Source organism: Poeciliopsis prolifica, unplaced genomic scaffold, assembly GCF_027474105.1.
Source record: "Poeciliopsis prolifica strain line A6 unplaced genomic scaffold, Auburn_PproV2 SCAFFOLD040, whole genome shotgun sequence".
Taxonomy (NCBI): domain Eukaryota; kingdom Metazoa; phylum Chordata; class Actinopteri; order Cyprinodontiformes; family Poeciliidae; genus Poeciliopsis; species Poeciliopsis prolifica.
Genome location: NW_026562415.1, coordinates 9,468 through 1,144,001, shown reverse-complemented (window position 1 = coordinate 1,144,001; position 1,134,534 = coordinate 9,468). Strand labels below are relative to the sequence as shown.

The 1,134,534-nt window shown below is 38.4% G+C and overlaps 39 protein-coding genes, 3 long non-coding RNA genes and 1 other non-coding gene across 71 annotated transcripts; 22 read left to right on the top strand and 21 right to left on the bottom strand.

Moving 5' to 3' along the window:
- The first annotated feature begins 22,918 nt into the window (after nt 1-22,918).
- Nucleotides 22,919-45,033, top strand: LOC129375657 (hepatocyte growth factor-like). Of its 2 annotated transcripts, none has more exons than XM_055054896.1 (18): nt 22,919-23,080; nt 26,896-27,055; nt 27,252-27,364; nt 27,927-28,041; nt 32,146-32,288; nt 32,469-32,589; nt 32,758-32,876; nt 36,156-36,327; nt 36,434-36,567; nt 37,832-37,925; nt 39,045-39,184; nt 40,534-40,566; nt 40,763-40,871; nt 40,950-41,027; nt 41,132-41,269; nt 41,781-41,887; nt 42,007-42,140; nt 42,337-45,033. In XM_055054896.1, exons 1-18 carry the CDS (start codon nt 23,017-23,019, stop codon nt 42,511-42,513), a joined length of 2,151 nt encoding a protein of 716 aa, XP_054910871.1. In that variant the 5' UTR covers nt 22,919-23,016; the 3' UTR covers nt 42,514-45,033. The 2 variants fall into 2 exon arrangements, with proteins under 2 accessions (XP_054910871.1, XP_054910870.1); XM_055054895.1 differs by having other exon boundaries at nt 36,416-36,567.
- Nucleotides 45,034-48,038: 3,005 nt separating this feature from the next.
- Nucleotides 48,039-53,042, bottom strand: pax4 (paired box 4). Its single transcript, XM_055054834.1, has 11 exons — nt 52,890-53,042; nt 52,683-52,813; nt 52,339-52,548; nt 52,166-52,256; nt 50,877-51,002; nt 50,714-50,796; nt 50,567-50,630; nt 50,333-50,403; nt 49,318-49,414; nt 48,403-48,662; nt 48,039-48,319 (listed from the first exon to the last, which is right to left on the bottom strand). Exons 1-11 carry the CDS (start codon nt 52,948-52,950, stop codon nt 48,242-48,244), a joined length of 1,272 nt encoding a protein of 423 aa, XP_054910809.1. The 5' UTR covers nt 52,951-53,042; the 3' UTR covers nt 48,039-48,241.
- Nucleotides 53,043-65,793: 12,751 nt separating this feature from the next.
- snd1 (staphylococcal nuclease and tudor domain containing 1) lies at nt 65,794-230,647 on the top strand. The gene is made up of 24 exons (XM_055054667.1): nt 65,794-66,004; nt 69,086-69,235; nt 69,959-70,079; nt 70,187-70,268; nt 75,188-75,348; nt 76,621-76,712; nt 77,221-77,379; nt 77,464-77,570; nt 78,249-78,339; nt 85,028-85,132; nt 95,664-95,765; nt 105,057-105,157; nt 107,437-107,547; nt 109,362-109,434; nt 113,035-113,176; nt 123,466-123,575; nt 171,879-172,067; nt 195,171-195,312; nt 208,578-208,701; nt 210,546-210,615; nt 213,220-213,333; nt 216,853-217,056; nt 228,510-228,554; nt 229,702-230,647. Exons 1-24 carry the CDS (start codon nt 65,930-65,932, stop codon nt 229,765-229,767), a joined length of 2,736 nt encoding a protein of 911 aa, XP_054910642.1. The 5' UTR covers nt 65,794-65,929; the 3' UTR covers nt 229,768-230,647.
- On the bottom strand, nt 144,713-149,842 carry lrrc4.1 (leucine rich repeat containing 4.1). The gene is made up of 2 exons (XM_055054665.1): nt 148,530-149,842; nt 144,713-148,404 (listed from the first exon to the last, which is right to left on the bottom strand). The coding sequence occupies exon 2, from the start codon at nt 148,159-148,161 to the stop codon at nt 145,291-145,293; it is 2,871 nt and encodes a 956-aa protein (XP_054910640.1). The 5' UTR covers nt 148,162-148,404; nt 148,530-149,842; the 3' UTR covers nt 144,713-145,290.
- A 58,763-nt stretch (nt 230,648-289,410) lies between the features above and the next one.
- LOC129375663 (uncharacterized) lies at nt 289,411-294,190 on the bottom strand. Its single transcript, XR_008607659.1, has 3 exons — nt 294,093-294,190; nt 293,760-293,855; nt 289,411-289,477 (listed from the first exon to the last, which is right to left on the bottom strand). It is a non-coding gene; the product is annotated as an uncharacterized LOC129375663 (long non-coding RNA).
- Nucleotides 294,191-448,243: 154,053 nt separating this feature from the next.
- On the top strand, nt 448,244-454,390 carry LOC129375595 (leptin-B-like). The gene is made up of 3 exons (XM_055054802.1): nt 448,244-453,021; nt 453,229-453,397; nt 453,535-454,390. The coding sequence occupies exons 1-3, from the start codon at nt 452,903-452,905 to the stop codon at nt 453,847-453,849; spliced, it is 603 nt and encodes a 200-aa protein (XP_054910777.1). The 5' UTR covers nt 448,244-452,902; the 3' UTR covers nt 453,850-454,390.
- Nucleotides 454,388-459,679, bottom strand: LOC129375594 (uncharacterized). Of its 3 annotated transcripts, XM_055054800.1 has the most exons (4): nt 459,499-459,679; nt 458,262-458,335; nt 457,731-458,156; nt 454,388-456,565 (listed from the first exon to the last, which is right to left on the bottom strand). In XM_055054800.1, exons 1-4 carry the CDS (start codon nt 459,522-459,524, stop codon nt 456,204-456,206), a joined length of 888 nt encoding a protein of 295 aa, XP_054910775.1. In that variant the 5' UTR covers nt 459,525-459,679; the 3' UTR covers nt 454,388-456,203. The 3 variants fall into 3 exon arrangements, with proteins under 3 accessions (XP_054910775.1, XP_054910774.1, XP_054910776.1); XM_055054799.1 differs by having other exon boundaries at nt 457,731-458,335; XM_055054801.1 differs by having other exon boundaries at nt 458,007-458,335.
- Nucleotides 459,680-465,202: 5,523 nt separating this feature from the next.
- On the top strand, nt 465,203-487,586 carry prrt4b (proline rich transmembrane protein 4b). The gene is made up of 4 exons (XM_055054743.1): nt 465,203-465,290; nt 471,586-473,104; nt 478,015-478,152; nt 483,201-487,586. The coding sequence occupies exons 2-4, from the start codon at nt 471,676-471,678 to the stop codon at nt 485,246-485,248; spliced, it is 3,615 nt and encodes a 1,204-aa protein (XP_054910718.1). The 5' UTR covers nt 465,203-465,290; nt 471,586-471,675; the 3' UTR covers nt 485,249-487,586.
- A 70-nt stretch (nt 487,587-487,656) lies between these two features.
- impdh1b (IMP (inosine 5'-monophosphate) dehydrogenase 1b) lies at nt 487,657-502,526 on the bottom strand. 5 transcript variants are annotated; one of them, XM_055054744.1, is made up of 16 exons: nt 501,784-502,526; nt 497,446-497,544; nt 497,177-497,257; nt 494,280-494,328; nt 492,784-492,885; nt 492,619-492,693; nt 491,996-492,202; nt 491,828-491,915; nt 491,557-491,756; nt 490,761-490,851; nt 490,511-490,606; nt 490,219-490,362; nt 489,984-490,128; nt 489,758-489,901; nt 489,593-489,676; nt 487,657-489,485 (listed from the first exon to the last, which is right to left on the bottom strand). In XM_055054744.1, the coding sequence occupies exons 1-16, from the start codon at nt 501,999-502,001 to the stop codon at nt 489,464-489,466; spliced, it is 1,845 nt and encodes a 614-aa protein (XP_054910719.1). In that variant the 5' UTR covers nt 502,002-502,526; the 3' UTR covers nt 487,657-489,463. The 5 variants fall into 5 exon arrangements, with proteins under 5 accessions (XP_054910719.1, XP_054910720.1, XP_054910722.1 ...); XM_055054745.1 differs by having other exon boundaries at nt 497,177-497,254; XM_055054747.1 differs by lacking the exon at nt 501,784-502,526 and adding an exon at nt 499,341-499,455.
- Nucleotides 502,527-514,356: 11,830 nt separating this feature from the next.
- LOC129375598 (uncharacterized) lies at nt 514,357-516,084 on the top strand. The gene is made up of 4 exons (XR_008607651.1): nt 514,357-514,494; nt 515,078-515,127; nt 515,229-515,386; nt 515,849-516,084. It is a non-coding gene; the product is annotated as an uncharacterized LOC129375598 (long non-coding RNA).
- Nucleotides 516,085-520,694: 4,610 nt separating this feature from the next.
- On the top strand, nt 520,695-522,044 carry LOC129375612 (uncharacterized). The gene is made up of 2 exons (XR_008607654.1): nt 520,695-520,992; nt 521,564-522,044. It is a non-coding gene; the product is annotated as an uncharacterized LOC129375612 (long non-coding RNA).
- A 1,957-nt stretch (nt 522,045-524,001) lies between these two features.
- Nucleotides 524,002-534,258, top strand: si:dkey-159a18.1 (sortilin). 2 transcript variants are annotated; one of them, XM_055054884.1, is made up of 21 exons: nt 524,002-524,313; nt 524,560-524,622; nt 525,216-525,292; nt 525,370-525,466; nt 526,109-526,276; nt 526,432-526,505; nt 526,727-526,773; nt 527,472-527,608; nt 527,705-527,788; nt 528,630-528,690; nt 529,479-529,631; nt 530,862-530,959; nt 531,043-531,142; nt 531,221-531,395; nt 531,671-531,864; nt 532,351-532,543; nt 532,715-532,831; nt 533,073-533,214; nt 533,298-533,404; nt 533,480-533,597; nt 533,712-534,258. In XM_055054884.1, exons 1-21 carry the CDS (start codon nt 524,053-524,055, stop codon nt 533,724-533,726), a joined length of 2,481 nt encoding a protein of 826 aa, XP_054910859.1. In that variant the 5' UTR covers nt 524,002-524,052; the 3' UTR covers nt 533,727-534,258. The 2 variants fall into 2 exon arrangements, with proteins under 2 accessions (XP_054910859.1, XP_054910860.1); XM_055054885.1 differs by lacking the exons at nt 533,480-533,597; nt 533,712-534,258 and adding an exon at nt 533,461-533,479.
- A 653-nt stretch (nt 534,259-534,911) lies between these two features.
- Nucleotides 534,912-537,985, top strand: fam3c (FAM3 metabolism regulating signaling molecule C). The gene is made up of 10 exons (XM_055054886.1): nt 534,912-534,995; nt 535,323-535,379; nt 535,458-535,562; nt 535,705-535,731; nt 536,105-536,228; nt 536,431-536,489; nt 536,575-536,625; nt 536,700-536,784; nt 536,883-537,009; nt 537,279-537,985. The coding sequence occupies exons 2-10, from the start codon at nt 535,364-535,366 to the stop codon at nt 537,366-537,368; spliced, it is 684 nt and encodes a 227-aa protein (XP_054910861.1). The 5' UTR covers nt 534,912-534,995; nt 535,323-535,363; the 3' UTR covers nt 537,369-537,985.
- Nucleotides 537,986-582,297: 44,312 nt separating this feature from the next.
- On the top strand, nt 582,298-589,693 carry btg1 (B-cell translocation gene 1, anti-proliferative). The gene is made up of 2 exons (XM_055054761.1): nt 582,298-582,742; nt 585,475-589,693. The coding sequence occupies exons 1-2, from the start codon at nt 582,598-582,600 to the stop codon at nt 585,870-585,872; spliced, it is 543 nt and encodes a 180-aa protein (XP_054910736.1). The 5' UTR covers nt 582,298-582,597; the 3' UTR covers nt 585,873-589,693.
- A 65,937-nt stretch (nt 589,694-655,630) lies between these two features.
- Nucleotides 655,631-674,636, top strand: dcn (decorin). The gene is made up of 8 exons (XM_055054673.1): nt 655,631-656,070; nt 664,732-664,958; nt 669,092-669,204; nt 670,366-670,579; nt 670,765-670,878; nt 671,895-671,988; nt 672,291-672,429; nt 673,227-674,636. The coding sequence occupies exons 2-8, from the start codon at nt 664,751-664,753 to the stop codon at nt 673,425-673,427; spliced, it is 1,083 nt and encodes a 360-aa protein (XP_054910648.1). The 5' UTR covers nt 655,631-656,070; nt 664,732-664,750; the 3' UTR covers nt 673,428-674,636.
- Nucleotides 674,637-682,148: 7,512 nt separating this feature from the next.
- Nucleotides 682,149-686,837, top strand: lum (lumican). Of its 2 annotated transcripts, none has more exons than XM_055054672.1 (3): nt 682,149-682,266; nt 684,033-684,911; nt 685,960-686,837. In XM_055054672.1, the coding sequence occupies exons 2-3, from the start codon at nt 684,038-684,040 to the stop codon at nt 686,112-686,114; spliced, it is 1,029 nt and encodes a 342-aa protein (XP_054910647.1). In that variant the 5' UTR covers nt 682,149-682,266; nt 684,033-684,037; the 3' UTR covers nt 686,115-686,837. The 2 variants fall into 2 exon arrangements, with proteins under 2 accessions (XP_054910647.1, XP_054910646.1); XM_055054671.1 differs by having other exon boundaries at nt 684,005-684,911.
- Nucleotides 686,838-691,960: 5,123 nt separating this feature from the next.
- On the top strand, nt 691,961-694,713 carry kera (keratocan). The gene is made up of 3 exons (XM_055054670.1): nt 691,961-692,065; nt 692,942-693,809; nt 693,905-694,713. Exons 2-3 carry the CDS (start codon nt 692,948-692,950, stop codon nt 694,072-694,074), a joined length of 1,032 nt encoding a protein of 343 aa, XP_054910645.1. The 5' UTR covers nt 691,961-692,065; nt 692,942-692,947; the 3' UTR covers nt 694,075-694,713.
- A 2,413-nt stretch (nt 694,714-697,126) lies between these two features.
- epyc (epiphycan) lies at nt 697,127-710,733 on the top strand. The gene is made up of 10 exons (XM_055054668.1): nt 697,127-697,358; nt 700,666-700,849; nt 706,259-706,361; nt 706,675-707,160; nt 707,392-707,592; nt 707,880-708,002; nt 708,337-708,495; nt 708,650-708,852; nt 709,329-709,424; nt 709,669-710,733. Exons 2-10 carry the CDS (start codon nt 700,673-700,675, stop codon nt 709,837-709,839), a joined length of 1,719 nt encoding a protein of 572 aa, XP_054910643.1. The 5' UTR covers nt 697,127-697,358; nt 700,666-700,672; the 3' UTR covers nt 709,840-710,733.
- A 93-nt stretch (nt 710,734-710,826) lies between these two features.
- Nucleotides 710,827-713,719, bottom strand: si:dkeyp-38g8.5 (uncharacterized protein LOC568385 homolog). Its single transcript, XM_055054669.1, has 4 exons — nt 713,574-713,719; nt 713,107-713,200; nt 712,634-712,721; nt 710,827-712,554 (listed from the first exon to the last, which is right to left on the bottom strand). The coding sequence occupies exons 1-4, from the start codon at nt 713,653-713,655 to the stop codon at nt 711,823-711,825; spliced, it is 996 nt and encodes a 331-aa protein (XP_054910644.1). The 5' UTR covers nt 713,656-713,719; the 3' UTR covers nt 710,827-711,822.
- Nucleotides 713,720-714,134: 415 nt separating this feature from the next.
- On the top strand, nt 714,135-718,309 carry si:ch211-244b2.4 (uncharacterized protein LOC541512 homolog). Its single transcript, XM_055054803.1, has 10 exons — nt 714,135-714,225; nt 715,111-715,214; nt 715,311-715,509; nt 715,675-715,819; nt 715,952-716,084; nt 716,176-716,296; nt 716,418-716,496; nt 717,307-717,409; nt 717,491-717,611; nt 717,719-718,309. The coding sequence occupies exons 1-10, from the start codon at nt 714,210-714,212 to the stop codon at nt 717,778-717,780; spliced, it is 1,083 nt and encodes a 360-aa protein (XP_054910778.1). The 5' UTR covers nt 714,135-714,209; the 3' UTR covers nt 717,781-718,309.
- An 825-nt stretch (nt 718,310-719,134) lies between these two features.
- On the top strand, nt 719,135-722,714 carry si:ch211-244b2.3 (uncharacterized protein LOC557230 homolog). The gene is made up of 11 exons (XM_055054864.1): nt 719,135-719,198; nt 719,497-719,626; nt 719,712-719,856; nt 720,121-720,241; nt 720,339-720,417; nt 720,527-720,638; nt 721,269-721,374; nt 721,449-721,530; nt 721,689-721,752; nt 721,860-721,974; nt 722,111-722,714. Coding segments are annotated over exons 1-11 (1,017 nt in total). The 5' UTR covers nt 719,135-719,197; the 3' UTR covers nt 722,173-722,714.
- Nucleotides 722,715-722,819: 105 nt separating this feature from the next.
- On the bottom strand, nt 722,820-731,852 carry scyl2 (SCY1 like pseudokinase 2). The gene is given in 19 exon segments (XM_055054863.1): nt 722,820-725,784; nt 725,868-725,990; nt 726,574-726,651; nt 726,732-726,801; nt 726,895-726,995; nt 727,078-727,196; nt 727,289-727,421; nt 727,519-727,632; nt 728,410-728,532; nt 728,733-728,744; nt 729,158-729,334; nt 729,463-729,588; nt 729,684-729,800; nt 729,899-730,120; nt 730,252-730,401; nt 731,081-731,225; nt 731,380-731,537; nt 731,677-731,825; nt 731,828-731,852. Coding segments are annotated over 19 exon segments (2,754 nt in total). The 3' UTR covers nt 722,820-725,172.
- Nucleotides 731,853-733,339: 1,487 nt separating this feature from the next.
- Nucleotides 733,340-737,811, bottom strand: depdc4 (DEP domain containing 4). The gene is given in 10 exon segments (XM_055054619.1): nt 733,340-734,379; nt 734,603-734,681; nt 735,329-735,454; nt 735,579-735,721; nt 735,790-735,996; nt 735,999-736,021; nt 736,109-736,304; nt 736,395-736,546; nt 736,765-737,188; nt 737,720-737,811. Coding segments are annotated over 10 exon segments (1,629 nt in total). The 5' UTR covers nt 737,796-737,811; the 3' UTR covers nt 733,340-734,176.
- A 695-nt stretch (nt 737,812-738,506) lies between these two features.
- tcp11l2 (t-complex 11, testis-specific-like 2) lies at nt 738,507-744,561 on the top strand. Of its 2 annotated transcripts, none has more exons than XM_055054898.1 (10): nt 738,507-738,740; nt 740,721-740,877; nt 741,144-741,273; nt 741,456-741,576; nt 741,676-741,899; nt 741,986-742,122; nt 742,213-742,400; nt 742,550-742,731; nt 742,811-742,983; nt 743,397-744,561. In XM_055054898.1, exons 2-10 carry the CDS (start codon nt 740,733-740,735, stop codon nt 743,660-743,662), a joined length of 1,566 nt encoding a protein of 521 aa, XP_054910873.1. In that variant the 5' UTR covers nt 738,507-738,740; nt 740,721-740,732; the 3' UTR covers nt 743,663-744,561. The 2 variants fall into 2 exon arrangements, with proteins under 2 accessions (XP_054910873.1, XP_054910874.1); XM_055054899.1 differs by lacking the exon at nt 738,507-738,740 and adding an exon at nt 740,354-740,601.
- A 1,239-nt stretch (nt 744,562-745,800) lies between these two features.
- On the top strand, nt 745,801-776,194 carry apaf1 (apoptotic peptidase activating factor 1). 2 transcript variants are annotated; one of them, XM_055054861.1, is made up of 28 exons: nt 745,801-745,943; nt 747,588-747,760; nt 747,851-748,037; nt 748,133-748,333; nt 748,433-748,622; nt 749,112-749,224; nt 749,325-749,456; nt 749,565-749,803; nt 750,081-750,248; nt 750,399-750,530; nt 750,621-750,734; nt 750,817-751,001; nt 751,181-751,307; nt 751,880-752,005; nt 752,105-752,245; nt 752,344-752,469; nt 752,737-752,880; nt 753,137-753,265; nt 753,587-753,712; nt 754,112-754,231; nt 754,327-754,452; nt 756,210-756,326; nt 757,389-757,514; nt 759,606-759,737; nt 759,834-759,959; nt 762,002-762,127; nt 763,441-763,587; nt 774,228-776,194. In XM_055054861.1, exons 2-28 carry the CDS (start codon nt 747,617-747,619, stop codon nt 774,372-774,374), a joined length of 3,891 nt encoding a protein of 1,296 aa, XP_054910836.1. In that variant the 5' UTR covers nt 745,801-745,943; nt 747,588-747,616; the 3' UTR covers nt 774,375-776,194. The 2 variants fall into 2 exon arrangements, with proteins under 2 accessions (XP_054910836.1, XP_054910837.1); XM_055054862.1 differs by lacking the exon at nt 756,210-756,326.
- Nucleotides 774,091-951,286, bottom strand: anks1b (ankyrin repeat and sterile alpha motif domain containing 1B). Of its 8 annotated transcripts, none has more exons than XM_055054854.1 (29): nt 950,687-951,286; nt 910,162-910,242; nt 909,364-909,520; nt 901,772-901,924; nt 900,038-900,181; nt 894,696-894,771; nt 893,195-893,296; nt 889,884-890,006; nt 888,809-888,996; nt 883,421-883,552; nt 873,312-873,468; nt 866,823-866,959; nt 854,058-854,244; nt 839,773-840,395; nt 838,414-838,536; nt 836,569-836,638; nt 833,149-833,255; nt 824,633-824,731; nt 822,740-822,892; nt 805,314-805,421; nt 803,833-804,036; nt 802,107-802,232; nt 798,236-798,307; nt 797,015-797,101; nt 795,868-796,005; nt 795,620-795,787; nt 792,595-792,717; nt 791,325-791,416; nt 774,091-774,356 (listed from the first exon to the last, which is right to left on the bottom strand). In XM_055054854.1, exons 1-29 carry the CDS (start codon nt 950,815-950,817, stop codon nt 774,350-774,352), a joined length of 4,068 nt encoding a protein of 1,355 aa, XP_054910829.1. In that variant the 5' UTR covers nt 950,818-951,286; the 3' UTR covers nt 774,091-774,349. The 8 variants fall into 8 exon arrangements, with proteins under 8 accessions (XP_054910829.1, XP_054910834.1, XP_054910828.1 ...); XM_055054853.1 differs by lacking the exon at nt 774,091-774,356 and adding an exon at nt 789,131-791,084; XM_055054852.1 differs by lacking the exon at nt 774,091-774,356 and adding an exon at nt 789,131-790,334 and having other exon boundaries at nt 797,015-797,098.
- A 3,593-nt stretch (nt 951,287-954,879) lies between these two features.
- bltp3b (bridge-like lipid transfer protein family member 3B) lies at nt 954,880-986,387 on the bottom strand. 6 transcript variants are annotated; one of them, XM_055054846.1, is made up of 26 exons: nt 986,294-986,365; nt 986,010-986,230; nt 976,122-976,284; nt 974,074-974,112; nt 972,736-972,827; nt 972,354-972,543; nt 972,119-972,259; nt 971,093-971,260; nt 969,932-970,112; nt 969,757-969,840; nt 969,508-969,684; nt 969,282-969,428; nt 969,028-969,140; nt 968,113-968,254; nt 967,820-968,013; nt 966,374-967,096; nt 964,713-965,353; nt 963,684-963,767; nt 961,604-961,752; nt 960,676-960,833; nt 960,448-960,598; nt 959,367-959,408; nt 957,144-957,403; nt 956,579-956,681; nt 956,350-956,501; nt 954,880-956,109 (listed from the first exon to the last, which is right to left on the bottom strand). In XM_055054846.1, exons 2-26 carry the CDS (start codon nt 986,051-986,053, stop codon nt 955,981-955,983), a joined length of 4,467 nt encoding a protein of 1,488 aa, XP_054910821.1. In that variant the 5' UTR covers nt 986,054-986,230; nt 986,294-986,365; the 3' UTR covers nt 954,880-955,980. The 6 variants fall into 6 exon arrangements, with proteins under 6 accessions (XP_054910821.1, XP_054910819.1, XP_054910822.1 ...); XM_055054844.1 differs by having other exon boundaries at nt 986,010-986,387; XM_055054847.1 differs by lacking the exon at nt 959,367-959,408 and having other exon boundaries at nt 986,010-986,387.
- A 1,429-nt stretch (nt 986,388-987,816) lies between these two features.
- Nucleotides 987,817-991,867, top strand: ckap4 (cytoskeleton associated protein 4). Its single transcript, XM_055054843.1, has 2 exons — nt 987,817-988,484; nt 990,337-991,867. The coding sequence occupies exons 1-2, from the start codon at nt 988,167-988,169 to the stop codon at nt 991,513-991,515; spliced, it is 1,497 nt and encodes a 498-aa protein (XP_054910818.1). The 5' UTR covers nt 987,817-988,166; the 3' UTR covers nt 991,516-991,867.
- Nucleotides 991,868-992,380: 513 nt separating this feature from the next.
- ikbip (IKBKB interacting protein) lies at nt 992,381-1,004,148 on the bottom strand. 2 transcript variants are annotated; one of them, XM_055054842.1, is made up of 4 exons: nt 1,003,673-1,004,134; nt 1,003,477-1,003,594; nt 993,917-994,138; nt 992,381-993,010 (listed from the first exon to the last, which is right to left on the bottom strand). In XM_055054842.1, exons 1-4 carry the CDS (start codon nt 1,003,882-1,003,884, stop codon nt 992,444-992,446), a joined length of 1,119 nt encoding a protein of 372 aa, XP_054910817.1. In that variant the 5' UTR covers nt 1,003,885-1,004,134; the 3' UTR covers nt 992,381-992,443. The 2 variants fall into 2 exon arrangements, with proteins under 2 accessions (XP_054910817.1, XP_054910816.1); XM_055054841.1 differs by lacking the exons at nt 992,381-993,010; nt 993,917-994,138 and adding an exon at nt 1,000,906-1,002,690 and having other exon boundaries at nt 1,003,673-1,004,148.
- Nucleotides 1,004,149-1,004,583: 435 nt separating this feature from the next.
- On the bottom strand, nt 1,004,584-1,013,475 carry arfgap3 (ADP-ribosylation factor GTPase activating protein 3). 2 transcript variants are annotated; one of them, XM_055054877.1, is made up of 16 exons: nt 1,013,293-1,013,475; nt 1,012,610-1,012,728; nt 1,011,888-1,011,960; nt 1,011,664-1,011,795; nt 1,011,481-1,011,561; nt 1,010,984-1,011,086; nt 1,010,845-1,010,904; nt 1,010,674-1,010,720; nt 1,009,699-1,009,853; nt 1,009,496-1,009,627; nt 1,009,289-1,009,414; nt 1,008,340-1,008,495; nt 1,007,596-1,007,722; nt 1,007,359-1,007,446; nt 1,006,643-1,006,767; nt 1,004,584-1,006,542 (listed from the first exon to the last, which is right to left on the bottom strand). In XM_055054877.1, the coding sequence occupies exons 1-16, from the start codon at nt 1,013,359-1,013,361 to the stop codon at nt 1,006,525-1,006,527; spliced, it is 1,611 nt and encodes a 536-aa protein (XP_054910852.1). In that variant the 5' UTR covers nt 1,013,362-1,013,475; the 3' UTR covers nt 1,004,584-1,006,524. The 2 variants fall into 2 exon arrangements, with proteins under 2 accessions (XP_054910852.1, XP_054910853.1); XM_055054878.1 differs by having other exon boundaries at nt 1,010,993-1,011,086.
- Nucleotides 1,013,476-1,014,016: 541 nt separating this feature from the next.
- On the bottom strand, nt 1,014,017-1,036,250 carry pacsin2 (protein kinase C and casein kinase substrate in neurons 2). 3 transcript variants are annotated; one of them, XR_008607650.1, is made up of 12 exons: nt 1,036,090-1,036,250; nt 1,026,804-1,026,880; nt 1,026,377-1,026,533; nt 1,025,162-1,025,397; nt 1,023,608-1,023,763; nt 1,023,346-1,023,521; nt 1,023,132-1,023,252; nt 1,020,953-1,021,083; nt 1,017,525-1,017,662; nt 1,016,387-1,016,568; nt 1,015,607-1,015,771; nt 1,014,017-1,015,518 (listed from the first exon to the last, which is right to left on the bottom strand). XR_008607650.1 is itself a non-coding variant. In XM_055054790.1 (11 exons), the coding sequence occupies exons 2-11, from the start codon at nt 1,026,858-1,026,860 to the stop codon at nt 1,015,659-1,015,661; spliced, it is 1,467 nt and encodes a 488-aa protein (XP_054910765.1). In that variant the 5' UTR covers nt 1,026,861-1,026,880; nt 1,036,090-1,036,250; the 3' UTR covers nt 1,014,017-1,015,658. The 3 variants fall into 3 exon arrangements, 2 of the variants coding, with proteins under 2 accessions (XP_054910765.1, XP_054910766.1); XM_055054790.1 differs by having other exon boundaries at nt 1,014,017-1,015,771; XM_055054791.1 differs by lacking the exon at nt 1,017,525-1,017,662 and having other exon boundaries at nt 1,014,017-1,015,771.
- A 1,485-nt stretch (nt 1,036,251-1,037,735) lies between these two features.
- ttll1 (tubulin tyrosine ligase-like family, member 1) lies at nt 1,037,736-1,047,126 on the bottom strand. The gene is made up of 10 exons (XM_055054736.1): nt 1,046,735-1,047,126; nt 1,046,514-1,046,631; nt 1,045,514-1,045,722; nt 1,045,258-1,045,438; nt 1,045,016-1,045,153; nt 1,044,792-1,044,900; nt 1,043,899-1,044,042; nt 1,042,900-1,042,986; nt 1,040,999-1,041,162; nt 1,037,736-1,039,569 (listed from the first exon to the last, which is right to left on the bottom strand). Exons 2-10 carry the CDS (start codon nt 1,046,624-1,046,626, stop codon nt 1,039,440-1,039,442), a joined length of 1,275 nt encoding a protein of 424 aa, XP_054910711.1. The 5' UTR covers nt 1,046,627-1,046,631; nt 1,046,735-1,047,126; the 3' UTR covers nt 1,037,736-1,039,439.
- Nucleotides 1,039,708-1,039,794, top strand: trnay-gua (transfer RNA tyrosine (anticodon GUA)). Its single transcript is given in 2 exon segments — nt 1,039,708-1,039,744; nt 1,039,759-1,039,794. It is a non-coding gene; the product is annotated as a tRNA-Tyr (tRNA).
- Nucleotides 1,047,127-1,047,129: 3 nt separating the features above from the next.
- Nucleotides 1,047,130-1,050,703, top strand: bik (BCL2 interacting killer). Its single transcript, XM_055054738.1, has 6 exons — nt 1,047,130-1,047,680; nt 1,047,767-1,047,795; nt 1,048,713-1,048,800; nt 1,048,995-1,049,147; nt 1,049,237-1,049,351; nt 1,050,098-1,050,703. Exons 3-6 carry the CDS (start codon nt 1,048,721-1,048,723, stop codon nt 1,050,200-1,050,202), a joined length of 453 nt encoding a protein of 150 aa, XP_054910713.1. The 5' UTR covers nt 1,047,130-1,047,680; nt 1,047,767-1,047,795; nt 1,048,713-1,048,720; the 3' UTR covers nt 1,050,203-1,050,703.
- Nucleotides 1,050,701-1,053,808, bottom strand: mcat (malonyl CoA:ACP acyltransferase (mitochondrial)). The gene is made up of 5 exons (XM_055054737.1): nt 1,053,117-1,053,808; nt 1,052,437-1,052,524; nt 1,052,123-1,052,340; nt 1,051,913-1,052,050; nt 1,050,701-1,051,051 (listed from the first exon to the last, which is right to left on the bottom strand). The coding sequence occupies exons 1-5, from the start codon at nt 1,053,528-1,053,530 to the stop codon at nt 1,050,779-1,050,781; spliced, it is 1,131 nt and encodes a 376-aa protein (XP_054910712.1). The 5' UTR covers nt 1,053,531-1,053,808; the 3' UTR covers nt 1,050,701-1,050,778.
- Nucleotides 1,053,809-1,054,064: 256 nt separating this feature from the next.
- On the bottom strand, nt 1,054,065-1,065,160 carry def6c (DEF6 guanine nucleotide exchange factor c). Its single transcript, XM_055054687.1, has 13 exons — nt 1,065,125-1,065,160; nt 1,063,756-1,063,833; nt 1,063,068-1,063,208; nt 1,060,771-1,060,953; nt 1,058,853-1,059,083; nt 1,058,627-1,058,773; nt 1,058,405-1,058,513; nt 1,057,253-1,057,476; nt 1,057,065-1,057,172; nt 1,056,702-1,056,868; nt 1,056,418-1,056,616; nt 1,056,243-1,056,333; nt 1,054,065-1,055,128 (listed from the first exon to the last, which is right to left on the bottom strand). The coding sequence occupies exons 1-13, from the start codon at nt 1,065,158-1,065,160 to the stop codon at nt 1,054,950-1,054,952; spliced, it is 1,893 nt and encodes a 630-aa protein (XP_054910662.1). The 3' UTR covers nt 1,054,065-1,054,949.
- A 164-nt stretch (nt 1,065,161-1,065,324) lies between these two features.
- LOC129375563 (tetraspanin-7-like) lies at nt 1,065,325-1,068,802 on the bottom strand. The gene has a single exon (XM_055054735.1). It carries the CDS (start codon nt 1,068,509-1,068,511, stop codon nt 1,067,423-1,067,425), a length of 1,089 nt encoding a protein of 362 aa, XP_054910710.1. The 5' UTR covers nt 1,068,512-1,068,802; the 3' UTR covers nt 1,065,325-1,067,422.
- A 2,339-nt stretch (nt 1,068,803-1,071,141) lies between these two features.
- On the bottom strand, nt 1,071,142-1,077,123 carry LOC129375562 (zinc finger protein 16-like). Of its 2 annotated transcripts, none has more exons than XM_055054733.1 (9): nt 1,077,000-1,077,123; nt 1,076,332-1,076,534; nt 1,076,159-1,076,254; nt 1,075,996-1,076,094; nt 1,075,806-1,075,916; nt 1,074,581-1,074,698; nt 1,073,877-1,074,513; nt 1,073,274-1,073,332; nt 1,071,142-1,072,780 (listed from the first exon to the last, which is right to left on the bottom strand). In XM_055054733.1, the coding sequence occupies exons 1-9, from the start codon at nt 1,077,031-1,077,033 to the stop codon at nt 1,071,321-1,071,323; spliced, it is 2,817 nt and encodes a 938-aa protein (XP_054910708.1). In that variant the 5' UTR covers nt 1,077,034-1,077,123; the 3' UTR covers nt 1,071,142-1,071,320. The 2 variants fall into 2 exon arrangements, with proteins under 2 accessions (XP_054910708.1, XP_054910709.1); XM_055054734.1 differs by having other exon boundaries at nt 1,075,996-1,076,091.
- Nucleotides 1,077,124-1,077,331: 208 nt separating this feature from the next.
- washc3 (WASH complex subunit 3) lies at nt 1,077,332-1,080,402 on the top strand. Its single transcript, XM_055054653.1, has 7 exons — nt 1,077,332-1,077,453; nt 1,078,096-1,078,194; nt 1,078,288-1,078,353; nt 1,078,431-1,078,568; nt 1,079,196-1,079,315; nt 1,079,406-1,079,470; nt 1,079,551-1,080,402. The coding sequence occupies exons 1-7, from the start codon at nt 1,077,403-1,077,405 to the stop codon at nt 1,079,648-1,079,650; spliced, it is 639 nt and encodes a 212-aa protein (XP_054910628.1). The 5' UTR covers nt 1,077,332-1,077,402; the 3' UTR covers nt 1,079,651-1,080,402.
- A 603-nt stretch (nt 1,080,403-1,081,005) lies between these two features.
- Nucleotides 1,081,006-1,086,242, bottom strand: dram1 (DNA-damage regulated autophagy modulator 1). The gene is made up of 7 exons (XM_055054652.1): nt 1,085,937-1,086,242; nt 1,084,570-1,084,637; nt 1,084,263-1,084,405; nt 1,084,003-1,084,180; nt 1,083,835-1,083,893; nt 1,082,247-1,082,339; nt 1,081,006-1,082,164 (listed from the first exon to the last, which is right to left on the bottom strand). Exons 1-7 carry the CDS (start codon nt 1,086,065-1,086,067, stop codon nt 1,082,126-1,082,128), a joined length of 711 nt encoding a protein of 236 aa, XP_054910627.1. The 5' UTR covers nt 1,086,068-1,086,242; the 3' UTR covers nt 1,081,006-1,082,125.
- Nucleotides 1,086,243-1,089,326: 3,084 nt separating this feature from the next.
- gnptab (N-acetylglucosamine-1-phosphate transferase subunits alpha and beta) lies at nt 1,089,327-1,108,449 on the top strand. The gene is made up of 21 exons (XM_055054650.1): nt 1,089,327-1,089,608; nt 1,090,172-1,090,257; nt 1,091,122-1,091,241; nt 1,091,497-1,091,547; nt 1,092,469-1,092,671; nt 1,093,088-1,093,152; nt 1,093,569-1,093,703; nt 1,097,955-1,098,116; nt 1,098,188-1,098,367; nt 1,099,195-1,099,365; nt 1,099,441-1,099,564; nt 1,099,641-1,099,853; nt 1,100,346-1,101,313; nt 1,101,767-1,101,966; nt 1,102,449-1,102,668; nt 1,102,750-1,102,863; nt 1,102,935-1,103,020; nt 1,103,102-1,103,200; nt 1,103,835-1,104,002; nt 1,105,536-1,105,626; nt 1,106,912-1,108,449. The coding sequence occupies exons 1-21, from the start codon at nt 1,089,447-1,089,449 to the stop codon at nt 1,106,981-1,106,983; spliced, it is 3,690 nt and encodes a 1,229-aa protein (XP_054910625.1). The 5' UTR covers nt 1,089,327-1,089,446; the 3' UTR covers nt 1,106,984-1,108,449.
- Nucleotides 1,108,450-1,108,802: 353 nt separating this feature from the next.
- chpt1 (choline phosphotransferase 1) lies at nt 1,108,803-1,117,150 on the bottom strand. The gene is made up of 8 exons (XM_055054651.1): nt 1,116,720-1,117,150; nt 1,114,233-1,114,380; nt 1,113,979-1,114,120; nt 1,112,645-1,112,729; nt 1,112,112-1,112,243; nt 1,111,883-1,112,041; nt 1,111,673-1,111,798; nt 1,108,803-1,110,311 (listed from the first exon to the last, which is right to left on the bottom strand). The coding sequence occupies exons 1-8, from the start codon at nt 1,116,957-1,116,959 to the stop codon at nt 1,110,195-1,110,197; spliced, it is 1,149 nt and encodes a 382-aa protein (XP_054910626.1). The 5' UTR covers nt 1,116,960-1,117,150; the 3' UTR covers nt 1,108,803-1,110,194.
- A 1,036-nt stretch (nt 1,117,151-1,118,186) lies between these two features.
- mybpc1 (myosin binding protein C1) lies at nt 1,118,187-1,129,437 on the bottom strand (the record flags this gene model as incomplete). The annotated part of the gene is made up of 18 exons (XM_055054685.1): nt 1,118,187-1,118,950; nt 1,122,172-1,122,358; nt 1,123,418-1,123,554; nt 1,124,795-1,124,954; nt 1,125,042-1,125,181; nt 1,125,268-1,125,463; nt 1,125,538-1,125,626; nt 1,125,703-1,125,870; nt 1,125,950-1,126,084; nt 1,127,148-1,127,336; nt 1,127,414-1,127,518; nt 1,127,590-1,127,749; nt 1,127,969-1,128,105; nt 1,128,183-1,128,289; nt 1,128,560-1,128,725; nt 1,128,801-1,128,967; nt 1,129,092-1,129,197; nt 1,129,313-1,129,437. Coding segments are annotated over 18 exons (2,572 nt in total), but the record flags the coding sequence as incomplete, so codon positions are not given.
- Between the last annotated feature and the right edge of the window lie 5,097 nt (nt 1,129,438-1,134,534).

Sequence of the window (1,134,534 nt, the reverse complement as noted above, 5' to 3'; positions counted from 1 at the left end):
TATTCCTGTTTCTTTAAATTACCTATAGTACATCAGCATTCTTAATTCTTTTGACTTTCATTTATTTTATTTTTTCTTTTCTTTTCAAAAACGGGCTGCTGTTGAGGACATTTTAGTTTTTTGTGCCTTGTTCTTACATTTGTCAAGATATCTTATACGCCTCAAAATTTTAACATTTATCACATTACAGCCGCAAAAATCTGTTTTTTTGTACATTTCTACTTATTCTTCGCCCTCAAGTCAATGCTTTGTTGAAGCTCCTTTTGCTGCAATTACACTTAAAAAGAGAATTCCCTCCCGATCTCAAGTCTTTTGGTCTCTAGCAGGTTGTCCTGCCTGGACTCATTCTTTTAATCTTCCCATTAAGTCCAACCAACTTCCATGTCTTTAGTAAAGAAATGTCCTTACAGCAGGTTGGGTTCAGATTGAAGTGCTACTTTTCTACAAAGGTGGATTATGTTGATTAATCTGTGAGGTCTGAAAGCCTGGGGTCGCTTTGGTTTTCACCTACAGATATAGCATTAATGTTCTGAATACTTATGCTGATGCATTTAGTTTTATGAATACATGTTTTGTTTCTGCTTCCTTCCACCTCATCTGTACACTACAGTGGCGTGTCAAAGAAATTCACAGTTCAATACATAGATGTTTGTGATTTGCACGCTGACAAAATGTGGCAAAATTCAAGGCTTATGAATATACTTTCCAGACACCCAGTTTATGCAAAATACAACTTTATATTTAAAAAAAATATAAGTTTATTTATTGAGGCCACTTTAAAAGTAAACAGAAGTATAATCTTATTTTTTAGAAGAATTAATTTCATGAATGCACTAATTGAACATTGCTTCTGAGCAAAACAAATCTGCCAGCTTGTTGAGTGAAAACAAATCAAGTGTCGGCCTTTGAGAGCCACATTGGAAATCTGGGCTTCCCACAAGACTAAGCGTGTCAGAAATGATTTGTTTTTGGTTACTAATTTATGCATTTGTAATGTCAGGAGGATTTATGGACTATACCCCAAACAGGCTGGAGGTCGTGCATCATAACCGAGCTTTAAATTCTCCTCATGAAAACGTTCTTTTAAAAACAACAAAAAAACTTTACTTGATGCTTTTTCTTTTCTTTACATGCAGTTTGAGAATCAGGAATTTGTTGATCTCCCTGCGAAACTGATGCGTGGTTAAAAAAGTAATGCATGTCAGTCAGATATAAGATGATTCGCCATTGTGTACTCTTTAGTGGCTGATGACGCATATAAAATAACTGACGCTGCCAGTGTCGTTACATTTGAAAATGATCCCTCCTGTTCACATTTTACATCAGATATTCTGTTAGAAACTGAATATCCAGTGGCTCTGGGAAAAAAAAAGTTTGTCATGCACTTGAAAGGGGTTTTGTGTGCAAGTATAAGATGCATGAGTGCAGTAATAATTTTTATGTACTGATCAAAAAAAAAAAAAATTGGACAATTTGCTTTCTTTCATTTTTAACCATGAACATCTTTTGATTTTCAGTTGATTAGTTCATAAGCAAGGATTTTATTTCTGTGTGACAAACATTTGTTGGCGACAGATGAGTGAGTTTTTGGCATTATCATAAAACCAAAACTCATATAATCATCCACTTTGCAGGCTGATTGAGGTGAACTTTTCATTCTGAAGGTATTTTCTGTAACTTTAGACTTCTAACAACATTGTAGTTACAACTGTACCTATTCACCTCTTTAACCATCAGAAAGTGCCATATAGTTGAGCTTGTATTCTCTTGCGGAGAACCTATTATGATATAGCATTTATGCAATGTTACTGAGGCACGACTGAAGTATGTGAAATTATATCCCTGTGCTGCATGGAGACGGCTGATAAAATCTGGTGTGCTTCTGCTTTTTTAAAATGTGTAGCCTTGGAAAGCTTTGTATCGTTGTCGAGCATTTATCCACTGTATAACAAGGTATGATCAGCTAACACTGCCCTCCTCTTGAGGAGACAGCATTTGGCTTTACTGCATACAAAAAAAAACTAACTTATGATATTTAGATTATAAGTCAGATCTTAAGGCAATCAAACTGACTGACTGCCTTCCATGATTTATAGACTATACCAGTTGTTTAGCCCATTTACTACAAATTGGAAGTTGAGCAATTGATTTTTTAGAATCAATTGCTCAACCACTCAAAATGTTTTCCTACAATTTATTTCTTAAACTTGCCGCTGATGGGCTTCCTTCCTACGATGACAAAAACTTCATGATACATCTGTCCACATTTTAGCATCACTATGAAGTTTAAAGTTCTGGTAATTGCTTATAAAGAAGCACTATTTCAGTGGTAACTTGTTTACATGCTCTGGCTAATATGCTTATCTGCACTGGAGAACATGCTTAGCTGTACCATTAAAAAAAAAAAAAAGCATAAAAGCAAAATTGCTCTTTTGTTAATATAATGCGTAATAGTTTGCTGTGTTGCACTTTTTAAATTAACTTTGTACAGATTTTTTTTTTGCGAGCAGATAGCTAATCAATTAGCTGTCGAGCTGCAGCAGGGAGTGGGTGTTTTGTCTTTTCATGTCTGTGTTGAAAGCAATAGCAGTGCATATTTTTTTAAAAAAGTGTTAATAATTTACTTTTTTCTAAAAGGCTATGGAGGATTGTTTTTTTATGTTTTGCCTCATAAAATGGAGCTCAGCAGAGATTAAATGTTCCTAATTAATTTTTAGCTATAAGCATTTTCTGACAACTCCTTTGGACTTCTCAAGCGTGGTGTTAAACTTTTTTTAGAGATGTTGGAATGCGTTATATATAGTATAAATATACCTCTTATTAAAGATTAATGATATTATCCATATTCACAGCTTTTGCAGATAAAAGTCACCTTTGTTCATTTTCTTAAGTGTCCTGGCTTTACATACAGCTGTCTATTAAAGACTACCTCGTTTCTACCAAAGATGTCTTCGTGCCAGTACCAGTGTGTGCTCAGAGTATTTTTAATTAGCCTGAATATCATATAGACTGAAAGTTTTGGTTTTGTTGTTCATCATGTAAACCTGCTCTTATTTGTCCAATTGCCCAAGCCATTAATACACCAAATGACGCTACAACAAGCTTTCTGGTGTTAATCCCACAAAGTGACTAAGAGTAGGCAAAGAAACATTGCAGATTGCAATACAGAAGTCTTTGAGAGGTTTTACTTTATCCTCAAAAATTTAATTATTAATTTAAGTGTAATGTAGATATTGGCAGATAAAAGTCTTAACTTTATGTAATTAAACTTGCACACAGTTCAATTAAGCCCTGCTTTTTAGTGCAGCAAAGTGATACTGCATGTCATCCCTATTAGCCTAAATGTTTTGATTAGTGCTGTGATTGTGTCTAAATGAAATTACTCTCTGTGTTCTGGACAATTCAGTTTCCTCAGTCTCCTTTGACATGACGAGATGCGTTTCTGAGGAGAACCTCTTAATTCTCAGTCTATCTCTACAGTTTTCAATAAATTACCGCTCCTGCATGCTGAGCAGTTTGCTGAAATGCTACATTAGTTAGCATGTTTTTTTTTTTTTTTAAATGTTTTGATATGACTAACCTATCAAAAAATTCTAGTGCTGTTGTAGTTAATAGTGTGCAGATAGAATCACAAAAGTTTGCTGTCCTGCTTGGAGATTTTCTTTGAACTTTAAAAAAAAAAATTGTGTTTTTACTGCTCTCTGTAAAAGCGTTTTCTGAGGAGCAGCATCTGACAGGCCGGACTAGAAGCTGCACACATCAAAATAATCTTTCGCTATGAACATCATTATAAATGCTGAAATTTTACATTTCATGGGGAAAGAAAAATTTAGATCCACAAAATAGCTTGTGCACGTTACAATACATTTAGCCACACACAAAAATACGCTAGAATGTTAAAGAATTGCACAAATTTGAGCTTCACCACAAAGTGAAACGAGTATCAGGAGTTTAGACAGGAACTCTGTTATGGATCATTTAATGTCTTAATCAGACCCTCCTATGACAAAGTATCATTAGATCGCCGAGTTTGACCTTGACCTGTTTTTGACGTTGATTTTACTCCCAGCTACCATTAAACCACAGGTTCTTGTCAACTTGCCTCCAAAACACTTCCATATATGGCAGACCATTTTTGATTAAATACTATCCAAACAAATTCCATATTTAAAAAAAAAAGTCAATTTATATTCTTGCATGTAGAAATAGTAAATAAGACTCATATTGAGTGCATTTAAAATAAAGTATATACAAGGTGAAGGTGTTGGGCTAAGAATGCTGGCATGGTCTGTTAAGTCATTTTAGCTAAAAAACAATGTATTTGTTAAATTAGTTTAACTAAAATCAGATGCTGTCACCTCAGGAACAATATAAACTCAGTGTGGTATAAAATGTATCTGATTCTGTTGGTGCTCCCTGTACACATCATGTGGGTTTGCCTTTTTCCTTCTGGAATTTTGATTATTACTTTGTTTATAAGTTTAGGTTTTTCTTTTGTTTTTTTTAATCAATGTCTATTGTGCCATTTTATTCTTAGAGAATATTTTTGATGGATGGAGCCATCAAGTCACTCCCTGTGTGACTCAGCTTTGGCACTCTTGGTGGACGGAGTCTCCCACAGCAGTACCTGCATTGTGGAGGTTGATTGTTTCAAAAAAAGAACATGTAAATCAAATGGAGGGGTAAAATGAACAAATTGAACAGGAGTGAAAAGTTGATGTCAAATGAGGTATATTCATAATAAAATTTTGCCATTACCCTGTTTTCTTTTTAATTTGTTACCTGTGTGTGTGATTGTTTTCACGGCAGATTATTTTTTAATCACATTTTGAATACACTTTGTTCCCCGTGGTCAAGCAGATGATGGGGAACAAGCATTCCCCGTTGTCAACAGTCTTAGGAAAAAAGTCAAGCTGGATGTCACAACAAAGAAGCTGGCACCAGCGTCGGTTAGCAACGACCTGTAAATTTACTGTAATTCCTGTCTTCCATGTTGACCAAATAGTGGTTCAGTCATTAACACAGTTCATTTCACACTTGTACCTGAAACCAGCTGTGTCTTAAGTCTGCAGTGTTCCCGAGCTGCCGTTTTTTTTCACTGCCCCCAAAAGACAAACCTTTCACTCATTTTGCTCTTTATTACGCACATTAAACTTACCCTGGTTCATGAGGATAACCGGAAATTCCTGAGGTGCTTTGGGACATTTTGAATGAGACCAATTTTGATGTCATTAGTGTTCATTTTAATGAAAAGGGTCTTTCTTGCCGGTAGCCCGGGAGCTAAATGACTGCACTGGGACCGATGGTTTAAAACTGCAGTACCGTGTAAAAGTTTTCATACCCCTTGAACTTTTTCACATTTTGTCACTTCGTAAGTGCAGACTTCCTGCGCTGCATTTTTCTCGGGTGTCATGTTACTGATACAAAAAAAAGATGTTAAATTCAAAATCCGAGAAGCATGACATGCATTTCGATTCAGTCTCTCTGAGTAAATACGTTGTAGAAACAAGTCTACGCACCGGTTTCCGTGAAGACAAGCACACCAGATGGCATGATACTGCCACCACCACCTGGGAACGGGGGTGTTTATGATGATGAGCAGCATTGGTTTTCAACCAGAAGTGATGTTTGTATTTAGGCAGAGGAGTTGCATTTTCATCTCATCTGGCCAAAGCGTCTTGATACATACAATGCTTTATCCCCTGTCTGACTTGAGGCAAACTGTCAATAGGAATTTTCATCACTTTGTGAACAATAGCTCTCTTCTTACCACTTTTCCACGAAGGTAATATTTCTCAAAACGGTGGATCTCTGCAGCGCTGCCTGAGCTACCAACAGTTTGCTAGCTGCTCATGTGAATGCTTTTCTTGTTCAGCCTGTTTCACCCCATGTGATGGTATCAGTTTGGTTTCCTTCCGAGTAAAAGCTCATGTATTGTGGTCTTATTACTAGAAAATCAAAAAAAGCGAAAATACAAGGTCATTAAAAAATTAATCTTTTAATGACCTTGTGTTTTCACTTCTTTTTGATTTTCTAGTAAATAAGACCACAATACATCAACTTTTACTCAGAAGGAAACCAAACTGATTCCAGTTTTAATTAAAAAAAAAAAAAAAGATGAATTTGAGTTCTACCATTTTGGGACATTTCATGTTATTAAAATTTTTTCTTCAACTCCATCTATAGCAACCACCTGTGCTAAAAGGCAAAAAATATGTACCACTGTTGAATTTTGCTTGGAGTCTGCACAAAATCAGTCCAGGAACTATAAATGACCACCTGGCTGCACTTTGGACACCCCTGCTCTATAAAAAAAAAAAAGTACATATTGTAAGAGAATATAAATCCGAAATCTCTTTAATAACATCTGTTCAAAAAATTTTTTTTTTGTTTTTTTACCAATCTGTCAAATTTATTTTGTTTATTTCTTTGCATTTTGTTTCTTTGAGTTAATACGGGCATAAAATTTATCATGATGCTCAGTCATATTTCCTTGTGACAGCACCTTGTCTAGCTCAGATTCCCTGACCCCTTTCCTCCTCAATCTCTTCCCGTCTAAAAGTGTTTTTCCTTGTCTGTCACGGATGAGCTGCGATGTCAACAGCCCACGGAGGATTTCCTGCCAGCAGCTCTGTCTCTTGCGTCTGGAAACAAGATGACCCTGTCGGTTTACACTGAGAGGTCAGTTGTGTTGTGTTTTTGATTGTTATCCCAAGACTGTGGGCTCGCGTCCCGGAGCATCGAGCCCCCAGTCCCACCAGTACGCAGCCTGCAGAGTAAATAAGAGTGGTTTATTGTGCAAGTAATTACATTTCAAAGCATTAACAGTTCTCTCATTACACCAGCAGATTTATTTGTGCAAAATGAGTTTTCCAATCAGTAGAAATGGTGTCACTGGAAAACTATTAAGGACTTTATAAATCAGGAACCTTAAATCTGTTTGGTGAAGTACAGCGTTGCTTGTTTTCCTCCCTCTTCTTAGCTCGTGCTTTTCATTCTTTGCTACTCGAGATGAATAAGATATACTTTCTCCGTTCTCCCTTCCTGCTCTGTGAAAGTGATCTTTTAGTGGCGACTACCTTTAGTTTATCAAAGAGCTCATTTGTCCCCATGTGGAACCTGTTTCGTGTCCGTACAGAGTCTGCATTTGTGCACAAGTGAAACAAACCCGGTTTACTTTTCCACAGAAGTAGCCAAGAAAGATTCCTCGATGTTTCCTGGGAGAGAGAGAGAGAGAGAGAACAGAGAGAGAGAGAGAGAGAAAAGACAATCTTTTTGTGGGTTAAGTTTGGAAGAAAACAGACAACCTCAATATGGAATAAGACCACCAAGACATTGTTGAGGTTTCCTTTTGTTTCTGCATCATTTCCACGTCGACTCCTCTTCAGCTCTTCCGTGTAATTTTAAAGGTTTGACTTTGGGCTCAGGAGAGAAATGTGCAACCACCCTCAACCAAAATTCAAATGAGCCACTTTTATTTAACTCTTCCTAAAGGTGCTCTCTCTCTCTCTTAACTGCTTAACAGGTACTAAGAACGCTGAGAATATGTTAAGCATTTTTGTTTCTGCGCTTTTCATTCAGAAGGTCTCTACCCTCAGGGCTCAGCAGTATCCAACTCTTAACATGTTCAGACATGTGATGGTGGATTAAAGTTGGAGTACAGCTTTCTTTCATCTAGCCTAAATAGCTCCTGGTTGTTGGTTCAATTTTGTTGTCTGATCCTTAACAAGAAAATCCCTTTGACTACACTTTGGTTTATGTAAAACAAGAAACAATATCCGGCCTTATTTATCAGTTTTAATCTGTCATCATAATGTGCAACACATGTACTTTCTCTGCCATCATTCAACCCTAATATAGAGGATAATTAAAGCAAACGGGGGCAGTTTCAATGTTCTGTCCCTTTTGATGTTTTTCTCTAAATGTGGTGAGATATAAAAATAGCCTTTATGGTTTGAAATGCATATTTTGAGAAAGTTTAAGTATTTTATAGTTCAGTCTTTCTCATTGCAAATATAGATCAGAAAATGTGAGCAATAAACTAAATTAGGAATGTGGAAGGTCTAGTTAAAAAAAAAAGCAATACAATATCGAAGCTAAACTCACTGTATCTAAAGAGGCGCTTGAACAGTTAAAATGTTCATTTATTGCTGCAGATTACCATTGCTGGAAAGGTTGCAGAGAATCCTTCGTTGGTGGATTTTTCTGCATAGAACAGATCATAAATGTGGGAATTGTTTGCATTGTTTTGTGGTTCCTTACTCATTCTCTTAGGATGATAAGAATATGTGGGGAACTTGTTGTGGATCAGTCTTTCTCCAGACTTTTATTTGAGAAATGGTTTTCCATAAGTGGGGAAAATTGTTTCCCACTGATGGAAAAATAGCCCATAACTTTTAGCTATTCTTAGTCAACTTTCCAATTGATTTTTTTTGTTTGTTTTTTTGTCAGTGAATGCCTGCTTTTGAAGGCGGTTTGAGCAGAAGGACTTTTGGATTCTTCCTATTGGGAGCTTTCCAGACAGAACTAACTGGTGGGGATTTATATCCCTGCTGTGCTAAAAACCCTTCGAGAACTTCTTGGACAAGCTGGAGAACATCCTTAGTCTTTTTCTGACATTCTAACCTCAAATACCAGTCAAACACCAGTCTAAATAAAAAGTAAGTGGGTTTTTATTTAGACTGGTGTCATTTATTAGGAAACTTTGTGAGGTGGACTTAGTTTTTTAACCAAAATCTGTCAGTTTTCATCAAACCTCAATCTACTAGAGACCATGTGAAAAATAAATATAATTAGGCTCTTGTGTGTGAGTATTTTTAACAGGTAACTTACCAAGTTTTTATGTTGTTTTTTTTCACCATATTATTGGTTACTTAACCAGGTTGTATCCCACTGAGATTAAAAACTTATTTTCCAATGGAGACCTGCCTGATTGGCAACATAAGATCTAACCATAAAGTGATAGAGCTAAAAAAATTCAGAAAATTTACAAGATATGATTGAAGTTTCCTAGTAGACTATTAAAAACGTGCTTCAAATGGCATCAAATACTTATAATTTGGATTTCCAGAAGTTCAGTTTGGTTGTTGTCCAGGTAAGTTGCTGCTTGTTCCATATAAAAGGAGCAGAGTGGCCCAAAACCTCTTTACCAGTCAAAGTCTCTCATATTTCCAAAACAGCTTAGACTCCAAATGTCCTCCACCTGCTTTATCGTATCTGTCTAACTTTGTACTCCGTTTGGGAACTGTGTCACTTCGTGACTCACCTGTTGGTCATTAATGTGCTTGCTTTGTTGTAACTGCTGCAGTCTGGTAGCATTTGCTTTTCATGTTCCTTTCATGTTTTTTGGCTGAGGAGAAAGTGAAGCTCAGGTGGAGATCCCAGCTGTTTCAGAGAAAACAGAGGAGTGAGCTCAGCACATGTATTTACTTATGCTACACAGAAAGTCATGCTTTGTGTGTAGGTGGGTGTGTGTGTGTTCCTATACCTCTATACAGAACCTCCATTCTTTTTATATTAGACCCATCGGGAACAATTGTGTCAGAAAACCTTTGAACAAAGCATGCAGTTAGTTAATGTCTTCATAGCATTTAGGACTCGTTAGTCTTTGCAGTCATTGGTCTGAAGTGTCTCCAAAACAACCGGTTGGCTTGTAAATAGAATCTGATATTTGTGGAGACTTGCCAACCTAAAGTTGAGTATTTATCGTGATTCTTTAAAAGTGAAGGGAGGATTTGTTTTTCTTTTTTTTTAACCTCCCTTGCAATCCTGGTCACCAAAGCCAGACAGCCTTAACCACCTAACACCCAGGTCCTAATCTGGCCTTGTTTTGTCACATTTTCAGTTGTTTGACTTGTTCATTTTTGCTTTGACTTTAACCCTCCCGCATTCTTAGAGCAATACTTTAGAGGACAACAGGGAAGGGATGGGGGTCTCCCATCATCCTGTCAGTTTCCAAAACCACACAAGCATGCACACACACGCACACACACACACACGCACACGCACACACACACACACACCAAAGAAACCTTGTCAAGGCCCATCAGGGTCAGTGTGACCTCACCCAGACTGCGCACAGAATAAAAAGCTTTTCCATTTCATCCCGTCTCTTAGGACTGTGAAAGGGTTGAATATGGGTGAAATTTTAATAGCCATGTGCTATTTAATGAGGATTAGCACACCTCTGCCATACCAAACTTGGCATGGTCGATTGTCTTTCTGATCTTGAATAGTGGCAAAGACAAATGGATCGCTGTCACTTGTATGTATGCTAGTAAAATAAGAACTTGTGGATTATTAATTAGTATGTTTCATTAATAATTTGAGTGTTTTATTGCATCAGCTAAATGGAAGCCACGTTTATTTCAAATGCATTGCTGACAGTAATTAGCAGGTATTTTTATTCCTGCTTTGGAATTGCACTTAAAAATTGGGCATCATTTCATTTTTTTGTCAGTTTTAGTTGCCAAGAAATGTGGAAACTGATGTAACTTCACACTTTTATCATTTACTCCGACCAAATGGATACAGCTAAAGTCTGTGTTTTTATTTTTTATTTTTTTATCAATGAGAAAAGAAGTACTAGGATTTGCTGAGACTGGAGGTTCAGTGTGGATGTTCAGCTTGTAGAGGACTGCTTCTTGAATTGAGTTGTTTTATTGTTAAAGCACTTGTTTTCAGAAAAGTATAAATTTAATGAATGTGATATAGATCAAAATTAAGATCAGACAAATGTGACAGTTCTCACAAGAAACTGGACAACCAATCTGCTTGTTTACATTGCATGAGCCAGTTCTGGAAAGGAAATGATCTCTTTTTACATAAGAGTAGATACCGAACTCAGCAGCATGATGCAGCATTAATCAGTTGTTCAAAATGATTATCTATGACTCACCGGCTGATTATCTTTGTGACCAACAGACAAAACAGACAAATTCGTCCTGAAAGTGGCAAATAATGAGTCACTTTGCTCGATTGGCCAGTGTTGGACTTTTATGTGCTGGTACCTCACAGAGACGCCGACCAAAAAGATACAGCTGAAGTTACGTAACAGTCGGGCCGACAGCTTAGCGCTGGTGGACTGTGAGTTATTTCCTGTGCTGTGAGTCGCAGGTGTCTGATCAGAGAAGTCAGTCAGCACATTTTAACCATGTGTAATAACGTAGTGATTAAGCTCTGAAGTCTGACAAAAATAAAAATGTAACCTCTTAAAGATCCCCTGACACGCCAAGCTTCATCCACAATTAACTTACAGCTGCATCGCAAGAGTGATGCTGTATGCAGACGCTAATATTTCTACAAAGCCCACACTCGCACATTCTGTACCTAACAAAGATAAACAAACTTGTAAATCCTCAGATGTACACCTACAGACCCCCCTCGCGTGGACCCACACACAAATTACAAGGACAACAACAAGAAACTACATGTCAGGATCAAAGAGTTGGCATGTGGTGAGCTTGCCAACAATGGGTTGCACCGGGGTAATTTAATGCAAAGCGAGTGCGAATGAGTGTTAATCAGTGTATAATAAGTTCAGAGTGCACAAACTTTTTTAATGTTGGCTGTAAATGCTAATATCAGCCTTAAGGGATCGGACTCTTCAGAAACACAAAGCTTGCTTCATTGTGTTTCAGATCTACATGGCGAGCTAAGCTCGCCCTGAGCTGCAAATTGTCTAAAAGTTTCATTCAAATTCACTTTTATATTTAGTTTCAAGTGTTCTGATAAGAAAAGTGTGAAAGAAAACTATCCTTAATTCAGACTGATTATTTCAGCCATATTAGACAAAAAGCACTTTTATTATTCCAGATGTCTTGCATGTCTTCGTGTGACTAAACCCTCTATGGCATGACTTTTTATTTTTGGAGGAAAAGAATATTTTCCTGCATTCTTTGGGAGCTTTGTGGTCCCTAATTACATATCGATCATAAAATCAGACCCTGACACCTCCTGGAACCAGATTTGAGTTTGTTTTCTATAGTGATTATGAGAAATGAAATACAAATCAAACAAAAACTATATTCACAAAAACAACTTTTTGTTGACAAAAATAAACCAGACATGGGACCAACTCTTAGGACTGTCTCTTAGGACTGTGAAAGGGTTGAACAACTAACTAAAATAAACAACTAACTTCTATTCATGAATGGTACATTTAAGAAAAGTACTAAAACAAGCATTTGTGACTTTGTATGCGTGGCAGAGTTAGAATCATTAAGGATGTTGCTATCAGTCGTTTTTCTTGTTGTATGTAAAACATCAGGAAGGAATTGCTTGCTGATGTGAAAAAGATCCCATTTTCTGGCACTTGATTGTTGACATACCTGTGAATCACCATCTGTGTATCTGATTATCTATGGGTTGTAGCAACCAGATTCCAGTGACTATAGTTAGGGCTGCAGGTTCTTTTCTTAAACATTTGTAGTTCTTATGTAGAATTTGAGCCAAGCAAAGGACGACATTTCCACCAGCTCCCACATCTGGTAGATTTGATGGTGACGTGACTCGCCCTGTGGAGGTTTTCAAGTTGTACAGAATATTATCTGCACCAACCATATGAAGTACCATGCAGCCCTATATTTTTGGTTTTGACAGGTATTGCTTCAGTCTTTGCCTTTCTTAAAATGGGGCTATTTGTTCATTGATGACCAGTTTATCACCCTTTGAAACTGAAGTTACTTCTGATAAACAAACAATGAAATAATGGTTGTATAGTGGATCTTCTTGTTTTCATTGGGAATGACCCCAACATATAAACCACGCACTTTGTGTCCATGAAATTATCTTGCATCCGTCTCCTGCTGTTAGTCAATAATAAAGTAAAAAAATTATCTGTGATGATTATTTTGTAATCAACTAGAATAATATTGCCTGAACAAAAGGGCCCCGACTGCGCAAGGTTGCCCTGAGGCAACAAACACAAAAACACAGTTTTAGTATATGAATTGTAAAAAATAAATAAATAAATAAATGTCTTGAAATGATCTACAATGCTTCTTTACATACTCACAGATATCAAAATATTTTTAGTAAGAATTTTCCTAATTTTGAACATGAAAAAAAGTGATCTATAACTTACAAGTAGGAGGCATAAAATGAACTGCTCCTCTTCCAATAAATGGTCTTATAAACCTCAATACCTCTTTTATTTGGACAAAAATATGTCTGGTGGTATTTTAAATCATGCCCACCAAAAATACAATAAAGGAACCACATGAGGTACAGATATGTGGTTTGTTGCCTCAGGGCAACGCTATGCCATAGAAAACTCCCTGCTAGTTGTGGTTCCAGGCTCTAACAACCTGATGTTTGTTTTCATGTCAGCCACAAACCTCAAAGTGCTTTCATGGAGTCTGTCTGTAAAAAAAGCAACAAAAAAGAACACCATAAATTGGGAAGACTATTAAATCCCTACCAATAGCCCTAAGCTGCATTTTATATTCGATGTATGGTCCAAAACGTTTGTCATAGTTTAGAGGAAGATGGATGTCGCGAACACTCGGTTCAAGATAAACACGACTCTCAACGCAGTAAACATACAAGCAGTTGAATTGCTTAAATTGGATCGTAATCATGTGTTACATTAGCCCAATCAAAGTCCAGACCTACAAATGAAATTATGCGGCAAGACTTAAAAATTGATGCCCACTGACATCCATCCATCTATTTTCTGTACACTCTTGTCCCTAGTGGGATCAGGATGGGTGCTGGTGCCTCTCCAGTCAACGTTTCAGGGGAGAGGCAGAGTACACCCTGGACAGGTCGCCAGGACAAACAACCACACACACGCACACACACACACACACACACACACACACACACTTAGGGAGAATTTAGAGAAACGAATTAATCTGACAGTCATGTCTTTGGACTGTGGAGAGAACCCACATATCAATTTTTCATTTTGCAATCTGACTGAACATTAGCTTTTTTATAAAAAGTTGACAAAATAATACATGTGCAAAACTCATAGTGACATACTCCAAACAACTAATGCTGTGATTGCTTGGAAATATCCATTTATAAATGGTTGACTCAGGGTGGCTAAATACAAATTCACCCCGACCCTTTAAAACTTCTATTTGTCAAACAAATTGAATATCAGGATTTATAGCTAGCTTTTTTGCTTTGATGCTCCATCAGTTTAAATTTTCAAAGCACCATTCATTGAAGGTACTCTGGGTCATTCGGATTTATAAAGTCTTTGCAATGGCATTTCCTACCAATAGCGATGGGATTATTTCAGACAAAATGTTAAAACTCATATCAGGTTAGTCCTTTAAAACCTACGAAACAAACTCAACGTGTTCGAAAGAATTTTTAAATAAATTGTTTGTGCAGATATATGAATAAACTATTCTCTGAAACAAGAGTCCAAGGATGCAGCAGGAATTCCCCCATATAACCTGTGTGGATGTTGCCCACAGGTTTGTCCCACTCGGCAAGTTTGTTTATCAACGTTCACCACAAGGTTGTGTCTTCGGGGGTCAAACTTCGGTCTACTTAATTTTCCACAGATGAAACCCGACTCCATTCCAGGGGACCAATACAAGTAAACATTTCAAAGCTGCAGGAAATCTATTAGCACCTGGTGGGACTCCCCACATGCTCCACTCCATCCTATTCCCTCCTGCCCCCACCTCCTCCAAACCACTCTATCCCTTTCCCCACCCTAGTTAATAAAGTGCCACAAGACCAACGCACTCCTGCTGTGCCTCTAAAAGTGGGGGATTAGCGAGTGTGTGTATGTGCACACGTGCCGGCCTTTCTCGTGTGTGTCGAGGTGTGCATTTACGCCTGCATAGTATGTAGCCCTCAGTGTGTGTGCATGTAATATATCTGGACCTGTCCTTTTGACACACGTGCAGCCAGTTAGCACTGAATGAGGTGCCAGACAAGCGTGCGGCAGCTGCCACGCTAACAACAATACCCAATGATCCCATCGCAGAAAGCTGCAGTGACTTTGGTACAGTTCATTTACTTTACATAATTGCTTCCTCAAACTTAGGCTTTGCAGTATGTAAAATGTGACTATTTTTTTTTTCCGGTTGGATGTCTTTATAAAGTGAGTTCAGATTTTGGAGGCATAACCAGCAGGCGGGAAAGACAGCTGGTGGAGTGAGGTACAGATCTTTAAAGGATAAATGATTTACAGGATGGAGAAGAAGAGACAAACATTTGATAGGAACACAAAGTACCGTTGGTATATTTATTAAGTTGTAATACTCATTCGCTGAGTATTACAACATTCACCATATGACAGTCAAACTCTGGTATCCGGGAAAACAAAAAGAATCTTACACCGGCGAGCCAATCTTGAATGAGCCAATGATGGAAGATGGATGGAGGAATCCATGTCATTCAGTTTGCACTTAAGTGCTAGTAGGTTTTCTGAAACTTTAAGGTTTCATTAACAATGTTGCTGTCTCTTCTACTTTGACCCAAATTAAAGTTTCTCAATATTTAACTAATGCTTTGTCATATCAGGGAATCCTAAGCGAGCATTGTCAAATTGTCACCAAGAGAAATTAATATTTTTAAACTTTTGCGAACTGGGAATCTGTAATTATTTGTGGTGTTTGTGTTAACATGACTTTTGATATTTAAAAGTTTGGACTATCTGAAGTTTGGATTCAGTTTTTCTTTCACTACGGACCAATTCAAATAACAATCATTCTGATTTAGGAATTTTTGTTTTCAGGGAATTGGTCTTGATTAATTCCGCATATTTCTTTGCCTGCTGTGAAAAATTCTGATTATTTAAGTCAGTTGTGTCCGAGTGTTTGGGCAGTCCCAGCCATGCTCTTCAGCTCATCGACTGGCCTGCTAGCTTGTGTTAAGGACCCAGCCTAATTGGATTTATGTGCGGGAATGTTTTGCAAAGCCACACTTGTGAAATACCTCCACATCTGCTGCCCATTAGCGGTGGACATAACACACAACAGAAAGGGAAAAGCCCCCAACGCCTTGATTCATGTGACCGCTGCCCTGCTTTTATTGCAGCAGAGGAAGAGGGCTCGTGGCATTGTTTCAGCACAGCAATCTCAGCCTTATCTATCTTTTTCTCTCATGCTATCGGTTTCATTATTTATTTATTTTTTTTGGATGACTCTTTAATCCCAGAGTTCATATGTTATCTCTTTATGACTCCCCTTATGCTAAAAACTGCTAGTGTTTCCACAGCTCTTGTAATTTCTCTGCAGGTACAGCCATTTCGTCTACGGAGGTTTGCTGAATCTCTTTCATCTCTTGCCTTTCGGTCCTAAGAATTCTCTTGTCGAGTCCATTTTCCCTAATCTTTCCAACAGGATTTATTTTCCATCTGCTAAGTCAGCAGAAAGTCAAGTCTTATTCTTTGTGTTCTCGTGCCCAGCATTTGGACAGTCATTTGTCTACGTCAGTACGACTTCCATCATGAAACCCTTTCCCTTGTCACTCCCCAAGGCAAGGACGTCCTCCTGTTTCATCCTTCAGTAGGCACAAGGAGAGTCTAGCAAGGGGGTCTGACAACCCCGTCGACCCCTCATCTGTCATCTGCCAGGGGAAAAGCACCCACCTAATTGGGGGGAAACCACTGAGGGGTTGGAGGGCTGGTGTGGAGGTTGTTATTCTTGTGTTGGAGGGGTCAGAGGTGAAAAAGGGGAGATCACGCCGGTGATTACCCTCCTTCATGTGAAGGAGTGGAGGGACGCATGGACAGGGAGAGTGTTTGTTGGGCAGCAAGGGGTGCAAGGAATTAAAAGGAAATAGGTTGAATTTAGCTTTTAGGATCATCAAACCTGTTAATGTCTGTGCATTGGGTCAAGGTGTTACACACTGGCAGACCAACACTTGGGTTAGAATGGTAAAAAAGTCACAATGGTTTTAGTCAAATATTTTAAGTGTACATGATCAAAAGCAGCTCAGTTGTTTGAAATATGTGATTTTACTCCTTTCACCACAATCTCCAAAGCGCTCATATCGTCAGTAATGAGAGTCCATCAATTTAAATCCCACACATGTTGGCAGTTCAATATACGGAACAAGTCAGAAAATAAGGCTGTGTCTGGAGAATTCTGTCAGGTTTTGGCCGCAGAAGGAGATGTTTTCATGAACCGCTTTTCCTCCCTCCAACCATCCACCTGACGATGACCCAAATCCACAGGTCTTCCCACCTCCGCCTTCTCATGGTTTCTGTCCACACCCCTCTCTCTGTGGTTCCTAAGCCACGAAATAAATGTGTGGGTGTGACAAGAGCAGAAAATGTGAAACGCAAAGGATCCAGGTTTTAGACAGAGTGAATCCATGCACAATGTCCCAGAAAGTCTCTTAAAAAAAGAAAACTTGATAGGATTGATTGAAAATATGAGCCCTAAGGTACAACTAACAGCATAACTAACACAAAGGCACCAGAGATTATAAAATTTGGATATAGACCTGGATCTATCCATACAAAGATTCCCAGTGTCCTCTTGGAGATCTCCTGATTTAACCTAAAAAAATAATCAAACGAGGAGTTAACAGAAATTTTCATCTAAGTGAGATCTGGTTGACCAAGTCGCTTGGTGTGACGCTGTCTTCTGATTGGTTGCTGTTGTAGTTGGCAAATAACTTAAAAAACATTACTGACACCACTTGGTATGGAGTATGGACCACTAATATCTTATGGAATCAAAATGTTATAAAAGTTCTGAGAAATTTAGAAATTCTACTATTTTTCTTAATATTGTGTCACTGGAAACTTCTTTTAATCTTCTCTGGTTCCTACTGAACCAAGCAGAAAGAATATAGCGTATTTTGTATGTTGGCAGTTTTTAATATTAGAACCACAAATGTCTTTTTTTTTTTTTTTTCTGAAAATTTTTAATGGCATTTCTAACTACCTAAAGAATCCATTCTGTTTACTGCAAGTCTGGCAGGTACAACTATAGGGAGCCGTAGTGCTTACTCTACACTACAGAGGTGAAATTATAAGGACATGGAACATTGTCAGTGCAGAAGCCATTAAATAATGGTGCTTATACCTGGCGCTGTTATGTTATGTGACAATCCTGGACAGAGAAATTTACTCAGCAGTCCAACACTACAAAATACATTGTGAAAGATGGCAACAGCTCAAAGCACATCAGCAAAATAACGCAAAAGGTCATAAAGAATGGAAAATATGAAAACTGTGACATGGCCAAGTATATCGCCTTATGTAAATCTAACGAAACAAAAAAGAAAGAGCAAGTGTGCAAACTGTCCCCTGTAGCAAAGCACAGCTGAAACCACTCTACATAAATTTTATAAAAGGCTGGATCCTCCAAGAGAAGGAAATCTTTGTTTTGCAAAGGATTTAAAAGCTGTCTTTAAATGTAAATCTAAGAATGATTCCTGGTGGAGAGGCCTTTGGTTTCAATATAACATGACAGATTAAAAAGGTGAATACCCTGCAGCTAAACATATGCAGATAGTCCAATTCAGATCTATGTAGGATGGATCAGTTGAATTAGTTTCATTCTACTTCGCTGTCAGTCGATCCCTTAAGATATTCCCAGCCTAGAAGGGGAACATAGTTATGTGTATCCTGGAGTTTATTCTGAATGGAAATCTCCGGAGGGCCCAGAAGGCATCTCAATCTTGCTTTTGTAGAATTTCTTGCTGAGTATACTGATATTGACAGCGTTATTTTGTCAATAGAAACTTGTGGTGCCAACAGTAATGGCATGTTTGGATGTTATTTCCAGGACCTCACTAAGGTGTGTTGTTTTGATTGAACGGAAGAGTTACCTCGCTTTTTGATCAATGACAAAAGGATCTCATCAAGAAACTTTTGAAAAAGCTAAACCTTATTTTACTTAAAGGTAAGTTAGTTGCACCAATTATACATTGCACCAGTAACTAGAACAACATATTGATCCCATACATCACCGGGCTACCAAACGTCACCTGATTTAATTAAGAAATGATTGACAGTTTGGAATCCTCTGAAATGGTCCTGGTCCGAGTACAATAAATCATGGAAGTTAATACTCCCTTTGCTTTGCTTTGGTTTGAACAAGCACTTCCACTTCCAACATTGTCTCCCTAGATGCATAATCAGCTGTCAAACCTAACTTATTTACCTAGTGCTTTTTAAGCACTTGGGACAGGGTGAGGTGTAATTCAAAAGGTACCAAACTACAAAACCCTTACTCCAGGACCGTTTTTTTTTTCCGAGCGTCTGGATTTCTTCTTTCCACTGACACTGATTGACGTTGCGAGTGTGATGTGTGCATGGTGGACCATGCAGCTACGTGCCTGTTGCCAGGGTTTAGAACCTTAAATTTGCAGCCCCAAGAGTACTCCGACACACACACTCACACACATTATATCCACATGCACCTCTACACCTGCTTGTCCAGTTCTGCACACACCAAAGGGAGGATAAAAAAAAAAAAAGACCTAAGAAAAAACAGAAATGACCTGCACGCGTCATAATGAGAGCGGGCCGGGTGTCTGGCATTTACCTCAAACCATTTCGTTTTCCCGCTGCTCTCTCTGGAGGGCTTTAAGTCCTCCGCCCGTTAACGGCTGAAGTGTGGATTTCCTGTCAAATAAGGGTTAGAGCCCAACAAAAGTCCCCTACTCTCGTACCTAAACGGGATCATTTACAGCTGCCCCACTTAAACACACACACTTCATGTCTTACAATGTCCCAAATGGGATGTATACCAGATCTGTAGTGCTCAATGTTGTCTTTGTAGTGAGCATATTGAGCCTTTATGGTACTTTTAAACTCCAGTATCAGTGTGAGATCCCTATAATAAAGGTATTGTAAATTTCTGTGATGCAGTGGACTTTATCCAGTCGTATCCTTAAACCGTATCCTGTAAAATGGCTTTATAAGGTCAGCCTCAAACGATTCACTGGAATATGCCATGAACAGACTCTTGGCACCGTTTCTTCCCTCATAATCTGTTTATGCTTTGAGGACTGTTCGACCAGAACAAACATTCCCCCAGTCTCTGACAGATATTTTTCATCCCTCTCAAGATTGGATTTTCATGAGAGTCGTCAGCTCTTTTTGTAGCAGTGTGTCACCAAACTAGGTCTGGGTAATATGGTCTCATGTTTTTCACTTTGGCAGATTTTGATCTCAGGCTGTTTGGATTGATTGTATCTGTGCACAACAATTTTATGTCTCACCAAATTCTCTTTTAGATTTTGGTCTGGGGTTTAGCTGGATTAAAATTACCTGGTTGTCTGTGGGATGGATGGGTTTAGTATAGAAATAAGGTGAGATGCTTTGTTATCTGGGGTGATCAAAGTGGAGAACTGCAGGTCAGGGTAAAGGTACGCTACTCAGGAGCCAGCGATCTACAGCTTTTAGATGTTCCCTGGTCCAACAGACTTGAATAAAATAGTTGAATCACTTCCTCGGTGAAATCAAATTCTCCAAAGTCCTGCTAATGATCTGAAGTATTTCACTCAGGTGTGATGGAGCAGGTGAATACCCCAGGGTTGGGGTTTTAGCTTCCTGGGAGGGTTTCCGAATCTCTGGGAGGAGATCTTGAGACAAACCCAGAAATCACTGGAAGGAAGTGTACATCAGTTATAGCCTGGAACGCCTTGGATCACAAGAACAAGCTCACACTGTTCCTAGGCAGAGTAATGTCTGAGTTTCCCTCCTGGGCTCATGGCCTGATCTTATAAATGGGAGAATATTTCACCAAAAAGGTGTGGAGGAAACTAGTGAATAAAATATAGAATGCGATAGCTGCACTGTTCTGTGATAGATTTCTTTTCCTGTGACAGAGGCTAAGGGAGGGAATGTGCATCCCTGGGTAAAAATATTTTCCGCGGGTGAGAATTTACAGCTTAACAAGACAATAACCTCGAGAATATTAACTCATGCCTCTATTTTCCATGCCTCATTTGTCTTACGCGTGAGCTTCTTCCAGCTGCCTCTAGCTATAGGTGTGATCTAATCCGGATGGTGTCAAATTTTAACTTGGCAGCATCTAGTATTGTACCTGGATCCAGGGTACGTAAAAGTCAACATTTAGCTGACTTTTACCCAAATAAATGTTTAAATTTCTTTTGAAAAGCACTGAGTGGTCCTGCACACGCTTGGCCATTATCCCAGGGTACTGTTTAACACTCATCACTTTCTGTCAAACTTAGTTGTGCTTAAACATGTGGAGAACTTTAGCATATTTTTAAATTTCTCCTACAGGCAAGAAACGGCATCAAGCTCACACTTCTGTAAATCTTCGAGAACCATGACTTGACATTGGTTTTGTATTTTCATATTAATCTTCAGGTCCTTTACCTCTGATGAAGAAGAAAAAAAGCCGCTAAACGCTATGTAGTGCACCATTTAATGAATGAGTGGCCAACTCTAACAGTAGTGGTTAATGCTTGGATCGGATGATGGTGATTGACCCTATGTCTCTGACACAGAAAGTTTCCCATATTTCCTATGTATTTTTCAGTTTAAATGCTCAGGCCTCAAGTCAGTTTGATTGATTGAAGCTTTATCAAAACCAGAATCTCATAGATTTCTTTGTTTGTTTCAGTTGGCAAGAGTTTCGTGTCGAGCTCTGGCAAAGCCTTTCAATGTGTTCTCGGACCTCTCGCTGAGCTACGTCTGCTTGTTTTGCCAATCCATTATGTCTGTGATCCCTCTCTGGTTCTGCTTTAGATATTGTGAAACTAGCTAATTCTCTGGGGATGCAATCAATACTTTAGACCAAGTGCTCTTCTGGCGCTCCATGTAAAGAATCCCATCTGTCTTTTCAACTGAGCCAAAGGGAGGATCAGTGAGGAGACACACCAGAGAACCTTGTCAAAAAGATCCCATCTGATGATAACAGGTCTAGTACCGATCAACATCATTATCTTCACAACTGCTTTATTCTTTATCTGGCATAACAAAGCCAAATTAAGCACGGGCTTCCGATTGTTGTTGGATCGTGGAAGGTCTTTGCCATCAATAAACTCTTACAAGACAACTTTACTACTTGTCAACTTTGCTACAGTCCAAGGTGAATGAACTTTCTGAGATTCAGCGAGTTCCATGTAAAAAGTCGCGTTACACTTTGAAAAGATGTGATGACACACAAGTACTAAACAAGTGAAGCCATAGGTCAGTCAAAAGTTTAAATGCATTAAGCAAATGATGGAACTTTAAAGCATTGTAAAAGCAGCAGTAGGATATTTAACATTCTATTTATTGTAATTATTTTTTTCTTTTGTAACTCATTGGGTAAATTAATTAATATATATAAATATATAATATTCCCAACTCTCTTTTCTGGAGTGAAGTGGAAGATTTTCCTCAATTTCCCATTTTCACTTTCCCCAAGACAAATCTCACTACATATGAGCCACGGATGTAAAGGCGACATATTTGCAGCAACTGTTTGATATTATGGGCCAAGACCACAAAATGTTTCTGAGAACTTGTTAAGTCTGTGGCACAAAGAAAGATAAGGCAGTTCTGAAAGCAATAAGATTCCATATTGATACCAGCAAGGTGTAATTAAGCGACTCCGAGTGTATATTCAACTATATTAGGATTTAACATTTTGGACACAAATATATTAAAAAAAAGTGTTTTCACTTGACCCAGAAAAAAATAAAAAATAAGAAAACTCAAATAAATCACATTCAGTCTTCTGAGTTGTGTGTTAAGTTCACACCGGAACTGTCATCCGATTTTGCAAAAAATTGCGGGGGGAACAAAGGAAAAAAAACAAAAAACAAAAAAAATTAGATTTTATTTTGAAAAACGCCTTCCGGAAACAGCGTGCTGCAGCGTGAAGGGTTTGACAGCGGTGAGGCAAAGAGGAGGGCATGGGGCGGGTGGGGGGTGCTTCCAAACTTTTGGCGAAAAGGGGGTTGAACCAAGGACGTGTGTGGCTTCTGAGGGGGGAAAGTAGCATCCGTGTGAGGAAGGCGAGTCTCCTGCAGATCATCAGTCTCTCTGTGGACTCGAACCGGCAGCCGTGTCAGTCGCTCTGTTGATCCGGATTCTACTCTGATCCCTGAAGTCTGGACCCAACCATGAGTGCAAGCGTGTGGAGTTACCAGGTGTTGGTGTGCGTTGTGGTGATTTTTGTGCATACAGGTAAGAATTGTGAAGCTTGGATTCTGTTAGATTTGCTTTTAAAATTAGAAAAACAGACACAAAAAAAAGAGAAAAAAAATTGATGGCATGGAGTGCATTTTTAATTTTACATTCAAGTCATAAATGTGCAACAAAAAAAAAAATCAAATATTTGGCTTAAAATTCTAATATCTGAAAGTTGCTCGTTATTTTCCTTTGAAAATGTAAGAAACTTTTTTTAACAACTTTGTACAATTTTACTTGAGCAGCTAATAATTTAAACAGTTTCAACTATGAAATTTCCTAACATGTCAATTGGCAAAAAAAAAAAGCTTAAACTGCAAATAAACTGACAGCATTGATATCAGATCAGCACATCAGCTGATTTTACAACTTTCCCCTCAAAGATTTTTAAACCATTCATCATTAAACATTAGACGGTCTGACACTGAGCTGCAGAGAAGATGCCTGAAACATGCTGTGATTTATCACTGCACCCGCCTTCAATTAAATGTATCCAAATGAGCCGGGTGTAAATTATTGGTTATCTGAACGCTTGCCCCAGCTCACATCTGTCCAGCCAGAAAGGTCAACAAGTAAAGCACTGTGTCTGTAGTTACCACCTCTAGGGGTGTTGACCCTGACCTTTGACCGCACCAGAGGTGGGAACAGTAAAAATGTGCACCGGGGTGTTTGTGCATCTAGATAGAAATGATGTGTGAAACGGAGCAAGAAGCAAGGCATTACAAAGCAGGGAGTGAGTGTGTGTGTGTGTGTGTGTGTGTGTGTGTGTGTGTGTGTGTGTGTGTGTGTGTGTGTGTGTGTGTGTGTGTGTGTGTGTGGTGGACTGGGGTGGAGGGGGCTTAACATCTGGCTGCTCGATACTCCAGCACATTTGCACCCTCCAAAACAGATGTATTGTCTGCTTAATTCCCAGACAGAGCCTCTAACCTGCTTCTTTCCTGTTTTTCTTGTATGGCTATGCGCCTGGAAAGTGAGTATTTTTGAAACGGTCACAAAAATGTTGTCATCCATGGAGGCAAATCATTTTTGAACGTAGGAGAATTGTGGTTCCACTATCATGTTGGAACATGGTGGTGGGACCACCATGCTGTGGTTCAGGGTAGCTGATCAGATGCAGGAAAATCCTGGAGGAATTGCGCTGCTGCTGATTCACCTTCCAAACTCATCTTAGCAGGCAGCCAGAGCTATCTGAAATGATTCAGGTCGTCATTTCAGTGGGTTGTAGTGATCAAAATTCATCCCTGATTCCAAGTTAGAAACCAGGAAATTGAAGTGTGTCCAATCCTTCTCCAAGCTGAGCAGGAGCTTCTATGAGTTCATTTGTGATTGTTGCAAGCTTTGTAGGGGACACAGACACCATGTGGTGGAATGTTCTCTGATCAGATCTGAGCAAAACTAAACTATTTAGCCGAATCGCAATGCAGTATGTATGGGGGGAAAAGATGAACAGCACTCATCCTATTAAACGCACCATTCCTACAGTGAGTAATGGTGGTGGCAGCATCATGGTGAGGAGCTGCTTTTCTTTGGCAGCCGCATAAAAACTGGTGTGACTTGAAGGGAAGATTCTTTTTTTTTTCCAGCTGAAAAGAAGGTTAACAAGTTGTGCACAATTGAGGATGGAAAGTGGTTGATGCAGGGGGCGGAGCTTCACCTTTTAACGGGGAAGGAGAGGAAACTGCCAGATGCAGCTATATTCATGTCATAGACTGGTTCAGTCAAACGATCTCCAACTTAAACGGTTTCAGTTCTCCAACATTCCCTCCCCATCCACATTTTTCGAATGCAAATTTGAACCTGTTTCGTCGAATACGGCTGCCTCTTCCCATTAAATCCTGTCACTGTCGCCTCCTCCTCCCACCCTCTTCCCTCTGAGCACCTTTTATCCTTATCCTCATGCTTCAACAAAATACTTGGGAGATATGTGGAGATAGCAGGGGTCTGAGTGCAAGGAGAGGAAGAGACTAAGTGAAATCTAATTGAGCGGCCTGGCCAGACATCAGGGCTGGAACAACACGGTGATGACTGCCAGATGTGGTCCAGTGGAGCCCAAACATTAATAACATGTCCTCCCCTAAAACCATTTTCAACCACGACAAGCCTCTAAACGGTCCACAGTTTACAGAATCCTAAGTACACACACAGCGTCTTGTGTTGGGTCTTGGCACCGGGGCATGCGGCTGTAACTCGGTAGCAAAAGATTTTCCTGGATGATTTATGTCGCACTTGCCTTTAATTACAAACTTAAAGTTTAAAGGTGCCTGGGAGCACTAGGAAACTACAGTTGCGGCAGAACTCAATCCGGCTAAAGGAAGAACTTTTTTCCCTTTTCCAGAGCAGGTAAAAATGAATGATTCGTGTCACGAAATGTTCGTTCTAAAATATGATGCTGTCCTATTTCTGAACCCGCCGTGATCCCATGTGCATTGTGCCACATTTTTGCAATGATAGACTTCTCTTTTGATGTGCTTCTTCCAAAGAAACTCCTTTCAACAAAGCTCTATAAATAAGGCAAGAAAGAAATATAATGGGTCCATTTGCTCTGCCGACAGCTTGACGGTTCATTTTCCACACACACTGTGTTTTCTTTTTTTCTTTTTCTTGCGTTTCCAAAAGCCGAGAGGCTATACATTAAGCATCATACATAAAAAAACTATCTTTTTATTAGAAATTTCAAGTTTCTCTGGCAAGCAGGGTCACTGAATGAAAGTTCTGGTTGCTCAATATAAAAAGAAATAAACGAAAAGTCAGCATTGTTAAACAGCAGGACTTCTTTTAAGTCTTTACCAACGCTTACAAAATCGCAAATGCAAGATTATGAAATTGCTTTCCGTAGGAGTCGTGATAACTCATAAATACATCAGTAACTTAAAACTGAACCGTGCCAAATATGACAGAATTGGGGTTGGGAGGAGAAGACCTCAGCCAGTAAAATATGAGATCTGCTTTCATGAGGGTATCCAATGCAGCACATGAGCTTGCTGACAGGTGTCACTTTCCTTTGTCAGTCTTCACACCTCAGGATAGTTTAGCTTCGGATGCAGACATGCTTTTTGAAAAGGGCTTTCCTCCCTGAGAACATTTCACTTTCGTTCTTCTGACATTCTCTGTAAACCAGCTGACATGGAAAGGATCAGACGTCTGCTGCTTCCAGATAAAGCAAACATGAAGCGGTTTTCTTGAATATCTGCTGGAGAACTCGGCCCCGAACGGCAAAGTGCAATTCGAAAAAGAATCGGCTCTGACAGGAGTTTACTTGGCACTTTCGAAATCGACATTGCCTTTGCTGTTGTGCCAACGGTTTGCTGCAAAATTGCTACTAAAAATTTGATGAATGCGTCTCCTGAAATGTGCCAAACAAGCTGCAGAACATCACGGGAAAGATTGCACAATGTGCAGAGAGGCAATAACCGTTAACGCGGAAGCGTTTTGAGTCATGCCGTTGAAAACGATACGGTGTTTTGGGTGGTGTTAAAATAAACAACACAGAAGTTCAGACTTGTTTTTTAAAATGCCAGTTACCCTTTGGAGTTCATTTCAGTTGACTGAGATTCCAAATAAGAAATGTTCCTCAGGCCTTCAGAGGTATGACTGTAAGTTTGTTGCTGCACTAAAGAATACAGCAAATACTTTTGGAACTTTACAGAAATTTTCAGGATTAAGTCAGATACTCGCTAACTTAATCAGCTGACTTATTTAAAATGTAACTCCTTAAATTTCGCCTAAAAATACAAGCCCACTTCCTGTAAGTTTTTGAATAAGCTCTCTGAGGAAACAAATTCTTATAAAAATCATATCTCTGTACATTTTAGGTTGCTGTCAAAAACCCCGTCGTCAGTCTTTACAGAAGTATGAAAAGAGTGAGAACCACATGCTGATTTGCACAGACTGTCCTCAAACTCCAGTGGTACAAAATAGCCGCTCACAAGAGCACTGCGCGCGAAAATGCAAGAAGAAAAACTTCATTTGCAGGTGAGTCACAGCTTCTTGGGGTTTTTTTTCATCTTTTCTCTGAATTCACTTGATTTCCCTGCATCGTGCTGCCGTTCCTCCCATGTTTCTGGTTGTATTTACATATTTTTGTTGTTTGTCATGTGGTCATCTTTCAACTGCTTCCCCTGTGTGTGTGAACGCGCGTGTGTGTGTGTGTGTGTGTGTGTGTCCGCAGAGCTTTCAACTTTCAAAAGGACAACAGGAAATGCCACTTGCTTCCTTTTGACCGTTTCACCCACGGTGCGCAGAAGCAGGCCAACATCAACTTCACTTTATGCGAGAAAAAAGGTAAATGTTATGGTTTTCAGAGGCACGTCGGTGTTTTTCTCATGAGAACAGTGGCGGAGCGAAGGATTTGCTCAAGTTGTTTGTAGTGGTGACACATATGTGTTAGTTCGTTAAGTCGAAGGTGTTTGCTTTCCCTGTTGACATTTTCAGAAGAAATGAATCTCTCTACGCCCAGCAGTTGACTCACTCTGGTGTGGAAAGCCAGCACTTAAACGTCTCAGCTTAAGTGGAGCATAAATAAAAAATAGAAATAATAAAAAAACATTGCTTGCTTAAACCCATCACAAGAGCTTTGCCTGAAATGTAAGCTGTTGAATCTATCACTTTAGATTTTATTGCGGAATTTACAAAAGCTCCCTCCTGCGACATTTAATGAACTTCTGGGACTTGAGATGACTAAATGCTCTCAGGAGAAATATCTCCTTTTGACCATACTTGGGCAGCTATGTCTGAGTCAGTTGATGGCAGTTCAACTTTTTGGCACCTGTTCGCACTTGGCACAATGACAAAACATTCAAAACCTGATGCCTTCCGATGTCTCCTGTACCTTTTGTTCTCATAGAATATATTAGAGAGTGCATCAGCGGCACCAAGGACAACTACAGAGGGAGGAGGTCTTGGACGAAGTCAAACATCACTTGCCAAGCTTGGTCTGATAATAACATCAATGAACACACGTGAGTCCTCTTTTTTATCCCGGAGCCTAACAGATTGTCATGCTGCTGTGTTTAAATCAAACAGTTGCCTCTTTAGCTTTTGCATTGAAACATCCAAGTGTGTTTCGTCACACTTAGATGTTTTAGAGAAAAGTTTGGCCCATTCTTCTTCTCAGAATTATGTTTTATTCAGCCACGCTGGAGGGTTTTCAGGCATAATTCTCATTTTCCTTCATGATGTTCCTGGTTGGAAGCAAAAATTCGCATCGTGCTAACACCTCCATGTTTGTCTGTTTGTGTAATGCTCTGTTTAGTGTTGCAGTCACTTGATACCAGACGTAGCATGAGACACATTCCATAATGTTTGGCTCTTGTGAGTCTGAATTATTTCCTTTTCGTCTTGGTGACTCTTCGTTAATTGGTAAACCTTGTCACTGTTCTTGCCTGTTGGTTTGACAGGCTTGTTTCTGTAATGAATAACAATTTTTTTTATTTGAAAACTGTATTTTGATTCCGCTTTGGATATTTTTCTCTATTTAATTTAAAACATGTATGACACAAAAGCAAAATAAGAAATCTCTATGGGGAAAATATGCTTTCACTGCTATTATTTTTTAGTGATTTACCCATTATTTAGTGTGATTGTTTCATAAAAAGTTCTGGTTCCTTGCTCACCAGACATTGTGTTGATCATACACTTCCTCTTGCTAAAGTTCCTGTAGATTAAATCCAAAAAGCTTCAAAGCTCACGTCTTTTTTTAGACTTCCAGCTTCTTCCAGGATGCTTCTTGTATTTTTCTCTGTGCCTGATACTAAACAGGCCTCAGTATCTGATTTATTGTTGCTCGGTTCATCCCCTTCCACCTCAGGGGTTAAGGGAAGGTGGAGGCTCAGAGACCGTTGAACGTTTATCCAGAGTTAAGTCAGATTTCTTTCAACACATGTAGGGATGTCCTCCCTGTTGACTCTTTTTTTTTTTTTTTGACTCTGCTGCACCAGAGGCCATCAGGTGTATCCCAGAGATGTTTTTTCTCGTCCACAACAGGGCGAGATGAGTGACTTCGCAGAGATGGATCTTTGCCAGCTTCTCATTAGCGGTGCTCATTAGTTACAAGACATTTTAACTGTGGCAGAGAGGGGATTTGGGAGAGGGGGTAATAACAGTTTGAGGAGGTGCGGAGTGAATAATAGAAGCGGAGCAGAATAAAATAAAGAAGGCGCAAAGATTTATAGACTGAAGTCATTTTTTTGTCTTGTGTCCAGCTAAGTTCACTGAGTTACAAGCATACTGAGAGAATACACAGGTTTGCTCACAATTAAAACAGATTGCAGTGTGGCTCCTCTCCTGTTCTGCACTGTCCCGGTCCTGTCATCACTTTCCACAAGCAGTGGTTAACATAAGGAAACCTTTGTCATCGTTTATTTGACACATGGTCTCCGTGCTCTACTCCAATAGAAGTGGACCTCTAATGTCAAATGTTCAAATAAGAGATTAACTGAAGGGAGATTTAGTACCACTGTGGACATACATAGCATGGGACTGCCCTGCTGTGTGAGAATTACCACCCCACAGAACAATGCGCCATTTGAGGTTCAGGTAACTATTATTTTCATGCTTGGCTTATTAAGGTGGTGGGGAGGAAGTATTTTCTCAGGAGGTACCCGTCAAGGAGTGGAACTTCCACCTGTTGTCTGTCTTTGAGGCTTTAAGCTGAAAGCGGTGTCAGCCAGTCAAGCGTGGAGAATGTGCAACTCCTTCTTGTTTTACATGAGAACTTGAGCTTGATTTAGCCCTCTCGTTTGTGGAGATCCAGGAATTAGGGAAACGAATTTTACAATGTTTTGAACTTCAAAAAGAGACGTTGCGTGTTAAGTGTGATCAATCCACAAGTGTCTGTTTGGTTGAAGGGAGATTTTATGATGTAAAAACAGAGAGCTTGTTTTTTTTTATGCACAGCATCTTAAATAAAACATCAGAGATGGTTAATTTTATTGAGGCTTAAGTGTTTATAGGCAGATATTCTCGGTCTTCCGTGACAATATGGTCAATATTTTGCCAGTTCTGGGTTTTCTTAGCTAATGATAGCATAGCAAAGCTTAAGCTGGTAAAAACTGTTTCTCCTTCTAATGTTTAAATATTTGTAAGCTTTAGAAGTATTTGTAGGTAGACTTAATGTATGTGTTGTTGGGGCATACACTATAGATTCAGTTGCTAGAATTATATAATATTTTTGCATGGCTAATATTAGCCAAACAATGCTAAAGATGGCAGAATGTGTTTGCTCTGGGAAACTTTTCAGTTAAAAGAAAGTGAAAAATTACACTCTTCTATGTAATTTCAATAAGCATTAAAATTCTTCTAATCATCTTTTTAATGTGAATGAAACAGTGCATGTAATAGTTAATTGAGCTAAGAAAATCTTACTTAATACTACTTGTCTAGCAACAGTTGGTCAGTAATTTTTTTGCATTTTTTTTCTATTTTGGAAGAAAATATGGCATGAATATTTAGTTGATGTGCTTTAGTTTGTATCCTGAATTTCTAAATTGTTTTGTAATTATATTTGTGCATATACAACAAGGTTAGAAAAACGTAAGTTATTTTTTCCCCACTGAAATTATGAGTTCACCTGAAATACAGAGTTTGCTGTAAATTTTGTTCAGACATTTTGCAGCAGTTACTTCAGGCCCAGATTTCATCTTCGGTGTTATCCAAAATCAAGCCAATATGTGTTGTTGGCTCAAAGAAGGAAGCATGTGTGCAGAGTGTCTGACTGCAGTCCAATGGGAACAGATTTTGGCAAAATGATGAATAACTGGCCAACATCTGTTAGCAAAACATCATTACAGCTAACTTGCTCCCATGCTGCAGCCTTTTCTGTTCTCCCTAAACTTTTACTTAAAGTGGGAAAACTCGTGATTCCGTTTCTAAATTAACAACACAGCATTTCTGATAGAGTCCTACAGTGTACTAAGTTTGTGAGTTACACAAAACAGATGTGATCTTTGGCCCGAAGCAAAGATTCATGCTGTTTTGAAGCAAGTGTTTTGTTTTAGTAACATGCATAAATGAGAACGTAGGACGGAGGATCTAGGCATGACTGTGAGGTCGAATGGTTTTTGTCCATTTTCACTGTCACACTCATTTTATTTGCCAAGTTAAAAACTAAGCTTACTTTCATTGTTAGATGGAATGATTTGCATAATCAGTGAAATCTTGAAAGAGCCTCATAAAAGCCATACAATAGGCCTACAAGGAAGTGTTTAAACAAGTTACAGAAGGAAGAACTTTGTTTTTTTTTTCTGTTACTCGTTGGACAAGATTTTTGACGTTTCTCACGCTTTCCTTTTCAGTTCCCATTCATTCGTTTCATATTGCCTCTCTTTGGTAAAGTGAGTCTGAAGCTTCCCCTTCTGTCATCAGTCGCTGTCTTGTGGTCTGCATGAATCAGGGAGTGCTGACGTGTCAGGTTTTTATCATCCTGCCTTTGGAGAAGATGAATTTTACGCACTGTCCATTTGGCTTGGGGAGGGGGGGATTCTTTGCCGCCCCTTCTTTTCTACACCATGTTTGCACGAGATGCTATTTTTTATTTCTAACACTTTCCTTGACACTAATGTGGTGTAACAGTTGACAGAGAAGGATTACCTTTAAATGCGCTCAAAGGTGGCCGGCGGAGGAGCTGCTCAGGCTGCTCCAACTGGCCCGTAGCGTAACTCTGTTCTGCTGCTGGTTACTGCGCTGTGACATTTGAGCTGCTTCACACATCACAGAGTCTGGAAATGGTTGGAATTAGTAATGTGATTATGCAAAAGGTGCTAACATGGAGATGAGAGACGTATTGATGACTTTGTTTGCATTTGATTGCTATGAGAGATCATTCCAGGACGTAAAGAAAACGAAGCCCGCTCAGACTGCAGGTGCTTGAATTTCAGAGTTATGCATTTAACATAATTAAGTTTCCCTTTGAATTTATTTGAGTTGTTATGGACTGGGCTTGCAGGCCAGTGTGATACTAAAAACACGGCCGCTACAAGCAAGCGTGCAAGGACTCCTGCAAATTTATTTTTACGGCTCATGCTATCGGTTAACACCTTCAGTGATGTCTGTCTGTGCCTCCTTAGGTTTTACCCAGACAGGTACCCAATGCAAGACCTGAGGGAAAACTTCTGCCGGAATCCCAACAACGACCCTGGTGGTCCATGGTGCTACACCACAGACCCCAATGTACGAGCTGAGGAGTGTGGAATACCACAGTGTTCACAGGGTAAGACAAAATCTCCTCTGTGGACAAAACGTTTCAGTTTAAGTAAAGCCAAAATCGAGAGGCACTCAAGAGTTTAATTAATGTTTGCATAGTTTATTGTTTTCTCTGTGCCTTAGGTTTTGTTTGCTTTCATGAAAAGGGGAAACAACATTTTGATAATTATTGTTTCTTTGTTGGCAGAAGTTTGCATGAGGTGCAATGGGGAGGATTATCGAGGCAAAGTGGACCAAACAGAAAGCGGCAAGGAGTGCCAGAGGTGGGACTCAAAATGGCCTCATGTACACCCGTTCCAGCCCAAAAAGTAAGCTGAAATCCACAACGTTGATCTTTCTCACAGACACCAGCACACACCCATGACAGATGCTTGAATAAATGACGCTAATGCTCAGGAGAGGTAGACCTCACCAGTTGTTATGACTTACTTCCCACCCGACTTCCTTTTCTCCCTCTTTTCACTCGTTCCCTGCAGGTATCGAGATAAAGACTTAAGGGACAACTATTGTCGTAACCCAAATAACCGTCTGCGGCCCTGGTGCTACACCATGGATCCCAGAACTCCGTGGGAGTACTGCAACATTACCATGTGTGGTAAGGGTGTTTTATATCTCCAGCTGGGAGCTTTGTTGACTAAAGTCTTCAAAGAAAGTGTGACAAGACCAACTGATTGTTTTTGCTCTGATTTATGACTACATTTTTCTCAACATCTTTCACGCTGCTAACCTTCAAACAATGTGTCACACAACTGTGAATCTGTTAAAGACATGGTCCCTTTTTTTTGGTTTTGTATCACCAGCAGGTTTTATCATTGAAGTTGTTGTGTGGTTTTAGTGGTTGTCTGAAAATATAGTTCCCCCTTGAGAAGTCTTGGAAGTCGTCGTTTAATGTGGTGTTTGGCTTAAGATCCTTCCACCTCAACAAGGAAAAAGCGAATATGTTGTTTGTTACTGGGATCATCTGCCTGAATAAAGAGGCTGAAAATTGAACAGTGACAATGAAGGCCACTGTACCAACATGTTTCACACGGGGTTTTATAAAGACATAAGTACCCATTGAACTTTTTTAACATTTTGCGACATTACATACTCAAACTTGTATGTACTTTGTTGAGATTATATGACAGACCAACACAAAGTCAAGCCAATCTTGTGTATGAAAAGAAAGAAAAAATTATGATTTTTTTTTTTTTACAAATGAACATAAGAAACGTGTTTGGTGTATATGTATTTAGTTCATTTTAATGCAGTAGCCCTATATGACCCATAATTAGTGAAGTCTTAAGAGATATTTCTTCATAATTTGGCCATTATGTGAAAGTAGCAAGTGTTGAAATGTCATGAGAGACTCTATTTGCAGTTTGCCACAAGCTGTTTTAAGCAAATATCATCAGGGGTGCTGTGGTGGTGCAGGGGCAAAGCATGGCCTAAGTATTGAGGCCTTAGTCCTCGTGGCGGTGGTCACAGTTTTGATTTCTGCCGGCCTGGAGATATTTGCCGCATGTCTTCTCCCTTTCTCATCATCCCGTTTCCTGTCTAACTACTTTCAAATAAAGGCCAGTAGAGCCAACAACAACTAAAAAAAAAGAAAAAGCGAACGTCCTCCATCCACAGAGCTCCATAATCACAGTGAAATCAGCGACTGCATGCTGTGGGAATGCAATTCTTCAACAAGTTCAGGGAAGTCGGTTTGAGTTGTCAGGAAAATAGATGGAGCAATGATTTCATTTTCTCGATGTACAAAGTTTACATAGACATATAAAGATTTGCAGCTGTAGCTGCAACAAAAAAAGTGGCTCTTCTAACTATTGACTAAGGCAGCCTGAACCATGTGTCACTTTTTCCCCTTTCATAATAGAGCACTACCTTGTGTTGATGTGTCACCGATAATCACCCCAAAATGCACCGAATTTTGTGGTTTTCACATGACAAAATGTGAGAATGTCCAGCAGACATGACGAGGCTTGCATGACAATATGGGCTCTGAAAGGGGACAGTAGCTGTTAGTGGCACGAACGTTGGGTTTGAATCGCAACATTTAGAGACAATTTAATGTGAAAGGAAGAAAGCGAGTGCAGATGCTTCCTCCAGAGGCTCGGGGGGTCAGCGAATGGTGTGATGAACATGAAAATGATGTGAATCATATGCTATGGCCCGCACAGACACTAGACTTCAACCTTACTTAACAGCAGTCGGAGACTTTGGACTTTCTGACGTCTCAGGCAGAGCTCTGTCGTCTTTAATCAATGCACAAATTGAGAATAGATCTGTTGGAAACGGTGTTTCATCAGAAAGTAAATGGAAATAATTTGGGGGAAACCTTACAGACCTTGAGTTGTTACACACCTGACACACATTATTAGGGTAGAGGTGAATAATATAACTTCACTTGACTCAGATTACATTTGGCTTTGAGTTTGATTTGTACCTTTGACAGCATTTGGTCTTCAGAGGTAAAAGAAGCATGGAATAAACATTCATGTCATTAGCAAATTCTTTCTTTTGTCAAAATGCTCTGCTGTACGCATCCTCTAAACACACACAACGTATTTCTCTCTCCGTCAAACCCATGCACACACACATGCATTTTACAGTACAGCTTATGATTTACGGCGAGGACGGAGGTTCTTCATTTGTCCAGATGTGTGCATCCCTCAATGCCTGCCCTCAGTGAGATAAAAACCACTGACCTGTACTGTGCGGCGCACACAGACACTGGCATGCGTTACATCAATCCAAAGAATCCCTCTCTTCCAACCGCCTTTTCGTTTCTGCCTCAAAACATTCCCGTTCCTCCTCCATCTTCCCTCATCTCATCTGTCAAAGGCTAAAGAAACAAAGACAGGGTTCCAGAGGGGAGAAGTGCCGCTACCCTTGCACTGCTAAAAGTTGAATTCCATCTGAAAATGTTTGAAATAGTTTGCCGATGGTTGAAGTGGCTCAAAGCTGACTGGTAAGGGTGCAAAGGCATTTGTAACTTCCGAAACTTTTCCAATTTAGACAAATTACAAAGCAAACTTTGATGTGTTACATTAACATTTTAGATGCGTCACTGTTGCTCACCCTCTCTGCAATGGTACTGTGTACAACATTTCACTACAAATCCAGCTGCAGGTCTTTTATGATGTGTTTCTATCAGATTTGTACATCGATGGGCTAAACCAGCTGTCTTCAAGACTCGACCTCCAGGGCCTGTGTCCTTCAGCTTTTAGACGTGTCCGTTTTCCAACACACCTGAATCAAATGCCTGAAATACCTCCTCCGAATGCAGCTGTGGTCTCCAGAGTCTTGCTGATGATCTCATTATTTGACTGGGGTGTGTTGAAGCAGAGGCACATCTAAAAGTTGCAGACCTCGAGGCATGGAGTTGAAGACTCCTGGCCTGAAGGGTTCGCCCGATATTTGCAAAATAGCTCAACTCAAATGACAGTCTGTGACAATCAATTTTTTGTCAAGTCTCGTCTTGCCAGAGACGAGACTTGACAAAATGTTGGCAGGTCAAAGGCAATTGAATATTTTCAGAAGGTCCTGTGGATGGTTTCTCTTTTACCCAAGAAATTTACAACTAATAATAATTTTTAGAAGATGTCATTTTGCAAGCATATGAGCGCTACTTTGAGCAAATTGATTAATTAATGCTGGTGGAAATCCCTGTGTGCAAGAATATGTGGCACCACTGTTGTGAGTTTCCTATGCCAATAGCAGCATGGAGGGAGTGCTACTGTTTTTGATCATCTGTCTCTACATTAAACATGACACATTTTTTAGAGGATTAACATCTTCCTCCTTTTCTTCCTCCCTCATTCTTATGTTGTGATCCAGCTGGTGACTTTCCCATCTTTCTCATGGATCCCGCAACATTTTTCTCTTGCAGACTCAGACCACAGTGAGGAAATCGATGTCAACACAACAACGTCCTGCATCCAGCAGGATGGCACAAATTACCGCGGGACGATGAACGTCACTCCAGAGGGTGTGACGTGTCAGCGGTGGGACTCCCAGTTCCCCCACAACCACTCGTTTCTCCCTGTGAACTTCAAATGCAAGTGAGCGATGGGAAGACATGCAGACCTCCTGAAACCAAATAAAGAACTGTCGACAACACCGTCATCAGCATCGTCATTTAAATTGTAGCCAATGTGTTTGTTACAGAGACCTTCGGGAAAATTACTGCCGCAACCCCGATGGAGCAGATTACCCATGGTGCTTCACCACAGACCCTGACCAGAGGATTGCAAAGTGCACCCATATCCCCAGATGTGATGCAGAAGCCACACCAAAAATAGGTAAATACGTAGATGTTATTCTGTTTTTCTTTGTCCATTATTTAACCTGCATTGAAAATTCGAACGTTTCTAAAAAGCAACCAGTAGACAATTGAGCTTCCAGCTTTCACTCAAAACAAAACTATTGTTGGGCTGCCACTAATGATTATTTTAGTAAACTAAGCCTTTCTTGAGCAATATTATGAGTATATTAAAGAAGCAAATCAATAAATACTTTAGTTTTATTTTAAATAAGAAAATAAACACTTTATTGCCTAAAATGCAATAAAACTTGAACTGGGTGAAACTAAAACTATGCTGCTTGAGGTCTTGGCTAAAACATATTTACAGATATTTTTTTATTGTTATTATTATTAATTTGGACTTAATTACTGCTCTGAATAAGCTGTTTTTTTCAGTCAATGTCATTATTTTGCATCTTGTATGCAATTAATCAATTACTAAATTAGTTGACAATTATTTCAGGATTTATCACAATTAATGCAATTAATTGTTTCAGGTCTAAATTACTGTAGTACGTTCATTACAATCTACCCTAAATGTTTGCAACAGTCGGGTGAGGATAGCTGGCAGAAATGTGAAGTTCAAGTTTACCAAGAGCATTTTTCATGCTGTTGCTTTTAGCCTCGCTGGTTTAAGCAACGATGTATTCAAATAAGAAACATGTTTTCTAAATACGTCACCGACAAAATGTTTTTCATGAACATCAGAAGCAACAAATAACAAACGTCTTGTAATTTGTAAAGAAAACCCGGCATTCTTCCTTAGAGAACATAATTCAAATACCGAACCACAGATGCTTAAAGACACATGTCATGTTTTTGCAAAGACACTCAGACGTTTCTATATCACTCTCACAGGACTGAGCCCCTTGGCAGCATGCTGCCCAATGAATTCCATTTCACTGGAGAACAAAAACACCAGACTTTGGCAATAGCGCTCGCTGTCGTTTCCCATGTTCCCCTGCTTTGTAACTCAGAGGACCACACATGGCATTTACTACAAGCCCTCTGTTTTCGAACAGATATAGTATCAATGATGTTTAAATGTTCTGTTATATGTGGGGAGCAATAGTTACACAGGCTGTCATCAACGCCGAACTGCTCCAAGCCACCAGAGTGAAACGTATTTTTGTTTCTCTTTGCAAATGCATGATTATGCTTTAATGCTATGTAGATATTCAGGTGTTTGCGAAACTGCATGACTTTGTTTTCCTTGGCACACTGGTGAATTTTTAATGAGATTTAATCTCACGCCTCTCTAGATTGTTACGAAGACAATGGAGAGATGTACCGAGGCGCCTTATCGACAACTCGATCAGGAATTCCCTGTGCAGACTGGGCTCCTCATATAAACAGGTAACAATGTAAAGAGAACTTGCTCTTGCCGCCATGGCGGTGTAGACTTGTTTTACTTTTTTTTGTTTTCTCTTGTCTGGGTAAGTGTTGACAGTTCAGTTCCCATCACTTTGTGAAAGTCTCTTTAATATTAATGAAGCAAAGCAGTGAAAATAAACAGTGAAAGGAAATCGGGGTGCCTCGGGGGTCCGTACCAGGTCTAATTATTATTCAGTTTACTGATGAGGGGAAGCTCTGGGGTCCTCCCCAAGTGACCCACCCTGACTAAGACGTTGCCCATTTTAGGACCTGTTGCTTTATGCTAAAGTAAGGCTGTTGCATTTACTTAATTTACAAGAATTTTAAAAGCCAGAATGGCACAGACAGATGGACATGTTCCAGAACCGACCCCTGACCCAAGGAAGTGCTTTCTGAGGAGAACAGATCAAAGCCAATCAGCTCCCTCGCATTCACTGCAGCCAGCAAGTCTACCCCGCTCAAGGTTAAGGGTCATCCCAGGGAAAACTGCTGAGAGCTACAGCTTGTTTAACATTCTCCTGGGAAGTGGAATTATCTTCACCCCCTGACAAATTGTTGCCCTTCGCTTGGCATCATTTTTGTGCCTGTGTGTCCAAACCCCTGCCTCGTAATTACTTTTCAAGGGTATTTTGGATATTTGAGAAGATTGCATTTAATTCTTGTACAGCCAAGTGGCGAAAAGACACATGATTAGATGTGAATTCCTACCAAGAGTACAACCAAATCGTTCCATGGAGGTTGTGGCTCCTGCTGGTCTGAGCCCTGCTGAATGCTTAGACTGCATACTTTCATACTCCCTTGAGCACCCTTCAGAAAACTCTGTTTCCTTCTATGTGCTCTGTGCAGCAAAGGCGAAGGATTCATTGCGCTATAAGAAACACAGAGCCAAACTTTCCAGGCATAATGGGATTGCTTACAGTTTGAATCTACTGTATGTGCGTGACAGCGCAACTCCATGTGCAGTATACACATACTTGGTTATTTTTAGAGCGAGAGGGTGTGTATTAATCTTCATGAGATGTGACCCAGTGTTAGCTCTCTGTTACACTGTGCACATGATAACAAATGCAATATGAGAACCTGTATTTGTGTGTCTTACAGTGGGGATTCTCACTCTACAATATCCCACGTAGGGCTGGAGAGGAACTACTGCCGGAATCCAGACCGAGACAAACATGGCCCCTGGTGTTACACGAGTCCAAATAACCGCTTGGTCTGGGACTACTGCAAGCTGAAGCAATGTGAGTCAATAAAGCGCTTCTAACATATGAAACAAAATTTCAGGAACTACAGAACCTGGACGCTTCTGTTTTCATAAACTTTAAGAGGCCCAGCTGATGCACCTGTTTCCAGGTGTTGCATAAACAGGATTAATACTGAAGCAGATGTAAAAAACCGCAATCTGTCTTTCTGAAGGTTAACTACCTCTGATGGTTACTATTATTAGCTCGCCTTTTTGGATGATGGAGACATAATTTGTTGATGGAGAAAGCTACTTTTTTTCCCCCCACACAAGACAAAGAAGTCTTGTGTGTTTGCACAAAGTTTAACCAACTTTGCAAGAAATAACTGTCTATGAAACAAGTCAGAACTTGTCTGTTCTAAGGCAAGTCTTTTCACTTTTTGTTGCTAGGTACCACACATAAATAGAATATTGTATAGAATGTTATTCTATACCGCAAAGCAAAACTGAGATATATTGCAAATAACAAAGCAATCTGTGGCCATAGATGTAACCAAGCTAGCTTTTTGCCTACATATTACTTTCTTTCTGCTAAGCTGAGCCACTTAACTAGTAGTTTTTGAGAAACAAGTCAAAAGTATTGGCTTTGATGATTAGCATAATTCTAATATACAGCCAGAAAGAATTTGTGTCTCTTTTTCTTTCCTGTTTTTGGTGCTGTGCAAAGCTTGCTGGCTTTTTAATGTTTAATGTTTTTTTTTTTTTTCAAGCACCTCAGAAGTGTCATTCAGCGATCAAAAATTAACTGGTCTTGTTGGAAGGAGAATTATCAAACATGAAAGTGTTTGTTTTGCAGTTAATCCTCCAGTTTCAACCAGTATTTCAGGATTCCTAAGCCACACTGACTGAAAGATTGTTCTGGTGTTGAGGTGTGGTGCAATAAATAAAATAATTTTGTTTCACAAACTTTTGGAACCACAACAGAGCACAATAATAGCACCTCGCTTCTCCATCTTGTCTGATGCCTTGTGTGATCCTTAAGCTGTGGTTTTGTTTGGCAGATAATACACATTGCCCAAACAGCTAACAGATGGTGAACCCGACTGCCAGTCTTTTATTTAAAAAAAAAAAAACAACACCGGTTCCTGGATCCAACATTTTCTGTGGCTGGTTTCAATCTCGGTGCTCTGAAGAACCTCTTATGAATGGCTGCATAATGATTTCCATAATGTAAAACATGTCTTCCATGAGATTTTTAGGTCTTGAACAAATTTATCCGCAGTGTTTGCTGTCAAAGCCTCTAACAATGATTCAGACGTGCAGATAAGTCTTTATAAAGCCTGCCATTTTCTTATGTTCCCTGCTGCTGTGAGGTCTGTTCTTACTGTTGTGATTTTCTTATATTAGGCGAATCAGCAACCGTGGCTCCTCAACCAAACAGTGAGTATCCATTTTGCTCATCTGCCCTCACTTGTCTAATCTTTTTCGTTGGCGTCCTATCTCTGATCTCCTCCCTTTTCCTTGTAATTCTTTAGATCTTACCCTTCTGTGTTCATTTACCTGGCTAAACAAATCATATTTCATGGTTGATCTTTTGAAGCTATAGTATACATGATCAAAATATCTCTTTATATAGATCTAACGAGGCCCAAGATATCATGCTTTGTGCATATAAACACCAGAATAGTTGGAGGACATGAAGTGCAAGGAACAGATGGCGGCTGGGTTGTGAGCATTCAAAGAAAGTAAGTTTGTTTTATGGAACACTCTCAAAGTTTGCAAAGATTGGCCAAGTCACAAATTATTTCTGCAAATTGTCTTAGGAAGCTTCATCGGTGTGGTGGATCACTGATCAGAGAGGACTGGGTCTTGACCACCTATGAGCAGTGCTTCACGTCCTGGTAATGATCTGGGTTTTTTGTACTTTCCCCAAATGATCAAGAATACCATTGTTTTCTCTGTGTCTTACCGTTTTTTTGGTGGTTTTTTTTATACCTCTCGTCAGTGTTCCAGACCTCAACGATTATAGCGTTCAAGTCGGGCTGCGTCACCTGAACGAATCTTCAAACCGTCCTAGATTGGGAATTTCTCGCCTGATATGTGGCCCAGAAGGATCTAATCTGGTTATGTTGAAACTAGAGAAGTAAGTACCCAGCTAGCAATGATGTTTCCGTTTATCTGTAAAAATATATTAACTATCAACATGCTACTTGCTCAGTTTGGGTCTCCAGAAAGTAAAACATGTTGGTTGTAGGGAGACGATGTTCTTGCTGCGTCAGAAGCTGAACAATTTGATGTATGTGGCTGAACCATAACTTATCCTCTCCACTAGAAATTCCTGAAAGAGAATGTTAAATTAAAACAATCCTACAATTAAGGGTTGGCCAAAATTCCTCTACTGGAATGTAAAACACTTCATTTGCATTTATTACACATCCATGACAGCATTTTCTGCTGCTTAACAGTTTCTAGGTTTAGGGGGTAATTATGTTTTCACAAAAAGCCAGGTTAATTTAAGGTTTTTTTTTTTTTCTTATTAAATGAAACCAATGTTTGGTAGTTGTTTTTGAAATTATTCTTGAAATTATTTCACAGAAATGTACATCTTAATCCTCAGATTGCGTGGTTGTAAATTACCCTTATGTTTGTTTCAGTCCTGCTCCGGTGTCTGAAGGTGCGTCGACTATTCATCTCCCGGTAAAAGAGTGTCACATCGCTGAGGGCACCAACTGCACCATGTACGGATGGGGGGAGACAAAAAGTACTGCCTTCCTTCACCCTAACTCCATCACCCTGTCAATGTTTAAAGATGTTGAAGCTCAACTATTTATACCATAGAGTATTTATTAAATCGCTGACTGTAGATCCCTCTCTGTTCAGATACAGGCCTGGATGAAGCTCTGAACTCCGTGACAATGCCCATGGTCGACAATGAAATGTGCTCACAGATCAAAGGGGATGCAGAGAAGAGCAGAATATGCGCTGGAGGCAACATAGGTGAAGGTGTATGCGAAGTGAGTGTCAACAGTGTGTCTGCTTTGCGTGGCTGAAACGGTGTTCTTGTTTAAATGTCCTTTTTTGTCATGGATTTTATAGAGATGTTATGCAAAGAGTGTCAAATCAGTTTAGCACATTTTAGGCTCGATTTAGTTGTAGAAGAGGTTCATTATTAGAACTGTCGACTTACTGTTTGTGTTCATTTAATTTCAGAGAGATTATGGCGGCCCGCTGGTTTGCCAGGAGCATCAACGAAAAGTTATCGTCGGTGTGAGCATCCCAAGGACTAAATGTGCCTCTGCGCAACCTGCCCTGTTTGTTAATGTTGCGTTCTATTCAGAGTGGATTTACAAAGTGTTTAGACTTTACCCCAGTTTGCCGAGGAACTGATGGGGCGGTGTAGGGAAGAGTCCTGTTGTGGACGCTGCACTGGGCTGCCGACGAAGAGGCAATCGGGACCAGAAAGCATCGCAAGTCCTCTTCAAGCTGAACCAAGCAATGAGGAAAAACTACCTTTGGGAGAGTTGCCACTCTGTTGGCACTCAGATTTAAAAGATGGAATGTACCCACCTTAAAATTCCAGGTGTGCTTGTTTTGGCGACTATAGTCTTTGGCACATGTGTCAAGCGTCTTTGTTGTGACATGTTCAGAATTTCTAAATTTATGCAAATAAGGCATCACAAAAGTTGTTTGTGAGTCAGATGGTGACCTTATCTCCTGGAATGTACTTGAACCTGGTTCCTGTGATGGCTACCAGTAAAGGTAGCTCCTCTTCAACTGGGATTTCTGTTTCTTTCAATTTGTTTAGCTGGGCTACAAATTGCTTTCTTTTACTTTAAAAAAATTGTATGGGAAAGATGAAACAATGCTGAAGGCCAAAAGTTCCACAATCCAGCAATTAGATAATCAGACATGTGTAAGTTTAAGTTAAACTATAATAAATATATTAAACAAATTTATCTACCTATCTTTTTCTCTCTATCTCTCTCGGTATCTCCAAATAAATAGGTGATAATTTAAATCAATGACTTAAATGTATATTATAAATACACAAGTCTTGTAAAATATATTATTAATTAGGATCATTTGAATTTATCCTATGCTAGAAATATAAATGTAACTATTTATATAGCAACACATTAGCATGATTAATTAAAGTTTTAGTGTATTCATTATGGTTTATTTCTAAACACACGTGCATCAATATTTATCTGTCAAATTATTTATTCTTTTATTGTGGCACTTTTGGCCTCCAGTCCAGTGTATAAATGGACTCATCTGCTCTGGTTGTCAGGTACTTTGCATATATCACAGCTGTTAGTTGTTTCAGTGTTAAAAGCATCAAGCAGACAACTGCGGAAACGGCTAAAAGAATGAAAACGTAAGCATGAAAATGTCATTAGAAAATTCCTCGTAGGCTCCCTATGAGAAAATAAGTAAGTCAGATGGTTTATGAAGCCAAAACTGTCTGACTGTAGGTCCAGCGGAGTTAGAAAAATTGGACTTTGGATACATAAATCGTTAATATGAGTACATCGAATACACAACAGCGGCAACCGTGGCCAACCTGGCAGATTTAATTGTGTGCAGTAGCCGAACTACCTTTTCCCCAGTTAACTGTAACTGTTGGTTTCCCCCCCGAGAGAGAGAGTAAGTAGGACTGAGCAAACTGCTCCAGATCTTATGCTAATATTTGTAGCATGAGAGAGAGAAGAGCCATGCCAAATATAACATGGCTGTTTGGTATCCAGTTTGGAGGGAACTGTGGCCCCTGGTGGGCTGTGTGTGGTCAGTAGAATATTTTTTCTTCATTTATATAAAAAGTGAGTGTGTGTACAGATCTGCAGATTTATTTTTTTTTCCATTGTGACATTGTGTACATTTTTATAGGTCTTATAGATCTGGATTATTGTTGGTTCATTTATAGGCTTCGGATGGGCTTCTTTGAACTTCTGATTGTGTGGAATATTTAAAAAAGCAAAAACTTACTAGGATGTAGTAATTTATATTTATTTTTTTAACTGAGAGGACAAAAATTGTCATAATTGGGTTCATAATTTGATGGTATGCTTACTTTGCGGGTCATATTACAAACATGGTATCAAAAAAGTTGGAAAGCTGGGCGAAATGTGAAGAAAGCAAATATACGGTTCACTCAGATTCCTCAAAAACACAGAGATGGCTCATCAGCTGCTGAAATGTGGCTGAAAGAAGGTTTGCAGAGTGAGAGGTTTCTCTACTATGCAAAAACAAACCGTGTTGTGCTGTTATTCTTCTATCTCCAGCACGTGATCTCCATGAGTTTCAGCTTTCTGCCTTGATCCGACAAACCAAAGTGTCACTTTCCATCTCTTTTCAGTTCATTACAAATGAGATAAACTTCTAAAATGGACAAGAACATTTCAGGACTTTCTTTTCTTGTTTTCTTCCTCGTTTTCTGTTGTAACTTTTTGGTTCTTTTCTGATTATGTTGCAAAAGCAGTCGGTAAAGTTTATGTCTTTACCTTTTGCTGCCCAAAAGAAACATTGCAAATCTTCTGCCTTCAAGAGTCTAAATTCATTTTTATGAATATATAACTGGTGACAATATTACAATGTAACTGCAAATCCAAACTGCTCATGTACATTTTACAAATGAAATCCAGAAAATGTGCATCTCAGCTGACAGGTGAAACCAAATGCCAAATGTTTTTATTTCCATGGGAGTTTTGTTTTGACTATATCCTGAATGTGTTGCAACTGTTATTTAATTCAGCCTAACGTAATGTAAATATGTAGATATGAGTTGTATATTTTGTGAACAGCACACTTATGAAATACAGCTGCTATTTCTTTTGTATCATGATATTTTTTAGATTTTTGTATCCTTTTATATTCATATTTTTAATAAACAGCTTTACAGTGGCCCGCTTCTCTTCCTCCGCGTGTTTTCATTCGTATAATTCCATTCATTCTGCTTTTGGCGGTCGTGACTTTCTCCTGCTGAGTGAAGCGAAGGCCTTGTGCATGATGAATATTCTTGAGTGGCTGCAGCAGCAGGGGTTATCCATACAACTAGTCAAGGAGATAAATTATAACGTCCTCAGAAACGTTGGGATAACAAATGCGGAGATCGTTGGCTTAAGTGGTGTGGAGTTCACTCTGGATGAGCTTTTCGGCCAACTTTGGGGTTGCTCAACATTAGATAAGAAATGCTTTGTGCTCCAGATTTAAGCTTAATTTTTGTGCCAAGTCATCAGTGGAGGATTTAAAACAGTATTCTAGGGTTTTCTTGCATGAAAGACAGAGGACAGGTATTGAGATTCGGCCACTCTAAACATTGATAAAAATATTCAAAGCACAAAGAAAATAATCTCTCGTGAGACGTTGTGTATCCTGTTTACAAACTGCGCTCTTAGGGCAGCACTTGTAAAAAGTCGCAGCTCTTTTTTTTTTTTTTTTTTGCATTTGATAGATGCAACTGCTCCAGAAATGAATTTATTCCACTTGCATTATGAAATAAAGAGTTTAAGAGGATGAGACTGGGAATGTCCTGTTTGTAATGGACTCGGTCCATAGTTTAGATGCTCTCCAGTTTCAAGATGGGTTTTTTTTTTCCCTTCAGCCCAGTCTGTTGACAGAAAAAAAAAACTATTAAATACATGTTGTGAGTTGCTAATACATCCCTCTGAAATTTGGCATTTAGGTGCTAATAGCACCCAATAGCATAGTTTCCTAAACTTTGCTAATTTCTTTTGCTATTCACTTTAAAAGAGCTGATGTTATTATGAGTGTAGCCTTCTGTTTTTGTTTTTTAATTTTTAAATTCAACGAAAAGTGCTAAGTGAGTGCTTTGTGTTCACCAGTGTCTTTTTTGTTCTTGTGGTTTGTCAACAATGGGGTACTGCTAATGTACAGCTAAGATAGTGTACTTTAACGTGGTTGTATTACCCCATTGACCCACAAGGGGGCAGTATAGTGCCAGGAACAACAGGTGTGGTTACCTTGAATTTGATTAGCTTTGGCCATACACCTGTTTTCCTTTTTGCTTCATTCAGTGAAGCTGTTCAGTGTTTGACAAGCACAGGGATGTTTCTGGTGATGTATAGTTTTTTTCCTCCTATACATTTCTGAATGTGAAATTTATTTGTTCAAAGATGTTTTTTATGCATTGTTTCATTTGTTTTTGTTCCACTTTTTTTTTCTTTGGAAACTAACAGAAAAGTAAAAATTGCACACACTTTCAGTGTGTCAAGTCTACTGAAGCAAGTAAAAAGATAAAAACAGGAGAGGTTGGCAAACGCCCTGTGCTGGCTGCCATGCCCAGTTAAACTTAGGCAGATGGAAAAAGTGTGCATTATTAAATTGTTTTGTTGGTTTTTTTTACCTCTCTTACATAAAAGGAATCCTGACTCAGAATTGGGTAATTATCTGTCTGTCTTACAGATTCTGGTCAATAATTGCGTCATTTTGTTTTTGTTTGCCATAAACCAGTGGTGCTTGAGGGCAATCCTCAAGAGCTACCATCCCATGCCTTTTAGATGCATCCTTTCCGCAACACATCTGATGATAATGAATGAGTCCTTACCAGGCCTCTCCAGAGCTGAATAACTAGTTTGGTAAGCTGTTTTGGTTAACTACTGAAGAGGAATGCATGTAAAAGTTGCAGGATCGTAGCTCCTGGGGGCTTGGGGAACCCCTTCCTGACTCAAAGCTTCTGGCTTACCTGTTTGTCCAGTTTTCATGGCAAGACATTAACTGAGTTATTGCTGCCATCAATAACCTCTACTCTTGGATTTTGTTGCCTGTGGAAATCGAAAGTGCATACTCCTTGCACAGTTCAAGAAAAAGCACTCTTAGCTTAGTCCTTATGTCTTGAGTACTTTGTTTTCTCTCAACATACCCATTGATGGAGATTTTTCTCCTTTCTATTTAAAATATTCAGGGCTCTGACTTGCCTCTCTGTCTCATATAAAGTTATTGATGCAAGTGTTACTTTCTTCATCTCTGCAGTTTTTCTTTACCATTGAAAGGACTTCTGGTGCAATGCTTTTGCGTTTTTACTTTATTTGGTTTAAATTGGACTGTGTTGAATTCTGGTTTTGATTTTAAATAAAATCACATTGAAAATTATGTGTGTGTCGGTATTAGGTTTGCAATGTGGGTGGTCATCTCTTTTAGCTCAAATTAAGCTCATTGGATGAATCACATCAGCACAGAAGTAATTGTACAAATTACTGCTTAGACGCTGTCATGTGGAGATATCATTTACTTATCCACCTTCATGGTGTTATTCCAATGAGGGTCATTTGTCAGTAGGCCATTTCCACACTGCTGACCAAGCTGTTTGTGTTCTGATCCTGGGCCTTCCCCTTATGGCTAATTATCAGGGATCTCAGAATATTGTCTCTTTGCTGTTGTAAAGGGACTTAAAGAAACTCAATGCCTTTGCCCTGTTACAGTAATAAAACAGATGTGAAGCCATGCAGATATCAGGTCATGTTCAGAGTTTTTTGAAGCTTCTCTTTTAAAGTTTCTCCCACTGGCTTTCCCTAGAAAATCTTGGAAGGCTGCCTTCACCTCTTTCTGCACTTTTGCAAAACAGCAAAGCCCACAGGCTGTTAAAGCGATAGCAACCATATTACTTTATGGTGATTGCAAATGATCCGTGCAGCTTTGATTTATGTTGACAAGTCATCAGGCCAAACAACTCACTGACAAGAAACATGAAAGTGCTTCGGATTGAGGTCATGCAACATTTTCTAATTTATCTTTTAATTTTCTCTGTTAGCACTTGATGTACCCTCTAAAAATCTACTCCCTGTGAAGCAAGGCCTGCGTTTATTGGTTACCTCAGAGCTTTGAGTCTAGTATTTAAGAACTTGTTCCCTGGAAAGGCACATCAGTAAAACATTCCAGTGAAAGAAAGAAAACGGTTAATCTTTCCAACTTTATTTAGTACATCCTGGATTTACTTTTTTCCTGTTTTCTGAGGGAAATTATTGCATTATTTTTATCTTCTCAAATAATCAATGTGACAGATCTTTTCAATGTAATATTTTACTGAATCAATTTTCTAGTATCAATGAAACAAATCTTTTCTGCAATACTGAATTTATCTTTTCACAGTATATCCATTTTACAGAAGCGAAGTGTGAAGGACTTGTTGCAATGTCAGTCTTTTGTCTCCATCTACTGGCCAGAAATTCTCTGCAGTCTAAAAGGTAATTTACGAAAATCTATTAGAATTACATTTTTAACTCTGCATGCTAAACTCATTCATCATTCTCACTTTCATACCATGCGCCCCAGATGATGCACATCCTGGTGAGACAGGAAGTTCCCATTTGTTTGAAACTGGCTCCACATAAACGATGTGCTCTGCTTGTTCCACTGCTGGCAAACATGGGAGTGGGTTATGAAGTCCTCAGAGGCCAGCTGGAAAGCATTCTTTGGGTACATGTTGTCTTGAGTCAGAGGGAACATGACTGCATCTCTGTTGCATTGCCGTGGAGTCCTATTTGCGGTGTGTGGCAACGTGTCAAACACCTGCTGAGGAACTAAGGGAGAACACATATTAATACACCTGCACACCTGTAAGTCATACTTTCTAAGCATAAGAAACTAGAAGGGATCAAGCAACTTCACTGGAAAATTTACCAAAAATGAAGCTTATGTATATTTAAGCGACTTTTGTAAGCATCTGAACATCAGCATTTAGAGCCTAAATATATAATAGTCTATACCGGTGTCATTAATAACTGTCTCTCCTTCTCTCTTCAAATGCGTGTTGATAATACATTTGGGTGGCAACATAACTGAAGTACACAACAGAAACAAATCTAAAGAAGTAATAAAATAAACTTTGGCAAGCAAAAATACATGTAGCTGGCAGAGAAATCAAAGCTGTACCTACGAGTCAACTCTTCCTGCAAATTAGTTTTATTGGAAAATTGTAAAACTTTCCAGGTGTTTGCAAATAAATGGATTGCAGAAGTAGAGTGCAAGTAGTTGAAACCCAATATTACAGGGAATTTGTCCAAATTGAACACTAAATTATGCGTTTGGTTATCATTGCAATGCTAGTTATTTATTGCAGTCTTCACTATTCCACCCATGAATAGAATTAGTGAAACTTTGTAGGCTAATAATTTGAACATAAAAGTGGTTAGATTATTTAGCATATTAAAATTCAACTCTGATAAAAGATCTTACCAGCTGCTGTTTGAGAGAAGAAGCCATTGTGTAGCTTCCTGGAGACTCTGGGTAAGAATAAACTGTGTTGACAGTTTATTCTTAATGCATCCGTTTCCTACAATCAACAATGACCGTTTTTAAGAATGTGTACATCTCCCATTGTTAAAATTAAGACATACTTAATGTAAAAGATGGGACAGTGATTAATCACTTCAAAATCCTTTCCACAGAAATTCCGATGAAAATTCTACCATGTACCTTCTCCTGACTGATACCTTTATAAAATGAAGTCCTTTTGATACTTTGTAACCTCTTCAGTTTTTTTAGCTACAGAATGCAAATGAGAAAATGCTATGAAAACAGTAAGCACTTATGCAGTAGTTCAACTCATCTATTGCAATGATATTGTATAGTATTATTTTTTGGGCCATATAAAGATCATGAATGTCTTCAAAGGGCCAGTTATGTCAGAATGAATTGGTAAAACCCATTAAACCTTTTAAAATATTGATATAAATAGCTGTCTCTGCGTTTGATAGACTTCTTAAAATTAAATAATGTACATCTTTTCACATTTGTCAGAACACAGATTACAACTGCTTTTATTTGATTGATAAAGTACAATATGAGGACACAACTGTTAGCTTGAAGTTCCTATTTATGTGTCCCTAGTGTTCAGAGGGCCTCATCAAAACTTACGGTTGGCCAGAATTGCCTGCAGGGCCTTCGGTTTGACATGTGCCATACATATAGAAATGTCCCCTGAAAAATATCCCTACTTTAAGCTGAACAAATACGTTTGTATTTCAAATGTTTTGATATATATCACAATGTGAGAAAAAATGCTTTGATGTGACTTATCAGTCATTTCTACATGACATAAATATGTCATGAAAATCTGACATTTTGATGTGTTTAGAGCCAGAAAAACTTAATGTAATTAGGTTTGCCCTCACCACTGATTCAAGCAGAGTTTTAAGTTCTACAGCAAAGACCAAATGAGGTGTAAAAGCTTAATCTACAAGTAACCTACCTGTGACGTAAAGCTGTGTGTGACGGCTTGATTTAAAAGAAGGCAGTCTCTTTGCTGCTGCAGGTCTGAGGCTGTAGGGAAGAGATTTGTTTTCTAAAAAAATATGAATGCAATTTCTTTTTTTTTCTTGCAGCTATTTGTGTGACACTTGCACAATTATTTGCAAACTAAACCCTGCTTTGCAGTTTCTCCCAAATACACAGTTGTGTTGTATTTTTACCCCAACATCCTTACTTTTTGTTCTGCTTCTGTGTTTGTTTTCCCTCCTCCATTTAGCTCGTCTGTTGGAAAACCATACCTACAAGAAGGAAATGAGCCATCATGTTTCATGATGTTGATTGTGTTTGTGTATACAAACTACTATGGTGATCAAAAGTATACCTTAATGGTGTCCTCAGGAAGTTTAATTTCAGCTGACAGCTTCTCTCTTGTATACAGATCAGCGTACTGGCTCTGGGAAAATTCTGGTTCGAGAGAGATGAGCGTGTATTTTCCTGAGCGTAAACACGCCGGAATGTCACAGGATGATGAACTGGATGATTACCTCGCTCGAGTGCTCTGCTCTGCTCCGGGGTGAAAGTGGTGCGGTTCTTGTGCTGGGCACCTTCAGGTTTCTGCTCATCAGAGTTCATCACTTGCTTGTTCACTTCTTCAACCATAGAGTAATGATCTGCAAAAAGTACATTGGTTAGCACTTCAGTTTGATTATAAACAAGATATAACGCGTATGAATAAGTTTTGAAAGTATGTTTTAGTTATTAAAATTACACCCCCTAGTTTGAACATGACTTTTTCAGAAAGGTGTGCATAATAACCAAAGATGTCATCAAAGGACCTAAAATGGTCTCTTGCTACTGTTGATGTGAAGGTAGATGCCTCTACAATCACAAAAATACTTCACAAATCCTACTTTCAAGGTGAGAAAAAAGTAAACATTAGCGAGCGAGCCCTAGAGAAAACTGAAGTCCTCAACAACCAGGGTCCTTTGAAATCAAGTATGAATTCTAACCTTTTATCAGAAGTTCCTTGAGAAAAAAAAAAAATGTGTACTGGACCATAACTGGACTTTGAAATATGTGAGTGATGCATAGACTTTACATTCTCCACCAGTAAATCCATTAAGAACTAGTTAAAAAAAAAAAAAAAAAAGTAAGGCCCTGGGCCACAGTCAAAGTCCAGCTCTTGATTTCACTGAGGTGGTGTGAGACCCCTTAAAAAAAGAATGTATATACCGCAAATCCCTCAAACAAGCAAAATCTTGAAGCTTCTAAGACATGAGGTTTCTGTTTTGTTTTCATTTAATTTTAGCTTAGAGCCTTTCACATCATAATACCTTCCAAGTACTCTAAAAGGATTTTAAGACATCCTAGAGTCACATTTCACCAGTAGTGGTATTGTGTAAATAAATGAAATGTGAGGTTAGCTTTAAAACTAAACCCATGCAGAGGGAGTACTTAGAGGGAAAACTAGAGGTCCAACAATGGACCTCTGATGAAAACCCTCTTTAAATGCACATTATGGAAGAGGAGTCTGGATTATGACATTCCAAAATACATGTTATATCTTGTTTATAAGCTTTGCAAAATGTCTATAGTTATCCTTCAAATGATTAAGAATTTTACCTGTTTAAGTAAATACACTCTAAAAAATAGATCAGAAATTAGCTAATATGTTTAGGTGAGGTTTAAGCTGATTCAATTATATTTATCTGTTAACTGCAAGGATTTACCACAACATGACTTGGTATATTTAAAACAAAAGATCAGTGTGAAACTCTTCACAATTAATGAGTGTACAACATTGTTGTCAAAGTAAGATCTTTTGATAACTTACCCAGCTCAGCTCTGATGGGAGCATTGACCTCCATGCACATTATCCCGTGATCCAGGTGGATTTTTCGCAAAATCCTATTTATGGATGACACCTTGCAGGAAACGGCGCGCAAAACAGTTTTATCAACTGCAGATAAAAAGGTCAAATTTAAAAGCATTCTTTATTCCACTTACACTTGGAATTTTTGCGGCTTTACAAATTCTTGCAAGTCGTTTTCGTATTTCCCAAGCAAAAATAGTTGGCGTTTCCCTCTTGCACTGGATGATGGTGGAGATGACGCCGGGAGTGAGAAGCCGAGGGCGGCTGCCTCCTATGGATTTGGGCTTCACCAGCCCTGTGCGCCTGTAGCGGCACAGTATCTTGCTGACGCACCCGTTGGAAACCTACAAAGACGCACTGCGTTAATGCAATCTATGACAGATCGACTTCATTTGATCAATCCTGTTCCCGTTGTAATTACGCTCTTTTTTTTCCTCCCAGAAACATGTTTTGTCTGAGCTGTTTGGATTGTGCGCACCCGAAGAATTCTGGATATGTCACTTGGGCGGACTCCCTCCGAGGCCAGCGCAATCATCTTCCTTCTCTTGGATTCTGGTAGAGGTCTGCCGTTGAGAAAGGTTCCTCCTAATTGGTTGACACTTCCGCCACCTTGTGATTAACATATCTTCAATTTTATAACTCAGCTTAAAGTTTGATAGATGTTCACAAAAAGTGCAAAACTAACCTTGGCTTTGCAGACTAATGCTTGTTCCGCACGTCCTCGCTTGGTTCCAGGCTCCTAACATTTCTGTGCAGGACCGAATTCGGGATGAAGCTCGAAGCCTAAAGGCCTCTTAGGATTGACAGTGTGTGGAATCAAAGCTCTTGGCGGAGATTTATAAGCCCACAAGAGCGGAATATAACGCGGTGCCCTGCGTACTTCCTGCAACGTCAATAAAGCTGGGAGGGAGAATGAGGGTAAAACTGGCTTTAAACTGCAGGGTGTCCTTGTGGGCGTTTGTTCGTTTACTAATTTCTGATGGCAAGTTGTTGCATTACACAACTCTTCCTTCTTTTTTTTCTTTTTTCTTTAAAAAAAATTGAAATCTTGTATTGTTCTCCATCTACTTCAAAAAATATGCACTCCTTTTTGTTAGGCTGCAATATATCCAATTGAAGTAAATTTCAGTTTGTGGTTGTCTGTTCAAATTAAATGAAAGTTATCTGAGGACTATGCATTTTCTTTCTTTTTTATATTTTAAAATTACTATAATGAGATTATACATCATATGTGCTGCTTTCCATTGTCGCGATTAATAGAACAGTGCTTCATAAAATTTATGTCCTGACCATGATTTAAACAGACTGTCCGGTTTGAGCCATGTTATATGAAGCATTTTGTTCAGTTTCTGTAACAAACTTCTGATCCCTTAATAAAACAGATTTTGTTTTACATAGAATTGAACTCTATTTACAAATGTAAGCTTATTTCCTCAGGCTCAAGAAAATAAGTTGCGCTGGAATTTATTAAGGGGTGCTTAATTAAAGTGACCAAGTAATGAAGCACCACATTCTGTTTTTAGTCAAAAATTTCTAAAAAAAAAAAAAAAACATTTAAAAAAAATTAATAAGAAACATGCATCCTTCTCTTTGCACTTCATAATTAGGCACAACTTTCTTGGTTTGTCACCTGAAATCCCTTTAATATTAACTGAAGTTGATCATTATGAGTTACTTGGAATATCCTCACTTGGCACTTTTCATATTTAAGGGACGTCTAAAAAAAATTTAAATCCTAGTTCATGACAGTGTAGCAAATCTTCCTGATATTCCATGATTTCATTGTACCTTCCCTCCCGTGTTCTCATCAGTTCCTTTTTGCGCAGTGACTGGTAGTCTTAATTAGAGAGATTGAGGCGCGCTCAATTTTAGCTTTTAAACTTTCATGTTGATTCCAGCTTCACATTTGGCAACTAATTGATCCCAGCTTCTCCGGGAATCGGATGAATCAGCTCCAGTGTGTCTCCGGGCTTGCAGTCACGTGACACGAGCATCCTCGTTCACAGCTGAAGTGCCTCGGATTAAAAGGATCTCTGGCCTCCTCTCATAAAGCAAACATTTGGAAATCTGCTCCAATGATGACTGCCATATGGTAAAGTGCTTTTGATAAATCATAAATCCATCAGGTTCTCTCGTTTTATTACATTTTCCTTCAAAACGTGAACAAATAGACCTATAAAGGCGCAAGGAGAGGACCAATTGGGGGGACCTCGCTTATCCAGAAGTGGGAGGCTAACATCCTCACAGATGTTCCTTGGGCAGACAGCCGATAAAAATGCGTTGTAAACGCTTTCAAGGGGAAATATTTGACAAGCAAATATTAGCTCATGTGAAAACCCCACACATGGCTCGTCTTTGGGCCTGTTTAATGACTAATTGAATATCATTAGTTGGGTCTACACACACCGAAGTGGCATCGACATAAAGGCTCCGATTTTACAAAGCCATATGGCTCACATTATACATTAACCACGAGTGAAAGGACTGCAACTGTGTGTGTACAGTCAGGACGACTGGATGGAGGACACCATCATCTCTATGCCAACCAGGACAAAGGGAGGGTAAGGCCATCGTTTTTGTTTATTATAGGAGGTCGGATAGGGTTGTTACTTTACAGGTTACTGCTTTGTTACAGGCCTGCCACGTGCCAAATAATGCAGGTCTAAAAATGCTACTTATTAGCGATTATTAAAGCAGCGACACATTTTCTTGTGCGTAAATTGTTCCCTCCCTTCAGCAGTACCGGATGGGAGTTTTTTTTGCCTTTAGTGGCGCAGCCATCTTTTGCGATTCAAAGAAATATTTCAGATGTTTGTATCGTGTATTAAACATGTACATGTGAGCATGTTGGGGCTCAACTTGGTTCCAAAGCGTTTGCAAGAGAGAAAATTCTTGCCGCGTAAAAAGATCACCAAAAGCTCTCCGTTGCGCACCGCGCGACGGCTTTGTTTCCTTCTCCGGGTTTCATGAACGCGAGTGTAGCGTAGTTAATCCTGCGTTGTGTCTTTTTGAGGCAAGAAAAGCCAAACAACAGCTGATGTGCAGATGATTTTAATGCACCTGCATTCAAATGGCAGAAAATAGTATCAATCAGAACAGTGTACTTTTCAGTCCCGCACAGCGCCTTCTCCCACGGAATCCGAACAGAAAGAGCGCGACCGAGAGTGGGGAAAACCTTTCACAGCCCGCTGGATTACAATGGATCTGTCGTCCTTTCAAAATAAAGCTGCCGGTGCTCAGAATTTCCCATCGGAACACCCTCCCACTTAACAATCTAGTGTAACAACATCACATCGCTACATTCACCCCCACTGTTTTACACTAGATTGTGGGCATGCTACCCAAATAAAACAAACTAAACAAAATAAAACAACACAAAAAATATATACATATAACCAGTCAAGAGAAAAAAAAAAAATAAATAAATACCAATCCGGCCACACCAATACATGTAACCCAAGTGTACCCTCCATACAAGACCAAACTGGCCGACCAGCAAAGAGCTATTCAATGAAGAATTAGGAGAGATGAGGGTTAGCTAAGTCCCCACCTCACCATAGAAGACGTGCCACTTACACATCCATCACAGAGTACACCCAAAATTACCCCAAAGTGTCCAAAGCATTGGACAACCCAAATAAAAGTACGACCAGACCCCCAGTGTAAGAAGTCCCAATAAAAAAATAAACACAATAACACAATAAATGGTCCCTGAAGGATCTATGACAAAATTTTAACTCTTTGTGTGGACATTGTCTGAATCAACCTGTTAACAGGTTTGATAAGTCTACCCAATCTCGTCCGTATCCCTTCCCCTTGAACAACCGAAGGGATCCCAGAGGGTACAACTGTAACGACTGTGTCACATCCAGACACATGTGTGCCACTAACGGCTGTGTTTGAACCTATCGTGGTACCTGGATGTAAGCTCATGCTCACAGAGTTTGACAGCCGATCACTATTGTTATCCTCAAAGTGTGAATTCCTCGACCCATGATCCACCCCATCCACGACGCTTCTATCATCCCCACAGGCAGACATGATCCCTCCACCCTGAACACTATCGTTATTCCCTCCAATCGCTTCAGATTCACTAGCTACCGTTACTTCCCTGGCAGTCCGCACCACACTAGACTCTGGGAGGGAGGAAACCCAGCGAGCTGTCCGAGCATCACTGTTCCGCTCACCTGGAACCACATCATCTGACAACCCACCTTCTGAAGCTGTGTTCGACAAAGAAACCTGAGACACAGAGTCATCCCATGATGGCAAAGGCAAGAAGTTTACAGGCATGATCAGATTCCTATGAACTGTCCTAACTCGTCCCGTAACAGGATGACGGATAACATAGGTGTTCAGTTCACTGTTTTTATGGACCACAATGTAAACTGTATCCTTCCAACGATCAGCCAGTTTCCTCTTCCCCCGTTTCCCTTGTTAGCCATCAAAACTCTGTCTCCCTTCTCCAAAGAATGTCCCTTAATCTTCGGTTATACACCTCAGCTTGTCTCAGTTGCTGCTTCTCAGCATGCTGCTGAGCCAAAGTCATTGCTTCCTTGAGGTCTGTGCCCAGTGACTGAACATATTTGTCAATGTCAGTAGTCTCTCCATCTAGGAGAACGCTTCCAAACATCACATCAACAGGTAACCTCGGAGTTCGCCCGAACATTAAAAAGAAGGGTGGAAACCCCGTTGTTTCATGTACCGTGCAATTATAGGCAAAGGTCAGTGTGTTCAGCATCTGAGGCCATTTTTCCTTTGCCCGGGGAGGCAAAGCACGGATCATGCTACCCAGAGTGCGATTTAGGCGTTCAGCCTGGCCATTTCCCGCAGGATGGTAAGGGGTCGTATGGCTCTTACGAACACCGGCCATCTGGAGTAGCTCGGCAATGAGGGAACTCTCGAAATTAGCCCCTCTGTCAGAGTGGATACAAGCTGGAAATCCGTATATGGAAAAAAAATTGTTCCATAACACGCGAGCGACTGACTTGGCCGATTGATTTGGACATGGGTAAGCACATGCGAGCCTGGTAAAATGGTCTGTCACCACTAAAACATCGATGGACTTGTTATTGCCATCCTCCGCCGACCAGAAGTCAATACAAACCAATTCAAGTGGTGCTGATGTGACAACGGAAACAAGTGGAGCCCTGGCCTCAGGTTCGGGTGCTTTGCTCAAAACACATCTCTTGCAATGACTCACATATTCTTTGACATCGTGTTCCATTGTATTCCAGTAAAATCGTTGTCTGGCCAGCCACAATGTGCGCTGCTGACCTTGATGGCCTGCATCATCATGCACCCCTTTTAACACTTGACTTCTCAAAGCAACTGGAACCACATATTGAAACCTTTTCTTCTTGCTCACCACATGTTTAGAAACTCTGTACAACACGCCCAGCCGGGTCGTGAGTTTACCCCACTGTCGCAATGTACGGTTTGTCTCCCGCGATTCATGAATGCGCTCACGTCTGGATGGTTGACTCCCCCTGTTCACATAAAAGGAAACCCGGCTGACCACAGGATCCTGACACTGCTTATCATACAACTCCTCATGCGTGAGGACAGGCAATGGGCTCTGCCCCACTGGTAACAGTTCCTCGAGCTGTTGGGTGTAACAGGTCGCTCTCATTTTCGCACCTTCACTCCAACATTGGTGAGACTTGAATAAGGCTGACACCTCATCACAAGAAATTCTCCCACCATTGTCCTTAATATCCAAGCTGTCAATGACAGAGCCCTGAATTGAAGAAGTGAGTTTGGGTTTCTCATCCATAGACTCTTCCCGCGAAAGGCGAAACATGTTCTGAACATCCTCCACAAACAAACCTCTGGCCTCCTCCAACAGAGTGTCATATGGAATCCTTGTCAAACGGTGCATCACTTTGTGCTGAGCAAATGGTTCCCTGCTCAATGCATCCGCCACCACGTTTCGCGGCCCTGGAATATACTGAATGTCAAAATCAAAGGGGGCCAGTTGGCCACCCATCTCTGTTCGCAAGCGTCCAACCTCGGCTTGGTAAGAATGTATTTCAGAGGATTGTTGTCAGTCCAAACAGTAAATTTATGTCCACGCAGCCAATGACTAAACTTATCATGAATCGCCCATTTCATGGCAAGAAACTCCAGCCTATGAGCTGGGTATTTGGACTGAGCATGATTCAAGGACTTACTAGCAAAGGCAACAGGCCTGGCAATATTGTGGCCATCTTGTACCTGCGACAGCACAGCTCCTAATCCGGAAGATGATGCATCAACAGAGAGCAGAAATGGCTTTGTAAAGTCCGGGTGGGCAAGAAGAACCTGCTCCGTCAGGGCAGCTTTCAAAGCCCTAAATGCCTCCCTACACTCGGGGGTCCAGTCAGCCGCGACAAACTTGCGCGACAAAGCTTGCTTCTTTCGGCCTTTTCCCCTCCGTGGTTTGGTAGTCCCTGTAGTCAGTTGGAACAAAGGCTTGGCAACCACAGAGCAGTTCTCAATGTAGTGTTGATAATACACCACCATTCCAAGAAAAGAGCGAATCTTTTTAGGAGATGGTGTGGTGCCATCAGGTTCCATAAGATCCGCTTCTGACACACCTATGATTGCTTGCACTTTATCAGGGTCTGTTGCAATTCCATCTCTTGTAACAATGTGACCCAAGAACTTCACTGACTTTCTCAAAAACTGACACTTGGATGGGGACAGCTTTAGGTTGTGTTCCCTTAACCGCTGGAACACCATCTCAAGTCTCTGCAGGCTTTCCTCCTCAGACTTGCCAAAAACCAGCAGATCATCCAGGTAACAAAGAAGGCTCAAAAAGTTCTGGTCACCAAAAATGGTGAGCATCATTCGCATAAAAGTAGCCGGCTGTTACACAGACCCTGTGGCATGCGGTTATACTCATGCAATCCGAGAGGAGAGGAGAAAGCAGTGTATTTCTTATCATCCTCATGAAGAGGGACATTGTAATATCCCGAAGTCAAGTCCATTGAGTTAAAGAATGCATTACCTCCCAAAGCTGCAAGAATGTCAGCTTGATGTGGTAACGGGTGTGCGTCTTTCACTGTACGAGCGTTCAACCATCTGAAGTCCGTACAGAGCCTCAAGTCACCATTTTTCTTCCAGCAAAGAACAAGTGGAGAAGCATACTCACTGCTCGACTTCCTGATAATTTCACGCTCTTCCATATCATCTAAAGTCTCTCTCAACTTTTGGTAGTGAGCAGGAGAAAGCCTACGATAAGGCAGACGAAAAGGGCGTTCATCGGTAAGCCTGATGCGATGGCAGAATTCAGCAGCTTTGCCACAGTCCAAGTGATGTCTTGAAAACACATCTTCATACTTCACAACTAAGTCAGTCAGCTTCTCCCTCCAGTGTTCGGAAACTTCACAGGCACCAATGGACAGATCCTGCAGCCCCACATCAGCCAACTTGCCAGATCCACCTGTTGTATTGACACTGCAACTTGACTCGGCTGTAAGGCTGCCATGAGAGCTGCCTGCCCTACCCACATTCTGATGTACTCTCACCTCCGAACCACCATCAAAATCCTCCAAAGCAATGCATGGATACACATCAGCTACCTTAGCGTTCCTTCTCAACACAACTGGAGCCATAGTAGGATTGATGATCTTCACAGGAAGCCACCCACCTCCCCAAAGTGGAGTAACCACTCTACCGACCATCACACTGCGGTTCACACAGCGTGAAGTGCTCGGTTCAACAACAACAGTACTCCCCACAGAGAGTTCAGTCTTAGGTGGGAGGCGGCCCCACACCACATGCTCACTCATAGGTTCAAGAGTCACGGCTTTCTTCAATTTGACAGTCCCGACTTTTTCCGGAATTTCCTCCCCTCTCCACCTTTCAAGATTGGCCAAAAATCTGACAAACTGGCTATTTTCATCCAAACAGCCAGAATCCGGTTTACTCAAAATCCGCCAATAGGTCTCATCAGACTTAAACTGTTTTATGAGCGGTTTCATCACATTTGTGCCAACAATGAGCTCATCGGCCTGACCATCAACCACCAAAACTGGAACAACATAGTCAAACCCAAACAGATTAAGTTTCAGTTCACAGATGCCCACCGGGACAGTCTGTTTGCCACCGCACCAACAAGAATAATGTTAGTGGAGGGATTACATCTCCCATCATCGCTCCCGCTTCACGTAGCTGAGGGATCATGTCCGCACGTACGGATGTAGCCATAGACCCGCTATCCAACATCCCCGCAGCTCAATCTTGTTGCCAACTAGCACTGTAGTGAAAAACAGGCTGTCACTGATAGGAAGTTTTGCCACATTTTGGAAAATGACAGTGTGATCATTAGATACTGTGTCACAAGCCATCATGTACACAGTCTGAATGTCATCATCAAAATTGGAGGAAACACCACAGAGGCCCACACCATCCCCCGCTAAATGAGGGCCATCTAGTTTTCCTGAGTTGAACCAGTCTGTCTCTGACTGATCGTGTGCATTTGAGGTGTCTGAGTTTGAGTACAGTGAACACTGATATGCTCTGGAGAGAAACATCGAAAGCATAATCTATGCATCCTACAATGTGACCTAGTGTCATGTTGCAGGTTGCCACAAACCTGGCATTTCTGTGAGCGTCTAGAGATCTGCTTGTTGGGTCTGTTGCTGATAGCCTGCGTGTTACTGATAAGAGCAGTCTCCAGCAGACTTAAGACCCTGTCCATGGTGGTGTTTTCAATGGCTGTTTTGGAACAATCTGGCTCTGGGACACATCTAGAAGTGGGCAACACAGCTTGTTCATTGACAGCCACCCCCTCATGTGAAAGCTCGGCAACCGCCACTTTCTGTGTCCCACGGCTTCGAACAACCATGCGGTCTCTCAAATACCCATCCAAATGGTTTTGGACTTCACTCGCCGTCCAGTTGCGAGAAGGCTTAGTTTTAAAAACCAGCGCCAGCTCTTTGTCAGGACAATGGCGAATGAACATGAGCACCAGGTGCGAACTGAGGTCAGTCATCAATTCCCCCTTACTGGCCAAGCACCGTTCAGCAACCTCAGCGGCTTTATTAAGCCGTATCCAATAATCAAGAGGTCCCTCGTTTGTGTATGGTGTGCTAGCATAAAAGTCAGCTAAAGGTAGATCTGAATGAATAGTGTCACCAAAATGTTGCCTGAGGATGCTAAAGATAACAGAAACATCAGTAACATTTGCATTACTACGCATCCAAACTTTAGTGACATCTCTTGCCCTCCCCATCAATCTGTTCATGACCACTCCTACCTGTTCAGCGTCTGTGGAGGTTTTCTGTCTAAGGTATGCCTGCATGAGATCTTCCCACTCAAAAACAGAACATTTATCAGATTTGTCACCCCTGAAATAGGGTGGAACATCAACATCAGAGCGTAACACCAGATTAAGTTTTGATGCATCAATAACAGTAGTACCACCTTGAAATGACTGTGAAGTGTTCTTGTAGTGTTCCGGGGTTGAGACAGGTGGAGGCTCCGAATCAGCATTCTGCATCAAGGACATTTTGATAGACTCTCCTATCTCTGACCCAATGGACCTGATTAGATCAGTTAATTGAGCTGAGGTCGCTTCTCCATCGGGTGGAAACACTTGGGCGGATGGAGGAATCACTGGGCTCAAGCCCGGAGTGAAACTTAAAGTCTGACAAGGCAGGTCATCAAGCCTCTTTTGCCTCCCAGACCCAGAAAATTTCGAACCCAAAATCCCTGGGTTTCCTGGAGTAGACTGCATAGCAGCTGCCAGCTGCAAGACTCCTCTCCCTCTGCCAATAGGTAACGTTCCATGACTAGGAGTTGATATGTTATTCACATTCTGACCCTCCATGAGGAGACCTTACTGTTGCCCTTTATGGGAATTAGGAATGAACACGCCCAGTGTAAAAACCCGGAAAAACAATGGAAAATCCCAACCAATAGTGTCTGAGGAACTCCACGCCGACAGTGTCTCCAAGGTGCGGATGGATCCAGAAGGCGTCGTCCAACAACACCGGTGGTCGGCTCCAGCTGACCAAACGACGGGTCACGGCACCAGTTTTGTAGCGTAGTTAATCCTGCGTTGTGTCTTTTTGAGCCAAGAAAAGCCAAACAACAGCTGATGTGCAGATGATTTTAATGCACCTGCATTCAAATGGCAGAAAATAGTATCAATCAGAACAGTGTACTTTTCAGTCCCGCACAGCGCCTTCTCCCACGGAATCCGAACAGAAAGAGCGCGACCGAGAGTGTGGGAAAACCTTTCACAGCCCGCTGGATTACAATGGATCTGTCGTCCTTTCAAAATAAAGCTGCCGGTGCTCAGAATTTCCCATCGGAACACCCTCCCACTTAACAATCTAGTGTAACAACATCACATCGCTACACGAGTCATTCCTAAGAATTCTGGTGTTTCCCATTTTTTCAGTCCCTCCTGTAGGAAACGTTGCATAATTTTAATAGACTATTAAAAACTTTCACTACTAATAAATATTCAGATGTACCATCACCTTGTCCAAAACCACCGAAAAGCCAAAAAGTGCATAATTACTATTTCATGACACCTCGATTAGTTTAGTTTCATAGCATAAATGAACACTTCATAAATTCAAATTATATATGTCAAACGCGTCCCTTGTTATTTCGCTCGAATAGCGTAGAAACATTTCCAAAGTTTTTATTTATTTATTTTTTAACCAGTAACATTTTTTGATGAGTGGACTTTTTTCGAGCTCTAAATGCGTTCGTTAAGTTCCATCCTAAAAATAATTATTTTGAACAGATTAAAATTTAAAAAATGAAGTACGTCTCCCATTTGAGCCTTGTAATCTTGAAAAGAGAACAGAAAAAAAAGTTATGCTGGACCGAGGTGGCTGTGTCTGCTGCATTTCAAAACTTTAACTGTCGTTACAAAGTTTGAACGAAAAACACAAATCAAATAAAAATGTTGAACAAAACGAGATGCAGACATTCCGTTGTTGTCGCTTGTTCCCAAGTTTCTTTTTTCCAAAGTGAACTTTTTTTTTTAATGTCTTCTTCCTATTACATCTGGTGTTAAAACTAACAAAGTGTTTAAGGAAAAAAAAAAAACACTAAACCGGCTGTTAAACATAGTGGTGGTCATGTTATGACGTGGGGCTTCTAGATGTTAAGGACTCCAGCGAGTCCTGACCTCATCAGTTTTAATTTAAATAAATAAAAGTTGTAGAATGGCCTAATTAAAGTCGGAATTTAAATCCGATTGAGATGCGGTGGCATGAACGTAAACAGTCTTTTCTAATCTGTACAGAAGATTTGAGAATTATCACAAAGTGTTAGTACAAGCTAATTAGTAGATTTAGTGGATAATTAATTTTTTTGCATAGGACCAGGTTTGTTTGGGAAGCTTTGTTTCCCTCTGAATGTACATTTAACCCTCTTAATAAAGAGATTAAAAAAATTATCTGTTTGCCTTCAGAAGGATTATCCTTCATATTGAAATTAGATTTAGTCACTTGAAACAGAGTGATAAAACATGGACTGTCATTCAGGTTACATGTGTTTCAAGAATGTTACATGTATAAGCAGAACATTTGAAACCACCAGTGGAATGAATGGCACATCATAACAAAGATTTTTTTTAAACTTTACTTTCTTATACTATTTTTAATTCAATCGAACTTTGCATCATTTCAAAAACTATTGCTATTTGTTTCTTTTCACATTTCAATTTAATCGTCAGGACAAAAAAACATCTTCCATGAGTGCTTTGTAATCCCAGTGAATTTGCTCTTGCTTATTTGCATATAGGCTATTGCTGCCCCCATGTTGTGAAAAGTGCGGAAACAGGTCACAATCCAAAACCTCCACTCCTTGTTTCTGCATGAATCTTAGTTGAATGTACTTGACCATATACTTTTCTTGTTTAAGTGCCATACAATGTGTAGGAGATATTGCCCTCAGAAAACATAGCCAAATGCCATCAGTGGATCTTAAAACAGTGTGTATTTACACAGTGGATGTGATATTACTCAGTCTAGGTGCAGTTAGTGTTACAGAAAGTGCTTTTGAAAACATCATGCGATACTTGGCTTAAACCAACTTTTTTTATGATGCAATTTTTTTAAACAGACTCATACATTATTATTGTGAAGACAAAAAAACTCCAGCAATTTCCTGTTTACGTTCAGCTCTCTTGTGCTATTGTGGTAGGTTTCTCTTCAGAAATGCATCTGATAATGTTTTTAACTCTACCATTGATGATTCAAATGCAAAAATGAAGAGAAATGTGCACCAGATGTTAAAACTTTTACCAATGTGACCTCTGTTAGGACTTTAGTTATGTGTGAAGAACCTTAAATTCTCTCCCCTTCCTTAGACAACAAACCCCCAAAAGAATAAAGAATTTAATCAATAAATATCCAAAAAATAAATTCTAAACTAATGCAACACTGAAACCAAAACAAACTAAAACTGAAACAGTAGCAGGCCAACCTGCACACAACAGAGAATAGAATTAGACTGATACTTTAAATAGCCAATTAATAATAAACAATAATAAATACTTCCATGCTGCATTTTGTAAACAAATTTTCTTTGGGAATTAAATTGATTAGAACTTTTTGATCGCAAGGTCAAAAATATGTGGTGGGGGGGGAATGCAATTTAAGAATAATCAATTATAATTTGTTTATTTGGCATCTTTTATTATCAAGTGAACTTTTGCATGTCTTTTTCTAATAAGCAACTGCATAATAAGCATAACAACATCACCTTCCTGTCCTCTGTCACCATATGCTTTCTGAGTTGGGCTTGTTGCAAAGTCAGTACCCGTGTGTCACGAGACAGGTCGATTTTTACCAGTTGATATGTAATAAAATTATTTGCATCTTATGTATGTTTGAATCTATCTATGTAATTGTACTGACTTGATTACATATTTCTGTACATATTATGGATGCATTTCTCTTGTAAAACGTCATGACATTTGTTGTGAAGTGGCACAAATAAATTTAAATTGACTTAATAACATGTGGCTGTCCTCATTCTTGTTATATTTGTGTTCTATAATAACCAGTCGTCTTGTACTGCTCGGACACTTTTGTTAAAGCATCTTTTTAAGTTTCTCACAGGTATGGCAGGAAAACTCACTTCTTCTTTACATTTCTTCACATTTATGCATTGACTTAAACTCGTGATTGCCACCTAGTGGACATAAGCATAATGCATTCAATCGTCACATCCTTTAAAACGAATTGCAGTAATATATTTTGTGCTGCCTGATAAAATGTTATATAAAACGAAACAAATATTGGCAACCTTTTATTAATTCGGCAAATATAAGTCCCACATAAAGAAATAATTATCATTGCATTCTTATAGGATTTCCTGTCAGATATTGCTGATGCATCATGTGCTACTTTCCAAGAGTAAAGTTTTTCTTTAGAAGCGAATTTATTCCCGGACCCTTGGAAGAGAGCACTATCTGGGTATCACAATGCTGACGTGTCGTAGCTCTTGCCCCGGATGTCCTTATTTCAATTTGCTTACGCGGTTTAGGACGCTCTCCATTCGCTCCCATTCATCGCTCCCCCTTCGACCCGGAAAAGCTTTCGGCCAGTGTGTACAGGCATGGCAAAGTGTGTTTCCGGTATAAAGTGAGTGTAGCTCTGTGTACTGCCTTTTTCTCCTGGCTCTCAACAGATCAGCCTCTCATTTCAGAATCCCCGCTCCCTCACCCGGTTCTCAATCTAACAAGCAGCGTATCTCATCTCGGTGGACATGGCATCTGTTTCGGGTCCCGCTCAGACAGCCCCTGTTCCGGCGTCTCCTTTGCAAAGAGGAATAGTGAAAATGGTATGAATCCCAGCATGTGAAAATGAGAGCTCACTGGGGAAACAGCTAGTTAGCTTTGTTAACTGATGGCTAATGGAGATTGAAACTGCGACTGGTTGTCTTGTACTTTAATATAGTAAGCCACATGACTCAACGAAAACAATTTTAAGTTAACTTCCAGTGTTGTCATTATTCCAATAGGAGATGTCAAGCTCATTCAGTTTATTTGGCTGCAGCTGAAAGCCGGCTAACGTTAGCTAGCTTGCTGCTAAATTACCAGTAGGGGAAACTGAGGTTAGCACGTTTGTCTGGATATTTCAATGTAAGTGAGGAAACCACTTTCTTTGTCAGACTTGAAAATATGATCGCTGTAAAATATCATTTTAGCGGTTAAATTTGCTGTAGTCAACAGCCAAGCCTGAGCCAGTAGATGTTGGAGAAGTTGTTGACAGATGTCAAGTTTCCCAGCTAAAGGATGGCTAACTGTTAGCTAATTAGCATTTACTGTACAACACCTGTAAAGTTAAGCGAAAGCTGTTTGTACTGTCTGTAATTTCGGCGTCAGATTTATGCTCAGCACTAGCCGCAACAAAAGTAATTTTTTTTGTTGCTATTTGGCAACATGCACATTTTGTCAACGAGCCTACAAGCGAACTTGAGTATTGAGATCATTTCGCTGTCGTCCCTCAGTTTTATCCCAGAAACTCCAATAACACAGGTCTCTGCGGTTAAATGGGATTTATTTTCTTTCTTTCTATTTTTTTATATGCATTTCTTCGTTGACTTGTGGTGCGCTGATAAGTTTGCTTTTTTCCATTCAGGGCAGCAGAGAACATTCTCTCAGAGCTGGTCCAAACCAGCCAGGGGAAACTGACACGTAGCTCCAACTTTCTTGCCCCCTGTAATCTCTCATTCGGCGTGGTTTTTGTGTGGGCTGGGTCCTCTCTCATTCATGTTTCAGTATCGAGATGAAAATTTTACTCTCCTCAAGCAAACATAACCTCACACAACGATTTTTTTTCCTCCCCTCAAATTTGGGTTTGCATAGAGAGACCCACAGCTTTCTGCCTGAGACATTCAAAATTCATGAGAGGAATTAAATCAAATATTTTCTTGTACTTTAAGGCATCAGCTGGTATAAGAGACTCGGCATGTTATCCTGGAGTGAAGATATTATGGTTGTGTACAATAATGACTCGAAAACATTGAGCAAAAGAAGCAAACATGACCTAATTGCTGCTGTTCGAAACAATAACAAACAACAAATGTTTCACAATTCTGATCATATAGTATATTGATTTAGTCATAATGTGACCTAACATATTTTAACATTAGTACATAGACTTATAGAAACTGGAATGATTCACAAATAAGTTGTGAATTATTGAGTGGTCAATCTTTTTGCCATTTTGCGGCTTACAGATAAAATAAGTATCTCATAGTGTTATCAACTAGTAAGGTTGATTTAGGAGATAACACTTACGTCTTTTTTACTGTTCAGTTATCTTTTTGTCAAAGAGCCAATTTGTGTACCAGTTTTCTTTCAGCTTACTTTTTGTTTAGTTTTGTTACTTAAAATTAATTCTGTTCACCTTAAAACAATTAAATGACTTAAATGATACCTTGTTGCAGCATCATGAAAACAAAAATTCTGCTTTAATTTTTTGCCCATTTTACATTGCAACCAGTGAATCCAGAGTTCAGAGCCAAACCAGCAGCGAGACTTGATGATGATGGCATTTTTTGTGGTAGTTGATTTGGTGGCAGTATATTTTTCTCTGACACTTTTCCCGATTTAGATTTCATTTTATTTAGAAAAATATAATGAGTCAGCAAAGAACCCGGACAGAATTATTGAGTGGTGACACATCAGGTTTATTATGTCACAATCTCCAGATAATGCGAAATGTAAAATTCCTGAGATTCCTTTCCAAATAATACCCAGGCTGATATTTAGCAGAATCTCAGAAGACATTCTGACCTCATCTGCCAGATAATGATTTACATCAGCCATGTCCATGTTGGAGCTGAATCCGAGTAAGAAAACAATTTCTGTGTCGGCTTATATGCTGCATCAAATGGAGTGTAAATTCGGCTTTAAGAAAAAAGCTGTTATTTACTAAAACAAAAACGAATCATTTCTGTTGTCTTGCACATCAAGTCATGTTAGTGCATGTTGTTTTGACAGCTCTTCACAGCATTAGTTGTGTATAAATAAAAGCACATTTGTCTCAATGGAAATGTAATTATGCAGCTCATTCATAAAATGAATGTCGTCTACCGAAAATTTTCCAAGCTGTGGACTTTTTTTTTCTTTTTTTCTTGTATTACAACAACTTAGGCTTTAGAAGTTTTTTTATTATATACCTCTAAGAATTTAATTGCTGACGTTTTGCTGACACTGTGTTAAGAAAATAGCATCCCTTTGAAATTGGAGAAGAGTCTGTTCGTTTTTCTTTCCGTTGTTCATGGCTCATCATATTGCAGAAATTACAGCCACAGCTCTTCTGTACTCCAGAGTCGTCAGACAGTTGGTGATGAACAGCGGTGATTTGATGAGTTTATCTAGCTAACATCTTAGATCAACAACAGCCAGGGATGCTCCCTGCAGACACGGCAGAGTTTGCAGATAAAGTGTTTGCTCAGTTTCATGTAAATGCCACAGTTGTCAAACTGAAGTCTATGCTGTCTTTTTTTTTTTTTTTTTTTGTATTCAGCTACATTATCACATGGCATAATCTAAGCCTGGCATTTGAATGATACACTGTCACCATGGCTACGTGTCAAATGATGTTTCTTCCTCTGTAAAAGTTAAATCTTTTAGATTGTCATATTTCACATTTTGTTGCACTAATATTTGTAAGTTGAGATGTAATTTGCATCTACACTGCTAAAATTCATTTAGCATAATTTAAAAAATTGTTTTACAATTTTTTTTAGTTTTTTTTTTTGCCTTATCCAATGTAAATGAAAGTATCCAGTAATGTCAGTAATTCTTGCTGCTTTTGTTTTATCCCATCAAATAATTTTTTTTAATAGCTGAAATTATTTAGCTGCACTGCTGATTTTTCTTCTCTCTGCTTGTTTTCATTTGTTGTCCAGGTCTTGTCAGGATGTGCTATCATTGTTCGGGGCCAGCCTCGAGGTGGTCCGCCCCCAGAGCGCCAGATCAATCTCAGCAACATCCGAGCGGGGGCCATAGCCCGCCGAGCAGCCCAAGGCCAACCCGACACCAAGGACATCCCTGACGAGGTAAACCGATTTATTCCTGTGATTTATTATTTAAATTGGCCTTACGTTGCAATGGCAGAGCATTTATAATGCAGAGCAATGGAAAAGTATTTAAACATTCTTGATCTTCTTCTTCTTTTTTTTTTTTTTCTTTACAACCACTAACTTGAGTATATTTTACCTTTGTGTACACATTCATGTGGATTGATGAGAAGAGTGAAAGAGACATCAGGCTGTTTGTGACAAAAAGGGTCTGCAGTTGTGTAATACAATTTTACCTTTTGAAATGGTAGAAAATAAGTTATGTAAATGGCTATCAAAGACACTTGAGTTAAAGTGCAATTTATACCTTGAAAGCTAAATTAAGTTTTACTTACTTTTAATCACTCATTCAAATAATAACTGCTTTGCACATTATGTTTTAATAATCTACTCACCACACGGATCAGAGCTTTTTAGATGTGGGAGTTTTGCATTAATGCCAGCGTTAAGGTCAGGTCCTGACCATGACCTTTTAAATTTATTTTTTTTTACTTGCAGTGCACTTTGTACTTGGAAGGAATAACAATAGATGTTGTTTGAGAGAGAGAGAAAAAGTATTGCAATGTGATACATTAACATGAGCACTTACTGCAGTTAGAAAATACTGCAACACCCTTCTTGCTTTTGAACAAAAAAGTTTTCTTACTTGTCTAGGCAGTGCCTTATTAGATTTCACTTTCTTATGTTTACTGTTCTTTTTAGCCCTGGGCCTTCCAAGCCAGAGAGTTTCTCAGGAAGAAGTTAATTGGCAAAGAAGTGTGCTTCACTGTGGAAATCAAGACTGCCATAGGCCGGGAGTACGGCATGGTCTACCTGGGCAAAGGTGCACTTGATGTTCATTTTGCACTATTTTTTTTCTGAGAGTAAAATCATGTTAACAGTACATAATTTTTTCCTTGTTTACTAAACATTTATCCATTTTTGCCATAGATACAACAGGTGAAAACATCGCTGAGTCTTTGGTGAATGAAGGTCTCGCAACAGTCCGAAGGGAAGGAATCAGAGGAAACAAGTAAGACTGTTGAGGATAAAATATTAAAGATGTTGGTAATCTGTGGAACCCCAACAAGCAATATTTAGTTTATTTTACTTTTGATGTTAATTTACAAGCATGAAATTTCAAATGGAGGAATTTTGTTGGTAGCTCTGCTGGAGAAGGGCGATTGTCGCTTCATCCCACAAGTTCCGTCGGAAATTAATGGAGGGAGAGTAATGTCACTTTCTGTTTGTCGATCCCATAACCATTAAAATCCATCTCGACATCCCTAAGAGGCAGTAAATATTACTGCAAGCAGTCATCATTGAACTTGAGTTTATAGTACATTCACAAACACACACAGTCTAAAAAACTTTTAACTGATTTTATAAGCAACCATTTGTCTAGAACGAAAGGTTATGGTTCTTTAATCTTTTTTATAAAGGTATCTTAAAATATTTCTTTAAAAAAATTATCACGACAAGACAAAATATTAATATCAAAGTTATTACAATAATACTGGTTTCATATGTTCGACATATAAAAACTGAACATTGAAATTGAACTTTGTTCAATCTAGGCACTGCAATCTAGCATGTGCTAGATTCTGGCACATGCTGTCTTTGTTACTGAGCTCCAAATACTTACCTTGTCTAATGTAGTGTAGTCAAACACATAGCACTTAATCACCTTGTGCTTTTAAGACTTATTTTTTATGACTGCAGACATTTAGCTCCTTTAATCTTTTTAAATAAAGGCATTTAAAAGCTCTATTTTGCTTTTAAGTGTGCTATGGATAGTGATTATTTAGCACTTTGTGTTTATACCATTTTAAAGATTTATATTAATGTCTTTTTCATGAACACATCCAGGATTGTGATTTATTTAGTATTTTACACTTGTATTGACCTAACTGGCTGATAAATCTAAAACTTTATCAGCAAAATCATATTGTTGCATCACAATTCACTTGTGGAATACACTAGTATTGAGGCCTTAATCATATACTTTAAGCAAGACTTTATTGTATCCCTTAAAGCTTTAACTTCTGCAACGATTTATGTAACAAATAAAGGAAATCACTTCTGGCAGCAGGATGTAAGCTTGTATTTCCTGAAGCTTAAGGCAGAATAACCTTGCAGAATCTGTTGGGAGAAGTACTTAAGTCCTCAATTGGCTGACTGAATTTAGATGGAGCCTTAGTATCCCAGATGGTGGCAGCATGCTCCTACTGCTATAATGATATCCCTCAGAAACCTTTTTTTCTGCCACATTGCCCCAATGCACTAATCCTATAAATACACACCCCATGCTATATGACAAAGTACTGTATGTCTCCCCCAGTGGCGGTATTTGCACACGACACACATTACAAGCAATTTGACTCATGCTGCTGCATTTGTGTCTTCCAACATGAACAGAGATGATGTGAACATTTTGCCCCTAATGAAGCATTTCAAGCAGCCTGTCCAATGGCCCATAACAAGCACTAATGTAAATGATGCTTTAAGTGTAAGCTGGCATCATTTGGCCAAAGGGGAGACCCATTACTCAGTGAAGACTTAGGGCCTTTGTTTTCCCTCAGTGCATTTTCCTCCAATATCATTACTCCTCGTGACTTGCTACGTTGATCACACTAACTGTGATGTGGTGATAATTATGGAGGTGATGATAATGGTGATGGCTTCGGACAGTGCAGTTAAACATGTGCTTAGAGGCCGGCTGCTGCCTAGTAACACGGCCAAGCAATTTGCCTGGCAAATTGCCGAGGGGATTGTACACGACTTTGTATTTACAGATTTACATTGATGCACTTTACGTCGTCTTTAGCTTTGAGACGTAACACTTTAGAACAAAGGTTATGCCAATTAAAATATTCACACTGATCAGATAAGGTTAATGTGTATTACTTTAGCTTACCTTGTGAGTCTTAAATCAGGTGTGAACCTGATTTAAGACTCACAAGGTTCACTCCTCTCATCTCGTCTTGATCACTGCCCTAACACTCTCTGACTTTGGTTGCTATGGTAACGTTTACATATTCCTTCAAAATAAGATACAGAATTTACTTTTGTGAAATTTTAACTCACAATAACGACTAATGGGAGCCCTGGGCTTGTTTCTCTGCAACGAGAAGATCCCAAAGTGTTGCTTATGCACAGGATGCATTGAGACTACTGACTTTAGTCAAAAGCAGTTTCTGTTGTATCTGTGTACATATATTTATCACTTCAGCCAAATGCCAACACTTAAAAGTATTAAGCCAATCTCTGAAGCAGGTCATACCAGAACAATCCAAGAATGAGTGATAATGAGTAGGTTTCACAGATCATTTATCTATTAAGGATTAATAGACTGCTATTTTCAAAAAGTTCAAAGTAAATAATGCATTCAGTTTAAAAATGACTGTGGGATTTATAAGATGAATTTCTGGCATACAATTGATCCATCTTGGATCTAAAATATCCAAGCCTGTCGCAGTAAGCAATTAATCACATAAATAGAAATGAGCACAATAATTTTCGTTCTGATAGCTGATAGGGCAATTTTGTTTACAGCGACTTCCCAATCCATTTCATTTATGATTTTTGTTGCACGTTTATTTCATTTGATTGATCTTTTTATGCTTGTGTTTTATTTTGGATCTTTAAAATGTCTTCCAATGTGGAATGTACTGTGCAAAATTAGAATTTATTAGTCTTTCACGGGGTGAACTTGCATTATTATACTATTATCAGTGTGTAAACTTGGAAAAGGTTTCAATTATTGTTCATTGCAATAATTATTTTGACAACTTACCATCGAGCTAAATTTGTTATCGTGACAGGCCTAACAACATCCGTAATGGCGTTCTTTGGAAAAGCTTGGCTTTTTAGTTTTGATCACTTCCTTTGACTGCTGACATTTCTAAAAGCCTTCAATCAATTTATTGAGTTTCCTTTGGGACCCAGAATGTTAATTTTAGATAAATTAAAACTCCAGGCATCAAGCTTGATTGGTTGGTTTATAGAGGCACCACACGCTGATGCATGAATGAGGTACATTACTGGGGCTACCAACTTTTACTTTACAGTCTCCCATTGCTCCTGTTTAACTAGAGCCCTGGAGGAGGAGGAGTTGGTGGTTATAAACACTGAGGGGCTGAAAAGCTTTCATTAGAGTCTCACTGTTCAATTACTCTGGAACTCTTATGCACAGTTTGGAGGGGAACATGGCTTCCTACAGCCTCCTTAAACAATACAAAAATAACAGGGAGCAGTAAAAATGTTTTATCTGAAGTGTGTTTGGTTGCACAAAGGAGCCATTCGGAGATGAATAATGTAGTCTATAGAAGGTTTAACTGGAAAGTATTTTTGCTTGGCCTTTGCTGGAATAGATTTGCTCTGTACTGCACCATCAGTTTGATTTGAGCCACTGTAGTGGAGGGAGTTGCTGACCCAGAAGCTAGTGTAGCTGTAAGAAGGGATGAGTTTACTGTCATCAGTCTCCACAGACAAGGTTATTAATTTTTATTTAAGAAATATGCTTTTGAATGCTCTACATCTATGCTAGGACTTTGCAAAATCCGCCTTTCTTCTTTCCTTTTTTTTTTATTTTTTAAAGCATTTGTGCTTTCTTTCAATATATCTTTTGGAGCTTTCTGTTCCTGTTTGGTGCTTTTAAATATTTAAGTAGCTTAGTTCTTACATAAAGTTTGACCATCACTGCCAAGTCAGCAGGAAACTGTCTCAGTTCAGTTCAAAGTTTGTTGTTAAATCATAGCAGTGCGCAAAATGAACTTGACTGTGTTTTGGGAAATTTGCCTAAAAGCACAGCATTGAAGTATTTTTCGGGTCCTGATGATTAAAAGACAAGAGGATTAACAATATTTGTATTCCTTACCTTATTCCCTATCCAATTGACTTAATTGGATAGGGATGGTATTTATTCACTCATCCATTAATTTGTCCATAATTTTTCCCTTTGTCCATCTTCAATCTGTCCATCAATTTGTCTTTTATTTTTCAATTCCTTCATTTAGCTTCAGTCTGTTCAACTGTGCATCCGTTTATTCTCATATTGTCCATCCATCATCATTTCATCCATTTGTGTCTTTCTGTTTATTGAGATGGACAGACTATGCATCTAGCCATTTGTCCATCGTTTTGTCTATTACTAATGCATCCATCTGTCCAATCATATTTTTATATTTACAAAGTTGTTCCTTAATCAATCTTTCAATTTATTTCTGTGATTTTGTCCATCTATCTATAATCAGTTTGTTTGCCCACGCATCCATTTCTCAGTCTGTTTGTTCATTTACCTCCCGTCTGTCCATCCATCTAAACCGAGAGCTCTGGGAAACTGAGTCTGAAAAAGTTCAACATGAATCATTCATTATAGCTAAACACTGGCAAACTATGGCTTTCAGACAACAAATGAAATATTATCAACGCATTCTTCGTCTTTACAATGCCAAACTGCTAAAACTATTGTGCAGCTTTTGCTGGTTGAAAAAGCAAAAGCCTGCTGGCCATTTAAAGTTGTGAATAATTAAAGCTTTACAAGAGCCCCGAAAAGGCATTAAGCTGCACAATTAAGGAAGCCAGCATGGAATTAATTGCGGTGTTTGCAGGAAGCCGCATTTCTGCTGCTGGTGTTGTCTCGTCCCTAAGTGCTCAGATACCTTTTGTTTTTAGGCAGTTGCTCATCAGTTTTTGATTTTTATTAGGCAATTATCTTCATACTTTAGAATTATCTCGCTTAGTGTTTAGTTTCTAAACTGGCAAAAGTTCATTTATTTATTTTTTTAAGTTTGAATATCAAAGGTTCACCAGCATTTCTTTGGAGATTTGACATTAATTAGATTTAAAAAGTTTGTCCACATTACATGCAAGCATCCGTTGCAAACATTAAAATTCTTTGCAACCAACATGTGAATAATTAAGATGTTCCTTTTTTGTTTTTCTTTCCAGTCCAGAGCAGGCGAGACTCTGTGAACTGGAGGACCAATCAAAGGCATCTAAGAAAGGCATGTGGAGCGAGGGGGGCGGCACACACACTATCCGTGACCTCAAGTACACCATCGAAAATCCCCGCAACTTTGTGGACTCCTTGCATCAGAAGCCCGTCAATGGTAAGGACTTCTGACAAAGGCTTGGATCATTCTTGTAAAAAAACCAAACAAGGCAAAGGAAGTTGGTGCATAAACACAAATTAAATATTCTTTTTTGTCTGTAAAGATAATCAGGATTGCATCTTTCTTGTAAGACATTTGGCCCTGCTACACTTCACAAGGCCATCCTTTAATTCTCATCTCCAGCCTGCTCGAGGTGCAACGCTCCACTCGATTTATTTCCAGACGATTGCTGGGAACGGTGGCTCACCTCATTTCACAACTCTTTAATTGAATGGAGAAAACGAGCAGCTGATAGCTTTTCTTCTGCTTTCATCTCTTGTTGCCTTTCGTTCTTGCGAAATTCAGGGTCATTTTAAGATCAGATGAAATTATCCTGCGTGGGCACTGAAAATATCCAAACGGCTGCTGGGGTGGAAAGCTGAAATACCCGTGGAAAAAGTATACCTCAAAATCTTGCTCTGTGTAAAGAATGCTAATTTTAAATAGTTGGCTCAACATTCCCAGAGTTAGCTAAAGATGTTTGAAAATCCATGCAAATATTTCTAAACTCATTAATAATTATGAGCGCCTTTTTTTCTGCTGACGTATTCATATCCTTTGAGGTCTTTCATAGCACAGACTTCAGTATATTCTGTTTGGATGGTATTTAATTTGATTGGCCAACATAACTAATATGCATTTGTGTCCTGTCCAGCTGAGTCAGTTGTTTGTAGAATCACATTTATGTGCAGCTACAGCTGTGTGTTTCTACTGGTTTTGCTTAAAACGAAACTGAAATTGCTTTCAATTTGCAAAACGTCTCAAACTTTAATAACATTGTTTAGGAATATTAGGTTTTCTTTCTTTAAACCTTGTTTCTTCATCAGATTTGCCTTGATGTAACCACTGCATCATAGCTATGGGTTTACTGTCATCGTCTATCAGGTTTTGATTTAGAAATTCCCTTTGCTTGGCTGCATTCATCTTGCCATTGACTACAAAAAAGAGTCGTATTATCATAATTTTGCCACCATCAAATATAAAAATGGGAGTGGTGCGTTTAGGGTCATGTGAAATATCACTTTTCTTTTGTGTGTCGATCAGATGGGAACTTCAGGCTCATCTAACCAGAGCACCTTCCAGACATGTTTAATAATTTTTTTGTTTGTTTAGCAGCAACTGTATACTGTCTGACAGGATGATTATCTTTCTGAAATATAATGTCCATTAAAAAGCTGAACTTACCAGGATATTATTGTCTTCCCTTGTTCACCTGTTTCTTCCCCTCAGCCATCATTGAGCACGTGCGAGACGGCAGCGTTGTTCGTGCCTTGCTGCTCCCAGACTATTACCTGGTCACCGTTATGCTGTCTGGTGTGAAGGCAAGTAGCATTGGATGTACTTTAGGATTTTCAATACTATTTTTATTATTTTAATTTTTTAAATTACTGAATAATTACCAGACTAATCATGAACTCATGAGGAGTAATGACACTTTTTTCCCCCCTCTTCCTCATCTGCTTTACTTTGACTGATCCACTAGTGTCATATCTGAGCAACTCAATTCCCCATCCATCTCTTTCACCCAGTCTAGCCTTGCCAGTAGACCACTCAGGATAACTAATCTTTCTCACGTCCTCCTTGAGGATATTAAATCTATTTTAAGGTGTTCTTTGTCTCAATGCATAAAGGCTTGTCATTTTTATGTCTGTTTTTATGCTGCTTTCAACAAAAGATTTAATATTACAGCTACATCTGTCAGGATATTGGACAAGCACAACAATGTTTATGCTCACTGTATGTACAAAATGCTCCTTTACCAGTAAATGGTAATTGTATGTAAAGGATGCAATTTTATGTACTTGACTGTTGTTTCTGGTGCGACTACAGTGTCCCACGTTCAAAAGGGAAGCAGATGGAACAGAAACACCAGAGCCATTCGCAGCAGAGGCCAAATTCTTCACTGAGTCCCGGCTTCTGCAGCGAGATGTTCAGATCATTCTGGAGAGCTGTCACAACCAGATCATACTGGGAACCATCCTGCACCCGGTAACACGTGCGATTCAGGCCTTGGTGTAGACACTGGCAGAAAACTAGGCCTTTCGTCTTACTTTGTGTTTATCTGTGGATCAGAATGGCAACATCACAGAGCTCCTGCTGAAGGAGGGCTTTGCTCGCTGCGTGGATTGGTCCATGGCGGTTTACACCCAGGGAGCTGAGAAACTCAGAGCTGCTGAACGGTGGGACGTTTTAGACTTCATTTTTAGTTTTATCGTGATTCTGATATTGAGCAAAAAGACCTTGTAAAACATTTCCCTCCTCTATTTAAAATGCATCTTATACAACTAAAAAAACAAAATAAAACAAAAAAAGATATAAAACAAAATGATAAGTAGTTTTATGTATGCTTAGATTCACTGAGATCCATCTTTATCTTCAAATTCTTAGCTGCCAGCCTCCCTGATCAGTGTCAGTCTTTTTTTATGTGGCACCTGCAGCTTTTTTTAAATTAATTTATTTTTTTTACATCTTTATGCATTGAGGTCCTTTTGTTCCTAAGCAAACTGTTAATTTAGGTAAGTGATGGGAAGACACTCCAACCACAACAGCTGGAGTTTATATTTAGTTTATCAGATTCCTCATTGTTGATGCTTGGTTTGTGTCCAAATAGACAAAATGTTCAAATTGGATCCAAAAGCACATAAGATGGAGTCTTTTTATAAGGTTTTATGCAACCTGGTTAGTGCAGATTGCTGTTTTTGACATGTTATGTATAACTGCTACAGTTATACACAGTTTCAGTTATGCTAGGATTATGTTCGTTTTATTATTAAAATTATGACAGAGTGCTCTCCATTAAACCTTTATTGTTTTTTACTATGCAACTAAAACTTTATTTTTAATTTTTTTTATGCTAGATCTGCTAAAGAGCGCAAAGTTCGCATCTGGAAAGATTATGTGGCACCTACAGCCAACTTGGACCAGAAGGACAGACAGTTTGTTGCCAAGGTAAGATCCTAAAGTGCCACAACCTTATTAGTGTTTTCTGGCACTTTATAGATTTTAAACTTTAGCATTTTCCCATTTTGTATTAACTTGTTACCAATAAAACTCCCCATAGATACTTTGCAATAAATAAGTTCCAGTTAATTACCTTACATAGCTCTGGGTTACAACAAATGTTGCCTTTTGTCACAATCTAAAAAAACAAAATAATTTTGAACATCGTTAATTAAATTAAACAAATAAACTTCACTATTCCTTCCCACTGTTTGATATTAGGAAATCATAGTGGTGAAGTACTACTTCTGACATTTTGTGACATTTTGCATCTTGAGCAATAGCCTCTGTGTCATGTGTTGACATTCACTGCCGTGAGAAAACATCACACCTGGAATAAATCCAGCAACAAATATTGAATTCCACAAAATCCTTTGTGATGTCAGTATTGCACATAGTGATATTAGTGATGGGGTTTTTTTGGCAATGTTTGTTACAGCACTACTAGCAGATTTTAAAAATGAATTACTAAAAAAATAAGCTTTTCAGTGATTTTAATTGGAAGCATATGGAGAACGGTAAGATGTTTAGTAAGTATATTCAGGGGAGGACCATTGTGAAGTGAAACAATAGCACTATCATCTTGCTGAATATGAAGAAAAATGTAGCAGTCTTGAAGCTATTTTGGGGGGCAAATGGTCCTTATGGCATTTGTATATCTGTAACGGAATCGCAATGTGACCTCAGAAGCCAAAATTTCAGTGATATTGGCTTCGGATATTATAGACACAACCTTGGACACAAAGAAATGTTCTTAATATCAAGTACAGATGGATACAGTTCCCTCTCATTGTCCTAACTTATAGATTCAAACCTGGGAAGACTGACTTCTTGATTTGTTTTGGTACTGTAGCCTAATGTGATTGTCTCCAAGAGATGACAAGTTATCTCTTCAGACTTGTTACTTTAATGTAGTTTAGCAACTGTAGCTGCAAATCATCAGTGTGAACTCAGTCCCTTCTGTAAACATTTTTATAAGTTGAAACTCAGACCTCATTTTGTTCAAAATATATAAGGAAAATTGAAGGAGGGAAAAAAAATCTTTTTTTTTTCTCCCTAAAGCCTGCATTTGGTTTGTGTTCGCCCCCTCTGCACCCTAAACTTTTTAAGACGCTGAAAAATTCACAGCTAGCCTGAGGGTTACATAAAAGGTGTTGCTTAGGCAATCTGCTTCCAGAAGGGTTTTAATAAATTGCACACAGAGAAGAAATTCACAAACATGGACAGTGCTTATTTTTTCTCTTATTTGAAATGAATAAAACATTTCTATCTTTCGTGTGGGCTGCTTTATGTCTTAAACTTATCCAGTGTGGGATAGACCGGTCATTTTGGTGTTTACATCAACAAGAGGCATTGAGGTTCTTTAGACATATGGTCTTAATGGCTTTCAAAGTTTTTGTCTGTAAGCTGAAAACCCTTTTAACTGTAAACGTCTGTCTTTGTTTATAACTTTGCGGCTGACAGTTGTCATTCAAAACATCACCACTAATAAATCTGTCGAAAAACTAAGTGCACAATCGACAGGCATAAGGTTTCTCAGGCATGTTATTACTGCACTATATTCACCCCAGAGGCATTTGTCGCTAGATAATCCTGCAGTGTAAGGACTCTCAGAAGGACACGTCTATCCATCAATCCTGTCATCATCCAATCCTCCTTTATCCACGTCCACTCAACTTTTCACTTCTTATTACCTGAGTGATGGATAGAATAAGAAGCACAGAAGGTCTGATTCCCACGAGTCTCCAGCTGATTGTTTTCTTTTTTATGTTTTTTTTTTTTTCTTTTTTTACTTTGTCATCTGTCTTGTCTTTTCTGGGTTGAGGATAGAGATGTAGGCTGTTGTTCTCCCCAGGTAATTACTGACCTGCACAACGATGTGCGGATTTGCTTGTTTTTCCTCACTTTTTCCAAATTTTAAAGCAATTTGTCAATTGCATATAAACAATCTGGGTGGAGGCAAAATAATGCATTTTCAATGCAAAAATTTGTCACACCACCAAGATTTAAAAAGTATGTTTCTGTAAGTTTTAACTTATTAGAAACTTTTGGATCACCAACCTCATAGTAATAGAAGGATAACGGGGAAGACTGAGACAGATTTGTGATTTGTATGATTTAGTAACCTGATGTTAATTCATAACTCGGTCCTGACTTTTTTGTTTTTTTCTTTTATCACCAATAGAAGCAGTTCAGCCTTTTGTTTGATCCACCATATGACCCTGATTCACAAACCATGATGGCTTGATTGTAAAAAAGTTTTGGATGTTCCAGTCTGTTCTGCCCTCTCCGTCCTCAATGTGTTTTTGTGGCTGACTTATCCAGAATCCAAGTGGTGATCTCAGCAAAGCCCCAGGTGTTTTTTTTTTTTTTTCTGCAGCCAGAGTAAAAGCATAGCCCACTGAGGAACAAATATGAAATAAAATAAAACTTTACCAAACTGAGCTTAAATGTTTCTTCTTTGATGACTAGGATCCATTGGGATTACTTGTAATCTGTCGGTAGACTTGAGATGACGTGCTATGAATCGGCTCAATTGAATTGAACATGAACAAAAGACTACTTTTGTTGAGTGGATTAGCTGCACTTTGTTCTGCAATTTAACACCAACTATGACTATGACATCTGTGTCACATTCACAGAAGGCAGAAGCTGAGTTGTATGGATTAATTTAATCCAGTGTTATCACAATTTACAGCAAAATGTATTGGAAAAACCAACATTCGTTTTGCTTTTAGAGGTTTAACCATATATTGTAGAAGTGATTTTTAAGGCCTGGTTTGGCCAGCTTGCACTTGTTTAAGGTGAATTCAATTGTGTTCTATGTAAAAACATTGTCCCACTGAGCTCTTATACAACATTGAATTGGATTAAAGTTATACAGATATCGATAAGTAAGAAAATTGTTACATTTCTCTTGTATCTACCCTATTTTCTAAGCTTCTGTTAATCTATTCAGCCATTGAATTATCCATCGCTTCAGTCCCTTTTGTAGATGTTCTTGCATCACTGCATCCATTTATCCCTCTATTAACCCTTTTGACCATAAATCCATCCATTTCTTTCTTCCTTCTTTGCTTTGTTCCATGTTTGTATGTTCCATATCTAATGCCTGATCAATTTACAAATATCCAAGGCATTCATAAAGCCAGATAGCCAAACAAAAGTCCAGGTCCACCTGTGAACTTGGTCTTCGAACCTTTTGATTTTGTTTTATTCAGGATGTGACTTGGGGGGGCTGTACCTGGTTTGACAGGGTTTATAGCTGCCGCTTTAAAGAAATTCTAGGAAAAGCAGTTTTTCAAGCATTATATAGAGTTTTGTTTTTTCCCTCTCCAGAATAATTTACCCACAGTTTTGTCAGCCACTCTTTTGTTCCCCTCTGCCCAGCGACTACACTGAAGTCCTCATCACACCCTTAGAAACAATCCAAGTTGATGTGCAGCCCTGTAATCGGGCTGACAAAACCACGTCCACTGGCAGTAACACAGAAACTCAAAGCATAGTTGTTTCTTTCAGATAAGATGATATGACTTGAGTAATGAGCAAGTCCTGGCTAGACCTTTATTTCCACCGGAGTAAAAACTAACCTAATAGATTCAGGTGTCAACCAACACATTTCCCTGACAGTCGCCAAGATCCCTCCTGCGCAGTGACTGATTCTGGCTGCTGCAGTTGTCATGTCTTCCTCTGGCAGAGGGTGGCAGTAGATCTCCACCTGTAGTATCAGATTAGACAAGTGAGTCATGCTGCCAGCCTATTTGTCTTCTCGGCCCTCATGGCAACAACTTTCTGCTCCATTTTCCTATCTGTTCACCATCTTTTCCTCTGTCTCTGTGCCTGTGATATTTGCACTGAAATTACACTCCGTCTCTCTGGCTCGCTCAGTCTTCCCGTGCGTGTTGATTTGTTCGTTTCCCCCCCCCACCTGTCCCCAAGGCCTTCCCCTGGTACACTCCAGCAGCTTCCTATTTCAAGTCTCTCATCTCGCGCTCTCGGACCGATAATTAGGCAGTAAAAGCTAAACCGTTTTTATTCTGTTCCTGCCACATTCTCTCTCTTGCACTTTACTTGCTTGGGCAGGCCTCAAAATGACCTTGTTACAGTGTGAGGCTGGTGTGTGTGTCGCTGTGTGATTGGATACACCCCCTTACCCCTCCTGCCACCCCCCAACCCTTGCATTTACTCATTGCACCTCCTCCCCCTTCCCAGTCTCTCTCCCTTCTGCTCCTGGTGTCTCTGGATCTCTCCCACTCAGCTCAGTGATTAGTGTATGATGTATTTTGGCTGCTGTTGTGGGCAGCCTATTTAGCATGTGGGTTGCTATAATTTCTGTTCTCTGGTGGCAAATGCAAAGGCGGTCTTATTTGCTTCTGCAGAATAATGAATTTCTTGATGAGCCTGACACACCTGGATCCATGTCTGAAATTTGTGTTCAGGAAGCTGAAACTTTTTTTTACTACTACAGCCACACATACACACAACCAACCACATGGCCCGAACTCCAGTCGACGCATGGCTCAAAGCTGCATCTTTCAATTTGCGGACTTTAACCTGAGCGCAACCTACTCTTGAGCTGCAGTTAGGCTGATGATGAGTGAGGCCATTTAAAGAAGGAGTGGGTGGCAACATGTGTAGAGCGATTGATTTCTCGGTCTCCAGCAAGTGGCCTACTTAAAGGCTCAGGGTTTGGATGCTGTTTCCATCTCAATCACATTGCACCCCCAATCTGTCTTGTTACATGAAAAAGCTCATTTACAGTATGAGTTAAGAAATATCTTTTTTTCTTACTCCCAACATAGTTTATAGCGTCTGCATTTCCTTAAGTCTTGCATTCATATAGCTAAAATGAAGGCCTTAAAATGTATTAAATTAAAAAATTATCAATACATTACTCAGGTATGTTCTGTCAAAAGTTTGAGTCGTGCTCAGACTTCTTCCTTCTTTCGCCAGCTAGCTGTTAATATATTATTGCTAACTAGCTAGATAGCTTTTCTGCATTTATCATGTTTTTTGCCACTAGCTCACTTCTTTTGCCAAGTCATACAATACTACATGCATTCTGTGCAAACTAAAACCTTTAAGCTTGGCACTATGTTTTTTTTTTATTTTTATTTGCATTACTTGTAATTCACCAAGATCCCCCAATCATCCCCTGTATTTATAGTTTTTTTGCTTTTACATTTAATTCAAGGTGGCACTGAAAAACCCTTAAGTTTGCTTTGCTGAAATCTGTTGCTACCCTGGTTTATAGAATTTAAGTGAACCTATTTCTGATTCCCTGTTGAGGCTTACTGTAATAATGCAGTCTATTGTTCCTGCAAATGTCCTAACTAGTACACAGGGTCCAGCTGAGCTGTTCTGTAAAGACCTCAGTGGTTTCTTTGAGACCTTTACTGAACAGCATAATTTGAGAAAGGAGATTTTAGACAACAACCGGAGTCATGCTTATCTGCAAGACTTTAAAGATTTAAAACAGTTAAATTGAATCTATAATTTCTCATCCAGCCTCTGCAGAGCTAAATTTGACACAGTGATATGGCGTTTCAGTCGTTTGAGGAAGCTTTGAGCAAGGCCACATCTAAAGCCTCCATGGCTTTTAAGCACTGGAGCTGGACTTGCCAGGCTCGGTATGTCAATAAGTTTGTGTTTTAGATTTATTAGAAGTCCAGACCAAAATCCTATAAAAAAACAAAAATCTGAGGGGAGACTCGACACTTTCATTTTTGTTTAATTTGACAGAACTTGAGCTCTTCTGCAAGGAACATCCAGATCAAAATTTAGTCTCTAGATGGGCAAAATTGGTTTAGATATACCTCTAAAGAAAGAAGCTGTAATTGAATCTTTGTGGATGTGACATGCACACTTTTCAGATAATTTGTAAAAAATATAGATGAATAAGAAAGTTGAAACCCAATTTTTCTGTAAGGTGATAAACATCTTCCTGTCTACTGTGATTTTTTTCTAGTTAAGCATAAATTCTCATATAAATCCCTGTAAAATGGGTAAATTTGAGGTTGTAATGCATCAAAATGTGAATAAGTCCAAAGACAATGAATACTTTTGTAAGGCACCATGGTTACTCTTCCAAACATCTCTAAGCTTGTCCATCTTCTAGAGGATGTTTGTTTCTTTTTAAGCCTTTTGTCCTCTTCCACTCTGTCTCCTCATCAACCCTGTCTGCTTCCAATTCCCTAGATAGGCGAACGTCCTCGTCCTGTCCTCTAAACCTCGCTGCCCTGCTGGGAGGCCTGAGCTCACTTAGTCAGTCAGGACTTCACTCTGTCTTAACTCACTTTCATTGCCTTCTGCTCACAATCTAGCCACACTGTTGTATTCCACCTACTTTTGACTGAATCTCTTCCTCTTCATTTATCCTTTTCATGCTCCTTCACTTCCCATTTTTCTTTCAGACTATCTGCTCGCTCACTCACTCAGCAAAATGCACTGCTTGTGTTTGCGCTCCTCCACTTCTCTTCAATGCAGGACTGTGATGACCCCAAAGAGTTTGTAAATGTGTTTGAGATGAAGCAAGTTTTTAAAAATACTTTTACGTTTTGATTAGAGCTTCTCAGATTTAGCTGCTGATACTGGATCATGAGCTTGTTTTGACAGGTATTGCCTTTTGTCATTGCAGGTGATGCAGGTGGCCAATGCCGATGCCCTGCTGGTCAAACTCAACTCTGGAGAATACAAAACCATCCACCTGTCCAGCATTCGCCCTCCGAGGAATGAGGGAGAGGTACAGAGAAACCTGTCAGACTGTACAGATGATCACTTTTACACACACTAACTTGGTGTTTTCCAGTTATTAATATACATTCAATAATATCCTCATTCAGAGACGTTTGTCTCTTGATTCCCCCTTTCTTTCACATGGGGATTTTCTATCTACAAATAATTAATATTAATTTTGACCACTTGGTGGCGCCCTAAGTTGGGACACATGCAAACACAGTAAAACACTTGCACACACCCAGTGGTTGCAGCACTGCAGAGTAAGGCTAATCGATTTTTTTTTCCTCTCCTATTTTTTTTTTTTTCTACCACACTCTACATCATTCCTTCGAATCCGCTCTGGACTGTGAAAATACTCGTACACGGACCCATACCACTGACCATGTGATGCTGGGGAATGCATATTTATTGACACAGATGGAAAAAGCTGTGTCTGTGCAGCGATTCCAAGACACAGATGTCTACTGTGTGGGATGTCTCTTGATCATCCGTCTATTTTCTTTCTTTTTTGTATTATTTCCCCTTAGAACTGAGCTTCTGTCAAGACTTTAGAGTACAATCTAAAGTCTTCTCTAAGACGAATCCCTGTTCGTCTTAGAGACTTCTTTGGCTGCATGTTTACTTGGAAAGCTATCAGTGGCACCTGGGAATAGGTGCAAATGTTATGCATATTTAAATTCAGTTGTTGCTATGTTTGGTGTGCTATTAATGAATGAGAAAGTCATGCTTCTTGTTTCTGCTGCTCCTGTTGTAAAAGTCAGGTTGCACATCTGTCAGAACTCTTTTTGTTTTGTGTGTGTATTTTAATTGTTTTTAAGTTTCTCCTCCTATTCTATGTTGTTTCCTTTTCATTGTTTATTCCCTCCAGCCTTTTTTCTTATTGTTGCCCTTTTAGTTTTCATTCCCCGCCCTCATTACTACTCCTTCTTTCTCGCTTTCTTCACTGCCATTGTTGGTGCCTCTCATCATTAAGATGCTGCTTTGTATCTTCCCTTGCCTTTCATCTGTTTTTCTCTTCTCTCTTCTTCACTGTCACTTTCTCCCCAGGGCATGCACACTGTGGTTAGGATGTTGACCTGCACTACTGCCCCTCTTCTGTGTTAATTCTTTATCTCTCTGTGTTTGTGACAAGCTTTTGGGTAAAAAAAAAAAATCTCCCTTTTTAGTCTTTCTCTCTTATTCCTCCAAGCTCACCACTTGTCCTCATAACTATTCTGTCCTAGTTTTAATTTTTAATTCTAATTTTTTACCTTTCCAGATCTAATTTTCAATTTTCTTCCAATTCTTCCCTTTTGTATGTTATGTTCCTTTTTTTCCTGTTCTCAGTGTTACTCTAAAGTGTTACTTTATGCTGTCTGTCACTCCGTCTTCTCCTGCGCCAGATGCTTCAGCAGTATGTGTTTTGTGCTTCATTACACTGTCGTATGTTACAGGGAGCTCCGGAGAGAGGAGCCCAGATGTGAATCTGATGTGTGTATTGTATTGCTGTGACACTGGAACACTTGTGTACTGCTATTATTTCACCTCATGCATATTTATTTGTGTAGCTTTGTTTCATCAGACTGCTGCATAAATATAAATAAGACTAATCCTGCAATGAAAATGTAATTTCTAAATATGCAGACGGTCATTAAGGCACCTGATTGCATTTTTATCAGATTAAATAGCGATAAAGCAAACAGATGCATATTGGAATACTTTGCAGTTCTTTGTTTACATGTGAATTTATTTAGATTTAGTCACTGTTATGACTGCAGATGTGTGTTCACTTTTTAGATCTTACGTTGTGCATAAAATGTTGCAGCCTTTCGTGTTATTTTTTAACAAGGGTTGTACATGGTGCTACTGCTGGTGTTGTTTGTTAGCTAGTTATTTTTGTCTGAGCAAAAGAGCTCCCTGCCTGTCTGTACTGCTGTTGGCTCAGCTTTGAGTGTTGTCGCTATGGCAGCAGTGCAGAGTTATGATGGGTTTGTAGATGAGACCTTTTAACTGGAGCTTTCCTGAATTTTCTTTTAACTGAGCAAAATACAGTGCATTGCAAATGTTTCCATACCATTTAACATTTTTTTGGTACGTTTTTTTTTTTTTTTGTCACAGCTATTATTTTCTTTGTCATGGGATTACTACAAAGCAACACATCATTGTAGTGCAGAAGAAAAATGGGTACATAGTGACATTCTTGTTTTAATCGATAACGCTTGACAGGCTGTTCCATCCAGTCCCCCTCTACTCTGACAGCCTAGATAAAATCCAGTACAAACAGTTGCTGTTGTCGGAAAACAGCAAATTCAAATAAAAACCATTGAAGTTTGAGGTTTTGACACAACAAAATGTTGGCAACTTTTCGGAGGATCCTTTTTTGTATTCAAGCAAAAGGCAATTTTCTGTCCGGTGTCATTTCGCAGTGGAGTCTGTGCCTGGCCACTAAATTAAGTAAGCTGTTGCTGGATATGAGCTTAATTTCATGCCCTGTCCGCTCACCTTTACAGATGCAGATGTAATGTTTCTCCTTCAGTTGCTGGAGGCCATGTTGGACAGTGTAATCTTCCTTTTATTACAACTGCATGAGTGATTTTGATGGTCAATAAAATAATTGTAAAGCATCTCCAAATCATCCGCAAAGTATCCGCAGAGAGACAAAACGTGTAACGTGTTTAGCCGGAAGCTGAGGGTTGGGCTTAGTGAGTGTCAGGTTGTAATGGCTGTATTTTTGTTGGCTTTTCAGCCGTAGGGGTGACTCTCATCTTAAGGTCAAGACAAGAGGAGGTCACAGCAGGTATCTTTCAGCCAGAGGCGCTGCACACACTGACATCATGTTGGCTAACATTGTCATGAGCGAGGCAGTTTCTTCCTTACAGTGCAGCAGATGGACGTAAAGACATTGTTACGGTTTGAAGCACAGTTTTCACACACATGCACACAGACACACACAGACGTGGCTGTTTAAGCTTGGTTAGGCTTTGTCAGGAAACATCTTGAAAATTGGCGTCAGACCATACACAAAGATGGGCTCAACAGACAAGATGTACAGTTTCTCTGTTTATAAAGACATTTCAATTGTGTACATTCTAATAAACAAAAAAATTCAAATAAAACCGCACAGAGAATTAAAAATGTGAGAATTTTGTTAATGTACTGTTTATGAATATATGCAGATTTGTCTCCAGGGATTTCTTGTGCCAGTTGTTTTTGGCTGGATGTGTGTGTGTGCTGTTAGACGGTTTATTCCACAAGCAAGTCCATTTATGTGTGTGCGTGTGTGTGTGGTGTTTAGTAGTATGCAGGCCAGATGCAATGTACCAGTGCACTGATGAACTGTGACAGGTCCTGCCAAGCCCCTCTCCACTCCTCGTCTCCTCTGTTTCGTTTTAGACTCCCAACACCACAACTCTTCCCTTCCCTCTCATGACTACACTAATTGTGCTCAGACTGACAGTTTAGTGGACCAATGGTGTGTGCCTGCAGGAAAACATGGGACACAAGTGTCCTCACTCGCTCTCATCTCTCTTTATCCTCTCTGTTTCTCCCCCCAGCCCTGGTTACCAAAATGGTATATCTTCAGATGTGAGATATTTTTAACTTGAGAGTTGAAGCCATCATTTTTCTTTGTTTCCTCTTCATCCCCCCCAATTCCTCTCTTCCCCATTTTTTCTTCACATGTGTCGTAGGACAAGCTGGGTGTATGCCTTTGAGTAGCTCGTTGTTACACCCACTCACACTCGTATTAGTGAGTCAGTCTGCGACCATAAAATCTCGAGTGTTTTTTGGGCGTTTTACGTCTTGTGGTTTAAGTAGAGTTCAGCAGTGCTAACAGATGAAACGGAGCAGTCACCTTGCTGTTCTTACATAAGACTGGCTCATCCCAGTGCTGCACCGTATAGCTCTGCCTACTCGTCTAGCCTCTGCAGCTCTCCCCTCGGGACGCCGTGTCGCTTGAGCGGGTGTTAATTCACTGGCCACTTTATTAGGTACACCTGTTCAATTGCTTTTTCACACAAATGGTACATCAGCCAGTCAATGCAGTTTGGCATCTGGAACGTGAAGACAATTTGCTTTAATTCAAGCATGGAGCCAGAGTAAGGAGGAAAGGCGATTACTTATTGACCAGGTCGAAATGGTCCCAGAAAGGCGGCGGTAGCACTAAGCGCAAAACACGTCAACTTCGGGTGTCTGGGTGTTAGATAAACTTCCAGATAAATTCAAAATTTCTTTGTTTTAATATAATAAAAAGTCTTGACATCTATGTGGCCATAAAGATTTTCAATATTATGACTGATCATTATCAGCACATGACTTGTCCAACAGTAACAAAAAGACAATAGTTTGCATCCAGATTTTAAATAAGAATTGTTGGTGCTAGTAGCTAATTGTTGGTGGGATTAATATTTATTTCTATTTGTGGTGTTTGTCCTTCTTAACAAATGTTGAAAAGTTGATTCTAGCATGTTTCTTATTGCTTTCACTAAGTGTGTGGTGCTGCAGCTACAAGTGGACTACCAATCCACACTTTATTTTTATATTTTCACAGCCCCCTCTCAGCATGGTGCATTAGTTCACATCAGAACTTGCATAATCAGAGACATTACAAACAACTGAGAAAACAGTAGCATTTGTTATGTCATTGTCTAAAGAAGCTGCAGTTTTATAATTGGTTTAGAACCAACACTGCTATTCTAACAGATATCAAATAGTCTATTGGATTTATTACTAACCAAACAAAAAGAAAATACACATTATTGGACATTATTAAACATTTCACACAATGAAATTCAAATGTGCTTTGTATGTTGCAGCAAAATTATGTGTTCTTATGCAACAGACACACAACACACACTCAGTCATGCAAGAGGGCAATTTTGAGTTACCAATTAAATTGACTACCATTTTTGGGGGTACTGCATGAGAGAACATTCAACTTTACACAGAAAGACCTCAATTTTTGCTGCAAGAATAAAAGTTTGTTTTAGGACAACTGTAGATATTGATGCTAAAACATCTGGTGAAGTAGAGATAAAATGCTCAATGAAAATGTTTTCAGTGTTCTGATTTTGACATTAATGTTTTGGAGCACAATCAATGACAACAGAGGAGGGTTACCCATTTCATGACACAGTGGTGCAGAACTGGCAAAGTAAGACAGATTGGTAGCAATTATGCCTCCTTCTCGACCGACAGGCAGCATCTTCCTGCTTAGCAGTTGAAATGGCTAAGACTTGACCTGCTGTTTTGTTTGAGTTGTTGCTTGAGTGGATAATATGCAAATTGCTGCATTAGAATTAGACTCGATGTTTTCAGTATGGCTTTCAGTGGAAAGAAAATGGAGCACACATGCAGGAGTATTAATGCAAGAAATAAAATGTTGGTAAAAATGTTCTGAAAGAGAGTAAGAAAAATGTCCCCTTTTGATCACTGGTTGAATGGAACAATAAAGTGGCTGAAAGTACCATGGTAATATCGAGCACAAGTGCTTTTAAATTGCAGGAAAGTATAGATTTGAGCAAACGTCAACAGCCAGTCAAACACTAAGTAAAGGTCACCAGACACTGTGTGCCTTCTAGACATCTTAGATGGCTTTACCAGCAGTTAATGGAGTTTGATGGAAGTTTTGAGACTTTGCAGGTGTCTGGCATTGACAGTGACACAGGCACCCTTGTGTATCGTTATCAGGCACAAGGGTAGTTGTACTGGTACGTTGAAGACAGGTCAAATCTCCAACATTTCGAGTTTATTTTTTTTGGAGTTCTGAAATAATTTTTTCACTGTTTCTTCCAGAATGGTGATGTGATTATTTTCCTCACTGTTACATTTCTATTCTTAGAAATCTGGCAAATGTGTCAAACAAGGTGCAATAGCTATGAGTGATCTAGTTGCACTCCTAGCTAAATGAGGTTACTTGTATTAGAAAGATGGGAAGAAGGGTGAAATCATTGATTTATTTTTCCATTACACATTTTACAAACTGGTTAGTATCTTTCCCCAAAGACCGACCTTTCTCTATTGTGAGCTCAGATTTGATGAACAGTTAACATCTGCACATCTCTTGAGAGTCCGTTGAATTGTAAGAGGAAGCAACTTGTTTTTTTTAAGTCGTAGATACAAGAGATGTCAGATTTCCTATCTCCAAAATGAGTCGGTCATTTCGGAATAAGCAATTACTGATACAGAGTCTCAGTCAGACGCTTTGATATAGATTAGATTGACAACTCTGTCTAACCCCTTCATTCCTTAATGGGTCTTTCTGCCTTGTCATGCCCTCCTGAGCTTTTCCCCTTTGTCAGATTAGCCACCAAAGTGTAGCTTATATACGACCTGAGCAATTTTGATGCTGATTATCTGAAATCTCCTTTTTACAGAATGATTGCGCTAACCATCCAATTTAACATTATCCTTTATCGTCAGAGAAACCTGTGCACCATGTTGGGCTGCTTATGTTTCTTGCATTCTCTTTATGCTGCCTGAATGTGCTGCAATTGCTACTTGAGAGGGAGAGATTGAACGTTCTCAATCGACTCCCGTGTTGCTGTGCACTGCCAGTTTGCCGGCTGATAAAACTAGCCTATAAAAATGTTTCCCATCAACTTTGACCTTTGGTTTTCAGTATCATAGCATTTAATGATTTGTTTTGCAACTGTTGTTGGATCATTTCAAGTCTTTTAATACACAGATCCACAGATAATTGCCTAGAGTTTGATATTTGACTGATTCAATAATAAAAATTAATACATTCAATCTGCACACACATCAGTAGTTGGATTTGTTTTGTGAAACATATATGTTTTGATAAATACAACTTGATGGGTCTTAGCATCATTACTTGTAACAAAACATAATGTCTGATCTGATGGATAGCTTTAGTTCTACTTATTCTAAAATATCGTCCAGTTTTTTTATTTTATTTTATTTTTTTAAGTTTTTCTTTTCTCTTGGGCTACATTCTTCATAGCCCCCAAACTCTGAAGCCATTTAACGTTTATGCACGGATGTTTGAGTCGTGTTGTTAAACACACAACAGTAAGTGTTGAGTGTTTGTCTAAGACTCCCAGAGCTTTGTGTTATCAAAAAATAATGCCCTCATTGTTTGAGACGCATGCATGCAGAGTGTTTTTTTTTCTCTCCTCCAAAAGAGTGGTTACTTACAAACAACACTCCACTCAATCAGCTAAATGCAAAATTGAGGCCTACTACTGTATACTCCCCCAACATCGAAAAATGACATTCTCCTGAGTCATGATTTTGCTCTTGATGTTTTAGAAGCATAAAAATGCTTCCAGCAGTAACATCCACACATTCGCAGACTCAGACCCTGCAGCCCTGCGACACTGTACAATCCAGCATGCACCATGCCTCTGCAGTAGTCAAAGATGATTCCCAAGCCCGAGCCGGTAATATAGAATGAAGGAAATTCACCCCAAATAGAACAAAACTCCCCCTGAGGATAGCGAGCGGGAACAGTTTTTATTGGGTTACGGCTGAGACTTAGCTGCGACTCTCTCCTCTATCTGTAACCTTACTGCTGCTGCATAATAACAGTTTATGGATGATGGTACAGAGAGGTTGTCTGGAGTAATTTAATGACGCTGATGTTGTCAGTTTATCCAGTGAATGAAGCCGAATGTGGCTCCATGGCAAAATAATTAGGCTAGTCACAATATTTTTCACTTTATCAGTGGTGGGGAGCCTTTTTTGTTGTTCTTTTTGACTGGGAAAAGAAGGCATGTTTGTTTTTTCAGATTGTTTGAATTGCATTTAACCAAGGATGCGCGATATTTCATTAAGCCCTACTTTCTGTTGGCAACTCCTAATGGCGGAGCTTTGTCACTTTGACCTTGCTTCTGTCACTTTTTTTTAGCTTGTGTACATCATAGGATTTTTTTTTGAATGCGCAACTCCTTCTGCACTTCTTCTCAAATTAGAATACAATGCTGACATTTACGCTCTTTCAGTGATGCAATTGTCTTTCTACAGCCTATTAGCTGAAAGTTGTTTTTTTTTAGATTCACCGCTTCTGTTTGGATTCTATTCTTCTTTTCTGTAGAAATATTACTATTGGATTGTCCTTTTGTCAAATATATACAATAATGAATTGAAGCAAAGCCATTGGCAGTATTGTTTTCCAATCTCACTGTATTAAATTTACTTCAAGTATTTCAAGTGTCAACTGCCAGTCTAACCAATGTTTTTCTGCTTTAGCATCATGGAGGACTGAAACAAATATGGAATTTAACAAAATTATATTAATATCCAATAGTAAGATCAAATAAGATATACAAGTTTGTATTTGTAACACTGAGAAGAAAATCTATTAAATTTAAGTGCATGGTAACTTTCACCATAACATTACTACTGATTTGATGGGCGTGAAGTACTTGGACCATCTCGGTGGGCTTCTGGTTTAAATTTTGGTTTTCCTGCTCCAAAGTCAAAGAGTGGTATTATCTCACCAGCAGGTCACAAAGAGTTGCGGGAACCTGCTAATCACTCTTTCATTTAGGTCAGACTTGTTTAAGCAGGAACATATCTTGAACACCTAGGACACCTGCCCTGAAGGACTGAAACTCACCCCTGAACTCTCTGAAATTGACTTTCTGAATCAGCTTTTGGCTGAACATTAAGGGATTTCCACTCGGTATGTGTGAGAGCAGCTCCGGGAATTTATATTTTGCTGATTCAGCTCGAGATAGTAAGGAGCTGATTAAATGAGCAAGGCACAAACATATTCATCTCATAATTTAATAAAACCAGCAAAGGCCAGTAACATAATTCTGTTCTTTTGCAGCTTTGCCACGTTGAGTGACAAAGCATCATAGGAAGATTTGTGCCAATCAAATGATGCCTTTTAGAGTTCATCTTCCACCAATTTCCTCTTGAAGACAGTAATTGATCCCTAAACATTTATTCATCCAGACTCATCTCCTTGCCCCAGATTTCTTACCGTCATGTTGCCTTTTCATTTTTCCCAGCTTTTTGTTTTTGTCAATTTAGTACCCATGCAGAGGGAATACAAAAAGTCTCCACACTCCTTTTAAAATGTCTTGTCATGAAAAGTGAGACGGATGAAAAAGTTAATTAATTTTCCACATTTGCGTCGTCTTGTTATGGCATATTAGCTTATTTTTCTCAGCAGTTTGATATTTTTAATTATAAGTTACCTTTAAGAACCTCAAGACTTATTTTTTTCTTGTTTTTCTCTAGATGCTTGATGTTAGTTTCCTTTGTGCGTCTTATCCCAGACATTCTTAGGAATGTGAGAGGTTATGACCCCTGATCAGTTCATAATTGTGAGCGACCTCATTCTGAGAGATATTTATTAGTGACATAAGCACAATCACAATGGAGGACTATAAGCTGCTTATAGAAAATGACTTACAAATCATTGGTTGCCGAAGCTTGCATGAAATGACAGTTGTTGAGCCCTGAGGAAGATGATCTCGTCAAATAAACCAGAACCACTTCTCTGCACATCTGTTTGTGCCCCACCTCACAGCTCGGAACAGCTGTAGTCATTAAACATGAATAAAAGGTATTTAAGTCGAGACGAGATGAGGAATAAACCTGCTCTGTGTGTTTTGTTTAAAGACTGATTATACTTTTTCAAAAATGATTAAACCACAATAGTGCTGTATTGGAGAGTCAGGAAGGGCATTGTCATTCATAGTCTAGCTTTTCCTGACAGGGGGTGTAGTTTTATTTCCTGTTGCCTCCTGGTTATTTAATTTATCATGCTTATTCAGCAAAAAGACACCTGTCACTCTTTGTGCCTGCTGGTATTATTGCTGAAGGAGCGATGAGTTTCTTAGTTTTCTTTGAAAATGCAAATAAGTTCCATTTGTGGTCTTTTCTAAGAGGGTAGCAGAGCGTTTTTGAGTGGAGTTCTTTTGTGTGCGACTGCGTACGTTGTATCTGCAGTTGGGATACTGGCTTGTCGCCGTGCATTCGTTTTTAATGTGAAGAGTTTCTGCCTTCCCCGTCTGTCTGTGTCCATAATAATGCTGTATTGAGAGCAGGCAAGGTGTGCCTGTTTGGGCAAAGATGTGTTTGCCATTCACACTTAAATATTTTATTGGGTCCAGGGTCTTGTCTGCCAAAATGGATAGAAACAAAACGGAGTAAACAAACTAAAAGCGTTAAACGTTTTGGATGTTTTTGTATGGGTTGAAATAGACTGTTTCTGCTTTATTCAGTTGCATGTTAAGTGCTTAAAAGTCCAATACTTTGAACTTTCTTCACATTTTGTCTCTGAAAACATTTCTGATGACACTTCACTGGATTTTATTCTGGGGTATCAGAGAAAAAGGGATTCATTCAAATGCATTTCCAAAATTTCAGATTTTTTACTTTCTTGGAAAATAAAGCATATATAACCAGGCATTGTTTTCGTCCCACTTTCACTTTTGTGTTTCAGTTGTATAATTTGAAACCTGCATGTCATGGTTAGTCATCAACCTTTAAACATGGAATATAAGTTAAGTTTCCCTTCTTCTGTCTTTTCCTTTTCTCCTCACTCCCTCCCTCCCCATCCCTTCATCTGTATTCAGGAAAAGAACAAGGACAAAGACAAACGATTCCGTCCTCTGTATGACATCCCGTACATGTTCGAGGCCCGGGAGTTCCTTAGGAAGAAGCTCATTGGTAAAAAGGTAAGAACCTCTCTCTGATTTTTTTTTTTTTTTTTCCAAGCTCCCAGCCATTTCTTTTTTTTTTTTTGTTCTCCCCGCTATATGAATGAATGTGATTTCTTTTTATCAGTGTCTTTGAATTCCGTAATAGTTGTAGATAAAACCACGCAAAATGACTGTAAGTGCTCCCTGCTCCTTTTTCATTGACAGACAAATGTATTTCAGAGCTGGATATCTATTTCCCTCTGCGCCTGAGTGTGAATACCAAGTGCTCATGGTAGATGTCCTGGGGCTTACCGTTGGCCCGGATGCACCCTTTAAACAAGCCGTCTTGATTTCCCCCTCTTGTGTCTATTGATCTACTTGGTTTGTACACCTGGGGGGGCTGCTGTGATTTACTCACATCTGACCCGTTAGAGCTTAGCAGAGAGTTAAACGCTCCTCCAGACGCATAGCAGGACTTCAGATTTCCAGCTTAGCTTGTGTAATATATGAATATATCCACCAATGAATGAAAGCTGATTACAAACAGAAACTAAAATTTACCTAAAATTGGTAAAGCATTTGGAAAACCTTCCATATAACCTTATTTTTTCCTTTTTGTTTTCGCCAAATGCAAACAGATGGCATTATAAAAGGAAAATACTAGACGTTTCTAAGTATTGAAATAAAGTTTGGATTGATGGAAGACGGCCAAAACAGTCATTCAGGATCACACTTTGAATTCCAAAAACATCTGCCTAAATGCAACACTAGCATTCTTAAGGTCTGGCGTAAACAGACTAGTATTTTTAAGTTTCGGTCTGTACTTCGGTTTGACTGAGAGTGTACAATAGCAGCGTATTGATGACTGGACTCCAGCAACCCTGATAGTAGCTGGAGCAAACAGTTCACATGCGCTTTTATAACAGCACAACTGAGGCTGTTAAACAAAAACACGCACCCACTCAAAGTCAAAAGCCACAAGAGTTCCTTCTGGCTCTCTGTATGGGAGTGAGATTCATATCCCCGTCCCAGCTTCTCATCACAGTCATTTTAATCCTCCTCATTAATGTTTTTTTAATGACAGAAAATTCAGCCCAAAGCCGGTTTTCATCAAGTGAAGCGAAAATAATGATTCTGTTTATTTGTTACGTTTGTGTTCCCAAATAATAGGGTGTTCGCATTAGAAAAAGGAGAAGCAGCAGCCTGTGTTGGGTGTGAATAAATTCACCAGCTACTGCATTAAAACAGTGTTCACGTCTGCGTCTTATGTGCACATCTTAAAGATTTGTTGGCACCTCATGTTAAAATAAAACTTGCACATATTTACATACTCTCTGGTCATCTTTATAGATGATTTCACAGCTTTCTTGGTGAAAAGCAAAAGCACACAGCTTCGAACAGATACTGGGAAATATTAACTGTTCTAGCGTTTTCAACTTGAAGCTGTAAACTCGTGCATAATTTGTTATTATATATTGTGCTTTGACTTCATCGAGCTTCTAAAGTTAACTCTGCTTAATTGTTCAGCACTGCCTCAAGCAAATTGCTGTTTCTGTTGTTTGTTGTAGTGGGAGCCGTGCATAATTGTTTGCTTCGAAAGGAGTTAGCTCCTTAAGTGTGTTGACTTGGCTTGTTTTCACTGGAGTCGGTGGGTCTGTTTGCAATGCAATGTATATTGGAATGCATTAAATCACATCTGAACAATTGTGAGCACATACCAGCACATCACGTGTCTTCAGAGATATGCATCTACTTTTATAAGGGATTACTATGTCTTAAAGTGAAGTAGCCCGAATGCAAATGCAACCTGAATTATGTTTTTATTATGAAAAGAGCACAGCAAACCTCAAACAGACTACTGAAGGTAAATTTGCATTTTCTGTTATGCTCACATTCTTTCAAGTTACTTCTTCAGTATATCTACTTATGTTTCATGTTTTCTGTTTAGCATTCCACAAAATTTTAACCCAGTTTTTTTTTTGAAGACATAAAAAAAAAAGAAAGGACCTGTACATTGAAGTTTGACTTTTCCTGGAAAAAGAAAAAAAAAATCTCTATGTAATGTGTAAGCACATTCCTGTATAAACAGACTTAACTGTGTAGATATTAATGGTGGATATAAACTTAGATTTGGATTTGGCCTTGACTGGTGATGAAAAACATAACATCGTATTCGTTTCTGACTAGTGAACAAGATGACAGCAACACACATAAATGTGAACACTGCTACCGAGTGAGAAAGAATCAGTAGCGGTTTTTGTTTTTATGAAGCTAAAGGAAGCACACAGTTACATGAAACTGTATCTGTGTGCATGTGGTACATCAAGTTGCAAGAGAGCAAGACTTTCAGCAGGTAGCCAGAATGCTGAATTGAGGACTCACAGGTGTTCTGTTTTATCATTTTTAGTCTTTTAACCTGTTAATAAATATAAAAAAATTGTAAATCTTGACAGCTTTTGGGGTATTTCTTAAGGATCCAAATGTACAGGAATGTACAAACAGAAACTACCATTTTAGTTTAGCTTTGTAGTTGTTCTTATCACCAGTATAAGTAACTAAAGATCAATATAAGTAACTAAAGATGGTTTGAAATACTAGAACCTTTAATTCCTTAGTAAAATTAAGTAAAACCCTGTCTACACACACTAGTTTAATACAATACTATGTTTGTTTTTCTGCATTCAGGTTGTGCACATACTGAACCTGAATGCCACAGTCCAGGTTCTTTAAGCTCCAAATGTCCCAGTCAAAATTCTGACTTGATAGAGCAGCGTTCTGCCTTTCTCTTTTTCCCTCAGCTGGAAATGAGGATAATCTGGCCTCTGATTACATGGAGAGCACATCAGTGCAGTTCTTAAAGAGAAATGGGAGTCGGACAAAATTTTAGGTAAAGTAAATATGACCACAGCTTTTTGGTCACTTTTTTTTTGTGTTTTTTTTTTTTATTTTTTTTAATGAAAAATGAAAACTCATCTTTGCAGGTTTGACAGTTTCAGTAGCTTCCCTCCATTCAGCAGGAGCAAACCAAATTCTACTTTGAATACTTTTGACACATTAGTTTAAATTTTAATTAAGTTTTTGTTTTCTTTTGAACTTTTTCTCACTCGGTAGTGTTTCCTTGAATTTCTAAACATGATTTTCTTTCACTGTTTAAAGCAGTCAAAAGCAATCAGTCTGTGGCACTTTAGCGATATGAATAATTTTATATATACATAGGTTTCCAGCCAGGCCTTACATTTTTCTCATCCCAATCATCTGTTTCAGATTTGTCAAGATTTTTCATGTTTGCTCTTAAATTAAATTTTGCAATTCATTCACACTGATCAAAAGTATTGAGATATTATAACACAGTGAAGAAAAATACAAATGGTTACTTTCAACATCAAAACTGACGGATTTAAGCGTCCGTCTATGCATATCTCTGTATGTTCCTCCATATTTGATTAATATTGATGCTTCATCTTTCAAGTGTGCTGGCGTTCACTGTGAAGTTCGGTTCAAGTGGAAAGCTGCTGTCCATTTTCTAGCAGCACAGCTTCCTCACTTCTTACCCTGCAAGATCAATAAAAGGAAGGGGCTCTGGGAAGTTGCTTCTTTTCCATTCCTTTATTGTTGCCAAGATACAAGACTAAACCTCTGAGTTAAACCTTCTGTCACTGTATCTTTTTTTAAAAAAACAATTTCACAAGTCTGAAAAAGCTGTGGGCTTTAGCTGCCTTGGCAACAAGAGTGATTTAGTTTGGATAAAATGAAATCTCTGCGGTGAATGTTTGAGTTCAGCACTCAACCGTCAAGTCTTTTATAATAATCTGTTCTACCACGGCCCATTTGGCTTGTCAATTTGAATGCGTGGTGCACTGTTGTGTACAGAGCATCTTGCATGTCAACAAACAGAGGAATTTAAATGACCCACTTGCTTTATTGTCAGGTAATAACAGTAATAGACTGTTTGAGGACAGGTCTGTGTCTTTATGTATCAGTAATGGCATTAATAGTGGCCTGCTGTTCATCCAAATATTTTACCATGAATGTTCAGAACAAGAAGCTGTGGACAATTTCACATTTTGTCATTTCACAATGGGAAACTCCTATTTTCCTGGGACTTTGTGACAGATCAACACAATGCATCACTTAATTGTGATGCAGAGACAAGAAAGCAAAATTATCAAATGCGTTTACAAAACAAAATTTAAAAATGTCATTTGAATTGTATTCAGAGCTTCTTATTCTAATGCCTCAAAAATAAAATTTATTGAAACTGAATTTCTTCATGCTAAAGAAGTTCAACAATCCTACATATACAGCCACATCAACAATAGGAAGGTTTAGTTCAGAGGAAGCCATCTCCATCTTCAAAAGCCCTCCAGTATCAGAATGGCTCGATTTAAACTCTAGAGCCAAACCAAGGGAGGATTAGTGGCAAGGCTTCAAATTTACTGGATGCAGATTCTGTTCGTTCAACTGAGTTTAAGCCACTTTGTGAAGAAAAATGAACAAATAAATGTGCTAATGCTAATTTCAAATCCACTCAACAATTTTCAGAAATTTGGAAATCTTTTACTGTCTTTGCACTTCACATGTGCAAATATTAACAGTTGAAGTTTTTGGTAGTAAGATCAGCAAATATAATGAGATTAGTAGGAAATAGTGACTTTTACAAGGCATTGAACAATGTCTGTTAGTTTATTTTAAAGTTAGCAAATTTCAGAATGTCTGAATGCCTCATTATTATTTCTGGTTGCTAGAAGCTGAGGTGTCAACAAGTTCAGTTCACTTTTTAACTTCCACAACACAAGTAATTACAATTGTAGTTTTTTTTTTTTTTTTTTTTTTTAATTGATAATCTACTTTTGCACCATCAGGCTCAACCAGAATTGCAGCAAAATTACTGTCAATGTTTAACCTGCAAACATTCTCAGTCGAAGCCTACCAGCCATCTAAGAACAAAATATATTTCATAATGTAGGGAACATGCAGATTTTTTTTTTAATCTACTACACCTTCGAGGACGTGACTGAGCATTAACTGCCAGTCTCAGTGCGCTAAAGCTGAAAGCCCTAATGCCACTGCTGCAATTTAGGGGAATAGAGCTACATCTAATTCCTTTTTTTCTATTAAATCTCCCCATTTCTTTTATTTTTAAGGAAAGCTTGGTGCATTTGATCTTTTATAAAGCACATCTAATATTCGTATTCAAAAGACCTTACTTCATTTCCTGGCAGGAGAACTCTATAGTTGATAACTGTGAGCCAGAAAAGAGCTGGGCCACTACCTGGAATGGTCTTTGAAAAGAACTTCACAGTAATTCTAGCAGGTGTTCATCTTTTATCAGGTGTTTTCTGTCAAAACTTGAAAATAGTTTTCAAATTTTCTTTTCAAGAGCAATATTAAAATTCCATAGTTGTTTCCAGTCATTAGCTTTATAGCTATAGAGTGTTTTCAGACATTCTGCATTTTGCCATCTTTGAATAACTTATATTTATGCCCAATAAACCTCTTCTAAGTTATCCCCTTACAAAAAATGCAGTGAGGCATTTCCTTATTTCCTTCTTCTCCCTGTCACTCCTAGTCTGTCTGTCTCCGGCTTTCTTATATCCATCCCCACCCGCATTCAAATGGCAGAGCTTGCATGGTGACATAATCCCAAAAAGCTAGATTTGGCTAACTTTATAAGTAGTGCTTTTTGCGCGCCTGGGTCTCAGCTTCATCAGAAAAAAAAAAAAAAAAAAAAAAAAGTCAAATGGAAATGTTGCATTAAGCCACTTATCAGGGTTGAGCACATTCGGATAATCCTGCATGCTCAAAGTGGCTCCTGTTATGCAGCTGCTTGTGTAGCACTGTTAGCAACAGAGTTTTTGCCTCTTATTGGCGGGTATATAAGTGAGTGAACGTCTTATGCGCGGTTTGGTATTTGATATAGAGAATGTGAGTCGGCGCTGGTTCTGGGGTGAATTCTAAATTAGATTTCAAGCAGATTTAGACGTTTGATAACCTAAGTAAAGCTCCATTTTAGATCTCCAATTCCTTCTTTTTCCTCAGCACGTTTTTGTTGTCCCAGAATCAGAGCTGCTTGTTGCATTAAATAATCGCCGGCCCTGATTATAACCTTCTAAAACTAAGCACTTGCCTCCCAACGGCCTCTGACCGTGTTTTTGTTCTCCTTCCAGCTTTTAAAAAATATATATATATATTATAATAACACTCTGCCTCTCTTTTGTGTTTGCCTCATTATTTTGTATTGCCTGATGCAACATAGAGTATGGCCATATCAGTTCCTATGTTCAGAAGGTGCCTCAGATTTGAGAGCTTTGATGTTCAGTATTTATTTTGATGTTCCAACACACTCCCATAAAGCTTCCACTATATCCGCTCTTACCTGCACATCTCCTCCTGTACCCTCTGATCTGTGGCCATGTCATTTCTGCCAAGAACATTACCATCCTTAAATGTGATGTGTATATTGGAAATGGCCTGCACCAATTTCATGGGTTTTTGAAGTTTAATTGTTGTCAGATGTGTTTTAAAATTTGGCTAAAGCAGAAAAGAAAGCTGTGTGATCATCGTTCAACAGAATGTGCTTGAGACAGTTGCTCATTTTAGTTGTGGCAAATCTCAAACTCCCACACTTTTCAAGGTAAGCAGCCTTTCGCTTTGCTCCTGACTGGGAAAACCACTCATGTGGAACCCATGCTGGGCTGCAGTGTTGTTAATCACAATGTGGCACATGTTCACTTTTACATTACAAGGCTTTGTACAACTTGCCTCATGTAGTAAGACCACATGAATTGGTAAAACTAAAACATTAGATAATAGATGTAGATAGGCGAAGGCAAATGACTGTTTGATTTTCATTTCCCAGCTGAAAATCAGCTACGTTCACCTGCTGATTCCAGTTTTAGCCAATTTGGATTTCTCTTACTCTGTTTTTCCATCTTCTGTTAGAGACTTGCAAATTTGCACTTCTAAGCATTAGTCTAATCTCTCCAGAGAACTGTGGCCCTTAACTCTCAGATTGTTAGACTCAACATTTTCAAACCCAGCATTATGGGTTTGAATAATGCTGATAAAGCAACATCGGTCTGTTTTATTTTCAGAATAAAACAGACCGATGTTGCTGTAAAATATTGTATTCCAGATATCTATCAAACTTGGCAAAGTTGCTCCTTCATATATGTATCAAAGGGGACACTTTCCGAAAAAGAAATGAGTTATCATTTCCCCTCTGACTTCTTTTCTGACTGACATGTTCCTCACTATAAAGTGTTTGGTGTAAATGTAAGCCCTTAAAAATGCCATAAAAGTCAGTATTAGGTCATAAAATTTGGGTCTTAAACTTGTAAGTTTAAGATATTTTTGGCTTCTGCAGTTCTTAAATGTGCTGATGGTACTCATTTGTACTGAGATTTAGAGCTCTGGTTGAGGAATTTGAGCGTTAATGTGATGTGACAAGACCCCAGACGCAGAGAAGAAATGAACCCTGTCGAAAGAAATTTATTCCCTGAAATTCAAGTGTTCCTGAAAAATACTTTTTTATTCCTACGGAAGAAAAAAGGAGCTGGCTGTAAACTTTTTCATCGACAACTGCGATTGACGTAAAGGTTATGGTAAACTGAATGTAGGGAAAACTTTGACCCTCTGTTTAAGGGCAATCAGCAACAGATGGAAATTGAGGTTTTTAGCCTCCTATTTTATGTAGGTCTTAAATTGAAATCATTGCAACCTTTAATGGAACTTAAAGGACCTTTAATAAACCGTGTAGTGTGACATTCACTGACTCCAAAAAGATCTGATGTCTGAGTTTCTGACCTGCTGGTCACCTGTCAGAGCTCTTTATCACTCATGCAGACATGTTGTATACACAATTCCTTTGGCAGAAGCAGCCAAGTATTCCTATGCCTTTCGTCACCTCAGCAGAACAAACACATTTAGTCTCACACCTCGACTGTTGTTCTTATCACTCCTCCGGCTCTCTGATCCATTCACTGCCTTTTCCCTCTGTGTTTCCCGTCTTCTGGGGGGTTCTAATGGATGGATTTGTCTTATCCAGAGATCTGTTAGATGGTCTGTGGAAAATGGGCCTAGAACCTCTCCAACTGAACTCTTCTGCCGGTGCTTTGTAATACGTTCTGTCCTTGCCCGGTAGGGTTTGAGTCTTTTCATGAAAACTTTTGTTTCTTTGTCTCTTCTTCCATTTTGTCATCACCATTTCTAAGCTATGTTGTTTGTCCATTATGTCCTTCTCTTCTCAATCTTTTTTGTCTTTGTGTTTTCCCACACAGCTAACTGTGACCATCTAACATCTCCTCCACTACTTTGTATTAGAATAGCTTGCTCTACTTTGAATCCTCTCTTTGCCACAGACATGAAAATTCTCCCTTCCTTCATTTCTTGGGTTTTTCAGATCCCTTCATTGCACTTAAAATGGGAACAATCTACTTTATCCTTCATTGCGCCTCTTTCACATTCTCGCTGGGAGGAGCCAAGTGTTGTGGAAGAGACGTTAGTGAGAGACGACGCGCTAGCCTAATGAAAAGCACCCCTGGAGTCCTTTTAATTTGCCTCCTCCTCAGAAATTGCTAATGGTTCTTGGTGCCAAACAGCACTCAACAACCTCCTTCCTCTTCCTTCTCTCTTTCCATCGTCCTCGTCGTGTCGCTCTATTGACAAGCTGCCGTTGTTCTTTCATGTCCCTGTAATAGGCCTGTGTGTGTTGTCTGCGCCTGAGTCAATGACGATGTGAAGCACAGTTAGATGCCTCCGTTTTTTTTTTTTTTTTCCTTTCTTATTCGTCTGACACACTTTACATGCAGCTCCTAAACAGTGGACTGTATATGTGTGTGTGTATGCGTGTGCCCGCATGTGCCGGTGTGTCTGCATCCCTCCCTATTAGCACTGTCTACATGCGTTTGGCCCACAATACTGGCTTCCCCTGTCACATGCCTGTGGAGATGTGCACATGCACACAGCTGAGTGACAACATTGTATCTTCAGGGTGAGTGGGTTGGAGTGTGTCCCCAGGGAGCTTTGTTAGGAACGCACTGTGTGGGGTCATTTGGGTTCCATAGCTGCTCTGTGTTTGTGTGTGTGTTGTCCCAAACACCCTCAGTGTGTTAATACTACTCCTCTGGGGAGTTCCACAATGCTGCCTGATGTGATTCACACTGACTGGGGGTGACCTTGAGAAATGGGACAAACAAAAAAATAAAAAAAGAGGGGAGCCACATACACAGAGAAAACACTCCCCACACTAATTATTGGAGTAACTGATGCCACTCACTACTCTCGACATGTGTTTTTTTTTGATTGGCCTGTGTCCATCCCCTACAGGTCAACGTCACAGTGGACTACATCAGAGCTGCCACTGGTGCAGGAGAAGGAACACCTGCCTTCGCAGAGCGCACCTGTGCCACAGTGACTATTGGAGGAATGTAAGTAATAATTTTGTCTGCCAAGCTGAGCAAAACTACTTTCTACCTTTTTTTTCCCCCCTTTTTTTTCTAGGGAAGTTACAAATACATTGCTTTTGAAAAGCCGTTTTATGTTAGGACAGCAAGCTTCAATGCATTTACTTGAGATTTTATGATATAGGTCGACTTTAGTAGTGCATAATTGTGACGTAAATGGAGACTGATAGGTAGTTGGAAATTTATTTTTTTATGTATCTGACAAGGGTTGTTTGCATTGTTTGCGCATAGGGTTAAAAAACAAAAAGAACCATGATGTTTTTAAAAGGTCTCTGGCTCGCACGAGAGTTTTATTTCAAAGTATCAGAGTGGAGGAGGCCGAATATGAGAGCACTGCACACTTCTCTGATTTCTATTAGCAATAAAGTTTGAAACCTCTTTATCATTTTTTCTTTATTTTGCAATAATGTATTATTTTTCTGGTTGAAATAAAATACAAAAGGTTTATGGTTGTAACTGAAGTAAATATGGGACAGTTCAAGGCCTATTAATACTTTTGCGAAGGACAAAAGATCAGATCACTCATCAGTTCATGTTGACTCTATCAACACATTTCATTTTACTACTCTAATTTCATCTGATAGAACACAACAAGATCAGTTTTGAATGCTTTGAATTCGTAAGCTTGTTAATCAGAATTGAAGCTGCTGCTTTGTTCTGAGCAGGGTCACCTGAGTGCAAGCAATTATATTCTATCTGCAAGCCTGTCTTTGAAGGAATTTGGGTTATCAGTTTGTCATTTTCTTTACACAAGATCACAGATATAAACGCTTTTCAGAGGTTGAAATTTAATCAAAACCATCGCAGAGCTTTAATGCGACATTGCTAGAAAAGAGGCTTTAGAAGTCTGTTTTCCCCTCAAAAGAACTTTTGAAAATCACACTCGTCCTGTGTTGTTTTTTTTTTGGTATTGTTCTTTTCCCCCTCCGCCAACAGTATTATTGGAGCCATAAAGCAGCATCACACGAACACACACAGACAGGCAGATCTCTCCATATCATCCAACCAGCTGTCTCAAATGTGGTGGCACAGAGGTCAGGTCTGCTCATGTAAGCAGTCGTTTAGAGTCTTCAGTTGGACCACATCACACTATGATTCTCCTGGATAACAGTTGGCAGAGTCCCCATGAACACTGCAGTCAGGGTTGAGGAGGTTAGTGAGATGGAAACTCTCAACCCCTCTGAGCCCCAGTGGGTGACTGGTATTTTTGGTTGTCTGTAATAATTACTGTATTAAAGAATTGTTTGTGGCAAGACTTGTTTTATTTCATGTTTTTACAGTTTTGAAGACATTTAATTGTTATTCAGTTAGTTGGTACCCACATGAGACTGAGTAGTCACTCCCACAGCTGACAATTAACCCATCTTCTATACACAAGTTGGGATCAGCTGACTTTGAGGTTTAAAAATTGGTGTTTTAAAATGGCTGAAAATGGGTTAAAAAATTATTGATGCTCATGGTTTGTGAAATGGAGTGCTATATGTCTTAAGCATAGAGGTAATGCCAGTCACATTACAGTTCTTGGCAACTTATGGTACAAATAGAAGAGGGATGAAGGAGTGAAGAGGTCAGTTGAGTCAAAGCCAGCATGAAGGGTTTTCTTAAATAAAAAAGGGTAAAAAAAATATATCTGAAATGTCTTAAATTCAAATCTTTTGTTTGACTTTTAAATGCGTAAATTGTCTTTACATCTTTCTCCAGGGTGACCATGCCTACTAAAAAAAAATAAAAATCTTAAATTCTAAAATAATGGCCTAATGTCTTTAATGGTAAAAAAAAAAAAATCTAAGACTTGTTATTCACAGGTCTTAAATTTTGTCTTTTTTGTCTCACATTTTATAGATATTGACACTTTAATGCAAAGTTGGCATTTTTAATGGCGTTTCAATGCAACTTTCAGAGCAACTTTGCGTTAAATGTGTCTTTAGCGAATTACACTTCATGACAACAGTCATAGACATTCATAAAGACTCCATCATGTTCATGACAGGTGTTATGCCATGTTTATGACAGTGTTATGTAAGTCTTTTGCACACGCCGTCAAATAAAGGGTTACCAAAGTCTAAAATTTGAGTTGGTAAAACCAGCAGAAGTCCAGTTCTTAGTAAAGCTCATTCCTCATATGTTTGGGAACATACAATGAAACCTCTAGCAGTTTAGAATGACACTAACTATACAGATTCGCTTTCTCATGTCTTATGAAATGGAGTATTAAAGTGAATTGTCCCCTTTGTTTCTGCCAGTAACATAGCTGAAGCTCTGGTCAGTAAGGGTCTGGCCACAGTCATCAGGTATCGACAGGACGATGACCAGCGCTCCTCCCACTATGACGAGCTGCTCGCTGCAGAGGCACGGTGAGGAACTCCACTACTTTTTCTTAATCTTTTCATTGACCTCGCAATATGGATTCGTGATGGTTTGTGTGTTAGAATTTGGAATAAAATGGAGCATTAAACATCAACTTGAGGCACCTTGCAGTTATGTTTTAAATAAACTTGATAAATTAGTCTTTGTAATGACCCTGAGTGTTTTCCCTCTGATGTAGGTAAGGTTACCCCCTTGCTAATTCTTTAAATTTATTTTTATAGTGTCACCATAATTAGTTCCTGCCCATCAGGCTGGTGATTCACTTCCCGAGGAAACATGTCTCTGCTCTTAAATATTTACTCACACACATACTAATGACCCCTGTGCTTTCTCTGCCTCTGTCCCTTTTTAATTTTTTTCCCCCTTTTTTTGTTTCTTTTTGTATGCCTGGGCACACATACACCATCCCAGGCGCCAGACGTTAAATCAGAGTCTCTCTTTACTCAGGCCCTATGAATATAATTATGTGGAGGTGCAGTGGAGAGATTTAGTACAAGCTTTATTACTCTGCCATAGATTAAGATCTGCTTGCTGTAGGTAGAGCAGATGCAGCTGCAACCTTTTTTATAACATTAACTCTTCCTCTCCTCTTGTCTTTCAGTGTCACCGGCCATCTGCCCCTATTTCTCCTGCTGCCTGTTCTTGCTCTCTCTCTTCCTTTTGTGCGTTTTGTCCTTGTTTCTTCCCCTTTGCTGCTTCCTGCGATGTCCTTCTACGGGCTTGCTCTTCTGGGTCTTCTTTCCCTCATTTCTTTTTGTCACTTTTCCTTCCCTCTGCTGCTTTTTCTCTCTCGCTCTCTCTCTGTCCCTGGTGGGGTCCTATAAGAGACGATGAGCGGTTTCTGTCTATTGCCTTAGTTATATTTTTAGCTCCCATTGCATAAAGCCAGTGGCCCACAGCCTTCAAGGAACCTCCTCTAGGCTATTAAAACGCACATCTTTACTGTACAGGGCTGCAGAAATGTAGCTGGCTTATCTTAGCAGCACTTTTGTGGTCCATCCCAGTGACCCAGTGGACAACAGGACCTTCAACTTTATCTTCATTGCATTTAATCTGGCAGGCTTATTAAGGCAGCTCTTGCTAGGGGCAGTCATCATGGAAGACCCTTAGCTGCCTCTAAAGATAGATCGTTTCTCTTTTCATATTCATGATGCTAAATAATCTCACCATTGTGGTTCCTCTCTTTTTTAATACAAGCCTTAAAATGGAGAAAGTGTTTCCTTTTTTTTATTCAATGTACAGGTGTTTTTGTGTAAATTAGAATACCCATTCTAAAAGGAAGAGAGAGAGCAAGAAAGGCAAAATAGTTTAGAGTTTAACTTGCTACTAATGATAATTAAAATTGGACAAAAACATTTTGTGATTCACAAATGTAATGTTTCAGTCATGTTATGGGCTATGTAACCATGCAGATCATTGCTGACATCAGTGATGCAGCAGTTTCCATGAGGATGTTTACTGTTCATGCTTCTATCAATCGGAAGTTTAGTGGAAGGAAAATATATGGTAGTTAAAGAGACATGTTGTAGTATAACTTCAGAATGTGGTTTGTATTCTTGGGAATTATTAAAATTTTCTCGAAATCTATTTTTGATTTTCATTCACTGTAAACCATGGATATAAACCTTATAGAAATAAACACTTCAAACAATCGGTCTGTGATGAATCTATGTAATTTGACGGTGACTTTTTGAATTGAAATACTGGATTAAATGAATGTTTAATCAACTGAGACGTTCTTTTACCTTATGCACATGTGGAGGCTGTATGGATTTCTAATGGTGGTGTTGTTTGAATGCAGGGCCATCAAAAACGGAAAGGGGCTGCACAGCAAAAAGGAGGTCCCCATCCACAGAGTCGCTGATATCTCGGGGGTATGCACATTTTATTATTTTTAATAATACATGTACACTCATCCTACGCAGGGAAATAAGATGGTTTACATGATGTGGATAATAGGATGAGCATTCATGTGCTGTGGCTATAATTGGAATTAAATCGTTTTAAATGTAGAGTCATTTGCACATAAACATCATAACTCTTAAAAGATATGTTGGGGCCAGTAATTCTCAGAAAATGATCTATAATCATTGACTCATCCTTAGCGGCCTCTAAAAAAATAAACCTCATTAATAAAAGCATTTCGGTCCTTGTGCTCAGGGGCTTGATTGAGGCGTCATTTGGCTAATGAAGCCTGATTGGGAGGGCTCATCACACGAACATTATTGTGGGAAATCCATAAAAGCGTGCAGTAAAGGTTGATTGCTGCACTGTTTTTCATCTTTTTTCATATGCTCAAGCCAGGAAGCTGTTTTTCTTTCACTGAAACAAAGTTTAGTCTTTTAAGACATCTCTATGTAACACAGTAAAGAGCATTTAAATAGGTGTGTGTTAGGTTTTACTCAAATGGAAACTTGCACCTCTATCTATTTTTATAAAGTGAATGTGATCCAAAAACGTCTGATTAATAATCCGTGACATACTGCTTCGTTATATTGAGAAAAGCGTCTAACTGGATGTTCTGTTTTTTCTTTTATTTTGATCAGCAGTGACCGTTTGATTAGAAATTGACAATTTCCTATCAGCATATGCCATCATATGATATGTGATGTACACCCACCACAGCCGTGCTTATCACTGACATGCTACACAGCTTGAAAATGGAACTCTAATAATTTCCTTTGCTTAAAATATTAAAGCTGTTTCATAAAGACTCTTTGTAAACACACGGCATGTTCTCTCCTCAGCTCCTAATTTAATTAGCGTCTACAAATGTCAGTAAGGCCAGAAGGAAATATTTTGAATGTTTTTCTTAATCATATATTAGAGCGTGGAAGGTTTACAGCGATTAACAATTTGGAGAACCGCAACAAAGAGTCTTTAAATCACCAAGCCTCTATGAAAGCCTTTGGTTTCAATGGGTTTGCACACACATTTACCTTTGGCCTATAATTGTGAAGGGCACTTGGAAAGAAAAAAGTGTATTTCTTTTAACAGAAAACCTTAAATCACACACTACAAATGAATTTATTTAGCAAAAAGATAGAAATACCTTACTATAGTGGTATTTTGTGTAGCCATTTTAATGTCTGACATGTTCTACAGCACTCTGTAGCTTCACTACATTTGTACTTATTAGCTGCACCCTGTCACTGGGTTCAGGTCAGCGCCATTATCTCGCTGCAAACCCTCCCTTAACTTTTCTGTCTGTCTCCAATAAGACATGCTTGATTTCCAGCACGATCTAGGACTGTTGCCAGCGATTCCCAGCATGTGTGGATGTGCTTGTGCGTGCACAGGCACACACACACACATGCACATACACATGCACCAGTTGTTTGGCAAGGCTAATATAATGAGCATTCTTTAAAGCATTACAAGGACCAAAATAGCATTGTTGCTCACCAGCCCCAACATACTTTTCCCCTATTCCTCTAAATACACACCCATCCCCCTTGTGGAAATACACACTCCTATATGTCAGTATCCTTTAGTGAAGGTCTTTTGAAAAGGATTATGCACATTGAGTGGGATGCAGTCACAAATAGTGCAGAGATAGGGTTATAAATGTATACTGTAGGAGATGCACAGAGGTGGTGGGAGGAGAGTGGATAAAGCACTTGACTCACCTCGTGCCTCTAAAGGTTGCATAATGAGGTCCTCTTCTTTCACTTGTCTCTCCCTTTTTCTGAACCAAGTTGGGTTGCACAGCCCACACACGCTGCAGGTGCGGTAAATGTTTGTGTGAACTGGAGTGTCATCTCCCACTCGAGGGGTTATTTTGGAATGCAGTGGGTGGAGTTCAGGTGGAACATCTTATGGCTAAAGTATATACCCCTCACTAATGCACTCTGATTTGAGCCCTGCTGATGACATGAACTTTATTTTTTTCTAGTAAATACACGGCTGCTTTGAGCTGTGTCATTCCCCCGGTGGGAAAAATAATGAAATGAAAGAAAATATTGATAAATTGTTGTTACCGAAACACTGAACTCTCATAAATTTGCTTTGGTAATGGTAAACTGGCAAATGGTAAACTGGTTTGTTTGCTCTGACTTTGTGTCTGAGCCTTTGTTCCTACTCCTGTGTCCACGCTGGCTCATCCAAACACAACACTGGTTCATGACTCACCGGTCTGTTGTGCCTACATGCTCATGCCTGGAGTAGGCTCACATTAAATTATTTTTTGTAGCGTTTATGAATCTTCCTTTGCTACTGAAGCGCTAGTGCTGCCTGAGTGCACGATTTAGCTCAGCTTGTAATTTTTGGCCCGAGTACACCAATAAGTTGTGACTCACTCTCGCAGACAGAGATGGGAGCAGGAAGGGAGAATTATTTTTGATTGCATGAGATTCCAGATGTGTCACTGAGAAGGAAGGCAGACTTTATTAGGCCATACTGTGATATAAAGATGTGGGAAAAGCAGACTTTCACTTGGTCTTGTTCACCTTTTGCAATCTGAGAGAAATTGATCTTAAAAGCCATATTCCATAATTGTTGTTTTGTTTTTTTTTGTTTTTTAGAACTTATCGCCGTCATTGACATTGTGTGAACAAAATTGAAAAAAAAAAACACAAAAATATTTAGAAATGAATGAAAGCACCCATGTAAGCAACAACACAGTGACTTTAAATTGCCATACATTAGCTAATTCATTATAGTTTATAACCTCAATTAGGAATACCAAAGTCTCCAGGTGGATTTGAGTTAATAAGGTGACGATTTGGAAGTTGAGAGAAATGTTACTGGAGTGCAGTAACATTTGTTGCACTTAAGGCTACAAATTTAACTCAGAATGCATTTAGAGGACTTCTGCTTTGGTTCTGACTAGCAGTTTTACTGATGTGCACAGACATACTTGGTTAGGATCCTTGGCCTGCTTTGCGTGAACTTGATTTTTGAAGTCTCACATTTGATTAAATGATCAGTCTATTTTTCTTGTGAAAGTTTGAATGGATTACACTTTGGGAGCTGCCAAAACAGTCCGCATCTTGCCACACCATTCAAACATCTTTAACACTTTTCCTCTATAATCAAGAAAACTCTTCTTCATTTGGCTCAGGCACTGAGAAAAAAGTGTTTTGTTTGAAGCTAATTGTGATTACTCCACATGTAGAGCGAATTGTTTTATTTAATTTATTTTTTTCTTTTTGGTGAGAGCATTTAAATATTTATTCAAATATATTCACAGGTATTTTTTTTTCTAAAAATTAAACACAAGAAACTAAGCAGACAAAAATAAAAATATGATAAAAAGGAAGCATTTTCCTTTCACTGTATATTATGTTGTGTTAGCAGTTTGGCTGATGACTCCTTGTTACCTAGTTTTTTTTAAATCAAAAACAATTTTGAATTCATTGAACTTTTTCATAAAAACAATGCAAACTCTTATTTTTTATTAATTCTTCATAGATTTTAAAACTTTGACTCTAAAATGCTTGTATTTGCTTTTTAATTCTCTCTCTTTCCTGCAGGAGACACAGAAAGCCAAGCAGTTCCTGCCTTTCCTGCAGAGAGCTGGCCGGTCAGAAGCTGTTGTCGAATATGTCTTCAGTGGATCTCGTCTTAAGCTGTACATGCCCAAAGAGACCTGTCTCATCACATTCCTTCTTGCTGGTAGGTTTGCCTTTCTAATGTCAAAGTCCTTTTAATTCTGCCATCTAAGTCAGTGGATCTAAGTAAATAGTCAGGTTTCCTAGCACCACAATACTGACCAAACATTTGAAAACACCAATATAGCATGAGTTTTTCAGTATTTCTAAAGACAAAATGGGAAAAAGACTTGTTCTATGTGAGGGATGTAGTTTCATTGTGGTTTACAATTTTACTCAGAAATACATGTTCCCAAGGTGGATAGTGAAATTGGGTTTTTCCGTTTGAAATGAGGATCTCCCAGTATTCTAGTAGCAATATGGCTGACTTGTGTTTTTGTGAAAGCTGCAGTAATAAAACAGTTTATTTGTACTTCTAGCAACTTGTTACTTGGAAAACTATAAAAACTTCCACACAAAGGCAGCCATTTACAACCTGTAGCTGTGAACATTTTTGAAGGTGAGTTAGATACTCCTAGATTCATGTTTCTGCCTTAGGGAAAAATAGCCACTGTCAGTTATTATTGATTCACCTTTTTTAGCTTCAATTTAAACTTGCAAATATTGTAATGCACTAGTCTACTGCACTTCTATTTTAGTAGGTTGAAAAAATGGTACACTTTCTGTAAACTACTCATTATTTTGGCTTCTTTTTAGTAGCTATTCATCAAAGTTTATTAGCTTCAAATTTACTTTGTAAATGGTTTATCCCTCAATTATTTTTGGCTACCAACAGGAAGAGACTCTTGGATCTAATTGTTCCCTCTACATAAAATTTAATTCCTTATATCCTTAATTTCTGGAGCAAGAATATCAACAAATGGCTATTTTTCTATTAGAGAGGTGCAAAACTAGTGAATACCAAAGTATTAAATGGATGTTTTTACAGCAAGAGTAAACTCATTTTTGTCCCAAGAGTTTTTGTTATCTTATACTTTAAGAAGGTCAAGCTGTGAAGACTCGATATGTTCCCAGAATATCAAAGTGTACCTTTTGGCATTTCAGCAACATTCAGTTTATTTCCCCTGCTACAGATAGTAATCACTTGTCCATTACCTCATAAACAACAACACGGGGATATATGTTGAACTAAACAGAACTGCAATAGTAACGTATCTGATAAAATGTGGAAAAAGCTTCTAATTACAGGTGCATTTCTGAAGAACTCAAATATCAAAGCTGTCACATTAGACCCGTTGAAACGCATTTCCACCCATAGAAATGTATACACCATATACTTGGATGAGTCATCTTTTATGTGAGTTCCTGCATCAAAGTGGTGTGGCATGGAACCTCCTGATTGCTTTAATGATGACCTTCAGCTGGTTTGTAATACTCTGGTTGTTTCTGTTGCTTGTGGATCTTTTTCTGTCTGTAAAGTTGTTGCTTGACAAGCTGGCCGTTTAGACTCCTCATGGATATCACGAACATGAAAAGTAGCAGCGAAAATTCAAACTTTTTAAAATTTATTTTTTAAAAGTGACTAATTTAAAACTCTTAAGAAGCAGTCATTTAATAAGGACATATCTGACCTTGTAATCCCAATTGAGCATAAAATCAAGAACTTAGTGATTACCCCCCATTATGATCATATTATGCGGTTCTTGAGAGAGCAAAATGGAGAGTTTCACTGAGTGAATGGGATCCCATTGGTCACTATTGGTGTGCCTTTAATTTGAATGGGTGATGATTAATATAATCCATGATAATAGTCTCATTTTTAAAAAAACATTAGGAAGGACATTATCATTATATCATTTGATGAAGGTAGGAAACGGTTCTCTAAAATCTGATTTTGTAGCCTAAAGAAAAGTACATGGCAATCCAATCAGGGAGCGTCCAGTGCTTTTTTTTTCTTCTTCTTTTTTTGAAACACATTTTGTGAATGTCTCTGTTAACCTTGAGACCATGGTGGTAGACATGAATCTGATGGACTTGTTGAGAATCTGGGAAAGCTTAAATAAATAAATAAATTCTAAGTGATTAATTACAATGTGAGCATGGAACTGATGGGGAAAAAAAAGTACACAGCATTGACTCCGCAATGTTGGTAAGACATCATGTTAAGATAGATTTTATATACACAATCACGGTGCTGTTGGCAAATCTTAACTTCAACAATAGAGCTGAAACCCCTGAATAGGTAAAATCAAGGTTGTCATTGGCAAAGCATTTTCTCCAGGAAATGTCATAAGCTTTATACCTTTAAATCAAATATACAACTTTGTTTTCTTATAGATCACGATTGATACCATTGATATTCCCAGTTGCTGCTAAAGCGATACATATTTCTGTTTTTTCATCTCTTTTCCCCTTCATCGTTTATTTGTCAGGTTGAGATGAAACAGTATATCTTCTAGGGCACGGCCTCAATGTTTTTGTACGTGACGTTTTTAGCTGTATACTTGATTTTCTTGACGCAAGTGATATCAAACCCATACCACTGCAACCCATACCACTGCACATGAAATGAAGCCCGAGGGGCAAAAGACACTCATCTATCTGCGTCTAATCTCCCGGCTCTTTATCTCTGATCACATTTTTTTTCCTGTCAAAGTTTTCTTTTCATGTTTTAGTCACCCGTCTGTATCAGGGGTCGTGTGGAAAATGACACAAGCAATAAAACGGTTGTAATACGGTTGTTGTATTTATTTGTCTAATGAAAAGCCCTCAACCTCTGGACCTTTCACCCTTTTAAGCTTTTTTATTATTCTAAGTATAAGTAAGATGTCTGGTTTTATGTTATAGCTAGTGTGAGTATTTTAAAGAGTATTTTAACTGCATCAACTCTTATTTAAATACAAGAACTCGATGCACATTTTTAATTTACTGTGGATTTTCTGAAATTCAAATTGACTTAAAATTATGCTCTCTTAGAGAGTTGTTTAGTAAACTCCTCTGGAACAATGCTCTGCTTTTTGATATTGTTGATTGATGTGATTTCTGAACCTGATCTGTTCCACCTTGGAACAAGAACAGTTCCAGCTCTTCTGTAAAAACCTCAAATGAAGAACTTGAGTAAGCAAATGTAAACTTGGAGGGTTTTAGGAAGGAAGCTCATCATTACAATTCATTCATCTAATTTTAAAGTCAAATTATATTATATGATTTCTAAAAGCTGGGCCCTGTTGTTGTCTGGGTGTTAAATAAATAGTGATTTTGCACACAGAAAATATTCAAATGATCTTGCAGTTAAAACAAGCACTGCATTATTAATCTGTTTTATCATCTGTTTGAATAATTTATTCACTCTGGCCATATTTTTTTTTATTATTGTTTAGCAATGTTGTGGGAAGCCATTCAAAAACCAACTGTTTATAGGAGCTCTGCAAAATAAATTATCCCAGTGCAGGAAGAGATGTAACATTCTAATTTAATTTCTAATAATACACCACAATTCTCACATTTAACATTTGCACTCCTTGAATTAAATTGACTGTTTTCTATGGTGAAGTTGGTGTCCTATTGTAACTGTCCTTATTAGACACCTTGTCAATGGGTTTCTCCATTTGAACACCTCAGAGCTCGAGTCTCTAACTTCCCTTCCAGTTTTCCTGTTAGATCGAGTTGGTGCTATAAGGAGAAAGAAAATAGGGTCACAGAAACAAAGCACAGCAGCAAGCCCATGACTTCAAAAAAGACCGGAGGTGTGCATCTGGAGTTCAAGGGTAGTTCCCCTTACTCTCTTCCTACAGCACCTCAGCTTTCTTCTTTTTGCTTGCTGGCCTATACAGTGTCACTTCCAAAAGTAAGTTTTCTAAAAGGTGAAAGAGTAATTCTGCGTATTCATTTTTTTTTTCTTTGAATAAGGAGAATGGATAGTAGTTAGTGGCATAGCACTGTGGGTTTTAAAGCTTGATGAAAGAAGTTTCAGCTATTGGAAGGGGGAAGAGGATGAAGAGAAACATATTTATGGTAAATAGAAAATAAAACAAAAAACACAATTTCTTTGAAGTATTTGGCCATAAAGTCCTGCAGAGACTATAGGGAGACAACGCAGTGAGGAGGCTGTAAAGAGTTTATTGGCTTAAGTAGCTTTTGCAGAGTTTCTCTTGCAGAGAAAGCAACAGCCATCACAGGTGAAAAGTACTTGCAAAGTTACTCCGAGTTCTTTATCTCTGTCAGAGAGATGAAACACCTGTCACCCGGACACAATGTCAGCAAAAAGCTTTAACCGTCTTTTGTTTGTTGACAATTTAAAAATATGGAAGTGAGTGCTATGGTCAGATTTGGAGGGAAAAAAAACACCATCACCCTGACCACATTGTCCTCACATCTACTGGTAGCATCATATTGTGGGGATGCTTTTCTTGCCACTGTCAAAATTCAGACTTGCATACAAGTTGAGTGGGGAAAGAAATATACCAATGGATGATATCTGTATAATCAAACTGAGCCTGGGCTATTTTTCCACAACATCCAGTCTCTAGATCTAGAGAACTGGTTGAGAAATACTCCAAAAAGGCTGCAGTTAAAGGTTTTATATTTCATGCTTACCTTGGAGGCTGCTGCCTCATCTTTATCTAACACAATAGACAGAGGTTTATAGATGTTACACAGCAACATATCAAAAAAGTTAGGGGTATGAAAGACATTCTTTTTTTCCCTTGTTTGTAAATGTTCACCCAACAATCTATGCTTTGCCAAAGGATGTGTTAAAAGGCTTACAGAAATGTTTCCCATCTTTATTGTCACCATAAGTGTAATTTAAGGCATCTGTATTTTTCTAACACTAGAAATCTCAGGCTCTGGTTACCTTGAAGTCTCAAGATGGATTCCTATAGTGGTGTAAAATTTACTGCACAATAAGCTACAGTATACATCCGCCTTTAGACAAATCAATAATCCACCATATTCTCTGTGTGCTTCCTTGAGATGAAGAAAAAGCTCTCAGAAGCACTGCAAATATGCCTACAACTAATATTTAACTTTAATAAATAACGGATGGAGGTTCCTGCACATACTTAATGATTTATTGATTGTGCTGCATCAGTTTGCAGCAGCGAAGGTGATATGGGATCCATACAAAGACAACAGGTTTTGCATTCGTTGTGTATTTTAATGAATTGTTTTACTATGCCAGATCTTACAAATCCAGTGTTTAAGGGAAAGAAATCTCAGCATTTTTGATCCCCTCAGGAGATTGGATTGTGTGTTTGCTTAAGGCTTGTTGGAGATATTGGGGCCTTACATTAGGGAGTCATAGAGGGATGATGTTGGGCCGGGAGGATGGATTGAGAGGATAAAAGCAAGAGGTACTCCGACCAAATCCTTGGATTTAGTTTTCCCCTAACGTCGTACTTTTTTGTCTACTCTCTCCGCCTGCCCTCTTTACCCTTCACTCACTTTCCCCAAATATTCCCACCTATATTCTTCACCCGTGGATGGACCTTTGTTCCTTTGGCCTGTGTCCACTGAGGCAGCTGTGAAGAGGGAGATATTCAAATAGGGGATTGTCACCTCACAGTTGCATTCTGCATAGGACAACAAAGATTAATGAGATGGAAATTTAAATGGAATGATGCTGTTATGGGTAATAGAGGGAGGAAAGATGAGGTTTAGATTTGAATCCGCACACATTTAGATGCTTACACCCTCCTCCAGTTTGTAGTTTGCTTGTCACATTGCTAATTATATCCTGTTGACAGGCTGTCAAAAATCAAGACTTGGTAACTTAATAACATTAAAAAAAGACTCTAATGGCATTCATACTGAGTCGCCTCGATCCTGCAAGTATCAATTTATACCTGCAGACATGCCAAAAGCAAGAGCGCGAGCGTCTGGCGGGTTATGAGCACAAACGTCAAAGGCTAATCAATATGCACATCATTAGCATAGGAATTTGCGACATGATGTATATTTGGATAAGCTTCACTGATGAGACAAATGCACAGTAGCAGCTTCTTCCCCGATAGGGCAATTTCCATGAGATGAAGCTCATTATCTGGCTTGGTTAATGGAGAAAGAAGCTAACTCAATCCAGTTTATTTTATGGTGGTTTAACTGAACACTGTCATTTATAAAATACAAGATAAATGCCTCAAGTTAGTGCTTCCTAAATTCCGCAGTTATAAACATTGAAATTGTCTTTTGTTTGTTTCTGAATGAATAGTTTGGTTGTTATTACAAAAGATAAGTAAATTACTATGAATTGATTTGAATCCAAAATATGTAAATTATTTAAAATGTGGTTTTGTTTTACAGCAGAGTAGTCGATGACTCAAGCTGTAAGGTTTTCTTTGTGTTCATCAGAGAGACTGCAAGATGGAAAAATGTTCTGTGTGTCTGTTGTTTTTCAAAAGAGAGACTGTAGTGCTGACATGAAGGTGAAAGTCTTAATAGTTTGTGTCCAGGATGTGGGGGGTCTGCAAAGATGCTAGTTGCTCTTTTTCTTTTTGCCTAAACTTGTACAAGTCATTAGTTAAAGCTTCCTAGAACCAAGTTCACTGTTTAGACTTGGTGATAAACTTTTAGAATGTATATTTTTGAAAACCTTCAAAATCTTAATTTCCCGATTCATATCTTTTGATTCCATCCCCAATTTAAACGAGTGTACAACTTGAATACAGTTGTTTTCTTGAAAATGTATATGTGGCTTTTCCAATTCAATACGTTTTCTTCATCGAGCTGAAGTACATAAAGAAGCGCGTAACTGCGATATGTTTCTAAATATTGCAATATATTACAACTGGCCCCATTTTCCTGGCTTTTGATGTCCCTACCACTGTTTGTAAGTTCAGGACTTTTATTACTTGTACATCGACGGAGTGCAACACTTGCATGGAAATCACTTTGACCAAAAAAAATAAAAAATAATAATTTTGTCAAGCGACGCATCCAACCAGTCGTTTCTGATTGATGTATTGCCCACATTATTATTGTGATCATTGCAATACACAGTTTCAGTTCTGAGAAAAAAAGAAAAAAAAATCAAAAAACAAATTTGCAATATATTCACAATGTGCAAAGTTAGACCTAAAGATATTTCATGATTTGAATTCATAAACTACAATTGTATGAAGAGCCATTTAGGCATGTGTTCAAGAGAATGCGGTTTCTTGACTTAGACTTGAAGAAAATAACTTGGGAACATCTCTGGAACGCAAAACCAAATTAAACGTAATGCATTTTCTCAACAGGGTGACTCTTCCATTCTCTCTGGTAAAACCAGAGACTTTTCAGATATGCCTTCAATCACGCAGACACACACCGAGATCAATGTCTTACACATAAAATTCAGTGATTGATATGGTGGATTGACATGTGGTCACCCTTTTCAGGTCAGCTTGAGAAGCCGTGTTCTCTGTGCAGTCTAACATCAGAACGATCAGCGTATGTCTTGTTTGTCTCAGAGATCAGATAAGATGAATTTCCTGGAGTATGACCCAGATATTTATCTTGGTGTCAGGCCTGAGTTATGTATCTCAGTGGAGGTTAACGTCTGCTGTGCTAAGTGGCTCTCGGGTTGACTTCAAATGCTGCAAGGAGGAGGGACTACAGGAAGTGTGGAGGAGTACAGTGGGGTGATGTAAAGAACTCTGCAGTGTGCATTGTATAAAGACGTCACATCTGTGATCATTGTATCAGTGTATGACCTATAATAACCCTTTTGCTGGGCTTTTTCCCTTTGGCATATTAAAGCTTTGTGGGCATGTTTTCTCCTCTTAAAGAGTTTTGACTTGGGTGAAAATTGTTGCTCCTGTGGGCCTGTAAAGCCACGTAGTTTATAAGCTTTACAATGAAACTTGACTTCTTTGTGTATTACATTCATGAGTATTCTTTCCTGAGGATTATGCTTGGGGAAAAACACAATTCCACCCCTTATCATTGCTGCAGCCAACCCAAGCAGAAACTTTATATCTCCCTCCCTGCAATTACTTTATACACCAATTTTTGCAAACAGTGTTCAGTATTTTGCCTTTCTGTAGCCCTTCCTATCTTGTCTTTTTCATTTCCTTTATCCTGCATTCCTCATCTGTCTTTTTTTTTTATATGCACACAGTGTTATAGTCACTGAGTCCCAAGTGTAAGCCCTGTCCTGGTAAACTTCTATAAATACTTCCAGATGATCTTGGCCATCAAGTGTGTCCTCCTCTTTCTTTATGGAACAAAAAAAAATTGTTTTAACAGATTTTATTCATGCCTTGCTTCTACAATTAAGTAGAAAAGCAAATGGTGCCACTGACATTTTTCTTTTGCCTGTTTTTGTCGAATTTGAATTTAGTTAATCAAAATATGCTGATATCAGACATAGGTAACCTGATTAAATGCAAAATACAGGTTTAATAAAATAATCATTTAAGGATAAGAAGTTAACCAAACCAAATTTGCTTAATGTGGATTTAGAATTATCCTCATTCTTAAATCATAAATTCATTGCCAACAAAAAAAATAAAAAATCCATTCAGTTTCACCAGCCACACTTACATGTACAATCAACTGGAGATGTGAAATCAGGATCACTGCAAAAGCAGTTAATGACCTTGAAGCATTAACTTTTCACATAAGTTATTTCAAGGGTGACTGGATAGTCAAGTATTTTATTACGCAGTAATCTCATTTGAAATCAGATCGGTTTACTGTCTGTGTCCTTTATACTACACAGCAGACTTGATGCAGATCTGTCTGTATTGGAACAATTATCTCAAACTGGACTGAATGGTTTTCTTTTACTTTCCAGTGCAGCATGTTGCGTGGCCTCATTTTGCCTTTCCAGGGTCATTTTCCCTTTCCTGCCAGTGTGAATTCGCTGATATATCTTGCTCTTGTCTTTTTAAATGGGACAGACATGGCCATGTAGGGAACAGAATGTACAAAATGACAAAATGAGATTAAAAAAGCCAGTGGCTTTTCCAATTCAGTTATATAATTATACCAAGAGCAATGAGCTTGCTCAGTAGGTTAGCTGGGTGAATATTTTAGGGAAATAGAATAAGCAAATTGGGTTTTGATTTTAATATAAAGTAACAGTTTGCTCCTAAAAACTGTAAGAAAACGCACCAAAAAATATTTCTTTCAAATATTACCTTTTTTAACATTAACACATTTCCTCAGTTTCCTGGTGTCTCTATAGCAGCCTATAAAGATGTTTCTTTTGCAAGTACAGCAGCCAAGAAATAAACTCACCAGGTACATGGTGTCCTAGATTGTGATTGTAAGACTCTGCTGTAGCCACAAGGTTATTAAACTCCACTATAATGAAACACTGCATAGTCATTTCATGTATTATCTTATCAATGAAATCAAAAGATAGCTGACCACACACAGTTCAAAGAAGACCAAAACTTTTTGAAGAAGCCTAATACAAAGAAAATCTTAGCTGTGAAATCTAAATCCTGGGATTTTGCAGCAAGATAGCCACGCACACCAGTGAGTCATCAGAATGCCCTAACAAATCTGATTTTGCTTCTCTGTCATGTATATTTGCGAGTCTGTCCTGAGGCAGTATATCTGTCATGCCAGAGAAGCTCATTAAATTAAACCCCAAGTCAAATGGGAAAGAAAGACCCTAGGAGAGAGCGGTTGCTTTATTAGCAATATGCTGGAGGCTTTAACTCACAGCAGAGGCTATCATCAGATTACTCAACATTAAGCAGCTCCAACCTGCTTGTTGGTTTCTTGTGCTGAGCTGAAGCAATTAAGTTTTTTTATTATTATTCATGAATTCCAACAAACTAAGTATTTAGGTGCACAGGTAAAACATTGTTCCTTATGCTTAATAAAAGTCATGGGGAAGGAAATAAGTCAATTGGGTAGAATAGGGCTAAAAACTAAAGTTTTCTTAAAGTGTGGTCTTCTTTGTTAGTTTGAACATCAAACCATTCACATACCCCCGGCTGTGAAGCTAATCTTCTCTCCATCATAACCTTTGAGATTTTCCAAGATGGCTGAAGCATCTTCGCTAACAAGATTGATTCCTATTGTTGATAATGGGTTCTACAGAGTTGCAGTGTATAAAATGTTAAATCTCCCTCATGTATAAAATTTGTTACAAAACCAATCACATTACACTATCTCTTTCATTGAGTTAATTTTTAAACAAATATTAAACATATCTATTCAAACGTGGATACAACTGGTTGGGCACGATTGAATTAGTCATTTATGCATTAATGCAGTGTTGGAGTTTCATCATCTTGGTCAGGACATTCTTGGTAATGAGACGATCAATTTCTCCATAACTTTGGTATTTCCTATAGAAATGATCTGATACAGAGCAAGTGCAAATTACTAGTACGGAATGGTGACATATAGCCAAAAAATGGGACAATTTTGTAGAATTTTGACTCAAACAACTTTGTCATGTTTGTATAGGCATCGAATGTCCACGTAGTTCCCGGAACATGCCTGGTGGGATGCAGGTAGTCGAACCTTTCAGCGATGAAGCCATGCGGTTCACCAAAGAGCTGGTGTTACAACGGGAGGTAAGTAAAGACTCAACATTCCTTGGTGTGGTTTTATCGTCTCCTGTCATTTCTCTGCCCACGTCTCTGCCCTCCTGTCTTGCTGTTCAGCACGTATATTAGCAAGAGCTGTAAGTTGCTGCAGTTTACTGTAGCAGTAAATTTGTTTTACTTTAAAGTCAACATTCCAAAATAGGGAAGCATTAATATAAACTCATGTAAATGCTAACAACTATTCTGAATAGCAGCAGAAATTCTGCTATAATGTGTGTAGCAGATTTTACTGCTTTCCATTTAAGCCAATTTAACATAATAGTAGGATTGGTTAAATGTATGAAAATGCTTCAGCTTTCACAGACCTTGGATTTGTGTTTAAACAGAAATGGCATTGTGTGATGTAAGTAGTGTGTCTTTAAAAAAACATCTAATCATTTATTCCTCTCAGGTAAAAATGCTTTTTCATATTAAAATGACATGTTTATCCTATCTTGTCAAGACCATTTTTATAAAGATGGGACCACTGACTTTAATAAGCTGATTAAATTGTTTACTCCCAGTTGAACTTTATCACAGCATTTATACACTGTACTTATCTCCCGAGTGATGTCAAATCTCATAAAAGTTCAGAAAAAGGTTTACACAATCTGTAAAAAAAAAAAGAAAAAAACACCTCCCCCTCCCTTTGGACTATACATACACATACACACAACATTCTCGCTTGCTTCTTCCTTTTTGACAGAAAGCTCACCTGATACTGGATCGGTGCTCCTGGACTTTAAAAACTCCATCCAGTATGTGCCCATTCATTCACATGCTAATAGGTTTTTATAAGAAGCAGTGAACGGACTAAAGCTATGATGGAACTAGCTATAATCCCACCACCACTTATCCAGGCCACACACATTTTCTCTTTTGCTCTTTTTTTCCACTCTTTCTTCATCCCTATCTCGTCTGAAAAGCGCTTTTCTGTGTGGGGTGGCTGACTCCACTGTCCTCTGCTGTTTAATTGTCATGGAAATGGAGTCTTAGCCGGTGGTCCAGGTGGAGCCATGTTAAAAATGATGTGTGTGGGGCACGCTGACAACCTTTGCAAAATCCTTGAGTGGGAAATAATGGATGCAGAGACCAGGGGAATTTGATTGACAAGGATGCCCTATGAATCTGTGCAGAGGTGCTGACGGACTAGATATTGTTTTGAATTTTGGATGTTTTTACAGATGTCAATCTACATAAATGCATAGTTTGTAGGACTGAAAAGACTTTCACTGAAGCTTTGTCCAATTTTATGCCTATTAGGGCAGAATGAAATGTCTTATTCACATGGCCTACTAAATTGTCAATACAAACATAAAAGAATAATCACAAAGCACATGTTTCAAAGCATTTTTCTAGACTTTTAATTTTGCCCCTGATTGTCATGCAGAATTTTGTTCATGATTGGCAATCATTACTGTACTTCTTACAGCTATTGTAGGGCTTTGTTACACTGTGACAGAACTTCAGAGATTAGTTTATTTGCTTCAAACCAATTAATGGGAACGAGATGAAAAAGGTTCAGAAGTTTGCTTCAGTTTTCTCCTGCTCTTCTTCAAACTTGTTGCTGATCCTAACTTTAGGGCTGCATATGCCCTTTATTTAGGAAACTGCAAGTCAGTAAAGCCATTTAAATAACCTCAAATGGTTTCATTTGACCTAAAATTTGCATTACAACTTAATCTACACTTCTATTAGAGAGTATTCAAAACCCTTGAACTTTCACACTTTGCCAAATGCATTGACACACTTCAGTGTTTTTTTATTTCTGTATTTAATTCATAAATACCACATTCATTTGTTGTGAATGTTAAAATGATACTTAAAATAATTTATTTTTTACAAATATAAATCTATCTACTAGATATCTGAAAGCTGAACTCTTGGCACTCTGCAAAAATATTATAATCCCAGAGCATCTGTGAACAACAATTTTCAGGTCTTGCCAAAGATTCTCCACTGAAATTTGGCTCGAACTTTGATTGAGCCATTCTGAAATATAAATGTGATCTGTGCCATTCCTGTGTAACTCTGGCTGTATGTGTAGGAATGTTGCCCTGCATGGAAAATGAACCTCTGCTCCAGTTTCAAGTGTAAATCCCCCAGGGAATTAGTAGTTGTAATGTAACAAAATGTGAGAGTTAAAGGAGGATGAATGGTTTCACGAGGCATTGTAAATAATTTAACACATCACCCAGCTGTACTGTCCCAGGTCGTTTCTGCACAGCTACAGATTCAATTAAACAGTTATTATGCACATAACCTTTTTTGTCCCCACACACACCCTCTCATACTTTGCCTTCCCTGGCCAGTCATTCGTAGCGTCAGCAAGTTTTTCACAGGTAGGTGGGAGTTATCAAGCATGACCGAGCCACATAATGAGTCCTGAGCCCAGCATGGGGGTTGATTGGCTGGCTGCACTGACCTGCTGTTTGAGCTAATACCAACACAAACATACTCTCATAGGAATACAATCACCTACATGGATGCAGTAAGGCCTTTCCCTTGGTCTACCAACTTATTCTTCCAGAGTATGAAAAGAAGACCTGATAACAAGGCAAATGACAAGTGTGCATTCCAGCCTTGTGAACTGGAACATTCACAAGCTCGTGTAATGTTCTACAGGATCAGGCAGCCTGAGATAGAGTTGGATTGAAGAGGTGAGAGGAAGTGGTGAGCTTATAATGAGGCAAGTTAGTTGCTGCAGAATTGAAGCGATGATGAAAGATGTTGGAGGTAGAACACATAATTTTTTTAAAATTCATATTCTTTATCCAAGCAAATTCAGCTGAAAGACATTATCAAGGTACGCCACACTCCGACATGAATTTGGATATTTGGCTTGAGTAATGTGCAATCCCTGCCGTTGATCGTCTCTGAATAGCATCTGATTGCGGGAGCTTTCAAAGCTGCTCCTAAGGTTTCTCAGGTGAATAACATTTGATTTGACTTTTGGTGGCATAGTCATTTGCATTCATTTAATATTTTTCTCACTTGTGCTGCTCAGCACTGTTTTGCATTTTCAAGCTCTTTGAGTTAGTAACTTGTTGACTCTGTTCTTTATTCGGGTCTTCAACCTTCTACATACAGATGCGGTTTGTTGCTCTCTAATTAGTTGTTTGTCTTGTTCTTGCATCATTTAGGAGCTAAGTTTGGATACAACCATAAAGTAATCTCTTCTAGTATATTGGGAAATACTCTTTTTATATTTTTTCCATCTGTAGTTTGTTTTCATGTATCCATTTATGCAAAGCTTATAATTTCTTTTGAGGCAAACGTTCATGTTTAGTGTGGCATGCAGTAAACTGGGAAGCTTTGGTTTGTTGCCCCTGTATCTGTTCCATCACTTCCCCCTGATTATTACTCATTTCATTTGTTTCACTTTCAATTATTTTTACTTATTTTAAAAATCACTTTAGTGTTTATCATCTCAGGCGTCTCACACACCCCTCCCCTCCCTTATTTCCGCCTGCCTCTCCCTATTCCCGCTCCCTCTGTGCAGTTTTAATCTCTGACAGACACTGCTCCCGTTCCCAGCATGAAACCAAAACAGCGGCGCACAATTCTGAGGGGTAAAAAAGAGAAAACGTCAGTAAACACCAATCCCCAGATATTTCACTTTCTGTTTTGATGCCTTCCATTTAATTTCTCTCACATCCCAGCTTCCATTGACAAAAAACCTCCATTCACTATCTCAGTCACCGACTCTCCGTGTTGATTTTTCTACATGCTTTTAGGTAGCAACTTCAAAAGCTCAAGCTATCCATGAGGGAACTGAGCACTGACATTTTCATCCAAACTGAGTCAGTACTATTAATGAAAGATATAAATTGGTGGAACAATATTTATATCTTTTTTTTTACTGCCTCATTAAAATGCCGCTCATCTAACAGTGTCATTCAAGCTGAGATCACAGTGTGCTGCTGGCATTAAAGCAATGTGCCTCACCTAAAAGTTGGAAGCTATTTTTAAAATCCTGTGCAAGTTTCTGAATATAAAATATTTTTGTCTGTGGGAATCTGTGGAGCAGTTAATTTGCTTTTACATTTTCCGTACACACAGTTAAGGTCAAAAGTTCAAATGTACTCACTATAGCTCTGGATGTTATATTTGCTTTGGGCTATTAATTTGAAATATTAATATATCTTCAACTTAAACACAGGAGTTTCTGAAATAAGTCAAGGTCAAATTCTACCTGCAATACTAAATATATGTACACACATTAACATATATGGTCATTGTCGTGTGGATCGATAAACTTCCAGATTAGTGCTGGTTGATTATTTGACCTCACCTGTTGTTTTTTGTTAATTGTTATATTTCATGGCAGAGATCCAAATTTGAAGAATTTGATTGTTCTGCATCATAATGCTTGACTGTTTTCTTGGGTTTGAAAACCTCGCATAGCTCCTCCAAACTTATTATTCACTAAAATCCCAATTGTGAAAATTATATATATATATATATATATATATATATATATATATATATATATATATATATATATATTTATTTATTTATTTTTTTTGTAGAAAGAAAATCTGTTCTTTCCTATCTTTGAAAGTTTCATCTGATCTGTTCAGAAAATTTTTGTCCAGAAGCCCTTACTGGCTGCCGCAAATTTCAGTTGAGGTTGAATTTGTCCATTTTTGGAGTCTGAAGTTATGTAAAATACCAGTGTCACTGTCCGCAGTCATCTTGGTGTTGGAGTTGTCTCAAATTCATGGCATGGCTGAGCCAAGAATGTACCAGGACCTTTCTGATATAATTCCTGTGTGGATCAGAGGGGGAAAAAAGCAAATTGTGCATTAATATAAAATTTTAGAATCAAATTTTTCCAACAGTTCATTAATTTGTTGCTGGATAAAGAACTGTTCAGGTAAATCATTCAGAGCCATATTGATACGGATTCATGCCTTGGACTATTTTAACTTCTCACTAAAACTAGAGCATAGTTTCAAGTCCAATTTTCCACTAGTCTTTATACTTTTTATTTTTGAATAAGTGGGTTAGATGAATACGATTCACATTAAATTCTTTTTTAAATAATTTATTAAGAACTGACCACCTGGTGGGTGAGGAAGCAAAAACCAAGGAGAGGATATGAATTTGTTTAAGCGGTTACGAGAGCAAGCTAAGTGGACTGCCTAGTGTTCTGCCTTCGTTCTGTCAGTTAGTTGACCTCATTCAGTCTGGGTGGTCTCTCATCGTCTGTGCTGCCCCGACTGCCTACTCATATCTTTTATCTTGCACATTTAAATTCTCCGGAACTTGTAGGCTTGAAAGCAAACATGCACGGAAAGCTTTTGATTACAACCCAAGAGCTCCGACAAAATCTGTACATTCATATTCATCTTTATGATCTTGCCTTATGCCAGTGCTTCTCAATTATTTTCCGTTACGCCCCCCATATCAAGAAGAAAACTATTCGCGCCCCCCACTCCCACCGTGACTATCCACGTCTACTGCAGGCAGTATCAGCTCCTCTGCTATGGTGTGGGGCTTTTTGCACTGCGCAATTTGGTACGCCACCTTATATGATGCTAGCAGCGCTCGATGGTTTACTGAAGTAGCCTTCACAAAGCGGGATGACTGTTGGCAATATTCAGCACGTTTTCGCTGAAAAAACTCTAGCGGCTTATCGGCGTGATTGGGATGTAACGTATTTAAGTGACGCGCTAATTTATTTGGCTTCATGCTGTCCGCTGCGAGCATTTTTAGACACAGCAAACACACCGGTCTTTCCTCTTCTCCAACTGTAGTCACAGTGAAGCCAAGCGCTAAATACGCTTCGTCGTATTTCTTCTTCTTAGCTTTCGGTTGACTTTCTGTTGTCTCATTATCTTTGTCTCTCTCCGCTTTTCTTTTCATCCCTGTGAAAAACGTTTTCATGTTGGGGGTTGTTGAATAACGGAGGCCATAGACAGAACGCAGTCGGAGCTTTTTGTTGACTTAACACTGCTAACCAAGGCAAACCTGTTGTCTTGTAAGTCGTAAAATGTTGCACTGTCGCAAACGTGACAGACGTAACAATGAGAGCGCCACTGCCGCCTACTGTGCGCAATTACACTTTATACTAGTTCGGCCAAAAAAAAGCCTGTTCCCCAGGATCACACGCGCCCCCAGGTATCGCACCGCGCCCCCCAAAGGGGGCCCGCCCCACTATTTGAGAAGCACTGCCTTATGCTGATTTTGTTTTGGTACGCATTTGGTTGCATTGGATACAAACAGCAAAAGCTTGATTTTTCAGAAAATTCGCCTCCCAGGGTTCCACTAAACTTAAAACAAGTTGACTTCATCCGTCTCCTGATTTCCCCCAGTTATTTTATCTCTACGGAAGGAAAAGTAAATTTTAGTTTTTAGAACTTACCTTTGTCTCTGCGGTCCTTTAAAAGGGGTCCCTTCACACCCGCGTCCCCCCACCTTGTGAGATCAAAACTGCACCAGACTGCCGCTGGTAGGGGTTGGCACAAACTGCCTTTAGACCTGCAGGAGACTGTGTTGTCGAGCATTGATGAGTCACTCTGCCAGCGTGGCATCACAGATGCCTTGCTAATGCCTGCCTCTAGATTTCTCTGCCTTAATAACAGTTCTTGGTGAGCATTTTAATTAAATGCAAATAAACCCAGTACCTTTGTAATATCAAGAGGATTTTGCTTTCTGTTCTCCCTGTGTGTGTGGTAATCCCTATAAAACCTCTACCATAGGTGCACAGTGGCAACTGGATAATTGAAGTGTTCCTTGTCTGTCTTTTGTCTATGCCTGCTTGTGGTCGGTGCAGCTCTGATCAATATGTTTGACTTTCTTCACACATTTTTTGTGAAATGTATCCTTCATGGATTTGACCCTCTTTTGTATGTTATTTTCTCACTCATGCCTGCAGGATAACATCACTTTTTTTCTTTTCTTTTTTTTTTTTTTTTTTGCATCATCCGTGCTCTCACATTGATTTCCGATCAAGCTTAAATTATTTTGGCATGGGGTCGATTGCAAAATTGCTAGATCTCACAGTCTATCTGCTCCACTTCATCCTTCCTTTGCTGTTGCACTCGATTTTTACCATATAGCCCTAGTTTCCCTGCACTGGCTTTGTTTTCCAGTTGTGTGCTTCAGCATACCCATGTACTCTGTGTGTGTGAGTGTGTTAGAAAGAGAAAGGGAAGAGACAGAGAGAGCGAACATGTAGACAAGATGAATAATGCATAGTGTGGTTTCCTGGTCAGTGAGACAGACGGTAGGGACTGAACTGCCCCTAAGGTCCTTTTTTCCCCAATCACGTTTTGCAGTTAAACAAACCACGAATGCGGAATGCAGCTCTACTTGTGCTTTAAAGCAATAGATGATATCCATCCATGTCCAATAATAACTTTGCACCACTGAACCATGTGAGCATCTTGGATTATATCATTAGTGCCTTGAAAAGGTTTTCAGTTTTTCACATTCTATCATATTAAATTACACATTTAAATATATTTTAGTGGGCTTTAATTTTCTGTGCCATTCTGCTCGATTTAAATCTCTCTTCCCAGACAGTCTGGGTTTTCTCCCATTAACTTGGATTTCTCCAGTAGCATTTCTGCCTTTATATGAATGACGACACTGATTTTCTGAGCTGTTTTTGAGTTGTAGTCTGTGTGTTGTTTTATCAATGGCAGCAGATGAAGTGAACAGAGTTGTTCAGTCTGTGTTGACCACATTTCCAAATATTAAATTATCATTTTAAAGCATGGTTGTTTACAACGCATACAATATCTGGTAAGCTTCATAGTGTCAAATTGACACATTAACATCATGGGCAAACATTACAGATTGGGTAAAATCCTAAACTTCAACTGAGTTCACGCCTCCAAAAATCAGTTTTGTCCTCTAAGCTGGACCTCTTTATGGCTTTTTTTTCCAACAATGGCTTTACTTTAGCCCTTCTTTACCACCATAGTTCACTGTTTGGACGGTGTGTTCCAGGTAATGTTTTGTGTTCTTTTTCTGCCACACTGGACTGTTGTTTCACGTCACAACTTTGTGCTACTTTGCATTGGTCTCCAACGTGACACCCTACTGCTTTAAGGTTTGTCTTCCAGTTGGGGTGAGTACTTTTTGTAAAGGTATATTATTTTAGTTGGCAGCCAAAAAAGACAGACAGCAATATATAACCCAGATGGGACTTCTAATGATTTCAGTCGAGTACCAAGAGCAAAAATCAATCCTAAGCGGTAGATGAGGATATTAAAACTTGTAAATTTTGTCACCAGCTGTCAATCGATCGTCACATAGCATCACATTTTGCAATGAGTTTAATGGTTTGACAAACCTAAGCGGGGCTCAAAAGAATTCCTCTAAGTGCTTAAGTTATACTCCTCTTTATGAAATCCATTTATTCATCCTTTGTCTACGCCCTTTCAAGTCTATCCTAGCTGTGAGTCATAATTGAGCTGTAATTGTGTCTGTTTTAGTTCTGTTGCTCAAAACAGTAGCTGCAGGACAAGTGGCAAGCCGTGCTAGTTTGCAATTTAAATAGAGATTGTATCTGTAATTTAAAGGCTGACCTTGAAAACCACATTAGGAGCATAAAGCCATTAACAGTTGTTGCAGCCGAGTACTGACCATAAGTTTCGTTCCCCATAATAGCCTATTTGCATGACTTTGGACTAATTGGTGTCACAAGTGGAGTTCATCCTCTGATTTTGCAGCTGTTTTTACTTAAAGCCCGACTCAGCCTGTTTGTGTGTGTCAGTTTCACTGTTCGGTGACTCCGCTCCTTGAAAGTAGTGAATTATAGCCTGAAGGTGAAGCTAGGGGCCCACATAAACAAATTCACACCAACGTGGGGACGGCGAGATGGAGATGGAGGAAGGGAGAAGCCTGCCCACCGCTTTATCACTGCAATTCTTTTTACAAGAGCGACCTTCTGTGTAAAGCGCGTGTGACAGCATTCCAACTTCAAAGTCCACCATGATAAGCACAACCTGCAAAGAGCGTGGACACACCGGCACGCGCTCTACTTGGGGGAACATCGGAATCCTCTTTTAGCCTTTTTCCTCTTCATGAAGGGCACTGCAGTACTCTTCCACATCAATAAGGGCGATAGTTTAATGCTCTTCATGAAGTGGCATTTGCTTTTTCTTTCAACTGTCTTTTATTTCCTGCCTTTTAGGTTTTACTTTTGCATAAAAATCTTTACCCGACGATGATAAAAATGAGAGTAATGACTTAGACGCATCATTCAGCTGGTTGAAATTCATAACGCGTTTCCATTAAATCGGACAAAAAGAAAACATTAAAAATGAACTGAAAGCAGATTTTCATCAAGTTAGTCCGTCTTTGGTCATCTGATTTTCTGTGTCCTGTTCTGGCCCATGAAGCAGCTTCACTGTTGCTGGTTCTTCCTTAATTTTCTGCTATTGTTGTTCACTTCATTAGCATTTTATGTTCCTTGCTGAATTAATGACAGCATTTTCACACCCCCATCTCAATTCTTCTCTCTGTGTTATGGTTGCTTCCCATTACCCTTACTTGCCCTTTAATCAGTTTAGGCTTGATGTTTTTTCAATGTCCCTTTTGATCCAGAACCACAAGAATACGTTAGACACTCTAAAACCACACAAGTGGCCAGAATGGCTCTGCATTTTTAATTTTCATTCGCTCCATGGTGCCTCAGTTTTTCTTTCATACTAAGAAAAACGAAAGATGTGGAAACTTCCAATATATGTTCACGTGTTCAAAAATACTTTCCTCTAACCTTTAAAATTAGAGATGGAATTGGTATTAGAAACTAGCAAACAGTCATTTTCTAATTAGCACAAAATATATTAATCTATCCAATATAGTACCCCAACACTCCCTTGTGAATGTCATGTTGCACATGTTAACATTGCTGTGAGGATTGCATTATTAATTGATCCAAAATAGAGGTGGATGAAATTAGCCGAATATGCTGTTGGGATGTGAAATGTGTCTTCATGTTATTTGGAAGATATTAGCACTCCTATGAGTATCATTTAAACTCAGATAGTACAATGATACTGTTCTGCATATATTCTGCATTTCTAATTTGATAATATACTATACTAATTTAAAAGCAAGCTGTTTTCAAGATGGCATGTTGGCTATTTCAAATTTTGTCAAATATTTGGAATTGGCTAAGATCTGTACAGGTAGGATAGAAATCATCCAGCAATTTCTGATTGATGCATCACTAACATAAATATATTGCACTCATGTAGTGCTAAGATGGCGCCCAACTTTGATGTATTTTCACATCACATTTGCCGACTCTCTGTCCTTTAGGTTCTGGACAGCTCAGGAGACGGAATATACTCTGCATCCTTCATCATGTGTCACTTGAATCTGATTAGCCAGCCTGAGGAAAAGGCTCCAGGCATGCATGATTTATTTCTTCTCAGATTAATCCTTTTTTTCCTACAGTTGAACTACGACGCAAATATGTAACACAATGGCAGCGGTGACAATCGGATATGCGCTCTCCTCCTTCACATTTATCAAATACATTTGAGGGAAAATAAAAAGTAATGTTCTTGTCATTGCATTGAGGTCAGTTTTGACAGAAAAACTGTTTTTATCATACAAATTCACATATGTGGTGTATAAAGAGAAATCCTTTATGCAAGAAGATTGAGAGTGACTGTATGTGTGAGCAAGGACGAAGCAGACACTGGCCTCTCAGTGCTAATAGTTCCCTTGACAACACAGCAGTTGCCACACATCGTTGCCTTGGCTGTAGGGTTAAAATGCATCACACACACTGGAGTCAGCTGTCATCATAAAGAATCTGTCAGTCTCTGTGCCTTTGCCTTCCACAGTTCCTGTCCTTCGTCTTTTTCCGCATCATTTGTTTTTAGACCCCAACAAACAAACGGATACACACCAGCTTTGGTGAAGACCATCTTTGCTCCCTCTCCACACTCTCCTGCACTTCATGTCAGTGTGCCGTCACTTCCTCAGTTATTGAGTTGTCAATGACTGGCTACTGCTGCAGAGGTGACACACCTAGTCCACCCACCTCCTCCTGTCAGCTCGTCTGTTTTTATTTACTTCTCCATCATTTCACCTCTGTGCACGCGTGTGGACCCGTTGCAAGTAGGAGTATACTATCACTTCAAAGATGTGAATAAAAAACAGCCAAATAAAGGCTTGAAAGAGGAGCGATTTGAAGTGGTAATCCTTCACCAGCTTACCCCAGCATAACGTCCCCACACCTGCAACTCTTATCCCCATCTCAGCGTCTCCTTCCATCTCCCTATTCTCATTCCGTTTCTTTATATCCCTTACCAACAAGAGAGGCTACCTCTGTAGCTGTGTCAGCGATCAGCATCTCCTCACTTCTCCTCCCCTCCTCCGTCACTTTCTATGTTTCCCAGGGGACAGTCGGGAGCATAAAGGGAAGAACAGGGCTTGCAAAATCTATTTAAAAAAAAACGAACGGGGATTGGACTCATGTCTTTGAATTCTGACAGATAAAGCTAATGGCAAAAGTGGGCGCCAAGCAGGGAGGTGTGCAAGCATGTGTATGTGTGCAATAGCTTCTGCAGAGCCCAGCTATAGAAATCCAGTTTCTTTATGTGCTGTGCTGGTTGACTTTCTGAATGTGTAGGGGTGTTTGCAGGGGAAGTTCCAAGAAAGGCTGGCCTGAGTACTGCATTTTTATTTTTTATTTTTTTATGCTTCTTCTGCCAGCTGGATTTCTTAACGTCAGAATGTTTACTGTTGTTTAGTGTGGTCAGTTGGGCTACTCTAAAAGTGATTAATACTGCCAAAGCCTACACTTCCTTATCCCCACTGGTCTGTTAGTCTGCTTATCTGACCATCCAATATTGAAGTGCAGTCATTAATTTTGGCAGGGAATTGTGTCACTTTTTCAGGGAGATTCAAGGATACCTTCTGGTGGAAAGTTGTAGTATACAGAAATAAAGACAAAATATGTTGGCCTAATAATTTTTTTTAAATTATTGTCCTTTTATTTAGGTTTTCCTTCCTTTTATGCATACAGTTTGTGAGTACAAAGAAGTGTTTAACAAACACAGACAAAATAATAAACAGTAAATTAATCCCTACAAAGTAATTCCCAGGTCACTTGGTCCAACAGTTGAATCAAATTCTCTTTGAACAGGTTTTTATGTTTTTCTGTCACTGTGATACCAGGGTTTAAGTTTTTGTCTTTCAATTCTGAATGGCAGATTAGCAAAATCTGACATATTAGCTTTATTACCAACGTAGAAAAGCTCACTTTTGGTAAGCTTATACCCAGAAATCTGACCAAATTGGCTAAACATATGGAGAGCAAAACGCAGTGATGTTGATGATTTGGAAATAAAAAGCAAAAGGTCATCTGCATAAAGCGACACTCTAGGCCTAATATTTTTTTTTATATTCTTTCTAGTCTCAGCTTCTGATAAATTTAAAAGCTGAAAATGCGTAACGTTTCTGTGATCTGGATCATTTTATTTTTTACTGCTTTTTTCAAGTGAGGGGGGGAAAAATCTCTGTAGAATTGAACTCCTATAAGCTAATGCTACACTTGGCAACTTACAAGCTGACACTGAGATTCTTATACACTAACTTTAATAGATTGTATTTCAAAAATCATCTGATCAAGATCCAGCTAAAGTAATTGTAGTATAGCAACCAGCATTTTATAGTGTTTTTCTGCTGCCAGCGTCAATGGGAGTTGTATTTAAAACTTGTACTTGTTTGCTCCTTGACCTGTAGCATTTCTGTAAGGTTGACATTTACCGCAGCCGTCTGACACACCAACATTCGCTTTCTCAAACACCTTCTGTTGCCGCGCTGTATCGTTCGTCTGTCACCTCACTGTAACTCCTTTGCCACTTTTAGCGTGGAATTGACACCCTCACGTGCATTCGTTCACAGAAAGTTGTGCACACACAGTTATTATCTCCTGGAACAATACTAATAGATGCATGTACTGCTGTGAGCAAACGGTTTGTGCCTCTGCTGCCAACAGTGGGAGGGTGAAGGTTTGCCAAGTCTCTCCTACCCTGAGCTCCCTCTATCTCTTTTGTTTCTCTCCCCTTCATAAACCCTAACCTTTCCTTGTTGCTTTCCAATATCTGTTGCATTTTTGTTTACTTCAAGTGCTATGTCTCAGAACCTGATTTAAGAGCATCTTACTTTATTCCAAATGTATACTTCTTGGTACAACACAAGTACACATTAATCTTATTTCTCATTGTGTTTATTAAGCACAAGTGAGAAACAAAGGAACAGAGCAATGGGGAGACTTAATGCCTAATTATTGGCATCAGTATTGAGCAGGTACAGTGAAGTGAGCCAGCTTGTTGATAATGAGGTCACTTGATTGTGGGCCCAGTCAACAGTTTATTTATTGTAGAGTTTTGCAGTGGCCAAAAATGATTACATTGCAAGTTGATGACAATGTCAATTGGGCACTTGGTAAAGGAATCCTTCATAGAGAGTATGGGTTTCAATCTGTTTATGGTGTAATGCTTAAAATTAATGCCTGGAAACTGAAAACTAATGTTGCAAAGTTTGCTTTAATTTGGAATAAGCTTGAAAAGATAAAATTAAGCAGAAATGTTACAATTATGACACTTAAGTCTAATTATTTTAATTTAAAATGGCTGACTCAATGCAGGTCCTTCCCCCCATTTCTGATAATTCTTGTTTTTCATAACAGGACAATGCAAATGAAGAGCAATGTTTCAGGCTGTTCCTTCAATTTTTGCGTGTCAATAGAACAACAAAACAGCCTTGTGACATTCATTTGAAAAGCTTTTCCCAGCAGCGCACTCAGAGCCTAGCATTTAGTAAATTGGTGGGAAAGGAAAACATAATCTTGAAAGACAACAATAGATATGTGGAGATAAATCACCTAAAGACTGAGTTGGAGGATTTTTAGCCTAATTGGCCTTAGCTAGTGACTGGCCAGTTGGAAATCAAATCCCCTCATTTTTGACCACATTACACAGAGAACTGCTACCCTGCCCTGACAACACTTATTGTCAGGGCAGGTAAAGGTCTAGATATTGTTACTAACGGAAGAGAAATCAGTATGAATGTTTAATATCTGTGACCTTTTTGAAAATATGATCAAAGGAGGAACAGACATAACGTGTCTCTAACATGATCAGACATCTTGGCATGCCTTTGCAATGGAGCAAGACGTTCAGCAGATAACCGGAAAGCTGAACTCAGTACAGCCAATTTGCTCTGTTTGTATTATTTTCAACCTCTGTTTTCAAATAAGCTGGATTTGGGAATATTGACAGCTTTTTTAAAGTCTTGGAAATAATGTAAGTAACTACATTCTGTAGATATTTTACAGGAATTGCTGTTATAGTGATGCCACGCTACCTCACTAATTGCCATCATAAAGTTAATGCTGGTTTGTAATGTGTATTGTTTTCTAATTTTCTCTTTGTTTCACATTTGTGTTTGACATCATTTTAAATCTTTGAAAATGACACATTTGTGTGTCGTGCATTTTTCACCCAGATAAAGTACAGTCATGTATCTGTAGCTCAGCTGTTGAACAGAGGCCAGAATCCAATTTAAAGAAAACATGAAAAATCACCGCAAAGTGGTATTAGAACTGAAATCCTTCATCGGGAACAAGTGCACAGGCCACTTCATGAAACATTTTTTTTCTATCAGCAGTTGATTTGAAAGAATTCTATCGGTGTAAGTAATTGCACTGCTTATATTTCACTGCATCTGGAGATTTTTGTTTTATTAGACAGAGAATATATTAGTAGACATGCACAGATTGAAGCCTTCCAGTGGTTTGCTGTAGCAGCTGAATAATTTGCCACCACATGAAAACATGTTAAACCCATGGATGCTGTACGCAGCTTTTTAGGGGCTTTCATCTTGGTGTTTCTTTCATTTGCCATTCTTCGCTCAGCAGTGCACATTTTCTCTCAAGTCTTTGACATTAGCACACTACTTGTTATCTTGTGGTCCACGCCAGTGCAAATTTATGATCCAACACTTTAAACAAAACGAATCTTGCGCTCTTTCTAAAGTGTCAGATAGAAGGATCTTATCTGATACAATCTCATTCCAGTTCCCTTCTTCCATTCCCAATTGTATTGCTCTTTGTACCCTGTCCTTCCACTTTGCCTACCTCTTTTTCAATCTTCTATTTTCACTTTCTCTGTTAACAATCTTTTACTTTAGAATAGAGTTGTTCTCCTAAGTATATAGTTGTTAAGTAAAAGTTTCAGTTTGACAAAAATCTTTGGCTCTTTTCAGAAGGATATTTGTAGTGTGGCAACAATGCTTGAAGGGGAAAATGGAATGGTTTAAAAATTAAATGCTCAAAAAATAGAATTTAAAATATTTAACACATTCACAATATATATTTTGAACAGATTTAAGCATGTTTTTATTTGATCTACACCTGATTAGTTTAAGTTGGATCATACATATCCTCCATAGGAGATACCCCTTTATATTTTTTTATTACAGTATAAGAAGTCTTTGTGTTACAGGCTAAATGTACTGACTTCAGCATCCTATTTTAGAAGGACAATGTCAAGCTTGTTAATTAATTTTTTGCCAAATTACCGTTTTAAAAAATGTTCTGACATAGTGACACAGTTTTAGCATACTGGAAGGTTGCAGAGTTTTGTTCTTTAAGAAAATATCACCCCTTTGAAAGACCCTCATTTGATTCAAATATAAATAACTGGAAACCAGGGTATTCCTCTGAAGTATGCCTTTGAAATGAACAGCATTGCTTTTTAAATTGATGCTTCTGAGGTTTTAACTTGAGGTTCTCGCAGAGTTTATAAGCAGGTGATGTAGCACCTGTGGTGGATAGTGGTTTACAAAAATTGTAATACGGAAGCATGATTGGTGCAACTGCATTGATGTAATTTCTTGTTGCTAGTTATTTTTCAGTTTTAAATAATGGTCAAGGTTTTTTTTTCTTCTTTTGCTTGTTTTTATAACTTTAGATTCACAACTTATGCTTTCTGTGTAACCTCTAAAGTTACTGTGCTAATGACACAGAGGCTTTTATTGTCCTTCCTCCCTTACTTGCCTTGTACTTTAAACATAAATGCAGCGATTTCTTGTCAAAACATTGTTCACAAGCTTTCCCTGTCTTTCATGTGCTTTTCTTTTAAATAACAGTATTTTGTGATGCGACGGACACAACAGCAAGTTGTCTGGTGGTGCAGTATGTACACACACCTTTGGCGATGCGTGCCTGTGATCATGATTTCTCTCCAGGACATAAATCTCAACAAATGCAGTGAAATTAATGGCCAGTGGCTTCAATTTTTCTTTCTTTCTTGTGCACAAATGTGTGTGCAGGCTTTGTCTTTGAGTGTTGCTGCACGCACAAAAATGTCATCATATCAGACTCCCCCTGTTCTGTGATCTCCATGGACTTGATTTACTACACACGCGCGCTCGCCTCTCGGGCTCTGCCATTGGATGGAATCATAAAACTGAGGCTCCATCGTCTCAGGCTGCTAAGAAAACATAGGGATGTTTTTCACCCACCAAAAGGACAATAAACTCTGTCTCATAGGGAGTAACACACTTGAGTGGTTCTCCTCAGAGCAGAAATAGGTCACTCAACCCACCTGCAATTCCGTCTCAGTTTTTGCTTTAGAATCTATTTGCATTTGACCACAACATAACCAAGTTCTTGGCGTAGACTAAAGCCTGAGCAACACTGGGATGGTAGCCAGCAGTATACTGACATTTTTATTTCTCTAGCTCGATTGACCTCAGTAATAACAAATCATTCCGCAGTCTGGGTGTTGAATATGAATATTTGCATTAATTTTCGAGCAGTGAAAGTTAGAGACATGGAAAAGCATAAATCTCTATCATCTAATTATATCCGTAATACGCCAACATCATCATGTTTATCACTGATATTAATCCAGTCGTGATATTATTAAGACATAATTAATTCAACATTTTGAGTGAAGTTGTACTCTTAAGAGTTTTTGTTTTGGCTTGCCTGTATGGAACCATCCATGTTTTGCTAGTATTCCTTCACCTTTCTTCCTACTTCATGTATATTGAAATTAGGACCAACCATGTCTTTGGCCACAACTAATTTTGTGTCACAAAAAAACACTGGCGTTGTCTTCTGTTCCAGTGTCATGCAGTCTAGTGTGATTGCAGAAATTCTAGTCTTTGCACTTTTAGTTTAATCTAAACCTAGACTGCTTTAATTGTCTGAGCAACCAGAAGTGCAACATGGACTAATCTACTGAACAAAGGTTTCTGTACATCCAAGACTTCAAAAAGTTTTAGTTTGTTAAAAAAACTTCTGAAGAATACGGGTTTAAAACTACTTCAGAGAGATGGAGTAATTTCAAGTGAAGCTACAGTTTTTTCTATCTGTATGTAGCATTGAAATATATTCAGCATCTTCCTGTTGTTGCTGTATACTGCTGTTCAACTGGCTGAAAGACGACAGGTACTCTTCTCTCTCAGTCATAAGAAATAATAACTTGGCTGTTCTGAAAAAGTTTTGATAATGAAAAACAGTCAAATAATACCTTTTATAAATGTGTTGCTGATTAAAAAGTACCTTTGGCAAAGCAATGAAAGAAAACTACCACTACTATAAAAACCCATCTGTTGCCTTGTTTTTACGCAGTTCAAGCACTATGAGCATTTTCAGCCCAAATTACATAAAATGAACTCTAACTTGCACAAAGCAGAGGAGAGCAAATCAGGATTGCAATCCAGCATTGTTTGTTTTCAGCCTTTCCTTAATTCTAAAGCATGTGAAAATAAATCATTCCAGATTCATCGCTTTAAAGGAATGCTTTTGAAATACAACATTTAAACATGACCCTTCTTCCACAATTGTAAGTCGTGCCTGGCCGCAAATCTATAAAATGTACAAAAAAACACTCAGAAATCAGCATGATGCCTTCCATTAACTGTCTCTTCTCATGAATGTACTTCCACACACTTGTAACCATAATGTACATAACGTTGGTGTAACCACTCTGTTAAATGAAGAGAACCTTGTGCTGCATTGTAACTGGTTGTCAATGTGGTTAAAATTTGGTCACTTGAGTGAACGACTTGAGTGTTTAAGAACACTGCCTCATAGTCCAGGCTATTTTAATGGAATTTGATTAGAGCTGTTCCATGGACTGCAGTGTGTCGTAATTAATGTTGAAAAAAATCTAATTAAGAGATTGCATCAAAATAAATGGGTTTCAAAATGTTCGCTCTGAGTTACTAAATGAGCTTCTGCTTTAAACTGAAAGGAATAGCAAGGATGCTGTTAGCTCTTACTGCTGGTTCAAGGGCTTCTGATAGCAGGACACATTCACATGGTCGCAGTGCATTGTCCCCACAGTTCCATTTACTCTAACCTCTTGATCCTCCCACCCTCTCTGCTGCTTTATTTTCCAGTCTCCCTTACTCAAGTACCCCCAGCTGTCCAGTCTATTTCATGTATCAGCTCTTCCTATCTGCTGCACTCCACTCTGTAGACCCCCACCACCACCACCCCCAAATCGCACTCCTTGTGGTGCAGTCCAGGCCATTCACCAATCATGCAAAAGCCACAGCGGGTAATCTATATATCCCCCCTTCCATCTGTAGCTGGCACTCTTGCATCACATTTTCTCCGCTCAGTCCTTCTTCAAGTGCCTTTCCTCTCGCTGTCTTTCACTCTCTTGAGGCTGCTTTTATTTTTCTCCATTCTTCTTCCTTGTTTTTTTCTTATTTAATGTAAACTTTTTTTTTAAAATTCTGCCTTTGTTTTCATATTTATTTAAAATTTCCTATAGTGAGCATGTCTCACATTACACAATATATCTTGTCTCCTGTTGAAACTACTTCATTTTCAGGCGCACTGTCCAGCTCTACTTAATGTCTTTACTGGGATCATAGTTTTTCCTGTTGCGCTCATCTATTTGTATTTCTTTTATCATTCGTCTAATTTGTCTTTCATTTTTATGTTTTTGATTGAATTTCTCTTTAGTATAACTTTTGAGAAATCTATGACAGTGCTCCCTTATCTTCTCTCCCAAACTACAGCCTCACATTGCCTCCCCCAGCAGGCCCTCTCTCCCTCTTCTGTGGAGCTTTATGAACTGTGGTTAAATTCGTCCATCTTGCCGTGCTTCCTCTTTCCAATGGCTTCATGATTGCTAATGAAGCACACAGACAGAAAACATGATGTGGGGGAGGAAGGGATGGAGAAGAGTGTTTCCCATGGAGACGGGGGCTCCACAGGCTGGCAAAGCTGATTGGCTGATTGATGACCCTGTAGCCATTTTGACCGATTGGGATGTCAGAGCCTTTTATAGCACAGCACAGCTTAAATGTGTGACCAAATAGCACAACACAGTTCGGTGCTTGCTTTAACTTGCTAAACCACAGAGAATGCAGTACGGCATCGATAAGCTTAAAAATTTGTAGACAGACCTCGGATGTATTCACACAGTTTAAAGCTTCATATACATTTAGAAACGTTTTGAATATGACCTCATGTCGGATAAAATAGAGAACACTTCGCTGCTTTTTATCAAAGCACTTGCATATGTTTGTTAGCAAGTGTTGCTACAGCCTGAAAAGGACATAACAATAAAATATATTTGCTTGAATTATATTATCATTTATCCCCAGTGCTCCCTTATGAGTCAGTTTAAACTTAAAATGCCCTCTTCGCTGAGGATTTTCAGTCAGCTTACTATTTTTACTAATAGAGCAATTAAAACAAAGCTGGACAAATGCAAACTTGCATGGCAGTAACCTCTGCTTTACCACATTTTTGCAATCTAAAATATACTGTTTAGATCATTTTTGCAACAAGGTGTTTTCTTTTTGGTAGATTTGTCATCAAGGTTTAAAACTAAAACAATTGTAATTATTTTAGTCACTTGATAAAAGACAAAAGATGCTGCTGTTCTACTTCAATCTTTTAGTGTTTTAATATTGTACGTCTTCTTGATTTATATATTATTAAGATAAAACAAAATCTAAATTTCACAATATTTTCCATGGCTCTTTTCATTTATTTTTTCCCATCCTTTAGTTTTCAACTAACTCTCTACTCGCTTTTATTTTGCAATTTAAATTTTTAAACCTGACCTACAATGAACACTCTAAATGTTCCAATTTTTCAGCCTCCTTGGCATATGATTTGTTTTTATGTGCTGATGCTGATTTTGTCTTAAGTTTTATTTTTGTAATTTCATAGGTGAGTCCTATGTGTTTGGCCTTGTGTAAATAAAAAAAAAAAAGAAATTTGAGACAGATTCTGATGTCTTTAATTGCATTTGGAAGTGTTTTTACAGCCTCTCAACTTGCAAAATTAGTCACACTGCACTGAGGGGTATGTGTTTAATCAAAAGCACATTATTATTCTTTGATAAGATTTTTATCGCTGTAGAGATTATGAAAGTAGAATGTCTTAGTTTGCTGTTTAATGTTGCCTGACCTGCTTCAACATTTTCTTCAAAATATAATTTAAAACTGTTCCTATTATTTAGCAAAACCGGGAAAAAAAATCAATATTAAAGTGTAACAGCTTTTCAGATTAACTATTCTTATCCTCTTGAGTCAATATTTTCATTTAATCAGTTAGGTTAAGGTAGAACAAGAAGCACATTTAGACACCTGAATGCTACTGTCTCCACAGAAAAACCCTCTGTGACTGAAGGGCCAACATCTGGAAATCCCCTGGGTAACAAAATGTTGGCAAGTTGCTCTAAACAGTCATACAATAAATCTGTTTAATGAATTACACTTTCCGCTTAATAGATAAGTGTGAGCACTTTGTTGTCCATAAAGTGAATCAGGTAACATAGTGGGCTTGCAAACTTTAGTCATACAGCGAGTGTCCCAGTTAAAATACGATTGCTGTAATCATCCGCAAACCTCTTAAACTCTACACCCATCACTGATTGTGTAAAATCCAAACCTTTTTTATATGTAGTTAATAATGAAAGCTGTGGAAAGTTTGGAAAAAAGAAATGCTCCATTCAGTTCTCTCCTGTGATTCATTATACCAGAGTTATTCAGCACACTTAGGGTTAAAGTATAGCTGCAGCGTCTTACTGCAGTGTCTAAAGCATTCGGCTGATTGTTACAGTATGTGGCAGGAGAAGAAGAGAAGGCGAATAAAACATCTCTCTCTAATTTTTTTTTTTTCTTCCAAAAATCCTTTTTATTGCATTTATAACATTTGGCACAGTACAAATTCTTGGTGCTTTTACAAGATAAACCTGTAAAGATCGACACTGACCTTTATACGGTTTTTGTTAAAGAAAGTCTTCTCTGTATAAATAATCTTTCTCATCACGGCTTTCTCTCTAGCATGGTGTAAAAATCACACAGAATGCCCCATTTTAAAACAAGACTACCCTCATTTGTCAAACTTAAGACAGCATCTTAAACAACTCATTGTTTTAAATAGAAGTTACAAGTTAGAAAATAGTTTCAATTTCTTTTTGATATATGTTTCTCTATCACCAACCCATGGTAGCTTCAGTTTGTCCATATATATATTTATTTATAAGCATGTACAACAATAAATCGTCAGTCTTTTAAAGTTTGCACTCTGTACAAAAAGTAGTTCCTGTTCTTTTTTTTGTGCATTCTATTGCATGACTTAAATGATGAAAAGAAAAAAGGGTGAAGTGGAACAGGGTTGTTGGGACCTTGGGACATAGTTAAAGGAATGAAAGCCTTTAGGGCAGGGAGATTTTTAAATCTGAGTCTCCTGTACTTTCTCCTTGGTATGAGTTTTTATGACATAGGGCTCAGCCATCGCTGTGATGGCGCTAGGTAGGGTTCGAGGCAAAGAGTTCCCAACATTATTGTCTGTCCATTTAGCCCCTTGACCAGATGGTTTATAGGTGTTGTATTTGGGCTTTAGAGTACTATAGTCCACTTTATGGGGGCTGTAGTCCATTTTATGAGGACTACAATCAAGTTTCGGTCTCTGATTGTGAGGACTGAAGTCAGACTTGAAGGCGCTGTAATCCACTTTGTGGGGGCTGAAATCGGACTTGAAGGCGTTGTAATCAGGTGCAGTCTTGTGGGGGGTATAATGTTCCTTTGTTTTGTAGGTGATGTCCGTTTTTGGTCTCTGTGAATTGTAGTCCATTTTGGATTTAGGCTGAGTACTATAATCAGGTTTGAATGGGCTATAATCAGGTTTGGACCTTGGGTGGGTACCAAAGTCATGCTTAAATGGACTGTATTCCATTTTAGACTTATTTTGAGTGTTGTAGTCAGATTTTAAGGGACTATAGTCATGTTTGGATTTTGGTTGGGTGCTGTAGTCTCGTTTGAATGGGCTAAAGTCCGATCTTTGCCTTGGATGAGTGCTGTAATCTGCTTTGAATGGGCTGTAATCTGTTTTAACTTTTGGGTGAGTGCCAAAATCAGGTTTAAATGGGCTGTATTCCGATTTAGTTTTGTGAGAGTTGTAGTCCTGTCTAAATGGGCTGTAGTCTGGCTTTGTTCTGTGAAGGCTGAAATCTGGGGTTGATTTGTGCATGTTGTAGTCTGCAATGGTTTTGTGGCTGCTGAAGTCCATGTTTGGCTTGTACGTTGTATACTCAGCTTTGGGAGTGTGTAGAGTAAAATCCGGTTGGGGCTTATATTCAGCCTTGGGTTTATGAAAGCTATAGTCTGCCTTGTGGCTGATAAAATCCAACTTGTGTATGCTGTTGTGGTCTCGAATTTCAGGCAACGTGAGTGATGACTCTTGAGCTGCAGATGCTGGTGGTGGAAGGTCCTCCTCATCCACCTGGATAATCTCAACTGTACGGGCAGCTGCCACTGTGCTTCTCTGCTGGTGGCGCTTTCTCAATTTATAAAAAGCAATTAGCATCACAGCAGCCAGCAGTGTCACTGCCACAAAGCAACCTATTATGATTTTAGTGGTCTTCATCACTTCATCCAGGCTTGGCCCAGACTTTCCTGGTTTGCCATTGGCACCTCTCAGTCCTGGTAATGCAGATGTTTTAACTGCATTTGCTGCACTGTCAGTGTTTTGCAACAGCACTGTTGGTGTTGAGATGAAGACTGGCTGAAAGACTGAAGGAGATGCAGTTGTTGTTGTTGTCCCAAGGCCTGCTCCTCCTCCTGCAACTCCAACACCCACAGCAGCTGTTGTTGTAGTAGTTTTGGGTTTGGGCATCTCGGTGGTTGGACCAAGTACCTCCACAGTCACTGTTGTAAAGTAACTTAAGTTCGATGTGTTTAGCTCTGCTGCACTCACATTGAGGTATGCTGATGCATTGGAGTTCCCAGCTGCATTAGACACCATACAGGTATAAGTGCCAGTGTCTGATGTAAGGACATTTGAAAAATTAAGGGTACCATCATTGAGGATTGATATTCTCGGGTGACCAGAGGCATGTGTCAGGATAGTCCCATTAGGTAGAAGCCAGCGCACTGAAGACATTGGGGCTGTTCTGCAACGAAGTTCAGCCACTCTTCCTGCTGAGATGTTTAAGTCCCGTGGAGCATCAGCAATGAATGGTGCGGAACACTGGATTGCAGCCCCTTCACCTCTGTCTACATCAACCAACTGTCGTCCTCTCATGATGGCCGGTGAGTGACAGCGTCCGCAGCAAGTTGAGTTAGATGGGATGTACTCTCTTAGCCACTGTGCCAACCACACAGCCTCACAGCCACAGTTCCAAGGGTTATGGTGGAGGTGAAGTTCCACCAGGTACTTGAGTGGGGGAAACAGGTCATGTGGCACAGCACTTAGATTATTATGGGCCAGATTTAGTTCCACCAATGACGATAGGCCATCAAAAGCATTGCGCTCTATTACAGTGATTTGTGAGTTCATCACCCATAGCTTTTTGAGGGAGCGCAGACCTCTGAAGGAACCTGGTTTTATCACTGGAAACAGATTTTCTGAAATCTCCAGCTCCTCCAAACCCTTTAGGGGACTGAGGTTTGGCATATCACCTCTTATGTTGCACATTCCCAGGTTCAGGTACTTGAGATTTTGTAGCCCCTCAAAAGCTCCTTCTGAGATGTACTCCAGTTTCCTTAACTCTCCCAGGTCCAGTCGCATGAGTGAGGGTACCCGGTTGAAGGCGTAGGAGGGAATACTCTCAATTGGGTTGTTTCTTAGCCATAGTTCTCTTAGTTTAGACAGGTACTCAAAGGCTCCACTTGGCACCACCGTCAACCGGTTGTCGAACAGCTCCAATGTGTTGAGGCTGGTCAGTCCATTAAACGCGCCCACCTCAATCTGCCGTATGGCATTTCGCCCAAGCTGGAGCACCTCAAGGTGGTGCAGATGGCGGAACGAGTCAGCCTGCACCGCCTCAATGGCGTTCTCCATTAGATTGAGGTGTCGCGTGTTGGCAGGAATTCCAGGGGGCACGCGTGTCAGGCCCCGCCGGGTGCACACCACTTTCCCCTGCTGATTACTGCAGGAACACTGGGGTGGACAGCCCTGGGGTCCTAAAGAGACTGCCGCCCCCGCCAAGGCCAGGGAGGCGCTGCTCCACGCTCGCGCCATCAGGAAGACTATACAGAGCAGGGCGGCTTTCCTGGCACGTTGCGCAGCTACCCGCCCCAGGAGACTCATGATGTGGCACATTCATAATTCAGCATCATCTGGGGGGGAGGATGGGGATGTTTGGGGCAGGTGTTTGGTGGGGTTGAGGACGAGAATAGTAGCTGAATGGCTGGTCGTATTGATGAGGGGATCAGAGTAAAAAAAGGAATAGGGAAAGAGTAGGATAAGGGAGGAGGACGTGCGCGTCCTCAATTATGTAGTTCTTATGTTTCCATAAATTGTCAGGGACAGAAGGACAAGTGGAGGGGGTAAGGGCTGGCTTTTCTGAAACATGTGTATGAGAAGGACATATTGGTAAGTTAGGCAATCAAGAATAGTATTACAATACAGAGGGGAGAAGAGGGTGTTACAGATTGATGCAAGGAGGGGTTGAAACACTAGACACCTACCTCAAGTTATTATTACAGGTCCTTGAACTGAGATATATAGCTTCCCTCCTTTTTGCAATCAGACACAGGTGTGGTTTTCGCATCAGATGTATTTATATCCAAGAGCAGAAAAGAAAACCTTTATTTGCCCTGTCAAAATAGGTGTCAGTGCCAAAGAGCTTAACCAAGATGAGCCCTTTTGTAAATCCATACATCCAAAGAGAAAGGTTCGAAGGCCTTTTTGTGAGTGTTTTTTTTTCTTCTTCTCCTTTTTATGTACTGATGAAGAAAAAAGTAAAAAGACCGTAAGAAGGAATCCAGTCAAGCTCCCAAAGCAGCGGTGCTCCCTTGCTTGCTTCTTGCTGTCGGCTCCTCTTCTCTCACTTGTCCTTGGAATCCGACAGTTGATTCCCCTGCTGTACACCTTACCCAAGTCTCCATAGTACAGCCAGCCACTGGAACACACGTGTAATGTTTTTTCTGCCTTAGGCAAAAATAAAATTGAAAAAAAAAGGAGAGAAGCAGTGAATGGAGGTGGGTTGAAGAATTCCTCAGTCCTGTACAGTGTTCTTTTTGCCTTTTGTTTGGCAATTAAAAGGAAGCTATAGAGTAAAAATGAAAGCAGACATTCTGCCCGCGGTGTATTCCCTTTTTTTTTCACTTTTTAGGAGTCAATCAGTTGGTCGATTAGTCAGTCCTCATAGCCCTTCTTTCTTTCTTTCACTCCTGTTTTTTCAAAATAGTCACGTCGTGTCCACTTGATTTTCAATTTTCCTTTCCTCAGAACGCTTGGCACAGGCTGAAAAATCTAGGCGACACACACTGCCTTCATTAGCTTCTTAGTCCTCTTAACTAGCCACACGCTCCAGCCTCGACAGCCGCGGATGCGACAGCAGCAGTTGCAAACGAACACACACCATCCTTGCGAAGCACACAGCAGCAGTAGCGAGCACACACAGCAGCAGCTGCTGCCTGCCTCCCGTGTACTTCCCAATAATCCGTCAATTTCTTCAGAAGGAGAATGGGAGTGGGGGATGGAAAGGGGTGCCCAGAGAAGTGGGGGTATCGAAGCGCAGTTGATCGAGGTGGGTTAGAGGGAGAATGGATGGTGCACAGTTTTTTTTTTCCCCCTCCTCTCTCCGCTTTGTTTCTTCTTGGTTCCAGTTGTCTTTAATTCCCCACTCCTCCTTTTTCTGGTGGTTTTCAGCACCCCCTTGTCAATGCAGCATCTAACTAGGGAAAGGAGCAAGGCAGAGGAGGCAAGCGCCGGGCAAGCGCGGCTTACAGGCGTGACGTTAATAGCAGCGTCGTTGTGGAAAGGATCCGTTGTAGCAGCAAAAGAGAGAGTGCGCCGTCTCTCTTGCTCACTTGCTCTTTCCCTCTCTCTCTCCCTCCTGCTCTCTGCAGTGTCCTGAGGTAGTTGGGTGAGCTCAAAGCACTCAGACCTTTTTAGAAATACACTTCTTCAAGAACCAGTTTGCTTCTCCTGTCCTCTCCTTTTTTTAATTCCAAGTCTCTTATTCTGTTGGTTTTCTGGGGCTTTTTGGGTTAAAAGGGATTGACAGGTTGTCCAAGCAAAAGGCAGAGATGGACGGTGGTATTCCCACAGCAACCAGCTTTTAACCCTCTAATTCCCATCAACATTCCTACTTTTTCAATTGGCAAAGCTTTCCAGCATTGCTGTACTGGCATATCATGTGGATGAAGACTCTCTTACTCTCTGGCTCTCTCTTTTTAAATTTGTCCTTTGTTGTTTACCTTGTTTTTTATATATATATTTTTTGCTCTCTTTCTTGAATTTATTTTTATTTTATTTTATTTTGCATTCTTCTTTGGAAAATAGAGCAACATGAATGGACTCCTGACGCATTCTGCTTGGAGCAGTGCTTTAGTTTGATGCAGTGTTATGTGCATTAACTTCCCCCTCCCATCCCACCCCCTCTTCACTTCTTTCCTCCCCTGCTCACTATTTGTCTGTCACTGTGTCACCCTGTTCACCCTACTTTTGCTTGCTTTCCCTGTGAATACAGCAAGGTTAATATGCATGTATGTAAGCTATGATTTGCTCTCATTTTGTTTTAATTCTTGTAATACTTAGTTTTTTTCTTCTTCTTCTTCTTTAGAATGACAAATGGAAAATTTGGGGGTTTTGTTGATAAGGTACCAACAGTCTGGAACGGTTTACTTTTTTTTTCGTATTCCCCAAGATTGAAAAAATACAGAAAAGTGTTTGTATTCCCTGACATTTCTTATTATCTCATGCATCAATCCATCCATATCTTCAGTTCTCACTTCACCTACATTTGTCCATCCTTTTAATGACATCAGTTCTTTCACTGCTATCTTTGACTGCTATCCATGCTTCCTTTCTTCTTTGAAACATTCCTCCCTTCCTCAAATCTGTGTGGGTTCCATATTTAAGACCTGACCACTGTCAGGATGGCCATTTACCATAAAACTTTTTTTTTAATTAAGAAACTTCAAGGTGTGGACACAAAGATTAGGTGTTCAATAAATTATCTGCATTCAATGTAAAGTGTGTACATTTAGGCTGAGTACTATAATCATAATTGAAAGACATTCTTTCAATTATGAATGTCTTCAAACATTGTTGGAGCCCTCTAACTAGGCAGGCCATAACCCTTGATTTGAACACAAACTGTCGCTCCAGGAAGAACATACCCATAAAGGTCATGTTAAAGAAGGGAAATGGGGGAAAAAAGACACGTTTTACCTCCTTACGGAAGAAGAGGCAAAACATGAACACCCTATTGTCCCATCATCCCTCAGTCTCAGATGATTTGTACAAGCCTCGTTTCCATTAAACTAGGTAGCAGTGTTGGTAATTGATGGCTGGTAGAGCTACTTTGTACGATGCTTGCAGTTGTGTGTTTGTATCTGAGCCATAAGCTGAGCGTGTGAAAGAGAGACAGAGGAATGCACATTGAAGGAAGGAGAGAAAGCACGCCAGCTAGTAAAGGTCACACTGCCTGTAGTGCAGTACGTTATTCCCACTGGCACAGGAGTATAGAGCCAACTCCTATATTATACACAGACACACATGTATACATATATACACACACACACACACACACACACACACTTTCTCCTTGAGTTAACAGCAGTTGAATACGAACAGGCTTCAATGAAGCACATGTAACAGTGAGGTGGCAGCCACAGAAATGAGAGTTTTTCCTGTTATGAAAGAAATGTTTTTTTTTCCCCTTGCCTTTCCACATGGCTCCAGCAGCCATAAAGAGGCCATATCAATTTAGCATTAGGTGGGCAATTCAATTGTACCCCATAGACAAATTTGGCTTTGTTATCATTTAACATGATCGTCTAGATGTGGCTATCACTGCTTTTCTCTAGTATTCTATTGTCTGAACTCTAGATGCTTACTTAATGGTTGAGTTTTATTGGAGTTATTTAAATGAAAAGGTTTTCTGTTGCTTTTCACGTGGATTATCTTCAGACTACCTCTCCAGAAACATTCTTTCTACTCATCTTAATGGAGACTATGTGTTGTAGATTTGTTTCCCTCTTTTACAGCTGTTTTATGAACATTTGGATTAATCTTAGTAAATTTCAAAAAATTACATAATTAGAAAATTAAAGGTTATTCATTTCACTTTTGCCTTCCAGTTTGTCCTGTTATTTAGAAATTTAGAGATGAATTTTGAGTTCACACACTGCTGAGACACTTCCCTTCTTGAAGAAAAGTATCCCCATTGCATGATGCCTCCACCACCATATTTCAGAAAATGCAGTTAATGTTAATTTGTGTTGATTTATCTAATATTACAGATTGATATAAATATAAACTACTATGCACTGATAAGTTGGCCCTGATTTTCTTAATTCTGTGTGACTTGCGATTGATCGATACTTTCATTTGAAACGTATCTTATTCAGCAGTCTTATCAACCCTGTCCCCATTTTCTCTGCCGTGAGAGGGCTGATGTACAAACCCGCCCACCAGGTCTCATAACAATAGTCATCCCAGTGTTGCCAGCTTAGCTTGTAGCGATATTTATCTCTTTTTGCAGACGAAAATATCAGAATATGCAAAAATGAAGGAAATTCATTAAAGTTAAAAAAGTAAAAACGCCTTCTTGAAGGTCAGATTAAGCTGTTATAGCTGTGGTCATTGAAATGCAAATCAAAAAGTGTGACCATATGTTCAATGTAAAATGCATTTGAGAAAAGGTATCAGGACCAATCTTATGATTGCATGTCGGATGAGTGAAATGCTTGCACTGCCATGCCAGCCTAGTCCGCCCGCTAATCGAGGCATACCCTCTATTCATCACCTGAGGTTCAATAGAGCTAACCCTTGCACCGGTTAGGCTGCATGGTACTAAGTGTTCTTAGGGATTCTAAACGACCTACTTTGGTGTGGCCTGTCCACCAGCTATGCAAAGAGTACATACAGTCAGTACTGAACCCATCCCATAAGGTGAGTGCTAGCAAATCTGGGCTGTAGCCAATCACATGTAGGTCAACAGCCTGTGTCTGTTAGCATGCGCTTGCATGTTTATATCGGTAGTTTCCTTTGGATGAATGGTGTCACATGCAGAAATAACAGCCGGATTAAAAGCGATGACTAGTGATAGATCTAATGATATACAGTCTACGGGATTAAGGATTAGCACTACTAGCATAATAATGATGTGGCTATCTGTATGGATATTCATTAAAAATCTTTAATGAATTTTAGTGGGTTGGTATGAAACAAATTTCAACAGGTCACCAAGCATGTCCTTCAATGATTCACAAGGGTCCCAATGATTTTATTTCCAACAACCCAAAATCAATTTAATGTTGCTTTTATTTCCGATTGGACACCTAAAACTTAAACTTTCATGTTAAAAATAAAAAGCAAACAAAAATTAGATAACTAGATTTCCCAGAATTAATTATTTTGATTTCCCAGAATTAATTTGAGATTACATTCAGTACTCTTGCCCAGACACACCATCACCTACATAGGGAAAGTCTAAACAGCTTGGTTGGGGATTTTCTTACTTTTTTCCCCCCTCATTTTTATTACTTTTCCTCCCCCCACTTGCAAAAACATGTACATATAAATCTAATGTAGCAAATCAAGGGATTATAATAGGGTGTATTAGTGCCTTCCATCTGGCAAAATTGGATGAGTTTGCATTTCCTCCTGATACCTTTACTGGATTTGACCTTGTCTGGTCTCCACTCCACACATACTTACACTGATAACTATCCGCAGCACTGCACACAGAACACAGAATTATCTTTTCAGATAATGCAGTTAGGAAACAGGTTTTCTTGGGACTCTGGGGGTTAAGCGGTTTAGGCTTTGCTTTTCATCTTTTCATTTGATTGTTAATCTACTCACAAAATTATGAGTGACCGTATCTTTACATTTTATCACCCTGAACATGCTGTGACCTCTAAAGAATGCAAAATATGCGATATGATGTGCACAGATCTGGCGCCACTCCAGTAAAGAAATAACCCAGATTATAATTTAATCCCTGGAAGTAGTCTTGAGCAATCTTTCTCTCAAGCCCTCTGGGGATCTTTCAATTTTTTTCACAGCAATAGTTTTTGTTTTTTTTTATGTCCAAAAAGAAATTATCAGTTGTTAAACTGCATCTATTTCCAAATCCATGTGTGAAAAGCTTCTTGAACATCGCCTGCTAAGATTTTTATTGTATGTGCTTGCCGAATAAAATACCTGTCTCAATGTGAACTATTTTTCTGTAGACTTTTTCTTCTTTCCACCTACTTGTCTTGCTTTCTTTTCTGAGATTTCACTTTAATTCTTTTTTTCCAGACATCTTTAACTCTCTCATCCTGCATAAATACATACACGTGTGACCTGAGTACCTACTCTAAAATGAGGGAAATGTCAAATCATGACAACAAAAGGCAAACAAAAGATGAACACTTTTGCTCCTTTTCCACCCTTTACCCTGGTTTATTCAACCATTGTCTTGAGTCTAATGGGTGTCATTATGATGAGCTCTGTTCACAGTGGCTGCCAGAATGGGGATTAGCCCTTGTGCTGTTAGTGGAAAGCAGAGGACAGATATAATAAGGTTAGCACTGTTGACCGAGTCAGCACATTCAGTGTAAACCAAATCAGTTCAATTCAGTTTATTTTTATTTATTTATTTATTATTTTAAATAGAATCAGCTCACAACAGATACCATCTCAAGGCACTTTACAAGACTGGTTCAATTTAGATCTACAAATATCAAATTCAATCAAATACAATTCAGTCAGATGGATCCAGTTGCATCCATTTCATTATATTGGTCATAACATGATGAACTAATATTTAATCTGTATTGCCTTTGGGGGGCTGGGGGATGGAATCCATTTGTACAAGCCCAGAAACACTGGTCTAGTAACTGCAGTAATCCACTTTTCCAAGTAATTGCCTGGTGATGGTAAAGTTTTTGCTATTGTTGCACTGACAAGTAGCTTGTACAGTGCAGCAGATGCACTGTTCCACCAGTTGTTTGCTAAATGCTTCTGTCTAGGAGCTGAATGGGGAAGACGTGGGTGAATGGTGCTCTGTAATGCGGAAGTTCAGAAGCTTGGAACTGGCAACTCCAAGGAGGCGTTTCGTCTCAAAGGCCGCAGTCAGTCCCACCATGTGTTTTGCAAAACACGTCCCACCATATGGGACCCATTGCCATGGGGGATTAAAGGATTTCTCACTCATCATCATGTTATGATGTGGGAATAACATAATATCCCTTCAAAGTTGATTACCAATTTGATTATAAGCGGAAGCTTGTGTTGCACCCAGGGATAGCTTGAAGATCTCGAAAGTCATTTTTTGACATCAAGTTTTAAATTGTGTCAAATGCAGCAAGATCAGAGCAGTATTTTTTATTTATTTTTTTTTCTGTCTGCTATTTGAACTTCCTCAATTTTTCTTTGTAATATTCACAATTTCTGGAGGTCTTTTTCTTTTTTTCCTGACACTTGGGATTTAGAAATCCTAACTTAGTGTGTCAGCCAGCACAGCATCAAATGTTCAGAGCTGCTGCACATGCAGTCTCCAACAATACTTTGACCAGTTGTTCACCCAAGCAGGTAGCAGACAAGGCAGGAAGGGGAGGGTGAAAGATGTGGGGAGGTGGGGCACCTGAGTGGACATTGACATTTTTGCTAAACGACCATGAAAAATCTAGAGGGCCGAGTTAATGTGAGAAAGAGCTAAGAGGAATGGAAATGGATCAAAGGGGAAAAAGGGTACACCCCCCACGGCGTCGCTACACTACATCCGCACAAACTGCGCCATCTGAATTCTGGCCCCTTCGACCTTGTTTATGTGTTTTCTGTAGAAATGCAATCAGGGATTTCCCCCGGAGGTAGACTGTGGCCGGGGACCAGCAGAGTCCCCGCTATGAAAGGAGGGGTCAAAACAGCAGCAGGCAGCACTTTCTAAATTGAAGTCAATAACACAACAGGCCATTCTATCAGAGCCGGTCCTCCCACACAGCCTGCTTACAGTCGCTGAGGACAGAAGTGTAGAATGTTGATTGAGTTCTCCAAAGCAACCCTACGCGTGGCAACATGTGTTTGTGTAGGTGAACCCATGAGGAAAAGGCGTCGGTGATGAAAGGTGTGGGTAGAACTTTTATACCTTTTTTTTTTATGACATAAAGAAATAAAAATAATTACTTCCTCTGCAAGAACACTCCAGTGCTAAGGAATGGATCTGATATGAATTACTCTCAATTAGAAAATCTGGAGAGATTGTGATTACAATCCTGACCAAACGCTGAGCCTACACATAAAAGTGATTATTTTTTCACATCTTGCTGTTGTATGAAATCTTGCTAATGCAGGCATATTTGAGACGCATGCACACGCAGCCTTATTTTGCTGTTAATCCCTTTCCGCATGTTAGCACTTCTACATAGCTTAGGGGGATTTAAAGGGGTATGGTTGGCCTTCTCTGAGCGTGTCTGAAAAAAAAAAAGAGGAAAATTAGTGACTGGTAGGCAGACATCCGGCTGACATGGCAGGCCCTGTGTGTCGATGCACGTGCGGTAAGCTGACATACTTTGCCTCTAATGATAACTACGTAATGATTGCTGGGACATCTGCATGGCATCAAAGAGGCACGGCTTGTTTGAGAGCTTGCACTTTTTGCTTCCATTTGCTGAGCTGAACGTTTAAAAAGTTGATCGACTGCAGTTTTAATACCCTGGTTTCCCAGTAGTGTGCTGATCTGCTTAGATTTGTTGTTTGTGTTTTTCTTTTTTTTTATCGGCTATTTTATGATCAAACCCTAGATTTCATTTCCTGGGATAGAAAACTTTTAATGGCTTGTGGTATAAAAGCAACTTTTTTTGTGTTTTTCAAAGAAAATAATCATCCATGAGGAATTTATGGGGAAAGTATGTTTCTACCCACTAATGGAGCTTTTAGGATGTTTATGTGAATCTTTGATAATTCATTGCAAGGTGAATAGATCCATGTAGTTCACAGGCCACTGCCTCTTACCCGTCATACTACTGCTCTTTCCCTGTATCCTGTCAATCCCCTCACTGATAGCATCAGTCTAGGTCACTTGCACCCTAGTTGTGTTTATTGGTGTGTGGCCCAGTTATTTTTTTCAATAAGTCCCCGCCCCCCTCGCTCTGCACGCACACGGCACACAGAGGACTGGCTTGACACATGGATGAACAGTGGTAATTTCCCTAGGCAGACATTGATTTCACTTTCATTAAACTGCCTTGCTTGACATCCTGATGAAAATCATAATTTTAAGTCGAAACGTATCCCTTTATTTCTCTGACTTATCCACCTTATTTTTTATCTAAAGTGACTGTACAATAACAGCTTATGGGCCAACCAAATTTCAGAAAGCTGCAGGAGAATTGATTTTGACAACAAACAGCATTGATTAAAGTTGATGCTGTCATACTCGCAGCACTGCAGCAAGTTTTCACTGTTTTAACTTTATTTAATGAGTAGAAGTGCCTACGAGCCTGTCGCTCTATCTTTGTTGTTCATTATCTTCTGTCATTTGTCTTATCTGTTAAAACAGAACTTTGGAACCATAATATCAACTGATGTTTTAAATTAAGTTACATTATTTTGACACTCTAATCCAATGAACGACTCATTACCAGGTCTCTGCAGGACTTGGTGACACACTGAGGAGGTAATCCAGCCCTTTGGAGCAGGAATACATTCAAAAGTTGCAGGACAGATAGTCAATTTTGAGGACTCTGTGGAGGCTTTGTATTGAGCACTCAGTTTGAACATGGATGTCAGAAATTTCTTCAAATAATAAAATAAAATTCACAATAAAGTTAGAAAGACAGAGGATCCAGACCCACCTCGAGTTTAATATCTAATAATTTTGCTATAAATAAAAGATGGCATCGTAGAATCAATGTTTTACACCTTTGTGTAAGTTTCTGATGCATTAAATCAGAACCACAAAGTTATCAAAAATATGCAATTAATCACAAATTATCTTTCAGAAAAATCCTGCTACCGTTTACAACAGCAGCAGTGTTGGTCTTATTTATTTTTCAGACTTTTGATTGTGTATTGCTCAGTGGTATGGTGCACAAAATAGCCCTAAAAACTAACAAACCCCCTGATAAATACTGCTTTGAGTTTTATTTTTAGAAAATTGAGATCTGTGCTTCTCTTTAGCCTACCGGTTATGGTTACCTCTGAAAGAACTGGCACATACTGAATAAGTGGAAGTGGTGTTAAGAAGTAATAAGTGGGTGTGATTCTGTTGTGAAATAAATTTAGTCCATAAAGTGTTGTGAAAAATGCCTTTTTCAAGAAAATGTTTTCAAGTAATTTGTGAAATTTGTTGTTTTGTATTATGCATTTGTTTGGTTTCACTTAAAAACATTGTCAAGAGCTTTATTGTTTGGGTGAATTTGTTGAAATATGCTAAAAGACATCACCTAGTTTGACTTGGTTTAAGAAATTATATTCACATAATTCTGAACCACATAACTTTGCTTCTGTTTATAATTACACTGAAATACATCGTGGTCTTCATATGCCCCATGTGTTGTCCAGCAGTAAAAATGTTTGCCGAGACCTTGTAATATTATTTAGTTTAAGCAATGCAGGGATTTAAGGGGGAAAAAAAAATTAAAGGTAACATGGACTTTGACTGTTTCACTTCCTCGACTCACTCTCTATTACACTAAATCAGCCTCGATGTTGAAGACAGCAAACAGGTCAGCTATTGGGAAAATGGTGTTACTGTCAATTTAAAAGACTTTCATAGAGATGACTGCTTTAGTCCTGCAGTGCCTTAACCCAAAAGCAAAATGAAATCTAACTTTATTATTTTTGCTGACTCTCTTCTCTATTTCTGTGCTCAGACTCTGGCCACAACCTGTCCCCTTCAGCTCTGTCATGTTCCTGCACTCTTCAGAGGCAGGAAATGGAACCGTGTGAACTGTCATTTATGACAAGTTTTGGCCTTTGTGCTAGCAGCTCACTGTTGCAATATTAATCTTGATATCTTAGTTTGGTTTTCCATCACTCTTCTGGTGTAGATGGACCAATTTTTTTCCCCCTCCATTTTCATATTTACATTTTCAAAATAAAACTTTTACTTAATTGACTGTCTTAAATGGTTCAACATTTCATAGAAATATTTTATTTAGCTAACGGTGGACCTTTGAAAACTTAAAGGCTATTTAAGAGATAAAATTGACTGTAAAAAACTGGCATGTCTCAAATATTTTAAAAAATGGTATTGGATAATGTTGTAGATTTTAGGGCAGCTTATAATAGTTTGGGATTTTAAATAATTCTCTGTTAAATTCTGATGACGAACTAAAATAAAAAGAACACCAACAACAAAACTTAGGACAGTGTCTTAGTTAGTGGTGCTTTTCTTTTTTTTTTGGCTAGAGGAAATTCAATTATGAGAGAGATGGCATGTTTTAATCAAGCTTCCCATTTCAACAGAGCTCCCTCTCTTTAAAGTGTGCACATAAAGGTCATCTTTTGACCACGAACAGGTGCAAGAGTATCTGTAGTCTCATTATTTGGCACACATTGCTCCTCTTAATCTCTGTGAAAGTCTGTGGTCAACTGTGTCAGAATTAAATTTGCCCCGTGAATGATCATTTCTAGTCCAGCAATGGACTAACTGCATAGCTCCTAAGTTGCAATGATTTGATCTAATCAGTTCCCCATCCTATCTTTCTCGCACACAATCACATGAAACCCACAGATCTCATCTCATTTGTTGATCATCGCTGGCCATTTAAATGTGATTGTGTGTGAGCCAGGGTTGAATTAGATTGCCAAAAGTGAAGCATGACAATACAGCTATTCGTCTCGAGGGTTTTATCCTGCTTGTCGCTAAATAGGGTCAAAGCATTTTCTATTATATAATCTCTCGCTACCTATTGGCAAGACGCATTAGCTGGCTCGATGTCTTCCCTAAGTGCCCACACAGGTGTCTTAAACAGAATGTTTCACCCAAACTGAGCCTATTGTTTTATGTTATCCCTTTAGAAAATAAATGTAGAACTAGAATAAAAGAAGTAAGATTGATCTTTCTGTCAAACTCTTGGCAGCCTATTATGACGAGGCTTTTTCTGTACTTTATAGCATTATGGAGTAGCTCTTCAGAAGCTCTAATCCACCACTTGTCTTGCTCTCAAACTCCAACCTCTACCTAAAAACTCTCCAACCAGCCTTGCAGCTGTGCATGGCATCTCGTTTTGACAGGCACCCAGAAATTGACAAAAAGCCATGTTGAAAAATGCATCTGTCTCCTCTTTTCCTCTCCTTTTCTCTCGTTCTCGCTCTTTGTCAGCACAGCTAGGGTCTGGGAGGACAGAAATGGTTTTTTGAGTGACGCAAGCTGGCAGAGCCATTTGGCGTGTCAACTAGTGAAAGCATCTAGAGAAGGAGGTGGAGACAAATGATGATTGTCCTATGCCCTCACTCGCATTTCCTCGCCATCTCTTCTCCCGGAGGTCATAGAGCTCTGGTAATGTCGCCAAAATTCAAGAGGGTGTAAATTTTGTTCTATTTTTTTTTTATCAGTGCTATGCAAGCTATTTACTCCTTAAATCCAATTCCCTCCATATTTAATGCATTAAAAATTATCTCTAAGATCAAATGTCTTCATTAAGACAGTATTTGTAAATTAAGTTTCTAAGTTGGAATTGAAGTAGGAATAGTAGCCAGTTGTATTATAATATTCTTTGTCTGGGTGTTGCCCTGTTGTCTAAAAAATGTTACTTTCTACTAAGGTGGTGCCTTTAGTTTCATAGCACAACCATAGTTTTTTTTATCATATGAAGTGGTGTGTAATCTAAAAAAATATTGTTGAATATTTGCAGAAAAATATCTGTAGATATGTAATAACATTTCACAAGAATTTCAATTTATAAAGCTGGAACAAGTTGTCTTAGAAAATGTCATTTCGTGAAATTTGTGTTTGAAAACTTTTGAAACGAAGGTCTGCACAGTAGTTTTTCAATTTAGCAGGGAATAAAAAAACACAAATATTTTTTTTACACTTTTTCTACACTTTGTAGCGATTGGCTTTCAGGACAAATTACTATTTTATTAAAATTCCCCAAAGTCCTCTGTCGCCCACACACGAGTTAGCTCAAAATACAACAGCATAACAAATTGTCTCTTAGGTTTCTGAAAAACCATGTACTGACCTGAATTTAACCATTTTCAGAGGAATTTGAAATTTAAACCGTTAAACTTCAAGACAAAGCTATATTATTTAATTTGTCCTGTTAATCTTGTCAAGGGCTAATTGCTTGAACTATTTAGGATTGTTGAACTATGTACTGACACCGCCAACATTCGACAAAACCTTCAATAAAACTGGTGCAATTTAGCTATTGTCTTGGAAATCAGGTATGTCAGCTGGTCTGGCTTGAAACAGTCTCTGATTGCCGACTGTCTTGCTTAGACTGCAACACAGTCTAATCAACTGTCTTTCTTAGACAGTTGCTTAGCCTAACTGTCTAAGCAAGAGACAGTTAGGCCACTATTACATGGCATTGTTCTTCATGGTATTGTTCTACACTTCAGCTACCCGTTACCACTTGAACATAGGGTTTCTAATTATTAGCTTGTGGTTGCACCAAAACATGCCAAACTTGGTCACTTATGAAAAATAAGTCATATGTACCACTACAGTTTTAGACTGTATTGACTCATTATGATTTTTAATGCCTAACATTCAGCTGAATGTTTTAAACACAAGATTTTCGCAAACATCTAATAAAGGAGTGCTGTAATTATTTAAAAATGGAAAAAGCTTTCCGTTGTTACTTATTTATACATTCATTTCTAACAAACAGATTTCCCTACTGTGGATTACTCCCCTTTGTATTCCACTGCCCATCTAAAATATAGCACCATTTAAACTGCAATTTCCTAATTTCAGGGAATGGATGATCTCCCATTTTATTAGCTTTCAAAATTAGTTGTAAAAACATGCCACTGTCATTTCCACTTCCCTTGTGTCTTTGTTGCTGCGCTGCACATTGATTGCAAGATAATGACCAAACTCCAGTGGTTCTGCGCTTGGACGTGTAAATGGATTTGTTGGAAAGCAGTGCTGTCATTTTGCAAGGCAATGTAGCTTAATGCCCTCTCCAATAATTTTGACCTCTCCTTTATGTGCTCAATGTGGCTTGACTTTTCCCACAGAGTTTTACTGCTTTAGGCAGCAATTTTGAAGATCTGGACTTTTGCCTCTCTTCATGGGTTTACAGCACCCTGGGGGCTTTGAGGATGTTGAATATCTTTTCCTCAGAATATGATTTACCCCTTGGGAAAATAAGTCCAAAATTCCTAAAAATAAAATGTCATTGCATGTGATACGGTTTTCAACTTTTCCTTGTATTTTTTTTACATTTATTTCAAATCTCACATTACTGTGACAACAACTCAATAAGCACAGTTCTGTTTGTGCTTTACAGTCTGCGCCACCATCCAGTTAAGAAGGAATTATATGATATTAGTAATAATACAAATGTAGCTCAATATTCATCGATCGGCATGCCATGTCATCCCTCTCTTAAAAATGAGATGGATTGTAGTTATTGCTGCTATTGATTTTAATAACCAGGATGTTGAGGCCAATGTGCAGCCTTTCTCGTGATCTGCTGTGTTGAAATCTGAGCTTTTCTGCCATCTGGATAACAAATAATTTGTAAACCAATTTAACTACATGTTCAGCATGATTAGATTTGCTGACTTGAGCATTTTTTTAATCTCGGCAAAAAGAAATATTTCAAAGTAACTTCTTAAAAAGCTATTTCAATACTTGTGCATGTAACAACCTGTCTGTAATTTTATTGATGGAAGTCTTAATGGATGCTGGATGCTTTGGATTGTGATTTAGCTTCCAGATCTGAACAGGACACAAAAGAAAATATGGAACAAGTTTTGCTTATTTATGTCTGCTTATCCATCTGTCCATCCACCCATTGTCCATTTCTCTTTCATTCAATCTTATTTGTCCTTTCATCCATTCTTTTCCTGAATCATTAATCCACTCAACTGTCATGTTGATCTAGTCGTTTATCCATAAATTAATTCATCCGTCTATCCTCTTGTCTATACATTGAATATGTGTCCAATATTTGTCCTTTGCCAAACCTTCTGTCCATCCATCTATCAAAATTCATAGTATTATGTGTATCCATACTAAAAAATGGACATTAAACATACTGACAGTTGGAAATTTAAATGTGGCATAGGAGAAATTTGGCTGAGAAAAATAGTGTAGGAACTCACGCATGGGAGACGAGGATGAGAATCCTCCAGGTAATTCACTCAAGTAGGAGGCAGCGAGGGGCATTGTGTTAGTTTAAGGATCAACCAACCTGACAACACTATTGATTCATTACAAAGGCCAGATAGAGACCGACAAACTGATGTGGAATCTTGTCGGTCATCATTACATTGCAAGAGGTCTCGTATTTCTCAGTGTCACTGACCTTTTCACTGTGTTTGGGCTTACCAAAGACTACAGCGTTGTAGCAGCTGCAGTCTCAGTTACAGATGTACTTGAAATAAAATTATTCCACAAGCTCTGGCATTGGATTATCTCGCTTATTAAAGTCTATAACTCTCAACAATTTTGTAAAAATAAAAGAATGCAGTCAGTTTTTTGTTGTTTTAATGCAACTAGCAAAGACACATTTCTTTTGACAATAGGCCACTTAAAATGTCTGGTGCAGTCAGCTTAATCCCTCCAGCAGAACAATATTTCATAATTTATTGCTTTACTTTGGTGGCCAACTGTGAGTCATTTGAAGGGCAACACACAAAAGTTGGGCCTGCTTGAGCCAAAAAGATGTTCATCACCTTAAACTGGGCTTTTATTTTTGAAATTCAGATATGAATGAAGGTGGCAGTTGGTATTTAAGTCAGACCAAAATACATGTCTGAAATTGAACAAGCTGAGGTAATAGAATAATTTTTTGTTGTTGTTTATTTATTTATTTCATTCAGTTATTAAATGGTTGGCAGTGTGACCATGCTGAACTATCACCAGAGAGACACTTATTCAAAGAATTTGTGAAGTGCCTTAAAGACCACAGCTGCAACAAGAGCGCAGCTTGTTGCAGTTGTTTTTATCTCCATTTTTGTCTGCCAGGCTATTCAAACACTTATGTCGAACTTGGAAGAGCTATCACTTAAATTTTAAAAAGAATTGGATTACATGTAATCTAATCAAATTGTTTTCCGCCCACGAAGTAGTCTGTATGTCCACAAACCATCCGTACAAAACCTGGGTATACTCATCTGCTTAATCAAAATAATGATGCGGGGCAAACATCAATTATCTATTGATGAAAGCAAATCTCATTAATGGTCATCAGGCAGGTTTAATGGTGGGAATCATGCTTGCTTTCCTAACCGTTAATGGCCTTTGCCATTTGAGAAGCAGTTTGACTTTCCATTTCCCGCTCCCTAACAGACAGCAGCCTGCTACTGACAGTGATGCATGGGGCCTCCTGAGTCACATTGATCACTCTCGGAGAGACATGAACACACCTGTTCCTGTCCAACGTGTACGTTTGTGCACCAATGTCAGGCCTGCTAATTTTGTTTGTGCAGACTTGTGAGGGGAAGCAAAGTCTATACAAACAATTTCCTTGTTCTTCCTCAACTTGATGCTTAACTGGTGTAAAACTAAGTGGTTTCATTATCAAATTTACAAGTGAAGGTAAAGCAGTTGCATTGACCTGCAGTTACTAATAGTTTTCCATAATAGCTGTAAGAACTTTCCCGCCACCCTGGATTTTACTTTTGATGTTATTATAAAATGTGGATATGATTATCTTTAATCGTGACTCAGCCACCTAATTGTTATGTCAGCTGAAACCAACTTCAGATGTCAGGAGAGCATATGTTACTGCTTTTCAGACTAAAGTTAAAGCCACTCTGTGCTTTTCAAAATATTGAAAGTAAAAATAAATCTGTTTTCTAATCATGAGTTCAAATTCTAGTGATAGAGGGTAATTACATAACACCAATGTCTAATATGAGCAGATATATAAGAATACAACGGTTGAGTTTTTGCCACACAGAGAAATTTTCATTTTTAAACTATTGCTGCAGTTAAAAAGGTCAACAGTTTTCCACCTGGTTCAGTTTTACTCTAACTGCTGTTGCACTTTCTGTCTTTCCATGTGAAGATATATATTTTTTTAATTACAGGCTCCATTAACACCCAATTTACATCCCTGCCTGATCTGTGCCATTAAGAAATCAATAAGGGTTTAATTCATTAATTTATTTTCCTTTTTCCCAGTTTGTCTGCCTCTCCTTTTTTATTTTAAGGTGATCTATATTTATAGATTACTTCTGGAACAAACTAGCCTTTTCTCCCTCACTGTTGGATCACAGTAACATACCAACACGTTTAGCCATTTCATATAAATCGACGGCTGGCACATGGCAATATGTTGCTTGGGAACTGCCTAGTTCTGGAAAACATTTATAAATACTCTGAAAACATACTGGTGTGTATATATATGCATTTATGCACTTGTTTCCATTGTATTACATGCCACTGTTTCCCATTAACAGCTCATTATGAACCTTTAGTAATGACGGTGAGTGTTGGTAATTGACTGTTGAGGGATTTCTTGAAGGTCATCATTCGCTGTTTGGGGATTCTTTTTTTTTTCTCTAATAAAATGGTGTTAAGCAACACTTAGAAAAAAAAGCACAAGTCATCCACCAGTGTTTCCCCTGGTGTCTGCTTAGCATCCAATAAGTTCTATTGTGTCACATAGTCTAATGCACATTGCATTACTAATCTCAAACTTACACTTACAGAACCACATTTTAGAGTTGGTTTGCAGCATTCTTTTTACGTATCTGTCAGCAACTCTTTCACACTCTATTACTGTGTAATAATGGTCTAATAAGTTGCTTTCTGTTCAGATGTTGCTCTTCATCATTTGAGCAAGTATGCAATGTTTCTTTGCGTAATTATCACCAATTTAATAAAAAAGAAATTACAAAATAGTATTGGCTTTGATCATTATTGACAAATCAAAATTTTAATTGACTTGAGATTGAATTGTTTTTTGGTCTGCCTGCTTGCAGCCGGTGGGGTTTATTCAAGGACTTTTATTTTCTTACATTTGTTTTTTTTAAGGGTCACAATGGATGTAAGGAGGTAGTAAAATAGTAAACAAAAATCTGTGCAGTTATTGTTTCAAGGAGTTAAAATATCAGTTACTACTCAGAAATTTATGTTTTATATTTTAAGCACTGGCAAATCGAGTTGAGTGTGCCAGGTTGGTGAGAGAAAACGCGAGCAACAAAAGGGCCTGCCGCCTTGTTACTTAATGAGAATGAATGAAGACATTCCCAAACATCTGCACCTGCCAGTTTGTTCTCCTTGTGTTCTCTGCACATTACAGTCAACAAGGTTCGCATAGACTTCCTCACTTTCCCGCTGTCCATCACACACACACACACGCACACGCACACACACACACGGAGAGTCAACACAGGCTGGCAGTCCAGCAAACGGATGCTGAATTTGCCTCCATCCACAGTGTGGCCTTTAAAATGTTTACGATCCAAGCTTGTAATGCAACACGTGCAAAGTTAAATCTCTCTAGCAATAACTATGATCTCATTGAAACATGCACTAAAATTTATGTGAATTATGGTCGAGCCATTTTCAGAAATGATTGAAAGCTTTAGTTGACTAATTAATCTCCAGCTTTGCATGTAATTTGTAAAGACTTCTTTCTTTTCCTGATTAGAGAATGCGTGCAAACACAAGTTATGCCTGGCGCACGTCCTGCCATGTTGGACCTGATGCACTCCTAAATGACTTTATTCTGTCATTGGATTACAGTGTTCTCCATCAAGTCTAATATGCTTTTATTTTTAAATTATATAAATATATTTTGGATGAGATGTGATCAAGAGAATTCCTATTAGTTGCCAATGTTTTAATGAGTAGTAGATAATGGCTACATCAAATGTGTGCAAGCATTGTGCTTACACAGAATGCTGTGTAAGCATTGGCAATTTTCCCCTAAAATAGAATGAGTCTTGTTACTTTTCAATTAGGAGTTGAATCTAAAGAACGAACTTGACATTTCCATTGAGATAAGAACTACACTTAGAAAGATAAGATTTTTTTTTTTTTCACATGGCCGACTGTGGCTGTATGGCAGAGTTGTCGTCTTGCAGTCGGAAGGTTGTAGGTTCGATTCCAGCTTCCTCCTGCCACATGTCGATGTGCCTGTTGGGAAGTGCCTTGCTGAGACCAAACCTCAAATTGCCTACCAGTCTGCGTATCGGTGTGTAAAAGTGTGTGCGAATGGGTGAATGTGACTCTAGTGTAAAGCGCTTTGAGTGGTCAAAATGACTGGAAAAGCGCGATATAAGTTCAGTCCATTTACCATTTTACCATAATAAAAGCACACCTAATGCTAACTAATTATCTACTTGCTACTAATTTATCAAAAGTTTCATTGACTAGGCTTGAAGCTAACGAAAGAACTAAAAGTTGCCGAGTTTCTTTTTTTTTGTCTGATGCAGTTTTCTTTAAATGTAGATGACTTTTGGATCTCTAGAATTGTCAACAGCAGTCAATTTTTAGTGACTGCAGTCCCCAAAAGTTGATCAGGATTATTATGTGCCATTTCTTGATGGACATATGCTTGCAAAGCTTCTTAGTAGTGGAGCTTCCTGGGGAGGACTCATCACTGAACCAATCAGAAGTCAATAAGAAGTTGACAGAGGAGGAAATATCAGATTTAAATTTTCTTTATGCCTTTCTAAAGGCAAAAAATTTGCACTGTATGCAACAATGGCTGCTTATAAAACAGTTTTTTATCCAAGGAAAATATGCAGCTTATTTTGAGAAAATCATTCAAAGGCCTAAACTAAAGGTTCATTTTGACTAGACAATAAAGTCCAGCAAGGCCATTTGAAGTGGACTTTGCAGAAGCTTGTTTCATGCTGCATCATTTACTTTTAGTTCAGTATTTTACACTTGCAAGAGCTGTCACTTTCTGCAGTTTTCTTTTTATGTTACTATTAGTTTTGAATAGCCAACTCAATTAAACAAGTTGGATTAGCTATTTTTTCATTTAATTTGTACCAAATAACTCTTTTACACTTCCAAAACACTGATGCACTTGTATTTCCACCCGTGCACACAGCCATAGCCATCATATGCATGTGTGTTTCACCTTTTCTGGTTCCTGTCCGCTGTGTCGACACAATCCCAGCATTTATGAGATTACCAAAGCCCATTTGTGTTCCGGCGGGAGCCATCTTGGCTCAAAGGAGGCCTCAACTGGGAACCATCTGGGCTCTGCTCTAAGCAGCTTCCTCTCCACCTCCCCTTTCCTTTCTACACTGAGACCAAACCTATTTAAATTTGAAAGGAGAGGAACTCAAATTCAGCATGAAACTTTAAAATCAAGCCTTGCCATTATGAATGGTTTCTTCATGCAAAGGAGGAATGTTGGAACGGTTTTAGGGATGCGTCTCGTGGGAAGCGGTAATCCTTACAGGGGATATTTTAACAGTAAATTCAGCTTTTGAATGCTTGCAGGGGAAAAAAAGTACTCTGAAAGATGTAAAAATGAGACATTCCTCACATACGTTTTCATTTCACAGCCTTGACTGAAAATTATGTAAAACTGAATTAGCAGAGACAGCTTTATAGTATAGGAGCAGATGGGAAACATCTATATATTTCATTCACTTGGAGACAGTTTTACAAAGCTTTTGGTTATGAGACATTGTCTTTTTTTTTCAAACCAAACTAAAAGGTCACATTATGCTAAGTCACATGATTAAATAAATAGTAATCATTCAAATCCGAATTTTACAATCAAGTTTAGTCGGATTGTATTTCATTTTTTATGAGCCTGATTAGTATTCCCGAAATTCCAATTTGACCATGTTTAGCTAAACAAGCCAGTGGAATGCAATAACTCTAAACCTTGATTAAATCCTCCCACTTAGGCAATCTTCTGAGTTGCATCCATGAACAAGACAAGAACCCTTTGTGGAACATTGATCAGTTAATTTTCACATCTTCTGTGCAATCTTAAGTAGTCCAATACACTTCTCCTGATCTCTTATTCAGCCTTTGCTCTAAACGAACTCATCCTTTTTAATTTCACCTTTTGATGTGAATATTAGCCTCCTCCATCTTCACTCTTCTGTTAAATACCAGTTTCGCTTTATTTGATGAGCCTTTCAAGGTCAGTGGTCTTGGTGCTCATAAATCTGATATTTTCCATTTCACCCAGGATCTCACGTTTGTTCACATTCCTGACTTCATGGATTTCATCGAACAGTTTTTTTGTATTGTTTGTTTTTTATATTATGACCACACAGAAATGTTTTTTGTTTCAGAGGTTGTGTATTTGAGATGTTAGTGTGGGTTTTGGCCTTTTGTTAATGTGAAGTCAATTCATGTAGTTTTACTGGTGTTCAGAGGATGTGCTGACGTTCTTCAGGAAGCCTGTTTGCTATTAATAGTGCTCTGTTCCTGCGTTAACACCGTCCCTGTAGGTGTTGACTTGAGCCATGCAGTCATCTTGTAATCATCAGTATGCTGTTGTCGGTGGCTGGCTAATTTTCCTTCCATAAGGTTAGCAGTATGTGGTAAATGAAGTTTCCTGCCTGAGTGTTCTGGGACTAATTTGTTCTGGTATTAGTTGAGAAGAAGTTGTCAGCATTGCCCATGACTCGTTTGTTTTATTTGTTTTTACTTTAGCATTTTGCTGAACTTGTAGACATATTTTCTCACTTGCTTTGCTATTTATATTCTCTGCAACACTTATCACTAAGGCAGTAGAATTTCAGAAAATGACATTTTCATTGCCCAGATTTTTGTTCTCTTAAACACCTGGTTCAGAGTGTTGTTTTTTTTTTCTTTTTTATCCTCTGATCTGAAATTGGCGTGCATGTTTGTATTTTTTTGTGTGTGTGTTTTTTTGTGGTATTGGCCTTTTTTTTCACTTTTTTCCCACTTTTCATATTGTGATGTGTAGTTTCTTTTAGCATAGTTATGCAAGTGGCTTTGCACTTTGAGATCAGGATAAAATGAAGATGATTATAAATTGCAAAAGGAAGAGGGATGGACAGTGAAATAAAACAGATGATGCGGAGGCAGATAGGATTTTGGTGAGCTTGCATGTTTTATTTAGGTCCTGAGAGGTTAGGGAAGATTGCTCCTTCCACTTGTCTTGTATAATGATTTTATTTTTTGATTAAATCAAAATAAAATTCGACACACAGGATAAAATCCAAAAAATTTAAAAAATGTTAAAATCCTTATCCAGTTCAGGTTTAATTTATCATGGTGTTATGGCTTTTGACATACAAATGGTCCAATGCAGTCCAGACTTCTTGAAACATAGTCTGTTTTTTTTTATTGGAAATCTTGAAGCAGATGCTAACTTTAGCATTGTTAGTGGCTAATTGTTATTTTCTACCAGGATGCTGGAAAGTTTATTAGCTATTCTACTTTTATTTAACTTTTTTTGTTTTATTATCAAAAAGATGCCCTTATTACACAAGTGAGATGATACCAGCTGTGTTTTCAAATTCAATTTAGGCAGTTGTTGCTGCGGAAAACGTTTTGGGCAACATTTTTTACCCTTTTTGTCCTACACAGACACACAAAAGCTCACACTCTGCTGACATTAATAGCAAAACTTAAACTTACTTTCTTCAACCAAAATTTTTACCTGTAAACTCAGCTTTTTGAATATATGCCTTAAGGTTAAAAAACATGTACATTGGAGGTGAAATGTCTTGTGGTTTCACATTTTGGGTCATTTTCGGGTACAACGACGAGTCTCTATTAGGATATGTCCTGGTTGTACTCCTTGTACCGTTAGTCAGGCAATCATGAGCAGCCTTTATCTGCAGACGGTAGAAACGAGATCCCTGAAATTTTTGCTCTGCTCGTAGGCTGTGAATCTGTGCTTAATAATAAAACATATAACGCATGCTGCAATATAAGCTTTTTAACTGGAGAAGAGAACAAGGCAGAGGTGTTTCCCTTCAGATTTCCCTTGTGACTGCGGGGCTAAGCAGTTCAAGTCTTAATTACTTGACTTCTCCCTATCTTGAAAGCACACCTGTCCTCTGACTTTATTGCTGACTTTCGGTTTTTTAATTTGCAAAAAAAAAAAAGCAAAAACCTATCCTTGATCATCCTTCACTTCTAAAACAAACTGTTATGGATAGATAATTAGTCTGAATCGGCAGAATTTGGTAATAGTCTATCATGAGTGATTTTACGAGACCCTTTCTACTTTGTCAGCAGCGTAAGGTCCTTTGTTGTCCTCATTTGTTTACTTAAAGGAGTCGGGGCTTGACTGTTACTAATTGAATATGATTTACATTGGGGGAGAAAAAAAAGTACCCTGCTGATGTTTAGAGACTTAATTAAGTTTGAAGTGCATGTGTAACACTCATTTAAAAACCCTAGCAGCCTGCCCTGTTTGTGGACGTTCTTCAGTTCCCGTTGTTGGCGTGAATAGACGCATTATTGAAAGCAGACAGAGCTTAATTAAGAAAGTCAAGGACTGCAGTGAATATGGAGACAAGAGGGCATTGCTGGGTTTTGTGTTTGAAGAAAGAAAAGAGAACCCCATCTCCAGCTAGAGCACTCACTGGGATATCTGGAGCCGAGGAGTGAAATGGGATCTGTCTGTTTGCTACTTAATCATTAGAAAGCCCCCAGGTCTCCATTGATGAAAAACTGCCTATTTTTCAGAATCTGAGCATCTTATTTGCTACTCCCAATACGTAATAATAAATGAGAATGTTTCTCTTATTATTTTCTTCTTCTTGTTTCCTAGGTTGAAGTTGAAGTGGAGAGCATGGACAAAGCGGGCAACTTCATTGGCTGGCTGCACATTGAAGGCGTGAATCTGTCTGTGGCACTGGTAGAGAATGCTCTGTCCAAGGTCCACTTCACAGCAGAACGCAGCGCCTACTACAAAGCGCTGGTTTCAGCTGAGGAAGCATGCAGACAAAAGAAAGAGAAGGTAGGTCACATTATCACTGGAACAGAAACTACTGTACATACAGTCTGAGAGGTTTCTCTGAGAATTGGACCTCCGAGTCATAAAACGGGCCTCGTGAAGCTGTCGGGATGTGAACATCCTTCACTGTAATGCCACTGTAAATTTCATTCAGGCAGAGCAGAGATAGCATCTCGGTTAGTTTTGTTTTGGTGCACTGAAGACTCAAGACAACATCCTGCATAGTCAATAGTGCCATTTCTCTCAGCACTCTTATTGAAATACACAGTTGTCACTGCAACCAGCAGCTTCAAGAATAAAATCAGTATTTATTTCGTTTCCTGTCAAGTTTGAGATGTGGTGTCCTAGGCATGTCTGCAATTTTGTCAGTGCAAGGTTTTATATCTCACAAAATTTAAGATGTCAGCCCTCCTGAAACATCAATGTGTATTTGGAATCCAGTGACAGAAGTTAAAGTGGAGATGTTTGAGAATATTAAAATTGAAATGAATTTCTTCAACCCATGATGATTTATTAGTCTGGAAAGTTCATTTTAATAACTTTGCCTGTATTTTTTTTATCTAAATTGCTCTGCTTATGTTTGAGCTATCACTTTTCATACATTGTCAATTGTGAAAATGTTCTCTGCGAATGAACATTACACTGTAAATTGGTTGACAATACATTAACATATAGTCAGAAGCCGTCGTATGTCGAGCATCACTGTTGTGAAGTTCCTCCATTTAGGCTTGCAAATGGGCACATTTGCTGTTATCATTGAAGCTGTCTATCCTCAATGGGAGTTGTGTGATGGATGGTGGCCTCCCTCACTCTGATCCTGATCTTGCCTTGCATTTTCATTATGGCGCCACGAGTCACCTCTGGCAGATGCACAAAGTGCCCAGCCAGCTGTCAACGTTGTCCTCCTTCTCTCTATCTCTGTAACTTATTTCTTTCACTTGCTCCGTCTTTCTCTCTCTCCCACTCTCTACTTATTTGGGTCCTTGAGGACACACAAATGCCTCCTCATCCCATATAAATGTGATGTATCGCCAGAGCTAGGAGGAGGTTGTTCTCTCTGCCTCCAAAGAATCTGTCATGTTCGTAGTTGCCGTGTTCCTACAGTGTTGTTTGCTTTCGGCTCTCTTCTTTTTGTTGCAATTACTCTCCATCTGTGCCCCCCGTCTTCGTCTCCTCCCCCAAAAACACTGGCAGCAGGAGATGAATATCTGGAGAGTGGTCTGCAGGTGAACCGTTGCTTTTTCTTTAAAGAAGAAGAAAGGAAAAAAGGTCTTGCTAGCCATGTGAACACCCAGTCCCTGCCATGTTCAATTTGACCACACATTCCTGACACCTCTCGGAATTTCACTCCAGGTTTCCAGGTCCTGTTCCGCGAGCTGAGACAGACTGACTTGGAACACAAGGTTTTCATTCGAACTGACCTGAGGAAAGACGGCAGAATGGGGGCCTGCATTGACCAGACAGATGGTGATTATGGTTGATGTTAGTGTGCCAGAGGCATCAGCGGACAGATCAGCTCCTGCCCGATTTGCTTCGTTGTGAATAGTTTTGTGTTTGTACAGTACAGTGCCCCTCAGTTTCATTCTGCATACGACGCAACTCCAAGGCAGATGAGGTGGGACTTGGAGCTCTAATTAACCCTTGGAGACCACCTTGAGAAAAGCTGAGAGCCTGGCAGTTTATTTCAGTCTTTCTCTTTTGAAGCAGAGGCTGGCTGGTCTGGTCTGTGTCTCTGTGTAGGCTGTGGTAAGGTAGGGCACACTGCATCCTTTCCCATCTCTCTTCCGCTTTTCTCATCGCCTTTTCTTTATTGTCCCTGCGGCTGCAGATGTGGAAGACATCAGTCGTTGCTGTGTAAGGCATCTCTATAAGAAAACGAGGTTGTCCTAATAAACTGAGGATGCGCGAGAGCTTGTGCGCACGCACACACAAACACACGCATTTATTAAGGAAAAGTTTGCGTTGGTGGACCAGCTGGGACTCAGGTCATCAAAGGGGGAGAAAGGCTTGCTGCTGTAGCATCCTAAACCAAAACTGCTTAGCTGGAGTGTCTTAAGTGAATATGAGATTTTGCTAAAATGAGACCAATGGGACAAAGTGATTGTGTTCTAATTGAGGAATTCCAAAGGGTTGGAAGATGAGCCTTTTCCAGAGCTCAGCAGGTTTTAATCTTGCCCATCAGCTCCTCTTGGAACAATATTTGGAACAGCGCTCACAGCAAATTAAACTCTCCCTACATGTATGAGACATGACTTCTACATCTGGGTGCCTTTCCAAATCTCTTTGCTCTTCAATTTTTTTTCACAGTTGATATGCATACAGTCGCAATCAGAAGTATCAGTGCATTGGGCATTAATACAGTATTACTTCTGGGCTTTTAATTATGAATTTCTGCCTTTTCCAGAATTGATAAACTTTGAATTTGAGGTGGAGATTCCCAACACCGATTCAGACATCCATTTACAGCCTATAAAAAAATATATATGCTTGCTCAGTAATATTTGCATGAATGTACTTTACATTTTCAGAAAACTGTAACACTTTTTGACTCCCAACAAGACTTTGTGTAATTCTGGTTGGATGAGTTGATTTAATTTGATCAAATGTATTTGTGTAGTACATTTCAGCAACAAGGCAGTTCAAAGGGCTTCATGCCATAAGATCATTATTCAGTCAGCAATTACAAAAACAAGCAATAAACATTAAATTTTTTCAAATACCATCATCAAACTCATCAATGCACATCAAATATGTTGATCAGTGTCTCATTTATTACTAATCAATGGCAACTCTAAACATGTGGGTGTTTAGCTTTGATTTAGAAAAATCTGTGTTTCAGCTTTCTAGCAATTTTAGGTTTATTCCAGATTTATGGTGAATAGCATCCGAATCCTGCTCCTCTTTTTACAATGGTTGGTTTCCAGCACAGACTGCCAAATTCTCTTGACTACAAATCAACAAAAGGAGGTTTGAAATTTGGATCCAAATGGTGTCCAAATTGGCTAACATTAGGCTACTGGGATGGACTTTCCAAAGTTTTTACCTCATCTAGAAAAATTGTAAAGATATGGACATTTAAATATGTTTTCTGTGTTGAGAACAATTCCTATAAAAACAATATACTGGGCTGAATGGGAAAGCATATTCAGACTGTGAAAAACAAATGGAAAAAAAAACAGTGAATTTGTCTTTTTAATATGAAGTGTCTTATAGCTGCTGTTCATGTGTTTCCCGTTTCCTCTTGCTGCAGGCGATAGAAATAAATTTGACAAAAAAGCAACAACGTCTTGGCTCTGTGGATTGGGAGCAAAGGCTTTGACTGAAGAGATGTTGGCTGTAGCTTTGATTCGAGTTTTCTGACTGAGCAGGTGTGGGAGTTGGTTTGTCAATTTATCGGTTATGCCCCGGGGACGATCTCATTTATAAAAAAATGAAATGCTCAGAAATTAAGAAGTGGGGTCATGAAAAAGAAATCAATTTCTATTTTTCCCAGAAGTGCTTTGTGGGAAATTTAAGCTTTGTTTTTCTCAATCCTCTTGTGTTGACAGCTTTTTGCTTATTTTCTATATACCGTAAGTATAATGCCTATAAAAGTATTCACCCCGTTTGGTGCTTTACACTTTTATTGTTTTCAGAAACGAATAAATAGCAACTAAATTTGGCTGTTTTGACTCTATCTTAGAAGAGCCCAAAAGACTGTGACAACTCTTGTTAAGATATTTCATGTCACAGGAATCTTCTTTGATCGCTGCCCGCCCCTTTTCTCTCTCAGCCCAGCTCAGTCCTCTTCACACACCGCTGTCTGACTTTTAATCTCTTGAACGTTCTCGCCTCTTTGCGCTCACTCTCATCACATTCCCCTTTCTTCCTTCCTCCTTCGGCTGATCATTGAACCACCGTCATGCTCTCCTTTGCTTCATTTGCTTTGACAGTTTTTGGATCGTACTGGACGGCAAGGACTGCATAAAACTGACTGAGTCAGGCACCTGCATCAGTTGTGCTTCTATTTTGGAGAAGGGTGGAGGGAAAAACTCTCTGGAATGAAAAAAAAAGTCTAAATCCAGGATCTGCTGCTGCCATTCCTTATGCTTCACCAGTCAATCAGCAGTACTTGTCAGAAGTACTTGAAGCAGCATCTTTCTGACTTTGAACTGTTCGACGTGTCCTTGGCAGACCCTGATTGAAGTATATAATCTTGTTTCAGCGTTCTTTTTCCCTCCCTAAAATATTAGACGTCCAGCTGACTCGACTGGCTGTCCGCTCATTCCAGGGCCGATGCGTCGGGTACATAAACACATGGCTAAGGGCAACTGTTTTGGTTCTAGAGCAACTCGCTACATTTGAACATTGCAAAGTCTGAATTACGATGCAAAAACCGTCAGTATGCCAGTACATTCCAGGTAATTGTGTTTATTTCACCATAAATACATGGAAGCATCACTCTACACCAATATTTTAAGGTTTCAAGCTACAAGTCCTTTAAATGAGATTGCAGACTTGAAGTGGGAGGGACCTGTGTTTCTCCAGCTGTCTGTAAAGTATTCCTTACAAATTTAAGGCACCATTGGCATACATTACAACCAAACATATGATAATAATGCTAAAAAAAGACATTGGCATTCTGCAATTGAAAAGAAGAGTCATACTATGTATTTTAAAGCAATTTTAAGCAACTTAGCACCTGTTCTGACCCCATTAGGGACAAGGGTGTTAGAAAATGAATGGATGAATAAAGCAACTAATAGATTTTAAAAAGCATAGTAAAACTCCTAGGAGCATTGTATGTCTTTTCTGCTTACTTTCAGTTCTGTAATGGTCTACACAAAATAAAATTTCTGCCATGTTCTTTATTTTTTTGTGAATTATAGTGCTTTTTTACTCTGCTCAGTATATTCAACCCTGAAGCGATCTATTCTTTCTGTTTTGCAGTCTTTTATATTTCCCTTTTTCATTTCTTTCCCTCTTCTTTAATAAGCTATGCTAGTTCTTAACACTATCATAAAAAAACAACTTTTGCAGCAAAATAATGCAATACATTTGGCTCATTTTGTAGTTGCTTTTCAAAAATTGTTTTTCAGATATTTATTTCACTGATCATATCATCCCTATTTAAAATTTTGTTCCCTGGCTGTTCTCATTATGAATACAAAATTACCCAGCATGAAATTTTTTTTTTTTTCTTTGTTTCATAATAATTGTAGGGCTTGTAAAGGAGTTTTAATAGAACATTAAAGCAAATGAGTTACTCTGCTTCACTTTTGTTTTCATCTTCTGTCAGTTGATTGATGTGGAATACCTCAGCCATTTATTGAAAGACTGGGAAGTTCTAATGTAGTAATTACCGATGTTTCAGTATTTTCTAAGCTCTTCTGACTCCCAACTCAATCATCCAAAAGCTCTAGTTACATTTTGAGTGAGATTTGGAATAGGTGAATATTGGATTTAAAAAAAAAAGCAAAGTATTGTGATAAACTGCTGATTGGAGGTAAATGTTGTCAAAACAACCAGTAGATTCTGAGACTTTTCTATCAGACTTGAGGGATGCATTTAAGTAAAAAAAGAAATGTGATTGAGAATATTTAAATATAAGTCACCTAGGCAACATTTAACTGCTAGATTAAAAAAACTTTTCTTTGTCATCCTACAGATGGACATCCAAGATAGTCATTGTGTCAGAGGTCATTTTGCATCAGTTTTTAGCCTTTCGGAGAACATTGGATTAAGCTTTGCCAGAGCTGAGTTAACTGCGTCTTATCTCACCTTTGAGCACTTTATTGATGCTCTTCTTTGTCACATCCACAGCATCATGTTGTCCAGTCCAGCAACAGTCACAAGTCATTGAAACTTCAAGGTCTTTGCTTTTCTGCTTCTCTGAACAGTAATTCTTTGACTCAATCACTTTGAGGGGGTGTGAGTAGCTGTGAACAGGTGTGGAGAGTCCGATGACTCATGGTGCAGCAGTCCTCATCCTGCAGTACTCAAATTACCTTTTGTTCCTACTTTTTTGCTCCTTTATATTAATATTTAGCATTGAAAATTCTTTAATTTACTACTAACTATATGTTCTCTAAAGTTCAGCTAAATTTGTTCCCACTTGATGCTGATGTCAACTACTCTCTGCATTTATAAAATTGTATCTGTCAGGAAATAGCAATAATAAAGCCCCCCAAGGCTGAAAAGTAGGTCAATAAACCCTCTGAAAACAGTGTGCAGTAAAGAGCTTAAGCCCAGATTTATTGCTATGAATTAAGATGGTAAAAAGCAGCCAGATGGTCTTTAATAAATGCACCTAAACTAATATGTTGTCACGTCTACAGAAACAGACATTTTAGCAGCTTGCAGGTGTTGGATGATTCAGTTTGACCTAAAACAACACAAGGAGACACCCAGAATATTCTCTGAAAAGGCTGATTTGCTACCTGTCAGTTTGGAACGACTGAGGTTATTCCCAAACACCTTGGATTAAATTTTTTGCAACAAGCTCCAATGCTTTCCGAAGTCGATCTTCGGCAGGGTCATTCCCTCCAGTTTTCAACTCTGCAATGTTGAGAAAAATGATCAAGCTCAGGCAGACTTCCGAGACTCAGGAAGCAGCAGTAAGCATTTTAAAGATTGACCGATGAGGGGAGAGAGGCTCTTCTCTTGGAAGAAAAAAAAAAAAGAAAGAAAAAACAACTCTTCAATGCAGTTTGTCTCTAAAATCGCATCTAAACAAAAAACTTCTGGACTAATCTGTAACAGATGATGATGAAAACAAAATGTGACAAAGTGATATTTTTTTACTATAATGAAAGGCACTGTTTGGAGAAAATCCAACACCAAACAACACAAACAACTGATGCAGTTCAGCAAGCAAAGTGATTGACAATGCTAATGTTTTGGTTTATGCAGCCACTAAACCTTAACCACCTTTAGGCATTCACTCGCCTACACCCAGAGCCTAATGTGAGGGAATCTGTCCAAGTGTTTGGCTCCATGCAGAGGAAACATTTTCCAAAAGGGGTGGGGGAGAACATAATTACTTAAGTGGTAGACCATAACATTATTAGATGCTTGAAGACCTTAAGATATTGTTGCATAAAATCATAGATATAATTATGAATGAACTATGACATTTAGAATGACAGGCCAAACATCAGTCATGCTTTAAATTGAAGAGAAAACTTTCAAAACTCACCTCAATGTCTTGAGATATTTCTCAACATGATCTTATATTCTTGAGAAATGTATGCTTTTTAAATGTGTTTAAAATACATGCAAATGTATTTATACACCAATATGCATCAGTGTATAAATGTTTGTACAAATGGGTGAATCTGGCTTTAATGTAAAGCGCTTTGAGGGGTCAAAATGACTGGAAAAGCACAACACAAGCTCTGTCCATTTACTATTTACTCTCCTAAGGATGTAGGTAATGCATGTTTTTTTTCCTATGGCTTGAAAGCAGAGGCCAGAGAGACGAGGTTTAGGCTAAACGGTGGTGTGTAGCCTTTTAGATCAGTGGCTCAAATCTCATGTGCCATGCTGCAAATCATCAACACATTCAGTGAGAGAACACATTGCTTTACAGCCAGTGTCAGTAGGCACGCAAGATGGAGGCAGCATAGTTTGTGTTGGCAAGTGTGAAAGGACGGGGATCAGAGCAAGGGGACATTATTGCCCGCAGGGTGGTCTCGATGGGAGAGGTGACCCATGCGGGACATTATGTCGCTGGAAAAGATGGTGAGGACTGGTCGCTATTGTGTGCAACTAATTCTCCAGCTTCTTGCACAATGCACGATTCCGCCTCCGAGTGCTTAGATTGTTTGCGATTTACTATGACATGAGGATTCGTCTGCTTTGAGCGTGTCTTTACTCCTGCTGTCATCTTTCTTCTCAGCATTGTATGCCCAAACTGAACCAACCACACAAAAGAAAAGAGCTGACGGAGGCTTTTTCATATGGCCAACAGATTACATAATTTGATTCTCAGTGTGCTGTGTGCACATCCCTGCTCACACTAACTTGGTTGCAGATGGAAGGAAGCGCCACACATGCACACACCATACTCTCACTGTCTCTTTTCTGCTTACTCAAACATGCTTTAAGCCTGTGCAGACTTTGCGCGCGCACACACTTTTGCACAGACACTCACTCTCCAAGGACACCACCACCCCCCACTTTAGTCGGCAAGCTGGACCCTCAGTGCCCGGAGGCAGAGAGACCGAATGACGGAGAAAGAGATCAGTGGACCCACTGATGTGCGTGTGCTGTTTACACCCCAACTCCCAGTTCTCTCCTGGTCTTCATCTTTCTCCCCCTTCCCCCAATCCCGAGCTGCCAACTCAGCAGTCTGTCACCTATACTCACAGACCTGCAAAATCACACACAAATACTCGTTCCATCTTTATGTGCTTCATTCACCATCTGACTATGCAACCATGCATATTGCAGTCACCTGCAAAGTCAAGGGCACAAATCTGCCTTATTTATTTATTTATTTAATTTTTTTTTTGTAGGCAAGAAACTAAGACCTCCTTAATGACGTCTGAGCAGTCTCACCTTCTGCTTGCTGAATTATACATTTACATGAGTTGTAGGATTACATGCTGACGTTTTAAATGTCATCTGAAAGATGCATCAAGGCACAAGGACATCAGTCTGGTCCTGAGGAAGAAGTACACACTCAGAAGTAGGCCTCTTAGTTTAGTCATCTTTGCATATGTGATGTGCCTTGTCAGTTTTCCTTCTACTCTTCTCGATCTAGTTCACTTATTTCTGTGCATCACACTTTATTGTTCTGCATTTGGTTGTATGTTTCTATCTTGTTTTTTTTTTGTTGTTGTTTATATGTATTAATTTCTGCCCTCTAATCCCAAGAAATCCATGAATCACGCATGCTATGAAATGGCTCTGTGGGATTAATACATTTTGAATATCACCCTCTAGTTTGGGTCTACATAATAACAAAAACTATTGGTCAAAAATGATTATTTTTCAATGGTGATCAAGACATAACATGTATAAATGCCTGCACATCTGGAACAGACACCAAAAGTCACTAGTGCCAGCTTCTCAAGTTCCAATGAGATTGCTGATTGGTTGGATGGATAGGTGTTTGATTGGGTGGGTGGACGACTGGCTGAATGGTTTGATGGATGAAGAGTTGTTTGGCTGATTGAGTGTATGGAGGGATGGTTGGTTTCTTGGACTATAAGCCTGACTGACTGAAAGTGAGCGATTACCAAAATGATATTGCCATTTTTCACCATGTACACTGTGTCTGAATACATTAAGTTCCTTATTTCTAGACTCAATAACTAACTGTTAGATAATTGTGATTTAAATATGGATCACAGTAATGGCGATTATATTTCTTGCAATCAAGCAGCTCTTCTCAGATCAGAGAGGTGCAAATTTTTCACCATCTTCAGCTCATTATTATTAAATTATATTAGATTTTAACACAGTTTTTTATATCACAGCAAAATGACACTAAACTTCATCAACTACAATGGAAAAACACCTGTGGTCTGTGCTTATGAGGCCTTTCTACTGCTTAAAAATTCAGTCTTGCCCCAGTTTTACTTCCTTTTTTTACCTTCATTTCTGCTGATTAAAATAGTGAAGGATTGCAGTTTGGTTGGTGGATTATTGCCCTCTGTTTTTGGGATAGTTCCTCTTGGGAGTTTGTGAGAAAATACTTTTCCACTTGGTTTGACAAGGAGTTGTTGGAGCCGACTCTTTTACGCCTCCGATGAAATGAAATGTGTACAATTCCGGGAGGCTCTGACCCAAACCTGCAGAGCACCAGACCATTGGAACGCGTTGATTATTTTTCGTTTTAATCCACCCTGCTTTTTTTATTTTCTCCTGTGTGGTGGGATCATTGTTGGTTTATACAATTTGGGGCCTCTTTGAGTCACATCTGACTCTTGGGTACAAAAACAAGTTTCTGAGTCAGAGACTGCAAGGTCCGACAACTACAATGACTCTGTCTCACATAAAAGTTTACTATTCCTGAAATTTTTATATTTTTAAATTTAGTCTACTGTGCACTATGTAAATAACTTTTTTCTGTTTTCCCTTTTTGTCCTCAACTGCTTTTCTACCCAAGTTTTAACTGTTTTCAGTCACTGATGGAAATAAATTGCTATTAAAATGCTCAAATCTCACAGTCAATTTATGTAATTGTTAAATATTATATACTATTCTATCATAAGCTTTTATGATTTTCACCTCCATTTTTATCAGCGACTATAATCCATGGTCAGGCCCAAATATAACCTGAATTATACTGGAAGATCATTTGGTGACATAAAATAATGTTTCCTGATAGTCAAATGAATCGAATGTAGAAAATTCTGTTAAATGGTTTTTAGTACAGACAAGTTACATCCCAAGTCAGTCGCTTCTTGACACTTGACACCTTTTTTTTTCTCCAGCTACAACAAAACCCAGATTTCTAAAGTATGAAATTACAACGGGATGAAGTAACCATCACCCAGCAGTGACACTAACTTACTCTTGCAAGGCTTTTAATTGATAATTTTGCCCATCATCCTCTCAGTTTCTCCTTCCTGTTTTTTTCCCCCCATGCAAATATGACATTTTCCCCTGATGTTGATTGGCATTTATGCATTCTTGCGCCATGAAGGAAATGCTAAAACATTTAATATGCACATTTTCATCCAGCTTCAGGGCTGCTCTCTTATAGTTCTAATTTAATCATGGATGAAGCAAGACAGAGTGTGATATCCACAATTCGGCTAAAAATAAGATGCAGGCAATTTATAGTCATTTACACACACTTTGACATTTTTTAAGGCCTGTGCTTGGAGCCACACTTAACTCCATTTAATGTGGGCTGTCACTGAAGCATTCCTCCCTTACATTTCCCATCCCTTTACTTCCTTTTGTCGTCTCTTGTCTAATGAAATGGCAAATATTTGTTTCTTGAGGGCATCATTTAGTTGCTCTCCTTGATGGTTAGGTTAGAGTTTGTTCTGCTTAATAAATAAAGGCTCTCTTCTTTTAGTTACAAAGCAATTTGAAAATGATGATGCATCACATATCTGTTATTTAAGACGACAAGTATCTGTTGCCTTTGATATGTCTGATATCTGTTTATGATTTTAAAATGCAAAAATCTTTATTTTCAATGTTCAAATGTAAATTAAGTCAGTATTTGCACTGAGACCTGAAATGTAAATAAAATAAACTGTTGCAGAGATGCTGGCCTTACAAGAATTTATTTATTTTAAACGAGTAAAACTTTTTGTTGTTTTTCTTTAGTTTCATTAGCTTAGAACTTTAGAAGAAATGGAAAGTGATGACCCAGGATTGCAAACTGCAGAACTGAGAGTGCTTTCGCTCCTAGGAATATTTGTCAAAATAATGCAAAGCTAAAACAGATGAGGCCAGTCTACTTTTAGCAGTGGAAGGAGAGAAGAAGTTTGCTGTATAGCTGAAGTGGGCACAAACGCCTCATCAGTTCTCTTTATTACCTGCGCATAGACACATTGTCAGGCTGTTTCTTGGTTGAGCAGCCAGTTCTTTTCCTAAATGAATTTGCTTATTCTTTCTCTTCTGTTCACCTTCCGCCTGCGTCCCTCGTGCGTCGTCCTCTTCTGTTCAACCCCTCCACTGTTTCTTTCTTTTTATTATTCATTTGCTCCTGCTCCAGTACCTGCACACTATCAACCCCTGTTTTTCTCTTTCCCAATCTCATCTTTAATTCAGCCGCTTTGTCTATTTGATTCCCTTATTCCCACATCTGCTTTTTACATTTTCACAATCTAAGCCCTGAATTAGGCATCCTATTTATTAATCTGCCTACCTCCACATGCACTCGAATGCGCTGCCACAAAGAGACTACATGACTGCATTTTGGTTTATTATCCGTTATTGGTTTTTAATTTGTTTTTTTTTTTTTTATAGGAATCAGTTGTTGCCAGGATGTTGAAGAACGGCATCTAAATGTGTCTGTGCCTGTCCATTTTGCTCCGAAAGAGAAAATGATCTGGGTTCCTATAAATGTCTGGAATTTGATTTAAGGATTTAGCAGTTTTGCAGAGGTATGGGGAGAAAAAATATATATATACTCCACAATAATTGTACTTGTATAATGAGATTTGTTGAGCATCAGTGACATTCATTTTGGCAGTGTGCGATCTTGACGTTGGGCAACATTTGAATCGGATACATATCGGATATGGGTCGCATTCGAAAAGAATCTGACCTGTGCTGTTCAGACTGTCATCACAAGATCGGATACTTTTCGCATTATGTCAAAACAATTCGGAATTGGGTCACTTCAGGCTCCAATGTGAACGCAGCCCAAATGTCCATTCATCCATTTATCTATCCATTCATCTATCGAGTCATCTATCCATCCTTTCTTTCATCTGTTTCTCCTTCCATCTTTTTTTAAGTATGAAGCTTAATGCTTTTCCCCTTATGCTGTACATTACCATTTATACCATTCAGTTCAAAAACACTTTTCTAATCCCAAACGGAAATTAAATATTATTTGTTAAATGTAAAGTTTTGTGGGAAAAAAAAGTTCGTACTTGAGTCTTGGTGCAAGATATCGCCTTACATTTAAAACTCAGATATTCAGAGTATAGGTCGGTGTGAATGAGGTGACGGATTTTTAGCACATTTGCATAAAAAAGAAATTCGATCCCTAAAGACGTTTTCAGTTTTTAACCTCAATCTCTGAATTCACTAAGGGCAACTTTGTTTCAACAGGCTGTTTTTATATAATCTAAATTGAAACAAGAGGCTTATAAAACCATGTATGTTGGTTACATTTTCCATGTGAGTAATCTAGAGTGCATCTTGCCTGATTCGTTTTTCCTCATTAGTCTACAGAAAAGATGACTGAAGTGTGGTGGTTGCAGTGTCCTCAACAGGACTTTCAAGTTACCTGGGAAAAAAATGTCTCAATGTTGGAGCGATGTTAGTGAGTTCTTAAGAGTTCCCGTCTAATTTAGGTCAGACTGTGTTCAGCTCGATGCTTTCTTGCCTGCAGAAAACACTTTACATCCAGAGAATGGGACTACTCTGTTAGTTTTGGGTGTGTGTTTTTTGTGCATTTTAGAGCCGCTGTCTTTTTCTTTCCCTCTCCCTTGCCTTGGGGAGAGACAGTTATGTAATCAGAATCTCATCATCCTTGCACTTCAGATCCCACTGTTGTGCGAGGCTCTTTTCATACCTTTTCTCCTGTTCCAGCTGTGTGTGTGTGTGTATATATATATATATATATATGTGTGTGTGTGTGTGTGTGTTTACTCCTTGCTCCTCCTTATTTTCTATATTATTTTTGTCTTCTTTTAGTTTGAGTTTTCCAGGGATTTTTACATCATTTCACCGTAGAGGTTTAGAAGACATTAGCCTTTTAGTTCAAACCGAAAACTGAACACAACTTCTCTTGAGCTCTAATTTTGTTTTTTCTTGTTTTGATTAGAGGAGGATTATTAGAACATCCCCCAATGTGGACTGGGGTTGTTGATCTGCTAGTGAACTTTGCCGACATACGATGATGGGATCTGAAAAAGCGTCACTCAGTTTTGTCAGATATATTTATCTGAATTTGTATGTTTCTCATTTTCTCAAGTCAAAATGAGTCTCACACTCCAATAAACTTAATTTTGGCTTTCTGCCGGTGTCTAAAAAGAATGTAACCTTTAAAGACATTTCAAAGAGAGAATTGTGGTGATCTCACTTTTTTTTCCATCCCTTGAAAAAGAAACCTTGTACAAGAGAAACGTCAGGCATTTGAATCATAATACAAAACACGACATGTGGGAAGTGATTCAGACTTGAACTACGTCAGATTTTCTCTTTAGCGCCGTGTCCTTCTCCTTTCTTTATTTTCATACTTATTCCTCTGCTTTTTTTTTTCCCTCTGTGCTCTTCAGCGCTGCCATATTAACCCCTCTGTCAGTCTGCGAGTCAGCGCCGCCGCCACTGCCTCGCTCCCACTAGCATCCATCAGAAATCATCTGCAGAGAAAAGCCCAAGAAGCAACGCCACCCTGTAAAAAAAAAAAAAAAAAAAAAAAAAAGCTGTCGCCATGGCAACTGTTGGCAACACATGTAGCCTTTTTAATTACTAAGCTGATTAATTGCTTTTTAATTGCATACTTAGACAAAATAAACTTCTGTCCCCATTCCCTTCATTGTTCCTTAAACTCGTCAGTAATTTCCAGTGATCAGCTGGAGTGTCCTCTCAATGACAATAATCCTGTTGAGCTGAAAGGCATTTTATAGACTAGAGCGACACAAAAGCAGCAAAGAGTAGAATAGGGACACATGGGCTTCAAATTGCTGCCCCCTCTTAACTCTGCATGCTGCCAAGGCAGGTGGGCATATTTCTGGGGAGCCCAACTTCACATATACATCTTCAAGGTTATATGAAGGACCCTTACTGACAAAATATGTAACGAGGACATTTTTAAAAGCAATGTTATCTGCTTTGATTACATTACTTGCTACTGTGAAATGCAGTAAATGAAAATTGTTACCTTGCAGACATGTTCACTTGAAAAGAACTCGAGTGCCATAGAATCCAGTCCGGTTGTCCGGTTATGTATTCTGAGTTTCCATTCATGTCTGAACAACGTGCAACGTGACACTTTCTCGGTGCATCTCTAACAAGTTATCGTTTCTATTATGATTTTTATTATTATCATTCATCACTTAGTGCCCAGTCGAAATGACGGTGAGACTAAAGATGCTGCTTGCTTGATCACCCAAATACCTGAAAATCAGTGAGGCCAAACAGTTTTTGTAATCATAGTAAACAAAGCCAAATCAAGCCCTGTTTGTCTCCGTTTCCTCCCACTTTCTTTCAGCAGTAACTCATTTTGTCGTCAAAGTTATAGTGACAGTCAGTACATTAGGAGACCTTTCCTGTTCCTGTCGTATTTTACTTGTCACCCGTCTTGCCCTCCCTCCCCGCATCGATTCTCATCATTCGTCTAATTCTTTTGAAGAATGGAAAACTCAACCGCGTTCCGCCGTGCTTTGGAGTGGTGAACTTTAATTGCATGCCTATTCCCCGCTGTTGTTTTATTAGTATTTTTTTTTCTTTCTTTTATTGCTGTGATCTCTCTCTGCTTGATCATGTTCTAATAGCAGCGGACAGACACAGTCACCGCTCCGGTTAGAAAAACAGGCCATTTGATGTAAGGCTCCATATGCCGGAGCGACTGCCTCTGGGAAAGATGTGTGTGTGCGTGTGCGTGCGTGCGCGTGCGTGTGTGTGTGTGTGTGTGTGTGTGTGTGTGCGTGTGTGCGTGGTTGCTCTGGTGTGTTTCTCATTTGCATATGCCGCTCCGATCCTCTCAGCCGTCTGGTCTCCTATGCCAGCGGAGGAGGGTGGCACCTTTAAGCATGTTAGCACAGGTACAGGTTATTTTTGTGCATCGCTTTGATTATACACCCATTTGCTCTGTTTCTATGGCAACCTTATGCTCCCTCTCGGTTCTCATGTTCACAGCACCCATCTTTGACAGGTGCAAGTTAGAGTTTAATGCTAATTGCATTTTGTCTGCATGACGACAAGCCCGTTCCTCCTCCAGCTGATGCAGTCGTGTTCAGGAGGATCAATTTGTGTCGATTTAAAAAAAAAAAAAAAAAAAACTTGCAAGTGCCCGGCATGATAGCCTCAGGTTGCATTCAAGCCCCTCGCCGTCTCGTACGTGTCTGCTTGCCTGTATGCGAGTTTTGGCAGCGTAAGTGGGGGTCACATTAGTCGTGTGAGCCGGGGTTGAGTAGCCTCACTGCCTGCCTGCTGCCTCTTTGATGGGAGAACATCTGTTGGCTGTGATACGAAGCTGGGGAGGATCTCTTTCTCTCTCCTTCTCCTTCGCTCCTTTGCTTGCTCCGTGGTCTCTGTTATGAATTCCCCAGCTGCTTCGCTCTCTCCCATTTTCTGGGGGAAAAAGAAAAAAAAAATAAAAACAGCCTGCCTGTCCCCCACCACCTGTTCAGTTTTAATACATAATTTATCTGCTAAAGTAACCACATCTGAGAGACTCAACCCTCTGTCCATTTCCAGTTTTCTGTCAGCTTTCTGTCTGTTTAATTCAGCCTGTTGGCTGAATTAAAGTTTTTAATTTACTGCCTTCAACCTGCACAAATGTCCACCATCAGGGAAGCAAAACTAAAAATAAAATAATGATTGCACTAATTTACCAGGAGCGAAAATCATCTCTAAATTTGCCCGATGTGTCAACTTGTTTTACTAAGTTGGACTGCAGCTGCAGATGAAAGGAGTGCACCATCTTTAAGGAGCACAGGCTGAAACTGTCAGCACTCATTACATGTTTGATTACATTTTAAATCAGAAGCTACTATTTTATATGAGTTGTGCAGTTTTTCAACTGGCTGAATAGAATGGATGCATGCCTCTGAACAGGTAAACTATCTGGCAGCAGTCAGATAGATCATAATCATTCTGGACCTGATTGTTACGCAATTGCATCCCTTGCAAATGTATGAATGCCTCATTTTTCTATGCGACAGCCACAATCTAAAGTGCATTTATTTTGTATTTAAATTTGTGACTGAGCATTATATAGACCAGCACATTATACATCGTGTTGAAATATTTTTTTACTTGTTTTTGTATGTAATACTTTTTTTGATTTGCTTTTGCCTTTTGTAATCTCTTGATTTATTCTTGCTTCCTTATTGTGGCTGACATGGAAAAAAAAAACAGTTTCTCTAAACGTATTTTACTGCTGCTGTGTGATTTCAGTTTTTACTGTTTTGAAATAAGCCTGTCTGCAGCTTGACATAGTTTGTTACAAAGTCCTGTTATGTGGCCTTGCAGACCAATAACGAGTCGTATTGTGTTATCTCAGTTTGACAGGAACTATGTTGCTACTAAGTCCAATCTGTACCCAAACCAGTTTTCCAAGGTCACAGCCACACCTAGTTTGTTTGTGATTTTTTTTTTTTTTATCTATGTATGGTTAATTATCTTACAATTGGATAGATTAAGACCAAAACCTTGAACAGCACCCAAATCGTCTTTCTAAAGTCTCCCCTTTCTTAAATACTTCATCCTTTTGCTGAAGCTGCTTTAACTGAGCCGTTAATATGCGACATCACTAACCTCTTTGAACCCCAGAGACGGGCGTTTCATGGTCCCAGAGGTAATGGGTTCATGTCTTTTCACTCTAATGGAACAGAACAACTTGGCCATCCCAGCAACTGTCACTCAACTCTAATGTCCAGCCAAGATTGATGAGGCATGTTCTCACAGGAAAGGTGTTCTGTTTGAAGCAGACATAGATGCTGCAGTGACCTAGTGTTTTGCAACAAAATACAACCCAATCATTGTAAAACGGGCAGTTAATCAAAGTGCTGGGCCATGGTAATTCTCCTTTCAAACAGTGAAGCTGGGGTTTACCTTTGTGCGCTTCAAAGACTTACCTGGAATCAGCCTCTCATTGTATTAGTCACTGGTGGTGAGTCATATTGCTTTGCATTGCTGTTAGAGAATAAAGTGTATGAAGCATTTATGACTACTGCAGTGTGCATCATTATGGAAATGACCTCATGGAAAGTATTTACTCTGTTTTAAAAGAAATGCCTTCTATTAAAATTACATATTATTATTTTTATCAATAAATCCTCTACATATATTCCTTTTTCTCCTAAAGCACATATAATTTTTTTCTTGGCGTCTGACTTCAATTTGAATAAAACACTTTAATTTCAGTATTCTGACTGGTTGGTTGTTTGGGCCTTATGTTGAGTGTTTTTTATGTAGAAACAGTGGAACAGTCTGCATTATAATTATCATGGTTGTGATGAGGCAAAGGATCTGACTGAAGCAGCTGTCTGTCTTGTTGATCATTCCTCGCCTCTAATTGTTTAGTCGATACAGACAACATCGTTAAGCAACAGGAAATCCGGGGTCGCCCACCTTTCTGCTTCACAGACCTGGAGCACTCATTAACATGACACCAGTGCTGTTTTTAAAGGAGCTCTTAGCATGCCAATCAAATCCTCCCCTTGGCCGGATAACAAATATCTTTGTTTTAATATCAATGAGATGTGGAGGGAACAATATTTTTATCTAAAATCTTAGAGAAATGTTCATCTATCAATAATTTTTTCTGAAGTTTGTCAAAACTGAGAGTTGTTGCTCTTCCCAGCATGGCAGTTGAGGGGCCCACAATTCTTAACAGTGGGGCTGCATCTAGGCATATATGTCTGCATGAATGAGTGGAGAGATGAGTTCTGATTGGTCTGTAGGATCAATAGTGAGTTTTGAAGACCCCACTGTGTTCCGACAGCAGAGCCTTCCCCACCTCAATCCCTAATTTCTGTGTGTAAAAAGTGAATCATTCTCTCTCGAACAGATTCATCAGGGACATAATGAGGCTAAATTGATTAACAAAGGGCACTTTTATGACTAACACTGCCCTATTGATTTCAATTGTTCTCCACAGCTGATTATGTGATGAATTAATAACAGAGTTGCGTAACAGACATGCAAGGAGATGCACCAAGGGTGTGTTGCCAATCTTTGAGTTGGTTCACAGGACCTTAATATTTTTTTTCTCCTATCCACAAGTGGGTAATTTATTGTGATGGGGTTACTTCCTCTGCTGATGTGTGTTGAAATCAGATGACTCATCTGGGTATTGCTGCCGTCACTGCATTACTTTTGTTGGCACTTACGGAAGGAAAATTAAGTCTCCAATGAGTTTTTTGTAATATGAAAGAATAATAATCAGGGTCTACCTTAATGTAAAAGCAGAGATGACGTTCCTTTCGCGGTTTGTAAAAGATTAACGTGTTTAAACGCCAGGAAGTCGGTGGTTTTATTCTGCTGTTGTGCGATGTGGAATTTGATTTCAGTAAAAATAGAAACTGGCCTTCCTGTAAATTTGAAATGCATGGTGTGGCTACAGATGATTCATAGATATTCCTCAAGTGATAAAATAGGCAATGACAGGGGTAGACCCAAAAGATTTTCAATCCTAAGCATCTTGGGAAAACAGCAGAAAAACATTTCTCCATGCTTTATAATCTATTTCTTGTTTCACCAACACTATTTATGGCATTTGTGATCATTTAAAGTGTAACTTCTTGAGAAATTTCTGCTTTAGTGTTAATAAAATATAGTATCCAAACAAAAAAATCTAACGGAAAATAAACCCTTCAAATTGGCATATATGATTCTAGATAATTAGGTAATTTCCAAATGTAAAAAATTTGAGCCATCCAGTGGCACAAAAAAATTGTACCAACCCATAACAAACTGCTCTAGCCGCCCTCTTTTTAATGATTATTATTTAGAATATTTGTCTTCTTTAAAAGGGATTGATTTAAATTTGAGCACAACTCATGTTGCATAGTAACCATGTACAACACAACACTTCAATTAGATCTATATTGGCAGATTCTGTCATACATGCTACATGTAACACCTCACACTCATTTCCATGTTGACTCAGTTTTCATTCTCACCCCTTCCTCTCCCATAATGTGTGTACAGTTATCCAACTTTGTGGATATCAATGTACTTGGGTTCCAATGTGTACTTGGGTTCCGCTTTGCTCATATCCCAGTCTTGAGGGACACTTTGTTCATTTCAAGCCATAAATATTTCAATAAATTGAGCCCAAGCCAATTGGCAGACCTCTCAACTACCTGAAGAAGAGCTTTGCTTTCTGTTGAAGAGCTGCACTTCAGCCAGTAGAGTATCTCATCCAGCAGGCTGACAAAGTAAAGCTCTGTAAAACTGCTCAACTGCAGGTAAATTTTACTTTAAGGCCATGCAAATTGGTATGCAATCTTTAATTCTTCAGCTTAGTTCCAGTGCTGGCAATTTAATCCTAACTGTGGATTTTCTGCTTGTGGCATGTAGTTAAGATTTACTCAGAGCAACCACAGAAAGATTTCTGATCGGGCAATAAGGAATAGACATTAATGTGAGGGGATAGGAAAACATTTATCTTAAAACAAAACATTGACCGTCATTGAGATGAAGTGAGAGATCCACATGAAATTCTGAAGCCAGGATCCAATAACTCCATCCTCCAGGATGAAAACTCGCTCCCCCCCGCACAGCCAGAGTGTTTGGAGTGGAGAAGATGGAACGGCTTCCCTTGTTTTTATTCCTTATTGCTGTGAGAGGGTGCAATCATCCAATCCACCAAGCAGTTCCAAGCAAGAGTGATTACCAGGTTTTGAGGGCATTAGCCACAAGTTTTGCTGTGTTGCTCATTACATGGACTTGTAATCCTTGCAAGTCTTTCCTGCAGGGTTTTTACACATTCTGGAAAACTATGGAAAAGTATTTTCCAGGTCTGAATTTATGCCTCCTAACTGCTTTCCTTCTGTGTTTTTGCAGCCATCCCTGGGTCATTACATCTTTCCTTCCCTGTTCTTGGTAATTTGTCATTCCATCTTTCTGTTCTTCCTTCCGTCCTTTTGTCTTTTCTCATTTCCTTCCTAACTTCAAACCTTTCTTTTATCCTTCCTTTATTCCTTTTGTCATTTCTCTTTCCCACCTCCCTGTTGCTCATTTGCCTTTTTTCGTTTGTTTTCTTCCCTCCTTTCCCTTTTCTATCGTTCCTTCATCTTTTGCCTTCTTTCCTTCATTTCATCCGTCTTTATAGAAACACCGGTCATAAATTCATCGTTGGTAGCACACAAGAGGGGCCGGCGAGAACAAACAGAACGAAACACATTTGCCGAAGGGGAGACACAAAAGCCAAGAAACAAAATCATAATTTCAAGTTGGCAACATCCAAACTCTATCAAACATGCTAGAACACTTTCATCTTTCATTATGCGATTCTGATAGCCATCATAGAGCATATAAGCAACCTTCTCCCCCATCATCACATTGCCCTCCCAGATGAACTTGTCACTCTCTCGGGTGTAAATGTGTTCTTCATTCTACAGTTGCCATGAAGGTCATCCTGGTCTCCATCATTAGGACTTGTTCTCCCTTCAACTCCAGCTTAATTGCCTGTTGGTTAGACCTATTTAGGTGCATTTCTTCCCCCCTCTCTCACATCACTTCTGGCAGCTTGGTGGCTCTCGTCTGCGGCTGTAGCTGCCTGTCGCATACCTGCATTCAAGTGGAACAAACAGGACGGTTGGCTGCTCACGGAAGGTCATCAGCCCTGGGCGCCGCGAGTGCATGAGTTTGCGTTTTTTTGTTGTTGTTTTTTTTTTAAAACGACTTGGACTATGGCGTCTCTAATGGTGCATTCAAGCAGGATGCAAAACAAGTTTTTATCCTTTTGTAATCATTCTAATCACCAGTGTTTTGGCAGCTTAAGACACAATTAATGAATTGAATGCACAGCAATTTATGCTCTTTCATAAAGGCGCAACAAAGAAAGCAACAGCAGCTGTGGGGTGTTTGTCTTTCTCTCCCCACAAATGTTTTACTGCAGACAGAAGAATGCAAACTGGTGAAGCTGTTCGGGACACCTGGGAGCCGGAAAAAAGTTGATGTTTTTGTTTATAGGCTGTCGTCCAATGGGTATTACTTTTGAAGGAGCTTTTTGTCGTCCATTTTTTGAAAAGATCTTTAAAAACAAAAGTCGTAGAAATTAGTTTTGTCAGCCTTTTAAAAAAAATTTTTTTGTTATTTTAAACTAATAATTTCTCGCCCCCTAGAGACTGACACACCCTTGCGATCGGACATCATGTCCTACCCGGATTTCTAACACTTGCTACGACGGTAAAAGTGTTGCAGTGATGGCCACCAGGCTAATGAATGGTGACACCTAATCTTTGTCATCCCTAATTGGTGCTGCAGGTTTGATTAAAAGCCGAGTCGTGTCAGCTTCCTCAGAATGTGGGAAGCATGTTTATTACGGGACGCGGTGGATTCCAGGGTTCATCAGCGTGCTTGTAATGTGTGCATTCGGCCGCATATGTTTGCTATGCTAATATTGCACACACCTGCCTGGTGCTGAGGCAAAAATCCTGCTTGATCTTGGGCTTTGTGAAGCGTGGCTGCGTTTTTGCTCTTCATTAACCTTGCTTGCCCTCAATCCCTGAAATTTCAGCTTGTTTATTTTCTGTCAACCTTCTTTTCTCCTTTTTTTATTTCTGCTTCTTTTTTTCATTTTTAAGCATTTTTTTTCCAAATGAAGTCAGGTTCTGCTATATGAATTTCCTCATTCTGGCATTGAAGATTGAGAGACAGCTGTCTAATTAGGGTTAAAATCTGTTTTTCCTACAAATCCTGCTTAATTATCTGAATATAAACACAAATTAGCAGTCAGATGCAGCAGCAAATTAAGAAAAATAAATGTAGTTCTTGGCAAATAGGAAAAAAGAACACAAACAGAAAATCAAATGACCAACCAGATATTACTGAGCTTTTTTTTTTTTTTTTTTCCATCTGACCTTTTTAAAATAAAATTCTTCCTAAACTGATGATAAACAGCATCGAGTTCTGCTGCTGCAGCCCCACAGAAAGTTTAAGCCCAACAGCACCACTGCACTTCTCGACTTTAGAACTTCCTGCTTTGGTCCACCTCATCTTCCAAAGATTCCTCCACGGGGAGTTTATTAGTTTCCTTTCATCCTCACCATCTTGTGCTTGAATGCGTGCTTAACACCATTGCTCTATTGAAGTTGTACACAAACACGTAACATTCTGTGTTAATAACCACCCACTCAGTGCACTGCATCCCTTGCACCCTGCGAACACACTCACGCACACACCTACTGATGTCCACGCAGTTTGATTTGTGGCCCAAGGCAAAGCTGTTCTCCCTAATGAGCCGCCTGCCCTCTGTTTTTCCCAGGGAGGTGAGGGAGAACTAACCTTGATGCAGCATAGAAGGGATCCAACCTGCTTACACACACAAACTTGAACTGCTGTGCTTGTGAAAGAAACTCTGTGGCTGCATCTTTTATCCGGCTTGTGACATTATCCCCAAGTTGATGATGTTGAAGTTAACCTCATCATACGTGTAGATGTACCATGTCTGCCTGAAATCCAGGGAGATATTTATTTGTATTTGCGTCACAAAGCATTTTCAGGTTTATTGAAACTATGTATGAATTGTAAGTCAAATTTTGGATTAACTGAGCTGTAACTTTTTTTCCTCTGTGTTCTTAGATCTGGGCCAACTACGAGGAGAAGCCTGTGGAGGAGGTTGTGCATGTCTCTGAGCAGAAGGAACGTGTGGCCAACTACAGACCTGTATATGTGACTGAAATCACCGACACCCTGCACTTCTACGCCCAGGATGTGGAGACGGGTACAGACACTTTCTCTGTTTCAATATGTTCAGTGTGCATTTCCACATCGTGTCGCACTGCAACCACCAGCTTTGCTGGCTGTTAGATCTGAAATAAGACAAAATAAGTAGTGGATAAGGAAGTAAAGTAAAAGACTAGTTTTATATTTAAGGTTTTTTTTTCTAATAAATCATATTTCTTACTACTCTTCAGTTTCTCATTTATTCACTTCTTTGACTTCTCATATAATCCTAATAAACTCCATTACATTTTCTGGTTGTAACAAGACAAAATGTGAAACTGTACTGTTGCATTGTGGCTCAAAAATGATAAAATAGAGTAAGCACCAGGAGGCTGACTGATTTTAATTATGTAAAATATTCATTTGTACGTTTTAGCTTATCTTCATACTGCAGTGGCTGCAATCAGTGTCTCTGTAGGAAAGTGAAGACCAGGATTCTTTAACTTTCTGCTCTGCTTTTTTACCTCCACACTCATTTCTTTAATGAGAATTAATTCTGTTGCAAAGACGTTGACTGCATCTCTTACCTCCAACATTTTTCTCACTAGTGGAGACCCAATAACTGAACCGCCCTCTTGTTTCTACTAATAAATGGGTGTAATAATGAAGAGCGATGGCTGGAGGCGCTAACAATTGGGGTCCAACTTGATTCCAAGCATTTAATCTTCCAGAAGTTGTTCAACTCAATGAGCACTTGAAAATCTACTTGGTGCAAAAATCACTTAATTTTCCACCAGGATATTTGAACCATCATCCTCGTTGGGACTGATAGCATGTGCAGAAATAGAAAAGGTATTGTCTCTCTTTTTCTGAACGATTCACTGCAGTAAATGTCAAATTTTATTCCATTTGGAAAAAGAAGAAAATTCCAAACTATTCAGATTTGGAATTTAAAACATGGCATAAAACTCTTAAGTGAAAACCACAGAATAAATAAAGAAAGCTGTTTTTCTTTCACATTAATTGCCAATTTGTTGTGCATGCGTTCATCCTGCTTTGAATGCCTAAAACTTTGATCAAGAGTATCTAAAGGCAGGCCAAGCTTATGTTTTGGTACAGTTAGAATTTTTTTTTTTTTCTGAGTGTTCCAAGAGTTGTTAAATAACAGCATAATTATCCTTGCAGGCAATACCAGAAGCATTTAGACAGTTTGCTGTAGCAAAAAAGGACTAATTAGCTTCTTTTGATTCAAAATGTGTCCATTCTAAGTTAGTCTGTGCTCAGTTTCACATGTAATAAGAAGATTCAATAAAAACTGCTTTCAGCATATTGATTTTTTATTTTATTTTTTTTTCAGTATGGAACAGATCTGAACTGTTCATAGATTGTCTCCATCTGCCAGGTCATGGAAGCTGCCCTGAATTCAGAGGCCTGCCTGTCACTCCTGCCCCCTCATCTGTCTCCACTAGCTATAGACCTTCAAAGGCCATGAAATCAAAATTGTCCTCCTTTTTAAGTTTTAAATTTTTTTTATGACATTTGCCTCCCCAACATAATTAATAAATTTACCTTCAAGTAACAAGATTTTAACTCAAAGCATATAACTCATGGGATCTTATTTGATCATAAACAAGCATATATAAACCTTTCAGTTTACAGCTCTCTCTCTATGTTTCATCTCTATGCCCTCAAATCTCCAGGTTTCTTGAAATATGTGGAAATATAACGTTATTCCTTCTCTTGCCGTGAGCTATAAATTCAAATCAAAACCGTAGCGCCGCCTCCGGCTACCGTGCTGCTGCCTCAGTCAGTCGGGATTGATGCTCTGATTTTTGTCTGGGCTTTTATGGTTCAGAATCACGTTTCAGCGAAGGGCCAGAAATTTGACTTTACATGTCCAAACCTGAAGTTTGGGTTAATGCCACTAGCAGCCCTTGTGGCCCTTTAGGAGAAATAAATGCTGAATAGTTCGTCTTGTTTTTCAAGTTCTGTGTCTTGGACATTAAGGAAGAGCAGGAAACGGAGTGTATACAACTTTTCCCGCCATGTAAAATTATACACAAACAGCAGTTTTTCCATATTGCTGCTCTCAGTGTATTTTGACAGGAGATCTATGAGTTATTCAATCTTTTCTCATAAAAAGACTTTATTTTAGATGATCCAGCAGTGCTGGCGGCTTCTTATATATATGTTGTTGTTTTTTCATTTAATTGGCTTGTGTTCTTCCAACAAGCAGCTGATTGGGTGGTTTCATAAAACGAGAAAAAAAATAAATTCTCAGCAGGGGAGTAAAACTAGACCGGTCCTCGGCCCCTCTGCTTCCCTCTCCTGTTGGGTTGCTTGGCCCCCCTGCTGCACTTTCTCCACCTTCTCTCCTGCCTCACAGTTCCTTTCATTTCTGCAGGTGCGCACTCAGAGCCGCATTAAGTCGTCTGGGCTTCTTGAGTTGAACATCAAAGTGTTAGAGGCTGTAAAATCACACGAGTTGAGTGCTTTAAAATATCATTATATGCCCCCACCCTCGCCCCACAACATTTCTTAGTGAGCAGGTTTACACACACAGTTCCAGTGTGAAGCAGAGTAGTTTAGTGTTTACAGCAGATGACAATAGGCCATCTTAAAAGGAAATACTCAAGTGGCTTCCTCATGCGCGCCCATGTTAATGATCTGAGCCATTTCGAATGGCTTCATTTGACTCTGTTAAATGAAACAGAAAGTGTTTATTTATATATACACTCTTTAGCAAAACTAAGCTAAAGATGTTCTGTATCAATTTTTTTCTTAAGAATTTAACTTGTTTGCATTTCCATTGACTGTGGTTGTGATAGATTTGACAAATCCTAAATCCTGATCAAACCGAATTAACTGAGGGACCCACTGCTGTTCGATTGTTATACTCCCAAAAGCCTTTTTTTTTAAGAATATATAGTTATTGCTTTATTGTAGAAAAATGCCGTAAGTCGTTGATTGTTAAAGCAGTTGCACAATGTGCAATTTCAGGCACGGCTGGTGGCTAAAAGCTCCTTTTGGTATCTGATAGTTAAATATGTGTGGAAAAAAAACAACAACAAAAACACTGAAAGTACAGAATAGGAAATGCACGACTTTAGAAATTTGTGTTTGATTTAAATTGTTGTTAATGTTTGACCTGCCTGCTTTGATGTTTAGCCAAAGTAGGCAGTATAGTTCTGTGATAAACAGGAATCACAGAACTATCAAGAGTGTGGCAGAAAGAGATCAAATCTTCCATGAATCAGACTGGTGCAAAGAAAAATGATGTATTTGTTCGAATTAGAATATACTTTTTACTGGAAGAGTATGCAATAAAATGAATTGATAATCATTCACAAGAGCAAGGAAGTGTAAACAAAAGGGAACAAAAAATTTCTTAAAATTTATAGCTATTAAACGTATCTGAGGTTTCGCAGTGCACAACTAAAAATGACTAACGGCAAAAACAAAAAAAAGCTAGAGAAACATCAATTTCAGTTGGTCGTACATTTGTTTAAGTAGAACAGAGAAGATGAGGAAGAGGAAAAAAGAACATCGGCATTAATATTTAGAGCCAGTTTCCAAACCATTAACCCTGAGGGAGTTGTGTCTATGTAATAAAGTTGGGTGTATTTATTTATTTATTGTGGTCTGTAGAGATGAGTGGCTGCTGAAAAGCCTTCACAGCTTTCTAGATGTTAAAGTTCATGCATCGGTCTCGAAAGTAGTTTCTTTTCCTGAGCTATTAAAATGCAGTCCGAAATGCAGCTTGCGGCGTCATTTTCCCTCACTGTGTCCTGTATCTGCTACAGGTTTGACCCTTTTCCCCATTTTAATCATTTGCATTTAATTACCATGTCCCTCTCCCTATTTCACATGTGAATATATTTACACTTGGTTGATAACTGATTGCTTCCACATCAGGAATAAATTTTCCCAGGAGATTTAGAAAATTGATCTGTAATCCTGTTTATTTTAGGATTTCATCTTGTTAAGCAGTCATTTATCGTTTTCTAGCCCCCTCTACCTCACTTCAACTCCTCAACCCACCCCTTTGCTTCAGTGGTGTTTTCCTTCTGTGTGCCGTTTCCTCTCTGGAGGCTATATGTAATTACTGTCAGAAGGGAGCCGGCACAGATCTGTGCAACCTTGGACACTGAGACAAAAGGCCACTCCAGACACATGAAAGGAGACGACTCTGAACTATGTTGAGCTGGTAGTATATTACTCTGCGGGAAGCAGGCTTGGTGAAAAATATATTTATATATATTTCCAAATGCAGGATTGGTGTCTTTCTGGGTAGAATCCAGAATTGCAGCAGCTAGAATATTGCTTGTTTATACACTTCAGGGATGTCGTATTAAGTCCTTGTTTCCTATGGGTTACAGAGTATACACTTATTTCACTGCAGAGACTCCGCTCTGTTTGATGAAGTAATGGGTCAAGGAGGTAAAACCAAAAGTCCCTCACTTCAGTGACGTTGCTGGGGTAATTCTTGGGGATCTCAAGGCTTTCCCAGATGAGGAGGGATATGGAATCTCTCTGGTGACATCAGGGTTCACTCTGGGGTGTCTTTCAGTGGGATGTATCCTGAAAACTTTCAAGCATTCTAGAAACTTCATCAGATATGTGGTCATAATCCACATTTCAAAAGTATACGACATAATTTTCCTAGCGAAATTGGAAGCTTCTGGCCCTTAATACCGCCACATGCAAACAAGAGCAAAAGATGCTTTAACTCCTCTGCTTGTAGCAGAGACATATTGTTGACCCACAGGAAGCAGTGCAGTTAACAAAAATAGCCTCAGATTTGGAAGAGACCTTTCATCCTGGTCACTTTGGACTAAACCGTGACTTGCTTTCATTTTCTAAGCAAGGAAGATGCTCCTTCCTTATATTTCTAACTCATCTTGTTATATTTTTTTACACTACTTCAACGTAATGAAGATTTATTTTGTGTGAACTGTACAGGAATTACTATATTAGTGGATTAATGTTGGGTGGAAAATTAATTTCGTCAGACTCAAAAGACCAAGGTTTTGTGACTTTCCACTGTGCCACTTTTACAGATTATCCTTTATCTTTCAGAGAGACTGGATGCATGGAGTGTACAATAACATCTCCCACTTGTTTTTGTACATTTCTGCTCATCTGGCTGTAAAAGGACAACTTTTATTTTTTTTAGTTTTTTGGCTTTCAAGAAAGGCAAATTTATCTTAGAAAATGTGTCAAATTTAATGAATCTCATTCTTAGGACAGTGCAGTTGTAAATATTGTTTTACCAACCAGTTCATTATATAAATAGCCCAAAATTGCAAGCTCAACGGCTAAATATTAGACACCATACGTTTGTCAATCTGTTTTTCAGGAGTAAATTAGGATCCTATTTCGATTTTCATGCCTGCCTTATGATCTAAATAAGTGCTAAAGTTGAGGTGACTAAAAGCGGCCTGTTGAGACTGGCTTCTAACATAGTCTCTGTCCAGCAGAGTTGAGACTTGGTAATATATCATTAAAAGTGTAAGCTCTTTGAGTGACATGTGAGTGCTGACATGTCCTTTCAGAGGCATCGCTACACATCACTTCTTGATTCAGAGGTTCAGCGGGTTACAGCCAAACTTTGAGCTCGAGTTTCCAGAACACCAGACTGTTATTAATTTGTGATATGTGGTGCCGACTCAGCACCAATATACTTTAAAAAATTTTCTTAATCAGCTGTGCTCATGTGGTGATTATATTTCTGGGCAGCATTCCTTTAGTGCACCACACACATACACAGATCCCTACCCCACCTGCTCCGGACCTCACGTTGTTGTCACCTCCATGGTCCTGAATTGCTGGGCCTGACCCTCACCAGCAAACACACACACGTGCGCGCACACACACTTCTCGCTTACACCAAACCTCAGCTGCAGTGCGGCTGGCTGAACATGCTGTCTAGAGCTTGTTCCCTGGCACCAATACAGACTCGTAATGAGTGGAGTCGTTCCCCTTCCAACCAGGTGCCACTCCGTCCACATTATTCACACTTCTACCTTTTACACACAGCAGCTGTTCTTTACCTAATGATGCTGGACCCAGCTACTGAGAGAGGAGCGCGGCCAGATCACGGCTTCCTTTCTCATCACCTGAAATTTTAGTTTTTCTTTGACTTTTTAATTTGTTTTATATGCTCTTCATGTTGTTGATCATACATGTCCTCGCACCCTATTTGTGGTGGTTATTTAACAAAGACTACTTTCAAATTGGTACCGCATTTTATCTTCATAAAGATGAATTGCTCTCTAATTGGATGCCATGTCAAGGGAGCAAAGTGATTATTACTTTGCAGCAGAAAGCTTAATAAAAGGAGATGGATGAATAGTTAGAAAAGGTTTGCATAAGGCTGCATAAATTCCTGCCTTTTTCTTTTTTTTTTTTTTTTTTTGAAGCAATTAATAAAAAATATTTTGATTCACATATTTCTGTTACAGTGGGCATCAAGCCAGAGCTACATATCATTCATCTTGTGTTGTAAGCCTTTCAGAAAGGTTTTGTCTATGTTTTTTGTATTTTTTTTGTGTGTAAATCGTAAGAGTTGAATAGTCTAATTATGCCAATATAATAAAGGAACCAATTGTACAGTGGAAAAATTAACTCCTCTTTCTGGCTAAAGACAAAAGGAGTGATAGAAAAGCCTAAATGTGACTATTGTTATAATGATTATGGTGAACAGTTTAATGGTCACATCAAATTAAAGGAGAATGGTTTTAATTGCAATACTGTTATCGTTGGGTGTATGTAATTACGTTCATGCTACAGCTGTAAAACCATATTAATTTAAATTTAACATTGGATGTAATTAGAATTAATGTCACGAAGAAAGAATGAAGTGCTCTGTTTCAGTACCTCAGCAGGCTGACAAAATGGATGAAAACTGCTAATTAGAAGTCTTTACATTGAGTCCATTGGTCTGTTCTCCTCTTAAAATCCCATGTTTGTTCAAGTGGGTTTTGAACTTTGTAGGTCCCACTTGATCAAATACCTACTAAATAAAGCAGCCAAGCTGGTACATGCATTTACCCATAGGATTTCAGGTTATATATTTGATGTTAGTTTTTGTGAAAAATACAAACTTTTTTTCACTTCAGAGTCTTCAGAGTTCAGTGCTACAAGCTTGGAGTAAAGAATCATATATTTGGGCTTTTCTCCCCAATCTGCTTTGTCTTCTGTTTGTTCATTTTGCCATGCAGTCCTGTTGGAGGAGTACTGTAGATACAATTTTTCGACTCTCTCCAGCACGATGGTTACTCGGACAGGCATGTTTAATCTGCTCTGATTGGAAAATTGTGCTTCATTCAGAGGGGAAGTTCTTGTGTTTGTGTGGTCTGCCCTTGGGTGAATTTCTTATTATCCCTTCTGCAAAACTCTCTGCCTGTCTACTGTGATAAGGATATGCACTGCAAAACCAGTCTGAACCTCTAGAAAGACAGAACAAGCTGCTCTTTGGGCTACAGTCAGAATGTGACTTCCTGTGATGGTTCAGAGTTGGACATCCCCACAAAATGACACATTTATCGAGATGTATTTACATTTCTAACCTGCTCACCTGAGAGAGAGCTCAAGCTTCTGTTGTCTATACTCTAGAGTATGAGAACGTGAGTTCTCTCTTTGAAAGTTTGAGTAAAATGGGGTCTTGAATTGGAAGAAGATTCCATAAAACATCCTTTTAATTCAAAGAAGAGTTCTGGTGGTTCAGTGTTTCTGCTGTTTACGGATGATGGATGCCACTTTTCCCGATGAATCTTTCAATGCTTCAGATTTGTCTGTACGCTTCCCTCCATTGACACAGGGCTGTCTCTAAGACAGTTCCTTTAACTTTATCGCTTTGTTTCTGCTCTGACATCCACAATGGACAACAAGACCTTCTATATAGATGATGCCTGCCTTTCTAAGTAATACCTAGTCAACTTTCTGTACTGCAAGTGGACTCTAGCTGTAGAAACATTTGAAGGATGATCAGTGCAAACTAAGTTAAAAATTAAGACCTGCAAATACTGTCCGGCTGCATTGTGAGTGAAAACTGCAGCAGACTTGACAGCTGATGCTGCCCAGATTCTGCTTGATGTAGAGGATGTGGTGGTTAGAGGTCAGACTGGATTATCTCTCCTCTCTCAGGGCGTCTGTACATAAATCAGATACGCAAGTTAGATTCTAAAAGGTCAGCTCAGCTGTCGGTCCGAGCCAGGATGCTTTTGATTTTAGGTGGAAAATGAGCGTCACCCATTCTTCACTGCTCCAGCAAGCTTTATTCATACTAATGTCAGCATTTGGAAGGATTACCTAAATTGAAATGACTGAGTGGTATTTTTCACAGTGGTTTGCCTCTTTTTAGGTTCAAAAAGGGCTCTCTTCAAAATTGGCTAAATGTGTGCACATTTGAACTAATTTGGAGACTACAAATATATCCCACTGGTATTTTTGGACCTTTAAATAAGTCTATTGGACAATTAAATCAGACCATTAGCTTCAGCCAGTTAGCCTTTACAGGTGGCAGAAAAAGAAGGTGGAGGGACTGAAACAAGAGAGACCACTAGATGCCTTCTTTGTTTACATTTTTCAGAGACAGAAACAGTAATTTGCTGTAAAAGACTCCAGACTTTTGGCAAGAAAAGAACGGAGGAGGGTAATTGGTGGTAGTGGGGGGTTTCAGATGAGGCGCAATCTCATATCCCGCTCAAGAGGGAGTGAAGCTGTATGTGTCGAGCATTAGGATCATTTGGTTTTTTTATGGTGACTTACAGTTCGTAAAACATCAGTCAGTAAGGAGAGAGGGGAAACTTTCTCCTATCTTAGCTCTACTCGGCATTCCCAAGCTGAGTGCTGGTTCTCCTTTGACTAGCCTTAGCGGATATAACTGTCAACTGTGTTTCATGTTTGCCAGACCTCAACTCGTTGTGTGTTCTGGGTGTGTTTAAGTTGTTAAATGATGGACAATACATTCATTTAGAGCAACAGCAGTCAGTCCTCCAGGGTCTCTTTTCAGAGCAATAACTTTGTCACTCTTTCCTCAGGCATTTCCTAATAAATTACACTGCCTTACAGAAATGTTCATGCCCCTGGTACTTTTGACTATTTTGTCACTTTACAGCCACAAACTTCAGTGCATTTTCTTGAGTTTTTATCTTAGACTTGTTAGACGAGAACAAAATTGGACTTCAGTCCAAATGTACAAATATGTTGTGGAAAACAAACAAGACACATCATCCTGACAGAACATTGATGTGGTGGTATCAAGCTTTGATATAGTTTTCTTCATTAGGGAGCTGCAGTTAATGGGAAGATTGATGGCACTAAATTCAGGACAATGGTTGTAGAAACTTGTTAGAGTCAAGGTTCACCTTGAGTCCAGGCAGCGACCCAAAAGATACACCAATATCTTCAAAGCCATAGGATAGGCCCCAGCTAAAGTCCAAACAAGACTTTGGCTCTCTCAAAAGTTACTGTTCATTGATGGTTTCCATTCAATCTGAATGAATTTGAGTTATTTTGCATAAAAGAATGGGCAAAGCTAGCCTGATGGTCCTGGCAGTAAAAAATGGTGAAAAAAATTGTGCACACATGCGTAGCATGATTTTCTTTTTGTAGAACACTGTGAAAACAATTCAATGTTTTACTCTCTCCTTCAGAATTAATCAAAACCTTTATCAGCTGGTAATAAAATACCAATAAACCATGATTTTTGGAAAATGCGTTAGTTTTCTGGTTTGTTTCCTGATCCCCATAAACACCTACTTCCAAAGACGGGTTTTGTTTCTCCAGATTGACAGCAATTAGACTCATAATTTGCTGTACATGTTGAAATTTAGAGATTGGACTGCTTTTACAAGCAATCACTGCTCTCTCGGCCTCAGCCTGTGCGTCTGTCATACTGTGATTATTTATCCTTCTGAGTTTTAATGGCTTTTGTAAACAGCTTAATAGAATTCACCAGAGCCTTGGGATGCCTGCTGAAAGGGCACTTGAGCCACTGTTTTCATTGGCTTTTTGTCTTTCCACCCCTTCATCTCCGCTTCCACACCGCGTGGCGCAAGATAATCGAATATGATCACAAGCAAACAGTAAAACCCGTCACCACCGCTCTCCTCCCTGTCTTCTCTCCCTTTCTTGCATTCTCTATTATTTCTGTTCTTTCAAAGCCTAATCGGTCCTTCACTTTGCGCTCGGCATTCAGAATGTAATTATATATGATTTATAAACAGCTGCAGCCATTATCATGTATAAACAAATTGCAGAATGAGGAAGGTTGGGGGGGGGAGACAGAGAGATAAAAAGATGAGGATAAAAAGAATTTGGCGAGCATCAGGCACAGTCATTGGTTTGGCTGCTTTTTGGATCATCGCTTTGGCTCTTGCTTCAACACAAAATGAGCACTAACGTTTGACACGGTTTACCCCTTCTGCAAGCAGATATTTGGTTGTCCTGCTGCCAGCGTTGAATAGGATTCAGCCTCTGTAATACAGTGTTCTTGTTGTACTTCCTACTTCCTAACTGTTGCTTTTTCAGGATTTAACAAAAAGTTGGCTCAAGTTGGTTCATTGTGCTGCTGTGCTCTCCTGCAGCATGTGACGTTTGTTGGTTTTTGTTCCAGTAATGACGGCTACATTACCTGGTTCTACTGCTTTTTTATCTTTTTGATGTGCATTTTGAAGGCTTGAGAAGTTAAACAACTTTATTTCATGTCATTGTCTAAGATTTATAAAGATCGGTTTAATTTTTTGACAAGTTCTAATGGCAATACTTAAACATATGTAAAAGGATAAGCTACAAAATAATAAAAATATAGAAAAAGATTTTTTAAAAATTGTGTTTGACAGACATCTTTATCAGGATTATTTCAAAACACTCATATTTTATGTAAAAAGTGAAATTCACATGAACTTGAGGGATTGAACAATCAACCTGGTGTTGAATATTCAAGTGTGTGATGCAAGAATGCAGAATTTGCCAGTTTGCCTCTTCTTGCATTCATACCCAGCACTTAGTTTCATCCTGACCTATTTTCATTTTATCCCCATGTTCATAACCATACCATAGGACTTTTTATCTTTTTATTTGCACTTTGCAGAATTGTTTACAAAACAAAAACAAAGCTTCAGTCTCCCATATTAACTTAAATCCAGTTTCAATTTAGGAAATAAATCACACATTTTATAATGACACTTTTTAGCAATAAAATGTATTATTTCGCCTTAAATGGTGATGCCCCCTTATCCCACTTTATGCCAGTCAACAGGTTGGTTATGCCCTGCTGTGGATAATCAGAATTTCTCAAGTACACCAACGTGGTTGTTGTCTTTATCCTCTCTAAACCCAAACTGATTGCCCCCCTGTGGGAGCAATCATTGTCATCATATTTTGGTCCCGAAAACTTGAGATATAGAATTTTAACTGGATGCAGAATTTAGTTTCTTTGTCAATATCTGTCTGCTTCGAATTTGCCTCCAATCATAACTGCTTCTAAAATTAGAAGGTTCATATTCAGTCTCTTCTTGCATGCATAAAACCAGCAAGTTTATTTATATCATGAGAGTCTAAAACATGTTTAGGTCTCAGGGATTCACTGCTCATATGTTAGAACACTGAAGAAAAATTACCAGGGTGTTTTATTTGTCTGCATTCGTCAGCTAGCAGCTCCACAGCGGCTGTGCGGGGAGATATTTGGACAACTCTGCTCTCACTATGCAAAATCAACCCGAGCCCCCAGTTTTCTCCTCCCACTTCACTTCTCACTAAATCCCTTTGCTTTCCTTCCTTTTTTCCCCCCATCCAAGTTTGACATGCAAATGAATGTCTCCTGAGCTATTGGTTGGCAGCTGTCTGCCTGTCTCAGCATAGATAACTGTGGGAAAACAGCATCATTATTCATATTTTCTTGTTCTCCAGCAGCATAAATAATATTAGGTGCTAATGACAAGCAGGAGCGGCTGTACAGAAATAGAAAGGTGTCTGCCTGCAAGCTGTTTGTTTGGTAGTAACATGCATCATCAGCAGAACTACCCCGGCTGCGTTTATTTAATATTTCTGCTCCTCGCTGTTAACATGTAGAGTGTTGAAAATGAAGCTTCTTTTAATTTTAATCCTTCAAGTGAGATGCTGACATAAACAGAACATTAGTCCTGCTTGGGTTTACTATCATCCAAATGTCTGAATAAAGAGGATCAGTCGCACATTAAATTAGCCTTCCTGCCTGCAGACCCCTCCCCCCTTCAGGTGGTTGATTTGTGAAAATGTCCTCTAAAAATATCACCATGGAAATTCCTACTGGCCACTTTGATAAACTAGCTGCAGTGATTGCTTCAATACACGTCAATACCGCTCCACGCCATAACACACAGTCATTGGCAAACACTTGCCAACAGGGATGAGCAAGTGGTCTCTAAAACACACAAACACACCGCGAGCGTTTCTCAAACAGCTGAAAAGTAGCTCTCGTCAAGATGCACGTTCTCTGCGTTCACAATCGGCATTCCAATTCGCGCTGATGGTTGCAAATCAGGCAGCCACTTACCACAGTCATTGGTTCCCCATGAAGCTGTGGCTTACTATCTGATTCCTGCATATCGACAGCCACGTTCTCACCTTGAATCCACTATAATGGGTCTGCGGCTCATGATATAATGGCTTGATGGCCCATAAAGGCCCACTGTGAGAGCTGGCTTAACTCAAAGCTCTACTTCACCACCAGGGTCAAACCAGAATAAGCTGCATAGTGTTAATGGGCTTAGCAGCTACAAAAGCTACTAAGTATTTCTCTTAGTAATTCTGGCGTCAGTATCTAGAGATGATAAGATTGCTTTTGACATGGTTGTTCTTGCTTTACACTATAAAGGCTAAATTATTTTTAAATGGGGGGGACTCCCCTTTTTCCCTTCTTGCACAGCTGCCTTTTGAAATAAAGCAATTCGGTTCTATTTTGATGCAATTTGCAGCAGCATGATCTAACAAATGCACACCAAATTATTTAAATTGTTTCAACTTTGCTGGGTTCTCTGGACAGCTGTGTTGGAACAGCTTTATAGTACACAAATCTGACAAAGTAATTGTCAGATTATTTTCCTCTCACAAATAAAGCCAAGTATTTGCCTTCTTTAGCAACAACACTTTGTTAAAAAGATAAATGGAAAGAAAATCAGACCCAGTCTATGCATAGTCTTCCTGTACCAGCAATTTATGTTGTTTGAGGGTAATAGAGAAACAATCAATCTGCATCACAAATGAATCTAGATTAGATTTGAGAAACAATAATGCTGTACCTCAACACTGTAATTTGGTTTCCACTCATTCCGTCAGGAGGCCAGTTGGAGAGTCTGATGGAAACCATGAGAGCAGAGATCGCTGCCCATCCTCCCGTTGAAGGGTCTTACTCGGCACGGAAAGGGGACTACTGCCTAGCCAAGTTCGCTGATGGTGAATGGTATGTGTGCATTTCTGTTTCAAAAACTTTGAAAATTTTGAACCACGCACCCAGCAACCTTAGTTGTCCTTCTTACTGAAGGTGTCAGACGCACACAAAGCTGATTGTCTGCCATTTCCAAAATGCTGAGTAAGTGAGTTCCAAGCCATTTTAAGTTTGATTCGATGTGAAGGTGTCCTAATGGGGAACTGGATTGTCCTAGCAGAGCCTGCTCCTTATAATCACTCATTTGACCTTTTTCCTCTCTTAAATTTGAGTGGTAGGATTACTGTGGATCACAGTGTTCCAGCAGACTTCTGAACAGTGAACTAAATCAGTTTGACATCTAACAGGAAAATACTTGTGCTGGGGCTGTGTATCGGTGGCGTCAGGAAAACATCCACATAAATAGCCAGAGTTAAAATTTCCCTGTAAAGCAGCACTTCTAACCGAAGGGATTTATTTTTTTATTTTTATTTCCTTTAGTGATTGAGCAACTTTATATTCAAAGGATTTTGTTTTCAGCATGTGGCGCATCCACAGCAGTCACCTTCAGTGTTTTGATTAGCTCTTATAAAGCAGCGGTTTCCAAGCAGTTACATACAAAATCTCTTCTCCGCGTTTCTTTGAGTGTTTAAAGTTCACAGATGGCCATGGGAGATGGCTAGAAGTCAAGAAGGCGAGGGTAGGGAAAGAAAGATCATGCAACTAATTAAAAACCAAATGTTCATCCAACACAGGTGTTGCCCTCCATCTTCGTGTTTTGCTTTTAGGGCAAAACACAAGTTAATCTACTTTATATGTCACCAGTACAAGTCGGAGGACATTCTGAACAGGAAACATGGAGTCGGTATCTCCACATCGGGGACGGGGGGGAGAAACGGCTGCCATTTAAACGATGGGAAAAATATCTTGATTTGTGTCTTTCTGGCAGCCCTTTATTATTCAGCAAGCTAATTATGTTTGCATTGTTCTTTCTTTGTATCAGAGAACTGTGCGGTTCGTTCTCCATGGAGACTTGTTTCTTTAGGGGAGTAATTAAAAAATTGTTACCATGCAAGTCCTCCCAGAAACACAAATGGAAAAGAATAAAACCTCTGTTCATCAGTCGCTTCCTTTTTCTCAAACTCCTTATTATTGCAGTTTTTTACTTTATTATTCTCTCTTCACTCACATAAACCTAATTATTTGGACTTTTTTTTTTTTGCTGTGCCTGCTTTGCAGCCAATTTGTCTTTAGTGTTGTCATTTATTTTCTTACTAAAGATTCAGAGTGATGTCCAGGTGAGGTGATGTCATGCATAAGTTTCATATTGTAGCTTCTTTTTATCTGTATCTATTATTCAGGAAGGTGGTTTTGTAATTTAGTTGTTACTTTCTGATTGTCGCTGCTTTTACTTATTATTAGTTTGGAAATCAAGCTTTTCAGATGTGCCAGAAAATAAAGGATCACAATGAAAAACCTCCAGGGTCTCTATGATTAGCACTAATGTGCTAACATCATTTTCTGCAAGGCAAAAAAAATAAAATAAAACAGGTTTAAATTTCTACCTTTTATTGCAAAGAGGCCTCCGTGCAATTTCCACCGCCCGTCTATGTCCTGATAGATCCCCTCTGTTCCCCCCCAGCAACCCGCACACCCCCCGCCTGTTCATTCTAGCCCGCTCCTCTACCCCGATCACGACAGACAGATCCTCCAACACCTTCTCCCGAGGGAAATAAGCACAGAATCATTTACTCATCTCCTTTTCCTCTTGTGCCCTCTGTCTTCATCTCTCTTTTTCTACTCTCTATGCTCTCCCCCTACTCGTTCCCCCTTTTCTCTCTATCCTTCTTTTCCCCCCAATTATTCTTCTGCTGCTGCAGGTACAGAGCCAGAGTGGAGAAAGTTGAGTCACCGGCAAAGGTTCACGTCTTCTACATCGACTATGGCAACGTGAGTCACTTTGTAGCAATAAATCTGATTGTGTGCATGCGTGGCGGGAAAGTGTTCTCATTAAAACAAAGTGCTGATCTTTACAGTTGAAAAACATGCACATAGGAATTTCTTTCTTCAAATATTTGTGGGGATTTTTATATTCCAAGTTTTTTTTATGTTCGAAGAAGTCTCTGTGTGCCCTTTTAGCTGAAGTTTATATGAGACACAAAATGCCAGCTTGCTTGTTTTATTTTTCCTGGTATTTTATTATTGAAACACAAAAAGTTCAGAACAGAATCTTTACTTGGTCAGAAAGTATGGATTTTATTCTAGTTTTTATCAGGTCATTTATGTTGACTTGATACACCAAAACTTTTTGAGGTTTTTAAATAATTTAACTGCTTTTTTTTTTTTGGCCTTTGGACTTAAATTTTTAACCATCAAAGTATCAGGATGTGCAAAGTTTCAGTCACGAAGTGTGGTTCTAAAGCTTATGGAACATTTTGAAGACAAAAATAGTCACGTGTGCAGTCGTAACAAGTAAATTTAATGTAAAATTTAACATTAAATATGTATTTTATATGCTTTAAAATTCAAAGCATCTTGAAACAAAAGCATCACAGATTAATAAAGTGATTTGTTGCATCCAGTCACTTTTCTTTTTTTTTTAGTTTTTCACTAAAGTGTCTGAAAAATGACAATTATTAAACAGAAGATTCATAGAAACCCTGGTTTTCTTCAGAATGAAATGGCTCCTGCGTCTCTCTGGGTATTTTTAATTTTACTCGGCGATGACGAAGGCAGTATTGTCGTCTGCCCACGTGCGTGCTCATGCTTGCATCATCACCGAGTGGCTCATGCAGCCAGCCCCCGCCCTGCGGGAGTTTTCCCATGATGCAGTGGAGCGGCACAGTGTGCGACTGACCTCAGAGCAGGGGGGACAGACCACGGTTTGGCTGGCAGATGCAATGCATCCTGGCATGTTGCTGAAAGTGTTGTTCTCCGAGGCTGACCTGGTACACACACACACAAAAAAACCACGAGCTGATTTCCACAGCCTCTCATTTGTAGTAGTTTTGCGTCATTTCAGGTTGAGTCAGACTGGCCTTGAATTTGTGCCCTTGTGTCACGAGCTATTAGCTTACAATACTGCCACCTCTCTCAGGTACATGGTGCTACCTGAATTATTATGTGATCATTAGCAAACACAGCAGAGCACTTTTGTCATTTTCAGGTTTAAAGCCTACATTCAAAGTGTCATCAAAGTCTCATATCATGCAGATAAATCTTAACATTGTCATTATGAATCTCAGAGATATTTTCTGTCTAGACTGGACAGTTCAATGAACACATTAACCAAGGATATGAGAGGGTCGTTAAATTACCTCTTGAGTTCTCACGGCTGTATTTATCTGACTTACCAACATGCTGAAGCCTTTTTGGGTCAGTGACTGAACAGAGCTTGTACATGTTTTATAGATTTTGTGTCATAAACATAGAGTAAAGATTATTCATTTGTAGCTCTATATCTTGAAATGACCCAAAACAAAGGCTTATCTAGTCTGAGTAAGTAAAACAAATGCAATAATCAGGATTTTTTTTTTATTACTTATTAAAAGACAACAAAAAGCAAAAGTGGTGGATTCTGAAGTTATCACAGTTTATCCTGGAAATTAAATTTAAGGAACATTTTTCACTTCAATCCATTTGTAGACCAAACAAATGTGGTGATTTTGGATGAATTTAATGAAGTGGAAAAAAATAAGACTTTTCAATATTGGACTTACCAATCAAGAGAAAATTGACTTATTCAGATCAAATCAATTTAATTTGTGCATTCATACACATCAGTCCTTCTTTATACATTCAAAACATGTTTTGCTGCAAATTTCTGAAGGTGAAATAAATCTGCTTCCTTACGTCAATGTCTTGCTGAGGCAAGTAAACATGCCACTCTTTGTGCATCAACCAATTCAGACTTTTCATTCGATTCACCCAGTATAACACGACGTATGGGATTATCACTTCTTGCATCTTGGGTTGTCTTCATCTTTACTTTAGCTAAGCCGAAACGCATATGGAGCTTGCACCTTCGCAGGTGTACCAACAGCTGTAAAATGATTATGTGGTTTACTTACAAGAGTGTGAAGCATTTTATCAACCGAAAGAAGATGCCTCACACATATTTTTTTTCTCTATACCAGTACTGTTAGAGTGCAATACAAATATTAAGTCTAATTGAAGAAACATTGGATTCTGCATTTCATTTTGTTACTTTCTTTTTTCGAAATGCTGTCAAACAAATTTAAAAATGCTATTTACGGCAAATGTATCCAGATAATGTCCAACAAGAAGTATTTTAGTACAGATAAACTAAGGAGTACTTATTTTCTCATCTGAAAATAAGCCTCAAACACAAGCAGGTAGATACAGCTTAAGGCCCTCTCCTTTATATTTAGGACTCATAATAAATTTATGGCATCAGCAACTGAATATCGCTCCCAGACACTGTCAAGACAAGAAATATTGTGGCGTTTTAATATCACAAGATGTCGTTAACATCACACGTATGAAAGCTGCTGTGTGGCGAGTTTTAAATGTCCTTCCTGTGTCCTTCCTCAGAGAGAAGTTGTGTCAAGCACCCGTCTGGCTGCCATGCCTCCCGCCTTCAGCACCAGGACCCTGCCAGCACAGGCCACGGAGTACACCTTCGCCTTCATCCAGGTCCCACAGGACGTAAGTGTATAGATGAGCAGACATGTCTTTGCAGCCGCGAGCTCCGAAATTAGCCGAGATATCTGCTTCTTCCGTCCCGCTTTCTGACAACTTTTTGAAAGTTTGATTTTCCTGGCACGACATGAAAAGTGTTTGAGTTTCACAAATCACACCGTGTGATAAGTCTGGAGCAGACAAGGCTGACTTTCCATTTCAGGCAGTCTTGTGAAAACGATGCCTGCGATCAGATAATAGATGTAACAGAAGCAAAAGAGAGCAATGACAAATACAAAGTCACTGGTTTTTCATGTTTGCACAAAGATTAAAAAAAAAAAAAGGAAGAAAAAAAAAACTTACCATCTGTGTTCTTTTTGAGCAAATTTGATAACATTCCCTTCAATTATTCAGCAGCCTGAACTGTGATTTTCCTATGCAGAGATGATATCAACTTGGTGTGCTGGAGTACGTACATGGTTGAACACCTTCCGCTGTTTTCTGCAGAAATAATCATGTTTACTCAACCTTCAGTGACCACAGGGACGTACGTTTGCACGTGTGTCAGGGGGTCGGCTCGTTGGCAGAGTCTTGAGCCGACTGCATACAAATCAAACCAAAGCCGGTTTACTTTAGCTATAGGCCTTGTCGGCGGTGACTTAAATCCTGGATTTATTCTACTGCGTGTGATTTGCTTTTCGAAGATTTCTGTGGCACATAGGCTGCATAAGATGTGGACCACTTTAGATATGATCCCGGGATTCATCGAGTTGCGGGATTTGTTTGTTTGGCCATGCTGCTAAAGTTTATCTGTGCCTATTGAGTTTAAGTCAGCTTTTGATGAATGCAAGCTGATTTGTTGTTTTTTTATAGAGATAAATATATAGAAATATAAACAGTTGATTAGATTTGAAAATGTCATTCTTTTTCCCTGAATTTTCTTCACTTTCTTCCTAAAAATGATAAATGAAAAGCAGGCGGCCTGAGGTCTGTGCTGCCACGTCTCATGAGTCAGTAATGAAGTAGGCCATCTGTTGGAGCAAACCGTGGGACACACGGTTCACCTCCATGTTAAAGCTCCCATACACAAGCATTAAAAACCTGCAGCACACCTTTCAGTCTGAGACACACCTTACTCCTCTTCTGCTCAGTCGTCTTTCCGTCGCCCGTGCGTCTCAACTTTCCGTTTTGTCTCAGATTTCCGTTTCGTCTGGTTGCTATCTGACACACTGACAGCATGGTGTCCCGCTAGTACAGAAGCTTTGTGGGAAAGGTTGCTCCCTTCCTTCCGTAACCCACCACCTGATGCCCCTGCACAACACATCTGTCTTCACAAGTCATAATTGGCGTCTTAGTCACTCTCTGAAAAGTTCTTTTCTAAGACTAAAAGTCTGCCATTTGGATGAAATCCCACTGCTTGCATCCTGTTGTTTCTCATCAGATATTCTGTAAAGTGACAGTATTTTCATAAAGCGTCAGCCGTGACAAACTCCTACTGTTCTTCTGTTTTAAAGGGGGGATTTTTAGATTTTATTTTTACCTGAGATGTGTCCTGGTGACTTGTATCAAAGCAGGAGGCATCATGAATGTCACATCCATGACACGTCGCTGTAGCAACTACAACTTTAGGTGCAAAAAATATTATATTTTTAGATTGTGTTTTCCCCTTTTAAAGGTTGTCATGCCATTCACATGACTCCACTAATGTTTTTTTCTGTCTTTTTGAGCTAATTGGAGATTAAATTTTTATCGAGATTGTCAGTTATAAAAAATAGCCAAAAGAAAAGGCAGCTCATTAATTTATAAGCTCCTTTCACTTATACTGCATTACCATTTCCCATCACAGTCATGGCAAAATCCACTGGCAACAAGAAATGACTTTCTAAGTTAAAATCGCAAAGTAAAGGTCGACAAACGCATCCAACACCTCACATCTTTGCAGTTTTATGTGAAGTAGGGAACAGTTTCTGACGGTAATTTCCATAATACTTTTCAGGCACATTCAAGAGACGTTTGATGCTAAAACTTGATTTTAAAAGTCTTGCTTTGTCAAGATGAAATGAAGCCCCGACAGTTTGACTAATGGCTTGCAATAATTTCTAAAGCATTTATAAAAATTGGAGACCCTACTTTTTAAATTTGGATAAGTATTTCCAAGAGTCGTGGTTCTCGTGCCCCTGATCCTGTAATGTTTCAGCTGTTAATTCATCCGTTCCACTTGTATTTTTTCCCTTAGGACTATAGAAATATTTGTTGTAAATGAATAGTTATTGGCATCTGCTTTTATTGTTTAAAAATTTGCAAAACAGAAAATGGCTTAAGATCTTGTGAAGTCTATATCTGTGGAGGTTGAACTGTTTAAGAAAATATTTTTAAGTCTACTCATCTACACGCGTCCCTGCATCAAACTGCTCTTTTCATCGCGTAGCGTGAAAGATGGAGACATCCTTAGGAACTTTCCATTGTCTTTTCATGAGCATCGCTCCATTCTTCATCAGCAGTCGTCTCCCCCTCGCCCCGAGCGTCCCCACGGCAAATGTAACAAGTTGACCAGGGGGGGAGACAAGGGGACAAAAATGGCCCTTCTAGTTTTGTTCCTCGAATAAGCCTCCCTGCCCACACTCGCTCACTCACTCACACACCAGACGTTCAGATGCCCAAGGGTGGCTAGCTGGAAGGGGGTTACCATGGAGACAAGACCAGGGCGAGAAAGAAGGGTAGCGAAGAAGAGATGGATGGTATAGGAAAGGGATGGTTAATGGCCAGGAGCTGATTCTTCTTTTCTGTTCTTTGTTTGGAAGGGGAGACGTTGTTTTTTTCTTTTCTTTTTATGCTATCTTCTTTCTTTTGGAGGTGCCAATGCCAACTCTTGTTTCATTTTCACCCCGTCTCCTGAAGGACATAAGGTCAAGATTTTGTTGCAGCTGTGTCACTATCGTCTTCTCCATATGTTCATTTAATTGCTGGATTTTAAGGGTTGAAAAGTTCAAGGGAGAAGAGGACGGCTTTGAAAGTGAAGCTTGGCTGTTGACTTCCTGTGCAATTCTGCGCAAAAAGAAAACGTGCGCAGTCTGGGTTTTCTCCTCTTTGTTTGGATTGCCTAGAGTAGATTTTCAATCAGAGAACAGAAGGAGAAACTTGTGATCAATGACGTAAATTTTCTCTGCTGTAGTTTTAGTGATAGTAGCATTATTTTAATTAACTGTGTTTTGTTTTTTCCCCTCTTTTCAACACAAGTTAATGTTTGACATCCCAGTGTTCCTTTGCAGTCCAGAAAATTATAGATTTTCTTTTGAGCATTTTCCAGGTCAGGTTAACTATGGGAACATATTTATATTTGCACACTTTATTCCCTTATCCATGGTCAATCCAGCCATCTGTTCATCTATCCACTTAGCTTTTTGTCCAAGCATGTGTGGAAATATCTGCTGTAAATTCACACTCAAGTTTTATATTCTTCAAAATGAACAAATAATTTGCGTCCGAAAAAGTGTTGCCCATTGAAAACAAACTTAAGTGTACCAATTGTTTCCCGGCTTTCTCCAGGAGGACGCCCGTGCTGATGTGGTGGACTGTGTGGTGCGGGACATCCAGAACACCCAATGCCTGCTGAACGTGGAGTACTCAGGGGCCACCTGCCCACACGTCACAATACAGTTTGGGGACACCAAGGATGACGTGGGCCTGGGCTTGGTCAAAGAGGGCTTGGTCATGGTGGACGTCCGCAAGGAGAAGCACCTGCAGAAAATCGTGAGTGGATTGTTGAAATGATCTCAGGGATTTCTTCTGTTGCTGCAGCTGCCTACTGAGAAGAGCAGTCCACAGGCGGTGTGCAATACGCTGCACGGATTGATATTTCAACATTTGTGCAGATGTTAGCTCTTTTATGTGTATTATTTTAAGTGCCTTTTCTGTCTCTTGTTTGGGTGTGAAATATTGATGGACACCAAAGTCCTTGCAGTCAGAATGGTATTGAGCGAGAATGCCATGACCGGCATCTCTTTAACAGCTGCTGCAGTTTGTAATATAGCGGGGCAGTTAAACATGTCAAAGTAAAAGTGCTTGTATTTGCGACAGACAGGTTCGAATTGTTTATAGCTTTGCAAGACAACATGATGGAGAGGATGCCTGCAACGATGGGCCCTTTAGTTTATTCTTTTCCAGACCATGTTTTTCTTTCACTTCGCTCCCTTTTATTTACAAACTGCTGCAGATTCCAATCAGAGTCAGACATAAAGGAGGTGACGGCTGTGATTTGTCTGTGGTCCATTATTTTCATATTTGAATACATCATTTGTAGTCACATGCCAGGTTCTCTCTTTATTACATGATCTACCAATCGCCTGATCCTATTAGAGAAATGTGGCTCCACTCCTCTGAGGTCAGTTTGTTTGTGCCCTCACTCCTTTTTTCTGCAGCAATTGACATTTACTTCTTACGCAATACATTTTTATGTACGCTCAAAATGAACTCTGAATGAAATGTAGATATTTTTTCTTCAAGTAATGGCTCCGGTCAGAATTTTAAATGCTGTTTTCTTACTCATTTTGGACATTTTTAAATGTCTTTTGTTGTTGTTGTTGTTGTTCATGGTGGAATGACTACATTACAAGCAACTTCGACATGGTATTTGAAAACAAATGAGCTTCAATTTATACAAATTCCCCTTCGAATTTTTAGCAAGTTCCAGGGAAACCACAATAATTTTGTAGCCATCCAGGAGCAATTGACATAATTTTGGCTAAATATTTGACTCCATCTAATATCAAAATTGGTGGAGCTAATTTAAATTGGTTGGTTTGCTGGCAAGGGCCCAGACCATAAATTTCCAGGTCTTCATTCCTGAAGTGCTTTTTAAACCTGATTCATCCATTCTTAAATCAGTTTAGGGTCATTGTCCTGTCAGAACACCTAGTTGTGTCCAAGCGTTACCCACCAAGGTGTTCATTTATGTGAAAGTGAGGAATTTAGAACTAGTCCTCCTCATTTCTCTGATGCACCAGAATTACTGGCAGGATTGTTAAATTTAAAGACTCCTCTGTTTTCCTTATTCTTATTTTGAATTAGGCCATCAATTTTTTTTTGTAATTACTCACCCCCTAAATGTAAAAATCATTAAAAACTCAAAATGAATGACACTTCTGCCTATTACAATTGCATGTAATAGGCAGGGACTGAATCAGTGTCATTTTGCCAAATGGTGAAGCTTTGCTCATTTACTTTTCACACGTTATGCTAATTCCTCCTGCAGACTCGAATCTGCTCTGTAGATCAAAGATAAAGTAAATGGGAGATATGGCTTACATATCTCCCATTTACTACAAGTACTGCTCCTACACAGCTCTAATATTAATCACTGTCTTTAATATGAAAATCAAAAGCACAAAGAAACGGTTAAGTGTTTCTATAAAGTGCAATGGGTTGACTAAATAACACCAGGGTATAGTGATCAAAGCCTAAAGTTGTTTGTAAGAGCCCACTTGTCCGTGAAGTTTTACCTCCCACCTCAGTGTGTGCATTGTGAGAGTATTTCGACTTCCGACCTCCACAGTGGAGTGAGCGACCATAATTCAGTCTTGGCATAATGGACCCTACAGACGAATGACAGTGATTAAACCCTCCTAGCTATTCCACTAATAGGCTTATAGACTGCACACAGATTTAGGTTTTGTAGGATCTAATGGTTCCTGTTTAGTATGCAACAGCTGTTTCTCCATTTGCCCCCTCCTTGCTGGCTACAGTTTGATATTTTGATCTGAAGGAAGCTTAACAAGCAGCAGTGTTGCCAAAGTGCTTACAAGTTTGTGTTAAAGTAAAGCTCTTCATCTTAGTCGCATTCTGAGTATCATTGAGATCTTCCATTTATCCAACTTGGAACAATGAGCAGAAGGGAGATCGGGCGACTTTTAGTTGCTATCCAAGTCGTACTATTTTGTTTTCATTAGTCTGGTAGACTCAGTTCAATTGGGGACCAAAATTGCAACAGTTATGTTTTCACACCGCACTGTCAAAACAAAGCTAACGTTTTGAAAAACGTCTTCACCTCCGCGCCTGTGGTGGCGCTGCACCAAGAGCCACTGAAGGAAACATAACAAACACCTCTGAAGAACACATTAGCGCAACTTTCATCCATCCTTCAATTTAATTACGCAATTGTCCCTTGTGAGGTCGGGAGGCGCTTGTGCCTATCTCCAGCTACGTTCCGGGCGAGAGGCGGGGTATACCCTTGACAGGTCGCCAGTCTGTTGTAGAGCGTGACTTTCTTTTTTGTGAAATGTAAACAAAAAGAGAAAGATATCAGATTTCATCAGTTGGAGGATTTCTCTTTTGTCTTAGTTAAAAGTCTTTGAGCCATTCCTCCATCTAGTTCTAGTCTCATAAATCTGTATTGATTGCATTTAACCAGGATGCCCTGTGGGAGAGTTGACTTCCTGCTTTTGGGGCCGTCTCCGGTCTGCTTTGGCCTTCACATATGCATTCAACCTACTGGACTTAGTTTTGGTCTGCATCAGGGTTCTATCATGCATTCACACCTCCCTGATCGAACTGGACTTTCTACGCAAACAACAAAAAGCTCAAAGCAGGGTAAAATGGGGCTGGTCTGATTGAACCCCATGTTAAAGTCAGCTGTTAAAACATATTCCACACGTGTTCTGCTTTTTGAAATGTGTGCTGAACAGATAAATATGTACGCAAGTGATGAATGGTTTAGATGAGCTATTGTTCACAGTGTCAGCTGGCTGAATTTACAGTTATCCCTGCTGCTTTAGTAAATGGTTGCATCTTTGATCTACAGTACTTGTGTTTGTGTGGAGTCATTTGTTTACAAGGTGCGCGCCGGCTTAGAGATTCATGGGTGCCACGACTCCTGCTGCTGGTGAGACAACAAAAAATACTGTCCTGCAGGAGCAACAGCCAAAAAATGTTTTAAGATATAACCTTTTGTTGCCACCTGGATCCGTGCCTCATTTTTCATCTCGTTTAGCCTTCGGCGCTACAGTATGGCACACCCGTCTTCCACGTCCTCGTTCACACCCCTCCTCCTCTTCCACTCAGACAATCAGCCCACATGTAAAAGTGACTTTTGTCCTTCCCCATCTCATCCTGTTTGTCTGTTCTTTATCCAGTGCTGGGGATTGGAACATGGTCACTGTAATCTGTACTCAAGTTCTAAAGCATTATATAACAGATGGGCTGTAATGTTCATTGAGCAGCCATTAATAGTCAGTTTAAGTGCACTGAAGGTTAACACCAGTTTTTGAGGGTGGCTTTGTCCCAAGAGAGAGACAGCAGGGAGGGGATTTTCATCCATTTGAAGTTTATTTCTTTTTCAAGTGCATTCCACCTTAAGCTGTACTTTAGTAGATGCTCATGATGCACACCATATGAACAGCTGCTGTTCAGCATTTTCACCCTGCATTATGATTTAATGCCTGCAGCAGATTATTGGGAAAGTAGGTGGAATTAGACAAAGGGGAAACACATGACAAGCAAAAATTATGACCAAGATAATGTAATAATTGCACACTGTATCCACTTAGCCAGATTTAATACTCCCAAATCAAGTCAGTGGAATTCAGATATAGATCTGGAGAACTTTTATTTCTGTACCGATGTTTGTTTTTGTTTCAACAGCCCCGTAGGTGGAGTTCTGCTGTACTTTGTAGATTGCCAGGTAAAGTGGCTGCTATATAAAGTGTCGGCCACGGGTACATGTAATCAGCATGTTGGTGTCATAAATGAGCTCTTAGCAAAGCTCACCAGCTCAGTAATAGTTGCCTCAGGCAGCCAGATTTGGAGCAGTGTCAACCATGTCATTTGGTCTGATTGCCCCGATGGCAACTGCTATTCTTGAGTTGGTGGAAGACTTTTTATTTTTCTTCTTCCTCCAGTAGAATTTCTGACAATTACATAATTAAGTGGGCATTGATTTTCTTATTATGGCTGTAGATGCAAAAAACCTAATTGAATTTAGTATGATAAAGTTAAAATAACTGCTATGAAGTATTTTAAAAAAAATTAATACCTACAGCAAACCAGAGATGATGAGTGTTTGCCATGTTGATTGAGTCTCTGTGTACAAACATTTAGTCCGTAACAACCTCGGATGCGATCCCCCTCCTCAGGCAGAGCAGATAAACTCAGCTTCTCTTCAATGGTCCTGGCTCTAAAAATGCCACACGGACGCTCACTCAGATACTCTTTTATTTATCCCTCTAAATAATAATAAATACAATTGTTTTATTTATTCCTCATACATTTGTCAAATTCTGCCTTTTTAATTTTAACACTAACACACCTTGAACTCTGCCAAATTTTTTGCCATGTTGTGGCCATTGACGTAATGTTTTTAATGTTTTGTTTTTTCAACTAAATTCCAGGGAGCGTTTTATTAATTTGTACACAACAGATCCTGAATTGGAAGTTTGTAAGTTGGCAAAATGTGAAAAGTGTATGTGCAAGACGGTATTCTCTTCATCAACTTGATCAAATTGATCTTGTTTTCTTTGTTCCCTAGACCTTGTATCTTTTTATCACTCGCTTCTTAATTACTTTGCTTGTTCTTGCATTTAGTTATTTTTTTATCCTCTGGTGCTTCTTTTTATCGCTTGTCAAATTGCTTTTATCATCAGTTATAAAAAAAAAAAGAAAATCTAACATTCAATCTCCCCTGACTGTTTTTCCTATTTTTATTATTTTTTAATAGCCCTTGGTATTCATTTTATCAAAACGGAGCAACAGCAAGTGATCTGCACAGCATTTGGTGGGAAGCTTGTTTGGCTTTTGCGTGGTCTAATTTGCATTTTGTCTTTCAGTGCTATGTCATGATGAGTAATAATCCCCAGGAATTAGAGTGGAGAGCTGCTCAGATCAGACCTGGCAGCAGCCTGATAATGAGCTCTGATTTAAAATGTTGTGTGATTATTTGCGACTTGCATCAGCTGATGTTGCCCTGTGAGACTTCTGTTGCTAATGTCATAAAGCCTCCTTTACTATTTAAAGCGAAGGTAGAGGTGCAAGACATGAACGGCGTAGTCGCTTAGTGGAAGAAAAAAAAAACATACCTGGCTCAACAGAATTAGAAATAGACCTGAAATGTATTTTTCTTTCTGCCTGATTGGTTACACAGAAAGCGCCTGCAGCATCTATTTTTGACCAGCGCACAGAAATCTGCACCCGGACCTGATATTTCTTTGTCCAAGACGTAATGAGTCTGTCATGGCAGCTCAAGTGGAAGATGGCTGTGTGGTTAGCAGCACTATCTGTTGTGCTCGGCTGCTTTTCACCAGTGTTTTCTGTCAGCAGCTGCCAGCGACATGACTGACTCAAACTGTGGCAGGCCACTCGGTACTAACTGTCTCGTCCAGTCACCTCAGCTAACTGACACTGGTGCTAGCCCCGCAAACTTCATTAGCGTTACAAGCTAATAATCTCCAGTTTGCACAAGTCAATTAGAAATACGGATGTGTTTGTCACTTCACTGCTGGCGCTATTATTATAAATCACCAGCACTCACTTCTGCAGTATCGATCCAGGCCTCATTTCTAAACCGTCCCTTAGGACTAGATTAAGCTATAGCAGCGGCGTTTATAGGCTAAGCTCATGTATCTGAACACCTGTGTTAGACCTTTAGTGAGAGGTGGTGTGTCGGAGTGTGTCAGCAGAAGGTAGACTGTGGGGAAAACAGCTGTGAGGTAGCTTTTTAAGTGTGAGAGTGACAGATGAGTCAAAGAATCTTTAATTACCCAGGAAGCCCCTTGGGAAATATAGTTTTTTTTTTTTTTTTTTCTCTGCCTGTATTGTTGCTGCATTCATAGAGAGGTCCTTCTTTTCATGTATAAACGTTGAGCAACGCTCTCTGAAGTTGTAAAACCCTTTAGGCAACTTGAAAAGTTGTGAGAAGCTTAAGATGCAAAGAAGATTTTTGTTATTTATGCATCTTTTTTTTTTTTTCTTTTCTTTTTTTGCACACACACTGCCTCATGTGGTTTGTTTTAAAGTTCACAGTTAGAACCCCCCACTGTAGTTAATGGCACAGCGGGGTAATTGTGTTAATGGAGTTTGTGAGTGTAGCTGAAGATTGAGCTGTGTGGGTGGAAGTGGGGAATCCATACAGGAAATAAGTCAGGAGGCTCACGTGCAGCATGCCTCCAGGGATGGCTCGTTCCATTTATCAAAGCACTATTCTGCAGTTTGGCACATATACTATACTGCGAAGGAGACTTTGTATCATTGAATTCACTGCAAAGAACAACTAAGGACACTGATTTTATGCTACACTGCTGTACTGGAGATGCACAGCTACAAATTTAGGCCTGTCGGGCAATCTTCTTTTCATGTAGCCCAGATGTTGCTCATTAGCAGACTGGCCCTCATAGTTATTACACATGTTTTAATGAAGTACAGAAAAAATTATTGGATTGAAATTAATGACAGAGTGGTGGGACATGGTACATCAGATGTAAGACTATGTTTAAGCATTTTTAAGATTTTTTTTTTTTTTACTGCCAGAAATCAAAGGAATAGAAATCAAGTGAAGTGTAAAATAGTTAAATCCAGGTTTTACTCGTAATATATAATGCTGCAAAAAAGTAAAACTTTTTCTTTTTAATCTGGAAAATAAAATGCATATTCAATGATTCTAATTGGAATAAAACTGTAATCTCCTTTGATTACAAGGTGCCTTTGGGAGAGAGCTGGACAGTATACTTGCATCTGTTGAGTTACATGAGTGTGACCTCTTAACTGTATGAACCCACGCTGGTGGGCTTGTCATGTTAGTTCCTACCAAAGTGTCTGATCTTTTCCGACAGCCATGCTGGAAGGGAGGCTAACCAGTAGGCACCAGAAAGAAATCCCAGCCAGCCTCAGATCAGTGGCACTGACCCTCACAAATATGATGCGCACTTGTCTCCCTTGGTTTCAATTATCAAAATACTTTGACATTTTACTAATAAAATTGTTGAATATCTTCAGACTGCCACCACATATGTCAAACTAATTGCCGTCTTAAAATTGATGGAAAGAAAAAGAATTGTTCAAAGATACAATTGGCTTCCAAATTGATAATGACTGTTCACATTGACGCGTTTCATCCAACAGCAGTTCTCTAATAACAGACATTCACCATCTACCCAAGTTTGAAACTCTGCTAACTTGGCGATTACATCCAGAACAAAACATCTGTGACCCTCTTTAGCCAATGAGACTTTGTTTGAAAGTACATGCTTGCTCCACTGACATTATGATGCTGATGTTTGAGAGCAACTTAAAAGATGACTTGTTGCCATTTCTTATAGTAAAGAAAAAATAAACCATCAGGAGCAGTTTAGCTAGGACCTGTTTCCATTCAGCATGTTGATGTTCACTTTGGGATTCTCTTGTCCCACTCAGCCATGACAGGCCTTAGAGAGTTCTTTCTCTGGCTAGCTATGGCGCTTACAAGACAAGCTCCTCTCCATCAAACCACTTGTAAGATGACAAGTCTGAAGAGACCCCCTTTTATCCCCTTACCCCCTGAGCCCCCCAAAAAAGCCTGGCCTCTTCTCTGCTTGCCATGCAGTATTCATGCATGGGCATGTTGAACGAGAGACGTCTCTTAGGACCATCTTTCAGCCAAGTACTCTCAACTTGAAACAGTGTGGGCTACAAACATAAAAGCCGTTATGTTCCAGTACATGCTCTGACGATGACTGTTTAGTGCAGTTTTTCTGCTCTCTGTGCAGACAGAGAGGGTCTGAGATTGCATGAAAGAACAAAACGGGATGCATTACCAACAGTTATTGAAGGGCGTGGCATCTGATTTCAGTGTTTTCCCTCCAGTTACGGAAAAAAATTGGAGAAAACTATTTGTTTACTCTATTAAAGTTGTGATTGAGCAACAAAGACAAAAAAGAACAGAAAAGGTAAATGTCACAAAGGGAAAGTTGTAATTTCTTTCAACTTGCTTGTTTAATTACAGACTCTAAAAGCTTAGCAAGCATTAAGGACCTTATTTCCCCCTTTGTTTATGTACTTCTTGACTTGAGTCAAGAAGAACATAAAAAACCTTTAATAATCAGCTTTTTCTGTGCACTTTATTCAAACTTAAGTTTTCCTTCGCCAGCTTTAAAATCAATAAATAAAGTGGTAGCTTCCCTACACACCAGAAGGACTCAACCTGCTAAAGACGTGCAACATTAGCTCATTCTTACGTCCATCACTTTCACACCACGTTTACCAGAACACCACCTGGACATGGCACCGGGGCCAGCGTTCCGCTCACTCTTTCAGATTCACAGCCAGTCAGAAAAACCAAGCGGTGCCAAAACACCGGGCCCGCACCACCTGTCGTTCAGCTCACCAAAAGCCTCACACCAACACACCGGCTCCCATTTAGTTTAATGTCGGTTACCTGAATCCACTCAAACTGACTTGGAAATATGTTTTTCTGGTATCTGACCAGGAGATCAGCACAAAGTAGTACAGGTAATTATGAACCGATGGATAAAAAACTGAAATGTGCAGTTTTGTGGTTAATAAAACTTAAAAAAAAAAAAAAAAGTAATTGAACCCTTTAGGGAGCTTTCTTGAACATGCAGTTACATCTTTAGCCAAACTGTCTATGGTCACCACTCATCATACTGGCATCTGTCTGGCATATGGGAGCTCTGTTGGGTCATCCAGACAAACACCACCACCAGCTGCTCTCTCTTACCCAAACCCTTCACAATTACTGCATTTTTTTTCCTCTCTTCAGGAGAGGATGATCAATATTTAGCTCTCAAAAACTGCGCTTCATCTGAAAACTAACCATCTTTAGGTTTTCCTAATTACTACTGTCTTCCTTGCTTTGCTGAAACATTTTTTAACAAAATTCAGGATCACACTTCACTACTTGCATTCGCCTTCCTTCCTCCGCATTTCATGCCACAGTTGTTTCCTAAATGAGAAAAATTCCTTGTCTTCGCCACGCCGGGTGGGTTTTTGCATGCATTTGAGTCATAAATGAGCCATTATGCCTCCCCACTGGAGTCCATAGAAGAGCAGTGAAAGACGGATCCGGTGCCTGATGGGCGGCGCTGTTTAACAAAAAAAAACAACACAAAAATCTTTAGTTCAACTGATTGGCTGCTGTGTTCATTGAACTCAAGTGTGCAGAACGGTGAAAGATGAGGGGTGAGCTGATAAAGGCACCCTCCCCACCAGACAGATGTAACTTTCAGTACGGCAACATTTCATCTTTTGCATGTTGTCTTGTAGTGCTCTTGACTTTGCATCTGTTGCGAAATATTTTAGCATTTACATGGAGACTTATAATTAGTTTTGAAGAAAAAAAAATTGAATGTATCTTGTTGAAAGATGCACGTTCCTTGTGCTTTTCTCTCAAATTTATCACTTGTGTTTCAGATATGCAACTGTCCTCCACCTAATTTACAAATGCTGGTATTGGACGACTGTGAAACACGATGTGAACTCCGACAGCCCCCCCTACAGTGCCCAAATGGCATATATGGCCTTTCTTTTGTGTGTGTCTGTGAAATACCATTGGTGGGGTCCTCCATATGGTGACATCTGCCTGGTGGGACTAACGCACCGTACTCGTCCGCCTTCCAAAAAATCTCTTGCCTTAGTTGGCTTTGATGGATGCCTTGTGCAGGCACAGCGCTTTCCTCCCCACTCACACACCCACATGCACACATTCAGATCCAGCTGTAGGTCTGTTATCTTGGCCGAGCCGTGTGCAGCGCAGATATCTAATCAACCTATGCGCACAAGCTAGCTAAGCAATTAAACTCCAGAGTCCTATCCATCCCCATCCCACTCGACTGTTTTAACATCTGGCATGCTTGTTTTGGTGCTTGAGCGCGCGCCAGCTCGTCTGCTGCTGTAATCAGCAACAAAAAGCAGCGCACAATTGAATCCGTGACATGGTTTCATCTTTTGCTGCAAGTGAAATTTGATTCTGTGTTCCTCCTTTGCAGCCGATTTCCTCTGTTAACCCAGAAAAGGCCCAAATTCTTCATCTGCCGCATGGATTTTATCCACTGAAGTGATGGAAAGTGACATGTGCTGTGGTGTTACATTGTAGAGTTTGTTCAGATCCTGTATATAATGTGGTCTGATATTGGAAATGGTGAAGGACACCTTCACTGTGAGGGTTTGCCACTCAAACCCTCCAAGGTCCATACTTCCTCTTATCCACCTAAACAAACGCCCTCTCCATCCTCTTCTGCCCTCATCCCGACCCTGTGTCCTATTACTCATCACTGGTTCATTCAAAGGGGCGAAATGGCTGTTCTAGCAGAAGCAGTCAATATGCTCAGCATTTGCACATTGGCCTTCATTCCTCCTCTAACTCTTGCATGTTCTGCGTACTCAATAAATTATGTTTCTCTTACTGTAATAATTCTTCAAAAAGACAAACCTTTCAGCATTTAGCTTTAATTTAGGGGAAAATGGAGAGAAAATTAGATTGCATCATTGTGAGAATGTTTAAAGTTATATAGAATTTAGAAGAGTGACTCACCAGTGTAAGAGTTTGACCTTCATTTCAGAAAAATAGCACAGAAAATCTTTTCTCTGCTGTTTGTCAGCTGTCTGTTTCCTCTCCCCCACGACTGTACAGTAAAATCAAGATCACATTTGGGGCCTGTGCTCCTTTTTAGCTTGTGGCTCCCTTATGGCGGCCTGCTACTGCACTTGATTATAAATCGCTACTCCAAACTGACGAGGTGTTGGCCCAGGGCAAGAGAGGCAGGAGGATTTAAGGAAGGCTCTCATCTCAGTTGCCTTTGATGGTTGAAGTTGTTGCATGAAGAGCAAAGTGATGCGCCGCATGCAGCGGGAAAAGCAATGACCCTAAAAAGTGAGCCATTCGTGTGACGTCAGAAATCTCTGCTACGCTTCCCACATTCCCTGTGGTGACATAACCAGGCTGCGCCTGTGTGTTATCTGGATCCTGTTGATCTTCAGAGAACACGCTGCTCTTCACAACCTCTGTTACGTGGAGAGTGAGCTTGTACCCTTCTTCCTAGAAATTTGGGCTTTCAACAAGAAACTCAGAAACCTCCCTGCATGCTTGGAAGGAAATGTGTCCACTTTTGAAGAGCTGGTGGAAACGATGCATCGGTTCACTATGACCCTGTTTAATAAAAGAAAAAGAAAAAGCAGACGTGACGTGGTTATGTGACACGCTAATAGCTCATCTCTTCCTTCCGTAGGTGACAGAGTATGTGAACAGCCAAGAATCTGCCAAAAGTGCCAGGGTAAGAACTTTTAACATTTTTTTTCAGTTCCTCCTTGTGATATACTTTGTTGATGGTACAAGAATATATCAGTTTCAAACATGGAATCCAACTACTGAAAGAAAAAAAAAAACTTAGACCAAGACCCAGTTGAGAATCAGTGCCAACACAAAGGATTAAAGCTTACAAAAGCTCTCCAGTCAGCATGAGGTGAAACAATTTCACAAAAAAGAATGTGGCAGAAAGACAGCCACACTCGTTTTCCTTCATTATTTGTGAACTTTGTGTTGATCCATCACATAACACCCCCATCCTCTAACGACTGCGTTGACGTTTTAAGTTTCATTACCTTTGCAAAACTGTAAGTTGGTAACATTTGGATTTAAATTTATAGTGGTTTTGATGTGGAGGAAAAATGTATGTATTCCAAACCTGTACAAATAAAATGTATCTTTTTTTGTTCGACAATCTATCCATAATAGCTTCGACTAGATAAAACAAGCTGAAATAAACTGTCAACCATTAAAGCTGCAGTTGTTAAACAATACATTGCTCCTCCTTGGTGCTCTATTATTTACCCAGTGGTTCTCTGGCGTGTTCCCACGAAAAGACAGTCATGTGACTGTAATGGTGAGCTTGACTCACATCTGAATTGCTGCCGTGTTTTCAGGGAGAAGCACAAAAAAGGCAGCGGTGTGAGAAATGGAAAATGGCTTCATTCATTTCATTCATCCCTAATAAGTAGCACTAATTAGCAGAGTTGCTAATTAGCTATGAATCACAGTGTTAACAGCTGAATGCACATGCCTGAGAACACACACAAAAAAAAAAGAAGCATCCTCCACAGACACAGTTGCACATTCAAACAAAGAGATGGGACAGTTTTATAACATTTGCATAACTATGCACACTTTTGCAGCCACTTTGTGGTAACTGCGACATTTAAAGGATGCATGTGGCAGTTTATGAGGCGATGCACTGTCTGGGTAATGGAACAGGAGAAGTAATAGACTGAGTGGTGGTGGATGGAAAAAGACGAAAAAAAAAAAAAAAAGTAAAGGGAGCCGACGATGCAGGCAGCCCCTTGTAGCTTTGCAGGAATTAAGTGTAATATATGTCTGGTTGTTTCTCCCATTGTGGTTGATTAAAGTCTTTGTCTTCTCATCAGCTTAACATTTGGCGCTATGGAGATTTCCGCGCAGACGATGCAGATGAGTTCGGATACCGCCGTTAAAGAGATAAAAAAAAAAAAAAACTACAGCAACCATCCAATTAACGCCATTCCAAAGACCGACATGGACAGGAAGCGATGCATTGACGAGAAGATTAACCCAAACGACAAGCATGGACTCACTCTTCCTCCTTTTAGACATTTCATCCCTTTTGTCTGGCTTCTCTTCCACTAGAGCTTAATTTTTATAATTTCTTTTCTCCAGCTTGCTTAAAAATTTCATGATATAATTACTTTCCATTTATCCTCCATTTCCTAATCAGCCCCTGCAAGCTAGAGCAATCTGCACTGTTGCCAATTTGCTATTTGCCATGTTATCTTGTCAGCAAATTTCCTGTGTGAATGATATTAAGTATGTTTCAGCCAATCATGTTCTTCAAACGGGAGGTCCTAACCCAATCCCAGCTTTATCATTCGCTAGAATGGAACGGTTGTTTTTTTTTTAAGGTAAACGCTCAATTTTTCTCCTCAGCAAATGCTTCCCTAATGAAATGTGTGATTATGTTGAAAGGTGTAAATTCCTTTATTTTAGAAACGTAGTGCAGGTGAAGCCACATGGATGAGAAAACGGATGAATTCATTTTTTGTCTTCAGTGTATATTTCTGTGAGACTTTTGCAGATGTTTTTTGTGGGGAGTGTTTTGTCGTTTATTTGCTCTCACTTTTTCTGACCAGGAACTATAGATGCCTTCATGTGGCATTGCGTCATCTCTCTTTCTGTAAAAGTTTACATTCTAATACTGGTGATGATCCTGTCTTGGCAGTCTCTTCTCTTTCCGTCTCTTTATGCCATATCAGATACAGTGTTTGAACTTGTTTCCAGGTAATGAATCTTTGCATTCTATTAAAAATCTACGGAATAAAAAAATAAGCAAAGGACAAATATCCTGTTTTATTTTTTCTTACAAATCTAACTGCATTTAATCAGAAGTATGTTTGATTGCTTTAGAGGAAACAACTCTAAACATTGATATTTGGCAGCTAGATGTACTTTAAATAATTTTTTGTGAAAAAATTTCAGATTGAGATTGCATCTTTTCCCAGTTTCAAGCAGATGTTAATTAAAAAGCACATCAACTTCAGTACAAACTTAAACAGTCATGTTTAAAAAGTGTGGATTATGAAAAGCGTTTCACCGTTTCCCCATCTTTGGATATAATTTGGTGTTTGCTAAATGAAACTTGGTGGAAGTTGGAACAAAGTGCTCAAAAACATTTAATTCCTGATTTCTAAATGGATGCTACATTAAATTACAGCTGAAAGACTTCCTCTGGTTTGATAAATCAGATGTCGACTCCCAAGTTTGTGTCCATAAAACACCATTTAAAGCATGTTTTTTGAAACCATTTCCACAAAATGAGACACAGAGCACTTCCTCAATGGACATCAAAAGCTCTGGGTTTTGTCTCTGCTACATCTTCAAGGTCACCCTGCTGAAACCCACGTCAAGGGTAAAATATACATCCGTGCATTTATGTTCGTTTGAACGAGGCAGACTGTTCATTTGCATTGGAGATGTACGGTGGATGTTTTCATCACCAATCAAGATCCATCACTTTTACCGTGCGGTGAGTGACAGCTCAGTGTGTGAAGCCTTCATCCTCAGCAGCCCAGGCTGATAAAATGAACAGGAGCCTCTGCCTGCTTCAGAGTGAACCCTTTAAACTGCATTCATCCCATGAAAGAAAATTTGGACTCCAGTTTGTGCACATCAGTGTCATGGGGCATATCACTGCAATATTTATTGCGCCATAGACAAACTACAGATGCTGATATGGGACAATAAAGATTTTCATCATTGCCAGATGAACTTGCGGTCACCTGGGCCTTCAGCCTATTATTTTCTTTTTTTATTATTATAAAACGACAGAAAATGATTTAATCTGCTCTGCCCAGAAAAACTTCAGCGATAAGAATTGTGGCGTGAAACCAGAGCAAAGAAGTGAAAGATATCACTAGATATTGAATTGTTTAATTTGATGCAAATAAAATGCCTGGACAAAGTTGTCTAAAAAAAGATGACTTGGTATAATATGACAGAAAATTTTGGGAAAATACAATGTTCAAAATGGGGAAAACTTGACAAATGAAGCCAACACATAAATTCAAGCTGGGAGACTTGAATTTACACCGACCTGCATCATCCAACTGCCACGCCGACACGTCAGCCAGTCAGATGCTAGTCATCGCGTCGCTTCATAAGGCCCAACATCGATGGATCCATCTCCACCAGAGATGCTCCTCCAACGCTCCTCCTTCTCCAAACTTCACTCCACCACCTGTGTCTGGGTTCTGGGAGGGAGGAGGGGGAGACTGTCCTGAACCTCACAAAGCGCTGTTCATGCAAGCTTGCAGCAATTCTCAGCATGCAGGTCTTCTGCTGGGGTCCAGGCGCCAAAGAGCTTCAAGGCAAAGAAAACTTTCTAACTCTTGCTTTTTCTCTGTGTCTCTCTAGATTGAAATTAGTATAGTGTGACTTGAACATTTTGAGAAAAATGTCTCTACAGTACGGCGTTCAAAATGTGCATACATGACTAATACTGATATATTGGTTTTTAAATGCCAATGTACCAACTTGTGCTACTTTAATTCAAAACATTATGTACAAATGCATCTGTTGGTTAAAAGACTGTAAACAGATCATTCACACTGATCAATCAAGTTCAAAGCTCAGTGACATTCTTCTGTAGTTTTTGAAATTACTGGTAGCTTTAATCTTTAGCTTTAATAGCGTCAAAAGATGAAAAAAAACATATGTCGTCGAAAAATTAAAAAAAACCTACCATGTATGCCGTCAAAAAAAAAAAAAAAACATATCGAAAAATTGAAAAACACGACATACTATATATAGTATGCCGTCAAAAATTTGAAAAAAAAAACACACTATATAGTATGTTGTCGAAAATTGAAAAAAAACATACTATATAGTATGTCGTCGAAAATTGAAAAAACAACAACTATATAGTATGCCGTCTAAAAAATAAAAATATACTATATGGTATGCCGTCAAAAAATTGAAAAACAAAACATACTATAGTATGTTTTGTTTTTCAAAACATACTATAGTATGTTTTGTCGTAAAATTGAAAAAGAAACATTTTTTTCAATAAAAAAAATTGCCATTTTTTTATTTTTCAATTGAAAAAAATTGAAAAACATTTTTAAATTGAAAAGTGTAAAAATTCAAATTTTTAAAAATTGAGAAAAAACTTTTTTCAAAAATTGAAAAAAATTTATTTATTTCTTTTTGTTTTTTCAAAAGTTTGAAAAAAAGACATATGTCGTCGAAAATTGAAAAAAAACCCAGCATACTATAGTATGCCGTCAAAAAATTGAAAAAAACAACATACTATGTCGTCGAAAAATTGAAAACATTTTTTTTCAATTTTTATAAATTTTTGTTTTTTTCAAAAGTTTGAAAAAAATTGAAATCGAAAATTGAAAAAAAACACTATATAGTATGCCATCAAAAAATTGAAAAAAATATTTTTTTCTATTTTTTTTTCAAAAGTTTGAAAAAAATGAAATTGAAAATTGAAAAAAAACATACTATAGTATGCCGTCAAAAATTTGAAGAAAAAAAACAAACTATATAGTATGTCGTCGAAAATTGAAAAAAACGACATACTATATAGTATGCCGTCAAAAAAAAACATACTATATAGTATGCCGTCAAAAAATTGAAAAAAAAAACATACTGTAGTATGTCGTAAAATTGAAAAAGAAAAATTTTTTTCAATTAAAAAAATTGCCATTTTTTATTTTTCAATTTTAAAAATTTGAAAAATATTTTTAAATTGAAAAATGTAAAAATTCAAATTTTTTAAAATTGAGAAAAAACTGTTTTTTTCAAAAATTGAAAAAAACATTTTTTTTATTTATTTTTGTTTTTTCAAAAGTTTGAAAAAAATGACATGTCGTCAAAAATTGAAAAAAACAGCATACTATAGAATGCCGTCAAAAATTTTTAAAAAACAACATACTATGTCGTCGAAAAATTGAAAACATTTTTTTTCAATTTTTATTAATTTTGTTTTTTTCAAAAGTTTGAAAAAAATTGAAATTGAAAATTGAAAAAAAAACATACTATAGTATGCCGTCAATAAATTAAAAAAATACTATATGATGCCGTCAATAAATTGAAAAAAAAACATACTATAGTATGCCGTCAAAAAATTGAAAAAAAAAACGACATAATATATAGTATGCCGTCAATCAAAATCAAAATATAGTTTTGTTTTTGAAAAAAATATATATATATAGTATGCCGTCAAAAATTTGAAGAAAAAAAACACACTATATAGTATGTCGTCGAAAATTGAAAAAAAAACATACTATATAGTATGTCGTCGAAAATTGAAAAAAAAAACATACTATATAGTATGCCGTCAAAAAATTGAAAAAAAAAACATACTGTAGTATGTCGTCGTAAAATTGAAAAAGAAAAATTTTTTCAATTAAAAAAATTGCCATTTTTTATTTTTCAATTTTAAAAAATTGAAAAATATTTTTAAATTGAAAAATGTAAAAATTCAAATTTTTTAAAATTGAGAAAAAAACAGTGTTTTTTTCAAAAATTGAAAAAAACATTTTTTTATTTATTTTTGTTTTTCAAAAGTTTGAAAAAAATGACATATGTCGTCAAAAATTGAAAAAAACAGCATAATATAGAATGCCGTCAAAAATTTTTAAAAAACAACATACTATGTCGTCGAAAAATTGAAAACATTTTTTTTACATTTTTATTAATTTTTGTTTTTTTCAAAAGTTTGAAAAAAATTTAAATTGAAAATTGAAAAAAAAACATACTATAGTATGCCGTCAATAAATTGAAAAAAAAACATACTATAGTATGCCGTCAAAAAATTGAAAAAAAACGACATAATATATAGTATGCCGTCAATCAAAATCAAAATATAGTTTTGTTTTTAAAAAAAATATATGCCGTCAAAAATTTGAAGGAAAAAACACACTATATAGTATGTCGTAGAAAATTGAAAAAAAAACATACTATATAGTATGTCGTCGAAAATTGAAAAAAACAACATATTATATAGTATGCCGTCTAAAAAATAAAAATAAAAAAAACATACTATATGGTATGCCGTCAAAAAATTGAAAAACAAAACATACTATTGTATGTTTTGTTTTTCAAAATATACTATAGTATATTTTGTCGTAAAATTGAAAAAGAAACATTTTTTTCAATAAAAAAAATTGCCATTTTTTTATTTTTCAATTGAAAAAAATTGAAAAAAATTTTTAAATTGAAAAATGTAAAAATTCAAATTTTTCAAAATTGAGAAAAAAACTGTTTTTTTCAAAAATTGAAAAAAAAAATTTATTTATTTTTTTTTGTTTTTTCAAAAGTTTGAAAAAAACGACATATGTCATCAAAAATTGAAAAAAAAACAGCATACTATAGAATGCCGTCAAAAAAATTAAAAAAACAACATACTATGTAGTCAAAAAATTGAAAACATTTTTTTCAATTTTTATTAATTTTTGTTTTTTACAAAAGTTTAAAAAAAATTTAAATTGAAAATTAAAAAAAAAAACATACTATAGTATGCCGTCAATAAATTGAAAAAAAAACATACTATATGATGCCGTCAATAAATTAAAAAAAAAACATACTATAGTATGCCGTCAAAAAATTGAAAAAAAACGACATAATATATAGTATGCCGTCAATCAAAATCAAAATATAGTTTTGTTTTTGAAAAAAAATATATATATAGTATGCCGTCAAAAATTTAAAAAAAACATACTATATAGTATGTCGTCGAAAATTGAAAAAAACATATTATATAGTATGCCGTCTAAAAAATAAAAATAAAAAAAACATACTATATGGTATGCCGTCAAAAAATTGAAAAACAAAACATACTATACTATGTTTTGTCGTAAAATTGAAAAAGAAACATTTTTTTCAATAAAGAAAATTGCCATTTTTTTATTTTTCAATTGAAAAAAATTGAAAAACATTTTTAAATTGAAAAATGTAAAAATTCAAATTTTTAAAAATTGAGAAAAAACTGTTTTTTTCAAAAATTGAAAAAAAAATTCTATTTATTTTTTTTATGTTTTTTCAAAAGTTTGAAAAAAACGACATATGTCGTCAAAAATTGAAAAAAAAACAGCATACTATAGAATGCCGTCAAAAAAATTAAAAAACAACATACTATGTCGTCGAAAAATTGAAAACATTTTTTTTCAATTTTATTAATTTTTGTTTTTTTCAAAAGTTTGAAAAAAATTGAAATTGAAAATTGAAAAAAAAAACATACTATAGTATGCCGTCAATAAATTGAAAAAAACATACTATAGTATGCCGTCAATAAATTGAAAAAAAACATACTATATGATGCCGTCAATAAATTTAAAAAAAAACATACTATAGTATGCCGTCAAAAAATTGAAAAAAACGACATAATATTATATGCCGTCAATCAAAATCAAATATAGTTTTGTTTTTGAAAAAAAAAATATATATATAGTATGCCGTCAAAAATTTGAAGAAAAAAACCACACTATGGTATGTTGTCGAAAATTGAAAAAAAACATACTATATAGTATGTCGTCGAAAATTGAAAAAAACAACATACTATATAGTATGCCGTCTAAAAAATAAAAATAAAAAAAACATACTATATGGTATGCCGTCAAAAAATTGAAAAAAAAAAACATACTGTAGTATGTCGTCGTAAAATTGAAAAAGAAAAAAATTTTTCAATTAAAAAAATTGCCATTTTTTATTTTTCAATTTTAAAAAATTGAAAAATATTTTTAAATTGAAAAATGTAAAAATTCAAATTTTTTAAAATTGAGAAAAAACAGTGTTTTTTTCAAAAATTGAAAAAAACATTTTTTTTATTTATTTTTGTTTTTTCAAAAGTTTGAAAAAAATGACATATGTCGTCAAAAATTGAAAAAAACAGCATAATATAGAATGCCGTCAAAAATTTTTAAAAAACAACATACTATGTCGTCGAAAAATTGAAAACATTTTTTTTACATTTTTATTAATTTTTGTTTTTTTCAAAAGTTTGAAAAAAATTTAAATTGAAAATTGAAAAAAAAAACATACTATAGTATGCCGTCAATAAATTGGAAAAAAAACATACTATAGTATGCCGTCAAAAAATTGAAAAAAAACGACATAATATATAGTATGCCGTCAATCAAAATCAAAATATAGTTTTGTTTTTAAAAAAAAATATATGCCGTCAAAAATTTGAAGGAAAAAACACACTATATAGTATGTCGTCGAAAATTGGAAAAAAAAACATATTATATAGTATGTCGTCGAAAATTGGAAAAAAAAACATATTATATAGTATGCCGTCTTAAAAATAAAAATAAAAAAAACATACTATATGGTATGCCGTCAAAAAATTGAAAAACAAAACATACTATTGTATGTTTGTTTTTCAAAATATACTATAGTATGTTTTGTCGTAAAATTGAAAAAGAAACATTTTTTTCAATAAAAAAAATTGCCATTTTTTTATTTTTCAATTGAAAAAAATTGAAAAAAATTTTTAAATTGAAAAATGTAAAAATTCAAATTTTTCAAAATTGAGAAAAAACTTTTTTTCAAAAATTGAAAAAAAAATTATTTTTTTTTTTGTTTTTTCAAAAGTTTGAAAAAAACGACATATGTCATCAAAAATTGAAAAAAAAAAACAGATTACTATAGAATGCCGTCAAAAAAATTAAAAAACAACATACTATGTAGTCAAAAAATTGAAAACATTTTTTTTCAATTTTTATTAATTTTTGTTTTTTTCAAAAGTTTGAAAAAAATTGAAATTGAAAATTAAAAAAAAAACATACTATAGTATGCCGTCAATAAATTGAAAAAAAAACATACTATATGATGCCGTCAATAAATTTAAAAAAAACATACTATAGTATGCCGTCAAAAAATTGAAAAAAACGACATAATATATAGTATGCCGTCAATCAAAATCAAAATATAGTTTTGTTTTTGAAAAAATATATATATATATAGTATGCCGTCAAAAATTAAAAAAAAACATACTATATAGTATGTCGTCGAAAATTGAAAACAACATATTATATAGTATGCCGTCTAAAAAATAAAAATAAAAAAAATATACTATATGGTATGCCGTCAAAAAATTGAAAAACAAAACATACTATAGTATGTTTTGTCGTAAAATTGAAAAAGAAACATTTTTTTCAATAAAAAAAATTGCCATTTTTTTATTTTTCAATTGAAAAAAATTGAAAAACATTTTTAAATTGAAAAATGTAAAAATTCAAATTTTTAAAAATTGAGAAAAAACTGTTTTTTTCAAAAATTGAAAAAAAAAATTTTATTTATTTTTTTTGTTTTTTCAAAAGTTTGAAAAAAACGACATATGTCGTCAAAAATTGAAAAAAAAACAGCATACTATAGAATGCCGTCAAAAAAATTAAAAAAACAACATACTATGTCGTCAAAAAATTGAAAACATTTTTTTCAATTTTTATTAATTTTTGTTTTTTTCAAAAGTTTGAAAAAAATTGAAATTGAAAATTGAAAAAAAAACATACTATAGTATGCCGTCAATAAATTGAAAAAAAAACATACTATAGTATGCCGTCAATAAATTGAAAAAAAACATACTATATGATGCCGTCAATAAATTAAAAAAAAAACATACTATAGTATGCCGTCAAAAAATTGAAAAAAACGACATAATATTATATGCCGTCAATCAAAATCAAAATATAGTTTTGTTTTTGAAAAAAAAAATATATATATAGTATGCCGTCAAAAATTTGAAGAAAAAAAACACTATATAGTATGTCGTCGAAAATTGAAAAAAACAACATACTATATAGTATGTCGTCGAAAATTGAAAAAAACAACATACTATATAGTATGTCGTCGAAAATTGAAAAAACAACATACTATATAGTATGCCGTCTAAAAAATAAAAATAAAAAAACATACTATATGGTATGCCGTCAAAAAATTGAAAAAAAAACATACTATAGTATGTCGCCGTAAAATTGAAAACATTTTTTTTCAATTTTTATTAATTTTTGTTTTTTTCAAAAGTTTGAAAAAAATTGAAATTGAAAATTGAAAAAAAAACATACTATAGTATCCCGTCAATAAATTGAAAAAAAATCATACTATATGATGCCGTCAATAAATTGAAAAAAAAACATACTATAGTATGCCGTCAAAAAATTGAAAAAAACGACATAATATATAGTATGCCGTCAATCAAAATCAAAATATAGTTTTGTTTTTGAAAAAAAAATATATATATATAGTATGCCGTCAAAAATTGAAAAAAAAACATACTATATAGTATGTCTTCGAAAATTGAAAAAAACAACATATGTAAAAAATAAAAAAAATATACTATATGGTATGCCGTCAAAAAATTGAAAAACAAAACATACTATAGTATGTTTTGTTTTTCAAAACATACTATAGTATGTTTTGTCGTAAAATTGAAAAAGAAACATTTTTTCCAATAAAAAAAATTGCCATTTTTTTATTTTTCAATTGAAAAAAATTGAAAAACATTTTTAAATTGAAAAATGTAAAAATTCAAATTTTTAAAAATTGAGAAAAAACTGTTTTTTTCAAAAATTGAAAAAAATTTATTTATTTATTTTTGTTTTTTCAAAAGTTTGAAAAAAAACGACATATGTCGTCGAAAATTGAAAAAAAACCCAGCATACTATAGTATGCCGTCAAAAAATTTAAAACATTTTTTTTTCAATTTTTATTAATTTTTGTTTTTTTCAAAAGTTTGAAAACATTTTTTTATTTATTTTTGTTTTTTCAAAAGTTTGAAAAAAACGACATATGTCGTCGAAAATTGAAAAAACCGTCAAAAAATTGAAAAAAACAACATACTATGTTGTTGAAAAATTGAAAACATTTTTTTTCAATTTTTATTAATTTTTGTTTTTTTCAAAAGTTTGAAAAAATTGAAAAAATTGAAATCAAAAATTGAAAAAAAAAACACTATATAGTATGCCGTCAAAAATTTGAAGAAAAAAACACTATATATAGTATGCAGTCAAAAATTTGAAAGAAACATACTGTAGTATGTCGTTGAAAAATTTAAAAAGACTATAGGGCTGCACAGTTGGTAGCACTGTTGCCTTGCAGCAAGAAGTTCCTGGGTTTGATTCCCGGCCCGGGGTCTTTCTGCACGGAGTTTGCGTGTCCTCCCTGTGTGTGCGTGGGTTCTCTCCGGGTTCTCCGGCTTCCTCCCACAGTCCAAAAACATGACTGTCAGGTTAATTGGTCTTCCCAAATTCTCCCTAGGTGTGAGTGTGTGTGTGCATGGTTGTTTGTCCTGTTTGTCTCTGTGTTGCCCTGCGACAGACTGGCGACCTGTCCAGGGTGACCCCGCCTCTCGCCCGGAACGCAGCTGGAGATAGGCACCAGCAACTCCCGACCCCGTTAGGGAGAATGGTGCTCAGAAAATGGACAACACGTCGAAAAATTTTAAAAAAATGTTTGTTTTTTTTTCAATTTTTTTATTTTATTTTTTCAAGTTTGAAAAAAACGACATACTATGTACCTATATAATATACCTTATGCCGTCGAAAAATTGAAAAAAAAAAACGACATATTTCGTCATTCAATGCCAGGAAGTTAACAAAGTAGTGGAGCAAATATTCCTCCCTGCTGGATGCCAGCTTGAATTTCTCAGCCACATAGTAGTCACCAAATTCAAGGTAGCCTGAACAATTTTTCACTAGTGCTCATGTCCAATTACCAGGAGTTAGGATGAGAAATATGCTCTAAGGGCAATTAAGAATGCTGTCAGCTGACTCCTGGACTCTGTGCAATGGGTTTCTCTGTTAGATCCATGTCTTCTCTCTGTCTTTTTTTGTCACAAACTATCCATCGACTCTGTGTTTGCCTGACTGCGCCACCTCTCCAAGCTGGAGAGATAGAGGTCCGGCTCGCACGTTGAAGCGGAATAAACAAGAGGAGGAGAAAGCAATCACCGAATATATGAAAAGTGGTTGTCTGTTCTAGTTGTAAGTTAAGCCTTCAGATTTCATCGCCACTCGCTGTTTGTAAAAGCTGTCACAGTTGAAACTACGCCCAGAAGACGGAGCAACCAGATTAGGCAGTAGGTCTCCCAGTAAATTGTTTGCTCAGAAGTGTTGATTATTCTGTGTCTTCAACAGCATCTGAGACAGCCAAATCCAAACTGTGTCAACAACAATTAAAATGGGGAAGAATGCCTTGTTCTGAGGGATTTGTAAGAAAAAAGCAGTCATCACTGAGGTCCTTCTGCAATCAGGAAAATGGAGTTTTCCTTGTGATCTCGCTCTGTGTCATGAGTGCACAAGCTGTAGAAAACTGACAGTGAGACAAACAAACACTGATTTGATGTGAAGTAACAACACCAGCAGAGGAAATATATTTTTTTTATGAACCGGTGACACATTTCCTCTCTGCTTGGTGCGAACAGAAAACGAGCCTTAATTATTAAACAATAAGAAGATTTCAGTCCTAATATTCTGTGCTTTATCTTTTAATATTTTGTCACATCATAGCCAGGAATTCCTATGTGTTTGTTATGAATAGACAAACAGACGCAAAGAAAAGTTGCAGGACGCCAGGCTCGTATCCGTAAGAGACTAAGCGGGAAACTGTATGTTTAAAAGGAAACTAAAATAAACCATTATTCTTTTTTGCATTAAAATGTATAAATTGACCAACTTGTAAAGCAATTGGTTCCACTTTGATATAATATATACAGACATTTGAATAAAGTCGTCTGAATACCAAGAATCATTTACCATTCCACCTCGCAGCTACTCATTATTTTTGAGTTTCAACACAAAAACAGCTATAAAAAAAACAAAACATTGAAGTTTGTTGGCGTAATGAGACAAAATGTGAAAAGGTTCGAGCAGTACTCACACTTTTGCAAGGCACAATGATTGTGGTCATTAGTAAATGTGAACACTAAAAGAAAAGCTCGTTAAGCCTGGTTTCTCCTCCATTTAGCTGCACTTTTTTTTTTATTTGAATGCCATTTTTCATTCAAGATGCCAAAAAATTAAACATTTCGTGTGTAATTTATGGATTATCTCCTAAATGTTAACATCTGATCAACGATTTACTTTTAAGCAGCACAGACCATGAGCTACAATATGAAGCAGTTCACTCTTCCCATTTATAATGTCAATCTGCTCCTCTGTTTGATTAATTTATGGTTTGTGCTGCTTCCCTTGCCCCCAAAAAATATATATGTCATATTGCTCCCCTGTCTGTTCTTATCTCTGTCCAACACCCGCTCACATCCTGCCCTCTGTCCTCCACTGGTCCAAGCTCGTGTCCAGAATTTACCTGCTTCAGTCCCTCTGGATAGCAGCCGCCATCACAACAGCACCAGCTCACTTTCACACACATTTTTATGGACGGGCTCCTCTCTGCGACGGCCTCGTCTGCGTTTCTGACCTGTTTAAACACACAACCCTGTTGCCAGAGGTAGAGCTATGGTTAATTGGAGGCACAGGGAGTGTTAATTGGTTCTTTTAGTCATAAAAGGACATTTCTAAAGCAGCTTTTAAATGAATAGGAGCACTTGTAGCCGTTCATTCTGAGGCTTCTTTTCATCACAGTGACTGGCTCCGAACCGTGAGGTCACCTCTTGATTTTTCTCATGCAAAGCTTCCAGCAGGCCAATCTTGCCATGCTGTGATCAAGTAGTAAAGTTATGATGCTTTCCAAGAAATACAAAAAAGAAAAAAAAAAACATGCACTACTATTTATTGAATAAATGCATAGGTTCTGCAACAAGTTACAGCAACAATTAGCCTATTGTACATTTCCGACGGCTTTAAATGTGGCATGAATCAGACAAAGAGGTGTCGTTTGGTTTTTAATGGTGTCATTTACGAGCACGCAGAAATCTGACTTTTAATGCGCAGTAACAGATGGTGCAGTAAAAATGACTCAGCGTTTGGGTCATTTACTGTAAAGCTGAAACATGCCAATGGAAAAAGAAAAGAAAATGCAGTTTATGCATTGAAGTGAAAAGACTGGTTGAAATCATTCATAAATCTGCTGCTTATTATTAGCCTAAGTCTGATCTCCTTTTAAGTTTATGTATAATTCAATCATTATGATTACAAGGAAATTCACATCATGCTTTTTATCTCCCACAGTAGAAGCGTTTTTGTGTTCAAAGCCGTGCAGTAAAACATAATGTTGCATTTTTGTTGACTGCCGGGGTGCCGTGTTTTTATCAACATAACTTTGCCGCCATCAGAGATGAAATCTACCCTGAAAAAGCTTTTATAGGGGATGCCAGCCGCTCCATCATGACACATTTCAGGAGCATTAGACTTTCTCTGCACATCATCGCATCACACCACAAACAGCAGCGACACAGAACTGTACAAATCAGAGCAGATTTAAAGCATTTCCCCTGAGTTTTCCAGCGGATTCGCGACGACTCCAAGCTGCCTCAGAGTGCCGCTGTGCATTATTCACAACACAAACGGAAACAGTATCTTTACATTCAACCGCTGATACATTTCAGATTAATATGCAGAGTACAAATGTGAAGCACTAAACAATACAGCCTTTCTGTTTGCCTATTTTTGGTAATGCGCTGTGGATGCAATATGTTTCTAATAAATCCTCAACCTCTCTGTCATCCTCCTGAGTCAGATGGAGAGATTAGCTTAATATCAGACACATGACGCATCAAACGCCCTGAACCTTCCACAGCCGGCAAATGCATTTTGTACAAAAGGATGGGAGTCTGTTGCTATGAAACAGCTTCAATAAATGTTAGAGAACAGTCAAAGAAACAACTTTGATAAGGCTATTAGCACCCAACACATAATGCTCCTGCCCACATACTAGTAAATCCTACCAAACATCGAACATTGCTACAAAAAAAACATAAATGTACACACCCGTGTTTTGTTCTTCGTGATGCAAGAGCCGCATTTCATAAATCTGCATATCGATGGAGAAAAATCCTCTTTCTAAACGCGTTCCGACAATTTTCTCGTGATTGTTGCTAATCTTAATCAATGAAATATTTTTTTTAATTAAAGCAGGGTAAATGAGATGGATGTGAGTTGGAGGTAGAATTCATCCTAATCACTGCTGTTCTCAATCTCATCAGTATTATTCCAGGGAGCCATCTGTGAACTTTACTATGCTGGCCATTAAATTTGAACATCCTCACAGCCATCATGTTAATAAAGTACCAGGTATTAGACCGAGCCCCTGGCATTGGAGTCCGCTATTAATGCTCCCACTGGGCTGGTACTATCAGCATGTGGCTGCACAGCTCTACAGCTGTTCTCATGGTGTATCATTCATCATATTTAAATTATTTCGCACTGCAGCCTTAACTGTGGCTTGCAGAAGTGAAATTATAAATGTCAAAGTTTTTTTTCTTGGGGGCAACTCTACTGTAATTGCTCATTATACTGTAATAAAATGAATTTAATGTTTTGAATACACAAAGGGGAGTGAGGAAGCACGCGGAGATTTAAAATAATCCTAAAAATTACAATTTACATGAAGAAGGGCTGCTTTTTAAAAGTCACCCTGGAGAGGCAGATTTTAACTTTAATTAGGTAGACATTGTCCAGAATATACAGATTTACATGTAATTCCTTTTCAGTTTCCAGTGTAATCCTCCTTCTTAACATTTCTCCACCCCAGAGTATTTTCGTCTGTAAGCTTCAATTCCAACTCCAAGCGCACTCCATTGTAGGTCCCGGATAGAGCAGAAGTTATTGTTAGTGGACACAGAAATGGGGATTTGTCTAATTTAATTAAAGCTGTTGAGCTATCTTCTGCTTCTGTATTATATTCAAATGTGTTCATTCTTACAGAGCAAAGATTTGGGTTTGTGCCTGGATTTTTCTAAATTGAAGAAGAACAGAAATGCTCATTTGTTAAATAAACAGTACTGCATTTCTTATTACCTTCCCAGCAGAGCAATAGTCAGACAATGCAGCAAAAGTCTGACATTTGAACTCTTATTCGGTCAGCAAATTGACACTACTGGAAGCCTTTTAACACCAAAGGCCATGTTCAGAACAACAACAGCTCAGTGTCCAAATAGCTCTGAGGAGTTGCTGCGGTGCGCAAAGTGATGTCCCTGTGTTTCAACACAAAATGCTCCATTTCAAAGATCAAATTCACTGCTGTGTCAGAGGTTTTGTCTGACAAAGTACTGCTAATGGCATATCAGGTATTTTCAGAAAAGATTAACAACTAAACATGCTGGCAAAACCTCCAATGAAACCTTTTCTATAAACAAGCAACATTTGTATTTTCTGATTTTAACAAAGACCTGTCTTTTCTTAGTATGCCAAGGTTGGTGAATCCTGATATAGTTTCTAAGACACTCATAATGTAATCTATTCTATTCTAACTATAGTGCAAACGTTGCTATTGGTGCTTGCACTAAATTTAACTGACAATTCAACCATCTTTCTGTCCATCTACTCACTCTTATCATTTATGCATCAATCCATCCAGCTAAATGTTTGTTTGCCTCCAAAAAATCCTTCCTTCTGTTCATTCCTGTCTGTCCATCCAAACGTTCTTTTACTTGTGTCTCTGTTCATCAGTCTATTCATTGGACCATCATTCCATGCAAATATCCATATATTCCACTTAAAAAAAGGAAGCAAACCGTTTTTAGAAAAAATATAACAGATATGAACAATGTGGAGGAACGCTTAGATAAGGAAAACTAGGAAACATTGTCTGTAAGATTGTTACTTCCAGCTACCTTGAAGTAATAATTGTACATACGCACAATGTGTGCGTATGTACATTTAAACCGAGTAACGCATCAGAGTCTTTACAAAGCAATTAAAGCTTGATACATGTAGATGTTCCCATCCACTTTGTTGCTCACCACAGTGGCCCATCACGGCTGAATGTGACACTAATGCACTTATCTGTTGGTTGGTTGCTCTTTACATAATCCACTCTTGTACCATCAGCTGTCAGGTCTTTATGAGAGAGACAGGTGTGGGTCTGGCTCATTAGGAATATGCTGTAGGTTTTTTTTGTTTGTTTGTTTTTTTGCAGGTCACTGAATAACTTGTTTTCTGAGAAGAAACGGTGAATAAAACATGTTATGACTGCTCCATGTTTCGAAAAGGACGCCGTAGTGTAATTTAAAGAGGAGGAGGCTGAATTTGCCAATAGATTTATGTACATGTACGCAACAGGGCAATGATTCCTCTGAGGTTCTAAAACGCAATAATAATTGTGATAATAAATGGCGTGTTAGTTAGACTTCATGGAAATGTGCTAGTCTCTGAGGTGGCGAACAGATTTCACCCAAGAGTCTAGAAGATTTTTTGATTTTTTTACATGTGGTTAAACCATGCTGGATTAGTTGTGACAGGATGTCCTCATCTAAAGCCATTTTCTGTTTAATAAACTATGGGACATTGTAGCAGCTTGATTCTCGACAAACAATCTAAAACAATTCTTCCCTTTTTCATTCAAAGTCCAAAAATGATCAGCATCTTTTCTACCACACTGATTCAAAATGATTTTATAAAAGTCTTAAGTGCTTCTCTTAATCAATACTGCTGCAGAAAAACTAACTTGACATTAAACTGTCTGCTTCACCAAACCATGTGTCTTGGTTAAAACCTAAACCCCATGTTGGCTTTTCTATTGATTTCTAAGAGCAGAAAAGAAGTTTCAAAACACACTTTCTGACAGCAACTTCAGAGCTACCCGTCTGAAATGAAAATAGACTACCATACATGGATGATCTTGTTATTTCTAGGCCTGCACATCATGATTGCCTATTGCAACAAAAAAGTACAACTCCTATTTCTCAACAGATCCAGCTCACAGGAAAAGTGGGTTAAAGATCAACAAAATAAATGGATGAAGACAATTTTTTTTTCTCACCCTTCAAAAACATACTCTGCTTAAAATATGTTTAATATAGAATATTGGCTGCCTTACTTTGTCATCTCGCGATGTATACATCTCGCACTATGGTGGGCTGTGTGTTACATAAGTCGGATTAGACAGACGTACCAATATCTTATCCTTTTTCTTACCGCTTTGCAGGGTAATTTTATTAGGAATATGAAGCCTTCATTGGTTTCTCTTTCTCCTGCTCCATTTTTTAAAAATAAAAATATAAACATATTGAAATGTGTGATGCAAAAAGAATCTGTCCATACATCACACTTCTGGCTTATCTTAAGTGTCAATCCATGAAGTTTTTATGAAGCTGGTTTCAGTCAACCTCACACATAATTTCATGTAAAAAAAAACATTCGGAATTTTAATAATTGAGGCTTTACAGACAAATTTACCTATGTTTGATTAAAGAGCTGTGAGCGTGCTGCGTTGAATAGAAAAATCATAAGCGGGGTTGGAAAAGAAAACTGGCACTGAGTAAACATGGTGAACTGTCCCCCGCCCTGCCCCACACAGTGCCTGTCCTCCTCTGCTGTCTTCTCCTCTTGCACCTTGTTGGAGGAAGCCCTCCACTGAAGTGACAGGACACACCAGAGGCTGGGAGCCTCGTCGCCAGACCGCGCTGGCTGCCTCTTTCCCCGGGCATTGCAGTACTTCCGGTACGTTGGCAAGCCAAGCATACACAATCCAAGTACAGCATGCCCTCACACATGCACATGGCACATGCGCATTTGCGCTTAAAAAGCATTCGACATAATTGGATGCACTTTCTGGAAGACATGGATGTCGACTACACATGACATCTTTCTAATATCCTACCCTCAACACATACATTTTGTAGCATGCCAGGCCAACATTTCCAACATTCCCTCTGACTGCCATTGCTTCGAGCTTACATATGTTATCCAGTTCTGTGGTGTACCCATAGGATATGGAGTCATCCAGTGGCATTCTTGTCCATTTTCTGTGCTTGTTGTCACTGTTTTCTTTTGCATTTCCCATTGCTCTGGGGCTGGCCTCAGCCAAAGAACACCATCAAAGACAGCAGGAAAAAAAAAACACCCCTACTTCTCCCCCAGAGGCTTGTGTGTGTGGGTATGTGTGTGTAGTGTACAAGTACTTGTTGTGCTGTCTTGACTTAAGGCCATGGAATTTCCCAGCAACTGTGGAGATGTTGCTCTATGCGACAGGTGGCAGCTGGGGAGAGTGCAGGCTTTCCACTGAGCCCTGTAGTTAACTCTCTGCATGGTAAAAAGAAGAACGGGACAGGGAAAGGTTGCAAAACATGCTCCAACCAACATATGACAGAAAGCACTTAAGGATCTGTAATTTCATTTAAACACATTGAATGGATGCGAGGAAACAGTTACCATTTACTTTTTTACCATATTTTACTTATTTTTTGATTTCACAAATAATATTCATGTTTTAGACCTACTTTTGTTGTCAGTCTAGAGCAATTTAGTCCAGATCTTATTACTCTTCACATTGTGGATTTTACACTTGAACATCCATTTGGGTCCAACTCATTCTCTCCCAATTGATTATATTGAACCTGCATCTAAAACTGCCACAAGCTGTGATATTTATACATGACTTCAGTGCTCTAAATATAAGCAAAGTTGTTGTGCTCCATCCTTAGTATGTTATCTGCTAATCTATATTTTTCAGAATAGGAAGACACTGAGATTTTCCATTGACTGTTCTCATTTTGAACACAATCCCGATTTACTCTTGAATATCATGGCTGTTATTTCTGTGTCACAGCTTTCAGATCAAAAGGTCCGTGTGCAGAGGTTGCCACTTCAACCCCTGCTAAGGTTATATGGCTCTCAGATCCAGAGCTTTGCTCTGGTTTACACAACTGAGGAGAGCACAAAGGACACAGAGTGCAAGATAAGTGTACAATTCTTCAGCACATCTGCATTTCTTTCAGGTACGATGATGTAACTGTCTTGACAAAACTAACAGAACTAAACCATCAACAATGAAAAAGGAAGAGAAAATTACAATAAAACTCATGAGCAACGTGGGGGAAGTGAAGAACAACAACATTGAACAACTACTTTCTGCTCGTTTGGGAGCAGCTTGATACATATCCTGTAACTTTACCATATAGCTCAACAAATTTAACTTTGACTTCAGCACAACACAGACTCCATTGAACTGCGCACATCTCCAAGGAGGGCGATGTTGCTTTACTTGCGCTTTTCTCTGTGCAGCTCAAAACTGCTGTTGTGCAGAGCTCACAATACAAATGAAAAGGCTTCAGAGTGCAGTGAAAGCACCATATGACTGGCTCATGACATAAATCAGAGGAAAAAGATAGATTTGTCGGCTTCAATTCCTTTTGTGTTGAGAACTTCTCACCTGATCGAGAGACATGAGACGCATGTGGACATTTTAGAAACACTCTTTCCTATTTATCATCTGCATTTCAGATTTTCGAGTTTTGCTCTTTGGATGTTTTTATGTGTTTAGAATTCCGTTCATTCACAAATTCTGCTTCATCTGTCCACAATTCACATTTCTACTTAGTGAGATCAATCTCAAATGTCCTATGAGTCCAGAGAAATCAAGGCTATCACTGGATACGGATTCCTTTTTAACAGAGAACAAGACATTGCATTTGCTGAAGATTTCTCAAAGTAGTCCCTTGCCCATGTAGTTTAATAAGGTATTGATAAAAACAGCTTTTCGTCTTAGTGCAGTCTGATGGAACAAAGATCTCGAGTGTACATCCTTGAGTCTATCGCTATTCCTCCAGAATCCTTGATTTGTATCAGGATATAAACAATTTGTGAACCAATAGAAAGTTGCTTTCAATTTTTCTTTTGAACTTTAAATCATGTGTCTACATTAAAAGTTTTCAGATAAAGTCGAGTATTATTAGGAAGTGAATCCTGTACTGAATTATTCTAGACTGATTCAGTTTTGTGAAACCTTCATTGTCGGAAAACAGAAATATGTGGATTTGTAGTTCCCCTCAAAATGTTCCTAAACTCTTTTGTCATCTTTTTTCTTGGGAAGAAAATATTAGGTTGGTCCGCCTCGTGACATGGCTGCAAAATAATGCCACTAATTATTTTCCATGTAAATATGAATACATGCAGTGAACGCTGGAAAAATACACTGAATTGTTTACTGGCCAATATGAAAAAAACAACTGTACATTTTCTGGCATATAACTTGACAACTGTTTCAGCCTAACACAATAGCCTGGTACATTTCTTTGTATATAGCAAATGTTGCTTCATTTTCATTGTGTGCCAAGTAGATGAGCCACTTTACTTTAATCTATTCCTTGCAGAACAAAACTCACATAACTGTTGCTTTGTTTTCACATTTAGTGCTCAGTTACGTTTTCCTACAAGTCTTTACTCAGATGACATTAATCAAAAATGAAGATGAAGGATTCAGCTCATTTCTTTGCATATCTTTTTTTTTAAACATAAATAGCCAATACAGCAGCTTGTCTGTTTCTCCAGGAACCAGGTGATTCTCCTTGGCAACCTCCGCCCACAGAGACAGTCTGCTGCATTCCTCCGCTCTGGAGGAGAATTATACACTTGGTGGGACTGATGTCAAGTTAATGAGTGGAACACACGGTACACCATCTAACCTAATTGCCTTTATTTTTCTTTGTAACTTGATGAAATGAACAAGCAGGATTACAGACAACTTGACTGAAATGGCTGAAAGGCATTTTCATTTACTCAGAGGTTGAACTACAAGGGCTGGAATTGATAGTGATGTCAAGAAACAAAGATCATAACCACTAATAGAATAACAACCACCATTAAGTTAGGTCCAAACAAAACACAGAGAAGCATTTATTCACTAAAGTGTTTGTTCTGTCATTCCTAGATTATTTTTTATTTTTTTATAGAAGCTATGCTTTTGTGTGTAATTTTTTAAAAAGTGTTTTAATTTGATAGACCTAGCAGGACATGTATCGAAAGCTGCACTGAAAGGCTTGGATTCAATTTTTCATTACAGCGCCACTTTCTGCACACTGGCTAAACAGAGAAACTTGTTTTTGTAGACTAATTTGATGACGAAAGACAGTGAACAAGTACATTTTTAACAAAATTACAGCATCCCTTAACATTTATTAGAACAAAGAAGAAAATTATATTAGAGTTCTCCAAGCAACATTTTTTTAAAGCTTTCGTTTGGGTGTTTTTTCCCCCTTAATCTTTCAGCAAGCCACTAGGAAAAACTCTCACTGCAAAATGAGATTTGACTTAATCTTCTTGTCCTCTAAAAGGTTTCAGAGGACGAGCAGAGCTTTATGCCATCACGGTTGTAGTGACAGTATGGAGCTCTGTGATGTGTGGCTGTTAATTGAGGTCTTTAAATGCATCACAAAAATATATCTCTACTTTAATTGAATGCTTTAAAAACTGTTACAGAATTTTCTTTATTTACAAATTTATGTTCCTCATTTGTAAAGTGCAGAATTAATGGTTTTCCTGTGAATAGGTTCTCCTTCCCAGATTGTATCTTTGCCACATTTTCCAAAGTTACCATGGGCCTTTGAGGTGTGTTTTGACTATTTCAAAGATTTTTTCTTCCATTTCTTCTTTTGTTGTCAGTGTCTCAACTGTGATGCTAAGTGGGTAACTCCTGCTACTGCAGCACTGTTAAGTTGAATGGGATCTCGGAAGGTGACACCGTGGGATAGAAACACCAATCACAGAATTAAAAGTTGTCATTTTAAGCTATAAAACTACAACTAATGATTCTGTCACCACGACTGCATTTCCTAACTTGACTCATTTAAATTTCAACCGAACGCTGTAACTGTCAAAGATCTTCAAAGGGTTTTACGAACGCCGACTTTTGTGTTGGCTCGCTTCCAAGGCGGGAGAACAGCGGAGACGAGACGGAAAGTCGTGATAACAAGTGGGTGTTATCATAAATCTGAGATCATTTCATTATAATGCTGCTTTGAGAAGCAGCATTATAATCATTCCAGAGTCTGAAAGCATTTCTATTATTCAGGTCATTAATTTATAAAATCTGAGACATGTTTTAAAGGAGCATAAACCAAACACACACAAAGCAATATCAATATCAAGAAATTGCACTTCTTTTTTTTTTCTTTTCGATTGAATAATTTACTCATAAGCAATAGAAAACACATGCTGATGATTTAAAATGTTTTGGAGGTAATGTTAAAGTATGAGCTCAATAAGTAAATTCAACAAATTGTTCCTTTACAAAAACACGTTCAAAGCAGTATGGTAGTTTTCTTCTTGCTCTTTTAAATGCAGCCAAAATGCAGCCGGGAAATAAGTGATCTTCCATTTAGAGAATCTCAGACTGTTTTTGTGTATGCTCACGTACTAATCCTAATCTTTCGTTGAAAGAGCAGAGAACAATTATTCTTTCAGTTTCTATCCCAGCCTTTACAACCGCATAAACTCGTCATTTAATTTTATGAAAAGCGAAATGCATTTAGTTTTAGCTGGAAACGTTCTTTCCAGAATTTGTTTGCCGTGTTAAAATATTTAGTGGCCTCTGTTTGGCCCTAGCGCTGATGTGAAACGATTTCCCAGTTAGAAGTTATGGGAAATGAGCAGATGTGTTGTCTGGTCCCCTCACAGCTACCAGTCACAGAGTTTATCATCCTTTTCAGATAAGCTGAGAAGAGAGAAGATTAGCAGTGCAAACACACATTAAACTTAAATTACACCAGTATCTCTCTCCTGTTGCCACTCTGTGTTCATGTCTGCCTGGAGGGCGAATGAGGTTTACCTTAATTCCAAATGAACACAAGAACCATTTTCTTTCCTTTGTGTTGTCAGAACACAATCAACAGGTTTGTGTGAGAAAGTGATTACAGAAAAGGTTCTTGGATAAAGTGGCTGAGTTGTTCCCAGCTGAACAGAAAGCAATACAACCACCGTCCTGAAAGTCAGAAAACAAGGAGATTGTGTTGTTGTGGTTTGTCGGGGAAACAATTACATCTACCACAGCAGCTCCGTCTTCCAGGCCTCAGTGTATGCTTGGATCTTTACCTTTTGATTTCTGACATTAAAACTATTCACTTCCCATTTGTTATGCATATCTTGAGCTTTTGCATGTTTGATTGAATTAATTCAATTTGCCTTTCAAACAGCTCAAACAAAGAACTCCAAGAAAGGTAAAAACACCTCATTTACTGTCGGGTTTATCTGCTGGGGTATAGGTGCAGTTCCTAGAAAAGAAGTTGTGAAGGGGAAGGAAAATGGTTTAAATCCTTTCTAAAAATTAAATTGAGGGCAAATTCAACCTTGAAATGTACATATATTTTAATGAAGTTACAATATTATGGATGTAAGTATGTTGCTCTGCACACAGAAATTACATTATTACACATAAGCTAAATAACAATTTCTTGTTTTTGTGCACAAACTTGGCCGATAAAGCTGATTCTGATGTAAAGTTTATTAATTTTAGCCATGCTTAGTTTCCTGTAACTGTATATTGATTAAATAGATGACAGATGATTCAAAAAGTCAAGGTGAAGAAGAAAAATGGAAGATGTTCCTGCTTTTTGATCATTTTCTGCTTCTCCTTGGCAACTGCACTCAGTATTGTCGTTTCTTTCATTAAAAGACTGAAAAGGGAATAGAAAAAACGCACTGGCTTAAGTGGGAGATGTTTTTTCTCTGCTGTCGTGTCAAAGATGTTTGATTACCTCAATGCAGCTGCACCTCGCAGTGACGCACGCTGTACACCTTTATTAAAAGATATGTCATGGCATTGTCAGAATTATGAAACTCCAAAAGGAATGAGCAAAACCCACTACGCCTACTTTCACATGTGAGTGGAACCTCACATGGTCATTTTCAATAAGCAGTTGTCTATCACAAACATTTTCTCTACAAGGACAAAAAGAATTAATGAGAAAAGAATTTAAAATAGGAAAAGTTAAAACCTTGAACACAACAGAGTTAAATGTCCAGATCAAAATGAGCTTGTGCTGAAATCGGAATTTTGAATTAAATAATTATTAGTTTCCTCATAACTATTGCCAATGTCAAATGTCTCATGACGATCTGTACTTGAGGATGTCACAGGAGTAAATGGAGTGTGAGGATGCAGTGGAATGTGCCTGGAAACCGAGTGAAATGCCAAAAGTATTTACAGTTCCCTGCACAGTTACTGGGCCACAGCTTTCACAATCAAAGTGAAGGTATTAAATATTTTCCAGGCACAGAGTGTCATTTTATACCACTAACCAGTAATTATCTTTCCTTCAGCTGTTATAAAATCAATAAATTTACAAGGAATTTTCTGTCACAATTGACATGAAATTAGCCTTGGTCTCTTAAAGAAGCTCCACTTGGATTCTTTGGCGAATTCAAAACGAAATCAGAAACATTATTTTTTTGGTTATTTATGAAAAGAATTTTTTTTCTGTATTTAGTTTTTAGCATGTTAATTTTATGACTAAAATTTCTGTTGAGCAAATATGGGTGGAGGAGAGAGGATGCTCAGGCTGGTAGAGATAAAGAAAAAGAAAGCAGACTTTTCTTAAGTACACCACCTAACAACCAAATATGCCTTTTTATTAAATCAGCATGTGTGTAACCTTTATTTATGAGGTGAATTTTGTTTTGTTTTGTTTGCTAATGGACTGCATTGACAGTCCATTAGCAGGTGGAATACTAAAGAAATTTAGTGACAACAAGGCTGCTTTTCTGAGTATTATCTAATACAATAATAAAACTGCTATACTTCAATTGTAGCTTTTATTTTATAATTTGGGATTTTAAAAATTATTGCACATTTGTCCTTTTAGACTTTTGAGAAAAATTGCATGAGACATTCTGAGAAATGTCCTGGAGTATTTCTTCTTAAGTACAAGCTTATTGTCAAGATAGGTCTTAGAATTCACTGCTTATTGAGTCCATAAAAAAGAAAAATGTCCTTTCTAAATAATTGCTTTGTACCCGACAATTCTTCTCCGGCACACATTGAGCTAGAAAGCACTGCTGCTCGTCTTAAAGCGTCCACTCCTGTCTAAATGAAGTAATATTCTGCACAGGCAACTAATGTCGATGAATAAGAAAAAGCCATCATGTCTCCAGAGATATGAGTTTTACATGTCCCATATTTTGTAAGTAGTATTGATAGTAGATTTTGGCAGAAATATTTGTCCTCAGAGCTTCAGTTTCATGAATGACAGTGAACAGAGAGTCAGCCAGTGGCAAAGCTTCCAGCCGAGAGATAGTTGCTGTTTTACAACAGGCATCCAGTATCTTTCTTTCCTTTCTTCTCCCCTGTAAATGTCCACAGGTGACCCCAAAAGATACACTCTCGCTGTGCTGTGCACATGTTCCTGCACAGGCGTTCAATTTTTCAAGCTGTGTTTGCAGGAAACACAAAGGAAGAAATGCAGTCAGACAAAGAAAGAATAAATGCTCATAGCTCCCTGAGTCACCCTGCGGACCTCTTATAGAGAAGATCTTTTCATCAGGTAGCAGCGAACACCCCACTACCCCTCACCCCTTATCTCTTGAAGTGGAAAACAGGGTATGAGTCAACTTCACCAAAGAAAGAGACTATTTTGCTCTCTAAACACGCTCATCTGATGACACAAAAAACTCTGCTGCAATAATTTTGCGTTCCCTCTGCTTGGATTTTAACACTAATTGTGAGCAAGTGGCTCATACTTTCTGTGGAGTGCAGAGTAATTAGAGAGTGCATATTTCATTTCTGCTCCTATAGAAAAAGCACAGCTGCAATGGCTTTTAGCATGTAGTCAGAACACCACATGGAAACCAGTGGCCTGGTTGAGTTATATTCTCTTCAATAACAAAATAAATGCTTAAAATAAAAAGTCTCTTTCATAAAGGTAGGCTATGTAAAAACCCGGGATAAAAATACAATTCCTCTTCTAAACTGGACAACTTTTTAAATCTCAACGATGTATCAAAAACTTAATTTCCATGCTGCAGTTAACCACTTTGGATCAGCATTTTGAGGTTGCCAAGCAGGAATGTTTGTCAGGAACAAGAAGAACAAAGTCTAGACTGCAGTCAGACATGATTTCAATACTGATGAAATGCTGTGTGTTCATTTAAAACTCTTTAAAGCCAAGTATAGTCTGAGTGATTGTGTCAAAACATTACAAATAAAGGCAAAATTATGATAAAAGACGAGGCCTTTGTGATTATGAACATGGCTCATGGCATTTTTTATTAATTTCTCCATTAATTTATAGAATAAGATACAACCCAGCTAACTGCAGTGAACAAGCCGAGCTTATGTTTAGATTACAGTGAGCGATTGTAGGATTGTTGTCAGCCAGCACAGTTTAAAAACAGGTCAGTCACTGCAAAAGTCACGATTTGCCACCTTTATTCAGTGGAGGAAAACTATGCAATTTCCTATCTGAAGGAGATTTTGCCTGAAGTAAAGGTTACATTAAAAATCGGGGCAAGTAGTGATGTGGCAATAACAGAACCATTCAAGCAAAGAGGCTATAAGTCAAGAAGGTCAAAATTGCCATCTGCAGGGGGCTTTCTGATGTGCAAATGTAACTGCGTGTGGAAAATCTTTAAAAATATGTAACATGTCAGAGACACTCGTTATTAGGAAATAAACAACTTTGTGATCAAACCTCTGACAGTTTATCTGAAGCTATTCTTTACTCTGATTTTCTATGCCAATTTTTATTTTTATTTTAAATCAATAAGCTGCTGAGCTTATGCACAAGCGCACATCTTTAACTCAGTTATTAAAGATCACTAAAATATGCTTTATGTGTAACAAATGTACCTCTAAATAATATTTCCTCCACAGATGTTAAATTTTTCTGCAGGAAAGCTTGAAACAGATCATTTTTTTACCCATTAAGAGGACTGTAGAAATGGTACTGGTCTCGTTTTGAAAGGACAGGTTTTGTCTAAAATAGAAAGGCAATGTTCATTAAAATGATCTGTTAGGATATCTACATCATTAAGTAGGGATAAAAATAAATTAAAAGCCTCAGAAAACATGCTGGCAGTAGAGGAATTTAAGAAGTGAGAGCAGCCCTCATGGTGAGCTGCAGACTGTGTCACAGTTACAGATAAATTAAAAATAACACCCTGGTCGTCAGAAATAAAAATGTCCCCAGCGCAGACAGAATCAATGTCCAAACCCGAAGTGAAAATGAAAACCAAAAGAGTGTCCTTTAGTGTGAGCTGAGCCAGAAGGATTCTGGATAAAATAAAAAGTGTGATATAAATAAAAACCCCAGAAAAGAGGTCAGTAATCATCAAAATGGATGTTAAAATTCCAAACTATAGCCAGTCTGGACTGCTTCAGGATTGGATAGAGTCATTTAAAATTGCGCTGTTTGGAACAGGTTTAGAGTAAAGCCTAATAAAAAGAATAATTTCCCCAGATTTTAATTATAAAAACCATCCAATGTTAGATCAATGGCATGGATATGGATTCAAAAACAGTATGACATCTGAGGCTGGCCAATAAAAAAAAAAGAGTACCTGGTTGGACATAATTCAGTAACAGATGCATGCTCTGCAGACTCCTGCCAGGTATCAAAAATGCACATTTTTAGATTTTATGAAGTAGTTCAACAATAATTTTTTTTTGTTACCAAGCAAATTATACAGTGTATTTCTAGTAAGCGCTCACCGGATGGAGTACTTACAGAGGCGGACTGCTTCAATGGGACAGAAACATTGTGTCAGCAGAGACAAAGTCAACTCAGGTTCTTCCCTCCCTCCAACATGTCATGACCTCAATGTTTTAAGCCAGAACCAATTTCCCAGTGTAAGTTAGTGCTGATGTTTATAAAGAAGATTTATGTTGAGTGATATCATTGGGACTAAGAATTTTTTATAATAAAGCACAAATAAATAAAGACGCCCATATATAACTTCTTCCCAGGAAAAAGGCCCTGGAGGAGATATAGGCAATGGTGAAAAACTAATTAGTAATATAATATGCCTTAGTTTCTTTTTCTTTGTCCAAAAAAGCAAGCACAAGCAAAAGAAGAGCAGTTTTAAGGATTTGCATTTCAGGTGAAGCCTTTCTTCTCAAACTGGGAGGATTGCATCCAAAGATGGATGGAATAAAATAATTTTTTCCTAGCATGCATGGTAGGACCACAGACTGTCCAAAAAGTTGCTAATAACAGTGACAGCAACCCACATAGCTGGTAATTCTAACAAGAATGTAAAGTCCAGAAAAGAGCTTTGAAAAGGGGAATCTTCAATTATTTTCATTGGAATTAATTTTTCAAAAAGAGCTCTGCAGTTTATTATTGGCTATGTCAGTAAACAATCAATAGAACCAGTTTGAGACTTTAAGTTTCAAGTAAGAAGCAGATTGACTGCTGTTTCCATGAAGTCAGTAATGGTTAACAACAATAAAAAATATTCTCAGCACCAAAACTTTACATAAATCACAGTTGCCCACCAAGAGGGAAAACAGGTGTGTGGACAGTTGTGCTTTCAAAGTCTGGTCGGGAGAGAAACTCCTGAGCCACAAGTCGACAGAAGGTAAATCACCCATATCAGATGTTTCAATGTCTCCAATGTTCACTGTTCCAGTCTGTAAATCACCTGCTCCTGGGACACATCCATCATCTATAGTGATGTAGCTCAGCATCTTTTTCCTCCACCTATGCTTCCTTTACCATCCCTTTCCCTTTACTTCTTCCCCCCTCCCCTCCTCTCTGTTCTCTCTATGTGGTCTCAGAGGGAAGGAGAGTCATTAGCAGGTAATAAATGTAAGGAATGTGTGATTTCAGCGACTGTCTGAGGGCTAACCAAATGAGAAACCAGGGAACGGACAATATTCCATTCTGCTTCCAATCCGTGCTCAGGGGAAGATGGAGGAATTTTGGTTATTTTGGGCTAGCTCTCAAGGAGAGACGTAGTAATTGGCTCCCCTTGGAGACTGACTGGAGTTAGAATGAAATGTCCCCAATTTGCTTCGCCCAGAACATTCCACAAAACCTCACATACAATATGTAATAAATGTGCATTTCTCTCTCTCCCTGCAAGGTTAGAGCAGTACTGATTCTCCTCCTGTAGTGTGTGATGAGGAGGGAACTGAGAATCTTGCCTCATGATTGGAAGACATGCTGGGTGATGCATTGTTGAACGTCGTTGACCGCTGTGTTGCAAACGCTGCCATCAAGAATCTCTCAGAGCAGAAATATACATATATAGAACCTTAGCCAATTAAATATATATATATATATATATATATATATATATATATATATATATATATATATATATATATATATATATATATATATAGAGAAGACAGAGAGAGAGAGAGATTTAGCAAAATGTTTACAATGTTTGATTTATGCATGTTTGTGTTTCATGGACTGCTGCTAAGCTCTGGTAGTAAATTTTGGACATCTACTGTATCTGTTTTATACTCTCATGTTTTATACTCATCAGAAATCTGCCACTTTTGTGATGCACAAGAAGAAAATCCTATCAAAACAAACTTTTCATTAAAGTGTTTTTCTCAATAACTTAATTGAAAACAAAAGAAAGCTACAGTGAAAAACAAACAAACTCCACATTGCCTTACAATAGTATTGCCTTACAATAGTATTGACCCTCTGTAAAGTGATTGCTGTTTCTCGAGAACAATTACTCTCTGCTCAGCATTTTATTTAAGTAAAAAAAAAAAAACAAATCTCCTATTTTCCACTGATCTTTCAAGGTAAAAGCAGCACCTTTTCATCTTGTTCTCTACTAGAAATGGGTTGGAAAGCAGAATCTGTTTTGACCCTGAAGCAAGGACCAAGCATCTTGAACTGGCAGCCCCCTGCAACTTCCTGACAAATTCCTGTGTTTGTCACAACCCGAATAAATACTAGCAAGTTTGATGAACTAGCCGGATGTGTACCGCAGCTTTTCCTCACCAGTGCAGCCACGACACACCTGTCATTATGGTACAAAGTGGCAATTATGCTGATGTGAATCTGGTTGGGCCGACTCTCGATCGACTATGTTGCATACAAAACAGTTAGTTGTGAACACAGATCCCTGCTTAGGAATCAGGAATTTTATTATTGTAAAAATGAGTGAAGTACACCTGAGTATGTGGCAGAATGTTCCAGATCAGAACAATCTGACTGAATCTGCATTCACATGATGCTTTTTTTTATTCTGATCTGACGTTTAATCTGAAGACATATGTTCATGTAAACCTGCCTACTGGCAGGAGGTAAAATAGGTATTAAAAATGTAAATTTATTTTAATGGTAAATAAAACTTGTTAAATTTCCATTGCCATGAAATTCACTATAGATGTGCTGGTAATAATTAAAGTAATCCACACATAACAAAAATAAATAAAAAACATAATTCACAAGTATTAAACACACGAAGAAAGGGAGGCATAGAAACCGGATAAAATCTGTCAGCATTTATAAAGTATTCCAACACCTGTATGCCTATAAATTAATTTCTCGTTGCCAAAATATTGTTCAGGGAGAGATGATTGGTAAAAGCAGAGACCCTAACAAATATATTATTGTTGCAATTCATACTAATGGCAATGGTTATTGCTGCTTTTATGAACTCTTGAATGTTCCAGAGAGTGCCATTGAGAGTGAAAAGAGCATCTTATTGCTTTAGAGCTGCCATAACCAGGAGTCACTATTAAGATTTCTCACAAAGGACTCAAAATAGTAATCAAAGAGCAGTTGAAGAACCAGGACTGATCTTTTCGAAGCACAAAAATGATATGGAACAGCAAGTAGAGTTTTTCCCATGAAGAATTGCAATTGGCCACATTGTATTTATGAAACTCTACTGCTGAAGTTGAGTCATGTTGAAACTTGTCTAAGGCTTGCAACAAGATTTGGACAAACCAGTCAAGTACAGAAAGAATAGGCCAAATCTTTGGACTTCACAGTGCAACGAGAAACCAGAACCCCAAACATAAAAGACAATAGTGCTCATCATGGTGTGGGCTTTCTTAGGACACACTTTAAATAACTGAAGGAAATATTGATGGAGAAATGGCGAAACGCATTGCCAAAGAAAGTGAATTACCAAAGTTGCATACAACAGAAATCTGTGGACAGAAATGAAGATCAAAGTGCATAGAAACAACCAAAACCTTTAAGACTTGAACACAGTTTATGTGGAGAATGGATTAAAATTCCACCATGTAAATGCATATAATCTGTTTCTTAATACAGGAGGCATCTTGAAGTTGGCATAACTTAAAAAACAATAGATTTATGTAAGCATGCTTATTCCAGTACATATATATTTTTTATTGGGAAGTTCTTTTGTAGACTAATTTTCTTTCAAATGTGTGAATTGTTGCCAACATTTGGAGTGAATTTTACGTTCATGGTCAATTTAGAAATATTTTAATTGAGAAAACTGTTAAAAATGTTTAATCCTTATTCTACCCACCACATAAAGGGGCACTACATCTTTAGTTGTCTGAGATGCATTTATCTTATTTTAACAGCGTTAATCACCACATGTGTCCAAATATATAAACCTCGCAAAAACAAGAATGGCTTACTGAATTTTCACTATGGCTCTAAAAGATACGGCACGAAGTAAAAGCTATTTCAAACTAAGTTGAACCTCTTCAACTATGCTGTCTTTTCTCAGGCTATAAGAAAGATGAGAGCAATACAGAGAGAGACAGCGCTGGACACAATAAAGAGTCTTACGATGGGAATTTTTAGCGGGCCAGAGGAGAATACTGCGCCCAGGATGGGAAGAGATCAGAGATATATTGAACATATTTCACTACAGCTTGTTTTGAAAGAGTGGACCTCCTAAAAAATGGTCTACTGAGGCATGTGTTAGACTTCAATCAAGTCTTATCAGTTGTAATGGATTAAAAATGTCCAAATTTCGGGTTCAGATTACATATGGTGCGCTGGCCTAAAAATTCCCCCAAACTGGCTCCAGCCCAGTTAACTGGTGAATTCCACCATAAGGTGTCATGATGCTCTGTGTTCATATCTAAAAAGGGGATAAAAATGGTTTCGCTAACGTTGCAAGGTTGACTGTGACTTCTGTGTGCACACAGATAGCCTACCCAGAGGCCAAGGAAATCTCATTCCCCTACATTTCCTGGCTGCCTTGGGCCAACCTCAGATGAATGATAAATGAGCTGTTAAAGTTGGGGGCTCCCATGCAAACCTCAAACTGACAGTGAGGTCATTTCTGTAAATATATAAGAGAAAAAAACACATTCAGCTGCAGAAGTTGCCACATAAAAATTCAACAACCCGTCATGTGTTTTCTTGAAGATCTTTGCACTTTCGAGCAAAATCTGATGTTCATTTATCATTCTGTAACAGCAGAATCCACAATGCCACAGTTGTACAAGAAATATGAGATTAATGTCATTTTAGATGTTGTGTAGGGCAGAATCTAAAATATATCTGGATACAGTGCCCTATGGTATTTGGGCCTGTGACAGCAGAGGTGATACGGAACAGGACTGTGGGGTGTTTAACTAAAGCAATGTCAGAGGTGTGGATATTTTTTACAGTGTTGAAAGGGTGGGAAATAATATCGGAAAATATCAGATATTGGGTCATATATTCCAAGTGGTGTATTCCCCAGTTCACACACACTTTCCAGATTGCGTGAGCTGGAGGCTACAGGGTCTCAAGATGTGCAAGGCTGGTAGAAACATAACCCAAACACAACCTCTCAGTATTGGCTCAAGGGGAATGTAGATAAATGCATGCCACATTTTGGAAATTTAGATATCTTAAAAAGATTGGGGAAAAAATGTATATCTGTCTCCTTCTACTTTATAATTATGACTCTACTTTGCATTCGTATAGAGGGCAAAATCAGATGAAATGCACTGAAGTTTGTTTGTATTGTGACAAAAGAGAAAAAGATTCAAGTAATATGTTTTCAAGGAACTGTATGCCCCATCTTCACAGTCCTGGACTTCACAACAACAACATTTTCTCCCCCCTGCAGTAGTTTGACCATGCCTAAGTTGAAGAGACAGTTTTGTGCAACATAATCTGAGAGAATCATTACACTTGGCAATACCAGGTCTGGTTTACTGCAAATAGAATAAAGGGACATTACGGCAGCATGCTAGCATACAGGCTCAACCTTTGTTCTCTCTTAACCCCCATTATTGCTGCACAAAAGAATTGCAATTTCATCTCAAGGACAATTCTCGCATTCTGACTGTTCATCTGTAGTGGCAATAGTGGATGAGAACGTTAAATGGCCCTTAACTTAATGGGTTCTATTTTTTTGAGCTTCCCCCAGGGCTGAGTAGTCATTCGACACATTTTGTTGCCATGGCAAAGGGAAGCCTCATTGGAAAGGTGGGAGAGGCATGAAAAGGTTAAGATGCCGTAGACTGGCCGGGTGGACTCTAAACATGGATGGGATTTGGCAGTACAGGGCCACCAATTGGGCAGAAGGGAAACAGCACCATTCTGGTCGGTTGAAAAGCACTTTTTTGAAACTTGGACGTACATTCGCTGTGTTCTCATCTGCTTCTGCTAATTAGCTGTTCGCCTGGGAGAGCACTGTGTTGCACGCCAACCCCATTAGCCAAGCAAACTGTCCTCTTGAATCCCTGCATCACAAACAAAGAGGCACACATGCACAATCACAGCCATCTCTCAAGAACATAGCCCCCGAAGCTTATATCCATGGGAAAGACAGATTTTATTATCTAATGCCCCAGACACTTTGAATGATGTGTTGATGCTGAAATTACAGGGTGTGCATGGTTTGAGGAAGGCCAAAATGGAAAGAGTGAGGGGGTGCACTCAATACTTATCTTACTCCTATTCTCCTCTAGCAGCATAATGAGCCATCAGCTACTGCTGACAACCCAACATCAGCCAGCCAATTAATGCCCATGCTTCTTTTATAATCAGGCGCCTATGCAGACGCCTCAGTCCAAAAATGTCTAGACCGAGGCTGCATGGAGACTATTTTTTAAAATCATACATTTTTTCCAGAAAAAGCTAAACTTGCGCACTACTCAATGACTGATGCGTGTTGAACAGAGCCTTAAGGTAGTGTTACCAAGTACAGCGGCACAAAGCTCGCCTGCTACCCTGCAGGATGCTGTAACTACGATTACAGAAAGAACTCAAGTAGGAATGCTCAGATGTCTTGAGGAGGATGGCAGCTTGGATGATTCAATACAAGCTCAATCCCTATACGTTTCAAGGGCAGCCAAGTTCAGTCTTTTAAAAGATAACACCTGCTGTTAAAGAGGTGACATGAGATAAATAGTCCTTTGAGAGGCAGAAAGAGATAGAAACAGATGTTCACAAAGGCATCAAAAGGGAACCAGGGAAGCACTGTGACAAAGAGAGGCATCTTCTCATTACCAAGTGAACAGAAGTGCCTGTTTGCACTGCCAAGAGGAACAGGAGAGCGACAAATGCAATGGAGGAACAAAAAAGTGAGACAAAAGACAGTGAGCCCTCGTAATGGTATAGTCAGAAGATAAGAAGGGCTATTCAGTTGTGGTTGATACTCCTGCACCGGTGTCATGGATCGCTACTTTTGACAACTGTTCAGACTGGGCAGTCTTCAAACTAACCCTGCAGAGAAAACCGACCACATTTCTCAAGATCCCCTTGTGAAGCAGGCATTATTTCTGATCACAGTCTCCATATCCTGAAGTACCTTATTAGAGCTGTTATATGAGCTGAAGTTATAGATCTTGAACCCATTCTCCTTTTCTGTTCTCCCAGAGGGATAAACTCGCTAACAACAGCAGCATGCTCGGTTTGCGAAACAGCATCGATTTATATGTTAATTATTTCCTGTGACAAACCTAACAAGCTCTAATGCAAGTGTGACTAATTTTAAGATAGCCGCATCTCTTTTATCTTTCTTCTCTTTCCTTCATCATCTCCATGATCTGCCACCCAGCATCTGCAGTCATCTCACGGACCTCACATAAATTATCCTGATGATAGCAGATGTCATTAATGTGATCTCCAGGGGTGGAGAGTGAAGGGGCTAAGGCTAATGGAGAGTGGAGAAAATCTGATTTCTGTTCGACAACATTGGACTCTTTTCTGACTCCACCTGCCAGATTGCTTTGAACTACGGAACCAAGAGCAGGATATAGATGAGGAGTCTGGGTGCAAAAAACAGGACAAGGTTGTTTGTCCTACAAAAAAACAAAACAAAACAAAAAAAACCTTTTTCCCGTCTTTCGGTTTCTGCAAAGAAATCAGTTTTCACCTAAAAGTACACATGGGATCTTAGTTCAGTGCAATATTGCAAGCAGTGACATCCGAGTTAAGTGAAATATCAATTGTGCATAGCTTGTCACTTACTTAAGGTGTTCTGATGCCAGCTGGGACATTAACTGGACGTAAAAGCATTAACATTTGTAAGAAGTCAACAATTTTGTCCTGCTTTTCATACTATATTCAAACATCATAAGGTTTCTCAGATGGTCCTTGGATTTTGACAGGCTATCTTTGCACCTTTTTGTGCAGAGATGAAAATATGATTGCAGGACACCAATAAAATGAATTTCAAGTGAATTAAGGAGATTAAATGCAGAAATTGTAGGATTTTGTGTAAATTCATTCTTTAGGTTCCCCTGTCACATATCGTGACAAAAGAGGAAAAGGTTCAGATAATATGAACTTTAAAACGTCAAAGATCTGCTGTTGTTGCATCAACTTTCCAGTCCACTCTGGTCTTCTTGCTCAAGTGTACTCTGCATCTCCAGAATCAGAACCAAACATTATTATTTTGTGATCCTCAAAGCTGAAACAAGCTTCCAGAAAACTGCAAACATGAAGAAACACTGAGGTTCTTTAAACCAAACATAAAAGCCGTTTGCTCAGAGTTGTCTTTGATTTATAATAAATAGAAAATAGATTAATTCTGGTCTTAATTTTCATTACATTCCTTTATCAAATCTTATTTGTTTGTTCAATGTTTTACATTTTTATTATCTTGAGCACTTTGATGACTGAGATGTGCTATGCAAATAAACTTTGCCTTGCCTCCTGGAATGAACTAAAATTACATAAAGAGACACAATGACCGCATCTCACTGAAACATAAACACAAGTAGTAAAATATATTTCTGACTTTGCAGCTGGACTTGGGTAAATAAAGGGATAAAAATGGGTACTAGATTAAACACCCCAGAGGTACAGAAAATGAATGTTATAAATCAGACTAAATGTTTCCCTGTTGTCAGGAGAAATGTTACTATTATGCCTGTCAGGTAAAGGTCAGAGGTAACATATGCACTGAAATTAGCAAGAACATCAGTTTAGGATAAATGTGAGAACAGAGTGAAAACTCGTGGATGAAAATAAAAAGACAAACAGCTCCTAGGCTACAAGCGGTTCAGTCTCTGTCTTGATTAGGAACCATTTCTTCTGCCAAGGTACCATAACCAACTATTTGAAATCACATGCTGCTCTTTCCCCCACAAGTAGATCTGATCTTAAAAGGAGTTTTAACAATTGCCTGAAAATGTCTTGCCATTTGTCTGGGTTGGCTGCTAATGGAGAAGCGAACTGAATTGTTTTAAAAGTGCACTTTCAATGTGTTATAGTTAATCAGAGGCAGATAGCTTCCTCCTCCTCTGGCAGTCTGACACGTGTTAATCACACAGAACTGCACACAGGCTCACTCCTTAGCCGCTTGTAAAGGGTGGATGCTCAGCTCCAGGCCTCCGGCGCTGTCCACAATCAAAAATGCACAGTGTACACTGAAGCAGGTGTGCAAACACATAATTGTAAACATCCACATGATAGCACAAACATAACTGCAGATGGGTTGAGAAACAGGAAGAAAAAAAGTATGCATGCTGCCAACCTAATGGACAGAAAAAAAAAAATAAAAATAAAGACCATGGTTCTTCTGTATTCATCATGTGTTCACATCATATCCTCTTATCTCTTCGACCGGCAAAAGAACCCCTCAATTAAATGTGATTTCTGTCATCCTTCCAACTCAAACGAATGACACGCAGAAGCTCGCTCTCAGGGGCTTTTATGAAATGGAACCCTTCTGTCGGCTGACTTTGGGGTGGGCCAAAGAAGGGGAGTGGGAAGAAAAGCACATCAGACAGACACTTTCAAAGATCAAAGCTGGACAGAAGCAGAATGAACAGTGCAACATGAAATATATCACAAAAAAAGAGAAAAAAAAATCTAAAGGCGATCAGATAGTTTGTTGCCCCTGAAGAGATGTGCTTAGGGAAATGTGCAATGTAGTCAGTGTTGTTACCATCAAAGGAAATGAGTCTCTCACTGTGGGTCATTACTGCAAGCAGCTCCTGTCAATAATGAGTAAGCAGCCCTTAATCTAATTTGACAGAAGGCCAGAGCTCGGGTGAAAAGCCACCTTTGCCGTAAAGAGCAACAAGCTGCTTACGGAGGACACTGACTTGGAAAAAAAAACAACAAAAAAAAAAACATACATGTGACAAAGCTTAATTTGTAAACATGCAAACATATGTTCCTTAATGATCTCGGGAGATGCCATCAGTTTTCTATAAAGCTTCTAATTTCTACTTCTTCCTTCAGTGATCAAAAAGCTCAGGCACTTATGCCAAAATATATTGACTGTGACTGATTTAATTATTGAAGGGTGGCTGCTTGGTTTTGCTGACTGACCCCATCCAACTGTCCCGTGAAGTGCCTCAAGCATATTAGACCCTGCATCCGTAACCTCCTGCACACTGCCTTAACCACCACTGGGCTCCAGCAGGCTGCCCTGTGAGCCACTCATGCATGCTCGATGCTAATGCGATGTGACCACTTTGAGCCCTCCACCTCTCTTTGTCATGTCAAGGGCATATATATTCAGAGCTATCAGTGTGGAACTGCTCTACTCACTCCAGTGTGCAGGGGCCCTGGCTGCAGTAAGTAGCTCTCCGAGGGACCAGGGGTCATTAACGATTTATCGCCACAACGGCTTTTTAGATTGGCCCAGTGTTGGTGGCAACAGTTTAAAGCGACGCAGAAAAAAATGATAAGCAAAACTGACTAATGAAATTTTTAAAGGACACTGAATGTGTGATGAGGCCAGTAGCTTTTTTTTTCTTTATTTTACATTAGACAAGTGTTTTTGCCTTCTAACGAATTCACCTTCTAGATGAATTTGTTTGACATAATCTTCAAATCCACAAGGCTGGATGACACAAAACTGGTTGAACTCATCATTTGGTTGGTTTCTTGGCAAGGTAAATTTTTTAGGCACAAACAGAGCAAAGGTCCCTTCAGACCAAATATATCCATTTCACTTGGTAACTGACAATTACTAATTAAATATGTACAAACCTCCGAGCCAAGAGCTTGACTCTGAGGTCTGATTGTCTCCGGTATCAGACCATTTTTTTTCTCCTCACACTAGTCTATGATTTCACAAATCGGATTGGATGACAAGTAACGACTCTAAATCCATAGCAATCACAAATGTGACACTCAAGTTGGTAGACAAGTGGATCACAGCATCTGCTGTGCAGCTGCCATTGCGTAATCCCAGATTACTTTCAGTCATCAGAGCAGATTTTTAAAATGTGGTGCGAGTCCTGGCTAAAGGACGAGCTGACATTTAAAAAAAAATATGGCAATTTACTTTGTTGACAAAGCATACCAGGTGTTTGGAAAAGATTGGTCTCTAATGCAAATCTGGAAGTCTATCAAAAGTGACTTCAAGCAACCTTCTTGATTTGCATAGTATGCTGGATATTGCTAAATTAAGGGACGCGAAAATGACAAAACTATTTTGCTTCATAAACTCTGAACTCAGATAACACATTTCTTCATCTAATGGAGGCACCCATCCAACAATCTGTTATGCTGGGTTTCATAATAGAAATATCTACTTATTTCTGAGATGGCATGACAGTTTAGGTCCACTTAGCAGAAAATGAAAGCAAGCGAGAGGGACACCGGAAGAATGAGGCAAACATGTTAAAGTTTGTTACTCTTCTGGCACAGCAGGTCTCAAAGCGTCAACATTAGTCTGAGTCATCCTACTTTCATATGTTACTTTGATGAGCTGCTGCTGCTGGTAGGGGTGGTGGAGGAAAAGCATCTCTTGAGACTACACACACACACAAACATTTTTTTCCCTTTATTTGGACTATTCCTAGAAACTACTCCTTTGTTGATGATACAAAGATTGCAAAAGCAATGCAATGCGTTTTCCGCATTTTGTCACCTTACTACCACAGTCTCAGATGCATGTTGTTTGATGAAAGTTGATATGACGATCTACGACTAACAGACATATCTCAAAAGAATTGCTGATGTAATTGCTGAATAGATGCAGCTACAAAGCAGACATATTTCAAGTACAAGCCAAGTTTTTGAGGTGAAAGTCTGAATGAACTCTATAGACTTCTGAGTCAGGTCTCAAGCCTCTAATGACTGCAATAAAGATTTTCTCACCAAATTCATGACATCTAGTCCACCTGGAACGTTGCATTGCTCTAAGCTAAGAATATGAGCCTGTCCTGTCTGTTATTAGGTCTGAAATCTTTCTTTTTGTGACTTTACTGTAATTCAAGTTGGAGTCTTGAACATAAAACACTACGTGTTTTTGTGTGGCCGCAAACAAAGGAGCCGCCACAGGTTTTTTTTTTTCATATTTTATTCCTTAAAATAAAGAAATAATTTTTATCCTCTCGCGATACAATCATGCATTAATAAAATATTTGACTGGGACTATAAATCAACAAATTAAAGAAATGTCCAATGCTATGAATACTTTTGCAAGGTCCTGTATATACATTTGAAGAACTGTGTATCCCTTAAGGTGGTGCATGAAGTTTTTCATTGACTCCTCTTACACACTCCTCTTTCTGAATAAATTAGGGGAATCATGCAGCCACATGCAAGTGCTCTTTCACAAATCTTTGACCCAGACATGTGACAGTCAGCCACCAGCTAGAGTTGGTGCTGTGGGCTCTGAATTCATCCATGTGTAATAACATACATGCGTGTGTATGCGTGTGTGTGTGTGTGCTACAATTTAACACTGTAGGTGGAATAGTTGAATATGCCAGTTATGTACTTGTGTCCAGCAGGGCAAGATGAACAAAGAAAGCACAAAAAACATTAAGGAGATGGGAAGTTACAAAAACATTTCTCTCAATAGCCAAGAGCTTTTATGTTATTTGGTCTCCTGTGCTCATCTGTACAAACAAATGTCTGAGCCAGTATTGCAAGAAAGAAGCAGCGCCGCATTATAGACTGAGAGGACAATATTAGTTTTAGATCAAATGTGTTGGTGCCTAAGGGATTTTTGGGATATTCTGACTGTTCAAGGCTTACGGAAGAAAAATACTGTTTATTCACTATGCACTTCTGTTTACTTCCTTCAATCTCGAGACGCTGCAACTGTATCAAAAGCTGAGCTTTTGAGGAAATAGAGACCCTCCGGCCAAATCTATTAGTTTTATTTTGACTTCTGTCTAATAGTTCCTCCACTCAGTATAAATGGAGTTCTGACTGGATTTGACATCATTTTTCTCATTTAATGACCTTTTTGTTTAAATTGGCAAACATGTTCCTCTCAACTCCATAACTCTGGGAAAATACTTCACCTGATGCCTCCAGCTTTGGTTTTTCATATATTAGGGTACATAATGTAAGAACGTGGTCTACCGTGGCATTTGGAACAGCCCACCTTGCTAAACGTAGTCAATGGGGAGCTATGGTTTGAATCTGCATTCTGAGCGGCTTGTCAAGGCATGAACTGGCAGAGCGGGAGGCAATTACCGCCACTCAGCCAGCCTTATAGCAGAGGAACTGAGGCTAGAGAATAGGCCAGCACTGCTCACTTTGGATTGAGCTCATATGGGATTTAAGCAGGAGCGACAATCCGCTGAGGGGACACAAAATCTGCATTTTAACACACAAACACGCTGTTTTTGCCTTCATACACACACACCTACACACATTTAACCACATGCATAAGTGCACCCACCATAAAAAATTAAGTCTATGAGCTCAACTCAGGAAGTTTGAAAGAGAAGATGTGTTTTTTTTTGTTTTTTTTTAAGGTTGGTGATGCAGATTTATATGCAAGGAAATCTTCCAACAAGCCAAAGACATGAGAGCTCACACATACACCCACATGTTTTTGCTCATACAACCACTGTCCAAAACAACGAAGAGAGAGAAAGTTGCCCAAAGATAATTGCTTTTTGGGAGAAGTAGGCAACTATTATTCTCTGGACCCTTCATTCAGGAAACATAATTATTCTGTTATTCTTCTCAAAATACAGAAGTCACGACTGCCATATATTCAGGTGCTACTTGTAATAATCAGAGCCTTTCTCAATGAAAAGGAAATCTAATCTTTCCCTGAACAAGAATTAAACTGCTCTGACTCAGAGCACTGGAATAGTAACACTTGAGCAACCATTTAGCAACTTTCCAGTATGTTCATGCTGGTTTAACTTTTTACAGGCTAAAAATGTTAACGTATTTTCTTGAGATTACATGCAATAGAGCAAAACAAACAGGGCATGATTGCGAAACAGAAGGAAAAGGTTACATGGTTTTGAAAATGATTTACAAATACATTTCTGACAGGTGTAATGTAGCACAATATAGTTGTATCAAACACCCCTGTTTTCAGAGTCAACACTCTATAAAATTACCTTTTTCTGCAATTATAACTTCAGGTCTTTATCTTGGCACATCAAGAAACTGAAGTCTTCCACAATTCTCTGAAATAACTCAAGCTCAGTCAGACTGAATCGAGAGTCTCTTAACAGTTTTCCAGTCTTGCCACAAACTCTCAACAGGACTTTTACAAGGTCACAAATATGCTCTGATCTAAACCATTCCACGGCAGCTCTGGCTGAAAGTTTAGAGCCATCATCTTAATGTAAGGTGAACCTTCACTCCAATTCTAAGTCTCTCACAGACTAATAGATTTTCTTCAAGGATTGCTCTGAATTTAGCTCCAATCATCTTCTCATCAAGTCTGACCAGGTTCCCTGTCCCTGCTGAAACAAAATGTTTCTACAGCGCTGACAGCGTCACAGTGTGGGGACACTAGGTGCATTTGTTCACAGTTAGGTTCCTCATCACTGTCTTTTCATGTAGGTTAAATCTAGATATGTAATTAACAGGAGTTGACTACATTTTCATGAAATAATGGTGTTTAGATTTTTGTTTCAAGAATATTATACTTCTATATAGGTTTGCACAAGTTTAAGTTTGCCAGGCAAAGCTACAATGTAAACCCCTGTTAAACATTTAACTGAACATGGATCTTACATAAGGTTGAGTAAAGATGGATTAACGTTTCATTTAGAACTTCATTCAGTACCCTTCATAATTGTGAAGGATTTTCTTCACAATAATATCAAATCTTCCAAAATGAAAGTGATTCCCTGCGATTTTAATTTGCTATATTTCTTTGTGTCCCAACATCAAGTATTATTGCCGAGGTTGATGCTTTGCAACTTATTATTAACGTGTTAGCTGCTTGACATTGCTCTATTTGCCCTCTAACTCTCGACGACTCTTTAGCGAGTCACATTTTCAAGTAGTCGGTAAATGCTGCTTGACACAATTGTCTTTACGCATTATTTACGAAAAAAAAGGCTGAAGTAACAAAGATTTAAGTGACTAAAAGATTTTTGATAAGAGTCTTTGCCATGCATTCAACTTCCTGTCACACAAGGAATAAATGTGAGCAATCAAACAAATATTCCATTACAACTGATGCTGAAGACAAGTTTTAAGCATTAGAGCCTTGAGCTGTGTTAACAAAAAAGTGATTTTTTTTTCCTTTTTTCTCTGCAAATTTTTTTCCTGACTCAGTCCTTGCATTTTAAAAAATGAAGTTTAGGAGTTTTGAAAAGGCTGAAAGGCAAATCAGGACAAATAGAACAAAGTCTCAAAAACATGAGAGACCACTGCAAAATGATTAGTTCTCTGATTTTACTCTGTATATGTATGAACTACTGATAACATGTCTCTGAAATTCCAAGCAAAAAATTTGTATTCATTTGAAAAAAAAAAAAAAAAAATACAGTGCTTCAGACCTCAAATAATGCAAGAAAAAAAAAAAAGAGCTGTATGTCCTAAAGCAAAAATCATATCTAATTAGGATAGCCATCGAATGTTCGACACAGTTGAACAAAACCTTTTAAATATTTAGGTTTTCAATCATTACATGTGGTTCAAAACTGATTCAGTGTTTATATTCACCTTTTTTTGTTAAAAAAATGCAGCATTTTTTTCCCCACAGTTACACAAAGCTGTCTTTAAATTGCATTGATTTTAACGATCAATATTCTATTGAGAAGTAATGGTGGACGACATCAATCTCACTGGAGAATACTGGTTTGACACTCTGGGTTGACCCATTATAAAAGAAAAGGTTTTAGTGGAAATGTAGTGAAATATATTTCCTTCTGACAGCTAACCGGTCTAGTGACATGTATTTTGTTGTGCTGGAGCTGGAAATTATTTGAATTATTTTTGAAAGGTGTGATGTGAGTTGTTCCTGATATTCTGTGTGAATTTAATATCAATTCATTCATAAGAAATTTAGTGAGGAAAATGAATGCATTCACTATCTTTCCCCATATATTTGAAAGAATGCATTTTTTTCACAAATGTTGAGAGAAGCTCTCATTGGCAACTTGAAAACTATGTCTCAGATATATGGACGTGTCCAAAGAGCTGCATTTAGAGACATCTGTTCTGCAACCATGTTGAATAACCTCTAAACCTCCTCCTGTTCGTCAGTATCATGAATAATTATGCGAGGTTGGAAACTTAATCTTTTTATCTTTTCAGTACCAGAGAATCGACAGCAATCTGGCTGGAGTCCTGCCAATTTCAAACAAGAACAATGAGTAGTTTCACTCTAAAAACTTCCATAAAAACAGGATATTCGGAAAGAACTCTGTCGATTTTTTCAGTTTTATGCTTTACTGAAAAGTAATTAAAAAGATCAAGTGTGAAGCGATTGCATGCTTCATTCAACTTCTATTTTTATGAAAATATTTGTTTTAGTTTTCCACTCATATTGATTACTTTTGTTGAAATGACTTACTCAGGCATTTTCTAATTAAGAAGAAAACATTTTCACAAGCAATCCAAAGAATGGGCTTTTAGCTACTGATTCAATCTCACTTGAACAAACTGGTTTATTTCACTTGTGCAGGATGAGGGAGTTAATTAAGACGTACAACAAGCAGATGGCAATTAATTCTCTACTTAGGTCATTTAGCTGTTAGCACAAAGATTTGGCACAATAATTGCTAAGAATTGAACAAACATGTTAACATCAGTCTACTTAGAAGGTCTGATCTTACACTTTTTCCTATACTTGAGGATTTCATATACACAGTGGCGCAGTTGGTAGCACTGTTGCCTTGCAGCAAGACAGTCCTGGGTTCGATTCCAGGCCCGGGGTCTTTCTGCATGGAGTTTGCATGTTCTCTCATTTGAAATACAGCTGGCAGATCATTCTTGCTGTGCTGGGCTGAGTCCTGTGGTAAGGGTCGATACAGATGTCCATGGGAGCAGTAATTGGTGTGACGGATATGATAGGTATGATATGAGAGCACTGGGGGTAAGGATGCCATCTCTGGCAATGGAAAAGGAATTGATGATATGCACATGGACATACTGTGGAATACAAGTAAATCTTTCAGGACAGATGAAAACGAATAAGAAAATTAAAAATATTTTTAAAAAATATTATCAAACACTTCTTACCTCAAAGTATACACCTTTTATTTGATCTCATTTATGGTGACTGAAAAAATTGGCCTTACTGACCATGATGAGTGTAGACAAGTCTTTAACACAAATTACTCACATTGCAAGTAAAGTTTAAATTGTGTCAATTTATTATTCTTTTCCTTTCGAAACTTAAATAATTATTTCAGGAATTAGAAAATTTTTTTCATCTAATTAGAAGTTGATTAGATTTATTCAAGGCTTAAGTGTGAAATGGGCCGATTAGTGACCAACCCTCAGGAGGAATCAACCTGATGATATTCCACTGTGATTTAGCTTTCCGGATATGGTCATGCTGTCTTGCATTTTTTTTTTTTTTCCTGAACTTGTCTGTTGAGTGAACCAATATATCAGCTTTGTGCTGTCAAGTCCCAGCGGCAAAGCTCCCTGGTCCTCCAAGGTCTTCTTAGACATGACTGACTGACCACATGCCTATTCTTTCCATCTCACTTACATGGACAGAGGCACTGAGTGATGAGAGGCGACACAGCTTCTGAATAATATCTCCATAAAAAGAAGAAACATGCTGTACGAAGAAGTGACACCAGACTAGTTATAAAATCCTAACTATATAGGGAGGTCCTATTTTAAGCGTGTGACCTTTAACAGCCCCCATCTTATCTAGTGGAATCATGGATTATTGAACCCCCTGAAATGCTTGTGGATGTTGTGGTATTGCTAATACACCAAAATATGCACAGGAGAATATGCACACTATTAATGTAGATATAAATTACCATTAGAGGATTATCCATGTAAACACAAATCCTTTTTTTAAAGAAAAGGGCTGTTTTCCACCACAGTCAGTGTTTTTTTTCCCATATGATACTATTTTCATTAACAGGCAGTTTTGAAACCCCTCAGAAAAGAAAAAAAAAAGCTGACATGGTGGCAGCAATTGTCAGCTTGTAATTCCCAGTGACAGATTTTCAGAGACCTTTAAGAAATAAAAATAAAAGGGTAACGATAAGGAGCGCGAAAGTCCTTAACACAGTCTCTATGACAACAAGCTTAAAGATGCATAATATGAAATTAAAGCTAAGCAGAAAAAACATGAATCTGTTGTCTTATGCAGGTGCATGGGATTGTTCTTCCTCTGAAAGCATACATCATGCTGGGCTGAGTTGCACAGCTGTAGACTGCTGTGCTTGCCAAAGCGGCTCCACTAACACTTTCCTTGGACCCAAATCAAATCCTCAATTTGTTTATGTTATTATGTTAATAAAGGGTAGCATTTCCATATGAATATCAATATCAAGCGAGGCATTGCTGTGAACGCTGTGGATCACTGGCAGGGAGGACAGTGCAATATGAACAGGGTTCCATTTGGAGTGAAATTTCACTCATTTGATTTTCTCCTTCTTGGATGATCTGAAAAGAAGGTATTTTTAGAGCCCAGGTGCTTATCCTCTTTGTGGTGCTGGAGGCTAATGTTAAATGAACACATCAATCTTCGGTGTTTCAGAGTGAGAAGAGAGCAGCGGCAGCCCAATCACTGCAGTGGTGGGTTTCCTGCCAGCTCTGTTATTCTAAAGCTGACTATTTTCTATTGCTATCGTTTGTTGCAACCACAGGGCATTATAGGCTTCTCAGTGTGATGCATTCAAGCCACTTGAGTGATGCAACCGAAAACTTGCATAAGAAATTACAGACAAAATGACTACATTGTGAAATTTCTGTGGCAATTACAATTCATTCCTTGTCATGTAAGTGAAGCGTTACATATTTCTTAAAGTCATTGGAGTGCAAAAATATCTTTGGTGATACGCTGTTGCAAAGGTGACAAGTAGAATGCTTTTTATTCGTTACAACCATGAGGCATTTTGCCCATTTTTAATCCAGCCCATTTGACTCTGAAACCCCCAAATAAATCTATCATAAGCCAACTGCCTCTTGCTGTGAGGCTGATTTTCTTTGGCATGAACAGAAAATGTTGTCAGAAGTGATAGAAAGACAATAGAAAGGTATGTATTTAGAAAGGGCTAAATACATGGCAACCATAGAGGAAAGCTGCACAAAAACTTTCAGTAAAATACATTGAAATTTGCAGTTGTAACATGAAATATGAAGGAAAAGTCCAAGGAGAAGGTTCCAGCACAGCATGGTGAGTCAACCTTCTTCTCTGATAAACCACATGCTTGGATGTCATTTGTTTATGAAGTCTAGGAAATGTTCTTCAGCCGTTTTGCACAGCTTGATAGGGAGTTACACTTTCGGCTGTAGATTACTCCATTACCCTCTGCACATGCAAACAGGATTAAAAGGATTCTCCACAGAATCCTTTTAAAAAGAGCTTCATTTGGCTGTGAAAACTAGCAGGTGTTTGCCTAAATTAAAACAGAATCCTAATTGAATAAATTTAATTTAATAATAAGGAGATGCGAAAGCCAAACAAGCATATTATTGCTTTAGATGAACTAATGTTGGATATTACAGCTCAATCTGGCCATAAATGAAGAACTTAATTATATTATAACAGTATTTGATGTGTGAATGAGACTGTTTAATGCAGAATATGATACAAGTAATCGGAGCCGCTGTCGTGAGTAGATTTCCACATCTGACAGCTGGAAGCACCTGAGAACAGATCAATACACCACAGGCAGACTAAGATGACAGAAAATAGGAGGAAATCTTTCCCTATGCCCTTGTTGTCAGCTGTGCATCAATGCAGTGGAGTAATGCATTTTCAAAAACCACCCCTGTTACTCTAATGTGGTTTTGTTGAAACACAAATGCCATCATCTTTAGTGGTCATTGCGTCCATTGACATGAATCCGATTGATTCAGCAGTCCACTGGAAGTTGGATGGGGAATTGTGACACACCAGAACTTCTCTGGCCTTTTTGAGCCCATCAATTGATCTATAAGTGGGACAGCATTCGGATTCAGTTCAACTCACTATTGATTTCCCGCTTTCCATATTGCTTCATGTTGTTAAAGTCTGGCAATAGTGCTGTGCCACCAGCCACACCATGTGCAGAGTGTTTTATTCAGTGAAGGTTGTGTTAATAAACTGCTCTTGACTGAGTAAGTATGTCTATTATGTGTTTTGTTTTTTGACTTGGATGCTAGGAATACATTGAGAAGCCAGGATATTTCATTGATGGGGAAAATAAGTATTGAACACATCAAGGTTTTTCCTATTCCATTACACCTACAAAGTGCCGCAGGTTAATTGCCTCTATGTCTCGGTGCATTGAAGCAGTAATTCATGTCAGAGGAGGCTAAACCAAGCGATGAGTGCATAGAAATGTACATAATTCTGAGAAGTCTGATATTTGTTCTTAAAACATTTTTTTTTATTGGTTTAATGCAATATTGAAATTTTCTGACACTGAATTGTGGTTCTTTTTTGTTTTGCCTGTATTCCATCGTCATTAGGCTTGCAAAAAATTAAATGCTTGAAATATTGTATTCTTTGTGTAATGAATCTCTATGAAATTGTTTTGCAAAGAATTTTACATATTGACTCAATTTTAAAATTTTATTTCATATTATCCTATTGACATGGGATGTACATCGTATCTCAGAAATAACTCAAGTAATGCATTCATAAAGTAAGTGTAGTGTATTGAAATAAAATGAAGAAAATTAGGTACCAAAAGGCACTGAGGTACTGAAATGTGTGTTTTTGTTTTTTTAAGATTTTTGCAATCCTGTTACTGGAAAGCATATCAAGTGGCATTAATATGTGTCAGAAAATTTCAATATTGCATTAAACCAATAAAAAAAATTATGTTTTAAGAACAAATATTATCATCACTTCAAAAAAACCCACAGCAAGAGTTAAATTATAGAAGCAGAAATATAATTTTCTTGTTTGTTGATAACTTGTTATGATACAAAGATAGTTTTTTATGAATTTCTTATGTCAGTCAAACCTGGCAGAAATACAATATATTCACTAAAAAATAAATTCATATGCTCTGTACTTATTTTTCTCACTGTTAGTAAGAGGTACATTTAGGTCTAGGTTTTGTATATCTTGGTAGAGATAAACAATATGAGTGAGGAAAATCAATCTATCTGGGAACAATATCAGCAAAATCTGAACTAATTTAGATCCTTGAATAACCAAACATTCAAGTGACTCCTAAAGATTATTTAAGGCTGACTGAACATAAATCATGTTCGGAAACCAATAATCACAGTCATGGCACAGTGCGTTCTGCAACACCATATTATTCGAAGCACGGCAAACAGAGAAGCCGCTCGCTTTAGCCGCATAGTGTACAGAAAAACACCTCAATCATTCATGCTACAGGGGGATAAAGACCACAATCTTGGCCTTAGAGTTCACCAATGTGAACAATTTGCCTTGGTCAAAACTGTCAATAATGATAGAGGGTGATATATTTGTTGCTCTGCAGTCGATATCTTTTAGCAGTGACATGTAGCATTTTTGTTGTGTTAAAAGCACCACAACCATGTGCAATGATAGTAAATAAATCAAAAGGAAGCAATGCGGGTTATTTTGCTCGGCTGTTTGGATATTCACCCTCTCGCCGTAATGGCCCCCTTTGAAATCCCATTTATTCCGCTTCAGGTTGACAAATATAGCCCATATTGAGGAAAATCTAAATTTCAAAGAGAACTGATGAAAGCTAATGGTGACTGGAAGAGTGTGTTGCTCATTGGCTTATGTTTTTTTTAATTTTTTTGTTGTGTGCGTGCTGTGCAATTCTTAAAATTAATCTTAATTACTGCTTGGTTTAGAAAAAACAAGCCAACAAAATACATGTGAAGGGCAAAAACGAATGGATCAGTGTCATTACTATTACATTTGGGTGGATAGAAAAAAAGATTGCAATAATAGTCCTACATTCAAGAAATACGTTGATCTAGATGTAATAAAAAGAAAAGTCTCCTCCTCCCTTTATATTGCTGAATTGCAGCTTAAAATAAGACCATATGGCTGTTGAATCAATGCTCAAGGTCACCTTGAAAGTATTAGGATTTAATGTGATTGACCAAACAGTCTTAGCAAAGGATTAATGTCACGTAGTCCGTATGCTCCATGAAAATGAGGAAAGTCAACATTATGTTTTTAGGTACGAAAAAAAAAGAAAAGGTAAAACTGATGCTGCTTAGGGGAGGGTCATCATGCGTCCGCTTGACAGGAGCTTCAGGGCTGAGCCAGCTGTAATGAATTAACATTTCCAAGCCGGTCAGTCTGTCAAACTGAGAAGTGAGGATTTATGGGATCAAATTTGAGACAATAAGATTTTGAGTTTGTAAATGTGATGTCCACAAATTACTCTTTCCCACATATACAATAAATTAAAAAAACAATGGGTGAAACTACAAAGTCTGGATCAATTTGTGAAAATCACTTTTATAAACTCAAAATCTAATTTTACAGTTTGTAGCTTCCACATTCTGAATTAAACCAGGGTGACAAATTTAAATCACTGGATGTGTAGAAAGGAGTATTTGAGGTTGTTAAAAAGAAATGTGTTCAATCATAAATTTGTTTGATGCATTTCAAGATTTTGAATTAAATATTTTGTGGAAGGATAACAGTACAAACATTTAAACAATTATGCTTTATAATTCACTTTCAAGTATCCAACCAGTGTCACAATCAAGGCATTTTAAGACAAAAATCAGTAGTTTTGGATTGTTAAAAAAAAATGCAGAAGTTTTGTGTAATGATTTCTCTTTTATTGTAAATGTTTTAACAATGTTCCCGATGCAAGGGCTCCCCCAGTGGAAAACATTGAGGTAGTTTTTTTTTACTTTATTATTAATATTTTAAGTCAGGACAGAATTAACTACTAGAAAAAACTTTTCATATCTGTAGCTAAATTGTAGATTAGACTAATGGAGTTGATGTTTCCTGCTTTCAGCTCAAATCAAAGGAAAAGCAGCGTGAAGGCCGAACCAGTTGCTGTAGGATGGGCAGAGCTTTTCAATACCTTCAGAAATACTTGTGAGATTTACCAATTGTCAAAATGGATATGAGTTTTCTAAGAGTTCGTAGGCATTTTGGGGTGAAAGTGAAGAGGTTCATAAATAAATCTCAGACATTCTTTAATTATTGTGGCATTTGGAAATGGTCATTTTTGCTAGCCTGAAATAAAAGAAATTTGGCAAACTTTAACTTCAGATGGTGATGAAAAAAGGGTATATGTGTCCTTTCAATTAATGTATGTAAATGTCTGGTTTCAACTGTATATCCTAGTCATTAGTTTATCAAACATAGTTTTCCTTCGTTCTCAGAATTGAAGCAAAGCTAAAGGAAACAAACTGAGCTATGACAGTTCAAGTTGTGACCAAACTGTCTTTAAACAGACAAACAATATTCCACCAGAATCCCACACTGCTTTTCTTTTCATCTGTCAACATTTGTTCACTAAAGCACTTGTATTTTCTTAGCGTGATATAAAACATTGATCTTTTCTAGATATTGAATAATTTTATTTAAGTTTAACAAGCAATTTTTAAAATGTAGTAAAATATCTAAGCTAAGCTCACGGAACATGTTGGCTGCACTCATTCTGAAGTAAGACTGATGTCATCCCTGCCCATTTAAAAACGCTCACACTGCCGCCTCTCCATCTCCTTTCATCCTGCGTGTTCAGGGTCAAGGATGGATTTATAAATGTTATCTGATTGCAGAGAGCTTTCCACTGCCTAGATTTGACAGTGAAATTAATCTCTGACTAAAATATTGACGGCCCACAGAACCTGTAAAGTGGAGAAAAGCAATTAGGCAATAAGGGAGAAGGTGTTGAAATAGCATTGCAGATAAGCACAATCAATTGAACAGTATCAACCTTGGGTTTATGTTCTGTGTGTTGCTGTACTGGAGCACAGCTTGATCAGCCACATCTTTTGGTAATATACTGAAAAAAAAAAAAGTTAAATTACTGTTTGAACTTAAGTTTGATCTTTCATAATGGCAACATTCAGTATCTGAATAGGTTTGATTTATTTTTTATTTTTTTAATTAAAACAAACTGATAACACACGTCTTCAATTAGTTTCTAATTCCCTTGATCAAAGTGCCATTAAGCATGCAAAATGACCACTTTAATGAAGGATAACAGTACATGGAAAATGACATGACTGACTATTTTCAGTTCTATATTTTAATGAACAATAACCTTACAAGCATGGAATCCATGGTAAGGACGACACAGACTGCTCACACTATAGCCAGTAACAATTCCACCGGGTAGGCCTTAATCCTTGACAATGGCGGGTGTATTTAATATTATATGATATACAATGATGACCTTCTGCATTCACCTTCTAGGGTTTAAAGGAATAATACGGCATATGCAAGCGTTAATCTTCTCAGCTATGCTTCAATCCAATGCAGAACCTCGGGGGAATGTCACAAACGTACTACTGAAATGCCTCTTGTGCATACCTCCCTGAAACTAAGGAACAGGAAAATAATATATTAAAACATTCATCATTCAGTTTGTAATGCTGAGGTTGACAAACAAAGGAGAGAATGGGAGCACGGGAACATCAGGTGTATATGTGCAACAGAGAGTGACAGGCACTTTTCATGTGGAAAAATAGCACTAATTCATTTCCCTTATAGTAAATCCTCTTGCATACAACATTCATGTTACCTAGAACAATGAAGGAAGGACAATCCCCATGAACGATGTAATGCTAAGAATTGAGGGCTTTTTTTCCCGATTATGGAGGAAAAATACTTTTCATAAAAAGGAGCAACGAAACTCCTTTTGCAAAATGACCCAGATAACAACAACAGAAAGTCTGGAGGGGCAAACAAAAAAAAAGTCCACACAGAATTGAGGAAGAAAGACGCAAAGACAGAAGAAAAAAATGGCTCTAAAAATGTTCTCTTGACAAAAAGTTGAGAAGTAAGAAGGGAAAAGGGGATGAATATTTTAAGATGCAAGCGCTCTCAAACAGGAGAGAGAGAAAAGTGAGAATAAAAAAAAAAACAAGAAGCTTTAGCTACGGTGCAAATTGTCGACTTGCAAAAAAGAGGAGTACATGAGTTGCGGTATCTGCTGAAGGCTGCCCCTGTGTACAAATCCTTTCCCTCCTCCCCCTTTTCTTGTGATGTGCACCAACAGTTTATTGGGGTATTCATCTGAAGATGGGAAAACACAATTTTAGCAACTGGGGGCTGGTTTCTCAACATTGTTATAGCATCTGCAGCTCTTGCAGTTCTATTTCTATAACAGTTTTTTAGTTGTGCTGAGCCAAGTGCTAGAGTAAGCTGTGTTACTGCAATTCAATACTATCCTGAGCAGCTGAATGGTATAACTACAACAATGGAGCTTAAGATGTTGTAGTTAGCAAAAAGGTAGGGATCTTTTTAATTTTATGAAGTGTGACCTCTGGAGATTTTTTTGTATGCACATAAAGCAGATATGCTAATTGGACTACACAAATCACATGCATACAGCAAATTTGCATTATTTCCTAAGTCTGTTATTAAATGTTATGCTAGAGTAAAAATGCTAATGTGTGCTGCAATATGTCATTTGTCCTTGAGCCTCGCTGGCCTGCGTAGCTTCTCTCAGAAGGGTTCACAGTGTCCAGACTGTCAGCTCGACTTTCCTTCTCCATCCTCGCCGAGGAGAAGGGACTCTGACCCCACCATAATGACACGGCTCCAGAAGAGATTATAGACCCTGATACTCTGCCGTGCCAGCATTATGCACACGCTGCCCTTTAACTAAGACACTTGGGTTACTTGCCAGCTCTGTCTGGCCCTCTTGGATCTTCTGACTCACGTTTATGCAGAAGATATAAGAGAAAGTGTCCAAGACAGGAGATAGGCCACATACAGGAAAGGAATGCTCATCATGATGCATGCCTGAATGCACTTAGAACATACCTAATCATTCCTAGCTAAAGCAAAAAAGGCAGAGGTGGTGTATTAAACAGACATTAAAATCAATAGGAAGTAGCATTCAACCCAAGTGGGGTTTGAAGGCTGAAATCAATACCAGCAGCTTTAGAAAGAAGTTTCCAATAATGAGTGTCTCAACTGGCATCATATAGGAGAAGGACAACATAACAGGCATCCATTACTTTGCATTAAAGCACATATGAAAAACCATAAAAATGCCAAACACGTGTAAAGTGCAAATGAATGAGATCAGGAAAGCTGCTGACACAGCACTCTCAGAGGGCTTATACTTTAGCAGTGTGTTACAGAACCATTTACGCCTGCCTCAATCAGTGACTTCACAGCAGGACATTATAGGTCAAAGGCAACACAAGCACTATGTTGACTGCACCTCTGCGTGGTGTAGTCAGACACGCTACTTGGTTGAGAGCCCAAACTCCTGAAGAATGATGCAGAAGTCATTTTCAGCTCTGTGTGATCTGGTGACAAATTACCCCATGAGGTATTTTTCTAAAGTTCCAGGTGTTGAAACTATTAGGAGCTTCCAGTGGAGTTGCAGGCTGAAAAAAGACCTTGGATATGTGCATCCATGCACTTTGTTTTAGTTCCTGTATTGCAGCAATTTACAGAAATTGTGCAATACCTGACAGACATTCCAGAACCTGTAATTTTCTGTTTTTTTGTGCCTTACAGCAAAAAGTGCAGATTGTGTTCAGGTCAACTCTGTCTACCCACAAATACAATGTTTGGTGTCCATAAAAAGTATCCTCTAGAACTATTGACACCCATTGCAAAGATGTGTCAAAGATTTAAAGTCAATTCATGTCTAAGACAAGAAAACCTATTTTCCAAAACATTCATTCAGTGAGTAAATTTTTTTTTTCACTGATTATTTGGTGTATGTTATACTGACTAGACACGCTGACAGTTTAAACAATTAAAGAAAAGAAATATATTTATAAAAGTTACATACTGCAGCTTTAAGAAGAAAATTAAAATGACTTGAGCCAAATTCCTTACATGAACTTCTGAAATTCTCTAATGTCACTGAACTGCAAAATAAATGTCCTAGGGCATTCCATGGTATAATGAGGCTCATGATGTGAATGGCTGCTTGTCTTCCACTCACCCTGCTGACCTTTAAAATGCTGCCACACTCCTCTTACATCTTGTCATATTTAAAAGAAATGATGAGATAATTACGGAGCTCAAGCCCCTGCTGTTCTAGAACAAATCAGCCAGCGCCTACAATTGGTTTTACACATCTAAAGGCATGTTGTGATGACTTCTGATGATGGCTAAGGATGTATCATGACTACAGACGTATCACTTGCTTCAGTTTGATAAAGAGATTGATTAAAACGGGGAAGATAAGGAGAGAAATATGAGATAAATCAAATAATTACATTCACGAACGGCAGCAGCTATTTCAAAAGCAGTCATTCTTTAAGGAAGACTGTAATAAATTAGGTCATGTATTTCTATTATGATTTTTTTAAAACTCTTTCAATGTTAAATATAGCTTAGCTCTGAGAACTTAAATAATTTATAGCTGTTCTATTGCATTCTGAAGTCAAATTATTCATTAGGTAGAGTCTTTAAGATTAGAGCTACAAATTAATGATCTTTTTCAAGTTATCCCTTTGATTCTATTTCTGAGAGCAATAGTGTAGCATAGTAAATCGGCCATAAAGGGTGGAGTTAAGATATCTGAATGATACATTTCTAAAGGAGTCTAATAGCCTGAATCATCCTTTGTTTTAAGGTCTTTGGTCTACCTAATACGAGGATAAAACTGGGAAATAAGACTGTTTGATGGGACCAGTAACTCTCTCCAGTAGACAAGCAGTCCCATATCCATAAAATCACAAACTCCACTCAGTAGGAAATAGGCAAGAATTTTCAAGGAATCATTTCTGATCAAATAAACAAGCAACTGTAGTGTTAAAGGGCAAACAAACATGGTGGCCTGAATAGAAAGAAATAGGAAAATAGTTGCCTTAGTCATAAATGCCATTGCTTCATGAGTCATGATTCTTTTAGAATGGAAAGTCTCATGATTCATGGATTTAAGTTTGAAAAATAAAATACTTCCTACCCTTGAAGGTATGATGACAAATAACACTAGTTCTTTTTTCATAGTCATGTTTTACCAGATGTCTTTACAAATATCAATTTACAGACGTTCATAACACTATTCGTATGCATGCAAGAAAAAAGTAATCTGTGGACACAAACTATTTTCAGTCTTTTTCACCATTATTCTACAATGGGAAAAAAGAAGATGTACAATTTCTGTACATCTTAAGTTTTTCTTGCATTAATATTGGTAAATAATAGCACACTAGTTAAATCCTGTACATTTTCAGGGTTAAACCATGGTGATAAATGAGCATTTGGTTAATTACATACATTTAATTGAGAAACATTTATTTATTACATAGAATCAGAACACACAATGTACTATACAAGTACAAATACTACACAAGTACTAAATTGTAATTATTTGTTTTCAATTTTGCAGTAATTTAGTCAACAATGTCATTAAATTTAGTGTTGTGGAGTGATGTGTGTGTGTTTGTATTAAAGAGAATTTATGTGCAGCCTTTGTTTAAATACTTTTATAAAAACAAAAATGACCCATAAGACAATCTTATTACCCTAGTGGTATATAGCCCACATGAAAATATAAACAGAAATAAAGTATCACTTTTTCTAATCAATTTAGGAAAAGTCCTAATATTTCAAGTCGGAAAAAGATTGTTTAGGTTATTTTTCTACAGCTGAACATAGTAATAGATCATGTTTGACCCGCAAGACAACACAAGGGTTAAATTAACAGATTATCTTATTATTTCATGCACACTTGCACATTTCTTGTTCATCAGATGTGGAGATCACATATTTCTTTGCTGGCTAAATTATTTGAATAACAAACTGTTCCTAATATTAGCACCACTCGTAGAAAAACTGCGCTGGCTCACAGGAAACACGTTTTTGCTCAATTGAATGGAAGAACTGTGGAAGAATGCAACTGAAATGTTCTATTCTTGGCACTTTGCTCTGTGCGTCACTGCAAAGCAAAGGATCTGGGAGGGAGCATGTGTGTATTTTTTTTTATTTTAACCAAAGGAACTCCGCCTTGAAGGCACAAACCTGCTGCTGTCACATATAAACAATATGGGAAGATTTGATGAACTGACATCAACAAAGCTTGTGCAAGAATATTCAAAACTACAGTGGCTTCTTTTTATTACCTTTTCAAGACTGTGGAACAAAAATAGGAAGTGAGATATAGAAGTACTCAATTAATGACCTTTTTAAGATGATAAAAGCTGGAAGCCTGTGTCCCATGTGATTCATAATTACACAGAACTGCAAGAAAAGCTCTGTGCTGGATGCACACACATGTGGGCACTGGAAACTGGCTGCTGTGTGAATTCTATTGTCAGTGTCCTTGGCTCTTCCTGAAGGCAGTTCCTTGAGCTCACAATGATCAGAAATGAACCAACACAAAATAACACAACAATCTTGGCCAGCTAGTAATTAAATATCAGCTCTTGGCTCAAAAGTATGTAAATGTGACTTCAGGGCCTCTGCTTATGCCTGCTTCGCCCTGCCCTAATCCTCCCACTGACAACGCTGATCAGTCAAGGAGGCCCTGCCAGGTCCCGTTTCTGGGGACTATTCTAAGAAAGATTGTTAACCCCTTCTCTAAAGCAGATCCAGATCAGAGGGATCCCTCTTTGAGGCTCCATGGCTTAAGTAGATGAATGGCTGATGCTTAAGTTCGGCCTTTACTTCTCTAAAGAGGGAGAAAATGAAGGAGGAATGCTGGGAGACAGATGCAGTGGGTCAGGATGCGAGTGCGACGGGTGGCAGCGCAGGATGTGTGGCAAATAACCGGGATGGATTCATAAGGAGCTAAGGCTTGTAATGCTGTCAGAAGCCAAATGGACATTTTTCAGTGGGCTGTGAGAAGGCAAGGGGCCAAAACAAGAATGGGAGCTTTTTACATTTCCCAGAAGGCCAATCATTGAGTGCCAGAGCAGAGAGCTCCATGTTTACAGGCCAGTTTAAGTTTGCTGATGGTCCTTATGCATGGAAATTATTAATGGGAAAAAGGTTCTTTCAGGTGGTGAGTATTAGAAATAACTAATCATAACTTTAATGTTGGCAAATGGATGCATACATTTGCATCTCTATGAATTCATGAATAAGCTAAAACTTTAAAAATCATATTGTATAAATAGATTAGATAAAATGTATATATTCCAAGCACTTTTTTGTTATTATGATTTTAACTTACAATAAGGAAAGTTAAAATTTTAACCCACATGTAAACGTATCTATGTATGGTGGCCATTAAAACACAGCCACAAATCAACCATTATGTTCTGACTTGGCTTTGCTTCACAACGCTCTCCAGGAAGCTATGATTGTCGACTGTTCATTTATTTCTACTGGACATTTTTCTTTCACTAAACTTTCCATTAACACGCTCAAATAGAACCTTTTTTTTTAACAGTACAGTAAATTTTGTCACTGGACTTTCTCCTGTTCCAACATTATAGACAATATACTGTATGTTTTAATTTGATAGGTTTTACATTGATTCTGGTTTGGAAAAAGTTTTCTTTTCTAAGTTTATTTTGTAATTATCTTATTTCTATGAATTATTATGCTTTTTGTCAGAATATACATGTAATTCTGTTCTTTGTCTGATATTTTTAAATGTGAAATGATTGACGTTATGGTCTTAAGTCGTCCTTTAATAAATGTGTTTTCACTCTTACTTGAAGGATTTCTTGGATGAATACTTTTACTGGAGTACATTTTCTGGGTACTCTCCCTACCTATGAAAGTATTCCCCAGTGAGCAGGAAATAAAATGGTCATAACATAACATTTCTGCATTCATATATTTTTTAAATTAGACTTGCATAATATAGTAATTATCTGGGAAACTCTGGCTTCTTTTCACAGGCCCAAAAAATGACATGAAACTATATCAGCATTATTTTTAAATCAAACTAAGTAATGGATTTCATCAATACAATTATAGATAAACAAAATTTACTTAGATAAATGAAGCACGGTCAAACCTGAAGCTCACAACTGGCTAAAAATGTCCAGGTCTCTATGCGTACCTCCTAAATCTCTGTAGAACACTAAGCAGTCATTCAAAGTGGGGCTGTGCACAAACACCAGCTGGCATTTTGGCCAATTTGTACTGTGATTGGAACTGAGGAGCCCCCTGTCACCGGCAAGGAGGGATTTATCAATCACAGTATTTCTGGTTGCAGGGTTTGCTCACTTTGGCCTGGCAGAGCCTCTCTAAAAATACGGAGGGATGTAATAAAACAGCAGAGAGGATGGAGATGGAAAGGAGTGTGTGAAAAATGTTTGCAGAGAGAAGTAAAGAAGATGAGCAAGGAAAATGAGAGGAAGGAAGACTGATTGTATCAAGGAGAAAATGCTTAGGTAAATGAGTGAAAAGGACAGACAAACGCAGATGTGACCTTAGAGAAAATACCAAATGGGCCTGCTTTTAATACAAGACACCTCTGACTGAAGAAGTGAACCAAGTCATTTAAAGCTTTGTGTAGTAACCATGAAAAATATGCATGCATAACCTTGTGACACATGCAAGACATTGCATCAAAGACTTTCTGATGTTGTGGTTGATCTGTAACCAGTTCAGAGTTATGCATCAAACACAAATAGCTCTAAGACGTAATTAATTGTCCTCACATATGTATGCCTGCTTTTCTGCATCCACATACACTATTCACAGCAACTTTCAGCACATCTGGAGCAGAAACCATGCAGCATTTCGCTGCAATGTGCTGTATGCACTGAGGAAAAAAAATGCTAATGATGCAGATCCATTGTTTAGCTTAGAAACCTCATTTGGATAAATTTACTGCACAAAAAAAAAAGATGCAATCCTCAACACTGAGGAAGACAGAAATCCACTAACTTTTTTTTTCAACTATCTTAATAATGTTCCCCTCTAACACCTCTTTATTGACTCCCTCTGTTTCCAGCTGTTTGAGATCTATATACCAACAACGCATCAGCAGAGGCACAGAAGATATGTTTTGATCACCGAAAAGCTTGGGATGTGTTCTTCAACTTCGCCTCAAGTAGCTTATTGAATGCCTCTTTAGATAAATCTGTCCAAAAGATAAAAGGAACATGTTCAGACACATTAATGATTAGTTGCTAATTACTGATCAAACAAAACATGCTGTGACTAGCAAGCACTGCACTAATGAAGTCTCTTGATTACAGAGTGATCAATAAGTTGCAGAAGAGTGTTTATTAAACCAGAGATATGTGTTGGGAAGAGCACTGTCAGAATAAATGGTTGGATGAAAGATATGATCTATTATGGACACATCAAAATATTTACATTTTCCTCTCAATGCTGAAAAATTAACTAAAATGCCCTTTCAAAAACCAACAGTTATGACCAGAATACATCCTAAGATGTCATAGGCCCTAATAAATCAGACCACCTTCTCTGTGTTTTATTTTCTTGTATTCTCTTTGACCAGAGTTCCACATTTGATTTGAAGTGTATTGATTCAAGCTGGAAATTGTGACATGCATATGCACTTCAAGAATGAGCATGGGCAAAAATGGAAATGCATTTTCACAATCTAGGTCATAATTTACAAACCCCAAGTTGGTGTAAATTTTGAATTTACACCAAATTGTAAATTGAACTGGAAGGGACCTGGACTTCACAAACTTGCTACCTGTGCACAATGGACTTTACTAGTGCTGCCTCTTGTCATTGACCCAGTGTTGTGGTGTTGATGGACAGGATCTCAGGCCATGGTGGTGATAAAAAAATAAATTAATAAATAACCCCAGTTATGAACAGAGCCATGTCTAAGGCAATGGTTGTCAAGTGGAAAAAGGTGGATTGCTTTCTCCAAGTTTGATGACAGCTTCTTTCTTAAGAGAAGAAGTTAAAAGTATTTTGCTGTACTCTTAGGTAGAGATGGAGGGATGGAGTAGGAATTGAACTATTTAAATCTGCTGAGGTAAAGAAAGAGCAACGGTCTGGATTTACCAGCATATGTGAATCATGATTTAAACAGATTTGAGCAAAATATATTAGTTGCTTTTAAGTAAACACATGTTCCACAGAATACTATAACTGTTTGCTACTCTGTTCTTTTTAAAATAAGAGGAATGACAAACTGATGAGACATGCAGCTGGAGCTTACTAAACTGTAGCTATAAGTGAGCATAATTACTCACCCTCCTTTAGTGTGGAAGCTATGACCCTTTTTTTTATGAGGGTAGACATTTCCAAATTGGACAACTTTGTTTTTAGCCAGCCAGTCAGCAGCAATAGGTGGGGGAGTTTCAGTCCTGCATTATCTTACACTCAACCAGTCCAGCAATTTATCTGCCGTTAAATTGCAACAGAATATTTGATATAGTCTGAAAGACATCATTAGATCCCAACAATGTATCACATTAAATAGTCATCACTTAATGTTGGAGCCTATGAAAAAAGAAGATTAAGAGGAAAAGACAAAAATGCTGTCATGGATAAACTACGAACACAATGTCACTTTGTGGCTGAACCTTTCCAACTTGAAAATGTTTTATGGAGTGTCGTTAAAAAAAAATTCATAAAAATTTCCAAGTCTTTCTTTGAATAATATTTCTTGAATAAAATTCCCTGGCAAATTTTTACCACTGTTTGACTTTCCTCTGCAGCTCGTGATTCTTTCACTAGGCTGAGTGGAAAGATCTCAGCAATTGTGCAGGCTTGCAGCTCAATTGACTTCAAATCGTTGCATATGTATAGGGGAGAGTTCTGAATAATGCATTGGGAGTTGGATACATTGGGTGGTGTTGGAGCTTTCTCTGTCACACAGAGAAGCAATCTTTGATGTGAATCTAAGACCTTCACTGTGTAAGAAAATAAATAAAAAATACAGCAGTGGGAGTTTTACAGAGTCAGCTGACTGTTTTGAATGCTTGCGTTTGTAGGATAATAGAGTTAAAAAGCCCTGGATGACTGTACATCTTCAAAGGAGAGTTATGAGAGAAGGAGAGAGTCACTGCACAGGAATGGCCATATGATAATATAATCTATAACACAGGAGTTATGTAGGCAAAACAAGTCAACGCAGCAACCACATTCAGCTGAAACAACTGAAAGAAATCCATGTTGATTCCCTCACCTGAGAGAGTTTTTGATGTTGTGGTTGATTTGTAACCAGGTTGGTATTTAAATATCATGTTTATGCATCTGATTCTGTTTTTTTTTTCTTTTTTTTGTTTGACACACTATTGATCTTTCAGCCAGCACTGCACAGCTAGTGGAAAGTCAAGGTAGGACAGTGACATCCTCATTCAAGTTTAATAAACACTATTTTTTATATTCACTAGATATGAAACATTATTACTTTTAAAAAACATCTATATATATATAAAAAAAAAGAAAAACTGTCTTTTCGCTTTGATTTAACAAACAGAGAGCAAGTGAGAGTGTAGACGAGAAGAGATCATTGGGAAATATGCAAATATAGATATGAATACAGATCAGGCTTTTCCTCGGCAGGAGACGAATACATTTACCTCTCATCTACATGCTGATGAACAACAATAGGGGGCTTTTTTAGGTTTTGGCTCTGTAGGGTATATAACACTTTCATAAAGCTTTTATGGTCAGCTGTTTGAAATGAAAACAAGCAGAGGGATGAAAAAGCAACATAATTATATTTTGTGTTCAAGTTCAAATGCTGAAGTTTACACATCATTTGCTGTGGCACTTCTCACTAGGTAACTAATTTCTTATGCATTTATATGGCTGCTTGTTGCAAAAAGAGCAATAAGGATTACTGGGTAATTCAACATTTGACAGGAGAAAAACTGAGTAAAGGCATTTGGCATTATGCTGGAAAATGTGTGGATAATAAAACCAAAAGGGTCATGAAACGCATCTTTAACTGAAAGTTTATTAGTACAAGTGAAACCATAACTGTGCCAGGAGTGTCCCATGATTTTATGTTATTTTTGAACAATTATGTACTTTTAAGACTCTCTGCTTGCACCCAGATGCTTTACTCAAAACCAGTACAGTTTTTATTGCTAATCTTTTTTATGCAGTTTTTCTTAGTCAGGTAATCTATTGTTTGTTTTTCTTGCTGCGATGCGAGAAAACCATATCCAACGCTTGGCACAACAGTCCCCAGACTTCCTTTAAGCATCAGGAGTGCTTTCATGGGAAATAGTTAGAGGTTTATAGTCCTAAAGTGGAGCGAGTGCTCCCCCATCCCCTATGGCACGAACCTACTATATCTTTTTAATGAGACTCAGAGCTGCAGGCCTCCAGGCAAGTGGCTGAAGGCGATGTAGTTTTCTAGAAACCAACTTGACATATGCGCAGTGATGGCTTTGAAATGAGCTGTGACAAGAGCCACTCGCTATTGAGAAGAGCATCTGAATTAACAGACAGCATTCTCTTTACATTTATATTAGCTGAGCAAAGGTATTTGAGTTATTTTGAGTGCACAGCGCATTTAATCCCTCAAGCTCCAGGGATTCTATGCAAGAGTCAGTAAGTGTTTCATCAACATGTGGTGTGGGCAAAGAAATACAAAACAGTTGCTGGGAATCGTACTTTTGTGACCATGTCATGCTATTACACATGTAGGCAATAAAAATGTTTTTACCCCAATTGTAACCTAAAGTTGCCAGTGGTTAAACTATTATTTTGTAATACCAATTAACACCAACAGGTTGTACTAGGGACATTACAAATCAGGGGGATGAACCCACAACTCAGATATTTTTAAATGATAAATATTCAGTTATATTCAATTCCTGACCACTGGTATTTATTTGGTATGCTACATAAACATAATATGTTTAAGTGGACAGTTTTTAGAAATCTTGCATAATTTTAATGTGAACTTTGGTCGAAAAACTGCAGTGGAAATCATTTTGTGAAACAGTTGAAACTGTTTCCCCACACAAACAATTCAAAAATGTATGTATTTAAGTAAAAATTAAAACATTATTACAGTTATTCATCAATACTAGTGGTAACATAAGAGCAGTAAAGACATCAGTGTGAATTTGGCAACATGGTTAAATTCGATTGTTCAATTTAAAGGTCGCCTAGCATCCAAAAAGAAAAAACTATATCAGAAAAAACTAACATTACTGCCATATGTTTATCAATTAGTTAATATTCTCTCTAAATCATCAAGGTATTTATCAACCTAGCAAGAACTTGTACACCTGTCCAAGTCAAAATCAGGGAGCATTTCAGCTTTTACAAACTTTAGAAAGGGTCAAAACAGAAGAAACAACCTTTGTAAGTAAGCATGTATTTTTGAGTGTCAGAATTGAAAGGCGGACCTAAATGGTTTCAAAATAACAAGCAAAGTGATAAAAATTACTTTCCAACACAATGTCTACCTCTTGTGTGTGACAAGGGCTGCTCCAGGAGAGTCAATTCAGGCTTGATGTGCTGTCACAGTGAAACACGTTTTTTCTGAGTGCTACTCCAAACAGCTGAATGAAAAAACAAAAACATGACCCTTGAGAAAATGTAGCTCTGTTCAACCATATGCCTTAGCATCTGTGGAAGAAGATAAATGCCTCTCTTTATAGCTGAATAAATATAATGACCAGTGAGCTCTTGACTTCAGAAGGACCAATTCATTTTGTTTTCATTTAGTCTTCTGAAAATGAATCTCCATTCCTTAGTTGAAAACCAACAGCCAAATAAGGCTAAAAAAAAATACTCACACGTTTATGCCACACTTCTGCCAAGATGGAAGTCAACATTTCATGGTGCGATTCCTATTGGTTCCAAGTGTTGGGAACCAGGGTTTTTGGTTTTCTTTGAGGGTTTTTTTTCTGTTCGCCTGCTGCTTCATCCTTCATCCAGCAGAGAGAAGGACCTCGCTGTAGCAAACAGAAAGGGGCCAGGATAGACCACTGTCAGTCTCACCTTACTTGGAAATGGGACCATTGCTCTCCGGAAGTGAAGAGGGCGTTATTTCCTATACTATCCGTGGTTTCCCTTGAGATATGTCTTCACCTTTAGGAAGGATTTTCATTCTCATCTGAATTTGAACTTCTCTCTCTTATTTACTTCAGTGCGGCTCACAATTTTTCACAAATTCGGTAGCTTTCGGTGTACTTCTAAATCTGCTCCTTCGTGGCAGAGGATCCAGGCGATCCGAAGAGATGACGGGGATAAAGACGGGGAGCGCTTTCGTATGTAGCCGCCACTTCACACCGGAGGATTTTGTTAGCGGATCCACCACCAGCCTCCTTAAAAGTGGAGCTGTTCCTTCCCTGTAACTTCAGTGCACCAGTAATGAGAGAGTCTGCTTTCGAGAGGGCTAAGAAACGGCAGTTTGTCCTCTCTTAGAAAGCTAGCCAGGCTGAAGATGCTACTGCGGACCATGACTACACGGCACCACCCGAAGGGGCTGGGGCGGTTGTGCGCATGCGCGGGGCCGGGGGCGGTTGTGCGCATGCGCGGGGCCCGGGCGGTTGTGCGCATGCGCGGGGCCGGGGCGGTTGTGCGCATGCGCGGGGTTCACGCTTCCGGTTTTTTTTAAAGCGGATGTGGAATTGGATAACTTCCGGTAGCTATAGCGTTAGCATTAAAAGGCTAGGAAAATGGCTCTGTCTCGGCGCAGTTGCTTTTGTTCAGTCCCTGGTTGTTCATGCGGGGCAAGAAAACAGCCTTATCTGTCATATCATGCGTTCCCGACGGACCCGGACCAACGGAGGCAGTGGATCCAGGCGATACTAAGAGATGAAAGTCCGGACTTTTGCATAAAGACGGGGAGCACTTTCGTATGTAGCTGCCGCTTCACACCGGAGGATTTTGTTAGCGGATCCACCACCAGCCGCCTTAAAAGTGGAACTGTTCCTTCCCTGTTTGCCTGGAATAACTTCAGTGCACCTGTAATGAGAGAGTCTGCTATCGAGAGGGCTAAGAAACGGCAGTTTGTCCTCTCTTAGAAAGCTAGCCAGGCTGAAGATGCTACTGTGGACCATGACTACACGGCACATCCACCCGCAGGTAAAAGATATTGTATTGTATATATTTTCCATGTAAGATAATTTCAGTAAAATATAACTGTTGCTTTAATAATATGATTATTATTATTATTATCACACAATAATGAAAATATGAGATTATGTGGTTGTGTATTTTGTGGAGAGATTAAGTCAATGGCTGTCTACATACATGCTCCGACTCACAACATGTATTGATCTTAACATAAGTAATGTTTCAAATATATAATTAAAACTTATTGCTAACCGTATGTTTTGGTAATTTATTTTGTGGTTTTACAGGTGCACTTGATGAAGCTCTGGATTATATTAAGGAGCTGGAGGCCAGACTTCAAAAAGTGGATTTGTCTGCCACACTTTTTAGCCGCTACTGTGCCTCTGATGACCAGATCCGGTTCTACACCAAATTTCCATTTGAATGTGTGTTCCGGATCTTCTGGGAGTCCATTGCACCCTCTGCATCATGCCTGGTGTTCTGGACCAGAGGACAGAAACTTGGAGAGGAAGCATGTGCTGAAGCCAGCCCTGCCTGCTGCATGCCTCTGATTGATGAGTTCCTGATGTTCTCATTCAGGGTTGCAGTGGGCACGAAGGAGCAGCTCATTGCTGACATGTTTCAAGTCAGCATAGCTACTGTCAACCGAGTGACCATCACCTGGGCCAACTACCTCTTCATTGTGTTCTCTTCCATCAACCTGTGGATTAGTCGTGAGAAGGTAAAAGCAAGTATTCCTCAGAAATGTCTGTCTCCAAATGTCCGTGTCATCTTGGACTGCACAGAAGTTGCTCTGGAAACGCCATCATCCCTCACCTTACAGTCTGAAACGTTCTCTGCCTACAAGAACCACACCACTCTGAAAGGGCTGATTGGATTTGCTCCCTGTGGGTTGGTGACATTTCAACGTTGTACACAGGCTGCATCTCCGACAAAGAAATAACAAAGGTCAGTGGAATCCTTCCTCTGCTTGAGCTGGGAGATGAAGTCGTGGCAGATAAAGGCTTCCTCATTCAAGACCTCCTTCATGAAGTTGGAGCCAAACTCATCATTCCACCATTTAGGCATCCTGGTCAGTTCAGCAAGGAAGAGACAGAGGAGACCCAGACCATTGCTCGGCTGCAATGGATCATTGTAGAGCGAGCAATCGCTAGAGTAAAGTGCTACCACATCTGGGATTCCCCGGTGCCTCTCACTTTAATAGGAACTGTCAATCAAATCTGGCACAACTGTTGTGTTTTGGCAAATTATCAAGGCCCATTTTATGTTGCAGACTAAATTATTTCTGTATGTTAATTGTTGTAATGCTATGTAAAAAGTTAGTAGTCTAGACTTTTGCAAAAAATATTCAGTTAAAACACACTTTGGCACTTGACTTTCTTTTTGTATTAAGTTGAATTGCAAGGAAAACAAATCAAGTACAATTTACAATATCTAGTAAAAACAAAAAAAATCCATAACTATTTCATATTTTATTATTGTACACCATACATTGACTTGAAGAAAAATACTTAAGACGACCTCAAGGAGAAAAATTTCAAAACATAAGTTTCAAGACAACTGCAGTTAAGAAAACAAATTTTTGTAAAGTATCCAACTGCCTTTTAAAGACATTTGCACATCTCTGTATGTTTCATGAGTAACAACTATTTACAGTGATTCACACAGCTTGAGATTGGATATTTGAAATGCAAAGGAACAAAAGGGCTTGTTACACATTTTATAATTCTTATTGCATTGACATGAACACATCAATGAAGGTGTTGGAAGTAAAATAAGTCCAGTTTAGATTTCCTTTGATCAATGAAAGCCTCATCAACAGTTATTGTTGTTAGCATGTCTGGAACAAAGTTGCACCATTCAATCCGCTGATTGCCAGCTGACCCTGTACCTGCCAGTAGTAGGCGTGTGAACGACTCAAAACTGAGTGGTCATCCTGGACCTTGAAGTGAGCAACCTGTTCCCCATTCCTCAATCTGCTTTTTACCTCAACCAGTTCAAACGGGGGTGATTCTAAAAGGACTTATGTGATACACTTTACCATCTGGAGTTGCATCAAGATATGATGTGTCGGGGCGAACAATGAATCCCACAGGAATCCTCAACATCCCAGCATAGTTTGCCAGCACCTCAGACTCCACCTGCAGACCACACCTCATGGCGGCAGTTTGTCTAGTGGAGCCCCTAATCATCCGAGATGCCAGTGCTGTGGCAGCAGACTCCTCCTCTGCACTTCCTCTGCAAGCATCACGGAAACGGCTAGCAGTAAGTCTTGGTTGTCCAAGATGTACCCATGCAGGACATCTGGACTGCTCTCTTGTTCTGGGTTCTATTTAGATAAGACATTTCCAATGACACTTGCAGAGAATGAAGATGCATAAGTTGACCAAGTGTGGGCACAAAGCACATATTTGGAAGACTATGCAGCATCAAAGGAAGAGAAGGGAAGTCTGGAGCCATGTGGTGCAGAATGATGCTACCAGAGGACTTTTCAGGTGGGCACTGATAAGACCATCTAGGACAAGAGCGATAAGTGGTTGGGACTCCAGCTGGCGTAGTTTTTCTCCTGATGCCAGAATGTCGGGATCTGGAAGTGGTCCTACAAACATCAGTGACATAATCATAATAAATTTTGACAAAGAAAACATACGTGTAAAAACAAACCAAACGTTATACCTGTGTAAGATCTGTAAAGTGTGGAGTGCAGATATATTTTCCCCATAGTTTTGGGCTTCTGCACCACCGTGTTGCTGACAGGTTCAGGATGTTTCCCCTTACAAGAAATACACAGAAAGATGTCAAACTAAAGAACAAATAAATGGATGAGAGAGCAATTTGTTAGGACATAATGGGACTGATTTGGCACAGTTTAGATTTTTACCCAACTTGCAAATAAATTAATTGATAGCAGTTGAGCCTGTTTTTTTTTTCATTGCCTACAAAAAAGAAATATTCCAAACTATGAGAGAAATTATATTTGACACAAGTAATATTGAGATTACAACAAATTTTACATGGCGATTATAAAATACAGGTGGGAAAGGAACGTAAATGGCAGTTTTTCGTGGAAGAACTTGTATTTTGTTGGTGGATGAATTAGCCGCTGCGATTTCCTCCGCATCAGCAAAAGAAAGGGCTGGCAAATTAAGTAAGGATGATGAAAAGGACCGGAGGAGGAGAGCCAGTTTCAGAGTACTAGAATTACAGTCACCAAAACAGGAAGTGCCGCAGCCCTTTCAGATACAGTTTCCGGTTGCCGTGAAAAAGGTCTATTACAAAAAAGATCAAAATGTTAAAATGTATTAATGACTGTATTCATAAAACTCACTGAAATATGACTTGCATTAATTGACGCAGTTTTAATGCTGAAATACTCTAAATATGTTGGAATATAATTATTTCTGGACAGACGCATCAACTGACAAAGTTCACAACATTTACAGTTTTGGGAGCAAACACATAAAATTTATGTCTAGAGTTATTATATCCACTGGTGAAATTCTTTTCTTCAAAATTTCTGGAGTTTGGTTCGGAATGCTGGATATAAACTTCTGGGCAAAGGCTTGATGAATGGCAACCTATTCTTAGCTTAATATCCCGCAGAGTTAATTACAAACTGCTGGCTTTTGCTGACCCAAGTCTTTTTTAGAAATGACCTCAGGTTCTGAATTTAATTAAGATCTGGGAAGCCTGTTGACCACAACTGTAACATTCCAATTTGATTATTATTGAGCCACTTCTTTATGAATTAATCTTTTTTTACCATGGGACCCCATCATGAGTAAAAAACAGATAATATCTAAATTTTACTGAAATTCTTTGAAGAATTATAAATGATTTGGGTATAGAGTAGCAGTTTTCTTGTAGAGAGAATCCCATTTCTGTTAAATAAAAAGCACTTTTTTTAAGAGGCCAAAATCAAGTGAAGAAATCAGTAGGGGACATTACTATTCCACTGTCACTTGTGATAAAAAAATCTCATTCACTTCTTGACATTGTTTGGACAAAAAAGTTTCTTTGAAGCCCTTCTAAAGGCCTCTTCAGTGTTTTTTTTTCTCTCCAGGCACCACTTAATACCAGCAATTAACTTAAATGTATATGTCCATATTGCTAGATTATGAATTACCAGCATTCTTTTCTTTGGAGCCAACCACAGCTAACACAAGAAAGCAATGATTTTAAGCACATCCAACACAACAATCAGAAAAAAAGGATCTTTCATACAAAGTAAAATCTGTAGACCCAGTAAGCTCTTTGAAATTAATTAACATGCACTTGACTATTTGGCACAATAACTGAACTGTCATCAAGAGACAAGAGATGGAAATTTTGCTCGGCAGAACAGTTGTGTCACTGCCAAGATTTTCGGCCTGGATGTATTCCTGGTAAACCTCCAGCTGCTCCACAAGAACTACAAAAACCCAACTTTCCAAAAATAACACACAAAAAAAAACCAACAAAACTTATAAACTGCAACGTGCATTCATGTATTCAAGTAAAAGTATAAGCAATGTTAAAAATAAAATCTAAAAGGAAATAAGTCTACAGGGTTAATTACGAACTCAGCTGTCATATGTGAACTGATTTGCAAAACTTGTTTCATTTTCCATAAGTTGAATCCACCTAAAAACTCAATTAAGATAAGAGCAAGTTAATCAACTTACAGGTTGCAGCTGTCCTTTTTGAACATGTACATATTTGTTCACCTTCTTCTTATAACAGTGTTCACCTTGCTTTCCCTCTAAAGCTGCAGCAGATATTTATGTAAAACTATAGAACTGCAAATGCCTCCTGGTGAATAAAAACTAGCCACCTAGCATCTAAATCCTAATACTACTGTCACTGTCTCATTTTGAATGACTACATAACTTTTAGAGGCAGTCGATATTGTAGGCATGTGTGATTTGATTTCTAGATCATGCAGATCATTTTCAGCAAGTCTTTTTACTCTGTGACATCAGCTTTGCAATATAAAGATATGTCCCATTGAATCAGAATTTATGCAACTCTGACTCAAACATCAGAACAAAAACCCTATGCTTTTGCTAAACTGTGCAGATATTATCTGTACTGATGAAGGTTTACACACTTCGGCATAGCTAGTCCTTGCAGTGGTTAACACAGCAGCGGACTTGGACTTGTCACTTGTGTATAGAGAATTTAACCTTTATCCCCAGAAGGTCACTTAATTGTTAAGAATAGCAAAAAAGTGAAAATAATGCTGTCACACAAAGGAAATAATATTCAGATGCAGACTGTACATTTTGCAACCTTCAATCCAATAGAAGACTTGATCACAAGTCTCAAATGTAGTTTATGTCTGTGATGGGATTTAATGTTTCCCAAAATGTGCATCATTGCTTCCAATTAGAGGTAAAATCCCTTTTTTAGTTGCACTAAGAGATGCAGCAAGATATGTCTTTTAATTTATGTTAAAATTCAACATGGGTTCCCAAGCCTTATATACTTGACACGGTTGGGGTATCAGCATGAGCGCCTAAGTGATATTATTATAATCATCTTATTTGTGTACAGTAACTGAATCTCAGGAGCAAGAAAGGTGCACAGCAGGTGTGAGAAAAGGTCTGCCTCATATCTGTGCAGGAGAACCAGAGAGCAAATGGGATTTCACAGTTTGGAAGCAATGAAAACCAAAGCTAAACGGAGAGGCGGATAGTGGATATGATAATGTCTCCCAACATGAGGTACAAAAGCAGCCAGCAAGAGGTGAGCTACAGTGATACCTGAAGGAGGCCATCTTTGTTATTGTTGAGTAGTTATGACACACATGTTGGATAGAGAAATGACTGGCAAGCATCGTAACACTCCACATAGCTGAATTTTGTGGATTTCTTGTTTTCATTACGTATGTACTGGAATTTTTTTAGTTAGCAGAACAGATAACCGTCTTTGAAATGAGTTACAATAAGTAAGTTAAAGGACAGTTTGACCAATAAAATATGCCTGTTCAACTTTGTTATGCAGCATTAAAAATAATCAGATTTAACTTCGAAGAACTTTTGTCTTCTTTGTCTGTCGAAACCAAAGTTCACTGGTCCATATGGTTAGGTCAAGGAGAAAAGCTGAAGCAATGCCAGGCTCTGCAGTAAAAACAGGGAGCACTCTTGGCACACTGTATCAAATTATGAATAAATAACCCAACATGCTGTTAGCCTGGAGATAAAACACACACTATTAGCTTTCACCCCCACAAAAAAAAAAAATAAAAATAAAGAATTCACACAAACTGCTGAAGCAGATGGCTGCATCGTCCTGCTCACAATCTTTGACTGTAGCTTGAACACGCAAGGCATAAGGGAGCACAAAGATACTCTACGTTTCATTCATTGTAGCACACACATTCTTCCCCCAATCCTTTCTCCTCCTATTCTCTATTTTTTCACAGTCTGTGCTCCTCAAAAAGCCTTTCTAATAAATATTAATGCCGGCTCCCATGCGGTGGGGCAGGGCTTACTCACAGCCAAATGATCCTAGCACAGAATAATGAAGCCGCTGGGATCCAGGTGAGAGGACGAAAGGAGGCTTATGTAACTCGGTGCCTTGTCAGGTAAGTTTCATCCATAATTTAACACCTGGCGAAGGAGACTGGGAGACATAGGAGGAGACGTGGAGAATTGGCCCCATAACCTGGAAAAGCCGGGGAAATCAGGGAAGCAAACGTAACAAGAGAGATTTAGAGTGAAAACAGCTTTGCAGATAAGTTTTGTGGGTAAATTGCTGAATTTCTGTTTACCCACAAATTTATTATTAACAAGCACCGGCCAATCCTCCAGCAGAAATGATCAATACAACATTTGCAAACAAATGCCTACCACGAGAGAAGTCAGACCTCTGGAAATTCTTTATATGGCTCAGTATGTGTCCCCTGTTGACACATAAAAACAGGACAAATGGATCTGACAGGCAATTTGACACACACAGTAGGTGACAAAGTTGTATTTTCTGGAGATCAATCTGCCATGCACACACAGCCGCAGAACATGAGTCAGAATGAGCCAATGAGGCAGAAAAAGGGAAAATGGTCATTGATTTGGATAGTTTCTGAACTTTACATTTTGACATTATTATGATCCCACTGTATAAACATCACAATTCTGCAAACAACACATTATTTCCTACTGATTGTGCTAACCAGCACTTAGCAGCAAAAGAATTTTGTGGAAAATTTAAATAAAATCATCACTTTGAGACAGATGCTGTCCCAAATTTTGTCATAGTTACAACTATGTCTAATTTATGCAACCATTTATAATGTCAGTTATATCAAAACTTTATTTGTTCATGCATTTTTTTTATGCACATGAGATTGTGTGAGCATGTGTGTGACTAGAGGATATATATCATGCACATAATTACCATGGAAATAGTCAAATGCATATTCATAGCCCTGCTGTGCCTGAATGCATACATTTACTATTAACTCTGTGCCCAAATTTGTATAATATATTCATATCCTTGCATGTGTTTGTTTGTCCTTGAATAAATAATTGCCTTACCATGCAGGGTTCAGTTTAGGGCCACAGATGCATTGAGTCCAAGGGCCTAGCAGGTGCCAAAATGATCGGAAGGCCTCTGTGGAGCCCCATTAATTGAGCTGTCATAATGCTACGTCCTTGCTTTCCAGCAGACTCTTCTGTTGTCAACTGCATATCACTTACACATTCCAAACATGCTGTTTACTCATCTCTACAACTCAGCAGTTTGCCCTGTGCTGGAGTCAGGACCAGAGAGAGTTCAAAGGCACAACTGTGACAAACCAAACGCTGTCACTAATAGATGGACGTTCAAAGGCAACAGGAGCTGCTTAAATTCCTCCTCGTGTTTAATGCAGTGGCCCAAGAAAACTAAAAGGTCAGAAAAGGCAGCACAGCTCAGAGGTTTGCTGTCACTAAACACGTTACTAGGGTGATGTTGTTTAAAAAAAATGTGGTGTTTTTACTGTGTCTGTGAGAGCATTTAGTCAAGGGAATATTTAAATTTGTCTAGTACTATGACAGAAGATAGGAAAGGCTTTCCTCTGTTCACATTTGATATGACTTTAGCTGAGATAAGAATAATTTACGCCTGATATCTGTTTGCACTAAATGTGAATAAAATCCAAAATCAGAAAATTGGTTGGATATGTTCAGCAAAAGTCGTTTAGCTGGACAGTAAATCCCCATAACCTCTCAATGTCTCTTCAAAGGTTTTTTGAAGTTGGTTCTCAGAAATGTATATCAGATTTTGATTCAGAAATGATTCTTTGCTTAGCTGCGCATATTCATTTGGTCTCAGATATTTCATGCTAAGGAAACAGCACTTGTTCTATCAATGCATCTGGTAGTTACAGCAACTTTGAATCACTGTAAAACATTCTGTTAAAAATAATCTAACAGGAAGTGAAAAACTTATTCTAGATACAAACTACAAAATATTTGCATTAGCCTATTATATCCTGAGGAGGGCTTGTGCATTTCTGACTTGCAGACACTCTCTCTCTCTCTTTCTCTCTCTCTCTGAGGATCCAACCTTGAGGTGTTGTCAGCTTGGCTATGGAGTGTCACTGACACTAATCTTAGCTTAAGAAGAGAATATTTAGCATCAGTTTGGAATATAAGGAAGGTTGATGGAACTGTGGTCATGTGTTGAAGTCCTACAGTTTCACAAGAAGGAGGCTTTCGGTTGGGGAAAAAAAAGCATTTCTATTTGGACTGGACCACAGAAAGATAGCAGGACAATTATGGTACCATTACGGCAACACAGAAGTAACCTTGTGGGAACATAACGATGCCATGACAACTTTGTAAATAGTGCAGTAATATTGTGTGGCTGTAACATTACAGGACAATTTCAGTACCATGACAAGGCCATTCCAACTGCAAATAGAGCAGTAACATTGCAGGACCACTGAGTTGACATTGTAGGCTGATTGCAGTACCATTACAGAATAATTGAAGACCATTGTTCTAAAATTGTAGAACGATTGTAATACCTTTACAGTACTATTGCTTTAGCATTGCTAGACCACTGGAGTAACACTGCGGTAACATTGCAATACAACCATAGGACCTCTGCAGAGAAATGACATAAACACTGCAATTTTATTGTGCCACCCTTGTGGTAACACTGCAGAACCATTGCCTTAGCAGTACAGGACCACTGGTGTAACTTGTTGGACAAATGAGTCAGACTGATGAAAATATTCAAGGAAAAACATTGAAAATGCTGTAACAAAGAAAGCCCAGCAAACTGCAACCATTTTATGACTTTGCAGAGACACATCTTTATCAATAAATCATTAACTGAAATGAATATGGAATAAGCATTACAGTCATAAATTTGTGAACATGTTATATTAGTCATTATAAATTATCCTGCAAGAAATCTTCACTTGCCATGTGACTGTATGAAGGCTTAGAGGCTGTAGACATGATTTAGGATCCAGATTTTTCAATTGTTTTGAGCATCTTTGTTTCCCGCCTTTACTTTTCTCAGGTGAGATTAAAAAATTTTTACAAAAAGCTTGTAAAATTGACTGCTTTAACCCCTGTGATGCTCCACTGTGCCTTAAAATGCCTTTTCTATTTTGTAAAGGGACCATTTTCAGTCAAACTTTTTACTAACCAACTGCCATCTTCCTCAAAAGGCAAATGTCTACACTTGTGCAAAACCTTTTTCATCAGTTTACTAAAGTATTGATCACTCCCTAAGGCAACCGTTCTTGGCATATTGTGGGTACATATTTGAAGATTAAATGAACATGTGAAGGGAATTACAGAAACAATGATGGAAATTATAGAAGTGTGATTTTGCTTGTTTGTATGGGGGGAAAACTGCAGTTCTTTCTAAGATTTTCATGTAATTTGGATGTCAGTACCACAGAAAGAATAACCGGAATATAACATAAAAATTAAATCTAATTTTACTTATTACAAAACATTACCTTTAAACTATTATGCAATAGTTTTTGTTGAAAGATATCTTGCTTACAATTTAAAAAAAGTGTGCAAATCCTTTAAAGAAAACTTCATTTTAGTAAAGCCAATTCTAATGAGACATCAGTGCACTTTACAAAAAAAGGCAATGGGGTCAGTGGAGGCCTGAAATCAAGCTGGGGAGCAAAATTGGCATCCAGACTCAGTTCAAATGTCAGTGCTAGTCAGAAGACATTAAAGCTGTCTTGACAGAGCAATTTATTTTGGACCCACATGACCCAATTTTCTAACTGCACTCCTGTAAATATATCTATCAATTCTTTTTCTGTTTTTGAGTGAATATCTGCTTCTGACATCTTTGTAAAAGAGGGAGGGGAGAAAATTTACATAGATGTACATTTAAATAAATGAGCTTGTATTTATGTGAATGTGAGAGATGATGCATAAAAGTGTTTAGAAAAGTTCCTTTTCTTATGCCGTCCTATTACAACCAAAAAATTAAAAACATGTAAATAGAATTTTATAGGATAAATAAAAATAAAAAAACTGCACAATTAGTGACAGGGGATGAAAATTTATATATATATTTTTTTTCAAACAAAAATCTGAAACCAATGTTGACTGTGTACTAAGCAGGCGATTTATGAAAAACAATAATTCCTCTGAATTTTATTAAGGCTAATCAAAAGTGCATCACACTTTTCAAATGCATTGTTTGTATTGGCCTATCCCATAAATTCTCAATTAAAATACACTAATATGTTATGTGAAATGAAATAGTATGAATACTACTGCTAGAATATGTGTGTTAAACACAGACTGTGGTTATAAAAAAAAAAAAAAACTTGCTAGCTTTAGTTTTCCGTTTCGTGATCCATACGATAAAAATGTGCATTTTTGGACATGTCAGCATGTTAGGAACGTCAGTGAATGTGTGCTGGCATCACTCTCAGTCGTCACGAGTGTAAGAGTTAGGTGTCAGAGTGTCACCAGTTACTTGTTAGACAAGTGACGGGTGACTTGTCAACAGCAGCAGGTGACACTTGCTGTAATGTATCTTCCCATTGAGAGAGCCAGAAGTTTGCTGAGCTTTTCAGCATTCACCAAATGCAAAAGATAAATAAACAGTTGTGAACTCAACGAAATAGACACAAGGGGGGATGTTTGGCTGTGTAAAGCTCTGGGGAGAAATAAGTAAACCTGAGGGTGGGGAAGTGAGTGGGCATACAGCAACATTTGACTGACAGTTCAATCATGAAACATTCAGCAGAATCCAACATTCATGGTATCTAGACCAAAAAATGGTCTAGATACCAGAACAACTGCAGTACAGTTCTAAACTGCGAAACCTTTCATGTGGCAGTAACAACTTCTCACTTGAATCAACATAGCCAGACTTTGTCTCTCTTGTTGCCTTTTGCTGCTTCCTCTGTTGCACAGTAATGTCAAGACTGCCAAAAGACACATGAGGTATTGATCTTAGCCCCTTGACAAAGCTGCATGTCTGTGTTGAAACACAAAAAGAAAAGGGAAAGGAGAAGAAAGGGGTGTGTGAGTGTAAGATGGATGGCAGAGTGAAAAAGAAGCAGAGAGAAGCAGCATGGAAAACTCTGATAAATGCAGACAGTGTCAGCTGGTGATCTCCTCATACCAGGGTTTGGAGAAAAGACTCATGCTTTTCACCTGACTCCCATAGACTGGTCAATAGGATAGTCCTATTACAATTGCAGCCTTGCTGGCGGTGGATATGGACTTGACAACAGACCCGCGGGACATTATTGGCTGCACTCTCTTTCAATAACCGCTACCCATCTCCATCAGTCAGCTCTGTCAGCCGAGTTTGTAGCTGTTTGTTTTGGCCATCTTTCTTACTTGTCTCCTTTTTTTTCTTTCTTATGCTCTTTCTATTTCCTGCAGTGTGTTTCCAACCTCTGCACCTGGGTTCCAGGAGCTTTTCTATCCCTGTGACGCTTCTTTTCATCTTCCTTTGCAACCCGCCTTTCATACCCTTATTCAATCGCTTCCTTTTCCGCTCTCCCTCCCCCTCTTTTCATCTCTCTATTGCTACATCTGCTGGTACAAACTGCAGCAAAAGAGTCTATAAAGCTGAGTATTTGCTGCCAGAAAGATAGCACCCCACACAAAAGTGACCTGTTAATTCATGCCTTTATTTCCTGCTTTTTAAAGAGAGTGAAAGCATCATTTTATTCAGTGACTACCTCAAGCACATAAAGAGAGACATAACTTCAGGGGTCAGTTTTAAAAGCTCTCACTTCAAAACTGCAGCCAAACTATGGGTGCTGTTTTCTAAAGAACTGGTACATGAAAAATATATTTTTGAGCAGAAATGTTTGCCTTATATGCCTTATAAATAAAGTATTCTGACAGGGTTTTTCCAGACTGCATCATCTAGCGTTATCTGCGACAGAACAACAAACAAAGCTTCTGAATGATGATGGTGAAATACAAACCTTGAGAATAACATAACAATTGAATGCATTGCTGTAATTTTCTTTTCATGATTAAAGACATGAAAAATATGACCTGTATATGTATTCAGACCCCCTAAGTCAATTTCTCCTGCTGAGCAGCGGACCTTCACCCCAATCTTTTACAGCGTTTCTTCAGCTTTACAAGTTTTCTTTCAGTATTCCCCAGTTAGCTCCATTTACCTTCCTAGTAACTCCCTGCAGCTTTTCTGATCTTGCACAGAGAAGTATTTCTGCAATATAATTCTAACGCCACAATACATTTTAGTCATCCTTTTGTGACGCAATACTTTAGAGAGCTTTCTTATGCCATAATTCATTTGGAATATAGTCTTTCCACTCTAGACACTGAGGTGCTTACACACACTTCTGTGTAAAACATTCAAACTCAGCCAGATAGAATGAAATATGTCTGTGAATAGCAGATCAAGAGCATGATGCTCCTTCCATCAGATGCATTCAGGGTAATTTTCATTGTTAGCTTTCCACCACACATAGCATTTTGCAACATGGGCCAAGTGCATGCTTGCTTTGGCAAACTGAACTTCTAATGGTTCTCTTTCAGTTGTCCTACCAGCTTGGTCCAAATTGAGCTGTGGATGTCCAGCTCAATTGGCTACCATGTGTCTTTGATTTATGCTCTTCTTATCCAGCCTCTCAGTTCAGGTGAATCATCAAATGGGAATTTTTCACTACTTCTATGGATTAAAAAGTAGTGAACATTTGAAATGTTAAAAGTTTTATAACAACAAATGATTCCTGTCTGGTGTAATGCTGTTTGCTCTCTAACATTCTCTAACAAATCTCTGACATTAATTTACCAATTGTTACAATAGATTTTTATTTATGGGCACTAGACAAAGGAGCGCAAAGGGCATTTGTGTAACCTAATTTTAGAATTAAAAAGAGTATAATTTTCCTTCCACTTCTGAATTACACACTCCTTCTTTGACATATTACATAAAATATGAAACTGTTCGGGATGTGTTGACACTTTTGCAAGTCTCTGCACCCCTTATTAAAAAACCTGTGAGCATATTTTCAAAAATTACAACAAGCTTCAAACTTGTCTCATCACAAAAAACTAACAAAAGAAAACAAAACTCAAAGGTTAGAATCCAGTGAATAAAAGTGTCAAGAGGCTTTGCAGTAAGAATATTTAAAATGCTTCCAGTACGAAACAAACCATGCTAAGAAGCTTGCATAAGTCCTTTTAGCAATTGCTCAGAAATACATTGCAAAAAAGTGGAAATCAGATTCCACCCTTCCAATTAAAATATGACTTTGTGAAATCAATAGCTGTGTGAACCTAGAGAAATGCAGAACTTTAAATGTTCTGCATTTAGTAAAATCAAGTAAAACAGAAATACTTTTTATAAAATATAGCAAGTATTTTTAAACCTATCAGGATTCTGGTTACACCCTTCATCCTGCACTGCAATTTCTATATATATTTAATATTTAACATACACTTCTGTCCATTTTTTGTCTTCTTTTGTTATGTGACAGTAAACATGTGTGAATTACTACTAAAGTATTAAATCGTCAGTAAGTACTTGTAACCTTGTTCTTGAAAAATCCAAAATAAAGTATTCTGACAAAAAATGCTTCCAGTAAGACAAACTAGATGTCATGAAAGAAGTTTGTCAAGGTTGAATTGGATTGTGAAATGTGGAAAAAACACCACATCGGGATATCGAATGCGCTTCAGGCTGTTGTGCAGCAATCTGTAATGTTGGTATCAGCCTTTGCTTTACGCTGCATGCTGAATTAAGCAGCAACCCATAGGAGATGACAAAAGACATGACTATTGAAAGAAAGATACAAAAAGGCTTAACTGATGCTGGCGAAATCCCTCCAGATTGTGTGAAATTGCCAACTGTGAGCAGCGAATAAAAATAGAGCTGTATGAGAATTTTAACATGGTAAGAAAGTGGAACATCAGAGTTTATTTAAAATCGTCAAAGTGTTGTTATAAGATACAGCCAAATGTCTCTGACTGTGAGACAAGACAGATTGAAAGAAGTGTTTTAGTTAGTTGCGCTAGTCTTACAGCAAAGACTAAGAACCGTGTTTTTTTGTTTTGTTTCAAATGTATCTGAATTTAAATGAATCTGATCCAAAACCCTAATAAAACAGAGATAAAGTGGCATTCATGGAAGGTTTCTAAGGACAAAAATGCTGCTAACTTAAATGTTTCACAATTATCAAAAAAAGCAAACAAATAAAAAAAGACATCCCCAACACTTGGAACAGAAACAAGGACAGAATAAATCTCCAATGAGGTGATGTACGTTCACAGTGCTGTAAATGAAGCTACATAAAATGATTCAATGTGATACACATTACTGAATTCACATGAACAGAAAAAGATTTCAGCAATACTTTTTTTTTTTTTTTTTTGCTTTGTAATATTTTGTTTCTCTATTTAGTACATTTCAGTCTGTGTTGACATCTACCAGGGTTTTGTAACTGGGTATTGTCAGCCAGCCCAACAAGTAAGCCAAGAATTAATTTCTTTCTTTGTAACTTTTCTAAAAATTCAGACCAATTAGTTAAGTATTTTAATTGTTTTAAGTAATTTCCTATTTTAAGCCAATAATATGTCTATACTAGAATATCTGCTTTGATAAGTCTTCTTGTTTATGCCGTCTCTTCTCAACACGGTGTAGCTTTACTTCTTCCCACCTCCACCTCCCTCGCATGCCCCAGGCAGTCAATATCAATATCCAGCGACAAACTGTACTGAGCACCACATTTCATTTTTAAAAAAAGAGAAGAATAAATAAGTCAATGAAATGGCATGCACAACCAAATCATGCTCATTCAGTGAAGAGAAACTAGGACAGATAGATTCTCTTTTTATTTATTTATATATACACATTTTTATTTTTTTTATTTTATTTTGCAGTTTAATGTATTCCTCTGTGTCTGGCACAAAACTGCAGAGCTACTCTCCATCACAAGCAAATACAAGATTGAATTTTGGGGGAAAAGAAGGGTAAGAGGGGGGTAAGACACAGATAGAAAGATTGAGAGAAGGAGAAAGAGTGGGTGGGCGAGGGGAAAGTGTGGCGATGTGAATCCAGTAAATCGGCGTGTGCATGCGTCTGCGTGTGTGTGTGTGGGTGTGTGTGTGTGTGTGTGTGTGTGTGTAGCTTACTGGCAGAAGGGGATGTCTGATTTCTTTTCTGCCCACTTCCTCTAGGACCTGATAAAACAAGTGAGAAATACTCAGGAAACATTCTATTTAACAACTATACGGCTGACACAGAAAAATCCTTTAATGACTTTAAAGTATATATCATCAATCCTGTTTCAAAAGGGACTTGACACTCATATATTCCTTCTCCTGAACTTACTCAAAGCTCCTGTGTTTTTATTTCATGTTGAAACATCATAAAGGAATAAATCACTGAATGTCACATATATAATATATATTATAATATATATAATATATATATATATATTATATATAATATATATATATATATATATATATATATGTAAATGCTTAATTACTTATACAATAGATAAACTGAACACATCTACGCATAATTTTACCATGATATCATTTTAGGAGCTCTATTTGAAATGACATATCAAGGCAATATCAATGCTCTGCTATAATAACTAAAGGCAAATGTTACGTGATTGTACTATAAAATGGCACTATCTGCCTGGAAAATACAGAATACACTCACTTCAAGTTTTTATAAAAGTAACCTGAAGTAGCAGTGTTTCTACAAGAAGTAGGAAATGAGTTGAACATTTGTGCAAAACAAAAACCGAGGTAGCTCTTCAACAAAATGTCAGTCGTTTGCTTTTGTTAGTAATTTGTTCTGAAACACTGTTCTCTGTGGCAGGAAATATTATCAGGAGCAAATTATTTATTTAGTGTGGATAATTTGGGATGTCTGGTAAAATATTACCACCGCCATTCAAAACACATTCAACAAGACCTCAGCAGAGAAAGCTCTATTATGTTCTGATGAATAGAGGGAGTAAAGCTGTCTTTTCTGTTATCACAGCACAGTAGATGACTATTCCAAGCATTCAGCTATTTTGCATTCATAGAAGACCTAGCATTAGAGTGCACCGATACAGCCAAATCATGTCAGGGATTGCAGCAAAGGTGAAGGTCGTGTACACAAGAAACTGTGTGCAAGATGAAAAAAAAAACACGTCTGACTTTTATGTCTCAAGAAAAAGCACCTCATGCCAGGATACACTTGTTAAGTATTCCTAACGCGTGTATCCTGTTTCTATTAGTGCCACGCTCATTCAGTGCTGCTATCTTAGCAACACCAAAAACTACTCAAAATGTGCATCATAAAAACATAAAAACAAAACATTCATGGAAGCTGCTTTACAATCGTTTTTTTTATTAACAGAGTCAAAAGGAAGCCTGTAAAGATTTTATGTACCAAAGAGAGAAATCAAAAATGAAAACCTGTGGAGTACATTTAAATTTTTTATTTGTTGAACCAGCCTGGGGATAACTGCATTAAACAAGCCCAGATTTGCACTAGTTTGCTGGAGAGTGTTTTATTAGGTTTTGCATTCAAAACGGCTTTACACAAACACTAATATGTTGTGCAAAGATAAAACCTCTGAGATTAGATATGGTCATAAGTAATCAAGCAAGGATTATAAAAACATCTGTAATAAGAACAAGGAGGTTATTTACCATCTTTGGCAAGCAAATGACATGGATAAAGCTAAAGTCTGAAAATTTTGACATATTAAAGATGCTTGCTTGTCAATTACTATCCATATCTATGTTTTAAATAACCAAAAATACCAAAAGCTCCTCCTGCATGACAGAGCTATTCAATCTGAGTTTAGCTATCCAACAGATGCAGCTCATTTCAGCTGTTTATATCCAAGATGATGTTGTTATTTTGGTCATTACCTATTTCTCGTTACCATGAGAATGTTGATGAACCAGTAAATCTAGAATTTAAAGAGCTTTTGGGCTTAAGCATTTCTTCACCTTGACACGACAGAGAAACACATTGTCTCAATACTTGTATCCATATTTTGCTCATTACTTGTATCACAAAGATAATTGAATTTCTTCACTTGATGCAGAGACTGGCCCCTAAACCTCAGAGAGCAGTCAGATGCTAGCAGATCCTAAACTACAGTGTCTCACAAGGCTCAATTTAAACCCTCTGACCATGACACACAGTTCTACATGTCTGGGTTTGTATTTTAGATATTAAAAGCAACCCAACGTCAAACACTGGTAATTCACCCTCCTTTTATCTCTTTGTTTGCTTCTTCCTTCCTGTACAATAGGCACTAGCTATGAAGGGTGCTTTACTTTTTCTCTTCTTATCCTGAAGCCCATAACTCTGTAGCTTGGTAAATAAGGATCAATGGAAGAAGGTCTTGTAGTCTAATGAGTCCCAGGTCCAATCTTTATGCAAAGTGAAACCATTTCCTCCAGTTAGCCTCACTGCTTAGTGATTTTCTTACATGCCTAGATGTTCTGTTTGTTCTCTTGATTTAGCTTCGCATCGTGAGAGTGGAAGTGTCCTAACGTTCACAATGGAATATGTCTTTGTTGTACTGCTGTTATTTCATGGGTCTTTGTTATTCAGAATATTTTTCCAACCACATTTCTGCTTTTAAGACAATAGCTCTTTAATTTCCTTCCAGTTTTTAACAATGCGTTGCAAAGCTCTTAGCCCAATTTTAGTTGTTTTCTCTGACATACACACACATATATATATATATATATATATAAAAAAAAAAAAATTCCCTTCTCACCCACCGCGGGTGGTTCTTATCCTCTGAGCTCGGGTCCTCTACCAGAGGCCTGGGAGCTTGAGGGTTCTGCGCAGTATCTTGGCTGTGCCAAGGACTGCACATTTCTGGACTGAGATGTCTGATGTTGTTCCTGGGATCTGTTGTAGCCACTGCTCCAGTTTGGGGTTACTGCCCCGAGGGCCCCGATGACCACAGGCACCACTGTGGTCTTCACCTTCCAGGCCCTCTCCAGTTCCTCCCTGAGGCCCTGGTATTTCTCTAGTTTCTCGTGCTCCTTTTTCCTGATGTTGCAATCACTTGGTATTGCTACATCTACCACAACGGCTTTCCTCTGATGTTTATCCACTACGACAATGTCTGGTTGGTTCGCCATTACCATTTTGTCTGTCTGGATCTGGAAGTCCCACAGGATCTTAGCTCTGGCGTTCTCCACCACCTTTGGGGGTGTTTCCCACTTTGATCTTGGGGTTTCCAGTCCATATTCTGCACAGATGTTTCTGTACACTATGCCTGCAACTTGGTTATGTCGTTCCATGTACGCTTTCCCTGCAAGTATCTTGCACCCTGCTGTGATGTGCTGGACTGTCTCAGGGGCCTCCTTGCACAACCTACACCTTGGGTCTTGTCTGGTGTGGTAGATCTGGGCCTCTATTGCTCTGGTGTTTAGGGCCTGTTCCTGGGCTGCCAGGATGAGGGCCTCTGTGCTGTCCTTGAGTCCAGCTTTTTCCAGCCATTGGTAGGATTTACTGATATCAGCCACTTGGGTTATTTGCTGGTGGTACATCCCATGTAGGGGTTTGTCCTCCCATGATGGTATCTCTGGCACCTCAACCTCCGTTCCCTGTTGTCTGAGACATTCACTGAGCACATTGTCTGTTGAGGCTTTGTCTCTGATGTATTTATGGATCTTAGTTGTTTCGTCCTGGACAGTGGTTCTCACACTCACTAGTCCTCTGCCTCCTTCCTTGCGGCTCGTGTACAGTCTCAGGGTGCTGGATTTGGGATGGAACCCTCCATGCATTGTTAGTAGCTTTCTGGTCTTAATATCTGTGGCTTTTATCTCCTCCTTTGGCCAGCTAATTATTCCAGCAGGGTATCTGATTACTGGCAAGGCATAGCTGTTTATCGCACGGATTTTGTTCTTGCCATTGAGCTGGCTTCTCAGGACTTGCCTTATTCGTTGGAGGTATTTAGCTGTGGCTCCTTTCCTTGTGACCTCATCGAGGTTGCCATTTGCTTGTGGTATACCTAGGTACTTGTAACTGTCCTCTATGTCTGCTATTGTTCCTTCTGGGAGTGAGACCCCTTCTGTGTGGATGACCTTCCCCCTCTTTGTGACCAGCCGACCACATTTCTCTAGTCCGAATGACATCCCAATGTCAGTGCTGTAGATCCTGGTGGTGTGGATCAGTGAGTCGATGTCTCGCTCACACTTGGCGTACAGCTTGATGTCATCCATGTAGAGTAGGTGACTGATATTGGCCCCATTTTTGAGTCTGTATCCGTAGCCAGTCTTGTTGATAACTTGGCTGAGGGGGTTCAGGCCTATGCAGAACAGTAGCGGGGACAGAGCATCTCCTTGGTATATGCCACATTTGATGGACACTTGTGCAAGTGGTTTGCAGTTGGCTTCAAGGGTGGTTTTCCACAGCCTCATCGAGTTTGCAATGAAGGCTCTCAGAGTCCTGTTGATGTTATACATCTCTAAGCATTCAATGATCCAAGTACGCGGCATTGAGTCATAGGCTTTCTTGTAATCAATCCAAGCCATGCACAGGTTGGTGTGTCGGGTTTTGCAGTCTCGGGCAACTGTGCGGTCTACGAGGAGTTGGTGTTTGGCTCCTCTGCTATTTACACCGATACCCTTCTGTGCCGTGCTCATGTGTTTATCCATGTGTTTGCTTATCTTGGCCGCTATGATGCCTGACATGAGCTTCCAGGTTGTGGAGAGGCAGGTTATTGGTCGGTAGTTGGGTGGGACTGGACCCTTTGATGGATCCTTCTGGATTAGGATTGTCCGCCCTTCAGTTAACCATTCAGGGTGAGTCCCACTTTGTAGCAGCTGGTTCATTTGGGCTGCCATTCGCTCATGGAGAGCAGTGAGTTTCTTTAGCCAGTAGGCATGGATCATGTCAGGCCCTGGTGCTGTCCAGTTTTTCATACCTGAGACTCTTTCTTGGACATCTGTCACAGTGATGGTTACCGGGGCTTGCTCAGGGAGGTTGCTGTGGTCCTCTCGTAGAGAGATCAGCCACTGTGCATTGCTGTTGTGGGACGCCTCCCTTTCCCATATGCCTTTCCAGTATTGTTCCGTCTCCAGCCTTGGTGGGTCTGCTCTGTTGTTATTGTTACCCTGCCATTGAGAGTACACCTTAGCTGGTTGAGTGGAGAAGAGCCGGTTAATCCTTCTGGATTCATTCTCCCTTGTGTATCTCTTTAGGCGGCTGGACAAGGCTTGGAGCCTCTGTTTGGCAGTCTCGAGTGCTTCAGGTATGGGCATCTGCCTGTACTTTCTGGGTACTGGTCTTTTCATTGCACCCTTGTGGAGCTCTGACAGTTGGCTCACTTCCCTCCTTGTTACCTTGATTTTAGCCTCTAACCGTCTTTTCCATGGTGGGTATTGGGTCTCATGGTTGCTCTTATAGCCAAGTATCTCAAGGATCACTGATGCTGAGTTGTAGATCAGCTCATTGGTTTCTGTTATGGTGTTGGTAGGGATCGTTCTCAATGCTGCATTCACATTCTCAATGAGACTTTCAGATGGTACTTCACTCAGCCGTTGTAATTGGCGCCGGGGAGGCCTGGTTGTCATTCGGGTCATGATTCTCTCTCTCAGGTCAGCAGCTGTCTCGTTCAGCTCTGTTTCGCTCATTGGGGCCGTGTATCCCCTCACTGGGTGGGGACTTGTAGTTAAGTCCCCACAGTCCTGACATCCGGGTTCCTCCCTTTTGCCGTAGCATTTGTGTTGTATCTCGTCAATCTCAAGTTGTGATAGCAGTTGCCGTTTGCGGATGTTGGAACACTGAGCTACTAGTTGTTTAGCGCTTAGTGTTGACTGGGGATGTCGAAGTAACCATTCCTTCCCCAGTCTTTGCATGTAACCTCTCTCACTAGGGTTACTTGAGTAGTAGCATTCCAACAGATCCACATTTTCATCTCTCGCCCATTTCCGTCTTGTTCCAGTAGCCCATTTGTCATCAAGGTGCTCTGGTTCCCCAACACCTGACGCAGACCTTGTTTGGCCGGGCGACGTCTGAGCCGGCATGTTATGCAACTTAGTATCTCTCATGGTATGAGGTAGGCAGTAGCTTGAAGGGTCTTGCCTAAGGACCCAGACTGGATTCGAACCCTACCCTCTCGGGTGATATACTGATGCCTTATGTATTGAGCTATCCAGTCAGCTATATACACATATGTATACACATATATATATATATATATATATATATATATATATATATATATATATATATATACACACAGACACACACACACACACACCATTTTGGCCAATGTGGCAATTTTGACCCATTTTGCTTGACTTTGGAATTAAACAACCATACAAATTAAAGTTTTAATCTATGTCTAAGTGACTTATTTTTTCTCTTGACCTTTTGCTAAAACTGTGGTTCATTCATTGAAGTGCTGTAATCAAATATTGAAATGGCCAAATAAGGACAACCTTTGAAAGTTGACCTTAAAAGTCATTAACCATTGGACTATTTAAATACTAACAAAAAAATCTATTTTAACAACTTCCGTCACTTAACATTCCTGAACAGCAGACAGCGTTAATGTCCTAGCCTTGCCCATAAACAGGGTCTACCAGGACAGCACTGAAAAGAGGCTTGTCACAGAGAGCAGAGAGTCATAGGCCTCTGTAATTACAATCAATAATTCATTTTCCCCTTTTCTGCCACTGCTCCATTCAAACAGCCCCTCACACAATAGAAAAAGCTCCCAAATCTCCGCCGGGTCACAGTAATTGGACTAGGATTTTTTTTTCTTTCCTCTTTACTTTTTCCGTTCTCTCACCTGACAAAAATCTCATTAGCTAAATGCAGAGGAGGGCATTCTTCTCAAAGTAATTGTCTTCAACTGCTACGTGAAGCTTTTGATGCCCTTTTCCAGGTGCTGCTATTGTTCTTCTGGCTTGGTTAATTCGGGGAACAGCAGGAACTTTGGGCTGTTGAGTGTATGGGTGCAGAACAATAAGATGACTGTGATATTCTCACCCAACAATAACAGAACCTATTAAAGATCTGAACCTGTGCATTTGCAGTATTTGAAAGAGGGACATTTCCATGTGTACAGGCTGGAATAATTATGGCAATTCTTACATTTCTTCACTTGGATGGTGAATTTAATTACTATCGAACAAGAAGCCAACAATTGTGTGAAAGCATTCATTCACTGTCTTGGCTATAAAGGTGCTCAAATGCACATTCACCTGCTAATGTAAAGGACTTGAACCGAACATTCATTTCATTTAAAATTTATCTGGTTGTTTGGATATTTTTCAGACAAATCTATTACGATTATTATGTTCTACCACCAATCTCCACATGGCCATTCATCAGACCCATAATGACAACTTTAGCTGTAGTCATAATCAATCAGTATTTTTTTCACCATCATCATTGCTGAGATCACCACTGTCGTCACAGACTGTGCTGTCACATGTAGAACTAGCATAACTCAAAACATGGGAAGGAATCAGTCAGTGTCAAGCGGGAGATTGCTCTGGGACATTGTAAAGATCATGGCTAACAAAACATGTATTAGCTTCTCCACAGACACACTACAGCTGCACTTTTCTATCTGTGAGTGTCACCCACAAAGGCACAGATAATGGTGGTTGCGGCTGGCTTCCCTGTCACTCTGCCATTCCCATCTTCTTGGCTGAGATCTAATGTGACACTTATAGCTATTGCATGGCTTAGCCCCTAGATAGCAAGAAACCATGCCTGAATGGAAATGAGACTGTCATCTGTCAGCTATACCCATCAAATCACTGGAAGGCTGACAAAGAGAGTGGAGGAAAGATTAAGAGAGATACTATGTGATGGCGAGAAAGAGCAGGGACCCTGAAAGGTGCCTTCTATATTGGACCCTCGTCACTAACACTTTCATCCAATAAAAGCAATAGTAGCATGATTAAAATGGCACAGATTACAAATGTAGACAGTTGTGAACTTGCGTTAATATCTTACAAGTCTTTCACTAAATACTTTTCAATGAAGTCACAAGATGCAAGGACCAATGATGCGCCTGAGAGGTAAAGGAATATCTTAAAAATTTAAGCATTTTCAACATATGCTGGTTCTGGAAGAATCTGATGAAGAAATGTCACAAAACATAAGCGACAAAGGCTGCCAATCAAAATTGGTTTCGTTATTCTGAACATAGGCCTAAAAAAAAACTTAAATCACTAATTTCTTCATCTGTATGTATGTTTCACATTGGTCTCATTGCCAGGATCAAGAAACAAAAATATACAAATACTTGTCTCGTCATTCACCCTGTGTCATTGTTCTGCCCACATACCCATCATGAGCTGCCCAGAGGGCTGTTAAAATCAAAGTTTACTCAAAATGAGTTGCACATATGCAGTCATTGTTCAAAATAAACTGTGTGTAGTCAAATGAGTTGAGGAAGGGCTAACAAAACACAGATTTATAAACCTTTAATGTAACTTTAAGCATACACACATCTAATATGCCAAAGAAAGAACAAATGTAACTATAAGCCTCACAAATTTTAAGAAGCTATAATCCAGGTCAAAATTAAATTTTCTAAAAATCACAAGACCTTATTAAGTCTTCATGCTGTACAATAGAAGCCACCAAAAAGAATGTCCTGTTTTGTCACAAGATTGTCCTCGGTAGAAAAGGGTAAAAAAAAAAGTTATGTTATTTAAATAATCCCTCTTACAAAACGAAGGAAAAGATTAAACTTGGGTGCTCTGCTCAGCTAGGCTAGACGGAAAGTAATTATTCAAATGAAGGCAGGGTCTCACACATCATATACAGCGGCTCTCAAGAATTGGCATGGCTGTGTGTCTACCTTTAATGTGATATTGGTCTGGTACAATTGAAGCAAAAACAGAAAAACAATGAAAAAAGGTGTTTACGTAAAGAAAGATATGGGAGTATAGGTACTATGCATATAAATGTACAACTCAGTACATTAGAATATTATTGATAAGTTCATTTACTTCAGTAAGGGCCTTGCCCAAGGGCACATGAGCATGTGGCAGGGAAGGACGCTGGGATTGAACCCTTAGTTTTCTGATTACTCACAGTGAGCCACCACCACCCACATCAATACTAAGACTTTTTGCTCATGTAAGTTTTAAAATCTACTATGGGAATTTCTTACGTTGTGAAAAACTGACATCTGTAACAGCAAGCTACTTTCAGAAGTAGAAACTTCTGAAAGATATGATTAGAAAAGGAAGGGTCTGATATTCTGATGTGTTTTACATTGCTCGACTCCATCTACTTTGGGTTTTTGATCAACTAAAAGGGAACTTACGACGATTAAAACAGAAGTTGTTTTAATGGGTGCGTCATTCCTGCCTCCAGAAACATCTTGGTATACAAGTCTTCATTCCTCCCTGTTAACTGAGTGCAGCAGAATTAATGCAGTGCTTTAAACATCAGAACTTTATTCATTACATTTCAGCGCCCGTTAATGCGCTAAAGTTTAATAATAGAACGCCAGTCACAGTTGGATTTTAATTCCAAAGTGCTTTCTATGCAAACCGCACTCTGAAGTTTATTACTGTACCTAGACCTGCTAAAATAGCCTTATCCAATTCTCTTGAAGGTGAAAGAAGAGTGAAGGGGGAGGCCAGTGAGCCTAAAATCAAATTAGCATCACAATAAATCAGCGCCACAGAGACAGCAGTCAGAATAAACGTGAGGGGAGAAGACCATGGATTTTCTGCCATGGGTGACCCAGTGTCAGTCAACTGCCTGACTGGGTCCTTTATACAATGAGTAGAAGTATCTCTACATATGCACATACATCTTTATGTGCACATGTAGAGAGAAAAACTTTTTTCAATTATTCATGCTGCACATACAAAGGTGGAAGATCTTGGGAGTGCATCCCACTTTCCATACATCGATTCTCCCAAAAGTAAGAAATCTTTAACAGTAGAAAACGTGATTGGGTGTGTTGACAGAACAGTAATCAATATTAATGTCCCAAGTTACAACAATAGATCACTAACACAGAGTAGATACTCTGTGCTCTTTAGTGAAAAAAAAAAAATGCAGTCATTTTCAGAAGAATAGACTTACGCACACATATACACACACATACCAGCTGGTAATTAGTCAGCCTGACAGAACATCCCATGGCAAGTAAGGACAACTACAGCAGAATTAGACCAGGGAAGCTACTGCTGAAAACATGCACAGAGTCACAGACTCACCCATTGTCACCAGGGAGGGTCTGCATGATATGAGGGCCTAATTAAGACGTAGAGATAATTGGGGGAGGGAATGCAATGGGGAGACAGGGTCTTGTGTGTGTAGCTGTTTGTTTCAAAGAGATCTTCAATTATTTAATGCAATAGAACATGTACAAAAATCTCAATGTCAGTTTCCCGTGGAGGGTCAGGCAAGGAAGTGAGAAATGTACTGCAAGGTGAAAGAAAAGGACAATAAGCCAAAGAAAAATGTATACAGAGGGTGTACTTTGATGGGATGTATGCCAAATTTAGCAAGGGAGACAGGCTGAGAGGTCACAGAGAGAGAGGGGGGAAAAAGAGAAAGAGAGGAGGATAAGGGGAGTGAAAAAGTGAGAACGGAAGATGAAAAATGAGAGTAGCTTGCAGACAGTCCTCAGACGACACCGCACACTCCCAACGTAGTAGAGCCTGGGGGATACACAGGGAACTTTGGTTAATGCGGTCCGACGTGCCACTGCTCAGTGGCCCCATGACTGCCTACTCTGATGAGGACAATGAGCTCTGTGTATATGTGCGAGGTACGGGCTAAGATGTAGATTCTTCACAGGACGATGTGTTTTTGAAGTCAGCACAGGAAATTGCACCTCAAGGTTTGTGCTTAGGCTCACATACAGTTGAAGCCAGAAGTTTACTTGCATACAGACACGTATAAAGAGACACACACACACATTTTTTCCCCTCACTGTCTGAAGTTAAATCAGACCAATCTTCTCTTTTTTGGGTCAGTTAGAATTACCAAATGTATTTCTATCTTCTAAATGATCACAATCTCAATCACCTCTGTGAAGTATGACGGAGGTGGCATGATATTTTGGGGCATTTCTCCTGCTGCAATAGGAACTGGTGCACTTTATAAAATAGACATCATCATGAAGAAGCTTGTGGAAGGAAACCTATAGCATTTGACCCATTCGGGAAGTTCAAAGTCAATTCTACCATGTATGAAAACATATCATTTTGTAGACATTATAAATAAATCTCAGAATTCTTCATTTAATTATTGTGTCATTTACCAAATAGAACAATTTTTGGTAACTCTGAACCCCAAAACAAGGGAAGTTTGACTTACTTTCAGACAACAGATGAAGCCAGGTTTAACCATTAGCAGAAATTTTATCTAACTCAGATTCCACACACCCGTCTAAGAATAACCAGGAAGGGTTGTACCAGCTAGGCTTTAAAACACCCACAGGCAGCACAGTAATATTTTAATCTGATTAATGCATTCATACTGACTGGAAGTAATGTTTGTTTTTAAGAGTCCCAATTTGAATGTTATGAGGGATGATGTAAGGTAGTTTTGACATTATCAAAGATAAATCGTCAAAATATTCTAGTGGAAATATTTTATTTATTTTGAACATGATAGAAGTCTAAAATCATGCACTTGGACAAGGAATGCAAAAGAAACATTTTTGTGAAAAATTGGACTGATGTTGACATCCGATAGTAACATTGATGTTATGTTAGCTTTACCAGTGTTTTATTTTATCTTTTTTTTATTCGATTACTCAATTAATAGTAAGAATAATCGATAAATTACTTGAATAATAAAATATTTGTTTATAAAAACCCTAAAATGCATGCTCACTTTGCTCGGTTTTGTGCTCACCCTCCTCTTTCAATGACAATATTTTCCAGGCATGAATATGTTTTCAACCTAAAGTGCCTTACAGATTTCTGCAAAAGCCTCAGAAATGCTTATCAGCAAAACCATCATGTCACTGGAATAATATTAGTTTAATGCAAGTCATGATCTATAGAGAACTGGAGAGATCCTGTGGCTCTAATGCATTTTGATGCAGGGACATATCTCATGCATATGAACTGGCTATCTATTGGTTGCAGTGCCATGCATCATGCATTAGCCAACATTTTAATCACCATAATGATGACTGTAACATAATTAGGTTTCTCCTGTGGTGTGTGTCTGATTTTGTCATTCACTTCCTCTGAGTGAATTTGAGGTCATATTTCTCTGCTGAGCTGAGAAGAGTTGGGGCCAATTCCTCACTTCTTCTTACCATGGGAATGCATCTTAGGCTCCCACTCTGCTCCCATTTCTCTGTACTTCACAGATGTGAATGGTGCTTTTTATGGATGAGCCAGCTGATGAAGGATCCATCTTGTGTGATTAACATTTTCACAGGACTGAGAATTGTCTGCGTGTTCAATTATCAGCCAAGAGCCCACCTATTGTTCCTGTGGCACGTTCCTGCTAAGTGGAAGTTTATTCCTTTAACACTGTGCATTAGCGCACATCAATTATGCAGGTTGCAGAAATTACATATTTATGTATTCTGATAATTACATTTTTAATACAGCAGATGTCTGCCTCATTTATAGCAGTTAATAAAAATGAATGACAACCATTTTACAGTGGAAAGTTCATAAGGGAGCTGAAAATATGAGGAAGGGACTTTGTTTCGCCTGGCTGGGTTAGACTGTGTCCTGAATAAAAATGTCTTCTTTATTGATTAGGAGATCTAAAATAACAAGGAGCTCTAATTTCATTGTAGAGATCATGATTCATTTACATAATCAGGCTCTAAGTGCAGTGCTACAAAATGGCTGCGAACATGCAAGTGTATGTGCTTGTCTCATTAACATAAGTGGAAATAAGGCTACAAGGTAGGTACTCTCCAATGTATCACATCTTTAATCACTCAACTTTCTCATGCTTTGAAAGCCTCAAAAACCTTTTTATTAGCTTTCACATTATCTGCAGAGTTTGTGCAAACTTCACATACATTTTCTATTGGTATTGATATTATTAATTTAGTCATTTTGATTATTTTGAACATTGTTTTGGAGTGAACCAAATATGCAACATAATGCATCAGTGATTGTTAAGAACAAGTGCACTAGGTTAAATGTTAAAATATTATAGAAAGTTACCAATATAAAGTGACCTCTATCGATTCAGAGTTTGCAAAGAGTTGTTCAGTTTTTCTAAACTTGGTTTGAGATTTTTATTTAAATATCAGTATGTGTTTATATGCATGTTTGACCATCAGGGAATTACAGAAAATTATAAATTGAAACATGCGCATCAATTTCTTGATTTTGAAAATTAGTTGCAAAGGTGCAAGTTGTACAATATTCTCCCTGAAAGTATAAATATTTTTTAAATCATTGAAACACCCACATTTAGTTGACATTCATACCAATGGTGAGTGTGTGTAAACACTCACTATTGTCCTACAGCTACAGCTTTATGCAGCATTTATTATTAACTAGCCTCATATGCCATAGAAGGAACAAACTCTGGCAGTTTTGCTGGGGAGGAATTGACAGAATAACGTTCGACATTCACTCAAATTTATGGTAGCATTTTGGCCAAGAACTGACATCTGAAAACTGAGTCACCAGCTGTAAGTGGCATCCTCATATAGGAAATTCTGCAAGAAAAAAAATGACAGCAAGACAAATGTAATTTGCTTTGACGTTCTGAGACAATGATTGTTCAGCCATCGCAGCAATACAGACCTCATTATCACATGCTTTGGACAATGTCTCCAGAAACTAATGAGTTGGTCACAACTCAAGAATTATTTCTTTTTCTGCCACCCACCACAAGGATTAAAAATAAAATCAGCTCGCATAAGTCATGTCATCTGTCCTCTAATACAATTTGTGCTTTGAACTTTCCTGTCATGTCTCATAGAGACAGAAAATGCACTCACAACACAAGCACTTCCTGTACCGGGAGTGAGTGAATTATTTGGTGAACATTGGAGGACTGTTGTGATTCTGGAACAAGGGCCATTGTTATCAGCAAAGATACTACCGAGATCCACTCTAAATGCAGATTTTGTTGAGTGTTTGACAAGTGCAAAGAGAATGCCTGCCGGGAAATAACCTCAACCATAATTAAATAAAAACACAAGAGGCCTCCAGTTACACTTTGCTCTCAGGGGTTTGACAGGTGATCTGGCTTAAAGGACCTCATTTTAGTACCGTATTTGGGTACATTTTGGCCAGTACATTTGTTGTGCTTGAGATCAAATTAGTTAAGATTGAACACCTTTTGAAGTGTTGTAGGAGAGTTTTTTCACTAAAACCCTAATAAGCACTTCTGCTGAAAAAAAGGTTATGCAATAACAGAAATGTCAACTGCTTAAGTCGTAGCATATTGTCAGGATTGCACCATGTCGAATTTGTCCTTATGTTTCACTATTATAACAGTTTATTTGTTTTATAAAGTTCAAAGTTTTTGTCAGATGATTAAACATCCAGACTACAGCCCTATCTGTGAGTATTAGTGCAAAATTGGAGAGAGCGCTACTCAGTTTAGGCCAGCGCTTCTGTCTGGGATTAGTTTAGTTTATGGAGCTCATGAATCACATTGAGTTGGCAGAGCAGGGAACACCATGTGGACAGCAAAAACTGTGAAAATGAGTGTAGTGTTAACAAGACACATGGGGTCTGTTGTGACTGTCCCAGATTTCTGTGTTGATTTCACTCTGAGTTGACAAGGATATGTTGTGTTTTTTATGGACAGCAAAGTAAAGGCACCACTATGCCTTGAAAAAGTATTCATACCGCCATATTGTTTTAAAATCTTCATTTGAAGATGTGGCAGAGATACCTTTTCACCCCATGACAAGAAGTATGAAAAAATGTAATTTGGAATATTTTTATGATGCACTGTGAATAAAAAACCTGCAAGCACTCAAGTAGAAACTGAGCTTAACTTGATCTGCAGTGCAGTCCTGTCAGTCAACAATTTGTCTTCAACTTCACATAGAAAATCCAATACTTATTTATGGAACACCAGATTTTGTGATCAATTAAATGTTCATCATGCTGACAATTTTTCATCTTTTTTTGTTTTCTCACCGACAGTTTATGGAAAAGTAAACCCAATTTCTCTGTGCAATTATTCTCTGACAAGAAATTCCAGAAGTAAAGAAAATGCAATGAATAAATAGTCAATCTGTAAACCGATTTGTCTATGAACTGGTTTTACCCCCTTATAACTACGAAGCTCATTAGCCAAGCAACACCGAAAGAAAAGAAAAAGAAACATCAGGAATGGTGTACAATCAGAAAATGCAAAGCTACACTTCGCAAAAATAAATAACAGCCTCTTCTGGAATTTTCATTATTTGATAGGCAAATTACCACTCTGAATTGAAGGATGTTGCATAAATTAAGCAAATAAGCTTTTAATGAAAAGAATTCTGAATGAGACTATTAATCAAAACCTGCAAATGACTGGTTGATAACTCTCAAATGGGATGGCTTTCAAGTGCAGTTTAGTCATCAGCCCCTTTTCATCTTGTGTCTCTCTGGCTCCTGTGTCTCTACTGCAACCTGTTGCCTTGGAGACTGCAAAACTCCAAAATAGTTGTCTGGAGGCAGTTAAAGTAGACGTTACATTTAGTTTCTGTTAATTGAATACTGTGTCAAAGTCGTGTTTGTTTCCAGACTTGCTTAGCCCTAATTGTTTTCACAGGAATTCTTCGGTAGGTAAGAGGCTTATCCTGTCGTACTAACATTATCTAGAGGTTGTCCATTAGTTTACATCCCCCTGTCCACACCACTGTGACAGCAAACTATTCTTTTCAAGCAGCACCTTGGACATATTTTCAATTGCAGCTTAATGAAATGCTGTCAAACTCAGGCCAAGGCCACATGTATAAGATAAAGGAAGTCTTTACAGTGTTACTGTATTGCAAGTAATTAAGAAAAGCAGATTGCAGCCAGTTATCAGATAATGAAGTCTGTCAGAATTCGAGTTCTCTACTCCCACACTCTCATCTCTCAGCATCATCTTCTCAATGAGTACTGCATTGTCTACATTTGATCCCGAAATCTATCATGGAGGCTCAGCTGCACATCGATCACAATGCCTCTAAAACCTCCCACTTTACACATTCTAACTATTTGCTTCAGTTCCCCCAGAGCCTCATGGCACAAAGGTCTTCCAAGGGAACAAGCAACAATTTGATGGATGAGTGGACAGGACACTGCTATTTCCCAAATAACACCATGAGGACCTTAAAAGCAAGGGGATACAAACAGGAAGGAGATAGGCTGGTATCAATTTACCTGTATAATCCAACGGACAGGTTGCCTAAACCACTACCCATAATTACCTAACAGCACAGAGAACACAGCAGACCAAAGCAAATAGTTCTTCCTCCTGTGCTTCAATTTTTCTATCTGATTCGGCCATTGTCTGTCTGAAATCTTACAAGAAGAGCTAAAATGTACCCCCCACAGTGTCTTGTTTAGCAAGACAGGCATCACCGGTCAAGCCTTTGGCAAAGGGACAACCAAGATATAGGCAAAGTCATAGAGTGCTGGCCGGCAGCTTAGAACTTATAGATTGATGCTGGTGTTTTGATGAATGCCAGAACACACCCGCCCAGGTTAGTGGAGGCCTGACAGCTTTATTGATAAATTTAACACTGGGCCACATGAAAAGCATTAATCTTTCAACTTGTCTCCTCTCTTATTTTGTCCTTGAGCATTTTCAGAGCTAAGTTGAAGTGCTTGTTTGAAGCAATGTCAACTCTGACACTCTGTTGTTGGTTATTTTATTGCAACGTGCAAATAGCGCTCTGGGATTAGAATTAAACTAAACTCCAGGTTGTCAAAAACAAGTCTTTCAAAGTTCAATGGACCACTGGACTGGAACTTCTTGTTAAATTCAGGGTGCTGCGTTCACTTTGATGTTTTAGTTTTCCAGTATGAAATGTAACTCGGTTCATTTCAGTGAACCTGATGCAAGTAAATATTCGTAAATCTCAGTGTTTAACTATAAAAGTTAAATTAGCGGCATGTATAGGTTATAGATTCCCCATAAGGACTGTCCGTCGTTATTTGATCAGCGCTAACAAAGCTCTTTAAATGAAACCAGTCTCAAACCAAGACCCAATCAATCAGGAATCTAAACAAGAATGTCAAAAGAAATTTAATACAACAACACAGGAGCCCAGATTGAAATGTAACATCTACATCCCTTCTCCATACAATCCCTGCCCCCCTTTCTCTTCCTTGTTCCAGATGGATGCACTTTTGAAGATGAGTCTGAGGAAACTTTTAATGAACAAGAAGCAGACCAAGGGGCTTTTTGAATTATCTCATGGTCGATAAGCACCCCGCAGCGTAAATGGCACTGCGAAGGGCTCTGGTCAGATAAACAACATCTTTTCATAAAAAGAACAGAGGAGGGAGTTGACACTTGAGAAGAGATTAGCAGGGTCTCTTTTCAGGGCTTGTCAGGCCCATTGGACAGGAATCGAATCTGTGGGAGAGCACTCAAAGAAAAAGAGAGAAAAAAATTCCCCTTTCCAGAATCTTTGTCCATTTAAAAAATTAAGGAACTGACCTAAGTTTCTGTATTTAGGAAGAGCTATTGAAGCAAATTTAATGTTCATCAATTTAGGTCACACTTTGCAACAAAAGATACACAGTTCATGCTTCTATGAATATTACTAGTTTGAGATGAGTTGTCTTTATTTTTCCAAAACAAAAAGGGTGACAGAAATGATTTTTTGATTTTGTTATAAAACAAACAAAAACATACTTTGATCATGACATTAAAATGTAGAGCCATATATCAACTCTATATTTCATTACATAACAAATACAAAAGGTGCAAGCCTTTTCAGATTATTATATTTGAAAATACACACTGAAGTTTCAAATTAATTATTTATACCATTCTTTGAACTGAATGCACAAATCAGAATTTATTATGTCTCTTTCATGGGGAAGGTCTGACAATTATACAAAGAGCCTCAACAACAGAAAATATACCCAGAAATATTTAGTTAAAAGTTCCTTGCAAAATTGCACCTCAACCCACAAGCATATCTTTAATCAACTGAACTTACTTTACATCGTTATAGATTCAAACCAGAGATATTTATTTATTTATTTATTCCCAAATAACATTTATGCACAATATGTTGGGTATTTTTCAATGCATGGGGGAATTAATTGAGAGTAAGAACTGTTAAAAACAATCACAAGTCCTTTTTCCTCCTATTGCTAGTATATGGCATTGTGAAGAAACATGAAAAATGCACACCAGCATTGATCTCAAGATCACAACTGTAGTTCCTCAAAAAGAATAATAAAGACAACTTTTAGAACATCAAGAGATTTCCTTCTTCCTCAAAAACGGGAGCTCATTAATCAGCTTCAGTAATTTTACAGAAGAAACTGTAAAATAAGAGATGCATTGCAAAAGTGTTTAACTGAATCATGAAGATATCAATGCGAGCGAGACATGTCATATTTTTTACAGCGCGTCAGTGAATAGGGGAGTTAATCAAAATTTTCAGTACCCTGTGTCTTTAAATCAAATCTGCCGTCATTTACTGCATTGCAGATAAGAAGTCATCAGAGTCACGAATCGAACATTTCATTGGCTCCAAGCACTAAATTAATGACATAATCTTGATTTTGCAATTAGGATTTTCTCTGGGTTATGATGACAGAAGCTGATGGGGGGGATAAAAAAAAATCAGGCAAACATGTAGTTGTCTCAGTGCATCCGTCTTTGTCCTTTTAATATGAGTGTTTGTATACGAATATATGTGAGAGGTTAACCTGCTGAGATCAGCTTCCAACATTCTTATGGGCTTTAAAATCTTCATTGACCTGTGAAGGTGAGCGTTTTAATGTCCACCGATAAGCAGAGAGGTGGACTTTGTGGGAAATGGGTTACGCTCCTAATTAAGTCAAGCAATGCATATCAAGTAAGGTGAAAAACAGTGGGGTTTTGGGGGAGTGAAATCTTTCATTGTAATATGATTTATCCAGGGTAAAATTTAATGTAAGAAATTAGACATTTTAAGACTCCAAAAACAGAACGCATGCAAATAAAATCAACACCCCCAGTTCCATTTCCCCAAAGGAAGCTGCTCTACAGCCTCTCTCAGCCAGCACTAAACAAACTGTCAGCCTGGATTTGCAGTTTTTCCAAACAAACCTCTATCTTCCCAAAAAAACCCGTTAGGCCCAATCAGTGCCAACAAAGTGACACCAGCAGATGAATTTGTTATAAAATCCCTTAGCTTGGATAACAGGCAAGCGGGGAGTGATCTTGCATTCCTAAGGAGTTATCCGTCATTATGATCCAAGCACATGGCAGAAACTGATGATATGAAAACATAATATACTTTGCTCTTGCTTATTATGCATGAAATATCCTACTCAGGATGGCAAGAAAGAAGAACCCAAAAAGAAAATAAGTTTTTGGATCATTTCCAATATCTACAAGATATTTGTTTTGTTGCAATAGTTCTTAGACAGATACAGAGAAATGTATAGAACTAAATACCAAAATGGTGGACAGGTCCGATAGAAGTATACAATTACGTGATTTTGGACCTTGTTAAACATTTAATTTTTTACAAATCATAAAAAGAGAAGAGGAAACGAAGTTCAGGAAGTTACATGAAAGACAAATGTAAACAGTTTTTGGTGAGCTTTCCCATACACTTAGAACTAGCTCATATTTTACACATTTCTGATATTTTTAAAAAATATATATACATGACCTTTTCTTAAAAGATAAACTGAACAAATTACAGTACTTTTCTTTGAATACTGATATCTCAAGTTAGATAGATCTTGAGCTATCTTGATAGCTCAATATCTTGATAGCTATTGAAGTTAGTCCTTCACATCTGCATTAGTGCTGGTTGTATGGATTTAGTAGGTCATGGGAAGCTGAGCACAGCATGATACTATAAGCATTGTGGGCAGAGTGCAAAGCACCACAAAAGGTCTAAGGAAGAGCAGTTTGATCTCTGTTTGATGAAGACTTTCCCCCATGTCCGCACCACAGCAAAGAAAAGCTTTAAGACAGCTAAACAACCTGGAGCACCAGCTGGTAGATCATCACAGTATATCTAACCTAAAAAGTTTCTTTTTTCTATTTTAGTTGTAAGAAAACTAAAGACGACATTTAATATGTTTGTGTTTCCCCCTTTGTGTTTAATTTACCAACAAAGTTAGCTGCACAAAGTGTTACTGTGCTTAGTAGCATCCATTGTGTTGTCATGGTACGATCAGCCATATGTCTTTGTGTGTCATTTTTTTGTTGGCTCAGTTATGCATTGTTTGTGGCATCCAAGTGCCTGAGTTCAGTTTTGTTTCTTTGACCTCTAATGAGATGAACTTCATTTTGCAAATTTAACTCTTCGGTTTGAATACAAACTTTATTCCTAATAATTCATGTGACTCCTTCTGCTTTCCAACTGGGTCTATCACACTCTGGCTTTGAAGTGCAAACAGACGATATCTGAACTCCAATTCAGTGGAGTCCTGGCACTGAAACGCAGCCAGTGCTGGGCAACGCAGACTGATGGACCACCCCCCGGGAACATGTGTGGCTACCCGAGCATGGCAGGCAGAAGGGAGAAAATATGCTGGTAAGGAATTCAGTTAGAAGTGAGAAAGGATGAGGAGCGCCGAAGAATGAGGAGTCGAGGGAGAGGCAGTATTGTAAAGGAGAGCCCCCAAATGTAAGACAAGATATGGTTAGTTACCTTTCACCTCTACAGAAACAGTAAAAAAGGAAAGCAAAAGACATGAAAGTTAGGAATCGATGGCAGTGCTTGGACAGCTGCTGTAACACAAAGAATGAAGCAAATCCCAAAATGTGCCATCACAGTGAATTTTGCATCATTGCACTACACATACTCTGCAAAAGCTTGCATTTTGAAATGTGAAATTCAATGGAGCGATGGTGTATGCCGTTTATGACATTTAGATTCAGTTGCTATGCACTTCTTTCCTCTTTTTTTTATTATTATTTCTTCTCCGCAAAAATTTGGTGAAATATTACACTTTTTTATTACAATGACTTTGGGTGATGTCTAAATAAAAATGTTGCTTGTTTGGTCTAAGAATTGATTATGCATTAAAAAAAAGAACATTATGACACATTCAAAGTTCCATATTTAGCATCTACTATTTGGATCATTTCTGCACGAGATTCACAAAGCAAACTGCACAAAAAAAACATGTAAATGTGCCTATCAATTCTAACAGATGGTAATAACATCTACCTGTATCAGCATACTTCTTTCCAAAATAGAAACAAAGCAGATGCAATGAAGTTGCAGAAAAATATTTAGTTTTTATTTCAAGAAGCAAATAATTTAGATAAAAGAGAGACTATTTCATTCGACTTTGAACTTAATACAGATATGTTAAAAACTTTACTTTTCTGACCAAGATCTTCTGTATTCTGGGTTTCTGCCTCTCTTCACGTGATGAAGAGAGACAGAAAGAAAATGAAAGAAAAAGGAGACAGACATCGTGATGCACCTCTGACAAACTGCAACACACCAACCAAGAACTGCGCCCAGTCGAGTCGAAAGTAAGTCGAACCCTCTAGTTAAAAATCCAGTTGAATGGTTTTTATTCACTGGAGCATTTTTTCTTTTTACCAAGATACTGAGTTGAATTGCTAATGCGATTTGGTATTGAATTCCAAATAGGAGAACTGCTAAATCTTCAACACCTGTGCCAAAATGAAAACAGCCAGTGCCTCTCTGCAGACAACGTTTGAGGTGCTGAGAATCTCTGTCTGCTGAATAGAGGAGCAAAATGTTCAGAATCAAAGGTCAAAAGATGAAGCCCAGGTCACAAAATGTTTCTGCGTTGCCCAAAAGGTGACAAAATGAGAATGCGGGTTAATAGTTAAGCGTCTCATCAATTTATCTTGAGCTATTCCTCTAGTGAGGCTCCATTTGTCACTTTTTTTTGGTCCCCATCTTGGGTGGAAAACTGAACAGTGTTGTTTTGATTTACTCTTATAAACTAGTCTTGGTCTCAACTTATTGCAACTAAAACAATATTCTACCAGATTTAAAATGACTGCTGTGCCATCACAGATAACCATTATCCTGTTAGACGGGAAGCTCAAATCTATTCATAGCAAACATATTTACCAATTCTGCCAGTTATAGTGGCAGGAACAGGACAACAATATATCACAGGTTCATGATTTTTATAACTTGAGCATCATGCATCGTGTTTGAGACAGGTCAGATAATAAGTCAAAAACTTTCACAGTGTTGGTGAAATATAAAGATGCAACCAAAGTGCATCAAAATCAAAGTTTTCTGTGAATTTGGGCAGGAAATATTTTGCTCAAGTTTTAGTCCAGAAGGCCTATATCTTCCATCTTCGGCAAAAAGACATGGAGGCTTGGGATAGTGAGTCCAGATGGGCTGTGTTCTTGGCCCCTATTGGTTATTTACTGGCACAAATCACCCGCCACGCTGTGATAGATTTAGGAATCAGCTGTTGTTCCTCCTGTCATGGCCCTCCAGAGACACCATGTCAGCCTTTGGCGTTTCTGCATCACACCTACATTTAAACACTTCCATTTTATTTTTGTTCACAATTGCACTTGGTACATCTTCTCAATAACCCGACAGGTGGAGTAAACATATCTTGTAATGACGCAGTCATCGCATTTGTTTTCCCCAATCTGGATTTTACCAGATTGTTAACACATCTTGGTAGCTTCAGCTGTAACGTCCGCCATGATGCCCTTATGTCTCGTTTGCATTTGCTTGCATGAGTGGGCTGCATCTATGGAAATATATATTTGTTTTATTTTATTTTTCAAAAGTACAACCAAAGACCATAAATGAGTCTGTAAAATGATTTTAAAAAATGAATGAGGGATGCAGAATCCAGTGCTAAAAAGATAACTTTTTAAAAATTATTTTATACATAAAAGTCAGCTTTGGAATCAGTACTTTTTGTGTATATGTGATCACATAAAACATCTGATTTAATTTTTCAAAGCAACAAAAGACAAAAGGTTCAAATAACTTAATTATGGAATGCTGAGCTACATTTATCTTGAGAGGAAAATATGAACTTTAATATCCTCAGGCCAAGCAAGTACTGCTTAACAGATTCTGCACCTTCTGGCAGTGCTTTCTCTGGTTTCCCTCACTTCAGTAGCTCCATGTTAGGGTCAGACAATCTGAAATGTGTTTGGAATTGAGCCTGATCAGGCAACTGCAGAGATTATGGCTTCACTGTGGTGTGGCCTGTAGCAAAGAGTGCAAACTGTTCGCCAACAAGGACTGAGAAGGATATGGCAGAAAACATTGCAAGCTTTTAAGACAGAAAATGGATAATTTGGTCTAATTGTACTGAGTGATCAAGATACTTTACAACAATATTAGTTGTGCAGCACAGGAAGATTTTTTTTCTCCTGCAAATAAACTTGAAGGTTTGTCACATATGAAAATGTAAAGTTATGATTATGGCACGGCGTACATGAGTTCTCTAAAACACTATTCTTAATTTTATGACCGCAATTAGAATGAGGCAAAGAAGCACAAAGAGGAGGAAGACGGAAGGATAAGCTGACATTTTGATTAAGGCACCAACAAATTTTATCAGCACTTTCAAAATGTCTCCACTGTATTTCCCATCGGACATCTGAACGCGTTTCTCCTGCCCCAACTTCAGCTGTCAGGCATCGATCCTCACTAGATTACACATCAGCTCCAGACATCTCCCAGCAAGACCAGCATAATAAATAATGCAGCAGCCCACATATGAAGAGTGCATCACCAGGGTAAACTGAATGATAAAATTCTACCTAAAATTCAAGTAAAGGTCAAAAGCATCCAGTTTTATTGACCAAGAGTAAATATGTCCTTGATCGTAATAATTCAGATTAGATATTTGACTGCTTTTGCTGAAAAATTGTACAACTTTAAATGTGCAAACATCACTCTTGTCTTCATTTTGTCATCCTTTGCTGAACTTGCTGGTTGAGCATTTTTCCTCTTGCATTTTAAGTAATAGTCTTAAAATGTGACAGGGTGAGTGCAATGCTCACCTTTTGCATTAGAATAAGATTTTGAGTGCGTTCATATACATCCATGATATGCAACAGAATTAAACAATGGGTTCACTCAGCTAGCTCAAATTAAATATGCTGCTGCCGCAAAGGGCCACTTCCTGTTTACCTCAAAGCCAAAGCTCCACCTATAATTCCTGCTCCCTTTAAACTGCCCGTTCCCCTTAAGCTGTGCCCTCCAGCATGAGCCTTAGAGGATGTGAGAACCCGTCCCCTCAATGCTCAGTCTAAATCTGACACTCTTTTTTGCCTTACAGGGAGAGGAGTTTTTTTTTTTTTCACTCCTCCCAGAGGGAGACGGGTGAGTGCAATGCTCATAGCATATAAGAGGATCACACAGCAATGCTGAGGAGTTGGCCATTTTATGGCAACTCTGTGCTGTGACAGATGGGCAGAGTGCTACTGCCACAGCCCAGAGTTTAAAAATCCAAGCTGCTTAAGGAATGACTGAGATGAATGGGGGAAGACGGTGGGTGGAGCTGTAAGAGTGGGAAAATAAATGTCGATAAGATACATACAGAGGGGACACAATTGGCAAAAAATGGTGCAGTTTGATAAAAAGGAAAGTCACTTAAAAGCACTTAAAGCATGAGGGTCAAAATATAGCGAAATGAAACTGGAGCAGTTGCAAAAGAAGAGTGAGGAAGTAATGAAAAATATAGAAAATAAATAATTGATGCATTAAAGCAAAGAAACAACATCTACATCTTGCCAGTTTCACAGGAAACCACATGAGCAGTTAGAGTATTAAATTAGAAACTCATCTGTTGCAACCGCATAGAAGCTCTCGGTCACGATTCAAATGAAGAAAGTGATTTATTTTCCAAGTGATGCAGGATTTTCTCAGTCAGAATGCAAGACACTTCTGGACGATAATGGAGTGAAACTTGCGCAGAGAAAAAAAAGCATCTTGACTGATCTGAGTCGTCTTCGCTTCCATCAAGGTGCACACAATCTTGTCACGATGCAGAATTAACTGGTTCATTAAATAGTTTCTTCACTCAGCTACAGGAAGTCTAACAGTTAATAAAGAAGTTGGTATTTGTTGAGAGTGATTCATTTGTATTTTATGCTCTAAATTACTCACACCTTTTACAGTATTCTCACATAATTAAAAGATTCCATCTATTATATTGGAATATTATAGGAGAAATGAACACAAGGTAACAGAGTAGATGTCAACAGTCTTCACACCCCTATTAAGATGCTAATGTGAAGTGTATTTCCATTCAGGCTTTACACTTTGATAACCCTCAATAAGACTCTTCTGTCAAGGCTTCACAGACTAGCTAAAGCACTACTAATGGATAAACAGCAGAAAGATAAGAGATGTGCAGAAGTGTAGAGCAGGGTTGAGTTATATAACCATTTCTCAAAGATTTGGAGATCTCACAGACCGTTCAATCCATCATCCAAAAATAGAAAGTGCATGGCATACCTCCCATTACATTGTTACTATGGTTGGGAAGAGAAAATGAATCGACTAATGGTCATTCTGTGAAAAAGTAATCTCTGTGAAATGGTAATAAATCAATATGTATATAAATAGAAATAAACAAAATACAACAACAAAAACAATTGTGTGTGCAGAAATGTCTTGTCTAATTTTTTTTTATGTATAAAATAATTTTATGGAATAATTAAGAGCAGTAAAGATCTACCTGAACTAAATAAAATGCTGAGGGGTTAAACCTGAGGTGAGTGTGACAGGAGTTGCAGAGAGTAGAGGCGCCGCTCTCTGGTCTGAAAGATTTTTGGGCTTTATAAACATGCTTTGTGTTTCAGCCATGACAAGAACAAGGCTGAGGATTTCTCTGTAATTCATTGCTACACAGACCAAATACCACACTCGCCAATTGGAACATTTTCGGTGGAGTACACAACAGACTTGGCAGAAAATATGGTGTAATATCCTGTTTTCTGGTTTCGGTATATACCCAGTCTGAGTTATTTTGAGCCCAATGTTATTTCTAGTCACTTCTGAATAGATTTTAAAGTGCAACCTTGATTTACCTTTTTTCTATAGGCACTATTGAAACAATGTAAGTTTCAGTTTTAATCATTTACTAATTAAATAATGATGCAAATAACCTCTCACTGTGGTATTTCTCTCAATTTAATACTGAAGATTCTGGTTTGTTTTGTTCTCCTGTTGAGAGAAGTGCTACCTAATGCCGAGCAACATCTCTTCCTGTCCCTACAGCACCCTGGCTTATTGTTGACATTTATCTGAATGTCCTGAGGTTCATTCAGGCCCAACACTGACACAGCTACATGAACACTAACAAGCCAGCTTCAGATCTTGTTTTTACAAAGCTCAGATTCTACCTTTGTCTTTGGCTCACTCTCCTGGGGGATTTTTCCATTATTGTACTGTTAGATTGTCAATTAACTCCTCGTAGTGATTATCATGGTGTGAAGCAAAGAGAACAACGTAAAAAAGAAAACCCGTCGTTTGCCCTTGCTTACCTGAAGTGATAACTTATCTTTGATGTATTCTACTGGGGAAAATACAAGATAGACAAAGGTATCAGAATAATTAGATGAAAATGAAGGCAGTGATTCCACCGGAGTAGTTGGGTATTAGTGTTCTAGTGTCATATTACAAATGAGGCATTTGGAATCCAAGACATGCTCATAACCAGCAGTTTTATGAGTGCTGAAGAGTCCCAGATATATGTTGTTAAAACACTACTGTGAAAATGGAACCACAGCTTTTTACATAAACTGCATTGCTATTAGTTTTTAACATATAGCCCTTTGGCATTACCTTGGTAAAGCTAATATATGATTGTATGCATGAGTCAAGCTGTGTGAACTTTGGTAATTTTTAATAGATTCAACTTTAGAAATGAAAACAATTTCTATTTTTCAAACACACACATGTAAACTCATGCATACAAATACTATAGATACATGCAGATGTATATGTGCTTCCCTATTTGCTCTCCTTTCGGATACAATCCCCATCCCTACAGGGCAGCTGGCTTTCTACAGCCTCCAATTTATTGTGAATTACCAGCTGTCCTGCCAGAGGCCCCACTAAACACAGCGAGTGAACCTCCCCATTTCTGTTTATCTACCAGCCATTTCCTTCCAGATTTACTCTTTGGAAATAAAATGCACTTCCAACTTCCACAAATACCAAGGAGAGAGAGAGAGAGAGAGTTGTGTCACCTAATCTGAAGCGCAACATATTGGAAATGGAACACAACAAGGCATTTTAAAACTATATCCTTTGTCCATCAGTTCTGCTAAGCGATTAGAAAGGAAAGGGGGGGAAAGAGGCAGCAGGAAAATAAAAAGGTATGTATGGGTGACAGAGAGCAAGAGGGACTAAGGAAAAAGTGAGAGTACATGTGGGAGATCAGGCGCACAACTTTTATGAGCGGCGATTTGCAAATCAAGCGTGTGCTATGTGTCCATAATGTTTTAGAATAGTTTGAGAGCTGCAAAGAGAGTCTTATACATATTCATGCAGCACAGGGAACATGGCACCTGTCTGTAGGCACCTGTCTGTAGGCTGGCTGTTTAGGTTAAATCTTTGTGCTAATGTGAAGCATATGCAGAAAGGGCAGGGTGATTATGCACGGTCAAATGACATGCTTTTTCTAAGGATAGACTTGAAGAGGAATGACAAGCAGTAAAATTGCTCTGTGTTTGATGCCCTTATTTTTCTTCCTGCATGAATACATTTGTGTTATTTCAGAACACACAGATTTTTGTACATATTCTCTCTGAACTCTCCATTTGGTTTAATATAAAACTGAAGACAGTTTAAGCCATGTGTCTTGCAACACTGCACACTTTTACAGGTGGATGCGCAATGTTTGTTGATCCCATATTGTAAAATGCTGGAGTACTCCTGCAAATAAATAGGTAACACAAGTCCAAGTGAAAAACTAGGATGCAAGTAAGTCACTGTCTGTCAGTAGGATGAGCAGAGAAGCAGGGATCATCTGATCACATCAGTAACAGATTTGGGGATTGTCACAACGACAACAGAAGTGAAATATGTCAGAGAAAGGGCAGCAGCTGGGTTCATCTGTGGGAATGTGTTCAAACAGGTCTGGCTTTCTAAAGTTCCAGCAGGGCTCCCGCATTTCCACGCCACAGTTTTGAATTGTATTATTCCCACACTGCATCTCAACATGGGGATAAGTATAAACTCATACTGATAGGACACTTCACATGTCATCTTTTTCTCTGGCAGAGTCTGAATTTAGGTTATTGCTTAAGGGGAAATAAGAAGGTACCAAGAGATATCTTTGGGAGGGAAAAGCCATACGAGGAAAATTCACACTTAAAAAATGCACATACTTATAATTAACAAGTAAAGGCAGCTAAAAATGATCACTTCAGTAAATATTCAACACCACTAACTTTTTTCCCCCATTTTCTTAAGTTGCAACTTCAAACCTTGATGTATTTTTATTTCAGTTTTAAGAAGCAAACAATATGTTGTAAATAACTGAAGTATAAGAAAATAATAGTGTTACAAATAAGACACTTGTAGTCAGACCTCCTGAATCAACCTATTTTTAATAGAATAGCAGCTTCAAGTATTTTTGAATTTGTCATAACTAGCTTTGCACATCTACAAAACTCAATAGTTCCCTTTATCAGTTTGAAAAATAGTTCAAACTCAGTCTGTTAGCGTGGATGAGTAAAACAATTTTAAGGTGCTATCATATTCCAAATTGTACGGGTCAATAACACATGATCATGTTTTGATCTACACTAAGCCACTAGCTCTTTCTGAATGGTAAGGATCACTGTCCAACAACCCATCTTGCTCTTTATTCAACTCCATCTCGCTCTGATCGGCTTTTGTGAACCAGCTGAGATAAAACATTTCCACAGTATTAGACTGCCACCATTATATACATCTATAGACAAGGTGAATGGCAAAATTTGTTTCCCTCCATATACAATTATAATGTTAGCCAAAATGTTAGCCTCTTTGGAGCAGAATACCTTCTTTTATATTTACTATGTTGTCAACTATGGCTTTCTTTTCAACAGAATTTCTTATCATCTTGCCATAAAGGCCTGATTGATGGAGTAAACAAGCTGTATTAATCCTGCCAACAGATCTACCCACTACAGCATTGCATCGCTGATGTTCCTCCAAAGTTACCATGACTGTCTGATTAATGCTCTCCTTGCCCAGTGTGATAACCTTTTGGGACATTCCTGTCATGGCACAGGTTTTAAGAAGCATAAATATTTTAGCCAAGAACTGCATCTAAAAGCAGGGTGAGCTGGACATTGGCAAACAAATGGTCAGAAATGAGGAAATCTCCATGCTCTCACATTTACAGCGCACATCTCTTCCTTTGAAATGGATCTCTGTGAATTTCATGGTTGGGTAATTATCTCTCCATTTGAAAGTAGACATTAGTGAAGATATCCCGCCACTCTTACAAGGATCCTATTAAGACAGGTAATTAAAGGCGGTGCGAAGGAAAATTGGCTGAGGGATGCATTTCGAAAAGAGCTTCAAATATGGGCAATAAATCTCCTGCCTGCCTGTCTTTAGGGTGCTCTGTTTGACTGTTTTATTCAGGAGCCTCTTTTGGCTGGGGTCTGGGAGAAACATATGCTGACAGGATGGGGGGGACGAAGAAGGTGGCCAAGTGGCAGCCATTTTGTAGGTGACCTACTTCTGTTTTAATGAATAGAGGACTGGGAGGATGTAAGAAGAATTTGCCAAAGAAAGTAATTTGTCCTTGCAGTGCCTTTAGTGCTAGTTATGGTACAAACATTTCAGAGCCCAAGGCATCTGTAGGTGAAAATAATGCTCTTAAAAAAGCACTGATGGTGATTTATTTTAATTCATATGTCAGCTACCATTACAGGGGAATTCATCATAAGCACTTGATTTGCATTCTGCTCAACATTTGACCCAGCTCTGCTTCCCTCAACGATTTAGGACTCTAATCATATTATGGTATTCCAATGAACATGCTCATCGCCTAACACCCTCTATTGCCGAACAACTGATGAGTGAAGCCATTATCAATTGACTGAACATTCAAGTGGAAAAAAGCCCTGCTTGAATTCAAGGACTTGCCGCGGCGTGAATATTGACTGTGCAGGGATGACGTGAGAGAAGGACAATGGAAAGCAAGGGACTGCAACAACTGGAAATGGAAACAATCAATATCACATAACATTCTTGTGAGAGGAGGCATGGCAGAAAACACTCTGATGCACAATCGAACCGACTGCTCCCGAGGTATGTGTCAATCCACGGAGCCACGGAGGGCTGAGAACAAACTAAGGGCAGAAGATTCTTATGTGGAGGGAGAGAACCTCACTGAATCACCTTTAAATATGGACAAATGACTTCCATTATCTTCTCTGAATTGAATTCCAGAGATTCACTGTCTTAGAAAAAAGGAAAATCTGACTGAGGAAAGCACACGCCGTCTTTTGTCTCTTCTCTTTCAGTCTTTCACAGACCCGGGACCTCGGCCCAGAGAATATGATAAACAGTTCAATTCATACAACATAACAAACTGGAGTTTCATGTGAAGCAGAACTTTTGCCAGATATTTGCAAACATTTGTCTGCCAGACAACTAATTTTCCCTGACAACACTAACACTGTTACTGATACTGTTGCACATGTGTGAAATTCATTCAAGCTCGGTAAAATGGATTGAAAAAAAAAAACATTCTACACTGACACTGACAGCAAATCATGTATATACGAGCCTTACAAAAGGCATTCCCAACTATTTAACTTCATATATTGTATTTTCTTGCATTTATGTGCAACCAACACATAATAGAGCATTTGTGAAATTGTGCTTATTTTAATTTCTGATCAGATGCAACCATCTGGGTGTTTTCTGTTTGATACTTATTCTTCAAGGGCTTTTCTCTTATTGTGCATGTTTTGTTGTTTTTATTCTTAGTCTTAATTGTGCTCTGCTTTTCGCATATTGCTTTAAAATAACCATTTTAGCTTTGGGCTTTAAGGAAATTAAATCCTTAAAGAAAATGATGAATCCATCATCCCTCTGGATTCATCATGTTCTCCTGTGTTTGCTCTGGTTGGACCTCACCAACTTACTTTAAATGTCCTGATGTCATGGAAGCAAAAAGTGATTCAATATACTGACTGCGACACAATCTCTCGTCACCTCCACTTCATATTTTCATTTCTACAAATTTAGCATTCAGTAAAATGTGTTGCTGTAATATACATAATATAAAAACATTTAGGCTTGATAAATACTTTTTAAAGGAACTGTAAGAGGATATATTGGTCACTTCACAAAAACAACCTCAAACTAATAACCGCAAAGCATTTGAGGATAAAGATACAAAATAACTTGCCTACCGCTATGAAAACATAAACAATTCAAATAATAGTCCTACATTCAAATATGCATACATATTAGACAGAGCACCACAAAAAGCCTTTTAAAGTATTCTTTTGTGTAAAAACTGAAATTGTAATGCTTCCTTCCAATAATATCTTCCTGATGCACAAATAGGATAGGAGTCAGTTAGATACTCCTGCTCATGGTCCTCACATGCATATGAGCATGCTGTACCTGCACCTATCTGAAACAGAGTGAATCAGTTTTTGTGTGTTTGTATGTGCGTGTGCTCCTTGCACCTCTTCTCTATAATTCTGTGAGCTAAGATAATGAGAATTTTATCTGCAGATCCTCCGAGGCGTGGGGCTCTGATTGAATGGGAGCAAAGTGTAACGGATGAGACGAGTGATAGCAAGCCGGCTACATTACACTCGCAGGCTAAGGCATGGCGAGCTTTTGCTAAGGGGAAGCACTGATTGAGTGTTTTGTGCCACCATGGAGGAAGGTAATGGAAGGTGGTGTGTACCTGTTACAAAATGGAAACCCTTCTTGGGTTGTAAAAATTTCAGTCGCATCTTGGCAGCAATAAGAATCACTACGTATTCAGAAATGAGGCATGGAGACCGTTCATGAAAATTCAGACTGTTAAAGAGCAAAGAAAAAAAACTTTAGAAATCCATCTTTCTAAACTGACTACACCTCCCATCTCTACAGAGCACATTGTCACCTGTACCCTTTGTCTTATAATTTCCATAATTAATCATGTTCATCCAGAAAGATTTTCTTAATAACGTCCCTAATCAGTCTGATGTCAGATTGAGCTTTTGAGCCAGCAGACAGTCATGGTAGAAAAATTAAAAACATTAATCAAGCTCCACCACTTCTACCAAATGTGAGAAGTAAAAATAAAAAACAGATAAAAGCCATATTTTATGATATGTGTGTTGTTCTAAAACCATTTCATCATACAGTTAACATTGTCCTACAGGAAGGTGTCTTATGATATTCATGATGCAACAACTAATACTAGTGGTGCCTCTCCTTTGGTCCTTCCTTGTTCTTGTCCAAAGACTGACTGGGGCGGCAATAAAAACATGTTTTAAAAATAAGAGCTATTTGTGAGCTTCATAGCTTAAAAGATTAATTTGTTTGAAACTTTCATTTTGACAGCACCACAAAACAATCATAAACAAGAATCATTAAAAAAAACAATTACAAAAACATATCAGCTTAGATCTTAACGGGATTTGAACCTAATGTGTTTCTATTTATTTACTTAGAGTTGCTCTGGGTATTTCTGACAAATTATGAAATCCTGTTATTAAAACATATCCCAGATTCATCACACAATCTTAAAATGATAAAGCGGATCAAGAGTATAAATGAGATTTTAAAATAGATACTTTCGAACTAAATGGTAAAAATCAAGCAACTGATTAGTGGGATTATTTGAAGTTTGTAGGTGGAGAAAAAAAAAAATCCCTGCAGAAATCATGACATGAATAACGATCATTTTAAGACATATAGGTGTCAATTAGAGTGGGAGGTAGTTTATAATTAGCAGGAATTATTCATAGCCTCAGACTAATGACTACAATGATCTTTTTTCGTATGAAATATAAGATTTGTTTTGATGAGTATTAACATGTATAATAAAAGTATTAAACATAGGTTCCATAGAAAGGGTTTTGATGTCAGAGTTGCAAGATTCAAAAATACATTTGTTGTACATTACACATATGCCTTTAACACAATTTAACACAAATAGGGGTGCAGACCATGTCTTAACTATAATCTGATGAGGCGCCCATCACGTTATCTTCAAGATTTGTTTTTTTGTTGTTATTAATTCAAATTAGGGTTGTCTGACTAAGAATGAAGGATTGATACTTTGCTTTGCAAGTCAGAGCTATGCAGCAGGAAGTTCTTAATCAGATGGCTGCCATGCTGAGAGAAGCCGTTGTTATGGCTGAGTGGCTCACAAAACACAAAGGTCCAGAAATTGCAGGAAATAACATGCGCCTATTCACTGGGTGTAAATAAGAGACATTTCAGTCTTTTGGGAATTGATATATTAATGCATAGTTACTAAATTCTATATTTCATGTTTTAAAACATGGCATTTTATGATTCTGTCTATATTTTTCACAGCATGGACTGAGTCTGATAGTAGAGATCGTAAGAACAGATGAGTCACATCACGTTAAATCCTTCCTTTTCACATTTATATATTTTTTTAGTTTTGAAGAAATGCGATTATCTAGTGACAGAAACTTTTTACTCCTAAACTGATTAAAAGATGTCAACACCAAAAGACAAAAACAAACTGTTTATGTAATACTTTTCAAATCGAGCAGTACGGTCATGTCTTTAAGGAGCTTGAAGCTGTGGCACAGCGCTAACATCACCAGAAGGTGCAATGAACTGCTATCAAAACAGCCTCTATGTCATATAAACACACAATAAATTAATATCTATTGCAACCAGGCACTTCGAAGAAGGTCTGATACTTGGGGAAAGTGTGATGCATTGGATGTATTAATACACCCAACAGCCAAACACTTTGACTTATCTACTTGTAGCTTTGGGATCTTTAAAGTTACGAAAGTTCTGTGAGAAACACAAATTGCAGACTCATGAAATTCTTTAGCCAAAATATAAAGATATCTACAAAGCACCAAGAAGGACTAAATGAAACTTTTCTGAACTCCCAGAGACTCCAAGTAAACAAAAGAGGGGATTTTGCATTATATGTTTAAAGAACCTGCAGCTATGATTGCAGCAGTTGGTTCTACAAAGAATGGACACATTCACACCACGCACATTATTTTCTGAAAATTATAGATCGTTTTCTCTTACCTCACATTTATTCTAACTTTTTGTTGAAGAACTTAACATTTTCTTTACAAAAATATCAGCAGGCATCAATACTTGCAAAGCACTGCATCTAGAAACAAAATAAAATGAACATGAGTCCTGTCTTTTTGCACACTTCAGCTAATACCCACAAATCAGAAAAGGCCCAAATAAAAGTCCTGAAATATGCAGTCACACATGCTCTATTAAAAGTGTGACTTGGTTTGCAAATTAGGGGAAAAAACATGCTATAATGTGACTACTGCAGTTTGAAATCTTTTGTTTTGGATCCAAATGATTTTTGTACAACTACAAAGCCAATTGTGTTAAAATAATCCCTGGCTGTTAATTAAATCATAACAAGGGGTGCAAGTAAAAACAAATGGCATGTTGGCTTCATTGTTGCAAAAAAGACTTATTTTTCATTTGTGAGATTGTATAATGAGAACTGCTGTGCCATAAATAATATTCAGACTGTGGTATTGTTCTGGCCTTTAAAAGTCCCCAAAAAATCGAAATACCAAGCTCCATCTCTGACTGCAGAGCTTAAGCTGCACATTCATTATAGTCTCAAAACGCTTGTTAGAAACAAAAGACGAGTTTAAATAAATATCTAAACAAAATTTTAAAGCAGTTTGATGCAACGTTGATTGTGTTTTTTGTTTGCAATCTTTGAATGCATGACATGAGTGTTTCGTCGGCGTTCCCTGTAGTATTTAGTCAAATCATCCAGATGCCAGACAATCTCACAAGTGGATCGATGCAAAAGACTTCTTGTTGAAATCACAGATGCCACGAGCAAGGACAAACAGGCAGCCAACATCTTTCTGTCTGTATGTCCGTCTCTGTTACAGACACACACACCCTCTGTGGCACAAAATGATCTGCCACTCTGACAGGGCGACTGCTGGCACCCATTTATCAACACTCGGCTCATCCAAAATATTGTCTCTCCTTCTGGCAGGAAGGGACTCACACACACATACAAAAAGCACAAATAGAGAGCAGGCGGAAAACATGGGAGCAAACAGTTTTCCAACCAAACTCTTCAATTAGGTGAGCAGATGCATGTCAAGGGAAAAAAAAAAAAAGATTGCTTGAGAGATATCAGGTGCAGAGTTAGACTCATAACATCCTTTCTGCAATCTGCATTCATCCCTAACTCCAACCCCTCCCTCCCCACACATGGCATTCATCTCCACTCGACCTTTTTCTCCCATCATTACTCCTCCTCCAACTCTGATTATCTATCTGGCTTCAATTTGTGTCTTACTCCTACTGGCTATCATGGCCTATCCCTTCTATTGGACCATCTAAACTCCCTTTCTTTAAATTGGTTCCCTCTCCCTGGAGCCATTCTCCTTGATCACCTCTACTGTCTCCTTTCCGGCAGTGACCTCCCCGCTGCACTAACTACTTGCTGTGTATATAAACAGATTTAATTAACTTCACAGATTTGTGTCAAGAGATTTTAAGCGTTTATACATTTCCTTTACATAAGCGCCATCTTCAGAAAAAACAAAACAAAGAAAACCTGAATGGACAGTTGTATGATTTTAATGCATTTATTTAAATATCCTCCTTTTATCCCCATATATGCAGTTATTTTCCCAATGTCTCTTTGTTCCTGATACCTTAGACATGTATTTTTTTTAAAGCAAGCTAGATGAAAAAGGAATGAAAAAGGCCTCTTCACTTTTAATGCCAGGTCACACACCCATAAATCATCCACTAACTCTCCACAACCACAACAGCCTGTTCTGTTTCAAGAGTCTTTGACCATAGCAGAATATTGTGTTATTCCCTCTTACTCCTCCCTTTTGGCTCCCACATTTTTCTCCCTTCCCTTCTGCTCTCCCCCATCTTCACTGTCTATTTCTTTTCTTATCTTTTATTTGCTCAGCTATACTCTTTTCCATCACTGTCTTTTCCTATCTCAAGCACTCTTTTTAGGTATCTTTATCTGAGTCATCTTTCTTATGCTCTCTCCTGCAGCTGTGCTGTCTTGACGTCTTCGGGTGGGTTTATTTTCCATGTTTCCCTATTCAATCTTGCATTTCTGAACTTTCAGCTGCTTTTATCGGAGTGTGTAAAGGCAGTCTGAGTGGTAATATTGTCCAAGGAAAGAGAAGAATCTAAATTGGGGGGAAAGCAATTCGGTTTTTTTCACTTCATAATTGTGTTTTACTAATAATCTTTTGTCTAATGTTAACTTAAATTATCTGATCTGAATAAACTATACTGTGAACATTGTTGTTCTTCATTCTGCAAATCTAAATATATCAAAATTATACATTTATGAATGACATCTAAAGTAGTTCTAAATTAGGGCATTAGTTTAATTTTCAAATTAAACAATTTTTTATTTGAACAGTTGAACAAATTCTCCATCCCACTCTCATAAATGAGGTGTGAGTGTAATCTCACCTGCAAACAAAATGAAATTGCTGGATCTTCATAAGGTGCTTTTACACTTCAGCTGCGAGACACTAAGCTTACCACAGGTGAGTTGACCAAATGTGATGGAGAGGAAGAGACAAAAGATGAAGAAATGGATGGATGATACAGACAACATAAGAAATCAAAATACAAATGAGGTGGCGGTGGGAAAAAAAAGGAGACCCATCATCATTCTGCACAGTTGCTGGCCACAAAATGACGGCACTGTGGCTTATTTTATGCATGAGAAGACAGACTGTGTGCACATGCATGAAAAATCCCAGCCTTCTGTAGCTGAGTCATCAACATCATGAAGGTGGACCCTGCTAATTGCAATAAGTCGCCGGTAACAAATATGTAGGTAAAGCCATGCAAAATGTTCTGACAATGCCATAACTAGAGTAAATGGACATCACCACAACTCTGGGAGCAATGACAATGCATTATAATTATATCCGAGGTCTAAAAGTCTGAAATTACTCCTTGCTTTCCTGAATTTGGGACTTTTTTTTTTGCTACAAACTTTTGAACTCATACAAAGAAAGGTTGTTGTAATACAGCTGCATGAATAGCAAACTGAAGGCAAATCAGTCAATCATGACTTTATTCACTCAGTTTTGAGGAGGCAGCTAGTAGCACGTCTCAAAGTTTGATGTTCAAGTAAAATGTAATATGAAGTGGTTTCTCTGAATGACAAAAGCACTGATATGGGATGATGGTCTTTTTAAGAGAGACATAGTAAGTAAATAGCTTTAATTTTATAATTTCAACCCTGGATGTCATATTAGTTCATCATCTTGTTTGAGACAGACAGAGATGCAAGAAACAGCTGCATTTTTCAAGCGCAATTTGTTAGCGACGAGGTCTCCTCTCTCACAGCATAATCAGACTGAAAGGTGAATTTCATGTATGGTCATTAAATTATGACCATACATTCCCTCCAGGAAGGCCTGCTGAGTTCTGCAGAAACAAGGGAAGCCAAAGTGTGACAATCACACTGACGTGAATGCAATAACTGACTAAGATTAACCTGCCAATCTTGCTAGTATAAAACTCAAGAAAAAAAAAAAACTACCTGTGGCTGTCTGACGGTAACTGTATCAAACATTGATAGCAAAGACTCTTGTGATTGCTCATTGGTATGAGTACAGGGGTCTGCAAAGCTGCATTAGGCCTTGGCAAGTTCATTAACCACCATGAGGAGGAAAGGACGAACATTGAGGAAGATAAAGTGTCTTGAATCTAGATCAATGTAGATGAATGTTCTGCTCTACTGCACGGGAGGCTACAGAAATAGTCTGAAGAGAACGTGCCTAGCATTGGGTGCAGCAGTGTATTTGTAAATGGATAAAATTTTGACTTGCTGTTTTAAATAAGAAAATATGTAGCAAATGTTTTTCTGATTAAAGTATATACATATGTCAGTGGTCTACTAGTTATTCCAAAATCAAGCTGCAGGCCCCAGAGCTTGATTTGTGTCCTTGCCAAGAAAACTCGGGTGTCCACAGGTATTTCCATCCTTCCTGCCACACTGAAGAGACGTGTCAACACTGACACAACAACAATGTTCAGAACATTTAGCTTCTCAGTGTAAATCTTGTCCATCAAGTTCCCCCTGCCAATGTGATGGACTCCTTAAACAAGTACAGTATTTACTCAAGGCGACAGACTGCAGTTTCTGTAATTACATGATAGCAATAAATTAGTGGTTTGGACTGCCTACAAGATGTTCGCCAGATGTCTCCGATGAACCTGATAAGCCCAGACACACAAACAACCAGACAATAAGAAAGAAAGCAGAAACTGCAGACAACTGACACCTCATCCTCTCCGGATGACAACAACTGTAGTGATGATATCTAGACAGGAGCTTCACTCCTTCTTCGTAAAAGGGGGAAGCAGAGAGAAAGATTTACAGAGAAAGGGAGAACTGAGTCTCCCAGCTTTATGAAGATGCCCCAAGGGACTGTTTTCTCCCTTAATAAGCACATTTTAGAAAACGAACTCGAGGCTAAGGATTCAAGAGAAAGGAGAAAATATCTGAAAGACACCATACAATTTTATAAAGCTCACTACTTTGGCAAACTGAAATGTGCCCACAAAATACCAGAAGGGGAGAATGTTTTTGTGTGTTTGTATTTTAATGTACTCGATTTGTGCCAGTAGATCTCAAAGACAGATGCTAGAATATTATCTGAATGCAATTGGGTGCAAACTGGCTCAGGAGACGAGCTGACTGGCACTTGTTGCTGGCCAAGCCCAAAGTCCCTGTTCTGATCATTATGTTGTTTTATTCCAATATGTTAGCGCTGCTCCACATTCAACCAGTTATTTTTTATGTTACTGTGTTGTCTTTTTGCCCCCTTCAATTTATTTTTGGTTGTCTCAACTGTTGGCTTTCTTACTTCCAAGATAAAATATGCTTGGGAAAGCAGTCCTGGGAAGTGGAGATTCATCTATGACTCACAGCAAAGTTTATGTGTAAGAGTAATAAAATAACTCAAGGACAATATGACACTTTGTGAAAGGGAAAACAAAGGAAAGGCACGATGCATATAAATCATAAAATACACAGAATCAGCTACTTATCATATAACGAAAAAATGAAACAGCTTGTGGTTTTTTCCAAAGGCAAAACATGAGGTAAATGCAATAACAAATGAGACCCCATGAGCATAATAACAGTATGAAGGGCATTTTTTTAAAGTCCTCACAAGTATACTATGTTCAGAATTATAAAAGGAAAACTTCTTCCCATGATTAACCAACATCACTAACTTTGTTGTTAGTGATGCAAACAGTATCATTTCAATCAACAATTATGAGTTATTGTTGCATACGACAATCCTACAACACCTGTGGAAAGAGGTTTTATCTTCTTATATCTTGACATAATCATTTCCTCAACTACATGAATGATTTTTAATCCCATAGCATTTCGTTTTCAAATATGAAAACTCTGATGAATCAACGACACTTCCTTGTAAGATAGCTTATCAGCATGACACCTGGTCTTTCCATCTCCATTTTCAACATAAAACAAAATACTGAAACATAATTGTGAAGTGCACAATTCAGGGTCTGAGATCTAGACAAAAGTCAGGGAGCAAAATCAATCTTCAATGCGCATAATTTGATTTGATAATTTGATTTATAAGCCATTTAAAAGCATAGAAAATGTACCGGTAAGCGCAATGTATTTTTTTTTCCTTCAGTCTTTAAGTGTACCAAGGTAGCTGAATCTTCTAGCATATTTTAACTGTACATTCTCAGGTCACCCTGAGAATGTTGTTCCATAAATAAGTTTATTCTAATGACATTTTAAAGGATAAAATTCCCCCATTTTAATCCATAGTTAGTATAATTTCAGTGTGGAAAAATACACTTTACTTCATGGTTACAAACAAAAGCCCTGACTTTCATGATAAACTGGCTACAGAATTTCAGAACCTATTTGTCAACTTTTGCCATTAAGACCTTAAGGTGAAATTAAGCCTGACAATTTTTATGAGCGCTAGAATAATGGAAAAACAAACAGCAAGAACTCACTAGGAAGAAGCTTGGCTAAATCATTGCAGAAAGTTTACAGGTCCGGAGACATTGGACAAAACGTTTGATAGCAGTGAGAGCATAAACAAACAAAAACATCTGCCGTTATTCAATTCCCAGTTGTGGCACATCTTGACCTGATGAAAGAGAAATGAATAAATCATGCTCCATTAAATGTCATTATGCCTGTTAGCAAAATCTAATTCTACTAAAGTTCAGCGCTGGTTTACAAATTGAATGTAATTGCCCAGAATGCAAATGGGCTCGGCTGTTTGTGTGAATGTGAGACCAAGCGAGTAGAAGGAATGTGAGAAAGAAAGAAAAACAATGAGCAAGTGGAGGAACAGCTTTAAGCTGCAACATAATGGGCAACACTTAGTCTTCAGAGTTTTGATTCAAAACTCTGAGCTGGTACAATGCCAGGGAATTGTGGATTGTCAAGGCTTTAAAAACTGATGGTTTCATTTCAAAGGGGACAAAAAAAAAAGATGAGATGAGGGGAAATGTAATTACCCAGCCAGAGCTGTGTGGGAGTTTTACTGTTTGATAATTATCCCTTAAAGGCATGTTAAACTTTTCCTTAGCTATCTTTATAAAAGTCCACAGAGATACAGCAGTAGAAGAGGTCACTGTGCTTCAGGGGGGAGACAGAGATAAGATAAATGTCAAACAGATGAAGGATAAGTTCAGTACAGGCCTGCTGGACAGCTGAGAACAAGAAAGCCAGACAGACGTAAAACAATACAATATAAAACCACACTTGGAAGATAAGTTATCTTTGGAAGGAAATGCATCAACCTGTAAAGGTATCCACTGAAGTAAATGTTTCTTTTCTCAAAATTACTTGTCCGTTTTTGGGTGAGCATCGAAGCATGCAGCATTTTAGAAATGGATGACTGCAAAAACATTTCACAGACCACTTTTCATTTACTCAACTTATTTTATCATGCCATCTGTCTATTTTATTGCAAGCATGGACACCGTACACATCCACTCTCTGCTGCTGCTTTGCCTTTGCTCCACACCACAAATTTGATGGCAAATGGACATAAATGGTGAGTGAAAAATACTGAATTTACCACATTACTTCACCGTCTATAAATTTCTGCAGTATAAACAAGTGGCAGGAAACGCTAATCCCACAGTGCTGTTAGAAGCAAAAGCTCAATTTAAAAACAAAAAACAAAAACGTGATCATTCATATTCTACATGAAAACAAAATGTGGAGCTGCAAGATCCCTTCTGTAATAAAAACTTCAAGCTGCAATCTTTGTAAAATAAATTTTTAAAAAGCTGTGAACCAACACCTCCATAAATGTGTCATCTATTATGCTGTAGAAAATGTTTTTATTACAATGAAGACAAATGCCAAGTTTTTTTTTTTTTTTTTTTTTAGTTCCTACTTTATGAGAAAATGTGCCAAGCTCACTGTTGTGTTCTCCCACAGTAGCACAAATAACCAGGACACACAAAATGTTTTAATTCCCAGGGTTTTAATTAGGGGTGTCCCACTTAGAAAATGTATTTCCCCAATGCTTATTGGGGTCCAATTTAGTCATTTGTACATAGTCTGAGTCACTAATAAAAATCAATGCCATGCACAGGTGAAACCAGATTTTTGCATAGATTATATGAAGAAATGTTTCTCACTACGTGACCCTTAGCCAGATAAAACTATTCCTGTTGTAGGTGAGAATGAGGATTTATTTTTAGCTTTCTTTAATTTCGAAAAGTTAAGATTTAATTCAGACAGAAAGATTGGTATTTTGTATACCAACCTTTTATGCTGGCTATCCCTCCACAAGCTTCTCACACTAGTTTTCTGGAACTTTGGCTCATTCCTTCCTTGAACCCGAACATCTAGTTCTACCAAAGCATTGTATCCACAATGCTTCACATGTACAAATTCTAAGATTAAACCAGCAGTTTGAAGTTTTTTTTTCTCTCCGTGGCCCATTTTCAAAAATTATTGAGTCTGTGTTACACACCTAGTTTCACCTCAATGTAGACTGGGCATAAAAGATGCAGCACACCGGCTTGTAGCCTGGATTTTAAAATTCCCATTGAGCGAGTTCAGGAAAGAAACAGTGAATACTTCACGCATTCATATGCCTCAGACCTTTAAGAGAGCTCTGAGGCAGAACTCAAAGCAAAAAATTGCTTTAATGGCAAAGCGCTGCATCATTACCTGGAACCTTGTACCTCTTCTTAAATTTGGTACGCTCCCAGAAGGAATAATTTGTGATTTGTGAAAATGTGACTTCTAGCATTTTTAGAGGCTAGCCTCAGTAATAACTATTCATCCCAGTGGTGCACTTCTTCTGTAAGCCCCTGTGCCCCACCATGTGCACAGAGTCATCAGCTTACCTTCTTTATCAGTGGCATTAATCTGGGAGAAACACTAATTAATAGGAGATTGCCAAGCACCATAAACATGAGCAAAGGTGGATGAGGGAGGCTTTCTGAGCTGTAAGCAGAAGATTACAAGGAGGAGCACCTTTTACTGCGCATCAAGATTCAGTACAATCATCTTCATTCTTTAACTGTCCAAGAGATGACAGTTAAAGGTAAATTCATATGTGAATACATACTATGATTAATATCACCCTATGTGTTTTCCCCATCAGGTTGCAGAAGCCTTTCCTATCATGCCAGAGAACTGACTAAGTCTTGTCAGTACCTATATATACATATGCTCATATATGTTAACTATGTTCTTGAATAACTGCAGAGTTTCTTGCATTCTTATGACACAGAACATGCAAACCCACAACCATTTAGTTTCAGGTGGCATAATATCAGAGGCACCCTTCTACTCCCTTAACACCATCTTTCAATCACTCCTTTGTCTTTCCTTCTTTCCTCCCTGCAAGACGAGTTAGTGAAAAACTTTACCAGGCAATGACCTTTAAGTCAAAGCTGATCTGTCTTAATGAGGGAATTGAGGAAGCCACTATGGAAAACAAATGCCCTTTATTGGTCATCTGGGAAGAATGTTATAGGGAACTTGACAATTCAAAGCAGTTGTGATGGAGCTTTTATCCGTACTCTCCAACACACCAGCATATCTATTCCATGATCTATGTTCTTAGAGACTTTGGTAATACAACTGATGAGTACAATCATGCTGTGCTGATAGCTCTGTCTTAAATTGGCAGGAAAAACACATGCAGCATCAGCAAAACTCTGAAGGGTGTAGGGAGACGAGATGGGCACTGGGGAAAAATATGTTAGGCTAGCAGAAGCAGCACAGGCAGAGTTTAATAAGGGGGATAAACAGGCTGTAAAAAAAACAAGAAAATTTGTGAAAGCTTGAAGGGAATAAGAGGGAGATGACCTGAAGAGATAAAGTCAGGAGAAAAGATTAAATTTAGCTCAAAATCAGAATTCAGACTTCAGATAAGAAGGTAAATGCCACTGAAGCAGATTCTTTCAAAATCTATGTAAGACGGAGACGAACAGTTTTTATCCTTACCTTTCAAAGTCAGTTTAATTTCTTACAAGTTACATAAAAAGGCTCGACAGAACAGAAAATTTGTTTTGGGAGGTAGTGATGTAAGATGAATGACGTAAAGACATTTTTATCCATGTATATACATGCATAAAAAAATCTCATGTCATTTGAAAGAAAGCGAGACCGTCATAAGTTGGAGAACTCCATTTTTGGGCCACTTTTATTCAACATAATCCTCCCAGCTCCTTCATAATAATTTCTTCAGTCCTGATAGGAAGGAGCTAAGAAGCATAAATGTAACTGGAGGGAAAGCCAACAAGCAATCTGTTGGTTTTGCTGCTGCCATCTTGGAGACATTCACTGAGAGAAGAGTTCAGGCGGTGACATCACACCCTGAGGAGATCCTCGTCGCTGTCGTCGTATTCAAGGTTTCAAGAAACAAGCCCTCAAGGTCTGGATTTACAAACCATCTAGGTCATCACTGTTCATTCAGTGTCAAGACCAGAACAGAGCAAAGGCCAGCTCTGGAACAAACTCCCTGAAAATCTGGGATAGCACTTGGCTCCGTCATATCAGTACTGAAGATATTACCATTTAGTGCAGCTTTTCCATTACTGGGCATCCACCTGAGCTGCATGGCAAACAAGGATTGAGCTGCACACAGAACAAAAAGAGACTGGTAAAAAAAAAAAAACAACAACTCAGAATCCCAAACTTACATTTGATGTTGTGAAGGTATGAAAACTTCAACAGTGTCAGGATCCAGGGTTGTTAGGTTCTCGCTGTAGGGGTTTTGGGTGCATGCACCACCTTTGTTTCCTCACCAGATGGCACCATCAGTTTGACGGAGGGCGTGGATGACGTCATCTCCCACACCGGCCTCGGATTAGCTCATCAGCGACAGGTTTTGAGGAGCGGTCTACCAGTCCTTCGGCGCCTGAGTGTTGCCCAGTTTTGGTACCTCCTAGCTACCTCGAGTTTGTACTCTGTTTTTCTCGCTGTCTGAGCCATCAGTGATTCCTTTGTCTACTCACCTCTCCGCAGTCTCCCCTTGGATTTCCTCGACTGGAAGACGCGCCGTTTCTCGCTCCTCGCGGATCCCGAGCCTACCTGTCTGCCCTCCAGCGCGCACACGCCCCACCCAAACCCCCAGAGAGACCGGACCCTGGACCCTGCAGCCACCCGCCGCTAGCTTTTCCCTGCTCTACTCAAGTAAGATCTGTCCAGTGTTATCGACACTCCACTTTCCCACAGCCTTCGAACTCACCTTTCCTGCTCTGTACTCCTAGTGAGCCGATCGCTTCCTGATCCTTCCCTTCCCGTGGACCAGACCAGAGTTTTCATTCCCTGCCACTGTGCTCCGTTTCTTTCTCAAATAAATTCACTATTTTTCACCCACCGTATCCTCGTGTTCTGTTCTGCATATGGGCTAGAATCAAATCCTCCCAATATGACAGAACACTCAGGCCAACCACTCAGCCCCGCAGACGCAATACGGAAAACGCTGACAGAGCAGCAGTCTGTAATCCAAACACACGAGTCTGCAATACGACAACTCCACACCCTACAAACAGAAACCAACCAGCGTCTGGCAGATCTAACAACTTTCCTTCAAAACTCTCTACCGCAGATCCCGGCTACAGCTCCTGCTCCCTCTCCCGCTCCGGCTCCGGCACCCTCAGTTCAGCCCGTGTTTTCCGACGTCCGACTTCCTGGGCCGGAGAGATTTTCAGGTGACCGGAATAAATGCAATGGTTTCCTCCTGCAATGTTCAATAATATTCAATCATTCCCCGCAAAGTTTTACACACGATGGCGCTAAAATATCTTACGTCCTGTCTCAGTTATCTGGTCAGGCCTTATTATGGGCAGAGACTCGTTTTCCTAATCCCACTGATTATGGTTGTTCCTTCGAGAGTTTCATCAAGGAGTTTAAGCTGGTTTTTAGCCTTGACTCCGACAAGGCTCATAACTCACGAGAGATATGGGACTTAAAGCAAGGCAAGCAGACGGCGGCAGACTTTGCCATAGAGTTCCGTATTAAAGCGGCTGCTACAGAGTGGAATACAGCAGCGTTAAAAAGCGCATTCTACCATGCACTTAATGAGTCGCTAAAAGACGAACTAGCCACCCGGGACGAACCAGGGACTCTAGAAGAGCTAATTAACCTGGCGATCAGACTCGACAACCGTCTCCGCTCCCGAGCCAGAATCAGAGATCGACGCAGCTCACCGGAGAGAGACAATGGTGGCGCTAGCATCGCCCGGGTCGCCCCTCCTCTTCGCGCTCCTCCGGCACCGGAGCCCATGCAGTTAGGGGGAACGCGCTCACACCGGAGGAGCGACAACGCCGTTTCTCTGCTCGACTCTGCATTTACTGTGGTTCCCCCGGTCATTTCCGTGCGTCGTGTCCCCTCCGTTTAAACTCCCAGGTCCGCCAGCAGAAGTGAGGAAGCTGGCGGACCACCAGAATAGTGAGAATCTTCCTCAGCTTTTACTGCCTGCCACTTTAAGATATGCGACTCAGTCTTTCTCCGTATCTGCCCTAGTTGACTCAGGTTGCGAACAAAATTTATTGGACGAGGCCTTAATCAAACAAATGGGGGTGGAAACCGTGCCGTTGCCGGTTCCGTTCAAGGTCACCGCCTTGGATGGGAAAACCTTACAATCCATAACTCACCAGACCAAACCTATCCACCTAATAATATCCGGCAATCACACTGAATTTATTTCATTTTTTGTGTTCCCCACCTCCAACTCTCCAATGGTTCTCGGTTTTCAGTGGCTTCAGCAACACAACCCTCAGATTGATTGGTCAGCTAAGCGCATCACCTCCTGGTCCGTCCGTTGCCACTCTTCTTGTCTCCATTCAGCGCTACCTCCAGGACCACCACCCGTTCAGCAGCAGGAGGTTGACCCCGTAGACCTGTCTACCATACCTACCGATTACCATGACCTTTCGGCCGTTTTCAGTAAGTCTAAGGCGCTCTCTTTACCACCGCACCGTCCCTACGATTGCTCCATCGATCTGCTCCCCGGAGCTCCTTTGCCGTCCAGTCGCCTTTACAACATTTCCCGTCCGGAGAGAGAGGCCATGGAAAGATATATTAAGAATCCTTGGCTGCTGGAATAATTCGCCCGTCTTCATCACCCTTAGGAGCGGGTTTTTTCTTTGTTGGAAAGAGGGACGGGTCCCTTAGGCCCTGTATTGATTACCGAGGCTTAAACAACATCACTGTGAAAAACAAATACCCGTTGCCCTTACTATCATCAGCGTTCGAACCGTTCATGAGGCCACCATCTTTTCTAAGTTGGACTTAAGGAATGCCTACCATCTGCTTCGCATCCGTGAGGGAGATGAGTGGAAGACTGCTTTCAAAACGCCTATTGGCCATTTTGAATATCTAGTGATGCCATTCGGACTGTCTAACGCCCCCGCTTTTTTTCAGGCCCTGGTCAATGATGTTCTCCGAGATTTCTTGAATGTGTTTGTGTTTGTTTACCTCGATGACATTTTGATTTTTTCCAAGTCCTTAGAAGAACACAGACATCATGTCCGGCAAGTGCTGCAGCGGCTGCTCGAGAACAGATTATATGTTAAGGCTGAGAAATGTGCTTTTCATCAGACCTCTGTGTCATTTCTCGGATTCATATTAGGGGGCGGACAGGTGAGGCCTACGGAGGAGAAGATCCGGGCGGTTCTGGAATGGCCGACTCCTGAGACCCGCAAGCAGTTACAGCGCTTTCTTGGTTTTGCCAACTTTTACCGGAGATTCATTCGAAATTATAGTCAGACTGCTGCACCCCTTACAGCCCTGACCTCTTCTAAGATCTCGTTTCGTTGGACCTCTGACGCAGAGGCCGCGTTTACTCGTCTGAAGCACCTCTTTGCAAATGCACCAGTTCTCATTCAGCCGGATCCAGCCAGACAATTCATCGTGGAGGTCGACGCATCAGATATGGGAGTAGGAGCAGTCTTGTCTCAGATTTCACCTCTCGACAATAAAACTCACCCCTGTGCCTTTTTTTCACGTAGGTTAACTCCCCCGAGAGAAACTACGATGTGGGGGACCGAGAGCTGCTCGCCATAAAGCTGGCCTTGGAGGAATGGAGACATTGGCTGGAGGGGGCGGAACTCCCCGTGCTGGTCTGGTCCGATCACAAGAACCTTTCCTATCTGCAGTCAGCCAAAAGGTTAAATGCCCGACAGTCACGCTGGTCACTTTTCTTCTCTCGTTTCAACCTGTCCATATCCTATCGTCCTGGTTCCCGAAATATAAAACCGGATGCCCTGTCACGTCTCTATTCTTCCGATGATTCCGACAACCTTCCTGCCCCCATTCTGCCACCCAGCTGTACCGTGGGAACTGTAACTTGGGAGATTGAGGATATCATCAAGCAAGCACAACAAAACGAACTGACACCAGACTCCTGTCCACCCAACAAGATATTTGTTCCGTCCTCCGTACGCACCCGCTTTCTTCAATGGATCCACGCCTCCAAATTTTCAGGACACCCTGGGGTGAGCCGGACTATCGCCTTAGTCAACAGAAGGTTCTGGTGGCCGTCAGTCCACAAGGATGTCCGTGAGTATGTCCTGGCCTGCATACCTGCTCACGCAACAAGTCCTCCCATCAACCTCCGCCTGGTCTCCTCCAACCTCTTCCCATTCCTAAACGCCCCTGGTCCCACATCGCCATAGACTTTGTTACTGGGTTACCTCCATCCAAGGGCATGACAGCCATCCTCTCCATAGTCGACCGGTTCTCCAAGGCCTGCCATCTCGTTCCTCTTCGCAAACTTCCTTCTGCCTTCCAAACGGCTCAACTTCTAGTGAAACATGTATTCCGGCTTCATGGCATCCCGGTGGACATACTGTCAGACAGAGGTCCACAATTCACCTCTCAGGTTTGGCGCAATTTTTGTTCAGCATTAAATGCAAGGGTTTCACTAACTTCAGGTTTTCATCCCCAGTCCAATGGGCAGACTGAACGCCTCAATCAGGACCTTGAAGCCACTCTCCGCTGTTTCACATCCTCCAATCCTTCCGACTGGTTCCAGTATCTTCCTTGGGTAGAGTATGCTCACAATTATCACGTCTCATCCTCCACAGGCTTATCGCCATTCGAAGCATCCATTGGCTACCAACCACCCCTGTTGCCGTCCGATGAGGAAGACATCTCAGTCACTTCTGTCCGTCACCACATCCGTCGCTGCCACAAGGTTTGGAATTCCACCATCCACAATCTTAACCTCACCACAGAACAAATCAAGCGGCAGGCGGATCGTAAGAGGCGTCCTGCCCCTGTTTACTCACCGGTCAACAAGTCTGGTTGTCGTCCCAGGACATCCCGCTCAAATCTGTGTCTAAGAAGCTCTCTCCCCGTTACATTGGCCCTTTTGAAATTGAAACTATAATCAACCCATCCGCTGTTCGCCTCCGTCTACCCACTTCCCTCCGCGTCCATCCCACCTTCCACGTCTCTCGGATAAAGCCCGTCCGGACCAGCCCGCTCTGCCCTCCAGCCGAACCCCCTCCGCCTCCCCGTGACATTGCTGGTCATCCCGCCTATTCCGTCTGCCGGATCGTGGACTCCCGTCGACGAGGTCGGGGTTGGCAATATCTTGTTGACTGGGAGGGCTACGGTCCGGAGGACCGTTCTTGGGTTCCGGGTTCATTTATATTGGACCCGTCACTTGTCTCGGATTATCGTGCGTCGATTCCCTCCAGCTCGTCTAGGCCGCCAGGTGGCGGCCATTAGGGGGGGGTACTGTCAGGATCCAGGGTTGTTAGGTTCTCGCTGTAGGGGTTTTGGGTGCATGCACCACCTTTGTTTCCTCACCAGATGGCACCATCAGTTTGACGGAGGGCGTGGATGACGTCATCTCCCACACCGGCCTCGGATTAGCTCATCAGCGACAGGTTTTGAGGAGCGGTCTACCAGTCCTTCGGCGCCTGAGTGTTGCCCAGTTTTGGTACCTCCTAGCTACCTCGAGTTTGTACTCTGTGTTTTTCTCGCTGTCTGAGCCATCAGTGATTCCTTTGTCTACTCACCTCTCCGCAGTCTCCCCTTGGATTTCCTCGACTGGAAGACGCGCCGTTTCTCGCTCCTCGCGGATCCCGAGCCTACCTGTCTGCCCTCCAGCGCGCACACGCCCCACCCAAACCCCCAGAGAGACCGGACCCTGGACCCTGCAGCCACCCGCCGCTAGCTTTTCCCTGCTCTACTCAAGTAAGATCTGTCCAGTGTTATCGACACTCCACTTTCCCACAGCCTTCGAACTCACCTTTCCTGCTCTGTACTCCTAGTGAGCCGATCGCTTCCTGATCCTTCCCTTCCCGTGGACCAGACCAGAGTTTTCATTCCCTGCCACTGTGTTCCGTTTCTTTCTCAAATAAATTCACTATATTTTCACCCACCGTATCCTAGTGTTGTGTTCTGCATATGGGCTAGAATCAAATCCTCCCAATATGACAAACAGAGCAGCATGAGTTTCTTTCTTTTCACAACTCTCCATCTACATCAAGAGGACAAGTGCATAAACATCTTTATCTTATCAAAAGACTAAACTTTCGAAAAAGCTGAAACTGAGAGGAGATATGTGGGGTGATAGCTTTGCAGAATAGAATCACAGATTCTCAAAGAAGAAATGAGTTGCTCTAATTACACTGAAGAGTGTTTTCACATTGGAAGGGCAGAATTTCCACCCTGCCCAGAACTCTTCCCACTCCAAGTAAAATCTTTTAGCCCTCCCACTAAATGCAGTACTTTAAATTAAATAGGGTAAAACACTTAAGCAAAACCAACATTTACATATCCAATTAATAGCAAAAACTGACTTTCAATAAAGCCAAACTTCTCAACACTTTTTGCACAACAGAATACCCATTTTGATGCTTACTTTTACTGTCTTTCATTATCAACTCTGGAAACTAACTTCAAGATGAATCTGAAGGTCTGGTTCAAATCTCTTCCTTACTGATGGAAAGGCGATCTCCAAAACTCTTAGATGATGTTAGAGTATGCACTTCAGAGAGCTGTCCTTACTTCTGGTGGGAGTGAAAGAAACATATGGACCATATGCCCTCTAGTTCTTTGACTGTTTTGATCTTCAACTATTTGGCTACGTGAAACAACTCAGTAAATGAACAACTGCTGATGAGGGGCTCACAAACCATGTGTTTAATTCAGTCTCATCTATCATATCAAAGAAGAGCCAAGGGTTGCTCCAGATGTGGTTCAGCATGGTGTCTTAATCATGAGCATCGCTTTTGACATTTCAGTGACCCTGATCTGTGATGTGCATCTTCTTCCTTCTTCTAAGGCCATGATCATCATCCAGCCCCAAAATATGCATAAAATACTAATATGAGCTTGACTGCATATAGATCAATCAAAAATACATGACAGTACATCTGAAAACTTATAGATTTGGTGTTAAGCGAACAACAGATTAATTAAACAACACATGAAATACTTTGCATCCACACTGTCTCCTCTTTAGTGCCGACAATGAAATAAACTAGTCAAAGTGACAAAATGAAAAGTCCAGGCCTTGCTATGAAGCAAAGTAACTCACTCATTAATTGTAACAACTCTAGGAAAGCTATTTTAATTCCCATGTGGTGAATTGCACAAGCATTAAAGGGCTTATTATCTGAAAGGCTTTGACATATGCTGCAAATTATAGTTTCCCTAATTTTGACTCTTTGTTCCAGGTGATTGGGTGGCATTGTCACTTTAATCTGGACATCTTCCCAAACGACTTAGTTGCTTGTGAAATTCTCAACTGTTCAGTTTTATCCTCTTGATAAAATTCACATAACTGATGAGCATTCAACACTACATTTCTTAAATGAGCGATTGAGTTGAGAATGTGTGCAGTGAGGCTGTTCTGGATATTGGGGAACATTTATATTTTTGTACTGCAATCAAAACTGCGTGACGTGTCCTTTTGGTATTTCTATTGACCTCGTTGCCATATTTTTTATACCGTGCACAGTTTTGTCAGTTATTGAAGTGAATTTCCCACAACACCTAAATTTGGGAAGTTTTGAGGGGAAAAGGTCTATACAATGAACAGGGCTCAAAAGTAATTGTGTAGTACTAATGTTGTGCCAACAGATTGCAATAGCATGATCAATATCAGCAACCCAAAGGGGAACTACAAGAGCATATCTAAAGCAGAGCAAAATTAAGTTTGAGGGTCTATTTTAATATACAAGTTTCTCTTTAACTGATGTCTGATGTTCAACATTTAACTGAAATTGTACCAGAACAAAGTTAGAACATCATAAAACCAAAAGGTTTTTTATAGCCTTTTAAAAAGTGGACATTCACAAATAAGTTTTCTGTGGTGCTTTTTTAAATAATTTACATAAATCAAGTCTGCAAGCCTATGTCACACATTGCTTTCTTTTAAACTTAAACCTAAAAAGTATTTTAAAAATTCTGTTTCCTCAAACTAATAAAGTTTTCCATGTGGATTAGAGGTACAAAGCAGAACATTTGTTTTGCAAAATGGGGTTTTAAAAACATAGAAGGCCATTTTCAAGGAGTTAAATTATCAAATGCAATTTCTTTTAAGTCATATATATATAGATTTTTTTGTAACAACTGAAAGTAACAGTAATTTGTGTTTTATAATGGGACAGTGTGACAGGAAAATACATAACACTGCCCCTTTAATACTTATCTGCTCAAACTAGTGTTATAACTAACCACAAGACTCATTTGCATCATAATGTCTCCTTGCTGCTTCTAAACTTGTCGTAATTCTGGAGTGCTTCCTGTAACCTTTCACAACACTGATTATCAAACAGAAGACGTTTCCCACTGCTTTCAAAATCCCGCAGCAAGCACACACAAACACGTACACACACCTGTGACAGCTACGTCAGCCCAACCAAGGACGTTCAGCATGTCAGCTCTGATTAAGCTTGCACTCAGCCTGTAGAATAGAGTTCTTGGTTGGGGAAGGAGGTGTGGAGGAAAAGAAATGACTTGTGTCCAGTAATAAATCGCTGCAGGCAGCCGGGCACTTCAGAGCCATGGCCCATCCGAACCCCAACAGATGCCGGGTAGTTTGGCTTGCCAGTTGTGTCCTGGCCTGTGGGCCTGCAGCATCATGAGCGATGGCCGCCGTCCAAAGAAGGGGTCTGCCGCCACAGGCGCAGCTGTAGACATCGTTAACACCCAATAAGAAAAGAGCGCAGCTCTGCGGGTGGGGTAAAGTGATATTGATGGAGGTTCATCTCCAGTTCTATGGTTCAGTGAGCAAATATCAAAATAAATATGGCCTTTTGTATAGCATGTGCCGTTCATTAATATTAACCAACAGTCTCAATGGTGCTGGAGTGTACAAGCCTAACAGCAGTCACTGAGGGTTGACATCCCCCATCTGTACTTTTTTTTTCAGATAATTGTTGGCTTTTGAATACTATTCCTGTTCCCTTTCAAATGTTGCAGCCAGTGCATTCCAGGGTATAACAGATGGATTCTCTTAGACCTAAGTTGGCAAATACGTTTCTCTTAAATGGAAAGCTTGGTGATCATAAAATGCATAGTTTGCTTATTATTATTCTTGAGGATTCAAATGGTTTTTTAAAGTTTCTTTATTCTTTCCGAGTTAAATTTCCTGCTAAAATTGGCAGACAATTGAGAATTATAAAAACTCTAGCCAATAAAAACAGCAAAGTGAAACAAGAGTATAAATGTTTTGAACAGTTTGGTTTTTGGCAAGAATGAAACCAATCCAATGACTTTTCTAAACAAGCTTTGCCAGATAAGTTTTATCAAAAAAGTTTGATCTTTGGATCTGAAAATTTGTTTTATGTTTCAGTCACAAAGCCTTCCTTTGCTGCTGACTAGTTTTCGTAAGACCCTTCCCTTGCATTACAATTTTCGTAATATTTTTCCAAATGTTTATCATAGTGGCAATGCAGTCTGTCAGGACAGTAACTGTATTGGTTCAGGAGAATAAATAGTTGCATCTAGGCACTTGTAAATGTCTGGGTAGTACATGTGGCTCGGTGTGTGGCAAGTTGTGGTATATTCTATTCTCAAGGCAGATTATTTGTTTCTCAATAGTCGAAGAACATTGACTATACTAGCTGTCAAGTCTGTGTCTCAACAAAAAACTACTTCTGTTTCAGTACTCTCTGTAAACTGTGAGTCAGTTGAGGGGATTTTCTCTAATCTGCTGTTTGATGATAGCATTGTTGCCGTCACTGGCTTTGGTTCAGGGATTCTTCATTTCAGGGCCAAAAAGAATACATTACAAGCCAGCAGAGCCCTTCATCAGCCACAATGTAACAAATACGTCCTTATTTCTGCCTCTGGATAAAATATGAAGGGCTTCTGAGAAGATGCGCACTTCTGGACCAGCATTTTTAAAACATTGTCTTTGGATTGTTATATTCACTCTATAGTGAGACTATAAAGGCCATAAGTTGAGACTTTTGTGGACACAATGAAGAATATGTTGTACCTGCTGTTCAAATTGGACCTAGATGCTGCTTCACTCTCACTCCGATAAACTTTATTAGTATTACTTAAGATGCAAGTTTGATATTATGATTCTTGTGAATGTGAGCTCATTCTTGCTTGCATGCTTGAAGTTTTTTCCCCCTCAATTCAGTGAAAATAGTATTCACTGCACTTACCCAGGGAGCCTGTGGTAAAAATCTATGGAGCTAAGCTGAAAATACACAGACAAGGTGCTTTCTGCTTGGTTTGCAGTAGTTTGCTAAATTGTCTCTAATTAGTGTGCAAAAAGCTGCTGCATTGCGCTGTGGTTAAAGTTCAACAAATTTCAACTTTGACCCCAAAAGTAGCAAAAGCTCCAAGGAGCTGCACATACAGTCATGCTGATGTAGGAGTCCCACTTTCACTTCACTCAATGCAGCACAAAGCTGTTGTTCACCACAGACTGCAGTACAAGTAAATGTAGTTCAGAGCTGCATGCAGTGTGCAAAACCTTTAGGAAACAGAAGGAAAATAAAAACGCAAACAGAGAAAAATTTAACAAGCATTTTAATATTTTCTTGGTTCATTCTACAAAGCAATTAAAATTTTAAAGAAATCTAAATACCCAAAATAGGCACCTGAAAAATACTAGTTTAGCAGCTGTTTGGTTTATATTTTTGCTTAAGACGTTAGTTCATTTAAACATTTATTTTGCCAGGATTAGACTTTGACCAAAGACCACTTTTACAAGAGCATCTTGTAAAAGACAGGTGGAAATTTGTAATAATAAAATGAAATAATCTGAAACCCTGATATTTTCACATGATAATGTAAGAATCCATCATTTTCAAACAAATAGTTGAAAATAATGTCTCGAGCAAGAAAACTGTGCAAATATGTTGTGATTAAAATCTGAAGAAAAACAATATTTGTGTTAAAATGAATTTGAGACAATATTTCATACCTATAAATCCATAAACAAAAGGTGAAAAACCAGTATATCTAATATTTTGTAAAATATTAGATATATAAATATAAATATTAAATATAATATAAAAGTGAATATTCGTAATGAAACAATATATAAAACAAATATTGATGACATTACCTAATGATTACTTGTTAATTTATGTGGTGGAGATATAAAACAGAAAACTATTTCTGCCATAGTTGCTCCATTTGACTTGTTTCCAGTATTTAATATTAGGTGACAAATTGAATAGGGAACTATCATATGTTACAGTCTAGCAATGCTGGCCTTGATAAATGATTGGTCAAAATTCGCACAGCCATCTACATTTTTGTACATGTTTGAAAGCACCCAGGCTGGCAGGCGCTCACAGAGCAGGATGAATAATGACACCAAATTGAGAGGTGGAGGAAGTAAACATATTGGGCTGTTGTTTCGATTGGACATTTCACCCAGGGGCTTTTAGTCAGAGTCCTAAATGCATTACAGTTTGCCTTTACCTCCAAAGAAAAGTCATTTTCAAACTTAGAGACACGGACAATGCTCTTTGTATTTTTTTATTTATTTTTTGTTGCCATCTTCCAGGCTTCTGTGTTGTTGCTCTGTCACTTTCTTGTCTTTTCCTCCTTCAAAACTGAGAAATGGCCAAGTTAGGTGAAACTGAAAGCCATTTGGTTTATGACACGTCATCTGCCTAAAGATGTTCTATCCTCACAACTTAGCCTCAGTGAAGACAGTGGTTGAACTTACCATCACCACCAAAATGCCAGACAAAATGAGTGTGGAGACTTTATTTTTCAGCCCCACTTAAACCAGTGGGTCAAGCTGCTGGGTTGGCCTGAGGCCTGCATTTCAGAGACAATGTTAAGCCAAGCCATATCCTCAGCTTGGCTGCCTTTCAGCAGGCCCCAACATTTCTGGATGTGGATGGGGAGCTCTCTCCCCTCCTCTGCCATCCCTACCAACCTCTCTTCTTGGATTTAAAGGTTATCTGCAGGCATCCTGTCTGAGACCACTGGCAAGAGTTAGAGAGTGGCCAACCCACCACAGGTATGAGCTCTGCAGATAAGAAAAGGATGGTTTGGGGAGGAAGAAATTGTGAGAGGTTGGACAGAGGGTGGTGATGAGATAAAGGGAGTCCAGTGCTCCCAGAGACAAAATGGCATTCGCATCACTGTACAGAGGTGAAGTACTTCTGGGTTGGCGAAACAAAAAAGACGTTCTGCCTGGATAGACTAGATGTAGTCTTTACTATTCAGTAAGGCATTTAGAGAGAGAGCGAGGCAGATGGAGAAGCAAAGGTCTAACATCGTAGAGAGGCTTTAGATGTTTTGTAGGTAATAAGGCATGCATCAAGAAGCATCAGAGAAGGAGGTGAACATGAACTCAGCATCCAAACGTATTTAGGGGCAATGTTAGAGATTAGGATCAGTGCTATCTGTTCTTTCTGCTTTACAGGGAAAACACAACCAGAGCTAGAACACAGAAACCAATCCCAAGGCACACTAGCTCCCTTTCGGTGTGTGTAGCTCCTCCATTAATAACTAATAGGTGGAACATTAGGAGAAGATGGTGAGTATGACTTGGGGGCTTACATTAGCCTGGCATACAGCATCTCCTAATCTGCGAGCAGAACAAGAGAGAGATAGAGATGGGATGTGTTGTCCTCTCTGTGACTTTCTTCCTCCATTAACTGCCCTGAGAGGATAATTTGAGTTACTAAAAGTGCCCAGAAATGGCACAGATGTACATAGACTGCTGAGCATAAGCACGCGTGTTTCCATTCAACAATGTACTTATCGAGCATACATTATTCACAAGCAGGGACATAAATGTGATAAATGTGATGGTAAATACCAAAGAAATGTGATGTACAACAAGTCCAACGTTGTGTCACTGCATGTGAGTCCAATTGCTGCCATTATTTGCTAGTATTTGCTTATTCTGCGGTCTTCTTGATATAATCAAATATTCCAGGACAAACTGCAAGTCATTCCATCACTTGTTATTCAGATAATGAAATACTGATTAATTATGCAAGGATTTAAAAAGAAAAATTGTAATACAAACATTAGCATTGAAAAGGGAATTAATAATAACTATTAAGTTTTTAATGTATAACCCAAATATGAATTTCCAAAGTAGAAAACACCATTTTCCTACTACAGAAATAGTAGTGAGCTTCAAAATTGTTAACAGCAAATATTAAAGAAACAATATTTACAATGTGTTTACAATTTAATTGTAATACGTTTCGAGACATTTCAATCACGTTTATTACCAATAACAACTTAATTATTTTAATGTCAGTTGAACACTAATTCAGTCAATGAGTTGTGTTATTAACAACACGGAACAAATGAAAATTGCAAATATTGAGCATGAGTGAGAAATGAGCTTCAGGCCATAAGCGACACACTTGAACAACAATGTTAATGAATTTTCCAAACAAGAACTGGGTATGCAAAGCTTTTTTCTCCTCTTATTCATATCAAAATCCCATTACGGATCAAATGATATAAAACTGTCCACATTGACCACATTAGTTTTGCAGCCAATGGGGTAGTTGACCACTTTTCTGGACAGAATTGATACGATTTGCTTACATTGGTTTCTTAGGAAAGATTTGGCCATTGGACCCAATTAATCCCATAATTGTCACCCTCAACATACCTACATGTAAGTCAATGGGTTCATGAGGTCACTGATGTCCTCATGACAGTAAATCAACATGTTTCCAATATAACTGAGGTTGGGGGACTGGAGAGTCACACCATAATCGTCCATTCCCAAGTATTCAGTTTTTTGCTTTTGATATTCATCACTAACTATATTGTGGAATACATTCAATCTGAAGCAGCCCATTTATATGACATTCATGTCAATAATAATCTTTTCATTTCTGGGAAAAACAATACCTCATTAAGCTGCAAAGATTAGAAATGTACATTAAAATTTCCAAAAATAAATAAATGCATTCAAACAAATAAGATATGAAAAATAATCTTAATCGTGACTTAGAACCAGATGATGGTTGATGATAAAACAAGGGATGATGCGATGTGTTTTCTTTCCAGATTCAACCTGACAGAGGCAAAAGTTCCAACTTTTTCCTCTGACGGTTAATCAGACATCTAAAGAAATCTGAAATAATAGCAGGCATAATTTCAAAACATGGAGATTTTTTCAATCACGGGATTAAAAATCCCTAATTCAATCAACTTTGACATTTCTTTAGAATGTCAAAGTTGTATGATTGAAAATTAATCACAAAAGGATAATGGGTACGTTTTCAGATGCTTTTTCCCCCCAATGTAAAAAAAAAGTTATCAAGTTGATCACAACAGAAAAATGTAATGCTGATTACATTACAATTTATTTTTTTTCTGTAACACCGCAACAGAGGTTAGGTGTGTGTTACTTAACCTGTTCAACTTAACACAATTCCTCATAAGGAATATGTGTTAGATGAACACTTGTTGGGATGCGTTATTGAGTATTGTGGGTTAAAAACAAATGTGTGTTCAACGACATGCTAAAATTACACCTTGGCATGACATCTACCTCTGACTCAAGGGGTCTTGGCCGTGTCGTCTAAATCTGGGACTTTTCTCCATTTAAGATACAAAAATACCAGCAGTTTTCCAGGCAGCGTTGTGTAAACAAAGCCTAAGGCAGATACCTACACTTCTATAGACTATAGTTTTGCTCGAGGCTTTTTCATGTCAAAGGGATTCTCTCCACTGTTGCCAACTTTCCATGAGGGACTTGATGCTCAGATAGAAACCGTTCCTTTGTTTAATAGGTTTTACAAAATGCTATTGTTTGCTGTAACTCATAAGTTGAACCACAATGAAAAGAATGGTATAACTATACTGATACTGGATTTAAACAGATCTTAATTGTAACAAATCAGTCTAGAAAAACATTTATTGATATTATTGAACTCCATCTAATTGAACTTGCAAATAATTTGTTTACTTTGTTTTGTTAGCATGAATTGAATCAAATTAAATCAGTATAATAGATTAGCGCATCCTGTATAGTATCAATAATAAAAGAAAATTTAAAAAAAAGTGCAGTGAGGGTTTAGGCAGCTCTGGAGCATCCACAATAATATTTTGTCCTGTTCTGTTTATGAAACTAATTATTATAATAATGACTAATGGCAATTCATGAATTGTTTTTAGAGCTCAGTGGTGCACACAAATTGCTTAGTAATAGGAGAGTGAATCTGACCTGTTCACTCAACTAAAGGGCAACAATTATCGTAAACCAAACACGTATATATAAATATGCACACATGCTGAAAGAACCACTCTTGTACATCTCTGGCCAATTTCAGGCACAGGCTGTGCAAACATCATTAATCAAGCTGACGAAGATTAGGCAGAGCAAGCTCCCCTACCTGTTTATTATAATTAAATCGATGTATGTGTCATTGAAGGCATAGACCCAAAACCATACGGCTGAGCTTAACACAAAGGACTTGCTGACAAAAAAAAAACAGAAAACACAAGTAAAGCTCAACATACAGAAAAGGCAGATGCAAAAGTGATGGATGTGAAATTAAGATCAAGCATTGCCTATGCAAGAGCCTAACTGAAAACGCTTTGATTCTTTCAGAGTAAAAAACAGATTAGAGTTTTTCTGCTAAGAACTTTACCAGATAACCAGCTCCACATTTGGAAAAAAAGGGAAATAAAGTTATATTCTCTGTAGCTGAGAGTTAATAATCCCCATTCACTATTGCATAACACAGCAGGAAGCATCTAACAAGAAAGAAAACCCTAAAGGGAGGAAAAAATGGGAACAAAATACTAAATTTACAACTTGAATTTAGAAATAGGCAGACCAAACACACTCCGGTGAAAAGAAATTCCCACGTGTGAGTTCTTCAGACCAGCTAAAATCCTTTTTTTGCATTTCTTTCCATGTATTCAAGCAGAAACTAAAATTGAACAAAAATTGACGATGTAAGAAGTGAACAGACTGTGCTCTATATATGCCCTTCTTTACACATTTACCACAGCTGTGGAATAAGGAAATAGAAGGCTGTGAATGAGTAGGCATGAACAGAAAGTTACATTTGTTACAGATTTGGGAAGCGCACAAGAGATAAAGCTGGTAAAACCTCTAAAACTTTTCCACCCACAAAGTGATATGTTAATGCTTACTAAAGAAAAAAGTAAAATTGAGAGAGAGATTTATGATTCAAGAAATACAATAACTCAGATGTTTTCAAACACTTGACTTGCAACAGAATCTTTGTGAAAGGAATAATCTCCTTCCTGCCATAAAATGTCCCGTCCCGAAGGGAGAATCATAGAAGTTGGATTTCTATTTTATTTACCAAGAGAAATTATTTTCGAAAGGAACAAAAAACATTAAATGTACTGATATGGGGTCTTGTCATAATTGCTCCTCTTTCCTTCAGTTGGTAGCAATATAAATACATTTTGAAAAAGCATGATGAAACGGTCACAGTGGACATGAACATTAATTTTCAAACAGACTTGTTCACTGATGACTGCTGTGCAACCCTGGATGATCCAGACAGACGCAGTAGTGGATTGGTGGTGGATGGCCACCACGTCCCAACACAGCTGTGACATCATATAAAAATAATATAAATAATTTATGACTGTTTCAGGAGACGAAGTACTGCAAACATATTTTAATTCTCTTAACTCTAGCTGTTCAGTTTTCAATTTCGTGGTAATTGGTGTCTGCAGCTCAAGACTTCTCAAAACCTAAATATCAGGAATCTACACTAAAGCTCAGAAAACTGTTGCAAAGTTTAACCAGGCAGTTTCAAGAAAATGAGCCTCAAGATGCTCATCTTATCTGGTTCAACAAAACATAATACTTGTATTCAAATGAGCCATACAGCCACACTGGCTGGAATCATTCCAAGTAAGAGGTAAAGTGCTGGCATGAATAAAACATGAGGGCCACACTGACCAAAATGAGACAGCCAGGTCTTTGTACAGCATCAACCCTTGACCCATCATCAAAATTGGCTGACATCAAACAGTCTGCACACACATCAATAAGAAACAATGTGATTAAATGGACTCTCATTTACATTGTTGCCTGAAGGGGATAGCAGGAGCGTCTTATTCCTCAAGATGAACACTTTTTTAGCAGCTCCACTGGCAGCAAAAAGGACAAATACATTTATTCTTATTCTTTGGAGTTAACCAATTAAATGAACGAAATAGATATATTTCACAGAAGAAAAGCAGAGATTGATGTTTATAACCAACTAACGTGATATTTTAGCGAAATACAGGCAACAGTTTGGCTGGCCAGTTCAGTCCCTCCTGAACATCAGATATGATGTCATGTCAATACTGTTGGAAAATATTTGTGATTTCTTCATATGGGTTTCATGAAAGTGAAAAATAGGTCCAAGGGCATAAATTAATAAAGTACTTTGCACCCTGTGTCTTGCAGTGAACTTCATTTTCATCAGGTTTGGTTTAAAGGCTTGAAGTCAGAAAAAAACCTTAAGTTTTAATAAATACTGAAAAAGCATGTTGTAATTTCATTTAGAAAAAGGCAAAATGTTGAGTTTCTTTAGAAATGCCATTTGACCTCTAAGCTATATGGTTTTATTTAAAAGTTCATCTTTGATAATGATACCAAACATTTTATATACTCCTAACTACAGTATAACTTTATGGTGTGAAGCACAATCCTGACTGTATACTTTTATATGAACAATAATGGGCTGTGAGTGCAAGAAACGGAAAAAAAATAGAGATGGAAAATTTCTATAAGGTAATGTTTAAAGCTTTGTGTGCATCTTCAATTTGAAACAGGATGTTGTGTTTCTACAAAACCCTGAAAGCAAAGCTCTATGCTCAGATTCCAGTCTTTAAGCAAAGTATGTAGACTCTTTATTTTTGTACCCATCTCATGATAGTATCTCCAATAAAAAGAAAACTACAAAAAACACTTGGCTACAGATGAGCTACTGAAATGAAAGGTCAGCCCAGAGCAAAAAGAGTTAAGGCTCTTTCTCATTGCTACCATTTACAAGCTGCAAAAGTTACTGAAGGCAGTGATATAGGCTACAGCTATGGAGGATATGAGAAGCCATTGGTTTTGTAGGCAATAAAAAGGGATTTTCCTAGGTCAAAGTAGGTCATCAGGTAAATGGCTATGTATTTTATCTTATGGGTATTAGGACAAGATCCCTTATGTAGCTATATGCTGATGGATTGCTGATGTCAGCTCATTAGTGGTGCTGCCTTTGCAAAGTCATCACTCCATATAGAAGTGGCACTGCTCATGGAATAGCACAGAAGAGCAGAAAGCCCTGTTGTTGATTTTATACATGTAAGAGAGACGTCTTCATGAAATAACGTCTGGGGGATTGTGCCCAAATATGTGGAAAATAGGGCAGCTATTCCAAAAATGATGATCACTGATTCTTTCCATTCAATCTGACAGAGCTTGAGCCAATTTGTATGAAAGAATGTCCAAAACTGCAACATAATTGCAATTCTGTTCAAACCTACTGCAAAAGACTTTTGCACCTTTAATAGAAATTAATCATTTTACAGAGTTTTGCTTTACTAAGGTTGATTTGAATGCTAAATTTGCTAAAAATGTATTTTGTTTTCAAAAATGTTTGTCAAAATGTTTTTCTTTTACCACCACTTCAAAAAAAAAAAAAAAAACCCTGATCTCTTTCATTGAATCAAATAAATTATATTTGGGGTTTCTAATCCAAAAGGAGGGTCACAAGCAACCCATTGCATTGTCTGTACAGTCACACTTGTAAATGTCACCTAAAAATAAGCTGTTCACCATGATGTGGCAATGCCAGTTATTAATATGTTTTAAAGTCAAGGAACAATAAAAGAAATTTTTTCATGGTAAAATACAGCAGAGTAGTCAGTGTCTGACCTCATAGCAACGGGTAAGGAAGAGCATTGAAGAGGCAGAAGTCCAAGGACTTTATTTGTTTCAGCAGCATTGTAATTACTTTGGACTCCAGCGTTTAATAAGAGAGAAACACTCCAACGTTTGCATTGTGAGAAAAACACAATAGGTTTGAAAATCTTGAATTTGTGAAAGTACCCAAAGGATCACAAACATGGTGAGATGATAACAGATGAAAAATCAGAAGGGGGGAAGTTAAAGGACAAAACAATACTGTAAAAAGAGACAAAGCAGAAATCAATCCGTAAAATGCAAAGTGATATTAAGAAGCATGCCTGTGTGAGAGAAGACATGGCCAAGCAAAGAGGGAAAGAGAATTATATATAGGTGCTCCGGATAGAATATTATATTTTAAACAAATGTATTTGTGAGAAACCACAACGTTTAATGACAATAGAGAAAACCTAATATCTGAACGGCCATTGTAATGCCTCTGCATTATAGATTTGCATGTAGGAAAAGTGCAATAAATATGTGTTTCTATTTTGTTGGCATATACATAATACATGTGCGCCTCAAAAAAAGAAATCTTTTCCAAAAGAAAACCCCCAGAACATACATATGTTTGTATGTATGTTCAGTCTTTAGCATCCATCTTAAGTCCAAACAGTTTAACTAATAAAATAAAAAGCAATGCATTTAACCTGTTACTTGTGAGTTTTCACCGCTTCTATGATTATCTCCAAAATTCATTAAATATACAGAATTTCTAAAACCAAGAAGCTTATTTGTAATGGCTAAGTTCATGTATTTGTATTAGTTTACTTGTAGATGCATTGAAATTTGGGAAGGGAGAAAATGACAACAATCTGGTGGTGAAATTGGAGTATGGGTTTAACAGAACTGGACCGCTTTTAGATCATCTAAAACAGCAGGCAAAAATGTACAACAAAAGACAAACCAACAAAGCTTTCAGACTCTCAGTGCACGTTTGTTGTCCAATATTGATTCACTGTGACACATTTTTATTTATGACTCTTTCCTTCCTTCCCCTTTTCATTTTTTTTTTTGTTCTCACTCCCCTTTTTTGTCTGTCAATTTGTGATGGCCCCACATCATTACTGTCAAAAATCATGATGCAGAGCCACGACAAAAGAGTCACACGTAGCATCACATACACAGGGGCCACACTTGTACTCACCAACCCCTGGTGTGTTGAAAGACGATGACTTTTTCCTCTGACACTTAGCAGTCAGCTTCTCCCACAGGAATCCTGAACCAGACAGACAAGCACAATGAAGTCAGAAGAAGTGCGGTCTTTGATTTTTTTATTTTTTATTTATTTTTTGTTGCTGCCAAGCATCTTAAGCATCTGGTCCTAATATGACGCCGTTTGTAACTTTGTCTTTTTACTATTTGGCAGGTGTGCTGAAAAATTCCGTATAACCAAAAACGAGTGAATGGGGGGGGGGTTTGCTTCATTCAAAAAATGTTTATGGAGAAGTTAATGATACAGAGAAATGAAAAAAAAAATCTTGAAATGCTTTGCTGTAGCTCATGTGATTGCAAAGCTTAAAGAACACTGGACTAAATTTCCTCGGTGATGTCATACCAATTTGAAAAATAACTCCTTAAAGCTCATAAATATATTCTCTATCTCAGGCTGATGATCTTTTATCATCCACTTGTTGTGGAAAAATCAAAGCTTTTTATAACCTCAAACTTAGCTATTGTGTCAGTTATTATTTGTTCCTTTTACATTTAAATAAGTCTCCAATGAGGAAAACTTGGAACAATATTTCCCCAGACTAAAACAGACAAGGACAAAGCTCTCAAAATGAAGTACTCCAGTTGTGAGGGTAGATAAATTATATTGTCTTTGCCTCAGTTTAAATATTCTTCAGAAAATAGATGGCAAACAAAACAATCTTAGAGTGTGTCTTTATTTCTAGTAAACATCATCCTTTGTTTTAGAATATTTGTGTGTTTTAGATGTGGTACATGGTGCAGCTGTGCTCTTCTTTTATATTGAGGTTATATTTTAATAATAATCTGCTGAACCATTATGGTCTGAAACCATATTATTGCCTAGGGCACCAAATATGGCTAGAGCCTCTGATTGACCGTGCAGGTAATGAAACGGAAGCAAACAATACTCTTCATTTAAGTCATTCACTGAAGCCAATTGTACATCTTGAATCCTATGAATAGCGTTTCATTTTATCTTTAGACAAAAATTAATTGTCCTATGTATTTGTTGTAGAGTTCATAGCAATAAAATAAAATAAAGAAAAATAGGTGGATACATGTATGTACAATGCCCATAAAAAAGTACTGTCAGTTTGTTTTGATTATACAGTATCAGTGTTCACAAAAACATTTGAGCTACGCCATCCACATGGGACAGTCATATAGAACAAATTAAGAAAATATATTATTCTGGCATTTAGAAAATACATAAAAAAATGGTCAATCTCAAATGAGAAATTATTATTCTGATTTCCTGTCACTCTGAGAAAAATGCCTGTCTCTTTTCGTCTAGTAAGAAAAATCTAATTTAGCTAACTGAATTTAATTTTCTACAGACCAACTGTAGGAAATTGCAGGGTTATTGTATGCGTGAAGTTTTGAGTGAAGTTGCACAGCAACTCCTTAGAGCTCAAACTGTAATCTGATCTCAGTATTTATTGCTAATAAAAGAAGTTACACTTGTATCTTTATTGTATGTATGGCGATCATGATTGGTTTTCTCCAAACAAACTGGGTTCTGGGCTACAAAAGAGTCAGCAGTTGATTAATTATTAATTTTTTGGGGCTTTGTAGAAGTCTGTTCTTATTAATACCAACCACCAATTAAATTAATCTTTTTTTTTTTTGGTTTATTTATTTGCCCATCAGAGCTGCATACACTGACAATGGCTCTTTGTAGTTGCAACTGTCTTTTTCAAGTTAGTTAATTAAAACATCTTTTGTTATTGATATTTACAATTTGATTTTATTAATAATCACATCTTGTTTTGTAAATTCTGCTTAAAACACTGATTATTGTTTTTGGTGCTGTCGGTAATAGAGAATAATTAACCTAAAGATGACAACAATAAAGAATATTTGGTCTGTATTCTAGTAAATGCCCTTCAGAGAGCAGTTGGTCAGAAGTGGTAGAGGATTTAAAAGCAGCAACTTATGTAAAAGAGAGTTAAATTAGGCTCAGGAAAACAAAATATTTATTTGGAGGGACGCTGAAACGATTATGTAATTTGTCTAAACGGTTTCAATTCAGTGCGGTCCTTCGCATAAATTCAGATTACAGCAGAGGGATTGGAAACATTTACTCTAAACTCTTTGGAAGCAACGCAATTACATGCTTCCAAAGCTGACTGTGGAAAACCAAGATGGTTCTTTTATTGAAACCAGTTAAAAAAAAAAAAGGTTTGGACGTTTGGGCTTTTTTACTTGTAATAAATAAGAGTTTCACATGCTCAAGCTCCCCTTTAAAACGTTAAAAACATAACCATCATTCTGTTGCAGCTGTCATTAATATGTGGGTCCATTTAAAGGGTCCATTATTCACTATGATTTAGAAAAAAACCTTAAGTTATAAAGAATGAGGTTGACACAACAGTAAGATGATTAGCTGTGGCTCTGCCGAGAGTAAAGATGGTGCATTTAATGGAAGCCGGCAGTTTAATTTGAAATTTGTTACCTCACAGCAGTGCTTGTCTGTTATACTCAATTTTGAAATAAAGATCATATGCTGCAGGGACTTTGTAATAAATGGTCATTCTCATGAACAGATCTGTAGACACTATGCAATAACATTGTGTCTGAGGCTGATGAAGAAACGTTATTAAATAATGTCAAGTGCACTCTTAAAGAAATAAGCTTTTTTTTCTTCTTCTTTTCTTTTTTTTTTTTGCAGTTGCAGAGGATGACGACATTCAGAGACACCCATAGCAGCGATGTGCTACCCCCGGGCTCCATCTGCTTCACACACTCATAACTTTTCCTCACTGAGAGAAAACCGGTGGATTATCTTCACTAGCTGGGGTTCCGACCATCCTCCACTTTTCACACACTAGTCTCAGTCTGCAACACCTCGTGTCATAAACTGCTCTAACCGCTTCTGTCAACTCCAATGAGGCTGACACATGATGGCTTGCGCTCACATGTTTGTGTTCATCTCTTCATACACATTTAAACATGTTGATATGGATCCAGATGGCTACTAAAAAGCCATATAGCCTGGCAGAAAAAGCAGCATACCATGTTTATGATAATCTTTTCTCTGAAGTATTTTGAATACATGACAAAAATACAGAAGAAAAATATTAATTAGAAACAAAGTTAAGCACAGACTACCTTCTATCATCTCTTCCGGATTTTCCCTTCTGGGATTTTCCCTTCTGTCCTTATACATTTAGTATCTGTATGCCATAATAAATAAAATGATTTTTGTTGTTTTGCTGAAATTGTGCATTTCAGAAGCAATGACTGAATAAAAACTGCCTACAAGATGTACTTTACTAAGGTGATTTTGGATAATATTTTAGATCATTGATCAGAATCCACAGACCACTCCTTCTATGCTTTATGACACTCTCAACACCATCTTTCTTTTCCCCAAACAGGCACTTACTCTTTGATCTCAAACAATGAAAGGTGGCTTTAACTTAAAAAGGAAATTCTGGCAATTAAAAACCGATTAATTCAAGAAGAAAAGACAATAAAAGGAAAAAGAGACATATATATGAGTGCCAACAACAAAACACAAAAAACAGTTACGTGGGAGGAGGAGAGGTAAAGAGAAGGAGGGTGAAGGTGGAATAGAAGCGTAAATCCAACATTTTCCAAATTGACTTCCACAACATTCACAAGAGCATCTTATAATACAGGACAATGTAGAGGGAGAGCTTGACAAAACACTCCAGACAAGTGATAAGAATAACTATTTTTACATTTGGAATTTTGCATAACATTACACACGGTTATTACGTGATTGCATACAAACAAATAATCACATATAGATGTGATGTTAATATTTAGGTATGTGAATTTAATGTCATTGTTTCTTCTCAAAAAACTTTACATGTCCTAATTCGTATTGCATAAACCATTTGATTTTCGTCACTCTTTCAGGTGTTACTGAATTTTAAGAAGAACATGTGAAGCACCAATCGCTCTCCTGACGGAGTGAGAAACATGTGCAGCTGTGAACAAATTCTGCTTTCTCCAGACTGCAATTAGTCTGACACAGCCATCCTACAGCAAACAGTCTGAAAGATTTGAGTCAAAAAGAGGAATTACTTTAATAAAAACAAACAAGTCCTTATTAAGAGTGAAATTAACAAGTAATTGGATGGCAGAACATTGCATATTTGGACACACACAATTATGAATTAAAAAAAGTAATAATAATAGGTGCTAAAAACCATAGCAGAAAATGCAGGGATCATTGCATGGTTTCCCAAGGTAAAAGTAATTTTGTAGCTGCATCTTAACATCCAAGCAGTTTCAGCATGTTAGCAAATCTTGTTTTTGTATGGAAAGTTCATACAGAATCCAATGCTGTTCATTATCTGTGCAAATGACTAAAACTATTCGTGTGGCACTGATGATCCTGGGTCCTTTTGATGTTTCATGGTAAAAGGTATATTTTTATCGAAACTAGAGCAGAAATGGAAGAGCTTGAAAATTGGACAGGAATTCACCTCAATAAAAAAAATGATATAATAAAAATAGTATCAAACCTAAAATCAGGGTTGTAAAAAAAAATGGAAATCTACATTTAGCTGTGGCTTAGCTTCAAATTAGACCTGAACCCATCCACAATATGTATGCACTTAATCAATGGTAATATTTCATAGGATGTTTGCAAAACTGAATATCAATAAACTATCAGTTTGGGTGAATAAATAGTTTTGAGCCCAATTGAATGCATGAGTGAGCACTCTGTTTTTAATAACTTCATTCCATACTTTTTTTTATACTTGCCATGATATTTCAAAGTTATTACTCATCAGTGACTTGAAGCCTTTGATGAGTGCATCAAAGGCTATTGCCTATGAATGCATTCAAAACAACTCTGAATTGAATCCACATGAAAGTGAATTGTAGGAGAGACTTAGAGAAACAGGGAGAATCAACAAGAAGTTTTCTCAAAGCAGAGGACAGTGAGATTGCCCTTGCAGTAGCAGCACCTTATCAATTTGATTAGAGTGTGAAAGGACACTTAAGATCTCAATTGCAAGCACATTAGTAGTCTACTCGGCCCCCTGCCTCAGAATCCAATGGCTAATGTTTGAGGTAGAGAGGGAGTTTAAAAAGACTATCTGATTTCACTTAGAAATGTCTCTGCATGTGAAATTAAATTGCGATCAGATAATGTGTGTGCTAAATATGTGCAGGATCTGCTTCATTTGGAAAATTGATTTGGACTCAAATTGTTTTTGCCTGGCCAGAAACAACAGATAATTCTGCAAAGCAAGTAAATCAGGCAAGCTGTACTGCGCCTTGTAAAAGGATTCACATCTCAAAGTGTTTCTGCACAGCTGTGAAAGGAAACATTGTTTTGACATTTTTATATAAAAATCTGAAAGTTGCAGTAGTCATTATTCAGCTCTCTTTACTCTGTTGCCCCTAAGTAATAATTATATTTCAGTACTTTCTCTGAAGCATTAGAGTAGGGCTGAGCGATCTCAGTCATGAAAGGCCAGTGTCCTGCAAATCGTCACAGAAAATATAAGCTGCTTTGCAAATAGGCTGCAGAACCACCAGCTGCTCCAAATTCAACTATAAGGTGTTTTCTTTTGACTCAGCCAAAGTATTGACATAGGAACGAATACAAATGCATTCCACACTATTCAGATTGCACCAAATAAACCTCAAAAAACTCCCACACACTGAAGATTGTGGTTGTGAAAAACACTTTGCAAAGGACTGCATTTTATAAAACCAGTGTCAATATATGTTTTCAGGACAGATTCTAGCATAAACTGAATTGGATTGTGTAAAGTGACTGATTTATTACTCGATGGCCTTGGTGGAATAGTGGTGCAAGAGGCAGAGAGAGAATTTTCTCCATGGAAATTAAATGAAGGAGGTGGAAGGAAATGGGTCGATTTTCAGAGTCTTTATGGTTAGCTTGATGCAGATAAGGTCCCAATGCGCTTTTAGATTAGAACAATCCATTTTGGTTGGTTTTGGGGAACAATGAGTAAAAGAAAATATAATCTCTTTATTACAGAGTCCTTGCATTCTATTTTGTCTGTTTTCTACCAAAAAGAGAAAAAAATAAAACCAGTTCAATTTCTTGAAAGACTTTACCTCAAACAAGATGTCTGAAAAACAAATCTACATTTTTTGTGTGTGTTCAGGAGCCACACAGATAAATGTGTGTGTGCAAACTCTCGCTACACATATCAGTGCCTCTACAATCTGCAACTTATTCAGCAACACAGAATCGCCCTGCAACCGAAACCTCATTAAACTCCTACCTCTTTGGCATAAAGAAGTGACTGTAAGAAAAGTGGCAATTGGATTTGATCTTTCAGTATCCCATAAATACGTTCATTCAAGGACTGTGGATTGCTTCAGCTGTGACGCTCATCGCATTCAATTCTTTGGCCTGGATCCAATTTTCAGAAAACTTATTGGTTAACCAAAATAGCAATGAGGCTTTTTACTGCATCTCCTTTGGTAGGAAGGCATTGTAGTCTCTTCGCAGAGTATTCAAATCAGTAAGGCTTGCACTTAGAATATGTACATCTCTGGGAGGATTTTTATTATTCCTTTAATTAACGTTTTTACATATAAGTAAACAGAACATATTCACTTGATTCTGTTTTTTTCAACGTTCTGCTCGTCTCTAATTTCACTTGCTCTTGCTTCCATTTCCCTCTATTCATCACCTCTACCTTTCCTCTTTTTCCCCGTCAGTAACCCACTCCTCTTCTGTCTCAGATCATCAAGCTCAGATTCTTTATCTTCATCAAGATACGCTGATTGAAACAGGATTCAAGACGGTGCTCAGTGGGAAGGAAAGTAAATTCCTACAGTATGTAAACACACACACGGCTTACACACTGGCAATTGTTATGATATGTTGATGGTAGGCCTGGGGTGTGGAGAGAGGCCCATCCTTGCATTTACAGCTCTCAGCTTTTATTGCCGTTTATAATGGCCTACATTATTTCAGCTCAAAAATACAAGCTCCACATCTGAGGCATTACTGCTGTTAGAAAAGATACATAGCTCTAGGCAGCCAAACATGAAGGTGATTTAAAGAAGGATATCTCAATAAATGTATACATCTCATTTTGTATTAGTGGATTTCTGGTGATAATTCACAAAGGTAGCATCATGGCAGTACTTACAGCCCAAATGACTTGGAGTGTGAGGTAATTTTTTATTAACACACACCCACCAGGTAGACAAAGACATCAAGTGGGTTTGCAGTTTGGCTGTTTGTTTTCTACCGGCTTTCTGTGTATACATTACAGGTTTTCTTTCTTGATGTTAATGTGTGCAAATGCGTGTGCAATTGCTTGTGTGTGTGCAAGCACCTATGTGGGTGTGTGGCTAGCAAGCGGTTATGTAAGCCACTAATTGTCATGCAGTGCGCAAGGTGCAGACACTAACCACAGACATGAAGCCTGCTTTGAGCCCACAGTAATGAATATTAAAATAGCTCTGAATAATGCAGCTGCAGATCCCAGAGAGCGCATGTAAACATAAAAAAACACATTTCACTCACTTCAGTCTGACTTCATTTTTAAACCAAAGTCATACTCTCTCATTTACCTTGTGACTGTGATGGCTTGGATAAATGTGATGGCCTTAAAGCGTGTGTGAGGGAAGATGTGAGTGTGCCTGTTCATCAAACTAGTTTATATCAGAAAAATTAAGAAGGAAAACTGAGTGTGTTTGAAAATCACACTATCAACAGAGCTCACTAGACTAGTTGATGTTTGAAATGAGTTTGATCACAATAAAACCGGATTCTGCTTATCAAGATCAGCCCTAATATATTAATGTAACATATTAATGGAATATTTTCTGACTCTCACAAGTCATTTGCAGAAAACTGCTTAAAATTTCACAAAGTGCTCTATAATAGTCTTTTAATACAAGAAAGGACAGCATAAATGGCTGATGTCGGAGATGAAGTAACTTGGTTGAAATCTTGAATCTCTAAATCCGTTTCCGTCATAATATCAAAGAATATTTTAAGAATAGACATATTTAAAGATGAATGAAAATACATCAAATAGCATAAGTTATGAGATTCAACCACCAAGATGATCAATTTTGTATGAGGAGATTCTTAAGCAACTTGCAGTCAAATGATAGAAATACTTTAAGACCCACCACAATGAACATTAGCAGTATATCACCTCCCCTGTCACTTTTTACACTCAATAAAACTTTTTTTTTTTCAAATTTTTGCAAACTGGGATCATTTTTTCTTGTGGTCAAGTTATAGAATGTCAACTAATCTACAACAAAAATGGAAAAACATAAAAATCAAAACATTCAGCAGCGTAATGTAATTGCTGGCTTGTGTGCGACTCTGTTCACAAAAAGGTCGGGACAGATCATCCATTGGTCTTTCTCTGAATTCCTCCGACTGCAGTCAATAACCTCCTACGGCCTTCTACATTAGTTTACATTTATTGTTATTTTTGTTTCTATTTTTGTATTCCCTCTAGTAAAGAATATTGAGTCACCATTCGATGAGCAATCACCTCAGTCAAGGTTGCAAATTAACACAAAAACACACTTGTTTTTGTGTTTTGCAGACATAATTTTATTAGAGTAATTGCTCTGTATGATGCACCTTTTGCCCTTTGCTTAAACGGTTTTTTCTCTACTTTTAATAAATTTGCTCAATTTGTTAACATTCTTATATTTTTAGTCAATAAAAAATAAATAAGCATAGCAATGAATAATAAAATGGGAACTTTCAGATTTTTTATAGCAAAGGACTAAGCTAATCAGGAGGGTGACATCAGGTAGACAAAAGACATGGATGATCAATTTAAGTGTTTTGATTTGTATTTTTATTGTGTTTGTGAATTAAAATACCGGGGAACTTGGCCTAGCCAAAGCTAAAAAGGGTTCAAACGTTATTGAAGTGAGTGTTTTAATCACCAATAGACCAGTAATGTGAGCCTGTCTGTGTTATGGGTATTTTTCCTTCTTTTTCTGGCCTCAAAGTTGCACAGAATAGCCCTAAAAACATCTTAAAGTGCTGTTTTCCTAAAGACAATGAAAGCTACACTCAGCTAATATTTTGTTTTGGTAATACTCAAATCAAAATAAAACCACACATAATACTAATACTTTAAATTTGTAGTATTTGGTATAAACAAAGTGTAAATAATTAACTTATTTATGCTTAAATTTGCTTGTTTGTGTTGTTAAGTTACCAAAACCTGGATCTGTGGAATGTAAATGACATTCCAACCTGATTTGACTTATTCCCTGCAGGAAAGAAGAGAAATTAGGTGAATAGCTCTCTCTGAAAAATTAAACACCATGAAGGAGACACAACCACCAGGGAGAAGCAACTGGACTCCCTTGACACACAGCAGGAATGGTCAGATTAATTTTGCTTAAGGTTTGCCACATTACCACTTTCCATTACATGAACTGCTATCTGATGGGTTTCACACAGTTCATACTGTTTAGCCTAGGGAACAAACGGAACCAGTCAGCAGATATAAGCAAACAATGGCCCAGTGAGTTTTACCCTGAAAAGAAAAGAAAAGAAAAGAAAAGGCAGTTGTGCCTCTTCCCAAACTACTACGAGAAATCTGATGTCTTCCATGCAGCAGTCACAAAGGCCATTATTTTCTTCCTCTTTCCGACAACAGCATTCATGTTCAATTCATTCAAATGGTGACACGGCATTCACTCAAAGTCAATCACAGTGCTCACAACCGCTGCCTTTTCTATAACCACACAATTACAATATTTATGAGTGCTCCTGCTGATGGCAAGACTATTCCACTGCCTTACTATCTTCCTTTTCTTGTGTGGTCCTTATTCATTCCTGTGAGCCTCTTTTAATGAAAAGTGTGATGCTGAATCACTTGGGCATTTGGTGGGCTTGTAATTTCACAATATGGTGACATGAATAAGTATGAGTTGATGAGCCTGGAGATACTGACAGCTTCCAGAATAGAAAAATACTAGCCAACCATGAAAGACCCAAAGATGGAATCTCTCTTATTCAATACTCAAACAATAAATAAATAAAAATTACATGAATATGAAATGTTCATTATGTTGACCTTAAACAGTGAGGAGCTAAGGAGGTCAGCTTTTTTACAACAGAAGAGAAAAGAAGGGAACGCAAATGTTCCCATCAGGGTGAACATCTACTGCTATCGCTCTGCTGGTGAAGGATTATTGATAGCAAGTCCATGGTTGTGGGTCTGTAGAGTGGCATTAAAAATACCCCAAACAGTTGTGTTCATGCTACACAACCTCTCCTTCAACCCATTAAACCTCTCTGCTTTAATATGCATCAGAATTATTATTAGGTGGTCAATCATGTGGCTCAGGAGGCAAGTAAAGTCTAAGTAATTTGAACCTTAGGGTTGTCTTGATGAGAGATGACTTGGAGTGTAGTGTGCACAGCAGGGGATGATTAGCTACCCAAAGAGATCCACCCTTTTAGGAAGGGCAATATACAGGAATGTTACCCTGTAGTGTAGTACTTTATGCGCTACCTAAAGCCATTGCTCCTTCAAAGAGGGTATCCATCAATACAGTAGAGCAATAAAGTAAATGCAGTTTAGTTAAACCATTGCTTTGTTAACATATGATTCTGTATGATAGTCCTCTTTAGATTTCCATATAAGAGGTGCAGTGATTCTGAAGGAGACAGTTTTTCCCCTCTAAAACAAAGAACAGATCTACAAAAATCAGTTCACAAAGGCCTCAGTGACAGTCTGATAACGTCTCATTACTAAAGAAGGTCAAAAATATGAGACTTTAGGCGAGTCACATTTTAAGTAATATTGATCATACTTTTTTATGTTGTCAGGTGAAAAATGGTGCCAATATTTGTACATATTTTTTTTATACTCACTGGTAAAAAAGAAAGAAGACACTTGTATTACTAGTGTATATTTCTTATGCAACTTTGAAATAAAGTTTTAAAAAAAAAACAACTAACCCTCACTGACCATAAAGGACGTTCTTTTTCCTTTTGGGGAAAGAGCACTAAGAAGAGCACTAAACACTAACAATAGAGTTAATTGTGCCCAATTGTGTTCACCTTGAACTCCAGGAGCAAAACAAATCTTGCTGAGATTGAAGTTCGCTCTCTTACAATTAAAGCAGAGCTCCGAGTCTGGGTTTGGACAAAACATGTGCCGACACCAAGTTCAAGTTATAGCCGTCTGGGGTAATGAAACCAGCTTATTAGTAAAAGAAATGCAAACTCACATGATGAGCCTCGCACATGCTATAGTCTTAAATACATTTAGTGGGTTATGTACTGTGTATACTGTATGTCTGCAGAGATTTAAGCTGTGTCAAGGCCAAGGAAATTGCACGATCAATGGGGGGCAGCAACAATTATATGGCCTGTAACTATTGTCTTTCTAAGTGCAGCACTATGATCAATCCAAGCACTTATCCCCCACCTCTCTTTTTTCCTCTGCCAGGTTCCCTTCTCTCTTTTATAGAGACTTTTTACGCTGGCTTAATGCAGTGTTGCATTTGATTGCACAACCCCCCATGGGAGCAAACTCATCAAAAACTTGATCCACAGAGAGGCAGGTGAGGGAATAAGCTTGTTGAAGCCGTCTCAAGTGGAAACCTTTGAATGAAAAAGTCAAACTTAAGGAGTAATGACAAAATGTTGACATAAAACGTGAATTTTTAGTAAACAAAAGCTTGACCAGTTGCTTCTATGCCATAAAATAGAAAAAAACCCAAATTTAAAAAGATTGGTTTTATTGGCAATCTTTGACATCACAATAATTGAGCTGGTTGTTATTTCAAAAAACACTCCACATGGTCCACCACCTTGCTATCCAATAGACTGTGTCGTTCAATTAGTAATGCCACTGCTTCAGACCTGCCATTAAATGATTCAGTGGGCTGTCCCAGCTCTTAAGTTGAACTCCCAGCATTACACTTTATTATTAATGACTTACTGAGTGCACGACACTCAAATATGCAAGATTTGCAAACTTCTGTCAGAGTGAGTACACTCCTCTTTCCCAATGCAAGTAACCTCATCTGCCAGCCACATGAAATTGAGAAACTGGTATGAGCAGTGTTTGTGTCTCTCTCCTATATACAATTCACTGCAAATGTGACACCTCATTGCAGTCCACACATGACTGTAGTTCAGCCTTTGGCAGGAATAATTGCCCGGCCACCGCTTCTGTCTCTAAAGAGACCAAACTAACCCGATGCACCTTGGCAGCAGTGGTAATTACTCACTTACTTAGAAAAGGAGTATTTTTTTTCTAAACTTGCATACTAGTCATGACAGCAGGTAAAGCTGAATTGGCATGTTGTAAATGAGTCCATGTTCATGACACTAAACAAATGCCCTGAAGAAAAATTAAAAACAAGCTCTTAGAAACTGAAGCTGCTGAAAGAAATTACAGACCTGTTATGATTACAGGCTAAATGAGCCATTTTAAGAAGAAAATAACTAGTTTCTCATTCTGCTTCTTTAAGTACACTTTCTGATAATCAATGTCCTGAATGGCAAGTTTCAAATGTAGATTAATCTTTTTCTATGCATTGAAGTTTTTTCTAGAGTATGTTAGACCACAGTCTGCTGCCAAACTTGCAGGCTGTTGAGAAAATGTTCATCACTGTTGAAAATCTCCACAATGTGTCGCGTTACAACTATTAACTTCAATGAATGTATTGGATTATCTAAGATCGACCAAGATAAATTAGTGAACAGCCGACGATTAATCAAAATCACGCATGATTTTGATTACCATTTACAAAAAAAATCCGGTTGCAACAATTTGCCAGGTTAGTAAAAAACGATCCATTGCTGTCCTCAGAATAAATATAAAGGTTTTGTGAAAGCCACAAGTACATCATGTGACTCAAGGACACCAGTCAACTTGTGGACAGAGTTATGCAGCAGTTTAACGTAGGCTTGGGTTCTAAACTATGTCCTGGAGCTCTTTCAATTATTATTTGAAAACAAAAAAAGATTATGGCATTACTACAGATCCACCAAGAGATGGCTGTAAACCTTATCTGACACTCCAGGCAAGGAGATAATTGCACACAAGCAGCCAAGACACCTATGATCATTTTTGAAGAGCTGGAAAGATTTACAGAGAGGTGCAGGAATCTGAGAGGACCAATATTAGCCGTGTGCTCAGTAAATCTGGTCTTTATGGAAGACTGGCAAAAAGAAAGCCACTGTTGAAAACAGGTGTCCGAAGTCCTGTTTGCAGTTTCCCATGGTTCATGTGAGGGACACAAGCATCTGAATAAACATTTGACTGTGGGAAGCTGGTCTGATTCATTTAGATGACATTCATTCCACTTTGAATGAAGCCGCTCTTCTTTCCACACATGTAGGTCACGGACATCTATACAAGCCCTGGGTGTCCAGTTCCACGACCTGCTAGTTTTCAATGAGTCACTGTTTCATCACAGCTGATTCAAACAGTCCAAATATCTCCTCCTCAGTGTGTCAAGTTTCTGCTAATGAACCAGCACTTGATTCAGGTGTGTGCGGTGAAAGAATTAAACCGTGGAGGACGCTTGCCATCAAGATCACACCAAAAGGACTTTAGACACTTCTGGTTAAATGCACACACTGACACAAACCCCTCCAAGCCTGTTCTGTTCTGTTAAAACACTGTATTTTGTAGGATTTATGGCTGACTTAATGTTGGGAAATAACACCAAACCAAATATTATGCACACTTATTATTTGATGCTGAATAAAATAATAAATTTTACATAAATAAAATAATATGAAATACATGTGCAACTTCTACTTGGTATCAGAGAAAAAATATATTTTGCAGGCTGTTGTTTAAAAGCCTCAAAATTCAAGAGCATGAATACTTCTGAATCTAAGTACCATTAATTCTTGAACCCACATTCCCACAGGGGCCAATTCCTGTGTATTCATCATAAATTCTGTATTTTGCTTTAAATTTACTTTCAATTTGCCTTTTGAGATATGCAAGTTCATCAAATTTGGTGTGATTGTGCAATATGACTTTATGAAGTCCTGGTAAAGCCAAATGAGAAATCAAAAGTTATTTTGACCCACAGTGGGATGCAGCAAGTCTAACTGTTGACTTCAGGTGAAAGCTATTACTGTTTTCATTTCTATTATGGAATATGAATCAGCAAAGGTACAGATAAAGAGCAGAAGAGGAGTTCAAGGATTTCTCATAGCTGCTGAAGTTTTTGAAGCTTTATTTTCACAATTATTTTGTAATTCATAGAAGCAGGGACCCCATGGTCACAATGCATGCTGTGCTCACTATGTGGTCTTTAGCACAAGAAAGCACAACGATGGCAGCTGTGAAGTAAAAACAAATATGTCTAAATACTTTTGGACTATGTTGTCAATATTGTCATGTGGTTCAGTCTGATCAGGATGTCACGACAAAATGCAAAGTACTCAAACAGAAGGAAGGTTCACAGAAATGAAATAAAGGAAAGTAGAAAGCACAAGGAATAAGAGACAGGAATAAAAGGAAGGAATAAATAAAAAGTGGGGTGAAGGCTGAAGGACAGAAGTGTGGAAGAAGATTGGGAGAAAAATAAGTTACCAACAAAGAAGAAGAAACATGTGGCTTAAGAAATAAGTGGAAAAAGAAGAAGGAATGAAGGAAAATGAAAGGACAAAAGGAAGAACAGAAAAAATTAAATAAGAAAAAACAAGGAGCCATGGAAAGGAAGCAAGGAAAGAAGAATTAAGAACAAAAAGAGAAATAGAACTGAGGACTAAAAACCAGAAAAAAGGAAAGAAAGCAGGAAGGAAACACATGAGGAAAAAAATAACAAAGGAAGGAAACAAGGAAAGTCAAAGAAGGGATAAAAGGGAGGAAGATCCCACCAAAAGGAGAAATTCAAATGAGGAAAAGTGTAAAAATAAAGATCAAAATAAGGGACAATATTTAGACGATAGCAGAAGGAATTAAAATACAACACAAATATTTTCTCATTCTGTTATTGTCTTCTTTTCACCAGAATTAAAAATACTGAAACCAAATTCCAGACTATTTAGGAACAGATCAAATATCATTTTATAAACAAAAATCCCTAAACTTGCAACATGTATTTCTTCAAGTTTTAAGCCTTTGTAATCAAAACCAAAAACAGCCACAAATAGGACTTGGTAACACTATCTTACAGGAACAGAGCTTTTCTTTTCTTCCCAGCTGCTGCCACTCCCTTTCCTGTTTCTGGCCTCCTTTCTTTTTGTCATTCTGTGCAATTATCTCCTTTTCTCTTCCACAACAGACAAAGAAAATAAATGGTTTTGTCGCTGTGTGGAGGATAGAGCGGTGTGAAATATTTGCACAAATCTGTATATATTCATGTATGCAGTGCTTGTGTCTGGATGGATAAAGTTGTAAAAGCTAAACCCTCTTTTATAATTTATTCAATTGGATTACAGTGGCTGTTTATGTGAAACAACCTGGGAGGCTTTTCAAATCCATGGCCCTACGATTGAATTAACTTCTGCTCTAAGTTGCCATCTTACAAGGTGTAGCAGACAGCAACACAGGGGTCCCAAGAGCTGTTTGAATATCCAAACACGCTAGCAGACGTCTTAGTAGGATTGTTGGTTTGCAGTAAATTCGGTGTGACCAAGCATGAAATCCTCCACTCAGGATCGCCACCAAAGGGTTGGCACGCTACCTTGGCTCAAGTGTTGGTGTTGTATCACCCTGCTGAAATGATTTGAATTTGCCAACTTCAAACATCGTCGCTGAGAAAAATTAGCAAGACTGCAGAGAGCATGGAGAAGCTTAAGGAAGCTGAGAATTTTTAATGCATCTTCCAAACACAACATACTTATGTTTTAAGGAGCACTGCCAGTCAGTGAGAAGCAGGACCTTGTAACTGGCAGCTTGACAGATATGCAGATTCAAGTAGTTATTTGTAACAATCTGCACTACACTACTGCATTTTTTAGTCTGCAGAATTTATCCTCAATTTTTTTTTGTCTGGGCTTGTAATTAAATATATTTTAATTCAGTTTGAACCAGGGAAGTTTCTTTTTTTAATCAATATGGTAAATTGCGTTGAAGCAAATTTTTTAATTAAATTTCCTCACAATTTTCTACTATATCAAATTATTTTTTAGAGAGGACCCTGGTAGTGCCTACAGTATAAGTCTGTGGGGACAGTGCTATAATCAGAACCTTTAAGATGTTCCAGAGAAAAAGAAAAACTTTCCCATCTATAAGGTGTTTGTGAATAATACGCCAAAAAGAAATTGTCATTGGGGAAGCTTATGACAGACACCACACCAAATGTGTGCCATAAAGCCAAACATGGTTCAATATTAGAGTAATGTTTTTCAGGATAAGCTGTGTATGTGTAAAAAAAAAAAAAAACTTGCATAATTGTCCTTCAATTAATTCCTTGTGTTGATTCTACATATAATACAAAAACAAAGCTAAATTAAGTGGTTGTATATGAAAGTGAAAACTTCAAGCAATTAAGAAAATTGCATGACTACGGTCTGAGAATTTCAGCAGCACGACAAAAAGACAAGCACTTACACAAGGTCACATACAAAGCCATTTTAAATTTGTTTAAAATTTTGGACTCATTTTTGCAATGAGAAAATGTACAAACACCTGCAGAAAAGTTCAGATCCGAGCCCAGCGTTGTCTTGCTCGAGCAAACCACTGTTCCCAACATGCATCACACAATCAAATAATTATTTATCTTCCCTATGGACTTTTCACTGAGCTGTAGTCACGAAAAAAAAAAAAACATAGCAGCGACTTTTGCAATGTAAGAGTTTTATCTAGATTCAAACATAAAAAAAAGAAAGATTTGTTTCATCTGCTCATGCTCATCTTACTATATCCCCAAAATCACATTGAAAAAACTGAGTGATTATGAACCATTTACAAAGAGCAGGAATGTATTATTTTTGCTCAATATTTGAGTGAGGGTTTTTATGCTCTGCTTGTAGAAAAACACACATTTTTCATGGTGACAGATTTTAATTAGGTGATAATAAGTTGGCTTAGAGAACTCATGACAGTGTGAAGGTTTTAAAACTATGCTGTATGCTTAGCATTTTCTGTTACTTTCATAAACCATATGCACATTTTTGATTGTAAAGTAGGCACATATCTCTTAAGGCTCACACCAGTATGACTTTCCTACTCGCTTAACAATTGTCTAGCTAAATTGAGTTTGCTGCCATCACACACTCATTGCTTATATGATGTTCCGAAACACACACACCAAAAATGTGTTTCATACAGTCACAGAAATGTAAAGGCAAACAATTTTCTGTTGCAGCTGCTGTAAATACAGTAGTGCTAGAAGAAAATAAATGTTAATAGATTTTCAAGCATACTGACATTACAAAGATATCAAAACAGGTCATATTTCATTTCTTTTATTTTTAACTTAAGAAAAACAAATTAGTTTAGAAAAACTTGCATCTGCAATTTTACACGGGAGGACATTCACTTCTGTCAGATACACGCGTCAAAAGCTAGGAGGGACAGATGGGTAAGTGAGGTCAGCTACTCGACTGAATTTACAGCACACAGAGCAGTTTTGCTCGTCAGTGACACAAAATATAACTTCCAACTCTGTCAAAACTGACGATTATCTGACTGCATCTATCACACTATGAACGTGCACTGATTTGCGAGCAAGAACTGACCAGACAGTGAATAACAATATCGATCTGGAAGAGCAAGTGTGTCTGAGAACATGACCTTCAATTCACAGAAAATGTATTAAACATGGACGCCATTATCTGCAGAGGTCATGAAAGTGAGAAAAGCAACACTACGGAATTACAGACAGTGGCGCTTTTCAAATAAAAAAATTCAATCAAGGATACTTCGATGTCTAATAGCATCAACGTTTTCTCCCTTTAGAGACAAATCGATACTAACACTCAATAGAAGCATGACACTGGCTACAAACCATTTAAACCCAATTGTAAAATGTAGAGAAAAACACAATAAAACTACTTATAATCAAATGACTTCACAATCAGTTTCGGAAAAATATTGAGAAGCTCTATCTTAATTCAATCTCAACGGAGTGGTAGTGCCCCATTTTAGATCATTTCAGTCTTATTTGTAGATTCTTTTGCTGTTCTCATTTTCTGCTTCTTTCCCCCGTGATTTATTGCTGGCAGAGGTATAAACGTTATAGCCGTAAATGCACCAAAAATGGCCCTTCTTCATGCGCCCAATGAAGTTATTCAATCACCACCCAATATGGCAGGGACAAATGACAGCCATTAACGTGGAAAGCCTCCAGTTGCACTTTGGCTTTAGCTTTTCACCAATGGACACACATCGAGTTAAAAAGGAAATTGACTCAAAGAGGTTCATGTGCAAGTTTGGACTGAAGGATTTCAATACACTTTTCATACAGAAAAAAAATATCGAGCATTTTTTCCATGCCTGGATATTGGTGTGAAAAACACTCCCTTTATACCAATTTGATTAAAGTCACAAACGAGGCTGTCATTATTTTCTGATTTTCAGTGTAGCATGGGCCGATTGGTTTGGTCACATTTAGGCTAACTATGTCAGCTCTGCTTTAAAAGTATGACAACTAGACTTGTCAAATAAGTAATAAGTATATGTTTCTAAAATAAATAAAAAAAGCACTGCTTTGTTTTGGCATTTTAAATAGAGTTTAGTTTAGCAGGCTTTAGTACATAAAACAAAAAAGAAAACAAACATAATACTGATACGTTGTGTTAAAATTAATGTATGTCAAAACACAGGTGCCTTAATTTTAAATAAATTATATAAAGCCACTGACTAATGTATGACACCAACAGGTGATATGATCAAGAAATAATCAGTGCTGTTAACATCAATTGTCTCACGTTATAGATCAAAGCACCCAATTGGTATCGAGCTCTTACAACTAAAGTTATGCCAGAAACGTTTGGATCTCAATGCCATGAAATCCCCCAGAATGAGCTGAAGAGTTTCATCAGGGGGAAGAATATCTGCTTACCTCCGCAAGCAAATCCTGGATGAGTGAAAGACAATGAATTTGTGTACAGATTGAGGAAGATGGCCTTCTGTTTCCACAGGGTTGTACAAGTCCAAAGGGGTTTAGCAAGGTTAAAGAATTCAGTTCGGAGGAAAGAACCGTGATTGTTTTCTGAAAATGCCAAATATAATCTTTGATGCTAAAGTCTAAATGAACTGCACCAAGAGAAGAATCTTGCTGCCTCTGAATATAAGGCACTGAAAGTGACATCTCGATGAGGAAATTGAACTGAACATCCGAGTGGAATAAAGGACAATGAGAGCAGAAAGGGTCATAAGAAATTCATACAGTACAAGTATAAAGAGCAGATAAAAAGAAGCCACTGGAAAAGTAAAACTATCTTTTAATCATAAAACCCCAGAAAGTCTGTGTGATAAGGAAAGGCAAACTTAAAATGGCAGTAGGACAGACTCCTATTGTCAGGGTGGAGAAGGCAATTCTAAGTCAATTTGGCATTTGGAGTCCATAGCACAAAACGTAACGTCAAGAATGGAAAAATTTATATGCTTTGACCATCTAACCATTCCATGCTCTTCTACTGCCTCTATCAGAACTTTCAGTTCCAGTCTGAAAAGACAAAATAGAGAACCCTGTCTCCTGGCTCTTCAACTGTGACAGTGTGTAACTTGGAGTAAAATGGAGCCTCGTAAGACTGATATCCTGCATAAAACTCTAGGTGTCATAATAGGTAACCTGCATGTTTTTATTGCTTCTCATGGCAATTTAATTAAGGTAATATTATGTTACTGTAGTGGAAGACCTTACAGATCTGACATCAAGATTTAATAGAGACATTTTCCTTTTCAACAAACTAACATGATTTTTTTTGACTGTACGTTTCCCTACAACATGCCAAACCTTCTTTTACGTTCTAAAGAGAGAACATTGCTTATTTTTTACGATAAATGACATATAAAGCATTCAATGTTTTTTGTTGTTTGTTTTACTTACTTTTTTAACTACTCAAAGATACTCTTTTGCATCAAATTCAATACAAACAAACCTCACTTCTTCCGGCATCCCCTCCCCATTATTTCCGGTAGCAGCTCAAAATAATGAGCTGCTACCGGAAGTTTTAAGCTGTTGTATTATGGGGAGAATATCCAGGAAAGAAAAAAGAAAACATATGCAATGCTCTAATCAGCAAGGCAAACACAAAAATGTTGTTCTGAGACTCTCCCTACAGGGCAGATGGACCGGAGAGAAACGAAATGCCAACAATGTCAAATGCGAGCTGAACAAAAAGAGACGAACTGTACAGCACCGCTGCTGAATACAATGGCATGGACGAGCTCCTTGTTTACAATGGAAAAAATATGTTTTATATTTTCCAGATCTGTTTGTTTTGGGAGAAATTTATTTCAGGATAGTTTTCCTATTTGTCTCTTAGTGGTAACATTTTCTTGTATCAACAGTAAATTGACAGGTTAGCTTTTGCACACTAAACATAAGCAGTTAAAGCCTGCATTGCCACAGAAACAAACCAGTGTATGTGGTGAGTCTCAGTCCTGTAGTGAGATCAAGTCCAGAGCACCAAGTAGTCAGAAATATGCATGTAAATATTTGTAGACAACTACGTAAATGTCAGATGTGATAACACTTCTTCCGTACACAAAATAGATGTCAGATTAATTGCTAGCATATCTTTATATACACATGAACAATTAGCTGTAACGTGATTTCATTTTCTGCTCACACAATGCTCACTTTCTAAAATAACTTGCATCTTGTTTTATCTATATGGTTAGGTGCACATATGATGTATTTGTGTAAGCCAGCAAACATCCAAAAAAAGCCTAATGAAAGTACATTTTTGTCATAGCTATTGATAATGCAAACGTACAAATTTAACATTCTGCCCTGAGAGCAAATGTCACACCTTATCTCTAACGTAATTTCCATTCCATTCATTTGTAACAAATCTATCTGGTAACGATCTGGTTTTGAAATATTCTCTCTTTCAGCTCAGAGACAGCAGGGGAGATTCAATAGGGCCTGACGACTCCCTACAGTTAGACAGCACCTTCACTGTGCACCTTAAATCAGAACGCCATGGGTTTTCCTAGCCCTTTCTGCCTCAGTTGAAATAAATCAAGCATTACACTTGCCAATGCAAGATGCAAATACAGTATTACAATATGATTAATTTTATTTTATTTTTCCTCCCCTTGTGTGAAAAAGATTAGTCCTGCTGACAGAGAGCAATCATGTTTCCTCCCCACCTCTGACTTGGCAAGGAAAATGAAAATCTTTGAATTTGTCCCTTTGACTGCGGCATGAAAAACTGCTGTAAAGAATCCATAGTAAGAAAAACAGATTTAAGGAGTAGCATGGAAACTGAAATGTAAATCAAATTTCCTGAGTTAAAATAAAATGTGCAATCTGTGTGCTTGTAAATAAGAGCATAGGAACAATATGTGAAAACTATTCATTCCTGTTAATGATGCAATAACAGAAACTGCACCAAGAGTAAGTAACGTTTGTGCTTGAGGTGATTTGATGAAATGAGTACAGGATCCGTTAAAAGGTTGTTAAGAGTTCACCAACTACTTTCAGACAGTTGTAGTCGACCAAATTTGGCAGCTTGACGATGTGGGATTTAGCAACCTGCGATCCCGGAGGATGCCAGTCCAGAGTCAGGTTGGATGATGTGCTTGGCCAGGCATGGTTTCCACATATGCCAGGGTAAACTGGGAAACTGCTTTGCAATCAAAAACATTATGGCTCCAGATAATCAATTTGGGATAAGCTAAAGAAGCCAGATGGCGAGGATTAAATTATGTTCACTTATCTTTAAAATGCAACGAGTCACTTATCTTTAAAATGCAACGAGTCACAAGTATTTATGCAAACAAAGCTGTGTTTAAAAATACTTCCAAAGATCATTTTTATTTGTAAAGGCAACTTAATTTACATATGCTTATTATATTTGCACATAGAAGATCTAATAAGTGGTTCACCTGTTTATTTCATTAGACCTGACAATTTTCTGTTTCAATTATTTGAATTCCTTTCTTAGACAGGAACCCAGTTCCTCCATTATTATTATTATATTATTATTATTAACATCACAGTTCTGTTTACACAGAATACCTGAAACACACTTGGTAAAAAACTTTACAGTTGATCCATCCATCCATTTTCTACCGCATATCCGGGTTCAGGTTGCGGGGGTAGCAACTTCAGAAGGGAAGCATCTTGATGGCCGAGCCACCTCAACTGGCTCCTCTTGACGTGAAGGAGCAGCGGCTCTACTCTGAGTCCCTCCCAGATCACTGAGCTTCTCACCCTCTCTAAGGGAGAGCCCAGAGCTCATGACTATCGACGAGGGTAGGAACGAAGATCGACCGGTAAATCGTGAGCTTCACTTTTTGACTCAGCTCTCTCTTCACCACGACGGACCGGGACAGCGCCCGCTTCACTGCAGACGCTGCTCCAATCCGCCTGCCAATCTTCCGCTCACTTCTTCCCTCATTCGTGAACAAGATCCCGAGATTCTTAAACTCCCCTGACCCAGATAGGCACTCTACCCTTTTCCGGCTCAAGACCCTGGCCTCAGATTTGGAGGCATTGATCCTTATCCCGGCCGCTTCACATTCGCCTGCGAACCGCTCCAGCGAGAGCTGCAGATCACGTCCCAATGAAGCCAATAGGACCACATCATCGGCAAAAAGCAGAGATACGATCCTAAGGCCACCAAAACGAATCCCCTCAAAACCTCGGCTGCACCTAGAAATTCTGTCCATGAAAGTAATGAAGAGAATCGGTGACAAAGGGCCACCTTGGCGGAGTCCAACTAAATATTTGTAAATATTTGACAAAATTTCCCTGACCCTTAAAGTGGAGTTGTTCTGACAAAATAAAAAAATGTAATATTGATGTACTGAATGATCACTGGAAACGAGCCCGACTTATTGCCAACAATACAGACCAGACTCTGACACCGGTCATACAGGGACCTGACAGCCCGAGTCAAAGGGCCCGGTACCCCATACTCCTGGAGAACAAGCACATGGCTCCCCGAGGGACACGGTCGAACGCCTTCTCCAAGTCCACAAAACACATGCAGACCAGTTGGGCGAACTCCCATGCACCCTCCAGGACCCTGCTAAGGATGCTTTACAGCTGATAAAAATTACTCAAGACTGCAGCTGCATTCTGTGATGGAAAAAAAATTACAGACCACAGAAAGCAATGTAAATGACGATATGCGAGAAAAAACAACTACATTGAATAAGAATATTTTAACCAAAGCAATTGAGACTGATACTTTCCTTTAAAGCAACAATTTAAAAAAATGGCGCTCATCTATTCATTGACACATTTCTCTTTTAACCTTCTCTTGTCACATTTTAGTCTCTCAATCTCCTCATCTGTTCTTTTCTTTCATGAGATATAATTTGCTTACTCACTCCAACACCCCTCCACAGTAATAAGGCTTCAACAGCAAAAGAGCCAAGTGTGAAGTGTGAAAAGTAAATATTTGACAAAATTTCCCTGACCCTTAAAGTGGAGTTGTTCTGACAAAAAGGTAATATTAATGTCAGCAAGTCACTAGAAAGAAAAACACCTGCTTCTCAGTGGAGGATTTAACAAAATGGCCTCCTCGACGCTGCCTGCTGTACTGAATGATGTCTGTGCGGTGGCGTGGGGTACAGTGTGTGGGAACACTTGATTGCATTCAAGGGTGAAATGTTGAGGGTTTGTCAAGTATAGGTAGCTCTTTGTGTGTCACTCCATTGTAATGAGTGTAAACATGCATTTCTGCATCACTGCTGTGTGATGCTTTGTTTGTTGAGTAACATAATATTACTGTAATTATAGTAAGCTATACTCAGTGACACAACTTTAAAAGTTTTGCAAAAAAAAGTTAGTGGCGCCATTACCCTTTTGAAATGCTGGTGTAACTTAGAATTGTGTATCGTTTTTATCATTTACCCAGAAAAAAATAACATAAAAACTGATTAAGGAAAACAAAGAAAGTATTAAGTATTTTCTCCAGTGGATGCAATAATATGTTCTTTTTTGGGAGAAACGAATATATTAGCTGTTTCTATTTAACTCTGCATGTTAAGTTTTTTACTGTAATGTTTTTCAGAAACCTGTCTCTTTTTATGCATATTAAAATCCCAGATTGTACAACTATTGCACTTGTGACTAACATTTTATTTAGTGCATAAATAAGCCAGTAATTCCCACCATACATCTTATTCACCGTAATTATTGTGTCCTAATTAATGTGGCCACCATTACCGGCTTTGAAATGCCCTCATTTAAAACACATCACATGTTGTACAAATACAAAAAAGTGCAGCCAAAGAGTTTCCAGATACATTTTGTCCTAAAAAGACAAAGATGTGTTTCTGTGATTCGGTGCATTACAATATTATGAAATATTTCTCCCCAGACTGTTGACCCTTGGCATCTGTTTGTAGCTTTATTCAACACTAATGGAACATCTGCTTGCAGTTTCTCCAACTGAGAGACCACTGTTAATTGCAGATAGATTACCCCACTAATTACGTCAATTTTCAATGTCCATGTTTGCTTATGAGAGCTTTTGAGTGGATAGGGAAAGTGGGACATGTGTACTGATTTCTCTATCCTCCAACAACGTAAACATTTATGTAAATGATCTTTAGGAAGAATTGTTATCCGTCCATGTGTTGGTATATGTAGGGTATAATCATAGTGTCAGCCTGTATTTTGGTGCCGTCAGCTCTGTTGAGTTTGCATTTTTAACAGCAAACTAAGAAATAAGCGTTGAAAGCCTTATGTGACCCTCTTCTTTCTGAGTATATAGCATTAAGGTGTCTGTCTTCCCAATGGCGTTTTCTCTCACAAAAACTGCCAACAAACTGAGAAACTGGCAATTAAGACATTTAGATTTCTCTCCTCCTCTTATCTTTATTTGTGTTAGCATCTGGGTTTTTGTAGTAGAGTGGTGATCCCCCACGGTGGAGAAGCAGGACTGCATTAAAAGCCTTTACCTCCAACTCCTTTCTCGGTACATACAGGAGTCGAGCAAAAGAGAGGTCATGGAGAAGCAGAAACGTGGTTTTTGACTTCAGTTCTTATTTCCTGATTGTGAAGGAGGTAAAAGATAAAGATACTTTCCTTTGGAAGGAAGTAGTTCTAAAGAGGAAAAGAACCATGAAAGGTTGAAAGGGTCAAAAAAAAAAAAAAGAAGAAGCCAAGAAAACGAATGAGTGGATGTAATGAAGCACGCAGTGGTTCACAGATACAGAGCATAACTCACTGGATTTATTCTTTTTTTTTTAAATGATAGACAGATTCTAATGACATCTTCAAATAGTATCTAATAACAGATACTTTTTGAGAGCTAGTGCCTGGAAGCAAAGTCAATAAGATGAAATATGGGAACTTGAAATTAATGCAAAAGGAAGATTAAGAAAGATGGCAATCAAAGGAAGTAGACTGAATATCTGAAAAGAAAAACAAGAGAGAGAGAGAGAGACGAGAAGCTGTGTGTTGGCAATAGAGTCAAAGTTGGTCATCAGAAGAGAGGGTTCTTAGTAACTCCATAGTAAGCTTTATGGGAAAGTGACCCAGTTGTCCCTTTGGGCATTCCAGTAGACACTCATAAGGGACTCAAGACGTTGTTTGGCGGTCAGCTCCAAAAGCGATGGCATAAAGTCTTTGGATAATACTTGCAAATCCCTCATCACAAGGGAATCCAACTGCAGCATTATAAAGACCTGACCTAGCATACATTGCTGAAGAACACAGAAAGTAATGTGAGGGTAAAAATGAAATCACTAGGGAAAAAATACACGATTTTGCTGGTAGAGAAGCTGAATGGGATGTAGCTGGCAGAAACTATTTGAATGTGCGTTTAACTTTAAAAAAAAATAAAACTTGAAAACTTAGACCAGAACGTGTGCCCCGACAATGAAATATTTGCATATGGGGGAATACTTATAATAATATAGAGAGATGTTACGTCTTTTTGTGTTAACTGATATTTCTGGGCAAGTGTCTTAAAATGAAAAATGGATGCTGGAATCAAGCATCAAATTGTGATTGGTAAATTCATATATTACTCTAAGACTTTGAATGATTTCTGCTTTTAGGTTAAAATATATCCTCAAGTCTGAGGCCATTTGGGGATATTACAATCAAATCACAAGCTGATATCCTGAGCTACAACATGCTTACACATGCAGATAAGAATGGGTTAGTTTGTATCAATTTTGACACAAAAGAAAATCTTTGAATTTTCTAATTATATTTGTTTAGATTATTTCTGAATATCAGTTATTTTGACAAATCCACTGACTGCTAGGCCAAATTAGTTGTTTTCATTGGTTAGTTTTCTGTAAATTTCCATTCATTGTTATTTTTGTCTATTTCAAGTTGTGTCAGTGACCATTATGGGATGTTACGGTCATTAAACAAGGTTTTCTACGAGAAAACCCAAACGTATGTCAGAAAGTACACAGAAATACAAGATGTAAATGTGCTTCTCAAACTAAAGAGCTACTTCTGAAATTTCCTACAAGATGTTACAATTTTAGAAATGTAAATCACACAAACGTGAATACTGGGAACAGTCAGATTCTCTGACTCACAAAGCACCTGTATTTAAGGAGTGACAGTAAAACTCTGCATTCAACACAGTGTAAGCCTGCAAAAAGACATATGGTAAGCCGCTTAATGTCATTGCAGAACAGAAGAAAGTAGAGCTGAGGAAGGAGAGAGAGAGAGACACTGGATGGAGCATGGATGGATGGACAAAAAGAAAGAAGAAGGGATTTGGCCCTGTGATAGGCTGTCACAGGGTGGGTTAGAAGGGTGAGGATGACAAGGAAATAAAAGGATGCATGCATGCATGTTTGAGAGAACGAAGGGGGGAGAGTAGACAGAGCTACCCTCCAGAAAGCTTGTGACAGGCCTAAGTAACTCTACCCCCCCAAGTGAGTTGGCACATAATCCAGGTAACGTTGCACGAATAATAGATGAAACATCAAACGCTACCCCCTCCCATCTTCCCTGCCACCTTCAGCTAACCAACTTTAACATTTGCACCCTGCTACCCAGCCTGCCCATCCAAAATCTTCTTTCATGTTTCCACCGTGCAGCATGCTCCAACAGCTCATCACTCTTGACAAATGCTCCCTTTTCCGATGTGAAAGTAAAAAGAAAAAAGAAAAGAAAAACGATGAACATTTCTATGACCTCCACCCCTGAGAATAAAGAAAAAAAAAGATGAATATGCCTAATATTTATTTGTTCCAATGTACAATTGTCATACATTATTTTTCCTTGGGGGAGGGCGGTGTTGCTAATGTGCAGTGAAAGATGCATCGAAACCCAATGCGTGGCAGGAAGACAGAGGGTTAGTGCTCCCACAGTGAGAATTTGAAGGGATCGTTGCATAAACATAGGGCCCATTAAGTGAGGGGAATGTAATTTGTGAAAGTGACACATCATTCTTTCTATGTTGTCTGGTAATTGCAGACGCTGCATCATCAGGGCTGTGAGTGAGACAAATACAGCAGGATGTGGTCAACAGGGGTGGATGTAAGGTGTTTTAGCTCCATCAGATATACAGGTATCTGAGCTCCATCAGATTCCAGGGCTACGCGTATAAAATCAGGAATCCACATTTTGTTAATTTACAAAACAGAAATTTTAACGCGTTTTATTGAGACTAAGTGACAGATCAACACAAAGTGAATAATTGTGAATTTGAAGGTGAGAATAATGGCATGTGGTTTAAAAAGTTGTTTACAAAAAATACCAATGTGTTCTTTTATACTCAGGTTTGGCCCTCAAGTCAATTGCTTTAGTAACTTTGGCAATTATAGTTGTAAGGCTTTTTGAGAGCATCTCTGCCAGCTGTACACATGCAAAAACTGAACTTGTTGCCAATTCTTCATATCAAAATGGATGAAGACAATCCGGAGTGGATGGTAAGTAGATGTGAACTTCAATGTTTTAGTTTTGTTGCAGATTCTGAACTGGATTTAGGAATAGACTTCAACTGCTTTAAACCAAGTGTCAAACCCAGGGCCTGCAGTCCAAATCTGGTCCGCCAGAAGTTTGCATGTGGCCCTCAAGACTCTAGAAATAGGACCTTTGAGATTACAGTGTGGTTAAATATGACTTAATTGCTCAAATCAGCAGTTTCATCTATTGTGCCAAGTTCATGTTTCAAGAAGTTCTCATCAACTGCAGACAATTTGTTCATATTTTAACCATTTGTTAATGGGTAGTTTTATCAATAATTTCTGCCACAGTTAGTCCAATGAGACATTCTTGATCTTGATGTGGCCCAAAATAAAAATGAGTTTGGAGATAGTGTGTTGCCAATTTTCCACCACATAGTTTTTGAACCTATGCTAAAAATTTGCTTTAGCTAGAGTTATTTTAATATTTCTCCATCAGATGTACAAAGCCTTGTATATTGTTTTTTAGTCTACCCCTGCGTTAGCCTTCTTGATAACTTTATTCTCAACCCGTCTGTTGTGTCATTACCTTGTGTTGGTCTGTCACATAAAAACACAATAATACATGCAATTCTATAATAGTGACATGACAAAATGTAAGAAATAAAGCTTGGGTGTCATCACTGTTTTTGACACACTGATGATGGGCTAATCACTTCTCTGCCATGAGGTAGCATCAACTTTAGGCGTTGATGTTTTTGTTAGAGTGACTGGAGTTAACCATCTCTTTTGCTACTAATGTCAGTGTACAGACACATGAAAAGGAGCATGTTTTATGTAAAGTTTCAGAATTTACCTCATCAAAGCGAGCACCTCAGGGCCTGCAGAGGTCTCTTCTGCCTTCCTTTCCCACTCCTGCCCTCCTTTACTTTCTTACACATCCTCTTGAGATCCTAAGAACCAAGACCTTAATGAAGACGAATGCAAGGAATCAATTTGCAGCAACTTCGCTCCATCTGGCTGGGGCTCGTCTCTGTGCCTCAATTAGCACAGCAGCTGGGGGAGAGATCCTCCAAAACAGCCCTATTACACACACTAGTGTCTTGTGGAACAGCTACAGGCTATGGACTCTGCTGACAGAGAAATGAATTAAAAGGAAGGAAAATATGCTACCTAATGCTCAATAGACTTTTTTTCTTCTGAACCAAGAAACGAAGCGACAACTTTGACAACCTCCACTTTGCAGGATCAAGTATTTTCTCCGTCAACTCAGTTGATTAATAGTGAGAGTTTCTTCCAAATAAGTCCTCAAATTCAATTACGATCTCTGATTGGCTGCTCAGGCATATTTACTTAAACTTATCAATTTGTCAATATACTTCCTAAATAATTCAGACAAAAACCTTGCACTTTCCACCAGCTACAATGACAAAGCCCTGCAACTGTGTACATGTCCAGTTTAATTCAAATCAAGATGCTATCAAAATTCACATTACTGTGTCAGTTCTTTAATGATCCATGATCTCTCTTGTTGTTGTAATTGTTTGAGATGGTCTAGAACACTAAATACATCAAATACATAAAAAGAGCATTTTGTGAAACTTTGCTCACAGGTGTGTTTTAAGCAGATTTAGAGATGCTGATCCACCACAGAAAACAACATGGACACAAGCATCTAGGTCTGTATAAGCATATGATTTTCAGGATTACATCAGTGCAAGTGCAGCATTACACCGCAGCGAGGGCAAACCAAATATTGACATGCAGCTATTCAACTGGCCCAGCTCAAACTGCTGGAAACCATCAGTCTACATATCAGATTAGCATGAGGCTAACAAAGGGCAAACCAGAAAGCTGCCAATATCGAGCCTAATCTTGGGCATTTGCACTGTAAGCTTGTTATGATGACAGGCTTGGCAAGGGGCAGCTGGGGCAGATTTAACACCAGGCCACAGAGCTCATTCAGGGAGAAGAAGCTCCACTCCTAAGAGGAAACCATCATTTTAAATGGCCCCAACGAGTCTGTGAGGCTCCAGGGGAGGACATTCACTGTGTCCTGTCAGAAGGAATTCATTAGGTTTTTGTGGGGACAAGAGAAGGCTAATGGATTTTGGTTTTCAAAAAAAAAAAAAAAAAAAAAAAAGTTGTTGAAATTGTAAAATTTTGTCATGCAATACTATAATAGATTATTTCAAAACTTAACCATATATATTTTGTTCAATTCAATTAAAAAAACTGAAGAATATAAGGAAGCATTAACTTTTGCTGCATAATTGAGCGTACTTCTCATTGGTTGAAGCAACTTCTCATTAGATTTCAGCTGAATGCATCGCAGAGTGAAGTGTAGTCACTGTGAGGGCTCTTAGTGTTGTGCTACTCTAGTTTGGTTACAGGACTACATCTCATCTCAGAAAAGCTGCCATTGATATTTTTCTCAATGTCAGTCCAGACCACAGCTCCTGCAACCTTTTTTTTTATACTGCTGTCAAAGTTTAAAAATGTCTGGTTTTTACATTTAACTTTTAACCTACTTGACAGACTATTGGAACAAGAACATTTGACATTTAGGGCTTTAATTGCTAACAAACTAGTTTACCAAAAATATTGTGGCAATTAAAAATGTAGGTGAACCAGGGCAAACAGTTTGTCTGGTGTCCTGTTTTTAATAAACTGTCACCTCCAACTTTGTTGCACAGCCTGCGCTTCATTCTCAGAGAAATGTGAAAACAAACAAACATAAAAGAGAAATAAGACCCATTTGATTTGGTTCGATCTCACATTGCACTTCCATAACACTACCAAATCACTGGGATAATGTCATGTAGCCACAACAGCTGCTCATTTGGGAGCTATGACAAGAAGTTGCCCAGAATGAGCAGCAAATGAGACAGTGAGCTATCCAACATGTTCACATTAAATGTATGAATGTAGTAATACAACATTGGAAGAGCCTACGAGGACAGCGGATATTTCATATTCAGAAATGAAGAACGGGCTTACGTCAGCCTAATTTGGTAATGTTTATATAATATGATCCCTTGTGCCGACACATAAAAAGATGCACAAAAAAAATCAAGAAATAAGCCACATGTACATTTAAAAACATGACATCCTGAAGATTAGCATCTATTCCTGCTTCAAAACTTTCCACCCTCTACTTCCTCCAACACTGATTCCTGCAGTGATGACTACACACTCTGCTGGATGTGCTAAGCTCCACAGGGATGAGATACGGGGAGGACCCCCCTCATCACAACACACAGCAACCTCTGACGCTTACAACTATTATTGTCTGTGTGTGTGTGCGTGTGTGTTGGGGTGTGTGTGTGAGTGTGTGTGTGTACCAGAGCTGATGAGTCAGAGTGAACACTGAGTCCTGCCCCTGGGGCATCACTCCTCCATGACAGCGACTTTGTCAGCATCAAAGACATCTCATCCAAATGTCAAGCACACTACTACACATCTGTATAGCATTTATGTTTTCTCTGCAAATGAGCATATGTGCATGACCGTATATGCTGTGCAATTTGATTTTGCATATTTAATACTCCCTAAGGTAGTTTTTAATTTTATATCAAAAGCTTGGGGATAAGTCAGCTTGCTTCAAATCTGTTCTTATGTCTTGCAAAAACTTTCATCTTCCATAGGAGTTTGTCAGAGAAAACCTTGATTAAACTGCAGTTAAAAGAGAAAGCAATTTATTTAACAATGTGGCTAAAGTGTAAGACATTATAACTCAATTGAGATCACATGCAAGAGAGGCATTGAGTCATGTTCAATGCAGCAAGCACATGTCTCACTGTATGCCCTCTTCATAATGATTTAAACAGTCCCTGAAGACCCAAATAAGTCCCACGTTACATGATACTTTCACAATTTCTCTCACAGTTGTACATGGCCTCATCACCTCCCCCAACCACTCAAACACTGAGAGGCTACACTCCTTCTGAAGTCGGTCCACACCAATTAGCCTTTGCTACAAGCTGTGCCTTCACACTGTCACTGTAAATCACCTGCTAGTTCAACACTGCCCATTAAAAGGTGGAGACAACTGAACATAGAGGTGGTTGAGGATGCTTTTCCTAAGGAATGCTGCTCGTTCACTCATTGCATGTTTGACTTTACCTTTGAACCAATTTATAAACTTCTCACATTTTCTTTTTCTTTTTGTTTTTGTTTGTTCTACAATCCAATTTATCAGCAAGGGAGAAAAAAGTAAAATCAGGTGAGAAACATGGAACTGTGTTATCTAGAGGAAAGAATGATTAATCTTTGTTATCTGTATAAATAAGGGCATATAAAGTAGCCATAGGAAAGCTGCATCTCTGCTGCCCCTCTCAGGTTATGGGGCAAAACTGCATTGTGCAAGGCACCAAAACTGTTCAACAAACAGTCTGCAAACTTAATATATGAAATTTATCTTTCTAAACTTCTATTGGATCATTTCTGCCACAATTTTGTGATTTCACTGTTAAATTTCCTTTGCTTTATTTCTGTTTTACAGAAATAAAGAGAACCTTTTGGTGCCGAAGGCATCTCATACTGAAGATTAAAATTTAAAATAGTCCATTCATTTGACAAAATCAAAATGAAATTATTTAGAAAATATGACAGGCTTTGAAATAAGCCCCAAAAAAGTTTATATGTATATATAGCACAGTATTTATTGGTCATGTATGAAAGGAAAATTAGGGTCTTGCCACTTTTATTCCCCCCACAATCCCATAAAATTACCAAGATATCACAAGAAATTCCACAAGAGAGCAATAACAAGGACTACTGGTAATGACAAAATTAATTAAATGCCAAAAGCAATTTGAGAATCCGCATCTTTTTACTTTGGACTACCATCAAATTAAAGACCTGCTGTATATCCAGGAATCCATGATTACATTTCCATTAAAGCCACTCTTACCTTCTTAGTAATTAGGTTTTATGATGCCACTAAACAAACAAATTCTCCAACATGCATTACTGAATTACGAGGCGATTCTTTACCCCCCTGCATCCATCCAAATACAGTGGGGCAATATTTCTCCAAGCTTTTTAGTTTGCAATATATGGAATAATGTGGAGCAGATCTGTCAAAGTGTTTGTTAATTGATTTGTTTGACTTAAACTCTAACGTTAAATTAGTTCACATTCTGTAATGTCCAAATAGATATGATACAATATCATGTACATTAGAGCCAAAAGGCCACTATCCTTCCTTCAGAGATGAGGACATCCACTAGATTGATATCGGTAAAAAGAAAACGTGACAGGACCGCTTATATGCTATGAGGCATTCATGTCTGCATGAATATTTTCCAGTCTTACTTTAACTTTTATTGTTTTTCAGAACAGTATTACAATACATAGCACATCACCATGCATGCAGACCTGGGCCTGCCCATCCTGGGTCTCTCTTATTTACTTTCTTTGAGCTTAAAGAAAGGACAGAAGTCTGTTAGGCATATCTGTTCTTTGTTTTTTATGATGACTTGCTTATAATAATCTGAACACACAACTGCAGCTATTGTTTTTATTTAATTCAACATATTTGATCAGAAAATAAATGCAATACAGGAAAGGTTTTTATTTCATGAAAATACATAAACAACTCTTCCAGGAGAATCCTAAGTCGTTCCCTGGCCAGCAAAGAAACAGAGTCTTTCCAGTGTGTCTTTAGGCATACTTTAATTCAACTAAAGTTTTAGGGATTCAGACAACTCCCTAAAAAATTCCCACAAGACATAAGCTCACAACCTTATTGAAAAATGTAAAACAAATCAAAACAAAGCTGAAAACTTCTAAAATAACTCCAAATGCACTTGGGGAGAATTGCTCCTGGTTTTGTCCTGACCAGTCATGTATGAAAACAGGTAAATGTTTTTATTTGAATGTGTTAGCAAGTTCTGCTCCAACAGTGTCTAGAAAATAAAAATCTCAGTTCTCTTCTCCCTCCACTTATACTAATGAAACAATTGTGATTTAGTGTTTGGTATGAATGAGGGGCAATGGATTCTACTGTAAGAGAACAACCTCTTGTGAATTTTCTCTTGTACTTAAACCTGTCAGATAAAACCTGCAAAGATAAATTGTTGCAGTGGTGCAGCCTGTGGCTCTGAAAAACAGTTCATGGAAACGAGACACAAGATCAGATCTGTAAATGCTTACTATTGTTACAGAACCAAATTTACCACTGTCTCAGTTTTATTTGTAACGTAGAACAGATATAGGCTGTATGTTTCATCTATATGATATCACAAAGCACAGATTAAAACAACAGGATTTGCGATAAAGGTTAAAAAGGTTCTGCTCGTGTCTGCTGGTGCAGTGTTGAGCCTGAGCAGTAGAAGCTTTACAGCAATGCGGTGACAGCACCACAGCTAAGCACAGAGACTTGGAAAGATGTACTTAGAGCTTTAGTGGCGTATGCTAGACAGCAAAAGCTGACTACAGAGCATCGAGCACCACAGGGATGCCAAGGGGAGACACGAGAGGGAGCAAGGGAGAGGGAACGGAGGGGAATGAGAGAAGGGAATAGGGGTGTGACAGAAGGAACATTAAGAAGATTTAATTTGCCAAATGACAAAGTTAGATGCCTAAACTGTGCCAGCTACATTGTAGTGGCGTAGATTACATTATTGTATTACATCTCTGAATATTTTTTGGTCTAGCTTACTTTAGTCTATTCCTTCTGCTACTCTCTTTACCCTTCAGACTTGTTGGTTTGTATCCCCAGTTTTATTTTTAATATATAATACTGCATGGAGGCTGGTGCATGTATTCTTGGGCTCTCCATTTGTTTCTACCTCTCTATTGCCTTTGTCCCCTTAAGCCTAACACACAGCACACAAATAAAAATGCAAATAAGCTGGTGTCCATGCAGAGATTCAGACACTCAAATACATTCAACACAAGCAGAAATCCTTTCATAGATGCACATTCATTCAGTGCAGTATGTGGTACAGATCAAAGCAAAACAGAAACACAAAACTACAGGGAATAGGAAAAGTGTACGGCTAAAGTAAACAGAGCACACACTGAATAGGAGAGGATTTATGTTTTAAAAAATTTACCAGCACCCAGCTAAAGTAATAAAACGCATGCAAATCTCCATGGATAGTTACTAGAGTTCATACAGCTAATAAAATTTGCAAAAAACACACAAATTAACATTTTTATTTGACCAGGGTAGGTGAAGACGGTGGTTCAGTGGGGGAACATTTGTTTTACCGAAATGTGAATAACTGACTTCTCAGCTTTAGCTAAGTAATATTGACTTACAATTTCAAGTCAAAATTATGGACTAGACAGATTTTTAATCACATTGTTAATCACATAATCGTCCTTAATTTTAAGTAGCGTTTCAGAGTTTAGAAAAAGAAAAAAAAAACTCCTACACTGATCAGGAGAAACTCCTTTTTATATAGGCAACAAATACTTTTAGCATTATGTTCATAGATATTATCAAACATGGCAAAATATAAAAATCTTAAAACCCTGCTGAAATCAGGGAATATGTCAAGATTTTTTTTTTAAAGTGCACAATATCCTCAAATTACCTGCCCATATTCAGTTCATTTTTGTCTCAATGCAGTTTCTTTTTCGTCTTTGCAGTTTTCTTTTTACTGAATTTTTTCCCTCCTAATATATGATGTAGGGTTGACACGGCAGCAGGCCTGCTCTGTTAACCAGCTTATGTAACCATGCCCCGGCAGTTTGGAGGATGTGCTGACAGCAGGCTTTCTCAGCGTCATTAGCAGAGTTACACAGCTGGCTTCAAAATAGGGGGAGGAGTGAGGAATACTAAGCGATGAAGTGGATGGAGGAAAGGAAAATAGGAAAAGTGCGACTATGGCAGTTGAGTCTGAGGAAAGAAAACCCAAGATGGGAGGGGTGTGGGAAGCAGTGTGAGGGTGTAGGCTTGCCTTGAGCTCTGGAACCTCCAGGAGGTCTATCCCAAACGTCTCTGTGGACTTTGAAAAAATACTTTACATTTGCTCAATTTCTACTGCAGCACTGCAGCAGAATAACCTCGATTCTGCTTATTTTTTTTCCCTTTTTGTCTCAAAGGAGACAGCAATAAAAGTAGAAAAAACTAAACTGATATCACCCTCCCACTGGGCATTCATATAACATGCATTCGCCTGACTTCAGAGGCAACACAACAATTCACATGCAAATACCAATCTCCCTCGGTGCTGAGCACAGATAAGGAAAACAGCAACCTTGCATCACAGACATTGAACAATGTCGAAGAAGACACGTGAGATAACGCAGAAAAACATCAAACGAATCTGGAAACTGCATAGGAGGGGAAGCTGTCTGTCAAAATGTCTGAACTGCAGATCCCTGTGAGGATCAAACAGAGTATCAAGATAATCCTCTGTATGGGCCAACTCCTCATTTAATTCCTTATATTCACTCTGCAGTGAGAGCGACTTTGCACGATGAGCTGTTAGTGCAGTCAACAAAAAATCCTTCCTAGTTTGGTTCTGTGGCTGCGTTTTACAGTGGCCTGAAAAATACTCACACTCTGTGAACCTCTTCACAATTTTGTGACTTTAATGCAGCACAAAACTGGAGTGTGTTCACCTGTAGCAGAGAAACAATGTCAGAGGTGTGGTCATTTATACTGGTGCCAAAGGATTCTGGTGATATGGATATAATATCTGCAAATACTGGTTATCGGCCAAACGGCATAGGGGTCACAGCGTCCCGATGGGGGATTCATTCTCTTCTGCAGAGACATAATAGTTGGTTATGTTTATTAATAAGACAATGAAACTAAATAGAAATCAACACTGCAAGAAAACTGCAACCTGCACCATTTGTTACAAAGAACGCTTTTCAAAAGGACTGTAATGGCATGCAGAAACCATGCATACAGTCTGCCTGAGCTTGAGCTGCCTTCCAATAAGTGAGTGCAAAATGTACAACCTCAGAAGAGACATATCCCAAACAATCCGCAGCAGGAATTGCAGGAGAGAAAAAAAAGCATCATTCCACAAAGGTTTGCATCTGACCTTACTTTTCAGATGCTAAATATTTTCCTCCTATATTCAGCAATATGCAAAATTTTCCACAGTTCCATCACAGAAAATAAATTATAATAGGAGAGACATTCAAGTTTGGAACATGACAAAATGTGAAAAAGATCAAAGGTTGTGAATACTTTTGCAAAGCTCTGCAAAATTGTGGGTTGTTTGTGAGAAACAGCTGCTCTTTTTTGCTCAGAGGTGCACAAAGGACCTCTAACAAGGTGGAGATAGAAAATTGGGGGCAGATTCCAAAATGCACCACTGAAAGATTTATTGAAATTTTCTTTTTTTTTAATCTAAAATACATAAATTCCACAAAAAAAAAAAAAAAAGGATACTTCCAACTTTTCCTTCCCTGTGCAGTTTAGCACAAGCAGCTTGGCAGCTGATGTCTGTTTACATGTTGGTATTCGAGCAGAGAGTGATTGGTGGAAATCCCAGTCCACCGAGAGCTGCGAGCTCTGAGCCTGGATAAACAACCTCTGGGCACAGCAGAGGTAGAGCAAGAAGCAAAGAAGTGGGGATAGACCGAACATTTCCAATACACTAACCCTCAGCAGCAGAAGAGCAGGAAGCACAAAACCCCCTTCCCTTAAAATGTCTGTGTAGGGGAGAAGAAGTAGTGATTTGGGGCCAGGACTGTTGATAAAACAGAAGTGGAACTAGAGAAAACCTAGAAAGCTAATAATCTTGAAACGTTTAAGGAAAAGGACACCAGCTTATTTGACGAGAATCTTAGAATTATTTGCTCAAGTCCAGTGACAGATACGTTTGATAGATTAACTCCTTACTAATGTAATTCTCTGTCTTTACTTCTGTGGTAGTTTTTAATGAAATTTCCATCTCCAACTTTTCTCTCTTTCCATTTTGGTGTTTGTGTGGGACAAGCATCATGTTTTTTTAGTGTTACGTCTGTATTAGCATGTGTCTGTGTCTAAACTGACGTCAGATAGGAAGCCGGCTTTACTTTGACAAGCTGTCCCCCCTCCTCCCTATAAAAGCCTTGGGGATGTGCAGTGACCCCATTTTCTCACAAAACCACAGAAACAGCCGTGCTTAAAATACAGAAAACCCGCTCCGAGTTGACGGTAATTATAAAATCTCCGTGTGAAATCTGCACAATATATAAAACTGAAATATGAAACAGCTCCAAGAAGAACAATTTGTCTTTTCACCTGCTGCTGATATGAACGTTTTAGATTATTTTCTGTATATTTACAAAGGGAAGTTTGTAAACAACTACAGCACATTCCCCTCGGTTAACAATTAAACATCGCATTATACCATTCTTTGAGTTATAAACTATGGTGTTTGTTGACATTTTAAAAACTGTCATTTTAGCTGTAAGCTCAAAACCCATTTTCTCTGACAATAGATCATTTTACATCCAATTAGCTGTAGCACGCAGAGCAGTGGTAGGTGGTGGTGAGTGAGTCGCCGTGATTTAATGAGTTGGTTTTCTTTGTCACTTTTATCCCCAGCCTGCCAAGTCCTTTAAATCCTATTGTGTTGCAGCATGTTTTGTACAGACAAGAACAGCTTCCTGCCTCTCTCTCAATGGAAAATATATGAATTGATGTATTGAGAAGACTATGCCCACCCATGGCTGAATCAGCAACTAGACCAGTAATTAAAAATAAGTCAGTTTTTTGTAGCAAGGTCAGATTTTGACCAGACCAACCCTGTTTGGTGACCAGTCAGTGAATGCATCATACATAAGAGCTACCAACAACAACACTCTTTGATACAAAGGTTGTTACTCATTGAAAAAAACAATGTCAGCAACTTTCAGGTCCAGTATACCTTTACAAATTAAGACAGAGAAAGAACAAAAGTGGAGGAAATTGTCAAAGGATACAAAATATGTGAAAATACCTTTTACAAGACTTTACAGCCTGTTCATGGTTCATTCAGGCTGCAAAAATGATTTTCAGTAGATAACAAAAAGGGTGAACAGCAAACACATATTAAAGTGTAAGTTAAGCAGTTTTCCAAGTGTGAAAATACTTGTAAAATCTACTATAGCAGAATCTATAAAACCCCACCATTCTCCCATTAAACACAACCATTATAGTTGTGTTTAAAGTAGAAGCCAGTGAGTTGCAAGACCTTCAAAAACAGAGTAAAAGTGGACAACGCAGCGATATGACAAAGCCTCAGGGCCACAAACCTGCCCAACTACAGCTCCTCCTCAGCCAGTTTGTACTCGCTCTGCCTTTGCTGCTGAAGGGAACATCCGTTAAAGAAAAAGGTGAGAGAAGAAGACAGATGTGAGAAATGCTACTGATATCCTATTCTCTGTGAGGTATTCCGCCTGTGAGCGTGTGTCTCCTGCAAATTTCTTGTGTGTTTTCAAAGCTTCTTTTAAGTAGCTCACTGCAGGCGAACACAAATATCCCCGAGGCTGAGGTAGAGGAAAGGCTGCGAGATGCCACAGAGAGAATCGATTAGGACATGGACAGATGCACGTACACACATCTCCCCAGATACTTTATGGTCTGCTCATGCTTGCATCCACATTCCTTTACACAAGCATGCATAAATAAAGGTTACCCAATGCGTAGCCCCCATATCACTTGCCCTCCAGAAGTTCCCCCTCTCTCCACTTATTTACTTTTCTCATTTTGTGCAATTTCCCAAGTCACTCGCTTGCTTCATCCTCGCTTTCTTCATAGAAAACTCCTAAAAAAACATCTCACTATTCTTATTTCTATTGCAAGAGAAACACATTCTATTATTTTAGCAGGTATAAACAGATATGCTTTTTTGACTTATATGAACCTGCCTTCCCTAATGAGACCTGTCACAACTACAAGTAAACATGGAACGGAAATCAAAGTTTCAGTGGAAGATTAAAAAGAAAGTCTATATAGGCCACACTAAGCCGCAGGTGTCCATGTTGCAGGGAGATGCTTTTTTCAAACTTAATAAAATGCAGAGCAGCAACATACACAAATGAATACTTTATCCGAACAAGTATTTCTTATAAATAAATAAAAAATGTTATATATATTTTTTGTGAAAGTAAAAAAACTTTAAAGTTACAACTAAAGTGATGTGCAGTTTATGCCGAATGTTTCATTTATTATCATTTATTCGCCTCTGTCTCAGCCACATTTTTCACATGAGCCCTGAAAGCTCCAGTCCAGTCAACTGTCTCATGACTGGTGGCAAGCTTTTCCAAATCTAGTCCTTTAAATGAGAAAGGTGATTCGCTCAATAATGTTTTGCAATCTTTTTAGTTTTTTTGTTGTTGCTGCAGCTGCTGTTACTCCTGCTGTGAGAGATTTTGAAATCATTTGACTAATTACCTCTGGGACAAGATTATAAACAAATTCAAGTCAAAGAAAATTCATCAAAGAAAAATGTATGAAACTACTGAAGGTTAACAGATTACATCTTTTCTGGATTTTGCAAAGATGCCACATCCCTGGACTTAATCAAAAACTTTCAGCTCTTGCTTGTAAACAAGACTAATTAGATAGTTTGGCCCTAGACAGTTAATAAGAAAGGCGTCAGTAGATTAAAGCAAGAAAATATAATTCAGCAGGATGTGCAGAGAAAATTATTTATCAGACAAAAGCAATGATTTTTTTTTTTTTTTACAAATTTAGAAACTGTCCCAATGAGCTTCAAATTTATCCAATTATACATCACTTCATGTTAGTTTATTTTTATAAGAAACCAATGAAACACTCAAGTTTTTGACTGCAATATGAAAAGATGTGGGAAGTTTAAGGGGTCTCAATATCTCGCCAGGTAAATGTAAGTCAGTGTGCAAAAAGCCCAGTCAGTGAAGTTTCAGGTTACAGCCAAAGCTTTAGAAGAGTGAAGACCTCAAATGGTTTCCCACAGAATCTGAACCCCACCACGCCATAAGCAGAGGTAGAGCACATGTGTAAATTGTGTATATGCATTTGTCCAGAAAAAGAAAAAAAAAAAACAGCTACATAAGAGAGACATAACACAGACACTGCAGATTGGTTTTCATCAAAAGGTACTCAACCATGGTCTCTTTCTGTTTGATCTATAACAATAAAAAGGCAATTCTGAAGTAAGACGAGAGGGGCATTGATCTGGCTTCATGAAATATCAACTAAGCATCAAGCCACACTTGGCTGAGCCGACTAATCGAACTCAAGCACATTGTGTGTGCAAGTGTGTATGTGCATGCACAAGTACAGGTAGGCGAGCGATGAAAAGAGCTCAGACCTTGACCACTACACAAAGTATCTGGGCATCCAATAAAACTGGGATTATGGGAGTAAGATTGCTGAGTGAAATGGAGTGTGTTGCCTTTGATACATCATTGCAGTGTGCGACTAAAACAATGTTTTTGGCAGCTTGCAAACTTTGAAAGCCCTGCCCCGAGAGGCATGCACGCCAGGTGATGTGCTCAAAACGTAGTACTTAATTTATTCTTTTCATCCATGGTTATAGAAATGATCTTCTCTGTCCGTGTGAACATCTTTGACATAAAAGAAAAAAAAATAATCAGGACCTGCGGCAGCCTGTCAAGTCATTGTTTTAATTTCAGAAGGTAATGTCACTCAGAAACAACCATCAAATAATCTTTGCAGACATCCAGAAGGCACAAAACAGTTTTTTTCTTTCCATGAAAAGAAGACTTCTGCTTTTTTTCTTTTTGATACATTGATGATTAGTGCAAAAAAAGGGGGAAAAGAAGATTGTTTCATTAGCAGTTCTCACAAAATAGTTCAGCAACATAAGGACAAAACAGAAGAGTTTCATTTTACTTTTATTTTTGCATTTATGTTGTACTTTTGTACGGCAGTAATTTGGGCATGTTGCACACGATCTACAAAGACTGACTGTGCAATTGATCACAAGCAACAATAGTGCAGACCTCCCCATTTAAATAAGGATTTTGTGCAAACCACTGGCTGTCATGTCTGAGAAAAGAGCGGCCAGAAAGGAAAGTAGAAAGTCAAATTCATCCTCAATACAAAGTCAGTTTAACACCTGTTTGCTCAACCAATTATCAGTAATAATTGTAACGTGTTCTTCAATATATATCAGTTTTTTATCAAATCAAACAGGACATAAATGATAATTTATGTAGTACTAGAATTAAGGCATCAAGTATATAAAGTATAGAAACTGAATAAATGAAGTTGGTCTAATAAATCATGTCAAATGGGCCCCACCTGAGCATATTTAGTTGAGAACAAAAGAGGTGAGCAGCACAGTGCTGCTGTGGCTGTGTAGATCATAAAAGGTGTGAAACATGTAACGCTTCAGCAACAAGCAAATCAAAAGAATGCAGGGAAACCCCGGAGGATGGACTCTTTGTTCCGCTGGAATAACGGTGAACTTCAATCAGCTGCGGCTCAGTGAGCAATAGACATGGGCTGGCTACTGGTTTCAAGGTGTACCAAAGTTATAAAAAGTTAGCTTCAAAAAAATAAAATAAATATTTCCATCATGCTGTTCTTATGTTTTATGATCCTGTAAAGGACATGTCAGAAATAAAGTCCTGGAGTAACTGATGTTTCCTCCAGCTGTAGAGACAACTGAGTACATCAGAGTTGCCCATCCTCCTCCTGCTGCAGAAGTATTTTAAAACCATAGCTGTTAAAGTGTCTCCTGGCCCTTAAAATGTTATACTTGTGTTTCTTTGTACAAAGAGGAATAGCATAAAAGCTCCTTGAAACATAAAGCATCACATGTTCAGGTTTTATGAACTGGATGGAGAAAAAAACAAACAAACATGCAAGTCAGCCACTACATAACAGAAAAGCTTTAATTTCATTACAATTTGGATGCTAGGCTAAAATAATACTTCAACAACAAGGAAGACGCTAGAAATATGCAGAATTTAAGAGCTTAATAACATCAATATAAACCTTAAGGTTGGACACTGTAGACTCACTGATATTAATTAAAATTACAATATGAAAAGTTTCTAAACCTTCTGTGTTTTGTACCAAAATTCAAACTGCTATCTCCCTTCTAAACTAATCTGAAAATTCCTGTTACCCATATATTTACTACATTACATCCATTTTTGTCTACAATAGATCTACCAAAGTAGGTCAAAGAGAATGCAAAACCAAATGAGAAGATCCAGCTCCCTTGTAAGAATTAAGAAATTAATTTCCTATTTCTTTAATAGAAAACACATTAACACATTTCCGAGTAGAAATAATGGAACATATCAGCATCCAGTTAAATTTTCCAGTCTATTGTATTTTTCAATACTGCAAGAGGTGACCTAAAAATCTAAATGCCACAATAAATCAGTCTGTTCACTTATTGTAGCTAAAACACAGTTAAACATTCAGATTAATATGCTTCTGCATAACAAGCTGGCAGTCTAACATTTAAGATGGCTATTTATCTAGAAAATGAACCCAATAAACAAATATAAAAGTGAAATTAAATCATAGCACTGAGATATGATTAAAGAAAGACACTTATGCAATAGCAGAGTAGCTTTCAAAGCTCTGAACACTCTTGAAGAATGATGGGTGATATAATTGTGGTTGTGCAAATGACTGATCATCCAACTTCGGTATATGGGCAGGAAAATCACTTGACATGGTAATAAACTACGACAGACCAATGATTCTACCATATAAATGTGTGAGATTTATCTTATTTATAGTAAGAAGATATTGAAGCCTGCTGTTACTTTAATACTCAGTCATGAAAAGATAGAACCTGAGCGAGTGAATTGACAACCATCAACAATTATGTGTGCTGGCTCCAGGCCACAGCACTAAGGAGTTAATTAGGATGTACATAGGATTTCAAACACAAATGAATATGGAATTACTGACTTTAAAAACTCAACCATTTTCCTTACTTGGGTTGATGCTTGTAAGTTCATATTCGCTGCCGCAGTGAGTGACTTCCTTTGTTTTTCCCCATAATTATATCATAGTTCACAAAATGGACTCCATGAAGCCAGAATATTTAAGTAGCTTCACTTTTTAATCAGCGTAATTTGACCATTTTTAATGAAAACCTTAAACTGCTTTAGACTTAGTTAATTACAAGAGAAGATGGTTATAGACCATACAACTGAATATTGAACAGTACATGAAATTATGTATTGCTCTGAAGCAGCATTAAGTATAAATGTCATCCATCTGAAGGAAAAGAATTATCTTTTGTGGTAAAAAGATAATCATCTTTATATTTTATAATCAAATTGACAAGGGATAGATGCAAAAATGTTTTTATGGAGCAAATTAATGCAGTAAAGATTCTCTGGAGAGAGGCCAAGATAATCCTTCAGATAAGTGTTGCAGGGTGTTTTGTGTACTGCCATATATTAGCTGCCATTAACACTTGAAGGTGTTCAAACAAGAAACCCACAGTCAGTTGCTCCAGGAGCAGAGGGAAAAGTCATCCACACTTTTCTTAATGTTTGTGTGCAACTAGTTTATTTGCGAACACAACCAAAGAGGGATCTTGACAATTACAACGTTTGGCACGGGAAGCCCGGAGCCACTTTCCTGCTGGAACTGCAGCCCGCATCACTCTAGTCTCAAAACAAAGAACATAAAGGACACAGCCGCCCACACAGTCACACAATCACAGGAAGCCATGCTACAATTGTATAGGACAGACGCATGCTCTGCTGGCGAGAACAGAGCAAAACTAAAAGCATCGAAGGGCACACCTAATTCCATCACTGTGCTGAGAATGATGGAGGCAGCAACAGAAGAGAAACAAAACAGACAGCTAAGGGCAAGTAAATCAAAGAGGAAAATCCACATAAATCTCAACTGTAACCTTGAAGTTGAATCAATACATGCAGTGAGGCCAGTCAAACCAGAAGAAATATAACACAAAATAAATATTTAAAAATTAAGGAGCTAAACAAGGGTGAAAGTCAGAGTGCATCCTATGCTTTAATCGCAAAGAGAACTAATTTGAAGTGATGTTTAATTAATTTTCAGTTGATTGAGAAATTAATCAGAGAAAAAGGTTGAGGGAGAGAAAATGAGAGGAGGAAATGATCTGAAATGACCTTAGTTAAGGAAAGGGTTGTGTGTTTGGTGCAGGGTGGCCAATATCTGTGTGTATGCAATTAATCTGTCTTGACATTTTCTAGGTAGGGCAATTGCCTCAACTGGGAAAAAAAGAAACTAACCATGACATTCGATGCTTTTTATTGTGGATCCTATCAGGACAACATGGGAGGTTTTTCTTCGATGAGTTGGAGCCACAATTTTTTGCCCAATTTAACCCCTAAAAAGTCTGTATTGGTCTTTTCTAGTTGACCAATCCAACTTTTCTTCTTGATTATAACACAATCAAGTAACTGTTCTACCTTTAGTTGTTGTAAAAAATTATTTACATACTAAGCATAGCTTGAAGAAGCTCCTGCTGTGACGCATCTTCAGCACATCATTACAACAATGCTTTTCCATTGTGCCATTTATGTCCGTCGTTCAGAGCGTTGACCTGAGAAATAGTTCATATTATAAGCTGCAGTTGTATCAGGTGCTTGCTAATTGCTGCTGCCACTAGTCTGGAGGAGATGTGGGGGTTGTCACACTCAGGAAAAACTGATGGGGCTTTAGTAGGTCTGAAAGGTCTCTAGTGATTCCTCAGTAGACATTAAATGTGTGATCAGCTGTGGAAAAAAAACCACAAACAATGTTAGTGTGATCATCTCGTCTTTTCAAAACCTGTGACTGCTGTAAAAGTTGTGTATCGAGTCCCCAGTTTACATACAGTTACATAATCAGACAAACTGCCTTTAAATGTTAGCTAAAATGAACTCCACATGATGAAATTGTGACTTACAGTAATGCCAGTTTATTCTTCATATTTTGCCAGAAACTAACTTCTTGGGGGGAAAAAGGGCAAATTGTACTTTAAAGTCTGCACAGCAAACTTGGCAAACCTGAAGAATAACCTCGTGTGCTTTCAGGGACAAGGTGAAACATGGTCTGTCTTCCAACTATTCATACCAACTCTGGTCTTCATAGCCTTTGTGCACAAGCTTTAGTCATACACTTCAGTATTTGAAGACATTGATTTCTTTTTCTGCTGTATACCATTTACTTTTTCTAAGGAATATTTTGTCATTAACCTTTCTGTCAACATATTTTTTATTTGTTTGTGATTTAAAGTTGAGGTAAGGAAGCTTTGCCAAGATGAAGGACAACTTTCCCTTCAGCATTCTTAACTAATCAGTCACATTCAGACAGCGAGTTCCTGAGCTCTGCATCTCACCTGGGAGTAACTTTGTAAGAGCTAAACAGAAATTGTTTGTGGACTTCTGAGCGGAGTATCAAAGGTACAGCTGGTGAAAGATTAGCTTAAATGGGCAGATCTGCTCTTCTCACTCTTAAGTGGTCTGCAGTGGCAAAATCGCTGCAGACCTTGACAAAATAATTCCATCAATTTTGTTATATCATATATTGCGTTCAAGAACGTCTCCATGTCCATAACTGCTTCTTATGCACCAGAAAAGCATGACCAATAGCTGAGGAATGAACCAACTATTTGAGCTGTTTAAAGCTAAGATGCAGAAAACAACCACACTATTGCTTTGCCTACTATCTTGCACTGGATAAAAGCACCAATTGTTTACACCTGCAAATACTTTGGACTAGGCAGATGTACACCTGCAAGTAAGAGACTGTTTTAGTTTTTTTGGCAGTCTCCATTGGATTATTTCTGAATTCAGCTGGACCTAATGCAGGGCTTGACATCCGACATTTTTCAAGAAAATAAAACTGTCGTCTTCGTTGTAAAACTTATACCACAGTGCTGTGGTAAATATTCAAATTAAAACATAAAGCCACAATTACACTCTGTTGAGAACTTTAATTATGCTTCAAGATATAATGTGCTCTTTGATAGTCTCTGTCGAAGGAAAATTATTTTCTAAAGGCTTTGGCTCTCCCATCCAAATCATTAGATTCTATGGTTCCAACCACTTTCATGGCCACAAGTGTGTAAGTCAACAACCTATGTAGGCAGAGTGGTTTTACGAACATTCGAAAAAATTCCCAAAATTCTAGGATTGTATCATAATAAGATGGTAGCTCTGGAACCAATTAAGTTGCAAAATGTCCTTGTTACTGTCACTGGTAATATGTCACATTGGAAGCGATGGTAGCAAAAGCAATAAAGCCACGTTTTTGTAGGCCAGGTAAAATCCCAGAACAGTGTCTGCAGATCCAGAGGCAGAGAGTGTTCTGATGTTGCATAGGCAGCTCTACAGACTTTGACTTCAGATTAACACAAGGACAGCATATTGAAAACATAACTAATTCAAGTAGAAACTGTGAGCCAGACCTGCACCATCAGTGTCTGATCTCACAAATGTGCATCTGCTAGAAGGATGAACATAATCCTAGCATTGTGAGAACCTTCCAGTTGTGAACATGGAAGGCTTTCTGAGAATTGCTGCATTCTAGTAATTCTTCTGCCTCTATTTATGCAAATAATTTGGAAAAAATATTGTAAACTAGATGAAAAAACAGGAGATGCTGTATAAAACACAAATTTCTAAATTCATAAAGTTTGAGCTCAAAAGACATTAAGAAGTAAATTAAAAAAAAGACCCCAGCAGATAATTTTTCATTACCTTTATGTTGGCAAAAAGGAATACAACTAAACAGGGATAGAGTTCTGAAACTTGGAGCATTTTATATTTTCCATTGGGATTACATGGAATGTAATCTGAAAACGCCTGTATTTTCTCCGTTCTTTAGTTACACTACATAAAAAAAAATTTATTGAGGACAGGAGCAAGGGGACAAAAGCTTAACTGATCTTTCACAGCTAGGCTCAGATGAACTACGCAAGCATAGCATGAAGGGAGGATTCATGTTATGAATCCTTTTTCCTTCAAAATAACAATTTTGCATCAATCTACTGATCCTTCCAAATGAAAGTGTGACTTTTGGATTTGAAATTTGAAGCAGTCATCGGTCAATGGGTCCAAGAGAAATCACTTTTGCTGAGCTTCACATCTGTCATGGGAAACTGATCCTAAACATTGAATCTACAACTTTCCGTCACCCACACACTTCCGTTCCCATGTCCCATGGCAAAGAGGATCAATGTGTCAACACAACAAAGCCAGGGTGGTGGCCTTGACAAGGTGGGAAGATATTGAGTGGCTGGCCCCTGATCTCTGTGGTGAAGACAGCGCCTCGAGGGATGGAATGGAAAACGGAAGCACAGAAACGGCGAGATAACAGAGCTTGAGAAAAGGGATGGCAAAAAGCATAGAGATGAAGAGTAATGATGGGCGAAGAATGAAGCGGGGCAGATCAAGGCCTTTGGGTCACAGAAGTAAACAAGTAGAGAACTGTGAGACAGAAAAACGTGAGAAGCCAGTATATAAAAGAAAATTAAAGAAAGCAGTGAATGTGTGAGAAATCGAGCAATATGTAGCAAAACGTCAAACAGCAAATCACAAAAATTTGCTGCCAGACTTCATAATATAAGGATTGCAAGACAAACAATATTTAAATGCTGAGTCAAATAATAATAATATTAATAATAATAATAAAAAACATTATGCTTTTCTCTGGAGATGTGTTCATCCTGTGGTGGGCGTCCTTTTTCTCAGCAGAGACATGATAGCTGTTTGAAACCGATTGAAAGATTGATGTAGCTGGCAAAATTTTGGAGAGAAAACCTGCTAAAAAAAATAGAGGCAGGGATGGAGGTTGATCTTTCAGCAGGACAACAACCCTAAACATGAAGCAAGAGTGACAACTGGGCTATTCATGTAGAAAAATGGCAATTTTAAGGTTTTAAATCCATTCTGCTTGCTACCAGGAAGGAGGATACTAAAATTCAGAACAAAGCTGACTGAACTTCTACAAGAAAAAAAACAATCCAAAGAAAAACAGAAAACGTACCTACTGGCATGTTGATTATGACAAATTCTTCTTTTCCAAATATTAAGCAAAAGCAGTCATGAAAGATTTCTTTAGCAATTGTTCAACAAAACTTGTAAACAATATTACAGTGAAGTTTTGACATTTGTCAAATAATCTACAGAGTCAAGAAACTGAAAATTTAGTAATGTTTAAAGAATCATCACAACTGTCAACATGAAAAGACATAGTTTTTGTGCTTTTCTACTACCGTTACCTCATCTACATCTACTCCAACTATGCATCAGTCATCATGCCATGAATCACTTCTGCTGTGTTATTTCTTGCTTTGCTGCACATTGATTACTTAACAGGTGAAGTGACACTGAAAACAGTTGGCAGATGTGTACTCAAAGAAAATCACGCTCAAGCTGATGCTGTAGATCCAGCTCACAAGCAATTTCATGTGATTCGGTGTCCGCATGCAGCCAGTTTTTGATTAACGCGAACTGAAAGATACTAAAGAGCGTCTCCTGATTTGCAATGTGAAACGGTGGGGACCAGGAACAGCTTGTGTATGCAGCTGACATTGCTTTTTTTTTCTCCCCCAACAGAAGTTTGTAATCGTGATTTTAGTGGATCCCGTTCCTTTGCCTTTTATCTGTGATGCAAAAAAAGAAAAAGTGCAGTGTGGCTGCAGTAGGAATAAATAACTGTTATATTTGAATATCAATATAAGCTTGCATCTGAGGGGTATGTGGGCTCACTCCATACAATGCTGCATTGCGGAGGATTTCCTTGGAATCCCTCAACATTGTAGGAAGCGCAGATATTAAAGATAAAAGCAATCTGTTTTAAAAGTCATACTGTCCCTTAGGTGGTTGTATGGCAGTTTGGAGAATTATTATGAAGGCTCAAAATTAAAGCACATGATTTAGTAAGTATAGAACATATTGGAAGCATCTTCTATTAAAATAGAAAAAAAAAATACTTGATATATCTTTCTATTCCTGTGTCTCTTTCTATGGGCTCTGCATGTGATGCAGCTTTGTTGTATCATTTAGTTTTGTTTACAGAATTTGCTGCATTTAGTATTCATACAGTATGCATGTTTGCTCCTCTGAGAATAAATACTTGTTGTGTGTACACATACCAGTGTGTGTTGACTGAAAGCAGCTAACGTCCAGTTCAGATGGCTGGAAGCTAGCTGCCATTCAGGGGGGAAAAAAAGAGGGAAAAGGGTGAAGAAACTTGCTTCAAACCTGTGAGGTTGATGATGGTTTATCAAAGTGAACTGAGAAGACAAGAAAATTAGCATTGAAATTATCCTGCCGACAATATCTTTTAACAGCAGACACCAAAAATGTTTACTTTTACAAACCTAAGGGGGAAGCAGAGGGGTTCTGCAGAAAGGGACAGAGGGAGAGAGAGATGAAAGCAAAACTATTTGGTAAGGGCGAAGATAATGAGCGGCAGGATTAGGCGGAATAAAGAGCCAGAGCAGAAAAATGGGGGGAAAAAAACACTCAAAGAAGAGATTAAATACATCAGAAGAGAAAATAAGATGCTAGGAAAATGTGCTGCACTGCAGCAATAGTTCAACTGAGAGTAACACCTGATAAGGGTGCAAGTTAAAGAAGCAAAAAGGAGAGGAGGTATGTTCCTGTAAGATGAAGAGGATTCAAACAGAAAAGCAAAAATAATAGGCAACTGGAAAAAAAAAAAAGAAACTGTGTACGGCAAAGAAAGCATGAAATCTTCATAAGATGAAGGTTTCTATAGTATTCTTGCTTGTTTGTTTTTCACATTTTGTCAGGCTCCAATCAAACTTCAGTGAATTTAACTACAACATTTTGGGACAAGCCAAAATAAGCACATAATTATGAAGTGTAGGGAAACGGAGACACGGTTTTCTTTTTTCTCTCTTTTATTTTTTCCAACACAAACAATAAACAAAAGAATGCCTTTGACAGTGTATTTCACAAATTAGAACCACGTTTCTCTCCAATTAAAATGACATTTCTTTGGGGCATGTCTCCAACAGCTCTGAGCAGCCAGGGACTGAAATGTTTGGCTATTCTTGACAGATTTGATTGAGTGTGACTGTGAGCTTAAGTCTGGCAAAGGTTCTTAAATTAGCTTTTGTCTGGACTTTGACTAGGCCAAGGTAACACATACACATATGTGGAGAAATTAACGACAACCCTCTTAATGAGCAAAAAGCCGACAATTCTCACTCAATAAGTTGAAAGAGTTTAATAAAAATGTGCTAAGACTTAAAGGTATGTCTAATTTTCACTGCTTAATTTGAAACTCATATTTCTAAAAATGGTCAAAAAGGGGAAGAGAAGACTTCAACACAGGAAGTACATCATTTGAACAGGATGTATGCCTCATGAGCTGCTGCACCAACAGCTACACAAGACCTGATAGAGAAATGTTCAAAGAAATAACAGTGTTGGACAAAGGAGTGGTTCAAAACAAGAAATGCAGGGAGTTGGCATTTTCAAATTGCTTCCACAGGATGAAATGAGAAGCCCTGTGTTGCATACACAAGTATAGATGTGTGCATGCTAATCCTGGGAAGGAAAATGCTCTCAATCTATTATAAATAAACAGCTCAATAGAATTTGATCATTTATTGCACCCGAGCTTTTAATGTCAGGCTCTGCCAACCTAATCCACCTTTCAGCCACATTTATGAAGCTTTATCATGTTTGCACGCATCTCAGTCGGCATCAAGGCAATCTGTGCACTAAATGGGAAATATGCTTTCACAGAAAATGAATCGAGTGAAAGTTTGTGTGAAGATTCATAAAGCTCAGCAGAATATTTGGGTGGGAATTATTAATAAGAGGTGGAGAGCCACTCTGCAGACACTGCTTTCAACAAACTGAATTGCCATATCCAACTGTGTTCAAATAAGCAAAGATTGCAAAACATTATTCATTAAAGGATCTGACTTGATGCAAATCCATAAGGGATCTATGGAATCCTTATTAAATCATGCAATAAAGCTTCAAATCAACCACTTAGCTCTTTTTGTTGACTATTAAACACATCAACAGGCAATCATTCAAGTAATTGCTCACTGTAAACTGACCAATATCTTAATCCCTGTTTGCATTGGCATTATCTACAAATGCTAATGCAGGTTTACTTCAAACAAATACTACACAGCAAAAGAAAGGCAGCAAATACCCGTACAATCCCACATTAAGTATGACTTTTGCAGATCAAATCAGTAACATTTACCTTAGGTTGTGTTTAAATGAGATAAGGTGAAGCAGAAAAATAAACAATCCCAGCATGTAATCTGATGCCGAGATGATAAAAAACAAATCCCTCACAGGCGGTGCAATTTATCTTTTCTCTTACTTCTAATTTTGCAATTAAGCTGCACATTAAGACAGCAACAAAAAAAAAAGGGCATCTTTCACCATTTCTAAATAAGAATGCATGAATAAATCAATTACAATAGATGAACTAAGGGGAAAAATTTCACATAGGAGCAGATTTTTGTTGTGCATCTCAGGTTGAAATCGTAACGCATGCTGGAAGAGATGCAATGAACTGCAGTTTAAATTTAAACTTTGCTGCGTTTGTTTGCTCTCTGTTTATTATGATAATTAGCCACCATTTTATGAGGCTGGGTTTGTAGTGACTTTCTCCCTTCTTGCTGCAGTGATTGCAGCACTGCTCTGATACTGGGTAGAGGAAAGGATGTTTCTGGGTCACCAGCTGCCTCCACTTTCTGCAAGCACTGCAAGACCTCACCAGCTGTTTTCTCCCACCATCTCCACCCTGCCGAACTTCCTTCTTCTTTGTGATCCCCCCCTTTTTTTTCTGTGTTTTTTTCCCCATGCCGTTAACAGATGCTCGCCTCTGGCTAGAGGAAAATTAGCTGTCTCCTCTTTCACTACCCTACTGCAGCGTTTAATTTTGTTTGCATATTAATAAAAGAGATATCCAACGGAGTTGTGCAAGCATGAAATGTCAGAGAAGATCGGCGGGGGTCAAAAATTAAACAAAAAATGATTCCTTTAATTTGACTTTGGTGACATTAGATGTTTGTTTATACTGATAAATTGCCTTCTGTCCTCCACTTCATTTAATTACCACTATCACCCATAAAATGATTCATAGATGAAAAGATTGAGAGGGGAAAAAAATCATAATAATTACAAATGCAAAAGGCACAAAAAGAGCCCAGAGTGAAAAGAAGAGGAAGAATGCAAATGAAACTGGGAAAGGAATAATTGGACAAGGGTGATAATTTTAATCCTACACTAGTTAAATATGCATAAACGGGATTTAATCCACAAGGCAGCAAACGCATGGCCCTTCAGTGGTAATAACTTTAAGTGTTTTAATGCATGTCCCATATTATCGTTAAGCTATTTATACTGCATGATGGAGTTTGAAATTGTATTACACATGGTTCATTTTAATGAGCTCATGTGTTTGCAGGTGGGTCATGTGATTCAGTTTTGTAAGTTTGTTCAATATTCTTTATGAAGAACAAACAAACAGAATTATTATTCACAGTTAAAACCAATTTAAACCATCACTGCCTGCCTCCAATCTTAAATCAGTGGGAAATGTACAGACTATCCTTAAAACCTGTGTAGATGCCAGAAAACAAACCCATTGAAAAAGAAATGTTCAGAATCATCATCAGATTTTTAACCAGATTTGTGCTTGTTGTTTGCTACAAGAAGTGTACAGAGTTCAAATAAATTTCAACAAACCTCAATATTGATAAATTTATTAATTTTGCGGATGAATGCAAATTTCTGACCGAAGCCATACATAATCACAAATGAGATCAAGTATCATTCGCACAGATAAATAATGATCATTTTGTAATGTACACACATGCAAAGAAGATATGGCGACACTTAAGGGCGACTGGGGGACAATTTGAATTTAAAAAATAAGCAATCACTCACTTCGGGCAAAAATTATCATTTCACTCACATGCTCTAAGCTGAGGCGGGTGGAAAATGTTAAACACTCCGACAGCAGCCAATATGCCCTTGAACACAATTCATTCTGTGCCACAGTTCAGTAAATCTTCTGAGAATAGCAACAGCACGCAACAGCAGCACCACCATACCATCATATGCCTCAGTTCTCCTCTCTGAATAGATGTCTTATCAGACTTGGAGTTTTTACTCAAACTTTCAGCTGAGCGAGCAACGGCTTTACGTTCATGCATTATTTAGAGTTTATCTTGCCAGCAGTCAAATCTTGATCAAAGATGGTTTTATTTAAATGTTGCATTGTCAACATATTTACTTTCATATGGGCTTTTGAACCAGTTATATTTATAATTGAGTGCTTTCTGAATTCTGTTTTATTTTGTGCGTGATTCGGCGTGCCCGGTTTTCGGACTGGCAGTAAGGTTCCATCATGATTCCTTACTGGATAACTGGAAAACACAAGAGGAACAATTAAATTTTAAGTGGGTTTCTTTTCAGAGACAGACTCGATAAGAAGTGGCTACATTCATTTTGGAATAAAAAAAAAAAACATTCAAAAGTAAAATAAAAGTAGAAAAATATCTCTAATTTGCTTAGGATTTTGACACTGATCCAGTGTCTACCCCAGAGATCTTAGTGAATCCTTAATGTTACAGTTGATCTGAATAGTAAAAAGGCTTTAGTATTGCTGTTAGCAGTTTTAAGAAAAGGTTCATGCAAACACAAAACTATTAAAAATTGACACCATAAGAATCTTTCTGCTGTTCTCCTAGTAGGAAAAAAGACCTACAATATAGGAAGATTACCCTCTTCACGGAAGAAATGGCGTGTTGTTCCTCCTCAGTATAAGTGGTAACTGTCTGTGTACCACAGTGACTAGTAAGAACAGTAGTTGATAAGAAGATTTTAAAAAATATTCACGTTTTGCCTTTTATAGGAGTGCCCAAGAATAAGTTTCGACTGAAAGGCATCTACTCCATAGCCAGCAAAAAGAAGTTGTAAGATCAGACAGTCAGCAAAAGTCTGGACAAATCCTAAACTTTTACATTGACATGAGATGGTCTGTGCAATTTATTCTGCAGTTCTAACTCCTCAGAATCTGTAACAACATAAAAAGTTCTGCACTTTTGTTCCACTTCAAAGGCAAAATACCCCAAAGTTTTTGCGAGAATAAAACATACCAAAAGCAAACTTTCTAGCTCACAAAAGCTGGCACAATTTTGTAGTTGACTTCTCAACTTGACATTGACAAACAATGTAGGAAAAGAAAGCAATGTACTACCATTAATCAAGCTGAGTAGATAACTTGCGCGAAATAATTCATCAGTTCATCTAATCCAAGTTCACAATCAGTAATAGTCTATACTTGGAAGCAGAAATGGCCAAAAGATCCAAAACAGTATCAATAATCTATCTGTATTAATTCATATCATGACATTGTTAATCTTATGATGTGACTAAAGTGCAGTAGGAGAAGGTCCATTATTTCCATTATGTTACAGAAGGGAAAAATTAATAAAGTTTACATTAACACTTTGTCCTTGAAGGCTTAAGGTAAAGAAAGTCTTACAATTTGATAGGGAAAAAAAATTATTGGAAATGTGAAAAATCTTATAAGAAAATAAAAAGGCTTAAATCAACCTCATTTAAGCTCATAATGGGATACTTATATGGGGCTCATGTGGATTGACTGAATACAACCCATATAAGGCTGGGAAACCAAAGTACACTTCAAATATGAATAAAAAACTAATTTAAAATTGAGCAACAGGTTTAAGACCACTATATGACCCACTCTTTACCCACAGCTGGACGGACAACAAACATGAGGGAATTATGGAAGATTCTGCTCAACAATCATTAAAATAAAGAAAAATAAACACTTAAAATATATCAGCCTATGTGTGACAAATTAATATAGTGAAGAACAATCTCAGTGCAATCACTTTTTGATGATTTCCATTGCGCAGTATCTGTAATATTTGGCTGGGAAGTTTCTGCACAGGACATGTTTCCATTGTCAAGGATTTGGATTTTCAAACATAATGGTCAAAATGAACTCAAAATAATTGTTTTCTATTTCTGTGGCTGACAAAGTTCAAACAACAATGTGTCAGTCTTTGAAAATGACTTTTTATTAAGTCCTTTTCGACAAAATACAAGGCATCTTTTCTACAAAGAATGACCTTTATTATTGTTCCCTACAGAAATGGCAATCATGAAACTCTTTCAAGAAACCAGCTGTCATCCAAGATAAGCAACAAAGTAGGAAAAAGCTGGCAAATCTAGAGCAAAAAAATATGACTGTAAGGGAATGAAGACATAAACAAGAACCTACAGAGCTTAAGACTATAACACTAAAAGTACCACAATTGAAAACGATGAACAGGTAAGAGACTAAAACTCAAAAGGAGGTTGGAATTAGAGAAAGAATAATAGCAAAAAATCAAAACCTCAAAGCTCCATCAGCATGACACCCACATAGCCACTAGTTTATTTTACAGCTTAATCAAAGTCTACTGTGGGTGATTATGTGGCTCTTTTTTCATGGAAATGTCACAATTTAAGAAAAAGAAAGCTAATACCACAGTTGAAGAATCCTTTCTAATTTATTCTCACCAGCCCTGATCTGCCAACCAAAGCTATTACAAAAGAGTCTGGATGATTTGCTGTCAGAAGGCAGTGAAAAATATGTAATTCGAAGCAATAGGCTTGTAATAAGTATTGCCAAATTACTTTCAAGGACTAAGTAACTTTTTTCCTTATCTTCCCATTTGGCCCCTAACGCCTCTTTTGCAGCGTGTAAAATGCTTCTCATAACTGCTAAACTAAGCATTTAAGATGTTGAGCTGAGGCAATATATGCGTCGTCTCATCAACATACAGGAAGATTAACTCCACTTATGTACAAAATCATAATTTCTAAAGGACCCACTTTCTCCAACAGCTGGGAATGATGCATCCTCATGCATCAGCAGTGCAGTCTTAGCACACATACAATGCCCTGCACAAAGTGTAGCAGAACTACTTAAATCCCGTAACATCCTAGCATATTCTTCTTCTTGATATAAAAAACATCAGGTGCGTTTTATACAGGATGGGGGAAAATAAGGGAAAAAAAGGGAAAAAGTCAAAGGGGGTGTAAACCCAAAGACCACTTGTTTCTGTTTACGGTGCCTTATTGTAGTAAAAGTGACATTTTGTTGAGATGTGCACTTTCGAAATGCCCTGTGGGGGTACAAGGGCATGCCCAGCCATGACAACCTTCTCTATGCCGTCATACTCTATCCTGACACTAAGTGCAACAGACAGAGCAGGCCACGCGCCTAAACACATTACACTCCTCCCCATCTAATGCTCAACCAATAAAGCATTCTTTTCATCGTACCTGACGTACACCGAATGTTTGCAGATCAAAGATGAAATATTTACATATACACATGCAGCAGGACATTACAGTTCACACTTGCGGTAGTGTGGATCCAGACCTCCACATTTATTTCTGCTCAAGCTGTGTATGAACAGATACGAAGTGAAGCAATTGGATAAAACAGAAGGTTCACCAAAGTGATTGAGTGAGACAATTGTATGTTTTGAACTCTGACACCCTGTTCATAGAATCATCCTGGGTGGATTTGTGGGTCTGAAAGGCTAAAAGGCATTTTCACTTTCAATAATTTAGAGAAGGTTTCAGACCTTACTGAAGAGAATATCGCGTGAATCAGAGCACTGACAGCAAACGTGTGTGTTTGTGTTTGTGTTTGCGTGCGTGTGTGTGTGTGTGTGTGCGTGTGTGTGTGTGTGTGTGTGTGTGTGTATACGCACACACACATTCAGTTGACCATCCTGGGCAGGGGAGTCAAAGGAGGGTAAAAGGGTGCAGGCTGATTTTTTTTTTTCAATTTGACAAAACCCAGAAAGCTAAAATGTCAGAACAACTGGAGGAGCAGGTGAACAAAATAGGTAAAAGAAAAACAAAAAACAAACAATTAAGGTTGTTTAATTGTTTCAAAGTTTCCAAATGCAAATCCCCTAGTGGATAGTTGATCCAACACAACACTGGACAAGAATGTCATGCACTGATTTAGAGAAGCAACAGAACCTACATTATCATACGGCTTCACATCTTTAGTTGACAAGACAAATCTTTACACATCATGTAATGGCATATTAATGTGCTTCTATTGTTCCTCATAATTAGTCATGCAGGATCTCATCTGATGTAGTCATACCTGCTTTGAGATTACTACCATGACAATCTTTAATGTCTCAATATTGTTCCAGTAAAAGATTAAACTGATAAAACAGACATGAAATGATTAAATGCATGCATGGATTTTATACACAAACTGTCATGCTCAGGAGTGGCTGATGGAGAAGATTCAGAGTACCTAATGAAAGATGCTATCAAATTCAGGAGACTATACCGGTACGTCTCAAAACGTGTTGGTTAAGTTATTGGTTGTAGAGCAGAAAGTTTACAATATAATTGTCACTCATTTCAGAAAGTGAATCTCATAAATTGATTACATGGAGTAGAATATCACAGGCCTTTATTATATTTTTGATGGTTATGGCTAACAGATAAGTTGAGTGGAACAAAAAAGTGTGGTAGAAAAAGGTGCACCAGCAACAGGCAGAATTGCAGCCACAAGAATATTGTTGAGCTAAATTAATTCAAGAATTTATGAAGAGTGAACTAAGGACAGAGTCAGTGTATCAGGAACAATTAAGCTCTTGATGCACAAGTAAGAGTTTTCCCTGAGCTGTGGAAAAGAACTGGACTGTTTAAGTCAAGTCATTTTTTCAGATGAAAAACTGAAATTTACTTTTTATTTCAAACCAAATGACCTGTTCTTCAGTGTAAAGCAATATTTGCTTTATACTTGTATTCAAACATTTGATCTTAATATCGGAAACAATACCCAAATAGACTTTTTTCACACATTAGCAAAAACATTTTTTTATTTGTTCTCAATAATATAAAAGAAAGGTAAAAATGCCTTGTTTGGATCGTAAAATATCTAAATATGAAGCACTAACATGTCTTATATTAGCACACAATATGAGGACAATGTTTGAAAGTGTAACGATTAACATCAGTCAAACTAGATTTGCATTTCTGCTGCTTGAGCGGTACTTATATCCTGTACTGAACTGGAACATGCGATGAAGATATAAAGGTGACGTGTCCATTTTGACGTGAGGGAGCGAGAGCGGTTCATCCATCACAACGAAAATTAACAGAAGCCACAGGACCGGCTCTGGAGTCAGATGGATGAGCTGGTCCATGCTGTCAACAAGAGCTTTTATTATCAACGGAAGAGAAATAAAACCTCGCTCTCTGGAAGACAGATAATGTGAAGGAGATTTGATCACAGTATGATTGGACACTTTCACAGTGTGGCGAAGAAACTCATCCAGTCACAGGTGCAGAATATGCACTGAAGTCACTTCTTGTAAATCTGTGAATTGCCATTCTTAAAGAGTGAAAATAAACCACTTGAAAAGTTGGAAAAAGTTAGAAATATTGAGCAAAGAAATGCTTAAAAGTGAATCAGATTTATCTGTGCAGCTCAATAACTTTGCAAAGATTTTTAAAAAAATGAAGATTTTCCACAAATGTCCCCTAAAACCCATAGTGTGGAACTAAACTATGGGTTGTTTTTTTATTATTATTTAACTTCTTTTGCCCCTCCTCGAGTGAATATTAGACAAAGATTAAATTTTCACCCCAAATATAAATTGGCCATGGAAAGGCTTTCATACAAGAGTAGCAATGCAATTGAAAAGTGTTTTTAAATCAGAGACTAGTTTATATTAGGGATGACTTTTGTTCAACTTGTTTAAATGGTGAACTATGAACATGAATACATTCTGTTTAAACTGTTTAAACAACTAGCTCAATCTGTCTTCGCCTGTTTTCAAGAGAGTGCTTCTGCAGCACTCATCTTCAGACAAACTGACTTATTTGTTACCAGTCTTTCTTTTCACATTGGTGGACAAATATAATCTGTTCAGATAAGTTACTATGGAGAGGAACTGTGAGGAGTCAAGAAAAGCCGTATAACTTGTTTTGATCTAAGCAGTGATTATAGTATCTATTCCTGGGAACAATTTTCCAATTCATTGGCAGACCATTACTTCCACCAAAATGCCCTACTGAACCAAAACATTAGAAACTTCTTACTTTAAAGATAACCTTCTCATTCTGTCCAAAAATACAATGGACAAGGCATACAACGATCCTTAAAGTATCAACAATGGTATAAAACTAGAAACCGCTGTGATTTCATTTCATATCATAAGGCGAGTTTTTAAGATATAAATACTAAATGTTCCCTTTTTGGCAAAAGGTTAAAAATGTTGCTATTCTTGAGAATCCAGGTTAATTCACACATTTGCCAAAATGTACATATGCCCTTTTCCATAAGTGACAGAATATGTAAATGAAAATAATTTGGCATACTTTTTTTTTAACTTTGAAATTTTCTCGTTTTGGCTTGATGGCTTGTTGTAGTTTTAACTGCTTATAAATTCACCACAAATATCTTAGAAAATAATGAAACAAGCCATCAATCCAAAGCAAATTACCAAAAAAGAAAAATGTCAAAATTAAGAAAAAAAAACCAGTACCATTTTCTTTACCAAGCTCAAGTCAATAACTGCACATTTTGAAGTTTAATATTGATTTATTAATATGATCAAATATCAGCAATATGTAGTCACATTTATATGAAATAACCTCATTACATTTTTTTTCACTAAATTGCATCAGTTTTTACAGAGTTGTTGATTTATCTGAAGATGTTAAAATGGCATAAAACTCAGTTTCCATTCAAATCAAAACTTTGCCAGGATACGTGAAGTCTAATAATTTGAGCTGTAGGAGTCCAGCCATGGGACTGACAATTTAACACAGGTGAAAATGACTTGTGTGTTTCTGATTCATAGTTCACAGAAAAAAAGCCTTCATAGAAAAACAGTCTATGAAGGAAATCAGCAAGAAAAAGGACCCAACCTTCAAGGTTTTGCATTGCTCAAGGACATTGCTCGGCTACGTGAGTCATCTCAAATGTAATACAAGAGGTTTGATGCTTCGACAAGCACAACCAACTAAAAAGTGTTAACGTTGCTGACAGAAAATGTCCAATCTCACCTTCTTCTCCTTTTTCTGTACCTTACAAAATGCACAAAAAATATGCATGTGTGGGTAAGAAGGGATATAGGGACACACACACACACGCACGCACACGCACACACACACACACACACACACACACCCACACACACACAGAAAGATTGGTCTAATGCTCCTGAGACATTGAGTGCCCTTTCTCTCTCACTCTTATTTAATCCTGGCAATTAGTAAGAAATAATTAATGATAAAACTGAAAAAGTTTAGGGCAGAGAGCCTTGAAGATAGAGTTCTGCACCGTAAGCATCCAATCCCCTTCTCAAGGTCCTTAAGGTCTATTGCTCTGGCTCTGATCTGCACACACAAACTAGGAGATTTGAGCAAAAGGCTGTCCAGTCCACCTTTCTTAATTTTATATTGTCTATGCAACTTGTATACTGTTTTGCCATTTCTTGTTTACCCAACTGACTAAGCTGCATGCAATTACCTAATTCTTATCCTTGACCTATAAGATCAGACTTGCAGCCTCCAATATAAAATTCAGAACCAATTATCAAAAAGCTTGCAGATTCAACTATATTATGCAAATGTAGCACATTAAACCTTTACTCCATCACATTTGTGTAAGAAGTATACATCTAAAACTCATCGTCATGCCACATCAATATGACACCAATCCATTTAACTAGGTTCCAAAATTTCCACCGTCTATCAAAGTCTAAAAATATTCAGAGCAGGAAAATGAGCACAGACTGTACAAACTATTAAAAAAAAGGCTGCAACTAAATCATCCACAGATTAAGAAATGCGAGTGCCATCAGTCTGAAAAAGTTAGACTACTGAAGTATTTCAAGTGTTATGAAACATGTCTACTGCAGCCACCAGATAAGACTTTGATTGCCTTCTTGTAAAATTTATAATAGTCATTAACAAGCTGGTACAAACATGGAGCTGGTACAAACATGGAGCTGGCAGATGTGTTGCTGTGAATGTATGTAAAGCAACTGATCCTGGACAATGCAGTGCAGCAGTGGTGCAGGAACAGAGGTTATGACCTTGTGAAGACACTTTGGGGCTACAGGCAAGCATAATGAGGATCTGCATTTAAGCTCAAGAGAAAATGCAATCTCATTCGAGGTTAAGGATGACATAATGAACCTTGTACAGACATTGTAAAAGCGCATGTAAAGACTTTAGCTCCCCCAAAGATTAATGTTCACCTATCTTTCAGAATAAATCGGCAGCTATTTTATTTTATATGTATGCATGTCAGGCTGCAGTGTCTTAGCAGACAAACTGCTGAGGAAAAGTGATTCGGAAGCCAGAGCGGGATTAAAAATATATATAAATTACATTCCTGAGCACTTCTGCCCCCTGCTGGATGTTCATAAAAGCTTGATGCTGTACTGTGCAAAGAAGACATCAGCAGAGATACAGTAGAAGAGGGACTGCTAAGAGACAGTTGAGGGGTTTCTGCTTATTGCACCACCTCAGCCTCCTGAAAGTTAGCTTTGATCTTTGCATATATTTAAATTCCAAAGAGGCAATAATACCAAAGGTTGCGAAGGCTCATTCATTCATCAAGGCAATAACTGGGATTCGAGATTGAATTACAGAGGGACTAGACATCATTTCATAATACTTTTGAGCAAATTGTGCTTCATTTGCACACCATTTGATATCAGATTGTTAAAAGCTGTCTACATAGGAAAGGTTGTATGCTACCATCAGTTAAAATGTAATTCAGATGCAAACTGGGGACACACAGGTCCTGTAAATAGGGTATGAAGCACACCGTTTGCTTCAACTTTTTGAAATCAACTAATTGAGAGGCACCAAAATTGGGCTAAGGAAGACTGGTGAGAGCAAATTGGAGATAAGAGGTGATTATCATACCATTAAAAATGCTTGAAAATAATTTCCTGAGTTAGATAAGACTGATCATCTCTGTAGTTTATCATTTTAGCCAGCAGATGGCATCAGCTGTTAGTGCAGTACATTGTAGTGAAGCAAAGCTGCTCACTGTTGGTTGCTCTTTGGATCATTGGCTGTGGTGAGGCAACCACAAGAAAACATTTTCTCCGTCTTTCTGGGTACATTAGGCTTCAGCTCCAGGACCTTCACAATATTAGACGTTTTTCACTTCCTGTCTTTATTTTCCTCATCATCTTTAAGCCTCTCAAATATGTAGCTAAGGTAAACCTGAACATAATCAACCCAGTACAGTAACTTGAATAAAAGGCAAAGAAAAAAAGGGAAGATTTCTAGTAAGCCAAAGGCATATAATGTGCAAGGAACCAGAAGATGAGTAGTGAGCTTAGATATTTACTAAGAGCTTTTGTGGAAGGAAACTACACTTGTCTTGTTTCTTGACATTCCACCTGTTCTCCAACAGGCTTAATCAGTGCTCTCTGATGAAAGGTGAAACCTCTTCAAGAAACAAATCCAACTGCCTTTTTCTTAAATTTTTAGGATGTTCTGGATGACTGAGAAGTTACACCAGCACTTTAATACTTACTGAACCAACAAGAGGAGGTTGGAAGACACTGTGATAGATTAAATGTTTTCACAAATGACATAAACATATCCATTTCAAGTGGTATGTTTATTGCAACTTACAAAATGTCCCTTACATTATCTTCACATCTCTCAGGCCAAAAATGAAACTTTATGTGGCAAATTTTCAGCAGAACTCATTTTTAAAAATATTAAATGTTACATCAGGTTTGTGCTTCATACAAAAGTCAGATTTAGAAATAACTTAAGTTGTGAAACAAGTACTTTTTTTTTCTTTGTGAAACAAGGGTGGATCTGAATGTATACTTCCAAGTGTTTGTTTTTCAAGAAATGTTTATTAGGCCTAATGAATATTTTAAAAAGGGTGAAGAAATCCACAGTATCTTGAAACACTGTTCTATGCATATTAACTCGCATTTTGTAAACACAATTACTCTCCATCCCCACTACAAAACATGGCAGCATCATACTGTAGAAATGCTCATATCAGAAGAGATGGGCAATCTGGTCATAATTTGTAGGAAAATGGGTAGCACTAAGTTGAAATCCTACAAGAAAATGTGTAAGGCTGAAAGCGGCTCCACGTACAGCCATGGGTAAAATGAAGTGGAGTATAGTAAATTACATTTCATTAGCATAACCCATGTAAAGGACAGGCCTAAAAACAATTTAAAAAAGAAGGAATTTAAACTTAATGTCCACAGGTACTGTTTATTCAATCTGCCAAAGTTCTAGCAAGTTTGAAAAGACTATGCAAACATTTCCTGTCTTTAAAGCTATTGGATACACTGATAGATGTTTGTTCAGCATGAAAGACTACATTAAAAATTAATTTTTCATGCATGCTTTTAAATAGCCTTTAACTTCAAATTTCAAGAGTTTATTTTTCTTTTTAAATTCTAAAGGCTGAAGGACTAGAGTTACAATGAATTGTGCCTTCTCCTAAACAGTGGTTTATTTTTGACACCGAATCCAAGATTTTATCCTCCCACTTAAAAAAAATGAACTTTGCAAAGTAAGTATTCTGAATGCAAGTTATTACAATGACTTCAATTTCAGATTTATTGGACAGTGGTTAAACTCCCTTGGAGACATGTGATGCTAATCAGCTTCATAGAGTAGTAATGGGAATTTTTCTGTATTTAGCCAGGTTTGAAACACAGCTGACAGAAAAAGCAATGGTTGTTCAAAAACATACATTTAACACTCTTGTTTTAGCAATAGCAGCATAAATAAAATAAACACTGAGATAGAAAGGTTTGTTTCATTCCTTAAGTGCCTTGTGGAGTTATTTAGCATCATACCTAAAGTTACACTGATAGGTTGATATTCAGATTAATCTAATTTTAGTCATGGCAAAAGAAATTTCATGCAAAAGGTATAAATAAGCCACTAAACTAAAGGGTTCAAAATTGAATGTATAAAAGCGACGCAATGAAATGCTATAAAACACACAATGAATTGCACTGCTGCATTCATTTATTGAACATTTTGACAGCCAAAACTGCTAAATAGCCACAACAAAATCTAGTTTCCACTCTCACTGGCCACACAGTGAATTAAACACAAAGGGATATTGCAATTGTTCCTGTGGGTGGCATACAGAGAGAGAAAACTAATGATCAGTTCCTCTCAAAATCTGAATCAAAAATCTAATTTGATAAATATTACATAACTAAAAACATGGGGAAATAACCAAGTAGTTTTTAGGTTTACATAAAAAAAACAACTACAAGGAAGATTTTGCATTTAAAAGTCTAAGGGGAATCGCTTTAAAAAACAGCAAATCTAGACTCCCCAAGTGTTTAAATGTTCATTTATATACTGGAAGTAGCTCTAATCTGCAGGAGTGCATATTGCTTCACAAGTCCACAAGATCTTAATGTGTGCGAGTCGTCTTGGGTCATTCTTGCTATGAAATAAAAATGTTAACCCCCAAAATCCGCGAGAAAAATACCGAAACACAACATGGACTTTCCCCCACAAAAGAAAAAGTGTGCAACTTGTAAAATGAGAAAGTCTAACCTGGGAAAAAAGTACAAACATTCTCAGGGAAAGTAACATTCAAAAACACTCAGATGGAGATTGTATATGTAGACACACCTTCACACCTGATGCATCTCAGACCTGGATGTTTACCCTTTATTTACGCGAGTCCAGGATTTCCACCAGTTTCGCCTTAAAACGCTGAAGCATCAGCAGAACAGGTAGAAGACAACAGAACGTCAGAAACCTTTTTGCTCACCAACATCAAAACAGTGGTCTGAAACAACAACAACAAAGCTTTAAAACAAAGTCAAAAAATAATGTCAGCATTTGATCCACATTTCAAACAGGTTAAAACAGCGACACCGACCGGTACCGAGTCACAACGCTTTGCATCAACTTACCATCAACTTGTGGTGAAATAAAGTGCTCCTATATGTAGAAAAACCTGACGTTGACAAAAAAAAAAAAGTACAAAATCCAACTGCGTCTTGACGGCGGCCATCTTTCACACACGTGGGCAGCAGATGCTCATTAGAGACGTTGCTTAATTGACGCCCACCTGTCATGTGGTGGAGCGTCCTGACGTAAGATTTATGAGAAACAATAAATAAGTAAAAGTAACTTTTATTTGTTAAAACACAGGAAAAAAATCACCTCAAAATCATTTTTGCAGTAACACCTTGTTGATATTTTCCCGACGCGCGTTCAATGGGAGCGTCAGCGGGCGAGTCCCCGCAGTGACGTCACGACGTGAATCCGACATTCGGAGAAAGAGGCGGGAGGAAACGCGGTATTTCACTCGATCCCAAACATCAGAGCGGATAAATGAAGCTGAGAGGATTAAACCACATTTCTACTCAAAGGTGGCTTGACTGTCCGGATGTGTTACTGGATTGAGAGGAAAACTATATGAATGAATGCATTCAGTGTATAGACTTGATAAATGTCTTCATATGAAAAATAAAACAATAAATATAATTTATCATAAGATATATTTTTTAAAATAAATATCTAATATTTATAAAAGTGTTTGTAAGCGTAAATATATTTATTCATTTTTCCTCTGGGATTTTTTTTTAACTATAAAAAAATTATTATTATAAATACATCATAAAACCTTTTATCTCTTGTGAAAATAAACACGAAATAGATAAAAATATGAAATTTCTTCAATAAACCATAGTTAGCATAATAATTTTAGAAGCTAAGAATTTCAACAACTTGTGGCAGAAAGCTACATAGCAGCGTGTCTGTGCAGTTTTGGACGTTGTTGATCATTTTATTTGTTTACAGGTTGATTAATCTCGCATGTCAAAAAGGCACTTTAGTTCTTGAGACATTTAAAAAAAAATAACCAAAGTACTTTCTGACACTTTACTTTCAAAATTCAGATATTAAATTAAATTATTGTTTGCATTGTCCATTGACATTATTTTTAGATTCATGCCATATATTTGCTTCTCAAATATAATATACCTCATGTGAATACTTCTACTGCTTTGGTAAAAGCCAACTGCATGTTTGCTATTTATTCAGGCATTTGTAGAACGTTTAATTCTGCATCATTTTTGGCATCAAGGTGCCACAACTCAGTTTTCTTTTGTTTTTCTTTAACAAGAGATTAAAATGCACCAACTAAGATAAGGAATTTAAATATACCAACAAAGAATATTCTTCACATATGTTATTTTAAAAAACTCATATAGTTCAACAAGATTTCTAAGTGACATGATCAGACAAAATATAATAAAATGTGTGAGGCTGCGGTGATGGTGTGTGACCCACGTGCACGGCCATCACAGTTGAGTCCCAGTCTGTTGTCATTTACCGAATGTGTTCCCTCTCTCTTACTCTACTCTGTTACATCCTCCTTTCCTGTCCACTCTGTCAATTAAACAGCAAAAAAATAAAATAAAATAAAATGTGTGGACCAGGGAGAGTTTATGAACCTTGACATCTACCAATTATGTTTACTCAGGACATTAAAACAAACACAAAACTGGACAAAATGAGAAGCCGACTGTCATTTCAATTATTTGCAGAAGGATTATTCACAAATCCACAAGACAAGGACATTTACAGCTCTTAAAAGGGTCAAGAAAATGTTCAGTGCTTATCACAACATTTAATTATTTGAACTTTAACTCATTTGGTCACGTATCACCCTGAACATTGCATCCATTGTGTGCAGAATGGTGATGACAGCATCATGTTATGGGTATGCTATTCTTTAGTGAGGATATAAAACTACTTCTGGTGTCAAAATAGCTCATAGCTTAAGAGAACAAAGTACAACAACAAAGTTTTTCTTACACAAATGTGCAAAAAATAAAATAAAATAAAATCTGTGCATCAGAGGAAATCTAAGTTTTTCATTTTATACCAACATTAAATTTATTTATTCTGTAATCAATTAATTGCATTCAGGCAAATAAGAAACAACAAGACAAAAAAGTAGGCATTGCAATTTATCTTGGAAGTGTTGTAAAGTAATACTGTATACGGATGCAAGTGGGAAGGCGCAAAAATTGTATCAGCTTGTTTCAAAAATTCCCAAGACAAAGTGCAACGTCTCTTTCAAGAGACCAAAATGGTTGAGAAAACAGACGTGACTTCAAAAGTTATGCATGTGTCTGGAGCTGCTGCGCATTTAGAGATATTACAGCCAGTCTTGACCAGTTCCTCCATAGTGTGAAGGACAGGTTTTTAGTCTGTTCTACAAATGAATGGTTTTGTCTACACCTGGTGCACACTGAAGTCTCAGAACTTGTTGAAAGGACTACATATGTTCCAAGGAACCCAAAGGGAGGAAGTTTAACTGGAAAAAGCAATTCCTTGGTTCAAATATTCATCTGTTGGGAGGTAGCAGCACAGACCCAGGGACTTAAAAAGACTAAACAATCTGATAAAGAAACCTGGTTCTGTTCTGGGGACTATATGTGGAACCTCGGAAAGAAATTGCATTTCTTTCCGGGACTGCTTCACAACCAAAGTGTCTTCAGTCAGAGGCCTCTTAAGACGTTCTGTAATACAGGCTGCTATAGGAGATCCTTGCTGCCCTCACCCATCAGCATCGACAACTCTTTAAAGAACCTTGGTTAAAGAGAGTTACAACAACTTTTAATTTACATTTGGGATTGACAAAGTATTTTTGAATTGAATGGATTTGAAATGAAGTGAAATAAAACACAGGATCATTTTGAAGAAAACCTATCACAGGGTCCAAAATACTTCCACAGCAATCGTAAAAACAATGCAAACCTTAAAATATATTTGTTTAAGTTTGAATTTGGACAATGTATAGAAGAATGGACACAGTTTCCCCAAAAGTCTTCACAATGTGCTCATCCGAATGTTATCACAATTATGGATTTGTGTTCAAATCTGATGTTTGTGCAATTTACTCAACTTTCCCAAGCAAATGAATAACAGAACAAATAACATGATTTAATAAAACAACCTAAAACTGTATTTGGGATTAATTACTTGGTTCAGTTTGTAAAACTAAAACCGTTTTTGGATGTCTAATGGTGATTCTAAAATAGCAAAACTAGATATGCATGTCTTTGTTTAAGAATAAAAAACTACTGGGGGAAAGAGCAGTCAGTAAATGTGCGTGTGTTTCCCGCAGGGATGAGAGGGTCAGATTAAAGATTGATAGAAATAAATAGTCGCCAAATCCAGCCCTCATCTACCCCGTTACCCCAAACCTCCTTACCCCAGCCTGGGGTTTGAATTAATGCGTTTCTATTTTTGGCTCTCCCGTGTTTCCAGGGGAAACCTAATGACGCAATGACGTCAATGCAGGTCACCAGCAAGAAGCAGACTGGAGGAATTGAGTGGCTTCCATTTGAGGTTTTGCAGCATTTTCCAGAGACGGGGGAGAAGCGGGACCATGTAAACAGATTAGGACCGGAGAAACGCGCCGACGAAGAAAGTGAACAAACGCGGAGCGAAATGAGCGGGAGCCGATGCAACTGACGTCTGGGAAGAGACATGATTGAGGGCGGGTGAGAGGGTGGAGGTGGAGGGGTGGCGCTGGTGCTGAGGGGACCCAACTGCTGCATGTCAATGGGAGCCGTTCAAATTCCCAGGGATTATTGGAGGGGAAAATGGGGGGTGAAGAGGGAGGTCGGGCCGCCTCGCACCGGTGACGACTGGGTGAGTCTATTATTATTATTATTATTATTATTATTATTACTGCTACATTATTGGCTTGTCGCTGAAGTGAGTAAAAACAACAAGCCGTCGTTCTGTTTTCCGTTCTCATGAACAGTTCACATTGAGAAATGTATCCCCGAGTTTTGACGTTAGAACCTGAGTGGCCACCAGAGAGACGTGTTGATGTGAAGAAGAAGAAGAAGAAGAGAGAGAGAAACAGATTAGAGCGAAAGTGTTGACTTCCAGCGAGTTGATTGCGATTCTTCGTGATTAAGGCACATTTGTAGTCGAGCTGAGCTCCATCAGGTCCACAACAGCAACTCCGCGTCCGGATGAAACGACGCATCACTGCTGTGTTTACAGCGTCACTCCGAGGGGAGAAACGTCTCCGCTACAGGCGATCCGCAGCTGCATTTCTTTGACGGGCTCACTGTAAATGTGTGGAGCAGAAAGGAAGGCTCTGCTCTGCCGCCTAATTGAGACGCCAGTCATCTAATGTGTTGCATCGCCTCAGACAGAAAAACAACCAAAAAACATCAAAGATTCAGGATTATCTCAGGGAGAAACTGATCGTCACACCAAAAGGCTACTTTTCACGCGTCTCTCTGTTTCTCTCTCTCTCTCTGTGTGTGCGTGTGTGTTTGTGTGATTGTGATGATGGGGTGGAGTGTGGGGGGAAGAGGGGATGCAGTCGTGCGCGTTTGAAGTTGCGTTACTTCTTTTACCACAGAAAGACTCACAGTACACCGAGTTTCACGCACAAACTTGCCCACTTTGCGGATATCAACGCGTTTTGGCAACAAGTGTCAATTTGTGGGGAAGCAATCCGGTCTGGCCTGTTGTTTTGTTTGGCGCCTTTAAGCCCCAAACAGGAACGACCTCTGGGTTTTATTTCTGGATGTATTTAACGTTTTTGGTGGGTTTTCTTGCTTTCACCAGTTTGACTGCATGCACCTTATTTTATGAATCTATACTCTTTTATATAAACCTGGATCGCAGACCGAGCTGGTTTCAGCACCCTGGACAGCTCAGAGTGTCTTTGGACCATGGAGAGGACTCTCCCTTTTATTTGCTAATCATTGTTTGATGCAAGGGTGTACCTAAAACTGAGTGCTTAGATGCACTGGTTGTAAGAATCAATAGAGGCAATAATGAGGATGACAGAATGATTGTAATAATTTAAAAAATGAATAGGAGACAGTTTTGTAACTCTTCTTTTCCCCCCCCTCCTATATATGAATGTGGTGAGAAGCGTGTGTGAGCAAATGGTCCAGTCTGCTGGTCCACGTCCATCCAAAGGCCCCTCCAAATGTGGCTGTGTACATCCTCAATACACGCCACCTTCACGATCAGACCTCTTTTTAACCGATCTTCATTTTTTAAACCACTTATTGTTGGCATTCTCAGTTCAGGCCTTTATTTTCTTATTATTCTTGAATTAATCCAAGTAATTCAGACCTTTTTGCGTAGGTAGCTAAGACTAAAGCATCCCTCTTTGGTGTGATGACCTCTACATGAGAGGTCATAAAGGGGAAGAAATTTATTTTGCACAATAACAAAATCATTGAAATGAGGAGGGGGTTTTTATGCCGTGTTTCTAAAGTCATTAAAATAATAAAAGAAAAAAAAAGTGAGTTATATAACTTAAAGCAACAAAAGGGATAACAATAAGGGTAAAAAAAATGTAATCAAAAATATAACAACATGTTAGTAGCATAAAAGAAGCATTTATAACATATTACATAGATTAAATGTTTATTTTTGAAATTTTTAAAGATGTGACAAAGTGTAAACCACTGCGATTTTTTCCATTAGTAGCAAAAACCAGCCAATGTATTTCAGGATGTGAGGTTGCACCTAAATGTTTTCATAAAAAGGTGTTAACAGCAGCTGTATTGTGATTTTATTTGATTTGTCTTCAGGGATGTTGGAAGTTTTTTTGGCGTTTTTTTGTTTGCTTGTGTTGTAATGGTTGTTGTAAAGCTGAAATTTGACTTTCATTCTTAAAAATACTTGTAGTAATTCTGGAAAATGCTACTATAAAGTGATAAGATGTGCAACTTATTTGTGGTTTTTTTTGTTTGTTTGTTTATATAAATGCATTCCTCCTTAAACCTTTAATTTAATTTACCGCGTTTAAAAATAGTTGCGTTTTAAAGCCAATCGGGGGAGTTTAGAGTAAATCTTTATCTGTCGCTGCCATTTTTGCTAGAATAACAAAAACAGTTGCTGAATCAGTAAATGCGGTCCACTTCAGATTGTTAGCAATTAGCAGAATAAAACATGTCGCATGAGCTTTAATGAAACCGCCACGAGACTTGCCAGTCCAGTGTTCAAATTCTTTCAATTGGTCTTTCCTTTCAGTGATGATCTTGAATATAGAGATGCAAGCTTTCCACACAATTTATTTGTCAGCAAGACCTACGTGCTGCTGGTGTCAACTTTAGAAAAAAAAAAAACCATGATTCAAAGATGTTGCTCGTATCATGGTGGCTAAAGATTCAACGGAAAACAAAATGGTTGTTTAACTGCATGCCAAAGTCCCAAACAAGCAGAGGGTGTGTGGATCTCATTTAACATTGTATGGCATACAATGTATGCAAATTTAGTTTTTTGTTCAGTATCAGTCTTCCTGTTGAAGTTTGGCAGCATCTGTTTTCATCTGTTTCATTAATGAAAAATGAAAAAGAGAATGTGTGCCACTATGGAGGACATTGATAATGTTTTGTAGTGCTTCACTGTGATCTCAGCTTTCGAAACAAATCTCGGTTTTCTTCCACAGCAGCACAGAATCTATTGGACACATAAAAAAAACCCAAAATTTTGTTCTATTTGGTGACTGCACACAAAAATAAAACAACAAATGTCACGTCAGTCAAGACGCTGACTTATGTCGAGCAGAACAAAATAGAAGACGTCTCCTTAAACACAGTCTCACATCACAACAGTTGATCCACTCACCCTCTACATTAGAAATCTGAAAAAGTGGAATTAACAGCTTTTAAACATAGACTGTGTTTTTGTGTGCATTAGTTCATGCCTTAAATCATATATTCACAAAACAAGTTAATTCTGTGGCATTCAATAGGAAATCAAATACCCTCTCCAGAAGAAATCAAATGTATTTATAAATATATTAAAGTCTGTTTCATGTATTATGTTTAGTCTGAGAAAGCAGCGGCAAGAAGGTCTGAGGGAAATGACCATAAAGTTTTGTCTTCCTCTTCAAACTTGCTCCGACGTGAGAAGTATTGCCTCTTTTGTGCAAAGTACATGCATTACCTGAATGTGCTTACTGACACATGAAGGATAAGTGAGTCTTGATTGCTTGAGTTCACCTGTCTTATAAGTCGCTGCAGATTTATCCAAAGTTTCTCTTCTTCCCACCAGATTCTAAGGAGACTGCCTTTGGAAAACAGAACAGAAATCTCAGACATTTTGTCCTTTGTGGGTCTTTTTGCGGTCTGGGCTTGCTGTTCCAAAGCCAGTAGCCAGGAAGCCCTTACCCCAAAAAGTATCTGCAGTGGATACTGGCATCTGAAACAGACGTCCTTCTTCCTCCCTGATGAATCATCACTTATCTCACTCCATCTCAGATTCTTTTGCTGTGAGGAAGATGTTGGTCCTTAAAAAAGACTTAACGAAAGAGGGTGTGGCTTTTGATAAGCATATGATGTGATAAATATATTATAATATAATATAATATGATAAATCTGAAATGTGTAATTAAGAGACGGCTGAAGATTCACTATCTCTCGAGAAACGAACATGAGAGAAATTTCACTGAAAAAATCCAAATAGATATTAAGATCTAGAAGGCAACTAGCTTCATATTTATTTTTATTTCTTTCAGACATAACTTTGATTCATTTTCCTTATTTGTATATTATGGTGCAAATATTTGAAACACTGTCCATTTAGAGCAGGGGTGGGCAACTCCAGGCCTCCAGGACTGGTCTCCTGAAAACTTTAGATGCATTTCTACTTCAATGCACCTGAGTGAAATAATGAGGTCTGGAGAACCTGACTGCACTTAGGAGGTGATTCAGCTATTGAATGCAAGTGTGTTGAGGGAGACATCTAAGGGTTGCAGGACATTGGCCCTCGAGGATCAGGACTGGCCACCCCTGATTTAGAGATCACATTTAAAATGATTTAATGCATTTAAATCAATTTAAATGTGGTCCAAATTTTTAGTATCACTTTTTAGTATCAGAAAGTCACTGTAAACAGTGACTTTTTTTCACTCTCTAAAATACACACTGCAACCTCAAATACATGGCAAAATATTAACAGAAGCCCCCCATCCCTCCTTCTGAAAGCCCACCAACAGGATGCATGCAGTGAATGAAAAAGCGGAGGGAAAATGGATGCGTTGCTTGAAGCCTTTGATGTACTATGTGTTACATTAATGCGATTATTTATCCAAAGCCATGAGCCTTGACAGTGGAGTTTATGTACATCAAAACCACAGGCACTTTTTGTGCTTTGACAAAGACTTTGTGACGTCATTACTCACAGAGCGTTAGCATACTCTGTATAAACACTGCACACAAGCAGCAACGGTATTCTTTTACAGGAAACACAATTAGGAGCAGAAAATGGGTTATATTACATAGATCAGCTGGTCCTCGTCATGGCAATGCTTTCTCTTTTTATGACTGTTTTGTGTTTGAGCCATTCTATTAAATCAAGTGCCTTCAGGAGAAATGTTAGAGTTTACACACCTTACAGGATTTCAAATCCTGTAAGGTATGTACCTTACAGGATTAGAGAAACTCCCAACTTCCCTCAAAGAAAAAAAATAAATACAATACCCTCTTTCTGAATGAGACAGAACAGACCAGGTGTAGGTGGAATATTTTTTTACGTCATGTCTGGGTACCTGCAGCCACCGAACAAGTTCTTCTAACTGGAGCTGGATATTCCCAGTTTAAACACACACCCTCTATTTGTGTGTCACACATCGCCCCAGGAAATAGGGCAATGACTCATCCGTGTCATCAGATAGAAATGTGGGGTGTGGATGCACTTTTGCTCTTCTTCCTCTTGTAACAGAGTAAATTGATTTTGGAACCACAGGCAAAAGACAGAGGCTTCTCTACTTATTTTGTCTCCTGAATGTCTTTTTTTCTTTATCAATGGCTTCTTATTTATAAAATAGTTGCCACAATAAAACTTTCTATTTTCCAAAAGATTTTGAGTGTCTTACTAATGAAGAAGAAATAGACATAGATGAGAATTAGTCTAATTACAAGTGAGAACGCAGACTCCAGGTAACACCTCAGACTTGCTTGAGATGTGCAGAAATCCAGAGTAAATTTCCCAGATACCTCAAGGTCTTTGGTTAAAGCAGTGAGATATTCTAAATGGTGGAAGAAAAAAAATCATAAGAACTGGAGGGGAAAAAGATGCTGTGGAGTGCAGAGACAGTGTTGCCAGAAAATCCTGTCAATCCCTGAGTGAATATAGCCCTCCAGAGGATTTATTTGGTACTACAACCATGAAAAAGTTATGCATATGTCAGAAATACAAACAGAAAACCAGAACAACTGCAATGGTGTTTGCTAAGTGTTAGAAATGCCACCTAGAAACATATTGTAAAGGTCTGTTTATCAAAATATTTATTATTGTTTCCTCACTGCGATGTATTTTGCTGGAAAGCCATAATGTTGGTGCTGCATCTGAACTATGGTAAAAGGTTTGGACAAAAAAATTCAACAACAGAAAGCCCTTCGTCATTGCTAAAACATTTCAGAATGTTACTCTTGTACCATGAAAAAAAAATTATGTTTGGAAAATTACCTTATTTCCTGATGGCAAAGTTGTGCAATCTTACCCAATGTTAATGCAAACTCACTGTTGTCCATCCCACTGAGTCAAGCCACTGCTCCAGAAAAGAAATCAGATACCTGATACTCCAGTGATAAAGGAAAACAAGTATTGACAAGTGTTGAAAGTGTTGAAAAAGCAGATCACAACCAAGTATCGCTTTCACAAATGTAGTTAAATGTAACAAGTGGAATGATCCAGAAGAAGTATTAAAGACATTCAAAAGATGGAGGGAGAAGAACATAAATGTAAAGTGGAAGAGGAAGAGGACTGGCAAAACACTACCACCTCAACAGTGATGGGAACATCATGGTTTGGAGCCATTATTTAGCATTTAGTACTGACAGACTTCATTTAATTCAAATAAGAAAGACTGTGACATTAAAGATTTGGAAGATGCATATTTATCAAGCCAGACATCAGTGGGGATCATTTATTTTTGTGGATTCATATCCTGTAACTCTTATCCAACCACTGTGATTTCCTGAAAAAGGTGAATGAGGGGGCAGTGTAAACTGGCCCTCTGCCATGTTGTCTTACTGGAATGGATTAAATCCTGCCTTCCAATAAATATCTCCTCCCAGTTTCTATTTTTTCAACATTGAGTATTTCCTTGTCCCTGTTACATCACATAAAAATAAGTTATAGTGTAAGAGCTTTTTGTCTGCGGGGTCTGATGTTTGTTTTTTGTTTTGTTTTTTTCCCCCAATGAAAACAGTTGTAAACTTATTGAAATTTCTGTTCGCAATCTTGGAGGATTCAAAGACCAAATGTTTTTCTGAAATTAAAAATGAACTTAGAATATGATAAAATAACTATTCTGACTTTGAAAATGTGCAAAAGATCCAATCTTCAATGACCACGATGTTCTAACCTCCAAGAGGTCTTGCAAAATAGCTTAACTGTCTCAGATTTCAGGTTGTTATTTAAAGACTTGCCGATATCAGCTGAACAACAGATATCTCACTTAGTTGGAATGCATTGGAGTCTGGCTCATGTTGTTGGGAATGCATGCAAATGTTGCCAAGCAGACTTATTTCTAAACGTCTAAGAGTTTTTCAAATGAATAATCGAGTTTACCACCACTGCACACACTGAGCCACAGTTAACACAATACTATTTACTAATTCCATATAATGAAATCTGAAATACTCTACTTTCTAATACAAAGCCACAGTGTAGTCATGTTTTTCCAAAAATAATAAAATATAGACTTTGACAATTTCAAAATATATTTCTATAATGTAACATTTACCCAGTTCAATATATACACAAAACAAACAACTAAGTGATTGAATGATCTTTTATCTCAGTCCTCTTTGATAGGAGCCCCCAAATCGTAAGTTCTTAATATCTATTCCCTCAAGTACACCAGTAAGTTCAATGGCTTGACTGGGCTTGGTGAAGTAAGGCTCCAGCTCTCTAACTCTATGTTCTTGAGCTAATGTTTAGGCCACGTGAAATTTGGAAGTCTGTAGCTATCAACTCTTCAGAAAGTATCCAGCCTCTAGCCACTCTGCACTTCAACGTCCTCAACAGTCAACAGTAGTATATGCAGTAGCAAAGACTTTTCATTACAGGATTAATTGCACAGGTAGCGTCCAATGCATTGTAGAAATCGTTTGCATGCTGTGGTGTTTTATACATCTGTCATCATAAAAGTGATTGAAATACCTGGATTTAATGATTTGGAGAGGTGAGCAAATGCATTTCACAATATCCCGTATGCAAAAATGCTTTAGATTTTTTGTTCCAATCTTCAAAAGACGCTTTTGTTCTTCTGTAACCTTCCTAAAAACTGCTTTGATGAGCAAATTCTTGGAAAACCCTAATAAAACAGGTGGATTTTACTTCTCATTCGTCAGTTTTTTTCTACAGTTGATGAGTTACATGAACCTGTGAATACTGAAATGAAACAAGGTGTTTTTACCAGCTACATAACAGGTGTTCGCAATTAAGCAACTGCCCCTTTTCATGTCATGTCTCTTTTTAAATATATTTAAATATCTTGTTTCACCTGTATGTCAAAATTTACAAGTGGTAAAATTATATGTTGTGGTCTAATTTTTTAGATCAAGCAGGCATTTTAACAATTTCACCTTGCCCTTTATCACCCTTAATTACAACTGAAGCGTCACATGATCATATCTTATCCTACCCAATAGGGACATTTTCCCGTCAATTATGATGAAATCAGAAACCAAAACCACAAAAATCACAGGATGTGTGTGGGTTCCAAAACATTGAGTCAGTACTTTGATACCAAGAAAACTGTTGCGCTCCAAGTTTTTTCCTGATTATCCTAAGCAGGATCACACTGAGGTTTGAGCCAAAGGGGGAAAATGTAGGAGGGGAAAAGACCCATGCAAGACCAGACAGGATTTATGACGGAAGCTGACTATTTAAATAAGATCTGTAAAAGGGATGTGCTATCTCTTTCATTCACTGCCACAGGAGGAGAACCAGAAGTTGAAAATCAAAGGTAAGGATTTATATGATGTGACCAAAGGGACTGTTTTTATCAGGGAAAATCTCATTTTAAGCACTTTATTTTCAACTTAGATTTAAATTGCATTAAAAAAAAACAGAATTAAAATTAAATGCTAAAATGTAAGCAGGTAAAAACATTAGTTTCTTTGGAGATTCATTAATCTATTGTTTGTAACGTCTTTGCATGATTTTTTTCCAGTTCATTTTTCAAGATGTGCATCCCTCTGGCCCTGTTGTTCATCTCTCTAATGGCAGTTCCTGAGTTCTCAAGTCTTCCAACAAAGACCGACTCCATCAGAAACAACATAGAGGACATAGTGAAAATTGCTCAGATAACTCTGGTCCACATAAATAAGCTAAAGAATAAGGTCTGATTAGTCCTTCAAGCATTAGAAGTTTTAAATGTGTTTCTATGAGCAAGGTTACTTTACCCCATTAGAAATAGCAACTAAACGCATGATAGCTAACATTTACTCATATATTTTTCTATTCTCCTCTGTGGCAGTCGCCCCTACAGATAGAGGTCTCCACTCCACCCATGAATGGATTAACTGACATCAGCCTCTATCTTGGACATTTAGATGACGAGCTGCAGAGCCCCTTCACAAATCTCCTGAGTCAGGTTCAAACTGACGTTTCCGGCCTAGACTCAAGGGTGCGCTCTCTTGCCTTAATGTTGGACTGCCCCATCCAGGACAAACCGAGTGTGGAGCCCAGAGAGCTTTTGTTCCCTGACAGCCAGCACTACGTGACGCTGGCAAAGGTGCAGCACTACCTGGAGAACCTTCCTTCAAATGAGGAGAAACTTAAGGTTTGCTGACAAATGCACATGGATTTCAAATGCAATTTGCTGCAATGGTGTCATTGTGGCGTGGTGTCTAAAAAAAAAGTTTTTTATTTGAAAATACAGTATTTAGGTTTTATATTTTCTATGAATAAATGTTTTGTTTTTTAAAGGCTGTTGACTATTTAATACTTAAGCTAAACATCTATTTTCATTTGAAGAAAATGCTTACATGAAAGTATATTTGTTTAAGACATATAATAGCTTAAATTATTACACTGAATAAAATATTTATCTATGAGTATGATTTGATTGTGAATTATTGATTTGTTATTAGAAATGGGATAATTACTGAAAGTGATGGCAAAAACTGTTGTAAGCAAAAGTGAAAAAGGGTTAAAAGTGGCACTTCATTTGAAGTGAAAAGTCAATGCTTTTTAAAGAGTTATTTTTGTGATTTTAGATTTGTTTATAAAAGCATGGGTACTTCACAGTGCCTCACTAAGGTGCCTCAAAACTCAAGGTGTTTTATTCATGTCAGTTGATAGACAAATAAACAAATGCGGTGCTTTTGCAACATGACTTTATTGTCTATTTGATTTCATTTCAGTGCAGAGATTTCTAATAATTATCACAGACACTTAAAACATCATGAATAAATAAACTGTGACTGATAAAAGTCACGGTAAATTACCATGCATTCCAAAAGTAACTGTGTTGATCACACATAGGCATTTACACTGCTGTCATATTCGAGGGTTCCATGCATCGTAACCTGCATGAAGTTTCCCAGAGAGAATAGGAACAATAAAAATCAACATCTGGAATAAAAAATGCTGTAAATGCAAGAAACTCCGGTAAGCATCTTACAGCTAAATGTCAGCAGTGGGGAAACGTTCTCAAACTAACACTAGGGGGCAGGATATCCTAACATTCTTTTGAACTCTGATATATTTTTGTTTATCATTTTTTTAATGAGAGAAAAAAAGTTTCTATTTGTTGTCTTGAGCAATTAAAAGCTATTTTTCAGACACTGAGGCTAAACTTCAAAAGGTTTTTCATAGGAATAAATAACCTCTTTGAAGTTGAGATATAGATGTTCACTGAATCTCTCACCAAAAGTAGGTCATTCACATCACTAAGGGCGTCCACTATCTGATGCTAAATCCAAATCCATGTAGCTTCATGTCCAGCAGAGGTGGCTGTAACATCTGGCTGGTTCTGCAAAACTGACCTTTACTTATAAATGTAGTATAGAAACATGAACCAGTCATGCTTCTTGGTGAGAAAGCTTGCAGATTCAGTTAATAGTTGGACAACAGGTAAAGACAAATTATTTCATGCTCAGTGCTGGTTAAACTATAAACATGCTTCAAGATGTCGTCAGAGATTTGGGCTACTATGTTTACAATGAGAGAGAAAAAATTATTTTAATGAGTTAAATTTTTTAAAAAGATAATTTATTAGCAACGACTAGAATGCTCAAACATGAAGCACGCCACTGCTGAGTGGGACATTGGGAGACTGTCACGTCGTCTAAAGAATCCGAGGCTCTTACAAACATGTATTAAATACTTCAAAATGAGCCTTAAAAAACCAAAGCAACTAAAGTAAAATGTACAATCTATAGATGACATTAACTGAGACACTTTTGTCTGCTTTGTGTGCTTTTCTCTTCACTCAAAAAAGAAGTGCATTTTATGAATCTGTGCTCAGTGAGGCATTTTACATTGAACAAAAGACCATAATCTCTACGCTCATCCTAATGGACTGATATTCTGTACATCTGGTCACTGCATTTCTGACCTATTTTATCACTGATTGACATAGGCTCCGCCCAAATGCACTCACTTCAGTAAACTGGAACAAAACCCCTTTAGTAACCTGTCACTGGTTGCACCAATGGCCTCCAGCCAACCCTCCTCTACTCTTGTGTTAATTCAGATTACTCACTGGTGATACCGACAGGTTTAAAATAATAAAATCTGTTCACCACAGTAACCTAAAGGGACATAAAGGAAAGTGAAGACGCATGGCTATTTTCTATCTGAAATAATGAAAAATATAAATATTTGCTCATGTAAAGCTCGCACATAGTTTCCAAATTCTTTTTTTAATTTGTGCAGTATGTGTTTTTATCAACAAATAACAAAACAGTTATTGTGCAAGACAAACAAGTGTTACAGTACGTTCATAAATACTTCAAATATAACCTCAATTACAATGACAAAAGTAAAGACGACTTAAAGGTGAATAAAATATTTTACAGTTACTTTTTTAAAGAAAATCAGAGGTATATGAAAATAGTTAAAAGTGCATTCTCTTTAAACTAGCAGTGCATATCGTGGAAATGAGTGAAAATATTTGAAACTTACAATTTGCCACACAGTTTAAATGTCAGATTCATGGGAAGGAACTGACAGGGAGTTCAAAAACTGCTGCAATGTGGAAACGTACTCTTCTGGGTGGCATCGCAGGTGGGCGGCATGTGTTGACTTCTTCCACTTCCTGCCGTCCACAGAAACTCCCCTCCGCCTCCACAAGTCCATCAGCTTTTCCAGGACAGTAGTGCTGCACATTGCATCGTTTTCGCTGAAGAAGAAGAGGGCAGGAGAAGTAACCGGGCTGTTGTAGAAAACCTGGATGCTGTTCTCGTACAAGTCTGCAGTGTACGACTTGAAGAGCCTGAAGTAGAGCATGGCGGTGGTTTTGACGAATACCTCTAAACGTGGCACCAAGGTCTTCCCAAGCCCTGGAAAACAATTAATTGAATACTATAAATGTAATGTTGCATTATTCCTGCAATGGCATGCACTAACTGGACAGTACACCACTTCTAGTTGTGCTGTTTATACACAAAAAGAGCAAATAACAGGATATATAGCCAGTGGCTTGCAAAAGTTCTGATCGCATTGAACTTTTTTAGATAATGTCAAGCTACAATCACAAGCTGCAATGTATTTTATTTGATAGCTCATCAGAGTAATGCATAGTTCTTAAATGGAAATAAATTGTATCCCTTTTTTTAAAACATTTTTTTAAATGAAAATGAAAGTGTTGCATGGATACGTCTGCAGGCTCTTTTAATGTGATACTTCTAAATTGTTTTCTGGGTGAAATTTGTTCTCAACTGTTGTGTGAAGAGCAATTACGTGTGGTTTTCACAAACAAGACTGTTTGCTGTATTCATGCTGTTTGCTGTAAAAAAAAAAACAACAACATGAAGACCAAGAGACACAGCAGGCAGGTCAGGAATGAAATGTCAGATAAGTTTAAAGCAGAGCGGTTCTATAAAGCATCCTAAGACAACTAAGTCTGCACGTCACACTAAACAGACCAACCCCACTGTAAAATTTGGTGATGGCAGCATCATGGTGCAGAGATGGGGAACCTGGTCAGTGTTCATCTAGAGGCTAATACAAGTCAATAACAGAATAGGCTTTTCAATAATAGACTACTTTCTATTAGTCTGTCACATAAAATTGTGATAAATTACATCTGAGTTTGTGGTTGTTTGTAATTATGAACGTAGTGAAAAGTTCAAGAATATGTATTTTTGCAAAACACTGCTTATAATTTGCATAGAGTCACAAAAAGCATCTGCTAAAACAGAAATCTTTATTTTAATTATTAGTCTTAAAAATTGTTACCTAAGTAAATGAAGTGAGAGAGCTAAATCTCATGGGTTGAAGTATTGGAATATTTACTTTGGACTAAATTAGCACCCAAAAAATAAAGATTGAGTTACTAAAACTGACTATTGTCCTAAAATAGAAAAAAAACAACAACTTGGAAATCGTGTACTTCAGACAAAGTGGGGCAGTAGGTCAACAGTTAATTAATTATAGAGAGTTCTGACACACAACACAAAAGTAATTTGAGCTCCAGTACAATCGTGGTGCATCACTCTCACTCACCTGTTGCCATGTGATCCAGAGAGCCGACCACTAGACTGTCATAAATGTGCCCTATAACTCTATGCGCCAGAGGAGAGTGTTGTTTTGGTTGCTGAGCAATGTGGGTGAGCAGCTGTGTGAAAGTATAGCCACCAATGGAAGAAGCATGCACCAGTATGAGCCTTCCTGTGAAAGGAGGCTCCTCTAAAATATTCAAAATCTCCAACCCGTAGTTGAGGCCCCATCGAGGCCACAGGAAGTGCATTACGCTGCTCTGGATGAGGAGAACATCCATACCACGGTCAAGGTAGAGCTCCCTGTACTTTGCTACGGCCCCAGGTTGGGCACCAAGCCAGGAGAAGAACAGGAGAAGAGGGCGAGAACTGGAAGCAGCATCTGACTGCATCTGGGAGGAAACAGCTGTGCGGGAAGGCGTTTCTAAAGACACTGGAGACGAGACAGGCAACAGAGTTGATGTGGCCTGAGAGTCTTTGGCGAGGGTTACTGTCTGGTGCTCAGCTGCTGTCATTGGAGTGTAATAATAAATGATACCATTGCAGATTCTCCTGGCCACAAACTTCCCTGAGTTGTCTGGTTCAGACGTGGTTGCATCAGTCCTGAAAAGACTAAAAAAAAGGAGATGAGTCAGAATTCATAATACATCATTCTTGCAGTCTATGAAGGGAGAATAGACTTGTAACATCTTAAGCTTGCAGTTTTTACTTTGAGCTATCTATGCTAATATGAGTTCAAACTTGAAGTGAGCCATGAATTGCTAAAATGTTAAACTATTTAATAAAGGAGGTTTTGAGAGATGTAAACACTATCTCAAATTCTGTTAACGCTACTTTGGTGCCAAACGCTGTAATATTTTTTGTCCTTTGACACATAAAAAAAAAAAACAATACAACACTGAAATTAGTCTTCCCTTAAAGATATGCTAAAAGACAAAAATAAAACCTATTTAAGTTTTATTATAAAACAGATTAATAAAACAACCATTAAAATTACATTCCACAGGGGTGTTTTACCATGAAAGATGTGGAAAACTTTTTCACTCTAAAAGATTTTTACAATAACTTGTAACAAAAAAGCAATCAACATAATCTTACTAACATTTTTTGTTTACTCTTGTTTTTATTTTTACGACTATTATTAGAATTTATATAATTACTACCAATTTCTATCACTGCTACCATAAATAACATGACCCAATACTTGCAAAGTCAAATCACAAGTATGCTAATGGCATGAAGGGTTATTTAAGCAGAACAATGTGAACAACTCATAAGATGGGATTACCTAATGTGTATTACAGTTGTTAAGCAAGACTAAAGAAAGAAATCAGACTGCTGTTAAGTAATTAAGTGATGCAATGAAAGGCTTCTTGCCCAAACCGTGTTGATTTTTGGCTCCCCACATTTAGCAAATCAGCACAACCTCCCAAATTCAACCTTAGTTTTTAATTTGTATGTCTAGAATATATTTGCAATTTAGCGAAAAACATATAGTTTCATTAGCACGTTCTAAAAATAGACCAAGAATGCTTTTCACATATCGGCCTATTGTAGAGCCTTGAATTCCTGAAGAGACTTGATAACCAAACCCAACAAAGAACAGGAGGCAGCTTGTGAAGCCCTCCTCCTTTACAACTGAAGCTAAAAGTAAGGCTGGATGCGGTCAACTCGAACATCTTAATACATTCCCACCGCGTCTCCAAATGACTCATCAGCAACCTGCCTTTATTTTTCTGAATCATATCAAAGCAGCGATTCGTTTCATGTTTTACCTGGCGGAGAGCGCAAGGTTCCCCATGCTGAGAGATGGAAAACGCGTCCTTGTCCGCTTGGTGGTCTGGAAAATTACTTTGCACGCCTCGCTCAGATACGACGTAGTGCCAACTCGCCGTGACAACGGATAGCCGTGGATTTATATGACGACTGCGTGCCCGTGACAGTTCCACGCGCCTCACTCACCCCCCCCCCCCCCCCAAACCCCAGTTCCGCATTATATCGCGCACGCGCAATTTTCTGGCGATGCTCGCTCCCGCCACCAGAACAAAAACAAAGTATTTTAATGTACATAGCAAAATGAACACGACGCAAACGGACTGATTTTAAATATGATGAACATTTATGAAAATGTAGATTTCAGCAGAAACAGCTTCAGACTTTATAACTGATAACTCAAGGTCGCAAAGTGCAAATGCAACAAACTCCCACCGATAACCTCAGTAAGCTAAATAAGGAAAACATTACAAGGTCATAACTGAGACGGTTTATCCTGACCTACTAAACATATGACTGCAGTACTTCGTAAGCGCCACAAGATGGCGCCATGTTGCCTTGTATATATTTGTAAAACACCAGAGGACAACTGGAGGATATATGCAATTAAAATTTTAAAACATAAAATGCTGAAGAGAAAACAAATGCAGTTAGAAATTGAAAAGCATAAGTGCATTTTTCTTAAAAGAAATTAACAAAAATAAAGATGCAAACTTGAAAACTATTTTCAGAACACAACACTTTGGTCACATGAAATTCACTCAAATCCTTATGCTTGCCCAGTTTTCTGCTTGTTACTCATAAACTCTGAGGACAAAATGATAACTTGATTCCCAACATATCCCACCAATTATCTTAATCTGTCAGAGACCATAATATTATGTGTGATATATGGAATTTCTTTTTTGAATAAGTTGTTGTGCACTATAAAGTTTTAAGTGTCACATTTTGCAAAGAAAAGTAAGATTTATTAAAAATAAGATTTATTCACAGGGACCTAAAATATCTGTTATTGATGGATTTTGTTGCTACAAATGGCAGTCTTCCAGTTATTAAGTTTAAGTGGAAATTACTCTTCCACATAAAATTGTCGAATAAAATCTTCATTATATTCTTGTAATACTTCTGATAAATGCATTTTATTACATGAAAAGTCAACATGCCAAAACACTATTGCTAATTAAGTTATATTTGAGCAAAAGGAAAAGATGTTTTTTTATGATGCAACATGATCACTTTTAGGCTCAGCCAGCTAGGAAAACATTCAAGTTCCACAAAAACATCACTCTTGCCCTTCCCAGGCCATGTTTTTGCAGTACGTTTTACACCAGCACCCCCTCCCTCTGCTTTACGCCCCTGATTTCCATCTTACATCATTATTTTAAATAGCCCTTCTCCCTTATCCCTGCCAATTTTCTATACATACCCCTGCAAACCCCCTTAAATCTTACCCTCTAAAGAAAGGCTGTGAGGACCACCTCTCCATTTGCTGCCACAGCATCCCACAGCCTTTCCTTTTTGTATTGTTTCAACATGGCCTCTATTATCCAAGAAAAGAGAGAAAGTAGGGAGGCAGGGGAACACATAGAAGGAAAAGAGGGGACATAGGGGGAAATGTGCCTACTCCGTTCTTTAATGCAAGCGGGGTCCACCCACATAAGGGTGTGGAAATTCCACTTCAGCTTCCTGCTTTTTCTCAGTCTTTTCCTTTTTGCTCTTGTCACTCAATCATACTTTCACCCAGCATCACATTTTCTTCAGACAATTCACCTGCACAATGAAATCAACCCAGCACATCGCACCTGAGCTGTCAAAGTATTGCAATATCTGAATAACTACTTAGCAATTATGATTTTGAGGTTACAAAGAGGAAATACAAAGTGCAGTTTGGAAAATATAACAAGACCCAACTAGAAATATTAACACACTTTATGGTGTTTTGTGCTGGAAGGGCATAACAAAATATAATAAATCAGAAAAAAAAACCTCTGGATCTGACTGAGCCTGAAGCACTTAACACCAGACGTGTACGCCAAATCCAGTCAGTCCGTTGGAGAATTTTTACAACTTTGTCCCGTTTAGTCACAAGTTTGGGAAGCACAATGTGTGACGAACCAACACAAAGAAAAGGATGTTTTGGATAATGGCTATGTTCTTTGTAAAATAGTTCAGGCTCAATTAGACTGGATGCAGTGCCTGTAAACAGTAGTTTACAGGTCTTTAAACTTGTCCACATCCATATCCCTGTTTTTTCTGCCATGTGTCTTGGTCTTCATGACGCAGGCTTCATTGGACAGTCTTTATTTCTACTGAGTTTAGGTAACACACAATTTCACAAGTGAACTTTATCTAAGTAAATACGTAAATATTCTGCTTATATTCATTCCAGGCAAATTTATTGTCTATGCATCTTTCAAGATACTTATTTACATATCTAACTGAATTTAACTTTTGTTTTTCAATGCTATTTGATTAGAATCATGCCTTTGCATATCATCTGTTAGGATATATGTAGAACATATCATTTTGTAAATAAAAAATGACAATGCACCGTTATGATGCAACATGATCCAGATACTTCATATGGATATAACATGTTAAATCCATATGGAAGTTCTTCATCAATTTACTCATGCATTGCAGGTTTTATTAGAAGAATCCAGGTGAATTTACATCTAAAAAGAAACAGAATATTGGCAGAATATTTTCATAATTTATCTCCAGGTGTTCCTAGTATTTCGCCAACTTTTTACATCTTGAATCCTGCTGTCTAAAACAATTTCTCCTCCTTTTCGTAGAATAGAGTTTACATTGAACACACAATTAAAGACACGTAGCTTTTGGAGCCAATGTGTGTCACTGTTCATCAGAGAGAGAAGTGTGGTTATCTTTTTAACCTAAAATAATGATAAATACAATTTAAAATCCCTTTTACAATATTTTGGTGTTTGTACACAAGTTTTGCTTTTATTGGGGGGAAACAGTTCACTGGTATTTAGGATATGATAACAGAAATAGTGGGAAAAATAGACACAAAAATATGCTTTCAATAAAGTTAAGTACCAGCTGAACAGAGAACAATTATTTTCGGCAATTGTAAGATCTTGATAAGATAATTTTAATGTACAAAATTACACAAATGCCCATACACTATTGTGAGTGCCCATTGTTGTCTCCATTTTTGTGAGGAACTCCCTTTGACCCTCACAATCACCCATTGTCCTGCACTTTCCGTCAGCTGAAGCCAGCGGCATGTTCAAGGAGAAAGGACAGCCACACAAATGCAGCACGCCTAATGCTGTCCTAAAGACCCCAGAAAGACTTGAGAAGGCACAAAACACACAGTAAGGTACAGAACAGTTTGTCACATTGATGAGGAATGTGTGTGATAGGTGACTGGTGCGAGCTTCATTCGGTGAGACGCCCTGGACAAGTTGCTGTCCCATTGCAGTGCAACACTGAGACACACACTCATATCTGAGGGCAATTACGAGATGCACTGCATGCAAACCCCAAAACCAGGATTCTTACCCAGCATATTGTTGGCAGTAGCTTCACAGAGCAGCCTTTTTAATTATCTTATATAGATTATATTTTTCATGATCATTTCTAAAGAGTTGCCAAATTATAGAAAAAGCTCCAATTGCAATATCTGCATGGGCATATTTTTTACTACAACAACTGTCATGGTGCTATTTGTACTACTTAATTTTTAAAATAAAAATACACAAACAGTGGCATGTTGTACAATTGAAACATTAATTTTATTTTATGTCATTAACCGTGTTAGAAGAGTTTTGTTCAAATGTAAACATTTTCAAAGAATTACTTGTCCTTTTGTTGCCCCCCATCACAAGGGAACTCAAATAAAGGCAATGTGAGTGTGTGTATTAATGCAGTCTGAAACACTTGCAGTACTTGTTATATTAACGCTGTCCTCTGGCACAGTTCATAGCTTAAATATTTATGTCTGCCCTAAGCTTAGCCTTACCTGTGACACCAGTCTCTGCTGTGGAGCAAAGGCTGAAATCTAGAAAAATATCTCTAAACAATGAATATCATTTTCTTGAAAAGCATGGATCGTTCTGGATCCTTTCATTTTATGCTTCCCGCCTGCTTGGCAGAACATATGACGAGGAAAAGAGAATCCGTTAACAGTATCTGGGCTGTCGTGCTTTCAGACGTCAAAATAATGCGCTAGAAATTCAATTATTTGATATGGCAATCCAATGCATTTGAAGAAAGTGCTCAGACAGGGGAAATGAGGTTTCAGTGTGACGGGGCTAAAACAAAGGTGATAAGAATAGAAAGGAGAGTCAAGGTGAAGCATGTTATCAAGGCGATCTCCCCTCAGCTGGGGGGACCCAGGGAGACTGAGGAGTGGGCTCTGGCACTGCTGGGAGCACTCAGCCACTGCTCAGGAAATGATGTTTCCTTACTTTGCTGATTGTTCTGTATTTGAAATTCCTGGGGATCATTTGTCCAGAGATGTTCAGACTATTTTGCTAAAGAGTTTGGAGAGGAACACCCTTTGACTGCACACTTCAGATCTCATCAGAGATAAGTTTGTTGTTCAAATTTCAACACAATGCATCAAACTGTGCCAAAGGTGAACTGGACCTTACATAATATATACTTTCTAATTCGTGTACCTTTGTAGATTAATACAATTATAAATAAATATGATTCTAGAATATTAATTAAAAAATAGAAAATAAAATATACAGGCATTATCATATTAAACTGAATATATAAACAATTTAAAAACAATGAATATATATACAGGTATTCCACAAGAATGGGTCCTTGGACCCTTGTTTTTTAATCTTTATATCAATCATCATTAAGCTGTACAGTTTACAACCTAATATCTGCCTGAAATAGTTATTATGATTGTCTCATCATTGCTAAGTTTACTTGTAGATAAATATTTTTAGTGCATCAGGATAGCTAGAGGAATAGCTTTTAATAAGCAAAGATTGTGATCTAATTACAATTGACTAAATATTTTTTTAAACTTTTAAATTTTTTTTAAAACTTTTTTTAAACTTTTTTTGTTTTAAAAAATGTTTTAAATGATCCAATTTCAATTAAAATATTAGAGCCAAATCAATGTATGAGTTATACAGAAATAGAATAATTACAAATTTAAATGTTTCTTTTCTCTCATGCATTTCTGTGATGTTATTCTGAAATGCAATTGAAATGCCAAACTATGCAAGAAAGTCATTCTGCCATTCAATGCTTAACATCTAACAATATTGCCCTTTTTTTCCATTTCTGACATATGAAGCAATTTCATCTACCTAGCTCTACTTTGTTTATATTGTGAGAAGTCATTATTATGTGCCGTTTGATTTCAATATTATGCTTTAAAAAAACATAACTGCATGCTAAGGTCAGCAGCTTTGAGGTTGGGGATATGAATGTGTAGGCTTTGCATTTCATTTGCAGAAAGCTTGCTTGCCTAAGCCAAGGTTGTTTTAACCGTGCGCCCCGTGTCCACGGTGGTGGATGATCTTTGGTGATGAACAATTTGCTCAGTGAGGTGTGACCGTGGGCATTATAACGGGGAGCCGTGCAGTGAGTGAGAGCGACAGAGACCAACAGGGGGAGAGTGAGAGAGAGTGAGAGAAAAGAGAGAGCGAGTGGGAGGGAGGGAGGGAGACTGGAACTCTATTCCACACAGACAAACCCACAGAGGCTCGCAAAAAGCCATCTCGCCTGCAACACACTCACTCTCGTCCTTACACCGCTTGCAGTGGATTCTCCATCTTACTACATACATCTGCAGGTAAGCAGCTGACATTCTCTTGTCCTCTTAAATGTCTCTGTTCAACCCTGGATGGTTATTTTATCAGGCTTGCCTTTAAGGATATGGAACGTATGGGTTTGAGTCATACTGAATCTTGTAGATACTGAAGAACAAACAGCTGCAATAACACAGCAGGTAAAAAAAAATCTGACATACACAAACTAAATGTATCTACTCAAAAATGTAAGAAAATTGCCGGTGTGTTGATAAATAAAGAATGATAAATTGGTAAGATGAAATCATTTCTATAAGCTATCATACAAGGTTAATGACAGTGCCTCTCAGTGTGACATTTGGAGAAAAACCATGGTAACATATTTCATTAGCATGTAAATCCATGGTTATGGTGTATCCATGACTGCTCATCCCATTTTCAATGAAGCAGTGAAGGGAATATTTGCAAGCATGTGCATCTGTTTAGATGTCAGCGAAACAGGAAACATTCTAGTTGAGATGAACTGCATGAGAAACTAACCATTTGCAATCAAGAACAAAATCTACACTTCTTCAAACGCAGCAGAAAAACCCAAATGGTTCTCAGATCTGTCAGATTACCGCAGCGTCTTTGGCTTCGGCTGTCACCATGGCAAAGGCAGCCAGTGGAACGTCCGTGCTGGAGAGCATCCTTTAAAGTAATCATGTTCAGTGCATTCATCAGAGCTGAGATTAACCGAAGTGACTACCCGAATCAATAAATGTCACACTCAAGCTGTGTTCAAAATATATTTTTTAAAAATCAGAATACATTATGTATTAATTCATAAGAAATGTTTAGCATCTCACTCTAAATGGTACCTTGTATGTACTAAATGGAGCTGCACGTGCCCAAGAAAACGCAAGAAATAAATCTTGTTTGTAAACAGAGGGAGTCGGGCGGTAAAGCTAACTGTAGTTAAGTCACCTGTTAGAGTCTAACTTCTGGCGCAGACCTTTCAGAAACAACAGTGTCTTATTATTTTTTTTGTTTTTCTTTTACTATTCGACAAGATAGCAGCTTTCATTAGGGTCGATAATGTCCAGAGACTATTGAGTGCAGCTGGTTGCATAATTCAATCTGTAGATCCGCTGCAACTCATGAGTTGATTATTGGACCTCTGATGTGGAAGATAAAATTCTGTTTAAGACTAGGTTTTGATCAAACTAAAGGCTGCATATTAAATTCTTTGTTGAGTAATAATAAACATGGAAAATGTCAAATACATTGCAAAATGTTACATTTTACAGTCTTGTGAAAATGTAAGTGGTTGCACATAGCAACAAACAATTATTTCTAAATATATTATTGCAATCTTCTTCATTCAAAATTCGTTAATATTACTTTAATAGTACCGCTGGTGCTACTATTACCACTTCTAATAAGAATAAATAATATAGTTTAAAGTGCGACTAAACTCAGAATTATAGACAGCATTCAATAGTTAATCCTTGTGTTAAAATGCTAACCTAACAAAAGAAAATAATTCATTAAATGTTGTAAGAGAGCTTATAGAGGTAGTTCAGAATTATGTTTTGAATTTTGATAAAAAGGTACAAACTGTTCATATATTACATATTTTAGCCACCAACTAAAATACCAACTTCAGACTCAAAAACGTCAAGGCAGCATTAGCAAATTAAAAGAAAAAAAAATAAAGAACTGAGAATTTAAGAGAAATTAGTCCCAAATCAGTTCACAGTGCCTTACAAATTCCATCCTCAGCATGTGTTTCACTCAGGAATTAGGTTATTGTGTTTGTGGTTCCTTCCTTCACCACATCCAATGTTAATAATCATCAACTTCTGTGTAAATAACAGCCTAATGCAAATATAATCATCCCTCAAAGCATCATTATGGTTAATTGTTTCATAAAATAGTGTTTCAAGAAACCATCATGGCATTTTCAGAACTGGAGTTGTATAAAAATAGATTTTAATGACAATTTGTTGCCAATAACATTATAAGTGGTTCTGTTCACAACAAAAACATCAACTGAGGTAAAATATCTTGAGGAAAACTTGACTTGGGTTCAATCTGGCAGTAAAGAGGGATAAACTTGCAATGAAGTGCTGAGTAGAAATTGGCAAAGGGGCAAATGGCCTAAGCTCAAACACAAGCACCAGAAACAAATTAAACTTGCAGTTTAGAATGTTAACAATAAAACTATAAAACTGAGAATTTTCCTTTGTATGTCTACTAAAATGGAAGAACTTGTTTGAGTTATATTTACATTTTGATTTTCACTGCATACACTTTTAAATGCCTCTATTATGTTTAAAAAGCTGTTGAAGTTCATTTACAGACACATTTTAAAATCTTGGGGAACCTAAGTCATGTTTTAATTCACTTCAATCTTGTTATAAACATAGTGGGGGGTAATAACTCAGTAGTATTAATGATTTTACTCAGGGGGAAGCGCAATGATTCATTCTAAAGTGCAAAACGAATCTGGAATGTCTGAGCTAATCGATGTTTATGGTAATGTCTGGGCAATAAATAGGGCATTGTGTTGCTGCTGTTTACAAAACATTAACCACTTAGTTTAAAATCGAGTGGGGCAAATTTACAATCATATCTTTCATATGTTAGGTTTGATAAACTAAAAAGAACTTCAGAAAGCTTTTCAAGTCTATGTGTTTTTCTCACAACAGCTATTTTCTACTATTTTGTCTTAGGAATAAATGCTTAATACTCAAAAGACTTCCCACACTTGACATGAAATACCTCCCTGCTGGTTTAAAACACCCAGTCACTTTGAATATTTGCAGAACTGACATCTGGAAAAGGTCACTAGATGGAAGACCGTGAAGTTAAAAAAGCCTTACTTAAAAACATGCAAGACCATGAGGGAAAAAAACAAAAACATGTGTGCCCACATGCAAGAGCACTTACATATAACCATGGAAATAATACTAGAGTGAAAAAAGTACTGCTTGTAAATATGCACACCCACACATGCAGGAAAAAAGACAACTATCATCCACAGCAGTAGCCACTTGCAGGAAGGTGAATTACTCCATTATACTGGACAGTTCACTGATACACAAACCAGCTAAGAGCAGGTTTGTTAAAAACTAAGGACATGGGCAACTGTCAGATCTTCTTAGTTTGGATTGTAGAGTCTCAGTTTTAGCCAGTCAGCAAAGACAAACAGCTCTATTTTAATAATGTTTCTCTCTGTTTCACCTCAGGTTTTATGACATTATGACATTTTCCGTACTAATTTGAAATATGTGATCATGTTTTTCCCCTTTAAATAAGAGCAACTACAACTGCAGCATTGAGATTTGTGAAAGACCTAAAGAGGCAAAAATTCTGACACCAGATCAGTAAAACAAAAGAAAAGCAAACATCCATACAGAAATAGACTACACCAAGATGAGGGCAGATTATGATCAAGATGGCTGCCTGAGCTCAGAAAGTGAATAAAAAAGGGATTCTGATAAACACACAGAAAGACTCTGGCAAGCAAAGATGCACATGACAGAGACTGCTGCAGTGTTGAGCTTCTCTCTTGCATTGATAAGTATACAATAGAATAATAACATGGTGGTTTGAGTTTTTGCCCGTGTTCTGCTGCTGGTATTGTTTGCTCTGTGCACCTCTGCTTCACTGAACGCAGCACAGCATCAGATTCATCATTCCATCTGAGAAATGGAGACAAAATACCAGAAGGTATGTGGTTAATTTCCTGATTGACACTTTAGTTCCATTTACGACCACAACTTAACCAGGCATGAGTCAGATGTGGTGGGTGATTGCTGAAAAAAGAAGGATGGTAAGTAGCTAATGAGGAAGCTATTTGGACTTCATTACTCAAAATGATTGATGTGACAATCAAACTGATTCTTTATGACAGGTAATTTAGCAATTCATCATTATTAGATGACACTGCAATATAATTTAACTCCATAATCTTAATTTCTTTGGCTTGGTCAAGAATAGTTTCTTCTTCTAGTATCGCTGGTTTTACTTTATGTGGTAAACTTGTTTAAGTATTTCAGGAATGCATCTAAGGGTCATCGAGTCCTTATATAACAAAACGTAAAGGTGTGCTTATATTCTTAATAAAATGTTTGATGCCTGAGCAAGTTGACTTGCTTGTTAATAAATGAACAAGCAGCCCTGGGGACTAAAGATGCTCTATTTCAAAAACTTACAGACTGAGCAAAACTTGGAATATCAAGATGAAGTGGAAAAATACAGTTTTCCCAAACAAGTTTGTTTGTGCAATTTGACTCTCATTATCCTAATTTATTATAACCCACAAACTTTTGACTTAAAGTCAAATCGGCACCACTATGCACTCCTGTTCAACATTTAAGGTCAAACTTGGAATCTGGAGTATGTTTCAGAAATTTAATAGGGATATTACAAAACATAACCCAAAGATTGGCAATACTGCTGAGGATGCAAACACTAAGGATGCAAATGTCTGTCATACTGCTCCCAAATTACTACTGTCATATACAAGTCCCATAGTCGTAATAATTCAGAATATCACAAGGCTTGACGAGGTACAGATATGCCAGAGATGCAGGAAGACGACAAACCTGCTGAGGTGAAAAGAAACTGCCCCCCAAAGATAAATAAATGGAGGTACTGCCTTTCCATGTGCATTGGGTAACATAACATAATGGAAAAAACCTGAGTATTATTTGCTGAATCCATCCTGCATTGTGTTTTCCACCTTTGTTGAGCTTTCCTTCACTTTAAGATGAACTAAAGTGATTCTAGTGAAATGTGAGAATGTTAGCCAGACTAAATTATACATACCTTGTGCTGTTTTAGTGATAAATATTTTATGGCAGAGCAACTGGAGAGAAAATATAATTTACTTCAATACATTAATTCCTTTTGCTGTTTACTTGTATTTGTAGCTGTGGACAAAATCTCTGAAGAAACCAGAAGGAAGAGCATGCGTGGGTGTTTACACCAACTACAGAACAGTACAAGCAAATAAGTACACAGTGTGCAAACATACAGACTGAAGTCCAATCTCAACTACAATCACATCTCTGCATGTCTGAACAGCGCGCAGGTTGGTCACTGCAAGCTCCAACGAATGACTACCAAAAATAAGCATTACCCCTATGGAAACTGATCTTCATGCTGCTCAATCAAAGTGCTAAAAGTAGAGTATGTGTGGGAAGCTCTGTTTAATCCTCTGTTGGTCAGAGTTCAGACTTTTAGTAAGAAAGTGTCGTTCATCTCTTGAGGTAAAAAGTACATGGAGAAATGGGTGGTTACACAGGTAGTCTACTGACCACTGAGACTTTTTTGGCTCATAAATGATCTAATTTATGAGTCTTTGAAAAGGAAAATAATGTACTTAAGACACTAAAGAAACATGACATGAAACTGCAAAAATAAGATGCAAATCAAAAAGAATAGGTTGAAAGAGTAAAAAAATCATTCAGAAAAAGACAAAACATTAAAAGAGAAGAGAGCTTCATAATCGTTGCAGATTTCTGGGAATATTGATGGGTTATTTTTATCACTCCCACACAAATATCTTTGTTTGAAATAACGAATAAATCTTAGATTCAAAGACAACAAGGCCAAAGCCTGGGTATGTTCAGAGGAAGTTAAATACAGCTGAAGCACACAGGTTGTTGTTCTCCCAGGGGAAATTCCTTTGGTGCTCCAATCTTTTCACTGAGGCAACACGCTGCTGACTTTAAACCATGTAATGTTTTACAAAAGAATAGGAGGTCCCCCTATTCTTAAGCTGACTCGCCAGACTTCAATTCTCTAGTACTCCAGCTCAGCTTAGAGAAAATATCTCTTAACTGCTGCTTTTCAGTTACATGTCACTGCATACATGGATGGATGTGGATGAATCTGAACATTCTCCAGCTTAATTGTTTTTTCTCATCAGGCCTAAAATATAGTCTTTTCTAGAAATTCCTTTGTAGTTCAAAGATAGTTTTTTTTATCACCACAATTTTGCATTTTTTCTGCATATGTTATGCTTCGATGCATTTTCCTTTACGTTTCTTCTTTTATTTAATTGCAAAGCACTTTGAATTACTTTATGTATTTCCAGTCTTTGTATTACTAAGAATTGGTGACATAACATTCTTAGCTGCCATCTAACTTCAACATTTGGTTGTTATGAATTTGATAATTTCAGCACTTTACTATATAAGTGGACCACTAAGTAAAGTTCTTCTTTCAAATGTGTTCCTTGGAAAAAGACAAATGAACTGATGCCAACTCTTTCAAGTCAAGTCAACCCAAATGTTGCAGAAGGAAAGTGTGTCACCAAGTGTCCTGTGTGTTCTTGTCTTTTAGGTCACTTAGTAGAGAAGCCAGCCCTACCCGCCTCAGGGGTCAGAAGAATAGAGAACAACATGTGACAATCCGTGCTTTGCAGTCGACAGTATGCTTCGATTCCTTTGGACCATGGCTCTCTTCTTCTGGTATTATTTGCTACTTCACAGCCGAGCTCTGGCCGACGAAGAGGCCACTGGGGAACTGACACCATCGAGCAAAAATTCTCCTGAAGAGAAGTCGGGCATTTACTCGTGGCTTCCATCCATGCCCAAGTTTCCCTCCATACCAACATTTGGCATTTTTGGGAGCTCAGGTGGCAAAAATGAAGATGCTGTCTCAACTACAACTGCCACAGGGGTGACAGAACTAATTGGTCTCTTTCAAGACCACACGGGATCAGGAGAAGGGAGCAATTCTGAGGAATCTCAACAAACCACAACATTGACTCAAGGGCTCTTTACGAGTGTGGCAAAGATAAGAACTGAGCCACCTCCCACTGGGACATCAGATTTGCCATACAGCAGCATAGCTCAGAGTAACAGTGAGACTTTTGTTTCTCCCACAAGCAGCTATATCAGAAATACTTTGTTCACAAACAGTCCTCACAGAAGTAACACTCCTGGAAAAAACACAACGCATATGCTAACACCTCGGAGATCCACAACAGCGGCGACTTCCAGCACAAGTGCCACTGAAAATCCCCTCCCCAATAGTGTTTACCGGGAGACCATCTTTCATACAGAAAGAATTTCTTCAACAATCCCACCAAAAACTACAGTTCCTACTGCCCTGACATGGAAAACAGTGCAAACCACAACACTCAACCCGGGACTGGTGGAGACTATTCAAACCAGCACACACCTTCTGGGGCTTGTTACTCTTCCAGCCATTTCAGAAAGTAATTTTGTTGGGAAACAAGAAGATTTATCTGTCAGTGTTGAGCTTCACTCAGTTGAAGGAACATCAGAAATTCACTCCACACAAAGTAACTTGAACCTGAGATTATCTGAGATCAGTCTGGTGAACACTGAGCAGCAGCCAGGGGTTACTTCAACTTATGTAAGGACTGATCCTACCATGGTGGAAGTCACAACCTCGGACATTAACCCCACACAAAACCCTTTAGACTTGGGTTTCTCTGAGACCAGTACGGTGAACTTCGAACAACATTCAGAAGTATTCCCTGCTGCCCTCACAACGGATCATAACTTAGAAGTGGTCAGGACAACAACAGAACTATACCACATACGAAGCTACTTAGACCTGGGCTTCTCTGAGACCACTATGATGAATGCCAAAACAGAGCCAGGAGTTTTCTCTTCTACCCTCAGGAAGGATTCAAATTTCGTGGAGGCGACCACAAAAGCAGAAATCCAGACGACGCAAAGCCATTTGAACGTGGGCTTCTCTAAGACAAGTAATGCTGAACAACAGGCTCAAGTATTCTCTACCACCCTCTGGATCTATAATAATTTAGCTGTGGAATCCATACCAAGCACAACTCAAAGCCAAAGGGCCAACTTTCCAATTGTAGAAGGTAAGCAGACTTAAGCAAATCCATAGAGACTGAATTGATTGAATAAATGTGATCAATCATGTGCAGGCAGGACTTTGTTCAATAGATGTTTGTCAAAAGGCTATTGATATTTTGGCTTTTTTCAGTAATACCTCTGCCACAGTGATTGACGTTTATATAAAACCTAAATTCTATTGAAAGTGTAGCAAATAAATGATGTTTGTGTATCAAAACTCATCAGTTTAGTGAAAATATGCTATTTATCTTCTCTTTCTCAAAAATATCAATCTGATTGATGAATAATCCTGATTATGATGCTTTATTGCATAATTAAAGAGAAAGGAAAACGTTTTTATATTATATAATCAGAATACCTTTTAATCACAATGTGAAATGTCAGATTTTTGAAGTTGTATGTCAGGACAAGAATACAAGCCTTGCAATCAGCTTTAAAATGATACACAGATGAGTACTAGTTTTTAACATGATATGATGTTGCTTAGTGGTCAAATAATTGGTCTATTGAACTTATTAATATAGCTGCCGGCACTATAAGAGCTTCTGGAAAAAAAAAAATCTGCTGTAGAAACACAGAAACTCAATTACATAGCCTTATTAAATTTCCAAAGCATCTATAAAGAATAAAGAAATGGAATTCAGTGGGCAATATGCTGTGGGCAACACAAAAGACACTGTGGGTGATGTGTTGTTTACTCATCATCTCCCCTAAATCCTATGTTAATTTTCTTCCAGCTGTAATCCATACCACCCTGTTTCTAAGCCTCTTTATCCCTCACACCACAACTTTAACCATCGATGAGTTTTTTAAAAGCATAACCCATAAGTAGAAGGTAGTCTAAAATGCAGAGTTTACCAATTGGAAAAGGAAAAGGTGGTGAGCAAAACCATCTAGTGGAAGAGTATGTTTCAGCGGTCCCTTGTTTGACATTGAAACAGTAACACCTTTTTTCTGTCCATCCCCCATTGGTGTGAGGCTGGTGTCTGTATGCTTAATGAGATTTCAAAAGGAGATCGTCCTGCAAGTACAGACACATTCATCATGTTAGGTCAAAGGTTAGGCAAGAAAATCATGAGTCGATTATTCCAAGCAAGGCAGGCTTTGGTATGCATTTGATGAAATCATGATTCATGAGCGTCAAGTGTCTTATGCTGCCAACCCAACCCATGTCTCTTATTATATCCTTTAAATGCACCATGGCATTTAAATTAATTTTACACTGTAATTTATTACATATCATCCTATTTTCTTTTCAGAATGATGTGAATCTGCTTGACATTCCTAAATGACCCACATGCTTATCCTTACCCTGATTGGATTTCAACTTCATTCTAGTAGAGCTACTGTTTGTTAAAGTAAAAGTTTAAGATTTTCTGAACACATCAAGGCTGATTATCAATACTTAAATCGTTTCCAACTTTGAGAACTGATTTTCAGTGCATATTTACCAATAATACGACATATTATGAGGTACAAAGTGAAACTTTCTTTTATTATCAGCTGTGTTGGAATGCAGGGATCCCAGATTCTGATCTCGCACCCTGTGCTGAATGTTTTGTCTGTGGCGATTGTTGTGTCTGCTCGTTTTCAGCTGTGCATTATACTCTGGCAAACAGCAAAGAGAGGGGGTTTCAGCTGGGCGGAGAGGGCTTCTGTGTTCATGTATCAGTATTCTGAATGCACACTCAGCGAAACCACCGTCTCTCCTGTGGGACCGTCTGTTTGCCAGTTGCTATTAGGATGGTGAACGGGCTTCTTGCCATTTAGACAGATCCCTCCCTCTCCACCCCATTTCAATTTCAAAGTCATTTTATCTTTTTACAAACACAAATCTCTATCATTTTGGTCCATGGACATAAAATTCAGCTTTACGGTCAATGGTGCTTGGAGAGGGTTAGATTAAAAAAAATGTGTGAGAAAGAAATTCACATAAATGTAGAAATATTGGGGGATTAAATAAGGACTACCCAGTTTTTTGCAATTTGAGTAATTTTATGTCTGAAGATGTTAAGCATCTTCTCCACAAAAATGTGCAGTTTTTCCTGATTTAAAAGAGCATTTCTATGTGACCTTGCCCTTGAGAAGGCTGTCAGGGATGAAAACGAACAGCAATGTTGCGCATTTGTGTCAGATAATCCATTACGGTACCATGCAACACAAGCAAACAAGGGCAATTAGGAGAGAGAAGGAAATGTGTTTATGTGCTAAATGAGTAAGAATAAACATAGCATGCATGGACATATAAGTAAGTATTGAAAGCCAAGCATTTTTGTATTTTTGAGAAACTACTTTTTACAGCTGACCAAGTTCTGTTTTCTATATTTTACAAAGTATTTTTAAGTTAGGTATTATGTAAAATTGACTTTTTTGAGCTTTAGTAATAATGTTTTTCCCTCATCAAAAACATACTTGGCAGCGTTACTTGATTTTATTAATCTTTGATTTCTTTCATGCATGTGTAAGGAATCCTTGAATTAGTAGCTCCTAAAAAGTGCCGCCTATTTCCACAAAGCCCCAGAAAGCAGCAGGCTCCAGCTGAGCGGCTTCCCCACTCAGCTCCTCCAGACCAGCAGTACAAGCAATTTATAAACACCTGGTGGAACTCCGAGTCCACTGAGCTCATCATAGGAATTATTTCTCATTTCAATGCTACAACAGCAACCCTTCAAATGTTGTAAAATAAAAACAAGCATGCTAATTCCACCTGAAATGGCAGGAATAGAAAGATTGAGAATTATTTTGCCAAAGGCAAATAATTTTTATTCCAGAGGCACTGAAATAAAAACTCAATAATGACTGATGTGAGTTACATGGATAGTCATAAAGAGCTGTAATCCAGAATCTGATCAATACCTAAAGTTACTTTTAGGTATTGATTAATCCCTAAAAGTAGAAAATTATCCAATCTTGTGAAAGGGGAAGGTGAAATTGTGATTATCAAAAACTTTGTTTCATATAAGCAGCATAAGCAGCAGATATTAAGACAATTAAAAAAAAACAATAAAATCTGAATTATCTTAAACCTAATGGGGAAAAACATCATAACACAGAAATACTTCATTCATTCTAGAGTATTTTTCTATACAGACATGTCAGACGAACATGTAACAGGGAAAGCAGGCCATCTCTTTATTTTTGTTAGATTATCATACTGCTGCCCTCCATTCTCTGCTTTCTTTGTCTATTCAAGCTCAGGGTATTTCTAAGAAACCCATGAGTGTTTTTCTTTCAGAAAACTCACTCAGGCTTATCCTGGTCATGATGAAATAGGGAGCAACATCATCTTTCTGTTCAACATAATTGGGAGCTCTAAAACATTACATGAAAACTGCTGAGCCAAAATCAGAACAGATGGCTCAGAAATCCTTGTTTCAGTTCTTGTAAAGTTAACAATTATGATTAAACTGATTTGCAATTCACAGAAAGGCTTGCTAATCATTTTCTAATGTATTGTGATATTTCATGACCTATTTCTGCAATGTGGTATAAACAATGAATTGCAAATATGTGAAAGATTTTATATCTACGGTAAGTGTTTGACTTTTTTGATGCAATGTCAAAAAATTAAAATCTTTCACATTCTTAAAAATGGTTAAGGAAACTGAGCTATCTGACCTCTTTAGGACATGATAAAACAGATTATTCACAAACTCACTAGGCACTAAAGTAATAATTTGGCACTAACATGAAAGAGTGACCTGAATAGCAACTAAAGAGGAGATTTAGCTTCTTCAGCTTTCCTTACAACCCCTTGTGTTTTTATTTTGCTATTTAAGCATTCTGTACAAGCAGTCGATCATTAGAACAGTTGCCTATGATGAGCTAATAGGCCGGACTCTGACTGTTCTTACGGGATTAAGTCAGCTTGTGCACATGTTTGCTCTCATTAAAGCATTTGCAGCAGATTTTATTATACATAATGTAATTTCCTGTCACATGCACATGTGATCCGGTCTGTAACCAGATCTGAGAAACTGCACTGAGCTGCACTGAGCAGTAACCCTCTCATCAATTTTTAAAAGCCTATCTTTATGTGTTTTTAACTGCACAGCTGATCCACCAGTGCATTTGTCTTAATCAAGAAGAATTATATTTTACATTTTGGAACAACATTTAATTCAGGTTTGAACATTACATCCTTACAAAACCCTGAAACTACACTTAACCAAACAAATCTCCACTTGTCCTCTTATCAATCAATAATTTTGTGTGCTGCATAGAAAATTTAGAATGTTTTAAATAAATCATGAAATCTTCCACATTAATAATATTTTTATTGATCTTTATGTTTTTGTAAACTTCTGACTGGAATTGTACCACTGACTAATATCAGATTATTCCGGTTTGTATTTTCATACACACGTGATAATTATTTTCCTCATTTTCTTTGAGGGAGTTACCAAACTGTGGTTTAAAAACCTTTTCACATAGCCGTACCTGGTAGGATTGGTATTTAATGCTGAAAATATAAAAAAGTTACAAAGATATACAAACATACAAATAAAGGTGTTTTTATTTTGCTTAATCGTGAAAAATCTTCTAAAACAAATACTTCTGGTTACATTAGAAAAGAGTCTATATTTGTAGTGAGCCAGGATGTACACACCCATCCACATAAGGATGTCAATGTAATTAGACCACAAAAGGCCCAGTCTACTGTTCTATGGATGGATGCCTGCAACTAAGTGGTTGATAGACCAATTCTTGACAGAACTGGGTTGAGAAATGTAGTCGTCCCATTTTCTACAGAGTTAAGTCTCAGATATGCTGTGTGCAGAGTAAAGAAATGGTTAAGCTATCCTTTGGAAAGCTTCAGGTCTACTAATCTACTTTTCTACTCCAGAGATGCAGTGCTTCATGAATTAAATTACGTTGAGATCACTATGAGGTGAAACTGCGTGTGTCTTCCTAGAGTTACCAGGCAAAGACACTAAGGAAGAGGATGAAGCTGTGGTTACTTCAACTACAGATGGGGATGCTGACACACATTTGACAGACACTTCCACATCATCTGCAGAGCTACTGAGAACATCCACGCCACACAACACAGGTAAGAAAACACATCAGCAACAAATCAGAGTTTCTTTTAAATTACAGTCCTGTTCAGTGATTTATTTTCAACTAATTAAGACTGCTTGCTGCTTTTTTTTAATATAAGCTACCCTGCATGCTTCTATACCTGAAAATGTGTGCCAAGTACCCTGCGTCCTTTCCTTGTAACCATTAATTGCCTCCAATGGGAGAGGAAAGCTGCTCACACAAGCTGGCTCTTTAAGAGGACACCAGAGAGCAGGAAAGATAGGGATCGATGGCCACCCACTGAACAAATACGCCCCAGAACTGCCCTCAGATATAAAGAATTGGTTCAAAGACAAGCAAGCTACTATTAAAACAAAAAACAAACAAAACTAATAAGCACATTATTTATAAACTGATTACATAAAAGGCTGCCATTTTTTTCAAATAAACTATTTCTTTCTAAAATCTGATGAAACTGGGCGACAAATGGAGTCACTGATACAAGTAATACAACACACAGAGATAGTTACTCCAGCTAGAGCAGAATTTATAAAATATTCCCACACTGCAAATAAAAAACAGCTTTAAATCAACAAGAAATAAAAGATAAAAATCATCTCTTCGTACTTCAACCCCATGCCGTCTTTCACTCTCACTATGATTTTATATCTATCCAAATTGAAGTATTTTCAGGAAATATTCCAGGTGTCAATTTAAATTATAGTGGTAGTTAGTTACATTATCCTCATTATTGTTTGAAGTGTAAAAGTTTAGGTCCATAAAATATTTGCATAATGTCAAATGATAAAATATTTTCATAAAGCCTGTTTTATGTGTTGGTCGATTGTAAATGTACATAATTATTAAACTTGTTTCTGTTCAGATACATTTTTGAATGGATCCACTTTTGGCCCAGATCACAGCAGCAGATGTAACCTACATTACCTCACCCAGAATAGCAGATGATGTGATGTGATTTTCAAAAATAGACCTGTCGAATTTTCCACACGTTAATAATGAAGAGATACGTGCCATTTAATCTAGTAGGTCAAAAGTGAGCGGGGGAAAAAACGACAAATATTCTAAGTCTGTGAATACCCAAAGAGACTGAAGAACCAAATTTGTTGTTAGACACACTCTTGACAGCAAGTCTCTTTTCACTGCATAATAAATTATTTAAGAAGTTGCTGTTGTTTCACAATTACCCTGAAGTAAACTTGTCCTCCTTCTCATAATGTTTAATCTAACTTCCCTCAGCGCTCCCGTTCAATTGCTTTTCCATCTGAAAACAAAGACAAATAGCTTCCATCTACACAAAGATTTTAGTTTCATGAGGCAGAATAAACTTGCAGCCAGTACAAGATTGAAATGGGTTTTATAGTCCTTGACGATAAAAAGAGTTCTTTGTATGTATTACTTTCCCTTAGCTATAGGTTAGGTGCCTCAAGTGAGACACTGTAGTCTTTAAACTTGAGACTGAAAGAAATTAGAAAATGAATACAGCCATGTGCACAATATGATTTTTCCACATTTTTATTAGAAGTCTTAATCAAATATTTGAAAGAAACGTCTCAGTTTAGTTATATATGATATAAACCATGTGAATTTGGTCAAAGAGGTAATGCCATGATTAACACTTTGCTATGCCAATTTTCAATAAAAGTTTGTTTATTTATATAGCATCACCTGACAACAAATGTCATGTCAAGGTACTTTACAAAAAATCATTTCAATGCAATCATACATACAGTATATTCCAATTGGTCCAATAGCACAGTATGCTCAGTTATCCCGAGTAAGTTTTTACCTAAGGATACCCAGCAGATTGCGGAGACTTGTTGCACATCTCCAAAAATAAAAAGGGTATGACACCATTGGCTGCCCATCCACCTAAACTAATAGTAAAACTGAACTGCATGACATACTTTTCTTTTTTTAGGGAAAAAAACTGGAAAACTATTATTATACTTTCATTCAAATATGTGTTGGATGAATGAATCTGGGGGTACTAAATACAATAGCCTACATGAAAGCATCTTCTTTTTGTTCGCTACAATGTTTATAATCTTTCCCTTGGTATCCATCATGGTTACTTTTCCGTCTGCTTCTCATGTGTCAACTTAGCTTAACACGAGAGACTTGTTAACACAGGAATGTGTCAGATAACCAAGCAGCATGAAGTGGAATGTCAAGCTCCCATCTGTCCATGTACCGTAGGCACCCACACAGCAAGCCGGCAGATCAAATGTGACACCAGCTGACAAGAGCAAAGAAGAAAAATATGGGCCTAATTCATCACTGTTTCCACTCAGTCTAACCCGCTGGCTTCCAAGCCATTGCCCTGAAAAGTAAACAAACGGCTAGACAAGTCACTGACCTCACACTGTTCCTATCCCCACCTACTTTATCAACAGCACCCACGTTTAAAATACCTACTGTTGCGTGTTTGTTTTACACTTCAGCCAAATTTTTTGTACCACTACTAAATGTGGCAAAATCACAGAACAAACATATTGTTGGAGTATTTGACAAATATGTTGATAAAATGGCAAGTGTAGGTTTTTAATTTGCCTTAACATTTTCATTTGATCACCAAGTTCATTATGTTTTATTGTAATATGAGACCATGCACTTTCAACACGGGTCTCTGTAGCATTCAGCAAGACATCCTGTAGCCTGATTCTGCCTCTCATTGCTGACCTTTCAATCCCAACTCTGCTAATTAGCAACAAGAGGAAAACCTAGTTAGCTACCCTGAGTACTAGGCATAATTTCTATTTAAAAAAAAGCAACCACAAGCGCATTTTTGATGCAATACTTTAATTGTAGTTTTATTTTTTTGTCCACTGTGACTATTTTTATTTTGGTAACACAAAACAGTATTAGCTTTATATGTGCTTTCCATCTTCTGTTTCAGGCTAACTCAGACTTCTGTGTGAAATGTGTTGCATTTCAAATAATCAGCTGAATATTTCGATGACTATATTTGGAAATTTGGTTGAAAATTGTCAAATTGTAAGACATTATAATTTAAATTTATTCAGACCAAAAAGAAGTTGGTTTGCTGATTTAATGGCTGCGTAACATCCTTTTTCAGTCTGACTAGTGTGACTGTAAGGCTCATGATATGCCTTACGTTCCTTACACACTGGAATATACAATCGTAATAATTTTGGTTAAAATACAAAAACAACTTCATTTTGTTGCAAAGTCCTAAAACAATAATAAAAATAATAGGTGCATCAATTCACAAATAAACTGTTTTAAAAGGCTAATTATTGTTTTGTTGTTGTTTTTGCCGTTCATGGGGAAATGGCAAAACTCAGGACAAAACAGCAGACTTTCTGAAGTAAAGCTGCTGTATTACACTGACAGAAGCACTAGTGCCTCACTGTGGGGTCATATTTCCGTACGCTTGAAATTTTCATCTAAGCCTGGGACAGTTATCCAACACTCAGGTCAGAAAACAAACAAGAAAAATGATATAGACAACCATAAGAAAAAAAAATAATGGTTTTAAAAACATATTAAGCAACTAGGAGAACAAGATAGTGTTCTTTAATATTGTTACTTGAACATCCTCTTACTCCACATACCTTCAGATGACCACATATTGTTTGAAGAACACTCATGAGCCTTGTGTGATGCAAGCAAAATGCATTAGAGGGTGAGGATGTTTTCCTCTTATAACAAGAATAATAAAAGCCAGACATTAACATAACACAACTCGCAGCAGTCATGCATTTAGTCTTTAAACTAAAAGACAGAGAAGCCATTAGAATAATAATATAAAGCATGCTAAATTACTTGCACATTTAATACTTGTAAAATAAAACTATGTAACTTTAAAAACATGGGAAAAAAAAAAAAAAGTTTAGTAGCATCAGATTCACCGATGGGTGTTTCCCCTATTTTTGTCAAAAGAAAATTAAAACAACAGCACTGAACTGATGGGAAAAGGTTGGGAAAAACTCTGGAACGTAACTTCCAAAAGTGAAGAGCCTGAGACAAAAAAAAATGCAAAACCGGAATAAAAACTTAGTGGAGATGGAAAAAAAAACATAAGACAACTTCATTGCAGTTATATTTTTAAACTTGCACCACAAGGTTTGATGAATTCTCCAGGTATTGCTAAATGGAATATAACCAATGTTTTTCTCAGTTTGTGTAAACTCATGAAGCTACTTACACAAATTAGAAAATGTGAGGAAGATCCCTTTGACATGAAAAGAATTGCAAAAAGCTAATGCTTCACACTTCTCTAAAGCTGCCCACAGTGTGATTAACTGTGCTGTCAGTGTATTCTGGCTGCTGTTTTCTGTCATTTGGGGTCCATTATAGTCCCCGACTGTTCATGAAGGTGTTATTGTCTCTGATAAGCCAGCAGCAAGATCACTAATGAGTCTGTGTGTGCAAATCAGATGCTGTTTCTCCCAGTGGTTTGCTCTAGCTCAGCCAAAGCAGCCCACTTAATAATTATAAAAAAGAACAAGCAGAAACATGAGAAGCTCTGTGATGTAGAGTCTGAAAAAGAGACAAACTTTCTGTATGAACTAGTTTGCATTCAAACCACATTAGCATACTACAACATTGCCCGTGAATGCTTTTCTGCACATTTCACACAGACATGGTTACTCCCATATCCTCAAAGCTAAATGAGTTTCTTTGTAGTGCCAAAACATGACGAACACGGTCATAAGTAAGTTACATGGAAAGTCCAGATGGCTTATGTAATGCAGGAAAAAGTAGTCCTGTGGTTGTGACACACATACACACACACACACACACACACACTTTTCTGGGTCTCGCTCAGTTGAGAGTTATGTACTTACAAGTTTTTCCAGGATTAGCACATTACAGGCAGCATTATTTTTGCAGTGTGGATCAAAGCAGATTGTTTTCCACTCTTGTTCTTACAAGTAGCTAAATGTTGTGAAAGAAGATTTAGACCAGTCCTCCAGAGTTGTAAATATTTCATCCTCTTGTTCTGTCTTCTCGATTTTTGACTGTCATAAAAATTTTATCCACACTATCAGATATGCATAGTACATTTAATTGTCTCATCATCTGTCACTGCAGGTGTTCTCTCTGAATCTCCATCATCACTTCTGTACACTGAAGACTGGTCATCTAACCTACCAAACAGTGACAGCACCTTACTCCCAGATTGCAATAAGGAACGCTCTGGAATCTGCAACCTCTCCTACACCTGGGATGCCACTACTTCTCTGAGAATGAAACCCACACAAAATATCACTGCCACAAACCAGTCAACCAACGCCTTCCTAATTCCAGCTACACCCATGTTGGTGCCCTTATACACTGACTGGAACAGTGCCATAGCGGCCTGGGGCCTGGCATGGGAGGTGCATGTTTATGGGGCCGGCGGAGTATTTGCAGTGCTAACACTCGCCTCTGCACTCAATCTTCTTTGCTTGCCACTGAGATGTCCATCTGGGTGTGGCTATTTTGCTCTAGTCAGCCTGTTCCTTCTAGCTGCTGCATGCACCAGGTCCTTCTCCCTGCTTTATGATGCCTATGGCCACCAGAATCGCATATCCTCCACAGAGGCCTCGCTAATGCTCTTTGAAGCACCTTTTCCCTGTCTTACTGCAGCTTTCGGTTTGGTTTTTCTTCTCCTCTCAATGCGCTCAAGAATGCAGCTCTCCTATTCAGCCTTTCAGAGACCCTGTTTCCTGGCCTGTCTAGTTGTCTTGCACTTTGCTGCTGCATTTGGTCCAGTGACTTTCTTGAAGTTCTACCGGCAAACGCCCCCTTTGTGCCTCTTTCTGTCATTGATCTCTCGTGGAGCCTTTGTGGCACTCGCAACATTTTTATCTGCTGCCTATTTTGTTTTCTATATCTATGTTCGGGCAGACTCAAAACACATCTATCACCTAAACAACACATCTCCAACACCAGCTGAACGCTACAACCGCTGCCCATTTGCTGAGAGTCGGGATTGGAACCGTGCAGCTATAACCGTTTGTCTTTCAGCACTGTTTTCTTTAGCTTGTGCAGGACTGCAGTTTTATGCAATGCTTAATGCTATGGGTGTAATTGGTGGGGAAGAGGTCTTCTACCCTTGGCCCTGGTGGGCTTTCCAGTTTAGCTGTAGACTGTGTGAACTTTTGGTCTGTCTCACCTTAGCTTTAGTGGTTGCTCAACCAGTTTTTTGTTCCGACCAGCTTCCAGCAGCTGGAAGTTGTTGGACTGAACTCCTAGCATCCAAGTCCCCCATCCTGCCTGGGACGTACCAGTGGACACTCAGCCATCAGGAGAAGCTTGCTATCGTTGACACTGTTGGACTTGGAGAGACAGAAAGCCTTCCACTTTACACTTTGATGGATGGGAGGCTTGGAAGCAGCCTGAATGGCTTGGACCTCCTGTACCACAGCAACAGGGCCTTAGTATATCGAGATCTCGACTTGGACTTAGGGTTATCGGGGTCAGAAAAACCTGAGGACGGGCCAGGCAGAGAGCCCTCAGGTGTATCTTCGTGTTCAAGCGACTCCACTGCAGACCTGCGACCCCCTTCACCAATCAACTTGCGCCGTAGCATAGACGAAGCACTCTTCAGTGAAGCATTGTTTCCCATCAGCCTCTTCAGTCCTGTTAGACCTATTCGCTGCAGTGACACATCAGTAAACAACCAATGGACGCTTCCAAGCAATGGCCCCTGTGATCCTCTCTCCACTGACTCCAGCCTTTATCGACCCTCATCCTGCCTTGAAATGGCCTCTCAGCTACAGTTTTCTCCCAGCCAATCTCAAGGTGTAGTCACAGAAGGAGCTCCAACGTCTCCCTCCACGGGCTCGTCCTCCAGCAATTCATCAGCTGAACGTTGGAGAAGCAGTTCCTCATCCTGCTCTCTGTACCATGCCTCTCTTGCTGGCTCCTCTCTTGTTCTTTGCCCAAGTTCAGAGAGACATACAAGGCAGCTTCCACAGGAAGGTTCAAATGTGGCCTCCCATAACCCACAAAGACACTACCAAGCTCTGGGAGCTGCCTCACAGGAAAGCCTGAACCTGTCAACTGAGACAGATCGATCTGTGCAGCAGGAATTCATTACAGTTTGCAGACAAATGGATTCTTTAAGCATCTGCAGTGAGACTATAGATTTATAGAAAACAGACTCTTATTAAGAGGGTCCTGAAATGAGAGTCTGCTTTGTGCAGCAAGATGATTGGAATTTTAAATGGTATTTGATAGTGCATGTCAGCTTTATGTACTTCTTAAACAATATAGCTGCAAAAATGTTTCAGGTTTGATAAGACTTCTTAAGGATTTAGTGAATGTTCCTGTGAGTCTAAGTGCCAAGACTGTCAAAAGCCAAGAGACTGTTTGTAAATTTTACATGTCTTATAAAAGCAGATGATGCTAGTTAAATTAAGAGTTACTTTTATTAAGTGGTGATATAATAAGGAGGTATTTGTGCAAATGTTTTTATTGCATTCCAACATTCCAATAGGTTGTACGGTGACAAATATAAGCTTTTACCTGCTACTGTTGTAATAACCTTAGTTATTATAACAAAAACTTAGTCTGGATGTTTTGTTTTTTCCAAATGTAAACATCTCATATCTACATATTCCTCTGAGGTATGGTGCAGCAGTGCCCTCTGCTGGCATATGAACAGTATTTAGCATCTGCCTCAATGTTGTGTATTAGCCCCTTACAGATTTCATCAGTTTTTTTCTCTTTTTTTGCCACACATAAATGTTTAAAATAATCAAACAAATCTTGATGTTAGGTTGAGATAAAATACAAATATAAAATTCACATTTCAAATGAGATGATTTAAAATAAAAAGCTCTCCAAACCAATCTGGCCCTGTGTGAAAGACTGGTTCAACTGTAAACATTATAATTGTGACAACTTTCGTTCCATTAAGAGCTTGGAGCAACTAGCAAGAAGTTAAGACTTTGACTATTCCATTCTTATAGCTTCACTTTATTTTATTTTTTTGTCCTTTTGTTTGTTTTGAGCAATTCTTATTGAAAATTGCCAGGTAACAAGATGTAGCAAGGTCATTAGAGTTTCTTGGGGGTTTTGCCAAACATTCACACATACATAAAATCATTGGAGGATATGCTGTGTGCTAAGAATTGAAAAGAAATTGTGAAAACTCACAGATATCTGTTCAGTCACTTGGAGATTGATGCTGCTATTCTTCCTTCTGATTAACGGAGGCAGAAAATACAAAGTCCAGAATTTCACGAGAGTTGGAAGTCGATTCCCCCCTTGCTGTAGATGGTGCCGGAAGTGGGTCATGATGACTGAACTGAAATGAGAAACAAAAAACATGGCATACTACCAAGACTATAAAACTATAGAGTATCATCAAATAGGATATCAAACTTACAGTTCACTGGAATTCAACATGCAATGCTCCATCCTTGGATGTTAGTGCATGTAACTTGCAGCAACCCTAAAGAGGTAAAAGAAAAATATGTATTTGCAAAAGGGATAATATCTGAAAAGCCTTTGTTGTATCATTAACATTTTTAATTAATTTTAGTGGCAGTAAATGAACATAGCTCAAACTATTTGTTGAAGCCTGTGTTATGAATATTCAGAGCTACATTTTCAGCATAATACGGCAAATAAAGTTTTTTGACCTCTTAAAGCATAAAAAGTAGGATATAACAGTCAGCTTCCACTGTCACTGTGCGTTGTCTAAATCTGCCTGTAATTTAGCTTTGTAACTTTGAGTTAAAATATGCTGGAGTCAAATGAAGTTTTTGTTTATCATTTTAGCCTTTTACCTGAGGAAGTTTATCACCCAACTGAAGGCCAACAAGCTCTGTGCCCAAATTAGTTTATGTGTTAAGTCAACACTACTCACATGTGTTAGCTTCTGTCGGGTTGCTTCTTTTAATATTTAGCACGTTTAAAATGCCCCTCTCTCAGTTTCTGATGAGTCGCAGCTGCGCTAGCTGAGGGTTCGAGAAACGGGGCCCCTTCAGGGAGGTCTGCGCATGTCGACCACGCTGGTTGAAAACTCGCGGCTCCGTGGCGATTCGAAGTTGGTCAGCCCTCGGGAACCCGCTTTAAGGCCCCCTGTGTGGGTGGGGACCTCTGGTCTCACCAGCCTGCAGATTATTTCCATGAACTCTTTGAGATCACCAAGAGTTTTAATTTTAAGATGGCTAAGATAGCAGCTCAGTAAAATTGATCAAAATGCCCATTTCCTCAGACAGAAATCAGAAAGCGGTCTGGGTAATATAAAGTGAATCAATAATTGTGTTAACAGCTTATTCATGTTCTAACAGATTGGTTTCCTTTACTAAATTCAAGTTTGATTACTGGGTTCAGTTTGCTCTGGTTGTCTTTGTCAGAAATATTTTGTTTGATTAACTAAAGCATTTCTGTGTGCCAAAAAAAAGAGATCTGTAGTTTTTCACAGCACTGTACAATCCTGACTGGCATATTAATTTAAATTGAAATAAAGCATTAAATATTTGTCTTCTTTTTCTTAAAATTACACATAAATCTCATTGAAACGAAAGGAAAGAAAGACGGAGCGCTTGCACAGTATTGTATTTCTTTATTTTAACATATTAAAAACAACAAAAGCAACTTTCCTCTTATGAGAGTTTTTACTGTAAACATATCCTAAAGTGATCTTCAAAATCCCCTGATGGATAATAACCCATCAGTTTACAACCCTAACCCTTACAAAAAAAAGGGAGAGAAGGTTTTTGGTTGCAAAATGTGTTGCCAATCACTGAAAACTGAAAATCATACAAACCAGAAACATTAATAAAATGTCAGTTGTGCTTTTTGGATGGACTAACAGGACTCAGTACTTCACAATTAAGACATCCTGGACAGCTTAATGACCCGTTTTAAATAGGGAATCTTGAATAAACAGCATATTCTTCAAACCTATTGTAGCTATTTGTTTTCTTCAGTCACTCATGAACATTTTTCATGAAAGTCATTGTAGCTACAAGCACTGTTAGTTCATCTTGTGTGGGATGGAGAAACGTCATTGAGTTTGAGAAAAAAAGAAAGAAGTACGGTAAAAGTATGGCAAGGATATCCCCTTTGAACAATTTCTAACTCCACCATCAACTAAACGACGCAAGACACTCAAATAAAATGTGGCGAGAAGGTGTGGCTATACACTGCGCCGACATGTCCATCTCTATTTCAAGGCATACCTCTGGTGAACAGATAAAAACGCAACAATCCATGTCTGACGGGAAGGAAACAGATGACCACCAGTTTTGGTATTAAGGTTTAAAAAAGTAAAATCAAACATAAGTGTAGATACACTTGGCAGTATGTTTGAGATCTAAGCAGAATATAAACACAGCCACGCTTGGCTCAGTGAAAAAAAACAAAACATGCATTATCAAAAACCTTCCAGCTGAAATCAAAGTCGCCAGGACTCTACAGGTTTAATATAAAGTTTTTCTCTGAAAAAAAATTCAGATTACGACCAAGGAAATAGTCATTTTGAGTGTTTATGATTGACCCATTATACATCCTAAACAAAACTAATGTTCATTAGCTTTTGGTGCCCTCCATGTTAAATAAATCATAAAACACTGAGATGGGGTTATTTGGCTCAGAATGATTGAATTTCCAAAGAGGAAAGAAAAAAAAAGCCCCCATTGCAGATCTGCACACTATTCTGATTCAATTAACAATGTCTAACGTTTCAATTGTAAGAACGTACTATACACCAAGTAAATAACCTGTGATGTAATACGAGCAGCATACATCTGCAATGACCTAAAATTATTACTCGGAAAGGTTTGCCGTTCCAGACTGGCGCGGTGCACAGAGACGTGCCGTCTTGTGTTCTGCACACATCGCTGTGTGTTGTTGAACGGGGATGGGTTGAGGTTCAAGTGGCGCGTTTGCTGGTAGGCGTGGGACCCAAAACGAGCCACAAAATGATGCAGCTGATCTGCGCCCCGGCTGATTCTGACAGGACAAATACAACACAGCGCGCCTTTACTCCGTCCCAACTTAACCTCACACAGTAAATTCACACTGCTGTTTCTCTCGCGACTACCAGACTCACGCACACGAACCTGGCATACGGCTGCACACTCATGAGACAAACAAAAAATAAGACTCAACAGTAACCCTGATGCACCACTTCTTAAGAGCAAAGTCTGAGGTGTTCAGAGAGTCGGTGTAGGTTTGAAGATTCTCCATTTGCTACGATGCCGTCCTCTACCCCAAATCAGCAGTTTGTGATAAGTGAGTGAGTGGGCTTAACGCAGAGGAAGCAGAGGGTGTTGTTGCGGATTTTGGCAGAAGTTTTTAAAACATTTGGTCACTGTCAGATTGGATCTCCTTCACTCTTCCTTAAATTCCATTTAGTAAAGTCGCTTCTCATAACTGTGGAGGCAAAGAAACAAAAAGATCAGCAGAACTGGAGAAGGTTGTTCAGCTTGAAGACAGACTTCAGAAATAGAATTATACTTCTATTTTTTGAAGATACTTACGAGTGTAGTCCATGAACGCCTCCCTCAACCTGTGCGGACATAGTTCGCTTCTCAAACTTCAGTTCCCCAGAGTACATCATAGAACTAAGAAAAAAAAATCTAATTACTTTAATGTGGTTATACATAAATATTACACATGTGCTTCAAGTAAAACAGAAACCCCACCGAAGGACAGACAGGCTCTTTGCTCCGATGTCCTGGCAGCCATGTTGGATTCCAGCTATGAGGTATGGTACAAATTTATGGATGGACCCTTTGTCCTGGACTGAGCCCGACACGCCCTGAGCGACCTTCACCTTGTCACCCTCACTGCAGAGAAGACATCACCGGCTTAGGACTCACTTCACCCAAATATAACATTTGTGTTTAAGACGTTTTAGCTCCTACACACCTAAAGTAGCGCTTCTGGCTGCTGGTGCTTTTCTCCATCGCATCCAGAGATCCCATACCCCGATATTTCTTCAGTCGCACGCCGTCTGAGAAGAAATACTCTCCAGGAGCCTCGGTAGTCGCAGCTAGCAGGGAGCCCATCATAACTGTGGTGTGATAACAGATATTTAAACAGTGGCATGAAGTAGCTAAAAATTGGACGGGGCTGTTTCTCCTGGTGAACATTTGGGCCTCACCAGTCGATGCTCCCAGAGACAGAGCCTTCACCACGTGGCCCACTGTCTGAATACCGCCATCCGCAATCACCGGCACGCCAAAACGTCTCGCGTACTCTGCTACTTTATACACAGAGGTTCCCTGAGGACGCCCACAGGCCATCACTGAAAGGAATTAAGAGAAATAAACAAATACAGGTGATGGAGGGCAGGACAGTCTGCTGTAGTGGACCTGCAGTCCCATAGCTTTGCAAGTGATGAGCGGACTGCAAACTTTTCTGCGCTGCCATCTTTGTGCTCAGTTGTCAAGTACCTTCCTGCGTGATGCAAATGGAGCCACAACCCATCCCGACCCTCAGAGCATCCACACCGGCATCAATCAGATTCTTGGCCTGGGCTGCTGTAACCACTGCGGGAAAAAATAAATAAATGAGTAAAACAGCAGAAATTCTATTGTCTTACAAAGTTGTCATTCTGCAAGACAGTTTCAAGAACCGTTAGCAGTTGCTTGATTTTAACTTTTAACCCAGATACTCAGCTATTTCCAATTGCAACAAACTCACCATTTCCTCCCACGACTTGTAATTCAGGATGCTTCTGTTTAATGTAGCTGATCATGTTGATCTGATACACTGAGTTGCCCTGTGAAGAATCCTGGAAATACAGAAACATTTTTTATTTTAGATAAATTTATACCAAACTTCAGAAAGTTCTGAATAAAATATGGACAAAATATGTGTGGGTTTTACATTACAAAACAATAGTATCATTGTGATTGCAACATGACTTAAAATTTCAGAGTTCTAGGTCCTTTCTTAAAAATAAATATAGAAGTTTATTATGAATCCTGAACAGATAATTCTAGTATGGTTGGGTTTTAAATATAGGACCTAAAAAAACTACAGACCTGACAGAATGTAGAAGGGAAATATTTATGTTAATGTTTTAACAGAAGATCATTATTAGAAAACCACAACATAAAGATTTTACTTTTAAGGTTTTATAAGTATTTCAATGGCTGTAGAGCTGCAGTTTGTAGTCAGAATCGGCTACGATTTGTAGTGTATTTATCCAGCACAATTCTTCAAAAGTTCACAAAGTAACGCAGTGGTCAGCGACGGCCACCAGAGGGTGCGCTGTGGCTTAATACGCTGGAGGGATGACAAACTAAAATTCTCCTGACAGCAACTTCACGTCCTGACATGAACAAACTGCGACAGATCATGATGATTCATCTTCCAACAGGCCCGTTTCTCAAGCACTGCTACAAAAGGACACCTTTCCCCTAAAATAGTAATCATAAAACATAAATAGACACATGTGTATATATACACATGTATAAATAGAAATAATGCCTACCAGCACAACCACATCAACCCCGGCCTGCACCAGTTGGTCCAGTCTGTATTTGTCATCCTCCCGGGTGCCGATGGCGGCACCACAGAGAAGCTGTTTGCGTGAATCTTTTGATGCTAGCGGGTAGTCTCTGTTCTTCTTCAGATCTGTCCTGGCAATAATGGCCACCAGCTCGTCATTATCATTCACAATGGGAAGCTTGCCTGAAATGAGAGCGTCAAAATGAGCTCAGGAAGCAACACAAGAAGCTCTGCTTTAACACGCCAATGTTTACCTTTTTTGCTCCTCTGTAAAATATCATTGGCTTCTTTGAGCGTGACGCCAGCTGGAGCTACCACCAAGTCCTCTCTTTTCGTCATAGCCTGGAAGATTACAAGCATGATTACGATAACCAAACAAAATCAATGTGTAGAAAAAACCCCAGAAATGTTAAGTAGCACACCTCCTCCAGGGGTTTGCCGTGGTCCTTCTCAGAGAGGAAGTCGATATCTCTGGAGGTGACGATCCCAACCAGCTTGCTGCCCATTTTTCCCGTCTCCGTGATGGGAATTCCCGAAAAACCGTGTCTTACTTTGGCCTCAAACACGTCTCCAATCGTGTGACGCGGACTCATTACAACTGGGTCTGTGATAAAGCCCTGTTCGAACCTCTGGAAAGGAACATAAAAATAAACAAAATCATAAATCATTTTGTGACCAAAGTGGGCTTTTTTTGTGAGTGAAGCAGCAGAAGTAGCAAAAACAACTCCACACAAGTAAGAAATTGTAATACACTGCACACAGCAAAAAAGGGAAAACATACACAGCAATAACAAAAAATGCACCACACACAGAAGGTGAAAGTTACCATATGCTATGTAGAAAAAAAGATAAGGGAAAAAAAATTAGGAAAAGTCAAAAGAGCAGCTTCAGATTAATCATTTGTACTTTATTCCATTTTGGTGAGATTTGACAAAACAAAAACACCACAACAACCACTGCAGTCAAAATAAAATACAACATGCATGGCTAAAAAAATACCCATCATTTATAGGAAACATGATGGAAGTGGAAATTGTTCCTTTACCTTGACCTTCCGGACCTCATTGGCTTGGAATTCAGGTGTGCAGTTGTGATGAATGAACCCCATTCCTCCCATTAGCTAGAAAATCAGGAAGGAAAAACCACATTTAGCTTTAAAAAGTTGTATGCTTCGATAAAAACATAAAAGCGAATTCTGCATTTTCTTTACCGCCATCGCAATTGCCATGGCTGACTCTGTGACGGTGTCCATGGGCGACGAGATAAGAGGGGTTTTCAGGGTGATCTTCTTGGTGAGTGCTGACGTCAGGTCCTGTAAAAGTTAAAACAGATTGCACACTTCATCCAGCAGGGGGCATAATACACTGTGTCACTATTTTTAGTTAATGCTGATTTAAGTGAAAGGAAAAATCCCAAAGTGTCTCATTTTGGCGTTACTCTGTTATTTCAGATGACTGAACATCAAATCCAGTAAATTGTGCTCTGGCTCACCACTATTTTTCCCTAAAAAACAGCATGTACCTTCACTTATCATCCACTCCCACAAGAACCACCATTTTTGTTAACACTTGTCAACGATAAAAAAAAATAAATAAATAATAAAACAAAAACAGCATTCCTCGCATGGGAAACCAGCAAATCAGTCTAACTCATGCCTCAGATTTGCTCTCTATCTCACATAGACGTAAACTATTGAGGCAGATCGCTGTGTTTCTCAGGAGTTCACTATAAACTCCTGAGAAACACAGGAGTTCACTGTGAAGGCAACAAGTATATCGTATTCCGATTTTACTCAATGAGAAGCTTTGAGTCAGAGAGGGAAATCGAAAACCTCACAAATTTAATAAAATATTGCCCAACAGAATGAAACTTCAAGTATCAAACCAACACGTTCTTAATAAGACTGATGGGTGTTGTGGTTAGTATTTCCTATCATGACTTTCCATGTTTGTTGTGATCACAAAAACTTGTTTCTTTAAAACAGCAACAGAAAACACTCGTCAAGTATTGAAAACAGTACAACTAAAAAGAACTTGTTTTTTTTTATTTTTTAAATTGATTATTTTAAAATAACTTGGTACTCCTAGCTTGCATATTTGAATGAATGCTGACTTTTTTATGCTCAACCCAGTCTATCAGACTGACAACCAAATGGGCTGCTTCCATGTATCTATTATTAAATAATGTCAAACTGAGCCCATTGAACTGGTAAATCGTAAACAACGCCACTGAAATTGCCACTGCGATTTCTCCAGTGCCGCACTGGAAAAAAATCGCAGAGAGATTATAGATCAATTAAACTAAAACCCTTAAAAATGGGTGGAGCAGAAGAGGGAGGTTTCATTTCGTGTAAAGCCCAGAGATTAACTCATCTGTTGAGAGACGGATGGGCCACTGACCAGACATGAACGTAAACATGAGGGGTGTGGGCGCAGCCGGTGTCTAACCACACTAGGCAAAAACAGAAAGTCAGAAAAACAGCAGCTCCCATTTTAGTAAGAAGTGGAAAACCACGACTTCTGTAAACAACTGGATATAGAAAATAAGGCTGCGATCCACAGTGGAAGATTTTACGTGTAGCTCCGCTTTCTTTTCATTCAAGAAGATCATTTCCAAACGTTTTCATCATGAGGGAGTAAAGCGATAACTAGGAAGTTCTAGCTCACAAAAAAAAAAAAAACAACTAAAAGCTGAAATAGGACTCACCACTTCATCAGAAGTAAAGTCAATGAAGCCAGGCAAAATCAGGAAATCACTGAAAGACAAAGAAATTAGAAATTAAAGAGAAAAAAATGGAATAATGAATCTTTAATAGAAACTCCAAGAGCTGCAGATTAAGACTTCACTTAAAAAGAGCCAACAGAACATAAACCGTTTTTAGACCAAACTGAGGACTTGAATTACATTTTATTGTTATGAGTTGCCTCTTTATGTTTTCCAGAAGAAAAACATGGCTGAGAACAGACACTAAAGACAGCAGGGCACACCATGTACCTGCTAAAAAACTACAGTTGACCTCTTTGTTCCGAGTAAACACTACAGGAGCTAGAATGAAATAATTTTGAGGAGAAAAAGCCAGACAGAAATAGTATGTTCCTCCACCCCCATTCAGGCAGTCTGTGTGTACTTAGTCGCTTTTGCAGATGGGTGTGAGACCATGCAGTAGACAAATGGAGCAGCACAGGACTAAATGGGAGCTTTGCATTTTTAAATGAATGTCAGATGAGGAGTACCGAGTAGGAATAGATCCAAACTGAGGAAAGATGAGCACTACGGTGTACATGAAGAGTGCAGGAGAGTGGAATATGAGGGATGACTTTAAATCTGTTTTGCTTCAGCGTGGGTGGAGACCAGGAGTCAAAAATAGCTTCCCTCAATGGGACACTAAAAGGCAGGAGTCCCAGCCGCAAACAGTACGAAGGGTCCACATCTGCTGGCATTTAGCTGAAGCCTCCGACCTCAGCGGCATCACAGTCTGAACCGACTCAGAGTCAGACAGGTCAGACTCTGATTCCGATAGGAAACAAAAGCCTGTGGCCTTATTATGGTTTTCATTTGAATGTTAAATGTAGACAAATCCAGGATGCTAAGTGGGAGTGTTTGAAGATAACAAAAACAAAACAAAGGTCACTTTGCTCACTTTCTCTCATCCTTAGCATTCAAGGGATCTCGCATTGTTGCACAGGAACAATCAAAACAAATGAAATCTAAAGAGCATTCTTAAAATCCAGTATCAAATTAAAGTCTAATTACATTTCAAAACTATAAATGGTATGCATAGACACCCATTACTTGACTGTGAAAAAGAATGGTATTCTGCATGCCAGACATGTTTCTGAAACAATATTTATGGTTGTATGAATGTTTGTATACAACCATAAATTATGGTGGATGCTTTAATTTTGTATTATCCTTTGATGTTTTGTTTTTTTAAACTCATTGACCTTTTCCAATCTTTCTCATGTAACAAACTTCAAATTCACATTTATTTCATATTACAGACCAAGCAGTCTGTAAAGAGGAAGGAAAGTGAGCCTGTAATAGGTTCTCTCTTATCTCCATATTTAGAGTTGTTGCCCTGGTAGAAAGTGAACCTCTGCTCTACTTTTAAATACTACGCAAACTGTCCGATTTTCAGGCATCTTTCTATCAAACATATATTACAATATTCTTGGTAGGCACTGTATTTTAATCCCCGTGATGGTGCCACTTTTTCACCGATTAATCTCTCGGCATTAAAAAAAGTTAGTATTTATGCACAATTATACAGGAAGTTTCTACTGTCACAAATAATGAGTTCCTCTGTGATTTTGCTTGTTAGATTGTTAGATTTTTCACCAGTAAAGAAAAAAAAATCAAATGACTTAACGCATCACTTTCTATTGAGAAAAAAAAAATGCTGAATTTCAACCAGCACTACTATCATCTTTTTTTTAGAGAGAAAAAAAAAGACAACAAAACCTTTAACTAAGTTACATGATGCCCATTCAGGCAGCTATAAGTAAAATGTCTTACAGAAACAGGAATGTGGTCTTATTGCTAAGCACCAGCGAAGCAGAAACAGAACGAGGCCAGAAATTTTGGGATTTTAATGGGCTCAAACTGATAATTAAATAATTAAAAGTGAAAAAGAGTTGAAAATGGATAGAATGATTGTGGATTTATGTGAGTGGAAAGAAGCTGCGCATGCATCTCAGTTTCAGAGTCTTTATGTTCCAAATCAAAAAGATGGATGGCTTTATGTTTTGCCGTTTCTATACATATGAAACCTGAGGTTTACTTACACTGCAGAAAAGAAGCATGACTTTTCTTTCTCTCTTGCTGTGATACTGAATCGTTCTTGTGATGAGCAGAATTATATCTACTTGTTTAATCCCAGGATAATAAAAACAAAAGTGATGTCTCCATTTGAGTTCAACTCTTATTTATTTGGCTATCAGAAAAGAAGCTGATCCACTTGATAAACCAAATTAAAAACCTCAACTTTTTTTTTTTTGTATTTAACAATTAAAAGATTTTTGGCAATCCTAACTGCCCTAAACTGTCTGATTTAACACTAGTGAACAAAAACAAACAGAAGACAAAAAAACAAGTTATGCGTCTTTTAAATGCAGTGTATGTTAACTTATGGGCTTCAACTATGAATTTAAGTTTCAATCCATGGCCAGCTGATCCATAAAGCATGTGCCACCAACATGGTAAGAGAGAAGCAAGAAAGGGTGAGGCAACAGGATTTAATTAGACCCTCTGACAGAGCAAGAAAATGTGCAAGAAATGCCATAAAGTGTTAGTCATGCATTCTGTGTTTACAAGAAAGGTCAAGCACTTTACTGATATGTTTAGGTGAATAACAATAACAAGTGTTATGCTAATGGGAAGTTTTTTTTTCCTCCATAACCAAGATCAAGTTGATCATTCAAGCAAGCTTCTGACACTTTATTGCATGAAAATAATCATAATTTTCAGATAAATGTCAATAGTTTTTTCTAAAAGAGCAATAATTTGCTTCCCCCTTTAAATAAAAAAATTAATAAATAATTAAAAAAATATCGTCCATAGACAGAGCGTTTCTTTAATAGTTTGAAGATGATTGGTTTACTCACTTGTAAGTCAACCCATCTCCTTTAGAGCATAGCTCTTCAGCCGTATGGCCGTCCGAGACAACACACTGTTGGTCACATCTGCTGGTTCAAAATGCGTTGACCATTACAAAGCACTGATGTGCACACTTATCTTAACCTAACCTAATTGAGCTCTTAAAAAAAAAAAAAAATTTGTAAACCTTTTGATTGTTTCACTAATGTACAGATGTGTGGGGAAGAAAAAGAAAGAAAAGACAAAACTTGCATTTATGAGATGTGTGGATACTTACTTGTATGTAAGGCCGTCGCCAACTGAAAAGAGCTGCTGTGCTGACAGTCCGTCATCTGGGATGTAGCCCGTACCACCACTGATTAAATAATCCGCCATGCTGCCAAAAGATCACACAGAAGCACAACCTCAGGAAAAAATATACAATATGCACATGAAGGTAGGGATGTTTTGCAGGACCCGTGCCAAATGTTTCTGTATGAAACATTTTAAATCACATAAAAGCTTAGTTAAAAAGCTTCTATGTTTTTTTGCTTCTAGGAGATATTTCTGACCACGAGAAATATCTCGCAAAATAGGAAAAAAAAAACCCAAAAAACAGTACAATAGTCTTCACACTATACAATGTTGACCGAGTAACACAAATCCATCGCTGCAGGTAAACAGTGGGACATTTTGAATTTCACAAAACATACATTTTAAATTTGGCTCAAAATTATAGTAAATGAAATGCTGCATTACACACACATACACGCCTCTGCACCATCATATGTATCTTTGACTGAAGTGTTACTGGACTGGTGACCTAGATTAGATTATCGGCGGCCAGCAAACATTCGCTGCTAGCAATCCACACCAGCAGATAACAAAAGAAAATGTCATCATTCTTGCTTTTTACACTGAGGTGCATCACAGGAGTATCTCTATTTGACCATCTATGATAGGCCTTAAGATCTATTAGGGGGGCTGCTTATCTCTACATTTTGGGAACAGGATGCAACCCACCTTATGGTATTTTCCTAATCTTGTTTATCTTTTTAACTGGTTTTTACCATGCAGATGGAAAAAGGTTACCTTGCCATCACCATAACAAAAACCTGAGAAACGTGTTTCTTTTTTCTGCACCATTTGGAAAGATATGTTTAAGAGTAATGAAGGAAGTATAGTGAAAAACACAAACTACTTCACTGAAGATACAGTAGGTAAATTTCGCATCTATTCGTTTTATTTTAGCGTTTTAATCACGCCGAATTAGAAATAAGGTCCACATACATTATTTATACTGTAGAAAGTTCCTATAAATAACGTTGACTATCTATAAGTAAGATTTCTAATATTTTTAATATTTCTCTAACGCAAGTTTGGCACTGGACACACGTGTCCCTTTTTTCCGCCTGTATACAAGAAAAAACCTGCGAAATAAGATCCTGTTAGCAAAATTCACTGAAACTGCCACAAAAGTTGCATTAAATTAATTATTTGACGGGGAAAAAAAGAACTGAACTGTTTACACTTCAGTAGCTAACATGTAGGTTAGCTAGTTCAATGATTAACATTATTAGGTTAAAGAAACAATGTCTAATAATTCCTGCTAGTCACTCTCAGAGGTTAAATAGTCCAAAATTATTGTCACCACCAGTTTGCAACATTATAAAACTCATATAAATGATAAAGATCTAAACTCTTGAGTCAACAATGTTTTATATATTTTTTTAAAAAATTAACCTACATACATAAAATTTGAAAAATTCGAACACGTTTGCTGTTGAGTCCATCATAGCGCAAATATATTTCCATATTAACGATGACAAACTTGTGGGTAAGCACATGAAATGCACGCAGACTGCTCCGTTTGTAGACATGTGGGGGCGACCGCTAGCATGTAGCATTAGCAGCTTTTGTTGCCCTGTCTTAGGGTTCAGTCAATTCTTCCGATAATTTAAGGTCTAAGACTTGGGCTCACACGCCGTTTAGCAGCCACTGAAGCGGCTTAAGCTGTTTAAGTTCACCCCGAGAGTAAAGCCGAGCATCTTTCTTTGAGTAAGCTAGCAGCTGCCTCTGAAACCAGATGCCCACGTTGACAAAAAAATATATATATAGGAAACAACTTTCCAGCTGCGAGACTCTCGCGAACCCGTACGAAGCTGACTATAAAGGCGGAAATACTCCCAATACCTCGTAGAGAAATGAGCAGCACGAAAACAAAGATCCTTCTTCAGTCCAAGATGTGAATATATGTGTCTGCAGGAAGCTGAGAAGTGGTAGCTGCTCGGTTGCTGTCTGCAGACAGTGTTATGTACTGAGAGCAGCGTCACATTTTCTCCTCCCTCCACCATGAGGCCAGTTAATCCAATCAATCCTGCGATCAGGGCCGAGATAAAGCTCTCTGGGGTTGGGACTTCCAGTAGTCACCAGTTGCTGATTTATTGCCAGATAAATAACAGCGTGTTGCAAAAGTAGTAATGCTGCTTGAAGTCTTTCCACATTTTGCAGCCGAGCAATCCAGATTCCTGGGATTGTTTTTAATGGACTAGCACGCACAATTGTGAAGTGGAAGAAATATTACTTTTACTGTTCAACATTTATTCGTAAAAAATGAAAAATTACAAATGAAAATCATGGTCTTGCAACCCTATGAAATCCAGTGACACCAAAATTGATCTACAAGGAGAAAACTAACCTTGTGCATCTTTATGCGGAAACATAGCTGTGGCAGCATCATGCTGTGGGAAGTTTGCTTCCCACAGTGTGGAAGAAAGGAAAGCTCATCAGAGTTGATGGGAATACGTGTGAGGCTGAATGCAGGTTAATACTGACCATTACTACATTTATGCACTATTGTTTCATCTACACTGCAGGGGTCCCCAAAGTTGGTCCTCAAGGGCCAACATCCTGCATGTTTTAGTTTTCTCCTTGGTGGTAATGACCACCTTTTCAGCACATCAATGATCTTCTTAGGCCTCTAAAGAACGATCATTTGATCCAGGTGCGTTAAATCAGGGAAAGAACTAAAACATGCAGGATGCCGGCCCTCGAGGAGCGACTTGGGGGCCCCTGATACAGTGCATAATTCCCTAAAAATACAGTAAGGCTTATAGTTGTAACATGACAAAATTTGAAACTTAAAGAGGTAGGACAACTGCTGAAAGGCACCAGAAACAGACTAGCTATTAGCATTGTGTATTCTGAACGTTTCAGACAATAAACAAGAACATTTTGTGGCTTTTCAGTTTTTGTGTTTATCAGATACGCAAAATGACTGCTTGTCCTTTTTTTTTTTAAGTGAACCATCTTGTTAATGTTAGAAAAGGTTGCTTGAAATTGTGTCTCTTTCACATGATCATAATTGGCCTGATTGCACAAAGCGGTCACCACTTCATTCACATGAAAGCAGTTACATGAAATCTATGCAAGGTTGGTATTATAGACACTTCAAGCTGAGGGTTTTTATGTTTATTTCTTACGTCTATTAGGTCATTGGGTTACTTTGCAATAGCCGCTTTCTGCTCAGATAACATCTCATATTGGGAAGTTAAAATTGCCAGAGGACGTCATATTTAAAACAATGAGAATACACTCTGACTTTAAAGCCGTTCATGACTTTACATGAACGGCTTCAGAAGTAATCCTAACCCCTCAGTACGCAAACCTTGCAAGTGATAGCTGTTTCGTGCAGCCATGCGTCCTAACTGACATGTTGCCCTTGTCATCAAGCAGATGACAGCCAACAATCGTTTCCTGTTGCCCCCTCAGTGCTAATTTTATCTGTCATTACCTCACTGCAGCTCAGAGAGGCCAGGAGAAAACTGCCTACCTGAACTTTGCTATATACACCATTGCAAACAGAGAGCAGAATTTTGACCAATATAATTCACACTCCTCACTGGAGGAGTCTTCACTTGCTATCAGCCAAGTTGACTCAGGAAAATCTGTTACACTCTGTCTTTTCTGTGATATCGAATGTGGGTCATTACAGATATGGGTCAGTGGTTCTTTTATGCACCGCTGCTATTCTGAGCACTTGATTCAGCATTGTTTATCTTCCCCACTGCATTCTGCTTGGTCTGGCCCGAGTGGTGAATCACAGAGCTTGTGCACGAGGATCAGAAAGGGTCAGGTTCAAAATAACACCTGCCTACTCAAGAGGAGCTCTTAGTGTTGCATTAGCGTCGACTGCATCAACAGCGGGTCAGTACAAACCAGGAATTTGCAAGGTGCATGCATGTGTGCTGACAGTCAGCCTGACCAACATGAACTTATTTAGCATGTGTGATTTGACAGTATTCAAGCAAGCCTGCTCATGAATTTGAATAGTTTACTGGGAGCAAGTCTATTGGGGAGCAGCATATTTGAATTCACCAGACCCATTTCCCCGGACGGCAGCGTCCAGGAGAGCCAGAGGATCTACCTGATTGGTGATGATGAGAGCACCTGCATCCCCATCGTATTAAACAGTGTGGAGATCGTGGCAAGCCAGGACTCAGGCATCAACAGCAAGGCGTGGGGCAGCAACAAGGATAAAATTCAACCTACATAGGTTGGCGAACCTGTGGCTACTTCATATTCCCTCCTCATGAAGGGAGTCTGAAGTATGAAAAAGTAGATGCTGAACACTCACTTTTCTGGAGAAAAACCCGCTCGAGTCCGTATGGAGTTGTACCGCTGTGCTGCTGTTTTGTGTCCATGGATATGTGAGACGTGCCAGATGCAATGATCCCCTTCCTTAAGTGGCGCACTCGTATATGAAGGCTGTGTGTCGCCTACAACTCCTCGGTAGTCAATGTGCTGGCTCTCTCTCACTCCATCCACAAAGTCCTCGTATTCAAATCTTTCCATCGCTGGCCCTGAGATCTGACCCTGAATCCACTGGGCCCCCTCAGTCTTGTTGTGCAGCAAGTTATGTCAACAGAATTTAAAAAATAAAAATAAGAAAAGATCTCCAACAGTCACTTAAATCCATAGGGAAGTAATCCCCAAAATGAAGTAAGATGAACTTAAACAATCATAAAATTTGCACACAAAAAAAAGACAGTATTTTAATCTGAATCCTGGCATGTATTCGCTTTCTTTTGCTGTCTGTTGCTTACTAAACTAATCGTGAGTCTAAAAAAAAAGTTAAGCCTTTCTCAGACTGCTCCGTCTGCTGGTGCGCAGGATGCACCTGCCTGCAGGAAGATACCGGCTACCTTAGGCGTGTCAGCAGACTGCGTCGCCTAGGAGATTCTCCCACCAAGAGGGCGTCACTGTGGAAATGATCCCTGCAGCATGCATTGTTGCTGTTGATGTTGTGGCGAGCCTGCTGAAAGCTTGGAGGAGGAAAGATTGTTTTTATCTAATGTCCTTGTGCGCATGGGAAGAGGAACCCATTGCCCTCAGCTCCTGAGTATAATATGAGCGTCCTGCTGAGTGCTCCATGGAGCTCTCTTAATGTTCTACTCTCTTTCTATGTATGGGTTAATCCTGCTTTCTATCAGCGGCACGTCATGTACACAAAGAGGATTGCAGTATTAGAGGCAACATGGTCTGAAAAAGAGAGCAACCCATTTTTACACCTGCAACAGCAACATTAACATCACAAAGGTGAGTAATTGTCTCGAATAAATAAGTGCCAAAAGTCAGAGATTCAACCTGACCTGACATATTGTGGCCAAAGCACATTTGTGTCAAAACAGTCTTGAAAGCAGATTGCAGTAACAGGTTACACAACCTCTCCAAATGGTTTCAAAACCACTGCTCCTAAAAGATAAAATCATTACCGGTGGCAAGTTTGTGCAGTTTGTCGTGTGTGCAGTGACCGAGTGCCTCTTGAACTTTCCCACATTTTACTTTGCTGTGTTATATCCACGAGCTTAATTAGGATTCTGTGTGATAGGCCTACAAAAGGTGGTGCACAGCAATAAAGTGACAGCAAACAGATCCATTTCTTATCCTGCTACAAAGAAAATCTAAAAACTGACGTGCCTCTGTAGTTAGATCCCTTTTCTCTGATGCCACATAGTAAAGAGTACACAAAACTCTAAAGCTACCAAGACTTGGCTGCCTTCCTGAATTGTCTACATAAGAACTGTTAGCCATACATGCCAGTAACTCTAACCTCTCATCCCCATTTTCTACCACTTTATAATTTTACACAACCTTGTGTTAGTCTTTCACATGAAAACCAAGTGAAATACTTGGAAGTTTGTAGTGAAAAACCAGATGTTTTTTTAAAAAAAGAGCAAGTCGTATGAATAATTTTACATTCACATCTGAAAGAATGACACAAGTACGTTTGTTTTTGTTTTGAAACATAAGAGATTTTGTGCAAAGCATTTACAAATGTACAACAATCCTTGTCCATTGAGGCTCTTATCTCATGTACGAAGAGAGCCTTGATTTCAGTCCCTTGGAAATCAGTACTGAGTGACTTTGACAGCTGGTGAGACATTAAAATGGAAAATCCTCTTAGCTAGCCCTCTGGGCTCTGGTTAAATCTTCCCATATGCCTCCACCATCACCGTTTCTTTTGACAGGTTTGAACAGAAACTCTTCACCTTCAAAGTGTGCATGCTGTCAGAAAACCGACTGTCGGTTTCGAAGGACAGGTTTTCCAGCTCTTTCCCAGAGTGAGTGTGGTACAAACTTAATTTCATCTAAGAGTGTCACATGCAGGAGAGCCCTCCTCTTAATTCCACATGTGCAGCTCCTCAGTGGATTACATTTAGCATAATGAACATCATGTGCGCAGCGTGGACAGCCACTGACCCATTGAGACAAATTGAAGTCAGAAGGTTGAACAGGCGAGTAGCTATCCCAGTGAAAGAGTTCTCCTTTTGTATAAAAGAGGCACCATGGCGGACACATCTCAGATGATCCGAATTGATTTCACATTGGACATCTTGAAATGAACCAAAGTCAATGCATTCCTCTTTTCTTCGTTTAGAATCTCTGAAGAAGAAAGAAACATAAAAAGCTTTATAAAAAGGTTTTATTTTGGTTTATTGAATTGGGAAATTGTTTATTTTTCAATGACAAACTAATTGAGACATGATTATATTCATAATTACATGCAGATTGAGGTTTTCAAATCTTTATTTCTGCTGATTATGATGAATATCTGCTTGTAACTAATGAAAAAAATATATATGTATGAAATTAGAATATTACATCACACCAATCCAAAAAACACTGAATTGTGGATTTAGTGAATAATATGTTTATCATTTGCCTAAAGATCATAATTTTTCTGTGGTGCTTTTCATCAAATTAAATAAGTTTCTTAAAAACTCATTGTACTAATCCATTGAATATGAATGCTGTAAAATCGTTTAGTTATAAAATATTCACTTAAACTAATATATTACTATATCTCCAGGTGCAAGAACCTAAACAGAAACTTACAACTAGAGTCTCAATTTTATTCAGGCTATAGAAAACAGAACAGGTTGTGTTGTTGCTGGTGTTTCAAACTGTTAACTGCTGCCACCTAGTGAATTATTCATATCATTGCATTGAACTGAGTCAAATTAATGAACTGAGTATCATTAATTTCCTGAGTCAGAAATTTCATCATCTGCATTGTTTTTTTTTGTTTGTTTTGTTTTTTTTAAGTTAATTTACTCCAATTAACTGGTCCGTTTTTTTAAACAAACTGATTCAGCCTGGGGTTATTACCACAGTATTAGACATCCTTATGAATAATCATGATGACCGATCTCAATTTTGTGAATTTTGTGCTCTGTTAAAAAATAGTCTCTTACAATTTCCAACACCGTTAGTCATTTTCATATTCTGTCACATTGCAGCCATGAACTTCCATGCATTTTATTGAGTTCTTAATCGGCAGACCAAGAAGAAGCAATTCTTAATTATCAAGTTGTTCAAAAATTTATTTTTGTTTTCTTTTAAGAAATATAAATGTTCGTCACTTTCTTTGAATAAAACTCAGTCCCACTTGTTTTACTTAAAAGTCACCCAGTTAGTAAAAAGAATCAAATTGTGTGCAACATCATCTCAGTACAACTCCACAAAAAAAAAAAAAAAAAGGTATTTGGTGTGAATGTCACAAGACAGGCATTTGTGGAAAAACTGAAAAACAAAAGAATCCACAAGACGTTCTATTTAAGGTTTGTACTAGCCATTAATGTGACACACCCCTGAAAAGCAAAGAGTAAATAAAGTTTCTAACCTTTCTGTAAAACTATTCACCACATTCCGGAAAGCTAAAGATAATGGTGGCAGCATCATGCGTTATTTCCCATAGAATAGGCTGAGAACCAGATAAGATTTAATCTGAAGATGAATGGAGTTTAATGGGAAGACTAATGTGAAGTTCCACACCTCAAATTAATAATCCAGCGCCTTTACCCTACAAGCAGCAGAGTACTTTTGCCTGAATGTTGAGCAATTTGTCTTTCAGAGAACACACGCAATTTGCGTGTGCTAGACACCGTAATAAAAACCAGACGGAAGCATGTGTGTGAAATCTGAAGAGCTGGCTGCCTTTCAGGATCACTGCGGCAGCTGATGAAAGACGCCAAGAATCAGGCATTGCACTGCGCACGTTAAAAATCAATGCATTCAAAAATGACTCATGTATTACTTATTAACTCACACTAACCATTTACCATAAGAACATTTAGTCATCTTTTTCTCCATTACTGGCATGTGTATTTTTTAAACCCTTCTTAAAAGACGGTTCTGGATTGTTGAAGCTAACAAAGTAAGAGTAAATTGAGTGTGCTTTACAGTTTACATTGACACATAACACCGATAGTAGATGAAAGCTTTCATTGTCAAGTTTGAACTTGCTTGGTGCTAAATGGATGAGAACGGTCTTTGGATTTTTCAGAAAAAGTGAAAGAAAATACCTTCTTCTGCTCAGAAGGGACCCCAAAGTCTGACAGAATACGTTTTTACTTCACTCCACATACACACTAATTTTCAGAAAACTCCCAATTCTTGTTATTTTTGCTTTGGAGGCATTGAAAGAAACCCAGCCAGCACGCATGAGTGGGCCCCACTTGTGTTTGATGTGGGCTACATGGGTAATGAGTGGCATGGTTTTATCTGGGCGAACTGCATGGGACACATATGGTTAACCTAAAATGAGACCCATATGGGCTGGCCCATATGGGCTAAATGCATGGGCCCTATTCAGCAACTAGGTGGGCTATCTGGGAATGGGATAGTACTGGGCACACTATATGGGGCCCATGTGGTTTCAGTATCATGGGCCCAAATGGGAAGCCCATGTGGGCTGACCACATTGACCCACATGACATCAGCATGGGCTGACCATATATGGGTTAGACCTGGGTGTGGATATGTGGGCCCCAGTCCTTTTTTAAGTGGGCTATCTGGGAATGGGATAGTACTGGGCAACAGTATGTGGGGCCCATGTGGTTCTAGTTCATGGGCCCAACATGGGAAGCCCATGTGGGCTGACCACATTGAACCCACATGACATCAGCATGGGCTGACCATATATGGGTTAGACCTGGGTGTGGATATGTGGGGCCCAGTCGTTTTTAAGTGGGCTATCTGGGAATGGGATAGTACTGGGGAACAGTATATGGGGCCCATGTGGTTTCAGTATCATGGGCCCAACATGGGAAGCCCATGTGGGCTGACCATTGAACCCACATGACATCAGCATGGGCTGACCATATATGGGTTAGACCTGGGTGTGGATATGTGGGCCCCAGTCCTTTTTTAAGTGGGCTATCTGGGAATGGGATAGTACTGGGCAACAGTATATGGGGCCCATGTGGTTTCAGTATCATGGCCCAACATGGAAGCCCATGTGGGCTGACCACATTGAACCCACATGACATCAGCATGGGCTGACCATATATGGGTTAGACCTGGGTGTGGATATGTGGGCCCCAGTCCTTTTTAAGTGGGCTATCTGGGAATGGGATAGTACTGGGCAACAGTATGTGGGCCCATGTGGTTCTAGTATCATGGCCCAACATGGAAAGCCCATGTGGGCTGACCACATGAACCCACATGACATCAGCATGGGCTGACCATATATGGGTTAGACCTGGGTGTGGATATGTAGGCCCCAGTCCTTTTTTAAGTGGGCTATCTGGGAATGGGATAGTACTGGGCAACAGTATGTGGGGCCCATGTGGTTCTAGTATCATGGGCCCAACATGGAAAGCCCATGTGGGCTGACCACATTGAACCCACATGACATCAGCATGGGCTGACCATATATGGTTAGACCTGGGTGTGGATATGTAGGCCCCAGTCCTTTTTTAAGTGGGCTATCTGGGAATGGGATAGTACTGGGCAACAGTATGTGGGGCCCATGTGGTTCTAGTATCATGGGCCCAACATGGGAAGCCCATGTGGGCTGACCACATTGAACCCACATGACATCAGCATGGGCTGACCATATATGGGTTAGACCTGGGTGTGGATATGTGGGCCCCAGTCCTTTTTTAAGTGGGCTATCTGGGAATGGGATAGTACTGGGCAACAGTATGTGGGGCCCATGTGGTTCTAGTTTCATGGGCCCAACATGGGAAGCCCATGTGGGCAGACCACATTGAACCCACATGACATCAGCATGGGCTGACATATATGGGTTAGACCTGGGTGTGGATATGTGGGCCCCAGTCCTTTTTTAAGTGGGCTATCTGGGAATGGGATAGTACTGGGCAACGGTATGTGGGGCCCATGTGGTTCTAGTATCATGGGCCCAACATGGGAAGCCCATGTGGGCTGACCACATTGAACCCACATGACATCAGCATGGGCTGACCATATATGGGTTAGACCTGGGTGTGGATATGTGGGCCCCAGTCCTTTTTTAAGTGGGCTATCTGGGAATGGGATAGTACTGGGCAACAGTATGTGGGGCCCATGTGGTTCTAGTATCATGGGCCCAACATGGGAAGCCCATGTGGGCAGACCACATTGAACCCACATGACATCAGCATGGGCTGACCATATATGGGTTAGACCTGGGTGTGGATATGTGGGCCCCAGTCCTTTTTTAAGTGGGCTATCTGGGAATGGGATAGTACTGGGCAACAGTATGGGGCCCATGTGGTTTCAGTATCATGGGCCCAACATGGGAAGCCCATGTGGGCTGACCACATTGAACCCACATGACATCAGCATGGGCTGACCATATATGGGTTAGACCTGGGTGTGGATATGTGGGCCCCAGTCCTTTTTTAAGTGGGCTATCTGGGAATGGGATAGTACTGGGCAACAGTATGTGGGGCCCATGTGGTTCTAGTATCATGGGCCCAACATGGAAAGCCCATGTGGGCTGACCACATTGAACCCACATGACATCAGCATGGGCTGACCATATATGGGTTAGACCTGGGTGTGGATATGTAGGCCCCAGTCCTTTTTTAAGTGGGCTATCTGGGAATGGGATAGTACTGGGCAACAGTATGGGGCCCATGTGGTTCTAGTTCATGGGCCCAACATGGGAAGCCCATGTGGGCTGACCACATTGAACCCACATGACATCAGCATGGGCTGACCATATATGGGTTAGACCTGGGTGTGGATATGTGGGCCCCAGTCCTTTTTTAAGTGGGCTATCTGGGAATGGGATAGTACTGGGCAACAGTATGTGGGGCCCATGTGGTTTCAGTATCATGGGCCCAACATGGAAAGCCCATGTGGGCTGACCACATTGAACCCACATGACATCAGCATGGGCTGACCATATATGGGTTAGACCTGGGTGTGGATATGTAGGCCCCAGTCCTTTTTTAAGTGGGCTATCTGGGAATGGGATAGTACTGGGCAACAGTATGTGGGGCCCATGTGGTTCTAGTTCATGGGCCCAACATGGGAAGCCCATGTGGGCTGACCACATTGAACCCACATGACATCAGCATGGGCTGACCATATATGGGTTAGACCTGGGTGTGGATATGTGGGCCCCAGTCCTTTTTTAAGTGGGCTATCTGGGAATGGGATAGTACTGGGCAACAGTATGTGGGGCCCATGTGGTTCTAGTATCATGGGCCCAACATGGAAGCCCATGTGGGCTGACCACATTGAACCCACATGACATCAGCATGGGCTGACCATATATGGGTTAGACCTGGGTGTGGATATGTAGGCCCCAGTCCTTTTTTAAGTGGGCTATCTGGGAATGGGATAGTACTGGGCAACAGTATGTGGGGCCCATGTGGTTCTAGTTCATGGGCCCAACATGGGAAGCCCATGTGGGCTGACCACATTGAACCCACATGACATCAGCATGGGCTGACCATATATGGGTTAGACCTGGGTGTGGATATGTGGGCCCCAGTCCTTTTTAAGTGGGCTATCTGGGAATGGGATAGTACTGGGCAACAGTATGTGGGGCCCATGTGGTTCTAGTATCATGGGCCCAACATGGAAGCCCATGTGGGCTGACCACATTGAACCCACATGACATCAGCATGGGCTGACCATATATGGGTTAGACCTGGTGTGGATATGTAGGCCCCAGTCCTTTTTTAAGTGGGCTATATGGGAATGGGATAGTACTGGGCAACAGTATGTGGGGCCCATGTGGTTCTAGTATCATGGGCCCAACATGGAAAGCCCATGTGGGCTGACCACATTGAACCCACATGACATCAGCATGGCTGACCATATATGGGTTAGACCTGGGTGTGGATATGTAGGCCCCAGTCCTTTTTTAAGTGGGCTATCTGGGAATGGGATAGTACTGGGCAACAGTATGTGGGGCCCATGTGGTTCTAGTATCATGGCCCAACATGGAAAGCCCATGTGGGCTGACCACATTGAACCCACATGACATCAGCATGGGCTGACCATATATGGGTTAGACCTGGGTGTGGATATGTAGGCCCCAGTCCTTTTTTAAGTGGGCTATCTGGGAATGGGATAGTACTGGGCAACAGTATGTGGGGCCCATGTGGTTCTAGTATCATGGGCCCAACATGGGAAGCCCATGTGGGCAGACCACATTGAACCCACATGACATCAGCATGGGCTGACCATATATGGGTTAGACCTGGGTGTGGATATGTAGGCCCCAGTCCTTTTTTAAGTGGGCTATCTGGGAATGGGATAGTACTGGGCAACAGTATATGGGGCCCATGTGGTTTCAGTATCATGGGCCCAACATGGGAAGCCCATGTGGGCAGACCACATTGAACCCACATGACATCAGCATGGGCTGACCATATATGGGTTGGACCTTGGTGTGGATATTTAGACCCCAGTCCTTTTTTAAGTGGGCTAAATGAGACAAAATTGTAGAACAATGTACAGGGGTTGGACAATGAAACTGAAACACCTCTCATTTTAGTGTGGGAGGTTTCATGCCTGAATTGGACTAGCCTGGTGGCCAATCTTCATGAATTGCACATTGCAACAGTAAGAGCAGAGTGTGAAGGTCCAATTAGCAGGGTAAGAGCACAGTTTTGCTCAAAATATTGCAATGCACATAACATTATTTGGGACATACTGGAGTGCAAAAGAGGAAAATTGTTCACCAAGACAGCAAGTCTTTGTGATTATCAAGAGCCACAGTATCCAGGGTAATGTCAGCATACCACCAAGAATGACGAACCACATCTAACAGGATTAACTGTGGATGCAAGACGAAGCTGTCTCAAAGAGATGTTTGGGTGCTAACCCGGATTGTATCCCAAAAACATAAAACCACGGTGCCCAAATCACGGTAGAATTAAATGTGCACCTCAACTCTCCTGTTTCCACCAAAACTGTCCGTCGGGAGCTCCACATGGTCAATATACACAGCCGGGCTGCTATAGCCAAACTTTTGGTCACTCGTATCAATGCCAAACGTCGGTTTCAATGGTGCAAGGAGCGAAAATCTTGTGCTGTGGACAATGTGAAACATGTATTGTTCTCTGATGAGTCTACCTTTACTGTTTTCCCCACATCCGGGAGAGTTACGGTGTGGAGAAGCCCCAAAGATGCATTCCAGCCAGAGTGTTGTATGCCAGAGTGAAGCATGGGGGTGGATCATTGATGGTGTGGGCTGCCATATCATGGCATTCCCTTGGCCCCATACTTGTCCAAGACGAATTGATGCTGTATTGGCCTCAAAAGGAGGCCCTACACCACGCTAATAAGTTATTGTGGTCTAAAACCAGGTGTTTCAGTTTCATTGTCCAACCCCTGTAGTTAATCTGTCACTTTCAAAATTTTGACTGTATGTCAAAGCAAAAGCTGCAAGAGCAAGATTCTCAAAACTTGGAAAGAATTACCCGAGATGTCAGCTTTATAGTCTTTGCCAAGGCAATTGTTACTCAGCTGGCCTCTAATGGAGTTGATGTAAGGTAAATTGTAGAATTTAATTTTTTCCTTGTAGGAAACCTCGACGATAGTAAAGGTTGGTGACCTTGACCATTGTCGAGGTCTCCAGGACGAAGGTGACCTCGTCTTGGAGATCACCCAAGGATATATTTTGCTGATAGAACAGAACATCCATGTCTTCCTAATGTTTGAACCTAAAACATGTTCACTGTGTGATATCTATGCCTGGCTCATTTACAAACACTAGGCTTCCAGAGGACCAGGATATTAAAACATTTAAAATAATTCTACAATGCTTTATTTTTTTAAACCAGTTCAGTATTGCTCTAGCCACACTTTGAACCCTTAACATTTTTTCATGTTATTATTTTATGCTAGAACAGTCCAGTCCAGTCTCCAAGCCAGTACGCATGAGTGGGCCCCCCTTGGGTTTGTAGTAGGCCATATGGGTAATGAGTGGTCATGGGTTTTATCTGGGCAAACCTCATGGGACACATATGGTTAACTAAAATGGGACCCCTATGGGCTGGCCCATTTGGGCTAAATGTATGGGCCCTATTCAGCAACAATGTGGGCTAACTGGAAATGGGACAGAAATGGGCAACACTATTTGGGGCCCATGTGGTTTCAGTATCATGGGCCCCACATGAGAAGCCCAATGTGGCTGTCCACATTAAACTAACATGACATGAGCATGGGCTAACCATACATGGGTTGGACCTGGGCAGGAAAATGTAGCCCCTAGTACTTTTTTTCATGGTCTAAATGGGACAAAATTGTAGAACATTTTAATCGACAATGTGGTTACCCTGTCACTTTCAAACTTTTCACTGTATGTCAAAGCAAAAGCCAGTTCAGTATTGCTCTTGCTACACTTTGAACCCCTAACTTTTTTTTCATTTTATTATTGCAGTCTGAATGTCTTAAAACATTTTTTTGAAATAATCTGTTTGAAATATATACGTAAACTCATATTCTGGTGCTTACTCAAAATTAAGCACAGAGTGGTCATGGTTGAGCTTTAGTCCTTGTTTTATTTTTAATAATAATAACTTTTTATTTTATTTTTATTATTATTTTTTATCAATTGGATGTTTAGACATCCATAGAGTTTACTGCAGCCTGTTCGCAGCAAGATTTAAATTTTTATTTGGACAAATAGTTCAGATCAGACCATTGTGAAAAATATACAAAATGTTTAGAAAATAAACAAAACTCATATAGCAAGTGAGAGACAAGAGTAAAATTTTGAGCATCTGTTTTTTTCATATACAACATTTTCCAAGTCATCAGTATAAATAAAAATAAAAAATAAAAAAACGTAACATTTCTGTTAATAATTTATTTGGTTCCAATTACCTTTTTGTTCATTGTTTGCTCTGAGGCACCGTTGCCAATAAAGGTTGGTGAATTGAAGTACCGGTAGGCACTTTACACATCCACTGAAGAAAATAGTTCCAAAACATATTTGAATAAGGAGGACAACGAAATGTATTTATTTACATTGAGAACTTTTGCTACATCGGTTTACATTTGTTAACCGATGTAGCACTCTCAAAAATTAATCTTGTGTTTCTTGGAAAACGTAAAATGACCCGCGGATGGATATGCGGTTTCAAAATCAAGCCTGTTCTCTTCATCAGTCCGTTGGCGCGGAGTCTGCCGGCTGATCTACGAAAGAATCTGTAAGTACATTTCTTCTGTTTTACCTAGTACCAAATTTTAGGGAGAGATTTTAAATCGCTTGTTAAAAAAATTGTTGCTCGTAACAAATCGGACGACAGTATCCCAAAAGAGACTTAATTGTTATTGTTATTTTTGCTTTTCTTTAGGGTGATACTTTTTCTGATATTGCTAACACACACAGCTACACACAATAAGCAGATTTTAGTGCAGACCGATTTCAAACGCAGCGTTGTGGGCCAAACCATTTTCAAATACCGCCGCCATTCTATTTGTTGAGCTGCCATTGGTTCATTTGAGCGCCAACGAGGCAGAATGAAATCGGTTCACTGAAGAATCTATGTTGCTAGCAGAGGTTGTTACAAAGTGTCTGGACACAATAAAACCATTTGTATGATTTAAAAAGAGTAACTATTGTGCTTTCATTCTATGTACTTGGGCTTTTAATAATCTTTCTCACAGTCACATCAGCATGCATGGGTGGGTCTCATGTATGGATTCAGGCTGGTTGGCTGGGACCCATGCAAGATTATTATTGTCGTTTTTTTCAATAAAACTGCATTGAATCGTTTAGCTTTGGGCTATATAGGTAATGATAAGAGGGCATGGGTTTTATCTGGGCCAACTGCGTGAGGCTCAAAAGGTTAACCGAAATGGGACTCATATTGTTGGCTCAATTGGGTTAAATGTATGGGCCCAATTCAGCATTAACGTGGGCTAACTGGGCATGGGACAGAAATGGGAACACTATATGGGGCCCATGTGGTTTCAGTATATTGGCCTAAAAGGTTTTTTGTAAATAGGATGAAGGCATTGTAGTTCATATTTTTAAATTCTTTTTTTAATTGTTGTGTGACACTTTAAAGCGTTTTGTTATGTCAGAGTTTATTTCAATCTGCCGCTATTGTGTTGGTCTAGAGTAGTCATCAGTGTCAGGGTTCCTGTGTGTGTATGTGAGTGTCGCATCTTATTTCAGCGAGGATCTTTGTGAGGAGCCCGTGGAGCTTGGCACAGGTGGAGGAGCAGCAGAATCTTCAGTCTACGCTAGATTGACTGAAGATTCTACTGGTGTATGCTAGATGGTTGCATACACCGGTAGTCACTCTGGCCTCTCCTGTTGTGAACAGTTTTCTGAGAACGTTTCTGTGTCTACTAGAAGTCACCTGGTCTCTGTGTTTGTTCGATCCTAGGGGTTTTGTCGCCTCATTCGAGAACTCACCAGTGAATACCTGCCTGCTCGCTCGCCGATTCCACTGCCTCCACTCCACCCTTCGAGCTTCCAGCTCTCTTCCATTCCCACCTCGCATTTACCTTCGGAACCGCTGCACACCCTCTCTCAGGAACCTGGCATCTCACACCCACGCCTCGAAAGACCCGCACCGAAGTAAGCCTGTTCCTGTTTCCCCTCCGATCACTCATTCTAAGCCCGTCATAACTAAGTTCTCGTTTCAGGCCAACCTGGTCGAGTGGTCCTCACCCTTCCGCTGATGTCCGGGAAATAGATTTTATTTTGTCCTGTTGTAAATAAATCACTCACTCATCCCTATCCAACGTGTGGTTACTGCATGTGGGTCCGTAAATTGAAACCCATCATGTCAATCAGTGGCCAAGCCTGAAACAAATATTGAAAGATGAAGAAATTCTTTTTGATATTTTTGCAATATTTAGCTAGCAGTTATGTGAAATGTACTTATATTTAATTGTAGCTCTAATTTTTTTATATGTACAATGTTTTAGGCTTTATTAGTTACATTTATAGTGATTTTCTAAAACTTCTCTTAAGAGTAATACTACTGTCTTAGTCCTGTCACGTTAACAAAGAAATTAGGATAATTGCAAAACTGTTCAGTGTTTACAATATAAGGCTTCAGTAGTTAATCCATACAAAGGCTGTTTTGCCTTAATTTTTTAAATTTTTTGAAAAGTCTAAATGTTATATTGCACTAATAAAATATATATTTTTGCAGGCTTCAAGAGGATCAGCGTGTGAAGATCACTTTATAATGATTTGAAAAAGGTAGATTAATATGTTAGTGAAATTAAGCACATAAGAGTGATATAATGACAAACTGATGAACAAAAACAAAATGTTGTCCTGTTATTGTCATTGTACTTAAGGTTGCCATGGCTACAGAAATTGGAGGAGCATCCTTAGATGACACAATACAACCAGCTGTGCGATTCCTCATGTCCCATGAACTGGAAGTCCAGTTCAACCTTTTTGGCCAACATTGGAAACAAGCTCTTGGACCTGCGTCTCTTTGATGTTTTGTATGGTAAATATCAGTTTTATTGTCAGAGTAACTTTTTTTTTTCACTTTTCTTTCTTAAACATATGTTAATTTATTTTGGTTGTTTTATTCTTTTGTTTTATTTTAGTAATGTTTTTAGGTTAAAAATTGAGTCTTCAATTTTTGGTTTTATTTGAACAGTATTCTTTCACTGTTGTTAAGAACTTAAAAATTTGAAGGTAATATTGTTTGCATTTCAAACAATATTAAAAAACCACAAAACCACGATAGAACCTAGTAGTTGATTTATATAGATGGATATATTTTAAATTTACAGTAAGAATATAGTTTTCTGTACATAATAATGATGACTCAAGAGTCCTTTTGATTATGGCATATCTCTGCAAGCATTTTTGCCCCATGAAGGGGGAGATGCAAATCTCATGAATGTTACATTGTGCTAAAATGAAACACTAATACAATTTCTACCTTTGCTTGTTATTTCAGGGGACTTAAAAGAAATTATCCATCTACAGAATCACACAAGCATACAGCAAAGACTCTCGAAGTGGTTTACTGGAGCCCGAGTGGAAGTGGAAATAGACTAGAGAGACTGCCAGTTCAAACTCAGGTTGGGGAGGTCTTTCAAGATGGACAGTTTCAGTAAAGTATGAGAGATTTCAAATTTAAGCATGCATATGGCATGTAGGTTATTTTTAAAAATGTTTAACAAGAATGTATTGTGAAAGATCTACATAGGTGTGTATATTCACATTGTGTGTATCAATGTGAATATACGTGTATAAAGTTATATAGATAGTATTTAGATGTATACATTTATAGACCTGTAGGAAATATGTAGGTGTCTTTATTGTGTGCATCTATAGATATATATTTATAGATCTGTTTATAAGTTTGTTATAGTAAACTAGCTTCTGTTATTTTCAAAGATGTCGTGAATAATTGCAGATTTCTTTTTGTGGCACCATTCCTGAGTATTAATGAAGTTCTAATAATTGCTGTAGTGAGGTAAAAAATAACTCCTGACAATATTTTAAATTACTAAATAAAAGCCTTGAGCAAAATAAATTTTTCATCTCTTTTTTTTTATTTTTTATTTGAACACGTTTTAAGCTAGACTTTGGATTGTTGATCAAGATTGCATATCTATGAATGTAATTCACATCCAGGTTAGATGAGAATTGTTCCTACAGGATTAAGGCATCTGGGTCCCGCTGAAAGCCCAGTCAGCACCCATTGAAATCAACCTGGGCAAACCCATGTGGGGCCACCATGGAAACCGTGGACAAACCCACTTGTTACCCATATTCTAGCCCAGTTCAGACCCAATTGGGACCCAGGTAAATATTCCTGACAGCACCCTAGTGGGCCACAGATGAGCCTCATGTAAGTTAACCATGTGGGACCCACTGAAAACCCAGTTAGCACCCATTGAAATCAACCTGGGCAAACCCATGTGGGGCCACCATGGAAACCGTGGACAAACCCACTTGTTACCCATATTCTAGCCCAGTTCAGACCCAATTGGGACCCAGGTAAATATTCCTGACAGCACCTAGTGGGCCACAGATGAGCCTCATGTAAGTTAACCATGTGGGACCCACTGAAAACCCAGTTAGCACCCATTGAAATCAACCTGGGCAACCCATGTGGGGCCACCATGGAAACCGTGGACAAACCCACTTGTTACCCATATTCTAGCCCAGTTCAGACCCAATTGGGACCCAGGTAAATATTCCTGACAGCACCCTAGTGGGCCACAGATGAGCCTCATGTAAGTTAACCACATGGGCCCCACTGAAAACCCAGTCAGCACCCATTGAAATCAACCTGGGCAAACCCATGTGGGGCCACCATGGAAACCGTGGACAAACCCACTTGTTACCCATATTCTAGCCCAGTTCAGACCCAATTGGGACCCAGGTAAATATTCCTGACAGCACCCTAGTGGGCCACAGATGAGCCTCATGTAAGTTAACCATGTGGGACCCACTGAAAACCCAGTTAGCACCCATTGAAATCAACCTGGGCAAACCCATGTGGGGCCACCATGGAAACCGTGGACAAACCCACTTGTTACCCATATTCTAGCCCAGTTCAGACCCAATTGGGACCCAGGTAAATATTCCTGACAGCACCCTAGTGGGCCACAGATGAGCCTCATGTAAGTTAACCACATGGGCCCCACTGAAAACCCAGTCAGCACCCATAAAAATTTACTTGGGCAAACCCATGTGGGGCCACCATGAAAACCGTGGACAAACCCACTTGTTACCCATATTCTAGCCCAGTTCAGACCCAATTGGGACCCACGTAAATATTCTTGACAGCACCCTAGTGGGCCACAGATGGGCCTCATGTGAGTTAACCATGTGGGACCCACTGAAAGCCCAGTTAGCACCCATAAAAATCTACTTGGGCAAACCCATGTGGGGCCACCATGGAAACCGTGGACAAACCCTTTTGGGACCCATATTGCCTGCCCACTTATATCCCATATGGGGCCCACCTAGGTGTGCTGGCTGGGAAATGTACAACAAAGACGTGTATGTTTAATACAATCATTTACTCAACACTGCTGTTTTATTTGGTGTTGATTTAGCCTGATTCAGTTGGATCGCATTTTCATTTAGTGGTTTTCAGACTGCAGACTCGAAGGCTGTTGCGCAACTCTGGGTTTTCAGGCACAGGAAATCATGAGACTTGATCCTTCCTAAAATCTAAAACGGTACAGTTACTCTGACGCCGTTGATGCTGATCATTAAACTTTTCTCTACAGAGAGCAAATTCTTCCAAGTAGAAATTATTACCATTTATCATTAGAGGAGCTTCAGGAGGTTTGGAACAGTGCCTGCTAGCTGAGGAGTAAAACAACATCATGTCTGCTTAATTTCATCATGCTCAGGGTTCTGAAAGGGTGAACGGACTGTGAAAGGGAATTTTTACTCTGCAAGTCTGAGCTAATCTTTTCTGGACAGTGTGAATGAGTGTGTGTCTGTCTAATACACTTTCATTCTTTTGGCATAAGTCAGAGTGAACTTCAACTTTCTTGCTAATGAGTCTTCTTCTTTTATTTCCTCACACAAGGAAGTGAAACCTTGCTTTGTGTTCTCATATTTTCAATGTTAGTCACTCAAACAGGCCATAGATGCTCCAACAATGAAAAGTTTCTCACTGCTTTAAACGAAAAGGAAAAACTCTAGAGGTTGTCCCCCTCCAGACTATTTCCATTTTGATTCACGCAGATATTCAGTCAGGACATGATGATTGATAGATATTGTTCATTTGTATTTCTCCCATTTTACTATTGATAAGAGACAGACTTACTACTGCTATCAACTCTACATAAACAGATTTTCTTTCTGACACAAACAGCTCATTGACCTGTCTTTAGTTCGTTTTTTTTTTCTGTGCTTGCTTTTGCTTCTCTCAAACTTCCTGCTGATTGTGAAAGACGCCGGGTCACACTGACTCTTGTTGGACTGGAGATTTCTTCTTGTTGAAAGGGAAGAACTCCCTTCTGCTATGAAAGTCTTTCAGTATGAAGGACTGCAGTAGAGTCAGCAATGTACTTCAGGATTAAACCTGTGAGCAAGAGGTATTGCTGCAAAGACGGTGACTCAATTGTGCTTTCTTCCAGGTGCATGACTTTTGACCTATTGGGTTTTTTCATTTAAAATGACAATATCTTGCTTCATATATGCTTTGAAATCTAAGCTTTCTGTATGATTTTATATGAATAAGAATTTTTTTTGTGCTTTTCTGCATACCTGACAGTGACTTGGAACTGTTTTTGTAAAGTGCCTTGTGACTGGAAATTAATTGAACTCAACCGAAAAACGATGTTCAAACATACGTCTCCAGAATGAAAGACACGAAATCCAGTTGGTATACATATTGTTGTGCTGCCAAACTTGCAATAAGCTTAATAATGGAAGCAACCTAAACTAAAAGTAACTTAATACTAAACACATTTTTATGTGCGTCATATGATGCTTTTCTTAGAGCATTGTTTTTTTGTTTTGTTTTTTTACAAAAGAACAATGCCTGTGGTTAATTCCAAAAATCTGAAGTTTTAACACTTTTGCTAAGTGTTAAAGCAAGTTCCTTTTTCTTGATTCAACGTTGTTTATCTTCCCACTGCAATGAGTGACATTCTCATTTTATGGCCTTTTTCTCTGTTTTTGTGTGAGCCAGGATTACATGCAAAAGAACTTTCCAAAGCCCTCATGTGTAAAATTTAATCGAGCCCTCGGGCCTAATAACAGTAGCAACAGCTGGTGAGAGACTGACTCGGGTTTGACTTTTGAAATTCAATTGTTTTAAAGTTATTTGATTTGAGAGGCAGCTACCTGTCCACAAAGGAAGATACTGGTTTGTGCCGCTCTTTCCTTAATAATTAAAAAAATACCCTAAAAAATAAACTTTTCTTTAACCAGTTTATATTTGCTTCATAGTTAACTTTGAACAATATTCTGAATCATTTAAGGGTGACCAAAAAGGCAAAATGAAATAAAGTATAATAATAACAATAAATGGTGCATTAAAAATCAAATTTGGATGAAGCCAAACGGCACTCCTAGCTCATAAAATGCCAGTGCATGTTCCCAATCAAACTGTGAAACATCTGGAAAGTGACATGCACAGACAAGTGAGCCTTTCAACACTTTCCATGTAGGTCTCTTTTAGGTCAGCCAGGCCTGTTGTAGCTTAGATGATTTTTTTCCCCTCAAATTTAACCTAAGCAGACTTTAGAAGTCAAGTTTTATTCGGTTAGACGGAGTAAAAGATAAAACGAAAGATAATTACCTGACCCAAACGCTCACTTTTCAAAAACTTTTACGACAAGAAATATATTTCAAATAATACTCTACCGTCCACATTAACTTGGATCTGCTGTCTACCTTTCAGAATTAGGAGTATTTTCAAACCCTCCTAATAATGGTTGATATTTACAACCTAGTTGGGGTTTTTTCTTGCTTGTTAAAAACTGTGAACATCAGTCTTACATGTTTTCATGAAGTGTTCAGATTGTGGGGACCTAGCACAAGAAGTCAGCAGTCAAATCAATATATTTGTCATTTATTTTTAGGCTAAATAACAGACATACCTTCTCTCAATCAAGCTCTGATGTGGAAGCCCTGTTTTGGAGGTTGCTCCCCTTAAAAAACAAATCTTCTTGGGGCATCTTGGCTTTTTGCTCCAGCTCTGGTCACAGTGAAAAGTTGAGGGGAAAGTCAAGAATGTGGGTCACCTACATTTTTATGCAGTGGCATGCTTCTCTAGGGAGGGCAAAAATAATACATGTCTTCTTTCATTTGGTTAATGATAACTGCACAGAATCATTAAATCATGTCATGACTGCTGAATGACTCAGAAATAAACGACCGATGATTTGAATGCGACTTTTAATGAGATGTTTTAGAGAGAAAGAAAAAAAAAACTCCAGTGGAAAAACCCGTCAGGAAGTTACTGTTACACGATAGGCTGCAGCAGCAGCAGCAGCAGCTCAGCCCACTTCTGTGCTCAGACTTTCACACGGACTTTTTCAACTGTTCGGTTCGGTTCGGTTCGGCTCCCCGCGCAACAGCCGAGGAGAAAGCGAACATAGAAACATCTGCTGATCGCTGGTGAGTGAATTTCAGCGATCCTCACTGCAGGCTCCTCTCGCTGTCTGGTAAACAGTTTGTCAGCTCTTCCGTTTTATTTCACAAACCTCGCTCTGCGTGTTGCTGTCGCGTTTGGTGTTGGCTCCTTGTGATTACGTTGAGAACCATCCTGACCCATCCAGACTGGATTCGGAGAGCATCTGTACACATTTATTGTCAAACTCTCACAGCTTTCCTACAGCACCATGTCATCAGTGATCAATGGTTTTGTTGTTGTGTATTAAAAAGTTCAGTTTTGTGCTTATCTTACTTGAGCACCTAATTATGCAACTTTGTGAGATGCTCCATGTGTTCTTTCAGCTACAAAAGTCAGATTTTTGGTAAGTGAGATGTATTTCCTCACAGCCTCTCTGGAGCTGGTGACTGATTCTCTGATTTACTCTTTTCTTATGGAGTCAGTTCAGGTGCTCAACGGTGACTTATGAAGTCTACCTGTCACACTGGATTGTATTTATGCTCAACCTTCACATCTCAAGTTTTAGATGTTGCTGGTGAAAACGTATAACGTGAAGTTTTGTTTTTGTTGTTGAAGGTGACCAAGCATGGCCATCATGGTGGCTGCTGCGATACTCAAGCTCTACGCCATTGGAACTGCACTTTCCTTATTGGCATTTATTTATGGGATTGCTGACTCCTTCGGGGGACTCATGTACGCTCAGAACCACCACTACATCCACGGACTGGACCAGCAGACACAGAGGCAGATGCCCCCCGGGGCCCACATGCAAAGAGCATCTGTGACTAGAAACATTGGCTGACGAGGAACTTTGTGATGTTGGATCTTTGCTTCGCTTCAAAGAGACTTGGACTGTACATATTTTTCTTCCCTGGGGATGTTTTGTCTGTTTCTTTGTCTACTGTTAAAAAAACCAAAAAATGTCGTGCAGCTATTTTTCAGAGCAACTAGAAAGCTGCAACAGATGTAGGAGCACTACTGAACAATTTGCACTAAAACCAGAATGTTTTTGTAGCCATTTCTGAAATAAAATACCTTCTTTTGAATCATTTAACAAGTGTAAATTTATCATAACCTCTCTTACATGGTTTATAGGAGCAGTAAACCAGTCCAGGACTGTGACAAACAGCTTAGACAGGTCCAGACAAAGTCTGAAGAAAAAAGAACTGCGCAATAGCAGCTTAATTTATGGGGAGAGAAATTTATCTCTTTGATACCTTTTGTGAAAATAGTTGTTGAACTGGTTTCTACTCTGGACTGTTGTTCTGTGTACTTACTGTAGTTCTGCTGATTTTTTATAGGTTCAGGAAACAAAAAATGGAAAACCAATAAGAGCAGATAGAAATCTTGGATAGTGAATCATCAGATTATTGACGCAACAGTGTTGAACCTATAGAACGTGCTTTTGTGTGTCAATGAATGCTTGAAACCTACACCAACTGGTTTTAAGAAGTAGTGGGTGGGGAAATCTTTTTTTAATTATCTTTTAAAGGTGAAAGCTATCTTGGCAGCGCTGAAATTGTCATGTGACACAAGACCACTCATCGGCGTTGACTCAAAGCCTCTGTATTTCACATTTTGCTACCCATGCCTCATCGAGTTCTCAAAAACTACAGTTTGGTCTTCTAGTTCTGAGAAACACTTTTAATATTAACTTGTTGACATTTATTTGAATCCTTTTTTGATAGAGAGAAAAAGAGGAGGACAGATGCTCAAGACGACTCGAAAAGAGGAAGGAACAGATGACAGATTGGAAAATACTGACTGATCCAATTGTTTTTAGGTGCAGTTTTCAGATCTGACAGTCAGAACTGGGACTTTATCATCTTGCACATTTCTTCATTTACGTTGTGGTTTTGTGTCCACCATCCCTCCGTTTTACGAGCCATTAACAACCTACTGTGTGAGGTTGCATCTGTTGCCGCTCCCAAAACTCAATGATGACATGCACATCCGAACAACACTCATTTACCAGAAATGTCGTTTACTTGCTTCTCTTGGCTAGAGATTTAACCTGGAGATTGCCAGCAGCAAGACAGCTGCACTTTGTTGGCAGGACCACTGCTAGATGTATCCTCATAGATTACTTCTTCCTTTGAAAGAAGTTACTTAAATATTTACTCCTTGTCAGTACATGTCCTTCCTTTCAATGTTTGCGTAAGCAAAATCGAGGCTGAAAACTTGTGTGTCAATTCTCAGAATCTTCCTGCACATTAAGCTCACCCAGGGCGATTATAGAAAGATCGACAATATGTGAAAAAATAGTCGACTCCATCTGTTGATTTTGTTACTACAGCAGAAGCAGGGGCCAAAAAAATCATTTTAAACATTCAAAAAGTGCTTTTCTTTAAAAGCGAGACCATACAGGCTATAGATTCATTTCACACAGAGTAGTATTCAGTTGTTTATCTCAACTAATTTTGATCATGAAACCCCAAAATTCAGTTTATCTGAAAATTCTCACATTGTAGAAGATCAATAAAAAAATCCTTCTTGCAGTGCTTGTATACGGACTCGTATCAACAAAGCTGTGAAAAACCACAATGTCGGGGAAAGTGTTTAATGTAACCCATAATAATCAAAATTAACTTAAATCCCCATGTGGTATGTTGTCTCTTTACCTCATGGAAAATATTGACTTTTGATGGTGTTTAAACAAACTGGAATAAAAGTAATGCAATAATGAGAAGGTAAATGAAAAACATAGAGAAAAAACTGTGAACAAAAATAGAAGTAATGTCCCTCAGAAAAGCAGAACCAGGATAAATAAATGCCTTTTACATCAACAAAAAGTTATAAAACATAAAAAACAAAGAAGTACAAATGAACGGTGGATGTGTTCACATCTTCTGTTGAAATTGAAATCCTTCCTGTAGGTCACATGGATGCGGGTGGGAGCACCTGCTCTCTTAACACAGCATTTTTTTATGTTAATGACCTGTTCAGGCACTCCCCACCCCCCGGGCTTGATTTCATAGCGCAACACCTTCAGCTGAGCCAGTAACTGCAGGGACACAGGTCACTGTAACTCTTCCTTCCTCTGAGGGCCCACTCTCTCTGCTGATATGATCTGGACCACTGTGATCCTCGGTGGGCTGTGCGTCCTCCACATTGCCCTCCTTCTCTTAGCCGAGGGGAGCAGCAGCAGCAGCCGTCCCTGGGGAAGGACGGTCACTTTCCGGCGGGACAAACGGGCCCCACGCCTCCGGAGGGACACCAGCAGCTCCACAGACTCTTCAAACCCTTCTCGCGGTCCTGCCTTCGCCTCCTGCCAGCTTCCCCTCACCCCGACCGAACACAAGATTCTGGACGATAACACACAGGAGGTGAGAGCGTGAAGAGAGTTGCCTGTTAATAAGTACTTAAGATTTATTTAAGCCTACACATGCAGCACAAAAGAGAGGCTGATTAATGATTTTAAATATATGTTGATTTATTTATTTATTATTATTAAATTCATTCATCAGGTGATGTAGACTTAAGAACCAAAAGAAGTGGAGGAGAATGGAAGAAGTTTGCATCATTACTGATGTAAATGACCTTTGAACATTTTTGTCCTCTTTTTGTCCTAGACAGGGTTTAATGGTGATGACGGCTCCCATGTGATCCTCACATGGGTGGGCGATGGTACAGGAGTGAGTGTCCCATTTGGTCTTCTTCAGGCTCTTATGCAGCTTTCCATTTTAAAGCATAAATATCCGGTCTGCACAAAGTTTGCAGATGAATGAAGCAAATATTGAAATAATTCAACTAGATTTCTGTGGTTTGCTCTTGTTAAAACAGATATGCACACATAAAACACACAAAGGAGACTGAAGAAATGTAATCATGCTCCAAGAAAACACAGTAAACAATTAGAAACATTTTTGAACACATACTAAAACATAATCCATAACTAAACAGAGAGATATATACATATATAAGGACTCATATTTTTAGTATCATCTAATAAATTGTTATTGAAATGTTTTCAACATTACTTGTGAAACATGAACTCAAATGTCACACACATAATAGCAAAGTTTTGAACTTAATGTGATGGCTTCATTACCACTGTTTGAAGTGGATCTGTGTGCTGCTTTTTGCCTGAATCAAATTTTTCATGATTATTTGAATAAAGAAATCAAAACAACTCATTTTTATTGCAAGAGTTTGAGGAAACACTCTCATGAGTTTAGGGTAAGTCTTAAGAATCGCCCCACTCACGCAGTGTTTCTCCGTGTACCAGGTGATCCTGGTGCTGTCGACAATCAGCGCTCCGCTCGATTCTTACCTGGCGGGAGGCTCATCTCGACTTTACCGAAGGTGAGTCCAAATTTAACCTGCACATTCCTTCTGCTCAGCACAGAGTTACAATGCATGTCCTTCTTATTTCTCAACAGCACAGATTATGGCAAGTCTTTTCACGATATCTCCCACCGCATCAACCACACCTTCATTAAAGAGGAGCTTGGAATCAGTGTTGGACCAGGGAGCTCAGTGAGTTAACAGTATAGCCATCAGTTTGTTTGCAAACTTTTAAGACAGTGCTGTGCAACGTGGGGATTTCTGTGTTGAACTAATAATCTCCTCCATCCTTTGGGTTGACACCAGTCTAAGGATTGGGACACTGGGAACTCTGGGGAAACGCTGTGAGATTCCAGAAGAAGTCAAACTGAAACAGAGCATGTGGTTGAGGATGTGCTGCAAAAAGTGTGAAGACACCTTCATTGTTGTCAAAATCAACTCTGTCGATGTCTTCTGTTTCCACACATCCAATCAGCGTGGCTGATTTTTTGAGAAACTGTAAAATAATTTAATTAGAACCATAAAGTTAGATGTTGGACTCAACTAACCAGAGTCCCTCGTTCAATGATTACTTTGATGATCTTTGATCAGTGGTTTTCTTCTAACCATTCCTGTGTGGAAACCAGATTTGTGGAGCAAACAGCTTCTTTACACTTCATAATTATGCACGTGTTGTTGGTTCATTGAACAAAATTCCCCCAAAAATAGTGCAGCATAATGTGTATAATGTGGGAAAACTGTGAAACGTTCAAGCTCTGTGAATAGTGTTTCTAGGCCTTGTACACATGATAACTGATACAACTCATATCTGCTCTCGACCCATTTCCATTGCAGGTGATACTGACTGCAGACACACCCATCGTGGACAACCCGGGAGGGATCATCTTCACCTCTATGGATGCCGGAGCAACTTTCAAATCCACCCAGCTGCCCTTTCACCTGGATCAGTCCATTACTTACCACTTCTTCAACCCCGACTACTTGGTGGCCCTTAGCATAGACGTGAGTCTTTTAAACCTTTCACTTCCCTGCTCATGGTTTTCCATCTGTGGTTTCCTACGCCTTGTTTAATACTCTCAGCCGACAGACACACTGTCAACATGTCGAGAACACACCTTAAGGAAAAAGCAAACACTGCTGTGTTTCCTGACTTGCAGGACGGTCTTTGGCTCTCGCTGGACTTTGGTGCTAGATGGACAAAAGTTCACGAGGGAGTGCATTCTTTCTCATGGTGAGGATAAACAGGAAACAGTGTTAGTCAGCGCAGATTAGAAGGCTGAGATTAAATATAATTACAAAGAATCTGGCTGTTAGAACATATTGGTTTGCAAGATGTCATACTCTAGAGAAAAGGAGAACTCTACAAAAAACAAAACAAAACAAAAAAAAAACGTCCCTTACAAGAATCTTGTGACATTCTGTGTAACGTTGGTAACTTCCTGTTTCCATCAGGGGAGCAGGCACGAATCTGTTCTTCAGCTGCAGCCGGGTTGATGCAGGTAAGAAGCAAGAAAGTTTTAAAAGGGAAGTCACAAATATTTACTTGAATTTGCCTTTTGGTAGTTTTATGGAGCGACGTCCACAGATGAGGGTATTTCTGGTTCTGAAAGAGGCTTGGAGACTTTTAGGAAAAAAAGCAAAATAGATTTATCAATGTTCAGAAGAGTCAAATAATCTTTTTTAATGGTTGTTTTATATCAGCCAGTCACTGTCCACATAAACCCCTGAAAATTAAACTATTTTAACCCAGATCTGCAGCTCAATAATTTGTTTGACCTGAACAAAAGACATTGAATGTCATATTTTATTTCTTCCTGGGCACCAAGAGAAAGTTTCCAAGGGAGCTCCTCTGGCCTCAGGGTTTCCATCTAAAACCAAAAGCATAAACACAATTTAATTGAGTTTAATATACCTGGATAAATTATAAAGAGGTGGGAAAGCTGAGCTGGCAGTGTGTCACCAGTAAACCCCATCATTATCCTGGTTAGATGCGTAATAAATCACCTTTTCAACAATCACAACAGCAGGGTAAACTACAACAACAAATGTATTATATGTTTTTTAAAAAATTGCAACTTATTAGACATAATCACCTCAATTTAATGCAGCGAGTCATTAAACTACCAATTGAGTTTTGACATGATGTGAAGGCTGACTAACTTATTTGGAAACAAATCAAATTTTTTTCTTTAATTAGTTGAAGCAGAAGAAAGAGGAGATTTAGTGTTGAAGAGGACGAAGGACTTGGGGAAGACCTTCACTATAATTCACGAGGACGTCTTCAGTTTTGGCTACATTGGAGCCTTTCTCTTCTTCTCTGTGATGGAGGACCCAGTAAGATGAAAGGACTCAACGTGGTCCTGTGGTTCTGTAGTGATTCGGCGGTCCTCCCTTGGTGTATGTTAGATAACACCGTCTTCGTTTCCCCAGAGGTCTCCTCGTGTCATGTACTTTTCATCAGACCAAGGAGAGACCTTCAGTCAGGCTCTTCTGCCTTCTGCATCAACAGAGCAGGTACGAAAGGCTCGGATTTGTTGCTTGGGATGTTCAGATCGGGATTTTTAGTTGCTGATCCAAATCTGTTTTTATTCCAGGGCTGGCATTTATCTACACATACTTGTATAAACTTGTGCTGTTTTCAAGTGGGAGGCTAACATTAGCACGATTATTGCGTTTTGATAAGAGTCATCAATGATTGCCCTTATAACATTTCGATGTGGTTCCAGTTCATTGTGTATAGAGAAAACTTGCACACTTATTCTTATATTTCCTTGAGATGATATTTGCTGCTGCTGTATAAGTAGATGTATGGGAATAATTTGAATTAAGCTGTTTAAATTCTTTATACTTTTTTTATTTCCTTCTTCACTTGAATTGAACACTTTCTTGATCAACACACCATAGTTTCAAACACAAGAATTTTCAACCAGAAATACCACAGTAAAGAAAGTGATCCTAGTTTTTTTTTTTTTCAAAAGAGATATTGTTTCATCTTTCTGCTTACTCTGGTGAAAACACTGATTAAAATAAACTGTCCTTTAGATATTTGTCTTGTAGAAATGCGTTCTAAGATTTCCACATTCTTTGGTTCACTAGACGATTATTTCCAGTTTTAGGTAAAACTGGAAAAGCAACATCTCCCTATTCCAACACTCCCTGAATGCACACCTGGCCCAATGAAACCCTTACCCGCACGGCGTGTTGACACCGCAAACACAGACGTTGTCTCACGATGATTAGACTCTGTTTATAAAGATTAAAGTAGTCATCAAACTGAAAAAAAAAAAGTTGCAGTTCTACATTTTTTCACCCTGATACTGTCTCTGTCGCTCTCAATTTGTGCGTGTGTTTGCAGTTTTACTCCATCCTGGACGGAGACGAGGACATGCTCTTCATGCATGTGGACAACCCAGGAGGTAAAAACACGGGCCTGAGTTGATCTGTTCGTCTGAGGCAGAAAGCGTGCCCAGAAATGCTAAAACGTGCCCGACTCATTCGCTTTTGAAAATATATCTAAGCCACGTGAGAGTTCATATCTGTTTGAGCTACGTTTGTTTATTGAGATGGAAAACGTTGATGAGAAAGATTGAACTGGTTTCACTGGTTCTGTGATGCTTACAGGACATCCACTTCATTTTATAATTCACCCAACTCCAGTTTTTAATCATTTCTCTCCTCTCCTTTCCTGCTGCCTTGTTACCTTCCCTTACTCTATATTTGTCTCACTAATTAAAGCTTTTGTAATAGTTTTCATATCAAGCCTGCATCGGCTCCAGGTGGTGCTCTGAAATCAGCTCAGTGGGACTTTTGAGCTGGAGAGATAAATAAGGGAGGCATGTGGGCAGCAGGGGGCCTTATCTCTTGTTGGCTGGAAGGAAACAGAATTAGGTTGCGCCGCAAAAACTGGTGATCTTGCCTGTGGATCTGGGCGTTGCACAAGCAAGACAAGCACACACACTTTATGACATCACTCAGCCATGCTTGTTCTTCAAGCTTTTAGCCGACATGTGTATTTAAGATTCACATTCATAACACAGGCTTAATGACTTTCGGCCATCTGGGGTTATCCTTTGTGTAGGCATGTTAAAACCTGAACAGGTTTTCTGTACTACATTTCACGCCTAACGTGTTAAAAGATTTACAGCATAATCGAACCGTGGCCGCCACTTGACATTCCTGTTACAATTGTTTGATTTCATGTTAGATACCTTCTTTGGAACCATGTACACGTCAGATGACCGTGGAATATTGTTCACCAAGTCGCTGGAACGACATCTGTTTGACGGACACAGGAAGAGCGATTTCACCAACATCACCTCACTGAGGGGAGTTTATCTAACTAATAAACTAGATGTCGGTAAGTTTCTCTATCAAGTTCCAAATCTAAAGTCATTAAAAAAACACAACATAAGCACTCCCTCTTGAAGGTTGAAAGTTTAGGTTAAAAATATAACTTGGTGCTCATTTGATCCTAAATGTAGATATGGAAGGTATAATTTGGAGCTCCACTCACACAGCTTTCCTTGATACATGCAAATTATAATCTATTTATATTCGGACACACATTGAGGCCAAAAGGCTTCGTCCGGATGAAAATAGTCATCATTAAACCCAACCCACACAACCAAAAATGCTACAAAGCATGTGCCAGGCTGTTATGTGGCAAGAATGCCACAGACAAACATGGAGCAGTATAGAATGTGCTTATAGTGCATTCTCTTTGCCCACCAGATTTGAGTTCCCAGCCATCAAGAATCTAGGTATGGAGAACAGACAGTGGATCTTGTTAGCTATTGAATATTTATTGTAATTCAAAGTCATAGTTGCCTGGATTATCATCAGCAATCCTTTTTTCAACTTTTCCTAAAAATGTACCCAGAAGGACCTAACAAGGCATCACACCTTTAAGCCTTTGTCAAACATTTGAAATTTGCCTTTTATGCAAAGACCCCATTTCCAGATGGCTTGCTTGGAGACAGATTTGCAAACTGAGTTTTCATCCCTTTTCTCATAGCAACCTTGAGGCCATGCTACTTTCTCTTCTTCTAATTACACCCTAATGAGTGTTAGCAGTTCACAAGCTGTCTAGAGCCGTTTAAAGTTGTTGGGGGGTGGGGTGGTTTAGGAGCTTCCCTGCGTAGTGCACCTGGTAAGCAGGCTGGACATTCACTGCTGGAAAAACCTGCTGGTTGACTGTTTTCCGCTTTTTTGGAAATAACTTGGGAAATCACTTCCAGATTGTAGGACAGCAGCACTTCTGTAAGATCATTTGTACTTCTTCACCAAAATTCTCTACAGAAGATAAAAGAATCTCTTAAATTTTAGCTGCTTCTTTTAAGTAATATCAATACTTTTGGTTATTCAAAGTTACCCCTAAATGAACAAAAGTCCAACTGTGTTTTGTAAAATTTTGGACTGGGCAACATTTTCTGCCACCACATCTTCCAAAATGCTCCATTGCATCTTAAAATGGCTTGTCACCTTTTCATTTCTGTGCTCCCGTATTTAAACTATGAGTATTTACCTTGAACTGACATCAGATGAAATTAACAGCCAAACCTGACTTGAAGACTTTGTTCTGTTGCAGATGGCCGAATAAGATCAGTCATCTCCTTCAACAGAGGAGGAACATGGAGGCAGCTGAAGAAGCCCCAGAATGTGAACTGTGCAGACTATGTTAAGCATGTATGTGAAAAAATGTGTGGGTAAAAGGCTTCATTTCTCAGACTTCAATTTCTAACTCTGGCTTTGTTTTCTATTTTTAACAGTGTAACCTTCACATTCATGGAGAACACAGTCGTAAAAACCATATAGTTCCGATGCTTGCTCTGTCTGAGCCAACTGCCGTCGGTCTCGTCATTGCTCACGGTAATTTGACGCCCTTTGTGTCCAATAAGATTAGAATCTAATACGTTATCTTACATTATATTACCTTTTCTCCATCAGGCTCTGTGGGCGATTCTCTCTCGTCATCTCAGCACCCAGATGTGTTTGTTTCCTCGGATGGGGGGTATAACTGGAGAGGCACCCTTAGGGGCCCTCACCACTACAGCATACTGGACTCTGGGGGTCTCATAGTGGCTGTGGAGGTTCACCGTGAAGGACAAGTCAAGACCATCAAGTAATCAAAGAAAACATTTTTTGGAGAAAAAATATTAATGGGAATTAACTGATAAAGTCACAAAAATGTCATCAATTTAGTCAGAAGATCGGATTTTTCTAACTCAAATTAGAATAAAAACCAGACCTGATTGAGAAAAATGAATGTCATTTTTGGATTCAGCAGTGCAAAATAGTCCTGATTCAATGGAAAAAAGACAGCCATCTTCCAAAATATGTATTTTTGTAACTCAGTGTGTCGAGTGCCTAAACCGTGCCAATGCCATTTCCCATCAGATTCTCCACTGATGAAGGCCAGTGCTGGAAGTCGTATAACTTCACCGAGCAGCCCTTCTTCTTCGCAGGCCTGGCCTCTGAGCCAGGCACCAAGGCCATGAATGTCAGCGTGTGGGGCTTCAGGCCAGAGGAAGACGGTCAGCCGATGTGGGTGGCTGTCACTATCGACTTCCAGAGCCTCATCACCAGAGAATGTAAGTCAAGAATGAGGAAAAACGGGGAACACCCCCAGGATCACAGACAGTAAGCTTGCTCTTTCCCAAATCTCCTGCTTAGTATTTGTAGGACATACTGCCACATAGTGGTAAGTGTACCAATTGTTTTTTTTTTGTTTGTTTGTTTTTAACTGTAAAGTTTTTGAACTTATTACTGTACAAAGATACTTTTAGAAAATGTAGCAAAAAGTCAATATGATACAAGAACAATGTCCAGGTCAAGGTTCACGGTTCAGCTACGCTTCACCTGCTTTTAAAATGAGCTTTAAATAAAATTACTAGTGTACTTTTATGATGGTCTAACAGAAAAGTACAGAGTATCATAGATCCTCTGCTGTACTAAACATTGAACACAAGGCCTTTTTCTACAAATGTATCTTTTTTTTATGCTAAACCCTCTTGTAGCAAAGGATCATTTCAAGTGATAGTTACACAAGTATTGACTTTAATTTGATCTATTAATAGGTAATAAGAAGGACTATGAAGAGTGGCTGGCTCATTCTACAGACAAAAGGAACTCGGAGAGAAACGGTTGTGTCCTTGGTATGAAGGAAACCTACAGGAGGCTGAAGAAGCAGTCTGTGTGCAGAAATGGGCGAAACTTCGTGGTCACCAAGAAGCAAGTCCCATGTCCATGCACCAGAGAGGACTACTTATGGTATGTCGATTTGTTTGTTATCACTTAAATTATAGACATTTCAAACTCAACAAGTGGTCAAGTGCATAAATTAGCTTCACCGAAAACAACATCTCAGTCCAGGTTCGTATAAGGGAGGGTTGTGTTGTGCTGCTGGCATTTTTGTAAACGTCTTATTGTCTTTGAAAACAGTGACTATGGCTACTATCGTCACATGAACACCTCAGAGTGTGTGAGGCAGCCAAATACTCCGAACAAAACCTTTGAGATGTGTCTGAATGGAGAGGAGGATGAGCTTCTGTCTGCTGGGTAATAATCAAAGCTATGTGAATGAAAGATGATGTATTTTTCATGCATGACTAAGTCATACATTCCTGTACACGTCAGGAATGTTTAAACCTCCTTTGTACCAACTTAGTAGTTTGTAGTGGTGTTTTTTATAACCTGGTCTTCTAAACACACTGCACACGGTTATTTTTGTAATTCTAACAGAAATGTATTGTAAATATGTTTACAAAGCAAAGACACCGTCTTCTCACAATGTTTGCAGGTACCGAAAAGTCCCAAGTGACAAGTGTCAGGGTGGGTTCGCTCCTCAGGATGTGGTGCAGACAATCATTCGACCATGTGGGGTTAAGCCCAGTCCTGACCCTTCAGTCAAGTCCACATCAGTTGGACACTTTGACACACCAGTAAGAACAGTTTTAATGTTAAAATGTTTGCTTGTACTTAGAGTTCTCTAATATATTTATTATATATATATTTTTTTTTCCAGAAAGAAAGGCTTGTCCTGATCCTGGTGTCTGCTGGAGCAGCAGTTATTGTTCTAGTGGCCATTGTCTCTGCAGTTCTTGTTGTCAAGAGAGGTGTTCATAGGACCAGGTGAGTTAGACATACACACTACCAGTATGCAGCTTTTACCCTCTGAGTGTAAGCAGGTGACTGTGGTTTCTGCAGGATGCCAGCGTATCGTTTCTCTAATCTTCGCATCCAGGATGATAATAATGGCATCACAGCAGAGATCGAGAGTGCTGCCAGCAGCAATGGTACAGCTTGCCAGCATGACTCAGATGTGGTAAGAGGACTTCAGGATAGTTTTGGGACTTTTCCCCAAATTTTTTATAGGTTTGTAAATCAAAAATGTCATTTTTACTTGTTTACTAATATGCTTATGCTCTTGTTTTGTCAGGATCTTCTCGAATGACGCTTGGCTAAAACTGAAGAAAATACTAACAATTGAAATTGATCCCGCAGAAGAAAAAAACCCTGCTCTAACTATGAATGAAAAAAAACCATGGAAATACTAATTGTTAACTTATTAAGTTAAACTATTTTGTGCCTTGTGTACGTTTTCTTTATTTGTACAGTATTTTTCTATTCTATTTTATTGACTGTTGTGCAAATATCTCAGCTTTTAAATGTAAAAAAAAAAAAGAATCCTGACTTTTATTTATGTCTTTACCTTTTTGGTATGTTTAATGCTTTGAAATATTGTTGCTCGCATTGGATATTCTCCTTCACAGAAAGAAAACCTTCCAAGCAATAACACATGTGTTGAATGTACCAAGAAGACCAGCAGGGGGCGTCGCAACATGTTGCGTATTTCTCCAAACAAGCGAGGGGAAAATACAGGAAGTTGGTTAAAACAAAGATTTTGTTTGACAGATGTATCACTCGTACAGGAACGTTTTTTTTTTTTGGTTTGTTTTTTTCCTCAGGCATTTAGATTTATGGCAAATAAATAAATCATTTTAGATAATATACTTCGCAAATGATTTAAACTCGTTTCTTAAAAGAAGTTTATTCATTTTGATAATTGCTCTTGCTGAGAACATATAAATATATTTAAAATTTTTGATGCAAAGCATCAACTTTCTTTTTGTGGATATTTTTAAGTCAATGTTTTCAGAAGGTTATGTCGAGTAAAAAGCCTCATACTTGTGAAGATATTGCTAAATTGACTCTAATAGAATATTAATTGAACCTCATTTATTCTTCATACATTTTAGCATATATTATGTCTTTATTGAACACCTTCAATACTGTGGAAAATAAGTGTTTTTTCTGTTAAAATTGAAATTTTTTACAACTAGAACTTATTTTTTGATGGATGTTTTTGCACCAGCTTCACGCATGAAAATAGAGAAAGGAAATAGGAACAAAAAGCAAAATTCCTGTTTTTGGAACTGACTGAAAATACCCTAATGTACAAGACCAGCCAAAAAATAACAATGATAATAAAATAATTGTACAAACTTTTAAGGTGTCCTTTCTGGTCCATATCCAGACCCATTTAATAAATTTGTGTAATTGAAAAGTTTAAAGATCCGTCTTTATGCAGCCACGTTTTTCCGGAGAGAGTGACGCATCTTCACCTGTTTTCCTGGGCTTGGGTTACAGGAAGCTTCGGCACTATCAATCTGTCGGTTAACTAGTCTCTGAGAGAAGTTTAAATCCAGCTGTTCTGGAGTCGGTAAGTAAGAAAAGTTGTAAGCATTTAGTCATCCTGAACCGCGATCATTTTTGCAGACAGAGCCAGAGACGCAGCCAGTCCCGCGATTAAAGCTGCAGTTTGTGCTAGTAAGCGTTTACAAACAGCCTGCTGTTGGCGGTCAGCGTCATGTTGCGTTTTAGTTTTAGTTGCCCTCACCTGGATAATAACTGAAGCAGAAGGCGGTTATTATTATCAGCCATTAAGAGGCCAGAACTTGTTAGCCACAGCTAGCGTCCTACAGAGAGCTTCCGTCTTTGTTGCGCAGACGTAAAAACACAAAAACTGATCGAAAATGTTACTTTTAAGGTTGTTGGTTGTGAAGAAGACGTGGCGGGAGGCTCGCTAAGATGTTCAGGGCTAGCGGTATGTACTCAATAAATGCATTAACGATTCCCCTCCCTCTTTTTTCTACAGTTTTAACGCCCTGTGTTCACCTTGCAGGCATTTTGAAGTTAGCGGCGCTCGTCTTAGCCTTCCTCCTTGCTGTGTTTCTGGCTTTCCAGCTGCTGGAGATAAACGTGGAGTTCAAACTGGGCGGCATGACGTGTGAGTGACAACTTTTGACCTTTTGGTGTGTTTTTTCTGCTGGATGTGAAGCAACACTGACCGTAAAATAGATGTGATGCTCGTTCTTTAAGACCCACGGGAGGGCTTGTGATGACTGACATTTATTTTTTCTGCTTTTTAGCCAGATCTTTGCCAGAAAACGAAGCTCGTACGTATTCCCATCTTTCTTTTTACATTTGCATCATCACTGCTGTGAAATGGTGCACAGTCAGGTGTTTAAAAGGCTTCAAATAAGATAACTTGTTGTATTATTGCACACTGAAAGTCTTGATCCTTTCACTTCCGCATGACAATATTTAGTGTGCCTGCAATAAAAACACTATCTACATTTTTATGAGGCTACAGCATACAGAGAATTGTTTTCTCAGTTTATGACGCCTGATTTAGGTTTATTACTTAAAGTACTTTGGACTAAAGGACTTCATTGTGTATACATGTTTCAATACAGGCCTCGTTGCACAGCGTTGTCAATGAGGCCTGTATTGATAGATTCATGTGATATTTGCTGCCTGTGCCCACAGAGACGAAGCCAGCTGTGCATAAATGTGGACTGTCTAAGGCGTGTCCACCTGGACACATGGCCTTCAAGCTGACCAGCGGTGCTGCCAGCGTGGTCGGCCCCAGGATGTGCCTGGAGGACAAACTGTAAGTCGAGAAAATGATAAAATAACACTGCAGGAAGCATTACACACACACACACACAGTTTGTAGTATCAACATGCTTTTTTTTTAACCTATTTTTACTCATGTTGACTCTTATATTGGTGTTGACAACAACGGGCCATGTCAGGGGAAAAAACAAAACAAAACAGTGAGCTCTAATCATGCCTTTGACTTTGTGTTATAGATTAATGAGCAGTGTAAAGAACAATGTTGGGAGAGGGATCAATATCGCCTTGCTCAATGGTACGGAGCAGCTTTCCAAACTAAAATTTGGAACTTCACACATAAATTTCAAGCTTTATTTCTAAATATTTTTTTTTCTCACCAGGAAAAACAGGAGAACTAATAAAGACAGGTTATTATGACATGTGGGCAGGAGGTCAGTATGTATTTCCGTATTAGGCATATAATACCAGTTAGCACTGTGCTAACTGTGTCTCTAACCCTTTGTAGACGTGGCTCCATTTATTAAATTTCTCAAAGAAATTGAAGATGGGACAATCGTAATGATGGCTTCATTTGATGACTCAGCAACAAAGTAAGGACATTTCCCACTTATGGATTCTACAGATTCAGTTGATTTGACTTAGATGTGTTGCAGATGTTTTTTTCCATGTCATTTCTTTGGTTCTATAGACTCAATGACGAAGCCAGGAAGCTGATTGCGGATCTGGGCAGCTCGGCTGTGGGGAACCTGGGCTTTCGGGACAATTGGGTCTTTGTAGGAGGGAAAGGCATCAAGACCAAAACCCCATTCGAACAGGTAACGTCCCCTCCCGCGACCTTCACGCATCTCGTCCTCTCATTGTCATTTCCAAATGCCAACAGTCAGGAATTTCATTTGGGTTGGTTCCAGTAGAAGTTCACATCCCACTGAACACACTACACCCTTACGATGCTTCAGCATCCATATTTTCCCACTATAACACCGCCTTAGTGTCGCTTACTTAAGAAAAATTAGCTCTGCCTAGCGTAGCTACATACCTATTCAGGTTTGCTATGAATTTCTTTTGTCTCTCCTTCTCTCTTCAGCACATAAAGAACAGTGCTGACACTAACAAATACGAGGGCTGGCCCGAAGTCTTGGAGATGGAAGGCTGCGTACCGCGGAGGCAGGACTGAGCCCATTGGTGTAGTCTCACCTGTTCAGCCGGTCTTTCAGGTCGTCTCAGTTTAGATGGGTCAGATCTCTTTCAGTTTGATCCTAAAGCAGATTTGGACGCTGCTTTTCAGTTTGAAAAAAAGAGTAATGAGCCCCAGAGCCAGAGAATAAAAGCGGTCATCGTCTTGCATCTTTGTTATAGATGGATGCTTTAAATGGGACGGAAGGTGAAAGTGCGGTGAATTAAGAAAACTGGTTCTGTTATTCTCATCAGACTTCTTATACTTAGAGCCCAAAGACATGGCGTTGCTAGACTGTTGAGGTTTTGCACTGTTTATCAATTAGTGTCACTGCCCGCTTTTTGTAGGTGGGGACTAAACTTTCTATCGTCTCCACACTGCCTTAATCTATTTTATACGTTTTGCAGCCAACAAGTGTTGATTAGATTTTTTTTCTTCTTTCCGGAGTTGTTTATTTTTGGAAAATTATCATTTTTATTGTAATCAGACATACCAAATTCACTGTGCAATGTGTAAATATTTCTATAGGCCATGTGTTGGATTCAAAAGATTTAATTTAAAGAATATTACAACATTAATATAAGTTCTCAGAATAAATAAATGACAATGAGACTGTTCTTTGTCTGAGTTTCTTCTTTGGTGAATTGCTTGTACAGAAAAAGCTAAGTCCCACTCAAATTAATTAAGGTGACTAGTATTGAAAAATGTGGCTACTGTACAATAATCAAGAACTTGTTTTGATTACAAGTTTACAGTTAAGCTGTAAACTTAAACTTCATCTTCTGTAGCTCCAGAAGATGAAATGCTACAAACAAGACTGAAAAGTTTTATTCTAGTTAATATTGACTGGCACAGTGGGGGAACCTCCCTGATGATAATGATGGAACTTATTCTTTCCTTTGAACAATGGAGCTTCAGGTAACGATTCGGTCTTTGAATAGGCCAGCGCTGCAGTTCGCCATTCCAGTCTTGACAAAGGAAGAGAATACGTCTGTCGTTTGGACCATTATTCCCCTGATCTAAATCTCCATTTAGGAAAGTTATCTGTCCCCCTCTTTATTAAGCTATCTTTACAACAAAGATACACAGCTAAGATTTTGTTTTGTAATGTACTGTATTTGAAAGATGACAGACAAACCAAACAACTTAATCTAACCTAAAAGTTCTGTTTTGTCTGTTTTTGTAAGCTTAAGAAGATGTTAACACATTTATTCCACAACGGTATGTCTTCATTTACGGCAGACAATGAAGTCTGCCAAATTAAAAAAATAAAATAAAATAAAATCCCTCTCAAACAAATATTGTAAGTAGTGGTGTCACCAAAAGTTGTGCAGAAGATGTCAATATAATTTGTGCAAATATGTATGATAGTTTTCTGAAAATGAATAATGAAAAAGACAAGTTTCAACTTGCTGCCACATATGTTTTCATATCCTTATGCCAACTTTTTAGTGGTAAATACTTGGTACATATATTTAAACTTAAAAACATAAACCCCACTAAATCAAATGTAGCAAAATACCTTATAAAATTCTGTTTCAACTTTTAGTTTCAATACAAGTATTAGAGGCTCTCTATCTATTTTACAATTATTTAAAAACACAAATAGACTGAAGCCCAAGACTTATTGTTGCAGATAGACTGCATTCTACAATCAACTGTTTTAATACTTAAAAAAATATATAATCATGCGTGCAATTATTATACAGACTAATCCTATCTGTAAAACAGGTCACAGATCTCTTATTTTATTGCATCATATTCATGTTTTTCTTATGAGTATGTATTCCAGTTTCTTATCTCGTTCCTCTGCAAAAATGACCGACAGGAGGCGCTATTGCACTATATTTGAATTAAACCCTAAATCATCTGTTTTGTTGCGTCTTCACTGTTTAGTTGAGCCGATGTGTAAACAGCAGGGAAGAGTTTTTTTTTTTCCTTTTCTGGTTAAATATAAAAAATATCCAACCTGATAAACATCTCAGTGGGCATTTTATCGACGATGCATAGAGCTTATGTCAAAACATGATCAGTTTTTAAACTGATTCAAAGTATAAAAGCTGCTAATTTTGATTTAATTTTAGCACCAGGCAAGACCAGAAGCTTTATGAAAATCAGAAAATGCATACAAATGTCAAGGATTTGTGGAAAAATCCCATTAATATGTTAAATTGTTTTTACCACACTACATGCTGTTACGTAAGAAAGGATTTGATCTGCAGCATCTCACTCCGACCTCACCTTTCCGTCCTCCCTGCCATCTGAACAGTATATACCTATCCTATCAGTGCAGCAGAAGCTGCGTCTTGTACAGCCACACAGGGAAACTCTCTGCTGCGCTTCCTCTGATGTCACCCAAACGCCACACGCCATTCCCTATTTTCCGTTTACCGACTGTTTTAACAGGCCTGTAAAGGAAGGCAGCAGCTTTGTTGTTAGCAGTTCCCCCTGTCACTGGAATGTGGATACAACACACTTATTTCCATTGTAAAGAAATATATGTGCTGGTGTGCATGACGTGCGTGTCCTCATTGTTCTCTCTCATGTTGGCAGAATGCCTTCAGAGCTCCTGAAAAAGTGTAGGAGTGAATCTGTCTTATGTAAAACAAGCTAACTGGTGCATGATGTGTGAATCCAGCCCATCTCCATCTAATCATCATGTAAAAGCACAGAATTATAAATACACGCAGCCTATCGAATCTGTTTCTTCATTACTTTTGTCTTCACGCTCTCAGTATAAATCCTCCCAGTGAACAAAAGGTGGCCGCCTCTGTCGAGCTCAAAGTTCTCTGTGACCCCTTGACTGTTGCCCTTTGACCGCCTGACCAAAAACACTCCTGCTCCCGTTTGTCGGACAGAAAACGTTTGAGGAGTTCTTTCGCTATGCCTATGAAACCTTGGATAAAAACGCTCCGGCATGCCAATATTCCAAACGGCAGACATAACCGAAACACTTGGCAGGCTATTTTATAACTGTTTTAATGTACGGCCTGCAGATTCAAAAGCAGAACATATTTTCAGTCAGAATTAGGACTATTCTGACTGAAATTATACTGCAGACTACATAGTCCGCTTTTTCCAGATTGGTTTAGGCAAGTGAAACGAGTTCAGATACACAATATATCATACATTTGAAAATATTTAACTTTGCAGAAGTATTAGTTGCTCAAATGTTTCAGATGCAAGATATTAAATAATAAAGTTTTGAATCTTCATACAGTACTTGTCTCAGAGTAAATTTGCAGGCAGTTTATTATTTTTTTTTATCTATTTTTAAACCTTTTATAATAAGTCAGAAACTTAGTGCTGTACAGATGCTCTGCTGTTATTTCTTTATGTGCCAAATGTTTTTATATACTGTTGTTTATGTCAGTTAAATATTTAGCTCTCTGCAGCTGTTGTATCACTTCACAACATACTGTTTGGGGGTTTTTTGTGCTACTTTTTTGCCTGAAAGCATTTTTCTAGGTTTGGTCTGCATCAACATAGATATGATCATAACTTTTTCAGTCTAAATATTTAAAAACTTTTTTTCATTCACAAAGATTAGCACCCATCTTGGGCTCCTCTTGATGTTTTGCAGACTATAACAAGCAACTGAACAAACTCAGATCATTATCCGAATGCATACGCCGTACGCACTCTGTCAGCTTTTCCTGCTTTCTGATACTGAAGTCCAAACAAAGCCCAGGCTTCTTGTTTACTTTCAGCTCTATGCATTAACTCTCGCCTTCCCCCAAGACCCCCTCAGTGTCATCCACAACTGTTTCTTTCAGGATCTTCGACCCTCCCCTCTCCAGCAGTCTCACCACCCCAGCTTTCTGCCCCACCTCCAGTCCTATGACTGCCCTCCCAACATACATGAATGCACACACTGATCCAGGCAGCTGTGTTTACACTCTGTGGGTCTGTGGGAACTTCCTGCTGACCTCAGCACAGACACCACGGAGGCCAGGGATGCTCACATGGATCAATAACTGATTATACGGATCCTTGAAAACTACTCAACATATAGTGGGACTGAACTTCTGTGTTGTCAATGAAAAGGTTGATTCTTTTTTTTTAAACTTCTGTGTTTTTCTGTAAACCAAAGTTTACATAGGAGTAATGTGCTCAGAATGAAAACATCTTAAAGTTTTTCGCCGTTGGTAATGTCTGACTTGGTCCCTCACTCGTGTACATGCATGTTCTCTTTGGTCTTGGGTGGAAAACAAAGGTTTCTTTCATTGCCATCGTCTTGATTTTCTGCAGCACAGCTGCAACTCCGGGTCAGGAAGCAGAGGCGGATCAGATCACTGCTGGTGAAGAACTTTAGACCAGTGTAAGCGTGACCTTTAGAAACCACAAACCAGTCTGAGTTTGCTATGCTGCTGTTGTGCAACAGCAGAAACTTTGCCTAAGGAAGCGGGTATAATTGCACGTACTTTATGGAAGCTTTGAAAAACGTTCATCAATTTGGGCATGCCATAGCAGAAAACAAAATTTATAAAAATGTAACATTCAGCATTTGTTCTTGAGTTCAAAAATGAAAGGATCCTTTTTCCGTTTTGCAGAAGGATTGGAGCCTTTCCCAGCGAGAGGGATGGCATATTCACAAGGGAACATAAAGACAAATATACACAAGTGGAAACCAAAAATAGAGTTGCCAATTAAGCGAAGATGCTTGTTTTAGACTGTGGGAGGAAACCAGAACGCCCAGAGAAAACCCCCACACACACAAACGCAACCCAGGGAGGCCCCAGCTGGGAGTTGACCCTCTTGCTGTGAGGAGGAGCAGTGCAAACTTGCAACCATTTAATATTACTGGGTGCCTTGCAGAAATATTCAAATTCCCCAATTCTCTCATACTACAGTTAAAAAACTCAATGTATTTTGTTCATATCTTATGAGACAGATGAAAAGAAAAAGTAGTGCAATAACTAAGGTTCATGGTTTTCAAAGTTATTTCGCTTAATAAACCTCTGAATGTGTTGTGGAAATGCATTCACCCCTTTACTCTGATGCCAATGAATAAAATCAAGTGGCAAATCTCGCATTCAAAAGTCATGTAATTAGAAAGCAGAGTCCGCCTGCGAGGGATTCATTCAAGGCCGAGTGTAGATTCAGATTTTAATCACAGGTATTTTGTAATAAGTATCAGCAATATAATTTCTTCCACATCAGATTTTTAAAAGAAAATATAGATGGTTAATATTTTTAGCGCAGGGAATAGTTTTCTTTATCTTTTACAACCATCTAGAACAATTTTGTTGCATCCAATAAAAAGATAAAGCATTGGACTTCATGGTTGTTTTCTTGTATTTCATGCAGACTCTCTGGAAGAATATTGTTTACGTGGCTTATGGACTCCTGACCGCAAAATCTGCCTCATACATTATGCAACAGTCTAGACGAGAGTCCTTTTAACTTTTCCTGATTGCGCTCCTCCGTCCTTAAACAACATTTCATTCCAAAGAAACAGATAGTATAACAGCAGCCCGTAATACTTTTTTGTGCTGCGTTTGCGTCACTAATATCAGTTTACTGCACCCCTCAAAAAAGCTGTGAAAACATAATAAAGATATTAGGTTTCGGAAAGTTTCCAAAAAAAAAAAAGAAAAGAAAGAAAACTAATTTAAAATGAACATGCACAATTGTTCTTCCGGAACATTTTAAATTTGAAGCTCAACAATGAGTATTTTTCAAACTGAAGAACACCACAGTAACCCAGATAATAATACATTATGTGAACATGATTTCTGCTGTTCTCAGCTTTTAAAGTAACCAGAAACAAAAGCTCTGCAGCCCCAGTCTGAGTCAAAACCTGCATGCAGGGATGAGCAACGGTTAACTACTCCATAATGTCAACATCAGCAGTCTTCATGCAGTCTCAGTCATAACCATGGTGTACTGCAGCAATGAAGAAAATGTTTTTAAAAACAAGGAGGTTCCAGACATGGGTGGGCTTCTTTGTTAGGGACCGTCCCTGGATTGTGGTTTTACCAAGTCATGCATAACAGAGACTGTACAGTTCACACCCTCTATAATTTTTTTTTTTCCTTTCTTGGAACAGTTTTTCCTTATTTAATAAACATTTTTTGAAGACTTTTCTTCCAATCTAAATTTAGACAGAATTTCAAAAGTATTCATACCCCGTGAACAGAATCAAGTTTTTCATCTTTCACTTTGTGTGTTAAACCCAAACAAAGTGGAGCGTAGAAACATTTTCCTCCTAAATTTCAAGACAACAAATCATTTCTAAGAAAAGTGTCAAATGTATGACAAGCATTTGTATTCAAACTTCTCCAGATTGAGCTTTGTCACCTCCGGACAAAATTCAAAGGTTATTTTTGTTGTCTTAGAAGAAACTTCATCCTGACAGTATCATGCAGCTCATGGTGGATGCAAAGATAGCAGTTGTCTGTCAGAGAGATATTTAGATGAAGCTAAAATCATATGACTGCAGTTTGTTTTTCATTCTTGTTGGACCAGTTGATGTTGGCACCTCCTTCCTGATAATATCACTCGGATGGAAAGCTCAATCTGGACGTTGTAGTTCTGTGCTCCGCCCGGTTAATGTGAGCGCGTCTGTTTTGTCTTCTACAATGGGAGACGTTCCAATCTAGATTATTTTTATCTCAGGGTTTTGTTTTATTTTCTAACATAGTTCTAAAATAAGAGGGAGGATTTTTTTTTGTCGCCTCCCTGTCTGCAACCGAGTTTAAAATGAAATGTTTGTTTTAAGAAAAGTGAAATAAAAATAAGTGTTTTACAAGCTTCTTTTTGACAGGAGAAAGACAATGAAATGCAATGAACATAAATAAGGCAGATCAGTTTGTATTGTCCTCTTACACAGCTGCTTGTCTTTCTAGAATGACAGATTTATTTTCACATTTTCATATAATAGGGATCTTTTTTAAATTATGAGATAAACAGGTAAGCTTGAACTGATATATATAAACATTTTTTTAAAATATATTTATATTCTTTTATTATTTTTGACCAGCGAAAGCAGCAGGCACCTTCTTATTCCACATTAAGGCTGGGCTTTTATATGGCCCTCATACATTACATAAATGTGTTTGTCATACTGTAAATGTCAATAAAAGTTACTTTTATGGGTTAGTATACAAGTCCGATGATTTAACTGCTTTTGTTTGAGAACACATTTAGTACAACTACTAAAATAAAATAAAATCGACATCGTTAAGCAATACGGTCAGCTCACCATGTTATTTAGACCATTCATGTGTTTTGATCATTTTTAAACGGGTTTGCATTGACTTTTGGAAAATAATTTTCCAGGATCGCCCTGCATTCAGAGAAATCAATCTTTGATCAGCGTCTGATCAAACACTCCCACAGCATTAAAGATGCTGAAGTTCTCCTACGCTGGCGGATAATGAGTTTAGGGTCAAGCACACGTTAAGGGTTTTGCAAGTCAGCCATGAAGTTAAAGTATATTCTTAAATCGGCCTCATTCAACACGTTTGAACACAGCAGATGAAATTTATTTAGAGTCTGAATTATACGCAGGCAGATTTTATTTGGTAGATAAAGACGCATGATGTCTTTCCACTTCATTCATTTATTTTGGTGTATCAGAAAACTGTAACAGAAAATGTCTGCAGTAGGAATGTGACAAATGTAATCTGAAAACAACAAGAGGGGTAAATATTTCTCCAGGGCCAAATTGAGTAATTGATCAAATTACACTGTACTAAACCTTTATTACTATAAATTGACTGTTGGTTGAGAAATGGGTTATTAGTTGGTTAGTCATAAGGTTAGTCCACAGATTGCGATCATTATGTTATTTGTCCCACCAGCTGATGTTCTAGTTCTTAAAGCAAATGTTTGCAAACCCTAACCCTTTGTTTCATTTTAGGGTATGGTGTTACCCTAAAATAAAATGACATGGATGTTCACCTGGGCGTCAGTCCGTGGACTTCTGTGTCATCGTCTGAATACCAAACAGATCAGTGACGTCCGTGTGACGTTCATGACTGGAGAGGCACTGACCCCTCTGGTAATAGCGCGTTTAATTTAAACATTTGCTATAAGGCTTTTCATTGTGTTCAAAAAATTTGACAGCAAAAAAAGAAAAAGGACACAATTTGAGATTTTGGTTTAGACTTTGAAGTTGATCATTCTCTTGTGCATCTGGCTTTTTGTTGCTACTTCAGTCTCAAGTCTTTTGCAGCTTTTCTTTCAGGATACGTACATCTCCCATCTGTCCCTGCTGAGGACAAGCATACCTGCATGATGCTGCCACCACCATGGTCGCATGGAAATTATTTGCTATGTATAATGTGTAATGCCGGTTTTCCACCACATGTACAATGTGTAGAGAGAAAAGTTACATTTTTATCTCATGGTTATTTTTTGCTGAGAAAAATAGTAGCTATCTGCTCAACCTCTTGAACAGAAGAACCAGGTAAAAGTCCTGCAGGATAAATCTCTGAGTGAGTCTGTTTCCATGACGGCTTACCACTGTAAAAAGCATGATTATAGCAGTAAAGGGCATAAACTAAAACACCATCTGTAGGCCTGGCAAGTAGAGGCAAGTTTATTAATACAGCATTATTCATAAACGGGTCAATGAAAGCACATTACGTTGAAATGGCTTCAAAACTAAACGCATTATAAAGAAATCCATGAATTATGGGGCTGTATTAAAACTTGTAGCTGTTTTTCTGCAAACATCGAGCCGAGTCGCTGCAATCCGTCTGTAGCTGCTGTGATGATTTACTAGTTTTGCATCTATGCTTTGAAAAGTTACCAAGCTAACAGTAAACATCACTGCGATTGAGAGTTCCCCATCCTGTATGAACTTCGCACTGTCTGCAGGCTGTTTTCACTTCCATAAAAAGGCTGCAGGTGTGCAGGTTTAACCTCCACCTCCGCCTCAGCTCGCGTAAATACGCAGACCTGATGGGAATGGCCCAGTTTCACATTTCTATGCGAATCCTGGTACGAAATAACTTCTGGCTGAACCGTGAAGAGCCTGAAGTGTGAACTGTACATCACACCTCACAGCTTCACCTTGTTGTTTGCATAAAAAACAAACAGTCTCCAAGTTTCCACAAATGTGCTAAAACACTCAAGCAGAAGTCCGCTGGCGTTTTTTTGTCCTTTTTTTTTTTCCTTTGGGACAGAACGGAAACAGGAGCAGCAAGTGCTGAATGTGCAGACTTTAGGAAGCCAGGACAAGCTGTGCAAAGCATTACCTCAGAACGCAGGTGGGTGTTTATCCACGTAGATTAGTCACTGCAGCTGACTTTATTCAGATTCTTTCAAGTTGACGTTTCACCGAGACGGAGGGAGTGGAGGTCATTGAACCCTCGGGAGGTGTTGCTAGCTGGGCCTGCAGGTAGCCAATGAGGATCCAGAAATACCTGGTGATAGGAGAGGGGAGTGGCCATGATGTTTGGAAGATGTGTATATGTGTGGAAGAGGAAAAGGTGGTGGTGTTAAAACAGGTCTGATAAGATGGCCGAGAAAAACACACTACAAAGGCGATTGGTTGGACGGCGGGGGCGTTGGCGCGACAAACCGTTTCCAAATGTTTCGAAGTTTAGCACAAGCCATAAATGCGAATGTTTATGTCTCCAAACTGCATCTTTACATCTCCCTGTGAGTTTCACCGTCTGCATGATTGCTTGTGTATACATCCACCACCGCAGAGCCATGTGTGTTTCATTTTAGAGCCGACGGCATCGAGTTGGATTCTTTTTTCACAACAGTTCTGATCTATGCCCCCCGTCAAAACCATCGGCCTCCTATGTTACATGAGCCACAGTGAAACACAAAACCAGTCGGCCTGGAGCACTCTAAATATGGCCCGCAGCCTGTTCAGTCACTCCCATGCTTTAAAGAGAAGCTCGTGGCATTGGACTTCGAAATTCCAATTTAACCAACAGCGATTTCATTAGCAGAGCATTAAGAAACAAACGAGGATACCACTTATTTTTTCCCCCCTCTGACTACGGTACCTGAGATTCAGCCAAGCACAATTACCAACAACAAGTCTTGTACCCAGTGGCCCACCCCCCCAATAACCACCTCAATAACAGGCCTATCATTTTCTGCACTATTGTTCAGAATCCTCACCGCTCCCTCCTGTAATCTGCATCCGTTTGGTGATAATTACAGTTTACTGGAAGAGATGTTTACCACCTCTCAGAGAGGGGAAAATAAGACGACTTCCCATTTTTCCCCAGCGCCTCCGGGAGACCGTGAGGGTGACATTGAGGGTCTCGTCTCTTTTTCTTGCTCCTGAAAATCAAAACTGCAGAGGCGGATGATGCCCCTCCCGCCTGCTATAATTTCGATCCCCATTCTTCTGTCTCCCTAAGATACTCACATTCATTTACTCCCTCTCACACACACCCACATTAGTGCTATGAAAAATGATGAAAAAAAAACCAGAGGAGTGATAATGGCTTCTGGTATGCCTGAGATTGAGGGTCTACCCTCTTGATGCAAACTGATTGCGAGTGTGTATTTGGTTCTTAAGCTCTCAGTCATTAGATCCTGTTACACTAATGGCAGAGGTCTTGCTATTCTTTAATGGCATTTAAAGTTCACCAGGGACGAATGAATGGCGGCACAGGGGGATGCCTATAGAGGCATGTAACACTGTCTGCAGCAACAATGAAACACTTCGCAAACTACATGAAGGTTTTTTTTTAGTCTCACATATGACACGTCTCTCACCTGGCATTTTAAAATGTCCAGCCAACCTTTATTCACTTAATATTTCCCCCTGTCATTATCAGTTTCTCTGTTAATCTCCAGTCTGTATTTCTTCCCAGAGAAAATATGTAAGTGTGTAGCAGAAGCCAGTGTACACTGATTCTTAAATATCCCTATTAATAACTTGTTTTGTTCCCTTCTGGAAACGAGAGCAAGTGTTGATTATTTGTGGAAGACTTAAAGTTTGCTTTTGTCACATGGGAGATTAAGATTAAGGATTATGATTCAAAGATGTTGGAAAGCATCCCAGTGTGTCCTCCAAAGACAGAAGGTGGACTTTTGTTTTGTTGTCATTGTTGTTTTAGAATTATTTTCAGAATCTTATTGAACAAGACACTAAATCCCCAGCTGCTTTACAAACATTTGCAGTGAAAAACTGACTCAAATTAATATTTTCTTTTGATCCAAAAATTTGCCCGTTTTCCCAATATGAAGAAAATGAATTATTTATTCTGGTTCGTGATGAGAAGCTCTCCAGCCTTGTCCTATTTTTGTGTGTGTGTATTTTTTTACAGCCATCTTTCCCAACTTTGACCTGTGCTGCTAGATAATTGTTGCCCCGCCCCTGTGTTGCTGAAACGTTGACTTATGCCATATATGGAAGGGAAAGGCTCCAATATGGCCATAAAAAAGCCTCAACTGCGTCATTAAATGTAGCTATTTGGTTCGATCTTTAAAGAGGTATGTTTATTATGTGTTTTTAGCTTAAATCAAGCAGGACTGGAGGAGCTGCGTATGCAGAAACGTTAATACGGCACTGGACCAGCTTCAGCTTCATACCAAGACAACACCTTCAGGTCTTAATGAGTCGAGTTTATCAGGCGTCAGTGAGCCAGAACTAAAAAACAGGTCATATAAAATCCCAGCATGCTCAGCATTCAGTGCCGGCTCATAATATTTCCAGGAACAACTCAGCAAAACAGCAGTTCAAAAACTTTATAATACCTGCTGGTTTCAGATTGCTTTGTTTACCGTTTTTTTTTTTTTTAATAACACCTACATTTATTTATGTTTTAACACAAGGTGATGGGTATTGTTAAATGATCTGGGGGATTCTACCAAATTCCTCAACCGTTTTAGAAGATGATGGTCAAGATCTAATTTTGTCCCATAATTTTTGTTCCCCATTTTTCTTTTGCTGTGCAGCACTTGAGGCACCTTCTTTGTAAGAGGCTATAAAAATACAATTTACATGAGCAAAAAGCCCCACAAATCAAAAAAATAAATAATCCAGTGATCTGAAGCTCGGATCAAAGGAGTTGCTCTGTTGCAAACACGCTCCTTTAGTTTTCAGCTATGCTGCACAACCAGCTAGCCAGGGTGCAACATGTTCATAATGTACATTTGATTTCATGTTTGTGAAGCTTTTAAAGTTACAGAAAAGTTCCTAAAATTGAAAATTATTGTGACAACTGCAAAATATCCTAGAATGGTTTGGTGTTTATTTCAAACATCCTACAGGTTAAAGCAAATTTCCCATATTAAAAAAGAAGATACTTATAGATTTGACAAAACAAGGATTGTGTCTTTTCTGCTTTTTTAACATCCCAACATGCTTCTTTTCTTTAAAAAACACTAAGACAATCAAAATACAATTGAGAGACAAAGAACTGCAGGGTTTCTCTCTCTTTCTCTCTGAAAAGCTAAATTGATCCAACTACAAGTTCCAAGTAGCAACATTGTGCTGAAATAAATCTTGGAAACAAAACAGAAACATCAATACTAAGAGGACTAGACAAACAAGACTTCAGGTATGTGGCGTTGGCCGAGGCTTTTAAGGAGTGGGGCACGGAAAAAAATTCAGACAAATACTGATGGCAGCAATCAGGTAAATGGAAACAGGTTTGCTTAAAGGGAACTAGGAGCGGAGTTGGTTACATGGCTGCAAACATTTAACAAATAACCAGGTCTGTTGTGCCAAAGAATCGCTAAAACATAGTTTATCCCTCTTTTTTAATCTCTGAATTGTGACCATGGAGGAAGAAGTACACACAATTTAATGGTGCAAAATATTCTGAATTTTTCAAAAATCTAAAAAAATTAAACTGAAGCACTTTCAGTGCTGATTAAACAGGATGTCAAATTGAAATGGAAAACATGATTAGATCTTCATGCTCAATGCAGGAGGTAAAAAAAAAATTAAAAAATATTGTTTTCTCACACTTTTAATGCAATTTCAAGAATAAATAGATACAAATTCAGGAATATGGCCTCAAATTATGGATATGGATTGAAAAGAGAGGCACAAACACAGGCAAGCAATTAAAAAAAAAAAAAAAAACTAACCAATGATCCTGATAGGAGAAAGCTCTCTCTATCCTTCTCCTAAAGTTTTCTTTGTGCATTCACTAAATGTTTGTACCTGTATGAGCTTTGTGTACTGTAAAGAAAAGACACATCCACCGACATATTGAGGTTTTTCTGGAAAGAAGGAAGCCCTGCAGCAGTAAACCAAGACACACTGAACATGCTAAAACATTTAGTCATGCAAGTAAAGGTGACCCTTTGCAGAGCAAAGCTTTGCAAACAGTAGATACACACACACACACACACGCACACATGGAAAAACTGTGGCGGTCACGTAAGCAGCCACAGTGAGTCCAGATTCTAATTTTGTCTGCCATACTCTGAAGTGTGGCCGACCAGGAAAAAAAAAACCTTCAGAAGTGTCAGTCTTTCATAATTGAACACATGATGCTTTAAACCTCCCCAATGTCTTCGTTACATCAGTAGGTTTTGTCCATTCACTGATTGGACGGGCGAACCGCTCTCTCTTCCTACATAACACGCTCTACAGCAGGTGTTGCTGGTTTCCTGCGATAATGTTGGTAAAGCAAACACTATGCAGTCGCTTGCGGTGGGGAAATTGGCTGACCTACTAGAAACTGGGTGTTTGTTCTGTGTAAAATTAGGGGGCGGAAGAGAAAAAAAAAGAAAACCCAGATGGCTTTCTCTCACGCTGAACCTACAGATAGATGATGTGAAAGAAAGGATTTGCTGAAGCTGTCGAGTTTAAATATGCTTTGTTAACTTTGTATTTGACCGCATGACTTGGGATCTCATCTTTAAATGATGGCTCCCCATTGGTATTTTCCTCTGCTTCGTCCGGAGTTCATTTGAGATTCAATGATATGGCACTTGAGCGGTTTTCTTCAGTTTTGTCCAAGAAATAAAGAGTAGTGTTAATGAGTTCTTCTGCTGGTCCTCTGAGCACCACCCTGTGGGAGCTCTGTCTGTTAGTCCAGTCCTCAAGGCTCTGCATGTTTTAGATGTGTCTCTACTTCAGTAAAGCTGATCCAAATGATCTCATGAGTTTATTATATGACAATAGAGTGATTAGAAAAATAAACTTCTACTTTCATAAAATGAATTTAGCATCACAAAAACAAAATCTCAAGTCAAATGCAGGAACGAGATCCAGTGAATCCACGTTTTAAACAAAAATCTGATACTCGCAGATGATGAGTTACAAGTGCTTTGAAAGAAAGACTGTTCTTGGTGCTGACAGTAGATCTGCCTGTTTTATTAAAATATCCCATATTTAGTTTAATTTTCAGAACATTAAAAGATAAATAAAAAGACATTGTTGTGAAATCTCTTCCTGCATTTTTATTTAAAAATCCCTCATTTGTGTCCCGCTGGTGCTCTCAAAGTTTTCGCCCCACTTGGCAAAAGGTTTGGACTCCACTGACCTGGAGCGCTTGTGAAAATGGAAAGGTCAAAGGTCTCGCTCTCTGTCTTTCTCTCTGTTTGCTCTAACCTTGTGAAATGTTATAAGAGAAAACTACATGCCGTTAACAAAAACAGGGTCGGGAGAGATGTCAGTAAGCCTCACATTTATTATTATGATAAAACAATTATTTCCTCTTAAGAAAGTTTTCTTCCACCAAATCAGGACACTGGAATCAGTGTATTCTTTATTCACTTAAATGAAAATTAGGCAACCACAATAAAAAGAGATTTATTTACAAATAAAGTCAATAAGTGTAGAGAATCCTTTTTAAGCCTCCTGTCACTTTTATGGGATCATCACAAAATCTAAACTTCAGAGGTTCTTTTTAGTTTTTCTCTTTGTTTAGTTTCACATAATTGCCACAGACTGAAAACTCACACAGCGAATAATTTTGTCACCACATAACCTAAAATAAATAACCATGAAAGACGAAAAAGACCAAGAAAAACAGCTGCAGCAGTCAAAAGTTCCCATGAAACAGGCAGAAATAAAAGGATGGTATTCTACTTGTATTGCAACATTGCGCTGCTCAAACTGAAACTTGAAATGAAGAACGGCGGCACTGTGAGGCCTCCGGGTGCTTCATCAGCTTTTATGAAGTTTGGCGTCGATATTAAACTTGGCAAGAAGGAGAAAGACAGCAACCGCTATTGGCTGCAAGTGCAACATGAGGAGCATCACGCTCCAATAACAAGGCACAACAGCCAGGCTGCAGCCAAAACACAGATTCCAGAAATAAATGTCTGGATCATAGGATTTTAGTGTAATGGTTTTCATATTTCCCAAAGTAACTAGTAACGCACAAATCCTTATTGTGGGTTTCCATTGTCATTCCTGTTGTAGCTACACTTATTCAGCTGAGAGTTTCTGTTTTGTTTTCCCATGATCAAATCTCCTAATTCTAATTATTACTGCTTTATGTTTTCTCATTTAATTCCCTTAAAAGACTCGACATATTACTTTTAAACTCGCTTTAGAAAACAATACAATAAGTTATAAATAAAATTCTGTTTAAACGTCCAGGTTGTATGATTTATTTATTTAAAATGTTTTGTTCTGTTCAAGTTGGACACAATGGTTTTCATTTTTGAATAAAAACTAGAGATATTGTGTCTGGCATTTAACAGAAGAACAAAAAATTGTAAGAAGAATACCAGAATCCTTTTCTGTCACCAATTCAAAAACATTAATAACTCCAATGGGAAATTAAATGGGTGATATTATAAATTTTGAAGTCGGATAAATATATTCTCACACATCTGGAATCGTCTTGTGTCCACAACACTGACGTTTCCACCCGTCCACATCCCATACAGGCGGCCATGTGACTGTCAACAATGAGTCCAGTTTATTAAAGTATATCTGGTAAATAACTAATAGTATTATGTATTAGCACACATTTCTGGGGCTCTCATTTGAAGTGTTCTCATTGCCGAACAGATACTTATTTATGGAAACATTGCAGATCAGAGTTAGTAGATTTGTTCATACATGTCAAGAAGCAGCAACATGAGCAGAGAGCGGAGGAGGAAAAACAAACCTATTGTTTCACAACCAAAACTTAAGGAACGCTGTTTATCACAAGTAAAAGTTCACAACGAGGCTCAACCTCAGACATGTCTGAGCTTTTGCTTTGAATGTGTAAATACAAGGAGTACAGAATCCAAAGGCTTAAAAGCATTTGATTTTATTTTATTAAATGTGTTTGCTTTCATTTAGTTGGTCTGTTGAAGCCATGTCATCATATAAAAAGCCAATAACTGAAAATAATTTATACTTAAAGCAAAAACATGAATTAGAGCACCAAATTACACACCCAGATGGTCTGATTTGGACATAAAGTCGTACACATGCAATAATTTACACAGTGATTGATGTGTGTGTAAATTATTAAAACAGAAAGCAGCTGGGTAGCAGAGGGATCAGGTGCTGGTATCTAGATTTGAGCAGTGAGTTGAAGGCAGTTGCAGGAGCCTCCGACAGTAAATGAAAACAACGAGGAAAGACAGAGGAGGAGAAAAATGTGGACGTGGACCCAATGGTTTTTATTTAGATGTCTTTTTTTTTCTTTACTCAAAAATCAAATTCAGTGAAGAATTTATGTTGAAACGTTTGTACTCTTGCTTCATCAAGCAAGCTATTTACAAATATCAAGCCAAAGTTTCACATCTGCTAATTCTGTCAAGCATGCATGATCTTTCATATCAAGATTACAAATCTTTGACTTTCACCTGAAACACGTCCTTGTATGCAAGCTGTCGCCTGCTGTCTGTGTTTTTTTCCTGCTGCTAAGCATACATCATATTACAGCCAGTTGTTGTGCAACAGTCGCCCATATTGTTTACACCTGCTTCCTCATGAGATCATGGAAAAAGTGTCAAAGGATGTGTGATGCTGCGATTCCTGCTGATTGGCTCTATATTTAAAGTGTGTCATTGCTGTATTTTCTATGTATAATTGGGTCTCTGAAAGGAATAACAATAAAGTATTCTGTAGACCAAGTCTAGCCTATTAGCTGTAAAGATATCCTCATAATACGGCTGTGGAAGCAAAAGCTGATAGGGTGTCCAAAAATTATGGAGTCAAAGTGGTTCTGAAAAATCAGAACCAAGAAAAAAAAACTTTAAAATACCATTAATTTCACAATATTTACTATCACCATAACAAAAATACATCATGTAGTTTGATTGCTTTTAATCAGAAGCAAAAAAGTACATATTATTAAAGCTGGAATATTTTAGATCTTTGAACAAACAAGGCACAAATTAATGGCGTAATTGCAAATGGTGATCAATTTCTGATTTCATTCAAGAGACAAAATTTTGCTCAAGCAAAACCAAACAGATTCTTTGTGAAAAAGTCATATCCACCTCAATGTCATAAGTGATTGGGCCACCACTGGCGATAACAACTGCCATCAAGAATTTACAATACGTGGCAATAAGTCTTCTCTTTCCCTGTGGGGGGATTTACAACGTAACAAACCTCAAGCGATTATATCACCAAACTGCGTGTGACACTAATAAAAATCAGGAGCTTCATTTTTATGCTTCTTTTGAATTAACTACACAGAATTGTCAGCAGTGTTTCGTAGAAACCTGTGGAACAGTGTCTGTCCAAAAGGTTAAAGAACAGAGGCCTCGACGGGAAAAAGGAAAAGTCCCTGTGCTACATGCTTGAGGGGAATTCACCACTTGCCAGGTAATTCCTCTCAGTGAGAAGCATAAGGATCAGTCATAAGTAGATATTTCTCTTTTTTTTAAGGTCATGAGATAAACAGGATCAGTGCTCTACCAGAAGGCTCCCCTGAAGTCGCACACATTCATGTTCTGCCCTTCTAATCCTCTTTGCCTTTGCCGCTCCCTCAGTCTGTACATTAGAACCCCGTCTCTCCTGGGCTTTGTCTAATTAGTGGTCAGACTGATAGTGTGTAACAGACAAAGGACCTATTTACCAAATGACTACCCCAGTGCATGTGACTGACTGGGAGGCAGGCATGTGGTTCTGTTGTTCAGAGGCTGTTGAGCCACAGCTATCTGGAGTTCAAAAAGACGGCCATAGACTTATCCAAGTTTGCACTTTTGTTTTTTGCTCTCCCTCTTTTTCAGTAGCACCAAGGTCTAGTTGAGATCATCATGTGAACAAAGGAGGGTTTGTCAGTGCTGCAGGTTCCTCTTTCAGGGACGACTGGGGTTTTTTATTTTTAAGATTCCCAGCTATAGTTTATGGCTTAAAAACATATACAAATAGAAAGAGGGGAGTTTGAGAGAGCAATTACGAGGAAAAAAAAAAAAGGAAACAGACAAAAACCGAAAGGGCAGTTTGTGTGTAGCTTTAGCAAAAACGGTAAGAAAGCTTAATATGTAAACAGAAAAGGCTTCAGTTCTTCATTTAGCGAAACAGCAATAAATCTATATTACCCAGTGATGGTTGTGAACAGCAAACAGAAGCAGTAAAGGTTCTTACAGAGCAGCTGCTGCAGTACAGAGGTCATTTAGTTTTTAACAGATAGAAAAGCTAAATCACTACAGAAAGTCTCACAATGGAGAAGAAACTTTTGTTCCAGCAGCTTCGACTTAGAGAATTAAAACAAAAACTTGATTTTAGCATCGAATATAAAAACTAACTTTTTAAAAATCAAATTCAAGCAGCCGCCTAGCTGTGATGTGAACGCCTGTTTTGGACCTCATGGCCTCCAGCTAAACCAAAAGAGAGTCACATGACTTTGTTGCAGAAACATAGAAAAATGCAGTAATTAACATCGTTCAGCACACGGTGAATGATTTCTGATCATTTTGTTGTGAAAATTGCAAAATTATCTTCAATAATCGCTTTTGCATTTTAACATTTTCCAGTTCACATTATGGAAATGTAAAGCATAAATAGAACTAATTATAGGTGAATGCAGTGCATCTATTTTTTTGTCAGAAAACAAAAGCCCTACAGGCTCCAGAATGTGTTTCTGTTTTCTTTCAAATTTGTTGACTTTGTTTTGTTTTTGTGTGCATGGCCTACATCTGAGCAGCCTCAAAAACAAAAAAGCAGAAAAACTTCATGCATATCAACAGCCTTGACAACTCCCAGGCTCACACTCTCACATATCTCTTTGCACGTTTTGCACGACGAGGCGTATGTTTACATCTAACGTGCCTGGCCAAAGTATGCAAAGCTGTTCAACTCTTCCACGTTCAATCACCTTACAACCAGAAACGTCAATGTGTTTTATAGCAAAAAGGAAGGAATACCCACACTTTTTTTTTTTGATGGATTAAAAAGTTAAAAAATTCAAAGCAGGATTTGGTTAGAAAAACAATTTTCCAAGCTTTACAATACATTAAAAAAATCGACAATAAGAGACACTCCGATCGGACAGAGACTGAACTATTTTGTAAAGTTTAATGGTAAAAGTTAGAGAGACATATCAGAAGACATCAAGTAATAAAAACTGTTTTTGTAAGGCATTGATTTAGTGAATTTGAATAGAAATGAAAGCCACAAATTCTCCTTATTTGTACAAGGTTGTGAAATTGCCTTCCTTTTTAAGGTATATTTCTGCTCTCCTATGTGTCGACCTAAAATTATAACACATTGAATTTTCCAGCAGTAAGATTGGAAAACATACAAAAGTTCAAGAAGTCCATCTACTTTAGTCAACTGTAATGTATTTGCATACTTTCCTCCACATGCAAGTTGAATTAGGACCTAATGGAGACGTTCAACATTTCCAGAGGAGACCCACCAGGCTGGAAGGTTTATTGCGTATTCTCTGCCCTCCTCCACAGCCCTGTAATTATAAGCCTCTGAGAATCAATCTACGTGAAGCCTTTCATTCCAACACAGGAGCTTGGGAAGGCATGAGTTCATCAAGTCCAAGATTTACATTTAATCGCTGGCTCCTCGCATTTGCATGTGCAAAATGGCCTGTTTGTTGACATGCCATCCAAAAAGGGGAAGTTTGGAGAGCCTCGGGTCTGCTGCAGATAAAATGTTTACACATCACACACGCTTGTGCACACACTTTGTGAATGTTTAATTTATGTGTTTGTGAGCGTGCGTGCCATATGTAAGGCTGAAGCCACACAGCGACTCATTTTTTGCTGAAGAAGGCAGAGATGTAATCAGCGTAGGCAAGCGCTACAGTTAGCGAAGTCTGTTTATGCCCATCAGCCGAACACACAAATACAAAATCCACTTTGTGTACACTCTTTTATATACACTCTTATCCTTTTTTGTACGTGTGTGTGTACACAAACACACAGTTGAGGAGCGCAGAGTTAATCAGACAAAGCTGTTATGGTACACAGAGAGCGGTTTGACCGATAAGAAACCCGTACACATCATCTCCTGCCTTTAGATGGATGGCCTTTGTTGGTCTGAAAGAAACTCTTTTGACAGTCACCTGTGTTTTCCCGAACTGACGTCTGTCCCTTGGCTGTTTTGTTGCACAGCAAGCCCTCAGGACATGCAAACGCAGCAGATAGCATCCCACCCACGAACTCGTTTGGAGCCTCATGAGACTCAGTGATTTGCATTGTCTAACAGTCGGCCATTATGCTGCACTACTGCATTAGATTACAGCCTTTGCCAAACCGATGTGATGTTTTTTTTTGTTTGTTTTCTGGAGCCCTGGAGAGTTTGTGTTGTAGTTGGTTATAATTATCTCTTAACATTTATACCACAACATTTCTAACTTTCTTACAATTTATCATTCTGGGGGGGAATAAAATGTGCTACTAGAAAAGGACACCCTTCAGACGTCCACACAACAAATTATTCTGACTGAATGTCTTTTTTTTCTAATCCATACAGGCTCAAATAATCACAAACTGGGATTTTGCGCCTTCTTTTGACATAATTTTAATTTAAACCGGTTAGTTTTCCTGTACCACTGAGTCTTTTAGCAGACTGCACTGAATTTTCAATACACTGGAGTTTGGGGCCTTTCTGTTTGCTAAATGCTAGCCTGATTTATCAGTGGTTTGTCTGAACACCCAGGTGTTTCCAGGTTGTATCACTTAGACTATGCATTTAAAGTGATTTTGTAGAACTACTAAAAGAACTTGAAGGAAGTCGTTCTTCACTATTCCATAGACAAACAGGTTTGTTTTTATTGGTCGCTTCTCTGCCAGTGATAACATAAAACAGACTTAACAAAAGGACAGTGAGTCTGGTGTTTCAGCACCTTCCATTTTATGACAGGGTTGAGCTTTGGTGGTCCCTGGGTTGTTTTAAGACATCGTGAGCCATTTCCTGTCATTTGAAGGTATTCATCATAATTTAGGTTTGATGGTTGAATAGTTTTCTATACAGGAAAATGATCACAAGAAGACATTAGTTAGATTTCATGTATATCTTTTGAATATTTATGTACAGTTATGACCCCATGTGGATTAGGGAAGTCTACAGTAATAATAAACTTACGCCCTAAACTCATTGAATTCTTTGAAATTGTTCAAATTAATCATTAAACCCAAAATGCAAAATTCCAATTTTGCCCTTTGTTTCCAAGAAGAGATGTTCTATAATTTCTCATTCATCCATCGGTTTTGTTTTCCGCCTGCCAGCCTCGCTATTTAAAACTTTTTGTGTCGGATCACGAGACGAGCCACGAACGGCCCATGCTTTTCCCACGTGCCCACGCTCTTCTCTCTTTCTGTGCCAGTCTTGTTTGGTGCTGGCTGCCTCTGCCTGGACATATAAAAGAAAACCCTATTCAAGAGACGTGGCCCTGGCAGACAGCTCTGTGGGGGTTGGCACAGATGCCTAATAACAAGCTGGGTATTATGTATTTGTGACAGATGCAGGTTGTGGTGTTGCATGTTTTGCTGGAAAGTGATAGTAGGTCTGTGTCTGTGAGCAAAAGTTGTTGTGAAGACTTATGAAATGGCCTTTGTTGGGAATGTCTGTGATGTAGGTCAATGGAGTTCTCCACCCGCCTCCAACCCATTGGACTTTTTGACCTTTTTCCTTGTGAAAGTCTTCTCGGAGAGCCACTGGCTTGCAGAGAACGGCAGCCTGGGTTAGTTGTGTGTGTGGATTGTCTTGCTAAGAGACTGAATGATGTCACCACTCCCTACAGCACAATCAGCCCTGCTGATGTTTCCCGGCAGTGTCCATTGTCTCGCCTAGCTGCAACACTACACTGTTATTGACCTCCGTAGTCAGCACCAAGGTTTAAGATGCACGGCAAACTGCATCTATCTCTTTATAACTACAGACAATTGGGAGTGAATATTAAGAGAGACTATCCCTTAAACCACAATGGTATTAAGAGAGTCACTGTCCAGCTGGAATATTACCGACTTTTAACCATCTAACTGTTGATGTGAGGTAAATTTGGTGTTAGTTTTTCTTCTTTATTCCATATTTTTGGTGAAATGCACCGAGTCACTGGAACTGAAATCCCCCCAGAGCATGTCAGTGAAATCCTTATCTTGCACGTTATGGACATTGTAGCCAAATAACTTTATTTCATTTCAGGCTTTTGTCCAGAAGGCATTTAACGTGGTTTGTCCTTGTGGACACATGTAAATTTTAGCCTGGCTCGTAGGTGTTGATTTTAGAGCAGGAGCTTATTTTGTGGTTGTAAGTCTAATGTAAATCTGGTTTAGCTTTGGACAGCAACGCTAGAGTTTGACTGGTCTGTTGCAAATAAAGTATTCATACAAGTGACAACTTATAATTTTTACATTAATTAGTTACATGTGCGTCATTGATGTTTTGAAATAAATGTCCCTTTTGCTTCTACTTAAGTAGAAATGTATTTTGAAGTAGTCACTAATCTTATTAGTTGATTATTAATTAGAGATGTTTAAAAAAAAGTGTTTATTCATTAAATTTTCTATGCTTTGTCCTTAATTTCTCTCAGATATGGTGTTGGTAAATCTCCATAAAATATAGCAGCTGTTTATTATCCCCAGGAGATGAAAGTGCTGAAAAAAGCCTAATCTGACATGATTTAAAAAGCAAGTGGCTTTTCTCATCTCTCTCATTAGATCCCTGAAGCGTTCATCGAGATGAGAGCAGCCAAGAGAACGCCTGAGGAGGTTTTCTGTCCCAGAATCCGCCTGAAGTTTACCATCAAACCACATTTACCATCAGCATGTTTTGCATAATCTGATTTATGAACCCCAACACAGTGGCCGCCGTTGTGTTCTCAACAGCGTGCGTGAACCCGGTTTCCGTATACGTGGGCAGTTTCTGCTAAGACACTCGTCTGTACGGAATTAGACTTGATGAAGTGCGACACATTTTGTATGATACTGTGAAAGCCTTCGTATCCTAAAGTTACATGACAAATCATGTGACCTCCGTGCATGAAGCACAACATTACGCAGTCTCAGAATGCAGTAGCATTTATCTTTAGTTGGTCCTTCACAGGAGGTCATAGCGGTTTTGATCCCTGAATCAGAACCTCTGTTATCCCTCTTGATAAAACACTCTGGGTTACGCTGAACTGTCTCTGGACATTCGATCCCTGTAATCTCTGGGTATTTCAAAACTCCCTACAGTCTTGTGCCATATGCTCTCCCACAAAGTTTCCCCTCTGGTATACACAGTGGAACTTCTCGAAAGTGTTTTGTGGATGGATGTGGTCGGCCTGTGATGAGAAACTTACCAGAGACACCTTGTACTATAATCGTCTCCTCCCACGGTCAAAACAATATACTCAATCTCAACAAATGATTGTACATTGAGACACAAAGCAAATTCTTGGACTGATTTGTTTGCAAATGTACAGCTGGAATAATTGTACGGCTTTGCTAGCCGTCTAAAATCACAGCGTTGGGTTTAGTCAATTCTACCTTGTAAGAATAACAACTGTACTAGAGTTCAAGCCTCCATAGAAACAGTAATTTACCCACTTTAGTTTTTATGATATGGGACACACAATGATCATTTGTGTTTTTTAAGATCAGTGCTCCCAGATAAAGAGTAATCATTATGTGTCCTCATATGTGAGGACTACTTTAGAGGTCCATAGGGACTTGTCTTTTGTAAACTACAGTGAACAATGAACAAGCAACACACAACTGAATAAAATTTAGTTGTGCTGCAATTAGAAGATGATTGTGAAAGACAATTTTCTTTTAAATTCAGATCAATTCAGTTTAGTTATATGGTGCCAATTTTCAACATCTCAAGGCATTTTACGAAAAAAAAAAAAAAGAAACTAAATAATTTTTCTTGAAGAATACACTTTCCTATCAAGAATCCATCCTCAAATGCTAGCATACTTCTAGGGTTGCCTCTGCAGCTCTGCAGAGTTGATGTCGCTCTATGAAATAATACCAAGAACTGGAGAACTGCGCAGAGTCTTTATATGAGGATTTTAGGCTTCAGTCCTGGCTCATGCACTTCATAAAGAAACTGCATCAGCCCACAGCAATAATAAAACCTGGCAAAATTTAAGCCAAGATTCACTCTGACTGAAGCCTTTTGTGTATAAAGCTTAGCTGTTGTTGTATTTACACAAAATAGTTTTATTTTCCGTAACATGGAGAGGGAAAAAAAAAAAAAAAAGACAAGCACCAAAAACTATGAGCTCACGTTGATTTTATCCTCCCACAGCTCCCAGGCTCCTGGTCGTCTCTCCACCTCCCGCCTGCTTAGAAGCATCTGATGGGTTTATTTCTTATTTATAAGATTCTGAGGTCAACTGTAAAGAGCCACAAACACCCTTAACCCTTGCATTGCCATCAGAAGACGATTGGAGTTATGTCTTCTAGTCTAATTTTCTCACTGTATAGTGATGTCTTAATAGGCTCACACACATAAAATTCACAAAAAAAACATATGTTATGTTTTCTTCCTAGAAATGAGTGTGTGTGAGCGAAGATGGGTGTGTTGGGAGGAGTCTCGATCGTATTATTTCCCCCATGCTGCTGCTTGGCTTCATTCACCCCAGGGGCTCCTGTGGTCTATGACGCTAATAAATTTAGCAGAAATCACATCAAGGCAGCTCATGGCTTCATCGATTGCGTGAATGACATCATTCTTTTCTTCTTCTTCTTTTCCCAGAGTGCTTTGACCCTCATAATTGGAAGCCAAATCACCAGGAGGATTCTTTACAGAGCAGAGAGATCTTCTTTCATGAGGAGCTTATTCACATGTCGTCCATTTTCTCCCTCGCGCAACTGAGCATCCGCACCAGAAAATTTCCACATTAGTCGACCTGATGGAAGTTGTATAGTCTTTGGGACAATTAGATTATACAGCAGCATCCAGATAGAAAAGCTTTTCTTTGAAACACCTTGGCTCTTATGCAATTATGGCTACAAGACTTTTAGGGCGTATCACCAGCTTCAACATTGTGGTTACATGTTGAACCTTTGGGTCTGTCCCAAATCTGCACAAATTAATTATTTCTGGCTTTGTTTCCACAATCTTGAAAGTCTTTGAAAAAGGCCTGATTTGTGGAGGGGGGCCGTTAATGTTTGTCCTGCTGACAGATTCTCCCACTGGATTTGTGAATCTCTGCAACATCTCCAGAGATGTCACTGGCCTCTTGTTTTAATGCATGTTGAATGTTTTGGTAGCTTTGCAGTTGCTCTTGTTTAAAGTGCTGTGTGGGATGTTCAAGGTTTGAGATGTTTTACAGCCGTACTCATAGTTATGGAAAGGGGCAATTTTGTAGCAATGTTAGGCACGGCTAGAAAAACGACACGTCTTTTTTCAGCCTTGTAGATGCTATTTGTACATATGGATATTAGCGTATGTTCCGGGGTATTTGAAAAACAGTTTATAAAATTTTTAGGGATTTTCCTGCTGCCTGGTTTAGTTTCTAATTCTCGAAAACTCTCAAACAAAACATGCACAACAGAACTCAAAACAAAAACAGAAAAAAAAAAAATCCTCACATTTGTTTGGCCTTGGAAAGACAGATGCACATTTGTAAAAAAGCTAAATAAAGTGTGATTGTGTGTGTAATGAAAGCTTTCTGCTTGCGGTTTTACACAAGATTGTCTCAGCATTGCCACATTTCGTCTATCCCTGGTGGTTTGAGTGTGGCTGTTCCTGTGTAAGTGCTAATGTGAGCGGGTTCACAGCATTTGGTGACTCATCTGGACCAAGCACACCCTGTTCTCTTCCACGAATCTCTGCTCCATCCTGTCTCCTCGCTCAGGAGAGAACATGAGGTTTGTTTTGCAAAAACGTACATGAGTACCCGCGTTCTGCAGATACTAAACGGTTTGACCAGAACACTCTTAAACACGACCTCAAGTTATTGTCATGTAAGCTTATATGTGGCCTACCGAGGCAGAAAAGTAATTAAGAAAGCTAAAACCTTAGACTCCAACCCTCCACTGATAATTAACCTAAAATATGTTTATCTCTGGGACACATAATCCATTTCAATCTTGTACAAAACGATGGCTGGACATTCCCATGTTCCTTGTATTTCCAAATGATTGTTTGGACAGATGATCATTGTACCCAACGATGTACCAGAAAATTTGCTTATCTTGGATGATTTATTTTGATTTTCCTATGATGTCACACAAGGAAGCTAAGTTTTTACAACGCATCCACAGTAGTCAATGCAAATGTTGTGAATTGGCAGACGGTGGTACAAAAAGATAATGGGAAGAACCTAGAACAGGTGTGGGACAGTGAGCAAATGTATCAAAAATCCAGTTTGAATATCACAAGAATTGACTTAAGTATATATTAAGAATGTAGCAAATTAAAAACTGTAGCATGAGATGTTTAGAGACCAGGAGGAAATATTGAGCTGTTTCTCAGTTTGTACTTTTCTATCCACAGAAACTGACAGCGGTGGGTATAGATAGTCATAGTTGAAACATTTAGTTCCTTTAAATCAAAGCCAAAAAAAAAACACTTGTTTGGAGTTGCTTTTGCTTAATAACTGGAAATGTGACAAATACATACAACGTACATTTGCTGAATGATGCAATGTTCGTCACTTGTGTCAGTATTGGGGACTGTGTTATGTTTGGTTACATAAGGAACTTTGAATTGCTTTATTGCTGAAAGAAAAAACTTGACTTGATCCAAAATTGCAGGAACAGTCAGAGGGTGTGGGAAAGAGACTTGAATGAGGAAGCATAAAACTTACAGGAAGCCAGAAAAGAACTCGAGAGACTCGTACCGTAACATAACAATAGAAAAATCCACTCAGGTGAGCAACCAAGAGGAATACGAACTCCTCACTCCGATTTAAGTGAGGAGTTTAAATACTGGGGAGCTTCATCACTTACAATGGACAGGAGTCTGATTGGGAAATAGGGTGCAGCTGTGAGAGAAGGCAAGGCAGGCAGGCTGAGGGAAGGACAATAATGAACATAAGAGGAGCTTGTGAAAGAAATAAACAACCAAGTATTAGACTCACACACAAAAAATTAAATGCAACAACAGACTAAGAAACTAAATGCTAAGAAATGAACAGATTTAATACTAAGCTGAATGTAAATAAACAAGGAAATAATCAAAATAAAAGCACAGAAGAACCCCAGGATGGGCTCCAACACAAATTGGATTGCTAATGGACTCGATGTGGTCACTGAAATTCATGCTCTTTTTGCCGTGTTATCATAACAAAGAAAATGAAAGGCGTTACTTGAGACTGGCGCCACATGTGAATCATGGAAATATTTGATGACAAAATGCCATCACTCTGGCAAGTGTCATAAAATGTGAGGAGTTCTTTTGTAGTCATTTGGCACAAGAACTACATCATGTAGGTTAGAAAAATATTGATTACCGTCATTCAACTTGAGGAGATGTAAATCAAACCTTCTGGATAAATGTGGAGACCTTTGTTTTTGTCACATCTGTCAAATGCAACAAAGCCCAGCTAGCTGGAATCCCCCCACATTGCTACAGTCAATATTTGTTTCTCTGGCCTACATTTCTCCTCATTTATTCACCTCTGGTCTTTTGAAATGTCTGAAATATAATTAGAAATGGATTTTGAATTCTGATTCTCTCAGATGGGGATGAAAATCAAAGCCAGGGGACTTCATAGATACTTCAACAAAAGATGAATGAACATTGTTTAAACTGTTTCCATAACATTGGCAAATTAGACTGGGGGGGATTATCAGTTTATATTCATGGGAAATTCTAAGGAGTTAGATTTCTTCAAAGTCTCCTCTGTAGTTGAATTACTTGCTGGTCTGAATTTGAGCAGTCCCCCAACATCTCGCTCATTTTTTACTTCTTTTTCTTTTTCTATTTCCCCCTGTCCTTTGCTAATTCAGATGCCGCATTTAAATTCCCATCCAAAGTAGGTCAGCACCCCCTCGGTTTCGTTGTGTTGCCCCATTCTCGCCGTTTCCTCCCATCCCACAATTTCACTGCTCCGTATGTAATCCCTATCTGCTTCACTTCCTTCAGGAAAGAAATGGCTTCAGATGAAACCCGGGTGTTTTGATTCCATACAATCCACTTCAAGCTAATTTCTTCTTTCTCTTTTGTGACTTCTTTTTCATTTATTTGGATCTCTGCTTTGCTTTCATGATGTGCCGAGCACTAGTCCCGCTGTTTCTCCAGCTGGCTTTCCATCTTTTCTCCTTTTTTACTTGTCTTACTGGGTTTTCCATCACTGTCAGTTTTACTTTTACTGAAATTATACATCAAGGTTGAGACTACATCTTTAAGATAGTCCATATACAGCAGTCCAGGTAATTTGGTTAATGGCCTTTTCAATAAGTTCCTCTGTATTACTGAAGGAGCTAAATATAGAACATAGAAATTTGCTTCCTCAATGTATTCAGATGATTTTTTTAAGTTCAAAACATCAGAATGAACAAAATAATATAGGTTTGTTTAAAACATCAATAGTAGAAAAAAAACTCATCTGTATATGTTAAAGGAGGGAAATTATTTACAGTAAAAGTGGATAGTTCCCTTTTGCATAAAAAAAGACTTGTTTGGTTAAGTGAAGGACTTTGGTGTGAACATAATGATGGGTTGATATTGTTCCGATTTTGTTCGCTGAAGCTTTAATTTACTGCAGTTTGAAATGTTCAGAAACCTTGTGACTGAAATAACCTGAAGTGAACTGAAGTGGAGGCTGGGGGTGGAGGTTCCAGCATTACAATGATTTAAACATACAGCCAGAGCCACACTGGAATGTTTTAGATATTAACGTGATAGAATGGCCCGGTCAAAGTCTAGACCTAAATCCAAGTCAGAATCTGTGACAAGACTTAAAAGCATATTTTCACACACCCAATCCATCCTATTTAACTGACATTTAGTTATTTGGCCATGAACATGAAATAATTTCAGTTTCTAGATGTGCAAAGTTGGCAGAGTTATTACGTAGAGCTGCAAACCAATGCCCACCATTTTGAAAACCACGTCATTTTTCTTCTGTTTCAAAATGATTTGCTAATCGTTGTTGATCAGTTGTAAAAAAAATTCAGACATATCAGAATTTGTGTTTATAAAATGACAAAATATAAAGAAACTTTATGATGTACCTTTCTAGTCACTGCATATCAAAAAGCTCTTGTGCAGAATAGCCTGTACGTCTCTTCATGATATAAAAATTTGGAGGTGTAGCAATGGGAACTAAACTTGCTGACGTACAAGCAAATAGCACGAGGACCAGAGCAGAGAAGGATAACATGGAAGGTTTTTCCCAGTGGAAAAGATTTATGCTGATCTTCTCCTGTCTTGTTCCTTTAGCTGTTTGCCAACTAGTGGCTGTAAAACTGCATTTAATACCATAAAAGATTCAATCCACCAAAATTACTTCACATCAACTCAGAATCTTATGAAGCAGTACAATTTCTAAATGGCTTTTTTCACCTTAGAGGCCAGTTTGTAAGCAGCAAAGGCTTTTTTAGTTATATCATCATCAGGTGCCATGTATTACATTTCAGTAATGACAATATTGGCTGACACAAACGCCATAAAGGCATTAACAGACTTACTTCTCCATTACTGAGAACTCATAATAATTTGGTACAGTTAAAAAAAAAATCTATACTTGCATGATGTCATCATCTTCCCACTGACGGTAATAAAATGTGATGTTGCTGCAGAGAACCTAGCAAAACGACGAGCAAACTGTGACATTTGTGGAGACCATTTGAATGCTTAAAATATTCAAACACATGAGCGTAAACGTACTCCGCCAGTAAATTAGCATGTATCTACACACCTCGTTCACTCATCTTGTTCCAGTTAAAGTCCCACTGGGAGGGATTAGAAGATATAAAAACATAATCATAACAAAAAAAAAAACCCAGATAATTCATTTTAATTACCAAGAACAAACAGAAAATGTAGTCATGCAAAGGCGATGTGCAGACCTGCCTCAGAGTAATCATGGCAGTAGCTTTTTGCTGACAGACAGACACCCTGTGGGAAACATCAGCTCTTCTATTATGTGTCTGAGTTGTTGTGTTTTATAGCTCTATGGATGCCATCACAGTCTGTGGTGAAAAGGCGTACACCATGTTCCAAAGTAAAGAAAGAAAAAAAGAAAACACCCATAATATCTTTTGCGCACTTCAGCGTCAATAGCAAGTATCAATAAAGTAATAAAAATGTATTCACTCCAAAGTGAACGCCGCACTTTTCCTCATGGGTGTCTTCCTGATGGTTGCTCCAAATTGCTGAGTTTCTTAAAGACGGCACGCCAACAAAGCTAAGCCTTATCTGTAACAAACACATGCTGTCGTTAAGTTCCTCTGTCTACTGTACCATATGGCAGGACTTCTTCAGCTGTCCATAATTTAAAGCTTTCAGCTAATGAAGGGTTCCAAGTTGTGTGTGTGGTGATGTGTGTATGAGTATCAGCTTGCTCCTCTTGTTATATGATCCAAAAACAGCCTCGTATCATTTTGGACTTTAGCACACTACACCATCATGTCAGAGTTATATACAGCAATCGGAGAGACTGTACTTGTTTGTTTCACTGAAACTAAATGAGTTCAAACTAACTGCTGTGATCCTCTGTGATCTTATCTAAATTATAATTACAGCCAAACAGCAAGTTAATGATCTTTTGTTTCAGCATATTTCAAAGTTGAACTCTGACCACTTACTGCTGTAAATGTTTAATGAACAACTGATACAAATCTTGTACTTGGGAGTAAGTTAAATTTGATATGCACACTGTTTTAGCAACAGCTTTTCTTGTTTTTCTTATATTATAACTACATATGAAAGATTTTTATATATAGTTTGTAGAATAAGCTACTGCTTTCTCGTCATTTTTATCACATTTGAAGCTATTTTCCCCTTTTTTTTCTTCTGGTTTAGTACAGGTAAAATCAAAATGGAATGCTTAGCAAAAATGTTCAGTCACATTTAATCTGTTTTCTGCCATCAAAGAGCTCCTTGATTTGAGGCGCCTCTGCCTTGGCCAATTCCAATCACCTGACTCAGGATGTCAACTTTACTTCCCAGAGAGACGTGCTGAGCAGTGCACACAAACATGCACAACAACTATTCTTTGCAAAATGTGCAGTTTTGCCTCATGTCACACAGAATCCAATCCAAGTCCAACTGGGAACAGTATGCTAATCTTCAAAGGACAAGCTTTGTCTTGAACAAAGACGGGTATTTTACACTTCAGTAACTTGTTCCTGCTTTTGCTTCGCGCTGGATGGAAGGAAATACCCTCGTAAAGACAGAGAACTGAGACTCTGGCTGGACACGGGAACAAGTGACCCTGTTCCAGAAAGGTGATGACAGATTTAGTCTAGACTTCGGCTTAGTCTGGAAGGTGTATTTACCAGTTACTGTGAAAAAAGTCTCCACAGATTTTAAATCTTTTCACATTGTTGTAGTTTATTACACTGCTTTGCTTTTTAATATCACATAAAATTACTTCATTTTAATGAAACTGATGCATTTCTTTATTTAGGAGAAAGCTCACTGGGTCACTGGATCCACCTTCCTCTATAATTAAAGATCATCTAGATTTATTGGACATTATCTGTGAACATCAGTTTTCATGTTCTGCCAAAGATTTGCTTTTTTTTCCTTGCTGTTGCCTTTGAATTAAACTGATTGTAGCTCTGGTTCAGGCAGCAGGAAAGTGAACCTCTGCCCTGGCCTCAAGTGTTTTTAAGCCTTGCAGGTTTTCTTCCAGGACCGCCATGTGTCAGGCTCCATCCATCTTCCTGTAAACTCCACCCAGATTGCTTGCGCCTTCTTCCAGATGTTTGCTATGTGCTTGTGTAGCCTGCAGAAATTATACTTATCCTGTCAAAAGATTGTCTCAGATCTTTAACTAGACGCCCCTCTGCAGCAGAGACTTATTCCAAATTCAATCTGCAACACACAAAAGGCAGCAAACCAAACGTATGTATTGCTGAGCTTGATCACGTGTACAAAATGACTGTTGTTATGCAAAATGACTGTTATAGAGAATCTTGGATCTTTATTTTGCGATGGAGTTTTATGCATTGCATCATGTGGGTTAAAAAGATAAATGTGAGCAAAAGAAATTGGTTAGACATTAAATTCAAGGTAGCAAAACAGTTTAGGATTTTAAACCTTAAAGTTGTATAAATTCTTGTTTCCATTAAATCACTAGAATAAACAACCTTTCTCTTCATCTCCCATTGGACAAAAAGACTTTACAGAGATGTTCTGGTAATGCAATATCCAATAACTGAAATACATTTGAAAAAGCAGAGTCTTGTCTCTTTTTGCTTTTACCTTTAGATGCCCTTTAGTTCTTATTGACAGGTAAAACCTTATTTAGCCTTTCTTCACCTTTGCTCTTTGCTGCTCTGTTAGTTGGTTATTGTCCTGTACATGTCACCTTTCATCCTGATTTTACTTTGTGGCCATGCATGTGATGTTTGGAGTTAGTCACCTTCACCTTTTTTCCATTAACTGATTTATAAGACATATCTGATGATAATAGAATCTATTAAATAAACATGCTATGCTGATGGCCTAGGACGGTTCGTCTGACAGGAGAACATGAGAGCATTAGCAGGGGATGACTTAATGAGATAGCAAATCGGCAGAACCTCACAAGGCTCGAATTAGTCCTGCCTTCCAGGCCTTGCAGCTTGCCAACACTTGATCAGCCATTTTGCTGCTGCAAGTAGAGAAGTCAATTAGTGTCCTGTGTCTCCTTCCAGCTAATGGGGACAATCACTGAAGGTTGAACGCGCCGCAGCCAAGAATCTAATCTCTCATGGACACGAAGCACCTGGGGCTTTCAAGAGCAGCAAAACAACAATCTGAAGAAGAAATATGATGACTTGCAGTTGCTTCTTAAAATTTGGTGTGCGCATCAAAGTCATGGGACGCAAAGTTGAGTGAGTACAGTGAAATTAAAGGTGGTGAAGACTTATGTTGTTTTTTGGGGGGGGTTGTATTTGCTGAGATTGTCATTGTCTTACAACAAAAAAGTTGTTTGATAATCTAAAATATTTAAAAAGGACAATTAAGCAAAAATAAATCTTTAATGGGTACTCTTTCACAGCACTGTTTTCTTGGAGATTTTCTGAATAACCATCCTCATCGACCACTGAATCTACTTAACGTCTATGCTCTCTAACACGGCAGCACTTGCAGAAACACAGCGACTCGACAACGACGCCTCAGCTCTTTCCCTTTAACTCAACCTGCAGTATAACAGAATAAATTGGAGCGTAGAAACATAATGGCCAACCTTTTTGTCCTTCCAGTAATATTCAAGTGAGAAGACATGACGGTCACACCCCGCTTAGAAGAACCCTCGCTTGTTTCCTCCCTATTCCTGATAGGCATTTCACTCAAATTGTCTCGGGAACTTGTTTGTCACCCAGATTTATTTTTATCCCACATTCGCAACATTTTCTATTCCACAATCATATTTCTCCCTCTCTCTGCTCTGACCACCTGTACCTGCTCTCCCAGAAACAGTGACAGCAGAAACAAACGCAGAGCAAGGCCAATTTCCTGAGTGCTGCTCATTTAATTACTGCAGCGACAGAGAGGCAGAGCCTGTCACAGCTTTAGCCCAGATCAGTATGGTGCCTCATAACAATTTGCTGCCTTTGGGGCGTACGTGCGTCTCTGCAGGATGGAGCCACTGCATATGCTGTCAGTCCTGAAAGCCTTTGTGGCCATATGTTCAGAGCACAGTATAAATGATGGCGGTGCTAAAAGGTCAGATTATTAGAAAGACTGAGTCTTTCAAGGACAAACTGTTATCTCGTCTGCAGATAGCATAGGTAATAATAATCTGATTGGGCCTCAAGCAACTTATCTTCCGGCCTGGTTGCAGTAACCTATATAGAGTCTGTTCAAAGCATCGAAACATCCAACAAGAACGCATCTGTTTTCCTCTTGTAGCATTGTAAAAGGAGCGTCATATTTTCTATGCCACAAATCCATCTGCTTTGAGCTTTAATCAAACTAGCTTGTTTTAGACTTGGTGTCAAGTCCAATCTACCAGATCGATCTGAACACTGCGGAGTCTTCAGATTGATCAATCTGTTCTGATCGGATCACTTCAAGATTGTTCCAGAAGTCTCTGCAGCTGTTAGATGTCATTCACTCCCACAGAAACAAACACCTTGGTGATCCTGTCCCAGATATAGCCAGACATGTCCTGACAAGTCCTTGATATAACATCAGTAAACTACATCAGTTAAAGTTCAGCAGTGGTGCCTCTCATATAAGCTACACCCTGCTCAACATTTTATGCAACCTGTGGTGTTATAGGACACCTCTAAAAGGACTCTAGACATATCGTATTCTCTTCTATTAGATGTGAAAAATGCATCACTAATGTTTGAGGTAAAGTGAAATTTAAGCTCTCGGGTTTCTGTCTCTTTCGCCACGCTCTTCAAATCCAGCCTTCATCAGCTGGGTAGGTCTTGAACATGTCCTGGCATGAACCCCATCGCTGTTCAGCCAGATTCGGTTTACATGTTGTTAGGCAGAGGATAATATGAAGTGACTGTAGCCAAAATATAGCAGCAAGTACAGCATTTAGCCAGTGTGGGTGGATGATGGTTAATATTTTTTTTTCAAAATGTCTTAGTTCTGACATTTACATAGGTTTGCCAGTTATTAAATTATCTGACACTAAGCTAGAAAAGCTTTGATCAAATTAAACAGTGATATAAAAATATATGAATATATTTATTGAGTCTATTTCAAGAAACTGAATTCTTTTGAGTTTTTCTCCAGACTCGAAAGGTGCTTCAACGATTATTTAATTTGTTTGTGAAGGTGATCATATATTTGAGATGACCTAGAATTTTCAAGCTCATGTTCTTCCATAAGAGGTCTTGTGTTTATGTGTATAAATAGAACCTTTTTGTCTGTGTTCATATTTGCCAACTTCTTAAGCTGAAAAGCAGAAGACTCATACTGGTTGATACTTGCCGTCTTTTGTTCAGAGGGAACGTCTTGGACAGCTTAATCCTCCCCACCCCATTTATTCAACGCGCTTAATCTGCAGCTACAACTTTAACATCGCGTTATTCTCCTCACAGGATGGTGTTTGCCCACGTGAATATCAAAAGGAAATGTTTGCTTCAGCGACTGTTTGGAGCGATAGCATGATTGACGACTGGAGATGTTTTCGCGTTTCAGTCATATTATGTGTTCCTTGACAGGTCGTGACTTAAAGCAACAGGGTGTGAGCTGCTTGGTGGTAACATCCAGTTCAAACATGTGCAGTAACAAATTTGGTTTTCAACTCTTGGTAAGCAAATTCTCAGTGTTTGCATACTATTAAAGTTCACTTTACTGGGTTAAATGTAATCATGATCTGAGGTAGAATGAGTTCAGTCTTTTTCTGCATGAAACTGATCGATTAAAAGGCTGTGGAGTCAGTCTTTGCTCCTTCAGTTACAGTATTCTGCTCTGTTGCAGATCCAGAGCCGAGATCTTCGCACTTTGCGTTTAACTGCTCCAAATATTTTGCAGTGCTCTGCGAAACTGCAGTTTGCGTCACAAACAGCGGCCCACAGAAATGTGATAGCCTGCCTGTGCCCAGACTAGATCTGATCTTCAGCTGTTTGAGGGCTTTTAAAGTCTGACTCATGCAGAGGTTCTCCAGGTACGGCTGCCGCTGACTCGCTCTCACACATGTATATTCTTGCCGTCGTTCATTTGCTGCTTCCAGTGGCAGCAGGTTAAGTCTTACTTTGAAGCCGAGACTCGGCAGGCTGACAGGAGTCGGTGATAAAGCTCTGTTTGCAGCTGTCTCTTCCTTTTCATCTACCTGCATGTTAAAACTATCACGCAGTTTCTGCTGACTTTTGAAGTCTACACCATGAAAAATGTGGTTGGTGACAGACATACAGGCTTTCTGCGTTGTATTTTCAAGTCACCCAGGAGCTAATGGGCACTTTGTGACACTGTTGACCTGAGGAATGCTTTGTAAGTTGAATGTAGACAAATCAATCATTTGAATCACAAAAGCTCAAAGTTTATTTTGCACCTACAGTCATAGAACAGTAAGTCAATTTAGCATAAAATCTTCATTTTTTTCAGTGTTATTTTATTCTCTTCAGCTGATCCCACAGGTTTTCTGTACAATTAGGTCTTGGAGACTGAGAAGAAGGTGGATTTCGTCAGGTGAACCATTACTTTGTTGATTTAAATTGGTCCAATATGATCAATGTACAGGTTTACCACAGAGTTTATTTTGCTATGTACCCTAACATGGGTCCAGTTAATTAAAGAAATTGCCTGAAAGCTCAATCTCATTCTCATCTAACCAAAGCTTAAAGTCCTTTGGTAAAACTTGCACATTTACATCTAATACAAAGTCATGCATTACTTGTTAAACATTCTGAAGCAACATAGTTAAAAAAGAAATGTGTAATTTGCAAATGTTTTTGTTGCATTTCTTGATGGCATTGGAAAGATGCTACGCCGCGCAGCATTGTACATCCTCAACCCAATTTAACAGTTACAATCAGGTCATTTCCCTTGTATTTGTCCTTTATTTTAGGCTGGAAACAGCTGAATTGGAATGCATTTTAAATATATCTACCGCAGTCCAAGTCGTGTTAGATATTTGCAGCGGCCACACAGAGTGTGTTCTCTGGCCCTCTCTGTGTTATGACTCAATAACGGGGTGGTGAAACCTGGCTGCTCCAGACGAAACAAAATCCAGGAGTGCCAAGCACAAAACATTCATCATGTATATGTACCAACCACTCAGCATATCTATTCTAATCCGAGATGCTCTTGCAAAAATTGTACATCCTGAAAGGCAATCTTTGTGTTCATGAGCCAAAGTAACTGGGCAGGATCCACAGATACCACATGCTGACAGAAATGTATGTAAAATCTTAGACATGTTTCTTCATCTTCTTTCCTTCTTTGTGAATAACTCATCTCTTGTGCATTTAGAAGGGTTCTGGGTTTTATTCTATTCATGATCAAATAGATAACAGTTAATTTCCAAATATAAAATTTTACTGTCTTCAACAATAATGCTTAATGTTTGTTTATTACTATTATTATTACTACTACTATAAAAATTGTTTCAGTTTCATGGTAGCAACAACCATTCAGAAGCATTTTGCTTTTGCAAAATAGGTGATAAAGGTGAAGAAACTTGATGTTCTTAGACAACGTCTTGATGTACCAGTACTACAAATAAACAGACACCAGCATGCTTGTGGGGAGATATGAATAATCAAGAATTCACAAAGCTGAGCATGTTATATTGTTATTATTTGAATAAGTACACATGATTACCCCAGATCTGAGTCACCCTGCATCAGGAGTTCCACATGTGAACAGAAGAGAGTCATGTAAATACACAAGGTTTCTCATCTGTGCATTTTTTTCATTCCAGAGCATAAATGACCTAGGATATTCGGACAAGCTTTGTGCACGAGTTAAATAGTAGAATATAGCTACATTAAGAGGCAGGTACCGTCTTCAGAAACTTCGAAACCATCTGGTTTGAAGTTCAAATGAATAAAGTAGATCTGGGCACATTTAAGCCAAATCATGTGGAGGAAAAACATAATAATTTCAAATGAGAGGAATGCATCTAAAAAAGGATGAGACTTTCGGTGAGCGCTGTGCTTCATGTTTCTGGGTGAGTCGAGGCTGATCCAGAACCAACAGAGCCACAGTCCAGAGGAAAAAAGTCGAGGCCAAGACAAGTTCCTGTGTGGCTTCACATGAGCAGGGAGGGAGGCGGCATCATGGAAAGTTTGTGGTTTTTCTCTGACAAGTCTCTTCCTGGTAGCAGAGAGGGATGGGCAACAAGTTTCACTGACTTGTTTTTGTGCAAGGTGATCGCTCTGGCTGAGCCACACCTTAGACACTCAGGGTGACATCAGTTTGTTTAGCAGCTACACCCACATTCAGAGAACTCCATTTCTACACAGGTAGTCTGCTGGCTGTTCTGCAGAAGTGATTAGTTTTGTTGACTTTAAAAAAAAATAAAAAAAAGATGCTCCATTTAGATAATGTTCTGAATTGGTGAATTGGGCGTATTCAAACACACGATATGCCACAGGAAGAAAGATGTTTGGCTTATTTAAGGTAAACCCTTATTGTCATGTATAGTTTTTTGTATATGTGCATAAAGGCAAAGAGAAAGTGAACATTTAAAGTGCAAAAAACAGGATAAAACAAAAATAACTAAAGTTAAACAAGTTTAAAAAGTAGCAGAGTGCTCTGACAATTAAGAACCCATTTTGTTTTGTTGACCCTGTTACATATTTAATGCCTATTATATTATTTTAGCTCATTACTCAGCTGAAATGAGGTTAACCAAATAAGATGAGGTTAACCAAATAAGATGAGGTTAACTGCCTGCTTCAATTCATAACAGTGAACTTCAAAGCCACCAGTAGGAAATTTTAGGGAAGAATTTAAAAAAAAAGAAAAAAAAATGTTAGAGGATTATTTCATAATCTAGAGAAACACAGTTTACTGTAAAACGTAAACAATAAACATCAACGTTATTGTTAATAAGTCGAAAGGAGAAAAGACCTTCAGCGGGCTCCTCTTTGGTCAAATAGCCACACTAGCACAGGCAGAGCTCTGTTGAGGGGTGATGGCATTCTTTACAAATGTTATCATTTCCATCAGAAATTATATTCCTGGCATCGTTTGAACAATGATTCCTTTCAATTCTCACACGACACCTGGACAGGCTGAAGATCTCACCTTGGTTAGAGGAGAATGGTTCCTGCCCGCCGTCACAATTTGGAAAGAAATGATTTTCCAATTTGATTTGAATAGATCAGATTCATTTCAGTGATTCTTCTAAACCAGGGGTCCCCAAAGTGGGTCCTCGAGGGCCGGCATCCTGCATGTTTTAGTTCTCTCCCTGATTTAATGCACTTGGATCAAATGATGGCTCTTTAGAGGCCTAACAAGAACATTGACGTACTGAAAATGTTGTCATTAACACCAAGGAGAGAACTAAAACATGCAGGATGTCGGCCCTTGAGGACCCACTTTGAGGACCCCTGCTCTAAACAGTCATATGAATTGGAACCATTTGTTTTGCTAGCCATTGAGAGAAAAACAAGTTGAAAGCTAGTGTACCTCTTATTTTTTCAGTAATCTGCAGCTCTTTGCACAGAGAGCACATATCTACTCACTCATGTCAGTACTTTTTTTTTTCCAAGTTCAGAGTTGCATTCTTTGGTGACACCATAATTTTACAGGAATGATAAACTGGAACCTCCCCAAAGAGTCAAAATATTATCTGTATTCAGGAAACGTTCACATCACTGCTTGTACATTTGGGGGCAAAGCTAGAGACATTGTTTTGTCTTGTCTTGATGAATGATGCCAATGTTGGTTTGACTTATTTTTGACCCATGCATGTTGCGTTTCCTGGTCTTTGTACCCTGGGTCGGCGGACATACGGTGTGTGTTCAGCCTCTCTCCACAGTGGAGCAGGAATGGCTTTTGGAAAATTCTGCCCACGCAAACCAGCAGTCCAGATCTCTGTGTTCATTCCCAACCTGACATTCTTTCCTCCACTGGAGTTCACAAGTGGTTGCGAGATAAAAGCCTCCATTCATTATGCTAACTGAGAACCCCAGCGTAATGACAGGATACCCCACCCCTGTCTGGCAGCAGCCAGGGCCATATTTTACCCAGCTCTGGAGGCCCACACATTAAAAACAGCCCAAGTGACGGCACATTGTTTTCTTTTTCAGGTGCTCCGTGTCCACATCACTTTCTGTCAATCAGAAATAGCAGGAAAATTCGGGGGTTTCCAAGTTTAATTATTTCTTACGATTATGCCCTTTACCTTCTTTCTCTTTCACTTTTATGGTGTTTGACTTTTATCTTGCTTGCCGAGCTGCCAGCATTCAGCTATGCACACCCACAATCCCTGACGGTAATGAGGCAGCTGCCTGTTCACAGATGTCTGTGTGATACACATGTGGACCATTATGTTTGCTTGCAAAAACCTCTTCCTTTTTTCCACTGCTACTGCTACGTAAAAGCAAACCATCTTACCACATTGGCCTTTTCAGTTTTATAATGTGGCTGTTGCCACCATGCTGGTGTCCGGCTTGTCTCCTTAATGTGCAACAGTTAACTTTATAACTGGTAAATGTACAGAGACATTTAATCCTAGCTTGATTGTTGTTTCTCCATTATCTTCAGTTCATGTTGGGTTGAAATGTGACCTAATTTTATGTCAGAAAACTCAGACGTTTGTCATGCACTTCTGGAGTAGAATTTTGCAGCAAGACTTAACAACTTCACTGTTCAGTATTTGTCTTGAGCTAAGTTAAAAACAAATTAAACACCAATTATTAAATATACCTAAGGAATTAAGAAAGTACTGTTGAATAGAGTTAAACTAAAATAGCTGGTATGATAAGAGCTATCATCCTAACTGCGCAGGTGGTCCTGATGAATACACACCCCATGTTTTGGCAATAAAGTTGTGCTCAAGAGGGGCTTGTACACAAGCCGCAAAAATAAGTACATGGTTGCATTTTTTTAGGTCTGGATAAGTGTGAAAAAACATTTGCTAAGTTATATCCATCTCTAGAATCATCTGCCCATCTGTCCAGATACAAGTGGATTCATCATAGATTTTTTTTTTGTCAATTTTCCAACTTGTACTGAATGGATGGATGGGAATACAAACAATTTTCACGTCCTCATCCAGACATGGAAAACACTCAATATCTGACAGAATGCTTAGAATTTAAATTACGAATAGATCTGAGAAACTGTCCGTACTTTGGCTGAAACAAACGGTGAGGCAGGAATGTGGGTGTAATCTGAAAACGATGAACTTCAGCCACCATGTAAAAACAGATATGATTTGTGATGGATTTCCCCGCCGTGTTGGGATGAGGTATCCAACACAAAGTGGGATCCGTGTGTTCAAATATGCACAGCAGAAACTTGCAGAATATCCACGACACACTGAAAAGCCTCCGTTGTTTCTTAAAAGAGCAAATGTGGCTGAAACTATTACCAAGCGTGTTTTTGTTGACGAGGCTGGAGGGGTTTCCCTGACAGCTGTGGCCGTTAGCTCGAGAACAAAGGAAGTTTTGCAACAGTAGTTATGGAGAGGTCATTGCAGAGGAATGCTTTTTAATTTAAATGTCACTGTTAAAGTGAACAGTTCTAAGACACCACAAACCAAAACAATATCATTGCTATCCATTAATATGGGAAGCACTTAATGGTGAAAAATTATAAGTATTTATTTGCTTGTTGTAAACATTTAAGACAGCTGCCAATCTTTCCAGAAATGGGCTTCCCAGTAAATTACAATGTCCAACCGTAGAATGTTTGGTATTAATCATATTCAGAAGGTCTGATTTGTGTTAAAAGATGTTTAAGACTGTACACGCATAGATTGTTTGAGAGAACAACTCCTGTTTGAAGAGTTTATTGAACCAAACAACTTGTGGGATAGCATCTTTTAGTCAGAGGAGACCAAATGTGGAAATGTTTGCCCATAATGCACAGTGCCATGAAAACAGAATGCAACATGTTTGCACAAACTTCTACAACCACAAGACAAGACAAATGTCGAGCTCAATGTCAGACAACTGATGACGTGAACTAATTTTATAGCCACAAGGCTTTGCAATAGTGTGCATAGATTCGACCTTGAACCCTTCTGTAAGCTAATGTTGTCATGTCTTGTGGTTAAACGGAGGATCCAGGTGGGTGAGTTGATAGATAAGCGAAAGACTAATTGAACATACTTCTATGTTTACAAGATCAGGAATGCTGGAATGTAATCAAAAATTAATAGACATCAATACAATGTGCACAAATGGGAAGGGAAAAAGTCTGAGCAGCAGCTCGATGGTGTAGCTAGGGTGTATACTAATCAATAATGAATGACAGCTGTGAGGGGGAAAAGACTGCAGGAAAAGAGACATTGTGAAACCCTGGAGGAATATACAAGGGTATGACTGATACGAAATAACAAGAACTACAACTAAACAAAATTAATAGTTTAAAAACATTTAGTTGTATAAGGACATGTACATTTAAGTATACAATAAGCAAATAAAACCTAGGCAAAATGAATTAATGACAGTAATTCAGCCTCAGGAGAGTCACAAAGGGACAAATTTCTACAAATAGAAGGAAAGTTAGGTAAAGTTTTTCACAGTGACGTAAGAAAAAGCATCATCCAGAAAACAACTACTCCAAGTTATTTTTGCCAAAGGCCCTTCTACAACACGCTCAGAGGGTGCACATCGATTTTTTTCCATGACTGTGTTTACTGTATTGTTGAACAATGTGGGTGTTTTCTGTGCAAACCTACCCAAACACATCTGAGTGTACAGTGTGTTTCTGCGTGCCTTGGGGTCAGTTCAATGTGATTTTCCTCTGTTTGGTTGCATCATGATTGAAGAGCTCAGCAGGTCATCATGACTGCAGCAGTCTGTATTTTTCCACTGATTTTAATGAGCATGTGAACATTGGGCCCCTGAGAAGAAATTCAGTACCAAGTTGCCTCCTTGCTGTTAAGCAAAGTCACACAAGGTGTGTTTTTTCATCTGATCGAGACTCCTCCTGTTCTGTATTTGACCAGACATGGTTGACTGCTGGTGCTAACTGCTATATAATAAACTATAGTAAAGTAAACAGTTGTGCTCTCCTTCCTGTCTTCATCATTCTCGAACACAACCACCTGTTTTCCAGCTCAGTTTTCATTGTCTGACCTCATAAAACAAAGAACCAACTCCAAACATGGGGCACTAGAAAACAACCACTTGGCCCAAGTTACAGTTGAGTCATTTTACATCGAATTCAAGTTTTAGCATTTTTGCTTTTGATTGTTCTCAGGGGAAAATATTTTCTCTTCCACCATAAAAAGTAGACATTTATTGGATAAAAGCTTGCTTTATTGTTTGCTCCCAATACTGACTATAAAAATTGCATTTAATCTGACATACCATTTGAAATTTGATTTGAAAATAAAATAAAATCTTTAAATGTAATGAACTAAGTGATCAGTGGAATAGAAATATTTAAAATGTTGAAATGTGCTTTTATCACTAGTTCTTCAAAAATGGACAACAATACAATGGAGGTAGGATACTGACTACTTTTATGCACCCTGCAGACACAGTTTGCCTCACATTCAGCATGCATTTACACCAAACATTTTAACCCTTCTCTAAATCCCTGTTTATGGCAAAGACCGGGGATGCTGATGTCAGCACTGCCACCTCACTGTAACCAGCTGAATGGTTCGGGTTTTGGCTGCGCCGGCAACTTCTGCTTGGAGTTTCCATGAGTTTTCCTTTCCATAACCCAAAGTGTGCAATTTAGGTTAATTGGGGATTCTAAAATGACTCCAGGAGCATCTGAGTGCATTGTTTCTCTGACAGATTATAGCTGTGATCTGTTCAAACTCTACATCTGGAAACGGTGGGAAGGACGAAATGGAGGAAAAGCAGGTAAGGCGTGATTTGTCTTTTGTGTCTGTGCTGGTAATATTATTATTATTATTATTGATTGTGAAACCTGCATTCAAACTGTATCTACTGATTCTCTCTTTGGTTCATTGCCTCGTTGTTACTCTGTTTTCTCATTAGTTGTATTTGCAACTAAACTTACTAAACTAAAATATGTTTCTGACCACCACTCTTTTTTTTCTGAGTATATTCCCTATTTAGTTTCTGTTCCTGAACCCAGCTCAGAAAACTGTGGCTTTCATTTGAGCTCAGCCGCCTTTATTTTGACATTTATGAATAAACTTTGGTACAAAACTTTATCCTTACAAGTCAAGTCGTATTAACTCGTATTATTAACTTCTATGGAGTTAATAATCAAAGTTGGGAGGAGAATAAACAGTGGGGATGCCTTTAACCTGGAAGGACAGGAAGGATGGCCAGACTTTATGGAAATACGATAAATAATGGCTTTTTCTGCATTTTATTTATTATAACAAAACTACAGGAAAACATAATACAGGATGTACAGCACTATATATCGCACTGTGTTTAATGCAACACACGTCATCAGATTAGTAATAAATAGCTTATATTTGTCTCTTATTCTATGCGGTTTGTCTTTGCACTGAATATTGAACTTTTTGTCAGATACTTAAACTATGCTCCGTTTCCAAACAGCAAATACAAAAAAAGACAACATTTTATGCACTAAGCATGTTCCGTAGATATTTATTGTTTAGTTAGGCTGCATTTCAAATGGACTTAAAAGTCTACAATAACATAGCGAATTTATATTGCTTTAGTGTTGCCGTACAAATTCACCGTCCGGGTTTGTTTTTCTCCTCGACCAGACGTCGCTTTCTCTTTTTTTTTTTTTTTTTTCTATTCTGCTCGTCACCCGCATTTCCGACAGTACGGGAACGCAGCACCATTTCACGCCAGGCGCCTCTGTTTATTTTCAGCTCGGTGACGTCAACGCTTCCCTCCTCCTTGAATGCGCTTCGTCGGTGCGTGGCCGAGCCTCTGATTGGTCGGCCTCGGTTGCCGTAGAGCTTAGTGACGCAGACGTGGGGAGGGGAGGGGCCGCGGGTTATAAAAAGCCCAGCCCTGCTCTGTGAAACCCCCACTCTGGAGGAGGAAAGCAGGCCCAAAGGGTTGGTTCGGGTTTTCTAGAGGGACCTCCCCCCCAACCTCCCTCTCTGCATTTACCAATAAGAGGCACTTCTGTCCCCAACACGGAGCATCTGAGAAAACTTCATCTCACCTCGACTAATAAATGCCAAGAAAAGCACCAACGAATCAGGATCGCTGCGCTGCAACGCGAGGAAAGACGAACTGTCGGAAAAACACGTAAAAAAACCCCAACAAAAACAGCAAGAAAAGAAAAACAACAACGCACGGATCGTCGCCGTGGCCTTTCTCAATGCATGCCCTTTGTGCCCGTGGAACGATGAAACCAGAAATAAACGCCGCCGTCGGGTTTCTGTCGAGATTCCTGAGAGTAAAAGGACACGTAAACGACCGACAGGTCCAAACGTTCAGCCAAAGCTTACAGGACATTCTGGCAGGTAAGAGAACCAGAAAACGGGCCAGATGCGCACACAGTCCACCTCCGCACACACAAACAGATTGTTTTACACTCTGAATCCGTTCAGAAGTGTAAAAACTCGTCTTTTAACGTTTGAGTCGAAGCCTTTCTTTGTTCTCTGAAGTCTCACTGTCAGCGCAGCCGCTGTTTGCGCACCTCGGAGAGGAGCGCAAACAAGAAAACTGCGAGCGCAACGAGCGATCGGTCGACGATTCTATTCGAGCGCCTCGGTTGTTTATGTTATATTTTATGTAAAACGCAGTGAACTCAAAGTGGGAAATCGCGCATTTGGTGGGGGTGGGGGTGGGGAATCAACAGACGCTCAAACAAGGAAGTGCGCCTCGCTCGACAAAAGCTCAGGGAGAACAGAGGGCGCTGAGCAAAACAAGCTCCACTGAGGCCCTTCAATTACGTAATGCGTCAGAAAGAATGGGTTTATGTTTAGACATGTACAACCAGGCGGTTAGACTTATTACACATTGTTATTCAGAAAATACCTAAACTGTAACTGATAATAAAGCGGTTATTCATGCGTAATTTATGCGTTTTTAATACAGTATACTTTTTTTTTGTATATAAGTGATTTGACGGGAACCACTTCACCCAAATGCTTTCCTATCTATTTGATGGCCTTTTACGATTTGCTGCTGAGACCATTTATGGAATTTGAAGGGAAGTCGGAGGTTTTTGAGTTGAGTTCATGGTGTGTGGAAAATGTCCGCCTTTACCCCTTTTACGCACGGCCTCGGTTTGGATGCAGTGTTTTTCCACAGAACAGAGCGCCGTGTGTCTGACTTCCTGCCCTGATCATGTTCCGGGCTCGAAACTCTTAAGCTACCATACATCTGCCTCATTCCAGTTAACGCGCAGCAGCGGCTGACCTACATTTTCTGAGTCCAAGAGCGCCTTAACAGGATGAGTTCCAGGACAAAAAAAAAAAAAAAAAAAAAAATCATGTAAACATGACCAACTGGAGCAATTGTATAGGGAACAACAAAGTGAACAGTTTAGTTAAACTGTGTTATTATCTTATTTCTTCATTCTGTTCTAATGATTTGATTCTGTAGCTGGTTTGCCCAAGTTCAATGCAAATGGTTCTTTTTAGATTTTATTTTGTTTAGATATTTCTGTGGGTCAGATTTTCCTTTTGATTCATCTTATTTAGTGATACTTTGTATTTAATCCATGTTTAACAAAATCTGGAAATCAAGAACCATGGGATAAAACGGAGCTACGCTCTGGGCCCTTAAACTAGGCCAGAAAATCTTTTGTGCTCGAAACCAACACAGTGGCAGGGTGTTGTGTCTGCATGCTGAAAAGCCGAGAGCCTTTTAAAGAGTTGGGGGCAGTGAGTTTGAGACCTTGACGCTTGCATAACTGTTGGCTTTGTTTATAGACTCAATTCGATGCCCTTCTGCAGAGCCACATTAAATGGAAAATACCCAGTGACCTGCTAACTGGGGCCTTGACGTGCCCACATAATGCATCTTTATCATTCGAGGTCACCTACAAAACACACAAACAACCTTCTTTGGTTAAACTCTTAAGGTTAAGCGCACAGTCCACTGCTTACTCCCCTCCCACCTCCCACATGCGCCCTGGTTTTTAAGAATAGGCCCTGCTGAGCTGATCATTTCCCAGCTGCTCCGGGGTTTGTCGGCAGCTGCCTTTGTCGCTCAAGCTGAGGCCACTCTTTCACAAGTGCCAGGGCCTCCATTAGCTTGGCTGTATACAGGCGTCTGTGATAAGGCGTGGGGGGGGAGGCGGGGAGGGGCTAAGGGGGTATTATCCTTTGGATGCATACAGGTGGCCTGTGGGCCTCAGTCTGAATACAGTTTTTATTTTTTTTATTTTTTTTTATATTTTCCCATCACTGGAAATTCAAACTGAACTGCAAAGCGATGGTTCGTTAATGTATTGTGACTATTGCACGAACAGTTCAATGAAAAGAACAAATGGGGTCTCAAACTGCCCCAATGTGTTATTTCTAAACCACATTTCTAAAACACCTTAAGCACAATTTCCTACTGCTCATCATTCATCACTTTAAAATTAAGCAGAAGGAGAAAATTATGCGTCACTAGTTTCACTGGGCATCTGAAACTTCAACAAGGAAAAGGAGATGAAGGGGGAGGAGGGGCACGGCCTCTCCAGTTTTAGAGGAGGAGCTTTGTATCCCAGATGGCTGTCTGGGGCACTTTTGGTGTTTTTGTTCAGCCATTCACCGGAGGCTTTTTTTTTTTTTTGCTGAAGGCCAGAGGAGGAATTGTGCAATTCAGTGGCAGTCCCTTTGTCACGTCGGCTGAGCCTGCCCCTGTCTGGTTGTTTATAGTAGCTTATCATGCCTACAGCTGCAGGTGGTGGTGCTTTTCTTCCTTTTTATAATTTTTTTTGTTTTAGTTTTGTTTTGCAGCTCATAATAACTTTGTTAAGTGCACCTTGTTTGCTCTAATTTGCTCATTCAAATTATTGATTTAATAAAATAGATAAAATAGATCCCAATTTTAGATTCTCACTGGAGTGGAACAGAATTTTTAGAAAAACTAAATATTTGCTTGCGATTAAATAATGTTATTACTCAGTAGTGCCAGAACAGAATATCATAGCACCTTTAATTTTGCTTTGAGTTTGTTTTTGTGTACTTTCAACGATCAGAAGCAGACCTCTAAAGCTAAACTCTTTCCACCTTCTCTCCCTTTGTTTCCCCTGCAGAGCAATATAAGCACCACTGGTTCCCAGACAAGCCCTGCAGGGGTTCGGGTTACCGCTGCATCCGGATCAATCACAAGATGGATCCACTGGTCGGGCAGGCGGGCCAGCGCATCGGCCTTACCATCCAGCAACTCTACCTGCTGCTGCCCAGCGAGCTCACGCTTTGGGTGGACCCCTTCGAGGTGTCCTACCGCATCGGCGAGGACGGCTCCATCTGCGTCCTGTACGAGTCACAGCCTGCGCCCGTTGGCATGCCCCTGTCCGCCAGCTCTGCCTTAGGACACGGATCTGTTGGCCCCATGGTGGACAGTCATCTCAGCTGTAAGGAGGAAATGAGGGTGCTGGGCAGGACCAGTCCCTCCAAAGCCTACAATAACATGATGACTGTGTCCAGTTAAAGTGGTGCGCGGTCAGTCCCAGCCTACTATTGTTCAGGGTTACACAGTGGCTGGTCAGATCATGGTGAGCCTTTTTAAAGCTAAAAATATGAAATGAAATAGTGAAAGAAGAAAAAAAAAAAAAAAGCAGGATGTGGCCTATCATCCAGGTGATGGAAACCTTGTAGGTTCAATATTTTTCCTTTCTCTCCCGGTTATCTGTTGTGTTGTCATTGGATCAGCTGGGCACTCCCTTTTCTTTAAGGAGAGGCTTTGTGAAAATGGAACTGTTGGGGCAGCTAAACCATCCAACCAACCAGGAAATACCCACCCCCAATCCCTCCATGGAGACTGGCTCCGAAACACCTTCCATCCCTCACTTAACTTTCAACATTTTAAAGTGCTCCACCTCTGAAGGGGCTATCAGCATTGACTTTGCACTTTTCTTACTTACTTGTGGGTACTTTGGGTACATGTTCAACACATTACAGCAAAAACAGTCAAAATTGTAAGGATTTGTTTTCCAGGGATTTTAAACTTTCATCGATCATTAGTTCTTTAGCATGGGTGGGGAGGAAGTTGAGGTTTGGGGCATACCACAGCAAATCCAAGCTTAAGGTAAAGAATCAACATATAAGAGCACTTCTATTTTCTAAGAAAACTGTTTTTGGACCACAAAAGTACATTCTTTATCTTGTAGCTGTTAAAAAGGCTTGTGGCCTGAGCTCATCTTCCTCCTTTTCCTGTTGCCAATGGTGAATTACAGAAAAACAAATATTCCAGCCCTCTGTCTACCTGAGATTTGTTGTGACGCCCAATGATACCAGCGTCTCCCATTGGACCTTCACACCCCCATCTTGCCCATGTATGTGTAGCTTTTTTTGGGAATCTCCCTTTCAAGTCAATGAATGTTGTTGGAAGTTCACAATCAAGATCCTGTATTGATGTTACATTTCCCACCCTCTTTCTCTTGACACTTTGTCATCTCCTGCATTACCAAAAGTAATATTGTAGCAAATAGGGTTGTGGGAGGGGGTCTGTTTACCCAAATGTTGGTGTTGTGGCCCAGTTTGAGTTGAAATCGAAAGCACTTTGACGTGAGATTGCGTGGGATGTGTACCTTCTCAGAAAAAAAAATCGCCTCCATTCCATCCATTCAAATATCAACTTTTGCCACAGCGGTTCTCCGAGCTCTAGCTTTCTCTGTTCAGACGATACCTTCTGCTGATGTTTTTCTTGAGGGGCTGTGCAACTCTGAATTTAATTTAAAGAAGAAAAACATTCAGATTTCGTAGATGTTAACATTTTACACAAGTTTTTTTAGCGGGATAAAGAGCATCTTTGGGGGTTATAGTAGGGAGGTTCTTTCATCCATTTTTATGGCCCTGCTGATTTAGCCTAAGTTAAGTTGTGGCCCCTTTTCCAATAGAAAAATGGCAGATAAAAAAAAAATAAAGATTGTATATCAATCTAAAATAAATAAAAAAAAGAGGTCTGGAACTCAGACCATTCAAATTGGCTTTTCTGTTTTTCTTAGCTAACCCCAAAGTTTAGGGTACACTGCCTTAAGAACTCATTGTCAAGAATTAGGAGTGACTGGTGAGCTTAAGCTAAAATTTGTAATGGCCTGATGTGTTGTGCTGCCTGGACCCTCATTGGGGAGTCCAGTTTCCAGTTTCAGGCAGTTCCAACCCAACTTTTGGTGTCTGTGGGTGTTGGTGCCTCAAAATGCCACTCCTTAGCTCAGACCTCCTGTTTAGCCGAAACCAAGTTGGGACGCTGCTAGCTGAACCCCTGTGGATGCAGGTAGACTTAATGTGACACATATCATCCTTCGTCATTGCGAGGGAGTTGGGTAAGGACGGCGAGGTTGGGAAGCTTGGGTGTGAGAGAAGTTGGGGGGTGCAGGGCCAGACTCTTTTGTCCAGGGCAGCTAAAATCCCTCCAGCCCCCCTTCTTCTGATTTTTATTTTCCCCAACACCCACCCACCTCGGCCAGAAGCCCTCCACCCTCCCTCAGCATTGATGGATAACCAGCACAAGTGCATTAGGTGGATTTGGTTGGACGCGAAGGAACATGGATCTAAAAGATGAAGAACTTGAGGGTACTGGGCCATTGTTTCATCTCACTGGATTGTGCTGCACTTAATCACTGAGTGAGTAGCAACTTTGTTTACATGCATACGAAAGAAGGTGGCAGCTGTCATTGTACCCCCGCCTCAATTATTGGTTTTGAGGTCGAGTGGAAAACGGCGTGACCGAACAGATGCCGGAACGACTCCGGTTGTTGTTTTGGCATCAGTCACCGGCCAGATCCGTCACGGCAGGCTGGTTTCTACCGCTCACCACACTTTGGGGTGTTTTAAGCTCCACTAAGCCCCTGAGAAGATCATGGGTAATATAGCTCTAGCCTTTGATGCACTGCAACCCTCCCTCACTCACTCTACCCCCAACCCTTTGCCACCGTTGCTCTCTGCTGATACTCCCTTCAGCAATCTGTGAAAAAGCAGTGATTCCATGTTGGCAAGATAGACTGGAGCCTGCTGGGATGGGAGCCCAGAGCTTTGGTTTCCATGGTGGACCGTCGTATTTGTTTTTAATAATCATGCTGCTCCATTTAAGCTTGTTTTTCTTTTTTCTTTTTTTTTTTGTCAGACTATATGTTTTGAGATTGGTCTACATTTCAGAAACAAGATGATCGTCTTGTCTCTCTTTCCTCTCGATGTATTTCGTAGTCACACTGGTAGGGTTTCTCTTTGTTTTCCGTAACTTATCCACATTTTCTCATGTGCATCCGCTTTTACTCTTGTAATCTAACAACGTGTTAACATTTGTTTTTATTCTAGATCTAAAACGTAAAAAAAAAGGATAAAATCTCTACCACCATTCAAGTTCCGTACATTTAAATGGCATCCATTCAGCTCGTGTGCACATGGGTTACAAACTTGTGAGAGCGCTTTGAGTATTCAGAAGTAAAATAGCACATAAATGCACTAAATGTCAAACTGAAGTTGTGACTTTTTTTTTTCCTCTGTTTTCTTTTTATTTGAGACACGAGGAGTCTCTCCTGGAATGTATTGCCAAACTCAGGCCTCAAACACTTCGTAAATACTCTGATGGAAAAGTTGTGCATGTTAAGATATGAAACCAGAAGGGAACAGCAGTTTGTTTTTTCTTACCGTCAAACAGCAGAATTATTGCCACTTTCACATTTGAGGTGTTTTTACATATTATAGAATGTATTGTAACTGTACAACAAATGGTAGAGTGCATAACATTACACATGGGAAGTGCCAATAATTGCTATTCTGAAGTGATTTTAGATGGTCTTTTCATTTTGTATTTCATCTTTTAACATGAATAACGATTTCAAAAGTGAAGCCATTTGTGATGGGAGTGCTGGCAAGGACCAAAGTTGTTTTCTGGTTTTAAAAAAGAAAAAAAAAAAAGAAAAAGAAAAATATTAGTTTCCATGAAAAATATTAGTTTCCATGATCTGTAACTATAGGCGTATCCTATTTGTTTTTTTTTCTTTTTGTGATTTCTTCTTTTCTGTTTTTTTTTTCTTTTTTGTTCTTATTTACATATAAAAATGAGAAAATAGACAAAAAAAAAATCTGAGCTTACCCAAGCAGAAAAAGCTGTATCTAGTGATCTCATGTCAGTACATCATTATTGTGTTCAGTTTCCTTTTCCTTGGGTATGTTGCGATGAACTGCTGTAAATTTGTACAGTTCATGTAAATTGATTGTGCGGAAGTTGTACAGATTTCTATATTTTGGAAGAAAAGTTTTTTTTGTTTTTTTTCTCTGTAATAAAAGATTTCCTATCTTGGCATCATATTCCCTGTGAGATTTCTCATCATTTCTTTTATTTGGAGAATAATTACACAGATAAAAGCTCCATGAAATGAAGTATAATAAAGCTTGATCACCTTAAAGTTTGATCTGGAGACTGAGGCTTTATCAGTCTATAAAGATCTGCTGGTGCTTTGAAATGAAAGAATGTGAAAGATTAACAAAGAGGAGCAGAAGAGTGAAAGGTTTAATTTGTTTACTCAAAAGTCCTGTTCACATACACCCCAAATGAGACTTTTGGTCATTTTCAGTTGTTTCTTTGTGTTGCTTCCTGTGAATCCAGGTAAACACATTCATAATATGTGATTTGTTTACTAAAACATAATCTCAGAGGGAAAGCAAATGCAGAAATATCCATAAGCAAAACGGCAGCATCATGCTGCTTGTAACATGTGGACTAAAACGTTTTATTCTGGTTTCATCTCACCGCAGCACCTTATTCCACAAACTGCATGTGGCAAATTCTGATGCCTTTCTTCTTACTACATTTCCATTGAGGCCAAATTTTACAGCGTCTGACGAATAGCTTCCCTCTGATTAGATCCCACCTGACCTGTTGGGTTTGGTAGCTTTGCAATTGTGCCTTTACATTTTAGAATGATGGATCAAACTCAAGGGTTTTGAGATGTAAACTCCCTTCAACATCGCAGTTATGCACTATTTTGTCCCTGTCTATCACATAAAATAACCCAATAAAATAAACTAAAAACTGTCATTGTTAGATGACATTTTACTACCATTTTGAGGTATAATTTTTTTTAAGCAAGGTATTATTACTCTGTGGTTAAATAATCACTTTTGTTTCAGGTTTTTTTTTTATCTTCCAAGATCTGTGCCTGTTCTGGTGAAACAGCAGGGTAATATTTTCTGCCCCAGCTTTTCTCTCTCTTAGCAACAGAGGTCATCCTTTATTGCTTGATTTACCAGAAACTCCCTGTAGGTGTGGCTGATTACCTTTGATATGATAAGTCACGTTAAATATATTCTAAGATAGAAGGCGATAATATGTGGCAATATATTCTATGAAGCAAGACAGAAAAAAAAAACGTGCTCTCTGTCCTTTTCAAAAAAGCTTCTTTCAATTTGTGAGAATCTGAAAGCAAAGTGTAGCTGGTTGGCATTTTGCGTGGCAGTTTTAGCGTGCATGTGCGCTAACTGGAGGTGTTGGACATCTGGGACCTGCTTTGTAACCATAAAGATGACAGGGTTTAGCCCTCCTGCAGAGCTCTGTGTGTGTTTATGCTCCTCTGTTTTAAGGACAAACGTTATGATGGAGATTAATGCACCACAAAGCGTTTTGCAAATCCACCGACACTGGAAGGTTTTAGGGTCTATTTATAGGGCTGCAGTTTCCTTTATCTTTCCAAGTCGAAAACAGTTGCACCCTCAGCACAAGCACAAAAAAAATACAGTTTTATAGCTTATTTTAAAAATAGTGAATGCTCCCTAAAGATCCTGAGAATGTTTTTTGAACAAACGTGTTTCTACATGCAGCTGAAAAAAAGAAAAAATTGCAGTAGGTCTGCCGCTGCTATTAAATGTCCTCTGTTTCTCATGGTTGTGTGCGTCACTGAAAAACCCAAGGACGAGAACAGTATTTCGCTTTGAAACAGATCCCTGCCCTGCCTGTCTCTGAGGGTCCCCGGGGTATTGAGGCTGCACCGGTGGTGTCTCTCTGTCCCTTCTGGGCACCATTCATCCTCAAGGCTGACATCTGCTTTGCCCTCGTAGCACACCGCCCTTCCCACCAAAAGTTGACAATGAATGAAAGAGAAGACATAGCGAACTAGCATGGGCAGAGCAAATCTCCAATACAAAAGATAGGGTCCGGTCGGCTGAGCTGTAGTTCAGTTTTTGTCTTTATTAACCTGTGATGTTACTTGTTGCCACTAATACTTCCTGTGTGGGTGTAAATACTGGAAAGCCGATTTAGTGTTTTGTGTAGAGCTGACAAAGAAATAGTTGATCTCATCTTAGCTGTTAAGTATTTAATGTTTTCTTCAAATCTGAAAAACAAAACTCCTTACAAAACTGTTCACACTCCCTCTTCACATGTTACAGTGTGTCCCTGAAAATGTACATGATAGACCTACAAAAAGTAGCAGGACTTGCTGGCCTACATGCAAAAATACTGAGAGTTGGGGAAAACACATGGCCCTGACCACACAATAGCCCTGGTGAAACACTGTGGTGGACATGGAGACATGGAGGAAAATGGATGGAGGCAAATGAGGGGCAATTCTGGAAGAAAACTGTTAAGAGACCTCAAACGACCTGAGACCAGGAAAGGAGCTTCCAGCAGGACAACTGCTGTAAACATAAAAGCTACAATAAAACGATTTAGATCAAAGCGGTCGATGTCTAGACCTAAATCCAATTGGGAGTCTGTTGGAGGATCTTAAACGCAGACTTTCCCATAAGATCTGAATTCAGACCAATTGCTATTGGCATTGAGTAGCTATTGCAATAACTTTGAAGCTGCTTGACAGCCATGGTTTTAAAATATTCCTCCTGTAAATGTCTTTGTTGCACAAAAGGGACATGAATTTGAGATTTTATAAAGCTGTAGAAGGTTTAGGAAGATGAGTAACTAGGAAAAAAAACATTTAGTCATAGCACAGCGAATCCGAGCTGCAGCAGCTGCCCTGCCATGATGAGTAAGAGGATAGTATGCCAGTTGGACAATCTAGTTCTGCAAAACACAACTGAAACACGAAGAAACTTGTACTTAATGAATTCTGGTAGCACAAGTACAAATTAAATTTTGCATGTTTGGCAAAAACCTGACATTGTTCAGGTATTAAAGCAAAACGATCAAAAACACCTAAACTGATCAATATTCTTTAAATCAGGCTCAGGCTCTTGAGGTTAGGTAGATCTATATGATCATCTTTCATATCATACCATAAGGTGCTGACTTTATTACAAATAAACATGAGCAATAAATTATTCTGCTCTTGCAGCAACAATTTGAAGGTGGTGAGACATTTGCTTCTAATTTAACTCTCTCTATACGCTGACCTTTCTTGCACTTTCGTGCTATGGTGTCAACTCTTTATATGGCAACAGAGAGCAAAAGGTCATTGGAAGTGTTTGATTTCATCTGATTTTGATTATTTTCCGCACTCTGCTTGCATTTACTTTTCCACAACCTTGCAGTTTTGTCAGGGAGAAAAACAAATAATTGTCCAGGTTCCTCTCATATCTCCCCTTGTTCACTCCGTACTGCCCACCTCCTCGTCCTCGTTCTATCTTTAAACTCTCTTCTCTGGGCTGCCGGTGTCACCAGTCAGCTAACATTCACACAACTTGGGATTTCATTCCAGACTCTGGCTCCATGCCTTATTGGGTTAATGTGAAGAGTCTCTGTGGGAGTCGTGATAGCGGGTGTTTCCATTTACAACCAGCTGCTAAAGTCAGAGAAATTTTAGAAAGAAGAGTGCACAGGGCTCTTATTTTTAATTCTTTATCAAGATTAACATATTTTGGGGAAAGTAGTTTCTGGCGCTATGATTTTGAAAATCTATTGTTTATGATTCAGATTTCCTTTATATTCCAAATACCTAAAAACCTTTAAGCTTTTTTTATATCTTAGATCTGCTCTTCAGGTCAAACTTCACAACATAAACTTACATACACTTGAAAAATCTAACCAACTAGTTATGATGCTTATGAAACCTACAGAATGTTAGTTTCTTTATACCATTCTGTGCAATTCCTTGAAAATATACATATATATCCCTTAAACTTTTCCATGTTCACGTCCCCACATAATGATAATGTCGTCACCATGTTTCATAATGAGTTAGGTGTGGTTATGGTGTTAGTTTTGCATAATATACTTTACATTTGGGCTATTTTAAACTTGAAATGGGACTTCTTATGATTTTATATATATTAATATTATGGTTTTCTTTATGGAGAAATTTTCATAGATGTGGAGAGTTCTAAGTCAGAAAAAAGTCAGTTGGTAAAATTGTTTAAAACTAGGAAGCAGAATGTTTAATACTGGATATATAGCACTAAAACATTCCAACCAAAACTAAACAGAGGCAAATAATATGGTTTTCCTGTGTGGACCCAGTAACCATCTAAGTCTTGGATCATATTTGATGTTTCTGGGAGTTTCTCCCACAAAAGGTCTCTGCCCGCCAACAGTGATACCAGCATGCTTTGCTTTGAAATGATAAGCAAACATGCTAACCACCGCCAATGTCTTCATCCGTTTGTGTTCTTCCACGTATGGTTATCTGCAAGTCAGCGGACAGACAGACAGGCAGGCTGCGTATTCCTGTGGTCAGCCTCTCCCAATCAGTGGGCAACACTTTAAACCTACTCAAAGAGAGAGAGCAGGGGGAGGGGGAGAGAAAACCAGCCAACTAAATATAGCCCAGCTTCAAGGCCCAGCGAGAGGCCCAATCTGAATGAGTCCTGACCACACACACATTGGTAGAAGAGGACAGACACTCAGCCAAACATGCACTTATTTAGTCTGAACCCTCAATAGCAAAGGAATAAAGTTCTAGCTATCCATCAAATGCCCTTTAAAGAGCAGACCGTTCACTCATGTACATAGGAAACCACAGTGGGTAGAATGTGTTCACTTCAACAAGCAGAGCCAGCTTGGTTTGAAGGTCACTTGCATCATTGGCCATCATCTTACTGCTGACTGGAGCAGAAAGAAAATCCCCCGAGGAGGATTGTTGTGATGGCAGTCCTTTCACAAGGCTCACATCCTCAAATTCATCCACTTCCCTCAAAGTGTTTTTGACTTTGAGCTCCTGTTGCATCAGAGAATCCAGAGCTACTTCTGAACTTATAAAACCTTGTCGTGTTAAAACCGCAAACTTGAATGTATATAACTGGAATTGCATAGGATAGATCAACACAAAGTAGCAGAAACATCAGATCATACTTTATGTTCCTGTTATTTTTAGAATGAAGATCTGAAAAGTCAGAAAAATTATTTGAATTTGTTTCACTTCCCTTTAGTTTTGATGACGCAAAATATACTTTTATGCCCAAATGCGTTCAGAAGTTGCCTAATAGTAAATAATGTCCAAATATGTGTTATTTTAGGAATAAATCCAACTGTTTTTCAAAAACGTAGAATGTCAAATTCATTTTCATTTAGGGCCATATAAAAAATCTGAATGATCTTAAAGGGCCGGTTGAACCAGAATATATTTACAAAACCAATTAAACTGTTAAAATATCAATAAACAGCTGTTCCTACAGGCTTTACTGGGGTTTTGTGTAATCAAAATGACAGATCTTGTGGTGCCAATTTAGAAATATTTGTAAGGAATTTTTACCATATTTGCGCAAATGTGACTTTATTTTTCACCACATCACGTCTTAGCGACTATTACTTGACATCAAGGGAGGCTGAGGCAGCAGTCCATTAAACCCAAGGTTTTGACCAATTTTGTCAAAATTCACAGTGAAATCAGAAAAAAGTGGAAATTTGTTGATTTCATGTGAATTTTGCAGAAAAACTGAAGGGATGTAATTTGTAGTCTCGAGGGCCAGATTTGGCACCTGTGGCTTGGAGTTTTGTCGGAGAATATTCATGAACTGTTAGCATCCAGAACCACTACAGATAAGACAGAGACACAGTTACGGATAAATCTTAAGTAGGTTCAGGTCATAAAGTAATATCCAGCCAGATTCACCAAACAAAGTCCAGCTCTGAACCCAATTGAGAACATGTGGTCATGAGTTTGCCTACAATATACAATTGCAATAAAATTTACCAAAGAGTGTGACTGTAATGTGGAAAAATTTTAAAAAGTAGAGTTTGCAAGGCATCAACACTCATTGTCAGTTATCAGAAAATGATTTCAGTCTTGAAAACACGTGGCCATTTAAAGCCCCCTTTTGCTTGTAAACACGGCTCAGCCTGTTAACCTCGAACCACATGATCGCGCTGCTCTACCTGTTTGTGTTGACGGTTCAGACGCAGCTTTCGGTTCAAGCGGTTTGGCTCCGTTTTCAGAGAAACTGACAGGAAGAAGACAAGCGAGAGCAGAACCTCAGCTGTATCCTGTGCGTGTTGACAAAAAGATGTCATTTACTGAGAAGAAGTAAAAATAAGAAAGCAGCTTAAAGCAGTGGCGACTCGAGCGCTTTGGGTGCCTTAAGTTTTAAATACTGGGACAAATCTGACAAGTAGAAAATACAATACTTAATGATAGAAATTGTTGGAAAACACGTCGAGAGGAATGCGAAGAGATAAAAGCAGCTGACAGGAAGATGTGGTGCTCTCCTTCCTCTCTTCTGTGAACGCAGCTGGGTGAGAAGGTACACAAACTGCTTCAAAACACCCACAGCCGAAAAGCAACTGAAAGCAATATCCACGTGAAAGCACGGAAGCGTGCGATGTGCAGAACAAACTGTACCAAAGTCAAAAAAATAAAGGGAACAAAACTTAGATAGGCCCAAATCTCATGATCACTCATCGAGGCATGTCAACAGCCATGCACACTTTCTAATTCGGCCTCATAGCTCTGTCACAAAAAATGCCATAACACAGCTGAGGCTATTAAATGCTTGTCTTGTTAAAATACTTAGAGGTTACTATAGTGTGCATGAACACGCTGATAAGATAGATCTGGGCTTATAACTCAACATTGAGTTGTTTATTCCCAAATTTGACTCAGTTAGCTAATCCATGCTAATGAAATGAGTGTTTCTGAAAACACTAATTTCTTTGACTGAGATGTGCAAAAACATTTAACATTAAAAAAAGAGCTCTGACCTACATAAGAAAGGGAGCTTAATGAATGACAGACGCAGACTAATTTTTCTGTTTTTCCTATAGGTTACACATTACCTGCATGGCCCTTCACCATGAGACACAGATAACCTGTAACTGGACGCACAACCAAAATTGAGTCATTTAAATATTAGGCATATGATGCTGAGGCAGCACATTAGGTTTAATTTTTAAACCGAGTTGATAAATGTTGTTTATAGCAAATAAATACTCCCTAGTATTACAGTAGATGTTGCTGCAAATCCAATGATATCAACATGTTAACAGTAGTTAAAATGTTTTAAAAAAATGTTTTGACCCTTTTTGCTCCAGAAAGTCAAAAACTATTCAGTTTTTTTCTCACATTTTAACTCATTCGCTTTAAAAAATAGAATTATTATTACCAAACAGATTTTTATTTTTACCCAAGTTATGTTTGGCTAACATTAAAATTTGATGATTTGAAGAATTGTAGCATCATAGCATCTCATAGTAATATGCAAAACATAGTCAGTATATTCAAATAAAAAAGCAGAAAAGCAGAGCTCATGTGATTTTAAATGGTTTCACACTGATTGCTTCAAATGTTAATTGAGAATCCCAAGTCACATGATGTCTACAGCAGTAAAAGTTAAGAATAGACACCAACTCAGAGGGGCTCTGGTCTCCTTATAGCCTGAATGTGTAACCATCTGCATACTAGGGTCCCAAATATACACTGATGTTATTTCTAGAACAGTCTGGGGTGAGTAACAACATGGGTTATCGTACAAATCTGAGCTTGAAGACAGCTCAAACGCAGGCATCCACCTTATTTAGCAACACTGCAGTGTAAGATTTCACAGCTTTAACATGACAAGAACATTTTTATGCATCATTCAGTGGGCAGATTAGCAAACAGATCCCTTCATAAGAAACATAGTTTGACAAAATGCATGCAGAACCTCGTCATTTCTGAGTAGCATCTTAGTTTGCTATGAACATCTGGATGCAAAAGTGTCGTCCACTTCAGTGAAAGAAAAAAAATCAACAAAGATGCATATTTGTTTTTATTGTGGAACCATTGTTCTGACCGGACCGAGCTTATTTCAGTTTGGATAAACTTTTAAGTGTTGACTAATATAGAAGGACTCGTCAATGAAACATTAGAGATATTTGACAGTTTAGGTCAAGTTTTACTTTTCTCCTCCAAGGACACCGTTCCTGTTCTTTACAGAAATAAATATAAACATTATCAAGAAGAAAAGTCGGGGCGTACTAGTTGCATCTGCCAGGATGGTCTGTTCCAGAACCTCTCCTCCTGCTGCATTTGGATTGGTTCTAGTAGTATTATGTTGCTTTGCTGGAATGAGATGGAGCCATGCCACACATTCCAGCCTGCAGCGCACTCTTCATTGGCCTACTTTTGTCCGGGACAGAAAACACACCAACAGTGCATCCACACTTCTTCACTTAAGCCCGCCTTTAAGGAGACGCAGGTCCCCATGTTCCCTTCTCATACTGTACATTGTACAAGTACAATTTCTTACAAAATCTTTCATACCTGACTAATGTAAAACTAGGAATAATCTTTCTTCCAATGCAGAATTGCATGTTTATCATTGAGCTCCCCATACTTCAAAGTTTATGGCTGAAAAATGACAAAGTATGACAAACGTGAATACTTTCGCAAGGCTAGTTTTTTTAAATATACCCATAACACCTTTTATTTATACATAAAGGGTGTTGTGTGTGCTAATAACAGCTCAAAAACTTGGTACGTGTGCACTTCCACTACCTTATATCACAGTTAATGTAAAAACACATGATAAGCATGTGTGGAAAAAGGGATTAAGCTTTTAATGCCCCTCATGAGGAAAACATCTGCTACACCTTTCACATCCCAACCTCCTTCCTCCTCTTCCTCCTCACCCCTCACTGTGAAGTTCTTTCCCCTTAAATCTTTGTTCTCCTCTCTGTCCTCGTTTGCAGCGTGCCCCCTCAACTTTGGCTTTTCAGAAAATGTCCAGCACAGCTGGGTTTGTTTTTAAACCACAGAGAGAACCAGTGACTAAAAACAACTGGGCTGTATTTCAATAAAAACCCAACCCTGGCGCTGCTGACAAAAGAGGGGAAATTCTTCTTCATCGTCTGTTTTCTTTTTTTCTCTCTCGCTTTCTCTTCAGTCCATTTGGGAAAGTTTCTAGTTTAATTTTATGTTTCAGGTCTAAACAGCTGTAATTTTACTACCTGCTTTCTGACTCAACCTTTCGCAGAACATGAAAATGCACCCAATGACCCAGGAGAGAACAAGCCTACGCTGGGCAACAAACAAACTTCATTTCCTGCCTTGGAAGTCTATTTTAATGGCAAGATCCAATCCCACTTTGTTTTTTCAAACCAGAATCATAAAAAATGTTCGACGCTCCACATCCATGTGGTTCGATGATGGCTCCTGTTCATGATGGAACATGAAAGCCTTCTGTATTTGTGGCTGCATATATTTGGCCTAGTTTCTAGTTGCATTAAATCATGGGGTGGGTGGAACGGTACTTTTTTTAAGTATTAGTTAATTGGATGCCAGATGGTGTGCATAAAATAAAGACTAAGGCAAAAGTAATCATAAAATATAAAGCGTATTCCATATTTTCTGTTGGAACTGAGAACGATAATGTATTTCATTGGGATTTCATATGATGGACCACGTGGACTGATGATTTTAATCCGTGTACATTACCGGATGAGGTTGATGAGCTGAAAGAACGCTTTAGCTGTAAATATCATCTTTACAAGTCTGCGCCCGCAAATCTGTGGGGAAAATAACGCTGCACGTAAAACTCTTCCACGATGAAACACGGCGGTGGCAGCATCATCACATGTGGACTCCTCCCTTCATCAGGGACAACTGAGCTGGTTAGAGTTGATCCTAAAGATGGACGGAGCTGAACAAGGCGCGGTTGTGCAGGAAAACCCATCAGAGGCTTCCAGCAGCTCCTCTGAAACGGTTTAAAGTCAAATTCCTCATTTATGTGCACAAACTTGGCGAGCAAAGCCTGATGCTTTCATTTAAGACATTTAGGAACCACAGCTCAAAGGTTTTGAGCCATTAGTCGTTTATTTGAATATGGCTCTGGGAAATAATAGCCTGTCAGTTTATTTGCATTCTGTAAGCAGTCATTTATTTGCAAGTTTCCACTGGGGCTGCCAGCATTTTTGGGAAGCGCACTGAGAACATTTTCTTCTTGGAATCCTTCTTGGAGATTGGATTTTTGTATGAAAAAAACAAAACAAAACAAGAACAACATTTCCTTCCTCATGTGAGAAAGAAAATATTTTCAGCTAACAAAGATAATCGTTTTGGTTTTCCTGGAATTTTCTTTGGTGACGTTGCCGGGCTTGATGTACTTGTCATAGAGAATGACTGCGTTTCAGAGTGAACTTTAGGATTTGTTACTCTGCAGACATTTTACAAGCCTCCCTCATGTTATTCATCTGAAACACATTAGCATAATGCTTGCCTGGGAGCTAGCTTTATTTTCAAACGCCTCTTTTGCGTCGCATGCGGTATTGTTTCACTCTTCCACTGCAGACAGTATTCTTCTCAATGCGGGAAGGATTGCAGTATTTCAGCATTTCTTAAGCCATGATTTTATGAGACACATTTTCCATGTATGCGTGAGTTTATTACACTAATTTGCAGGCTGCCTCTCCTAAACAGAACCAACACGCATGGAACAGAAAGTGTGTTGGACTGAATAATTTTACAGAAGAAAAATGCCTTAATTATTCTACTTGAATCAAAAAAAGACATGCAAATACATATGTTATAGTTCATTTAGATACTATATGAGACAGTTCTTCCCTGCTTCTTTGCGGCATCATGCTTTGTAACTCTCCTTTTCTCCTTTCTTGTTTTTCAGTGCAGCCATTTTTAATACCATCCATGTCCTTATTGCTCTTTACGGCTCCCTCTTCATCCCTCCGATCCTCCTCCTCCTCCTCATTACTCCTTTTGAACAACTTGAACAAGAGTACCGAACAAAGTCCTTCAGGCTTTTAGGTGCGATGAAAAGGCAAAGCTCTTTCTCCAACCAGAGCTGGATGGGTTTTAATGGAGGCCCTAGAAAGATAAACAGATTGAACATATAAAGAGGTACTAAATTAGTATATCAGCAATCCTCTAAAGGCGTGACAAATCACCTTACAATGTGGAAACAATTAGCTCTTGATATCTGATCTTCACATTCGTGTCCTGCGTGTTTATCATCAACATTTTTTTGCCTGTCTGCATGTGATTACCTTCTTTCTGCAGCTGTCGTATAAAACACGCTTCAGGAGGGCTTTGTTGTATTTTCGATTGGGAACAAGCCCCATCTATCGTGAGTCCAAAGAAAACCTAGAAAGAAACGAAGAGTCTCGCTTGTCTCATCACTTTTATGTGGAGAACCATATGTAAAGCTGTTTAGATGAGCCGCAGCTGCTAACTTGGTTTGTTTTTTTACCATCTTTCACAACAACTATAACTGAAACAGACGGGGTATGGAGAGACGTCGTCGCGTTGAAGGCAGAACAGAATTGATTATATTTGCCTGCAGTTGTGCCTCTCACTCAGGAACAGAAACAACACAACTGGGAACAGGATTGTCTACAAATACGTTTATTGCCTTTAGTATTTGACAATACGCTTGTGAGTAAAACAGAGTCTGTGTGCTTGTGCCAAGTTTCCCGTTTGATGTGCGCGTGAATGCGCGCACGTTTTCCTGTCTCCTGGGAACCATAGAAACCTATCTGAGCTTCTTTGATTTGTTTTGAGCTTGGAAGGAACCTTAATTTCATCTCCTCACCAAAGGGTTCCTTTATTTCATTTCACTAAAATCAGTAAGGCAGCCAAACAAAGGAGGTCCCATATGACTCATGCCAAAAAAGACATTTTCCAACAGAAACAATAACTCTTCTTCTCCCTCATCAACACCCCACAAACGAGGACGTCTCTGCAATGTTTATCTATCCTTTTTGCACCCCAGCTGCACTCATGAGTTATCTTAATGTGCTCAATGAATGGGTGTGGGTGTTGCACATGGGAAATGAAGGTGCTAAGAGTTGATAGAGCAATTTCTTTGCTTCTACCGTGGACATAACAAATTTATGTAACCAGGGTTACAATGGCAATAAGATAATGAGCCCAAGATGAATAATTCCCAAAGTGTCGCCACTTTTAATGCGATTTTACCTTTACAATCAGTGAAAACGCAAACTGAAATCCTCTAGGAAGAAATAATTTGGTCAAATAAGTGTGCTCCCAAGGATATGGCTTTGTTTAGAATTAACCACCCCATAGGAATTAACTTTAAATGGGAGTCATTAGGTATTTGCTATCATTAAATGTGCCTCTGATTAACTCCAAACAAACTTCAGCTGTTTTAGATGCTTTTTACTGGCACTCTATCTCTTAGTTACATCCAGGGCCAAACTTGGTAGGATGTAGACTTCTGGGCTTGGACTCAATCCATGTACCGATGGTTATAAAGTGCAAATATGGCACCACTTCTCATCATTTATATGTCAAACTTATCATGATTTGGCCATATTTGTCCACGGTTCTATGATGAAAACCTCCATATAAGATTTCAGTTTGGTTTTCCAAATTAGTTTTACAGGTTTAAGATTTAACACGAGGGTAGTTAAAGTTCTAAAATGATTTATTTATGGTCTTAAACTAACAGTTCAGCATGGATGTCTAATGTTTCTTTAAATAAGATGCCTTACACTATGCAAACTGATTGATTCTTGCAGCTTTTTATAAATATTTTATTGAGTTATTTTAAATCTCAGCGTGACCAGTGGTCATTTTGTAACATTGATAATTACTGGTTTACTTACTGGCGTAAGCAGATGAATAAATTACCATGGACTTTCATCGTGAATTAAAATCAAACCGCAAGCAGCAAAATGATTTATGGTTACGCTCCAGTGCCAGCAGATGCCACAGCCTGTATGTGCGCATCACCCAAGAGCAAACAACTGCGCTCATATATGCGAACAATGCCACCGGTTGCTGTGGGTGGACGCTTCCTGGTCGCCTGCCAGCCTGCGGGGAGGGAGTGACCGCGGCACAAAAGAGGGTGGGAGCTGAAAGGGGGACTGGAGGGAGGGTTGAGGCTTGGGAGGCCGGTGGGGGGGTGGTAAGGAGAGATAAAGCCAGACAGATGGGGTAGACAATGAGGCACAGACACCCGTCTTGCATTTCAACAACAACCCCCATCCTCTCTTAAACTGTAGCTCCCCTGTTTACCTTCCCATTTGTTCTGGCTTTTCTACTAACCTTTTTTTTTTTTTTTGCAAATGTAACTTTTAGCCTTTCTGTCTGCACAATGAAAACAAACATGGATTGAGGGAAAAATAAGTTGGGAAAACAGTTTAGGCGTTGCCATCACCTGTTGTCTTAAACCGCTGCGTTCTGAAAGCTGATAGCATCTCCAGTTCCTCTGGTTTCCCTGAACAACCTCAGCTGTTTAGTGTCGTTTAGCATTCTGTGTCTTTCCATCCTTGCAGAGACGTGTTTCAGCGCTTTGTTCTCTATTCTGACCACAGTGGCTCCATGTGCACCTTTATGAAAGTTTTTGTTCACACATCTGCATGTAGGCTGAGATGTGGAATGAAAACCGCTCCTCACAGTCAAAACAAAAGCTCCAACATGTGCAAACATCTCAGAAACATATGCAAAAGTTACTGGTTTTTATGTACATGTACCGCAACGTCTGTGGAAAGGCTATGCTAATCCCAAAGCAAACACTTAGGCTTTTTAAAAGGGCGGCCAGTGACCAAACAGCTAAATGTTAAAGTCTGTTGCTGTTTTCATATCATCCAACAAGATTGAGGAAGTAAAAGTTCACAAAAAGATCAAGACCTAAGTTTATATTTCATAACTGTGAACAGATTTTGCCTTTTGGAGGAAGGCAACAGAAAAGATGAAAACCTGCCAACTAAAAACTCAAATAAATAGACATATTTAATGTATATGTTTTTATAATTTTGTACATTTATCTTCAGTGATGTTGAGATGAAAAACATTTGCTGTTTGTGTAAAACTTATGTTTTTACTAAGACTTGTCTGTGTTAATATAGAGATGTGTAATTCAGAAACCAGGGAACCGTATTTTTTCCCCTCAGGTTTTTCATGTTTTAGAATTTAAAAATGAACAATGAAATTGAAACATACCCTTTATTATTATGATCATCTTTGTGTAATCCACAGTCCTTGCTGAACCACCAGTCCACTTGTTAGTCAAGCGGGTTATATTTGTCAGTTGCCATGACATCTGGTTTCACATCCAGTCTCGTGTCATTTTATAACTCAGCTTTGAAAAGCGTGACTCGTGTCCAGTCATATCCTGTTGACGCTGACGGCTGGGCATTTTCCAGATTGCAAAATAACGTTTTATTTCCTAATTTCATCCTTAGTGGGTTAGGATAAGATTTCCATTTTTGAATCAGTGTATTAACAAGTATTTGTTAATGTTTACTCAAGGTCTTTAATTCTGTATTTGTTTGCTGATGGCTGGTCTAAGAAACACACAAAATAAGAGAAAAGTCTGGTGACTGGTAGTTGTGTGGATGACAATATCTTGTTATTGTCTTGTTATTCTAATAGAACGGCAAGCGTATTCAAAAATTAACACTTATTATAATCAAGGAAAGTGAAGTGGACAACATGTAAACAATTGAAACAGATGGGCTACAGCAGCAGAAGGCCACAAGTTTTGTCACCTTTGACGGCTAAGAACAGAATATATTTGGCTCCAGATGGTCTAAAGCTCTAAAACTGGAGAAAAACAGACTGAAAAACGTTTATCTGTGTGAGCTACAGGTCTTGATCATATTCAAGTCACAGAGTAAACGACATGGTCAACTTTTTTATAGCTTTATGGAGAAAAATGTGATTGTTGCGCTAAGAAAGATAAGCTTTGCGTCTGTTAAGACAATACTTTCTACTTTGAAGAAGCGAGATTTAATTTTCTGAGAAGATAAAGAAATGTTTACAGACAAGGTTCTTTGTTATTTTATCGTTTCATGTTTTTATAACAGTTTGTTAGTCAATGTGACATAAATGCCTTATACTAGCTCTTGACAGAGAAGCAGGGCACACCCTGAAAAGAAAAAAAGGTAAATAATCAGAGGAAGGGAGAATAATGAGAAGGTCTGCCTGCACACATAATTGTTTGTTAGATCTAACATGTTGCATTTGGGTGAGGTCACCCTGACTTCCCTTGCATTCAGGAAGACAATTTCCTTTACTTCCTGGAGAAGTACAAACTCACTTAAATTCCTCCTCATTCTAATAAGTTTCCTCATCTCTGATTAGTGTGTAAAATAATCACTTTTATACCATTTGTGTGGCTTTGTTTTTCACATAACAAGCAGTTATTATTGTTGCAGTCTCATTTTCATAGAAGACATCAACATCAATTCAAAACTAGCTGCAAACATGCAAAGAGGGTTAATTACTTTGAGGTCACAAAAGTTTATTTTCTTGTTTTTTCAAGCAGAAGGGATAAAGACAAATGTAAATGTCTCTCCTTTTTTTCTTCTAAATGTTAGTGTGTGTCAGCCTCGAGTCGTTCTTTAATCTGGACCTCCCAAAAGACTTGGTTGAAAAAATGTTGTTCAAGATTGTTGCCATCTTGAACGTCATCTTTTCCAAGATATGGCAACTGCAATTCCTAAATCTGATATTTTCCATAGTGTGTGTCAAAAGGCAGAAAATGGGGAAAAGGCAACATTTGTGGCAGAAAGGTGTTTGAAGCATACCCCTATCAAACTCATCTAATTTTAGATTTGGACGGTTTCAGCTAAAGTCACTTCAAGACTTTTTCAAAAGGTGCATTTGACATGATAATTAGATGGGTACCGATGATAGTCTGAGTCCTGGGTCATGGTTTTCTACTGGGAGAAGAGTGGACTGAGTTCTTCTCATTGAAAAGGATGGAAATATTCAGATCTTGACTGCAGTAATGTGTACACTCCTCTGATCTGCCTGTTCATCTACAACCAGACTAATCTCTGGTCATAAAATATGGATCATAATGGAAAGAGACGGATCTCCTGGTCATTAGGTCCGGTGTTACTGTGTTTGATTGGTCAGCAAACTGGCCTGAAGTGAATCCTGTAGAAAATCAATGGATTATTGTCAGGAGAAGGAAGAGAGACTCTAGACCCAACAATGCAAAAGACCTCAGGGCAGCTGTCAGAGCTCTGCCACGTCACATTGATTCTGTAATTCGTGCAAAAGTAGGCAGGACTCTCTGCAAAATGAACTGAAGAGTCTCTCTGGGTGACAGACTATTGGTTTCCATCCTGGAGACTGGCAGCTTCATCACTGCAACCCGATCTCAGACTTGTAAAAGACAGATTTTTGAAGAAAAAGAAAAATCTATGTGACTCTTACTCCAAAATATTAGATCAAGCCAGTGGGCTGGGGGTAAACCTTTAAGAAACAATAATTTGCTCTTATTTCCATCATTCACAATGAAAAGAACAAGCTACTATTAAGTATACTTTCTAAAAGACAGTTGAACAATGTTGTTTAGTTTACATATTTCTGTGAAAAAATGTGACTACTTCAAGAAAAAGAGACTTCAACTGTAAAGATAAAACAGAAGCTAATAACAGGATAAAGTCTAAGTACATGTTTGGCATGGAGCGCTGCCTTCTCACAGATACTTATTTGACTAAACATCAACACTGCAGATGTGACCAAACAGGTGGGCCTTCCAAGCTAAAAGGGGATTAACAAAGAAGATTTGTGTGCCTGCCAGACCCACAAGTGCATTTTGGTGGTAACATGACTTTGTCCTGTTCTGAGCTTTGGCAGGAAAAAACGATCACTGAAAAGAATCGAAGGAAGTGCACAATGCACTCCCCGCAGAAACAAAAGAAAGATAGAGGGAGAGGATTAGGCATACGCAGCACGCCTCCCTAACTACACAAAAACTGAACACAAGTTCTTTGCACAGATTTGTGTCTCTGCAACAATTTGTGTCAAATATAAGTATAAGTAAATATGCAAAAACTATCGTTTCAGTCTAAAACAGGCCTCCTTCCTAACAGGACAGCCATTTTTGTAAGGATCTGTGGAATTATGGGCAAATAAATAACCTCTATAATTTTAATTCATGTCTTTTTCGAAGGACCAGCTAGATAGATAAACCAAGATGACTCCATCTGTAGCCTCTGGAGGCTGACATAATAAACCAATCACCTCTGAGGAATGGTTGGATTACTTTGCCTTGCAGCTGAGACATTACAGCGCCGCTAATGGCATTGGTCATTGGGTCCGGTGTTACTGTGTTTGATTGGTCAGCAAACATGCCTGAAGTGAATCCTGTAGAAAATCAACATCTGATCCTTCTCAGTATCAGATGTTGAGCTGTCAACTCCTAGCTACCATACAGTTACTGTATCTAATGAGCCGACAGCATGAAGCTAATTGTTTCATTTACCATCGTTATGGCAAGATGTAGTAGGAGCAATTATTCACTTGCTTTGTGAATAATTGTTTATTCTACAGCATTAGATAATAGGAAAAATATATTGGGACATTGCATGAAATGTATGACAAATGTATTGGTGTCATTGGGTTACGATAGTTCAAAAAGAAAACTGCAACATAGTCAGAAATGGTTAGACACAAACATCCTTTCCTTCACTCCATTGTCTTTGGAAAAATAAGAACCTTTCAGTTTTCACTCAGTTGAACAAAAGTCGTGTTTTCCTTTACTGCCATCACCATGGACGCCAGGTACAAGTTCTTCAAAAAGGCTCTGGTAGCCCGCAAAGTGATCTGTCTGCGTAAATGCTGGCAGCAAAACACACACTTGTTTGGTTGGCTTGTTTTTTTATGAAGCTCCTTTGTGATTTTGATGGAAGAGGAGCAACGGAGACTGCGGGGGGATCTGGGAAGAGTTTTCAACACTTCTGTTTGGTCGGTTTGGCAGGAATGGAGGTACGCATCAGCAGCACAGTCAGACGAGTGCCTTAAGCTACAACTGGTGTGTTTATGTCTTTCAACATTTCTTCTTTGTGTCTGTGACTGTGTTGTGTCTGACTTGACGAGTCTTGATTCCCTCATATATTTTGTTAATTTCTTTGCCTGTGATCCTAATCTAATGTTTTTCACTCTTTGTCCTGACGTATAATCCTGCTCCTTATGTACCCAACTGGTCCATTGTTAATGATGCTTAATATTGAATAGTGTGCCCACATGTACACACACGCACACAGCCTCAAGTCCAGCTCTATTGTCCTATCAGTGCAAGCCTCAGTCCTAAAACTGTTGAAGTCCTGCCCATGTAAACAAGCTCTGTGTCCATCTGTCTGTCTCCCTCCTGCTCTGTCCACGTTCTGCATCTACTCATGTCATTGTGGTCATTCCTTTCACTTCACAGTGCCTCACTTCTTCTCCATTTATGCCCAACTCGTGTCCCAGGCAGGATGTTGAGCTTTGTAAGCCGAGCTAAGCAATTAGTTAATGTACGCCGCTCACCAGAGGTGACTCTGTTGCAGCAAAACGAGCGAAAGGCTTATTTGTCTACAGTTTGTATATGTGTGTGGCTCCAGCAATGCCACCAAGAGCGCTTGCTGGACTGGAGAGTGTTTTGTTGGCACCGGCAGCCATTGGACAGCCTTGCTCTCCCCCGCAAATCCACTCAACCATAGAACAAGACCCTCTGTGCAGTGCTTGAGTAAAAAGCCTCTTAATTGGAATTTAGATAGAAACAAATGGCCAATTATTTCAGATGTACATATTGTTTATGGCACCATCCAGTATTTTTTATTCATTAATTTTTTTGTGTGTGGTCTTCTACAACACAGAAGATTTTAAATTGGTTCTTAATTGGTCACTTTCACAGCCATTTCCTCTAGATAATTCACACACTCTACTGGGAACTATTTGCAATACGTTTAAGTTCCAGGATGTTACTTTCAGAAAAATGCTTGAAATTTTAGTGGCTCTCCTTTCTGAGCCTCACAGCCCACAGTCCATGCTGCAGGTGTGTCTGTAGTCCAGTAAACAGATTGCAATCAAGTCCTAAAGAGGCCGTTAATCACCTATTCATTTAAGTCAGGTGTGCTGCAACTGGGAAACATCGAATGCATCAAGACTGAGAAATACTCGAGGATCACTTGGACTGGGCAGAGTGTATCTGGAAACACTTTAATGCATTGCCACAGTTTTGGATTTAGATTTATTTACACATATACACACACAAATATACTTTGATCTTATTGCGAACGAAGAGTAAACTAGTAAGTTTGATTTGACAGTTTCAAATATGTGTATTATAGTCAAAAAACAACTAATCTCTATTCCCAACCGTCTGCTGTGCTGCTTCTACATTAAGTGTTTAAAATCATTCAAGCTTTGATGTCTTTCAGGCCATGTTCACTCCTCTGGGGCTGGAAAAAGCCAGGAAGACATAGCATTGGACACCCACTTTATTTTTCTAAAAGGTTAAAAAGGACACCCAGCATGTATATCCACTTGGTACAAACCTCAGAGAGTAACAGCACACCACAAAGAGACACGAAAATAAACCAAGTCCCATGGTGAGGCAAAGCTTGGCTTTCTATGAGGCTGTAAGAAGAAAGCCATGCAAATCTATTGGTGTTCATGTGTGATGCATTGACAACTGAATTCCATTAAAACGCATGGGTCCATTAAAAGCTTTATGTTTTCTCCCAATATTTCCATCTGTAAAATGGCACAAATGAGGCTTTTGATACAGTTTTTTGCCCTTGGCGTTTCCATTTTGTTCCACGGTCTCAGATTTTAACCTTGTTTTTCAGCTCTGTTGATCGACGGTTCTGGCTTTGAACAGCAGATGTAGTTAATGGCCACTGGCTACGTCAAGCTGAAGGATGTAGCCGTTGTGTTGTGCATAACACAATGACTAACTCTTAGCCCCTGCGTGTTTGTCTGAACTGCATCGCCAGTGAAAATAGCCAGAAGGACAGCAGACGAGACAGCAGCTCGACCTTTCACCTCCCAGCCCCCATCCTCATCCGCAGAGAGAAATCTTTGGTTATGATTATGCATAAAAAAATAAAATATACATGGAAGCTTATGCCTTCTGAAAATAGTAATATGCATACTTCAATCCCTTGCTGGATATAATATTTTCTAAAACCAGATTCTTCAAAGAACATTGTTTACGCTTCAATTGTCACCGTCCAGCCTGTTGAGAGATGACCCACTTCCACGGCTCAATTTGCAGATGTAAGCACAAGCTGATTTTTGTGTCTGGTCAACATCGTTGGTCACCATAGAGCCAGAGATATATGGTGATTCACACAGACAACCTTCTTTGTGGATGCCACATTCTGACTAGCTGGATGTTTTTATCTTTCCTCCACATTTATATGGATGCTGAGATGAACTGAAAAAGATTTTTTATTTTTTTTAAGCCACCTAGACATTTTCTTCTTCATGTCTTTTGTTCAATGTGATGAGTCGCTGTGTTTGGTGTCATGAATCTCACCACATTGCAATGTCTGCAGATAACAGTCTTGGGTATTTTTTTTCTTCATTTCCTGTGATACATGAAAACAATCTACCCAATTCTCACCACATTCAGGTCATCAGAAGATAACTTCAACAGATACTGGTTTATGTTTCCATACTCATGAACTTTTACTGTACCTCAAAGTTTGATACTTGGACTCTTTTGATTGTTTTTTCTTTTTGTTATTGCTTGTTTTGTCTTGTTTATATTATGCATCATGTGTTGCCTAACCCAAATGTTTGCTGAAGTGTATAGAGAATAAGTTTTTCATCTGATGTTCTTCAAGCTGACAAATGCAATTAAGCTTTTCTCCTTGTTGTAAAGATTTATTCCCCCCAAATCAATCCAGAGCAACAGCTACAACTCTTTGTCCTATTAGATAGTTTCCACTAATGGATGAAATGCTATAAATTTCATTCATTGTTTTGCATGTATTCTGCTGCATAGAGTGAAGAAAACTGTATATTTGTCCCAAAGTCAAGGTTCAATTCCCACCTTAGAGTTGGAATTGCAGTTTGACTTTTTAAAGCCCCCACACGGCTCTCATTGGCACCATTTTAACGACCCAACTGGTATCCAATTAAATTTACCCTCTTAGCACATTCCGCCTCCAAAAATAAATGAGTGATCTCTTCTTAATGTCTTCCTTTCAACCGAAAATCCAAAACAAATGTGCATTTAATGTTTGAACCCAAAATTGTGGAACAGTCAGCTCCTGGGGAGTCAAGGTGCTGCTTTTTGCTTTTAATAGTGTGTGAGGAACTTTAAACTCTTTATTTTTAAAAGGTGCCTCAAAGGGAGAATTCTACCAAACCTCAATCTTTTTTTTTTTTTTTTTAAATACGTGCAACGTTTCAGACGTAAAAGCTTTCAGACAGAAGGAGTGAAGCGCATAAATGCAGTTACAGCTCATTTAAAGAGCAAGAAAATGAACCTGGAGACCCAACACGTACGCATGTTTGCAAGAGTTATTTTCCTTCATCCATGTTGATGGAACATCTGCTGTTCACCTGGAGGTGACCGAGAGGAAGCCGCAACATGAGCCATGCTGGCCGATGGTCATGTCTGTGTCCATATGTCTTTTCCAGAGACGCACACAAACACATCAGACACTTTGTTACCTCGCTCGCACAAAAGAAAAACTACACACACTACAGGAGTGCAGAGGGATCCAAAGAGTAACAGAAGTCGTGGCGTTTGCTCTGCCAAATCACCCCATAACGCAGTTCTCCAATGCCATGCAACCTACAAACCATATGGACGCAAAACAATGGTGGATTTGTTAAAAAACATATTGCTGCTAAAGACATGAAAATATCAGCAAAAATATATTTATAGGACTGAGATGGTAATGAAATAAAGCAAATTTGATGTCTAGTGATACTTTTGTGTTAAATTGATGACATGTTTTGGATTTTTTTTTTTTTTTTCATCAAACGATTCAGTGATTTTGGGTTATTGGCAGAGGCCACTACATTTTTATAGAAAATGTTCTGGCATTTCAGAGAACAATTTAAAACATTTAGTAGTATGCATCACTATCAACTTTATATGAGGAAAATCCACCAATAAAACAGCCGTTTCTGATTTGCAACAGTAAAGGATGTTTTATGCACATGTTTACAGGCTTACTATTGATGTTTACCTCGGACGCCCTGCTGCAGGGTATCATCACCATTCATTTTCTACTTACTCTCAGATTACTGTGAAAAAAATTATGCTTGCAACATTATCTTTTTCATCATCGGCAGCTTTTGTTCTTCAGGTGGTGCCATCTGTGGGGACGCAGTTGCACCTACTGCTACCATATTTCATCAGCCACAGCTGCGCATCGGACAAGTGTGGAAATGAGGGTCGCAAAGTCACCAAGTGGCTACTTCATCCACATTAGAGTAACAGCGAGCTGGGAGGAGGCTGCTTGTTTATTCTGGCTAAAACTAAAAGCCTGCTTGTGTGTGTAAAACAGAAAGAGCAGCACATAAAGTATGGACACTGTGAAGCTCTGGAGTCAAATGGAGAAATAAGACAGCAGAAAAAAATTAAATGTTTCACCTAAAGAGGAAACTTAAAAAGCATAATGTTCAAGCTGACCACAAGAACTCATGTAAGTGTGGGTAACAGGATGATCTGACACTGAATGAGAAAAAACAAGCAGTATTTATACTTTAGCTTGATTACTACAGGTGAGTTAACGAGCAGATGAGAGTCAGCTGTGGTGTGCAGGAAGCCGAGCCGCTGAAGGAAGCCACTGGGAACTTTAACAGAAGTATAGACCTACATAATGCTAAAAATACAACAAAAACACCAAGAAAATCCAATGTACCTGAAAGGCTGCCAAATAAGAATGTCACTACAGCTACATTTAAATGGGTCATGGAGGCTAAAGGAGGGTGTCAGTCTAGAATGAAGGAGGCGTCCTACACCTGAAGCTCCCCCCGGAAAGCTTCAAGGCCGCTACGTTAGCATGTGAAAACCCCTGCGGTCAAGGTGTAGCTCTTATTTTTCTTAGCAAATCTTTGAAAAGCAGTTGTTAGCCCAAGGAACTCATTCATGTCTGTTTCTGCAAGCCAGCAGGACCTCCACCCACCATGCAAGTCCACCAGTTCTCAGTTCATCTCGTCGTGGAACCCTCCACGTCTGAATTCGCAATGGCGATATGACAAAAGGATTAAAATGTACAATGTAAATACATCGATTTGTGCTTCTTGTGTGATGATGGGTTTTCAAGTATTAGAAAGGGATTTAATCTGACCTTGTCACGCTCTTGAGCTCACCACAATGCGCCATCTCTCCCTGAAAAACCAATTACCAAGTGCTGTCAAAGGTCAAGGGCTATTGTGGGTGTCTGCTTGTGTGTGTTTGTCATGTTATGGTTACGTGGATGCAGTTAGCGGTGCTGTGTTGGTCATTTTTCTTTTGAGTGTCCTCTGAGGTGCTTGATGCAATCATGACAAAAGAGCACAGTGGAAAACACTAAACCACCCACGATTCACAGGTCTGTGCTGGAATGAGTCACCAAATGAGCAGCAGGAGGCTGTTTATGTAAGTAAATAAACCAGTTTGATATTAGATAATGCTTGACATATGGCCAGCAGCTTTACCCTGAAAGTAACAGCTAAGCATTGCATCTCAAGAGACACTGGAGGAGACGTGGCATTCCTTTGGTAAAATTATTGCTCTAAAGTCGACCCAACGTTGTGAGGAGTATAATTTTTCAACTCCAAACTGTACGCCATAGTTATGGTGAAATTGAAAACATCTAACTTTAGCACAATGGGCAGCTCTCTAAACATCCAGTGAGTTACATAATTATTTACATCTCTTGACAGATTTCACATTTTGTTACATGACAACCACAAAATTGGCACATTATGCAATAGACCAACACAAACAGCTCACTTCTGTTTGGTGAAAGGAAGATATGATACGATTTTTGTTTTGGTCCGTAAAATAAAAACCCGAATGTCTAATCTATTTGTATTCAGGCTCCCAGAATCTTTGTGGAACGGACCATAAGCTTCAGTCTATCTGCTGTTGTTTATTCTGTATTCAGACAATCCACAGATGCCCTTGTTGTGTAACTGTACTAATTGCTTTACTTACTGTCTGCTACACAAGCAGCTGTGTTCATTTAATAAAGACTTGCTGCCTGTAATTAGTTTTGGGTCACTGACCAAATGGATTGTCTTGGTTTCTTTAATCTCCATCTGCATGAACAGACACACACACACCTCCACACACCAAGACGTCCAAGGTGTCCATCCAATAGTTTGTGTTGCAGCATGTTGCATCAGCATGCTGCAGCTGGTGCAGCATCCTCCTTTTTGAGAGACATCTTTGCCTTTTCTCCACAACTGTTGCTCCGCTAACACCCTCACACTCAGCTCTCATGAAACGATGATAAAATCAGCTGATTGGAGACCACCTTGACCACCTCAAACACAGGCGTTTTCCAATAGCAACCAGATGAAAAAAGAGAGGCTGCAATAACTGAAACATGGACAAAATAAAAAAATAAGTCACTCACAATTTGAAGTCAAAATAGATGACAATATTAGAACATCTTTGACAGTGGAGGTGTTTATTGCAGTACTGCTGCCCACCCTGTGTTTCCACTGTAAAACCCATGCAGAGATCAGAACATAAAAACTCACAAATTTAAAATTGTCCTGCATGAAAAGGCCTCAGGATCTGTCATTAAGGTGAATTGAGCATTGCAGGTAAGAGCTTCAGAGCAAAAAACCAACCTCTAAGGGCTTCCGCCCCTTCTTTATTTTCCATTGGAAAAAAATCAGACACTATTGTCATAGCATCAAGAGCGACAAGCGCACTGAAACACAGGAACCTGAGTGCTCATTTCTTTCACCGTCATCTGCAATTCAACAGCATTCGCTTTTTAACGTCATCACTTCCGACTCACGTCCCCGTTTTCCTCTGCCCCTTTACTCCCCAGCTCTTTCATGCCATCCGGCTTTTGAAGCCGTGTTCTGTTTCATCTCCCCCGTCCTCCAGGCCCCGAAAGGTTGATCTGTGACGGAGCTTGTTGCATCTTTTATCGGGGTCTCGCAGCAGCCCTGGGACAAAGGGCACCTGAAATGTCACCATGTCTTTGTATTCTGCTTATGTGAAGACCAAAATGCATGAAAAGAGATTAACATTCACTCATGTGAGCTGGATGAAGAATACAGTGAGATGGATGAAGACAGACAGACAGGGAGGAGGAGGGGTTGGTTCCTGTTGTAATTAATTATTCTAAATCTGGAGCTGGGAGCTATGAAGAGGACCACACAGCGATAAACCAGGATTTAAATTCATTGTTTTTTATTTGTTTGATGTTTCTATCATCTTCCACACTCGAAATACATAAATCATCAACTTTTTATTGCACAAAATGTGGAATATTCACTTGTGTGCATCCAGTGTAATCCTGGTCTGGCTTAGAGTCCAAATGCCACTGAGCCGTCACCTCTTAAATCCACTGTATGTGTGCTAGGGTTTGAGTAGGTGTGTGTGGATCTGTGTCCACAGTGTGTGTTGATATTGAATCTCTGCCCACTTATCTCTGCTGTTTGCCTAATCTCTGATACCCCCAACAATAATGTCACCATTCCTCTGCTCCAGTGAAAACCATTAGAACGGTCATGTTTTCACCCCAGAGCCCAGTTTTCAAAACAATCCATCTCCGTCTCAGAGGCTTATTGAAGATTAATTATGGATCTCTATCTTCTATATGATCTATGATCTTTTTTTCTCATTTTTCCAACCTGTAGCTTTGAAAATCTCACTTCCAAGGACAAATTTAATGAATCATCTCTCCAGCCGATCATCTCCTCCTCACAAGTCAAATTCATTTGCAAGTTAAAATGATGAAGACCAACTTCTTATTTCTAACGCTAATAAATTTGACACGCATAATAAATTGAGTCCTGATAAAGCTGACTCTCTGTGGCTTACCAAATGATAATGTTACATGGCTTTCCTGCCTGCTGCCATGGTAACTAAAGGGCATCCCAAGGTTGCTTTACTTCGAGGCAGCTCTAATGCATGTATGCAGTGGGCTGGACTCAGCCCACCTGGAGAAGAAAGGAGGCAAACAAGGCGAGGAGAAAGACCAGGGGGGTTGGGGGTGTTGTTATTGGATGGATGGGACAGATGGATGAGGCACGCTCACCCTCACCGCATCCCAGGAGGCTCACAGCCATTTAGGCTGCGTTTTTGTGGATTCAGTGAGCGTGTCATACAAAACAATCCCATCTTTAGCTCGACTGCACTCACACCTTTTGGCTCGTCCTCTGTCTGGTTTCCAAGAAGATTTGAATATTTTCAACTCAGCACGACGGGATTAGTTTTCTTAATTCTGCTATCCATGGCAGAGGAACCGGAGTGCAAATGTGTCCATAGAGCATACTAAGACAAACAAGTGAGCCAAAAGACAAAACAGGTATTTTATGAAAAATAGACCAAATAAATAAGAATGTAAAGCAATGTGCATAGAAGCCAGGGTTGAGATGTTAAATCTGTCCTGACTATTTCCACCAGGGTGTATATGCAAGAACCATTAAGATGGTCCGTTTGTTCAGTACCATTCTGAGATTTATGATGGTATATTCTCTTTGAAGATGATTGGCTCACCATCTGTGCCTCTGTCTAAGTGTGTGTGTGTATTTATTGCTGTTTTGTGTGTACCTTGACAGTTATGTATGCCGTTTACCGAAGAAATGAATCAATCTGTGAGCATTGTGCCATGTGTAAATGTCGCAGAGGTCTTTGACATAATCACAGGCGTAGATAACAGGCTGCTGGCATGAAAAGACGGTATGGTTGCTCACCTAATCATGCTGTGTTCCTGTTCTGTTGCTCTGTATTATTGTCCATCATTTTGCTGCATGCTGTGCAATTTTAGTTAATGAGATGCTATTTCTCGGTTTTTGAAATGTCAGTCTCACTCACTGTGTTCTTTCAGCACATAGTATCTTTCTTTGGAAACGGACCAGATTGCAAAACTGCATAAAAGTTCTCATATTCCTCAAACAACTATATTCATAACACAACAAAACGGTATGTCTCTCTGCGCTAGGAGATCAAACAGCAGTGTTTACATCTATTGATTCAAAAGCAGCAGGAGGACTTGCCGAAGAAATCAGTGCAACTCCGTGGTGCGCCTGTAGTCTCCTTGGTAACCAACTACTGTATTCGCCAATCGACCACAGTGGGTCTCCACTCTTAAGGTCTTTGCTCAAAGCTGCTCCTGATTTGTTCATCATCAAAATTCCCTGCTTTCCACTCAAGTTGTCACAGCAGGAGGGCTGTATCCCTCCAGCTTTCAGAGCACTTTCTCCTTTTTAGATACTTATAACCCTAGCAGAGCTTTTGAGGAATTCGTTGTTGTGTTATCTGTAAGAACATCCACTGTAAAACAAAATGCCTCAAAAATGTACAACTTTCACATTTTATACACCTTAATTTCCTCAGAGCATTGGTACTTATTCAGAATGTCAAAAAAAAGCTTATTGTCTGCAGTTTGTCCATTTGCAGGCTGGCCCCTATGTCCACTGTCAGCACCTTTTCTAACTTACACTTGCAACACTCTGACATTTTCATCCCTGTGTTTATATATAAATTCCTCTGTCTTTTCTATGTGTCTGTCTCTGAATGCCTATCCTCATTCTCTAGCAGATAAAGGCGAGAAAGAGCAATGATCCCTCGAGACATGCAGGGACGTCAACATGGCCGCTTTCCAAAAAGAACGAAAACAGCAGCAAACAGAGGCACCGACAAGGACAAGCAAGATAGCAGGCTTTTTTCACCAGATTTTCTCAGGGTGACTAAATCAAACAAGCTGCAATGGAAACATCTTTTATTGCAGTGTGTGCTGCTGCAACTATTTGTGCAAGGGTACTGATATCCAGAGTGCATGGGACCCTAAATTCACCTCCATCACTAATGGAAGCCTGTCTGGATCCAGACACACACTTCCACTAAAAGAAGGTCAGATAGTGTCAGGGATGTCTCTGCTTCATGTCCTCTAGCACTTGACGCTGCTCTGCTCTGAATGCGTGAATTCGAGTGTGCCTTCGGTTATATGTCCCAGACTTTGACCGAGTTATCCGTGTGTGTGTTGGTTGAGGTTACCGACAGGGCATGGGCGGCCACTGCATTGTGCAGTCTGATTGGTTGATTTCAGGGGCTGTTTATGTCGGATCCCCACACCCAGTCAAGGGGAACAGACCCCCTCCAGACGTTAGTCTCCCCATCAGACAGTCATCGTACGTGGTGCATGCACATGAACTAATATTGCCCTTTGCGTGGAAAGGCTTTGTTACTATGCAGAAACTCTCCTGCTCTCTCATGTTAGAAGCCACACATCCCAGACAAAATTCAAGCATTCTTAATTTGAAATATTTAGGTCATGACTTCACAGCTCACACTGACAACAAAAACATTTTTGAAAAGGTTTTTGCAGGCAACAATAATAGCAACAAAAAAAAAACAAGCATGAGTTGTCAGGTGGTAACAAGAAACAAGCAGAGAGAGAATGAGGCTGAAACTTTGAAGGAAGGACACATATACATACTTAAACCTTGGGGTCAACGTATTTTTGATGTCATTAAAAGTACGTCAGAATACAAAACAGATAGCAAATTTTCAAATTGAATACCAGTTTTCAATTTGAATTGTCTGCTTCAAAATAAAATAACTGCAGAAAAAAACCTGGTACAGTCAGTAACAAATTGTTAAAAAAAAAAAAAAAAATTAGCCATCTCCCAAAGAAATATTGATTTGTTCAGTAGACAGTAAAACATTCTCCACAGATTTATGAGAGTTTGTTTTGCTCTGAAATCCTTTCATTGTTACATAGTGTCCAGTTTGAATCCTTAATATTATTGTGAACAGTCAAGCACATAGTGTGTGTGTTTATAAAATTTTGACTACTGTTTATTTACTGGCTTGCTAAATTTACATTTAACTTTCTTACATGAAAATTTAAGAAAGTTGGTTCTTATGTTTAGTTGTCTACCACAACTAAATGTAGTTTGGAGTGAGGCTTTTGTTGTGATCAGAAAAGAATGAAAAGAATCATGATCAATAAATCAGAAATACACACTACACTGTTAAAAGCAGGATCAAAACCAAAATGTAGAGAATTTAATTGACTAAAAGATATATTGTGGAATGTAATTAGCGTTGCTTTGCTGGTCAACAGGAACTGAATGACTCCGTTCATTTCCTAGAAAGGATCCAGTTCGAAAAAGGCGCAGTAAATCAACAGCGTTGTTTACAACTCCTCCTTTGCTGATTGTCCAGGTTGAGATCCAACTGGAGAAATCAAGGTCAGTGAGAGAATCCCAGACGAAGCACCTGAAGGGAGATGAGAACTGAGCTGGTCTGCAGTGGCCAGGCTGCAGCTGAACAATAAACCTTCAAATTTTTCAGAGCAGCAGATATTGTCCCTGTTCAACCAGGACATCCTTGTCTTTATCTCACATAGTCACAGACACTGATGCAAAAAAACATTGATTTTGTTATTGCTTTGGTGACCTTTACCTAAGGGCAAAGCTGTTTAAATTGAATGGGATATAAATGTTTAAAGGCCTCAGTTGCTTTCCTGGTTTTGCTGCTACATGCAGGAATGAAGCTTCGGTCGAGGATTTAAAGGGCAAAGCACAGAAGTTTTTAAACACATCACACTGTACTAGACGCTGGAAAAAGAACAATCTCCTTGTTATAACTTCTACTTTTATACTTTTTTACAATTCTGGATGATGGTTTAATTGTTTGCTGAAGTCAAAACTGTCCACCTATTTACTTTATTAGTGAATCATAGTGAATCAGCCACTCTGTGGTAATATTTGAAGCCCACAAGAGGTTTATTTTTAATGAAATACATTAATCTAAACAAGAGTATATAGGAAGATCCTTACTACATTAGTCCAAACAGACCTTCATGCATTGTGACATTAATGTCCAGCTGTACATATTAGCATCTACGGCCACTTATTGTGATTTTCAGACCCATGCAAAATCCTCCAACACTGATTTCACAGGCGGCTCAACTGCTAAGCGGCTTGTTTTGTTGCCAGTCTGGAGGCTGCAGGATTTAGGAGATTATTTGAAAAATGAACACTGAAATTATATTTTAAACCACTGATGTCAAACCTAAACAACAAACTAATCGATGATGTATGATGGGCAAGGTGCACTCTAGTTAAGCTCTTGCTTTAGAATTATTTGCACACATGCTAGAATACTAGCATTTGTCTGGCTTGACACGATTAATAATTTTTTCTATTGTCTTTACTTTGAGCTTTACTTTTAGACCAGTCCCATCTTCAAAGAAATCACACTCGTTTCCAGACCTGCTTGTTTGTTTCAATTTTGTGTACTTTTAGCTGAAACACTGGCTTCATGCAAGTTTGAGTTGTGTTCATTGTTCAAGAAACTTAAATCCAATAGTTCTCGTCAGCCTGTCACAAAACCAGCAGTGTGGTAATAACCTACTCAATAAAATCTGAAGAATTCAAAAGAGAAAATATCTCCAAACCCACCCTGAGTGATTATTCTGTTTCCCACCACCAAGAAAGTGTCCAAAAATGATTCTGTATGGCCGAAGTCTATTTTTTTTTAGAGTTCTCGCATTATTTTATGGTTTTTTCTTTGAAAAAAATATCCACAATCCAAAAATTGGCCAGACTGGACCAATTTCAAAAAACTGAATGTACTTGTACTAATAATCACCTCATGGTTATGTTTTTGAGAACTCTTTATGGCTGTCAAAATGCACACACTTCCTGAACTTGGCAACGAAGTACCAAACCGTACCAGAAGGAGAAAATCTATACTGGTGGATCTTAACGGTTAAGCTCCTCTTCTAATAGTAGATATACAATGAAAAAAACTCACTAAAATATCTGCTTTTGCGCCTCTAACCATTGATATATATATTTTTTTATGTGATTGGAGCAGCTCCATCTTGGTGACTGTAACCCCCTGAATTTTACTTACACTGTTCTTCCAAGATCAAATCAGTGATCCAAGAAAGGGTTTGCAGGAGTCTGCTGTGGAGCTGGAAATGAACTTCAGGACCCCATCAGCGTGAGTGGCTTTGTGGTTTCACAGGAGAGAGGATTAGGGAAGAAAAAGAGGAGGGTGAGAAGAAGGACGGAATATGGAAAACGCATCCAACATTGACAGCATCGCAGGGAGTGAGGAATAGAGAAAATAAAGGAAATAATGAGCAAAAGAGGAGTCAAAGCAAAGCAGCAAAATGGGAACTAAAATGGATGAGGGATCAAAAATGGAAGGAAAACTGTCTGGTGTCTGAAAAGATTAGGAAGAGAAGGTCAAAGGAGGCAACATAAAAACTGGTGACATAAGAAAAACTGGTGGAACTGACAAACTAGACTGGTAGAAAATCTGAAAGGTGAGTGAAAAGCTTACCAAATCCCAAGGATTAGCCACACACACTCTTGTCAACCCTCGAGGCTGGTTCACAGCTGACTAGATCCGACCATCATGTTTTCATAACTTCTTGGGTTTGTTTGATTTATGCATGCCCTCCCCTCACCATCACATTCCCTACAGTAGGAGTATTTCCTTTTCAAAAATCACACATAAGATCAAAGCCAATCAGTTTAGAAATCGACCACTGCTTTGGGTTTGTATTCGAGATCAAAGCTGAAAGGTCAGCAGGCAGTTTAACAGCTAAAAATGACTGATATAACAAAGACAAATTTTCCTTTCCGTGTTTTTCTGGGTGATTATCGATGTATTTTAGCGGCCCAACAGCCTATCCAAAAGTAAACATGACCTTGTACTCATTCACCAACTTTTCACCTGCTTACAACAGATCGAACATAAAACTGGACTCCCGCTGGACTCTAGAACTCTTTTCACAGCATATAATTAATGTTTGAAACTGTGTATGTGACAAAAATACACATACACAGTTTCACAGGCTGTGTGAAACAACTGTAATAGTAATTTGTGGCAGTTACGGTGAAATGAAGTTGGGTCCAACTATTTTCCAATAGAAGAGTCAAAATATCTGTATAAAAACAGACATTGGAACGTGAATTTGTCAGCTTTATCTTTGGAAATATGAGACCCCTGGCACATAAACAGAAGATCCTTGAGCGCTGACAAGCAGTGTAACTGAATATTAGGAAAGAAGGAGGAGCATGTTCCAGTAAATACTGCCCTGACCCACTTTCACAATATCTGATATTATTTTCTTCATTCATACCATCGTCACCATAGAGAGTTCACCATGTCATCTTGGACACAGGTGCCAGTGATGCATGTGACGTTGTCTAATCAGTTCCTGCTAGGCGATGAAGGCGGCCACCCAATCCATCCATGGGAACCTCTGGAACCAAACTTCAGCTTCATTTGAATGTGTATTTTGTAGGAAGGTTCAGAGAGAAAATGTCTAAAAACATTTATATAGTTATATAAATTATGGGTCTTCATTGAGCAAAAATGGGCATCAACATTTTTTTCTTTTTGATTGTAATTTGTATTTGTTTAACTTAGGTTTCCAGATAAATAATGGCTCTACTTTCTTTGCATTTCTTTCAACCTTTACTAAAGATGACAGTATTATTTCTCTTTTCAGCATTCGTTCCTACATTTTACTCTTCCTCTTTGAGATGCAGTTTGAAAACCTGAGGTCCTTCACAGCAGGTAAACGTGTTTATGTAAGACTTTACTCATCACATGCTCATCTTCCTGCAGTATAAAATATTTACTGACAGAATGAAAGAGTTTACTCAGCGGAGTTCAGAAACCGCCTGCAATGACAGACTGAGAATGCGTTCAGACAACAGTTGAACCGAGAGCAAGCCAATCTACAGCAGGGATGTGTCGTCATCGGCTCGGCTCCCTAAGAACGTCTTGTTTGGACTTCAGATCAGTCAATATGTTTTCATGAAGCAGATTTTCATCCCCCACCCACCCAAACAACTTCTTATCTAATTAGATAAATTGCGTACACATGTCTGTGTGGGTCTGTTTGTTTGTCATTGCGTGTTCAACATGTGGGTCTGTGCACGTTTCCTGCCCTCAGCAGACCCCCGGTCTCCTCTGCCCACACAGCTTTTGTTAAGAATCAGACAAATACGGCATCACTTAAATGTTTACCCAAATAAATATGGTAAAGGAAACATATATTAATAAAATAAAAAGCTGCAATGACCCGGTTGCATAAGTATGCTCCTCCCTCAGCACAGCATTCTATCTTTAATATATTTGTAATCTTTCCCCACTCTAATCCACAAATGTTCTCCAAATCCATCAGATCCTTACATCGGCCACGTTCTCCTTTATGTGACCACAAAGATGACAAACTTAGCCTTGGACTTTGACTAATCCGTTCCAAGACCTTTAATTTTCATTCATTCTATTGTTGATTTTGATCACTGTGATCCCCATCTTTTGCTTTCCGTGACAATCACACATCCAGTCCACAGTCTTCACCTTTTAGATTTACCTAACAGAAACAATTTCACTAATTTTGGGACAGAATTTTCTTTCAAATCATAAAATTCAACAATTATGTTGTCAAGAAGAAGAATTGCTGAAATTTGATCAGAAGGTATTGTGCACACTTATAAAAATATGGTATTGTATCTTAGTTTATTTATTTCTGTCTGATTGATTGGTGATCATTATAATCATACAGCATCAATGTCAGATTAAATATAAAAAAAGGTTTGAAATATATAGGCTATCGCAAACTAATTGCGCTAAACTCAAAAAGTTTCCATTTCAACCAAGGTGTGTAAACATGTAAAATCCACTGTGTTAAATCAAAACCAATACAGGTGCTATCACAAAGCATGAACCCAATCACTCAGAGGCAGCAAGTCCTTCTGCAGAAGCTTTCGGAAAGCATACCACAGATGTGACAGGAAGCGAAGCTAGAGCCGCATTCTGTCCTTTTGGTTCTGCGTACATCTGTGCAGAGGCAGGTGACACCACTCAACCAGAAGGGCCTAAGATAGAAACAGAGAGAAAGGGGGGTGTGACATAAAAGCTTCAGAGGATCCTACATGCATTATTTAGATCTAAACCTCCCACCTGTGAAATAAATGGCAGCCACCATTTTGAAACGCTGTTCCGTCATCGCCTGAAGTGCTGGGTACACCTGTTATGAAAGCAGTGGTGGTGGTATAAACGGTGAATACTTTACGAACTGGTAACTTAAATTGTTCAGCAGCATAAGGATCTCGGACACAAAACAGTTAAATTATCACGAAGAGTACCTTTCAAAATGATTCACATCTCTAAAACATTTAGTTTATATTACAACCACAAATTTCAATTTGTATTCTATATGTGTATTTTTGGATAGACCCCACAAAGCACTGTAGAATTGTGAAGTGGACAAAAACAGATTATTAAATATTTCTATTAATAAGAACTGAAAAGCACTGTTTTAGCTCCAATCATGATGTGATTAACTTTGGCATTACCTTCCTGCGCAATGATTTTCATCCACCTTTCATCTCCCATTGAGCTCAAAATCTTGTGGTTGAATTTTAACTGGGCCAGTCAGCAAATAGAAAGGTTGTAAATGGTGAAATTTATTTCATATTGAATTAACATCAACAGCCACCCATTTTAGCTCATCACTTCTTTCTTTGTGGTGGGGATGGTTGCTTACAGTGCACACAATTTTGGGTAAGCTTCATAGCGTGGGAAATTTAAACCTTCAACAAAGTCCATGCCTCCAGCAACCAATTGTTTCTCAATAGCCGAGAATCCAAAGCAGAGTGCAGAACCAGGGTCTTATTTTTACCAGAGTACCGCAAAAAAAACAACAAAAAATACAATATACAAGAACAACTTGATTATACTGTTGAAAACAAAAGAACACAAGCAAAAACTAAGCTCACCCACTACAGGTCTTGTGCAAATAACTAAAGTGGTTTTAAATAACCCACATGAGCATTTCTCATTTGGATTCTTTATTCTTGGATCATATTTTGTGAGTTTTTCCCCACTCAGTAAATTCTGAAAATACATTACAGGGCTTTTAAGGAGAAATCTAAGCAAGTAAATTCAATTTAGGCCTGTGACTCTACCAGTATTCAGCTGTGAAGGAAGTAGGCAGCGGTGTCTGGGATGAACACGGCAATAAGATCGTGTCTAAATGTGTTACACAAACATACAAAGACTTGCATGTTCATGCACACACACACACACACACACACACACACACACACACACACACACACACACACACACACACGCGCACACACACACATACAAAATTAACAGCATATGGAGGATCCAATGAACACAACTGACATCTTTCTCCAATGTAACTAAATGTTCCTGAACAAAACTGGAACATTAATTGCATTAAGTCTGAAAAGGCGAAATTGTGTGTTAGTGAAGTGATAAACTAGAGATGGCTGAACTGGACCCACCCAGCTGTGAAGTTTATGTGAGCCTGACTAACAAAAAAATAATAATAAATCACTTCAATCTGCTTCACATCTTCACAGAAACATGCAAAAAGTAACATCTTGGTAGTTATATAGTTGGCCTGGTGTACAAGTCCCAGTCTTATTTACGCTAAATGTTTGTCTTTTTTTTAGGATTAAATTTAGGATTTAGTTAATTGTGGGTCTTGGATTCCATGAATTCAAGTCAGAGAAACATCTAGTAAGGGAGTTTTTACCATTCATGGTTGTTACGGCTGCAACATGCACTGAAAATGTTAAACCCTTAAATTAACATTTTGAATTTAATACTATATGCTTTTTTTTCTGATAAACTCACAAAGTAAAGCAGAGTTGAGAAGAGAAAAGTTGGTGTGCATGAGTAGAGCAACTAACTTTAGGCATAATATTAACATTGGATAAATTTGAGCCTTTTGCAACCTCTAACAGATTTTCTTCAGTTATTCCCCTGTAATTATCCCCATTGATCTCATGGGCTATTCCAAAAGATATTTTCTACTTTACTATTAGTAAATGATATAGTCATCAGTGGCAATGTCTCTACTTTACTTTTCTTTTCTTTTTTTTAATTGGCTGTATTGTTACTGTTCAACACATATCACATGCACACGCTCACAAAAAAAAAAAAAACCTTTGTAGTTGACATTTTAGGCAAAATAAAATTACGGAGCATATTAACTGATGTCATGCTGAGAAAGCCAGCAGGCCTGACGCATCCTGCTTCATATTTACCATCCATGTCACACAGACAGACACCAAACAAGCAAAGATTCTTTATTCGGTTATCTCTTTCACATGCAAATGGTGCATAAGGTAGTTTTTCATTCGCTGTAGACATAACTGATTTGCATGAACAATGTAGGTTTATTAAATGGTTGCTCTTGAAGTAATTCCCACTTATCTATTCATTTTCTCCTGACCTTTCATAGCCTTTAAGAAAATTTCCATATGTAATTTGCAAGATAATTGCAGCCATACAATGTGTATTCAGTCGATCTCAGAAAAACAACAGTTCAAATAATTAGTTTCAAATCTATGTTAAAACTAAGTCCATGCCTATGATGGCAATAAGATCGTCCTTCCTTCCTTGTGGAAGGACAGCGTACTAAATAAGCTGCAAACTTCCTGTTGTTGGTATGATGCCAAAGAAGAAATTAAACTTCTGCAAACTCTCGTTTTGCAAAATTGCACTAATTACAAAAATTACAGAATTTGAGAATATAGAAAAAGAAATTATTCAAGCCGCAAGGAAATGTGGCTCGACCACTGAATCTTTAACCAAAAATGTAAATCACTCAGTCAGTCTGGACCACTTACACTAAACCCCACATGCAACGCTACACAGACCCAGGCCGGTTGTTAATGAGAGGAAAGAATGCCAAGCGATACTTGGGTGAAATGCTGTTAAGAAATACCAGAAAGGAAACGGATTGGCTTTATTTTTTATATTCTCAAAGTGGCATTTTATTTTGACAGTAAAAGTGTGTAGATTTACACTTGACAGCTGTAACCCCATTCTTTCCTGTCGTCGAGGCTATAGCTCTAAATGGACCAGATTTCCTGTTTAGAGTCATGCTTCTATGCAGTCTGCTTTTAAATTTGCTACTGAATCACATATGGTAGCTATCAGTCCAACTATATTTGGAGAAAGGTATTATTTGCAACACTTGCAGCACAATATGTACACATACAGTATTTGTGTATTTCACTACACAAGTCACTTCTTGCCTGCAGTGACTAGAGGTGGAAAAGAAACAATCTCTCATTCCCCCCTTTCTCAATTTTGCTACTTATGTTTTACACCAGAAGTAGATTTTGCACTCATGTACTTCATCAATACGTTTAATTTCCATCAGTGCTACACTATTAACCATGAAAAAGGCAATAAATATGCTCAAATCTCAGGTATTTTTTTTATATTTTTTAGCCATATTTTTGTTCTTGCTTCTTATCCTGTTTGGGGTCAGTCAGCTCTTATGAAGTATGACAGATTAAAATCCCCAACCAAACCAAATATTGAATAGATTTAGTGAGATTATGAAAAGCTACTTAACATAATTTACTGTCAAAGTGGGTCAAAACATCCAGGGTTACTGGATGTATGAAACAGTATGAAAAGGCTTTGAAACAATAAGCAGTGTTTATGGTTGTAAATGTTTACGACAATTTAAAGAACAAATGCACCTCCATCACTACAAACAAGCACTTCCATTTAAATAGGTTCGTTGTAAGTTTTGAATCAACTTAATCATCAACAATATAAAAATAATCGGTTTTAGAGAATTGCCACATGTTGGGAAGGAAAGTTGTTTGGAGCTGACGTTTTGAAATCTACCCCAGGGAACCTAATCTGATGAAATGCTAGGCGTGGTCGGTTTCTGTAGGAAAATGCAAGGATGTTTAAAATGGTGTTTTGTTGCAAGCTGCAGAATGGAGGTGTTGGCTCTTGGGCTTGTAGCTCATGTACAGTCAACTAATTTCTAGAAGGCTTAGATGGAAGGTGGAGCAGACACTATAATCCTGGACTGGACTCCAGGGATTATGTTGGGATTGTCTGGGCAGCACAGTGGGAGCAGATTGGAGCTTTTTTCTCACACACATGACACCATATAGGGTAGGAGGCGTTTCATGTCATTGCCATCCAATTGGTTTGTTTGGGGTCACGAAATTAATTTTTTTTTATCCAGACAGTGTGGACTAGGGGTGTAAATTAATTGGATGTCCTTTCCTTGTATGACCTAAAATCTTCTCTGTCTTCTGTGGTCTCTGTACATATTTTGTTGGATGTCCAGTTTACTATCCTAACCATTATTTATGTCTGTGCTTCACAATCCAGTGTTTTACATCAAAAATGCTCATTTTAGTGATATTCATTGATTGCAGTTGCTTGGGCATCCTGTACATCCAATGTCCTTCAAAATACAAGTTTTCATTCCTAATGGCAGGGCGCCAGAGATTCTATTCAGCAGCTGTTGTGACTTCAGGGTAATGGCCTCTTGATGCCTCAGGCAACAGTAACCGGCTTTTTGCAGTTACTCAGCTCATATGAGTGAATGACAGCTGCAGAATCGTGTCCTTGTGGAAGGACAGCGTACTAAATAAGCTGCAAACTTCCTGTTGTTGGTATGATGCCAAAGAAGAAATTTCAAAACAGCCAAACAGTTGCAAATCCCAAACAGTGGAAAGCAGAGGTAATCGTAATCAACTTTCTTTCTTGCATCCAAGCAAGAAGCAAAACATTTTTATGTTGTTGTGCAGTTCTGTGCCTCCATGTGTCCACTCTGCCACAAAGAGCATTTTAGTAAGACTTAGATAAATTATTTAAAAAGAGTTCAAATGATTTTTAAAGATTACCCGTGTTGACTTGAAAAATAACATTCCCTTGTTCTGCTGCATTTATTGTATATTTTTTACAAAAGAAATTTGTAAAAGCTTACAGAGAAACTTGGAATCTGTTTTGTCTTGAGGTTAGGTTCAAGAACTTTTTATTTTTCTATTTCTATTTTTCACAACAGATTTTTTTGTGATATTGTCTGCATATTTGTCGTATTTTTAGTTTTTTCTAGCAAAAATAGCTGCCTGCTCTTTTGCAATATAAACAACAAATTATTTTTACAGGATAGCCATAATATAAGCTGCAATTACAAACATTCCTCATGAACATGATTTTGTTTAATATGTAATATGAGTGTGAAAAAACAGAAGGACAGCTCATACCCAATGAGTGAAATGAATAATGGAGCCACTTTATAAATAATGTGTTTTAAGACTTTGAGTAAAATATCAAGTCTTTTCAAGCAAACAGCTTCAAGTCAATGGTGTGAAAGTCAAAGCTGAGACTTTGAGCATTTTTTCAAGTCAAGTCTCAAGTCTTGACTTTAATGACTCGAGTCCCCACCTCCGATTTGAAGTATGATTACGTCTGCTGATAATTAGAAGAGAACTCGCACATGTGGCACAAATAAGCCAACCTGTGCAACTCAATGCCATCCTCCTCACCACATCACACAGCCCACGTCGCTTTATCCGCAACTCTGTCTCTCGTCACATCTTGTTTTCTGGAGAAGTCGCTTTCAGGTTTCGTGGGTAGTGTGACCTCCAGGGGAGCGAGGAGCTGCTTACGCCGGAAACTCTCTCAAAGATCTGCAGGCCACTGTTCTAACTACAAGGTCCCTTGCCTTCCAAACTCATACAAGATGAGATGCACGGTATTAGTTTGTCAGACACCCACAGAGAATGGGTAGAGGTGAGCCGCTGGGAAAGGAAATTGCAGCCCTCGTAATTCGCCGACTTCACGTCTAGCAACTGCATGCGTCACAGCTACTGTAAAACAAACACTTATTATGCCCAAGAGCCACGACTCCGGTCCTCCAGTAAGCCCACATAAAGCCCTGGAAACACTGGTTTAGCCGTGGCATGTCTCAGCCTGCCAGACATAAAGCCAACAACCTCCATCACAAAGCCCACCCCGGTCCTGTTGTCACTCATAACACAAAAAGATTACAAAGAAATAGTTCATGGAGGTTTTTTTGCTTTTGTTTTCTTTACTTCTTGGTGTTCTCCAATTGTGTAAACTATCTCTATATTTTGGTTAAATGTAGAAACGTTTGTTAAATAAAGTTTCATTTTAACCCAACAATGCCTGACTTGTAGTTTTCTTTTCTTCATTGCTTCTTCTTCTTCTGCCAAATGAAAAGAAGTTCTGTCAATACCCAGACAGAACTTTCCAAAGAGCGTATTTGAGAAACGAGAAAACATTTCAAAAGCCTATAAAAGTCACAACCTTTCTGGTGTGATCAGTCTCTCCACCCTGAATTCTACTGGAAACATGATCCAAAAATCTCTGAACGCTCTCAAGTGTTTTTTTGTTGTTTTTTTTTCACAGGAAACGTTCTCACCATTCTTCTGTCCTCTCTCCCCCCCATGTTGTGCTTTTCCTCCTCCCCATGTGCTTCCTAAACGTGTGGCTCACGCGATTGGTTGGAGGGGGCGGAAAGTTGGCCAATAGGAGGGCAGTTACCAGGCAGCCTGCGCCCTGTTTGGAGGCTGACTGGAGGCTCTCACAGCTGTTTCATTGAAAAGCAGCAGGCCATAATAACAAGGGCCCCTTACCATGAACACATGGGGACTAACTCACACAAAAGACACACAGAGGAGACTTGGTGCCAACAAAGTGAAAAGTTATCTGCACAACTTCATCTGTATTATCTATCTGCACAACTTCATCTGCACTTCTATGTATTTAAATGCTGGTCTTTCACGGCTGATGGTGGTGTACACACTACTATACTTTTTTTGCGTTGTCATTTCTTCTATTAATGCACTTCATTATTGTTCAAAAGCTGTTTTTATGTGAATTTCTACCAATAAAAACTGCTTCTAAAGTGGCAAACATTAGATTTGGATTGTTGAAATGCAGTTCTAAAGGGTTCTTCCCGTTTTCTGATGTGAGGAAACAATAAGGGAGGAATTGAGAGGCCAAGAAATATCTATTAAAGTTGCAAAGTTCACCAAATTATAAGTGTGGAAAATATGAAAAAAAATAATAATGGCATAAAACTCAATTTAGAGAAACCATGCCATACATGTAGCAGTGTTCTGTATATAGCTATAAAGGCTACAACCTGTATATAAAAACTCCTGCAAATCTCAAAGTAGTGACACAATAAATCTGCTCACTTCTCTCTCACACTATGCAGACTCTCTGTCTGCACCTATGAAGATCCCTACATTTTTTCCTATGTCAAATGTTTGAACTGAATCTAACTTAAACCGGTCCACTCGTTTCAAATAACTGAGAGCAACTCGAGCACTATGTGGCACATATAGAAGGAAAAAGAGATGTAACTGCATAGCTATAGTGCTTTCTAGATGTAACTTAAACTAACCGTGCATTATGTTATTTTTAAACGGCCAAAGCTGCTTTGTTTTTACACCCATGTCTGTAAAACCTGAAATTAATGGACCTCCTGGTATGGGAAACATCAATTATGGGGTGTTTGGCTGCTACATGTGAGTGTGTGAATAATCAATGTCTCCTGCTAGTTCATTTTAAAGTCTAGTCCTCCTAAGTAAACATGAAGATAAATAAAGCTTTTTGTTTTAGATTTTTTAAGGAAGAATAAAAACTGTTTTCTACTCTCTGAACTGAGCCTCTCTCCTTTACTTGACCTTGTTTTGATCAGCTTGTCCAAACCAAAGACACAATGATTGAAGAGCTGAGTGACCCCATAGATTAGATAAGGATCACGAGGGCCGTAAAAACACCATGTTGATTTGTACCCTTCACTTTGACTTCTAACTTAAATGTTGTTTTGAACTGCTTCTCATCTGATTCAGCCTCCTTTTCTCCCAAGCTATTTAGCTTCCTGAACTGTGTGTGTTAGAAAACGTACTAAAACAGAAACACAAGTTCAATTTTAAAGCGCTATTCTGGGCTGGGCAAGGTCAACCAAACCATAATGTATCCTATGAGTATGTAGGATTAAGTCCTCCCATCAATGGAAAGTAAGTAGGAAAAGAGTTTTCTGAAGCATGCAGCATGATTTAGATTAGCACACTTTTAGTCTAAATTGAGAGATTTGGATTTGACCTTTGTGCTTCAGTTCATCCTGACATCAGAAACCATCGCAGTTTGACATTCGAACAAAGATCATTTTGGACGTCGATTAAATGTCCTTGACAGCAACTGCTCCCGGGAGGTGGCTTTGTTCATGCTTGTTAATGGTTAATTTATATTTACATGGGTTTTTTTTTTCACATTGTATGTTTTGCAAACTAGTCAGAAAATCGCATTAACAAAACAACGCACGTTAAGAATACATTTTTGTGTTTTTTAAAGCAAATGTTTTCCACGTATTGTAAAAAGATCTGGGGTTTGACCCCATTCCTCATATTCAGTAGTGCACAACGGTTTGCTGTATTAGCTTCCTGATGGTAATGGTGTGCCATCACAACAACCATCGGCGACGCTGCAGACGTGAGAGACGTGTAGAGGCAACAGAAGGACGAGCGTTCATTTGCATCATGTGTTAAGCTGCGAGTCGTCCGCCCAGCAGCTACAAGCCTGACGCTCTCAGCCAAACAAATTGATCACAGTCTGTAACCTTTGGACTTTAGCCTTGTTAACCCCCTGCTGCTTTTTCTACCCCCAATCACATCCAAACTGATGCGACTGTTTGTGGGGGAAGGTCTGTTGTACCAAAGTTTGACATTTCAGTAACTGCAGCGTTTCGGTACTTATTTAGCAGAAATTCTGCTCTTTGTGCTGTCGTCATCCCAAGAATCATGCTTTCACAGTTCAAAACATGGATTCTTTGGTCCCCAAATTGTTACCATAAATCGCCAGCAAGTCAACAAATTGTAACATGTGCTTTTCAGTTTTGTTTTGGCATTCAGGGATCGAGGAATACAACTAGACTATGAGTAACTGCTGACGCCTCTGGGCAGTTGTCGGTCATATGGGTGTACTTGAGAACAATCGCTCAACTGTAAAAGTGATTTTGCTTGAAGGCAAAAGTCCAGACATAGAGATTTGTCTGTGCAGGCGATTTTATGAAGCTGTTGATGTGGTATCAAATCCACAGGAGGGACATAAACGAGGACTTTTACTCACAAACAAGCATGACTGGGGCCCACAGAAACAGAGAAATTGTGTTTCTAACCGTAAAAAGGTGGTGGTCTGAAAGAAACCCCCCACCCTTCTGTTTCTTTCATTCTTACACCTACTCTCCTATACATTACGTCACCTTTGACAGGAAATGATGTGCCACAACTCGAGCCATTCAAGGCACTTCTCTATGTCTTCTGAAGGGCATTTCTTTCACACTCTCCCTCCCATTCATCACCTGTGTGCTTCCGTCTCTTCTTTTTATGAATCACGGCATTATTGATCAGAATGAAAAGAAAAGGATGTCTGTTTTTTTTCCCCAGTGAAATTAGTGCACTTATGAGCAGTCATATGGAAAACGTGGGTAAAACATTATTGATTAGATACTGCCCCTCAGTGGTGCATGAGGGCATTGCATGTTTTAAATTTAAAGTAAATGTTTTGTACACTAGATGTCAGTATTTTACAGCAGAGATGCTTTGCATGTTGATCATCATTCAAAGAAACGATGTCTTTTCTCGAGTTTGTGTTTTAGGTTCCTCTTGATAAAGTAATATGATTGATGTCTAGTGTAATATAAATTAATAACTTATTGCAAAATTTATCCCATGGAAGTAAAATAATATGTATAGTAAAAAATATTTCAAGGTGCAGCTTTTGTCAGATGTTATGTTACTAAGAAGTCAGTCATTTTTGTGGGGAAAAAAAGTAATTGTAAACCTTAATAAATCAGTAGATCATCACAGCATTCTGAATGCATTTTTCCAGTTATGTCTTTGCATTCTTAAGTGACAACTGCATACAGGAAAAAAAAAAAAAAAAAAACCATTTCAAACAAGCACCACATAAACCTATTTCCAAGAAGCTGAATGTGATCATCAGCTGTTTTTTGGACTCAGCAGGTTACTAACATGAAGGTCAAAGGTTGAGCTATTTCCATGGAAATGGGTTGTCACCTTTACATAATGAACGGGAAGCTATTGCCCTCCTTAGTGGACCAAAAGGGGGGCAATAGTAGGCACTGTAAAAGCCAGCTGCTACCTCTGACCCCTCTGTGGAAAGGTGCCCTCTTCCTGCCATTGATGCCTCAAATTCCTCTGATGTTGAGAGTAAGTGTTAGAATTCCCTTTCAGATAAAAGTATTTCAAGAGTCATGATCCACAGCTGCCTCAGAGCTTGTGTGTGAAAATGCCCTGCATAGAGAAGGGCCTTCAAATGTTGCTTAAGATCTGATTTGGAAATGTTATTTCAAAATAATGCATACAGGCATACAGATGCAACTCAAAAGATGAGACTATGAGCAAAAATGTAGCCTGTGAAAAAGTGAAACTTGTGTCATTTTATTAAATTTTTTGGCAACGAAGAAAAATTAACATCAACTCAGCATTTTGTGGTATTCTTTGTTCTTATGTTTCTTAAACTCGACTAGTGTCTTAAAAAGTTTATAGTTGGTGTTTAAGGCACTCTGTGATTATTTTAAGAAAACAAAAGTAGTTATTTTCTAATAAATGTCCCCCTGTCTTCCATTTCTTGTGCTCTTCACCAGTTCTGGATTTTCTAACAGTTTTAATCTAAGTAAGTACGAGGTGACCCCTGCCAATATTTTCCACATCTGTCAAACCATTTTAGACACAATCTCCTGTAAAACCAGTGACTCTTCTGAGCTGGTTTTAAGTGGGGATGACTGGACTGGTTAAAATTTTTAGTTTTCATTGTCACTTTCTGCCTGTTTTAATTTGGAAGCTGGCCTGAGGACAGATGACAATGGCCTACAACATGTTTCCCTATTTGCTGTGGAAAATGGAAGTGAAAACATGAAGAAACTTGAGGAGGAATTGATGATGTACAGATTTATTCATGACACAAACACAAATAAGCGTTTGATGAATAAAATTACCACACAGGAAAGGAGTGACGAAGAGTTATTTGTAAAGACAGTGTCTGAAAAGAACAGCAGTAAGCAAATGATTCAGAATCGAGTCACATTAACAAGCAATACAGAGGATATCCTGGAGGAAAATCAAGAACATCTGGGAAGATCAGAGGAAGATTCTGCTAGTATTTCTTTCCAAAAACTGAGAAATACTACCTCTAAGACACAGTGGATTATCTCCACAAAAAAGATGCAGAGGAGGTGCAAGAACTTGAACTTCATTTATTTCCTAATTCAGTCACAAGTAGAACAACAATCCTTACAGGTGGGAAAAACAAGAAGTAAAACTGGAGCAAACCGATGCAAAATTAAAGACAAATGATCCAATGAGGGATAAAGAAAAAAAGACGGTTGCTGGAATTTCTTTTTTTGAAGGTGAAAGAGATACAAAAGAGGATTATAATGGAATTATCAGAAAATCAAGAAGATAAAGAAGAGGAAATTACAGAAACCCTATCTCAAAAATCTAAAGAAACGGGTAGCCAGAAGGAAATTTATAGTTTCACATTTCCTTTCGCCACGTTGTTTACAAATTCAGAAATTCATGGCACTCAGTCTCAAAATTGCTCAACTTTTCTCTATCATCAAGACCTCGTCCGTTCGATGCCTAAAGTTTCCTCAGACTCAAAAGTGAAGCTGAGACGTGGCGGACAAACATCTCCTACACAGAGATACAAACAGCCGCACCAAAGTCTTTAATGGACATAAACACAGACTGAGGTTAGAAAAAGTGAATTTATCACAGCACAGGCAGCAAAGCCAAAACCAGCAGAGGTAAGGTTCATCCTCAAGGATTTAAAAATAAAGGAAGGAAATTATACACAGAAATTTAATAAAAATACACCCACTGCAAAAATTTGCCCCAAAGCCAAGCACCGTCCTACGCAAACCCACCATTGTTACCCGTGGGTGGAAAATAACTTCATATTTACGATCAGGCATAACAAAGTATCTCCTCCCCATCCACAAGGAGCCAAACCTTCACCCAGACTGAAACGTTTATCAACCACAGCACCAGCCATGTCGCCAACTAAAACCAGTAGGACTTGCAAAAATAAGAAACCATCTAAAGAGAAAAAAGGAGGAATGACAATAAAACACGAAAGCCACAAGAGGGGAAGAATAAAATACCTCCACCAACACTCTTTCCTTACTTCATGGATGACTACTGTCCACCTATGCATTCTTGTTACGGAAGATAAGCCTTTAAGAATATTGGCTAGTAAATGAGAGCATTTGAAATCTATTTATTACAAATAAATAATAGTTGATGCACCTCTAAATTATATAAAAATTGAGACTTGCTGATTACAACCGATAATCCAAAACTCATTACCATGTATTTACTTCAAAAGACAATAATTTTAGCAGTATTTTGAGCTCACTCACCAATGACATTCCACTATCTAGTTTTTCATCACACTAACAAATATTTTGCCCCAAAAATAACTTTCTAAAGATTTAGCAGCCTAAACACTGCAACAGGGTTCAATTTGCTCCCATCTTTTCCTGATGATCATTGTCAATTTAGAATGGTTTACTGAAATGTTATGCTAATGTTTGTTGTCTTCTTTAGCACACATTTTAATGCATGTCTCAGTTTTCTTTACCAATATTGACTAAGGTGCATTGGTCTGAGTAAAAACACTTCCTTTAGTCCTGCACAAAGAGGCTTCCTGAAGCTTATTAGCCAAAAATTTGCCTAATCCTATTGAAAAGTCTCTTTGTACAAGTTAGAATTTCCTGTGTAAAAATGAAAGTTGTTTGACTGAGAGCATTAATGTGCATTTTTTTGTCCCAGAGTTGTCCAGTGCTCCGATAAAGGTGTTGAACAATTTCCAGACGGAAAGAAAAATTATTTTCAAAGTATCCACCGGTGCATTTAAGTCCTTGCCCGCCTTGCATCAGTTAGACCTGTGTCGCAACAAGTTGCTCCAGATACCCAGGCAGCTGCCAGAAGCCCTGCACTCAGTAGCACTTTCACAACAAGATTGAGTCAGTGTCTAGCAATGCATTCTGCTAGGGCAGTCAAAGTCTTAGTCTCAGCAGACTTGTGCAAGTACATATGGAACACAACTTAATCAATACTGGGAAGCTGGATGTTTACGTGGAATGCAAGTCGTGCACTTCTACTGAATTTAGAAACCATCGAAGATTTAAATAGATCTACTGCTCAAGGACACGGCCCTTTTTTATATCAACTTTTGAACAAAGACTTCAGCACTCACAGAGACCAACTGTGGAAACAAATGACCACATTTTATTATGTGTAAAGTTCAACTCATTGTGTGTGACCAGCCCATGTCTTCCTCTCTGACTGTTTGTGGCAGACAGTTCTCCTTGCAGACGTGTTGCTTTGCAGTGGTTTGCATAGGAAAGTCCAGAATCCATGAGGGTCCAGTGACTCAGTTTTACTTAAGGTTTGAGACCAGGTGTCATTGCAAACCAGTGCAATTATGCTTTGTCTTTATTTTTATATGAAGTATTTATACTATATTTCTATTCTGACTGGAGAATTTTTTTCATGCCAATGCTTTTTGGCTGTACAGAAACATGTACTTAAAGTCCTTGCTTTAAGCCATAGAATGGTCAAGATGTTACTGAAACCTTCAAATCTGATTGGTAAAAACTTCCAAAGCAATGTAACTTTTGGTTTTATATATGAAATAAAATCACAATAATGTGCACTGAAGTTTCCTTTTCTGTGGTCACAAAAATGAAAATGTTTAAGGGACAGGAATAACGCTCAAAAGCACAGAAAGAGTCTAAGTTGAATCTAACAAATGTCGTCTGATTGAGTCGGACAGATTTACCCGACTGTGGCTCTGAGGCAAAGCGGCGGCAGGATGCGGCAAAGGGAATGTTTAATCGCAACGCATTCCTGCCAGTTCTACAAAATTCTTTGCAGCAAGTTATGCTACTAATCTTTGGGCTTTTCTTAAAGCTTCTTGTATTTGCTTGTACATTTAACAGCAACATGAATTAAATAAAATACCACATAAGCAGTCAGCAGCTGCAAAAGCAGAGATTTAAGAGTTTTTGCTCATTGATAAGCAGTACTTCTTGTATGCCGCCACAACAAATTTCAACTAGTTTTTCCAACATTGTTTCATAGTTTCCATGATTTTTCCACAGTTTTAGTCGTAGCAGACATTTTTCTTGCCTTGTTTGTCCAGTACCATTTTCTCTGGAAATTCCCACATTGATACAAAAACTCAATCTTGTGAAATCTGTGAAACCACAAAAGGTGGCTATGGTGACTGATAAATTAAAGGCATCGTCATCACAAAAAAAAAAAAAACATTAATTTGATAAAGTGGCAAACATTTTTAGGCAGTAAATTAAACTAAAAACTAAATAGTAGATGGATTTCTGAATGGTGTTTGCGTACAGAAACATCAATTTTGATACATTTGTGTTTCCAGTGAAGACTAAGCAAAATGTAAAGATGTGATTTGAAACAAAGCCACAAGATGGCAGTAATGTACAGGACTTATTTCTGATAAGGACAGCCTTTATTTGGACACAGTCAAACTAAATCTTCAGATTATGACCTTTTTCACTGGTAAATGCCACCAAGTGATTTCCAGAAGCTCAGAGATGTAAAGAAGAGAAAAAGAAGCAAGTATAAAGTTTGTGAACTGTGGAAGCAGGTTAGTTTCAAATAGTTACTTTAAGTTAATATGCAAACATATACCAATATTTTTTTTTATTCTGTTTGGAAAGCTCACAAATATGCCTACAATTTGCCTTTTTAAAAACAATATTTGGATAGAAATTGAATGTAAAACATCTAAATGATAAGCTAATACCTTTCATATAGATAAACAGCAACACATTTTGCTTGGAGCAAGATTGTGAGCCCACGTGGAGGTGCTCTGCACTCTTCTTTTTTCCCCCTGAATCTAATAAGTTCACTCATCGACGTGGCACTGCACCCACAGGGTCTGGGAAAGAAGAACAGGAGGAGGGGGCAGGAGGGAGGGCCGAGGAGAGACGGAGGGAGGGCTTGAAGAATGGATCCATGCTCCACCAGTTCATGCCGCAAGTGTCCAGAAGGGAAGAGCTTCTGTTAGGGCAGAGAGCTCACCAGCACCTCCCTACGGTCCAGCAGGACCCCAACCTGCATCACGACACCTCTTCTACCTGCAGATACCTTCTGTTTTACTCGTTTCCGCCCTCTTTTCTGCTCGTCTCCTCAAACAAACTTTATTTTGATGACTTATCGTGAGATCAGACCACAATGAGTACGTCTGCAGACTTTTAGGAATACAGTACCTGCACAGCTGTTTTTATAGTCGCCTTGGGTGCGTGTGTGAACAAATGGCTCCCATGACAGAGTCTGGTTCCACGTGCTGCTTTAAGCTGTTCAGCAGATGGTTGCATTTATCTGTCTGCTGCTGCTGCTGAATCCTGAGAAGGGTGCCCACTGATATTTATGCATATTGAAAGTGCAAGTATATGAATTGCATAAAGAAAATAAAAAGGCTGTCGGAGTGATTGATGCATCTTGATCCAAAACCACTGCCCCATTAATCAGTCACTAACTCTTAGCTCAAAGACGTATCACAGCTGACTGATGCAACTTGAGATAAATTTCCTACACTTTGCATTTGTGATACAGGGTTCCTTCTCTTTGCCTTCAAAATACAGATTCTTGCGGCTGAAAATACAAAGCTGAGATGTTTTTGATCTGACTGTCTGCTTTCCCTGAACTTCTTCATGAATTAGACCACAAAAAGAATAGGAAATTTAAAGAAAAGAAAAGAGAGTAAAAGAAAAGAGGAGCGGGAACAGGATATTAAACCACACCCTACTTGTGATCCACACCAGACAAACATTTTAGAGGATCTGAGCTTCAGTAGGGTTCAGCTGTTGCTTGCTTTCTTTTATTAAAAGCTTCCATCCTTAAGTGCTTCAAAGGCTCAAAACTATAAAATTTATTCCATTGTCTACGGGTTTATGCGAGTTGACCGTCCGTGACTTAAAAATGCTTTCCATTAAACTCACGTGGTAAAGATTTTTGAAGCTACACAAAGAGTTCAGATGTTTCAGTTGTCTGGAGAAATGAATGTGTGAAAAAGCCAAACATGTCTATGTGGCTCTTTTTCTCTCATACACACACTCTCTTTCTACCTCTCTTTCCTGCTAAATGGAAGTATGAACACCTTCAACTAGCTGCATTTATCCTCCCATATCTCATCTATTGAAACCTTTTATCAAGTCTAAGCTTAGCATTGACATAATGTCTGAAACGCTGCAGTCAATGTTGTGACCCTGTGGCGAAATGTCACCTTACGTTGATTATAAGGTGCTGTCAGAAGGGTTTAAAACTGCTTCCCAAAGTTAGAGTGCTATACCAGGAGTGACAGAGAGGTGGCACTTGAGTTAGCCAAGCACAGAAAATGAGGAGGGCTGGAGGAAAACAGGGAGGGGAAAGTGTTCGGGAGGAGGGGATTGAGAGAGAAACCATGGGAGCCAGAGGGACCTCAGACACACCAACCAGCCTATCAGCTCACCACACAGTCAGACATGAGAGTTCATAGTTTGCAAACGTTTGCATTAGGTTGCACACTACAGAACAACGTAAGCAAAGGGCAGCTTGGTGCAATCACGATGAGAGGGTCTGATGGGTTAAGAGCACAAATTTTGCTTAGTTGTATTAAACCTTAGAGATAAAATCCAACCAACTTGTGGCTGTTATTGCAGCTAAAGCTTCATGAAGAAGCTGATTGCTTATGGGGGAGAATTCAAATGACTGCCACACATTTCTGATTTGCATCTGAAAACCTTTTTCCATCCACTTCACATTCATTCCTCACATAAAACCCCAACAAGACACCTCGACATTTGAGGTGTCCTATGATAAAATGTGAAAAAGTTATTAAGAACACTTAGTGATTGATGCCACACGGCTTCCCGTTTTCTTAATGGAAAATACCTGCAAGTGTTTTCTTACATTTTACACATGGGGAGGGATTAAAAGCAGAAGTGGAAGAAAGCTCCTCAAATTCGACTTTCTTTGCATGCAGACCCTGGAGTGTTCATTTAAACATTCTCAAATGAAAAACCTGTCAGAGGACGGCAATGCACACAGTGCTGTCAGGAATATCGCTCAGACTTGCTCAGTCGTTTTCCTCACTAGCCAGAATCGACGACAGGCGTCTCAATTTACATAAAATATAGCTGCCAGCTCCGAGGCTCCTAAAATTAAAGCTGATGGCTGTTTACCATTAGGTCTATACTTGTTTATATGTCTGCATTTCCTGCTGCAAGCCATTTGGATTCATAAATAGCAATTACAGCATATGGAAAGAGGCAGCCAAAGGTCATAGTTACATCATGACGCTGAAAAACGATCTTCTCTTCTCCCTACACTTGCCAGTGTTAAATGCACATTGTATATAGGTTGTGTCTTTTTAATACACTGTTTTAATACTCACTTAAACTGACCTTGAAGTTTAGAAATGTGTTTTTTTTAATCTGCTTTCTGATTTAACCCTTTAAAGTGATACATGTAGATAATTCCTGCTACTTTGTCTGGGTTTATGCAAGTGGAAATCATATCGACAGCTCAGAGAAGTTGCATAGTGATTTCAGATATTCCAAATCAAAAACAGTCTGTTTGATGCACCTATTCAAAAACTATGGATAAACAGAATATCTCGGAACAAGAACCTTTTGGAGCATCTATGCAATGGAAGAAGATAAATGAATGCATGGTTGGACTTTTCTTATTTTCTTCAGTCATAGCTCAGATCTACCAAAACTAAAAAGAAATGTAGTTATGCTTGAGTTATCCTTTCATTGTCAAAACATCTACACTAAAATTTCACAATTTGGATGTGAAGTTAAATTGAAAAGAAAACATTTAGCAACTCTAACCCAAATAACAAATGCCACTTGTTTTCAGTGGCAGTGTACTATGTTGTCCAAAAGTGTCCTGTAATGTCACATAAACATACTTTTAAATCCCTCCAAGATTTATTTTTATACTTGTTTTCCTCTTTGAAACAGTGACACACAGTTAACTCAGCCCAATGATAACCTGTATTCAGCATGACACCTGTTTTCATAGATTAGCTGTAATTTGTAAACTCAAATTAACTCGCTGTAAGTGTTTTGTCATAATCTTTTCCTGTATTTTTATGTTTTTTTATTGGCTGTAAAAAGACGGTGTTGACGTGGTGCGGACATTACAGATCCACTCACTTGCATCTAATGATTTAAGCAATGCAGGGTTCTTCTAATTACATAGAATGTGTAGTCTATTTAAAACTTACTGTGCATAATGCTAGTGTGTCTCTGCACAGCACAAATGGGTCCAGAAAGCAAAAACGTTTGCTGGTTCCTCAGACCATTCTGTCTAGGTCAAAGGTTAAGCTTTCCTATCATCTTTCAGAAACATTCCAGAATTCACTCTTGGAGGCTGAAGAATCCCCTAAAGCTTTCAACTTTCCTCCAAAAAAAAAGAGGATGAAAACAAGTCGAAACTAGTTAGATTCTCCCCGACACTCGACATGGTGCTCCAGATCTTTTCAGAGAGTTCGTTTAGTAAATCCATGTTGTTGTAATCATTGAACCGTTTCACAATCTCTGCATGTCCAAGTGACTGAATGAAGCCTGGTATTAAATCCTTCAGCAGGTGATTTGTAAATACAGAGATGTTGGCTTGCTTTAAACTTATTAAACCATCTCTAGCAATAAGATCTATGAACGAGGTCAAACTTTAGGAAGGATGTCTTACAGAGGGTGAGGTACCTTCACCTTTTGTGTTTTGGTTCCAACCATTAATCACCGTCTAGACAGGGAAACAGAAGGCAAATCGGGTCACTAATAAGTAAACATTGTTTAAAGAAACTAAAAATAGCAGGCTGGGAAGACAGGAGTGTGGCAGCAACCTGTTTTCTAAATGTTAATAAGCAAGAAGAAAATAAGACAGACAAAGCTGAGTCATTAAAGGGGATAAAGGGAATTACCTTCTTAGAACTCTGCAAATCCACTTAGAAGACTTTTTAAGTAGAGTCACCTCATTGGCTTCATGCCACTGCTGCCTTAATTCAAACCTTTTACCATCCTCCCTTGAGTAAAAGCTTTGTGGAAACTTTTTTTTTCTGCAGTTGCAACTTATTATCCTCTGGGGTGCATCTTTACCAGCTTTCCTCATCCATTCATCCCTTCATCCATTCATCGTCTATATTCAGATGCAGCAAAACTGGACTCTAACTCAGGACCTTCTTCAGCAACCTCCTTCATGCAGCCCAGATTTCTGCATGATAATGAGAAATATCGTTTCATTTTTGCAAGTCGGTTTCAATCCAAAATATTCCAATTCACTCAACGTTGGGCGTTTAGCATCTTAAAAGTTTTGCATTCATTTTTTCCATCAACGATATCCAGTCTGCCTTTCCCTGCTGAAGTGATAGTCAACCCACAGCATCATGCTGCCCCCACCCTGCTTTTTGGCAGAGATGGTGTGTTCTTCCACCATTTTGTGTATATTTGCTGTAAACTGCAAACAGGTCAATGCGACGTCCTTCTTACAACAACAGGTCACTTTGCACACCATGATTAGTACTATTTTAAAATCAATTTAGAAATAAAAAGTTTTATTTTTTGCCCGTTGATCAATACTGTCCTAACAATATACATTAAAGTCTTTCATTTTAATGCAGCAAACTGAAAAAAAAGTCAACATTCACATTTTGCAAGGTAATGCCACTCTTTAGATTGCATTTACAAGTCTCTGTTTACAGGAACTCCATACATTAATGCTTTGACTTGGTGTCGTCCATTTCCCTCCCGGAGCCAGAGTACCAATATATTACAGTGAAAGGCCAAGTCTGAGCCAAATTTCATGGCAAACCTTCCAATACTGGTTTTGACAAAAAGCCAAAGGTCGTCATTTTCAAATTCTCCTTTTATGCCGAGGAGATCGTGAACAGATGTGTAAAATTTCATTGCAGCCTGTCCTGTAACCCAGTATTTTTATGTAGATATGACCCTAAAAATGTTTAAAGTCAGTTTGAAAGCAGAAGGCTTGCAGTCCTTGCGGTGGTGATGAAATGTTAACAGAGACTATATTTTATTTTGATTTATGATAAGAAACGATGAAAGTCAGAAATCTGTCCCCGGGTGTGATGGCCCAGTTGCTGAAAAGGTCGACTTCCTATCGACCAGCAGATGCTGTGAACCTGAAAGACTTGAAAATGTGCAGTGAAGCAGAAAGGACAGTGTCTTAATTCACAGTAATAGCTCCAACTCGGCCTAATAAAATGTCCTGGATAGTTCCACACTTACGACATTTTATGTGAATCAAATGGAAGTGTTGTAATGAGATCTTCAAGTAGACCGCAGATCTTTGAACAGCGCAGTGTGACTCATGTTCTCCCTCGCCTCGTAGCCCGGCAGTAAATTCAGATTCAGTGGAACGATCTTAATTTTCAATGTAAATATCGAGTTTGCCTTCGTTAATTTCACAATTGGTTCTGCGGAAAAATGTCATTTCATCCAAAGAAAAATCAATCATAACATGATGTTTTCAAACCCGCTAGAATATCAACAACAACCACCTGGCTGCAAAAATCCCCCTGACTCAAGTTTGTGCTGATGTTTGAAGAAAATAATTCGTAGAGCAGCCATGTGTTTATGCCAAGTGTTGTGAAACGGAGCGGTTGCCTAACATCTTCTGTTGTACTCGTCTCTACCACCAAATGTTTTTCAGATCCGATATGACATTGCATGTTTTGGTTGAGACAACGTCAGCAGAGTTTAACAACTGTCCCTTTTTTTTCCTGGTATCATAAATTGAACTGGGATTGCAGGGTAGTGGCGAAAGGGAACAGCATGGGACCTGGATTTTCAACATTGCACATTAGTAAAACACTAAATCTGTATTCGAATCATGACATGGATCGCTTTGATTTCTCGTAAATGATACACTTTCATGTTGAGAGGCGATAAAGTTGTTTTTTTCTTTCTTATAGTGCTTGAAAAACATTTAAAAGCAGTTAATATTGTATTAGAGGTTGATACAGTGCTGTGAAAATGTGTTTGCAGGTTTCTTTCATCAATGAGGCAACATTTGCATTGATCAACATTTACATAGAAGAAAATTTAAGCCCAGAATTATTTATACACCTTGAAGCTTTAGATATAAAACCATCTTCTTTCCACCAAAACATTTGATATGAAACAAAACTGAAGTTTCTTAACAGGCAATGAAACAGTTAAAAGATAATTATGATCCTTGATTTATTTGAAAAAAAAAATAGAGGTCTGTCCCCCCTATTCAATGCAAAAAAACAATTTAGCAGATTTTTGCTGAAGGTTTGATTTTAGCAGACAAACCCTTCTTACTGATCAGCTAAACTAAATTATGAACTTCTTAACAGTCACATCTGCTATACAAACTCTAGTTATTTATCCAGAAGGTGAATGTCTTTAAGGTTGGAGTTGTTTGAAGAACGGCACCCTGTTTTGACCTTTTTGAAACGTTTCCTTGGTAAAGTGAACATACCAGCCAAAGGATCCAGACCTAATCGTTCCCATTTCATTTTGAATCTCCATGTCGAAAACCTGACCAAAGTTTAGGAACACCACAGTCCTAAATGATCTGAGTAAACAATGCTTCTAAAAGGGAAATATTGAGTTGTTGACATCAGAATGAAGATGCATAATCACTAGTTCGTGGGTCTTTAACTTTGCAGGCCTGTTTTCTGCTGTTTTGAGGTTAAGAAGCTCTTGTGCAATTGCAGATTTCCTCCAATTTCTCTTTATCAAAACAGGATGTTCTCTGACTCAGCCTCACTGCCATCCATAACCTCAACGTCTGTGGTCAAGAGTTCCCATAACTCAGAATATGAGTGAGGATAGCTGCCACGACTGTAGAATCTATAACATGGAAGGAAAACGTTACTAGATATACTTGCAAAACAAGCTGGACATTAAGTGAGTGCTGCCAGCAGTGCTAATATAATTTAAGGCCGGAAAACTGCTTGTGAGCGCACCTCTGCTCCAGACTGGTCATTCCTCCAGACTGGAGCAGAGTCCAGTCTGCTTTGCAGATTGTGTCTGCAAAGCAACACAATCCCGGACAAGAAAATGTGAGGTATGTGGAAAGAATTGGGGCAGACTTTTAAAGTAAACTTAGATTGATCCAAGTGTAACTGAGGAACCGTCTAGCTTGCTGAGCAATTCAGAAATCGACCAGTAAGTTCCTGGTAAGAAATCTGACCACTGGCTTCTAATCCCCCTGATTCTCTGCCATACCGGGGTGCTGAAGGAGTGACTAATCCAAGAATATCTGATTTCAGCTTATGTAAAGACACACATGGTGCTTTTTCCAGTTTTGAAGAGCTTGCAGAGCCTCTGGAAAGCTTCATGAGAACACTTTTGAAAAGTTCCTCTGCTTCTTATCCATTCCATGCCTTTAGCCACAAAATTACCCACAGAGTCCGGGAGAGAGAAAATGTGACCAACACCTAGTTGGTGTGCCAGGCCCTTTTTTTTTCCTCTTGTTCTGCAAAATTCTTTGAGAAGCAAATTTTTTGCAATTGTGAATATTTTTGGCCTCTTCCACATTGAAGACCGCTCAGAAAAGCAGAAAAAAGATCATTTTTTCCACAATAAATCAAATAACTTTTAAAAGCCCTTCAGGTGTCTGTAAAAACATACAGGTTTCCTTTCACAAACTTTGATCAAATACGCTTTACCGGATGACGAAATTAAAAACACCAGACAGAGAGTTAAAATCTTCTCCAGTGCACACAGAGGAAGTGTTTTGTCAAATTTTAAACTCATCTGGTTGTCACTGTGAGGAATATATTGCTGACTGTGTTTATTAAAAGCCCTTATACGCGTCACTCCTGCCAAAACAGGGTGTGCACTCTGTTACTACTTATGAGAAAATACATCGCCCAGATGGTCCACGTGTAAGATTTTCTCCGAACCAACTTGTCTTCTCTTTTCTCTCTCAAACTGAATTTTTTTTTCCCCCCCTCCCAATATTTCTTCAACAAATTAAACCTGTTGGGTTTAACAGTCCAAGACGTTTGGGAAGATTTTTCTTCAAGATGTTGCCGAAAACGTGGCTGGAATGTTTTGCAGGAAACTTGGTCTTGTCGCCACTAAGAATCAGCCAGGTTCAATGAGGTCAGTTTAATTTTGCTACATGAAAAGTAAATTGGAGCAAACAGAAACCAGTCGTCCCATTGCCACGTGTTGGTTCGGTGACACAATCAGGCATTTTTAAGTGATCAGCATTAAGTTTTCTGACTGAATTCCACCTAAAATACAGAAGGTCTACTGTTTGATTTACCCAGTGAGCCATACAGCTGCATTTCAGATTGCCAATTCAAAAGAAATGACATCTTTATTTTTATGTGCATGGGCTGAAAAACTGCTTTCTTCTATGCACCCAATAAATCTGAGTTTTCCCTAACTGGAGAGTTTCAACACTATTTTCAAATTCCAGTTCTTAAGGACCATTGTCCTCCAACTTAGAGATGTATCCCTGGTCTAACCCATGTTTTTAAAATCATTAAATTGCTTCTTCAGAATGCTGTCAAGTTCTATAAAGTCATACCTATGTGCATACCTTTGATACAGTTCTGCTGAACATTGAAATTAGAGTTCGAGTTGTGTAGCCAAAACCAGCAGAAACACAAGAAAAATACATTTTTTGTCATTTAGAGCAAAAACTGTCACTTTAAGAACCGTCAGGACAATTATTTTTGTATCTTGTCTCGTTAATAAAGTCTTAACTGCATATGATTTAATCTCAGAATAAATCCAGCACTTCTGCGCAGCCGTCTGACTTTTGTTAGAGGACATCAGTGAACACAGCAGGGCAGCTCAGAGAGAAACACAAAAAATATTTCACAGAAAACTATTTGGTCTTAAAATGAAACCTCTGCGGCAAGTGAGGGGAAACCTACGAAGACATGACCATGCATCTGAGCTGACAAGAATGAACGACAAAAAAAATAAATAAATAATACCCACAAAAAACTAAAGAAACCAAAAACATTTTATACTCCCTGTTGTGTTAAAGAAGATATTGCTACTCTGCAGTTTGTCTTGGTTTACTTTTAGTCCGCTGCTCACTGACCAGGCACTGTTGAAGGCACGTTAGCGTAGACGATGCTGTTTTTGTGCTTTCCCACAAATACTTTGGATATTTGACATTTAAAGAAACAGATTACAGCCCCCCATAATCAGCATCTGCAACGACTGGACAGGAAGTAGCTCAGTTGGATTGCAACATCAGAAATTGCCTAATGTCTCCCAATGGGTGTGTATGTGTGTGTCTAAGAAACTGTTTATCTCGTTTTTTAGCAGCTGTGTTTTCTCCAGTTGGACGCAGACTCATCTTTTTTTTTATTGTTTTTTTACTGTAATGTTACGCTCTTTGTCACCACTAAAAACTCTTTATCGTACGTATGCCTGTTTTTTTTTTTTTGTTGTTGTTTTTTTTTATCCGATGCATTTTTCAAAAATAGCTGATGCAGATATTTGCAGCTCCGATGAAGTCAGAAACAAACCAGTGCTCTTCACTGTCCTGGTGACATGATTCCCAGACAGACACGTTATGCATTAAATCTGCTGAATAACAGGCAAAGAGACCCGAAGCGCCTGGTGAAGACATTACTCAGTTTATGGTGTGTTTTTCACCACAGGATTGAAAACTGTGAAACTCTGAATTCACTGTGAATAAACACTGTAATATAATGGCTCAATTACATAGGGGAAAATGTTCAGATTTTAGTCGAATGTAAAAGAAAATAAATAAATGGCACACTGTAGCCATATTTTTGAACCAATTGTTAAAGATTTGTTTAAAAAAAATGTAATTTATTTAAATTTTTTTTTAAAAGCCTGGCAATAAATCAGTATTTTAAAGCAGTGATATAATCTCAAGCTAAAAAAAAATAAATACAATCTATATGGCAGTCAGTCGTTTAAAAGCTGAGCCAAATAGAAGCTTTTTTTTTTTTAATCTCTTAAAAAAACTGACTTTTTTTTGTCTGAAAAGCTCCAGATAGTTTTGGCGTGCAATCAAGAATAACATGTGGAAAAGTAAAGTGGAGGATCTGTAATGCTGTGGGTTTATTTGTCTTCTAAACGCATTGGGTTTCCTGCTCACAGTCCAACGCTACAAAATATATCACCAAACTGACACAGAATTTGTTCAAAAGACGACATTTCTTTCATACATGTCTTGGTCACAAATTTTAATTAAGTAGTAAACTTGTAGGGTGAGCAGAAGAATAAAGTTTGTAATGATGGATCCAGAAATCTGGAAGATCGAGACCAGAAAAGTCCAACTTTAATGATCAGAGGATCGTTGTCCAGTATGGCTCAGAAGATGAGCATTAATGTGGTCAGCACTAAAGGTACAATTTGCTTCAGTACAGCCCAGGAAGTTACTTAAACAGATATAAATAGCCAACTTCTGCACCTCAGACCATTTCTCTAAAATATAGACACACCTGTAAATATGATCATAAATCACTGCATCAGTCGAGCCGGAAATAACTTCTCGGCAGACTAGGCTTTCTGCTATGAAAGTCTCGCAGGCATTTGGTGGATCATTATTCCACGCAGTCGCATTAAATATTGGCTAAACCACAGCATGATGCATGAAGTGTGAAGAGATTCAGCAGTTCTTAAAAACTGACAGGCCAATTTAAATGAACGAAGCAGAAACAATCTGGATGCGCCTCTGAAACCGAACGATCAGCTGGCAAAAGGAGGATTCCAGGTGTTCGTTTTATAAAACAGAGTTAATGCGGGGAAGAAATAGGGATAAACAGAAAAGATTCAGCTTTGATTTATTTTTATTGTATTTACCTCAAACTGATTGTTCATTTTTATGTGTAGTCTGTTTGCTTCCTACCTGAGTGTCAGGTTACATCTTGTTCTCGTGGTTATTCAGTAATTGGAATATGCTGCGTGAACCTGCTTCAAATCCTTTGTCAAAAGTGATCATGTCAGCCAACGCGCCACTGGCAGCTCAAAAAATTATCTGCACAAAATACCTGTAGTTAATTTGAGATGTCTTTATTTTTCTTGCTCTCTTTCATCCTCAAGATCAACATGTGCTTTTTTTAAAAGTTGTTTCCATCCAATACAACCATGGACATGCTTAGGCATATGCTGAATTATAAAGATTACGTACGCTGTCTTCTTCTCGTTTTGAAGATTTCTTGACCCGTCGTACTTAACCAAAGTTTTCAAGTGACTCAAGTTCAAAAATGTACAAAATAAATTCTCTAAAAGGACAAAACAAAATCCAACTCAATACATGAGCTCGGCAAGGCAAGTTCACTTGTGTTGCACATTTTAGCAATTCAATTTATATGATACAAAAATTTTAAATTGTTTTTTTTTTTTAATTGGTTTTTGAAAAACTAAGATTTATTATTATTTTCTAGACAGGTGTGCTACTTGTGAAGAAAGTTGTAATCTGTAGTGACAAGAAAAATAAATGTATAACAAATGTCTGTCAACATATTTTGTTTTGTTTCTTTTAATCCAAGTATCTGAAGCTTAGAAAACAATGTGACTATAGAATTTTCTGCACCATTTCCATGTCAACACTGTAACTTTAGGCTAGATTAGACCATTAAAAAAACAATTTGGAAATAAAATGGGCAAAAAAGTCATTTTTCCAAGACATGGAAGAACTACAAGGTACACTGTGTATACAGAGTTTAGGGGATTAAGAGCAATTGTCAATGATCATTTTTACTTTGTTTCCATGACATCTTATCTTGGAGAAAATAAATAAATGCAGACCCCAGGCCCTTCCAAAAAAGAAAAATGCTTGGCAGCTGCCATGTCGGTTTAAACGCTCTGGAAGGGTTACATTTACTCTGCTGGCAAACGAGAGCACCACTTGGACACTCATCAAGACCCAGTAAATCAGAAACAGATTGAAATGGAAAGAAAAATGCCCTCCAATCATATCAAGGTCCATTTCAAAACATTAATAAACTCTCATAAAAATATTGGCAGTTGGTGACTCAAAGTTTGGCTTACACAAGGTTGAGTTTTTGGACTTTACAAATGTGGATTAAAAAAAAAATCATGTTACTAAACACAGTTTCCAAACATCAAATATTTGTGCTCATGAGCAAAATTGCTCCTCCAACATATTTCATACAATCATCTTTTTTAACCATGCATGCCTCATATTCTACTCTGTGGTGAGAAAAGTTATAAAATCAGTTTCTTCCTGGCCTGCCTAAAGCAACAAAATGGGAGTTTATATTGCTAATTTGTGGTGTCATTCAATAAAAAACATCTAACAGATCTGTGGGTTTTCTTTCCATAAACTCAAAGTCTGTTGAAATCCTGCCACAGTTTAAGTCACTTCTTCAATACATTTGAAGAAGTGCATTTATCAAAACAAAGATGCAAGTAGGTGTGGATCAGGTAAATGATTTCAAAAGGTAATTTATTGATTTTAAATGAGGCACATATGTGATGCGTACGACCAATATAATTTTTTAAGCACAGAAATGCTACAAAATGTCCAACCCGATGATTGGAAAGACTGCTGACTTGACAGTTTCCCAGTTTAAAACCCTTTCCAAGAACGGTGAGCCACCCAAAAACAAAATACTAAAGAAGCTGACTTTCAGTGGAAGGAAAACTTGTGGTAGAAAAACGGTCTAAAAGAACAGGGATGATGTCAGCAGGAACAATGCAGCAAACAAAAGAGGCAAAACGACCAGAATGTTTTTGTGTGGTCCATGGTTCTCTTCTCTGATTTGGAAGCCAACAGTGACTCAATCCAATAAATGTGCAGTTAGATTTTGAAATGGGTCAAGAGGTGTTAAACTTTAGGACCAGTGTTCTGCATCATTTACACCCACCTCTCCATCAGCACACCTGGATGGTGTGCATAATCAGGACTCTTGAGAAGTTCACTAAATGCTAAGTAGGTAATTCAGCCATTAGATACAGGTGTGCACTGACAAGAACAAAAACAAAAAAAACAACCCTCATTGTGTGTGATCATTTTGTAATAAATACAAAATGACAAATTTAAAAGCTGAATCTCAAATTGATGTTTGAATTTTCAAACTGAGTTGATTATTCTTGGAGATTCTGAGCAACTTGTGATTCAATTTCATTCATACAAGTTTAAATTTTATAATACAGTTTTCAATGACAGCCTTATTTATTGAAAAGCACCTGCACATTGAGTTATTTGATATATATTTTATGGCAAACATCATTTTAGAAGAGTCGCCATACTGATATGAATTCTTATGTGAATTTTAGCATTGTAAAATACAATTTAAAATAAAAAAAACTTAAAAAGATTAACTCTTTGTTGTTTTCCTGATTAAATCAAATTATTACTGTAATGTGGTGTTAAAGCATTCCTTTCTGCTCATGACCTCATGTGAAGATGGCGACTTCAGCCCAACCTGGCAGCATTTTGAATCATTTCACACTTTCGAGCAAAAGCAGTGCAGCTGTGTTCAGCTTTCCCCCCGTTAGTCACACCTGCATAACATATAAATTAATTCCACAGCCTGTGTCAAGTTCTGCAGGAGTTTCCTAATCACCTTATTTACATCAGGTGTGCGCAGTCACTCTATTAGAAAAGAAAAAAAAAAAAAAGCCTGCAGGCTGATCGAAAGTGAAATAATCCACAGAATGGTTGTAAATAATGCGTTTGTGGATATTGTTTGTGTTCCACACCAGTGCGCTCCATTTCACGTTGTGGAATGGGTCTAGTCCATAAACCTGATCCCACGTCTTTGTTTCAAAACAATCCAAATCCTAATAAATCGGTTTTAATACCAGAATATTCCTGCAGCTCTTGGCGAGGAGTTTGAAATGTGACTTTTTGATTTACTTTTATTAGGCTCTGAGCAAATAACAACTAGAAACTGCACATTTTCCTCCTGAATCGCGCACTTACTTTGCAAATGGTCTCTTTATAATGACTCCTTTCTTTCTCTTTGCCATCACAAGTAACCAGTGTTTTATGGTGAGCTTGCACAGTGTGATTGTCAACTTTGGCACAACCTTCTCTTTTATTACAGGATGCGATTTAACGTTGGCCGGGAAGGAAAGCGTGGCGTCTTTCATTTCCCTTTCTGCTCAGCGGGAGACAGTTGCCATGGACTCATGAATGCCTGCAGTTCCCCAACCAGCCTTTGTGCGGATGGTCATTATTTTCCACCCATAAACACATTTCATCCACTATTTACTTTGACTAATTTGAGGTGATTTCATTCATTAGGCCTTCAGCGGTACAACAGCTGTCAGAGTGGCCTCACCTCAAACATAAAAAAAAAATCTAGAAAATGTAAAAATTGGTGCGTGGCCCAGTGTGACTTAAAGAGACGGATGTAAGCAGTGCTTCGGAACAGAAATTATCATATGAATAAGAATCACCACACTGACTCACTCTGATTGGTCCAAACAAGGTCATTTCCCACAGTGCTGCTGGTTCTGGGGCCATTGTCAGCCTGTCAGAGGCATGCATGGTGCCTCCTCTCCACGTTTCTCTGTGCGTGCTTTGGTCTGCGTGTCACAGCTGAGCCGCTCCATTCAGAGATGGGAATGACAGATCCGCTCCAGCTCTCTGCTGGTGAATCACTTACAGACTTCTGTGTCCTTGGTTCTGCACTCACCACCTTCATGGTTCTGCCTCGGTCTTAGCAAAAACGGAAAAACTCTCCACTTGCAAAGCAGGTGTGTTCGCGACATGCCAACACGCACGACCAGGAAACGCATGCAGGAGGAGCAAATTAAGGCCGTAGAGGTATTACTTGTAAATCTAACCATATCAAGGCATCCTTGTGCGCTGACTCTCAAAATGAAACATAATTTCAGTTCATTATGATGAAGCACAGTTAGCTGACCACAAATGACATGCAATGTCTATCCTGGTATGCGTGAACATGGTGGAGATTTGTTCTTCCGAGTTCTAGAGTTTCTGCTGGATGCACATCAAATCAGGTGGCTTTAAATAAACAACACCACAAAGTTTTTTGTAAACTATTGATAAAAATTGATTGATGCTGCATTAGACATCCTGCCTCTCCCTCTAGAAGTGGATTTTTTTCCTGTATTTCTGCTGCTCTACGGTGTTTTTTTGTTGTTGTTTTGGGGGGTTTGCAAATCCACTGCAATTTCTAGCAAAGCGAAACATAACTGAGGTCATGGTTTCATATAGATAAAATTCTTCATAGACAGAATAATGCAGACAGTTTTTTTAATTGTTTCATAATCACATTGCTGAAAGATCTATCAGGTAATGATTTCAGTGTTTGGGTTGGATTTATCAGATTCTCCAAATCAAGCTATAATCCCTCTTTACCCTTGAGGAGCAACAGAGATAAGATCAGAGGACCTGAAGTCTTCTGCTTAAATATGTTTATGGATGACGAACCAAAGTTCAGAATTTTCAAAGAAGAATTACAATTCAAAAGAGCCAAAACGCTCACTACAACTTCAACAACAAAGTAGCATAATACAGTAGCTGTACTCTTGAAGAAAGTTCATCAGCAGCTTTTCACAAGGAAAAACATCTGACATCAAGAGACTGACTGAGAATCTGTTGCTTTGCAAAGAGTAACGTGCAGCACAGCCTGTCAATGAACGGTTTCATGATGTACTTTGTAAATTCATTGAATTTACTACATCAGTTACTTTTCCATTGTCAAAACTCCTACCTCACCATGTCCAGCTTTCATTGTTTCTATTTCAGCAACAACAACAGAGTTGGAAGCTGAAATGTCAGATGACTACATGATCAAGATAAACTTGATTTGGTCTTGAAAACATCAGAACTCGGTTGATTTAAGTGCTTGGCCACTTTAATGGCTTCCAGACAGAATGATGAATGAAGTTTTTTTCACTGGAGGTAAAAACAAAACTCAATCCAACTACTTACTTTGATTAGATAACACTTATAGGAGAATGCACATAAAGTCCACATTTTATGTTTACTTATTAAGTTTCCCATCAATAACAGTCAAGTCATTTAGCTGTTCAGTAGCTTAATACTCTTCTGCTTGGGTTCAACCAGCAGTTTAATTAGTTTTTTTTTTTTTTTTTGGATAGATCTCCTTTGACACCTGACAGAAAATTCACCAACACCCACCGACATCTGGCGTTTTGCTTTCAGAGGGAATTCACTCCCACATCCATGGGTCCACTCCATGTGTACTGTTTAGGTAATCCTAAACTTTATTTTCCACAAAGCTATGCTCAGCACCACTATGATGAAATTTAAGGAGTCTTAAGCTTACATAAAACCGATACACTTTGTTGGTGGAAAAGAAGGGATTTTAATCGTTTATTTATAAGAAAGAGGCTTTTTTTTGCTTTCATTCCTCCGGCAATAGGAGTGCCTTCATTCACAGTGTTTATGTGGTACTTATTTGAAAAATGTGAGAAATGTCAAGGGCTTTCAAAACTAATTCTTATCTCACAAAATAAACAGAAAACAGGTACAAATATATGCTCTCTGCTATTGTAGGAGTTGTGATTAAGTGATGTTTTAAATACACAACACAAGCGTGGCGCTTCAATAGAAACACAAAACACCGGTCCTGGTATGACTAGAAAGGTAAATAATAAATAAACCAATAAGTATATAATACTGAAAAAGACACAGCATTTAAAAATATAAATTGATTCAACTATAAAACGAACAACTCTTCCCTGGGACTTCATTCAGGAGTTTCTCTAAGCGCTGGCCTTATCTAAAGATGCATCTGAAAAACGAACCTTTCAAAAAGAGTCTTCTACTTCCCACATGAAGCAACCTAAACCGAGTTCATCAAGAAAGGCTGACCTGATCGTATGTGCTGAAGGGAGGCATTGATCCCAGTTTCTTCAGCCGGACAAAGTGTGACTGAATAAATTGGACTCTGTGCCTCCACCAATGAAGTTGTACTTTATCTTTGGGGTTGTCCATTTAAAGGCTGCATGTGAATGAATGAGATGTCCTGAAAGAAGAAGGGGAGTTTGTGTGCAGCACTGTCTGCAGAGCTGCTCATGGCCTATCATTACCAGATGTCACTCTAAGGGTGGCTGCTTAAAATCCTAAACTCCAGCTCTCTGCCTCTTTTTCTCCTGCCTTCCTTCCTACTTTCTTACTTTCTTTCCTCCCTCTCCCCGTCTCCTTCCCACTCCCGCAGCCCTTCTTTTTTTCCCTTCTCTCCTCTCCACTTCCAGCTGTTTTTGGCTCCGAACAGCAGGAGCGGAGGGGAAGTTCTCCACCAATTGTCTGGGTCCTGAGAGGAGCTTGTTGGTCGGACCCCACCCTCCTTCTGTCTCTCTCCTCTCCCCTCCTGTCCCTCTCGCTCTCTTCTCCCTCCTCGCCGTTCGTCTCTCCTCCCCCTGTTGTGAGAGAGCACACCTGCTTGATTTTGGCTGCACGCTCTCCGATTCAAACAACCCCACAGGCCCCGTCAGCCACTTCGTACTCTCATCCGCCCACTTGACAGGATTTTGGAAGTCAAGCTCATCTCACCGGCTTCTACTCTTCTTGCCTGGCTTCCACTGAGAACAGGTAGGTTTTACTCATCTGTGGCTGGGAAAACTGGAAAATCTGCAGTTGATTTTTCTTTCAATGCAGTAGGTCATTCTCTCGAGATAGCTGCGGTGTTTTGTGAAAGGTCTCGAGATTAAGTGAGTTTGTTAATCTTTTATAAGCATTACATCGCTCCTTCCTCCCCTTCGTCCGCTGTCGTGCTGTATTATTCCAGATATGTTGCCAAGTCCTGTTCTCACAGCACTCATGATTGTGTGAGGAGACTCCTTAATCAGTTCAATCTGCATACAGGACAAAAAGAGTCAAGAAAAGAGAAGTGGCTGCAGGAAAGGGGGTGTGGTGGGGCTGATCAGGCTGGTCCCCAACTTCAAATTCTTCTGGCCCCTCAGTTACCTTTAAAGTACACACAGTTGAGGCCCATGTGTTGTTTGTGGTTTACAGAGTAAGCTTGTTGCTTTCTTTGGAAAGTATTGGTTTTCAACTTGATTGATTCCAGGTTAACATCTGAGACGAAATATTGCTGGATCATCTTTTCCATTGGGGAATCATAAAGACGAATACAGGGAAAGAGGGGGAGGGGAAACACATCTTTGATTATTTCATTGTGTTCTTTAACTGCCACCATAACTGGTCAAGGTTTTATGTGAGGGGAAAAAAGCAAGAGTTCCCCTCATTAGTCAAACATTTTAGATGTCAGCCAATTTATGTAAATTCCAATCTCTTATCTTTCTGTTAAGAAGTGCCTGTTTCTTCTCAGCAGGAACCTAAGAAAATTGCCCTGCAGGGTTGGGTTTAGGGGGCAACTTAAAAGTAAAAGACTTAAAAGAGGAAATGAAGAGAGTTTTCTTTTTTTTTTTTTTTTTTACCTGGCAACACACAAAGTGCCATTAATCCTGTAATGGTACCGCTTCTTCCATCAAAGAGACATCTGACGGCTTCCCGGCAAGCCTCTGCACAACTCTACTAACCTTTTTCAGCTCAGAAAGGAAGAAACTAATGTGGTTGAGCTGCAGTGAATAAAGTGAAACTGAGAGGCAAAATGGAATCAAAAATGGCACTGTGAGTGAAATAAAAACTACAGGAGGTCAAAGTACGAGAATAAACTCGAAGCAATGAGCAAATGGAAGTGCTGCATGAGGCAAGGCCCAGATTCTTGCACACACAGGCAGCATTTTTCCATCTGGACTTTATTTTTCCAGGTCAAGCAGAGTAAGAGAACAATTGGGATCAAATGGACAGTAGCCAGGAACTCTTATTCTCCCTGCCCCACTTTGCTCATTGGAAAGGCATAAAGTTCCACGTTTGAGCCTCTCTCCATGACCGGAGGGGTCAGAAAAGAAAAGGGAAAACTTAAAAGGGAAAAGCAGCGAGCACAGAGTGGGAGGAAGAGATGCAAAGGGGAAGAAAAGGGAGGGAAGGCTCTTCCACGTCTGTACAGAGCAGACTGATAATGAGGTTGAGGTATGATGGTCGGGTGACGGTTTTTCACACAAAACAGCTGAAATGTGGCTTAACCACTAGCTGTCTCACAGACATGTTCGGGAAGCCCCATAATGATCTTCCAGTTGAAGGAATCACAGTGACTGTGAGGTTCACTGGCTGGCTGCTTTTGGGGCAAGAACATTGAAAACAGCCATTAAAGATCCGGCTGATTTCCCAACATCCCAAGAAGTTTCTGGGAATTTTTTTGGCCATCTCTATGGACCTTTTTATAGGAAACTGCTGGCTCAGGATTAGGAACTGCTGTCATTGTTAAGACAAACTGAATTGAACTGTTTTGCATCATAATTGTGGTTAAACTGGATTGTACGAACCTGAATTAAAGTCTGTCAACACAAATAATTTCTGCAGGAGTTCACCACACTGACATCATGTCTTCACCTAGCTTCATAAAGCATTTTGAGATTCATTTAGCTGTGAATTGGTGCCGATTCAAATAAGCTGAACTGGACAGAACAGAAAATCCTCAAATGTTAGAGAAACATTTCAACACCGCTGACCTCTGACTCCTCAGACGACAGTCGAAATGATGTGTTTGGGCAACCACGTGGGAGGGAAACTCACATTCATTTGCTGACATACTTAAAGAGCTTCCCATGTTTTAAACGTCCTGTGGCCTAGTAAATACCTTACAGTGATACAGACGCTAACCCAGACCTTGGGGGAGGTGTAGGAAACAGGGAGGTAATGCACAAAGTTTAGGTATGTCTTGTGTGGTTTTTTTGACGATCACTGTTAGATTTTTATGTTTGCTCAGTCTGGTTTCTCATTGGTTTTCTTAGACTGAACATTTCAAGAAAAGGCTCCAACAACATAGGAGAGAAAGCAGCAAAGAAAGAAAGAGTACTTACTTTTCTCTCTCATGCAAAGGTCTCCCGGCTTCCTATCTGGGAATCATTAGTGATGCCAGAAGGAAGAGTCAGAAAATTGTGGAGGGAGGGATACAAGAAAAATGAGAGGAAGAAGGGAGAGCAGACAAGGTGGCTGCCATCAGAGGAAATGTCACCCTCCATTCCTATTTCCTGACAAGTCATAAAACAAATGAATGATGCGTTGCAGCTGAGAGAGAGAGAAAAGCAATTTGTTTATAACTAAAACATTATTTGGACTAAGATAGTTTTACAGCTAATTGAGTTGTTCACCAATTTGTCCTCTGTTCACACGCTTAATGAGTATTTAATTGTCACTTTCAAAATAATCAACTGATTGTATGACGTTCAATGACTATGGAGGAACATTTCCACAAAATGAAAGCACTATTCCAAATATAGAGCTGATCTTCCAGAACTCAACAATCAAAGCTGCTTATTTTTTAGAAGTCTGATTTGTCCTTGGTTTGTAAAACGACTGGGTTTTTTCATTCAGAAATCGATAAAACCCTGACTGATATCATATCATTTGCTGAACCAGCTCAACATGACGCTTTGCTGTGCTTCATCCACAAACCATGGCAACAGTTTAAAAAAGTTGTAACTCACTTATGAAGGATGTTTATGATGCTGCTTGGTGTTTTTGACAGTAACAGCTATTTTGTCAAAAAGAGAGTCTCAATATGAAGCTCCAACATGGGTTAGCTAGGTTGAAAACCCTAATAATGTCTTGGCAATATGGATTTTTCATTTATTAATCTATATTTGACTCACATTTTGCTCCTGCTGAATGTGTTTTCACTGGCTGAAGCGTCTGGCACTGGCAAGTTGCCACCTCTGCGTTTATTCTTCTTCCATATTCCAGTAACGTTCCATTTGGTGATGTGCAAACAAAAACTCCACGAAAGCCTTTTCTTCATTTTCATAAATGTAGAGCTTTGCCTTGAACATCATAAATGTTAGAGGTTCGTTTCAGCTGCCCTCTGCTCAGCTTTCATAGAACACAGCCTCTCTTTCAATTTGAACCACATGGTCTGCAGTGAAAAACCTCCAATCTGTTGGTAAGAAATCTATATTCAACAAATAGAAGAAATAGAAATGACTATGATTTAGTACCTTTAAATAGGAAAACAGGCCATCCTCTTATTATAATAGCTATGACATTTATAACTCTATAGCTCACTGAGAGTATAAATCATAAAATATCATCACACACAGGTATTTGGACAAACAAAAATATCTCTGAATAGGAGAATATACCCATTCTGTGAAAAAGTTATTTGTTTCTACATGCAAGATAGACTTTCTGAGCTTTGCACTGCAGTTCTCAAAATAAAAAACAGAAAAAACTAGTCAAACTGTTATGCAACCATTTGGTTCACAATGAGCAACGCCTTTAAATTAGGGGAGAAGGGTCATTTTTCTTTCACGGTTTTCCCCTATTAATGGCAAGTGGATGTTTAGATGCCATATCCTTCTTAAAAATGACACAAACAAGGAAAAACATCAATTAAAATCGGATTTCAAGTCTGCAAAGCGTTAGAATGTACAGCTGTATTTTTATATCAGAAACAGAAACTCTTAGAGAAGATTTCTGAAGTTGTGCTTGGTGTAAAAACTTTAAGAACCGCTGCTCCAGCATTTTGATTCGACATTGCTTTAGTCTGAGCACACTAGTCCACCCTTTGCCAGGATTTTATGTGTGTGCATAAACAGGGAGGAAAGAGGAAAGTTTTGGCCATCTTCCCAGGTCAGTGGACGCATGTGACTCGAATGGTAATGAAGAAACTCTTGCCTGGACTGCAGCAGGTTGTCCTGAGTATTGTCTTTATACATTCATCCCAACTTAATCTAGCTGGGAAAGCTCGGAAAGCCATGGATTTAATCTTTGTTTAGAATCCCAATCTTTTCAAAACTCTTTCAGTGGACATTTTTTTCAAGCAATTCTCAAGGTTTAATTTTCAAAACTTGTGCATCATCAATCCGTTTACTTTCCACCAATTCAAGACTGGGTCGTAGACGTAACACGTCGATCTCTTTCTCCACAGTGATATTCCACAGTCCATTCTGGATTTTTCCAGGGAATTTCTGGGCCACAAGGGATATAAAGTCCTTATGTGTTCTGGGTCTGCTCCTGGATTTTATCCAAGTGGAATTTGGAAAACTCTCAAAGCGAGGCGCCCAAAAAGCTTCTTGATCAGATGCCTGAACTGCCTCATTTACAGCCCAACAATATGGTAGTACAGTTGCTCGATCCTGACCCAGATGACTTTGCTCCCGGTTGTACCTCATGATCCGAGAGTTGCATTTTGGCTCATATATTTCATTCTGAAAAGATGTGAAATTGCACCAAACAGGGAATATATATAAGAGAAATCGTAACGACCCAACCTTTTGAAGCTGAGATTCCACATTTTCAAAAACAATCTTTAAAAAAAAAAAAAACAGTTCTTTTGTTAACAACCTGGTTATGAGTGACAATGAAGCAATGGTTTCCAGTTTGTTTGTTTTTTTGCAAGAAAGCAAACTATTAACACCAAACACATTTCTTGCGCATTTGCAGAATTGTTTGCAGAAAATCTTTGACAGCTTGATGGCATGACAGATGGAAGACCATTTGAAAAGGAGAACCAATAAACATGTTTGTATGCATCTGTTTATGTGCTTGTGTCCAACAGTCAAAGCAAGGAGCAATGGTCCATTAATACAGCAGTTAAATTAATGTTATTCTCAGAGTACTGGTCCTTTTATCAAGTCGAATTGGAACGGAGCGTCTCGCCTCCCTCACAGAACAGCCCAGATGTTAGTATTTTATGATTGCAATAGCTGGATGACCAGATTGACATGGTTGCTTTAGTCAGCACAGTTTTATACAACATTGAAAGTCCAATCAGTTTAACACAAACTGGTAGAAACGATGCTTATTTCTGCGAGAGATTTGTGCCTGGTACCAATCAGGCAACTCTGATAAAATATCCAGTAAAAGAATCGACAAGCTCCGTTTGACCTGGGGAGGCTATAAACATCTCAAGATAGAGAGCCACTGCTCCCAAGTCTCCTGACAAAGTTTTGGTTGGACTGAACTGTCAGCTTTTTCAAAAGCATGAAAAGCGAACATCGCCAAGCTTAGTCAGCCTGTTAGACATTTGAATTAATCCTGCTGGATCTGGTTTGTGCTTTGACTGGAGCCGGAGGATGCAACGTTTCCAACTGCTTGGAAAACTTTCCCCCGAAGTAAAACACTGACACGCACAATTCCAGATTCAGACTGAACGTGTAAAAGATGTCTTAACACGTCATTTGCTCAAAACGGGAGACAAAACACTTGGATGGATGCGATTTCAATCCTCAACATACTGGAGCCGTATAGTTTGATAAAGTACTAGCTTTTGTGGACAGAGACTATAATTACTACTGGGTCAGAGCGTCGCTCTCAGCTCTCAGTCCTTGACCTGACGTAACCCTAACCTGTATTTATAATGGTCAGCTATTTCCATCTCGCGCTCACATCAAACACTGCAAAGATTTTAACTCACACCTCTTGTTGGTTTCTCTTATTCCACTGAACGTTTTCTTCTCCGTTTGACCTCAACTGTTATAAATGAAAACTCCACATTGCCAGAAGTACTGGGATGGCTGCCGTTGATCACTTTTAAATTTTATTGACATCCTCTTCTTGATTCTTGGGCTCTTGTGTACAGTTGGCACACTGTTTGTAGATAAAGCCCTTAAAGCTAAGCACATTTGGGTTTCTCGTGTTGGAAAACCCTCCAATGTGGTTGAGTTTAAAACGATTCTTCAGGGTGGGCCAGAATTCCTCCACAGTTTTGTAATAAACTCATTAACAGGTATAATAAACTCTTAATGGGAGCTACTGCTGCCAAGAGTGTTACAGGTAATGATTAGGCACATTTACTACTTTATCAAGCAGAGCCAGTTGTGAGGATGTTTCCTTGGATAAATAAAATCATTTGAAAACCAAATTTTTGTTTTGCTTGGGTTAAATTTATGTTACGAAAATTTTCCCTAATGCATTTTGATGTGACACAAAGCAAAAACAGATGACAGCAAAGTGCATTATACATGGAGTATGTTGCAAAATGATTAAAAGATTTATAAAGATAGGAGACAGCCACAAGATGAAAAAAATCAAAGGCACAGCCCATGATCTTTACAGATCATTGAAATGGGCTGAGAGTTGCTTTTAGGCTGTGGCCAAATGCTGGTCTTGGGCAGGTTTCCCCATCCTGATCATGATGTTTGGGTCAAGGTCCGCTGGAGCTGCGGCTTAAACCAGCCCTTCAATTATTGTGGCACCGCGTCGGATGGAACAGCTTCTGGCTTCTTACCAGAGTTTTCTTTCCTTTCTTTTTAAAATGTGATTATCTGCTGTGTAAAAAAGCAAAAGAGTGAGAATCGACCGTACGTGGCTGTGTGTGTGTCTGGAAAAAGGTCGGGAAGTTTTCATCGGCTGTGTGTTTGATTTTAAGACAACATCCGCATGTGTCATCTAAGTCGTGTGGAAGCCTAGAAATAGACAAGGAAGCGTGACGCTCCCACTGATTTCTGCTTCCATAGTAAATAGAAACTCCCTGATGCTGTTGACACACACTACTAATATAAAATGCTTGGCAGACAATCAATCTCTGTGATTTATTACGTTCAAGCAGGAGAAAACGTGGGACACACAGATGCATTCTCTGTGTATTTCTGCAGATGTGGCAGTAGCCAGTGGTGTACTCATCAACAAAAAGTGAGCAAAGAAAATAGATAATTTATAGATTTGGGATTTTTTTTTTTTTTTTTTTTTTTTTGTAAGATGCATTCAGTCATTGTTTGACCACTTTTGGGGGTGTCAAAATGAGTGCTTAGTCTAGAAAAAGAAATAGATAAACAGTTTATGGCGGGAGAATGAAGGGAAATCCCTACAGAGTGTATCATCAGTTAGGAATAACTACTTTTATGGATTTTTCCATGTCATAAAAGAAATGTTAAACAGTCTGAAAAGCGCTCAAACCATCAGAAAGCAACAAAAGTCAGTAATAATTAAAAAACAAATGGATCTCTAACAGAAATTGCCGACTAAAACAGCCAAACTAAAAGTAGACAAATAATTTTTTGTTTAAAATATTGAGCATTTTCCACTTAAAGCAATGCATTCAGCTGAACCATTACATGTTGGAAGTGTGTCTTTCACTCACATTTGCATGTATGTTATTTCTCCTTTCAGGTGCTTTTTTACAACCATGAAGTCCTTCATATATTTACTTGTTTAATAAGATAGGAGCCATGCCAGAGAAGCTGCCAAACACTAAAGCATGAGCCCATGACAAATCTAACGGTATGCTACTGCCCATACCTCACCTGTTGCTGCACACTGCTGGACAGCTGACTGAAAGAAGACTGCTACACTTTTCTCTAGCTTAAAAGAAAGGCAAATTTGGCTTTTTTGAAATCATTTCCAGTTACAAAAATCACAAAAAGTCATGGTGTGGACAACAAAAGAGCTAAAAATACACTAATGCCATTTTTGAACTATTGTTTTTAAGCCGTAAACTTGTAAAGAAGCTGAATGCAGGATAGCTAGCCAAGCAAATAATATATCACAACTAACTAACCAGCTAATTTCAAATTGTTGTACCATAAAGAACAGAATGACAACTGGAATCAAGTTTTTGCACGGATATAAATCAATAAAAGATTAATGTTACAGTTAACATTATTCTAAAACTAATAGTGAATGTGTTATTTTTTTAGCTCAAAAATTGTTCTTTTCTTTTAGAAAATAAATTATATTTATTCTTTGAAGACTCTTTCCTAAATTACGCAAAGCAATAAAATGTTTTCTCAGTGTGTTTATCCAAAGAGAATGTAATACTGCCTAACAAAGAATTTCTCTTTTTTACATAATGTAACTGTAAAGTAAAATGGAAATACTCAGGTATTTACCTCAAAACTTGGCTTTTTTGATATATTGTTGAGGAATGCATATTAACCCAAACACTGCCATTCGTACTGCCTCCACATGCCTTTCATGCAACCAGTAGCAGCATCACAACCAGCACATTCCACCTCTTTTCATGCATCTATAATGCAATGCAGGTGACATAAATCTGCCTCAAGTTCTGCCAACTAAGGCGAATCAAACCTTTTGCTTTTCACCAAAAACTGAAAATTCGTCCATCGAAACCTTAATCGTAATGAAAACCCTCATCAGCCCCAACATTTTGGGGGTTTTTTTCTGAGTGATGCTGCACCAGACGTGCAGATCTTGTTTTGTCGCTGATCCTTTCCCATGTGTCTTTTGCAGGCTCTCTGCGAGCAGCACCATGCGGACCGCCTGCCTCTCCCTGCTTCTGGTCACCGCCTGCTGGGCTCTGCCCTTCCATCAAACCGGCTTCCTAGACTTCATGATGGAGGACGACGCTGGATCGGGGGTTGATCCAATCGGGCCCGCCCCCCCTGGCGACCCTGCAGGACCAAAGTGCCCATTCAGATGCCAGTGTCACCTCCGTGTGATCCAGTGCTCTGACCTTGGTAAAGCAGCACACACACACATGACGGCTCGCATAAAAGTGCAGCTGATTTAGTAATTTTTGTACTTACAAAATGTCCCTTTTCAGAGTGAATCTAGTCTGCACCACGCCCTGATTTAGTGGGAAGCAAGTCTAACAAGACAAAACCTTGCAATTATTCAGTTCTGACAACCTCTGCTACATAGTTTAAAAAATTCAAAATCAATAAAAACCTTAAATGAAAGCCACATCTTAGAGTTATATGCAAATTAGGGGCATATAATTAGTTAAAACATAACAATCTTATGTTGATGGACATTAATAATGTCATCCAACTGCAGATCCTGCTTACAGTACAAGGTGGGGTTTAAATGAGGGGATAATACCATCAATTGTAGAAATGTGTCTAAATTATTAGCTTTGCCTAAGCATTTTACTAAGTATTTTAATGCCTAAACATAAAAAATAGCAAATGGAAACACCAATAAATGCCTGAGATACATTAAGAAGTAAAAACGTCTCCTGAAGGTTTTTCTTTTCTTTGGAATCTAACCAAAATCAAGCTTATAATCAAATAAGAGTTTCTGCCTCAGTTTTTGCAAGGATATGTTTATGATGACCACAACAAAGTTGTGTAAAGACTTTCAATTGGCGCAGTTTCTGTCGCGCAAACTTGTCATTTCAAAGCATCGGTCGCCACTGTCAAAACAGTTCGGCTTAATTCAGCGAAATTTACATTCACTAAGCACTCCTTCAGCCTCATTATAGGAACTCATTTGTTGGATGATCAACCCTCCATGTTGATGGAGATGCCACCTTTGGGACTCCAAGGTGAAATAAAATGTATGCAGTGAAGTCCTGAAGTCACATCAAGTTGCCTCCACATGCATTTTCTCCTTGCAGTCTTCCATTTGATTCTTTGGCCCAGATTCCAGAGAACTGCGCCCAGTTCATCGTACCAGGCCCTGAGGTCAGACGGGCAGCTGCAGTAGTTTTACTGAAATCTAACCCAGCTGAGTTACAGCAATGCTTTAAAAGCAGAGTAAGTCACAGACCCACCCACCCAAACCCGGCTCGGTCATTCGAGGGGCGTATAGTGTTACACATTACTGCAAAGTTCTCCAGAGAACATGAGGCCTTGTGTTGATATGTTAATCGCTTACAGATGCTCTGGGTCTTGCTTCACTTCCTGTAACAAATGCATGATCTGCTCTTTCTGGGAAATTAGTTTTCTTAAACATCTAGGAAGATTAAAGCTTTCTCTCGACTTTGGAAAGTCCTGAGCAACCCCTAAAACAATCCAGGATGTGTTTCTCGGCAAAATGCTTACTTTACAATTACTTGGTGACCTCTTTTTACTTATGCGTAATTTAAACAGTTTTTTCAGTCATCTCTTGGTGTTTGAAGCTTATCTGCGATGTTTGCTTAATCTGATGTGTGGAGTTTACAACAGTTTGAGTTCTCCCTGCAGACAACGGCTAAAGAGCAGCACTCATTACATAAAAAGAGAAAGCCAGGCAGACATCATTTTTGTGATGTTTGGAAAGGGAGAGGCTTGTTCTTGAAGAGAAAAGATTAGGAGGAAGGGAGGCGGACCCGCTGGGGATTCAGTGAGGAGGAAATAGAACGGCAGCAGACAGACAGGAGATGTTTTGGATTCAGAGGATCAATCAGAATGTAAATAAATTATAAGGCAACTTTATTTACTTCAAAAGAGTAGATGTGTAAAATGTTAACAATAAAGACAGCTTAAGTGAGTAATGGTCATTTCCGTTTGGCAAACATGTCGTCCTTTGTCTGGGTCCTTGACTGCTACATAAGCACTGCTGTCACTGAACCTCCATCTGCTTCCCAGACCTGCTGGCACACCCACACACACACACACACACACACACACACACACACACACACACACACACACCCCCACACACCACACACACACACACACGCACACACACACACACGCACGCATGTACGCACTCCGTGGCTCAAATATGGGCAGCAGCAAACATCAGTGTTGAAACTCATTCTAGCACAAGCCATACTGAGGGCTCTGCTCACCATTTCGATACGCATGCGATTCCTGTGAAGAAACGTTCAAAATTAAAAATGGAAACATTGAAACTGTCAGCTGATCTCTGCCAAGAAGAAAGAGCTTCCAGAAATCGACAACATGAACATTTTTCTAGTCTCTGTTACCAGAAAGACTGGATGTCTTTCAAGACATGTTTTATGCAGCCAAAACAAAAGCCAAAAAAGATTTCAACTTACCTCATATAAACAAAACTGTCATTAAAAGGACTTGCCTGCAAATTGCAGGAAGGGAAACAATTTTGCCACTTACTTCACTCTTATTTAGATCACCATAACACGTTTTGATGTTGAAATTTAGTTTTCTGTCCAAACTGACCAGGTCCAGAGGGAGAAAGTAAATGCTTCCTAAATCAAAACCCGCTCTTCTTTCTGCAGTTCTTTTAGTGGAACCAAGATGGATAGTTTTCACATCTCAATCTTTTAAGATGTCTTTTTGGGAGGAATGTTGGATGTGGATGGCATATTTTCCCAGTTTCTGTTTTTATTACTTTATAAAATAGTTTAACGAAACAAGCAAGCCAAGGCCTACAGTGGTTTCGATGTTGTCCTGGTGTCTTTTGTGACCTTCTGGATCAGTTGGAGTAGTTTTGATAGGGCAGGTTCAACACATCTCAGAGTCCTAGAAATTACTTTCTAACCTTTCCTTTACTCATATACAAGACTTTTTCTCACTTGTTGCTTTTTTTTTTTACTAGATTGAGTCGTAATGTCTTACTTTTTGAGATTGTTCAGCTTTGTGTTGTCAGACTATTTCTCTATTTAGTTGATTTTTTTAAATCACATCTGTCAAGTCATCTAAAAATCTGTGTAATCAGTCACTTTACTTAACAAGAGGAGGTTGCTTTTTTTAGTGGGGACTAGTTTGGCTTAAATCATCATTTGTGAACAAAGAAACATTCAAAATTGAAAGTGTTTGATGATGATCAATCACTGATCAATCGACTGGAAATGAAATGTGCTTGATATTCAGATTTTGTTGTGCATGATGTGTGGATGTTTGCAGAAGGATGAGCCAGTCTGACTCTTCTCAAAGTAAATGAGGCAGCGACCGCAAACAGCTGTGATGGTTTGTGGATCATTCACTGTGCAGTTGGAAAAGTTGACAGAGGAGAAAAAAAAAAAACAGCTTGCAAGAAGTGATGTTTCTCTGCAGTCATCACAAGGTTTTGGGCCAAAGGTTAGGTAGACCAGAAACTCAAGGAGAGACATTCTTTGTTAAACAGTTTATTAAACGTCTCTTTGTTTTAAATAAAAACTCTCTATTTTGAGTTGTTGCGTGTGCGCTGAGACATGTCTCCTTAACTGTGCACCTCACCAGACTATAGGACTTTCAAAACAGATGGAATTTTGTGTAACCGAATGCCAAGTAAAACCGTTTTGTGTGACTTTGCTGTCCAGGTATGCAGTTGCTTATTTACGCCAAAGGAAATTTGTTTTAGGGTCGATTTCCACCATATGTGCCTCCGAGCACAAAAATAGTTATTTCGTCGCTCTGGGAAGCCACTGTTTGAAAACTTTAAAGGACTATAAAGCAACATTCCAGGATTTTCTTTCCTTTCATTGAGATAAATGTTCATGTGAGAATAAACAGCAGTTGAAAGCAGTCAAGCATCTCTTTAGAGTTTAAACAAGGAAAATATTTGTACAGCGCCATTCATACACAAGGCAATTAAAAGTTACCCACAAGAAAAGATTTAAACAAAACAAACTGAGCAACATCTCAGGTTTTCAGGGAGTTGGATCTGGAGCTGAAGCTTCCTCCTCTTCCTCCATGAGGGAAAATTGATAAAGTTTTCTATTATTTTCTTTTTCTATCTGTCTACACAAATCAAGACCTCATTATGTATTTAGATTGATAAACATCTCTGCTTTTAAGATGGCAGTCAGTTTATTTTTGGAGCTTCTTACATGATCCATTGGATTTGATCTCGATTAACTTTTATTTTTCTCTTGTAAAATCTGTTTAACTTTATACTACGTACTAAACTAGCTCTGTCTGTTAGTGGACGTCAGCAGAACATCCACCTTAGCCGTTTCTCTTGCTGTGAATTTCGCCATCAGGTCTAAAGGAAGTTCCTGCTGACATTCCTGATGATGCCACTTTGCTGGACCTGCAGAACAACAAGATCACCGAGATCAAAGAGGGCGATTTCAAGCACCTGAAAGGATTACACGTAATTATCGTTAACATGCATTTATTATTTTTCATGTCTAAATAATTGGTGTTATTCCCAGTAGTATTGCTGTTGTATAAATGCGAAGACCTGGAACAGGAAAGACCAATACTAATTATAATTGCTTATCAAAGGTATGGTAAGTTCTTAAAACATCAAAGACAAAATCCAAAAATGTGTGGAAAAGAAAAAAACGGACTTTTCCTCAGCCTCATTTGTCCTCATGGCTGGACAGGTCGTCAGTCTGTCGCAGGGCAACGCAGAGACAGACGGGACAAACAACCATGCACACACACCTAGTGAGAATTTAGAGACATATTAACCAGCCAGTCATGTTTTTGGACTGTGGGAGGAAGCCAAGACAACAGTGCTACCAACTGCGCCACGGTGCAGCCTTCAAATATGAGTGAAATTCAAGTCTTCAATTGGATCACTAGTGACTTGAACTGTAGATTGTCCAGAATGCAGCTGCCAAGCTCTGCTGCTGATGCAACAACGCCGACTCCTGCTTCTTCTTAGAGTTTTTTTTAGGAGCTCTGCATGAGCAGGTATCAGCTTACACCAGGACGAGATAGAGCATTTTCTGAAAAGCAAGTAAAAACCCAATTTTTTTTTTATCTGATTTTGATTAACCTCTCATTTTACTGTCAATTTTGTAGTACTTTCCAGCTTATACGTCTTGAAAGGAGCTATATAATTTATCGTATTATTTAATTTTAAGTCAGCCACATCACTTATATATATCCACTAATACTACTACAATTCCCAGGTGTAAATAATTGATTTTTTTCAATGGTCTGACTCTTGCACCTGCCATATTTTATCTAAATTCCCCAGTCGAAGAGCAAAAGCTGCTCCACTATAATGTTTCTTTTCCCTCAAAGTCCAGACACCAAACACTACGTTCTCTCTCTTTGCCAGGAGAAACGTTTAGGCATAACTCTTAAAAAAAGAAAAGAAATATCATGGAGTGCAGTTTGCAATATTTTTAGAATTTCATGAGAACATGTTAGAGTCTTATAACGTAATCCCAGCAATATAATTTTCTCATTTAATCTACTTTGGAAGCCAAATTTCTGTGGTTTTCCTGGACTTGGCAGCAGGGAGACGTATTTTCCACTTAATCCCCGTTTATGATTTCCCTGGTATTTCTCCCTATAGGCTCTCATCCTCGTGAACAACAAGCTCACCACCATCCATCCTAAAGCGTTCAGCCCTCTGACCAAGCTGCAGCGGCTCTACCTGTCCAAGAACATGCTGAAGGAGATGCCGGCCAACATGCCCAAGAGCCTGCAGGAGCTTCGCATCCACGAGAACGAGATCACCAAGATCAAAAAGGCCTCCTTCCAGGGCATGTCCCAGGTCATCGTGATGGGTATAAGAAAAACATTTAAAATCCACTTAACTTGGTAGGCATAGAAGCATTGTTTGATTTCCTTGGAAATCTTCACCATGGTGCTGCTAAATAATCAAAAACATTTTTGGTTTGAATATTTTGAACATTCTTGGAAGAAACAAATTTCCATACCTAACTGATTATTTATTATTTTAATTTTTTAGAACTTGGGTCCAACCCTCTGAAGAGTGCAGGAGTTGAAGCTGGTGCCTTCGCTGACCTGAAGAGAGTCTCCTACATCCGAATTGCAGACACTAACATCACAGAGATTCCTAAAGGTGAGGGTTCGTTTCCACAGTTCACCACAAAGAACTAAAGTCAAATGCATTGAGGTTAAGGATTGGATTGGTGATTGTAGCTGCAAATGTCTGTGGATCATCTTTTGTATCTTACTTATCAGATCTCAATTCCCCAGATTATATGCTGATAAAAACTAACCCTGCAGGGCCTGCTGCACTTTTCTTCTCATCTGAATAAAATTAACCTCTCGGGATATTTCTGGATGAGAAAAAAAAGACAGACATGATGATGATCAAACTCTAATGACAAAATATTGTCATGATGGGCGATTAGCAGAGGTAGTGAGGTGGATGCTGAGGATCCAGATTGGAGAGAATAATGGTTGTTTAATGATGAAATAAATTACAAAAGCACAATAATCCAGGTAGCACAGATGAGCAGAAGGCTAATGCTAACTACTGGTAGCAACTGAATAACAGGCAGCAGACTAAACTAGACAAGGCTCGACAGCAAGACAGATTAGACAAAGACCTGACAAGGAACACAGGTGGGATTAAATACACAGAGGGGAATCAGGGAGTGGGACATAACAATAAAGGGGTAGACAGGACAACACCGAGACTCAATGGACACAGAAACCTAAAATAAATGCAAATAAAACTCAAATCCTCACAAATCATCTTTGCTTCGGTACTTGAAGTTTAATTCAGCTGTGAAGAATTACAATCAGCCAGTTCAGAGCTGAGGAACACAAATATGTGCGGCTTAGCTTCTCTTTCAGCACTTGGCGATGCACTCGCAGTTGATTTATGCACTGTAGCGTCACAAATTAGCATGAAGTATTTTCCAAGAGTTTAGAATTAATTTCTTCTGCTGAAAACCACAAAAATGATGAGTAAGTGGAAATGTAGTTGTTTACCCTGTGAAAAGAGTCTGTGAAAAGGGATTCGATTTGATAACCCGGAAAAAGATGCTTTGATGAGTGAGTTGAAATGAATTGGTGGCGTTCCTCAGCTCTGCCTTGATGATAATCCTGTCTCATTTGGGTTTGCAGGTCTGCCTAGCTCTCTGTCTGAGCTTCACTTGGACGCAAACAAGATCACCAAGGTGACATCCAGCGCGCTGAAAGGCCTGAAGAATCTGGCCAAGTAATAAAAATGATACTTCTCTTTCCAGCTTTGCTTGCTGTAAACCAGCATTGATGCCAACAGTAAACATTTTCAGAAGCATAAACACTCACAAATTGCCTCTAAACATTTTAAATCACTCCAGTGAGAGAAGATTGAAAGCAGCGTGTGTACGATGAAAAAGCTTTATGCTCATTTCCCTACACTGGCTTTATCTTCCTTTATTGGCTGAAAACGTTTACAGAATTGCTCCAGTTTTCAAATCGTCTTTTGTATTTGGTTCTTAGAGACGTGACTCATTCCTGCGCTTATTTTCCTTGCAGGCTCGGCCTGAGCTACAATGAGATCAGCACTGTGGAAAACGGCAGCCTGGCTAACGTGCCACATCTGAGAGAGCTGCACCTGGACAACAACGCTCTGACCAGCGTTCCTCCTGGCCTGCCTGACCATAAATATGTCCAGGTACACAACGGCTCCAGAATTACAGGCAGTGTCGAATGCCAACATGTGACATCATGATGCAAATTGTCCCGAGACGAGTTTGTGAAAGTAATATTCTCCATCTGCAGTCAAGAATAAATAAAGGAAATAAAAAAAATAAAAGAACTGAAGAAAGAATTAGATATCTTGATCTGCCTCAGCAGACTTTAATAAGCTGCAATGTCATCTTCTCAAAAGCCTCTGCCAGCTCTTTTCAACGTGTTTACTCTTAACGCACCAATCAGTAACACACCAAAGTAAATGTCTGAGGCTTAAACAGGACAAACCTGCAACATACAAGGGATGTTGTATCGTAGAGAGACTGAAGAAACATGAGGAAATCCTCAGAGCTCTGAAAGATTAACAAATTCAGAAGACAATAACTCAAAATGTTTACATCAGTAGGAGGAAATGCAACATTATGGGATAATGACTATTCACACTTTTCTAAGAAATTGTTGTTAAGCTTGTTGTTTGTTGTTCTATTGAAAATCCTACAATGTTTCTGATGAAAACTCGGTGGGGTGAATCAATCACACATCAATTGGCACATTTAGCATAAATGTATACATATATTTGTAGTTTTGTAATCTCTACTCCTACTGACAGCCTAGTGATGTATGAGCAGCATATGCAAAGGATTCTGAATGTTTGTCTTATCTTATTCATCTGGAGACATATCATCATTTTTATTTACCTTTTCTTCAGAAACCTAAATTACAGCTGTGCCCGTCTCATTTACTAACCACATGTTGTAATTATTTCAATCCTGTCTCCAGGTGGTCTACCTCCACGCCAACAAGATTGGCGCTGTGGGAACGGAGGACTTCTGCCCCCCTGGCTTCAACACCAAGAAGGCCATGTACTCGGGTATCAGCCTGTTCAGCAACCCGGTACCCTACTGGGAAGTTCAGCCAATCACCTTCCGCTGCGTCTTCGACCGCTCCGCTATTCAGCTCGGAAACTACAGGAAGAAGTAGAGCCGAGCTCCTCCGCGAGCAAGAATGTGTTTATAGATGAGAGCATGAACGTTTTGCAAGTGTGTGTTAGACCATAACCCCACAACACTGACTCCCACCACTTCTCCTTTCCACCACTGCCAGTGTACAAATTATGACATATTAATCTACACTCTGCTTTCCAACGCTCTAGCAGACATGGACCTTAAACACAACATTCCTCTCTCAATATTTAGCTTCAAGGTTTGTGGAGCGGTTATACACACGGCTCATAGTAAACACTCGCACATCTCGGTGGGAATCACACACAACATATCATTCATGGAACTAGTTAAGCAATTCATTTCTTTGATTTCATGTTTTTTGCATATGTGTTTTAGCGCATTAATTTGCATATGTTAATTAATTCAGTGGATCAACACAGACCAAAAAGACGCGACGTCACAAATCCCACTCAGTTCAACTTTGTCTTCCTCTATTCATGACACAGCTTGCCTGCAGAGCAGGCAGCAAGAGCGACCTGTGTTTTAAACGACCAATAACAGCTGATTTTTTATTATTATTATTATTTTGGTATGTACTAGCTAATGCCTGTGTAATATGAACGGCTTCCAGAGTGTAACATCAACAAACTGCACAGAACTCAGCTCTCCATTTGTATTGTATTTACTTAAAAATAGAGATAAAAACAACCGTGTCTTGTTCCACATTGTGATTTCTTTTGCTCGCAGCAGTGTAGTTTGTACATGTTCTTTATCATACTCCACCCTCTGTTTCTCTCCCCAGCGTTTTCCTCAACAAGAGTTGAAAATGGCTTCAGAAAGTTAGAATAAACAATATATGTCTTGAACAGATGATGTCACTTCCAAAGATTATATGCATGCTCTTAATTTTTACCTTTCGACTTGAACCAAGTGCTTTTGAAGTCATTTGTTAATGCGCTTATGTGTTTCCCTTTTTCTTTTCTTTTTTTTCCCACTTGTCCTTTCTCTCTTCAACCGTCATAAAAAATTGGAGGGCGCGTCCAAAGCGCCCGCGTTGGTGTGAATGTTGTATGTATAGACGCTGTATATAAATGTTGTATAAAAACCTCTCAATGCTTAAAGGCACAAGGCACTTACCTTAGCTAAGACTTAATATATCAGCAGGAAAGGTGTTTCTCTTTTTTTCCCGGGGCGGGGGCTCCAGCTAAGGTGTCCTGAACAAAATAAAAGTACTAATAAAAAAGTAGCATTTCTGTTTATGTTTGCAATTTTCTGAATTTTCGTCAGTATTAATTTGGGAATTGGCTGAAAAACTGACTGGCAAGCACACAAGACAAGACACATAGCAGCAAGAAGGATGTTCATTGGGTAAACTACTGACTTGTTGGTAAGTAGTTGATTGTGGGTTGGTTAATCAGAAACATATATGTGATGCTTTACATAACTCCTGATTTTTACTAACACACACTGGTTTGCAAAAATATAAATACAAGCCCAGATTAAGTCAAAATGTTCCATAAAAAACCCAGACAGATGTTTCTATTCAGAAAAAAGGGGGTCTGACCAGACATATATAAATAAACTAAACTGGAGTTCAGCTTTTGACATATTTCACCCCAATGGGAACTTCAAAGTTGTCCAACCTACTCTCTATCACATCCTTCCTTTGAACAAAGGGCTGGTTTCTTGCCATCTGGAAACAATAAGTCACCCAACAGATGTGTTTTCACACCACAGAAACTGTCAGAGTAAATATGGCTCAGATTCTTCCTCCAAACACTTACACAATGGAATCAGTTCTTCATGTGCTGCACAATCAGATGTGAACGGAGCAGCAGTTATTCCTGGGACTTTAAGTTTCCTGTTGTATTGGTTTTAACTGAAAGAGCTCTTTGGCTGCACCAACATTTCTATATACTGCATGATAATAAAATGTATTTCCATCCATGTTTAAGAAGTTTCCAACACTCTGGGAACTCTCTGGCTGTTATATGCATCTAAATATAAATATATACATACAGACAGCAAACACTTTCAGCATAGAGTGTTCAGTCCGCTGTGCCTTTGGTTTGCGGGAGGAAACCAGTTTCCCCAGGGGAGATCACCCAGACTGAGAGCAAACGTGCAGAGCAACACATTTGATTTAACAGCTCAACGCTTTAAGCCTTAACTTTTCACCAAATAAACAAATTTACCTCGACTTTACGGCACAAAATGAGTCAAATCAGAAGGGCGGCGGATGTAAAGTTAAAGTTACGCCATAATAGATCGGCTCTCTGAAATTTTAAAATATGTTTGCACAAGAACCATTTCATGCTCCACTGCAGATTTATTATCCTCCAGCCATTTAAGACACTTTTGTATGAACATTTACACTAAGCAAAAATAAATTTGGTCCATGTGACATTTAATAGTTGTGATTTGAAGTAAAAAGTACATTTTTAAGACTAATGTGTCGTATAGATGATTTAGTGCCTCGTAATGCCATTTTTCTTATCCAACATCAAAATGTGGTCCGCAGTGCAGCCTTAGCACAAAACCACCATTTTTATTTCTTATTCAATTACTTGTCTTTTTGGCTTACCACACAAGTACGAATATAGGATATGTTTTCATGCAGTAAATTGTTCTATCCTGTAATCATGAGGGGTTTTTTTTATGTTATCAAACTGATTTTCTGATTGTTATAGAATCAATATAAAAAATAAAAAGAATGACTGCTGCCATGTCTGTTTCCTGCAGCTAACAATCTGGGACCTAAACTAGCTTCTTGAATCAGTTCCCACAATGATTATTAAGAGCACAGCTGTTTGTAGCATTTGTGACTCAAGTCGTTGCACAAAGGCTCCATTTCAAATCGATGACTCCGGACTTCTGTGTGAATGACTTTAGCAGCTTTGAATTGGTTTCTCCAAAGATGGGCGCGTGTCTTCAAAACACGCTTGCTTGGAGCTCCGTGGCTAATGAAGCAGACAGATACTACCCATGTTCGTCCACACAGATTCTTGTTTGGCGAAGAAAACTAGAATCTGTCAGCTAGTGGCTTTGAAATGGTGTCAAAGTGCTAAATTTATTACCCTACCAAAGTCATTTTTCTTGTCTTGTGAGTAGTGTAATAAATCTTTGATTGTATTTGCCAAAGTGGTGACTTTAGGAAGGTTAAGAGTATTGTTTGACTGAAAATAAGGCAAAGACAACCCTACATTTTAGCTACTCCAAGAGGTTACCAACAATAACTCATGGTCTATTTCAAAATGACAAGTTACAGACTAAAGCAAGAGTTAATGTCCTGCAACTTTTACATGCACACCTGAATCAAATGACTGGATTACTACAACAGTTGATTATCTGGCTCTGGAGAGGCTGGTGAGAAGCCATTCGTTTGATATTGGCATGTTTTAGAGATGTCCAAGGAAAATAAATGGTGCAAACGTCAGCCAGCATCTCATGTAGCATTTTTTCTATAGATATTACAGCTTCTTTTGAATACTTCAAATACGCTCTATGAAAATAGGTTGACTTTAGTTTAGTAATTTGGAGTCAAGTTGCACAGAGAAGCACCAGTATTCAAGCTGTTTTTTAAAGCCAGGGATAACTATTGGTGATTTTCTTGATCATATCTCACTGGATTCCACACAGTTTATGTCTTAACAAAATAAGAGTGGCTTTTAAATGGTCCTTATGAACGGATACTTTAACAACAAATATGCAGATGAAAATGCAATCTTGCAGCTCTCTCCATGTGAGGCGATTTTGAACTTCTTCGTCTTTGCAACAGGACAAAGCGTCAGTGTTGGAGTTCTGGAGCTCATCCGAAAACTTTCAGAGTGAGTTCAGCTCTTCACTTCAATCTGTTGCCCCCAAGTGGTGATTTCCAGACCAGCACCCTGTCTGCCTCTTTCCATGAATTGCTCTCCTGAGCACGGTCCAAACTTGAGGATCTGAAGAGACATTTATCTCCTGGACCCTATAGGCACGTATAGCTTCTAGCTTGAGGCTTACTGCATATATTCCTGTGTGTTTAGACATGCATGTCGGACAGCTTTAGCTCATGTGCAGCCACTGGCAGGCGGAATCACCAAGGTTGTGTTTGACTGCTCACTAAAGTCACATTTGCGCACACTTGTTTAAGTGTGTGTTTTCACATGTGTTTGTAGGCGTGTGTGTTTGTTTGTTTTTGTTTTTTTTTTTACTGTGGCGCTTATGCAACCAAAGTAGCCTGAGCTCTTTCACCTTGTCAAAACAGATAAGAGACAAGATCCTGAAAGAAAAAAAACAAAGCAGGTGTTTATTTTCAATCTGTTCAACTCAAAAAGACATCACTATTCATTTTAGTGTGCTTTTTAACATATGCCAACACTGATTCTGAAACCCCAGCAATGTGTGTTAAACTTAACTGCAAGCATAATGTTTTATAGCTCAAAACAATATTGACCTTTTAGGTGGTTCAAGATACATTGCATTTTATAATTTGGGAATTCTTTTTTAAAAAAATTAGGTCGGTTCTGTGATGCAAGACTACTCAGACAAAGAGGAGTAGACGTCATGTGCTTTAAGAGGATCTCCGCCTTGGATTCTGTCGCCTCTGGGCACATGTGAGTCCAGGAGACTCGGGGTGAGAGGACGGCCGGGCCAGCGCAGGGCATGAGTCTCGGTTTAAGATGCGCGGCAGGAACAGAAGGTGGTGTCTGGGCGCCGTCTCAGGTTTTATTAGAAGCTCCTGTGTGTCTGCGCCAAGAAGCCTGAGAATATCCTGTTTGCTAATGTGCTTGCTTGGATCTCCATATGTGTACCTTTTGACAAAGCTTGGCCATGTGGAAACCAGCTTTATTTTTTTTTGTTTGTTTTTTTTTTCAACATGTGCTGGAAATATGTATTAGCATTGCATTCACAGCAAACCCATACGGTTTGTATTCTAATTTTTTATGGATAATTTTTAAATTAATAAATATTTTAATTAGCTAATTAGGCTCAAGTTGGAGAGAGATGCTGTTAAAGGGGAAAATAAATCTTTAGATGCCCTTTAAAGAATCTGTATACTAAGTTTTGTCTATTTTCATTTGAAATAGAGAAACAATAGTTCCCTCAGCTACATATAAATTATATATATAATTCTATATATGCTTTTTCTAGGGCCACTTGGATTGTAATACATAAAGCTAAGCGAAAGTACACAAACATTTACCACAGTAATTAGCTGATATGTTGTCGGTCCTATTAACCTCTTAAAGCTACTCATCTCATCTTTATCTCAACTTTAACCTTATCTCACTTTCTGTACAATCCTAGCTTCATGAGGGTTACGTCGCCCTCGGTTTTTGCCTTAAGAACTGCTTTCTGTTGCAATTGGTTCAGATTCGCCAGTTTCACATCCTGATTAGATTTTTTTGATCCTTCACATCCTAAGGATGCTCTTGATGTCAGACGTGCACCGAACTGCTGCCATGTCACCGGCATGTGTCAACCAGCAACTGGACAGGTCTACCTAATGAAGTTTACCTTCTTTACCTTGAAAGAATGTTTCTAAAAATGAGATTAAACATGATTTAGAGAAATGTCTTACTAAAAAGTTGGCTGTATTTTGGTAAAGCCCGGTAATAACTGTCTTGGTCACCACAAGTTCATGACATTGTGGAAGATCTGCAGCAAAAAGAACTGCAGATTACTTTAAATTTACCTACCAAAGGAACATTTTAATAAATCTGGGAGTCTATGTTTCTGAAGAGATTACATTTTTCTATAACGTGTGTTTTAACTGAGCTTATTGTACTGTTTGATAACTGGGATCAGTTGAAATCTGTATGACTGCATTGAAAGGATTTTTTTATAAAGTGCCTTGAATTGACACTATCTATATAAACTCAACTGAATTTGAATCTTTCAAAGGGTGAAAGATATTTATCATTTGCACAAAACTCCATTGGATTTGCATGTGACTCTTACTTTGCATTGTCTGAAGAAACACAGGATACAGACAATTTAATTCATTATTCATAAAACAAATAGGGTCCGCATAAGTGCATAGAAGAGTCATCTGCAACCGCTGCAGATCGACGCCTCGGTTGCACACTGCTTTGGCGTCCCACTTTGCAACCAGCTTGAACCAAACACCCAAACCGTCTCCACAAATGTTCAGTGGGGTTAGTAATATAGTAGTAACCTGAGTACTAAGAAAACACTCCTGACACCAAGTGTCTGCAATCTGCTCCAAGAGAGAATTAGAGAGCAAGAGTCAAACATCGAGACACTCAAACAGAAACAGTGTGACATAGAAATGACAGAGAGTTGTCCCCGAGAAAAACAACAAGAAAAATCTGGAATGACTTATGAGTGTGTTCACAGTAAACGCTACCAGCAACAGAGGTAGAAACATGGCAACCTCAAGGCAATAAATATTTGTGGCTTCGCTGACAAGAAGTAACAGAAGCATAAACTGTATCCTGACCGAGAAACAAACAGTTCCCTTCCAAAGCAAACTGGAAGGAGTAGTTATTTGTCATTTTTGCAGATATATCTTACATCTAATCAGAAGCTTGATATCGAGTGATTAAATGTGAGATGTAAAAACAATCGTCGTGCATTGAATGCATGATTTATCTGACGTTCATGGTGTAATTCAGCTTTGTATAAATCTGAACCAGATTACCAGCAACTTTGAAATTAGATTTTCATATAAGAGAAAGTGATCTGTTCTCTAGTTGGACATTTATCCAACTGCAAAACGCAAGCAGAAATCAATTTTTGTTGCCCGTGTCATGAAATATATTCATAACAGAGCTTGATACCATTATAACAAGAACTTATTTAAGGAAAATATGCATACATATCAAGGGATCACATCAGAAACACAGTTTACTGTTTTAAATCAGCATTTCAGATATGGCAAGACATAAATAAAGATTTTACATTTCACCATCAGCTGCAGGAAACGTCTTCTTGTAATGAAAACATCTTGTTGCAAGGTTTTCCACTTGAGAAAAAAGACCTTCCTTCTTTCCAGTTTGACAGAATATTTCATTAATTAAGCACCAAAAATGCTGAGCTGATTGTCGCCTTAAAATGTAACTTTTTTTTCCTACAGTTCTCATGAAACAGAAGATTTTCAACTTCAGTTTCACTTTTCACATAAGACGTGCAAGAAGTAACGCAAGTAAAATTCAAGAAATTCTTTTCGAACTCAGAGAAAGCAAGAAAACAAGTTATTAACTTAACAATATAGTAATTTATAGAAATGAAACACCATATAGAGATTTGACACTGCTGGGTTCAGCTTCTGCTCCTGGTCTATTTACAGCATGTCTTCCCTTCTCTCATGTCTAAATATTTCATTTTGCTTTACTTCCCAGATGTTTGTTTTTTTATTTATTCTCTGCTTTGTTTCAAAGCCTAATGAGGAGTCTGCCAATTCACAACTGTTGCAAATGCAACTGGCTGAGTTTCTCATGAACGTATCTCAGCTGTTCGCTGAAGAGAAGTCTGTATAAAGTTCAGAGTTTGAGATCTTGCTTTGTGGAAATGACTCTTAATCAAAGTTCTTCACAACTTTCAGCCATCCACTTTGAAATCCTTCACTTTTCTGATCCGGTTTGTTTGCTACATTCTCTGATAAACTTTTGTGGCCTTCACAGAACATAGATTTTTTTTTAGATACTAAGATTTATATATATATTTACAAGCAGCTGCATTATTTGCTAATTAGATGGCTTCTGGAGACACTCGGTGGCGCCAGATTTTATTTATGGGTATCAGAGTCAAGGCAATGGAATGCAAGTCCAAACCCTGCTTCTCGGATTTTTGTTTGTGACTGTTGGTCTTGCTCGTAAAAACCCCGAATAAAATGTGATGAAGTTTGTGGTTTTAATGTGACAAAATTGGGAAAAGTTCAAAAGACGTGATTAGTTTCTGCAAAGTGACGGTGTGCCAAGCAAGAATCAGAGGAAGGAAAGTTTTCCACAGAAGAGGAGGATGTTATGCAAGTTGCGCACCAGAGAACTGAGGCCAATTAGATCCAGGTGTCGGTTCTCGGCGTATTGATGTGCTGAAAATCCACCCACAAAAACAGACAAAGGTTTTCGTCCACTTACTTATTGTTTTTTAAGGTGATTCTCCCTCTTTTCCAAAAACTCTTCCAGAGATTTAGCAAGTTAGAGCAGAAATGAAGGGCCAGTGGTCAGAATCATGATTTAGGCTCACACATGTGGGATCAATTGGACTTGCTTAAAATCCCGATAGTGAATATTTTTGTCAGAAACAAAACAAACGAGAAGAAGAAATGTTTGCCTCCAGTGTTCCTCAAGTTTGCTTTTGGCCGTTTTTATGTCCTTTCTCCGTCAGAATTTCCGAAGCCTGGCAGGCTGCAGATTAATTTATTCATGTTGAGGAGCAGCGTCTGGGCTGCCAACCAGCCAAAGATGATTTTCACATTTTTCCATAAAGCTTCGCCTCCATGTTGAAAAGTTTCCCATAAACAACCCCGCAAACCTGCTCTTTGCTTCCAAACAGAACTAATGACCGTTTGTGAAGGGGCGCACTTGCAGGTAGACTGAAACTGTTTCAGAAAACTTTTGGGCGAAAGGAAGAAAAGATTTTCTTTTAAACTATTCAATATCTATTGCTACACCTAAGCTCAATTGTTTGAGCAAAGTGTTTTTTGATGATGGTCCCCCCTTAAGCTCCCACTGATCACGCCCTGACTCCCGTTCGTTCTGCCTCCCATCTTCCCCTCCTCTTTCTCCTTCTGTCTCTCCATCAATACCCGTCACTCCTCCCCCTCTCCTTCTTTCTCTCTGATTTTCTCCAGAGACTTTCAGTTTTTGAACACCACATTGTTCTTTCCTCCCGGCCCTCTGCTCAAAAAAAAAAAAAGAGAAGCACAGGTAAGCTTGCATGGATTTGAGATTTCCTCTTTGAATATTCCATTTTATTCCTGTTTTCCGGATGGGAGTGCTGGGGCTGCAGGGCACAAGCTGCAACAGAGAAGGCAACAAAAACATTTCTGCATGCCTGAAAAATGACTCCTAAAAGTTTGATGATTTAGCATTTTGACAGCTTAGTGTGAAAGGAACATGTTTCTATGTTTGCACAACGCCTTTGTTTGGCTTTGAAGAGTAATTCCTCATTCTTTGATCCGGAATCTTTCTGCATTTCCACTGGGTCTGGAATTAATCAGTCTAGAAATATCTGATTTGTAAACCTAATTTTGTACTTCTGCCATGTAATAAAACCCTTTTTTTTTTGTTGTTGACTGCCTTCGACGTTGAGCTCCAGTAAAGTTTTCAGAGAAGTAAAGAAAAGTTATTCATTTGCAGTTTGTTCATTTCTGGAACATTCTGGGTTTGTTTGGTTTTATTTAGGCTTAAATAAACCGACGACTCCCTCATCTGCTTTATATGGAGTCATATGTCAAAATATATTGAAGTGGGTGTGGCCACTGCGTATGTTGTGCAGGCTTCACAACTTTTTTCATCAGCTCCAAAGTGTTTATGTCTTCATTTTGCCTCTGTTTTTAACTTTCGTTATTAATACACCAGTTCTAAAAAAACAAAGGTACATTTTTCTTTTTAAAAAAGCATCTTTTGCCTGCTTATCTTCTTTCTACAGATGTTTTTCAAATTAGAACATGGAAAAAAGTCTCAATAATTAAATTATGGTGAAACAGAGTATTATTACTTACATAACTTAATCAGGGGTATGATTAAATTATGTTTTGTTGTTACTTTTAATTTGATAAAAGCTAATAAAACCCCAAAATTAAGTTTTGTTTTTACATTAGAATATTACATAACGCTAAGATTGCATAACCTTCCTAAAATGATGGCATAGTTTTTTTTTGTTTTGTTTTGTTTTTCCCAAAGGTGATTTAAGCAAAGAAAAATACAAAATTTAAAAACAAAAAAAAACACTTTTGAAATAAATGACAGAGGCTATTACTTTAGGCAGGCAATCATTTAAAAAAAAAGTTTTCTTTTTGCCCAAAAATTATCCTGGAAACTAATACAATATAATGTACAGCATATGCATCAATCCTTAGCCAACGCTCTTTTTGCATGAATTAGTGCACCAGCAGTTACTGTAGTTTGGCATGTAGGTGATTTTAATAGCTGTTTTCATCTCATCTCCATTGTTGGATCTGGTGTTTCTCTTCTTCCTCTTGACAGTTGCAACAGTTCCTTATCTTAAACCAGTCTGTGTTTAAGACTCCAGTCTGTGAAACACAGACTCCATCTGCAGTCTTGATGAATGATCTCTTGAACAATCCTTCCAATCTTTTACTCTACTTCACTCAACTTTCTATTAAAACGCTTCTTCTTCATCTTTAACAATGATCGTCTGTGACTTAATCTCCCTGTGGAGGGTGGAAGTGACTGTCTGCTGAATGTTTACTTTGAGTAGGCCACTGCCTGCCCATATCGTAAAACCATTTCAAGTTTATTTTTAATTAATTGACAAATGCTTGGAATATGTAACTGTTAGTGTCACACACCAAACTGAATTATTTGCTTCCTGAAAATTGTTATTAATTGATATTCATCTGTAGAAGAGAGGTTTCAATGAATGTTATCTTTCACTTTTCTTGTTTTTAACTAATGTAACCTTATTGTGGTTTTTTGCCAGCTTCTCTTTTTTCTTTTCCTGCCCACAGAAGCCATGTTTCCTCTCCATGTCACCCTCTTGGTATTACTGGCCAACATCGCCCTGGGCCAGTATGACGAGTATGACTACCAGCCTTTTTCGATGCTTGGGCCGTCAGGGCCAAACTGCAACAAAGAATGTGATTGCCCAATCAATTTCCCAAGCGCAATGTATTGTGATAGCCGCAAGCTAAAGTTTGTCCCTATTGTTCCCACCGGGATCAAGTACCTGTACCTCCAGAACAACTTGATTGAAGAGATCAAGGCAGGAGTTTTTGATAATGTCACCGACACCCTGCGCTGGCTGGTGCTCGACAACAATAAGATCACCAACGCCAAGATAGAAAAAGGCACCATTGATAAACTGACGGCCCTGGAGAAGCTGCTCTTCAGCTTCAACGAGATCACAGAGGCAGTCATTCCTCCCTCAAAGTCCCTCGAAGAGCTGAAGATGACGAACAACAAGTTGTCCAAGTTTCCGTCTGGACTCTTGAATGACAAGGAGAATTTGACCTCCGTCAACCTTCAGCACAACGAGCTAACCTCTGAAGGCATCTCAGACGCCTTCAAAGGCCCAAAGAAGCTGCTCTCGTTGGACTTGAGCCACAACAAGTTGAAGAAGCTGCCAGCTGGAATCCCGAGTTCGCTGGAAATCCTCTACGCTGATTATAATGAGATCGATAAAATCGGAGCGGGGTATCTGAAGAAGCTGCCCACCCTGCGCTACCTGAGGGTCTCCCACAACAAGCTGCAGGACTCTGGGATTCCTGCTGGGGTGTTCAATGTGACTTCGCTCTTGGAGCTGGATCTGTCGTTCAACAAACTTCAGTCGATCCCTGAGATCAACGAGCAGCTGGAGCAGCTCTACCTTCAGGCCAATGAGATCAACAGTAAGTTTATGCTCTGCATATGAAGCTATTTCGGCGCAGAATGAGGAAACAACTTCATAAACTTTGTTTTAGATGTTAGTCGATTAGTCTAATCTCTGGCGGAGCCGGTCTGAATGTGAGCTGCCATCTTACAATTACTACGTTATTTTGACAGGAATATTATTGTCCTGCAAAGAGTTAAAAAAAACACCTTTTGAGATCTCCCCATAAGATAAAAGGTTTTTGTTTCTGTTGGTTATTAGGACAGTCATGTTAGCATTTGAGTAAAGTGGAAATGACTTGACATTTATTTGACTGACAGAATGGATCAGTGTTGGTCATTTTGACCTTTTGCCAAATCATACTTCTGCAGTATCAGTTGTTTCATAACCAACTTTTTCACATATAACAACAACATTTTGTTCCAACTATCCATCAATCAGAACACATCATTGCAATTAACTGTAAGAAAATGGAAACGTGGGATCAGCATGACGTCACTCAGAGCTATTTTGGTTTGATCACGAGTCATAATCTGTCATAAAACAGGAAGCAATACAAAACATTCATAAAAATGATTATTCTTCATGTGAAACAATAATTCATCAATATATTTACCTTCCAAGACAAATATATATTGTGACTAAGATCATGGATACAATTATGTTGATTACAGGAAAGAAATGTAAGTATGTTGGAACAAAATTAACCTACTTATGTACCAAATAGTAGATCAAATCGTTATAGAGGGGAATTAATCCAAAGTCAAAAAGGAAATCTCAACGAAACAAGAAAGTGTGAGATTTTTTTACACGGGGAATTATAATTAATCTGATAATCTTGAGATGGATGAATATTTAAAGCAAATATCCAAATATACAGATACAGTCAGTCTATTGTTCAAACCATATATTTCAGTAAAATTATTCAAGTCACATCACAAAGCTTACAATATGTTGACAATGATAAGAGTCAAAACATTGTCTAAAGGACTTTAGTGGAAGACGAGATTCATCTGTCATATTTGGGGGGATTCCAACGTTCATCATCTGTTTTCGGTTACCCACAGAGTTCGATCTGGCGAGTTTCTGCAAGTTCACAGGACCGCTGAACTATTCGCGTCTCAGACATCTGCGTCTGGACGCCAACAACGTCACGCACACCGACATGCCCCCCGAGTCCGCAAACTGCCTGCGTCAAGCTTCGGACATCATGTTTGAATGAGGACCCCCGACCCGGTCCGAGAGTCCACCATCTGCTGCCGTGACAGCGTCAACCCAAAGCCTTCATGGATCAAGATCCCTCATACATCTGTGCACTTATTGCAAGCATTAAGCAAATATGAAATATTGCTCTCATCTCCATTCGTCTGCTGTCACAATTTTACTTTTCTTTCAAAATATACATTCAAAGAAGCAAATGTGTGATTTCAGTGGAAACACAGTAAAGCAGGAGACAAATTAAACATTCCAGCTTTGTATATAAATATGCCAAATATAAAATACATTGGAATGTCTTACTTTCTTGACTATCATAATTTAGTTATAAAGTAATTTTGTAATCTGTCGTGTATGTTCCATGTTTGTATGTTAATGATATGTAGCACAATCCAGATAGACGTCCTCAGATTTCAGAGTGTAACGTAAGCAAATGTGAAATAGCTGAGCTGATTCATAGCAGCCATATTTTAGCATCTTGAATGTATCAAAGTGGACAAAAAGAAAAATACCGGAGTTGTGAGCTCACAACTGCCTGCTTTAAAAATTACTCTCTTTTTTTTCATATTAACAGCTTAAAAACCCTTTAACTGTTTTGTTTTGAGCAACAAATGCCTTCTGTACAAGAAAATAACTTTTTGAAGCAAGCAATAAGTAACATGCATTGCTATTGTGCTTAAAGTTTCATCCTTTGTATTCTTGTAATAGGAAATAAATGTTCAATAACTCATATTTGGAGTCTTTTTTTTCAATGCAAGTTATTATGCACCACACCGATTAGTGTACTGTTACAGTTTTTGCAGTTTTTAGCCACAATAAACGTAATTACGTCAGTATTATATTTATGTGGAAAATTTTGGATATTTTCAGGGGAGGGGTTTTTTTTTTTTTTTTAATTGTGCCTGATCCTATCTTCAACCAAAAGAAATCAAATGGAATCTTGGAAATAATTCTGATGGTGCAAAAATATCTTCTTGAAGACGGTACGTTTGAGGTGTCGCCTTAATTCATCCACAAACATAAATTAGCCTTTCAGAGGCTCACAGCAAAGGCATCATGGCTTCACCAAACTGTCCAAACAGATCACAATCTCAGTGTAAATAGACTTCAGACTTTAAAGAAAGTGATAAGAAATAAATGTTAAAAATGTCTTATTTAGTAAATACAAATAATTTTGTGGATTCTGACACAAAACAGGAAAATTTTAGTCTGATAAAATGTCAAACCATGAAAAGTCTGATTGCATCTCTTCATATTGAATGTTTGTTTTTTTTACCTACTTGCTTGGCTTGAGGTGAAGGCTCCCCTTTATGTGAAATGAATTTTAACAACACTAACCCCAACACTGCAAATGGTTGAACAACAAAAAACTATCCGTAGGCGCAGCATCAGTAGATCTCATCCCAGCTCACTGAAAATGAAACGAATCATGAAGCGAAGCACTTGCACCACTTTCTCCTGAAATAAATCTGCATTAACAATTTTTGCTGTAACCCAATACCACTCAGAAGAGTAAAAAATCTGCAAGTTACACTCCCATTACCATCTTACATCATGTTACATGTTTGCTTTAACAACTGCTTCTATATTTCACATGTTTTCATACAGTCATTTGCACCGATTCTAAATCTAGGGCAATTTCCTCCTTCTCCCTCTGCTGTTGCTCTTATTTAAAATCCAGGAGTAAAGCTCCTGCTGTCTGTGTCTAGACAATAAAGTCCTTCATGAAGCGGTAAGCCTCAAATCTTCCCACTTCAGACAGCGAGTGAACGTACAATCAGCTTTTGCCGTTCGGCGGCCCCCAAAGTTTATCCTCCAGTCAGACCGTCTCCAGCTGTTCTCCCTGCTTGCACTCATTTTCTACGTCCATCCATCATCCCCCTCATCTGTTCTCCATCTCCTTTTTCAGATTTCCTTTCACTTTTTTCTTCTGTCATCAGGTCATGTTTTCTTAGACATTTACTTCTTTTGTTTTTTACGTGAATATTTGAAATATTCACATTTGCTTAATTAGAAAAGTAAAAAGATTTTTACTAACAAAAACGAAAGGTAAATGTTAGAGTCTAGGGAATAGGCTGTTTTAAAAGATATGTAAAAATCTTAAAATAAATTATGGTTATGGAGAACGTCTCTGCTACCCATGAGCTCTGGAGATTTTATTTACCTTCCTTACAGTCCAATTTCTAGGTAAATTTGAGAAAATGTGGCTCTTTTATCACCATCTTTTATCCAGGTTTCAGTAATTTAATCTCTTTGATTAAATTACTGGATCATCGCATTTTTTTTAAAGATTTTTTGCTCATAAAGCTGTTTTTCATTTGAATTTTACAGGGCATACTTGAATCTGGAAAAGAGTTGAAATGGTTTGTCTATGTTTTGCACATTGTGTTCAAAAATCTCTTTTAACAAGACATTTTATTCTAAGCCGCTGCAAAATTTACCAAAACCTCAAAGTTTCAGCCTCCATTGAGAACAATTAAACAGACATTTAAAGTTTCTGCAAGGGAGGAATCCTGTCTGAACATTGTATTTGACAAAAATCCTTTCTACTTTAGGATTTGGACATTAGCCTCGGGTTGTAGCAAAAGAGGGGCAGGTAACTCCTCTACAACCTCACCTGTCAGCTTAATATTACACCCCAAGGCCTGCTCGCTAAAACCAAAGCATAAACTTGTCTGGTACTCGTTCACAAGTTATGAGTCAAAAGCAAATCCTCCTTTTTTTTTTTTTTTTTAAAAAATGGTTTAGTTGGGAGGGGTTCCAGCACTTCATGGCTCTGAAGCCAACTGACTGCTGAAGATTTTGGAATAAAAAGTTGAAAGAGGTGGGAGAAAAACTGCTGGGTTGGCAGAAAATGTTAAGTGACAATTTCTGAAGGGACATCCCAGCTCGCAGTCGTCCTCCCACCGACAAGACTTGCTCTCACCACTCGGTTCAACCGGTGTGCAAGGTGTTGCATGAAGATCCAACAGCAACTGAGGTCCAATCACTGACTGCAGTGAGAGGACAATCAACACCGAGTCTGGAGAGGCGCGTTGGCCAAACCTCACCTGTCTGCAAACAGATCCCTCACTTCACCTGGAAAAGTAGGTAATGATGTTAGTTTTCTTATTTTGTGATACATTTTGTTAATTGTTGTTGTTAAACTTGTATAATGGTGGGACTAATGTAAATTTTTGTTACAGCTTTTATTGTCTGACCTTCATGCCAAAACTGAAAGGCAAGATATACCACATCTTGACTAGTTTTGAAATCTAAATCTTAGATTTACAAATTGTAAAAAAAGTAAGACTCAACTTTGCTCCACTTTTCAAATGTACTATTGTGAACAACATGGGTCAGTGAATTATGCAATAATTACCCACATACTGGGTTAACTACTCTCAACTCTAGATATAACGATCCCTACTAACAAACTCCCACAGTTTTAAAACACAGGAAAACTGGATGCAGTTCTGCAAACTCATACTGTGCACATAAAGGCTGTTGTGTAATTATAATAACTGGCTCAGTGTAAAGATCCTGGCAGGAAATTAGTACTATGAGAATCCTCAGCATGTGTTTCTCTTTAGTTTTCTCAGGCACGATGTTGCAAATATTTGTTTTCAGTAAATATGCGTTTCATTTTACAGACACAGTGAAGCTGTGACTCACTGTTCAGCAGCAAATCTGGCACACAAGTATTTTACTTTTTTTTCCAGAGATGATCTCGGTGGCATCAGTTCTTGGTAGTTTTTGCACATTCCTGACGTCCTGCTGAGCTAAAACCCAGCAGGACTTACTTTGATGAGCAATCTGATTGACCTTCAATGAACTCTGCGATTCACGGGTTTGGAAATCTGAGTGAAAATGTGGTGTCAGCATTCAGGGCACACATGAACCATGTGCTGCCGCTCAACTGCCTGCAAAGCAGCTCTGATGTTTCTGTCGCTAGTAAAGTTTGAAATGTCCTGATAAAAGTAGCAGCAAACTCTAAATGCCATGACTCAGCCAGCAGGATGGAGGAGCTGCATCAGGCTAACCTTAGCAATGAGGCTTCATGAAGTAGACAGATTAATTAGAAGAGCTGCTGTTAATATATTAAAAGTCTTCTTAGTAAGATTCTCCTCATATTACTCCTAATTTGCAAACCATTGTGACAAAAAAAACTCTTTACTTTAATTGACATGGGAATTGATGAATCTGCTCTATTGAAAACCTATAGAGTTGTTTACAGTATAAAATTTGTTGGGATTTTTTTTCAGAAAATCCAGTTTTAGATTATTAATCCATTATGCAATCTTCCAAATTTGCATAGATCAATTACCAATGCACACAACTACACCACGGGACAAACTGGAGGAACTCTAATGGGCTTGCACTGCTGATCAAGGATAAGTGTTGCTTCTATCCTCACAGGTTGCCCGGGATTATCTCGTATTTGATCCTTTGCCGTCATCGTTAGAAGTGAGCACAGTCTCATGCCTGCATGTTAAAAGGCCATCAAGCCTGATGTTGACTCAGCTCTGCAAAAGAATTTGCATCTTGTGCCTGAAGCAAAATCTCGTAAACTTAAGTATGACCTCAGTGCCGTAAAACAATTACCTCCTGCGCCAGCAGCTAATGTGTTGAACTTAGACTTTTTTCATTTCCATGCTTGATGTTATATTAGCGCATCTGGGCAAGATAACACATCCCAACCTCAAAAGACCTGAAATCCTCATAAGATTAAAACCAAATTTCAAACTGAATTCACTTCACAAGACAAACTGCTCAAAATAATATCAATTATATAGAATTTAGTCTAATCAATCTGGCACATTTTAACAAATTTGGTTCTATTCAGGTCAATTTAGATCCGGTTACATGTGCATTCCAGTTCAGTTTAAATCGTTGCATGCCAACTGGTAAAATGTTATGCAACATAGGGATAGGGTTAGTGATTGGGAGTCAGAAGCATAGGAAGCATTTTCAAGCATTGGCTCGTGACTTCTCCAGGAGTTAAGTGCAGTAATAGTTCAGCCAACTGCATAATTCATGAAAGAAACACTGGATCAGGAACACTTCATTGGAGAAGGAAAAACAAAGTTTGTGCTTTTTTTGCAACAACTCTGCCTTCAATTACTCCATTCAGGAGAAGGGACAGAGGTAGACGCAGCATCATTGAACCAGTTGTACTTTATTTGGGAAGAAAACCAAATGACAGACTTGTTGAAGATATTTCAGGAATAGCTTCAAAATTAACTCAGGTTACAGTATCACTGGACTAGGAGTACTTTCTATAGAAAAATATAACGGTTAATGGAAACAAGAGCTCCAGCCAGACTTAGCTAAACACAAAATCATTGGTTTAAGGAGTACTTGCACCAAAAAAATATATATATATTAATAAAAGCAAGATATGCATTAATGACTGACTAGGAAAGACAGTCACTAGATCTTATTGAATATGATGTCCTGTTCTTACAGGCCTGGCAGACAGACTGTCTCTACCCATTATCATGACTTTTTGTTCAGACATTACGCTCACTGTTGTCTATAAGCAGATAAACTTTGTAACTTGTAGAGTAATTGATCCTGATTGCCCTCTCATTAAATTACCCACAAATTTAGCTTAAGAGTTGATGAGGGGCTCTGGATTTATTTATGATCGGTCATTCCTGCAGGAGGACGAAGGGCTGTCCATGTGGACATTAGCAATCCAAGAACAAGTACATCTAAGCAAAGTGGGCCATGTCACTGAGCACTAAAAATACTTAACAACCCGTACAACGAGGAGATTATGGCCCCCTTTGTTTGGGTCATCTGATTGGCTAAGAAGGGCTTTAAGGTCATCCTGAGTGACAGGTTGGCACATGTTGAATGAAACAGGCTCTGGTACAAATACAGGGAACTAAGACGAGCATCCCTGTCATTGCGGACCACTCTTGATCAACTACTGAGGAAGGACATTGCAAAGAAAACTTCAGAGAATTAAAGGTAAGATGAGTTTCTGAGAAGAAGAGAGATTCGTCTTGCTTTACTATGATTATAGGTGGAGATGTTTCTTAGAATGAAACTCGCTATTCCGTGATAGAAACAGATTTGTATTCCATTCATCGTTGGTGTTTTGTCTACCAGGCCTATTGATGCTCGGTGGAATGACATTTCCACCATACTGCCACACCTTGTGTACAAACTAAAATCAAAAGCTTTGGTCTTTCTTACCACAGGCACAACTCTGGAAAAGGGGTGATTCAGCTTTGTCTTTGAAGTGAGCTCATCCAGGGAAAAGTATCCCCTATGCAAAATGAGTTCCAGACAAACATGGAGCGCATCAAGAATTTAAACAAGCAACAGATGGCAGCTGAGACAAATCAAGCGAAAGTTTAAAAGGGAGGACTGACAGGAGCCGACAAGACCTCCACTAGACCTTGTTCATTCTTCTAGTGATTTTTGCTTTTAAAGCTTCTTTATTAGCATGTTTACAGTCAGTCACTGAACTTGAATCCCTACAAATTGCACACTTCTTTTTTTATATGTCTCCATACATCAGCTAAAAAGGATTGTGTAGGAAGCAGTAGTAAGGGTTTTTTCCATTACAACTGAACAAGAAGCATATTTCTACTGAGGGGACAAATCTTTGACTCGTCTAAAGCAATTAATGTTTTAACTTCTGATTTTTGAAAGATAAATTAATAACAGGGTGATGACACTAAGAAACACATTGCTGCCTTTAACATTTAGCTGATGCTGTATCTCTCATCAGCAAAGTCCCTACAGAAGATTTGATTGCTCAAAAGTAACTAAACTCATAAAAATTTGGTTTCCTATTTGATTATAGTAAATGTGTTATATTTTCTCTTTCAAACACAGGTCAACATGGCTGGTCTCCAGAAGATTTTGGTTGTTTTGTGCCTGGTAACACGATCCATCAGCCAGGACATGCCTTACGAGGAACTCCTTGCCCAAATACAAGGCTGCCCTAAGGAGTGCAACTGCCCCCAAAACTTCCCTCGAGCGGTTTACTGTGACAACAGAGGACTGAAGAGTATCCCTAAGATCCCCCCTTACACCTGGTATCTCTATCTGCAGAACAATCTGATTGAAACAATGCCATTAGAGGCACTGCAGAATGCAACACAACTGCGCTGGATAAACCTAAACCGCAACAAAATTACAAGTGACAAAGTAGACGAAGATGTCCTAAGTGGGATGAAACATCTGGCCCACTTGTACATGGATGATAATCTGCTGTCTACTGTTCCTTCACCACTGCCAGTCAGCCTGGAGCATCTACGCCTCTCTCGCAATCGCATCTCCAAGATACCCGCCGGTGTGTTTGTTGGCCTGGACAAGCTACACTTGCTGGATCTCCAGGGGAACAAGCTGATGGATGACGCTGTCACTGAAGTGAGCTTAAAGGGCCTCGCCAGCCTGGTCCAGATAAATTTAGCCAAGAACCACCTGAGTAGCATGCCCCTTGGACTGCCGCCTACCACCACCCAGCTTTTCCTCGATGGCAACAACATTGAAAAGATTCCTGCTGACTACTTCAAAGGTTTGCCCAAAATGGCTTTTCTGAGGCTCAACCACAACAAGCTCGGCAGTGATGGTGTTCCAAAAGATATTTTTAATATCTCCAGCATGCTGGACCTGCAGTTGTCTCACAATCAGCTGACAGAGGTTCCAGTCATTCCCTCAGGCCTTGAACATCTCTACCTTGACCACAACAAGATTGCAAGTAAGTGTTAGCTGAAGAAAAAAGTGTTTTGGGAATCTTGTTTTGTAGAACATGAATCTAAATATCTTGTTGCACTTCTACTCGCTCTTTTCCAGGTGTAAATGGCTCCAGTGTGTGTCCCGTTTCCGTTGATTCTCTGGATGACTCGACGAACGATGGCGTGCCAAGGCTTCGCTACCTCCGACTGGACGGCAATGAGATCAATCCACCGATTCCCAGGGATGTTGTACTGTGCTTTCGTCTCCTTAGGTCTATTGTTATCTAAACAGAAAACCAATGTGTTGTAAGCTAAATGACTTTCTGCACAACTATTGAAATGACGTGGATGTTGTTCCAGTCAATGAAACTTGAGAAGTCATCCACTGACATTAAGCTTTCCATTGTTTCATCTTGGAAAGTCTTTCGAGTGAAAAACGGAATAAAATCTGAAAAAAGCACACTGATCAATAGATGTTTCTGATATTATATTTGCTGACCACTAGCTGTGCCTTATGTCAGTGAAGGTACCCGTCTGTAGACCCTGAACTTGTGTGTAAATAAATACAGGATGGGATATGGTGAGATTTGGGACTGAATTTCAAAAAGTTGCAAAATATCCATATTCTCTGTATTTTTTGTTGTTTTTATTTTGACACTTTACATTTGTAGATTTTGTGTTTTTATTTGCTTTTTAAAACACAATCTGTCAAGTGTGCAGAAATATATATACTGCTGGTAATTTATTTTTATTTAATACTGGGTAAGAATTTGAACCCTGTGAATACTCATGGCCAACATTACTTCTTGTTTTGTACACAAAAATGTGAATATTTGCCAACTTATTTTTAACATTCTGGTCATCTTTTCTGAATACATTGTGAAAGGGCTTTCATCTTAAATTATCTCCAATAAAACTTCGAATGAATATGTGATGTGTATTTTTTGTTTCTTTTTACTGTCACAACTCTTACATGAAGATTAAATTTGCCATTTGTGGTGTGTCTGGTCACTGACAACACTGACCGCAGCAGCAAAAGGGGAATTCATTAAAGGGTGTCGCCGATTGTGTCACATCAGAACCAGATAAATTCAATACTAGTTTCTAAGAGTTTGCTGCACAATACAACCACACAAGCTGGCAAACTAGTCAGGCTCTCTGCAAATATAATCTGCCTGTGGTCAACAGTTTACCACAGATTCAGAGAGAGTTTTTCTAGCCAGAAATATTACTAAGCAGAATATTTTTACTGTGGCAACCAAGAAAAAGTTGTTTTACACACCATAGTATTCTAGTTTTGCTGCTGCTCGAACCTCAACTTGCTCAATAACTGTTTGCAGTGGAAAACTTCAAAAACACTTAGCTGTTTTGTTGGTTTTTTCCAGAAAATCTCAAGAGATTTCGGCAGGATTAGGCATCATAAGCCATTTGAGTCAGGCTGGCAGTATGCATTTACTGCTGGGCGAGTGAAAGTAAACAGGGCCATCGTGAACACTTTAACAGAGGAGATTAACTTAGAGCATTTCATGCGATGGATAGACTGTCATGCAATCTATCCATCGCCCTCTCAAGAGATGGTACTTTGAAGATTTAATTTGAACCTCTTTCTCGTTTAGAAACTTCAAATGGAAAAAAAGAAAGCTTCTGGATAGAAATCTTAGCTCATATAGCAGGTGCAGACAGATTTTCAGCTTTCCCACTCCATCCTTTGTCTCTCACTCATCAAAAGATCTAGAGTTACCGTGGGATGAGCAACAGGCAGCATGTTGAGACAAAACTCTGGGGAAATATATGTGTGTGTGTAGGTGTTCATGTGTGTGTGTTCTGTTAACACTTTAAAAAAAGGACTAAAAAAATCATGACAGCCTTAAAAAAACCTACTACACTAACATCAATGTGAGTAAAGCAAACCAATTTTGTAATCTTTAAAAACAATCAAAAATTACAATTATTTTACTTCTCCACTGAATTATCATTTAATAGAAGAAGGGCTTATTTCTCATTGTTTTCCCCAACTGGAGAACAATGGAGGAATGAGGACTGAAACAAGAGAGGGACAAATTTTGGAGACTTCAGGGGATTTTGTATCAAAAAACACCAGATATGGTACAAGGTGTCAGTCTTTTGTCCAACTAGATATGTTGTTCACTTCTCTCATTGGGACTGAATTGGTTTTTCATTGCATACTGTAACATGTGATGGCGCCTGTCTCCATCAGTCAATGATTCAGAGGCAATAGATCCTGGGAAATCTCCAGTCTATCATGGTGGAACTAGAAAAGTACAAGTCACAACTGTTCGACATGCATGTTTGTTCAGGACGAACATTGAAAATTCATGCAGAAAGGCCCAAGCTGGGATTTAAACAGAGACTCTTCTTGATGAAAGGCAACTGGGCCCCACCTTGCAACCTTAAACACAGATTGATGTGTTTGTAGATCAATTTACCATTGTGTAAAACAATTACATCCACTGAATCACTACAGAGTGATCAGGCCCGGCTTTGGTTTCTCTCTTGGTTCTCTTGTTGTTTCAGTGCAGCACAGCTTTGAGTAAAGTGTGGCCACAAGGTACCAAGCAGCCAATCAGAAATGGATTTTGGTGCAACTATAGAAAGAAGTTAATAATAAAAGATGTATTATATTTCCTATTATGAGCGTAAAGAAATTTTGAGCAGAAGCAAATTATTAACAGTGACCAAAGTAACAACAAAAAGACCATAGAACAATTACTATGTTGACAGAGTTAAATTAGTGGTTTAATATGACTGAATTAAAGAGATCGGCTCTAGGTCTGCTGAAGTGAAGTGTCTGATAACCAGTAAAAGCCAAGAGGTGATTGCTGCTACACCTTCTTGCTGGAAAAGGAAAATAAAAAGAATTTATCTTGGGTTTCCGTTGATCTGGGCAAGCGACGACGCAAAGAAAAATCTGCTTCACCTATAAAGGAGGGAGGGCAGAGACCGTCCTCTGAGCTGAGACTTCCTCTCAGCACCATGCTAACAGGAGCTCCTCACAGAGGTCCCATTGTGCAGAAGGGCCTCCTGGATCCCTCGCACATGAAAGCAACACATGCCAGAGTTTCACCTCAGGAAAAGAAGGACAAATATTTCAGTTTGATTCGACAAAAAAAAAAAAAATAGAAGGTACGCTTGTAAGGGATAAGCCACCACTTCCTGGTTGTTCTCCATTTCCCTTTGTGTCTGAAGTGTGTGTGTGTCCTGTTTGAGGTGATTGTGCAAGCGGGTGTACGGCACGAGGGGGGTAATGTGAGGGGGGGCTGCACTCTGAGTGACCAAAAGCAATCGCCCCTGTCCAATCAGTCTCAGTGCCTACCTTCACACATAAGCGGCAGGGCACTCGGGTCCACACAGACCTACACATACACACACACACACACTTACACTTAGACACTTGTCACATCTACACACATCTTTCCCCCTCACCCCCACCATCACCTACACTCCCTCTTCTTCAAGGCTACCTGTGTGACCTCTCACCATTGGCCAAGTCTCGGAGCCCTCAGCATCTCCATCACGGCTGAAGGGACCATTCGGGAAAGCAGGAGACTGAGGTAAGCATTCTTAGTGCTGTGTTCATGCTGGTAGTGGGGATTAGGCAGGCTGAGGTGCATGGTTAACCCTTTTAAAAACAGAGGCATTCAGGTTTTAAACAGGTGCCGTAACACCAACCGGTTTGGCATAGATGCCTCGCTTTCACATCACTGCAGTAGTTTTCTTTCATTGTCTTTTTACTACTGGGAATTTCATTCACTTACGTAAGCTTCAAGAATGGGTTGCAGAGAGTTTGGGGCTCAATAATTTTAAAAAATGCATGTTTAAGGACTTGCCTTGCTCAAACTTGAAGCTGCTAAATTGCATTTCTTCAATGCACAAGTCCTCCCAGGCACAGGTGCTTCTGCAGCAAAGATCTTTGGAATGTTTCAAATCATTTGCACAAATAATTTTCCGTCCTTTTAACTAAAAACCTTTACACTCACAAAAACATGATGTTAGTGTGAATGTGGCAGTTATAGTCTCCAGCAGAGGGAAAATCATTGGGTCTGCTTGAGGCTTCTGAGGGAGAAAAGGTAGAATCGCTGGATATCAGGCATGCCTAACATGTAGCCAAACATAACAAGGAGGCAGTCTGGAGGAAAGACACAAACACTGTACGCTGTGATGGCCTGTATAAAAGCAAAGCTCTGTGCTGTCTTTAGAAAAGTCCTTCTTTCAGTCTAGCTGTGCTGGATTTCTCCTGATCGGTCTATTTCTGCAGCAATGCCAACCAGTCAACTCCCTCAGCAAAGTGCATCAAGTTCATGCTGAAGTCAGAGATGGGACTGATATTTAATCCGTATTTTTGTTGTGGTAACATGCAAAAAATACATCAGATAAGCATTTCATGATTGGTTTTATTTGTGCCCTGGTTCCAAAATAGCAGCAGATGTTTCTTGGTTTTCTGCCACTGAAAGATAGATGTGTGAGGGTTACATCTTTCCAACTGTATGCATGAATAAGTGTGTGTGCATCTGTGTGAGTGTGTGTGCCTAACCCCCATCTCTGCTGAATGAAGCTTTTCCCCGGGAGCTGCAGCAGGTTGCTGCCATCCTGTCCACAAACCTCGGTGGAATTTGGAGTTTGAGTGCTGAGACGAGCTGCGAGCGGGCCTCATAAAGGCTCTCTGTGAAGGCCGAGGGGTCGGGTTAGCGCAGAAACCTCTCTCGCCTCTCCTTTTTCTCACTTACTCGCCCAGACTCAACTTTTTTCTCTGCACTTTCTCCATCTAACCCTGAGGGCCAACATCTTGTCTGTGTCTCCCTCTCCATGGCGCTCCTCTTTTCTTCTTCTCTCTCCTTGCTCACCGTTTCTCTGCCCTGGCCTGGAGGACTCTCTCTCTCTGCTCCCATAGTGCCATCACTGGGACTTGAGTGCTGACACATTGAAATGTTTTCAGTATTTAATCCTAAATCCCAGGTCTGCAAGGAGTTAACCTCATTAAGCAGTAATTAACATATGCTAATCTTATTAGTGCTTTCCGCTTTGGAGTGATTCGTGAACTTAACAGACTGTGCTCCACAGGAAATAATAGGATCATGAGCAGTTTCTCTTGAGGTCAGGACAGTGTTGAAAATGGATCATGTTTATTTTAAAGCTTTAAATATGTATCTGTTGAGAGTTTAATAGCTTTAGGCAAAATATTTTTGTCTGATTGGAAAAAATCCTTAAAATCTTTATGGCAAAAATTCCAGACATTTCAAAGCTGCATGCTTGTTTCATTCTGCCATTACAACTGAATGGGGGACAACAAAGGCTGTTTCTGTTCCACTGTAGAAATACTTAAATAATTCAGGACAGTCCAAAGATTTTTAGTACAAGTGTTATGAAAGCCACTTTCTAGGTTACCTGTGTTTTCACCATTGTTTATGAAGAGTGGAAACACATTTCCATTGTAAAACTTTTTTTCTTGAAACTTGAGTCACTTAACAGCACAGAATCAGTTTACCATTCCTTCACCAAATTGGGAATAAATATTTTACAGAGCCTTCCAAACACCTTATGCCACAAACGCCAATATTTTTATTAGGATTTCATGCAAGACCAATGACAAAGTGTGGTATGCAATGGCATTCAACCCACTTTCCTCTGATAAAAAAAAATGCAATTTTTAGAAATCCCACATGTTGCAATATAAAGCCATCCAAGTAAACCGACAGGTCAGAAGCCATGTACGGAATACAGCAACCATCAGGAAAAATGTCTGTTGGTAAAAAGAAGCAAAAATGAAAACTTTTGACCCTTGTGTGAAAATGTTAAACCACTCATCACTCTTAAACTATCACACTGACACATGGTAGTGGCTGTATTAGGCTTTGGGATGATTTTCTTCAAGAAATGGAGAATAAATAGAACTGCATAAAAGGCATCCAAGGAAACTGTGAAGAGGTTGCAAAAGACTCTTCAAACATGAGGGAAACCTTTAAATTAGTTCAAATGTCCACATGTATATATGCAGAGTTATTAGACATTTGTTGCTAAAATACAAAAACTTTTATGCTACAAGGGTAAAATTCAAGATTTACCTTGATGAGGAATACATACCCAGATTGTTTTAAGCAATCAGTGTATGTATTCCTGTGTTGGCATAAATATTTTCTGTGTCTGAGTCCAACCAGAAAATGGTGCAAAACAATTACAATAACTTAACCTGTCACATATAAAATGGTCTGCCTTCTGAGTGCAGACAACCATCATCTCCTCTGATCACACATGAATCATTATATGTGCCATCATAAAAACAATTCCTTACATTTCTGTTGCCATTGCATCAGCTATGGTCAAGAAGTTACCATGCAGTGAAACATGAAACCATCGGGGTTGCTTCATTTAACAGCAGCAGTATGTTTCCAGAAAATAGTGGATATAAGTTGCTTTTATTTGTTTGTTTGTTTTTTGTGTGAAATAGATTATAAATGTCTTAGTTGTCAGTGACACAACAAAAATGTGTTTTGGTTTAGGAGAAAGAATCCGGTTAGTCAAACAGTGACTTTCATCCTGTCACCCATAAAAAGGAGAGGTGAACTGAGGTGCATGAGCTCCTCAATGAAATTATAAAACTGGTTTAGCCAGAAATAGAATCCCTTGTGTTTCGATCCCATACCTGTCTGCACCTCCATAATAAGATCAGCGACCTTACTGGTCAGGGAATGAGGTCAGACCTCAGCCTCTGGCACCATCACAGGCTTCCAATTCCAGTTCTTTATATTCTCATAAAAATGTACACCACAAATCACTCGCGTACAACATAAAAAACTGTACTTGTTAAGCAACCAATAAATTAAAGAAAACTCTGTTTAATTCTGCTGCTTTGTTATTTAACAGGTGGACCATGAGGATCTTTTTGTGGCTCTTGTTTGGACTCTTCGTCCTCAAAGCGGTGGCGGCCAGTCCCAGATTTTCCCGGCAAGTGGACTCTGGCTCATCCGATGCTGTTGACTATAATGAAAGAGGAGACAATTTTGAGGATAACTATGGCGTTAGGGTCATGAAAGTTGAATATCGTGAGGTAAGAGGTTTTAGTTGTGCTCAAGTTTCACAATCTGCATAAACACCTTTAGCTTTTATTTAATGTTTGAAAATTAAAGCATTTTATTCCTTTACCATCAGTATACATTTGATGAATCGGGGCACGATATGTTTCATTTTTGCACATCTCATTTGTTACAACGAAGATTGAAACAAAACCAACAAATGATGGTAATTTTTGAATTAAAGCAGTGCTTTTGTTGAACGTGTGGTTTTGGGCTGAGGTCATGGGGTTCTTTGAGCAGACTGGAATGCTGCGGATGGCAACTGGAGTGATTTGGAGCATTGACAGATTTATTTCTTAGTGTTCTGTACAATTGAGCCAAACATTCCTCAGTTTATACTTTGGCCAGCCACTGTTATAGGGTCAGTGCCCCAGAATCCTGAATGCACCTGGAGCCGTTTCAGCTGGAAAATAAATGACTTGGCCCTGATAAGAGCCTCATTCTTCTTTGTCCGAGACTTGCGTGTTGAGTGCTGGGATTTTAGTTCCTCTTGTAAATGAGCACACTTCTAAATTAAAACACATAAGAGTTAACAAAAAGTAGAAAGGTACAGCTAAGACCAAAAAAATCATCCCTTGCACCCAATGGTTTTAAAATAAGATTACTTAAATCGCTTATGAATACATATCAAATCAGTTATTCATAATGCATTTAGGCATCTAGATTCAAAATTACCATCGGAATCGGAAAGAGAGTGGATATAAGTGACTTTGAAGTTGAAATGGCTGTTGTTGTATTTCTGAGTATTTCAGAAAATACTAATTTTTAAGAAGAAACACTGAGTTTGCCAAGAGCAGCCCAGAAAAGAGAGCAAAAGCACCCAGTGAGTAGCCATTTGGGGGAAATGACTTATTTGAATGCTAAATCCAATTGTTGTATATTGTTTAAATACCACAAACCCCTGACCAGGTCTGTCCTGTTATGATCATAGTTCATCCGTTTTCTAACTGAAAATGCACCAAATGGCAAAGCTCAATTAATCCCAAACTACTTTCTTGAACATTTCAGTGAGTTCAATATTCCACAGTGGAATGCAAAGGTGATGGATTACATTTCAATATGATAGATCACCTTTGGGAAGTAGTGAAACATCATGGATGTACACCTGACAAATCTTGTCAGTATAGAATAAAACCTGAAGAATCATTCCAACAACTTGTTGGAACTGCACTGCTAATATGAAGGCCCTCCTGAATACTTGGCACTAGCGCTCAACAAAAGTAGCCATAGCGTGAATACTCTCTTCACGGAGTGGTCAGAAAACAACAATCAGTTAAAATAAACCAATCTCAGAGCAATTGTAGTTGCAGTACATGAGCTTGTGCTCAAAATGGAAAAGTAAAAAAAGCAAGTTTAAGCTGTGACCACTCTAATGTTACCACAGCAACATGTTAGTAGACAGACCTTAAAAAATACAACTTGCTTTACTGCTGCTTTTGTGAATTCACTGTTAAGTTGCTATAGGCTTATTGTTGCCACAAGAATGGGTTGCAGTACAGATGTGCTAATGACAAGAGCAAATAAAAAATGGCTCCCAGCAGCTTAAGCTAAATCATGTTTAAGTTGATTTTGAAGTGGCAACGCAATCGGCCTGGCTTCCTCAATAAAACAAAACCTCTACATAAACTTTTCACGTGGCTTGCCATCGAACCAGCTTAAGCTATGCATAATCTAAACCAATTTTAATTGTTTTGTAAAGCATATTTACTGACTTTATGCCTTTTCAAGCCAAAACCACTGTATGTCTCCCCAAACAATGACAAAGCAGTGTGACCACAGTCATTTTAAAGCTTTAATCAGCATGACTGAGTATAGTGTGAAATTGCACGGCTGAATTACTTCACAATTACTGAGCGTTGCAAAACTGCTGTTTTGCTTGGAAATCGTTTGATAACAATTAGCAAAACAGAATAATGCCGCATGTTGCTTCAGGCTTTGTGGCGTTTATTGTTCTTTTACTTCTCCTGGCTTCCACAAAAAGGCTACATTAATTTTTATGCTTTCCACATACCATAAACTCAAAGGTTGGACACATAATTGTAGTGCGGGGAAATCACCCGGGATCTCGTTTAGCTGACTTGATAACGCAGAGACATGTGAAGGGCAGACTTTCAGAGGGTTGAAGAACAAATGTCTTTCATATACAAACACAGAGTCTCAGGGGAGAAATGAGGCGGTGATGAGCTCCATCCCTGGAATGCTGAGTCTTTGCTTTTCATGGCCAACTCTACTTTGGCATTAACCTTTTTTCCCTCTGGGTTTTGTCTCTCAAAGTTGAAAATAAGCCTCATCTACATTGTTATCCAAGCAAATCATCCTCAGTCTGCTGCATTCAAATGCTTTAATCACCATCTTTGGACTCATTCATGCATTTTTTTTTTTTTTGTTTGCCCATATCTTTTACTCGCACAACTGAAGCAGCAAGCAACTTCAGATTTGCTTGCACTGTAGCAACATTTCTCTAACATGGGTGCATTTAGTCCTGATCTAAAACACTCAAGGACTTTCCATGTGCATCTGTTTGGAAAGTTGCATGACAATTTCTCCTGCGTTCTGTTTTCCTTGAGAATGTTGAAGTTATTGATGAAGTTGTTTGTGCAATATGTCTAATATTAATATTCAGATGTTAACATGGTCACAAAACGGATCATCATATTGTCAAATGAATCGATTTGAAGAACGGACGGGTTTGATCTTGGAACAGTTGCATTAACTTATGGACAATCTTGAAACAGTTCAATGGTATTTCAAAACAAAGAAATACATTTTTGCTTTCTGAGAGAAGACTTGGCTGAATGAATTCAATAAAAGGACAATAATTACCCCACAAATTAGGGACATATGTCTAACAACTTTAAAAATCCTATCTTCATAACCTAAGATTTATGTTCCTGGAGAGTGGGAGGAAGCTGAAGTACCTGGAGTTTGCATGTTCACAGGCTTTAAAACTGCAAACATTTGGTGTCGTACCGTTTTTGCAATACAAAGTGTTGGAAGGACCAGTGTTCTTTTGTTGTTTGAAACATAGAGTAAATAAAGATGGCGCTCCATCCTCACCTGTTGCTGGATATTGCTAGTTAACTGGGGCTGTAGCCGAGGTTTACGTTTCATGGCGGTTTTACATACTTTAGCATTTTTGGTTTTTAGTAAGTAAATGATGCACACCCTTAAGTTGCACCAAACTGTTTAATTTTGACATAGAATTTCTCTTTGCTATACGTTTTCAAATGATTGTCCTGAAATGTAGAAAGTTTCATTAAACGTCTTCAAAAGCGAGAGAAAGAATAACCCCCAAACATGGAATTTTGATTATTTTTCTTTTGTTGAGTTATGGATTTTGATTTTGTTTTTAACAATATGTCCGGAGTGAATGATAATGCATGACAGTAAGCGTGAGGTTCTTGTTAGACACTTTCAGTCTCATATCAGTTCCTCTGCAAGCTGAAACGTTTCAGAAAAGCTCTCCAGTCTTCTGGTTCCTGCTTCCACATTCTGAACATTTTAATGCAAGTTTATATTTTATTTTCCCATGCTGCTTTCAGAGCTCTTCTTTTATTTATTTGTTTATCTTTTGGTCGCTAGCCTTTAACCTCTTCTTTTCCCATAGGTATTTATGTTTGCTTTGGAGAAAGGGGAAATGAAGGGGAGTACTGCAGTGAACCAACACTGTACATGACTTTTCAAAGACTCACCTTGTTGTATGCCAACCTGTGTGTACGCTAACTTTAGAACATGACATTCAGAGCTGAATATCTCTATTCTAGTGTTTCTCCTGCTTGCTTTGTGGGTACTACAAGTTCTACTAAGAATCTATTCCCTGAACTCGTCTCCAATGACAAATCTTGGCTCATTGATATCTAAAGACATTTGGGTTGACTCAGATTCAGATTCAAATCTTTGCAGCTACCATGTGTGTCTTGGTTCCACAAGGACCATTACAGATATCAGTGGGTCGAGTCATCTGGAGCGTCAGGTACTACCTGTGTTGGGAGTTCATTACCCTCGTCTGGAAAAATGATAGAACTGCAGGTTCCATCAAACACGAGGACATCAAAGGGCAACTGCAAGGAAAAACATGCAGCTACAATGCCACATGGATGTGCTCAAAGTGTTTAAGTCTCAAAAACTGCAATTTATAAAGTTTTGCATGGTTTCCTATTTGTTTCCCAACATTAAACCGAATACTGGTCGGCAATGTAAACATGAGTGCAGAGAATATTACTTATGATGGGATTTTAATACTAAGAATAGCAGAAACATTTTGGTTATCATCTTTAAATTTATATTTGTCTCAAAAAAATATAAATTTAATTTGCTGTTAGTTTGCATAAAGCGCCTAACATTTAAAATTGGGGTATTTAACCAGTTATGTAGTAAACAGCAAGCTATCTTGTTTGTTTTTTGTGTTTGTTTGTTTGTTATTTTGCACAATAAATTGTATTGCTAGAGAAAAGTTATACAATCAGAATACATACATTTTCAAGTGAAAGCATCAATTACTAACAGTGGTGGCCTTTTTTTAACTTTAGATATAAATGCATCTGATCTGAGGCCATTTTTTGACAGTTTGCTTCCATCTAGTGGTGAAAGATTAAAGACGTTCATCCTGGATTCCTGACCTTTGTGCAGGTGATAAACACTCTGTAATATGGTTGTTAAAAAAAGCTCTGAGTAGCTAAGATTTTTGTTTGTGCCCAGATTTATTAGATTAGGGGCTTCTGTGATAAATTCTATAAAGTATTCAGTTCATATTACACCACAACTTCACCTGAAATTAATCATTGAACGTCACCCAGAAATCAACCATGAATTAAGGAAACAGTACATGCTTTTGCTTTTAATTGATTGTAAAAAGCAGGATTTCATATACAATTCACAATCTGGGGCAAATATGGTGGTTGGCAAGAAAACAGAACCCATCTGCCACGACAATATATACTCTGAGGGAGTAAACGACATGAAACCGGCCAGGTGTGATGATTAAAAAATAAGAAGCAGGTGTGAAAAATATGCAGAGAGCAGCAGGAAGCACCTTAAATGGGGAACAAACACGAACCATAGAGACAAAACAGTGTTGAAAGACACAAAGGAACCTAATAAAGTTTATGTAAATCCATGACTTGAAATTATTCAATAAAAACTGCATGGCAACAATGGAAATAGGTGTCACCATTCAGTATAATAGTTTTCCACCACCAGCATATGAATGGCACTCAAACATGAGTAACGATTTTCCCCACAATGAGTACACGCTTTCTCAAAAATATACTTGGGTTCTCAGAATGTATTTTTCTTATGTAAATATTGTCTGCTAGAAAATGCCAATTTATGAGAAATTAAAAATCTGACCTTAATCCGATCTGATTTTAACTATCCTACCACAGGTAGGGGAGGATGAAGAGGAAGAAGGATTGCCTCTGAAACCTGCAGGTGTCCCTCAGGGTTCTGGTGGATCTGGTGTCCTCATGGGTCCAGACACAGAGAAAGGTCTGAAGAAGCACATACTTTTAGATCTTAAATGTATTACTACTTGACGTATGAGTGCACACATAAGCTGTGAAAGTAGCTTTATTGGCATAACCGGGTATTCCACTCGTCCTTCATCTCAACCCATCCCAGCAGTTCTGTTTTCCATTTGCATGTTATCCATTTAACTGGCAGTCAGTGGTTAAATGTGTTGTCTTGACTGTGTCTGTTTCTCATGTTCTTAACCCAATCATCATTGTTCTCCAAATCTGATCAATGATCTGTTTCAGTCCTGTCTGTCTGTTTATCAGTACCTCGTTTTGTCTCTAACAAGAGGTGGAGCTGCGTCAGGCAACGGTCGATACTCTTCATGTTTCCGGGGATTTTGGAGGCTCTGTAGGGTCCGGAGAAACCTCAGCAGCTTCCGGGGGCTCTGGGTCTGCCATCTCAGGAGACTTCCTGGTCTCCAGTGGCTCCGGGGATCTTTCTGGTGACATTATCCTGATATCTGGGGATCCAGAAGAGTTCATTATAACCAGTAGATCTAGGGAGTACTTGACAGGTGGGAGTCTCTTGATATCTGGGGACATCTCAGGATCTGGAGACGTCACCGGGTCTGGTTTTTCTGGATCCTCGGGAGACTCTCTCCCTAAAGATTTTAAAATGGTCACTGAACCCCCCTTTGAAACCGGAGTATCTGGAGACCAGTCTGGCTCTGGGTTCTCTGGAGATCTTTTGAGCTCTGGGGCCTCTGGAACCTCTGGGGTTTCTGGGGACTCTATTGAGTCAGGATATTCAGGGATAACTTTGATATCTGGAGGTTAGTACCTTGAATGAACGTGTGATTCATGCTAATTAACTGTTGTTCCATTTAACTGCTCTCTTCAATAATGTAGTTAAATGTTGATTATTTGTGCAACACATTATGATTGTATTCAACTTTTTCACCACAATCCTGAGTTTCTAACATCTTGTTTCATTCTAAATGTGAGTGTGATTGATTATCCCTCTTAACCTCCAACTCCTAACACCAACCCTCGGCTCTAACAAGAGGAGGAGCTTCTCCCTTCTATGGATAAAATCCCTGAAGAGGCACTGAGTGCTTCTGGGACACCTTCTGGAGACCCTGACGTCTCTGTAGACTTTGAAGCCTCTGTAGATTCAGAGGTCTCTGGAACCTCTGGACTTCCTAGTGTCTCTGGCTCAGAAGACACTGAGGTCCTTGTGACACTTCAACCCAGAGAACCAGAAGGTCAGTACCTAAGATAGAATTGTGTGTTGAAGATAAAGGAAAACGGAAGATTGGATCTTAGACACCCCAACTTGTTTTATGTGGTTTTTGTCTCAAGTACATCTTCTCTAACCTTGTTGGCAATTACATTTCATGTCATTAACCCAAAAAAGTGAGGTTTGTGTAATCCTAATCCAGAAAAATGCATAAACACTTGTTTAACACTGCTAAACTGCTTTGCCGCTTCCTGTCTCGTGTCCACCTCAATCTAACCTCTTTTTTTAACACCTAATCTTGTCTCTAACAAGAGGAGGAGCTGTTTCCAACCACAACTGAATCCCCTCAGGAGGGGAAAACAAGTGTAGAAGAAGATACAGGGCCCTCTGGCTTCCCAGAGCCAGAGGAGCCAGAGGAGCCCGAGGTCGATGAAGGTCAGTACTGTTCAGAGCCAAATCCAGACTGGGAGTTTTAAAAGATCAAAGCAGTTGAACCAATGAAGCACAAAGTAAAAAGTGAAAAACCTCAAATATACTGTGACTGGAGATATTCAACACATAAAGTATGGTTTTACTGTAGTGTTTGTAAGTGCTCATATTTGCATAAATGTTGGGCTTTGGGTCATTTCAGTTTAAGAGGTTTAAACCATTTTGAACAGCCTTAATCCTGCAAGGGGGCTTTTGGGATTAAAACATATATTTTTCCTTCTATGATTTATTGTGTTCTGTTTCTATTCTTCTGTCCCTTTTCGCTCTTGGTGTTTTCCAGGATTGCCTGTTTGCTTGCTGTGCACATGCCTCGGTGGTTCGGTCTACTGTGACGACTTGAAGCTGAACAGTGTTCCACCTCTGCCCAAAGACACCACTCACTTCTACGCCCGCTACAACAGAATCACAAAGATCAGCAAGTCTGACTTCGCCAACATGAGTATGTCCTGTTTGAATGAAAACGTACGGTTATTAGAGCAGATATGCTCAGAAGCAAAGTTAACCTTTCCACTGTTTACAACTCCAAAGTAGGTGTGAGAGGTCAGTGAACACACAGCGCCAGTATCTGAGGATGATGTTTTATTGCCTTCCAGACAAGCTGAAGAAGATCGACCTGACTGCTAATAGAATAACCTCCATTGAGGATAGAACGTTTATGGGCCTGCCTGAGCTGGAGGAGGTGATCATCAGAGAAAATCACATCTCACAGCTGCCTGCCCTTCCTGAGACCATGACCCTGATTGACGCCAGCCACAACAACATTGGCTCTAAGGGTATTCATAAAGAGGCATTTAAAGTACGTACATATTCTTCAGTAGATTTCTTTCAATGAGTTCTTGTGTGTGGTTGCAAAGTTGATAGAAAATTTGAGGCAGACTCATCCATTTTAAGCCAGATTCCAAATACTGATTCTAAACAAACGGGGAATCTGTCATCAAAAGGTTTTAAAAGTTAACAGAATGACTTTCTATTGGATAGAAACCAATCATACAAGTTAACTATGTCCAAAAAATACAGAGTTAATTACATTTTATCCTACCACAAATCTTGAAAATAGACCTTTCTGTCAGAAAGGAGGAAAAAAAGTGATTTCCATTGGTAAAATCACAAAATCATAGAACCATGAGTACTTTCTTTGAAAGACAAAGAGGACACAAAGTTCATGGCAGCAAGAGTTCCACCCTCAAATTAGATAAATGCAGAATCAATGAGCATTTTATATGAAATGAAATTTTAAATCAAGTAATATCTTTGCTCTTCTCTGGACTACAGGACATGACTGGCCTGCTGTACCTTTACCTCACCGATAACGACGTCGATTATATTCCAGTGCCTCTACCAGACAGCCTACGCTCGCTACACTTACAGGTACACAAAGTCTGGCTTCATCTCTTGCTGTTGACTGCACACTAATGGAGGGGTTATCTTTTTCAGTACAGGGTGTTGCATTTGAATTAAGTCTTTCCAAACAGAACAACCATTACAAAATAGCACAGCTCTCTTCTTCCTAATTGCCAAACTTCAAGATGAATGGTTTAGACTTCAGAACTAAATCAACTAGTTCTCAAGAGACTAAATGACTGAAAAGCCTTCTTTGCCTCTTCTGTTGCAGCGTAACAACATTCAGATGATGCACGAGGACACGTTCTGCAACCTGAACGACTTCAACTACATCCGAAACGCGTTGGAGGACATCCGTCTGGACGGAAACCCCATCAACCTCAGCAAGACCCCGCAGGCTTACATCTGCCTGCCCCGTATACCCATCGGGAATCTCATTTAACCTCGACTCCTGCAAACTTCTTTGTACATACTGACATGCGGAGTTAAGCTATATCCATTGTTCAAATTACCAGTCATTTCCAAAGGTGTGTTTCCTACATGCTGCTGACAGATGGAGCCAATCTGTAAAACTGTGTGCAATCTGTGCGGAAATGTTCAACATCGCCCAAAGAGCAAATACGACTGATATTCCAACAGTCAAGCACATATACACTACCTTCTTCCTGTTCCTGCTCAGTATTTTCATGCCAACACAATATAAATTGTATAAAGTTTTACTCAAATACACATACAAGCACACAAACTCTTTATTTTGCCAATACGTCAGAAGTACAAATCTGCTATATTCAAAGAGCCTCACCGGATGTTTATTTTTCTGTTCAGTCTTTTCCAAAAACCAACCAGTAATGTATTGTTTAAAGTTTCACTTTGTAAAAAATAAATAAATATTAATTTTAAGATTGATGACTAACACTTCTTTGGCAATGTGTACAAGCAAAGACTTTAATGAAGCTGGAGCTGGATAAGAATTGTTGCAACGTAATAAACCCAATGCATTTAAACAACTTCTGGTTGTAAAGTTTGTACTGTAATATAAAATAAATATATTTAGATTTTGTTTCTTTACACAAACTGACATAATTTTTATATTTGACTGTAAAGGTCCTGTTTTTACTGTGCACAATAATCTAAATCAAGAACTCTAATGTCTAGTCGATTAAATAAAGTCTATTGTTAGGTTACGGAGGTGGTGGTGGGTGGGTTTGGTTTGTTCTTTTTATTTTTTTATTTTTTTGGTTGTGGACCGGTTTTAGAATACTGCCATTGTGTGCCCTGTATGGAATAACCACAAGAGAATAAAGTCGTTTTAAAGACTTCTCCAATGTGGAGGTGACTCAATGTTTTTTGTTTTTCTTTTTATTGAAAACTTAAAAAGATTGTTCGTAGATTTTAACTTCCGTGACAACACAAAATAGAAAATAAATATATGACCATAAATATATCTGCATTCTTTGCAAAACATCCACATTTGGAACAATATGCAGGATAGCAAATATCCATTAGAGGAATTGTATACAATCATGTGCGGTGCAATTTTATTCAAGTGCTTTGCTTAAGTATTATAACTAGGGATGCTCTGATCAGGTTTTTTGCTGCCGATTCCAATACCGATCACCCATAAGGCCGAATATTAAAATATTATCTAATTAACGTAAACATGCAACATCCTTACAGGCACAATACAGCAGCTACTCAGTCAAAATGACAACTGAAAACCTGCAACCAGTTAAATAATATTTAACAATAAGGTTCTCTGTACCCTAAATTATGCATGGATCAAATAAATCTCATAACACTTATTATCAAATAATGTCAAAGAGGAAAACATTCATTCAAAGTCAAATGCATCAAAATAAACAATCCCGAGCTCCTAAATCCAAATGTCCTAAGAGCACAGTTCCACACGACAGGATTTGTTGCGCAGCGTGAAGTAAAGAGGAGAACAGCTGGACCCGCAGGCTCAGAAGTGAGATAAATGTGATCGGTTTTGGTGATCGGCAACAAGAGATTGTGATCGGCGATCATCGATCATACACTTTTTCATCGATTATGATCAGTGGCCGATCGATCGGCACACCTCTAATTATAACCCCTTGAATTTCACATTCTAAAACCCAAATTCAACATGTTTCACTGGGATTTTATGTGACAAACCAACATAAAGTACTATGGTAAATGATACCTGGCTTTCTAAATGTTTTACAAATAAAAATCTGAAAAAAACTTTTGCAACTGGGAGACTGATTAATCCACTATTTTCTGTTGGTCTGTTACATAAAGTTACCATTGAAATGCTATGAAGTTTTTAGTTTTAAATTGACAAAATGAAAAATAATGCAACAGGTATAAACACTTCTGCAAGGCACTGTAGTTTTTCCTCCAAAGGTTAAGGTAGTGCAAACTTGTCATTGTACTGATTTTTTTAAATGTTCTCTGCCAATTTTTCCAATAAAGAAAGAACTCTCTCTCTTTTATCCACCGCATCAGAGTTCATCACCTTGATGTCTTCTTCCGTGTTCTCCTCTGTTCTTTCGTTTTGCACCAGAAGTCTCTGCCACTTTGCTTTTTCCTTTTCCAGAGCCAACCTCTCGCTGCGCAGAGCGTCTCTGTCCTTCTCCAGCATCAGCTTCTCCCTCTCCATCACAGCCCGTTCCCTCTCCATCACTGCTCTCTCTCTTTCCATCACAGCCCTTTCCCTGTCCGTTGCCGCCCTCTCCCTCTCCATCAGCGCCCGTTCTCGGTCCAAAACGGCTACATCCTGATACAGTTTCTCTCTTTGCATAAGCAGCTGTTCGCTCTTTCGCTCTTGTGGCTCGCAGTTCATGCTGATATCCACCTCCGGAATGGAACCGTTTGCCTCCTCACTTTCTGCAGGCTCTGTCGCAGCAGTCTCCAGCTGATCTCCATACACCTGAACCTCGATCTCTGCAATACCTGCTGCCTCATCTACTGCAGAAGACACCGCCATGTTGGGAACCTTTCTCCTTTTGCGTGTGGGTGCTATTAAGAAATCACTAACGTTGCTGTTATTAGGAAGGGCTTTGAGGATAGGGGCTGAACTCTGCAGTCGACCCTCCATGGCATCATCCATCAGGGAAAAGAAAGGCCATGACTGAGGCACCACTTTGACTCCTGCTGGAGGATTCTTTAACTCCTGAGGAGAAGTGAAACAAAATAGTAAAAAGAGTAAAATGGTAAAACTTTTAACTCAACTAAGGCAACCAAATCTGTACCTTGTATCTCTTCTTCAGGTTTTCAAATTTTTTAGAGGCTTGCCGATGAGTCATCCTGTGATGCAAGCCCATATGTTTCAGGATGGCCCTGAAAATGATATTATTTCTCTGGATTACCGACAGATAGCAATCTAGTTGTTTTAATAAGTGTCCTAAACAGAAGCAGTTGAAAAAGTAGTTCCTGTTTCACAGGACAGTTCAAAACGATACTACATGTTGGGGTGTACTTAGTTTTTCAAACATTGACTTTCCATGTTGATTTTATTGTCATGTAATAATTAGTAACAGTGTGGAGTCTACAGTTTGTTTTGTAAACAGCAGGTAAGACTAATTATTTTTGGAAACCTTTAAGGACGAGAGTGAACTTTCAATTGTAGTTTCATCAAAATTTTCTAAAATACTTTTGATGAAAGTACATTATATGTATTGATTGTAGAACTGGGTGTTAGGGATGGTTTTGAAGCCACACATACCTCCACGCCCACTTGGAACTGTTTCTCAGTCCAGAGAACAGGTAACTGTTTGAGACCCGCAACTTCACAAAGTTCTCTATTTCTTTGTTGCTCACTGAAAAAGTAAAAACAGGATGACAAGGGTTAGATACTGACGGGGTTCCTACACGCTTCTCAGTGCAAAATGAAGACCCACAATACAAGAATTAAAGTTCAATTTGAATTTAAGGAAGTCTGCACTGAATCTTCGCCTTGCTATTTACAATTTACTATCTAAAGCTAGCATAAATTATTTTAATATTACTTTAGTTCATAAAGACTTTGGTCATCCTGTCTAAAATGTGGCTAAAGACCAGACTAAAACGTCTGAAATAAGTTGCAGTCGCTTCAATAAATACTCAAGCCTAATTTTAATACTTCACTATGTAGTAGCCTTGCTAGGTTGCTCCGAAGCTAACTCCTAGCATAGTTAAACCGTCGTCTCTTACTTTTATAAGTGAACTCCGTCGGGATAATCCCGTCACACATTGTGTTGGTGTAGGCGTGGTCTGGCTGTGCAGTTATGTCCATTCTGCTTTACAGAAACATTTACCAACGAAGCGTCCTTGGTAGTGGTTAACGGTCGCTCCTACTTCCAAAGGTCCCTACTTTCTTCTTCGTGAGTTTAAAAAGCCAGCAGAGCCATCTCTATGTCGCCATCTATCGTCCAGGTTGTCACACAACTGACAAAAAAAAGCATTCTTATTTCATTTAATGCCATTTTAGGTCTCAAAAAAATTAAACCGTATGTCATGATTAGTTCCTTGAGACTCCACTACTTTTCAGTCTAACTATCTACTTGAGTCACAAACGTCCGCAAGCTGTTCTTACTTGAATGCAACTGTGGACGACTGATTGTTACTCACATACCAAATCACTGCAGGAGACGGTCACATTGTTCCCTGATTGTTCACATTTTCTTCTTAAGAAAATTAAAACTGTTGTTTCGATTTTGATTGCAATGTTTTTATAACTTGGACTGTTGGGCCAGTTCAGTGCCAGTCCTGGGAGTGGTTTCTGTTTCCTGCAGAGGCCCAGCTTTGCGCTTAGGACTAAAACGAAAGTATTTTTATTATAACCCGCCGATGGCGTCTGCTTATGGTGAGCTGGCTTTCTCTCTGATCTCTACTGGCGTAAATACGATTGAAAAAAACAAAAATACAAAACCTAGAATAAATTGCAATACTGTGTGTTATATATTGTATTTTTATATTCCGTTTTTTTTTCTTTCTTTATTTAGCGCCGATAGTTATTGTGAAATAATGTCATTTTTTCTAAATATATACTTAAATACAAACAACAAAAGTGTGTTATATGTGATGAATTAGTAAGTATTAGAAAAAAAGACGTTTAAAGTCTCAGTGACGTGTCGTACCAGCTACTGATTGCAGTTTGACAAGTTGGAGCTTTTAAAAAGCACTGAACAAAAAACATCTATAAAGTTCTTGTAGTTGCAGTTAATGGTTGAGACTTTTGTGCTTCCCTGATTTAACATAGGCCTACATTATTAAAGCTAAGTAAATCTGGACTTTGGTTTCCTGACGAGCAGAGAAGTGAAACTAAAACGACTCCACGAGTTGACCAGCAGGGGGCAGACTACATGTATGAATGCTTTGTTTGTTTACTTATTGAATAACCACAAACAAAAAAAACTATAGAGGTTCAATTACTAGGGGAACCTCTAAAGGAAATTAGTGAAGAAGCATGTATTACTTTTAATTTTTATGTAATTTTGACAAAAACTTTCTGTTTTCTTTTGCTTAATGGCTCTGCCCTACTTTTTGTTGGGACGTAAATTTCCAATAACATTTATTGTTTGTAACGTGACAAATTGTGAGATCTCATATTTATTGGACCGTTTAACAAACAAGAAACCTGTGCAATGATTTTGAAATGCCTGTTTCCCAAAGTTAACCATATGATGATGATCATGAAAAGGATGGCTTATCCTGGCTTAACCTGATACTTAAGTGAAATATTTTTCAGAGTCTGACGAGGAAACTTTTTCTGGAAGTGATTCAGAAGTCAGCGATGAGTCAGACTTTGAGTCGGAGAGTGAGCAGGAGTCAGATTCAGAGGATGACAGACAGGTTAGTTTCCAAACACAAACACACATAAACTTAGGAAACAACTTATCCAAACCAAAGCTTCTCTCTTTTTCTTGAATCATTCTTTCCCTTTTTCAGGTTTACACAAAGCAACCCTGCAAATATTACAACCGTGGCGGTTGTAAGAATGGGGCCAGCTGCTCTTACCTGCATGTGTGCAAGTATTTTCTAAAAGGAAGCTGCCGCTACGGGTCAAGCTGCAAACTCAGTCACAGTTTGGGAGGAAGGAGATCATCTGGGCAGTGTGCCAGGTCCGAAGACCAATCAGCAGCAAGCAGTAAGAAGCTATTAACTTTGATTTATTCTTGCTATTGCATCATGTTGTTCAAGTAGCTCCAGTGGTCTATGTCACCGATTCTCTTTAAAAAAAAATCTTGTTTATTTTGTTTAACATTAGTTGCTTACCACATTCAAATTAAATGTATGTTTGTTTTTCAACCAGATCCCCAACTTACTGATGGTCGACCCTATCAGTGGCAGATAAATGATGGAAAGGGCTGGAAGGATGTTGAAAATGATTATATTATTGAGGCTCAGTATTCTCTGCCCCACACTAAAAGCATCAAAATATACAACACACCATATGGGTAAATGTTTAATCATATATATATATATATATCTATATTTATCTTCCTTTATTTAAATCTTAAAACTGTATTAAATTGTTACAAAGTGAAAATAAATATCAACAAGGTGAGAGTGAGGTCACTGTCCTGCAGGGCGGTTTGTATAGATTTCAACAAAATACGAATCTATGGAAAGAACTTGAAGGTGAGGCGGCTGGATGATGGCAACACTGTGTGGGACTGGTACTGCACCTTAAGAAAGAAGTGGAGGAAGTATGGAGACAAGGTGAGGGCTTCTGCATCTATATTCTTGTTTAAACCGCATACGGTAGGTTTGAGTGATGACTTATTTGTCATGTTTGCTTTGTTGTGGGCAGGACTCGAAAGGCAATCCGGGTCCGGTAAAAAGCTCCGACATAGAGAGGAAGTTTCAGAGCAACCCGAAAAGCTCTTTTGCTTTCACGTCTGGTGGGGAAACTTTTCAAATTAAGTTTCCAGGTGACTTACACTCACACCGATTCATATGACGGATTCTTTAACCGCACGACTCCGACCAGATGCAGCACATTCATTACATGCTTCACTGTAACTTCTCTGACTCGTTTCTGACTTTTGACAGAAATGCAGCAGGTGGGAAAAAAGAAAAATAGGAAGGTCACACGACGACCTGTGTTCAGACAGCAACAAGGAAACGCAGGGTAAGTTTGGATCTGGTTCAATGATAGAATGGAAATAAACACTTAATCTTCTCTAAAGTAAACAACTTATAATTTGTTTACAAGTTTTTCCGGTAGCATGCTCAAAATCTATAAAACTCCACAGTCCACAGCACAGCACTATTCGTGAACATCACTTTATTGCATAATTACTAAAATAGGTTATAGTAGGTGATAGAATTACTTGCCTACAACTGGAACTGTGGGTTGTTATTGTTTGTTTGTGAACATAAACTCTGAAAACAACCTGTACTTTGAGAATAAGTTCCTCCAATCAGTCTTTCAACTGACGAGCAAAGTTTTAGGAAACTGAACTTGAAATTATTGAAACTTGACCCCTAAAGCATAAACATCAACATATCTGTCTGGTTGTAGATAGATTGACTTTAACACCAATCAGAGCAAAAATCTTTCTGTCGAAAAGCCTCAGACTGAAAATGTTGGATATTTAAACAGGGAAACACTCTTTGAAAATGCAGAAGAATGTCATTGTTATGAAATGCATGTCATATAAAATACCAATGTGTAATTTTAGACATTGTTAGTGTCATGTGTCAAGTGTCATTTGGGTGTCCCAATTATAACTCACTAATTTATTTTTGAAACACTATTTAATTGAATTTTTATTTTCATGTTCAAATATGCACAGGATGTTTTAGGTTGTCCTAATTTCTTTTACACTAAGCTAATGTAGCCATTTTTGCTTTTATGGTCCACTAACACTATGCTAGCACTAACAGCCATAAACATGTCTTTTAAATGCTGTAAGTCCAAAGTTTGATTTCATTACAGAGCCGCTCATCTAGCCACATCGTTCAAGAACCTTTCTGTGGGCACCAAACCTCAGTGGCAGTTTGAAGGACACAGTGGAAACTGGCATAACTTCAAACGCAGGGTCAGCAGAGCATGTGGTTCAATTTGATCTCAGAGACTTTGTTTTCCAGTTTAACTCCAACGTGCTAGTTTGTTTCAACAGACAGGCACTTCGTCTGAATGCTCCATAAACAGTGATGACATCGAGAGCAAGTACCAGCTAAACCCCACAGACACCTTGAAGTTCAAAATAAACGGACAGCCCTACAAGCTGGATTTTGGAGGTTAGGATTGCTGAGAATTCAGCATAATAAGTCTTAATTAGAGGGTCATTTCATCTTGTCAATCAAAGCAATTAAAAGCTTTTTAACATAAATATTTTTCATTCCAGCCATGATTCAGATCAACCAAACAAACAAAAGTAAACGCAAGATCAGACGAGTGCTGGTGTGAAGAATAAAGATGGAGCTACTGTTCAGAAACCCAACAATTGTGCAATACTGTCCTAGTGCATTCATTTAGGGTGTTTGTTTTCCAGTTATACCAGGGATAGTTCTCCAGTAAAACATTTAATGATGTTTACATAAATTATGGCCTGATACTATGAAATATCAGTGAGGTTTACAAGTGAATACATGAATCCTGCCTGAGAATCTTGCACTAAAACAATGCAAGTTGTAATTTGCAGTTGATGTTTGAATTTTTGATCTTTGAATCTCAGGGGCTGGTGTCTTATTTTTTGCAGAGTACCGAAATCAACCATAGTTTTTTCAGGAAACCAAAAAATCTTGGTTAAATTAGAGGACATTGAATGTGATTTTAGAATCTGTCTATGCAAAATACACTGACAGATTCCCTGGATGCAAGAAAAATATTAATATTAAATTCTGTCTTTCTTTCATGTTTTCAACCTGGTGCTGATCTGAGAAAAGCCTCTGGTCAATCTCTTTTAATAGAAACTGAAATAAATAAAAGCTTCAAATTTCTGTCTCTTTTTGTTTATTTTAAGAATGAGGAATTTTTCCACCAATTTTTGTAAATCCTCTATTGACTAAATGAGACTCCATCAGAGTCCTAGTTATAGTCTGATTACACATATAATTTAATGACTCCTTGTTGTTGGTCACATTTGGGTTGTTTGCTTAAAAATATAACTTTTGATCACATTTAAACAGATTTTGTTTCTATAAAATGGAAAACACCAAATATGGCGGCATCCTGTCCTCAGTGACCCGAGTGTCACTAAGATAGAATCAGAATTATCTGAAAGAGCCAAAGAACATTTTATTTATTTGTAGTTATGGGCTGCATTTGATCTGTGATTTACAAGACCTTTACATGTGAAAACACATAAAATACATTTTCTAAGCTTATTTTTGCATTCGGGTCACCTGTCGTTGATTCAAGCAGAAAAAAAGGAGTTTTATTCAATAAATTAAAATGTTATTAAAAACTTCATTTATTCCAGTAACTCCATGACTAAGTAAAACACATTATATATCTAAATCCCAAACAAACCCATGTTTTAAAGCTTTCATTTCTATTAATTATTATGATTTGATGCTAGTTAGTTAGTTATCTGCTTAATGGTTATTTTCAAAATTTCCTTTTAATCTGACAAATCTAATGGGAAAATCTACTCTAATTTATTTCTGAAGTTAGTCTACTTTACTTATTATAGTTGACAGTTGCCTTTAAACCATATGTAGCTACACCCATATGGCTGAAGTCCAAAGAGTCCACAGTCACTATTAACAGATTTGACTTGTAAACAGCAACTGGAGCTTCCTCTCCCTCTCCCTTTCAAAGAAACGAAAGTGAAACTATTTATGTCTGCGAAATGATAGCGTAGCAGAAGGATTTTAGCACAAGTAAGTGGGTCGATTCATGTCGTTTATTTTGTCATCTTAAGTCACTTTTGTGCGTAAGCTTTCCAAATCCTGTCTTTTTAGTGTCTTATTTGTCTCAGCTTATGTTGAATCTGAATCAGTTTTGAGCATTAAGAAGTTGGTATTTGTCTGTTATGATTCACAGGACCTTTACCAGAAGTTTATAAATTAAAGTCTCTTAAAATTGTACAAAGCAGAATGATTTCACTTCTTTCCCAATAGCTGGGTGTTGCAAGATTACAGTGAAATGTAATACAGTCAAAATTTCTGTGTTTGTCAGTGACTGACAATCATTATCAGTGGCAACTTTTGAACGAGAATCAGTGGCTGAAAATTGACAATGATCATGTGATCGAGACTCACTACTGCCAGGCTGGAGCAAAGGGGATCAGCATCAACACAAGGCTAGGGTTTGTATTTTTACGCTCTGTGTAAAATTGGCTTCTACAGAAACCACATAAAATATACCATAGCGCATTTTTTGTGAATCCACAGGAAAGTTTTTATAGACTTTGATGAGTTGAAGACTGATAACCCAACACTGAGTGTGCAGAGACTGAGCTTTGTCCCTGAGGGTCAAGAAGAGGACATCGGATGGTACTTCAGAGACGACAGTCTGTGGTGTGAATATGGATCACAGGTAAAGAAATGTGTTCTCTCTCTCAAGGTCCTGACACTTTGTCTTTCTTGGATCATGCATGAGGAGTCGGACTATCATAAATAGTCCGAAGTAGAAAGGGCATATGAGACTTTCCAGTAACTGTGATCTTGAGTTCTTGTGGAGTATAACATTTCCTGTGCAGAAAGAATTTTGTTTTCGTTCTTGTCACCTTGAGGAGAAAAGGCGAACTCCAGTATTATTGTGAACAAAGCTGAACATTTTTCATCTTCCTCACCCCCTCAGAGCTCCAACATGTCATCATCATCCATCACCAGCAAAGACATCGAGACTCATTTCAGTCAGAATCCTCAGGGAGTTATTCCGTTCAGCATTGGTTCGACTGGATACTCACTGGATTTTTCCAGTATGTGGCTTTGACAAGTAACTGAGAGATAGTTCTACAAGCAGGTAAACATTGTATGTATGCAGTTAGATGTAACTGAAGGTGTTTAAATTTGCAGCCATGACCCAAACCAACGTTACTACAGGCTTACGCAGAAACGTGCGCAGACGGCCGAAATTCACCTCAAGCCCCGCAAGGTAAGATTTGTCAACCTGAGTTCAGTCATGCCCATGTAAACGAAGCAAAACATTCTAGGTTCTCTCAGAATAATAATTTTACAAAACGCTTCACTTTATGTCCCTGCAGCATTAGCTCTGCTTCATTCCTGCCTCTGGCTTCACAATCCCAGTCATACAATCCCAGCTTCAAGTGGGAGTTTATGGGAGATGAAGGACAATGGACAGAATACCAGGCACATGTAAGTGCAGCTTCTTATATATCAACTTTGAACATTGTAATATTTTAACATGCTTTCATTTCATCCTTAACCTTTGAGTGTCATATTAACCCTTCTGCAATGACTGGGGAGACTCAACAGGGACATCTGGTGGTTATTTTGTTACATGTCATATTTACGTTTCAATGTGTGTTGAAATTTTTACTGAATAGATCAAAACAAAATAGCGTTTAGATTTTTTTTTTATGAATATAAAACTTTGAAGATGGAAGCTTGTGGTTGTATTCAGCCTTGAAGAAACAATCTTTTGCAGAAACACGTTTTCCTGAAATTTCAGGAACGTAGACTGAAAACTGTTCCCGTTTGTCCTTCTAACACGATTAAAGTTCAGACAGATTCATTTGAAGTCTTCTGTGAGCATAAAATTTTAAGTTTTGACACAGATTACATATTGAATGAAGAGCTTGACTTCTTCCACAGCATGATGCTGCCACCACCCTGGGTTCAGAGTAATTAGCAGTGGTTCTATGATAAATACTTTCCTTTTGTTGCCTTGTCTACAACAGGGCAACAAACTTTTTACTTGTAGTTTATGATTATCCAATCTAAATGTAGCAACATTTACTTATTATGATTCATAATTGTTTGCAGATATGTTCGCTTGATAGCGCCGCCATTGAGAAGCAATACGAGCTGAACCCACAGGGCCAGATCCTCTTCAGTGTCAGAAACTTTTCATACAAACTGGATTTTGCAAGTAATATACACAATTTATCCTCAATAATCCACTATTTAATTCAAGAAACCTCTGAAAACCATTATTAATTGCAGGAATGTGCCAAATTAATAATAATATTGGGACAAGAAGAAGCGTGAGGCGGAGTCCGGACAACGGAGTTCAGAAAAACAACAGGTAAAGCAGTGCACCTTTTAAACATGTCTTTTATTCTGAAAAGTTCATGACCAACTTCCTTTGGAGTAACTTAGTCCTTACATAAATGAATATAACAATATCTATATGATGCTTCCACTTATGCTCTATTATTCCGACTTCTATCTTATCTTCTTCAGCTCAGGTACAAATGCCCGCTGGCAGTTCCAAGATATGGATGGTATTTGGAAAGATTATTCCAAAGTAAGACGGAGCATCTCTTTTTATTAATATGAGAAGGCAAACGCTGTTAGAAGACAAACAATTGCTACTAAGCAGTAAAACTGTACCTTGTTTATGGTGTCATGCAGAGTTATCGTCAATGCAGTGTTTCCAGTCCAGACATTGAACTCCAGTACCAGCTGAACCAGTCAGGCATTATGACATTTGCCACCAGCAGGTTCAGCTACGAGCTCAACTTCTCAGGTGAGCAGCAGAAAGAGAGGTACAAGTTAGCAAATATGTATTTCAGTCAATGCCAATACAGCTGGACTCATACCTTATGCAGATGATATTAAGTTTTTAGATGTGGAAAAGGTTCATGTACTCCGTCTGCTTGCAGCCATGACTCAGAGGAACCTGTCCACAAATACCACCAGGTCAGTGAGACGACTTCCCCAGTGATCAGGACGGATTGTTCAGAGGGAGGAGAGAAACTTGCACGTTTTCCTCATAAGCTGTCTTGCTTCAATCTTGGTGTTTACAATACTGTTAACATTGGTTTTCAGTCCACTTTAGAATTTAAATTTGAGGTTACTTTCTGACAAGATACAGTATATCTCTTATCAGAAGTATGTTCTCGTACATCATTCTGTGCTCCTACAACTTTCATGTCAAAATCCCGAAATTGTCTTAAAAATGTCTGTGTGGGAACTCTGCTTAGTAGTTTTACAGAAAGTTTCAAGAACTGTATTGCATGCACTTGACCAGTTTGTAAAATGGTTTACGTCAGTTAACACTATGTAATAAACAAAGTGGTATTTTTGATTAAACATTTAACGTCATTGTGGTTTAGGATGTAATAAATGCAAAGACATTTAGATTATAGGTTACATTACAGGTTTTTTTGCAATATTTTGAGCCATAATGCACCTTTAAATGTTCACGAAATTTGCCACAACCAAAGAACTTCATTTTTGCTTTTCACTTTTATTAAGATGTCTTAAGCTTTTGTTTTCCCTCTTCTAATTTATGTAGAAATGTTTAATACAATTGTTTTCCCTTCAAAATAAGTGATCACAAAAAAAAAATAAATCAAACAGTGACCATCATTTGAGAATATTAGATTGTATGCTTTTATATATGTACAGATCTTCATGGAACCACTTCAGAAACCAGCACCTGGTCACAAAACGAGGCTCACACTTCACACACAGAACAGCAGTAGTTTACAAACGGCCTAATCAAAGACCTAGTTTCAGTTAGCTTTGGGGTTCTGCTACAATATGTGAAATAACACTCCAATAAACCAGTCGAGTTAATCAAAGCAAAGCGTTAACAGTGTGGAAATTAACAGAACCTGAAGAGCAAAGTTTATTTTAAAACATTAAATAAAATTACAATCAACAGCAGAATCAATATGAGCGAGATGAATCCAAAAGACCCAAAATGTTTAACTCAGAATGAATTTACATCAATATCTAGTCATTAAGAAAATCCGACAGAACAGTGAAGTTACTGCAGGTCATCAGAGAAAGTCACACACAACGAGAGCTGGTTCCGACAAACTATTTTCACCCTCAAGAACCGAAAAGGATTATTGCACTCGACTCATCTAAGGCCTCTTAACCCAGAGCCACAAAAACAAAAAGATGCCGGGGACCTTTCCATATTGGAATAACTACGGTTACATTTCATATTGATGCACATGAAGTATGGGGATTGTGATATGGTTGGTCACTAGATTAAAAAAAAAAGAAACTGCAATATTAGTTGATAAGAAAAACTGTTTTTAAATTGATGTGGTCAGTGAAATGCAGCCAAGCAAATTACATCCATTGGAACAACTTTGTGTAGGCATGGGCCAGTTACTCTTACCAATAACTGCAAAAGTTTTCTAGTGTATCGTTCCCAAATCTAACTTAGTTTTTCCCACGTGGAAATATTTCCATCCATAGCTGTCTTCACTTTAAAAATGAAAACTAAAGGAGCGTCATCCACCTCTACATAAAATAGGTATTTAAGGCAAAACATATTTTAAAACCACAGTATAAAAACTGAGAACCTGATGCAATTAGTTTTAGTTACTTTATGCAGAATGCAAAAAGAATAGAAAAGTTGTGACAAATCTACAACTAAATTTAGCAGGTGTTTATTTAATATTTTTGCTTAGGCCTGTGTATTAAAATTCAAACAATCAATAAATGTTACAAAAATCAACTGAAAAATCAGTTGCTGAGAGGAAATCCTGACCTGTGACCAGAAACTCATCTCACTGCTTCCAGGCTGAAGCAATACCAAATAATTTTGAGGAAGAACAAAGAATTGTATTTTTACAATATTTTAGTGATTCTTAGAAAAAAGAGCTCAACATGTAAAGCATAATTAGTTTAATCTTATAACATGTTGGAGAATTGGAAATGTTGGCAACTTGTTTTAAGTCTTAGATATAAAAGGTAATGTAATAACTAATAACTTACTTTTACAACATTAGGAATCATTAGTTGTCCTGTCTTAATAAGTCATAACACTTTTTGTGTGTTAACAGTATAACACCATGGTAGGATTCTCAATATAACATAGTAATATTTTATCCTGACCCATGCCTACTTGTGTAACAATTGAGTGCTGCTTAGTTTTAGACATGTACCCTTGTAAGGCACAAGAAGAAAAGTGCATACTTTCCACATCGCCTTTAGCGTTGAGATTCCTTAGACGAACATAGCAGTAACAGCCACTCCGCTATGACCAGAACCAGAAAGGAGAAAGACTCTGCAACGATAGAAACCAGGTTATTCACCTGCAAAGCTAATGAAAGCAAATGGAGGCCAACGTAAAAGGAATGGAGATAATTTTGGTAATGTTACGAAAGAATGAACCCAAGAAGGATTGTCCAGTTTATCTTTAGAGAAACATATATAACATGTGAAACTGCAAATAAGTGGTTTTTAAAACCATGCTTGCCTCCCAATGAAATCACACGCCATGTTCCCTTAACCTGAACCTCAAAATCCCAAACTATTCTGGAAAGGCAGTGGAAGTACAGAAGCCTGAAAGTGAGCAAATGTGAAGTGAGCACAGCAGGTTTTCTACATTTCCTAGGTATGAAAATGAAAAACTTTTGTTCTTTTAAGTAAAATACTCTCCCTCCATTTGGACAGTCAACAATGAACCAAACTCAAATTCATCTTGACCCCATCGATATATTTGCTTGGGAAAGTACAAAAACAGTAGGAAACCCCCAGCATTGAAAGACCGAAGCGTAAAAGAAGTGAAACCCACACCGGACCACTGGTGCGGGCTTCATTTTCCAGCAGACCGTCAGCACGAGACGTTAAATTAGACGAGATTAAAAGTACAAAAACACCTCTGAAAGTGCTCCACAATAATCTGTGATCATTCAAAGCTCATCTCTACAGTCTTTAAAAGAATATACTTCATCAGGGGTTCGTTTTCATTTTTGTTTCAGCCGAATAAGTCCTGCAGGTCATTGTTCGCAGACGCGCTCGGTTTCACTCCGCCTGGGTTCATGCTCGGGGCAGAACCCGGCTGAGAAAAGTTCTGTGGGCTGAAGAAAGGGTTTGCCTGCATCCCAAACCCACTGGGCATCCCTCCCATCCCCACCGCCATCGGAGTCTGAGTGTTCTGGGCCGACCCGAACTGACTCGCCCAGGGGGAACCGCCTCCAGGTGCGGCCTGGGGACCTATTTGGTTAAGAGAGACTTTGGGCTTGTTGGGTGTAAACAGGTTGTCCAAGGCCGACATGTTAGGCGGTCTGTTCGTCAGCCCAGACGGTCCTTGGTTCTGCGTCAGAGCCCCAAAGTTGGGGGTGCTGGTGGTGGAGGCCATTCCTCCGTAGAGGCCGGGGCCCGAGGGCCGCATGCCCATCCCAATGCCCCCAGATTGGAAACCCATGCTGGGGTTGAAACCGTTAGAGACTGGCCCCACCATCGGACCGGATGAGGGGAAGGCGGCCATGGTAGTGCCTTGTACTGGGGGTGGCCGCGCTGAGCTCGCCAAGGTCAGGCTGTTCAGAGACGTCATGCTGTTGATCAGGCTGTTGGTCAGATCTTTAGTCTGCAACACAGAGGCGAGTTAAAAACCCAACACATTTTAGTAAAGTTGTGCGTTTTTGTTTGGGAGAACGTTTCTGGCTTCACCTGTGAGTTGCTGGAGGATGATGGTTTGATGGCCTGAGGTGCCAACGGCTGCTGGCTCCTCAGTTTAGCTGCCTGTTCCTGTTCCTTGGCCAACCTTTGTTTCTCCTCCAGAGTCAGGGAAACCTGGAGAGCAGTAAGAAAACGACTGGATCTCAGCCAGAACCCTCCATATTTATTTAAAAAGATGCGTAAAATACTTTAAGGTTTTCCATATTTTATTGCAGTAACATAATCTCACTGATAATTTGAGAAAATTCAACCATAAGTGACTTAATCCCATAAGAAGCTTTTGTTTTAACACTTCATATAAAATAGGGCTCAACAGGAAGTTACCAAGGAAGTGTGGCTATTAAAGGCAGAGAAAGACCTTCTATAAAATCTTATCAATATTGCGTCAGTGTGTGAGCATTGATACTAGAGGCGTTCATATTAAGATGATAATATCCAGTGTTGCACTACCATGAAACTAAAGCTTGAACCAGCTTTAATCAGTTTGCCTAGGAACCTTCAATTAGTTATATGCAACTTTTGTCTTCCTGAACATACGAATATTAGGAGAACAGAGGTCAAGAGAACATGAGGCGTTAGGTAAATAGAAGCATTCAATAAAAGCACAGTTTTGTTTAGGTTTATTTATATTTGGTGTCTGTAAACGTGAAGGAAGCTGTAATGAGATCATTTGAAGGATGAAGGTGTGCGTCTTTACCCTGTTAGGCTGCGACGGTGTTGCAGCAGATCCATTTTCTTTCCCATTAACACTCGCGCTGCCAAATATATCATCAATCTGAAAACAAACAAACCATGGTCAACAGAAATCCATTTCTTTATATTTCACAGTTTTAAAAGTAGGGACAAAATTATTACCTGGTTTCCAGAGTTTGGAGGGCTTTTAATTTCTTCTGTGGAATTCCCTGGATTTGTGATGTTTAGGCTCCTATTATATAAAATTGGAAAAAAATATTCAACATCATATCCATTAAATATTCTCATCATTATGGTCGATTGTTAAATAAAATGTGAGAAAAACCTCTGTTGCTCCTGCATGATATGCAGCTGCTCCAGTTTGGTTTTGTGTTCAGCTTCCATGCGGTTCAGCATGTCCCGAATTACCATCATAAAAGAATTAAACTACAAGGAAACACACATTACCTCAAGTTAGGAGAAAAAAATCTGATATGATATGAATCGCATCTACTAACCAATGGTGTACCTGATTTAGATTGAGGTTATTGTCGATACTAAGAGAAACGAGGTGGGGCAAACTCTTTGTGGCGAGATGCTCTTTGGGGATGCCAAGCTTCTTGTGGGTAAAGGTGCATTTATAGATTCCTACAATAAAAAGCGACCACTTCAAATGAACATTTAATGTTTTTTAAAGTGTGAGAACGGTAAGAAAGTTATTGCCGCTGTTGTTTGCTTACCCAAAATGCCCATCAGGACAGCTGGCTCCCTGGAGGGGATCTGCTGGAGGAAGGGGAGGATTTCATCGATGACAAACCATTTATCTAGATATTCCAGAATCTTCCCCAGACACACCAGGGAGTTCACTCGCACCTGCAACAGAACATGAGATGTAGATTAATTAACTTAAATAATAAATAAACAAATAATTAAACGAGAGTTGAGCAGGAATGACTGATGGAAGACTCACAGCGAGAGAGGACGTCTGTAGGCAGGCTGATTTGATGCGCGGGATGAGAGAATTCTTCATGGACGGATAGTCAATCAGGTTGGCAAACGTTGGGATGATGTTCAGGCACAGCTCCTGCGCAGCCAAGAAGAAGATGTTACAGAATGTGACAGTTTTATGATGCCAAGTGCGGCATCTGCATTCCCTGTCCTCTGGAGATAAGGAGGTGATTCAGAAATGTAAAGGAAGGCTCCAAGATTTTGCTCCAGAATGCTTGAAATATGCACAACAATGCTTTAGATATTGGCAAATAGTCTAGGAAAAATGAATGTCTAAAGCAAAAAAAAAAAAAAAAAAAAAGGAGATGAAAGCATTTTTATCACAGAGCCAAAGTGTTTTGATTTTCTGTTTTTTTTGTGTGTTTTTTTATTTCTGATACTCAAAATCAAGAACTAAAAATCATATTATATAGACTGACTTGTTTATCTGTTAACTTTGTGTAAATGGCTACCAGCTTATGAAAACCCAGAATTATGTTTCCAAGTGTAATAAAATAAGGACAAGATACAAAAAAATCATTTTCTAAGACAGAAATGTATTGGTACAGAAGGGAAAAATTATGACACACAGTCACAACCAAAGCAAGAAAGATAAGCCACAAAATGTCACTGCAGAAGAAGCTGGCTGTTTACAAAATACTGCAATCATGTATCTTAATGGAAAATTTTGTGGAAGGAAGATGTTTGGAAACTTATTTCTTAGCTGTAAGACATATTGCAACAAAATTTACAAATTTCCAGTCAATCTACATTCTTGTTTTTTAATTTAATTACAGTAATAAATAAAAATGATCAAAGATATTCTTACTGAGACCTGTAAAAATAAACCGAGTGAACAGTTTTCCATCTGTACCTGGATCTGAACTGAGGAAGCCTCCACAGCCCTGTAGACCATGGGAAGCACACTGTTCTTAATATCATCTGGCGGCGTCTTCGTCAGCAGCAGGTCCATCTTTTGCAGGAATATTAACAGGATCTGAACAGCAAACACTCAGTTAGAAAACCGAGAGTGAAAATCAGCAGCATGGCAGCCTGTCTCTAGAACAGTATTAGGGAAGTTAGATGTGATCAGTGAATATGAGGTCAGAGAGTTTAGTGCAGATGTTATTGCTAGGCACAACACAAGTCAAGCCTATAGCTGAGGTGTGACACATTCACCAAAAGAAGACCACTCACCATATTACTAGCCTGAAGAGGCATGGAGAGAAAAATACAGAGAAAAGACTTAAAACGGATGCAGTAAACCCAAAGCAGCATGCTTTTTAGTAAGGTTAAATTTACAGTTTTAAACATGCATGTCATCTTGAGAAAAATCAGATACATTTTACAAATTTTACATTTTTTATGTCAAACTTTCAGAATTTTTCCAACTCAAAACGTCACCTTGAAATTTTGGCAGAACGAATGGTAAGAGTTTAAAAGGTTTTCCATGGATGGACGGATATTTTAGACAACAGAATAGTGAATAAAGTATGGAAAAAGTGAAAGATTTTTTTTCCATTCTTTATCTTCTTTTCCCATAGTTATCCACACCTGGACAATACTTTAGTGAGATTCATCAAGTCACTATAGGAACTATAGGAAAGTTCCTTTGGTTCTACCTGGAGAGGCTCCTGCTGTTTGAAAACAGGCGTGAGGTCAGGCAGGATGAGGCGAATGTACTCCTCCTTGGTGCACTCTTCGGCAATAAGCAGCACGTTCGGCAGCACAAACGGAACCATATCTGGGTTGACGAACTCTGAGGTCAATGCCGGCAATACGCGGTACACCACTACTCTCTGGGCGGAAAAGGAAAAAAGTATTCAAGTATGAGCTCAAGGGAAGCAAAAGAATTGTAAAAGTATCTTTTATCACTGGTTTTAAGTTTGTACATGTATTAAAAACCAGTTCCACACCACGACTTTACCTTTGGTAGCTTTGGCAGCACTTTTGGTAAACCTTTGTAGAACTGAGATTTCTGCAGGTTGTCCCGTTGAAAGAGAGTGTCAAAGTACTGCAATGTTACTGCTCCAACATCATCAAAAAATGGAATCTGTATTTGACATAAAGATGCGTTACATGTGAGACATGAACATCATGATTGGTGTGTTTCTGTTGTACATTTACTGACAGGCTAGAAGTGCAAACCTTAGTCATCTGGTCTGCATCCGGTCGGACTGTCGGCGAGACGCTGAGTAACATCTTGACGTGCTCTCGCACTTCCTCAGGGATCTTACTCAGCAGTGCCGGATTCATGCTGCTCAGCTACGAATTTAATAAAAAAGGTTAAAAGAAAATGAATGAAGACTGAATAAAAATCCACACCCTACTTTGTATGCATTCAAATTTGGCTCTGGACTCACCTGATCCAGCTGCCTGCTGAAACTCTTAAAAATATCGTGCTTGTTGACTTGGATTACAGGCTTGCCTTCGTTGAAAACGGCGTGCATTACAACTCCGAGAGAGTACATGTCGGAGGCCGAGTCGCAGCTGACGGACAGGATGTACTCTGGGGCCAGGTACTCCGGGTTGGGGAGGCAGAGAGGCGGAAGGTTGGGCTCCCACTCTTTACATGTGTACTTCAGCTGAATTCAAGAGAAAACAGGGATGGGAATGTGAACGAGAAAAATAAAAAGACACACCTGATTCTTCCTATAGTTCCTATAGTGACTTGATGAATCTCACTGATGAAACTTCTGATCAGTACTGTGACTACCTCAGCGTCCGACGGGTTAGTTGAAGATATGCTGAAGTCAAAGCCCATGATCTTCCAGGCTCCACTCTTATTGAGGATGATATTATCTGGGCACAAGTTGCCATGGACCATCTTAACCCCACTGTGAAGAAACGACAAACCCTCCGAGATCTGAAGGGACAGAACAAACAAAAACAAACAATTTTATATATAAAGCAAGCGAGCTGGATTTTGAACAACACATTACAATAGCTTAATACCCACTCTTAACTGGAGATTATTTTTAATTCAGAAATGCACACAAAAAATTTTTTTCAGAAAGGCATCATTTTTTGTCCAAAGGACAAACATCAGGTACTCTTTCTGTGCACATCCTTAACCCCTAAAGAAATATAATACCAAGACTGCATTGAATAATACAAGCTAAATAGATGAAGGAAGAGCCTAATAGTTTTAATGAAATAAAGCAAAAATGCAAGTTAAACTGAGAGGATAACTTGTGAAGAAATGAGCTGGCATTCCAGCCAGCCAGACATCATCACAGTATCGACAGAAAAAAGGCGAGGCTTGCAATTGATCTGGTTTAACTGGCTTTTAGACAAAAAGCAATTTGGATGCATATCCACAAGAGAAGAATACAGGGTTCTGAAACCTGCTCAACAGCTGCTTGAAACCCTAAAGCAATCCATACGACTGGCTAGTAGATCATCAGAGCTCAGGCGCTTTGTTGGGGTGGAAGATCTGTTGCCAGCCTGACATTTTGTACACCAAACAAATGTCTAAAGCAAATGCTAAACTAATCAATCAAGACAACAAATATTACAATCAACTTCATTACATCCAGTCTCACCTGTAGTAAGCCATATTTGGTCTCCACATCATAGAGTTTGTATTCTTTGATGTCTTTGGGCACGGGGCTGGGCAGGTTGTCCCACTGGCCCAGCACGTTGGACAGACTGGCGAACACTGGCTCTGTGCAGAATGCCAAGCAGTCCCTGGAGACCAGATTGAAAAAAGAACAGCTTAATTTATCATCCTTTGAATATTGATGAGCCTTTGTTCACATACAACAACTACTCAGGCAGACAAAACCGTTTCTTCTGCATTATTTTCATCCTTGTGACTCATTTGCATCGACGCTCGTCTCACCGTGACTCTTCCAGAGGATGCTGCACGGTCAGGAGGCGCGGGTGACGCAGTCTGGTTAGCTGCTGCACCCCTTTCTTCAGGGAATCTATTATTTGGTCCTTGTCAAACTTCTGATACTTGTCGATCATCTTCTTATCAAACACAAACACTGCTACTTCCTGAGTGAAACAAAAACAGAGTGTGGACATTAGAAGCGTCCAGCTGTGGAGATCCTTCTCTTTCAGGTTTTCCAAACATTAATTAATCATTGACAAAGAGACTGAGTGTCCTGGAGGGTGTGAACACGCACACACACACCTGTTTGGTAGACTTCTTGGTGCCATTGTAGATCCTCCAGCAAAGGCCAGGACCTCCGCTCGCAATATGTCGGCCAACCTCAAATTCCCGCGTCACCGGGTTGCCCATAACAGCACTGGTGACATCTGCCGTCACTTTAGTGACGGTGCTTTCAGCTTGTTCAACATCGACTCCATGTTCAGGCTTGATCCAGCAGCTGAGGCAACACATCAGTGGTGAACACAGAGAATAGATAAGCAGTTTAAACAACGTGCAGACAGAGGGGAAATAATAGTTTTTGAAATTACTGAAAGAGACAGCTGTACTGCTTTTGTCAGAGAGAAGCTGAAACAGGAACCCTAAAGCATCTGCATGAACATCTGCACATCAAAGAGCCCACCAGTATTAAGGCTACCTTTCTAAACCAAAGTAGGCTCAAGCAAAACATTCCTGCTTTCCCCTAGAATTAAAGCTGGGGTTTAAATCATTTCTGGGTTTTAAAAGAGTTACAGAGGCCAGAAAGCCATTTTTATCACTCGTTTGTTCTGGAAAACGATAAATGTAAAGCTGCTGCATGGACGAGTGATGTCCATTTTAAAGGCAATGACTGAGCTCCCCTTTAACCACCTGCTGACACTTCCTTGCAAGACACCTCAAATGTTCCTGAAGCAGATTAAAACATGGCTTAGCTACACAACTTATTACTGTTGACAGGCTGAGCCACGTTAAGGTATTAAGTTAAAATCAGTCAGCCTTATTTTATCTTTCTCTTTATGAGACAGGTCTGATTGTGAAATATCTTAGGTTTAGCCAAGTTAGCTGTTGTTTCGCCTAAACGCAAACGTCCACTCCAGCAAACAATTACATCAAAACTATCGTAAATGTGCCTTTTGAATACTTCATCTGATGTGCGACAAAACCCTTCAACTGACAGTATCCTTACGAAATGCTGTCAACAGATATAAAGTATTTTGCTAAGCTATACCCAAGCTAACAAACTAGCCCCAGCTATGCGCAAGTAAACAGCGGCGTTATAACCAAGAAACAGCCATTTTCACCCAAAATGTGTCACTTTAACCTCCCCAAGCTACTTACCGTAATACAAAAGAGACTCTCAGGTTTCAGACTGGTTCTAAATGGATTTCATGCGGCGCTACTATCAGTAATGGCTGTGAAACACAGCCCCCATGTCTTCTTCCAGCAGCATACGAAATGAGTTAGCTTAGCATGCTAGGTAAACGACAGAGCTTACTTCCGGGTATTTTTCAGTGGCGTCAGGTGAGCATACGTCACGAGTTTAAGCCCCCCCGCCCCCCAAAAAATACATATTTACTTACGTTTTCACTGAAATAAAATGTAACAACTAATTGTTAATAATGTGAATTTTGAACATAACAGTTTTAACAGCAATGAGCCAAGTTTACACAATTATTTCATCTAATAATTAATTGTCCACAGAATAAAGATAGAAGACTGTGATAAAATGTTAAGTTCCCTCTGGGTTATGTAAAGCATTTTTGAGCTGAATTGAACATGTGAATGAATTTTCAAACGGAGGTTTTCAAAACAAAAACTGAAAAGTGTGGCATGCACTTTTTACAAGACATTAACTAAACAGAGGTAAGTAAGTTCAATGAAAGCAAAAACTTATTTGAGAGAACAGCTTTTATTGCATGTTCTGGTACATGTTTCAACATCATAAAGTGCATTCTGCCCTGATTTAAGTGTTAGCAAATGACAAAACTAAAAAATTAGAGTAAACTAAACATGGTTTCAAAAGGTTATTACCAACTTCTCACATTTCACCAAAGTTAAATTAGTATTCAACAATTATGCCGAGTCATATCACACAATATCCTTTCAATTAATTCAAGTGTTTAAAAGTTTAAATAAAAAAAATTTGAATAAGTAGCACTTTCACAACGCCTACAATTAAAACTTGAAATATTACCCTGAGCTACAGTAATACTAATATAATCTACCTTTTCGATTCAGTTCATTTAAACATAATGTAAAATGAGATTCATACCATTAACTTCAATTACATTAGTCTTCAGTTCTTTCAGCAAAACAAGATAAACTACAGAAATGTTTTTTTTTTTTTTTATCAACTGATATGTTGAAATATAATGCTTTATGAAGTTGGGCAGGACAGAAGTGCAGAGCAAAAACCTCTATTAAATCAAAATTAGGGTTTGTCCAAATCCAGCATCTGATTTCAGAAAAATACTCAATTGAACACAAAAACATCATCACATTTTTTAGAAGAAAAAAGTTCTACCTGTGTCTGCTCAGCATCATTAGCTGCTTTCCTAATAAACACTCAAAAACAAAGCAACAAATCTCAACTATAATAACCTCATACATTTAAAAGACCGTATTAAAATAATTTTCTTTACTTTAACAATATTTGAATAAGCTGAAATGTTCAGCTGAAAATGTTTCATTTTCTTTCTACTAAACATTTGATGGTTGCATTTCAGTTATTGCTCAGTTATAACCTCAGACACCAGTGCTTGTTTTAGAAAGAGCTAGAAAAATGCTGGAGGAAGACAACAGGGTGATGTTTTTCAAACTCTTTGAGCAGCTTCCTCTTCTGCTTGGCAGCCATGTTGGTGTTGGATGAAATGTCTCGGAGGAGTTGTCTGAGGCTTTCCAGAGTTGTGGCGTCACGTTGATCTTCGTACTCCTGAGGGGTTACCCGCTGGCAGAACGTGAACGCTGCTACAAATAGAGAAATATTTACTTACTCTACGTTCAAAAGACATTCTGTCTTGGTTTGAACTTGGAGCAACAGCGCCCTCAAGTTGAGATACAAATTACTAAACAACACCCGTCAACATGAAATACAGTTTTTTTTGTTGTTAAATAAACATGTAGATTTTATTTTTACATCAGAATACATATGCATATGAATGGAGTTGTTATTTTGATGGTTTTAACTTACAAGCAACCGAGTCTGGATCCTTCCCCTGTTGCAAAGTCCTCAACGTTCTTCTCACCGCTTCAATAAGTGTTGCAGGAGTCTTTTAGGATGAAAATCAGAAAATCACTTGAGTGCATTTACAAAAGCTTTTTTTTTCCACATTTCATTACATTCACAAACAACACTTCATTCAGGTTTTAGTCAAACCGAAACACAAAGCAGTGCTTACTTGTGAAAAAATCTAGAAAGTGTGCTTTACATCTGTGTTCAACACTTCTTTACTCCGTCACTACCAGATGAAATCCAGTGCAAACATTTGTCTTGAGTAATTAATGTTATGCATTGTGGAAAACTAGCAGTTTATATCAAACGAGCGTTATAATGCTGCCACCAATCTTCCCACAGTTGATGGGAAGATTGAAAGACTCAGACATTCTATTTCTAAATGTTTTTTTTAATCATATAATTGTCCTCCAGCGTTCAAACTATGCATGTACTTCTTTGCACTGATCAATGCCATGAACTCCTAATAAAAAACACTAAAATCAGTTATTGCAACATGTAAAAACATAACCAATTTCAAGGAGTGTGAATAATTTTGTTAGACTCTTTAGAATACAGATAGCAATTTTTCAGTTTCTGTAGAAATTGAAAAGTTCTGAAATAAATAAAAAAGGAAAAAAAAAAAAAACAGATTTTACAAAACCAACAGCTTCAACAGAACAGAAATTCCTAAAAGCAAAGTACCTTGAAAAGTTCAGCATGATGGTCCATGAGAAACAGCACCAGCGTTTCGCTCTGGGGTCGAGTGAGTTCATGATTCTGAACAAGCCCTCTCTGAAAAGTGCGGCAGACCAAAGTCCGATTATCAACCTGAAAGAAAAACACCCCAAAATGAGTCAAAAAGCACCGAGTCAGTCACCATAAACAGTTACTCCTACATGTCTACAACTACAGTGGAAAAGCAGCTCAGAGGAATGGAATTAATGTTTATTACCTGCTTTTGCAGCCGGCAGGCGTTTGTCTGAGCTGCGGCGGCCATGAAGGTCAGCAGTCTCCTCAGTTCATCCCTCACACTCGTCTCCAGCAGCCGCAGACACAGCTGAGATGCTCTGATAGCATCCTTCGTCTTCCCGTCGCCTAGAAACACAAACGGCCTTAGAGAGAACAACTGAAGCTGCATTTGCACATCTGTTTTCTGATCTTACCCAGTAGATTCAGAATAGCAACATGGACGTCCAGGTAGCGTCCTGATATCAGCGCCGCTTTTTCCTGCCCGTTGTAGTACTTGGCAATCGTGTCAAAGAGCAGTCTCTTCTGACTGGCTGTCTCCTCTGCATTGTTACAGCTATGGTGGCTGAGTTGTTCTGCTGTGACCATAATCAACTGGTCTGGAAACAGTTCAAGGCAGTCGCTGCTGCCGACAGCCAGGAGTCCAGCCTGAAGGGGGGAAAAAGTGTTTAAAAGAAAAAAAACTAAATACAACCAACACACATTGAGACAGGTGAGCGGTGGTGAGATCCTGACTGGAGCAGGCTGAGCGTGTCGGGGAGGTCTCTTTCCAGGCAGGTGTTAGAGATAACCAGGTCGTAACTGGCCAGCGGAGCCGTGCAGGATCGGAGCCGAACCCTTTCAGGAGAGGTGAGGATTGAGTCCAGCACCGGCAGCTCCACGATGTGCAGCAGCTGCAGCAGCGTCTGCTGCTTCCAAACGTCATCCACCACTGGGCAAAGGGCAACAAAATGGAAAATGTTAAAACTGTAATACTGCCTGCATCCCAAATAAAACTCTGGAAGGTTTCGTTTTTTATTACCAGCTTTAGACAGGAAGCCAGAAGCTGCCGATGCTGCGTTCAGAGCCGGAGAAAATGACGCTCGCAGATTGATGGACCTGAAGAGCCGTTCGACTCTCCTGTCTGACGGTTCCACAGCAAGAGGGTTCGATATGGTCCTCATCTCATGAAGCCTGCATGACAACGAGAGGAACGATAACAAAATGTGATTTCAGGTATTTTAAACACAAACACAACAAGTGTGAATTTGTTGTGGATTTTCTGTGATATTTGAATAAATGTCTTTGAGCAAATTCCTCCAAACCGGCGTTTCTGAGCAATGAGCAAAATTCTGACTGAATATTTGATCCAACTTTTAAAAATCATCCAAACATTTTAACTGGGTTCCAACCTTGAAGTCTTTTTCCTCTTTGTCTGGTGTTCATCCAGCAGCATGTTTTCGACATCACTGCCGTCCTCCTTCATGGCAGGACTGCTTCTCGTCCTCTGTTCCAGGAACCGGTAAAGGCTGCCGCTGCTGTCCTCAAAGGTTGCCTCTTTGTCCGTGCGAAACAGCTTGGTCCCCACCGGCTCAAACACCTTGGCCTCCATCAGAGCCTGGCAGAGCCGAGCGGCCTTGAGGCGAGACACCTCGCTGGTGCAGAACACCACGTTCTGCATCAGGTAGCTGAGAACCGCGTCCACGGCGTCCGAGCCTGCGAAGCAGTCAGCGTGAACACGGAGGTGTCTCCTGCAGCGACGCACCTCCACCTGAGCCCGCAGGGCATGGATGATGTTCTGCCACAGCTGAGTGGCGCCGAACGGCTTTGAGAAATCTGCTTAAAAAACAGGACACAGACCAGCCTGAATGTCAAGGTTGAATGTTCAGGTGGACTTAATTCAAGTAGTTTTATGAAATCATATTAAACATTTTCCTACGAAATGAAGAAACTGGTTCAATTTCCTGAGGGAGTCTTCCCAAGGGACCAATAAAGTCTAAGTCTAAGTCCTTCAAAAGTCACCTAATTAGTAGGTGACTACTAATTAGGTGTTGTATTGTATTGTATTGTCTAATTCAATTGTATTGTCTAATTAAACACTCTAATTGTGCATAGTTTAATTTATAAACACTATAAGTATTAAGGTTTTCAGTAACAAGCTGTAAAAGAAGAATATAGCTTTAAGCTTTCCTATGCTGGGCAAAAGCCTGTATAAACAACCATTCAGTGTTCAAAACGAAAAACATGGCGTTAATATTCATAAATAACCGGGCAATAACAACCTACTGTAAATACAGATCAACATATTTCTGCTACCGTGTTCAAACTATGCGTTTATTTAAATGTATCTGCTAACTAAAATGTTACCATGAGGCGTATTTTCTCTGAAACTTCTCGTTTGGCTGTTCAACCTTCGAAACCGAGGAGTCAAATCGACCGCCATGATGCGACCATCTTCTTCTTCTTTGGTAAGTGAGCACACTGCTGCCCCCAGCAGGCGAACAGAAAAACTTATACCCTTCGTAACCGCACTGAAGGGAAGTCACATCCGTAAACAAAAGCGTCCTACTTGGGGGTATGGCAGGCAATTGTATCACATAAGTGTTAGACCCAGTTTTCCAAACATCTGCATCTCTAGTCTTCCTGGTCAAAATACCCTGATGAGAAAACTTTTTAAATTTATAGAGAGAAGGAAAAAAAAGTAATGTAAAAGGGTTCACTTTTGATTGCATCCTGAATGTGTTTTTTATTTCTTATTTTGATAAAGTCAAAGTAGAGTAAAACATTTCATTTGTGAAAATAAAAAATCTTCTTACATCAACATGATAAAATATATATGATGCAAAGAGACAGCCTTATCTAGGGTTTAATGCAGGCTCCCCCTCTCTTAAACATCTCTCCATATGTAAGACATTTGGTCCTATATAAGCATATTTTCTGAAGTCTTTATCAATATAATAAGTGCCTTGTGGCACTTTTAGAAAAATACACTGAGAGTGAATCCTAATACAAGGACAAAAGAGAAGGACTCAAAGAATTCAAAGTCCATAAATCTCCACAGACTCCATTATATGCTACAACGGCCTGCCGTACAACCTTGGTTGTGAGGCAGACTGGGTCATACCATTTGATACCTTGTAGAATATTAGTCTTTTTCAACGGTTTTCTGTGTCTCATAATTATTGATATATATTTTTACAACCAATTGAAAGGTAAAAGTGTGACTTAAAAAAAAAAAACAATTTCCGTGCTAGAATGCTTAGCTCCAGGACAGCCGTTTCGTGCGTGAGATGGTTTGAACCGTTTGTCCTCAGAGCTTGGGACCTTTAAATGCCAAGTGGAGTAGAACTCAACGGTGTCTGTCTTCTTTTCTAGAGACTTCTGTAAGGTAAATGTCTATCATTATGAAATGTGCTCGACAAGTCTTCGACATTACATCTGATTAAGTCGGCATTTCTTGACGACGTTGACTTTTAACACCGAGTGTCGCGTTGTTTCAGAGCGGAAATAAAGTACACATTTCGAGCTAAAGTCGAACCCGTCGATGCTAACAATATGATCAAACTTTAGCCGTTACACCGACTCTATAGCAAGCTACAGTTTGATGTAAACAAGGTTGTTGTGTTTGACAGGTCGCTTCGAGTTGATCTTGTCGACTTGAACGGAATGTCTTCAGTCTGTGCACAATCTGAGTATTTTAATCGACTAGACTGTCACAAACGTACACAAGGTTCTTGTTTTGGTCAGGAGGATCACGTGTACTCATTTCTTACGGGTGTATGGATGTTTTATTTATTGCAACCAAAGGTTTTCCATGGCAGGATGAGTGCCAGGCACCAATAGCCAATTGCAGACGTTTCTGTGCAGCTAGCCCAACCTCCCGTTCCCAAGACTTTGTTTACATTGCACTGCGCTCATATTTAGAGCTAAGGTTGATGTTCTTCTTCTCTTTTTTTCATAACCGAGGGCTGAAACTGCCGGAATTATTTTTATTTCAAGCTAAATCAAAACAAGTAGGGAATAAAATGCATAGTTTAGTAACTAACACGACCTATTAATATTCAAAATATGCATTATATAAATTATTTCAGTAATTCATGCATTTAATAGTCCGTTATTGCAGAAAAATCCTGAATTTATTTTCGGCTGTCAGTAGGCGGGGCTTACACTATAAGGCACAAAGTGATTGGTCTGCAGACCAGTAGGTTATGCACGTTCACTAATCAAATAACAATTATACTTTCGACAATTAAATACTATGATTTATTATTTTTAACAAATAAAGAATTTAATTATAAGCAGTTACATATTTCTTTGTTTTTTATTAATTCTGAATATATTTATATCTATACATGTTGATATTTGTTTAATGCACTAATTATGCTGTAAGTTATCACATGTAAACTTGTATTTAGAAACATTCTTTAAAATGTAGTTTGTATTTTTATGTTTTTCTACATATTTTTTTTCTAGATGTTTCCCCCATTTTTTTTGTTTTGGTTTCTTTTTTTGTCCAAATGTGTCAGTTATAAATTGTTATCACAATGTGTACTTGATGAGCAATTTCTGTTTTTTTAAACACACTTCTTCATCAAAAAATATAATAATAATTTTGCTTTTTTATGAAGTTTAGGATTGTTATGATCTAATGTCTTACATGGACTCAGATTGCTTACATAAAAAATACAGCAGATGACACCTAATCCTTAATTCTCTCCACTCAATCCCATTAGATTATCTTTTAAAACATGTGCTGCTTTATTGGACCCAGCTGTCAATTTCAGCTGATGATCATTTGCAGAAATTAGTCTTGTGCCCTGACCCCCCTCCCTCCTTTCATCCTCACCCCTTGAGCTATCTTTAAACTGCAAGAGTGGAGCCTGTAGTCATTTTTGGCTGCAGATAACTGAGGCCAGGAAGAGAAGCAGCCCTGCCTTTACAGTCCAGCATGTCTTTGCTGATATTAAAAGAATAATTGTTCCTCGTTGAAGTGATAATATTTGCAAGTGCAGAACAGCTGGTGTACGGTCAGGTGTAACGCGATCGCTTCGATTGGGTCGTTTTGTCAACTCTTCGTTCTCCTAAAAGTATTACCTCATTCATTGTCACAGTTTAGTGGGGCATTTTGGTGACACTGATATATATCTGTGTAGCCATGGTGACCAGCCTGCCAGCTGTTGTGTAGCTGGTGTTTTTGTCGCAGTCGTAACCTTGACAACGAAAACAACCCCTCTCCCCCTCCGACTGCGGTACGCGTATCACTTCCTTCCAGTTGAAAATAATCTGCTGCTGCCTGTTGATCTGTCCCATGAAGAAAAGAGTTTGTGGTTGTGCTGAGACAAAATGTGTTTTGTTTTCTCATTTGCAGCTGGAAGCCAGGATGCCTCTAAATAACGAGCAACCCACTTCCACTTCCAGAAGTGAGGACCAAGGAAGTGACGCGGAGTCGTCGCTGGCCAGCGACCTGGACTGCTCCCGGGACAGCTTCAACAGCGACGGCTCCAGCAAACACTGCACACCTTCGTGTAAGTTAGCTATCTGAGGTTTTGATACTTATTTGCAAATGCATGACTGTTTCCTTTGTTTCCCCCTCGATTAATTTCTTGTACTTTTCCTTGTTTTGTCCACAAAGTCGAAAGTTTGTGTTGGAAAATTTGATTTTACAAGAGAAGCATTTGCTAATGTTGTCTTTTTTCTTTTTCTTTTTTGCAATGGTAATTGTTTCAGCGATTGACCTTGTCCTGATCGTTGTCACGCAGCTTCAATAATCCTGTGGGTTTTTTTCCGGCAGCGAGTCCGCCCAGAATACTTCCTCGAGACGAAGTCATGGAGGCCGGGCGAGACCTTTTCAATCTCAAACTTGTACATGAGATTGTCGTTGGAGACGTTGGTGCGGAACTGAGTCAAGGACCACAGAACAGGTGCTTTTCCCACTGAAAATATGTTTTTCGAGAGTATAGTAGTGAAGAAGACATGAAAGAACTATATGGTCAGGGATTGTTTCGATAAAAATCTCCCCATTGTGTAGGAAGGTGTACTTCATCATAGGATGTTCCTTTGTATTCCCTGCATTCTGTAAGGTAAAATGTTTATTTCTTTATAGTTTATGGAATCTAGTAAGACAGAATCTCTACAAGGCCTTTTGGGACAAACTGGAGACTGAGCTGAACGAAGACCCACCTGAATATCAACATGCCATTAAACTAGTAGAGGACATCAGAGAGGTTGGTGAAAACTGGACGTTAATGGTTAAATGAAAACTAAAACACATTTTGTCAGCATAAAATAACACTTGAACTGAATGTTTTGTCTTCTCTGGACAGATCTTGCTGTTGTTCCTCAACCGGGGTGCCAATCAGATGCGGACCCAGATCATGGAGGTGCTGGACATGGACCTCATTCGTCAGCAGGCTGAAAACGATGCCTTGGACATCCAGGGACTCGCATCGTACATTATTTCCACCATGGGGAAGATGTGTGCACCAGTGAGGGACGAAGAGATCAGGAAGCTACGAGAAAGCACAGATAACATAGTGACACTACTGAAGTAAATAAAACCCTCTGGCTTTATGTGTTTTAATGAAATAAATTGTGACCAATTAATTTCAGTTTGATTCTCCTCGTGCTCATAAGGGAGATATTCCGAGTTCTGGATCTGATGAAATTGGATAACGTCAACAGTACAATTGAAATCCTGAGGCCTATTCTGCAGAGGAACGGAGTTGAATACCAGAGGCAACTTTTTCAGAGCATCCTGGATGATCTACCCAGTGAGTTAAAAAAAAATAGGATTAATCATTTTGACCTTTGTAAAAGAAACGCATCACAAAGTTGTAACCAAAACCTGGCTTGTTTTCCAGCTGCTTTAACCCGCACCACCTCCTGGATCCAGTCGGCGCTGGAGGAGCTGCTGCTGGCCAGAGTCCCTCCAGAGAAACCTGATAATGCCGGGAACGGTCAGCCGCCACTTCCCGGTCCCATCCAAATCCTGAATACTGCCTGCCTGCGCTTTCTCACATGGGACTTTTCTAAGACACTGGTGCCTGAGGTAATCTATTCCCTAGTATATCTGATTATTTGATTTAGGTCTGTCTAATATCATACAGAAAATATTAGACACAAACTTAAATCCAAAAGTGTAAATGAATGTTTGGTGGGTTTTACATTTCATTCTTTTTTTTCTTTCTTTTTTTTAAGACTTGGGTGATGGACGAATACCGTCTAGAGGAGATTCAGCGGCAGCTCAGACAGTGGGAGACGGTGAACGAAGTGCTGCTTATTGTGCACAGCAAAATCGGGGGGCCGATCCGGGGGGCCTCCTCGCTCTCCGACCGCCTGAAAAGGATGATCAGTGTTCTGTTGGAGGGCATGCACAAACCGTCAGTTCATCCCCACATTCAAACACGCTAATGATCGTTTTCTTTTACGAAGAGGATTAAATGTGTGCTCTATTCGCAGGGACATTAACCTGGAAGAAACACTAGAGGGCGTCAGTGCTCAGGTTTGCAGTGAGCTCAACAAGTCTCTGACTGAGAGGAGCTGCCCTGCGCTGACCCCAGAGCAGCAGGCGACCCTCACAGGACAGATCTGCAGCATCAGCCAGAAGGAGAACCCCATTCGCACTCTTGTTGGTACGGAAAGTGACAACAGGAAGTTGCCTTTTTTAGTTGGAAGATAGAGTTTTTAGGAAAAAAAGTGTTTTCTGTCAAAAATGTATGAATTTGTAAAATTTGATTTAAGAATTCTTCAAATTTGGTAAATTAAGGTCAAACTTCTTCTATTTCTGGACTTTTTTTTCTTAATCCATTCTTGATAGCATGAGTTTTTTAAGAGACATTTTGCTAATTTGGAACCACATGTACTTTATTCTTTTAGAAAAAAGACAACTTGCGAGTTATGATGTATATCTATTAGAAGTTTGCCAACATACTGTTTCAATTTCTAGGTTTTAAAAATAAACCTAAAAAAACATTAGTTGTTCTTAATTTTTATCCGGAGTGAGTGCAGATTTGAAGGTCCGTTTGTTGTCATGTCCTTTCTGCAGAGGATCGTGTGCAGCAGTACTTCATGTTGCTTCTCTCCGACCCCAAAAACCAGACCAAACTTGAAGAAGTATCAGCCAGCCTGACTGCCATCAAGCCCGAGTTGGTAGCCATTGGAAAAACATTCACCTCTCTGATCAACTACAACAGGGCCGTCTATGGACCTTTCTACATGGACATCATCAGGAAGCTGCTGTTTGGCAGCAGCCCACCAACCCCGATCCCTCATCAGCAACAAGCACCAAACTGTCATGTCTCTCATGAATAACCCAGAGTTTTTTTTTGTTTGCTTTTCTGCCAGGTATAGAGAAATATGGGAATGTGTCAATGATTTAACAGGAACTAAAAGGAAATCTTCAATATGAGATCAAAAAATGGACAAATGGGTAAATGTTCTTCCTGCACCTGGATTGTCTCCGTTTGTAATATTTATCACAACATCCTTGCAGTAAAACATTTGTCCACCTCAACTCTGACCTGCCTTTCAGAACCCAAACTCAGTGTTACAGTACTCCGTTTTCTCAAAGTTATCCCGACATCCGAGTTCATTTCTATCAAGCCTCCTTTTATTCTCAGTTCTGTAAATAAGACAGTAAAGGCAACAGCTTAGTATCTGCAACATATAAAAAGTTATAAGAAGAAGATGTGTATTTTCAGAAATGTAGCAGAGAAGTTTTAGAGATTCCTTCCATATACATGATGTTTATTACTTTATAAATACAAAAAAAAGCATATTTGAGTGAGTTATGGTAAAATTGTACTGTACAGAGTAAGTGCCACATTCAAGCCTCAGATTTATCTGTCAGAACTTGGATTTCTTTGTTACTTTGGAACCAAGTATGAGTTTGTGTTACTTGTTTGCATTCGCAGCTTGGTGTTGGAGTTCTTTATCATTGGCCACAGGTTAAGTTTTTACTCGTGGGGTGATTGTATATAGTTTTGTTCTTTTTTTTCTGTACACTTAAAATGCAAACTTCTGTGTGTTTTTCAGTATTTGTTAAATTTGTTTGAACAAGTTGAGATAAAAGGTGCTGAACTTGCAGGAGATTTTGATGCTGAAACATTTCCAGCAGACCTTAAAATGCACAAAGAGCAGTTTACATGAACGTGTGGGAAATTGATTTTCTCTGTTACCACAATTATTATAATAAAACTTGAATTGTTGAATCTCTGAAACCAAGTGAAACAATTAATTTAAAGTATTGCAAAAAATAAAATGTAAGGTGGAAAACAGCTTTCATACATCCAACAAATTTATTCTTTATGTTTAAATGAAACAAAACAACAACAAAAAAACTGAGACACAGTGGCTAAGATAAGATATTAAACCTAAAAACACTGTACCAAGTATCAAACATGACAGTGGCAGCATCATTCTGTGGGTGTGTTTTTTCTGCCACTTTCATAAAGTGGATGGTATAATAAAGGATGATGCTTTTATATTCTTTAATATTACCTAAGTGAAGATCCCAAATTGTGATTTGAAACACTCAGAACCTTTGCATAAAGCTTACCAGTGTCAAGCTTGAAACATTACCTGAAACCTAATAGAAATATGTGCACAATGTTTAAAAAGCAGTTGTTTTTTAATGAATAAGTAAATTTTTGGCTTTACCTCCAATCTATTTTTCCTTGCACATTTCATTTTGTTTTTCTGAATGTGCATTTAGTCTTAATGTTTTTATTTGTTTATATCACAATCAACATGTTTTAAAACATGTGTGATTTAAAAGGACAATGTTCTCTCACACACGTCTAAAGTGGTTTTGATATTAATAAACTACATAAGCAATAAGCACTTGGAGAGCCATGAACTCTGATACTGACAATGTGCTGTTGTTTCATATGCCACTGACGTTTACATTGGAATAAACCTATGTTGTCATCTGTACACGTCACCAGGCAATGGTACCTTCAGGTACCTTCAGATGTAGTGTGTTTCGTACAGCTGACAAGGCACCTGACAGTGTTGAACTGACATGTTTCCTGTTATTTTTATGACAGCGACTTTGAATAAAGTGGTAACACTAAAAGTCAAATAAACAGCACAAAATTATAACCAAGCTACTTCCAAGACCAAAATCGAAATGTACATATTTTACGTATTTTTTTTTTTTATAGAAATCAAATACAACTGTGTACCACACAATAAAACAATACACGACACTGCTGGACCTGTACTTTATTCTATTAAAACAATATGTAGGTATATCTGCGCGTTAATAACTTGAAACATGTTTAAGAAAATGAGCTAAAAGACAATTTACGACCGTATGAAATTACGTGAACGCAGCGTTAGTTTGCCTAGCAACAGTTCATTGGTCATTGCTCACGTGATATAAATACCGTCAGGTTATTGGCTGTCTATAACCGGGGTAGTTGTTATTGTTGTCTTTCCCGGAAGCTTGAAACTCATATTGGGCGTGTGTTATCATTTCGAAAGAGAAATAAACGTATATTTTGTGGCTTGAAGGTATCTTAAAAACGCGACATAACTTTCAGGACTATCTTTGAACAGATCGCTTGATATTTATTCTCAGAAGATAGGAGTGAGTACTTGTTTTCTGCTACTTTCTTTGTTTCTGTTCGCCTCGGATTGTGTGAACTTGTCGAGACACATCATGTCAAAGTATCAGATATGCTGTGGCGACTCTTGGCGTCATACTGAAACTCTGGGTTTTGTTTATTATATTCAGTCTGATAGTTCAGTTTCTCATTGACCATTTGAAAGTAAGAACTTTTAAGAATAAGTTAAAAACGCCTGGCATATTTTTTTATATTTCAGTAATATTAATATTCCGGTGTATTTGTTTCATCCTGAGTGAGTTGAAACTTTGTCCACATCATTTTCTGTCCGTCTCACTGTTATTCTATTTTTACCATTGATTAATCTGGCAGTAATTTCTATTTTAATAGTTCAATTGTGACAATTTTCATAGTTGAAACTTGGTCACTCAGTTTCTTATTTGTAAGTTTGAAAAACATTTAGAAATTAGTTTATTTCATAAATTCGGTTTAAAAATAAAAGCCAAAGGATGATATCTAATTGTAACACACAGTCATCAATCATATTCATGCACTTTACATCATTTGCACTCAACTTCTGTAATAATTATTGCATCAGTTGAGTGTTGCAATACATGTGATCTGTGCATTCCTATTTCTGCTAATAGCAGTGACCTTTTCTGACCTTTTTTCTCTGAGTAGGATGTCAACAACTGGCAAATCAGCAGACTTTTGCATTATTGTGTAGGCCATTAAAACAAAAGCAATCTTTATTAATCTTGTGCACAATTTCACCAATTGTTTCCTGGAAGGTATAATTTTCCCCAAAAGTTTATTCATGTGCATTTAAAGCATAATTAAACTAAACTAAATAGAAGTAAAATAGAATAATTGACATAGTTAGCAACGTACCACTAGCTTACAACCAAAACTGGGTTAGAACAAATCCAATCTCTCAGACATATATCAATACAAGGAAGAGATCAAGTTAAAGTGAACATAATGTAGTAAAAGGCAGAAAGAGATAAAGCAAATAATAAATATAGTGCCTAAATGTATGTATTGCTCTCTCTCCCTCCACCCACACACATGGCAACAAGAATGAACAAAATTTTGCAACCTATTAGCATTTACATGAATGAAAAAGTTGACTGCAGGTTGTTTTTTTTTTTTTTTTGAGGAAGTGGTTTTAATTCCCAAATAGATTTGAAGTAAATACGTGCTTTTATTATACAAGTCATATGACAAATTATATAGAGCAGCATTAGTTGCATGTGGTAGTTTAGATATTTTCTTAAATTTTTTCAGTTTAAAAAGGTGCAACAAAGTTTGTGTTTGTAAACAAAAGAAGGTGAGCATTTTGTATAATCATACAAAATCATTTACAAAAATATACTTATTGACAGAAAAAGCCGTGTTTTGATAAGAACTGACAGCTGAGTTAATGAGAACTTTTCCTAACAAAATTATAAGTGGGGAGAATAATGAAAAGATACATTTGAACAAATGAATTTTTAATTAACTCTATTCATCTTAAAATTAACCAAAGGTTTGGTCAGGGAAAGACTGCTGAGTGCAATTAAGTAGAGTGCAGAATCTGTGTTGCTGTTGGCCCGTCTTCTCATCCCTGTTTTTGAATATCCTACTTCAAAAAATATGGATGAATTTTTTTCTGGTTTTTTGTTTAGCATCTGAATGGTCTGTGACCTCAGCACTGATGGCGCTGCAGGAGCGGACCCGGAGAAGTCTGCTGCGCTTGCGCCACCAACTGGAGCAGGACATCAAGCCGCAGGACCTCATGGACCACATGATCAGCGATGGTGTGATCACCGTGAATGAGGAGGAGAAGGTCCGGATTAAGGTGAGCCAAGTCAAACGACGTCGAAAGGGAACCAAAATACTTCTGCCCCAACCCTCCATTTGTTTTAGTGTTTGTGATTTCTTTCTGCAGCCCACCAGAAAAGATCAAGCTGCAGCACTGATCGAGCTGCTGCTGAGGAAAGATGATTGCTCCTTCATTTCTTTCTATAACGCACTGGTTAAAGAAACATACCACGATCTGGCCAGTCTGCTGTATCAAGACTTACCAGGCGTCTCCTTCAATGGACGAAAGCGCTCCTATGACAGCTCCGAAAGAAGTGAGAAATTGTGGAGTGGCTGAGTTTCACCCTAATTTGTTTCACGTTCTGAATCCAGATACTTTATTTCAAATCTTTTCTGATTTCCTCAACAGTTGAAATTATCCTGAGTGAAGGTGGCGTTCCACAGAGGCCTGTGGTGTTTGTGAGCAGACCAGAGCTGCTGAATCAGGTCAGGAAGAAACTTGATTTGCTCCAGAAAGATGCCGGCGGCTGGGTTACAGTGTTCGGGATGGCCGGGTCAGGAAAGTCTGTGCTTGCTGCCGAGGCTGTCAGAGAACAGAGACTCATTGGAGGTGGATATCTAAATAACTCAAAGAAAACATGAACTCTAGGTTTTGCTAAATAGGGATTATTGTTCCTTTTTCTCACCTCTTCGCATCTCCTGCCCACAGAGTGTTTCCCTGATGGGGTTCATTGGCTGTCCATCGGTCAGCTGGACAAATCAGACCTGCTGGTGAAGATCCAGTCATTGTGTTTTCGACTGGAACAGAACCTGGATTCCCAGTCGCAACACCGGCCGCCCACCTCTCTGGATGAGGCAAAGGAGCGCCTGCGCTTCCTGATGCTGCGCAGGTATCCCAGGTAAGCCGGATGTTCCTCTAGATATATAAATATTACTGCTTCTTTCCTTACTTTAAAAATTATGTTTTGAACTAGCAGTCATTTCATATGTTATCAAACAGTAGTGGTATAACCAGATGCAATTTAAAGATGTGATTCTGTTTTATTTACTATCCCTTAAAGAAACATTCATTCCTCTTGTATTTTATTTGTTCATATTTTTGACATGTTACAACTCCTAACTATTACTCTGATTTTTTACTGGGGTTCTTACCACAATAGTACATTTTTTTAAGAAGTCTATTTATACTGTTTTGGTATTATGTCTCCTTTTCCTTCAAACTGCACAAGAACACACTACTTTGTGTTGGCCTTGTTGAAATGACAATAAAATACATTGAATGTGACTAAATGTTATGAATGCTATGCAAGGTTCTGTAGTTCTGGAATGAAAAGTAAATGATAGTTTGGTTGACATTCATATCTTTAACTATCTGTTTTTGTTTTTAGGTCTCTACTAATCCTCGATGACATCTGGGATAGCTCAGTGCTCAAAGTATTTGACATTCACTGTCAAATTCTTCTGACCACCAGAAACAGAAGCCTCACTGATTCTGTTAGCGGTATGTCGTCTGCCCTGAACTCATGTCATTTTCTTTATTACAGTAAGAAAAAAAACCAGCAGCTCTACCTATTATCTGCTCTTGTGCTTTTATGTTTTAGGTGCCAAGTATGAGGTGGAAGTAGAAAGTGGTCTGGACGACAGAAAGGCGCTGGAGATCCTGGCCCTGTATACTAAAATGAATCAAAACGCGCTTCCTGCGGAGGCTCGCGACATCGTCAAAGAATGTAAAGGTCTGTAAACTGAAAAAAGACAAAAAAATAAAATAATTAAAAACTGACCTCTGACATTCCAGTGAATTTTAAACTGTGGTTTTAATCCACACATCGTCTGCCCCGCAGGCTCTCCTCTGGTTGTGTCTCTGATCGGCGCTCTGCTCAAAGACAAACCCAACCGGTGGGATTACTACCTCCGCCAGCTGCGACAGAAGCAGTTCAAGCGCATAAGGAAGTCTTCGTCCTACGACTACGATGCCTTGGATCAGGCCATGGCTGCGAGCATCGAGGTTTTACCAGACGAACATCGGGAGCTCTACAAAGACCTGACTGTGCTGCAAAAGGACGTCAAGATCCCCGCGAAGGTTTTTCCACGCAGTACACTCCTGTTACACTTTCCAATTCATCATGAACACAGAGAACAAACAGCTAATCACTCAAAATTGACAGTTAATTTTCTGCAGTGACTGAATTTTATGACTTTGACAAATATTTGAAAGAAAGACTGTAAGTTTCCTTTCCTTTATCTTCCAGTACTCTCCTTTATTTGCTGGTGTCTTGAAAAGTAACTTGACTATTTTATGATGTAGATCAAAAATAATAATAAAATAACATAACTGACTCCTCTTTCTTTTCTTGTAGATATTGTGTGTTTTGTGGGATCTGGAGCCAGAGGAAGTGGAAGACATTCTCCAAGAGTTTGTCAACAAATCCCTGCTTTTTGTAGACAACAACAGCAGACTGAACCTGTACTACCTTCACGACCTCCAGTTGGACTTCCTGGTGGAGCAGAACCGAGATCAGATAGAGGTTTGGCCCCTTTCTGTTGTATCTTAACATGCCAACTCTAAATAACTCTGATTATCAAAAAACGAGCAGACGCCATGTTACCTGATCCTTTGTTATATCTAAAATGGAAAAGTTATATTTATTAATCAATGATATCCTGCCACATTTCAGAGTCTTCACAGGAAGGTGATAAGCCAGTACAACCATCACTACAGAGAAGTTGCTCCGTCCTCTGGAGACGAGGGTCGTTTTTATTGGATCAGATTTCTCACCTATCACTTGGCCAAAGCCAAAATGTTCGAGGTGAAACTCAACTGCACCCCAGCATGTCCATTCAGTGAGGCAAGTTCACCCTGTCTTCATCATGTCTTCTTCTGTTGTCCCTCTGGGTAGGAGCTGCATGCGCTCATGTTCTCGCTGGACTGGGTCAGGACGAAGGCGAGGGTTATGGGTCCAGCACCCCTCATCAACGACTACATGGAGTACGGACCCATTCTGGACAAAGAGGTGAGTGAAACAAGTCGAATTTTGCTGCCGTCTTTTTGGCGGTTGGGAGTTTTTCTGCATGTTTTGCTCTGGTCCCACCCAGAACAGTGAAATCTGCAGCCAGTTCCAGGAGTTTCTGTCGCTGAACGGCCATCACCTCGAGCAGCGTCCGTTCCCCGACGTCGTGCAGCTCGCTCTGTCTCAGCCGCACTCCTCCGCCGTCTACAGACAGGCTCGGGAGCAGGCGCTGCACCCGATCAACGCTGGGAAGCTCTACTTTGAATTAATGTACGAAAACGGTTTTATTTTTTAGGCAATATTCTAATTTTGGTTTAGTCAAGCTGGAGTGGGAATAATTATTTTGTTGCTCTTCAATCATATTGTACTTAATGTCTTGAGGAAATTATTCATTTTAGAAAAATGCTTCCATTCTGTATTTCTGAGTGCATTTGTGTCTGTCTTTATAGAAATAAGAGCAGCGAAGAAAATCTGTCCCGTTTGGTGATCCATCCTCACCTGGGCTCCATCTCCTCTGCTTGCTTCTCCCACGATGGAACCAAAATCGCTTCTTGTGGAGCCAGCAAAACCGTGAAGGTGTCTGGAGCAATATTACTTAGAAAACTAATTACTTATAAATATTACCAAATATTTATAAGTATATATAAATATATATAGATGGGTTGGTCCAAATGGTTTTCCACTTGGATCCGCTTCCTTTGAGGATGTCTCCAACCGGCACTCACTGAGAGTGTCTGTAATCAGAACTGTGACGATGATGATGATAATAATAATAACAATGGAGGAACTGGGTTCCTGTCTAAGAAAGAAATTATTTGAAGAAATTCTTATAAATATTGTCAAATATTTGTAATTATAAATATTACTATGTTTTTAGTATGTTTTTTCAGTTTTGCTTTTTTATCTCAATTTATATAAAGAATTGTTTTAAACTTGAAATATTAATATTTTTCAAAAAATATTACAAATCTTCTGTATTAATCCATTTATAAACAGCCCTTTAAGTTTTATACATTGAATCCCTTTTTTAACTATTTGCTGAGTCTGATTTTAAAATGAGATGTGTGTCTGATTCAGTAATGCACCAAATAAATCTCATTTCTGTCTTTTTGATTTCTTCGATGTTAATCTGTGAACTCTTCTCTCAGATATTTAAAAGCACATCCGGTCAGAAGCTTTTAGAGATCCAGGCTCACGATGAAGAAGTTCTCTGCTGCGCCTTCTCCCCTGATGACCATCTTCTAGCAACCTGCTCAAGTGACCGCAAAGTTAAGGTGAGCATTACCTACCAATCAGAGCAGCTAATGAATAAAAGCAACTACCGATGTAAAATGCTACGTTTTTTTATTTAAACGTGAGATTTTATCCTGCAGGTGTGGAACATCCAGCAAGGCAAACTACTGAGGGTCTTTGAAGAGGAGCATGAAGAGCAGGTGAATTACTGCGAGTTCACCAACATGTCACAGCGCCTCCTACTGGCCACTTGCTCCAATGACAACTTCCAAAACGTCAAGGTGAGAAATAGCTTGGCTTTTCTTTACATTCCTCTTCACTTTGTCTTATTTTTTTATGTCAGTATTTGTCACATTGTGTATTATTTCTGTTTCTTTAGATCTGGAATCTGAACAAGCCGTCGTCCCAGAACACCATGTTTGGTCACTACAAGCCGGTGAACCACTGCTGTTTCTCTCCTGATGATGCTTATTTGTCCACTTCCTCCAATGACGGCACCGTTAAGGTGACTTTCAGTCAAAGTTAGATAAGTACTTTCATGACTCGAGTTGTTGTTTTATTTAAAAACTAAAATTTTGTAGGTCTGTTAACAACAAAGTTTTTCCCCGCAAAATTTTTAAGTCCAGTAAAACAAAATCTATGCCAAATAGAAATGAACATATTTTAAAACTGGACTGATCATGTTGTGGTCATTTGACCTTAATCAACCTTAATAAATAACATGCTTGATATTATACCTTTGTTTTTTATTTTTGTCTTTGTGTTCACACAGTTGTTCCAGGTGTCTGGAGCCAACGAGTGGAAGACGATCGACGTGAAGAGCTTCTTGTCAGAAAGCGATGAAGTTCTTGTGAAGTGCACCACCTGGACTGCAGACGGCAAATCCATCATCTGTGCTGCCAGAAATGCTGCTTTGGTGAGCAGGAAAATGAGAAATTTTGAATGCAAGTCAGGATGGATGACCACATGCTGATTATTATTCAATGAAAGCTGTCAAATGCGTCAGTTAATGAGTTAAAAGTCACTTTCTAATCTGTCTTTCCTGCTCTTGTTTTGCATCTGCAAAGTTTTGCCATTTTTTAAAATCTCTTTTACATCCTTTTTAAATATAACAAGCTCTAAGGAAACACAACATATGTGTGTCCTTATGCCTTGAAATTCCTGTTTCTTAGGTATTTGATGTCCAGACGTCGGACATGTTGCTGGATATCAAGACGAATCGTCTGAGCACGGTGCAATACTGTCACGCCTGTCCTGCCAGTAACCTGCTGGCATTAGCATTCTCAAATTATGCCATTGAGGTACTAATACTTAGTTTCCTGTAATTTCCTGTACTTTCTTCTGAAACAAGGGGAATATTTTGCAGTCTCCTCCATATTCACTTGTATTCAGTCTGAAGATGTGTAAAAAGACCTTAAAATAAATACATTGAAACATGATTTCCTACTGATAGATGTGAGTACATTTGTCACTAAGCAATCCCAATTTATACCTTTTTACGTATTTTTCCCATAAGTGCCAGCCAGTGTGGAGAGCGCTTTAAATCCTTTGCATTTCAAATGTAGTTTAAAGTGTTTCATTTCAAAGTGTGGTTTTTTTGTTTCTATGTGGTTTCTTTTTAGTTGTGGGATCTTGAAGAAAAGAAGAAGCGTGCGGACTGCAGCGGCCACCTGAGCTGGGTCCAGCGGGTCCAGTTCTCCAAAGACGGCTCTCAGCTGCTGTCCTGCTCCGACGACCAGACAATCAGGGTGAGTGTTTTCATCCGTGTGATGCGATTTTATGCTGTTACAGAAGTTGGATGTTCCTTCAGTTGTTGGTATCTGACAGTTTGGCCAACTTGGACATTCAAGATAACAAAGGACAGGAGTAACTGTCCTTTGTTATTGCTGTACAGTACTCCTGCACTCCTTTGTTACAGTAAAACTGTAAAACCCAAAGCTTTTTACAGTACTGAGCTACTGGATAGTAGTTACAGCTCTCCTGTCCAGAGGTGAGGCTGCCATACCCTACTGCCACTATTGGCAGTGCAAGGCGGGTGAAGAATCCGTCCCAAGGAGATGAAGACGGATGGAGACGTTGCTACCGTTGCCCTTTCTAAACCTGCAAACTCTTTGGAATTCACATGTCTTGCTTGTCATGTGTTGCAGTTATGGGAGACCGAGAAAGTCCACACATCCTCGGCCATCTGCCTGAAGAGAGATTCGGACGTTCTCTTCAACGGTGAGGAAATCATCGTGTCGGCTGCAGACAACTGCAACAGACTCCAGGTGAGTTGTCAGGAAAGCTGGTTTCTCGATGAAAGTGAAGCTGTACTGTACGATGTTACGGTTTTATCTCCTTGTTTTGTGTGTTTTTATCGGAGGTGCGGGATGGCAGAACAGGATCGGTGCTGTTCCAGTCACAGGAGCTGCCCAGCAGAATCCGGTCAACATGTATGTGCAGGAATCCTTCTGCAGTGGTTCTGGGACAAGAGAACGGAAATGTGCAGGTAAAAAAAAAACACAAGACAAACTGGAATTTCATCCTTTTTATTCAAATGAAGAATCTTCTTTCGTTATCTCTGCACTTTCTTCAAATTAAAACAGAAAATTAAAATGGTAAAACTGATCAATTTTGTTTGACATCAATTGAACTGATTTAGCAATTTGACATCAAATATCAGAATAAATAAACTGCTTTAGTTTTGATGTGTGTATTTTAAAACTGTGATACTTTTCTGGACTTATGACAGCCAATATAGATGTTTTTTTAAGCTGTATTAAATTGTGTTTTCTGATAACATACATTCCTGTAGAGTTTCTCTGTTTTTGATTTTATATCACACTTCTGTGTTTCAGGTTGAACAAATTTTAATATCAGACAAAAATGACCAGAGAACATCGTGTCTGGTTATAAAAGATTTATTTATGAACTGGCTGAGAGCCATAACATGCCCTTATGTGGGGACAAAAAACCAACAATAGTCAGTGACGTCAGTCTGAAAAGAGTTAATAAGTAATCAGAAAGAGCTATTGTCCCTAAATAAATGTAAAAAATGGAGTAGTGGGGAACCTTCCTGGGAGTTTATCAAAATTAGTCCTAGAAAATATCAACAGCTCATCCAGAAATTCACAAAATATCCCAGAACATCTCCAGCAGGAGTCACTTACATCAGATAGGGTGAGAGTTTATAATTTTATAATTTGAGAAGGTTTGAAGTAAAAAATTGCTGAAGGCATTTTGTCAATTAAAAAAAAACTGCATTCAGGAAAAGAAACATCTAACATGGTTGTAGTGGTTTGATGAAAATCCTGAAGAGTCTTTTTCTGTTCAGTCGTAGTTTCCTGACCTTAAGCTCAAGCTTTTCTCAGTTATGCAGCAGGGAAATGATTGAAGGCACACCAGCAAGTCCACCTGCATATGGCTCAAACAAATGGAGATTTGTGGGGTTCTTTGTGTCATTTTGTTTCATTTGTTTTTCCCCATTCGGACGTCTCCTCAAAGTTACCCCTCTGCAATAAAACCAGAGTTTTGCCGTAGAAATCCGAGAATTTAAGCATTTCAATTACTCTTCTGCTCTGGACCTGTCTGAGCCTTTTCTCCAGTCTCCTGACCCAAGAGATAATTAATGGAGCAATTAATAAAAGAGCAGCACAGATGGGCTGATTTCTTAAACTTAGAGGAGTGAGAACCATTTTCCTGCCAGGAAAAAAAAAAAGAAAAGTGATTGTACTTTTTGTTTTTTTGGACAAAACTTAAAAATTACATGAAGAGACCAGCAGCTTCAAAAATAGATGCAGGGCAACTTTTGGAATCAAGCACATGCATCAAAAGATGTGCAAAACAAACAAAAAAAAAGACTTGAAATAACATTCCTTATTGGCAACCTCAACATTTTGAAACTGAAGCACTTTTGTATTTCATACTTTACTCTTTCCTGCGACTCCGACTTGGAAAATCACTCAGACTTGCCTACATTTACCAGGAGAGATAACCTGCATATTTCTGCTTCTTCTCCTCTGCTAACACCAGGTGGCGCCCTGCGATAAAGCCCCACCATCACAAATCACTGCAATGCATTTCTCCCCAGTGTATCTAGAGGAAAAATAGTAACATCTTCTTGTGACATTGTCAGAAGTCAGGTTGCTCCGCTAAAGCACAAAAGTGACCGCCTTTCAGTGAGAAATGTGGGGCAGAGAACAGACTGTGCGCTTCCGGATCGCATGAGTGCACCATGTGTTTGAGCATGTTTGTGTTGTGTGGCAGGTGTCAGGGCTGACAGCTAGTCGGGTGCTGAGGACGATTGGCTGCAGGATCCGTCAACTGCTGACCTCCTGCAGGGAGGTGTTGCTGGCTGTAGCTCAGTGCACAGGCAGGGTGCAGGTATTGTACGGTGGAGACAGAATAGAAATAACTGTTTGCTTCTTTGAAACATTAACAATAGCAAAGGGACTATTATAACTATTGTAATGCAAATGCAGGCCACACTTTTCAGATTTTTATTCCCCTCTTAGGAGAACACACTAACATTTTCGCTTTCAAATTGGCAAAATCAGAACGAATGCTTTCACATGTATGTTGTAAAATCTTTTCTCATCAGGTTGCATTCTTTCTTTCACCTCAACTAAGATGTGTAAAATCCCTCCGTTTTCTCGCACGGCCTGTGCAGCTTGCAGCCCAGTGCTTGAAGTTTGACAAACTTGGTCGGCATGGCCTCAGGCTCTGTCTGCTCAGACATTTTGACTCTCTCTCATCTGAGCTCTGACTGTTCTAGAACCCACTAAAATCCCATATGTTGTAACGCTGCTCTGCTTCTCTTAGCTCTCCGAGACTCACAGGTGCTGTGCTACGCTTGATTTTTGTTTGGATTGATTACTAGTTAAAACTGAGAAGTTATGATCGCGGTTAGAAAGGGAAAGAGCTGTTTGAAAATAGGTCAATGGAATGACATTCAGTAAAGGTCCAGTGAGTCTGGAAGTGAACCAGCGATTCTGCCGCTGATTCATTTGGTTCACTTTGACCATCTGTTACGCTTCAGGCTATGTAACCTATGACTTACAGGCAGTCCTGAATGCTGGGTATTTTTTCCTCAACCTCCATTCAAGCTCTTGTGGCCGGCTAAGCAATGTGGACGGCATCAACTAACTCACTCGCTCGTTGGTTTTGATAACTGCTTGAAAACGAAAACGTCGACGTGAAGTGGAAGGACAAAAGGAGTGCAAAAGCTCAAGAGGAAATTGTTGATAAAATGTTTGGCATTGTTTCAGATATTTTAAGCATAAAAATAATCAATAATTATTGTCATCAATTGATATTAAAGCCTTACATTTTGATGGTTTTTTTTCCTTCTCTCCTTCTTAAATACACATCCACACCGCGGCATGCTGTGTGCTGACTTTATTTCATTCTTTGAGCTGCTCATGTTTCTGTGTTTGCTGTGTGTAGGTGTTGGCGCTGCCCTCAGGGAAGCTTTTAGCCACTCTGATGGGACACACCAAGACCGTGCTCCACTGCCAGTTCTGCCAGAACGGACAAACTCTCATCACCTCATCGGAGGACACCACCATCAGGGTATCTTATGCTTCCATCCTCCCTGTCCTCCTCTTTCCAGTTCTTATATTTTGTTGTTCCAACTAGTATTCTCTTCCCTCTCCCGTCCCTCTCTTTTATTTCCTCTCAGTTTAATGGGACATTCGTTCTTCTTCTCTCCTATCCTGCTTCCCATTTTTCTTCCTGGATATTGATAAATTTTTCCGCCTCCATGCCGATCCCTCACCTTGACTAAAGTACCTGCAGCACTGAATCATTCATCAGCAGTGTTTGGGTCTCTGGTGTTTTTAACCTGTTAAACTCTCCGTTGGCCTCTTGACCTCTCCATTCTTCATCCCTCCTCCGCTGCGCCTCTCAGCTCTTTATCTCCTCTCGTTCCTCTGTCGACCACAACCAACTGCCTCTGTTTGTATACGAACACCGTATATGTATGTGTGTGTATATAGGAGGCTGTTCCGCCCTGTTGATCTCACCATTCATGCTCTGTTGTTTATTTTCCCTTTCACCGTTTCTCTCTCCTTCCCGTCTCTTTCTTTTCTTTTCCTCGCCATCGTTGGGTTTCGTCCACAGACGCCGTCCACTGCAGAGCTCCGTTCAGCACAGCGCTCTCATTTTGTATTCATCCGGCTGCCGCCTGCAGCATCACTATTCTCAGCCCGTCCGCCGGTTATTCAGAAAATATTCAGACTCATGCTGCCTGACACGTGCTTGTGAGGAAATGGAAGTGTGTATTTAAATGGAAATGCAAACGCAAAGTGAATGTCAATGAAACGGATGTTGTTTGATGATGGATTTTAACCTTCAGACCAATAAAGGAGGGGAAAAGGCAACACCGTGCAGCAGGATGTGATTGATGGTTGCCTCAATCGGCTTCCCAGTTCAGCTTCCCAATTTCTGCTGATTTATCTACCGGCGTCCATAATAGAGCCGATCTGGATATGCAGGCCCTGTGCTTTCTCTAAATACAAAACGCATTTTCTATTTACTTTTGACTTTTGGGCCTAAGACACTAATCTAAGTCTATATTTGAAAAAATGCGTCAGTCTCCTTCATAATTATTAATTGTCTGCACCTGATATGTGTGAAAAGTTTTGTTTAGAAGAGTCACAACAGTGAAAACAATATATATATATATACATAAAATTAAAAATTCCCTTCTCACCCACCGCGGGTGGTTCTTATCCTCTGAGCTCGGGTCCTCTACCAGAGGCCTGGGAGCTTGAGGGTTCTGCGCAGTATCTTGGCTGTGCCAAGGACTGCACATTTCTGGACTGAGATGTCTGATGTTGTTCCTGGGATCTGTTGTAGCCACTGCTCCAGTTTGGCTAGTAAAAATTATGGAGATAATTCTGCTTTGTTATATATATATAATTCTGCTTTGTTATATATATATAACAAATTTTTACTGGTTTCTAAAGTCCTAATAAATATGATGTATTTGACTATTAAATAAATATACAAATAATATTTGCGATTCCAAACGTTCTTTGCTTCTAAAGGTGCAGCTGTGCATCATGTAGAAATATCAGGTAATTTCAGGCTTCGCATTTATTTCTGTTAGGGGTCAGCATTTATTGTGTCGTTTATCATTTTTCAGGATAAATTTCTCATTATAAGAATTTGAATTTATTGTTGTCATGATATATTCCAACTAATGGTATTTAAAGCCCCCAAAACAGTATGTTCAGTGAGGATATCAATAAATATGTAAATATGATCAAATGTAGTTGCTGTGTGCAGTTTAGTGATGCTAACTACGCTTCCTTATGTGACTGGTGTCCTAAAGAAACCCCTTACGAATGGGAATGTTTGTCAAAAGCAGTTTATGACAATAATACCACAAAATATCTTGATAAGCTTCAAGTTCGTATCTCTACTTTGAGCTAAAAATAACTAAGTTGATACCAAAAAGCAACCTCAAGCACTAGAAAAAAGCAGGCACAATAATAGCCTCATTGTGTTTATTCAATTTTTGATGGAAATTGTGATAATTGAACACCCTTCTTTAATTTAGTAAGCACTTAACAAAAGTTACAAAAGCTGTCCTGATATCAGCGATGTAGCAGGAGGAAGCTGCTGCTGACAGAACACTCTCTTTCTTACTATGTGTAGGTGTGGAAGTGGAAATCAGGCGAGTGTAAAGTACTTCGGGGTCACAAGGAGCAAGTTCGATGCTTCTCTTTGCTCTCCGACTCAGCAAATGGCTCGAGACTGCTCTCCTGGTCCTTTGATGGAACTGTGAAGGTGAAAGTGACACACAGGAACACACGTTGCCATTCCATTTAACAGCAGCGTAACATCCGACCATAAATAATCCGTCCTCCTTCTGCTCGCCGCCAGGTGTGGGACATTGAGAGCGGAGAGAAACTACAGGACATCAAGGCTCATCAGGGAGCCATTCTGTCCTGTCACGTCTCGCCAGACAGATGTCTCTTTGCGACCACCTCTGCTGACAAGACCACTAAGGTTCAACACCAACAAACACACACAAACACACGAGGAGAGACGTATCTATTTCTGCCCCGGGGTGACAGCGTGACCTATTGCACATCCAAGCCCTCTGTTTTCTCCAGGGGTGTTTGCATTAATGTGTTGCTTCAAGTGAAGTCCGAGGGTAAAAACATTCTCATGCAGGAAGGCGGGAGACTTTCAAGACTAGCATCAGATAGTTGCAGGCCTGGTGAGTTAGCCGCAGGTTAGTCTGTCCTTCCACGTCCGACTGCGACTCAAGGTCCTGCTAGCCAAGCAGCCCTGCAGGTTAGCCGACCCACCGCCCTCTCTGGATGTAACCTTTGCCAGGTTGCCGTACAACAACACCACTCTGCCTGACTTTGGGCTCACTTTGACTTAAAAAGCTGGGAGAGATCCACTTTTCTTCAAAATTTCATTTTAACTTTGTTTGTTTGTATGTTGAGTCAAATTAAAACTAACGTCGTGTCACTTTACAAAGCAAACATTTCAAATTATATAAAGTTAAACTGCAACATAGAGCTGAAACAATCAAATTAATTGTGAAGAATTGATTGTTGAAATAATCATTATCTAATTTAGTGATTGATTAATTGTTAATTAGAATATACAGGCTGTGGGCTGAAAGAACAACGCAGCCAGAGTAAATAGTCAAGCCAAAACTTTACAAAAAATAAATAGATTTTGCATTTAAGATAAAAAAAAAAAAAAAAAAGTCTTATGGAAATATGTTCAACCCAGATCTGGTGTAGTTTTAACCTCACCTGATTACAATTCTGTAAATAAAAAATATCTGTTAAGCATTTTTTAAGATCCAATTATTAATCTGCTAATCTGAAAACAACAGATTAGCCCTACATTGTTTTTGTATAATTGTTAGCGTTCACTAAAGGAGCGCTGTCTTATTGCATTGTAAGGAATAAAATGTTTATTTTCTTATTTTAAAAGAGAAATTTTATTCTTTCTTTGCATTTCTAATGATTTTCTAATATTGTATAAAAACTCTTAAGTGATTTAATAAAAAGTCAGCAAAATGTGCCAATTTCTTTATCCAATTAATCTTCAGAATAATCAATTACTAAGATAACTGCTAGTTGCAGAACCCAACATGTTCTGCGAAAGTGGTTTACTCTCCTCATGAATCACTGTTCAGCAGTGGATTATAGCTGCTCCATCCATTATGCAATCCTTGTTTTCAACCATTTTTATTATGGCACCAAAACCAAATCCAAGACAATCCGTCTACCTTTTGTTAAGTAACTCAATCAGGAGCCGCTGCTACCAAGTTTCACGTGGGAATTTGGGTTTGTTTACCCGCCAACCTGGATTCTCACAGCTAGATGGTGGTTTTATGGATTTGGCAGCGATCATAATTAAGGTGCGTGTGTGTTTATCGGGCTGGTCAGCAGCCAGTCCGAGGCAGGGCTTTTCTGGCTCACAGAAACAAACAACAACACAACCACTGATGTCTCTGGTTTCCATCTGTCCTGAGGTCGAACCAGAAAGAGTTGCCTTTTAAAGTCTTTCAGAAGCATCACAAAGTGCTCTGTTGTGATTTTTTTTCTCATCCTTACCCCACTTTTTCCCAGGTTTTTTTTCTTGCAGTTATGCCTGCCAAATGAAGTGCATAATTAGAGGTTGAGTTATCTATTATGTAACACAATGTGATGGTGAAGGAGGTAGAAAAAGAACTGGTGACGGGAAAGAGATTTGAAACAGAGGAGCTGTAGCACCATAAAGCAAGTTGTGGAAGATTTATCAGGACAAAGACTTCTACTGTATGAGCAAACGCTGCTATGTTTATGTTTATACAGTGCAGATGGGACACAGTTTACCTTCTGAATCCTCTTTTTTTATATTTTCTTTTGCATTTTTGTAAAAGAAAAGGGTTTTAATCTCACTTCAGGTTGTCACGAGTATGTAGAACTTTGTAACTCATTTCAGTTCTCCTAAGTGCATGCTTTTATGCAGACTAGGTTTTAATCAAATCTGAAAGAGTTATTTTCTCTGCATAATTTTGCTTTTCACCCCATGTTTAGTTGTGGAGCTGTGAATCCTGGCAGTGTGTCTTCACCCTAAGAGGTCACCAAGACTGCGTCCGAAGCTGCCGTTTCTCCTGGGACAGCAAATGCCTCGCTACGGGAGATGACAACGGAGAGATCCGAGTGCGTATTCCTGAAATCCAGCCGTCCGTTTTGCTGTAGCAGTTTGTATTGTGGTAAAGGGATTGCAGCGAGGGGGATGGGGGGTTTATCACACATTATAGCAAAAGTGCCTCAAACCATCTAATTTCCTGTTCAGAATACAAAAAGTAATTAGAGCCGTCAACATTCATTCCCAGAAATCACCCTCTAATTGCATGTCATCACTCATTTAGAGTAAGTGCTTTCTAATACATCATGATTACTGCAATGCATGCATGTGAGGAGGGACTAAGAAAGACAGGAGGCTGAGGTTTGAACTAGGAAGCTGAGGGAGAGCCCGAGGAGGAGGTGACTACTGCTGGTGGGAGGAGATGGAGAGAGAAAACTGCCTCTCTAAGGCTCTGCAGACCTGAAGCTCATGTGCAAAAAAGAGTAAATAAAAATCACACAAAGTTGAATTAAGTAGTCTAAAATAATGAGAGCTGAAACAGAAAATGCTGCAGTGGCAGATGGAGAGTTTGAAAGTTTCAGTTGCATTGCTTCTTTTTAAAATCTTAGCATTTCTTAAGGTTTCATAGTTGGTGTAAAGGTATTAATCTTCCAATCTTTCAGTAACAAAAATTATCAAGTGATATTTTCAAATTTCTTGTCAACTGTAAACATTTTTGAACTCAAAAACAGGACGGGTGGCAGGATGAACGACTGTCCTAGCGCCCAACCTCCTGGCTTAGAACGTTTTCTGGGGAAAACTTTGGATTAAAATAAATTAGAAGAAGATTTTATTCACATCCCCATGTTTGGTCAAAACCCCCAAGTTGCAAATGTAAAAAAAAAAAGAAAAATTAAGATTCCTAGATACTTCCTGCATTCCTGATGTTTGACTCTCTGCACTTTTGTCGGGTTTAGTTACTGCTGATGAATATTCTGTTAATACAGTCGTTGAAAAGTGTCATCAGGATCAATTCTCTGTTTGCCTGCAGCTTGGGATCAATGAGCTATTTAAATGCGACACGTGCTCCCATAATTGTAAACAATTGGAAAATAATTCCTCTGGTGGAGTAAAAGTGGGGAAACAATCACTAGTTTCCCCACATTTTATGTTTGAAACGGGAACAAATGGATTCTTCAGTATATAATAAAGACGTTTTATGCTCCTAAAGAAACATGAGAACTCAAGAAGAATCTCAGGATCTGACTGAAATGTTTTTTTGCACTTGCCAAGTGTTCAGCCATGTTGCCAATAATGGAGACAACTGTTTGTCTTACAGTAGTGGATGATGGATTTTCATCAGGTGTATGATGTGTGATGGAGTTTTTTTTCTCTTTTGCCTCAGATCTGGAGTGTTAAAGATGGCTCTTTACTGAAGGTTTGTTCCCAGGAAAGTAAAGACGCCACTGATTCTGTACATGGAGGTTGGGTGACTGATCTGCACTTCTCCCCAAACAACTCTGTGCTCGTTTCTATCGGCGGCTACATCAAGGTATGCTAACACAAATACAAGATTTATGTGGTGTTCACAGCTGAGGATGATAAGGAAACACATTTTTCTCTTCAGAAAGTCAAGTTTCTCTCAGTTATCCTAGTAAACATGTAGAGTTTAGTAGGATACACAGTCATGGGAAGACTGCTGACTGAACACATGACCAGAAAATGGTAATTGACAGCCTTCACAAGGAGGGGAAGCCACAAAAGATTGTTGCTAACAAGTGCAATATTCAACTCTGTTCATAGAAGTTTGAGAGAAAGGAAAAAGTGTGGTAGCTAATTGTGTACCAGCAACAGGGATTAATGCAGCCTTGAGAAGATTTTAAAGCAAAATTTATGTAAGAACTTTGGGGATCTTCACAACTGAACTAAGACTTGAATGGGTTCATCAAGAGCCGCCACTCAGAATCAAACATATCTGGGATGTGAAGAAAAAGGACTCAGTGGTCCAAAGTCATCTGTTCAAATTAAAGTTTGCATTTCATTTTGAAATCAATGTTACAGGAAGAGAGGAGAGACAAAGAATTCTCATTTGTGCAGAATACTGCTGACATTCAAAATTGATAAAATACGATGTAAAAACATAATTTAGAGAATTTGATGAAATAACAGCAAAAACATTTTGGAAGATTGCATCTTGAATTTATTATTCGGCTGGCATGACACCAACTAGATCGTTTTGAATCATAAACTTCCGGCTTGCGTTTGAGGCGACGCTCGCAGTCACTGGCAGCTCGACTGCCTGCCACAGCCAATTCAGTAAGCCTCCCAACACTTCACAGATAAGCCTCTATTTATTGCAAGGACGATTATTGCTAAGGAAGGCAGAGAAATAACTAAACATCTGACACTTGGAGCGGGAGTTGGTGTAAGGGAGCAGATGGAGGAAGGCAATCGCTGACTGCCAATCTAGCAGGCCTTAAAATAGCACTTCAACCAAACAATCAGAAGAAAATGAGGCTGAGTTTAGCTGCTTTTCTTTTGTATCGCCACTGTAATGAAGCAGTGCATTTTTTTTTACATTATATCTCTAAAGATCGACTGCAAACATTACCTCAGTACCACTGGAGTTAGCGTGAGCCTGATTGTTGCTGCCTTTACTCTTAGCAGATGGGGTCACGGAGCGGCTGATCTCTGATTGGCTATTTGCTGAGCAGTGATGTAATTCCCACGGGAGAGCACTTCTGATCGATGAGGGTTTATGTTTGAAGATAACTCCTGATGCCGTGTGTGTGGGAGCTGACATGTGCTTGTGTGTGTGTGTGGGTTGATGTTTCAGCTGATAGCAGTGGATGCTGCTGCTGTTCGGGCCGATCATGTCGTCATATCACCCAGCACTCATAGCTATTGGAGAGATTAGAGACTCTGGAAATGAGCTGAACCGTAATAAATTGTTTTAGCACACTACTTGCATCAATTAATGCATTTTATGGTCCCAAGCACCAATTTTCACTGAACAGCTGGATTCATAAAATTCTAAACACAACGGATTTATTTGCAAATGGTGAGAATTAGTTTTATTTATGGCAGCTGAATACAAATGCACACCACACCTTTCACCTTCTTATGTGTAAAATAGACACATGTTCATTTAATTTCAGAATCTATAACTACATTTTGACGTTCAAAAAGCTTTACTGAACACATTTATATAGAACACTAATTCCTTCCAATATAAATTTATGTTTTAATTAGATCAAGATCTACTTTTATTATCATCTACTCAACACCAGGGATTTTGTTTCCTTCTCACTCAAGTAGTGATCACACAAAAATGTCACTTGAAGCAACGGCAACTTTCAATCATCCCCGTAAATTTATTCAGGCTCGTCTTCTTGTCTTTGGTTGGACGTGAAGAGATGATGGATTATTTAGCCATATGACTTCTAGAGAAAGTCCTGCCTGTCACTGTAATCACCACCATGGAGTATCTGCCTCTGATGACGGATAATAGAGCCAGCAGAGCAAGAGAGCACAGAGATTATCTTTAGTGGTCCATCTGCCTTAATGGTTATTGTCGGCGTGTCTTCCTGTGCATTTCTTATTGGAGTCAACAAATGTCTTTTCTATCTAATGCTCTTGTAAAATGAGATTAAAAGTGTCTCACAGACGTCAAATCTTAATTTCTTGAATATCATTGTGGTTAAAGGGACGTTTTAATCGTGTGTAAAACCAGTTCATAGAAGAATTTTTCTTTTCTAATTATTCTGTTAATCTTGGAAGAAAGATCTGAATGCCTTGTGAGGATATTTCATCAAAGAGAATCAAAGGGATTGAGTAAAATGCAATATCTTGATTAACGATAATATTACTCGCCCAATAGTTTACTAAATTATCTTTGTATCACCATAACTTTGTATCTACTATGAAAAAGATACAGATAAATCCAAATATTATGCATCTCCACAGGGTTAACTCTTACACATCATCTCTGTTGTTCCTGGAAGAGAGTTGAAGTTTTAATGCCGACAAAGCGGAGAGGCTGCTTGTCTTTTCAAATTCACTGGAGAGTTTTCAGCTTTCAAATCTTCTCTGATCTCAGCTCTGTTCACCAGACGTTTTCCACGGAGCGGCTCGGTGTGTCGCTGCCGCTGCTGAGCAGGGCGACGTTGTTATTGGTCTGATAGAAGCCAGAGAAGTGACAGCAGGTGATGCCTCTCAGCGCCGTGGCTCAGATTGACGCAACAATGATCCCCTCGCCGTTGAGAGTCCTTGTTTGTGTCTGTTTGTCTCTTTGTTCGCTTTTTAACTCGGCGCTGTTGGTGTTTCTGCCTTAATCATTTCTCAAGCTGCTTTTTTGTTTTCTTTTTTACTCGTTTCGGCCCTCCTTGTTCTCACTGTATGCTTTACGACTCCCCCCTTGTCTGTATGCTTGGTTGACTTGTATTAGTGTAATTAAAAGCAGCGGGCCATTGTGTGGGAGTATATGCATGCCTAATTCCCCATTGTGAGAAGGTATCGGAGTAGAGAGTTTAATTAAGCTCTTTTCATGCATCTTATCGGGAGTGTGACTCTTTACGTAACAAGAATCTTGGGTGTTTTGGTCCAGACGGCTGATGTACGTAACTGGTTCTCTGGCCTCTTTCTGCTCCAGGTCCTTGACAAACACACACACGCATGCGCGTGCACGCACACGCTCTAACTGACAACGAGGCAATACGTCTCAGTGTCGCTTTCCAAGAGGTAGCAGGTGTGAAAATGCTTGTCGTGATTGCAGGCACACAGTCTTACCCAGAAGCCCAGAATAATTCACACCATCATCTTGCAACAACAACGGGAAAAAAAAAAAAAAGCACAGAAGTGTCTTTTTAAATCTTGACACATATTTTTGTAACCGTGACAGATTTTATCAATAGAGGAGGTAAAGGGACATTATATCCACCAGCTTGTGTTGTGCTATTCTCTAGTTTTATTTGTAAAAGTAAATCATCTTTCTATTTGATGATTGCGTACATAAAATCCCACTGAAGTTCATGAAGGTGTGTTTGTGGCGTCGTAAAAAGTTGAGAAAAACGCTAAGGAATATGAATACTTTTCACCAATACTCTGGTGCAGGAAAAGTTTGGTTTTCAGAGCTTGTTGTAGTTCAAACACGTTCATATAGAGTTCATCTACAGTGCATACACATTTCCAGGTGGTATGTACCAAGATGCACTGCTGTGTTTAAGACGACTGGCCTCGCTTGTCATCTCTGTTGACAGACTTCGGCTATCAGAGTTCCCTGTGATGGAGGAGCAAGAGAAAACCATACTACTGCTTTATCTTGGCTTCTTATACTTTTCTCACATTCATTCTGTTTTTTTTTCCCCCCTCAAAACCTTTTCTTCCTGTTTTCCTCCAAAGGTATCTCACCGTTTCACACATTCATTTCATTTTTTTCTCTGTCATTTCCGTTGTTTATCGACTTTTGTGACCTTCATGCTTCCCTCCTGTACCTTGGAGACTTCTTGGATTTTTCCACTCTTGTGCCTTGAGGTTTCTTTTGTGATTGTGTTTTTAACACGGACTGCGATGCAGGTCCGAGTCTCTTTATGTGCTCTCTGCCTGAGCTGCGTCATTAACCGTGTCCTTATGAGACCTCTGCGGCGGCCATTGAAGTGTTACAGCCATCACTCTAAGGAGGACTCAAAGAAACGTGTGGTTGCAGGAAAATGAGATGAAATAAATGAGTGAAGGTTGTTCTGACCTTCCCTCGAGAGAAAGCGGATGGATGAAGAACCTGTCAGAAAGTACGAAAGGGTTGCATAGCAGCAGAAAGGGAAAGGAAATGCAGTCGCTTTAATGTATCCTGCCAAGACTAATCCATCTTTCAAGCTGAAGGGAGCAACCTTTTTCAAAGCAGGTTTTCTTTCATAACCCTGTTTGTTTTTCTGAGATCATATTTCTGACTGGTTGAACACAGAGTAGCAGTCACATAATTTAGTCCAGAATTTGAATAGAAAAGTTCACCATGTTCCAAATACACGGTGTATAAGAAATGACTCCATTGGTCTCCCAGTATATCCAACAATTAACCTGTCTGCCAGCATAGTCTTAGTGACATTTTTTCAATTAATAACCTTTGGATGAAGTTCTTTTCTAAGATAATAAAATTAGCAGATAATTCAATGATTATTGATAGGCTCGATCAGTGTTGACTTATCCTTTTTTTCCCTTTGGGATCGGTTTGCGGATCGAAGTCGATCTTGACTCTTGACAAATGTGTTCACATTAATACTGGTGGGTTGAATCCCAAACCCAACTGAACGGGTTGCAGATCTTCTTACCAACTTGGTTCTGTGGCTTCAAACCAAAAGCACCACCACAAAACCACCGCAGGTTTCCTGTTTCCACAAATACAGCTTCTGTTCTCCAGACCTCTACAATGTACCTCAAACAAGCTGCAATAAAAGTCAACAGTCTCTAAATATAATCAGGCATGACTTTTTATTAATAGCTTCAAACATTTGATTGGAAGTCATCTTACTTTCTTGCCTTCTTGTTGTGTTATTCTTGGACTATAGCGACAGTTATAAAGTTCGTTTTCTCTCTGTCACACTGGAGTACAGTGAGTCTTTGGAGTTGTTTAGGAGCCAAAATGAAAGCTGTGTTGGATATGAAAAAGCTACCCATCCTGTAGCTTTCAGTTCAGTCCCTCCTTTCGTAAATGACACATTTTGACGACTGCTGTCTTCTGACAGGACAGATATTTAAATGAGACATTGTTAACGGGCCATAGTGTTGGCTTAGGCAGCAGTCGGAGTTTTGATTTCCATCACGCTGTTCTAGAAACGAACATCCCGCTGTGCAGCTCCAATGTAGAGGCAGACCTGCCTCTAAAAATACCTTCACACACGCTGAAGAGTCAAACAACCCCATCTGCCTTGTTTCATCTTATTTCTTTCTATTTCAACTTTCTGCTTTCCATTATTACAAGCTATCACGTAGTTTAGCAAGCGCTCTGTTCATCACCCAGATGTTTGCTGCTTGACCTGACTCCGCTTTGGCGTTTGTTTTTGCAGAACAGAAAAAAACTTTGATGGGGTTTTTGTGCAGAGTGAATATGGCCTGGATTCATTCGTCTTGGGGAATAAACACAAGCTGGTGAAAAATTAATCTGCCAGTTGTGTTTCCCGCATTGCTCATTAAACCAGGGTTAATTGTCTTTCTGGCTGCAGTGGGGGAAGAAATGGTCTCTCTGGACAAGCAAATCACACCAAAATAAAACTCGAGAGTGGAGATAGAGCTGCAGATTACTCAGACGAAAAGGTTCAGAAACATGGTGTGATTCCTTAAATGAGTGGATTAATTAACTCACCCAACTTCTGTGTGGTTTCTTTTTTTTTATTTCAAGCTCCTTCTTTCCTCTATTCTGATCTTCATATTGTCAAATAAATAAAATATTGTTTTATTAAATAGGTGAATGGAAGGCACTTATTATTCTGCACCTCAAAATAACTGCAGCTCCCTTTCATGTTTACCAACTCTAAATTTCTTCTCTAAACACATAAACAGCATTTCAAAATAGCTTATGTTTTATAAACAATAATTAATTTGATATTAAAAGATGAGCATTTTTTCCTAATAACAAACTGCCACAAAGTATAAATCAGATTTTTACTTTTGTGTTGAATGTCTGTTTTATATTTACCACCAATGACAAAAAAAAATAAAAATTTTAACCTTTCTGCGAAATTCACCGATTGCACAATTCTTGTAAAGTAGTATAAGGTAAGTAGTATTTCAAAAGAGCAGAAGAAATATTTTGTTTTTTGAACAATAACAATATTTGTTGTTGATCTGTTGCTAAGAGACCAGAGCGTTTTCTGGTAACTAACAATGATGATGATGATTTCTACTTTTACTCTATTTTTTTTTTTACTCCAGCTCCAGGTTTTATTATTCTTAATGTTCACATTTAAAAAAAAAAATATGCTGACCGTTGAATTTTCAAAATTTTACATTCCTTCCTCTCCTCCATTTTCTTGCGTTCCTTCTCTGGTCTTTAATAGATTTCTGCTGGAAATCCGTATAAAAAGAGAATGAAGTCCCATAACGTGTCGAGCAGAAATGTTCAATGGATTGACTGCCATAAATATTTCAGCAGATGAAACCTTGGATGAATAATTTAGCTTCGAGTCCCACTTTGTCCCTCAGCTATAGAATCTTGACCTGGTCGCAAAGAACACTTACAAATTTTCCACTTTTTCTTGATAAAATCACTTGAACCTGCTCTCTTCGTACGTTAATCTTCCTCTCCAGGGTTCATCCATTGTTGTGAATTGATTTTCCTTTTTTACATAGAAACTGTATCTATTCCCCTTGGACTATATGTAGTTGGGCTATTTATGTACGAGGAAGATGGATTGCCTCTTTACAACACTGTGAAAGACCCAGCAATGCTTTCACTCACACATAAGCGTTATTCTGACCTTTGCAAACACGCAAGACAGTTGTGTTGCTTTTTTTCTCTTTGTTATGTAAGCTGTGCTCACACTCCCTCATGTAGCCTGAATAAGCAGCCCTATTTAGCACTTAGCACCAAACACTGAATGCCTATTGGATCGGTTCTGGTTCTGGTGTTGCTCTGCTCGCCTGAATGCTGCGTTATGTTTGTGACCATTTCATTTGCCAGGGAAAACTGTATTTACAAAATGTATTTACAAAAGAAACAAAAACAAGCTAGTGAAAAAAAAAAAGATAAGCATTTCTAGTTATTACGTACAAATCCCAGCATGTAGAAAAACAAACTTTTGGTGAAAAGAGAGAGCAAAATAAAAACAATAAATCAAGCAAATGAAAATGATGAAGTTTCTTTTAATTCATCATTAATCAGAAATCAAATAAAGTTGATTTATTTTTTATTGAGAGAGGCCTAGTCTACTAACACAAGCTAATTTCACCAACACATTTAAAACCAAGATATAACAGAATAAATCTGGTAACACATTTTCAGTCTCCAACTTGATGTTGCTTAATCCTAAACTTTGCAATAAATCAGACTTCTCTATTTTATGTTTTTTGTATAGTGGATTATATTACAGATGTATCAATACCAACATTAATCAAAGTTCGCCCATGCATGCCCATGGTTACTTCAATTAATTAAAAAGCTGTTTACTGAGTCTAAAGCTGTCTTCGTATTTGAAATGGGCGTCTGTCCAGTATATTAATGATTAATTATCTGTAATCATTATAATTTATTTTAAAATGTTATACTAAATTGCATCTGAGCCGCAAAACTAGCTAAAGCTGTCCAAGCAGGACTTTGGTTGCTTCCTGCTGCCTCAGCAAACAATAAAACTTGATGAATTTCAGAAAATGCTCACCGTGTTCTCACACTGCGCAGTCATTTAGCATCTACTTGCATCACCAAGTCCCATAAATCAATTGCCTCGCAGAGATGGTGTTTATATCAGCCATCTGTTGTGGGGTATGGGTAACGTTGCACACAATCACAAAGGGCCCCTGTATGTTTCTGTGAGACTCCAGAAAGTGTGAGGATTCCCACAGAGTTGGCAAAATGTGGAGTTGAACTGCTTTCTTATTATAAGTGTGTTCGAAATCAAAAAGTGGTTAAAAAATGTCTGTGTCCCGTTGTGTAAATCTTGGATAAATCCTTCCATTGTTCATCTGTCCCTGCTTTTGTTCATCCGTCTGTGCATTTCATGCATTTAGCCACCGCTCACCTTCCATCCCTCTTCCTTCCTGTTTCCATATTTAAAAAATGGCTTCTTCACAAATATCTGAATTTGAGTTAAAAACCGTTGTCTTCTCTAGATTTTTTCTAAATTTTCTGTTGTAACTTTCCGTTGTCTTTAAAAGTCCTTGAAATACAAACGGATAAAATGCTCGTCGCCTTCTGAGTCTCCTCATCGCCCCGACGTGTTAATTATTCTGAATTGTGATTTTTCTTGTAATGAAACCAGGCCCGCTCTGAAAATAACCAGATTTTCACATTGTCGCCTCCTCTTCTCTTCTACTATCCTGCCAGTCGGCTCATTTAAGCATTTTTTTTTTTAAATCTCTCTGCTTTTTTCATTACCAGGTGGCGTACGTCTGCGAAGATGCATGTGTGTTTGCCGCAGAATCTCAGCTCTATTCCTTTGTTTGAGCTACATCTGGCAGCTCTCTTATCTTAACTCTCCTGGAGATTCTACTGTATCTTCAAATGTTAGCTTTTCCTTCATCATCCCTCCTTCCATTCACACATCTATTCTTGTCCTCTTGTCATCAGAAACTCCAGATTTCATCTACCGCATAATGAATTGTTGGCACGAATGTAATAAAAACTCGCTGGAGGCGTTTGCTTTAGCCATGTTCCAGTTTATGTGACTGCTTCATAAAACTACAGGCCATACAGTGAACATAATTAGATAATTTTGCTAAAAATGCTTATTTTTTTCAAATTCTTCTCCCAGAGTACACAAAATGCAAAATGCATACATTTGAACTTTTATTCAAGAGCATAATTTAGGCGTATGGTGTATTTATTTACATAAATATTGCTGACTTTGGCTTGAAGAAATGCACCATCGCTGCTGCATACTTGCAGTTGCTGGTTTTAGTAATTATTTCTCATCAGAGAGTCTAAAAGGTTGTGATGTAGCATCTTAGAGTGTGTATCTATATTTATGAACCACGCAGAAATGTGAAATTACTTTAACTAGATGTCATGAAGACTCTCTTTTAGCCTTGAGCGTAGCTTTGATGTTCAACTAAACATCTGACATTTTCATCATGGTAGGTAAACACTAAACATCATGGTGTGGGTGTGAAATACCACCAGTTATCCTTTGCTCCCTTGCTTTGGATGTGGTGTGTTTTACAAATGCATTTGAATTTTTAATCTCCTTTTTGATACATGGTTCCTGCACCGATTTTCATTTTATGAGCAAAGTCCACCTTGAATAAAATTTCCAGGGTGTTCAGTAAAAATAAAGCTTGCAAAAGTTGCAATAATGACATTAAAAATATATAAAAACAGCGACAGATGTATGATGAAAATGTTCTCACAGATATTTGTGTAGCCATTAAATTATATGAAATTAACTTAATATTTTATAACAAGTTGCATGGACTAAAACATCTGAAATATAATCAGACATCTAGTGTCTGACTATATTTGTGACTAGACAAAGTGCAGTGTTTTTTATTTCACTTTTTGTCACAATAAAACCACAAACTTCATACCATTTTATTTGAAAATTTATATAATAGTCCAACAAAAGTTTGTGTTTTTCTATATTGTTTTTTTTTTTTACTAGGAAACATAAAAAATGTTATTTGTTTGTATTCAGGCTCTTTAATATGATATCTTCAATTTACAACCGTAGTAGCAGTAAACAAAGCTTCTCGCGTGAAATTTATTCAATGTACATTTAATAGATCAACCGCAGCTGCTCTGTGAAGTGAGACAGAAGACAGTCAGACTTGATTGGACGATGGATGGAGCCACATTTATTTCCTTTCCTCTGTTGTTGCTGTTTTCCTGTATGTGGAAATGGAGGAACTCGCCTCCCATGTTAGATAGATTCACACAGATGGCATCACACAGGCTTTACAACTAGAACGCTCCAGTACAAGCTTCAACCCACTGATGTGACTCATGTTTTTTTTTTCTATGTAGCTGGAAGAGGTTGCAGTCCCCTGCTTTGATGTGACATTATCATGCTAAATATTGTCAAAGATGAGCGTCTGCAAACACACTCATCCCAAGCCATCAATGACTGAGTTGATGTGCCTTTGATTTTTCCCGGTGAGACTGAGCTGCTCTGGAAAATGTCGGCTTTAAACACAGATTAAACCGAATTGGTGGGGGAAGCCGAGGGGGAATGTGAGCTTTTCCATGTGCGTTTGCGCTAGAAATCCATCCTGGTCCGTTTTGCATACCTCCTAAAGCTCTCGTGTGGCGTTTTCTTCAATTATTAAATGTGTTGTAGCAGATATGGGATTATATGTTTGCATTTGTCGTTGTTAGTCACATGAAGTAGAAGAAGAAATACATCAAAGTCACCTGTTATGTTGAAAAGTATGTTTAATTCATGTTTTTCATATCTAAAAAGCTGAAAAATGGAATCACTTCAATGTGCTTCACTGTGAAAATTTAGAAATATTGAAAATGAAGTGATTCTCTCTTCTCTGTGTTGCATCCAGTGGTGGAACGTGGCGATAGGTGAATCCATGCAGACGTTTTACCCGACAGGAAGCGCCCTCAAGAAGATCCACGTGTCGCCCGACTTCTCCACCTTCGTCACCATCGACAACATCGGTATCCTCTACATCCTAAAGAGGGTAGAATGAGGACAGGACAACTACAATCGCAATAACTAATCACTACTGTTCAGAAAAATGTGTAGCAACAAGAGCAAGTTCACATGTTTTCTCTTCACCGTTATCAGTCAAACATGAGCCATTATCAGGAATGTATTGCAGTAAATACCAGTTTATCAAGTTCTTTGGTACTACTTGACTTTAATGTTGTAGTTAGAGATGCACCAGTCAGAGATTTGTGGCAGATTGCTAAACTCAGGGTTCTGTGAAACCGATTTCCACCTATTTTTATTTCTCTTTAAATATTTCCCTCTCGCAATCAGATTATTTGTTTCGGGGAGCGGAAATGGTGCAGCAAAGCAAAAATTGGCTAATTTAAAATAAAACTGCGATGGCTTCTTTAGCATCTTATTTCAGTGGCTGGCATGGCGAGCATTGTTAATGTGAACCGCATTCTCTGTGTCTCTTTTTGAGATTTCCGTTAGATGGCCAACATTTTCTAATCCAGCAAGTTTCAGAAGAAACAAAAATTAAATGCTTGAAGGAACTGAACAGAGCAACTTTGCTTCTGAAGTTTGCTTTGTTCAATTTGTTACCTGGAGGCAGGTACAAACTGGCTTCCTGCACATCACTGCTTCCTTCTGCAACAACTTCCACACCGAAGAGTGTTGTGAGCACAATCTAATGAGTGTCATGTGTGGAGCATCGTGAAAAGATCAGACTTTTGAGTTTACAGACGAACTGAAAATGATTTGATTCAAACCACCAAGTAGGTGCATCTCTGCTTGTTAGCATGTTAAACCTAAACACTAAAATAAGTTGGAAGAATAAAAAGGAACCTTTAAAAATATGTATACATATTGAGAAAATATGTATATTTTAATATTTTCATCTCCATCTTCTGTATGGAGATGAAAAATATATGATCCATGCATCTTAACTGTGAATAATAAATGCTAAACTCGTGTTCTTTATTATGGTAACTTGGTGTGAAAACAATTTTTCTGACTTTTCTTGCATGTCATTAAAGGTATTTGATTGAAAATGGTTTTAAAATTTTCATACATGCATAAATAAGTAAATGTTTCATCTTTCATCTCTAACCTATAATATATGCTGAAGGTATAATATATACCTTCAGCATATATTATGTTTTCGCCTTTAATTTCCACTTCTTCCTTAATGTTAAAGAGAGCTGCTGGCATTGCAGGAGCATGTTTTGTAAAAGTTTATTCTGCTTTTTCAGGTCCACCAGCATGCTTGAAACTTCTGGTGCAATTTGACGTGCATTAAAAATGAATGAAATGGTGAAGTTTTAATGATTTAAGAACATTTAAAATTTCATCCAGTCAGAGCCAGGGAGACTATCTGTACTTGGAAAGTGTTTGTTCATTTGAGATTGGATCAAAGGTAAATGTTTCATACAGGGGAAAAAAAAACGCGATTTATAATTTATATGGATGTTGTGATTGATGTTGAACTTTTTAAATGTTTTCTACCACTGTGTCAGCTCTGAATCCCGTGTTTTATGCCTTTTTAAACCTTTTTCCTGTTCAGAGCACTTTGAAGTGAAAGTTACAATCTTTCAGGAGGCCTTTCTGTAACTTTTACACTGTTAAAACATGTTATAGTAACTGCTTATTTTTGCAAGGAGTCTGTTTTTAAGCTACATTTGAGATGTAGAAAATTAATAATCATAATAATTAGGTGCATTTTTAAAATTGGCGTCTGATTGGTGCTTTGAAAATTTTCTCTTTCGTTTTCTTACTTTATCCTGATCTATATTGATACTGCTTACTGGTGGTTATATGATTGTAATTATTCAGGATTAAACTATATTAATTGTTCTACCTGGTGCTTGTCTTTATTGATCTGCATTGTTCCTATAGTCATAATCCTGTTGTAGGCGTTAAGGTGGTCTGGTAAAGTTGTTTCATCGGTTTTGGTTATCCTAACTTAATGACGTAATGTATGTAAATATCTGGTTTCTACTTTACAAAAAAACCCAAATAACTCATGATGTGGATCATTAAAATCTGCCATGAATAGATAAAAATTTTGTTTCTATGAATGCCAAAAAAACAAAAAATATTTATTTAGACCAGAATGAATCACTTTTTTTTGTACATTTAACACGACGCTACAATTAAAATATTAAAATATTCCTTCAGAGTTAAAGAATTTCTGCAATTTTTTTTTCTTTCAGTAAGTCTCTCCATGAGGATAAAAATATTGCAGCAGAGTTTTTGACACTAGTTAGAAAGACATCAGTACGCAGAGTCCCAAAGATTTTAAATGATCTTATTTCAGCACTGGAGACTGAAATAAATCCCCAAAAGCAGGATTGGAGGCAGAACCTTCAAGTTTTTTGCCTCTTATAGAATCAGCTTCAAGTTTAGTTGGGAACATATGATCTTTGCTTATAATTTTGCTCTAGTTATTCCCCAAAGCTGCTCAATGTTCTCTCAGTGTGCTGTTCTGCAGCCATTTCCTGTGTTTATAATCACCCTCACACTGTTCGCTCTGTTTTTCTCTTCTTTCTTCCTGTGCCCTCTCTGCAACTGGTCGAAACAGATGGCGGCACCTTGTTTTGGGTTTGTTTTTGGCTCTCTTTCTGTGAGAAGTTTTAAGTTTAGGGATGAAGTGAGAGCTAAACCAGGAATAGATCAGGTAAAAGCACTAATCTGCACCCAATTTTTTAAGCAGATTGCTCTGTCTGGGACTTGTCATAAAAATACATATTGATCTAAAATATAAAAATAGAAATTCTACAGCATGGAGAAATTTACATTATAAGAAAAAAAAAACCCTCATCATTAAAAATAACATCAGTTTAAAAGAAAAAGTGCAACTGAGTAGGATCATTTAAAAAATTTAAATGGAGATTTTTGCTATTTTTGTTCTGATGGGCTTTTATATACTTACTTATGAACAAATGCATGTCTTAAAAAACACATTTTAGCGAAAAATCAACGCATGGAAAATATATACAATGTACTATCTTTATTAGACGTTTACCTGCGGGTGGATGTGCCGTGTAGTCATGGTCCGCAGTAGCATCTTCAGCCTGGCTAGCTTTCTGAGAGGACAAACTGCCGTTTCTTAGTCCTCTCGATAGCAGACTCTCTCATTACTGGTGCAGTGAAGTTATTCCAGGCAAACAGGGAAGGAACAGCTCCACTTTTAAGGCGGCTGGTGGTGGATCCGCTAACAAAATCCTCCGGTACATACGAAAGTGCTCCCCGTCTTTATGTAAAAGTCCGGACCTTCATCTCTTCGGATCGCCTGGATCCACTGCCTCCGTTGGTCCGGGTCCGTCGGGAACGCATGATATGACAGATACGGCTGTTTTCTTGCCCCACATGAACAACCAGGGACTGAACAAAAACAACTGCGCCGAAACTGAGCCGTTTTCCTAGCCTTTTAATGCTAACGCTATAGCTACCGGAAGTTGTCCAAACCCACATCCGCCCCGGTCCCGCGCATGCGCACTGCCGTCCCGGCCCGGCGCATGCGCACTGCCGGCCCGGCGCATGCGCACTGCCGTCCCGGCCAGGCGCATGCGCACTGCCGTCCCGGCCCCGCGCATGCGCACAACCGCCCTGGCCCCGCGCATGCGCACAACCGCCCGTGCCCCGCGCATGCGCACAACCATCCCGGCCCTGCGCATGCGCACAACCGCCCCGACCCCGCGCATGCGCACAACCGCCCGTGGCCCGCGCATGCGCACAACCGTCCAGGCCCCGCGCATGCGCACAACCCGCCCGATCCCCGCGCATGCGCACAACCGTCCCGGCCCCGCGCATGCGCACAACCGTCCCGGCCCCGCGCATGCGCACAACCGCCCGGAACCCGCGCATGCGCACAACCGCCCCAACCCCGCGCATGCGCACAGCCATCCCGGCCCCGCGCATGCGCACAACCGCCCGGGACCGCGCATGCGCACAACCGCCCGACCCGCGCATGCACAGCCATCCCGGCCCCGCGCATGCGCACAACCGCCCGGAACCCGCGCATGCGCACAACCGCCCCAACCCCGCGCATGCGCACAACCGCCCCGGCTTTCGGGTGGATGTGCCGTGTAGTCATGGTTCACCGTAGCATCTTCAGCCTGGCTAGCTTTCTGAGAGAGGACAAACTGCCGTTTCTTAGCCCTCTCGAAAGCAGACTCTCTCATTACAGGTGCAGTGAAGTTATTCCAGGCAAACACGGAAGGTACAGCTCCACTTTTAAGGCGGCTGGTGGTAGATCCGCTAACAAAATCCTCCGGTGTGAAGTGGCGGCTACATACGAAAGTGCTCCCCGTCTTTATGTAAAAGCCCGGACCTTCATCTCTTCGGATCGCTTGGATCCACTGTCTCCGTTGGTCCGGGTCCGTCGGGAACGCATGATATGACAGATAAGGCTGTTTTCTTGCCCCACATGAACAACCAGGTCACTGAACAAAAACAACTGCGCCGAGACTGAGCCGTTTTCCTAGCCTTTTAATGCTAACGCTATAGCCACCGGAAGTTGTCCAACCCCACATTCGCTTTCAAACCCGGAAGCGTGAAAAAGGTCTATAAGGTTATAAGGTCTTATAACTTATAAGTCTATAAATTGCAAGTTTTGCATTAAACTTTCAATGAAGTTTCAACAGACATGACAGCAACAAGGAAGCCTCGGTTGTCGGTTGGCTAATGTCAGCTAATGTTAATGCTAATGACGGCTAACTGTTTTCCTCACAGTACGACGGTTTCTGTCGCAAATAAAAAACATCGAGGTAAGACAGCTTGGTTTATTGTTCTGAAATGTTTAATTTGTACATTTTACTTGTGGTTTTGGTTCAGCTGTAGTTTTTGGTCTTTGCTGTTGTTGACGCATGATGCTCATTTTGCTTGTATTTGCTGATTTTGGAGGATTATAATGGCTGAAAGCAGATTTTTGACGCAGTACTTTGATTTTATAACACAAGCATGTAAATGAACGTTTTATGTTTCAACCTCAAACTGAAATGTTTTTTGTGTGATAGAGAAACACAGCGTAACATAATTGTTGTAAGGTGAAAGAAAAGTAAAATAATGCAGCTGTTTTTTTATTATTTCGTTTTTGTTATGTATAAATAATCAGAAAAGTGTGGTGTGCATTTAATTCAAATGGTTTCCAGGCATAAATATGGAAAAACATATATATATATATATATATAAATATTTTTTTTCTTTATTTCTGTCCATTTTTTCATTTCAGTGTCTGCTCTTCTTTCTCATTTGTATTTTAACTTTTCTTCCTAATATTAATTAAATCTACTCCTATGAAGTGCTTATAAAAGATGGGAATTAATGACAAACTACCAAGTTGGAGCTTAAAATGTTGTTGTAAATTAAATGTTTGCTTTTAAAAAACAGTTGTAGGAAAATGAATCCGGACTATTTCTGTAGAGTTGTTCCAGGGTAAAACATGGCTGCCATGACCTTGCCTCCTGTTTTCTACGATGAGAACCAGCAAAATAAATCTGTCCTGCATAAATTTAGAAAGTCAATGAGCTGACACACACACACAGCAGCAGTGTGTGTTATCTGGTCAAAACAGGGCCACATTAGTTGCCTATTCCCTGACACTGAACTCGGAGCCATTTATCTTGGGGGGTCTCTGGTTACTGTTGCTGCACTTAGAGCATTGCAACTGTCAGATTTGGAAAACTGTATCAGCTACAGTGCAGCACTCTGAGCAGATATATGATGGGGGAATGAAAAGTTGATGTGTGTGTCGCTTTATTTACTGTTTTGTGGAGTGATAAATAGACATGGATGTTATGCTGCATTGTAGATTCGGAGCGATACACTATAGGATTAAGCTTGAATGAGTCAGAGTGCTGTGATACTCACACTGATACTTGTTTTTTTTCAGAGGATTTTCTTTTCTAAATCCATTCACAAGAGAAATAAGTGAGAATGTTTACTTGGTTCTGATTAGATCTTGTTTGCTGTTCACACCTTTTGTGTGATTCTGTTTTTTTCTTTCTATAAAGTTGGAGGAATAGTGATTTCTGCAACTTTTTCCCCACTTTGTCTTTTGTCAGTTTACCTCAATCATTCATTCATTCATGCACACCCTTTGAAATCTCAACAGAAGTGGTGTTCAGTTTCCAAGGCCTGGCTGAGGTGTCTGTGCTAACCTCATTAATTCAGCTTATTCTCGCCTAATTAATCTTTGTCAAAGTAATTACAGCTATCTGGAGTTACCAACACCGCACTCCCTCCATTGATGCAGCAATCTCAGATGTTTGTTGTGGCGTAAAAATCAATGCGAATTAAGTTTGCATTTTCTTGTGATGCAGAGGAAATTAATATCTTGAAGTTGCAAATTGATACATTTTAAATAGGGATGCATATTATCTGCATTGTATCACCACCTGAAAACATGTCTATTTAAAATAAAGAAATGCTTCAGCTAAGTTAATTAGTGTCTCGAGCTGCAGTGAGTTTTCAGATATGCAGAGTAATAGAAGTATGAAGTCTGTAGTCACAATGGGACTTTTAATTTTAAAAGGTTTTGTTTCTAGCTTTCTGTCTGCTGTCTAACACCTATTCTGCTCTCTTTTTGTTCCGCTCACTCACACATTCTCATTAATTTTTCAGTGTTTGCTATCTCCCAAGCTGGTGGCTATGCAAACTACAATCATACATGCAGATTATGTAGCAGCCAACCAATCATGATGGCATCTGTTTAAAATAGTTACACATTTATCCAGGTATGCAAATTCTCAGAGGAGATTGTTCTACAACAAGTGGGTTATTTTATAATGTATGCATTATTCTGGTCCATGACTCTAATAAGCTAAATTCAACAAACGAAACAATTAAGCTAATTTAGCTCCCTTTGGGATAAACAGGGTTTCCCTCAGTGTATTCTGCTTTAGTTGTATTTACAATGAATTCAAATATAAACTGAATCTTGCTCCTAATTTTTTTTGTAGGAAGTTTTAACCTTGTTGGTAATAATTCTGCCTTAATCAACAACACTGTGCTGGTGAGCAAATTAGTATTTTTGTTGTTTTGCAGTCAAAGGAGGCGTCAAAATCATGCTTTGAACACCTCTTGTGAATACTTGAATGACATGTTGTAGCAAATGGTGCTATCTGGGTCACAACAATAACAGGATTTATGGGTTTCATGCTGGTCAGCAGAGCATTTCAAATGTTACAGGATGCATCAGGTTTATATCATTTGGACTATACCTGCTATCAGTGATCACTATTCACATGAAATCCTCACCTACGCTGTATCACACAGACAGTGCTGTCCTTCTGCTCCGGGTCCATTCAGTCTGAGAACCCTGTTGAGTGCCGGGTCACAGCAGCATGATTCCCCGGTGTTGTTTGACCCCGTTTTGCTGTTGCACTCCAACCTCGTGTTGATGTGGGTGCATATGTGCATGCTCTGTTTCCTGACCTTGGCCAAGGATCGGTTCCTGTTTCTGTCAGCTGTTAGCTCAGCTGCACGCCACCTTTATTGCTTTCCCGCGTCGAGCCAGAGGGCTCAGAGCCAGTGCTTGTCACCGTTTGGCTGCTTCCCATTTCTCCTTAGCTGTTTCACTTTACCTCACCCATCTGCCCAGATGGTGTGGACTATTTTAAGGAACTCAGGAAATTGGACTAAGAAATGACACAAATGCAGACATGACTTTTCGCTATCCTCGTGAGATGGTGCGCTGTATCGGAGGCAGAACTGGAAGAGGTCCCAGAAAGAGCAGATGCTGTGATCACCCGTTTCTCTTCTGGTCCTGTTGCGCTGGCTGCCGGACCAGCAGCTTCCACACTGACACCACAGGACGCAGGGCAAAAGGACGGGATGGCTTACCTCTTGTACAGCCATCCAAAAAACAATCTGTCAATGAAATTATACCTATACGTAGGGCTAGCTGAAACCAAAACACCAGACTGTAGACTTTTGTACAGTCTGGTGTTTATGGTAGAAAGAGACAAATGAGATAAACAATAAATCATGCTAATGGAAATTAATGAGCTCCTTCTAATTTATTATTCAATTAATTGATTAATTGCTTATTATGTCAAGCAAATTTGTCTCAACTTATCTGTCTAATATTTGACAATCCTAATTTTAGGTCTTAAAATCTGAACTATACCCAGATTTCAAATTGCTGACTGTGGCCTGAATCTCAAAAAAATTAGATGCAAACAAGACAGAAAAAAAATGCATATAAATGGCGTCTGTTTGACAAATACTTTCCCTCTGTGTATTAATTTGCCAATGTTTTGCAGAATGAGGATACAGAATATTTAAACGTTAACGAGAGACGTTTTAAGGGTAAAATGAGGTTGAGCTCCTTGCAGATTAAGTGCAGACACTTAACAAACTCTAGTCAAGGTGGTTTGTTTTAATCTGGTTTTGTGGCTGTGAATGAAACCCACAGCCATAGCCAGAGGAGCTAAAGCCATTTTAAGTTAAGTAGCAGCATTAAAGTCATCTTTGGGCAGAGTGGACTGGCAGACTGTGTTTTACTTTACCAGTATTTTGGTTGGAATCTGCATATGGCACATTGATGAGATTATAAAGTCCCGAGATGCATTTCCTAATCTTTTTTAGCAGCTTGTGTCTTTTTAGAGATTAAAGCTGCACTTTCAATGTGGAAGGAATAAAATTAAACAGTGGCATGAAGTCATTTTCTGTTTTAGCCAACAGGAAATTCAAACAATTGGGTTTTATCTGACCATATTGTACATTACAGACTTATGTTGTTTCTATTATATTTTCTTGTTTAAACCTTATGTCTAAGTTAAAATGTATTTCAACAACTACTATTGTAGTTTTCTGTGTTTTGGAAAAGTTCAGATTCTTTACAAAGTAGGACAAATTTTAATTTAGGTTTGTACTTTTCAAGAAAGGAATGGCTGTCCAGACTGTGAAGATGGAAACAAATCCATGTGAAAACAAACATGTCTGTCTCCAAAAGGACCCTCTCCAGCTAAAACAGTTCTCAGTCCAGAAAGAATATTCTTCCTGTTGAGAACCATGGCCTCAGATGGAGGGTGCATTCACACCACCCCTGTTTTGTCTGCTTTAATTGAACTATAGTTCATTTTCCTACAAACTCTGGCTCGTTTGGGGAGGCGAGAATTAGCGAACAAACTCTGATGCAGATCAAAAAAGCAAACTCTGCTCCAGGCTAAGAACCTCGGTCTCGGTTCTGGATGCAAAAGGACCGGAGACCGCTCCAAAAGCAAGAACCGGACAATAGGGCAGGGAATTCTTGGTAAATAAGAAACACGTATGAGAAAAGTGCTAGCGGAAGAATTGGTTTGTGGTCTTTTACCAGCAACGAGAGGAATTTTACAACCAGTAAAATTGAATGCTACTGGCTTTACAACATTTTGTGAAGGAAGTTACAGTTTTTGTGTTGGTTCCTTCAGTAGTTCTTGATGCAGCACCACAACAGATGAGAAGGGGACCGGGTTTCTCACAGGGTGAAAAGGTGTGTCATATTATCAAATGACATCAAACTGAAAAAATGAGTCATAGTTTAGTATGACATCAAAAGTGTAAAAAAAGAGTCATAGTAACAAATGACATCAAACTGAGAAAATGAGTCATAGTTTAGTATGACATCAAAAGTGTAAAAAAGTCATAGTAACAAATGACATCAAACTAAAAAAATTAGTCATAGTTTAGTATGACATCAAAAGTGTAAAAAAGAGTCAAAGTAACAAATGACATCAAACTGTGAGAAAATGAGTCATAGTAGAGTATGACATCAAAAGTGTAAAAAAGAGTCAAAGTAACAAATGACATCAAACTGTGAGAAAATGAGTCATAGTAGAGTATGACATCAAAAGTGTAAAAAAGAGTCAAAGTAACAAATGACATCAAACTGTGAGAAAATGAGTCATAGTAGAGTATGACATCAAAAGTGTAAAAAAGAGTCAAAGTAACAAATGACATCAAACTGTGAGAAAATGAGTCATAGTTTAGTATGACATCAAAAGTGTAAAAAAGAGTCATAGTAACAAATGACATCAAACTAAAAAAATGAATCATAGATCAGTATGATGTCGAAATTAAAAAATTTGTCATATTAGATTATGACATCAAAAAAGTGCAAAAATATCAAATCACGTCAAAAATGTGAAAAAAAGTCATAATTTAGTATGACAACAAAAATGTTGAAATGTTAGTCATGGTATAGTATGACGTCAAAAAAACGTAAAATAAGTCATTGTATGATATAACGTTAAAAATGTTAAAATATTAGTTATTGCATGACGTCAAAAAATGCAAAAATAAGTCATAAAATGACGTTGAAAATGTAAAAAAATTAGTCATGCTGTTGACACCATTTAGTCATAAACATTGCTTGTCTCAAACAATTAGTGCTGCTGCTGCTGCTTCTGAGCTCCAACGCTCAGCAAGGCAGACAGATCTGGAGCAGAGTGAGTAGAAAAGCGTGAGGAGCTGTGTGGGCTTGTCGTCTACTTAGCCTCAGGAAGCTTCTGTGCTTGTGCGCATTTTCTTCTCATCTTTAATGTGCTTAAAAAAAATGCTTGTACTCTCATTTGTAGCGTCCTAAAAATGAGATCTTGCGTACAAAACCCATATTTTGGATGGGCGCTTTATGAAAGTGGTTGATGGGTTTATGCTTGGTTAATACTCATGTCGTGAGCTGTAGCTTTTTATTACAACAGATGGTCTCTATGGAGGAGTTTCTCTATTTAAGCAAGCTTGCCCTAGAAAAGTCTGATTATACAGAAGGCACCGCATTGCTCTGAACTAGTATGAGACTTATGTGACATAGCCTTGAATAATGTTATATTTTCACAAAAACGTTAAAGCATAGTTTATATCTAGATTAAACTGCTTTGGTTTGAGAGGGATTATTGTTAGAATAATTATAATCTGTAGGATTTCTCTATGTATTTCAGTGGATATAAGGAATAATGAAGAGCCACATTTAGTGATTTTTAACACTGTACAATGTTAAACAGTTATATTTCTCAAAATTAACTCTTTATCTTGTTATAACAGGAAACCTGTCTGTGACTGGTTTGCGGTAGAGATGTAAATCATTCATAATCTTAAACACGAGATAAATTGATTTTGGTCCTTCGGCTTAGTTTTTTGCAACATGTCCTGCTAAAACCAAGACTTTTCCATGTGGAAAGTCAGTAAATATAGATGAGCTGCTTTCCTCTGCTTACAATCTTAATTCTAAGAAAACATAATCCTCTGCATGCGGCTCTTTACAGCCAAAATGGGCACGAGATGCTTGTTTTAATCATGTGTCCTCCCCCAACCTCATTTAATATAAAAATGTATTCCAAAGATTATCCAAAGCCAGTGAGCATGGTCAGACAGAACAACTTATGTTTTCTTTTTTCAAACACCATCAGTGATTCAGAATGATTCAAGTCCGTTCTCCATGTGTGGTGACACCTTCTCGCCGATTCCCTAATTACATACGTTTCCTCTCTCTTGCTTCTACTAGAGAGGTGACTTAAGCAGCTTTTCTCTTACCGTCACGGCTGTCATGATGTCTGACCGCTGGGAGACGACTTGATCTGAAACCACTGTGTCTCATCAGCTTTGGGATGTCAAACCTGATTCAGAGAGGCTGGCTGGGACATCAGTGAGAACCTGTCAGCTCTCATCACAGTCATGCCTGTGGTAGCATGAGTTGTTTACCGACCGCACAGGAAAGCATCAGCTCCGAATCCAGCTGCAGAAAATGTGGCAAAACCTGATGATAAATACTTCCTATGACCCAAGTTTTGTACCAAAACGCAGAATAATTCATGAGAATCCTTAGGATATATTTTTATTTAGTTACTCCTTGAATAGAAACAATTAGTGCTCCTTAGATCTCTTTTCAGTTCAGTTCAAAAAGTTAAATGTCTTAAATATCTTCAGAGGTGTCGTACATACAGATGACGGTTGGCAGGAAGTGTCTCCTGTAGCAGCGTGTCTCGAAGCAGTTCTGTTGAAGCCTCTGACTGTAGCATAAGGATTTCTTGAAGAGGATGTTCAGGGTCGTCTGTAAAGTTTCTTATTTTCTGAATAATCCCCTGTAGTTCTCAGAACAGAATCTCCTCCTTTCTTACCTTGTTTAACCTTTTTAATCTGCTAGCTCTGATGCTAACAACTGTGGAGACCCTGAATCACAATTTATTGGATATATTTTTATCAAAATTTAAGTGCATGCTTAGGATATTTTAGTAGCTGCACTAAAATGTGTGCAAATTTATTAATAACTTGTGTTGGATTTAACTTTTTTTATATTTCTGTATATGTTTGAGGCAACTCACTAATATTTTAGTGCAGTAAATGTATTTTATTTTCAAACTTTGTAATTTTTGAAACAATCTCTATTTCTGAAGTTTGCTAAGTAAATTTGTGTTAGTTTTGCACCTAAGATAATAAAAGTAGCTTAAAATGTTGAATTACTTGGAAAATAAGAATTAAACCAAGGGAAGCAGTTGTTAAAAAACATAAGTTTCTCTATCTGCTTATAAAATATCTCCATCCAGTAGTTTAGGGAACATCCGCTCTTGCATCATCAGTAAATCAATAATATCTCATTTCTGGTGTCATAAAATGAGTTGGGCTGAACAGAAACTCCTCCAGTTCAAACATGCAGAATCAGCTCTTGTTTTTTTAGCATGATGTAATGCTTCTTTCCAGTATTTTACATTTGGGTTCAGACTCAAGTGAAGCTCAGTTTAATCTCTGTGCAGCAGCTCAGTGTGAAACATTTCTGACCCAAGGCTGCTGTACTGAAGGAAAGAAAAATGCAAGCTACAGTGAAAAGAAATTATTCCTTCCTTTCATGGTTTAGGAAATAAATAACTGAAAGTATTTCAAGTCTATTTCTGACCTCATGCTAAGCTTTTACATCAGATATTACAGCCCGGTTGCTAATTGTTAACAATTAGAGGTTTTTATAGATGTATAAAAAGGTTTCGGTGTGTGGGTGTGTCTGGTTGGATGAATTTGGAGGAAACTGAAGTATCCAAGCTGCGGTTTTGTTTGATTATTTATAGACCATATTTTTTCTGCTCCTTGCATTACGTCACAAGCCAAAATATTTGTCTACTTTTTTTGTGTTGGCTTCTTTCAGCGCATTATGATAATGTGATTGCTGTAGCACAACATCTGCCAGGTGCAAAACGTGTTTGTGTTCAGATGAAATCGTCTTTGTGGAAAACAGTTTCTTGGTGCAGATCCAAATTCATTAGGTGTTTAATACATAAGATAAACTGCGTCTGCAGTGTGTGTATGGAGTTGATTTTTATGCATTAGCAGGACAAAACTGTGTGTGTTGAATAAATGCCAGATATAATTGTGACCGTTACATGAGCAGCTTTTTCTATTGTCTCATTTAGTTGGTAGCCGTGGGCAGCACACACCATCTGTAAGTTTGGCCTTGTCCCACAGTCTGACACACATAATGAAAAAAAAAATACACGGAGGATGACATGTTTTATTTTGTTTGTTTTTTACATTTTGTTGCAACTAGTTGACATATAGATTTGCTCTTTCTGACTCAGTAAGTCCTGCAGCTTCTCTTCTGGCTTAATGTAGAAAAGAAAAGCATCTCAAATTGGCTGCCGACTGCTTTTGCACTGGTTGACTCGCCATACAATAACTACCATTGTCAAGTTGAGCAGAAAGCATCCAGTTGCACACAGGCAGTAAATAATCGGTGCTCCTATCTGCCGGCTGCAGATGGGAACGGTCCGGCCTGGAAACAGATTGTGAGCGCCCTCGTTCTGCTGTTTACTGCCCTTAAACATCCTGGTCCAGACGCTCGCTGTAAATGTCACTCCGTTGTCGCTCAACACACAATTAAAGACTCTCATCTGTGCTTTCAACACGTTGAATTAATGTTGTAGGTCAACAGACAGGTTTTTGTACGAATTTCATGTGAAAACTGCAATAATATGCCTCACTCGAGTGAGCAGAGATAGGAAAAGTGGAAACAAATATTGATTGTGTCTAAGTTGGGTTAGGGTTAGGGTTAGGATACCGAAGGATACTGAAGTCCTCAGAGGACATGTGATGTTGATGTGTGGTTAACTATTTTCAAAGCTGTAGACTCTGTGTCCATGTAGAGCGCTGCCAGCCTCTTCCTGTTTGCTGTGTAAATCCCTCACTGCGTTGCTTTGATAGTTTTATTGCATAAACAGGTTTACACACAGGCTTTATGTTAGTGATGACAGATTAGAGCTTCCACTTGATGTTTGATTCTTTAATTTGGTTCCTCAGGTCGCTAATGCTAGCTATGGTATGCTAGGTGATTGTAGTTTGTTTATGTCATAAATATAGTTGAAAAAATAGACCTAAAATAAGCTTATATATCTTGCTGACAAGTTACTTGTAATTTAGTTTTCTCTCATCTAAAGTGTACTAAGATATTTGCATTAGAAATTGGACAAAAATACCAAGATTTTGTGTTTTTACAGATTTTATGAATCACATCCATGGCCTTGATGAGTCTAGAGTAAACTTTAGGTAATTTCTTTGCTCAATTTAATCAAATGTTGACTCTGAATGGATAGAAGATGCGCTAAAGATTAATAATCATTTTCTATCTTTTGTAGTGGCAGAGTTCCTGACATCTCAGTCTGGATTTAAATCCTACATGAAGTAAGTGTTTCATAAGCCAAACAAAATTGAACATGAAAAGCAATTGGACTTGAAAAGTTAAACTTTTCTTGAAGCCTTGTGAGGTTGCACTGCTAATTTGCCTCTAAAGTTTCTTAAAATGGGAATAATTCATAACATCTTGAGAATAAATATGGTTTTACAGGTCAGATTTTATTTCATGTGCTTTACAAGGATATAAATAATGGCCCAAATTACAAAAATCAGTGTGCTGGAAGCCCAAGCCTATATATATATATTTATATATATATTAGTAAATCAGCAGTGATGTCACCATATGATCCATATTTTCACTCAAAATACAACCTCTACAATCTACCACTTTTTGACATGTCAAACCTTTATTTTGGTACCTTGTTTCCAGTGCCATGTACTGCAAAGTCTTTATGTATTAACAATGAGTTGGCAAAATATCTATGTACATTTTATAGTTGGATAATGTTTCATCCAAATAATACAGTAATACTGCGTTTAAAATAGTACATCTGCAAGGTAAGAGTAGAGCCCCATGAGAAATGGAGGTTGACCTGACCTAGGAATTAGCAAGCAACCTGCAACATTCACTCTCTGTACAAGTATGAACACCTAAACTCAAATTTGATTATTTTTTTTAAAGGATTGCCATCATTCTCAGGCTCAAAGTTTTTATCTCAGCATATCATAGAAAAATAATGTAACATTAAGACAACAGTAGACAAGAATTGCACAAGGATTATCATCATGGTAATATAATACTCTCATAATAAACATTAAAATGTCGGGCAATACGAATACTTTTTAACGCTAGATGCTGTTTTGTTCACATTGGTTTCTCATGACAAATCTGTTGCATCTTTAGCGTGTTGTTGCAGCAAATCCAATCACATTTACACAGTTGTGCATATGTTTTTTTTTTTTTAAATATATTCTGACATTTAAAGAAAATAAAAAGAAATCAGAAAGCCAGATATCCTGGAACCCATGCCAAAGTGTTAAACATGCCCACCGATGTCCTGTTTCCGTTTCCAGAGTTCAAGCGTCATGCCTCCCAGGTGGGCTGCACAAAACCGATCCCGCTAGAGTCGCAGACATTTGAGGTTGCTTTCAAGTAAGTGTACATTCAGAGCAGACGGGTCGTCTTATCGCAACGCTGTCCTGTTAGTGTGTGTGGATGGGTGGGAACATTTCGTAGTCAACCTCAAAACATTGTGGAGCAGCGTCCATGTTTGTTTCTAAAAAGTGAGCATGAGGGTCCGTTTGCAGTCCATTTTGCATTGTAAGAGTGACAAGGTCCATGAAAAGGGCTGGCTACATTCTTTGCATTCCACAGTAATAGACATGAGCGTCCGCCATTGCCCTGCAAAATGAGATGACATCACTTATCCAGAGAGCCCTCACACCCCGCCTCTCCACTGGCCACCTTGCTCAGCAAATCCAAAATGGCCATCATGCGTCCCACAAGCCACATGCTATACCGTCTACACCCGAGTTTCCTTCCCCATCCCTTAAATAAACTCAGAGCGCCTTCGCTTTGTCCTGGACACATAAAGAAACGTGTTGAAAAAGACCCTAGAAAAACAAAAACAGTAACGTCTGCCTGTGTCACAGGTCAAGTTTAAAGTCTAATTTCACAAAGAAATTCACAAGTTTGTTAGTTTCTCCAAAAAAGTAACTTGATATCAAGAATCGAAAAGTTAAAATACATTCTAGTAGCCTGCTAGCTGAATCAGCTTCAGTCAAAGTTACGCTGTGCTACAGCCTCTCTTCTTTAATAAAAAAATGCTGTAAAAGCTTGTTGTCCCGTTCAGACAACATCCCTCGTCTTCGTCGGTTTAACAGACAGCTAAAACACTGTTACAGCTCTCAGAGCAGTACTCTTTGTTAAATCTTTAAAGTTGTCAGAAACAGTTAGACAAAGGGGCTGGTGTGAAGAGAAAAGCGAGGGATGGAGCTTAAAAATGGAGAGATAAGAAGCTAAAGGCAGAGCAACTGAACAAAAAAACCCCAAAAAACTGAGCTGACCATCCCCCTACAGGTGGAGTCAGAAATGCACCACTACCCTGGGTTCAAAGGTCATGCGATAGCCCTGCAGGTAGGAGGACGAGGCCTGGGAGAGCAGAAAGAAAAAGAGAAGACAGCGCCAATCGTCATCATGCAGTGGACAGGCTGGGCTAACGGGGGGGGGACGAGGTGTAAAGTATTTGTTTTTCAGCCGGTGAGGTGACGCGGCGGCGTGCGTCGCTCGTGCCCAACTCCGGGGCCGGGCCCCGATACAGGGCAACTTCTGAAAGGCACACACACAGGAGTGGACAAGGCGGGTGTATGTTAGAAAATAGTGGTCTCGTACTTGGTATTGACTCCTCTCTTTGCTTCCTGTCCGGGCTCCACAATCCACGGCACGTTAGCATGGCCCTTCGGGTCCATTGACGGCTGCTCCATCTGGCGCAAGAAGACGAGAATCCAAGGCAGAAAATCAGACACAAGCTAAATAATTTCCTTTTTAACTTACAGCTTCCTCCACTATGATGAACATCCTTCAGTTTGAGAGCAAATTGTTCCTATGACTGGAACAGGGCGATCTGTCCTTTTGGAAAGTAAACAGGCCTCCACTGCTCTGAACAGTGGACATGAGCTCCACATCTTCTTTTACAGCGAGGCAAAATGAAAAAGCAGCGAATGGAAGATCTGTGATGCTGTTTCTCTTCCAAAAGTCCAAAGACCCTTGTTAGTGCATACATTTATTTACACATCTGGTGTCTGTAAGTAAAGTGAAGTCTGATAATCTAGTCAAAGGAACCAGAAACACTTGCACTGACAAAACACCTGCTATGAACATAAAGGAGTCTTTATGACTGTTGATGACACTTACTGCAAATTTTAAAGCAACTTTGCATCAAGTGTCATTATTTACCGAAAGACACTTCATGACAAGAGTCATAAACAATCATAAAGGTTCATGGCAGGTGTTAGGGTTAGGGGTTAACCTTAACTAAACTTCGACTTCTTCTATGACTATGAGGATGTAGAACTCAACCCAACAACTGGAGCCAACATGTAGTTTTTAAATTATAGATGACTTATTCTTATTTAACACGGGAACCAATGCTTAGTTTTATGCTTTACCTTTTAGTCTTTCTTTTGTATTTCCCTCTTATTCATAAAAAACACTTTGAACTGCCTCTGCTTGAAATATACTACATAAATAAAATAAAATTATCTTACCTAAATCCCCCAGGATTGAGCTCAAGAAACAGAACGCTTAGATACTTATGGATGCCCCAACTAAATATATTGCTGTTAAACTGACATTAATAATTCTACTAGATTAAAACTTTTACAACTGTTGTATTTCTGGTTTTTCAGTGGTACTATTTCAATGTTTATCTGTATGACTCTCTTTCTGTTCAGCCGCTAAAAACTGTGGGACACAAAACAGACTGAAGCACTAAAGCCGAGGCAAGAGAAATAGGTTAGCTTTTTTTTTTTTCACAGCTGTTCCTAAAATATGAATATGGATACAAGAAAGAGAACAAGACAAAGAAAACTGCAGTTTTGAATGGATAAACTGTAAGAATTATGTGGGAATAAAGAACAGAAGAAGGAAAAGTGTGAAGGACCTGGAAGTGAGCTTTGTAAGGAAGATGGAAGAGTCGAGGGGGAGGAAGAGGAGGGTGAAGAGGAGGCCGGTGGGGGGTGTAAATGTGGCCCAGCGACCAGCGGCTGGAGGGAGACATGATAACCTACAGGGGCAGAGGTCAAACTCGTCAACGTGGGCGAGCTCTACAGACACGGACATCAACAAGCGGCACTGCAAAAACTACGACGACACAGCAGCTGCACTCAGAAAAACAAAACAAAACAAAAAAAAAATCCACAGCAAAAACCAGGGCAGCAAACTCATTGTCTTGGCAACAGCGTAGGACAGCATCGTTACTGCAGTTCAGCCAAACCCAAGCTGGAAAAAGCAACGTTACGCCACATTAATCCACCAACTTCTGCATGGCAACAGCTAAAAGGACTTTGGGACGACAACGGAACAAACAGAGTTTGGGAAATTAGTTGTTGCAAGGCTGACAGAAAAACTGAAAGTGGACTTTACAATCCCAAAGCCAGAAAACCAGACTTCATGTGAATCTTTGTTTGGAAGGGAAAAATAATCAGCAGAAAAACGGCAGGTAAAGGAGCAGCTGGGCGAGCCGGAGAAAATCTACTCAACAGGCAAAATTTCTTCTAAAAATTGTAAATTAATCAGATTTTTCCAGACAAATAATTGGAAAAGCTAAATCCTTTAGAAAATGTACTTTATCCCAACCAAAAAGAAATATTTATCAAGTTGTAGACTTCACACACGTATCCACTTATATTAACATTAAATTATTTTAGCAGCAGTAGAAAAATGTATTTATTGCTGGATTCTGTTTAAATAAAAGACAAATTTCCTGCCATTTACAATCCAGTCACACAAGAAAGCAGCCATTTCTATTGGCTGGTTCGAGTTGGTGTCAATCGTTTGTGCAGCCGACCTCTCAGGTTATAAACGGCAGCGGCACAAAAAGCTGAGACAGTTTTGAGGTTGGAGGTTTTTTCCACTAAAGCTGCAAGGTGATTAAGTCTAAGTAACACCTTTTCTTTTAACAGAACCTTTGACAGTAATGTTTAACTGTCGCTTTAACGCTGATTAAATTTCTTTTTTTTTCAACATTCAGCCTTCAGATGGATTATCTGACTGCGTTTTTAATGATTCACTCTTATTATGATATTTACCAGACATTAGATTCCCGTTTTTAACTTTAAAAAAAAATCTAGTTTTCTGTTATTTGTAGTTTATTTGCTCCTCTGTTTATCCAAGGTCAGGGAGGAAACTGCAGCAGAAACCAGTTTTCTCCTCTGGGTTTTAAATCTCTCCCAAGCTTCATAAAGTCGTTAAGCCTACAAATTTCACCTGAGGGTCCTCTAACATGCAGGCATGCCTGGAAGACTTTTAAAGTTTGGAACCCAGAAGGCATCATAATGAGATCCCTGGACTACTTGGGCTCTCTTAATGAGCGAGAGTTCGACTCCAAGCTAAAAATGTTACAACAAAGATAGTTAGCAGCAGTAAGAAGTAGTAAATCATCAGCCCAGAGGGGTTATCCACCAACAGAGGGCGATAGAGAGGGGACAAATCCAAGCTGGCAAATAACAAGCGTTAATTTTATGCCCAAAATAAATTAAGAAGTCAATATCCCACCCAGTTCTGTGTTTATAGCAATTATTTGTGGAGTACTTGGCAGCCAAGAAGCTGAGTTACCATGACAGACTACAGCAGCTATGCAACAAGCCTGTTTTTATAGAGCTGGCAAGCCTTTCCGTCCACGTTTGGATACAGAATTACACGTCAGTCTTAAAATAAAATAGACTCACATTACTGGTCTGTAATTGTCTCGACTAAAAGAAGCAGCGACGTTGCATCAGGGGCCTAACTTTACAGATCTGCAGACTCTGTAGAGGAAGTGCTGCAGTGTTTTCACACCACAAGCCTTTAACTAGACCATATACACACACGTGATGAAAAAAAGCTACATATAATATTTAATGTAGTGGTTGCAGACTCAGCAGAATGTGTGTACATATGGCGTCATCCATCATCCCTACTGTAGGCATATGATCACTCGCAGATACAGCATGTGGGCTCATTAGCCGTCTCTTCTCTCCTCTCGCTGCTCTTTCAACAACATCTCACGTCTAAGTTTGGACAGTGAGGCTGTCCCTCTGACACCGCGTTCGCCACCATCACGCTGTGTGCGTTACGGCCTAAAGCGTCCTCAGAAACCAGACACCGAGCCCGAGGACCCGCGTGCGGCTGGCTATGCTACTGCGGCTATTTTAAAACGCCAGCGGCGGCTAATGAACTGTTGACACACTCACTTTGGGTTGCTGTGACTACAAGAGGCAAGCCACTTTTATACAAGAGTAAACAACAAAACCTGATCTGACCACTTATGATTAAAAATATCTACTTCTGTTGTTTTCATCTTATTTTCCTCTTAAGATTAGGATGCGTAAAGTGTTACCAGGGTTGCCAGGATAACAAACGCATCACCTATATTTTCCCTCTTAATGAGGATCTAAAGGACTGACAAGTTTGGGTTGTTTTTGTCTTGTTTTTACCAACTTATCACCAGGGTACATTACATTCTTTAAGCGCACAACTCGCCGTATACAAACCCAGAGTGAGCAAGCAAGCCTCCGAGGAGCGAAACGCAACCAGGCCTCATCAATCAGTCGAGTGTGTAAGAGACTGCAGGGACAGCAAGACCGAGTGGAAGCTTAACAGATTAAATATCCACATAAACCTTTGCCACATCGTCCACCGGGCCGGGACACACAGAAGACAAAAGCAGCACAAGATCGGGACTGAGAGGTGAAGAAGTTGGGAGTGAGCAGGGAGGAGATGTGAGGATGTGTCGAAAATGGAGGTTAATAGAGTGATGTTAGTGTTGCATCAAAAGCTAATAAAACAGCTTAACTTGAGTTCAGGGGAAGAAGTGAAAATCCATCCGAACAAAGAGTGATCAAATTTAAGCTACTTTTACTTCATCAAATGTAAATTTTTTTCATGGTTCTGGATGGATTTTCTCTCGCCGCCTCATCGATGCTTACTGATTTGCGGATGTTGACGCGGGGCTTGGGCACGGGCTTGCCGGGTTTGCTGTCGAAGCTTTCGGGGAGCGTCGCCGAGCCGTGGCCGCTCTTCCTGGCTTGCAGAGCGAGCTGATAGGCCACCTCAAAGGCCTGGCCGAGCGTCAGGATGATCTCATAGGCCAGATTCTGAAGAGAGAGGAAACATTTGTGAGAACAGGAAGGTAAAAACCACAAAGTGCTTGTAAAGCCGCAGCGTCAGGACTGACCACGTCGAAAGCAGTGAAGACATGGCAGTAGTGGTGACTGGATTTGAGGTCTTTGGTGATGTAGGCAAACGTAGACAGATCTTCTGGATCCTGAGCTGCACATGAGATGTTACGGATCTCGTGCTCCGCTATGATGTTCTACAGAGAGGAGAGGATGAAGAGCTTAAAAAGATGCAGTTTTTTCAAAGAAACACAAACTGGTTTATTATTTATCCCACAATCATAATTAATATTGCAGAGTATCGGTTTTAAAGTTTTGGAAGTGACTGCTGGTATTCCTTTTCTGGTTTAATCAGCACTTTGTGTTGTGTTAATTAAGGTAATAAATTATACATCATCTAAGGGATGGATTGTTTTTTGTGTGAAGTTAAGAATATTTAAAAGTTACACCAGATTTTATTTAGAAGAAAGATAGAAATACTTATTGTGAGGTAATATCAGTGGGAGACATTTCACTCAACATCAGGTGAACTTTTGGTTTTTGACACAGGAAATTAAGGATCGCAGTAAAAATGTAACATATTTATCACTGCTTTTGCAAGTAACGTGGTTCAACTCTACAGATTACAGTGTAATCTGTTTTGTCCATAATCTGTTGGCATAACAGATTCTATTTACACCTTATAGTCTGCATATTTCCCTCCAAAATAGATGATACTACTAACTTTTTAGAGTTTTTAAAGACTGGAGTTGGGTGATCACAGATGTATGTCTGTATGTATGTTTGCTTTAAAACTACAATAAATATTATAACCAATGAACAGCTGCAGAAAGGACACCCAGACAGATCAAAAAAGTATTTTTGTAATTTTTAACTTCTTCCATTCACTATGTTTTTGACCCATACTGTTTCTCCATATCTGTTTTGACTTCCTGTGTCAGAAGTTTTAATACGTCACTAAATTTTACTTGCTTGGTAAAACTGTTAGATGACTGTTATTTTTACACTACAGATGTTTTAGTGTTTATTCCTGAGATCCTCCTCATCGTTTCCCTAAAGACTGAGGCTGAAGAATAAAGCAAACTTCCACACTTTGATCCTGTTTAGAGTCAGACATGACACCTCTGAATGCCACTCTTCCCTTCATGTTCGCTGACCTTTCATGTGTTATTTAGCGTAGGCGTCGCTGGGACAGCGCGCCGTTACCTTATTGGTGGCGTCGATGAACTTCACTCCCTTGTAGGACACGGAGAGGACGATGGTCGGCACTTTCTTCATCTGTTCCGTTGACTTCTTGGAGGGCACGGGAGATAAAATGCGGAAACAGAAAGAAGAGGCAGCTGTGACTTTTAAACCTTGCATCAGTTTGCATCAAAACATCGCGCCATCTGAGAAAGTTCATTCAACTGAGTATCGACGGCTTCCTCCTCCGTTAAAAGCATATCATCTCCAGGAGAACCAACAGAGAATAAATTTTAAACCAAATCACCATCAGCAGGCGTTTTCTATACCACTTGGCACTTCATTAAGCCCCTGCAGTATATCTCACCTCGTTCTTTTTAATTACGCACACATACTGAAGAGATTATGCAGCAAAGAGCTCGACCTGCCAAAAGCTGTTATATATTCAAAGACGTGACAGAGTACTTCCTCTTTTTTTCTTTCGTCTACATTTTATAAATAATTTGTCCTTCATCAGAGTCTACTGCCTGATTTATTTTCTATACCTATTAGTTTTCTTGTTCTAGTTCATCCTCTGCATGAACAAGACAGGATGAAGCCGGTGACGAACAGGTTATACCAAAAGATCTGCCAACAGCAGCTCCATTTTGCCTTTCCTGGCTCGTCTGTGAACGTGGAAGTTAAACGTCTCTGTTTCTACCGAGGGATGGATAAAAGGAGCTGCTGGGACAGGTGAGGCAGGTGGAGGTACATTAGCAATGTGCATCTCATTGCACTTCCTTTGCAACCTTGACGTGTTGCAAAGGGGTTGGCCGAGCAACGCTGCAGAAAGTTGAGAGGAAAGATGCTGCAATGAAAGTGGAGAAAAGAGAACGACCCGCTGTTCATGAATTTTAAACGCGATCTTTACACTGCAGCAGCTCAGAAAGACAGAAGAAGTTTGTGTTACAGTAGACAGACAGTAAGAAACAATAAGCTATTAGAAAGAGGTATAACCAATGATAAAACATTTATTTTTAAAAAGAAGGAGACAATTAGATCTATTTTTTGGGTGGATTAAAGCTAATAGCACAATGTTCCAAAGGTAATATAGGTTTAATGGAAAAGTTATTTGACAGGAATGTTTATTTTTAGGCCTTTACAAATATGACTCAAACATTTCCCGTTGGCATCTTGTTGTCGGTATGCAGCCTGTAAACCTGCAGGTTAAAACGGAGAAAGGAAATGCATCAGAATGAGCTTTACCCTCATTTTAGCGCAGGCATCTTGTGTGGACTCCGTCCCTCTCAGCTCTTTCACCAACATAGAGCCCAGGTACTGCAGAAAACACAAAACAAGCTGTTAGCTTGATTGTCAGCACCAGATTGCAGCAGCCTAATTAAAACCCTGCTGGATGCACTGACAGGTCAACAAACACAGTTAAAAGACAAACAGATTGCAAAGTTTCATTCCATCATTATTCTTACATCTAAAAAGTTTTGGAAACCTGATTTTTATTACAGTCAATTTTGCATCAAGCATCAACCCAGACTCATGCTCCATTGTAAGACCAACATGAGGAAGTGACTGTGCAGCTTTGACCATGATGATGATAAAACAGTCAGAGCCGTCCGCCGGTGATGAACGGACCGTCCTGCTGACATTAACGGCACCAGCAGGATTCTCTCTGCCTGGATCCTGAGTACCTTGGTGGAATACAAACTTTTACTTCCCAATAATTCATATTTTTTTTTTGTGTTTTTGTCTGTAGCTGGACTAAACTATTTAGTCCAGCTAAATAGTTTTATTAGATACACACAAACACTGACAGCTGTGATTACATGAACCTTACAGGCTGCCGTAGCTCCAGAAGTGCTGCTTTCTGTCTGACCCTTCAGTCGGAACAAGCAGAATATTATTTAAAACCATCTGCTAATAGTAACTTTGTATTTAAACAAAAAAAAATCTGAACTTCTGCTTCCTATTGGTGTAAATATGTTGTGGCAAAAGTTCATTTCTTGTCACTAATAAGATTGAGCTTCATAAATCATGTAAAAAAAACAAATAAAAATTTATAGTCAGCAATAGCTAAAACATTTAAAACCACTAGAACAAAAAAGACTGGACAGAAAAGGTTTATTTGTGAAGGAGAGGGATGATGCTGGAAAATGAGTAATGAGAATATTTGGATGATTATTGTAAATAAGTCTAGTTGGAAAATTGAGAACAAAACTGGAGAAGTGAGACAATCGAGGTTGAGCAAAAAGTCATTAAGTTTGTATTAGATCTTTATTTTTAAAAAGTGACACTTCAGTCTCTCTAAGTCTACATTCAGTCGTGAAAAGCAAGTTTTTATTACGTTTTCTCCGTCTTGTGAATGCAATAAAAAAGATTCTACTATGTTGGATTTATCGTCCAAAGTTTTAAGTGTTTTTCCACTGTTATTGCTTGGATTATATTGACCCTAACGATGGTGCTAATAATGTTAGCACGACTTCGCTAAATTGGGAGCTGATATATTTCCTATGCCGTGGCTGTAAGCTAACATAAAAAAGACGCCGTCAGAGTCGGCGCTGCAAGCAGCCAATTGCGTTTCGTTTGTTCAGCGCTGAAAAACAAGAACTGATTCTTGCTTTTTACCATCCGTCCATCAAAACAGACATAAAGCCGCCTTATCAGTGTCTTTTCCATCCAATTTATTTCTGTCCATCCTTCAGCTGCTGGCACATTCACTCCAATGTGGCTCTCGCTCATTTATCTCATTTCTGAGTTTCCTTTAGCCTGCTGGACAAGGAGCAGGGATCTGGAGGTTCTGTTTGAAACCAGGTTCCCCTGCATATTCCTACAACTGGGAACTGAAACATACAACTTCCTAATGGTCCTAAAGCTAAACGCTGCGCTATTTATACCATAAAAATGTTTTAAAAGCCCAAAATAGATTCACATTTTTACTTTGCGTCTCTATCACTTCATTTAGATTAACAGTAACTACAGTTTTTAGGAACTAATTATTTGTAATCTATGACTCTCCAAGTTTGTGGGACATAAATATAACATGAAGACACAAAAGCCTAGAAGAGAACAGTTTCTTCCTGCAGCCACACAGAGAAGATGATGATGATAAAGGCAGAAGAGAAAAAGTGTGTAAAGCTCACTGTACACACTTATAGAAAATGGGGTCACCAAGTCTCCATAGCAACATTAAATACACCAAATGGCTGTTTGGAGAGCAGCAGAAAAAAAGTCACCATCACAAATGTTTACATTTATGATGGTAGGACTGTGCTAAACTCAGACTGTCCCTTTGACAGCTGAGATGCTAATAATGGTTCCACTAATAATTTTCAAAGTTTTCTAAAATGTTCAGTGTGTAAATATGCTAATAAAAAAAAAAAAAGCTGGCAGAGTTTTTACACATCTTTACCTGAATTGCTCAGTAATGTTGCCCTTCTTAATAAACTCGTCAGTTTCTTGTGTGAACCGTGTCATAAAATGGGTTTTTCCACCAGTCGTGGTTTCATCTGTGTGAGCAAACATTACTGGTGAACACGGCCAGCTCCAGTTGGCTCAAAGAGAGGTTTCCCAGTAACATGCTGGGATTTGGAGCAGCAGCTTGATTTCTGTCAGCTCTGAAGTTGTTAGAGGAGATGGTTCTGCTGATACCAACATTTTAGTTGAGTATTTCACCTAATGATTACTTGGTATTCTCTTTGCCGATTGCACAGTCAGTTCAAAGTCAAACTTTTCCTCCAAACAAAGATAATATATTTTAAAATCATGCCTACATTTCAACAACGCTGACTCCGGTCGACTTGTGCAAAATATTAAGTTAATTTACTCCCCTGTATGTGTTGGAGATCTGTAATTTATGCCTTCTCTGGCAGAGCTGCATTGGATTTTTCCTCAAATTAAGTCCATATAAGCTTTTCCATTTATTTAATTCATGCGCTGACACTGATTTAGCTCATAACTGTTGTATATCTCCTCTGAAACGCTGTCAAATCAATCACAACAATTTTATTTGAGAGATCCACTTACATTTCCTCTCAATCTTCCTAAGATTTCATTTCTCTCTGCAGTGGTTTTCCTGCAGCGAGTCAGAAATCATTTTCAGTCCGGATGCTGGGTGTATAACTGCAAAACCCTCGAGAGGTTCGCGGCTCTTTCTGCGCCTTTACAGAGATGAAACATCTTTTATGTGACCAACTGAAGGTCTGCATTTAAAAAAAACCGGCTGAAGGTGAAACAGAGGGAAGCTGATCTCCAGGGTTCAGTCAGCAGAGAACTGAGAATCAACAGGAAACAGTTGCCTTACTCAAGAAAAACTAAATGAAATGTCTAATTGTTTTTACTATTGTGCTGTAAACAAAGGATCTCATACATTTCTAAGCATATTTTGTTTTATTTCATTCTAGAAATTACAAAAAGTGACCAATTTTCTCCAGTCAATCAAGAATAAAGTGGTGTAGCCAATACCTGGACAGATCATATACAGTATTAAAGCCACTTAAAATGGTCTGCATATTATTTAGGATTATTTTTTAAATAAGACAAAGCCAATATTTGTGAGTCAAAAATGTTTAAATGACTTTAGAGTTGTTTGGTTGTACTTGAACGCAACATGCCTTTTGATTTTCACATCGACTGATTTTTCTCTTGTACTCCAGATGCTTATATTTGAATTGAAGATGTTTCAAGTGGGTAAATTAAGTTCAATAGAGTGAGTTATGCTGGCATAAAGCTTTGGTTTGATTGGTTCCATTTCAAATGTCTCTGTAGCTCAATTTCCTTTAGCTCTGCATATAAATGTTTTCCATGGTTCTGGTCTGTCTGTTGACACAGCAACTTCTTTTGGTAGTTTTATGTTCATGTTGACATAAAGCATTCCTTTATTGGAGGATGAAACACAGTCGGATGTTGAATTTTTGCATCACCAACCCAAATCTGCAACCTGAGCTTTGTTGAAAATGTAAACATTACGCAAAACCTTTGGGAAAATGCCAGAAAATCAACTAACTTAACTTTACCAGAAATGTTTGTATCTGGGTGTAACGTTCTACATAACATCTAATGCTGATGGGGTTACATGTGCATTTTTGACTCTGTGTAAGAACCAGGTTAAAGGGTTTGGACTCACGTAAGCTTCGTAGTCACAGGACTGAAAGATGAGCTTCTCTGGATGATGCTGCCAGTACTGAACGGGAGTGGAGGACGTCGCCTCGTTGGGCGGACGCAACGTAATCGGCTCGCACCATTCGCCAGCCTGAAACGACAAACAAACACTAACATTGATTGCTTGAACACATTTTTCTGCCACAGCTGCACCAGATGTAAACTGGATGTTCCGACATCTGAGAAGATGCGACTCCTCTGCATGTTCTCCTACTTCAGCTTAGCTTAAGAGTCTTTGCTTTGTCGACAAGCGAATTTCTGAAATCCAAACTACATCCATCTCAAATATTTGGACTTATGAAGCTTATCGTTGAGTCCATTCCTTTATAATTGAATCCAGATTATTACAGCCTGAGAATGTATTCACAAACCCAATGACTGTTGATGTTTGCCAGGAATGTGGAGAGAAGGTTTTCAAACTTCCTCCGGCCAAATTCAACCCCCTCATTGTTCAGCTTTTATTAAAGTTGTTAAAGAACACTGTAAAGAATGAAAACTTAGTCGTGTCTTAAAATATATCAGCTGTAATAATTGCTCTCCTGGTATTGAGGCAACTGATCTCAGCAACAATGCAGGAGCAACAACAGGTGCAATGACAGAAGATCCTTCCTCTCTCCTGTCACAGTTATCTCTCAATTCATGCAAAGCTGACTCATCAGCGCCACCTCAGCGCCGTTTAACAGAGGAGATGCACGCTGACGCACACACACACACACACACACATCTGGGATTCAGACGCACAACCAGAAGTGTGTTATTCTGCACTGATGAGCTCCGTGATTCACCAAAAGACCCCAATCATAGGAAATCAAAACACAGCTGCCGTGTTTGATGTGTGTCTGAATTACTGCACTGATTAAAAGTCAAAAGATCTGAGTTTCTGGTTTGGATGCAATTAAAAGTTGTTGGGGAAAAAACAAAAAAAATATTAATTTGGTGACAAATATCTATATATACAACCGAAAGGAGAAAAAAAAATCTACTCTATAAAAGTCTGTGTGCTTTTCTAATATATTTGGATGTTTTAATACAAATTTTAACAAAAATTAGCAATTGAGGGAATATAAATCAACATATTCTGAAGAAAGAACATTAAATAAGAACAATAGTAAGTGCTTCTGGACATATTAAATGAAATTCTTATTTTGATGTTCTTCTAATGTCTAAAATAATAGACTTGTCTGACAAAAGTTCTGAAGCAACATTTCTAAGGATGTGTGCACCTTTAGATCCACAGAGCGACAGAATGGTGACTAGCAGCTTATGGGTCTGATAGGAGCTTTAAAACTGGAAACATGTGAAATTAACCATTTCACCACCTACAATCAGTATATTCAAAAAACACTCAGAAATTTGTCTGTAAACGCAAGTTTACCCTGAAAGCAGCCTGCAAGGTGATAAAAGGAGTCTTAAAAAAACCTTAAATGTCATTATGGCTCCTTCATGCTGCTGCTATTTACATACAAATGCACGTCTGTATAATCAGAAAGAGATTGACGATAATTAACAAGAAAGCTAAAAGAGACAAGTTGAAATAAAATATTAATAAAATAATTTAGTATTACGAGAAAAAGGCACAAATGATTATACTAATTGTAGTCTGTAAAAGGATTAATTTTCTCCAGTAAACATGTGAACCATTAATGGTCAGAGTTCCTAACCAGTCCCTCCATTCATCCCTCCATCCTCACCATGCTGACTTGAGCCATCTGTCGCTCCAGCTTGGATCGCGGCACGTCGTCAAAGTAGTTCTCGGTGCTGCGCTGCCTGCGCCGCGCGTCCGCCTGCATAATGAGGTGCTGCACGTCCAGCGAGCCGCCGGGGACTCCCGCCGTATACGCTGCCTGGCCTACCGAGGGGCTGAGCTGGGGAGGAGTGTGGTTTCCTCCAGGCTCCTGGAACAAAACCCAACACAGGAAGCGAGCGTGAGCGGCGACCTCCATCATTTAATAACCTGATTTCCCATCAGAGGCACAAGGATTTACCGTCTTTCTAAAGTACTTCATAAACTACTGCTTGGAAAACTGGAAAATAAGAGGAAGAATAATCATTAAAACCTAAGAGGTTCTGAAGGGATGGATGTTTTTTCTTACAGGTCCATTTCTGCAAAAGTCTAAAATCCAAACTCCATCTACAGAGTAGTGACTGTGTCTGATGGGTTTTCTATCATTCCTTCTACTGAGCTGCTTACACGCTACAAGATGATGAATCTTACACTAATCATCTTAACAGACTCATATATTATAATCTAATACATCCAATATAATCTGCCGTCAATCATAAGTGGCATACATATATTTGTAATCACTGCAGAGCTGAAATGTCTTGTTTATCGAGTACAAATGAGGCCTTTTCTCTATAAGTGATCAACACATCAGCATATTTTTCTACTTTGCCAAAAAAGTGAAGTGAAGCAGCAAAAATAATAAGAAATTTCTTCTAGTTTGTGTTTTAGCTCCACTGTTCACTGTGTAAAGGGTTCAACTGGGTGGAATTACTCATTCATTACTTCCTCTACAGACACACACACACAAACACACACACACACACACACACACACACACGCACGCAAAAGGAAGAGCGTCTTTATGGTGACATACAGTGTTGTTATGACTGGAGAGGAACAGGCTGGGCATTCAGGGACTGTTTGGTGATGACATCACCAGCAGCAGGATTTATCTTCACAACACATTTAGAGAAATACAGTCATATTTACTCTATCAGTTTAGAATTAGTGCATTAATACTTATTTTAATTGAATGGTCTGATGGAAGGTTTCAGTATGGAAAAAGTAAATGTATGAATTTAAAAGCTGCATTCAGATATTCCATCTGCATAATATCCATCTCATTTATCCATCCATCATCTGTAAATCCATCTTCATTATTAATCTGTCATTCTGCTTGTCCATCCATCTGTCAATATATTTATCCTCTAATCCATCCCTCCATTTGTCCATTAATTAATCCATCTGTTTTTCCTGTTTATCTCTCCCTCCATTCATTCATGTGTCTAAGATTTTTAAGTCCACTCTGATCACAGGTTCAGATTTTAAAGGATTTTCAGCCTCAAGTTGATAGTCAGATTTTATATTTATACTTTAGCATTTGGCTGAAGAAGGAGTGGGAAAGTTAAAATGTGTTCACTGTGTTTCCAGCTGTGCCATCCTTACCCGTAAGGAAATGGCCCGGGGAGGTTTCTGCGGCGTGTCGTCGTGCAGCCGGTCCCCCAGTGATGCCAGGATCCGCTTTCTGTGCCCGATAAGGTTGATCTTCAACACCTGAATCCATACAGAGACAGCAGAGCGTTGAAAAAGAAACTTCCACAGACGTGAGGTGGAAAGAAACTGATCGGGAACTTTTAGGAGATTTACATTTCAACACCCAATGCTGGAAATTAGATGCCAAAGATGAAAGTTTATGGAAAACTAATGACTCTTGTTTTAATTTACATAGATTAAAGGTTAAATGCATCCTTTAAGAAGTACCGGTAAGAATAAAATAGTTTTGAGAGTAAACAATTAGTTATTTCTGCATATTTAACAGTTACCAGGGTTTTTCTTCAACCTGACCTCTGGATGGCTTTAAATTTCCTACAGCTTTTTATTTCATCTCGTTTCCACACCAAACAATTTTTATAAAATACATCAAACTGAAGCATTTTATGAACCTGTACCTTTACTGTCTGAAATGTGTCTTTGGATGTTCATGAAATGTTTGTTTACACAGTCATTGATTAGGAGTTGAATTAAAAGTATTTCTAAATCACTGAGATCATTGCTGTGAGAGACATGAATTCAAAGAATACATTTTCATCTCACCTCCCATCACAGAAACTTAATTTCATCCTATATTGACAAAAATAATTTCATAAAGATAGATCATTTTAAACACCAGCTTATCTGTTCTTCTACTTTCTGACTGAGGTTCTCGTAGGACTATTGGTTCCCTGAAGAGATCCGAGTCGAACAACATGAGATTGTAACAAGCTGGTAATTGTCTCTATATTCCCGTCTTGAGGCGCTCATTAACCAGACACAAACACAGAATCCTTCATTCTGCTCCTGGTGGCAGCGCAGGCTGCCGGTGCCAGGTACCGAATCCTCTACAGAGACAAGCAGGGTCTCTGCAAGGATGTCGCTGGCGCCATCTGCACCTCCTGGCATCGCAAGGAAATTCAGCAAGCTTTTATATAACAGCTGCTTGAAGTCTTCCAAAAGGCATGAAAAGAAGGCTGCTTTGCATAAATCACGACTCTACATCTGTTAAACAATCGGCACAATCACAATGACAAGTTTCTCTAACAGAACATGGACACATTTTTTTAAATAATATATTTTACCATATTTAATTCCAGTTAAACTAAAATGCTTTTCACATCTGTTGTTTCTCATCCAAAGCTTGTCAAGCTCGACTGCAAAGCTCAAGTTTCTCCCGTTTTCTTTATTTCAAAAATCCATGCAATTATAACCAAAGCTTTCATCACAGAAATGTATTTTTTGAGAAAACGGCCAAAACGATGATGGCCAATAAAAAAGGTTATAAAATCTTCTGCCTTTATGGCGCCTCCTGTGGCTGTGGGGCAGCAGCATGACTCAGTTCTCACAATTCTGTTTCATCACGGGTTAATAATTACTCACACACACACACACACACACACACACACACACACACACACACACACACACACACACACACACACACACACACACACACACACACACACCCACACACACACATCCAGAATAAAGGCGCAGTAATTGCCCCGCATGGTGTGAACCGGTGTGCTACTTGTTGCCTTATGCAACAGCATCACTTCAGATCCACCAGAAGCCTCAACCTCAGCCTGGGGTTCAATTCTCACCATAGCAACAATGGTTGCTGCAGCAGTCACCCACACACACTCTCATCCCTCTTTAAAAAAACAACCAGAAAAAAGAAAAGAGAGAAACGTGTGCGCGCTCGCTCTCATGGAAACAGCCGAAACAGCTGTTAAAAGTGAGGGGGAGAAGATTATATTGTTGCTCTTCAATGGATGAGAATGAACTATTATTAAAACACACACTCCAGAACTGCTACATCAGCCCATTTCCATTTAAATGATGTCTGTGCATACTCATGTGTGACACTTGTGCAGCCATGTAATCCTAACAGAACAGCTATTCATTAAATCTAAACTCCATTCGCATCAACAGGAGACACAACCTTGACAAGGTGACGCTTGAACCGTCTGTTCCAGCAGCGTAATAATAACTGGAGGAAAAAACAAAGCAGGTACATACGATGCTATTAGAAGTATTCAAGAAGTTTTCTCTGTTTTGTCACATTAAAATAAAGCTTTAAAGCTTAATAAACGTGAAGTAAAAAAGAAATGCGTGTTTATTTTCAGTGCCTCTAAGACACGACTGTCAAACTCCATTTTATTTTGGGCCAAATCAAAACTCTGAATGTTTTTAAAGGGCCAGTTGCCCTTTAAGAACATTGAATGTATGGATAAAACCAAATAAACTATTAAAATGTTAACAAATCGCTGTCCCTCCAGGACTTTGATTGTTTTGTTTTTTGTAATCAAAATCACAAATTTTGTGGTGCTAATTTAGACATTTTTGGAAGGAAATTTTATGATATTCGCATTACTGTATGATTTTAAATGTGACTTTATTCCTCGCTGTATCAATCAAGGAATGTAACTTGACATCAAGCAAGGCTAAGGCAACTTAACTTAAACCCAATATTAACAACTTTGACAAAAATGTTCATTTGAATCAGAAAAAATGTGGGGATCTGTTGATTTTGTGTTATATTTGCAGATTTGTGAATAACTGGAGGGACTTATTGATGTAATTTGGAGTCTAGAGGGCCACACAAAAAGCTACAGCGGGCCAGATTTGGCCCCCAGGCCTTGATTTTGACACGTTTTGTAAGACAATATATTGCACCTGCCTGGTCGTAGAGCAAAGCAGCCAATCATGGAGCGCCATTCATCTTCCTTGCTTTTAATTGGCTCTTCCCACAAGATCGAAGAATAAGACTGTGCATATTAGCTTCTGGAGTCATGCTGAGATGATTTTCACTGTCTATACTGATGCATATTAAGGTACATGTGATGTTTTTGCTATTAAAACAGGAAGGTATGAGTAATGTAACAGGGAAGTTTCAGACATTTGCAGATTTCAGCTATTTGTAGGGAGCTGTGGTCTTGAGCCCCGCAAATACCCAAAGTCCACTGTAGTTTGGTCTCAATGTTAGGTTTACTAAGTTACCACAGTCCTGACAAAACATTAAAGCATTCAAATGTAATTAAATAACTTTTTAATGCTCTAAACAGAATAACCTGAAAGGTTTTAATAAGATTTCCTTACCTAACAAACATACAGAGATGAAGAAGTCATGACTTGTTTTCACCGTTTGGCACACAGAAATGTGAAACAGCGGTTAACTGAGCTGCTTCAGTCCACCGGCGCTCCTGGTGTTATCGCCGTAGTATGAAGTCATCTGGGTCACCGTTTGCTTCCTCGGTTCTGCTGAGCTCTTCTGTGTGTCTTCTTTGTGCATCAATCAGGGCGCTAATCCTGTTAGCGGCCCCGCTACCCCAGATTGAACGTGCCCGATTAACAGATTAGCCTCCATGCAGTTAACGAACACACGCTTTCACTTCTTCCTGCTGATTTTTTTTCTCAATCACTGAAAAGTAACCTTCAAGTCATTTAAGTTGGCGATCAGGATGTAGGAGCAGGAGGATTTGTTCTGCTCTGATTGTGAATAAAGTGGGTCATTTTAACACCTTCTTTCAGGACAGTAAAACAGGGAAATCACAAGAACAGACCTTGGAAGCCTAACGATGATGTTTTATTTTGAAAGGAGAACAGAACCCGTCAGATCGAGGTGCATTCACAGTGACCTCTGGCTCGGGACGCTGGAGACAAAAAGCCTTTTCTGTGCGTCTTACTGGAGGGGACGCTGGAGCTGGTGGGTTTACTGGAGCGTGAAACACCGAGGGAACCGACAGTCCAGCCTCTGTTTGTGCTCTAGCTAGCACATGGTTTTAATGATGGGAGAAGGAAGACGTGAACACTTTCCCCCTCAGTCTCTTTAATTTACAGACTCACCAAACTGTTCATCTTTTACCCTCATATTTTCTTTCTTTACACCTTCCTTCGCTTTCTGTCCAGATTCTCTTCACCTCAACCCACCTCATTTGCCTGGTTTATTCAAATCTTGTCTTCTTTGTTATCTAGTTAATCTAAAAAGTTGGGAAAAAGACAAGGTTTCACAGCACCATTCACCCATAAAATCTGGCCCCCATTGCCACATCTTTGTTAGATTTTAGATTTACCTTCTCTTTACAAGACTGCAAGGTTTAGTTCACTGCAACATCAACAACACCTGCAGCATCTGATGCTAATGGAGCAATTGGAGTTGAAACCTCTGAAGATTCCTCCATTGATTCCTCCAGATCAAAGTATCACCGGCATAAGCTTACTTTAATTGCCTTGGTCAGAATGCATTACAGGACAACTGAGTGGTAGTATTGATCAGTAAATAGCTCAAGTCTGTCTGAATGCAATTTTAGAACCTGATTACATGGCTTCAGAAACACAGAGGTGACTTGTCTTTTAAGAAAACCAGCTAGCGTCGCTTTAGAGCAGGTTTCAACCAGATTAAACTGAGAAATGGTAAACTAATGCTGAAATATTCACCTATCGAAAGTCTTCTGTATTGCTGTATTTCGGTTGTACTTGGAAGTGGAAAATTCAGACTTCATAGCTGAAAAAAGATCAACTGGAACTCCCTCTGAAGTCAGGACTTTCCACTGGGGAAACTGGGAGAAACTCCAACTGCTTCCAGTCACGACTTACAAACAAACTTTGCATTTCAACATGGCCGCTCCTCGTGTCAACAGCAGTAAAATGTGGTGGAAACATTCAGTTTATTAAGGAAACATGTAAAAGTGTATCCTAAATCAATGTTTCATGCAACTCTAAACTGACTCTGGCTCTTGAAAACTGGAGTTTAATAATTTTAGGTTGTAGCGATTCAACACCATGTAATTCTCTTCAACCAGGATGAAAGTAAATATTAAAGATCCTCTTCCTGTATAAAAGCACTCATCTAATTTGCTGACTCAAGTTTGCGCATTAGCTAAAGACATTTACATTTACAAAAACGACTCGTGTCTCGTTTTTCATCCCAATCATTGACATTTTCCTGACCCTAAATGCTTAATCACAGCCGTTCTCCCGCTCGTTTGTTTTCTTATTGTTCCTCTGAGCTTTCAGCTGGAATGATTAGTATCGATTTGTCTGGACTCACGAGTTACTGCGCACACCGGCAGCTCCAAGACACAACATCTGACCCCCTGAAGGCAAGCAGTGCTGGGCTCGGCTGAGTTCATGACAGTGATGTTCACACTTCGCCCCGATGTTCCTCCACAGCCGCTGCTAACGGGGCACTCACAAAGAAAACTAACTAAATATACATGTTTACTGTTCACACACACACACACACACACCCCCCCCCCCACACACACACACACACACACATCATTCTTGTGCCGATGGCTTATGGGAAACTAGAGATGACTGGTTTCTTAGCAACCAGAGGGGAGTTACGAGTAAATGTGTTAAAAAATGATGTGCAGCAGGAACCAATGGGACGGCTTGTTTCACAGGCAGCCAATGAAAGCTGGCTGTTAATAAGTCTGCCTACATGGAGACAGATATATCTCCATTAATAGCACGAGAACTGTAACTATGACTTGGAGAACTGATCGCGTGTGTGTGTGTGTGTGTGTGTGTGTGTGTGTGTGTGTGTGTGTGTGTGTGTGTGTGTGTGTGTTTGTGTGCAAACACAGCCAAATGCTGCAGGATCTTGACTGAAATTAGATATCTCAATGCTTACACACCCTACTGTACGCAGAGGGGCTCATGAATTCCCAATAAGATGGGAGGAAATGGTCTCTGATATTTCCCAGGATTAATAAATGCTTCAAAGCCTCACACTGGAACCAATCTTCACACTGCAGAGAAGCACTAAAAGCTCTCCTCGGGTGCCGAGCTATGCATGTGTTTTCAGAAAAGTAGCAAGCAGTGGCACCAGAGTTCAGCCACCTTTTGGTCTTTCCACAAAACAAACAGCCACTCATGAAGGACTACACACTTTTTTATTGAAGGTTTTAATGTCAGTTTGCAGACAGTAGGTCGTTTTTCTACCAGCTGAGGTTGAAGCGTCCAGGCTGGTGATTTTTACATTGTGTTGGTTCCGCAGCATGCAGCAGCTGCCTGCAGTCAGAGCCAGCAAGGCGTGAAACTTACTGCACATGCGATATTTTATCCTGGAAAAGGTTAAAGGTGTGTAATCAGGATAGCATGATGCTTATAGCAGCCATATGGGCCACTGTAAAGATAGATGCTAATAGGATTAGCTTTGCATTAGCTACCTGCTGTTTACTTTAATAGAGTTCTGCTGTTGGATTTTAACATCAAGCAAAATAAAGGGGAGGTGGCATCATGGTATGAGGATGAACACACTTTACCTGAAAGACGTAAGAGATTTGGAATCACAGACTGATGATTTTTGTTTTAAAATAAATAAGAAGGCGTTTTTAAAATCATTTTTTGACGTGTGATATACACAAATCATCACTTAATATGTGGAAACAGAAAATAAAAATTGCAGCGCTACTAGGCTAGTTTGTTGTTTTCATAATAAAATAGATTGAAGTTTGTGATTTATAAATGTGAAACAGCCTAAAAGTAATGCATATTATTGTGTGCCACTTTATAGGAGCAGAACAAATATATGTTTTTAAAGTTTTTCTAATCTAGTGGGTCTAAATGAGGTCAGATCAGAGCGGTTTACAGATGCTGGCAGTGACCACAGATCAACCTCAGAATACCTGCTTGTCTTGTAACTCATAAAAAATAAAAACTTCCCATAAAATGCTTTCTATGAGCTTTCCTATCACAAAGTAATGGTCTGATAAACAGGAGATCAGAGTATGACGAACCAAGCAGAATCCAAAGCAAAAATCTGGATCATTTTCTGCTTCATCTCACTGCTCAGTGACAGAAAAACTGTTCATTTTCCTTTGCTTCCTCCTGTTGGGATCTCACTCATCCTTCCCTCTGTTTACCTCCCAACTTTCCTTCCCTTTATTCTTGTACCTGACTGTTTCTTTGTTCACTTTCATAACTTTGTAGAACAAGTTCATGCAGGCTGGAAATACGTGAAATTCTTCAGGTAATTGTTGGTTTTATAACAGAGTCTGAGCTAAATCTCTGCCTTTAAGCCATAAATCTAACTTTTTATGGTGATTTTTCCCTTTAACGATTAAAAATCTCTTTTAAAAATGTCTGTTACCTCAGCCACCAGGGTGGTGATGAAATACAACACAGACCAATTATTATGCCCCTTAGGGAACAAATAATTGAGCAAAAGGTGGATTTAACCTGATTGCTGTGTTTTTATCTCTGCAGCTGGTTTGAAGCTAAACTACTTTTTTTTCTATGTTCAAATAATTCTGTGAACATTACATCTTTCAGATGCCAAAATGTGGCCCACCACTCTAAAATATACATGACTAAGAACTAAAAGAATTATTACTGAAACAGCATGACTTCCTCACTATGAGGAGAGCCTATTGCATAACCGAGGAGGCACTTCAGCTACATTTTTACTAAAATGTAGAAAATCAAGACCAGAAATTCACCAGCAGGAGACAAAGAGCTCAAACTTGTGCAAAAATGAATTGTTGAATCACCAAAGCCACATCTGCGCTTTGATACTTTCATGCAAATCCTGCATAGTGAGCACTAAAGTCCAGATCCACCACTTGCATGCACAGACAGTAAATTAGCCCAGTCAGCTGTGGAGATTGAGTGCCCTGGACTAGTTTAGTGTGCTGTAATCATCTCAGCCTTAATGGAGAAAGAGATTAAAGATACATAAAACAACTGCAAGCAGTCTCTGGATCAACTGTATCCGGCTTTCACAGCTATACGTTATCTCTCTTTCCCCATCTTGTCCCAAACAGCTTACCTCTTCTCCTTCCAAACGCAGCAGCAGTTCACTCCCCTCGTCTTATTTCCTCCTGACCACTGCTTTGTTGCTGTGCAGGACAAGCGCTTTATTTTCTCCTCTCTCGTCTCTCTTATCCACGCTGTCCTATCTTTACTCCTTGCCTCCTCACCGCCGGCTTTGTCTCCCTTTCTCTCACCCTCACTCCTCTCTGCAGATCTCCAGAGCTCAACAACTCCTCCTCTTCCTTCAGCTTGCGGCAGCCGGGCTACATCTCTTGCATGTCTCTGCCTGAGCTCTGCCTTTCTCTCTCCGCTGCACACACAATCCCTCTCCCCGCGCTCTCTCTGTTTCTACCAGGCTCACGTTCACCCTCCTCCTCTTCCTCCTCCAGCTCATCACTATGGAGACACTGAGCTTTGACTGAGACAAGCTCGCGCTCGCAAGCAGTGGAAGCTCGTCTGTTTTGTGTACTGCCCAAGTTGAAAGAGTCCAACAGCGGTTCTATCATATCATGAAGATCTTCAAGAAAAAAAGTCTCATTGAGGCGTAACGGAGCTGGAGAAAAGAAATCGTCTCCTTGAAGATTTATTTTGTCCGATCATAAAACTTTTAATACGAAACACATTCAAAATCTAAAATGCTTTCTTAAAATGATTCCCTCCATCCAAACCAACCAAAGAATTCAAAACTGATGTGTTTTGGGTGATTACAAAGTAATGCTCATCTGTTTTGCCTACTTCATGTTGTCACTCAGGTTCTTTTTCAATGGTTCCTGATTCAATTTGTTAATTGCTGCCTATTTGTGGATGAACAAGTGGGTAAATACATTTTTTCCCCACAGAACAAAGTTTGTTTAAATAATTTTTCTACTTTTAAATCAGTAAGAATTTGAAAACTGCAATTTGCCTTTACAAAGCTTATCAATGTCTAATATTAATATTAATTTGATAACTGATAAAAAACTGAAACAATCTGTTAAAGACTTTTCACTGCACTGAATATACAATCACTGGCCAACCTTTCCTTTTAATTGAATTCTAAAATGTCAAACTATTTCTGACTTATTGAAATTATTCTATTGACTCTGCAGGATATTCTAACCAAACTGTGCTCAGGTCATGCTCAACAAACAAACAAAAAAAATAACTTTCAGTTTGAAATGTCGCAAATTTAACAGGAAAAGAACATAATTATAGACCTGCTCCAATCTGAGATTTTGATGTTCAAACTATTCTGCAACTCAATCATGACATATTATGTTTTCTCCAACTAAAACAATGAATTGTATTGTGTTCTCTAATGACACTTCAGTACATGAAGTACCTTGGGCTGATTTATTGGGTTGAGTTACAGACATGTCGGGGCAATGGACAGGAAATGGCTCAGACTGCTGAAAATACTTTATCTGATAATCAGCTTTCTTTTATTACCTACATCAGAGGAACAGTTTTATTACTGACGATGTGATTTCTAGTTCTATCTCTAAATTATTTAGATCTATTTAACCTGACATTTGCAGAATCAAGTAAACACCAGGAGAAATGTGATGCTTTATTCAAAGCATGAGTAAACTTTATAGGGTATTTGTTAACCGAGTCAGATCAGATGGAAGTCAACCCACCAAGCTTGACGTCAGCCCAGCTATTTCTGGCTTTTCAGTGGTCTGCTTACGTGATCAAGTAGACTGAACCAAACATAGAGCATGACTCCGTTTCTGTCTTACCTGACAAAACTTTAACCGATTAAATCAAAAACCCTGCAGTTCATAAGGGATCTTACATGTTGTGTTTATCGATCTACATTTACACAATCATTAGAAGTTTTAAACATCATGAACATTTTCTCAAAACTGCACATTGGGAATAGTGCTGTTCACAATGACCAGTGTTTTTTCCTCCAATTCGAAGAATTTGATTTTTAACAAAAAGTCCAAAGTAGATGACAATAAACTACTGGGGCAAGACGAACATAGGAAAACATTTTGGTGCTGCTTTCTAGTTGATTTGAAAGTTGAAACTTGGATTTTGAAAACCATGACGTCCAAATAATCTGTGTGCCAGTTGCAAGTGAAAAAACTAATACAAGACAATAATGTATTTATCTGCATTTTATTGATGCAAACACTGAAGCATCATGTGTCAACGGTTTACTTTCCAATTCGTGGAAAGTAAACCGCTTACTCCTGCAACTTTCAACACATTTTAAAGGAAAAGCGGCCATATTGGATTTGAAATCGTTTTACAGAACTAGGAGACAGGATAGAGGAGTTTTGCAGGAATTTTTATAATAATTTGTGTCATTTGGCCCTTGAGGACAGGAGTGATAGGAGTTTTCTCTAAACTGAACCAAACTACCGTAACTACATTTAAAAGTCCCTGAATTGATTGTTGTTCCTACCGTTACAAAAATATTGTGGCTTACTTCTAATTTGGCATAATTGACTCAATCATTAAGATGTTTGATCAACAATCACAGTGTGTTGACAACACATAGAAAGGTAAACTTTCAGGGGGGAAAGTGGAAGAATCATCCAAAAACTCTACTTTGGATACATCAAACAGCTAATTTATTGATATCCATTGTTTTTCCCCAAATTGCACCAATTTTCTTGCCGTGAAGAAGAAGAGGTTTTGTGAAGAGTGTTTACTCGATTCCTGCAACTGGAGTCAGAACGACCACACAGCCCACTTCTGGACAGAAACACTGGTAAAAAGTTTGCCTATGGTGTCACACACATTCTCTCCTGGTACGTCCCACACGATCCACCATTCAGAGAGCGACACAACAGGAAACACACACTCCAGTCCTGAGGCGAATATTCCCACATAAAGGTCAACGCAATCCACGTCTGGCTCCTCTGCTGACATGGAGCATCGCTGCAAGTTTGAACACACGGACAGATGATCGTCATCGTTGGGGGAAATGTGGGCGCGCTAAGTTGGACGAGCAGAAGTTCTGGATGCATATAGGTGTGGGAGATACGAGGTATACGATCCTGTGGCGTCCAACCATCTGGTGACGGGATGTGAGACAATCTGTCCATTTGGAGAGGCGATAGAGAAGGCGATAAGCAAAGAAATCTCACGTACAGAGGATCTGGAATCTTGTCAAGCAAACACAACTCTGTGCACGAACACACAGACAGGTTTCAGATTACTTATACCAATTGCACCATCTCTATGGTAACTAGTAGCTGTCATGGCAACCAAGTACAAATGACGTTAGAAGAAAAAACCTTGAACTCTGATTTTTGATTTGGATAACTCGTACAGAAAACAAACCAAGGATTTGTTGCTCAGACTCTTTTTTTTCTCTCCAGACACATTGAAGTGTTTTCTTTCACTTCCTGACATTAAAGTGTTTTAATGAAAGACGGGAATGCAGGTACAAGTTCGAACACAAGCCTTCACAAGCTAGAGGAAGGCACGAAGGAGGGAAATCTTTACCAACGATGGCAAATGGAAAAACAACATATCAATAATATTCTCCTCTGATGAGTTGTTCAGGGTGCTGAACTATAAAATTTGACTTATGAGTCCGTGTCTTCTTTGAAAACTGCAAGAGAACTCGGTCAGCGTTTGCAACATTCAAAATCTTTTTACAAAAACGCAAAAAAAAAAAAAAAAAGGTTTTGTCCCACATGTTGCTGCACACTGCCAATCTGCTGGCTGAAAGACCTCTTTCTGGAATTATTAATGTGGATCAATAGAGGGTAAGAGCAACTCTAAACCTTTTGTAAGGAAATCTACACAAATTGGCTTTTTCAGGCTAATAAAAACCACATAACATGACCTGTGACCTCATAATGGCACAAAGCAGAAAGTTGAGTGACTATTTTATTCCAAAAGTGTTTATCTGTATTCCGTTACCTAAATGAGTCAAACTTCACAAAGTCATAAAATGACTGATAATGGTGGTTGAACACAAGAAAGACTTATAACATAAATCAGTCCATAGAGAAGCCATGTTTTAATGCTACACAGGTAACTGAGGACACAGCAGACAGTTAAAGACTTCTTCTCCGGTATGAGGACGCAGTCGTCTGGAAAACATCAGGGGAACGGCTCCTCCAGGGCCTCAAACTGTCTGCACTTCACCGTGAAAGCATCTTTCCAAAATGAAATCCATTTGTAATTGCCTCACTTCTGCTTCTCAGAGGACCTTTAAATGAGAGCAATTTGGATCCTTGATGGAGCCGTTTTCTGCTTTCTCACCTCCAGACTAAGTCTAGGCTGAAAGCGAGAGGCAGCAGCGCCATCGTGTGGATTGCTGCGCAACGTACATGCACCCTGCTGCACTGCAGGATAATAAATACGCAAATGCGCCAGAGAGAAAAGATTTCTGTAAATTAATCTATGTTCGCTTTTATATATTATTCTGATAAATGTAACAATATTTGGGATTTACTTAGAGGAAATTAGAGATTTTACAGGCTTACATCAAAAGATATAGAAAAAAAAGTAAATCATTCTCAACACAACCAATCAGGAGATTTGTTCACGGTAGTGTTTTGTTGTATTTATATGTAAAAATAGGATTAAATTGGATTAAAGAATAAAACCTAAAACCACCTCCAAACAGAAATAAAAACCTGTTTTTAATATCCAAGCAAGAAAAGGAAAAGTTTTCATTTTGTTCTAATTACCAAATATGTAACATTTTTCAGTTTAATGAATCCACTGTGCTTTCAAGCTGCGCAGCTCATGAATCATTTTGGTTCATATCTGAAATGCCATTTTCTGAGCCAGTCGGGTTTAATTCACTAAATTTAAACAAAGGGCACAAAATCCAAATCTAAGCAACCAATTCAGTTTGAATTCTTTATGTATTATTAATAAAAACTTAATAATAAATGTCATTTTCAGTGAGTTTTTATTAGAGATTCCAAGTTATTCATTCAATTTCTTCTTTTTTTAATAAATTCACCTATAAATGTAAGGGATGGGTTTTTTTTTTTTAAAGTATTTTCGGACAAGAATCAAACTCGACATATTGCTGCTGTCGTCTTATTACTTGGCGACTCTTTCAAGTTGTGAAAAAAAATGACTGGACTTAAATGTTCAGATAGTTATGTTCTTGTCTTTTGCTATTAAATTATATTTGATATATAAATAGCAGAGAAAACAATAGTTTAGACAACTATGTTGAGCACTACAAACTAACAGATAATTTCTAACCTAATATGTAAATTAATATTACATTAATAGCTTTTAATTATATTATTTGACCCTGTAAAAGAGTGCTTTCGGGTATCTCTTTGCAGACACATTTTTCTTGTGCTCTAATGCCAAATTTACGTATTTTTTGGTGCTAAATGTGAGCAAACCTGCGTTTGCATGCCCCAATTCTGAAACAAGACACAAAGGCAGATCTGCTCCTAAAATAGCTCCACTGAACAGCAGCATCCCTGGGCTCACTCTGCTTGCCCACAGTTAAATGAAGTATTATGTCTGCATGCATTTAGAGGAAAGTCCTCCCATATTTATGTAGTGAATACAACACATCCCAAAATTACAATAAGAAAACAAAAAGAGAATAAAAAGTTTAAAAAATCTTAAACTTTTCTCACTTTGACATATTTATACAACATTATTGAGCTGAAATACAAACTAGTGTTAATTTACTTTAAGTATTCAGATTCAAATTTGCTTAACTAGTCCTGCAAAAGAAAAAAAAACAACCTCTGTATCTGTATGATTAATTTTTCAATTGAATTTAAATGCATACATGTCATATTTAAGGTCAAAACGTTGCCTGAGGGCTTAAGAGTGATCTCAAGCTGGGTTTGTCTGTACATCCTGGAAATAAGCAACTGGGAAGTAAGCAACAAAGGGCTGCCTTTTCAAAATAAAGTTATTTTAAATTGTTTAGCATTGATGACGAGGGGGTATAGCTAATGTCTTAATTAGAGCCGGGTTATTTACTGACTTAAATAAATATTTGTATTTGTTCTGTATGCAGTAATAAATGCATAGTTAAAAGATTTTTTTTCTTCCCCATTATAAATGTGACAAATACTTTTGAGTTTTGTGAAAACAATTAAAGTTTTTTTTAAATAAATGTCAACAATCAGTGGAGGCATTAATATTCCAACAGTAATCCTTCTGGCAGCTTCGGCTGTGAGGTCAGCCTGGAGATGATTGATAATCTGAAAGGTGAGAGGTGTGTGTGCACCGTCTCCCTCTGCACTGTGTTGTCTGAGTGTGTGTGGGATCAGGCAGCATTTTAAACCTAATCCCCCAAACTGCAGGGCTGCACGTATGTGAACACTGAGCTGTGCTCTGGCTCCATCAACCGCGTCCTCTCTTGTCTCTGCGCAGGCAGCATCATCTGTTGCCCTTGGCAATTACATAAAACCAGGAGATAAATTCACTTTTTTTTAGGATTTATTCTCTTTTTTCTGTCTGTTCTGGCAAACAATTTCTCAAATTAGTTTTTTATCTCATCTTGCGTCCTGCCAACATCTCTCTGCAGCATCTCTTTCAGGTAGAGCCGCCACCTCCCTGCGACCCCAGAGACTCCTCCAGTTACATTGTGCTTTCATATTCACTCACTGAAAACCAGCAAGAACAGGCCACTCTGTCCTCCTAAAAAACTAAATATGCAGTACATATGGGTGTGCATTTTTAGATTTTTTTGAAACATTTAGCTTAAAATTCTGCAACAAACTTTTGATAAATTAAGAATTCCTTAAGTTGCATTAAGAACTAGAAGCTTTATCTTCTCAGTGCTGAACTGTGTGGTAGCTTGGAGACAGACTATTTTTAATGCAGTGATGAGTCCACTTAGACGAGGATAGATTAAAGAGTGGGCTGCAAACAAAGCTGGAGGAAAGAGTCTCTTTCTGATGGAAATTTTCCTGTTTACAATGTCCTACCATCGAACTGTCAACATGTTTAATTCTGGATTCTTCTCTTATTTTTGAAACTCAACATTTCTTTTAAGATTATCAGACTAATTCTGTTTTCTGGGAAATAAAACAAGATGCTTTTTTTTCTAAAATGGGAGAGATCAGAGGACATGTTATTAAAATCAGCCAAATTTGTCTTGATCTTTATAAGTTAAGTCAAGAAACAATGCAAAATACAAAAGGGGCACTTTAAATTAGTACCATCTGTTTATTACACATTCTAGAAAACTAAATGCATCTTTTTAATCAAGAACATTTCTCAAATTAATCCCACAGACCTTTACACACAAAGTAAAACCATCTACAGGGTTCCTCTGCAAAAGTCCAGAATTTGATTTTGGTATTTTCAAGGTTTTGGGGTCTTGGAAATAGCAAAAAAAGAAATTAGAGGGAGTAAATAAATGACAATACATTTATTTACTCCCTCTAATTTCTAATAATTTTGGCTTAAAAGAGGCGTTTCTCCTTATCTGTCCATCCATTCATTCATCCATCCATTTGTCCATAATGGGCTAAAAACGTCTGAAACTCCAACCAAAACCATATTATTCTAAGATATGATGATGAAACACCGAATATTGTCACCGTCTGAAAATAATATCCTACTTTTTTCCCCCTAAAGGTAATGTAAAAATCAATTTTGGCCCCCCAAAAAAACAAAAACAAAAACAAAAGACTTCGGCTATCATTATGGGAAGGTGATGACAAAGAAGTTAGTTTAAATGAGCTGATTTCAATAAATCCTACAACACAAAACTTTCTCTTTACTGTGAAAACATTTAGGCTTAAAATCGATTTCAAAACTGCAGATTCAGACTTTTCTTTACTCCATGCTGCGTACTTGTGCGCCCCCTAGCTGCAGAACACCAACCAGAACGGATGCAATCCTGTTATAAAACATTTATATAAAACAGTGCATACAGAATTTACAGCTCATGCGTGTCCAATGTGGAGCTGATTTCATGTTTAAGGAAGGAGATTGTTATCACATAAACATGAGGATGTATTAACACATTTCCTATGTCACATTCAGAGGAGCAGAAACAGCAGCAGCAGTGCAGTGAGTGGGCGGTATCCCCAGTTTGATGAAACATCTTGCATCCCACATGCTTATATAACTCCCTCTCTACCTCCTCCAGCTGATCACTCATCACTTTATCCACTGCTGGGAAGGAGAAAAAACACCACTTCTCTCTGCTTTCCATCTTTCCCAGTCAAATCAGCCGAACAGGCGGCCCCCTGCAATCCAGCATGATTTGGTTAAACAGTCGGCATCAAAAGCCCCCGTCAGTCAGACGGGATCAAGTCGCTGTAAATCACAGCTCCAGTAGAGATTTTGCGTCGTCGAAAGCGAATAACAAACGGCGACTGCATCATCAGAACTCAGGCAACAAGCGTCGCTATCAGCAGTCGCGCTAACATTCACAAGAGGAGCGAGGTTAACGATGGAGCAGCAAAACGCCACAGAACCAGAACAGCAACACACTCTGTCTGCATCGTCAGCACACGCAGCCCAGTAATGAGAAAAGCCCAGTGGGCGTTCAGGTAATCTTCACATCAGCTCAGGTTAACGAACGCCAACAGGGACTGATGCTGACGGACAGTTTATCAACTACAGGACACAAATTCACCCTGTTGCCAAAGTGAAAGACTTTATCTAAACTTCTACGGAAAAGATTGATAAATATCTGAAGTGAACAAAACACCTGATGTTAAAGAATATCAGCGTTTGCACAAAAGTGTACATTGCAATGTTGGTTCAAGCAATATAAATAGAAATAATTGTTGATGGATTTATATTTTACATGTCAGGATTCAGGAGTTCACATTTTTCATGAGACAAGCTGAAGCATCTGCAGCATTGTAGTTGAAATGTGCAACTTGCCCACATTGGCAAGTCGGGTTTTCTCATCAGGAGAGAGAAAGAGCAAAATAATGAAGCTTAAGATTCCACTACCAGACATGGTAGTAGCAGCATTATGGGCTGTTTCTTTGCCAGTGGCTGTGGAGAGTGGAACAATGACGAAGCGGTACTTTTTGACCCCTTTGACCACTGAGGTCGTTCCTATAGATTATTTCCTGCTCCACTGACACTAAGCCTTTTTAAAGGCACCAACCTCAAAACTGTTAAACTTTTGTCCACGATGCTGAAAAGCCAGGATTGTGTCAGAAAACTAGTCAGAACTACAATTTCTAATAAGAAGACCAATAAACTATCAGACTGTAATGATACTAAGGGTTTGTTAAAGTTTGTAACATAAGTCAGTGAGTAAGAGCTCAAGTTACATTTAGGTCTCTGTGCACAGCTTGATTTCTGAAGTAGAGAAATCCATAATAAATCCATTTCTTTCCATTAAATTACAGTTATGTATTGTACTATTATCATTCCACCTGTTCATGTAACAGGCTGAGGTCCATGTTGAGTGCATGCGACCTTCTGATAGTAACTGTAAAACTTCATTTCCCTTAAAGCTGAGGTTTGCAGCTTTTATATCACTGAAAGACTGAGCGCCTTTGCTTTATTTTGGATTATTTATAGCTTTGGATTGACTTTTGTTGATGCAGCAGGACCAGTGCAGATTAACTGCTGTTCTTATGCCCTTTTTCCATAAAAGCCCAATATGTGGGAGACATTTTCAGCACTGCTGAGGTAGCTGTGACACTTACATTGATCAACTCAATCTCCCAGATCTTTTTGACCAGCTCCATGGACGTGTAGCCGTTGACGAGAAAAGACTTTGTGTAGTCGCCGAGCTCCAGAGACTCTAGCCACTCGGCCACCGACGTGGGGTTGTTGCCATCGTAGCCCACCGGTCGCACCTGAACACAAATCACATTTTAGGAAGGAAAACAACCTTTCTACAGCTGTGTCAAAAATTTTATTGGATATTTTTAGGTGATGGGTAAATTTCAACCTCATTGTATATATTTAGCAGCTGAATACAAATGGCAATATGCCCAATTTAAAATATTCTGATGAAAACACATTTCGAGCTTTTGTTTTCCCTCAGTGCTGCAAACTTTGTGACAGGAGCCTGCAGAGTTTCTTCCGTCACTTTAGTAAAAAATAAAATCAGTATAAAACTGCCATCAAGCCACTTATATAGCAAAGATAATGAATTGTGACTAAACACGTTATTCTGTTCATTTGACCTTAGATTTAATGAAAAAGGAAATTCTGCTGTTCAAAATAATAATCCCGAAGGTTCACATATTTATTCTGTGCGGAATATTTTTTAAAAATTAAACCTTTTCTGCTTTGTGCTACAAACGTCCAAACATCCACCAGGAAAACGCAAGACGTCTCTGTGAGTGCGACTATATTTTTATAGTAAAACCAAGTAAACAAGCTTCATTTTTGGTACAGGTCTGAATGTGACAGTAACAGCAGGGGGTTACCGTGCAGAGGGAAACACTTGGAGTGGAACGGATAATTAATAATTCATTCACCTTTATTTTGACAGCCCAAACAGCCCCAGAGTTTGTTTTGCTTCAAACACGCTTCCCACAACCTCCACCTTATGTTTAGGATGTGTGCGTCTGCACGTCTCCGAGTTAAAAGGTTTCATCTTCGGTGCTGTTTGGAAAAGTTTAGTGAGTGAGAGGAGAGAAAATGCTGACTGGAGATCTAAGTTCATCTCTCACTTCAGACTCCTTCAACTCCTTTTTCCTTCTTTGCATGTGACTGTGTTCATTTATTGCAGTAACAACGTTATTTTTGGCCTTCAGCAACGACATTTCATTCCATTCCAGGCTCATTTTATTAGCTTTTGCTTAAAAAGACAATCCAAGCCTGTCAGAGCTGGTTGTTATTGACTGTTCTGTCAGTCTGAATAGTGAGCGACTATTTAGCTAAAGCTACATTTTCTGAGTCTTTTTTAGATTCATGCTCAGTGGTTGGATTTCTTTAGCTCATGATTGCGAATAAAACTTTTGAAACAATCATAAAAAGGCTGACACCTGCTGGTGATTCTGTTCTACCTTCATTAACATCTTGCTGCCTAAATTCATTTTGTAATTGCAATTTATTTTAGCTACAAAAACACAAATCCAACCACTAAATACTTCTTATATGCCTACAGATATGTGTGGAATATTTATCATCTGGTACTAACATGATATTGAGTTGTAGCTCATCATTAAGCTGTGATTGTGGGTCCAGTAAACAGAAGAACCATTGCCTAACAGTCTGATTGATTTATTTTGTTTGTTGAAATGTGAAAGAAAGCGAACCAGTTTCAGAACCTCAAATATTTATCTAAAGGTTTCTGAAAGCCAAAAAGAAGCTGTAAAATCCACATTGTTGAATTTTTGTATTAACGCACATTAATACAAAATTACGTACGTAGTTGATACAGCAAAAGATAAATCTAAGGACATTATTTGTTCAAGAAATGTATCTCCAGTACATGGAGATACATGCAACGTTTCAGGTTGAAGAATGGATAAAAGAATGTCACCAATGAATGGGAACAAAGACAAACTTGAAAATAAAAACTAACTTTCAGGATGGATCATGAAGCTTTATGACATTTTCTGTTCAGTATAAGTTGAACTGACCCTGGGCAGCAGCCGAATGGCCTGCAGGAGGCGCTGTCTGTGGGCAGAGTTCAGGATCCCTATTTCCAGTAGGTCTTGGTCCTCCACCACATTGCTTCCCTGTAAAACAAAAACAGATTAAAATAAAGAGTTACAGTCACTGCAGCTGACCATTTGATCCTCATAACAGAGTTATCTGGCAAAATTAAACCAAAACAGCTTTATTTATGCCTCAACATATCCAAAATGAAACAAACACCAGCTGTTGTTTTGGTTTTTAGGGAGCCGGACGAATCTTTAGAGAACCCTGCAACTGTTTCTGCCTGGCAGCCAGATAAATGAAAGAGTTCCTGTTTAATTTGCTTTGAGAGACAACTTCTTCCCTGCATAATCACAAATTCCTCAACAAAAACAGATTTGATATATTAAATCCATCTAAAGATGGCTAATTTAGGCATTACAGGGTTAGAAAGTAACCCATATTTTTCTTAAATTGTAACAGGTTAAACTGTCTCTGCAAAAGTATTTTTAGCCGATTTCCTAAATGTACATTCAAATAATATTTTAAATGTACTTAATTAAATTATCAAGTTCCGGTTAAAAGCCGACTGATGTAGAACATGAATATGTTTCAGTTAACATCTGGTATTTTATTACTACAACCGATACAAGAAACATCTCATAGTTGTGCTGAAGAACTTGTCAGGAGGCAGTGATGGATTTCTGGTGTAGCTCCGTCACCAGGAGGTCATGATAAATCGAATTCAGAAACTAATTGCATTCAGAAGATAGAATCAGTGAAGAGTAAAGAATAAATCCAGCTGTTCTGTGAAAGCCTCAGAGGTTTGTTATGGAAAATGAACAAACGGCATCGTGAAAACCAAGAAGCTCAGCACACAGGTGAGGCAGATCCTCACCTGTCTGGTAGGGGAAAAACATCCGTTGACGAGCCATTACGTGCACACCTGGTAAAAACTGAGCCACTGGCTTGTAGCTAAAAACCCATGCTGGATTTTTATCAAAGGTTCATAAAAAAGTCTATCAATCGGTTAAAATGGTCTAGTTAAAGTATGGACATACATCCAACTCTGATTAGCATAATTAACATTGACATCTATCCACTCTGTATGAGCATGAATAATTTCGGGAAAAAACGAAACGTTTCTGCTGCATAAACTTATGAGTTACTGTTAAAGATTAATCAACAAATCCATCAATCAATCCTAATTATAAGTTCTATACCAGATCAACAACTTGTGACTCCGTTTAGGTTTTTCTAATAACACTTTTCAAAAATGAAAACATAAATTTATAAAGCAATACTTAAAACCTAATCAGAACCACTGCAAGAACTACCTCAAAGTAACACTTTTCACACGAAACAGGTCCAGTATATTACAAAGTAATTACATTTCTTTTATTGCTACGTTTAATTCTTAATTATGCTGAACAGTGGTGATCAATATTTTTTTTTGTTGGAAAGTGAAGTTTGAATCATTATTAAAAGAAAAACTTTCAATTTATTCTCAGCAATAAGCTCTTTAAAAACCTTGCTGGTGTCATAAATTAAACAAAAGCAGATTTGAGGTCTCTAAAGTTTGTTTTTAAGTAGATGTCAGTTGATAGATGCTGCTCTATTTATAAAATTAAAAAGAAAACAAAATATTTTATGTTATACTTAATATATGCCATCACAGAAAATGTTAATTTGTTGGTAATATTTTTATGCATCTGCATCAACCACCTGTTGGACTTTGGACACCCCTGATGCAGAATAGCTTTAAATTTAGTACATTAAACAACATTAAGATCAGCTATTAAAAAGGCAAAACAATAAAGTCCACTTTTCTAAGACAGTATGGCTCCAAATAAACCAGATTACAACGAATGACGATACTTAAACGATGTGATATTTAAATCAAACTAACACCAGAGTCTGTATGGGTCTCCTGCAGCGTTCACCTTTAATTACTGCAGCAGGAAGCCATGAGAGAGCTATCAGTCCCGCCCCCTCCGGAGAGGAAGAGAGGGGTTCACACTCATAATTACAGGAGTCAGCGCAGACTGCATCAGACCAGACAAATCTGCCAAGGAAACATCATCAGGAAAAAGGACGATGATGATTAAAAGACAGATCCAGGGAGAAACGGAGAGCAGCCTGAGGGGAATCCGCCCACCAGTAACTCTTAAACTGTCTGCACCCTGGTCAGGGATGCAACCATTAGATTTGACTTCAAAAATCATTGAAAACATGAAAAAAACGTTTAAAGTAAATCCACTTAAAGTTTACTTTTGAAATAAAAAGATCACTCTCAATCTCAGGCATTTTCAGATTTTTTTTTTTTACTTTTGATGGTTTATTAAAATGACCAAAATGATGATTATATTTATATGATTATTAAATCTTAGACACAACTTGGTCATCCAACAGGACAATGATCCAAAGCGCACATTTAAACTGTTTAAAACACAAACATAAAAAACGATGGACTACTTTGCATAAAAGATGAACAACTTGATTGGAAAATGCTTGTTAAGATATTTAGCATGTGAAATTTCAGCAACTTCACATTCACAGTGTATGGAAACATACAAAACTGTAAATGCTGCATGTTTACTTTAACAAGATCTGCATAGTTTGACAAGCTGTCATGATCAAGAAAACAGATGAAACCATCTGGATGTCAGTGGTGGCATGTGGGAAGAAAAATTGTAATAAAATATTGGAGAGCAGAAGTTTGGACTCTTTTTGTCTTGAAATGAAAAGATCAAAACTCTGAAGTTACGTCAGGAGAATGCAAGCTGAATATGTGGAATGATGATCATTTAGACGAGGATGATGACGATGTAAACGTCACCAAAAAAAAACAGACAAACATCAAACCAATCAGAATATACAACATATATCTCTACCTGAAAAAAAAGGAAAAAATTCTCATGAAAATTGTGGTTTAGCATTTCAACAGTTCAATATATATATATATAAGCACATCACTCCAACTGTCTTAAGATTCTACAATTATAAAACATGCAAAGTTTGGAGTTTATGTATTTAAATGTGAATCTGTAGGTATTTTTAAACAGTTACTTCCAGAAACTGTCATCTGATGCTACTTGCTGTAGAAACAGTAATAATATTCTGGATAAAGAGATGGATGACAGCACCACTCGTTTCTGCAATAAAAACTTTTAAAAGCGGTGATTTCTGAAGCAAACATAAAACCAAATGATCTATTTAAAAATTAGTAATGTGTTCGGGTTTTCTACCACTAAGCCACATGTTTTACACCAAATACCTGACGCCACTTTTTCAACCAACCATTTGCTGGAATAGTAGAAAGAAAAGTTTTTGTTTTGATCTTTTAGAGAGTGATGAAGAGGTGGAAACATTTCAAAAACTTTCCTTGTGTGCAAATACTTTAAAGTATTTGCACACATCAATGATCCTTTAAAGCCAAAGTACGTTCTCAGGGAAAAAAATGAATCCAAATTGATCTCCAGGGCTCCCCTAGTCTGAAACCAAACTAAGTAACCAACAGCAACAGCTGATTGGGCTCATTTTGCAGCTGAACTTATTGCGCCGGCTTCGCGCTCCTGCGCTCCTGCGCTCCTGCGCGTCGGCTCCTGAGAGGAGAGCAGCTCACAGATCAGCTCCCAGGCTGATTAATAGAGGTGGAGTCACCATGCTACAACTTCACAGCAGAGTAATGACTCTCGGAGCGAGAGCAGAGTAAATTGTTGGGGATCGGGATGCTGCGGTGGAAAGTGGATCTTCAAAGGCATGACTAATTGCTCCCTGCTGGGGTCCTGATGCGGAGAGATGAAGATACTGAGGGTTTCCTTTCTTGATCAAACCTATTTTGTCCACTTTGCTCCTCTGTCTTTACATTAGCTCCGTCCATTCCTGGAGTAGTTCTCAGGAGTGGAAAACATGCTTCTAGATCAGATTTTCTTTCTAATTTTTCTAATTTTAGGTCAACAAATTCTCTGATAACAGCAATTTAAAATCAGGCACATTTGCAGAGCGCTAAACCACAGGAAACTTATGACTTCCATCATCATGAATTCAGGGTTCTCTTTTCTTCTAGTTTATTTATTCAATGTTTGCTTTCAAGAATGTCTGCCTTGCTTACAAAATGACGTTTTTTTAATCAAATACAGCACTATAAAAAGTATTCACTTCTTTGGTTGTTTTAACATCTTCAGATCAATCATTATCAACAAAATTTGACTTTTATAAAAATTCAAACAAAACCCTATGATGAAAAATGAAAACACATTTCTACAAAAATAATGACAGTAAAACAAAAATATATAACATAACAGAAGTGACAGCATAAATATTCACCCACTTCAAGTCAGCAGCCATGATTTTTTAATGAAGAATAATTTATAAAAGCAATAAAACAATAAATCAGGGACTGTGATAAAATAATGCAAATAAAATATTTAGTAAGATTTTCTTTTTTATCATATCAAATTTATAGCAAGATTTTATTCCTCATTTATATAATTTTCTTTTAAATGTAGTTTCAATTTTCTTTGATTCTTTCTTTGAATTGAAAGAGATTAAAATCCACAAAGTTTTAAGTTTGGTTCAAGCATCATAACATTAATCTTGTAAATTATATTTATGTAAAAAAAGTTGACTTTTCTTTTAGTCTTTAATTGCATTTAATCATTAAATGTTAAGGAATACAGTATTTATGTTTGCAGTGTCTAAAATGATTATCTATCCTCATGGTTCATTTTTTACATGTTACAAAACAACCAGTTCCAGTTCTTTTTACCTAAATATGTTACTTTCTTTTGGGGAACATTTCCAATTTGAAGAGGTTTTGACACTGTAGGATTGAGTTATGAATTGTTCAAAAAATGTAAAACCTAAGTGCATTCAGAAAATATGATCTAACAGGAATATACAAATTACCAGAAGAGACTAAATTACAAGTTTTCTGCACTCCTAGAAACTCAAAATGTATCAAAGGGATACAATTTTAGTTTTTTTAAATTGCACATTTTGTCCCATTTCAAGCAAGGATCAGTTGATAATATATGCAGCTCTAAGAAAATAAAATAAATAATAAATCAAAGGTTTTTCTGGCATTAGTTTCATTTATTTGATAGCAGCATGATGGAAAGACATACAACACACATGGACATTTTTATGAGCCTTCCTATAAACTGTTGAGAGCAAATTGAGCCACTAAAGGAAATATTTATAGAATCATAAAGGAATGAAGTAGCAAAGACTGTGTACAAGATGGGCATTTAAATTGGTGAAGCCAAACAAAAAGCTTTAGTGTTTTAGTATATCTGATTTTTACACACAACATCCTTTTGCTTGATGTCAGGCGTTTCTACAGTGACATCATTTCAGATTGGCCATTATCTCGTGTCCTTCAGAAGAAATGCAGTCAATACTGTCCACTCCTTTTTTATTTGACCATCAATCCAGCCTCACTGGCTGGTCCAAGTGCTCAGACACACCCACTTTAACGGCCCCCTTTAGCAGAAGACCCTAATGGTAGATTGGATCGCTGTGCTCATTTACATGTGCACTCCAGCATAACATGCTTTCTATTCATACAGAGAAACAGATGAAAATTGAGGTCAAATTCATTTGCAAAAGCAATCAGGTCTACAGATGAACTTGAACTGTCCCTGAAATAGAGGACAAGCAGCTTGGACTTTTACATCTGTTGACTTTTGGGGTTTGAACTTGGCGTTTATCTTAAATACCCAGCACTGTGTTGCGACAAAATGAATTTGACCCTAAGCTCACTTAAAAGGAGATGCAGTCAATAATAAAGGATGTCCTGAATTACTGATATCTCACTGCAGTGCAAATGAGGGAGTAATTTTGATTTTAAGCAACAGAATAGGCTTGTTGGCATTTTTAGTCATGAAAATGACAAAAAGGCTCTCCAGGAAGAAAGTCTTTAATCCCAAAAGCGGTGCCACTCAGGAGGAAATCTTTGAAGTCACTATATCTACTGTAATAAACCTATTTAGAACATTTTCTATACCTCAGAAGCAACAACAGCAGGTGAACAAAATCTCCAAATCTCCATTAATCTACAAATAATGTCTGTCACCTGCTGCATATTAAGGAGCGAATCAGTCATATATACAAATTTATTGAATGAAAATACATTCCAGTGTGATGTTAATAGCAGCTGGAGTGATTATTCCTAACAACATATTCTAAAGCAGGAATGTAAACTCACTTCATTTTGGTCCATATCAAAAATCTGGATGTTCTTAAAGAGCTTGTTGTGCCAGATTGTACTGATAAATTCAAATTATTGATAAAATATCAATAGAGCGGTTTGTTTCAGAATTCAGTAAAGGTTTCTTAAAAATTAAATAATATTGAACATCTTTTCACATCCAGGACTTTGTGATTGTTTTCGTGGGGGTTTATTGGAATCAAAATGATAGATTTTGTGGCGCTAATTTAGAAATATTTGGAAGGAATTTCTATATTTGTGATAAGGTATGATGTTAAACATGGCTTTTTATTAATCGCCATTTTGATGACGGACTATAACTTGACATGAAGGAGGCAGCAGTCACTTAAACCAAAAGTTTTTGGCCAATTTTGAGAAAAATTTGCCTGAAAATTTGAAAAAAGGTGGAAATGTGTTTATTTTGTGTGAATTTACCAGATTTGTTAAAAAACTGGAGGGACTTGGTGTAATTTGGAGTTTAAAGGACCACATAAGAAGCTACGGCGGGCCACATTTGGCCCCCGGGCCTTGAGTTTGACACATGTTCTAAAGAATCAGATTAAGCTATAGTAACACCACAAAAAACAGCTAAAATATATTGAAGACATTGTGTTAATATCCATAGGTTTTAAACATACACACTTATTCAACAACAGTTGAAAATTAACTGAATAAACTAGAAAAAAATGTTAAAAAACAAATTAGCTCCATGTTCTTGAATTACAATTGAATCAAATTTTGGAGACATTCTTGGTAAAGGTCTCCTATAAACATGGTTAAATTTGCACTATTTTTCATACACATTTTCCTAATTGAGAGGCATAATTTAAAGAACTTGAGACAAATGTAACATTTTTCTTTATAAAATATAGGTCATCTAAAATAAATGTATTGAAACAGAAGAAGTCATTTAATCACTAATAATTAGTATATGACGACAAACTTTTCACTAAAATCCATGCAAGAAATGTTTAGAGTCTCCTAAAATTACGTTTTCATGTTAACGCACAAACGGTTCAAAAACATTTTGCTATTACAACAAATCATCAAGATGTAGAATAGCAAAGTTACTCAAGCAGCAGCAAAGATCATGCAATTTTTATTAGCAGATGTTACGTTAAACGTTAGCTGTAGCTCTGCTGTCTATAACTTAAAGGTAAAACTTTTTATTCCAAAGTGGATTCAAATCAAAGATTTCTGTTCACAGTAAACAGCATTAACCATGCAAATCATGCATATTAATAATAGATGCTGCAGAGAGTTTAAAAATCACTTTGTCTTATTTAGAAAAAAGTAAAATGTTATTATATAGCGCTTAATCTCTCACTGCCTGACTCTAAAACTTTATGACCACCTGTAGAAGAAAGGCTAGGAGTCTGCAAGACAAGTTACAAAATATGATTGTAAATTAGTCCAAAGGTGGAGAGTTGAAAGTTCAGAGGAAGAGGAAGCTAAAGGTCTGAAACGCATATATAACATAAGAAAATTATATCCAATCAACAGTCTCTTGTAGATTGGAGCTAAAACAAACAGATGAACACTAACCAAACCAAAGTTGGATTTCTCTATGCGGTTGCCACAGTAACAGATGCAGGTCACTCAGAGTGGAGGACCAGAACACATGCAAAAATATCAGATACCTTTTGTTTGTTCTCATAACAGAGACAGCAACTGGGAATTAGTTTACGTCAAACGGAAATAAAAAGTCAAACTAGTTGAATTTTTAAAGTTGGCTCCAGCGCGGTGGGAAACTCATACAGTCAGCATCCCTGCGCTTTGTGTCTTTCTGCCTTTGCTGCAGTTTCTCCCAGTTTAACTTCATCGCATCTCCCCAGCCCTCCCCGTTTCTCCTCATTTCCAACTTCATTGTTCAGCCTCCCTTATGGGTGCACATCGTTTTCTGATGAAAAGTGAGCCAAACATGATCCTTTCCTACGACACAGCACGGGATCGCCGGAGCAAACTGAGAGGATCAGTCCACTCTCATACCCACAAGCTACAGGTGGTTGGAACCACAAAATCTCAGCAAAAACTACAATGAATGCGTCCTGATTCTGTGATGTGTGCAGTTAGAGCTGCTGGTGAAGATATGTTGAAGGATTTCTGTGCGTAGGAGGGACTTCACATGGCATCAGTGGGGAGAGGCAGCAGTGATTACAAGAAAGGACAGACAAATAGAGACGAAAAGAATCACAAAAGAAGGAAATATAAACATCCAGATGATGCAAAAACATGCAATCAAAATAAAATGATCCCCATTCATCAAAATATTCTGAATGAAATTTAAATCATAAAAACACTCACCATGAACTGGACGTTGTCAAATCCGTTAGCCAGCAGGTGGTTCTCATACTGGACCAGACCGATGGAGTCCAACCATTGTCCGACGGACTGCAGCGGGCAGCGGGGACCTATGAGGGGGTGGAGGGGTAAACGCTTCAGTAGGGAGTAGCCGTCCACGCGGTAGCAGCGGCAGTCCGGCTGAGACAGCTGGCACTGCCACATCATGTTATGGCGAGCAAAGTGGCTGTCGAAGGAGCCCGCCATGCTTTCGGACGAGTCTGTTGGCGAGGACGATTACAGGGGAGGGGGATTCAGAGGGGGATGGAGGGAGGGGAGTGGGTGAAAGGGGGGGAGGGAAGAGGCTAGGCAAGGGGCATGATGGGGTCAGCATGCAGGGAAGCCAGGCAGGTAAAGTGCCGATGTCCAGATGTTCTCAGAATCCAGCCAGAGGCGTTCGGGAGGCGGAGGGAGGAACTGAAAGTTGTATCCGTTCCTGCGGAGGTAAATCCTGCCAGAGATCAGGCCAAGTGTAGATCCGAGTCTGTCGCCGTGCGAAGTGCAGCCGCCGCCGCTCTCACTTCAGCTGTTGCGCTCGCTCGCCCTGAGCCGGTGTGTGAGTGCGCGCGCAGAGAGAAAGAGAGAGAGAGCTGCTGCGTTGTAGATTTCTCTTTATCAAGTACTCCCACTCTCATCTGTATGCTTCTGCAGCCTCCTCTCTCTTTCTCCCTCTCTCTCCTTTTTTCTCAGCTCTGCCTCCCCCCCTCCTCACCAACTTCCCTCTGGTCTCTATCTTCCCTCAGCGGCGATCGACACCCTGCCTGCCGTCTCTGCTGCTGTATGTATATCTGCCTCACTCCGTTGATAACAGCCACAACAGTTGCAGCTTCTTTTGTCTTTAAGCCAGAATCCCTCCCACACACACACACACACACACACACACACACACACACACATATGAAATCCTGAGTGAATACATGCTGTCCTGCATATGCATGTTTGCATGTGTGAGCAGCATTGGTGGGAAGGTGGAGCTGCTTTGGCACAGACCGGATTTCTGGCTACCGTAACCACGGTTAAAACGGCTTTGCATTGATGGATGAAAGAGCAGAAGAAGAGAAAAAAGCAAGAGAAGAATGGGGGGATCAGGAGGTGGAGGGATGTGGAAGTTAATACAGGCAAGAGGAGCTGAATGCAGAAAACAGATCATCACTGGAGGAGAAATCAGGCGTGCAGGTGGAGGAAAATTGTACTTTAGGGATATACATTTTTAAACTATTCAGATCCTTAAATAATTGCTTTCATGTTCCAACTACAGACTTAATTTTTTTGTAATTTAATTTGTTATGAAAAACAAATTGTGATCTGGAAATGCATTAAAATCATTTTTACTGCATTACAGTTGCAGATTTTTTCTTCCATCTTTGCACATCTAGACAATTTGATCCATTTTTCTTTGCAAAATAGCTCAAAGTCATTCAGAGTAGATGCAGAACATCAATTTGAAAGTCATATTTTCAATTATTTTGATGACTGGACTTTGACTTGGCCATTCTTCTGGATGAATATGTTTTGGTCTGACATATTCATCCAGTTTGAATTGTGTATTTGATTTGTGTATTTAGGTTTGTCCTGCTTGACGGTGACAACAGATTTTAGTCAGAACTGCTTTGTATTTTTCTTCCCTTAAACTCTGAATAGATTCCTACAGGATTCAACTATTTTTCAGATTTAGTGCAGATTTTAACCCTTTGTTAAACCCTTTTAATATTCCTTCTTCCTGCTGTGTTCTTTAACAAATCTTTGAGGCATCCATTAAGGCGACTGCAGATGTCTGCACTGTATTTTAGTCAACGAACTTTATATTTAGATTTTTAAAGAAAAAATTATAAAAACATGGATCCAAATTTAAAAGGGGAAAATCATAGAAATGAATTTCTATTTCTAATCATTTATTTCAAAAGATATCTGCAAATTATTTCACTTATTGTTCACCTTCATGAGGAATCCAAGCTTATTTAGCTGTGATGGATTCATGACAGTTTATTATATAATAACTGCATGAGGGAGAAGATGTTTTGCATTTAAAGTACACAGAAAAATTCCCATCTTATTTTACTTTCTACAAAAACACTGATGTGTCACAAAGCAAACGTTTCTCCTTTATTTGCACCTCTCATCAATACTACTGGCATTTAAACTGAGGCAAAGTGTAGGTTTTTCTAAAATGTGTGGGCTTTGAGAGATTTGGAGAAATAATTTTGTGAAAGTTCACTACGCCCACTTTTCCCACTTAAACTAAGAACCCACTAAGAATTTGGCATATTCACCTGTTTTTACTCATGACCGTCCCGTTAAAACTTCCATTGTTTTATAAAAACGAGCAACAAATTTGCAAAATTCAAGCGATACTCCTATTAGTATTAGAGGCACTGAAATAAAAACAAAGAGCATTTGCGAGTGGATGAATTCATAAAAAAAAAAAAACACTTCAAATAGACACTCAACATTTTATGAAAAAGTCACATTTTCTACACTTTAAAGCAGATGAGTTATATAAAGATAAAACTGTGAAGATAAAAAACAACTTTTTTTGTGTTGTCGTCACCCCTTATTAGTTGACTGAGTAGAAATAATTATACTGAACCATGAGTTGTTGAGACTTCAAAAGCTCAAAAGTTTGCTTGTAATTTACAGGAACATCCTGAACATTTTAGGAAATAATAAAATGAGGAGAGTCAAGTTGCTTTTAGGTAAAAATAAACCTATTTTTCAGATGACTGCACCAAGAAAAATTCAGTGCAAGCCCTTCTTTTTATTAATTTGTTTGGGGTTTTTTTCCCTCACATTTTTCTGCTTTCATCAAGCTGCACATCGGCGTATGAAAGTGAGCATTTGAGAGAACGTCTGTGTGAATATTACTACAGTAAAAACCTTGAGAGAAACTATAAATAAGATCAAATTCAGCTCCCATTAACTTTTAAGTAAGCTGATTTTTTTTAATTCAATTTTATGTCAGTGTATTCCTCTCTGTTTTTATAATCTGTTTCGATTACACTGGCTCTGGTATGTGATAAAAGAGCTCTTTTTCTTCAAATATTTTTTTCTGTATTTATCTGAACTTGCTGCATTTCTATAGTATTCAAACACTATTGAAATATTGTGCCTGTGCTGTCGAGCCCAGTCATCAAGCTTTCTGGTTTTATTGGATTTAAAACACAAACTCATCTATTTATTTTAGTATTTACAGATGCCTGGTTCTTCTGCTGATCTGCAAAACTATATGATGGTTTAACTAAATATCTGCTCAACTTTAGGGAATGTGGTGACAGTTGATATATTTCAGGTATCAATCTGAAATTTGCATGCATCATCCTACCCTGCTAATTCCACCAGGATTTATTCTTCACGTCACCCACACTCGACACACTGGATGGCGTTTACCTGAGGTAACCTCCTTGACGTCCAATCCGCTGCCGATCCCCGCGCCGATGGAGCTCATAATCTTATCAATCTGAACAGACGGGAAACAGACAGAGAGGGAGCAATGTGTACAGTACATATTAATAGGGTGAAAAGTTATTTCCCAGGAATAATTTCTATTTCTGGATTCATGCGTCACATAATGTGATCCTTACAGCAGCCGGGATGCTGAGTGTCAGCCGGAAACTTTCAGACAGCTGAACCAAGATGAAGAGAGGAAGAGTGACTGCTGGCTGCAGCACAGTGGACATGCTGCTAACCACTCAACTGTACAACCTGCTCATTTGTCAACCAGGCAGCAGAGCCGCCATCCACAGAGTCTCACAGGCAGTGATCACAATCACATCCCAACAAGCTAATTAATCAGATTCGTTACACAAGAAATAATATATGTCTAAGACTTAAAAAACAGTTTTTTTTCTGAAAACAGTAATAGCAACAAATTTCCAGTACAGAAATGTTATATTATCTCCATGTCATGAACGTGAAGATCGTGGCTGACTTCCCGGTTGTCCAGCTAACAGTCACTTAAATCCTCACACAAGGAAGGTAAGCCACCTGATGTCACGGATAAAGAAGCTGGTTTTTCACAGCACATTGATGGAAAGTTAAACGGAAGGAAAAACTCATCTAGAACAAGGGACGAAACCAACACGGACAAACCAAGCCGCAAGAGGATTGTGAAGCAAACCCTATTTGAGGATAAATAAAATGGCACTGCCAAAGACCCCAACGCAGATGAGTTTAAGGACGGACGAGATGCTACTGAAACTTTTATATTTAATCATGTCAAAGTTTCAAAACACCGGTCTTACTGAGAACGGTGTTTGTTGCAGGGTTGTTACATACATTTAGCCTAAAACCTTAAGGAAACATCTTCTGTCTGTAGCACTATTTCAGTCGGAAAATTTCTTCTCAACAAATTAATTTAATTTGAGATGTGGATATTATTCTGTTTTTATTTTCTTTGAATGATTAACTTACATCTGAACACCATGAGAACTTCCTGACAGTGTATGCCTAAGTGGTGATAATTATGAACAAATAACTTAAGTAATTAGCGCTACATGATGTACAAATACCAAATTTGAATCAAAAATTAAATCTGCTTGAATCCTGAAAAGTTTTTGTGACTCGTCTCTTGGCAATGATGCAACTCTTTTCATCTGCTGCTTTGTGTTTTCCCTTAAATAACATTAAATTAGACACGAATTGTTACCATAAATAGAAAAAAAACAAAAAAACACTGATGGTAATTCATCAAGACAGCAAGTCAGGAGTTGCTTTGGGTAATTAATGAACATGTACATGCAAATGTGGCACAGCATACACTAATGGGCTTTCACTCACATCATTAGCATCATTTTAAAAATAGTCCAGGTTATTTATATGATTAGATCTGCATATTTTGTTGCATTGCATTCCTTAAAAAAAGGTTTCTTAATATCTGAATATTTCTCTAAGTTATCCCTCTTTTAAAAAAGTAGCTTGAGTAACATGAACTAAAACACAGCAGCCTTGACCTCCTGACCTTTACCTCTCCACAAATCAAACTACTTTCAAACATCAGAGTGGGAACACGGTATATCAGCACGGTAGAAGTTGAGAAGGTTTCAAAGGAAAGTGATGCTGCGGTGCTGAGGCTGCAGTTTTCCCTCCTGCAGAGACCAAATGCTGATTTGCTTTAATCAATTTTATAGCAAGAATACACGAGTCGCAGCACAGCCACTGATCTGCATCTTCATTCTCCTTTAATATCGCCATTGATTAGATACTCCAGATCTTAAGCGGTCTGCATCATCTCACCTCCTCCCACTCGGCGGTGAAGGACGGCGTCCGCTCCAGTCGTTTCTCAGGGCTGGCTCCCTCTCTGGAGCCGGGCGTTCCTGGCCCCTGGGCCCGGGACCCAGAACCCCAGCTGTATTCCTCCTGAGGAACATACAACACATTTAAAAAAAAATAAATAAATACATGAATGCTTTCACATATAACCTATGACTTGCAAAAAAAAATTTCAAAACATCTTTGAGCTTAAAATTCTAAAAAAAAAAAGGATTTCATTACTAATAGCTTTATTTTCATCAAATGGAATATGCATTTTCTGTAGTTTATAATTTATTTAGGCTGAATTAAACAAATCTCAAACGAAGCACCAGCCACTGGAACACTGTGGCCCAGATTCTTGAGTTATTTCATTGGCTGAACTCAGTTTCTGAAGCCACATCATAGAAACTAATTTATACACATGAATATTCTGAATAGTTGAAAACGCACCAAACAGGAACTTTCTTTCTCTTTAAATAGGACACAAATGATAAAATATTATTAAAACTTTTGCGGTAGCCTTAAAGTTTCACATACTGTGCATCTGGAAAGAGTTAGCACCCCTTTTCAAATGTCATGTTTTTAATGCGGAGTCACAATTTAAGTGAAAAATACACAAAATCTGCAACAATCTGGTAATTTAAACTGAAACTAACAGTTGTTATGACTTTCACAACTTTCACTTTCTTCTGGTGAAGTCATGATTAAACTTACTGACTGTGAAAACTAAAAATCCAATTCCAATTAATTCTAGTGATCAAACTGCAGTAAGTAGTTTAAAAAGTTTCTTTCTAAGGAATGCTCCACATCAGCATTGCAGCATTATATACTAGCGTTAAAAAATGCTGCCGCTACCGTGCTTTTCTGTGGATACGGTGGTGTTTTGGTGATGCAGAACATTCCTTTTGTTTTGGAAACTAAATGTTTGTAGAAAAATGGTTCTGAATTCAAATATTTATTTCAAATCTCAACTGATTTGTGACTGCTATGCTGGAGGAGACACTGGTCCGTATCCTTTGGGAGATTTTAGTGATGAAGGAATGTTTTCTTTGTTTCTGTCAGGTAATACTTCTTCGCAGTCCAAACATTTGAAGAATACTGGTGATTAGCAGAGGTGTCATTTCTTCAGTGCTCTTATCAGGCTCTTGGTGGGATTTAATTTCTTCTGCTGATGGATATCCCATTGGAAGTTTAGCAAATCCCTTTTGTAGGGGAAATATGTCATATTAGATTTACAAGATATGAGACGATTGCCTGACTTGACATTTTAACAGGAGTAGACATGATTATTGTAACTGAGACTGAACAGAGAAAAAATATAAAACAATAAAAAACTCTCACCTGAATGGGGGACACAGCCACCAGGTTGGAATCGGACTTGGACAGAGACTTGGAGAGCTGCAGGTCCAACACGCTGCGTGGGACGGATCTCATCCTCCCCAGGGTGCAGGCTCTCTCTTCGTAGCCGTCCCTGGCCTCGCCCCCCACCTGCTTCCCCTGAAGCTCTGCTACGTCTCCGTTTTGTCCCAGGGAACAAGAGGAAGGGTGGTTTAGCGTCGACCATCCACCAGGCAGGCCCGCTTGTTCACAGTTCTTGTGCTGAAGCTGGTCTTGATTTACCCGGGTGTGGAAGATGGTTCGGTAAACGACCTGCGGCTTGTGGGACCTTTGGGGAGAGGATTTGTTCTCAGTTCTAGAGAAACCCTGACAGGCTCCGCCGCCGATCACAATGCTGAACTCGGGAGTCTGCAGCACGCTGCCCTGCACCTCTGAAGAAGCGTATTTAAAGTGCTTGGGGCTGTAAAGGTGATAAGGCGTATCCGGCGGCTCACAAGCCGGAGAGGATCCATGAAGGAGGCCTGCGAACTCCTCTGGGACGAGACTTTTTCTGTTTTCCCCAACGAGACGACTTGAACTGGAGGAAGAGCAGAGAGGGGGCGGGTCTCGCTGGTAGATCCCGTCGTCTGCAGAAAAAACACAGGAAACCAAATTACTATTATGCCTGGAAGTCACAGCTGATAACCATCTTCTGCCTACAGTTTGAACATGCCTATATGAATTAACACGGAACTGATTTATTGAAAAAGTGATTTTCATTGAACAAGTGAGGATAGGTTTTTACAACAGATTCATCACATTTTTTGCACAAAATCATTCTTTGATCATAAGATTTTAGTGTGCTCATACTTTCAGAATGAGGTGTTACTGGATCTCTGGTCTCTTTGAATCCAAATAAGCTGCTCCTGGCCACAACTCTAAATCAACATTTGCAAAATGTATGCAATTATGCAACCATAATTCTTTGAAAAGGCATGAGTAGATGCTCTTGCACAACCAACAAGAATGCAGCAAGTGGTTTCTAAACGGTTAAATCAACAACGAAACACCTGATCTTTCCAGCAGCCATTGTGCAGAGCCAGTCAATTGTGACTCAACGATCAAAGAGGTTTTTGAAATGTTACATTTTCCACACACCAAAAAAACATTAACTTACTGTTTTTTAAGCACCTGAGCTGTTTTAGGAAGCAGTAGAAACCCAAGTGGAAGTAAAAATAATAAAAATTTAAATTTGAAATTCCCTTCTATTAACTGAGCGTAGCTAAAACTGTGTACAGCACTTGTTTCCTATATTACTTTGGCACTTTTGACATATATAAATCTTAATAAGAACAATAAATAAATTCCAAAGACTTATAGTATCACATGGCATATTCAGGCTATTAGAGAGTAGCAAATGGATTATTTAACAGATGTTTTTGTGCATTGTGGGGTCAGAGTTCAAATAGTTTAAATAAAGAATTGCACAAACTGAATATAACTCTAGAAGCTGCCTCATGCAATTACATCTTTATAAGTCAAAACGAAGCCGGACGGTTTTTCTGAGAAATCCCCAGCAGAGTGACAAACTTAACCAACGGTGATTAAATGGAACAATAATGATGTTAGTCCTTGAACAGAGAGCCACTTCATTTCAAGTGTGAGTGTTGCGTTTTCACTGCACCACTGTGCTATCTGCTGTGTTTGAAAAGCACAAAGAACATCCATAAACAGCCCACCGTTAACCAGGCCTGAAGTGTTAGTTGGACTCAAAATGTCATTTCCAACAGGAACTAAAAGGTTCTTTTGCTGGAACTAATTGCATTGACTGGCCAAGTAGTTAAAATTTAGCAAATTATCAGAATTTGAAAACTTCTCTTTGTATTGCCAACTTTGATCCCTCTAGTAACAAATTATTAGAGAACTGAGAAGCCGACAAACTGTCTGGGGTTTGATTTTTGCAGGTTCTCACATTTAGCTCAGACAGGAAGACAACTATTTCATTTTCTTCAGTAAATGAGATGTAAAATGCCACATTTTTACACCCTAGCCATTCTTCACAACATTTATTTTGGTAAAATACAACACTGCAGTTCATAAATCTTTCTAGTTATCCTTTTGTTGCTGATTTTAGGAGGTGTAGTGAAACATTTGGCTCCACTCCCCCCTTTTCTCCCCGGGGGTGTGTGTTTTTAAGATGGTTGTGTATACACACACACATTTCACAACCATCGAAATAGAGCCGATAGCATCTCAGCTCCAACAGCAAACCAAGCTCTGACAAGCACTGAGCAAATTGAAAAAGCTTTAATCCTAAATACTTATATTTCTCAGTCCTGCAGTTCAAGAATGTATTTAGCTCCTATTTAATTGATCCGTGTTGTTAAAGCATCAATTTTACCAGCAAAACATGTAAATGTCTGACATTAAGGAAAATATAACTAAGAAGTTTAAGAAAACAACTGAACTCCATCAGATGACCTCATTTTCAAATAGATTTATTGTACCTCCAAAAAAAAAACTTGAAAGGGCAAAAAATTTGCTCAACTAATCCAGATGGCAGGTTTTATAAATCTCAAAGAATGTAAAGTTTTATTGCTGACTACGATTATTGCAATCATGTTTAGACTTTTTCTTCCCAGGTCGCCTCTGAAAGCTCAGGAATCTTTGCTTCCATTTTCATACGTCACTATTTCACCTATTGAAACCAGGTGCTACTTAGAAGAAGCAAATTTTTTTCAAATGATGTAACAAAAACTTGACATCGTTAAATTATTGGTCACTGATGCCATCACATTTATCCTCCTGAGTGGAAAATAACATTAGCGTGGGATTTGTCTGTTTTCTTATAGGAAGGATCTAATTAAAACATATCAGTTCAAACATACCTTTTTGAAATATTTCAATCTGAAAGTTCAACCTGTTTAAACAAGCTGAGGTGTTTGAAAAGCTGGCTTGAGCCGTACATGCTAGAGGAGTGTGGATGCATATTAGAACTGATTGGTTTCTAATTAGTTTTTTGTTTGTATTTTTTTGTTATTTTGAATAAGATATGCAGCTAGTAGCAAAGTTAAACAAAAAAACAGTTTGACTTCTGATTCAAAGCTATGAAAATGTATTTGTGTGGGGAAATATGTCATTTGTTCTACAGAATATTAATGGTAAATCTGCACAACAACTCAGTGAAATATTTTGAGGCCATTCCTTTCCTAAATCCTAAAACCGTAACATTTTTCATATTTAAACTTGCACTGTATTCTCTCTGTATATTATTCATTCTACTCAGAACTCTTCTTCACCCTTTGCTTTTTGTTTTTTTTTTTTTTTGCTGAAGTTGAGGACCAATGGCAACAGGTGAGCATGTTGATAGCTATGGGAACAACCTGACTTTCTGGGAGCTTTCAGCCTCCAGGAAAGTGAGGGGAAAGTGGAGTAAACAGAGCTGGAAAAAAGGGTTTTTACAGAGAAAGATAAATAATCCGTAAAGTAAATTACATACAAGTAAGTACATTCAACGGTTGTGTAGCTTCAGGTAGAGGCGAAGTTAAAATAGCATAATTATAACTCACTGAAGCATGATTACAGGACAGGCTATACTTCTAATTTGGCTCCAAACAATCGCTGTCCTCCCAAAGTAAATGTGTTTCAGTAAAGCTGCGTTCCTTACCTGAGAGGTACCGGCTCAAATGAAGGAGCAATCAAAGCTTTTGTTCAGCAATAACCTTTTATTGTAAAACTATGTCTTCTTCTGATGAAGAGCAGCAACTATCTAAGAATGGAATGGTGAAAGAGCAGCGGATGCAACCCACTGCATACCTGGATTTTTATTGCGACACAAAATATACTATTGCAAACAGGTAGTGGCATGCAGCAGCACCGCCTGCAGACAGACTGTTTGGAAAAGATGTGTTCAATTCTGAAGAAACAACAACACTAATACAGCTGTGATTGCGCAGTAAACATCACAAGTATGTAATTTATCAAGACTTCCTCAAGTCTTAAGCAACACTTTCAGTTACCATGCTAAAGCTAGAAGCTGCCTACAATGAGTTGATCATAATAAACTTAATATGAGGGAATCTAGAGCTTAAAACAATATATTTATCTTTTAGAAAACTAGAACATTAAATAAAGTTTTTAAACTCAAGCATTTTTTGATATTCTGTTTTCTTTTTCCTCTATAATTACATGGTAAAACTTTAAAACTGTAAACTGGTAAATAATTGACATCCTTTAGTCTAATCTGTTTTAGTTAAGATATACTTTTGGATAACAAAACAACAAACGCTGAAAGTAGGTCACTATCTGTACATGCCTACATAACTATGATCACCAGAAAACAGCCTAGTAATATTCATAGTAAATCATTTCATATTTTTGGGAACAAATATAGAAAACATTGTTTTGTTGATGTTTACACTTTTTCCATGGCTTTTTTCTCTTCTGACTCTACATCTTAAGATGGTTTATTCACTACATATATAAAGAAAACAGGGATGTATAGCATAAATCACAAGCTGCTACTCCTTATATGCCTCTTTAAAATATGACACAGCCTGTAAACTTGTTATGAAAGGCATGGAACTGGAATGTGGGCATAATTAACTTTATTAGTTCCAACTGCGGTTATCCGGCTCCGACGTGCCGACTTTATTACATGCTCAGAAACTACGCAATCTGAGTACACAATTTCATTTCAGATTAAAAAGTATTATGTTCTATAATTTAATTAAATATTGTGTTTCAGTCATTATCTTTCACAGAATTATGAAAATCTGTTTTTGCGGTGCTTGTGGGCTGACGTCATTATAAAAGCAACATAAAAAAAATACAAGTGCATTCATATTAAGTTTTCCAAGTTCAACAGAAAAATGTTATTAATTTTGTGGGTCCATTTGAATGAGAACAGTGGATACACAAACTTCGTATTTTTCTAAAAACTTCAAACTATATTGGATTCACTTTGCTTTGGAAATGGTAACTGCGAAGAAAAAAATCCCATTAGGCTTTTCATGACTTCCTTTCAGAAATGGCACCAAACAGAAGACACACAAAATTATATCTAACATTTCTTACAACACAGACTCTGAAGACAGACTTTCCTCAAAGTTTAACATTTCTCACTGAACTAATGCAGTAACTGCTGACCAATAAATGCCTTATTTTAAATACTTTTGTAGTTTGGTCACAAAACAGTCTCTACTCCTGAATTTATTTTGTTTTGCATATTGACTGACATTTATTGCAGCATATTGAAAGGAAAAAATCTAAAATTAATTTGTGCTTCAGAGGTGGGATGTCACATCAATTCACAGATAACTAATATTCTTTTCCAATATAAAGTATCCTAAAATATCTTATTTATTAATCATGAAAATGCTGAATACATAACAATTTAGCTACAACTTGAAGCTTTTCTTATCAGATTTTGCTAGCATGTCAAAGATGTTGCAAGTGTGATTTTTAAGAAGTGAAGATTTGCTTTTGAGATTAAACCATTAGTACAATTTTACACATATAAAGTTGAGAAGAATTATGTATTCTTTACATTTAAATACTTTGTCATCTTGCAATTGAGGCACATTTAATGTGTCAAAGTTTAAATGAACACAAAGAGCACAGAAAAAATGAAAGGAGGAAAAGGAAAATAAAATTGACTTTCATTTTAGATTTTCTAACCAAGTACAGAAGAAATTTGAGAGAAAGACAATCAAGCAATGGTGAAAGTCTGTTGCAATGAGACGAAATTTTAAAACAAGGTAAAGTTAAGGGTGGAATTTGAAAACAAGGAATGAGAAAAGAACAAAAGTGTCTGGAGAATAAAGTGTCTGACAGAATGAAGGCCTGACTGACATGAGGCATAAACGAGAGACCAGGTGAAAGCATGTTGAAATGGGAAGGAGAGAAAATGGGGTGAAAATAAGGTTTCATCTGTCAAAGTAAATCCTAACATGATCACAACAGGCTTCTAAAAGTCCAGTATCCATGACAGGTTATCAAAAATCTACCCGAGCCTCATTCATTATTGATTTTAACACAGCCTGAAGGTCACAGAGTACTCCGAATTTCCACAGAAAAACACGACAAACGTGAGCAAAAGAAGGTGACAAGCAGTCTTGCCACATCACCATCATGTCCCCCATTTGTGTTGAAAATGCCTCAAAGGAACGCACATGCAGAAAACAAAAACACATTGTGCTGTTTTTTTTTTTTTTTTTCTGCGCGCATCAGCGGGAGAACCTGGGAGATGATCCAAACATCTGATAAGGATGCAGTCGTCGCTGCGTCTCTTGTGGCAGCGCAGCAACTGTTATTAAAAACTACAGAGCAATATCTGAGCTGTCAGTCATCTCTACATGTAGCTGGTGCTGCAGGAGCTGAAGCGAACATCCAGTTACGGCGGGGCTGCGCTAACAAACCAACATCCAGATGATGCGACATCGTATGATAATTGGTTGAGTTGATAAACATAGAAGGCAAACAAAAAAATAGTTGAGTTAAAAATGAGAGCCAGGAAAATCTTTCTTTTGAGGGTTGTTGGAAAGGTCACATTAAATGAAAACAAAAATACTTTCAAGAGGCAAGCAGAAACTTTCCATTGCAACCAAGATGTTACTTTAAATTAATCAAGGAAGCGCCCATGCTGTGTTAGTTTTGTTTCAATTTTAAAGCGTTAATAGCTTGTAACATCAGCTTACTCTAAGTAAGCCAAGCTAACATGTCAGAAAATTACATAGTTACAACTCAGATGCCACATATGTAAAAAACTAAGAAATGATTTCTGCAACAAACTCATAAAAAGTCACATAACCTCCAGATACACTATGCAGATGCTCTGTCTGCTCTGATGAAAATGTACTGCATGGAATGGCTAAACAGCAAACAGGTCAAACTTATTAATTCAGTTATTTTATCCTTTGGAGGTGTTCATAGACAATAAACAGAGAATTAAACTTTCATCCAAATAATGCTTGTAACGCCACAGGTAAGTTTTACAACTTTTATGTCAATAAATATGCTCTATAGATGTTTTTTAAGCCCTTTTTTTACTCATTCAGGAAATTTCGGAAGTTTCAAGCCATATCTGAATATATTCACAAATTTAAAAAATGGTATGATTTCTTATTTTATCACTGTTTGCTGCTATTTACCATCAAAATATCTCTTGTGGGCAAACAATTGCAGCTAAATATACAATTTTACCAAACAATGTCAGTCACTTCCTCATGAATCAATACACAAAATCTGATTCTGTATCTAATTCTGCCTTTTTATCACTTTTTACCAGTTAAAACCCTGGATATTTTATCGTACCTAAAAACAAAAAGTGAATGCATTGGTAATTTGTTTGGAGACAAAGTGTTTGTGACACAAGAAGTGGTTTTACAGCAAAACGCACCAACAGTCTGGGTTCGACTTCTCTCTGTGGAACACTGCAGATAGCAACTCCCTGCTGAGAGCATTTCTTTATTGCTGATAGCCTGTGCGTATCTAAAGCAAGCCTTCGGGTGGATGGGAGCCACTTTCCACACGCTGAATTCGCGCTTTCATTTCTGACTCCAAAGTTTATTGCCACAGCAACAGGCTTGTCTCCTGTGGTAACACATTTTTCAAGTCCCATGAAAAGTGACGGAAGTCTTTCACTGGTGTCACTGGAAATGCATTTAGTGCTGGTGTGAGACAGAAAGCAGCGGCGAAGTTGAGTTTTTTTATTATCTATGGAAAAAACACTGAATACAAATTCTTGACTCGTGTGTAAGCATATCTAAGTTACATCAAACTGGAGATTTTCTTTATCATCACCTTGTGATGCTTTAAACTATCAACCCTAAAACTTCTGAACAATAAATTCAATTCCAAAAGGGTTGCTTCGGTTCATCTGTCACTGGAAAATGTTGAACCATATAAGGTTTTTCCTGATTTCATTTTTTTTCTGTGTGACCAACACCAGGATGACTTTCACAGTACATTTCTCCACATTCTTTCCATTTAGTTATTCTGAACACAGTCTGGCTGTCTGTGTGAGCTTCTTTTGTGTTCACGATGACTCATCATTATGTTGGGTCTTCCTTTTAACAGCTAAACCAGAACAAACTGAATGGAAAATTATTCAATGACGCATAGACGGGATCAGGTATTGACAAGTGTGCAAATACATCACTCAGGAAAGCTTGAATTTGGACAAATCTCTACAGAGACTGAAACATGCTGAACAATTCACTGTATTTAAATAATTGTCCAAATTTGTGTGTTTTTGTCTCATGCTACATTATGCAGATACTCCATCTACACTGGTAAAGATGCTCTCACATTTATATGTAACGACTGGTGCAGCAGGGGAGTTTGATCGACTTTCAGAGTAATTATTATTTTATTGCGTTTGGACTCACAAACTGAAAGGAGCATTAAACTCTCGGGCCAAGATGGTAATGTAAGCATTAAGCATAGAAAAAGAACTAAAAGACCAATGTTTGACTTTAAAACAAACTTCAAATGAGATAGAATTACTTAAACTATAAAACAGTCTCAATATCTGCAGTGAAACAAGTCCTGTACCTGAGGAAGAAGTCATTACTTCAAAAGTTAAAAAGGAACATTACAGTTTGAAAATAGATGAGATACAGAGCTTTATCTTTGCAAATGAATCGTTTGATGAAACTATACTTGAAACTATACTTGAAGAAAACCACGACATTTCGAGAAAAAAGGGATAACAGCATCCAAAGTGGGAAAGCAGCATCATGTACAGTGGATATTTTGCTGTTTACAAAACAGATGGAAACTAAGAAGAAAAGAACAATGTGGAAATATTAAAGCACATTGACTATTATTGTACTGTCTAAATAGAAACCCTAAGTAGATTCTTCCGTTACAAAAGTAGCTGAATGAAACTCCTGAGAGATATTTGGTGGAAGAAAACATAAAACGGTTGATTCAGTCATGCAGTACTTCAAAACACAAAGAAACATTTTAGGGATGTATAAAAATTTCTCCTAATAATTTTGCCAACTTGCAAACAAATCATCTTGCTATCCTGGCTAGAAAAACAATGAACGTTTAAACAGAAATCCCGACCCTGCCTTGATAATGCAGCTGCATCAGGTCAAGCACAAAGAAGGTGTGCTCCAGATCTTACTAGTCATTAATTACAACTTTACTTTAATTAGAGTTAAATTACAGAGTTCGGTACTCACCAAAGGTAAATGCTTTCAATTTATAACACAGGTATAAAGTCCTGCTAAATCTTGTTCCTCTTCTAATGAGATCCGTACATCTCAAGGCTTTGGGGGGGCATTTGTAGGCATGTCTTACAAAATAAAAGAATGATTTTAAAATTATGCATCAAGTTATGTTGTGCAGGTGGGCTAAGTGATATTTATGATTCATCAGTTTAATGAGTTTAAGGTGGATTATCTGTGTAAAACAAGCAGTGCAGTCAAACACACAACACTGTCCATTGTTTAGGTACTAAAGGCTCATTAATTGATCAAGATCATTGATTGGTTTTGTCTCGGTTGGGCTGTTTGCACTGTGAGGTGAGTGAGAATGTTTAGCTCTGAACAAAAGAGCAAAATGGACACAAAATAATCAGACTTCTATAGTGAGATGGGTTTGTGATGAATATTGGCAACAACAAATAACTGGCTAAAACTATAAAATTAGGGTTAAATCTAAGAAAAAGTATTTTTTGTTTTTCTTTCTGGAGGCAATAGTCCCCTTTCATAATACTCTATGTAATAATATTCTGATAAGCAGATAACAAATATTCCTTATTTCATTGAAAATAACTGAATGAATGAATTAAACCTTGTATTGATCATCATTTAAACTCCTTTACACTTAAAAACAGAGGTCTACTGTTAGTTTAATAGAAATTTGACAAAGAAAAATTAATCAAAAAGTGAAGCCAAGGTGGAAAAGACAATCTGTACAGTACTCAGATGACTCAACAGTCTAAATTTAAAAACTATCTTTTGCAACTGTAAATCTTTAAAGTAGAAAGCTGCTGCAAAACATAAAAAAATAAGTAAATAAATGTAAAAAAGAAAAAAAAGAGCTTACGAGAAGCTATGAAGTTTTCAGCAACTAACGCGTTTCCAGATAAACAAATTGACACCTGCAGGTTGGTGCATGTTTGTTACCGACTTATTGAAGGGGGCTTCTGCATAATTCATGGACTGCAACTGCTTCTGCATAAACACTGCACTGCATTTGGTACTCTGTCTGTGGCTGGGATTGCATAAAGCTGAGTTATGTAGCAAAACAGCAGCCCTGGTGATAGATTGGGTTATAAATAGGGCTACTTTTTGTCCAGCAGCCTACGCAGGTGGCTGACACCAGCAAAAACTGCTGCATGGCTGGAGGAGTGGGGGGTGGGGATCATTGTGTGTACTGTTAGCTTAGCATCAGAGAACGGTTTATAGATTTTAGGGAAGAAAATGAGAGGAGAGACAGATGTGAAGGCAAGGAAGGAAGCACCTTGTATGGTGTGCAGAATAATAAAAGTGATTCCTCACTTCCTTGTCCTCGTTTTTAATTCTCACATTGCATCCCTATCCCCTCCCTGCAACACAAGATTCCCATTCTCCATCACCCACTCGCTTTCTTCACTGGCATCCTTTGAATCCCGAGACTCTGTCTTCTGTACCCACATGCATGTAGCGCCGCTCTGTTCGGTCTGTCTGCGTCGCTTCCCTCCCTGTTAGCCTCTAGTTACCATGGTTACCCCACAATGAGCCGTACACGGCTAATAAGTGGAGAGAGCAGGAGGGATGAGCAGAGCGGCAGAAGAAAACGGAGGAGGAGGAGGGGAGGAATTGTGAAAAAAAACTTAAATGGAAAAAATAAATAGGTGCCAATCTATTCCTGGTGCAGGAAGTTTAGACAGTGAACTAGAGAGAGAGGGGAAAAGAGAGAAAGAGCGAAGGAGGTGGGGAGGAGAAATGCCTAACACAAAACAGAGTGCTATGTAGTAAAATGTTTTAAGTATTTGGATGTTGTTGAGGTTTTATGTTTGATTTTTATCATTAGAAAAAGCACATATACTCTGAAAACTCTGACTTTGTTGTCTTTCTTTATGTCCTAGAAACATTTCTAACAATTTTATATCAAAATCAAATTACCATTGTTGTCAAGGCTAAAGTAATTGTACATTTCATTAAAAGAAACTTTAGGCTTGTTAGACATTTGTTTTAAACCGCTAATTAAGTTGATTTGTTTTATATGGGAGATGAGGCTCTCGGTCCAGGACACCGTTCTGTTTCGGGTTGTAACAAAATAATAAACGAAAATTATATTCTATTGCATATTTGCATGCACTATTAATGATCTCCCTGTGTTTTACAAAGTAGTCACTCTAAGAAAATAATACGGTGGATTATGGATTCACTTATGCAAATGCTTGAAGCTAAATTAAAGAAGAAATTCACTCTGTTTTATGGAATATGCGATCTTTGGTTATTTATTTACGTGAACTATTTCAGTTTCAATGTTTTCTCTCACTTTTTATGGATTCATTATTTCATATACTGTACACAAAATCACATCAAGGCATTCTTGTAAAGACCACAGCAATTGAAAAAGAGAGCTGGATTGGGGAATCTTCCTGCTTTGATGTCTCAGTGTTATTTTTGTTCTTTCAAAGAAAAACTATTTATCCAAAATGACAATGCTGGATTTGTGTCACTTAAACACCAGCTCTCAACTTTGCTCCCAAACACACTAATTTGCAATCATTTGATTATTTCATTTTTCTCCTGCCGATGTTATTGAATTGAACAACACCCAGACAATAGCCTGTTGTGTTGAGTTGTTGTGCATTTAAAAAAATAAAGAACCTGCTCACAAACCAAAATTATTAAATGTTGAACAAATCATACACTCCACAGCTCACAGCTGGTTTTCTTTCAACCATCTTGCTCTCCTACAATATTCCAATCACCTGTGCTGGACACGACCACCAAGAATCAAAAGTGACGAAGCTGCTGCACTCTGATTCCCACAGAAAGTTCATATCATTATTTTAATTTGCTTTGCTCTTTCCATTATGGAAGGAAAGTCTATTGGGAAGCTTCGATGTAAGCAGAGCCAAATTAGCATATTCATAAATCCCATTCACTGCATACAGGACAAAACACCAAAGACACATTCATGCTATTACAGGTCACAAAGGATTAAGAGATGCTCGAGTGGGACTTCTAATGTGTTCCTATGGAAAACATAGGGAAGATGCTGAAGGTCAAAACGGGAAATGTTTGACTTTGATTAGTTCCTCAGAAGAAATCATCATCAAGCCAAGAGGGAAACAACTTGTTGCTACACCACAACTCCTGCAGCACTTCAATGGGAATAAAAGCACAAGATGTCTCAGGGTTTCACTCTTTTTAAGTCAGTGTGTGTTTGCTGCACACACACACACACACACCCACACACACACACACACACATGCACACACGCACACCTGTGGATTGATGGTGTGTTCTTTTTTTTCATTTCAGGCTCCACACCGATCAAAGTCCAGCAGGGTTTCTCAACTGCAGTAGGATGAAACAAGCACACACACACACACACACACACACACACACACACACACACACACACACCCACACACACACACACACACACACACACACACACACACACACACACACACACACACACGCACACACACTCTCTCTCTCCTGCTCCCACTCTGTGCCTGGTAGTAGTGTGTAGAGGTGTTTGTGTGTGTGTGTGTGGGTGTGCATGTGTGAGGGACAGCTGGACTGAAAGCCAGGTGAGACACAGAGGTACCAATGATTACATCACTGCTTAATGAGTGTAACCAAGGCCACTGCTTCGCCATGACAACGAAGAGTCCCACTGCTATGGTAACACAAGCAGCTTGACAAGGAAATGACATCAATGACATGAAGGTCAGAGGTGAATCTGACAGAGAAGCAGCGAAAGGAAATCTGTTTGTTTTTATCATCTGCTTCTTTAATAAATGTCTGTGAGCAACTTAATCGTTAAATCACCTCATTTCATTCTCGCTTCTATTCCATTTGGAGATGAGACTGAGACTCAGCAGGGGAGAACAAGCATCATTAAATGAAACCAACAACACTTTATCTGCTATGACAGTAAAAAGGACTCCCCACTGAACCAAAGTAACTTTTTCTGCTGATGTTTTGAAACCTTGATCTTGAGATATGTTGTGAAGTTTTCCTTTGGAGAGCGATGATCTTATCCAATTGTCAGCTTACAAATTGATTCACAAGAGCTACAGTCAAACAGGCAGCTGCTAATTTGTTAAGAAAAAAATGACTTCAGCCATAAAGTGCACACTGGACATAACATGGAGCACACTGAACATTTTAAAACTTATTTTAGGTATCCAAAAAAAATTACAATAATTTCTTGTAAAATTTGCACAGAGAAGAAATGTCCCTGTTCTAATTAAATAGTGATTTCTTGTATTTCTAAAATAGGACTTTCAAGCAGAAAAAGGTACAATCAACTACTGCTGGAATATAACATATTATTAGCATATCAGCTAGTGTAAGTGGATGATCTAATATTGTACATATTAATTTAAGCTAGCTACTAATAGCTAAAGCTGAAGAGTGTCGACAGGAAAATGAGTCAAACTCATTTTGATGACAGGCAGAACATGATGAATGAATAATGTTATTTCAAAAGAAAATATTTAATTATCTTGAAATTGCAAACTGTGTTTTCTTGAGATATGAAGCCAATATTTTCTTATGACATCTACAAATACTTTTTGACTTTGAATGGTTGATTTTAGTAAAAATATAAGGTATCTCAATTAAATATCTTTACTTCCTGAGATTAGATAAAACCAACTTAACTTGTGATAGCTTCTGAATTCTGCAGTCCTATTCAGTCTGAATGGAAAGCTTTCTGCCACCTCAGTCTGAGGCCAACAGTCTTTTTCCAGAGATCTGACTTCTGCCTATAAGGTGTTTGTCTACCTCTTGGGTTTACCCTCCTGTGTGACAGGAGCAGAAATATGATTTCAATTTCTTCACACCAAGGGCAAAGGGAATAAGATCTCATTTGGTCCCCGGGGCAGAAGCGATTACCTTCTGTGCTCTCTCTGGCAACAAAGATGCAGCGAAAAAAGAACAGCAGCGACAAATAAAAAAACAAATTTACCCTTAAAGCCAAAAGTCATATAAACTATTGAGCTAAAACCACTTATAACTACGCCAGCAGATGGATAAACATACTACATGTGCAGGTTTTAATGTTTTTTCTTCTCAAAACAGTGGTCGTTTAGTTGGAAATAGACACCAGGGCTCTACCTGTAAGCTGACAATCGTCGTTGGAGCCTGCAGAGTCCTCCTGATTGGGGCTGAGGGGGGGGCTGGCGGGAGGGCTGGTGCTGAAGCTGGCGTAGCCCAGAGACGAGCTCACCTCACTGGGTTCGCAGCTGTGGTTGACTGGCCTCTGGACATCCAGAGAGGAAGACAGGGACGTGCGTTGCTTGGGCTGCATAAAAAAAAAATAAAAAAAGACCAGGTCTAGTGAGATGAAACAATGCGTTGAATATTAAAACCGAGCTCCTTGCTGCTCTGAAAAGGTTAAACAGGAACCAAATATTTGCGTATATGTTGAGCAAAAGAGTAAATTATATCTGGTGCATATATAAAATTTGATAGCACAACTGGTTGTTTTCTAACTTGAGAATGATCCCAAACAGAAAACTTGCTGAGCCCAGTGCCTGGTTCGTCATCCAGCTGCCCGTCATCTTTCTGAGGTAAAACATGTTTATAGTTGACAGGATATTTGGAAATATCACTTGATAGTTGTGCGTTATTGGAAAACTGGAAGATTAATACATAAAGACCAACTATAAAGCCTTTAAAAAGGCAATTATTTTAAAAAAATAAAATAAAATAAATTAACATTGCTAAGCCTGGCGGGGGCACCAGTAAAACCTGGTGGCCCGCCAGGCTTGTAATACACCGAGGAAAACTCTGCCAAACAAATGTGTTGACATTAAGATGACTTTAATCTATTTTACTCATCCGCAAGACAAGCAGCATTCATTTTCAGTCAAGCAATATCAGCCGCCTTACGCAGTCCAGTCAAAGATAATAAAATGGTCTAATTATCTCAAGTTACCACAAACTGGTCCACCGGAGCCTGCAGCAAACGGCATAATGTAATCTCTCATGTTGTCAGAGCTTACAGGTTTATCTTCTTGAAGGTTACTCCCCTCAATCTACCTCCAGTTTTGTGGATAAGTTGTAGTTCTTAAAGCAGTGGAGCGACACCTGCAGCTGGCAGTGGGAAAGAACTTCGTTAATTTGCTTTAGCAGCTCTGAAAGCCATTTAACCATCGTACTTTGACAGTGAACAGATAAAATTCAATACTCTAGCAGACTCAATAATGAAATTTTAATAACTATTAGGTAACAAAAAGAATTTCTGGTATCAAACATCAGCGCAAGCAAACTTTCTGAAATGTAGATGCTAAGAGATCTTTCATGCAAAATGTCTCTACTCAAGTTAAAATGTTTGAGAATCTCAATATTCGTGCTTTATGAAAAAGATGATAACAAGAGATGAAAATGCACTAACAGCTCAGATCTAATTTACATCAGAGAAAGCAGCAGCAAAGATGAAGACAAATGAAATTGGCATCTGGTAAACACGTCTTACATAATGAAGTATTTGCAGCTCCCAGGAACCTGCTGCTGTGCCTTAAAAAACAGCTCTTACAGTTAAAACCCTGCTGGCGCGTGTGTCACGAATCAATATGCTAAACCACAGCGGAAAAATAAAAACCCTGAAACATTAAAGATGGAAATGCAACAACCTTCACGAGACCTTCAGGGTCTCTTTTGTGACTCGAGGGAGGAAAGACAATGGAGACAGGATCAGGAGAGGACGCTCTTCTACTAGAACCGTTTAAAATAGGACATAAAGATGGGCTGAATATTAAAAACCAAAGCAAAGAGGATGACCCAGGGACAGAGATGAATCTGAAAAGAAGATACTGAAAGCTGAAGAGCGGGAGAGAAACGCGATGAGCGTTATTGATATGAAGGGCAGACACTTGAAGAATTGATGGAGAACAGATAAAAAGGTTGAGAAGGAGATGGTTGACAGTGATTAGGGGGAAGCGGAGTAATATCATTAAAAAACATTTTTTAGATTTATGGACGGTCTTATATTAAAATCTATCACACAACTGAGTGTTGTGTTTGATCATCTGAAATCACAGATAAGAAAAAAAGCTTTTTTTTCTCAACAGCTGAAAGTTGGCTTTGTGATGACAGTTTCCAGTTTAAGTCAAGGAATTGCTTTTCTAAAACAAATACAAATATTAAAAAGGAGCTGCAGTTAAAACAGCAGTTGAAGGCCTTCACGGGAAAGGGTTATAAACATCTTTGTGGAAGTGAAATCCTCACGGAGAGCTGCAGAAGGAGTTAATCATTTTGAAAAAGAAGAAAACAACAAAGCAGGATTCTGACAGGGGAAACATCCAGGTAGACCAAGGGAGACATCAAAGCATCAGGGCATGAAAAACTGATAGAAATAAGCCTGAAAAAGAAAAGAAATAAAAGCCTAACGGACAGCATGAAGAGTTTATGTTGGCTAGCGGAAGGAAATCTGATTTATGAACCGCTAACATCTCAGCAGAAGAAAACACTCCAGTAGGAAAGAGAAGAAGTCAAACTGTAGCTGATAGAACCAAACAAATAAACATTATTTCTTGTGCTGTACGATTAATTAAAGGCTTAACTTCCTGTAAGTTGCGGTGAAGTTGTTTGTTTTCAGTTTAGTTGAACTTCTTCTTTGTCTGCTTTGGCAATCGCACACTGAAGGACATGCACTTGATAAATTCAGACATGCCTCTTGCAGCGCTCCTTCAATCAGTCGGAGTTTAACTTTAACCTGTGTTGAACATCAGCCCAAAGTGAAATGGATTTTTCTCCCAATCAATGTTTGACTTTCCATCTTTGACAAAAACGAGGAACTGAGACAAATGTGAATGAAGAATTTAAAATGAAGCGAAAACACTGCATGTCCTTTTCCTTCAACAACATAAAGTCCACAGAGGAAAATCTTCAGCCTTAATAATGTTTGGCCTGCGACTGACCGCTGAAGAAGACTTGTCAGCTTATAGAAAGAATTACCAGGCATCTGTCATTGTCCAGAAAAAGAGTACAGACAAAAATATATAATTAAAACATTTTCTTCAACAGAGATGAACTGAAAAACTGGCTAGTAACTTGAGTTGCTGCCAGTCGGTTGTCAATAATCCTCTTCTAATCAAGGAAAGCAGCAAAGTGTTACTCGGTTGCACCAGACAACACTCATCCTCATCTTATAATCTCTACAATCTTCAGAAGAGACGGATAAATTCAAAAACATGACCCACAAACAGCACAGAGCTCAAAATAATTGAAAATTCACAACAACACCTCATCCTGCAATTCCAGTCTGTCATCTGCCATAAATCAAAACACTTAAAATGTAATACAAGAACACAGAGACAAATCAAAGACAGCTTGATGTTCCAGTACACAGCACAGCAATAAACTCCGCTTTTTTATTTTTATTTTACAACTCTCTGTCCCTTTTGGAGAATAACACTTCTGCAGCAGCAACCAACAGGAGAGCTGTGATGTTTAAAGGTCCAATGCATCAACTAGACAAGAGCCCAACAATGCAGAGAGGCATCAGGGAATAATGACAATGATATATGAGGCCAATGGGGAATCACCCTGAGTGGGCAGAGAGGAGGAGGATACACAAGCCTGCTGTCAAAAACAGGATTTTATTCCATTTATCTTTTATTGGACTTTACTTGGTTTACCAAAGGAAACACCGACGCAGTGCCCTGTCAAAGGTATTTGAGCTTTGTCACGTTTTGTTATGGTACATCCACAAGTATTGATATATCATGTAATGCAACATCAAAGAAGTGGAAAATTACTTAAGTTTGCTACAAATCAGGTGACAAGAAAGACGGTGTTCAAGTCAGATGAGTCAAAGTTGAACTTTTTGCCTTTCAGGCAAAACTGTTTATCATCCTGAATGCACCATCTGCATGGAGGAAACATGGTGATGTCAGCATCATGCTGTGGGTGCTTTTCTTCAGTAGGTAACGGGGAACCTTATTGAAAATGGTGGCAACATTTAAACTGCAAGATTCTAGCTCAAATATCTTACTACACTTGAAATAAGACAAAACTAAATCATCAATGACTTTTCAGCAACAAATAGGGGCTTGTTTTAAGAAAATAATTCCCTTAATATTGACAAAAAAGTACTGGCTCTATTGACAGATTATTTCACTCATAACATGGGAAAATGTCTTGCTATAAGTGAAGTAATCTGCCAATGAAACAAGTAGTTTTTTATCAATATTAAGAAATTTTTGACTTAAAACAAGCTCCTGTATCTCATTGAAAAATTGCTTATATGTTAATTGTGTCTTATTTCAAGGAGTAAGATATTTGAATGAGAAACTAGACCAAAAATACTGAGTAAAATTTTGTGTTTTTGTAGTGTTTTGGGTAAAAGTAGGAAGAAAACATGTTATATGCCAAAAAAGAAAGGCAAAAACAAAAAAAGAGCCTTTCACTGTCCAGCAGGATAACAAATAAAAACCAACAACCAGAGATACACAGGACCAGGTTAGAGCATACTGATGTGTTAGAATGACCTAGTTAAAGTCCAGACTCAGGGGGTGACACTTATTTTCATTGCACTTTACATTTATGTCACATCATGTTTCCAAAGTACAGTTATGTCTATCGCAAAAAAATCCAGTAGAACAAATGAAAGTTTGCAGTTAAAACGTCACAAAATGTGAAGATTTCCAGATAGTTTTGCAAATATTATTTATATCATGAAGCTCTGACATCTGAAGAATTAATGATCAGATGCAAATGAAGAGTTAATAGAAAAGAAACGAATTGATCATTAATTCACTCTGTGATGTTTACTTTGAAATCAAATCCTCATCCAACGCGGTGACTCAGCTGCCGTTTCCTGCCACGTTTCAGCAGGAGCTCAACACGCCGGGATTTTTCCTCCGAGATGTTTAACGAGTTCAATTGCAACTTCAACTTCTCTTTGTTACAGCACTCATCAGCCTTGTCTGTGCACTTGGCCTCTACATATTCTTTCTGGACTCAAGCTTATTAAACTACACATGAATACACCAGAAAACACATTGTAGCTCCGGATAAGGCCTGGCATTAACAATGCAAACGGGCAGCAGGCTAATGAACATGTCACGGCCGATTGGAAGGGGATTAATGAGCTTAGACACAGATGCAGAGGCAGAACACACACAGATCAGGCTCAGAAGAAACCTTTTTCCTCAGCTGGAACAGAACCGCTGGGGGGAAACATGTCTAACGTCTTTCTAATGAGCCTGGGTGTTAATAAATTTCACACACCTTCAAAATCTCAATTAACACCGACTTAAAAAAACTCGAGGAAAAATGAAGCAAAGCAACTGTTGCTGAAGAATGTAATTATTGCCATAAAATTACGCTGACCAGTGGTTCAGATATTTGTAGAAACATGATTTATCTTGCAGCTCTAAAAGACACTTTTACTTTAAATCAATGCTGTTGCAATTACTTCCCCTTTGATGCCAGCTGTAAAACAACACGAGTCGGAGACTGAAAGGTAATTATGTTCTTGATTATGGCTGCAATTGATATTTTTAGATGACGGGGCAACTTCCCGACTGATTATATTAAAATTAATTAGGATGAATATGAATTGTTATTCATGTCTTTTGTTGTCAGGTTGTTTGTTTTCTGTCCGTATCCTTAATTTCTTTTTTGACACAAACACAAAAAACATGCAAAGACACTTTTATTTTGCTGTGTTGATTGATATTGCATTAAGTACCTTTGTCCACTCATGTGCCACATTTCTCTTAACATCTTCACTAAATGCAAAATAAGTGAAGTGTAATCTCTTGATATATTCTCACCTCTCGACTAATCAAAAAACATTCTGATCTTTGAGCCACGATGCAAAAATGTTTTCTTAGTTTTTTATGAAAAAAGCACTTACTCCCAACATTATTAATTCAGTTACCAATGATAAAATAAACATTAATACAACCAGATTTTTCTTCTGGTTTGGATAGAAAAATTAGTTCACATAGTTCAGAACAGTTTGTGTTGTTTTGACATAAATCCACTTTGTAAATTTCCCCATTCTGATTAAAAATAACTTTGAATCACTCATGAAATCCAGTCTCCGATTACACAAGTCATTCATTATGACTGCGGGAAACAAGATGGTGTATTTTGGTCTCATTTTGTCCAGTAATCCCAGTCATCATGCTCCTTTTTTTGGCTGCATTCTGTAGAAATCAGGTTGTTTTTTTTTTTTTTGCAGTAAAATACACATGAGAGCATTTCCAAACCGAAGGGTTTCTACTTAAAATTAGAAGAAATACGCCACTTTTTTATTAATTTAAAAAATAAGAAAGTAGGACCCGAGTTGATAAGGTTCATCTGTTACCATAAAAAATTGCAACATTGCCATCATTTACACACTCAATTAATTCAATTGCTAATCCCCTTTACTCTTATGAAAATATTCCTCATGTTTCATCAGGTAGTTTTTGGTATTTTGCTTTTACAGTGCCAGTAAAAACAATCCACCTCCTTCGTTAACCTTTTTACTGCTTTTACAAATCAATCAACAACAAAACTGGGCTGTTCTGATAAGTTTACAAAACTTAAAACAAATTTTTACAAAAATAGTAATTGAATATATATTCACCCCTTTTAAATCAATATCTTGGTCTAAAATTACAGCAGTGTGTGAATATTTATGCAGTCAACTATTTTATGTTTTACTTTTTTTATTTAATTGAGATTATTTTGTGAAGTGTCTTTACCTAGACTTTAAAGTTTGGGCCAAAAAGCCCTCTGCCCCCCAAAAACAAAAGAAAAATGTGGTGAATACCTTTTATAGGCATCATCTCCGATCAAGCATTGAAACCGTTTTCCCTCCACATTTATGGCAGCAAATATTTCAAAATGCAGCACAGAGGCCGGCTGAGGCTACCAAATCTCTCGGCTCAAAACTAATGATGTGTTTGAGCCCCCCTGATTTGTTGAAATCATCAAAATGCTACACGCAAATCCTTAATACGGGTGGGAAATGCCAGAAAACAGCTCAGAAGACTAACTCCCACTGGAGAGCTTTCAGCATTAGTCTGTTCAATTAGCTGCGTACGACCCCGGCCTTTCCTCGTGGGGGGCAAAGGCTGGGAAAGCAGATTGTTTTTAATTGTGAACACAAAAAAGGTCTCCTTACACCCACATGGAAAGTAATACTCCAAGTAAATCAGAAAAACACACTGAAAAGGTTATTACTATACGAGTGTTGCCTGAAGCATTAAATTCACTCCTGAATGTCTTGAAATGTAGGGAATTTTACATTTTAAAAAATAATTAGGAGACACAATGCAAACAGACTATTAGACCCGACCTCCATACAGAGGTTGTAAAAGGTCATAAACTAACATCACTGCAGACCCCACACATCCTGGACACATTCATGTCTGTACTATTTATTTAAATTTAGTGTCTGCATTAAAGCAAATTTCTTATTTCTGCACACAATCTTAGTCAATAAATGTGATTCTGATGCAAAGTATTCAAACAGTTTGAATTATTACAACTACAAAGTTCGTTTTCTGTCGATTACTGGGATTTCAAACCTCGGACCAACACAAGTAAAATAGTAAAAGTAAAAGTTATTTTATTAAAAAAAAAACCCCACAAATCTTAAAAGTGTGGAGCGCATTCAAATATTCCCAAATTTACTTGTATAACCCTAACCAGAAGTCACCAACTTGACATGCTCAGTTTTCAGAAAGGCTCATCTTAACTTAATGAAGTAAATAACCGAAATCTAATGTAGTCAGGTAAAGTTAAAATTTATGTGACTCCTGTGTTACATGCAGTGATCTGTGTTGGTATATCCTCTGCACAAATATCTTATCTTTGCCCCTCAGGATGGGTCTGAAGCTGTTGTGCCTTATCTCTTCTCCACTGGAGTGTGTGCATCTCAGGATTCACGCATCTGAGCGGCTTATCCACTCAATCACACCGCCACTGGGTCTGCTCCTGCGTGGCAATGCTTATGTAGCTACTTCCTTCTAAAGTGTGCTCACAGACTGCAACATAAATATACAAGTCAGATTAAACACTCTTCTTTACACAAAGAGACTTAAAATGGTGCTGCAGCTATACTTTTGATTCATCTCCCTTATAAGTCAAATCTGACTCCAAGTATTCAGCTAGAAAACTATTTATTTATTTAGGCTGTTATATATTTTTTCTTCTCTTCATCCTTTACTAAAGAATATATGAGGTTTTATTCCAATATAGCCTAATGGACTACATTTAAAAGGATAGTTTGAGATATTTTTCAAACTTTCTTTTTGGATCTTAACTGCATAGTGAAGTCACTGAATGATTTCATCTTTGACAATCAGCCAGATCTAAATAGTTAGCGGTTGTGCACTGCCTAGTCCCTCTTTTAGGAGACAAAAGATGCAATAAAACTAGAATAAAATCATAAATAAGTAAAGAAATGTGTGTCAGACATGCTTATGAAGCTGATTTCCAATGTTATGATGAAAAACATTGAAATAAAGGCCACTTTAGCTTGTCTCCTTTAAATACACCCGTACAAGTTTGCAAATCAGTGACTAAACGACATAATTATGTTTTCTAACCAAACTGGATTGTGAAATTAACAAGTACAGAGATTCCTCCCACAAGCAGCACTTTATTTCAGAAAATCTCAAGGACAAAAAAGATTTGTAGTCCTTACAGTGAGATCTGAGTCTATAATTTAGCCCCTATAACTTGTTCATGTACTTACAATTACTTTTATTCTATTTTTTTCAATCTATCCAGTCTTCTTCTACAACTTTCAAAGGTGTTTTGAAGATATTTGATAATAAAAAATTTAAAAACTGTATTTTTAGCCCAAAAAAACAGGAAAAGAAATTAACGCTGCAACTTTTTTTGAAGATCAAGACTTTCACACATTAAAATGTAGATTGATTTTGGCATCTTATTAGACGATAGAGGACACGAGTTTCATCATGCGCTCCCCGTAATCAGAAACTGCATCATGAGAGAAAAAAAAAAGGGGTTTTCCTTTTAAATGATTCACACACCCAGCAAAGTAGGACACGGAGCCAGTGGGCACGATGCTGATAACCCCATGATGTTTGCAGTCATCTAAGGCTCTCCGCTCTTTCTGTGCCTTTCAACTCAGCGTCTCGCATTCAAGCGGGCTCAGAGTGTGAGCCTTTGGAGATCTGACACATCCAGCTGACAGTTTGGACAGGAGGCAAAGGATAAAGACATAAAAAAGAGCAAAACATGAAGAATCTGGACCGCAGCAATACAGCCTGTGTGATCATGTTTGCTTTTAAAGTCAGTGGCTGGTGTTCTCTCAATTTTGCTGGATTTTGCTCTCAGTCTTAAAATACAACGACAGCGTTTAGTGAGAACCGAATGATATACCCTGAGTATTTCAGTCTGATTATGAGCAAATAACTGAATCAAATCTTCATTAAAAAGTCATCCTGTTTAGAAGCTGCTATCAAATCTGGATTTTTACTGGTGGTCTTATAGCACCTTATCAATATTTATATGTCAAAACCAGAAAGCCTACAGGATGCTACTACACTACAGTGAGACATTCTATGCATCCAAATAAATACAGAAGCTCTTGTTTTCTTATCTGTGAGTTGCGTTTGCTGAAACTATGAAGTGGAGAAATTGCCAGCGGGAACACTAAAACCAGATGAAATGAATTCTTGAGTATTAATTATGAGCTATAAAACTGAACTGTGGCGCTTCTTGATTATGCACACTTCAAGCCGAGCGGCGGCCTGCTGGGCACGGCGTGTGATCCCTCTGCACACATTAGTTCACATGCCAAAGTTAGGTCCGGGTGGGAGAACAACAGATGAGAGGAGAAGGTGGAGCTTATCGGGGAACTTAAACGATTTACTCGAGATGAAGGAAGTGGTTCATTTTAACAAGCTCCTTCATGTCAATATTACATCACAAACCTAAAAATTCCTCTTGAAAATAACTGAGTGCAACAATTTTAGGTGTAATTTTACCATAATTCCACCTATGAGTAGTCTTAATCGACTGATATTAGGTGTAACATTTCGCATTTGTCCCACAATTGGTTCACATGTACCTCAGAGAGAAGGAGCAACAAAAAAAAGAGGAATTAGAGATGTTAGCTGTTTCTCTTCCGATATCGATACTGAAATCTGAGGTTTAAAATCAGCCATACCGATCCGATACATAAAAACGGCGCTGAATTGTCTTAAAACATTTCTTTTTCAAATACAGAAAAAAAATGGCTGAATTAGAAATTTATTTGATGAGTCAAATAAATTAAACTTATACTTTAAAGTTTGGTCAAACATTTACAAACAACTTTATATTGTTTAGTCAGCGAAATTAGGAGCATAACAGCCAGTGTAAAATAAATAATAAAGAAACTGAATTTGATAAAAACAATGTTGACTAACTTGGTTAAATATGTACAAATTAAACTGCAACAAATATTTTAAATGGTTGAGAAAGTGTAATTAAGAATTAAAAATATAATGTGAAGTAAATAATAAAACTAAATTAGACTGAATAGATCTGATGTTATGGATCGGGCACATAATAATCTATCATCATTATAATCGTTTCCTAATCTAGAATGTTCTTAAAAATCAGGAACAAGATGGATATTGATATCGGATTGGTTCATCTCTAGTGAACGTACAAACTGCTGGTTTTTAAATATTTCAGAGTAAATTATATGAGGGGGGAAAATGTGGCTTTTTGAGGAATAACTATTCAAATTGAGGCACAGTTTAAAAGTTAAGTGACTTCATTAATAATTAAAACCATCAACATTTGTGCATTAATCCCTTGCAGCTCATTAGAGTTTATTTATCAGGCTCCAGTGTTTAACAGTCTGATTATGACTCCCTGCAGTGAATAGGGAGCGGAGTTGGACTTTTATTTTTATTTTTTTTTAATTATGTCACATCAACCTCTCAGTGAGAAAACAACTGCCTTTAATTATCAGGGTGTGAAACATCCGTGAAGCTCCTCGGTATATGATATTATCAACTCAGAGTCAGGAGTGAGAGGAATAAATTTAGCTAGAGTCACTAATGAGGCCGTCTTGTTGCATTTAAATTTCTGAGTTTGAAATGAGTTATTCATGATCGGAAACATCTCGGCAATCTACTCTGCAGTCGCATGAGCCTAATAAAGCAGCAGGAAAAATATATGCTGGACAAAAATAATATTTAGAATTTGCTTCAACACATTTCATCTTTTGCTCAGCTTTACACTTTCATACAAATACATTTCCCTCTGGATCACTTTATATATTTACCTATAATACAGTTATTGGATAACTATTTCATAAAATAAACTACTAACATCATGAAAGGGTGGTTTTCTTTATATTCTAGTGCTAGAAAACAAACATTTTGACGGTTTGAACTGAAATTTTCAAAATTTTCCAAGCATGTAATTTTTGAAACATTTTTCTGACACCAAAAAGTTTTGGAGTGACACATCTTTGCCACAGAAAACAAATTATTATCATAGATAGATGATTATGACACAAATAAGTATAGATAAACTTATAAAGACTGAAACATGGCATACAATAGTTTTATTGTGACCAGTAAAACATTTATTTATTATGTGTAGAAAAGTGAGACTGCCAGCTATTTACAAAACAACTGCATATTTAAGAATGTTGGTCAGAATGGGAGTAAATGTTATGATGGCAATCCGAATGAAGCCAGAATTTTCTTTTGTTTATGCAATTCTTCTAAAAACTGCTCACCTCAGTGTGCTTTTAAAGCCTTGGTAGGGTGCTTGTTTGTTAGGTCTCCAAATTACAGATCTTAGACAATGTTTGCTTTTATTTCCTCACTAGAGAAGAATCAAAGAAATAATTTATCTACCTAGTTAGGAGAGTGTTTCCCCAACCCTGGTCCTCAAGGCACACTGTCCGACATGTTTTAGAGGTTTTCCTGCTTTAATGTGCCTGATTCAACTGACTGCAGTTCAACAAATGTCTATTAATCAGTCATCAATTGAAATCAGCTGGACTGAAGCAAGGAAATACCTAAAACATGCAGGGCAGTGTGCCTTGAGGACCAGGGTTGGGAAACACTGAGTTAGCAGATGCTATGTTTTGATGAGTTCAATGTCCGGTATGCATTTTGTCTTTCAGGGGAAGTTATCCAATCTTGCATTTGCTTTTTTCAAGTTTTTCAGCGTATTTCACAAGCAAAAGGAAATGGGGAAAAATTATTATGCATGTCCTATAAAATGTGACCCTTTCAGATGGAGATGAAAGCCTAAGAAATTAAATCTATAAAATTCACAGAGATTAATGTTTCACAAGGAGGGTAATTGACTCTACAAACAACTTAATATTTGACCAAAACAAAGTCTTAGACATGAAAATAATACATTTATCAAAGTAGTAAAAAAATAAACACGCATCTGTTATTAGATTTATATTCCAGATGCCAGGAATTTTCTACTAAAGTCTCCCGAACATAAAAAAAACACAAACATAAATAGTAACATATTTTTTATCTGAAGTCATAGCTGCTAAGCAAGTACGCCGTTAAATGGGTTTGTCTAAGTGTAGATTGTGCTTGTCAGATGATGTTCCGCATGCTTCTTTAAAACTCATGTTAAGCAGCCAGATGTTGGTTCATAATTGCAGATGTTTCACGGTAAGTTAGAACTGAAGGAACTTGTTTGGTTTTTGCTTTTATCAAATATCTGGCAAACATATTTAACACTTTGTTTATAATATTTCAGACTTCTAGAAGTGATACTGAACTACATGCAGATGGAAAAATATATCATTACTTGACTGTGTGTGCCTGTGTGTGTGTATAAGTTGCTTGTGGGAGGATGCAGGGATGCTCAATAATGCATCAAGCGACCTATAATGCATTCATTAGTGCGCGAGCGCTCGCTTACCTGTGGGCGGATGACTCTCTCGATGTTCTTCAGGGCCGTGTCAGGGGAAGGGGGTGAACAGTCCGGTGTGGGGCCCGTTGAGCAGTTGTCATGGTTACCGCGCTCCTCCTCGCTCACGGCTGCATGGGACGAGTGACCTTGGACCAAAAGAAAGAGTCAAAGGCAGGTACAGAGACGAAGCAAAGATTTGTTTGGGTTTTTTCTCTCTCAATTGTATTGTCCTAAATTATTGCTCTGTAGTCGATGTCTATAATATTTTCCAATCTTTTAAATATTTTTAATTTACTAATTATAACCCAAGCTGCAGCTGTTTTGGGAAACGTACCCAACAGCATCCATCCAAACCTTTCAAGCTTTTAAAGAATTTGACTAATGATGAACGTAAACAATTAAAAAACAAACCAACTGAAAAATAGTATTTTGGGGCCCGCATTACTTACTCTTTGCCTGCAGCTTTAGGGCCCCATATTTTCTTTTTTGATGATATTCAAATAAAGATTACAGTAAGCCTGTCTGCTTTCTGTGTCTGTCAACTGAGAATTTAGTTCAGGTAGGTTGGCCTAATGCCCACACGTGTTGACGTCATTTAGCTGCAAGATACAAGATACAGGTTTCTTGTGGTGGAAACATTTAGGAGAAACGCCACTGCATTCCAGTATTTTACTGATGGTAATCAGATCTATTCATCATATGGAGAAACGCAAACAGGTAAGAGAAAATCATTATATTGTATTAACAACAACAAAACATAAATGAACCTTAGTTTTCTTCATCTTGGAAATAAAGCATGCAATTTGAAGCATCGGCTGCGTTTTTGACACGTGTAACGCATTTGGTGTGAACACACCATTAGTATTTTATTATTAATTTTAATAAAATAAACAAACACTTATGCTTAGGACTAATGTAATATTAATTACTGTATTGTTTTAATATTACAGCGCATTTATTTTTTCAAAAATGAAAGACAAAATCAGCACACCTTCAAATATAAAAGCTGTTAACTTAGTTGATACTGAAGGAACTGAAAACTAAATATTGCACACTAAGTTTATTTTGTATCATTCATAAAACAGTTGTTTCAGCTCTGTATATATCAGTTTTGAATAAGAATAACTGAACTAGTTGCGTTGGCAAAATAGAGATGTGTTGTGTGGACCGGGTCGGAACAGAAAATCGAGGAGTTCAGTTCTACACTTGGCGTCTTGCATACTTCCACCCACTACACCAGCAATCACAGGCATAGTAGCATAAGACTGTGGTGAGGAGATGTTCTGTAATTTGAAAAGCCATAGCAACAACCGCAGGAGGAGAATATGAGTGCTGCCCGGTACAGTGATGTCTTTCACACACACACACACTGCATGTGTGCGTGTGTGTGTGTGTGTGTGTGTGGCCAATGACTGTGGAGCTAATTTCCCCAGTGTACGGCCATTTAATAGCGGATAAGAGCGAAGATGGGGAAGGACAGGAGAGACTGATGATAAAATAGTCAGAGACTCTTTAAATTTGCAGGAAAAACACAAAAAACAAACTGACCTACTTTGTCGCAATATTGTTGGCAGAGGTGGCAACATACATACACAAATATAATTGCAGCTTTTTGACAGCTGCTACCTGCCAACAAAGGCAGGTTAACCCTACGACAAAAGCCAGACCACAACAACAAAACAACAATGGTAGTTTAGCAAAAATTCTGTTTTGTACTAAAACTTTTACATTCCGTAAACCTGACATTTTAACTGAGTTTCTTATGTCCAATGTACTGAAAATCTAGGTGGCAGACATGATGCCTGGAGAAGATTCTCAGTCTAGATGCTCACACGATGAATTTCACTCACAGGCTGAACGTCTCTGATTCCTAAAGATGTAAGCCTTAAATTCTTCTCCAAACCGTAACAGGTAATTGACGGGGTCAGTTCTCAAAACGCTTCTCTTTACGTATATCCACACAAATTTTTCTAGGAAAGCTTCATAGTGTCAGAATGCATCCTCGTAAACTGTAAAACATTCAAAAGCTTCAAATGGTCCGGGCTTATATTTCTCAAACATTTCCGTGTGTTTGTGAGCGTTTGGTTCTGACAAGTGTTTCATCAGATGCTGCCTTCATATGTGCCCATCAAGACGAATCCCGTCGAGACGAGTTCTCCAGGCTGTCAGATCTGCTGCTGTGCAGCTCTAACACTTTACATGCTTACTCTTTGTGCATGTGAGCCGAAACATAGCTCTTCTCTGCATCTTACAGTTAGAGTTTGATCAAGTTCAGGGCAAAACAAAACAAAACAAAAACACTATTTTTTCCATCTATTTACTTTCAAAAAACATGATCTAAAGTCAGGAAAATGCACAAACAAGTTTAAGGAAAACTTTAAACCAAACTTAGATTAGTGCAAATGGCCGAAACAAACTCAACATAATTAAAAGTCTACACTTAATTGAAATGCAATTAAGAACAAAGTAAAAACGCAAAGTAAAAGTGTGAGATTGTGGCTGTGTGCATAACAGTTCTCCACAGTGATTTCCTCTGGCTGTCAGAGAAGACAACACTTTATTGCTTTTTCTTCCGACAAGTCAATGGACCCAAACACTTTTAATGTCAGAGCCCAGAGCTACTACAAGCTGCCATTAGCCTGACTGAGCCGCAAGTGTCGACCAAAGTGGGATAAATGAGCTGAGAAGCAGCAGCATCGCCGCTTTATCCACCACAGAGAAGTGCCAGAGAAAGTTCATGTGGATGGTAGAGTCTTTAGTCATTAACATTTTAACTACTAACAACTGCAAAGACCTGAGTGGAAATTTTTACCTTTGAAAAATTGGTTTTTAGAAAGGCTCCAGCGATGGAAGGATAGTCTTGGTCTCACTTATGATGAATCTCAGTATTAAAATTGTTCAAATTTAGATAAAAAGTTAAAATAGTCAAATATTCAACCAGAACTTCGCTAGAAACGTATTCCCATAAAAATAATATAGCAAAAATGCATTAAGCTAAAACATATTTAACCAGATATTAATGAGGGAAATTGGGAATTTGATGTAAATCTTTATATCTGAATCTTGCTTTTAAATGTTGTTCAGGTATTTGTAATTATTAATCCTCCTCAGACTAAATTGTTTGCAAAAATGTTTGAAAATCATGTTTCATTTTTTGTCCGTCTTAGCATTATGCACTGCCCTGCATTGGCCAGTTAAACATTTAACATAATTATAATAAACATAAAACAACAACTTCCTGATAGGAATTAAACACGGTTCATGTATGTGGACAGATGCAATATATAAGTCACCATTTAACTACAATGAGTAGAAATATGAGTAGAATATGAGAAATACCAGTATGATATTCAATTCTTTGGTGAAAATGAGATGAGAACAGAAATGAATTACCAAGCCAACTTGTCTATTTAAGGTTGTATGTGCTTCATTTTGGAAAATGCACAACAGTCTTAACTTGCACAGCAAACATTACATTCTGTGCGTGTGAAATAATTGAAGAGATTGTGGTTAATTAGGGCTAACGGCATCTGCAGGCAAGCAGTGCAGCAGAAACAGATCCTCTTGTTTGAAACAAATCCATCCAATGCAGCAACTATAATCCCTGCTTAATTCATATAATGACTGCTTTAAAACTCATGGAGTTGGAGGATTAGGCTAAAAACTCTCCCAATATATTCAGCATTACAAAGAATATAATTCCATTCATTGCATCTCGGGAGTGACAGGCTATGAAGTGGAAGGACGTGTGGTGCAGTGGGATGCAACATTCCCATAAATACTGCAGTATCCAAGGTAGGACAGGTTTGAGAAGCTGAGGAAGTGCAGAGACAACAGGTCTCTGCTGTTTCAGAGGCTGCTGGAGTGAGCCACAGCAACCACAGAGAATACAATAAAGCTGCTTTGATTGTTGAGGCAGAGAAGAGGTTCAGAGACTCTCAGCCTGCAGCTCAGACCTGCTGTGACAATGCAGCTAAAGGAAAAACCTGCAGAAAACCCTCCACCAGCACAAAAACTTTTAGATTTCAGAAAATATTCACCTCAAATATTGAAGTTCCGATCAAAAGTATTTTGTTGTTTTACATGCATGTCAATGTCAAAACTTAACCACTTAAGACAGATTGTACTTTTTTTGCTTTTATTCTCGCCATGCATAATCTCACCTAGTGTGGAGGAGCTGCTGCAAACTTTAAACCACTGCTTCATGGATTGTGGCTGGATCGGATGTTTATTTTATGAAATGGAATAAAGTGTAGGTTTAGCTTTAGTGCCTTTCAGACAAATTTCTTCTGATCACAACAATGCACTGCACACTTTATTTGTTTTGTTTGCACAAGGTTTGAAAATAATTAGCATTGTGCACTGCTTTGTGTTGGCCAGTTTATCATCTGACACAATTATCACACAAACCCAAAGTTTGTTTAAATCTCCACTTTGATGGAGGTTTTAATAAATCAAAATAAAGTGATTTCAAACTGAAATTTTAAGTGGCTGAAGGCCAAAATACATAAAAGTGTGTTTATTTCCCCCTGTATCGATCAGATAACACATTTTGAATTGAAATGCATCAAGTTTCTGCATTCTGCTTCCCATCTCAGACCCAACGACTCTGTGCTCCTATGTCATCACATCCTTCCTCTCAGGGGAAGATAAAGACACTGATTCACATCCTTGTCTAGTTTGCCTGGCATGTGACTGAGCTCAGAGCAGGAATCCAGGATTTTCCTTCCTGCTGTGTCACAAGTTCAAATTTATGTAAAAGAATCAGCCGAAAGCTGCTCCCAAACTTCACCAGCTCAATGCATAATCTGCACCAACCCTGTTTTTCTTCCACAGTGGAGTGGATGCATGCAGAAAGATTTCACATAATATGTAGGGAGTACAGGCTCGACTCTTTCATTATCTCATCCCCCCCATCCCAACCTTTTGGTCAGGTAAGACAGCACTTAGAGAGCGACGAACAAACAGCACCCACACAGCTCGCTTACGTCAGTCGAGTAATTTTCCACCAACAGATTCTCAAACTGACAGAAATCACCCAGCATTCAGCTTCTTGCACTCGAGCTGCTGACTGTGAACCGGCGGCTCAACTCTTCAGCCAATCAAAACGAAACCGCTCACCCCCCCCCAACACACACATAATAAATAAATAGATAAAGACACGGGGAGAGACTTCCCTCGGTGGAAGCCTCCTTCCTCCCTCCCTGCTGGTGGGAGGAAGAAACGAAGGGCTGATATGTCACTCCCAAGACAGTTCCCATGGCAACGTACAGGTGACTCACCAGCCAGGGATGCAGTTGCCCTGACAACCTGCAGTGTGTAGCTTAGCTGCAGTGAAAAAGGGGAAGAGTGCATTGTGGTTGCCAAAACTACAATGGAGCAGGCGAAACGTGAAGAGCAAACAGGAAGTAGAGAGAAAGTTGAAGCTGGAGGAAGAGTTCAGAGCAGCTCTAATATCTGAAGACAACAGCTCAAAAAATACTTTCAAAATAGCCTTTTTAGCTTGAGATCCCAACTAGCATCCAGCAGACGGGTAATTAAGTGCAACAGCACTTGGTTTGGTTACTAAATCACTTTTTTTTTATTATAAGCTTAGTAGTTAGTAGTTCTTCTTAAATAGAGCATATTTCCTCAAGATGTTGATTTCACATCCTTATCCCATAAAACTATTTACAATATGAACTTCTTCTGTTTTTTTTTGTCCTCCTCACATAAACCACATTTGGTTTAACACAGGAGCAAATTAAGTCCAACAAGCAAACTTTGTGGATGTCCAGCAAAATAATTTATTAAAGATTGAAACCTATTTTTATGCATTTGCAATATCTATTGATTTTTTCACGTTCCAGGATTTCAAAAAAATGTTTTCTATTCTTTGATCCTGATGTCAGTATAATTTCTGGCAGATATTTTCTTATATCACTCAGTTGTTGAAGCACAGAATCAGTTGAACAGAGAAAAACGTACAAGATTTCTTCCTAAGCTTTAAAAAAGTGGAAATATTTATGTTCAGAAAAAACAACTATTATTGGGAAACCATAAGAGCAAAAACTCATCACCTTTTTCTTTATTTAACATGGCTTCAAAACTCCATGTCCATGTCACTTTTTAGTTCCATGTCTGCTAAGCAGCTGAGTCCATAAGGTGAAAGAATTTAACACTTTGAATAATTAATCAACTAATATTGACGCCCACTGTTATTTTATAGAGTAAAAAGGCATGAATGTATAAATATTTCACACACATACAGCATGTCTAGATCATATCAAATCTGCTACTAAATTTAGGTGTTCTTTGAGGTGTTTTTTTCTTCTGTTTATTTGTCAAAATGAAATAGCACAGGTTGAAAAAACCTAAACAAACCAACCTTTTCTTAAATCCTGAAAAATGCAAACTGTGTTTCATGGTACACCTGGCATTATAGTTTTTCTATTCATTTGTTGCTGTACTTTTAATTGCAGAAGAGACACAGAAAAATCCCAAAGCGGTTTCTCTTACCGTTGCGGGCGCAGACGTTGAGCCGGTGGTTGATTTCGAGGGAGCAGGGTTTGCGTGTGACGGCGGTGGTCACGGACTCGTACGGGTTGTCCTCGTCTTCAGGCAGGAAAACGTCCAGCGACGGAGACGTGACCAGCTCAACAGAATGCTTAAAATCCTGGATGAAGACAAGGAAAACACAAAAATGTTGATCATTTCCCTAAAACATATCAGGGCTGGAACCAGGACAATTCCCGGGAGCCTTTCCTCCACCACCACCATTTATTTCAAGCACTTTGGTGGGTACAAACACATGTACTCCCTCCATTTACCACAAGAGCACCTCCAATTACAGCACATACTGCAGCCTGTCATTAACTTAAGCAGAAACGTGGATTATGACGATGATTTCTGACATAAAAGGCTCAAAAAATCAAGATGAGAGTAGACAGCAGAGCAAGAGTGCATTTAGATGATTCGCTGAGGGCCAAACCTTTAAAAACAAGCCAAACGCCTCGTTTCTGTAAACTCTCCATTCAGCTGCAGGCTCTAAAAGTCAAACATCAGAGTTCATCTAAAAGGTTTCAACTCTCCTCTGTCTTTTAAAACTTTTGGTTTTATTCCTTCTTTGTGATGAACATTTGTATTCCCAACATCACCAGCAAATGTATGCACTTTTCAAATATGATTAATCTGATCATGAAAGATAAAATAAACATGGAAAATTAAAGTTTGAAGCTTCAGAGGGTTTGTTTGAACAGATGAAAGACATGTCTGGTGATATTTGAATTGCTTCAGGGTCTCATCTCATCACATCCTTTGATTCCACGGAAAAATAAGCAGTTAAATAATCCCACAAATTCCCCAAAACCCGAGATAAAGGGACGAAAAAACATCCAAACATCTTTTTGTTTCAGAAAGCAACTAAAACAGTTTGACTGTTAGTTTGACTTTTTCTTTACACGTTCATAAAACTTATCTCCAAAAACATCCAACACTGACATTTTCAAATGACACAATGTCTTGCGATGTACGACACATGCAAACTCATAGCAGAAACAATTTTCCCCAAATATGTTTAAACGAGCTGACATATTGAAATAAAATGATCAATTCTCCATGAAGTTTTACAAATTTGAGAAACTTTTTTGCAATGCTTGATCACAAGGATCAATTGAAATGTTTGGAAGATTGAATTGATGTGATCATGTTTTTCTGGCGCAAAATAAGCCGAATTGAACAGACCAATATAAAAGTGAAAAGAAAATTACAGATTAAAATTTTTTCATTAACCTTCTGTCAAAAAGCCTTTTTTAAAGTGTTCAATGCATTTGAATTGTCTCCCTGTTTCTCTGATACTTGCATAAAAAAACGAAAAGGTGAACATAGAAAAGGTGGGAGAATCTGAAGAAACAAAGTCTTTAGATGTGAACTCCACAAATCTGGCCTTTATGGAAAAACATCCAAGAAAAAATGACAAAAGTTTAAAGGTTTTAGGAAGTTATGAGATGCCAGGACGGACATTCACCCTGCAGCAGAACAACAAACCTCAACATAGAGCCAGAGCTACGTCAGAAAGCCTTAGATAAAACCATATTCATGAGTTATAATGACCTCAAAGTGTAAACCTATATAAAATTGGTAATCTGCAGTAAGATTGCACAAACACTACCCAACCTGAATTTTTTATAAAAAGAAAATCTATTTCTTGATATTGAAAGCCGGCAGAGACGTATCAGGAGACACGGAGCGTATTGACTTAAATCAGACATTGTTTGGAAGAACCGTTCCAGTAACATTTAATATTTAAGCTAAATAAAAGTTGAATTTGATTACATTTTGAGACTGAAAACATAAAAGTCGATTTTGGAGCCGCCTTTACGGGATACAACAGGAAGATTTCACATTGCACATCGCTGCAGCTGCAGTGAAAAGGTTGAGTCCCACCGGGCTCACAGAGCGAGCCAAAGCCCAAATGCCCCTTATCAGTGAGGCAGATGTGTACGGGGAAGGAATGAAAAACAGCAGCGATGTGGAGAAGGGGGAAAGGTTACAGGAGACGGCGTGATTCCAGCCAACAAGACAAAACATTCCCGTCCCCATTGCACCGCCTTTGCTTGTCCTTTTCCCACAAGACGGGACTCATCGTTCTGGAGCGACATTTGGCCGAAGTTGTGGCTTTCCTAATGGGATCAGTGGTTAACATGTCACTATGACCGCAGCTTGTGTGTGGCTACATCTTGTCTTATCACTGGTTTAAATATATTTATGAAATGACTCCATTATCCTCTCCTCCACTTACTTCCTACCTTTTTTCGTAGTTCAAAATCTGTTAGTCTTCTTGCCATTATCTCCTACTACATTACCCACACTGCACCAGGCTATCAATCTTCCAGAGAGCACCCTCCAAAACCATAAATCACTTTGGCTGAGAGAGCAATCAGTCTGCTGATGGTTTCTCTCACATCACTGACTCTCAATTTCAAATGTATTTTCACAGAAAGCCAACAAACTCAAAGAGCCATATCTTTCTCTCTTTTTGCTCCTTTCAGTCTTCATCGTCTCTCAATCAGATCGTCATTACCGGTTAATGCTGATCCAGTCAGGCTTGTTCGCCTTCACTCCACACATGGCCTCAGTCAACTGACACTGCTTTGGGTCGACAGACTAGTTAGTTCAAGTTTTCACACCAAACCAAAAGAAAAACCTGTTCCTTTAAGAAACCAGCAGTGAAAAAAAGCAAACAAAAATAGTTATATTCAAGTGTATCCTACTTTGATTTACACAATGCCCTCTGAAGTGGGATCATTTTTTTCTACATCAGTTCAGTTTAGTTAAAAAATGTATTTAGGCTCAATATGGAAATAAAAATAAAATTATAAAAATGTTTGAGAATAAAGTTAAAATATTATGAAAATAAAGTACAAGAATAAAATCATAATATTGTGACTTCATCCTGGTAACATGACTTTACTCTAAAAATATTACAACTTTTTTCTCATAATTTGACTTAATTTTTTAAATGTTATTCTCATTATTGCAACTATTTTAATAATATTACAACTTTCTTCTTGCACAAGTTTATTTTCATAATATGACTTCTTTGTAATTTCATTTTATAAATTATTGTATTCTTCTTACTATTGACTCAAAAAATACCACCTAAATCCCAAAGGGAAATTTTCTTCAAAGACTTGCTGGACAGATTTCCTGTAGCAGTCTGTGTTACAGGTATAGGCCGAAGAAGCAGATAACTGAAGACAACTAAACGTTTGTGGTTTAACTTCCACTTTTATAATAATATGTGAGAAATTACAACTTTCTGTCAATAAGTCTCTCATACAAAATACTTTATTCCAACTTTATGGGCCTCAGTGGAACATTGACTCACCTCAGCATGTAAGACGCTTGATCCTGGAAGTAAAACTGACTAAAATATCAGGTCAGACACTAAGAATACTGACAGTATTTCCAAAGTGTTGGGTTCTTTAAATGTGGAAAAAAAATACAATGAGTGCATATAAATTTCTGGTCCCAATATAGATTTACTATTCAAAAGGTGTCAGATACAAACACACAAAATGTCTTGATGTTCCACCTTCTTCAGTTTCTCAATTTAGACCCACATAACACACATTTTTCAATTTGACTACACACATACAAAATATAAATGTAGAAAGAAGTGAGACAGAAGCTCAAATTGGTCAAACCAATGAATAAATTATGCATAATTTTCCATTTTAAGAAATTCATGTAGTTTATCAATGTTTTGACTTTTCTTCCTTCATGTTTATGTCTCATTGATCATCTCTGTTATGTCAAAGTATTCCATATTAATACAGTGTTTAGAAGTTACTTTTAGACCTTAGCTTTTCCCTAAATAGCCTTCTAAACTTTTATAAGCAGTTCTACTATTAGGAAGCTTCTCAAATATAAGGAAAAGACGAACTAAGTGCCGGATTTCCCTGAATATCTTGGAGGATTTTGTGAACATGAACTTGTGTGTCACCAGGTCAAATCAGACAGGAAATGCAGCAGATTACTTTGTGGCACGCAGTGGAAGAGGGCGTTGCCCTTCAAAGCAAATGAAGTTAAAATCTCTGGAGAGCGACTGGAAGTGAAAGTCAAAAAGAAACAAAGATTCTCCTTTTTGAATTAGAGAGGAAGTGACAGAAAACAGGCGTTCAGTCCTGATTTAATAAAGTGTTAGTCGCAATAAATGCAGTAGAAGAAAGAAAGGCTTATGGTTATTAGAACCCTGGTGGTTTAGATAAATGTCACAGTGAATTAATGAAGTATTTATAGTGCACAGTAATTCCAGCTGAGGAATGAATTAAATTAAAAAAGAAACATTAAGGGAGATATTCCGGTAAACCTGAGCTTTCTAAAAATTCTGATAAAAAAAAAAATAGAACAAAGCTATCTCCACCTCACCTGTTGAGCTAAAACAAAAGACAAAAATATGTCAAATGGCCACACAAGTCAAGGAAACAACAGACAACAGAGAGAGAAAGCAGCAGAAAGCGCAGGCTGAAGTAAAGCCACCAGGATCCGAGTCAACACTTACTTTAGAAGGTTTGTGTCAGCGAATCCCACGGAGATGAGCACGGGACAGACAGAGCGGGAAGAGGAAAACTGAGTTTGTGCCGAGGAAGGGAAGCGGAGGAAGTGGGAGTGCGGTGAGTTAGGGAGCAGGGATTTCCTCACACACACAAATGTAGAAAAACACTGGAATGACGGGCAAACAGACACATAAAGGTTTGCTTTCTAAAGAAAATGAGAGCAGAGAGACTAAATATTTCAATTTTTAAAAAACTGAAATTGAAATTTATTCCCACTCAACCATGAAAATGAAACACTACAACATTTACCTGCGATTCTGATGGTTTTCCTGCCTGTCGCTCCTCCTGATCAGCTCCTAAATGTGCTAAAATTCGCTCAAAGCGGGCCGAAATAAAACTGCCCTCCCTTCCTATCTTTCAGGGCAGAGATAGGGACACAGACAGGCTTGTTTCTGAGGCGCACAGGAAGAGTGCAGACAAACAGAGGCCTCCTCTGGCCACTAATTAGCAGGTCGTATGCAGCTCCCATCCCAGCGCTCCAGGCAGATTAAACATCTGAGTGCATGTGACTGCAGGATTACATGAAACACTTTCTGATTATATGTGTGTAAAAATGCAGAGCGGCTGCAGGAAATACCTCGTTTGATCATGTGGTGGCTTTCTGCATACTTTAAGATTTTCCTTCTGTCCTACTCCAAACTGTAAATGTGTTTCACCCCACCATGAGACGATTCAGGGAGGAAGTAGTCTTCTGCAGTGATTATTTTCACTTTGTCGGTCTTCAAGTCTTAAATCCAGCGGGTCTTTCAGTCTGTGTCAGACCAGCAATTGTTACCCAAATCCTGCACTCTGAGATCCGAGTTCATAGGCCATCAGATATGAATAGATGCTATAATCTGCTGGCATTTCCTCATGGAGACTATTTGATTAGAGGGAGCAGGGAGGGCCGGACGCAGCAGAGGACAATGGACCCTCTTAAGCCCTCGCTGGTCGTGGAGGACTACAACGAAGAAAAACCCTCACAGCAACAAATTTATTTACATTCTTAAAAAAGAAACCAGCCTATTTTGTAGCACCTCAGAAAATATAGATTAATAGATGCTACAGATGATTATGTTTCAGGGTCAAATTCAAGCCCTTTTTATACATTTTAAAGGTAAAATCTCTGTCTGCTTTGTGAACAGACACTAAAGTTTTGCCAATTTTTTTTTGCAAAAGAAACGTCATAAGTAGCATTTTTAAATTTGTAGCACAGATTCTCAACTGGACTGGCTCTGGACTTTGACTAAACCACTCAAACACACTGGGGATAATTTCAAAACAGTTTTTGGTTGTAACTCTGTCTATATGTTAGATTTTTTAATCTCTCTGTGTTTTCTTTTGATAAAAATTATGTTTATAATAATTATCTTACCAACTGATTATCCCACCTGAGCTGTGGCTCTCTACAGCTCCTCCAGAGTTATAATGAATTATTTTATAACTCCACTCATCGTCAATTTATCAGGACAGTTTGTTGCTTGGTGTGGATTTTATTTATAGTTTTACAGTAAAAGGGGAGGAAGACAAAAACATGACAGTTTTCAGATCTTAATTTCTGAAAATGAACAACAAAAATGTTGATTTTCCACTTTGATTGTATGGTTCGAGAGAAGTGAGCTAGTCTGAGGTAACGATGGGTCACTGAGAAGAAAACATCTTTCACATTCCTCATGATGGCCGCTGCACTGAGCATAGATCAAAGCATGGCTTATCCTGGCTCCAGAAATAATCCCACCGCATTCACACGGACAATGAACAAATGTTCACCTTGTTTAGCTGGAGCGCAAAGAGCTTAGAGTAATGATAAATAGAAATAACTTTCCACAGTATAAAGTAACATGACATTTCTGTTCCATCATAAGTGTAATGACATTAAATAACTCCTGCTATTTTGCAGAATATCTTTGTATTTCTCTTTGCACAAGAGAGCATGTTTAAAATGCCACTAAAAGCAACTTCTTGTCTAATTTATTAGAGATTCTGCTTTTATATTTCAGTCACAATGCTGAAACATGTCTTCAGAGGATTTTCTTTTGTGCTACCTCAACGATTCCCACACCTTAATGATGAACCACCAGCACTGCCGGACAGGTGATGTGTTTTTAAATATACAGCAGTGAATAATTTAATGACACTGTGTGAATTTTATTTTGGGAGAAACATAGCAAAAGAATTATGGTTTGTGTGTCCCAGTATGAATCATTTGCAAACAATTAAATCCTCCATGTTTTTAACAGAAAAAACAAAAAACTAATGAAATACAAAGTAAAAAAAGATACAGCACTAGGCTAAAAAAATTATCACAGCCTTGCCAAAGTTAAGAATGGTGGAGGCTGCGTCATGCTGAGGGTTCTCGATTCTCCAGCATAGATGGAGAAACTAAATTTTGGTCAAAGATGGCCTATTCAAAGTCCAGACAAAGTGCTAATTGAGGACATCTGGCAAGATTTTAAAACTGAAGTACTGACACTTCATCAAATCTGATTTTAAAAGAATGGGTAAAACTTTGTTGAAGGCAATTTTCACCTCAGGAATAATACATGCGAATCCTAGCTGGACAAAATTAAACACAACTTTTTGTTTTGTGTCTAGCAGAACTCCTAAGGCGGTTAGAGGTGTTTTTGTGTTGAAGGTTACTTTAGCAGCCAATCGCTGCAGTTTCCAGAGAATAAAGTCCACTAACAAGGACACTGTGGACTTTGAGCTGCTCTGTTAAACACAGAGAGAGACAGAAAGAAAGAGAGAGAGCGAAATGGGCAAATACATTTATTTAAAGAACTGCGTACAATTAAAATATTTAAAATTTAGGTCATAACTGATTAATTGAAAGGATGACGATTTGTTGTTTTCAATTCTTACAAACAAAAATCTGAAAAGTGTGGCATGCATTTGCATTCAGCCCCTATAAGTCACTGCTCTGTTTAAAAGCCTTTTGCTGCCATATTAGCTGCAAGTCTTTTGGGGTCTGGAGGTTTGATTTTTGTCCAGAATTTGCCTTTTTTAGCTACTTCCTCCTAAAATCGAGGAATCCCACAGCATGATGCTGCCACAGTCATGCTTTACTATGGGATGTATGTTCTTTTTCCTACATGGTTTGTGGCAAACTGGAATATTGTGTAATAACCTAGCTAGCCCTGGTTGGCCGAGATTTTGGGGGTACAAGAAATGCACGCCACACTTTTAAGATTTCTCTTTTAGAAAAATATTTTTTGACCATGTAAATTTTCTTTATAGTTCCACTAAATGTGTGTTAATGATCTAAAGTTGTTGGATAAATGACTAGCCTCTCAGACACACCTGCCTCTGATGATCGTTAACATCATGAACGACGACTCTCGTAGCTTCCTGATCTGAGCTCATCTGCCCTGCCCCAGATCAGGAAGGGCAGCTGAGATCTTCTAAAACAGGACGAAAAAAAAAAAAAGAAGTTTGGTATAAACAGAGAGAAAAGTAATGAAGGAGAATGGAAGAAGCCGCTGCATGCAGCTCGCTGACGCACCTGTGCTGATGTGGCTCAGGTTTTTTTTTTTTTTCCCTTTTCAAATCGTGGACATCCCACGTTTGCCGTCTATTAAATTTCTGTGTTGCCTGGCAACCCAGTCAATCTCTCTCCATCTGAGTCTTTTTCCTTTACTGGTGAAACATCTCTGTCTGTTGCTTATGACACGATTCTGATTTAAAGGTCTTCTGGTCGAAGCTGACGTCAAACGGCGAAACTTCCACCCAGGATCTGACGACTTTGAGAATCAACGACAGGAGAAACGCTGCGAGTGGAGAGAACCGTTCTCAACAGGAAACACTTCCTGTTGAGAACCAGCTTATCGTCACGAAACGCACAAACGAGAACAAGCGACAATTACATCATGAGAGAGTCAAAGTATTGGAATTATGTTTAAAAAAAAATTTAATAAAAAAATACATGAATGTGGATGAATCGAATAGAAGAAAATCACAACATTGAAAAACATGGATCTGCAGAAGAAATGAAAAATCAAATTGTCTAAGAACAATAAAATCTGTTTTAAAATTACAAAGCACTGACAGCTCAGTTTCCTACAAGCTTTTAAAAACAAAATTTTACCAGTTTTTCTGTTTTATTTTATTCAATGACAAAATGATTATGAAAGTTGAAACAAAATCATTAAATTATATTAAATAGAACATATTTCATACAAACCCCAAAGAAAAAGTGTATTTTTTTCACTTTTAAGACGTTGCCAGGGGAGACAACACCAACGTGAACGTTTCTGACAGCTACAAAGTTTCTCCAGATGTTCATTTTGGTCTCCATGTTTCCCTTCATCCCCTCCTCACCAGCCACTCATTTTATTTCTGTTTGCAGGTTTCTGTCAACTAGAGGGAGGCAGCCTCTAACTTCATTATGCAATCTGTTGTGTAATGATGAACAAATTGAATCTTGCATCCTGTGCTCCCAGCTTATTAGGTTGGATGCGTTTCTTTTTATAAAAACTAAATAATTAACTTCTCCTAGAACAAAAAAAAAAAAAAAAGAGAGACCCAGCATCGTTATGATGTAATTAAATCTTGGACTAAACAGAGACTTGAAAAACAATGAGAGCAGAAATGCAGACGGATGGGAAAGATTTCTAGAAATTGTTATTTTCTCCCCAAATTACCCAGACCTGGAAATTGTCTAAATTCAATTCCAGACTCTCACTTTTTCAGACGTCGTATGAATTATTTTATTTCTCAGCAGAGTCAAAATCAAATTATGCCAACCTCATTTCCCTTGTCTCTTCCTCCTCTGTCAAACTTACAGACAGATGATAATGCAGATATGCTTTAATGTTTCCACATATTTCAACTAATGCGCAGAAAGTCTTTCCTTTCTCTTTTAAACGACATTAGCACAAACGGCCGGCTATGCAGGTGTGAACCTCTCCGGGCAGCGAGCCAGGCTGCCAGGCAGGCTGCCAGAGGACAAGACACAGGGTATGCTCTGTTGTAAATGTCAGGTGTCCTGCTGCTAGAGCCAGCATGCATTTCATTACTAAACATTCATCGAAGCAAGTTTAACCACATTTAGAGGCAAAGCATGCAGAGCTGACTGGGCAAGAACAGCAGCAGAACCATCGCTTTCCATCCCGAGAGGGATGAGTAACCCTTAATAAATAGATATTTAAACATCTTTTTATTCAAAATAAAATGACCCAAGAGCTACCTGTGATGAAAGATGCTTAGGAAGTTTCCTTTCACAACAGAGAAAGGAGGAAAACTGAGCAGAAAAGACTCAGAACTGCCAGAGAGCAAGTCTTATTCACTGTGTTCCCAAGGTAACCAGTGGGGGAAAAAAAATAAATTCAGCCAGCATAATAGAAACATCACCAAGCTGTCATTTCATTCAACTTCTATGTCTGTTTTCTTATGCCACATACAACAGACATGCTTAATAAAAATGTACTAATATTAAATGACAATCTCTTTATCAGGTTGTCATTCATGCAACATGCACATGGAGGGGAGCAAAGTTGTATTGACGGTATACATCGTGTTGTGTTTATGTACCTGAGAGACGCTGGAAAAGCCGAGGTTGCGGCAGCCGTTGCAAGGGGTGAGAGCTTCCCAGAATCCAGTGGGGCCACACGTCTTTTCTGCCTCGTCTTCCTCCACTGCTGCAGCGAGGGGCGGGGTGGGACGCTGTTGGCACAAAACCGGTGCAATGATTGCATTTTTAAGACCCCTGATCTAAAAGGACTCAATAAAATCAAACAACTAAATGTTTCAAATGAAACTTGGAGTCTAATTACTGCAAATTATGAGGAATCAGCTTGATAAACCATTCATAAAACAATGATGTTCACATTTCAGTCCGCAGGGCCCATTCATCTGCAGTTTCAGAGTTTGCATAACCACAGCTGATCAAACGATTTTGATCATCTCCTTAAGGTCTGCAGAGGCTGATAATGAGCCTTTAATTTCAGTCAGGTGTGATGAAGCAGAGAATCTCCGATAAAATCCGAGACGCAGACAGGAATTCACCGCTAAATTGTCAGATTGGTGGTCCTAAAATCTTCTGTCTGGCAGCTTTCCGATGCATCCTTAATCCAACTAATCAGAAACAAGAATTACTTACTCAGCATGAACTGAGACAGAATCCTGCTGATCTAAATATCTGATACAGCTGTGCTGAAGCACATCCTGCTGACTAATTAACGCCATCCTAACAAATAGGGTTTTTTGTTGTCTTTTCTTTTAGCGCTCAAAACTAACAATAACTGCTCCATATTTCTCTTTGGAAGCACTAATGGTGGTCAGTGATTGGTGCACGTAACACCATCGAGTCCCCATTACATTTAGAGAAGCGTAATGGGGACACCAAAAGCAGCAAGTAAAAAGTGTCAAAAACAAACTTACTAGCTGCGCCATGCACAAGTTTTCTATTGCTTTAACGGATGTGCGGTCACCAGTTGCATTTCCATTAAAAATGTGTGGAAAACGTACAATATTCCATTAATGTTAAAAAAACAATTTCAGAATTACAGTGCTTCCAATAAATAAGAAACAAGTCTTTAAACAACAGAACACACCATCATCTTCCTACTACTTCTTGTCATCTTCTTCCTTTTTTTGTCAAAAATGTGAGTGTTTCTGAATTGGTGTGTTTCCAGCAAGCAAATTTATTTTTCTAATTTCAATTTGGCCAACAAAAATGAGATCCTAAAAACAAAGACAGAGCTGCACTGGTTTGGTTACATAAAGGAACACACAGTACAGGTAGCACTGATGAAGAAGAAAAAGGAAACTTACACACATCTACAAAGTGTTTTCTTGGAGGCTTGTCTCTCGGCGTGTGTGTGAGTGTGTGTGCATGAGGTGTATTAGGACAGATATATCCCACCTGATTCCTCTGTGAACCACCATGCAGCTGAGGACACAAATCCCAGCAGGTTGCACAAAGTGAATGCACCCAGAATACAAACACAGGGAGGAGAAAGACGCAGGAGGAAGGATGGAGAAAACATTTTAAGGCAGCAAAAGAAAAAGGAATGGAATGATGGATAGTAAAAGCTGAACCAGTTGCTGCAGACTGCAGAGGGCCCTTTGCAACAATCAGGCATCGATCCATCTAAAATGGACTGCAGTGGCCATACACACATGCTGCTCTGGATGGGAGGTGTTTCCTTTCATTACAGTAAAAATCTAATGTCAGCCCATGTTCAAGAAAAAGGATCTGTTTAATTATTCAACAGAGAGCTGCAAAGCTAATCAATATTACACAGGCTGTCAAAGCCTCAAAGGCAAACATGTTCTGCTTCTACATCATGCAACCTTTCAGGAAGCATCTCGTCTCATTTGACGGACAGAAGAGTTAATTTAATATCAGAAAAGATTGTGATTTGTATTAAGTCTGAATAAAGACATTTAGAGGTTATCGTAATGCTGGTTGCTGCCAGAAACCTGTCTATCCTCCGTCTGTCTTAGTGCTCAAACTGCTTCAATACTTAAAGGAGCACAGTTGGAAAAGTTGCTGTGGAAACCTCCTCACAGAGAAACGTCGCCAGTGACAAAAATAGTTGGGTTACAAAAAAGGGAAATACACTGTTACTTCAACAAGCCACCTCAAAACACAGAATTAAACTTTCATTGGAAAATAAATAAATCAAAATAAAAAGGTGAATGTTAAAACACATTTGATATAATTCAGTCGAGTCGGGAATAAGATCTGTCTGATTAGTTAAAAAGTAATAAACATTTTACTGTCTTAAAAGTGAAAAAAATACATATTTGAAAAAAGAAATTAAACAAATGTATAAATGTTGGAATTCATTACATTTGTTCACTTGTTGAAGGCATCAGAAGAGACTCTTCTCCATCAAGGAGGATGAGTGAGACATTATTTGTGTTAGATAATCTAATGAAGTAATTTTGATCATAAATTGCTTCTTTATAAGCATTACGATAACCTCTTTATAAGATGAATAAAAATAGAAATATTAGATTTTGCTTTAAAAAAAATAAACTGAAAACAAGAAACATACATATTTTTATACATTTGCTCTTCAATTGAGCACCTTGTTGGAAAATTAGGTCTTCTAAAATTACCGTGATAAAATAAATTCAGGTCTAGGTCAGCACAAGACAAATTCAAAATGACTAAAACATACAAGAACAAAATATAACTTGTCTCTCCTGCTCTAAATGTAATTATGTTATTTATTTATTGCATAAAAAACTGTTTCAAAATAAATACAAATGTCATTGAACCCTCTAGGTGGCACTACTGCTCTTCATTTGTATCTAATTCTAACAAAAACATTTAAAATGATCATGTAACATGACTATAGAGTTGTTTACATACAATGCTAAAAATATTACATATGAGCTACATTTCTGGACTTCTGCTGCTCCTTTTTAGGGTCAGGCAGGTCTGAGAAAATACTCATCTTGTTTCTTATTTAGCCTCTTGGCTCCAGCTACCACACACACACTGAGTTGTATTCTTCCCCACTGCACACAATGGGCACAGTGCCACAGCCAGATGCCATGTCAGAGAGCTGTTCAGAGCTTTATTCATGACTAATGGCCTCACTAAATCACAAACTAATGGCCCTGGAAACATGTTCACACACCAGCCCCGAGGCACAGAAACACACACAAAGCAAGCGCGGAACACAATCTAAATTGGTGCTTATTGAGAGAGAGAGAGGCATAAGACGGATTGAGATAATTACAGCCAAAATGACTCGAGGTGTGTGTATGTTCACTGCTCACACACAGGTGTATGAGCCTCAGGGTTTCAGTGCATGCGTTGCTGCAGGTAAATATAATTTAGCTTCCATTCACACAGAGCAGAAATGGGAAAGTGATGAGCTATTCATCAGCATCACAACGCTCAAAGAAAGGAGAGAAAGAAAAACAGACGTAAGGAGGGAGTGCAAAGCGCAGACACACTGATTTCTGTGTGGGCATCTGTGGCAGGAAGGCTCAGGAGGTAGCAATCTGTATGAAGCTGACGTTTTCCGATCGGTTCGTAAAAATAACCAATGAATCCTGTTAAGGTTTGATCAGTTTTTAGTCTAAACATGAAGCAATGACAGAAAACTAACATCCCCAGGCTCTGAGCAGCTATTTGTTCGAGAAACACATTACAACCGTTCTCTGACTGCAGCAAGAACAGCGTTTTTGGCATGTTTGTCTGATACTGCCCTCTGCTGGGGAATCTGAGAAAATACAAACCAAAGTACAAAGAGGAAGGAACAAAATAACACCAATATGGATCAGCAATGGAGTCAATTTAATCCAGCAATAAGATGAAATGTAAATATATAAATGACAATTATAGATAAGTTGAGTTAAAAGAAATGACTGGAAGAAGATAGAGAAAGCTGAAAATGTTTGAAGAGTTGGTATTTTAATAAGACCTCATTATTTATTAGTATTTGCAGCAGCTTCTCTAGAATCTGTCAAAAACGCGTGCCGCTACCGCTCCACTCATAAATATTTAATTACCTTCTCAGCTGAAAAGCTGCTTGTTAGAAAGGATTTTGTGTTTTCATTTAGGAGATTTACACACTATTTTGCAAACATTTACACCCCAATAAATTCAAAGAGTTGACAGCAGCAGCTATTTTTTTAACTATTGTTATGCACAGAAGTTTGCAAGCATTTTCTTTCAATTTTCTCACTGACTGAAATAAATATTTTCTCATGAAATCCATGACAGATAGTGCGTCTCTAACCCTGCATTGGTGTACGTCAGAAATCCATTTGGATTGCCACACTAACATTTGAAAATTAACTTTCAAGCTTGTCATGTTTGTTAACATTAAGTTCAAGTCTTAAGTCAGTTTTATGTATTGAGAAAAACAGCCAAGAGTTTGAATAAAACCACTCTGATCAGAAAACATCAATTTCAGCAGATGCTTATCAGGAGTTGGGATCTAAAGAAATCAAAATCTTGATTAAATATTCTCTAATTTATATCCTTAATGACAGGAAATGTAAAACAAGCTGAAAAATAGAAGTTGCACCAGTAGGAATACATTATTTTGTAACACAGCTGTCTGTGGTTTGTAGAAAGTGAATGGCAGAAACAAAAATCCCTCAAGCGTAGCCTTCAAACATCTATCTGATATTCCCTGGAAGCGCTGTTGGAGTTTTAAGTCTGCATGTTTAACAGAACAAGTAAAAACAGAAATACAGAATATACAAATGAGTGTTTTCCCTCTGTGTCGATAATGTGCACAGGAAACCAAAACACTCCTGGCCACGAAATGATATGTGAAGCGTGGGCTAAATCTGCACAACATAAAGGGGATTTTCATACGCCATCTGTTTAGTGTACACCTCTTCCTAAAGTAAACAGGAAGCTGCGCGTAACACCATCCAATCCTACGTTACAGTAAGATTACACTGATTTCTTTTTTTTTTTAAATGGCGACTTTCAACAGAGACTCGTACTCATACTTTATATGCATTCTCCACGGCTGTTTTCATGCTGATATTGGGCATTAAAGGGTTTATTTCAACCATTCTTGCAGAGTAAAATTATTAAATAACGATAACATCAGAGATTTTTCTGACTAAAGTTTAAACAATCTTGCATTTATTGTGGATTTGTTCTAATTCAAAAAGGATCAAAATTATAGTCAATGGCTGAAAGTTTGAGGAAATTGTGCAACAGGACAATGATTCCAAACAAACTGGTAAGATCTTGTGCTCAGTGAAAATCTAAATATTATCCTTAAAAGTCAGATATGTAACAGAGATAAAAATCAGCTTTATCAATTTTGTCTAAAACAATGCTCACATAATCCAACTAGAAACAAAAGTGTCACTCAGGAACATTTATCCATGTATTAGTTTGTGTCTATTTATCAATATCAACAAAAATCATTTCGATTTCACCCTGAAATACGACACACTAGGTGCTAATTTAATTTAAAAACGTACCTTGTTGACTCGAGTCAAGGTGCCGTTCGGTCTGTCGGGGCGCTCCTCGTCAGACAGCCGCCCGCTGCCGAAGCTGTCCATGGAGTGGGACGAGATGGTGTGGCAAAGCTCCTCGAAGGAGTAGTCCTGGTCCCGGCACTTCTTGATGTCATGGAGCAGTTTGGACAGTTCGCTCGTCACGGCATCATCTGTGGAGGGAGAGAGTGAGTTTAGCAAAAATAAAAGACTAGACCTATTTTATCTGTTTTCTGGCCAATGACAATCGACTCTTTAAATAGTTAATAGAACAGGAGATGTAACTTGAAGAAATGTAATTGTTATGCCATATTTCTAACAAAGGGGGCAGCGTTGGACCAGTTTAACACCTGGCTACACAGATATACAGCAATTGTTCCCCTGTGGAAGACCTGATTTTTACGACAGAATAATGAAAAAACACATACTTTGAATATTTAGCAACCTGACTGTCTTTATGATAATCAGACATTCATTAGTTTCTATCTGGAATATAGTCCTGAACAATAATTCATGAACTAAACCGAATGCAACAAATGCATTGTGATCAATTTATGTAAATACAGACTGGTTTTACTGGAGTATTATTATGCATGTATCCAGAGACCTCTTCAGTGTCAGTATTTACTTTAACCTCTGATTGAAGGATCAAGCAGAAACGTTAGGAGGGCTAACCAATTGTTAAAACCATTGTGTGGCGCTCACCGCTGTTCTCCTTGCTGTTGCAAAATTACTTGAAGTTACAAATCCTGAGTATTTGGATTTTAAACACGTATAATATTGTAGTGGATTTAAACATTCACCTGAAGCCTTCATAGTTCTGTTCACAGCCTTAGATGTGTTTTATTGCAGCAGCATAAATCTACATAAAAAATTTTTATTCAAGTACATTTATTCTGTAGAGAAAAACTTTCAACAAAACTCGAGCACTTTATTAATTTTATTTTAAGTAGATTAAAGGAAGTAATTGGTATATCCATTACTTCCTGTAACTTAGCAGCCAATTTCTCAAAACCACTTTTCAGGAAAACACAGAAAAATCTGCCATCTTCCAACTCACTTTTATGTCGGAGGGACGGCGAGGCAGCAGGCGAGGGGATTGAGGTCCGAGGTGCAGGAACGGGACACTTCCGGACCGGCTCTTCCAAAATACTCTGTCTCTCCATGTCGTCCATCATGTACTCTACACAGACATGGACGGTCAATGAGTGAAAGGACAAAACGGTACCAGCCAGACTGGGTCGGAGATCCCACTTCAGTTACTTTTCCTGGATCAATAAAGTAGAGCAATCAGCAGCATGGAAAACAGCTTGAGCTGCATTCAATTCACACCTTCTCCTTTGCCACAAAATCACTTCACAGCTTCTGCTGGCAGAGCTGTCTGCTGATTATAGAGCAACACAGGGGAAAGAAACTCCAGTGAGTGAGAAGGAGACGAAGCAGGATCAACGATAAATTGTCCCAGAAGTTATTGCAATAAATAATTATGTTTATTGTGATAAAGCTCCAACATTATTGCAACATCGTAGCATTGTCCAAGATCAATGAACTTTAAATTCTAATGAACATTTAACACAGTAACTGGAAGACATTTTAAATATCCAAAATCAACAAAGTAACCGAAACACCAAATAAAATTAATTATGAAGTCGTTCTAAACAAAAAGGCTAGATGAGACCAATGAATCAAACTGAAGACCAGTTTTTGTAGAAAGAGAAAAACTATAAATCATGAAAATGGAAATTATCGAGCTTGCTTTAATTTATCATGCAATTAATTGAGTTATTGTTTATAATCCCCAATTTTGGCATTTAATTATGAATCTAACAGAAAAGACTGAAAATAAGGCACATATTTATTTTGTATTTTCTACAGATTCTCCACAAACTGCAGAAATCAGGCAGAACAACAACCAGTTGGTTTATTTTTTTTTGTTTTTGCGTGCAGCAGGAGGCGTCCAGTAAGTCAAGTGAGAATCATTCCTAACAATGTGCCAGAAAACCGAGTCTCAGCAGCTACAAGCTCTCTGCATGTGTGTGTCCTTCTCCATCTCCTCTCCAACAGGAAATGGCTCGCAGCTGATCCTTTCACCCAGCCGCAGCTGTGCGCCCTTTTCGCCTTTCTTCCTTCCTATCATACGCAAACACGGCCAGCCTCCCCCGTTCATGCTGATGCCCAAACATCTTTCCACTTCTGGCTTGGTGAGATTGGATTTGGATAGAAAGAGTTTGTGACAGACATCTACTACGGCGTGAATTTTTACGTTTCGAATGCTGTAATCCCTTCCAAAGCATATATACAAAGACTTTGTCCATGTTAATGCAGGATTATTTATAATGAAGCAGCAGGATATTTTTCCTTTACTGTGATAAATATGCAAAGTCCAATTAAGTAAAGATGCTCACAGCAGACCAGTCTATTTAAATATCTCTTTATTCTTGTAGGTATTATTAATTGAATACTAAATGCATCTTAAAATATACAGTATTTCAGCTTTATGCTGATAAACTGTTTAAAATGAACATTTTGAGGCAGGTTTTGGTCATGCAAAAACTTTAAAACCAGTTCCACCTTTAATTTGACTTGTATGCTGTACATTTAAATTGAATTTTTTAAAAATTTTTAAAGTTGTCATTTTCATTCAATATTAGCATTCAGACTCATTTAATATAGATCCATAAGCATTCAATTAACTGCTGTGTGACGCCGGTAGCGCTAGCAGCTATACATCTGATAGAAGATCCTGCATCAAGTTCTAATCTGTGGTGTTCCACAAGGGTCAATTCTAGACACATTATTTTCTTCCAATAGTTGAAAATATTCAGTCTTTATTACATAATGCCTGTCACATCTATGCAGATGACATTCAGTTGTATTTATCTTTTAAACTCTCCATCATCACCAAGTGTTTATCTTGGATCACTGAGTGGTTTCCCATATACACGCATTCTAAGTAGTTTATTTTCGCCCAGCAACTATTATTTGACTCACACATCAGATTTACTTCTCCTTACCGTTTCTTCCATTTAAGGAACATGTGTAAGATACCAGGCATCGGCTCCCGAGCAAATCCAGAAAACATTATTCCTGCGTTTGTGTCATCGCATTCAGACTGCTTGTGAAACTATGTTTCCCATTTGGGACAGAGCATCAGTTTCACACCTCTAGACACCTCAACACACAGTGGACAGACATCTTACACACTCATGTCACTGTGATGCTGAAAAATAAACACTTTCTTCACCTACATCTGTCTTGCAGACACTTGAAAATACCGAGTCAAATCGGTCGAATATTTGGAACCGTTTATAATTTCATCCACCAACAAAAAACCCAAATCCTTATTAAGGAACTAACTGGAACAGATGAGATCAGGGCAAATATTTTGCTAATTTGTTACTTCTCCATCCATGATTTTTGTACTTTTAACTTCAAATTATGGTCTTCTTTCCATTTCGTTGTGTTTTTCGGCTTAACTATCAGTTTTGTCGCCAGCTCGACACATTCCCGAGTCTCAGCTTCTCTTTTTTTTTTTTCGCCTCCTAATTAAACCTCATTTGTGGTTCACTTTGGCTCTCGCAAATGCTCTTCATCCAACTGCTCCTTGGTTTCTGTGCGCCTTTATCTCTGTTGCTTTAAATTAACGATAACTACGTGCCCGTTATACACGCCATAGCTGCCACGATGACAGACAGAGAGAGCCTCCAAGCCACAGGATTACAGCGTTTTAATGTGCACCGCGTTTAGAAGATGTAATTTTTGGATCCTTGGGGACTGCGGAGGAAATTCACACTGGTAATCACTGGTTAAACACAAAACATGTACGAGAGCAAAAACTGGAATTTTAATGCATGGTTGAAGAAAGAAAAATCTGCAAAAAAAGTTGTTATTTCTTAAAGTCCAAAGGACAAATCTATGACCTGGTTAGCTAATGATTTAAGTCCAGTGAATTGAATAAAATGTTAAAAAGATAATGAGAAAGAACACAGCGGCAACCTATATTGTTTTTGCTATCAGAGCAACTTGCACTGTTTCCCAGAGGGAAGACAAAGTTTCTCAACAAATGAGATTTCTCAGTTAGACAACAACCTGTTCCAAAGGTCACAATGTCATATGTGCCAATATGCTGCTCTGTGGCTCAATATGTCCACACCGTTCAACAAATTCAATCTCAACTATCACATACAGCCAATAAAACCCAAACAGCAGCCACTAATCTCTGAGCAAACACGAATCACTGTGCAGTCAGGTGTGGAAAAATGAAAACACCAAAACTCTCCACTTAAATCTGGAAGCTGTTATCTTTTTTTATTTGTGCAACGGCAACAACCCCAAATTCTCAGGTTCTCTCTGACAGTCTGTGTCTCTCACCTTGAATTAGAGCGGTTATCTGCTGAGATTTAGGCGCTGGGTGATCTCTGAGAATCTCCAGCGCTGTTCTCCCCTGACTGTCTGTCAAATCGGCGTCTATTCCTGAAATTCACACGCAAAATAATAGTTATATAAAAGCGAAAAATTAAAACAATGTTTCACAGAAGTTCACGCAGCATTAGAAGTTAATCAATCGAGACGAATCAAAAACTGGTGGATTGAATGTTTTTAGAGGTACAAATATTTTTAACTTGTTAATTGTAATACAAAAAACTTGATTTTGAAGTAACAAGTTACCATAAAATTATGGAGTAAACAACCATCACAATCTAAGAGATTGCAAAAAATCAAAATACCATTAATTTGTGCAGATGAATAACTGTGCATGTTAGCATTTATTGAATTTTCCACATTATTGACTGAATAATTCACTCTATACGACTGGAATGATGACTGAAAGTCGAAATGATGAACTGAGATGTGATTGTCATAATCTATTAATTTCTTTCTTGTTGCTCTTTCTAACATTTGCTTCTTCAAGTAAATCTTGTAACTGAAACATTTTTTCATTGATAAATGTTTCAAAATTATGTAATCCATTCATAACATAAATAACATAAAATATTATTTGGATTTTATGTGGGAGACAAACAACTCAATGAAGCAGAAGGAAATTCTAATTGTCCACAATTTTTTAACTGCTAAATTTCTGAAAGTAGTGTTTGCATTTTTTTCATCTTTTATACATAGAGAGGTTTTCGCAAACCTATTTTTTGACTTGATGTTTTCAAGATCAACAAGGAACTTAACAAAAAGATAATTTTGGAAGTAGAATTTTCGTATATAAATGGCCCATGAGTCTGAAAAATGCAACGGTAACAACAAAAGTGAATACATAAAAAGAAACAACAAATTATTTATATTTTCATTCAAGCCATCTTGCATTTTCATCTACTTCATAAATTAGGCACTGCTTTGTGTTCAGTCCCAGTGTTACACACAAAGGAAGTCTGTGGATGACAAAATGTGAATTTTGGTCAGGTTTTATGCCTATTTTAGCAAAACAACATACAATAAGTTCAAGGCTTCAGATAGAAACTCCAATGATTTAAGACAACACAGTTTGCAACAATCCAGGATGTTGCTGTACTGTAATCCTGACCAGAAGGAGCATGGCCACCGGAGGAAGTCCTGCAGGAAACAGGGAGCTGCAGGGAAGATGGCAGCGCAACCAAAGGACAACAATGTCCAGAAAGTAGTGCCAGGTTACAAATTCATTTTCATACAATTTTGTGTCAATTATTTCATTTATCAAAGCCAAAACTAAAGCATTTCAAGTTGTTTAACTTTGATTCATCAGAGGGAAAAAACTGAACACTTGCATCTACATAAATAACTAAACACGTGGAGCATTTGACTGCAGGTTACGATAAAAACAAGGGGAGCGCAGGCCTATAAAAAGCACAGCACTTGTTTTATTGCAGCATATTTATAGACCAACCTGAGTCAAGCAAAAGGCGAACCACATCCATCTTTCCAAAAAGGGCAGCTTCATGAAGGGCACTCCCATTCTCCGTCTGCGAGAAACGGAGAGAACACGCATGTATTAATATTCAAGAACTTTTACAACTGAAATCGGAGACAGAAATAGACCGGAGGTAGACTGACAGCACAACCAACATCGCAGAAGACAGCAGCAATTAAAACAGATCAAATTCATCATTATGATCTGATATAAATATTAATCTCTCTCCCAGGTCAAAAGATTAAAAGTCATGCAATAATTTTTTGTGTATGTGGAAACGTCCCATTTTCACTCATTCTATAGTATCTTCCTTCGGTGCTAATAATATTACAGGTGTGATGCAACACAATGAAATCAGCACAGAGAGGCAGATAAAGGACCAAACTGTTTCCTTCTCAGAAAAAGCTGCAGAGTTGAGCCAATTCTTGAGTTTGCGGAGGTGCTTGGAACATTAATTAATGGGGTTTTTTCTGCTTATTAGCACAGATTTCAGTGACAGGAGTCACATTTTAACACCAAATTTGGGATATTTTTGGCCAAAGAAGGTTTGAAATTCTTTAATGAAATTCATTAAGCTGCAGAGAAAAACCTGCTCTAATAATTTCACACAATGAAAAAAATCTATCAGTGCTACTGTGAAGAACATGGGGGCAAATCTTTCTCTTTTTTTTTACAAAGTCATTAACGGCCCATAAAAAAACTCTGTGATGACGATGCTGGTTGTTATTGACTATGTTTTACATTTTCCTCGTTTTGTTTTGTTTCCTTTTACTTTTGTTTCAATTTTCCATTTTGTTCTCCAGACTGACTTTAACATATTCTAGTTATTCATCAGAGCAATAATTAAAACATTTTAAAATACTATCTAATGAACATTGACAGACTATCTGGAACTATTTCAAAACTTCATCTTACCCTCAGGTACAATAAGAGAGGGATGACAAAGACCTCCAAAGCTCCCTTGTCTAGCATCTTTTTGTGTTATTTTTGCAGCACAAAAATAACACAAAGTAGTGATGACTCAGCATTAATGTCTTTCTTATTAAGTGACTTTATTTCCATCCAAAATTAATACCTCCATCTAATAACTGCTTATTTATGACCTTACAAGTGGATTTAAATGAGGTCTTTTGGAAAAATTACAAAAAAAGTCAAAATCTTACTATTTTTAATCACAATTACATGTTATGTATCTCCAGAAGAAACCTGGTTTGCAGGGGTAGGGTGTTTTTTAGTGACAAAATGTTGTAAAAGTTTGATTTCTGCATCTCATATCAACCATCGCCACAAGAAGTAATGCCCACGTGGGGCACAAAGATGCACACATTAATACAGAAACAACAAGGCGTAAATGCAGCCAAACAGCTAAATACGTTGCATCCTTCATGGTTGGTTTCCTGTCAGCATGGATGAAAACACTGTCGTAAACCAAACTCCCAGCTTTAATGAAGACAAATCATCTGGACAGCAGCCAGGCCTGCACCCTGAGCACAGCACTGCGGCAGATCAGACTTACTGTGTGTGACCCAACCGTTTCTCCTGAAACATCACCAATGATGCACGGGAAAGGAAACCGATTGCGAAAAAATGTAAGAGCCTGCAGCAGGTTCAAGAATGACTTCGCTGGTTAATTCCAAAAAGAAAATCATCCAGGTTTTTAAAGCCCATGCAGGAGAGGAGGCAATGGCACAGGAAGGGAGCCACCCCTTATTCTGACACATTTGACCTTCCCTTTTCAACTTCCCACACCACTTCCTGCCCCGTTTCCCCTGGCGATCATACCGTGATGTCATGAGGAAGCAAAAAGGCGATTCTGATTCTCGAGGAGTTTCCTGCAATTGAAAAGTGGAGGGCAGTCTGATGTGTTGGCTGTGCTGATATGAGATGACAGAGTAAACACTTACAGCATGTCAACAGAGGAGTCATTTGAGTCTCTCTACATAATTAACACGGCTTTACGTAACACTCGCAGCTGATCAAAAGCACAACGCTTTACCATCACACTTTCTGAGTATATAAAGAAAGCACTCGCTGTTTTGTCGACATCCTGGTTCAAATCTACTGCTTTTACCCTGCGTTGGCTTCCTACCCAACATGCAGGTAGTAGAATTATCCTCTACGGGGAATTACCTTCATTAAAATGGAAACAGAAGGAAGTGAGAAAAAGAAACACTGCTGCATGTGTAAATTATTCATTCACACTCACACCTACACACAGCTCTGTACTACCACTCACATGTACAACTTCTTGTCAGCTAGAGACAATTTATGACAACCCCAGTTGATACTTGTTCATTTTTAAAACACAGGCTGTCAGTCAGTTTTTGGACAATAAACCAAAAACAACATATATCGCTGTCGACACATGATTAATATCAATTGATAATATGTCTGATAGAATAACCAATAATTTTTCTTAGTTCTGATCTGTTCCTGTTGATCCTTTCCTAAGATTTCAAAAGATACCTGTATAAACTGTAGATAATGTAGTTTCAGTTACATCGTTTTATTTTCCATTATTTCTGATTTAAATAAATTTGAAGAAAAACAAAAAGAAACCAATGGAAGAGACTCTTAATTTTGCACTACTACTAGATGTAATAATTTAAGACTTCACTTTAAGAAATACATCAGTAAATGGAGTTAGTGAGTAACTTACGACCGGAAAAAAATTAAGATCCAACACAGATGATTTTCTGGTGCACACGTTTATCTGTTGTTTTGAACAAAACTTGTTGCACCTATTTCTGGCTAAACTTTAAAAGCACAAGAGTAAGGTTTGTATGAATTTCTGATAATAAAAAAAAGAAAAATAGTCAAAAATGCAGGGTGCAAAATAAACAAGCTTGATAAACTAGCAGCAGTGAGTCCTGCAGAGGAGATGACATATCAAAGACCTTTGTGCTCATCTTCACCAGGCGCATGGAGCCTGAGGCTGAGAAACACCCCGGCTCTCCACATCAGAGTGGGTCTGAACACACATAAAAGGACTGAAGAAGGCAGTAATGTCTGCAATGTCACTGATTCAAGGATCTGCACATAAAAACTAAAATTAATTACTTCATTTTAGCAGGTCTGCTCAGTAAAGACGCTGTAATACAAGCTGATGACTGGCTGGGATTCCTTCAACTTAGCTTATTGTAAAGTGCCTTGAGATTATCTGATGTGTGTTTCTTGTAAACAGCAGAAAGATGGAGCTTAAACAAGTTCAATAATAAGTTCAAAGCTTTGTTACATCTCTTAAGCGTCTCAAGTTTGGTGAGAAAACTTTTACATCTCCTTGTTTATGTTGCTTCAGACTCAGCAGCTCCCTGAATTTTTCATACTCTGAGCAATAAATCCCTTGAAGTATTTTTTTTTTCTCCTTCTTTCAAATCTTTATGATCAACGAACAGAAGCACACTGGGTGAGAAATAATCCAAAGTTTGAAAGAAGAAAATCCACCATTTTTACCAGCATATAATTCTGACTTTTGTTATTAAATTGAATAAATACAATTCAATTGCTTCTTTCACCACTTTTGTTCACAGATTTTAATGCTTTGATTTGCGAAAGACTATTATCCTGATTAACTTTTTTTGTCTATACTCCAAGAAAAGCTGTGAAGTTTAAGGATGGGTTAACACTCGAATCAGTAAGTCACTTTCATTCTAACAGTGATTGTAGCCACTTTTTCTAAGCTAAATTGAACAAAATTAACCAATTTGTAATGCTCGTTTAACCAATTCAGCAGAGAACTGTCAGTAACTAAGCCTTGCATCCAGTACATACATCTAATCCCTATGAATGCATGAAGAGAAAAGAGACCATGAACTATGAGGACCCTTCAGGAACACCTTGTTCTCTCTCTTCATTTCCTCACAATCAATAATTCATTTCAAACCACCACACCATGAGAGGCACATTCAGTGTACATGGCTCTCTGATACACACTCAGGGAAAAAACGTGGAGTTTAAATGAAGGAACCCGCCGCGACTGCTAATCTGCCAGCTTCTTAAGCCATTCATGAAACACAAATGTCTGCAGCTTCTCGTCTCTTCAATTACTGAAATGCAGCACAGAGAGGATTTTAAAGGGTTTATCCAGGTAAATGTCCTTATAGACACATTCAATTTTTATGGTGGATTACATTATTTTAACAAAATGTCACAGTTAAATCTTTCTGCTAAATTAAAAAAAGCATATATAAATGTGACAATAATTGTTTTTTGTTTTTTTGACCATTTAGTTACAGCTTGTAGATTTCAGGAGATTTGAATTTGTAAAAGTGAGACAACAAAAAAAAAACATTTTATGCCGTTTTTAGAAACAGCAATTGTCTGTGTTTGAAGAAGCTTTAAGTACAGTTAGCGAGAGCGACGGTCTGACCTGCCGAGGAGAAGCATTTAACTTTTTCTTTTTTTAAAACAGCGCCGCTTTGGGATTCTGCTGATCTGCTGACCAGAGAGATCGAAACGGTGTGCAAACGGATCACAGTTCAGGGAGATCAAATGGAGCGGAGGAGTTAAGAAACTTTCCAATAAATCAAAGAAGTTTAAGCCGAGTCTTGAAATAAACTGGCAGTCGGTGGATTGAGGCCAGAGTTGGAGAAATTGGCCCCCCACAGTTTATTACAGAAATCCAGCTGGGATGTAACAAAAACAAAACCAAGGCTTACTGTCTCATAACACCTCGGCTGATAAAACAACTTTTTCCCAAAACACAGAGAGGATCCACTTTCACGCCTACATTTGTAAAACTTCTCATATGTTAACTAACAGCATTTTACTAGTGTCTTTGGCTGCTATTAGGATGATTTCAGTATATTTTGAAAAAATTTAACTTAAAGTCATCACATTCTTAATTTTAATGGTAAAGGTGCTTAAATAATTGTGATCGAAACATGAATAAACTTAAAAAACAGCTACTTTAAAATAGAATATCACCTAAAAAGCTTAATATTAATTCATATTTATAATATTTTTAATAAAAGAGTTGAATGATTAAATTTTTTATTTATTTATCTGTTTACCTTTATGCATTTGCATTTTTTTTGTTCATTTTCTTTTTTATTATGGAACTGAGTGTTAATTGTGAGTGTTAGGGTGTTCAATGTTTGAATGTATATTTTCTATGTTTTATATATGCAAAAACTCAATAAAGATATTGTTAAAAAGGTCAAAACATTTAAGGCAAGTGATGAAAAAGTTGCCATAATCACAGCTCATCCCAACAGTCTCTAGAACATTTTTAATTGTTTTTCTTTTATTATCATAAATAGCCTGAGCTGACTTGCAATGCCAATCCTTTAATAAGCACAAGAATATTAAAAACTCACCACACAGTTGACGTCCATGCCGGCCTCCAGCAGGGTCTGGACGGTGCTGTGGTGTCCGTTACGTGCCGCCAGGTGAAGCGCCGTGTGGAGGCGGGTGTGACTCGTCATCAGGTTTGGGTGAGCGCTCACCAGCATGCGCACCACCTGTCCACAAACACACAGCAAAACACCGGGGAAATGATGACACATTTCCTCATGGATCTCAAAAACCTCCTTAATCATCCGATATAAAAGAGTGTTGAGTCACAACAATTAACATCTGTAATTCTTGTCATTATTAGAAGTTATAAAAAACATCAATTAATCTGACAATAATAATAATAATAATCGGGTGATATTCTAATACATTTAGAAGAACCTTATTTTATATTTCTGCTCAGGTTTACCTTCATTTACATCTTTCCTGTTTTCTAGAGTGAGTCTCAAACTTTCCTCCAGTGTAAGTTACATTTTCCTTTGGCAGTAAACTTCCACCACACAGAGCTTCCTTCGTTATAATGCAGAAAGAGACTGTTACTTTCATAAATTATTCATCTGCAGTCAGATAAACCTGTGTGGCTTGACTGCAATTACAGCTGCCTTAGCGTGCAGAATGTGTGACTGAGTCGGAACGTCAGCAGACATTTGTAGCAGAAATCTGAGTGTTTCAGTGTGTGGTTTGTCACATTTTTCACAAAACTGAACTAATGTGGTGTGTTTGTGGTGTAAACCAGCAGCAGGTTAGCATATTTTTAATTAAACCCAGATTTCGGTATGAAAAACAAATTTTTTATTAGTCTAATGTGACATTCTGATTAATTAAAGTAATTAAATGCGTGTTCATCGGCTACAAGTAGAAAATTATCAGAATTAACTGAACTAAAGGCTTGAAAATTTAATTTGTGTAATTTATCAGCATTATATTTTTAACTTAGTAAACCTAATTACTGAAATAAATTAATATAATGTACATCAACCACGCATTTCACAATTAGCGATGTTACAAATTTGATCAATTTGATGCCTTTAAGAACCAATAAATTAAGTTACATCCCATCTGTATCATATAGGGACAAACAGAAGCTTTTAAAGGACAGTATTAAGATTTTAAAGACATTTAAATCAATATTTTTCCAGTTAAAATGACTTCAAATGGAGTAGCTTGCTAAAGAAGTAAGCTAACGATAGCATATTTGCTCTCTGTTTTGAATTGACTTGTCAATTAGCCCAGTAACGTATTTCAATAGGTATCCATTTAATTGCATGAGATAAAAAATGAAACGTAATTGAACGGCATCAAATTTAACTTCTGGTGTTTCAGCTGCTCTCTCTTTAGTTTGTCTCTTTGTGGAACAGATTTTGAGCACAAAGCAGGTTACGTTATAAAAAGCCAATAAAATCTCAGCACAGCAAAAGACTAAAACACGATTCAATAAATCAACAAAATAATGTGAATAAATTGTAATTCTGTTGAGAGCAGCGGCTGGTTATGCTAATATCAAATATCTAAACATCTAAAGCCTTCTGTACTTCATTTGTATACGGCCATCTTTACATTGATACCGGAAATAATACATAAAAACACACTAGGAGACATATGAAACATGCTACTTTTAGGACAAATTCAAACAACTATCCATGGAGATAAACTATCTCTGCACGTCGCCTGAATACATGAATGTGTTTATATTGTTTTGTAGTCCGTCAGAAGGCAGTATTTTTTTAGTACAACACATAAATTTTATTCTCAGTGACCTGCAGGCGTCCATAAAGTGCAGCCAGGTCCAGAGGAGTTTCCTGCCGGTTGTTTCTCATCGTTGGATCGGTCAGCTCCTGAAGAAGAACTGAAACCACGTCGGTGTGTCCGTACTGAGCCGCACAGTGGAGCGGCGTCTCCCTCTCATGGTTCTGCAGAACAGAAGGAAAACGTTGGACGATTGGCTTTGATGGCTGCAGGAATTATGGGAGCCGATTCAGGGGTGAGGAAGAAAAGGTCAGAGTATCAGATGGACAGTTTTAGGATTAAAGGAGCAGGAGAACAGCACAGATTATAAATCATTCTTCAAAACAGAGAAAAAATACAGTGGAGGCACTTTTCAAACTCATTTAGGAACACCTGACTCAGTTTCCAAGAACGTTTTTGAACAATGTTAGATTATTTGGAGCCTCCTAAAGAAAAACATTTAGGATAAAGAATTGTCTTCAGATCTGCAGGACACAATTATTTTGATTTTAAAACATCTCAAACATTTAACTGTGTTCAAATAATAATCCAACACAAGAAGTACAACTTTTATAAACTGAAATCAGCAACTTATTATAGCTTAACATTTAAGATTTTCCTTTTTATTTCTCTAGCTGCATATTTTAAGAAGAGTCTCTCTGGGCATTTTAAAGGTCATGGACTGACTGAGAATGTCTGACCATGTCCTCAGTCTCCAGAGAGCCTCCAACAGCAGCGTTGTTGGTATTCCCTGAGGTCACAACGAAATAAATAAATGACCGACCCCAAGAAAATTAAAAAGTATAGCATACATGTAGCTACAGAAGCAAATCAGACACTGCTTTTCTAAATCTGAACCGATGAACCACGTGTTGTTTAGATAATGTTCCTCTTAAGTACATTTGAGAATTTACTTTCTCTATATTACTGTAAATTACTTTTTATTTACTATTCATTCTGATCTACAATATATTTTAATTTACATTCTGTGCTGTGTGAAGAAAGTAAACACTCCTTCAAATGGTTATCTGAAAGTCACTAATATTAATAAATATCTGCTCTAAAAAGAATAAAAACAACCCAGAAACTAAGAAAGACTGGATGACAAATGTGATCTAGGAACCACTGGCACAAAAACCGAAGTTATTGTTGGTTCTGCCACTGTCCCATTTGTCCCTGCAGCCTTAAATGGACAATAAAACGTAGCGGTCTGATCTGCTGTGTCTCACACACGCCGCTTCAGATTGGAAAAATGTGATTTCCTCGACAGAAAGGAGAGTGGCAAAGAGATGAGCTCAGACTCGGACCATGAGATGAAGCAGAAGAGGAGTGGAAACAGAGAAATCCTCCCTCTGTGATCTCAGAGTGGGTTATAAATTTCCATTACACGCAGCTTGACAGCCTCTCAATATCATCAGCACTTGGTTCATTGTTGCACATTGGCTGCTGAACAGGAATCCTGTCAACAAGCAACCAAACAAATAGCTGACTTTTGTTGTGGTTACATTTGGCTAGGACAAACAAAACTGGACTAAACAGCCAAGTGAATCAGGAATGCCAAATTTGTTTTGACACTAAGACACAAAAAAGGAAAAACAAGAGACTGTGATTTATTTTTTTTCTCCTACTCAACAACAAACTAAGCTCCAATACATTAAACAAGTAAAGAAGTCATGTTTTTTAATTGCAAAGGGTGTGTAAATTATCCTATATCCAAAATGTTAACAGAGTTTTGCAGGTTTTTGAAACATCTTGTGTGCAATTTATTTATCTAGTTGTAGAACAAAAATAAGATTTATGTTACTTTTATTTAAACAAATTCAAGGACAAAAGCCTGGTTACTGAATACTGTGAGTTGTTAACATTTTTCATTGTAAGATTTTGATTTGTCTGTAAAAGTTTTGTCTTAATTAAAAATAAAAAGTCTTCATGCTCCAAGCGCTTGCACAAATTATTATTATTGAATTGTGGTAGTGGGCCTCTCAAAAGCATTCCCGGGGCCGCAAATGGCCCCCGGGCCACACTTTGGACACTCCTGAAGTAGCTTCTATTTAGTTATACATGGACAGGCAGAAGAAAGGACAAACAGATTTAAAACTTCTGCAAACTTTCAAAAATGTGTCAGAACCTTGACTGGACCAGAACAGATAAATAACTTTCTGTCTTCTCTTTAATTTGTTCCACAAAATAAAATAAAAAATCTGTGCTGCAGCAGCTACATTTGTAACCAGAGCAGGTGGAGCAGAGTTGTTTGAACGTTTTCTGCAGTAACGCCTGATGGATTGATGTGCAGGATGAGCTCCGGCTCTGTCGCTTCATCCCATAATCCTGGCAGCTCAGAGAAACGAGTTGTAGAATAAGAGGATGAGAGAAATGAGGATAATTACTTCAATCTCTATTGCCTCTTAATACATCTTTAGATTAAAATGGCAAAATGTGAGAAAAAGAAGCTGAAAATCTGCAGTGATTAACAGGCTGAAGTTCATAAGAGTTGTAAGCTTGTAAGACATTACCAGTTTATCACAACACAGCACCTCTAATGATCATTTATTCTAGTAATAAGCACTATTTATTTTACACTAAAGTACTTTGACTATCCACAAAACACCTGTTTTCTTTGCCTTTTTTTCTAAGGCAAAGAAAAAAACAAAAAGCAAGCAAATAAATTAAGTTGTAAAGTAAAGGGAAACAACGATAGGCTGAAAACTAGACTACACTTTAATATGTTTTTTAGCCTTCAGCAATGTTTCAGCAGTTTGGGGTTTTTTCTGGACGTTTATTTCAGAGTAAAAGAGCTAAAAACTGAATGCTGCTGCTCCATATTTGGTTCTGAGTCTGAGGATGTAAAGTAAACCAAAACCAGACGATCTGAGTGTCTGGAAGCTACAACATCAACAGATCATTAGTATATTTTGGTGCTAAGCCATAAACTAAAAGTATTCTCTGATGAATGGATAAGTTTCTGTAGTTCTTGCTGGGACATTATTCCATTAATTCTGAATGTTTTTCAGGTGATAGAAGGCTGACTTTGTAATTATTTTTAAGTGTTTATGAAGGGTCAGGTCAGAGTCCGTCACCACAGTACATCAGATGAGTGCCGACTCATCTGATGTATTAATTAGCTCCAGTTTTGTTTTAAAAAGAGAGCTGTAAATCAAAATTAATTAAACTAAATAAAAGATGAATAAAGTATTTCAGAGATTTTACTCTTCCTAATTGTTTCTGATAAAACAAATTGGAATTTCAGACTTAAATCCAAGATAATCCAAATTAAAAACTGAGAAAGGAAGAGCATGCACTCTATTGGATGTAGAGAGATTATACAAAAATGGGTGTCCAACTGGATGGATTAACTGCAGAGATGCCAAAAGAAATGTGGAGCGTTGAGAAATCATCTGCTTAACATACAAATTAATGCAAACTGCTTTTTAAGAAATTTTCCTTTCATAAACCTTAAACTATTTATAATTTCTATGGGAAAAGTTTCTTAAAAATTACCTGATTAGGTTAGAAAACAAGTGAGACAACAGAAGAATTGTATCAAAATCTTCAATTGTTTTCCTTTAACTCTGACCTTCCTTCAGAGTTAAACACAGCTCTGGTTTTAATTACACAACTGCAAAGTAAATCCAACCACTTTTTTTTTTATTAGTGTTCCTACATAACACCTCAATTAAACGCCCTCACACACACACAATCTGCTCGCATCTTGCAATAATCACTTAGGGTGGTAATTTGTTTGGGATCACACGGAGATGAGCCGGTCCTCGTTAGCTGAACTTTAATAAGTCCGAGCCGGGCTCTGGAAACCATATGGCTGCCGCCTCTTTTTCCTTAAACAGATTACTCAGAAGAAAGCGTCCAACGGCTCGGTGTGACTGTGTGTTTTGGCAGCCGTCGGCGTGGCGGAGGCCTTTCCCAGAGCGGATTCTCCCAGCAGTAGCATGTGTTCTCAGAGAGTTCACATGTTGATCGTTGGGAAACAGATGGTTTCATTTTTGCTGTGTCGTAGCAACATGGAGCGTCGAGTTACCAGGAATGTAAGGTGAATGCATACGAGTATTTGCACAGAAATAAATTGGGAGGAAAGCTATGAAAGGCAAATGACCTCATGAGTCTGTGACCTCTGGCTTGGTTCACATGGTTCCCAGTAGGCCTTACTGGTGAAAGGCGTGCTGCTCTTTAGCAGGCTGCTGATGTCTTCTTTAGGAGAGTGAAGAAAGGAGGAGGAAAGCAAAACAACGTAACTTAATTCCTTCTGCTGATGGAAAACATAACATTGCTGGAATATATCTGCTGTAAAAGCTGCATTTTATTTCCATCTGAATTCATTCAGGCATTTAAGTATGAGGAGAGCGCAAGATGCTCAGCAGATAACAGGAAGGTGAAGCAGACGCTCTTTTGTTCTTTGCAGCTTTCATCCTCTGTTATGACGCTTTTGGAAATCTCACAGTAAAGGTAACAATCTATACATTTGGGAAATAAACACAAACATTACTGCTTTAGTTATTCTACAATGGCTAATCATGCTAACGGCTAATGTAAGGACAATGTTCTCTATTCTAAAGATTATATCCTCTCACAGCAGCAAAACAGCTAGCAAAATCAATACATTTGAAAAATGTATTACATTTATTCATTTAAAGCATTAATAATTCAACAATATCAATGAAATAGAAGGATGGCGGATTCCCACACCAACTTTAAGTAATTTCCTTGATGAAGATGTGACTTCACTCCAAAACAAATAAGAAAAAGACAAAAAAAAATCAACATATCGAAGTCCAGGTCTGAATAAGCCAGCTGCTTTAGAGTCAATCAGAGAAAGAAATCACAACAAGTAAGTTGTCAGCCTTCAAAACATTCACTTGGCCTCCAGAAGCCGAGTGCACGCCTTCGGTAAACAAGCAATCCTTCACTATCAATCACTGTCTCTCCTGCACATACATACACTCAGAGTATAGTAATAACATTCTCCATACAGGCAGCCAGACCTCTCACACTCACATGCGATAAACAAAAACAAGCCGTCAAGAGAAACTACTGGGACCAATTAGGCAACTGGTCTAACTCTCCCTCATAACATCCAACTTCCAATAATCACCTATTGATTGCAGATTAACCTACTTACACACCATTTTTCATTTACTTCCAAGTAATTCTCCTTATTGATGTCATTCATCTCTTCACAAACACCAATAAGGACAAATGAAACATATCAAATCAGATTTAAAACTGGCACTACTATAGTGTCTGACTTGATAGAACCGGGTGACGTTCTGCAACTTTTAGTTCTCCAGGTGTGAATGAAAATAAGTTTCACTCTGACTAATGGCAACATATGGCAGCCAGAGAGAAAATACTGGACTTATGCTTCTAAACAAACACAAACATCCAATCAATTTAACTCCCACCTGAAAACAATAACTACGTCACACCAACACCTGCAACAACAAGGTTTCTCTACACAAACACTTCAGTTTTAAGAGCAACATAAACAAACTGCATTATTATTTTAGGTACAATATTTTTTCAAATTTTATTTTTGGATAAACTGAAGGGAAAGTTTGGGAATCTATCAGGAAATTCTCCTTTTAGGCGTTTTTTGCAACTGTTTTAAGTTTTGCTGGTTGTCTTTCCAGGATGAAATTGAATCACCAATTTATTCCATTAATTTTATGAACTAAAAATTTAAAATGTTACAAAAAAACATGGATGGATGGAAGGAAAAGACAGAACTAAATCCACAATATACGCAAAAATCACAAAATGTGAGCAAAATTTCGTCAATGTTCACCAACAACTGTGGCGTTTCCATTAAATAAAAAATGCATTTAAAATCACACATGAAAAAGTTTGTTCATCTGATAAGTCATTACAAAACATCATTTTTCTGCTTCTTCCTGTCGTCTTCTTCGTCTTTCCCACCAGTAGCAACAAAAAAAGTGTTTCCATTTCAGAAAGTCTGATACTTTGAACCTGGCTCAAAACCTTATGAAAAATGAGTTAAGCTAATTTATTTTCATAATTCCAATTCACACAATTACATGGTTTTATTATGGGAGATATGATTTTTCACCTTCCATCTGAAAAATGCTAATCTCAAATTTGTGGTCAAATCCATAAAACTTCAGAAATGATTCACAGACAAACCTAAAAATGACACTTTGACTAAAATATCTACTCCAAACTAGCGGACACCACAGAACGAACGCATCGAAGGTCGTAATGTCTGTACGATATCTTTTGCATCTGCAGCTTTTACTCTGTCGTACACAGCCGACCTCTCAGCTCTGTCAGTCACTGAGTGGGTAAATAAAAACAGAAAATTACCCATGTTCACTTGCTGACAAACCTCTTAATTTCAGGGGGAAGATGCATCATTTTTCATTGCTAACAATTAAAGCAACAGCTCTCAGAGGAGAAGCATTTGGCTAGTGGAGACAAGAGGAAAATGGAGTTATTAGTTAGGCTAAATAACCCTCCCAATAACCTACAGGGTCCATTACTGCTTTACGCTGGCATCACACACACATCCATTTAGCGTTTTCCACAGCGGTTCTGATTCACTGCCACTTCCTGCGGCAGTGATCCGTGCCGCCGTCAATATGCTGCAAGCGAAGACGGACAGGAAGAGCGTGAGGGAGGAGAAGAAGGTCGTTTTCACAGATAAGGAATGACAGCGGCGGCAGACTGAACGCTCCCAGCAGCCTGTCAGAAAGGGAAGGGATGGGCTCGCTCCGACAGAGGCCACCATGACAGAACCTGCAGCGGCGTCGGATCGCATGATCTCAGAAACACAGCGGCTGAGGAGAAGATGATGCTTTTACCTCAAGCAAGGACAGAGATAAAACGCCAAAGTGTAGCCATTGTTCCAAGACGAGGAGCCATGACAGTAAACTGAAGGTTAAGACAAAAATTCACAATCCTAACCATTAGACGTAAAACGAGAATATCCTGAAATAGAGGAGGGTGATATTGTAAGTCCTTTTTACTTTAAACAGTCCCCAGAATACAAAATAAATTTATATACGCAAAAATCACAAAATACGTTTGGCGTGTCAGACAAATGATGAAATAAATAAATACAAATGTAAACTATTTTTGCCAAATAATAAGCTGCCATGTGTCAATAAAAATACTTAAATACACAAAAGTGTTTCCCGCTCATGTTTTTTCCAAAAACTCAAATGTTATGTGCAAAACTAAGAATCTTATCTTAATATAGACGGAAGTTTTCCTTTTAAAAATGTTCAACACCCAACACCAAAATGTGTTACACAACAAAACCTGCAAAAAGTGAAAACTTGTGCTCATTTATTATTTTATCAAGATCTTTGTTCACTTACATCTTTCGCTGACATTTCCACTGAATGAATTAATGACTGTCAGCATTTTGGCTTCTAGCTTTTCATTAAATAACGTCAAACAGATCCATTGATATTACTGAACTTGAGACAATATGGCTTGCTAATAATCTGACACTCAGGACTGATTTATTTCCGAATTCCTGAATAAGTGGCAGCAACTTCAAAAATCAGCAGTGCTAAATAAAGGAAGAAGGAGCAGGTTTATTCCAGATTACAGGGTTAGCTGAGGATAACAATCGGATTGCTGGGATTACCTGCTGGTTGACACGGCCATGTGACGGGCCATGGTGGATGAGGATGCGGACGATGTCCACGTCGCCCCGCCAGGCGGCCAGGTGCAGCGGGAAGCAGCCTTTACTGTCTGCCAAGTTTGGCGACGCCTCGGACTGCAGCAGCTTCAGCACCACTTCCCTAGAAGAACAGAAACATTGATTTGATATTAACTTAACTACTTCTTTAAGTAAAGATGAGGATACTGCGTTATGCAAAAATAATCCCACTTCCTGGCATAAATTTGGTCTGGTTATTCTGTCTAAAATGTGTTTTATTTTGACAGAATTCTGGCTGCATTTGTTCCCTCCATCAAGAGAAAATAGGAAAATTACATGAAGCTTGATTAGCATTGAAAATGTCAGAAGGGAGACAAAAGGGCAAAACGTCTCACAGGAGCTCAGCATTTTAATGAACTGCTCGCCTCATTTTAATGCCGATTTATTCCCAGATTACTCCATGTGATTGTGGTGACAGGCGAGAGCTGAAATACACCAGGAGAATGTTTACTTTCAACCTAAAAGATTCAACAAAAGTCAAGGAATTTTTTTTTTTTAAGTAGCAACAACCAGCCTGAGAACAGCTCCATGTATTTTCTTTTTTAACTTCCTAAATAAATCTTAAGATCTCTCAGGCTTTTACTGGTAGCCTATGTTTTAGTAAATCTGTATTTTCATTTCTTTCCTTCCCCAGTTGATATAAGGGAAGAAATCTGCATAATTGCTCCCAAACAATTCCTAAATTCAATATGTTGATTGGATGCAGAGGGAGCGTTTTCCTACCTGTGTCCGTTGAGGGAAGCGTGATGTAAAGGTGTGTATCCTGAGCTGTCTGTGCAGTTCACGTTCACGCCCTTCCACATGCTGCAGCACAAAAACACACGTCACAATTAACAATGAGCCAAGGTGACGTCTGGAGTCCAGATAAACTACAGGCAGACGGTTTCTGATCATCTGCTGTGAAATAATCGCCAACTAAATCAACTTTCAAAAATGAACAAAAAAACCCCAAAACAAACCAAAAAAAGTGCACACATCTAGAGACATGCAGATGGTGAATTAAAATATAAAGAAATTATTTATATAAATGCACCAATCTGCGAGTTTTAACTTGGTTGTTCTGGAAACCTATATCTAGATTTATTGGATTACTGAAAACTGAAAATTCCCACCTTTTTTGGGTCCATAAACAGATCAATAAACATCATGTCCTTAAAACTTTATGCTTTGACTCAAATTTAAATTTAAAATGAGACCTGCAGAACATTTCTGTGACTTTATTTTCTAGTATTTTTTCAATTTAATAATTTATTAGTACGATTTATGGATTTTTGTTGCTGTTAAATCGAGCTTTTCTTTTCCGCTGTCGCCACATGCATCCTCAGGATGAATGAGAAAAGTCAGCATCGTAAATTAATTTACCTGGTTTTAAATCTGCCTTTATGATTCATCTATGTAAACTGGATCTGATATTACATTTATTGTAAATTTGATCAATACAATTGAACTGAATTGACACACAAATTAATTACTTAAAGAAAATGTTCTCTTGTTCTTCCCATTTTGATGACAGACTAATAAAAACGAACGTTAATGTAACTTTATTCTCTTCCTAAGGAAGTCGAAAGGCATGAATTACCAACCAAGCATTTCTAGGAATTGTGATTTTGTTTGAAACAACCATTACTCAAATTGTAATTTATAGGAAACAGATATTACAGATGGTGCTGAAACCTGCAAAAAGATAAACTCCTGAATCAATCCAAAACACGGATACCGTCCCTGTTAGAAAATAAAACATCACACTCAGTGGATTACAACTTGATGAGTCACTTCCTGTTAAATCTGTCTCTCTTATCTGCTCCTCCACCTCCCGGTCGCCTCTGCATTGCTGCCAGTGGAACCGCGGACCCGTCAAGCCGAGTTCCAACAGAATTAGAAGATTAATCTGAGTTAAGGCGGTAGGGAGGGAGTAGCTGCTGCGTTTGTCAAACACGCAGACATAATCCTTTCTAATTAACCCCAGAAATGAAACGGAAAGTCCTTACTGACAACCAAACTTTACATTTCCATAAAAGCTTCAATAATGATTCTCATCTGGTAACTCCCACTGGAGCTTTCTGACTCCATCTTCAACTCATTCATTGTTTTATCATAATCACTGAAAGGTGAAAAGGTCAAACCCCATGAAAGGCGTCCCAGCAGGCAGAGCAATGCTGCCCTCTGTATGAACCCTTCTTCAGTTACACGCTGACGGTTTGAACTGCTCTACAATCAGACGGAAAAAAATAAAAAGTCACCTGCACCTACATGAACAAGACAAGGACAAGATGAGACAGAGAGAAATTAAAATTTGACTTCATTTTGTCAGGATGCAATGATGTTTATGAGTGTCTGACAAAAATGTATAAAAAAGGAGGTGAATTTTATTGTTTTTTCTGGAAAGTATGTCATTTAATTGTTTCATTTTGCTTATCTTATTGTCATAAGGTTGAAGTCAATTTTATTCATTGTTATATAAGAGATTAAGAAGAATTTATAGGTGTAGATTGTCAAAAAGTTGGTAATTATTTTGATTCTGTACATCCAGTTATTTACATTTATCATTATTTTAGTTAACTATTTTGTCTGTAATATAATTTATTTGTTTTAACAGTATATTGAACAGCCACATGAATACTATGACATGGTTTTAATTACACATTTTTGCTAACTATTGAGTCAGTAAACAGTGTTTAACTCATTCTCAAACAGAAAAGTAGTGGTAAAGATATTATTTTGTTCTTGGTTATGTATGCACACTTTTTCTCTGTCCTAATGACATAAATCAAATCAAATATTTTTTTTATTAGTTTGATGTCTCAAATATCCATTTAACACAATGAAGTTTGCAGATGCAACATGACAAGATGTGAAACAGATTAATTGCTTTGAATATTTCAGCAAAGTGCTGCAGAAGTGAGAATTGTCCCAGTCTAAAGCAAAGGCAGGAGGAAGCAGCTAAACGTACTCCTTTCATCTTTAAAAGTGCCATTTTAAAAAAGCCGATCTTTGACGTCTTTCACGTTGAACATGGCTTCTTATTTTGGATTTAAACTCCTCATTTAGCGCCTGAGAAGGAACGTTTTTATTTGCAGCGTCTCATTACAGACAGCAAAGCAGGCATCATGCTGCAGGAAAGTTCAAGCTACATCAAAGCAGAGAATTCCCATCAAAGGGAGGAAATATAAGTGAAACCTTTGTAGTCGAGGCTTCTATTCAGAAGAGGGAAAGGTAAGTCGAATTAATCCATGAACCTGCTGAGGTTCGTGCTTCTGAATAAAAACAAAATCAAAGGCACTTTAGGGGAGCTGAGGGTTCAATAACAGCAAAAACTTCATGGGAAATCATAAAGAGGAACAGATATAAGGCGACATGCGGCTTGTTATCGGAGCACAACAAGCCACACAGGAAGTGGACTTGCTTCACATCCTGTTTTGAGAGAGAAGCAGAAGAGATACCTGCTGATATAAAGCAGCACAGCAAATCCTCTCTGGCTGATATGACCAAACAAGGTGCACAGAGACAAGATATGTAGTTTACTCTGGATGTTTCAACTCTCAAACTGCCACAGAGTCAGAGACGCTTCAGGCCAGGAGCGTTTTCATGTCTCCTGCAGGCGGACATGCGCATGTTAGGATCATGTCGTTCTCCCAGGGTCAGCGAGAGAAACTCTTCCATGCATTTGTCTTTAGTCGCATAGATTACTGCAACAGTGTCAGAAAATAAAAATAAAAACTTGTCCTCCAGCTGCCGCTGACCCAGAACGCTGCTGCAGGTGTTCTGACTAAAACTATGACGTCAGAGACCATCACACCAATTTTAGACTAGAATAGACATTAAAATATTACTGTTACTGAACAGCTTAGCACTAAAGTACATTAAAGATCTGCTGTTCTTGTATTAACCTTTCAGAGCTCTCAGGTCTTCTGGTTCTGGATGAGGAATCAGCATTCAGCTTCTATGCACCACAAAACTACCAAAAAACAGCAAAACAGCCAAAACACTGAGTTTCATTAAATCTAGACAAAAAGCACAGCTGTCTAGAGCTGCTTATAAAACATAACCACAAAACAATCAATCATCTGAGGCGTAACAATGGTAAAATGCAATGTTGTTGACTTTGTTTTAAGATATAAAAACACGGATGCTTCAGCGCAACAAAAAATGCAAGAAATCAATTATTTTTCTAACAGTACAGAGAATTTGCATAATATTTGAAGCAGAGGGATTTTCCCAGGTGTTGCCGTCAGAATGACACCGATCTTCACTTCAGTCGATTCCCACATCAGGAAGAAAATCCCATTCACACCTCCTCAGTGCTGCAGGCGATCCTGCTCTGTTTCACACATGGAGGTGTTTCCCCATCGCTCCAATCTGTCACTGTCTGCTGCTCTGCACCAATTACAAAAAACACTGAAATCCTCACTTTGTCTTGGACTATAAAATATCCATAGGGAAGAAGTTTTTTCCATTCATTTTTACACACAAAGCAAAAATTCAAATAATATTTTCTGGTGAATTCCTAATTTTTTAACATCCTTTTTCACTCCTCATAATTAGATTTGATCCATCAACTTTAAGTTTTAAATCAGGTATAGTGGGAAGAAGTCAATTTTAAATTAAGCTTTCTAACTTCTGTAAAAGAGACTGTCTCCTAAAGCATTTAAGGAAAACAAAAGTGAGAGTTTGAACTTTTATTGGTTGTAGACAACAGTGGTGCACCGATTGTGGTTTTCTGGCCGATCGTTGATAACCAATCTTCTAAAAAGCCTAACCAGCCATTTACGACTTTGGCCGATACCAATTCTTTTTGTCTGAAAGGTTGCTCAATATTGCAAGAAAGTTGCTGAACTGGCAACAGTGGGGTAACGATTGTTAAAATGCAGACGTGAGCTGGTGGGTCAGTCTGTCAGACAAACCTTCCTCATGGGAGAGCAGAAAAGGACACTGTGGTGGGCTTTTAGACCTTTGCAAAGGTGGAAAAGATCGGTTTCACATGTAGAAATTGGCCGAGGATAAAATTAGCACCAATAAATCAGGTCACCCCTAGCAGAGACTTCAGCTATTGTGATTTGGAGCGCAATGCAAAGCTTTTGCTGATGATTTAGTAGTTTATTTAGGTAATTTATGTCAATACAACCCTACAATAAGAAATACAACAGCAATTTTGTTTTTTTGGTTCCTGCAAACACTTTTGTTTACTGCAGCCTTTTCTATATAATTAGCTGCTTGAAACATTTGTTTCTATTCTGCCCTTAAAATCAGATTTTTAACATGCATTTTTTTTTCTTCCCTTTGATGTCCTGTAAATTACTTTTGGTGCAATATAAATAAACTTGCCTTGTGTTTTAATGTCCTTTTAATGACATACTCTAGAATCTGCTTGAGGGATTTTCCCAGCTGTTATAAGTACAGAGTAACGCAGCACTGACAGGTTACTGTGCATTGCAGAACAGCTGGCAGAAAACAGGCAGATAAACTCTCTGAACCCTGAACTCGATCCAACAAAAGAACTGTATAATCAATAAATCAATCCACTTATCACACCTCTCAGTTAAAGCACAAGATTGGATACATGAGAAGGAAATGGAGTCAGCGTCTACTGAGCATTTTGAGTCTCAAAACTGCTTTTTTATAACAACCAAATATTGAAACAACAAAATTCAAATCCAATTTGCATTTATTGTAAATTTTATGGCTGCTTTAAGAACTAATTTTAGGAGTTTTGATTAATTGTCCGCTCATCTTTTGCAATCAAATCGAATCCTAATTGTTAAACTCGACTAAATTCAACTTTTGACTCAAATTATGGCGCTTAAAAGGCAGCTCTATCAATTAATGAGGAATTTGAACTGAAGTGAGAAAAATTCCTGGAATTAATCAATGGTTAGTAAGATTATAATGAATCAAATAAATTTTTTAGACTGCAATATTTTTTACTTTTGTCCTGAATTATAACCAAACATGTTGACTTATAACTGCAAGACTTCTTGTTTATATGGGAGAATAAAAGGGAAAGATGAAGTAGGCAGCAAGATAATAATACATTAGATGTGTCAAGAACTGATATATTACTAGATTAGATCATTATCAGAAGATGTTTCAATGCTTTCATCTGAAGACAGTTGATTCACGCTGCGTTTCTTCCTTAAATAGAGATGGAAACAACTCCTCTGACTTCCTACTCTGCACAAGTTCATTTCCACACACAGGCCACCAACACTGTTTTTCTCCAAGGCATGCAGCAATATTTTATTCATAAAACCTCCACGGTTTGATTGTAAATTTATAAACTTTTATACCATGGCTGAATTATGATTAGAGAAAGAATGTAAGGCTCTTATGTTGAATAAAACAGAAATAAAGAGATTTTTATCATTTTTTTCAGCTTTATTGGCAAGCATTGCTAGGCAGTTAGCATGTATTTAATGCTAAGCTCACAGAACAGGTTTATTAAAGTCTCAAACAGAAAAAAGTTGTAATTTATTATTTTCTAATGAGCCCCATTGGGATGTTTATCCCCAGAAAACTTCTATATGTTAGTCGATTCTTGCAAATAAACAAAAAAAATAATCATATCTGGAAAAAACTTTGAACAAAACACTTGTAATAAATGCGCTGCATTAGAGGAAACAGAACCGTATGCTCATTGTTTCACTCCTCTCGAATTAATCAAACAGGAGAGGAGTTTGAACAGAACCACCGCCATTACTGACTTATGCTGCAGCTTTCCTAATCAGCCACAACCTTGAGGAGCTACAAACAAACTGTGTGTGTGTTCCTGAAGCTATTCTCCTCACAATAAATAAGTGACAGAAAGCCTTGGATCTCCACTTAACCGCAGCCGCCACAAATCCATTTGGCCCGATGTCGATTCAGCAAGAGGGAGGGGAGGTTGTCTGCTCTGGGATCTATTCGCTGGACTGAACCAGTCGATGCATTTATCCTGCAGATCCACTAGGAAACTCACTCCGAGTTGACAGAAATAATCAGTCTGTGTAGGTAATGAACACGTTCACGGGTGAGTGAGGAAGAAAACGTAAGTTTTTTTGCATTACAGCAAATTTACTGTTTTTGTTGTTTCTCATGAGACACACTGTTGATTCTGTAGATTTAACTCACCTTTGTAAAGGTTAATTCAGCTCAACAGCTTCACTTTAGTTGGACGACTTTCAATTCTTAAAACAATATTCTCTCTGTCCAATCCTATCAGTTAAAAAGCTGGAAAATGAATCTTGGTTTTAATTAGCTTTTTTACAAATTAAATAAAAGAGCATGTTTTCAAATGCATGTCAACACCAGACTGCTTTTCTGAAATGCACGGCACATAACTGGCTGACTGAGTTAAAGCTAAATATCGTCTGGCAAATTATGAGAATAGCTACAGTTACTTACGAGGAACACAAATTAGCCAAGAAGCTGTAATAGAAACCACAATAAGACGACAATACCGCAGCTTTTTGTTTTGGGTTCAAAACAAAAAGCTGCATCAGAAAGCTAACCATTTATTCTCCAGTTTTACTGTCTTGATTAGAGCTCTGTAGGGTGACAAAGCAGATATATAGGGGAAGCGTTTCTGGCTGCTCTGCGTGTGTGTGTGTGTGTGTGTGTGTGTGTGTGTGTGTGTGTGTGTGTGTGTGTGTGTGTGTGTGTGTGTGTGTGTGTGTGTGTGTGTGTGTGCGTGTGTGTGTGTGTTCACCATCACAGCAGTAGCAGGCAGTCCAGACTATAAAAGGACTCCTTGAAGACCTGAGTTTACCCAAAAGGCATTTTAATGCTTCTTTCTCTCGCGCACTTCTCCAAATTTATAAACACAGAGGGAGCAGTCGGGTCCAGAGGTTCAGCGAATTTCACGAGTTTAGTCTTGATTATTTAAATACAGCTTGAAACAAAATTAAAGATAATAATAATTTTAAAAAAAAACATAATCAGCAGAAAGTAAGGAGCCCAAATTAGAATAGTTACACTTACATACTGATAAATACATGTTAAATTACATCAACTATGTTATGCTCAAATGTCCAGAACAAATGTATTCAAATGTTTGAATATATACTTGTAATATTCTCTGTAAGGCTGTGAAAAAGTATTTTGCCTCACAAATTTTCACTTTAAATTGTCACAAAAAAAAGGAGAAATGTGCAAATAAAACTTTTAGTGTTTGAAGATTTTAGGAAAAATGTTCAATGGACTGAAGAGACAAAATAGGACAATTTTGGAAAGTTTGCGTCCAATTGAATTTTGTAACAGAGTTTTTGTAATAGTTTAAGAAAAGGAGCAGAAAACCAAATTTAACACAATGTTTAGTGGTACTATTGTGATAACAATAAAAGTGGCAAGAACATTTTTGGGTTACAGTATTGCACTGACTGCAAAAACAGTCAGAGATCTTGAGGCACTTTGAAAGTTTTGCAGCTTGACTACTTTAAGGAGCATTTAATTATCACAGAGAGTTTTTATTTTTAAGTTGAAGATGAAACAAACTTTGCCTGAAGCCGCAGCAGAAACACTTTCTCTCCACCTTTAACCCCAACATTACGACAGCTCTTTACTTCATCCTTCTTTACGTCTGAATACCTTCACGACCTGCTGCTCTCAAACTCGCTTTCATATTTTTTATTTTAATTTAAACAATAATTCTCTCACACACAAACAGCCAAAAAGAGCTCACACAGACAAATTAAGGAGTCCGCTGCCAAGTTGTTCACACACAGCTGCATGCAATTACCAACCACAAGAAGTTTTTTAAAACATGAGACTCTCAGGCCTGCGTTATTTATCGCACCCATCAATATAGCTTTTCTGTGCATGTCTGCAAACCCATCGAGTCAGAGTGAATGCGTGTGTGAATCAATGAATCTCACTTGAATAATCCAACACGTTTAAATGCTCGTTTCCTTTCTTTTCTACGTCACGTTAAACTTAAAATCCAGGTAGTACTCCCAAAACTGGACTCTACAACAATCAGGACTGCAGAAGAAGAGAAAAACAAAAACAACTGAGTGTTTAATCTAACAAGTTTTTCCACCAATCCAAGTGAAGGAGCTGATCGGGACAACCTAAGCTTAGTATTCCCTCAGACTGACCGTCTGACCGCAGCGCAGCCCACTGCTATAACTTTACTCATTGATACTTAAAGTCTTCAAAGCAAATCACTAAGTTCATTATCCATAAAAAAAAACAACAAAAAAAACATCTTTCTGGGCTTTTTGTCAGCATGTAATTAACTGGGACCGCAAAGAAATTGCTATGAGCCAAACGAAACCAGGCGTATCCAAAGAGAGCAGCTAGCATTGGCCTTTCAGCTTAACGAGCAGCGCTGTGCAAAGATCCTCAGCAGCGTGAGATGTGCCACTCTGATGGCTTTTAAGTAGCTTTAGTCACAGTTTTTTAAAAATAAAAAGGTTGTACATGTCTTTAGGAGTACATATATATATAAATATATATATATGTACAAATTTATGATTAACACATATTTTGAGGATGTTAATAACAGAACAAAATGTTGTATTGTCTCTCTGAAGAAAAGTTGGAGTTACAGCCACAAATTGACCATAAAATGGAGGCAGGTCCATATAAACTTTACTAATAGTAAATTTAATACAGATTGTGCAGAACATGAATGCATCACACTTTAAACATTATACCCTGTTAAATAATGCATCCTTTGCAGTTTTAGTAATGCAGTAATATTGATATAACAATTTAGATTTGTTATACTGTGCAGCTCAAGCATCTTTTCTGCTCAACTCTTGAAATTTTGAACATTGAAGATGGGAAATGGATTAATGAATATATTAACTGTATGATTAAATAAAATAAAAGTTTAGACATCATTGAAAATAAGTGTGGTTGTACCTTAAGGGTAGTTGATTTGTTTTCCTGGATATTCGGTAAAGCCAGAAAAGTTGCTGAGCTTGTTACGTTTGAATCAAAATTCCTCCTAAAATTGAAAGAGTTGTTACGTTTTTAAGAAGACATTTGTTAATTTGAGACTTAATCCAGCCTCTAATTCACAGTCTAATCTGTGAATCTGTGCTTTATTTAACAAGCACAGCTGAGCATGGAAAGCTAACTATTGTAAACAAGCATTTTTCCTGAAATTTTAACCATTTTCTGAGCACAGACACAACATCCAATCAAGGCTGCATTGCTGTGATTCAGCAATGCAGCAATTTGCAAAGAAAAAAAAGCCTCACCTCAGTAAAAAAGATAACTGTAAAAAATAGTAATATATAACCTCCCACTCACGGTTTGGAACATGTTAGTTAGAAAGACGAATGTTCACATTGCTGTTTTTCTCTTGGACAAACTCATAACATAACATCTTGCCAGTCATTCTGAGGACAAAAGAAATGCTTGAATAAACAATTTTACAGTATATTGCGTTTAATACGCTTCTATAAAGGATGGAATTTATGTTATGCCTGCAGTTGTTTTCAGCTGGTCACAATGAAATAATGCTAGCTTTCAGAAAGGTAATTTTATTTAAAAGAGAAAGGCAGAAACTGAAAAGATAAATGTCTCCAATGGGAGAAAAATGTAATTAACCTGCCAGTTCAACCAATTTAGCCAGTATGAAGGTAAAAGGGACAGTTTTTAAAAGTTTATAGTCCTAAAAATTGTTCCCATATTGTTGCTGCACCTCAATTTTGTTGTCTAATGAAGCTAGATTTCAAGTATTGAGCAATAATTTATTAATTTATCATTTAATTCATTAATCTCAATTTTGAATTAAGAAAAAATTAATGCATTTAAAATTAAGCTTTAAAATAATTGTTTTCTAATTAAAAAAATAATTTTAATCACAATTTTTATATACTGTATGTAAATCTAGTTTCAACTGTTTCAATGTAAATCAGACTGAAGGCCTAATGAAGGACAAAGCTAATATCAGCTGATACTATGTTTTTATTCCAGGTTAGCTATGTAGCGCTAACTAGCAGGACGCTAGGAGGCTAAAACAGATTTTACTTTATTCCATCAGCAAATTAGTGACTTTTAAAGCTCATATTCCTCTAGTAAATAAAGGACATAATTAAAAAGTAATATATAATTTTTTGTTTTCAGTTTTAGCCGCATTAAATTCGCAGCCTAAATTGGCACCAAAACGTATTACGTTTTCTTTTCCAAGCATTCACAGCGTTATTCGCCGTCCCTTTGGGTCCAGGCGAGAGGTGATGGTCTGGAGCAGAACCTTTTGAGTGATCTATAATGATTATCAATTACAAAAGCATTTCTGAGTGTCTGAAGTTGATCGAGTTGATAAGTTATTCATGATAAAAATCATTTGGTTTGTTTAAAAGTCACAATAAAGTCCAGACTGCAATACTTTGTGTTTCGTCTCTTCTGCTACATCAGGAATAGGTTCTCGATCAAAATTCAAAAATACATTATTGAGCCCAAAGAAAACTTTAATTATAATTTAGTTAATAATCACTAATCGGTATTAACTTATGACAAGAGAGTAAGTGATAAAAAGTATATAAAAAGATGGCTGTAAAACAGTTTAAATTAACTATTTGTTGATTAACACAAACTTCAATTGCATGTTCTCAAGACTTTCCCATATTAAATAGAGACTGAAATAAATTCCTATGATTTTTTTCCAGAGGTAAAAAAATTCACATCTTTGAATTTTGCGCACATTTTGTCACACAAAGTGGAGCATTACCTGGAAGCTAAAGAAAAACTATTGATGGTTTTTAAATTTTCAACCTTCCTTTTCGATTTTATAATAAAATCGAAAAGGAAAAGGAAATAAACTTCCTCAGGATTCGAATGAAGTTTCTCAGTTTTCCTACTAAAGGGAACTTAAGTGTTGAAATGTTATTCTCCAATGCAAATGCACTTTCTAAACCAAGGAGTGACTCAAAAGTGATATAACTTTATATTCCACAAAATATGTTTATTTTTTTCAGATGTTAAGATAAGAAACCATAAGAAAATAGCTGAAAAGTGTGGCGTACATATATTTAGTCTCTCCGAACAATAGAAGTCTTTTGGGGTCTCCATCAGCTTTCCCCAAAAGTTCAGCATAATCAGATTCAATGAAGAGCATCTTAATTGGATTTATGAACTTTGACTAGGCCATCATGACACATGAAAATGTTTTTGTAGCTTCCAAGAGGTTTTCCTTCAGCATTGGCCTGGATTTGCCTGCATTTTTTACCAGTTTTAAACAATAAATGAATGGGAAATGAGAGATCACGCAAACATTTACGTGGGATGCCAAAAATTGTGTATTAAAAAAAAGCAGCATGTGTGTTCAATGGAACAAATGTAATAAAAGTTTTGTTTCATTCAGCTGAACTTAACCCACCTGCCAAAAGTCGGCACAGAGGAAACATACGGCTCTGCTGTAACTCACACAAAGCTCCTTGTAGTCCCAGTCTCTCTCTCAGACACAATGCTGGAACGGCGCACACTGTAATTTACAGCGCGGGGTTGGTTAAAGAGGGAAAACAAGAACGTAATGATCGCTTTTTGGTCTCGCACAACTGCGTGCAAGGCGTCGAGCGGGAAAACGCTTCGTCATTTAACTAATCTCCTCGCTTACAGAGAGCGAGATGCCTCCAAAAAAGGTGCAGGCAAACAGAGGGCAATTACAGGCCAGCGTATAAATCTACGGCCAGCCGCACCGACGCAGACTGGAGACAGAGCACACTCAGCGTGAACACGCTGTGTTATTATACATGCAAACGGCCCTGCAGTTTTTACACATGCTATAAATACATGGCAGACACAGGGAGCGTGTGGAGAAGTGTATCCTGTAAAACGCTGAACGTTTAGGACTCATAAACATCCAACAACCTCAATAAGTGATTTCTAGAGCGTGAAACCAAAGCAGCTCCTCTGCATTACGACTCCGAGTGTCTGTGCAGACAGTTATGTAAGAAAGACAAGATGAAGGATCATATTTCTGCAGCGGATATCAGTCCCTGGGCGTCAGTAGATTCTGATAGGAGTGTAAGGATGTACAAGGCCTAAAAGGCATTCACTGGGCGCTCTGCATGCGCAGAGCTGGATGTTTTCATCTGACCGAGAGAAAATCAGCCGTGCATGAAGAGAAAACCCCAAAAGAAACGTCTCTTTAAACAATTTGCACGTCTCTTGTGTTTTTTTAACCTCTGTCTGGTTCAAACACACCCACAGACTCGGCTACGTTATGGGAAATGCCCACTCAGCCCCTGTTAGCGTGGGAAACTCCCACAGTGATGCTCTTCTAAATGAAAAGTTACACACGCTCAATACGCAGAGAAGAAGCCTCAGTAGACAGGAACTGCTGCTTGGCATGAATTTGTCACTTCCTCCCCTGATATTTGCATTTTTTTTAACTTAAAACTTCTAATCATTGCGGTTGATCTGTCCGATTTAACGTTCACTGACTTCCTGTCACCTTCTGCTCTTTATGCAACGTTATATTAAAATATTCAAGTTTAAACGTTTAGTTTGCCAATCCAGAAATGCTATTGTAGACATTTTTTTAAAAAGAACCTGAATCATCATAATAAGGAAAAAACAATTTTAAGGTTCAACTTTAATACCGAGTTAAGTCACATCATTCTCTGCTTCAACTGGATTATGTTGTTGCATCACGGCATGTCAATTTTAACTCGATGTCTTGAATCCCTTCAAGTTTTCACATTGAACTTTACCAAATAAAAATCTGCTGTATTCCCCCATTTTACTCTGATACCCAAAATAAAACCCATTATCATTACAAATCACCTAATTACCAAATAGACTCCACTTGATTTTTGTTGGAGAGTAAGTTTTTACGATCATTTTATTTATGTCAAAACAAAAAACTCGGGTCAGCTCAATCTTTCTTTTATTTTTAAACAAAGCCTGAATGATGATTTGTTGTAGAAATAGCTGTAATAATAAAAGATTACAACAGTTTTGTGGGTGAGTAAGCCTTAAAACTTTTCTTATTCTTTGAAAATGCTGTTCGGAAAGATTATTAATTGATTCTGAAATCTAGAAAGTACTAAGTCACATATTTTAATTTTGAGCATATTTCTGATTCTGATAAATGTAAAGATACTCAATAAGACAAATCATTATCCTGTTTGATAACTTTGTTATGCTGAGTCTAGATAAGAATGCACCAATTCAATTTTTAAAAAATCATAATTTTCTTGTATGAATCAGCAGAAAAACAGAATCTACAAAACATGTAGTCCTGATTAGTTTCACCCCACAGCTACACTCCACTCAGAGACGTCCCCCTCCTGTCATGCGGCGCAGTTTATGCCTCCAGGAATGCTGAAAATCATGTAAACAGGCTAATTTTAAACTTAAATGCACCCAGAGACAAAGGTCCAATTGAGTCCCACCAGCTAACCCGCCCTGGCCTTGATTACAACCCGGTTTCTCCAGCAGCAGTTTCAGTGCTTCAGGTGTTACAAACAGAAAAAAAAAAAAGTTTAAACAACTGTAAATGCTAAAGAGTTGTTTAAAGAGCACTACTTCAGTGTTTATGAGCAATGACTGAAGAGAAGAAATGTACTTCAGACGCCAGCTGCCTCCAAGTTCTGCGCTTCGGAGATCGTCTTTAACCCGGTAAACAATTTCGACAGAAAGCCCATTCATGCTGGCAGCTGCTGTTCTCTGATGCAGTCTGAATAAATGCGCAGCATAAAAATAAAAAAAAAGCACCACATCGCAGCATCTTTATGTACTCTTTTCTGTCTTCAAACAGCGCCACAATAACCACAGCAGCTCGAATCTGTGAATAAATTCAACGTTTTAGGTGTTTTTCTAAGTCAAACACACCTAAAATGTAAACTGTTCAAAAGTTTTAAGTCATTCTATATTTTTTTTATACTTTGCTTAAAAGGAGCAAAACTTCATATTTTGGTTTTTGTGATTTTGGATGCTTAGAGCGAGCCTTTAAAAATGTGTTAGTTAAAGATGGGAGATTGAATAGAAAATAGAAATGGATTAAAAAGTTGGAGAAATTGTGAAAGAAAGAGGCCGCCATGTTTAGTATGAGCGTCTTGCTTCTTTTTGCCTTGTGTTAGAAGTAGGATATGTTACATATACACATAAATACTTCAGCAACACCTTTCTACACATCTGATAATAGCAATAAATATTTCATCTCAACGCAGATGTTCTGTCTGCACTGATAAAGATGCGTTCACCTCAGCATGTCAAATGCTTGAAATGACTAACACAGCAGAGGGTTTGGATTTTTATCTAATTGTGAAAAATATTTAAATCAAAGCAGGGAAATATCTGCAAAAGAAACATTGCAGATTTAATCCCATTCATTCTTTTTTTTATGTTTTTTCTTGATCTTGATTAACTTGCAAAAGCAACAAAAATGATACAACAGCTACACTGTTTGTGTTTTTGTTTTATCCAAGTTAATAGTTGCAAAGTCTATTTGGCATAGTTTTAACGAGTAAACTGTGGCCATCTATCCACTCTGATACAATTAAATCTCAGCTATGTCAGCTTTACAGATTCAATTTGTTTTGTTTAAGATTCAGATATTTTAACAATCATTTGGGTTTTAAAGGACAATCTTTTGTGTGTTTCTCTCCATCCACTTCTTTGACTATCACTGCCTCAGATCAAACTATCCACACTTCCTTTCTCAGTTAATCCTGACATCATCCTCCCTCTGGATTTTCCGTGGCCCTGCAGGCCGTCCAACTCTTCGTCCGTTCGCTGCCCTTTCAATTAACAACAGAGAGATCGAAATACACAGAGAGAGATTTCCATCCCAGGTGTCCCTCCTCCACACAGCAGCACGCCAATCTCTCCACACATACAGTACAAAGTGTGATCATGAAAAATGCATGCACATGCATGCATACTGTACTTTCACTGAATATACAGCATGACCTATTTTATATGCAGCTCAGGAGACGACGAGCGAACAGTGTTATGCAGAGGGCAAAAGGAAACGCTGCATTAAATTCACCAATAAATGTGAGGATACTTAGATATCTTCTCCTCCACAGTGACAATTCGTAATGTCAAGTCTGCAGGGCCTACTATAAAAGGCTTAACACTATATAAACTCTCTCCTGTTTTTGTTTGAATTGACGAGAAAGAATTCAGATTTAAACCAAAGTTTGAACAGTAAAATTAATTGTAATCTCTAGTGATCTGCAGAGATTTCCTCTGTTCTAGGGGTGCACAGATTTATCAGCCAGTCGATTTATTGGTGCCGATTTCCTTAATTTTGGGAGATTGGTGATCGGCTGATTTTTACATGTGAAGCCGACCACCGATCTTACCTAGCATGACAAAAGTCTAAGAATAAACCACTGTCATCTTTTGCTCACTGAGAAAGGTTTGACTGACAGACAGGCTCTCCAAGTTCTGTCTGAACATTTACAATCAACTATAGTTACCCCACTGTTGCCAACTCAACTTTTTTCAGACAAAAAAAAAATCGGTATTGGCCAAAATCGGAATCAGCAGCTTTTTAAAAGATCGGAAATTGACAATCGGCCAGAAAACTGCAATCAGTGCACCCTACTTTTTATTTTTTTGCAAGTTGGTAACACTTAAGTTTTGGATCTAGTAAGTAATGAGTGATTTCTAAAGTTATCAGAAGGCTCCGCTGCAGAGGGCGGATTGTTGCGTAACTGAGGCCAAGAGGATGAACCGGTAAGGTGGTGTGGTGGATGGAAAACTAATTTTTTAAGCTAAGTCAATGGTTTTCTCAGAACTTGCTACTGCATTATTAAAGTGGCTGTTATACCCAAGACAAAAGTGAAAATGTCTATGTATGATAAACTTAGTGTAATGATACAGAATATATTTTCACACTTGAATCAAATAAGAACTTCCTGTTCCTCATTTGATTTCTGATATATTTTCTCACCTACCCACTTATGTTGTTCCCAAGTAGACACTACAGGGGTTTTTACACCTGACAACGTTTGACTGAGGACGAAAATTGCAACATTAGTTATATGTTCAGCTGTTATAGTTCGCTTTCACACTGGAGTGAGTCAGGCGAACCAAGCTTACTGAGAAGCCTATTCCCCTCCTTGCCTATGGTGGCGCTGCACCAAGAACTACTGAAGGAAACGACACAAAAACCTCAGAAGAAGACATAACTGCAACTTCCTTCTTCATGAAACATAATCAAAAATGGAGAAGCAGAAAATTTTAGTGGTTGTAGGATTTCTAATTTGTAAATGGTAAAAGACCATGAGCCCTTTCTCCCACTAACGCTAGACTCACGTTTGTTTTGGTTTTATTTACCCAGAATGCCATTCTCTGTATTCCACTTCCTACTTTTGGGGCGGTCTCTGGTCTGTTTGCACTCAAATAGTGCTGGAGATAACTTCAACTGAACCGAAACTTAGGTTTTATGGATTCAAACCTCCCCAAACGACTCGGACATTCTCAACAAACGAACTAGTGTTTGACTAAAGCGGACTAAACTAAAACTTTGTATTAAACAGCATCTAAAACCTTAAACATGTCTGTTGAAAAACATATATCTGTACAATGTAGCTGAAGATCCTGCAAAAAGAAAAGAAAAGTTCTGGTGACACCAAGGTGACCGTGTTGGTATTTTGAGGTGTATGCTGAGTCAAAAGTTTGCTACTCAAAGCGACTCGACACAATTTGGTGCCAACCTACCCCCAATTGGTGAGTCATGAAGAGGCGAAGGTCGACGCTCCATTCTCAAGATCACATAACACTCTTCTGTTTGCTGCCTGTTTGTGAGAGCAGAACTGAGCTGCATGAATTAGATTCCTTCCCTGTTTTCAGTTTGCAAACAGGGAATATGCTACCTGGGTGAATGTGAGACGTCTGAGGAAATGTTTGTGGATTAAAGCAAAAATAAATGGGTTGTGTTCGTCTGCTTTACAGCTTCAGGTCATTTAACGTGACCAGTGGACACAGACCTGCACTCTGAAGGACACCAACACGGCCTGAAAACTGCAATGTCACCATGAAATTTAACACCGGGTTGCAGAAAAACTGCACAATCAAACTATTTTCCTCATATCTCTGCAACAAAAATATTGTGTTCTATCATATTCTAATAAACCAAGTTGCACTTTCTATATATTAACCAGCAAAAGTGAAATACTGTACAGTAAAATGCACATTTACGACAGAATAACACTGTACAATTAACACTTATACTAATTGTCATTAGGGCTGAAACAATTCCTCGAGTGACTCAAGTTCTTCAATTATAAAAATTCCTCGAGGAAAATTTATCTGCCTTGAAGCTTCATTAAGTCCTATTTTATTATTTAGTGCCGGGTTATTACTTGCGTTGCGTGGAGCTCTGACTTCCACCTAAGTTGTCGACGAAAGCTGAAAGCTAAGTGTTAACAGCATAAGGTCCAGTTTTCAAGTTCGGCCTGGGAGGATTTTATTGATTCATGATAATGTCCGGTTTTTTGTCGTTTTTCAGGGGACCAATAAGCATCCTTAAAATGACTGGCATGATGCCTGGAGTACAGCAGCTTTTCTCTTCCTGCTATAAATGTCTGGGCAAGGTGAGAGTTCATTTATTAAACTGACTGAAGATGAATACATAAACAATAAGCTGGTCTACATACATTTTTCATAAGCTTATTTATTATTAAATTGAATATAATCTCAGATTTTTGTCTAATTTTTCTACAGGTTAACTTAAAAGGTGAGCTATTATTGTTACAGGTTATTTTTCTAAACTAAAGAAGTACTATCTAAACCCTAAAATTCAAGGAGCATTTCAAGCTACAAGGCATCCAAAGAGTATTAAATGAGCCCGTTGGATAACTTATATCAACATTTTGTATAAAAGCAAGAGCTTAATAGAAGTCTAAACAGGTTTTGTTTTTACGAACATGTTTTCGATGCACCAGGAGGAATCTGGATGTTTTGGTTTAATCCGGCAACTCAAAAGTCGTAAGAGAGAAAAAGCTGACATTTTCTAAACCCTGATTCACAGAACTAAACCGCACATCATGAAACTTTTCCGTTACTTTTTTAGGGATGAATGGTGGTTTCAACTAGACTAAGCCTTAAAATGTTTTTTCAAATACTTTTTAAAACTACAGAGTATAAGACAATCCCTCTGTTCTTCCGGGATTCTTTCCATCAACACATTCACATGCCCCTCTCCGCCTCTCCATGCCGATCCCTCTGACCCGTCTTCTTCATCCCCTCACGTTGTCTGGGAGATGAAACCGGCAGTCCAACATGTCCATGTGCCAGGCTCAGAACCGGCCAGGAAGTCCGGCCGATGCCAAATCTTTCAGGCAGAAAGAATGAGATGTATACACACACCCATCTGCATGCACACACTCACACACAAATATGTACACACTCCAGAGTCCAGGAATATGTGACTCAGCAAGTCCCACGTGAGTGCCAAGCAGTGAAGACGGATGGTATCGCTTAAGTAGAACTCCCAATGGTTCTGCAGTCCAACAAGAGGGCAGACATTTCTTTCATGAATGTCTGCTATAATTCGGACATTATGGCTTTAAAAAAAGTCAACCAAAGTTGGAGCAAACGCGTCCAATTCTAAAGTGAGATGGAAAAACATTGAGACAAAAATCATCAATCAGACAAGGAATGCCTTTAAAAAATTCAAATATACACAGATGGAAGAACAGAACTGGCACTGGGAACCCTGCAGGGAAAAGAACCACCAATAAAAATAGATAAAACTGAAATTTTATGCCATTTTCTATGAAGAAATTATAATGAGATAAAAACATAAAAACAAAGCATAAAAACAAACAGGTTAAGATTTTCTACTAAGTTGGTGCTGACCAATGATTCCCTGGTTGGAAACTGAAAAGTTATCTTATATTTTTTCTCATCAGTGAATCAATAAGCTAAACTGTTAACACTCTTTGGTGTGGATGCTGTTACTGATTAAAGAAAACTAAAACAAGCCAGAAGATGAGAAAACTTTTTTCTTAGACATGTTGTGACATGTGATCATCCAGGCAACAAAAGAGCTTAAGAGAGTACAACTGAGCGGATAGCGGGAAGGCTAAACAGAAAGTTATTGTTTATCCTTTGCAACATGTAGATCTGGTCGTGTTAACAACATACTGGGAATGTTGCTAACATTCAGAAATACCAATATTCTAGTTGATTCACAAAGTGACTATTGTTTAAGTTATGCATTAATTGCTGATTTACAAAATAATGTGTCTGAAGGCTAGAAAACTACATTTCCAATATTTTTCTTCTGTCTTACAGTTGTGAAAACAAAAATTGACCATTAATCTGCAATCAGTGCATCTCTGGAAGTGGGTGGATCTTTTTCAGTGAAATAACAAAATCAAAGTGAGATTGTTTGTCTCTCCTTTCAGCTCATCTCCTCCTCTTCCTTTCTGACTCCCACTGCAGGTTGACCTGCATGGTGACTAACTCACCGGAACTTCGCAGAGCAGGCGAACGTTCACCGAATCCCACAAGCAACAAACCAGTTTTCTTATTTAAATGAAATGTGTGGCGCCCCCTCTGTGAAGGTGAGTGCTTTGTTGAAGGGAAAGCGGTTATCAGAACCAAACAGATGTTTGAGAGGAAACGCTTTGAAAGTGACGTGTCCCACACCGAGTCGATAAATTTAATCTGGCTCAATGAATTTGTGCAATCTTTACAGATTTGTCCCAGTCACCATTTTACTTTCACTAACCTTTCCAGACCAAACGTATCGGCAATAATCCAGCCACATTTGCAGCACCGTAACTCTGCCACACTTTGCAAAATTTGAAAAATTTCAACAGTTTCTGAAAAGGGAAGACATTGCGCTTTCCAGCCATTATCAGGTTATTACGGTAATTTCACTCCCGCCATAGCAGGAAGTGAAATTAATCTGAGGCCCGCTTATTTAACAGACAGTAAAAATAGCTTGCTAGATATTAAAAGTTCTGGTTGTTGTGGATAAATGAGCAAATATATTTACTCACAGGACATTTAGAGAACTGTATACAACTAAAATAACCAAAAATATCCAGGCAGAGATTTGAAACTTGTATCATAAAGGCTTAAATCAAATATTTAAACAAAAAACAAAACAGGAGAAAAACATAACTTTTTCTTCATGTCTGACAACAAATCACACTAAACTTTCCCAGGATAAGGTCAGCTAGGTTTACTAAAAATCATTTATATTTGCTGACAAAACAACTACAATTGTCAGGTTTAACTTCCTGGCTGAAGTTTTGAGATGTTTCAGTGTTTTCACATAGTATTCTTTCCAAAAGATGCCGTTGATTTGGCGTAAACGCACCACTCCCTCCAGCAGCAAACTGCAACACATCATGCTGCCATCACCGAGCCACAAAGTTGGGATGGCATTTTTGAATTGCAAAAATTACATTTTTTACCTCAAATGTAAAAATTACAATTGTTGACAAATTTCAAATTCAGTTTTATCAGATCACAGGAAATGTCTTCAGAAATTAACCTGCTTTTTTACATTTTGTTTGGAGTAGCTAACCACACTCTCACCTTAACCTACATCTATCGGTGTGCCTCCATTTTATTTTTAATTGACTTACAGATAAGATTTTTTAAAATCCAGAACTTTTACATTGCTTTCACTACAGAGAAGTTTCTTTATAAGTGGAGCAGCTCATGTGCAAGGAAAAGACTGGATGCTAATGTGGATGCTAACTTTCATGCTGACGGCTACAAAGTCATTGTTTGTCCATCTTTTCTCTACATGGAGGCATCTCTTTTGTCCAGTTAGACAAATAATCATTCATTCACAACCAGTTCTCGTTTTATCTCCAGCGCCTGAATGATCCTCTCAACTCTTCCTCATTGTGAAACATAACGGATAGAATGGAGAAATTACAGTTGTTATCGCCTCCTTTGTCACCTAAATTATTAGCCGAGTTGAGCTGCTATTGTGCCAGCCAGCGGAGAAATTATTTATATCCTGCATAACAGCGAGGACCCGAAAGAGAAAAGGGAGGAAAACTCCATGTTCCGTTTCTCAGAGCACAACTGTTACCCAGATGATTCATAATCAACAAGAAGAGCTGCCAAAGAGGACTCCTCCATCGCAGATCGATCAAACCCTGAGCGGAGCGCTGATTTTACTCCCACGTGTCCATCAGGGCAGTAGGAGGACCGGGAGCGCCCTTTGGTTTGTGGGAGACGTGTGAAGGAAGCATTCTCTTCTCCTGCACATAACTTGCCTTTTTGTATGTAAAGATTGACAAAATCCTTGATGCCAAACAGAAAATCTGCATGAATTAGGACATTTTTACCACTGGTTTCAATAGAAGTTAACCTGACAGTTAACAAGCCAGAGAATCAAAAAACTGTCAGAGCTTAGCTTACAATTAGGATACTAGTAGAAAACTGAGCTCTAGGATTATTAGCATAAAAACAAATCAGCAGCTGATTCTGCATTTGAAACAACAAAAATCAATTAATCTAAATCTGAAACAATCTACAACCAAACTATCCTGGAGTCATCTAATCAGAAATCTGAAATAAAATAATCCAACAAACGTTTAGAAATCCATCAATCCAATGAATAAAAAGAGTCAACAGTAGAGGTTAAACTACAATATCTTCCTACATGCAGCCTCTGGGAAAACACAGAAAAACCTGCTGTCTCACTGCTTTGGGTAGCAGAGCAGAGCCAAACAAGCGGCCTCACTATCTAACCCACATAAATAAATTAGCTGCTCATTAAAGAGGTCACAACTTCTGGGCAGCTATTACCCTCACCAAAGCTGGAAGGAGATTCAAGGAGAAGAGCATCGATCAGGGCAAGTCAAAGAGCTGCACTGCACACAAGCCAGAAGATTCATTCGTTTGTTTCCTTGGCACAAAATAACCACAGATTTAAAAAAAAAAAAAACTTAAGAGGCCAAACGAGGTCCTAAAACACAACTTATCCAATCATTACAAATTCATGTTGGATTTTTTTACACCTTTAAAAATAAATTTAACCAAAATCAATCAGCTGTAAAAGGTAGAGCTGATATCAGGGGTCAGCAGAGACTCTTTTTCCAACGTTGCTACAATATGAAATGTGTCCAGATCTGCACCAAAAGATAGAGCTTATAAATATCCACTAAATCAAACATATTATTTGGTTCAGGAAATTGAACCAAAATGTTTTTCTATGTCCAGATTTTAGCATAATATTAATATAACTTTTACAAAAATAGAGTCAGCTTTTCTATGTGAAAAAATATAGATAATTAGTCCAGTTAAAAGCATAAAGCAGGTCATTTGAAGCTAAAAATGATTAAATTACCCTTCATGGCCTTCTGTTGCATATATTCTAAGGAAATATTGCATAACAATATATGCAAAAACCAACATTTACTTTTACTTTTATAATTTTGTAACTAAAATACTGTCAAAAACATTTTATGTTTGGACATATAATTTGGAGAAAACATTCAATATTTTTGCTTTTCAACTGGTTGTGTGTTTAGTTTCTTCTGAATTACATTTAAACTGAGCTATAAAATGGGAAACCATTAGGGAAATTAAACCAGTTCCAGTTTTAGGTCTCTAAACCACTGAAATATGCTAACTGTTTTGAATAAGACAGCCATATTGGATTTTAAAACCAGGGTTCGTGAGAAACCCATGAACTTCATATCATAAGGAAGTGAATACAAAATGTTGAAAATATTTACTTCTCACGCGATGTTAGAATCTAACATCTACTTTTCAGCTTCCTTGAACAGATTACTTTCTATTTCATAATAGGGCAAGAATATCTCAGTTACAGGGTCATCTGGTGCCTTGGGCAGCTGGTCAGAGGAAACCACACACGTGAGCAGATCTGCTGCAAGCGTGCGATCAGGCGGGGCCCACCTGCTGACACCTGCTGGCGCCCACTTCTGTCCCCAACAAACGATTTCCATGACAGCAACAGACGGTCAGATGCTCCCGGGCCCAGGGAGACGCCTCAGGAGGCAGAGCGCCGAGATCCAGGCCGACTGCTCCCGCCGAGAGGAGGCGGCTCATGACGGTCGTAATGTGCACGTTTGTGGGCGTGTGACCTCGCGTGCTTTGGGAAAAAATGCCGCCTTGGTACGAAGAATTCCCGTGGGGGTGAGAGAGAGAGAGAGACTGAGCGAAGGAGTGACAGATAATTTGTGAGAAGCTCGATTCATTTGTGAAAATGGCTGGGATGTCAGTCACCGTCTGAATGTCAGCGACGGCGGTGAAACAGCGATCTGCAGGACACTGACTTAGAAGTGAACGACTGACATCTCTAAATATTCAACTGATATCTTCTCATCTTGAGTCAATAATAGATAGAGAAACGGATCGCTTTTCCTACAAAATATAAAAGTAAAAGTACAAAAAACCCTGAGGAGACACCGTTGGGTGATAAAGAACTCTTCCAGACAAAATAATCTTTATACAAACAGGCACATTGCTCATCAGTGCAATTATTGATTAACTGGGGCAATATTTATCCAACCAACCTGGTTCAGGAAATTTAGATGAGCTCTAAACAGCAAACTTGGACTAATTAAGCAATCAGAATTTGACAAAACTGAAAATGACAACTTTTTAACTTTAAGAAAATATGAAAAATGTGCCAGCATTGTGTATGCACGGCCACATTTCTGCCTTTTGTGGAGTCTGTCTATGTTTGCCTTTATACCTGTTCGAGGTTTCCCCTAGAAAACTTGCTAAGCCTGGTGGCTGGGCGCTCGGCAGTCATTCATCCTGCCGCCCGTCGTGTTTTAAGAGTTAAAAAATGCTTAAAGTTGACAGGAAATTTTAAAATATCACTTGTTAATTATGTGTTATTGGAAGACTGGAAGCGTAATATCTGAACACCGACTATAAAGTCTTAAAAAAGGCAAATATTAGAACAAAATAAATTATAATGCTACGCCTGGTGGGGGCACAAGTAAAGCCTGGTGGCCCGTCAGTCTTATAATATACCTGGGGAAACCCTGATAACAATAAACTAAAATGTTATGTTTTCAAATCTCGTGACCGTCTCCCTGTGGATCCGAATTATGCTTTTAAATTCCCGGTCTTGACAGCTCTCCTCACTGAGGCATGTCTTACGCAACCTGCATGAACTTATTCCTCCTAAATTGTCACTGTGACATTGAAACAGTGAGCCACAGGGAGCATGCTTATTAAAGTGACCTATTTCTGAAAGCTTGCTGTCGCTTTATAAGACTGATGAAGCCATTATCGTTACATATGACATACCTGAAAAGGCCACTGGATTAAGAACCGTCATAACTTGCCGTATAAGGAGCGCTATCTGCGTCTTTATCTACTGAATAATTCTTCTACAATAAATGTGCCAGTAATTAATCTACAGCTGATATCTACAAATATTTGAGATTTTTAATCTACCGCTTGGCAAAATGTCAAACTCTGAGCTCTCATTACCTCCCACTCTTCCCTGCATACTTTTCTAATTGGTACATGAAAGGAGTATTTGAAGACAGAGCAGACAAGCTGTTTAAGTTTCCAGTGTGTTAAACAATACTGTAATTGGCAGGCAGGTACTGAGCTGATAAAATGGTTTAAATCTGATTACAGGAACTTTGTTATTCTACGTTCTGACTGTCAATACTTCAGTTATGAGCTGGAGCTGACAGATGTTGAAAATAAAACGTTCAACAGTGTTTATTACCAGTCTCATTGCAGTAATGTTTAATTCACCCTAAAAATGTGAACAATTTACAACAAAAAGTCACCATTACACATGTACAAATGAACCAGAAAACAAACCACCAGTCTTTTTTATAACTTCCATCAAAACCTCAGCCAAAGTGAAAGTAGAGCCACTTAATTATTCCTACACGCTGTCGAGGAAAGACCTGTTTTGTGAGGATGAGGACAGAGAAACCAGATCTCTGAATACTGAATGGAAAACATCCAAATAGCATCTTGGTGTCTTTGTGAGAGTGTGTTCCTCTCTGACTTTTTCCCAGAGCTATTTGCAGCCCAGTCAGACACTGGGGACTGTCTGGAGTTCACACAGAGCACAGTAGATTTTTAAAAAAGCAATACCAAACACATCACGTCCTAACAAAGACACAAACTCTGATTCATGTAAAAAACAGAATTCCTCTCCAGGTTCTTGGGATATACAAACCAAACATCAGCAAATCAACAGGAGAAAACTCTTTGAAACTTCCTTATCTGCATAAAGTTGAAGAATTAACCCTCCTGGGTCCCTGGTTGTTTTTATTTCTGCATAAATTTAGCTGCATGGATGCAAAATAGAATAAAATTCAGTCATATGGTGTATTTTAGAGTTACTTTTTATCTTTTAAGTTTTTATTTTCATTATATAAAATACACCTTCAGCACAGTGGTCAATTAAAGTATTCCCCATCTTGGGCTGCTTCTACAAATCAGTTATAATCAACAAAAGAAGTAAAAGCAAAACAGGCAAACTGATGAATAATTCTGAATAAAAAACAAAAATTAAGCGATCAAATTGAATGAAATATATCTGACAGTTACTCCATCCTTTAATGTAATTTCATCCCTGAAGTCAATGTGACTGCTCCATACTATAATGTGATCCGAGCAGTTGGAAAGAACATAATGAAGAAGCAAAACACATGAAAAGAAAATGATCCCTAATATATTCATAGAACATCTTCCTCACACTGATTGAAAACTGGCAGTGATGCATCTGTCAAAAGATTTTCAACTTTTTTCGAAGAACAAAACGTGTAACTGATTTGTGTCTGATAAGCTGCTGCTGTTAATTTAAAGCACTGATAGAAAAACAAGTTAGGTGAGAACTGAATCAGGATCAGGGCTGCAAACATGCAAATTTAAAAAAACTCATTGTAAGAAAAAAGGCAGAATTTCATTGAAACTATTAGAATTTATGCAAATGATGTGGAAAGATTGTTTAAAGATTGTCATGAGCTAACTCTTATTGATTTATTGTCCAGCCCTAAATTCATGTTAACTTCAACTTTAATATTGAATTGTTCTTTTGCATTTTCACAACTCTTTATGACCTTGTGAATGATTGTATTTGTATTTAAGGTCTGTTTAAAGAAACTTGAACATATGTTTTCTTCCACTAAATATTGACTGTCAAATAGCAAACTTTTTTGGCAAGGCTATGTGCAGAAATGTTTTTTTTTTTTTTATAAGGTCGTGTTATGGCCAAAATGACTGCAACTTTTTTGAAAAATCATTCATTTTAGGCCACAAAAGTTACAAAAGCAATGACTGCAACAACCTAGAGGGACTGTTTCACCATGTGATATATAGACCATGGAAAAATCACCACTATGTAGAGTTAAAATATCGGGGAAAAGCTAAAGTTTGAAGGTGAAGGGCAGCATGACGATGCAGATCAGACAATGTGACTGTCAATCACAATGACACAAAAAAGGCGTGCGGCATATTGACGAAACGTCGCTCTGTGTCTGACACGTTTCAACCTACTATTTGCAGAGGTAAAGACAAGACAACACACTGCAGAATCTATACCTGGGGGTTTTCTGCCAGTCGATAAATTACTATTTAAATATGCTACAAGGATGGAGAGGTAGACGCAGGCAGAGTGACGGCAGCTGAATGAAAAGAGCTGCAGAAGAAGCCGGGTAGAAAATCCATAGCCTCTCTGTTATCTGCAGGATAATTGGTTCCCCCTCTACGCTCTGTACTCCACTCGCTTCCTCGTTTTCCCCCTCGCTCTTTTATCTCCTCTTGCACATACAGATGCGCACAACCCCACGTGCAGCCATGCAGGTAACAAAGAACGCAGCAGGGAATTGGTGTACAAACCATTTTTCACATTAGGTGTGTCACGTTCAGCATTATTTTTGGAACAATGAGCAGCCAGCACAGCAAATAAAAAAATTAATAAAGGAAAAAGTCGCTGTACACAGACACACGCATACATGATTAGCATGAAGCGTGTAATCAGTGAATGGCCTGATTAGCAGGTTACACAGCAGTGCAAGACCGAGATTCATTTACTCATCCACTTGAACAAAAAGAAAATACAGAAGAGACAAAAATGAGGGGGAGAAGAGGTGGAGACACAGGGGAGAAGCTAAAAAGAACATTTTGTGGAGATGCCAGAGAGAAAGAGTCTCACACACACACAGCCAGAAACAGACAAAGAAGCACAGAGAGAGAGAGAGAGAGAGAGAGTTCACTCCCCCAAAATACCTGAAAAACAAGAAACCCACCCACAAAGACGACAAAAAAATGAATCCACACACAGCGGATGACGTGTTGGCCGAAGTCGGTTGATTTCACAGGTTAGAGATGTAGGAATGCTGAGTCAGCAGATACTTCCAGTTGTCTCCCAGTTCCTCCCAGAGAGCAGAGGAAACTCGAAGGAGAAAACCATGTCTGGATATGAAAACCTCAATCTAAAGACAAAAAATATATATAATCTGAAGATATATCTAAAGACTTATCAACTGCTTTCAAGGAATTACTAATGTGATGTAATTCTTTTCATTTACTCAAAGTGCCTTATACAACAGACACATTAACATATAATACACACACACTTGTTATAAGTGTGTGTGTGTAAGGAATTGTTTGAGTCTTTTTTTGTCAAAAAAAGCCAAATCTTTTGCTCTTGATTGATTTGCATAAGTAATAAGAGTACAGTAATGTCATGTTTAGTCTGTTTTAATGCAATTACGGTTTATTTGGGGGGAGTAGGAAATGCACAATCAAACTCTGATCTGTGTGAGCTGCGGTGCGCCTTAAGACCTTGACATAGGTTTGTTTTAAGTGAACTCTGAATGCATATGTGGATGCAAACAGCTCCAAACGCAGGAAGTGTGTTATACCACAGTGCATTCTGGATAAATGCAACCAAAACAAATCTGAGTGTAGCGCTAGGAGAAATAGTTTGTAGTTTTTCTGCAAAATAAAAAAGCAAAGTCCTACAACCATTAAAAAAATCACACAATACTCAATTTTTGTTTAAATTTTGCAAAAAAGGAAGTTGCCTCATGTCTTCTTCTGAGGTTTTTCTGTCATTTCCTTCAGTGTTTCTTACTGAAGGATCAGGTTTTAGATCATTTGACTCAGTGCAGTGGGAAAGCCAACAGTACCAGCTGAAAAAGGAACAAATGTTGCAATTTTGGTCCCAAATCGAACCAAATCTACCAAACTGTCAGGTCAAAAAACACCCACAAAAGGGTTAAATTTCCAAGGGGCGAATACTTTTCATAAACACAAAAAGGAAGTTAGTTTTGCTTCCAATTTGCCATCCGTTCCCATCGCAGGAATCTCCATCTTCATCATGAATAAAACAATTTGAAGGAGAAATCGACAGCCAGCTGCTTCCTCGTTCTCTGCTCTTGTAGAGCGGAGAATGAGTGAATTCTCAATGAGTTCATCACCACCAACAATATAATCTCAATTTTTACTACCGGAGTTTGGGGGCAGCTGAATATTTGATGCCTTTCTGTTTAAAGAGCCATTCATCATGGCGCAGCTCCCACTGGCCCTGAAATGAAGAATGAGGTTATGACAGGAAGGACTTTGTGAAAGAGTCCAGTTACTGAGGCTCATCATCAGGAAGACAGAGTGTACTGATGCTGGATCACCATGTGGGCAGAACTGCTTAAATCATCCTGTTAAGCAGCTTTAGTCACTAACCGTAAGAAGCTCCACACTGCTGGTCAGCTGGATTAAGTAATTATGCAAATTAGTTTCAAAAGACCAAGATTTTCTCTAACTTTCAAGAAAATCTTCAATAAAATCTCACAAAGAATATTCAAATAGATAAATTTAAATACAACCAAGTCAAATAAACATACTCTAAAACATTAATTTACCCAAACTTACATTATTTACATCTTTCAGAAATGTACAGCTTCCTATATGTTGGTCTAGTTTTCAAACCAGAAAAGCATTAGTCAAAAACAAGTGACGTATAAAGAAATGATCTTTTGGGTCATATTTCTGCCAGTTTTGCTAATTTAAGGACTGTAATTTTTTGTATGTAGCCAAATCTCAGTGCGATCAGACAGAGATCTGACATCTGAACTTTGATTAGGCCATTCTGACACATGGATATACTACAAAACTTTCCAAAACTTTCCAGTTTCTGACCCACAAAATAAAAAGGTAACGCTGAGGTTAGTTAATGAACCTCAGCGTTAAAAATTAATAAAAAAATAAAGGAGGTTTTGTATATTTAATCAGAACAACCGAAGGAAAGCCACAACAGCTGGGACTATTTAATTACATTACATCATACGTATATGTGCTACATCGACTAGCCTGTAGCCAGTAAATAGCTATAAATATAATGAATAGAGTGCTTTCCCATGCATGCATGAAGCTGACATAACAACATGTGATGTATTGACACCAGTGAGGCCTGCCGGGAAATATGCATCCACTGGGACCCTACCAGTTGATCATAACTCACTCCCTGGTTGCTCAGCTCAATCACTCATCCAAACAGTTGTAAACACGTCTGGGGACAAAAACCGCGTCACAAATACCTGCATGCATCCGTACACCAGCAGGGTGTTTACATAAAGTCTGACTTTGTGTTTTTCATTTCCATGGAGTCGCTCCGTGACGGCCCGGCCCCGGAGGTGCACAGTCACTCAGTTAATCAGATGTGATTAGCAGAGGAGCAGGAAGACTCCATGTTAGCTGAGCCCGAGGACCAAAGATGTGGAATATACAGCAATGTAGTTCAAGTCCCACAGTTATTAAATAGAATTGCATGTGTTTTACTGCAACTGTACACAGTCTGTCTGTGCATATTCGTAATGCTTCCACCGGTAAGTAAGAGTGACAGCAAACAGGACAAGTTGTAAGAAGAAGCACCTTTCATCTACAGGAACAGAAGCAGATTATATCTTTAATATGACACCAAGAACAAGATTAATCAAGTTGCCACGTCACAACGAGCTGTCCATCTCCAGACCTGAATGTCTCGTATGACAGAACAAAAATATGTGGCAAGGCTAATACTAGGTTTCAACATTTATATTTTAAATCTTAATCTCCTTTGTTAGTTTTGTCTTTTCTCTTCAAATGTGGACAAAAAATCCATGCAATCCCCATTAATTAGTGCAAAGAAACAGAAGCAATTTGTTCAATTAAACTTTATCCAAGGTGAAACTCAAACAATGTTAAACTTCAATTTGCCACTCAAACCTAATCCACCCGTTGGGTGGATTAGATCAAAAGAAAGCTAAAATACTCCAAATTAGTTTTATGAAAATAACATTTCTTCAATGGGAAGAAGATTTACAAAATGTCTACCTAATGGGAAAAAATTACTGCAAAACTTCATTTGAAACGAGATCCGTTTACAGACTAGGGGGCTTCTGCCATAGATCATTTTAGCTTGACATAATTACTGGCTGTCTTTTTTTGAAATGTAGCAATATTGTGAAACATCATGCACCTGCTTTTCACAAAGCTTTTTCAAGTGAATTAGGACTCTTTTGCACCACTTAATCCAAAAATGACATCCATTTTTCTCAATCAGGTCAGGTTTTTATTCTAATTTAGTTAGAGAAATACAACATTCTGACTAAATTGATGACATTTTTGAGACATTTTCAGTTCATTTATGTTAATAGGTCTCGCCCAAAAACGGTTTTAAGGAGAGAGAAAAAAAGTTTGATGCTCATGCTCATCAAAATTACCCTAAAACAGTTGAAAAAACCCCAGACAATTGTTTAGCTATTGATCAGAGTTATTGATAAACACATTTGAAATGCTTATATGAAGACAAAAAGCAAAAAGCTTTGGCTAATCAGGAGGAATAAAATAAAAAAAAAATAAATAAAAACTCCCCAGTAAAATTTACATGACTAAGCAGTCTGTAAAACCTGTAAACAATCTAAATGTGCTTCACATTTACAGCTTTACTGCAATTACACAAGAAAAAACAAGTAAATTAATAAAAACTAAAGTCTTTATAAATAAATCAATGCTGAAAGTAGACCTGCATGTCTAACGCCACAAAAATGTTTTAGTGGTCGAGTTTTATGATCTAAATGACAGGAGAAAGTGTGGTGAAATGCAAATTGAAAAATAAAAAATCAGTAAAAAAAAAAACCCCACAGAGTTGGTAAGTTTCAGTTAAAAATAAAATAATGGGACATTAAGTTATCCAAATGACTAAAACACACTCGGAAGCGCAAGCGGCCTCCAGCGAACGCCGTCCCCTGACCACGTAATGACATGAGCACTTGCAGCCCCATTCTCCGCTGCTTCTGCTCCTTATCTGCTGCAAAAGCAGAGCTTCATTAAAAGCTCCCATCCATCAGAGAGCGGCGAGCCGAGTGGAATGTGGCTCCACAACACTCGCCGCGGTACGTGGGGTCGCCGACTTGCAGATTATCGTGGCAGACGGGGCGTCACACCTCCATCCCCCCGCCTACACGTCTCCTCCACTCTGTATCAACATGTTTGGTTCTTAACAGACCCGACCCGAAAAAACACGTTTGCCAAATGTGTTGAAGAGAAAGTCGTCAGATCAAGATACAAAGAAAGAAAACAGCAATAATTCCTCTAACTTACAAAGAAGCTGTGATAATGCCGGGTAATTACAGGACCTGCGTTAATCATGCAAACATCTTGTAAGTACGCAACAGTGTTATAATGTCAGTAATGTGTAAACACTTACACATCTTTTTGCTAAAAACTATAATTATCTGAACACTAATTGCACTTTTTCACATTTTTGTTCTCATTTTCTTCAAAACAAGACAAAACGACAGAGCCTTCTGTCTCTAAAGTGAAATGCTCCAGGTTATCTTCCGGCCCATTTCCAAAGTTTGGAACTGAATACATTGATTTTATGTTGCAGCAAAATATATTTTCTGCTTTCTAAATAAATGTAGCATTAATAGAACAGATCAAACTAAAATGAAACAATGATTTGTCTAAAGTTATCTTCGATAAAACTCTTTTATCAAGTCTAGGCTGGATTTTTAACACCAAATGTAGATTGGTGAAATAAAAATGCATCTAAAACTGCCCAGAAAACAATACAAAATAAATTACAAAGACAATTTTCCCCATTCTAAACCTGTTTTTCCATATTTAGAAATTATAATATTGGATTTCAGATCTTTCAAAACTGTAGTTACAGTCTAAGGCTGATAAATAACATTTAATTAGCACTTAATGTGCAATAGATTATCGATAAAAACATTTTACCAGCTGATTTCATTCATAAATGGAAGAGTAAATGGAATAAACTACCAAGTGTTCAAAACTAATCAACTGATTTTATTTAGAAATTGGTGCAACAAAAACACATTATCCAAACAAACGAACCTCAGATTTTATAAAACAAATATAATCCCCAATGACGCTCTTAAACATACAACATAGATACGGATTCCCTGGATTCTGGGTTTCTGCTGTCAACCGATGCCTATGTTAAACCCAGAGGCATGATGGGTAAAAGATGCTCTGGCATGACGATAACAGATGTAGTGCAGTGTAAGCTGTGAGACGGGGGGTGAGTGATAAGATGGGAGAGGGCGGGCTGCAGAGGGAGGAAAAAAACAGACAAAATGTGACAGTGGGGAGGCTTAGGAAGGGATTGGTGAGAGAAACGAGTGATAGAGAGGAAACTGAAGTGAAATTAAAGGGTAATTCAGGGGAGCAGATGGACAGAGACCGAAAAGTTTCATCTTCAAATGGAAAAAAAAGACTAAACAAGGGAGGAAGAAAAAGAGACTCAGGCTAAAGGACCGCACAGCTTGGTTTCTTGGCAGGATCCAGGAGTTTTAATTTAATCACATGCATGGAAAATCATATTCTTTCACATCTTCAACTCATTTCAACCAGTCCAGTTTCAGACATTCTGGGTTTTCAGAATAGAATTATGAACTAAAGTTTCCTAAACACTGCAGCTCTACTGGGACATTTTCCATTGATGTTATTTTTATTAAACTCAAAACAAAAAGGAGCATTAAAGAACAGGACTTTCCATATCTTCATTCTCAGTCACCCCTTGATAGATTCTCAGGTTTGTTTGGGTTACTGTCATGTTGCTGGGACCAGCCCCATTTAATCCACTTTAATTCAACTGTAGTTCGTTTGTGTAGAAAGTCTGGTTTGTTTGGGGAGGTGTGAACATATAATTTAACTCTGGTTCGCCTACAAACTTGGTCTCGGTTCAGTTGAAGTGAATATGTGGATGGAAGCGGACAATTAGTATTGCTCCAAAAGCAGGAAGTGGACTATGGTGCAATGTATTCTGGGTAAATAGAACCAAAAGAATGAGGCAAGTCTAATCCTAGAGGGATAAATGGCTCATAGTTGTTGGTGTAGATGTCCTACAACCGTTAAAATCTAACCTTTCTGAAGAAGGTGGCGCTCATGTCTTCTTTAGATGTTTTTGTGTCATTTTCATCAGTGGTTATTTTTGCAGCGCCACCACAGGTGAGGAGGGGAAAGACTTTTTCAATTAGTTTGGATTGTTTGGCACAACGCAGTGTGAAAGCAAACTGCAGCAGCTGAAAATGTAACAAACGTTGCTCTTTTGGTCCCCAATCAAACTATAAAGTGTGAAAATACCCTTTAATTACATTGTTAGAAACTATGTAAAATATCCACTCTCAGAATGTTTGTGTCCCCTTTAAATCGCCTTTTCATATGCACTGCTTTCCCCTGAGTTAACCTCTGACCTATTTTGGATTCCTAGCACCACATGTGGCTCCTAGATTCTCCCATCAGCTTTCTCTCCTCACCGCTCCCCTCCCACAACACTCACAGCCGTGGATACTCGCTGCGGTTACGCAAGGCCAGTGGTTATGTCACACGCTCCAGCTCACAAAAAGACACACAGAGAGAAAAACCTGCCAGATGCGGGGTTTTTTGGCCATCGCATTTCCCTTTGGATCGGACCTTAAGTACTGTGGTAAGGAAAATAAACTCTGGCTTGGAAAACCTCATCCTTAGTGGACCACACTGAAAAGTGCACCTCTAGACTCCCTACTGTGACAAAGTAGAGGCAAAAATCAAATATTAAACACTCAAGAGGGGATATCTGGGGATGGCAATTAAATCGGAGCATTCACCACTCAGGAGTGGGTGAACCTGTTCGTTCCCTCCAGGAGTCGCCATCTTCCACTTAGAGGCTGTTTGTTTACAGGGAGATAAACACTGGAATAAGACGGGTTTCCCCTGAACGTAACCGAGAGCGAGAAGGGATCACACACCATCTGTCCAATAGGGAATCTGTTTCAGCAGTACATGATGTACAACACACACATTTATCCTCATGATACTGAAACAGTCACCAAATCCCCTTTGCTCTGAAGCAATAAGTTTTCATATACAGCAAATTAAATTGAAATCTGTCTATGTCAAGTTGTTCCTTTAGCTGATTCAGAGGACCACTGGGCCGACCTACCGGATTGGTGTCAGCGCCACTACTGACCTGAATAAGCAGATCAGCTGTCGGCCGGTCAAAACCAATCCATAAACAGGTTTTAATTTCCTCTTTATGCCACTAGTAAGGCAGGGGAAAGCCAATAGCTTGTTTTATTGTACCATTATTTTACTCCAACTTTGAGCAATCGGTTTTGCATTTATTAAAGGGGCAGTATGTTTTTTTCCAGGCACATGGTGACATTTTATACCACAAAAATGCTAAATTTATCAAATAGGATTTAAGATAAATATGATTTTGCGATTTAACGTCTTGAAATTGGGCCATTGTCTCTTTAAGAAGGCCCTGCTCTTTCTGACACTCACTTTTCAGCTCCTCCATTGTGGCGTTTACAACCAATCTTGCGTTGGACTGAGAAATAGTTTGCGTAAGTTCAACAGAAGTGCGGTTACACCAGGTGTTTGGTAATTGCTGCTGCCACTAGTCTGTAGGTGATACGTTTTGAGAGCAGCCGTTTGGTTGCCATGGGAGATTCAAGGATTTCTCAAACATCCATGAAAGAATCAAGTAATATTCCAGGTATGTATTAGATGAGTATAACTTCCCTTAAACAACTAGCATGATGTTCATAAATAAAGTGAATTTGTAGAAAAGTGAAGTGAACAAGCATTTAATTTGGGGAGAAAAAATAAATGACACGTTTGCCATTTTCTAAGTGAGTTACTTAGATATTCAGGAGAAAGCGCAATTATTAAGTATTTATAATATAATTAAATACTCCCCGACATCCATGACTGTTTTATGATTTAGTTTTCCATCCCAAACAAAGAGAAACTTGCCATTTACAGTAGACTTCATTTACACACAGACAAAAAAAAGAGCCATTAAACAGGAGTGAGATCATCCAGTATTGATTTTCCACTGCACCCCACACCACAAATCTGCAGCCGAGGATCATCTTCGCCACATCCCGTTACCTAATACGCATATGTTTGATTTTACACGCAGAGTGCCTTTGGTCCAGTCCATCGAGGGCGATTCTTTCAGGAAAACTGCGAACCTTATGACTTAGGAATGCTGTCGTTGGCTTGGGGTGGGAAACTATGCATTTATTTCCACAGATCATTCCTAAAACATTACCCAACACACACACCTCCTCTGCTGCAACCTTTCTGATGACCCACCGAAGGGAGCGCTCTGATAGCAGGGGTAGGATTGAATCCTAATCACATGAGTAGGATTGTGTACATGTTTTCTCACCCAATATTACTAGTTCTGGAGGCATAAATCATATGCCAGTATTTTGACTCAATAGAACCAAAGTATCTATTGGAGAGAAGACCACAATACATCAAAGATCTGCTGTTGTTGTATCAACCTTCCAGACCTCTCAGGTCTTCTGGTTCTGGTCTGCTCTGCATACCCAGAAGCAGAACCAAGAGAGGAGAACCAGCTTTCAGCATCTATGCACCAAAAATTTGGAACAAACTTCCAGAAAACTGTAAAACAGCGGAAACCCTGACTTCCTTTAAATCGCAACTAAAACACACTTGTTTAGAATTGTTTTTGAAATGTAATATGTAACAATGTATTGTCTATTATATGTTGCATGACTTTGTGTTTTTGTGTTTATGATGTAAAGCACTTTGAAATGACTTGCTGAAATGTGCTATACAAATAAAATTTGATTTGATTTTGATTTGATCAATCAATGGCTTAAGATTTACCAACAGGCCAATTCCGACTTCTGACTTTTTGTTTTCCTTTTGCACATTCTTACTACTACTTCCTAAACATTGCCTTCCATCTTTGAGTTTATGTGTCAATAAACTATGTATGCATGCAAATAACTGTAAAGCAACAACAGGTAGTGTCAGATTTAAGCAAAAAATATTTCCACACCATCATACTATGACGAGATAAATCAATAATGATACATATTGCGACAGGCAGGTGATCAATATCAATAGAATATTCAATAATTTCACTGAATTTATCCATAACCGCAAGGCATTCTGGGGGATTCACTCCCTGGCGTTTTGGTTGCCTGGCTACTTAAAAACAAAACATTAATAATTATTGTTATGGAAGGTTTATATTGTTTTTCAGTCATATCATCACGTAACACCAACTAATATAAAGAACTGATATTAGTGGTTAAGTGACAAAACAAATTTCACATCAGTCTAAATCACTGAAAGTCTTTTGTAGTGATGTTCAGAGGCACTAAAGGAAACCACATAATGATCACCATAAAGACAGTCCCTGTTGAAGGCCAAAAGATGTCTGACGAGCCTCAGAAAATCACCAACGTCTTCTTATGCACAAAACCGCCGTCTCCACTACTAATATACCAGGAAGCTCATAAAGAGGATCATGAAAGTTATTTGGAATAAATTCCTGGAGAAACATGCAGAGTTTTCTATGAATCGCCAACTAAACATGTCAAGGTTTCACTGAAACATTTTGCAACAAACATTTGGAGTTAATGACACGTCAGTGTTGTGGTCGCTTTAAGAGGCATTTATAGCAGCGATGAAGCAAATTTATCAACTTAGAAATAATCTGACTTTTTTAAAATAAATTAGTAGTTGTTCTGTTAAAGCTTTTTATTTATTTAATGATTTTAAGTTGGTTATTCACAGCAAATGTTTGTGTTAAGAGCATGTCAATCAAATAAGCAAGGCAAAATTATGGCATAGTATTTTTGATAACATATACTTCAATTTAACCACCAAAAGGGTCATCTTGGGTTATTCTTGTCACAATGACTCAGAATCAATGAAAACTGGGTTTAAAATAAAAAATACTCTTAAAATATATTACAATCGACATTTGGTCCTTTTTCTCATTATTTACGTCCATAATTCATAAAAAATAAACACATATTGAGGGTATTTCGTAGCTCAGTGGTACACAATAATTGAGTACAGCTAAATAATTTGTAGGCATCAACTGAATCTTTATTATTTATTAAAAGAATGAGACCCGACAGAAAGGACGTCATCTAGAAACCATTTTTTTTTTATAAAGAAACGAAGTTGCTCGAAGCGACACGTCAATCAGCAACCGTCCCAACAGTAACAATGGTGACAGCTGACTGGACATAAACCTCCATGGTTTCCAATCTTCTTTCTTTTCATCCTTCCATCTATTAGCTTGCTGTTAACGCCAGGATTTACTCATCATCGGTGTGACAGGTAGAAAGGGAGCCACAGTCAGCCACTCGTTGTGGGGGAACCCAAAGCACTAGAAAACTTGACGGGTTTTTAGTCTCTCCGATTAGTTTTGGGTCTTCAATTGGGCTTTTCTACCAGTTGGACGCCGTAAGACTTTGGTTCAATTTGGCTATTGAAATGTTCACACTTAAAACATCATAAACTGAGTTCCTAATAAACAATTTGTCAATGCAAAAAAAAAAAATTGCATTGCAGTTTTACATCTATTTTGACACAGCCAAAAAGTCACCATGCCCTAGTTCAAAAGCTTTTTAATTAAAAACCATGACTTTTTTCTCAATTTGCAGGTTTCCACTAAGTAGAATTACAATTTGCGGAATATTGCGGTTAATGGAAACGCAACTATAGATGAGAAAGTATTTTCTTGTCTACTTGGACAAATTCTGATAAACAAAAGACCTAAAAAATTTAAGCCACCGTAGAGTCTAGATTTGGGGATCTTTAAGCCAACCAGCTAAAAATCTCCAGCAGCAACAGCTAATAAAAGTAGCATTTGTGGCTTTTGCTGTGTACAACAATTTCACCTTCGTAAAATCATGGCTCTGGTCATTTTTTGCCAAAGTCAAAAAATGATTTTAGGAAGGTGACATTAATTTTTATTAACCCTGCAGAAAAAAGGGAAGAGACTCATGAACGCACGTAAAGACTGCACACAAAATATACTTCTCGGGAACTGACAGCCCACAGAAAATATCTGCAACTTCCTACTAGAAGTTATAAACAAAAACTACCTTTAAACAGCCCCTGGTGCTAATTTACGCTTCAGTGCTGCTGAATTTGAGGAAATTTCAATATTCACCTCCAAATAGCCTACAAAGAAGTTAAACCAAACTTCTTTTACAAAGTGATATAGCTTTTCCCCAGCAGTCGGTCAAGAAACACAGTGGAGGACGGGCAGCGCCTGAGGCGGTACTCCTCCCTAACTTTGATCTGATTATCACCTGGGTCAGCGTCAGCATGAACACACAGACCAAGAGGAAGAAAACCAAAACCGCACTTCAAGTGAAAGCTTTCGTTTGGCTCGTGGGTCATTTAACGTAAAAATTCACAGTAGCAAAAGGTGCAGTAGCCCGGCAGTCAAATTGCATTTCCTCATAACTGGACATCCTCTTTCTTTGTAACAAAAATAGAAGTGATGCTGCTGGAAGCGTTTCGATCACTGTTAAAAGCCTCCGTCAACTCCAACACTCAGCTCGCCAGGTTTCATGCAAAAAGACTCGGTCCTTTCCAAACACACAAAATGATCGACGTAGCGATGGAAAATTTACATCCGCGCACCGTTGGAGTTTAAAACCGCCTGCTGCATGGAGAAATGTGTGAAAGACTGAACTCAAAGTTACAAATGCTTCCATCATCTGAGCATCAAAGTGTGTCCCTGCACTATAGGAGCTGTCACAGCCCTGATTCTCTAGGTAGCTGCTGTCTGTTCTTTTGTTCTCACTGTGCAGAGGTTTCCCCACCTAACAGTGAAAGCACGCCTGGTACCAGGAGAGAACAGAAAATGACAAGCAATCCAATATTTTTCATTTCACTCAGATTTTCTAATAGTCTTAGTGACTCACAGACATAGTCATACACATTTCGTCATGTTAAAACCACAAACTTGAGTGTATTTCAATGGGATTTGACAGAGCAGCTCAAAGTAATGCATAATTTTGGACTTTGACTAGGCCATTCTAAACTATTCCAATAAACCCTGCATTACGATGCTTAATTTTGACCAACAAATAGTGTTTTGCATGTTGGTGAAAGGGCCAACATAGGAATGGACGATATAGACTTAGAATTTTATCTAAATAGTACTGCAATATTTCGTAGTACTACTGTGATAATGATAAAAACTAAGTATTACTTCTGTTTTAGGTAAATGCTCGACAGAATTCATAGTATTACAAATATAAATGCCAAAAGGAAATGCGATTTATGTCAAACTTTACATAAAGCAGTTATTTAACCATATTTATTGATATTTACTGATGATCTCATGGAAAAAACAGCAAATAAAATAGCAGAAATAACATTTTATTCAGTTTTTTAACAGTAAGTTGAATTTATTGTGACAATAAATAAACAATATCATTATATTAAGAACATTTTCATGATAAATTTCCACTCCTATATTAAATTTGAACTCTTTTTCCCTACACCGCTTTAGAAAAACTTAAAAACAGGACACGAAATGGCTTTCTTCTTGCCAAGTCTGCAGAAATGCCAGATTTTTGCATTGCGTTGCAAACAGTTGTCATGGCAGCAGATTCTCCCACCTGAGTTGTGGCTCTCTGTAGCTCCTCCAGAGCCACCACTGACCTCTTGGTTGCTTCTCAAGAGAAATTTCACCCTGACAGAGCGAAAACTTTATTATTTTATTTAGGGATATCGGAGTAAACGGGGCCTGAAAGCAGATGCGTGCCAAAACTTTTCCCAGTAAGATACATTTTTGGTTTTGTGGTGGTAACCTGACTAAATGTGAGACGTTTTAAAGGGTGTGAATACGTCTGTATTCAGCTTCATGCTATAAACATAAAGCTCCTGCAGCAGCTAATGCTGATGCACGATGTGCCGTTTGTGCTACAGTTGTAATAATAAGTGATAACTGTAGTGCACTTAATATAAGATTTAAAAATAGCCTAAATTTGCAGAAAGGGAAACCTCCAGGAATCCCCTGCAGCGCCCCTGGGACTCCCAGGACACCGCAGAGCTCCACCTGAAGGAGGCTGCTTACCTCAAGAGGTTGGGGATAGGGATGGAGCCGGATCCTGACCCCAGTATTCCCTTTTTCCCACTCAACAATTTCTCCACCAAGGCGACATTCCCAGTGCGGGCGGCTTCCAGCAGCTCCTGCTCCTTCCCCATCCCGGACTCTCAAGTTTGCAACGACAGGGCGATTAATAAAACAAAGAAAATCCAACAAATCTTCCATAAAATCCCTCCACTCCTCAGCGTCTGCCGCGGGGAAGCATCTAAGGAAGGATTCCCTCTCGCTGCGTGGAAGTGGGTGTTATTGATGCTGCAGAGCACGGCTCCCCTGGTGCCCTGCAACCTCAGCTGATTCACATCCACAGCTGCGTGATGTACTCCCGGTGTGTGATCCTGAAACCTGAAACAAATCCCCCTTTTGCACGCGCGGAGTCAAGAGTAACAGCCGGTTTAAAAAAAGAGGAAAAGAATAAAAACTGAAACTCCCTCTTTGTCCCGTTTCCTCCGGAGCTTCTGCTGGGAACAAACTGGAGATGAAACTCCGTCTGCAGCCACAAAAAGCTCCTCCAGTCCGCTCACCTCCTCCCTGTCTCTCGGGCGAACCAACCGCACTGCTCCGGCGGTTATCAGGGTCGGCTCAGACTCAACCGTCAAGTTCCACCACACTAAAACACTGACTTCCGCTGGCGCCTTTCAAAATAAAACCCCGAATCTCCGTGGACAGTCTTCTGCGTGTAATGTAGATAGGGGAAAAAAATTAATTTTCTAGAAAAAATAATGGAAATTTCTGAGCTCCCAAAGTACAAAAAGAGAAGAAAAAAGTGCAAGAAAATGCTAAGAAATAAGAATTTCTTTTTTGAGAAAAATGATAAATTATCACATTTCCAACTTTATGATCTCAGAAAATGTTAATTTTTTGATAGAAAATGTCTAAGATTATTAATTTTCTAGCAAATTCACAAGTAAACTGCACAAACAATACTGCATCAAAACAAGTTTTGCCTGAGAAACCAGAGATCTGTGGCAGTAGTTTTTCATTGGCGTAGCTATTCAACAAACCAAAGATGTTGAAATGCTAATAAGAATAGATAAACACACATAAACTAATTTTGCTATAAATAAAGAAAAACATGACTTAAAAATGATTAAATGCAACATACTGTTTGCTTTATCGTTGAACTCCGAAGCACCACTGACTTTAACCGGTTCTTCCTGTTTATTGATTAACGGCAATGCTTTTATTTTGGAAGTGCCTGAGTCCGTGTTCCGCTTCAATTTCCCCTGGTTTGATTGAGAGGCTCCCTGTACCGTCTGGGTGGGGATAACGATGCTACAACATCAATGAATTATACTTTGTGTGTCCCTGTTTTTGTGGGGGGAAAAGTGACCCAAACACCCCGCAGCTCTCACTCTCTTCTTCTTCTGCGAGATTTAAAACTTATCCCCTCGCTGCCGCGCATGCGCCCTTCATCATTCTCCGTGCTGGCATTGTTGTCTCTCTTTTTCTCAATCGGCGCGCCGCTGCAGCCGAAATGTGGTTTGGAAACAGGTGATATCCCAAAAATATCCTCCTCCTCTTCCCCTCAGCCAGCCGTGTCAGAGCAGGGTTAGTGTGAATAATGCAAAATGAAGTCAGGAGCAGGGATTTAATGCGCTTTGACAGCCATAATACGGGCGGACACCTTCATCCCCCCCATCTGACTCTGCCCCTTTTTTGCAAGCAGGAACCTGCATGATGCATTCACGCTGTTGCTTCATTAGAATAGAAAAGTAGCACATGAATATGAATTGTAAGGGGGAAAAAATATGAACGGTTTTCTGCTCCTTTTTTTCAACAAATAAAAAGTGTTTTCATCTCCCTTGTATCTCATGTTTTCTAAAAGATGTTGGCATCATGATTTTACTGTCAGCATCATTATTACACCTATGTTTTCAGTTATTCCAGTCAGTGAAAAGTGAAGGTCAAGCTTAGACTTGCAGTATGAGATTCTATTGCTTCTTTCAGAGCAATAAGCAAACAAAAGATGTTCATGTTTGTTTTTAAGGTTTGCACAAAAGAAAGTCGATGAATTTGTGCTCCTGTGGCTTTAACTCCATCTTTAGTTCCCAATGTAGACTTAGGATCAATCTTTTGAACACATTCCAGTTCACCCACCCTCTTGTTGGATCGTTCAAGTGTTACTCACCAATTCCATTCCCTTTCTAAGGACCAAATCCATCTAATTAATGCAGATTATGCTTCAGTAGATGATGGAAACATGGAAAAGACAAGCGCATGGTAAAGTTAATCCTTTGGTTAAAAGGACGAGTTATGTTCAGCTGCGAGTACAAATGCAGTACATAAGCCCAAAATTAAGAAGCTAAATCCTCCTAGATGTAGTGACTGCTTTTAAAAACGCTGTGTCAGAGCATGTGATGATGTTATGAATATTTGAGTCACAACCAAAAGCAGATAAGGAAGTGATGAAGATGACCACAACCCTGCAGCATACACTTCAACATTTTCATTACCAGGGAGAAAGAGCGCAGGCTGCATCACTGAGCAGAGAAATACAATTTTGTTTATAAAATGAAAAATACTTCTTACTTGTTCAGTAGAAACAAAGAAACCTTAAATATCATCCATTAATATTATGACAGTCTAATACAAGAGATAAGCTCTCCTAGTGCCAATTACAGAAATACAGTGAATCCCTAGAGAGAACTTTTATTCAGTTCTTTTAACATTAAAACTTTCAAATGTTAAATAAACGTACAATCATCTCCGAAATAAGCTATGAAAAATCAGAGGAATAATGGAAAAGAAGCTGCGAAGACACAACCTGTCTCCTCTCTAGCTCAGTGTTTTTCACAATCCAGCTGGTCCAGACACGCCCGGTACTCCCTCCTCTCTCTTTAACGCAACACTCAAAGTGCATACATCCTTTCCTGTGAAGCACCATGCCTCCGCTATCATCTCAGCAGCTTTAGGCTGCAGCATCTGAGCAGGTTTCCAGCTGAAAACAGCCCAGCTTTCCATTTACACATGTGAGCAGCTATTAAACGTCCTTCCATGATGCACTGCTCCGCTACAGCTGTAAAATGTCATGACCATTTAAGTCCAAACAGCCCGTGCAGCAGATCACTGGCTCCTCTTACATACAGAGTTTACCTCCTTTTATTGCATTGCTGCACATAAATTCAGAAATGCTCCATCATAAAACGAAGGTGAGCCACAGGTCAAACACCTGCTGTAAAAATCCTCGAAGGGGTTTTAAATCTGAGGAAAATGGAAATCTGCAGAATGAATTATACTGTGGAGCTTCAGACCAAAGTCCTCTTCAAGGATCAAGCTAAGCAACCTCCTGCCGGGAGAAATTTGATTAGAGTCGTATTTCAATACAGGATTAGTTCAAAATATTGTCAAAGCGAGTGCGAAGGAGTTATGGACTAGTATGAAATATCTTGTACAAACAAATCGGGGTGCAACATTAGACAGGAAGTATTTTTCATTTTATCAAAAGTATTCTTCTGTAATGCTATCAGAAATAAGATATTAAAACTACCAAAATTCTAACTTATCAACAAGTTCCAAGTTCCCCTCGCAAAGGTTTTGCGAGATGACGCAAAAGAAAAAAAAAATCCCCATTGGGGGCTTCGAAGCAGCTAATGCAATAGTTTCACATTTAAGTTGTTGCTGCCACTGCTGAGCTGCGTTAGCTTTCACCTATCAGGAGGGGAATGATGCCCTAAGCTTTTTAAAAATGTGCATAAAATTAATAACAGCAAGCTAAAAGCTCTGACAACAATCTGGCGGCCAAGATGGGTTTTCCAACTAATTGTTCAAGGAGGAATTGCTGCATCAGGCAGCAGAAATCAATGAAACTGGGCCAAGGTGGAGATAAAAGAAAGAGTTAAGCGGCATGTTATTGTGAGGCACATTATGCTGTTTAGGCAGGAAGTCTGATGCAAGACAAATTGCATCAGCTTTTCTTATTTTTTTAAAGGATAGCTTTGTAATGTAAGCAGTTGGCAAGAAATTAATAACAAGCAGTGGAGAAAATGAGTTTTTACACCACCAAATTTTCAAGTCAGTCATTATTATCAGATTCACATCAATAAAAAAAAAAATACTTATTTACCTACTGTACCTAATAAAAGTTGAAGCTATGTTTTTGTATGTTCAACTATATTTACAAAATGGAAGGAAATTCAAACCAGAAACATCATAAAAAGATGAAACGTTCAAAATTGATCCTTTATTTTCTATCAATATTTCAGCAGCTTTGACAGAAAAAATACTTTTTTTTGCTCACTACCTCCTAGTAAGGGGAGAAAACGATTGCAGCAAAAATATTGATTTAAAGTTTTATGTTTTTTTTATTTTGGAGGAACAATAACTTTAAATTGTTTTTGAAGGAGTAGATGTTTTGCACATGTGGACTAAATTTATTACAGTTAAATATTAGAGCTAAAGTTACCTTCACTGTCCTGCTGTTAGAAAAATAAGTTGATTTTAGTTATGAACATGTAATTTATCACACAGGGATGACTAAAGCAGCAAATATTGTCATTGCTTGTCCATGAAAGTCTTTCAAAGAAATGGATTTTTTTGGGCAGCTTCAAAATGGCCCGTTTCTTTTTTTCACGCTTTGCTCCAATTGTTCTCCCACAGCTGTGATCACTGTATTTACAGTGACTCAGTTTCAAAAAGTGCAGCATTGAATATTTACAGATATAAAAATAGGACAAACGTGGAGGCAACAGCTAATTCTGAGGCATTTGAAAAAGCTGTAAAGTGAACCGATGTTTGTCCAAAATGCTTGTTCTGTCTGAGACTCACACACACAAAAAAAAAAAAACACATTCAACTGCAAACACTACAAAACCCCTCAAGGTTCTGTAGAAAATACATGTTCACATTCTTGTACAATTAGAGGCTGAATTTGAACGCACTGAAAACTCAGCGCAGTGCAAAGTAAGTCGCCTTTTTTCTTTCTCTTTTTTTGACATTCCCCTAAAGATGCGACATTCACTTTTCTTTCAGATCTCCAGGTTTCTGTGGTGGTTTTAATAACAGGAGTAGTGAGGGATGATCTACTGTAGGCACCAAAAACATGATAGATTTCTACCATCTTTTTCACAAGCTTTAAAACAGAATATCTTCTTTTCTTTTTGCATTTGTTCAACGAAACGGAACAAAACATTTCTTAGTCTACTTCAAAAGTCACAAGTCGTGGTATCTCCCTCAACAAAGTGTGCAGTTAAAGTAGAAAAATTAAATAAAAAGTCCTCTTTTTCTTGTACTCAGAGTTGGAGCTCGTCACTGACAAGGCAGTTCTAGCTGGTGTTCATCTTTAGGCTCTTCATGCGGTGAAGCAGCGAGTCTTTCTCCATCTGAGCCTCGGCCAGCGCCATCTTGGCTCTGGACAGCTCCACCTTCAGGCATTCGTTCTCCTCCAGCAGCACCTGGAAGCAGAGCAGAGACATGATCCCAGTGTGAAAAAGCCAAAAAAAGAAGTGATGATCCTCTAAATTTTGTGGCAAAATCGAGAAAATTTCAAAGCAGCATAGAAGCTGAATGCTGCTTCTCCATGTTTGGTTCTGGTTCCAATTCCAATAAAACACATTAAAGTTTGCAGTTGTAATGTTACCAAATGTACAAGTTTAACCTTCAAACTGCAGATTATCTCATCGTTAGAGTCTGACCTTTTCCCTGTCGGTGGGTCTGGGGCTGCTGGGCGGCGTTTGAGTCTGTGTCGCCTTCGCTGTCCTGCAGACGCCGCTCACCGCCTCAGGAAGTGGACTCAGCGCGCTGTCGGTTGGCGCTTTCTTGGGTTTGGATTCTGCGCCGCCGTCCACTGTGACGAAGGACAAGAGAGTTTGTAATTACTTACAGCAGGGTGAGGCGGGGATTTGATGTAGATGCTGCGTTTACCTCCGACAGAGAAAGACCCGTCGTCATTTCTGCGTACGACGAGGCTGTCCACGTGCAGCGTGTTTGTTTCTGCATCGGGATTGTCAGAGGCGTCGTCTCCCTCCTGTAGACAGGAAATGACATCAAAATTGACTTTATATGACATAACCAGAGGTAAATAAACTTTTCAAGTAAAAGTAAAAAGTATCCGTGCATCAAGTTGTTCAAATAAGAGTAAAAACGTATTTGATAATTTGATCAGTTTCTCTTTACCAATCATTAAATATTTAAAAATTACATCATCAGAAGGACCAAAATGTAAAGTTAAGTGGAAAATTAAGTTAAATCTTGGGATTTTAAGGAGAAAAGTGACAAGATCTCATATAAGTTACAAAATCAGACAAAATAAATGTTTCCAAATCAATAAAAGACCTATAAAACCTCAACCAAAACTGCTGGTGTGTGTCTGAATTTTCAGTTAAAACAAGTTTTTTCATTCTCCTAAAGTAAATTTTTTCCAAAAAGTTACTGAAGTAAATGTAACTCTGATCATAACCTTCAAATGTAAAGTAAAGGGTTTCCTCACCTCTAAGTTGATGTGTGTGTCCCTGATCCTGATCTCCATGGGCATCACGTCGGTGGAGCGGTCGCCCTCCAGGAAAAGCGCCAGGCTGCGCAGCGACGCCATCATGAACCTGGCCTGGTATCCATGGAGATGCAGCTGCAGGAAGCCGTTGCGCTCCGCCAGCGGGGAGTGGGTGGCGGCGCTCGGCCCGCTCTCCAGGCGAGCCCGGACCTCCGGGCTGTAAAGACCCCGGCTGGAGTCGGAGCGGGTCTCCCCACCCGCTGTGGAGGAAAACACAGCGGCTCAGTCCGAGCCGTTTCCCATTTGACCTCTGACCTCAAAATACTCCAGAGCGTAAAATGTAACTTTGTAACTTTTCTGAATCAGTCTCATTTACTGCCACAGAAACAAAAATACATTTTAATCTCACATGTTTTTGTTTTTTTAATTCAGAACTTAGATTACAAAAAAATACATCAACAAATATCTAATTCTTTAATAGGCTGAAATTAGAAAGATAAATCACTTTAATTCAACCTATTAAACCTATTTAACAGTTCAAATTAATTACATTTTATAGGTCAAAAACTTACTTTTTTATTTTACATATTAAATTTAATGGGTTACATTTAAAAACAATTATTTATTCTATTTAACAGGTTAAATAAAAATTTTTTTTAGCTTAAACTATTAATTTAACCTGTAATACCTTTAATAGATTAAAAGTGTTATTTTTTAACAACATAGAATATCTTTACTAGGTTGAATTAAAAACTGTAACCTATTAAAGATATAATGGATAATTACTAATTGTTCAAATATTTTAATTATTGACTAACATATATATAAGAATGTACTTCTTTATATCATATAAAAGCATTATTTAGTCATTTCCGGTATTGTAACACTTTGTGGGATGTGTTGAGATGGTATGAGCAGTCAATATCTTATCCGTTCTACATCTCCTTAATCTTTCATAAATAACCTTATGAACTTTAAGCGGCTGTTTCAATAAATCTAAGGTGTTTTCTTCCAGGTAAATAGCTTCAAAAGCAGCCACTGAAGTGATGTGTGGAGTATTTTTGATGTCGGGTTTAAAAGCATCTTTAAGTCAGACGTGAAGCGACTGTAAAGGAGGCAGCAGCAGATCATAAACAGGAGTTGAAGACAAAAGGCAGAGATTCCCTTAAAAGGAAGAAAGAAGTGAAAGAGGCTTTTTACCGTCCCACAAGCTCCAGCTGACACTCGTGTTTAATTATGTTTCCTGACTTTAGCTGTTCAAGTATGAGCAATCTAAATTCTGAAAATGATGTGATAAAAGCTGAAGTTGAGACATAATTTTGCTTGAAACACATCACAGATCACAAAACATCATTCAGCAAGTCATGGAAATGAACATATTGATTCCACTTAAGAAGCTCTGAAAGAACATATGGAGGGTTAAAATGGAGAGGAAACGCAGAGACACGCAGAGCTGCCAGCTTTTCCTACATGAAGTGACATTTTCTCTCTGTTCTGAGAAGCTACAGTTGGGGCAAAAAAAATAATAAAACAAAATAAAAAAGGTGGAAAATGCAAAACGAGAAAAAGCCAGAAGCTATTCAGAAGGACTGAATGAGAGAGATAAGACAGAGAGGAGAGTGAAAAGATGGCCTGGAGAAGAAAAGGAAAGGTGGAGACGGAGGGGTGAGCGACAGGATTAGGAGGAAGATGGAGTGCGAGCTTGAGGGAGAGTAAAATTGGAGGGAAGGAGAGAGAGGATGGGAGATAGAAATAGGTGGCAGGGGGGTAAAGCTGGCGTCTTTTTCATTGCCTGAATCACTGGACTGAAACTGCAAAGTCTGCTGCAGTGAAGAGAGAGGAAGAGGAGGATGGAGAGAATTAGACGGAGAAGAGAAGGGGAGGATTAGGGGTTAAATCTGTCCGCGCAAAAAAAAACAGAAGTTAATTTAAATCTGCCGTGTTTAAAGACTGGGGGGCTTAATGTTGCAAATAATGGGACCACTCAGTGCATTACAGACAAATCTAGCTTTCATTAAGTGCCACTAACACACACACACACGCACACACACACACACACACACACACACACACACACACACACACACACTCAAGTGTTCCCCGTTTGCTGCTGAAAAAAGAGCAAACACACACGCTTCATGTGTGTAAACATGTTAAGCACAGATGCGCTGAGCCAAGCATGCATGTTAGGACTGTCGTGGTGAATTAACACCCAGCGGTTACCTGGGCTGCTCTGAGCAGGTATTGGTACTGAACACACCAAACCTGTAGAGAGGTTACAGGAGGTAAATCAAACAGAAGCAGGGATGGCTGTGTTAGAGTGGAAGACCTGTAGAACTGAACACAACAAACTAATATGCCATCTCGTTTTTGAGCATTTCCGATTATCTTCCTAATCTCACCTGAATAGGTTGTTCACAATCCAATTGAATCCAATCATATCATTACATTCTAACACAGTTCATTTTGTTACACTGGAATTATTAATTGCAGTCTTGATTGGAGTTGGATTGGATTGGTCAGGCTTTTTGGATAAAAATAGCTGAGTATCATCAGCGTAACTATAGATATTTTCCGAATAATGTTAATATTTAAATATAAAAACAATTACAATTCAATGTTGGTTTCTGATTTGGCATCTTTGGTGTCTGACCCGACGTTGATTAGTTCTGAATTTAAAATATAATCTCTAATCTCAGTTTGTGAAACTATTTGTGGAAATTCAGAAAAGGTGAAAATGAAATGATCAACTTCGCCTTTCTGAAACCTTAAAGTTGACGTACAGCAAATTAATTTTGAATAAGTTTGGACATATTCCCAGGTTCTGTGCTTCTAACTCAGACTAAAATTATAGTGCCTAAAATTTAAAAATAATGTAAATATTTTAAATATAATCTGCTTTTTAAGAAACTTTTCTTTTTAAAATACTGTTTTCCTTAGTCTAGATGATAGTAAAAGCTCATTTAAAACCTTTATATTTCAGGAACTCTTTTTATTTTTCTAAGAAAAACATTTTAACCTTTCCAGTAACATCCTGCAGCTTCCTGCTCTTGGCTGAAAGTCACTCATTTCTCTTTCTGTCTCGCAATTGTCTCATAATTGTTCTGGTGTTAAAAAAAAAACACCAACAGGAGATCGAAATGTATGTTTAACAATCTCCAATATCAACTATAATTTAAAGAAGCTCCACACGAAACAAGACAAAATAATACTACAAATAAAATATGGAAAAGCTGTGAAATGTGGGTGCAACATAGAAAACATGCAGAAACCGTAGTCGATCGTGTAGATGGTTGTTACTTACCCAGACTGCGGTTGCTGAGGTACTCTCTGAGGCCAATGTTACCCAGCTGGTTAGGAGTGACCCTACCGACCTCTAGGGTCACGGCTGAGCTCTCGCCCACCGCCTCCATTCCCACACACAACGTCTGGACCTTCAGCACCAGCACAGACACCTGGAGGAGGACAGTCACCATCATCATCTGCTGGTGTTTTGACTTCTTCTGTGTCAAAGACTTCCTGGATCTCTGACCGTATCTTTGGCGGGCTCGTCGATGCTCTGGGAGGCGGCGCTGACGCTGTCGGGGGACGCGGCCCCGTCCTTGTCCTGGACAATCACTGCCTCGGCGGCGCTCTCCAGGACGCTCTGCTCGTTGATAGCGTCCTTGAAGCCTGAGATGGACACATCGTCTGTGAAAAAAATATAACAAGAGGAAGAAAAATAAGACTTTTATGGTTTCCTATGAAGCTGCTCAACTGAAAATAAGCACAATGCTGCCCCCTGCTGGTAGAGATAAGCATCTTGTAAGTACCGTTTCTCCTGATATGTGCAAAAGATTAGATGCAAAATGTACAAGAAGTTTATTAAAGTTAGCTACAGATGCTAACTTGGTAAATGGAACATTTCTTCACAGTACAACTCAGATTGTTGGAATAATAAATAAATTACTTGCATAATCAATTGAAATGAGTTACATTTTGTTTACGGAGACACTATAGTTCCTTTTATTAATCCTTGTTTGTGTTTTTTGTTTCCTCTTTATTTATTCTTATTGATGGATTTTTTATTTTGTATGTTTGAAATATCTTCCAGATTCAGTGTTAAGTTTTATTTTCCAAATTAAATGTTTATTGAGCAATTAGCAATATATAACTTGAAAATGGTCTCAAAACAACATTATTGTTTATTTTAAAGTGGCTTATAAAGCATTGCATCTGTCCTCCAAATGCAACAATTGAGATTAAAGCCAAATATTTACAATTTTATTTAATAAAACATGAAACTAAGGTATTTATAAACTGTCCTGCTACATTGACAACTTTATTTGGGCCTCAATATTTTGTTTTTTTTTTAGAAAGTGATAATTTTGTAACACTAAACAACCTAAACAGCATTTAGGAGGTTAAAAAAGGAAGAAAAAGTGTATCTGTATTTTTATAGAGGATGCAACTGAGTCCACCTCTCTCCGTTAAGCTGTAGGTGTCTCCGTCTTCCATCAAGTAGCTGTCTATGGAGAGGTTGTCCAGAGACTGAAGGGACGGGCTCTTCTTCATGTTCTTATAGGACACAGAGAAACTGGACTGGGAGCGATCGCGCATCAAACGACCGCTACAGAAATAAAACACACATAAGAAGAAGTGATGCAAAAAGCAGAAGAAAATTAATACTGAATCCTAACACTCTCTGGGAACGACTACACTTAGATCAAATTAGACATCTATTTACAAAAATAGGTACAATTTTTCAATTTTATTAGGTATAATATTCATTTTATAATGCTGACAAATGAGATTTGAGGCTCCCAGAGCTCAGTGAGGCAGCCGTGAATTAAATATGCATCATCTCCTCTGTGTGGGGCTGTTTAAGGTCATGTCTACTCACTTAATGGCTACAAATGATTGGAAATAAAACAGAGAACACAAGGCTAAAAACGAACAAAGACGACACAAAGCATCTTGTTTTAACATCAAAACAGTAAAAAAGAAAAAAAGATTATTATAAAAGAAAATTATAAGAGAGAGACAATAAAACAGGGTGGCGTGCACACATGCAAATGCATGCCCACCAGGGGATCCACAAACATTTGCACAGATTTTATTCATGAGACCGTTACGAGAACAAGAACACGATCACACACACACACACACACACACAGTTGATGCTGACTTCACATCTGCGGCGTGTCATGTTCGAGTTCCTTCACATTTTTTAGTCTCAGCGCTGCTGCAGAACATCTTCTGTCCATCAACTTACACATTCTCCATACGTTACAATTCGTTTAAGATCTGCAGGAAAGCGCTGGGTTTTATTTCATTACAGTTTAAGAATGAAATGCCAGAGTTGACTTGCTGTAAATTAATCATATATTCAACTGCAAAATACAACAAACCTCAAACCAGATTAGTACGGGATTAACTGGGTCTATTTATCAAATATGTGCAGCAGAATATGATTTTAATGCAAATGTTAGGATTTATAGATCAGAAGATGAGCAAGTGATCTGATTAAGGATATTTCCTAATTTATTTACAGTGAATTTTAGTTAGAAAACTGCATTAATGTCCCAAAGGCTGGTAGGATCTGAATCCAACGAGTCAAAGCCACACCAGCTGCGTTTCCATTACAAATATACAAAAAACTTTCACAATTTCAGTGTCTTGATTCAACCAAAAAATGATTAAAATCACACATGAATAAGTTTGTTCACAGTTTGTTCACGAGATAAGTTATTTAGAAAATGTCTGCCTTTTCCTCCTACCACTTCCTGTCGTCTTCTTCGTACATTCCATCAGAAGTAACATACTTCTTGATCATGTGACTTGCAAATTTAATCACAATAAAAAGTGTTTATATTATGAAATACACTCATTTTGATACAGTTGAAAAAGCACCTCAGCCTACTGCAAAAAATTTTAATAAAAAAATGTGTTTTATTTTCAAAACTGTTGGGTTTTTATTGAGCATATTATCCCAATTTGTGCAATTTTATGGAAGCACTGGTGCTTCCAATTGGGGGCGTTTTAAAACAGACGAGTGAAAGCAGCAAGTGTTTTATGACCAAGAAATTTTCTTAAAGACTCACTGGTGCATCATACAGCCCAGCCATTTACACTGAAAAAACAAAGAATTTTACCAAGTAAATTTAGTTTAGTTTCTAGTCTAAACATCTTATAGACTTGAAATGCACTTAAAATTAACTTTTCACCAAGACGTAAGAGCTTCCTTCAAGTAAATAATTCCTTAATATTGACAAAAAAAAAATCACTTGTCACTACTAGTTTTTTACCCATATTGAGAAATAATTTACTTAAAGGAAGCTCCTGTATCTTGAAAAGTTACTTGTATGTCAGTTTTGTCTTATTTCAAGTGAACCAAGATATTTGACACTGAGTAACATTTTGTTTACATGACCAGATCAAGAAATTGAAGATCAGGGAGCACTGATGTGTCGATAAAAAATAAACTACTACACACACACGTCACGCTGCAGGTGTGAAGTCAACTCTTTACCATATCTAGTCACAGATCCAGAGCCTTACATGTTAGACATTGAATAAAGGGAGGTGGATCTGCTGGAGTTTGAGGAGCTGAGGAGATCAGAAACCACAGACAAACTTCCTTTCCTTGGTAGAGAGAAAACACACACACACACACCTCACATCGGTCAAAGTGAAAGGCAAGAGGCAGAAAAGAGAGTTAATGAGCTCAGAAATGATGGACAATGAATGAAACATGAAATGACTGACTGGAAGTTTAGACAGAAAGCTCTTGTGTTCAGGAATAGATTGGATCAGTGATAGAAAGACATGAAGGTTATTGATAGAACGGTTCTCAGAAACACAGAGAAGAAAGTCAGATTTTATGAAGACAGAAATAAATGTTGCATTAGTTTTCCCTCACTACTCAGTGTGCAAAAAGCTGCTGTTAAGATTAAGACGACAACTACAGACACCGATATTTCTTAAAATCTGCTGCAAGAAATGATAATTCTCTTGATAAATGTGACCCATTATATTTGAGTCACATTTTATGAATCAAAACCAAAATATAAAAAAAAATAAACAGGGTATATTGACTCCTGCATAGACTCAATTTTCAGATATTAAACAAAACAGTGGAAAAAATATTCTGTAAAGAGTCATAATCCCTTATCCTGATTCTGAATTGATTGAATTCAGAATAAATCAATTCTGAATTTGATCACAATTGAATCAGATTGAAAATGCTTGAAAATAAATATTAAGATGCGTTTAAGTTGTACATGTTTGCCTATTTGCGAGTATGGTGCATATCGCTTTAAACCACCGAAGAAATCCGTCCATTTTGAATAATTCTTTGACTTTATTTTATTTAAGAAAAATCTAAATTGAGGGAATTTGGTGCAGTATGAACACTTACAGAATTGTTTTAAACAGAATCTCGTTTGAATAGTTTCTGAATTAAAAATTTCTGAATCAAATCGTGGCTCTAAAAATTTAAATAACTGAAAGACTCAAATTACTATTTGATAAGATTCATTTTGCATGATTAAAGTTTGCATCTGCCCTGAGAAATAAAGAAAAATGTACCTGGAAATTGACTGAGGCATCTTTGCAGCCGCAGCTTTCTCTTTGTCACTGAAGTCAGAGAGCGGGTCGGTCAAAGCGGTTTTCGGGTCCAGCCCAGAACCCGCTTCATCCCCGGTTCCTAACCCATCCACCAAGCCCTCCCCCACGGCCTCTGAAGCCCCTCGGTCCGGGTTCGTCACCGGAGTCCTCTCCTCACAAGTTGAGGAGGGAATTAACGGGGTAGCACCCAGAGTGGCGCCCCCTTCTGGACCTTCGCTACATAACAGCAGGTCTACAGTGCAAGGCTGCTTGGCTGCTCCTCCGTCTTCAGACCCTGGATCCCCGTTGGCCCTTCCCGGCCCCTCTGCCGCATCACCTGCTGGTTCGAGCGTCCCTCTGCTCTCTGAGGGGGAGAGCTCTGACCCAGCAGGAGATCCTGAACCCTCAGGCTGGGGAATGGGCTTCATGAGGAGAGACACCTCGGCGCTCTTCAGCAGGAGGCCCAGGCAGAAGGTGAAGGGTTTGTGGTCGGCGGGACAGTGCGTTGCGTCTTTGCGCTCTCTCTTGGAGGCCATGTTCTCCAGATCCTGCTGCAGCGTTTGCTGCAGGGTTTTCAGGCTGCGCAGGAGGTGCATCAGGAACACATATTGCCGATGACTCACCTGAAACACAGATTTGAATAAAAGAAATGATTATGACATATTAAACGTATCTGCTAAATAAGGGATTCGCAAACTTTTCCATGTTCCCTCAAACAGCTTTAAATACTGGCAAAACGGCAGACAATGAAACAAAATATGAAATAAAACAACTCTTAGGATGATTTTTCTCACTTTTACTTTCTATTGTATTAATTTAGTGAAAGAGCTCCCTCATATTTATGCTGTCAAACGCCAGTGCAATAAATGATCAAGTTATATTTTACAAAAATGATTGAAAAGTAGATTTTTTATGAAAATATTGTTAAAATTAAAAAATTTATTCAGTTTAATTGCTTTAAAAAAAATTCCCCTTTTGGGCCCCACTTTGGAAAACCATTAATAAAAATTCAAATGTTCTTGGTACTTTGTCATCATGAACCAGAAAAATTACATCTCGAATTTTTTCAGACCGAATCCATTTTCTTTCCTTCTAAAAAATAAATTACAAATGATAGAAAAAAATCTTCAAAAAGTTACTTTAATTTCAATCATCCATTCTGGTGTAATTCTGCTTAATTATGAGGATATAGCCATAATATTAGCAAAAAAAAGACAATTTTATTTTAAATTTAAAGAAAAAAGTCGTTTTAATTACAAAAAAGATTCTAGAATAATAAGATGTGATGTCATTTTATTGAGCATCCAAACTTTTCTGATGTTATTACAATTTTATTCTGGTAATTTTAACATTTTATCCTCACATTATTGTCTCACAACTTCATTTTTGTAAATAAAAAGATAAAAATTTGTAGCCTTGCCCTAATATTTGATCACATAGTTGACCTGAGTTCAAAGTTCAAATAAATAGAACCTTGTCATACAAGATGGCGGCCCTGGCAGTGCTGACATATGAACTATGGAAACCGAAGTAGTGCATGAATCCAAAAAATAAATCTTCAAAAACCAATCAGTACAATCTACTTTATATGGATCATCTCTCACAAAACTGCCACATCTTTCTAAATAAAAACACAAACGTACCTGAGCGCTCAGCGGCTTCTGCACATGCACCAACAGATGGACGTCTGCGTCTTTACTTGGTGATGATGAACAGCGTGAGTTGGGGAGGCTGTCCAGTGAGTGAGGTTTATGTAGGCCGTTACTTTGTGTTGATGCTGTGTCGCTATCGGCGCTGTAGTACTCCTTCAACATTCGTTTCCTCTGCAAACGCGCGACCGCCTCCGCTGACGAGCTCCTGGACAGGCCGCTTCCCGCCGAGCTTTTCAGCTTCTCCTGGTGCTGGACAAGCTTGGCGGGCTGGCACGCCCACAATGTGAGAGGGAACGAGTCCACGAAGGGCTGCGGCCGCCCTTTGCCGCCACGGCTGCCTTCGTAGTCCACCCAGAACTGGGCGAAGTGCAGCGCCCAGAAGTCGGCGGCTGCAGGCATTTTGAGGGCATCCGCCCCCATGGTGGGCTCCTCCAGCCCCCGGTGGACGTGCTGCAGCTTGGTGTCCTGCTCGTGAGCGTGCTGCTGGAAGACGGGGTGGAGGACAGGCACGGAGGAGGGCGAGCGGGGAAAAGTGGAGAAAGACGGAGAGAAGAAGGGTTCCCCTTCGAAGGCCTGCAGGAGGGCCTCCAGGTGGGAGCGGGTGCAGTTGGGCGGGTGCCGGGTGTTGGTGGCCACCATCTCTGAGGTCTGGATGGAGACGGAGCGAGGCAAGTCCGCAGCGTAGGAGGCATCCGGCTCCGTGGGAACCACCAACTAAAACAACCAGAGAAAACATGACTTTAAATAGCGTTGGAACAAATAATTGTGATTAATCAACTTCTGAAATAATCATCTTCTAACTTAGTTATCGATTAATGGACACTAAACAGGCAATTTGTTTAAAGAACTGACAGTTTCTTAAGTAGCGTTCAAGCCAAAAATAGGAACATATTGTCAAAAACTGATTAATAAAATAAATTGTTTTGGCTGCAGACAAGATCTAACGCTGTACTTCCACCTGACTGGAGTGTGAGAACGTTACGCTTCAACAACAGAAAAAAAAAGGTTCTACAAATAATTATACGTACTTTCTAAATCATTTTAAAGACAAGTATCATTTTCCTGCCACCAAACATTCATGTGCTATTTCATGCTCGCTTGTCTAATCAAGTCTGAATGCGAAACTCTGAGGTTTGTGTTTTATATCTATTAATTTTATTAGAAACAAAAAAATTATACAAAAATAACAGGAAAATATACAAATCAATCAAATGAAAGGGAGCAGAAACAAGAAAAAAACAGATATTTGCCCATTTAACCTAAGAATACATAAAAACAACTCGTATGGATTCACATACGAGTTGTTTTAATGTAAAAACTAACTTTTACCATTCTCTTAAATATGTACAGTGATCTGGCATGAATATCACTCTCTAGGTCATTCCAATGTCATAAAATAGGAACAGGTTTGAGGGTAGTGAGAACTTTAATGCTTACTTTCAGCATGAGGCCGTCCACCTTGATGTCGACGTGTTCGTCGGGCTTCTGCGAGTCGTTGAGCTTGTAGATCTGCATGAACTGCTCCAGACTCTGCCTCAGGTCCAGAGCGAACAGGTTGATCCACACCAGGCTGCGGGGATCCAGAACCAGCTGCAGGGCGTTGAGCTGGGCGTACAGGTTGGGACACGGGACTGCAGGAACGACAGAAGCAAGAAGGGAAGAGGATTAATGTTGCGTAAAATTTACACATAAAGGGAAGGAAATAAATAGTGTTTGAGTAAAAGTCTTACTGGGGTAATCTTTTCCATCTGGAAAGTAATATTCTGTAAACTCGACATGGATGGCCGGCATCTCTGGGGGAAGATACAACGACTTCTTATTGCAGGAGATCATGGTCTTTGGGCTGGAGCGCCGCTGGTCTGCCGTCGACACCTGGAGGAAAAAAGAAAGACAAATCCAGAAAAGTCAACATAAAAGAAAATATCTGTACGGCCTCAGCTGTTCCACATTTTATCACCTTTCAACCATAAACATTTTTTACTGGGATTTTATACGGCAGAGTAAAAGAGTAGAGGATAACTTTTCTGCTGTGATGTTTGATTTTTATTTTATTTACTTGTTAGTATTACTCTTATTTATTTTTTTGTATTATCGTTTCTCTTTTCATCAACTTATTCTACTCTGTTATCGTCTTTGTAAAGGATTTTGGTGCCGTTTTAAACCCGTTTTTAAAAGTGCTGCATAAATAAATTTGACGTGACACTAACTGTAATGTCAAAGGTTAAAAATGAAAGTGGCAGCATGATGCTGAGGAGACGCTTTTTGTCAGTGGGTGATATTAAAGCAAATCAAATCTATATAAATATATATATTTTTTTACAAATAATCTAGCATATGCAGACAGAAGCGTGCCACATTTTTTCACAAAAGAGTATTAGGGCCATCAGAAACAAAATATATAAAATTTCTCAGAATAAGAACATAATTGACAAATATTTAAAAGATATTAGATTATTTATTTTAATTTGACAGCTTTATTTTTTTCAGTGCCCCTCTGTCGTACTTTTCAGAGTTTTATTCAAGAACAAACTTAAATTTCTTAAAACATAAAGAGTTCATAACATTTTTGGAAGCAAAATTATAATTTTTTGTTTTCCTTTTTTTTTGGAGAAAACAAACAAAAAAAGAAAACAACGTTGAGTGACCTGGTAGATGCTGAAGTCCGCCATCCTGAGGACGAAGGAACTGGACATGAGCTGCGTCTTCGGAGGCGGAGGGCTGAAGGAGGCGCTGGAGGAGGACGAGGTGTTTATCTTCCCTGGAGAGAATGAACAAAACAGGATAGAAAAGAAAAAATAAGGGAGGGAAGAAATAGCAAACAAAAGCAGATGGGCTCTTCAACGAGTGTGCATCACCGCACTCAGGTGTACGCAAAAACCACACACACACACAATGGTACCTGGTTCTAGGCACCAGCAGCACTGGGGTGGAGGTTGTGTGTAGGGGCTCCAATCTAGGAGACCTCCATCTGCCTCCCTAAGCCCTACTTCTCCTTCTGCACCCTCCTGACCTCCTAGAGGCTCATAAACCTCGTCCTTAAGGGACACTGAGGGACAGAAAACCCACAGGGATGACGTCCTGCTGAGCTAGCATCTGCAGCGTATGAAGAAGTGCATGTTGCTTACCGTGATGCGGGGAGCCGTGATGCGGGGAGCCGTGTGCAGCGCCTGGGCCTTGTTGGTCTCGAACCGCACCCTTTAACCTTTCCACGTCAGTTTTGTACTCATCCAGCAGACTCTTGGCCCAGGTCTCTCTGGTTTTAGTGGCTTCGCTATAATGCATCCAGTGGACACAACTGTCCCCTGAGAAAAAGAAAGGAAACATGAGAACAGACAGTGAAAGGTTCACCAAAAACAAGGAAGTGAAGAACCGACCTGCTTTGTGGAAAGGGTAGTAGTCAAGGGTGATGGAGCTGAAGGAAAGCTGCATCGCTCCACCTGTTATCCTCCTACTGGTAGCTGTGGAGAAGAGAGCGAAAAATAAATCTAGACAAGAGTAAAAGCCTTGGATTATTTTCTTTCTACTGTGTTTCTAATGTGTATTTGATACCTTTGTCCTTGGCGTGGATGTCATCACAGATGTGCAGATCCAGGTGTGTGATCTGGAGGTGGTGTGAGGTCTCACACACATCGTAGGCGCTGAACAGTTTGGCCATGGTTGCACTCTGGTCAGCAGCTGTGGACGCCTGCTGGGTGCGCACTTGTTGGGCAGTAGGGGGCGGCGATGACACCTGGTGAACACAGACAGCGTCTTTCAGCGCTTCTGCTTTTCTTTTGTGCTAACCCGACGCTTGTTCCACAGTAAAATGTAAGCAGATTTCAAGAATTCTTAAGGTGAGTTTTCAAACTTTTGCAAAGAAAACGATACAAACATACCAAAAAAAAGACATTTTCAATTAACTATCATATACAGTCTGTTTTTATGTTTTGAAATGTCTCTCTCAAATACCTTACACACATGACTGGTCCAAGAATAAAACACTAATTTAAAATAAAATCCCCAATTTAATGTGTTGTTTAATGTGTAATATCTAAGACAATCAATATGTTACCAAACCATTAGGAGCCAACACTCAATATACAAAGGAAGTTTCAAAAAAGCAATCTAAAGAATTTTTCTACCTTTTCAGAAAATAGAAATAATTTAGGAAATAATAAGCAACAGAAAGCAAGAAAAGTTTAGTCTGATTTAACTTCATGTCTTTTTGTTAGGTGTATGTAAATGTCGGGTCTCAGTTGTAATGAATGTTTTCTAAATGTTTAGTTTTTAATAAAACATTAGCTTCCACTTCATTACAAAACTGTGCAGTTTTAATGTTAAGCACTTTCAAGGACTTTGTACAGAAATCAGGCACTTTCTAAACCTTGAAAACATCCAACTGAAAATCTACCATTTTTACAGGACCAGTACAAACTCTAAAAACATAAAAAAACTGAGTGCATAAATGCTTGATTTAAGTTTTTAGCATCTTTTAATTGTGTAAAACATGCAGTGTTCAATGTCTCCACCAGATGGCATACTACAGTAAATTTCAGACGAAGTGATTATGAGTGGGAGGGAAATAAGTGAATGTTGATTAGCAGAACGATGTTTTCGGATTTTCTGATTAAATAGAAGTGAGTACAGAGCAGATAGGTAAAATAAATAAATTTAAAAAAGAAATCACTGTACCAACTTTAGAGAGTTATTTGTTCATTGAACTCATCATACCTGATCGTCTGCAGCCCTGCTCTTCCTCTGCTGAGCAGACTTCTCCATGGCTTCACTGAGGGACTTTGCATACTGAACCATCGCTTTGAGCTGGGAGTCGGTCAGAACCCACAGCAGGTCGTCCAGGATGAGAATCAGCTTTGAGGCCACAACGTTGCAGTCCTTTATCTGCATCAGGAAGAAACGCACGTATAAACATGAAAAACCAAGATGGCTGACAGCATGGCGAAACTTCTCAGGCCAATTTTTTCATTCTGAGTTAAGATTGGAACAATTAATTGTGATTAATTGATTATTGAAGTAATGGTCAACTAATTTAGTGACTGATTAATCATTGACTAGAATATACAGAATCAAAAAAGCCATTTGGTGAAAAAAAAACATATTTAGAGCAGTAATTGAGCCAAAACTGTGCAAAAAATATACATTAAGATGAATTTACAAGCAAACTTTTTTTCGTTTCATCCAGGTAGCTTTAGCAGTGCTAAGTTATTGCATTCCAGGCAGTGAAATGTTTATTTTCTCATGTAAAATAGGAATTTCATTATTTTTTTTGCATCTTCTAATATATTTCTCATAATGTATAAAAAAGGTTTAAGTGGCTAATGGCAATGTGCCAATTTTTTTATTCAATTAATCATCAAAATAATTGATCATTAGAACAGTCGTGGGTTGTAGACCCATTTTTCTCCACTTTACAATTTATTTATTTAGATGTAAAATTAAAATGATCCTTTTTTTATTTTCTTGTTATGTACTACATTATATCGGTCTGTCACAATTTTATGTTTTTTAGTTGAAAACATCTGAAAAAGTTCCAGGTGGCGCTGCAACAAATGATTATATTAGTTTGATTAATCTATCAATTATTCTGATAATTAAACGGCCAGAAAATTGTGCCAGTTTTTTATCTGATTAGCAGAATAATTGATATCTAGATCAATTATTAAAACAACCGTTAGTTGCAGCTGTAATTTGCTGCAAATTAAGAGAAAATCTCGACGATGTTTCTTCTCGGACACCAACCCGTCTCTTCAGAGTGACCCTGATCTTGGACTGGTTGGTGATGAGACGGATCGGGGCGCTCAGCATCTCGTGCTCGGCGCTCTGGATGGCGTCGGCCTCAATGCGGATCATCTGCCAGCTGATTTCTTTAAATGTCAGGATCTGCAGCCAAAAAAACCATTAACAAGTCAAAGATCTCTACACAAGGCAGCCTAATCAGAGCCATTTCCTCTGAAAGGAGCCGGCGCCGACCCACCTCCCCCCTCTGAGGGTCCTGGATGCGGGTGAATCGCAGGTCGCTGATGCTCCAGCTGGTGTTGACGCTGTACACCTGCAGCTGGGAGAGCTCAAAGGAGGCGTTGAAAGCCTTGGCGCTGATCTTGATGACGATGGAGTTGATGGATAAGGAAATGCCCTCCACCACCTTCTCAGCAAAGCCATATTCACTGCGCAGACAACAAACACGGTGATTAGCAAGGAAATGAGGGCTAATATCGGGTTTTTGTAAAGAGATTAAATAAAAGCATCACTTTTAAATTTGACTTCAATGCATCTGCTGCATCTTTTTGCATTTTAGAAATCAGAGTAATAGATTTCTGGCACCAAATAACTCATTTTCCTGCAATGCAAAAGCTCACCTTTGTCCAGATGCTGTTGCTATGGGAGACGGACCATTAGGGGGTCGAGGCTCGTCACACGTGCTCATTTCCATTATCACCTTATCCAGGGTCTACAAGAGAACACATAGCTTTACTTTAACACCAACAAAAAGCCTAGCACCACCGTGTTTCAGTGTTGAAAAGTTAGGTTTTCTCCACAACGTTTTCATATTTGGTCTCATCAGATTTCTGTCTTTCCTTCAACAATGGTCACCGTCTTCAGATTTTTAGTCCAGTAGACTAAAACCTCGACAACACGAATCCACTTGAGCGACAGATGATTGTAACTCCTCAAAAGTTAACATTTTGCACCTTATTAATTAATTAACTAACTCTCCTTTTGACCATTAAATGGACGGTCATGTCAGCGTACGTCTGCAGATGTTTGCTTTTATACCTTAACTAGGCCTTAAAGTTTTCCACAAAATAATCCCCAATCTCATTTGCTCACTTTTTAAAATTCTTGTTAGATTTTTATTAATGTAATACATATGCAGATTTTTGTTTTTAAGAAAAGTTTAAAAACCCTTAAAAACTCCAAAAAAAGGCAGGAGTTTATCTTTCAGTACGACAATGACAAGGGGCTTTAGAATCAGTCTGTGACTGTCCTTGAGAAGATGTGTAAGAAAATGATATTATGTGAATGCATTGTGTGAGCTCTAACATCACACAATGGAGCAGTAAAGATGGAGCCCAGGTGACTACAGGGAAAACAATTATCATGGGACAGAGTCTGTAAACCGACACCTACTCCCTTAAAGATGGCAGCCGTAGCGAAGCCACAAAGAAGAACCAGGCGATCAAAGCGGTCAGAATGAAATCAGAACCCAATATATGGCGAGTGAAGACAAATCTCTAGATAATCACAGATATAGTGCAATAAATTTTTCCAAGGGATACAGCATGTACAATCCCAATACTCGGTGGGTTCCTACACATTCAACAAGTAAAAAGGAGAAGGGGATTCATTTTGGAGCCATAATGAAACATACATTTCAAAGAGATTGTGATTTTGTTTTGCTCAGCATGCGGGTGTCTTTCATTTTGGATTCAGGTCCATCAGAGATGAATAAAAAGTGACTAAAGACAAAGTTTTGCCCAGAAAACTTGCAAAGCCCAGTGCTCGGGGCGCCAGGAGATTCTCCAACAAACCGCCATATTTCTGAGTTAAAAAATGTTTAAAATTGACAGGAAATTTGAAAATATCACTGGATAGTTATGCATTATTGGAAGACTGGAAGATTAATGCCTAAACACCAACCAAAGTCTTAAATATTATGATTTAATAATAGATAAGGAGCAAGAACATAAACTTACCAAAGAAATTGGGTGAGTCTTTAGTTTTGTCCATGGTATCTGTTAATGAAAAGCCAACAGATGTTTAATGCCAAAAGAGAAATTAATGAAAGTAAAACAAGCACTAAAGCCAGATGAGTTACAGTCCAGGTCAAATTACACAGCAGAATGGATTCAGAGCAAGTGTTTTATTTTGACAGAGCAACTTGTTCATCAAGGACTCACAAATCAGAGCTAAAGTGAATTAAACATTTCATTTGCTTTGCTCTAAACAAAAATAATCAAAGTCACCAGCAGGGGGTGCTAGCTCACATCCATCACTGAGTGGACAGCTACAACAATGAGAACCTGCATTAAATCTGCACTCTAAACAGTCATTCATAGTGAGGTCAACATTTTTTACTAAGTTACAATAAAATAAAAGCTTGGATTTTTCTCTTTTTCAATGAGAGATTATACAACTGCAATAAAGATTAACCTATTTAAGGCTTTTTCCATATGTTTATCCTCTCAACATGTCCTCATTTTATAAACTTCATTTAACCAGGACAAGCATCAAATATCTTCTGCTGCAGCATTTTTAATCTAAATAGGACACAATACTGGGTTTAGCTGCTTTGTAAGAGGAAGATAGTAGAGACAGGGAGCTGAACATGTGAGGAAGTGAGATAAAAATCTGTTCTCATATTTTAACTCAGCTTGAACTGAAAAGGTAAAAATAAAAAAAAGAGAGAGAAACGTATCTAAGCAGGAAAAACGGTTTCTGCACACCAGCTCTACCTGTCATAAAGAAATCTGCCGCAACACAAAAACCTCCAGTAAATGATTACACCTGAAAAACTGCAAAGTCTGCATAAAAACAGTCGATAAAGGAGGGCGATCAAGGATGAACAAACCACAGCGCATACTGTGGTGCTCCTTTACAAAATGGCGTCTAAAAGTGAGCGAAAATAACTGAAGGAAAAGTCCAAGAAGAGAAAGAGAGGTGGAAAATGGACGTTGGTCTGTGCAAATGTGGAGTCATAAGTAAATTATATAGCTTCTTTCAGCTTTTTCAGGGTGTGCCAAAGTCTGCTCATGAATGTGACTCAAAGCTGAGACAGATCAAGTTATGAAATAAAGGGAGACCATAAAAGTAGAGTAGAACAGTCAAAGACCAAGATAACTGCTAGTGGCATACAGTCAGAGGAGGCATAATCCCTACAAGTAAATTAGGTACATAGACCCGAACATTAATAATACAAAATACATTTTTCATGATTTTTTTTTTAATTATTATTATTGGTGATAATTTCATGGTCAAAATGGCTGAATTTATGCATGAAATACATAAAAACAGTTTGGGCTGAGGCAGTGCAGTGCTGTGCCTCACCTTTGGGGGCGCTATGTCACACACTAAATGAAGTAGAAAGGAGGAACTACCCATCTTCTACAGTCTAACATATTTAATGAATGCGAATGAAATAATTAATCTTTCTGATCAGCCAAAAAAAGCTCTGTGAAAATGCATGAGGCAGAAAGTACCATGCCTCACTGATAGGGGGCAGTGCTGAGCACTACAGGCAAAACGTGCTCTTCTTCTACTCATTGAAATGACTGAAAAAAGCAGAAAAAATACAAAAATACAGTCAGAATAGAACCTTTAAAAGCCACTCTTCTTGTGGCTCCCGGATTTTTAAAAATGAAAGAAAAATTCAAGAGAAAGACGTTTTATTTTATAACATTGTGATAGAAATATTTTACATTTTCATTTGCAAGTAACAGATAATACATAATTTTGAAAGTCAGTAAAAAAAATTCCATTTGAAAAATAGATTTTTTTTCTCGCTATTGCATTGTTAAATTGATTAAAAACATTAATTAGTTACGGTCAAAATCAAAATATTAGCTCTTAAATTGGATTTTAGATTTGTACATTTGATTCTGAGGCAATCTCTGCCTCACCAGTCATGAAAATCATAATCACCTATTTGCCTGATGCAATAGGTGTGCATACACACTTGAGTCCTTAAATAACTCCATGTAAAATAAGTCTGGGGCATAATTTGAAATCCTTGTTTTGCCCTCACCCTGATGGCCGCCTTGTTGCAGAACACACGGTTGATTGCCAGCCAGGTGGGCAGGTCCAGCAGACTCTGCAGGACCTCCTCGTCCAGCTCCAGGTTGGTCAGCTGGCCCTCCCCCTTCAGCGTGCTCAGGTTGATCTTATCCGGCGACAGGTTCTTAGCAAACCTACAAGACAACAGGACAGCGCCAAGCTTAGCGGCTGCGGATATTTATAGGAGAGGAGTTGTTGGCAAACATTCGCCACCGGATACGCTGCAGGTGCATCAGATGTTGACAAAAAACAAACACCCACATCTAAGGGTTTGGAAAGTGGCCTGTGGCAAAGCTCAATGTTAAAACTCAAATTTTAACATAAACTAATATTTCTATCGTTTCTAGTTGAAACCAGGGATAAATCTACCAGGGTAGAAATATTCCCAGATGGTAAACGGTTGAACAGTGTTTTCAGGGCAACCCGCATGAATTAAAACTTTGCTTTGAGAAGAATTAAAGCAATTTAGGGATGCAACTAATGACTACTTTCTGACAATTAATACATTAATCCTACACAAACAGTCACATTTTCCAGATTAAGCTTTTTCATACAATAAGACAAAAACATTAAAAGATACAAATAAACAAACAAACAGTTAAATGCAATAACTTTTCCACTTGAAGAGATTAGTGTAAAACATATTTACAGACTAAAGTGCTTTTATTCTAGATTCAAAATGTGTATGTAACTTATACAGTTTTGGCTTTATTACTTCTCTAAATACATTATTTATTCAACAAATGACCTTTTCTGACTCTACTCTAGTTAATTAATTGGCGACCAAGTTACTTGACAATTATTTGAATAATCAATTCATGACAATAAATTGTTTCAGCCCTAAAACAAAACAATCATTATTTACATTTTGTAAAGACTTTACTTAGGTTGTAAACTGTAATCACTTTGCCCCAAAACTGTCAGTCATTTCTTTTATGAGAGCTGATCAAGACACGATTGACTAAGTCAGTTTCGACACAAACTGGGTGGCCTAGTCAAAGGCGAAGCTTAAATCTGATTGAGACATTAAACAGGTAAATTATACTCAAAAACTCTCACATTGGAGCAATGGGCCACTGAAATGGAAAGACCTAATTCAAACTGTTATAAACACCGACACTTTATTGAGGTCAAAGGTGACAGTCTGGGTATAAAAGGCAATTACTTCTTCCATATAGGATCAGTTTGTTTTGGATTACTTTTTATCTAAATAAATTCGAACCACCATTTAAAAATGGCTTTTTACACAAATTACGTAAACGGTGTGGCTTTTCCACCACATAATAAAGACAGGTTAATAAAAATGTTCCAGGTTAGGTTCTGTGAGCAAATATTGGCCTCTTTGATACATTTAAACACACAACCGGGATGCCTACGACCTGAGTGTTTTCCACCCACACTATTAGTTAATAGTTACCAGAGTGTTCTGATGCTGAAGGTCTTATTGACCCATTAATCTCTGCACCTCAATCTAATGAAATGATTTACCAATATCACCATCTGCTACTGCAGTACAAACTGACAATGTTTAGCAATCTGGTTTGGTCATTAAACAGCAAAGCAGATATAAATTATAGTTTTCTGCACCACAAAAGTAATAAAAAACATACTTTAACACGAGAAAGTGCAGAACACCAATAACTGAGGCAACACTAAGCTGTAGTCTGATTTCACACACAATCAGACTACAGCTGTAAACGGACAGGATCAAAGCTCATACTTTGACTGTAAATAAAAACCTTAGTTGGTAACTGGTCACAAACAGAAATTAAATCACAAGTCGTAAGAAGATCTCTGGACCAAATGGGCAAAAACATTTGCCCCAGGTCAGTAGAAAACCAATGAAATGGGCTTCTAGTTGTTTAGGCTATAAGGATCAACAATGGTTTTGATACATTCAAACAGCTTCACTGCAACAAGGGTTATCTAGTACTACAAGGTGTCTGATTTGATGATATAAACTAAAATGTACTGTTTTTAATGGTCGTCAAGTTGGATTTTGAGGTGAATTTGGTAACAAACCATAAACTTTCCATGTGGGATTTTAGCATCAGGACTTCAAGTGGATAGCTTTAAGGATTAGACCAGAAATGTGCCGTAACTCCTCTATATTTGATCACATTACACTTAATCTTTCTAACGTTGACAACGTGCTAAGCAATCTTAGCAACTCACCCAATAGCCTCATGATGAACACTAAGCTCCCAGAACATGAGCTCACGGCTCAACTCCGGAGTTCACCTTATCTACTAGAAATGAGGAGATTGAGAAGTTTATGGTTGGAATACTTCATAGTTGCTTGAATTAGCATTGAAAGACACCAGTTAATAATTTAAGTGATTGCAGAATCTTGGAGCTACCTAGCTCCAAGATGGCGGCTAACAGACAAAAAACTCCTCAGGCTGATCCCACAGAAAGCAAACAACTGGATTCCTATCTCAGACTGTTTGCAAAATCTTTGGTGTTTTACGTGTAGCTGCTGTGAAACTTTGTCATCCCAAGCCAATAGTGCATGAATAACTCAATCTGGAGCCAATTATTCACGATGGACAGCTAAAATACTGCAGAGGAGTCAAACTCATTTTAGTTTTGGGCCAAATCAAGATCATGAATGGTTTTATAGGGCCAGTTGTGCCAGAATGAATGAATAAAACATGTTCACAGAATCTTAAAAGGTCAAAGAATTCCTAAATCAAATAATATTACTGAACATCTTCAGAATTTTATGATACTTTTTGTGATTTTTTGCAATAAAAATCACATTTGGAAATATTTGCAATATTTGTGCTTTCTTATGGCAGGACATATGACTTTTTATTACTCGCTGTAACGATGATGTATTATAATCTGACATCAATGAAGTAAGGTTTTTGACAATTATTGAAAGAAATCTCCAAGTATGTATTAGAACAAAAAAGTGTGGGGATTTGTTGATTTTGTGTGAATTTGGAGGGACTGATTGATATATTTGGCAATAAACATAAAAACTACATTGAGTTGATTTATAAGCAGATTTAATATTTAGTCTGGAATCTAGAGGGCCACATGAAAAGCTATAGCGGGCCAGGTTTGGCCCCCAGGCCTTAAGTTTGACACATATGACCTATTGGAACCAGAATCACTCAACTATAAAACATTATAGTCCAGCAGAGGGCTGAATACAACGAAGGTTAATGAACAAGGAATACTGACTTTAGCTGGTTACTTTTCCAAATCAGACATTGACATGATGGTACAAATAAATATAAAAATCCAAATTAAAAGGTACGAAGAACCAAAAGAATAAAATTCCAAACAAAAGATGTGCAAACCAAACACCAGTAAGTAGCTGGATTCAGGTAGGAAGATAAAAGCTACATCCAGCAGGAGACATAATGAGGAGAAGAAGTTAAAACAGGCCCTTAAAAAACAAAATGTGGATTCTCAGAGAAAGGAACGTTAAGTTTGTCTCATGTGACGAGTGAAATATTCATCTAAGCAGCTGATCAAGTATCAAGCAGCTAGTTTGGCTTACCCTCTCGCTCCTTCTCTGGCTTCTCAGCCTCTCATTGGTCACCTCCTGCTTCAACTCCATAAATAAATCAATACTGTAATTTTGCTAAATGTTCGCAATCAGCAGTGCTGCCATCAGTACTATTAGAGTTAAAACTAAAGAAAAATCACACCTGCTGACCTTTTTCCAATGCAGCAGTTTGAGTATAGTCATATTTCCCGTCCTTTTTGTCTCAATAGTCTTCAGCTGTTATCCCAGCCAGCAAGTCTGCGCTCATCAGACCAAAACCAGGTTCGTAAAAAGGTTATAGGAGACCACTGTGGAGAGTGAGTGGTTTTCCACCTCTTAAATGAAATATTAACGACTCAACAGCAATATCCAAACTTGCATTAGTCCCATTTGGAGGTTAAAGAGCACAACTGTCCAAAAATACTTTTTCCTTTGACATAAAGGTCAACTTAAAGGTCTTTTGTCCCAAAAGGTTATAGAATTTAAAAAAATATGCACCATTTTTTTATTAAGAAAAAAATTAATAAAATTCTCTTAAATCAATTTTAATACAATAAAACACAAAGTTTTCACCAGAGAGCCAATAGAAATGGGCTAGTGACTGAGCTGAGATAATTAGTGAATGCACCATTCCAGGTGACGCTCATAAATTCAGAGTGGAGGTTGTTAGTGAGCGAAAAAAACTCAAAGTTTGTGATTTTACCGTCAATCGGGTGCCTGAAATGTCAATGCTGTAGTCCTTACAGAAAAATCAAAACCAGCTTTGCAAAAATTTTACCCAAATCTCTTATGTTCAATTTTAGACATTATCAATTAAATACATACTAAAGACATCTTCAGCTATCAAACTAGTAACTCTTATGGTTTCTAATTTTGCTAAATTCAATCGAAACATGTCTACAATGCATCTTTTCTCTCAACTACACACTGAAGACTTTCTAGCACACCAAACTGTGTGCAAACGTCTGTGGATTTGCAGAATGGAAACAGCTTTTCTGCGTTCCCTGATGATGAATTTGTGGTGCAGCCTGATGACAGTGATGCCAGCAGGAGTCTGGCCTTAAGAAAAAATTACCAGAGTGAGTCAGACAACAGCCATCTTATTTTATCCACCCAGACGGAGGCGGCCTAAATTGTGAAATATATAAAAAGACAAACAGGAGAGACGGCGTGTGCAACAACAAATATCCACAGGGCATCGCTCTGCTGTGAAGGCGTGAGAATTTTAATCAGGCTAAGTTTACCGAGGGATAAAAGAGAAAGAAAACAACACTGAACAAAGAGTCTCGGGTTATTATTTTTTCATGAATGTGTGTACTGTATTCCCAAGAAGACTTGTGTCATTCATCCAAATGACTGAATTCAGGGTTTCCAACCATTTTCACGGCTCTAAGTGAGCAGAAGTACAGATCCACTGCAGACTGTGAAAAAACAAATAGGAGCTCACAGACTGTGAGCACATATGACCTATTGGAACTAGAATCACTCAATTATAAAACATTATAGTCCAGCAGAGGGCTGAATACAATGTTTTATTTTTATGATTAACCATAAAAATAAAACATAAAAAAACCCATAAAGAGAGATCAGATTTAAACCTGCTCCAAGTAATAAAGATTTTTTCTGGTATGTTACCAGTTCACATTTTAAATTTGATTTTTTTCTAAATTTATTGAATAAAATAACCTATTTATCACGTAGAAATGTGTCGTATGGATCTTCTCTTTTTGTATGTTGATTGTTTGATTTACCACGGTTCCTTGTAATCTATGTAGATGTCAGACATTAGGTTGAAATCTAGATAAATATGATTGAAATGCAAACGTTACTAAAGATGATGAAGTGACTGATAAAAAAAGAAAAGCACAGCACCATACTGTGTTTATTTATTTTAATTAAAAGACGGCAGAGTGAATATATTAAATGATCTTTGCAGTTTCAGCGTTATTCCAACTTCTAAATAACATTTTGGTTAAGAGCAGAGATTTGCAAACCAGGTGAGGTCTCACTGGCACAGAGCTGATGTAAACAATTAAGAGCTTCATTAGTTGCATAAGGAGTGCTAGAAATAGAGCACCTCAAATACCGGAGCTGTTAAAGGCTCTGAACTGTATCCTAAAAGTTCATAATTTGCTCACCGCTGGATAAATAAGCACAAGTTTTTAATTAAGAGAAACTAGAGATATCAGTCCTGATATGCAATATATTTCTTTATAGTTCAACTTCCTATTTGCACTTCCTGAATGTTTGTTTCTTTTTGTCACTTTTAGTTTCTTTATGACTTATTTTACGTTGGCTGTTCAAGGTTTTCTCTAGAAACCCTTGTGGCTGTGAGCCCGGTAGCTGTGAGGCTCGGCCAGTCATTCATCCAGCTGCGCTTTTCAGTTAAAAAATTTTCAAAATAGACCGAAATTTAAAAGTATCACTTGATAATTATGTTAATATCTGAACACCAACTATAAAGTTTTTAAAAATGCAAATTTTTTTAAAAACTTCAATAAATAAACAAAGCTTATTTTGCGGGGGCACAAGCAAAGCCTGGTGCCCCGCCAGGCTTAAAATACACTGGGGGAAACCCTGCTGTTGTACTGCTAATTACACTGACTCCAAAATATTATGAAGCTAAAGGAGTTTTTAAGTGCTGTACTGGTGCAGAGTTATCACAGAAATTTGTAATTTAGTAAATTTATGACCGTTAAAAAAAAAAGAAAAATGTTTTAAATCAATTCGGCTGTTTTGCTGAATCAGATCAGTTGGTATCAGCTGATACTAATCCTCACATATCGGAATTGGAAAAGATAAATCATGCATCCCTAAGAGAAACAACATATAATGTTAGTTTTGTTGAGCTATTGAAATTGCAAACAGCTGTTAACTTGTATATTTTTGCTGATGAATCCAATTAACAGTTAGGGGTGAATCATTTTAGTTACATTTTCCCTCGGGGTGACCTCACTTTGAATAACTTCCTGTTTTGCTCTAAAACGTCGCGTCTCCTGGTTTTTGGCGGTCAAAGCTACATGAAATCAGGACCCCAAAGCAGAAATTAAAAACCCAACAATGGCTAATATTTACAACCATTTCAACCATTTCACCTAGACGAAGCTAAACCCTGGATACACAGCAGCTGGATGCCAACGTCTATGGGAATCCTGACCAAACATAGAATACACACACTCCTAACAGAGCCTACACACACAAGGGCTTCACAGAGCTGTGCTGATTAGACACCCACTGCCCCACACTCAGTCATGACTCATGCAGTAATAGCTTTCCCACCAGCAGTGACTCTTCACACTGAACATAGCGCTGCTTTGCATCATCATCACAGAGCTTACTGCAGGATGGAAAGAAGCAGCTCATGATGACAAACACGGCAACAACAATGGAGCCATTTTTCACGGTGAAACCAATCCTCCAGGAACAGAAAAGAGGCTTTCAGCTTAGTATCATCTGGGAATAGGGTGGGATCATCTTGACTCATCAATGTCAAGATTATTACTTCATATAAATGCAACAAAGATGGCATTGAGTATGATTTAAAAAGGAGGACTTCTTTATATATTTAATAAATGCCTCCTTGGTCATAAACCTTAACCAATATATTTTATTAAAGTAATATAATATTAACTTTAAGTGGAATAAACATTTTCAAAGTTAGCAAAAACACTAAAACAAAAATTAGTGCACTGGAAAATTAGTAGGCCACGGACAAATTAATAGTTCATAAAAGCTTTAGTTACATTTATTATACAGCAATTGCTTGGTGTGCAAATAAATGTTTGCAGCAGAATTTATACCAATTAGAGACAAGTTATTGATTAAAGAATAAATCTAACGTCGACTGATCTTGTTGATCAACTAACAATTAATTGATAAGTGGCCGTTTTCTTAAAAACCTGAGTTGTATGAAATAAATCAACTGTTTCCATAAAGGGCTGCAATTTTTAATAATATGCTGGATTAAAAAAAATAAATCCATCTTAAATTTAAGGAGCTTGTCGAGTGCTTATATTTCAAAACAGAACCGAATAAAGTGTATTTTGCATCCCATAGTTTCTCTTTACTGGACTAGGGTAGCTCCGCCATCTTTATTTCTGTATCAACACCTTCGTTTCAGGATAACCAGTGGTGCCCTCTGCAGGATGGCAGCCAAACCGCAACACTAAAAGGTTAATAAACCATTAATTGACAATTAATCTTAAATTGCTTGTTTGCATTCCTAACAATAGATTATAATTTAAGTGGGAACAAAATCCCACTGAGGAATTGATTGGATTTCTCTACATTTCTGAGTATGAAGTGACTAGTAAATTATTCATCATGAAGCATTGTCACACATCTTTCCTAGAGGTGCCAATCAGTGAGGGGTTGTGCTGTTTGTGTCTGTGTAACAGAATCTGGCCGGTGGCCAGACTTCTGTGTCGATACACAAACCCGTATCTCTTTTGCAGACTAAACACACAGTCTGAAGTCTCCTCTGGGGGCTACCTGGACATAACCTTCTATGAAAACCTTTATTGATTGACCTCTGGCACAGGGATGCCAACTTGTGATACAACTCTGAATCTGATGCAAACCTGAGGAGAATCAGAAAGGCAGGTGTCCTTTCTGATTTTGACACCTCCTCCATAACCTGTAGCTGTGTAAGCACACCTACACTGGGTATAAATAAGCTGCCGGAGAACAAACTGTTCCTGAGTGATGCAGACGCAGAAACATCCCGGCACGTAGTACGCAACAATCACTGCGCCCTCAAAGAGGAGTAAATGAGATAATGGTGCTTTGCCATTCTGACAGCATCACCGTTTCTGTGAAGTCACTGCACAAGACAGGCGCCGGATTGGCTGCCTGTCAGAGAGGTCAGCGTCTGCTCTGCAACCAACCAATAAGGCAGACACAAAGAGCCTAAAAGCTGAACGACATCACTACTCCGCCAGTCATTTCCTGCTGACGCTGTTGAGGGCACGCACAGTCACGTGCAAACACACTTACTCACTGTCAATACACACAAGTACACGAGGACAGAGGAGGACAAGTGCTGCCTCTGGCTTTAGGTGTGTGAAGGACAAAGCACCATGCTGATGAAATTTAGTGTCAAAGTCCAACTCCCCGAGCTAGAGTCGTTTCTGACACGACCATCGAGCTGCTTCAGTTTTTAAACACTCAACAGCCCCAAAGATAAATTACATCCACTTCAAATTTATTTCAAATTAAATTTTAATAAATTCTGTTTCTGGCATGCTTCCAGGCTTCCCAGGAACAAAACAGGGAAACACTGAAAGTCCCTCGAGAGACGGTGGAAAAAATAAATAATTCATGCAGAGCTCTGTGGAGCCGAATGCTACTCATAACATCAGGACATCTATAAATATATAAATAACTAAAATCCACCCTTCCACTGCCATTTATTAGCTTCTGAGGAAAAATTAAGATTCATTTAACTTTAGGTACAAAGTAATGCACATAAAAATAATGTTAAAGGCATAAAATACATTGCAATTAATGGGGAAATTATATATTTTTAAATAAAGTGTATGGTTTTAAGACCTTTTTGTTTTTCTTCATATTTATCATATTAAGAAAACTAACTGAATAGCAATAATATTATGATAATACAAAGATCCTTATATGACTTGCTTAATCTACAAAGTGATTATGTATTATAATTATTTCCAATGTCAAAATAAGCCAATTATTAGTTCTAATAAATTGCAATACTCTTTTATTATATTAATAAAATATAATAAAATATTTTTTATATTTTTATTATAATAAAAACACAATAAATATTTATTATATGAACAATAGAGCCCTGCAGAAGACAGTGAGGGGATCTTAACGACTCACTGAATCATGTCTAACTTTCTGATATGAAACTATATCAACTTAAATTATTATTTATTTGCTTTATGTATGATTTTTTTGTCTCTCAATTTGTTTTTCTGTTAATTTTATCCCACCGACTGTCTGTCCAGGGAAATGGACTTGAAAGTTAACCACCTAAATTTAGTCTTAACCGTTTACAACGTCAGAAAATGAATTTAAAATACCTCAAATTGTTTCTTAACTACTGGAAATAATGTGACAGCATGTGGAAGCTGAGATAATTGATTCACTCACAGCTGGTTGAACCTGCTTTAGCAAAGGAGAGCTAGCTAAGGAGCTAACCCTTTAGCTAGTTCATTAACGACTCTAAACCCCGCGCACTGTCTGACAGGCACATTGTAAGTAACAACACCCCACGTTGAGCTGAATTTGCTCCCAAAATAACAGCGATAATGTGCTAAAAGCCAGTTTATGGCTTCCTTACAGCTGAATCTGCATCTCTGTTGCTAACCTCAACGAAGCACCCACCTGGAGAGATGCTTCAGGATCTGCTTCTTGATGAGCCCAGCCATGGTTGAGCTAATCCGATATTTGAGCCGCCGACGCCGGGTACGAGCTTTCTGGCCAGCCTAACTGCTAGCTTCCCCACCTCCACTCGAGCTATAAACAAGCAGCTCAAATTCTTCTCCCGGTGTCGGTCTTCATTTCACCGCCGTCCCATCGCCTTATTCTCCGAGTGAGGGCTGAGGCTGCCGGGTAAATTACATTTCAGACGTCCGAGAGGCAGCCCCGACAAGAGGACAAAGCCTTACCGGGTGTCCTGATGAGGTTCGGGGACGGTGCAGGTCTCTGCAGTATCATAAAGAGTGCACCTGGTCTCACAGCATCCGGGGAACTGCGTCTGGCCGCTGCCACAGCGCCCACCGGGCGGAGACAGATGCTGCCTTCAAGGTCCGCTCGGAAACAACAGCATTCGCAGTGTAAGTTTTCTCTGACGTCACTCTATTTTGTTCAATTTACAGCCACAATCTTTAATGTGACAGGAACAAATTAGATACTTTTAAAAGAATTAATGCATCCATTTTACCTTCATAAGACACTAAATTAGTAAATAGAATCTACCTTTGGGTTTATTAATGTCATTATAAACACAGCGAAGGTATCAGAGGTTTGTTTTTGGAGAACATTAGCAAATGTATTAAATCGTAAACATCAGCAGCTGAAGTAAAAAAGCATCACTGATCAAACAATCCAGCTTTTAAAAATCGAGTTTTTTACAACAGCAAACATCTATCAAAGTCTATCCAAAGGTCAACTTTTTGTCATGTAATTTACACAAATTTTATGGTAGTGCGGCAAGTTAATTTAAAAACGAAAAAGAGTCAGAGAAGTGCAGTTAGACACAGAAAAACACTGGGAGAGATAGAGCCAAATGCTAATAATTTTTTAACCTACCAAATGCAAAATGCTTGACCCTGAACACATCACTCCTCATGATGAAACATGGTGATGCTGGTGGATACCTTCTTCTTTAGCAACCAGGAAGCTGGTTCGATAACATTTATTACAGTCTGAAAAACAAGAACACCAATAAATATATCTGGAAAAAGACAGAAAATTTCAATTTCGCGGTTGGATTCTTCTTCACAGTAGGTTCAAGATAATAAAATGGAAAGTAATTCTAAGAAAACCAGAGTATAAAGTAATAACAATGACTTCGAACAACTGAAGAAATATGAAACACTGTAATAAAGTGGTAAAAAGTTCATAAGACGATTTAACAACAACAGAAAAGACGTCTGGCTCAGACTTAAACGCTACTTTAGTGCCACCTGGTGGTCAAAAGTGTCCTTAAATTAACATGTTCATCATTTCTTGTAATTATTTCCAGAATGGAGCTTTGTTGTAAAATAAAATTACAAATATCACCAAGAAATTAAAGGTTTGTTGTCATGTGTAGCAATCAGTACTAAGAAAAATATGTGCAAATTTCCATAAAGGCAAACTGGAAACCATTGCATCAACTTTTAACGTCTTATAGTTGTTCTGGGTTTTCAGATATGCAAGTTTCAGAACAGATATGTAATTATGGGATGTGGCCGCATGCAGACCGCAGCTGCCACGTATGAAAGGAGGAGCGTGGTGGGGGAAAGTGGGGCGCTCCTCCCTGCTCTGCTCTGCTCTTAACCGTTTGCACCAAGTTTGCATCAGGCAAGCATGATCATGCAGAAGTAATAACGCGTGTATAACAGGCGATTACACGCGTGGTTGGAGGAAGTGACTGCTTTCTGGAACGCAAAGTGCAAGTTTTGATATCTAAGAAGTTTTGACACCACTTAGACTTTTTAAAAAGTTACAAAAGGCGTCAAAAGAAAAGAGATAAAATCCTGCAAAACTAACGCATTACTGGTGTTTTAAAACGTAACAAGCCTTTCACTGTTTGGCGAATTGCTTGTGGGTTTGGGACATTTACCCAGACCCACGCAGAGTTGTCTTTTGGGCATATAGGACAGCCCCCATCCGCATACCTCGACACTGAAAAGCCCCGTGGAAAGACACGCCGCGCTCCCTGATACGCTGCTGCTCCGCAGTGGGGCTGAACTGGGAGCCCACTCCATCCACGACTGCACAACCAGCGCAGCCTCCTTCCTCTCGCACTCATTTGGACCGAACCTCCGCTGAAAGATGACGACAAAAAACCGACCAAAGAACAGCGAGAAGAGCGCAGCGCCAAGCCAGGACGACGCGTCCAAGAAGAGCCAAAAGAGTGGAGGCGCCAGCAACGGGCCGAGTGGCCCCGGGCCTCAGGGGCCCCGCTCAGGTAGTTGCCTCGGCCTTCTGGCAAACGCGGTGTTTTACACCGCGATGATAGGGGCTGCGGGATTTGCAGCTTTTTATTTACAACAAGTCGTGGAAGAAGTCCGTCAGATCCACGCAGAGCACCAGGAGAGCGCACGCAGAGGCGCGGAGCTGGGTACCAAAATGGAGAACGTTCTTCAACAGGTGAGTTGAAAATTCAGAGAATCGATTAAACATGAATGAAACGTTACGCTACATGGGTTCGCGTAATATACTATTTGTGTTTTATTAATCTGTTTAAATCTGAACAGGATTTATTAGAATGAGATCAATTACTTCAACCTCAAGTGGAAAAAGCAAGAGACACCCAACTCTTTGTCTCTTGTGAATGTGAACTAAAATCTGTTGTTAGAAAGATATGCTAAAGCACTTTATTTTATTATTTATATTCACAAATAATCTAAAAAGCATGGCTTCTTTTTGGTAGAACCATCTTTTTGTTACATTTGCTGGTTCTTTGGAGTGTACTTCCAGCAACGTCTTGTTGAAATTGTAGCAGCTGAAACTCAGATTTGTTGGAGGACATCTTTAAAGAGCATTTGGCGTTAGGTCTGGACTTTGACTAGACCGCTTTTTCCATACTCAAGCCTCCTGCCTCTACATTTTTCACATTGGATAACTCAAACACAACAGAAAGACAAGGTCATAAGATCAGTTTACAGAATGAAGTTAGATAGCAAATCTTAAAAAATTTAATTATGTGCCAAAGATAAAAACAAAAAATATGAATCACAAAAAATTTGCCTCTGCAAAGGTTGATATTCACAATAAAGTGCGAGGTTAGTAACAAAAAGATGAGGCCAAGACTGGCTTCCTTCAGCAGAAAACCACTTCATACCTGCTCTTCAGTACAGTGGAGGTTATGTGATGCTGTGGGCCTCAGTTAACTTCAAAAGTCCTGGAATGCTTGCTAAAGTTAATTGGCATTGCTTTGTAAAATATAAAAAAGAAGATTTTAAATAAAAATCTGACAGAAGACTGAAAATAGTGTCCAGAAAAATAGTTTTCTGTCAACAACTGAATGTTGCAACTGCAACTGTTCATTCAGGAGGATGAGGATGGTGGAGTCTTAACAATTCAGTTACTCTACTAAACAAGAGTTGATATTAGAGCTGAAATGGTTAATCACTAACTTTAGTTTGTACTCAATAAAAAGGCTATTTTTTTGAAAGTGCAGTTCTCAAAAGTAATCAATCCAGACACATTTTGCATTTAAGATAAAAAAAACACTTTGTTGTTGCATTTTAGGCAATAAAATGTTTATTTTCTTATTCAAAAAGGGACTTGATTATTTGCATCGTTTAATGTATTTCAGCAGTCGAGCCTCAGCTTTCTTTCTGCTCAATTCTAATCTCACTTCGCAGCTCAGTCTGCGATTTCTCCCATTGATTTGGATTCTTCCAGTAGAAATTTCAACTAGGCCAATTTTCTGCCTGTAGTTGTAGGAACGGCAGCAGAAGAAGTTGTGTTGGCCATAACTCCAAATATTGAATGAAGTTGATTCAGATTTAAAAACAGTTTTCACTGACACCAGATAAAGTGCAACTCAAAGGTTTTTGCTTTGAATTTAATTTAATAGTGAAGTAAAACAAAAAAATATCCAGTGGGTTTAACTAAAACCCCTAGTCATCTTAGTTTAATTAGCCTGTCAAAATAAAGTAAGACAGAGGAATATTCTGTTCTTGTTACTAAAAAGACAAAAAAAAAAAATCCAGAAAAATGTGAAAATTTTATGTTTTTTTAATCTAGCAAACTTAAAAGATATTTTTTGGGTGTTAAATCTATAATTTACAAATCTCATTAAAATATTGTGTTTAGTTTATTGTTTAACAAGTAAAAATAAAAAATAAAATAGTTTTTGCTATCAAAGTTTTTCAACTTGGCGTTTTTTGGGCCGCATGTCAAAGTTTGGCCCAGCAGCTGGTTTTGACCACAATGAAACATTTTCTTCTCCGATTAACTGATTATTCATCGACTGTTCCCGCGTTTCATCAAGGTGGAGTCTCTGCGAAGCAACGTTGACGGACTGGAGTCGTCGCTGGGAGTCACGCGGGTGGAGCTGGAGGCGGCCGTGAGCCGCATGAAGCGGGGCGAGGTGGAGACCAGGAGGGTGGAGGAGGCGCTCCAGAAGCTGCAGAACGACCTCCTCAAGGACCTGGCGGAGGGCGTCCGGGAGGTCAAGGAGGCCCGGGAGAAGGACTTCTCCTCCCTGGAGAAAACGGTGGAGGAGCGTCTGGCCGAGGTGAGCCAGTCCATCTCCGCCAGCGTGGCCGAGTTCGCCGAGGGTCAGGGCGAAGCGCAGCGTCAGCTGGCTGACCTCAAAGCCCGCCTGGGCGAATCCGCGGACCCCGCGCTCGTCAAACAGGAGCTGTCCGCCATCGTTGAAGTCGTCGCCGAGATTAAAGCGGCCAAACAGGCAGCGGACGCAACCTCTGATTCCCTCAGAGACCAGATCGGCGCAGTGAGGGAAGAGCTCCAGACGCGCAACCAGGAGGTCGCCTCTCTGTCCCAGGAGGTCGAATCGATGAGGTCGGTGATGCAAGACACCGCCGGTAGCCTGAGGCAGGCCCTGTCTGCGGCGGAGGCCGGGGTTCAGGCCCTGGAGGACCAAACCGCCACCCTGCAGAGCGGCCTGGAGCAGGTCTCCAACGCCGTCCGCACCGTGGAGGAGAAAGTGAACACGGCGGCGGCTCAGGCTCAGAAAAGATCCGATGATCTGGAGGTCAAAGTTCAATCATCAGAGGAAGGCGGGGAATCACTGACTGCATCGCTGGCTGACATCAGCAGCAAGGTGGAGTCGCTGCTCGCCAAATACGACACACATGAAAGCAGCTTATCTGCACAGGAGGCGGCAGTGGAGAGAGTAAGAACGGACCTGAAGCAGGAGCTGGAAGAAATAAAAACCCAAATGGAGGCCGTGGATCAGCCTCCGCCGCCTGCAGAGGGCTCCACCTTCCTACAGGCGGAGCTGGAGAGCTTAAAAACTGCAGTTGAAGAAGTGAAAAGCAAAGCAGACACGATAGAAAACCAAAACCAGGCCATTCGCTCCCTGCAAGAGGCGATGGAGGAGACGACGCAGGCGCTCGCTGGTTTAGCTGAAGGCAAACGAGAAGAAGGAGGAAGCTTCCTGGAGCTTCTGGAGAAGAGACTGACCGCTTTGGAGGACAGGATGTAGACCACATGAGGCGTTCAAGGGCTTTCAGGATGAGGGGAAAAACACACAGACTACTAGTCAGGCAACGCCGCATCAGGATGCCAAAACAGGAGACAAAACTCCAAGTTGCTGTAATGAAAATCTGCTTTCTGGAGCTGGAATCTGATGTCTTGATGCTGAACTTCTTGTTAGAACAAAAAAAAAAAAAAAAAAAGAGTGAGAAAATGTTGAGACTCTGATCTGTGAAGTTCAAACCTACACTCATTCTGCACTGTAGTTTTGTTTTCTTATACTTTTTTAAACCTCCAATTGCGATTTTTAAGCAATCCTTTGTTTGTTTTAGAAGAATAAAAGAACAAATGTTTGACCTGAAGCCGTGAATTTTTATTTTAAAGGCGTGAAATTTATAAAATGATGACTTAAGATTTGCTGCTCATCGCACCTTCTTAATTTTAATTTTAGTTACATTTTGCAGCCACAAATTTTAGTGTATTTTAACCAACAAGATCTAATTGTTAGGTAATTGTCTGCTTAAATGAAAGCTAAGAAAGAATGCTACATGCAGCATCTGCTGAAAACTTTCAGTCTTAAGCTGATAGATGTGATTGCAATTTCCAAATTATAAATTTTTCCATTTGGATTTTTCTGAATTCCAGTTTTTTTCCATTTTAACCTCATTTTATAAACCCAAGGTGAGAATTTTCTGAACAAATCAGTAGCGAGTGGTCATTATTTGCTGGTGTTGGATTATCAGGTAGGCTGTTTTTGCAATTTGAAAGAATAGAAATATAATGTAAAATGCTTTTCACAAACGATTTTCTTCTTACTGTTCAATCAGATGCAGGAGAAACAAGCATTTAAACTAACGAAGCAGGCTAGTTTGTGATTTGTTTTCTTAAAAATGTTTATTGCAGTAGTTTGACAGGTGATCATCAGATAAAATACGTAACTATTTTCGGTTTTGCATCTCTCCGATGTCAGATAAATCAGCTATCTCACTGACCTGTTTAGTCGTAACACTTAACTCTCCCTCCACTGCTGTGAGGTTCAGCAAAGTCTGTCGGAGTTCAGCGATCTCGCGCTCTCTTTCTGACAGATCCTCCGCGAGTCGTCCGATCCTGAGCGTCAAGTCGGACAACTGCGGCTCAAACGCCCCAAAGTCTCGTTTAATGGACGCCACCTTCGGTTTGAGGTCTGCGGCGAACGTCAGCGTCTGTACGAGGCGAGCGCGGCCGCTCTCCAGCTCCCGCAGCCGATCTGATATCTGGTCCACCACGGCGACCAGCTCAGGGATTCGCTTGCGGAGCTGGTTGATGGCTTCGGTGTTGCGTTCGGATGCAGATCGGAGATTGGAGACTCGGTCGACGCTGCTGCCCAGGACGTCTCCGATGCGTTTGACCATGCTGCGCTCCACCTGAGCGGTTTTGTCCTCCAGCTCTCCAACCTGCGACAACACGGAATCCAACTCGGACCGCAGGCCGTCCATCCGACGCACGTCCGTCCTGACTGAGGAAACCTGCAGAACCAGCACCGGAAAATGTTCCACCAATCAAGAAAATAAATGCAGAAAAAACAAGATGACCTAAGAGACACAGTGTAAAAACACAAAATGTTACTGAGTATTTTTGCTCTAGCTCTTGAAAACAAACAAAACTAAATTACAATTCTCTTTTCAGCAAGTGAACAGTTTAAGTAAAAAATTCCTTAATTTTGTAAAACAGTTCTAGCTCCCCTGGCAAATGATTTCACTAATAGGAAAAATGTTATTATTTCAAGTGACATTTCGTCAGTATTAATACATGGAGTTGGAATCTTAACACAATATTTTGTAGTACTATTGTGATCATGATAAAAATTGTAATTAAAAAAGTATGAACTGCATGACAGAATTTATAGCACCACAAACAAGTTTATATCACTAAACTGCATATAGAGAATTTAACTAATCCTATTTTTATATTTATTGATGCTTTCGTGAAAAAGATAGAACAACTTTTAATCAGATTTTTTAACATTACAGGGATTTATTGTGTGATATATCAAAAATCCTATAAGAAATTTATCACGATAAATAATACAATATCAATTACTTAAAACAAAGTTCTTTATTTTTATAAAAAAAGTTATTTGTAGCTTAGTTTGGTCTTATTTCAAAATATTTGCAACCAAAAAAAACAACTTAATTTTGTGTTTTTGCAGTGTATACAGCCCTAAAAACACATAAGATTTATATTTCAGCCTGGAGTTCAGAAAAACATTCAAAAGAACAAGTTAAAGTCCAAAACTGATCCAATGTCACAGAGGGTTTTTGTCAAGATATTTGTTCTTTAAAACTAGAAAAAAGTTGTGTTAATACTGAGAAAAATGAATAAAATCATTCACATTTTTCCAGAAACATATTTGCCAAAAAAATTAAACACACCTTGTTGGCGAAGTCCTTTGTAATGGCCGAGGTTCGCTCTTCGATTTGCGTCACCGCGTCTCTCAGCGACGTCAAGCTGCCATGGAGCTGCGCTCGTTTCTCACTCAGCCCGGCAGCCCAGTCGTTCAGCTGGATGACGTCCCGCTCCAGAACCTCCAGGCGGGGCTGCAGGTTCCCCCGCTGGGCCGCGAGACCCTCCAGCATCTGCTGCACGGATTCACACTGAAACAGGAAGTACAGTTCAGCACCCAGAAGAAAAAAAAGGGACTTTGTTCTCTTTTTACACAGAAAAATTGAAGCATTTTTAAGGTAAGTTTTCAACTTTTCCAGTACCAAACTGGACGAAGAAACAATGCAAATGAACTCAAAATAAAGACAGTTTCCAGTCACTATTATACGATTTCATTCATGTTTGTGGTATTATTCTATATCCTACAGCAAGGACAAGATTAACTAAAATATAACAAGATTTTACAATTTTAAATGACTATACACCAACAACAAAACACAAATTTAACAAAAAACATATGGAAAAACAATTTTTATTTCATTTAAACCGATCAATAAGTCACTGAAAAATAAAGAATAAATATTCATTATATCGAAACAACTCAAACAAATTATTGGAAAAAGACATTCTTGCTCAAATGCAAAAAAAAAAAAACAATATACAAAGAAAGTAAGAAATAGATTTCTTACAAACATATTCTTGCTAAGTTTTCTGGCATTTAGGAAATATAAATAAACTTGGTAACTCTCAGTAACCTAAAAAAATAAATTTAGACAGATTTAACTTCAGAGTGAGAACATTGGTTTTATTTTTTCTAAAATAATTTTTATTGAATCAACCCAAACAAAATACTTTAAATCTTTCAGTGCTTGAAAATAAATGAAAAATAATAAAAGTGTTACGCTTGACATCTGTATGAGTGATGTCAAATGTTTTATCAGTGCTATGAACTCGATAGTGAACAGTAACAACGTCTGAGGTAAAATAAAACACTTGAACAAACTAAAAAACAAGAGAAAATGTTTGAAAAGGACATTGGTAAAATGTAAAAAACATTTTAGTTATTGTTTAATTTTATTTAAACCTTTTTATACAATATTAAAAATGCAAATAAACAATTCAATTCCATGACTAAAGAACAACATTAACGTTTTATTTTCTAAAATTCAACAACAGCATTTCTTTAGGGAACTCTTATTTGCAGCTAAAATAAAAACCTCTAACATCAACATATGAAAAGCTCAGACTATTTTGCTTGACTTTACATTAACACATTGTGCGACGGATCTATTTGTTATTTTTTGGATTAATAAGTGGATAACAAAACATGGTTTGTAACAGAGTGAAGCTAAAACTAACAACAAAGGATGTTTTTGTCTTAAATAAAAATTGTTATGTTGTTTGTACAATTTTGGTTTAATTCCTGCTCTGAGTATGTTGCTCTTTCAGCAAGTTGACTTTCTTGGAGTTTCTATTCTCCAGTTAACAATTAATCGATTAATAAGACTCAAAATCTTACCAAGTATGTTTGGTCTAGTGGCAAGTGAAAATATGCTAAAACTAACTTTTAAGGAACTTTTTAGCAGGTGTGACGGAGGAGCCGTCACGATCGGAGAGTCCCTGTTAGCAAACATGCACAATTATAAACTTACCTGTTTCTTTTCCTTTTAGTTTGGATTGAGGCGATTCATCGTGGGTGCACACGCGGTGTTTTCGTTTGACGTTCATTCTAATCGGTTATTTTCAGGTACATGTTTTTCCGGTTTTCTTTGGGGAAGTTGTTTCCAGTTTGGAGCGCACCGGGAGCCAATTACGTGATGTGGCGTAGTCATCACAATGTGCTGGTTGTTTTTGTTCTTTTGTTTGGGTGTATTTTGATTATAAATGTATTTATTTTTTCTTCCTTATTGTTTCTTATTGTTATTTTAAGGATTTGAGTTAGAAATAATTGTTTAGTTTTTGTTTTGTTTAGTTTAGTTTTGTTTGATGGGACTTCCTCTGGGCGGAGCCTGTAGCTATAAAAGCAGGGCTCTGTTTCATAGAGGGCAGTCTGCACCTAGGCGTGAGAAGTGTCACATTGGAGGTGATGAGCTGCGACTTGAAGGTACTGCTGTGCTGTGTTGATTTTTAAGTCATCTTGGACATTTTTGTAAATATTATGCATTTGCCACTGTTGATTCACTGCACTGATAAAAAAAATAAATCTCACTAAAGTAATCCCTGGCCTTGGCCCGTCATTTTTTTTGTGGTGGCCCAAGTCATAAAAGAACCCCGTCACATATGGTGTCAGAAGTGGGATTATGACAAGCCGGGGAAGAGGGTCTCGTTTGGTGAAGCAAAGATCTGGTCTTCGATCACAATTAAAGATGGAAGAGCAGATGGCTGACAAAGCATTGGAGAGCATGCCGACGTCGGATGGATCAGATGAGGAAGGTGAAACAAAGCCTGGCCCCAGTGGATCAAGTGCGTTTGGCAGTGAGTTTTTCACTTTGATGAAGGACTTTATGGCAGGTCAGCAAAAGCGAGAGAAAGGGCTGCTCAAGGAACTGCAAAATCTTAGGATGTCTTTGCAGCAACCACAGCAAGTACCACGCCCTCACCTTCAGCCAGGAGCTGGTGCAGAGCAAAGTGATGATGATGGTGGTGGTGGTGATGATGGTGATCCAAGCCGGCAACCTCAGCCAATAAGTTACACCACTGATCCAAAAATTCCTCCTTATCAATTAGGAGAAGACCTGGAAAACTATCTGCTGCGGTTTGAGCGCATTGCTAAGACCTGGAGGTGGCCAGAAAGTGAATGGGCGTGCCGACTCATTCCACTCCTTTCTGGGAAGGCGCTGGAGGCCTATGCTGCCATGGATGAGGAACGGGCTCACTGCTACAAGGACTTGAAGACTGCTTTGTTAGCAAAGTTTGACATCTCACCAGAGACTTACAGACAGAAGTTCAGAGCAACAAGTACACCTGCTGGTGAAACTCCTACTGAAACTTACCACCGTCTTAGAGGTCTCTACCGACGATGGATCCGTCCAGACCAGCGTTCCAAAGAGGACATCGGGGAGCTCATCATCCAGGAACAGCTGCTGAGCGTTCTGCCCCCGGATGTAAGGACCTGGGTGAAGGAACATGAACCTAAGGATGGTCTGACTGCTGCAAAGTTGGCTCTTCAGTACATGAATGCACGGCGAGGAGGAGCAGCACGTTGCTCCAATCCAGTACCACGTCCTGTTCAACCGGCTGGACATCAACGGTATGCCAGAGATCCAAGCCAGGAGGTTAAAGGTACCATCAGTCCTCTGAATCCACCGCCTAATGGTAAGACATTAATTTGCTATTATTGCCAGCAGCCGGGCCACAAGGCTTCGGTGTGTCCAATAAAGAAGACAAAGTTTACTGGTTCCTGCTATGTTCCTAGAGCTGAAAATCAGGCTGGAGTCAAAAACTTTGAAACTAGAACTCAGAAAACTGTGATTGTGAATGGACTGCAGGTGACTGCATTAATAGACAGTGGTAGTTCCACATCACTCATAAAAGAGAGTCTTGTATCTGTTGGATGTGTGAACTATGAAAAGAAGACTGAGATTTTGTGTGTGCATGGAGATTGTCATGTTTATCCAAGAGCAGAAGTGACTGTCATTGTTGATGATCAACCATATTTGCTAACTGTTGGTGTGGTGAAAAACCTACCTTTTGATGTCATTTTGGGTACAGATTTACCTGTGATGTTTCACCTTTTGGGAGAGGTACAAACTGAGGGGGACAAAGTTAGCAATGCGTCCTGTCCTGTGATTACTCGTTCTCAGGCCAAAGAACAAGTTGAATCCTTACCTAATTTTGATGATAGTTTGTTTGAGGTTCCAAAATTGTCTAGAAAATCCAGAAAGCAAAAAAAATTTGAGAAAAAGCTACTGCTGGGTGGAAATGTGTCACAAGATTTAACAGTGGATGACATGTGGAAGATACCTGAAAATATTGCTACTTTACAGAAACAGGATGTGTCTTTACAACCTTTATTTGACAGAGTGGAGGAAAAAACTAATGCTAAGTGGAGAGGAAGAGAAACGTTTGTGTTAAAAGATGGCGTGTTGTATGCTTGTAATGAAAAACAACGGTTGGTAGTTCCAACTAGTTGTAGGGCACTTGTCATGCATTGGCACACACCATTCCATGGGCAGGGCACTTGGGGCGTCACAAAACATTTATGCGTGTCAGCTCACGTTTTTACTGGCCGTCAATGTATAATGACATTAATGCATTATGTGCTTCTTGTCCTACATGCCAGAAGACTCGTCCTGCTCGGAAATCAGATCGGGCGCTCCTCAGCCACTACCTGTCATCTCTACTCCTTTTCGTAAGGTTGCAATGGACATTGTTGGACCCCTAGTGAAGAGGGCGTGGTCATCAGTACATCTTGGTAGTATGACTATGCCACCAGATTTCCAGAAGCTTTTCCACTGCACACAATTACTGCTCCTACAGTAGTTAGAGCTCTGGTCCAACTATTTTCAAGAGTTGGAGTCCCAGATCAGATTTTGACCGACCAGGGAACTAATTTCACCTCTAATCTGCTAAAACTCTTTCATAAACAGCTTGGGATCTCAGCCATCAGGACAACGCCTTACCATCCACAGACTGATGGACTGGTTGAAAGATTCAACCAGACGCTAAAGAGGATGCTGCAGAAGTTTGTGAATGACACTGGCAGAGATTGGGACCGCTGGTTACCATTCCTTCTCTTTGCCTATCGTGAGGTGCCACAGGCATCAACCGGGTTCTCCCCATTTGAACTCCTGTATGGGTGGGATGTTCAAGGACCTCTAGACCTGCTGAGGAAAGGCTGGGATGCATCAGAAACCTCATCTAGTGCCAAAGGTGTGGTCCAGTACGTGCTGCAGATGAGAGGTCGGCTTGCTGAGTACCAGGAAGAAGCTGAGAAGAACCTGTTGCAGGCCCAGCACAAGCAAAAGAGGTGGTATGACCAGCAGGCACGGCAAAGGGTCTTCAGTCCTGGACAGAAGGTGTTGCTTCTCCTGCCCTCATCCACCAGCAAACTTTTGGCAAAGTGGCAAGGACCCTATACTATCAGCCGACAGCTAGGACCCACCACCTATGAAGTCTACCATCCTGAGAAAAAGAAAGCTACACAGGCTTACCATGTGAACTTGCTAAAGGAGTGGAAAGAACCATCATGTCCAGCTCCAGAAACATCATGCCTGTTGAGACAAGTGGAGGAGGAAGAAGAGGTTCCTGGTATTGAAGTGAAGGCTGGACAGTCAACCCCAACCTCAGTCACTTGACCTCACACCAAGCCTCACAACTTCAGCAGATCTTTCAGAAACTGTCTCCTCTCTTTTCTTCCAATCCAGGCCGGACCACCTTGATTGAGCATGCAATTCGACTGAAAGAGAAGCAGCCAATTCGTCAACGCCCATATAGAGTTCCACAGCAGTTGGTGGGACAGCTGCGAGATGAAGTCGAGGCCATGCTAACATCAGGTATTATTGAACCTTCAAACTCTGAATGGTGCAGTCCAGTGGTCATTGTGTGTAAGAAAGATGGCTCACTGCGGATTTGCATTGACTTCAGAAAGCTTAATGCAGTTTCAGAGTTTGATGCCTATCCCATGCCCAGGGTGGATGAGCTGCTGGAAAGGATTGGACAAGCAAAATTCATTACCACACTTGACCTGTGTAAAGGGTACTGGCAGGTTCCCTTGGAGCCTTCAAGCAGACAGTATACAGCATTTCGCACCCCTTCTGGTCTGTTTCAGTTTACTGTTATGCCATTCGGCCTGCATGGTGCTCCAGCCACCTTCCAGCGGCTAATGGACAAAGTACTGCGAGGAAGTGAAGACTACAGTGCTGCTTACCTCGATGATGTAATCATTTACAGCAATAGCTGGGAGGAGCATGCTGCACATCTCGCAAGAGTGTTGGAAAAGATTGCAGAAGCAGGACTGACACTTAACATATCAAAGTGTGTTTGGGCACAACAGGAGACCAGATACCTGGGTTACCAGCTAGGGAGAGGAGAGGTGCGACCACAGATGGACAAAGTGGAAGCAATCCAAAAATGCCCTCGTCCTCGAACCAAGAAGGAAGTGCGGTCATTCCTGGGACTAGCTGGTTGGTATCGAAGGTTTGTGCCTCATTTTGCTACACTTGCTTCTCCACTCACCAGTTTGACAGCGAAAGATCAGAAGAATCCTGTTGTGTGGACCAAGGAGTGTGAAACTTCTTTTAACACTCTGAAAGCTCATCTATGTTCATCTCCTGTCCTTCGAAGTCCTGATTTTAGTAGGAAATTCCTGGTCCAGGTAGATGCATCCAAAGTTGGTCTCGGAGCTGTCCTGGCTCAAGGAGATCCTGGAGAGGAGCAACCCATACTCTACCTGAGCCGTAAGCTACTACCTCGAGAGGTGAGGTATTCTGTAGTGGAAAAAGAAGGCCTGGCAATTAAGTGGGCTCTGGAAAGTCTCAAGTATTATCTGCTGGGCAGAGAATTGATTTGGAGACAGACCATCGGGCCCTGACCTGGATCAACACCATGAAAGACAGTAACCATCGTCTGACTAGGTGGTATTTGTCCTTGCAACCTTACAAATTTAACATCTGTCATAGGAGTGGCAGACTTAATAAAGTGGCAGACTTTCTTTCTAGGTTGCCGAATTTCGCCAACCTTGGAGAGGAGAGGGGTGGTGTGACGGAGGAGCCGTCACGATCGGAGAGTCCCTGTTAGCAAACATGCACAATTATAAACTTACCTGTTTCTTTTCCTTTTAGTTTGGATTGAGGCGATTCATCGTGGGTGCACACGCGGTGTTTTCGTTTGACGTTCATTCTAATCGGTTATTTTCAGGTACATGTTTTTCCGGTTTTCTTTGGGGGAAGTTGTTTCCAGTTTGGAGCGCACCGGGAGCCAATTACGTGATGTGGCGTAGTCATCACAATGTGCTGGTGTTTTTGTTCTTTTGTTTGGGTGTATTTTGATTATAAATGTATTTATTTTTTCTTCCTTATTGTTTCTTATTGTTATTTTAAGGATTTGAGTTAGAAATAATTGTTTAGTTTTTGTTTTGTTTAGTTTAGTTTTGTTTGATGGGACTTCCTCTGGGCGGAGCCTGTAGCTATAAAAGCAGGGCTCTGTTTCATAGAGGGCAGTCTGCACCTAGGCGTGAGAAGTGTCACATTGGAGGTGATGAGCTGCGACTTGAAGGTACTGCTGTGCTGTGTTGATTTTTAAGTCATCTTGGACATTTTTGTAAATATTATGCATTTGCCACTGTTGATTCACTGCACTGATAAAAAAAATAAATCTCACTAAAGTAATCCCTGGCCTTGGCCCGTCATTTTTTTGTGGTGGCCCAAGTCATAAAAGAACCCCGTCACAGCAGGATATTGGGGCTTGTTTTAAGTAAAAAGTGATTAAAAAGAACTTGTTCTGTTGCCAGATAAATTAACTTGGAACATGTGAAAATGTCTTAAATAATCTGTCCAATAATTTTTCATCAATATTAAGAAATTATTTACATGCTTTAAGTAAACAATATCTTGCTAAAAAAGTAACTTGTAAGTTTGTCTTTTTTAAATCTACTGAGATATTTACACTCGAAACTGGACCAAAAATACGTTGTAAGATTTTGTGTTTTTGCAGCGAAATTAGTTAACCATCATTTAATAAAAAAAGTAAACAAAAAAAAACAACAATTAATTGTTTCAGAACTAGAAAAAACTAACGCTGCGCATCCACCTGATCGGTGATGAGTTCAGCTTTGACTGCAACAAAAATGGTTCTAAAAGTATCACAAAAACTTTTTAGAGTTTTAACTGTAAAGCCTCATTAATCCCGATTAACAGTTTCAGCCCTGAATGTCATCGTGATGATGTTCAGTCGGTTCGCTCAGCTCTTCCTCCAGCCACGGCTCCTCCTCTTCATCCTTCCACTCCTCATCCTCCAAAGTGCCGGAGTCGGTCAGGGTCCCTCCTCCGTCTCCCCTCAGTACCATGGTGAGTTCACGGACCGCCTCTTTGACCACGGACAGCTCGTTCTTCATCTTCAGGATGCTGTTGTGGGCCTGCAGGCGGTCCAGCTCCTGCCTGATGTCCAGGATCTCGTTCAGAGCTTTCAGCATGCTGTCCTCGGTGCCGAACACCTGCAGCGTCACTTCCTCCAAACGCTTCTCCGCCCCGCTCAGGTCGCCGTTCAGCTTCAGGATGGAGCGCACCGCCTCCTCCACCTTCGGCAGCTGCTCCTCGCACTGCTGGGCTCGGGGGATGTGCTCCTGGAGTTCAGAGGTCAGCTGGGCCTCCCTTTTGCTCAGGCTGCCTATCTGCTCCTGCAGCCTGTGGATCTGCTTGGTGTTCCAGTCCAGGTGCTCCTGCGCCCGCTTGGCGTCGTCCTCCTCCGTCCGCTCCAGAACGCGGGCGTTCCTCTTCGTGCTGTCCTCCAGCTCCTCCAGCCTTTTCGCCAGCGCCCGGGCCCTCTGCTCGGCCTCGTTCACCCGCTCCGTGGCGCCGGCGTGCGCCTCCCGTGTCTCGGCCTTCAGGGCTGCCAGGTCCGCGGTGACGGCGGCCAGCCGCTCCTGCCACGTCTCCGTCACGTTCAGGAAGCGGGCGTTGACCGCCTGCAGGTCGCGGGACGCCGAGGTCTCGTCGGCCTGCATCGCCATGGCGACGGCGTGGAGGGCGGAGACGTCCTTCTGGAGTCTGGTTGCCATGGAGGCGGCAGAGCGCGCCTCCCGAAGGTCGTCCTCGGATGCAACGAGCTACAGCCGCAACACAGAAAAGGAGCTCGGTTTCTGTGGAGCTCGCAGTGTTGCCAGATCGGGTGGGTTTTCACCCAACTGGGCTGATTTCAACACATTTGGCTGTAAAACTAGCTTTGGGTGTTTTCTTTCTTTCTTTTTTACAAAGCTATCAGAGAAATTGTTTCTAAATAGTTATTGTGTGGCAGAAAAGAACACAACGTTGCATAAAATGCCATACTGTTGCGTTTACCTCATTAGTTCGCTTATTTTTAACAGTCGTACAGTTAAACAAGCATCATTATGTAATAGTGTTGTAAAACACAAATCCCAGGGCAACAGCATAAACTAAAACAACATGCAGCTACAGAAAACAAGTCTGACTGTAGTCAAAGAGTCTTAAGTCCTCCACAGTCCCAAATTGATTTGGTAATTCTCAATAACCTAAAACAAAATAAATTTAGTCAGATTTAACTTCAGACAGTGAGAAAAAAAATTGCTTTTTAATTGGTTTATTTTTCTTTCTCAAATTTTTTTTTATTGAATCAATAAAAACAAAATGCTTTCATTTTTTCAGTGCTTGAAAATAAATGAAAAATATTAAAAGTGTTGCTTTTTGACATCTGTATGACTGACATCAGATTATATCTAAGGCTGGAAACAGTCAGATCTGGCAACCCAATCAGCCGCATCGTTCGCTTATTACTTGACTATTACTACGAGTCGGCTTAAATTACACCAGGCTTTAAAATTAAAAGCCAATATCTGTAAATTTGAGACATTTTGAGAGAAATTTAGCACCTGTACCTTCTTGGAAACTTGCAGCATCTCTTCCTCCATGTCCAGCAGCCTGGAGGTTTTCCCGTGCAGAGCTTCATACTTTTCTTCCATGAGAGAAAACCTCTCGTTCTGCTGCAGCACCAGCCTGAAACACGACACGCTCTCAGCCAACAAACAACACGCAAAGGAAAAGTCATTTAAAACCATAAAAGTGCCAACTTACCAGCTCAAAACTCCGCATGCTGCCAGCGACAGTAAACACATCAAACCTTTCATGTCTGGACCTGACGACGTTTTATTTGCTCCACTCTTCTCTCCGTCCTCCGTTTTCGCTTTCTGTGCTTCACCTTTACCGTTTGCGGGCGAATTTTGCGGCATTTCATCGTTTTGCTTTTGAGACTGCGACTTTTTCCTCTGTTTAATTTCCGTAGGCATTTCGCAGTTATAAAATCCCGCTTTTAAACTTCCGTTACCTGGTTTTAATCTTTAAAAATAGTCAATTATTCCGCATGTAGCAGATAAAAGCAGGATATTATACTTAAAGACAAATTCATAGCGAAATAAGCGATAAATATCCGACTTTACCAGCGGAGATTAGCTAAAGTTACCGCTACTGCTCCCAAGAAAAGTGCTGCCTTCAGGGGAAATTGGTCAATTTATATTCGAACTGTACCAAAGCAGTACAACTAACACATTAACAATTACGCGAGTCTCCAATTCCGTCTTAAATCGTAAATAACTCTCTTACCTAGTTTAAAATCTTAGATGCTCTTTCATGAAGTTCACACAAGGTATAGCAGTGTCAAATACTAAAAGTTCTGACATAGCTGGTGCATCCATGAACGCAGCAGCAAGCCACGTTGGCGAATTTGTTACAAATTTTACCATTAACAGCATTAATTTGAATATTTTAGGTGCAAATTACTTAATTAAATATTATAATAGAAAGAGAACTATTTTGATAAGGATTATATAACAAATCTTCCATTTTATTTAATTATTTAAAGTGATTTCCAGTCTATTCTTAGTTTTTCTGTGGTTTGCAAAAATAAACTTTTTTGCCTACATGCAAAAGCCCACTTGCTGAAAAAAATATAACAGAAAAGTTAAGGCATAACAAATTTGAATCAAAAATGGTCATCAGTAGCTTTATTTTAAGTATAATTGATAACCAGTAGAAAGCTCTTTACAACACTGTACTACACAACTTTTACTGGAAACTATGATTTCATCTTATTTTCAGGATTTGTCTTGTACGAATTACAGAAAAAACATGCAAAATTAAAAAAAGCAAAATGTGTAACAAAGCAAAACGTCATAGAGAAAGAGACAAAGCAAACATAAAGGCATCTTTAACTCAGAGACCAAAAACAACCAGGCCAAAGCTGCTATGTGCAATTTTCAAAACTAATTTTGAGTAAACGGAAAACAAGATTCACACCAAAACATTACAATCAGTCGAGTAAAGAACCTTGACATTTGGCCCAAGGCTTAAGGTGATGGGAGCAAACACATATTCTGTTAACGGTGTAAAATTCTTTGACTTTTGCCTCCAAAATAAAAAGAAAACACACTAATGTTAGCATCCAATCCAAAATAGCTCTGACCAGTCAAGTAATGGATAATAGAAATTTAGGGGGTATGAATAGTGCATCATTTGGACGGTAACATTAGGTTTTTGAGTACCAGACTTCCAAATAAACACCAAAAAAAAAAAAAAAAAAAAACAGATTTAGGAAATACGGAGCTACAGCCAAACTGTTGCATTTTCCAAGCAAATCCTCGGCAGTGTTGAGTGAACAACTTCTGCTCTGACTGTGTGGATTCCTGGACGTTTCTTTTTTACTATTAAACTATTGAGCTGAACCAGGACGAGTGATCAAACCCACTGTGCATGCCAAATATATACAGATATTTCAAGATTAATTAAATCACGAAAGAGGCGGCTAATTTCAGAATGGGACGGTTTATATTTATAAAAAGCAGACACGAAGATTCAAAAACTAACAAAAATGAAAATTGTTCCTACAGAAGAATTTTGTAAAATATACAAAATCCAACCATACTAGCATTAAAGGCACATGTTTAATTTCAGTAAAGTTGAAAATTACAATAATTAAACACTTTAAATAGTGCAATGAACCTACTTGAAGTAAACAAATTTTTTAAATGGTACTTAAGTAACGAAAAATATATATAGTGATTGTCTTGATAAATTGAGATGAGGAAACCAGTTTCACATTTATAATTTAGTCGTACAAAGTATGTTGTGCCTTTTCATGCTGCTTGACTGAGCTAACCACCCGACTCCATGATAAATATGGGCATAAATACTATTTGCCATATTTTTAAAGATGCATTTCAACCTGTTTCTCAAGGCAAAATAATTATACCAAACAATCCATTTTTGAAGACACTAAAATTGTTTGTTACCTAAAAACAACAATAACAAAAAAGAAGCAGTTTAACTGAAGCCCAAAATTAAAAATTACATTCATGTCCATGATGGATGTTAATAAACCTCCCACCATATTGTATGAAAGCTTAATGAATCAGTTCTTCTTTTGGTAACTTCATTTGTGTGACCTCAAGTCAAAGAATCAATAGTAGCTTACGTTTAGAAAACCAGCTGGTCCCTTACGGTTTCTGCCGTCTTTTGGTCTGCTCTGTAAGGAAGCAAACCTAAGTGCACTTCGGGGACTAAAAGGACACTTTCAAGCTTTTGTTGATCAACAAGAGGAATCTGTAACAGCATGATGTCCTGGTGAAACCCAAATAATGTGGATTTGATCAGATAAAGAAAAAAAAAAAGAAACAAAAGTGAAGGAAAAACTCTTCATCTGCTAATTAAGCACTTCTAAATACACAAACCCAGAAACCTTAAAGCAGAGTAATTGATATTCAAGTCTCCAAGATAAACAAAAATCAGATTTTTTCTTTTTTTTTTTGTCATATCTGCACACGTTGTTTAATACCAAAAATATACAAAGAATAATTTTGGTGGTAAACATGCAGAGTTGCTACGAGCGTCGACGTCTGATCTCCTGAAAATGTGATTGAAGTTCACACTGCCACTTAGGAGTTGTAGTGGTCCTAAAAAATAAAATAAAAAAAGAAACATAAGGTAACCAAGTCATTAACAAGATATAAACAAGTCTGATTTTATTCCCAGAGTGTTGAGTGTTTGACTAACCTGGATTGTGTTGACTACGCCGCTAGCCATGACCGACAGTTTGCCTGCGACTGAGCGCACGCCGAGTTTGAGTTGCGACATGTCGGGAGCGTTGGGCAGCACGTTGCTCAGACGATATGAACTTCCTGTAAACATAAAGCAAGAGTCAAACACAAGAGAAGAGGTCCAGACGTGTCAAAAAGAAAAAAAAAAATAATAATAAAAAAGCAAATCCCTGATGAGTAAAACTTAAACTGATCTTGTGTAGAAAAGTGGGACTTTCAGGTGCTTCCATTCACTACTATTATGGTTGCCACAATCACTGCAGAGCGAGCTGATATTAATTCCTCTGATGACACGAGAGAAGAAACTACATTTACCTGAAAGCTTTCAGAATATAGCAGACAGATTCGTCTCAAAACGCAGAGCTTTTAAATCCCTCAGTGGGGTGATGGTTTGCTGGATGTCCAACCTACTGCTTTCACAAATTTCTCCTGACTTCTTTCTGCTACAGTATACATTTTGACTGCCTTATTTTTTATTTGCTCACACTTTTTGACACATTTCCCAATTTTCCATTTAGAAAGAATAGAACTACCACGAGGAAGTCCAGAAATCAGATTAAAATAGACAGTGTGAAGAAAATAAATAAATAAAAAATCACAAAAATATTCTGTAATTTACAAATTAATAACTTTTGTACTACATGTATGACCAAAAAATAAGCTGTATCTTACCAGTTTCTTTCTTTGGATCATCAAAAAGGTCTGCTGAACTTATCGAGGCACTCCCTGAAAACCTCTCCAGTCGCGTCCTGGTTTCATACTAAAGAAAAAAAAGAACATTTATTTTTTAAAACACTTTTGGGAATCAATTTTTGTGTTTAATTGCCCTTTTCTCCAAATTCCCTATAATTGTGGATATAACTGTATTCATTTTATGATAATAAAATGCAGATTTTGCTCATTTTGTACCTCAGAGTTGTCTTGTTTTCCAAAATACATGTCAGATGAAATTGCCTTGACATCATCTCCAAACTTTTTCTGAGCTTCTCCAGAATCCGAGTACGACGGCAAGTCAACCTTTCTCCTGGCAATGGGTCTGTTGACAAAAAGTTGGACATCACAGGAATGCAACTATTCAAAAGGAAAAAACTTTGTATACATTTTAACATGACTACATTTGCCAAATAAGTCTAACGTTTAATTTTCTGTGACACTTTGAGCTGACTTGAAATCCTCAGCATCTACTTGATCCCACTAGCTCAGTTTATGCAGCAAAACAATATCCTTAATAAAAAAACAATAAGCTGACTCTATGCAAGTTTATATTTTATAAAATTAATTAGAAATGCAGAAAAGACAGAAGTAACTGTTTTGTTCTCAAAAATGCAAAGTGAGAAATTACCAAGATCAGAGATAATATGAAGTATTACTAAAGGCTTCCAGTGAAAACAGGAAAAAAAATGTTACATGTTTTATGTTATTGTCCAGCGTTTCACATATTTTTTTATTTTAAGTGATGCGTGAACATAAATTCTTGTATCCATGTTTCTCTTTTAGCTGTAAAACACTTTGAATAATCCTATGAATGTTGCTGTACACATAAACTTACTTTAACATCAAATAGTACAAGTTGGTGAAGGGCTAAAATAACCAGCAACACCAAAAGTAACTATAACTATAATTCAAAATATACAAGTACCAAAAACATCCTACCTGTCGTCAAATGAAGACACGGCGGTGGACAGGAAGAAGTCGGGCTCTGGTTTCTTGCTCTCCTTCATCCAGCCTCCTCCGCTGCCGCCATCATTTCCCCAATGCATAGAGAAACTATCAGAGGTGTCTGTCTGATCCTCAAACCGTGAAACATTCCTCAAAAAAAAAAAAAAAACAATTTTACAGTCATTTTAAAAACAGAAAGATACTTCAACACTAAATCAATTCTCACAGTTTTGCTCCCACAAAAGTCTGGAACAAGACATTAAAAGCCAGTTAATGTTAAAAGTAGTAGCAGACTTCTGCTTTATAGTATGCAAATTTTAAATTTTGCGTATCCAGACCAGAATGTTATTCCAGCTGCACTGCTGCAGCATTCTTATAAATCAGAAAACATCTTATTCAGGTGACGCTACAGCCACAGTTAAATAACTGGAGTATATTTTGGCAGAGAGAAATAACTGGATATGGAGAGCCATTTTATTCCAAATTAAAACATTATTGATAAATATTCAACTAAATAAATAAACGCTCCCATGAAATACAGCATTTAATAGAAATCTTTAATATTTCTGATATTAAGATTTTTTATATTGAGATTTATTTTTATTTATCTCAAGATTAGATTTTCTTTTTATCTGTGTTTTTTAAATAAAAAAGATTTATTTTTATTTATTTCATAATTGAGTTTCATATTACTTTGTAAAACTACTTTACATATATCTGAGGCTTATGCTCATTTCATTTAAAGCACTTTTTAATTTTCTGGAAGCTAAATATGCTGTAAATATAATTATTTTTTTCAAACTTATCAAGAAACAACTAAGGGAATACAATGTCATCTAGCTAAGTTTATTTTAAAAACTTGCAACAAAGAAAGAAAAAGCCTAACTTATAAAATGAAAATAATCATTTAATGTAAAGCAGTGTTTATACAGCTTTATCTGACCTTGAGCTGAAGATCCCATCGAACTCGTCTTCCTCAGTAAATCTGCGGCCCTTGGTGGTCTTGGCTCCGAGCGGACTCTCCTGCTGGATGATGTGCATGTCTGACATAACGGAGTGAGAAACTCCGCTGCAGAGAGACGAACAGAACAGACTCCAAATGAGACAAATGCAGACAAAACAACCAGATTTTTTTAAATCATCATCCTACCTCCTCATACCCAAACCCATGCCCAGTCGCTCAGCTTGCTCCTTTTTCTTCCCCTCCAATCCCTTCAGGTTCTGCTCCTCAATTTTCCTCTGCTGCTCTAAATCTTTATAGGCCAGACGCATGGATGGGGCACTAAGGGAGAAAGTCAGAAGAGATATTAAAAAGCAGACAGGTTTATGCTTTTTATACAGGTTATGACTCACATGGAGTCTTCAGGTGTGATGTTCCTCTTGGCGCCTGCGGTGGACTTCTGTTCTTTCTCTCGGAGTTTGTCGGCAGCCTGAGCCGCTTTTTCCAGCTCGGAGAAACTCTGGCTGCTGACCTTCTGGGCGCCCAGGCCGCCTTTCTTAGACGCCAGCTGCAGACAGAGGCGTCAAGAAAGTGTGTAAAAACCCAATTCAATTCAACATTTATGCAGACAAGTCCATTTTCTGAAAAACGTAGCCCAATACAACCGTTTAATGTCAGCCGATAGATAATTATCGATTAGTATTACTAAACTTGCAGATTTCATTACAATGGATGGTTGATTGAGTGAGTTGATTCGACCAACCTAGCTCAGCTGTTGCGAAAGGCAGGATGGCTGAAGCGTTTTTCTCCGCCAACATTCCGCAGAATGCAAATTCAAATGAAAAAACTTTTTTTTTTAAATTGTGAAGAATAATTGTGGAAAAAAAGAAGAAGGGATTTTTGAATTTGTACAACATTTTGCATTTGTTTTTTTAGTAATACGGTAAGTATTTTGCACAAACCTTGATCAACTCAAATTCAGACCCGATCAAACTGAAATTTTGGTTAATTTTGAAGTTAAATCACTTTTACAAAAACATTATCTGTTTTCTTTCTGATTATTATTTATTTTATTGCACTAGTGACACATCATAGATATAATAAAGCTGTAAAAATATCTTTTCTGATAGGTTTTGCTTTTATGTGTCAGCAAAAAAGGTATTCATACATCTGAGGGATCCAAGATTACCAGTGGAAATACGCAAAAAGCATCAAGTTACATGTACTTCATAATTTCATCCTACACATTTCTGATGGTGGCTTCAGTTTTTAAACTGCAACAACTTGTATGGTTTATTACTTAAAATAGTCAAAATCTTGGTGACTTGTTCATACAATTCATTGCAAACACAATTAGAGTGAATGAATAAGAGATTATTTCTATTTACAGTTTTTTTGGCAGCAGCTGGCTTCTTTTTTAGGAGTGAGGACGGCTCTGGAAACAACAACAAAAAATAACAAGTTTACTTTTTCTACAATTATTACAGCAGAAATTATTTTTTTAAAGTACTTAAATACATAAAAGGGAATCATTTCTAAAAACAAAACTTCAAACAAACCTGGGTTTGCTTTTGGGGAAACACTTAGTACTTCAACACTTGGGCCTTCTTCTGAATTTCCTGAAATCAAAATGCATGTTTGTTGGAGGGGTGAAATTTTTTTTTTAAATGACAAAGAGAGATCTTTTATTGCTCTTACTACGGATACCATTTCGATCTTCATCTTTCTCCTCAATTGAAGGCTTTTCTAGTTTGGGGCTGCTGAGACTCATTTTGGCCATGTTTAGATTTTCAGGTACATCCTGGAAGACAAACAGAAAGGCTAACACCTTTTTACACCAGTTACTCCTGTGTGAGCATACACAGGAGTAACTGACGCATCAGTGAAATTAATATTTCTCAGCAATTATCCCTTTGTTGTGATTGGTGTTTAGTTAAATAATCATTTTCATTCACAGGGAAAGCCAAAATCTACAAAAATGTGCCATAAAAATACAGACTCTAAATCTACAACTCTACCATACTGTTATCTAAATAAACAGTAAAAGTTGTCAAAAAGTCAAGTTTTAAGGCACCATAAGGAGCAAAAAGCATTCAAAGACAGAATAAATCAACACTAAAACCATTGCACTGAAAAAAATGATGAAGAAAATATGATAAACATAAAACAATGGCATCTTTTCAATATTTCTTCACCTCCGAATGCAAACTGAAGAAGTCCACCTGCTTGTCCTCTGGTGAGGTTGGAGAAAGAGGACCCTGACTGTCAAGCCACAGCTGTAGTAAAAAAAAGCAAAAGAGCAATTAATATTAACTAAAGTTTGATAAGCAAAGGAAGCAGCACAGAGATTGCCAGAGACTGGTTTTGGGTCGCTTTACCTCAGTGCCATGACGTCTGGTAGCTTGTGTGGCTAAAGTTTTGATCTTCTCTCTGTACAGCTGGGCGGCACGGCTGTTGTATTTAGCATTAGCAGCACCAGCTTTGCACCCATGTTGATTGAAAAATGCAATCTGTCAAAGCAGAGTGAAAAACGATCAGAGAAGACAACATATTTCTAATGATGCTGGAACATGAACATTTCCTCTCTTCTATCGGCACTCACAGCACTGGCATTGCCTCCCACTTGCATACATCTAAGCTGGAACCATGACCAGTTAAAATCCAACTCAGTGGACCTGGGTAACAGAACAGACAAAGCAAAAGAGTACAAACAGGTTTAAAACAGCACCAAAGTGCTGTACTAAAACTGTAAGGCAACAGAAGAAGTTAATAAAAAGAGAAAAAGTAATAATAATACAAATATCTCAGTACACTTGAAGAGGGAAGTAACTTACAAGTAAGTTTTCAGCAAGAAATATGAGCTTGTTTTAAGTTAATAATCTGTTAATATTGAAGAAAAAGTACTTGTTCCATTGGCAGATTATTTCACTTATAAGAAGACATTTCTCCATTTTATAATCTGCCAATGGAACAAGAATTTTTTCATCAATATTAAGGAATAATTAACTTAAAAAAAAAACAAGCTTGGTATCGCTGGAAACTTACTTGTAAGTTAGTTTTCTCTTGTTTCAAGTATACTCATAAATATGCACAAGAAACTAAACCAGAAATACTTGGTAATAGATTGCGCTTTTGCAAACTATGACGGAATTTAAATGGGTGTAACAAAGCTTGGATCCATAAAAATGAAAACAACAAAACGGCTTTGATCAAGGCATATTGAAACGGTCCAGTCAAAGTCCAGACTGGGAACCTGGAACACATGAGCTCTTCATCCAATTTGCTAAGACTCTGAGCAATTCTTGTTAGAGGAAAGAGTCCTACCTAATAAAAGACAGGTGCACTCCCAGTGACCTGTGAGTCCCAGAGCAGTCTATGCAGAGAAACACCCCGTAGGTGATGCTGGCCCAGCTGGGGTTTTTAGCTGCACAGTCGAAGCAAACCTGAAGACCAAAGAGCAATAATTGATCACAAAAACGAGGTAGTATCTGAATTATTTCTTTTAAAAAAATCAATAGTCCGGCTCTATGAGTCATTGTCAAACAGCTGTGGGGGTCAGAAGTACATTTATATTCAAACAGCTGTGGATCACTGGGTCTGAATTACATTTACAGTGAACTGTAAATGCTTAATTTTCATTAACGGACCTGTGTCAGTATTGAGTTTGGACTATACGCCCAAAAACTAAGCCTAAACAAACAAAACTGATGAGACGAGCTTGTCTCCGTTTTGGCTAGCGCTACATCTGTTTGGAGTAATTAACTTTTAAAAAACGGTCATTTCGACTAAACTGTAGGCAGAACATACTTAGGATGTTTTAACAACCTGTTTCCACCAGTCAGGCTAATTTACCATGACAAAAAAAGCGGATAAGAGCTGACTAATCTGGTTAAAACGAGCCAGCACAGGCATTTTTTTAGCAAAGTGCGACGTGTCATATATCTCATTAGCTTTAGCGGACTTCCTAGTTAAAGACACCCCAACGTTTGTCGTTCATAAAAACTCACCTTATTCGTTGGAATGGAGCGCAGACGCTTGAAAATGGCAGAAATGTCCTGTCTGCTCGGTTCCGCCATCGTTTCAGCTGCCTGCTGGTGGAAGAAATGGCATCTAAAGAAGCTCCGTGTTTTTTTCCCCAATAACAATCCAATGCGACACGTCAGTTGGAGAACAGCGGGACCCAGCTCTGATTGGCTGAGCACAGCCCGTGGTTGTGTTGTTGTAGAAAAGACTTCTGGGTAGTGTAGTTTTCCCCAAAAGCGACAGAACGACGCGTGTCTTTTTAATGGGAACTTTTTATTGAAAAGACTAATAAATCAACATTAATAGTATTTTCAGAATGTTGACTCTAGTTTATGCATAAAATGCTATCTTGATATGAAATATTTATAGTCTACAATATAAATATGAAATAATCTCATAAAATATTGATCATTTTCATTTAGCTACCTGATAATTGAGTATGGTTATAAGAATGTCATTATCTTGAGATATTTATAATTATGACCTACCTCAAAATAAAAAGTATCACTTACATACCGCAGAGCTCAATATAAAACCTTGATAATTCTGACTTAGCATCCACATAATTATAAGTTATTAAATTTTATGAGATAATTTTCACTTATCTAATGGTATCCGACAATTAATTAGAATCCTTTATGTGATAGCTTCACAAAATTGATTATAGGCATAAATTGGCTTAAATAAAAGTTAAACTAATCACAAAACTGACAACAAAATGCATGTTTAATATAAAAGAAAAAAAAGCAAAACAGACCCATAAAATTAGTGCATTAAGTGTTAAAAATTACAATACGATCATAAAAGAACTAAATTACTTTAACCCACAATGTAAATTGTATAAAATTATACATTTTCTTTAGGTTACTTAAGTTAAACCCAAACCTAGCAACTGAAAAATATCTATAAGGTATATCAGATGAAATGTGGTGTAAGCATTCCACTTTGATATTAAAAGGCAAATATTTTGCTGAATAAATCTATTTATTATGTTGTGATACAACATTTACAAATGTGCAAGTACAGCTGTTACTGCCGACCGACAGCAGCCCACCCTGAAAACATGACAAAACAATTTTAAAGAGGATGGAGTTCATTTCTGAAGAGGGGGAAAAACATCCAAATGTGCATTAGGGTTGTTACAAATATGAGCTTTTATGTCAAATGTTTTAGGATGAAATTAGAAACTATGCATGTCGTATAAGAATGTAAATGGCTCTGAAGGAAAAACAAACATATTTACAGGAATAACAAAGTAACAGCCTCAAGAAATACTCAAAACAATCATTCGATGTAAAAAAAGTATTTTAAATTACAGCATTCTAGCAAGCGTGGAACACAAGCACTTGTGGGAATATGAATTATTCTATTTCCTAACATGTAATTTCTTCAATATGCCTAATCCATGTGCAATATGCTTAATTCCAGCATTTATTTAAATGCATGTCTGCCACACATTGCTTAGATGCATTTTTATTGCTAAAACAAGCACTAAAATACTTTTTTTTTTCATTAGCAGGGCAATTTGCTTTTAGTAAGTGAACTGAAACATGCAGATTCAAGTGAGAGAAACATTCAGTGTTGCATGAATAATAAACAATATAATTATGCAATCCTTGTTGTGTCGGCAGGAAAAAAAAATAAATCAGTGGTTGCATACATCTAGCATCTATAAGATATGTGAAAAATACAATCACTGAATATACATTCATCTGCACTAACCTGAAACCTTAAGAGAAAAACAAAAATGAAGAAAGGCTGAGGCTCGACAGCTCAAAGTAATTCCTTAAAATAAGCAAAACTAACAAAATAAAAGAGCAAATTTAAAAGGGTAATACATGGAGGTCAATATTATGCAAAGAAATGTTCTACATATTAATGGACTGGATTCCATTAGCAAGAATAACTAAAAAGTCTCCCTCAATGAATTTAAAAAAAGAGCTTAAATATTAAGGCTGCATTTGACGTCACAAGGCAGGTTGTCATCCCAGTGTTTTGTTTTAAACAATATATATATTTACACATTTATTAACACAAACATTTCATTGAATCTCACCAGACACATCTGAATAGCTTGTCTGTAACAGCATTAATGTGATTTTATGTAACATCTTAAACTGACAGCAGCTGTTCTCCCCGATCTTCCTGGATCTATCTGGTAGCATGTGCTCCGCTTCCTTTCTCGCTCTTTTGTTCACACCAAAGCCAATCTGTAGGAAGCAACGGTGATCCTCACTCAAACCGTACAACATGCTTATTTAATCATTTACTAAGGAGGAAGAGAAACGTCAAGCCCACTCTGCCTGATCGCTTCTTCTTTCTTCTCATTTGTTGCGTCAGGCGAAGCTTTTCACTGGATGTCTTCGACGTAATTAGCAGGATAGAGACCGATTTGTCCATTCTTGAGTCGGCCTTTGCACCAGCCTTGATCGTCTTCTTCTCCGATTTTTGTAAATTCATCACCTGAAAAAGGTGAAAAGTGAACAAATAAAAGGTAACTAAGATGGTTGACTACTAAAATGTGTTTCAAAGGTCTACTAACTCACCACAATATTATTAAAGACTGGATAATAACCAAAGTTTTTGTTGGAAAGAAACCCCAGCTAGATAACTGCAACATATCTCTAATGCTAAAATATCTAATGACTGCTTGAGGCAGGATGGCTAGAAATATTAGAATGTGTTAGAAGGAGATAGTATTTGAAAAGATATTAATTGGAATCTGCTATATTTGCTATCAGGATGGCCGGGCTTAACAAAAGCACCAGACTTGGGGCTGCACAGAAAATTGCAATGAGGACATAAATTATGATTAGCTCACATTTTCCTTGAACATAATGTCCCTCACTACTGAGTTTTAGCATCTTAGCAACTAGAAATATCCATTAAAAGTCTGTGCAGAAAAAAGTTACATTTATTGAAGTTAAAATATAATATTCCACTAGTTCTGAGAGGCAATATTTGCATAGTTTTACAATTGTAATGAGAATGGTGGCTCCACATTGAGTAGCTTTAATTAACACAGCTATTATTGCACATCTTTACCAGAGGTTTTATGTTATTATTTATGCTGCAAACCTGCTTTGAAGCTCAGCTCGTCCTGCTCTTGTCCTTCGTAATCGTAGAGGGCTTTAACGGGAACAGAAACGGCCGGGGACTCGGGTTCTTCCTCAAACGGATTGCCGTCGCCGTTGGTGGAGAAAGGGTTTCCAGCTGTGTCCTCATCTGACCAGTCTGGGATCTTCTCTGTGCTGTTGGTGCTGGACAGACATGCAAAACATCCTCACTTAAAAACAAAAATAAATAATAATAACCTGCTGTGTTGTTTTTGGTAAAGGTTCAGCATGCCAGGCTTAAAAGTTTAAAAGTTCGAAGTAAGACGAATACACCAGCAGGAACAAACTACACAAAAGCCCAAAGTGCAGGTGAATAACATGATGAAAACATTTGGTTTCAGTTAAATCCAGTGTAAAATTTGCTTATTTGTGGCAGCTGCTCAATTTAACAAGCATTTGTTTCAAGATAAATGAACATAATTTCTTTCATGCCTTTAGCAGATGAAGAGCTGGCAATATTGATGAAAGGCAAGTCAAAAAAGATAAAACATGGCAACATAAACATAGCAGGTTCATGAAACAAAAGAAAAACAACAATAAAGGCCAAGCAAGACAAATCATCACTGCAAACACATGATTGGAGTTTTAACGTTGATGGCCAGCAGAGGGAGCCACCTAAACAGAAAAGACTGGGTTCTGATAGCTGGAAAACCAGAAAAGCAACACAAGGGGGTTACAGTCAGACCGGTTTGGAGTTAGAAACAACTTTTGAATAGAGTTTTTTGATTTAATGCCAATTGGAAATGAACTGAATTAAGTAATCAGTCTCTAAACCTGTGAATACATGTGTCAGTAATCAGATCTGACTGTAAGACAAAGACATTTCCCACAGAAACGAGCGCCTCCATGCGCGTCTTGACATTTAATACTCTGCAAAAACGTGAAACTGTTAGGCGTGAAGAACAGACACACACCGACTGTGTGCAGTGCCATTCAGAGACCATGCAGAGCAACACAACAACCTGAACCCTGGGGGAAGGAGAAAAAAGGAAAAAAAGAAGAAGAGATGCAGGAAACGCGGCACAACCACAATCTAAGGAGTAAAAGATGGAAAAGGAAGAGGCTGCGGGTTGGCGGAGGGTTTCCTCCTGTTCACCAACGTTTTTATTTCCTCTTTATTCACAGAGACGTGGTTTATGGCAGTCTGCTCCTCCTCAGCCATCTCCTCCTGCTCCTCATCATCATCATCTTCGAACGGGTTTGTGCCCACCGGTTCTGTTTTAGTTGCCACATTCAGGCTGATGACATGGAGCACAGTTAGATATGGATTAACATGCACACACACATATATATATATATTTGAGATGTGGACAAAGACAATGTCCAAACTTTTTATTGAATAATAATTCTGTGTGAAAAGAAAAGGAAGATAAGACACTTTTCACTGGGTTGGGGAGAATAATCAGGGTTTGATGTTTTGATTTGTCGCACCAGCTGTGTAAATTTCAACTAAATGACTTTAGGTATGTGACCTTAAGTTGACAGGTTTGAGGCTGAACAGAACCAATTTTCTATTAAAAATGTACCACAATAAGCCTGAAAACTGGGTTTACACCTGAAAACAAACTGATTTTTAATTCACAACCAATTATGGCTTAAGATTATTGATGGCTACAAAAAGCCCGTAGTTGAAATTCAACTTCCTAAATATATTTATGTTGTATCATTTTGACATTAATCACCAGTTTCACTTTTAAAAGCCGTACAAGTTGTTTATTCAAGGCTTCGGCAGATTTCACAAACTCAAATTTAAGGCTTTTTCTGTCAATAATCAATAGAATTTAAGACTTTTATGTAGGAAGTTTGTCCAGACAATTGGTAATAAATTTGGACTTACCCATGATGGATACAGAAAAGCTAGCGAGCTAGCAGAGGTACTTTATGAGTCAATGACGTTTGCATGTGACTCAAACTTTTGTCTGACAGAAAAGTCCCGCAAGAATAAAAATATATAAAGTATGGGATTAAATACTTCTACCACGACATTTCAGACCCGTGAACCAAGGTTAAATTAGTTTTTGAACTTAATTTTATAAATTTTAAGGGTTTAATTTTAAATACACATATTCAAGGCTTTTTAAGGATACTCTGACACCTTATTTGATACAGTTCACGCTGAATAAAAGTAGTTTACATGAAAAGCAGAAAGGTCAAAATTAATTATATTCAACAATAAGTGTGTAATCTTTTGACACACTGGAGCAAGATGCAAATCCAACATGTACACCCACGCTGAAGAAGTGAATCCATGCAAATGCTTCGTCAGATGCACAAAAAGCGTTCAGCCAATAAATGAAGATCAGATTATTTTCTACCCTGAAATGTTTCACTGAATGCTGATTTGTTTCTGTCTGGAGTCCCTCATTTTGTGAAATCAGCAAACAGCATTTAGAGAATATGTATGATTAGCCCTGTCGTTGCAACTAATTTTGCTGCACAATTAACTGTCCCAGAAATTATTACGATAAATGAGACCATTTCCAACTAACAGTGATAAATGCAAGTATACCTAATCACAGAACACTGAGCTGGAAAACATTTATAAAAACAAATAAAACAACAACAATTAAAACAGATTATAAAGTCTCTGTGACCAAAACTGAATTTCAAAAACCAATAATCATTCAGCTTGGACAGGAAAAACAGGCAAAAGTGGGCCTTTGAATGTCAATTGTCTGGAGCGTTTGTCAAAATGGCGGCTTTTCAATTACGTTAAGCAACTGTTGTCCGAATGATTAATTGATTTATTGCTTTTTGTGACAATCAGAGATTATTAGATAATCATTAACACTGTACTTAAGCAACTTTTAATGAAGATGACAAAAAGACCCATTGTGAATTTCTGCATCAAAGCACAAAACATATCTTCAAGTTTCATCACAGGAAACACCAGGTTTCTACTTGGTGTTGACAGAATTACTGGACCGTGCAATGCTGGCGGCTATCAGTTTGTTCTTGAGAGTGAAGCGCAAAAAAAGTAACCGCCTTTGTTTACACAGTCATGCCAGGCTGGTTGAGCCGAGGCTGTGGCGTTATTACAGAAAACACGGCGAGCTGTAATTTGGCACAACGTAACTTCAGAGCGTTGGAGCTAATAAATGAGATCGTTAAATTACAAATTAAGAAGAGAGTCTTTTTTGTTAATATAAGGGACATAAACCTGGGCTGAAATCCCTAAGGATTCATTGTGTGGCGACACTACTGATTCGTAAACAAGATTGAAAACTCTAACAATGGTGGGAAGAGGGTCAGGCAATCAGTAAAATGAAAGATCAAAGGTCAAATGCTTTAAATTGCTGGAATTCCTTTTGTTTACTCCCTACACACTCCTGTCCTGCACCATTCTAATTTCTCATCACACATTACATCCTGAAGATGTGTCGATTAAAACAAGCTAATCAAGAAACAACACGAAATGTTTTATTAGAGGCCTTTAAATGGAACGCATCATTTCAAAATTGAGGGAGTCGTGTAATTTATTATCAGTTTACAGTTCATCTTTTCCCTGACATAGTTAAATCTTCAGAAAATTCCTCTACAAGGACAAAAACAGATTTATCTAATCGAGTCAGACGGATTCAATCATGTCATTAAAAACTGACAATAAAACCTTCAGTGGCTTTAAATCTTCACAGGAGTCAAATATAATTTTTTTTAATATATTTTTCAGTATTTATGTGAAAATTCAAAACTTTTCCAGGCTCAAATTTCACACCTATTTTATTTAGTTTATTTTTTCAAATGTGAAGAGAAAAAAGTTCAATGAATTTATAGCAGATATGTTTAAAGTGGCCGCCGTTTAAAATAAAGAATAGATTCCTTTGCAACGATTAAGAGAAATGTGGTGAAACCTGTCCTTGTATTTAGCTCATATTTTATTAGCTTATTTAGTTGAGTCAATTCTCTTACTTGTTTGCATTTTTATTGTGTTTTAGATTTTTTTTTTATTTCAATGAGACAACCTGTGTACATAAAGGTCAGTTTAAAAAAAACAGATGGATGGACAAAAACATATTAGATGAAAAGATGGATAAAAGAAGGGAATGATTGATGAAAGGAGAAGTATGGATAAACAAACGGATGGATAAGAGACGAGTGGATATAACTATTTGACAAAGGAAAGGGAGTATCTGGAAACACAAATATCTTTCCATCCTCAGTTTCTTCCATTGCAGAACCTTATCCTTATCCAGACCTTAAATAGTTTGATTTCAGATTTTTTCCAGACTGCGTGGTAACTGAGCTTTAAGCTGTTCCACCTAAAGCCATCAAACCTTTTAACTTCCCTGAACTCCACTTATTTATTTACTTACTGCTCCTGAACGTCTTTGTGCGAGTGAGAAATATTTCCACATTAGTTTTGGCACAGCTACAACAAACTTCTGATCCCAGAGGCAGGGGTGGCTTTTTCTGAACCCAAACAAAATGCTTGCCGTTACTTCAGGAACGGCCATTTAATGAAACATCGTGCTGGCTGTGTTTTAGAGCAGTAGGGATTTTAGAAGAAGAAAACGGAGTTGATGCGTACCTGGTGCTGCTCTTGGCAGGTTGGACCGGCTGGTCCGACCCGGTCTGACTGATGGCCGTCAGGGTGACGCCCTCTGATGGTTTCTTCTTCTCTCGTCTGCTGAGGGTTCGGTTCAGGTCTACGGACCAGTCCTGGTGGACACAAAAAACAAACATTAAAGTCAGAATGTTTGACTTTTTAATCCAAAAACATGCAGCAGCATAAGAAGAGTGAGAGAGCGTCTTGCACTCACACATACACAGCATGTGAATCATTTTCCAGTCTTGGATAAGTTAACTTTATTCAAGACACACTCAGGAGTTTAAAGCTGTGCATGCATATATGTGTGTGCACAAAAGAGGAATAAAAATCACATATTGATTAAAAGCGGTTTCCATCACCTGCTGAAAGGAGGAGCACAGAAATATTTTCCCACAACGAAATGCTAAGCAGGAAATGTGAAGCAACAAAATGGAGGCTCTAAAATTCATCTACAAAACTTGTTTTGTAGATGAATAAATGAATATTCCTTATAATGGACCACACCAACATTCACAATAATGAACATTTCCTTTTGTCTGCGTTACAATGAAAGCAGTTGCTGTAGCATGACAACCCCACAAGTAAAATACATGATTATTATGTGTAGAAAAGTGAGACTTTTGAACAACTTAATGACTAAATAAGTATTTTGGTGACGCAGCTGGTGGGAGGAATAAGAGTGTCGACAATCTTGCGCATCAGAGTAACAACGCTTCTCAAAACCGGAGCAAGAATCCAGTGTTGGAACGTGTGAATGACCAAAATACTGCCTTCACTAAAACATATTCGCCAAGTGTCTTCCAGATAAAATGAACAGCCGAGTAGATAGGAGTCATGAACTTTCCACAAGTATTTTTCTAATTTATTTATGCATTTACTCATTATATTGCTTGTGTAGTATTATGGATTTTTCTTTGTCATCAATTTTTGTTTTTCTGTTAATGCTCAGGTGCTCAAGGTCTTTGTATCCTTTGACATAAATTTATTTGAAAAACTTCAGAAATAAAAATGCCAGACCAAAAATTATAATGTCCCACTGAATCCAACCAGAATTTGGTTTTAATTTTTTAATTTTTATTTACCCGAGAATGACTTTAAATTAACGGGTATGGTGCCAGTTTGTTAGGGTTGCAAGCTACAGCTCATAAACATTTTCCTGACTTCTTCCTCCTCAGCCAAAGTTAAATCCATTTTTGGTCATTTAAATCTCTACCTCAAGAAATTTAATTCTTAAGTGTTGTGCGTTCAATCATTTTCAGCTGCGTTTCGTCTGTCTAATTCTTTTACACTTTCCTGCAAAATTTTTGAGGTAAAAAATGTAAAAACAATGGGAAAGTAAAGTTTGGGAAAAAAAAGGTTGAAAACGTGCCTTTTAATTATCAAATCAGTGTTGCGTGTCCATGCAGTAGATTGATATTTGTACCACCGTCTAATTCAGCATTAAATACAAATAGAGGGACATCTAAACACACAAATTAATGAAAGGAGGTGTAAAATTGTCAGCGGGAATATAGAAATCCCCCATGGCTGCTGTGACAGAACAGCGTTTCCGTGCAGAACTCACTACAATGGACCATCTCTTAAAGGAGGGAGGCTTTGACCAGTCCAAATTCTGTCAAACATGAGGAAAGGGAGGCAAGTTTGGTTAGGTTAGGTGATTGAATTACTGTCCAAACCTGCAAGAGAATAAAAAAACATGCAGCCTTCCTGAACACAGAGATGCTGTTCTTCATTCACATCCTGTCTAAAAAAGTCTACGGTGAACGTAGAAAGAAAGAAAAGGTGTAGAAAAGAAAAGCACTGAACAGTAAAATAATTTATACCAATGCATGCACAGATTTTTTTGTTGTTATTGTCTTTCTCCTATTTTCCCAACAAGAAAAATGACACCATTCTACTGCAGAAAAACATACCACAGAGATGGAACAATAACAAAAGGCTGCACAGTTATGCAAAGGATACTTTTACAAGGCAAACAGCTGCAGTGATTTGTGCTAATGCTCAAATCACCATTTGAGCATTAGCTTTTCTGTTAATCAGTGTAAATACAAATATGTTTACAGTCATTGAAAGTCACAGAAAAAAACGCATTATAAAACCAATATGCAGTTTTCTTTTCAAACACTTAGTTGTGTGAATCTGCGCTGCGTTCAAGTACCTCAAACTGCGGCCAGTTCATGGGCATGCCAGGGCCGTGATTGGATCGGAACCATTTCAAGTCATCCTCAGCATCAGTAGCAGAGATCGTGTCTTCAAGTGTCTGGTAAATCGTCTGGAATCTGTGTTGACAGAATAGTAAAATAAATGACTTAAAGAGTCTTTATTTAACTCGAAGCCATAACCTTCTGATTAATGTTGAGCTCTCGTCTGACCTGGAGTTTGTAGAAAGGTCCAAGTGCTTCTTAACCTCCAGCAGAAGCTCTTTAAAAAAGCGAATACGTTTTTCTTCAAATTGTTGCGACTGCTCAAACACCTGCTCCATGTTTTCCATGTACTGAGGGGTCAACTTTTCGAGCTCCTCCAGGGATTTCTCATAGCGCTCTTTGGTCTGGAAACGACATAAAGGCAAACAGGAACTTCATATTTTCAATCTAACACCCTCCATAAAGTTACTGTATATATAGCTGGTCGTACCTTCTGAACCTCCTGCTGACATTTCTCCACTTTTTCCTGCAGTTTCTTCTGAGTATCTGGATTGTTGTTGCTCTCCAGCTTGCTATTGGTTTCCCTGCTGGCTGCCAGTTTCTCTTCTTTACAGGCTGAGTGGTAAGATTTCTTCATTGTCTCCACCTGCAGGATTTAGAATAAACAACATAAAATACATATAAAAAAGAAGAAGAAAAAAAAACACCAGTCCCAAAGCAAAGCTGACAGTAAAATCCTACATTCATGGGCTACAAGATTTGATTCCCCAAGAAGATAATTAGCAATTCACAATTAACTTCTATAAATTTTGAAGCAATCTTTGCATGTTTGAGGACTTTCATTTCAAAACTCCACACTTAACGCTTCACTTCAAATGTATGTGTCAAATTTTAAATGTGAAACTTCCAAAATAAATTAATGGACAAAGAGCAGAAGAAATAAAGACAGAATTAATAAAAAGATGGATAAGGAATAGATGAACATACTGATGGATAGATGAGTGAGAGGACAGATGTATAACAGAAGAAGAGGTGAAGAATAAGATGAAAAAATATTAAAAAGATGGCCAGGCAAACATAAGGAGAAATGCATAAATGGACGGACAAATGAAGAGAATAAATAAATGTACAGAATGACATAAGATGAAACAAATAAATGGATAGATGGAGATTAACCAGATGAATAAATGCTAATATATGATGGATATTAATGGATGAACAAACAGATGACTGGGTGGATGGACAGACCAAATGGATGGAATGAATGGGCATTATTAATAAAATTATTACTCATTTCTTCCAAGCGCAGCTGAAATCAAATGAGTAAAACACACGTGCTCGCTGGGTTTTCTATGATTCATTTATGGGGAGAGGATTTTATTGCTCCTATATGATGGGTTAGGGAAGTTTCTGGGAGAATTTCAGGAATGAGTTGCAGAATGCAACGCGTGACTTGAGCCTCAGTCAGAGCAGCTGTTTCGATGAGCGACGTGCTAAAACAGGAAGTTATGCGACAAGAGTAGGAATCCTGGTTCCTCCGTTAGCTAGATCGATTTCTTCTATGTGTGATGATCACTTAAGTCAACATGACTATCAAACTGCTTGTGGTCGCTGACGAGACCAGAATACCATCACAGACAGGAAATGAGAGCAAAGAGCATCAAGTTGCAGACTCCTCAGACTCCTTTGTTTCGATAAATGTGCTTACCAACATATTTATCGAAACAAAGGAAAACTCTGCTAAATGAGCAGCAGAACAGCTGAACCCCTCACTGTTTCCTTCCTTTATTCTGACTCAAACACACGCAGGGCAGCATGTTGGAGCCGAACTCGTGGCGATAAAGTGAAGGGTTGCTCTGCTTCCTTGCTGCTGCTTTTGTTTAATAAGATTGTTGCCACGGTGAGAGGAGATAAACAACAGTGAGTCAGGAAAAGGCAGTCATGAGAACTGAAGGGTGAAAACTTTCTTTCGCTTGTCACAGTTCATATTTTAGAAAAAAATAAAAGTCAAAATCACTTTGTTACATCAGAAATGTGAACTCGCCTCTTTCAGTTTCTTGGCCCAGGGTTTCTGAGCCTTGCGGAAGCCGTCATCTGTCTCTTTTGTTTCTTTATAGCCGCCGATCATCTGTTTATGATACAAGTCCTTCTGCCAGTTCTTCAGCTTCTCGTGGTCTTCGCTCATTAACGCCGCCTTCACCTCCATGTGGAGGTCGCTGACCTTCTCAGCCTCGGTGCAGAGGGCGGTCCACGCTCGCTCCAACGTACCGTACTGAGGGCCTGAACACAAAAATTATTTACACTGAATGCAAAAACATTCATGCACCATAAGCTTTCCCTCAGTTTTGTCACACTGCAAACTCTTAAGTTCATGCAGCAACTTTACATCAAAAACGGCTCCGAAAGTTAAATCTCATCCATACTCACTTTTTAACTGATTTTGTCTTCATTCATACATATTAATAAATTGTTATAAACCAATCTACAAAACTAGAATCGCTCATGAATATTTCCAACAATACTCGCATAAATTAATCAGTCTGGTGCTCCATTAAGTGAATCCTCATTTCATTTTATTTCACCCAATGATTGGAATAATTCGCAAAAAAACAATAAAGCTCCCGATGCTAACTTCACTTTCAACATTTGTCAACTCAGAACAAAAAGAAATTACAGTTCATGATCTATGTACTTACTTTTAAAGCTGTTGACATAGTGTGTTTAGCTTGTATGAATAGGATTGCATGTTTATGATGTATTTTTCTGTCTTCTGCTGTGTGATATTCTGTGGTCTGATGTTTTAATGTTTTCTGGGAAGGTCGTTGTTTAAAATGAGAATTTGTTCTCAACCTACCTGGTTAAGTAAATAAAAAAAATATTAATTGGTTTTGTAGCAACAATCCAGCTTTTTGACATGCAAAGGAAGTTTAAACCTGCAGCTGCGATTGCAGGAAGAAATAAATTCACTCTGGAAGGCTGAATATGTCCTGTTTATTCCACTTCACGTGGTCTAAACTTTAGACCTACTTTATGTTGGGCTAAAGGCATTTACTGTGTCGTTTATCATTTATTGTAATAAATATCTTTCCTCGATAATGTTAAAAAAACTGACAAGCTGTTATTTTTAGCATTTTCTTCACAGTTTCTCCATGACAGTACCAATAACTATCAAGAAATTTGAAAATATGACAAAATCAAGTGCCTATGTAAAAAAACTACATTTCAACAGCAACAAGCATTTGTTCTCCCATATTCTCACCCTTCTCTATGAGTTGCCGCCAGCGCTTTCCCCATTCTGTGAGCTGCAGCGCGTACGCCTTCTCAATACGAGCGCGTTCATGAATGCAGTTCATGAGGTCGCTACACAGCCGATTGCCGTCATCTACCCGCTTCACCGTGCGTTTGTAGTTTCCAACCTGAGCGTAAAACAAAAATACACAGATGAAAGATTTACTACACGTTTCAAATCAGGACCTGGCTAGAAAGAAAGTAACTTCTTTTACAGTTTGTCCTTTCTGAAAAATTACTGAAAAACGTAGCAACAAAAAAGCAAACAACAATCTAATAGCTTTTTTGTTTTTCGCCTTCAACTTATCTTGAAACGGAGTTGTGAATGTGTGTAAAGACACCAGAAACGTGACAGAAAAAGGATTTTGCATTTGAGGAAAACATTGTAAAAGCTTCACCTCCCAGAAGCTTTCACTGGAGACATCATTCATGGAGTCGTCGTAGGCACCCGACATCGCTGCTGCCCAAGATTACGCTAAAAAAGAAAAAAAGAAAAAAAAAAGAACATGAAATAAAACAAATCATCAGAAATTCACCCATAGAAAAAAAGCTTTACAATTAGAAAGTGACTAATTCTGTATTGTCATGGTGGAACGTTGTTTATTAAATTAAAGAAGGACTGTGGAGTCTTTTGGATAACAATGATCCGTTGCTTGATTTAGGAAGTCAGACAAGTTTCTAAAAACAATCTATAATCAGTTCACTTTGAACACTGATTAATGTGCTTGACTGAACTGTAAACCTGCCTTTTCACTCAACAGATTTACAAATGTGAAATGTCAAATACAGAAACAGCTTCAGGCAGAAACAACTTATCAAACGTTTGACAAAAGCTGGACTTTAGTCAGCTTCAATAATATTTCAGAAAACTGAGCTGTTCAAAGTGTAAGTAGTAGATAAAGCTTCAGTGCTTTTCTTTTACATTAAATGTATACAGTTTGGTAATAAATATATATAAATTATAAAATTCATTATTAGCTCCTGATGTTCTTTTCCCTCCTGAACAAAATTTCAATTATGTCAGTGATGCTAAATATTTCTAAATCTCATGAAAATAAAGAATTTCTTCACTGTTTAAAGTTTGCAGTAAATTAATTCTTTGGACTTTATCTTCATGGATTAGTTTGGAGATTGATTTGATTAAAATGGCATTGAGTTATTACTGCTAGAATAACTCAAATATTCTCAAACTGAGTTAAATATAGGATATAGGTTTAAAAATAGTTTTGTTTGTCATTTAGTAATTGTTACTTATTCTGACATAATTTCACTTTGAATGCAATTTTTTTCAATAGCATTTGAGGAAAACATTGTAAAAGCTTCACCTCCCAGAAGCTTCATGAATACCTTCATGAATACCTTCATGAATACCTTTCATGAAGGTATGAAAACATCTCAAGACTTTAATTTTTACAGAATAGATAAAAGGTGAAAACAAACACCTTTCAGATCCTGACTTTGATTTAATCCAAGTCTAATTTTCACTTTTACAAAGACCGCCACCAAAAGATACATTTGTGATCCGGTTTGATAAACCCAACAGCAGGTGGGTGTTTTCACGTGGTTTTATTGATGACGAAGTGAAAACACACACACACACACACACACACACACACACACACACACACACACACACACACACACACACACACAGTCTCTGCTCTGGCAGAGATAAACAAAAAGTGACTGTCGAGGACACACAGCAGGCAGCTTCCGTTTCCTTGAGACGGGCAAAACACTCAGGCCTCTGTTAGTCGTCTCCGCATCACGTCCATCATTTCAAACTCCACAGCCTCCCTTCTCTCTCTCTCTCATTCATCCCATCATTTTGCTCTCCACTTGGTTACTCTGTCGTCTTCACTTCCTCATCTGCCTCTTTTTACCTTTCACTCTCTTGTGACTAGATTTTCAGACGGTGGCAACGTCAAACTCCAACAGACTGCAACTGAAAATTTGCATCAGGATTTAAATGATTCCAGGAATTATTTGAGATCATTTTTTTAATGTTGTTCCAAATAAGACAACAAAAGAATAAGATCATGACGAACTAGAGAGTGTTGATGACATCTCCATTAATATTTTAAGCTTTCGAACAGATCAGTAGGTTTTATTTAGAAATAATTAGCAGCAACAGTGCTGTTGCTCTTGTATACATATAGGCCAAAAAGAATTTCTGCAATAAAAACAAGTAAACAGCATAGTGCTGTGCTACTTATACATTTTGAGACTTTTGTGGTTTATTGCAGCAGAAACAAAGTGGTGGGAAGGTCTTATGGAAAGAAAACAAAGTTATGTCTGCAATGAAGCCAGAGCAGAAACACACTTATAATGTTAAGGATTTAATCATTTAGCAAGATTCATATTATGTAAATATTATTATTGCATGATGCAAATTTTACTACAAATAACTACAACGTCAGCAAGGACAGTTCAACTTGAGTTTAAAGTTATTTACAGTCCCACAAACGTAGTGAAATAGCCATATTGTTGTTTTTTATGAGTTCATAAAGACAAAAATCAAAATAGCAAATGAAGGGGGGGGATTATAAGACAAATACAAAACAATAAACAACTTTCTAATTGAAGCAAAATTAGAGGGTTTTTTTGTTTTGTTTCTTTTGTCCTTTAAAAATTTCAAGGAAAAACACCAAACTTTGTTTTTTCACTTATCCAGACCTGGAAAATACTGAAACCAAACATGTTTGAAATTAACCAGTTTAGATGTAGCCCAATTGTGTTTTTGTTTCCTAAAGACTTCATATTGCATCCTGTTCTCATTAATTGGAGTATTCTTTAAACCGGCATACATTATAGTCAATATTATATTATCTAACAAAACTCCAATCTCTAATTCAAATTCCTGTCGAACAAGATCCATTTTGAAGCCAAGTGCAATCACACAGGGTTTCTTTCAGAGGAGTGGGACAGCGAGAGGATGAGTGGTCAGTGGTCCGCGCCCTCCAGGGCCGTTCCTGGACAGTGGGCAGCTTTGTGGTTACCACTGACAACACGAACAATCGTCCTTTTAATGCCGATTGAGTTCACAGTCAGGTTTAAAGTTTACAAATGCTCCAGCCTTTGTGAGCGCAGCAGATGTTATCTGTCACTATTTCAAGACTATGCCGGGCATTCAAATTTACTCAAGCTTCTTGTGAACTTTTTGCGGGATCCTTTTTGTTTAAGAATAACCAAACCATCGCAATGAATGATAAGCAACCTTTCTGAAACTCTTGGGCAGGGCCGGATTTTGTGGAATAAGGGCCCTGGGCTGAAGCCTGTTTTGATTTTGGTGCCCCACCCCCTCATCCCTGTACATAATCAAATAAACCATAAAGCTAAGTGAAAATGTTTGTATTTTATGGACCAAAATGACTGATTCATGCAATAAAAAAAATCACAAAATCAAGCAACAAAATAATTAAATAAATACAATTTTCTTTCAATAAAAATGTATAAAAGTTCTCCAGGTGTGTGACTGCATCTGGTGAATTTTTAGTTAAATCATATTTGTTTTTCGTTCATAAAATAAAATTACTGAAGTAAAAGTAAAAAGTACAGTGTGATAAAAACACTCCTAAAAGTTATTAAAGTAAATGTAATTGGGTAAATGCAACTAGTTACTTCCCAACTCTGGTCCTACCATAATAAAAGAAGACATGTTAAGTTGAAACTACCATTGATCTTTTAAAAAGGATTAGTGATTCTCTTCCAAAGGCCATGGAAATCTTTACAGACTGCATGATGTTTGGTTCTTTGTGAAAAACCAGCAGATTTTAAATTAAAAAAAAAAAACGGTATAATCAACACAGAAACTGTTCACCAAGTGCAAAAATAGTCTTCTTCCCTGGATGCAGTCGTCCATCTTCAAAGGCTGCTGTCCTGCAACTTTTACATGCATCCCTGTTCCAACACACCTGAACTGGACTTTAACTGGACCGCCCTGATCTGGAGAGGATTAGCAAACGTCCCGCTATCTGTACAGGTCAAACTTTTGAGTTAAAGATCATAACTTCAACTTTTTTTAATGTGAAATTATCTTACTTTAGCACCAAAACATTGTATTTCAATGTTTTTCTGCGTACAGACAGCCTTTCTTCTCTTAAAAATGTACATAGTCATTTAAAAAACGCAGCATCAGGGAGCATCTGAGGGAAAGTTTAAATATCTGCAGTGAGTTATAAGCCTGGCAGGCCACCAGGCTTGACTTGTGCCCCCCCTGGCTAATCATTACTTATTTTTAAGTCTTTTCAAAAAGTTCAGATACTAATTTTCCGATCTTTTAATAACACACGATTATCAAGTGATATTTTCAAATTTCCTGTTAACATTTTTTTTAACTAAAAAAATGCCACTGGATGAATGACTGCGCCAGCGCCCAACCGCTGGGCTTAGCAAGTTTTCATAAAATATTCCAGAGCAGAAAATTCCCCTGACAGCCTTTACAGAATGAAATCTAAGTAAACAAATAAAATTTGAGAAAAAATATACACACAGCTAAAATTTATTTGCATTATTTAGATGGTAAAATACAACTGAACTGATTATTAATATGTCTATGATTAAATCAACATTAAATAGAGCCCGATTGTAATAATATTTAGGAAATTCCTCATTCACCAAAGCTCTTTCTTCATCCTAATGTAATCAACGTTGAATGGAAAGAAATGCCTGCACACCCTTGGCTCCGAGTGACACAGGGGGGACAGTTTTAAACAATTGAACGCAGCCTGAACCATAACTGTAAACAATGCTGTTGACTGAGCAGCGGTCTGAAGTCCACCCAGTCCTCCACTCTGCTGGGAAACTCAACGTCCGCTGCCTCATATAAGCAGAAGATGAGAAACAACACATTAAAGAAATAATAAAGAGATAAAACAATCCCACACTAAAGGTTTTGGCTTTTAAACTGATAAAATAAACAGGATTTCGTCACTGCTGCATGATTTCTAGATTTAGAGATTACATCATGAAGCCCAACAATGATAGCCACGAAATGTCGATAGGGAAGTAAACTGCTAAGCACACTGGAATCTGGCTGTAGCCTTAAGATAGATGTGAACAAATGCATTCCTCAGAGCTCCCATGCCTAAACTGAACCTTGACATGTTATGCAAGCATGCGACCAAAGCTGCAAACACAATCATGCAAGATCCCATCGACTTATTCTGGATTTATTGAGGGATATGTTTGAGTAGCAGCAAATGATAAGATTACCAAGATATGATGACCAAAGTTTACTTCAGATTCACACCTCAGCAACCAGCTGCATGTGTTATCAGCTACATTACAGCAGCTGCATTAGCTAAATTTAATTTTTCACACACACAGCCGTCGATTAATCCCAACTGCGCTGAGGGTTGCGGTGGCAAGAGTGTCACAAATGGAGTTGAAAAGCAGGAAAACGGCAGCAGATTGTAACTGAACTGATTTGACAGCTGACGGGCCAAGACACGCATGTCTGAAGGCTGTTTATGTTTACATCACAGGGTTAAAATTTACTGCAATGACAAACACAGAAAGCTTAGTGCAGCAGATCTGCAGCGTTTAATTTTCCAGGTTTTTATGGTCAAATTTAACTTTAGTATCAAATTGAGTCTTTCAGGACAAAATGTACCATGTAGACGCGTTAATGTCTCCTGAACTTTCCTGTCTTAGTACAACTATTTTATTTGGGATTTTCTGATCGAGCAACACAAAGTAGCATCAAACTACTACTCTTGAAAAGTAGCAGGTTTTAACATTTTTTCATAGTGTAAAAGGTGTTAGGGTTGAAATGGTTAATCAAATTAATCGCGGTTAACCGATTATTGAAATAATTGTCAACTAATTTAGTAATTGATTAATTATTAACAGCAAAATACAAAATAGGGCATTTGGTGACAAAACTAAAATGTAGTAGTTAAGCCAAACTGTACAAAAATGTATACATTTTGCATTGAAGTCAAAAACAGTTGTCTGTAAATACGTTTTAATCAAAACTATTCAAGATTTACAAAAGCAAAGCTATGACATTGCATTTTAGACAATAAACTGTTTAAAAAAGGGATTGGGTTACTTATTTACATCTTCTAAAGTATTCCTAATATTTTTTATTAAAAATTGCTTGTGGTTGAATGGAAAATCTGTAGAATATGCCATTTTTATCCAATTAATCAACTATTTAGCAGAATAACTGATGGACTAATCTATTTCTGAAACTATTTGCAAGCTAGTTTGAATTCACCCTCCCTGTGGAAATACCTTTCGTCACCTTCTTGTTTCCATTACAGCTGCAAATCCTTTCAAATAATGTCTTCCAATAACCTTCCAATCACACTGTACTTTGTGTTGCTCCATCACATAAAATCCCAACGAGATGCGCTGAAGTTTGTGGTCGGAATGTAACAAATGTGAGGGGAAGAAAGTTTTTTCCAACACTAAATAATTCTCACTTGAAAGAAGGAACAAGTTTTCCATTTTGCCTAAAAATAAGACTAACTGCCTTTGCTATGGCTTTAAATGCAGGTAGCCACACATATGGTTGAGTCAAACACCAGCAACACAAGAACAGCTAAAAAAAAATTAAAATTAACAAGAAATTGTGATTATATAACTCCAAAGCTGAGGGGAGAAAAAAAACAAATACTTACAACTTCTTTTGAGCAATTAAGCAAAACCTGCTTACAGAAGCAGGCAGGAACAGGATATGTTTTTTTTTAACTCCATCTATGTTGCATAAAAAAGTTGCAATATCTCACAGGAGGGGAGGGCAGCTGAGCTGATCTATCCCTTTTTTATTACAACTTCACAGCAGGAGATTGCTTAAGCTCAACATGCCAATACAAGACAAAAAAAACAAACACTATAACTTATTTTAAAATTCTCATGTGCACATAAACTTGTTCCCTCTCAGTCACCTCTGACCTCCTTCCTTATGCAAGCTCCACAGCTGCACATGACTGCTGATCTCCCGGGGACGTGGTCCCTTTTTGTTGCCCAAATGTGGACACTTTCCATTATAAACTGACATACGCTGAGCTCTAAAAGTCCACCGAACTAAATTTGTACTCAAGAGGCAACATACTTTTGCATCAAAGCCACCAATCTATCAACAGCAGGTTGACCTCAAAATGACGGGCCGAGCACACACCTACTGCACGCTTCGTGAACGGTGAAAAACAATGCCGTTTGTTCCACATCTTCAGGCACTTTCCACTGACCATGCCAGCAACGTGGACGGGAACATAATGGAGGGAAACGGTGTTATATGAAAGGGAAGGGGAGATCCTTACATCACCGACAGGAACTTTTTTTTTTCCCCCCCTTGTGGAAACCACTTGACTATTTCCAAAACGTTTCAGGAAAGCATTACAAACACAAACCATCTGCAAAAGATATTTAATTTTCTTTTCAATGTGTGAAATAAAGCTGTTCGGGTCGTAAACTGAGGCTTCAATGCTCACAAATAAGAGCTCTTTGAACTCCTTCATGGGTGTTCCAGTGAATCCACCAATGAAAGATGAATCCCAATGAAGCAGCATTGCCTCCGTTTTCTAAATTGGAAAACGTTTCTAAGATTAGCTCGATTATTTGGCAGAAGAATCAGTCCACATGGCCTCTAAGAGAAAGAGGAACTCCGAATTTTCACTACTGCTTTACCCTAGCAACGTTCCTACAAGAAACACACAAAACCACAGTCATTTTAAACCTCACGCTGAACAATGAAGGTGTACAATGACTGAAAGCTTCCACTGAATCACCAGGTCCTAATAGATGCTGACTGTCTCAGGATCAGTACAGTTCCCTGTTTTAAGTAACTCAGGATGCCGTAGTATCAAGTAACTTTAGCCTTAAAGGTGTGCTTTAGGATATGAAGCTATATGCTAAACAGGATTTCCCTGTTTAGTATATAGCTAAACAGTAAAGCCTGGCGAGCCAACAGGCTTTACTTTTTATTTGATTTGATGACAATTTATTTCAGACAGACATTTCACCAACAAAACAAAACATAATAATAATAAAGACTTTCATGTTTCTAAGTGTAAATACAATCCTTTACTATCAAATTTACATACTCAAATACTTGTAAATACACCATTTATTCAGTGACTGAGTCTGAAAAGGAGTATGATGTAGTTTAACTTATATAATCATATCCTTTTCCATTAATCAATTCATAGCAAAAATAGTCTTCCTGTTGTCAATATCCTTTCAAAAAACAAAAACAATACAAATAATAATAATAATAACTATAATAATAATAATTACTATTATTTATTTAAGTCTTTATAAATGTTTGCATTTTTTTCAGACCTTATGGTTGGTGTTCAGGTATTAATCTTCCAATAACACATGATTATCAAGTGATATTTGCAAATTTTCTATCAACTTTAAACATTTTTAAACTTAAAAACATGACGGGATGAATGACTGCCCTCGTGCCCAACCACCAGGCTAATCAAGTTTTCTGGGGGAAACCTTGCGATAGGCAACACTGTAGCTGTAATTAATCATAGTGGTATATGAATTTAGGAAAGGTGTAAATATTTATCTGTTTAATTGTATGTAGAGTAATTTGCATAAAATAAATTTTTTGTATGTATGCGTTGCGGTGATAGAGACAGTGCTTAAAACATGCGTAGCTGTGGCACTTCGCCCAGTGTTCCCTTGTCTTAGGGGCGCACCTTTTCTCAGGTCAAGGAAATAAAGATTGTTTGTTTGTGTTTTCCACACAGAAAATAAAAAGACTATTTTACACTCTTTAAAAAATTTTTTATCAATAAATGGCTCCTTTTAGTTTAAGATCAAAACCACTGATTAAACCAACATGTTCACAAAACCTTTATTTTATTTGGATACAGGATGCCATTTTTGCAAAAGCTGGAACTGGTGATGTTTAATCTTCATGTTTAACCTGATAATATGGTATTATCAGGTTATGATATGATGCCAATTATTTCATACTGCTTCTTGCTATTATGAAAAATAAATTTCAATAAATAACTAAATTGAAGACGATTAGGAGTTTCAGACTCGCTGTCTTAGCCCCAGAAACATCTTTTCTTTAGGAATGTTAATGCAAAGACTTAAACCTGTCACCCAGTTGTCAAAGCGGAAAACTGACTGAACGAAGCAGGGTTTCCCAGAGAAATCTGTGGCGGCAGAACCACATTTTTTTCTTGAGTGCTTGGACCGATTTTGCGATGTTGTGAGCCTTTAACATGACATGCACCAGGAGGTTATCTTCACTTGCGAAACCTGCCCCGCCCTTTATCACTACAGGCAACGAAACTCTGAGAATCTCTCCAGAAAAGCTACATGCAGCTGGCGAGAAACGGCATAAATCAAGCAGCTGTTAACCAGACGTTACTGACCAAGCATTTAGCAAACAACGCCACAGCTATCGTTGATTAATTCAGTTAACGTTTAATGCTCTGAAAATCTAAATATACTCCAGCACAGGCAGTTAAATGTGATCCAGTTCAATAGTGGATCCTTTTAATCAAGTTCACACACTCCCAGAACATTTGCTACCAATATTTACAACAAATACTGTTATTTTTATACTTCACTTACGACTTCCCTCTTATTTGGAAGAAAAGTCAGTTAGCCCCCAGTTAGCTTCAAGTGGCCAAAGAGCCACAGCCCCAACAGTAAAAAGTTAGAAAAGCAGTTAAAATGCAGAACTCTTCGTGTAAAACTTACCTTCAGTACGTCTTATCGTTTCTTTTTTCACTCTCCGGGTTTAACTGAAAAGTGGTTCGTTACGGAAGTTCCAGTTTACAAATCTTTTCCCAGCTTATCCGCTCAGCAGCACTTCGACTCAACTGACTGTCGACTCCGCCGAGTCAATTTCAGTTAGCCGGAGTGAGTGACTCTATATCCGGTCAGGCTTTTCAAAATAAAATAATCTAATGAATTTATTTCGAAGACCAAAGGACTGAAATAAAACCAGAAAACCGGGAGAAGACAGAGGCGGAAAAACTACACATTTTTACAATATATCACAATAATTTCTAAGTGAAAATATCTATTTCCACACAAGTACATATTTTTAATTAAGTTGACCTCTTAAACTGTTTTCCCTTGCTCTCTCTGTAATTTTTTTTAATGTTCCCTCGAAATGAGTAGTTTTTTGCTTCAAAGATGATAAGAACTGCTTTATATTTAACCAAATTTAATATTTTTGTGGATGACTGATGAGCTGGAGCTTAAAATGACAACTGGATTTTTTGTGACCTGTTATGAGAGTAATTTTAGTAGGCCAACCATGACAGAACCCTGTTTTTAAATGCTGATGTCATTTAGTAATGGACAAAAATGGCTTTAAAATAATTTGACCTTAAGTGACGATATAATTACCCACTCCACTCAGTTAAATCTCACCATGCAGGCCAAACCCATGACTGATTACAGCCTCATCTGCTGAATAAATACCCCAGTTAAGCATGAAAGAGGCTGGAGAATCTCTAAAGGTGACACATCATAACAATCCATTGAAAACCAGCACTTAAGAGCTTAGAGTTTTTCAGCATAGATGAGAGCATTGCAAGTAAAAAGTCAGAATTTTGATATTTTGATTATTATATTATATTTGATATGAGTCAAAATTATTTTTTTAGCTGTCCTTATTCTTATCTGTAAGTTTGCAACATCAAGTTTCTCTTGGATAGTCGTCATGGGCTTTTATTTAGAAGGCGAACGGAACTGACGGAAGTAAACGTTAGTGCAGCTTTGTAGAACGCCTAACTGACGTAACATCCTGAAAAACTTTTTTGGGGAGGTTTAATAGCCTTTTCAGAAGTAGACAGTAAAATAAAGAGAAATTACATTTCACTTCGTCTTTCTATGACTTTCTTTTTAGAAACATATTCTGATTGCAATCAATGCTGTTATTAAATCTGGTTCCAAATCTATTTGTTGGTTTGCTGTCATCACTTGCAGACTACAGTTGTTGCAGAGTGGATGTGTAGGGAGACTTTTTTTAATTAAAAGCAAATTTACTTGTTATGCTCCCTCAATCAAAATAAATGGCTGAAAGTTTCTGAAATATTCTAAATAAAAAAAAGTCTTCTGACTGGCGGGAACAGAAGAGTCAAAGTTCATGTAGCGGGTGAACAATATTGCAAATTAGGCATTTTGTAGCAGCACAACTGTGTGTAAACCAGCCCACTTCCACAAACTCAGATGTGCGTGCCAAAATAACGCATGTATAGTTTAAACATGCCCTCCACTTTAGAAACAAAACGCATCTTTAGAGAACAAAACCTTAAAAAATGATTACATTTCTGCTTTTCAGACATTAACCTGTGCAAATCGAAACTCTTCTGCAAGAAGAAACTGACTGAAAATGAAATCTGACCACAGCTTTATTTAGCAAATAGAACAGTGCATACTTTCATAACATAATAAATCACATTTTAACCTTTTCTTATCAGAGCTTCAAGAGAAAAATGTGAACGTACTCAAACCTGAGTAAAAATCTGTTCAAATTAAATGTTTCTTGGGATAGAGAAAAAAATATTAATAAGACACATCCTGAATTAGCTCACAGCTGCAAACAGGTAGTGATGAAAGCTGAATTGTTTCTGATCATGTAATGAAAACCAGCAGTGGGAACCAAGTAGGGCTTTACCCAGTTCCTTTAACCATGGGAATTTCCCCAATTTCTCATTGAATTTAACCTCACAGGTGGATGCGCAGCTGATACTTTGTGCTTTGGGAATTTTTGGTTAGAAATTAGCACATTTATGCTTATTATATGTGGTAGCATCTCCATGAGGAATGAAGAAACATTTTTTGTTGTGGGGAATAAGGCGAAATCATGCTTTTATTGACAAAAAAAAAAACATTATAATGAAGCATGACTCCATGAGAAAACAAAGATGATTTAAAAAATTGTTTTAAATATTCTCAGTTACATTCATTAATGGCTTTAGGAAAACAGTTTAACAACGTAAAAATGCGGGATTTTATAAGAAAAAAATAAGCATGAGCACAGAATAAGTATCCTGTTACATAATGTTACATAATTTTTTGTGTTTGTAAATGAAAACCACATTGTCATCAGCATACCATTAAACATTTACCTTAAAAAAACAATTAACATGTTTCTTTTTCAAGGCAGGGTTAAAGATGTACCAGAATGACCTACTTCAATCAAAATTAAATTGCAAAATTTCTTTTCTTGTTGATTTCACAAAATTATAACAACTTAAATTGAATCTGTATTGTCATTATTTTTTGGGTTGTTTAAATGGGGAGAAAAGGCTTCACCTTTGCCCATTTCAATTGAATTAAAAAACACCTAATAAATCACATAGGGAAATTAAGGTGATTTACACAGTGATTAATCACAAGACAATGTTAAACAACTGTCTACCTGTTGCTTCCAATACCCTCTGAGTTTTTTAAAATTTGATTTTTGTTACTCATCGGGGCTTAAATGATTGGAAAGTCTTTAGGAACGTTTCAAGTACATTCTAAATACATATAGGCTTTTCTATAAGATCTCTGATGTAATGCATATTGAATTTGTCAAAATGCAAAATGGAAGTTATTATTCTAACACGTAAGTCTAAATTAAAAAAATAAATATAGTGTGATATTCTGCACTGAATACAGTACTTGTAAAGCATGAGCATTTAAAAAACATTTGGGATCTAAAAACATTTAGCAATTCTAATTCTGCATATAAACTTTTTAACTTTAAAACCATTTGCATTCATAATACCTCTATTTTTTTTTTTAAGCGTAGCTTCTCACCTTCACACACCTTGTCCTCGTTGTTAGCACCCTTTTTGGCAGATCAGAGTTAGGTGCAAGTAATCGACAATCATGCATAGTTCAGGTCGTAGATCATTGGTGTCATGAGGATATTTCCCACAAACACCCAAAGTCTCCATCTGTTAAACTTTACGGGTCGCTCTACATTTGAAGAACAGTGTGCCACAATTGGAGAAATGAAGGCTGGCCATTGATAAAACTTCGGGTGGTCTTAGTTTTTTGCTCTAACAGTAAGACAGAGGAAGTCATTCGGAGTCAGTAACGACGCCTCACTTCCACGTGGCTGCGGCAGGACGGGTGCCAGCACTCCCCCGGGTGCCCTTTGAACCCAGCAGTTGACCCGAGCGGCTCCTCAGGTCACGCTCGGCGCTCTCGCTCTGGGCCTGCTCCTCGTCATACCTGATGGAAAACAAACAACGCGTTTGAGATCCGGTTTCCTCCTCCGTTTGCTCTGACATGGAGCATGAAAACACAGAGTTTAAACCAGGATTAACACCACAACGTCCGGATAGAGTGTGTGTCACTGCCTGTGAACGGCCTTCGATAGCTCAGTTGGTAGAGCGGAGGACTGTAGTGGAACATCCAGGCATCCTTAGGTCGCTGGTTCAAATCCGGCTCGAAGGAGATTTTATTTTTGTCCCAGTACTTTCCATTCAAGGCAAAAACTGTAGCTAAAAACCCTGTTTAGCTACTTATAACCAACTACCTTTACAAAAATATCAAAAACACTTCACATTGAATCAACACAAAAGTAGCTTCAACGCCACAGCAATTCCCAATAATAAGATAAATGTAGACTAAAGCATAAAATTAATCATACATCTGGCAAATAAAAGTTTAAAATGAACTTCATTCAACCAAGAAGTTTCTTTCTGATTGGAGATGAGCTTGTATGCACCAATGTTGAAAATAAACAAAGTATTTTATGTCAAAGTTAAAACAGAATTAGGAAAAAATACACTTTAAAAATAAACATCTTTGCAATCATTTATATTTAGGGATGTTTACGACAATCATAAATGAATAAATTACATGTCAGATGCAGTTATTAAAAGTGAAATTGCCAATTTTAATTATTTCTGTATTCATTTCAATAATTTAATATTTTATGTGCTACACTGTTTAGAGTAGAGTTAACCTTTTACACTAACATTAGTGATATTTTATCAAAATTTTTTTTAAAGAGTGGGAAACAATCTTGCATTTATTCAAAAATAACATTTTGACTAATTATATAGTTAATAAATCCTGAATGTATTTGTCTCCATTTAACTTTAATTATTTAGGAATTAATTTATTGGTTAAATTCTGATTGAAATGATCAATTAAACAGGTCAAACTTAATGTTGACATTCATTTCCATTTCAATCTTTGACCTAAAAGCAACTCCTTCAAGCTAGATTTGAACTAGCGATCTAAGGATTACTGATTATAAAATAAAATTAAATTAAATTAAATATAATAAAATAAAATAAAATGATAGACCTAATATGATGTTAGTTTTGGTAATGAAATCAAAAGCATTCAAAAAGCTATCAAAGGAAATCAAAAAGTAATTGACATGAAACAGGATATAGATCAGCGGAAAAAACCTAGATTCTATATAAAGCAAATCTAAATAAAAACTGTAAATTAAATTAAATTAAATATAAACCAGCAGGAAGCTCTTTTCAGATGCAGAACAGTTCAAATTAGATTTTTTATCTGATAAATGTTTCTCTTATGTCATTTAAAGTCGTCAGTTCTACCCAAAGGCTGGCGGATGTTTCTGTCCTCCATGATGGATTCTTTAACCCCAGTGAGCTAGCGAAGGGTTTCTGTCACTCACAGGACTTGGTAGTTCCCCAGGGCCTCTCTGGGCGGACTGCGATTCCAGCGGCAGTCTGGGATCTCCCCGTTGGGCGTGACGATGTTGAGCGTGTCGTTGATGAGGTTGTATTTCAGAATGCGGTCGTTGGCTGTGCTGGAGGTCAGCGACGGAGAGGCGTTAACCTGAGGGTCACAAACGTCACCATATTTACAGCAGTAGAAGAAGAAGAAGAGGAAGAGAGATTTAGGCTGAACTAAACCCAGAGTGGGTTCACGGCTAGTGATTAATAATGTAACGCAGACTCCAAACGAGATCTGCTTTGTTTCTTCCTGTAATTATACTGGATGTGGAAGGAAATGAAGCTACTAATATGTACATAAATATGCAATCAGTAAACACTCATTTATAAACTGGATGTACAAACTGATAAATGAATAATTTTTGTTGTTTTTTCGACTTAGTTAATTTATTCAAATTTAAATACCTATATTTCTTTGTTTAAACGTGATTGAAAATCAATTAAATATGAATTAATTGCAATATAAATCATTAGAAATGTTTAAAAAAATGTTTCCCTGAGGTGGTGTAAAATGTGAAATATTTGAATTAAATAAACGATTTTGATACATTATTCTCCATGATCCGTTTTCTCATTTTTAACTAAAACCAAATTTCTAGAATTTAAATTTATTGTTTGTCACTGTATACATCTACAATGAGATTAAAGCCAACCAAAATGACAAACAATAGAAGAAACATAAACATAAATATGGTGATATCAAGTAAATCAAGTAAAAAATATCAAAACTAATTGATGATTGAATAAAATTTCTCTAAAAATTGTTTCAGATTGATGTATTTCACATACATTTCACTGAAATAAACCACTTGTTTCTAAATTTGTGGATCTTTTTTTGTTTATTTTAATGATTTTTAAACAGTTAGGATGCCAATGAGTGTGAAAGAAGAAACTGCAAAACATATATTTGAAGTCTTCATATCAGATTAACAAATAAAAAGGAAAGAAATCCAACTTTCTGTTATTTATTAGGATAAATTCTTGGTGAAATGACACTGTTCGTAAAATCTACAATAACTGCCCAATGAGAGACGTTGTTAATATCAAAAATGGCGCTTGGAAGAAAAGAACCAACAAATGACGGGTGGCTTTTAAACCATTTAACCGTCTGAGTACTGAATTCAGAAGCGGTGGGACTGACGACCAGACTCACTGAGTTTCTGGAACCTGTTCTTCACACAGGAACGTTTTCTGTCCTACAAACAACTTTGCGCTGCTGAAAATAGATCAGATCGGTGTCCGCTAGCAGAAATAACTCAGACACAGCCTAGAAACCCAGCAGCACAACGTGCAGCCGTCAAACGAGTGCATTGTGACTCATTATGAGGCCACAGCTAAGACAGAGAGAGCAACAAATAGAAAGTGTCTGTTGCCAGTGAGTTTCCATCACTTTCTATTAGATGAACAAAGAGTCACAAACTCAGCAGCACAACACAAACACACAGAGCTTCAACCAACCAGCAGCACAAAACAAGCGACTAAGAAGGGAGAGATGAGCAAGACTCAATCTGGAGGTTCAGTTATTCTGGTTCAGAAGTTTCCGTCCGTCCGTCCGTCCATCCATCCATCCATCCATCCATCCATCCTTTAAAAGTGCACCAGAAACCCCTGAACCTCTACTGGACCTAACACAGAGCATGAAGAAATTTTTTCCCCAGAATGGATCCAGATAGTGTTCCAACTATTTATTGAAAAAAAAAAAAAAAAAAAAAAAAAAGATCAACCGAAGACTCCAAATAAACCCAGTTGCTCAGACTGGGTTCCCAGCTTTGCAGGACAGGTTTTATTCTTTAGGCTTCATAAAACATTTCAACGCGACTCGCTTGGAGAAACGACTCACCTCGATGAGCCACGGCTTCAGTTTGTCGTCGATGATGATGTCATACCCGTAACACTCAAAACAGTGCTTGTCATTGTTCATCACAGGCTGACAGGGGAGAAAACACAGACTGAATCAGCAAAACCAACAATTTTTTATTTGTTTCATCATTTATTATCAGACAACCAGAGTATAAATACACTACACAGCTATCAGCAGCAGATGCGTTGATGCCTTTGAGAGGAAGTGAGTAAGAGCACTTATTTAAAAAAGGAAGTGTGTTTAGTGTCCTGTGGGCTAAAAACAATACAAAGACATGCAGGTGGTTTTACAGATCTCAGAAATCAGACGGCCTTTTGCCACATTTAAAAAAAAGCAACGTTAAAGGTATCGGATTCTGCCTGCACAAGTTTAAATTATAACAACAAAAAAAACGTAGTTAGCACCTGCAGCTGTCTAATAATATTCTGCTTTTTAGAGGTGTAATATTTCATTGGTGAAACGTTTATGTTTTCTGCCAGAGGTGCATACAAGGAAGTATCTGCAAACAGGTTCAGCAAACTGAAAGGTGATTACACAATATGGATAAGTGAGTGCAAGACTTCCCCAGTGATGAAAGAGTGAGGAATAAATATTTACAAAAGCATTCATATGTCTTGAACAAACTTCAATGTGTTACGTTGCAATTTAATGTGAGAGACCAGAACAAATTAGAGCAAAATTTAAAGATTTAGAAAACTTTTGAAAGTTCAAGTACAGCATCCATTTGCATTCAGCCCATTTACAATAAACTACATTAATGTGTGTGGTGGTTTTGTGTCAAAATGTGAAAAAGTGGTGCAAAAAATTCAGTTTTAAAGAGAAAGTTTAAAGATGGTTCACACTAAAGAAGCATTTAGAAACCAGAAATGTGCCATATCCTTTTGAAATGTAGCCAGCAAAGTGTCGGAATTAGAGAAAACATAATCAGAAATAAGCAACTGTCTCTTTTTTATTCAATCATTCATGCTATAAACTTACTGCAACCGCCTTCAGTGACTGCACCACGATCCAGTGGATCTGATCAAACAGCCGGTTTGTCACCTCCTTTCCTCTGGTGCTTTCCAGGTACAAGCGAAGATTACTGACTGTCCACTTTCCCCCGTGAACGTGGTTGTAGTCGTCCTGTTGGAAAACACAGTTAAACCAGAAATGTGATGCCTTTCTGTGAAGATTCAAAAAACTAAAAGAAATATTACGACCTTAAAAAGTAATGAGAAAGTAGTTTTTGATGATGGGAAAACTGTTGTGTCATTCCTACATCCCTGTGTTTGATGAGAGAAAGTCGAAGCCAGTTGCTGTCATTAAAAGCAGGTGTTTTAGCGGTTAGCTAGTCTGCAGGATACAGGTTTGCATTAACATAATGGAACTGTTGTAAATCAGAGATGTTTTCTCGTCATGAACAAAATGTTACTTTATCGGAAGGACCTCCAGCAAAGAGCTGATTTTACTATTTCTGATAGAGTGAAAATGAGTAACAAATACCTCACCACTATGAACTTTACAAAAAAAACAGATGGGGATAAATTGGGGAGAATAATTAGTCAAAGGTGGGATGACTGCTCCCAAAATTTCTGAATAAATCTGAATTTTGTTTCATTGCTGCAACTCTGTATATCTTTATGTTAGAATGTGAATATTATCTACTGCAGGCAGCTGTTTTGTTTGGTTATGCTTGAAAAATGGAAAACAACCAATAAAAACTGAGTTTACTAAAAAGAAACTCAACTGTTTCACAAATTAAGAGAGCTGCTAATCTTGGTAGGAAAGGATTCAAATAACTCTGACCTCAGTCTCTACAGATTTTTTGACATTCATCTAAATGGACGACCATATTTGGTCATCATATGTTGTTGCTTTTGACGACGACTCACCCCGTGTTTCTGAATGGCCACATTAGTGAGATGCACAAACATGTTGTCCAGCTCACTGGTGCTGGGTGTGTACTTCACCGTGCAGAACCGGCAGAACCCCAGTTTGTACCTAACAGATCAGATCAGACTGATTTATTCAAATTCATATTTTCTCTTAAGCACCATCTGATTTCCTGGGTGGGTAATTGACGCATAAACAAGATGTAGTTTTGAAAGGTGCTTACATGTAGCACTTTAACGGCCGATATGTTGTCACCAGAACATAAAGTCGAAGGTCGAACTTCTTCCCGCCAATCAGCAGAGGGTTGTCGATGTACAGAGAGATCACATACGCCTCTTTCCCACTGGATGCTGCAACAAACCTGGAGACAGAGCGGAGCAGCAACACCCACTGAGAATACCATGATGACTCTTTTGTTGTTTTTCTCCATCCAAAGCTTGAAAGGAAACGCGTTTTCTGACTTACGTGGACGTCCGGCTGTCGCGCGACCACTTCTTAATCTGCGATAGCTTGTTGATGAGGAAGATGCCTTTCCCTTGGGCTTTCCCACAGGGCTTCATGATCCAGGTGCTGGACGGATTCTTGCGAAACTCCTCCACGAACAAATTATAATCAGCCGGGAGCATAAACGTCACAGGAACAAAATCTGCACAAGAAAGTTACAAGAAAAACATCAGGACTGTTCACGACTGTACATATATCCACCTCTAGGGAAGATTACCCAGATAAATGTATTTTCCATTCTTGTCCTTCTCTGCAAGCAGACTTCCTTCCTTTTCCAGCTCTTTGCGGTAGCGCTTGATGTTCTTGATCATCAGGTCCTTCCTGGTCAGCTCGTAGTGGTTCGGGAAATGGTTCACCAGCTGCTCATCCGACAGACGGTAGCCGGTGTCCACACTGAACACGTTCCTGATGGTCTGGATGCTCATCCTGCATGTTGGTACACATCAAGTTAAACAGCTTCACTACTGGACCATCTCCCACCAAACAAGTTATAATATTCAATTAATTCTTCCTAGTAAGAGAAAAGAGCATAAACTCCTAATTGAATTTATAAAACCAACTAAAACCAGTCATACTTTAAAGAAACACTTTGAATTAGCTTCAGAAAGAATGGAAACACAAGATAAGGTATGCTTTTTAATTATTATTGAAATAAAATAGCATATTTCCCATTCTGAAGAGTATCTAGGAACCTAGGATAATAAACTTAAACCTCACAGAAAAATAAAGTAATGGATTACTAACATACAAGTTCTTTGAAAAGTGTGCCACACATTTTTATAAATCACTTTTTCTTAGAAATCGTTATATGTTGTATTTTTCTAAAAATGTTAAGTGTTGGAATATTAATTTAGATGTAAGTTCAGGCAGAGCAGCTGTTTACTTTCATCCATTTCCTGCCTTATTTGGACGGCCTGTTCTTTAGGGCAGGAAGGAGACATGCAAAATGAAGAATCATCAAAACACAAACCTCAGGGCAATTTAGAAATACAAATTAACCAAACAGTTATGTTTTTGGATTCAAGATTTTCTATTTAACAATTACTTATTTTCTGTTTTTTCTTTTCACTGTATGTGCATTAAAATTAAAGATAATGATTAGTACTTTGACTTTATAAACAGATATAGAGTGAATATAATTGTTATTTTGCAATTTCTTCCTTGCTTAATTAGCGATTTTTTTTTATTTTAAATTATGTTGTGGTGCTGGAACCTACCAGTAGAAATTCCAGTCCTCGTTTTCTGTCACTTGAACCCATTCTCTTTTTTCAAAGTTATTGATGAGCACTGACTTCTCAATATCTGTCACCCACTTCACCTTCCCGGCCATGGTGCCTTCAAAACATGTCAACAAACACCAGACACTCACCAACATATTGATACAAATACAGCCTGATGTGTGTGTGAGATCATTGAGGATTTATACACACTCAGCTACCTGCAAATCAGTACCAGGAAGCATCCAGTCATCAGCATCGGCTGCTCTCCGTTAGCAGGCTGCCGAATCCTCCCCGGACTGCTGCAGAGACTGGGCGGCCATCATCCGGGTCAGGGATGCAGACTCATCCGACTGTCGTTACAGTTGTGCGGCCAAGCAGCCTGGAAAGCATCCCCCGTGAGCTGGAAGCTAGCGAGCGGACGCCGCCTCCATGTTAGCTGCTGGAGCAGCACTTATTGATTCCGACGACGTGAAGCGGTGACGACAACGCCCAAGACGGCCAAACTACCACGAAGCATTTCTTCGAGCTAAAAACCGGATAATTTCTGTACAACTAGAGAAACACCGCATGATTCACTAGTTGTGAATCATGAACGCGAAAAGGGTGTGTCTCGTGAACGCGAAGAAGATGTGGAGATAAGAGAATAACCTAGCAACGGAGGACGCAGTGACGTCACTACTGGGTGTCATTGCTACGTTTTACCGCAGGGGGTCACTATTTCACCGTTTCTATTTTTAACCACAGGCTGCAGAGTGCTAAAGTATGTGATGGAGAAATTTAATTAAACCTGTCTTTTTGAGAGTACCAATTTGACTATTTGTAATAAACAATATTTGGTTGTCTTTTAAAATGCCTTTGGTTGCATTCGTGGTGAATCGGTGCTATATTAACCCAACCGAGGTGGACTGAACTGATGGTATAGAAAAAGAAAGTTCAATTCTCAGTAAGAAATAGTTGTAAAGTAATATATTTCTTGCCAACATTTATACCAAAATTAATAACTTGAAGTTGTTAATTTTGTTAGTAAATTCCAAATTTTCAATTGGCATTTATCGGGTGTTTTTGTCTCCCCCTAACGGTCAAATTTGCTAGCAGCAGGTAAAGGCGTGGCCAATTGTACTTTGCAGCATTTACCTGAGAGCGACGAGATTAAAGGACGCTGCTGTAAGTCCAAACACCTTTCGATTATTTATTTGATTTTATAACTAAAAAATAAGCTCTAATGATAATGGGTCTTGTGTTTATTTCAGGGCGGCGTCCTATTTAATCTACATTAAAGGTATTTTTACTTTCTTTTTTCCACTGTGAGTGCACCTGTTTACTTGCCAGGGTGGGAGCATTTTACTTTCGACAAACATTCGAATAAAGTATTATTACAAAATGAAACACAATGCGTGACTGAAAATGAAGAAGCTAATAAATGACATGAGTTGAAGGGTTGATATTTAATCCTTTAAGTGCGGTTTTCAAAAATGACCTTTGTTTGTTTGAGGCATGAACGATGACTTCATGTTTTTTGTTATTACTAAAGCAAACCTCTACAGGCGGCTGCAGGGATGATTCCTCTTGTTGAACTCAATTTACGGTATTAAGGGAAATAAAAACTTCAAGTTTACACATATAAAATACATTTTATTATACATTTGTCTAAAAATTATGAACCTATCTAAAGTTTATGGGGATTATCTGAGGTGAGTGACGCTGTATTTCTCCCTGCTGAGTGGAGAAAAGAGCCGTTTGGTTGATTTGGGTTATGGAAATGTGGCATTTGCATTAAGGAGCATGAGAACAACAGGTCTGACCTCCGCTCAGGTGATCACAGGAGGCTAAAAGTAAAACCTGCAAACACAATAGAACAAGTTCTGTTATAAAAACATTATTAGAGCAACACTTTCTAACATAATCGGCTGCAAAAAATTAGGGAAGTGAAACAGCTTCAGTAGACATCAGAAGGATGAAGTCACCACCTCAGATCTTTTTTTTTTCATTATTTATTTTAATTGGACTCTCTCCCTGGTAGCAAGCGCCACCCATCCTGGTCACATGTTCTCTTGTTTACACAGCTTGTTTATGAACGTTAGAAGTCCAGAGATAATGCATGATCACGTGCAAGCTCTTTCCACCCTGCATTGTCAATGTGGTGATTAATCGAAATAATCTGACGAGAACTCATGTGAAAATGTTGCTCCTGCTCAGAAAACACGATGGTGGAACAAACCAGGCGTCCGAACCGTGCTGTGACCCTCCAGGCTGGACCTGGAGAGGTGGCGGACGGGAGCCTCAGGTAAAGTATGGACACTCCCTGCTCCCGTTTCAGTTACTGAGCACATTGTTCCATGTAAACACATCATGTGGGATGAGTTGTACCAACAACAAACACGATGAAGAGAAAAGATTTGACCAAGTCTTCCAAATAGTTGGGTTTTAAAGACGTTTTCTGGTTGGTAGTTAATAATGTTTTCTGTTTTCCTGGTTTAGGATCCGTGACAGAGCAGCGAGGGTCGTTGGTCGACAGCTGGCTGAAATCGGAGACCTTCTGAACCAGGACTGGGCCAGGAGAGATCCAAATCGGCCGCCAACTCCTCTCTACCTGCTGGGACCTGCCCGGACTCTGACACGGATCATCTACAGGTACAAAAACATGTTTTGTTTTGTTTTTATCTCACATTTCTAGTTGGGTATTTATGTTCTTGGTTGTTATCTTGGTTGGTGCTTTACAGGGACCTCCACAACCAGCTGTGGGGTTTCCAGAACCTATGGTCTCCGGTGAAGGCCTGGATTGTCAGCACTACTTCCAGGCCGGGAAACCTCAGAGCAGAGGCAAAGGCAACCTGGGTAATTATTTGATCTTCGATTCAGTGCAGGGTTTCCCCAGAAAACTTGCTAAGCCCGTTGCTCGGGCTGTGAGGGCAGTCATCTAGCCGGCCGCCAGGTTTTTGAGTTAAAATATGTTTAAAGTTGACAGGAAATTTGAAAATATCACAATAGTTATGCGTAGAATTATTCATTCATTTTCAATATCAACAATAACATATTTGGTCTTTGAAACACTCATACTATACAACATATTTTTCAATAAGCTCCTTTTGTGAACAGTTTTTTTATAGATGGCTTATATTTGTGTTTTGGGTAAGCTTTTAATTTAATTTCTTCCATAAATCTACTCCACACTAAAACTCCTTTGTTTTTTTTGTTTTTTTGTTTGTTTGATTTTTGAGAAAAAAGTTACAGATTTCTTGATTTGGGTCTTTAAAGGTGCACTATGTTGACTTTTATCAAAATAATTTTTAGTATTTTTGTTGAAACTGTCACCATGTCATGACAATATGGTATGAGACAGTTAATATGTGAAAAAAAAATCAAAATACTCTGCCTTTTTCCACTGGTAGGTAAAATCAACCAACAAGAAGGCGGGTCTTAGTGCTGTCAATCACCCTAAGTGTAGCACTGCTTATCCCCTCTTGCTCTCTGTGCCCAGCATAGCCCATCATGAATGCTGAAGATATAAGAACTATCCAGTTAACCTTTCCAGATACACTAAAATATTTCTTCCCTTAATGCTGTTTTCTTTCATTTTCAAGGTGAGCAGTTTAAAAGTGGTGGCTTGTCTTGGCTGGACCAGAGGAGCACTCATGACCGTAGCACTTTTGGCGGCAGCAAGCATTTTTGGTGGACTGTGGATGTAAGAGGAGGCCTGGAAAGAAGCCCAAAGAAAGTCTTGAGTATGTTTGATGAAAGGAAAAAAAAAGTTTGCATTTGATTTAAAATTAATGCTGATTTTTGTTTCTGCTGTTTACTTTTCTTTTTTTTTTACATACCATTTTCATGAGCTGTATTGATATTAACGACAGACTGGAAACACCTTCCTTAGAATAAAGCTTGAAAAAATGTGTTGCTAAATTCACTGAAGAACCTCCAGATTGGTTTAACTAAAAAAAAAAGAGTTTCCTGAACATTGTAGCCTGGAAGGCTGTTTTATCATTGCACTGAAGTCAGAAAGCATGTTTCTCATGACAGGACTGTTGCTGGCCTGCAGTCTTTTGCAGTTTCTTACTGGTTTAAGAGGCCAAGGTTTTTACAAACGATGTGTAGCTTTGCTTGTGATGAAATGACGGGAGCTGGACTTTCTGTTGCAGATTTGACGAGGCTTTTTTCCCCCCACGTCTTACAAATAAACTTTAAGATGAGAAAAACCGACTGGCGTGTTTATTTAAAATCATTTCATTAAATACACAGATATACACAATCTTTTCCATCATCAGTCACTTTTCGCTTGCGGTGACGTCTATGTGAGTGTACAACTGAGAGGCCTTCCTGTTGCACTTCTGGAGCGTGACGCCCAGCTGCTTCCCGGGGCCGACCTCGTACGTTTGAGGGAAACTCTCCCCCTGTGTCCTTTCGTAGATTTCATGTAGAACCTGCTCCCATTTCACCGGCGACACCAGCTGCTTGACCAGCTGCTTGCGAACGTGGCTTTCACTCATGTAGCGCTTTCCGTCCACGTTGGAGTAAACCCTGATCTCGGGGCGTCGCACCTGACAGGGAAATAATGTTGAAAAACGAAGCATTTTTAAAAATAATTATTGCGATATGAACAAATCAAATCCAGGGGTTTAGATTAAGTGAAGATACATAGAAATTAAATAAAATGCGCAAAAAAAACGAGTCGCCCGCAGTCCTTTTTGTGTTTTTGATATGGTAGCCGAATAAGGAGGAAAAAAAACATGCAACCTTAATTACTTTATTGATCATAATAAAAACAATTCTACAACTAGTGAAGAGAAAAACATAATAAAATCACATAATTAGCAATAATAAAATGATACTTTTGCCCCTGAGCAGGCCGCTGCCCAAAAAAGAAATACATTTTCTTTGCAGATAAACATTCCTCAAAATAAACTAGTTATGTAGAGCAGCTGGATGAACTGGACAGCTAAAAAAAACTAAATGTTTTTTAAAAAGCAAGTATATAAATTCTTTATATACAAAATTTGCTTGTTTATTATGTCAGGAAAATTATGTCTAATCAGAAATAAGTAACTTTATTAATTGTAATATTTTTTTTCTTAATAAAAATGTAACTGTTTAAACAATGTAAAAAATGAAGACCATTTGTTTGTAATTAACTTGGGGAACAAACATTTTCTTACTCATTAAACATATTCATAACTCAAAAAATGTGATTTCATTTTATTTTATCCTCCTGCACATAAAACAGCAACATTAAACAGGAGATTTTAAGGCATATTTTCCCTTCAATTTTAATTTGTCTGCAACAGAAAAAGCATCAGAAGGGGTGAAATTAAAAGAACCAGAGTAATCAGAACAATTAGAAAACTGTGGATGTAATAAAGCACAAGTGCAGCCTGGAGTGTAGGAAACGTTTGCTGACTGACCTCCACCTGCTGCAGCACCTCTCTTAGCGGTTTGGTAGCCGACGCCATCAGCTCGGTGTGGAATGCTCCGCTAACTGGGAGAAGTTTGGCCCTGATGAACTCTAGACTGCGCGAGTTCTCCTGGAGGAAGTCCAGGGCCTAAACAAAACCCAAAGTCACATCAATGTTGCACTTGTGCCAAATTTACAGCTGAACATCGCTGGCTCGTACCTGCATGTGCCCTGCAATGACCCTGCCATCTGGGAATAAATAGTTGGCCACGGAGCAAACGGGGTCCTCAATCCCTAGACTCTTGCAGTGCTCTCTGGCTTGAAGGCAGGCGTATTTATAATGAGCCTGCGGTCTGCCGACAACCGACAGCATCCCACTGGGAACCAGTTCAGAGGCTTTTTGCATGGCCTCTGCACGCACCTTCACTGCATACAAAGCTAGAAGAACAGCAAAAGGAAATACATTAAAACTTTAAGAATCTGTTGTCAGACTTTCACTATATTAAATCATCTTTGATAAAAAGTGATGCTTACCTTCTGAAAAGTTCATGGCTCCAGCAAAAACAAGAGCAGCGAATTCACCAACGCTGAAACCTGCAGCCGCGACACACGTCTCAATAGCCTGTTGAGATGGGAGGAAAATACACACAAATCAGGGATTCCCCTATTTCTATTGTATTGTAAGCCTGGCGGGCTCCCAGCCTTTACATGTCCCCCACCAGGCTTAGGATTGCTTATTTATTTAAGTTTTTTTTTAAAGTTTGTATCTTTAAGACTTTGTAGTTGGTGGTCAGATATTAATCTTCCAACCTTCCAATAAGAGACAATTATCAAGTGATAATTTCAAAATTCCTGTCAACTTTAAGCATTGTTTAACTCAAAAACACAGTGGGCCGCTGGAAGAATGACTACTGCACCCAACCACTGTGCTTAGGAAGTTTTCTCGAAGAAAACTTTAAAATATCAGTAATGCATGTTTTTATACTTCTTGCCAATCTGATGGCATCATTTTTAAATATTAAATGCGATGATCTGATGAGTTACTCAAAACTTGAGAAACCTTGTCACATTTTTTCTTTCTTGAGTAATTTCTCGGACGCTTACTTATTACATTTACTTGAGAAAAATAGGTGAAAACTAAAATGTATTTCTACTTTATCTTGAGTTAAACTTGAAGTAAAGGGAATTAAACAAGCGCGTAAAGTTAGTGTGACCTTTGGGTTTTCGTGGTGCAGCTTCTCCACTGCAGCCAGAGAGGTGACGAACACCGCCGGCTGACAGTGCACCGTCTTCAGCAGGTCCTTCTCCGGCCCCTCCAGGCACAGTGTCAGCAGGTCGTAGCCCAGAATCTTCTGCGCTACGGAGAACATCTCTTTTACGTTGGGGTACTTCGTCAGTCCTTTCCCCATACCCACAAACTGGCTACCCTGCCCGGGGAAGAGAAGCACGGAATGGCCCCTGGGGTCCTTTCTTGGTCTTCGCACCTTGACCGCAGGCAACTGGCTCTCCAGGGGAGAGTCCGGAGGTCCAGCCTGCTCCTGGGTGGACAGTCTCCGGCTAAGACAGACCACCGGTCTGACTTTCCCTCTGAAGGCGGCAGCCATTCCGACAACCTTCGGTGCTAGCATGAGTTAGCTCTGAATAAAACCAACTCCCAGCTGGCTTTAACCATCTGCAGAACTAACACAACAGTCAAAAATAGTTCAAACTGAACTGTTTGCTCAGCTCGGCGTGACAGCCATAGGGAGCAGCCATGTTGTTTAGAAAAATCGGTCGGTTTTGCTTCTCTTCCGGTTCACGATCCGGTGCTTCCGCTCTGCAGCGCCCGCTCTGGCCAAAAAAATACTCCGCGTCACAGTTACAAACTTAATGCCTGAATTTAAAATTTGTATCGGTCAGAAATAATTATTGATGTTGTGGAGAAGATTAAAGAAAGCACTCAAAAACACTCAAAAATTGTAATACGGGCTTATAAAGAATATATCTCACAAACCTAGAAACCAATTAGACTCCAAATTAGATTTCTAATTTACTCAGAAACAGGTGATTATTCACAAGAAATGGAGGAGGAAGCTTTCATCACCATTAATCTTCCTGCATGAAACGTATACTGAGAATGAAACAAGTAAAGCCTCACCAATTAGTCACTTTCTGAGATAAAATTTAAGCAGTGTTGCGGTTTTATTCATTTTTAAGCTGAATAACATGAGGAAGTTGTGGCCAAAACGTGGACAGAAAGTTTGTTTTTCACAATATTACCATTTCAGTGCTGGATCTTATTGTCACTTGTCTTCATAAAGTTAAACACTAAACATTTCAAGGTTAATATGTTTTCAATGGATTTAAAAATTATTAAATTGAAACAGTATAATCTGTGAAAAAACAAGATCTCAGTCTGAAAACCATTTGACGTAGCTGCAAAATGTTCTCTGAACTTTCTTTGGAAAACAATTAAACTTTTGCACACTACATGTTCGTCAAGATGTAATCTTGTTTGTTCAATAACAAAAATCTTCTAAAACAAAAAAACAAGACGGTAAAACATCTTCATGTTTGCATCACATTATTTCCACCAGACGACAGTTGAGGATTTAGCAAAAGAAAACCAGTAACAATACATTCAGACTTTTAATTTAAGCGACAAACATGAGAAACTTTTTAAAATCCTCCAGAGAATTTATTGTAGAAAACTTAGCATTGCTCGGTGCCAATCAGATTGTGACTTATGTTGTCATCATCGCTCTCTATCTTTACACTCAAAATATAACAAATATGATTCAATGTTTTCTGCAGGAAGAACATTTCTGCTTTAACAGCTTTCAGAAATAGTTTTTGTATCTTTCTTTCCAAGGAGTTCTCTCTGTGATTCATCTGCACTCCATCCTCTTCTTATTTGTTCGTCTACAGAAATTTCCCAAGGTGCTGCTTTTAAGAAAAAGCTCTTTGTACACTTTCTGTTACGTTGTATTTATTACATTACATTCTTGAGTAATTCAAAGTATTGCTCTATTTTAAGATAAATTACAATTGAAATGTGATTAAAACTCCTAGCATCCTGATTCCTCTGAGAGGCAGTTGGCCTCCAGCTGCACCTCTGATTCGTCTCCATCTATCCTGTTATTCTGTTCGTTCCTTATCTTATATTTACAGATGAACTCATTGCTGGCCAGGGCTCCTTCTTTTTTGGGACAAGTATATTTTGACTGAAGACGACTTTCCAAACGCTCTGCAAAAAAAAAAAAAGATTTTGTTTTGATCAGACAGTTAATTTTGTAAAATGTTCATAAACATTTAATTCAAAATGAAGATGTTAATTAACAAGTAATATTAGATATGATTCATTGGATTGGTTGAGTCTATCTATCTATCTATCTATCTATCTATCTATCTATCTATCTATCTATCTATCTATCTATCTATCTATCTATCTATCTATCTATCTATCTATCTATCTATCTATCTATCTATCTATCTATATCTATCTATCTATCTATCTATCTATCTATCTATCTATCTATATCTATCTATCTATATCTATCTATCTATCTATCTATCTATCTATCTATCTATCTATCTATCTATCTATCTATCTATCTATCTATCTATCTATCTATCTATCTATCTATCTATCTATCTATCTATCTATCTATCTATCTATCTATCTATGTATGTCTGGATTGAATTTGATTCTATAAAAGTGAGCACAAACTGGACTTTAGCTTTAGCATTTCTTGATTAGACATTTTATAAACAGATGATTTGAGGTTTTTCATGTGAAAAGATTAATATTTATGAATTATTTAAAAAAATAGAAAGTAACTCAGCAAAATTCACTCACAAGTGGGCACCTTTTGTGACATACATAAAATCTCTGCCTTTATGATGTATAGATTGATGTGACTTACCCATCATGTCATGTGACTAAAATCTGCAGAATAATCAAATAAAGTGTTGTTGCTTTTTAGCTTCTCGAGGCTGTCCAACCCCCCCTCAAACGCCCTCTGTTTTTTTTTTTTTTTTTTTTTTTTATTTTATAATTGTTTTTTTTATGTAATTATACGTACTTGGTTTTGTTTTTGATATGTCTGTATGGGGATTTATGTTTGCTATGTGTTAAATGGGGAAAAAAATAATACAAAATTGGAGAAGTCATGTAAGCTTTGCAAAATGTATGTAAAATGAATGTATGTTCTCCTGCTAAACAAATAAAGAAAAAAAAAATAGAAAGTAACTTTTCTTGAACTTTAAGAATTTTTCCGTTGTCATTTTCATTGTTAGTACAATATTGTTGTTAAGTCCAGGCATTAAAAAATTTCCAATGCGGGGAAGTCATTTCATACCTGCAGGAGTGATCGGCGTCATCAGGCGGTTCAGTTGGACATTCCAGTGGCGGACGTGCTGACTGGCATTTCTCAGCCTCTCCTGCATCTCCTGGAAATCCAACAAGGTTTCACGTCTGTGCCTTTTTCCCCCCAAATCTAACGTGTTTCACTCCATGTGTGTTTCTTTTGTCACCTCAAGGTGCTGATGGCTCCTCTTACGAGATGCCTGCAAATTTCGGAGCTCCACGGAGGCCGAGTAGAGGGCGGACGGCGTGGCCTCGTCCACCATGCCGTTTGAGGATTCGCATGTGGAGCTAAGGCGCTGTAAGATCTTCTCCTGTTCCTGGAGGACCTGAAACTGCCTCTTCTTCTCCTCTTCAGCCTCCAGCAACCTGAGGAAAGGAAGGAACAGAATGTCTCCATCAACACATTTCTACAAACACGATTATAACGTGAAGTAAGAACGCTAAAGGAAACCTCTCCAGCTCCAGTCGGGCCCGCTCCTCCTCCAGCCGAGCCTGGATCTCCATGTTGAGAGCTGCTTCCAGCTTCTGCTGCGTCAGCTCCAGCTCCTGGATCCGTCTCTTCTGCTGCTCGGCCTTCCTTTCCTTCTCCTGGATCTCAGCCTGCATGCTGTCCCTCATCTGGACACAAACACATATATTGGAGCAAACCGACGCTTTAACAGTCATACATCTTTGAAAAGCATTAGCAGAGCCTCCTGCACAACCAACAAAAATGCAGCAAGAGATTTCTGGATGATAAGTCGGCAACAAAACATTTTTTATTGTTTTTATTTTACATCTAACAGCTTTTTGAGTTTTGTAACTTTTGACAAACCATTTCAGCCTCCTTTAGCTGTCTCTCCAGATCCATCTGCACCTCCCTCTGCTTCCTCCTCTCCCTCTCCTCCGACTCCCTTCTACGGATCTCCAACTCTCGTGCATGCTGCAAAACACAGAAGGTGAAGCACAACAAAATCCCCAAAGCGTAACGATGACAAAACGCCGCCTTCTGCTCCATCTTACCTGAATGATGCTCTCAATTTCCAAATCCTGCTTCTCTTTCTCCATCCGCTCCATCTCTTGGAAGTTGGAGTCATCTGATTGGCTGCTCCGGCTGCTGCAGCTGCTCCGGGTGCTGCGGCTGCGCTCCCGGTTGCTGTGTTCTCGCTGAACGCGTCGCTTCAGCTTCAGCTCCTGGTGGAGGGAGGATTTACCCTCACGCTGAAGACGGAGGGCTGTTTGAATAGCTGCAGAGGTAAGAAAACACAGATGAAGATGTTTCATTTCAGTTTTAGTTGAGCAGGAAAAGATTTAAGTGAAAAAAACTATTTCAGTATTTCAAAGTGCTTTACCCAATAAAATAAAAAATGTAAAAGTCTTAGAGCACACAGTCAACAAGTGAAGCATGTTTGATTAAAGTTTCATTGCTAATGTTAAAATCAGCTGGGATTTTAGAGTTGATTTAAAGGAACTCAGTATTTTGGCTACTTTACAGTTTTTGGGAAATTTGTTCCAGATTTGTGATGCATAGAAGCTGAGCGCTGCTTCTCTATTTAACAGTGAAAGGCTTTCGTGAAATTTTTACAAGCTTTTGTGTCCTGCTTAACCTCATTTAGTTTGGTTATCTATTTACTGTTCAGGACATTCACCTTTCCAGACTGAACGTTTTGGGGACAGTCCAGCCAAATTTGCAGCAACGTAACTCCGCCACACTTTGCACTGTCTGAAAAATCCCAACGGTTTCTAAAAGGGGAGATGTTTCCAGTAGAGACATATCAGTTATTACGGTAATTTCCCTCCCGCTGTAGCAGGGTGTGAAATTTGTGAGGGAGGCTCTTTTACGGTAATTTGCGAAAACAACTTGCTAGAAATAGAAAGTTTCTGTTTTTCTGCAGAAATGGGCAAATATATTTCTTCACCGGACATTTAAATAACTTTGTACAATTAAAATAATCAAAAATATCCAGACAGAGATTTGAATCTTAGGTCATAAAGGGTTAACTTATTTACAAAAAACAGCTGGGAGTTTTTTTAAGTAGTAGATCCACAAATGGAAGTATAAAAATGTGCAACATGTGAATTTTGCATAAAAGCTCCCCTTTAAACAATCATTCCTGGTCAGATACTAAACGCATAGATTTAATTTGACCTTTCTGCTGACTGACTCTCACACACCTTGAGTCCACTCCACCTTCTGCCTCTGGTCAGAAGCGCTCATCTCGTAGGTTTTGCTGTGGGTTTTCACACAGAACAGGCAGCGTTTCCCCTCCCTGTCTGGAACAGGCTGAAGCAGAAGGGAAAAGAAGAAAGCAAACAGACTTAGACTCTGATAACGTCTGTATGTGATCGCAAATTCTGGGCGGATCAAAGTTCTGCCGGAGATGTTTTCTCACCCACCTCTACAACGCAGCTCCTGTCCAGCTGGATTTCCCCTCGCTTGTCTTTTAAGTCCTCGCTGACGTAATAGGCCATGGAGGAGGACCTGAGCACAAACCAGCGCTCCGTCCAGTTCCTGCGCATGTGGCCCTTTTTCCACATGTAACCCTGTGAAACGGGGCAGCACACTCTGGGTCAAATGTTTGGAGCATATTCATGCTTCCTGAGTGGATTCAGAAGGACCCACCCTCTTGAGGACATTGTGATACATCTCCAGGAAGACCTCATGCAAAGCCAAGCTGAAGGCCTCGGCGCTGGTGACCCTCAGCAGCTGACCCGTACTCATCTGCTCCAGGAACGTCCACACCGACATGCCCTCTTCCTGCACTGTGGGGTCCCGACTTATGAGGTCCTCTAAGGGCTTCCCGTCCCACTCCTGGCTCATAGCTGTGCATATTTTCTTCAGAAGATATTCCACCTAGAAGCAGAAAAAATGTCACACTGGGATTATTTTATTTTTATTTTTTTTGGAAACATGTTAGATTAGAGAGAGCGTCTGGTTTTATACTTCTCCATGAGAATGCTGCTGTGCTTATTGAACAACAGAGGGGTATTTTTGTCTCCGACTTACAGGAAACCAAAAGCATTTTGGAGGAAGTGGCGGAAGGAAGAGCCTCATTAACTTACTTGTGCTTTAAGTCTTTTTGACTCTGAAGAAACGTGAAACCACTTCGCTGTCAGAGCTGCACTTAATGGTGTTATGTGGTTAGTTATTTCTCGAAAGCATTATTTACCAAGCACATTGTCAAAAATAAATGATTTTTCAACTTATTTTGCTGCATTTTTCAAAGAATAAATAATAACAGACCCAGAAAAGCAAGAAAAAGGAAAATAAGAGCAGAAAGATTCCCATGAAGAGGATTGGTTGTGGTTTTCTACAGCACTCCACACCAAAGTAATGCAGTAACAATGAGACAAAGGAAAGACATTAATAGTCTGTCACTTGGATTTAGTCAGCAGTCAGCAGAGTTTAGATTATATTAATCATATTAGATACAAGTCTAAAGAAATGTCTAAATAATTCTTTACATACAGGCTAAATTTTTTATATATGTAATTTAAAAGCGAACATTTTTCAACATGGTTTTAGATGTGCTAGAGGTGCCATCGCTTTGCCCACATGCACAATGAACTGCACCAAGGAGTTAGGCTGGTAAAAAATTATCCTATTTACAGTGGAACAAAACCGAGCGCTGTTAAAAGTCCTCCAACTGGGACTCCTAATTTGATAGTTGTTGGTTCAGCAAAAGTTGTCAGAGTTTAGTTCCAGAGCGAGCCAGTATGAGATTTAAACGCCTCAAATTATTATTAGTTCACATGGATATGTGCGCTCAGATCAGTCTGACTGCATGGTAAAGCAACTGGCACAAATATAACGCTACGGACGAGGAAAGAAACAGGAAGGAGATTCAAAATTATTTTACTGTTGTAGACAAAAAAAATGTAGCAAAGCATAATTTTACATGAATTACTGGTGCTTTGAACAAACAAAAATTATGAAAATAATAAGTGCAACACCAGTAAATACATTAATGGTGATTCATGTTCAAAAATGTTCCTTGAAGAGGAAAGTTAGAGATTTTTAATCAAAAATATTCTGTAGGCAACTTAATGGGAAGAAGTTCTGTGAACCTTTGAAGATTTTTGGAGGTTTTAATGCTTTGGAGCATTTCTAACATTAATATTAACATTTGCACAAGTGGTACATTTCTTAGAACAGTACAAAATGCAAAACCTAGTTAACATGTGAAAGCTTGTTTAAAATAAATTGTTAATTCCTAGAAAGTGTGTCGTTAAAATGAAAAGTCCTGGTATCACGTTTATGTACAGATCAGTCAATGTCATGCTTTCATTTTGAATGTTCACTGCTAATGCTTTGCAAAAAAAAAAAAAAAGAAAAAAACAAACACTGATTCTGTTTGAGACATGAAGTTAGAAATTTAAATTTGGTTCAAAATTCTTTCCGCAAATTGACTTTATCATCAGATACACATCTCCCATTTCTCAGAGTTTCTCAGAATATCTCCATTTACTTCCCTTGCAAGAACAAACAGACATGAGAGCAGGTGAAGGCGGGTGGGAGGATAAATCTGAGCATCTTTTACCTCCTCTGTGATCATCACCAGTGGGTAGCTGTCCTCAGACAGCAGGTTGAACAAACAGAAGAGCTTAAAGCAGTCCCGCTCCGAAAGCAGCAGCCTCTGCGACGCCATTTTGAAGTTCTTCTTCATCGTCATCATCCAGCACAAATCATCAAATCTTTCCTTGTCAAACATTCCCTCTTTCACCTGGAAGTACAGAAACATGTGATAAAATGTGTCACATTAACCCTCCACTAAATCTAACATTAAACTTAACATGTTGTGTTTGAAGAGTTTTGTATTTTTTTGATTTATTATTAAAAATAACCAACACAATAATGACTAATGTTACTGTGTAAAGGAGAAATTCACTTTAATTCATCCAACATGCATTTATAAGTCAGTTGTGTTTAACTCACATTGTGGTACTTTTTGTTCTTTTTCAAACTAGTTCCTAAAGCCTTTAATATGGAAGAAGATTAGTGCCATCCAAAAAACATATATATATTTTTTTTATCAGAATCTGGACTTTAAATTAGAAGATTCTCCCTTTCGTTAAAAAATATGAAAGTTAAAATTCTGAAAAAAAAGTCAAAAGAATTTAGCTCTAATCCTCTTCCATACTTTTGCCTTTCTTTTTTCTTTGCTCTGTTTTCTATTGCTGTCGCTGGTTCCCTTCCTGCTTTGTCATGTTCTTCAAGTTCTTCTAATTTTTATGTAAAATTCTCTTTTTTCCCCTCAGTCAGACTCTACAACTGGGTCACAAACATAACTTAGTTTAATAGTTTTGTCTCTAGTTTTTACTACAGCACTTGTATCTGGGATACTTTTTTCTTAAAACAGATTAGGAAGACAGTACAGGGTAAAGAAATATAAAATTACCACTTCTTATTTGAATTTACACTCACAAAATAAATCTCAACACTTTAATGAGCAAATATTAGTCTTGTTTTATTAAATGTTGTCACACTTATCTAAATGATCGAATCTAAAGATTAAAAGATTTTACAAAACAGCAACAAATATTAACAGAATTATTGGATTATTATGGAATATATTTTGCAGTAATTTTTTTCTTAGTTAAATAATCCCTTTTTTCAGCATCAGTACATTTTTTTATTTAGGAACTGAACTCATGACATGCAACAGTTTCTGCCCTCAAACTGATCTTAAAATACTTACTAATAAATTATTTAAGATGTGTGGAAAAGTTGTATTAATAGTCTGTGCTACTTTGAAGTGCTGAATTTGGCCTAAATATCCCTGTTTCCTTCCACTAGAAGAAAACAGGGATATTTGTTGCTTATTTGTTGCTTTCAGGAACTAAACAACACCTCATATAAAAAATAATTAACTTCTGACATACTTATAGACTCTCTAACAATTCCCATTAAATAAATGTATTTTAAGCATTTTTAAAACGTATATTTTTGGTTGGTTATCTGGTAAACTTTAAATAAATAATTCTCGACTTCTTGTTTCCCACGAGTGTAAATATGATGTTGCACAACTTTAAAAGACGAGAACAGGAGTCAAAAAATGTCTACAAGAAAACTGCTCCTGACCTAAATGTGCAAATAAATGTGCAAATAAAGAGTTAGAGAATTTAAAACAGCTGGAACTATGACAAATATTTATTTCTGCTTTGTTGCAGAGTTTCGACCTAAATACTTTCTCAAAAGTCCATAAATGCAACACACTACAAATCGCTTTGGTCACATAAGTCCACAACAAAAACTCCAGGTCTGCTGTGAAATAACATAAATATTTGGAAAAATATCTGATTTATAAAGTTGCGTACGGTGTTGGATCTATGATTTTTTTTTTCTGTTCCAAAGATATGTGGAACTTTTTTTAGAGTGAATAAATATGACAACATTTTAGGGCAATTGGAGATTTTAAAAAAGCAGTAAATTTCCTCCAAAAACTCATAAATGTTCTAGAAAGAACATGGACATTTTGAGCTTGAAAAGTTTGTTTTTAGATTAATCTCGTAAGTTTTCTGGAAAACAATTGGAAATATAGGATCTTTAGAATTCAAACATTTGCTAGAAAACAACATGGAAATTTATGAGTTTGAAAAGTTTTTTTTTTAAATCGCTGGAAAAAAATGATTTTTTTTTTTAGATTAATCTAATAAATTTTGCAAAAACAAAAAGACTTTTCAAACTCAGAAATGTTCTTTTTTGTTGTTGTTTTTTCTAGAAAGTTTCAGAGGCAATCTCAACATTATTGATTTGGTCGTACCCAGATGTTATTTCTGGAGGAAATCGATCCATAAAGTTTCATGTCAAAACAAGCTGCAGAAGTTGCAGCCGTACCTTATCCAGTATATATTTGTTGAGGTAGGGCATGTAGCCATGATTAGAAACTGGACCATCGTCATCATCCTGGAAGTGCTCCTCCAGGGCAACTGGGTCATGTGGGATGTTCAGAACCGTGTACAGGTTGTGGGAAAGGACCTGAGGAGGAAGAACAAGTATAAACGGATCACTTTAAATCTCCTTGTGCGTCTACACACTGCGATGTTTCCTCACAAACACAAACACAGTCAACTTCCAGTGGCTGGAAGCATGTCAGGACAGCTGTCTGCTGCTTCCTGGGATTCCTCTGAGCAGCAAAGGCATGTGGAGACTGGACAGATTAAGATAAAACTTACTGAAGAACTGCAGAAAAAAAGATGCTGACTTTCCCACTTTAAAACAGAACAAAATAAAAAACCCTGACAGTTGAAATATTGAGTCACTGTTTGTTTCCGGCCACAGAAAAAAGGCTGGACTTTGAGCTTGAATCAGGTCTCTATTGGTATAAGTCTTAAATATTTGTCCTCAAATATGTGAAATATGAAAGGTGTGTTCCAGTGTTGCTTCACATACCACAAAACACAATCTCACAGGAAATCAGCCATACTTATGGTCTTTGGTTTGGCTTTGGACATGCGAAATAAAAAAAACAAAAACAAAGACACAAGAAATCCTGATCATTTCTGTAAAATCGGCCTCCTCTTACCTTCAGCTGAGATTTGGACACCTTCCCGCACCTCTCCACGTCCAGCGATGTGAAAGCGTACCAGATCGACTTCAGGAGCTCGATTTAAGGTCCATTTTCTGGAGACCGCTTTGTGAGCAAGAAGAACTACATTTCCGAGCGGCGCGCTTCGGTTTTTTTTTTTTTTTTTTTTTTTACGCAGCGGTGGTGATATTACAAATAACAGGACGGAGCTCAGAGCTGGCTGCGCTCTCGAAAAGAGCCCAAAGCAGGCAGATGTAGGGCAAACTTAAAGAGGCGGAGTAAACCCAGATAACGCCTCGAGTTCACAGCTGGAGACTCGCTTCTTACAACTTTACGCACGTTTAGGATAGAAAACGCGCCTTTACGCAAACATTTCGCCAGTTCGCGACATGGAACGTTGGAAGCATAATATTTACATTTTGGAGCAGATCATGTTGGTAACAGAGATCAGAAAAGCGTCTTTTCAGCGTGAATCTGTTTAATTGAGACTTCAACCAGGAAATGTTCCAAGAAATGAAATGTGATTGGTCAGTTTTTTCATGGTCAAGGATGTAGTTCCAGACAAAACTAAAAGGTTTAATTCAGATATTTAGTTTGTGATGTACAGGGTGTTTCTGACTACTGCTCTGTTGTGACTCCAAACAAAAGTTTCAAAAGCCTTGACCAAACTCTGTCCCTCTTGATTCAAACTTAAAGGGACCTATTATGCAAAATTCCCCTTTTTCCCCTTTTTTATACTTTTATTTGGGGCTCAACTGATTCCAAAAACAGTCCAAGAACTAAAACAAATAAATAAATAAATAAGTTATTGTGTGTTGATGTCTAGAAAATGTGCCATTTCCAAAACCTCTAGATAAGATACGTAGAAATATCAGAAAAAAGTGGGAAAATATCCAACCAGAATTATGACAAAAGATTGATGATTAAATATAAACATTTTGTGGTCAAACTGCATTTTAATCCAATATTTTTGGATTCTATTTTTGTTGACATACGTCAACAATGGAAAAAGAATAAAGTAAATCAATAAAATCCCCAAATTAATGTGATATTTATTCAGAGACTGTGACCTCTGGTCTGAACTGTATCTGCTGGTCTGGTGTCCCCTCAAGGAAAATAGGTCAAACATTAGTCATGCGGTCACACAAAGCCTCCACACGACTTGCTGGAGCAAAAGTGGGCTAATCAATAGAATAATTAGATCATGAAAATGGTTGTCATGGTTCCAGCCTATAAAACCAGACCCTCTACACATGAAGCCTGTATGTACATGTGGTTTTTACACTAACACTGTGAATTCATTGACTGATTCTAGATTTTTGAGCTTCCTTCATGTTGTTTCTGAAGTTTATGGCCACTTAATCACCAGCGTCTCAAGTGCAAGGCGGAAACGAGCCGTCATTCACTCGGCTTCAAGTCACAGTTATTTGGCCAAAGGTCCTGATGATGATTAGCTTTCTTCCTGGTAAACAGAATTTACGACTTCGATGATTTTACATGGCAAATCCAAGCTCTGTAAAATGCAATTAGCAGTGAAAAAATAAGAACTCATTGAATTCCAGGCAATGCATTGCAAGTAGTTTATTATATATATATGCTTGATTAGTGATTCTGTGTTTGCATGCAGTCACTGCTGCATCGCAAGAGTGATTCCTCCATTTATACATTTAGTCCATTCAAGGGCAGCAGACCTTGACATTTCCATCCCCCGCTCTAATCAATAGGATGTGATGAAGCAAAGATTTTTCATTTATAGTCGACAGATAAAGCTTAAAGTCTCAGTCAGTCATGCTGCTGACAGGAAGAACAACAAGAAACACGACATTAATGAACACAAAATACATGTAAAAGCGGATAGAGTTGTGCAAAGAAATGCTCCATAATTAAAAAAACACCTTTACACTCATTAGAGATTCACAAAATCCCATTTCAAGACAGTTTTCATGCTAATAATTGTACATGCGACACATCTTGGAATAAATTCCAGTTTTTCTTTCTGGGATCTTCTACCGATGCAGGGACATCTGGAAAAAAGTAAAAGCTTCTGAAAGAAATATCCAGTGAAAATGACTGCAGGCGGGTTTATATACAACATGAACATTTTTGTGATGGGGAAACTAAATGAAGGAGAGATGAGCCTAAATATTTAGACAGGGGAAATTCCTTCACCTTCAGGTTTTAGCTGAACAAAGAAAGCAAAGAAAAGTCACATAAAATCACACAATCTGTGACACTTCTTAATATATACATATATAGATAATTTATATTCTGTTATTACTGAACGCTGTCATCACCATGGCACCCCGTTGTAGCTGCTGCAAGTTTTAGAAGTTGGTCAGATTGAAACAATTTCTATCCATTTCCAAGGAAGAGAGACCAAAGAAATCACAATTCCTACAAAATTTGGAAAAATTTGGAATATGTATTTAGTATTTTCCTTTTTTCTCCAGTCTTTATTTCCTTTCTTTGTATCTTTGCCTCCTACCTTCTGTATTTTCTCTTCTTTTTGTCCTGCTTTTCTCCTTCATGTCCTTCATTTTTTATTTATCGTCATTTCTTCCTCCTATGTCTCCACCTTCTTTCCAACTTCCCATTATGTCTTGTGTCTTTTATTCTTTCTTTCTGTATTTCCCGACTTCCTTCTTTTTTGCTTCCTTCCTTCTTTCCTTTCATGGTCCAACCTCAATTTCTTTTCTTCCTTGCCACAGAAAGCTTAAATATCTGGTACCCAATGTTTTTGCCCCAACTTGCGCAAACGTCAAGGCTGAAGAAACATTAGTTAAGGGAGATAATGATGAGGTAGAGCTGTTTCTAAACATGAACAGCAGCTGTTGAATCTTCCAATATTCACCTCAAATGGGCCAAATTCACTAAGCAGATATAAATGCGGCAACTATAATTTCTCTACTTGCATCCCAAGTACAACAATTCACAGCAAATTGCCATCTATGAGCTTTAAAGGGGACCTATTTAAATTTAGCACATTTTTATACTTCCATTTGGGTCTTAACTGGGTTTAAAAAAAACACCCAGCTGTTTTTTGTTGTTGTTTTTTTGGCAATACTTTAATGTTTTTTGGTGTCTGGGAAATGAGCCGTTTCAAAAACCACTGGAAAGTAACTTCACAAACCAGCAGGCACTGCCTAGCAACCGCAGCAGAGTTCCAGCATGTTTGATCAGCTGGTTTTATCACTGTATGGGGTTTACAATGGCTGCTGGAAAACAGAAGTGTTTTGTTTTTGACTTACCACCCAGAAACCACTTGCTGCATTCTTGTTGCTTGTGCAGGAGGCTCCACTTCTGCTTTTCAAAGATGCCTGGCTATATAATTGTGCATCTGTTTGCAGACATTTTGTATGCGAGTGTAAATGTTGAGTTGGGGGGCGTGGCCAGCAGCAGGTTATTTGGATTTAAAGTGACAAAATGCTCTAAAACAGATCATTCGTGCAGACTAAAATCTCATTATTTAAGAATGAATTTGTGGGAGAAAAAAATTAATTACTATGTTTTGATTAACCTGTAAATCTCTCCTAACCTGTTCTGGATAACAGGTCACATTTTTTATTCTTTCGCCCTGAACAACAAACCTCCTCTTCCTATACTTTACTTCTCTGAGATGTCATCCCTCATTCAGAGCCAACCTGTCAATAGATCAGTTGAATCTTTAGTGTGCCACAACACGTCCGTGCTGTCTGGGTGTCAGTTTGTTGGCCAGAAGACAAGCCAGGGCAATGCCCCCGATCTGTGTGAAGGCCAACCCTAAAACAGTGGCAGCAATATGGAAGACGTTGTCGTTGACCAAGCTGAAGACCTTCCGGAAGCAGCCGTGTGGATGGATTCCTGCAGCCGCCACTCCGTCATTGTCATCCGACAGGAGCGGCCGATTCCTGCAACCCTTCCGCCTCACGCAGCAGCTGTCGGGAAGGGAGACCGAAGTGCCGTTCTCAGCAGGAAGGAAAGTCATGTGCTGGATGGCCCAGTCCGAATTCAGCCAGTCACGCCAACTCTCAGCACCGCAGCACTCCAAAGCTCTCTGCAGACTATCTAGAGCATCGGCCCGGCCTTCATCCTCCGTATAGCCTGCCACGGCTCGGAGCAAGCCACTGCGAAATCCTCCAGCAATGTCTTCACGGTAGAAGAGCCCAGAAAGTCCAGCGGCCAAACCGGCGACTAGAGTAGCAAGTTGGAAGAACCCGTAGGCTCTCAGGACGCAGGGCAGGTTTGCAGCCACCCCAAGACAACCGAGGAACCCCCAAGCAGTAACAGCGGCCCCAGTAGAAAGAAGGATAAGGGGGGCGTTGGGGTACCGATTGGCTGAAAGGGTCATGTAGTCCGCCAAGGAGATCTGCGCCCAAACACCAAGGGTGAAGATGGCCAACCCTGCTGCCCAGAAGAGGCAGCTGAAAGCCAGGAGACCCAGACGGAGGAGGTGCATGACTCCCACTGGGCGACAGCAAGGTGGGGCAGCACCCACCGGTGGGGGTGCGGGAGGCGCCAGCGAGGCTTCGGAGCAAACGGACAAAGACAGACGCTGGTGCTGCTGGTGAAGCTGCTCCTCTTGATCTTGGTAGGGAGGCAGCAGGTAGCCTGGGATGGCTGAAGGTCGCCGAGGAAGAGGAGGAGGAGTGAGCAGGTTCACACCAAGCGGGGAGGAAAGTCTTCTGACTGCTAGCTGCTCCCGCTCCCAATCCAAAGCCCGTCTGCTGGGACTCGGCCGGGCCGACAGCGAGTCGTAAGGGAGTGCGGAGCTCATGGTCTCCACTCAGGCTTTATCCGCTCGCCCCCTTCTTTGTTTTTTTTTTAACAGTCTCCCCCTTTTGTCCTCCTTCCTTTATCGGAGTCTTCCCTCTTCTCCTTCTTCTTCTTTACGACCGGTTATTAATCCGCCACAAGAAGCTCCAACGTCACCCAGACTGTAAATCACAATGATGGGACTCGAGTCAAGTCTTTATCTGCATCCACAGCTGCTCTATTTATCCGTTTATTTGGATATTGTTTTTCCACCTGCATGGTCAACGGTCCTTCAAATTCTTCCGCTGATGGTTACTTCTTGACGCCTGTCTGCTCGCCGCTGCCCCTCGCTCTGGTCAGGTGATTGCAGAGGGAGAGTAAACCGATGGACCCCCTCTCTCGGTGTGGAGGAGGTTTTCCTTCCAGGTTTATTATTTTCCAATATGGAGGAAGGCTGTAGAGAATCTTAAAACACCAACAATTCTTAGAAAACAATGAACACCTGTTGGTTAATAGAAAATATATATTTTTCTGAAAGTATTTAATCTAAAAAGAGAGAATTAGTGAAACCAATTAGAGCTACAGAAAGAAATTATCTAAATTTCCCTTCTTTCTTTGTTTTAATTATTTAATGTGGCAAATGTGGTTATGATTAAAATACTCTAGAATTTTTCACATTAAGAAAATTAATGGAAATTACATAATGTGACAAAAATGACAACTCTTTCAAGTTGAACAACGGGCTTGTGAAAGTCATTACATAGGTAATGCTGAATTAAATGTTACATTATTGTCCAGTTATCAATAAATATGGAGAAGTAATTCAGTTGAGCTTTCTACACTTAATTCAAATAACTAAATACTTTAAATTGATCAGAAACAGATATGCAAATGACTACTTTGTTACTCATTTTTGCGCTTAGTAAGTCATAATAATATTACAAAAACCACAACTTGGATTCCAAATCATTTTTAAGTGTATTTTTCTTCCAAAGGTTTTTATCTTTGGAAGAAAAAGTTAAAAGTATGTAAAAATTTACAATATGTAAATTGTTTGAAAACTTACTGAACTCTCATTGGTATAAATCAAACCTGCTGAACTATTGAAATAGGCAACTATAATCATTTTTAGACTGTTTTCAAAAGAATTTCTCTTCAGTATGCAAAATATTAGCCAAAATATTTACATCCCAGTTGAAAAATTACAACTTTTTGAGTCATTTGTAATAGAAAATTGCAAGAAAAAAAACAATTGTTATTGTTTTCTTGAAATGTTTTTTTTTCATTTCAAGTACTTTGATCAACTATGTTTTATAAAAACTATCATATGTGGTTTTAATCTATCATTAAATGTAATAATTTTAATTTGATTACATTATGCAAACTTTTATAGGTAAACTTTAGTTTTCTGTTGGTAAGTAACATGTCAGCAGTGATATAAAGTGAGTAGGGTGGAAGTTGTTAAGATAATTAATTAGAAATTAATTAAGGTTTTACAGCATTTTTAACTGGATGATTCATCCTTTTTGATAAAAAATAATAGTAAGAATCAATATGATATGTTTTAAGTGTGTTCACTTTATAGAATATATTATTTGGTGGAAAATGCTTCAATAAATATGGAGGGTGTGGTGTTATGGCATAGCAACACACAAAAGGAAAACCATACATGTTATTCTGCTGAGTTAAAATCTTTGCATGAATAACCCCAAACAAATTCAACATTTTCTGGTCTATTTTGTGATATAACTGGTTATAATTTAGTTTTTTATTTTACATGGTGCAGCATTTTGTTATTTCTCCCATATAAATGTAACTATAAATTACTTATAACCCAACATATGGACTTCACTTTGCATGCAGTACCCATTATTCTATTTCCATACAGCGTTCAGTCTGTTGGGATTCACTCGAAACACCTGCTGATCTAATAATAGAAAGCCAATTTCAGACCTCTGACCCTTTTCCACTGTTATGGTGCATTTATTGCACTCTGTAGACTGAGTGGGCGACAGTCACAGGCTGGAGCCCCGTTTAACGGCTGGGCCGGTTTTATGGAGGTGATTCCTGCTCGAGGAATGGCTTTCCCCCAATCAGCCAGAGCTCATTAAAACCTCTCAGTTAATTAAACACATTCAGATTATGCCTTTTATAAGGAGGACCATAACACTGACATTATGGCTGATCTGGGGGAAATGTGGATTCTGGAGGTTTAGCAGCAAAATTTGGAGGTCATACACTTTTAAGCTGTTGCACTACGTAAATCATTCATGTACTTCTTCGAATCAGGAAAAACATCACGTGACATAAAAGGAAAAAAATCCCAAAGCCAGTGGACTTTGCTTCATCTTTTTGTTTGATTACCGGTTAGGATGATCAACATTAATGTTTCGCTTAACTGTACTTCTAGACAATGACGTCTCATAATATTAAAGCACATATAGCTTAAATTGAGGGTAATATCATGTTTACTTCAAACAAATAACAAAAAATTTAATCACTGAAAGATTTCTGACAAAAAAAAAATCCACATTCATTTCACACATTTAAAAAAAAATTTCATAATTAAAGGCAGAAATGTAATATATGTTGTTTGTTTGTCTGTTAAAGATTAAGTTTATACTACAAAACATTAAGAAAATGAAGCAAACATTCATGGAGCAAGAGTCATTTATTGATCTATAATTTTAACTGATAGCATAATTGCAAAGCACAAAAATACAATCTTGGATTGACTTCTATCAAGCAAGTTAAAAAAATATTTTTCCACATAACTTATCCACAGGTTGATACATTAAATGAAGCTCCGGCTTCACACATACGACATTCGATTATCTAAATGCCTCCTTATCGAGGTCAGCAGCTTCTATATGCGTCTCCATATGTTTGTTCAGTTTGGCCTTTGATGGAAATGTTTTCCCGCACAGCTCGCAGGTCGGTTTCTCCCTCCTCTGCCCGGAGTGGCTGCGTTTGTGGCGCGCTAGCTCAGATGAGCTCTTAAACCTGAGCTCACAGGCGTCGCAGGGGTACGGCCTCTCCCCGGTGTGAATCCTGCGGTGCAGCTGCGCCTCGCCGAGCGTCAGGAAAGACTTCTCGCAGTGTCCGCAGGGGAATGGCCTCTCCCCGGTGTGGATGAGGTTGTGTCTGGTTAGGGCGTACGGCTTGGAGAAGCCCTTCCCACAGTGATTGCAGGGGTATGGCCGTGCACCGCTGTGGGAGGCAATGTGCTCCTGCTGGGTTTTTTTGCTTTTGAATCGTTTCTCACACTGCGGACAGGAGTAGGGCCTGTCGTCCAGGTGCGACCTGTGATGTTTGGAGAGCTCTCCCTGCGATAAAAACCCCTTCCCACACTGCGAGCAGAGGAACGGTTTCTCCCCCGTGTGCATCCGTTTGTGTCGGGCCAGCACAGATGCCAGCGTGAAGCTTTTGGAGCAGTGGTCGCAATGGAAAGGTCTCTCTCCGGTGTGAACCCGGAGGTGCTTGACCAGCATAAAACGGACAGAGAACCGTTTGTTGCATTGCTTGCACTGATGTGGTCGCTCCCCAGTATGAGTGGATAAATGTCGCTTGACGTCAGACCTGCGGGTGTACGTTTTCTCGCAGTGTGGGCATTTGAACTGCCGCTTCACCCGATGCGCCTGCCTGTGCTGGGCGCGGGCCAGCAGCGTGTCGAAGCCGTCCCCGCACTGCTGGCAGATATAGCGCCTGATGCTGACGTGGGACTTCCTGTGCTCCAGCAGCTCGTCGTCAGTGGGGAAGCTCCTGCTGCAGATGGAGCAAATGTGAGGCAGCTGGCTCTCCGACGAGTGCGATTTCTTGTGGTGAACGGTCAGCGCCCGCAGGTTGGCAAAGGATCCACCACACAGCTGACAGGAGAAGGAAATCGCCACGCCGTGATGTTTGCTCTCGTGCTTCGCTAAATCCCAGGAGTGTTGGAAGGTTCGGTCGCACTGTGAGCAATGGAAGGGTCTCTCCCCTGTGTGCGTGAGCTGGTGTCTCCTCACGTCAGACGTCCGAGTAAAAGTTTTCCCGCACGTTTCACATGTCAAAGATCTCTTCCTTCTGTGGGCCTGAGGACCGCCATCTTGGCTCTCGGCGTTTCCTTTAGGGAAAAGCTTAATGGACATGAATATTTCATCTGAGCTGGACGGGGACGGGACAAATTTCTCTCCTGTGAAACTCCTATACACATCGGTGCAAACGCTCTGCATGTGGAAGTGAGGAGGGCTGGCGTCGTCCGAGACGTGGAAGGGACAGCGAGAGCAGGTGAAGATAATTGACATTACCTCATCTGAATAAAGACAAAAAGCAAAAAGTGGAATCATTTAACATTTACGGAATCACTGGCACTGCTGGTTAAGAGACTCACTGCAAAAAACTACATACAAAGTATTTTTGGTTTAGTTTCTAGTTCAAATGTCTTAGAAGACATGAAATAAGACAAGATTTATGGGCTTGTTGTAAGTTAATAACTCCTTAATACTTAAAAAACATAAGTTCACTGGCAATTTATTTCACTTGTGAAATGGGAAAAAGTCTATGCTTAAGGCTGACCATTAGCACCCTCTGCTGGATGGAGGTCAAACTACAACACTAAAAGACGGTCTAAGCGGACATTATTAGTTAATCAACTGGAACTGAATTTGATTAATCAATCAACAATCGGTTGTAAATTGATTAACTGTATCCATCCCTTCTTTGAAGTGTTGCAGGATTAGTGGAAGTGCTGTCCTGCTGAAAATCCAGTGGGATTATCAATTCAGTTCTTCGACAAGTCAGGTTACCTTTGTCTGTTCCTTTGACTGCAACCACAGAAGGGTCAAAGGTCACATCAGCTCCACTCCTGTGAAATAAAAACCCATAATTAAAAAACGTTCATGCATTTTTCTTCAATTTCAAAAACAAGTTGCAGATTTAACAAACTTGCCAAAAAAAAAAACTAGAAAAGATGTACTGTTAGCAGTGTGGTAAATAAATTTGATTAGTTTAGATGACCACTTAAACCAAATTTAATTTAAAAAAATTAAAATAAAGCAAAAGTATGATGAACAACACTATTATAATCATATTAAGTATAGGATCTATACCCGACTGTCAGCAGTAGCATACCATCAATATTACATTATTATTAAATACTTGCAAAAAAAAATATGATCTTGCTTTTTTAAAACTTCCAATAATGTTTAAAAGACATTTGATTTTAGGTCAAAAATGTGTTATTCTGTTATTTTCTGTTCTGCAGAGTTTTTTTGTTTGTTAAGCTCAAAGTTAACGTAAATGAATTAGAGTGCATTATGGATTTAAATGATGCAGCTTTATAAGACAAGCTGTCGTTTGTTATATAAATTGCAATTGACAAAACAATTATAGCAGGAATGTTTCTGTACGTTTTTATTGCGTCGTTCTTTTCTCCCGCCGTCGTCTTCATTTCCTCCATCTTCAGCCATCTTGGCGAACCTGTCTGTGAACATGTGGAGGTGCAGATGTCGGGTTCCTGCAAAGCAGCTGCTTCACTGAAGACATTGTCAGTAATGTCCTGGTGGACGACAGGCTGGTAGTTGTCCACAGCTTCTATCATCTCTGTGTCGTCTTCTGTTGTTCTCTCTGTTTTGTCCTTCGTTTCATCTGAAGCACACAACGGCCCGATCTCACTTCCTAAGCTGTCCTTCCTCAATGCAAACGTTTTGGTCAAAGTTTCCAAAGCTTTAGCGACACCCGCAGCTTCCCCGCTTTCCTCCTCACCACCGCCGCTCACACCTGCACTCAAAGCAACTATTTCTTCTTCGTAACACTCTGTCTGAACTTGAATCTCAGGTGATTCTGCGTCCAGATCAGATGCTCTGACTTCCACTTCGGTGTAAAAGGCTACAACGCTGCACTGGCCTGCCTCTGCCAGAGTGATACAGGTCAGCGTGTTTGCGTAGTTGTGAACAGAATCCTGTCCAACGGATAGATTTGTCTTTTGTGAGGGAGGAACTGACAGAGCAGACATGATACAGCTACCAATGGTAGAACACGGCCCATCTGTGAAGGAAAAAAAAATTTTATTGAACAATACTTCCAAATGGTGTGCTGTTTCGTCTTAACTTACATGTCATCTTCAGTAATCCTGAGCTTTTGTAGTGCTTGAAGACAGAGCTTAGCTCTTCTGATGACGATCGGATGCAGTCTTCCAAAACAGATGGAGCAGAGATGAACCAGGCGGTCGTCTGCAGAAACAGAGACCTATTAAAGGTGACATACTACCTTCCTTGAACATGTCAGGATAGGTCTATGGTCTACCCAAAACACAGACCATAGACCCTTTTTGCACAAAATTATGCTTAGATAATGTGAAAAATCAGTCTGCTCAGTTCTATGTATTTTGAGCTGTTTTAGGGTATCTGGTCACTTTAAATCCAAACAATCTGCTGCAATTCAACGCACATAAAAATGCCTGCAAACAGATGCACAATTATACAACTGTACATCTTTGAAAAGCAAAAGTGGAGCCTCCTGCACAAGCAACAAGAATGCAGCAAGTGGATTCTGGATGGTAAGTCAACAACAAAACATTTCTGTTTTCCAGCAGCCATTGTTCAACGCATACAGCGGTAAAACCAGCTGACCAAATGTGCTGGAATTCAGCTGAGGAAGGAGAGCTTAGGAAGTGAGATCGGGCCGTTGTGTGCTTCAGATGAAACGAAGGACAAAACAGAGAGAACAACAGAAGACGACACAGAGATGATAGAATTTAGCTGTCAAACAAACGGCTACCCTCAGGCCTTCGTCCACCAGGACATTACTGACATCAATGTCTTCAGTGAAGCAGCTGCTTTGCAGTGAAGTGTGAATGAAGGGGAGATTTTTAAAACAGCTTACGCATTGAGTTACTGCCAAAAAAAACAGCTGGGTGTTTTTCTTAGAAGCACTGAGATCCAAATGGAAGTACAAAAACGTACAAAAAGTGAAATTTGCAACACAGGTCCACTTTAACTCTCTTACGCTCAAAAATAAATAAACCTTAAAACAAAAATAAGCCAAATACTTGTGCTGCCTTCCAAAAATAACAACATCTTTTGAACATGTTCAGGCTTTTTCACCTTGCGACCACAAACTTTTCTCTTTTGGGATTTTATGTGATAGACTGGAAGGAAACCAAAACATATTTTAAAAAAATTTAAAACAAGCCCTGGGGTTCACCCCCCTTTACATTGATAACTTAAATTAGAATAAAGTTGTCATTAAAAATATTGAAAAGCATGCATCACTTTCCTAACACTTCCCAGTTATACACTATCTTACATTGGTCTAAATATTTTTGGACGGAGTTGTACCTGCTTGAGGTCTGGAACCGGAAGTAGCTTCTCCAGCTTTGACAGCAGCTCCCACAATAACACCTGTAGTGCTGCATCGTACTGTTGACCATATTCAGCAGGGAACACCTCCTAGCACAAACAATTTAGCATCTTTAAAACGGTTTTCTTTAGTCAAAGCAGAGAAATTATGAATTCAAATCATCCTCACCTGAAAAAAATAGGCCCTCTCTGCCGGATCTTTAAGCAAGCTCTGAACAAGTGCAACAAAAGTCAACTCTGTCGTTTTAACATCTGGATCCATGCACTGCTGCGGAGATTGCATCGTTAAGCAAGTGTGAATTAACAGTGAATAGTTATTTTTTTAAACTTACATCTGCAGAACTAACAGGCAGCCTCTCCAAGTAACTCTGAATTCCTTGGGCATCGAATTCTCCTAAAGCAGAGCCTTTGCAGAGCTCCAAGATCAACTGGAAATGGCAATAAATTGTGTTACTACAAACATGAGAAAGGAACACATTTGCTTGTGACACAAACGGCTGCTGACCCTGGCTCTTAGGCCGAGCAGGAGCTGTGCTCTCTGTTGTTGGTTGATCAGTTGGGGCACTGCGTCCGTCACCAGGCACACAAACTCCTGCACCTTCCAGTAGTTCATCACGTCCTTCTGCTTCACCACATGCCACATGGCAGCAGACTGAAGCTGCAAAGGGGGCACCAGAAGGCGAAGTGACGGCAAAGGTGAGCATGGCTCTGGAACAGAAAGGTGTAGTGTGAACAAATGCTCTCTAGAGGGCAGCAATAAGTAATGAAGTGGGAGTTTGCAGAGTTTCACTTAATTTTTCGATTAAAAAAAATACTTCACATTAATTACATATTATAGAAGTAGTAATCTATATAAACAAGACAAACACACAATTATTAATTCATATATACTAAGTTCGATATGTGATCGTCTGAGTTGACCGGATATGAATCATTCCTGGAGAGACCTCATTTAATTGCGCCGACTAAAAAATTGACAGCTCTAGATTAAATAACCCAGTGTAATATTTAATAATGTAATAAGTCCCAAGCAATATGTTGATAATTTACATTGCGCAGCAGGGTGGTTGTTTAAAAATGTCACGATTTCATTAAATAGACCAAGTATCAGATTAGTAGTTAAAATATAGTCAGCGATTAGTTTAATAAAAAGTATTTCAGTCAGATACATACCGATCACTTTTTGTTTTGATGTGAGAGCCTCCATCAGCGCGCAAGTAAATCTGCTGTACAATGTTTTTGTTTCAGCCGGATGCGTTGTTAGGACGCAATCGTCCCTTCCTCAACTCCCCTGGTGAATTTCCGCTTTTCAAAATAAAAGCCTCAATAACCCGAAACTATTTTTCTTCATTTCTCCCAAATAAAGTGCCTACATAGCCTACATTATCTAAACCGTGTTTAAAGAAAGTCAATTTAACATACTTGGTTGTTAAAGTCGGAAGAAATGAATTAAAACAAAATAAATTGTTTTGACGACGTCACGACGCAAAGGTTACGCATTTCGAAGTCACGTGAGCGGGTCACAGCTTTCAGTCTTTCCTCCCTTTAATATCTTATTTTATCTACAGTTTTGAAAATGGACGAGGACGGCCTGCCGATCGTCGGTTCTGGAGTTGATCTCACGAAGGTTCGTGTTTTAAACTCGTTGGTTGCCATTTTTACAAGCTGACAGGAAGTAGGAGCGTAACGCAGCAGTTCGTCTATTCAAGGGATGTTTAGGATGTTCTCGGTTTCTGCAGGGAAAACTCTGGCTCGTTTGTAAGTTATAGTTGTTCACTTTTAAATAATTTTCAAGTATTAAACTGGCATCGGTTATAATCCGTCTTTCAAAAACATGGCAGTGGAATATTTTCTATTTTCTTCAGACGTTGCAATGAACTTAAATGTATTTTCATTCGGATTTTTTTTAATATGCCAGCACAAAGTAGCAACTCATGAAGTGACTGGAAGGAATAGATGTAAATAAATTATTTTTAAGGGGTCCATTTCAAAGAGTTGTTGTGATGTTGTAGCCAGGTAGGATCTCCTGTAGCAGTCAGGGTTGCAATAAATCTGAAAATGGAAATCATACCAGGCATATAATCACCAACCGGATGTTGCCACTGGAACAGACGAAGAAGAAGACGACAAGAAGTAATTGGAGGATCGATGTTTTTAAGACTTATCTGTGAACAGTGTTTTTCATGTGTGGTTATATTTTTTTATTTGATGGAAACACTGCAATTGTAAAATTGTGTTTTTTGACAGTTGTCCATCTCTGCTTTCGTAGGTTCCTGCTATACAACAAAGGAGAGTCGTCGCCCACCTAAATCAGTTTGTTGTGCACACAGTTCGCTTCCTCAACCGATTCTCTACTGTGTGTGAGGAGGTTTGTGCACTTTGTTTCTTTCTCTCTACTTCAGAATGTATTTATTGTTTCATTGAAATCACTAATCATTTTATTTTAACTATTCCACCACAGAAGCTTTCAAATATTTCCCTTCGAATACAACAGATTGAAACCACTTTGTGTATTTTGGAGGCCAAAGTAAGTTCTAAAATAAACAAGTAGATTTGATGTATGTTTGCCATTTTGTTGATGGATTTATGGTTTTCTCTGAGCAGTTGTCATCCATTCCTGGACTGGAGGAAGTCACAGTGGATGGACTCAACCAGCAGCAAAGTGTCCAGGCTAATGGACCGGTTAGCGCCAGTCAGAACCAGTCAGATGGTGTAAGGGCAGGAGGAGCTCCTCCCTCACAGGTAGGAAAACAGACCCAACCACAAACAAATCAATTGACTTATTACAAATATTGTTGCGTTTGATTCTTAAGTACTGTAACTGCAGATTTAAGAGAAAAAAAGTTACCGATCATTATTTAAATGTGCACAAACTTTTATTTCTTGTAGTTTTTAAATATGGAATTTAAAAACCAAATTCCTAATTTTGCATATAATGTTTGAGTTTTTAAATAAGTATTCCTGGTAAAACCAATGTTCTGTTGAACCACTGGTACAGAATATCAGTAAATTGATACCTTTAGCGATTCATTTGTTGGGTTTTTCCACACATTCTCAACTTTATTGCATATTTTGGGGTTAAAAAATATTATTAAAATATAATTTAGAAAAATTTAAATGAAAAAAGGGGAAAAACAAATTTAACAAGATCCTATATTAATTTTGAATGATTTTTCAGTCTTTTTGGTTCCTTGGTCCATTCCTCTCAGATGAAAGAAAATTAATTAGATATATAAAGAAAAAACTCAACCAAAATAAAAGTTCTTGTTTCTGTATTTGAATGCAGTTGCATCTTTTAACGTCAAATTATTGTGTGTCGCAAAGGCTTCTAGTTTTGTGAAGAACTGTTTGCGTCTTTTTGTGCTGCAGCCCGGTCAGAGTAAACCAGAATCTGCAGCTGCACCAGAAAAAGCAGAAGCGGTTCCAGAGAATGTCATGACTGTGGCTAAGGACCAACGTTATGCACGTTACCTGAAAATGGTTCAAGTGGTAAGATGTTATGTAATTTTACTATCAAAAAAACTACCATTATAAATAACGTGTGTCTTTTAAAAATATTTTAATTATGTGTTTATCCAGGGAGTACCGGCAATGGCTATTCGTAATAAAATGCTTATGGAAGGTTTGGATCCCAACCTGCTCGAGTAGGTTTTATTTTTTAAGTCTCAAATTGACAGTTTCCTGTCAAATAAACTTGAATTTAATGATATTTTGCCAACAACAGCACACCTGACGCGCCGGTGCCTGATGGAGCAGCAAGTAGCACAGAGAATGAGGATATTCCTGCCACCAGCTCTGACAGCGAATCGTCGTTCAGTGACTGATCTCTGCCTCTGCGCAGCTCCAAGTTTAAGGCAGTTCGTTGCAACGTGCGGATCCTGCAGGCCGTTTGCTGCTGCAGATTGTGGAAAATGTTCACATGAAGGAGCTTAAATAATTGTAATTCTTCTGGAAATGGTCAACAATCCTTTTGCTGCTTGTCAGCAAGCTAACTTTATATTTGTTTTCCAGTTGTTTGGAATTATTTTGGATTGAATCTGTAAAATTTATATCGTTCAAACAGTAACATTTGTACGATATAGTAGTTGGAGTCCTACTTTCACATAAAAACCTACTATTTCTGTTCAAGTTAGTATTAAGAACAATGCAGTGGGAGATGAACTTTGACCTTAGGAGCTATTAAACATTTAATACAAAATACAAAATCCTCATTATTAATAATGCTGGTTTGAATTGAGATATTTGCTGCATCACAAAACCGATTGTAAGATTTACCAGCTAAATTTTTCTCTCTCTGGTATTTAGGACTAATTTAGCTCATAAATCTTGCAAAAAATTCAGTTACTTCCATTTTTTAATGAAGAAATTAAAAAGATTTAAAGCATTTTCTTAATTTCATGACATTATGAAACTGGAGGTGTTTATATTGGGGGAAAAAAAATCTTCGCTTGTTGCACAAACTTGACTGTATGATATTAAGTACTTGGGTGAACGTAAAACCAAACAATAATTGGTAAAGTTTTATGTTATTTCATAATTATAATTTCTATATAAATTAAAAATAAATTCTTCTTGATGTTGCCTTGTGAGTCAAAATAATTCACCATTTTTTTAGTTATAGGTAATAAATGTATTTTCTGGTTGTACTTCAGTAACATAATCGTTTTAAAAATGTTTTACATATTAAGGTTACATACATAAATTAATTGTTTATTTCAGAGATATTGTTGCACTGAAATATCTGCAGCTCTAACAGTAAACTTTGCCGATTTTTAGTTACTGCTAAAGATTTATTTTCTTTACAAGCTGATTTTCTGTCTCGCTTTATTAGCATGAACTCTTGTGTTTCCCATTTTGAAGCACAAGAGATATGGGTCTTTTCATCACATCAAATTTTAGACTAATTTAATACAAGTTAAAGAATTATTTAAAACATGCAATTAGGTTTTGAGTTTCCTATAAATTAGAATATGATGCTGCAACTTATTTTGAGTCTTTTCAGATATTTTACAAGAGGTCAGTAAGTTTAGAGTGCAACGTATTACTGCTTTATTTTGTTAAAAAAAAAAAACATTTTTAACCAAACCTTCAGTCTCGTCAGGAGGAAAAGCACTAACACTACATGAGCAGTCACTAATTAAACATATAAAATATAAAGAAATGCTCCATTAAAAACTAATATATTCATACAAAACGTGCAGTTTATTTTTCAGATGTTGAAAATAATCTTTACAGTACATTTAGTCAAAAGTATGACAGTAGTTTGCTGGATACAGTTAAATTTCTCTTGTAAAAACATTTTGTAGTGAAGGTGAGTTTTGTACACATAATCTGGAATATTATTGATGACAAATAATCATAGTTTGAACAAAAATAAACATCTAAGTACAAAAACCGGATGAGTTTATATGCAGACTGAACATGTCTCACCTCTTATAAGATAGGCACTTTATTTCTCACAAAATTCCATACTGTACGTTTTTATCACTTTGTGTCACAGTAAGTTTTCAGTCTCTTCTTGATCAACTTTAAAGCCTCCACACTGGTGCTTTAAGTTCAGAAAATGATGGACTTGTATGCTTTTTACACAGCGTATATGTCACATTTTTGATGCATAAAAACCTTAAATTACTCTTTGGTTGCAGTGATGTAATCTCACTGAAAAATTGAGAAAAATAAAAAAAATGTTCACCACCAAAAAGAAAAACTTGGCACAATTGTTTTTCTCCTTAACAATTCCTATAAATAAAAGATTAAACATTTTTTGTCTGGTCTACCTTTTTAATTGATCAAAGTATCTAAAGTTGCTTTTTAAAATGGTGAAAACAAAACATGCCGTTCAAGTAAGACAGGATAGTTACAACTGAATACTAGTCTAAACTTGCTCCTCTCTTTTAAAAGTTATAAACTAGAGGAACTTCTCATCTTGAAATTGTGCTACTGCAACAAAAGTTTAATTTATTTCTAAAACCAACTTGAACACAAGTTTTCAACAGGCGCTGCATGTGTCACATGTAAAATGTTTGACAAACTTCTCTTATTAGTGGCCACAGGTCTCACAGGATGTGTCACGATGCTGTGGCAAGAGTCAAAGTGCAAAGTGGTGCTTGAACAGGAAAAAAGTTAATACTCGTATAAAATGATTGTATAAAAAGGTTTAAAAAAATAAAATATACATCGGCAATAATCAAGCATAGAAAAATATTATGTGAAGTTGCAAAAATACGATAGTATAAAAAGCTCTCATGCAAAAAATTACATAAAATACACAAATTCATTGAAATTAAGTTGGTGATTGTCTAGTCCTCATATTCTGTCCTCACTTGCAACTTAAATATCTGCAGGAAAACAAAAAAAAAGAAGCTTTTAAAAAACGATAAAAAGCAAAAACATTTTTGACTGATGGCTTGTGATACTCACTTTGAAATCGTGAATGTATGTGAGGAAGAAGCAGATGAAGCTGAAGGCAACAATCCACTCGCAGACGGCGCTGGCAATGTGGTACGGATAATCCTGCACAGAGTCAGATGTGAATAAACCACAAATACACACAGAAATGCCTGAATGAGTGAATTAATGAGGGATTGATCCAAAAATATTCCATGTTTTTCACACTTTTGGTATGAAATGTGATCATACTTTTGGCAATAATGGAACCCCATATTTTTAATCAGATGATTCATTTAACAGAATTGAAACCACAGAATAATGGAGACGTTGCTTACTATGTGAGATGTTGACTCAACATTTCCACATTTACATAACACACTTTCCTGTGAAGTGCAGGACCCACACATCATGATGCTGCCACCGCCATGCAGCATCATGATTGGTCAGATCTAGTTGGTCTCTTATTCTCAAGTTTTTTTTCCTCTAAAGCACAGTGTTCAAACTTAAGGTCCTGGGGTCAAATCTGGTCCGCTGTTGATTTTTATGTGGCCCTCTAGACTCTAAATTACATCAACAAGTCCTTCCAGTTTTTCACAAATCTGCAAAACTCACACAAAATCAACAGAGCTTCACTTTTCCTTTTCATTTTACTGAAACTTTTCTCAAAATTGGTCAAACACATTGAGTTTAATAGACTGCTGTCTTCACCTTACTTGCTTTTTATTCCGTAACTGATTTGAGTGATAAAAAGTCCCATTTAACATCATACATTAGCGCAAATATTGAAATTTTGATTGCAAAAATCCACTAAAACAATCAGAAAATCCTGGGGTGGAAGCTATTTATTGATATTTTAACAGTTCAATGGGTTTTTATCAATATATTCTGGCACAACTGGCCCTTTAAGGACATTCATATTTTTGACACGTCTGGTCCAACAACAGACATTTTTCTTGATCTGAGTTTTCTTCCTGATATTGTTGCTAAGTTTGTTTTATTTTCCAGTGTTTGTGGTGTTGCTTTTAAATACATCCGTATGTGTGTTTCAAATTAATTCAAGAACCTTACAAAGTGATTAAATTCCTCATATGGGTTTCTACTCACTGATCAAAAGCATAGTAATCTTAAAATATAAATAAAAACTTCTGAAGTTAAAGACAGTAGAAAAAAACAGCATTGGTCTTTCACAATGTGTCGGCTTTTGCTCTGGTTTGTATGTTTTGGATAGATTTTAAAGATATAAACAGCTGTTTTACTCTAAGAATAATACAGTCTTTTTTAAATAAATTAACAGAAAGTTTAACTCCCTTTAGTGGCAAGATGAATTAGTAAAAATAACAAGGTGATGGAGAAGAGAGGAACATGTGGGCTAAATTTACATCCTTGCCACAGTGTTCAACAATGTGCATGTATTAAAAAAGAGTTTTATGTATATTTTGTAATAATGCTTTCTTAACTAAACCCCAAAACTTCAGTGGTTCAAAACTTTCAAACTATATTTCTCACAGTTTCAGTCGCATCAAGTTCAGTTTACTAATCAAGCTGGGTGGAGGTGTTACTTTCATCCTGACAGTAAGAAATACTAATGATGATTACAGAGAATAAAAACTCAGCCTACCTTGTCATATGTGTGCCTGTGGAGGGTGGTTTGTTGAACGAAATACGCACAGATCGCAGCTGAGTTATTGGTTAAGGAAAACTTGCACAGAGCCGATAACGACACAAACACACATCATGCAGATTAAAAATAAACTTTGACCAAACCAAGCAGCTCCAACAAGGATACTGGGAAAAAATGCAGCTGTGGCAACGACTGCGAAGAACAAACGGAATCGACACACAAAGATGGACGAGTCATAAGGAAACGCTTGGTAAGATATTACAGTCTGCAGGATTATGTAAACAACTCCAGAGACGAAAAATACCAACGCCCCCAAATCATGGACTATCGTCACTGCTGTTTCCTGCAGGAAAAAATAATTTTAAAAAACAATTAAAGGTCACATTATACGATATTAAATTCCAAACGTGTGGAGGAAGAAATACCTGGAAAGTAGCAACGATGCACATCCCAAAACAGGCGGCAAACCCGAACCAGAGCGTGGCTTTATTCAGGCACGGTTTGACCAGGCTGCTCTGCTCAGTCAGCTTCTCCACAAACTTGTATCTGGCGTATATGGTGGCAATTCCTGGGCAAAAGTCACACCGCGTTTAACGCAAATTCAAAGAAAGGCTTGCTTTCATTTTCAGGATAAAAAGGGGAAACATCACTGGGAAGCTTGGTTCCTCCCTTGGGAGAACCCAAAGTTGTGTAATTAAGCCGGTGCTCAGAGGGAAATAAAAAAAATAATACCTGCACATGAAGAAATGAAGGTCATAAGTCCAAAAATGCAGCTCTCAGGTGGATTTGCCCCCGTATCACTGAGAAAACAAAGTTTTTACAGTTTTGTTCATATTTTACCTAATATTTTGACACAAAAATGACCAGAATTTGCATTTCTTTATGTATGAAAACCCTAAAAGCAGAGCATTTATATTCATTTTCAGTGCCTAAACCTTTCCACACTTACAAACTAATGTATTTCTCTTTTCTTTGCAAAACAGCTAAACATTTGGCCTTATGTTTGGACTTTGACTAGACCATTCCATAAAGAGAATACGCTCTAATCTGGCCCAGTCCAGGCACTCTCAAGTCTAAATTCTTCTGAAAAACTGACCAACTTCCCCTTTTCTACTGTAGAAAACTGCATATATACTGAGAATAAACCAGTTACGCAAACCTTTTCAAGACGATTGTTTCGTTAATTTAAAATAGAGGTATCAATATAAACATTTCTGAACAAATATTACCAAATACTTTTGGTCTAGTTAGAGAAAATATCTTAATACACTGGAAATAAGACAATAATAGTAACTTTTCAACAACACATGAGCTGGTTTTAAGTAAATAATTCCTTAATATTGATTAAAAAGTACCAGCTCTTCCAGTATATTATTGAAATGTTTTGATATATGTGAAATAATCTGTCAGTGAAACTAAGTACTACATTTTTAAATCAATATTAATTATTTACTATAATTATTTGCTCCTATATCTTGTAAGTTAATTTTGTCTTATTTCAAGTGTGCTAAGATATTTGCACTGGAAACTAGAACAAAAATACTCGGTAAGATTTTGTGTTTTTGCAGTGTACGTTATATTTTTTCAGATTTTTTTTTGGAAACAACATATTTTCTTTATTACTATGAGAAAGCAGATTGTAAAATTGTAACTTCCTGTCATATTTCTTGCACCTTTATACGCTGACGACTATCTTATGATTAAATTAAAGTTAAATCTACTTTGATTTTTAGAAAAATAAGCAGAGAAAAGGATCGCCGTTGCAATAATCTTAATAGAAATGGGATTTTTATTTATGAAATGAAACAAATTTCCAGCTCAGTTTCTTTGATTTTTCTACTATTATAAGCTTGTATTTCAAAATTAAAGTAAGAGTAAAGGCAAATAAACATAAAAAAAACAACAAAAAAACACAGCAGTTTTATTATTAGAAAATAACTGTACAAATAACAGATGTGCAGCTGGAGCCCAGGCAGCTCTAAATAACTTAGAGGAAAACGAAACTAAAGTCGCGATCATAAATCAGACTTAGGAAACCTGCTCTGCTTGATTGTTTTATTACTATGTTTTTTTCCTTAAATATGACAAAAGAAACGTACCTTATATAAGGGAATATAATGTCCACATCGCCTCTGAAGAGCGCAATAATATAGGAGACGATGAAAGTGCAGGAGGACCAGACGACCAGAAACGCGGGCAGGAAGCAAAGCCCCTGCCTGAACCAGAACATCTCCAGAGGCTTTCAGCAGAACCTTCAGCGAGCTGCGCTGAGAAGAGGAAACAGCCATACAGGAAGAGATGGAGCTCAGTGATGGGACTTATTGTGATATCACTTATCGGCAGGCAGTCACATGCTGGGCTGGGTTAACAAGAATGAACCTGCAGGTTGTGCGCCCTCAGTGTGCCGTGACCTCTTCCCCAAAGCGACTCCCTGCGGGCCCGCCCACACACGTATACGAGCCCCGAACCGCTCTCTTCTTCGCCGCTTCAGTTCCTTTTTCTGCCTCTGTGCAGTTTGCGTCTGAAATGGCACACTTTGAAGTGCGACAAATGAAGTCTTGAGTTAAACATTGATTTTGCGGAAATTTGCGAAAAAAATAAAAATGAAAATCTGTTAATCTGTCAGTTTCATGTGATTAACCAACAAAATGTAGAGTTTAAGGAAACTGGTGTTTTCCCAGACAGATGATCTGAAAAGTGTGGCGTGCTTTTATATTTAGCCCTATTTTCTTTGCCACCTCTTAATCCAGGGTTCTGAAATAGGGACCGGTGATATGCACTGCAATGTTTTGTGGTACCATTATGATGATTTTTTTTCTATGTAAATGCCGCATTTATAGCACCACAAACACAAATATTGGTGTTGGAAAAAATTCTGATTTGAAATATGCTTCTTCATGTCTCTACTTGCTTTAAAAAAGTTATTTATACAACTAAACACAAAACAGTAGCTGCATTTTATCATATTTTTTAATCTACTGATATTTATTGATGCTACCATGGAAAGAATTTTTTCCTTTTAACAATGACAACTAATCAAAATGAAAGTTTTTTTTCTCCATTAAACATTTTCGGCTCTAAACAAACTGAATGCATCTGGACTAAGGGCATAATTCACTCTTTCTAATCTAGTCTTCTTGACTAGAATAGAGGCCATGCATTCTAAACATATGATCAGTTTAGATCAAAGCACATTCCCTTGCTGAATATGCTAAACAAAAAGAAGAATTAATGTTTCCCAAAACTCTCCATTTAATCTGAAGAAGAATGGACAAAAGAATCTGTATTTAGATGTGCAAAGCTGGCACAAATACACCCCAAATGACAGAATTTTAGCAAAAAGTATTCACTGAGGGAGGGAAATTTATAGAACAATAGATTATAAATTTTTATTTATGTATTTTTTCTCTTTTTTAAAGCAGAAAATAAGGGAAAAAAAGTATCATGTCCCTTCTGGTCCACAGTAGCGAACTACTTTGTGTTGGTTTGAATACATCACAAGACACATATTTTTGGCACAAATGGACCCCCATAGATATGGAACTTGTTAGTTGTTCCACTTAAAATCCTGAAAAGTTTATGAGACTGTCATAGTTTTGGACAAAGAACATACTGCAGAATACCCAAATCACTCCTCCGCCTTCTTATGGCGTTTAGACAAAGTATCTTAGTGATTTGTTATCTCCTTTTGAAACAAATACCCGCACAAGATCAGACAAGCACATGAGTCTAGACTTGGACAGCTGACAGGAAATGCTGCTATCACATGAAATAAAAGGATAGGCTTGCAGAACTCAACCAGAAAAAAATTTCCTTCTAAAGTGTGTTGAATGTTTCCCAAAAACAAGTGGGAAGGTCGTTAAATAAGAAATCGACGTCATAGAACAGATAACTGAAAGTAGTGCGGTTGAACGGTGGGAAATCCACAAATTAAAGAAATGAAACACAACTGGCAGAAAACAGAAGTCTGAACTGTGAGAAACCAGGTCAGGAATTTTCAGAAATTAATCATTAATCAGCACTTTGGAAATGATGCAACTTTTCATCAAAGGTTGAGAGTAGCTGCTCCATTTTCTGTTGTTTTATTTTCCCTGAAGAGCTTTAGGAGTGTTTTGAGATATAAATGCGTCTAAATATAACAAGACACAGACCAGTGGACTGACTCTGAGGTTCTGTTGTTGCACAAACTCATTGAAGGTTGCCAGGGCCCAACTTGGCAACTCTTTAAAAAATAAACAGGTTCTTACTCAGGCTTGATAGCTGGAGGCTGAAACTAAAAAGATCTTTGTTTACTTGGAGAGATAAATCCAAACACTGGAGCATAAAATTATGCACATGCTTTTGCACATGTGCATAATTTGACCTTATCATGCAGATCCCGCAAGGTCATTGTGAGCAAGATCAACATTTCCTGTCATTGGGCAACCAAGTCAGTTGTGTTTCCTGTGCCTTTTGTTGCCCTAATGTGGCCTTAAGAAAGATAATTTGTTGTTTAATACACATCAACACAATCAGAGTTATAAGAACTGAAGATTTAACTTAATCTCAAGTTTTATCTCAGGTTTTAGTACATTTTAAAATGACTATGACTTCAGCGCTGCTCATGTTTCATGGGACGTTTTAAAGATCAAGATACTTATGTAAAATATGAGCTAAATACATGTCGTGTACATACATTATAGAGAATAAAAGGCAAAAAGATGGAGTGACAAATAAGGCTTTTAAAAAAAACATTTAACGTGGTATTTTTTGTGGCAGAATATGTTTGAGAAAGTTCAACATGTCTCGCAAAGTTTGGCTGCTATCTATTGTCTGTGACACTGTTTTTGAGACACATTTTAAAGTTTTATAAATACCGACGCAACATGTGATAACTGCCTGGCACAAAAAGTTAGCTAATAAAAGCAATACAAGGTGAGAGGAAGAAGGACGGAGGTGAAAAACATAAAATAAACTGACAAAAACCTTCAAACAATGCCTATAAATCCCCCAAAATATGTTACAATGACACAATTTGAAAATAAATATAAATTTAAAATTAATTGTGTGTAAAGAATCAAAGCAATGAAGCAGAGTCTGTATTTTTTTTTACCTTAATAATTTGTTTAATATTTGTAAACAAATATAGTTACCTTTCTAAAATATGGAATTCTGAATAATAAAAAGAGAAAAACATATTTTTTGAGAAGGTGGTATCTTGTAAAGCAATTTCAAATGGTCCCATAACTTAAGATGCAAACACCTAATGTTGTTTACAATTAAATAAGAAATATGTTGGCTAAAACAAAACACATTAATTTAATTTAATTTAATTTAATTTAATTTAATTTAATTTAATTTAATTTAATTTAATTTAATGCTACAGAGTAACAACAAAATGTGTTATGTTCTGTAGTGGCAACTTCTCGCCACCAGAGGGCAACGAAGAACCTTTGCCGGTGAAGCAGCACCCTCGGTTCCAGGGTCGCCGCCGCCGAAGAAGAGTGAGATGAGTCGGTTGTCATGTGCTGTCGGTTGGGCGGTCAGCTGACGCATTCTTCTCGCTTGTGATGTTTACTTTCTTTTGCCGTTCGCTTAAAAAGGCGGTAGTTTTGACTTTTCTTGAATGAATGCAGCGCTATGCTCGACCCAGGAGAGTCATGGTCGTCGTGAACTCGGTGCTGAAGCTGCTGCAGAGGCAGACCTACACCTGTCTGTCCCACCGATACGGTCTCTACCTCTGCTTCGGGGGGCTCGTCCTCATGATCGTTTCCGCCTTTCAGTTTGGAGAGGTGAGCCATCTATGATTTCGCGTGTAATGGCTTCTTCTTTAACCCAAGCAGCTATTAGCCTCAACCGGCCTCTCTGGCTGCTGACTAGAGACTCATTCAAACCAAATCCCAGTCAAAAAACTGCCAATTTAAGCAAATATGCTCTTTGAGGAGCAGACACGTGTTGTCCATCAGAATTCAGGACTTATTTCCAGTCTTTTGAGTGTACAGAAAAATTCGTTCACCTAAATAACCTTGTAAAACATATAATTCATTGGTAAAGTGTTTATACTCTTTGAAGTTGTTCACATTTTGTCTTGTTAATTTAATATGACTGTCCAACACAAAGTAGTGTGTAACTGTGATGTGGACAGAAACGGGTACAGTTTGCACACTTTGCTCTGACAGTCTTAAATATGGTAGTGGCAGCATTATGCTCTGGAGCAGATTTTGAAGATTTTCACGCTTTAACTTCCAATTCACTGTTGGGCTTGAATATATGCAAAGCAGTGTTGTAGTAGTCTTGGCTTTGTGTCATATTTGGAATGGAAAAATGTGTTAATTGCATTTTCTCCCCCGTTCAGGTGGTGATGGAGTGGAGTCGCGACCAGTATCATGTGCTTTTTGACTCCTATAGAGACAATGTGGGTGGGAAATCTTTCCAGAGCAGGTAAGATTTTTACATCTATTACAATAAATCATCTGGCTCCATCTCACCTTAACATCTTTCGCTGCCACATAGAACAATGTATGTTACTGGGTTTACAAGATCTTAACTGAAATGTATAAATATATAAGATAAAAATAAGTCCAAAAGAAAGAAAAAGAAGGCAAGACTGAATTGCTTATGTCCAGAATCCCTAACTGTGGCATTATTTCATAATACGATGGCGATACTGGTTGATAAGAGTGATAGAAAAGTCGCTAGTTTGAAGAGTTAATAAGATTTTAAAAATCCTATAATATTTGCCCCTTTCCTCCCAAGAATACTATCAAAAAATATTGATTTAAACACAAAAAAACAACTTTGTATTAGAGAGTTGTTCAGTTTTGTGTAGAACATAGTGTCAGTGAATGGAAGCAGCTGAAAGTCTTTTCAGTCTCATTGTGTTTGAGGATTTTGTTGATTTAAAGTAGTATAGATTATATATTTAATGTTTTATTTAGGTAGCTGGTCAACATTTTGTACTGCCAGAGGATAAATAAAAAGAAAAGCCAAACAAAGCTACATATTTCTTATCTGAGCAACTAAAGTCCAAGTGTTTACATTGATTTCAAGATAATTGTTTCATACGAATTATAGATTTTCTGCCTCTAAAATGACATAATTGCTTTATATAGTAAATTTTAAATCATTTGGTTTGTCTTGTTGAGAAACAGTTGAGCTTTGCTTTGCCTTCATGAAACAGGATAAGGCGAGGCGATGTCTGAACAAACACTACACTAGATTCCAGACCTGACAGAAATCCGCTTTAGGAATATAAACAGGATCACAGCCTTGCAGCACTGATGTGATGTTCTATTTAACTTTCAGGCTCTGTCTGCCCATGCCTATTGACGTTGTGTACACATGGGTGAACGGTACAGATGTGGCTCTGCTGAAGGAACTGAAGACGGTCAAAGAGCAACTGGAGGAGGAACAAAAGGCTCTGAGGTAGCAGACGCTTCTCTGCAACTGTTGGAGAGGAGCCTGTTTGCTCAAACTCATGTTGAAAATGAAAACTTTCACTTTTTTCCCTCCTAGTCAGTTCAAACACTTTCACAATAAAAAAAAATACTGGATTAGTTCTCAGGCATTTCTTGTAATCTTGATTGTTTTAGGTTGTAGATATTTTATATATTTTTTGTAAGCACAAATTAAATGTTGTGCACATTTTTTGTGATTTTTAAACAATTTATTTGCACACAGGGAAGAACTGGGAAAAAATGCTAGTTACACCACAGAAGTCCTAAAAGATAGGTGAGTTCATCATGTTATCATGTTTCTATCACAAGAATGTACAAATCTGGTGTTTTGCTGAAAACAACACATTAGCAGTAAAGTAAATTATTGGTTCTTAAGTTCACAAATGTTAAATATGTTCAAGCTAGTTACTTTTATATGCCTGTTTTAAACAATAAAAACAAATTTTTACATAATAACTGAAAAGTAAAACTCCTGTAGGGACCATTTATTGTATCAGCAATTGTCAAAAACATTTCCATTTTTATTCTGTAAGAACTTTTCACAATCTTATTATTAATCTTACTTTTGTTGTGTTGTGGTTTGCACTTTCATGAAATTTTCCGTCATTTTAGTCTGAATGTAAAGATTTATGTGAAGCAGTTGCTGCAGGATGTCACATTTATTCTGTTGGGCTCAAACTGTTTTAACCAAAATTATAATGATGTCTTCGGGGTCGGGTTGTCAGAGTTTCAGGCTTTTCTCAGAGTAAAGCAGCAGCGTTCCTATAACAGGAAGCCAGGGTCGGTTAAACCACAAGAAAATAAGATTCAGTTGTTTGAACTGATAAGATTCCTTAGAGATAAGATGTGGATGTTGTTTATTTAAAAATGAAACAAACCTTCTACAAAAATATTGTACATGTTTTAAGAGACATCTTATAAACCCAGGTGATAAATAATCTGCAAACTGATTTGTTGCAAAGTTTGGACTTTGGCTTGTGTGTTTCCTGTCTCGTTTGAACTCTTTGTCTTCTTCCTCGTCTACTTTGTCAAAGTTTAACCACAAACACCAGAGCTGCTTCTTGCAACCTTTTATGTCGGCTGAACGTGTGAACTTCACTTTATTCATACATAGAACGGTGCAAGCACAACAAAAAGGAAGAGGGTGTCTCCCTGTATTTGTGTTTTATTTATTCTCTGTTTTGTGTTTTGTCAGTGATAAGCCTGAATGCCTGCTGTCCCACTGCATCGTGGCGCCCATGCTGGCGCTGGATCCCGCCCTGCCGGCCAACATCACCCTCAAAGAGCTGCCTGCGGTCTCTGCCGCCTTCTCTGCTGCCAAAGAGCTGCTGATCATGAAAAAACCTTTCCACCTACCTGTCAGTGTCTCTGTTGTCGTCTTTCATTTGCAGGCTGATGGTAAGAGAAAATCGCAGCTTTTAGAAGCTGAAAAGGCTTAAATTTTGCAGAAAATGTTAGAGATGCAAACAATGAATCAACTTCTAACTAATTTTTGATTAATAATGTATTAGATTAAAATGAGTTACATTCAATGAAACAACGTCTGTTAGACCTTGTTGTAGTGTTGTATTTAGGCCGCCATCCAGCAGAGGGCGCTGTTGAATGACAGAATTTAAGATGGCACCCATAAATCGGAACGAGAAACGGTTCAGAGTGTGGGATGTAAAATGTTCTGTCATGAAATATAAACACTCTTGATAATAGAGAAAAGTCAGATTTTTAAGAAAATGACCGTTTATTACTGGATTGTTAATCGATTAATAAGGTAAATGAATTTACATTTAACTCATTTTGTGTCCTTTTGTCTTTTTCAGCTGAAAAAGCCTATAAAGAGCTTTCCAGGGAAGTCCACAAATTTGCTGTTTCCAGATGTTATCTTGTGAGTTTCTTTCTGTTAAAATTCTTTAACTTTAACTTTACTTCCATTCCTTTTCTTTCATGTTATACAAAAAAAAAAAAATTAATGAAAAAGTTTTTTTTCATGAAAAATTTTTCATGAAAGAGAAAATTTTCTTTCATGTGGAAAAAAAATTTCCACAGCTGTATTTTGATACAGCTGTAAAACAACCTTACTCTAGTGCAAAAGCTTTTGTGTGTGTTTATGAAATAGAAACACAGCTAATGATACGATAGAAAAGAACAGGCTCAGTCAAAGTACAGACCTTGACCTGATTAAAATGTGGTGCAACTGTCTATAGAGAGCTGCAGAACCAAATGGGCACAAATTGAGAATTATATCTGCTAAAAGCAAACAAAAAACAGATCTCAAACGTTTTTATTCTGTTTGTCTTGCAGACGACGGATAAAGAGGCTCCGGGTCTCATCCACATGCAGTCTCTGGCCTACCTGAGCGGCTTCCCGGCATCGATCAAAGATACGGAGCAGTTGCGAGTCAAACTGTCGATGGCCATAACCAGCAAGATCAAACAGGTAAGAGTGACCCAGAAGTGGACTGAGATCTCTGGTGAAGAATTCAGTTCTGACCTGCTGGATGTGTTGCCAGTTAGGGGGGAATTCATTAAGCAAAACTAGAAGATTTCTATTCCCAAAATCTGTAAAAAAAAAAAAAAATAGAAAAGAATAAAATAACATTTTGGCAAGTAGCTGGAGAAGTTGTAATACTTATGTAGCCCAGCAGGGGGCAACATTGCACTTCTGATCAAAGTGCAGAAAGAGTTTTGACTTATAAACTGCATTTATAATGCAATCTAGAGAATGAAAAACATATTTACTTACACATAAAACACTGAAAAAAGTATTTTTTTTATGTACATAAATCCTACTAAAGTTTGATTTAAGCAAACATTTTTACTTAATTATGTCAGTATACACCTAAAGTTTGGTTGGTTTTATGTAGGAAAGTAAATTTTTACATCTGGGACGATGAAAAGGCAACGATTCACTTACTGGTAACACAAACTGGAAGTAAAAGCTTATTTTCTATATTTTTTCCACATTATTTAATTTTATACGTGACACTTTTATTTATCCCGAAGAGGAAATTGATTAAATGCACCCAAATACTTAACACCCAAAGTGTTAAATGTTGGTAAATACAAAAAACAACAACCCATAAGTAGTATAAAATGATTTTAAGAAAATTGATAAGTGTGATGTTATAAGTGATTTAAATGACTAAATAAAAACTAAATAAATAAAATATCAAGAAGAATACACATGGAAATATGTTAATTATTAATGAATATGTAAAGTTTTTATAGGAAATAAAACTGTCCAATAAAGTTTTTTTTCCATAATAATAATTGTTTAACTAAATTGGGAAAATAGACAATATTTCTAATATTATTTAGATTCTTAAGGTTTATGAGAATTGCTGGTGTAATTTCAGCTTTACAGTCTTTGGCTGCTCATATAAAATCTTTATTAAATGCCCTGAAGTTTGTGTTATGTCAACAAAGATCCTAGAATATGATTACCTTTACCCGTTATTGGTGGCTGCAAAAAATTTTATATTATTAATCCAACTTTAAGTGAACTTAACTTCAAATTATTTTGAGTTAATTTTTGTCTTATTTTTGTCTTAAAGTGCATCTAAATCATTCAAAAGAAAATGCAGATTGGGAACTTTAAGAATTCAGGCACAATTAAATTTTTCTGTTACACTATTAAACTATTTTGTTGAAATTAAATTGAATTGGCTGGAATTTACGAAGCAGCCAATCCAGGAGCTCCATTTATTTTTCTTGGCTCTGATTGGCTGTAACCCCAGGAACATAGATAAGTAAGATGTAGATGTAATACTAAGACTGCACTACTATTATTATTTAAAACAGCTTAAAACAGCTGTTTTAAGAGTTTAGCTATTCTTCTTTGAATGTAATTTTATACAAACCATCCTCAGTAAAGTGTACAATAAAGAGTATAACTCTTAAATTAGATTAGACTTAATTATTTATGTTTAAAATCTTATATTTCGGTTTCTGACCAGCAAACAGCTGGAGAATCTGCCTATAAGCAGTTGTCTGGGTGGCTGATGCACCATTTAACCCACATATTATCATCCCCAAACCAGTTGTCCCAACGTTCCATGAACTGGGCTCCAAGCTTCAGGTCATGTGATAATATCCGGCGATATTCCAGCTGTAACAGTATCTGTGTGTGTGGACGGCTAACATTAGAACAACTGTTTGTTGTGGCACCAGGCCAGTCTGCCTGCTGAAAGGTCACCAGCATTTTTCTGAACCTGGAGAACCCGCTCTGTCGCCCCATTCCTCGCCTTTTCTGGGTCTTCATTTGATGATTTATCGTGGCGTTTGAAGTCCAGGCCAGACGATGGACGCTCTGCTCTGTGCTGGATGGTCGTTCCCGGCTGGCGCGGCCTCCGGCTGCACAAGCCTCCACACAATGCACGGTTTGGGTTTCAGGGTGTTTCCTGGTGACACTGGGCCGCTTCTTTGAAACAGGGATGATCTGGATGGTGCGGCGGGTGCATTTCAACACTGAGAACAGCTCTGTATTTATAGCCGGTTTTAGGCTGAGTGATATGCTGATGAAAGTTGGACTACAAGCCCGATCACCCGCCTTATGAGTCCTGCCTTGGTGTTTGTGTACGAGTCTGATGTGCGGACATGTTTATCTCACTGGGTATTTTAAATCCCAGCTCCCGTGGTCGCAAAACAAATCCAAACAAGATCATGAAGAGTTTTAAAGTGCTGGTTGTGCCAGAACGTATTTATAAAACCTGTTCACAAACTGTTGAAACTTCTTTTCAGTCCCTTCAGGATTTCATGATACTTTTTCTGATTGTTTTGCAATAAAAATCAAAACTTTTGTGGTACTAATTTGAAAATATCTGCAATATTTGCCCTTATTTATGACAATAAATGCGACTTTTTATATAGATCATGGGCTGTAATCAGAATCAATTAAGGCTGAGACAGCTGTTTGGTATAAGTAAAAAGTTTTTGGCAGTTTTTGTGTGAAATCAGCTATAAACTATTATTTGTTGGCGCAAAAAGTTGTGATTTGTTGATTTTGTGTGAATTTTCACAATAATTCTGAAGACTCAGAAGGGATTGATTGATAGAATTTGGCAGTAAACAGATAAAAACTGCATTGATTTGATTAATAAAATAATATTTAAGCACACTTAGCATTGAGTCTAGAATCTAGAGGGCCACATAAAAAGCTATGGCGGGCCGGATTTGGCCCACGGGCCTTAAGTTTGACTCGTGTTCTAAACTTTTCTGATTACGCTATCCTGAATCTGAACAACTAACATCCTGCTGAGACAGGCAGCTGTTTTAAATGTTTTCCAATCTATAATCATTCTCTTTGTGAGATATTTGACTAGAAATGGTTCAAAAATGTTTTTGATCTTTCCCATTAACCGAAGCTCATCTTCCACTTTGGCGTTGTGTTGACACACGTTTGTATTCTCCAGTTAGTCACACTTATAACTTGGTGATATGGTTAAAAATATATCCAATTTCTGATTTTAGTTACTTTTTTCTTGCCTTTTCTTCTAAAATAGAAACTGCGAATGACAAAGAATATTCTCAACATGTGACTTTTAATTAAATAATCCCATCACAAGTTGTACGTTGCAATTTTACCAGAAGGTTCTCTTTATATAAAAAGAAAAAGTTGATTTAATTAGAAAAAGCTTCCATAGAGTTACCTGGATGTGACAAAAAGTATTAATCTAACATTTCTGCTTTTAAAAATCACTTTTTATTCCTCTGCTCTAATATTCTAATTTAAATGTCATGTTTTTATTTGCTGTATGTGGAAAATCATCACAATTAACTGAAATTAATATTTCCAAACCATTGTTGTGTATTGAACTTATATAATGCGTTCAATTTTGTGATAAAGTTTTTGAAATGAAAGATATTCCAATGACATTTTAATTCATAAATTGTTTCCATCTGGGGTGAATTTTGAAGACGTTTCCTTTAGTTTTCGGGTATAAATCAAAATAAATTAAAATATGTTTTTTGTTCTGCAAATTCTGCACAACTTCTAAAATTGGACAGAAATAAAACAGTTTTGTTTCATCCCATTCTTTTGTTTTTATTAATCTGTAGATAATCTCGTCAAAAGTGATTGCATTAAATCACTGCTTACAAGATTTTAATAGTTTATCTTGGAGGGATTATCAGTGTTTGCAGATAAAACTATTTTATTTCCTGAGGCTTCCTGTCCTCGTTTCCTGCTTTGTTCAGTCACTTGCATCTCTCCACCCCTACAGACTAAATAAATAACAGTTTTTTTTTCATTTTTGGTATTTTTTTAAATCATGCAGCCACAATGGCAGCGGTCTGTAACTCCAGTTCTTATACATTTTACGGCCGTGACAGCGTGCGTCAACTCAACACTTATTCACAGACGCGTGCCTCTCTTCACACACCTCAGCTCAGTTTGCTTTTTGTTAGAGCATTATCGGGTCTATAAAGAGTACCGTGACCCACTGCTTGTTGTAACCATGGCCACTAAATCCTTCTCACCTCAACAAGAGTTCAGAAAAATCGACAAGTCGAGGCAAACCATGAGCGCGTGTTCGAATCGGAAACGAGTATTTAGAGATTAAAATTAAATTAAAGGCTGCTTTATTTTTTTAATCCTGAAAAGCACGTCTATCCAGTTAACTTTTGGTCTGTCGTCGTCTGATGCGCTGCTGTATTGATGTTTTTCTGGTTATGTTTCTGTTTACCACAGTTTGAGCTGTATTCAGAGGCCAGCATCGCTCTGCTGCAGCTGAAAACCCAGCAGGATTTCACCGATCTGAGTCAGCAGGCCAAAAAGAACTTGACTCTGGATGGAAAAGAGTTGAGCATCAGCCCAGCCTACTTGTTCTGGGATCTCACAGCTATTTCCCAGGTACTCCTGGATCTGGAGATCAGTTATCTGTGAGATCCGCAGAGCTTTTTATAAATGCACTTGCCTCTCAGTCCAAGCAGGATGAAGACGTGTCTGCGAGCCGTTTCGAAGACAACGAGGAGCTGCGCTATTCGCTGCGCTCTGTGGAGAAACACGCCCCCTGGGTGCGGCACATCTTCATCGTAACTAATGGTCAGATTCCCTCCTGGCTCAACCTGGATAACCCCAGAGTTACCGTGGTGACGCATCAGGCAAGCATCGACCCTTCCTACACCAAACTGCTAGGTTATGACTGGATGTGTCTGGATATTGAAGCAAACACTTATGATTGAACGGTCATTATTAGATAAAAATTAGTTCTGCTGGATCTAGGAACTAATTTTAGTGTTGCAGTTTGACTGGCATCCACCAGAGGGCGCCGCTGCTCATCTTTAGGCAAGCTGAGCCATTGATGCAGGAACAAAGATGGTGACCTCACCACAACAAAAACGAGAAACGGTCCAAACGGAGTCCGGTGTGGGATTCAAAATGCCGTTTATGCGGTTCTGTTTAGAAAAATAAACATTCATCAAGTAAAATTTCACATGAATATTGATCATTCAGCCGAACCGCATGACGAAGCTGCGTCAACTTCTTGATTAAAAATGGCAGATTTATCAAAAGTGAGGATAAGATGTCAGAGTAACGGAGAAAAATTGTAACATGACAAAAACAAATTATTTTGAGGCCTGTTGTGAGTTAATATATTTAATTCAGTAAAGTTTAAACATCCATGCAAGAGTAACAACTTCTGTATGTATTCATCTTTCTTCATGGGGAATTAAATGTTTCACATATTGACCCTTTTTCATCATTTGATTTTCTCTTTAACAACTTAGAGGTCTGTGTTTTATTATATTGCATAAACAAGTCTAAGTTTATTTTTAGCATTTAAAGTAGATGAGCTCACAAAATAACGTTACATTTTAATTAAGTTTTTTTTAATTCAACTTACTGTGAAAAATCTAACCCTTCATGTTATAGAAAGCCTATTAACCCTCTATATGATAACTTGCATCCTTATGATTCTTTATTTCAGGATATTTTCCTGAACCGCTCCCACCTTCCAACTTTCAGCTCTCCTGCCATCGAGACACACATCCACCGCATCCCGGGACTCTCCCAGAAGTTTATTTACCTCAATGACGATGTGATGTTTGGCAAAGACGTTTGGCCAGATGACTTCTACAGCCACTCCAAAGGACAGAAGGTGTTCAGAGCAACAGAAAAAGCACAGAAAAGTTTGATTTAATGCCATAAATCCCAACTTCACTCCTTCAATCAGGTGTACCTCACTTGGCCGGTTCCTAACTGTGCTGAGGGCTGCCCAGGATCCTGGATTAAAGACGGATACTGTGACAAGGCTTGCAACAACTCGGCCTGCGACTGGGATGGAGGAGACTGTCTTGGTGGGACGTGCTCTCTGTTTTTTATGTGTTAATAAGCTATTTTGATGTTTAACTTGTGTTGAATTGTCTCCGACAGTCACAGCAGGAAACAACCGCTTTCCCGCAGGGGCTGGTGGCGTTGGGCCCGGAGGAGCCGGTGGACCGGTTTGGCAGATCGGCGGTTTTGGAGGAATTGGAGGGACGTCATACTGCAATCAAGGCTGCGCCAATTCGTGGCTGGCAGACAAGTTCTGCGATCAGGCCTGCAACGTTCTCTCCTGTGGGTTTGATGTGGGCGACTGCGGCCAAGGTATGTTTACAATCCATTAAAAAAAATTCATCAGATTATCATCCGTATGCGCTTTTTCTATTCAACTTATCAACTTAAAGAAAAACTTATTGAACTACAAATTGTAAACAATTTTTTAATTAACCTATTTTTTCCTTTATGAAGAGTTGTTTTTGTGCAGTTGTCTGTTTTTTCTTATTATTAGACATCATAATCTGGATTTATGGAACATCTAGAGATGATGACGGAAAACCCTGACCACCCTCTTTAGTTAGCGACTTTCTCAAATTCGCTGTAACACAGACTGCTACAGGAGACCTTTACTGCCCACAGCCATCACCATCTACAATAACTCTCTGAAGATGTTTGACTTAATGAGCTACAACCACATTTAATTTCCTTTTGGGATAAATAAAGTATTTTTTAATTGAATGTACATCAGCTTGTTTTGTTTTTGTGATTACTTCTCCCTTTAAGCAAAAACAAAAAACAAAACGATGTCGATCTTTTCAGAGCACTTTGGCGAGTTGCACCGTGTGACTCTGCTCCGAAACCAGAGCCTCTACACTCTCCCTCTGGGCGAGACCAGGCCGTATTTCAGCTTCGAGAAGCTGGCTCGCCGAGTCTCCGAGGCCCACGTCCAGGACAACCCCGTGGTCCGACACACGTCCGTCGCCAACAAGTGGAAAACCATTCACCTGCTGCTCTACCCGGGGCAAAACGCCACCCAGGTCCAGTACAACGTCACCTTTCAGACAGAAGGTGACACTCTGTTCAACATGATCTTCAGCGTCGCAGTCGACACGCGGGAGGTTCCTCAGACTAACGCCACTCGGGTTGGGAGCAAAGAGGCAGGAGAGGAGTCTAAGCTCACCTCGACGGGTGAGCCGGTTTTTCCGTTCACGGATATTCCCGAGGAAAAACGAGGGCCGAAGATCCAGAAGAACCATCCTGCTGAATCTCAGGTTCTCATACAGGTTCCTTTGGTAAATATCTCAGTTTTACCACTTGTTGTAAGGAACGAGCTGGAAAAGTTGGAGGAGAAGCTTTTAATTGGTGACATAACGATGAAGGGATACAACCTCACCAAGGCTGAGCTTCTAAAGCCATATCATAGTCTGACTGACACCAGCGTACAGCCAGGAAGAGTCCAGGCCTACAAAGACCTGGAGGAAGACAATCAGATGAAGAATAATCAAAACTCTGATCAGAAAATGCCAGAGGAGTCTGAACCCACCTCTCCTCTCGTGCCGGTCCGTTCTGATAGTAAAATAAAAAGTATTTTAAGTCCTGAGCGTTTTCCTCTGAATCCTGTAATTGAGAAGCCCAAGATGTCAAAACTTCACAGCAATGTTTCCCAAAAGAGTGAGGAGATTCGAGGGGAAACGCCTGGAGTCGGGAGGAAGCTGCAGCACTTCGTCTCCTCAGATCGAGGCTTTCTGCCCTGGGAGAGGAAGAAATACTTCCAGGCCTTGCTTGAGGTAAGAAAACCCCAAATTAGGGACGCAAGTTATTGATTCATGAGTAAATCCATAGTTAATTGATGTTTGGCAATTTTCTTTAAAAAATTATTTTTCCTCATTGTATTAAGATGACTGACAGTCTTTCCTCAACATTTTTTATAATATGCTGAATTTAAAGATAAAGTTAAATTTTGTGTTAAATACTGGCTTAATAAATGTGATTAAATGCAGACATATTTATAAAAAATATAAACAGGAATCTCTTAGGTTGCTGAATAGAAAACTAAAAGATGAGAAGAGTAAAATAAGTGAAACATTAAATTCCCAATTTATAGAGATATTCAAACAGAAGTATTATCTGTGGTTGATCTTGACTAAATGTAAAAACTTCGCTCCATGAAGCACATGAACTGACATATTGGGATCATTGTAAAGAAAGAATTTAATTCCAACATACTTCGACTTTCCCAGGAGGAGGAGCGTCTTCAGAGCGAGTTATCCTACAGGACGGACAGCGGAGCGACCGGGCGAAAGCTGCAGGACACCTTCGCCGACTCGCTGCGCTACGTCAACAGGCTCCTCAACGGCCAGTTTGGCTTCACATCGCGCAAAGTCCCCGCTCACATGCCGCACATGATCGACCGCCTCGTCATGCAGGAGCTCCAGGACACGTAAGGGACAATTTATTGCTTTGTTTTTTAAGCGAACTGTACGGTTGTGACTGTGTGTCACAGCAATAACAGCCCCACAAACTCAAATACCGCTCTTGAAAAACAATCCTATTTGTTTCTTTAGGATAAAAAGTCATCTCATGAAATGTGATTATATAATTAAACTACAAATTGTGGCTGTATTTGATCATATTTTTTAAATTAGCTGATATTTATTGATTCTTTTATTGATCGGAGACAAAAATACTAAAACTAAAAATCCTGACAATAAGGACAGTTAAAAGAATTTATTAGGACAACAATTAATCAAAATTCTTACCATGGTAAGAAACTTATCACGATAAACAGTAAGCGTTACTATTTTTGTACATCTGTAATTAAAATAATGGCATTGCAGTTTTCAGCACCAGGTTCACTTTTCCTGTAACGGTTTGCTTATGAAAAAAAAGACTTCTTTAATCAAGCTGAACTGCTTTCTTCAGGTTTCCTGAAGAGTTTGACAAAACCTCAGCGCACCGCGTTCGACACTCTGAGGACATGCAGTTCGCCTTTTCCTACTTTTACTTCCTGATGAGCGCCCAGCAGCAGCTGAACGTCTCAGATGTGTTTGATGAAGTCGACACCGATCACTCCGGTGTTCTGTCGGACAGAGAGATCCGAACTCTCGCCACCAGGATCCACGAGCTTCCCCTCAGCCTGCAGGTCAGTCTGAGGATCTGATGTGTGTTTTCCTGGAGAAATCATGTGGAGTTTTGATGATTTTACTCTAAATGGTGAATATAGGATCTGACGGGTTTAGAGCAGATGCTAATAAACTGCTCCAAAACCCTCCCGACTAACCTGACCCATCTGCACCTGGTGAGCCCCACGCAGGAAGCCTATTATGATCCCAACATGGTGAGCAATTAATGAACTTGACATTTTTGTTTACATTTTATTACGATACCTAATTATTTTATAATTTTCAGCCTCCCGTCACTAAAGGCCTGGTCCTTCACTGCAAACCCATCACAGAAAAGATTCATAAAGCTTTCAAAGATCAGAACAAATACAAGTGAGGTCAAAGATTCTTTATTCATCGCTTCTTTAAATGTTTATTTCTTTAAATGCTGAGATGGAACGACTTCTTTCACAGGTTTGAGATAATGGGAGAGGAAGAGATCGCTTTCAAGATGGTGCGGACCAACGTGTCCCATGTGGTCGGCCAGTTGGACGACATCAGGAAGAATCCCAGGTGAGAAGGATTTTCCACAATTAATTTTATGAATGTTTAATGCAACATCAACAGGATGTCCACACATCCTTAAAAAGTCTAAAATTAAAACCTTAATAAGTCTTAAATTCATAAAATATCAAAATTTTCCTTAAAAATATTATTCACAGGCAAGACTATTTAATGCTGTGTGTTTTATGTAGATTTTTTCTTCTTATGGGACTTTTCTTTCTAGCAAAAATTTTAAGTCATTGCGTTCTGAGTCGAGGTGCTTGAGGCTACCGCTAACTAGCTGCTAGTATACCTTGCTAGCCAGCTAGCCTTTGATGCTTCCATCAGGGGTAAGCGCAAATTTGAAGCCAGTTGGCTGAACTTTGCAGTGTGAGAAGAACAAATCTGCTGCCAGAGCCAGTAGCAGATCCTAGAAATCTCACAGTTGTGGTACAAGTGTTTTTTAAAATATGCTCTAAAGAATCTAGTCAGTCACAGAAAGTCAATATCTTATTTGGGGCTTGGAGGTAAAATCATTGTTGAGAATTTTTATATACTCAGATGCTCAGAATATGTTGCAAAAAATGCAAGAAACAAATCTAAAAGTTTGAGTTTAGGAACATGTGGGAAGTCAGATAATATGACCTCCATTTGTCACCAACAGAAAGTTCGTCTGTCTGAATGATAACATCGACCACAGCCACAAGGACGCTCCCACTGTGAAGGCCGTGCTCAGAGATTTCTATGAGTCCATGTTCCCACTGCCGTCCCAGTTCGAGCTTCCCAGAGAATACCGCAACAGGTTCCTCCATATGGAAGAGCTCCAGGACTGGTAGGTTATCAAACTGGGAACAACTGGAAAGTGTTTGCACAAAACAAATGTGCAGTTAATAGTTTATCAGACTTTTTAATCTAAAAGAAATAATGTTCTCTGGCTTTCTTTTCAATAAAAAAAAAATTTCTGCAGCTAGTTGCACAAAAAACGTAACTTTTGTCTTTAAGTAGGAGATTTATTGCCCTGGGAAAAAATGTGCAACCGACACCTGTAAAATTGTCATGTAAAAATGTGCAATTGGTACTGGAAAATGATCAATGTGAAATATGTAATAAAAATTAGTTTCAAATTTATAAATGTTCAAATTTGCAACATTTTCTGGATTTGATTGTATATTTGTTGTCGTTTCTAATCTAAAAAATGCTCTGTGTGCAGGCTTTTAGATCAGAAAATGAGCCTAAAAATTGCACATTTTTAGGCACCGGAAAAAAGTGCAATTGGTACTGGAAAATTAGCAAAGTAAAAGTGTGTAGTAGGCACTTTCACTGGTAAAACGTGCATTCAGTATTAGAAAAATGTTCGATTACCAAAGTAGATGTAAGAAATCTGAGTGTGTTTGTTGCACTTGTGGTTGCTAAGTCATGTATCTTGTGCCTTTATGAATTATTAGAGTCCTAACTATATATGAGCTGAATAATGAGTGAAGAATTTACGGTTGTCATCACTTTGACCAAGGGTTGCCATGTTGGATGCATGGGAATCTCTTGCTGGGGCTTGAAGGCTTCTTGTCAGGGATCCCTGCTCCTGTTGACAGACCCTGCAGCTCTGAATAGACACTTTATTTAGACCGAGCTCCATTAGATGGGCAACTGAAGCAGCCGGCACAAATATCGGCTTTTAAAAATCATTCAAATGTATCCATTTGTTGCTGCAGCTGCTTAATTTTCACTGCAGAACTTACCAGAAGTTAGAATCGAGGTCTCTGGAAACATTTAGCTTGTAAATCACGACTTCTTGGTTCCATTTGTTATAAATATGATGCAACACAGAGGCCCGTTTCTCTTAGTCAACCATCAAAAGGGGAAAGACAATAGAACACAGTGTTCAGGTCAGGTAGATGTCTTGTTTTTCTTTCAAACTTTTTCATTTTTTTCAAGTTTCTTTTGAACTTTCATAATTTCTTTTTATCAAACTTTTCCTTTCTTTCAAATTTCCTATTTTTTCAAACTTCCTTTTCTTCTTTCGGACTTGCATTACCTCAAACCTTCTTTCTTTCAAACTTTCTTTCAGATTTTACCGTTTTATATTCCAGAATAAATGTCTGGGGCTATGAACTTTGGAAAGTTGAGTCGGAAGGTTTTTTGACAAGAAACCTTCTTGGTGGATCAGATATAAAACATCACGCCTGACTCCTACTGTCCAGTATGGTAGAGGATCCGGGATGCTGTGGGTCTGCTTCTCTTCCAAAGACCCTTTGAACCTTTTTGGAGTTACAGATACATTTACTCTGTCTGTTTATTCAGTGAGGTGTCTGTGTTTAATGCAGGAACAAACAAAAAGCTCTAACGACTTAAACATGTTGATTTCCAGGCGGGTTTACCGGGACAAGCTGAAGTTCTGGACCCACTGCGTCCTCGTGACCCTTGTCGTCTTCACAGTTATGTCCTTCTTCGCTGAGCAGGTTAGTGCCCACCTTGGACCGCCTTACATTTAAATAGAAACAGATGACATTTGCCCCCACACATCCTTATTTCCATGATTCATGCCTGTGTTATGATTCAGGCCTTCAATAGAAATTTCAACTCTGAGCTCATATGTCAAGTTGGAATGATCATCTGGGCCAGAACCAACTTAACAGAAATGAAAGACCCCCAGACATCCTGTATGAAAGGCGAGACCCGACCGCCTTTGTAGATCTGGATCAGACTGCGCTGTGATTTATTTTAGGCTGCTTTGTTGCCAAGATGGTTGAATCTGACGGTTGAATGCGACGATAAAGCCGTTTCCTTGTCACGCTCATCAAATTTAGGGAAGGAAACCTGATTAAGGAAATTTAGAGAAACCACTTGCTACCCAGGTATCGCCTCTGCCCTGATCTGAAGGTTTTTAGTTTCTTCTCAGCTAACACAAGGAAAGATTAGCATCTGACCTGAGGAGAATCTCTCCTATCACTTCACTGGGACCAGAGCTCCCACTGAGGAATGTGGCAATCGTTTTGGCAGCAGGTGATTTTCTTGAGATAGACTTATCAAGAGAGATCAAAAGAGTCGTCGTGTCTCCTGTTTTTCCTTTTCTTTGCAATTCTAGTCTTGCCTTACATCCTCTATTTCTTGTGTCCTACCTTCTTTTCTTCTATCCTTCCCAACTCCTTTCCATGTGTCCATTACCTTTTTTTTGTGTCTTGGGTCCTGTGATCCTTCCTTCCTGTTCGTTGCTTTTTCAGATTAAATATTTAATGCCCACCTGCTGTAGAAACACACTGCCTATATTATTTTGAGGTGAAGAACAATAGGTACTTGCCATACATTTCTATGGCAGGCCCCAAATCTGAGTATTTCACATAAAAAAATTATAGTTTGGAACTCTGTCAACTTTGAATTTCTCCTCTGGAGGACATTAAAGGCTATTTCTACTCTATTTATTTTTGTTCTATAAGTGACTGCATAAATATTCACTTTTGTCAATCATAAAGTTCAGATTTTAACAGAAAAAGTCTTAAATATCTTGAGATTTCTTTTAAACAGTTTGATTCGTATTTAAAAGATACATGTAGTATGACTAAACTAATGATAAAGAAAAAAGCAACATGTTAGCCATGTCATTAATCGAAGAAACTTGCTCTCTGAGATATAGCTTTTCTTTTTTTTTCTACCAGAACTGCAGAAAACAAGCGGTGTCCACACATTAAATATTTTGCTTTCTGTGCAACGTTTACATTTTTCCACCCTTCTTCCTTTCTCCCGCAGCTCATTCTGCTGAAGCGGAAACTGTTCCCCAGACGCAGAGTTACCAGAGACAGCAATCCAGAACGAGTGTAAAAGAGGAAGTCTCTCTCGTCCTCTCTGAAAGTCGCCGTCTCTTCCTCCCCTTTGGAGAGACCAGGAAGGAATCTGGGAGGACGCAACAATCTGGAGTGCTGAGAGCAGTGTTTTGAGGATGAATGTGGGAAAATACTGCAGCCAGACTAAAACAAGAAGTTGATTTTTCTTCCACTGGGGGCATTGAAGACAGACACACAGCACTCCTGCATCAGATTCTGCCGTCGCATCGACTCAGACAAATGTACTGTCAAATTATGAAACTTTCTCCAGCAAGTTGTATTGTAGGAAGTTCAAATTGCACCTGTATTTTGTAACGGTACAAACGTCTAGAATGTTTTTTTTTTTTTTTAAAGTTCAATATGTTTAAAAGACATTTAAAAATGTCGCCTCTGCTGCTGCAATGATCTTGGGAGTCAAAAAAAAGTGTTGCATTTACAGCCTTTTATTTTTGTTTGTTTTGAAGATGTAAAGATTCGGGTAAATGTATTTAAGTTGTGGCCATGTCAACTTTTGCTGTCTTGGAAAACATGAAGTGCCTTCGTTGTTTATTAATGTCGGATTTGAACATTTTCTCTTTTCATCCACACCAGACCTGGTTTACAGAAACATTGAGTCAGATGCCGATTGCTGTCATTACTGTATGCGATTGTTTGATGATGTGTTGTATTTTCCGCGGCCCTCGCGGCTCCCGTAGGCGTGTCCCCGTGGGACTCGGCAGACCCCCTGCTGTCTGACATTCAGACCACCTCAGCATGTTCTCTAACTTATTTTCACTTATTGTGACAACGACTCATGCATTAGATATCCAAGTAATGTCTTATAAATCACTCATCATTATTTCAAACCCCTGATTGTCCGTTTTAACAAATTTAGGTTTCCTCAAATTGACCTCAATTCTTCCGGTAGAATTTCAGCCGGGCCAATCAGCGAACAGAAGAAGTTCTACTTTAAACGATTACGTCATCGATTGCTTTTCCTGCCTGTAGCAATGGCGGCGGCACGAGGCTGTTCAGTTCGTGTTGGATTGTAACAGCAGCCATCTTGGTCGGCGCCGCTCTTCTCCCTATGTGTCTTTTACGCGCGGGACGTTTCCGGTAAGCTTCATAGCGCCGAAATGGCGCATTACGTAGTTGGGCAATAAATAGCCGAGACTCCAGACTGACACATAACACGACTCTGGAATTCAAATATCTTTGTCTTTTTTTTATTATTATTTTAGTATCCAAATCATCAAATTTTAACATCTTAAATGTACAGGAAATCTTTTTTAGAAATACTGGTGTCTCATTATTGTCTCAAATTGCTCGGCAACAGTTTGAAGAATGTTTTGTATTATGTGCCATCCAGTGTTCCGAGATGGGAATAGGACTGTTCCCCACCTTCAGTCTGTGGTTTGTCACATTTAAATAAATTTTTATTGGTCAGTCATCTTTGATTTTTCTTCTGGGGCAGTTTTTTTAAATTTGATTTTGAATGAGCAAAATGCCTTTATCTAATAGTGTATGTTTCTAGATGAATTTTGAAAAAGAATTTTGCATAAATAAGCTTTTTCACGACAAATATATCCTCAGAGGGTCAAAGTTAGTTCCACACGAACACCACTAATGTTTGGTTAAATCATCATGACGCTAAATGCACAGAAAACACTTTTCATAGCCATCTGGACATTTTACAGCTTAATTATTGTTAAATGATAGATAAAGTTGATTTAAATTGGCAAGTTTCCCAATGCATATCTTTTACTGTAGCTGTAAATCTGAACAGAGTACAAATACTTTGAGTGCAGCAATTTCCCAAGATTAATAAAACCACTGAAAACGATGAAAAATATGATCTTTATTACAATCTCTTCATTCACATCTGTTATTAGAAATGTCTGACTGTATTACTGAACAGCACAATGAGGTGATTGGAATCAAATTACATGTCAATGCATAGTTCAAACATCCATCTGAAAATGATGTAGTGTGTTAGTACACGTTCCTCTGTTGGGGTGTAATGGTGCAAAAGCAGAACATGAGATGAAAGTTTTCCAAAAAAAAATCCAGGAAGTTTTTCAGCCTCTGGAAAAATCCCTTCTGATCCCAGTGCACCTAAATTATGAGTCAAAATACAACATTTCCATGATGATCAGTCAATATATAATTACTAATAATCACGTTACCAAATAACACAACTGAAATTCACTCATCTAGGTGAAAAGTCAAAAATAAAACCAAAAAAATCTTCCAGTCAAGTTGTATTGTAACTATTGCTGTATCTGGCAAACCTTAGTGAAAATAAAGAAACAAAAACATACAAATCTGCTTTAAACAGTAATTACAAACAAAAATATTTAAGGCGTATTCAGTTGATTTCTGTACAATCAAATATAATTACATATTAGCCCTTTAGGGAGAAGAAATGAGAAAGCAGAACGAGTCGAGTGTTAACACTTCATGAGTCGACAGCACTCTAAATACCAGCGTACAGATGTTTTATTAATAACTGAACATAACGGTGAGTAAATTCTGTTTAAATTAGAGTGATGTTGGTGGAATAACCTAAAAAAGTACCTGTCGTCGTTTTCAGCATCAACACGTGACTCTTACCCCTTCACAGAGCTCTTTGACAACCCACCACTTGATTTGAATTAAAATGTCTTCATTTTAAAGCCCTGATTTGTTCCATGTTGGAACACTGAATAAATAAACAATGGGTTATTTAGAAAAATAATGAATCAGGCAATCTATTTAGTTTGAGAACAGAGTCGATGTTTGGTTTGGTTTGGTGTCAAATCTATGGAGAATTAAAAAAATAAACTCTGTCATGCTTCAAAATTAATAACAAATAATGGTTTAATATAATAAAAACATTTGGTATTTTGGTTGAGATAAAAAAAAATCAATGACTTTCATGACAGCATGCACCAATTTTTAGATTAAATTAGGTTGGTTTAAACTTCTAACCATTTAATTCTCCAACAGCTTCTCAAGCTGTTTTCTTCTTCTTTTTTTTCTTTTTTTTTTGGTTTGCAGTGTTGGATTGGTTCTTTTGTTCCTTTTTTTTGAGTGAGGCAGTTTTTTTAATCGGAGGTGGTTACTTTGTCAAGGCTGCAGTGGCTCAGGGTCAAGGGTCTTTCCCCGCTGAGTTCTTCATTGTCGTCGTCTGCTTTCAGCAGCGGGGAGAGATCTGCGTCTCCTCCCGCCTCCTCCCGCCGGGCAACCCATCAGTCACGGTGGGCGTTGGGCTGCGGCGTGATGCTAAACACCTGGATGCGCAGGTGTGAGGCGATTTGGAGGCACACGCCTGTGCAGTACCGTGTCAGATCCACCAGAGAAAGGACCTACGAAGACGGAGAAGAGAAAAATTAGGCCTAACTGCTAATAGTTTAGCTTTGAAAAGCTATTATCCTCAAAACAACGTTTTTTTTTTCAGCCTTTCACAACAAATGGCCGTAAATAAACAGCTGATTCTGGTGGAGTTTTAGTTATGTTTAAAGGAAGTTGTTTCTTCCCACTGTCGCCACATAGTTTGCTCAATAGCTGCATTTTTATTACAAATGTGCACAAAACTTTGTCAGTATTCTGCAAAAAACACAATTGAGTAGCCACAATAGATTTTAGCTTAACTTTAATTCGCTGGTTGTTTTAGTCAGTTTGGCTCTTAGTTTAATAATGACAATTTTTTGTTTTTACGTTCAATGCTTTATTAAAACTAAGTTTGTCTCTAGGATTCTATGAACTTGACTTTTTGCTTGAAAGTTAGTATCCTGGGAATTAAAATGACACTTAAAAAAAAAAAAATTTCAGAAATGACCAGCTAATGAATACAACTAGTTAAAAAATAAGACAGAATTAACACTATATTCCATATTGACGTAGCAATGTTTCATTGATATCTCCTTGAAGTACTTTGGCTTTTATTGTGTTGATTATTTCTGTCAGTAATTTACTTATTGTGAATCAATTATGACTTTTAAATTTGGTTAATGCATAATTTGGTTATATAAGTGTGCAATTATTAATACTACTAAAAATTATTAAGAAATTATTGAATTTGAGATTTATCCTTCAGATATGATGCTTGTTTTTTGCAGGGAAATCGTAGCTGTGTCCCATAGCAAGAACACCTGGCACTTTCCTGCAAGAAGGTAAGTTTTCACACACAGGTTTGCTTCTTTTATAGAAATATTGTTGATCATCTGATAAAAAATTTGATTTCACACCGAATGTAAACTATGAGTTTAAAAATCTTACAAAAATAGAAAAAAAACATGTAAGTTGACTTTGGAATCCACTGAGAAATTAATAGATGTTTCAAATATGAAGACTAAAGATTTATATTAGAATATTATTATTGAATAATTAATAAGAAAAGTGCTCAACATTTAAGGATCACCTGAAGTCAGACCTTGAGTTAAATTTAAGAGGGTTTAAAATTAGTGTTTAAAACATTCTGACTAGGTAAAACTGACCAGACTGAACTCATTTTGTACAAATGAACATCTTTATATCAACTTGCTTAAGAAAGCTTAATAAATAATCCTTAAGCAGAATAAAATTGATAAAACCAAATATTTTTCCTTTTATTGGTTTTACACCTAAATTGTAGAAAACTGGGGCTGATTTCAAATATGTAAATGTGATTTACAACTATAATCCATTAAGCAATAAATATCTTTTGTCTCTTAGTTTTAATACTAACCATTGCGATCCAGAGGACTATGTGTTCATCAACAAAGCTGTTAAAATACTGGTTGAGGAAGAGGAGGCCAGGGCCGATGAAGGCTGTGTCGGGAAGATATAACTCACTCCTGGTCATGTGCGCTATCTGCAGATGAGAAACATGTGATGAAATGTCACTAAAAAGATAACTTTTAGCATTTTTAAGGTGATGTGGAGACAGCAAACGTACCACCAGCTTGTTGGAGATCTTGGCGATGACCATGCCGAAGGTCAGCAGGTAGAGACAGGGATGGTTCTCAAACAGATGGCTGGATGACTTCTTAAAAATGATGAAGGCCAGCGTGAGGACAAGGCCGATGTGCAGACCAGGAGACAGGACGCTGGTGTCCTACAAAGGAATCAATATTGTTAGCATCAGTGCTAAAGCGCCTCATTTTTGACCAGCAGCTGCCACTTACAGCCACAGTGGAGCCGTTCTTCCCAACGCCTCCATTCAGAATCACATAGAAGTAGTTGTAGCAGGAGTACAAGGCGCCTCCGATGATGCCCATGATGGGGAAAGCGTACAGCGGCATTCCTACAATGGGCAGCTATAGAAACACAAAAGGCTCAAATTAATCAAATGGCTAAATTTCAAGAAGCTCCCTTTTATACAGGCAGCAGCATGCTGAGCGTGATGGCAGCGCAAAGCAAAAAACAAACAAATGCAGGTGACATCATCAGCTTTTTGAGCCAGATCATGTCCAATAGATGACCTGCTGGCACGGCGTTTCCTACCCATATTTACCTTCGCACTTCTCTCAATGACGTTAAGTCAAGCCTCCAAAGGCAGCACGGAGTGAAAGTAAAACACAAATTCTATTCAAAGGCTAGAAAACCGACTAAGACTAGAAAATAATGAGCTGTTCTTCATTCTGGAGACATGGAAACGTCCCCGTGTGCCTACAGTGTTGTTGCATGTGAGAGGACGAAGAGTGAGGTTCTCAGTTACCACGTTTTCCCAAAGGCTCACGCCTCCGAATGCAGACATCAGGTACATGATGATGATGGCAATCTGCACCTCTGTGACGTCGACGCTGTGAAGAGATGAGCAGTTCAAGTCATTATTTGCGCACATAATTTGATCTTTCTCAACTCAACACAATTCTATGTTGTAGAATTTTAAATTTGTCCACAAGTTTCAATAATATTCACTTTAAATCAAACTGAAAAGTTGCCAATCTACATTTCTATTTTTGTTCCAATAAGCAATTAATTGTGTAATAAGTTGAAACAAGCTCAATAATTTCCATTTTCATGATTTGGGGTTTTTCTCTTCAGTCTGGTGTTCTGATCTCAAACAGCCCTTTTTTTGAAGGGCAATTTTGTTTACAGAGACTTCATAATTAATTATATTTGTTGTTTTGTTTATTTATTTTGGATATTTAAAATGTTTTCCAGTTCCAGCGCTGAACGTTCAATAAAATTTAACGTTTATTGATCTTTTAGAATGTTTTCTTGGATTATCCACCATTGTATTACTTTAAAATGGTCTCAAAACAATATCATAACTTCTGGGACAATTTATCGCCCAGCAAGATTGTTCATTGTGACATTTTTGCTGAGCACATGCTTGTGCAACCTATAGGTTGCCTAATTTGATACGCATCTTATTAGCAACATGGAAACTCCAATTACTCAAGCATGTTGAGTAATAAGACAGAGGAATAAATGTAATTATTCATAATGTTGACGGAAAACAACTGAATAAAATGTCTAACTGCTGCTGTCATTCAGGGCTGAAACAAATGATTTTGTTTAGTTCAGATTACTCTTGAGTCTTGACGATTATTTGTGTTCAAAAGAATTTTACTTTCTGCAAATTTGTCATGTAATACATTTTTATACAACATTAGAAATGCATCTGGAGATGCAAAAAATACTTAAATTATTTCTTAAATGAGAAAAACATTTTATTGACTAGATATAATAACAGCATTTATTTTGTAATCATTTGTAGCAAAGGTGATCTTACATCATGTAAAAAGCTCAGCCTTTTCTGCTGGACTTAACATCAATACAGTGTTGAGCTGATCAGATTTTTATTTATTTCACAGAATATGGACTGTGTTTTTTGGTAAAACATATTTACAGACATGTTTTTTTTCTATCTTAGATGTAAAACTGATATGTTTTGCACAGTTTTGGCCTTTATTACAGCTCTGAGTGAGTTATTCGAGCAGCAAATGTCTTTTTTTTTAGTTCGTATACTCCAGTAACAATTAATCGATTACTAAATTAGCTGATCATTATTTCAATGATATTTCGTATGAGTGGATGACTTACAGCCCAAAGCGGAGGGTCCCGGATACGTAGGTCTGCCAGTGGGCACAGAAAAACATAAACATCCCAATGAAGCCACAGAAGAAAATCCAGTTTGGGTATCTTCCTATTCCGCATGAAATGCAGGTTCCCACAGCAACAAACACTGAAATCATAAAAACACAAATATACAATGTGAATTCTTCCCATTTTCCTGCTTGTCAAAATGTACAGTAAGAATAAAATGGGGCAGCAATTGGACATTTTGGCTAAGGGACCTGTGGAGACGGCATCGCAGCCGTGGTCGAACAGTTCCCCGAGCGGTGAGCTGCTGTTTGTCCTCCTGGCCTGTTTCCCATCAATGGCATCCAGAGACTGATAAATGAAGAGGCCCAGAGCAGACAGGAGGAAGGCCCAACATGGAGCCTGGAGACACAGAGCAGGAGACAGAAATTCTTCATTTCAATATGGCCGCCCTTCGCATCAACAGTCGTAAAATGTGGTGGAAACATGTTTAGTTTACAAGACACACAAGTAAAAGAGGGTCTAAAATTCACGTTGCACCTGTAACTCTAAACTTAACAGATTAAAAGTGGTGCTGCATTATAGAAAGTAAAGCTTAAAATGATGTTTGTTAGAGATATTACAAACAATAAATTTGGGCGTCGCCTTGTTGAAAATCTGACTTTTTATCTCAAATTTTGACGTCAAATCCAACTCCAAATAACTTGAACGCAGCATGAAGACCAAAGCTTTTTATGGTGGAAACACATAAATAATAATGGCTTGTTTAATTTTAAAATATTTTACACTTTAAACTGCATAGCTTTGTTTATATATTATTTTATATTGTGTCGTAAATGTGAAAGTTCACTGTAAAAGTAAAACAAAAATATATTTTTGGGGTTGAATATTCACTGATTTTGCTTTAAAAATGTAAACTTACTCCAGATGTCTCTTTAGAAGCTAAAGATATTCTTATCTAATTGTAATTGTTATTTAACTGGTGTACATAGTGAAATAATGTGATATGTAACTGACTTGTTATCAGGTTCTAACATCTGATTGATTAACCTGCACAGGAAGTTCACTTCTCACCAATCATCTTGACCATGTGCAGCATTTGCACCACCAGTCTGTAATTGTAAGCCTTACACATACAATGAATTCACAATACGCTGAAGAGAACTCATCTATTTACATTAAAGTCGGGATATTTATAGAGAAATTTAGTCTGGGCAAGGAAATCGTGAGCAGCAGAAAAATTATTTTTAACAAAAATGAACTTGAGCATAATGTCAGTCAACAAAGTCTGTTGGTTTAACTCTAATTGCTATCCTCAATGTGTGCTGCTAGATTTAAAAGTGAAATTATTCTTCCACTCCTTTGTAGAAATGCATTGACATTTATTTTTACTTGAAGAATTCACAGTGTTTGCATTAGCGCGGCAAACACGAGGCAAAGAGAAATGTTTGCAGTAAATACTGTCTGAAATGTCATTAAACAAATATTTAACAGCTGAACAATCTGGTTTTGTTGAACATACAAAAGTTAAAGCACATTGTTTGACTAAAATACATCTTAGAGAGAAAGATAAGGATGTAGAGGGCAAACGAGATGATCAATATGAACCAAAAGAACCTCCCAGTTCAGGTTTGACTGTAAAAGTGGTTCCAGTTAGTGGTGGGCATTATGGACTCTGAATTTTATCACAATATTTTGCTGTACTATTACGATAACAATAAAGATTATACTTTTTAAAAACTAATTATTACTTTTTAGATAAGAAAAAGGCCACAATTCTCACCTTAATCCCAGATTACCCCCACCCAAAAAAAAAGTTAAATTAAAAGTTCTAATATTGAAATCATAAATGTATTATTTACACAACTTTGCAAAGTTTTTGCACGTGTTTGAACTATAACTGGGGCCTGACTATCAGCAGGCTGCATGGACTTTGTTTCATCAGCTCTTTCTCATGCTTGGATGGGTCAAAGGTGCTTTTTTCTGATAAAACACAAACGTATGTCTTATGGCTGTGGTAAAGTGACATTATGCACCCAGCTCAACTGGACCATAGGTCAGCTGCAGAGGCCTATTTCTGCATTTCGGCTATATATGTACCAGGGATCTTATGTCTGCACTGTCTTTGCAGTTGTTTACACTACAACATCGCTATAATGACAACAGTCTTCTGGAATGGTGACCTAAAACAAGATTATGTCCCTAAATGCTGTTTTGTTCCATCACATGCGTGGTGACAGACAACAACACGTAAAAATCTGTAAACTTTCCAACTATGTACGACCATTAATCTATTCCGTAAATTTGCCGAATCAAAACGGAGCTACTGAAATCATCCACACCGCGTGATGCCAATAAAGCTTTATATATTGTAATGATACAACAACTACAGACGCGTGTGACTGTCTTTAATTCGGCTTATATTACTTTAAAAAAAGCAGTCGACTATTTAAAATAAATCCAAAAATAGACAATAGATTGCGTTAGCTTTCGCTATTAGGGTACTGATTTAATTAGAAATTGTTTTCACATATCAAATAATACGATACTTATCTATAGGCCGAATTGACAGGAAAACGTTTTTGATTAAGACACTATATTTACTTTTATTTTTAGTAAAGATGGAGTGAAAGGCTGTCATGAACTATTTATTTCGGGCTATTTTTAGATGTAGTTCGGTACGAACGTAAACAGCGCTCGAGCCCTTGTGAAAAAACTTCAGCTAGGCTCGATTTACTCACCTCTTCCGTTGCCGTAGGACAGAACCAAACCAGCACCACCGTGGATAGGATGTTTATCAAGAGTCCAACAATAGTCAGCGTGTTCGGTGCGACCCATGTCGGTATCTGTAGGACCAGCCAGTTCCAGTAGACCTGGCACGGAGGCTCGAACAGGGAGCGACCCGAAGCGCTGTACTTATGCTCCTCCAGCCGCTTCAATTGTGCGGGTGACAGCGGCTCCGGCCACAGGCAGTGTGGCATTATCCGTCCGCCTCGTCGCTCCTCTAAGTACCGTAACAAACTCCCAGGTTTCTCCGAGCCAGCGCCTCACAAAACGGTTAAATTGTTCTCTCTGCCGACTCCCAAACGAGAGCAGATCATTTGGCTTTTGTTGCTCTCGGTGCAGTCGAGGCCATTTCTGCAGCGGAACCAAAATCTGCTGCAGATCGAGGTGCAAGTCTGCAGGAAGCGGAGCAATAACATGACCGGGAAATTTAAATCAGCATGCCGGTGAACCACTGTGGTCACTCTTTCATTACCTCATCTGCAAAGGTGGAGTATTTAACCATTACATTAAAATAATATGGCAGCTATGTTTTATTAATGTTCTTTACATGCTTTAGTCATACCTTTTTGGTTAATAAATGAATGACAGGTAAGAAAAAGACATAAAAATAAACAGATTTAATTTTAGACTGTTGCATTATAAAAGAAAAATGTAAACAAAAAAATATCTATATATAAGCTTAACATTAATTTTATTTAAATAAAACATGATACAATTGAAGTTTTTGTTTGTGGTATGCTATGCAAAACATCACTATGGTAGAAATAGGAAAAGACTATAAAATGCTTATAAAACATAAGAATTAAAAAGTCATGCATAGCCCTATGAATTAAAAATAATCAAATTGAAGGATTCCATATTTTAATAAAATAAGAAAATCAGTCTATTATAAAATAAATGAAAAAAATATGAAGTAATTTACTTTCTATTGATTTCTGTGAAGCATGCTTCATAAGCTATATATATAAACCTAAAAAGGAAAATAAAGTGAAATTATTATTTCAAAGATGGAAAATTTTTTAAAAAAGTAAATATATTTATAAATCTATAAACTGAGGTTTACTCTGGTCAAATAAAACAGCTTAACGAATATGCAAATATTCATTAAACATTTAACATATTTATCTAAACTTATTACATTTTGTTTTCTGATACAGCATTTTTGTTTCTGCCCCCCTGATTCACTTGCCTAGTTTCTTAAAAAGCCACTAATACAAGTTGCTAAAATATAATTAAAGCTATAAAACAGAGATATGAATTCATGTTCATCATTTTTATAAAACAATGAACCCTAAACATTAACTCAAAACCAACGCGAAGTTTATGTTCCTCTCATTAATGTATTTTGGAATATATTTCCCCAAAACCAAATTATGAAAACACATTAAATCCACTCAAAAGAAGATAGGATAACCAGAAAAGACAGACGCAATTCGAAGGTTTATTATAGCTGCGGTTCGTAATTACAAAGGAAAAGACATGCACGTATGGTTGAACCTTTATCAGTCCAAAATAAACTCAAAAGTTTTGATGTCATGCATGTGAGTAAACTTCTACATTTCCCCACAAGAAAAAAAAAGCCAAAAAATAAATCAAGTTTCTTTCTCCAACTTTACCCAAATCGTTCTTATCTTGAGTTAAATTCATATTAACATGGATAATTTAAACATTTCTGTTTCTTTTCTATGGAACTCCCCAACCAAAATAAATAACACATTCACTGACCAAACCAAGAAAAACCCACAGAAAATACCTCAGACACGAGTTGCTATTCATTAATCCTTATTTAAATAAAATTTTTTCTTGTTCTTAAACACTAAAGTAGGTTCTGAGGTGATACATTATTTCAAAGAAAACAGGGAGTGAAAGGAGATGAAATGACCGGGTTTTTATGTCAACAACAAGCTTCAATCATGCACACAGCATTCCACACCACAGACCAGAACTCCCTCCGCCAGAACCGATCCATTAATCCAGCATTAACCCGCCGTCAGTGTGCTGATCCAAAAAGAGAGGCGAGAGACGAGGGTCGCTGATGGCAGACAAGTTTTGCAAAGCTAAAGCTCCTTTTTGTAGTGGTTTCAGTTTCATTTGTCTTGCTCTACGATCTTCGACTCGTTCATGTATTTATCGATCAGGTGTAAGGGTACGCCACGCTGCATGAGCTCGAAGAAGGTAAACCCCCCTAAAGAACAAAAACCCAAGTTATGATGATGTTGGCATAAACAGAGGTGAAAAAATAAATAGAGAAGGTTATAATACTGAGCCCTCTAGAGTTACTTATATATTTAAATAAAAACCTTAAATACAAAAATTATGTTTACAGTATTTCAATAATCTCATATAAAAGCAGATTGGAAAAATCTAAAGATAAATTTGAACAATCCTTTTGGTAACTTTAACAATTCCTATCAATTAAATATAACTGGTGAATTTTTACATTTGAACTTCACATTTAAAGTTAATCAGGGTGTTGAGGAACTTCTAATTAGTAATCAAATATTTTGTTTTCCCGATGGGCAACACTTGACATGACACTGTCATAAACATAACACCTGTCATGAATGTTTATGACTGCTGTGAAGTGTCATTTGTTCAATAATGATGCTTTTAATGCAAATTTGCTTTGAAAGTGCATTAAAGTGCAATAAAAGTGTCATTATTTAGTCATAAAGAGTCCTTCACATGAAGAGTTACCCCTGGGGTAGATTTGATTTATTTTCTTTGATAGTGTTTTACACTATAGGCTGGACAATAAATCGATATATCACAATATACATATGATCAGTAGCAATAATAATAATACATCTGGTAGAACATTCAACACATGGAATATTCGCTGCACTCTGATTCTGAACTGCACTGCATTCTGGGAAATGTCGGCAGAATTGTCCAATAAATTCTGGACAATGTTTATTTCTTTCTTTTATATCTAATTTGCTTTGTATAACTAACCAGAAAAATTCTGCACGGTAGCATCTATCTACTTCTCAAAAGTAGTTCAGGTTATCTACAATTTTTTTAAATCCAAAAACCCTGAAACTTTTCCCCCAGAGCTACAGCTGGCAATTATTCAGGCTCTGCAGACTCCTGCATATTTTAGATGTTCATTTGGTTTTAGTACAAAACCTGAAAAGTAATGCCATACCCAAAGTCTTACCTTTTAGCATGTTCAGAAAATGCATTTGTTTTATAATGTATTTATTTTATTGTTTTCAACTTCAATCCACTGTTGTTGTTTGTCGATGGGACACCAATACAGATGAACGTGGAACTGGGATTCTTTTCTTTTTTTTTTACAACCATGCACAGTTCAAGGTTCACAATTCTGCAAAATTCAGATCCCTAAATTACAAAATTGTCAGTCATAATGTTTTTCCAAGGAGTTGGATCTTTTCAGTGGCCTTAAGTTCCTTAAATCCATGTACCAGGATACCACATTCCATATGGAGCTAAATTGGGGCAATAAACTTTGTTCAAAAGAAAAAAAAAAATATTGAAAAAAAGTTGCAAACTACTTTTCAGAGTCAAGTTTTTTTCTCAGTATCAGATTTTTTTCAGTTTATTTTTTTTCTTTTGAACAAATCTTATGGCCCCAATTTAGCTCCATAATTTGATAGTTTCATATTAATCCCACAAACTGGCTCATTGGAAGCAATTCAAAAAGACCTGAGAGATAAGTCAAGACATTTGAATTGTGCATGACATTTTCAGCAACTTATAACAACAATTGTCCTCAATCTTACTAAACTCGCTTGGAATAAAAAGTGTACTCACCTCGTCTCTGTCACAGCTTACATGAGAAACGGTACAACATTCAACCAATTTCAAAGCAGAATTCAGTAAATATAATCAACATTGAAATATTTAGGCAAGCCAGAATCTGAGTTTACTGGTTTCTGCTTTCAGCTTCTGTCCCTCCAGCCTACAAAGGCAGGGTTACACAGGCAGACCAAAAGATGCACAATGAGTGAAATAAGCTTCATATGCTGAAACCATATGAAAGCTTACCTTATCTTTTATATGAGAACATACATTCACAATTCTTGAGTTGGGACTGGGGGAGAAAGCAGAAAAGAGGGGTTAACCCAAGTTTACATGGAGTTACATGGAGTTTACATGTGTGCACCAGGGAGTACTGCTGAGTTATTACTGAACTCTTTATATGAAGAGTTAACAGAACAAAGGAGACACTGGAATCTGTGGAAAATAGTTTAAGATGGAGAGGTGAATTAATAAAATGCAAGAACTTCATTGCTGTGCGAACTGTGATGAATAGAATGGCAGGATTGGAAAAAGACACAAACATAAGGGATGACATTGTGATGTGTCACCAAATATTATTTACACTCCACATACTTGAACGAATTACCATTATTAAAACCAAGTTGCACCAAATGTTTATGAATTCAAATGTGGGATTAAATCTAAAGCTGTGAATGGCTGCTGTGATTCAGACAATCTGCAAATTATCTGTTTTTGTTTTTTTAGATTAAAAATCTGTCAAATTTAAATACAGGGTGGGCCATAAGTTTCCATACGACACTGTGGCAAAACTTATTTGCAAGTTTCAGAAAACTGGAAATGTTGCAGATCAACCATAAAGTGGTCCAAGACATGCAGCGATTACACAGAATCCTACAAAAATTAAAAATGGTTGTCCAATATCAAATGTTTATTTATTCTTTGTATGGAAACTTATGGCCCGCCCTATATGATGCTACCAAACATCTCATTGGTTTAGATTTAGATGGAGACTTAAACAGATATATATTTATTTAAACAGATATAAAATTGAAAGACAGGACAGACAATTTTTATACAAACTGATCCATTTATGACATTTACTTGGACTAACAAAGTTAATCTTAAAGAAATCTAAGGTAAAAATGAATATATAACTTAAAAAGCACAGCTCCAATTACAGCTTACTGTAATGCAATCTTCTAATAGTCCTGGACTTCAAGACTAAATACTGTTCCCCATGTATTTTCAACTTACACTCAGTTGCTTTTTCTTGAACATGTTTGTTCAGTATTAAATTGTAACCCTGGTTTCTAAATTACCACAATCTAGTCCTAAAAAACAGTTGGACTCAAAAAAGTAATGAATTTCGAAACAAATGGTGCAACTCAGTCGAGGTACTTACGTTTCCACTTGGTACCGTCCATTTGGTTGACCGTTATAATATCTAGATGGAGTTGGTTTCCCAAAAAGATGCCTTGCCTCTTTACAATTATTATAGACTAATGATTATGACCATAATAGCAATTACTGGCATAAATAGACAAACTTCTTAATGATATATACCCAATTTTTCTTTTAGTCACAATAAGGAAGTAAAGAGGTAAAAATGGGAAACCAGACTCATAGACTTTTAATGCACACCTCCAGGTCCACACTGACCTTTGACCTCCAGCTTGCATTCCACTTGGGCCTCCCCCAGGTCGTTGATGGCCTTGCAGGTGTACATGCCGCCATCATAGGGACTGGGTTTCCTGATCTCCAGGGTGCAGACTCCTTGGTTGCTAAACATTCGGTAGCGTGGGTCATCAAAGATGATCATCTTATTCTTCATCCAGATCACTTTTGGCTGCAGGAAGAAAGAGGAATATCAGATGCACTTATTGGTTGTGTTTGACTATAATGCAATACCCACTGCTTCCATAATGCCATGTCCTAGTGACATTTGGCAGTGGAATAAAGGATTTTGCACGGTTCTTTGTTTTAGTTAGAGATCACTCATTCTTAAAGGATACCTATTTTGAAAAACTGACATTTTTTTTATACTTCCATTTGAGTCTCTTCTGCTTCTAAAGAAAAGTCCAAACCCTTAAAAAAATCCAGATGTTTTTTGGCAATAATTTCAAGGTCTTTGGTATCTGGAAAATAAGCCTTTTCAAAAAACCTCTGGAATAAAACGTCACAAATCAGCAGGCACTGCGCTGTTACCTAACAACCTCGGCAAAGCCCGGCCGGTTTTGGTCAGCTGGTTTCTGACTGTTAAATGTGATGTACAATGCCTGTTGGAAAAGACTAGTGTTTTGTTACTGACTTTCTATTCAGAAATCACTTGCTGCATTTGTCAGTTGTGCAGGAGGCTCCACTTCTACTTTTCAGTGGTTGTTTAACTGCGCATGTGTTTGATGACATTTTCATGTGTGAATGTAAACGTTGAGTTGGGGGCATAGCAGCTTATTTGGATTTAAAGTGACAGGCAGAACTGACCAGACTAAAATCTCATTATTATAGTGATTTTGTGCAGAAAAAATGAGTGAACATGTTTTGTTTAGCCCATGGACCTATCCTAGCCTGCACAGTGAAGCATAATGGTTCCCTTTTTGCTAAAGATCCTCTTGGATTATGAAATGTTCCTGAATTAAATACTTGTTAGTCTTAATAGAAGATTAATGCAGCAAGCTTAAGTGTTGCTATTGTTATTTCAATCCAAATTTGTAAAAGATTTTGATCTCTGTGTGGTAAAAAAACAAACAAATACTTTAGAGTTATTCACGTTGGAAATGATCTTGTGAGCAAATGAGGTGCAGGATATAAAATACATTATTTAAAGATAAAAATAAATATTAAACAAGTAGACTTCCACTTTTTGTGCTATCATTGCATAAAAATGTCTTGTTGTTTCACCACCTACCCTTGGGTTGGCACGGACGCTGCAGTTCAGCGTAGCGTTATACCCAGCAACAGCAAAGGTGTTGATTAGTGGTTGAGTGAACTTTGGTGGCTCCTTGAAGTCGCGGTCGTTGTACTCGGGTATTTTCATCTGCAAGCCTGTGGGTTTAAGGGTAAAGGAATGGGGTTGTGCATGATACTGACGCTGAGCGGTATCATGTGGGAAATTCCCTATGTGACGAGGGAAGGACAATGTATTTTTTTATTCATCACCAGCTCAGACTAAGACACCACCACTTAAGGGCCTGTCAGTCACACCCAGAACCCAATGAGATTCAAATGTGAAAGTGTGAATTAGACTCACTGGAGGGTGGAAAAGATCACTGACAGTACCTTCGGAGAAAGCAAAGGCAGCAAATGGAAAATGTTCCTCTAAAGAATCAACTTTCATCATTTCCCACCGATCAGTAATAAAGGCAGGGAAATGTTTCAGCTTCTCCAGGACAAAAACAGACACTGTATTTTAATAGACAAGCAAAGTTTTACCTCAACAACTGAACCTGGAATATTGAGATTGAAGAAAACTATAAAATTTTAATAAATTACATTTTATGGGCAAAAATTATTTCTTATCTCCTCTTATTTTCATCAAATACATGTCCTCTAATAAAGACAAAAATTATTGAATTTATAAAATAAGTAATCTAAAATAATTGTGATTTGTTAGCTAAATATTTATTAAAAGTCATGAAAACTGTCTTATAAAGGAAAAACATCAATTAAATAAAAACTTTTAGAGCTATTTCCCATCTGAAATCAGAAATCCCATTTAAGTAAACAAAACTTTGAAGTTATTAAACAAGTGTAAATACAAACACATTTTAAAAGAGTATATTATTTAAATGACTAAAGAATCAGATGAATCATAATTAATCAATTTTGAGCTACATTTGTTTTTCAGCACTATTCATTTCAGTCTACAAAATAAAGTAAGAAATTCTGAATCTTAAAATATTTAACTTCTCAAAAATAAAAATGCTACTAAAGACATTTATTTTAAATGAACAGCTTATGTTTACTATTTTGTATCACTTATTTTATAAACCAGAATTTGTGCAAAAACAATGTTGTTTCCAAGCTTCACCTTAGTAGCTAATAAATAAATGTACTACTTTGATTTTAATTGGCTTATTTTATAAAAAATTATGTATTCTAAATTAGAACACTGATTTTTTTTTTTTTACATTAAACGATAAAAATTACTGAATATATGAAATAAACATGTATACAAATAACAATATTCAAATTCACTAAAAGCAATTCTTTGTAAGTTAATTTTATTCAATCATATATCACTAAGTATGCATCAATCAAAATGGCTTTCCACTCTTCATTGTACCTTCTTTGACGATCAGAGCGCTCTTTTTGGTCTGGGTGGCCAGTTCGCTCAGACCACACATATTTTCTGAGAAGACTCTGAAGAAATATTCATTCCCAACCACCAGTTCTGTGATGGTGATGCAGTTCCGGTGATAGTGCTCAATGCATGTAAACCATTCCTGTAAAACAGAATAAACATTGTGTAAATATTATATAAACATTAAACTTCATTTATAGTTTTTTTATGGCTTCATATTTTGCACAACCATTGTTTTCTTGTCTGCTTTTTGAATGGTGTAGCCTGTTATTGGGGCATTTCCACTGTCTTTTGGAGGGGTCCACACGAGAGCTACATTTTCTCCCCAAACGTCTTCAATTGTGACAGCCTGAGGCGGTCCTGGTAGATCTTAAAATCAAAAAGGAAGCCTAAATTAATAGCTGTCATTAGCATGAAAGTAAATATGGTTTATTTTTTCTCATAATGTCACTTACCCACAATCTGTATGTCTATAATTGCCGTGTCAACATGGTTCTCAACCTGTACCGTCATCTCATACTTCCCAGAGTGGTTTCGGTCTGCTTTACGGATAAAAATGATGCTGTCACAGTCTGTGTTGCGGATGCTAACATGGGAAGGTTCTACAGGGTTGCCTTCCTTGATCCAAGTAACCTTTGGCCGAGGTTTTCCCTATGGACATGCATATAAATCCTTTGTAAATTATACCACTCAGAAGGGTTATATTAAAGGAGTTTGCGGTTTACCTGGAAAGGCACCACAAGGTTAACGGTTTCTCCAACTTTGCGAGTGTAAGTCTGTTTCAGGTGTCGCGGGACACGGATCTTTGGTGGTTCTGCAGACAACATTATGCTTATTAAATCAACTGTTTGGCTCATTTGTTGCAGTTGAACAGACTTCTGAGAACTCACCAACAACTTCTTTGACCAGGACAGAGTGCTGCAGAGTGCGTGGAGCACTGGCTCCTGCTTTATTTATGGCTTTGACTCGAACTAAAATCTTACATCCTGGAGTTAGACCAGTGATGGTGTACTTGGTTTTCTCAGTTACCTCTTTGTTGGATACCACCCAGTCGTCAGCTGTAGGTAAAGATAGTCCAGTTGGGATAATATTTTGTATCTAAAGACCTCACCTCAATGTTGTTAAGATTTGACTCACTTCCTTCGATGCAGTACTCCACTAAATATCCATCCAGCCCAGCTGCCCCAATGGTTTCTGGAGGACGCCATTTTACAGTCACTGTGGTGTCAGTAACATCGTCCACAACCAGCATAGTGGGCTCACTGGTCACAGCTGTGTTGAAATGAAAATTGTTGGTTATTTTTAGTTAGAAAGTGGGTGGATGGAAGGAAGAAAGAAGGGAAAGAAAAAGAAGTAAGTCAATATATCAATTAATAATTAGTACATTGGACAGGTTGGACTGAGAAAGGAATGGAGATACAGGCAAATGTAGAACAAATGGATGGAGAATGGATGGACTGACGGGCGGATGGATGGATAGATGTGTAGTGGGATAAATAATTGGGAAGTTGTACAAATGGACACATGGAAACAACACTTAGTCTATGAAATAGAAATTAATAATAATGGAAATACTTCATATGTTTTTTCTGTATGTTTCAAGCTCTTTCTTGACTATGAATGAACTCTGCAGTGGTTTCTCATTCTTCATGTGTTGCAGCAATTATCATGTGATGTACATATATCTAAATAAACAAGGGATCATGTAACGAAGAGATCACTGTGTTTTGCTGGTATGCCATGCCAGAACTCATTAGTGCCTATTCGGGCTGTCTATTTCTGTGATTCATATTTAACCCCTATTCAAACTCTGACTGACCTGCTCCTATAAACTTCTAATCCATGAATGATTTCACAGCCATCATAAAGACATATTTATTATCCCCTAAAGCGGCTGTATATCTAGTGAAGGTCAAAGTCAGAATGCTTTCTCTGATGGGTATTGGATTAAACAGCTATGTTACAGCCAACATAATTTGTATCACATAACATCGCTTAGATCAGGGGTGTCAAACTTCAGTCCTCGAGGGCCACTGTCCTGCAGTTTTTTTGATGTACCACAGGTACAAAACACAGGAATGAAATGGCTTAATTACCTCCTCCTTGTTCTCCAGAGCCTTGCTAATAACCTAATTATTCTATTCAGGTGTGGTGCAGCAGAGGCACATCTAAAAGTTGCAGGACACCGGCCCTCGAGGGCTGGAGTTAGACACCCCTGGCTTAGATGTTTGCCAGTACAATAAAACTGTTGTCAGTTCAACTGAAACCTTATATGTATGTCTTATTTTTGCCTTGGTAACTTGTTGGCACTAGCACTGAGATTAGTGCTACTCACCGAGGGGAGTAAAGGCTTTGGACGGTTCACTGGGTTTGGAGACACCAATGGCATTGACTGCAAAGATCCGGACTTCATATGGCACTCCTTCAATCATCTTCTTAGGTTCAAATGAAGTATCTTTGATCAAGTCAAAGTTCAGCCTCATCCATCTGGAGCTCTGTTTCTTTTTTCTCTCAATGAAGTATCCTTCAGGGAACCGATAAAAAGCTTGTCATTTCATAACTTTAATACTCAAGCTTGACCATGCATGATGGATTGTTTACCTAATATGGGTGAACCTCCATCATACTTGGGTGGTTCCCATGTCATAGAACACCAATCGCCTCCCACAACTGGGACCAAAGGTGCCTCAGGAGGATCAGGAATGTCTGCAAGTGACACATGACTAAATTATATTGAACAAATTGATATTAATGATTTTATGTTGGTATTTTCTCACCAACAACCTTGATTTTGACACTAGCTGTAGCTTCTCCTGCCTCATTCTGTAAAACAATTTTGTAGTTTCCTGTATCTTCGCGCTCTGTGACTTCAATTGTCAGGCTGGTCTGGTCGCCGTAAGTTTCAGCGTGAACTCTGTGGCCTGAATCAAGAATCACCTATAAAAGACAAATAAACCTGAATATAGAACAGCTGAAAGTTTGGTTTAAGCTCTGGACAACCTGAAGTATTTCAGGTTATCTAGTTAGTATGTTTCTTTAGCTCAGTTTTAACCCAAAAGGCATCTAAATTTAGTCAAAACTGAGATGTTTTGGCTAGGTCAGTGACATGCCTGGATGATCAAACCAAAATCTCAAATAAACAAGCAAGGAGCTCACCCTTTCTCCTTTCATCCACACCACTCTAGGTGCTGGTTCTCCACTTATGGGGATCTCTAATCGGAGTTTGTTTCCAGCCACAACTGTGACGGTGTTGTCTGGGAAGTTCAAGCTTTCGAGATGTACTCTTGGAGGATCTGCAGAATTGTAGCTAGTTATTAATTATTATCACAACTAATAACTCAGAAAAATATGAAGTGTTCAGTTTATGCACCAATGATGTGGATTTTAGCAGACAGGCTTTGTGAGTATCCTTCAGGCACAAAAGTGTAATCTCCTGCATCATGAAGGGAACTTGTCTCAATTTCCAGTCGGTGAACTCTTAAAAATAAAAAAGGTATTTGGTAGTGTGAACATGTTGGATTCCAGCCTGGAAAAATCTAAACAAGAAATTACTTTTATTTAAGCATTTTTGCATTTTTCAGTTCTTTGAAAGAAAGTAGAATATTTTCTATATTTTCAGTATATTCTTCAATTCTGGTTCCACACAGGTGGTACCAAGGCAATGTTTTTTTATTTAGACTTTAAAATAGTCTCAAACTTTCAGCTTGGATAAGGGTGGCATTTTAATGGAAACCCTGGGAGGCTTACTTAGCCCTGTGTATAATGTTGAGACGATCACTTGGCTGGATCAGCTGTCCATTCCTGTACCAACGACCTGGGACATTTCCTGGGAAGATTTCACAGTGTAACTTTATGGGTTGCCCCAGCATCACTGTCATATCCTGCAGATCCTGAAACACCTTCAAGGGTTTCACTAGAGAAAAGTACACAATTAGAATATTTTTTACTAAACATCTTAACATTGATGGACTAAGAAGAATAAACTTACAGTCTACTTGAACATGAGCCTCTGAAGTGCCTCCACTGGCCATGACAGAATATGTTCCAGTGTCGTCTTTGGAGGCATCATCAATGACCAAGTAATGTTTGGTTCCTTCACACTTCACTCTGTACCTTGAGCGAACTCCTGTTGGGACTTCAACGCCATTTTTCATCCTGACAAAGAATTTCAGTCAGTTTTCTCCAAGAGAGATGATAACACGAAGAACATATGTCTTACACTTCTGAGTTCTTGGCAAGAAATATTCTTGATAGTAATGAAAAACTAATATTTCCTTACCATTTAACTTGAGCGCCTTCCTCCGACACCTCACACTCTAGCTCAATCCTTTCGTTCACTGTAGTCTTCACAGGCTCAATACCTTTAACAATTTTTATTGGTAGCTCTGAAAGAAAACAGGCAAAGATGAAACTGAAAATAGGGTTTGTATGTGCTTATACACACACACACACACACACACACACACACACACACATAAATGAAAGACATTTTCTTGATACCTTTGACAAAAAGCTCTGTGGTACATTTCTCTTCTCCTGCAACCACAGAATAGGCTGCATCATCATTAGAGGAACAGTTGTTAATCACCATAATCCTTTGCGTGCCCTTATGTTCAAAAATGTACCTGAATGAAAAGTCAAGAACGTACATTACTGACTTTCTAAAAAACAACATATAAGTACAGTAATCCTTCAATATAAATTTAATTGAGTTTAATAAATTATCATATCTTAAAGCCAGAAAACCTAAAAATCTTGAAGGAATGAAATGTTAATAAATCACATTTTGCGATACCAATCTTTTTCAAGAGACAGAAGTAAATGTAAAACTCCCTTCTGGTAGCAAAAAAGCCTTATCAGTTATCACACTACGAAAGGATTGCACTACAAATAATGAATGATCCTGTAGCATAATCACACCATTTGAAACTCTTTGGTAACAGCATTTTTGTCTTTGACCATAGGATTTTTTTTGTGTGTTCATAAAACTTTTGTTTTTGATATTAGCATTTGCCTTTTATCTTAACATTTTAGTTTTTGATCATAGCATTTTTGTCTTTGACCATATGAAATGTTGTCTTTGATGATAGCATTAAGCCTATGCCTTTAATCTTAGCTATTTTTGGTCTTTGATGATAATTTTTTTGTCTTGTATCTTAGAATTTTTTTCATTTGATTACAGAATTTATATTTTTTTATCATAGCATTTACTGTTTCCCTTTGACCTCAGCATATTTCTTTGATCTTTGCATTTTTTCTTTTGATCATAGGATTTTTCTCATGGATTAAAGAGTTTTGTATTTCATCACAGCATTTTTATGTTTGATCATATCAGATAACCTTTACCTTTGATCTTAGAACTGATGTCTTTGATCATATAATTTTTTTCCTTGATCAAAGCATTTTTGTTTTTGACTATGGTATTTAGCCTTTCTCATCGATTTTAGCATCATTCCCTTTTATCATGTAAATTATTTCTTTGATGTTAAGATTTTTTTCTTTGATCTTTTCATATTTCACTTTGATCAAAGAAATTTTTTCTTAGATCAAAGAAATTTTTTCTTAGATCAATGGATTATTTGTTTTCGACAATCATATTTAGACTATCTCGTTTATATAAGCATTTTTCTCTTTGATCAGAGCATGTTTGTCTTTGATGTTCAGAATTTTTTCTTTGATCTTTTCATTTTTCACTTTCATCAAAGAAACTTTTTCTCAGATCAAAGCATTTTTGAATTTGATCAAAAGTTTTTTTTGTTTTTGACAGTCATATTTAGAATTTCTCCTTTATTTAAGCATTTTTCTCTTTGATCAGAGCAAGTTTGTCTTTGATGTTAAGAATTTTTTCTTTGATCTTTTTATATTTCACTTTGATCAAAAACTTTTTCTTAGATCAAAGCATTTTTGAATTTCATCAAAGGATTTTTTGTTTTTGACAGGCATATTTAGAATTTCTCCTTTATTTAAGCATTTTTCTCTTTGATGAGAGCAAATCTGTCTTTGATGTTAAATTTTTTCTTTGATCTTTTCATTTTCACTTTGTTCAAAGAAACTTTTTCTCAGATCAAAGCATTTTTGAATTTGATCAAAGGTTTTTTTGTTTTTGACAGTCATATTTAGAATTTCTCCTTATTTAAGCATTTTTCTCTTTGATCAGAGCAAATTTGTCTTTTGTGTTAAGATTTTTTCTTTGATCTTGTCACATTTCACTTTGATCAAAGAACTTTTTCTTAGATCAAAGAATTTTTGAATTTCATCAAAGGATTTTTTTTTTGACAATAGTATTTACCTTTCTCCTTATAACATTTTCCTCTTTGATGAGAGCAATTTGTCTTTGATGTTAAGAATTTTTTCTTTGATCTTTTTATATTTCACTTTCATCAAAGAAACTTTTTCTTAGATCAAAGCATTTTTGAATTTCATCAAAGGATTTTTTGTTTTTGACAATAGTATTTAGCCTTTCTCCTTTATTTAGCATTTTTCTCTTTGATCAGAGCAAGTTTGTCTTTGATGTTAAGAATTTTTTCTTTGATCTTTTCATATTTCACTTTGATCAAAGAAACTTTTTCTTAGATCAAAGCATTTTTGAATTTCATCAAAGGATTTTTTGTTTTTGACAGTCATATTTAGAATTTCTCCCTTATTTAAGCATTTTTCTCTTTGATCAGAGCAAGTTTGTCTTTGATGTTAAGAATTTTTTCTTTGATCTTTTCATATTTCACTTTGATCAAAGAAACTTTTTCTTAGATCAAAGCATTTTTGAATTTCATCAAAGGATTTTTTGTTTTGACAGTCATTTAGAATTTCTCCTTATTTAAGCATTTTTCTCTTTGATCAGAGCAAGTTTGTCTTTGATGTTAAGAATTTTTTCTTTGATCTTGTCATATTTCACTTTGATCAAAGAAAATTTTTCTTAGATCAAAGCATTTTTGAATTTCATCAAAGAATTTTTTGTTTTGACAGTAATTTAGAATTTCTCCCTTATTTAAGCATTTTTCTCTTTGATCAGAGCAAGTTTGTCTTTGATGTTAAGAATTTTTTCTTTGATCTTTTCATATTTCACTTTGATCAAAGAAACTTTTTCTTATATCAAAGCATTTTTGAATTTCATCAAAGGATTTTTTGTTTTTGACAGTCATATTTAGAATTTTTCCCTTATTTAAGCATTTTTCTCTTTGATCAGAGCAAGTTTGTCTTTGATGTTAAGAATTTTTGCTTTGATATTTTCATATTTCACTTTGATCAAAGAAACTTTTTCTTAGATCAAAGCATTTTTGAATTTCATCAAAGGATTTTTTGTTTTTGACAGTCAATTTAGAATCTCCCTTATTTAAGCATTTTTCTCTTTGATCAGAGCAAGTTTGTCTTTGATGTTAAGAATTTTTTCTTTGATCTTTTCATATTTCACTTTGATCAAAGAAACTTTTTCTTAGATCAAAGCATTTTTGAATTTCATCAAAGGATTTTTTTTTTGACAGTCATATTTAGAATTTCTCCCTTATTTAAGCATTTTTCTCTTTGATCAGAGCAAGTTTGTCTTTGATGTTAAGAATTTTTTCTTTGATCTTTTCATATTTCACTTTGATCAAAGAAACTTTTTCTTAGATCAAAGCATTTTTGAATTTCATCAAAGGATTTTTTGTTTTTGACAGTAGTATTTAGAATTTCTCCCTTATTTAAGCATTTTTCTCTTTGATCAGAGCAAGTTTGTCTTTGATGTTAAGAATTTTTTCTTTGATCTTTTCATATTTCACTTTGATCAAAGAAACTTTTTCTTAGATCAAAGCATTTTTGAATTTCATCAAAGGATTTTTTGTTTTTGACAATAGTATTTAGCCTTTCTCCTTTATTTAAGCATTTTTCTCTTTGATCAGAGCAAGTTTGTCTTTGATGTTAAGAATTTTTTCTTTGATCTTTTCATATTTCACTTTGATCAAAGAAACTTTTTAGATCAAAGCATTTTTGAATTTCATCAAAGGATTTTTTTTTGACAAGTATTTAATTTCTCCTTATTAAGCATTTTCTCTTTGATCAGAGCAATTTGTCTTTGATGTTAAGATTTTTTCTTTGTGTCATATTTCACTTTCATCAAAGAAACTTTTTCTTAGATCAAAGCATTTTTGAATTTCATCAAAGGATTTTTGTTTTTGACAATGTATTTAGCCTTTCTCCTTATTTAGCATTTTTCTGATGATCAAGTTTGTCTTTGATGTTAAGAATTTTTTCTTTGATCTTTTCATATTTCACTTTGATCAAAGAAACTTTTTCTTAGATCAAAGCATTTTTGAATTTCATCAAAGAATTTTTGGTTTTGGCAGTCATATTTAGAATTTCTCCCTTATTTAAGCATTTTTCTCTTTGATCAGAGCAAGTTTGTCTTTGATGTTAAGAATTTTTTCTTTGATCTTTTCATATTTCACTTTGATCAAAGAAACTTTTTCTTAGATCAAAGCATTTTTGAATTTCATCAAAGGATTTTTTGTTTTGACAGTATTTAGAATTTCTCCCTTATTTAAGCATTTTTCTCTTTGATCAGAGCAAGTTTGTCTTTGATGTTAAGAATTTTTTCTTTGATCTTTCATATTTCACTTTGATCAAAGAAACTTTTTCTTAGATCAAAGCATTTTTGAATTTCATCAAAGGATTTTTTGTTTTGACAGTATTTAGAATTTCTCCCTTATTTAAGCATTTTTCTCTTTGATTCAGAGCAAGTTTGTCTTTGATGTTAAGAATTTTTTCTTTGATCTTTTCATATTTCACTTTGATCAAAGAAACTTTTTCTTAGATCAAAGCATTTTTGAATTTCATCAAAGGATTTTTTGTTTTGACAGTCATATTTAGAATTTTTCCCTTATTTAAGCATTTTTCTCTTTGATCAGAGCAAGTTTGTCTTTGATGTTAAGAATTTTTTCTTTGATCTTTTCATATTTCACTTTGATCAAAGAAACTTTTTCTTAGATCAAAGCATTTTTGAATTTCATCAAAGGATTTTTGTTTTTGACAGTCATTTAGAATTCTCCCTTATTTAAGCATTTTTCTCTTTGATCAGAGCAAGTTTGTCTTTGATGTTAAGAATTTTTTCTTTGATCTTTTCATATTTCACTTTGATCAAAGAAACTTTTTCTTAGATCAAAGCATTTTGAATTTCATCAAAGAATTTTTGGTTTTGGCAGTCATATTCAGAATTTTTCCCTTATTTAAGCATTTTTCTCTTTGATCAGAGCAAGTTTGTCTTTGATGTTAAGAATTTTTTCTTTGATTTCATATTTCACTTTGATCAAAGAAACTTTTTAGATCAAAGCATTTTTGAATTTCATCAAAGGATTTTTTGTTTTTGACAGTCATATTTAGAATTTCTCCCTTATTTAAGCATTTTTCTCTTTGATCAGAGCAAGTTTGTCTTTGATGTTAAGAATTTTTTCTTTGATCTTTTCATATTTCACTTTGATCAAAGAAACTTTTTCTTAGATCAAAGCATTTTTTGAATTTCATCAAAGGATTTTTTGTTTTTGACAATAGTATTTAGCCTTTCTCCTTATTTAAGCATTTTTCTCTTTGATCAGAGCAATTTGTCTTTGATGTTAAGAATTTTTTCTTTGATCTTTCATATTTCACTTTGATCAAAGAAACTTTTTCTTAGATCAAAGCATTTTTGAATTTCATCAAAGGATTTTTTTTTTGACAGTCAATTTAGAATTTCTCCTTATTTAAGCATTTTTCTC

Coding starts and splice junctions, on each gene's coding strand:
- LOC129375657 (XM_055054895.1), top strand. CDS start 23,017: ATGAGTGCAAGCGTGTGGAGTTACCAGGTGTTGGTGTGCGTTGTGGTG. Junction 32,590..32,757: donor CACCCGTTCCAGCCCAAAAA/GTAAGCTGAAAT, acceptor CGTTCCCTGCAG/GTATCGAGATAAAGACTTAA. Junction 36,568..37,831: donor AGAAGCCACACCAAAAATAG/GTAAATACGTAG, acceptor ACGCCTCTCTAG/ATTGTTACGAAGACAATGGA.
- pax4 (XM_055054834.1), bottom strand. CDS start 52,950: ATGTTAGGAGCCTGGAACCAAGCGAGGACGTGCGGAACAAGCATTAGT. Junction 48,663..49,317: donor CTTCTCTCAAACAGCAGCTG/GTAAGATCTTTT, acceptor GTTCTCCCTTAG/TTCCTCAGCAGGTGTTTGAC. Junction 48,320..48,402: donor TGCATCATCTGGGGCGCATG/GTATGAAAGTGA, acceptor ATTACCTTTTAG/ACTGCAGAGAATTTCTGGCC.
- snd1 (XM_055054667.1), top strand. CDS start 65,930: ATGGCATCTGTTTCGGGTCCCGCTCAGACAGCCCCTGTTCCGGCGTCT. Junction 70,080..70,186: donor CATGGTCTACCTGGGCAAAG/GTGCACTTGATG, acceptor TTTTTGCCATAG/ATACAACAGGTGAAAACATC. Junction 77,571..78,248: donor AAACTCAGAGCTGCTGAACG/GTGGGACGTTTT, acceptor TTTTTATGCTAG/ATCTGCTAAAGAGCGCAAAG.
- lrrc4.1 (XM_055054665.1), bottom strand. CDS start 148,161: ATGTGCCACATCATGAGTCTCCTGGGGCGGGTAGCTGCGCAACGTGCC.
- LOC129375595 (XM_055054802.1), top strand. CDS start 452,903: ATGCAAGACCAGACAGGATTTATGACGGAAGCTGACTATTTAAATAAG. Junction 453,022..453,228: donor CCAGAAGTTGAAAATCAAAG/GTAAGGATTTAT, acceptor ATTTTTTTCCAG/TTCATTTTTCAAGATGTGCA. Junction 453,398..453,534: donor TAAATAAGCTAAAGAATAAG/GTCTGATTAGTC, acceptor CCTCTGTGGCAG/TCGCCCCTACAGATAGAGGT.
- LOC129375594 (XM_055054799.1), bottom strand. CDS start 459,524: ATGGGGAACCTTGCGCTCTCCGCCAG. Junction 458,336..459,498: donor AACCTTGCGCTCTCCGCCAG/GTAAAACATGAA, acceptor CCTTTTTTTTAG/TCTTTTCAGGACTGATGCAA. Junction 456,566..457,730: donor TCTGGATCACATGGCAACAG/GTGAGTGAGAGT, acceptor ATTGTTTTCCAG/GGCTTGGGAAGACCTTGGTG.
- prrt4b (XM_055054743.1), top strand. CDS start 471,676: ATGCTTCGATTCCTTTGGACCATGGCTCTCTTCTTCTGGTATTATTTG. Junction 473,105..478,014: donor CAACTTTCCAATTGTAGAAG/GTAAGCAGACTT, acceptor GTGTCTTCCTAG/AGTTACCAGGCAAAGACACT. Junction 478,153..483,200: donor ATCCACGCCACACAACACAG/GTAAGAAAACAC, acceptor CTGTCACTGCAG/GTGTTCTCTCTGAATCTCCA.
- impdh1b (XM_055054744.1), bottom strand. CDS start 502,001: ATGGAAAGATTTGAATACGAGGACTTTGTGGATGGAGTGAGAGAGAGC. Junction 491,757..491,827: donor TTTACAGAGGAGCAAAAAAG/GTAAACATTGGC, acceptor CTCTCATTTCAG/GCAAGCTTCCCATTGTGAAT. Junction 489,902..489,983: donor AGCCAGAAGCGCTACTTTAG/GTGTGTAGGAGC, acceptor TCTTCTCTGCAG/TGAGGGTGACAAGGTGAAGG.
- si:dkey-159a18.1 (XM_055054884.1), top strand. CDS start 524,053: ATGATCTGGACCACTGTGATCCTCGGTGGGCTGTGCGTCCTCCACATT. Junction 524,314..524,559: donor TGGACGATAACACACAGGAG/GTGAGAGCGTGA, acceptor TTTTTGTCCTAG/ACAGGGTTTAATGGTGATGA. Junction 531,143..531,220: donor CGGTCTCGTCATTGCTCACG/GTAATTTGACGC, acceptor TTTCTCCATCAG/GCTCTGTGGGCGATTCTCTC.
- fam3c (XM_055054886.1), top strand. Junction 536,229..536,430: donor ATGTGCCTGGAGGACAAACT/GTAAGTCGAGAA, acceptor TTTGTGTTATAG/ATTAATGAGCAGTGTAAAGA. Junction 536,490..536,574: donor CAATATCGCCTTGCTCAATG/GTACGGAGCAGC, acceptor TTTTCTCACCAG/GAAAAACAGGAGAACTAATA.
- btg1 (XM_055054761.1), top strand. CDS start 582,598: ATGCATGCCCTTTGTGCCCGTGGAACGATGAAACCAGAAATAAACGCC. Junction 582,743..585,474: donor CTTACAGGACATTCTGGCAG/GTAAGAGAACCA, acceptor TTTCCCCTGCAG/AGCAATATAAGCACCACTGG.
- dcn (XM_055054673.1), top strand. CDS start 664,751: ATGCGGACCGCCTGCCTCTCCCTGCTTCTGGTCACCGCCTGCTGGGCT. Junction 664,959..669,091: donor GATCCAGTGCTCTGACCTTG/GTAAAGCAGCAC, acceptor TTTCGCCATCAG/GTCTAAAGGAAGTTCCTGCT. Junction 671,989..672,290: donor GGCCTGAAGAATCTGGCCAA/GTAATAAAAATG, acceptor TTTTCCTTGCAG/GCTCGGCCTGAGCTACAATG.
- lum (XM_055054672.1), top strand. CDS start 684,038: ATGTTTCCTCTCCATGTCACCCTCTTGGTATTACTGGCCAACATCGCC. Junction 684,912..685,959: donor TCAGGCCAATGAGATCAACA/GTAAGTTTATGC, acceptor GGTTACCCACAG/AGTTCGATCTGGCGAGTTTC.
- kera (XM_055054670.1), top strand. CDS start 692,948: ATGGCTGGTCTCCAGAAGATTTTGGTTGTTTTGTGCCTGGTAACACGA. Junction 693,810..693,904: donor TGACCACAACAAGATTGCAA/GTAAGTGTTAGC, acceptor GCTCTTTTCCAG/GTGTAAATGGCTCCAGTGTG.
- epyc (XM_055054668.1), top strand. CDS start 700,673: ATGAGGATCTTTTTGTGGCTCTTGTTTGGACTCTTCGTCCTCAAAGCG. Junction 707,161..707,391: donor GATAACTTTGATATCTGGAG/GTTAGTACCTTG, acceptor GGCTCTAACAAG/AGGAGGAGCTTCTCCCTTCT. Junction 708,853..709,328: donor TTCATAAAGAGGCATTTAAA/GTACGTACATAT, acceptor TCTGGACTACAG/GACATGACTGGCCTGCTGTA.
- si:dkeyp-38g8.5 (XM_055054669.1), bottom strand. CDS start 713,655: ATGGACATAACTGCACAGCCAGACCACGCCTACACCAACACAATGTGT. Junction 713,201..713,573: donor GACGGAGTTCACTTATAAAA/GTAAGAGACGAC, acceptor TTACTTTTTCAG/TGAGCAACAAAGAAATAGAG. Junction 712,555..712,633: donor ACCTGAAGAAGAGATACAAG/GTACAGATTTGG, acceptor ACTTCTCCTCAG/GAGTTAAAGAATCCTCCAGC.
- si:ch211-244b2.4 (XM_055054803.1), top strand. Junction 716,085..716,175: donor GGAGGAAGTATGGAGACAAG/GTGAGGGCTTCT, acceptor TGTTGTGGGCAG/GACTCGAAAGGCAATCCGGG. Junction 717,612..717,718: donor CTACAAGCTGGATTTTGGAG/GTTAGGATTGCT, acceptor TTTTCATTCCAG/CCATGATTCAGATCAACCAA.
- si:ch211-244b2.3 (XM_055054864.1), top strand. Junction 719,627..719,711: donor AGCATCAACACAAGGCTAGG/GTTTGTATTTTT, acceptor GTGAATCCACAG/GAAAGTTTTTATAGACTTTG. Junction 720,639..721,268: donor GGACAGAATACCAGGCACAT/GTAAGTGCAGCT, acceptor AATTGTTTGCAG/ATATGTTCGCTTGATAGCGC.
- tcp11l2 (XM_055054898.1), top strand. CDS start 740,733: ATGCCTCTAAATAACGAGCAACCCACTTCCACTTCCAGAAGTGAGGAC. Junction 742,401..742,549: donor CTAAGACACTGGTGCCTGAG/GTAATCTATTCC, acceptor CTTTTTTTTAAG/ACTTGGGTGATGGACGAATA. Junction 742,984..743,396: donor CCCCATTCGCACTCTTGTTG/GTACGGAAAGTG, acceptor TCCTTTCTGCAG/AGGATCGTGTGCAGCAGTAC.
- apaf1 (XM_055054861.1), top strand. CDS start 747,617: ATGGCGCTGCAGGAGCGGACCCGGAGAAGTCTGCTGCGCTTGCGCCAC. Junction 747,761..747,850: donor AGGAGAAGGTCCGGATTAAG/GTGAGCCAAGTC, acceptor TTCTTTCTGCAG/CCCACCAGAAAAGATCAAGC. Junction 749,225..749,324: donor CCTCACTGATTCTGTTAGCG/GTATGTCGTCTG, acceptor TTTATGTTTTAG/GTGCCAAGTATGAGGTGGAA.
- anks1b (XM_055054851.1), bottom strand. CDS start 950,817: ATGGGGAAGGAGCAGGAGCTGCTGGAAGCCGCCCGCACTGGGAATGTC. Junction 910,243..950,686: donor CCTATCCCCAACCTCTTGAG/GTAAGCAGCCTC, acceptor TTTGTGCTGCAG/CATGTGGAAGGGCGTGAACG. Junction 890,007..893,194: donor GATAACCGCTCTAATTCAAG/GTGAGAGACACA, acceptor ATGTCTGTGTAG/AGTACATGATGGACGACATG.
- bltp3b (XM_055054844.1), bottom strand. CDS start 986,053: ATGGCTGGGCTCATCAAGAAGCAGATCCTGAAGCATCTCTCCAG. Junction 970,113..971,092: donor GCAGGGCTGCAGACGATCAG/GTATGATGAGTT, acceptor TGTGTTCACCAG/GTGTCATCGCCGCCCCCTAC. Junction 960,834..961,603: donor CTACAGCTTAACGGAGAGAG/GTGGACTCAGTT, acceptor TTTTTTTCACAG/ACGATGTGTCCATCTCAGGC.
- ckap4 (XM_055054843.1), top strand. CDS start 988,167: ATGACGACAAAAAACCGACCAAAGAACAGCGAGAAGAGCGCAGCGCCA. Junction 988,485..990,336: donor TGGAGAACGTTCTTCAACAG/GTGAGTTGAAAA, acceptor CGTTTCATCAAG/GTGGAGTCTCTGCGAAGCAA.
- ikbip (XM_055054841.1), bottom strand. CDS start 1,003,884: ATGCCTACGGAAATTAAACAGAGGAAAAAGTCGCAGTCTCAAAAGCAA. Junction 1,003,595..1,003,672: donor GCATGCGGAGTTTTGAGCTG/GTAAGTTGGCAC, acceptor GTCGTGTTTCAG/GCTGGTGCTGCAGCAGAACG. Junction 1,002,691..1,003,476: donor TGCTGCAAGTTTCCAAGAAG/GTACAGGTGCTA, acceptor TTGCGGCTGTAG/CTCGTTGCATCCGAGGACGA.
- arfgap3 (XM_055054877.1), bottom strand. CDS start 1,013,361: ATGGCGGAACCGAGCAGACAGGACATTTCTGCCATTTTCAAGCGTCTG. Junction 1,011,796..1,011,887: donor TGGGAGGCAATGCCAGTGCT/GTGAGTGCCGAT, acceptor CTGCTTTGACAG/ATTGCATTTTTCAATCAACA. Junction 1,007,723..1,008,339: donor GTGTCTTCATTTGACGACAG/GTAGGATGTTTT, acceptor TTTTGTCAACAG/ACCCATTGCCAGGAGAAAGG.
- pacsin2 (XM_055054790.1), bottom strand. CDS start 1,026,860: ATGTCGGGTGCCTACGACGACTCCATGAATGATGTCTCCAGTGAAAGC. Junction 1,017,663..1,020,952: donor CCTGCCAAGAGCAGCACCAG/GTACGCATCAAC, acceptor CCATGTCATCAG/CCTGAATGTGGCAACTAAAA. Junction 1,016,569..1,017,524: donor AATAAAGAGGAAATAAAAAC/GTTGGTGAACAG, acceptor ATGTCTGTCCAG/CACCAACAGCACAGAGAAGA.
- ttll1 (XM_055054736.1), bottom strand. CDS start 1,046,626: ATGGCCGGGAAGGTGAAGTGGGTGACAGATATTGAGAAGTCAGTGCTC. Junction 1,045,154..1,045,257: donor CGCGACAGCCGGACGTCCAC/GTAAGTCAGAAA, acceptor CTCTGTCTCCAG/GTTTGTTGCAGCATCCAGTG. Junction 1,041,163..1,042,899: donor TGAAGCCGTGGCTCATCGAG/GTGAGTCGTTTC, acceptor TGTGACCCTCAG/GTTAACGCCTCTCCGTCGCT.
- bik (XM_055054738.1), top strand. CDS start 1,048,721: ATGGTGGAACAAACCAGGCGTCCGAACCGTGCTGTGACCCTCCAGGCT. Junction 1,049,148..1,049,236: donor CTGACACGGATCATCTACAG/GTACAAAAACAT, acceptor GGTGCTTTACAG/GGACCTCCACAACCAGCTGT. Junction 1,049,352..1,050,097: donor CAGAGGCAAAGGCAACCTGG/GTAATTATTTGA, acceptor TTCATTTTCAAG/GTGAGCAGTTTAAAAGTGGT.
- mcat (XM_055054737.1), bottom strand. CDS start 1,053,530: ATGCTAGCACCGAAGGTTGTCGGAATGGCTGCCGCCTTCAGAGGGAAA. Junction 1,052,525..1,053,116: donor TGCACCACGAAAACCCAAAG/GTCACACTAACT, acceptor CCATCTCAACAG/GCTATTGAGACGTGTGTCGC. Junction 1,052,341..1,052,436: donor AGCCATGAACTTTTCAGAAG/GTAAGCATCACT, acceptor CTGTTCTTCTAG/CTTTGTATGCAGTGAAGGTG.
- def6c (XM_055054687.1), bottom strand. CDS start 1,065,160: ATGACGGCTCGTTTCCGCCTTGCACTTGAGACGCTG. Junction 1,063,209..1,063,755: donor TGTCCAAATCTCAGCTGAAG/GTAAGAGGAGGC, acceptor CTTCCTCCTCAG/GTCCTTTCCCACAACCTGTA. Junction 1,056,869..1,057,064: donor AGCTAAAGGAGGCTGAAATG/GTTTGTCAAAAG, acceptor GTTTGTGTCCAG/ATGAGGGACAGCATGCAGGC.
- LOC129375563 (XM_055054735.1), bottom strand. CDS start 1,068,511: ATGAGCTCCGCACTCCCTTACGACTCGCTGTCGGCCCGGCCGAGTCCC.
- LOC129375562 (XM_055054733.1), bottom strand. CDS start 1,077,033: ATGGAGGCTCTCACATCAAAACAAAAAGTGATCG. Junction 1,074,699..1,075,805: donor CGGTTCCAGACCTCAAGCAG/GTACAACTCCGT, acceptor CTGTTTCTGCAG/ACGACCGCCTGGTTCATCTC. Junction 1,072,781..1,073,273: donor AGTCAAAGGAACAGACAAAG/GTAACCTGACTT, acceptor GTCTTTATTCAG/ATGAGGTAATGTCAATTATC.
- washc3 (XM_055054653.1), top strand. CDS start 1,077,403: ATGGACGAGGACGGCCTGCCGATCGTCGGTTCTGGAGTTGATCTCACG. Junction 1,078,354..1,078,430: donor TGTGTATTTTGGAGGCCAAA/GTAAGTTCTAAA, acceptor TTCTCTGAGCAG/TTGTCATCCATTCCTGGACT. Junction 1,079,316..1,079,405: donor ACCTGAAAATGGTTCAAGTG/GTAAGATGTTAT, acceptor GTGTTTATCCAG/GGAGTACCGGCAATGGCTAT.
- dram1 (XM_055054652.1), bottom strand. CDS start 1,086,067: ATGTTCTGGTTCAGGCAGGGGCTTTGCTTCCTGCCCGCGTTTCTGGTC. Junction 1,084,638..1,085,936: donor ATTATATTCCCTTATATAAG/GTACGTTTCTTT, acceptor TTGTTTTCTCAG/TGATACGGGGGCAAATCCAC. Junction 1,084,181..1,084,262: donor GCATCGTTGCTACTTTCCAG/GTATTTCTTCCT, acceptor TTTTTCCTGCAG/GAAACAGCAGTGACGATAGT.
- gnptab (XM_055054650.1), top strand. CDS start 1,089,447: ATGCAGCGCTATGCTCGACCCAGGAGAGTCATGGTCGTCGTGAACTCG. Junction 1,093,153..1,093,568: donor CTGTTTCCAGATGTTATCTT/GTGAGTTTCTTT, acceptor TTTGTCTTGCAG/ACGACGGATAAAGAGGCTCC. Junction 1,099,854..1,100,345: donor TGTGGGCGACTGCGGCCAAG/GTATGTTTACAA, acceptor CGATCTTTTCAG/AGCACTTTGGCGAGTTGCAC.
- chpt1 (XM_055054651.1), bottom strand. CDS start 1,116,959: ATGCCACACTGCCTGTGGCCGGAGCCGCTGTCACCCGCACAATTGAAG. Junction 1,114,381..1,116,719: donor GTCCTACGGCAACGGAAGAG/GTGAGTAAATCG, acceptor CTGTGTCTCCAG/GCTCCATGTTGGGCCTTCCT. Junction 1,114,121..1,114,232: donor CTGCGATGCCGTCTCCACAG/GTCCCTTAGCCA, acceptor TTATGATTTCAG/TGTTTGTTGCTGTGGGAACC.